The sequence below is a fragment of the Triturus cristatus genome, chromosome 8, assembly GCF_964204655.1.
Source record: "Triturus cristatus chromosome 8, aTriCri1.1, whole genome shotgun sequence".
Lineage (NCBI taxonomy): Eukaryota > Metazoa > Chordata > Amphibia > Caudata > Salamandridae > Triturus > Triturus cristatus.
The window spans coordinates 1,263,931,289-1,265,084,721 of NC_140591.1; the positions used below are offsets into that span (position 1 = coordinate 1,263,931,289).

A 1,153,433-nucleotide genomic window follows, 5' to 3' on the forward strand; every position below is an offset into this window, starting at 1 on the left:
AATTGTGAGCACATGCAAAGGGTGTTACCACCCACTAAAGTGGCAATATATAGTAAGTTAAGTCTAAGTCACACTTAACTGTTGGTGTGCTGTCAGCGAATACAAAAATGGGGCCCAGTAAATGTTGTAATGCTTTAAATGTACTTTTTTTTTTTTAAAGTAATTTGCAAGGATAAGATTACCTAAATTCTTCAAAACCCCAGCCACGTAATCTAGAGCTTCTCAAAGTGTTTAGTTACTGCACATGATAGATACCAGATACAATACATATGTATATGCAGCTATAACCATGTCTGCGTAGTAACATATATATAAAATATATTATAATATTTAATATCAATTTAGCACAAAAACATTTGGTGGTTACTTTTAAGACAATCACTTGTCGTGCTTTACTTTACTAAATTTAAGTCTGACCATCTAATTAATAAATTATTTCCCTAGATGTGAAAACAGAATAGGACAACTGGCAGTAATGTGCCATTTACCAATCTAACATTGACCATGCAACACCTTAAAAAGAGGCAGCGTTCGCAGGATGTGCCGGGTAGCTTTAGAGTGTTGTCCATAGGCAGATGAACAACCCATAGTCCCTGGGTCATGCACTGTAGAAGAGGCGGCCTTCAGAGACCCAGTAGCCAGATGTAGCTGCTGATCAGAAACAGAATCTACACTGACTACTGAGCGAGCGATAGGCTACAAAAAAATAACGTTCCGCGACACACCAGTTGACACCTAGGGGGAAAAAAATACATATTTTAATTTGGCAAGAAAGATGTACAAAAACATCATTGCAAACTTACACTTCATTGGAACAAATATTAGTTGTTTTACAGTTTGCACTGAACCAGGTCGTTTTTAATAGTAAATCACTAATTCATGGGGGGGTCTAGAAGCACAACAAACGTAAATAAATTGAAAGACTGCTCAATACCCGGATGATTGTTCATTCCGCTGAATTTTAACTACTGACAAACGCAGCGTTCTGAAGACATGAGCAAGGCAGACTAATCCTTCCATCCTAATGATGGGGATAAAGAGTACCACAATTTGTCTAATGGTATCATCTGTTATTTACCAGTGCATAGAAAAGGCAGTATACAATTCGATTATATTTGTAAATGCGACTGTCCTCAAATAACTTTGATTAATGTCTTCATTTAGAAGCAAGGCCCATGGGAATGGCAAAATACAATTTTACTCGCTACACAAAAAATAAAGGTGTACGCAAATTCGTTCTGCAGTATTGTCAAAACATTCAGTTTTGAATCATTTTTACCTCTTGTCTTTTGGATGGTTGGGAAGGAAGTACAGTATGAACCACAAACCAAAAGACTTAAAATGCAAGGTCTGTTTATACAAGGTTCACCATGAAGGCAAAAACTGAAAGAAGTGGGTAGAGGCTTATCTATGTAATGATCACCCAAAAAGAGGCATAAGGGAAATAGCAAGTAAACGCAGTGAAAAGGTTTGATTCCTAAAACTTTAGATCCGGGGAAAAAATAAAAACGGCAAATTCAGGCAAAAGAAGTTTCTTTTCTAGAACAGTCGCAGACAACTATTGAACATTCTTAAAAAAAAAAAAAAAAAAATTAAAAAAAAATCATAACTCAGAAAACATGTTTTATTTGCTCTTTACGAAATGTCAGAGCACTCAAGTAGAGTGTGCTTCCTGCATGTCAGGGAGCCTAAAAAGGACAGAATTAACTGCTAATAAATAGGCTGGCTGTCTCCGTTATGGAAATCTGCAGGTTTTTTTGTTTTTAAGATACACCTTGGCAACACCTTGGCAACGTGGATGCTTTTTTAAGGCCCACCCGTCAGGCTAGAAACCAATTTAACAAATAAGACTAGATGATAGATGTCAGAATGTAGTCTGGGCATTCAGAAATTCAGGATAAAAATTCATGACATAAATCGACATTCAGGGCTTTGAATGAGGCTACATTTCTATATCAACTATTTACTACGGAGATTATAAGTAATAAACAACCTTCAACAAGTACCAATGACACGGAAGTGATCAGTGTTTCCAAATACAGACACTACAGACCTGCACACTGCACCAATTAATGTGACCCTGTGGCTCACCTCCCTAAACTCCTTCTGCCATAGGAGGAGCATAACTCGCTCACTGGAAAACCAACCAAACCGGTACTTTGGGTAAAGCAAAATGCAGCTGCTCAGATGTTTAGGCGGCTATCCCATCAGCTTTCCTACAAAACATTTCTGCCTGGCTTTTTGTGGTGTTCTCAGCAGTATAGAAGGGCCTTTGATGCACTTGGCTACAGGTAATATGTTAAAATAATGCTGGACTAGACTGGACAGAGCTTCTTACAAAACTTCTCAACTTTTTCGTAAAGAAGCCCTCTGGTCTCCACTTAGTAACTACTTATCAGCATCTGCTTTACGTAATCAAGATAGTTCCTTTGTTTATCAACCACCATGAGTATTTTATTCTTGTCTTCTTAGTTTATTTTCTCTCATATATCATTTGTACAGTCATTTCTCTGATTTCGTAAACCAATGTGTTTATATTGAAACATCAATCTTATAATAATGTTAGATGAAGATAATCCTATATCTCCAGTCTTTTCTCTTCCCCCCCCCCTCTTCTCCTTCTTTTCGGTCCTTTATTTCTCCTACTTTTTCTCCCCCCCCCCCTCTTCATCCTTCCTTAACCCTTTCTTTTCTCTGAAGTTAATTTTTTTTTTTTTAAATAAAATGCCATTTACTCTTTAGGTACACATCTTTAATTATTATTTGGTCCCATTTGGCTTATCTTTAGTTTATGATAGACCTCTTATATTACTTTTTCAGCCAAATTGTATATTCAGTTGCTCATTTGGTGTTTCTTGTTCTAGATGTATGGTTATATAATGTACCTATGCTTCTAATTATTCTAATAAAGCTCTTTAAACTCTAAAACACTGCTGGACGAAGGGGGGGCGGCAAAGGCTACTGCAAAGCTGCATTCAGGACTAGGGGCCATGCACTGACTACGAGAAGGAGAGTTCAGTCACAGTTTATACAATTCAGTATCACACTTTATAAGGTCACAATTTTGTGTGTCGCGTGCGCTAAATTGGAAGGCTACAGCAGGCATACAATAATGCACTCAGGCAAGTAGCAAAGACAGGCAGGAGACATGGAAAAGGAGCTAAAAAAAGGGCAGATGAACGTGTCATTAAGAATGGACAACACGTCAATCAAAAAAGGGAGACTTCCAAGACCATTACACCTCAAATGAAGGTAGCCCACCTTTACCTGTCACCTATTACCGTATGGTGGGCAGAAGAGACATGGTTTCTTCAAATCAAATCTAACTGGGCAGAATTGCAATGACCTTCGAGCAACAAATTAACTCGAGCACAAATAAACTGCAATATTAAAATAGATTGTGGAAAGACATATCAGTTTCAGTAATGCAACAAAATAAAAGCTAGCACTTTCCTGTGCCACCCCGTTTCAGTTGATAAGCTAATACAGGGCATACCTCAAGGTGCAATGGCTGGGCCTAGAGTTCACTTGAGACCACCCACTACATAATCTTTAGCCAGAACAAATGGCAGGATCTGAAGCAGCTATAAGAAGCAGATCCTTTTGTGATCATAATGGGATCTTTCTGCATCAAAACATGCCCCTTTCCCTCAAGTCCTAGATCATCTTTTCCAATGTGAACAACCGCTCCAAAGACATTGCTTTTGGCAGGTATTGAAAATAGCACACAAACCGGTTATGGAACTGCAGTCCACTCCAGCCCACCAACATCCAAAGGGATGCTAATTTGCACAACTCAGCCTTATTACTCGAGGCGTGTGGGTAACCCGGACAGAGGCTATTAATGAAGACACTTATGGTGGCAGAGAAGTAAAAGCCATGGGAGGAGGAAGTGAGTAGGGTGATCCAAGTGGGGCACTGAACGGTGCTTGTTGGGGGGTGTTCTGTCCAGACATCTATAACTGAATGCCCTTGGTGTATTGAAAACTGGTGAACAGTAAATTGAAGTTTAGAGCTGTCCTGTTCATAGAACAAACTGAAATGACCACAGAAACAAACCCCAGAATCACAAAACAAACATTGATTGGTTAGCAAAATTAAGAAACAAAATATTGGAACTCTTAGCAGTTCTCTGCTGCAAGTCTCTGTTTACTAGGAGTACCAGAGGAAGTTCTGTGGGTTGCAAGGAAAGGTCTGTATGGCCACTAGCGACCCACAGGCCATACATTGAGTGGTACTGGTCTAGCATGCGCTATTTTCACTTGGTTTGCCTCGCCTGAAGTAGCGAATGACTAATCGTCAATAGGCGCATTAGTGTAGACTCTGAAAAGATGCAAGTTCCTTTCTCAACCCACGCGAAATGCCGAAGGGAAGAATATGCTCACGTGCATCACCACAAGGTGGAAAATATTCAATTAGAAGGGCGCGGCATAATAAAAATGAAGAACATACCAAATTAATACCCTGGGTAAGATCAGATAAATCAGCTGACAAGCCTGTACAAATGCAAGGGAGTAAGAATATTTACATGTAACAAATATGCCACAGAATTGACTTCCGGATGCCAACTCATTGTAGTTACATGGAATTTAAGAATGAGTTTTGTTAATTGAGAAAGTATACTTATGTTCCAAAAAGAGTTGTGATCTATAGTCCAAGCAAACCTATCTTCAGGGGAGAACCCATTAACATTTCATCAAACTGGGATGTGTGGAGCAGAGGGCTTTCCTCGCAGAGGTAACAAGCACTTGGGGATCAGCGGCATCACTGCTTTTGAGTACAAAGTTAAAACCCATAGAGCACACGCATCTCTAATTGAGAGCCACTGTGTGGTCCAGCGAGCAGCGCCAATATCACAAAGGCTTCAACTGAGGCTTGTTCAATAAACCTCATGGATTTTATAATATGCTATTTGAGAGGCCAGAAGGTGTGTGGAGACAGGGGGATGTATATGCCAGATCAAGCTACGAATTGCTGCATTAAGTAAAGTATGATGGGTCAACGGCAACTAGTGCCGACACCACAAAGCCACAGGATTTTGTTTGTGCAATTACCGAACTACTGCGGATAAAAAACAACGTTGCAGGTTCTGGGGAGGAGTGGTGTGAAAGTGGTGGGTTAGCTTCCAAGAATATTGTTGCACAACACTACAGAGCCTGCTATCCCTGTAAAAACGTCAGTCTCCAATGTCCTTTCTAAAGGTAACTTGTGACATCTCAGGTCACATGTAATAAAGAAATGATGTTGCTACTCACCTGTAATAAGTTATTACAGTCAAGGGGCAACGTCAAAATGCCAGCAGCCAAGGTGAAAGTTAGGCCACAGAGTATCAGTTATTGCACTTTAAACAAAGCAGCAAAAACATGAACTAGATTTTAATTTTTCAGATTTGTTTTTTTTTGCTCAGAGGACCAGTGATCAGCAGAAAGAAGAAATGTATGGGAACAGGTATATTTTTTGCACACAGATAATTACAGGAAAAACAGAATAGCTCTGCGTTTATTCACAAATTGTGAGCCCCATCATTTCTTTAATCGGACTTACAAAAAGATGTTAAAATCTGTTTAATGTAACAAATTACTGACTACTTTTTCAGGTGTTATTTTGCAACAGATTCTGCTTCAATTCTTTATGTCTGAAACTATACGACCTCTTTCATAAGAAAGAGGAAGATCTTGAAGTTGAGGTGGGATTAGGTCAGCTCCTTGATGAGCCGTGCTACTGCGGTTTGGGTGTAGAGCGATGGTGTGACTAGAATTACAAGGAAAATAAAATTACCCTCTGCCATACATTTTAAATATATTGCAAGTCAACTTGGGAGTTCCATGGTCTTGTAAAAGAACTCTGCCTTCAGCCTCGTAGCTCAATAGAGTTACAACATTTTTCAGTGACTTGTAACATCCTAATAATGTATGTTGGGGGTACTTTATCTCATATACATTTAAACACCATCATAATTAACATACATGTTTAGCATTATTGGTGTATGAGCAAACAGGTGACTTTAAAAAGAATCCAACACTAACATTTTCTTCCTGTACATCAGATCCTTTAAGAAGGCCCACATCACATGTATTTCACTGTTGGCTTCTAGGAGCAGCACATGTATCAAATCTATATTGATGCCTTTAAGACCTTGAGCTGTCCTAGTTAGCAAGCACCCTGTTTGACCAGGGATCACAAATCCCACTTCAGCAGTCTCCAAGGCATGAATCTGCTTTTGTAAGAATTGTTAAGAGGGTATCGAAACTGTCATGGCCCTGAAATTTAATCAGTCTAGACCAAGGTGATGAGCCACAACAATAGGAACTTTAACATTTGAGATAAAAAAAAAATTCAATGTGAATGACATGGTTCAATGTGAATGACATGGTTCCAGAGAAGATAGCCTTTGCAGCTACATTGACCATAGTGGTTTAATATGATCGGACAAGCCAGTATTAAAATAGCACATTACCAAGTAATAAATTGATATAAAAATAAAGTTAAGCAGCAGAATCCTGAAAGTGATGGGGGAAAATGTATTACAAATATGGCAATTACCCCATCCATCCTGTCTGAAATCTTCAGAGGTATATCTAACACATGTCAATGTCCACCAAGTAATCTCGGCAGCCTGTATATATCCCACTGGACCAAATGCCATGAGGAGAAGCAGCACGTTGTACATTAATGTGTAATTGACGATGATGGCGAGCAATGGAGTGTAAATGGCTGCTATGCTGTTTATTGGGCTGGCTCAAGACCAAGAACCACTGATGGCACCACATTCATATAATTGAGGACTGGCTAAAGGCATTCAAGTGTGATGCAAAATAATAAGTAGCTTTCTAAGAAAAAACAAATATGGACCATGAAATCTAATATAGATGACTGTGATACTGCTTGAGGGAAGGTCAGTTCTCTCTTCGAAATCTACTGTACAGGACGCATCCCGATAAATGTAACAATAAGCCAAGGGAAATTTATTTTGCAATCGCAGTTATCAAAAAACTTTGAAATGAGGTTGCAGGTAAATCATAAGTAACATTTCACTGTGCAAAAACTGGTAGCTAAAAAGCAGCCAGATGTATGGACATCAATAAATAGCAGAAGAAGCAGATCCTAGACCGCTTATGGGCATTAACAACCTGCATCTTGTGGCCCTCTGCATGAATGTGTATGCAAGCAATGCCGTATAGACTCTCCCCTCCCCCAACCTCAGCCCTGCAGCAGCAGTGGGTTCTCGGTTACAGGAATTGCTCTCATATGTTGATATTTATTAGCTATCCAGCCTTCTGTAGTAATTCTAATATCTTTTAGGTTGGTGTATGGCAAGCACACTTTCTGAAGAGGCATGCAAACTAGAAACTAGCCAAATTTTTAAGAAATGTTGGTTCAATCATTTTCAGTCTACCATCAAGTTCTCCTACCTGGTTTTGATGCCAAGTCAACTGCGGTCAGTTGTTTTGGCACAAAGGTGGGTCACAATCCAGTTGCAAACAGATTGGTTCTCAATTAAACTCCCACTTCTGGAAATTGAATTGGGCTCCGGTGGTCAAAATGGTCTAAGAGTGTAATCTCTAAATGTCAGGCATACTTTGATCAAAGGCGGAGGTCGCCAACCCATAATCAGTAAAGTTGGAAACCACAACTTCGACTAAAAATACTTATGAAGAGGATGTAAACCAGGGGCTGTGGATCAAAACGTGAAGCTAACATACCAAAGCTGTGGCCCTGCGCGAGAGTGCAATATTATATGATGATGTCTGCATCAAAGAGCAAGTTTGGCACGGAGAGCAACTGATCTAAAACTGTTTACACCCGTTTCAGCTATCCCCTCACAGCACTACAGCAATGATTCAACATGTGTTGTGCACAGTCCATTTAATTATCCGTCATTTGTTCTGTCTCACTCCTTTGGAAAAAACTACATCTGCACCGGACACTAGTAGAAGCAGATCTGGCACTTGGAGGGCTGCTTGCAGCTTGGCATGGCTTGCTGTGGGGCTCTCTGGGAAGGTCACATTTTATTAACCAGTAGGTAAGAATGAATGCACCCACTCCAATATGGCTTATCTGATGGACAAAATAAGTGTGCCCCTTAAAGTTAACCTTCACGCAGCAGCATGGCTCTTCAAAGAGCGGACGTAATCCCACCTCAACTTAAAGATCTACCTTGGTTTCCTCTGCAAGCCAGGTTCACCTTTAAGATCAACTGCATCGTTAACTAGGCCCTCTTCATCAAGAAATGTGCCTACTTAGCTAACAAACTTAAGACCTCAAGTTTAGTGCCATACAAGGAGGTTCGACTGGCCAGAACACAGACGAAACACCACAGGATGGAGAAAACAAGCCTTCACCCACAGGATCTGGAACATCCCATCCAACATCAAAGTAACAGCAACCATCCCACAATTCAAGAAAAAACTGAGAACTTAAATTTTCTCAAGGAACACTAACTCAGAAAGGCTGATTTCTCATCTCCTTCACTAGCTCTACCTTCTCCTCTAATCCCGAACTCCTCACGCCCCCATATATGCCTAGTGGAGTTTGCCCTCTATACAGAGATCTCTTGCTAGCCGGCTAGGTGAAAACTTTAGACAAAATACTGAAATGCAGAGTAACTAAACTGTAACTTTCCGAGGTGGGCCAGAGTTGCTTCTCGAACCCAAAATTGTCATTTTCTGGGACTTAATCAGCTGGGTAGCTGGCCTCGATATAGGAGAGGTGAGGTTATTGGGCCTTTCACACAAAGATACCATTGAGGAACACTAAAGCAACTTCTGACACCAACATTTATTAATATTTCAGCATAACTGAAATGGACAGGTGTACTTTTTGTGGCACTAATCGTCCTCACAAAATATATGGCATGGATGGTCAAAGTGAAACGAACACAATGTAGACCTATTAAAGTAAGACTGGTAGGAATTCAGTCTGTCATCCAAGCATGTTAGACTTTAAATCAGTTAAATTAAATCACTTCAAGGTCAACTTCCAAAACAATGTTTAAAATAAAAAAAAAATTAAACGCGCAATTCCTTTTCGGTTTTCTGGTGAGAAGTAAGGTATCTTTATGGGGTTGTTGTGATATGTTCACATCAATAAACAGCCACAGGGTGCCTTGCCTACGGTAATGATTATTGGCCATTTGTTGTTTGCAAATGAAATAGCTCATCAATTTGTAGGGTAGAGAACGGGACAATTAAATGGGTGGGGGGGTAAGGGGGGGTCTGAGTGTCAAATCTGACATGCTGACTAAGGACCCTGAACAAGAGGAGGTCCACCTAGAGCTTTGTTGTATTCTTTGACTTGTCCAAGACCGGAGACAGTTTGCTACTGTGGTTAGCACTGGCCTAAGTGGTTCTGCACAGCACTGAGCCCTAACCCAGATTACCCTCCACACTAGATCTGCATACATTGGGTGTGCAGGATGCTATTGGTAAATCTGGATTCGATGTTTTTAGTTGGTGTGGTGCATGAAGCAGCTCCTTCAAGTCCAGGGCCCTTGCTGAAGTAATTTTAAACATGGTGCCACTGGGAGCCAATCGAGTAGTTTTAGTAGAGGAGATATGGGTTCTGGTATTTTGAGTAAGGATGGAGATACGGTTCACGCAAGGATGGAGATACGGTTCAAGCAAATCAACTCATCCTCAAGCAAAATTTCAGACTGAATAGGTACAGACAGTGCAAGTTCTAGTTACAAATTAGGCGGTGCACAATCTACTTCGGATTGTCAAGTTAGGACATACTGGGAGCCTAATGAAAACTTAAGCTAAAAATGTATAGTTCAACTTGACGTAAAAAAAATAAATAAAAAATAAATAAAAAGTGCATGAAAGGGCTATAGCATTCTTTATGCATGCTTAGAAGGCACACTCAAGTCACAGTTAGTAATGCCGCATTCCCGACATTCTGATAACGCAGGGTTGCGCCATATTTACAATAATACGACACCACTGCGTTTCCCCTAGTGCTGGCAATAAATGTAGCTGCCTAGCGCCAACGCAGACACCTTTGCCCCATAGTGCAGGGAATGATTGTTTGTGTGCAGGAAGGGACACCTTCCTGCACACAATCACTAATGGCGATTTGTTACTTCAATGTGTGCTGGAGAATGCAGCGCATATATAAGTTGCAACTCATCGTTTCTTCTTGTTGCTCCAGTTTAAGACCAGGTTTTCCCTGGTCTTATTAGGCGCTGCCACATATTTACGCCAACCTTGCAAATAGGGGGCGGCATCAAAAAGCAAATGGGTGTTCCAGCGGAACACCCACTGCCTGTACCATTCACGCCAAGTGCTGCGTGAACAGGGGCATTATTTACAAGGCGGCGTTCAGCCACGTTGAGTGGCTTAACGCCGCCTTGTAAATAAGGTGAAGGGGATATCGCCATCAGAATGTCAAAAAGTGACGTTCTGGTGGCGATAAGTCCTTGTAAATAGGCTCCTCAGTTTCTTATTTTGAAAAAGTGTCTTATTACAGGATTTTTTAAAACATTTATGTGTGCACATTCCTCAGAAAATCAGGCATGGCGAAATGCATTTCACCGGGAGATCAAGAAGGGAGGATAGGGCTCAGAATCCAAGCATGGAGCGCATTTGTATGATTTTACTATCCATGACCAAGTCACCATGTGGAAACTACTCCGTCCGTGCACAGACGCTCATTAGCAAGAATACTTTATCTATATGCCTAAACTCCAAGGGAACAGGAGGCAAGTATTGTAAATTTGTAATCTGTGCAAATACATATCCGATTAGGAGTTGTGAAAATGGGAGTATTTTTGCAGGCGTATATTTGGTCGAATTGAAGATTAAGCTGTCATATGGAGGGTCAAAATGGAAGGAAAGTGGTCAACTTTCAGCGAGGTCATCTAGCTGCAAGCCTAGATAACAGCACATAAACTGAAAGCCATTCAGACCCTGCATTTTAATCGGACACCTTCATGACATGAGCTGCATCGATAACTTTCTTAAATTAGTGTATCAATTCCTCTAAGCGTGCCTTTCCCCCTTACAGGAACCATACATAGGATAATTTTGTTATTAACGAGTTTGGGAAAGAAAAGAAAAAACTAAAGTCTAGTGGCTCCAGCCAGGTCTAGTACAAATGATCTTGGCCATGTTTTACAGTACAAAGAGTTGGACACGGGTCGAGTGCCCAGCGAACAGAGAGTGGTACACGCAGTGACGACCCTGAGGAAACTGTCGCTTAGCACACTCATGACTCTTAAGGAGAGACGGGCTGTAATTACACCAAGGTGAAATCCTATTTAAAAATCTATTCAGAGTATAAACTCGAGAACGTCACGCCGTCACATGATTTGATCCGGACGGACTATCTCCTCGGCGTGTTTGTGGTGGTTCCAGGCCCCGCATACCTGAGGCCGTGTGACTCCGCTGGCCGAAGAGGCGAGCACCAGCTGACGGTCACTTGACTCGCAGCCCCACTATTTAGTAAACTGCTCCGGGAGGGACGCTACGGAACCGGCTGCGCCTTTTAAGGGACATTCCTGGCCGTGACGTCTCCCAATGTCCCCGCCAGAGAATACTAGAACCAGCAGGCCCGGGGTGGACGCACTGACATGAACTGCTGAAGGCAAGGCCGACCTAACAGCCCGAATGACTGATTCAAACTAGTTTTAAATAATTAGAAATTACATGAGAATTACCTTTAACCCGTTCTCGTTTTGCAAGCATTTCAAGGGAAACACAAGACTTCCAGTTTTCTTAGAATTTCTCTTTCGTTTACAAGCGTGACCTGTAAGAAAGACAGCACGTGTTAAAATTACAAAAATTAATATTTGACATGACTTCATAACTTGCACATGTAACACTTTATATATACTCTTGGCGAAGAAACATGCACGACATTTCCGCTCCAACACCAAACAGTTATATCCACATAATTAGTTTAACCTTCCTTCATAAGGGTGGACCCGTTGGCATTTAAAGTGCTGCAAAGGTCACCATTTGGCACGGGAGCGCTAGCTACACCAGATTCATTTTCACTTTTTTTTTTTTTAACAGGGTGCAATCGACCAAGGGCGCGCTCTGCTGTATGCACACAGTGCATGAGAAACCTTCAGGTGCAAACACCCACATTTTTCACCTACACTGTAGTTCGAATTGGGGTGCAAACCAGAGTATGTCAAAAACGGGGTCACCGTCCTCCTAGCGAGCGCCTTTGCATCCTGTACTTTTCAGATCATTTGTAAATGTATTATATATATATATATATATATATATATATATATAAAAAAAAAATTGCAAAGCGGGGTTAGTGGCGGATCGGGCGCGCTAGCGCACCTGTTGCACTGGGATTCGCCAGGGATTGGAATAAATGCAATTCAGCATTATGCAATTTTATGAATGGCTCTTTCAAACTGCAGCGCCATTGTTCAAGTCCATATTTGATTCTCTGCGTTTGCTAGTGCTGTGCAAAGTAACACTCATTCAGGCCCTTGCACCCGTGAACAAATGATCAACAGCCGGAAAACGAAATGGCTTCCAACATCCCATCCGAAAGGGAACCCTGTATTTCAGTGGTGGATTCATGCAACGCTTTATGCGGCTCACCGACGTACAAGATACTGTGCAATTCTACAAGAGTCTGCCTCTCAAGTACCTGCCACACGAACAGGCAACAAAAGTGTTGTACAAATGCATTCAAAATCCCACAAAGCAAAACTACTAAAGAAGCAGAATTTTATAAAGCCATGACAGACGAATTCTTAGCTTTTGCACATCAGGACAACATTTATTGGTTTGATCTCTTTCTATGGGTTAAAGCAATAAAGGCATTTACAACACTTGCTCATAGTTACCAATAGGTCCTTAGTAGGATATATATATATTTAATAATCAGGGCCAAAAGAGACCAATACCTCTCTTGCAGCAGATTGGCGGGGAGGAGGGGGGGTAAATCACAGGAGACAGTTACATGGAGTATCCTTATAACGATAAAACTCAATAAGTTTTGTGGGTTTACTAAAGTTCTAGGACTAGAAAGCCCTCCCATAGCCAAAGTTCCCCCAACTAATAATGTCCAATCAAAGTTTCACACAAATGAGTAGAACCCAGGGAGGAAAACACATTGGCACATGGGTGATGGGATGGTGGGGTTGGGGTAGTCAGGGGAGAAATAGTAGCATTGACAAAGCCAGTAGTTTTGTACTGCACAACGCCAGCCCAGGAAGCTTCTCACACAGAAGGTACACCATGGGTGGCAGTAGCTCAAAGCTCCCCTTGTCCTTAAACACCTAGCTGTCACATGAAGGCCTCAGTGGAAATTAGGACATGGTTGGGAGGGACTCTAAAGGGAGAGAAGCAGCATGCACCATTGAGGGGACATAACAGCGCTCATATCACTCACACCATCGCTAAAGTTAGGACTCCTAAGCTGAAAAAAATCCGAATTTTAAGAATTTCGGAATTCACAGAAGGCATTTAGGAGTCCTAAAGTTAGGACTCCTAACTTCTGTGAATACAGAAATGAGTAAGTGCCTTCTGTGAATACCAAAATGGTAGTAAGTTTAGGATTTTGTCTTAAGTTAGTTCTGTGAATCGGGCCCTTTGTGTTCAGCAGCTGGCACGTAACATCCTGTGTGAGGGAGGTGAACATGGCACCCTTGCTAGGCACATTCTGAGAGAAGTTAGCCTAGCTCTATTAAACCTGGAGGGTATAAAAGCAGGCAAGTACCTAGTTGAGGAAGCATGCAAAAGGCGTGACTGTTTGGCAGTAGCCATGGATGAACTGGTCCACCAGCTCAACTTTTTCGCCCATACCCCACAGAATTATCACCTGTTGCCTCTGCGATAAGGCAGGTCCTGCAGCTGGCACCACTCGAAAACCAGAAGAGGCATAGTGCACGACAGCTAGCCCAGATTTTACATCTAGGCAGATAGATTCCAGAAAATGCACAAGTACCCTGACAGCTTTGCTATTTAGTCAATAGTGACTGCTAACCTGATGGGAAAGTAAGACACCAGGGGGATAAGTTGGGTAGAAAGACCGGTTATGCTCCTGAACAACCACCATGACCTACATCTGATCACCACACACGTGTACACTACCACGAGAGCACAGCAATGGAATCACTTTTACATAACAGGGAAAGCAAAGGTTCCCCTAACCTCATGCTATATGTCACCGTTATTCTTCAGCACCGGCAATAGTTTTTCCCTAGTGGTACAGCACGTCTATGCAAAAGGGTAAGCAGGCTACCCCACCTGATAAGCATCAGAAAACACATACAAGCCCCTCTGACTTTAGCTGTCAAATGACGATGACACACAAAGTACACAGCAGACAACGGAAGCCCCTACAACAATGCAAAACATAACTTTGCCAGAAGTGCATTTTTATGGACTGAACGTAAGCTCTCACAAACAAGGTTTCTACCCGAGTAGCTTCTCAAAATGAATCTTTCCCACGCAGCTCTTCAAAGAATGACCACTGCCAGCCAGGTCTGAAGCAGCAAGGCCCAGCACCTAAACCATCTCCCACCCCTTCCAACTCTCTACTCATCACACCACGGCTAGGTGCTCATGGAAGGAGAGAGCACTTCGAGACAGACCCTCAACACTCCATTTACTTTAGTTTGATGCACATATCATAGGCATCTGTGTAACATGTTTGAGTTGAATGACGAGTAAGGGCTACCTCACTGTGATGCTCTTTAAGCGGAAGAGAGGAGAAGGAGTAGTGTGCCCTCACAAACATCCTGTCACCTCTGTCTTACCTCCCAGAACCTCAATTCCTTGATACTATGCTTTAGATCATCTTCATCACCTTTCCTTCTAGCCAAAGCTTCAAAGTCAACCCATCTACAGCCACCACACTCAATTAGAGGCGGGCCTGCCAACAAATTAACAAGGAGAGCCGAATCAAAGGACTAACTGGGCTCTAAGAGCACTCAGAAGAGCAGAGCCCTCAAAATAGTTGGGATCTAAATCATGCACCAAACAAGTGAAAACAGAAATGGGGGTGGGGGTACATCCGACTATTATTTTTGCACAGCACCCACAATGAATTCCCATTTTGGAAAGTTCTCCGATACACGATAATGAAGAAAAAGGAGACGATATAAAATATTTGCCTACGATCACAATTGGGGAAGACAGGATTGACACCAGGTTTTCTGGTTTCACTTTATGCAACTCACCAGTTTGTTGACTACCGCTTTTCTTTTAACACCAAATGTTTATGATTTGTTTTAAACTCTATGTGCATGATGGTAGAGAGTGGGTGGAAGGCAAAAGCCACATTTAAGCTCAGCTCGTTTTGGGCTTGAGAATCCAAGAGGACATCGAACTGACCGAGGCAGGTATCTGGCTCGAGCCTTAAGTGGCCCGCTTGCCTCTGTACTCAACTAAATGCCAATCACACCATTCTTCTGCACTCCATTTATTGTGACCAGGCTAAGACTGCCTACATCCCTTCAACCCCCCCATGCCACTCATCAACTCATTCACTCCTCCCAATTACCACCAATAATATGCACCGTATATGCTCATACACCACCAGTAGGCTCTATAAACCCATGCTCCGCCCAGCGCAAGCCTTGCCGAGACACCCTAATTGCACCCCACCAATCTTTTAAATGAGGCTCCAGATATCAATTGCCACTTCACTTACAACATTCCCCATGCATTCACCAACCTAGCTACAAACAAGACTTTACCAGGTGACTGTGACAACACCAGACCGTCCCACTGTGAACACCACTTTCTTCCGGTACCCACGCTTCTCCTGTTGAGGCGACAGGGGTCCGACTTATCCTCAGACATCGTCGCCACACTGAGGACAACTTTCACTTTTGAGTGTACCACCACACGACCCATCATATTCTACAGCCCATCTTTAATAGAACTCTTTGTCTGTTCAAGGTAAAAAAGAAATTAATCCAAATAACTCAGTTCTCTCGTCCCTTATCTTTAAATAAAACCAATTAAATTAAATTACAGTCTAATCAACTTGTCTTCCAGATATTATGTTTGAAATGTATTAAAAATGCATAAAGCACGCACCTGCTTTACGGAGTAGGACGGTTGAGTGCATGTAGAGATGTACGCCGAAATATGACAAGTTAAGAGGGAAAAAAGAAAAGCAACTAGCATGGCTTGTGGTGGGGCTTCTAGCAGCTAAATGTATTATAGTTTAGCAATAATAGAATGTGGCCCCAGGATTCTAACGTGCAGATTGCTATGTTACTATACATTTCACGTTTAAACATTCCATAAAATATACCATTCCGTATCTCGAAAGTTGTTAGTGCAGTGTTCATGCAGCCAATTCTGTATAATAAAAAAACTTTATAGAAAGAGCTGGTAGATTTTATGTGGTTGCCATGGAATTGCAAAAGTGCTGGCAAAGAAAATAGGTTACTTAAACAGCAACAGCTTCGATTTACTATTTATAAGGGACCCAACTTCAAATACATTGCACTATGGCAAAGGCATTGGGTATTTTAAAGAAAAAGGCACCTGTATCCCACGCATCCGAGTATTCCACATACAGCATTCCACATGCAGCCACCACCGCCACTCGTTCATTTTTCAGCATTTCCACCCATAAGAAGATGGGCCTTTCCAACCTGAAGGTCGATGGGAAGGGAGTGCCATGTTGGTACCCAGAATACAGGCAGCCTCTGGGCAATAGTGGGTTCTGAGAGAAAAATCAACTTCCAATCCCAGCAATTTTAAGAGCCACGCAATGAGCAAGAGGTACCGTCTCCGCAGCCAGGTTCCTGACAAAAATGGAGTTTAAAACATTTGTTGACCATTTGCAGACAAATACAATTTCAAAGCAATGAACACTGCCTTTGTCCGGGGCTATTCAACCAGCAAAAGCGGAATTTACAAACAGCTTGCTACTAAAGGATATCAAAGAAAACGCGGGCTCGAATATTTATAGAATTCTGGCACCATTATCAAACAATGTACACCGATGACTCCTTGTTAGCATTGCCAGGAGACGTTTGACCAGATTACTGTGCGGGAAGGTCTATGGGGTGACCAACAATTGAGACAGGTCATAATGGGTGCGACCACAGAATAATGCTTTTTACTTCTGCATCTGTTAAGAGGGAAGCAATTAAAAAAAACCAAAAAAAAAACCACACAATTACATGGAGTATCCTTATAATGGATAGACAATAAATTTGGTAGGTTTACTAAAGTTCTGGGATTAGAAAGCCCTTCCGTAGCCAGAGTCCCCCCACTAATACTGTCCAATCTAAGTTTTACACAAATGAGCAGGCTTTTATACTCTGCATATTTAACTGGCGGCCAATTTGTCACTCTTAAGTGGTCTGTTGAGAGAATCATCCCAGGAGCCACCAAGGCTGCCCACAGCATCGGAGTGCATTATTCCTTTCAGTTAGGCAAGTCATCACCACAGTGCAGGCTGCAATGATTGGGACACCGCTGCTTGAGACAGCCTTTGCTTGTTCATAGGTGCCATTCGGACTGGTGACCTCCATGGCCCACAGCTAAAGAATCCTTCAGCACCACACAAGGTGGGAGAAAGTAAATTACCTGCATCTGGTAATTTAGACACATACCACACAAAGCACAATCACCGCAACAGAACGTTTTCTATCAAGAGAGCATTAATAGCTTGAACGTCTAGGCCCCCAGATCTGAATGTGGAACAACTGAGAAACAGGAGGTCCTGGGATCAGGTGCCTTCTGCGGACACCAAGGGAGTTTCATGCTTCTTTGTAAAAGCAAGTAACCTCAGTCCTGAACAGCATTTCTGAATTAGGTGATTTGAGGAATGCATCAATGCACAATGTGGAACGCAGAATAAGTGGAACAAGAATGAAGCATTTTCTTTGGCTGGCATACCCAACCTGGAGAATATGGACACACAGGATTATTAAACTGGACCATTTTGATCAGAAACCAGTACTCTTTTGCAAGGCTATTTGATCTGGTGGTTTATAGGGACATCAAAAAATCAACAAGACTTAAGTGACCGATCAGTCAGTCTGGGGAGCAGACAGAACAAATTTATAGACTTCTATCCAGTGCTGGTGGATTATCCCCTGCGGATATACTGCTCTACGATGGCTATGACCCAAAGCACATATCTTACAGGAGGAAACATTGAATGAGATAGGTGTACTGGGCTGCAGCACCCCACATGACCCACTGCTGTTATTGTTTGGAGGTTTCCCACATTTCCAGTGGTGAAGCAGACTCGTGGGATTACTTGCAGCAAGGAAAACCAAGGAGTTGAAGGCGCACAGGACCAGTAAACTTTAAATTTAGAGATAATCTCCTCCTGTATCTATGTATAGTAGAGAGGAACTAACTTAGAAGTAATTCCCAGTTGAGAATGGATACATTGTGGAACTTTTGACCATCTCACAAACTGATCGGGATCACGTGAAGTGGCTCACCGTCTATGTTCTGTGCGCACAGTGAAGCCATCACCGGTGCCTTTGAGGGTTGTATAGGGGATGCTGATTCCAACAAAAATGAAGTGTGGGGTGAGAACTCAGCAGAAGAAGAGTCTGGCTGAAGATAGTGGAAGTAAACAAAATGCTGGTTGTGAGAATCATAAGAAAAAGCATGGTTAGTTAAAAGATTGTAAAATCTAGTCCGTCAGTCAATGACGCTAGTGATGGCAATTTGGCTAAACTAACGCATCTATCGCTACGTTGATGGCAACATCGTACAATTTTAGGCATTCTAGGGCCTAAAGTTAGAAAGAACCATCTCCTACATTTCATATTGTAAAGCTTTGTTAAACTATTGGTATGGTGTTATTAGATGCTCATTTGTGACGATTATGTTCTTCTATTGTATCTTATTCCCAGTTTAAATACCCAATAACAATAATGGATATTCAATTAAAAAAAAAAAAAAATTGCGAGGAGTGCACTACATTCGAGAGTGAACCAAACAAATCACATATGCCCTTACAAACTAATCTGGATTTGTTTAACCAACGAGAAAGGGTTGGAATAGGTAATGTCACCCACTATGCATGCATAGAACAGAACCCAATACCAATATACAATATTAGCAGCTGGACTCTGGGGAATCGAAGAGATAAAGGTGCGACAGCGCCACTATGAGTTGCTTCCACCCGCCAGCTGGAGTTCAGATATGATGGTACAGCTTCCTTGTGAATGGGGCCTAAAAATGTCCACATTAGACATATCCGTAGCAAGGACTTGAAACAGACGATTCTGGTTGAGATGCACTTAAGTGGTAATGGGTACAACTATAGGATCATTTCAGTTAGGTACAGAAGTTCTGCTAAGCATATAGGCAATTGCCATACTATTTCAAAAGCTGATAACTGGGAAATATCCATGAATGATACTAAGAGTGTGAGAACCAGGAGGAACCCAAGCCGAGGTACAAGGCCCCAATAGCCACACTGCTGTCCAAAAAGTACCAGGGGTAAGAAACAGATTTTGGGCCCCCCAAGTTTTAACTATTGTAGCACGAGGCTTCTTTTTTGTAATATGTACTTGATCCTTAACGTATTGGACCAGGTTGGGTTTCAAGCAGTATGCATGTTCAAGATCAAATGATGCATTGCATTTGATGCAAGCGCCTAGGAGCAAGTCAGTTTGAAGAGATGTGTTGGAGCTACACTAGGCATTCCCTGGCAGACAAGATGAAATGGATGTGCAGCTAAAGGCACAGACAGAGCAGAGCCCATTGCTGAACGAGACCAGGACATAAGCAGGAATTCCTTTGGGTTTAAGATCTTTAAAATAAGTATATCACCATGTCCGTCAACTTCAAGACAGTAGTTCCCACAGCGTAGATTTGTGGAGTTTGCGCTGCCAGGAAAGGGAACAGGATGGTATTAATTCAAATATTACATCTGTCAAAGTCCAACATTTTCATTGCACTCAATTCATCATTATATTGCCAAAAAACAGGACTGTTAAGCTACACACTGAAAAGTGGCACCCATCAGGACACTACATGAAACAGTCCGTGGGCAACTCATGGTAAGGATGTTAAATTATCAGAAGTGTACTCTAAACAATTCCTTGGCGTTTGCACACATCTGCAGCAAAACCAAAAGAAAAGGGAAGTAAAGAAGCCGTATTGAGTGTTGAGTTAGGTAGCGAGAACCCCCAACAAGGACCCATCCAGTATTTCATAAGTGCGGTTGCCGTTACAGGGACAGCAGTTCAAAGTTCACTTATAACAGTTGATGTGGTTTTCCTTTTAGCTGCCAGCACCATGACTGTGCCGACCACATCCACATTCCGGAATAGTTTGTCAAAGCTCAAGCAGGCAGAAGTTTTTGGGAGGGAGTGGTGCAAGAGCACACATACTTCTTGGAGGCCCCCTACTGCACGAGCGGGAGTATCCAAAAATACAAATTCAAGACACTGCCATCATCCAACACAATTTGCCTTCAGACTAAGACACCTCTAAACACGAACATTCTCTATAAGTCGCAAGTGGTGTTCAAAATTAACAATTTGTTTTTGTGCAAAACTTGCATTTAGTATTATTTAAGCGCTAAATTGAATCCTAGTGTCCATTTTGGATGCAATTCGAGCAAAAAAAAAAAAATGGGTAAAAAGAAAAAAGGTGCCATGAACAGACACTAGTTGGATATGATCTGGGGTTATGTTTTCATGGACGTGACAAAATTATGCCACGTGGCATTAAATGTTGGGAATATTGCGTAACAGGAAATTAAAAAGAGTTTAACAAATTTCACAAGGGCCTTCTAGCCGCTTACAAAGATCAACAAAACAGACGATTGATCCGAACAAAAGGAGGCAGCCTTAAATTATGCTACAATTGCATGGAATCAAACTACCTCTATATAAATTCCAAAGACACAAAATAGCAAAAACCCATGAGCTGTTGGACAGCACAGACCTGTTAACAAATAAGAACTACTTTTATTTTAATCTGCAGCTGTAACACTTTGGTTGATTAAGATTCACTTTATAAAATGTAAAACGGAATCTGTGGATCTCCATAGAACAGATACGGTGTCACCATATTCAATCACTTCCATTTTTGTGTTGAACAGCAATGAGAATACAATTTATTAACAGGTGAGAAAGTTAGTCTATCCAGACTGCTTCCTGTTGAAACAGAACATACCGCGTTTCACAGCTTTACATTCATGCATTTTGAATTATTGGTTACCAGTGGAAGGTTCAGACTTCAATTATTTACTGTGCAACTCTTGACTTTTTCCTCATGCTTTCAAGTGCCATATCTGCCAAAACCAAAGCTTCGGATGTTATTATTAGTTTATTTACTTTCCCCAGGAACTCTTTGATGGAAGGAGACGGGTCTTTAATTACCCTAGATGAACTTGATTTATCGCACACCTCCCATAGCGTGAATACATTTAAGATTCAATGACAGTATTCTCGGTTTACAGTCTAGTGTTTCTGGTCCCGGGAGATGTTCTTCGGAAAAAGACAACGAGAAGCTCACATCCACAGATTAAGGCACCAGTTCTGTGGTAGGTACATGCAAAGAAGGTGCACCTACCAATTCATGTACACAGGTTAGGATGCGGACTTGGTAGCACTGAAAGAACATGCACAGGGAGGGCACAAAGGTCCCTGCAGACCACGTTGCACAGACACCAAAGGCATTGGTCCTGCAGTGCAGCAAATTGTAGTTCTATAATGACTGCTGCCCTGATGGGGAACGGACATGCTTTATGGCGGGTAGCACTCTACTCTGTAAACCAAAGTCAGTGGATAATCCCATGGTTAACCGTTACTGTTGAATAAGCTTGGCTACACGGGTAGACTTGTGCTCTTAGGACAATGAAGAGGCATTTCATCCATTGACTTGTGGTAGATTAAGTTTGATGTGATTATTAGTGAGAATTCGTGAAAGATGAGACTAGCATGTCTAGATGTGCTAGAGGAGATGGGGTGATGTTCGATAGAAAGTAGATGTTACACAGAAGAAAATGTCGGGATGAGCGGTGAGTCGAACTGGATAGACAAGATAGGCTAGAAAAAGTGAGATATTGTTAGCCTGCAAGGAATGGTCATCCAGAAAGCGATTTGTGAAGAGGCGCAGTTAGGTTGGTGACATAGTAGAGTGTAAGGTGGACAGGTATGTGGCAGAGCAGGCTACTTTCAGAGGACAGACAGTCAGAAGAGGCTCATTCAAGGAAAGCCAAGGAGAGGATAATCACTAGATTTAAAAAATAAACAAAAAACAAGGTCAATTTGTGTAAGGGGCTTTGGGACTATTGTGGGAGTAGGTTTCTGTAATATGGTGCAATTTGAGGAAGTATAAAGAGTTTTCTTTTTGTTTTTTTAACGGATGGGGGCTTGTTACTTGTGGGCAGCAGATTAATGTTTTGTTTGCCTACTGTCTGTTCATTTTTAGATACATAGATATAAACGATTTTGATTATTTTGTTCTTCTACTATCCATTATGATGTATGCCTTGCTAGATGGTTCTTTACAATTTGCAAAGTTTTGGAGGACCAAAGCATTTCTCGGATGTGCATTGAATTATTCAGGTATGCTCTAGTTTACAGAGGTTGGGGTTGGTTCTGAAGTTAATCTTCATCAAAGTATCTTGAAGGGGTTGGGGTTCTAAAGGACAGGAAGATGCTCAGTTTTGTATCTGTATGTGGAGGGGAAGATCCTGCAGATCATTTCTTCAGTTCCACAGAAAGCTGGTCCTCCAGCAAATGCGGTGCTTCTGAACCTCAAGTTTTGAGGGGTGGTGGCAATTCAGAACATGCACAGAACAAGGGGTTTAGCACTACCGTTCATTTCCAAAGATCAGGGTTGCTGCGAATGCACGTCAGGCAGTGGTCGAAGTGGGCAACAGTACAGTTAATTCAGATAGTTTAAATAATTATGCTGAAGTGTTCGCCAGTGAGTCTCCTGTGCTGTGAAATGGAAACTGGGCAGACAGCTAAACAAACCTTCTTGACAGGGTGCCTGCTTGCCTTAATCTGCAAACATAAAGGGCAATATGTCAAAGATACGTTTGAGCATTTACTGGCCTTAATTGATGTAATCACTCAAAGCTTTGTGATGATAGAGATTTAATATTGTTGAGTGGTAGTCCAAAGAGTTAACTGAGCTGTGTAGTGTTTGCTTTTACATGCAATTGAATTTATATCAATCAGTGTTTGAAAAGCGCAACACTGTTACCCCTAGGGGGTATCTGGGCTCTGAAGATGCAGTGTCACCGAACAGCCAAGTCTTGAGTCTTTTTTAAATCAGCCAGGGTGGGTGCAGTTCGGAGGTGATGGGGCAGGTCATTCTACGTCTTGGCTGCGATGTAGAAGCACGTTTACTACCCCGGGAGGTGTTGAAGGGACAGTAATGTAAACTCTGGGTATTATTAAAATCTATATTCTGGAAGCACCGTTTTATCTTCACCTTTATGCGCATGTTGTAGCAGTCTCTTATACAGTGTGTGATACAAGTTTAATATCAAATCTTACATATTCACAGTGCTTTCTGTCACAGGCTGTGACCTTGTAGCACTAAAAATACACAAGTCACTGTTCTCCACTGCACCAAACAATAATTCTGTGGCTCTCTTGTTACACAGACCACTGCAGTGCATTAACTAATAGATGTTTCGTTATGTACTGTAGTACATTTCACAATTAACAACTTTTATTATTATTTTTTTTTTAATTTAAACTGCACGTTATTTTATATGTGGCTACCCTACAGTTAAAGACCTAAAAAAGTACAGAATATTTCATTTTTGGCCACCTATTTCAGCCTGCCCTCATGTTCATTAACCCCGCCCCCCCCACCCTCCCAGCATACAGCATCACCATTCCCATACTTTTTTTTAAGTTACTTCGACCGCTGACGTCCAGTGTAATTTCTGAAGCATATACCCAAAGATGGGCGAAGAGGGATTGTAAAGCACATGCACACACCATATGGTGAGCTCTGCAGCCATTACCCACTTACTGGATATGCTGTATGCGCACATATTGGACGATGGTTTTACGCTTGTGCAGACAGACAGCTGGCACTGTGCCAGGAGAATGTCATCTTTAATACTGCCAATGCGCCTTTAATTGATTGGATGCCTTTGTAAAATGCTCAAATCTCATTCTTGTACAATGTCGGCAGAAATCTTCACCCAAGCATAAGACCTACCGAGCCAGGGCTGCTTATACCTCCCTCACACTGACGCTTTCAGATCGATGTGGTCCTCCCCACTCTTAACCATTTTAAGCGCCCATTTTGTTAGGGCAATGATACTTCTAGCGACACCTTCCATGAACTCCCTCCCTTTACCCATATTGTTACAGAGAGATGCAATTTAATTTCAATCGTATTTAAATTTACCGGTCATGCCTAGCTCAAGGTTCTCCCACCCCGACTGTTCTCAGTTACTTGGACTCTTAGACATCGAATGAAAAGGACAAATACTTTATTAACTCCGCTACATGAAAACCTCACTACTAGCAGACACCAGGTCATGTTGCTTGAGGGTGTTGCAATTCGCCGTGAAAGGCAACTTTATGGAAATAGCTTTGGTTTCCCCAAAATTCCCTGGGGCAGTGTTCTGTGCTATTTGCCACCCCACCCCCCTCTTTCCAAGGATTCCTTACTAGTTTGGCCAAAGTTTGGGTTAGGGCTATACAACCAGGGCCAAGAGTCTTGCATCTCAAGTATAGCATTTAAAGAATGGCGCACAACACTACAATGAGGGGGTAGCAGCTTTATTAATCCCACCTCCAGACATCCAACGGGCTGTCAACAAATACACAAGCAATATCCACCATGAGCCACTCACGTTCCAGTTTACCCATTACACGTTACAGCTCCTAGCCATGACAGAGTAGTTTCATATAAGAAAAACAGAACTTACAAAGGAGATGAGGACATACATGCTTAAACATAACGGAGTCAAATTGCCTTGAAATTAGTGAGGAGGTTCTACTCAGACCCATGCATACCTTCCTACAAGACCCATACAATAGGCAATACCCTAGCTCGTTGTTGCCTTCCCCATCACCCTCCCATCAAAAAGGTTCCACCCAATGATGGGCTCTAACAGTTAATGCATCCATTAGATATCTGGGCCCAAAAAGATCTGGTTCTGTGGCCCTGAGGCAGTGCTGGGAAGCACACTAACAATGACAGACACAGTCACGCACCAGGAAATCATCAAGTGCAGCCTGACATGACTCACAAAATCAAGTTACATACAATAACACAGCTCACCAGAACACAAGATCCACTCCAACTCCCTCAAAACACCGCTACAAGGAACCCTTCCACAAAGACTCAATTTGGTAAACCGACAATCCCAGACATCAACCAGATGAATAACCTGATGCACAAAGAATCCTGACAAAACAGATACTCATAACGAAAAGAGCAGGATAGTGCTGCAACTTCAACACACAGGTTCACAAACAACTGTTCATACTATTCTGTAGAGGCCAGCTAAGGAGGAGGTTTACCGCCAAGAAAAGCACAGATACCTAGAGCTACATTTGCATACCAGTTTAAATAAACCACTAGAAATATTGGCATCAAATCATTTCAACTGGATACATACATTATGAGCTGCCAGACACAGTAACGCTCATATATTTTAAATTGGCACATTTGCATGTGATCCCATACTTGACCCACCCCGTAGATTTTCATACCCAAAGATGAAACACAAGACTATGGACTTTTCTAGCTTTCAAACATGCAATCAGGGCCGGACTGGCCATGGCGGGCACCGGGCATTTCCCCAGTGGGCCACCAGGGTTGGTGGCCGATTTTGGGCCCCTGGGGGCCGATTTTCTTACAGGGCCGTTTTTGCAGCATAGCTGCAATATCGGCCGCTGTAACGAAATCGCCAAAAACCGGCCCTGTTAAACAGCTCGGCCGCACCCCCAAACTCCGGGGTGGCTAGCCAAGCACTTTGCCAGGGTCGGTTTTGGGTCCCAGTCCGGCCCTGCATGCAATCTACTGCCACATTACAGTCTACAGTGCACATTTCAGTCCCAAAGTGTGGTAACATAGGAGAGTTAACTAGCCATGAAAATACCTAAATCTATTCAATTCCAACGCTACCCCCTCTTCATGCTGCAGACACCCTTTACTGAAAACATAAGTCCAATCTCTTGAAATATTCCTACTCTATATACCACTAATGCCTTTGCAAAAACTAAGACGTGGTCCTGTAGAAGGAAAAGACAGATGTTTCTGGTGCACAATTCCAGCAGATTTTATTGCAGCGAGTAGACCAAACTACTGTTATCTGCGAGACCATACTCGTGACACAAAAACAATGGAAACTAACAAAAGCAACTTTTTGTCCAAGAATGCGGAGCGCTGTGTTGAAAAACCTAATAGTTCAGTTGTGTTTTATTGGAGGATGAAGTTTAGATTTGAATAAAACCATATTTCTTGGGGTTTTTCACTAACTGGTGAGTTATGAGCAAGACAAGTCAGAAGATAAACTATTTATAGCAAACCAGTGCATCCCAGAGTAACAAACTGCTGGCCTGTCTTATCAAACACGCCCGAGGATAGTGCTTTTATTAACAGTGAGGAAAACAACTTGTGAACAGAAAGTCGTCCAATTTAACCACAACCACTACACAGGGTTAGTGCTTAACAATATGGAGGTACAATCAGTTTTGAGAGACATGGTCTTGTTTTCTAGAAGCATTGTCCATTATAAAGCCACAAAAATTCTGCGGCAAATGAGGACCCCATTAGTGCATAATGTGATTAAAAGCAAGATATGCAGTAGGTTGCATAGACCATCCAGCAACGTCATTTTAACCTCCCAGCAATACAACAGGTTTCAAAGCTACAGAATATCGGTTTTGAAAGACACTAAACACGTGGTAGAGCGCTGACAAACTACCACCACCAACTAAAGATGGTCTTGCATGGAAACACAGGAAAGCATTTTTATTTACATTTTTTTCTACCTCCCTTGAGTAGAACAGTTTATGTAGATAGGTCAAATCGACCAGCGTTCACACGCCTTTTGTATTAAAAGGGGTGACTTCTATAATGCACGTCCTAGTTAAGTTTAAAATCATTGATTCCATTTCTTAAATAAATTTTTGTCAAATTGTCTTGCGCCTCGACAAGCATGTCTAAGTGCTTTACAGACCCGAGTTAACATGAAAATCTATACACATTAAACATATGAGGGCAATGTATAATGGCAGGTAATGAGAAACAGTTCAGCGTTACATTTGTGGAGGAGGTCAGCTCATGCACCAAGAGCTGGAAGGCAGCAGTCGAGCCCTCAGGCTTGCCTTGCACAAGGTGATGGAGGTAGCCGTGTGTAGCATGTTGGTTGCGTGGACATCCCTAATGTGCTGGGACGCTACTGGAAATGTGCCCTTCATGCTGGAGCTTCACAAGTGAGAAGGATGCGGTGTAGGGAGGCCTTCATGGGTATTTCTCTGCATCCTCCATCTAAGAGAGGTTGTTTTCTCGGTATTTAGTGCATGTGTGCAATGCCTTGCACAAGTTTCCAGAGGTAGCCGCTTCAATGATGTTGGACTAGAGTGAGGGGACCGAATTTTCTCTTACATCAGTACAATGGTGGACCCCGGTTAATGACGTCGGCTGCGTCTTAAGGAGGCTTGCAAGCAAAGGGTAGCTGTTTACAGTTTTGGTTAAGGCCACGTCTTGAATTACGTTTTTAAGATTGAATCTGGGGACGAAGTGTCTGATATTTCGCATGACTTGGATAATGGGCACATTTTGCAACTACCTTGATGTGAAAGGCAAGTTCCACTCAAGGGTTTGGTCCCAGGAACGTTGCAGAGGAGATTTAGGCACAAAGCCAATTTTTTGTTCATTTGCTCACTCTCCATCCAGGTCTGCATTTTAGATATTCGTGATATACTTATAAGACGACTGTTTGAACAATCCATTTTCGGGTACTTCATGGTGCCATTAGCAATCTGGTTAAAGGAGATTATGTTTTTTGCAGCAGTTCGACTACAGAGTCAACATAAGTGTTGAACAAGATGGGAGCCAATATAGAGCCTTACAGAACAGCAAAAGAGGGAGCAACCACTACATGGAGATAAGACTAAATGCGTTATCATAAGCAATCTAGTTTCCAGATGAGAATTACAGACATAGCCTAATAACTGGTGCCTCAATATAACATGCCACCCAGGAAAGCCTTTTAACAGCTCAAACAGGATGAATAAATATTAATAAACCCCATCTTCTGTATAATGGGTGTTAAAATGATTTGATGATTAGGAGATAGCACGCTTAAGGACATAATGATGAATTCTTCAACTAAACTCAAGAAGCAAAAATGATGAATAGGAATGTCCCTTGTGGCTTAACTTTTTTCCTTTTCATACTTAAGAATTGAGTTAATTCCGTCACGCCTGCCTATAGAAAAAGAATACAATAGATTACCCAAGATCACTGTTAAGGGGGATGATTCAGCTTCTTTAAAAAAAAAATTCAAAAAACACACAGAACTTGCCGGTTAATATATGTTTGGCTTTTAGTCAGATATTGAAAAAAGTCACTTGGACTAGATTCTGAAACCTAGGCAGATTCATCCTATAAAGATTTTTAGGCATAAAAACATTGTATACTAGTGACTGGATATAGTTATCAAAACTGCATACTGTGGAGTATTCAAACAGTCGCAAAACTAATTTTTCATCACTTGAGAAGACCTGTTACAGCAAGTGCTGCAACCCAGTGCATGGATCCAGAATTACTAATATGGTTTCTGGGGGAAATGGTACCCAAAGACGCAAACAGAGCTCCGAGTCACAATGCTCCATAACTCCACGTCTGAACACAGGCGCACCCTCAGCAGCCTCTGGGCTTTTGAGTGGTAACTGCAAAGGCACCCAAGAGCAGGGCAGTGACCGTGAAAGACCCATTACCAAAGATCTAACTAGGACCCATAGGAAGCCACCCTCTGCCCTTTTCAAGGGCAGAGGATTTTAAACCCAACCCCCACAAGTTTACCCATAAAGTCGGTCCAGAGCACAAAGGTTAAAACTCTCAAAAAACTGCCCTCTACTCAATCTGGGAAACCCAGAAAACGACTTATTGTTGGAAAGGAGTGAATTCGAAACTGAAACCCCACAGACAGCTGAGGAATGGGGGTGGCGCTATCCGGTTTAATCAGGATATGCAGTTTACTGGTCACAATGCAGATCTCCATTTTGGGGGAGCTCCTGAAAGAGGATCCATGATAAAATGACTCCCAAAAGGAACGTAGGTCTTATAGCCATTAGCTAGCAAGAACTTGGAAGATACAACAACTTTGCTCCTGAGAAGGCACGCACGAACTATCACCAAAGTGTGGCGTGGAGTGCTAAACGGGCAGTCTACAATGTGATATGTCATGCTACCACCTGGTAACTACTCCTACCACAGTGCAGGGAAAGCGACCCAAAGCTAGGGTGACAAACGTGGGGTGCAGCCATCGGCCCGACAGACCGCGCCAACCCCGCCTGCGCAGGCGTGCAGACGGGCTTCACAAGCGCCTTCCCACGTGCGAGCCAATCAAACGCGCTGCTCGCCACGTGACCCACTCATTACCTCCGGTTTGTATCCTCATTAACACCAACGTCAATGGTACTTACTAACTGCAGTAAGTACCTCCACAATATATTCCTGGCAGCAAAATCAATCAACTACTTAGACGTAACCGGTTCTTACCCCACCCAGTGTAGGGGCCGCAGACTTTGACTGCTTTTCCACAGCACGCGCCGAGGGAAGAGTTCAGAATATTTAACATCACAGTTGCCATGGGAACAATATTGTGAACATTATTTATGTGCTTTTGAGCAATCACTTGCTTTTAATCAGCGACACACGAGAGAAAAAAAAAAGGCTCACTGAACATTCAATCGGTTATTCTTTTCTTAAATGAAAATCTCCTCTACCTCTGGCACTCTGCAGGACTGGACATCAATGTAACCTGTTGGGGTGTGAATGGTCGAAGGAAAAAAAAAAATCTTAAACTACAGGATAAACGCATAGCAGCTGACAGGGACTGAGATATATATATATATATATAATAAATAAATAAATAAATAAAAACACAGAATTTTATCTGCAAACTTCAGAAAAGCCAGCTACACTTTCCCAGGTGCTGCCGGCCACACCTCACTTCAGGGCAGTAAAAGTTCCAGGGCCCTCCGGAGATAAGCTTATCGCAAAGGCGGCATCTTTCAAGCCCAATTGCTTCAGACACTTCCGGCTGGCGCAGGCACGCAACCTTGAGTGGGTACGAAGGCAGGGCAGGTTCCCCACCACCGTTATGCACACCCCACAGTCGGCTAGGTGGGTATTCTTCCGGGGGAAAGCAGCGCAACAGCACCCCTGATATAGATGCCTTTTAGACGCTACTTACTATACACGGGTCCTGTATGTGAATTTACAGCAACATAATCCAAGCGGATAGTCCGGTAACGCACTGTGGAAGGGGAAACATGAGACTAACGCTGCGACCCGCAGATCTCGGTAACTAACACTTAACTCACTGAGCTATCCTGCCAAACTGATAACTTGGAACACTGGCTCCAAATAAGAACGGGTTCTAAAAAGGTAGAAAAGGGGTTTTGTGAACATATGAGACTACATGTCCTACACAAAGACCAGGTCAAAGTCTTTCGCAGCTTTGCTACTTAAATGGCATTCATTGGTGACTTTGGCTTTAACACCAATAACAGATTCCGAGACCCACTGGATATCAGCGGAAGTGACGCTATAGGTCTTGGTTAATTGTCCAAGGAGAGATATGATGCCAGCAGAATGACTCAGCTGATCATAGAATTCCTACCAGTGTCAGTGAACACTTAAAACAATAAAATAAACAAACCGCACTTCATCGCAGCGTGCACCGTCCACGTAAGTGGATTTATACAAAATATGGTTACATATAACCCCAATTAATACATGAACGAGAAACTAATGGCATAGGACTAAGACATAAGTACTGTACAGAGAACCACGTGACCTCAGATTAGACCAATGGCTCACGCCGCCTGTCCTCGCAGCAGGACAGATGAAGAACCACATTCCGCATGTATTGTAGAGTTCAGCTCACACTGTTGGGTCTTAAAAGCAACCAGCAAAGCAAGGTGCCGGGTAGGCGACCCCGACCCCCCCCCCCCCCCCCCCCAACGTACATGACAGGCTGCAGATTTCTGCATACCGCTCCCAGCTTCAAATGGTTATTAGCAGCTCATTCAAATGCATGTTTACTCTGCGGGGAAGGTGGAATTGCCAGAAATATTAAGTGGTAGTAGAATAAACCATACGAACAAGACCTGGGACGCTGCGAGACTATTACAGCAATGCGCCCTACTTACCTGCACGCGAAAAGCTTAAACACACCTGCAGAATACGCTGCGCACGTTTTAAGACAAATTCAACTCCTAGTACAATACATGCAGTGGATACAAAAATCATAGTTCGTACTCAAAAGAGAATAAATAGCATTTCCATACGCGCACGGTTACCCCCGAGCGACAACCACATCGGTGACAGCAAAGTTTCAGTGTGAGGTGCAACAGTTTCCTCCAGACAAGTCAGGGCTACATGGCTCAAACCGCAGACGTTACGATTACCAAAACGACACTGACTGGTTACAAACGGAACACACCTGTTCATAAACCACCTTCCCCACATCGCAACCAGTGCTTTAAATGGAAAAATTCAAGTGCAGGTACCCTGTTCTCGAGTACCTGCTGGTCTATAGAAGTTTCGGTACTCTTAAATTAAAAGTATTACGTCACTCTTGAGAAGTGCCGGTACGACCCCTCTCAAAACAAAATAGGTGCCGGTACTTAACCATTAAAAGCACTGATCGCAACAAAATAGAAAGCACCATGTGAAGAGCTTACATTTCGTCCAATCGCAAACATCCAAGGCACGCATTTGCTTTAACTCTCGGGTTCTCGTGCTTTACAGACCACGTGCATTGCAGCCGAAACACCCCACTAAGGGTTAGGTCCCTCGTGTCACACTCCAAATAACTCTGAATGCTTAAGGAGCACGTGGGCAGTCTAATATACGATACGAGACAGTGGCTAAATCAATTTTAAATGTAAGGCTAGATTACAATGTATGTCCCGGTGACCAACGAGTGAGATTCTGCAACAATTAAGCCTCCTTCATCTTCTGCAACACACTATGCGTCCTAGATGCGGCATGGGTTTCCATTAGGCGATGTACAAAACCAGCCATGCGTGTCCTTAAAGCATTTAACAGACCTGCAGATATCAGTCGGACGTATGTAACATGAGTACAACAGGCCGCGCCACAGAGCTCTCCAACCATGCGCGATGTTAACCATTGCTACCTTGCACACTCCTGGTGCCATGCACTAGCGACAGGGTCACTTCTCGCTTGTCTAGTGGGGAAACAGGGACGGTTCCTGGTGACTGGCAGCCGCTGAGGCTTCCGTTGGACGAAACCCCAATTCAAGGCCGAAAACGGGACTTCAAATTATATATGTATATAAAAACACTTGTAAATAAATGAAAGAATATATCAAAACTCCCGATCTAAAGACGCGGACTTTTAATCATCACGGGCATAAGAAAGATCACACGGGGCGTTCTGTCCCGGCCACACAGAGTAAATAAGCTTCCTTTGCTTTTAAATAGTAAATAACCTTAAAGTGGTCGTTACCGTCCAGAAGGAGTCCTAATCCCGAGGCCGGGGTGACTGCATCCGGGCACAGTGTCTGTCCTGGATAGGTGGGCACATTGCCTGCTCACACGCGGTCAGTGTGCGTCTGGAGTTGCGCTGAGAACATGAGTGCACAGAAGAGACTCGCTGAATGCCGAGACGGGAGCTCTTATAGAGAGCCGCCAATTACAGGACGCCCAATCAGGGGCCGCCCCCAGGGCCTCCTCACATGACAGGGCAGTCCCTCTCCCCGGCACAAAGATTTCTGAATTACTGGGGTTACACAAAGGACACTCATTCAGAAAAAAAAGAGGCAGCCAGCAGAAAACGCCCAGGCTGGGGCTGCGAGCGCTTAAAGGCAGGAAACTCCGCGCCCCACACAGACACCCAGACCTTGGCAGTCCAGGGAGAAAGGGGGTGACTGGCACATATGTCAGAAGCCCAGACTGAGCTCAACAGTCCCACTCAGCCGCAAACGAGAACTGTCGGTTTCTTTCTAAAAGTTTGTGGGAAGTCCGCAGTCCCACTCCAGAAAAAAAATATGCAAACAAACGCGCGCTGAGGAGAAACAGTATATTTCCAGCATATGACAGTGTTAAAACCCTTATGACGTTTTTTTTTTCACTAGTAGAAAGTTGGCCAGGCAATTTTAAAACAAATCGCAATAAACTATCCAAAATAACTACCAATTACCAGCTCTCATCCATCCTAATGTGTTTTTATTGTGCTGCGCGTGGTGATCTGATACATCGCGACACAACCATCTACGATAATTTTGCACTTATGTTTCATTCATTCGCGTACTCCGTCTACTCCCAGTTTATAACGTCACATCCCCACACACTAAACACATTTTGCACTTTAGGAGCTAGATATAGTGTTTTTTTATTCTCAATAGTCACCTTAGTGTGCAAATATGTGAAAACATATCACAAAAGTATCAGTCGGACAGATACTGGTGCATGAAAGGGTAAGGTCAGACGGGGACACGCATACACCATGATTTATTTTGAGAGGCGAGAAGGGAGATCTCGCGACGCAAAAACTGACTAGGGGGAGCTATATACCGCGAGCACGTGAAGTTACATGGGGCCAAACCCATGCTGTGTATTTGACAGTTACGCATCAATTCTTTTGACTGTATTTCACACTGGACTGTGATATAAGGTAACACATAATAATTTAGGAGAAGCCGAACCCGCACCCGCAAGCCCTTACCTCCAACCTCCCCTCCTCGCGGTGAGGCGCGCGCTGTGCAGAGCAGGTCCCGCCTCGCCCTCAGCACGTGGCCGCAGGTCCCCGGAGAGAGGGCACTCCCAGGAATATCACGCCTTTCCCTCCATGAGCGCGCCGGTCCCGCGGAGGAGCATGGCCGCCCGAGACACGTGCCGCTCTCAGCTCCCGTCTGACTCAGAGGAAGTCGGATGGCGCTGCATAGCATACTTGGGAGGAGGAGGAAGGGGTGGGTGGCGTGTGGGTGGAGGAGGAGGAGGGCAGGGTGGGCGGTGTGTGGGTGGGAGGAGAAGGAAAGGGGTGGGTGGTGCGTGTGGGTGGGAGACGGTGGAAGGAAGAGCATTACTCAGTGCGCCGCGGGAGAAAGGGGCAGCGTGCGGGAGAAACTGTGCACGAGCTGGGAGGTGAGGAAACCAGGCGCCTCTCCGCGGAGACACCATGAGCCACATTTAGGAAGGTGTTGCCAGCCTGTGTTTTTTTACGTTCACCCAAGTGCCGCTCGCTGATTTCGGGCTCCCGTGGAATGTGGGCTAATGATTTACAGAGCCAGCTCAAGATTTAATTAACCCATAACATATGTAAACAATGGGACAATGAATGCACGAAAAGTCCCTAACTCCAACGGTTGACCGTGTAAAAAATTGGGAAAAATGTACAGAAGCAGAAACATTTGACCTATTAAGCTGAACGCGAATTAAATCAGAGGGGGTAGGGACAAGTAATGCGAAACGAAACAAGAATAGGTGCACAAAACAATAATGGGAAACACCCCCATCAGACATGAACTTTATTCCACCACATACCACAAAATAAGACCCCAGTAAATGAAAACACATGTGCAAGGTCTTTACCAAATGCAGACATTAAAAAGCTACCCTTTATCATGGCTGGCAACAATTAAACCCATTATGAGTCAATGCGTTCCATTTTCACCCACGATTTTTACAATCACATCTTACAAACTATTTTATAAGTCTTGTACCTATGCAGGTAACCGCACACAGAGCAGTTTAATTATTTTCAGGCATATGCTGCCCTGAGTCTCAGACTCCTTAAATTCTGAGGTGCTTACTGCAAGCATGCATAAATCCATGTGACAATGGGGTAATGTTACTAGGTCAATAAAAAGTCGTGCCCACAGACACAAGCCAGAGACGCTTATGCGCATGTCACTGTTACGCCTACCCATAAGCAGATATGGGCACTGGCAACCGGGGCCCTCTCACCGACAGCTGTGCCAATGTCACAGCTGACATACAAGGCATGGCAGAAGGGTATTTTCCAGGGCATTTTCTCCACATGCAAAGTGCAAAAGTATTTTTATGCTCAATGCGCGTTTTTTGACCCACGGGTACATTTGTATGGGCGAGTGGAATCTAGAGAGCTGCCTGTGGATCAGGAGTGAGAGACATGCGCTCTACTGGCACATGTATCTGTTATGATAGAGGATGGGGCTTTCCAGGGGCATAAGTGCTATAGAAGGATTTCAGCAGCATAATTTGGAAAATCCCAAAACAGGAAGGGCCAGAACCTATTGGGATTAAGTCCTAGTGTCTAAGAGCCCATTTCAAGAATGCAAAACTCACAGGGAACCATAAAGGCTGACTCGCTGAAGGTCTGAGAAAGATTTTCAACCTAGCAGGATTTCGTAATCCAGAGTGCCGAAAACACCACAGTCACAAGCCTTTTGTGACAAAATCTCAATGTAATAAATCTCAAAAATGAAAAAGAAAATTACCTTAAGGAAAACACAGTTAACAATCCAGACAAATGACTCATGCATGGGGAGGGGGCCCTCAGAGATAGAAACCTGCAAAAATTAAAAGGACGAATAAAAATGGAGGAACCGCATTATTGCCATCTCCAAAAACGGCGGACCCACTGCCAAGTATGCCTGGTGACGTGATTTTAGATCTCTCTAGCGATTCCTCTGTAATGATGCTATGTGGTCTAAATTGGATAATCTAATTGTATCATCTCTGTCCCCTATTATCCACAGGCTGTCAAAAATCGAGGAAAGGTTAACTTATTTAGAATCGAAGGTTATGAAGAACCTTTGTAATTTAGAGCGTTCTTGTAAAGTTGAAGAAATACTCTTGAAAGTTGCACTTGAAAGATTAGGTGTTTATTTGAAGTAGCGTAGTACAGAAGAAGGAAGCCCACAACCGGTCACCCAACAGCTCCCGAAGCAACTGCCTGAATGAACAGTTACAGGCAGCCACAACGACAACCATGGAATGAACGGGACATATTAAAGATACACAGAGCGCGGAGAAGACGCTCGAGAAACCAAAGTGCCAGCCCATGAAAAACAAGTCGCTCTTAAAGAGAAAGAGCGACTTGTTACCTTAACATCATTTCCCCTTTATTAAACAAAACAAGAAAGAAAGTAAATCACAAAAAATACTTAAGGAAAACATGATTAGCATAAAGAAACTAAACATTTGACTAAAGTAGTAAAGGACCTATTACTGTGCAAACTAACTTACATTAAGTAATAATCTTTAAATCTTTGAGGAACAGAAACATTACGATGAGTAACTCTAGAAGAGACCGTTGCAGAAGGAATATTGGATGAGGGCTGAACACTGGGTAAAGGATCATGACACAAAGCGGTTTCTGAATCAATAACAGTAGGACAATCATTATGTAAGAGATTTCCAGATGCAATGTTGTTTCTGTCCAAAGAGGTTGAGGGAAAGTTGTCACAGAAAAAGTCCATGCCAAAACTAAATCCATCAAAGTCTGAAGCACAAAAACTTTTCTTCTTTGTAGAGATGATTTTCAAAGCTTGATCATTTGTGATTTTAACAAGACTTCTCCTATTCCACCACCCCCTATCATTTAATAAAATAGCACTTTTTGCCACTTGAATAACCTTGACAGGTAGTGTGAATCTGGACTCTCCTTTCTTGACTCTCTTTGGTTTTTTAATGAGTACCCAATCACCAACAAAATATGGGATGTCTTTGGTGTGTTTAGAATCGTGATGATGTAAAGAAATAACATCATGTTTACATTTTACTTGTTCCTGAACTCTCTGTAAGTTCCCCATATGAGTAACATCAGCATTAGTAATATCTTTAACCCAATGGGGACACAGATGTGAAATTGGTACTCTGTTGCGCAGTAGCTTAAAAGGAGATATATTTGTGGTACTGTGAGGAGTATTATGATAGGTCCACAGTTTTTCTTTTAAAAATTCCTCAACTTGTAAACCAGAAGACAGAGCAGTCTGAACTCCTTCCTTAAAGAACCTGTTGATGCGTTCAACTAGTCCATTAGAGGAAGGAGAATAAAGTGCCACGGTAAGATGTTTGATTTGAAAATCCTCCACAAATTTTAACATCTGACGAGACCTGAAATGTGTTCCATTGTCCGTCACAATTTGTCTTGGAGGACCCTCAATATCAAACACACTTCTCAAAAATTTGATAACAGCATTAGTATCAGGAGAGGACACCAAATCAAAATAGACCCACTTTGAAAAATAGTCAATCAATACCAAAAGATGTCTCTTACTAGCAGGAAGCAGATCAAATGGACCCGCAAAGTCTAAAGCAACCCTTTCCCAGGGCGAATCAGGTAATGGGACCATATGAATATTAGGCTCAAATGTCCTCCAATGCTTATCAGAAATAAGACAGGTATTGCAGTCTGAAATCCACGTTCTCACATGCGAATCCAGACCAGGCCACCAATAGAACTGAATAGAACTGTTTAAGATTACGAATGGTGACAGACACACCCATATGTCCTTCATGACTCTTCTTGAACAGAAGATGTCTAAAATTTGTAGGAGGGACCAAAACATCATGTCGGAGTAAACATTCATTGACAATAGACAATTCATCCGATACCTGAAAATAGGGTTTAATGTAGGCAGGTAGATTTCTTTCATGAGGCCAACCTGATTTGATATAAGGCATGACAGTTTGATGGATAGTGTCATCAGAAAGTGCGGCCAACCATGAGTCTTTGGTGACCAAAGAGTTCTCAACTAAAATGTCATCAATGAGAGCCACAACACATTCCACTTCATCATGGATACTTGATGAAGTGTCATCAATGGGCATCCTTGAGAGTCAATCTGCCCGTCCATTCTTACCGCCAGGTAAGTATCTGATGGTGAAATTGTACTCATGCAATTTTGAAAGAATTCTCACTAATCTAGCTGAAGCCTTGCCTGTGCCATTTCCATTGAGCAAATAAATGAGGGGTTTATGGTCAGTAAAAATGTAAAAATGAGTTCCCCAAAGAAATGTTTTGTATTTCTCGATTGCCCATGTACAGGCCAGTGCCTCTTTTTCAATTGTGCTGTAATTTTTTTCTGATGAAAGGAGAGATCTCGAAGCATAGGCAATAGTGTGTTCTTTCCCTTCAGAATGCTGTGATAAGACAGCACCTAAACCTAATTGGCTGGCATCTACAGTTACATAGCAGGGTTGAATACACAGCAAAAGACCTGGTAATGTATAGGCACTTCTTGTAAATAGATGGGATAAACAGAAGGGTAATGTAAACAACTATTACTCCTACAGCAGTAGTTCCCGTCATGAACTATCATTCCATCCCTCGTGCCAATAAACTTAGTATTTTTTAAAAAAATTCCAAAAAATGAACACCAAAAACAACCATGTGCAACGTGTTGAACCACAAAAAATGTGAGGAAGTTTTGAAAAAGTTGTGAAAAAATGAGAAAGTATCTCACGTGCGCAACACCAGGGGAGCTGCTGGTAGGTTCTCACCAGTATGCTCACGATTTTCTCATCATCGATATCTTTCTCATGTATAAACGATAACGTGTCCCAATTACAAAACAAGGAAAAAGAGGGAAGCAGGGAAGTTTTTTAAGGCAGCCCAAAACCAAAAGAAGGAAAAAGAAAGATCTGTGAAATCTTTATAGGTAAAATTAGGTCTGGCTCACGTCTATATTCCAATTAGTTTATTCCATTCCGTGAGTCATCCCAAGGTTAAAAACACGGTCATGTTATATAACCACATTAAGGAATGGCCAACATGTTTCATTGCCTACTTATCTTTGCGGCAAATTCATCAGGGCGTCAAGGGTCTGCACTCGCTTCCCAGGATTCCTGGAATGAGTAACGGAACGCTTTAGAAACCTTACGATGAAGGTGTAAACAACGAAGGTGTTTTTACCTGGGACAACAAAGTGCGAGTTGCATTGATTCCCTAAGCTAATTGAGAGCCGGTATGCGGGCCCGTGGCTCCTATTAGGTTTTTTCTTCTTTTTCAAATAGAAAAATCCAGGGAAGCGAGTGCAGACCCTTGACGCCCTGATGAATTTGCCGCAAAGATAAGTAGGCAATGAAACATGTTGGCCATTCGGAGCCGACCGGGGTGGTTGATTTGGCGGGACACTGATCCCTGGAGTCGTAGCCCACTTGGCACGCCCACCACTCGGTTCACGAGCTCATGAGGTTACTTATCTCCTGTGAGCAAGTTAATAGGACTATGTAAGACCTATTAAGGCATTGATATCGTGGAGGCTATTTACTTCCTTTTACATATTCTTTTTTTCTCTCACAATCTTTGTTACTTGACACAACACAGTTAGTGACAGGAAGGGATCCTTAAGGTCCTGACGAAGAAGCATGGGGAAGCTTCGAAACATGTCGACACCACTAGGAGATATAGCTCATTGAGGCTTACACCCTCCTTACCCCACCTTTTAACAATACCAGCTCGACCGGCAGAATACATTTTCCTAGACCTGAGAGCCAGGTATTTTTTAATTCACTCCTTATTCACTCCTGACCCTTCCTCTCACACCCCCGCATCACACATAGCTGTCTCACCAACAACAGTGCTCCCGCGCAAACGTAGGTCGTAGCACGCCCTGTCCCGTAGAGGGGCAGGAAGACCCCTATGATGAAGCATGACACCAAGGGCCCTTTTGGTGTGTGAGGGGTATTTAAACAACTAATGTGTATTTTCCACGATCGTGGGATACACATTGAGTAATTGGGTGATCTCTTGTACTTGTGGGTGGATCCTTTTTGTTTATGTATAACTGACTGGGAGGAAGTATCCACCTCCCCCACTCGCTGAGTGGTACCTCTCTACTCCTTTCTTTGTTTTTCTTTACATTCCTTAATGTGGTTATATAACATGACCGTGTTTTTAACCTTGGGATGACTCACGGAATGGAATAAACTAATTGGAATATAGACGTGAGCCAGACCTAATTTTACCTATAAAGATTTCACGGATCTTTCTTTTTTCTTCTTTTGGTTTTGGGCTGCCTTAAAAAACTTCCCTGCTTCCCTCTTTTTCCTTGTTTTGTAATTGGGACACGTTATCGTTTATACATGAGAAAGATATCGATGATGAGAAAATCGTGAGCATACTGGTGAGAACCTACCAGCAGCTCCCCTGGTGTTGCGCACGTGAGATACTTTCTCATTTTTTCACAACTTTTTCAAAACTTCCTCACATTTTTTGTGGTTCAACACGTTGCACATGGTTGTTTTTGGTGTTCATTTTTTGGAATTTTTTAAAAAAATACTAAGTTTGTTGGTACGAGGGATGGAATGATAGTTCATGACGGGAACTACTGCTGTAGGAGTAATAGTTGTTTACATTACCCTTCTGTTTATCCCATCTATTTACAAGAAGTGCCTATACATTACCAGGTCTTTTGCTGTGTATTTAGTGACTGAGTGGAGGGTGACCTGGTAGTTTTTCCCTCTTTGACTCCTTTTTGATTATAACATAGCAGGGTTGACCAGAAATAAAGGGTGCCAAAATAGGTTCAGAGGTAATTAAAGTTTTGATTTCACAAAAAGATTTGTGTGCTTCTTCAGACCAAACAAAAGTATTTCCCTTGCACAATAATTCTCTCAGTGGCTGGACTATCACAGAATAACCTTGAATGAACCGAGAGTAATACTCGCAAAGTCCCAAAAAAGATCGGAGAGTGTCCTTGTTTTTAGGGGAAGTACTATCTCTGATAGCAGAAATAAGAGAGAGTTTGGGTCTTATACCATCTTTTGAGATACTATGGCCTAGGTAATCTAATTTGTCAACCATGAATCTGCACTTCTCCTTCCTAAGAGTAATGCCAACATTTTTAAACACAGACAACACTCTCTCTAAAATAAGATTATGCTCCCTATTGGTTTCTGCAAAAATAAGAACATCGTCCTGAAATGCCTGTACTCCAGATATGCCCTTGAGAATGGTGTCCATGAATTTTTTGAAATACACTTGCCGCAGAGGCAAGACCGAATGTCATGCGCAAATATTTGAATGCGCCAAATGGTGTGATAAAGGTTGTCAGGTCTTGGCTCTCTTTGGCAAGTGGTATCTGGTGATACGCCGATCTAAGATCAAGTAGTGAGAATACTTTTGCTTTGCGCAGATTTGCTAAAAGATCATGAACCTTGGGTAAAGGATGACAATCAATAACAATATTTTTGTTGAGAGTGCGAAGTTCCACACATAAGCGGATCTCGTTTTTCTTTTTCTTCACAATAACAATTGGACTGACCCACTCTGATGAATCAGTAGTTGTAATAATACCCTCCTTGCACAGTTTGTCAAGTAGGGTCTTGAGATCCTGCCTGACACTAAGAGGGACAGACCTTACCTTATGTACCACCGGAGATGCATTCTCTTTGAGTTTAATCAGGTGCTCAAACTTATTTATGTTGCCAATGACATCACAAAATACTTCATTAAACTTTTTGATTACGTTTGCAACATCGGTTTCAACTTCACTCTCAATGAAATTGATAGATTGTTCTGCAAGGACAATTGGGTTTTCAGCCCCAGGGATAAGCATAATACCTAGTCTAGCCAGGTCCTTCCAACCAATTATGTTTTGCCCTCTGATAGCTACATATATTTTTGTTGTAATCTTTCTACCTAAACATGAAAGGATATCAATGAAATAACCAGACATATCAATATTTTGACCTCCAAATGCTTTAGGATGAACATCTGACTGAGAGAGTTGTCTATCTTTGTACTTTTCTGCGAATAAAACATCAGAAATGATCGTGATGGGTGCACCTGAGTCAGCCATCATCTCAATAGGAATATTAGATATAGTTGCTTGACAAAATGGTCCTTTTATAGAAATATCTTCTATGTTGTCATCTGAAATTGTAAGAAACATCTGACCCAAATCTTGAGCACACGTGTTGGGTGTGACTTTAACTGAGCTTACTTCAACAATATTTTTACCAGACTTACAAACTGACATAAAATGTCCTAATTTGCCACACTTTGTGCAACGTTTAAATGAGGCCGGACAGCTTGGGTTATTGCCTAGGTGATTTCGAGATCCACATCTAAAACAAAAATTATTAGGTTTTCTAAAGGGAACCTTGTTAAACCTGTTTCTGGTGTCTATGGCTGAAATTTGAACATCGTCATTTGAAACTATTGATACTGATGGGCTTGGGGAATGAAGATCATTAGAGATAACCTTTGAAGAGATTATGGACCTTTCTATTCCCTTTTCTATTTCTATTGTCTCACTCAATGTTGGGTCTCTGCACCCTAATAGCCTTTCTTGTATTTTTTTTAGACGCACAGTGATACACAAATTGATCTCTTAGGCATGTGTCTAATACGGCTCCAAAATTACATGTGGATGCTAAATGTCTCAGAATTGAAATGTAATCTTCTACAGATTCATCTATATGTTGTTTTCTCTTCATAAAATTAAAACGTTCAAGAAGTATACTTGGTTCTTCTGTGAACTTTCTTGAGAGTCTCGCTTAACCTTCAGCATACACATTCCAACCTTCTTGAGCTCCTGCTGGGGGTTGGACTTGTGGTAGGTTATTGAATACTTTTTGACCTTCAAAGCCCAAATGACCATACAGGAGCGCAAACTTTCTTTTTGGATCAAATTCATTTGCGTCATTGGCAACCAGATAGTTTTGAAATAGATTCAGCCAATGTTTCCAGGGAACAATCGGTTTGCCTGGTGAAGGTGAAAAAGTCAGAAATGTTCAGCAGGTGACTATTTGATGCCATAGTGAATAATAATGCCAATCTCCCAAATGGATATATTTAAAGTGTTCCTGTCACTGAAAGTACAGGCAGAAATAAGTGCTGTTAGCTCCAAGTATCTATGTTTTTAACTCATGCAGGTTAGCAAACGTGCAAAACTTCCCTTAAAAATGATTAAATAAATGGTGTGCCCATCACCGATGGATGGGCAAGTCTTACCGCCTTAGAAATCATCTTCGCATTGAAAGCAGGACGAAATTCCTGTGTAAAACGTCTCGGAAACGGAGGAACAGCGTTTGTTGGTAGTGTTGCTAGGCAACCTACTCTTCCGTTTTGTATACGGAGTGCATTTCAGCCCAAAACAAAGGAAATGCTGAAGCAATCCCTCTAGCCGTATACGCGAGAAGCGTCACGACGTCAGAGGGGAGGTGCCATATCCATCGTCGTGTGAAATATAATCCTTCGTGAGGTCGAGGCGGAAGATTGCTGCCGTCGTGGATACACGGTGAGTTTTTGGTGAAAAGCTGTTGAATCTTGTCTCCGATCGGTGAGCTTGCTTAAATGGATCCTTGTCGCCAAGTGTAAAGTTGAAGAAATACTCTTGAAAGTTGCACTTGAAAGATTAGGTGTTTATTTGAAGTAGCGTAGTACAGAAGAAGGAAGCCCACAACCGGTCACCCAACAGCTCCCGAAGCAACTGCCTGAATGAACAGTTACAGGCAGGCACAACGACAACCATGGAATGAACAGGACATATTAAAGATACACAGAGCGCGGAGAAGACGCTCGAGAAACCAAAGTGCCAGCGCGTGAATAACAAGTCGCTCTTAAAGAGAAAGAGCGACTTGTTACCTTAACAGTTCTCTAGTTTCCAGTAACAGGCTAATGGGCAATACATTTAACAAGCTGAGTAATGCAGTAGTTGGAAATCCCCTGCCCCCTAAACCCCCAGTAGTTAGGCAAAAACCACCAATGCCAACAGTATCAAGGAGGAATGGGGATGTTCTTACTACTCATGATATTGGTTCAACGTATGTGGGAGGTAAAGTGGGTGAGCCGGGGGCTATCTCTAGTGGTCTTGTTCAGGCCATCTCCTGTACTCAGGGAGGGGAGGAAAGTAGATCATCGACAGGGATTGTGGGTGATATCATCCCGAGTTTGTTATCGGGGCCTCAATGCTGAGAACCCCCACGGATGTACGAGGGAGCGGATGATAGTTTAGCTTTAAAGGCTTCCCAGGTTTTACATCTTCCTCCAGCCGCTGCTCCCTTGGTAGTGGTTTTGCGAAATGTCCTAACTTTACAGAATGGTCAGATTGAAACCACTGATCAGGTGATAGCCAAAACTATGCATTGGCTTACAAATCAATTGAAGAATGTTGGGGCTTGGGACTGGGACATCTGTAATCAGATGATTATGGCTAGACGTTCCGCTTGGATAGGACACACTAGGAAGGATGGGCGAGGGGACTGTGTAGTTGCTAATTTTAATAATGAGCAGGTTGTGAGATTTTTGTTAGATTACATAGGGAACATTAATTTAGAGCACAATTCCAGTAAAACCTCCCTTCTGCCATTAGGGTTCTTTTATAGACCCCGTCATTTCACTTCGAAAGGGTGGCCAATGCCTCGTGAACCAAATCATTGGAGAGCATTGTATGGAACTACACAGAGACCACCCTATTTAAATCTAGTTAATAGATTTGCCCCTCTGTCCGGCCTAGATGGCTGTGACTGACTACAATTTGTAAGTCCGTCTTTGTTGGAGAACACCTCTGTTCGGCCTCCCTTATTACCCGCGATTAACCCGGCTATTCAGCTAGATACATTAAATCATGTAGGGAGGAGCTTGAGACAGATAACCACTGTTAGGGAGGATAGCACTGCTAGATGTAAGATAGGGTCCATCACAATGGCAGAGTTAAAACTTGCTAGCGACTCACAGCAGGAATACCTATAGATAATGACATGGAATGTAGCTGGGGTAAGGAATGAATTGCGAGATGTAAACTGGCTCAAAAGTATCCAACAATGTGATGTGGTCTTAATACAAGAGACTTGGCTCACAGATAATTTCTTCGTAAATGGGTTCCAGACAATTTCAACAAATTCTATCCCCTCAAAGGCAGGTAGGGCCAGTGGGGGTCCAGCAGCACTTATATCTTTGTCTTCTAGGCGGACTTTAAAAAAATCTTATACAAAGGCGCCAAATTTCCAGTTTCTATTTTTTTCGGCAAAAGGACTACAGAACATTATAGTGATACATTTTTATAATAATATTTTTAATGCTTCGAGACATGAGGTTATCACATCTTTAGATGAACAACTGACGGACTTCATGAAGAGTGTAGGCCCGGATTGTTCCTTAATTTGGGCGGGAGACTTTAATATTGAACCTTGTAATCTTATACCGGGGATTCAATGTGGTTATGAAGAGGAACTAGGCAGTGCCTCTGCACACTTTCCACATAATAACTATGGGGAAAGTATAAACCTTGTCATGATTAAGTACAATCTAGAAATTACAGAGAAGGATATAAAGGGGAGTGGATGCGAGGATAGGGGTACTATTTATACTTATGAAGGAGTAAGATCATCCTCATGTATTGATCATTTTATAACTTCAATAAATCTTAGGTCTCTGATATTTGAATGTACCGTCTCTCCAAGTTTATTGAGTGATCACCATCCCCTGTTAATAACTTTAAACTCTCCCTTTAAAAAAAAATCTGTATCAAGTATTCACGCCGTGGATATAAAAACACAGGGTGAAAATGGGATTTCAATTAAATGGGCAGGTGTTGTTCCAGAAGTTTTTACAAATAGGATCCTACCAAAAATCAATCATCATATTATAACCTGCCTTGATAAATCCTCAAATAGCATAGACATAGTTACAGCATTCCTAAGCATCTCCAATGTAATCTCTGATAATTTACGAAGGAATCCTAAAACAAATGCATCGCATTCCCCAAGATGGTTCGATAATCAATGCTCTAGATTAAATAGAGATTTTATGTCTGCTTTAAAAACTATTCCGCGTAATAGGGAGGAGATTAATATTCTTCGGAAATCATATAAAGAAGCTCTTATCCAAAGAAAATTGGAGATCAGGGAAAATGCCTGGGAGAATCTAATTAAAGCTGCCGAGACTAAAAACTCGACACTTTTTTGGAAAACCCTGGACCAATCATTCTTCAAAGATGTCCAATCAGTTAAAATTGATACGGTAGTTACTCCAGCAGACTGGTTAACACATTTTGAAGACATTTTTAATGAAACACATCTGGGTATCATAAGTAACGAGGATAAAACCGCCATAATTTAAAAAAACACCAAAATAGGAAGCATAAGTCAAGATGAAATAAGAACAGCCCTTGAGAACAGCGCTAGTGGTAAAGCGGCTGGCCCCGATGGGGTCACAATAGATGTATTTAAATATAATATGGATTTTTGGTTACCCGTCTTGCATACATTTTTTAATGCTACAATTGACGGGGTGATACCTGCCACTTGGGCGGAGAGTTTGATAGTCCCCATTTTTAAAAAAGGGAATAGGAGTAGTTCCAGTTGCTATCGCCCTATATCTTTGCTTAACTCAACATCTAAAGTCATGGGCAGAATGTTGTTGGCCAAGCTGGAGCAATGGGTAGAAGAAAAAAAACATCTTATCTGCAGCTCAATATGGCTTTAGACGAGGCATTGGAACAATCGAACAGTGTTTGAACTTAGAACTAATAATAGGAAAATATACCTTCGCAAGGGAGGGCTCCCTTCACCTCTGCTTTGTAGATTTGTCAAGTTCCTTTGACTTGGTAAATCATTCAAAGTTATGGGAGATGTTGGGAGGGATGGGTGCCCCCGAGGACATTATTAGCTTTCTATCTCAAATTTACGCTTGTCTGTCTGCAAAGATACGTTATGGGAAACATGGAGAATGCACAAAGCACTTTAATATTACACGTGGGATAAGACAGGGCTGTGCTCTTGCGCCTCTTTTGTTTTCACTTTATATAAATGGTGTTGATGTCTTATTACAGAATTTGGGGGTAGATGTTCCTAAGATCGGTAATCGGCCCATGCCCCTTTTATTGTACGCTGATGACGCTGTCCTAATTTCAAGGACAGCGAACGGCCTACAAACCTTGATGGATAACTTTACTAGTTTTATGATGGAAAAATTTCTAAAAATTAATTTGAGTAAGACTTTGGTTATGTCCTGTGGCAAAAGTAATATTAAAACAAAAACACATCGATTGATAGAACATCTACATTTTCCTATTTAGGGATTCTTTTTAACAGTAAGGGTACTTGGAATACACATATAACTCTATGCAAGCTGAAATTCGTGAAATTAGTGGAGGCCATTTTTAGATTCTCCCACAAAATCGGAAATAAGCCTGTACGGGAGATTCTGAAGTTATACGAAGCAAAGTGCATTACAGGGAGTTGTTACGGGGGAGCCCTATGGGGTCAGGCAGATACTATGCAGATACAAACCCTTGAAAATAACTGTTTAAGGCGCTTGCTAGCCGTACCTGCCTCCACCCCTTCGATTATTTTGCATAGAGAAAATGGAACATCATATATTCATGATTTGATTAGTCTGGCCGCCTTAAACTTGTGGCACCGTGTCTGGATTAGGGAAGAAACTCATTTTACGAGGGATATTATATTAGACTGTTTGTCCCAAGGCCGATGTAAGAAAATACCTTGGTTAAGTTATATCAGTGGTCTTTTAGAAGAATGCAATTTGGCCCTGAACTGGAATCAACCTGAAGATATTCAAAAAATTAGTAAGGCTGAATTAAAAAGGAGCCTCTTGAATGCTAGGATAGCGTCAAGAGACGAGGTTTCAAGTACCACGATAACTGTTGTATCTTATCTTGAGGGGCCAATCGCAACGGGTATACAGCCATACCTCGTTTTTATAACTAATGTTCAGCATAGATTCTACCTAACCAGACTACAGATGAACACATTACACTATCTTTTTGCTTTCCCAAAAAGGGCCAAGCGGTGTGCTAATCTTCCAAATTGTCCATGTGATGGCAGGTCCAAACAAAACACCCTTCATTTTTTACTTTTTTGTAATTTTTATATGGAAATTAGGAAAAAATTTCTACGACCAATTTTTAAAGATAATTGCCTGTATTCATTTGTTTACGAAATTTGGGAAAAATTTCTGTATGTAATGCAGTAATTTGCTGTATAATGTCGGCAACTAAACAAAGGAATGAAATCGCCCACTTAGAAAATCTGAACTATGAAACAATATAAAGTGTATTGTCTTTCTGATATGTACAATTGTATAAATGATTATGTGTATTTTAAACATGTTATGATGCCATTTCTTTCTGGTTTTTTTTGGTTATAAATGGATTTTATTGTATTTTATAGTATGCTTTTATGGACATTTTGTATGATCCGAATAAAGCTTGATTTTGATTTGATTTGATTTGACTCATGCACCATGGTAAAAGACTAAAACAATGATCCACCATTTAATATATACGATTCCATCTCAGAATAAGATTTCCCCGACATTATCATTGCAAGCAGACCATCAGGGTCACCTTCAGATTTAGCACTCTAAAAAGCTGTAAAGATATCCTTTACACAGCCTGCACAAATGGGAGAGCTAGAAGCTTACGCAACAAGTTCTTGGAACAAAGGTCTCCCCCATCCAAGTTGAAAATCTACATTGGATCTCACTTCAAAAAGAAAAATCTCAGGTCATACGACCCAGGAAACTACAGACTGAAATCGAATTGCTGGTTCCTATGAAAAATATTTGAAAGAAAAGTTTTAATTCAAGGTTCCATATTTCTGGCAGAAAATGACGATGTCAGACCAACGATCCGGATACAGACCAGACAGAGGTACAGAGTCAACCATTATGACCATTTGGGATGAAGTAAAACTAAAAAGTGGACAAGAACCGAGTGGCTGCCCTATTGCTTATGACACTGTCCACCAGAAAACATTATCATAAGGACCCCAATCACCTCAGAATAGCTGAAAACACTTAAAAAAGGATTGCCTCTTACCTCAGAAACCGACAAAGTGTGGTATACCCCCTACAGTTCACTTCAGCTCCTCTCTCCCAACACTGTGGCTTTTTTCATGGAAAAATGAATGGGGAGAATGTGTTTTTGGACCACGCCCCTCTTTCTAGGCCCCCGCTTGATGGATCACCAAGAAACTTTCTAGGAAGGAGTTGAGATGAAGGTGACTATTTTGGGGAAAATTTCGTCAAACGGTACTAAAGTTACACGCAAACTAAAAAATGTTTTTCCTATGGAAACTTAGTCCTAACTATAGATTCTATATGTATTTTTGTTTTTCTGATACCTTTGGAGCCGTTTGATAAAAGCTCACAGAAAAAGAGGAAAAAAAAGGTTCACCCACCTCAGCTACTTCCTGGAAAGTTGCTGGGTGATCCATCAACCAGGGGCAGAGAAAAAACAGGAGGAGGTCCCAAAACATTGTTTTCCCGTGTTAATTCTCATAGGAAATTTTGGGAAGAAATACCTAAAAACATGGCTGAATGAAATGGCAGAAAGATAGAACTTTACTAAGAAAGCATGTTTTTCATTCAGCATGTTTTTCATTATTTGGTGTATTTCCATTCTGCCATTTTAGGGAATTTCGTTTTTATATAGATGCTCAACATGGGTTTCAAAGGGTTGAAAAAATAGGTATCTCTGGCCATTGGTATTAATGATAGCCTGACAAAACCCCTGTGATGACAGTCAAGACCCATGATCAGTTGGACCAGGGTATGCCCGCAACCTTCTATGACCTTTTGGAAGTAGTTATGACATCACTACCCTATCGGTGGGGGCTTAGGAAAGAGGAGGGTTGGCAAATTTGAGATAATTGCTGTGTATTTACTACTTGCAAAACACTGCACCCGAAAAAGGAAATACCTTGTTTCACTAATGTCACTCTGTCTTGAGTGTTACTACTTAAATGCTAAGAAAATGTCTTTATTAAATAAATAATATCTGGACAGTTGTCGCATGGGACGGGTTTATTTTTTATTTTTGTCCTTTAATAACTTTGCATCCGTTTGACGACTGTCAGTGAAAATGTGCAGACCTGGTGCACCCGTTTAATTGTTGGGAGTATAGACAGTTTTGTGGTGGAGATGCACAGAAAAAACGGAGAGTTCCAAACTGGGCAAAAAAATCCAATGCATCTTAAAAGGATTTTTGTATTTTGCGTATCCGTCAGTCGGATTTTGATGAAATTTGGCAGGATTATAGATTATTATGTGCAGGTGTTTATGTGGGGGTAGTGCAGGTAAGTAGGATATGTGTTTTATATGTTTTAAGTGTTTTTAACTTAGTGGTATTTGTGGCCACATGAGTACCGCAGTACTATCGAGGTATATTGCAATGACAAGTCATTACCTGATTGGCTAATGACAGCCTTTACAAAAGTTAAAGGCAGCATTGTTGTTTTTAGCTTGAGATTCCCTGTGTTCTGTGTTTACACCTTGCAATCTAGGTAAGTATTAGGTTTGGACTTTTGCTTATATATATATATATATATATATATATATATATATATATATTATCTACTGGCGGTCGCCAGTAGATAGTTATAGTTAGGACTGTGTTTCCATAGGAAATCCGCAACATTCTATTTTGAATAACTTTGGCGCCGATTGACGAATCCTCGCGAAATTCTCAAAATAGGTGGGGCGCTCCGCTCCGCTCCTTCCCTGAAAGTCTCAGGGGGATTCGTCAAGCGGGGGCTGAGAAAAAGGGGGGGTCTCAAAACGCGTTTTCCCCATGCATTTTTCCATAGGACCTTTAGTCCGAGCTACAGCCCGAACGGCTGAACAGAATTACTTGAAATTTGGCAGAGAGGTAGCCCTCAGGACAGGGATCTGCCTTTTGAAGGTCTCGTGTAAATCTGTTCAGTATTTCCTGAGAAAATAGCATTTAAATCAATATATATATCTATAGGCGTGCTCCGAGCGCGTACCGTAAGCTTACCGTACGCGCACGCCGCCATGCGCAAGCGCGATTCTGATTGGTTGTTAGATCTTAGTAAACATTCGAATCGGTCGAAACCAGGAAGTGTCGGCCGCCATTTTGTCTCTCGCAGTCTGAGGGGGTGAAAAACAAAGGTGGATAACGTGTAGAGGGGGCAGGCTGGACAGTTCCTGACCCTCTAGCCTTGGTCAGGGGGTCCCAGAAGGACCCCCAAGGGCAAAAATGTATTTTAAATTTTTTATAAAAAATCGCGGAGTGCGCGTAGCGTACGCGCACGGTAGAAACGGAAAAATTACGCGAACTATGTAACGTGGGTGCTCAGTGCGCGAAGCGCACCGAGCGCCCACAGCGTGCGCACTGTGCGCACAGCGCACCGTGCGTGCACGGTACGCGCACGGTGAAAAACCTTAAAATAAATAAATAAATAAATAAATAAATAAATACATAACTTAGCATTTAAAAAACCGTACAAATTCACTGAAAAAACCATAGGTTTCACACACGTTATAGTTAGGAATTAGCATTTAAAAAACCTTGCAAATTCACTTAAAAAACCATAGGTTTCACACATGTTATAGTTAGCTGGGCATTTCACTCGTGAAAAACCAATGAAATTCCCCTGTTATAGTTAGTGCAGGCAACTATAACTCACGCGACCGCAATCCTCCGCTGATGACGTCAGATATTACATCACTGATGACATATGTGTCTTTCTGAAAAAAAAATATTTGTAATATATGTATAGCTAAAAATTAATGGAAGAAGACATGGGTAAATAAGTTTCTAAATACAGTGATGTAATATCTGACGTCATAAGCAGAGGATTGCGGTCACGTGAGTTATAGTTGCCTGCACTAACTATAACGGGGGAATTTCATTGGTTTTTCACGAGTGAAATGCCCAGCTAACTATAACATGTGTGAAACCTATGGTTTTTTAAGTGAATATATATATATATATATATATATATATATATATATATATATATTTTAAATATGGAGTATTGCAACAATACCACGGTACAAAAACAAAAAATAGAATTACACCGCATTTTATAATTAAAGTCATCATCACCATCAAAAGTACTTTATTTTGGTTTTCACCATAAAGGCAATAAATACAATCCATAAGGGCATTTCATCTGGGTAAGATGAATTAAAAAGAAGTAAGCAATTTAAGTACACAATGATGATTAGGAACTTCTTAAGATTAAAAACGGCAAATAAAAAGAGCACGTGGCCATAAATAGATTTTTCCATAAACAGAAATAGCGCGTCTTGAGACAAGCCAGTAAGAGTTCACAAAGGACTGAGTTGATCAAAAAGTACTCTTAGCTGGCAAATTTGTGGTTATTGCACATGAGATTACCCATTGAGAGACAGACTATAACAGCAGACATATGCAGATAGAGCAAGGTGCGCCATAGAACAACACAACAGTAAGAAATACATGCAAGTGAAAAGGAACCTAGGCACGAATACTCCACATAAACTAATACCTGTAAGTTAAGACAATTTCATACCAATGTATTTAGCCAGGAGCAGAGCATAATAACATATGTATATGATATACAATAAAGTGCAGTGCAGGTTGTTTCGCGCCAAAAGGGTTACATGTATGAGATAGCATTAAGATGTGTAGCCCAGCATAGCCACTTAAAATGCTAGATAGTACAGGCTACTGCGGGACCATAGTGTTTGAGCGAATGGCCCAGCTCCAGTGGAGGAACTTGGCAACTGCACCAACTGTGACCTCATTTGATTCAGCGCACAGCAGCCTGAGAGCAATGTGACACTGTCTCGAACCAAGTTGTCTGCAAATAGGTAGAATCCACCTCTTCCGAGGTCGGATGTAGGCTGGGCAGAAAAAAATAAGTGCAGGCTCGCAGACCACAGGACAGTGTGAGTGAGAGGAGCTGAAGAGCTAGCTACCCTTGTGCAGCTCTTAACAGGCAGTATATGCAACAATGGAATACGCCACTCCTCATCCTCAGTTTCTCCGATGGAATTGCTGAGATCACCTACGGGCTCAAAAGTAGTATTAAAACCCCCTTGACTCCCAGAGGGTCATTAGGATGAAAATTTTCCCTAAGTAAAAGTGTCAGAGACTCCCTCTCCCTTTTTGTTCCTGTGCCATAGATGTTGTATATATGCAATTGGTGTCTTCCCTTACTGGTTACATGGATGCCCTGTATTTCAGAGGAAGGCACTTCAAGTGATCTAACAACTACACTTAATGAGAGGCGAACCAAAATTATTAGACCACCAGGTGGATGACCACTGCCACTGTGCTGCGCTGGGATTCGAATAAGCCCGCCCTAAATATTGGCTCCATACACCATGTCTCCTGTAATAGACAACTATCAAAATGGTCAATAAACTTGCCCCACTCTGGATCATTTAATTTGTTTTTTAGTCCTGTGACGTTCCGAGACAAGATGTTACAAAATCTAGGAACGTCACAACCTTCAATCACCAGCGTAGTGAAAGAACCCTCATCTATGTAGGTCCCTGCTGGGTGATCTCTAATGGCCAAACCCCCGCCTGGTTGTACCCCGCATAGGTGCTTGCTGGAAGGTTCGAACTCAGTCACTCAATTGCAGACGTTGCCAAATCATCCCTATCCATTGGAACTACTAGTGGAGTAGGGCTTACTTGCGGTCGTAAATGAGGAGGGCTAAGTTTGTACTGGACTACAGAGCCCGGGGAAAGGTTTTTGTATATGCCCAAACCCACAAGGACTTCCACCAAATGCCTGTACCTAACTTTGAGCTCAATTAAATCCCAATTTGTTGCTGATGGATCATGGAATCTCGTGGCTTGAACTAAGTCATTATGGATTAATGAGAGGCATTTGTGGACATGTCTTATCAGGTGGGTGTATTTATTTATAATAGATTCCTCATCCTCTTTTACCCCTGCTCTAAGTCTTGGTACTGGTCAAAAAGATACTAGGAAGGCTGCTGTTCGATTCACTGAGTTCCCCACTGTGAACACACTCTTCCATTACCCATTTTGAACAGGTCCTCCCATAGGTGTTGGTGTGGTGGCCTGCAATAGTAGGTCTGGGTGGTATCGCCAGGGCCCTGGATGCGGGGTGGTCTACCGCTTGTGGTATGCTAGTTGCGGCTAGACGAACATGGACATTAGCATCAAGATGGGATTGCATGACATTCTTACCTACTTCACCCGTGCCTCTCTGACCTGAATGCATTTTTACCTATTTTGTTCTTCGATAAGAGAGGTATACATTAGGTTGAGGAGGGATCTTGGGACATTACCCCTCTGAATAATTTGAGGGTGTTTCAGTTGCCTTAAGGCCCCAACTTTGTCAGCTAGGGCTCCCTTGCACAGACTCTCACATGATGCACACACCTCATTTGCCTCTACTAGTGATCGTTCCACTGGGGGCTTCAAATCACTGTCAGTAGGGAGATCTGAGAGAGCCTCATATCTATTTTTGCAGGCAATAGCGGGTTCCAGTGTGGGGCAGAGAAAGGGTGTTCCCAGTTCACAAGACGTAGAGGCTGCCTCAGGGGCCTTCTGAGTAGTGCTAAGCGCAGAAGATTCAATGACAGCAGATTTTCCAATGGGTCTCGGAGTGCGTGTTAAGATTTAGTTGCAAAGATACCCTGTTTGCCCCGGGCCCACTCTACCCAACCAAAGCATGACGTTGGCCCACAAGGTGTCCATCAGGCTCGAGTGGTCGGCCCAGACGAATTCAGGGGCTGCAACCAGTGCCGTTAGTCATGGTCCACGGGACCGATGGCAGGGATTGTCTCACCACTCTGCCATCTTGGCCACCCCCTTTAGCAATTTTTTTGATGATGAATCTAGGATAGATATGAGCCAGTGAGCAGCGGGGTCATAAGTGTCCTTGTTTGATAAAGGGTTTTATAAGAGAGCCCTTTACAGTTTTTGGGCATTGAAGAATGGACATAAATATATTGCCCATAACAACCATCACTATTTATAAACCATGTTGGAGATTCCACCAGGCTGGCTGGGCTCTAACTCTCCTGAAATATTTTCCAATTATAGATATAGTGATTCAGTCACCCATACTAATTTGCTATTATTGCACTTAGCCACTTTGTTAGAGCTAATGTATGATTTGCCAATATATGCAAGCCTTAGATTGTTAGAACTGGGGGTATCTAGTTGGCAGAGGTAGGTACCTTTGACCAAGTAGGGACCCTTGCTTCTAAATCAGGGAAAGGGGATTACACTACTGGATAACCCCTGTCCACCCCCTTGGTAGCTTGGCACAAGCAGACAGGCTTATCTCAGAGGCAGTATGTTAAGCATTTGTGAACACATACAGTAATACAGTGAAAACACTACAGATGGACACCACACAGGTTTTTTATAAAAATAAGTATTCTTTATATAGACTTAACATAAGACCACAAACGACAAAAATCCACAATACTGTACTCAAAATTGACTTAAAGATGGTAGAAGTAACTTAGTTCAAGTTGATGGTAAATGTGACACAGTTCTCACAAAAGTACCTGGATGCGTAACGCAAAATAAACAAAAGGCTTGCAGCATTGGCGAAGCGTTGGTTCCTTGCTTTGGGGGAGATGATGCGTCACGCCTCAATGCTTGCGCAGAGTAGGGGATGCGTCTTGATCCTTACCGAAGAGGTGGTGATGCGTAGATTCTCATGCTGCAGCCCGGTTGCGATGCGGCAAGATGGCGCCTCGATGCGATGCGACAGTCCGGTGTGATGCGATAAGATGGCGCCCTTAATGCGAAGATGTTGAGAGGATGTGGGCACGCCCTGGCAGCCTTGCGGCGACTCTGTACTTTGGAGCCGCGACAGGCCCTGCGGCACGCTTCTCCGGTGATACGACAGCAGACAGCTGTGACGAAGGCACGCTTCTGGGAGATACGGCGGCGGCATGCTTCCCCGGCGATGCGATGACTACAGCTGCGCCGGCGACACGCTTCTTCTTGTTGCGCCACGCTTCCAGCTCCCAGCGACACGCAGGCTTCTGCAGATAGAATTCCCAGCAAGGAAATTCAGGGGGGAGCTGGTGGGGAAGTCTGTTGTCCCTGAGACTTCAACAGGAGGCAAGCACTAGTTCAAGCCCTTGGAGAAATATTCTTCAAGATGATGAAGTACACAGAAAAGTTCCTTCTCCTCTCCTTGGCACTAAAGACACCACTGTAGACCAATCCAGCAACACAGCACACTGGCAGGGGGGCAGTCCACTCCTACAGCTTCCTTTGGTTCTTCTCCTTGCAGAGGTTTCTTCTTGTTGTTCCAGAAGTGATCTAAAGTCTTGGGGTCTGGGTCCCCATATTTATACTACTTTTCTCTTTGTTCTCTGAAGGCAGAGAGGCCTTTGCCTAGTCCAAACCTGTTCTGGTCAGTCCTGGAGCACTTTGTTGACAAGACGCCTTCTTTCCTTTCACAGTGCAGGGCAGAGACATCAGACGCACCACAGGAGGTGGAGCCAGCATTGTGGAGGGAAGGCACAGCCCTATTCAGGTCCCAGGTGCAACTCCTCCCACCTATCTACATGCAGATCTTTCTATTCAGCCCTGTGCTGACTCACCCTCTCTCCTGGAATCCCCCAGCCCCTGTCACTCACAGAGCCAGACACACAATACACAACCTAGCAGAGGCAGGCTTGGACAGTTAAGCAAGAAAATACCTACTTTCTAAAAGTGGTATTTTCAAACACAGAATGTTAAAACCAACTTCACTAAAAGATGTATTTTATCATTTTGAGTTCAGGCATTCTAAACTCGAATTTCTACAATGTTCCCTGAGTCAGTTAGGATTATAAGATGTATAATCAAACTGCCCATTCTGGCCTATGAGGAACAGGTAGCCTTGCAATTGTGAAAAACGAAAATATCTGTAATTCACTCTTAGGACATGCCAAATACACCAGGGCATGTCCTACCTTATACTTACAATGCACCCTGCCTTTGGGCCTACCATAGGGGTGTCTGATATGAAGAAAAGGGAAGACTTAGGGACTGGCAAGTGGGTGCACTTGGTCAGTCAACATGGCAGTCAGAGACTGCACACAGATTCTGCAGTGGCAGGCCTGAGACACACTTTACAAGCTGCTTCTGTGGGTAGCACAACCAGTGCTGCAAGCCCACCAGCAGCATTTGATTGACAAGCCCTGGGCACCCCTGGTGCACTGTACTAGGGTCTGACAAGTAAATCAAATAACCCAATCATGGAGTCACTAATCAATACATCAATTTAACATAGGGAGCACTGGCACTGTGGCACTGAAGTGGCACAGTGTCCAAAGAATCTAAACCAGCAAAACATATCAAAAACAGAGGAGGCAATCAGAAAAATGGAAGGAAGACTCACGCCAATGGTACCAGGTCTAACATAGATATTCTGCCAATTACAGGGTTCTGTGTAACTGCCAACTGATCAGCTATAATTTTCCAATAACGTTTATCATCCTTTGCTTGAATAATTTCTTTCTCCTTCAAGCCTTCTGTATATATTATTTTCTGTTTCCTCTAATTAACAACTTACATTCATTTAACAGCTTTCTATAACTCAACTGATCATGTGCATCTTTCCCAACCAATATATACCGTACATTTTTCTGATATTGGTCTTTCATAAACTTACAATCACGATCAAACTATATATTGATCAATTGACATATATTGACTAATTGCACTTTAAGGTAAAAGGAGCTCTGCTACTGAGTCCACAATTTTGAACTTCCTAACATCATAATCCATTAAAGAATAAAAAGCAAGTGCCTTATACCCAAGTATCTCTTTATTAAAATTTGTTTTCACCCTATCCCAATTTCATATGCTATGCCCACATATTTAATAACCTCTTCTCCACCACCATGAGAGGCAGTTACCATACTATACTACCCATGGATTTCCATGTAGATACGTTATAGCCTGTGATCTCTCCTCGCCTTCCCCACATTACCTGTCCCCTCCGCCAAGGCCAAAACCTCAAAGCCAGGGACTAAACTTATAAGCATTCGTAGATCAGTGTACATACAGTCAGTGAAGTAGTGAAGATAGCATCTTATAACTTTTTCCCAAGCTGGCTTATCTTTTTGGATGCACCCATTTAGCATGTACAGTCTGAGGACATATAAATGATTAGCAGCTTCTCCCCTTTTTGACCTTGGTTGTTGGTTATACACTAGTATTGTGATTATCCACTTAGCAGCACCTATCTCAATTGTGGCTTTTTGAACTTGATAGAAATCCTTCTTCACAATTTTTACAGCTAGACCACCTATTTAGATGGGACAACTGGTCTTGTGAGACATCTTGCACATCAGGCACTAATGGAATACTATTGGCAGTCATAAAATTAGACATAAAAATGTGGTTAGAATTAATTTTCCCATGGTGTGTGTCCTAGTGGGCCAAGAAAACCAAAGTTTCCTCAATACTATATCACAAAATGGGTAAAAACAGAGGAGTGTGTAATACCCCTACTTTTCCTCTTGTATGTTGCCAACTTATTTCGAGCTTTGGCCAGAACAAATGGGTTTGTGGGATATATTTTGGATGTCTTCCACTACACTTATTTTTAATCTAGTTATTGTTAATATTTAAAGTGTTTAGAACATATTATATTGATAAACTAATTATATGATATATGTGGATACCACTGTATTCCTGGATCAGTGGCTTTCATCAGGCCTGGGATACCTAAACCTTATCAATTATATCCATTCACTCACATGGCAACCATCCATCATTCAAAGTAATCATGCCACAGGAGTCACAGTACCCTTGTTTTTGTGTGTCTTTAATGGTGAAGTCATTAGGTCGAGCATTCAAGACCTCTTGTATATACTTTAGTATATACTTATATGTGTATGTACTTTGTGGGCTCTGAGATCAGCCCTAGGACTTGTCTGCTTCGGGACTTTTTTTTTTGTTCAACTGCCTCTATTTAACTGTCTTGATAGAAAACGACCAGCAGAGGTCAGTAAAATACCAGAATCACTTTAGCATTCTCTAGATTCCAGTCCATGGAAATTGTCTTCCACAAGCTCCCGTAGACAATAATATATTTTTGAAATCTTGTATTTTCAGTGATATGGCCACCGAAGGCCCTGATTTTATCTTAAAAACAGAGCTTTGGACTATACCATTTCCCGCTGATAGGCAATATTTCTCTCCATGTGTTCCTATACCTGATGTGTCACGCAGTTTGGTGCTTACTTTCCCTCCATGTTAAAGAACAGTAGATGTTTCAGCACCCAGGCTAATGTGCTGCATAGCTAAATACATATAAGGTCCCAAAGGCGAGACCGATTGCATTGTAAATGCTTGTTTTTTATGAGGTGCAACTCTGTGTTTCTTTGTACTATAAGCTTTAACGGAGCTGTGTGTTTTAATTTCTTAACCCTAGGCCATATTGACAAGAGCTAGTTGGGAAGCCATTGGGGATTTTTAGTCTGACATTCTGGATACTATCAGCAGTGAAAGCACTCCCTAAACATAGGGAGCCTATTCCTCACTATAATAATTTCTGAAAAATGAAGCAGCCCTGTGATGAACCATGACCTAGGTTGGTTTGCGAGGGCTCGCCTAACATTTTCTGAAGTATGTTGATTAATCCATGAACGCTTACAAAGGACAGGCGAGGTCTCCGATAGATTTGGATATTTTCCCTTGGGCACACTAGTCATCTAGTCAGGGTTGCTTGTTGTTTGAATAACTCTACATTTCCAAAGAAAAGATCAAACGTGTGCCCTATTAAGGCTCTCATTTAAAGTTGGCCAAATAGTACACCATAAAACTATAATTCCAGTATTTGCATTAATCCAAATGTTAACTGTGATGTTGCATTATCACCGCTAATTTAACATTAAAAGATAGCATGAAAATTGTGTTTCTTTATTTTTTACCGCACTCAAAGATGAAGATTTAGCACAAGATGTTTGATGGGGCAATAGGCAGTATTTAATGTGGATTTTTTGATGCTGTAATTTCACTTTTCTATAAATAGAAATACCATGTTAAATCGGTGGAAACCCATTTGTTGCATATGTAAAAACATTTTTTTACAGTTGTGACAATCTCTACATCAGCAATGAGGAGAAAGTATTTGATAACCTAGCGTGGGAGTATCTGTGTCTTATACTTTAGCAAATAACTTTAAAAGTAATATACAGAGACCTTAAACGCTTTGTATTTCTCCCTATTATTGACAATCCATTTGACTGGTTTATCTAGGTTCTGAACACTAAACTAAGAATCCCAAGTGAGTTGCAGATTTGCAGCTCTAAAGGCAGAACTTAATTTGTAATATTGTAAGAGCCAGTTCCAAATGATTTCTCAGAAGCCTACATCCAGCACAGCCAAGTGTCTGTAATGCCCAATACCAATGCTGCCTTGTCTTGATTCCACTTCATGCCTTTCATCCACCACCAGACACTCCTTGCCCCTTTATCTCACAGCTGCAGGTTATTTTCATACTTATTTTTTTTGTCACTGTTTTTCTGTCATTCTCTATTTCCTTCTTTCTCCTCTTCAGTGTTTTCCCCTCTCTCTGACACGCAGTCAACATTTTATGAGGAACACAATCCTGGCTGGACCTAGTGAAACATGCTGAATTTGTTCTGGTGCAACTTGTTGACACCGGGACACATTCAGTAGCACCTGCACATTGTCTGCTTTCCATTCGGAAGAGCGACCTGCAGGGAGGGGGGTGAGAGGGCTTACTTCTTTTTGTTTCCAGCTGGACCCAAAACAAAAGGCCTGATGTGAAGGGCCATCAACTGTTCTATTGGTTTAGTATCATCCTGGCTGGTAACTGTATGGGGCCTAACACCTAGACGAAATGCAATGAAGGGAAACAAAGGCACAAAGCATGAAATCACTTAACAAGAACGTAAGAGAGACTATGATTTGGAGGCAGTTTTTTCCCCTTTGTTTAACTCCTGTATGTAAGAGACATGCTTGAACTCTAAGAATGTTAGATGTAACTGGCTGTATGAATAATTACACAAATAACAATTTAAACAGCACTTACCAAATTACTTTTTTATTGAATTCTTTATAGCACTACTCATCCCAATTTAGGGTGCCAGAGCACTTTACATCATACACATACAAACACCCCCCACACTATAGTGAGACAATGCATCATACAAGAGTGGAAATCAATGTACGGGAAATGTTACATAAGCATGCAGCTCCTTGATGTTGGTTCATAGCTGTGCTATTTTAGAAGGATTAACCACCAAAGTTATCTTAGCATTAGTGTTATCCCCTGAAAATTGTTGGACAAATAAATAATTCTGCAGTAGGTGCCTTAGCCCCATAAGATATTTTAAAATGCAGCCTCTTTGTGACCAATTAAGTAAGCCAGAGCACACAAAATATTTGTTCTTGTTCCCAACGTCTTTGAGGCAGTGTTTAAAACAAACATAAATGTAGAAGTTGACTGTCAGATACTGCTTTTTATGACTCCATCCCATTGTGACTCCAAGGCCTTCCGCTGCCACACATTGACACCCAATTTATGGGTACCCGGAGTAAATGTTTTCCATTTCCAGCGCTGATGATAACAAGAACCTTGTTGGTAGGGACATCCATGATAATATGATAAAACAACTTCGTGGGGAGTTGATTTCAAAGCCATAGATTAACGGTAAAAACGGATCTTTCCTAACTAGAAAAATAATGAGTGAGGCTTAAGTCTCCGAGATTTAAGAACTACCATGACTAGTTTTAAACAATCGCTCATGCTTCAAATGTAAAAATGCATAGGAAAAGTTTAAGAAAGCTGGGTTGTCCTTTTTGCATTTGTATTCACTTAATTGAGAAATTCTAATGTTTTGATCAAGGATACATTTCTTACCCCTAGATGGCTTCATCTTTCCCCTCTAGTTTTATAGTCTCTAGTTTATTTACTACTTCGAGCAGAGTAAGTTTGAGTTGGGAGTCAGTTTTATTGAGAGAGAACTGCGCTGCGCTTTGTTATACAATGCTTCACAGTGAGTGATTTAGTATAAGCAACATTACACTCTATGCAGTACAGTCCCATATTTGCTTTAAATCATCAATTCACTTGCAGGATATCAGTTTTTTACTTTGTTTCGAGTCGAATAACTTTGTATATGTCATAAAGGCAAACCACTTCTAAACAAAAAATATAAAACGTGGCACTCGACTAAAATATTTATGGGAGGAAATCAGATTGTAATACATGGGATTTTGCAATACCTGTATAAATACATGTCACTAATTTCTTTATATCGGCGACTAGTGACACACTCTGTTGCCGATTATAAAGAAAAGACGTCAGAACTTGATGTCATAACTTGATTATAATAAGTTATTGCAGTTGAGTTCTGACATCACAATGCCTGATGCCAGAGTCAGCAGCTGAGTTGACTGGCAGGTCAGGTCAGGTCAGAGAGCAGCTGTTTAATGCACAGAAAATGAAACATTCTTCTTTTCTATTTTTCTAGCTTACATTGACTAGCAGAAAGAACATGTTTTTTTTTGTATTCCTTAGATAATTATTATAGAAATGCTAGAATCTTTCTACGTTTCTTTACATTCTGAGTTACTGCAACTTTTTTTTTAAAACGGACTCGTATTGAACGGTTTCTAATATCTTTTTGTAATAAATATCTAACAGGTTTTTGGCGTGCTTAATTTTGCACTAGAGATTCTATTCTTATTCTTCACCTTTGCAAACAAGCTCTTTCTTTCTGAAGGAGCTACGAACCAAGGTTTTAAGAGGTTTGTGGGTAAATTGATGATGTGACCAGGTATTATATGGGATAAAGTATCCCCTGCTGTACATGATAAGGATATTGCAAGTTACCTCGGAGTTCCATAACCTTGTAAAGCAACTTAGCCTTTGGCCTTGTACCTTTATATGGTTATGGAACTCCTCTGTGACTTGAAATATCCTTGTAATGTATGGCTGGAGGTACTTTATCCCTTATATCTGACACTACACAATGGCCTCTTGTCCCACCATCACGTTTCTCGCAGTTACCTCATCAAAACAACTGTAAAGCTGCTGAATTGGCTTGTAATAGTTTCCATCCACACTGTAGCACACACTGGTGTGCACAGACACTGCACTGGGCCACATACTGTTCTACCATGGCAATAGATAGTGGTCTGAGAGCAAATAGTGAAGAACGGATTTCACATCTAAGACCAAATAAAGGTTTAATTTTGCCAGGAAACAGACAACATATTTTCGCTTTAGGGCAACCCTTTTTTATTTTAATTATATCTTGATAATTATCCTTCATTTTTGGAAATTGTTGTGCCAAATTTATTTTCTGCATCTTATGTGATAGTTTTGCCCTTATCACTACTATCCACCACATTGTCAACAACCTATTTCCTTTACAACTGTCTATTAAATAGGTACCGCAGACACCCGGGCCTAGATCACAAAGATAAACTTAGACTTTTGTGTAAATTTACAATTTGTTTAATATTCACAAACTACGAGCTTACTATTAGTAAGTTTATTACTGTGGAGACTCAGCACTCGTGGCAGAGACTTCACACATAAAAAGATAGGCCTGTCCTATCTTTTTATGTGGGGAGATCTCCATGAGCATGAAAGCAAGAGCCCACCTTTCTGGGACTTAACCTGTGACTTACAAATCTCTGGTGGCCATTTGCCACCTGCAAAGAGTTGGTCACATTTTGTGAATACAGGCCATGGAATGTAAAATAAACAATAGTTTTTACTGTTGTGGTTCATTACAAGAAGATAAGCATCAAGAGAGCTTGATATATATTGAGTGTACTTATTACACTTACTGTAATAGCCTCTGATATACAGAAATAAAGAAATACCAAATAAATTCTCTGAAGGTTGTATTTTAACTGTAGCTCACCTCAAAAGGGGTACATCTGTTTATTCATATCAAATGAATGAAATGGGCCTCATGCCAAAGCTTTTTTGTGCCAATTTTACTGCGCACACATGCATAACAAACTGTGTAGCTACTTACCTTTCCTCCCTGAAAGCATTTTGAAGTCTCTTGCGGGGAATTTAAGAGCTATACAAATGTTACAATTCAGTCCAGCTGAAAATGGAGAAATTTGCTATTGTGTATCCCAAAGTAAACCCAGATCTCAAGGGAGGTTGGTAAGGAACAAGTCAATAAATGAACAAGAGTCATGCAGAGTCCAAGGAATCCCATACTCAATGACAATGGGTCTCCCCCCCAAGAAGTCCTCACCATAGATCCACACTACTGAGCACTGCACTTCTGTGATAGGGCTGCCTGAACCATTTTAGAAAGCATTACACATAAAAGCTGTAATTATGCAGGCCACACGTGCTGCAGGCACACGTGATCCAAGGACATACTGTACTCGATTCAATAATGAGAGCCAAGGTTGGTGCAATGTTTTTCCGATCCCCATGCAAAATTATATTCTACAATATAAGTGTTCCTTTTACCACATTAATTAGGCCATATTGTGGCTATTTGTTGCTGTTCAGCTCACTCTTTGAGACAAGTGGGGTAGTGCCATAAGGCAACTGCTTACAGTTAACTTGTTTTAGCACCTGCCTTGATAAGATCACTCTAGTCTCAAAAGTGAATGAGTGTATTTATGTTTTAATTTCAAAGTATAGCCACTATACTCCCCATAAATGAGTAAAAAATATTTAACTTATAAATTGTAACTCTGGCCAAATACCATTCTACTTGTGTATGGTAAACAAAGGAAACGGAGGTATGGAGGAGACTATACCGTCTTAAGCGATCAAGGCTTCAAATTATTAAAGGCCAGACATGCTGTCAGCTTTTTATTACAACATATAATATTGACAATGCATTGTTGTTCACATATGCGGTGTGATGACATCTCTTTGCTCTTCTTCGGCAACTGAGGGCCTGATTTAGATGTTGGCGATCTTTCTGCTGGACCGCCAAGCTGTCTGCAGTCCCGCCTGTCGATTTACAACAGTAATCCAGGGTGGGCGATGCAGAGGTGTCACAGCGACGGGAATGTTTGGCCCATAGGAGAGCCTATAGAGCATCCCATTGCCATGGCATTGCCTCTAGCATGTCCGTTGTACGGTGTGGCATGCACCATGTTGTGCATGTCACACTGTGCACCTTTGGGGGCATATCATGTGCCCCCCGCATGCACCCCCTTTGACAGATGAGCCTGGGGCACTTTTTGGGGCCCCTTTACAGGCCTTCCCATCAAGCATTTCATGGAGGAAAAACAGGTCAGAATCTTTTTGGTAGTGCCGGCTTAGGCACCGCCCCGATTCCTGCCTGCTTTCACCACCGCCACCGCGGGATCCTGGCAGTGGTGGCAGTCTTGTGGCAGTCCCACTGCCACCATCGTGATCGGGTGGGTGGCCTGACGTGATTGCAGTGGTGGGACTGCCATCCACTGGTACGCGGTTCTAGGACCACCAACAACTAAATCAGTCCCTGATTCTTCTGTTGCATAACATCCAAAATATTTGTCAAAGGTTTTGGTATGCTGATGGCTACCTTTAGTATAATCAATGGCTGGTAGCAAACCAGTATAGAAAATATACTTCAGGCAATAAACCCTTTCTCCAAACTGGACTTTATGGTATAGATGCAGAGGCAGAAGAAAACGATGTTACTGTCTGCAACTGTAAAAAAAAAAATTAAATATCAATCACTTCTAAATTCACCGATTGTTTAATCAATTCAATTCATAAAGCTTTATTCGGTGCATGAAAAATGACCATAAAAGCACAACCATAATAATAAAACAAATACACTACAATATTAGATACAGCAAAACAACAATTCAGAAGCTACAGATAACAAATAATACAAGCTTAAAAACACATACTTTTCCTGGCCTTGATTGAATGAGTTAAAACATGGCAGTTAAAAAACAGATATCGGCGTTTTGTAGGTTAAAAAGTAAACTCATTGCTTGATTAACTGTACGTATACCATATTTACAAAACATAGGTTTTAAATAGGCAATACGAAAATTCATATACAGTTTGCAGATAAGAAGAAAGTGCACAGTGCTCTGTTTAGAGATGCCATCACACATACAGGGCCCTTGCGGATATTTCTTTAATGTTGGCAGTGCCACCAAATGATGAGCAATACCAAACCTCAATCTGGTTAACACGAACTTATGGGATGGCCTCGTTACACATACTAAATAGACGGGTAAACCTTCATCAAGCTTATACTTATTATAAACAAAACAGTAGATAGAGAACCGTTAGCAATGGCCCGTTTTCTTGCTGTAAATGCCCAAAAATTAGTTTTCAACTCTTTTTTCGTAATTAAAGATGTTGCGTTAGGGTCCACCAAGATGTTTAAATTAAAAATCTCAGAAAAACATCTAACTACATATTTTAACCAGGGTATATTTAAGAATTTGTCCAGCGAGAGACAGTCCTCGATGACCAATCTATTAAAGGTTTTTTCTTCTTGTAGCCAGATTGAACGCCAAATCATAAGTGGCCTCAGAGATAGTTGGTCAATAAGAAAATTAATATCAAGCTCTTGATGGATGAGGTCAGTACAAGCAGTGGGTGGTAAAGATAAGAGTTTTTAAAATAAAGCATTTTCCTCTAACTGCAAAAAATGAGCACGAAAATGCAACCAAACACCCGCCCCATACAGAGCAATACGGACACACCTGGCTTGATAAATCTTAAGCATATCCCTGGTACGTCGGTCCCCAACCTTCGCAGCAAATCTAAAAACGCCATGGGCATTTTTAGCCATTTTGATACGAATATTTTTAAATGCATTTAACCATTTTCTATCATTAGAGAAGGTAATGCCAAGGTAACAAAATGTATCCACCTGAAGCACCTTATCCTTATCTATAAAAAAGGAAAAATTAGCAGATTTACTTTTCTTTACGCTTTTGGCCCCAAAGGTCATAATATACGTTTTCTTCTTGTTGATAGTCAACCTCCTATCCTTAATAAAGGAAGAGAATCTATCAATCAGACGCTGCAATCCTAATGGAGTTCTAGAAAGTAGGACAGCGTCATCAGCGTATAATAGCACAGGCACGGGAGAACCTTTGATCATGGGGGCCTCTGCTGGAATTGTTTTTAAAATCGCGTCGATTCCGTTAATAAATAAGATAAAAAGAAGGGGAGCCAATACGCAGCCCTCTCTAATGCCTCTTTTTACACTGAATTTGGGAGAACATTCACCTTTGGTCCCAAAGTGCACACAAGTTTTTAAATTCCCATACAGTCTGGCCAGAAAATAAATTATTCCCTCTGGCGCCCCTAACTGTAACAGGGTTGACCATAGAATTGAATGGTCCACCAAATCAAATGCGCTGCTAAGGTCCGCAAAACAAAGGTAGAGTGAGCCTAACTTAGCATCTATATATTTCCCGATCAGAAGGTCAAGATTTAAACACTGATCAAGTGTACCCCTACCCTTTCTAAATCCGTACTGACTGTCAGCTAGGATACCCTTTTGCTCAGCCCATTCCTCTAACCTCACAAGCATAATTCTGCTCATGATCTTAACAGACGAGTCTAAAAGAGAGATGGGTCGATAATTTTTGACATCGGACCTACTACCTTTTTTATGTATAGGAACAATAATAGATTCCCCCCAAGTTTCGGGGGGCACAGTACATATAGCAGCATTAAAAACTGTAGCCAAGAGAGGGCTCCATATATCGGGGGCCGTTTTATACACATCAATAGGGACCCCGTCTGGGCCCTGGGCTTTACCCCCTTGCTAGCATGAATTCCGGATTCAACCTCGCTAACAGTGATATTTAGGGGTAAGACAGGCCAACTATTATGGCAAGTGCCAGTACAACTGTTAGAATAAAAAATGTTTGACAAATGGGTAACCCAGCCGTCACTCGAAACATTGGAAGTTAGCATTGGGGTATTCTCATCCCTAATAAAGGGGGAATTGACAGTAGCCCAAAACAAAGTACTGTTAGATAATTCCGCTGCTTGATTGAGTGAGTCCCATGCCAGCTGCTGTAACTCTCTCTTCCTTCACCTTAAAGCATGCTTATAGTCCAGCCTTAATTTTACAACAAACTGAGTATCCCTAGGTTTTTTAGCAAGCGCAGTTTTTAATTCAATTAATGAACGAGTGCACACATGGTCAAACCATCTTGGGACATTGCTACATTGGCCCCCCCCCCCTTGGATTTTATAAATCTGGCCTCAATAGTTAAATTAATGTCCATAAAAGCATTTAAAACCTGCAATTCATCAATAACATTTTCAAAAATAATACTAATACTGGGTAAGCAGTCCCTCACAATAAGGCCAATTAAATCACTGGCTTTATCCCCAGCCCATCTCAAACGAACACCATTTGGTCTGTGTGATTCAATATTAGAGACCACAATGCCCGCTTCAACACAGCTATCGCCCCAAAAAGTTGTTTCCAAAATAATACAGTGGTGGTCGCTAAGGGTAGTTACTTCAATCCTAGGTGACGCACAACAGGAAGCAATATTAGAGGAAACAATCACATGGTCAATAACTGAGCAAGAATGATGACCCCGGAAAGTAGGGATAATTTGTCCCGAATCCTCTCTCGGGAAACCAAGAATTTCTAAATCATAGTAACCCAAAAAATAATTTAATGAATCTCCATAGTTGTTGTGACGGAAATGTAGGTGTTCCAATCCCACATCGTTGGTAAAACCACAAACATTTTCAGTAGACAGTTCACATAGCGGGATATTAAAGTCACCAACCCAGATAAAATCAAAAGAAACATTAGCTTCTGGGTTTAGATTTTCGATGGCACTAGCCAAATCGCGGATGACTACATCCCTGGAACTATCAAAAATATTATTATAATAATTAATCAGTAGGATATTATGGGCGTGTTCCTCTAACAACTAGAGAATCTGGGCATGTTCACCCACTGTTATATACCTTTTTACTATGATTGGGCGATGGATTGACACTAATATTAACAGACCCCCCTTTGCTCTGCCAGGCCCAGTACCCTTTGCCACCAGATTATATGACGCAAACCCCTCATAATTAATTTCATCCTTACACCATGTCTCCTGGAAACATGCGATATCAAAAAAGTTAATGAAATTCTGCCAACCCAGAGCCTTCCCAATAGATTTTAACCCTGCAACATTCCAACTGGCTATAATTATTCCATTACCCTTTGTATTGACCCTAACTGGTGTAGTAAATACAGTTGGAGAATTTCCTTCCATTAGATTTTCATTGACTGACCCCCTACAATCATTATCAGTAAAAACTTCCACCATTGGCGGCTCCGAAACCAGATTAACATTAATAGTTTCAGAGCCCCGCTTATACATAGCCCTATATGGGGAAATCTGACTCTCCGGGTTAAGTCAGTCATTAGAATCCAAACTGTTGAGGGCATAAAAGCGATTATGCAAGGGAATGGCTAAACCCCGTTGCTGTATCGGCGGGGGTAGCCAGGAAGAGTTATGATCATTAGGGGACATATTAATAAGGTGGCTATAAAAAAAGGCGAGAGGCGTACACAAATACCATGATCGGGCAATGATAGGGAGGCTGATCTAAGCAGAACTGTAGTGACGTGTTGGGGATATTTAAAATTAACAATAACACAGTCACCTTTACAGGTCTTTCTAGAGTTACCAACCCAATTGACCCTTCTTGTGGTTAAGATATCATTAGAGAGGGCCGTAGGGAATCCACATTGCTTATGCAACCAAGCTACAGTTTTGTTTTTCAGGGAATCATGAGATTCATACTGAGACTGGGGCATAAGTGAATCAACCCGTGGTACGTTAGTTAAAACCACTACATAAGGGGCACAGTCTGGGGGAAGGTTAACAAAACCCTTTCTCCTTACCTCAGTCCAACCCACATTGCTGTCAGTTACCAGAGTAACCTGGTTTTCTTGGCTCGCAGTGTGCAGTTGGGCAGGAACAACTATTTGGTTGGCTCTGGTCCCCTCGACAGATGGTACTTCTAATTGATTAGCCTTAGACCCCTCCGCGGATGAAATAACTACCTCTTTCCTTACGTTGTGACTTACATCGGTAGTCATTGGAATACCTACCCGAGTGGTGTAGGTATCCAAGAGATTAGCCAATCTAGTTACTTCTACCGAGATCTGATCTAATTTAGCCACCAGCGGTGAAATAATCTTATCAAGCTTGGAGTCGATATAGCTAAACAGCAAATTAAACTGCTCAGGGTTCAACTGGGCATGACACTCTTTTTCTTGGGTCTCGTCCCCCCCAACTATACTTGTAGAAGGTAATTGAACTCTCTTAGCCTTTTTATTTCCCCCTCGTTTTATAGGTATCTTCCGGCATGCCCTAACGGCTCTACACACCGGGACAGAATCTCTAGGATGGTCAGAAGAGTCATTTACCACCAGCTGACTGGGAGTCATTAACACTAGATCATCACTGTTAATCGGCTGGGGATCGTGATCAGGACTAACATCTAACACTGGTACACCTGGGGAGATTGACAAAGTAGGTGGAGAAGCTGGAGGGCTACCCTGGCTGAGGGAAAGTCAACATTTATAATTAATTTTATTAACAACTTTCACTAGATAGTTATCTAGTGTAGTAGGCACTGCAGAGGTTTTAGTAGATTTTTGTTTGGACATGCTTACGACTACAAACGCACCCTATTGCAAAATTGGTAAAAAATCACGCGCCCAAGCTATCATAAATTGTACAACAGACGAAAATAAACAAAATACAAAGCAATAAATCTCCAATGAGGCTAGTTTAGTGCCCCAAACACAATGAGAAATGGCATTTGTATGATAAAGGGAGACACACAATCGTGCATCAACCCTGGCAACAAACGCCAAGGTCCGTGGCCCTGCCCTGCCTCGTCCTGCCCCGGACGGCCACAGACGGCCCGCCCTTTGCCCGGGCTTTGCCTGGCTCGTCCCGCGCGCGTCCCACGAAGCAGGGCTCAGCACTGCTTAAATGCGCCTCCTGGCGCAGCGTAGGTAGAGCGCGCCGCCGCTAAGGCTGTCGGGGATTGAAGTCCCGTGATGGGGGCGGCGCTGCTTGCGGCTGCGAATGACTCCTGGCAGTGTCGGTGCTGCTTACGGCTTCGTTTGACTCCTGGCGGTGGTGGCGTTATCAGCGTGGTAAGTCCCCCCACTCCGCTGGGCTCAGCGCTGCTTAAATACGCCTCCTGGCTCTGGCGCAGCGTAGGTAGAGCACGCCGCCGCTGAGGCTGTCGGGGATTGAAGTCTCGAGATGGCGGCGGCGCTGCTTGCGGCTGCGAATGACTCCTGGCAGTGGCGGCGCTGCTTACGGCTTCGTTTGACTCCTGGCGGTGGCGGCGTTATCAGCGTGGTAAGTCCCCCCACTCCGCCGGGCTCAGCGCTGCTTAAATGCGCCTCCTGGCGCTGGCACAGCGTAGGTAGAGCGCGCCGCTACTGAGGCTGTCGGGGATTGAAGTCCCGGGATGGCGGCGGCGCTGCTTGCGGCTACGAATGACTCCTGGCAGTGGCGGCGCTGCTTACGGCTTCGTTTGACTCCTGGCGGTGGCGGCGTTATCAGCATGGTAAGTTAACCCCTTCGGTGCTCATGACGGAACGGTTCCGTCATGAGCCACGGTTGAGCTGTGCTCATGACGGAACCGTTCCGTCATGACCACGCCCGCGCAAGATTCCGTCAGCACAGCGGCGGAATCTGCGCAGCATGGAAGGGGTTAATCAATTTACTGTTTATTCTTAATCGGAATAGAGTGAAAAAAGAAAATCACAGAAAATAATAGAAAAATGACAATAGTCTTTGGATCAAATAAATCAGAGAACAGAAAATGAAAACTGAAAGGAGAAAATCTTTCAAATTGGAAGAGGGTAGTAAAAGTAGTCTAGGATAGCTCTAGTGGTCGCTATACTATACTATTCAGTGTTTTCTTCAATTTGTGTCTAGCATTTTTTTAAACTAAACAGCAACAAAAAAAGGGATTGACTGAAACACTTGACTCAGAGGCTCTTCTTGCCAATATTTAATTCCATCATTTTTTATCTAGTCAGCCATATGCACCAAGATTTACTTGGATTGCTGAGCAAAGGAAATGTAGTCAAAAGGTTTGGGCTACCATTCCTTTGTGTACGGTCACAACTGATTTGCATCTGGTTCATTCTCTTCTGTAAGAAATGGAATGGAATATTACCCAAATAAAATTTAATGGGGTTAGGACGCAATGGCTCAAGCATTTCCACCCATATCTTCGTTCACTCATAGCAAATAGTAGAACTTTGCCATGATAAATAAAACACAGACACCAGGCAGAATACTAGACATGTCCATATCCTTTAAAAAACATTTCTGAAAAGGGTGAAGGATAATCACTCTGTGAACAGTCATTCATTCTGTAATCAGTACACCTTGCCTTTGTGGGGACCCTGCATGGATTTCTGCCTCTCTGTTGGATGTTTAAGATACATCTCAAGCTTAATTTTTATCAACGATAATTAACCGTAAAATTCCTGAATCACTTTGGTAATTAATTCTTCTATAACAAACAAAAAAGTCCAGTGGTCTGCAAGTGGGAAACAGGACTAAATTACCAAATGACTAAAAGAGCACTATAAGGAACCCAACAACAAGAAGGAAAGACCTTCGCAAGAAGTAGGATTTCCATCAAATACCAGAGCGGTCAGTGTTATCATCTGGATCTCCTTCCTACCCACCACTGTACCTCTTGATCACAGAGGACACCCATGTGGCTCAGGTACTGACCAGGTCAAAAAGATTATACAGGAAGGAAAGAAAGAAAAGAAGAGACCAATTCCTTCATGGTAATAAACATGATCATCAAATGATGGAAATTTCTATGGTGGTGTTAGTGTGCAGTGCGTGTGAGTGAATTCAAAGAGGAGGTAAAAGAGAAAAACACTTTAATTCAAAGTATCTCTAGTACTCCAAATTAAAAAAATGTACAAAAAGCAGCTTTGAACAAATAGGCTGCCTCACAGTGTGGTCGACATGTTACAGCCTGATGTAACTGTTGGTCATAGGCTTTCTTCAGGACCTTAACAACGAACTGTATAGCTACTGCATCTGCAATTCACAATTGAGTGAAAAAAGTGAAAAAGTGAATAGAAAACTATAAAGTTGGAATAAATACAACCTTATATGACATTGTTACTTCGTACAGGCAGAGTCCCTTTGACCCCTGTAATGGAAAAACACATTGTGCTGACATTTAAACAATACAAATACCTTGTGCTCAAATACAAATGTAAAAAAGATCCTGTGATTCTCGAGCTATTTCTCATTCATAACGTGGACCCTATAGGTTCACACACATTCAAATATATTCATCAGTTCTATATATTTTTAGCAGAGAACATCTGTCTTAGCCATAATATGCTCACCTGTTTTGTACGAGGATAATACCTCACCTCACCTGGTCACAACTCAAGTATAGGAGGCCCCGCCCCATCAAGAGAGGGAAATAACATATGAGGTAGGGGGAACAGAAAAATACCATTCTAATCTGTCCCTGGTATCATTTCTCCCTTTTGGATTTCTACATCTTATGTTTCTAGAGCTTGCTTCAGACCGACAACAAATGACACAACTGGACTATATATGATACAAACCTGGAATGGCTCTTACAAAACCGAGTCATGTTAATCTCTCCATAGTCAATCAAATGTCACATGTATTATATACTACACTTAGCAAACAAAACGCTTGCACTGCGATTTTCCAACAAAATACCTTTGTATTTGATTGTGAATGCACATTCCTTTTTAACTAATGAAGAAAACACTCCTCAGTTTCTGATGGAAAAACACTACGGAGTATTTGTGCTCATTTCGTCTGCGTGTGGATCTAAACGCATCTGCTAAGTCCCAGAAACCAAAAGCTCCACACTACCCCATAGTTTAGAGTAAACCAATGTTTCTATAATTCCTAACAATAGGCGAAACTCACAGCCGAGGCCTCTCGCAATCTCCTCGGTATCGACGGTTTGAAATGTTTGCATACGCCCTGCCCTTCAAAAACTCTGAAGGCAAAAACCGTCGGAAGCGACTATCTCCGAACACGCTCGCTGGAAACGCTAACCTTTTAACAAATTCTTACTACAAACAAGTCACCCCTTGCAGGTATCGAGTAGTCTTACGGAGACTTACCTCTTTGTCGGTACCTCAGGCTCTGGCTGAGCTGTATGGGAGGTGCCGGTGTAGGTATTGGCCCGCATTAAATACTGGACTCTGCACGCCGCAACTAAGCCAAAGAGCTCACGGCGTGTACCGATGACGTAGATTCAAACTACAAAATGAAGTCATTGGAGGCAGAAATAGTAGTTTCTCTGAATGCGTGAAACCTAGTAGTTTCAAAACTATTTCTATGTCTACCTCGTAACGCCGCCAATGTTCAAAAACTGCCATAATGTACGGATGACGTTGCTCTGTGCTACAAAAACGTCTCTGAACACGGAAGTTGTAGTTCTTTAACCCCCGCAACAGTTATAGTAACAAACACCTATCGGATCTCAAATATTAAATATTCAGATACCGTTATTGTGAAAATCAAAACATTAAAATAGATGCAGATTACCGACTATCTGAAAGATGTTAAACACTCTTCCTTCAGTAAATGATAGAATAATAAGCATCTCGGCAGACGGGCAACACGATCGCCAGAGTGAACCCCAAGATTCTTTGCACTGTTAAGCTTGTTGGTTGCATGCATATTGGTTAATTCTGCTGAGGTATTAATTATGATTTTCAGACACCCGTTACAGTCTGAGCTCTACTCCATGCACATTGGTATATATAAGTGTTGGCAGTATGTTAGTTGCCTGCTCTCCTTTATAATTCTGTTTGTGGTGTAGGTTGTATTAAACAGGCAAACAAATTGAATGCAAGCTAATATATATTGACGTTCTTAGTATGCTTGTTGCCTAAACTCATTTGTAATGTCAGTGTACGCACCTACTAGTAGCAATTACCATATATACCTGGGCGTGTGTAGGTCAAGAAATTCTGTTAATGGGGGTTCAGAGTGTATTCATAAGGCCGTCCATGGTATAGCATCGTTAAAGTCTGATATGTCACTGTGCAGTTTGAATACCCACTTCTGTTCTTTTTTAAAGAGAAACTTGGCTATGTCACTCACATGAGGTGGTATATATGGCTTCTCTAGGACAGTCCAAGTGAATTCGTCAGCCTGGTGATCAAATTCAACAAAATATCTTGTTAGCTTGGTATTCATTTTTCTGCATCTGAAAGTGCTTTTATGTTCTAGCATCCTCAGTTTTACTTTTCGGGTCGTCATGCCAACATATTGGCATTGACAAGGACACTGTATCAGATATATCAAGTTATCGCTGTTGCAGTTTGAAAAAGCCCTTTGTGCCCAAGGTCTATTGGTACCGATGTCGATGGTTTTAGAATGACTTGTCTGTGGGCAGATGGCACATGCCCCACAGGGGAAATACCCCTGGACTGCTGGTAAGTCCCACAGTGTTCCCACTTTCCTTGGTCCGTTCCCCTTTGGTTGCGTATGTACCAATTGGTCTCGTAGGTTCGTCCCTCTCTTAAATGAGAACAATGGCATTGGAACTTTATCTTCGCAGCTATTCAAGAGCCGCCAATGTTTCTGTATACATTTCTGGATACCATTTGTTAAGGTGCTAAAAGTGTTGACAAAAGTAAAATGTCCCAATGGTGGTTTGTCAACAAGTAGTTCTAAAAGCGCCTCTCTGTTGTTGTTGGTGGCATGTTTGAAAGCATGTTTGATTAGTCTCTGCGGGTACTGCTTCTGTGCCAGCTGTTGAGACAAATTCCGGGCATGTTCTTTATACTGGTTGGAAGTGGAACAATTTCTCCTTACCCGTAAAAATTGGCCATACAACAGATTATCACGTAGGGCCTTTGGATGCTGACTATCATACCTTAAAAGCGAGTGCAGGCCATCGCTTTATGGTACAATTCGCTCTCCAAACCTGTCGGTGTTGAAAAGATGGATAGATCAAGGAAGGCTATTCGGTTCTTGTGTGCCTCTACTGTGAATTTCCAAAAGTCATTGCGTATGTTCAGCCATTGATGGAACTGTCCGATTGAGTCCAAGTCTCCACCCCATACTACCAATATGTCATCGATATATCGCTTCCATAGTCGGATCGACTGATGGAAGGGATTATCAGATGTCAACACATGCTCTTGTTCAAATGTGTGCCCGTACAAGTTCGCCAAACTGGGCGCGAAAACATTCCCCATGCTCGTGCCAGAGACTTGGAGATAAATGGTCTCCTTGAACTTAATTTTTTTTTCTTTCATGGCCAAGTGAGCAAGGGTCATGATAAAATGGACTGGAGTCATAGAATCTAGGTCGGTGTAGTTCAAAATGGAAGTTTCATTCTGAGGAATGGACGTATATGACGATTCGACATCGAAGGAGACTAAAAAGTCTCTCTCCGAGTCGAATTCCACACCAGGTAGGAGATGCAGAACATCCTTTGTATCCTGAAGATACGTAGGAATCTTCTGTACTAAGGGCCTCAAAAAATGATCTACAAAAGTAGATAAGGGCTCAAGAATTGAGCCTAGCCCAGAAATTATGAGTCTCCCTGGTGGTGGACGTTGGGTCTTATGCACTTTGGTAAAGTGTAGAAATATGGCATCACTGGATGGATGGTTTGAAGGAATGCAGCCTCATGTGGTGTAATCCATCCTTCATTACTGGCTTCTTCAACTATTTCAGTGATGACTATTCTTATTCTTTCTGTCGGATCTTCTTTAAGAGGGCGATATGATCTCCTGTCTCCCAATTGTCTCAAGCATTCAGCGCGATACGCCTCAGTGTCTAAAATGACAATTGCTCTGCCCTTGTCTGCGGGCTTGATGGTTATTTCTCGATCTTGGCTGAGGGCACGCAGGGCTGATTTTTCATTCTTAGGTAAATTCCTATAATTAACTCTTTTGCTGGTACAGAGATCGGTGATCTCATCTTGCACCGCTCTTTCAAAAGTAAGTACTTGTGGTGGTACACTTTGTAAAGGAGGATTAAAAGTAGACCGTTTCCTTAGCCCGGTGTTGGTTATTTCAGCAGTTGGCTGCGTCAGGTCTTTGTCCTTGAAGAAATAATGTAGCCGTATCTTGCGGAAAAATTGTGCGAGTTCTCACTGAACCTGAAAAGCATCTCCGTCAGACGTGGCCACAAACCCAAGACCTCTATTGAGGACGCATTCTTCATTGTTAGTTAAGATTTTCTTACTCAGGTTAACTATTAGACTGCTTCCGCACTTGTTCCCTGTCGCGGAAGGTTCTTCTTGGATTGGCTCCGCGTGCCCATGTACTGTGGCAGTGATGATGGTTGGTTCCAATGTACTTGAGGTTGTCGATTTCTTCTTCTGCCTCTGGACCTGCCTTGACCAGACCCTAATAAAGACTGGTAGTTGAAGTCTTGTTGATACATCTGGAACGGACCTGATGGAGACTGGAATTGTTGGGGTGGATATACCCATGGTGTAGGAGGCCACCAATGTTGGATTTGAGGTGCAGGTTGTCCTCTTCAATTGAATCTTTTTCCACGACCTGTGAACTGTTGTCTGTTGGTCTCAGGAAGTTCTGAATCGCTTGTACTGTCTTCTGAACTACTCCCCGAATAGGTCGAGCCATATCTACGGCCCTACCTATTGAACTCAGGAGGGGTGTAGCTATCACTAATGTAGGGATACACCACCTCATGTTTGAATTTAGCCAGATCCTTCGTCAATTTCTCAATTTTCGATACTAGTATTGAGTCTTTGAACTCTGTTTGTGTTGTTCGATTCATCTTGATTTTTTTTTAAAAGAGTGGCCGAGATGGTTGTTTTAATTTGAGCTTCTAATACTTTGTATTGCAATTAGAATGGCCTCAGCTACCCGTTTTGCCGTGCTTATTATTAGAATTAAACAATCCCGCGTGCACCGCCAGGCTATCAATGATCAATCCTTCAGAAAGGCTTTATCCTGAAGGAATAGGCGGGGGCGTTAGTAATTACCAAGCCTGAGGGTGCACAATTGCTCCTTAGATATTCAGCCATTATTGCACCGTGTATCACAGTCCGCGAATGAGATTTCTTCAAAACCAAAACTTTACCCCTGTCATCGATATTAGGACCTGAGGAGCTAGAAATACTATCTATAATGCTTGGTGTGTTATCTAGTATAGATTGACAGATGGCATCATCATACGCCAGGCCACTGAATTCTGCCATGGAGAGAAATTATTTGCTTATGTCTGATACCGGTTTGTATCCAATGCAATCGTGTTGGCTAAACAAGCCCTAGTCCAAACAATAACATAAAAAATAATAATAAAGAATCATCAATCAAACTATTTGCCTGGCCCACAAAGCTATCTGGAAAACCAGCTCTCCCATTATTCAGTCCTTGGTCACCCCCATCATCCCTCTAGGACTCTTCGTTCCAGTTCTGCTTTTCTTGCCACTCCCTTAAAAGTCCGAAGATCTAGGTGGGGTGGACGCTCGTTCTCTCTGAATGCCTCCAACCTCTGGAACGCCCTCCCCCCCACTCTTCGGGGAGAACCTGATCTGTCGGCCTTCCGGAAACTGCTTAAGACACACCTCTTTCTTTCAGCACACTAACATGAGCCTCTCTCTTTTCATGTCTCTCCGCTCCGCAAAGTGCTAGGAGGCCTCAGGGTAGCTAAGCGCTATACAAATGCAATTTCATTCATTCATCCAAATGGTATAGTGACAAGATCCTAATAATGGTAATGGACCCGCAGCCATCAGCTGCACAAGAACATCTAAAACAATTAATGTGGTGGAGGGTCCTAGGGTTTATTTAAACACCAACAATGAACTGTAGCCCCGTACAATACTATAGCAAACAAAAAAGTCTGGTGGTCTGCAAGTGGGAAACAGGACTAAATTACCAAATGACTAAAAGAGCACTATAAGGAACCCAACAACAAGAAGGAAAGACCTTCACAAGAAGTAGGATTTCCTTCCTACTCACCACTGTACCTCTTGATCACAGAGGACACCCATGTGGCTCGGGTATTGACCAGGTCAAAAAGATTATACAGGAAGGAAAGAAAGAAAAGAAGAGACCAATTCCTTCATGGTAATAAACATGATCATCAAATGATGGAAATTTCTATGGTGGTGTTAGTGTGCAGTGCGTGTGAGTGAATTAAAAGAGGAGGTAAAAGAGAAAAACACTTTAATTCAAAATATCTCTAGTACTCCTAATTAAAAAACATGCAAAAAGCAGCTTTTAACATCGACATGTTTCAGCCTGATGTAACTGTTGGTCATGGGCTTTCTTCAGGACCTTAACAACGAGCTGTATAGCTACTGCATCTACAATTCACAATTGAGTGAAAAAAGTGAAAAAGTGAATAGAAAACTATAAAGTTGGAATAAATACAACCATATATGACATTGTTCCTTCGTACAGGCAGAGTCCCTTTGACCCCTGTAATGGAAAAACATATTTTGCTCACATTTAAACAATACAAACACCTTGTGCTCAAATACAAATGTACAAATGTAAAAAAGATCCCGTGATTCTCGAGCTGCACGCCGCAACTAAGCCAAAGAGCTCACGGCGTGTACCGATGACGTAGAATCAAACTACAAAATGACGTCTTTGGAGGCGGAAATAGTAGTTTCTCTGAAAGCATGAAACCTAGTAGTTTCAAAACTATTTCTATGTCTACCTCGTTTTTTAATTAGGAGTACTAGAGATATTTTGAATTAAAGTGTTTTTCTCTTTTACCTCCTCTTTTAATTCACTCACACGCACTGCACACTAACACTACCATAGACATTTCCATCATTTGATGATTATGTTTATTACCATGAAGGAATTGATCTCTTCTTTTCTTTCTTTCCTTCCTGTATAATCTTTTTGACCTGGTCAATACCGGAGCCACATGGGTGTCCTCTGTGATCAAGAGGTACAGTGGTGGGTAAGAAGGAGATCCAGATGATAACACTGACCGCTCTGGTATTTGATGGAAATCCTACTTCTTGAGAAGGTCTTTCCTTCTTGTTGTTGGGTTGCTTATAGTGCTCTTTTAGTCATTTGGTAATTTAGTCCTGTTTCCCACTTGCAGTCCACCGGACGTTTTTGTTTGTTACAGTATTGTACAGGGGCTACAGTTCGTTGTTGGTCTATAAATAAGCCCTAGGACCCTCCACCACGTGAATTGTTTTAGAAATTAAATCTTCTACCCACAACACACGCAATCAAAAATCCAAAAGACAGGGGATCCATGGTACTGATGTACTGGCCATGGCTAATAGTACAGCAATGCTTACAGACCATGAAAACAAAGTATAGATTGAGACAAATCTTTTAGTTTCATGATGGGACCCTTACCTTAGGACATTTGTTGCACGAGTACTATTACTGGAGATGAGTGAGGTACGGCCAATCAGCTGTGTGTGTGTTAGTGACGTAATTTTCAGCCTTTTCTACCCCAAACAAAAGGGAGAGTTCAGTGTAGCCCATAGAGTGATGATACGGGAACAGGAAGTTCTACAAAGAGCACTACTGATGAGCAGAATTCCCATTACTCAGTGGGTGACTAGGGGGATCTCTTCTGGGAAAAGCTCCCCATGCCTGCCGTGAGCAATATTTTTCAATAGAAGACCAAAAGATAAATAAATAGACATAAATGATCTGCAGCGAACTATGCAACAAACCGGGAGCTCCTACATTCCAGCCATTGTAAGCCTGACTTGGGTTTCATACCAGAATAGTCAGATTTAAACACTGACCTGCCAAAATATCGGAAACCAAAATTTCATGAAAGTGTAAATATATAATTGTATAAGGAAGTATAGGTGTACTACACATAAGTCAGTCTGTACGTACCTAAACTAATATATATAAGTATAGGTTTATTTTATAGGACGGCACATGTACGTACCAAAACTAATATATATATATATATATATATATATATATATATATATATATATATATACATATACATTACCTACTGGCGGTCGCCAGTAGGTAGTTATAGTTAGGACCCCTTTTCCATAGGAAATCCGCAACATTCTATTTTGAATAACTTTGGCGCCGGTCGACGAATCCTCGCGAATTTCTCAAAATAGGTGGGGCGCTACGCTCCGCTCCTACCCTGAAAGTCTCGGGGGGATTCGTCAAGCGGGGGCTGAGATAAAAGGGGGGGTCCCAAAACGCGTTTTTCCCATGCATTTTTCCATAGGACCTTTAGACAGGGCTACAGCCCGAACGGCTGAACAGAATTACTAGAAATTTGGCAGAGAGGTAGTCCTCAGGTCAAGGAAGTGCCTTTTGTAGGTTTGGTGTAAATCTGTTCAGTAGATTCTGAGAAAATAGCCTTTAAATCAATATATATATCTGAGCCAGCTTACGGTACGCTTACCGTAAGCTTACCGTACGCGTACGGTGGCGTGCGCGAGCGCGATTCTGATTGGCTGTTACATCTAAGTAAACATTCGAATCGGTCGAAACCAGGAAGCGGCGGCCGCCATTTTCTCTCTCGCACTCTGAAGGGGGGGCTGTAAATAAAGGCAAAAAACATATAAAGGGGCTGTTTAGACAGCGCCCATGCACATAGCCATGTTAGTTGAGTCCTCAAAGGCCAAAAACGGTAAATTTTTATTTTTTGAAAATTTCGCCGATTACGCTTACCGTACGCGTACGGTGCGCTTACGCTAAAAATTTTAATAAAAAAAAAAAACACTCTCTGTGCATGGCATATTATTGTCATCACTTACAAATTAAATTTAACAGATTACCTATCACAAGGAAGCGCATAATATGTCCTCCATGTGCGCACGGTGCGTAACGTGGGCACGCGGTGCGCGTAGCGCACTGCGTGCCCACCTTGCGTGTATGGCACTAACTGCGAAGCGCACCGTGCGCGCACGGAACGAACTGCGTTAAGTGGGCGTGCACGCCACGAATGGCGTAAAGTAACTTAGCATTTAAAAAAACGTACAAATTCACTGAAAAAACCATAGGTTTCACACACGTTATAGTTAGGAATTAGCATTTAAAAAACCTTGCAAATTCACTGAAAAAACCATAGGTTTCAGACATGTTATAGTTAGCGGAAATTTTACTGATAAAAAACCAATGAAATTCCCCCGTTATAGTTAGTGCAGGCAACTATAACTCACGCGACCGCAATCTTCTGCTGATGACATATGTGTCTTTATGAAAAAAAAATATTTCTAATATATGTATAGCTAAAAATTTATGGAAGAAGACATGGGCAAATAAGTGTCTAAATACAGTATTAGCATCAGCAGAAGATTGCGGTCGCGTGAGTTATAGTTGCCTGCACTAAATATAACGGGGGAATTTCATTGGTTTTTTATCAGTAAAATTTCCGCTAACTATAACATGTCTGAAACCTATGGTTTTTTCAGTGATATATATATATATACATATATATAGATATATATGTGTGTATATATATATATATTATCTACTGGCGGTCGCCAGTAGATAGTTATAGTTAGGACCGTGTTTCCATAGGAAATCCGCAACATTCTATTTTGAATAACTTTGGCGCCGATTGACGAATCCTCGCGAAATTTTCAAAATAGGTAGGGCGCTCCGCTCCGCTCCTTCCCTGAAAGTCTCGGGGGGATTCGTCAAGCGGGGGCTGAGAAAAAGGGGGGGTCCCAAAATGCGTTTTCCCCATGCATATTTCCATAGGACCTTTAGTCCAAGCTGCAGCCCGAACGGCTGAACAGAATTACTTGAAATTTGGCAGAGAGGTAGTCCTCAGGTCAGGGATGTGCCTTTTGCAGGTCTGGTGTAAATCTGTTCAGTATTTCCTGAGAAAATAGCATTTAAATCAATATATATATCTATAGGCGCGCTCCGAGCGCGTACCGTAAGCTTACCGTATGCGCACGCTGCCGTGCGCGAGCGCGATTCTGATTGGTTGTTAGATCTTAGTAAACATTCGAATTGGTCGAAACCAGGAAGTGTCGGCCGCCATTTTGTCTCTCACAGTCTGAGGGGGTGAAAAACAAAGGTGGATAACGTGAAAAGGGGGCAGGCTGGACAGTTCCTGACCTCCTAGCCTTGGTCAGGGGGTCCCAGAAGGACCCCCAAGGGCAAAAATGTATTTTAATTTTTTTACGAAAAATCGCGGAGTGCGCGTATAGTACGCGCACGGTAGAAACTGCAAAATTCCGCGAACTACGTAACGTGGGCGCGAGGTGCGCGAAGCGCACCGAGCGCCCACAGCGCGCGCACGGTGCGTGTAGCGCACCGTGCGCGCACGGTACGTGCACGTTGAAAAAACTTTAAAAAAATAAATAAATACATAAATTAGCATTTAAAAAAACGTACAAATTCACTGAAAAAACCATAGGTTTCACACACGTTATAGTTAGGAATTAGCATTTAAAAAACCTTGCAAATTCACTTAAAAAACCATAGGTTTCACACATGTTATAGTTAGCTGGGCATTTCACTCGTGAAAAACCAATGAAATTCCCCCGTTATAGTTAGGTCAGATAACTATAACTCGCGCGCCCGCAATCCAGTGCTCATGACGTCACATATTACATCACTCATGACATGGTCAGTGGCATTACTCATGACATCACCGATGACATCATCCTTGTGATAGAGTGGCGGTCGCGCGAGTTATAGTTATCTGACCTAACTATAACGGGGGAATTTCATTGGTTTTTCACGAGTGAAATGCCCAGCTAACTATAACATGTGTGAAACCTATGGTTTTTTAAGTGAATATATATATATATATATATATATATATATAGATATATATATATATATATATATATATGTATTAAAGTACATACATGTGGGGTGATATATATTTAACCTAAACTTACTTATATATGTTTACCTTCATGGTATTTTGGGTGCTAATATTTTGAACACAACATTTTGGCAGGTCATTATTTTTGTCTCCAGTGTTCTAACATACATCACTGAACAGGGACATGAGCTCAGCGGAGGAAGAAATTAATATAGGGGAATCAGAAGAATAATAATTAATGGGGTGCCTGTACTGATGGAGTCAGCTCGAGCAGGGCAGGGACACAAAAGGCAATCAAACAATATTCTAGGTCTGAACAGCTCAGGAGCCCAAGTCCTCTTGTGATTATACTGTTGAGATTGTAGACTCCGGAGAACTAGACATAAAGATTATTATGCCCTGAGAGGAAGTTGCACAAGCCCCCGCAACGATATTAGAGCAGAAATAGAGCCGAAAACATGTTTGGTGGATGTGGCAAAGGGAATTTCTCACAGAAATAGACTGTAGCACAAAATTAGGTGTCGGTGACATCTTAGATTGTCTCAGCCCATTTCACAATTAGATAAGGGTGTGCAGATGAAGAGAAAAAATAGCTTAACCAAGAAGGCACTAACATAGCCTTCTTGGAGAGTTGTACATTAGCCATAAGTTTGCAGGTTCTGGATATAGATTGGACTTTAAGCACCTCCAATCTGTGATGTACCCCCTCATCTATAATTTGCCGCCTTTTATCTGTATTGTATTTTATCCTGAAGGCTAACAGAGGTGGTGCCTGTGCCTTTCCTGCTCCGAGAAGATGGGAGCAGTGAAAAGAATTGCCATTATCTATAAACTGTAATTTGTCCGGCATGGTAATTCTAAAATATATGCATTTCTTGCACACACTGCATCAAGATTTCTATGGGGAGTTAGGAGGAACAGTTTGAAAAAGAGGAAACAAATGTAAGTTCCAATTGATATAGGGGATATGAGCTTACCAATCCTATACAATTACCATTGTAAAGAATCGTTTTGACATATATTAACATCTTCGGAGCAAGAGAAACAGTAGCCTTTCAATGGTCTTTGACTCATCTGCTATTACCATTTTTAGGTCTGGCTTTGATACGTCTTTTGCAGTCTCTTTAGACTACCGTTTTCCCCAAAATATACACAATATACACATATATCAAGAGCTTGTGGTCAAGCAGGCTTCACCCACTTACTTGTTATAATTTTGTTCACATTTTGCTTCTTTTTACTACCGTATGGAGCAATTGCCCAACCCAGTTTAGCCACTTGCTTCCTTCACTTTAGGTAACTATAAACAGCCTGTGCAAATGGTTCATATCAGCCTAGAAATAGTTATTTTCTCTTCAGTTGCAAAGCTAGTTCAAAGTGTATTTTTTATTTTATTGCTTATATTAACTTTTAATTCTGGCTAATTTATTTAACTTTCTCCCTTTTTAAAGATTATTTTCTAAAATGTTTAATTGGCATCGTCTCATTGTAGCTGCTTGCAATTGGAGTGTTTGCTTACATGGCAATTCATTCTTGTCTTCTCCACAGATAATGATAGTAAAATGCATGGCACAACTGAAAAGCTTGTTATTTAAATAAATCTGTAGCCACTCACTCACACTGGTGAATGTTTTTTGTACATTTCAAATTATTCTTACAAGCATAGGGAGGCCGCATTTAGGTGATAGATTATTTCCTTTTTTTCCTTTTGTTTTGCATGCTCGCAATAAAAAAAATACCATCACACATGAAAATGACAGAACTTCTGGCTTTTCCAATGCTTGTGTTTACTTTGACTCCTTAGTTTCAAATCGGACATTTAGAGTTTCCACGTACCCTTATGGTGCGAAGAGAACAGATGATTAGTGCACTGGGTGCAGAACCTTTGTTAACTTTTGAGCTCTCTGTTTGGAAAAAGCTGATAGAATGAAAAGTTACAAGAAATTAACCCTGGGCGTAGTTCGCGTAGTAGCGCTATGCGTAGCTACGCAAAGTGCACTTTGCACTACGCGAGATACACGTAGCACTACGCGAACTGTGTAGTGCGCTGTTCGCGCTGATTGCACAGTGCCTGATGCTTGTCCGCACTGTGCAATCATTGAAAACGGCATCTTGCACAGTGCGAGCTGTCGTTTTCTGCCGCTCGAGTAGATTTTTACTCGAGCGGCAGCTTTCTCAACGCGGACTGGTAGTTTCTCATCGCGAGTGGTCGCGAGCATACGCGACCACTCGCAATGAGAAACCTGACCTCCCCGCGTTGAGAATCTCACTGGGAGGTTTATTTTCCAAGCTCGCGATCGGCAACTTGATGTTGCTGATTGCGAACGAGGAAAAAGTCTTGCCGGGATGTCATTTTGCTCACTTGCGGTCACCAACTTGACGTTGAGGACCTCGAGTGAGCAAAAAATGCCAACTACGCTATGCGTTTTTGCACTGTGCTACGTGCAATTCGCTTAGCGCGAAGTAGCACAAACTACGCAAGCGTAGCGTAGTTGACCGGTCAGAGTTACAAGAAGTGTGGAATACTGACACAAACATCTGAAGATTCCAACATTTGCTTGTAGTGCCAGAATCTGAAGATGGGCAATGCATATTGTAGGAAATTTCAGATCACAGGATCAGCAGTTAGCTAGGGAGCTACATGATCAAAAGAGGCTTGTATGTAGTAAGAGTGTTTTCGTTTTTGTAAAGAGACTGTTTATACATGTATTCAATGATTAACACGCATTGACAACATCAAATGGGCTTGTCAGTAAGACTTATTGTCTCTGCTCATATTTTTTGGCCATGCTGTCCAGCATCACGGCTGCTGTGCAGCATGACTAAAAAAAATAAAGACTTGATTATGCATCATCATTTTGTAGGCGTGCACATTCATTCAACATGCATGCACACACTTGCAAAAGGACAGGATCTTTTTAATTTACTGAACTGAGATGTAAAAAAAAACTTATAGCAAAAGTGCTATTTTAAAACCTAGAGTGAAAGTGTGTTTAAAAAAAATATATATATACATAATGGATCAGTTGGTTGAGGGAGCGAGTTAGGCAGAGAACGTAGTAATATGGTGGGAGGGGGAGAAGTAACAAGAGTGAGAGAACATAGGTGAAAGAGAGCAACGTGGAGAGTGGGGGGCAAAAGCACATATGCGAAAGGGAACAACACAAGTGTGTGTGAGAGAGAGAAACACATGGGTAGAGAGACTAGGAGGGAGAAAATCACACCAGGGAGCCTGCTGGAAGACACATGCACTCTCACATGCACTCTCATGTAGCGGTTAAACAAAAAGTCGTTCCCTAACAGCAAGCAGAGGAAGCACAGAAGCACAGAAGCCATCCATTGAAAGAGATGGTGAAGAGGCTATGCAGTATGGGAATGGCAAACACAAGATTGACAAAAAAGCCAAAACATAAGAATCAGCCAAATGAGAGTGCCTGGAAAGCCAACCAATGTAAGCAATGGACGGGCTTCATGCCCCTGTATGTTCTTGATAAGCCCAAAATATGTCTGTCACAACCAGACAGCTTGCACTGTATGACCAAATTTAGAAAAGTATGGAGTGAAGAGCAGCACTGAGTTTTGAGTATTTAGATGAAAAGATGGTTGTAAGGTACCTATGTTCAAAACGGAATCTTCTTTTTTCATATCAATGGATACAGCTACATGTGTACGTGATGCAAGCGAAAATTATCAAAGCAGGTTAGAGGGAAACTAATAAATGTTGGAACTGCAGGAGAGCATCTAGCTCCCAGACACTCATATTGCAGGATTATTATTTTCTGGTTTTCAACTGGAGGCTAATTTTCAACAGGATAGTTTTGATCTTGCAGGGACCAGTGACAAATTGTATAAGATAGCCATATGAAGAAATGATTCACTTTTTTTAAGTCTGTGCTCTAAACAAAAACAAAGCTTTGATCCCAAATATGGAGAAAAAACACAATTTCTAATCTTAAGCAAATAAACGACATTGCAAAAGCTAGTATCGACCTATAAACGGAGTACATGAGCAGACAAAGGGCATTCAAAACAATCACTTTTAAAATGAGATAAGCTTTTTTACTTTGTGCAAAAGTTCAGTTAAAGTACTAGTGATATTATTGTGCTACTGGTACAGCACGGTCTTTTAAGTGCTTCATTTAAGTTATGTTTTTAGATTTATGTTGTATTGTACTTGCTATATTTTGAGTATTTATGAGTGGTGTCTTGTGTGTTTTGTAGTGGACTAATGGAAAGGATTCTTATTTGGTTTGGAATGTGGTGTTTTTTCATCTCCCGCATTCCTTATTAGGCCAATAAAATGTTATTTAAAAAAAATACTCTTTAAAATGCATTTTCAAAATTTAAGGAGAAACACTGGATAAGGAAACCAGCATCACTGGTAAGCGCTGGTATTGTGAGCAGCAATGTCAAGACCAATGATCAGTGTCAGGGGCTAGAAATAGATGCATCTCAATGGTGTTTTAACATGGTACCCAAATGAAAATGATCAAAGAACACTTGAAAGTACATTAAAAATCGCCCTTCAAACAAAGCACTTTATAGAATTTTGATATTCCAGAAGTGATCTTCTGTAACACTGTATAAGTGGTAATAGTTTCAGTAACTGAATATAAAGAATGGTAAATTGCTATCTTTCATAAGGGAGTGTACACAATACAAATCAGGCTATTTTTCCCTTGACCAGCACAATGCCCTAGTGGGCCCATGTACTTGGGGAGTTGGAAATGCAGACCACTAAGCCTTTGTTGTACATTTTGCGCACCATTCTTTAGGAAGTGAAATTTGGGATGAAAAAATGAGTGTCCAATGAACTAGTGCTGTAGTTTCTAAAGGGTGTACAGTGCCACAAGAGACCGAACAGGGAAGAGGGGATGGGATATGATCAGTTTTCAAGTTTGGGTCTAGATTTCCCTGCTACACACAAGTAGGTGTCCATTCTCGCTACGCACTATGGCTGTATATGATCTGTTTGGATTCATTGAGTTTGCATACCATTAGGCTGGATACTTTGCTTTGGATGGCATTTAGGTCACACATATATATGTTTATACACACACAGATTTTTAAAAGATATTCCCCCACACCCATCCCTGAACCCTGAAACACTACCCATCACTATTGCCTAAAAACGCCTTGTTAGCCCTGAACACTACCCACCCCTGAGCCCTAAAAACTCCTATACACCAACCATATCTGAATCTAAAATGCTCCCTACTATCCTATGTAGTAACAATACCTAAACCCCAGATATACCTTACTACACATCCCCAAACCCTAAAATCTCCAAACCACCTCTAAAATAAAATCATATATATATATATATATTCACTTAAAAAACCATAGGTTTCACACATGTTATAGTTAGGTGGATATTTCACTCGTAAAAAACCAATGAAATTCCCCCGTTATAGTTAGTTCAGATAACTATAACTCGCACGACCGCCACTCTATCACAAGGATGATGTCATGAGTGATGTCATGAGTGATGTCACTGACCATGTCATGAGTGATGTAATATGTGACGTCATCAGCAGTGCATTGCGGGCGCGCGAGTTATAACTATAACGGGGGAATTTAATTGGTTTTTTACGAGTGAAATATCCACCTAACTATAACATGTGTGAAACCTATGGTTTTTTAAGTGAATATATATATATATTATCTACTGGCGGTCGCCAGTAGATAGTTATAGTTAGGATCGTGTTTCCATAGGAAATCCGCAACATTCTATTTGGAATAACTTTGGAGCCGATTGACGAATCCTCGCGAAATTTTCAAAATAGGTGGAGCGCTCCGCTCCACTCCTTCCCTGAAAGTCTCGGGGGGATTCGTCAAGCGGGGGCTGAGAAAAAGGGGGGGTCCCAAAACGCGTTTTCCCCATGCATTTTTCCATAGGACCTTTAGTCCAAGCTACAGCCCGAACAGCTGAACAGAATTACTTGAAAATTTGCAGATAGGTAGTCCTCAGGTCAGGGATGTGCCTTTTGCAGGTCTCACAAGAATCTCACACTAACGAGTACAATCAGCAAAGATCAGGTTGAATATCTGGACACATGTGTCCAGGAGAAAAACAACACTGTACATACGATTTTATATCGTAAAAGTACCGCCGGCAATACTTTGCTTCATGCCCTAAGTAGTCATCCGGACAATTTGAAATGGAGTATTCCATATGGAGAACTACTTAGGGCAAAAAGAAATTGCAGTTTAATAACAGACTATCAGAAAGAGGAAATAACAATGATAGAAAGATTTAAAGCAAGAGGATATCCATCATGGGTTCTTAAAAGAGCAGTAGAAAGAATCAAGTCAGTTGGAAGATCCAGTACTTTGATGACTCCAGATACTATAACTACCAAAAGCGAAGAGGAGGAGACAACTAGGATGATCATAACATTTAGTGGACACTATACCCAAATACGCAAGATTGTACAACGCCACTGGGAGATTTTGAGAAATGATGCCATTATTGGTAAGACTTTACCAGCACAACCAATGATTACATATAGAAAAGGACGTAGTTTCAGGGACACTCTGGTACACAGTGATCTTAACTCTAACATTGAGACAAGAGGTATTGATTTACAAGGCTTTTTTCCATGTGGCCATTGTAAAGCCTGTGGAAGCAGTAAAACGGTCAAAGAGTATCTGAACACCAGTACGAATACCATGATCAGTATCTCTCAATTTTTGACATGCACCAGCACTTTTGTTATTTATGTGTTAGAGTGTCCATGCAAACTTCGGTACGTTGGTAGCACCACACATATGGCGAAAAAACGAGTGCTTGAGCATATGCGGGCAATCACAGATAAGGACAAACAGTATCCGATTGCCCGCCATTTTGCCAGTCATCATTTTTCAGACTATTCAAAACTCACGTACTTTGCCATTGAACAGATCCTACCCAGAGCTAGAGGAGGGAACAGAGTTTTAAGACTTAGACAGCGAGAATCAAGGCACATAATAGGTATGTGCACTCTTTTTCCTAATGGCCATAACCTTGATGAGGAAATGGCGATACACCTCCACAATGAATGAATATGTTTCTTTCTTTATTTATTGGAATTTTTTCAGGAGGATTAATGTAAATATTTATTTATTATCTTTCCAACAGGAAGAAAAGGAAGGGTATATTTGTCTGACTCAAATTGAGATCCCTACCCTTTTCTTCAGATCATCCGACGTCTTTTGTGTGAGATAAGATTGAATTGCTATTTTATATTTATATACACGATGAGGTGAGATAAGGGGGTGAATATGACACCATGCAGCGAGAGCCTCTTAAAATATCAGATTAGATTGGACTTTAAGTCTGTGATCACCCACTTATATGGGTATAATTGATGATACTATTAGTGAAATGCTGACATAGCTAACAATAGAGATATAGGATACAACAAGGAAGAACATGTCGTTACAAGTAGCTATCACAACATGTGGCAAGATGGCGACTGTAAAGCATCGTATTTCATTTAAGTGTGCATCAAGAGATGAAGGATACATTTCGGTGTTTTGAACTACATATTATGACAATATGCTGATTTGGCTATTACCCACTAATAAGGGAGTTATATGTTATGCATTATACAGACCGATAAATGTGTATCAAAATTGTATTAATTTATCGTATTTGATATATGAAGTGTAAGAGATTGGGCAAATTTGTATTGTACACGATTTGTATGACAAAAGCACGAAAAATATGTAAAAAAATATGTGATAACTACCATCTTTTGAATATGTAATGACATGCACGTAATGTTTCTAAGGTATTTCTATTATTAACCTTTTGCAAGTAACTTTATTGACAATATTGATTTGAGAAAAGGTAACCGCGTAACACTAATAAGTGCACTACATGGCAGGAATGGAAACTAATATAAATGCGTTAACAGTTACATCTGCACTTGTTAAAGATGGCGCTCAACATGTATCCTTTGTTTTCACCTACTATGCATTCGGTTGTGTAAGTCCTCTTTCAATGACTATGACAGGCAATAGTATGTAATGGTGTCTCTTGCATTTCTAACGCTGTGTGAACAAGCCACGATGGTGGCGAAACGCGTCACGGCGGGTTTATGACTAAAATAAACCCCCAATTTCATTTGGAATGAAGTCCGCTGTTTCTACGTTATTTGCCGTCTGAGAGCGCGAGTGGTACTTCATTGTTAGGACATATATATATATATATATTCACTGAAAAAACCATAGGTTTCAGGGACGTTATAGTTTGCAGGGACATTACTCTCGTACAAAACCATAGAAATTGCCCCATTATAGTTAGTTCAGCTAACTATAAATCGCGGCCCCGCAATGCTCTGATGACATCTTAAATGACATCACTGATGACATCATCCGGTGACTGTAAAGTTTAAATATGTTTTATATATATATGCCAAGGTGTATTGAAGAATGAGTGGGTTTATAAGTGTGTGGATGGAGGATTTTGTAGGTGCATGACTGGTTGTATAAGTGAGTGATTAAACGTATCTTACTGAAGGCATGGGTTAGTGACTAAACTGTGTGAATGTCTGTATCAGTCTGTCTGTTGTTGTGTAAGCTGCTGCATGGGTTGGTCAGTAGCTACATGAGTGTCTATATGGGCTATTGATTGGTTGCCTGAGTATTTGTATGGGTGCCTGAGTGTGTGTGTGGGTGGGTGGGAGGTGTGTGAATCTGTGCATAGATGTGTGAGTGGTTGATTCACTGGGTGTATGGGTTCAAGAGTGCATGTGCAAACAGCTGTATGGGTGGGTGAGTGTGTGTATGGGTGTGTTGGTGAGAGAATGAATGTCTCAGTGGTACATGACCAAGTAACTACATATGTAAAAGGCAGTGTTTTTGAGAGTTGGAGTATATAAAAGACTATACATGAGAGTCAGTGATTGTGGGAGTGGCTGTATGGATGAGTGTGTACTTGTATCAGTGATTGTGTAAGTGAGTAAATATGCGTTTGTTTTTGTTTGAATAAGTGATGTGGTGTGTGTATAACTGTATAGGTCAATAAATGGAAGTGTGATTGATTCTTTGCATGAATGACTAGGTGTGTGAGTAACTCCAAGGATGAGTGGTGGTGTGTGAATTTCTGCATAGGTGTATGAGTGCTTATGATAATGTTGTATTGATGACTGACTGCATGTATGAGTGACTTTGTGGGTGAATGAGTGGATGTGTGTGTGTAGACCTAGGAATCAGTGAGTGCATATGTAGTAACTGGTATTGGTGTGTCGATGGTTTCGAAAATGGTTGTCTGTATTTTACAGTGGGTGTATCAAAGGTTATATTAGGGTGTGAGGAGGTGCATCAGATATTCACGTGGATGATGTAATCAGTGATGTCAACAGTGATGTCATTTGAGATGTCATCAGTAATGTCATCAGTGATGTCACTGACCATGTCATGAATGATGTAATATGTGACGCCATCAGAAGTGCATTGCGGGTGCGTGAATTATAGTTAGCTGAACTAACTATAATGGGGCAATTTCTATGGTTTTGTACGAGAGAAATGTCCAACTAACTATAACGTCCCTGAAACCTATATTTTTTTCAGTGATTTTCAAAGGTTTTTTAAATGCTAATTTCTAACTATAACATACCAGTTGTGTTTCCAGAGTGATGGAGAAAGGTGAGTGTGGCCTCCAAAACACCTCTTAGCAATCCCAACGTCAACCTTGGGTGCCAACTATCCCTTTTACCACCAGTAAGTCCCACACAGCAAGATTGCTAACTTCTTACATCAGGCCCACCCCCTCTCTGCACCTCTGTGCAAATGTGCCCCCTACCACTGTAAGTTGGGGGATTAAGTCTCCTTAAATCCTGAGGGGCCGTGGGGGCCAACTAGCCCACCAGGTACCTCCAATAAGCGGCACAGAGCTGCGTTGCAGAGAGGTGTTCCGAGGCCACGCCCCTTTTTACACCTCTTTGCAACGCACCTTATGGACACTTACTGGGGGTACCTGGTGGGCTAGTTGGACCCAAGGGTCCCTCAGGATTCAGGGGACTTAATCCCCCATCTTACAATGCACCAGAGGGCCCGTTTGCACAGTGGTGCAGGGAGGGCGCGGGACCTGATGTGACAAGTGTGTAAATGTGCCCTATGGCGTGTTTTGAGGTGGGGGATTAAGTCCCCTTGAATCCTGAGCGTCCCTGGGGGCCAACTATCCCACCAGGAACCTCCAGTAAGTGCCACAGGGCTGCATTGCAGAGAGTTGGTCCGAGGCCATGCCCCTTTTTACACCTCTCTTCAATGCCACTCTGTGGCGCTTACTGGAGGTATCTGGTGGGCTAGTTGGCCCCCAGGGACCCTCAGGATTCAAGAAAACGTAATCTCCCAACTTAAAACACACCGCAGGACGTGTTTGCACACATGTCACATTAGGCCCCGCCCCCTCCCTTCACCATTGTGCAAACGCGCCCAATGCCGCGTTTTAAGTTGGGGGATTACGTTTAACCAGAAAGCCTGCTTTTTGTGATTTTAAGTTAAAGAGATATTTAAGTTGAAGAAATATATATATCTGGGGACTCAGTGGACTTGCAGATCCCACTAAAATTTGATTAGTCGCTGTTAGACATGGCACCTTGGCGTGGGTCTCCCTTCCATTTTTTTGCTGTTGCCTCATGTGTTTTTGCTGGTGTTAGATGCTTTGGGCACTGTGCCACTGCTGTCCAGTGCCACCGTGCAAGTGCTCCCTATTGTAAATTGATGTATGAAATTAGTGATTCCATGATTGGTTGGTTTGGTTTACCTGTCAAACCCTAGTACAGTGCACCAGGAGTGCCCAGGGCTGGTAATCCAAATACTGCTGGTGGGCTTGCTGCACTGGTTGGGCAACCCACAGAAGCAGCCTGTAAAAGTGTGTCTAAGGCTTGCCATTGCAGAGCCTGCGTGCAGCCTGGTACTGTCATGCTGACTGGGCAAGTGCACCCACTTGCCAGTCCCTAAACCTTCCCTTTTCTTCATATCAGACACCCCTATGGTAGACCCAAGGGCAGGGTGCATTGTAAGTACAAGGTAGAACATGCCCTGGTGTGTGTGGCATGTTCTAATAGTGAATTACAGCCATTTCCGTTTTTCCACTATTGCAAGGCTACCTGTTCTCCATAGGCCAGAATGGGCAGTTTGATTATTACATCTTATAATCCTAATTGACTCAGGGAACATGGTGGAAATTCGATTTTAGTATGCCTTAACTCAGAATGATAAAATGCATCTTTTAGTGAAGTTGGTTTTAACATTCTGTGTTTGAAAATGCCGCTTTTAGAAAGTAGGCATTTTCTTGTCAAACCATTCAAACTTGCCTCTGCTAGGCTGTGTATTCCTTGTCTGGAGTTTGAGTAAAAGGGCTGGGGAATTCCAGGAGACAGGGTGAGGCAGCCCAGTGGTGAACAGAGAGATCTACATCTAGATGGGAGGGAGGAGTTGCATGTGGGACCTGAATAGGGCTGTGCCTTCCCTCCACAATGCTGGCTCCACCTCCTTGGGTGCGTCTGATGTCTCTGCCCTGCACTTTGAAAGGAAAGAAGGAGTCATTTAAACAAAGTGCTCCAGGGCTGACCAGGATTGGTTTGGACTAGGCAAAGGCCTCTCTTCCTTCAGAGAACAAAGGAAAACTTAGTATAAATATTGGGACCCCAACCCAACAACTTTAGATCCTTTGGGAAACAAGAAGAAACCTTTGCTGAGGAGTGACTATTCCCAAGCTGAAGTGCTGCTTGGGGGATTGGCCTGCAATGGTTGCCTGACTACCAAAGAAAGGAGAAAGGACTTTTTGTGCATTTTCATTCAACTTCTGTAAGGATCTCCAAGGGCTTGGAAAAGAGCTTGCCTCCTGCTGAAGTCTCAGGGACAACAGACTTCAACCACCAGCTTCCCAGAGTTCTTTGGAAGTGCCTGTTGCTGTTTTGGGCCTTCTGAGGGACTGCGTGTTGCAAGGAGCTGGAAGCCCGACTCACGGAGAAGAAGAGTGTCGCAGTTGCAGCCGTCGCATCACTGAACAAGGGTGTCGCCGCTGTAGCATTGCACCTCACCATGAAAAGCATCCCGCAACACTGAAGAAGCGTGTCGTCGTCGCAGCCGCTGCCGTCGCATCTCTGAACAAGGGTATCGCCGCTGGAGCTGTCGCATTGCACCGCATCTCGAGAATAGTCTTGCAATGGAGAAGAAGCGTGTCACCATCGAACCGCTGCCGTCGCATCACTGAACAAGGGGGTCGACGCTGCAGCTGTCGCATTGAGCGGAAGCATCTCGCATCGTCGGAGAAGAGTGTCGCTGCCAAAGCCGCTTTCGTCGCATCACTGGACAAGGGTGTCGCCGCTGCAGCTGACGCATCGAGTCGAGTCTTCTCGCAACATCGGAGAGGCATGCCGCATCAGGAAGATCTTCACGTCTTTATTTCTTTGCACCAAACTTTCATCACATCACCATCGTTGCAACACTTTCGTTGCCCTGCGTGTCGCATCTAAAGGTAGATTGAACTAAAAGTGTCGCATTTAAGAACTAAAGGGAACTAAGCTAAAACTACCATTTTAAGTAACAATATTGTGGATTTTTGTCGTTTATGGTCTTGTGTTTAATCTATATAAAGAATACTTATTTTTTATATAAAACCTGTGTGGTTTCCATCTGTAGTGTTGTCACTTGATTACTGTATGTGTTCACAAATGCTTTACACACTGCCTCTGAGATAAGCCTGTCTGCTCATGCCAAGCTACTAAGGGGGTGTGCAGGGGTTATTTTAGGAGTGTACCCCTTACCCTGACAAGAGGCAAGGGTCCCTATTTGTCACAAGTACCTACCTGTGCCAACTAGAGACCCCCAATCTAGCTGAGTCCCACAAAATCAATGTTTAAAAAAGAAAAGGGTGCAGGATAGGAATACCCTGAAACAGGGTATTTCCTCCCACAGGGACCCCGCCGGGGTTTAAAAGCATTTGTTTTTTTATTTTTCTGCAAATTCGTGAGTAGACCCGTGAATCCATGGACAATAAAAAAAAAGACGTGCAGGCTCCCACGTGTCTTTTATATGAAGCCCCCGGGTGGGCCATATCCCAGGGGCATGTCAAAAATAAAAGTGGGGGTGTATGGGGCCCTCCCTCCTAGAGGTTAATTAAACCCTGGGGACCACCACCTCCCCGGGGCTTTCATTATGATTTATGCGGGGCACCTCCACAGCACCCCCCCGCACCCCAGTGACCATCACCTCCCCGGGGCTTGTTTATTTAATTAATGAAGGGGGGCCTCTTGGACCCCACCCAGCCCCGGGCACCGACACCGCCCTGGGGCTTTACAGGTAATAATGCGGCTGGCTCCCGCCAAGCTATAGCTAACACTGTTCTGCTTCGAGTAAGCGAGAGCATAAAAAATGCTCTAGCTCACTCGAAGCAGAGCAGAATTGCTATTGGACAGAGGGAGCTGCATGTCCAGCAGCTCCCTCATCTCAAAACAATGCGGACGCCTGCTGCAGGCGGCAAGCTAGCAGGGACTGTGGGGGCCTTCAGGCTCCCCCCGCGGTCCCCAATGTGAAAAAAGTGGGTGCCCTGGGTGGGACCTGGGCACTTAGTACTGTGGCAAGGCCCCGGGGTTGGTGTTCCCAGGGACAAAATCAGCCCGGAAGGGGGGCTGCATGGCCCCCCTCCTATGTTTAAAAATCAATAAAAAAATACAATAAAGGGCAACGGGTGATGGGGTCCCTGGAGCCAAAGCTGGCCCATGGAAGGGAGGATGATAGAGCCCTCATTCAGAAAAAAAGAGAGGCTGGACCCAAGGGAATGGGATCCCAGGTGCCAAAATTGGCCTGGGGAGGGGGCCATGCAGCCCCCCTCCCATTCATAAAATGCCTTGCCCCTGGGGATGGGGTCCCTACGGCCAAAATAGGCGCAGCCTCCCTTTCCTTAGAAAATAAAATAATATTTTTTTTAAAGCTCGGCAACTCGCTGGAGGCCCCGCCCTCTTTCTTCGCTACTCTGCAAACATGCCTCCGTGTGCACTACTGCCTGGGGAAAGAGTGGGACTTACTGGAGGTAATAGGATGGGTTGTTGGCCCCAAACAACTTAGTGATATCTTTGTAGCACAATACTACAAAAATAAACTAGACTGCATGTGTAAAGTTTCAGATTTACTACATGAACAACCGAAAGACCATTTATGGTCACATGCTAATGGAATCCTATAAACAAATACATCATAAATAGAATACATCTTAATCTACATACATTTTCTTTGCATGCTCTCAGGTTCACAAAATAAAATTGTGTCAAACAAGTCAACCACAAAATATCTTCCTTATGTATTCCAGTGCAACACAATGAAAAAGTGACCTAGTAGTAAGCTACACAAACTACTATTTGGAGGACATGATGATTGGCCACTAGGAAAAAATTATATTCTCCATTTTTACAATAGCAATAATGATTGTCTTTCATTCACTTTGGGCTTCATATATAGCACAATTCTTCTAAAAGTAGCAAAAAAGCCCAAAAAAGTAAACTAGACTGCAAATGTAAAGTTTAGTAATTACTAGTTGAACAACTAAAAGACAAATTTGTGGTCAAATTATTATGTAAACTAATAAATAAATAACTACATAACAAATACAACAGATAAAATGTATATCTGATTGCCACTTTGTAGTTGTAGTTAGTATTCCCAAACATTGGAATTTCTCAGATTTTAGCTCGCTAATAACTTTCCACTTGTTTGAAGAATCACCACAAAACCTTCCAGACCTACAGCAATTTCTCCATTTTGAGATGATGTACATTTTTGTGGCGAATCATTAAGGAGGTGCAAAGATAAAAGGGGGGGTTCTAAAACGCATTTTTCCACCAATGTATTTTCCATAGACTGTTGTATTTGACTTAGCGTGAAAACATCAGAACAGATTTACATGAAATTTTGCAGGATTACACATTATGTGGCACAGATTATGTTTTTGGGGAACTGAAGGTAAGTAGTGTAAGCATTTTTAAGTTATAATGCAGTTAAACTTATATCCGTTACCGCTGTACCTTGGTAGAATTTCACAAAATTTTATAAAACTACAAAGGTTACATGGCGGTAAACTTATTTAAAAATGTATTACTAAATATTAATATATTTCCCTACCTATTATTACTTTAACAAAGTGGTTATAGGTAGGGACCTACTACTTACCTATATCTAAGGCACTAACACCTAACACAGCCAAAGTGTAGTAAAAACAATATGGCTGCCTTTTCATTCTCTAAGAACAGCCATTACCCGATTATATACTGGCTTGTCATCACCATGTACCATGGTACACTGCAAAGTTACCGCGGTATACCAAGGGCCAAAAGATAACTAAGGCCTAGCGGTATTATTGGATTGTCGTAGCCTTGCTTCGAGCATGGTGTTGCAAGTCAGATTTACAAAGCAGCGCAAGGGCACCATGCGTGGACCAGCGTTGATTGGTAAACCTGGAGAAAAGCAAGGCAGCACAATTTGCTGTTTTACTTACGCTGCACACCATAATCTACATTGCTGCTAAATTTCACATACATCAGTCTGCCAGACTGTTCACTCCATTATAGGGTGTCAAAATAAAGTAGGAACAAGAGGGTTCTTACTGGGACCGAGAACAATGATCTAACGAATATGTTCTCCGTCACTGCAGCCTCGCCATATCGCTGTAACCACAGATTTCTGCGCCATAAAATGCAGCGCTTTGGGCCTTCGTTCAAAAAGCTCCCAAGGCCAGGGAACTGGAATGCAAGTACGTATTCTTTTAAAAATGTTAAAAGGGCTTTGATCTAAGAGCTATCATAAGGGCTCCTTTATTTACATGCTAGACCCACCTAAATTTGTCCGACAGGGTCACCCTAAAATAGTCAAAACTAAAGACCCTTTCCAAACGGTCCATCCCAGCCATCACTGAACAGCTCTTATTAACCCTATTACCAAGGACCATGAATTTGGCTTTTGCGGCATTCAATTCCAAACCCCTGGGATCACAGAACTCCCTAAATTTACTTAGCAGAATTTGTAACCCATCGGGGACTTGAGGATTAATAATAAATCGCCTGCAAACAGGAGTATTGGTGTTTTATCCCCATTGAGAGTAGTAGAATCGTCAACACACTTTGTCAGTTTCTTGGCCGCGTCATTTATATAAGGTTAACAAGGTAGGGGCCAGAATGCACCCTTCTTGTGACTGGGATGCGATTTGTCAAACCACCTCCATTACCCCACCTGACCTGTGTGTAATTTGTTTCATGCAACCTAGCTAGTATCCTAATTAACCCACCTGGAACTCCCATGTCTGCTAGTACTCTCTAAAGACTCTCCCTGGGTATCAAATTGAATGCAGCACACAGGTCCACAATTGCCACATAGAGTTTTTGGTTACCCAGGAGGACATATTTCCGATAAAGGAAGGCAAATCTAAAAACGTGATCTAAGGTGTTAACTTTAGCACAAAATCTTGCCAGAAAGGAAGTTAAAATCCTCCGATCCTCCATCCACTCTTGTAATCCATTCAAAATCTGGGTAAACAGGATCTCCCCTTCTCTTGCTATTGCACTAGGAGAGGATGTTCCCATAACTAGCCCATATATATATCCATCCAAAATTTTAAAAATGTAATCAGACCGAGTTGCAAATCCAAAGTAAATGATTTGATGTACTGGTATTTCGAAATAAAAAATACGACAAAACAGGCTTACAGCACATGCAAATGATCTCCACACCTAACATCTGAGACAATAAGACAAATAAACCTAGAAGCTCCAAGATGTCATACATAGTTAGGGATTAGAAACCCCCCTGCTGGTTATTGTCAGGTCTTCCTCCATGGGCATCTGGCACACTACCTTTTTCTTTTTTTTTTTAAACTCTTTTTATTGAAAAGAAAAAAAGGATAAATTACATTCACCACTTGACCGTTGCACATTCAAACTTCGAGGTTATGTCATCGACAGTTATAACTCATCCTATTAGCCACTGCACTACAATGGCTGCATCACCGCTCCCTATTTTCCCCTTTTTATCCTCACTTAGTCCATTCCCGCCCATACCACCTGGGCTCCAGGGACAGTACATGGGTGGCCTCTGTATTCATTCCACTTGCTCCACACCTTCTCCCATTTCTGGGGGCAACCTCTGTTAGTATTTTCCGCCACCAAACACCAGTCTATGTCCCTCTTCCTGTCGTTCAGGGACAGTGTTGTATCAGAGCCCCAAGCCTGTGCAATATTTCTTTTGGTAATCATTAGTGCTAGAGTTACTCCAATCTGTTCTCCTCTCCCCAGGTCTGTTGCCTCCTATACATCAATCATGGCCGGCATGATTCACGGGGGGGGGGGGGTGAGTCGGGGGGGTTCGCTTGGGGGTATGCGCAGGGGGGATTTAATTCTTTTTTTTAAACTTACCTTACCGGGCCTCCGCTCCTGGCCTGGTCCCACGTTTTCCTGCTGCGTTCCAGGAACAGGAAGCAGGCAGACTCCCTCCACTCCCCTAAGCTAATCACATCGCTGCAATGGCAGTGTTGTGATTGGTGGGGCAGGGCCCAGCCGGGCTCCTATGGGGGGGGCATTTTCTCTATGTAGGCTGCATGTAGCCTACATAGAGAAAATGGAGAGTGCGCATGACTGGTTTGGTCGGCCCCAGAGGGCCGACCAAACAGTCAGGGCCCACAGCATTGGGCAAGCCAATCCTCCCGACCCGCCCACCCGCCGGCCCCCAACCAGGCATACCTTTCTGCTTTCTCGCAGCGCGAGAAGCAGAAACATAAAATGGTATTTAAAATACCAATTTATGTTTCTTCTTCTCGCACTGCGAGAAAGCAGTGAGGTGACACTCCCCCGCCCTAATGGAGGAGCCGCCCCTGCCATACATTGAATAGGAGGTGTCAAACGTCTCTAAAGCTGGGGGATTGGGTCGAGAGTGCAACGAGAAGGTCTATCCGCGAGCGACTACCATGTACACTAGAGTGAAATGTGAATTCCCGCATGGTGGGGTTGCGGGTTCTCCAGATGTCGATCAGACTGAGGTCTCTAAGAAATTCAGCTATGTGTGTTTGTGGGGTATGTGTCTTCCTTACTGGAGGTCTATCTATTGCTCCGTCTAAAGTTCTATTGAAATACCCACCAATAATGAGATGCCCTACCAGCAGTTCTAATTCGAGATTCCCCAGACCTGGGAGTGTTGTGCTACCCGGTGTGGGTGGTACATATATTGATAGTATATTAATTATTTCTCCCTCCCATCTCCAGGAAAGGGCTGCGTATCTCCCTGTCTTGTCTGTCCAAATTTTCTCTGTTATCAGTGGGAATCGTTTCTTAAGGAGTATCCCCGTGCCTCTGGAACTGGAGGTGAACCCTGCGTGGACTGCCTGGCACACTGCCTTCTTAAAGGATTTACTGGTGGGAAAATGGTAAGGTGTCAAGATGCATAGATATCTTGCTGCACAGCCACAACTAAAGAAGATAAAAAACTTTAGTTGTGAATTACTGCTGCCAATTTCATACCATGGTATACAAAAAGTATTTATTGAAATACAATATATTGCAGTTCCAAAATATGAGAAAAAATACCTAATATGTCCAGAACTAGAGAAGGCAAAGTTCAAAGAAGGAACTGTGACCATAGCCTTTAAGCAAAGGTTATGATTCCCATCCCTGTACTAGTCATCACTGTCCTGTTGCTCAAGTAGGGACCAGTCAAAAGAGCACTTTATAAGACCTATCAGCCTTAGAGCGGCCTCCGCCCAAATGTTTTGCCTTCCCCCTCTTATTTTGCTGAATTTTGTTTTGTTGAACTTAGGATTCTGTGCACTAAACAGTGCTAAAATGCATGTGCTCACTCCCATAAACATGGTAAAATTGACTTACACCTGATTAGCTTATTTAGTTTACTTATAGGTCCCTAGTAATGTGGTATACCATATACCAAGGGCCGGTAAATTACATGCTACTAGTAGGCCTGCAGAACTTTGTTCCAACCACTTATGTAGTCCTTAAAGACATGTCTCAGGCCTGCTATTGCAGACTGTGTGCTGTTGTAAAACTGCCAATTGGACTAGGCACACCAACCCTTTGCCCGAGCGTAAAACTCCCTTTTTAATACATGTAAGTTACCCTAAGATAGGTCCTAAACATTCCCTGGGGCAGGTTGCATTGTATTTAAAAAGTTGGACATGTCATTTTAACTTTTCCATGTACTGGTAGTGAAAAACTCCCAAATTAGTTTTTCACTAATTTGAGGCCTACCTCTCCCATGGGATAACATTGTCTTGCCTTCTTAGATTTATTAAGTGATAACTTTTGTTTGGGAGCAGGTAGAAATACCATGTTTGGTGTCTAAAGAATTATATATTTAAACCCTCTTTGATGGTAAAGTTGGATGTTAAATCATAATTCTCAAACTGCCACTTTTAGAAATGTTGTCATAAAGAAAACAGAGGTTGGGACATTATCAGTCAGCAAGGCTAGGCCCCACATTATAGCTAAAAATGCCACTGCTGACGATCATTAGACACTACCATTAATTTTTGATTTCATGACCACACAATTTATTTACTGCGGCCAACGTTAAATTCCTATTGTATTAAAAAAAAAATCAATGAATCATTATGTACACCAAAATCAAACAAAGAAGTCGGATACACATTCAAAAACAAACAATAGATAATTTTTTTTAAAAAGCCAAAACCACAACACATTTCACATCACATGTAACAAAAACATAATACAATGCCATTTCGCCTATGTGAACACATATAACCGTGTTTATATCTTGGTTCTGAATTGACCCAACCTATGGGAGCTGTAATAATTACAACCATTTCATAGCTCCTGCCTGGAGGGCTTATGTCAGAAGCAAAACCAAAAATTCAAGTCTGTGACATATCACAGGGGTGGGTGTTTTCTTTACAAAATTAAACCTCATTCTTCCTGTGTGCCGAAAATATCTTTTAGACCACACTCTCTGAGACGTGCCATTGTCGGCAGCTCTCGTTCTAGTATTAAGGGGCAAAGGCCTGCAACTTGAAGTAAGGACTGCAGACTGGCAACAATATTTCCATGCCATTTTATCTGGGTAACGAAAAGAGGGCACAAATATCAAGTCAGCAGAAGACAGAAAAAATGTAAAGAATCAGTTGAACCTCTAGCATTGGTGTTCGAGGAGACCAGCACTGCACCGCAGAGGCCTGCTCAGCTACAAGAAAGCCTCCAACTCTGTGATCTTGCTCATTGCCTCTCCCATGGCTTGAGGATTTTCTTGCAGCACTAGGTGTATTTCCTTCCATTTAGCACTCCATTATCTCTTTTAAATGTTAACTGGACTCTCATTTTAATCGGGCTCCATGTTACAAGTGGCAACATAAATTCAAGTTTCTCCCATTGAATTACCTTCTCTGTGACACCGAAGGTGACAACGAGCCTCTTTTCGACAAGTCCTGGAGGTGAAAAAATATTCGCAGAATTATTTAAGTAGTGCTAAAATGAAATCCTGAAACAGTGTTCAACGTGATAGCTCACATTTGATCAATTTACACAGTAGCACAGATTTTAGATACCATTTCATATATCAAAAAGCTCCTAAAAACTTTCTCTCAAGACCTTTGCTTTTCAAACATTTTTGGACATGGTTGACAGGGCTTCGTTCACACTTGACTGAGGACACAGGGTAATATGGTAATTTCACAATTTAACAGCTTAAAATGATAACCTTGTTGTTCAAAACCCAAAGCTAATAATTTGCTTCAATTACATTTCATGTTTCAATGCTCAGATATTGCTTTTTCAACCTATTGTACTGAAAAGAACTCTTTAATAAATGATTGAGCGTAACACTAACAGTACACAAATGTTCAAAGTTAACCTGCTATTCACAATTATTTCAAAATAAAACTTTTCCTACATGAAAAGAAAAATCAGTCTTCGGTTTGTTTGCGCCTCCTATCAATTACATCGCTGGAAGGCACAGTCCTATTACAACTTGGACGTGTTGTTGTATCACGATTTATAACTAATATAAAATGCAGTTATGATATTTCTGAAACATTTATCATTAATATAAAATGTAGCAAAGTAAATCTCACATCAAAGCACAACATCAACATAAGCATCTCATCACTGAAACACACAAACCGACTAAGCAAGTTAAGTGCTTAATCTGTGGAGCACACAACACTAGGAGCCACAACACTGGAATACAGATCCCTAAAATACAAGGCCTGAGCAACTTCACTGGCACAAATAACCCTGATAAAAAATGTCAAAGTCATCAAACTACAACACATAACTTTAACATGACATCAATAAAACACTCATTACATTATCCAAGTGTGAAACAACTGAAACAAGTCTTGTGCCAAATATAAGTGCCACATCACTGAAACATATAAGTGCCACCCACACTGTACCACACAACTGTTATAAAAAATATAAGAATCACGTTGTATAACACGTACCCCTTGTATAAAGTTAAAACAGAGTAACAAATCACTCAATTATGACCTGTGAGAGCTAACTCTATGAAGTATATGGCACTAATATAAAATGCAAGTGCTACTTAACTGAAACAAATACAACCACAATATGGAATGCAAGCAATATATAACTGGAACACATATACCACAATGCTAAAAGATAAGTGTCACATTCCTGGAATGCATAAGCTTGTTATACAATTGAACTGTCAGGTGACTGAAACAAATAGTTTAAAAAAAATAAAATGTGAGTGCCACATAACTGGGAAATAAACCTTGGCATGCAAGTACAACATAACATAACTGCATCACGTAGCCATTTTCATAAAATGCAAGTGTCACATCAATTACAAACACATAACCCTAATATAAAATTAGCATAGAAATGTTAATGTTTATTCGAAAATGTAAACAGCACATTTCAGAAACAAATAGCCCTACTATGCAATTCAAGCGTCAAAGCTCTACAGTACACCACCCAAGGATTGAATGCAATGTCACACCACTGCAATATTCCAGTTCAAGATCGAATGCAGTTCCTCATAACTAGACAAGATAATCCTAGTATACAAAGCAAGTGTCAAAGCTCTACAGTACACCACCCAAAAATGTAAGGCAGTGTCACACCACTGTAATACTCCAGTTCATGATCAAATGAAGTTCCACATCACTGGAACAGATAATCCTAGTATAAAATGCATGTGTCAAAGCTTTACAGTACCCCACCTAAGGATTGAAAGGAATGTCACACCACTGCAATATTGCAGTTTAAGATCAGAGGTAGTTCCACATCACTAGAACAAATAATCCTAGTATACAAAGCAAGTGTCAAAGCTTTACAGTAAATCACCTGAGGCTTGAAGGCAATGTCACACAATTGCAATATTCAAGTACAAGATCGAATGTAGTTCCACATCATTGGAACAAATAATATAAGTATACAAAGCAAGTTTAAAAACTTTACAGTACCTCACCCAAGGAGTGAAGGCACTTGTACACCACTGCAATACTACAGTTCATGTTGCATGTAGTTCTGCATCACTGAAACAGATAATTCCAATTCAAATATAAGTTCCGCATCACTGGACCACATGATATTATGCAATACTTAATATTTCACAGGTAGGCATTGTGAGAAAGTGCCATCTTTCTTGCATGGTATGCCCCCACTTTTAGCTACATTGCTGAATGTACTTTGACTGAGTGTACCCTGGACTCCTGCCAATCAGGTGCCCAGGGCCTATGTTCCTTCCCTAAAACACACAAACTCCAAATTGGCAAACCCTGGCCACATGTCAGCCCCTGGTAAATGGTACCCTAGGTACCCAGGGCCTTGTGACCAGGGAAGGCCCCTAAGGGCTGCAGCACTCATTGTGCCACCCTTAGAGGCCCTGTACCCTTACACACACACACTGCCTTTGCAGGCTGAGTGTCTGGGTGCAGGACAAAAATGAAGAGTCGACATGGCACACATCTCTGTGTGCCATGCCCATTACCAACACTGCCAAGGCATATGTCAGCCACCCCTCTGGCTGGGTGCCTTATGCCCATGGTGTGGGCACAGGAGCAGGAGCCCTGTGCCCCTACAGTACCCAGGTCCATTCCCGGGCACTGTAAGTGCAGTGCTGCCATTTAAGAGTACATGGTGCTGAGAGCTCGTCAAACACGAGCTCCACAGCACCATAATGGCAACACTGAAGACTGGGAAGTTTGGTATCAAACTTCTCAGCACATTAAACCCACACTGATGCCAGTGTGGGATTTAATGTACCAAGCACCCCAGAGGGCATCTTAGAGATGCCCCCTTACAACTAACCTACAATCCACGTCTGCTCTGAGGCTGCCCAGGCTGCCACACAGCAGACACATTGCTGGACCCCTGGGTGGCAGAGCCCCTGCTCTCCCGGGCCTGCAACAATGCACATCCTGGGTTAGGTGATAAATCTCCTCCCCCAGGATGAGCAACAGTTGCTCCAAAGGCCTGCCGCCTCTAGGAGTTTCCCCCAGGCCACTGCAACCCCCACTCTGGCGGGAAGCTTGGCCGGAAACCCCATACAAGGACAGGGGATGTGCCAGCCTGCCCACCCCACCCCTCAGGTGGGGGAGGCGAGGTGAAGCACATCTCCGGGCTCTCGCCATCTTGAAGATGGGAGGCCTTACCCTATCAGGATTAGGCTACTGCCCCCCTCCCACAGGAGAGAGGCAGGATAGGGGGTGTACCCACCCCAGGACAAGGACCCATTGGTCCCTGGCCTTCACCTACCTGTAACGCCCCTAAATCTAGTATTTAGGGGCACCCTGAACCTTCCTTCCCCAGATCCCAGATTCGAAACTACAAGAAGAGCAAGAAGAACAAAGACCTGCCCTGCAGTTGCTAAAAAGAGGAAGACACCAACTGCTTTGGCCCCAGCCCTACCGGCCTGTCGACCCTCGAACCTGCTCCTGCTCCAGCGCGGCATCTCTTGTGGCCAGCAACCTCAGAAACCCCGGAGGACCTGGCTACCTTTGAACTCTGATTCCCTGGGACTCCCATGAGTAGAGGCTCTACTCAGAACCTACCTTTCACCCCTGGCAGCAGCCCGGAACCGCGATCCCAGCCCACTCTGCACCCGCCAAGCCTGGCCGGTGCCGGAGTGAACTAAACCCACGAGGACAACCCCACGGCGACTGTGACCCTGAGTCCGGCACCCAAGGACCCCCCTCGACTATCCCGAAGAAGCTTGCAGCCTCGGAACAGAGTGCCACCCCAACCGCGATCAACAAGAGGGTAAGATTTCCGACGTCAAAAGGCACCCCTGCACCCGGCGCCCCACGGCCCTCTGTGCCCAATCCCGGGGTACCTACCTATCGTCCAACTACCCAACTTACCCCTCGAAGTGGTGGTGGCACCTGAAGAGTCCTCGTCCCCGAGCCTGCAGTCTTTTTCCAAACCGGAGATTTCCATAGAAACCAATTGAGCACCCGACGGCTCAAAAGCACCCTGCACCCAGCCGCCCGAGTGGCCCTGGCAGTGAAAACTCTACTCTAACCTACTTCCCCACTTGCCCTGAGTAAGTGACCAGGAGCCCAGCTCCCACAGCCACGTGGCTTGCCCGACAGCAGCCACCAACCCAGGCCCCCCAATCCCTCATAGGATAACATTGGACCTAACTCTCTCTGCACCCGGCCGTCCTGAAACCGCTGAGGGTGAACTGACTGTACCTACCTGACACTGGGGGACCCCTGAGTCTATGCCCAGAACTTCAACTGAGCCAGTCGAGTACTTACCCTTAAACCGCTAACTTCCTTTTCCTCATAGGGTAACATTGACTGGCTTTTTCTTGGAAATTCTTCTAAGTGTGGACTTTTCAAAACTCAAAATATTCACCAAAAATCAGCCGAGTACCAAAAACGAATTTACTCACCTGCTCTTAGGTGAACTCCCAGTGCTGGATCTTGGTGCCCAGCACTGACTCTGAAAAGTACCCACAACTATACTTACCTTTAACTCATTTTTCTTCCATAGGAAACTATTGTCTGTTTTTCTGTGAAATTTCTTCTAAGTGTTGATTTCTGCAATTTCTAAATATTCATCAAAAATCGTATAACATCTGAAAACGTAATTACTTACCTGTTTTGGATAAATGTCCCAGTACTGAGTCTAGACACCCAGTACTGGATTACAAAAGTAACGATAACCTACTGTACCTGTAACCTACATTTCCTTCCATAGGGAATCATTGATTGTTTGCTCTGAAATATTTTCTAAGTGCTAACTTTTGAAATAGCTAAATATTAGTTAAAAATCATTACAGTACCAAAGTCGACTTTCAACAGCTAATTCTGAGAACTGACCCAGGACTGTATCTAGGATCCAAGCCTGGAATTACAAAAGTAATCTAAAAAGTAATCTGTTGCATATAATTTGAATTTATCATTGAGCTCAATGTATTGTGTCTAGAAATAGAGTTGCCTACTGCAACTACTTGTAACTGTTTACTAAAAAGTCTATTGCATATACAAAAGTATTTTTATGAAACATCTCCTGTCGAGAAAGTATATTTTAATTCCAAGTGTTGGTTCTAAAATAAAACAAGCATATATTTCTTATATACAAACCATTGAACTAGAGTTCAGTTATTGAGTGTGTGGAACTATTTGCTGACTGAGTGTGTACAACAAATGCTTTACACTGTCCTCTGATACTGCCTTACTGCTCGACCAGGCTACCACTTTGGAGAGTAAGGTTATATCTAACTTTAACCTCTGTTAAACCCTTGGGGTCTGTGGACTCTGTACACTCTGTACCTATTAAGGAACAGTATATACAGAGCCACTTTCTCACAGGCATGGCTTCTAATTATTGCTGACCACTGCTCAGCATTATATTACATTATGTGAGCATTTCCTTCTTCACTTATATAATCACCGCTCTTTCAATGCGATTTACAGATTCCTAATCAATCCCAGAAAAAGCGTCAAAATTGTTGTAGCTTTGTAAATTTGTGCTGTTTTTTTCTCACAAATTTTGGAAAATATAATTAATAAATCATCCAAAGCCCCTTTTTGAGCCCAAATTTTTAGATGGATGTTCAGGTGCAATAACTTAGCTCCTGTCCTGGTGATGACCCTATGATTATTACGACAGGGTAAACACATCGACTTGATAGATGTGGCTGGAATGAATCTTAATATGGAATCCAATAAAATCATAAAAAATGTTTCCCCTAGTGGTACCAATCACCTGTATTCTTTCTTTGGGGCTTAGGAGTTTCTTTTCAAAAGTGTCTATGCACTTTTTTGGCTGCACTTAGTGCTTTTCAAGGCACTATCATTCGCAATACCAAATGTTATAAGTCGATAACCACTGAACGTGGTATTGTGATAAAACCTATCTATATGCTCCTTGTCTCTATTCACACGAGCAATTGAGTTGCCTCCTAATTTACTTGTTAGTGAATTAAAACATTTCAACTACGGGGTAACCATTGTTCTTGTTACATCACTGGAAACCATCACCATAATATAAAATATATTTAAAGAATCACCTTATTAAAATGTTTACATTTTACGTGGAGAAGTGTGGCGCACTGGTTAGAGCAGGCAGACCCTGAAGCAGAGGTCAGACCCGGGACCAGGGTTCAATTCCCGACGCGGCAGGGTCTTGAGCTCAAATGTCCATGGACTTGATAATTCTCGCTTCGGTGCCTGACCTAATCATGGGTTCACACTCTGCAACTCTGGGCATTAAGCTTGCTTAATCTCCACAACGGCCCCCCGTGGCGGGATGCCTGGCTTTCACCTTGGGGATGCCCTGTAGGGGCTATCTCACAGGGAAAAGCCAGGACGGGTTCCCAAGGCAAGCGCGGAGATACCCCTTCGGGGGTCGATTCAGGCGCTATATAAGAAACATAATAATAATAATAATAATAATAACATTTCAGATCACTGGAATATAGCGATATAATACTAAATGCAAGCGTCCCATTACTATTAATAATTTATCTGACACATCCCATGAATAGATAATGTTAATTTATAATGCTAAAGCACAAAACTGGACACTATAATCCCAAAAATAATTGTAAAGGCCACATCACATGAGCACATATAATAATAGTATAACAAGTAAGTATTACATCCATGAAAACCTCAATCGAGGTATAAAATTCAAGTAACACATGCAAAGCCCTAATTTGAAATGAGTTTTTTTATTTTTTATTTATTTTTAACTGACAACACATGATGACATACAGAGCTGTGCGCCTACAACCCTGAGGCCGGCTGCGTTGTCACTGAAGGGCACTTCACATCACAGCTTATCCCACATCCCGGAGGCTGGGCATCACTGCGTTCAAAAGTTGTAGTTTGGTATATCTATCAAGGATTGCAATCTTGTATGCCATTTCTTGTAGTCTTTTCCCCATAAGGGCCACAGAGTTTTCTACTTTGAACATAACACATGAAAAACCAACACCCTCCCCACCCCCTACCCGTAACCGTTGAGGTGTCCTGTCAGTAACCCACATAAGATTTATCCTCGTACTCAGTGCCTAACCGTGATGTCTCCTCTTAGAAGAGACTTCCATACCTTAATTCTCATATCAGACAGGTGTACGTCAGTGAGTGGCCTTTTGTGTCCTCCCCCCTACCATCAATCACCTGTTAGTATAGGAACTCTCCTACCCCTCCATCTATACGGCTCCACGAGCTCCTGAAGGTCGCCCCTCAGTCTGCTCAAGGAACGGCTGGACCAGGTGCCATCTCGTTGTTTGTCCCCGTCCTTGGCTCTGCAGCTACAGCACCCCTCCTGAGATAGTCGGCATACAATCCCCAGAAGTTCTTTGGCCTGCTCCGTGGGGGGAGCAGTTCGCTAAACGTCTCTGACTGCGTGCAGCAGTAGAGCACGTCCCGTGCCCACTGCGCCATTGTAGGCAAGGCACCCCGCATCCAACACAATGCGACCCTGCACTTTGCTATCAGCATACCCATGTCCACTAGCTTACTTGCTGCCTTGGGTAGTACTCTAGAGTGTCAAAGCAGTGCCACTGCAGGGTCTGGAGTAAGATCTAATTCTACTATTCCTCCTATCTGCTGAAAGATAGCCTCCCAGAATTTGTTTACACCTGGGCAGTCCCACGCTAAATGGATGAAATCAGCAGTGGGGTGGCAGCATCTCTCACAAGTCGACCCCTCCCGTAGGCCGTACCGGTGCAATCTCTCCGGCGTATAATAGACTCTGTTTATAAATTTAAAATGAATCAGCCTATGCTTGCCATGTAATGATATGCGACGTATACCAGCACAGCAATACGCCCACATGGCGGCGTCTATTACAGTGTCTAGGTCCCTTTGCCAGGCTAATCTAGCCTTAGTATATTTCTGAGTTCTCTGTGACATCGCTATGCCGTATAGTTTAGACATCATCCTACGGGGACTTTTGTGTTTGATGAGATATGATAATTCCAGAACCTCAGGGGGTTCGGCCATATCATCCCCTAGGTGCTGCCGCCATGCCCCCCTCTCCCTATGGAATTGAAAGCGCTGTAGCTGAGTAGTGGTCTCCACTGTGGTAGCCACCTCATCCCATGTTTTAGCGATGCCGTCCGAGAACAGGTATCCCAGCAAGTGTATACCCAGCTCTCGAAGGGATTGCACCACCCTGTGATCCCTGCAAGGGGTCAACCAGACCGCCCAGTCAAGTGGCATCGCCGGGGAGTATAATAGTGCCCCCACCGTTTGCTGCAGTATGTTATTCCATGCATGCCGAGTTGAGTTTAGTGAGTCTAAAAATCCCGTTCTGCGATCAGTCGGCTCAAAAATGACCGCGGGTAGCGGGAGAGGTGTTGCATACAATCTCTCTAACTTTAGATATGGGGCCGATTCCTCGCCATGCATCCAACTATGCGCCTGAGCTCCCTGTGCAATCCTGTAGTACAGCTCCAAATCAGGCACCCCTAGGCCTCCCATATGGTAAGGCAACGTCAAGACGCGCCAGCTAACACAAGCTTGTTTCCCCGCCCACGCCAGCCGCAACAGGGATTCAGTAAGCCTAGCTAAAAAGGCACACGGCAACACGATAGGGATATTAGTAAACAGAAATAAAAATCTGGGAAGTACCACCATCTTCATAATGGATATCCGACCCACCAGCGACAGGGGTAACCCGATCCAGGTCTCCACATCATCTTCTAGTTTATCAATGGCTCTTCCATAGTTCTCAGTGAGTACTACTTCGGAATCCATATGCAGCTGTATCCCAAGGTATCTAACCGAGTCGTCCGACCACTGAAGCGGATACTCCATCTCGAATGGGGTAGTGGACGGGGTCAACGGAAAAGCGATGGACTTAGTTCAGTTTACCTTTAGTCCAGAGAGTGCCCCAAAATGCACCATCTCCCGTAGCACCGGTGCCAAATTGTTCTCAGGTTCCCTGACATAAAGCAGAGCATCGTCTGCGTATGTGGAGACCACGATCCTGGATGTTGGAAAGCTCACTCCTCTAAGGCTATGGTATTCCCGGAGAGCGCACGCTAAAGGCTCCGCTATAAGGGCATACAATATGGGCGACAGGGGGCAGCCCTGACGCGTTCCCCTAGAGATTGGAATAGCATCCGTAACCAGGTCACCTAGTCGTATCCTCGCAGTAGGTCCCTTATATAGCACCCCAATCATTTGTAAGAAGACCGGTCCCAATCCCATTTTGGTCAGGACCTGTCGCATGTAGGGCCATTCTACCGAGTCGAAGGCCTCCTCCATATCCAGGAAGACAGCGAGAGCCCTCGAATCCCGCCGTACATGCTGCATAGTGCCAAACACCGTCCGCAAATTATATGTGAGGTTTCTATCGGGCACAAACCCCGCCTGCTCCGGAGCGACCAGCTCCGAAGTGAGCAGGGCCAGGCGCTTGGCTAAGACCTTCGCAAATAGTTTAGTATCGACATTTAACAAAGATAGCGGTCGATAAGAACTGCACTCCTCCAGCGCCTTACCTGGTTTGGGGATAGCGACCAAAATTGCCTCTCTCATAGACTGTGGCATGTGGCCCGTAACACACATATCATCAAACAGTACCGATATATGTGGGAGCAGCAGGTCTATAAAGGTTCTGTAAAAGGCGACCGTGAGGCCATCCGCCCTTGGAGCGCTATTCACCTTCATGCCAGCCAGCGCCTCCAGAATTTCATCCTTCTCTATGGGGAGGGCCAGAAATTCCCTATGTGCATTGGTGAGAAAGGGTAACTGAATATGATCCAGGTAGTCTCGTATGCTCTCCTCCATATCAGTCTGTCGTGAAGCATAGAGAGTAGCATAATACGACTTGAAGAGCGTAGCTATGTCTGCTTCCTCCGTTAGTAGCACCCCTTCGTCCGATCTAACTTTGGTAATAGTGGCTCTACCCCTCCGGGCTTTTAGTATATTAGCTAATACTGAGCCAGGCCTATCGCCCTCCCAATACACCCTGGCCGTGGCGTACTTCCCTAAATGCTGCACTTCCGCATCTGCTGCCTCATGATATTCCGATAACAGTGCCTTCAGCTCTACTGCTGTATCTTCCGACGTATCAGACTGTTGCCTAGCCTCTAAGTCCCCCAGCTTGCGCTCCAATGTCGACAGTCTCTGCCGAATATCGCGCAGTACCCCGGAATGCTTGGCGATTGCCACCCCTCTAATATAAACCTTAAATGTTTCCCAAACCGTTTGGAAACTATCCACTGAACCAATATTGGTATCGAAGAACAGTGTGATCGCCTGCGCCATTTCTTCTTTAAAAAGGGGTCCAGTAGTGAGTATGGGGGAAACCATCATGTAAATGGTGGTATGGTCTTTCTGGGTTTAGCTAAGGTCAGCAATATAGGGGAAAGATCCGATAGAGTGCGCGGCAGCACCTGGCACGCACAAACCTGTGACATAAGAGACGTCGATGCGAGCCAGTAATCTATATGCGTATGTAGGTTATGATAGGCAGAGTAGTACGTAAAGCCCCCCTCCGTAGGATTAAGGGTTCTCCACACATCCGTAAGGGCCATACAGAGCATCTCCCTTCCTATTATTTTAACTGCTGCTGCCTGCGTTCTAGTCGGGCCTCCCGATCTATCAAGGCCTGGATTCATGACCATATTGAAATCTCCTCCCCACAACATTTGTGGTACTCCACAGTCCCTCACTGTGTTGGCTAGCGCAGTATAAAACTCCGGGCAGTCATAGTTTGGGCCATAAACATTAACCAATAATAAGTCCAGAACCCTACCCTGACAACGCGAGAGCACAAACCTGCCTCTGCCGTCCGCTGACAACAAATGTGCCCTGTAGTCCAACTTAGGGTTAAACCAAGTCATTACCCCCCTGGCATGGGTTGTGAAGCCAGCTGCATGTGTATTTCCCATCAACCCTCTGGTGCGCAGCATGTGGCTCTGGTTGAGGAGGTGCATTTCCTGTAGGAAGGCTATATCAATAGCATGTCTATTGAGGTAGTGTAACACATTACGGTGATCATTCAGGCCTCTGACGTTCCAGGTCACCACTCTTACAGAATCAAGCGACCAGCGTCTACCTCTGAGTACTGTATGTGACATGTATGATGGAGAATGCACAATATAGCATACTGACAGTCGAACCTCTTAAAAAGAACCGGAACCCACTACCCACCCCCCTCCCACAGCAGACCACCCACAACTCGGCCATGCCGTGTCCCATGTAGGGACTACCTGCACCTCCCGCCACCCTGCCCTGAACAAATTAACCACCCAAAGTTGTGGTATGCACTCGCGGGCGGAGGTTGCTCAGTCCTCAGTTTATAACTGGTTATCACCTTGTACCTAATTACAACCTCCAAGCGCAGCAAGCGAATTTCTGCCCCTCCGCCATGTAAGGATCACGACACTGTATAAATCTCTACACAACCCGCAAGCCCCAACTGCGCGCCCGGCCCGTGCACCCCCCCACACTTCGCATGATGTGTTTTCCGCCGGGGCCTAGGCCTGTATGCCAGCCCTCGCTCCCCAATTCACAGCCTATAGGATATTTGGCCGACTGTTTTGCATGCAGTATGACAATATTTCAGTGAGCGTCTATCCATCCGACGCTGTATGCACATTTTCCCATTAATTCCCCCCACCACCCCCACCCTCTTCACCTCCCTAGGTACAAAGTAACTGCAACACATGCTTGCCGGTCCTCCAAGTTCAGTCTTGAAGCTCCAGCGAACTCTCCGCCACTGCTCCCTGCAGCTGTCTCTCTGGGCTCCGCTTCTGCTCTTTATTCCAGTCTTTCTGCAGTGCCTTTGGGTCCAGGAAGATGTGGGGTTTCCCTTGCCTGTTAACTCGCAACTTGGCCGGATACAGCATCGCGTAATCCAGTCCCAGTTCCCGCAGCTGCTTTTTAACTGGAACAAACTGCCGCCTTGCCTCCTGCACTCTGGCAGTGAAATCCAGATAGAGCGAGATGGCCGACCCTTCATATACCAGTGTCTTTTTCTCCCGCGCCACACGGAGGGCCGCATCCCTGTCGCGGTAGTTCAGTAGTTTTGCTATGATCGGTGGCGCTCCCGGAGGGGGCCTGGGTCCCAGGGATCTATGCGCTCTCTCCACCACAAACATCCTTGAGAACACGTCCTGACCAAGCAGCTCGACCAGTAGCGACTCCACAAAACACTCCATTCTGCCAGTTGACGTCGTCTCCGGCAGGCCTGTAATGAGCAAATTGCAGCGACGAGTACGTGCCTCAAAGTCCTCTGTTTTATCCTGTAACACCTGCATAAGACGCCCAAGTTTCTTGTGGTCTGTATCCAACGAAGTTTGTGCTTCTTCAACTTCGGCAAGACGTTGGTCCGACTGATCTAGTCTCTCCGCATGGTTATCAATTCGCTCCCCCATTCGCTCCATTCTGTATGAGAGAGCGTCAATCTTTGCGCCCAAGAAGGGGATACCGTTCTGCAATTCTCTCTCCATGGCAAGCAGCAAGCCACGAATATCCTGTTCTTCTTCCGGCGGGACAGAGGTGCCACTGTCAGCCCCCTCGGCAGGGACCTGGGGTTTGGGGCGTCTCTGCTCAAATGATAGTTTCGATTGGGACTTGTCAGACTTGCCCATCGTGGTTACTGCCTCCGCGTGGCGTCGCACACTTTGTCCAGAAATACACCCAGAGGTGCCAACTAAGCCGTGTAAATGAGCAGAGTGTCTCACCTGGTGCAGTCCTCTCCGGTCTCCAATCCTGGGGCCCGGCACTAGGTTCGGGTGTAGCGTCGTCGGTGGTTCTCCCCTTATAAAGTGTCGCCGCCCGGCTTCCCTATGGGGGCCCACTGTTCCGCCACTCGCGCAGCGGTGCTCTTCCCACGCCTCGCCTCCCACTTTAAGGGCAGATGTATTGGGTGAGGGGGTCGCCGCGATGGTTCCCGCCTACTCCTCGCCCGCCGCGGCCTGTAGTTCAGCGCCGCTGTGGCAATACTGCTCTCTCAGCGTCCCCATGAAGTCCAACTTCGGGCTTCGCTCCGGGCCCCTCTCACCCGTGCACCATTCACCCTCCTGCAGCCAACACCCCCTCGATGTGCGCAGCAGCGGCTCCAAGCTGCCCCAGGGGCGCCGACCCTCCAGTACCTCGGTCGGCCGATGCTCAACTTGTCGCTGGCCTACCACGGTCACCTAACTTCTGCTCCGGTGGTCGCCGCCCAACCACGTCTCAAGGCCACTCCTGCCGTGTCCCCTCAAGGTAGCCTGCGTCTGGCAGTACTTATCAGCGGGATTTCAACAGTCCGCAGCCCAAGGGTACACATTCAATACCCCCATTGTGTCGCTTCCCAGCTATCGGTCACGGCGTGCGCAGTTCCATTCGCCGCTCGCACCTCTGGCAATGGTGGCCGAGTCGCCTCCTCATCAGGCCCTTCCCAGCCAAGATCGGTGGAATTGCGGAGGTGCCTGCAGTCCCGAGCGCCCCTCCCGCTTTACAGCGATTCGAGGTGGCGCTCCCGTTGTACCTTTCGCATCGCACCTGCCTCGGTGCCCGAGCCTGGGCCGCAACAGTGGGGGTCGATGGGATGGGCCGCGGCACATCCAGGACCCAGGCCGCACGCACAGCGACGCAAGCCCGCCTGTGCGCACAGTGGCATGCGGGGATCGGCGGCCCAGCGCCGCACCCAGCTCCGCCGGCCGTCTCACAGTCCCTGCAGAGTCTCCTAGCTCAGGAGTCACAGCGCTGGGTAGCGCACCAAGCCCGGCGCACAAGTCTTTTCTTTTGCTGCGGTTACAAGCAGGGCCGGATTAATGAAGGATTAAGGTGCTGCGTGCCGGAGCCTGAGGCTCAAGCAGCCATCTTCGTTGCGAGCCAAGCTCCGCCCCCCCAATTTGAAATGAGCGTTTCATACAACTGGACACACATGCTAGTATGTAAGATGTAAGGGGAGCATTGGTGGAAAACATTACCCTAGCTAATAATTAAAGTCCTGTTGACCTACCTAAATGTCACTTTACTGGAACGCAAATGATATGCAATGTACCGGATCTCTGAAATATTACCCTACTACTAAATGTAAGGACCACTGCATTGAAATACGTAAAAAAACAATGCAAGTGGTACATTAATGGGATACGACTTTAGGATAAAATAGAGGCACAGGCCCCAAGGCGGTAAAAGTGTAAGTGGCGTTTCCTGGAATGCACAGCCCAAATTAAAAACTGAAATGGCCAATCACATTTAATATAAAATGAAAATGCAGCATTACTGGAACAAGCATAAATGTTCATCATGACTTGATCACTTGCACTGCTTTTCCCCTCAACGCCACGATCGGCCAGGCTGGGTTCCGCCGATAGGGACTGCATCTCCCAGCATTCCAGGGGGACCAGGTGACGCTCCCGCTCCCGCTGACGAGCTTTCCCGCGCCTGGAGGCATTTAAATCTGAGGGCGGTGGCGAGGACTCTGTGGGCTGTTGCTGGAATCCTTTGTGTGCGGCCGGGCTTGTGCTCCGCTGAGCACACTTGCACTGCTTTTCCCCTCAACGCCACGATCGGCCAGGCTGGGTTCCGCCGATAGGGACTGCATCTCCCAGCATTCCAGGGGGACCAGGTGACGCTCCCGCTCCCGCTGACGAGCTTTCCCGCGCCTGGAGGCATTTAAATCTGAGGGCGGTGGCGAGGACTCTGTGGGCTGTTGCTGGAATCCTTTGTGTGCGGCCGGGCTTGTGCTCCGCTGAGCACACTTGCACTGCTTTTCCCCTCAACGCCACGATCGGCCAGGCTGGGTTCCGCCGATAGGGACTGCATCTCCCAGCATTCCAGGGGGACCAGGTGACGCTCCCGCTCCCGCTGACGAGCTTTCCCACGCCTGGAGGCATTTAAATCTGAGGGCGGTGGCGAGGACTCTGTGGGCTGTTGCTGGAATCCTTTGTGTGCGGCCGGGCTTGTGCTCCGCTGAGCACACTTGCACTGCTTTTCCCCTCAACGCCACGATCGGCCAGGCTGGGTTCCGCCGATAGGGACTGCATCTCCCAGCATTCCAGGGGGACCAGGTGACGCTCCCGCTCCCGCTGACGAGCTTTCCCGCGCCTGGAGGCATTTAAATCTGAGGGCGGTGCCGAGGACTCTGTGGGCTGTTGCTGGAATCCTTTGTGTGCGGCCGGGCTTGTGCTCCGCTGAGCACACTTGCACTGCTTTTCCCCTCAACGCCACGATCGGCCAGGCTGGGTTCCGCCGATAGGGACTGCATCTCCCAGCATTCCAGGGGGACCAGGTGACGCTCCCGCTCCCGCTGACGAGCTTTCCCGCGCCTGGAGGCATTTAAATCTGAGGGCGGTGGCGAGGACTCTGTGGGCTGTTGCTGGAATCCTTTGTGTGCGGCCGGGCTTGTGCTCCGCTGAGCACACTTGCACTGCTTTTCCCCTCAACGCCACGATCGGCCAGGCTGGGTTCCGCCGATAGGGACTGCATCTCCCAGCATTCCAGGGGGACCAGGTGACGCTCCCGCTCCCGCTGACGAGCTTTCCCGCGCCTGGAGGCATTTAAATCTGAGGGCGGTGGCGAGGACTCTGTGGGCTGTTGCTGGAATCCTTTGTGTGCGGCCGGGCTTGTGCTCCGCTGAGCACACTTGCACTGCTTTTCCCCTCAACGCCACGATCGGCCAGGCTGGGTTCCGCCGATAGGGACTGCATCTCCCAGCATTCCAGGGGGACCAGGTGACGCTCCCGCTCCCGCTGACGAGCTTTCCCGCGCCTGGAGGCATTTAAATCTGAGGGCGGTGGCGAGGACTCTGTGGGCTGTTGCTGGAATCCTTTGTGTGCGGCCGGGCTTGTGCTCCGCTGAGCACACTTGCACTGCTTTTCCCCTCAACGCCACGATCGGCCAGGCTGGGTTCCGCCGATAGGGACTGCATCTCCCAGCATTCCAGGGGGACCAGGTGACGCTCCCGCTCCCGCTGACGAGCTTTCCCGCGCCTGGAGGCATTTAAATCTGAGGGCGGTGGCGAGGACTCTGTGGGCTGTTGCTGGAATCCTTTGTGTGCGGCCGGGCTTGTGCTCCGCTGAGCACACTTGCACTGCTTTTCCCCTCAACGCCACGATCGGCCAGGCTGGGTTCCGCCGATAGGGACTGCATCTCCCAGCATTCCAGGGGGACCAGGTGACGCTCCCGCTCCCGCTGACGAGCTTTCCCACGCCTGGAGGCATTTAAATCTGAGGGCGGTGGCGAGGACTCTGTGGGCTGTTGCTGGAATCCTTTGTGTGCGGCCGGGCTTGTGCTCCGCTGAGCACACTTGCACTGCTTTTCCCCTCAACGCCACGATCGGCCAGGCTGGGTTCCGCCGATAGGGACTGCATCTCCCAGCATTCCAGGGGGACCAGGTGACGCTCCCGCTCCCGAGCTTTCCCGTGCCTGGAGGCATTTAAATCTGAGGGCGGTGCCGAGGACTCTGTGGGCTGTTGCTGGAATCCTTTGTGTGCGGCCGGGCTTGTGCTCCGCTGAGCACACTTGCACTGCTTTTCCCCTCAACGCCACGATCGGCCAGGCTGGGTTCCGCCGATAGGGACTGCATCTCCCAGCATTCCAGGGGGACCAGGTGACGCTCCCGCTCCCGCTGACGAGCTTTCCCGCGCCTGGAGGCATTTAAATCTGAGGGCGGTGGCGAGGACTCTGTGGGCTGTTGCTGGAATCCTTTGTGTGCGGCCGGGCTTGTGCTCCGCTGAGCACACTTGCACTGCTTTTCCCCTCAACGCCACGATCGGCCAGGCTGGGTTCCGCCGATAGGGACTGCATCTCCCAGCATTCCAGGGGGACCAGGTGACGCTCCCGCTCCCGAGCTTTCCCGCGCCTGGAGGCATTTAAATCTGAGGGCGGTTGCTCGTCCCGCGAGGACGCGCGCGGGACGCGCCGGGCTAAGCCCGGGCAAAGGGCGGGCCCTCTGTGGCCCTCAGAGGCACTAGGAGGCCGGGCTGGGCCACGTCCAGTCACAATTGATTATTGGGTACTGGACTCGTATGACATATGAGAGCTTCTGTTGCAAACCTGTGAATATTGTAGCGGTATCCCGACTGTCTAGGTTAAATATGTTGCTTGGTGTGGTGGTTGTGTAGCGCTACAGGTAATAGAGTAACTGATATATATGAGGTGTATTGTTGTATTGAGTAGGTAACTGCTGATTAACAAACGCTGAATAATATCTGGTCACTTAGTTTTCACCATATTGGGTGTAAGGGGGTTGTTTACATAAAGAGGGCAATGGCTACCAAACCAAAAACTAGATCTACCAAAAGTAAAGCGAGCACCCCGCTGATTACGTCAAATGGCCCATCTAACACTGATACTCTTGTCGGGTATTCTGCACCCCCAACGGCCATTGATTTAATGCTACGGAAGGTCATTGGGGCAGTAAACGGGGAAATTGAACGCACCCAGAGACGCTTATCAATGACCCCCACGCAAAACCCTCATACTCAAACACACAGTAGTCCTATGCAAGGCCCACAAGTAAATCTGTGTGATAGCCTGTTAGGTAACAGCCCGGATATTTCAATTGAAAATTTACCTTGTGGCCAGCAACTAATAGAGGTCGATTCACCAATTGCTAAGGTAACAAAAAAGCTCAACTCTGATAAATCTATGTTGCCTAAAAGAGGCCCCAAGTTCACGCAAGCAAAGAAGTCAAAACCTTCTAATAAGTGTAGGAAGAAGCAATTAACTGAGGACGAGCCTATAGATGTAAATACATCAACTCCACTAAATCCCCCAGGATGGCTACAACCAGTTATAGCTGATTTGCAAAAACATCTAGAATCCTTCATCACTGCTCAAATAAAGCCACTCTTTAGCAAACTAGATAAAATCACTAATGAGCTTCATAAACAGGCTAAGTTGAAGGAAAGTAACTCCAACCCTGCTGGAAATTCAACCCCAATTGTAAATCCCCCATCAAGGCCACCACCCATGGATAACACTAGCACTAGAAATGAGCTATGCATTACTGCCCAGGTTCATGTTCCATCTATAAGTGCAGACCAGTTACAGGATAGAGGTCGGCCTGAAAACACTGAAGACTGTCAACTCAGAAATAAAGATCAGTCTAGTAGACCGCAGGTAAAGTCAGGGCAGGTTGTGTCCCATGAGCAGGCGGATGCATGGCAGAAAGTACCTATTAGCAAGGGAAAAATCTACCCCTCCCCCCCTGGAGTAAATTTACCCCCTGAAGCAAGCCCCTATGTTGTGATTTTCGCTGGGGTTCCTGAACTCAGGGGGGCCAAAGGGAGGTACACCTAGAGCTAAAAAATAAAATTATATACTGGTTAAATGCACACAGACCGCTCCAGGGGAGGGAAAGGGGAGAAATCATCCATGTAAGAAGAGTACCATGGTTGGGCAACAGAGGAAAAGACATTGAAGGGGATTGCATTATCGCAAATTTTAGGAACCCAAAGTTAGTGGAGTATATACTGGGAAATTACAACAAAAATGCAACTAGTACTATTCGAACTTTGCCTCTGGCCTATTTTTATCCTAGAAATGGCCCTGTGCCCCCTCTGACTCACAATCTAGGTGGGAAAGGAGGAGGTACAGATGGAGGCTGGATAAGGAATAGTGAATACAGTTATTTCCCACCTTTAAACTCGCTGGGCCCACAGTGGGAGAATAGATTCAGCCCCCTCCAATCATTGGACGAAAATGATTGACTGATTAAATCAGTTGTATGTTTGGTAGGGAAGGAATTAAAGACGCCCACGGAAATAAGTGAACTAACATCAGAGGGAATGCACACATCCAATGACTTAGAAATCGGCCCGCAACACCAGATTGGGGAGAGGACAGATCCACTATTAGAAGGGAGGGAGGTACACGAATTGGTTACCCATGGCTTAAGGCTCTCCGGGACACAGGACCCAATAGTGAAAATAACATCCTGGAATATTGCAGGCCTTGCTGGGAAAATAAGCAATACAGAATGGAGGAAGCAATTAAGGGATTCCCATATAATAGCCCTGCAGGAGACATGGGCAGTTGAGCCCGATAATTATTATTTAGAGGGGTATAAATCCTTCTTTGTACCAGCTCGAGAGAGTAGGGCTGGTAGAGCAAAGGGAGGTCTATTAATATACGCTGATGTTAACCTGAAGGGGAGATGGACTGTGCCTGCTTGGACCTCAGATAACTTGCAAGCAGTTACCTTCCAGGGACATGGGCTGAGGGTACAATTATTTAACTTCTATAACCCCGGCCCGGGAAGTGGCACTAATGCCGTGCTGGAAGAATTAGATCTTAGACTACAACAGGAATCTGATCTAAGAAAAGGCGGAGATAATTTATTCGTTCTCCTAATGGGGGACCTAAATTGTCATCTTTGCGCACGTTTGACACCGGTAACTACCCATTGGGATCTATGCCCATTTGAAAAGGGCCCACATTTGGAGCACACAGTCGAGGGTATACTAATATCAAAAATATTAGGGAGACACTCATTAGTACATACCATTGACTTGGTAATCCCAGAACCTGAGGGCACCCTGATACCGACCTTCAAAGGAAGGGGATGTTCGTCTATTATAGACTATATTTTTATATCCACCTTCGCTAAACACCTGATTGGGATGATAAATACCAAATGGAGTGCCTTCAGCGATCATAACCCTTTGGTTATAGATATACTGTACAAAGACCATACTAAAATGAATAAACAACTGGATATTATTCTACATCCCACCGATCAGGGAAGGCGGTTAAAATGGGCAAAAATCAACGCCCCTGAATTTTATATTGCATTGGTGCAAAAGGGGAGAAAGTGGCTTGAGGAGTGTTTAGACCTCCACATTGAGGGAGCTGACTTAGTTGCCGCTTTTAGGGAGCTAACGGAACGCGTTGGGAAACTTTTGGTGGCAAAAGGCTCCAGAAAATTAATGAGTCACCCAAGATGGTTTGATGTAAATTGTGCACGTGCACTAAGAAATCTAAAGTCAAGCCTAAAGGTAAAGCCGAGGAATATTGGGGAAGTGGCAAAGCATAGGAAAATCTATAAAATAACGATCCTAGAAAGAAAAGCCACATTAAAAGCGGAATTATGGGCGGATTTAAGAGAGGCTGGTGAAAACAGAGACTTTACTGAATTCTGGAAGATCATAAATAGGCCCTCTCTGTATGATTGTAACACACCGGTCGTCAGCACAAATATACTCCCACAGCAATGGGTAGCCCACTTTGAGAAGCTCTATAATAATTCCAAGGCCTGTAAACAAGAAGGGGAATGGGTTGGCAACAGGAATGAGGCACGGGACTTCACACTCACGGAGATAACGCAAGCAATTAATGGATTAACTTCAAACAAAGCACCTGGGCCAGATGGCACTCCCCCAGATCTGTATAAAAGTAATGTTGATCTGTGGGCACCTATTTTGATGAGAGTGCTAAACGCAGCCATTAAAACAGGACTCCCGAGGTCATGGCCCACTGCCCTAATAGTTCCTATTTTTAAAAAAGGAAATAAGGACAATCCCCAATGTTATAGACCTATATCACTAATTGATGTTTCGGCAAAAATTTTGGGGCGGGTGGTTTTAAATCGTCTAATGGCCTGGACGGAAGAACAGCACACAATAGTTGACACCCAGTATGGTTTTAGAGCGGGAAGATCGACCAGTGATCAATGTTTAAATTTATACTTACTGGTCGCTAAATATACCTGTGCGAGTAATGGGACCATTTACATGGGATTTATGGACCTTGCAGCGGCTTTCGACAACGTGAACAGAAGTAAGCTTTGGGAAATGATGACTGCATTGGGGATTGATCAGGGATTGATAAACATTCTGAGAGAGCTGCACTGGAACACTACGGCGAGGGTGCGCTATAGCATGGAGGGGGGACAAACTGATACCTTCCCGTGTTCAAGTGGAGTAAGGCAGGGGTGCATTCTTGCCCCCTTCCTATTCTCACTATATATAAATGACTTAGAGGCAACCCTCGTAGCCAAGGCAGCCGATTGTCCCAGGGTAGGAAAGCGTCAAATACCTGTTCTTTTATATGCGGATGACGCAGTCCTCCTTGCTCGGACACCGCGAAGTCTCCAAATATTGATTAATGGTTTTGTAGACTTTATGGAAAAATTAGATTTGTCTGTAAACCTGACCAAGTCATTTGCGTTGATCGCAGGCAAAAAACCGATTAAAAAACCAGTGTTCAATATTGGGACCCATGTCATGGATATAGTAAATACCTTCCCGTATTTAGGTCTACTGTTTGATCAAAAAAATCAATTTGATAAATTGGTGGAGGAACGCTGCTCTAAATTAGCTTCGTCATGTGGTGCAATCCTGAATTTCGCACAAAGATTAGGCTGCGGGTCCCCCGAGCAAGTAATGACCTTATACAACTCAATAAGTATAGCCAAAGCGGTATACGGAGCAGAGGTGTGGGGCTTCAGGGATGTTAAATATCTGCAAATGGAAGAAGATAAATTTATTCGCAGAATACTGAAGATCCCACACACGATACCAGCTGAAATCGCACACTCTGAACTTGGTATCCCATACATTGCTGACTTGGTCAAAACTAAACCAGTTTTGGCTTGGCTCAGCATCTGGGCAAACCCGGATGCTGAACTAAGCAAGGAAATTCTTAATGACTGCTTACAAAGAGACAAAGGAATGTCAATCCCATGGCTGAAATATGTTAAAGTAACCCTAGAATCTGTAGGCCAGCACACACTCTTTAGCACCCCTGCTCTAATTTCAAGAAATAGTAAAACACAAATTAAAAGATTGTTGGTGGATAAAATGGAAGCCCTCAGGGAGACTAAAGCACTCACATCAAAACGCTCAGTGGTAGCCCATTGTCTAGTTAAGGAGACAGGGGGCATGGAACCATATCTATTCCTGTTGCATAAACAACAGGATAGATTTTTAATGTGTCGTTTTAGGCTCAATTTGTTGCATAATATTTTATCTTATCCATCGGGTTTTACTGCAACTATTGAGCAGAAGGGTGCCTGCGGCTGCGACAACTTGTCTCCGCAGGACACCCTTCATTTTGTATTATTATGTCCATTTTACCGTTTACCTAGACAAATGTTTTTAATTGATATTTTAAAACGTGGAAAATTCCGACATGCAAAGGTAGCTTTGTTGTTTCTCCAAAAAGCAAGCGATATGTACACTTTATGTTCAGTGATAAGCTTTTTGAAAGCTGCAGTGAGATTAAGGAACACTAGAGACTAACTCACTATTTGCACCTAAATGAATTGTAACAGTTCGGCTGATGGTTATTTTTATATTGATGATATGTATAACTGTATATGTTGCTGTATTTTTAATATGTACTTTTTATGATGATTTTTAAACCATCGAAATAAAGATTTTGAACTGAACTGAACTGACTTGATCACACATCACTCTAGGATGAAATGTGTGAACACACCAATATACTTTTAATGAGTGATAAATGCCTCATCTATGCAACGTGCACATATGGAGTGTAAACGTCATTGTACTCAAAACTCACACATTTATAGTTGCGCAATGCTCAGGCTGCTAGCACGAACCGATTAAAATACTTTCTTAATACTAGCGCGGTGATCGAAATAGAGTCTAAAACTATTGATTACTAATTTCATTAGGCATGCTCTCTTTGGAAACAGATATCTTTCCAAGTGAAAATACCCTAAAAAATCCTTTATATGTTCTTTGCACCAATAGAACAAATAACCCCCTCTCCATAAATCACTTTCAAATAAATAATTCGGATTACATCTGCTAAAGAGACCTTTAAAACATCTGTATGTAAATACCTCAACTCTCATCACATCAGCCTACACTACACTACCTTGATAACACTGTACTGTCTAAGCGTCTACACTCTAAACCCTAACTAATCTTAGCCTTCACCCTAAATCTCCCCTTAAACCTGTTACCCTAACTCTCATCCTATGCTACCCTTTCTCTTAACTCCAACTCTACCCCTCACTCACACCATATAGCTGACCCATAGCCTGTGCGTTGATTTAGCAGTGTATAAGACTTTGTAGTGAATCTTATATAGTGAGGGTGCATTTCTCACTTCTGATACTCTCTGAAGATGCCAGGCATTGCAGATGTTTAGAAACTCAATTACAGTATAATTTGGACGTGGATGAAAAGGAGACCTCTGCTATCCCTTGCACTCTACCATCCCTGCACTCATAGTCAATCACAGGTCTTGTGAATACCTTTTTAATTAATAATTATTAGGGCAAATCTTTTGCGACCTCCCACAAATGGGAAATTTGCGATGCAACCTATTATTACATAGGTTGCATCAAGAACTGCCTCCCTGCAGGCAGACCAGCCAGTTTGCAATCTGCACATCTCTACATTGGGATAGTAAATTGGACCTCAAGTCTACTCATGCAGAAATAATTTCCTCTACACCTATATTAGCTGTGAGGGTGATATGCCCCAACTCCCACCCCAGGAACACAAGTAAACCTTGACACAAGCAACTTTAAATGCATTTCCAGGGCTAGGACTAACTGGAAGGAGTATGCCAGCAGCTGCAAATGTATGTGTTTGTGTTTTTTTTTAACTACTTCTGCCTATTGCCCTAACCCAAAACCTTCAAAATCCTGCCCTAACCCTAATACGATCAATGTGGAATTCATAAGTGCGCCATACAAAACCTCCACCAATCCTTATTCGCTGAACCAGAAATGTGAATTTAAATTTACAAAGTGATCATTTTGTGAGGAAATTGCAATTTAGATGAGAAAATGCTGTTTGAATCGCCCCCCCCCCAGCTGTCTAAAAAGTGAGCAAATAATTTTATAAGATTATTGACAAAAGAAATCACACAGGAACTACAAAAATGAGGTTTTTGATTTCTAAATGCTGGAGCGTTAGGGGATGCCGCCATAAAGCCTCCTCACACAGACAGGCGGAGTGCATTTTACATCTTATGTGTAACACTCTCCAGACAAGGATGCCTCACACAGTATCCACATTCATTCGGCGCATACAGGAGAGTTTTCCATGCCACTTGTTCAAGGGAGTCGGGTTTAATCCTCTGCACACATTATGCGACACACTCTCAGAAGCTGGTTGTTTACTTTACACCGGTTTATGCAGGAAAGAGCGGTGCTGAGTACACAATGGAGGAGCACGAAAGCGGGGGTGGTTCTGGGTGGGTGTGTGGAGAGAGTGGGAGAAGCACCCACCCAGGGGCTGAATCACTCATTTCTGAGTAACACTGAGGGCTCTTGTAAGAGAATCACATAAAATGAGCCTGGCATTTGCCTTCCTTTGAATGCATATATGTGACTTCATAATAATTTCCAATAGGTTACATAGGTGGATAAAGCGCTCTTTCAAAGCTTGCAGCCCGCGGGTTGGAATAATTTGCAGACAGATGACTTGCTTTAGAGGCATGTCGAGTTTTGGTGTGTGTGTTTTGTGATACAACTGTTTCTCTTGAGGTGCCCCAGCATCGATGTGTAAAAGTCCTGCGTAAAAGCAGTGGCTTCTGAATGGGCATGCAGAACACCACTGAATTCCCCCCATAAAGACTGCATGGACAACACTATTCGCTGGTTGTGTAATCTGTTTTTCTCAAAGGGGAAGTTTTTGCTCCATACCTTTACCTTACTCAAAAAGGCCACAAAGTTGACAATAAAGCTTGGGTACATGTGCGCCCTAAATACTAATTTGTGCACAAATTTTCAGACCCAAACTGACATTTTCTGCAGATAGATTTTGCAAGGAATAACCTAGAGTAATTTCCCTAAGGAAAGATTGCTCGCAGACAGGAAAAACATGTGGTAACTGGGTGCGAAATGTCTCCTAACATGTTATGTCTCATTTCAGATCTTCTCTCGGAATGATGGACAAATTTAGTCGTCAGCCCCATTATAGGTTTCCACAACAAACTGAAAACCTCGGGCCGAATTACACATGCAGTGCATTTTCCTTCATTGCACCAGGAGCACCTTTAAAAAGAAAGTGCGCAGCATTATGGGGAATGCGCTGCCCTGGGGGCAGCCACAAACTCGTGCTGCCCTGGGGGCAGCGCATTCACGTGAAATACAGAGTGGCTGCTTTACAGCCGCTCTGTGTTTCACTGTGTATGCGGCAGCCGCCTGCACTTTTAAAGGGGATTAGAGATTTGATTGGAGATTAGATTAGAGATCCCCTTGCAGGCGAGTGCAGTAAGTGACTGCACCCGCCTGCAAGGAGATCTCTGGGGTGTCCATAGGACCACTTTTACCTCTTTGAGAGAGCTGCTATCAGGGGGTGCACTAACAGTCACCGTTTAGGTGGCGCACTGTCAGTGCGCCTCCTGAGGGCTTCTTTGCCTATGTGCTCGTGTCTGTAATACGGCGCAGGTGTAGAGGCAAAGGGAATGCCCCCTTTAAGATAGCGCTGGCACTTTATGAGCGCCAGCTCTATTGTATTACAGAAGGAGCCGCACAAGCGTCTGCTACCAAAGTGCCCCCGGGGGCGCGCACCCAGGGCACTTATGTAATACAGCCCCTGGTCTTCCAATAGGCTCCGGTTAGGGCATATCCACCATTCTAGGCGACCAGGATACACTCCTGGGTGATGTGCCATACCCCCGGGGGCGCGTACCCAGGGCACTTATGTAATACGGCCCCTGGTCTTCCAATAGGCTCCAGTTAGGGCATATCCACCCTTCTAGGTGCCAGGATACACTCCTGGGTGATGTGCCATACAAGTAAGCATAACATACCATATTGTACCATAGGGTACCTAGTAAGTACTACACCATACAGTATTTTATAGGATGCACTATTTCTGCATAAAATAAGGGGCAACTGATAACGAGGACCTAATTGTTTAAAGTGCTACTGAAAACCTGAAAGTTGTATTATTTGTTTCCTGCTTAATCCATCCGCTTCTTGGTTTCAGTCTTCATACCCTTCTCAATTGTATACAGTATATTTCTCACTGTAAAGTGCATGCGCAAACACGGTTCGCTGAAGTGTGTATGTTCTGTTTATACTTTGGATGCCAACATAAGCAAATGCATCTGGCAAGAGGCCGCACTGTGCAACACCTAATTTAATTTACATTTTTTAAAGTTTTGAATGAGCTGAAATGTTTTCACACTCGGTGAATCGCACCCTACCTTCTAAGGAGTGCAATTTAAATCATCTTCGGCAAATACTGCGGGTCTGAGGGCCAACAAGCACAGGAGATGGCTAGGTCAGTGGAGTAAATTACAGGCGATGACTCGGTCAGTCTGGGGAAACACCCTTGGTTGCTCCCGGTGAAAATGATGCAGAACTCGTCAGAATTCACTTCCGCTAGTAAAAGCTGGGGACCCAATTCACAAGGATTGCTGTATAAGTAAGAGTGGCATACTCCTACGTCCCAGGAGCACCCCTGCCTTACTCCTGGAATTCTGGGCTATTAAAAGTCTCTCACTTCAAAACAGTTAATTATGGAATATGTATTTGTATCATCAGGGGCGTAGCTTCAGGGGGGTGTTTGGAGTGTTCCCACTCCCCTAATAAATGCTTTTTGTGATAGATAGTTGGGGACAGGTGCTTTCAGTCCGGTATGGTGAGGTGTCTGTCGGATTTCACCAGGAATCGTTACACACACAGACAAAAACGTACACACACTCTCTCGCTCCCTTTCTTTGGAAAGACTTAAAAAATGTTGGGTATTTCACAAAATAATGTGCTTTTTTTCTCATTTAGTACCCCTACCAATCTGCATTTCTCTACCTTTCCACTGCCCCTTAAGCCCCTCTCCTCCGCCCTGCTTGTCTATAAAGTATGTATTTTAACATTATGTGCCAGCGTGATTGTTGGGAAATCTGATGCTCACATCCCCCTCCCCCCTATTTTACTGACCAAGCTACGCCCCTGTGTATAATGTTTATCGCAATTTCCATATCATGGTAGTGTGGCTGCTAACTGGGTGCCCTTTCTTGTGGAACTGAGACAATCAGCAATCCTGTCTGTGGGTGTTTGATTCTGTGCAATTAGCAGAGAGCGTGTACAATGTTTGGTTTAGAAATAGGATGAGTACATTAGTGTGGCGGTAAATTACTTTCTGTCTTGGAAGATCTTTGTAATGCTTTAGGTTTATTGGGGGAACAACCTTTAGAACGCAACTTTTACAACGCACTACACTTACAACGCATTTTTTACAACGCAACATCCACTACAACGCATTTCATTACATAGCATGACACTACAACGCATTTTTAAAAACTACCTTTACAACGCATTCCATTACATCACATACTACCTTTACAACGCATAATATTACACTACACTATCCAACACTTACCCTACTGTTGCACCCCCTGGAGTTAGAATAGTAATTTTTACCCCTATACTATCCAACACTTACCCTACTGTTGCACCCCCTGGAGTTAGAATAGTAATTTTTACCCCTATACTATCCAACACTTACCCTACTGTTGCACCCCCTGGAGTTAGAATAGTAATTTTTACCCCTATACTATCCAACACTTACCCTACTGTTGCACCCCCTGGAGTTAGAATAGTAATTTTTACCCCTATACTATCCAACACTTTCCCTACTGTTGCACCCCCTGGAGTTAGAATAGTAATTTTTACCCCTATACTATCCAACACTTACCCTACTGTTGCACCCCCTGGAGTTAGAATAGTAATTTTTACCCCTATACTATCCAACACTTACCCTACTGTTGCACCCCCTGGAGTTAGAATAGTAATTTTTACCCCTATACTATCCAATACTTACCTTAAATGCAATTTAATATTATGCGTTGTAATGGTATGCGTTGTAAAGGTAGTATGCGATGTAATGGAATGCGTTGTAAAGGTAGTTTTTAAAAATGCGTTGTAGTGTCATGCTATGTAATGGAATGCGTTGTAGTGGATGTTGCGTTGTAAAAAATGCGTTGTAAGTGCATGCGTTGTAAAAGTGTGCGTTGTAACGACATACATCCGGTTTATTGTATAGTGTATCTTGCTTCTTAAGCTTAAAATACCTTACAGCCAGACTGCCATTGCCCGCCGCATGCTTTTGTGTATTGTGCAATAAAATGTGTATCAAATGTAATTTGTAGGGGCGGATCCTGCATGAGGACATTGGGGGCAGAGCCCCACTAGTCTTGTAAGAAGGAGAAGGAGATTGGAAGACTGGCCTGAGGCACTCCTGCTTCTCAATCTAGAAGTAGCAGTACAGTACAGGTGTGTACAAACACATGCTGCGCATGTGAGGTGGACGACTTCAATATCGTTCAAATCTCGCATGTGCAGCGAGTGTCTGTGAGGCAGAAGTGAGGGCTGCCATTCGCTGCCTAAAGCAGCAGTTTTTCCAAGGTATTGGTCTAGTAATTGGCTCGCCCGGGTCTGTTATGTAGGTTGAGAACATACTGAGTAGGAATTGCAATTAGGAAATCGCTTTATGGGAAATGCAAACCCATTTGTTCCTATTGGCCTAAGTCCCAAAGGTACGAAGGGTTTTGCATTTCCTAATTTGCCATTTCCTAATAGGAAATCACAAATTTGGGAATGCAAAAACATTCCTACCTATGGGCCTAAGGCCCCCCCTAAATCAAAGGGGAAAAAAGAATGGTGCTTGTGTAGAGCGCTCAATTGCCCTTGGGGCAAATCGGTGCTCAGTGACAGGAAAAAATGCATTTTAGGTGTCTTTTCAAAATTTCACATGGTTACCACTGACTAGGAGTCGATCTCAAATAGGTAATCCCTATTTGCAATTTACTATTTAGGGAATCGCAAAATGCGATTTCTACTGGGTAGAAAATGCATTTTGCGACCGCCTTTAGGCCTTTGTACAGACCAAAAGCTAAATAGCTTTGAATATCTGGCCCATAGTGCTTTAAACACTTGACCACCAGGCCTAAGTTGTTACAGATTCCTGTCTGTCGGTTTTGTGTAATGCTTTAGTCCTGCACCTGTGTAGAATTATGCAGCATACGAAAAACACTTTGTCCCTTGCTATGAAATATTTTTCCCACTGCAATGTCATACAATGAATGGATTAACACAATGATGAGCCTTCATTGCCAGAATTAAAACGTGATATGCAGGTCATAAAAACATTTGCAGGAGGGGCACAACCCACTGAGTTACCTGATCAGGGTGTTAATGTAAATCAAACTGTGCCACACTGCGCTTTTTCATGCTGCTTGTCCTCCCTGTTAAGTTTCAGTGGCAGCAAATGTGTTGGCATTACCCACCTGGCTGGCTGATTTGTCTCTGTTGCTTATGTAGGCTTTCCGTTCAATAGTAGAGCTTGTGAACAGAGAGGTCACTTGTTCATTGCCGTGGGTACAGTTATATAAAAGGATGTTAGACCAAAGTACCAAATAATCATATGTAAATGAGCGCGGATTATATACAAAGTGAGTAAGAACGGAAAATATATAAAATAAAGCAAAACAGATAGTAGTTGGGTGAGAACAAAGGTTGATAGAACAACGGTTACAGGAGAATTGGATGGAAACAGGAACAGAAGGAAAAGAAAATGGGGAAATTGAAACAAAAATTATCAGTAGGTAACATCAAAAATATATTGACATCTTTCGCACGATAGCAGTTATTATAAGACACAGATGTTATACTAGCTATTGGAGACATGACCAAAAGTCTAACTCAGATTAAAAATCTACCTTTAGTAGTAGGAGAGTTAGACTTTTGGTCTAAAATTGAACCAAAAGTCTAACTTTACTAGTAGTAAAGTTAGGCTTTAGGTCTAAACTTGGACCAAAAGTCTAACTCTAGTAGTAGTAAAGTTAGACTTTAGGCCTAAACTTAGACTTTTGGTCTAAGTTTATCTTTGTGAATCAGGCCCCTAGTGTTTGGCTTATTTGCAATCAACCCCGGACAATTCATATTCTTCCATTTCTAGAAAACAACATAGTTTTGAATTTTTCTACGAAATTATTGACGATAAGAAGTGGTGGTTTGTCAGTAGAAATCTGCATAGGTTCTGCTAGCACCTCGATTCTGAGTTGGAAGGATCGATGTATTAATGTGGAGTTCTTTAACTCTGAATCATGTTTTCTGTGAAGCCACTATATCAGATGCCTTCATCTTAAGTATGAACAAAGCATTGAAATGCCCAGCTCATTGAGTACACAAGGGTTTTACCAGGGGCACCTAGCAACTTTAAAAATTTGGTAGGGCACGGCTCACTGTAAAACTCACTGATATGTTGCCTTTCTCCTCTCCCGATGAGGACGAGCATAAAAAGGAAGGTGGTTTACTTCCTGCATGTGAATCCAACCAATCCTAGAGCTGCTCTCATGCTGTTAGCAGCTCTAAGATTAATTTGAGCAAGCAAACCCAACACTCATTTTGAGGCTGGGGGCCTGTGCCTGGAATCCCTTTGTTGTTTTACAGCACTGGGATTGCAGGTTCTGAAGTGCACATGACAGTTTGGCCTGCTGTAGACGGCCGGACAATCTCTCATGCGCCCTGAACACTTGAAGCAGTCATCCTGCAATACGCAAGAATCTGTCTGTCCCGGCCCCACCATCACGCTTGCACTAGCCGGCCGGTGGCACACAGAATAATAATATGGTAATGACCATTTTATTATTCTTTGTGTACCTGCTGCGCTCATAGCAGGTGGGGCGACCCTCCTCCGCTTTAACTGAGGAGCCGCTGTTGCGTTTTTCCTTTTATTTTGAGATGCAAAACCTACAAGGCTCCTTTTTTCAGATCCTGCCTAACTCCTTATACTTTTTCTGCTTTTATTTCCAAACCCCCTCCCCCCAAACACGCCTAGCCTTCCTTTCTCAGATCGTCCCTGCCAGTTCTCTGGCCGTTTGATTGTTTCAAAATTCATTTAAGGACACCTGTTCCAAAGAAACTTTCTCCATGAACCTGTTTCCTCAGTTTTTTTCTAAATCATTGGCAAGATGCAAAATTAATCCTGGTGAGTACTCTTCATGTAAAAGAAATCCAAGCAATCTTTTCTCCATGATCGTATACCTTCTCTTTTACCTCGACCCACTGGATGTCTTCGCCTTCACTCTATTTTTTTTTCCTTTAATCATTTCAGCTCCTGAAACTAGGCCGATTCTCTCCGTTCTCTATGAACTATGCTTTTCCCCTACCTTGTATCTTGCCAATACCTGTCTACCTCTGCCTAAGACTATACTATTGTATCTCAACCTCTAAATATACCCTAGTTTCTCTACCCCTAACTGTAAACCCTGGGCTTCAAAAACTTAATTTGAGATAGTACATCTTCCCCTACCGATACACTTGTACCTCCCGCTAGAACCTTGCACTTCTGCCACTGCCTTTATGCAGTATCTCACCACCTGTCCATACCCTAGAAAATTCTACCCCCAGTTAGAACATAGCCTCTCAGAACTACTGCAATCACTAACACCATATTATTTGCTTTTTTTTTTTAACCATAGTACCAAGCTGTGACGCTTCTGAAGTATAAACCCCAATTTTCAGGCTTGGCAATGGTAAGCCAGAATTTTCAATTAGCTTTCTAAGTGCCAAAAAGATTACATTTTTTATTTTGAAGTTTTCAATGTGGTCTCCCCATTTGTTCCATCTACACCTGCAGTGCTCTTATCGTTTGGTTTCAGCCACGTGATTTACATTGATGCAGTGTGTAAAGAAACTATACATTTCTTCTAAGTTCATGTGCTCATTAGCTTTTATGTTAATCGGGTGCCAGAGGGCCCTCTTGTCAACCCAGACCATTGACTTTTGTTTTTATTAAGCATGTTCAGGTGTCAAGCAGATATAAATGCATGTTTCTTTTCAACAGTTTTCTTTACCCACAATCTTATCAGTGCTGATATCTATACCTCAGCATCACGTTCACTGCCTTTTACTCTTAACTTTGACTAAACCCTAATGTATGTCATCTCTTCTTTTCATTCTCTACACTGTGTATACGCTTGTGCTCCTATTCTAGCACATCTCCCTCTGGCTTAGCCTAGAACCACTACCCCACCTATATTCTAGTCATATTATTCCTAAATAAACACTTTTAGTGCTTCCCCTAGCTCTAACCTAGCCCCTCTACCCTGCCTACATGCTACGAGCTGTGCCCCAGCCTATATCCCAGTATCTCTATGGGTACCACCAGTAAACTAGTTCCTCTGCCCTATCCATGCCCTAGTACTTCAACTCCTACCTCTAGCTCATATCTCCTCAAACTTCAATTTATATCTCCTCTTTTTATTCTTAACCATTTTCTTGTGCGATTTTCTTGTCATTGTTGTCCCGTTCTCATTGTAATTTTGTTAATTTAAAAAAAAAAATTTTTTAAAGAAAACTTTTACTAATTTTGAAAGTTCTTTAAAGCAGCATTTCACCATCCTGGGGTGGTCAGGTTGGTATTTTTCATTTTGGATATTCTGTTAAAAGATGTATAAGTTTCTCCATCTGTCCAGCTGCTATCATACCAACCAATATATGTGAGGAAGACACATGTACACCACTCTATATCTAATAAGTGTCTATAACTCCTCGACCCGTTATACACATCTCTGGTGGTTCTCCCCCTTCTCTAGCAGCACTGTCACCCCTTTACTGCCTAGCTGTCTCGCTGGATCTCTCATTATCAAGGAGCCCTTCTTTTGATGTATTTAATCAGTTAGATGTTAGTAACTGCCTAACCAACACTTCTTGTCAGTTCTACCAATTTCAAATTAAGAAACACTAGACAGACTACTGGTGATCTTGTACTACCTCTAGGCCCTTATTCAGTGTTTGGAGGATAAACGCGATCCCTGCCCAAACAGGAGCTTGCACAGGAATTGAAATACTAAGTTTTGTGGCAATGATAAATTGTGTTAGCTCTAGACTGCTAAAAATTGAAATGCGGAATTCAGTGCAGTATACATGGTTCAGCGTGCAGTTCCCTACTTTCACCTCCAAAACTATGGGTAGTGTAACAAGGCCCCCACTTCAAGAACTAGGCCTGAGCGTGTTGCGCTGTAGCAATGACACACACACACACAAAGTTATAGTGTGAGCCAGAAGACCACGTGCGGTCTCCGCCCGTTTAGATAGCCTCTGGCCACGCCTGGCTAGGGGATGTGTTAGGTGTAGTTCCGAGACATTTCATCATCGCAGGAGTGGTGCCTGCTGGTTGTTACATCCCTCCCCAACATGGCATTGGAATTTGCTGTCATGCTTGGCATGCTAAGTCTCTGAGTCTCAGGCTCGGGGTGGATTGAAACTGTGGTTATACCGCCGATGACGGGATTGTCACTGTCCCCAGGCTCCTGGCGGGGGTTGACAAAATTGTCTCTCGAGGTGCTTAGCTCAGGGGTAGAGCTGCTGGTTTGGGTTTCTCCGGAGTCTGGTGCCAGTATGAGTGCTTCCACTTGTTCTCTTGTTCCTCTGTCTCTAAGACAGACTGCATTGGGAAGTCCACTCTTTGGAACCATGACACGTTTCTGGTGACTGTCTCTTGCCCCTTTCGGGCGGTGATCATGGTACCGTCTGAGCGGAGGACTGTCCAAGTTCCTGGTTCAAATGGAGTTCGAAACTTCCCTCACGGTCACCTGTCTTTTATCAGGACTGTGTCTCAAGGAGATATTAATCGGACTATTGCATGCCGCTTCATGCTTGCGTGCGTGTTGGTTTGAGTTCGCCTAGCCTGGGTATCAGCTGGGCCATATGGAGTTGGAGTCTATCCTTGGGGGGTCCAGTATAGTGTTTTGCCTCTGTCTATTTAGCATCAGGGACAATGTGGAAAATTGTGTGGTGTAATGAGGTGTCCCTTTGTACTCCCTTAGGAACCTGTGCATGCTCAGTTCTGGATTGGTGCCTTCTGCGACAACAATTCTGAGTGTCTTGTTCAGGGTTCTCATGAAGCCTCAACTTCACTGTTTGAGGGGTAATCTGGAGGTGTTTTATCCTCAGGTTGTCAAGTACTTCTGTGAACTCTGATTCCTGGAAAGGCGGGCCGTTGTCTGTCTTAATTTCTTGTGGGAGGCTAAATAGCGCAAAAGCTCTTTCCAGCACCGCAGCTATGTTTGGGAAGGCTGTGGAGTCTACCACCTCAACAATGGGAAACTTAGAGTAGCTGTCAAGCATTATGGTTGTAATGCATCCATCTGGAAAGCTACCAAAGGTCTAGGCTCAGTTGAAACCATGGGGTGGTGCTTGGTTCCTCGGTGATGATGGGAGCTGGTGGCTCTTGGAGGCTTGCCGAAGGGCAGCGTCTCACGCCTCATCAACAGCCGCCTCCAGTTCGGGAAACCAGACCTTTTCTCTCATCCTGGACTTCATTTGTACAGTCCCTTGGTGTCCTCCATAAGCTATAGTGGTTGCAGGTTTTCGAGTATAATGTGTGCCCCTCACAGCACTAATCCTTCCGGTGTGGCACTCAGTTCATCATCCGCCCTCCACATTTTTATCAGGTGTTCCATCTCAGGGCTATGCCAGTCATTGGCATCTCTTAAGAAGTTCTGCCATAACCCTCGATGGAGGGCATCCATGACCTTCATCTGGATCAAGTCAGACTTAGTGGTATCACTGATCTCACGCACCTTGTGTCACCATGCTAACGTATTCCTCAGTGGCATCCGAGCTGTCGTGGTTGTCTTTGACATGAGTAGGTGGGTGATGGGAGAGAAAAATCAGCCAGGGTTTTGGCCCCAGATTGATAAGTTATTTCCATGTGGTAATGTTGCAGTTGGGTGGTGCTGCACTCGATTCGCGGATGGGGATATGGAGCCATGCCGTGGATTAGAGGGAAAAGCAGCTGATGGTCAGTAACCACACGTAACAGCCTGCGCTGAGGTATAGATCAAATGGCCACATGCCCATTTGATGGCCAATGCTTATCTTTCTATTTGGGAGTATCGGGTCTCCGTGAGGGCCTTTGATAGCAAATGCTAGTGGTGCCCATTTTCCTGCCTCCACTTCTTGCGTAAGGACGGCTCCCAGGCCTACGGGCTGGCATCTATCAGGAGTTCAGTCTGTCTCTTAGGGTTGAAGTAGGCCATTGTGATCTTCCTCAGTAAGGCTTCTTTCACTCTGCTAGCAGCAGTTTCTGTTTTCTGCTGTAGATTGGTCTCAGGAGGAGATCCTTCGTGCTTTCACAGAACCAAGGGGAAGTTAACTAAGTGGTGAGGTTGTGTGGTGGCCTAGTAGAGTATCGTAGTGCCACGCAATGGACCCATGTTGTTGTCCTATCTATTCATTTTTGGGTGTATAATCCCATGAGTCACGGCAAAGGTATCTGCCGTCGCAATAGATATGACATGATGCACAGGTTCTAAGTCCTACCCGACCTGGGTGAGACCAAACTACAACTCGAAAGATGTCGACCCCATTCTCATCTAAAATAGACTCTACACTTGTCTAGCTACTGGGGGCCATTATCACCTGCAAGGAGCACACAACCTTTGATTTTTTAATGATGACAGAGGGATCTTTTTTCATTAAATGTATCTACTTTACCTCCCCTCTAGTCACCTTTTAACATCTACACCTCACGTACCTTTGGAATCAGACCCACACACACCTTACGGCTAGATTTCTAAAAAGATATCTGATAAAGTGACCCTACGGAGGACCCGTAGGGCATTGCAGCGCCGGCCCGACGAGGCGCACCACCCCATGATGAAGCATGACATCCTTCGGGGTGTGTGAGGGCATCAAGTAAAGGTCTCACGACCTCTCCATAGAAACGACTCTTCTTCCCTCTCTTTTTACCTTCATCTCAGGAACTGTGACTCTCTTTAGTGACGGCCATTCGTGGATAGTTGTCAGACTGACTTGGGCTGGGTCTTGCTCCCTCGTGTGTCCCTTCTTTTAAAGGTCTCTCCTATGGTAAATACCCCTTACGATGCATCCCTCACTCCGCATGTTGTTACAACGCGGTCGTTACACCGACCGTGTTGTAACAACGCATAGCATTGCCCCGCAAGTCGTTACAACGACTTGCGGAGGGGGGAGAAGGTGTTGGATGTAACATCCAACACCTTCCCTACTGTCCACACAGACTGGAGTAGGAATAGTAAATTATACTATTCCAACATCCAGCGCCCCCCTGTGCAAGTCGCTGTTACGACTTGCGGGGTAATGGTATGCGTTGTCACAATACGGTCGCTGTAGCAACCGCGTTGTAACAACATTCGAGGTGAGGGAAAGCGGGAAAAAGAGGCCTATTCCCCTACTACAGATGGTGCAAAATGGTTCAGCTTGCCACATTTGGAACATATACGACCTTGGGCTGGGCATTCATCCAGGGGGTGTTCACTGTAGCCGCAGTGTCTACAGCTGGATCCTGGTTGATGGGACACTGATGTCTACATCTTCCCTGCTTTTCCACCAGTATGCACAGTGTCAGCACGTTCTACTTTAACTGTAGGTGTGCGTTCTGGTTGTTGCGTGATCACGATGTCCATTACAGCAGCCCTTGCTGCATAGAGGCCATGAGACCTGGCCAAAATCAGGATATCATTTAGGCTGATATTGGGTTGCCTTAGGATAAGTTCCCTCAATACAATGTTCCTGCAACCTTGGATGATTTGCTTCTGCACTTCTTTGGGCTGATTGTCAGCTGTGCATTCCTGGCTATCTCACGCAGCAGTGCATAGAAATGGTATATTGACCCACTGTCTCTCTGGCGAGCTTGGCGGAGTTTGAAACTCTCAAAAATCAGGTTTAACTACGGGTCAAAATGAGCATTGAATGCCTTTATTGATACTTCATAGTCGGTCGTAGGACCTGTGTTAGGGACGTGCTCAAAAAGTTTATAGATCTCTTCGCCTGCATAATGGAGAAGGAGAGAAGAACGCTTTATGGCATCTTCGGACTCACTGGAAGCTATGAAGTAGTTTTCTAACATCCCAGTCCATGTTTTCCAGCACAGTAAGGCTGTAGTTGGATCACCAAGCTCAATGAAGGGTGGCAGTGCGACAGCTATGGCATGTTATGGGGCAGGCGGGTTTTGGGAGGCCCTTGGCTGGGGTTCAGCATTAACGTTATCTGGAGTTGACATGGTGTTGTCTTCTGGCTTGCCCTCTCACTTTCCTGTACTTCATTTTGTTCTTTCTTATATCTTCTTTTTGTGTATTTCTTTTCTTTTCTTCTCTTCAGGTCGGTAGTCTTTTAGCCGTGTCTGACTTTTGCCTGCCTCTCTGACAGGCACATTGGGAGCAGAGTTCGGCAGTGGTCGGGCATAGAGAGGCGCAGGGAGGGATTGGGCCCAACCAGCAGGATGTCTCTGGTGCGCGGAGGCACGAAGGAGGGAGGGTCGGCGAGTGCTCTGCGTGGCCATGCTGGGCTAGGCAGCTGTGAAGTAATCGGCAGGAGGTTTTGCTCTGCTGCCCGCCGCATGAGGTGGGCGGAGTGGTGAGGAGGCCGGGATAGGAGGCCTGCACGGCCAGTTGCAGGATGGAAGTGGCGCTGAGCATTGACAATGGTCAGGGTGCAGCTCTCACCTCCTTAGCCGGGCAGGTAACTGGTCAGTGGCCTGTCACAGCGGGTGCCAGATGATGTTGTTGCTGATAAGTGTACGGTGCCCACCGCCGGCACAGGTTGACCAAATCGAAGTCAATTCAGGCCACGCAGACTCCACCGCTGAACCGGTCATTTGGGGCTAGTGGGCAATGCATTGTCCAATCAGTTGCTGTAGCAGCATCAGTGTGGCCTTTGTCGCATGTGGGGTTAGGGGCTCACCCTCATGGCCAATGTAAAAAGGCCTCCCCTTCAGGCACTAGGCCTGAGCGTGCTGCGCTGTAGCAATGACACACACACAGAGTTATAGTGTGAGCCAGAAGACCACATGCAGTCTACATCCATTTTTTTTATATAGCCTCTCGCCACGCCTGGCCAGAGGATGTATTAGGTGCAGTTCCTTGGCATGTCATCACCGTGGGGGCAGTGCCTGATGGTTGTTACAGGTATGAGGTGTTTGCTGCAGATGGTAACGACATGACACAAGGTGATCCTTATCTAGTGCTGTAAATATTACCCCAATTCCAACGTTGTTAGAATCAGAGCTTCTGTAGTTTCTTGTGGAATGCCAAAACAGTTATCACTATGAATAAGTTGCCTACCCTCTACATAACTCATAATTGCATATGCTGTCCTCCCTTAGTTCAATCAGTCGTAGTTTATAGTACAGAGGAGTATTTACCTAGGACTGTGTAGGAGTTCCCTGATGAGGGCCTGCATTGAGTTTAATTGATTATCACGAGTAATGGTTTTTTTCTACTCCATGTCAAAGATGACAATTTTTAAAGTTTGTCTTTTTTTTTAATTTTCCTTTTTTTCTACTTACCATAATATTAAAATTCTTCGATTTTAAAAATTCTGTTTTGAGAAACATTCATGGTAAACTTGTGAGTGAGAACTTATAGTGGATACTTCATATTTTCACCTCAGCTCATTGGTTATGCTCCAATTCAACTATTTAATATAATCTATGATGAAAAGCACCTTTTATTTCTGACTAGCACCTTGATGCCATATTCGGGACCTAAGCACTGAATAAGCAACAAGATAATACTTCTGTACCATTATGTTTCTGATAAGTCCTCATAGATTGGGAAAAAGAAATTATGATGGTATCCTGTATGCAAATGCAGAAAGCCTGTGAGACAAATATGGGCAGATGGAATCAGAAAAGGTGGAGACGGAGAATTTATGGGTGTTTCCTCAGTAACTTTTTGTCACAAATATTTACACGTGGGCATGTCATCAGGATAGCATGGGCCTGATGTATCAAGCAATTTTAGTGTCGCAAAGGTTAAATTTGAGCATTTACGATTGCAAAATGGCTTTTTAAAATATACCAAACCCATATTACGATTGGGTAACGTTACTGAATCACAGTTTGGCTTTTAGAATAAAGATTCAGGATTTGAAAGCGGTGTGTAAAGGGCATACCCTTCAAATACAGGTTCTATAGCTTACGTATTAAAGTTTTGCAACCTTACAGTTTTGCAACCATAATCCGGTCGCAAAACATTAATTTTTTACCACCAAATAAAAAGTGGTGGTAAGCATTAGCAAACGGGGAGGGCAGACCAAGGGGCACCTTCCCCTTTGTAAATGTCAACAAAAATATTTTTTAGGACCAGGAATTGGACATTGGGACCATGGCCTGCTCCTAAAAAATGGTTGGAAAAGTATTCATTTTCTTTTTTTAAAGCATCCCCTTTCCTTTTAGGAAACCTGGCTGCATTTTAAAAACAAAAGATTGCTTTAATTAAAAACAATCACAGATATGGTGGTCTGCTAAACCCAGCAGGCCACCATGCCTGTGACTTTAATCAATCGTAGAGGGTCTCAATTTGCAACCAGGGACGGACTGGAAACCAAAACCGGCCCTGGCAAACTGCTCAGCTGCCCCCCCCCCCCCCCCCCAGGGGTGTTCTGCCGAGCTGTTTGCGAGGGCCGGTTTCAGCCGATTTTGTTACAGGGGGCCGATATTGCCGACCCCGGTAACAAAAATGGCCCCCAGGGGCCCAAAACCCGCCCCCACCCTGGCGGCCTACCGGGGAAACGCCCGGTGCCCACTACGAACAGTCCGGCTTTGTTTGCAACCTACCTCATGCATATTAATGAGGTATATCAAACTGTGATCCACTGTGAATCGGTGTTTAGTGAACAAACCTATTAATATAACATAGGTTGTTTCACAAAATACCAATGGCTTTGAAGAAGTCAGTGTGCGAACTGGACACACTTCTACCGAATGCATTTTAGGAAATTCATATTAAAAAATTTCAGATCGGTATTTGATTTCTCGATTTCTTAAACGAAATCTTAATACATCACACCCCATGTTTTCTCTCTATGTCCTTCAACTGACAGGCAAATGCATTATAAGTGTTGTAGGTTTGTTTTGCTTCTATTAAATCGTTTGGTTAAATACAACTGATGACAAAAAGGAAAGAGCAATAATGGAAACGAGTTGTTTTGATGACATGGTGTGAGGCGGCTGCCTTAATATAAAGAAAAAAAAATGAGAAATAGAACAAAACGTTGGCATGGCCTATAAGAAATGCTTTTGTAATAAAAGGCCATTCTTACAGGAAACCACCAAGGAGAAACATGAAGGGAGGTAGGACACGTGCCAGGAGTAAAAAGAGCCAGAAAATCTCGGATTACACCCCAAACATCCATGCTCTTGCCAGCACATCTATTTTAATGTTTGCAAAACTTGCTGACAACAAAAGGACATCTCGTGCTTCTAGCACAAAAGAGAAAAACAAACATCAAATCCCCTCTCTCCAGCACTTTATCCAGAAGTGGCATAACCCAAGTAGCCACCCTACATGGCAGATGCCTTGGCTGATTTTTCTTCTAAGCCTCAATAGAATGTGCCCACAATAATAAACCTTGCCTTCTCAAGCACCAACAAAATTAGTTTTGACTCACTACTCATTCACGGCTACTCTGGAGTTCACAACAAGATGTCACACTGGTAAAGAAAAACAGTAACACAAATTCCTTCTTCTCGTGGAAAGAAAATCCAACCTTCAAGAAGACCCCAGGCCTTGGCAGAACTCTAAAACTTGGCTTGGAAATACCCCAATATATATAGGGTTGCATTGTGGCACACATACTTTCCCTAGGTGAAAGTCACCAAGAAAAGCCAAGTATGGCAAGAAGCTTCTTTGAGACTTTGATGAAAGGTTATTAGGGCTGAACCTCGCAAGGAATACTTCAATGGCCTATTTACAAATGGCCGGACAGAACAGCCATTTAAGAGTTAGTACCATTCAATGGTGGTGGACCTGCCTATTTCACACCCTCTTCAAGGCTCACAAAAGACATTCATGGCTGCTTATTACACTCTCAATGTAAAAGAAAAAAACAGCGACATATTACATTTTCTTTGAGGAACTGGGGAACCGCACTAGCCTCAAAATCTCAGGGTTTGTCTGCCTGTTCCTGGCCCTAGAACTGAAACAAGCCCTGCTGATTTTAGTTGGAAGTCTAGAGATCAACAAAAGGTTAAAGAAAGGCACACTTGAGATGCTCCAGGTACAGAGACAACTATGCATCTACCACCAAGACCACACCCATTGGGAATCTGGACAAGAAAACTGTAAGTAGAGCATTGGACTGTCCCGTAAAGATGTCTGCTGTCAGCCTCTCAGTCTCCTGTGAAAATTCCTGTTCAGAAACAATTCATATTGGTAAATGAATACAGGTCATAGAGAATCCACCCACCAGGTATGCAGCACTGACAGAAACAGAAGTTGGGGTTAGGACGGGACCTGATTCATAAAGCCATAGGCAATAAGGCCCAGGATCCTCACCCACAAATAGATGGTAAAACAGTAGTCACCTATCGGCTTCTGGACTAGAAAGACTAATAACTGGGCAGACTAGGCAGCTTGCTTTTGCTTCTCAGATGACAATGGGCTGTCCACATTCTCTTGCACAAGCCCTGTGGCCCACTTGTTCAGCGCTACCTTCTTGGCAGGGTCTCCAAGACAAGCATAGTGGCATATCCAGAATCAGCAACTATTTCCAGATCCTAGAATTCAGATTTCAGCCCTTTCCAGGCATGTGGGAAGTAGAATAGTTGACTCTTTTCCTCCAGCATGGCCAGTTCTGGACTAGCCTAGAGGACAGTCAGGAGTGATCCCTTCAGAGATCCTGCTAGATTATTTGGCCTGCAAACATCTGTTGATCAATAGATAGGTAAGGAATCTAGACTTTTCCAAGTATTTTATTAGGTCCATGGTTTGCATTTGATTTTGGCAGTCTTGTTTTTTGAAAGATTTGTTTAAGAAGTGTTTTAAAGAGTTGTGTAACAGAGCCTACTCACTGAAGACTGGACACTATGCCCTTGCAATATCATCATGAGTAGACAGGTGCCTCTCCAGCCACCGATCGGAAACACCTATGCATGTGTGACCTTCTTGCCAGCATTGACCCAGATGACAGAAACAAGACTCGTAACTCATCGAAAGCAACAATGCATGTGAACTTGGGCTAGGTTTCAATGTTGGTCAATCTACATACTGCAGCACTATTGAAATGAGCTACAACCCTTCGCTATAGATTTGGAAGAGCCAAAATCCTACATTTCAGCCTATAAAATGTAATTCTGACCTCAACAAGGTGCTTTCAAGTCTCCTGTCTATGATGTTAAATACCAAAACTTCCTTCACCACTACCGACATCTTATGAAGCACAGAATGCAGAGAAAGAAGAGTGGTGGGTTGCGGAATTGACACTGTTGAGAAGATAAAGAAATGACTGGAATAATGGTATTAATAGTTCATACTTAGCAATCTTTAATACTGATGTGACCGTGAGAGCATCTCCCATAGATGCTATGGGTGAAAGACAGCAACATAGGACTAATTTATTATATCCATCAAAGAACAGAAGTGCAGAGAAAGGTGTGAAAGGAAAATACTGGAGTTTACATAAACGAAATGTGTGTACGAGATGGTGATCGAAAACAGGCGGCTGATTCTTCAATTAAGGGACAGAGCAGATTGGGCGGATCCTACATGGTTAATGTAGATATTAAACATCAATAAAGAGGTTTTAAAATAAAAACTAAGAGACAGTGAAACAGGTGTTAGTGTAATAAAGTAATTACACACCATGATCAATAACAAAAGAGAATAGGTAACAAGGTAATGAGAACAATAACTTTGAAAGAGTTGCATCTATTGTCTAGTTGTGCACAAGTATCCATGTTCAGTAACAGAAGAAAACTAAACTGATAACTAATGAAATAGAACAATGCAGGAAAAAGTGTGATCATTTTAAAGTTTGTAGTGGAGGATAAGTGAAACAGCCGCTTCCTGAATTTCTAAATACATTCAATATGTAGCGGAAATAGAAGCACAGGAACTTGATAAGATAAAAATGAAGAAATCGTGTGAATGATTATTCTAGATTTACAGAGTAGGCGCAAGCAACAGTCTGGACCGAGGAAGGTAAATGAAGTAAATAATAAGTATTATAAATACAGACTTTTTCATCAACAGCCAAAACTCAAACTTCTCTCTCGCCCTGCTCCTCCATTATTAAAGCCCTTCTAAACTATTTCAACATATTTCTGGAAAACAGTACGAACACCCATTCTCCAACTAAAGCCAAGCCCTTCAGCACCATGGTACTCTCTGACAACAAATGCTCCATCCGTAGAAAAGAAAGAAAATGTAGAAAAGAAGAATCCCTGATTACCTCTCCAAATACCTGCATTAAAAAACCACGTTGTGCATAAGATCACATAAATGCAAATCAACTTCTGCACGACAACAAATTTGGCTTCAGATCATACTGCAGCACAGAGACAGGTACATTACAGATCTTAGACAATACTCTCCTGTCCACAGAAAAGGTGACTCCAGCCTCCTGATATTGCCTCCTTTGAGATTGCTAATTATCCCACCCTCATTCATACTCTGAAGTCTGAATGGAATTCACTGACAAGGTTCTTCACTGGTTCTCCTTTGTATCCTACCAACACCAGTTCATTCACATGGGTACTTCCAGATCCCATATAAACTCCTGCACAGTTCCCCAAAGTTCCATCTTGTCCCCTATCAACTTCAACCTAAACGTGGAATTCTACCCATTAGTAACGGCATAAATATTCACAAATATGCTGACGATAAACAATTCTACTTGAGCATTTCCTCCACTCCAGGCATCCAACACAGCCAATACCTCATCTAGACCTGGATGCCCAGCACCTACCTGAAACTCAAGCCCCACAAGACAAAATTCAAACTATTTGCCCAAAACACGAAACAACAACAAATTCAAAGCAGGCACAATTACATGAATCTGGAAGGATTTGTTACCCACTTTTCACCCAAAGCCAAGTCACTTTAATTTGCCATGGAAACCACCCTCATGCTCAAAAACACAAACCAAGATGACTTGGTACTAGCTCTATTAAAGAAAGCCAAACCATTGCTGCCACAAAGCAGCTTCAGATCTGTTACACAACTCCACAGAGAGTCTCTGTAAGGGCATTTTACATGTTGCAACAGGCTAAAACAGTAAGTGGCAGATGAAATATGACCAGATTATGCCCTTCCTGATGGAACTCCACAGGCTTCCCTTGCCAGACCACACTCTTTTCAAAACTAACTGTATTATCTACACAGCTGTCACAAACAGCGAGTCCCCCCCCCTCCCCCGGGGATCTTCAAACTGGAGACAAAGTGTAAAAATAAACGAGATAATGGGCCTTCTCAATTTATGCAATGATCTGGAACAGCATCCCTTTTTCTATCAGGTTCGCCCAAGCCCACCCCCATCCTACTCTAATTTAGGGGAGAACTGAAGACACGTGTCTTTATGAACACTACATCGCAACAAAATAATAATCCAGTTTCATGCTCAGAACCCAGCTTTCCCTTACTCGTTGACATTATATTTGCCTTTCAAACGGTAGGGCACTTTGCTCTCTTGTTCCCTACATACAAACATAAAGAAATGCTGATAGTTCCCTTGATCACAACAACAAAGCTATGAAGTGTAGGAATTCGAGAGGGACAGGATAGCAAATTAGGTGAGCATTTGTGAAATGAGAAGGGGGCATAAACTCACAGTAGGTGGAAGAGTAATAAAGGTGTTAAACAGGTGTTAAACAGATAGACTTTAAGTGATTTCTCTTCTTATTGAGATGCCAGATATTCACACTAATACTATGCAAATTACTGACTTATTCTGTCTTATGTTTTTTATTTATATTTAGGTCTCACAGCTTAAAATGTCTGATGTCAAAAGACCTACGGAAGGCACTACAAATACTTCCAGTGGGCTTTGGGTCATCCCATTGCTTATCCCTAATTGGCTTTCCTGTCAGTCTCATTTGTGTGTTTCTCGTTTGATGATTTTCCTTCCCTAACTTGTGTTTGTCTTTCTCCTGGAGCATCCCATCTTCACTAGCCTTTTGACTGGATGATGTATTCTTTACATTGCTAACATTTAGGGAACTCCATTTTTCTTTTGCTTTTGGACTGTAGGTGTGCATTTGCTTTTTTGCTTGCTGACCCACTTCCCTGTGCGCTGCTTCATCCTTCACACTCTCACCATGCTCTACATGCCACTTTCCTACCTCAGTTCGCCCGTTGCTTCGCTAACCACTCAAAGTAACCTGTTTTCATTACCTTCCCTTGATTTTTATTTTATATTCGTATTTGTTTAGAAGGACCTGCATGCTAAAATTTGCCGTCTATTTTATTGGGAAAATGTAATTTCATGCACATTATTTTTTTTTTTATTTAATACTCCAAGATGGGAATCCAACACCTTAACAATAAATAAAAAAAGAAAATTGCGATTACGTTGTGATTTGTGTGCATGAGTGGGGATAAGTGCACATATAAATCTCATAAAGCAGGGACACCATAGCGTTCTGACGCATGTGTGTTCTTGTGTGATGATGTATGTAGACCTACACATTAGCTCTTCTTCTTCCCAATTCTGGTCACCTTTGGACTAAACCTTTTCTTTTTACCAATGCTAAACAGCATTGAAGTTCCATTATCTTATAAAGGAACTTGGCCAAGGAACACCTCAGTGACTTGCAATATCCTTATACTGTACAGCAGTGTACTTTTCATCTATTATAAGCTAATTGAAAAACTAAAACTGAGAAACACATTAGAGGAAACCATATCATGGAAAACCAATTTTAAGGAAATACAATTTTAAAGCAATACAAATACTTTGAAAATAAAAGGAAACATTTTAAAGAAAGATAATTTTAAGGGAACATCCAAAATCACACACTTGGGGAAGAATATAGGCCGTGATAGTTTTTAGGCTCAGGGAGGGGTGATTCTTAAGCGGCTATAAGGGTTTTTAGGATTCAGGAATAGGTGAAGAGTAGGGGTATTAAGGGCTTTTTAGGGATCAGGTTTGGGTGGAGTTCAGGGTGGTGAGAGGTTTTTAGCATTGACAGATGAGTGGAGTTTTGTGGTGCTGAGGGGTTTTTAGGGTTCACAGATGAATGGCGTAGAAGGTGTTGAGGTTTTTTAGGTTTTATGAATGTTTGGAGTTTAGGGCTGGGGAGTTCTTTTAATGTTCAGTGATGAGTAGTGAATGGTTTTTGGTGTTTTAGTGTTCAGGAATGGGTAGAGTTCAGGGTGATATGGGGTTTTAAGGGATCAGAAATTGGTGTAGTTTATATGTAGAAAGAATTTTTAGGGCTCAGGGATAGGAGTTTAGAGGTGGTGACAGGTTTTAGGGGTTATGAATATGTGGTTTTTAGGGCTGGTGAGGGGGGTTATTTTTGGTTTTAGGAGTGAGTGGAATTTAGGGGTGGTGCAGGATTTAAGGACCAAGGGATTAGTGGGCTTCAGGAGTAAAAAGGGGTTGTTAGGGTTAACGGACGGTTGAAATTTAGGGGTATTGAGGGGATTTTAGGTTAAGGAATAGCTAGAGTTTAGGAGTAGAAAGGGCTTTAAGTGTTCAGGGATGGTTGGAGCACAGGAGTCGGAGATGGGTGGAGTTTCGGTGTAGTAAGAGGTTTTTAGGGTTTAGGGATGGGTGGAGCTTAGGGTTAGAAAGAGCTTTTAGAGTCCAGGGATCAGTAGAGTGTACGGATCAGAGATGGGTGTAGTGTATGCAAAGGGAGACATTTTTAGAGAGCAGAGCGAGGTGAGGGTTCAGCAAATTAAAATCATCCAAAGTAATTGCTTGATATAAAAATGTTTCTGAAAGTAAGACCTGCAACCATTTCATTTTCAGCTTAAAAATAAGTACCAAGTAGCCATTTTCAAACAAAAAGACATTATATGAATTTGGTTTCTATGAAATGTTAAATGCCATTTATCCTGAAAAAAAACATTAAACCGTTTAGATGAAATGGTTTCTCAGTAATGGTATTCCATTAAATTGCTTCACTGTAAAATCACATACAACTGGGTACTTTAGCCCTCACATAATATGTTAGTAAAATCTAAAGGGGACAGCTAACACCAGACCCAAAAGGCAAATCTACTTTCAGTGGCAACTACCACTTGCAGGGAAATATTTCCAGTTTGCGGGGGAAAAACTACTCAAGGATGTAAACATAGGAAAAGCTGGAAACTGCGTGGCCTATAGTAAGCCAACATTGTGTACTCTACACTTCACTCTCGCAAGAAAAACTCTGCACACCCATGGAGCAGATGCAAATCCTCTACTTCTGCTCCATTTTCTTTATCTCCAAGATGAGGCAATCACCATCAAACTTAATCTAAAGTAATTTCTACATTCAAGAATCAACTGAAATGCTGATATAAAATGTAAATATTGCAATTTTTGCGTCTGCTTCTCATTGCCCTTGGAACACATGCATATCTCAAAATTAAAGCAACTCAAAACACATGCGTCTTTCCCTTTTCTGTTAGTGCAAATAAACACTGCAAATAAAGAATATGTAGACCTATGTTTTTCTCCAATAAAGTCACAAAAAGTCAGCCATCGACATTCCTTATAACATCATGCATTCTGTGCTGTCGGGCAAGAGATGAAGTGGCTTTTGGATTAACAAATCTATGTAAGCTATTCCAGTTTACTAAGTGAAAGGGTCGCATAGAACATTAAAAGGAATTCAGAAACAGAAAATTGTTTTCTGCTTATGCCACCCAGACTGTTTTTGTGGCCATACATTGACATATTTGGCAAACGAAAAACCTCAAATATGCACTAGCGCTGGGAGAAACAAAGATAATGTTTGTACTTTATGCAGAGTACATGCTGCCTGTAGACTGTAGTTAAACCGTCAATATGAAGCAGTATCAGTTTTTTGAAAATGTCAGTCCTTGTGTTTAAAATGGCTTACCGAATTATTTGCAAAACGATTCAAAGTATAAACGTAAGAAAATATCCATTTCATGTACAGCGCATTTCCTCAAACATTGCACAAAGTAACAAAAATGTTTTTGAAACACAAAAAAAGATGTTTGCAACAGTTCTGTTACATGGCCCTTGGTTATTCGATGTTTCCACCAGTGGTTAATTTGTAAAAAAATAAGTGCCGGGCTCTTGTCGGGAGAAAGCTGACACCAGACCAATTGTCCTGTTAGTGCAGCCTAAAACAAAACCAACTACTAACCATGTAAGTGGGGCAAGGATGTGGCGTAATGGCCAGAGGTGCCGACTTCGGAGGTGGGGGAACCAAGTTCGAGTCTCGGTGTCGGCTCAACATCCTATGATTTTGGCCAAATCACTTAATCTCCCCACGCCTAGCATAAATGAATGTGTCCGTAACTGGTGGTCATGAAAATTACTGTTTATGATTAAGTGCCTATCCTGAGCACCGAAAACCACCAGCTCAATTTAAGCACTGCTTTTCACTAACCTACTGAGAGCTGAGCACACTACTAACTAGTTCCTTTGAACCCACGTATATTTAGTTAGAGCTAAATACGTTATTCCTGTTCATGAGTATTTCACCGAGAAACCCAGGGTAGGAGGGCATAAAGTGAGCACAAACAGTGCAAAGTTAAGACAAGTCACTGACACAGTTTTGGGATCACTAGGACCGTATCACATAAAGTGAGCACTTGGAGTGCTAAGTTAAGACACAAGGCCAGGTCACAAAGTTTACGTTTAGCCTCAGTCTCTGCCACAGATTTGGGCTGACAGGAGTCTTAAATAGCTAAATAGCTGGAACAGTGTTATTTTACCAATCTTAGACTGTGGTAAATGGTTCTTTGTGAAAGAAACTTTAAAGGAATGTGCAGCTTTGGCTAGAAATGTAGCAGCATTTGTTGACCTTTCTATCAATCAATCAATCAGTAGATTTGTAGAGCAATACTTGTCACCTGTGAAGGTATCCAGGCGCTGGCAAAACAAGTCAGCAACAAAAGCTAACAGACAATAACACAAAATCATAAAGCACCATACCCAATTAAAACATAACAGGATGCAAAGCAACAAAACAATCAAAACAGAATGCACCATCACAATCAAAATACAACACAACAATACAGCACAAAACACAACACCAAAACATAACAGAACACAACCAAAATGAAATATCATACAACAAATATTCTTGTCACACAATCACCATCTCTGGAAACCTCCTTTCGTAACACAGAGGTAAAAGTTGTTTGCACCAAACACTGCTTTACTTACCACTGAGGATACGAACTAACACCAGCCAAAATGTTTTGCAGTTTGGCCCCAAGAATCTTAAATAGTCATAGTTTGAGCAGTAGTATTTTACCACCATAAACAATGATAAATGGTTGTTTGTCACTGTAACTTTGAATGAATGCATGTACTTTGGCTGGGAATGTAGAATTCTTTATTGAAATATAGAAATAATACAACACAAGATGAACCAATAACACACAACTTAAAGAAAACAGGGTACAACAGAACAAACATTCAAAACAAAAGAGAACAAAAAATGCTGTAGTGCAGCACAAAAAAAACACTGAGAATAAAAGTCAACACATCACCACCAAAACAAAAAACGCTTCAAAATAAATATGTACAAACATTCTTTTCACACATTACCACCTCCAGAAATTAATAATTATGGTGGTAAAAGGTGTTTGTACCAAGCACTGCCTTAACTCAACATCAGGACATATACAGCCAGTCAAAATGTTTTGTGATCCGGCCCCACATGCTTTCAATTATGTTTCATTCGAGTTGGAACACTGGGAACCTTTGTAAAAGTGCCATACAGCTAACAACTCCCCCAAGCAGCCCCCACAGTTTGCAGCAAAGTTTCATTCGTTTCTTACTACAACACAATTAATTAGTCCTGGCTGGAACCCGCGTGCTAATGGAGAGCCTTGTGGATGAACAAAAAGCACTAGTCAAAGTGAGAGCTAGGTGTATTAAGTAAGTCATTGCAAATGTTTTGCAGCACAGCATGTTTTCTCTCGTGATCCCTAGTCAGGGAATCCAAAGCCACCCCTAGATCACGTAGCACAAACTGTTAAGATTGGACGTCAGCCTAAAATTACCGCTAAAAACACAATTTTTACAAAAAGTGCTGAGGAGGTCAGTGTGCAGCTCTGCATTTCTTTACAACTGGCACTTGCCTTAAAAATAGTACAGTGATGGCCTAACCGAGGAACAAAGATGCCTTAATGGTCTCAGGGATTAGGTTAGTTTCCCATGGATGGTATTTAACAATATAGGCTACATAGCATGATTTACAAGGTATTAAATTTGGCACGATGCAAGACACTGAAATAAAATGAATACATCCATTCAGCCAAACTCTGTGCCCTTACATGAAAAATATTTCTGAATCTTTCTTTATTAAGCGCGTGTTATACAGCCATTACAAATGTTTATACTTTTAGATGCTGAACTTCCTCTAAGTTTTTTATATCCTTTTCTCCAAGATGGTCTCTAATGAACTTTTACCCTCCACTTTTTTCAGACACATATGGTGCACCATACACTACATTAAAACACTTAAAAGCATTATTTAACTATCAAAGAATGCCTATATGGCTACTGGCATGTAAATCTAACTAGAGAGCTTGCGAAAATGTCTTTCCCTGTTTTCACATTGTGAAACACAATGCACACTTTATCGTTCGATAAAAAAAGGTTCTGTCTACCCAACACTAGTGATCATATGCACTATTCACTTTACCGGCATGTAAGATCTGTAGACTTTTACACATTTATGCTTATAAGTGTGGCCAGGGAACTCTTTTGGATTACAAATAGGGCTCCCGGTTTTATGATATATATTTTGTTTTTTACATTTCCGTCTGTATTTATCCATATTTCTTTTTTGGCTATCTTATTGGTATTTATCCATAATTATTTTGAGTTTCACAAATAAATGTAGCTGAAATATTGTATATTTCTGAGTTTATAAAACTCTTCGACGTGCACTCAAACATGGACGACTGTCACGTTTTGGCAAACTAGGCAGCCATGTATAACAAAAGACTACACCCACAGGTACATATTAGCATCATACTACAAATGTATGTTAACATATGCTTGTATTTAAGGAAATCTCATCCTGTATTTTAACCCTCCATGCTGTCTGCCTGCTCAGCTGTTGCCTAGAATTCATGAAAGACAGCAATGATAGTTTCTCACAAGAAGCACCATTTTCAGTATTTTTCCGCTTTTAAAAATAAATACAGACAGGAATCACACTGTTTTCTGTCTGTATTTATCTATAAAAACGGAAAACAAAGCACTTTTTGGTTAGTTTGAGGTAAATAATTTATCTTTATGTAACACTGTTCTTCCTAACCAATTGCAGCCTTGAGAAAGCCTGTAGGAATGAAACACATGTCAAGAGTCCATTGGAACAAAACAAGTGTTAGCTGAAGCAATGTGTGAATTTTAGAATCAAAGGACAATTAACTAGCATTAAATGCTTAACAATGTGTGAACTTGTAGAGTTTTTTTGGTTGGCCACTAACTGTTATTAGCGCTCTGATGCTTATTTATCGAAAGTGTGTGGAGTACTCTTCCCTCAAAGATTGTATGAAGCCTGGAGATGGTCTGAGAAAACATTAGTCTCGTTAAAATGCAAGTTAGACACAGAGGTAACACAGGCTGAAAACTCAGGGAGCCCTCAAGTCCAAGGCAAAGTTTATTTTTTAATCACAATTAATTTGAAAATTGGGTTAAATGTATTTGCATAACCTCTGTCATTAATAAGAAATCTTTAAAACGGTTTTTGGGGATTTTATTTTTTGCAAAGCTGGTAAAACAGTCAGACCGTGGCCATTTTATGCTCAGCTTGTGAAACTGTTTTTCCATACTCTGGAAGGCCAACACATTTTATTTATTTGGAGTTTTACTAGTGCGAAATTGCCCAAAGGGTGAGAGAGTGCTTTAAATGAGGCTACGTTTTATACAGATGAACCGTTTTTGCAAATGGCATTTTCATTATTTACATTTCAGACTGCATAAATTGAGATTGGATTTCGTTCAGTCAGTTTGTTGGTATGTAGCAGGCCATTTCTTTATTTATTTCGCCCTTCTGTAGGCACTGGGCAAGAGTGACCGCACCAAAGATACTCGTCCAGAGCACACAGGGATGACTGGGTGGCAATGAGTAGAAATGTTATTTGGGTGTTCCATATATTTTGATGCCAGGTCAACTGGCTCAGCCTGAATTAACTAGCACAGACACTTCCATGGGTCGTTAATTTTTAATATTGATGATTTCTATGCTGGTCATATAAGCCTAACAACACAGAGGGATAAAGGATATACTGGCTACGTCACCTCCAGCTGATACACAAAGCAGAGCCCTTCTGCCTTATTTAATTGTTTGCCACAGTTTCAAAGTGTGTAAGCATGGGCATGAGTAGCTCTCAGGTGAAAGCTGAACGTAACTTGTATTTTTGGGACTAGAGCCCGTTACTGTTAAAGTAGAAGGTTGAAGTCCTCAGTGGTCAGCACGTATTACATTTTTGGTGTGAACCTATTGTTGTAATGTAGGTATGCAGGAACTTCTAACGTGAGCACATCACACAAAATTAAAGAGAGCTGTACAGATAAAATGTGTGCATAGTTATAGTGTCAAAAAGGTGGGCCTTAGAAGGATGAAGGGAACTTGAGGAGACAGAAGGGAAAGATTACATGAGGTATCAAGGAAGGTGGGATATTGGTGGGTTGTCTCTAGGACATCCAGTAATTGGGATGTGTGTGTTTGAAGTGGCGGTGGGTGTGGGGGGGGGGGGCGTGTTGCTCTGGTTCCTTTCCAAAGTGGATTAGGGAGAATGTCTGAATTGAAGGGGTCTGGAGGTCCAGATCCTTGGCTCATAGCAGGAGAAGACTTTACCTATGTATTTTCCCAACAGCAATTTCTGTTGTAAAGTCTGGCAGTGGCGATGCTGCAAGATCAACCTAAGATACAGACTGTGACTGTTAGGTACCACCGAGTTTGTTGATTTGACAGACTTGCAGACAGCACAGCACGCTTTGAAGGTGATGCAGATGGGTGAAGTGGGGAGTGGATTATACTGTATCTCCCTAAATGAGAAATCATCCTCACTGCTCTAAAGCTGATATTGAGTTTAGCCAAAGAATATCAAGTCGGAGAGTCAGCCTTGCACTGCTTGTTTGCTGGCAGTGGAGATGAGCACACATTCTACTTTCTGTTGTTTGTTTGACACCCAGGCTTGTGTCACTATTTACCAGTCCTTTGTGCATTTGACAATTTCCTTAGTGGAAACCTCCAGGCAGAGCTGAATATCAACAGCATACAGAAGTTGGCATTCAGTCAGGATGACTATAAGAGGTTGCATGTGAAGCCCATGCATCACTGACAATGAGATGGGGCCTTAAGGAACTCAGGACATAGAGAAGACTTGTATTTGAATGGCCTGGAACGTGTTCTTCGGATAAAATGCAAACCACTTTGCCAACAGTGCTTATTCTTGAGGACAAATGTGTTGAGAAGGGTGTGGAAGTTGACAGTGTTCAAGGTTGCTAAAAGATTGAACAGGAGTAGAACAGAGGTGGCTACTGTTAGTGATTAGAATAGTATCATCAATTTCTTAGATGAATGCCATCTTTGTTCCCTTTTGTAGACTGAACCGCGACTGGCAGCCATGAAGGGCATCACTTTTGATCTTGTCATGTATCTGATTGATAAAAGTATTCTTAACAATCTTTCGCGGGAATGGGAGGTGTGTGGTTATGTAGTATCTCCCAAAGTTGTCAGGATTCCGGTTGGCCTTCTTCTGTAAAGGGAGTCTATTAAGGTGTGTTGAGTGGTTAATGTATTGACTTTGGCTAGATAAGCTGTAAGAGCTTTAAAAGAGATGTCATCTTTTATTTCATAAGGCGATGAAATGCACTTTCAGAGATGGAAGTCTAATCTGCTAGGTGTTGGCTATGGGTATTCTATTATGATTTAATGGAGGGTTATGTTTAGAACTGTCGGAAATGTAGTCCTACAGCTGTAATTGGGTGCCTCTGAGAAATGACTTCAGGATTTTTTATTGACTTTTAATTTACAGTACCCAGGTAGATTTTACATATAATTCAATACAGGATGTTCACTGGCTCATGAAATGGAGAAAAATAAAATACATTCAATATTGTGTCTAAATAACATGCAGTGTAATTAAGGAGGACATGGATAAACTCATTATTTAGCTTAATGCCATGAAATCACACCGCATGACTAAATGGAACATGAAACACCATCTGGGCAGAAGCTTAGATGTTTGGGAACAAGCCAATATTCATATGTTTGCAGCCGGGCTACTTGGTCATTCTCTCCAGGACCTTCGCATGGAGATTCCAATAGATTCAAATTCTTCTATTTCAGTCACTTGTTTACGACACTTAGAAGTTAACCGTGCATTATATTGCAGATCTTTTTCTGATCTTGTATCCAATATCTGAAACTTTTTTATGTACTCAAAACAGGATGAACTAATGTTTTTGCATAAATTGTCTGTATATAGCAATAACAGTGTCTAATCATCTCCTACTGTGTTTACCTAGGCATGTATTATCTTTCAAGTCCAATAGTAAAATCCTTCAACTTTCCTGCAGATTATGCAATACCGCATTTTATTTACGTTTCTGTATTCAAATTTCCTATAGGGCAGATTTCTGCATTCCTTGGTGGTAGGGCAGCACCTCTTTGCCTGTATCACTTCACAACAGTGTTCAAGTTATTACTAGTACATATCTTCCTTCAAGAGTCCACTTTTTGCTGTTTCTGAAACATCTAGGTTCTGCAATAGGCTAGGCTTGCACTTAAGATTAGGTTATTTAAACACGATTACATATATTAACTACATCAAGATGAATTTAAAAAGACTATTATAGATGTAAGCTCAAGGTACTGCGATTAAACTTTCCTTAATGATGTAGTTGCTGTTGAGGTGGACACCAGTGCAGTCGCTTAGAAGAGCAAACACTTTGGCCACTCTTTTTCATCCTGTATTATTTGATAGTTTTGCCAGTTCTTTCTTTTTTACAGCAGTGGTTTGTTGTTTGTTCATAGCATGATGCCAAATAGATTTGACTTGAAACCTCTCTGCCTGCATCATTTCAATAGCAATGAAATTCCAATAATTGTGTAATGCACTTTCTTCTTGAGTTTCTAGAGTGTTGTCATTCAAGAGATCACGTCGAAAGTAAGCTCTAGCTCTAGCAAGTCTAGCTCTCCAATCTAATATTTCAAGAGCCTCCTTGAGTGCACCAAAGCTCTCCATCATCTCCTCATTCAATGCATCATTGATGGGTTTGATCCGCTCTGCATTCCTGTATTTCTGTTATGCTATGTTATAATACGTTAACACTATTTGTATTGTGCCTTCTGCTATACCCCCATGATGCTTTCTTGATCCTTGTGTTTTTTCATTGGAATGTTCATCACTTCGCTTTGTATGCTTTTTAGCTTGTGCATTGTTAGTCAAGTATGTTAAATATCTGGTTAACTAATGGCATGGTTGGTTTAGTAGCAATGTTCTATTCCGCTCTTCGTGCTCTCTCATAGTGGCACTTCTGCACCGAGATTCAGGAGTTCTTTCAGCAATGTGCACTTTTGGAGACATACTTTACTTTTCATGTGTAGCATGATCTGCAGTTTCTTCCAATCTGTCTTCTAGAGTACTGAGATCAAATCCTGGGTAATTTTCCATGGGTAGTTTTCGATTGTCACCATTATCAGTCACTACTCTCTGGGATCTATCATAGAGCACATCAGTGATAGGTGGTAGACAAAAGTATGCCTCAATGGTTAGTAGTTTTAGTCCCCCAGTTTTCCTCCTGGCATATATTTGATATGTTAATCTTAGGCTTGTGCATCACCCATTTAAAATCATTTTTAGCAGATGTAGCTAGAATTTTTATAGACCCTTCCTGACTTGGAGGAAGGGGTTGAACCATAAATTCTAAACATAAGCAGAATAGGCACACCAAAATATTTAATCTACTTGCATAGGATGCAAATGCATGTCACTTCTGTGACATATACTGTTCTTCTGCAGATTGACCTCACACTTTCTAAGATCTAAAATGCTACAAATTAATCGCTATATGCAAAGGCCAATCAGCCGTGTACTCTTATGTCACTAGCAGCAGATCACATGCACAGATACACAATTTATACTTAATCCTATTTCATGAACAATCCTTAACATTTGTTATTGTTTTCACAGCACCCTCCATTAATAATGAAACAAGCACTGGCAAAGCCAATAGGTCTCATTTATGCAAGAACTATTGGTTTTCTCAATGGTCTTTTTAGCCATGTTGTACAGCACGCGGCTGCTCTACAGCATGCAAAAAGCATGCTGACCTCGTCATAACGCTTATTTTGTTTTACTTTCAACTATGCTACACAGCAGCTGTGCTGTTGTACAAAATGGCTAAGGAAATTGACAAAGTTAAATAGTAGAGGTATTTGGCTTTGTCAATTTTTTTAAAAGTGCCATGATGCAGTCAATGTTGGCTGTATCATGGCGACTTTTTAAAAAAATTTTTTACTTTCAACCTTGCTGCACATCTGTACATCATGGCTTAAAAATGATTGACAAAGCCAAATAGTAAAACTATTTGGCTTTGGCAATGTTTCCTTTTTGCCATGTTGTACAGCAGATCCATTGCTGTGCTGCATGGTTGAAATAAAAAAAAATAAAAGCACTGGACATGCCGGCGTTTATCGCGTCATAGCGCTTTCTTTTTTTATTTTCAGCAATGATGCAAAGAAGCCACACTGCTGTACAATATGACTAAAATAACATTGACAAAGCCAATAGATCTTGCATAGGCTAGTTTCTAACCTTCTTTGCCTTACTGATGTGCTGCTGTGAAGTGCAAGAGTATGGACGTAAGGAATGCCTTTGCACCACATATTTTAACACAACAAGGGCACCCAAGAAAGGTCGACCAGGGACCCTGGGAAATTAATTATTTCAAACAACAAAGGTCCCTAGAAATTTTAAGATATATTGGGAGAATAAATAAAGACTCGATCAGTACTTATTTAAGGGACTTGTCCAGCCGGACAGTGGTCAAGAATTTACTTGTACACCAAATGAACAATTATTACATAAATGCACAAAGTGGGACACAAGTCTGTGTCCTGTATGAACAACGGAAATTGTGCAAAACAGAGAAAAGAACAACATAGGCTCAGGCAGAGAGCATGGTTTCTTGCAAGGAGCACAGATAAAAATGAAAAAACAAACAAATCACAGGGACACCTTTATGCTTTACAGTAAGTTATTTTTAGCATATAGGGTGTTTTAAAGTGTCGACGGCGTTTCGATCCATTGGGGAAATACAAGGATCATCATCAGGACAACAAATATTATGCCTGTAGGATGGAGCCTGAATAACCAGGATTACGGTAGAACGGTCGGGTACGTGCTAAACCGGCAATTGAGCCGTGTGTTAGGAAAAGGTTCCTAAAGAGTGGGTATCTGGTTTGCATCCAAACGGAGGGTGTAAGGTGGTGCGGTAACCGTGTAGTTGGAGGGAAAAATTGGAGCCGAGATGGAGGCGCAGCCGTTGCAATGTGCTCAGCGATATTCAGGAATAAACCGTATTTGGTGATAACTTCCTCGGAATAGGTTTCCAAAATCTGTCAATGCGGAGAGCCGTGTACCGTCAGTGCGGGAGCACCACAAGCATGAATGCACAGCCATTGATAAACTATCAGGGTTGCCAATAGGACATCATCATGACTGTCTGGAGGCCCATTGTCATGATATTCACTATCCTAGTGCCCAAGTGCTTTAACTAACATCAGTTTGAATTCTGGTAATTTAATTTCGGTTTACATTGTGTTGTTGGCTAAAATTAAAGGACCAATGGGCATCCTACTTTTCGGGGTGGAAATACACATGAAACACATATCTGTTGCTTGCACCTTAAATCGAGTAAGCACTCCCATTGTACTAAAAAAGCTGCGGTTGGTGTAGTACATGATGGGGGAGTATCTGTTAAACTGGATAGAGGTGTAAATCACCAGGTCTCTTTCTACCTGAAAGCATGAGACTCTTATCGAAACAAGAAGCGTTCGCCAGCTTTTTGTCCACAGGTGATGTGATACACGTTTTGCTAGTGTATGCTTAATTTGTTGCATGTACTGCATAGGAGGAGACCTTTAGCCATCGGTTCCGTTTTTCACCCAAAAACGTGCACGCATTCCATTGCCTTCAATGGCAATGCGTGCACGTGAGACGATTCCCTTGCGGGAGCGACCGGCTGCGCCATATGGTATCAATTATCGTGCCTTACTGCTCGCTCCCGCAAGGGAATCGCGCAGGCCCCCTCCTCTCTCCCCCCTCCCCCTGCTGCCGCTCGAAGCGCGCTTTTGCTCGATGAAAATCTGACCGCCGTACAGATCAGCACCGGGAACCCTTGTACTTCCCTAGCTGCTTGCCCCGCCATGGGTGCAATTTCACAGCCCCAACGCTTACACAAATAGAAATTGCTTTGCTATAGTACCCCCAGATGAACCTCGACTGTCGGTTGCTACTAATCGCTTAGCGACAGCCTACTACAAAGTTTACCGATGTTTTGTCAGCTAGCGTTTCTTTCGCAGTTACGCATGCCCATGCTTCCGTTCCTGTCATAACCATGCCCTTGAAGCACTTTTTGAGGATAAGCAGCGTCTGTCAGAACACCGGATGTGGGTGTTGATGCGCGTGTTCTTTCCGTCACTAAAGATGGCAGCGCCCTGGCTGGATCTCCGTTCCGGAGAGCCATGATTTATTGTGAGCCTCGGCGGGTGCCTCCAGGTGAGAAACAGTGACCAAGAGTGAAGGGACGTTCCATGGATGTCAATAATAGACAGTGTTGACATTGGACACGCTGTCCTTAGTGACCTAGTTGCCAATGCTGCTTCCTGGAAGAGTTTATCCTACAGAGATTTAAAGTGAGGGGCAGATGGGTGAGAGACAAGTGTTTAACTTATCGACGGTCCTAGCAGTGGACCCAAGTAGAAAAAAGATAAAAGTGGTACAGCAGAGACGGTGCAGAGGGGGTTTGCCGGAGGGTTGGTCTTAAGGAGGGTCTTAAGAGATTCAAGTGGGAGGACCATGACTTTTGAAAAGTAAACAACATTCTTGAATCCCTTTACATGTATCCTATCATTCAGGGCTTAGTACATGTAAGCAAATAGCTCGAGAAAACACAACAATAGAGGTGTGAGTTGAGCATACCACGGAGACTGTCAGTTGCAGGTTCCACGCTACAGTTCAGTCGGATAGTTGCCGTGATCTGTGTGCATTCTGTTACAGGCTTCTATTTCAGAAATGCAGCTTGCTGGTTTAATCCACTGCTGCACGAATGTATGTGTACCTTCAAATATATTGTATATCTGTATGGTATATATTGGAACTAGACTTCCCTATCAGCTGTGCCACTTTAGGGTCCATTTACAGGACAGTATTGTGTTCAGGTGAAATCATACCCCTTCATACTCTTTGCAAGCACTGACAGTGGCAGTTGTTTTCACGTCTGTAGTGAAACGGATTTACTAAAGTTCGCACCTGCATAAGCTGTGCAGAGATTGAACAAGCTCCCTAAACAAAAATCGGTATATGCATATTGCTGGTAGTAGCATTGCAAGGCTGCCCTACAGAAACAGAGCAAGTACAACACCGATATCATCAATGCATGAATCTATGTTGATTTTATTAATTGTTATACTGTTTTCAGATAGATCATACGCAGGCAATGACTGAGGCAGAGCTTTTTGTTTCAGAGATGTGGTGCTGAGTGCAGTGGCCCTAAAAATAGTGTAAGAACTCAAAATGACAATATTAACTTTTAGCTCAGTCTCCCACATGTGGAGACCAGCAGAAAATGAAAAAACGAGTGTGAGCAATTGATCTTCCTGATGTACCATCAGATTCCAGACAACTCAAGGATACAGTGAAATGATTGTCCGATATTGCAGCATCGCATGAAGGTTGCAGAAGGTTGCTTACAATGTATGCTTTTAAGGTATATTAGAACAGCAAGTGTGGAATTATTGTAGACTGGAACATGGTGGTACTCTAGCCAAAAAAGTCTGTTGTTATGTTTTTTCAATGGAGAGGACTCACTGGGCTTCTGTTTTATCTCTGCTTCCCAGTGATACGCAGAGGGCCACTGTTGTCCTCCACTATTGCGGCAGGGATGGGATTCTTTAGGAGTCCAGACAACTGTCCCCATACATTATGAAAGCTCTAGCATGGACGTGTTTCCAGATTTCATGGAAGACTTGTTCCAGACCTGAAGGATGTGCACAAACAAAGTTGGAGGTTTGATGGGGTTGAGAGATCTGAATCCAAAATCATGTTGCAGTTTTCCGCTAAGCTTTGAGTTTTGGCAGAGTGGAAATCCTGGCTCTTCCTGAGATCAGATAATGTGGGACCGGTTTGAGAGATGCTGTAAACATGGGCCACCACAGCATCACTCAGCGCCACAACAATATCACTCAGCGCCACCACAGCATCACTCAGCACCACCACAGCATCACTCAGCACCACCACAGCATCACTCAACACCACCACAACATCACTCAGCGCCACCACAGAATCCCTTAGGGCCAATACAGCATCACTCAGTGCCACAACAATATCACTCAGCACCACCACAGCATCACTCAGGGCCACCACAGCGTCACTCAGGGCCACCACAGCATCACTCAGGGCCACCACAGCATCACTCAGGGCCACCACAGCATCACTCAGCACCACCACAGCATCACTCAGCACCACCACAGCATCACTCAGCACCACCACAGCATCACTCAGGGCCACAACAATATCAGCACCACCACAGTATCACTCAGCACCACCACAGCATCACTCAGCACAACCACAGCATCACTCAGCGCCACCACAGCATCACTCACCGGGACCACAGCATCACTCAACACCACCACAGCATCACTCAGGGCGACCACAGCATCACTCAGTGCCACAACAATATCACTCAGCACCACCACAGCATCACTCAGCACCACCACAGCATCACTCAGGGCAACCACAGCATCAGTCATAGCCACCACAGCATCAGTCAGGGCCACCACAGCATCACTCAGGGTCACCACAGCATCACTCAGCACCACCACAGCATCACCACAGCATCACTCAGGGCCACAACAATATCAGCACCACCACAGCATCACTCAGGGCCACCACAGCATCACTCAGGGTCACCACAGCATCACTCAGGGCCACCACAGCATCACCACAGCATCACTCAGCATCACCACAGCATCACTCAGTGCCACCACAGCATCACTCAGGGCTACCACAGCATCACTCAGGGCTACCACAACATCACTCAGGGCCACAACATCATCACTCAGCATCACTCAGCACCACATCAGTATCACTCAGCATCGCCTTTGCACTAGTACACCACCACATCATCATCACTCAGCAAGACCTGAGTATCATTCAGCATCACCTCAGCATCGTCTCCACACCAGTCACCACCACTACCACCTCAGCATCACTCAGCACCACCTCAGCCCGCTCTCAGAATTTGGTATCTGTTGATCCTCCCCTAGTGTCTGGCCGCTGCTAGTGTTATAATAAAGGTACTAGTTCCCAAACTTTAGCCTCCGATTGTTTATGCCCCCTCAAAAAAAAAGCTTTAACAAACAACGATTGGAATAGGCAGAAAAAGTTGCCAGCATTGAAAGGAAACATCAGAAAACTGAGGACATTTTTTATTGTAAATACTTTTTTTAATATGGTCGTTCAGTTGTACATAATGCCTTCTTGGTCATATATAGGGTAACAAAAATGCTTCTGACACTTTTTTATTATGACTTTTCAGCATGCTGCACAGCAGTCACACTTCTCTACAGCTCAGCTTGAAGACATTGGCAAAGTCAATAGCTCTGGTTAAACACTTATAAGGCCCCAAAGGCGAGACCTATTGGCTATGCCAATGCTTGTTTTCTATTTCGAGATCTATTTAAATAAAAAACACAATACAAATGCACACTGCATTATGTGTACACTGAAAACATATTGGACACAATGCTGATTATGTTGGACCCTTCTTGAAGTTAATACAACTCCAGTGGATCTTTTAGTTGGCTTGGGGTGCTTGTCCACTGCTCTTTTATTGTCCACTTACCAGTACCTTTGAGGGCTGCAAGGTGGGGTGAGAGAACTCCAAATTGCTGCCAGGCGACCTAAAAACCTCTAACTGTAAACAAAACAACTCCAGCAAATGGTAAATCAGGAGAAAAGGCAGACAGCGCTATTCCCTCTATCTCAGTAGCCATGCATTGCTTTTCTAAAGTTTAAAATGTTGTGCATGATAATTATACAACATGAAATGTGGGAAGAAAAAATTAGATGCTTTGCTGCTGATTTTCCTTGGCCCACTGTCTAGTAATGATGATGTGAGGAATATTTTAGAGGGACATTAAGTCATGAAAAGAGATAAATATCAATATTTTGAATACAGGACAATGTATTTGACATGGATGTTAGTACAATGTCATGCTGTTTAGACTTGAAAACAGATTTCACCATTTTTTCAAGCCCTAACACTCAGACCTAAATGCTTGTTTTCCTTGAGTTCGATAAACTATGATAAAGCAATCAATGGGCGAGTTGTTTGGCATCTGGTGTGCCATTCTCAAGGAGCTTTAAGTGCCATGCAGTAATGGGGGCAGGGATTTCAGTTGGGAAGCAGCAGAAGATGGAAAGAGCTGGAAAATGCATGCACACTGACGAAGTGCTTACTATAAAAGAACAAGCATTGGCAAAGCCAACAGGTCTCGCCTTTGCCAGAGGTTCTATTTTTGTTTTCTCTATTCTACAGTAGTTGTGTGGATAGTAAGTGTAGATTGTTTGTGTTTGTGTTAATAAAATAGTTTTTAATGTTTTGCTGATTAAGTGATGTATATTGGATGTTTTGTCTGCCTCTGTAGACGTATTGGCTTTGCAAATGTTTTTTGTCGATGTTAGCCAGCTGTAGCAATAATGCCCTGCACTACCTCAATGGCATTGGAAACCATTACTGCAGATTACATAAGCTCCCCTTGGCATGTGTTCAACGAGCTATAGTGCATGCTTTTGTTAAGCCATTTTAGCACAGCGCATAGAGGTTTGGTTCTTATAGTAGGAGAGGAGGCCTTATTTTAGCCTCCATTCAGTATAGAAGTATGTATAAGGTATTTATTTATAAACCTAATTGAAAGGCAGTGGAGCTCTGTATATTGTCAAGGCAGAGCCATCACAATGTATGATAGAAGTGGTAGCTGGTTTGTGGAGTATTGCTGATGCGATTTGATGTAAAAGTGTGAATCAATGTCTGTAAATCAATCACCTCTTGCTCAACCCATCAGGGAACTTGACCCACATGACGTAGTGCGAAGAAGATGATGTAGACTGCTCACACAACTGCCTTCCTTGCTCCTGATGTGTTAACTTTTGGAACACGTAGTGTAGCAGCAAGACTGTGCACTAGCAGTTCAGTTTTGGATTTCCATATATGGTTGCAATAATGATTGTTAATGCATTGTGCCTCTGTTTGATTATTAGCAGTCTCACGTGTAGCTCTCCATTGGAAGCAATTGTAACGAGGGGGCAGGAAGCTAAAGATGGACTCAGAAGGGAGGAGACAGGAAGAGTGACCAAAGACAGAGGGGGCAAGCAGCGATGAGGGAGGGGGTGAGTGGACACAACAGGCGCCCTCTGAAAACAGCAAATGTGATGAGATAAGGACAAGCTTTACAGGGCTGTTTACAGAAACAGTGCTAGGCACATCAACACTACAAATAAACAAAAAGGAAACCTTCCTAAATCACGGCCTGAAAGAAACTAAACAAATAGTGCTCATAAACGTACTGAAATGAATAAAAGTTAAAGGATACAAGTAATAGGCCACTACTTCATGAGAGGGAGCAAGACACAAGAAGTAGGGACAAAAAATGCAGATTACCCACATAAAAGGAAGCTTCTGGGAAGGACATGCGAAGAAACAAATCAAAAGTAATGGGCCAAATGTAAGCCCACAGTGTAGATATAGCATGTCTCAAAGAGACCGGCGAGATCTAAAAAGTAGTTCCATAAAAAGTAAGCAGTGGGAGGATTTAATTGATTTGATTAGAATTTTGGTTTGTAGAGCACTCAAATGCCGTAACGTGTTTTGGCGCTGCTTCTGTCTGTAAGGAAATAACTGCTAATCTAATTGCTGAAAAGCCAGGTTTTAAGAGATTTCTTCAAGGACAAGAGGTGTGGGCTGTCCTTCAGATTCAAGGGGAGAGAGTTCCACAATTTAGCAGTTCCCAATATAAAACCTCTACTTACATCAGCCTATCAAAAGGATGGTAAAAAGCTAAGTTCCATGAGAGGGTCAAAGACATGCTAGACATCCTAAAAAAAATAAAACCAGCAAATAGAACATAAGCAAATGTGAGTTACAAAACACAAAGCCAACAGTAAGCAATGGGAGGAATACATTTCTATGCCAGTTTTCAGCATGTGCCCAATAAATCTTTGCAACCAGATAGCTGCCCTATCTTGAAGGCCTTGACCTAAAAAGGAGTGCAGGGAGATCACCTCTCTCATGTGTGCCCTACTTCTTTTAATGTCTTAGTTCAATTGTTGGTTCTTCATTAGAAATACCAATGGGGTGCTCTATGAAGCTATCAGAACATTCAGAACAACCTACCTCAAACAGCCTGTCCTGCTTTACTGTCCACTCCATCCTTTGACAAGATTTGTTTTTCAGCATCAAAATGAATGGCCTTTATTGGCTCTTATTCTTGCACGTGTATGTCAATTATTGTGACAAATGAAGGGATGTATCAAACAAATCCCATCATCAAGCATGTCTAATCCTGAAAAAAAAGACATATATATCATTTTACCTTCTGCTGGCAAGCATCTCAGCTCTGTAGCAAGGTTGTATAGATTGTGAATGGATTCTACCACTAGCAATTTCAGCAACAGTGAATTTAGACAACAATCCATTCATTACAGATTGATCAAGAGGGGATAAATACTAATCACCCCAGCATTACCTATGGAAAAATCAGAACAGTAGGATCTCGTTACAGTAATCTTTGACAATTCATCTAATTTATTCTGATGTGCTGATCTTCGTATCAGTTAAAGAATTATATAAGGGATAAAGTAGCCCTTGGCGTACATCATAAGGCTATTGCAAGTCACGGAGGAGTTCCATAACCATATAGAGGAATGAGGCAGAAGGCTGAGTATCTTTATAAGGTTATGGAACTCCGAGGTGACTTGCAATATCCTTATCATGTAACTCAAGGGGCACTTTATCCCATATAATACATGGTCACACTATCATCTTTCCCACAGACCACTTAACACCTTGGCGAGCATGTTTGCAAACATGAAGAATAAAAATAAAACCTCTAGTGAAAAATTAAACACATCAAAAACCTGTTAGTTATTTGTTACAAACAGATATTAGAAACAATTCAATGTAAGTCAGTTATTAAAAAAAAAAAAGCTGAATTATCTCGGAATGTGTAGGAACATGCAGAAAGATTCAAGCTTATCTCTAACTAGCTAATAAGTGCAAAACATAAACATGCTCTCTCTGATTGTCACTGTATGCTAAAATAGAGAGCAGAAGAAAGAAAAGCAATGTTCCATTTTTGTTACTTTAAACAGCTATTTAAAATTATGCTCCGTGACTTGACCTGCCCTTCACCTTGGCTGCTGGCTCTGGCAGAAGGCATTGTGATGATTTATAGTAGTCGAGTTCTGAGTCTTTTCTTTATAATTCCTTTTATTGGGTAACAATAAACATCTTTTATTTAGTGCCAAGATACTCTTCTGCGTAAACATGCGCTTTGCAAATACACATATTATGTTATAATTGGTGAGTAAGTGCACCACAAGTCGCTGATTGTAAAGAAATTAGAGATTGGGGTATACAAAGGGATTACAGAATGCCATGTATTATATATGGGATAAAGTACCTCTGTACAAACATTATACAGATCTTGCAAGCCATCAACATGTTTTGTGACCATATAGAGGAACAAGGTCAAAGGTCGGGTTCCTTTACTAGGTCATGGAAATCCAGAATGACTTGCAATATCTTTAATATGTATGGCAGAGGGAATTGTATTTCTTATAATACATGGCCAGATCTTCATTCTTACGGCAATCCATTTAAATGCTTGTTGTCATGCTCTTTCATATGAAATACATAGTTTAGTTGCAGACATGAACAACAATGGCAAAATCAAGTGTGAAATTAAACATATTGAAAAGAACTAATGATGTTTAATGTAAGATTTAAAAAGTGCTGGAGCTCAAAATGTGTAGAAAAAAGCAGTCACTATTTTTCCTATAATGACAATTAGTGTGCAAAAAATAACCATGTGGATGTAAATAGTTCTTATCTGCTATCACTGTTTTGTTTTAGAAAACCAGATGATATAATTGAAAAACCAGTTGTTTTGTTGCATTATTCAAATTGCCGCTGTGTGCACCTGTGATATGTATTGCTCCTTGGTTGCTGACCTTTTCAGGAGGCATAATGATGTCCTATTCATTTCATAACCTTATAACTATGCTCATATTTTTTAAATTGCATTAAAAAATCTTTAATGGTTTTCTTCCAGCCTGAAATCTTCATCAATTAACCCTAAACTGTTTTACTCAAAGTCTACTAATGAAGTTCAGGTTAAGACCTTGCTGTTCCATATTAAACATATACTCTTTCGGCCATTTTGACAGCTTACAGGAGAGTAAGTGCAACTTTTTAATGGTACATGTTCCATACAATAGGCAGTGGTTGCTTCCAGAAATATTTAAGATCCTTCCAGTATAAGATAATGCCAATTAGTTTACATTCAAGCACTCAAATCCAATAACTGAGCCTCAATAACTCTACAGCGCCTCATCCAAAAAGAGTGCATGGTCCACTATCCGCTCTCCTTAGAACGGCCCGCAAACAAATTCCGAAGTTAAGAATAATTAGCCCATGATCTTGGAAAAAAAGAAACTCCTTGCCAATTTCTACATTTCTACCCTATTTATATTAACAATAACATTTGCAGTTAAGACCTGTGCCTATTATGGCAGAGGCAAGAATGTTTAATGGCCAGGTGTTGACATTAAGTGAGCCTCCTGTAAAAGCAGAATATTCATACACATGCTTTTATCTAAATTTGGCTCTCCCTAACCTAAAGAAAGACTTTACATTCCAGTAACATATCCAAAAAGAACCTGTTTCATTCATTTGATAATGCTATATCTAGTAAGTACTCTGTCTAAACACGGAATCCTCACCTTTAGACTATCCCTAGTGGTACTATACCATCCCAGAAGTGATGGATGAGAGACGCATATAAGTGGCAACCCTGCAACCTGAAGTTAGTTTCTTGTATTATTATTCTTCCTAGCCCTTTGACGCGGATTGTTGAATGAATCGTCTCAAACAGTATGCTCATCTTCTAGCTTGGGACCTTTTTAGATTTTTAACGAGGACACTCTACAAAAGAAGGAGGCAGGAGGACAGTGAGGAATATGTGATAAGATAAAGTGTTAACCAGAAAAAGCATTACTGAACAAAAGTAACTTTTTTCCACTAGATAATTTTAACTGCAGATTCCTCACCCTTACAATAGATACCATAGGAGTACCTCCCAAAGATGAAGGGTCTGGGCAGCAGATTCATACTAAAACACATTGTATAAGCGAACAGGTGAACTGACCGACCTGCCGGACATGACTGTCAAGGCAGTAGTGTTTTGTGAATGTTTACTCTGACACCCATGCCACAGCCTAGCTAATGTCCAGAACATGGACCCCTCTCACCAAAGCAATTGTAGTGGCCTTGGCTCTGGTGGAATGTGCTCACAAGTTCTTCAATGGGCTGTTTGTTGGCCTTGCCTATCTGATTTTGATGCAAAAGACTGTCCACCTTTACAGGACCCTCTTGTTAACTGCTTTGCCTTTCTTTGCAGCAGATACCCACACAAAGAGCTGATAATCCACCTAATGATCCTGTGTGTGGTCAATGTTAAAACTCAGTACCATCTGAGGGTTTAGATGATGGAGTCTATCTTCCTCTTTTAAGGCTGAGATGGGGGGAAAAACTCGGCAATTCAAACACATTTAGCGGCCACCCCTCAATCTCCATGTATGGAGGTGTAGGTTGTGCAGACTCAGATGCAGGACCCTGCTCCGTTGCTGAGAAAGTAGATCCTCTCGATGTAGAAGCCTGATCAGAGGTACTCTGGGTACCACACTCTCCTGGCTCTGTCTGGGGTGATAAAAATGACTTCAGCTCGGTCTGTCTTGATCTTACTCAGAACTGGAGACAGAAGAGGTAGTGGTGGAAATGCATACAGGAGTCCTTCCTTCCATTTCAAGAGGAATGTGTCTGTTAATGAGTGCTTGGAGAACAGTACAGCGTGCAGAATTGGGCTGCATTAAGTGTGGCTTCTTGCTCCCCTATGCGATTCAGGACCTGGAGTTGAAACTCTAGGGCATCGGACACAAGAAGAGGGTGCCAGAATAACACCAGAGATCTACAGCATGGCCTCTTTGAAGGCTGCTCTTTGCTGCACTATTGACAGCAGCCCTGGAAATGTAGTGTGCATCTGTACCAATTGCAGGCTTGGCTCACATTAAGGTGACATTGGAGGGGTGAGACATATATCTTGATGCCCTCGTGAATTCCTGCTAGACATTGAGTGGCCCGTAGCAGAGCTAAGTCTATGAATCTTGTCATAGCTCTTTTACTTTTGGAGCATGGAAATCGGCCCAGGAGACAGTGCTGTGCTGTGGATATCTCTGAGCAATCTGCACAATATGCTTTGTTGGAAAACACAGCCTCCCAAAAAGTTCGTAGTGCACCACAGATCCAGAACATATAGAGCATACTGGCCGACAACAATTGACATCGGTAGCATGTGTCTACTGCTAAACAAATGCACACTATGTACGTGGGTGAGAAAATAATGTGGGTGAGAGAATAAGGAACCAAAGGAGCACTGCTGTGTTGGGACAAGAACCCTAACTTACCCTAGGGTGACATGTTTCATCATAGGGTCCCCTCCTCACACTGGGCCCGCAAGGTACTCAGTGTGGGATACGACTCTCCCATGGGAGAGGAGCAGGGGCAATATTTACATCCCTATCTGACTTCGCCTTTTAAACCCTATCCACTGGGGCACCAGAATAAAGCATGTTCGTCCACCAGGTCCAGAAACAGCGCCAATTCAAGCTCCCCACACATGCATTCAAGGCTTTGCATACCAACCTCACCCACCGCCTCCACTTCCATCAACCCACCAGACACCTTCACTCTGCCTCTCTCTCTTGTCCAAGTATCCCACATAGGCAGCACCAGACCCAGAGGCCGATCCTTTTTTCAACTTGCTGCCAAGCCTTTAAACAACCTCCCCTCCACACCAGGACCTCCACATTGCTGCTGGAATTCTGAAAGAAGCTGAAGACCTGGCTCTTAGACTAGCACATCAGTCCCTCCTCTGACCACTGCTAGATTTTTTCACCTGCCTAGCGGGTGACAAGCCGCACTCTACAAATACATTAACTTCACATAACATCATACTATCCAGCATATTGCTACTAGGGTTAGTCCGTTTCAACTAATGCATGGGTGCGAGGCTGCAAAAACATTATGAACCTTCTGGAAAATGAGGATGTGCACTGATGGAAAAAAAAGTTGTGGAAGAACACCAAATAAAAATGAGATGAGGCAAGCGTGAATTGTGGGTGCAGGGGAAGGAGACGTTCAGGCCACAAACCGAAGATTAGAGGTTATATTAAGGATAGAAATCCTATTATGTTAATTTAAAAAAAGCTCTATCCAAGTTTTGTAGTACTGAGCGAGTGACATTTTGGGCAATAAGGTTTAGTTTGACAGATGGTTGTTGGCGGCATGTTTCGAATGTGGCTTTGGATACTCAAGGAAGATGATGTGCTAGGTCAAAGTAGTTTTGAGAATCTTGATACTGAGTCAAGAGTTAGGGATGAGCATGCAAAGTGCTTGAACAAAACAGTAAATAACAAAACACGGTACAATCTAATAAGGACCCGGTGTATTATCAAAATTACCATACAGACGTTAAGAGTATTTTAATGACTTATGTGTTTCATTCCATCATCAGGATTTTGTTGTTGATTTAGGGTGGGGGTTTGTTCATGTATTACCCATGCATTAGAAGTGTTGTTTGTTTATACAATTATTTCAAATTTCATACAGTTTTGTGTTATATATGCATTTCCTTTTTTTCTGGTTAATGTGTATATTTTTCTTGTTTTCTTGTTGTTTTCTTGTTGTTTGTATATATCTTTGTGTAAGAGGGAAGGTGGGGTGATATTATGTGATGTTACTGTATTGATGTCTTGGATTTCCCTCCTTCTACGTGTGTTGGAATTCCAGGACATCTGTATTCCAAGTTAATTAGTTGCCCCTGGGCCCCTGTTGATGTGGGAGCTCTTGAACAAACTCCTTCTCCGCTGTATCCTGCCTCTCGGGTCCTTCAGTGAACATGACAAGGGGTTCCAGAGTGGGAATAATGGATTTAACGGCAGCAATGAGTAAGCTCAAACCACATATGAAAGACACACAGGATGGTCAAAAAGAGTGATGATGAACCATGGATGTGATGAACTTAAAAGAGATTCAGCATTTCCAGGGCTTGAGAGAGGTGGTTGGTAGATGATAAAGAGGGGGAAGAATGGAAAGAGAGGCTGCACATTGCTAAAAGCAATGCACAGTCTGGGCATAGATGGCATCAAGGGCTTAAAAGGAAAGCCAGTTATTTTGGATGATGAGAAGACTCTTTAACTTCTTATTGGCTACTAAGAATAATCTTGTACTCAGGCAGGATGGCGTCATTAACAATGGGAATGGCTTTGTATGCATGTCATGTTTCATTAACAATAAAGAGCTCAGTTTAATAAATGCCATACAGCTAGACTTAATGAGGATGTGTAAGCAGGGTAGAAGAGGAGCACTGAGTAGAAAATAGGAAAGTTGAGGGGTATAGATTCAAAGGTTGATATGAGAGGATTGAGCAGAAGGAGGAAATATTTAACTAGGGGTGTGGGTATAGGAGTGGATGGAGCGGCGGCAGTCAAATTAGGAGGCTGGGTCATTTTCAGTGTATTATTACAAGGAGGAGGAGGTGAGGATATGGTCACCCATGGCCATTTAAAGTTGGTAGACTAACAGGGAAGAAAGGTTTTGTGCACAGGACATGACAAAGGAGAGCAGATGCAGTAGAAGATATTTAGATAGGAGTGGGGAATTGAGGCAACAGCTAGAGGTGGTGGTAGAGAGAAAACTGGGAACGGCATACAGATGAGTGATGAATAAGTAGGGTTGTGGATGGTTGGGTGGCATTCGTGGTAAGGTGGAGGGACTACTCTTTACTACATCCTGGATGTAAAATGACAGTACCCTAAGGTAGATCTGTGCAGTTCACAAAGAGAAGCATACTGAGGAGTTTTGTCCTTCCACTCACCAAGATTAGGGGATCACATTCTTCCAGGACTGTGTAGAGAGAGGTGCGGGGGTGATAGCCTACTGTTGAGACTGCTCCAAAAAGAGGTGCTGTAAATTAGCCTTGGTCAGATTTAAAACAGCTAAACATTTTTGGTGAAAAGGTTCTGTTACAACCACATTTTTTGTCCTCAAGGTTAGTAACATGCCAAGTTATAAATTAACCATTTAAAATAGTTCTGTATTTTGGCTTATTCTTTCTGATAGACTGCAAACCCTTAAGGATTTAGGTGTAAGCAGTGATTTGAAGGTACTCTTCGTTGCTGAGTATTTGCACACATTTTATTTAACAAGCATTAGCAATGCCAGTTGGTCTGGCTTATGAATGCACTGTCAAGCCAGACCTAAAAATCCATGTAGGTGTCTGACCTCCCTCCAACTTTCTGTGCTGCTGCCAGACAAAAATACCATAAACTATCTAGTTATCTAAAACACTTTAATAGCATCAAAATGTCATGTGTGTGCCCCTAAAATTTATATCTCAGGCGCTGTATATATATCAACAAAATGATTACAGTTATGTGGAGGTCAAGCACTTTTTTGTGGAAGCACACATCTTCTTTCCAACTGAAAATATACTCATGCCTTCCAACATGTGGGCAGAGCCAAATCCGCTCTCTAGTGATGCTCACATAATTGTCTGGCGACAGCTGCACTGTCTAGCCAGGCCATAAAAAGGACAGTACCTGCATTTCTCGGCACTCTTACAATACATTTAATGGGAGAATACCAAAACTCTTAATGAGAAAACCGGTATTCTGGAAAGTGAGTAACAGCACTTCTATAATTCCATTGAAAGCACTGTGGTAATAGACAGAGATTGTTCTCACCCTTCTCTCAGGTGTATTTACGGGATGTATGACAGAACAACGCATGCCTTTACCACGCATCATTAAGCATGCAATGCATGCATTTACCACACATTGCCTTTACCATGAAATAGTAAGTATATATCAGGTAAGTAAAACATATAATATATATATTATGTAACTATAACTTTCAACTAGCGAGCATCAGTAGGATATATATATATATCCTACTGATGCTCGCTAGTTGGTAATTTTAGTTAGGACCTAGTTTTCATAGGAAAAGCATTTTTTGTTGTGGTAATAACTTTGGCCCCATTTGAGAAATCTTCCTGAAATTTTCAAAACTAGTTATCCACTCACTTTAGCTGTTCGGGTGATTCATCAAGCATAGGCGAGTAAATGAGAGGTCCTAAAATGCTTTTTTCCCATTCATTTTCCCATAGGAAGTTTAGACATGACTACAGCCCGAGCCGCTGAACGGAATTACTCCAAATTTCACAGAAAGTTAGATCTTGGTCCAGAAAGATTTCTTTTTGTAATTTGGTAAAAATCAGTTAAGTTATTTTGGAGTTATTAAAAAAAAAAGATGTATGCATATCTAGAGACGAGGAGGGTCTGTGGATCCCATAGATCTTAGTATGAGATCTGATTGGCTGCCACCACTTCAACCAGGAAGTGTTGGCAGCCATCTTGAGACTCGGCCCAAGTCCCAAGAAAAACATTGGTGGTGGGGTTCCAGAGAGACCCCACCATGGGCCAAAAACATTTTTTTAAGACTTTTTGTCTCAAATTAGCAGATGATCCACAGCAATATAAAGAAAAAAGCATGGTTTCCTGCACTGTTTTTTTTGCCCCCAGGGTGAGTCAGGTCCAGGGGAGAATTTGATGAATTATTTTGGGGAAAGGTGCGCACGAGGACACCCTCCCCAGGCCAATTTGGATACGCATGAGTATCCCCTTCGACCATGCCAATCCTCCCCCGGGGTTCCCATCCCATGGGGCTCTGCCAATTTCAACAGAAGGGGAGGGGGGCCACGTGTGTAAAATGTTGACCTAACTGTAACGTCCCTTCTATATATATATATTCGTCTTCTCAGTGACTTTCAGCACCAACAGCTGCCGCACTACATTCAGGAATTCGGCATGTGAGACACTGGACTCAGCAAAATGAATGAATTCCTCTTTATTTAATCCATAAAGTGCACCATTTTGAAAACAGGACTCCTACATGTTTCGACTTATGCCTTCAACTGGACAGTCTGTAGCATCTCAGCCCTGTGTTTAAAAACAGTCCCTCTACTATTGCACTACCCTCAAGCCTCATCCCTAGAATGCACATTCTGAGTTACCTTGGCATATATCAGCCATCATTTTATGCACCACACCTATCTTCTAAATCAGCCCTTGTTCTGAATATAAGCGGTACATTTTCACATGTATCTGTGATTCCAATTTCACAATGATCATAAGGATCCATATCTAAAATATTGCATTGTGAATTACAACAACATGTAAATAAATTGTCAGATCAGGGGAATAAAAATGTATTACAAAAAAGACAGAGGTGGTCTTATTCTCTCAGGAAAGTTAATAAGTTGATACTTTAAAAGCCCTTTCTTCCAATCACATGTCCCCCACAGTTCTGGAGCTGCACATATCTCCTGAACCTCATCAGATAATTGGAGTTATTATGTACTTAATGTACTCCACTGTAGATATATGCAACAAGCTTCTCCATAAAATACAGTTAACGTGACTAGGTGCTACAGTACAGTTACAGGTTATAAAGTGACTCCGTGCTCATGAGCAATTTATGACTCTGATCACAGGATGTATGTATCATAATCAAATACAGTAAACTTTTTTATATAAATAAGTGGTGCAAGATGTTTAATGATAAGATTTACAAATTTCAATGTAGGCATGGAAGTAAAAGCTAGAAAAAATTCAAAGTACATGTCTTACCTTTTAAGCACATACCACCCTGTCCTGTGACCAACCTATGGGTGGAGAAGTGCGGCTCAAAGTGGAGAAGTGTGGCTCAATGATTAGAGCGGCAGACCCTGATGCAGAGGTCTAGCCTGGGACCAGGGTTCAATTCCCCGCCTCGGCGGGTCTTGGGCTCAAAAATTCCACGGACCTGATAATTCTCGCCTCGGTGCCTATTCCAATCATGGAGTCCCACTCTGCTACTCTGGACAATAGCTTGCTTAATCTCCACAACGGCCCCCACAACGCTAAGGATGCCTGGGCACCCTCCACCTTGGGGGTGCCCAGGAGTGGACGCCTCACAGGGAAAGCCAGGATGGGTTCCACAGCGGTATTCGTATAAGCGCCTTGAGACCCTTGCGGGTGAGTAGTGCGCTATACAAGTATCAAATTTACAATTTTACATTTACATTTACCTTAGGGGTAACTTATATGTAGTGAAAGGGGAGTTTAAGGCTTGGCAAGGGATTTTGAATGGCAAGTCAACCTGGCAGTAAAACTGCATACGGAGAGTCTGCAGTAGCAGGCCCGAGACATGCTTAAAAATCTATGTGTCTGGATGGGTGACTTAGTTGTGTCAGTGCTTGAGTACATATCTGAGTGAGTGTATCAGTCCCTCTTTCGGTGTGTGACTGTATGTGTACGTAATGATATTGGTATATGAGTAGCTCTCTTACTAACTCTATGGGCCTGTAAATCTGTATGCAAGTGGTTGTATGGATAGCTCACTGGCTGTGTTAGTGAGTGTTGAGGTGTGTAACTGTGTGTAACTGTGTGTGTAACTGGCTCTGTTACTGCTGAATACATAAGGCTGTGTGAGTGAATGTCTGCCTCTGTCACTGTCTGACTGGGTGTGCAAGTGGCTCTATGCTTTTGTAAATGGGTGTGTTAGTTGCGGTATGGGTGGGAAACCACACGTATAATAGAGCATATGGATCTGTAAGTGCACATGTAACTCACTGAAACTTCAAAGTGCATATCTCACCTTTTAAGCACATACCACCCTGCCCTATGACCTACCTACAGCCTACCTTAGAAGTGACTTATCTGTACTAAAAGGGGAGTTAAAGGTTTGGCAAAGGTATTTTAAATGCCAAGTTGACCTGGCAGTAAAACTGCTGCACATACAGTAGTAGGGCCATGACAGGTTTAAAGAAGTACTTGTCTGGATGGGTGACTTGATTGTGTCAGTACTTGAGTATATATCTGAGTGAGTGTATCGGTCTGTCTGTGGGTGTGTGACTGGATGTCTAAGTAACTATATCGCTATTTCACTGGCTCTAAGTACCTCTATGAGTTTGTAAAACTGTATGCAAGTGGCTGTACAGATTGCTTACTGGTTGTGTTAGTGAGTGGTGGAGTATGCAACTGTGTGTGCAACTGGCTCTATTACTGCTAAATACATAAGTGCTGTATGGACATGTGACTGAATGTGTAAGTGGTTCTGTCTTTTTCTGACTTAGTGGCATTTGTTAATATGTATGTGAGTCAGTTTGCATGAAACACTGAATATATAACTGGGCATAGGGATCTGGGAGTGCCCATGTGACTAACTGAGACTTCAAAGTATGTCTTACCTTCTAAGCACATATTACCCTGACCAATGACGTACATACAACCTAAGTTAGGGGTGACATATGTAGTGCAAGGGAAAATTTAACCTTATCAATGAGTTTTAAATGCCAACTCAATCTGGCAGTAAAATTGGACACACAGCATCTGTAGTAGCAGGCAGACCACATGTTTAAAGGACTACTAGTCTGGATGAGTGACTAGGGAATCACTACTTTAGTACACATCTAAATAAATGAATCAATTCCTGTCTGGCTGTGTCGCTGGATTTGTGAGTAACTAAGTCGCTATGTGAGTTGATGTCTTAGTATCTCTATGGATTTCTATATTTGTATGTAGTCAACTGTATAAATTACATACTGCCTCTATTTCTGAGTGATGGGTTCTATAACTGCATCTGCAACTGGGTCTATTACTGCTGGATACATAAGTATTTTATTGGCATGTCACTGAATATCTACATGCCTCTGCCTCTCTCTCACTGGCTAGATGAGTGACTTTGCTTTTCTAAATATGTATATAAGTTGCAGTATGGGTGAGACGCTGGATATTTAACAATGGCTAAGGGGCCTCAAAGTACACATGGACTGGTTGAGACTTCAAACTGCATGTCTTACTTACTAACCACATAGCACCCTACCCTATGACTCGCCTACACCCTACCTGAGGGGTAACTAGTACATAGTACAACAGTTTAAACCATAGCAAGGAGTTTTTAATGCCAACTTGACCATGCAGTAAAACTACACATGCATGCTGTACACTTCCAGGGCAACACATGATTAATGGACTACTCTCACTCCTACTCTCAGACCCACACAGACACTAACATACTGACTCACATGCCCACAGAGACACTCGCTCACCCATTCATAAACAAACACTCATACACCTAATCACAAATCCCAGCATACTCTCACAATGCTTTTGTATATATCCTATACACTTTTAGCAACTTTATGTACACACATACACACAAGGTGGTATCCTCGCCCTGTTTCAACACCCTCCGCATACTCCGCAAACATTCAAATGGATTCCATCCAAGTCCAGAAAAATGGTCACCCTCATCAGTAGCAAACTGAACTACGGCAACGTTCTCTATGCTGGAATCAACAAGAAACTACTTTGCAAACATCAGACCGTCCAAAACGCTGCAGCCAGACTAATCCTAGACATCCCCATCACAACCACATCACCCAACACATCAGCGATCTCCACTGGCTCCACATCGAACTAAAGAAGAATAACCTTCAAGCTCCTCACTCATACATACAAAGCCCTCCATAACATCGTACCAGCATACCTGAACAACCGCCTCTCCTTCCACCCACCCAAGAGACACCTCCAATCATCTGACTTCTCCCTAGCTACCATTCCACGCATCTACAAGATGAGAACGGGAGGAAAGTCCTTCTCCTACCTCACAGCCAAGGCCTGGAACAACCTCCAACTCCAGCAATTCTCCACACTGCTCCCATTCACAAAGAACCTCAAGACGTGGCTCTTCAGATGACCCCAGCATACAAAGGAGCCCCCCCACCCAGCGCCTTGAGACCCTCGTGGGTGAGTATCTGCGTTTTACCAACCCTGATTGATTGATTTATTGATTGATTGATTGGCATACCTTTTCAATCATATTTTTTTAAACTACACTAATTCACATACCTGTTAATTGAGTTGGCTGATGTAAAACACTTAGTTTTATTAACACTAAATCCGCACTCACCCAGTTTTCGAAAAGATTAGGGTTGCGACCACCACTGGAACTTTTACAAAGTTACCAGGCAAAATGCATTTCCACCGCAATTTATGGGTCTGGAATCTGGGGTATTACAAATACTAACTCCCTACAAGTAGTGCAAAATACAGTTTTAAGATATTTACTGTCTGTACCAAGAACAACATCTGCCTACATCTGTAATGCAGAATTGGGATTAACATATCTGACTGACATGATTAAACTTGAGCCAGTCTTGTTGTGGCACCGTGTATGGACTAAAGAGGAATCCACATTAAATAGGGATGTTTTAAAGGATATTTTAAAATTGGAAAAAGTTTTAAGGATTCCTTGGATTTATTATGTTTCTAATTTTATGCATAATCTGGGCCATCCTGAATATTTTACTGACCCTGAATCCCTGCACTCAGTAAGTAGGAAGGAACTAAAAAAAGAAGGCATTGCATTGCTGGAAATGATAAGGCTGACAACGGAAATTTTTAAACTCTCGGTATTAGATAATCAAATGATTTTAAGTGTTTTTAAAATACAGCCTTACTTAGCCATAGTTCCAGCAGGGTTTGATAGGTTTTTATTAACAAGATTCCGACTTGGTATATTTCATAGACTCACCAGCTTTCCTAATATGAACAATTGGAGTCGCACTTTGACAGTTTGTCCTTGTGATGATAGCTCATGTCAATCCACCATCCATGTTATTTTTTTTTGTGGTTTTTACTCTGAAATTAGGAAAGTGTGGATTCGACCAATGTTAAAAATGATGGGATTTAGGACTTGTCGACCTGCGTATATTGCATTGCAAACCTTGGACAATGCTGATATCATATGGAAAGTTGCGATGTTTTTGAAAAAGACGGTTGCCTATAGGAAGAGCTTAGTGTTTTAATTAACTGTTGATGTCAACTTTTGTATTCCCGATTATATCTGTCTTTTTATTTTTTTATATGATCGATACTTATGGAGCTATATTGTTTTATACTGTCACTTTGATTTTAACGATGTATGTATTGCTTTTATGATTGCTCAATGTTACAATCGAATAAAGCTTCTTGATTTGATTTGATTTGATTTGAGTTGGCTGGTCACTATGCTTTTTTGATGTAGTCAGAGCATACTCTCAGAGAAAATATGAAAAATGAAAACTAAGCAGAAGAATGGTACACCACTTTCATTCAAAGCAACAATTAATGGCAACCTTTTCAACTTTGCTATCAGTGATATTACAGAAGTTAGCAAATCAAATCATCCCTTTCATATTTTACTTTTGTTATTGTACTTCTCAATGGTCACTATTTCTTAACCCTTTCTTCCACTTCTGTAAAGAAGCCCAATCTAGTAATGATTTTATGTGTTTTCGTAAATTTGTTGCGATCTTTCGCATGGACCTTTGTGTAAATTCGCAAGGAATTGACAGCCATGTCCAAAAAACATATTTCACTTTGTACTCGTAATACTTTACAACTACTCTACACTTTCTAAGAAACTCCTGAATATATCCTCCTTTATAAATAATTAGCCTAAACCTCTCTAACTTTAACTAATACACTACAGTATGTTTAATACCCTTCACCCCCCACAGTCTCTTAGCTGAGTTTCTGTAGGAACCCCCTTTGGAACACTCTTGAGCCAATAGATCATAAGTTTACAACACATTCTAGAAGCAACATACCACTTTCAAAATGAACAGCAGGAGGTGTGGTTGACTGTTTGCAATTGAAAGCCTATCCAAGATTGCAATAATTTTTTTTATTTTTACCTGAGCCAAATCACAGACCTACTTACTCTTCCTTAAAAATCACTACCTAATTTTACCTACCTGCATATTTACACCATCCAATCAAATATGTCCTTTTTTAAACCAGAACCTGACCTCCATTTTAACTGCTTTTCATTTTGAAAACTATCTCATTCTGCTCCAGCCTTCTCCTGTGTACTTATCCTCCTTTCCTTCAAAATGGCTCGATTGTGGGTCAAACCTTTGTGTTTTGGGTTAGAGAGTGTGCTAGAAAGAGTGACAATGACAGAGACTTGGGTTTGGCAATGTGCACATTAATTGGATTGGCCAGAGAGGGTTAAAGTGGCATCAATTGCTGCCTTTGGTTGAAAGCTTGGTGGATAGCCAACGCCCTGAACTCATGATTGTGCACTGTGGAGGCAGTGACCTAGGCACACTTACTAGGGTAGGACTGAAAATACTAATGAAGAATACATTTGCTCAATTAATAGTACTTTTCCCTCAGACTGCCTTGGGATTCTCCAACATATGCCAAAGGCAGAAATGAGACTGGTCAAATGAGTTCTGTCCACAGATAGACAAAGAATACAACAAGATAAAGGGGGGTCCTAGGGAATTTTAGAGACCTGCAAGTATTGAATCCCTAAACAGTCACATGTAAACAAAGAAATCCTCGGGTCTAAAAGAACAACTATGCCAGAAAAAGAGACAACAAAGATGATCTCAGGGAGCTTCTGGAGGAGTCCCTTAATTAGGATGTAATCCCATCACCCACTGATGTGGCATGCTTCATCATCTGTGATTCTCCTCTTGACGGGACCCCTAGCTCCACCAAGGGCTACAACCCCCTCACTGTAAGGGAGGAGCTCAGGGATGTTTTTATTCCTACGCTGTATAGGATATAATAAATCCTTCAGAAGAGAAGACACTTAACTGTATGGGTAACAGGTGCAGTGCAAAACAGAAATTGGATGTAATGTGAGGGTAATGATGCTGAAACTAGCTACCAGGAGCGACAGGAGCTTTATTGATTCATTCCTAGAGCCAGGATTAAAAACAGAGCACCTGCAGTCTGAAATAATAACTGCATGTGGTGGACGCAAACAGGTCTACATGTTTCAGCCTAAAGGACCCTACAAGGTGTCATGGCTTTCGTCAGGACCGTAGAAAAATGTTCTACTGCGAAAAGAAAATGAAAAGTGAATAGGGATGAATAAAGAATGTAAATACAAAACCAGTAATCCCACTTTGGTGTGCTCGATTTACTGGTTGAACCCGTTGTTTATGGATAAGAAGCCTCACCTCAACCTGGCCACAGGTCAGGGGAGAGCTCCGTGAAAGCCCGGGGTACCGACGGAGAGAGCAGTGCCTCTCCCCTGAGCTGTGGCCAGGTTGAGGTTGAGGAAATCAGGATGTGGTTCACTTTGAGGAACTCAGAGAGTTGAGCGTTGATTGGCCTTTTCGATGACCTTGACTGGGAAGGGAAATGGGTCTAAAATTCTTGAGGTCTGGTGGGCCTGAGGACGGATTCTTCAGCAGAGGGTTGATCTCTGTGTGTTTCCAGTAGTCTGGGAAGAAGGCGGTTTCAGTGGAGCAGTTGCTGGTGCGGCGAAGCTGTGAGTCGATGGCAGCGGTTGCTCTGTGGAAGATGTGTTATGGGCAAGGATCAGATGGGGCTCCTGAGTGGATGCTCTTCATGGTCATGAGCGTGTCCTCTGTTGTGAGCGGGGTCCAGCTGAGCACAGTCTGTTGGGATGCGGCATGGTTGCTTGTGTTGGTGGCAGGCATATTGGCAGGGCCCGGGGGATCAAAGCTGTCATAGATCTGCCTGATATTGTGGTGGAAGAAGGTGCCAAGTTTGTTGCAGACTTCTTGGGAGGGTGGGACGTCTGTGGTCTTGCTGTTGGGCCTGGCGAACGTCTTGCCAATGGCTGCCTTCCACCTAAACTTGGGAACTACCCAGAGTTCTCTCCTTCTTCTTTGCATAATTTATGCGTCACTCTATGCCTGCAAGAGTATTGTGTTATATATATATATATATTCACTGAAAAAACCATAGGTTTCACACATGTTATAGTTAGCTGGACATTTCACTCGTACAAAACCATTGAAATTCCCCCGTTATAGTTAGTTCAGCTAACTATAACTCGCGCGCCCGCAATCCACTGCTGATGACGTCACATATTACATCACTCATGACATGGTCAGTGACATCACTCATGACATCACTGATGACATCTCAAATGATATATCCTGCTGGGCACTTGAGATGGAGTACTGCCCATTTCCAGCAATTGGGGACATCACCTGATGTGAGGAGAGTCTTTGTCACTGTACAGACATCCTTATGGACTGCATTTACCAGCATGCATCTGCTTGGCAGGCTGAAAGCGCGAGTGGTCACTATACCGCCCATTGGAGGAGGAGCGCGATGACATCATAAAGGAGCGGTTTTCTACTCACCTGCACCTTGTTTGACCATCATAGAGAGCGCGGAGACCCAGGAACAGGCACTGATGAGAGCCATTGGAAGGCTTGAAACGCGTCTGCCTTAGCGTTTCAGGGGACTGCCAGAACCACGCGCATATTTTTTTAATAAAGCTCTTGCCTTCAATCTCCGGAGTGTGCCGTGCCTTTTCCTATCGAGGAGGAGGTACTGGTTATATATAGGAAGGTCCGGTCTCAGCGCGTCATGTGATCAAGATCGCGGAGGCGATCGAAACGCGTCTGAGGCGGACACTTGTCTGACTTAATGGAATAAATCAGAAATGAAACTTTAAACTGCTTGGCATATCTTCGTGTATGGTTCGAGGTCCGTACCTGTTTTCCAGACTCCCCAGCTCGATTGGGAGTTCAGGACTTGTCTTCATACAATTTCTTCCAGAAGCTGGCTGAACTCTGGATTTTACGGACCCTCTCCCTTTGAAGTGGCGTGATCGTGTTTTGGCCGGATATCACTTTCAGTGATTAGACTTGACTCGGAAGGAGTAACTTGGCCACGCCCCCCGTCCCTCCGATCAGCGTTGTAATACTCCATAACCGGACAAGGAAATTTTGAGCCCTTCGGAGTCGGCGGATTCCTGGTTCCTAGTTTCTTTTGCCGGTAAGGAGTCATCCGCTGTACTAAGGAGGTTTGACTACGGGTTGGGAGATATTTGCCTACCGTTGTTTGATTTTACGTCCATGCCCTACAGTGTAGCGGTTTTTACCATCTGATTAAAGCAAGCTTGTTAGCTTATAATGTCAGCCCAGGACGCGCTGCGTGACCGGGAGGCAGCAGCAGAAGCATTATTTGATAATTTACCAACTGCCAGTGTTGAAGCTGAAACACGAATCTATGAGGGAAACGCCAATGATGTTAGGGGCATGTTGAAAAAATTGGAGAAACTACAAAAAACAGAGCTTTCAAAGTGGTGGGAGAGTAAATCACTTGAAAAGTATCGTGATGCAGGCAGGGTGCCGCGAGGACTGCGAGTTATGATTGTACCCTCTTATGAGAATCCACACCCTGACATGCTCTCAGAATGGGCTACCAACAACCTTCAAGCCTCTATGAACATGGTTCATATTTTAATCAAATATGCTGTGATTGATAGAGAACGGATTTTAAAGGAGATCGATGAATTAAACAACGTTCTCGATGCCCATGATCAAAAGGATATCATTGCCAAGGGAAGAATCACAATAGCCAACAAACTGAAACAGTACGAGGACACTATCAAAACTCGTAAGGCTTTCAAATTTGCAAGGGATAGAGATGATTACTTGGCGGGAAGGGTTTTCACGTTTTCACGCAAATTTGATAACATGAAAAGAAAGGCTCTTACTGATCAGGTTCCCTCGAACCGTACCAATGTTGACAATGATATTACTACCATTGAAGTTGAATCTGATACTAACTCGCTCACTAGCGGGGATTCGGAGGAAGGCCCCGGTATACAAGCTACATCCAGTATTGTGACAATAAGACATACTTTAGGGGAGGAGCTTAATTTTTTAACTATGGACAGGCGAGCAACCCTCCGCCCCAGGAATCCCCAGAGCCAAACCAACGCAGCATCAGCCAGCGTCGGAGAGAGAGGCGCAGGCAGCGCCTCAAGGCCATCAAACAGGGGCAGAGGAGGACGGAAATGGAAACGTTGGACTCTCATGATAATACCATCATCAATTTAACGGACACTGTACTATCTGAAGCTGAGAAACAACTACTAATGCTAGGTCTGTCATTTTGTCCTGAGTCCAACTTTTCATATAAACAGTCTCGCATCGATGTCTATAAATTTATTCACAAGATCAAGCTAAAGAAGTTCTTCCAACTTAACAAGTCCACTACTGAGATCACTACCTCTAACATTATGCCGGATGCTTTACAAGTCCGGGACTCCAACATGATACAAATGATGCAATCCTTGGCTAAGGAAAGCTCGGACTCTCCAATTCTTGACAATGATTGTGAACAACTTGAAGGGATTAACACGGGATTGGCGGCTGCCAGTCCGTTTCGCCCTCCGTCTTGCTTTTACCCAATGATGCCTAAAGATTCTGTAGATGTTTTTAGTGACATGGTAATTGATGACTTGAAAAAATTAAATTTGTTGACTCACTCTAAATGTGGTAAAATTAATTGGAAATTGAGGAATTATTGGGCATTAATCAAAAAGATTCGTGATAATGGTCAGATTGTGGTCATGGGCGCTGACAAGGGAGGGAACATAGTTTTATGGCCTAAACTTGAGTATCTTCAGGAGGCACAACGCCACTTATCGGATACTGATTGCTATTGCAAAGTAGGTCGAGATTATCTCACACAAATTTAAAAAACTGTCTCCTCCCTGCTGGCACAATGGAAAAGAATGGGGCTTCTTTCCAAAAATGAGTATTTATTTCTCAAGAATGATCATCCAACTACAGCCACCCTTTACTTTATTCCTAAGGTTCACAAGGGAATTCACCCTATACCTGGCAGACCCATCATCTCTGCCAGGAAGAGCCTTTTGGAAGCCATGTCTAAGTATGTTGACTATTTTCTTCAGTCACATATGATTGCTTTGCCGTCCTTTATTAAGGACACTGGCGATTTTTTGAAGAAAATACAAGAAGTTCATTGGCAACCGAATTTCATGTTAATCACGCTAGACATTGCTTCCCTTTATACGAGCATAATACACTCACAAGGGTTGGAGGCTATAGATTACTTTTTGGGCTTTCGCTCCATCAATTTCAAAGAGCATAATGATATGCTCCTTCAAATGATTGACCTTTGCCTCAATAACAATGTTTTTCTCTTCAATAAAGTTTTATACAAACAACTCAGGGGCGTGGCCATGGGGGCATGTTTTTCCCCAACCTATGCCTGCCTTTTGGTGGGTTGGTGGGAGGAACATGTCCTCCGAGCCACACACAAGAATATGTGGGATTCACATATTCGATACTATGGCAGGTACATAGACGACATTTTTATCGTTTGGGAAGGATCTAAAGAGGAGGCTTTCTCTTTTGTGAATTCAATCAATACCAACACTATGAATTTACAGTTTACGGCAAACATCAGTAATGAGAGGGTGGAATTTTTGGATGTGGAGGTCTTTATTTTAGACAACCACATAGAAACCAAATTGCATAGAAAAAGCACAGCTGGAAATTCCATCTTACATGCCAGCAGTGCCCACCCACCCCACCTCATATACAGCATACCTTATGGGGAATTTCTTCGCCTACGGCGTATTTGCAGCCGCCAATTAGACCTTGAACAATGTCAGAAGGAAGCATTTGATCGATTCCTTGCCCGAGGTTACAATCAATTTAACCTTAAAAGAGCACTTGATAAAGCTAATCTTTGCTCACGTGAATCCTGCCTTCCCACTGAACAACCCCATACCACATTTCTTGAGAGTGGAGTAACGAATGAGGTTACGCAACCTACTAGACTAATTACTACTTTTTGCAAACAACATAAAAATTTCCGTGGTATCATTTACAAACATTGGCCCATTGTTCTGACTGACATGACCCTCAAATTCTTGTTGCCTGACTTACCTAACATCACATTTAGGAGAGCACCCTCTATGAGGGATGCCTTAGTTAAGTCTAACCCTGAAGTCACAGAAACAGTCACTTGGTTATCACGTTCTGGCTTTTTCAAATGCACTTCATGCCGTGCTTGTAAATTTGGAACCAATGTTTCTGAATACACCACAGCGTTCAGTAACATTCCAGTACAAATAAAACACCATTACACCTGTCGTACGGACTATGCAGTTTATGTGCTTGAATGCACTTGTCATCTCAAGTATGTGGGCAGTACTAAATTACCGGTTTTCAATTGCATTTTGCAACATCTTCGTGCGATTGTTAACTCGGATTCCACGTACCCCGTTGCCCGACATTTTAAAGCCATCCACTCCAACAAAATCAGTGACTTGAAATATTTTGTCATTGGGGCAGTGCCCCCTTCTATCCGTGGGGGCAACAGAGAGAAACAACTTCGTCAGCTAGAATCCTCTTTCATCCTATTGCTTGACACTAAAATGCCAAATGGGATGAATACGAGTGAGGACCTGCATAACTTCTTGTAAATATTTCATAAATTCTGTATCTGATCCTTTGGATGTTTTTTTATGCGGATGTGCTAAAATCTTTTCGATTAGTCACTTACACATCTAGTTGTTCTATGCTTCCCTGGCAGTCTCAAATCAATTCTATTTTTTAGGATTATTTTGCTTTATTGTCTTCTGCTTCACCTCATTTTCTTTTTCCTTTCTTTTCACCGTTTTATTACTTTGATTTTCTTTTATCCTTAAAAACTTTATATTTTAGGATTTTAAGTAATTATTGTTTACTTAACTTTCAAGCTTTCATTCAGAGAATATGAGCATGAAACTGTGTTATTATTAACCAATGAATCGTGGATTTTGTGTTTTAGTACATTTTAATCTTGATTGAGATCTATTACTGTATTCAATTAATTCTGGGGCACTTGCCAGATATATTTTTTACAGTCAATGTATGCTCAACATTACGATTTGTACTATTCTTTGTGATTTGTTAGAGTGTTGAACTCTTTTAAATGAATTCACGTCAGTTTCATGGTGATTCCTCAGTTCTCTAGTATTTTGTTTATTTTCATTGAGCACGAAAGAATTGATTGGGTGTTACTATCTTTTTAAAGGAAGGTCCGGTCTCAGCGCGTCATGTGATCAAGATCGCGGAGGCGATCGAAACGCGTCTGAGGCTGACACTTGTCTGACTTAATGGAATAAATCAGAAATGAAACTTTAAACTGCTTGGCATATCTTCTTTGGACAACAGCAACGTGTATGGTTCGAGGTCCGTACCTGTTTTCTAGACTCCCCAGCTCGATTGGGAGTTCAGGATATATATATATATATATATATATATATATATATATATATATATATATATATATATATATATATATATATATATATATATATATATATATATATATATATATATATATATATATATATATATATATATATATATATATATATATATATATATATATATATATATATATATATATATATAGATATATATAGATATATATATATATATTACCTACTGGCGGTCGCCAGTAGGTAGTTATAGTTAGGACCACGTTTCCATAGGAAAACCTCAACATTCTATTTTGAATAACTTTGGCGCCGGTCGACGAATCCTCGCGAATTTCTCAAAATAGGTGGGGCGCTACGCTCCGCTCCTACCCTGAAAGTCTCGGGGGGATTCGTCAAGCGGGGGCTGAGATAAAAGGGGGGTCCCAAAACGCGTTTTTCCCATGCATTTTTCCATAGGACCTTTAGACAGGGCTACAGCCCGAACGGCTGAACAGAATTACTAGAAATTTGGCAGAGAGGTAGTCCTCAGGTCAAGGAAGTGCCTTTTGTAGGTTTGGTGTAAATCTGTTCAGTAGATTCTGAGAAAATAGCCTTTAAATCAATATATATATCTGAGCCCGCTTACGGTACGCTTACCGTACGCTTACGGTAAGCGTACGGCGGCGTGCGCGAGCGCGATTCTGATTGGCTGTTAGATCTTAGTAAACATTCGAATCGGTCGAAACCAGGAAGCGGCGGCCGCCATTTTGTGTATTTCACTCTGAAAAAAAAGAGTGAAAACAAGGAAAGGGGGCAATGAGGAGAGTTACAGACCCCCTAACATTTGTAAGGGGGTCAAAGAAGGACAGAAAAGTACAAAAAAAACATTTATTGATTTAAAAAAAAATCACGGGGTACGCGTACGGTAAGCTTACGGTAAGCGTACGGTAAAAAAAAAAAAAATAGATAAATGAAAAGCAGATTTAAGAGTTTAGAAATTAGGGAGCTCTAAAAAGAGCTGTTGTGTTTATGAAGTCATTTTTTTAGTGGTACCTACAAGTAAGTACCGATGCAGAGTCTAAGGTTCAAGAGGAAGACTCTGTTCCCTTCATCATTGAAGTGCACACCATCTCCTCTATAAATGTCTTGCATGTCATAACGCAAGTTGTTGTGGTAAATGGCACCCATACCATAGTCACGGAGGAAAGCAGAAACAGATTTGTTGACGTGCTTTCTTGCTTTGTCAATCTGTGGACAGAAATGATTGGACCAGTTCCATTTTTGCCTTTGGCATATGTTGGAAAACACAAAGGCAGTTTTAGGGAAAAGTGTAAACAGTTGTGCAAAGGTGTCCTTCATAAGCATTTCCAGACCTACCCCAGTCAAAGTGCCTAGGTCATTGCCACCACAGTGCACTATTATGAGGTCAGGGTGTTGGATTTGAATGAAGGATTTCACCAATGGCATCAATTGGTGCCACTTTAACCCTCTCTGACCAATCCATTTAATGTCTACATTTGGCAAAGCAAGGTCTCTCACCATATCTGTTTTCTCTGCAAACTTTTCACTCCAGAAGACATAGCTGTGCCCTACAATCCACACTGTGAACATCTTCAAAGGAGAACTGGATGCACTCAGGAGGTGTCTTTCAGTAGAATGGCAATAAGAAAAGAAAGACAGTTTGGAAATGGAGGCATACATATTTTTTTAAAACAAAAAGAACTGATTGGCTGTTTCATACCATTCTAGAATAAAAACTAGGCTGTATGTGAAAATTAATAGAAGCATGTTTTGTATTGGTACAAAAAAATGTGTAACCAAAGAACAGTACTATGGATTTGCTGTAAGGTTTGAAAAGTCAAGCACTCTTGCTCTGTGGAATTGAAACATTGTGTGTCGAACTTCTGACCTAACTGCACACAGCAGTGTTCCATGAGCTGTTGCTATGGTAGCAGGCAGAAGTCAAGTTGGGGGAAGGGTACTAGGCAGAAGTCAAGTTGGGGGCAGGGTACTTTTGGAAAAGGGTTGGTTTTCAACCAATAGAAATGTGTGAATACATGTGAAAAAAAGGGGGAAGCACTGAGATTTGAAACTTACATGTATATGTGTGGAAAAATAGAGGGAAAGTTTGCCATTATCTGGTTCTGCTGAGAGGAGAGAGGTGAACAGAACAGAGATCCTGGCTCTGATAATCTGCTGTTTGAGTGTCACATTTCTTTCACAACTAACTAATTTTAAAGGTGAGTTTACAGTTTGAGAGGGGATGTATGTGGTAACTTAAGAAATGAATAATAGAAATGGGAATTGTTTTTGTTGTAGTTACACATGGTGGTTTCATAATGTGTCAGTGTGTAAAAGTGATTTACACTTGCCCCGAAAAAAAAAAAGAGCAGTAAGTGTGCTTTCAAATTGGCAAAGAAATTTCGTTTTGGCACTAATGTGAAAACATGACTCTGTGTGCATAGAAGAATTATAGGCAGAGATTTATTGCGTCTTGCTCTGGTGATTTCACAGTTGCATTAGATGGAAAGGGGGAGCGAATTTTTGGGGGAAGAAGCAGAGGCTGTGATAAATGATTTTTAGTGTTTTTTTTTTAAAAATAAAAAAAAGGTACGCTTACCGTACGCGTACGGTAAAAAAAAAAAAAAAAAAGTTTTTAAAAACAAGTAAAAAAAAGATGGAAGATAAGGTTGGCTCTTAAAAGAACCGTTGTGTTCATGCAGGGACAGAGGAAAGGAAGCATGGGAAAATCATTCAAAGCTACAAATGTGCTGATCTATTTTGTTGTTCACTAGGGAAACACTGGTCTCCCTATGACAAATTAGACCTTTACAAAATGTGCAATGAATATCAACCTTCCGAAATCGAAGGTTCATTTCCAGAGGGCCAGCAAAAGGAGATTCTCCCCCCACAGATGAAGGGCTCACCTGACCTGCAGAAGAAGGAGTAAGCCCTGCAGGTGATGGTCCAGGCTGAGCTGCTGTGGATGTACTGGCTCGTCTTTCTGAAGAGTTACCTCCAAAAAGATGACCATGTGTCCTTCTGTGTACATCCTGGAGGTGTCTCTTCATGGTGTGATTCCCAAAGGAATACTTCCTGTTAGGATTACCTCTAGAAAGTACACGCTTACACAGCTTGCAAGTAACTAAGGGTGCATTCACCTTTTGCTGGCCTTCTGGAAAAGTAAAATAATCCCAAACATAAGAAGGCTTTACTTTCCTCGCTCTCTGCCTCAAGACAGTGCTGCTGGTGCTAGCCTCACTCTCAGAAGAGCTCTGCTGTTCTGCCATCGTATCCCAAAGACAAACCAGCTCCTTCTCCCAAGGGATCACAAGCAGAAATGAGGGGAATGGGTGTGGTGTAGGAGAGTTCTAGAACTGAAAGTACTTTCAACCAATCAAAAGTTGTGTTTCATGATCACATGACCTACCGTACGCTTACGGTACGCTTACGGTACGCTTACGGCAAACAGTACGCGTGCACGTAAAAAAGACACGCGCTTCCGCGCATGCGCATAACAGTCACTCCCCGGCACTTCCGCGTAACGTGCGCGTGTGGCGTAAGCGCGCACGCGTCCCACGCGCAGTACGCGCGGCTACGCAAATTGCGTAACTATACGCAAGCAGCGTAGATAGATTACGGACGTTGCGTAAACCGTACGCTTACCGTGAGCTTACGGTACGCGTACTAAAAAAAAATAAATAAAAAAAAAAAAAAATCTGGTAATAAATTTTACATGTTTATTTTAAAAAATATATTAAAAAAAAATATTTAAGGATTTTAAAAATTTAAGCATAGTCTTTATAAAATGAAAGAAAATTAAATTAAAAATATGTTTGAAAAAAATGAAGAATAAAAAAAAAAATTAGCATTTAAAAAACCTTGCAAATTCACTGAAAAAACCATGGGTTACACACACGTTATAGTAAGGAATTAGCATTTAAAAAACCTTGCAAATTCACTGAAAAAACCATGGGTTTCACACACGTTATAGTTAGGAATTAGCATTTAAAAAACCTTAGAAATTCACTGAAAAAACCATAGGTTTCACACACGTTATAGTTAGGAATTAGCATTTAAAAAACCTTAGAAATTCAGTGAAAAAACCATAGGTTTCACACATGTTATAGTTAGCTGGACATTTTACTCGTAAAAAACCAATGAAATTGCCCCGTTATAGTTAGTTCAGCTAACTATAACTCGCGCGCCCGCAATGCACTGCTGATGACGTCACATATTACATCACTCATGACATGGTCAGTGACATCACTCATGACATCACTGATGACATCTCAAATGACATCACTGATGACATCACTGATGACATCATCCTTGTGATAGAGTGGCAGACCTCCTCTCACCTTAATATAAGCTTTGATACACACATTCAAAAATAGAGACTAAAATTTTCAAAACAATGGACATACCAATACCAGTTACAACAACCTCTTCAGTAATTCTAAGATCAACATACACATCCACTCATTCACCAACAGTCCTATACAGTCACTCATACATGTACTCACTCATCATATGTACTCATACACCTATACATCCTGTTACATAATGCCACTCATCCATAGAGTTACTCACACACATAGTCACTCATGCTAATAAAGAATCAAACATACATTCACCTGTATATACAGTTATACACACACCACCACACTTACTTCTACGGAAACTTACACATACTTAGTCTTTTAAACAATCACTTATAGAAACACATACTTATTCATACAGGAACTCTTTCAATCTCTCCCTCTCACATATACTCACATATATACACCAATAGTCACATATACTAGTTTAAAACATATGTAGTTACTCATAAAGACACTATTCAGACAGTCATTCACTCACTAACACACCAATACACACACGCATCCACCCATGCAGTCCTGCACACATGCTCTGTTCAACACATACAAACAGTGAGTCACTCATTCATGCACCTATGCACTACGTCATACCCCCCACCCCCCACCGAACCATGCAGACACTCAGACTAATACTCAAAAAAACCAACTAATAACCTATATAGACACCCATGTAGCTACTCACCAACCCATGCAGCCACTTATACACAAAGTGAGAGACTGATACAGATATTTACATATTTAAATATTACTCACTAAGCCATGTATTCACTATGATACACTTAATCAGTCAGTTACACAATCAATTTTTCAAAAAGAAATCATCCATTTAGACAGTAATATACCCATTTATTCTTCTATCAACCTTGAGATATACATATATAAAACATATTTAATTTTCAGAAAAACACACATTCACTGGATGATGTCATCAGTGATGTCATCAGTGATGTCATTTGAGATGTCATCAGTGATGTCATGAGTGATGTCACTGACCATGTCATGAGTGATGTAATATGTGACGTCATCAGCAGTGCATTGCGGGCGCGCGAGTTATAGTTAGCTGAACTAACTATAACGGGGCAATTTCATTGGTTTTTTACGAGTAAAATGTCCAGCTAACTATAACATGTGTGAAACCTATGGTTTTTTCACTGAATATATATATATATATATATATATATATATATATATATATCACTTAAAAAACCATAGGTTTCACACAGGTTATAGTTAGGTGGATATTTCTCTCATAAAAAACCAATGAAATTCCCCCGTTATAGTTAGTTCAGATAACTATAACTCGCGCGACCGCCACTCTATCACAAGGATGATGTCATAGGTGATGGCATGAGTGATGCCACTGACCATGTCTTGAGTGATGTAATATGTGACATCATCAGCAGTGGATTGCGGGCGTGCGAGTTATAGTTATCTGAACTAACTATAACGAGGGAATTTCATTGGTTTTATACGAGAGAAATATCCACCTAACTATAACCTGTGTGAAACCTATGGTTTTTTAAGTGAATTTGCAAGGTTTTTTAAATGCTAATTCCTAACTATAACGTGTGTGAAACCTATGGTTTTTTAAGTGAATATATATATATATATATATATATATTACCTACTGGCGGTCGCCAGTAGGTAGTTATAGTTAGGACCCCTTTTCCATAGGAAATCCGCAACATTCTATTTTGAATAACTTTGGCGCCGGTCGATGAATCCTCGCGAATTTCTCAAAATAGGTGGGGCGCTACGCTCCGCTCCTACCCTGAAAGTCTCGGGGGGATTCGTCAAGCGGGGGCTGAGATAAAAGGGGGGTCCCAAAACGCGTTTTTCCCATGCATTTTTCCATAGGACCTTTAGAACGAGCTACAGCCCGAACGGCTGAACAGAATTACTAGAAATTTGGCAGAGAGGTAGCCATAAGGTCAAGGAAGTGCCTTTTGCAGGTCTGGTGTAAATCTGTTCAGTATTTCCTGAGTAAATAGCATTTAAAAGCATATATATATGTGGGCGGAGCCTAACCACACATCTCATCCTGAGATCTGATTGGCTGTCAGCACTTCATCCAAGAAGTGTTGGCAGCCATCTTGGGACAAATATACATGATAGCACCTCATTAAAAAGCATTGCAGTTAATAGAAGGTTTTAAGACTTTAGTTACATTATAAATCATTTGTTGATGGTACCATACTCATTTTAGGAATTGTGGTATGTTCTAAGGTGATTTCACCATGTGAAAAAGCCTTCTGCTGGGATATCATGATTGAGAGAAAAATATTTTCTCATGCTTTTACCACAGAGGTTTGGAAGGTGATCTATAGGCTAAACTGAGAGCTTATTTTCTGTAAATTCACATTATCTTTCTCAGTCATGTGAGAATGAAGTCTGATATTCTCAGTAAAACATGTACATCCAACAAGGGCAGAGACTGTCAGTTGATTCCTTTGTGTTCTACTGCAGCTTCCCAGAGTGTTCCAAAGAACTACTAGAGCGCTAACAGTCCTACTTATGATAAACGTATGGCACACCTGAAGCCATCTTGCTTGGATTAAAGTGGTAACTCTTAAAACATTTAATTTAAAAAGGAACAAAATGAGGGGGTTCATTTTTCCATAAAAAGTATGATTAGTGCTGCAGAAAGAAAAATTAGGGCACATTTTGAGTGACTTCTCAAATCCTCTTCTATTTCATTAAAAAATTCTGACATGCACTTTCAATACCAGCAGCAGTTTTCCCTGGTGAGCAGTAGCTTTACTACAGTGATCTAATGAGCAAAAAGAGTGCTAACATTCTGAATTTATGGCAAATGTGTGACACATCTGAATGCCTTCTTGATGGAATCAAAGTAAAAAACTGAAAGTATTTCCTACTGAGGAGACTGCAGTAAATGAGGAAATTAGGAAACTTCATAACAAATAAGTCTCCCAAGATGGCCACCAGAGACAAAAGAGCCCAAATGTAGCCCAAATATCACCCAGATGTAGCCCAAGTATAGCCCAATGACAGAATGTCCCAGAATGTTCTTAAAAACAACTAGAGCGCTTACTGTCTTCATTATGACAAAAGTATGGCACACCTGAAGCCATCTTGATTGGAATAAACTGGTAACACTTAAAACATTTAATTTAAAAAGGAACACAATGAGGAGGTTCATTTTGCCATAGAAATTATGATTAATACTGAAGAAAGAAAATGAGGGCACATTTTGAGTGACTTCTCAAATCCTCTTCTATTTCATTAAAAAATTCTGACATGCAGACTGAAACATGCACTTTTAATACCAGGAGCAGACTTCCATGGTGGAGTAGTTTTACTACAGTGATCTAATGAGCAACTAGAGTGCTAACATTCAGAATTTATGGCAAATGTGTGACATATCTGAATACCTTCATGATGGAATCAAAGTAAAACACTGAAAGCATTTCCTACTGAGGAGACTGCAGTACATGAGGAAATTAGGAAACTTCATAACAAATAAATCTCCCAAGATGGCCACCGGAGACAAAAGAGCCCAAATGTAGCCCAAAATCAACCAGATGTAGCCCAAATATAGCCCAATGACAGAAGTGTGCAAAACACTTATTATTTTGTGTTTTTGCAGTGTTATATAGTGCAGACTTGTCAGGTATTGGAGTGCTTTACATGAGCATTGGTTACATCACACAAGAACAAATTCATTTTGGTTGTAGACATGGGGAGACTAAGTGATTTGACCAGAATCACAGAATGTCGAGCTGAAGCAGAAACTTCAACCTGGTTCCCCAGTTGCAAAGTCTGCAGTTCTGGAAGTAACACCACATCCTCTCCCCTAAGTGCAACATTTAATCAAGTGGTCAACTGGATAAAAAAACATAAAGATAACAAATAATTTAAAAGTGCTTTGTCGCTATTTGAAAACTCAGAAAATATGTCCTTATTTTAGTCTTTTAGAGCCCTAACCATAATTTTGATGCCAATAAGACCCTCTCATATATGTAATTTCTAAAGGAAATGCTCTAGGTATTACAGTTTTGATTACATCAAGATGATGTCAGGCGTTCCACACTTTTGTAATAAATATAGAATGTTAGCAATCTAGTTGTTCATTAGGATACTGTTGAGAGGCAGAGGCCAGGGGCACGGACTCTGAAAATTGAAGGCAGGTAGGAGGGTGCAAAGGCAACAATTTAACCACACTGAGCAGGCAGGAAGGGCCGTGGAAGCACAACAGACTATGGAGGGCAGTGGAAAGGGGGGCAGGGGCAACAAACCAACAATACAGGACTTGCAAGAGAGGCTGTTGGAGGGAAGATCTATTACGGGTCAAGGAAGCTAGGGGCGGTCCCCAGATCCCCGGGAGCCACCACAGAACTGAGCAGGAGAGTGAGTCAGGGACAAAAGGGGCACCTTAATTTGAGCCGGGGTGCCTAGGAACGCTTGCTCCAAAAATGAAGAAAACAGACATATGAGACATGGAATTGGAGGCAGAATACAATGGCAGTTTAATGAGAAGATGCAACTTCAAAGAAACCGCAGAATAGAGACATAAAGTACAAAAAACAGAATCCAGATAATCATACAGCTGTCATAATATTCTCTGTATCTCAATTAATGTACTGACAGAGAGAGAGAGAAAACACATCTATAAATGCATCATGAGAAACAAGTTACACCAAGGAAAATGTTACCTAGGAACACTCACGTTTACTCTTAGAGCAAGCATTCCTGCAATTACAATACAAAATCTTTTAAATGCAAAAGTAAAGAGAACAATGGTTAAACATAACATGACATTTCATATAGGTAAAATAGAATAAGATACTTATAAGATACTTCAAGCAAAGCAGAGCAAGACATTTTAAGCAAAGGAAGACAAGAGCTCCCAGCTCTTGGGGAAAACCTGCACTGCCTGTTAACCTACATACAGACGGCGAGGTAGTCCGTCGATATCTGTGGGTGCTCCCTTTTTATATCATTTTGTGGGCTCCTTTGCACGCTACATCTACCTACGTATGCTACCCAAAAGCTTCGACTGCAGATTTTACCAGACATTTCGTCATTTACCCACTTAATGCTGACAATGGACTGGGTGAAAAGGTCAGTCTCTCAGGCCAATCGCTTATCGTAAGTTCCATAGAGCAAGCAGAAAATAATGGGTATTGTACGGGAATTCAATATATTCATGTATAAAATCTCCTCAGTTCTCCTAACTTGACGCTCTGCGGTTGCCACTTCCTTAAAAGCGGGAAACCTGCCCAGGAAGCAAGTACCAGTCCAGGATGCAGCCTACTGTATGTCGACAGCTTCAGGGGGATGTTGAACTTTGATACCGAGCACGGAGCACTCGGGTAGGGTGGGGGCTACTAGTTTGGATCAGAAGGCCTCGCAGACCTGCCTTCAGACTGCTATACACTAAAATTGCAGAGCTATGGTCAATTTAACAAAGAGGCCTACATATTGAACAGAAGGGCCTACACAGGGGTTTTATGCTGGCTGAGTGGTAAGGATGTCTCAGGATAATTATATAGCAATACAGGACCCGCTGGTCAATTTAATACGGCCTACAAATGCAGCTGGCAGGGCAAGGACAAGGGTCTCATACTTCAGGTGTGGACAGAACGGGCCAGGGGCCCCCTGTGATACAAAATCTACCCTCCTTCAAGGCTGTGGCAATGTAATAGACCATTGTGGGCAGAAGGAAGAGGCAATGGTAGTACAACCATACATGCCAACAGACCCGATTCAGCCAGGAAACGTCCAATGTTTTTAAGCTCAAATGGGCTTTATTTGATCTGTCTCCTGTCTACAATATCCTCTTTTTCAATGTAACTCAAAGGGGAAAATCAATACCCCAGTTTTTTTTCAAAATCTCCCTCTTACCAAGTTCAAAATGTTCGCAAGTATGGTACATTGGATCATGGAAGGAAATGGGATAGGGACATGGACTTGGATAACAGAGGACAGGAGGGACATGGAGAGGTGCACCAAACTGACCCTGCAGGGCAGGCATCAGGGTTTGCAGCAGCACAATACACCACACAGGGCATGCAGGACGGGAGTGCAGCACAACAATCCATAGAAAGCAAGAGGGAGGGGACAGGACCATGCACATGGACAACAGAGAACAGAGGGGCAAGAGGCAATGGTAGCTAGCTGACCATAATGGACAGACAGGAGAGAAAGCTGCAGCATAACAGACCATAAAGGGCAGGAGGGACGGATCAGGGGCATTACAATGGAACAGACAAGCCAGGAGGGAGGGAGTAGGGCTGGGGGCAAGGGGGCAGGGCAGGAGCAGCAAGATAGCCATGGAGGTCAGGCAGGATGGGCACTAGAAGCAAGACACACCATGAAGAGCAACAGTGAGACTGTGATGGCATACACACAGACCATGGAGGGAAGGTGGGAGGGGGTCAGGGGCAGCTAACTGACCACACAGGGAAGGTGGGAGGGGCCATGGCAGCACAGAAGACCATGCATGGCAAGTGGGAGGGTTAGTGGCAGCACAATGGCTATGATGGGCAAGAAGGAGGGTGGAGGGGCATGCACAAAGGACAATGGAGGATAGAAGGGAGGGTCAGGACCTGTGCACAGACAAGAAAGTTCAGGGGAAGGGACCTCACAACAGACCACACGGGGCAGGCAGGAGGAGCAGTTGCAGCACAACAGACCAGGGAGGGCAGAAGGGTGTGGCAGTACAATGGACCATGTAGGACAGGAGGAAGAGGATAGGGGCATGGCATGTGGACAGGCAGGGTGGAGGTGGCAGGGACAGGTTACAGTCATCTGACAATGCTAGGCAGGTGGGAGGGGAGTGGCAGCTCAACAGAACACTCAGAGTAGATAGGAGTGGCAGGTCCATGGGACATGGTGGGCAAAAAGGATGGAGCAGGGGCATGCACAAAGACATCGGAGGGCAGGGGGAAGGAGAATAGGGGCAGCAAGCTAAGCACAGAGTTTAAGCAGGAGGTCAATGATGGGGCATAGAATTGGGCAATGGAGGGCAGGAGGACTGGACTGGTACATCATACTAAATTGAGGGCAGTGGCAGCACATCAGACCATGCATGGCAGGAGGGAGGAGGCTAGTCCATGGATTCACACAACAGAGGATAGGGAGGAAGGGGATGGGGCAGCAAGCTAACTGTTCAGAGAAGGCGGGTATTAGGAACTTTATTGTTTTTAAAACATTGTGTCTGTGCGAACTACTTAAAATATGAACAAGTATGCAGCATAATCTCACTTTTATTCAGGAAGAAGAGGATGTTTGTGACTGTGACTCCGGGCTCACTTGGCAGAAACACCCCCTGACCCTCCACCCCCTATCGCAAAATGTAATGCCCGTGAAAAGGGTAGGTGAACACAGTGTTATATAGAACATAGTCCTGAGAGCACGATTGAAAATGAAAACTAGATATAGTGTATGGTATAAACTATGCACCAAAAAGTGTGATATAAGATGAACCGGGCGTGAAATATAATTTGCAATACATTGTGCGCAATGACAGATTCATTGGAGAGCGCGAGATAGCACAGGCACTAGCGCGTGCTATGCGATATGCGCCTTGGAGTGTAATATGCACAGGGCAGTGTTGTGTAACCTAACTAGTCTCTAAAGTTGTAATATAAAATATGTGCTGGGGAGTGTAACGTTGCATATGCACTGTGACAAATATATGGATCCCAGATTGTAATATGTATGGCATAGCACTGTGCGTTATAACATAGGCATCGAGAAAGGCACGTTAGATGGGGCAATATAACCCGTGCGAAGACAAGTGTGGCATGACATATTCACGGGGTGGTGTTACAGTGCACATGGGCTAGAGAGTGTCATAGCATATGCACTAGCTAGTGGAATACAACACAGAGGTGTGTGGCACTCGGCAGGCAATGGTGGGTGTAACACAGCATTGGGCTCTGTCAGGAGCACGCTGTGACTCTCAAGTGATGTTCGTCCCCTTTCCAGAGAGTAAAATAAAAAGTATTACACATCCGGCAGTGGATGTGTGTTTTATTAACCGTGAGGGGGGTTTCTTGCATAGTTTTGGTCGAATTTTTGTCGAATCCCCTTTGAATGGCTTGGTGTGCATGTGTATTAAATGTGCCCGTCAATAGCTACCCATGTTTGTATAAATAAACGACAAGGGTGTCTACCAGGATTAGGCACGGTAGGGCATCAGACATGTCAGAGCTTCACTAGTGGTGTAAATACATTCCACGTGGATTCATTGCATGCATAGTCGCCTTTTAATGAATATCACGCAAATCGTCATGGTGATAGGTACGTACGGTTTGTCCAGCATGTCCTAGGTGTGTCTATAAATATATATTTTTTAAAAATAATAAAAAACAGTGGCCGGCCCTGGGGATTGGGGTCAAAAAAATATAATTAGGAGACTGGCCCTGGGGGATGGGGTCATCAGGGCCAATAAATTAGAATAAGAAGGGGAACCAAACAGCCCCCCTTCTTAAAAAACTAAAATAAATAAAAGACTGGCATCGTGCCGGAGGCCATGCCCCCTCCGTGCAGCACTCTGCAAACGCGCCCCCAACAGGCATCTCCAGTATGCGCCAGGGAGCTGCGCTGCAGCCAGGTGTTCTGAGGCCAAGCCCCTTTTTACACCTCTCTGCAACGCAGCTCTGTGGCGCTTACTGGAGGTACCTAGTGGTCTAGTTTGACCCTAGGGACCCTTAGGATTCAGGGGGACTCTCAACTTAGAACAGCCACAGGGCGCGTTTACACAGTTGTGAAGGGAGGGGACGGGGCCTGAGGTGACGTGTGCAAACACGCACTATGGCATGTTTCAAATTGGGGATATAATTTCCCTTCAATACTGAGGGCCCCTGGGGGCTAACTAGCCCACCAAGTGCTTCCAGTAAGCGCCACTGAGCTGCATTGCAGAGAGGTGGTCCAGGCCGTGCCACTTTTTACACCTCTCTGCAACGCAGCTCTGTGGCACTTACTGGAGGTGGCTAGTTGGACCCTAGGGACCCTCAGGATTCAAATGAACTTAATCTCCCAACTAAAAATGGACACAGGGCGTGTTTACACAGTGGTGAAGGGAGGGGACGGGGCCTGAGTTAATGTGTGCAAAAACGCCCTGTGGCCTGTTTTAAGAGGTAGTTTTAATCCCCATGCCCTATTATACACTAGGGGCTTACAGAGGAGGTCATGCTAATCACAGGGGGACCCCAACGCATAATGTTCCCTAGTGTATGTAGGTGTTTTCACTGTATTCTAAGTGTCTTTTAACATAGCACTGGCTCTAGGACTGGTTAGTCAGACTCAGTTACCACCAGTATCCGTCTGAAAAAGTTGAGGGTACAGGATGATTTTGCAACAAGGCTTCTTTCTGCTCTTCTTTTTGTTCTTTCTGCACGTTATCCTTCTTCCTGCACTTATCTTCGTATTTGAGGACTTCTGTTGCTTCTTTCTGCACTTCTTTTGTTTCTTTCTGTGCATTTTTTCTTCTTTCTTCACATGTCCTATCTCTGTAGGCATAGTTAGAAATTAGCATTTAAAAAACCTTTGAAATTCACTGAAAAAACCATGGGTTTCACACACGTTATAGTTAGGAATTAGCATTTAAAAAACCTTAGAAATTCAATGAAAAAACCAAAGGTTTCACACATGTTATAGTTAGCTGGACATTTCACTCGTAAAAAACCATTGAAATTCCCCCGTTATAGTTAGTTCAGCTAACTATAACTCGCGCGCCCGCAATGCACTACTGATGACGTCACATATTACATCACTCATGACATGGTCACTGACATCACTCATGACATCACTGATGACATCTCAAATGACATCACTGATGACATCACTGATGACATCATCCAGTGATTGTGTGTTTTTATGAAAATTATATATTTTTTATATTTATGTATATCTCAAGGTCAAAGGAAGAATAAATGGGTATATAAGTGTCTAAATGGATACTTTTTTTTGGAATTTTTTTTGTGTAACTGACTGTTTAAGTGTATCATAGTGAATACATGGCTTACTGAGTAATCTTTAAATATTTAAATATCTGTATCAGTTTCTTACTTTGTGTATAAGTGGCTGCATGGGTTGGTGAGTAGCTACATGAGTGTCTATATAGGTTATTAGTTGGTTTTTTATCACTATGAGTGTCTGAGTTTCTGTATGGTTCGGTGGGGGGTATTACTTAGTGCATAGGTGCATGAATGAGTGACTCACTGTTTGTATGTGTTGAATACAGCATGTGTGCAGGACTGTATGGGTGGATGAGTGTGTGCATGGGTGTGTTAGTGAGTGAATGACTGTCTCAATAGTGTCTTTATGAGTAACTACATATGTTTTAAACTAGTATATGTGACTATTGGTGTATATAAGTGAGTATATGTGAGAGTGAGAGATTGGAAGAGTTCCTGTATGAATAAGTATGTGTTTCAATAAGTGATTGTTTAAAAGAGTAAGTATATGTAAGTTTCTGTAGAAGTAAGTGTGGTGGTGTGTGTATAACTGTATATGCAAGTAAATGGATGATTGATTCTTTATTAGCATGAGTGACTATGTGTGTGAGTTACTCTATGGATGAGTGGCATTGTGTAACGGGATGTACAGGTGTATGAGTACATATGATGAGTGAGTACATGTATGAGTGACTGTAGAGGACTGTTGGTGAATTACTGTATGTGTATGTGGTTCTTAGAATTACTGAATAGGTTGTTGTAACTGATATTGATATGTTCATTATTTTGAACATTTTAGTTTCTATTTTTGAATGTGTGTTTCAATGGTTATATTAGGGGGAGAGGAGGTCTGCCACTCTATCACAAGGGTGATGTCATCAGTGATGTCATCAGTGATGTCATTTGAGATGTCATCAGTGATGTCATGAGTGATGTCAGTGACCATGTCATGAGTGATGTAATATGTGACGTCATCAGTAGTGCATTGCGGGCGCGCGAGTTATAGTTAGCTGAACTAACTATAACGGGGGAATTTCAATGGTTTTTTACGAGTGAAATGTCCAGCTAACTATAACATGTGTGAAACCTTTGGTTTTTTCATTGAATTTCTAAGGTTTTTTAAATGCTAATTCCTAACTATAACGTGTGTGAAACCCATGGTTTTTTCAGTGAATATATATATATATATATATATATATATATATATATATATTATCTACTGGCGGTCGCCAGTAGATAGTTATAGTTAGGACCTATTTTCCATAGGAAATCCGCAACATTCTATTCCCAATAAGTCTGGCGCCGGTTAACGAATCTTTGAGAAATTTTCCAAACTTTTGGCCAGCTTGGCTCCGCTCCTACCCTGAAAGTTTTGTGGTGATTCGTCAAGCGGGGGCCGAGAAAAAAGGGGGGTCCCAAAACGCGTTTTCCCCATGCAATTTCCCATAGTATCTGTTGTCGCAGCTGCAGCCTGAACCGCTGAACGGAATGACACCAAATTTGGCAAAGAGGTAGTCCTCAGTTCAGACTCGTGCCTTTTACATAAATGGTGTGAATCTGTTCAGTAGTTCCTGAGAAAATGAGGGTAAAAAAGTTAGTGATATCTATGGCCGGGGAGGATCCACGCACCCTACCCGCACCATAAGCGCATCCTCCCCGAACCGAGCATGCACCCTCCCGATCGGGCGCTGAATGCTAATTGGCTGTCGAGTGTCTGTCTACATTCGAAACCAGGAACTGTTGGCGGCCATTTTCTGCCTCGGTAGAAGCGAGGCTAAAGAAGCAAGGGGAATATGTATGTATGTATTTGACTCTTATTAAGCGCATCTGTCACCCCGAGGGTATCCTGGCGCTGAGACCCCAAATTAAACCACCGGAAGAATATTTACATTGCCCTAGGGAACAGATAGGTCTTAAGGTCCCTTTTAAAGGAGGTCAGATCTTGCTTACCCCTCAGCACTAGCGGGAGGGAATTCCATAATAAGTGTGTAAAACATATAAAGGGGGGGCAGAGTGGAAATACTCTGACCCTCTAGAGGTGCTTAGGGGATCCCAGAAGGACCCCCTGGGGCCCCTTTTAAAAAATAAACGGCGAAATGCGCGCAGGGTGCGCGTTGGGTGCACGGATTCTCTCGCGTTGGGTGCGCGGATCCAAGAAAAACAAAATTTTAATTTTTGGGAGATAAAGATCACGCTTAAGTGTTTAGTTCTTGAGTGGCTCTAAAAAGAGCCGTTGTGTTCATTGAGAGTTTTTGCTACTTATAAGTAAGTACCTATACAGAGTCTAAAATTGTTGAGGAAGACTCTGTTTCCTTCATCAGTAAAGTGTACTCCATCTCTCCTATACAACTCTTGCATATGAAAGTGCAGATTGTTATTGTAAATGGACCCCATTCTATAGTCTCGGAGAAAAGCAGAAACAGATTTATTCACGTTTCCTAGCTTTCTCAATTTGTGGACAAAAATGATCGGACCAGTTCCATTTCTGCCTTTGGCATATGTTAGAATACACAAAGGCAGTTATGGGGAAAAGTCAAATCAGTTCTGCAAAGGTGTCCTTCATAAGGATTTCCAGACTACCCCAGTCAAAGTGCCTAGGTCATTGCCACCACAGTGCACTATTATGAGGTCAGGGTGTTGGATATGCATGAAGGATTTCACCAATGGCATCAATTGGTGCCACTTTAACCCTCTCTGTCCAATCCATTTAATGTCTACATTTGGCAAACCTAGGTCTTTGTGAATGCCTTTGTTTTCTGCATACCTTTGGCTCCAGAAAATATAGCTGTGTCGCACAATCCACACTCTAAGCATCTTGAAAGGAGGTCTGGATGCACTCAGATGGTCTCTGTAAATGAAATGGCAGTTTGGAAAATAAGATGTTTCTAAAATGGTGGCAAGATGCAGTTTTGAAAAAAGACAAGAAATCATTGGTTGTTTGACAATCTTCTACACTGAAAGGTAGGGTGTATATTTCTGTTTTTTAAATGTATGATTCTTATTGGTTAACAAAAACTGATTGTAAGGAACATTATATATGATAAGCTGATGTGTTGAAAAGTCAGCACACTTGCTGTCTTGATTAGCAACATTGTGTGCTGAACTTGTGACCTGTGTGCTCAGTACAGTGTTCCATGATCTGTTTCTATGGTAACGAGCAGAAGGCAGATTGGGGGAAGGGTTCAAATTTATATCATTTGGAAAGGGTTGAAATGTTTAACCAATAGAAATGTGTGTTTGCTTTTGAATTTATGTGGGAAGGAAAGTGATTTGATGTTTACAGGTATATGTGTGGGAAATGATACGGAAAATTTGCCATTCTTTGATTCTGCTGACAGGTGCACAGTGCAGAGATTCTGTATAAGAAAATCTGGTGTGTGACTGATATCTGGTGTGTGACTGATATACTTCTAAATCTACAAAACAACTTGAAAGGTGAGTTATTTAATTGTGAGGGGATGTATGTAGAATATTTTGATTTTAATCAGACTAATGTATTTCTCCTGCTAAAGTGTAGGGAGTACTTTTTTTCTCTACAATCTTATTGACAGTGTGTGTGCATGTAGAAACCACTCTGTGATAAGCATTTGTGTTTTTCATGTGTTTGCAGACAGATAACTGTGCTGTTTTATATTTTGGTAGAATTAGAAACCAGTCATTGTTTATGAATTTGTGAAATTAGTTATGTTTCTACACTAAAATGTAGTACTCCTTCTAGATGAAGAAATGTGTTTTGGTATAGTGCAAGGGATAGTGTTGTTTGTCTAGAATCACACAGTGAGTCTGTGTGCATTTCGGAACCACTGTGAGAGAAGCATTTGGTAACATTGTGTATTTGCTGACAGATAACTGTTTTAAAACCTGTCTTGTTGTCAAGTTTTAGTAGCATTAGAAGGCAGTTTTTGCTTATGTGTTGATTAAATGAGTTAGGCTTTGACACAAAAGTGCAGTCCTGAAATATGTAGATTGTGTGCAGTTCCCTTACCACTTCCACTGTAGTGAATGAGTTTTGGTAAACTCCTAGGGATAGTGGTGCTTGTCTAGAATCACACTGTGAGTGTGTGTGCATTTGGGAACCACTGTGAGAAGCATTTGGTAACATCATGTATTTTCTGACAGATAACTCTTTTAAAACCTGTCATGTTGTCAAGTTTTAGTAGCATTAGGAGCCAGTCTTTGCTTATGCGTTGATTAAATGAGTTAGGCTTTGACACAAAAGTGCAGTCCTGAAGTATGTAGATTGTGTGCAGTACCCTTACCTCTTCTAGACTAGTGAATGAGTTTTGGTAAACTACTAGGATAGTGTTGCTTGTCTAAAATCACACTGTGAGTCTGTGTGCATTTGGGTAAGGATTGTGAGAGAAGCATTTGGTAACATCGTGTATTTGCTGACAGATAACTGTTTTAACACCGGTCATGTTGTCAAGTTTTAGTAGCATTAGAAGCTAGTCTTTGCTTATGCATTGATAAAATGAGTCAGGGTTTGACACTAAAGTGCAGTACCATGTACTATTCTCTTCACTGCACCAGAACTGAAAATTTAAAAGTTTTACCCAGGCCCTGTCCTAGCAGTAGTCTGATGATTTAGTCAGTTTCCACGTACTCATGTTGTGAACCATACATTACCACATAGACTGCTTCAAATGTCTATGCAGTATGCATGCAGTCTTCTAACATACTATACACTTGTCTTTCACACTTTCAATTCCCCAATCAGTATCCATACAGTCCAGCAAACATCCTGTTACTGCCTTTGCACTCCTCTAGTGACCCATTCAGTACCAAGTACTTATCCATTCACTGTGCTAAAAGCCAACCACTTATAAATTCACCCAGGCACTCTCCTTGCTGTACTCTAATAATTCAGTCAGTACCCAAGTACTCATGCAGTGAGCCAGGCCTTAGCACATGGACTGCTTCAAACGCCTATCCACTATGTATGCAGTCCTCTTAACCACCTACACAGTTGTCTTTCACACCTTCAATTCCCCAGTCAGTATTCATACACGTCTAGCAAACACCCTGTCACTCACCCAGTGTGTCTCCTTACTGACTGACTGTAATCATTCAGTCAGTTAGCATGTAGTCTTTTAGTGAGGTAGGCTTTAGGGCATGAACTGCTTCAAAGTAGTATGCACTATGCATGTAGTGTTTTAACCATCGTCACACTTGTGGTTCAGGGCTATAGTTTCTTAGTCAGTTTGTATATAGAATGTGTTTGTACAGTAATGGAATAGTATAAATTTGAAAGTTATTAATATACATTTATTTGTGATTCTTTTTTACAGATACTGTTTTTCAACGTTAAAATAGAGAAATCATGGCAGAAAAAAAAGAAAAAGAAAAGAAACTCAGAAAGGCACAGGAGCAGGAGTGTTTCTCATCCGTTTGCACTCTTCTCGTGCAAGATTGTTCGGATGAAGGGTCCTTAGGTGCTTCATCATACTTGCCATGCCGCACGAGTATTTCTTGTTAGGATCCTCTCGCAACAGCACTCTTTGGAAATCTTGCACGTGACCAAGGTGGCATTGGTCTTTGTTTGCCCCTCTGGAAAAGTAAAAAATTTCCACACCACTGAAGAAAAAACGTTGTGGGCGTGGTGCCTCCTCCAAAAATTAATCCTTAGATTCGGTGAATATTTTAAAGCGGCGACATTTACAGTTTTTGTAAGTTAAACTTATAAAATTTTGTTAGCCATAAGCATTTTATATATGTGTGGTTTGTATCTTGTGGTATTTTACTGAGAATAGCATGTTGTTGTTTTTTTAACAATCTTTCTGATTGGTTTTTTTTTGCCCACTGTTAAGTGATGAGTACGATTGAAATCACTATTTCTAGTAAAATTCAATATATTCTGAGAAAAGCAAAAAAGGCAAACAAATTACTTTGTGGAAATTATGCTGTGTTGTAAAAAATGTATTATTACATGTTATAATTTTTTTTTTCTTTTCTTTCACAGATCCAAATTTTAAAATAAGCAATTTATATGAATTTAGATTGCAATGAAAATCTGAAAATAATGTATACCATTTTTATTCCTATTATTGTGAAGGTAAGTTTAACTAAGTCTCAATATGCAGAATGAGGAGGTCTGCAAGAAGCTACAAAGTTGAAACACGTTTCTAAAAACACTCTGTTTATACCTATGTAGTTTTGAAATCTGACCATAATCAGATATCATGTGACCTGCAAAAAAAGAGATTTGAGGGGTTCATAATATTTCCCATTGTACCTATTGAAGGACCGCAATCATTTCAATCATTCTTCTTTGAACATCTTTGCAGACAAAACTCTGTGCTTACCTTCTATCATTTGCAAGGAATTTTAAAACCGGAAATATGTCACTTTTTGTAACATAGTTATTGCGCAAGACACTCTTTCATATTTACAAAGAAAGGAAAAGGCACTCTGTGCACTTTTTATACTCCATCTAAATACAACCTCATTATGCACACCACTTTGCGTTGAAAGGGTGTTCTAGAAGTGTTGTTGTGCTTGATTGCACTGAATACTCATAGAACAAGACACATGTCTAGATTTATCAGAAATCATAAATCTCGATATGTGTGTGCATGCTGCACCATTCTAAAATTGGTGTAGGAAAGCACAACAAGGAGAATTGTTTTCATTTCTCCACATTTTTATATCTTCAATGCATTCTGGAATGTTCAGCATACATTGAAGGAGAAAAATGCATCTTCTCATTGTTTTTGTGCAGGAAGGTGTGTCTTCCTGCAGAAAAACAAACAGCATATGACACAGATATCCTTGCATTATGGTGCAAGGGTGCCTCTGTCACCACATGGCTGCAGTTTAAGCAGCCGTGCAGAGAGAAGCATAGATTTGCAACATATTCATGTACATATGTTGCATCCCTGTGCTTCGGAAGTACTACAGCACACTGCAGTTAAAGAGGTTACTGTGTGATGCTGCAGCACTTCCTCATAGTTCTGCACTTATACATTCACCATATGCTACTAATGCATTCATTCAGTCAAATACGTACTACAAATACATTCATCCAAACTTTCACACACTAACAAAGAAATTTAGCTCTTTTTTTAAACCAGGAAAGTTAGTTCTTAGAAGAACTTTTTTTTTTCTTCTTTCTTCTTTTATATTTTTTTGGGGGGTTTTCTAACAATGTTGTGATTTTTTTGGTTTTTCTGGAAAAACAAAAAACAAAACAGGAGGAACCAAACAATGAAATTTAGGGAACAAAAAAAACAACAACAAAAAACTAGCAATTGTGACTTTCTTGCCGGCGCCAGATCAGATCGATCGACTGCTCACCGTAGCACAAAGTCGCATTGCACTTAGTGCAGATCACTTTTAAAAATTGAAATTGAGGACGGATGTCCAAGTTTTGGGCTGATGGATGCACTCTTGAAGTGCTCGGCTGCGATGAGGTGGAAGGCGCAGGAGCAGGAGTGTTTCTCATCCGTTTGCACTCTTCTCGTGCAAGATTGTTCGGATGAAGGGTCCTTAGTTGCTTCATCATACTTGCTGTGCCGCACGAGTATTTCTTGTTAGGATCCCCATCGCGACAGCACCCTTTTGCAAATCTTGCACGTGACCAAGGTGGCATTGGTTTTAGTTTGCCCCTCAGGATACGTAAAAAATGTCCACACCACAGATGAAAAACATGGTGTGGGTGGTGCCTCCTCCAAAAATTCATCCTCAGATGAATGAGGAGATGCAGGTGATGCCTGCTGCCCTGAAGCCATTTTTAGTTGAAAAAAGTTAGAGCTACGTGTAAACTTAGTCTAAAAAATCTTCTTCACTGCAAAGAGATGCTCCTCCAAAGAAGGTGAAAGAAGAATGATTGAATTGGGTGGGGTCTTTCAATAGTTAGAACAGGAAGAGTAATGAACCAATCAAATCTCTTTTTTTGCAGGTCATTTTCTAGGGTTTTGTACGAGGGAAATGTCCAGCTAGCTAGAACGCCCATGAAACCTATGTTTTTTTCAGTGAATTTCTAAGGTTTTTTAAATGCCAATTCCTAACTATAACGCCCCTGAAACCTTTGTTTTTTTCTGTGAATATATATATATATATATATATATATATATATATATATATATATATATCCATCAACAAAGTTGCCTGCAGTAGAAAAAAGCCCAACACCAGGAAAGTTTCAGCCACACTTTAATTGAAGGAAGCGATGCGGGGAGACAGCCAGGCCCGCTGACAGTCAACCATTCTGCCCGACGCGTTTCGTGATCTCTCACTTCTTCTGGGGCTCACGGCATGAACAACAGAATGAGCGGCAATGTTCTCTGCACCACCATCGGTCTATTATCCTCCGCCTCTGTGGGCGTGGCCACCCCAGTGGCTTGTGGTGTATGTGGTGTTTCGATCTCCTCAAGTGAGCTGCCGTTCAATCGAGTTCGTGTTTTAAAATTCAAATCCAAATGGATTGCGGTGCGAGGCTGCAACGTACCGCGCCTGCTGCTTAATCCTTCAAAATCGGCACCCGATGCTTTGAATGGCGAGGCCAATTTGACATCTCCAAAAACTGCTTGGGAGCAGCAGGGCACTTTTCCGCGGCTCAGGCATGCCGCTTACAATCCATCAACAAAGTTGCCTGCAGTAGAAAAAAGCCCAACACCAGGTAAGTTTCAGCCACACTTAAATTGAAGGAAGCGATGCGGGGAGACAGCCAGGCCCGCTGACAGTCAACCATTCTGCCCGACGCGTTTCGTGATCTCTCACTTCTTCTGGGGCTCACGGCATGAACAACAGAATGAGCGGCAATGTTCTCTGCACCACCATCGGTCTATTATCCTCCGCCTCTGTGGGCGTGGCCACCCCAGTGGCTTGTGGTATATGTGGTGTTTCGATCTCCTCAAGTGAGCTGCCGTTCAATCGAGTTCGTGTTTTAAAATTCAAATCCAAGTGGATTGCGGTGCGAGGCTGCAACGTACCGCACCTGCTGCTTAATCCTTCAAAATCGGCACCCGATGCTTTGAATGGCGAGGCCAATTTGACATCTCCAAAAACTGCTTGGGAGCAGCAGGGCACTTTTCCGCGGCTCAGGCATGCCGCTTACAATCCATCAACAAAGTTGCCTGCAGTAGAAAAAAGCCCAACACCAGGTAAGTTTCAGCCACACTTTAATTGAAGGAAGCGATGCGGGGAGACAGCCAGGCCCGCTGACAGTCAACCATTCTGCCCGACGCGTTTCGTGATCTCTCACTTCTTCTGGGGCTCACGGCATGAACAACAGAATGAGCGGCAATGTTCTCTGCACCACCATCGGTCTATTATCCTCCGCCTCTGTGGGCGTGGCCACCCCAGTGGCTTGTGGTATATGTGGTGTTTCGATCTCCTCAAGTGAGCTGCCGTTCAATCGAGTTCGTGTTTTAAAATTCAAATCCAAGTGGATTGTGGTGCGAGGCTGCAACGTACCGCACCTGCTGCTTAATCCTTCAAAATCGGCACCCGATGCTTTGAATGGCGAGGTCAATTTGACATCTCCAAAAACTGCTTGGGAGCAGCAGGGCACTTTTCCGCGGCTCAGGCATGCCGCTTACAATCCATCAACAAAGTTGCCTGCAGTAGAAAAAAGCCCAACACCAGGTAAGTTTCAGCCACACTTTAATTGAAGGAAGCGATGCGGGGAGACAGCCAGGCCCGCTGACAGTCAACCATTCTGCCCGACGCGTTTCGTGATCTCTCACTTCTTCTGGGGCTCACGGCATGAACAACAGAATGAGCGGCAATGTTCTCTGCACCACCATCGGTCTATTATCCTCCGCCTCTGTGGGCGTGGCCACCCCAGTGGCTTGTGGTATATGTGGTGTTTCGATCTCCTCAAGTGAGCTGCCGTTCAATCGAGTTCGTGTTTTAAAATTCAAATCCAAGTGGATTGCGGTGCGAGGCTGCAACGTACCGCACCTGCTGCTTAATCCTTCAAAATCGGCACCCGATGCTTTGAATGGCGAGGCCAATTTGACATCTCCAAAAACTGCTTGGGAGCAGCAGGGCACTTTTCCGCGGCTCAGGCATGCCGCTTACAATCCATCACTTGAGGAGATCGAAACACCACACATACCACAAGCCACTGGGGTGGCCACGCCCACAGAGGCGGAGGATAATAGACGGATGTTGGTGCAGAGAACATTGCCGCTCATTCTGTTGTTCATGCCGTGAGCCCCAGAAGAAGTGAGAGATCACGAAACGCGTCGGGCAGAATGGTTGACTGTCAGCGGGCCTGGCTGTCTCCCCGCATCGCTTCCTTCAATTAAAGTGTGGCTGAAACTTACCTGGTGTTGGGCTTTTTTCTACTGCAGGCAACTTTGTTGATGGATTGTAAGCGGCATGCCTGAGCCGCGGAAAAGTGCCCTGCTGCTTCCAAAGCAGTTTTTGGAGATGTCAAATTGGCCTCGCCATTCAAAGCATCGGGTGCCGATTTTGAAGGATTAAGCAGCAGGTGCGGTACGTTGCAGCCTCGCACCGCAATCCACTTGGATTTGAATTTTAAAACACGAACTCGATTGAACGGCAGCTCACTTGAGGAGATCGAAACACCACATATACCACAAGCCACGGGGTGGCCACGCCCACAGAGGCGGAGGATAATAGACCGATGGTGGTGCAGAGAACATTGCCGCTCATTCTGTTGTTCATGCCGTGAGCCCCAGAAGAAGTGAGAGATCACGAAACGCGTCGGGCAGAATGGTTGACTGTCAGCGGGCCTGGCTGTCTCCCCGCATCGCTTCCTTCAATTAAAGTGTGGCTGAAACTTACCTGGTGTTGGGCTTTTTTCTACTGCAGGCAACTTTGTTGATGGATATATATATATATATATATATATATATATATTTTCACTGAAAAAACCATAGGTTTCAGGCACGTTATAGTTAGGAATTAGCATTTAAAAAACCTTAGAAATTCACTGAAAAAACCATTGGTTTCAGGGGCGTTATAGTTAGCTGGACTTTTCACTCGTACAAAATCCTTGAAATTCCCCCGTTATAGTTAGTTCAGCTAACTATAACTCGCGCGCCCGCAATGCACTGCTGATGACATCACATATTACATCACTCATGACATGGTCAGTGACATCACTCATGACATCATCCAGTGAATGTGTGTTTTTCTGAAAATTACATATGTTTTATATATGTATATCTCAAGGTCGGTGGAAGAATAAATGGGTATATAAGTGTCTAAATGGATGATTTGTTTTTAAAAAATTGATTGTATAACTGACTGACTAAGTGTATCTTAGTGAATACATGGCTTAGTGAGTAATGTATAAATGTGTAAATATCTGTATCAGTCTCTCACTTTGTGTATAAGTAGCTGCATGGGTTGGTGAGTAGCTACATGAGTGTCTATATAGGTTATTAATTGGTTTTTTGAGTATCAGTATGAGTGTCCTAGTGTCTGTATGGTTCGGTGGGGGGTATTACGTAGTGCATAGGTGCATGAATGAGTGACTCACTATTTGTATGTGTTGAAGACAGCATGTGTGCAGGACTGTATGGGTGGATGAGTGTGTGCATGGGTGTGTTAGTGAGTGATAGACTGTCTCAATAGTGTCTTTATGAGTAACTACATGTTTTAAACTAGTATATGTGACTATTGGTGTATATAAGTGAGTATATGTGAGAGTGAGAGATTGAAAGAGTTCCTGTATGAATAAGTATGTGTTTCTATAAGTGATTGTTTAAAAGACTAAGTATGTGTAAGTTTCTGTAGAAGTAAGTGTGGTGGTGTGTGTATAACTGTATATGCAAGTAAATGGATGTTTGATTCTTTATTAGCATGAGTGACTATGTGTGTGAGTAACTCTATGGATGAGTGGCGTTGTGTAACAGGATGTATAGGTGTGTGAGTACATATGATGAGTGAGTACATGTATGAGTGACTGTAGAGGACTGTTGGTGAATGAGTGGATGTGTATGTGGATCTTAGAATTACTGAATAGGTTGTTGTAACTGGTATTGGTATGTCCATTGTTTTGAACATTGTAGTATCTATTTTTGAATGTGTGTATCAAAGGGTATATTAGGGGAAGAGGAGGTCTGCCACTCTATCACAAGGATGATGTCATCAGTGATGTCATTAGTGATGTCATTTGAGATGTCACTGACCATGTCATGAGTGATGTAATATGTGAGGTCATCAGCAGTGCATTGCGGGCGCGCGAGTTATAGTTAGCTGAACTAACTATAACGGGGGAATTTCAATGGTTTTGTACGAGTGAAAAGTCCAGCTAACTATAACGCCCCTGAAACCGATGTTTTTTTCAGTGAATTTCTAAGGTTTTTTAAATGCTAATTCCTAACTATAACGTGCCTGAAACCTATGGTTTCTTCAGTGAATTTCAAAGGTTTTTTAAATGCTAATTTCTAACTATGCCTACAGAGATAGGACATGTGAAGAAAGAAGAAAAAACGCACAGAAAGAAAAAAAGAAATGCAGAAAGAAGCAACAGAAGTCCTCAAAGACGAAGAAAAGTGCAGGAAGAAGGATAACGTGCAGAAAGAACAAACAGAAGAGCAGAAAGAAGCCTTGTTGCAAAATCATCCTGTACCCTCAACTTTTTCAGACGGATACTGGTGGTAACTGAGTCTGACTAACCAGTCCTAGAGCCAGTGCTATGTTAAAAGACACTCAGAATACAGTGAAAACACCTACATACACTAGGGAACACTATGTGTTGGGGTCCCCCTGTGATCAGCATGACCTCCTCTGTAAGCCCCTAGTATATAATAGGGCAGGGGATTAAAACTACCTCTTAAAACGAGCCACAGGGCGTGTTTGCACACGTCACCTCAGGCCCCGTCCCCTCACCTCCCCACTGTGTAAACACGCCCTGTGGCCGTTTTAAGTTGGGAGATTAAGTCCCCTTGAATCCTGAGGGTCCCTAGGGTCCAACTAGACTACTAGGTACCTCCAGTAAGCGCCACAGAGCTGCGTTGCAGAGAGATGTAAAAAGGGGCACGGCCTAGACCACCTCTCTGCAACGCAGCGGAGTGGTGCTTACTGGAAGCACCTGGTGGGCTAGTTGGCCCCCAGGGTCCCTCAGGATTGAAGGGGAATTATTTCCCCAACTTAAAACGCGCCACAGGGCTTGTTTGCACACGTTAACTCAGGCCCCGTCCCCTCCCTTCACCACTGTGTAAACATGCCCTGTGGCCGTTTTTAGTTGGGAGATTAAGTTCATTTGAATCCTGAGGGTCCCTATGGTCCAACTAGCCCACTAGGTACCTCCAGTATGCGCCACAGAGCTGCGTTGCAGAGAGGTGTACAAAGTGGCACTGCCTGGACCACCTCTCTGCAACGCAGCTCAGTGGCGCTTACTGGAAGCACCTGGTGGGCTAGTTAGCCCCCAGGGGCCCTCAGGATTGAAGGGGAATTATTTCCCCAACTTAAAACGCGCCACAGGGCTTGTTTGCAAACGTTAACTCAGGCCCCGTCCCCTCCCTTCACCACTGTGTAAACAAGCCCTGTGGCCGTTTTTAGTTGGGAGATTAAGTTAATTTGAATCCTGAGGGTCCCTAGGGTCCAACTAGCCCACTAGGTACTTCCAGTATGCGCCACAGAGCTGCGTTGCAGAGAGGTGTACAAAGTGGCACGGCCTGGACCACCTCTCTGCAACGCAGCTCAGTGGCGCTTACTGGAAGCACCTGGCGGGCTAGTTAGCCCCCAGGGGCCCTCAGGATTGAAGGGGAATTATTTCCCCAACTTAAAACGCGCCATAGGGCGTGTTTGCACATGTCACCTCAGGCCCCGTCCCCTTCCTTCCCCACTGTGTAAACATGCCCTGTGGCCGTTTTTTAAGTTGGGAGATTAAGTCCCCTTGAATCCTGAGGATCCCTAGGGGCAAAATAGCCCACTAGGTACGTCCAGTAAGCACCATTGCAGAGAGGTGTAAAAAGGGGCACGGCCTGCACCACCTCTCTGCAACACAGAGCAGTGGCACTTACTGGAAGCACCTGGTGGGCTAGTTGGCCCCCAGGGTCCCTCAGGATTGAAAGGGAATTATTTCCCCAACTTAAAACGCGCCACAAGGCGTGTTTGCACACGTCACCTCAGGCCCCGTCCCCTCCCTTCACCACTGTGTAAACGCGCCCTGTGGCCATTCTAAGTTGAGAGATTAAGTCCCCTTGAATCCTAAGGGTCCCTAGGGTCAAACTAGCCCACTAGGTACCTCCAGTAAGCGCCACAGAGCTGCGTTGCATAGAGGTGTAAAAAGGGGCGTGGCCTCAGAACACCTGTCTGCAACGCAGCTCCCTGGCGCACACTGGAGATACCTGTTGAGCTAGTTGGCCCTCAGGGACCCTCAGTATTGAAGGGGAATTAATTCCCCAACTTACAACTGGCCTGGGGGCGCGTTTGTAGAGTGCTGCAAGGAGGGGGCGTGGCCTCCAGCGCGATGCCGGTCTTTTATTTATTTTATTTTTTTAAGAAGGAGGGCTGTGTGGCCCCCCTTCTTTTTCTAATTTACTGGCCCTGGGGACCCCATCCCCCAGGGTGTGCACTCTAATTTTTTTTGTTGAAAAAAATAAATTTGGCCCTCCCAAGGCCTTAATCGGCCCCGGGGACCCCAACCCCCGGGTCATGGCCTTTTTTAAAATTTAAATTCTTTAGGAGGGGGCTGCGTTGCCCCCCTCCTCAGGCCACTTATGGCTCCGGGGACCCCATCCCCCGGGGCCGGCCTTTGTTTTTTATTATTTTAAAAATATATATATTTATAGAAACACCTAGGACATGCTGGACAAACCGTATGTACCTATCAGTATGACGATTTGCGTGATATTCATTAAAAGGCGACTATGCATAGAATGAATCAACATGGAATGTATTTACACCGCTAGTGAAGCTCTGACGTGTCTGACGCCCTACTATGCCTAATCCCGGCGCCCCCGCCGGTGGGTACTCTCCAAGTAGACACCCTTGTCGTTTATTTATACAAACATGGGTAGCTATTGACGGGCACATTTAATATACACGCACACCAAGCCATCCAAAGGGGATTCGACAAAAATTCTACCAAACTATGCAAGAAACCCCCCTCACGGTTAATAAAAAACACATCCACCGCCGGATGTGTAATACTTTTTATTTTACTCTCTGGAAAGGAGACAAACCTCACTTGAGAGTCACAGCGTGCTCATGGCTGAGCCCAATGCTGTGTTACACCCACCAGTGCCCGCTGATTGCCTCACACCTCTGTGTTGTATTCCACCAGCTAGTGCGTATGCTATGACACTCTCTAGCCCATGTGCACTGTAACACCACCCCGTGAATATGTCATGCCACACTTGCCTTCGCACTGGTTATATTGCCCCATCTAACGTGCCTTCCTCGATGTGTATGTTATAACGCACAGCGCTATGCCATACATATTACAATCTGGGATCCATATCTTTGTCACAGTGCATATGCAACGTTACACTCCTCAGCACATATTTTATATTACAACTTTAGAGACTAGTTATGTTACACAACACTGCCCTGTGCATATTACACTCCAAGGCGCATATCGCATAGCACGCACTAGTGCCTGTGCTATCTCGCGCTCTCCAATGAATCTGTCATTGCGCACAATGTATTGCATATTATATTTCACGTCCCGGTTCATCTTATATCACACTTTTTGGTGCATAGTTTATACCATATACTACATCTAGTTTTCATTTTCAATCGTGCTCTCAGGACTATGTTCTATATAACACTGCGTCCACCTACCCTTTTCACAGGCATTACATTTTGCGATGGGGGTGGAGGGTCAGGGGGTGTTTCTGTCAAGTGAGCCCGGAGTCACAGTCACAAACGTCCTCTTCTTCCTGAATAAAAGTGAGATTATGCTGCATACTTGTTCATATTTTAAGTAGTTCGCACAGACACACATTTTAAAAACAATAAAGTTCCTAATACCCACCTTCTCTGAACAGTTATCTTGCTGCCCCATCCACCTCCTCCCTATCCTCTGTTATCTGAATCCATGGACTAGACTCCTCCCTCCTGCCATGCATGGTCTGATGTGCTGCCACTGCCCTCCATTTAGCATGATGTACCAGTCCACTCCTCCTGCCCTCCATTGCCCAATTCTATGGCCCATCATTGACCTCCTGCTTAGCCTCTGTGCTTAGCTTGCTGCCCCTATTCTCCTTCCCCCTGCCCTCCGATGTCTTTGTGCATGCCTCTGCTCCATCCTTTTTGCCCACTATGTTCCATGGACCTGCCACTCCTATCTACTCTGAGTGTTCTGTTGAGCTGCCACTCCCCTCCCACCTGCCTAGCATTGTCAGATGACTGTAACCTGTCCCTGCCACCTCCACCCTGCCTGTCCACATGCCATGCCCCTATCCCCTTCCTCCTGTCCTCCATGGTCCATTTTACTGCCACACCCTTCTGCCCTCCCTGATCTGTTGTGCTGCAACTGCTCCTCCTGCCTGCCCCGCGCGGTCTGTTGTGAGGCCCCTTCCCCTGAACTCTCTTGTCTGTGCCCAGGTCCTGACCCTCCCTTCTATCCTCCATGGTCCTTTGTGCATGCCCCTGCACCCTCCTTCTTGCCCATCATAGCCATTGTGCTGCCACTAACCCTCCCGCTTGCCATGCATGGTCTTCTGTGCTGCCATGGCCCCTCCCACCTTCCCTGTGTGGTCAGCTAGCTGCCCCTGACCCCCTCCCACCTTCCCTCCATGATCTGTGTGTATGACACCATAGTCTCATTGTTGCTCTCCATGGTGTGTCTTGTTTCTAGTGCCCATCCTGCCTGACCTCCATGGTCATCCTGCTGCTCCTGCCACCTTGCCCCCAGCCCTCTGTTTCCATGTGCAGACCCCCTATTCCCTCCCTCCTGGCTTGTCTGTTCCATTGTAATGCCCCTGATCCGTCCCTCCTGCCCTTTATGGTCTGTTATGCTGCAGCTTTGTCTGTCCATTATGGTCAGCTAGCTACCATTGCCTCTTTCCCATCTGTTCTCTGTTGTCCATGTGCATGGTCCTGTCCCCTCCCTATTGCTTTCTATGGATTGTTGTGCTGCACTCCCTTCCCGCATGCGCGGTGTGGTGTATTGTGCTGCTGCAAACCCTGATGCCTGCCCTGTAGGGTCAGTTTGGTGCACCTCTCCATGTCCCTCCTGTCCTCTGTTATCCGAGTCCATGTCCCTAACCTAATTCCGCCTGCCTACCATGATTCAATGTACCATACTTGCGAACATTTTGAACTTGGTAAGAGGGAGATTTTGAAAAAAAACTGGGGTATTGATTTTCCCCTTTGAGTTACATTGAAAAAGAGGAGATTGTAGACAGGAGACAGATCAAATAAAGCCCATTTGAGCTTAAAAACATTAGACGTTTCCTGGCTGAAACGGGTCTTTTGGCATGTATGGTTGTACTACGACTGCCTCTTCCTTCTGCCCACAATGGTCTATTATATTGCCACAGCCTCTCTTGCCAGTCCTGTATTGTTGGTTTGTTGCCCCTGCCCCCCTTTCCACTGCCCTCCATAGTCTGTTGTGCTGCCACTGCCCTTCCTGCCTGCCCAGTGTGGTCAAATTGTTGCCTCTGCACTCTCCTACCTGCCTTCAATTTTCAGAGTCCGTGCCCCTGGCCTCTGCCTCTCAACAGTATCCCAATGAATAACTAGATTGCTAACATTCTATATTTATTACAAAAGTGTGGAACGCCTGACGTCATCTTGATGTAATCAAAACTGTAATACCTAGACTATTTCCTTTAGAAATTACATATATGAGACGGTCTTATTTGCATCAAAATTATGGTTAGTGCTCTAAAAAACTAAAATGAGGACATATTTTCTGAGTTTTCAAATAGCGACAAAGAACTTTGAAATTATTTGTAATCTTTATGTTTTTTTATCCAGCTGACCACTTGATTAAATGTTGCACCTTGGCGAGAGGATGTGGTGTTACTTCCAGAGCTGCAGACTTTGCAACTGGGGAACCAGGTTGGAGTTTCTGCTTCAGCTCAACATTCTGTAATTGTGGTCAAATCACTTAATCTCCCCATGTCTACAACCAAAATGAATTTGATCTTGTGTGATATAACCAATGCTCATGTAAAGCATTCCAATACCTGACAAGTCTGCACTATATAAAACTGCAAATACACAAAGAATAAGTGTTTTGCACACTTCTGTCATTGGGCTACATGTGGGCTACATGTGGGTGATATTTGTGCTGCATTTAGGCTCTTTTGTGTCTGGTGGCCATCTTGGGAGATTTATTTGTTATGAAGTTTCCTAATTTCCTTATTTACTGCAGTCTCCTCAGTAGGAAATGCTTTCAGTTCTTTACTTTGATTCCATCAAGAAGGTATTCAGATATGTCACACATTTGCCATAAATTCTGAATGTTAGCACTCTAGTTGCTCATTAGAGCACTGTAGTAAAGCTACTGCTCACCACGGAAGTCTGCTGCTGGTATTAAAAGTGCATGTTTCAGTCTGCATATCAGAATTTTTTAATGAAATAGAAGAGGATTTGAGAAGTCACTCAAAATGTGCCCTAATTTTTCTTTCTTCAACCCTAATCATAATTTCTATGGCAAAATGAACCCCCTCGTCGTGTTCCTTTTTAAATTAAATGTTTTAAGTGTTACCAGTTTATTCCAATCAAGATGGCTTCAGGTGTGCCATACTTTTGTCATAAGTAAGACAGTAAACGCTCTAGTTGTTCGTTAGAACACTCTGGGACATTCTGTCATTGGGCTATACTTGGGCTACATCTGGGTGATATTTGGGCTACATTTGGGCTCTTTTGTCTCTGGTGGCCATCTTGGGAGATTTATTTGTTATGAAGTTTCCTAATTTCCTCATTTACTGCAGTCTTCTCAGTAGGAAATACTTTCAGTTTTTTACTTTGATTCCATCAAGAAGGCATTCAGATGTGTCACAAATTTGCCATAAATTGAGAATGTTAGCACTCTAGTTGCTCATTAGATCAATGTAGTAAAGCTACTGCTCACCAGGGAAGTCTGCTGCTGGTATTCAAAGTCCATGTTTCAGTCTGCATGTCAGAATTTTTTTATGACATAGAAGAGGATTTGAGAAGTCAAAATGTGCCCTAATTGTTCTTTCTGCAGCACTAATCATAATTTCTATGGCAAAATGAATCCCCTCATTGTGTTCCTTTGTAAATTAAATGTTTTAAGTGTTACCACTTTATTCCATTCAAGATGGCTTCAGGTGTGCCATACTTTTGTCATAAGTAAGACTGTTAGCGCTCTAGTTGTTCGTTAGAACACTCTGGGACATTCTGTCATTGGGCTATACTTGGGCTACATCTGGGTGATATTTGGGCTACATTTGGGCTCTTTTGTCTCTGGTGGCCATTTTGGGAGACTTATTTGTTATGATGTTTCCTAATTTCCTCATTTACTACAGTCTCCTCAGTAGGAAATACTTTCAGTTTTTTACTTTGATTCCATCAAGAAGGCATTCAGATGTGTCACAAATGTACCATAAATTCAGAATGTTAGCACTCTAGTTGCTTATTAGATCACTGTAGTAAAGCTACTGCTCACCAAGGAAGTCTGCTGCTGGTATTGAAAGTGCATGTTTCAGTCTGCATGTCAGAATTTTTTTATGAAATAGAAGAGGATTTGAGAAGTCACTCAAAATGTGCCCTAATTTTTCTTTCTGCAGCACTAATCATACTTTCTATGGCAAAATTAACCCCCTCATTTTGTTCCTTTGTAAATTAAATGTTTTAAGTGTTACCACTTTATTACAATCAAGATGGCTTCAGGTGGGCCATACTTTTGTCATAAGTAAGACTGTTAGCGCTCTAGTTGTTCGTTAGAACACTCTGGGACATTCTGTCATTGGGCTATACTTGGGCTACATCTGGGTGATATTTGGGCTACATTTGGGCTCTTTTGTCTCTGGTGGCCATCTTGGGAGATTTATTTGTTATGAAGTTTCCTAATTTCCTCATTTACTGCAGTCTTCTCAGTAGGAAATACTTTCAGTTTTTTACTTTGATTCCATCAAGAAGGCATTCAGATGTGTCACAAATTTGCCATAAATTGAGAATGTTAGCACTCTAGTTGCTCATTAGATCAATGTAGTAAAGCTACTGCTCACCAGGGAAGTCTGCTGCTGGTATTCAAAGTCCATGTTTCAGTCTGCATGTCAGAATTTTTTTATGACATAGAAGAGGATTTGAGAAGTCAAAATGTGCCCTAATTGTTCTTTCTGCAGCACTAATCATAATTTCTATGGCAAAATGAATCCCCTCATTGTGTTCCTTTGTAAATTAAATGTTTTAAGTGTTACCACTTTATTCCATTCAAGATGGCTTCAGGTGTGCCATACTTTTGTCATAAGTAAGACTGTTAGCGCTCTAGTTGTTCGTTAGAACACTCTGGGACATTCTGTCATTGGGCTATACTTGGGCTACATCTGGGTGATATTTGGGCTACATTTGGGCTCTTTTGTCTCTGGTGGCCATTTTGGGAGACTTATTTGTTATGATGTTTCCTAATTTCCTCATTTACTACAGTCTCCTCAGTAGGAAATACTTTCAGTTTTTTACTTTGATTCCATCAAGAAGGCATTCAGATGTGTCACAAATGTACCATAAATTCAGAATGTTAGCACTCTAGTTGCTTATTAGATCACTGTAGTAAAGCTACTGCTCACCAGGGAAGTCTGCTGCTGGTATTCAAAGTCCATGTTTCAGTCTGCATGTCAGAATTTTTTAATGAAATAGAAGAGGATTTGAGAAGTCACTCAAAATGTGCCCTAATTTTTCTTTCTGCAGCACTAATCATACTTTCTATGGCAAAATTAACCCCCTCATGTTGTTCCTTTTTAAATTAAATGTTTTAAGAATTACCACTTTATTCCAACCAAGATGGCTTCAGGTGTGCCATACGTTTGTCATAAGTAGGACTGTTAGCGCTCTAGTTGTTCTTTAGAACACTCTGGGAAGCTGCAGTAGAACACAAAGGAATCAACTGACAGTCTCTGCCCTTGTTGGATGTACATGTTTTACTGAGAATGTCAGACTTCATTCTCACATGACTGAGAAAGATAATGTGAATTTACAGAAAATATGCTCTCAGTTAGTTTATAGATCACCTTCCAAACCTCTGTGGGAAAAGCATGAGAAAATATTTTTCTCTCAAACATGATTCATGATATCACAGCAGAAGGCTTTTTCACATGGTAAAATCACCTTAGAACACACTACAATTCCTAAAATGAGTATGGTACCATCAACAAATGATATAATGTAACTAAAGTCTTAAAACCTTCTATTAAGTGCAATGCTTTTTAACAAGGTGCTATCATGTATGTTGGTCCCAAGATGGCTGCCAACACTTCTTGGATAAAGTACTGACAGCCAATCAGATCTCACGATGAGATGTGTGGTTAGGCTCCGCCCAGATATATATGTGATTTTACTTTTGATTTTCTCAGGAACTACTGAACGGATCAAAGGCTGAAGGAATCATTCCGAAACGCGTCGGCTGCCCGAGATGTGATTGCTGGTATGCGGATGTACACTGTGGCCTGAGTGCTTCCCGAACCTGTGGGTAACTTGGAGCTTTCATTGACACGCGGCGACCCAGCCGTAAGGGGATAGCACCACCGCATGGATGGCAGCGGGCCAGGGAGCTGGAAATCACGTCCAGTTCTGAATGGAGCCACAGCACCTTTAATTGACCACGCACGCCTCGGGGCCCATTGGAGTGTCTTTTAAAATAATTCCACAAACCGTTTTTTCATGGTGGACTACATATCCCAGAATACCTTCAAGGGAGGGCTCATCTGAGCAGCCTATCTGGAGGCAATTGATTGAATAAAAGGTGTGGTCCAAACAAACACTGTGTACTTTGTGAAATTAAGCCTTTGAAGAAGGAATCATTCCGAAACGCGTCAGCTGCCCGAGATGTGATTGCTGGTATGCGGATGTACACTGTGGCCTGAGTGCTTCCCGAACCTGTGGGTAACTTGGAGCTTTCATATATATATATATATATATATATGTATATATATATATACATATATATATATATATATATTTATTTTTTATTGAGGGAGACCCCTAAAGCCCCCCTATAATTTTAATCTAACCACCCTATTCTCTTATCAATCCCTAACCACTAAACTCACTCACCCCTAAACCCTAAAAACACTCTTACCACCCTATAACCTTATCCACCCCTAAACCATATAATCACCCTTCCCACCCTATACCCTTACCCAACCTATAACCCTAAAAACACCATTGCTCCATACCCTTACCACTCCTAAACCCTAAAAATACCCTTATCACCCAATATCCTTAGCCACCACATAACCCTTCAAAACACCCTCACCACCAATACTCTTATGCACCCCTAAAGCCTAAAATCAGTTACCACCCAACACCCTTAACCACCTCTAAACCCTAAAAACACCCTTACCACACTATACCCTTAGCCACCCCTAGTCACTACCCACCCCTAAACCTTAAAAATATCCTTACCACCTAAAACCTTTACCTACTCCTAAACCCTAAAAACACCCTTACCACCCTATACTTATAAATATATATATATTGTATATATATATATTCACTTAAAAAACCATAGGTTTCACACAGGTTATAGTTAGGTGGATATTTCTCTCGTATAAAACCAATGAAATTCCCTCGTTATAGTTAGTTCAGATAACTATAACTCGCACGCCCGCAATCCACTGCTGATGACGTCACATATTACATCACTCAAGACATGGTCAGTGGCATCACTCATGCCATCACCTATGACATCATCCTTGTGATAGAGTGGCGGTCGCGCGAGTTATAGTTATCTGAACTAACTATAACGGGGGAATTTCATTGGTTTTTTATGAGAGAAATATCCACCTAACTATAACCTGTGTGAAACCTATGGTTTTTTAAGTGAATATATATATATATATATATATATATATATATATTCAGTGAAAAAACCATAGGTTTCACACATGTTATAGTTAGCTGGACATTTTACTCGTAAAAAACCAATGAAATTGCCCCGTTATAGTTAGTTCAGCTAACTATAACTCGCGCGCCCGCAATGCACTGCTGATGACGTCACATATTACATCACTCATGACATGGTCAGTGACATCACTCATGACATCACTGATGACATCTCAAATGACATCACTGATGACATCACTGATGACATCATCCAGTGAATGTGTGTTTTTCTGAAAATTAAATATGTTTTATATATGTATATCTCAAGGTTGATAGAAGAATAAATGGGTATATTACTGTCTAAATGGATGATTTCTTTTTGAAAAATTGATTGTGTAACTGACTGATTAAGTGTATCATAGTGAATACATGGCTTAGTGAGTAATATTTAAATATGTAAATATCTGTATCAGTCTCTCACTTTGTGTATAAGTGGCTGCATGGGTTGGTGAGTAGCTACATGGGTGTCTATATAGGTTATTAGTTGGTTTTTTTGAGTATTAGTCTGAGTGTCTGCATGGTTCGGTGGGGGGTATGACGTAGTGCATAGGTGCATGAATGAGTGACTCACTGTTTGTATGTGTTGAACAGAGCATGTGTGCAGGACTGCATGGGTGGATGCGTGTGTGTATTGGTGTGTTAGTGAGTGAATGACTGTCTGAATAGTGTCTTTATGAGTAACTACATATGTTTTAAACTAGTATATGTGACTATTGGTGTATATATGTGAGTATATGTGAGAGGGAGAGATTGAAAGAGTTCCTGTATGAATAAGTATGTGTTTCTATAAGTGATTGTTTAAAAGACTAAGTATGTGTAAGTTTCCGTAGAAGTAAGTGTGGTGGTGTGTGTATAACTGTATATACAGGTGAATGTATGTTTGATTCTTTATTAGCATGAGTGACTATGTGTGTGAGTAACTCTATGGATGAGTGGCATTATGTAACAGGATGTATAGGTGTATGAGTACATATGATGAGTGAGTACATGTATGAGTGACTGTATAGGACTGTTGGTGAATGAGTGGATGTGTATGTTGATCTTAGAATTACTGAAGAGGTTGTTGTAACTGGTATTGGTATGTCCATTGTTTTGAAAATTTTAGTCTCTATTTTTGAATGTGTGTATCAAAGCTTATATTAAGGTGAGAGGAGGTCTGCCACTCTATCACAAGGATGATGTCATCAGTGATGTCATCAGTGATGTCATTTGAGATGTCATCAGTGATGTCATGAGTGATGTCACTGACCATGTCATGAGTGATGTAATATGTGACGTCATCAGCAGTGCATTGCGGGCGCGCGAGTTATAGTTAGCTGAACTAACTATAACGGGGCAATTTCATTGGTTTTTTACGAGTAAAATGTCCAGCTAACTATAACATGTGTGAAACCTATGGTTTTTTCACTGAATTTCTAAGGTTTTTTAAATGCTAATTCCTAACTATAACGTGTGTGAAACCTATGGTTTTTTCAGTGAATTTCTAAGGTTTTTTAAATGCTAATTCCTAACTATAACGTGTGTGAAACCCATGGTTTTTTCAGTGAATTTGCAAGGTTTTTTAAATGCTAATTCCTTACTATAACGTGTGTGTAACCCATGGTTTTTTCAGTGAATTTGCAAGGTTTTTTAAATGCTAATGCTTTTTTTTATTCTTCATTTTTTTCAAACATATTTTTAATTTAATTTTCTTTCATTTTATAAAGACTATGCTTAAATTTTTAAAATCCTTAAATATTTTTTTTTAATATATTTTTTAAAATAAACATGTAAAATTTATTACCAGATTTTTTTTTTTTTTTTTTTTTTTTTTTTAGTACGCGTACCGTAAGCTCACGGTAAGCGTACGGTTTACGCAACGTCCGTAATCTATCTACGCTGCTTGCGTATAGTTACGCAATTTGCGTAGCCGCGCGTACTGCGCGTGGGACGCGTGCGCGCTTACGCCACACGCGCACGTTACGCGGAAGTGCCGGGGAGTGACTGTTATGCGCATGCGCGGAAGCGCGTGTCTTTTTTACGCGCACGCGTACTTTTTGCCGTAAGCGTACCGTAAGCGTACCGTAAGCGTACGGTAGGTCATGTGATCATGAAACACAACTTTTGATTGGTTGAAAGTACTTTCAGTTCTAGAACTCTCCTACACCACACCCATTCCCCTCATTTCTGCTTGTGATCCCTTGGGAGAAGGAGCTGGTTTGTCTTTGGGATACGATGGCAGAACAGCAGAGCTCTTCTGAGAGTGAGGCTAGCACCAGCAGCACTGTCTTGAGGCAGAGAGCGAGGAAAGTAAAGCCTTCTTATGTTTGGGATTATTTTACTTTTCCAGAAGGCCAGCAAAAGGTGAATGCACCCTTAGTTACTTGCAAGCTGTGTAAGCGTGTACTTTCTAGAGGTAATCCTAACAGGAAGTATTCCTTTGGGAATCACACCATGAAGAGACACCTCCAGGATGTACACAGAAGGACACATGGTCATCTTTTTGGAGGTAACTCTTCAGAAAGACGAGCCAGTACATCCACAGCAGCTCAGCCTGGACCATCACCTGCAGGGCTTACTCCTTCTTCTGCAGGTCAGGTGAGCCCTTCATCTGTGGGGGGAGAATCTCCTTTTGCTGGCCCTCTGGAAATGAACCTTCGATTTCGGAAGGTTGATATTCATTGCACATTTTGTAAAGGTCTAATTTGTCATAGGGAGACCAGTGTTTCCCTAGTGAACAACAAAATAGATCAGCACATTTGTAGCTTTGAATGATTTTCCCATGCTTCCTTTCCTCTGTCCCTGCATGAACACAACGGTTCTTTTAAGAGCCAACCTTATCTTCCATCTTTTTTTTACTTGTTTTTAAAAACTTTTTTTTTTTTTTTTTTACCGTACGCGTACGGTAAGCGTACCTTTTTTTTATTTTTTAAAAAAAAACACTAAAAATCATTTATCACAGCCTCTGCTTCTTCCCCCAAAAATTCGCTCCCCCTTTCCATCTAATGCAACTGTGAAATCACCAGAGCAAGACGCAATAAATCTCTGCCTATAATTCTTCTATGCACACAGAGTCATGTTTTCACATTAGTGCCAAAACGAAATTTCTTTGCCAATTTGAAAGCACACTTACTGCTCTTTTTTTTTTTCGGGGCAAGTGTAAATCACTTTTACACACTGACACATTATGAAACCACCATGTGTAACTACAACAAAAACAATTCCCATTTCTATTATTCATTTCTTAAGTTACCACATACATCCCCTCTCAAACTGTAAACTCACCTTTAAAATTAGTTAGTTGTGAAAGAAATGTGACACTCAAACAGCAGATTATCAGAGCCAGGATCTCTGTTCTGTTCACCTCTCTCCTCTCAGCAGAACCAGATAATGGCAAACTTTCCCTCTATTTTTCCACACATATACATGTAAGTTTCAAATCTCAGTGCTTCCCCCTTTTTTTCACATGTATTCACACATTTCTATTGGTTGAAAACCAACCCTTTTCCAAAAGTACCCTGCCCCCAACTTGACTTCTGCCTAGTACCCTTCCCCCAACTTGACTTCTGCCTGCTACCATAGCAACAGCTCATGGAACACTGCTGTGTGCAGTTAGGTCAGAAGTTCGACACACAATGTTTCAATTCCACAGAGCAAGAGTGCTTGACTTTTCAAACCTTACAGCAAATCCATAGTACTGTTCTTTGGTTACACATTTTTTTGTACCAATACAAAACATGCTTCTATTAATTTTCACATACAGCCTAGTTTTTATTCTAGAATGGTATGAAACAGCCAATCAGTTCTTTTTGTTTTAAAAAAATATGTATGCCTCCATTTCCAAACTGTCTTTCTTTTCTTATTGCCATTCTACTGAAAGACACCTCCTGAGTGCATCCAGTTCTCCTTTGAAGATGTTCACAGTGTGGATTGTAGGGCACAGCTATGTCTTCTGGAGTGAAAAGTTTGCAGAGAAAACAGATATGGTGAGAGACCTTGCTTTGCCAAATGTAGACATTAAATGGATTGGTCAGAGAGGGTTAAAGTGGCACCAATTGATGCCATTGGTGAAATCCTTCATTCAAATCCAACACCCTGACCTCATAATAGTGCACTGTGGTGGCAATGACCTAGGCACTTTGACTGGGGTAGGTCTGGAAATGCTTATGAAGGACACCTTTGCACAACTGTTTACACTTTTCCCTAAAACTGCCTTTGTGTTTTCCAACATATGCCAAAGGCAAAAATGGAACTGGTCCAATCATTTCTGTCCACAGATTGACAAAGCAAGAAAGCACGTCAACAAATCTGTTTCTGCTTTCCTCCGTGACTATGGTATGGGTGCCATTTACCACAACAACTTGCGTTATGACATGCAAGACATTTATAGAGGAGATGGTGTGCACTTCAATGATGAAGGGAACAGAGTCTTCCTCTTGAACCTTAGACTCTGCATCGGTACTTACTTGTAGGTACCACTAAAAAAATGACTTCATAAACACAACAGCTCTTTTTAGAGCTCCCTAATTTCTAAACTCTTAAATCTGCTTTTCATTTATCTATTTTTTTTTTTTTTACCGTACGCTTACCGTAAGCTTACCGTACGCGTACCCCGTGATTTTTTTTTAAATCAATAAATGTTTTTTTTGTACTTTTCTGTCCTTCTTTGACCCCCTTACAAATGTTAGGGGGTCTGTAACTCTCCTCATTGCCCCCTTTCCTTGTTTTCACTCTTTTTTTTCAGAGTGAAATACACAAAATGGCGGCCGCCGCTTCCTGGTTTCGACCGATTCGAATGTTTACTAAGATCTAACAGCCAATCAGAATCGCGCTCGCGCACGCCGCCGTACGCTTACCGTAAGCGTACGGTAAGCGTACCGTAAGCGGGCTCAGATATATATATTGATTTAAAGGCTATTTTCTCAGAATCTACTGAACAGATTTACACCAAACCTACAAAAGGCACTTCCTTGACCTGAGGACTACCTCTCTGCCAAATTTCTAGTAATTCTGTTCAGCCGTTCGGGCTGTAGCCCTGTCTAAAGGTCCTATGGAAAAATGCATGGGAAAAATGCGTTTTGGGACCCCCCTTTTATCTCAGCCCCCGCTTGACGAATCCCCCCGAGACTTTCAGGGTAGGAGCGGAGCGTAGCGCCCCACCTATTTTGAGAAATTCGCGAGGATTCGTCGACCGGCGCCAAAGTTATTCAAAATAGAATGTTGAGGTTTTCCTATGGAAACGTGGTCCTAACTATAACTACCTACTGGCGACCGCCAGTAGGTAATATATATATATATATATATATATATATATATTACCTACTGGCAGTCGCCAGTAGGTAGATATAGTTAGGACCTATTTTCCATAGGAAATCCGCAACATTCTATTTGGAATAACATTAACGCCGATTGACGAATTTGTGCGAAATTTTCCAAACTTTTGGCCAGCTCCGGTCCGCTCCTATCCTGAAGATTTCACAGTGATCCGTCAAGCGGGGGCTGAGAAAAAAGGGGGGTCCCAAAACGCGTTTTCCCCATGCATTTTCCCATAGGACCTGTTGACGCAGCTACAGCTCGAACTGCTGAACGGAATTACACCAAATTTGGCAAAGATGTAGTCCTCAATTCAGACTCGTGCCTTTTGCTTAAATGGTGTAAATCCGTTCAGTAGTTCCTGAGAAAATTAGGGTAAAATAGTTAGTGATATCTTTGGCCTCGGAGGATCTGCGCACCCTCCCCGCACCCAGCACGCACCCTGCCGTGCACGACCTGAATGCTAATTGGCTGCCAACACTCTGAATCAGGAAGTGTTGGCAGCCATCTTGTGCCTCAGTAGAACCGAGGCACACGGAAACTGAAAAAAAAAGGCGCAAAATGCGACAAGGGGGCAGGGTAGAAACACCCTGACCCCCTAGGCCTGCTCAGGGTGTCCCACAAGGACCCCCAAGGCCAAAAAAATATATATATATTTTTTTAAATCGCAGGATGTGCATCCCGCTGATGAACCAAAAAAAAAGCACGGACTTCCGCGCTTCGTTTTTATTTAGCCCCCTGGGGGGCCAAGTCCCGGGGGCAAAATGATATTATAATGGGGGTCCCAGAGGGGCCCCCCAGCCCCGGGGACCGCTACCCCCGGGGCTTTAATATGCATGAGTTCGGGGGCTCAAAGGCCCCCCAAGCCCTGCGGACCGCCACCCCCCGGGGCTTTATGTTAATGTCTGTGGGGGGCTCATGGCCCCCCGTAGCCCGGGTACTGCCACCCCCCCGGGGCTTGTTTTTTTTTTTTTTTTTTTTTTTTAAACCTGTGTGGGGGGCTCGAGCCCCCCCCACACGCTCCGGGGACCGCCACCTCCCCGGGGCACGAATTTTTTAGGGTGGGAGCCTCGCGGCTCCCACCCTGCCATTGCAAACTGCTTTGCTTCATTGAAGCAAGAGCAGGGAAACCTGCTCTCGCTTCAGTTAAGCAAAGCAGATTGCTTTTCCACATGGGGAGCAGCATGCTCCCCATGTGGGAAAGCAATGCCGGCTCCCGCAGGAAGCGGGGAGCCGGCGGGACCATGGGGGATTGGGACCCCCCCACGGTCCCCAACGAGATGGCCAGGCCCCGGGGGACGGGGTCCCCAGGGCCAGCAGTGGCCCGGGAGGGGGGCATGCGGCCCCCCTCCTAAAAATGTAAAAAAATATTATTTTTTTAAACGGCCTCGGGGGATGGGGTCCCCGGGGCCAAAAGGGACCTCAGGAAGGGGGCAAGGCAGCCCCCCTCCAAAATAAAAAAATTAATTTTTTTAGATTCCAAAATTCCAAAATATGGCCTCGGGAGGGGGGCAACGCGGCCCCCTTCCCGATTTTTGTTTTTTTTATTTAAAAATAAGAAATTGGGGGCAGGCCCTGGGGGATGGGATCCCCAGGGCCAATAAATTAGAAAAAGAAGGGGGGCTACACAGACCCCTTCTAAAAAAAAAAGACTAAAAAAAAAGACCGGGATCGGGCCAGAGGCCACACCTCCTCCTTACACCACTCTGCAAACGTGCCTCCTGTCGTGTTTGCAGAGGGGGATCTAATTCCCCTTGAATACTGGGGGTCCCTGGGGGCCAACTAGCCCACCAGGAACCTCCAGTATGCACCAGAGGGCTGCGTTGCAGAGAGGAGTAACGAGGCCATGCCCCTTTTTACACCTCTCTGCAACGCAGCTCAGTGGCGCTTACTGGAGGTACCTGGTGGGCTAGTTGGCCGCCAGGGGACCTCTGGATTCAAGGGGACTTTATCTCCCAACTTAAAACGCGCCAGGGGGCGTGTTTGCACAGTGGTGAAGGTAGGGGGAGGGGCCTAAGGTGATACTGTGCAAACACGCCCTGTGGCGCATTTTAAGTTGGGGAATTCATTCCTCTTCAATCCAGAGGTCCCCTTGGGGACAACTAGCCCACCAGGTACCTCCAGTATGCGCCAGGGAGCTGCATTGCAGAGAGGTGTTCAGAGGCCACGCCCCTTTTTACAACACTCTGCAACGCAGCTCCGTGGCGCTTACTGGAGGTACCTGGTTGGCTAGTTGGCCCCCAGGGGACCTCAGGATTGAAGAGGAATTAATTCCCCAACTTAAAACATGCCACACGGTGTGTTTGCACACGTCACCTCAGGCCCCGCCCCCTTACTTCACCATTGTACAAATATTCCTCTAAAATCAGCCGAACTACGAATTCCGATTTACTCACCCAGGGCTGCATCTTTTAGCCCAGCACTGACTATGAAAAGTAATTCTAAGCGTACTTACCAGTAACTTGTACTTCCTTCCATAGGAATCCATTGTGTGGTTTTCACCAGAAAATTTTCTAAGTGTCCGTTTTTGAAACGTACAAATATTCCTCTAAAATAAGCCGAACTACGAATTCCGATTTACTCACCTGTTATCAGGAGAGAACCCTTGGCTGCATCTTTTAGCCCAGCACTGACTCTGAAAAGTAATTCTAAGCGTACTTACCAGTAACTTGTATTTCCTTCCATAGGAATCCATTGTGTGGTTTTCAGCAGAAATGTTTCTGTGTCTATTTTCACAAACTAAATATATTCCTAAAAAATCGTCTGTATGACAAACACATTCTTTCAACTGTTTACAGGAGGTTGGCCAGTGCTGGATCCAGGATCCACCACTGAGTAAGAAAAAGTAACGATAACACTACTTACCTGCTAAGTGAATTTTCTGCCATAGGATAACATTGGAAATTTTCTGTCAACTTTTAAAATACAATAATATTCCTTAAAAATTACTACTGTAACCAAAACGCTTTTACTCAGCTGTTTACAGGAGATGTCCAAGGACTGAATCTAGGATCCAGTCCTGTGGTTAGAAAAGTAATCCATAAAGTAACTAATTGCATTTAACTAGAAATTCACAATGAGCTCAATGTTGCTTTGTGTTTGAAATTGTGTTGCCCGTTGCAACAACTGCAACTACTGTACTTAAAAGTCTGTTGCCTATTTCCCAAGTATTTAAACTAAAGTAATTCATTCTGAGAAAGTATATTTTGTATTCTAATGTATAATGTAATTATAATGTAATTAAAAAAATATATCTAAAAATAGTTTATAAAATGTAGTAAATCAGTATAACAATTAATACATTAAAAATTGTCATTTACAAAACCCTTGAAATTCACTGAATAAACCATAGGTTTCAGGCCTGATATTGTTAGGAATTAGCATTTAAAAAACCTTTGAAATTCACTGAAAAAACCATAGGTTTCAGGCCTGATATAGTTAGGAACTAGCATTTAAAAAACCTTTGAAATTCACTGAAAAAACCATAGGTTTCAGGCCTGATATAGTTAGGAATTAGCATTTAAAAAACCTTAGAAATTCACTGAAAAAACAATAGGTTTTAGGGGTGTTATAGTTAGCTGGACATTTCACTCGAACAAAACCATTGAAATTTCTCCGATATAGTTAGTTGTACTAACTACATCTCGCGTGCCCACAATCCACTGCTGATGATGTCATATATTACATCATTCATGACATGGTCAGTGACATCACTGATGACATCTCAAATGACATCACTGATGACATCACTGATGGGCTGGCATCACCAGAGTGGGCTGGTCCGACGTACGCCACTTCAGCGTAGGAGCGTGAATAAATAGGCCGGGGCTCTGGGCGTGATTCACTTGTGAACTGTGAAGACCAACGACTGTGCCAGAGCGGCGGGCCTCACCCTGCTACGAGGCTGCCGCCATGACTGCGGGTCTCCTCGACACAGGGCCCCTGCGAACCCAGCGGCACAGCACTGCAGACTTATGTCTGTACAGACTACTGCCTTCGATCTACACTGTGGACAGCAGGCATCACAATTCACATGGAGTAGCAATTGCACATGACGCGGTCCAGTACGCAAGATACATTGCTCCCAATGCTGCCCTCTCGGACCACGCATCATGGCAGGGTGCGCACACGCTGAGCGCCAAAGGTACCACTAACTCAGTGCACCACAAGTCATCGACACATGGCCTTACTGAGGCAGAATTCAATAGACAAAAGACATTGCTCCGAGTGCGGCCCCCCCGGACCACACATCATCGCAGGGTACATACACGCTGAGCGCCAAAGGTACTACTAACTCAGTGCACCATAAGTCATCGCCACGTGGCCTTATTGAGGCAGAATTCAATAGACAAAAGACATTGATCCAAGTGCGGCCCTCCCGGACCACGCATCATCGCAGGGTATGTACACGCTGAGCACCAAAGGTACTACTAGCTCAGTGCACCATAAGTCATTGCAAAGAAGAGTGAACAGAAAATCACCCAAAAATACTTATAATACAAAAAGAACAGAAGAATCGAAGTACATTAATGATTACAATCCAGTAATTATGAAGATGTGGAATGCAAATATGGACATACTATATGTTGCAGATAACTCAATTACTGTTCCTCGCATACTATCCAAATAGAAGTCCATACCTGGACAACATATGTGTGTATGAAATACTGCAACATTATAGTTTTAGAAAAATGTTACAGAAAAAATAAATGAAGGGAAATATGCTGTAATTGGATCTGATGGATGTTTCTTAAAGAATGCCAAAGGAAATTTGACTAATCACAGGAAATTAAGTTGTGATACTCCAGATAAGAGAAAGTTTTGCTATTTACCTCTTCTGCAACTCTTCAAACCTTGGAGGACTGACATGGAATTACTTGGAGATTTTGACTGCTACGAAGATTCTTTCAAAGCATGTAAAGATATTGCTACCAGTGAGGCCCACCCGGACCACGCATCATCGCAGGGTGCGCACACACTGAGTGTTTCAGGTGCCACTAACTCACTGCACCACAAGTCATCGCCACATGCACTTTTTAAGGCAGAATTCAGTAGGCAAAAGACATTTCTCCCAGTGCAGCCCGCTTGGACGACAAATCATCACAGGGTGCACACACGGTGAGTGCTTCAGGTGCCACTAACTCAGTGCACCACAAGTCAATGCCTCGTGGCCTTATTGAGGCAGAATTCAATAGACAAAAGACATTGGTCCGAGTGCGGCCCTCCCAGACCACGCATCATCGCAGGGTACGTACACGCTGAGCGCCAAAGGTACTACTAACTCACTGCACCACAAGTCATCGCCACATGGCCTCATTGAGCCAGAATACAACGTAAGCCACAACACATGGTGCCACTAACCCTGTTCAACACAAGCCGGCGAGACGTGGTGCCACTAATCCTGTTCAACACAAACCGAATGATCCCACATGTGGAACTGTGTCCTGAGTGGCAGTGACCCCAAGTCCGTGGCAGCGACCACAGAACCATACTCCCTTTGATTAGTTAGGCATATTTCCATATGCAAGGCCGGCGACACGTGGTGCCACTAACCCTGTTCAACACAAGCCGAACGATCCCACATGTGGAACTGTGTCCTGAGTCCTGAATGGCAGAGACCCCAAGTCCATGGCAGTGACCACAGCACCAGACTCACTTTGATCAGTTAGGAATATTTCCATATGCAAGGCCAGCGACATGCAGTGCCACTAACCCTGTACAACACAAGGCGCAACACGTGGTGCCACTAACCCTATTCAACACAAGCCGATCCCACATGTGGAACTGTGACCTGAGTCCTGAATGGCAGTGACCCCAACGTCGTGGCAGCAGCCACAGCACCAGACTCCCTTCGATTAGTGACGCATATTTGCATATGGAAGGCCGGCGACACGTGGTGCCACTGAACCTAAACTACGCAAGCCGGTGGGGCCACCAACATATGCATGTGGCTGTGGGCCCTTGTTCACCGCTACCTCTGGCCTACACTGCGGTCATCAGGGCTCACAATTCAGATACAGTCGCGGATGCAGATGACGCAGTAGGCAAAAGACATAGCTCCCAGTGCGGCCGGTACGCACCAAGCAGCATCACAGGCTCATACACTTCGACAGTGTATTCTATACATATTTCATCTTTTCATGATACGCCTACATTGCGGTCAGTAGGGCTCACAATTAAAATTAAATGTTGATTCATTAATTACAGAGTCCACTAGGCAAGTAACTATCACAGTCTTAAAACCTACATAATATTCTTTTAGTATCCTAGCTTGAAGAACTTTTTTATATCACTTATAGCTTTAGTACAATCACCAAATTCATCTTCAAGTGCAAACAACACTGCGGGCAACAAAGCTCGCAATTCGAATTTTTGACACGTGGTGCCACTAACTCTGTTCAACACAAGCCGCGATACGTGGTGCCACTAACCCTGTGCAACACAAGCTGATCCTACATGTGGAACTGTGTCCTGAGTCCTAAATGACAGTAACCCCAACTTCGTGGCAGCGACCACAGCACCAGACTCCCTTCAGTTTTATTTGTTGTTGTTTTGTTTAAATAAAATGTTTTATATGTAAAGCTATACATGACTAAGATTATTGTTTGTCCAACAGCACAGGGACAATTCTGGGCCCAAGAAGGTTGTTGGGGGTATGTTGGTAATGTGGGAAGAGGGTGCGTTACCTGCTGATGTGGGGAGAGGCAGTGTGAAAGGGGTATCTCTCGCAGAAAGAACTCTGGTATGTTTTCAGACGCCAGCTGACGGACTGAATCACAAAATGGCTTTTCAATGCTTATGTAGTGTGACTTATGAACAGTTCGCACCCAGGCTCGCAGAGGAACAACTGCGACCCGTCCGGTCGACTCACAGACACCGTACTACGAGCCATCCACTCCCAAAGGAACAGCAGCGTAGTAGCTCGCAGAGTTACAGGCACAGCAGCGTACTAGTTCGCAAAGGTAGAGAGCTGCGAGCCGACGGACTGGCTTCTAACGCTATAGCTGTGAAGTAGTGATGTTGGGAAGAGGGAGCGTGAAAGGGTTATCTCACACAGACAGAGCTCTGGTATATTAAATTGCCCCCGGGACCTTTCTTTATATTTTCACTCGATGCGAGAAAGCGCGCTTTCTGGACCAAGATCTTTCTCCCTACCAAATTTGGCGTAATTCCATTCAGCAGTTTGTCCTGTAGCCTTGTCTAAAGTTTCCTATGGAAAATCCATTGAGAAAACACATTTTCACACCCCCACATAGCTACCTGTCGCAGGCGTACTCTCTGTTGCTGTGCAGGTCAGTGGTCTAGTTGTCAACATGTCACGGCCACTCCCTGAGGGCAGGTTTGCACACACACCACACCCATCCGGCACATGCGTCACAGACCACGCAAATATAATGCATCGACAACGTCACATCCTTTATTGCCGGTGGTGACTGGATGGCAGACGCTCCACGGGTGTCAATCATAAAGAGTCCATGAAAAGTTGCGCAGAGGGTTAGTCGCACCCTGAGCTGTATGGCCATCAGGGGCCTACTACCACATGGCGCGGACTTGACTTGCACAGGGTTAATGCCACCCGAAGCTGATTTGGCCATCAGGGGCCAACCACCACGTGGCGCGGACTTGGGTTGCACAGGGTTAGTCGCACTCTAAGTTGTATGGCCATCAGCGTCCTACCACCACGTGGCGCTGACTTAGCAGCACCAAAAGCTGATGTGGTCTCCGCCATTGATGACTCAGGAATCAGCGACATGTGTGAGATATGCTGGGCCGCAGAGAAGCTGATGTGGTCTCCGCCATTCATGACTCAGGACTCAGCGACATCTGTGAGATCTGCCGGGGCCGCGCAGCTTTGACGAGCACGTGGAGTGCCCACTGGTAGACACTCCAGTGGCAGCAGGTAATTATTTGGTCATGGATGCGCAGGAGCGGCAGTATCTCTCTCTCTCTCTCTCTCTCTCTCTCTCTCTCTCTCTCTCTCAGTTCCCTCTCTTCACTCTCTCTCTCTCACTCTCTTCCTTCCTTTCCTTCTCTTTCTCTTTCTCCCTTCTCCCTTTCTCACTCCCTTTCTTTCCTTCCCTCTCTTTGTCTCGCTGGATTTTTTTTCCTTCTCTGTGTCTCACTCCTTTGATATACGCATTACACACGTCCTTATTTTGTGCTTATTTTCCAGGCTGTGTCGTCGACATTCATGGTACCGACAGGAGTCTTCTGCCTTGTTGTTTTGTGTTCATTTTGTTAAATTTAGTTTATCCTTTATATACACGTTGACAAAAAAAATAAAGTTTGAAAAAAAAAAAATTCAATAAAGTTTTTGGTTGTTACTTAAGTGCTGTGTGACTCTTTCTTGTTCTTATTACTGTTATTTGGTGGTGTCCACCATGGTGTTACATTTTGGGGCAGTTATCGTGGGAATACTGGTGATGTCTGCAGTGGCACCAGCTTCTGAATAGTGTGTTACATTTATCTCAACTGTAGTTGCATTAAGGTGCTGATAATGAGATGCAGAGTAGGCGTTCCCGTGCAAAAACACACGAGGTGCACCTTTGCGATTTATTCTAAATACTAAAATCCTGTATTGAATTGCACTGTGGTAGTGGGTGCATTTACAGTGTACACACAAACTCAATGAAGAAATCTCATTGTATTTATATTGATTGGGAATACACTGTCCAGTTCATTTAGTTTTCTGCACACAAAAAACACAACTTTCACAACAAAAATCAAAAACTGCGATGCAAAACAAATTCCGGCGATAAGCCGCGTTAGCACCAGAGATTTTACACCTGCTTTCTTCTGGTGCTAAGCAGGATGACTACCTGCAGCATGAAAGGGAACACAGCCAAGAGCCACACCTGACCAACCACAGGTGCCATAGAGTCAATGAGCATGATACATGGATACCCATGAGGGCCATAACACTCATCTCAACAACCCCAGGACCGCCAACGCCCCCCGAACCGGCATCTGAGCAAGTATGTCCGTGTGGTCATTGTGTTAGCATGATAGGCACGGGCCCTGCAACATCAAAATCTAGGAAGAATGTCAACAAAGCAGTATCTACATACCTCAGAGACCATAAATGGGGTTGATCTACAACAACAACATACGTTTTGATATGGCTGATATCTACAGAAGTGATGGAGTACACTTTACAGATCAGGGAAATCGAGTTTTTCTGAATAACCTGAAGCTTTGCATCCGCACTTATATGTAGCTTCAACTATTAAACACAAGGGCTCTTTTTAGAGCCGCCTTATAACTGACAACTTAGGTCCGCTATTTTAGGGCCAGGTAACGGCAACTCCCGGACCCTCGCCAAAATGTATTCTCCACACAGCTGTGGCGCAGCGGCCAGACCATCTGACTTTGAAGCACAGAGCTCTGGTTTTGATGACCGGCTCTAGCGACAGCTCAGGATAGCACCATGTGACTGGGCAATAGCTGACTTAATTTCCACGCTGGCCCCAGCGCCTGCAGACCCGTACGAGTGAGTAGTTTGCACTTTACAAATAACAGATTGATTTGAAACGGCAGAATTGAACTTCACACTCCCTCTGTAGCACCCCCCAATCACCCTACAGATGTCACACTATTTAAAACAAAAGTTCCTCCTAGTACGTATGCACACATGCTGACACTACTTGGACAGGTGTGCCGCAGCGGCCAGAAAACATGAGTTCAGAGCACAGGGCTCACGGTTTAATCCCCTGCTCCGGCAGCAGCTCAGCTCAGCACCATGTGACTCTGGGCAATAGCTCACTTAATAGCTCACATAATTTCCAAGCCGGCCTCCAGGGCCTTCAGACCCATAGGGGTGAGTAGTTTGCGCTTTACAAATACCGTATTGATTTACCTTCGCACTCCCTGTATAACACCACCTAAGCACCATATACAAGTTACCGTGTTCCAAACAAAACTTCCTCCTACTACGTATAAAATATTGCTGACGCTACTTGGAAAGGTGTGGCACAGCGCCCAGAGCACATGACTTCACAGCATAGGACACACAGTTTGGGCTCACGGTTTTATCCCCGACTCCCGCAGCAGCTCAATTTACCAGCATGACACTCTAGGCAATACCTCACTTAATTTCCGTACCCCGCACTTTCAGACCGGTAGGGGTCAGTAGTTCAGCGGCTTTATCCCCGAGTCCGGCAGCAGCTCAGCTTACGCCCCCAGCGTCATCAAACCCGTACGAGTGAGTAGTTTGCACTTTACAAATGCTGAATTGATTTGATACGCGCAAATTTACCTTCGCACTCCCTGTATAACACCCCCTAAGCACCATACACAAGTTACAATGTTCGAAACAAAAGTTCCTCCGAGTAAGTATAACAACATGCTGACACTACTTGGACAGATGTGGCACAGCGGCCAGGGCACATGACTTCACAGCATAAGACACACAGTTTGGGCTCACGCTTTAATTCCCGAGTCCCGCAGCAGCTCACCTTAGCAGCATCAGACTCTAGGCAATACCTAACTTAATTTCCGTAGCCCAGCACTTTCAGACCTTTAGGGATGAGTAGTTCGCTTCGCACCCCTGTATAGCACACCCTAAACACCCCACAGAGGTTACAGTGCTTCTACCCTCCTCTTTCCTACTTTTATCGCCCTTTTTTCCCCTTACTCGCTTCAACAGAATCACAAAATGGCTGCCAACACTTCCTAGTTGCAACCGTTCGCACCGCTCGCTTGTGCTCGTAATGCCTCAGCCAATCAGATGGCAGAATTCCCAAATATCGATATGTGTAAATTTCGATATTTCTCCAAATCTACTGAACGGATTTACACCAAATAAACAAAAGCATGCTTTCTAGACAAAGACCCTTCTCGCTGCCAAATTTAGGGTAATTCCGGTCACCCGTTCGACCTGCAGCCTTGATTAAAGTTTCCTATGGAAATTGCATGGAGAAAACATGTTTTGGGACCCCCCTTTTTTCTCGGCCCCCCCTTGACAAATCACCCCCAAACTTTCAACATAGGAGCTGATATGAACAAAGAATTAGTTTGGAACATTTCATGAAGATTCATCAAACGACGCCAAAGTTATAAGCAAAACAAAAAATGTTCTTCCTATGGAAACTTGGTCCTAACTATAACTACCTACTGGCGACCACCAGTAGGTAATATATATATATATATATATATATATATATATATATATAGAAACACACCTGGTCCTTAGTAGACTTACAGCTTGCTTTTTCGCCGACCCAGTCACCAAGGAATCACGAACCACGGATTTAAAGCAGCAATAAGTTTATTTAAGCTGTAGAATCCTTTGAAGTCGCGTTTCGGGCGTCACTCGCCCTTGATCACATCAACGAAAAGAGGTAAACTTGCCATTTTTAAATTGTGATGCTACACCCATGTGACCACACATCGTGAATAAACATAAACAAAATACTTTACACATTTAGATGTCAGGTATATATCTAAAAGGATATCATGGTCTTTTTGCAATGTTAATATTGATTTACATTTCAAAAACATGTCCCTTAATTCAATACTATTGCTGTATTGAATTAACCTCTTATTCTAGTTGGGGTGAAAACCAAATTGATGCATGTAAAATATAATATGCAAAACAAAGTCCTTAAGAGATCATATTGGATTTCCTCAAATGACCGGAAACATCAGATCCTGAGATAAATCTCATGGTGTGCAGTAGTGAGGATGGTACATTGCAATCATTCAAAATTAATTTCATCTGAAAAAATGGAAATATAAAATATATAAATATATAAATATATTAAGAACATTAAAATATTATACAATAATATTATTAATAATATTTGTGTGCAAAATCGCCATCCTTTCAATCTGCAACTCTTAGATAAGGATCCTAAAATGCTAATAATACTGCATAAATGCCAGTATATGACCATCATATGATAGCCATGCCAATTACTGTACTTCTAGACCCAAAGTACGGGCAAAACTTGCTTTTCTAATTAAAAGGCCATATCCTCAGCATAAAACACCTAAAATGTAACTGTAATGTGCAAAGTATAGTAAAAGTGTAACTGTGTAAATTACAGTGGTGTAATACCCATGGTACATGTATCCCTATATATATCTTCTGTCACGTTCTCCGCCAGAAACAACACCGCTTTCAGCGCAGCGGGTGCCACAGTGCGCAAGGACAGTCCTTCGCCTAGATCCAAGTCACCGTCGCAAAGACAATACCAGGCACTCTCGGGTTGGTTGATTTCAACAATTTATTTTAAAACTTGTGTAACTACATTAAACTGACACACAAATTCCAGCCTCCTGGCCTTTGTCAATGTCAATAATATATATAAATTCATTGAAAAAAAACAAAGGTTAAAGTAACGTTATAGTTGGGTGAATTTGTCAGTGATAACATTAACATTTTGATTTTTTTTTAAAAGATAGAAATTCACCAGTTATAGCTATCAGAGCTAACTATAACTTGGACCCCTGCCAAGCACTGCTTATGCGTTCACATATTACATCACTCATTACATGTTTTATGACATTATTCATGACATCACTCATGACATCTCTTGCGACTCTCGCGGATCTAACCTTCCAGATATACAATTATTTTTCAAAATCTACTGAGTGAATTTACACCAAATCACAAAACCACAACCTGCATACCAATATCAGTTTTTGTTGTAGCCCTGTCTAAAGGAGTCTATGGAAAATGCATGGGGATTTTGACTTTTGGGACCCCCCTTTTTTCTTGGCCCCCCACTTGATGGACCACCCTGAACCTTTCCATGCAGAAACTAGTCAAAATTAGCACCTTTCTGGAAAGTTTTATGGAGACTTGTCAAATGGGGCCAAAGTTATTAGCAATACAAGAAACGCTTTTCCTATGGAAAAGCTGACCTAACTATAACTACCTAGTGGTGACTTCTACTAGGTAAGTGGAGTCCTGATCCTCGGGGGTTGATGCAGTCTGGTGACCCAAGGGGGCACCGGAGTTCAAGCAACATGCAGGAAATTGGTTCAAGCTACATCGTGATGCCCTATATCCCGCACTACCACCTGATTACCCCCGCTGTCATGTCCAAGACCCCGACCGCTGCCCCCTTTCTGGACCCTACGGCAGAAGCCAGCCACTGGCAAAGGATCACCGTACTGTTCCGCGAGATGCGGGACGTTTGGAGGGTTGCCGCGGGAGCCAGGAAACTACAGCTCCCAGCGGCCTCTGCAATAGACGACGCGCGCGCACAGGAAGTGACGCGACGCAAGAACCGGGCGGTTACGAAAGCCAGAGCCAGAGAAAGAGTGAGTGCAGATTATTATCGAATTGCCGGAGAACCTGCCAGAGTTTAATACCGAGTACCCAGAGTACGGTAAGGGTGTCATTTGACACCACCAAGACTAGCATTTCCTTTTGCTTGCGCTGTGTTTGGAAATCCTAGTGCCATCAGCCATTCAATGCTCCTTGTGGATTGGTTACAGTTTTGGATAAAACCTTGGCGTGAGGATACTATATTGATTGACATTACCAGGTGGTATATGGTGCATACCCCATTGTGAATTTCGGAGACAAGATATTCTCCTTCAGTTATTTTGTTCATTATAAATGCCAGCTGATTCATATGATTGCCAATATGAAAAACGTATGATATGTTTGTGTTTATTTTGTCTTCTAGCCGGGGGTTGTAGCGTGGTCGCTAAGCTGCATCATAAGACCATCTTCCCCAGTGAAGTCTACACACACACCCTATCGGGTGGGTAACTGTGCTACGTCTTTGTCGAGTGCATGTTAGCATATGGTGTGGATTCGTTTTTATGTGTTGTTTGTTTATCTACAGTCCCATAAGCTGAGCATTACGTGACGAACACCATTCAGAAACGGTGGCCCAGAAAAGGCGTTGACAAAACTTACTACCCCTTCTGCTGGTAGCTGCCAGACGTGGTTCTTTTTGTTTACAGGTAGACCCTGTAGTTTAAGGTGGAGCAAGCCAGTTGGTCACTAAGTATATCCAGCAGTACAGTGTGTTTACCTAATCTTGGTTTTCTTACAGGTCTCCCTCCCCGCTGTTCCCTTCCTTACCTTCCCCCGATTGACCCCCTCAACCTTCCGTGCCGTTACGGCATCTCGGAATTGAGGTTGTCAATAGGTGGACTCCATTGAGCAACGAACCGATCCTGAGAGGCCTCCGAGGGACCTGACACCCGCATAACCTACCTGGAAATAACACAGCATTCTGGGATCTGTAGTTCACACGCATCAGGTGTCCTGCAGTAGGTGAGGAAAGGCACTGTCCTTGGGGGTGGAGCGGCCCAGAACCAATCGTTTTGAGGCAGGACATTTAAAATCTACGGTGACCCTTGCACCTCCTGATACACTTCTGGTGCTGAAGAAGGCTAATTAACGCCGAAATGCATTCACTATGCTGTATACTTGCTGAATAAAGAAGCCTCCTTGTTACCCCTTTTGCGGCCTCTGCTCTGTCTTCGGAGGAGTTTCTGTGTGATATATATATATATATATATTGCCAAAGACTAAGTTCAACAAGCTGTTGACATGCAAAACAGATCATGTGATATATGGGTTGGAGTGTCCGTGAGGACTGCGCAGAACCAAGTTACAAGCGCACAAGCGAATACTCCAACACATTCGAGCGATCGCCAATCAAGATCCAACTTACCCTGTTGCTTGACACTTCAAAGAGAGGCAAGATAACAATTTGAAACACCTCAAATATTATTTACTGTATTCAGTGCCCTTCAACAGAAGAGGGGGCATCAGGGAAGTGATGTTGAGAAAGCTGGAAACCCAATATATTTTAGAAATTGATTCCAAAACTCCTGGGTGGCTCAACATTACTGAGGACCTATTTACATGTCTATAATTGAGTCAGTAGACAGTAGCAAGTGCATGAGGAAGGCAATCATTATGTATAACTACAAGACAGACAGCACTAACCCGAGAAGTCTTCAAATCAAATCTCAAAAACAGGAATCAGTAATAAGGCTTATATATAAGAAAAGTTGAACAATATTTTCTATAAAAATACATACATAAAAAAAGATATCCTAATAACCAGCTGCTATACTTCCATTGGTTTTATTATTAGCAGTTTGCACATTAGAAAAATTACAAAGGGTGAGATATTGGCGCAAAGCACTTTAGCACTTGGCACAACGGCGCTTTAATAGACAAATCAACAGTGTGACAAATCTAGATATTGCAGAGTATCAGTACTGATATACAATTTTACAAGCATTACAGAAATCAGTTGAATTTCCAAATGAGTGAACCATAAAAAGGAACACATTTTTTTTAGGCATTTAAAGCCTGTAATTGAATTACAATGCATTAGTAAAGTAGTGATTTTATCTGTCTTTGTGAAAATTACTCATTGAGCTTTAACAGGAAGGATAATTCTAATAATTATTTATGTGCAATAACATCAAAGGAACTTTTTAATATGAATTTCAATATTAATGTTGCTCTTTTATATTATGCATTTAATCATTGTATTTAAACTGCACATACATGAAAAAAGAAAAAAGTATTGTATATACTACATACATCATTTAGAGTTTATCATACAGTCTGTTTTCAGTTGTCAGGCTGTATTTAAGAACTTGTCGCCTTAAACAAGGTTATGTGTGCCTTTGAAAATTACTCATTTACCTTTAATGGGAAAGACAATTCCAATAATCACTCATGTGTGATATCATCAAGGGAACTTTTTAATTTTAATATTAATTGTAATATTAATGTTGTTCTTTTATATCATGCATTTAAGCCTTTTATTTAAACTGCACAGAAATGAAAAAAGTAAAGTATTTGTTACATAATTATCCAAAGTTTATCATACAGTCTGTTTTCAGTTTCCATGCTGTATCTGAGCACTTGTCACTTTAAATAAGGTTGTCCCACAATGCAGTAGACTGACTTCTTGGTGCCGCGGTGGCTGCTGCCGCGGTGGTGACTGGGAGACAGTTGTGGCTTGCTCCTTGGTAAACGGTAGCTGCACAGCAGGCTGCTCTCCCGAAGATTCTTTGCTGTTGGGGACTTTGGTTCAATGGTCGGCGGTGGCCATTAGGTTGTTTGCTCTGGTACGATCCACACAGACTGGGGTGTTTGCTGGTTCTCATCGGGGTTTGGGCGGGCATTTCAATCGAAGATGGTCGACCTGCCCTTTCGTGGTGGGAGACATAGCCAGGGGTCTCTTCCTTCTGCGAATCCCGGGGCCGATAGGGTGCCTCCTGTTCTTCAGGTCCTTCCTTTCATGGCTGTGAGGGGCTTCGGGAGGCTCCGATTGGGTGTCGCCTCGGGTCTTTTTGTGGTCTGGGAGATGTTTGGGGGGGATCGATGGACCCTCCGGATTTTCGCCTAGGTTTTCGGATGGATTTTGGTGTGCCATCGGGGGCAAGGTTCCAGGCTTCCCCTGTTCCCGGCTCTCCGGTCCAGTGTTGGGATCTTTTTTAGGGGGTTCAGGTCCTGGTTTCCAATTGGCCCATGGTTTGGGTACCTGTGGATCGGCTGGGTCAGGGGGTTTACTTGATCCTGTTTCTGATACAATATCTCTCCGGGGGCTTCTGCTGTGTTCTGGTTCAAAAGGCTGTGTGTTGGTGCATCCCTCCTTGGTTCTTCAGATGGTTGTCTCTTTGGGTGGTTCTGCCCTTTCTGTCCGTAGGGGATTGCCTGGCTTCTCCGTCGCTCAAGGGTGCAAACTTCATGTGCCGGTGCTCATGGCGTCCCAGTGGTTTCTGAGGTTTTGTGTGGACGGCGCTCGTTACCAGTTCCTGGTCTTGCCTTTTGGTCTCTCGGCCTCACCTAGGGTGTTTGCTATGGTTTAGCTTCCTGGGTGGAGTTGTTGCATGCTCGGGGGTTCCGGGTGTTCCTACCTAGGATGGCTGGTTGATCTCTTCCTCTTTTTCCTTTAAAGCTCGTTCACATTCCAGGGAGGTCTGTCTTCCTGTGGCTGTTCAGGTGGACTCTGACCTCGGTGAAGTCCCGTCTGTGCCCCTCTCAGGAACTGTTGTTCATTGGGGGGTCTTCATCATCTGGCTGGGTTGGTTTCCTGTCGGGACCTTGCTGTCTGTCCCTGGTGCGCGAACTGGGGGGGCGTGTTGGTCTCCCCTTCTTCCATGGATCGGCAGTGGTTTCTGGAGCGATTCCCTGTGGCCTAGTGGTTGAGGTCTTACTTTCTTATTGTCAGGGTTCCTGCTTTGACTACTTGCATTTCAATGGTACTGTTTCTTCAGTTCAAGGTGTAGGTTATGGTTTTTATTAAACTGATACACTTGTGCCCTCTGGTGTCTCCTGTTTTTGAGCTTTGGTGTCCGGGGTCTCTGTCATATGGCCAGTTGTTTCCGGGGGAAGTGGAGATTTCCCGGGACTTGTCGTGGTGGCTGGAGGTTCGGTCCCTCTTGCAGAGCTCTCCCTTTGGGTCCCAGGAGCAGTTGGTGCTGCCTAAAGGTGCCGGCGTGCTGGGTTGGGGGGCTTTGTTGGCCCAGGAGTATGTTCAAGGGATCTCGTCGGTCCGGGCTGCAGGGTTGTCTTCCACTTGGAGGGGATTGTTGATGGTTCTGTTGTCTTGGACTCTTTCTACCTTGGGTCCTACTGCAGTATATGCTGGTGTGGTCGGACAACACGGTGGTTACGTGTTAGATCGACCGCCGGGGGAGTGCTGACATGGCTTCCCTCGTCTTGTTGGTGTGTCTGCTTTGCCGGTGGGCGAAGATGGCCTTGTTGCTTCTGTGGCTGTTGCATCTACCAGAGGTTTTGGTGTCGGTGACGGGTTACCTGTGCTGGGTTTTTTCCCTTCCTGTCAGTCATGTGCTTCTCTGGTTCGGTCAGACTCGATTTTGTGAGTGGATGCGCTATCATTTAGGTTGCAGGGGATTTGCTGTGTGCCTTCCCCCGGTTTACTTGGTTCCGTGGCTCCTGCTGGAGTTCTCGTTGGGCCGGGCTTCTGTTTTCTTGGTGGTGCTTGCTTGGAGCCAGAGGCCTGTGTCCCCTCTGTTGTTGAGGTTGGCGGGGGCCCTGGCTGGCTGTTGCCAGTGGTTCCTGATCCCCTGTTGTGTCCTCCTGTGTCCAGGGATTGTCTAGTCCGCTTGCATCTGGCAGGTTGGCTGTTGGGAGGCTGCACCTCGTGGCTAGGGTGTGTTCTCCGGATGGGCTCTGTTCTCCAGCACTCCCGGCTCCCTTTGACTCTGGTGTCCTGTGCTTGGCATTAGGTGTCTTTCAGGGTTGGGGTATGGATTGGGGCTGGTCTGCTGTGGTGGTGGATCCTGTGCGTATCTTCGATTACTGTGGGTTGACTTCCACTTGGGTCTCGCTGTGGCCTCCTTGCGGGCTCTGTGTGTGGCGGTGTGGGCCTTTCAGGGTCTGGCCTGTGGCCTGTGGTTCATTGGGGTCCCGGTTGTTGAGGTGTTGTTTCCACTGTGAGTCCCCAGGTTACGTCCTTTATGCCTGATTGGGACCTTCCTCTGGTGCTGTGGCCTTTACGGTCAGCTCCCTTGGGCCTCTGGCGGCGGGGCCTCTGCATTTTTTGCCGATCTAGGTGATTTTTCTGGTCGCTGTTACCTCAACCTGGTGGGTTGGGGTGTTGGGCTCCTTGCTTGTTCTGAGCCTTTTTTGGCGTTTCTTTTCGAATCAGGCCGTTCTCCGGTCTGATCCTTCCTTTGTTCCCAGGGTCCTTCCTTGTTTGTCTGATCAGAGGTTCTGGTTCTGCCTGTGTTCTGTCCTAATCCTCTTTCGGGGGTTCTGGTGCGACTCTCAATCGGTGGCTGTGATGGGCTCCGGGGGCACCGTGTGTGGCTGGTGGGGTGCTGGTGCCTGGGTCGGTGCAAGGGCTCCTTCCTTCCTTGTTTTCAGGGAGCGTCTCTGTCTGAAACCCATGGGGCTGCTGCTTGCAGTTCTCTGCATGCCCTTCTGTCCCATTAGCTTTGGTGGTGGATATGGCGGGGTCTGCTGATTTTGAGGACGCTGTGTTGCGTTCTGTTCGGGTGGGGTGACTTTCTGCTTGTGCCGTTAAAGTCTTTTCCTGCTTTTTGGTGAAGCCGATCCTTGCTTTGGTATCTGCTCATGCGTTAAGGACTGTGACGGGGACGTCTGACGAAGAGGTAATGTCCGGTTACTTACCGGTAATATTCATTATTCTGAGTCGTAGACCTCCCCGTCACAGTACTGGTTTCCATCCCTCCCACCCTGTTCGGCTTCTTGTGCTTGGTGGTACAGGATGTGCTACAGTAGGTCATGGGTTTAGGTGCCACAGGATGTGGGAGTGGCATGGAGGGAAGGGATGGGCTAAGGGAGTTTTTTGCTTGGAAGTTCTGTGGGAGGAGCTACTGCTCATGCATTAAGGGCTGTGACGGGGAGGTCTACGACTCTGAGTAATGAATATTACTGGTAAGTAACCGGACAATACGGTCACCAAACAGCTCCTAGTACCGCCCTTTAATGTGTCAATCACTATGAATTGGCAGGTTGCTTCTCTTTACAATCACTCATTCAAGTTGGGTAATGTCATTTATCCCTGGAAGGTAGTAAGGGCCGGTAGCTCCACAGAATTGGGAGATCTGCTGGTGGGTGGCAGAGGTAAGGATCATGTTCTGGAGGGTTTTCTTGTTTGCTTTGCTCCAGGGCGCACCTCGTGTTGCAGGTGGCATGCATGCCAGCAGCCATCAACGTGTCCTAAGAGTTAGTGTGAGGTGGCCCCAGAGTTCAACATGCCCCGTGTTGGATGTGAGGTCACCTGCCCTAGTATTTTATTCGTTTAGTTCCTGCGATGGGAATCCAGTACAACTTAGTAGTTAATGTAAGGAAAATAGCATGATTTAACACGGAGCTTCTCGAACCTGGACAGTTATTTTAAGGGAAGAAGTCCTGCTATCGGCTGTGCATGATCAATCTCTTTTTTATTAAATAGAACATTTCTTTCTACATTGTTATTCTAGCACGTACACAAAAATGCCAAAACACCAAATCTGTGTTGAGAACTGACTGAATGTGCGCGGAATGGTAGCACTTATTTCACACATTTTGTTAGGGGCTATTCACTTAACTCTTAAGGAAGGGGGTGATCAAAGAGGCTTTGCTACTGGTCAGAAAATGTGTGAGCAGTTTAATAACAATTACACATAAGGATATGTTAGTAAATGTCCCTAAAAGATAAAGAGTACACATGGAGTCTAATGTGAATTTAATGGGTAGAGGGTATGTCCAGGGCTTTAAGTGGGTTGATAAAAATGGGGGGTTCTCTCAAAGGGATGTAATGTTTGTAATAAAGGGTGTAGCTTAAACGTGTAAGATAAAAACATCTCTGCTGCCTGACTGTTATTTTGCTGTCTCTTTCTGTTACTGCATCTAGATATACAATAGAACAACTGGCATGCACTTAAGACAAACCCAGACTGTTGGGTTTATCAGTGGTTGTTAGCTGCAGAAGATGAATGAGCAACAACAATGACTTTGTGCCAAATAATACTGAAAATGCTTTAGTTATATAATTATGATGCTGTGAAATAACTATGCCACTCCATTAGAAACGTTAAATAAAACTATTTCTAATATTCTTACTTTTATTTATTGTAGGCTTGAAAAAATGTCTATAAACTGGTAATACTTGTCATCAGCTGCCCATGCAGCAGCATTAATAACTGCAGACCTGATAAATGTATAGCCTAAGCCTGCACTCTGCCCTTCACACCTCCTGCCCTGATGGGGATCCCCATGCTGCACACTTTCAGATCAATAGCAGGTGATCCTATCTTCTGATTTGCTCCTTCTTGGCACCTGCATAACCACCTGTCCAGTCTAGTTTTCTAATTACGGCCTCAGGTTTCTGGATTGTGATTAAAAGAAACCTGAACTCCACACCTTGAATAGAAATAGACCAGAGGAGTGGTGCAGAGGCAGGGATTGCTTCAGGATATAGCTTTTTATTTGAGACGGCTCTTTTAAGCTCCTGCTTTTCTGCACTGCTTTGCCATCCGTTACATAATATATTTGCGGTGACAGAAGGTCACAGTGGGGACTGGTCATCAAAGTGAGGGTTTTTAACAGAATTTCGGCATGATTGTAGAAGCCCATTGCTGCCCACTGCTCCTCCTACTACTATATGTATATTAAATAGACTTTAGAATTAACTTTAAAATGTTTTCTGAAGGCTATTTTTGTATAATTTGAGAGTTTCATCTTTGGGCTGGTTTTGGGGCTGATACTGATTGTGTTGGGTTGAATTTGGGCTGTTACTTGGACAGCTTTGGGCTTGTGATGGGACTCGGATCATTACATCCCTTCCCAAGTTGGTACTCAAAACAGAATAACAGTATGTTAACAAATAAAGTCTCTAAGTCTCTGACAAGGTGCTGGATTCAGCCTTAGGTTGTAACGCCGTTGACTAGATCTTTAGCTTGAGCGAGGGCTTTGCTAAGACGGGGTGATCAAACTCTCGTCTCCTTCAGTGGCAGTTTTTAACGGTTGTGGAGGGTCTGCCGGGCTTAGCTCTCTTGTGTGGAAAGAGGGTGTCTCTCTGGCCGACACACCTCTGGTTTCTGCGTCTCTGGGGCTAACCTCCTCATGGCGTACTCCCAGTGATGTGAGCAAGTCTTTGAGCTCCCCTCCTTGAAAAGGGGGCCCGTTGTTTGTTTTGAGCTCATGTGGCAAACCAAAGAGCACCAATGTTCTCTTTAGAACTGGTAGCAGGCGTGCGAATGACGTGAATGCAAGCACTTCGAATATTGGATATTTGGAGTAGCTATCAATGAGTACCGCGGTCACTCTCCCATCAGGAAAGTTCCCAAAATCGAGGCTTACCCGCAACCATGGGGCTGTGGTAGGTTCCTTGGTTGTTACTGGCACGGGTGACTCTTGGCTGCTTGTGAGTTGATAGGGGCGACAGTTTTGCACCAGGGCATCCATGGCTGCCTCCAACCCGGGAAACCACACCTTCTCCCTCATGCATGACTTAATCTGCACCGTTCCTTTGTGGCCTTCGTGGGCGAGGGCTGTTGCCCTCTCTTGGAGACTCAGTGGGATCACGTTTCGGAATCCTCTTAGCACCAAACCTTCCACTGCTGAGCTTAGTTCGTCTCGCACCCTCCATAGCTTTCCAATATTTTCCCTGTCTGATCTGCACCCATTGTTGGCATCGCACAGGAAGTCCTCCCAGGATCCTTTCTGCAGGGAGTCCATTACCTTGGTTAACACATGGTCGCTTTTGGTGGCTGTCTTGATTTCCTCGATGGTGAGGGCGCGAGGGCATGACCATTGGGAGATCATGTTACCATATACTTCAGTCTTTGCTTCATTGTCACTGTATTCTCTCAGTGGACCTGGCGGGGGCCGGGAGAGGAAGTCTGCAGGATTTTTCACCCTGAGTTAATACACAAGCTCCATCTGGTAGTGTTGCACCTGTATTGCCCTCCACTCAATCCTCTGCGGAGGATGTGGGGCCGTGCCTCGAAATAATGGGACCAGTGGTTGATGGTCGGTCACTACCCTAAATGGGTGCCAGCTGACATACAGATGAAAATGGTTGCAGGCCCATTTAATTGCCAGTGCTTCCCGTTTGATTTGGGAGTAGCGTGCTTTGGTTGTTGTGAGGGCTTTGCTCCAAATGCGAGGGGCGCCCATTTGCCTGGTTCTTTTTCTTGTGTGAGGACTGCCCCAAGACCCATGGGGCTGGCATCTACCAGTAGCTCGGCTGGCGTCGAAGTACGCCATGGGGGTCTTTCCGAGTAATACCTTCTTGACCTTCCAAAACGCTTCGTCCTCCTCTCTGCCCCACTCCCACGCAGCCTCCTTTTTTGGGAGGGCTCATAGGGGCTGGACTATCGTGGCCAGGTTGGGTATGAATCGCCTGCAGTACGTGGCAATCCCGAGAAAACTCTGTATTTCTGATACTGTGGTTGGTGCTGGGGCTTGCTGTATGGCATGCAATTTTCGTGGGTCCATCTGTACTCTATTCTGGCTGAAAACGTTTCAAAAGAATTTGATTGAACTCTGAAAGAACAAACATTTATTTGTCTTTGTGGAGGGTTATGCCGTGGTCAGACAGCCGTCGCAGAGTTGCTCGAAGGTGGTGGTGGTGCTCTTTGATGGTCGTCGAGTGTATTAAGATGTTGTCACTGACCTTTAATACTCCCTGGAAGCCTGATAGGATTTCCGAACAGCTTTTTGGAATGTTTCAGCGGCAAACGAAATTCCAAAGTTCAGCCGCTTATATCGGCGCAGCCCTGTATGCGTCGAGAAGGTTTTTATGTACCGGCTCTCCTCGGCTAGCCTCAGCTGGTGATACCCCACGTTGAGGTCTATCTTAGAGAATAACAAGGACCCGTTCAAATCGGCTATGATGTCGTCAACTATTGGCATTATGTGCCTTTTTCTCTTGATGCCCTGGTTGGGCAGGCGCATGTCGATACGCAGTCTTATTTGCCCGGGCTGCTTCGGCTTTTCGGCTATTACCATAGGCGAGACCTAGGGTGTCGGGCCGGTGACCTTTTCAATCACGCCTTGCTGTTCCAGATTTCGGAGCTCCTGTTCAACCAGCGGCCACAGGTGAAACAGGAGGCGTCTTTGACGTAGTGCTACTGGCTTTATGGCTTTGTAGATGTGCAGCTTGACTGGTGGTCTTTTCATGCATCCTAGTCCAGTGAAGAGTTGTGGGAATATTTCCAGTATCTCGTCTGTTTGTAGGGTTTTGACTGCGCGGGCGAACGTGAATAGGCCTAGGTCTTCTGCTGTGTGGCTTCCTACTAGAATGTCGGCCTCTCTATCCACCACGTGGAACATTGTTGTGATCTCTTGGCCTTGTGCCTTCACTTGCACAGTCATCTTGCCTTTTAGAGGCACAGGTGTCTGGCTTCAGTAAGTGAGTATCTTGACACCCGATGGGATTAGCTGGGGTCTTGGTTGTAGTTGCTTGTATTGTTGACTCCCCATTACATTCACGGATGCGCCAGTGTCGATTAATGCCGTGACACGGGATCCTGCGATTTCTATGATGCATGTGGGTTGCGGGCACCTCCGATGTTTCAAGTCGCTGGCAAATGAGATGAGATAACACTCGCCTTCATCCTCCGTGGATGAGTCTTCCTGGCAGTGTCGCTGTCGTATCGATGCTTTGGCTGTGTTTGAGCTTTCGGTGTCTTCGAGGGACAGTTGCCTTGCTGCTTTTAAAAGTGGTTTCCTTCCACGTGTGTCTCTGTTCCTCAGACCACCTCTGCACGTACTGGCAAAGTGGTTTGAGGTGCCACATTTCTAACACATACGCCCTTGTGCTGGGCATTCTTCTGTGTAATGTTCTTCTCGCCCGCAGTACCAACACCGTGATCTGGGTGTGTTCTCTGTCGGCCATCTCCCTCTGTTCCATCTTCCTTGTGTGCGGAGCGAATCTGCTGAGTCCGTTTTGATGGTTGTGAATTTTTCCGGCTGCTGGGTGATGGCAATTTCCATCTCTGTCGCTCTTACGTCCGACAGGTCATGGGATCTTGCCATGACTAGGATGTCTTCTAGCAGGATCTCGGGCTGGCCAAGGGGTCTTGTTTCTGCACCCTTGTATGGCCTGCGCTCTCACTTCTTTGTTTTGATCAGCAGCTGTACATGTGCTGGCTAGCTCCCTCAGGCGTGTGTGGAACACATCCTTTGATTCTCTTTCTCTTTGGCGTGCTTGTCGGAGCTTGAATCTATCGTAGTCTGGATTCAGCTGAAGGTCAAAGTGCGCATTCAGGGCTCTGACTGCGGTGTCGTAATCATTCGCAGCTCCGGTGTTTGGCAAGTGTGCAAAAAGTTTGTATATCTCCTCCCCTGCAAAATGTAGTAGTAGGGACCTTTTGATGGTATTGTCCGTCTCCCACGTCACAGTGAAGTAGTTGTCTGGGCGGCCGATCCATACTTTCCACCTAGGGGAGGCAGTGGGGGGGTCCACAAGCTCGCTAAACGGTGGCAGTGCATTGATTTCGGTGTGCTGCGGGGTAGGTTGAATGTGCTGGAGACCAGACTGCTGTGCCAGATGTGGGGGTTGCTGTGGGCCTGCTTGCGCGCCGCGTCTGTCATGATCAGAGGTGCTTGTGCCTTCCACTTACTTTTCAACTAGCTGTGCTTCAGCTTTGTGTTCTGCTTCATGTCCTTGTTTGTTTCTATTTCCTTTCCCCCTTTTATTTTTCCTCTTCTGTCCTTCCTTGTCACACTCACCAGCAGATGTGGGGCCTACTGTAGTCTTGGATGCAGTGCAGTGTCACGTGGAAGCTGGACTTCTTCTTTCCCTATTGTGGGTTTTGTGCCTGCCTAAGCTTTGTGTGAGGCAGTTGGGGTCTTCAGATGGTGCAGTAAGTAATGCGTGTGTGTGCGCTTGGCCGCGAGGCAATGTGGGCAGGCCGCTGTATCTCTCTGATGCACTTGCAGCAGCGTTGAGTGGCATCGGTGTTTTCCTTGTTGCCGCAACTGGAAGGCAGTTGGGGACACTGCTGGTAGGAGCAGGGATGGCCACTGGGCGCTGCAGCGTCGGTGAGTCGTTCGGGCTTCACTGTAGGGTCAGGAACGCCGGCCAACGTTGGGTGTTCCGCGGGGCTCTGATATGCAAATTGGCAGTCGCAGTAGCTTTTGCAATGTGTCCGCCGTCCACAGGGTGAAAAGGACGTGTCGAGTGGCAGCTGTAGCAGTGTAGTGGCTGCATGTTGAAGTAACCCTAAACCCTTGGCACGGAAGGGCCTGCACACTTTGTATCACTCTCTGGCCAAGCCTGGCCAGAGACCTTAAATAAACGGGCGGAGTTCGCTCGGGACTTCCTGCCCGCACCAACAGCCTTGTGTGTAAGTGTCTTTATTCCTGCCCTGATCCAGGCTGTGGTGCGTGGCCATATAACACTGGCGACGAGGGTGGGCGTACACCCGAAGTGGTCGCTTGCCGCCACACTGGCCCCTTACTTCTGCCCTGCAAGCCTTCACTCGACGGTGTGCGGAGAACCGTCCTTGCTTGCTGAACCGCCGTGCGCCCCTGCCACCGCAGGCATCGCACTGCAGCACTGAGACGATGCCGATGCCGATGCCCTGCAGTGCACCTTGCCCTTCACACAGTGGAGCGAAGGTACCGTGCCCCCGCTAGCGGCCCGCTCAGCTTTTGCAGCCCTGGCTTGCCGCATGCTGCTGAATCAATGCCAGGCCCGGAGCATCACCAGCGTGTGAGTCCTGAAGATGCGTGCGTGGGCCGCTCCGCCAGCCGACTATTGGCAGTTTGCTATAAAGCCACGAGCAGCCGCCACTGCCTCCCCACATGGCATGAAAGCACGTGGCAGGGCGCGGCCCTGCATTACTGACTGCTGAACACCGTTTTGGCTCAGTGGCACATGCACAGAGGGAGGAAAAGCGCACTTCTCACTTCACCTAGCAGCAGGAAGAGCAGCATCTGAGGGTGCACACAGACAAGTGAGAGGACACTCACATCTGGGGGGCCACACGTCTCTCATCAGCATAAGATACAGAATTTGAAGGCAGTTGTTGATGCCACAGTGGAAGCTACAAGGCCGAACACACAGACATGTTGGACCCAGCAGCACAAGCGGCCCCACCCAATGCCCAACAGATACAACCAGCAGAGCAACCGGTGTCCCAACACTCCCAAATCAGTGCGCCGCCCCCATTCAGTGAGCTAATTGACCCGGCCACTGCGTCCCCCAGATGGAACATCTGGATTGGCAGGCTGGAAAACTACTTTACTGCTACAAGAGAAATGGAGAGCGCAGTAAAGAGGTCGCTACTGCTACATTTTGCAGGGGAGGAAATTTACAAACTGTTTGCGCACCTGCCAAACACAGGGGCGCCCACTGACTACGACTCTGCGGTCATGGCTCTGATCGCACACTTTGATCCCCAACTAAACCCCGACTATGAGCAGTTTAAGCTCCGACAAGCACGTCAGAGAGAGGGGGGTCAATTGATGCCTTCCACGCGCGTCTATGGGAACTGGGTAGCACATGTACTGACAATGATCAAAACAAGGAGGTGAGAGCCTTAAATCATCCAGGGATGCCGTAACAAAAACCTGCGGACCCTCATCCTAAGACAGCCGGGAATCACTCTTGAGAACATCCTTAACATGGCACGATCACATGACCTATCGGAGGCCAGAGAAACTGCAATGGATGTCGCAATCACCCAACAGGCGGAGAAGACGGTGACAGTCAAAACCAAAAGAGCAGATGCCGTGCGCACGCAGAGGAGGGGCGCCTGCGGGAGGTGGCTGAACAGAAGCTCGCGAGGGTCACAGTGCGGGTACTGTGGGAAAGATCACCCCCAAGAAGAATGCCCCGCACAAGGAAGGACGTGCTCGAAGTGATGCACCCCCAATCACTTTGCGAGTGTATGCAGAGGAGGACCTCGGGGCAGAGGGGCTCGCAGAAGAAGACCACCATTTAAGGCAGTGAGACACCTGTCGTTGGAGGAGTCAGACAGTCCAAAAACGCCCAAAACACCAGCGCAGACAATACTTGGAAGATTCCTCCATTGAAGATGACGGAGAATGCTACCTCATCTCCATCGCCAGTGATCTCAAACAGAGGCGGCGCCCACAACCCACGTGCGCAATTGAGATTGCAGGGTGTCCAGTCACGGCGCAGATCGACACAGGAGCATCCGTGAATGTGATAGGGTGTCAGCAGTACAAGCGGCTGAATCCAAGACTCATACTGACCCCGTCGCATGTGAAAATCCTGACGTATGGCAGCCAGACCCCATTACCTTTCAAAGGCAAGATGACGGTACAGGTCAAATGGGAAAATCACAAGATCACCACAACATTCCACATGGTAGACAGAGAGGCAGACATATTGGTGGGAAGTCACACAGCTGAAGACCTTGGTTTGGTCACATTCGCCAATGCAGTCAGGACACTGCAGACCTAAGATATACTAGAACTATTCCCACAGCTGTTCACAGGCCTCGGGTGCAAGAAGAGGCCACCGGTGAAGCTACAAATTGATAAGGCGGTAAAACCAGTCACCTTGCGACACCGGCGCATACCGTTTCATCTACGACCGCTCGTGGAGCAATAGTTGCAGAACCTCGAACTGCAAGGAGTAATAGAGAAAGTTATGGAGCCAATACCATGGGTGTCACCCATGGTGATAGCCGAAAAACCAAAGCAGCCAGGAAAAATCAGACTCTGCATTGACATGCGCATGCCCAACCAAACGATAAAGCAGGAGAGGCACTTGACGCCAACAGTTGATGACATCCTGGCTGATCTCAACGGGTCCTGCTGGTTCTCCAAGCTAGACCTAAATGCCGGATACCACCAGTTGAGGCTAGCGGAGGAGAGCCGATACATTGCGACTTTCTCGACTCACCTGGAGTTAAGTCGCTACAAAAGGCTGAACTTCGGGACCTCTACAGCAGCGGAGATTTTCAAGAATGCAGTCAGAGAAGTGCTATCAGGACTTCAAGGAGCGCTACCCTCCGACGCCTTGCAGATCACGGAGTAACCCTTCCCCGGGACAAGTGTCAGTTCTTCCAAAAATCCATTGAGTTCTTCGGCTACGTATTCACCCAGGAAGTAGTGAAAGTAGATCCCAGGAAGTCGCATACCATACAGCAAGCCCCTGCACCCACAACAGCGTCTGAAACCCAGAGCTTCCTAGGGATGGCCACAAACTGTGGGCAGTTCATACCAAACCTGGCTACCATAGCTGAACCCCTGCGGGCTCTGACCATGAAAGATGCTGTCTAAAAATGGGACAGAGAGGAGGAAGAAGTTTTTCAAAAAATAAAAGTCAGCGCTTTGGGGAAAACCACCATGGCCTTTATCGACACCACCCGGCTGACAGAATTAGTAGTGGATGCTAGCCCCGTTGGGCTGGAATCATTCCTTGCCCAAGAGAACGAACCAGGAAAATGGGCTCCGCTGGCTTTCGCAAGCAAGGCCCCTACCCCGACAGAAGCCCGTTACTCCCAAATCGAACGGGAAGCACTGGCAATCAAGTGGGTCTGCAACCACTTCCACCTGTATGTCAGTGGACATCCCTTCAGAGTTGTGACGGACCACCAGCCGCTGCTTCCATTGTTCAGATGCAAAAACAACAGTTGATGGACAGTTCGGGCTGGACTGTTCCCATGAGGCACAGGGTCAGACTGATTTGCATATGGCCATGTCTGAACTGGGGTGGTGGAGTGAGCTAAAGAATGATGATGGATTAAACCCAGATCAGTTGACTGGGGGTGAGTGTTTGATTTGCTCAAATGCTCCGTCCATCATCCCCTTTGGTATCGCTTTGTTCGCCCTAAGTTGGCAGGGTATGCCCAGACGTGGGTCCCTTGCTCACTTTGCCACTGGATTCAAGATAGCCTGGCTGATGAGGGTTATGAACCCGAAATCGGTCCCAGGATGCTTGTTTTCGGTCCAGGGAAGACATGGCTTGGCAGTTCAGGCTGGACTGTTCCCATGAGGCACAGGGTCAGACTGATTTGCATATGGCCATGTCTGAACTGGGGTGGTGGAGTGAGCTAAAGAATGATGATGGATTAAACCCAGATCAGTTGACTGGGGGTGAGTGTTTGATTTGCTCAAACGCCCAGTCCATCATCCCCTTTGTTCAGAGACACTGCACCACACCCTCCACCAAGAATCGAGCGGTGGGTGATACAATTGAAACATTACCATATGCAAATCGTGTATCGGCCCGGGGCAAAGAATCCTGCCGACTTCTTGTCACAGCACCCCCCAGACCTAGCGGAGGAAAGCGCCGAACAAGAGCAGCGGACGGAAGAGTACATCAACATGTTATCTCAATGGGCATGTCCACGAGCCCTAACCATGGATAAAATCAAGGCGGAGACCAACACCGATGTGGTGCTACAGAAAGGGGTGGAATCACTGCAGAAGGGATCTTGGGAAGACTTCCTTCACGGCATCAACCAGTGGAACTAATCAGACCGGGTCTGGCTAGGGACAATCTGGAGAATCCGAGATGAGCTGTGTGCTCCCCCAAGTGGCATAGTGCTGAGAGGATCGCGGATTGTCATCTAGGAGTGAGCAACCGTCCTAGCACACGAATGCCATCAGGGAACAGTGAGGATGCAGTCGAGAATGAGAGAGAAGGTGTGGTTCCCTGGACTGGAAGCAGCCGTGGGCACGGTAGTCAGGAACTGCAGAGCCTGCCAGCTCACCAGTGGCCCGGAAACCCCAGCGCCCATGATAACAGAAGACCCTGCACCAGCCCCATGGTCATGGGTGAGCCTGGATTATGGCAGTTTCCTAGAAGGGAGAGTAACCGCTGTCCTGATCGACAGCTACACGAAGTACCCAATAGTCAAAATCTTCCCGTCCACATCCTTCAACCATTTAGAGCCAGTGCTGGAGAAGACATTCGCTCTCTTTGGATTGCCACACGTCATCAATACCGACAACGGGCCCCCATTCCAAGTAGGAGAGTTTAAAGACCTACTAACTCTGCTGGGAGTGAAACACCATCGCATCACTCCACAATGGCCGCAGGCCAATGGCGAAGCTGAATGCTTCATGAGAACCCTAAACAAAGTCCTTCGGATAGCAGTGGCAGAGCAGTCCAATCAAGAGGTGACGCTCCACAGATTCCTACGGGACTAACGCAGCACCCCACACTGCACGACCCAGAGGTCGCCCTGGTCATTAATGCTGGCTGGGCCCCGGCGGGACACCCTCCTGGTAGCCGACAACTGGATGCCTGAACCGTACGACCCAGTCCACACACAAGCTCGGCGGACGGCAACCAACGAGAAGGCTAGTGGGCGGGGAAGAGCGAAGACCCGTGTTATAGCTCCAGGGTGCACTGTTCTGGTATGAAACCGCTGTAGCGGAGGGAAGTTCCGCACCGCGTACGAGCCTGGGCTGTGGATTGTGCAGAAGCTCAATGGGACTGTCCTCACAGTGAAGAAAGGAGAAGAGACCATCACCAGGAATATATCCTGGTTCAAGAAAGTCCAAGCTCCGGACGCTGATGTGTCGCACTCAGGGCAACCAGTGGATGGAGAGACTGCGAGCGGAGGCATGACCCGTGCCTGGAAGAAGATCAAGCAGGACTCAACATGACCCGAACCCAAACCGTGGAGGGTGACCCGAGTGCCATCTCAAGAACCCAGAAACCTATCTGCCCGATGAGACGTCAAGGGGTTCATCAGCGCAGATACAGTCTGAGACCCAATCCCCGACCAAGCCAAAGACTTGCAGACTTTTTGTGTTGATTTGTTTTATGAGTTGATTTGAACACGGACTTGGGATGGGATGTAGCGGTCTAGTGGCTGCATGTTGAAATGACCCTAAACCCTTGGCCCGGAAGGGCCCGCAACCTTTGTATCACTCTCTGGCCAGGCGTGGCCAGAGAGTTTAAATAAACGGGCAGAGGTCGCTCGGGACTTCCTGCCCACACCAACAGCCATGTATGTGCGTGTCTTTATTGCTGCCCTGTTACAGGCCGTGGCGCGTGGCCTCATAACAGCAAACACCCTTGTTGCCAATGTTACAGGGTGAGCAGGTATGGCCTTGCCTCAAGGAACAGGGACAAGACAAACACGGAAACTGCTTAGTGGTTACGGGCGAGCGATCCTTGCCCCTTTATTTAATCCCTCTGGCCACACCTGGCCAGAGGGTGATACAATGTTTGGATGCCCTTACGGGCCAAGCTCTGGGTTCCGCTCTTGCAGGACTAGGATCATTACAACAACCATTGACAAAAGCCAATAGTGCTGGATTGTTGTTGGTGCAATGTTACTTCTATTATATATGGAGGCAATGAGAAAAGCAGCAACATTCTGGTGGGGCGGCACACTATGCTAAGCACAGATTACATTGGCCACGCCACTTTGAGAGAACCCCCCCAGTTTTTTCATCCCATTTAAAGCCCTGGGGGACGGGTCTCAAAATCTGGCCACGCTGCCGTTAACTGATTTCCACCGCCGACCACAAAATACTGCTGTTAAGCTCAATCGTATCAATCTTGAGCTCATTATTACATTTCTGAGGGAAAGCGTTTATTTAACTGCATAAAACGTGTGCCGCCACCTCCGACAGAACGCGCGAACCCTGGGAACCCTGTTAGTGGCGAGGGTTAAAGCTTTCTGTGTCCTCAATCACCCTCGGATTCCAGTCAGACTTCCTACGGCGTCTCGCAGAGGCCTGCATTCCACATGTAGCGCCACTCCCCGTTATGGACAATGAATTCCTAACTAACCAGTCCGCCCCATCTCGCGCAGCACACTGCCATTCCCGGCGCGGGAAATAGACACTCGCAAGATAACGTCGTACCACAGATTGCAGAATGTGAAATATGAACGAACGTCTTGCTCACGACGTAACTGCATTTCTGATTCTCCATGCCTGGTGCGTTTGTCACGACCCTTCAAGTTAAACATTACCTCACTCAGCGTGCGCGTTTTACACTCTAGTACCTTCCGGAACGTAAGGTATTTTTAAGACAAGGAAACGAGCATGTGACGTGGTCTTTGTATAGCAGTTACTGCGCAGGGCTAGAGGGAGTAATGTTTGGCTTTTACAGCAATTACGATAGCTCAGTGGATTAATGTTTCCGCAGCAGGCATCTGCGTGCTATTTGCAGGTCAAAGGTTCCTTCCAGCCCAGGTAGTTTACACGGCCCTAGACTCTTTACCAAGGGGCAGATTCTCAAAGTGTGTTTACTTGAATAAATCAAAATAAAGCATTTCAAACTCTACATGCAAAACGTGGTGCAGATTCACCAAGACAGCATCGGTTTGGATTTGCACGTAAAAACGCAACTTGAGAGTGCATATTTTCACCAACGTTTGCAGTGATCTCTGCATTCTTGAGTGACACTTAGGGAATGGGGAATGCATTCTCGGGGAGGGTCAGAGGTGGGAAAGGAAGGAAAGACAACACCCTCGGGTCATAACTATGTGGATATTCTCAAAAGATGCCGGGCCATTCACTCACTAATTACGCAGTACTGCGTTAGTGTGGGCAAGTGTATAGCACACTCCCATGTTATAATTCCAAGTGAGGGATGGAAAGACATAACGTTTGAAACACATTATGTTAAGAAAAAAGAAAATTCGCACATTTACTAACCGACAGCATGCCGTATTAGCACATTGTAAGGAATCAACATAGTTCGAGTCCGGTGGCTGGGTGGATGGACTCCAGCATCCACTCATTAATTTGCGTTTCACCTCATGGTCGCAGGTTCTAGTGTCAGCGGGGCCACTCTTGCCTTTCATCATTCGAAAGTAAATACATGACTGCCATTGAGCTGGATAACAACAACCATCGTAACTCTGTACCAGCATGCTCCTGGGAGTGAAAACACGCTGTAGCGCTGAAGTTTTAATAGCCTGTGCATCTCCAGATGCAATCTAGGCTTCCGTTATGCATTTTTTAGATTGACAAATGTCAAGCCAGTCACAACCGTCTTACTCATACGTTCCTAGCCCGATGTGTGCGTATTTTCGGTGCACAATTTACATCTGTTCCAGTCAGATGTAAGTTTAAAAGTGCTGATAAATGTGGGAAAGGCACTAAGTATCTTCGTGAATATCCACAAAGTTACAACTCTTGGACTCTGAAACCCACTGAAATCTTTTCCGGATCTTACTTAAAAAAACTGAAATACCTGTACACTTCGCAGAAGGTCTGTGCTCTTGATATCTCTGCATGCGAAGCCTTGGTAACTCAACCTTATCGAATATCCGGTGTTTGGCCATGATGGCTTTCATATTGCTTAGGCGCACGGTTCCGATTTGACAAGCCATCTTCTAACCAGCTACATAAATCCTAACCCAACTGTTTTTGTTGTATCCACAATCACCAAACACAAACAGGTCGTTTCTAAAGAGACATTTGGAAAGGGCACAGTCACCAAATCAATAGCCTCCGTACTATCATGCAGTAAAAGCAAAGCTTTTTGGTCAATTGGAAGCAAGACATAAGTTTATTTTAAATTCCTCACCAAGTGCTGAGAGACATCAAAGGCACTCAAGTGGGGGGGGGGGGGGCGGGGGGGTGGTGGAGGGTAAGAGTCCAAGGTAAGTGTAAGGAAATGCCTCTCTTTGTACGGCCCTCCCAAGTCTTTCGACTGATGCTGCTGGTTTTTCGCCTCTGAGAGTGCACGGAGGCCTGCTAACCAGACCACAGTGCCAGTGCCCTGATCCTAAAGTGTATGTTGAATTGGCTTTACCCAATTGGGAATGGCTAACTTACCAGTTAGTCCTCAGTAAAGAGTACCCTAGTACCCAGGGCATGTAAGTTAGAGGGGTACCTCAGGGATCACAGCACTGAGTGTGCCACCCTGGAGGTCCCCCAAGAAAAACAAGTCCACCACTGCAGACTAGTAGAGCAGTCGTGCACTGCTAGCCCGGATTTGCCATTGAGAACAATAACAAAGTCACTACTTCTACATGATATGTGTGTAAGTAACCCCTCTGGCAGGCCTACCCAGCCCTAAAGGAGAGGGTGAAAAATATGACACAGTCAGGACATGTCCTGGCAGTAAAACACGCAAAACTACTGTTTTAATGCTGAAAAACTATAGCGCCCGATTGGCGAGCACAGGTTCACCCGCTGACCCCGTAGCTGTGCTAACTCCTGAACAGTGCGACCAAAGTGGACACTCCAAGGTATCAAATAACTTGTTACATTAAACCCGACTTGTGTCTCAGGTCGAAATTAATGTAACTTGTTGCAGGGTGCAGCTTTAGCAAAGCTGCCACTTTGTTGCCCTTAAAACTCCTATGCCTTCCCAGGTACACATGGAGTCTGCTCCATGAGACCTCTTTCTGCCTTCCCGGAGAGATGTGCTAATGACTCTCAGGAAGGAAAAAATGAGGGATTGCAGGCCAGGGAGTTTTCACCTCCCTCCTGCAAGAAGCCACTTCGGTGTTAGCTCCAGAAGGCAGTATTCAAAGAGGAAGCCACCTTTGAAGGGCCCATGTGCAACACCAAGGAGGAGGGCTGCCCCACTGTTGAGGTAGACAGGCTGGTATAGGAGGCAGAGCAGGGAAACCAGTTGCCAAACCAGTTTTTCCAGGGGCATATAGCCCTAAGGTAGCCCCAACATGGGGATGGGCTAGTGTGATCTGGACACTGAAAGAGGGGTCTCTCCTTCTTGGGAGTGAGCAGAATTGTGTATCCCGGGATAACCAGATGCCCCAGTCCATTTAAAGTGGTCACCAGGTGGGAGGGAACATGCAGCCCATTGGCTACAACCGTTTCTTGCCCTGAGGGCACTTTCCAAGCATAAAGGGGGTACCTCTAGCACCCAGGTCTCAGATCTCAATGGACTTAGAAGAAGGACCGAAGAAGGGCTGTCCTGTAGCACAGAGGGACCAGCAAAGAGAGGCTGCAGCAGAGAGAGGCTGCATTGATGAGGACTGCACCTGCTGCACCTGGTGGCTAGTGAGGAGAGGGACTCTGCCTGCAGTACACAGGGAGGACTCGTCTCCAGAGCACAGTCAAGCCAAGAGAACTCCAAGGGCCAGCTAACTGGCCTCCTGTTCACAGCAGAGCTGCATACACCAGCTGAAGAAGCCTGCTGGGGCAAGTTAGCAGCCCAAAGTTTTCAAACTACTACCACATACGACGTGCAGCACAGAGGACCAAGATCCGAAGCACAGAGTTGTAACTGAATTCAGTGAACTCTGCAGTGGTGTCGGAGAGTTGCTGGGACCCTCAGAAGGTGAATTATCAACTCAGGAGCAATTAGTTGAGATCGTAACAGTGAGTGAATGGTTGTCCTGGGGTGACTGGACTTCGGCAAGACCGGAGAGAACTTTGTGGGACACTGAACCTGCACACCCCCTCACCATCTTCGTGGATTGAGGAATCTCTGCAGGAGGACCCCATCAACTGTGTTGCATCCACAGCATCCTTAGAGCATCTTCAGCATCCTTCATTCCTTAAATCAGGACCACTCCAAATGAATCTATTGCACCACGGTTAAAGTGCATGGAACTGCTGAGGGATCGCTTTTTCTGTGAAGGTAACTGTTCTTGAGGACTTTGAAAGTCCCTGGACTAGCTTCCTGGTGAAGTCGGTCGCCCCAAGTACTTCTAAACAACTGCATTGACAACTACCTACGTTTTCCCTGAAAAAGTTTCTAGGTGTCCAATTCGTTGACTTTGCCATGGCTTGTTCGCGATCGAGTGAAATTGTTTTGAATTATTATTGCTTGTAAAATCTAGATCTCTGGAACAGTGTTAGATCTTTTTCGTTCTAGTGTCTAAATCCTTATACAAATACAGTCTATTTTGATAGACTGGTGTCAGAGTTTTTGAGTGTTTTGTCGATTTCTTCTTCAATTCTTTTGCTGCTGTTTAAATGCTTTACACTTGCTCCTCTGTGTAAGCCTTGCTGCTTAGTGCCACATATACCCTGGGTTGAGCTAAGGCTTGGACAGACGAAGCCCAAGGGACCTAAAGGGGTTGGTAAGTGCATTATAGGGTGAGGTTGCACAACCACACCATGTAATACACCCAATTCCCTCACAGTAAGGTAGAAAGCGCTCTACCTAAATGCACCTATGCCTGGATTTTGGAATTGCAAACAGAGGACAAAAACGTTAGTGCTCATCAGGGATGAGGAAGGAGATCCCTTTTCCATATCAGGCATTCTAGGCCAAGCAGAATGCCCCCTAAAGTCTCTCTTGTTCACACTGGAAGCAATTAACCTACTTCTTGAACGGAGATTGGTGGGCTGTAAACTAGGTACACAGTGAGGCCCATTCAGGCTATGTTTACATTTCTAAATGTGACAAAACAAGCACCATCTTGACCTGCATCAAGTAAGGAAAGAAGACTAAAGGGAACATCATCCTCATTCTTGAATACTAGCACCACTTGGGAATTTGGCTAATACATTTGTATCCATAGAAAATCTTGGTTCTTGACCACTTCGGCTCAAAGAGAGCATTTACTCAGAGGCAGATGGACTTAGGTCAGGCAAATGAAGGCACTCCTGTGAACCCAACTCCAGATTTATGGGGTATTAAATTATTCTTTAAATACTTTTTTTCGAGCAGAGGCCATAAAAGTTTGACAGACTACAAAATAAAATACAAACAATGCCTTTATTGATTTACATCACATTGCATTTAATGGCTCAAGCTCTAAAATGTGCACAAAGTGGAATAAACTAGGAAGCACTTCTCGCAGAAAATAGTTGACGCGAAACCGCTGTATCTTCCGGTAAAAACAACACGTTGGCATGACTCAAGTAGTTAAGTCAGAACATCATATCAGGTTTGTGATTAAAATACAGGTGCAAATGGCAACAGCATTGTAAACTATTAAAAAAAGCTAAAAACTATAAAAGTAAAATAGAAAAGACTAACACAGCCGGAAGCAGCATAAAAATAATACACCAAATAACATTGGAAATTAAACCTCAGACAACAGCAACCACAAGTAATGAAGCATTTTGCCTTTCAGGTAATTAACTGACAGTCTAGCCAAGTCTCACTGACCTTATCCTCCAGGCACAGAGTAGGTATCTTAACATGGCAAAAGTAAGATGCTCTTAAGATTCACATCTCAAGACCCTTCCAGCCTCCAAGTAATCCATTGCGCCCAACAGCCTACACACCGGAACTATCCAGCGCTTCCCTGGAGTCACATAGCCTGGGCAAAAGAACAAGAAATAGTCCTCTGTCTCAGCTATTAATGGGCAAAAGGGACAATCAGTAGTCGGATTCACAGATCCATCCCATTTTATTGTGAGGGAATTCAATGGAAGATTACCAATTCTAAACTTAATGTACAAATATTTAGCAAGACTAAGCCTAATCCTGTCTAGATACAGTTCAAAGCTTGGTAAACATTTATGCAATAAAAAACCTTGCTACCATACCCTCGTCCCTTTGTTCATTCCAGAGTTTGTATAGAGTACACTACTAGAAGCTCTTTTTTAGCGTGGTTGCTGTTTCCCTAGAGGGTGCCAATAGAGTAGACCTGACTTCTTACAGTTATTAAATTATTCACGAATATTCACCCATCGATCTGTGAAAGGCAATGGTAAATGTTTGATCAGCCTCCCTCTGTGGAACAAAGGAGCTCAAGTACACATTAACAACCTGAATTGGCCTGGATGCCACAATGGCAATTGATACCATTGAATGGCCATACCTTTTCGCAGTCCTGGCAAAGTTGGGATTTAGCCCCAGATACATCGGGTGGGTGAGGCTTCTCTACTCGGCCCCTTTGGCACAATTTTTTTTTCACGTTGACAAGTAGTAGTCAACAATAAGAAATCAGAGATATTCACTCTGGGCCGAGCGACCCGCCAAGGCTGTCCGCTCTCGCCCTTACTCTTCACGCTCTCCCTGGAGCCATTAATGGCATGGATCCGCAGAGATCCAATGATCAGGGGACTCAAGTGGACAGAGGACCGCATCTCATTATATGCTGACGACATTCTTTTATATCTTGCCTCCCCGAAAACATCGCTCCATGTAGTACTTAACATCTTCACAAACTTTGGGAAAACTCGGGGTACAAGATCAATTGGAGCAAGCCTTGCTTTATGTTCTTCATGGAGACTACCTAGGGGCTGCCCTATTCAAATAACAAGAGTGGGCTTTAAATATCTGGGAATCTTTATCACCTCCGACGCTACACTCCGCTACGAGCACAATCTCCTTCCCCCACTGCAGAGACTGAAGCGGGATGTTGCGAGCTGGAGAGCACTGCCCTTGTCACTGTTGGGAAGAGCAGCGCTATTTAAAAAGGTGTCCCTGCCGTGCTTCCTTTATGTCCTGCAGAACTCCCCATATCCGGTCCCAGCTAGATATTTCATGAAGATAGAGGGCCTTCAGAGAGAACTGCTGTGGGATGGTAGACCCCGTATAGCTTTACACAAACTCACACTCGGATTGTACGACGGGAAAATAGGACTTCTGGATATCAGAAAGTATTATTGGGCCACTTCTAGAAGTGAGATTTTTGTATCTGTCTCACTGGTGCAGGGACACCCTTAGTCTACGGGTTCAGTAAATGAGGATCGACACTGGAGTGGAAACAAAACCCAAATTTTTTACATTTCATGAGAGAGTCCCATCTTTCAGACACTGCAAGTGCCCAAGGGAGGGGGCAAACAAGTACAAGTTCAAACATGGCATTTATACTTTTCGGTGCCTCGTGAAGCACATTGTAACCACTTCGTCATTGTTACATAATGCTTACATAACCCCTTACACAACCCCTTTGTATAATGCTTACATGCTGAACTGTAGAATCCTGATAAACCCCTACCCACGTCACTTTCATAGATAGGCAAGGGAGGTTACAGGCATAGGTGGGCTAACAGATAAAGCATCTGTTCACTTAGGCCCTTCGGCAGGGCAGGCTCCTTACTGTGACACGCGCGTATTATCAGTACAACCAGCTTTCAGTGAACATGTAACTTCTGACTTTGCAAAAAGAGGCCCCACAGAAACACAAAATGGGGGCTGGTAGACAAAATGGAAGAGGAGTAGAGGCTAACTTAACAGAATACATGTTTTACTGTTCAACACGCCCACCTGGCCATCATAAATCATTGCACTTATTGGTTTGGAGACGACCCTGGGTATAGAATGGATAGATGGATACTCCCTGGTGGAAATCATAACAGAGCGCTCTACTCCAGACCCCAAAGTTATCCTTTAACGGGATTGACTAAAAACTCTGTCCAAGTATGGCATGCAGCAAACCACACTCAGTCCAAGTATGGCATGCAGCAAACCACAGCCTAGGGTGGGACCGGAAACTCACGCTAGCCAGTCGACTATGGGACTCGGAACAGCTGGGCACCTTGGAGATGTCAAAGAGATTCGACAAATGGGATCTTATCAGGCCATCACAGATCAGGAACCTGTGGGAGGCAGGTGAGGTGGTCACGTTTGCATCACTCCAGCTTAAACACCAGCTGGCAGACACACAATATTTTAGATACCTGCAGGTCCGACACGTCCTTAGATCGAATCTGCCAGTGGGGACCTCCCCCCGGAATCCTCTCCATTAGAAGACAGACTACTGGATGGTTACCTGCCAGACAAAGCCATCTCCCTTACCCACAAAAAACGAATCAATAACACTGCAGATCCTCTTGGACCGATACGAGAGAGCTGGGAGAGGGATGGGTTGGAGCTGGATGACGATGAGTGGCAGGAGGCAGTGGCCGCCCCACTGGAGGTGGCAATTTCGTCCAGACTTCGCCTCGTCCAAATACTTTTTTTTACATAGAGTCTATATCTCTAGACCCAGACTAGCGCGAATGGGTAGGGCGACTGATGAAAAGAGCAAGAGACTGTGTGGTCAAGAAGGCTCGTTTATGCACATTATATGGGAATGTGGAGATATCCAGAAATATTGGAAGAGGGTACATGACTGCATGAGCGAGGTATTACATACTGTGAATAGGCCTGAAGCAAAAAGGTGCCTCTTGAATGTATGGGAACCCACGGATCTCAACAGCAAAGACAAATTATGGGCCACTCTGGGTCAAATGGTAACAAAAATAAACATCGCTCAATTGTAGGGGGCAGAAATGTCGCCAAAACTTGAGGCCTGGAAGGCTGACGTGGACTGGTGTATGATCATGGAAAAAACAGTATACATTGCACGTTGCTGCCCCCCAAAATGGACTGCCATATGGAACAAATGGCACGCTTATCGTGGACACATCTGTGAACCACCTGTCCTTCCCCCCATGACGAACCAACCTCACCATAATTACTGTAACTTACCATGTCCCATTGAAAGGTAAACTGTGATACGCAGCTAACACATCTTTGGAATCGTGCAATGTCAATGTTTGTGACTGTATGATGTCTTGAGCAGTAAGGTTTAATAAAAAGAGTTATTAAAAAAAAAAACTGAATTGGCAAAATTTAAAAGGCCTGGCTTGCACTTTGGATCATGACTAAAACATTAAAAAAACAGCGGTGCACTGAAAAAAAAAAGATTTCTTTCTATATACAATGCACCAATGAGATAAAGAATTTAACGTTTGTCCATGCAATGTATTTTTAAATAGTAAAATAGTCCCTCAAACATTACAATTCAAGCACTCCATTGCAGGCAGGAGGATATACCAAACATCTAATATCCTAAGGTTATACACCTCTTTACAGATTCAGAGAGCATTCATGTATAGTTAAGTTAAGGGTAGCAATAAGTAATGCATGCCTAAATGGGGTGACAGGGAAGGATCCTGAAGGACTCTACACATAGGGCTTCATTATGAGTTCAAGCCCCATAATTGGCATAGAAATGCTTAGCCTCTCGCTCGTGCTGACCGATAGAGATTGCTCCATTTGATATTTGCCGGTAAGACACATTACCAACCCCCGGCTCTAGTAGTGTCCCGTAATATGTTATTTGTATTCATCCCATACTCTTTCAGCCCTTAGACACCTTTACATGAGTTCCGATACTACGTTACAACTAACAATGTCTACTTAAAAATAGGTATGTGTCGCCCGCGCTCAATCTTTCCAAGCGGGTGTCCCATAATGCACAACTCTTAGTGATGACAGCCTTTTTATATTACAGCATCACAAACCACTTAATACTCACAGTGTCTACTGACCACAGGAACACTGTAAGAGTTTACCATTACCACTCCCAGTGGTAGACAAGGTACCACCACACGACATGTGATTTAAGTCGCTTTGTGTTTTTGAGACCTTTTAGGAGTCATTACCCTAACAACGTTCACGAGGTTATAATATTGACGCGACTGAACTGCCTGCTTTAATTCACTAATATACCTTAATTCGGCACTTAGGTAACACCGCCCCTCTGCCCATTGTACCTTAGCTAGTTCCTCCCACTCTCACCACGCAAAAGTTTCAGGACCATGGATTATCAACTAGGGCCCAGGACCCTATAGTTCATTTCGTTTACTACTTAGGCTAGTTAGTAGATGGAGGAGTACTTTTGGAACTGGTCTTCTTTGTCTTTTTCTTTCTATGTTCTTCTCTATGTGTTTCCCATATTTCTGATCACTGATCTGATGCCAATATTTGAATGTACATATGTATATCGCTTAACCGACCACAATGCATTTTAACCTGTGCATATTCTGGATTATGGCTACCAATCCTCACTGGGGATTACTACTTGTTCATCAACAATGTATGTATGTTATTTGTATACTAATAACATGATGACCTCATATTCTAAATACAAAAAATATGATTTTTCTACAGTCACCTTGCAAGATTTTATAAACTTTAATATATCTATGCCATTGAAATGTACTTCAATAATTATGTCATTTCCCATGCTTCCACGAATGGTAGGCATCGCGTGCAACTTTGATATTGTACTTTTTTACCTTTTTTCTTCTACTTCTTTTCCTATATCTATTGGTTTGATTTGAAATACTGATTGTATTTTTCTGAATTGCTTATTTTGGAAACTGGATATCTAAAATCCGGGAACATTTGCAATTTCTCACGGTTGTTTACCATTGGTTATATTGAATTTTGCACATGTTTAATTTGTGTTGTCTTTTTAATTAATTTCAATGAATTCATCAGCCTTTAAAAAGCCCCAGGCTTGCAAGCCAATAGGGGCAAAACATGTGTTGGCTGTGGTCTACAACTCTCTCGGTCTTAGTGATTCTGACACATTAAGAATCACTTTTGACCTTTTTCTTTGCAAAATGAACACCAGGTGTTAATACTAACAGGATTTTTCCCACTTACATGAATACTTCCACTTGTCCTGGCACATATTCGCATTTCCCTAACCAATGAGTGAGGGGTTCCCCATTCCCAAGGACAAGTGGCAATATAATTAATCTCACTGAATGCAGGTTGGGCAAACAACCAGGATCCATCACCCCTTCAATTTTGCAGCAGATCTTATTCTCCACACTGGAGGACCTTGACAATACAGATGGCCTAGCCTTGCTCTCACACACACACACCAGCATATGCCTCAAAATCTATGCAGAGCAAGAGTGCCTGAAGATCAACACGATGAAATCAGAAGTCATGCCACTCAACATCCAAAACCCTTCACCTACGAGCGTGGATGGAGAGGAGCAAGCCATGACTGAAGAGTTTGCCTACCTAGGCAGTACTATCAGACATGATGGAGGAGCAGGCAATGATATCAAGAGCAGACTGAACAAGCCCATGAATGCTAGTCAAGATGGTCGCTGGGTGAGGAGCTCCGGCCGGGAGCTCCTCCGACTAGGTACTACCTTTGGCACTTGGCCTGGGATTTTCTCTCCCCTTCCGCCAGGGATCTACTGATCATGCTCTGGAGTCTTCCTTTCCCCCAGAAAGATTTTGTGCTTGGCATACCGCGGTCCCCCTCCCGGAACAGCCCATGACGCCTTCCGGGACCGCCACTGAGATACGCCAGTGGCTGTGCAATTCTACTTTTAATCTTCCGGCGCTAACACACTCTCGTTGAGCGCAAGATAGCGGAGTCCTAGGTGTGGCTGACTGCGGTGCTTACAGCTTAACGGAGATCCAGATTCCCTCCCGATCGGCTGCTTCCCGAAGGAAAACCACTCAAGGACTCTCAGGCCAAGTTCTATTCAATGTACTCATTTATTTCAGACCTTTAAAGCCCAATACGATCTGCGGGGCGATCGATTCCTCAACGCTGCCTGACCCTAAAATGGCGACTGCACTAGTAGCGCTCGCACACGGACAGTAAATTTTCAATCGTGCACACGTCTAGGGAGCTAACGCTGTACCTCACTCATGCCAGATCAATAACTCAGTGCTTGCCAGCTGCCTATTTGTTGTCTGGGCATGATAACGATCGCAACAGTTCACAACATCAAGGACTCTTTTCTCCCTGCATATACGATGGAGCCCGTGGATGCCTGACATTCCACATAATTTGAGAGTGTAATCTGGCCCAAACAATGTTCCAATTTAAAGTGCAAACGACTAGTACTATTAACTAGGCCAGTGTTTCTCAGAGAACTCAGCGATTTTCCTCTGCTCAATCAAGACCTTATTGCTGCACCTATCCACGGCACCCGGACGGACACCAGACGAGCCTCCTTAAGGTGGGCTGCCCGTTGCACAACGGAATGCCTGAATTAGCCTGGGGGCCATCAGCCAATGAAGCTGCCATTTTGGGTTACACTCCGCAGCCATGCACTTCAGACCCAATAATGCAGAAGCATGCCAGACATCTCCCCACCTCATTGGTGGACTGCATTGGAGTACAGGAACTACTGAGGGAGGCACGGAACGCGCTGCAGCACAGTCTGATGAACCAGCTGGACAAGCGCCACGGAGCAAGCACTGCCTTGATGTCTGAACTACTCTCAGGGTTTTCCAGTAACACCGGGTCTGGTGCTGCAGATGGATCTATGACAATGCCCCCCGGGCGGAAACCATGAACGTTGCACTCACCGTGGAGACCGAGCAACATTTCTGATGCCCAGTGGAGCTGTTTAGGCAGCTATAGAGGAGTTTGGCTCTGGTTCACCCCTCGGCCGTCACCTACCCAGCTGGACATTGGACATTGTTTTTCCTCGTCTCCCCGTTGTATTTCCTTCCCTCCTCCACCTCCTCTCTCCGTGATCCTGTGGCTACCTCCCCTTTCCAGCATATGCGTTAATATCTCTTGTTATTGTGTAATCACTGTTTTTCTCCTATGTTTATTCTTGGCTCCTGTAACTGATGTAATCTTGTAACCTGTAACTCGCTGATCCTCATGTCAAGCGCTCTGATACCTCCGGGTCTAGCCAGCACTATATAAAACTGCAAATAAATAAATAAGAATGCCTTCAAGATTCTTAACAATGTGTAACAATGTGTGGAGGTCATCTCAGTACTGCATCAACACCAAGCTGAGACTTTACCAGAGCTGCATTCTGTCCACACTCTTGTATGGATAAGAATGCTGGTGGAGAAGGAAAAGAGACATCGCCAAACTGTCAGTCTTTCACATCAGTAATCTGAAAATAATCTTGCACATTTTGGCCGGGAACCTTTGCCAAACAGGAACTCCTCCAAAGATGCAAGTAAGAGATCTTGGGCATGATCATTATGAGAAAAAGATGGAGATGGATAGGACACACCATCAGAGGAGACCAGGATCCATCACAAGAACAGCTCTCTACTGGACCTCTGAAGGCAAACAGAAGAGAGGCAGACCAAAGAACACCTGGAGGAGAACTGTGAAACAGAAATGAAAACCCTGAACCACAGTTGGGGCATCATATAGAAACTTGCCCAAGGCAGGCAGAATTGGAGGTCCATTGTTGCTGTCCTACATGCCAACTGGCATACCAGCCAGTAAGTAAGGAAGTATATATTGCAAAGGGTATCAGATTACATGATTTTGATTATGAGGGGCACTCATAATAAGTGCTTTAGTCCCAGATATTATGAATAAAAAAAGAATTAGAATATTTTGAGGTTGGTGCAATCGGAAGCAGTGGCTGGTGGGAGAAAGCCATTGGTTAACTGGAGTGGATCTAAAGCCCACTCTATGTATTTTGTTAGCAAAAGGTCTGATGGCTGCTCTTTCAAAAACCAAACCTAAAAAGTGTCATATTTAAAAAATGGAAAAATCAGTGCTTACAAAAATGTTTTTTTGTAACAGGTGATCAATTTCTTCTTTTAGTTGGTAAAAAGGGTAAAAAGCAACATGGGTAGAATCCGGTTATACATTTCTAAAACCTGGACACAATTCTGAATTTCGGAAGGTGACAATTGTATATTTTACTCAGCGCTTGATTATGAGGAAAACTACTTCAACCGCTGGAAAAGTTAGAAAACTGCCCCTCACCAGCCTCTTGGGAGTTAAACCTCTGAGTCTTCTTTGATTTGGATTTATCAAACTCCTCAATTTCTGCACGAGTCAAAGCAGACCATTTCCAATTATTTATGTATTTATTTGCAGTTTTTTATAGTGTAAACACAATCCAAAAGGGTTTCTTATCACTTTACGTAGGGAACGTTACAACTCCATAGAAGCAGTTTCCCAAAAAATAGTTTCATAAGTTTCGTTGCCTAAAACAGTTTACATTAATTAAAATAGACATCTCATCTACGGCCCTATGGATACTTGTTTCCTCATCTGATATAACTTCAGGACGATAGCCCATAACCAAAAGGTGGTAAGGTCTTTTACTTTCTATCTTCAACTTTTCAAAGGGCGCAACTTAGTTTGATCATCAGACTGATCCCATCCAGAGGTTGCAGAATGCCTCCCTCCATCATCTAACAAGATTAAGGCGCAGAGATCACGTGACACCAGATCTTTGCCCTGATCGAAGCCTGTGGCACAACACATTAGGTTCAGGAACTTGTGTACAACCCTTGGGCGTTTTGCAAACACAGACCCCATATTTTTTAAGCAAAATAATTGATCCCCCTACATCCGCACAAGATATTTGACCTCCTCTCCAGCCCTCTTTCAGGGATGCACAACCTATTTTGGGGACATATCTTTTTATTTTATCAGTCCATCATTTATGAAACACACTACTCATGCTGCGAAAAATCTCTGCAAATAAAAAAAGTTATGGAAAGCAGCTAAAAGTATGCCTCTTTCCATAAACAATCTTTGTTAGACTAATCACAGCTTCCTTTCTCTTGTAAGTGCTATTATGCACATGGGAGACAGAGTCTATAATAAATTAAAATAACATAGCAGAACATAATCGAATACATTTATAAATAATGTGAGCTCTGTGGTAGGTCCCTTGCCTAGCTCCCTAATACTCAGTGTACTTTTCATTCCATTGTATTGTATGACAGTTTTTGGAGAAAAAAAATGTATGCACATTCCTTCACCAAAAAACATTGGAAAGCTTTCACAAATTGAGTACATATACAGAATGGCAAATGTATCTACAGCACCACTTCCTTCCTCCAGGTTAAGCCGAAACTGAAAGTCACCTTCTCAAATCAGGCAATAGGGCAATTTCTGAGATGAACCTGGCAGTGGTATCCTATATCCAGGTGGACCTGATCTAGAAGGGCTGAGTACCTATCTGCCTGTACCTCTTCTTCCTACATGAAGGGCAGGCCCATGCTGCCCAGTGGACAGCACAACTAAAAGTAATGCTGATTTTGTGTATTTTTGGTCTGGAAAGCTTATCGGTTATACACAGAGGACCAGTTAGTTTTCAAATAAAATGGTTACATTCCATCCTGTCACCTGGAGGAGGCTGGAGACAAAAATGAATCTTTGGTTAGAGCTATAATCGTGGCCTCCGTATCATCTCAGCCATGATCCAGGCTAGAATTAATATCTCCCTCTCAAATACCATCTTTTTCCTGAAACATCCTCTCCTTTGACTTTCTAGCAGGAGGAAACGTCTAAACTAGGATTTCTTATGAAATCATGGTTGGAAAGTAAGAGGCTAGCCATGGGATCTAAGATAAACCTGGACAGGGGTCTTCATCCGACAGGACCTAGAACCTGAGGAAGTGGAAGTTTTTTTTAGTATTTTCTGGTGTGAGAGGTCTCTATAAATTTTGTCCCATCTGAATCGGACACTGCAGTATTCGGGCATGTTACATACTGGCACCAGCTCCAATGAATAGTTGTGGCTATTATGCCTTTTATTCATAGACAATTACCTCATGCCTTATATATCTGTAAACATAACTGCTGTCCTCCAATTAAGAACCCTAGAGATGACGTTGGGCTCTGGGCCTGCATTCCCTGCGTCATAATCTTAAAAGGCGCGTGCAAGGGAAAGGACCCAACAAAATTCTACACTGGGGATGTGGTCAACTACTGTGCTTCACTTCCTCACCTGACATTACACCCGCAGACAAAAATGTCCTTTAGTAGCATGACCCAAATGGGTGCTCTCCGAGGAGAAGAACCTATTCAGGTTCAGAGCCCATAGTGAGAAGAGCTATGAACAGACTTGGTTCAAAGTAGATAATCTAGTGATCTCAAATTCACAATTCATTAATCGTTTTAGATGCCTTCATAATGTCTGTCAGCTCTACCCACTGTCACGTGATTGACCCCGTTTCTCAATCATGTCAAGCTACCGAGTGCGGTGAACTGCTCAGACAACCAAAAGTAACACATCTGGCTGCCCATGGTTGTAAATGTACCTGATCAGCGCCAACAACACTTGACGTTTGTGCTATCTTTTGATTGCTCGGTGTGCCAGACAATCAATCATAGTGGGTGCGGAATCCTCGGTCAATCACAGACAACAACACTGCAGGAGAAAGAGGACAATGCTCTATTAATAAAGACAACACAGCGATCAATACATTAAGGTTCTACACAATGTGAAATGTGGCCTAAGGTACACGTGACTTTTATCTCATACATTGTGTATAATAAATTATTCACAATTTATATTATTCATTTAAGAGGTAGCAAGGTGTGTGCAACATACCTTACACTTAATTCATATAAAGAACAAACCATGCACGGCTGCAAACAGCATAACATTTCCTCACATTATCCAGGTTTTGTTTGGAATCCCTATGAAATGTTGTGCTTTATCTATTTGATGACAAAGGTTTCTCATGTGCAAAACTCCAGATAGTGTCTGCTAAGTTCTAATACAAGTTGGAAGTGCTGTGTGGCAAATCAGAGCAGCAGGAGGTTTGCCACATTCATGCAGATTGCTGGGCTGGATCTGCGGTAGAACTGGCATAGCAGAAAGGCCCATAACCTCACAAACAGAAACGCAAGCTGTCGCTTTAAAAGGTGTCAGAGGAAAAAAAAATCCTATGAAATGCACTCATGTTCTCCACCCACTGCCATTTCATCGCAGCGGCCCACGCGCCGCACACACCCAACATCCTGCAGTCCGCCCTTCTTTTCAAACCCACGGCATTAGGCGATGGAAAGTCAGGATGTGCAACCACAGTGGCCCACGAGAGGCCTCTGCCAGCCGCCCGCTCCTCCCCACTTGTTCACGCCTCCGCCCCCCCCCCCCTTGTATCCTGTGAGTGGGCTCGCCGATGGAGTCAGCGCTTCCCACAGCCCCGGCTCCACCAGGCTGCAGCAGCCGCCCTGCTCTGGAAGGGGCAAGCCCGGTCCACCTAACATTCCATTCTGCTCGAACACCATGGCGGCGGCCTGGCCCCTTCCCAGGCAGCAGGCGATTCAATCCTCCACCCTTCAACCAATCAGCTACTGTGTGCCTACATCTCACCTAGCTTAATTTAAAAGGTCAAACTCGCACAGCTTTATTTCTTGAGTGTTGAAGTGACAGAGGCCAAGCGGAGGCTAAGAAACTCTTCAAAATGTAAAATTATCTATCAGAAACTATTAGAAACTCTTGCAGTTCTCAGGCTGCTTGATAATGCACCTTTGAGGAAAAGTACAAATATTAATGGGGGTCTTTAAAAAAAGTAAGGGGTCCCTAAAAGAAGCGTGGGCTATGTAGTTGTACCTTTTCTGTGATTCTCACAGTGTGCCACCCAACCGGTATTTTTGCGTCTCTCTGAGATTTCTGCTATTTAATCCAGATATGATAAAATAACAAGTGACATACGCCTAAAACCAGCCAGGACTATTGACTTTGACAACGGTTGTCTGTGGGTGCTCTGCAGAGATGCCAAGGATTGGATGGCCATGTGTTGTGAATTCCTTTTTGGCCCACTGACAGGCACTGTGAGAAACTCGCACTGCCCTCAGCCTCAACTCTAGACCTCTTAATTGTGACTGTTACAAACACCTGAAGGCAACTCATTCAAAAGCAGGCACTATACCAGAGAACTATGCAGAATGAAAAAACACAGCATTCTGGGAATAGCTAACACTAATAAATTGCAAGAATCAATAAAAACGTGTGAGATATAAACTGGAAGTAAATATTGACATTGATTACCTGAATATTTATCTCATCAATTGTTCAGAAATCGTCAGTGATTTCACTGGAAAGTTAAGGACATGAATATAGGGCCCAATAGGGCCCAGTTTTAATGTCCGCAGCCAAGGCCGCTACAGGTAAGAGCGGTAGGGCAGTGGGAACGGCTGGTGGGGGGGTGATTTCGAGAGACGTCCACGAGGGAAACTACATTTCCCCTCGTGGTCGTTTCTCGAAATCCCCCTCAGCTGGCCCCACCGCCCTACCGCTCTTACCTGTGGTGGCCATGGCTGAATATCCGTTGTAAAATATTACCGGGTCGGAGACCCTGAGGGACACGGCCCACTTAAAGCACTGAATAGATGGCTAAACCCTTCTGAGAAGGTAAATTATGAGTACATAACATGCCTAATGCAAAGACAGTAATCATAGATGTCCTATTTGCTGCCAAGGACCGTCCCAATTACAAATCCCCCCCCTCCCCCCCCCCATGAACTTCGATTCACCAAAATGCCAGTGGGAGCCAGTTGCCTTTCGTTTTCAATTCTATATCTTTTCTTTCTTTTACTTTCTATTCAGAGCCATCTGTATGAAATGGCAAGTCATGATGCTGCTGGGGGTGGAGTTGAGGGATTAGCACGTTATTGAAAAGCCCTGCACCAGCCCAACATCAGAAATGTTTCATTCAAGTCCTGATCAAAAGCTGACAGCTTGTCATTCAACATACACCCAATAATTTCAGTAGTGATGGTGTATGGCGTACGTGTCCCCGGCCAGACAGTAGATGTCTGAGAGTGCCTGACTGGATCCAAGGGATTACCAAAGCAGTGGCGGCTCCTCTGCTATGGCGGAGAAGCTTCGCCACCCCTGCCAGCTGCATCAAAACGTCAGGAAAGGAAAAATAAATCAATAATAAACATGTTTTATTATAGTTTTCTTTTTCCTTTCCTGCCGAGTCTTTGGGGGCGGGGCCATGGGGATGACAGGCTGCAGGAGGCGTGGTAAGTTCACTGTGATCGGTGCGCATGATGGTTTGGCCGGCTGTCTCAGGCCAGCCCAACCGTCATGCCCACTGAAGCGGTCTTCAATCTGAGCTGCGTTGCCGGGTTGGAGACAGCAGGCACAGGCTCCCGGTCTCACTGGGAGAGTAAATTCAGAGCGCTCAGGCCAATCCTGGCAGAGCAGCGCCAGGATTTGCCGCAGTTGAGTCTGGGAGCCTGTGCCTGCAGAGGAGAGGAGCAGAAGAGCGTGACGCCGCCTGCTGCAGGTAAGGTATTTTTTTCTTTTCTTTTTTTCTTTTGTCATTTGTCGTCCATCAACCCCAGATCCCTTCCCCCGCTCAGCTCCGCCACTCTTCGACAACACCAGCCGCTACCATACAAAAGAACAGCTAAGGGAAACTGTTGTCACAGGTGCTTTACCAGCATGCAGCGATCCACTAAGGGGTTTGGCTGAGAATAGATTGGTGGGTTTCAAACTACTGCTCAAAAATCTGCTTGTCACACAGGCAGCTGGATCAATGCCAGGGTATGTTTAGCCAGTTTTCTGCTAGTTGGCTTTCTGAAGGTCAGACGTGAATCTCCACAAGTGGACGAGTGCTCGGTGTGTAACGTCAACACGAAATGCATTTCAGTGTTAACTTCATTTGTGCACAAACTTTGCCTAAAAAAACAAGCATTTACAATGCAATAGGTCTCGCAATGACATTGTTTTGAGCTATTGGCATTGTAAATGTTATTTTTTTTTCCTTTCGTGAAGCATTAATTAAATGGTGTAATGCAAAATGGCAATAGCTCACTTTGGTGCACATGCATCAACATTTCAAAAAGCGAATCCTTAATAGCGATAAATAAGGAATCGGTATTAAGGAATCGCATTTCTGAATGCATCAACAGATTCGGTAAAAATTAGCGATTCCTTAAAAATCGCTAATATTTACCGAAACAACCAAAGCGAGTATCACAAACACCGATTAGCTAAAAGCGAAATCGTTATTACCGAATTCGCTAATAGCGATTTCGGTATTAGCAAAATCGGTATTAGCGAAATCGGTAATAGCGAAATCGCTAAAAACGGGTCGCTCCGGGAACTGCCCTATGACATCACTACCAGGAATTACTGCAGCCCCACCCTCATTCACTCGCCAGAGGAGCTGACAGGAGGAGGAACTGGAGACAGCCTGAGCCCAGTGATTCACCACTGCCTGGACTACCACCCTACCCAACAAGGATGGACAAAGAAGCACCAGCCAGCGCTGAATCTGCGAGGAAGAGAAAGCGCAAGTTCTCCGACCGGGAACTGGAACACCTGATCGAGGGGGTGAGCAGCAAACACGATCGGCTGTACGGGAAGCTGTCCCTAAATGTGCCAGAGGCAGAAAAGCGTCGCATATGGCTGCGCATCAGAGAGAGGGTAAATGCGGTGGGAGTGACGCCCCGCAGCATTGACGATTTAAAAAAGAGGTGGTACGACCTCAGGAAGCGGGCCAAGGAGAGGATCGCTGAAAGGCTCCGGGAGGCAGCTGGAACAGGAGGGGGACCATCAACAGTGCCTGCAAACACTGCCCTGGAGGAACTGGTAGAAGGGACCATCGAGCCAGAGGCCGTCGTGGGAGTCACACAGATGGACACCTCCGGCGCAGCCACAAGTGCCCAAAGTAAGATGCTTGGCTGTGCCCATACTCAGCATGCGTACAACCATTCCCAACCCCCCAGCACGATCACAGTATGCATGCAGAAGTGCACCACACTTCTTCACTCATAACAGTAGTGCATCATGGGAGTTGTAGTCATGTCAGCCCTGTGTGCATGTACAGGTAGAAAATAAAACATATTTCACAACATCAGTAGAAGCTAGACATAGATGTATATTTAGTGAATCATAGCAGGACATGTATGTAAGAAAATACACCTTAGTAGTAACAATCCCACTAACCATGCACTGTTTCACACACAGATGCATCTCGGGGTGATTCCGATGACAGCAGCAGGCAATTCATTTCTGAGACACCAGCTGATTCGGACATCGACACTCCGGCAGAGACGCCATCACCACCTCCACCAGCAACCATACCACCACCGCCACCACCACCACCACAACCTGCTGCTGCGCCAACTGCCCCAAAACAGCGGAGACGCAGGGCACAAGTCCCACCCATGCAGGTGATGGATGCATGTCAGACACCTGCAACACCATCGGGCCGAGGTCCAACAATCGTCCCACCGCCTGCAGCACCACCAGCACGTGTCCGAGTTCCACTGCGCCGCAGGTCTCTGTGCAGTACACCGAATGTAGGCGAAGATGCAAGCTCCCCAAATGGTGGCATCGAGGAACAGATGCTGCTTGTCCAGCGCCTGCAGGGGAGACACATGGCTACCATCAGCAGTCACATAGCGCGCCTAGCTAAGGAAATGCGTACCCTGACAGCGGCAGTGAGGGACATGACCACTGTGGTGGCAGAGGGTAATGGGAACCTGAGGGAGGACATCCAGGAACTCACCCGTGCCATGAGAGCAGGGCATGACAGCGAGAGAAGGAGGCACCGGCAGAACTTGCTTCGGTCCACAGCCTCTACGAAGGCCATCACTAGGCTGTCCAACAGCACTGCTGTTTTGGCACGCCGCTCGGTGTCACTGCAGGTGGACCTGGGACATTATTGCGGTGATGTTGCGAAGGCCCTAGGCCAGGTGAACGCTGCAGTGGAACACCTGCAGAGCGGTATGTTCAGTGGTAGCGTATTGGGAGTGGAGGACAGCAGTGAGGCTGCCTCAAGTGTGAGCAGTGTTTCCGTGGCGGAGGCCAGCACCAGGAGGCGCAGTTCGCGCTGCTCCACAGCCACAGGGACAGGCCGTGGTGAGGTGGAGGAGACACCTGAAAGGAGGCTGGGCGTTCGTGGCCGGCGCCACTAGACATACTGAGAGCCATCTATGACCATGGTGGGGTAACCAGGGTCCTCTCCTATTTGACACTAGCACACCCATGAGTACAACGGGCATGTTTTGTTACACTTGTTTTGGGGAGCTCTTATTTTCATTCATGTGTGCCTGCACATACCTCAGTGCTCCTGTGCATTAAACAGTAGCACCACAAATGAAATTGTCATGGCTAATTCTTACCTGGGTCAGAAATGATGTTGCGTGATGTATGTCCGCCTCCTTTGCCCCTCAGCTGTGTTAGGGACGTGTGCCTGTCGGTGTTGTGCGGGTGGTTGGTCATCCCGGTAGTCGTCATTCCTGTCCACCTCTATGGGTATCCCCCTTCTGGTTGCGATGTTGTGCAGCATGGCACATACAGCTACAATCCTGCAGCAGGTGTCAGGTTTGTATTGCAAGGCACCACCAGTCTTATGTAAGATTCTAAAGCGACTCTTCAGAATCCCAAAGGTCCTCTCTATTACATTCCTGGTGCTTATGTGCCCCGCGTTGTATCGTTGCTCCTGGGGTGTTGCTGGATTGATGTAGGGGGTGAGTATATATTCCCGCAGGGCGTATGCACTGTCACCTACAAGATGGAAGCAAAGGTTTAGCAACGGTGATGTATATACATGGGTGGTGCTCATGTTTGGAAGAGGTATGTGTACGTACCAAGCAGGATTCCCTCCAAATTCTCCGTTGAGTAGGCGCCTGTGGATGCCACTGTGTCTGAATATGTAGGAGTCGTGTGTGTGCTCCCCGGAAATTGTGCCACTAGGTCCGTGATGATCTGCTTGGCATCGCACACAACCTGCACGTTGATAGAGTGGTAGGACTTTCGGTTACGGAATATGTACTCATTGGCAGAGGGTGGACAGATGGGGACATGCGTGCAGTCGATGCATCCTATGACATGGGTGAAATGGGCCACCTGGTAGAATGCCTGTTTGTTGCGGTCCAACTGCTGTGGGGTTGTGGGGAAGCTGATGTGGGTGTGTATCATTGTCAGCATGGCATCAATGAATTTGTGGAAGAAGCGTGAGAGTGCGCTTTGCGATACGCCTCCCGCTACGGTGATGACCCCCTGGAAACTTCCAGAGGCCAGTAGGTGCAGGCTGCATAGGACCTGGACGTGCGCAGGAATTGCATTGGTCCGATGTGTCTGGTGCTGCAGTAGTGGTTCGAGGTCTGCAATTAGGCGCATGATCATGGCACGATTCAGTCGATACTTGTTGTACACCTCATCCTCATTCTGTCCTAGCAATGTGATGCGCACTCTGAAGACTCTCTCCTGGACCCTTATCCTGTGCTGTCCTGCTGCATTGATTCGCATCCTCCTTGCAAGCACGTAGAGGGCTGCCATTTTGTGCAAGCCAACAGGGTCTCCAGGGCCAATTTTAAGGGCTTACTGATTGGTACCATCTGTGGCACATGTTTGTATTTTTTCCAGGTTCTTTTTTTTTTTTTTTGTAACTTTACCTCCAGGTTCTGGTTCCCCTTAATCTGCTCATGCTAAATAGCGATTTTTGACATTTTCGGTATTTGCGATATTTGATGCATTGAGTAGCGATTGGTTATTAGCCATTGCCACTTGCCGGGAGCTAATAGTGATTTCGGTGATTGCGAATTCGGTATTTTGCAAATCAATATTTTTGCATGTTGGTTATTAGTGATTCGTTATATTTCCGGGTAATTATTTAGCGATTCTTTATTTTATCCCGATTAGGGTTGATGCATTGGGATTCGGTTTTTGACCCTCGCTAACGGCTGCTTTTACCGATTCGGTATTTTACCGACTGGATTTTTCCTTGATGCATGTGCCAGTTTGCTGTAATTGCGAGATCCATTGCATTTGTACTAGTGTGAGTTTTGTTTTGTAAATGGTACTGGCTTTTACTAATGTTTTTTTTTTCCACATTAATCTAATGCATTAAAAATGTTAATTCCCACTCATTTTGGAATAAGGACTCTGAGTGGATATTACATATACCCATGGCCAGACTGGGTGGGTCAGGTTGTATTGTACTTCCGGTTATTGAGTGAACCTATAGAGCAGTGACACCGCCTTGATGGTGCAATTACTACTACTCAGAGAAAGGGAAGGGGCTTGAATCTTAGCTTACATGTACTGGAGACCCACCACAACTCCCCTCACAGCATGGCGAGCTCGTTCTGCAACCTCCTACAGGCCGTTTAGAGGACAAAACCCTGGTGTGTTGTGTAGTGATTTAAAATTGCTCCCTTTCTTCGTGTGCTGGATCAACATTGAGTCACACCTCTCACATGCCTGTTTTCAAGGGTGCCATTGCTGTAACCTCAGACGATGTTACTGGACTCTTTTTCATTTGTTGTGAGCCCCCATGTTGATTGTAAGTAAAAAAAATCTTTATTGCTCAGTTAATTAAAACCATTGCAATTGTTAACATATAAAAACCATGAATTAAATACAATTGATGTTTAAAAGAGAGAATAGCAGATATGTATGTACAGCATTCGGGTATCAGGCCATTGTCCATATCAAATGAGATGATTCCTTATCAGTTTTGGGTTTTACTTCATTAATTGGTGTCAGCCTGTTTACGCCCTCTGTCATTCTTGTTTCTTTTCTGCTTCGTCCAAGAATTTGACAACGTGGCTTGCTATTTGAATGTTTGTTCCGTCCAAGCAGGCCTTTACTGCCTGCCGGCGAGTTCTTATGCCCAGCCTGTTGAAGTGCTTTTTTAGAAGGGATCTGCGCTCTGCGTCCAGACCTTTGCAGGTACATATTAAATGCAGGATGTCTTCCTTTGAGTTCCCACAAATTCGGCAGTTGGTGGTTTCTTTGGGTCTTGTCCATGGGGGAAGATGGTTTTGCACAGGAAGTTGGCCCAGCCGTAGACGTAGAAACTTCTCCTTTGTACGCCTGGTAAACCCGGCTCCAAGGTAGCTTTGACAGAGGCTGGTTGTATAGCTTTGGATAACTGTCCAGCCATGGGCCCGGGTTGCTAGGCTTGCTTTGTCCTCGATTAGCGACGTGGATCTTACTGATTTACTGACTAATTGTTTGAAGATGTTATGAGATCCGCTGCTCATCCAGGCTTCTTGAAGACTCAAGGAATTTAGAGAGTGGTTTAGATATAGCGCGGCCGCGCTCTTACTCTTATTTTCCATCTCTTTCCATAGATGATGATTTAGACTTGTGGATTCCCCTCTCTGTATCTTGTGCCAACTTTTGGCATAGGCACCCATTCGCTCTAGAGTTTGGTTTCTCAGGCCAAATTCCAGCCTAATTTGTGCCTGGGAAGTATAATTGGGCAGACTGAAGATTATTCTCATGGCTTTCGCTATTGTGCTGTGCAATTGCTGGGCGTCCCTTCCTCGGAGGCATTCGCTTCCGTAGGTCAGGGCCTGTGTTAATTTTGCCTGTAGCACTTGAAGCAGAGGTGTGAAGCCTCGGCCGACTGCTTTTGTTTTGAGGTTCCTTAGTGCAATCCCTACGCTGGTGCCCCTCCATTTTATTGCTTCCTTTTGCTGGTTGAATGAGCCCTTTCTGTCAAAGATTACCCCCAGGTACCTGTACTCCTCTACTGTCTCCAGTGTGGACCCTCCCATGTGCCAGCGGAATCCTGCTGGTGGTCTTTTTGCGTTAATCATCATTATTTTGGTTTTTGAAAGGTTGATGATAAGGTTGTTGTCTGTCGAGTACTTAAACGTGGTGCTGATCAGATGTTGTAGCCCTATCGGTGTTCTACTTGTTAGGGCAATGTCATCGGCGTACATTAGGTTGGAGATAGTAAGGCCACCTAGGCTAGGGGCATGAGAGTTGGTTTCATCCAGCAGCTGTGCCAGGTCGGACATGAAGATATTGAAAAGTGTTGGAGCTAGGACACAGCCTTGTTTTAAACCTTTCGTGGTCGTTATTTTTCTTGAAAGAAGGTCTCCTGGCCTTAGCTTGACTTGGACCCATGTGTCCGTGTGAAGTAGAATCAGCTGTGTGAGAAGGCCATGTGGAATGTTCCTTTTTTCCAGTTTTGACCATAGTAAATTTCTGTTGACAGTATCAAACGCTGAGGTGAAATCAATAAAGCATACATACAGGGGGAGGTTGGTTGCCTTTGTAGCATCAATGAGGAGCGAGAGAGCTAGCATGTTTGTTGTAGTGCCCATTTGTTTACGGAAACCAGTCTGGGTGATAGGAATTACTGCATTTTCTTCTGTCCAGTCCAGAAGCTCCTCTAATAGGAGACCAGCGTAATATTTGGCTTCGTTGTCGATTAGGGCTATTAATCTGTAGTTTTTTGGGTCCTTTACGTTGCCCTTCTTGTGTATTGGTGCTATTATAGAGCCTTTCCATGAAGCTGGGATTGTTGCAGTGTCTATTATCTGCTTGAAGAGTGGGACTAGGGCTGCTGCCCAGTAATCCGGGTTTTGTTTATACAATATTGGGGGGATCCCATTAGGACCTGGCACCCCCTCTGCTTTCCCCTTCGCAATCCTGTTTATTATTTGTTTTTCAGTAGGGACAAAAGCATTAATGCCCAATTGTAACGTCCGTGGTGGGCTTTTTTGGCGTTAACCAATCGCCCTGTGGGTTTGGGCTGTGGCGCTGTGTTGAAATGTGCCTGGAGATGATTGGCCCAGGCTTCCTCTGATACATAGGAATCAATGGTCGAAGTCCTGGAGTTCTGGAGTGAGTTGACTGTTTTCCAGAATCTTCCACTTGTGTTGGTTCCTTTAGCATCGTGTAGCAGTCTTGCCCACATTTCATCCTCTTCTTCCCTTTTGCCCTGCCAGATTATTCTCTTTTTTTCCTGTTTTAAATTATGCATCTCCATTTGAATTATGGGATCCGGTCCGTCACGATGTAGTTTGCGCAGCAATTTATTGATGTTACTTTTCAGGTGCTTTATCTTGATGTTTTGATTTATGGCCTTGTCGCAATTGCCAGTTGAGTCGGTTCTCTTTCCTTGACTTTTATAATTTTGGCGGTGAGTATTAGATTTCCTCATGTGGGCCTGTCCCAGGCTCCTCGTGAAGTGTTCCCAGGCATTCAGGTACTCAGTGTTGTTTGTAATACACTTTTCCCACCGGCTTTTTGCATCAGATGTAAGGCCTTCCAGGTTTGACGTGTTGCATTTGATTCTTTTTTGTGCCAACTGCAGTGAACAGTCTATGTTTATCGCTGATCTGGCTTGCACCACCCCCTGGAGGTTAAAGCCAAATTCTTGGGGCTGATGGTCGCTAGCAGACATTGTGCCAATTCGGAAGTCGGTGATTTTCGCAAAGAGATGCAAGGATACAAATGTAAAGTCTATGGAGGAGCTGACTGTTGAATTGTGAAATGTAGCTGACGGGGGGCTGTCATTTGCAAAGTGGCCATTTAGTGCTGCCAGGTTAAGGTGTTCTAGATCCTTTGTACTTAAGCTTGACAACCGGTTTTGGTTACCCCATTTGCTTGTTGCTTGTTGTGGGATTTCCCATGCAAGGAACAGTTCTTCTAGCGATGTGTCCCTTGTTTGAGGCCCTCCCAGAAATATATTGAAGTCCCCTGTGACTATGAGACTTGTGTTCGCTCTCTCAGTCAGTGTTTTTGAGATCTCTTCTACCAGGAGAGTCATTCCTGCTTTTTTTTCCCGGGGATGTAGATATACATTCGTCAGTCCTAAGTTTTGTTTTGGATCTTTTCCCCTCACTTCTAGTTCTATTGTGAGGGTGCAATTGTTACCTATCTGTTTCGCACTTATGTGCTTTGATTCGTTAAAAGACTTTATTGCAGTGTATATTGTAAGACCGCCCTTTGGATGGCTGTATTTAGTAGTTCTGGTCGCTGGAAGGTGATATGTGTTGAAGCCTTGAATGTGATGTGGTTGTTCTAGCCAGGTCTCCTGTAGGGCTATTATGTCAAATGTTTGAAAGTAGGAGAATAGCTGGAGGTCGTCTCTTTTGTTTCCTAAGCCATTAATGTTCCAGGAGCATGTTCTTAGTTGTTGGTGAATGGCCGGATTTAATTGAGTGTTTTGTCAAGACTTTTCGGATCTTGTGTTTATTGTCCTCGCTATCTAATTCCAGTCGGTTTGATCAGTTGGGCATTGCTCTTGCCTGTTTATCCTGGACGCTGAGTGGCTTCTAGCCCCCTTCAGGACGCTTTCAGTTTTTCCTGATGGTGTCCTGCATGTTCGCTCGTGGGTTTGTCGCTTTTTATGTGCCTGGCATAGTGGTTCCGGGTAACCTGTTTTTTCCATTCTTTTTAAGCGTATCCCCCAGGATAGAAAAGTTGACTCATGTTCCATAATTCTCTTCACAGTTTCATTCCTTGACCATGTTGTTTTTGTAACCTCCAAATTTGACAAGTGGTTGCTGTGGATAAATTCCACTGCCGCTAGATCTTTTGTGCTGATGTCAGTCAGACTGCTAATGGTGGATAGTAGGAGTAAGATGTTGCCTCGATTGAGGGTGTCTCCGCTCCCTCTTGAGTTATAGTCTGGGATGAACAGTATTATGCTACTATCAGTGTCCGCCTGGATGGGGTCCCGTTGATTGACATCTTTTGTGCCCTTATCCCTATGTTGGATTTCGTTTGTTATGATTGATTTTGGGTCCTTCCTCTGCCCTTCCCAGATTAGCGTGTCGGCCTTGACTCTGGAGTCTTCTTTTGGGGACGGGCCATTACTTCTGTCTGCCATTAGTCCCTCCCTTACGATTGTGAGGGTGGGGTTTTTGATTTGTGGTGGCTTTTCCACATTCCTGGTCGGTGGGGTTGTTGTGATTATGGGCAGATTGGCTGTATCTTCTGCTGCTTCTTCTTCTGTTGGATCTATTGCTGCAGCTTCTGAGATGGTGATTGCCCTATGGAAAAAAGTTTGTATGTTGGCCGTCTTATTTCTTCCTTTCCTTTTTTGTTTTCGTAATCTTTTATTTGCTGTCTTAGGTACTTCCTTGCTTGCCTTTCCTGAGGCGTCATTGAGGGCAGCTGTCGCTGTGTCAAATTCGTGCCCTTGCGTGTATTCAGGTTGTGTATTTGCTTGTGGCAGTGCTTCATTCCTTTGATTGGCAGGAGACTGCCTTAGGGATTTCCCTAGGGTCTCCGCATAGGTGTCATTGATCGGTTTATTAACTTTTAGGCCGGTTCGGCTGTTTGGCTCAGTTTGACCTTTTTGGCTATTTGATGTTGTTGGTGGGTTCTGTGTGTTTGTGATAACTGAGTATTCTCTGGGTAATATAAGTTGTTGAGTTTGACCCTCTTTCCCAGTTCCTGGGTGGCTGTAAGTTGTATTTTCCGTTTTTTGTTTTAGATCTGCTAGGATGTCTCCCAGGAGTTGAGGGAAGGAAGTGAGTTTGTCTACTATTGTATAGCATGCGCAGCTCGGCTGCTCTATTTTTGTTTCCGCTTGCACCCTCTTAATCATGCTGTTCATGTCTGCCAGCTTGTTATCAATTTTGGCTACGTGAATGGCCAAGAAGTTCAGGAGGGATAGTTGGATGTCCATTTTCTCAGAGTGGTACTGCATAGCCTTAATGGAAAGTTGGAGCGTGTTTAGCAAGGATGACCATAGTGCATCTGCGCTTTTTGGGAGGTCGACAGTTGACGGCGTCTTCTCAGAGTCATCAGTTGATGGAGTCTTCTCGGGATCTTGCTTTCTCTCTGGGGTGATGACGTCGAGCTGTGTGGCAGATGGTAAATATGATGCAACCAGCCTCTCCCATTCTTCTGTTGTTAGCTGAGCGTGCTCTGCCATGTTAGAGGATGCGAGTTGGATAGGGGCCTGGCTTGTGTCTGTACTTCTGTTTTTTTCCGAAGGATCGATTGCTTCTTTCGGCTCCCTTGCCTGTGTTTTCTCTAGCTTACTTGCCCGCCGCGGACCAGGGGTTAAGGTTTTTGACGTGTCCTCAGTTGCTTCAGTTTCTTCTCCTTCCAGCTTTGGCTCTGTCTCTGTGTTCCACCCCAAGTCATTATGGTCTCTGTCTGTCTGGATCACCGGGTTGTAGTGCTGATCTGGAAGTATGGCCTGTGCAGACCTCGTGGTACCGCTACTACTCCCTGTGTTGGGTTCTAATTTGTTTTTTATCTCGGTCTTGTTCGGGGGTTCTGGATTTGGCTCGGTTGAAGTTTTCAGCTCAGTGGGTCCTAATGTATCTAGTTTTCTTACTAGGTTTTGCTCATCACAGCTGTTCGTGTTCCCTGTTGCTGGATCTTGAAGCTGAGCGATCACCTGGATTACGATGTTTGGCTCCAGGGGAGGACCCCTTATGATGGTAGCATCTGTGGTTGTGATGTTGTGTTGTGTAGTGATATTGACCCCACTGTTGTCCCCACTGTTGTGGTGGTTCTTTGTGTTCTCGAATTGTACGCTACTATCCTCGGGTGTGTGGGTAACCCACGTTTTTGTACCGTACTTCTCATCGGAGCCTTTGCGGTGGTTGGATTGCATGCCCCCTTGTGGAACCATTGGCGAGGGCAGCCCCCTCAGATTGCTGTTTGTGGAGCTTAGGTAGGAGCCGGGCTCTTTCAGGAATGAGAAAACGGAGCAAATTTTAGGTTGAACGCTCTTACTCTCCGTTTTACTGTTGTTGAAGGCTGTTCTTTCTGTAATTTCTGGCGTTAAGTCAAGTAGCACAGCAACTTCTTGATCTATCAGCACATTATCTGTGTCCATGTCAGTGTTGAGTTTCCGCTTATTGGCCCTGCGTCGTTTGGCAGGTACGTTGTCATTTTCAATTGTTTTCCTAACTTTGCCTGACCTCATGGCGTGCTTAATTTGGCGGTAATTTGGCGGTAATTCTTGAGGGTATTTTAGGTTTTTTGGGTTCTATGTACCACCAACTATCTCAGGGTTCCTTTGATGTGGATTAGTTGGTGGATTAGCGGCAACTTTGCGTCTTGTCAAGGGTTCCTTTATCTAGCTTTTGTTATTTATTATTTGTTAATTGTTAATTTGTTGCTATTACCTTCTGTAACTCCTAACCAAGAAGGGTTTGTTTTGGACGAAAGTACTTGAATTGTAAAATGTAAAATGTGAAGTTTTTTCCTGAGAATGAAGCTAAAAATAAAACTGAGTAAGACTAAAGCTGGGACCAGAAAAAAAAAAAAAATGGAGAAAGTGATTTTGCTCGAGTTTATGCTCCAATTTCCCACCTTGATTGGCTGACTGGTTTGAGCCTTAGCCGTTAGATGTTTGCTGTTGAGTTGAGTTTTGTTGAGGTTTTATGATTTTTTCCCTTTTTTCTTCCTTGCTGATTGCTAATTGCAAGAGAAAAACACTGTGGTTGCTGTTGTGGCTGCCACCGCTTTCCACTGTTTTCCACTCTCTAGCGTGCCACTCCCGAGGCACTACGGGCACTACGGGAAGCTCAATGGGAGCCAAACGCCCAAAACGCCAAGGACGCCCAGGACGGGCTCCAGGTGCCACCCCCAGCCAGCAACACAGCGGAGGGGCGAGAGGCAGGAGAGGCAAGACCGGGGCAAGAGCGGGGGCGTGGGCATGAGCGGGCCACGGCCGCTGGCAAGGCAAGGATCACAGCGGACTCACCTGCCTGCGTAGCGTTGCGTTGCAAAGGTCGCTGAGAAGCTAGCGGCTCCTGCTGTTCTGAGTTCCCCGGGCACAGTGGCAGATGCAGCCCTCCGGGCCCCCGGGAGCAATATCTGTCCGCGATAGAGGGACGGCGAGGGACGGTGAGATGTTTCCACCTTCTCCCCCTGCCTTGTCCCAACTCGCTCCCGGCTCCTCGTCTCCTCGGCTCCGGTCTCACTCGCCTGACACCGCTCAGCTCACACGCCGCCGCCACCGCACCTCAATAGTGCTCCGTGCTGCTCATTTGCCCGTAATTGGTCGGCCGGCGTCGTGTGGGACCCCTATGGAGGGGGGGTCGACCTGTGCACAGAACCAAGTTGCAGGCCGGAACCGGGGGCCTGAGCGGGGCCCGAGGGCCGTGGGCTGGTTCAGAGTAATCCAGCGAGAGTACGTCTGTTGGTCGTCCTCTCCCGCCGCCGTCTGCTAACCACTGCAGGCTGTGACAGCGGCGATCAGCGTGAAGCTACGGTCTGGATTCACTGAATCACACAATGACATTAGGAAACAAGGCTGATTGTGTCTGGTGTAAATTGTGAATACATAATGATGTGTTAGTGTGTAAGAAAGTTGTGTTTCGTTGAAACAAAACCTGGTGCACTTGAACTGTGTGACACCAATTTGAGATTACATTAAAATGTGACGCGTCTTCTGAACAGTTTCCACACTCACAGAGATGGGGTGTGTTCACTTTTAACCACCTTTAGTGCCTAAAAAGGTCTCTTACGCCGGAGATTTGGTTGCACACAAGTGGGACTTCTATTGTACTATTTTTCACTACGAACGTGCAATCAGTGCGTTTTAATCTGTCTGGCAGCCTCCTAAATGGAGGGAACAATTAAATGCCGGAATGTCTTTTTTTACAGCCATAAAGACTCCCGAGCGACCTGAAGCAGAAATGTAGAGCCATAAAGTTGGTACCTTGTACAACCCTGGGTGTCAGGGTGTATAGACCAGCTCTCTGTGATAGTTACAAGACACGTGCAGAGCAAAACTCCTACATGTACAACTAAATATAGTCATGTGTCATTGTCAGATCAGAGACATGAACGTAACGCCCTCTGGTGCAGGGTATGCCACTACAATGGTATGCTCTCGTTTGCAATAATAATTTGATACGCTTCCTGTTAGTCAGTTGGTAAGATAGCTCAGTGGGTTAACACGCTGACTGCAAAGATCTGTGAGTTCACGGGCAGGTCACCGATATGAATCCTTCTGGCCTGTCTCTGCATTTTGTCTTACTGCTAAGTTTGAAAAGGTGAGGATTTGAGATAGTCACAGCAGCTTTCTTTTACAGTGCTAAGAATGACCAAACGGCAGGTTCAAGCGCTGCACAAGATGACAAATACGACCATATAAAACACAAACCTTCATGACATTTGACATTAGAGGCATTTATGAGTTTAGGCCCTAGACGTAAAGCATTAACAGTGAACCAAGCTGCACACAATGAAAAAAACAGGGTTAAGAGGCTGAAAGTGTGAAAGTGTGACATCAAACCTGTTGTCATCCGTGTGCTCAGCTGTCACACTCGCTCCTGATGGTGGTAATGATGAAATCCGTGCCGCAGCGCTGTCATAGGTAAAGTCCCACCTCTGGGTTGCAGTCAAGCTTCACACTGCGGGGTGCACTGACGTCCACGGCTGCTCCCTGGCTCCCGAGCCTCAGGGCTCCGCGCCCCGGTGCTGCTCCCCAGCTATCACCAATGGACTTAGAGGCAAAGGTAGGGGCAGATGAGGCCACGTGGCAGGGGTGTCAGTCTAGAGATGGGGTGAACAGAAAGGAGAGATGGCCTCGGGGAGGGGGGCAGAGAATGAAACAAGGAGAGAGTCAGGACGAGGAGTTAAAGGGCGAGAGACACAAGGAGGGGAAAGAGAGAACGAAAAGCAGGAGGGGGGGTTAATGGAGGGAAGAAGTGGAAAGAAGAAGGCATTGATGAGACGGATGGAGAGAGGCCCAAGCAGGGAGAGAGGCTGCAGAGGGAACCTGAGTGGAAAGGCACATGGAGGTGGTGGGAGGGTGAGAGGATGCAGACATGGAAGGCAAGGCGAGAAAGACGGAAGGTGGGGGCCTAGGGAGGTTTTGTGTCCCGCGCTGCAATGATACGCGGACACGAGCTGGGGTTTTACACGTCTTTTATTATCCTACTCGTACCTCTGACTGGTGCCCTGACGCCTCGCCCCTCCCTTCCGCTTCCTGCCATGCCTGAATCGTAAGTCGCAGACAGAGTCAGGTATGGCAACAAGACATCTCCCCCTTTCTTTGATTTGTCAGCTGCCCCATGTTACTTCTTAGAGTTCCTCAATGAGTCGAACTGGTCTCCGGATGACTCTCTGTGGTCGGCGAGAGAGACGCCTCTCTCTCTCACTTCGTTCATGTCAGTCACACAAGAATGTTCTTCTTGATTGTCTGTTTCTGTGCTCGATATGTCCGTGTCCCAGTCAGCTTCGTCTTTTCGAGTGTATGCCGCTGGATTACACTTCTTGAAGTGCAACACATTTCTCGTGGTCCTCTTGGTTCCAGAGGCAGCTGTGATCATAGTCCCCTTTTTCTTCATTACTCGGAGCGGGTGGGCATAATAGTGACTGTCAGCTTTGGTTTTCCGCTCTTGTCTCACCAGCACACAGTCTCCTTCTCGGATGTCGGACACTTTGGCATGTCAACGGTTATTAGCATATTCCTTAATTTTTGCTTTCTAGGCCTTCCGTCTAGGGTTGAAGTACACCAGGTGGACAGCAGAGCTCACAGCCTTTTGATCTTTTTGAAAGCATGCTCCCATGCATTAAACTAGTGGAAACTTTGGCCTTGTCTTGTGAGTTTTCGCAGTGGGTAGCTGATGGTCGCATAGTCCTTGATATATCGGGCACAGTAACTGGCCATGCCCAGGAAAGATCGAATGTCACTGACGTCATGGGGTTGTGGAGTGTCGGCCAAGGCTGAGACTTTTTCAGGATCAGGTTTCATGCCGTCTTTGGAGAAAATATGACCGTAGAACTTGAGAGTCGACTTATGGAATTCACATTTGTCTCGGTTGAGTGTGAGGTTGGCATTGAGAAGAGCATGGCACATGCGATCCAGGGCATGTCATGATCCTTGTGTGTTGCTACAAATACAAGGATGTCATCGCTTTAGTTTAAGGAGTTTGGGATGTGATGGATTACTCGCCGGACTGCCTCTTGAAAGATCTCCACCGCTGAAGAGATACCAAAATTGAGGCGCTTGTACCTGAAGAGCCCTTGGCGTGTGGTAAATGTGGTGATGTATCTGGATTTCTCATGGAGTTCGAACTGGTGATATCCTTTATTGAGATCCAATTTCAAGAAAACTGTCGCTCCATTCAAACGAGTGATCATGTCACTGATGTGAGGTCCTGGATGTCTCTCTCGTTCGATGGCTGTGTTCAGGGCTTGCATGTACACACACAAGAGTACTTTGTTCTCTTGTCCTCGTTTGGGTTCAACTACTACTGGAGAGACCCATGGAGTAGGTCTCGTTGACCTTTCTATGATGTCTGCTCTCAGCAAGTCTTGGAGTTCGTCATCAACTGCTTGGTGGAGATGAAACAGTACTTTCCTGTGATGCTGAGCCACAGGCGTGACTTGTTCGTTGATGTGTAGTTTAACTTTCACATGGGCTAGTTTTCCTAGACCGGAGAATAGTTTCGGGAACTTGTTTATTATGTCGGGCGAGTCGCCAACTTTGAATAGAATCTCTACCAGCTTCAGTCGTTCCGCTGTAGGTAAGCTGAGAAGGCAGTCAGCAGCTTCAGGGCCTTCTATTACATGAATTTGAGCCTGAATTGCTCTGTCTTTGTAAGTTAATGACGTGGGGAATCGTCCTAAGCATGGCAGTGGTTCCTTGGACATCCATGTGTAGACGCACACTGCGGCTGGTTCTAGCTTAGGCTTTGGACACATCCTCTCATATTCAGTTATGCAAATGTAGTTGAGTGATGCTCCTGTGTCTAGAACAAATTTGGCGGAATGATTTCCCATTTGAATGTGTAACCGGGGATTTTTCTTTAGCCGGTCCAGGTCTGCCACCATGCACACATATTCGTCACTGTCTTGTGATATGGAAGTAAGGGTGGGCGATTCTCTTGACATTGATCATCGGGATCGATATGAAGTTTGTGACTGGGTGCTGGATCTGGACGAGCTCATTGAGCGGTCCCTTCTTCCTTGCACTGCCCTCACATGGTGGCGTGGTCCAGTACTTCGCTTGGTTGGTCTTGCTTCTTTACGGCGAGTTTGGCACATCGCTTCAAAGTGATTGTCCCTTCCACATCGGTGACATTGTGGTCCCATGGCTGGGCAGCAGCCTGTGTGAGGGTAGTCTAAACCACAGCGATAACATTGCGGCAGTTGTTTCTGGGTGTCACCACGGGACGAACTTGTGGATTTTCCAGGTCTCCGATGATCCGGTCGACGCCTCACTTCTGTTTGAGATTGTATTCGGAAGGCTTGTTCTCGTTTCTCTGTCTTGCTGGCTTCCATCTTTTTTGCATGCTCCTCGGCTTGATCGTTTATCCGTGTGAGTTCCTCGATGTCGTCGAGTGAGTAATGTTTCTTTAACAGCCGACATCATAGTGACTCTGATTGGCACCCTTCGATGATTCGTAGACGAAGTGCATCTTCGGTGTTGAAATTATCAAAGTTGCAATATCGTGCTAGACGGTTTAGTCGAGAAATAAAGCCACCCATGGACTCGTCTCATTCTTGAGACGCGAGGTTGAACGTGTAGCGTTCATAATCCAGATTGCGCTTGTGAAGGAATTTCCTCTTTAAGGCTTCTCTCACGTCTGTGTACAATGCGGCATTTGCTGGAGGCAGTTCTTTGATGATTTGTCCAATGTCTTTGCCCACCAGGTTCCGTAGCACTATGAGTTGATGTTCAGGGTCACTGACTTTTGAGCCCTTCATGAAGTCTTCAAAATCTTCTAACCAGCTCTTCCACTTAGGACCCATGCTGTTTCCAGAGGTCAGCATCAGAGGTTCGGGGGGACGCAGGAATGATACCCCCATTAATATAGGTCCGCATGGCATGGCTTGAGCTGGACCTATCAGTGCGTCTCGTGAGGAATCAGGCTGGGTGGTCATAATGAAGTCCTGTTGGCTTCACTGCGCTTCAAAATCTATTTTTTTTGCAGGCCCAGGGGTGCTTTCTGTTCTTTGCCTGACCTCAAAATGGCCACCGGGCTGGTGGCAGTGCTTTTCCTATGAGATACACCTGACCTCAAAATGGCCACCGAATGCGACCTCTCTGCATACTGATTTTTTGTAGGGAATCAATATTCTTACCCCAATTTATGTACTGTTCATGCAGTTGGGGCTCCGCAGGTTTGTTCCACAGGGTGCTCTCGTCGTGGGCCGGAATGTGAGCCGGATCACTGTGCCCGCTCACTCTGACGTGATGCTTCTATTTTGATGGCTGCAACGCTCCACGGGCAGCGTTTCTTTTCTTCTTCGTGTTGGGGGTGTTTTCTCATCCCACCCTCGTCGCCAGTTTTCGTGTGCCGTGCTAAAATAATACGCTGATACGAGCGGGGTTTTTACACGTCTTTTATTATCCTCCTCTTACCTCCAACTGGCACCCTGGCGCCTCACCTCGCCCCTGCCTTCCGCTTCCTGCCATGCCTGACTCGGAAGTCACAAACAGAGTCAGGCATGGCGACACGACAGGAGGGTTCTAGAAGAGTTAAAGAGAGGGGGCTGGGAGGGGTCCAGTCCATCAGTAACTTTAAAAGTTGGTAGGTAGTCATAGTTTCAACGATGTTTCGCCAAATCTGTAGTCCCCATTCACCTCTATGTGCCTCTCTTCACCGGCGCTGACCCTAAATATATGTCATAAAAGCAGCCAGTACACCCACTAAACATGTCTCTGCGAAATCCCTCTCACCTTTTAATCCACTGCTTGAAGAAGTATTGTTCAGGCCTCCTTAGCACATCCGGGTTTTGCTGGCAGAGGGTGACAAAGGCCAGGAGCTTGGGTCGGCGTGCGCCTGGCTGGGGGGTGCAGTCTCAAGGAGCAGCACGCGCTCACGCAAGGAAGCGACGCAAGTACAATAAAGTTTTAGGATGGAGACTAGGGCTTGGGAGCGCAGGGGGTGGTGTAAAGAGACAGTGGGTGATGGTGGGGTTTTTAGGGGGGGCTTATGCTCGGAACAGCGGACCTTGGAGGGGGGGTGGGGTGGGTTGGGTCTCGGCGTGGTTTAGGAGTCATTGGCCCGCAGGGGTGGAATGGCAGCAACGGTCTGGCGGTTTAGGACGGGGGGCAGTGTGCTCGGAGTGGCTGACTTTGAGCGGGGGTGGTATTGGGTTGAGATCTGGGCGTGGATCAACATGGTGTGAGCGAACCGACCCGGGCGGCTGACATGCTCTGCCTCCCGCTGCTCTTCTGCTTGTTGGCGCTGCTGTGGGAAACCCTGGGTGAGTGTCAGACACCGGGGGGGGTGCAGCACTCCAGGCAGGGCGTCAGTGGGTGCATGAGGGGGGCCTAGCTGTGCTTCCAGCCCAGTCTGTAGGAGGGGCACTTCCACAGTTTCAAATCACATGCACAGACTTGGAGGCAGGGGGTTGTCTCTAAGAGGAGTGACAGGCCTGTTACCGAGTTAATTAAGGGGTGACCTAAAGTATAATTAGAGCCGAGCACTTCAGAAACTCGCGAACCAGCTGCAGCCTCGGCGAGCCTGCGTTCGCCATGGAGAGATCACTGAGAGGGGGCAGGTTCAGATGAGGACAATGTGGTTCATGACAAGTCCCCCCCAATAGATTTGTCTTTGCCAGTGCTTGCTTCTGGTGGATTCCTGGCACGGAGGGCAGTGCGGGGTTATCTGGGGTTCCATCCGGAGTAATAAAACAAGCTCTCCAAACAGTGCTTGTTTGTTACCGCCCTGTTTACTTTTCAGACGGACCATCCGGACTGGATCTCACGGCTTGTGTATATAACACACCTCCTAAAGATAAGAAATTGCTTTGCGACAGCCGCAAAGCAGACGAGCCAGTCCGGATGGGCCGGACAAAAAGGCGAAAGGGCGGCAACAAAAATACCCCATTTCCAATGGCAGGCCAGCGTTTAGCATAAATGGTGACGCAAGCCAATGAAAATGAGGGGCGGGGCTTCGAGTCCCCTTCTGAAAGCCCCACACCCACAATATCTCTCGGCGAGCGAGCAGCGCTTTACGCTGCAATGCTAGGCGAGACCTAAAAACAAGTGAGGGGCATGAAATTAAAATGGAGGATGCGGGTAGATGAGGAAGTAAAGGGATGACGTGGGCAGGGGAAGATGCAACACGGCGGACAGAAACAACACAGGAGGAGCACAGAAGCACATGGCAAGACATAGCAATGGGGGAGCACAGAAGCACACAGCGAGACAGCAACACAAAGATGAGGAGCATAGAAGTACATGGCGAGACAGAGCAACATGATTGGGGAATCAATATGGAGTATATAAACAACATGGAAGGGACATAGAATTACACAGCAAGAAATAGCAACACAGGGAAGCACAGAAGCATGGCATGATACAGCAACACAGAGACTGTGAAGCTCAAAAACACACAGCGAGACAGAGCAACACAGAAATGGAGGAAGCAACATTGGGGGGAGAAACAACACTGGAGGAGTAAAGAAGCACATGGTGAGACAGAGCAACATGGAGACTCAGGTAGGGATTGTGGAGGTGAACAGAAGCACACAGCGAGGCAGAGCAATGAAAAAATCTAAATTGAGCTGATGGTGTCACTTGCCTGGTCCACTTAAAAACAGATTGGCTGCTTTGTCCTGATATGATGCCGCAGCTTAGGCAGCCAACATCATGGTCCACCTACTTTGTGCAGCGCAAATGCAAGTGAGTCATTCTGTCCTGACTGGTGGTTGGAACAGGAGGCGTAAGATACTGGGATAGAGTAAACTCGACTATCCATTATAAGGCTTTTGCAAGTCACCAAGGACTTCCAGGACATTATAGAGGATGGGGCTGAAGATTACAGACGGTGCCTTGAAATATCTTTTTAATGTATGGCAGGGGGCATTATTCCTTACAATACATGGTTACACCGTCACCCTTCCTAAAAACTGCTGAAATGAATGTGGTCTTGCTGTTTCACATGAAAGAGATAGCATTGTTGCAGACATTAAGAATAAAGGTGTAATCTGTAGAGTAAAATGTAACACACCAGAAGCAGTTAGTAATTTGTTGCAAAAATATATTAGAATAAGTTTAATGTAATTCAGATTTTTTAAAACGCACTAGCTCAGAATGTGCTGAAACATGCAAACTGTCCCTATTTTTTAGATCTCGCTAGCGTATAGCTGCGCGCATGCGCAGTCTCGCTGGCGAGATTTAATGAGATGTGGGTATTTTCTGTAAGGGGCATTAAGCCCCGCCCCTCTTTTCCATTGGCTGGCGTCACCGTTTATGCTAAACGGTGGCCAGCCATTGGAAAAGAGGTGTCGGTGACGTATTTGCTTGCCTTTCTGAGCCGTCCCATTTGGACGGCCTGGCCTGCTTTGCGTTCATCGCAAAAGGTTTCTTATCTTTATGGGGCCAAACACATGGCCCCATAAAGACAAGAAACCTTTTGGCAGGCGAGAAAGCCGAGCAAATACGTCACCCCCTCCCTTTTCAGGTTGAGCAAGGAGGAGGGTGAGTGTGTGATGTGTGCAGCGTTCACTGGAAATGTACCTCCTCTTCTCCGTAACAATGCCGGTGGAATACTCTCGACGCGCAGGCATGATGTGGTAAGTTCTCCTCCAAAAATCTGCTACTTGTGGCTTGTATTTTCGGAAGATGGCTGTGTTGCATGTTATGTGCGCAGCAAAACATCGAAAACATATATTGTTACCCGCCAGGCTGTTTGAAACCAGCCCCCTGATTACAAACAGGCTGGCGTTTCGTAGGTACAGATTTAGGTGCCATTCCTTCGGAGCGGTTTGCATAAACTCGCATTAATTTGGGGTTGAATGTATTTGATGGAATCCTTAAAGTACGTGTGTACTTTCACCGCAACAGAAAGGAGGTGTCTCGAGAGTAGATCTCAAATTATCTTCCGAGGAGACCATTGTGACATATGGTAAACACACCGTGACGTGCAAAGGAAGGTTTTGCACAGTTTGTGGCTAGGGATGCGGCAGCCGAGTTGCCATATTTTAGTGCTTGGAGACTTGTTGATTTGGACAATGGCACCAGCTTGTTTACGTGCTTGTTGTTTGTGCCGCCTCCTCGCCAAGGAGAGGCAAGGTTCGCAAACAAAATTTTAAAAATACTTTATGCTTAAAATGCATAAAATATTGAAAAAAAACGCGTTTGCTGAGCCGTGCCTTTATATTGTAATACGCCGCTCGACAAACTCTGTTGGGCATTCTGCAAGCCCCGCCTCATAACTGCAACCTGAAGGGTTCTGCCAATATCAGCGCCGCACAGGAAACGGCACTCGCAAAACAGTGGAGATAAGGTATTTATTTATTTTTCATGCATATTTTCTCTCCACCCGACTTCCGCTGCCTGCTCCTAATATGTTTCCCTCAGGCACCATTTTCCCTCCCACAGCTACTCTTCTCCCACTCAGCGCACAGCCTCATTGTAATAAATTTTTCCATGCCTCAGGCTGTAAGCGCACTGTCACACACTCAAGAGTTATTGAGTCACTGTGCCAGTAAGTTCCCACATTGCACCCCTATCTACTCTTCGGTTCATCCACAGACACCCGCAACAGAAAGGACGTGTCTCGAGAGTAGATCTCAAATTATTTTCCGAGGAGACCATGGTGACATATGGTAAACACACCGTGACATGCAAAGGAAGTTTTGCACAGTTTGTGGCTAGGGATGCGGCAGCCGAGTTGCCATATTTTAGTGCTTGGAGACTTGTTGATTCGGACAATGGCGTCAGCTTGTTTACGTGCTTGTTGTTTGTGCCGCCTCCTCGCCAAGGAGAGGCGAGGTTCGCAAACAACATTTTAAAAATACTTTATGCTTAAAATGCATAAAATATTGAAAAAAACGCGTTTGCTGAGCCGTGCCTTTATATTGTAATACGCCGCTCGACAAACTCTGTTGGGCATTCTGCAAGCCCCGCCTCATAACTGCAACCTGAAGGGTTCTGCCAATATCAGCGCCGCACAGGAAACGGCACTCGGAAAATGGTCGAGATAAGGTATTTATTTATTTTTCATGCATATTTTCTCTCCACCCGACTTCCGCTGCCTGCTCCTAATATGTTTCCCTCACGCACCCTTTTCCCTCCCACAGCTACTCTTCTCCCACTCAGCGCACAGCCTCATTGTAATACATTTTAGCATGCCTCAGGCTGTAAGCGCACTGTCACACACTCTGGAGTTATTGAGACACTGTGCCAGTAAGTTCACACATTGCACCCCTATCTACTCTTCGGTTCATCCACAGACACCCCTAAACACCGCCCACAGGGTTTGTTGCTCCTAAAGCCACTTGCTTTCTCTGACCACTCTTTCTAAGTCAGACCTGAGCAATCAATCCATCCTACGCTGTGTTCTCAGAACCAAACGCACTGAGGACATAGCCAGCCAGGCTCTTCTTAGAGCCCTAATCAACAAGCATTTGCATTGCAATAGGGCTCGCTTTCGCAAGAATGTAAGCTATTAGCATTGTAAATGACTATGCCTTTTATTTGTGTTTTAAAAACCAAAACATAAATAAAAGGCATTGTCATTTACAATGCCAATAACTCAAACTCACATAAATGCGAGACCTATTGCATTGCAAACGCTTGTTTTTGAAATGATGTGCAAAAAATAAACGTGTTGCCATAAATACCTCCTTTCTTGCTGATCACAGTTTGTTTTAGAAAATAGACCAGAAGAACGAAAAGGCAGATCTCATGTTTTTGTTTAAACTGCAGCTGTAATTATGCTCTGTGGCCTGCCTTCTACTTAGCTAGTGGCAGCATGCATTTTGATGTCACAACACAACTGTAATAACTTATTACAATTGCACAACTATGTACTTTCTTTATCACAGGTGACTTGTGACTTCACAACTCAACTCTAATAAGGAAGTTAGAGAATGGCATTTATATAGGAATTGCAAGCTCGCATGTATCATACATATATATTTTCTGGTCCTAATGTGTGTCAAAATGCAATGCTAGTAAATGCAAATGTATGCGTACTTAAAATTCCATCGGTTTGAGGATAGAATCAACTTTCAATACTCATTTGTAATGCAGCATGTGTGGGAGAGATGGCTGGAGGGAGGGGTGTAGCTGTCAAGAGATCTTCGCGGACCAGGAAGGAGGCAGTGCTGCAGGAGCCAGGGATGATTGAGTGCAGCATGTCCCTTGAGCGTTGGAGTACTACAGGAGACTTGTTGGATGATTGTGAGCAGTGACATATTGTTTGAATTGGACTCTAGCTGGGATGACAGGTCATGGAGAAGAGGCGACATCTGATCATACTTTTTACCTGTAAGTGTAAGACTGCTCTGAGTGGGGTAAGGTGAGAGAGGGAAATGGCTGACAAAACTGATTTACATAATTCTAGTCTGGAAATCACACATCATGGGCCACCATCTTTAGCAGTGATGTGATGCATGATCTTGTTTTTAGACATTGTAGAAGGAAATTTGCAGTTTTCGAAAAGTTTTAATATGTGTGACAGCAATACGAATTATTCATTGAACAGCAATTATTGTTATTATTTTCATCAATGAATAATTTTGAATATGATCATAATAATTTTCATAGTTCCACTTTCTACTGTTTTGTTGGTCACTCTATTTTGCTGCATGCTCTTATTAAAGACGAGGGCCTGACATTAATTCCAGCATTCAATTCACCACATATTTATGTAACTCAGTGAAATGCCCTAGGCGTTGCCAGATGTGGGTCGCTTAGCTCCCTGTGCTTTTCACTGTGGACTCAACCTGTGGTTTCTTCTGTTCCCATTGACAGGGGATGTGGCCTACAAGTTGGGATGGGCGGTTCCTACTGGTGCAGGGCCAAGACCTTCCATGTGGTTGTTCTTGGTCAGTGGTGGCAGAACGTTCAAACAAAGCTGAACTGGAATGCAGCCCAGAGTAATCATGAGTGTCTGATATTATTTTCTCATTTCTCGTTGTTAAAATCCCAAGCCACCTGCTGTCTATATGGTTGGATCCATACTATATGCATATAAGTGAGAAATATATATAAATAAAATACACTGGTTGCCCTGTACCCATTCTTTACACTAGGATGTGATGTTTCACAGTATAGAAAGCAGCAGACAAATGGAAAAGAATTAGGACAGCAGTTTGCTCTCTATTCCTTACCCACAGCTGGTTCCCTGTAATATCAACAGGACCACCGTCGACCTTGATATGGATGGAGCTTAATTGCAAGTAATCAGGTACGGTGGTCACAGGTAGATGCTTTTGCAGCTGCTCTTGACCACACCCCGCAGTCCTTTTGAAACCGTGGGCTGGTTGCACAATTGTCTGAACATAACCGAGTCCAATGGGGGAATGTTCCTCTTCTAAATGAGAGGGGTTAAAAGTGTCTCTTTTAATGGCTCAGGACCAGGCCCTCCAAACACAGAATGGGTGACAACCGTCTCTAGCAAACAAGGCATTAGCAGAGCTCATAGTTTTAATGTTGCTCTTGGACAAGGCCCAAGAGCACCCAGATTGATGGCTCTTTGACAGACGCATCGCTAAGTCTAACTCTAATAGTAGTTGAAAATAATAACCACAATTGTGGTTGAGGAGGAAGAGAATAAGCATGGACCTCAATCTGGAAACCACTGGACCCTTTCCCTCATCTGCTCAATTGTGCCTGTCTAAAGTCTCCCAGGTGTTCCACCTGATCTTATAACAGACTCACTTTAGTGTCCATACATCCCGATCACCTTAAATTCTTAAATACCTTATAAATAAATTATACACTAAGGTGTTGCTCTGCCTCGTGACTTTATCATAACAGTAAACCGTTTTACTCTTTGCATAAAAACTGTTCTTCTCATGACATTTATTTTTATCAGCAGCCTGTCTTGACATCACCTATCCATCTGCCTACATTTGTGGCAACTCATCTGCAAATTCAACAAGGGATTAGACATTTGTTAAGAAAGTTTAAGCATTACCTCTGAAAAGGAAGCTAGTCTAATCAGTCTGCAGTGCATGGATTTGTTAGGGTATCCAGACTGATTTCCACCATGCCTTCCGTTTTTGTAGATCCTTCTACAAAGACTGCTAGTCAACTATGGCATTTGCTGTACTGCAGAGGAGTTATTCAAGGTGCGAACTGATCTTTTCTTTTAATAAGGGGCGTTACAATGTGAAATTGAGTAGTTTATTTTCTGGCCAGGAAATAGAAGAGTGATGAGATGGAAAAAGTCAAGATTGAAGCTAACAGTGCAATAATCTTCCCATGGGCCCAAACTCCTCAATTGTGGATCCCCACCATAATTTGCACACTCATAAGGATTACACAGCAATCCGTGATGCCAACTGTGGTTCGGAAGTATCTATATTCTTATCTGGAATACAAATGTGGTCCTTTTCAGAGTTTTTTCATGCTCCCATATCAGATGAAGTACAGGGGATGCAGAAGCCAAAGCGGTTTTGAAAGTCAAATTTTTTATTTGAGTTTGATGCTGCAATTTTGGAGTCACGGAGCCTGTCACTTCTTTCACAGTACCGTACAGCTTAAGGTCGTCGGATTTCTTGGTGATTGATACTGCCAAACTACTAGCATGCCTCAATGAATAGCATCTGTTACCACGCATGCCAAAACTATGCATGGCTTAACAACGCTGTCAATACCACGACTGTGGGCCCGATTCCAATGTCGTTCGGAAGGCCTCCGAATTGGATTTGGCTTTCCCAGATCCGATTTGTTGCCCTTGTTTACAACAAATCGTACACAGGTCCGAACGACCAAGTACGATGCGAAGATCGCGTATGGCCGACCGAACCGTTTCAGTGACCCGAACCTGTCCGTACGACTCGTATGTAGCCGAAACTTGCCGCACTATGGGGCCAAATTCCAACCAAGCGAGTACGATGCACGATTCGGACAGCCACTTTGCCTTGTTCTGAGCGAAACTAAACAGCTGTCAGAAGTGTACTTCAGGGAGCCTTAGCAGGCCCCCCTTCACACGGGGCCCTCCAAAACTGTCAAGGGGGTGTGCCCATGGGTCCCCTCGATCCAGGCAAGCACAGTGTGGCCGGCACCCCATGGTGCCAGCCACAGGGTGTACGCTTTTCCCCACCCAGCCCTTTTCTGCTATGGGAGCCTGTGTACGCGTCTGTACACGGGCTTCCATAGAGTTGAATGGGAGTCTGAGCTAAACGAGTCTGCAAGCATACGGCAGCATCGTACTCGCTCGTTCGGACTGCCTGAGCATGTTTTGCTCGAAAAGCCCTCCGGACCCGAGTCCTACGCAGGGCTTTCCTAGCGAGATCGGAATCGGGCCCTATGTCGTTACCACGAGTTCCATTACAACGCAAGTCATTACTACGACTTGCTTTAGGGAAGTGCTGGCCTTTGGAATAGTTTAAATTACTATTCCAACTCCAGTCAGTGTATCAGTAGGGAAGGAGTGGGACTTAAAATCGAACACCAGTTCAGCACTGTATTCCGTAAAGCAAGTCATTGTAGTGACTTGCGTTGTAATGGAACTCGTGGTACTGACTGCGTTGTAAAGGCACTACGATGTAATGCCTGCATTGTAATTCATGTTTCCCTGCCTCAGCGTGTTAGCCTAGATATTACGTATAACTAGGTTCTGAGCAACCTGTTCATTTTTCTAAAGGGTGTTACTACCAGTGAAGATGGCCTTGCTGCGCTTGTGTAGGACATAAACAGTTTAAAATGCTAATTTGTTAAACACATCTCTAGAGTCCTGTTTACAATCTACAGCCCTGACATTACTACATAAACTGGCAACAAACCTTTGTTTTCTAAGTTTTTGATTCCTAATCTAAAATTGTGCAGAAGCCCCCACACCTAGTGAAGCAGTGATAAATTGAAATTACAAACCTTGCGCATCTGTCAACAGAAACTATTTGATGCAATCTATGCTGAATTTAAACATCTGTTTTGTGTGCTAAGTGTTGAAAGGATGAGTGGCCCTCACAATTCCACATTTTCAGAGTTATTCTTTTACCATCTTGTCCTCTGAAGATTGCAACATCAAACATACTCTGTTCTACCTCACCTGTAGTGCTCCCTGTGAAACTAGATCAAAATGGTGAAAGCAGTAAATCTGTACATGTTCTGCATGTGCGTGGTATTGCTAGCTTTGTGATCAAGATTTAAGACACAATTGCAGCTATACTTAGGGCCAACATACATTTTAAAGACTGGGGAAACAGGATGTAATTTCCAAGACCAGCCCCAAGCAAACTGGAGTTTGAGAGCATGTGAATCTACAAAATGGTCACCCAGCAAAAAAACATTAGTTTGGGATTTCCAGTTAGCGCCAGCCTGTATAATGGCAATGGGAGTCTCATCAAAAATGAAGATGGCACTAACTGTACAAAGCATGCATCACAGTAATCAGGCAGACTAGGGTTACTTGAGATGGGGCCACTGCTAAGTAGCTAAGATACCCGATGAAAATGGAAGCTTCATGTGGACATGCTATAAGGAATAGGGAGTGGCAGTATCAGGTCTTTGAGCAGCTATATTCTTTGCATTTCATATTTAAGGTAAATCAATTTGGTGGACACATTCTTCACACGAAGATGAGACAAGGATGAGACTAAAGTATGAGAATCAAAAACAAAATAAAATAGTCATAAATTATTTCATAAAGCTTACACCTCAATGCTATCAATAGCATTTGCCATGATATAAGGCCTACCTCAACAAAAATGTAAGATAATGCAAGTTATGATGACTATGTACAAATGACTTCCCATAAGTCAGTTGCATGTAGCTTTTGTAAACTTGTCAATGTTTCACTGCTGAATGGCACAGTCTGTTCTTGTTGTCGCTTCACTCGTATGAACTGGAGATCTTTTTCCAGCAGGACTTTTCATTTACACAGAACAGAGAACTAACTCAAGTGCATCAGCGAGAATCCCAAGCAGTGGTCATACATAGACTGTACAAAGCAAACAATAAAATAAACTCCCAGTATTCAGCAGAAAGTCTCCTACAATTTCCATCTACTTTTTCTGACCCACCAGTCCATGTCCCACTTTTAATACGACTTAAAACACCACATCGTGCCTTCATTATTAAACATACTTTCTTCTCTGAACTATACAGAACATGTCAAAAAGAAAAACGAAACTAATATTATATCTGTTAATACTCTTTACTGATGTGTTTCTGCAGTTCCTATTATATTACTTTTTAAAAACCCATAAGGCCTTGTTTAGATTTTGCCAGATGCTGACTACCAGTCAAAAAGCAGGGGTGTCTCGTTTGCCCTATTTAGAGTGCAGAGAGCCCTATAAACTGTAAATAGGGCAGACGAGGCGTTCATGTCTTTTTAGTGGATGTCATGGATCTGTAAATCTCTAAATAAGGCCTTTGTTAAAAAAAAGATATACAGAAAAAGCTCTGAAGTGCAGGAGCTGGAGTCTGGCGAGGAAAGGTAAGACAGAGGTAAGAATCGAGTAGAGGTGAACTGAGAGGTGCAAAGTACAATTCATTTTCGTAATACACCACTGTAGCAGTTTCGGTCTCCTAATGGTAACTTGCATTGCTTTATTCTTCTCGATTGTACTTGAGAATTAGAGCCTACAGTGGTGTTTCTATCCCTCAACGTCCAATATCAGTCTGCATGTATTGGTATTGGAGGGGGGCGCTAGGTGGTGAAGTTGGCATTTAAACTTGTACTTGCATATTGGTTTGCATGGTAACTAGGCTGCACACTGGGTACATGGGATGGGAAAACACAAAACTGCATTGCCACACATACAAAACCCATTATAAGGGAATCCTACTGGAAATAATGTTTTACGAACGCTATGGGACATATGGCTTCTCTGCTCATAAGCAAGCATGGTATGCTGGCAGGAGACAACCTGGGCTTGTCCATGTATCTGGCGATCTGATCTGCCTTTCCATATTCTATCAAGACATGGGGCATTATTTAGAATCTGGAGGATATCCGGTCCACCCTATTTAGGATGTATATGTCCTTTATGCACACTAATAAGACTATTGGGGCACCTCTCACTTTTTGGTGGATGTCCTGCATCAGCCTAACTCTAAATGCAGTAGTGGTTGCTGCCAATATACAGTGGCGGGCAGCGGCGGGGTGTTTGTAAGAAATAAACAAAATGATACCGCCGGCCGCCTCGCTCCTTGGTGCTCCTCTGCTCTCCTGCTCCCGGCAGTCCCTTGTGACACTATCACAGACTCCCCATCCAATCAAGATGCTGCTCTCATGCTATTACCAAGGGTTGCATGTCATTACAATGCATTCCGTTGCAACGCATGCCTTTACCACGCATGCGTTACAACGGAATGCTATTTCCACGCACAACCTTTACCACGAATATTCCTTTACCATGCATACTTGCATGGTAATGGAATACTCTTGGTAAAGGTTATACCCCTCCCCTGTTCCCTTATGTGACCCCCCAATCATTATTATTACCCCTGCCCGTTACCCTCAATCTAAATGTATATATATTTTTAATACTTTTATTTCCCTTACCTCTTCATGTCTTCTTCTCGATCTTCTTTGCTTATGTCCTACGTCGTAAAGAGGAAGCGTCATTCCGTTTCCTCTAAAACGACACCGATTGTCACCACTTTCCGACGTTTTAACATGTTCTTTTTTTGGGGGGGAGGAGACCCCCCCAAGCCCCCTTTTTTTTCCCGCACACATTTATTTTTATTTTTGGGGGGATACCCCACCAAGCCCCCTTTTCCTATTTTTACCCTTTAACACACGTCTTCGCCAACACCAAAAATGGACTGAACCAGACGAAGATGAACAGGTTCCAGTGCAGCTTCCGTGGTAAAGACGGTCGTGGAAGGCATACCCGTGGTAAAGACGTTTACGTGGTAAGTGTACCGTTGGAAACGTAACGCGTAGAAAAGCCTTCGTGGTTAAGGATGTTTCCCATTACCAAGCATGAGAGCAGCACTGGGATTGGCCTGAGTGGGCTGGTTTGACGCTCGCTGAGGCACAGGGAGTTTGTGCTGTTTCTCCACTCGGGTTTGTAACACAGCTGTGTTGCAAAAACCCAAGGGAACATGTTGGTTTTGCCGGCCAGACCAACATGTGCATATACAATGCCCACCACTTCTCCTCCCTGCCATGGCCCAGCCCCTCCCTACACATACATGGCTCACAGGCTCAGCCAGTCACTTACAAAATAAAATGATAATTCAATTGCTTTATTATAATTTTATTTTTCAACTGCTGGCTTCGAGCACTGAGGCGAGGCTCCTCCGCCATTGCAGAGGAGCCGCCACTGTCTAAATTAGACTCAGAGTCTGTAAAATAGAGCTTCTGTATGCTGCTAGGAGGACAGTAGCTGCTGAATGGAAGACACAATGTTGTGTAGACTCGTATGGGTTGTCTGGAGGCTTCAAAGCACCAAATATGGACTCTGCGACAGTTAGTTGTCCAGAGAGGGACAAATGTTACCTTATGTTAAAACTATCTGTGCAACATGTAACTCTTGCAGTAGCAATCACAAATTTCACATTCAAGCCATAACATTGTAGCTGTAGATGAACATTTATGTTACAGGAACAGTCTGACTCTATTTGTGTAACATGTACCCCTTCCCACTTCGGAGCACTGGCACAGCAAGAGAAAACAAGTATTGCCAAAGCCAATAGGTTTCACCTATTCAAATTCTATTGACTTAGTCAATGTTTTCTTTACATGTTGCATTTGCTGTGTAACATGGCGTGAAGTAATAAAAAATGCTCGGACAATGCTGGGCGCATGATAGGGTTTGTATTGTTTTTTGTTGTTACAACAGTTTTCGCAAGCGCTGTGCAGAAGCAACCTAAAAAGTGACTTTCTATGCTTTTCTATTAAAAAAAGGAGGAGATGCAATATGTAACAGTTTTAAAGCATGTTTTGTCTCTGAATGAATCTTGGAGAGCTATCTTGCTAATCACTTTCACACCTCTCTGTTACAGAAGGAGGACTCCTGATGCCTGCCGCTGAACATTTGTTTCCTCTTTGCAAGAGATGGCAAGTGAATGTACAAGAAAATACAAAATAATGCAAAATACTTTTACAGTCTTTTTTCCACTTGGACCTCATTCTGTGGAGAGTGTAATCACTTGAGACCTTCAACTTATTTGCGATGATGAGGGACGTGCTTGTGTAGGGGTGAGATGAGAAAGATCATCTTCTAGCATTCCTAAGTTATATCTTATTTTTCTCTCGACTGTATGGCTACTTGGATTTAGAGGATAGTGTTTTTAGGGGACAAAAATTCCACCCAATTTCGGGCATTGCACATACATGCCTAAATTGTAATGGACACGCAAAAGACGAGATGCAACACTTTAATAGTTCTGTGTCTAAAATACAACCATGTTTATCTACACACACACTGTTTGAAACAACACAAATCAACATTTACAAGTGCACATGCCATCTGAAGTATAAACCCAGCTCTACATGTGCACATACTGCAAGTTGGAAACAACACATACAGCTCTGCACATGCTATTTGATGACCCCCGCTGCTCAGTGCCACCCCTCAATCAGTCAAGCAACTTGTCCAGTACAAGAAACAAAATGTGTTTCAAGCGATGAAAAAATATAACCACAAACTACTATGAACAATTCCACATACTTGACACATTTCCCATGAAAACACCCGGAGGAAGGTGCGCTTTCAGATCCATTGCAGTCAATAACTGGATGTGGCTAATTGAGACAGCAAATCATATTGCAATCATCTAGGCACTGGAAGAGAAATGGAAGATAAACCTCTTAATTCAAGAGCCCTAATTTATCCCAAATTGTTAGAGGACTTCAACAGGGAAATCCTACGTTTAAAAAAATATACTTTTGGGAATAACATTAAGAAGTTACAAAATGACATTTACGAACATGATAGGGAAATAACGTTCCCACACCTTGGGAATCAATCAGTCACAAATACACTCACTGGAGCACTAGAAGAGACATTATGAATAAACAAAGTGTGGCACACTCTTAAGTTTCCAAGGACTCCCCAGTAAAAGATATGAACCGTTTGAGAAAAACCAGAGCCATGGAGTCCTCTGTTGTAATTAGGCTGTCAATAATGTATTAATCAGTAAAGTCAAGCAATTGTGAAAGGTTATGTGCTTTTAGAACATTGTCTCTGACAGAAGAATACATTTGTTCTGCAAAGAGAGGTTCAGTCTGGAGTAAAACGGGAGAAGCAAGTTGAGTCATTCAATTCAGATCTCATACATGCCCACAATTTAGGGCAGGGACGTGGGAGATTTAAAATAAAAAAAATCGGGCGAATGAAAATTCCCCATTGGCTTCTATTGTAGAAAATGCAATTTCAGGCGGGAGACAGCTAAAATAAAGCCATTTTTGGCTTGAAAAATCAGTAGTCTGAACTGGTCTATTGGCATGTATGAGATCTGTAGCTAAATGGTTACATATTGTTCTACTAGTTTTGCTAAGAGGGAGAGGCAGGGTCGGACTGGCCTATAGAGTAATCAGGTACCGCCTGATGGGCTGGTCTGACAGATCAGAGTGTGGGTTGTTCTTTTAGCAGGTTTGGCCGGTTTTATGGCCAGGTGGGCCAGTTTTTCCATTTTTTCCGATATATTATAGGTTTGGGCAGAATTTTAATCCTGCAAGCGGAATTGGAGAATCTGGGTGATTCTGTGTTACTCCTGTAATGCGACGTTCCCACCAAATTCCGCCAACTGCCGCATGGTGAAATTTGTTTCCCATTCAAGCAACTCAATGACAATACGAACAACGTTAAGCTTCAGAATGCAAGCTGACAGACGCAAGCAAAATGTGGTGTCCTCTAGCGTGATGTATGGTGGCTAGGAGGACTTCCGGTGAGATTTTATAAAACGTGGGCAGTCAGAGGGCTGCTTTTTGAGTAGATTGTCTACTAGACTGGCAGCAAAATCAACTCAACAATAGCATGGTGCTGTTCGCACTGATATTCCAGCATGGGATGCAATACCAGTGCTAAAATCAGAGCACAAGCAGCGCGGTGTACATTTTACACCAGTTGGTGGAACCCTGCATAGTTTATATGCAACTCCCTCTGATTCTGCCGAATGAAATTCCGTGAGTTCTGCACAGGCCTAATATATTACCACTTTTTAAACTATATGCTTCGCTAAAGTGGGCCACTTTTATTTTGGTGTCCAGGCCTATTTTGTTCTCCAGTCCGACCCTGGGGAGGGGTAATGAGCCTAAAGTACCTGGGGACACGTGTCATAAGAATATATTTTGACTATGATGTGAATAGTGACCTATCTGCAGCAAGTGGCGGTTCTTTCAGGGAGAATCATATTAAAGAGGGTTCAGAACATCGAAAGAAAGTAGCTCAGTATGAGTTCTGACTATTAATACTGGAATGGGGTCTGCGAATGATCCCATAAGTTTAGTAAAAGGCAGGGTAGATAAAACAGAAATCCAATATCCAACGATTTAATAGTGGAGCAGGTAACAGTGATGAGATCAATGATTACAGTAGTTTTCATCTTTGTTAATCTCAGTGATAAGAAAAGAGCATTGACTACAGCTGTTTATGCAGCTGTTGCACCATTCTTGAGTAGAACCATTAATTTCTTAAAAGTTGTGCGATTCCGACCAGTGTGAAGCAGGTATTTTCATTTATCTCCAGTACCGTTATTTGTTTTGAAAGAACGACTGTTTAACCATTAAATATTTGCTAGGGCGGAATTGCAATTTCTGTTTGTAGCTCAGCGTTCTACCTAGAGGCAGCTTTAGCTGTCCGTTGTGAGCACTCATGTGATCAATACAGGGATAAAGCATTTTAAGAATGGGTACAGTGTAGTGAACGTATTAATATAGCATCAGTGATGTAGCAGTAGTTTATAACTGCACACCCAGCCTGTGGAGATCTGTCAGCATCAGAAGCAGTTTCTCCAGTCCTGACAGGGGCTTCATTCTGGAGTCTCGCAGCCCTTATGAGCTGCACTCGCCTACCACCTCTTGCTGAAGGTGGCTGTCCCCAGATGATTCTCTGAGGAGCGGCTTAACCCCTTCCGTGCGCACGGTTGCCGGGAGTCGTTGTGCGCCACAGTGCTCGTGTGCGCAGGACGGCTCCCAGCCTTCCTGGCACATGGCACCGGAAATCCCTCTGGTGCAGGAACCAGAGGGATTTATTTTTCTCCACTAAAGCCTTGGGAGCTGGGGAAGAGCTTTCCCAGCTCCTGAGCCCCGCCCCCCCCTGGTTTCTGTGAAATGACGATCAGCTCACACGTTGTGCTGAAGTCATTTCATAGAAACCAAAACTGAAAAGAGCCAGACAAGTCACCCCATCCTGGATTCCCCTGGGTGTCTAGTTTTAAAAAATTTATAGGTTTGCTGGGTTTACCTGGATGCCGGCAGAGCTAGGGTTCAAATTCTACAGCTAGGCACTTTGCAAAAAAAGGGTCCATTTTCACTGTGAAAAAGTGGTGTATCCACGTTGCGTTTTGGACCATTTCCTGTCGTGGGCACTAGGCCTACCCACACAAGTGAGGTACCATTTTTCTTAGAACATTTTGGGGAATGTGGGGTGAGTGGAATTTTGTGGATCCACACAGATTCCAGAACTTTCCACCACAGAAATATGATGAAAATGTGTCTTTTTAAAACAAATTTTGAGGTTTCAAGGAATTCTGCGTAAAACATAATCTGGTGAGAGCCAGACAAGTCCCCTCATCCTAGATTCCCCTGGGTGTCTAGTTTTCACAAATGTATAGGTTTGCTATGTTTCCCTAGGTGCCGGCAAAGCGAGGGTTCAAAATCTACAGATAGGCACTTTGCAAAAAAAAAGGGTCAGTTTTTACTGTAAAAATAAAGTGTGTCCACGGTGCGTTTTGAGCCATTTCCTCTCACGGGCAGTAGGCCTCTCCACACAAGTGAGGTACCATTTTTATCGGGAGGTGTAGGGTAACACAGAATTGTAGCGCAACTGTTATTACCTATTGACTTTCGATGCATTTCTGCCTTCCAAATGAAAGACAATGTGTAAAAAAGAAGTCACTTTGAAAAATGTCCTATAATTCTCATGCTAGTATGGGTACTCACAATTTTGGAAATGTGCAAGTATCTACTGTTTCTAAACTCTATATTTTGTTCCATTCAGAAATACATAGGTGTTTTTCATACCGATTTTTCCATGTATATATTTTCCCAAATTAATTGCTATATACCCGGTACATAGTAAAAAACCATTGCAAGACGCTGCTCAGCTATCGGCTCTGGGTTTGTCGGGTTCTTGGTGAACCTACAAGTCCTATATATCCTCACAACCAGAGAGGTCCAACGGATGTAACGGTATATTGCTTTCAAACAGCTGTTATAATTAGAAGAAGTTACAGGTGAAAACGTTGGCACAAATGGCTGTTTTTTCAACTAATTTTCAATTTTTCCTATATTCAACTGTTAGTTTCTATAAAGAAACCTTGAAGGATCTACACAAATGACCCCTTGCTGATTTCAGACTTTAGTCTACTTTTCTAAAATGTATAGCTTTCCAGGATCCATTGTTGCTTTCATACCCATTTCTACCAGTATTGGAAGAAGGTTGAAAGCACAAAAAATTGCAAAAATAGGCTCTGTCCCAGTAAAATGCCAAAACTGTGTAAAAAGTGTTGGTTTTCTGACCAAAGTCTGCTTGTCCCTAAAACCTGGAAAAATTGTGATTTCAGCCCCACAAACCCTTTGTTGATACCATTTCCAGGGGAAAAAACAGACGCTTTCATTTGCAGCATTTGTTTCCCATTTTTCCAAAATAAAACAAAATGTAGCTGTATTTTTGCTAATTTCTGGGTCCCCTCCAGGGGAATCCACAAACCGATTCACAGAGGTAACTGAAACAAAAGTCTAACTTTATGAATTTCAGTATTCACAAAGGGCATTTACAACTTTTGTCTCAGTTAAACTTAAGTTTTGGTCCTAAGTTTAACTGAGACCTAAACTGAGACAATAGTCAAACTTTACTACTCGTAAATGCTCTTTGTGAATACCGAAGGTCGTAAAGTTAGACTTTCGTCTCAGTTTACCTTTGAGAATCGAGCTCCATGTGTATTGGCTTACCAATGCTTGCTTCAAAAAAATGCCACACTGGGAATGATACTTTTCATATATAGTTATGTTTTGTACACCTTTATCTTATATACGACCAGAGTATTAAAATAAGCAGGTGTATGAACTGGAATATAAGATACTTTCTTTGTTTGGACTCTTACCGGAGGACGCCGCTTGCTGTTTCCTTTGCCCGGTGGTCTTGGGCTTGCTGCTGCGGACCTGTGCCTGCTGCCATTTCGACATCTCGCCGCACCCGCTTCGCGGGTTCCGCTTCGCGGGTTCCGCTTCGTGCAGCTGGTGGTGACGCTGCGAGGCGGCTGGCCGATTCAAAAAGGGGAGGAGCATCGCGCTGCAGGGACTCATTCTCCCAGGAGTCCCTGCACGGCCCCTGACACCTGGCCTGCGCACCCTGTGAGCCCCGCCCCAGACCGCCATATCCTATATTTATTTGGACCTACTCCACGCTTTGCGGGACGCGTGCGGGACGCGCCGGGAGAAGCCCGGGACAAGGGCGGGACCGTCTGTGGCCATCAGGGGCCGGAGGAGGCCGGGCAGGGCCATCCCCCTAAGTCGCCCAGGCCAGGAACAGGGACGTGGCCCTTCCTATCAGGTGACTTTTGCTCGCCTCTGTGAGACGCACTTTGGTTACCCCTTTACCCCTCCAGGTAGCGCGTTGATGTAATTTCGGCCCAGTTGACCATCCCTAAATGCCGATGGCAACTCGCTCGAATAAATTGCGAAGAGGGGGGGGTGACTGTGTGAGCAGCACCATGGATCAATTTATAACGCGTGCCTTTTCTATTGTAGAGAAGGAGATTGTCCGGACGGAGCGTAAACTCTCTCGGGAATCTCTTACCACCAAACGCTCATCCCTGGGCAACCTGGTATTAGCTCCATCTCCCGTCCATGTTCCCGTTTCCCTGATTGTTGACCCTTCACCTCATGATGAGCAACGAGTTAATAGAATTAGGGCAAGCCTGGATCGGCTATCTCTAATTTCTCAGGGTGGTGCTAATTCAACTGAACCAGATAGCTCTCCAACACTTCAGCTACCCTGTCCCGTAGTCACAACTTCTACTGTGTCTCAGGCCCCTAATATTCCCTCCCCTCAGCCTGATTGCATTGTACAGGTAGAGGGGGGAGCTGCCCCAGTTAAAAGAAAACGTGTTGCCAGCCCTCGTAGGGGGAATTTGATTAAACCCCACAATAAGCTAAGGAAGAAAAATCTTCACAAGGGGGTTGTATTGGGGAAGAGCTCAGGGGTGGGGTTAGATCCCTTAAAAAACCAGCAGGCAGTAGCAGGGGCGGATAATCTCCCTCAACAGTCGATTATAGAATTAAATCTGGCCTCACACTTAGGTGTCCCCTCGGAGAGCCTCTTGCTCCCTAAGTTCGAGTGTTTAGTGAAATCACTGATACTTCCGGTCATAGAGAAGTTAAAGAAACTGTCAGAGCGGGTGGATGCCTTTGAACAGACTGTCCTCGATAACTTTTTTTCGGTAAAATCTTTGATTAAATTCAACTCCAAAATTAGTGAGGATGGGCAATCCTCTCACTTGTTACCCGGGCCCCCTGCAAGGAGTCCGGGCCCAACACCAGTTATAGCGGGGAAAACACAGGTTGTAACCAGGGAAAGCATGCTGTGTAAACCCACTTTACAGCCAGGGGGGGGGGGGGGGGAGGTACCAGGGACCCCAACTATGGTTAATAAAACACAGCCCAAAACCATTGGTAACCTAAAAAAAAACACTAAATCTGCTATGAAGATCACAGATCATTCAAAAATGGGTGCAGTAGCCTTGGCCAAGAACACCAATACTTCTTGTTGTGCTACTGTTGGTGGCCCCTGTCTAGTACCCTCAACCTCTTCTACTACCCCAGTATCTAAAGTGCAGGAAACAGGGAAGAAGGGGACTTTAACTGCACCATATCCTAGCCTTCCCCCTGGTTGTCAACCATTTGTGGTGGTCCTTACTGGGGTCCTCCCATTAAATCCAGGTAGTCAAGAGTCGTATACTGAGCTAAAAAATAAAACAATGTTCTGGCTCAGAGAAAATAGACCTCTACCTGGCGACATTGATGGTCGGGTTATTCATGTGAGACGGGTTGGTTGGGTGGGCAACAGGCCAAAGAACCAAAATGGAGATTGCATCCTAGTTAACTTTAGAGATCCGAGAGCAGCTAGGGTTATTTGTAGCCAGGAGTCTGACCGCGCCGTATCTGCCATTAGTACTTGCGATCTTGGCTACTTTTATCGGCCGCCACCATCGTACTGGCCGGGTAGGCAGATAACCAGGGAGGGCAGGGGCAGTTGGTACCCCCGTTATGATACTCTCGATCCCAGTCTCATGTCTCGGAATGTCGGCTCTTGCCCATACTTATCGTGGCAGGACGGCTGACGTGATGATCATGGAGCGGCTAATCCGGGTTCTCCGGGGGCCGCTGGGGCTACATACAGTGACTTGAGCGTATCAGTATGCATTGAGCCTCTTTGTGCTAGTGACCTTTCCTCACCTCCCTCCTTGGCCCCTTTGCATAGCTGCCAGAATGGGATCGCTCCTATTGGATCCAGCATTGATGCAAACGGAATTGAGTCGGCAACAATTGATGTTGGAAGTAACCTAATTTCCCCTAGGCCGACCCATAACCCCCCCCTACTTCATGTAGTGCAAGCCCCCAGCATTGAGAACCTTAAGGTGATCAGCTGGAACGTGGCGGGCATAAGCCGTAATTTAGAGCTGACTGATTGGAACTCTTTCATTGAGTCCTTTGATATTTGTGCATTCCAGGAGACCTGGTCTATAGAACCCCGGCACAAAGTGGGCTATATGACCTTTTGTGTTGCCGCAAGTATATCCACTGCGGGAAGGGGGTGCCCGTCAGGTGGGCTACTCATCTGGGTGAGACTTTTCTCGGGTTTGCACGTGAGGCAGCACAAGACTAATTCCCCTGATTTAATGAGACTGTCTGTGATGGGCTCTCGCAGTGGCAGCCCTCTGGAGATCTTTAACATCTACACTAGAGGCTCAAAAGGAGGTTTGCCTTCCCCGACCCTAGTGGCCTTGGAGGACGGGCTCAGGGAACGCAACCCAAACTCATACACTCTAGTCATGGGGGATTTTAACTGCACGTACGAGCCACTTGCAAGGGACGATATCCTAGACACCCTAGGCGAGGACACCCGAAGAGGTATTCCGCCCCTCGATATAAGCCCAATTAAGAGATGGTCTCAACGTGCAATACAACTGAATGCACTCACACTGGAGTTTGGCCTAAGGGCGACCAATGGGAGATCCATTTCTGATCAGAAAGGGGCACATACATACAATAGGGTTGGACATACATCTAGGATAGATTACATCCTCTTAGATTTTCGTCTTTGGTCCCATTTGGTAGACATGGAGGTTGTTGCATCTACGGATAGCGACCACAACCCGCTTTCCTTGAGCCTAACCCCATTATGGTGCAAGAACATCAGCCGTGTAACCCCTCCTGTCATAAGGTTGACTGGAGAAGTCTGCCCTTCGAATTGCGGGAGGCGGTTAAAATGGGACAAGTTTGTCCTCGATGAGGAGAAGGTCACGGGCATAAGGGTAATCATGTCAAACATCATACCAAGGCTATCAGCCGCTACACTGAATGCTGTTGAGGTTTCCTCCCTATTTAGTAGTACCACTAGATCAATAGGGGATCTTTTTGCCATCCCCATGCGAGCAGATGGCAATCGGAAGGTGCCGCGCCCAAAGGGGAATCCTGGCTGGTACTCCGCCCTCTGTCGGAAAGCAAAGTGAGAATTAATTATGGCAGTGAAGAAAGGGGATAGAGGGTTGGTGGCGGCTGCGCGGAAGAAGTACAGGTCAGCTCAACAGGTCGCTAAGAGAGACTGGGAGGACAAGTTCTGGAGTGACCTCAAATCCGCAAGTGCAGAGAAAAATCCTAGGGGTTTTTGGAACCTAATTAGAGCTAAACACAGGCCCATAGACTCGCTCATCACTTGTAACATTCCTGAGGAGTCCTGGTTTGAGCACTTTTCTTCCCTCTACACTGTAAACATGGAGGATGAACTAGACCCTTTTTTCCCACCCATTTCTGGTTGTCACGATCCAGGGGTGGATGCCCTTTTTACAGCTAGGGAGGTTGAACACTCTATCAAATCCCTTGTCCCGTTGAAAGCTGCAGGGCCGGATGGTTTGCCTGGTGACCTGTTCCGCCTTAATCCGGGAGAGTGGGGGGCTCTTATTGCTTCCTTGCTTAATGCATCTAGGCAAGGAGCTCCACTCCCAGAGTCGTGGATGGGTGCAGAGGTCGTCCCGATCTTTAAGAAAGGGTCCCGAGATGACCCATCTAACTATCGCCCCATAAGCTTGATAGACTCGTCCCAAAAAGTGGCAGGGAAAGTAATTCTGAGTAGGGTTCTCCAATGGGCAGAAGAGAATAAAATACTGTCTGACTTCCAAGCAGGCTTCAGGGCTGGTACCGGGACCATCGAACAGTCATTTCGACTGTTGATGATTTACTGGAAGGTGGTACTGATAGGCAAAGGCAGTCTGTATTTGGCATTTATTGACCTGCGGACTGCCTTTGACCTAGTACCCCGGGAGCGCCTGTGGCGGGTCTTGGCAAAACTAGGCATGCCCTCGTACCTACTGTGTCTAATAATAAAACTCCATGAGAACAACTTTGCGCAGGTGAGGTGGGGAACCCAGGGACAAAGGACTGCTCGCATTAAAGTTAGCAGAGGTGTGCGCCAGGGGTGCGTTCTCGCTCCCACCCTCTTTTCACTTTATATAAATGGAGTCGTGGATCATCTCCTTAAAATCCCAGCTGATACACCATCCTTGGCAGGGAGGAAGATCCCAACCCTACTTTTTGCCGATGATACTCTGCTAATTTCCAAGACCCCGGTTGGCTTACAGAGTCTCTTGGATGGTTTTGTTCAATTCTGCGAGTTAACAGGTTTAAAGATCAATACTGACAAAACCAAGTTCCTTGTTTTGAACCCTCGCAAAAAACTTGGACGGCCCCCAGTGCTCAACTTGGCTCCTTTGGAAAGGGTCAAGGAATTTGATTATCTGGGCATACGCCTCCTTGATACCATGAAGTGGGACAGTCACCTCCACAAAATGACCTTAAGCCACAAAAGGGTGGTGGGAGCTCTTCTGAAGGAGCAGAAGGCATCCTCTATGAAACCTATCACCCCGGTGCTCGACATTTATGCTGCTAGAGCTGTTAGTGCGGCACTCTATGGAGCAGAGCTATGGGGCGCTCAGAATATGAGCCAGTTGGTGTACTCAGAGAATAACTTTCTGAGGGACTTGATGTCCCTTCCTAAGAGTACTCCCACTCTCCCCCTTTTGTTGGACATGGGGTGTCGTCCAATCCAGGACCAGGCTAGGTGCGTCCTCTTTTGCTGTGGGCTCGCCTGTGGAGGGTCCCGGAACTGGCCAGTTATGCCGAGGGGCTAAAGGAGATTTTAGGCTTGTCTGGATGGGCAAAAATAAGGTGGTTAAGGGACGTGAAAAGCTTGCTGACTGACCTTGGTCTTGAGGGGGCTTGGCATTCTCGGTCTGCCCCTCCCAAATCAGTCTTGAAGAACTTATATTGGTCTTGGGTAACAAGTAAAAGAAATACCGATCTTAGCCTGTGCCATGCCTCCAGGGATTTTTTGCTTGTAAAGGATGTGGCAGTTCGGGAACTTTACTTGGACCTCATTACAATTCCCAGGGACAGAGCTCTGTTTTTTAAGTTCAGAATTGGTGTGTTGCTGGTGAGATTATGGACCGCCCGGTGGAAACCTCCGGCCCAAACTATACCTTATTGTCCTTTTTGCCCACTGAAGATAGAATCGATCCCCCATTTTCTGTTTGTATGCCCTGCCTACAAAGCGCCCCGCTCCAGGTGGCTAAAGCCACTGTGCAGGGAGTTGGGTACTCGACAATGCAGCGTGGCCCTGCGAATTTTGAGTTCAGATACTCGGCCGCTGTATGTTTGTGGCTTAGCCAAATACTTAAGCTGGGCGTGGCTTATTAGGACAAAATGGCTTTTACTAATTGTTTAATTATGGTCTTTGTGACTTGACCTTTTTTAGCCACTTATTGTTCATGTTTTTATAGATTTTAATTAACTCTGTTGGGTTTTTATTTCTGTAATACTTTTAAAGATATTTTTATATCCAAATAAAGCCACTTTGGAATATAAGAATAGATTGAATCGAATACCTACCACAAATGTTAAGTTCTTAAGGTACACTGTTAAAGATATAAACAAACTGATAATACACAGTATAATTGTAAGACATGGTTATAAATTGTCATCAAAATCATGGCGGTGAAACCATGCTCCATTTTCCATGTTTAGGTGAATTCGTTTAGTAATAATTATTAGAGGCAATTAGAACAGAGGTCATACAGAGTTAGATGCCTGTTTTTATGGCAACAGAGTGGCGAGGTTGTTGCGCTATAGGGTAGGCAGGTTTCCATCATTGTGCCAAAAGACTGGCTCCTCTTAGGTTGATCGCTTCCAAATAATTGGAAAATAATCTTTTACATTAGTGTTATCAGTTAAATAGTCACTGTGCATGATACATAAGTGGTACAAATATTTTAGATTGGTGCCAGTAAAGCTTAAAGGGCAATGCAATATTTTTCCCCACAGTGTTAATTTTGAGATGCATAAGAATACTTTGTATAAGGCTAGAATCATAACAAAATTCTAACAAACAAATACACAATATAAGACTGTGTATGTGCTGTTTAATAGTTTCTAGAATTAATGTCTATATGAAATATAAAAGGAGAGCCACAAGGAATGCAAAATACATAAGTAATAAGGCACTAACAGGCATGACCCTTCAATTTGGCTCTGTGTGCTTTGGCGATTTTTAATTTGTGTGATATGGAGCACCTAGAGTATGGGTTCATTTAGACAGGACTGGTCCAGCATTTTAGAGAGATCAGAGATAGGTACTGCCTCTCGGCAGAGTTTCCAGTTATACACACAAAAAACATTCTTCAGGCAAATAGGCAGCAAAAAGCCATTCTGTATATGGTGATCTGAAAGGATACGTTCATCGATGGGGGAAGACACCAAGAGACTTTGGGCCAGATGCATCAAAAAAATGTTTTGCGATTGCAAGTCTTTGCGATTCGCAATTAAGGAATAGCAAAACGGCATGCATGAAAGTGTGCAGTACACTTTCTGCGATTCCTAAGGGGTCGCAAATGACCTACCTCATGAATATTAATGAGGTAGGTCCCAATATGCGACCCCCTGGGAATGCTGAGATCAGCAGACCAGCATGTCTGTGATTACTTTTGAATAAAGCAATCATTTCTTTTTGTAAAGCAGCCTGTTTTCCGTAAAGGAAAACAAGATGCTTTACAAAAAGAAAAATGCCTGCTCTTAAAAAGGCTTTTGCAAACATTCACAAAGTGGAAGGGGTCCCTTGGGGATCCCTTCACATTTGCGAATGTCTTACCACCTACTTGAAGTAGGTGGTAATATGCAAATGTTTTGCGACCGCATTCACGGTCACAAAACATTCATGCATACTGTTAGGATTTGCTATTTGGCAGGGACGCCCTAAACATGCCCCTTCCGAATAGCGAATCGCAAACCCATTTTACCATACGGTAACAGGTTACCGAATCGTAAAATTGTGTGTCATGCATCGCAAAAGCATTTTTTGCGATCGCAAATGGGCCGATTCTGCGAATCAGTCCATTTGCGAGGAGAAAAATGCTTTATGCATCTGGCCCCAAGACCTAATTTATTCTTAAATGATACTTCTGAAACAAGTGCTAAAACCTGGATATATTCTACCTGGGGGATTGCATCCATCATTTGGATAATATGTGAAGGAAAATGTACTGTTGCATTCTCCTCTGGATGTTACCCTTTCCTCAGACATTTAGGTTTTTTCATCACCAGCCAGCTCTTCATCTCCACCAGGCCCCTACATTCTACAAGACGTTTCATAATAATACAGTCTTCAGCTATTGACATGGCACATTTCTCACCCCTAAAGCCATTGTCACCTCACCCCATGAGTAGTCTCCCTCTGGGGTAATTTACAAACCCAAGGAGGCAATCAATGATTCTCAGACAAAGCTGGACATAAACACATTTTTACCTTGAGGGTTAGGTTTACAGTAAGCTTCTTGTGGGCAACTAGGCCATTCTGAATCCAACACTCCATGTGAATGGAGGCATCATAATATACTGGGATATCCTGTATCATAGCCCCGAGATCAATTTTCTGGTTACAAGCATATTGCAGGCAAAAATAAGACAAAATAGTGAAAATAAAGGATACAACCTCAGGTGCTGGATCAGCAGAAGGAAGGATTGATCAAGGTATTTAGGAACTGCAAAGACTATAAGTATGTAAGGGGAGAGCATTCTGGCCAACTGGCCAACTGTACCTGATTCCTGCATGTGTTTCCTGCAGCCCATTGACCCACGAGTCGTGTCTGTAAGTTCCCCGCTGCCGCTGCCTTTCTCCATCCCGGCGGAGCAGCGAGGACTACAGCTCCCAGGTGCCTTGGGGCAGGAGCAAATTAGTGAGGGCGCGCCAGGAGGCGTTTAAAAGGCAGCCAGCCCTGCTGACGAGTGGGAGAGCATTCTGGCCAACTGGCCAACTGTACCTGATTCCTGCACTTGTTTCCTGCAGCCCATTGACCCGCGAGCCGTGTCTGTAAGTTCCCCGCTGCCGCTGCCTTTCTCCATCCCGGCGGAGCAGCGAGGACTACAGCTCCCAGGTGGCTTGGGGCAGGAGCCAATTAGTGAGGGCGCGCCAGGAGGCGTTTAAAAGGCAGCCAGCCCTGCTGATGAGTGGGAGAGCATTCTGGCCAACTGGACCTGATTCCTGCACTTGTTTCCTGCAGCCCATTGACCCGCGAGCCGTGTCTGTAAGTTCCCCGCTGCCTTTCTCCATCCCGGCGGAGCAGCGAGGACTACAGCTCCCAGGTGCCTTGGGGCAGGAGCCAATTAGAGAGGGCGCACCAGGAGGCGTTTAAAAGCCAGCCAGCCCTACAGCCTCGCGGGACGCGCGCGCGCGGCGCCGGGCTGAGCCCGGGCAGAGGGCGGGCCGTCTGTGGCCGTCCGGGGTCGACCAGGGTCGGGTCGGCCTACCCTCTGACATCGCTACCACGGAAATCTAAGGTACTTTGTGTATTGTTGAATAAATCTCTGAGCTATGGGCAAAAGGAAACACCCGGAGGGCGAGACTGATCTTACTAGCTCATTACCTGTCAAGCCCAAAATGAGGAAGACTAAATCTAAGAAAAATCGCCACCATGCGGGTGGTAACTGTGTAATGGATCGCATTGATGACATTATTGATGAATGCGGGGAGTTGCTCAATGTCCCCCCAACGTCTGCTGTAGGTGGGAGGAGGGAGGTTACTAGAGGTTCTGTTACGGTCCCTGACATGTTTCTTTTGAAAAAGGGTGGAGAGGAACAGACAAATGGGGTGAGGGGCAAAATGTCCGTTTTTAGTGCTCCTGTTGTATTATCGGATGAGGGGCAAGCTTTTCCTCATAAGACTCTACCTGTCTCCAATCTATCACCTGACATTGTCTGCAGTAATAGGTTTTCTCTTTTGGGTGAAATTGATACTGATACTTGTAGTTCTGCCCTCCCTTCCTCTGTACCTTTGGACTCCATTTCGGGTACCTCTCTACTTGAAGGTAGTTCTACCACTAATCTTTCTGAGGGTCTTACTGCTGTTGAATCAAGTAATCCTGATATGAAATCTCTATTGGTGGTAGTGAAAAATCTTTGCTCCTTGATTGAGTCTATGCAAACCAAGATCGAAATCCTAACGGTTACTGTCAGGAAACTCGAAGAATCTAAGTTGGGTTCTGGCACCTATTCTAAAACCGACTCCCCTATGCCTAGGGGGGTTTCGACCAAGGCCCCTTTAAATGTGGCAGTTAGGCACACCGCGCTTTCCAATATTTGTGGAAAGACTCCACCACAAGACTCTTTTCCCCCGAGTAATCAATCTAGTTTCTTAGTCTCATCAAGGGTTGATCAATCCTCTCATTGTACCCCGACCACTGTTGGACGTTCTATTAGAGCCCCACCTGGTATTTGTCAGGCTATTAAGCGTGCTGGAGGTCCTCTTTCTGTAAACAAGAGATCTAGTATTAACCCTAGAGGTAACCCTTATCACCGAGTCCAAACCTATGGATCACACACTCGCACTCCTCACACAACAAAAAATGTATATGGTGAATGTTCCTAGTTTGCCTTTTGGGTCCGACCATGAAAGCAGTGAATCCTTGATTAACAAGGTTATTCACTGGATTAGAATCGTGAGGGGCTGCCGATCAGTAATTAGAGCTGATATAGCTGGAGCATGCAGGATTTCTCAGGCTGGTAGAGCGGTGGATTATATAGAGGTTATTTTTATTGACCCTACCATTACAGGGAACTTAATTAATCTTGAGTTCAGAAGCTGTTCCCCGGATTGTTCTGCAATACAAGTGAGGTCCACTCCTACTCGGTTATCTCGCCCAGATGATATTTCCAGCCCGTCTGTGGGAGAGTCATGTCTAGAACAAAATGACTGACTGTCTAAAGAACCCACTTTACCTGTTCCCCCAGCTTGTTCCTCATTATTTAACAAAACCCAAAATACTGAGTTGGGTACTTCAGCCAGTGCAGAAATTCATGGTCTTACAGTAGATTTGGCAAGGATAAACCAACTGAGTAGCATCTCGGAGGCCCATCAGGTAGATAGTGTAACCTATCCAGAGTTTGGGACGCTCTTGTCCTGGAACATTGCAGGTTTAAAATCTAAGCTGAAGGATCCATACTGGGCATTGTTTATTAATTCTTATGACGTCTGCTTATTCCAGGAGACCTGGCTACTTGAGGCCCAGTTTTTTCCAGGATTTTTAAACTTCAATGTTCTGGCAGTTAAGGGCAAAAAAGGGCGCCCTTCTGGCGGTCTTACTATTTGGATCAGACAGGACCTTGGCATTGTTGTTAAAGAGCTTCCTACTTCGCATCTAGACATCCAGCTCCTCAACCTCAAGTTTAAAAATTGAAAATCACTGGACATCTATAATGTTTATGCTAGAAGTACCGGTGGAAAAAAGTCTGACACAATAGCTCGCCTGGATGAACTTATGCTTCTTTATTCCCAGCACTCCCATGTAATTTTAGGTGGAGATCTTAATACTACCTTTGAACCCCTACTTGGTGTTGATTGGAGCATTTCGGAGGTTGAGGATAGTCTATGGGGTGTTCCAAAACTAGATCTCGAACCTGTCACTCGTTGGTCTGAACTGGCAATCCAGATCAACGCCATCTGTTTGAATAAAGGGCTTCGTGCAACAAATGGCAGGTCTGAGCAGGATAAATTAGGGTCTAATACTTTTAAGAGTGGCTCACGTGCTAGCAGAATTGATTATATCCTGCTATCACTAGATCTATGGGATGTCCTGAGGGGTATGGTAGTTATAGATAGATTGGAGAGTGATCATAATCCTCTCTCTCTGTCTACCTTGTTTTGGGTGAACCCCATTGCCCCTAACGATCTCTCTCCTCAGTATCACCAAGATGTAGTTGTCGCAAATGATATGCGACACGTGAAATGGGCCAAGGTAGCTCAAAGTCAAGAATGTCTTACCCGTATTTTTAATAGTTTAAAGCTTGCCACTAAGGATTTAGGGGTCTTGTACAACCAATGTCCATTGGAACCATCCTGCATACCTGGAATATCGATCCATGACTCCTTCTTTTTAGAACTTAAAGATATCTTTGTAAGGCCCTGCAAACCATCTATGCCTAAGTCTGACCCCTCGCCACGATGGTATACTGTCGAGTGTAGGGATGCTCGCGCAAACCTGGGTATCGCCCTGAAAACTGGCGATAGTATAAAAGTTCGCTCTGCTAGACATGCTTATTATAAGCAAGCAATTTTAAAATCTAAGCGAGCGTGGGACTACCAAAGATGGCAGGATCTCAGGGAAGCAGGTGCCCAAAAGGAAATGAGACGTTTCTGGTCCGTCCTAAAGTGGGGTAATGGGGGTAACCCTGATAAACCCCAAAATTGGGTTTCGCAAGACGCATGGGTCAAGCACTTTGAGTCACTCTATGCTGTTGGAGAGGATTTGTCCGCTTCCCCCAAGTATCAATTTACCTTTTATAAGGAAGATCCTTTCACCTTGGGTGACGTTGCTAACGCCCTCAATCTTTTGGTTCCAGGAAGGGCCCCTGGGATGGATGGAGTCCCCGCAGATATTTTTCTGTGTAACAGCGAATTTTGGGGAAACTATATCCTAATCTTAGCTAATCTGATTGCCAGAGGTGCCCCGATTCCCACTTCCTGGAAAGGCGCCAAAATTATTCCGGTGTTCAAGAAAGGGGATAAGTCCCTCCCTGCAAATTATCGACCAATCAGCCTGATTGATACCATGCAAAAAATCCTAGGCCGGCTGATCTTGAACAAAGTGCTGGATTGGGCTTCTGAAAATGCAATTCTCTCCCATTTACAAGCAGGTTTTAGAGCCAGAATAAGCACCATTGATCAGGTGTTGCATTTTGCTATGCTGTACTGGAAGGTGGTTTACTTGGGGGGAGGCAGTCTATATGCTGCCTTTATTGATCTTAGGGCAGCCTTCGCTCTTGTCCTCCGGGCATCTCTATGGGCTGTCTTAGATAAGATGGGTATGCCACCTGTGCTAATTTCCCTTATCGCTAGACTTCATGTAGATAATTTTGCACAGATTAGGTGGGGTGGTGTAGGTCAAGTGACTAGCCAGTTCCCTATCCAGAAGGGGGTTAGGCAAGGCTGTGTTCTTGCTCCTACCTTATTCTCCTTGTATATTAATGACGTGGCCAAATTACTAATTGATGCAAACGTAGACGCCCCCACATTGGCAGGTGCTAAAATCCCTATTTTAATGTTTGCCGACGATTGTCTCATTATTGCCAAAACCCCGAGTGGTCTACAGAACTCCTTAGGTATTTTCGAGGACTTCTGTTTAGCCCGCGGGCTTGAAATAAATGTTTTAAAATCAAAATTTATGACCTTCAACCAGTCCAAATCTTTCAAAGGCAAAATATTTATGAACAATCTGCCATTGGACCAGGTTCAAGATTTTATTTACCTAGGTATTTGTATCCAACATGATTTGGGATGGAAAAAGCAATTAGATTTGGCAACTCTTAAACACTCACAACTCTCCGGTGCACTGAGTAAAGAACACATCCAATCCTTGACCAAACCTATTGATCCTGCACTTCGTGTGTATGATGGCAAAGTGGTTGGTGCTGTGCTCTACGGAGTTGAGTTATGGGGATTTGATAATTTACACAAACTGTCTACCTCTGAAAATAGATTTCTACGAAACCTTACTAAACTACCTCAGAGTACTCCCCTGTGCCCTCTGTTTTATGACCTAGGAATGAGACCAATAGCTTTAATTGTCTCGTTTCGCCCCATATTGTATTGGTGGCGCTTATGGGTCACTCCAGAACTTAGGCTCTTTGCTCTTGGTCTTATGGATATTATTAGATTGGACACCTTCCATAAGGTTAAGTGGCTCCGTAGGATATATGAGTCGCTTAAGGACCTGGGCCTAACAACCTTGTAGGAGGATCCACTTAATGCTAGCTTTCCGCCTAAGCAAGTTTTGAAGGCTTTGTATTGGGAAATGGTGGCTAATCGAGTTTACAGAAGTACAGCCCCGCTCTCTTTGACTGGTGTATTCTTTGATTTCAAGGATACGACCTCATTGGCAACCTTTTGGGATGACATTACAAATCCTCTGGATAGGAAGCTATATTTTCAATTCAGAGTAGGCAGTCTCCCAGTAAGAGAGTTTTCATCTAGATGGGCCTTGTCTAATGTGCTCAATTGTCCAGGCTGTACTGCATCTGTTGAATCTGTCAACCACTTCTTGTTTCAATGTCCATCCTATGCAATTCCGCGCCGGACTTGGTTAAAATCAATGTGCCGGCAGTTGGGCACGAGAAATGCCAAAGTGGCAGTGCGAATTATGCGTTCTGCTGATATCCCACTTGTTTATATTTCTGTCGCTAAGTTCCTTGGAAGGGCCTGGGTGATCAGGAGTAAAATGTTGGTTGGGTAAATCATCCTAGACCCTGAAATGTTAATCTTTCTGCAAATACCTTTATTTATTGTTTTAAACCATTTTAATATGTTCTGACTATTTTGTACATATATACATTTTTGTACGCTTTTATGACAATTGTCGAATAAAGCTTTCTTGACTTGACTATAAGTACTTATGGAAAAAAGATCTGGTCAATTCTAACAGATAGAAATCACATATTAATATCCAGGGCCTCTTTCCCAACGGCAAAAAACACATTTACAGGAAGTTTGGCGATATATGTATATTTAAAGTGAGGATGCTGGTGGTTTGATATGTTGGAAACCAGTTTAGTCAACAAAGTAAAAATGTTTCAACTTCAGTGTGACACACCCATCCTGGAGTACATCTATGGGACACTGTATTTTTTTTATTTTTTCAATAGAGCTTTATTGTCTTTTTTTTCCAAGCAAATGATGCAAAAGCAGTGCATACAGGGTTTCATATTTTACCTAATCATACAAGGACCAAAGCAGAGACCTCGTGCAGCTTGTCCCAAGTGTGCAGGTGTCATTCAGCCTATGTGTCTCATGGGTGGGCATGTATTTTCACATGAAAACTTGCCAGTATCTTCATTCCCTCCCAGAGAGAGTGACGGGAGTACAGCACCTCTCGCCTCACATGGGTCTTAGTCTTGTTCCCCGTCTCGCAGCAGCAATATAACATCACATCCTGTGGTCTGTGCATCTTTCCCAGCCTGCCTGCGGAAGGACTGCAAGGCACCATCCTCGGTGCGTGCCTTTTCCATATCCACTGACACTGCAGCCACTCAGCAGTAATCAGCTGGCAATGTGTCCATAATGTGGAAAAACGCTGAATGTCCATTGAGGTCCTCTTACTGGGTACAAACCTGCACTGGTCTGAGTGAACCAGGGTCTGCAGTCATGGCAGAATTCTGTTAGCTATTATTTTCCCCGGTATTATACAATCTATGTTGAAGAGATACAATGTCCTGTATGACTTCCTGTCCGTCGGTTCCCCTCTGTGTTTCGGGATCATGACTAAGATTGCCTCTCTGAAGGACTCCGGGAGCATCTAGCCTCTTGCGCTGCAGCATACATTTTAGCAAAAGGCTTAATCAGATACGCTTGTGTGCATTTGCAAAATTCCAGTGGGTGGTCATCGTTGCCCGGGGTCGTCCCAGTTGCTAACTGTTTGATTTCCCAACTTATTTCTCCCTCCGTAATGGAAGACAACCCCATGACAGTGCAGTCATGGGGGTGTCTGTCAGGAAGGAGGCCAGGCTTGCCTCTGGTTCCCCCTCTACCACTCCTACAGAGCCTGATAGTACTCAGAAAACATGGCCACTATATGTGCCTGTCTGTACACAGAGTGGCCATCGGGGCGGCAGATGGCTGTAATCATGCCGTGAGCACCCTCTGCCTGCAACAGTCCTGAGTGTAACGTCCCGCCTAATCCCCATCCCCATGTGCCCATTCCAGATACTCCCTGTAATCATACAGGGACAATTGTAAGCTTGTTTCGGTGTGCCCCTGCTGCATGCGGACGAGGTCCCGACACGCCCAGAACCCCTGGAGCTCGCATTACAAATGGCTCACCTGAGAACATAGTGTCTAATGCACCCCGCATGAGGTTTTGATGCAGATTCCCTAATGTATGCCTAAAATGTGTCTCACTCTATCAGCGGCGAGGCGGCTCTTCCAGCATTGGTTTTGAAGAAGTTTTTTTTACTTCTTCCAGGAGAGTACCACAAAACATGGCACCATCCAACGCCGCACTGTTGAGACACCATGATTGAATGCACATCCTCCCCCTTCCCCACTTCAGGGAGAGCCCCCGGAAGGACCTTCGCCATGTCAGCCAAACCCATGTGGGAGTCTCTGGAATCCTCCCCACTGGTGGCCTCCAAGGTTGAGTGAGTGAGGGGCTCCCTGAGCACTGCCACCACCTGCAGCGCCGCTGCCCTTCTAGTGTGAGTAAGTCTTGTCGGGAGACAAGGTTAGGTGGCTCCTGCCATCCCCTGCTTTCCGCCACGGTGCTTCCTTGCTCTCCGAATCCGCCATGACCACTCTTGTGCCCCCACCCAACAATGGAACTCATGCGATACCTCTGATTATGTTCATTGGTTTATGCTATTCCACCCCTTGCAATGCAGACAATACAGAAAAGATCCAAAAGAAAAAAACAACACATCCCCTTTGTTAAACTCCCCTTCCTGGGCTGCGACTAGAACATTGCCATACCCACCATTACCAGAACAATCTCTCAGAAACAGAAAGCCTAAATTCCCACAAGGGAGGCACCTACAAGTATATGAAACCAGTGCAACCACTGCGAAAGGAAAGAGACAGGACAGAGCCAGCAGAGGTCTGGTGAGTGGAAAAGAAAAAGAGTGCAGTAAAGAAAGACCTTGTAACATTGTAAAAGAAAAAAGGGCTAGCATCTTCAATGACTTTGGGGCATGCTGGAGGAAGCCGTTTAGTTAACTACGTCGTGTATGGCCAGGGTCCCAGTCAGCAGTGCCAGTTGTGCATTCTCAGAGGAGGCAGCTGGTGTCAATCAGCACATCCAGGTTGCCCCGGGCCGCTCAGGGGGTTGGTGCTACACCAGCTCCTCTGTAGACTAGGGGGATACCCCCAGAAGGACCTTCCCCATCTCGTCCAAACCCATGTGGAAGTCTCTGGATTCCTCTCCTGCTGCTGGCCTCCAAGGCTGAGTGAGTGAGGGGCTCCCTCTCAGCGCTCCCACCACCTGCAGCCCTCTAGTGTGAGTAAGTCATGTCAGGAGACAAGGCTAGGTGGGTCCTGCCATCCCCCACTTTCTGCCATGGTGCTTCCTTGCCCTCCAAATCCCCCATGACATTCTTGTTGTGAGGACCCCTGCTACGATGAGGTGCCATGTGTTTCTGTCCAGTCCCACACCTCCGCCTGGTCTGCAAAAAATCCTGACCTCCCCTCAAAGGTGAAATGTAGGTGGGCCGGGGACTTCAATCCCATTTCTGGATTTGCACAGCCAGGGTTTAATCGGGGAAGAAAAACACCTTACTGTTATCAACCAGGTAGTGGCTGCTTTGCTGGGCCACCTGAAGAATTCCGTCTCTGTCCCAGATATGCAAGAATTTCATCACAATCGGTTGCAGTGGGGTCCCCAGCGACTATACTCTGGCCGAAACCCGATGCGCCCTCTCAAGGGAGAGAAAGGTGGACAGTCCACCTGGTACCACCATGGCCCTCAGCCACCCCTCTAGGTGTCCTACCATGTCCCATGCCCTCGGGCAGACCTACCTCCCAAATATTGTTGTATTGAGCATGGTCCCCTGCATCCATGGCCCTGTCTTCAAGACATTTGCAAACGACCTATCAGATCACGCATGTGCTGTTGGAGGTCTAAGATTGTACTTGCTAGAGTAAGTTTTCTGCACTGGTCTCCCGCTCCCGCAACTTGTTCTGTTCTTCGTGAAGGAGGCCCAACCCCAAGGCTGCCTCGGCTATCTTGGTCTCCAAGGAAGTGCGGGAGGAGTTTAAAGCTGCTAAGATCTGTGCAACCCCATCATGAGGGGGATTGGGCCATCAGCAGGCACCCAGCCACCCGTTCTACCTTCTCTACTGCTTCGGATGCCCCCTCCACTCCCATGTCTGTACTCAACATCACTTTTGTTGCCTACAACTTCCCTATCACCTGTGTTTGTGCCTGTGCGCCTGTTGTTAGGCCCCATGCTGTTGCCTTTAGTTGTCCTCCTTTGTCTGTATGGGGGAGGGGAGCTGCGCAAATCCTTCTCCACTACCAGCGATGACCCGCTTGCCTGCCTCTCCTGGCACAGCAGCACAAGCAGCCGTACAGCCTCCAGCTGTCACCAGATGTCAAGGGGGTTCCTCTTGCCCTGGGGCACATCACTTATTTCTAAGTCTCTCCACCAGGACTCTCCAGGCAGCCCGCTTACCGACCACAGGAAAGGTAGCACGAGCAGAAACCCATCCGATCTGTTCTTCTAGGGGCCTAGTCCTGTTGTGCTGTTGTGGCTCCACCCTCAGGGCTGCCAGCACCACCTCAGTCTGCGGGGTACCCTGGGGGGAGGCCAATAAATTCAGACAGGGTAGTGAACACCCATTCGCTCCCCAGTGTCTCCCCACCTCTTGGCCGCACCACATCCCCCTCTCAGCCATCCAGGCTCCCGCCTCAGAGGAGATAGGGTCCCACGCCTACGTTGCTCTCCTTTATGTGCCCAGAATCCCCACACAGTTGGGCCTGTCGATTTAAGCGTGGGCACCCCCTTAGCACCACCAGCTGGGGGGGGAGACCCACACTCGTCCATGCCTTACAGCCTCACTTGCCTCCTTCTGGCTCTGTCTCACAGCCGGATCAGGAGCCATGGTCGCCCCAACCCAGGCAGTGTAAGCCTCTTCACAGGGGGGACGTGTCATCTAGCTGTCCCGTGCGACACAGCAACCATGCCTATTAGGGGGCCAAATAATCAGTACCCTCACTGGTTAGGCACTGACCTTTTCTGATACTGAGAACTCAGCTGAAAAGTGCTAACTAGTGGTAACAGAGTCTGATCTTTTCTGATATGGAGAAATCAGCTGAACAGTACTCAATAGTGGTAACATATCCATTGTTACATGGCTGGAAAAGAGAATCTTGCCAACAGAGCTAGGGCTGTGAAGCAAGAGCAAAGCTGTGCCAGAATGCATGACAAGAGATGGTCACATCTTCATTTTGGGCCAGCAGACTACTACCAAAGCCAATGCCAAGAGAGCTACTTGGATGGATTTATAAGACAGCAGACCAAAGTCAACAGAGATGTTGAGAGTATACAGGGAACACCAGCGCTGAACAGTCTCTAGGCTCTAGGTTCCATGGACCTAGTCAGACAGTAGAGGACACTACCCCTGGAAATGTTCAGTGAATGAAGATGACAAATCTCATGTAATTGTTTATTTATCTCGTGTCCACTATTTAATCATCTTCTCGCAGTCTAAAGAAAAAAAAGTATTCACAGTTGCACCTTAGATTCTCCAATGCAATGTACCATGAACAGTGACAAATAGCTAATGAAGACCAGCTAGATAGAGTGACATTTATTCATAAGGACTTTAAATGTCTCTTCATGTCCATTGCTCAGGAACATCACTTGGTTCTTTTTGACTGTCACTGACTACTGCTATGGTGTGGCAAGAGTCCCACAAGTTGCTGTGAAATTGAGTATGTTTCAGAGATGTAAAGCAACCAGTGATACATCCCTGTCATGGATATGTTATAACTGCAGGGCGTCCATAGTTTATCTTGTCTTGTATACCTTGGACTCAACACCTGAAGAGGGGGTAGTCTCATTTTGATTCTGAATTTTGAACTGAATTTGTTCAACAATTTCACTGAATTTGTGGGAGTAGTAATGGCCTCCCAAGGCTGGATCAAGTTAGCTGCATAGGCTGGAACACAGGACCCAACCATTCTTCCTCTGTGCCTTATGCAACTCAGAGTTCTGTGGCACAATTCAGTAGCATATTTGTATTTCAGTTTTAATGAGTACACATATTGCAGATTCAGCTTTTGTATATAAAGGAGGGGATTTTCTGAAGTAAGCCGTAAGCATAGTGCACAGGACACTGAACTAAATATTTTTGCATACTGGGTGCCATAAGAGTACTTCCAAAGCAGGATTATATGTTTGTGCTTTTTCCATTCAGGCACTCTCCGCTTGCCTGTTTATGGGTTCTTGCATCTTTGGGAAGAAAGTTTGGCAAATTTACATAGATTATGTTGCAGCAGTTCACCCTGGAGTTGCCAAGCTGTCTTGTTATTTCAACTAAGTAGTCCACCTGTATCAGAAGTACCCTACTTAGCAAGTTGAATTGGAGGTTTGAACCTCTGACACTAATTTGGGGTCCAAAGGAACATTCAGTATTCAGACGTGCTCCCACATTTTTCCCCTTTTGAACTGAAGATAGAGATTTGTCCAGCCTAGGGAGTCATTAGCAGGTATGCCTTTGCTCCTATTTTTGTACAACAAAAGCCCAGAGGTGTGTCTGGGAATACCTAGTGCACTACGAAGAAACACTATCCAGTGTAAATCTTTCAAATTTATGAAATATTAAATCAAATGTATCACTTGAAACACATTGCGAATTTGTGAATCCAAAAATGTATCAATGAATCAAACAGAGTCCAAACGAAATCATATGTCGATTGTATAACAATTCTTCTTTACTGTCAAGGAAGATCAATGTTCATGATTGATGCAGCAACACACTGCATTTGACAGATGATCAAAACAAACATCTCAATTTCTGAGTTTCCCAATGCATTTCGGGCTGATAAAGCAAAGCCCTTCGTCAGGGGAATCTGTGAAACATAAACGACAACAGTCTACATGTTTGTCATAACAACATATATATACATGAATATTTACATTCAGGCCCATATGTGGACAGGACTCACGACATGCCAACAGTACGTGATGATGAAGGAAACGGAACATGAAACGAAAATAGAAAAAGGAAAAACAATAAAGTTTCAGTGAATCAAAAATCAACTGTGAAACAAAATGATTCCAAACACCACGAGTGCTGGTGAAAAAACAACACGAGTTCTGGTGAAGAAACAACCCTCTCCCCACACCGTGCTTGGTAAACTGCAAGAGGTCTGAAACATAATATCGTACCGAGAAACGGTCATAAACACGATTTCGGATGAATACCAAACAGACGTCTAACAAGGTTGGGGAACCTGAACGATAAATAAAATAAAATGAAGTGAGCGGAAACGCAATATTTACATAAGATGACCATCACCATATATTGTGTTTGCATCTTACCACGTAAATTGATGCTAAGTACGACGGTGGCCCAAAAACAGAAGGTGTGCTGCAAAATACGAAAACCGCGCCATCAAGTAAGTAAGTTTAATGCCATAGGCACTGATTGGTCAGAAATACACTACAAGAAAGCCGTCTGCCGCTTACCCATCGCCATGAAACGAGCGATTCTTCACCCACAGTGTCGACTCTCACAGAAGGGAGGAGCAAGTGTGGCGTTGTGTGAAGCATGCGCGTCTAAGTAAGAATCAGCAGAGTGGAAAGAGGACTACGTGAACAAACTAAGGCAGCCATATTGAAAGATGCATCGTGCAAAGATGTGTAAAAAAAGTGAAGAAATGGCAAATAAAACATGCTGCAATTAATAGAGTGATAAAAACCATCAATTTGAGTACAAAACTATATCATTGCGAGACATTATGACAATATATGACATTATTCATAATTGGCAGAGCAAAAGAAAATTACAAAATGAAATTTGTGAACTAGTTAACAATGACTAAGAGATGATGAATACATAGTTAACACTAGAGTACCAGGCAGAGAGATGCTAAGTAAGCATGATGATGACAATATGCTTAAAATACTATAAGAAACATGATAATTCGAATTTGTCATTCAGCCCCAACGGGGAAAGTGTTTGCAAAAACCATATCCAGTGAGACTCCCGTTGTGCTAACATTTTGGACATATTTCTTCCCGGGATTGCCTCAATGATTTCAAGAACCCCAAATTTAAGCTGGGCTATAGTATGTTTAGCATTTGCCCAATGTTGTGCAAGTGGAGAACTGATAGTCTTAGTTCGAATCCGACTCTTATGTTCGGTAATTCTAGTGCGAAGCGCACGTTCAGTTTTACCAACATAGCTTAAATCGCAAGGACATTTGGGGCCTCATGTAGGTAGCATACCAGTTACCACTTCTAAAATACCGAACGATACCGAATCGGTATTTTAGAAGTGGTAACTGGTATGTAGGTAATGAGTCGGTATTTTTTACCGAATCGTTACTAGTCGGTAATTACCGAATCGGTATTTACCGAATCGGTAATGAGGCATACCTTCCCATTGATGGGAAGGTATGCCTCATTACCGAATCGGTAAATACCGATTCGGTAATGGGGGGAACACATACAAGGGTGGCAGGGTGTCACATTGACACCCTGTTGCACCCCTGATTCGGCCATGTGTGCACATGTGGCACACATACATGCCCTAAGGGCATGTATGTATGCCACATTGCACACTGCTACGCGCGTAAAAATGCATTTACACATACATTCATTATTTACCACCAACTATAAGTTGGTGGTAAATACCGACTCTTAAACACACACACACACTCCCCCTACATCTCGATTTTGCTTTCGGAATTTACCGAATCGGTAAAATTACCGATTCGGAAAAGTTACCGATTCGGTAACATTACCGATTCGGTATTATTACCGAATCGGTAATTTTACCGATTCGGTAAATTCCGAAAGCAAAGTTTGTCCCCCTACATACCAATGGCCAAAATACCGGTCGGTAACGGTATAATTACCGAAAATCGGCCGTTACCGACCGGTATTTGGCTTCCTACATGAGGCCCTTGATGATGTAAACTACATGATGACTATTACAGTTCGCGTTGAAACGCAGATCAATTTTCTTGCCAGTCCGAGGATGGGGTAAACTTCTGCCTACCATTACATTATTGCAGTGGGAACAATTCATGCATTTGGACATACCTTTGTGTACCAAATTGGGTTGGTTGTTAGTCTTATTCAAAATTTCTTTTAGGTTCCGAGATCTCTTGTACGCGAACAGTGGAACATCAACAAATAGGCCTTGAAGGTCAGGCTCGCATTTAAGTAAGTCCCATCTCTGCAATATGCTTTTTTTCAACAAATGAGAATCAGTGGAGTAAGTAGAGACAAAGACCTCTCTCTTTTTGTCAGTAAGCGGTATTTTCTTTTTTAGTAAGTCTTCACGATTAAAGGATATGGCCCTTATAGCTGCCTGATCAACAATGTGTGAGGGATATCCTCTGTCAAGGAACTTATTTTTGGAGGCTTCAATCGCCTGCATGCCAACCTCTGGATCGGACGTGATACGTTTGATCCTGAGAAACTGTGAGTAAGGAAGGTGGCGTTTTAGAGGCCATGGATGAAAACTTTGGAACAACAAAGCATTGTTGCGGTCCGTAGATTTAGTGAAAACAGTGGTCCGGATAGAAGAACCAGATAGAGTTAGTTGTACATCCAGAAATGCTATGCTGGAAGGTTCAATCAAATGTGTGAATTGGATACGAGGATTAATCTGGTTGAGTGACAGGATCTGAGTTTCGAGGCTACTGCGTGACCCGTTCCAAATGATAAGTATATCGTCGATGTATCGGCGGTATACAATAAGATTTGAGGTCCATGCAATGTCAGTTAGGATGTGTTCTGTTTCAAATTTGAACATAAAGATGTTCGCGTAGCTGGGGGCCCCAGAAAAACCCATCGATGTACCATTGGATTGTAGAAAAAAGTGGCCCTTCCACTGAAAATAGCTGTGAAACAGACAAAAATTCAAAATTTCAACAAGAAAAACTTTATTCGCTCTGACATCATCTTGACGCAGTAAGGCCCATTCAATGGCATCTATGCCGTCCATATGAGGGATGGATGTGTACAAAGATACAACATCTATTGTACATAACCAAAGTTGTTCACTCTCAGGAATATGAATGTCTTGGAGTATAGTCAATAAATGAGTTGTGTCTTGAACATATGACGGACAACTCTGGACTATTGGTTGAAGGAAGGTATCGAGATAATGACCAAGAGGGTCATGGATGGAGTCACATCCCGAGACAATGGGCCTCAAGGGGGGATCGTTCAAATTTTTATGAATTTTTGGGAGCATATACAAACTCGGTCTTCATGGAAATCGAGTAAATAAATACTCTCTGGTTTTAGTGGTAATCCATTGCATTTCTATAGCATGAGACAAAATAGAATCCAAAGTACTCAAAAATTCATCCGTGGGATCTGACTCTAATGGCAAGTATGTGGACCGGTCTTGTAGCATCTGATCAACCTTAAACTCATATTTACTACGATCCATGACCACTAATGCACCACCTTTGTCAGCTTTAGTGAAATGTAAAGAGTTCTGAGATTGCAAAGACTTCAGGGCAAAACTCTCACTTTTAGCTAAATTAGAAATACCCAAGGAACCAGATGGAAATTTCGATATATCTTGTTTGACCAGAGTCTCAAATAGGTCAATGGCCTTATGTGTGATGGGAGATAAGAAAGTGCTGCGTGGCTTAAACTCAAGATATTCAACATCATTGCTCCTATTTTTAGCAGCACTCTTTTACACAATTGAAACAAAACCAGCTTTCCCTCACTCAGAACAAAATGTGCTCAAAGCACCTCCTGATGTTGTTTCCATTCCTGAGATAGATCTAAGCATTGTCAGCAAGTAACTAAAACATAGTAGGGTTTGTGCAAGAGCAGAAACAGCAAAGATACTAGTGCTAAGCCTACCATTCATGTTCACTCTTTTGACCAACCATGTGATAGTACTAGAAAGGGAAAGCTTTTCTTAAGCCAGCATCTGGAACCAGGGCCTGCTGTTGAAATGCAATGGGAACATTTATTTGCATTACTGGGATAGAAATTTCAAAGAAAATGTTAAAGGTTTACTTTGTATAATTTGTTGAATTGTTGATATGTTTGTGTCGTAGCCAGAGGTATATATTTTTCACTTAGCTTTGTATGCCTCCAACAAGGTTCAGTTCCAAGTACATGCAATGTTGCTACCTTTTCTCTTAATTTCTGAAAGGTTGTGCTGAAGCCATTTCATGGCTTTCACAAGCTAAGCTAAGATTCATTTGCTGGTAGGGAGCAACCACATCAGGCATTGCAGTTTTCAGTAATGCTGCCATTTAGGATGTTCACAAGTTGTTCAAGGGAAGTCACTTGTTCAAGGATGGTTCATACAGACTGGCACATGAGGGGAAAGACCAGTGAATTATCAAATTTGCATACGTTCCAAGAAAATTTCAAGTTCAACATCTACTTTGTACCTGTGAGCATATTCAAGGAAGCCTGTGCGTAGAACTTACATGTTTTCACAGATTTGGAAACTTGCTTATTATTTTCCTCGTACGACCCAGCTATTTACTTCATTCATGATAAAGACATCTTAGGAGAGAGCTTGGTGTTCTAGGATAAGATTAAAGGCCTCCTTTAAGAAGGAGGTGATGTTGCTTGATTTTGATATACCGCTGCCATCATGAAGAAATATGCTATTGATTGAGGTACATAAGGCTAGAGAATCAAATGCAACACTTTGTATGAGCGGAATTTCAGACGATGTGAGATATTTGTGGAGAATCACTGCAATCCTCACTCCCTTGTTTTGTAGCACTTGAGAAGTAACTCATCTAGGCTTACTGGGAAACTCCAAGAGAACCATGTTTCAGATATAAAAGGTGTTGGGATGGGAATGTCCTCTGTACATTGAATGGGACTGTACCCCTACCCTGAGTGCTTGACTGAATGTGAAACTGATATCATGATATTTGTTTTGGCTCTAGCATCATGCTTCTTTAGCAGGAGCACAAAGGCCTAGGCCTTTCCATGACAGTGTGAAGTCCAGTACCTGTCCTGTAACCTAGAGGGGCTCACCAAGCATGCCCCAATAGAAGACAGCAGACTAATATTCCTGTTATGGGTGCATCAAGTAGTGGTGGCAACATACCATATTTTATGAATATAGTGTAACCAGAATTTTTTCTCTGTCAGTGAGAGCATGTTATATTCTTGCATAAACTTCTGCTGTTATATGAAGATCCAGAACCCTACTCGGATATCGTGTGTGCATGTTGAATGCATGTGTGTGTGTGTACAGTAAGTGGGTGATGCCTGTATACCAAAGCAGTGGGATCCATTTTGGGTACCCGTGGTTTAGCACTGCACTAGATGGAGGATGAATGGAAAGACACACAGTGGAAAGACAGACAGTGAGAGTATATCATCTGCTTTTCTCTGGCTGGAGGATAGATATCCAGATATTGAAATGAGGAGGATGGAGGCAGGGCTACCTTTAGAAATCCCATGAAGACTGTCTTAGCAAGGAGTAGCTGATTAGTCCTTATTGAGCACTGCCATTTGACGGATGGGTAGGGCTTAGGGTATGACTGCCGTTGGTTTTCCAAGGTGAAGAAGTTTCTAGGCCAAGCTTACCCATTTGTCTTGCCTTGATAATTGCTTCAGGAAGGCTGATGACAGCCATGCGCAGAGATCTTACTCTTCATTCTTTTCATGCTTTGTGTACTGTTACTTGGAGCAAGCCCCAGTACTACCTGCTGTGAGAAGCATCACTTTATACAATGGCTGTGTCTGGTGAGATGCCCGCGAAGGGCACTTGAAACAGAACCACCCAAAACTGGTTCTGAAGTTTGGGACAATTGATCCACATCACCATCTGGAAAATGTGTAAAAAAACTAAAATCACATCACTTTGTTCCAGTCCCACATTCTTCTTCACCAAAGAAGGGAGTGCCCTGGAAAGTACTCAAAGAGCTGTTGTGTAACTAGAGCTACTGTCTGCCTGACAGCCAGTCTCCCAGAGGTAGGGGGAACATCACCAAAAGTTTGAACTTTCTGTTGGAGGAGCTGAGGGTCAGCCTAGTGCCTTAATGCCTATTTGCCTGTTTAGAGAGGGAAACACTGTTTTCTGGCCCTGCAGGAAAAGAGTTTGTCTAGTGAAGTGGACTGCATTAGAGAACAAAGTCAGGTGCAACTGGTGTCATGAGTGGGTCTCCACACCTCTCTGAGTGGTTGCTGGTGAAAACCTCCCCAAAGACTTCGCCAAATTAAGTTTGGTCATGTCTGCTGACAGCCGCTGCAGGCCAAGAGTTTGTGCTGCCCCTGCCAGAAGGATAAAAGGCGGGTCGCTGCTAAGTGGAGCCCAGTTTGCCTGAGAGAAAGGAACTGCACATTACTGCAGCATGGAGTCCAGTTTTGGTGCCACAACTGATGATGAAGCTCTGCTATGGGCCTGCAGTACAGTAATTGTCCATCGCCACTGGGGCTGAGGAAAGGCTGTCGCGAGGAGAAAAGGTATGTGCTGTGGCAGTCACATCACCGAAAAGCTTTACCTGCGACTGGGGCAACGGACGCAGATGTGCTCTGAGGAAGTCGAGAACAAGGATTGAGATTATCTGCCCAAACTAAACCTGGTGTAGGAACTATCGAACTGAGTTGCACATCTAATTCATTGGAGGCAACAATGACCCAATCTGCATCTGTGCCTATTTAGTCTCTGCCACAGCTTACTGAGGAATGTAGCTGCTGAGGTCTACCTGCTAGGGTAGTAGTACTGAAACAGAAGGGTGGTGAGAGAGGGTGCAGAGTTTATTGAGATCGCAATGAGGGCTACAACCATTTGTTCACTTATCTAAATGTATTGTGTACTTGTCTCCATGAAAAGAAAAGCACTGGGAAGGACATTAGGTTATTGTGTATGTTGGTTGACTGCTGAGTTCTCTGGTTGTGCCCCCACACTACCTACATGAGAAGCCTGTGACTACTAGCCCTCACTACCATGAGAGCCATGTGCAGAAAGAGCTGTACTTGGCCCAGCCAGCAAAACCACAATGGGTCAAACCAAGGACACCAGTGGCAAACAACCTCAACCACCACGGTTGTGGCTCAAAGCCCCCGCCTACACTTTGGTCTTCTGAATGGAGCTGGAGAAAAAGATAATAATTTCAAGTAGGTTTGGCACTTACAGGAAATGCCTTGCAGTTCATAGCGTGTTGATTATTCCAATTTTAAAGTTTTGGTATATGGAGAGTATGAGGATTGGCTGTATCGTGCTGGCAATTCTATCTGTAATCTATGTGAATAGAGTTAAATATCCTAATATTGGTTCTGTCATGATATTTTACACTTGTGTTGTTATATCTTAAAGGTCTGCATGATTTTCTTTCTTTTTACAATGGATGTCAACACCTTCAGTTTGTCTCCCTAGATGCGAGGGGCAGATGTCCCTCCTGCACTGATGGCTCCTCTGCTTGTCTCAAAGGTACTAGGCCCAACTGGTAATTTATGAATCTTTCAGTGAGAAAGGCTGTGTGCAGTCTGATCTAAAACCCAGATAAATAGACCAATGTTTCAGGTCTATGACATTCGGTGCCAGTGGTTCTCCGGATCAGAGCTTTTGCCTTAACAGGTTTGTAGTAGCATTGTGTTTCAATTTTTGGTTAACTTGACCTCTAGGAATTACCTGCAACGAGTTGTGATGTTGTAGTTATTGGATTGTTTGAGGTCTGAAGAGCTGGTAGAATTTGGTGTCCTTTCATGAAGGTTATAGGATAGGATAGGATATAGTTTTATAGAGCGCTCGAATGCCGAGGCGTCTTGGCGCTAATAAGTGAGATAGAGGGATCGCAACGGCTGTAACTAATCCTTAGAGAGGTGGAAACAGCCATGTTTTTAACGCTTTCCTAAAAAGAAGCCTATTCGACATTAATCTCATAGAGATAGCCAGCTGGTTCCACAGTTTGGCTGCACAGTGTGACAGGCTCCTACTTCCCCATCTGGCGTTGCGAATTTTAGAAATACAGATGAAACCTGCGTCAGTAGATCTGAGGTTTCTGGTGGGGATATAGAAAGAAAGAAAATCCGGAAATCAGCAGCCCCTCTTCAGAATAATGCCTTATGGACCAGGCATAGGGCCCTGAACTCCGTCCTTTGCTGAATCGGGAGCCAATGTAATGACCTAATAGCAGCAGAGGTGGAGTGCCCCCTAGGGATGTTTAACAATAGCCGGGCAGCGGTGTTTTGTATTGATTGTAATTTTAACCTCTGGGCCTTACCAATGCTGATCAAAAGTGCATTGCAACAATCTAGCCGCAAGAGAATAAGGGCAACTACTACTGATTTCCTCAAATCTTGGGGGATGAACGGAAAGTTCTTCCTAAGGAGCTTCAGTACGAAGAAACAGGAAGAAGTTACACTACTAATCTGGCCCGCGAAATTAAGGTGCTCATCAAAAATAACCCAGAGGTTCTTGACTTTGTTGGACGGAATCGGACAATGACCTGCCTCTATCGGCCACCATGTTGGATTCCATAGGGGTGGACCATTGCCAAACTCAATCACCTCGGTCTTATCCGTATTAATCTTAAGATAGTTATGGCTCATCCATCTCATAATATGAGTCAAACAGGCATGGAAATTAGCGGCAGTTGCCTCAGACTGTTTGGATACAGAGATGACAATCTGTGAGTCGAATGCATAACAGACCAGCGAAAAACCATGCTCTCTGATAAGTGCGGCGAGTGGAGTGACGTATATATTGAACAATGTAGGTGACAATGCAGATCCCTGCAGCACTCCACACAGTATACAGAACGATTCAGATTGCAAATGTTCCCAATATATACTCTGCTCCCTAGAGGCCAGAAATGAAGAAAGAAGGGACAGAGCCAATTTCCCAATCCCCACAGCCCTCAGCCTACGCACTAACACCGGGTGATTCACGGTGTCGAAAGCTGCCGAGAGGTCTAGGAGAATGAGGATGGCTCTGCCTCCTCCATCCACCTGTCTGCGAATTTCCTCCATTGCCATAATCAGGGCGGTCTCGGTTGAGTGACATGACTGGAAGCCATGCTGACTAGAATCAAGCTGATTATTAATGTCTAGATATTGCATAAGCTCCTGATTTACCGCCCTTTCGAGGATTTTAGCTATAATTGGCAGACATGAGATGGGTCGATAGTTCTTCACTACCATGGGATCTAGAGTCGTTTTTTTCAAAATTGGTCTTATGCAGGCTGTTTTCCAAACCGATGGATATATCCCCGACTCAAGTACTTGATTTAAGAGAGGGGTCAGACATGAACTAATCGTCCTGAAAGCCAGGTGCATGACCATTGGTGGACATAGGTCCTTCGGGAATCTAGATTTAGTAGACAATAGAATTGTATTCGCCTCTTTTAGTCGGCCTACATGTTGTTTTGGGATGCATAGCTGAAGAGTTGACTACCCAGGTCCATAGATATGGCTGCTGTTAGCATTCTTTCCTGACTACGGGCCTCATTACAAGCGGCTTGTGAAAATACCTGTTGTTTCCCTCCCACGCATTTATAGTTAGCCAGGGTCCTGTTAGATTTAGAAGGGTCTGGGGGGTTACAGGGTTTATGAGTTTTGGGGAATAACATGGTGATATTGGTTTAATGTGCCACGTTTTTGCATATTTTTCCTTAGTATAGCCCTGGCAGACTTTTCTTGCAGCAGGTGGAATCTCTGAGTGGAATACTACAGAGAAGTGTATTCGTGATAAGCTCATAATTCCAATGCATCTGGTAAACAGAATTACCAGGCCCACAGCAATAAACAAGCCACTCGTAATGAGGGCCCAAGTCCTGTAATCTGGTCTATAAACAAGCTGAATTTCTTATTGAAGGTTATATGGCTATGCTTGCTCAAGTATCCACTTACACAGTAGTACGTAAGTTTAGAAAGGTGGCTAAAGCATATCAATTTGATTGGAAATATTGTCTATGTCTTAATGGAAATAGCCTGAGAAATCACCGTACTCCAAATTGCTGCGTGGCGATATTTTCCGTCCAATTGTTTATGGCATTGCTTTCTATAAGTATGTTATGTTTCGAATATTTCAGCTTCCTCTTCGCTCTGTTAGAAGCGGTGGTACTCGGGTACAGAATTTAAAAGGTAGGGTCATCAGCTCTCCTAAGAAAGCCTCCGAAGTCCACAGGTTGCATTTTAACTTGTGGTACCAGTTAGACACATACTGGAGGCTGATTGTAATGCCCAAGCTGTTCCCAGGGTGCAGCAGGGTTGAATGGCCAGCTAGCTCACTCACTTGACCTAGTGAATTAAAGCAAAGGCCCCAGCCTTGCCTCAGGATTGTCCAGAAACCTCATCCTTTTAAACCTTTGCTCTTACATATGTAAGTTTGGAACATCACAGTCCAGTCTGCTGCTGATGGGTGCGTGTGTGATGGTTTTTCTGGATTCATTTGGGATCCATCTGAAAGTCTTCCGGACCATGCGGAGGGTGCTGAAGGAGGGGGAGGAGACGGCGTTGCTCTGGCCGTTCATTGTGAGCCATGAGTCCAGTAAGATGCTGAGGTTTCGAGCGTGGTCCATCAAGGTGAGGGGGCTATCCGAGGGCGGAGGGCCACCAGGAGTTGTTCCATGTAGAGGGGGTGAAGACAAGGATGAGGACTTGTGTCATTTCTGAGTTGAGTTTCAGGTAGTTGTTCTTCATCCAGGAGGAGACAGCTTTCATCCCTTCTTGGAAGTTGTGTTTGGTGATGTTGGGTTCATTGATGAGGGATCAGATGGGTGTCGTCGGAATAATGGACGATGTTGAGCCCGTGGTTTCAAGGTGATAGAATCAAGGAGAGTACATTATCGGACAGAACATCTGCACTCTTTTCCTGGGGTGAGACAACAGTGGATTCTGCTGGCATTCCACCTTATGAACTAGTGATTTAGAACTTGTCCACACTGATACTGGTGGATATTTAGAAAAAGAAATGTTAAAGAAAGAGGTGACGTTATACTTTGAGTTTATTCCCTGGTATGGTAGTCAGGGAAGAACTACAATGTCATTCAAACAGTTGCAAAAATTCACCTTCGCTCACACACTTTGGTTGAGAGATCGGAAGGAACAGATGAGTGCTTACTCTTGTCGCACCTCAAGAGAGAGGATGTCTCGAGATATTTCTCTGTGACAATGCCCATGTTAATATCTTACCTGCTGCAGCCCTGTGAAAGATCAACTCGCTGCAAAAAAAACAAAGAGTTATGGAATATTATCTGAAGTAAAAGAAAGGCGTCTGGCGTACTTTCAATCTATCCACACCACTGTAGTGAAAGGTTGTCCTCAGCTGGAGTGCCAGGAATAAAATTGGTGCCTGTCATCACAGCACTTGATGACGCTAGCACTCAATATGTGTGATGAAATTAGTCTTCGATATCTTGCAGCCAAGATGAAAATGTTTGGTGGGTCTTTACCTATAAGTACCTTTCCTGTAAGCAGTTCAGAAACACTATTCTTTGAACCACCAGCTTTCAACAAGGAATGCACGATGGCACATCATTCTCTTGGAGTGCAGCTAGAATTTGGAACTCTCTCGCCCCTCAGTCTAACAATCACCAACAGAGAGTTACCTTGCTACCTTTAAGACCCAGCTGAACCTTCTTCTTTTCCTGAGACACTTCTCGTTAGTTCCTAACTAAATTAATCACTTCGGGAACTCCCTTCATCATAGTCTCCTTTCTTTGCCTATTTTAGCATGTATTTTAGACCTTCCCTTCCCCCTCTGCTTTAACTTTTACTTTTTCCCACCCTTGCACAGTACTTTTCTTCTCCTTTGTTTAGCACTGATTCTGCTTTCATGTGCATTCTTCATACAGCTAGGTTATTCCCCTTGCGTTGGCTTCTGCTTATACACTTAATCAGGGATTCCCGACAGACTTTCATTTTATTGATGTTCTGTAATTTGCTCCATGTCTTCTTGCACGCTCGCCTGTCCTACTTCCCTTCCTTCTGCTGCCTTTCACTTTCATGTGTGGCTTGCATTTTTTGCAGATGTTGTATTTTTCTGTTGTAATTGTGGGCCATATGTACAACGCCTGTTGTGGTTTCCTCTTCTAAATACTGAATCGGTATATGATGTATCAATGTTTTGTAAGTGACATTCGGTCACAAAATATTGAAAAGGTACTGACTCCTGAGTTGGGGTGATAAGTGATTTGCAAAAGGGGAGGAGTCCCCTTGAGAGCCCTTCTCCTTTGTGGACATACATGAAAACAGTTTGTAGGTCAGTGGGCAGTGGTCCAAAGGACCACAGCTCACACACACCCCAACAAACTTTTAAAACAAAAAAAAGGTTTTAAAACGCAGCACCATGTCCTGCGGCATTAAAAAAAATTAACTTTGATTAAAGGGGATCACAGACAGAATTTGCAGCCCACTTCATTAATATTCATGAGGTAGATTGGATTACGACCCACTCTGAATGAGAATTAAAACAAAACAAAAATATTTGGACATTGGCCAGTTCATAAAATTCTGTACTGATTGCAAAAATACTGGTCACATAGTGAGACCAGTTTTTTGTGACCAGTATTTAGTATATCTGGCCCTATATAGTTTCTTCTGTAACGCCTTTGAGTCATGTTCATGCTATAAAAAAATCGCATTAATGGGAAAATAGTAGTACTGCAGCAAACACATCCTTCACTGCTGATGGTATCACAACCAGGAGGAGAATGTGCACACACCTGGCACTTCACTGGACATTCTTTACATCCACATAGGTCAGGAAAGATGCTGCTACATGGGAAGAGTGCTGTCCCCCCCATATGGTACCTCCCATCACATACCAGATCCCTTTGGTCTTTTCTTTGCAATTTCCTGTGCTTTTCTTATTGGCTCCAACATTGTATGGCGGTTAAGAATGAGCCGTTGGAGAACAGGTTTGTGAATATATCATTTAATAGTGTACCTGTGTTGCAACTTGCAGCCAGCTGTGGCTTTTAGTGCTGTAGCAGCTGGCATGAGCCAGTACAAATATTGTACAGTGCAGCTGCACAGTGTGTACACTGTTTACAATCCAGATAGGGCTGTGTGGGAACAAGGAGAAGTAGAAGAAAGGAATTTTATCAACAAAAGCTGTGCGTGGGCAGTTGGAGCATCCGAAAAGGTATTTCTTTTTAGCACAGGTGATGTGTGTGTAGACTGTTTCATCTTGGCAGCCTGCTGCAGAAACAGTGATTTGACACATCCGTATTTCTCGCGCTTTGTTTACAAACCTGTGTGGATCCATCTTCAGGTAAAGGGGCAGCCAAGCAGGCGACAGAAGAGCCTTGGAGGCCTCTGGACCTCTCGATAGGTTCTAAGGATGTGCCATACAGGCAGCCATTTCCTATCTGGCCGTTCTAGGGTAAGGTACTGAGAAGTTAAGGCAATGTATGCAATGCGGATATATCACTTCTGCGTCCAAACAGGAGAATTGCATTAGATACTTCACAGGGTACAGTATCCTGGTTTAAATTCAACAGAACGTTTTTTATGTTTTCTAAAAAGCAGGACAATATTGAAAAATATACAGAACTTTAGCATCTTTTTCAAGGTATATTAACTAAAGTAGTCAAATGTTTCCAGCAATTTGAAAATAGTGTCAAAATAGATAGGGGTTTCAAATTCAAGACATGTTTAACCATGCAATTATGCTAATTAGCCACACTGCACAACACAAAACATTACAGACCATGTTAAATACGGGAAGCTGGGGGATCGAGGACAGGGTTGAATGGAATTTAAATTGTTGCAAGGTGACTCCTTTTTGGTGGTTAAATCCAGTTTTTCATTTTTTATGGACTCACCTGCTGGTAATCATGAATTCTAACACTGGGACACTGCTGCCCAATTTCCAGTGTAAGCGCTCTGAACCATAAGACATGGTGACATTGGCCTAAGAACTTATTTAAGTTTCCTACAGAACCATAGCGTATGTTGTAGAAATACATCCACCACATCGCAATGTAATGCCACTTGTGAACCGCAGTTCCTATTGTGCCATCCACTACAGTGGCCGTGAAAACGTGGATTCAGGCCTACCCTGTGTAGCCTGACAACAGCAGGTTTAAACCCTGCTGCGCAGACCTATACAAAATCATCCTTTTGACTGTAGGAAATCCTGGTTTAAATAAGTCACCACAAAGCATACCTTGCTTCCCACACGGTAGGGTGCATAATATTTAACAGTGGAACATGTGTGACATTATAAATGGAATGCACTCCCAGTGACAAGACCCAAAACGACATTGTCACTGGTAAGGCAGTTAAATCAAAAGAAGAGGAGCCAAAGAGGGAAGACGTGCCAGAACACCCTCCAATCAAATACTATTTCAACAAGCAAGAACTGGCACCATGTAGCATATATTCATGTAGTCTGGACTGAGTGGAGGAAAGAATATTTTATCAAAAACCTCCAGTACCCATTAAATCATATGGTATAACCCCATCCAGTGTGCTACCAATACTTAAAATTTCAAAGCAACAGAAAAGATGGAAACAAGAAAGTGTAAGGTCAGTCCACAGATTAGTTCAACAACTTTACTCACTCTACACACACCCTCATTATTAGAAAAGGTAGGTGAAAAAATGTGTAAAGAAAGAGAAAGTATCTCACGTGCGCACCACCAGAGGAGCTACTGGTTGGTTCTCACCAGCTTGCCCACGTTTATTTCATCATCGATAACTTTCTCATAAGGAAAAAAGTGATGTGTCCAGTGCAAAGAAAGACAAACACAACAAAAAAGATGTGTACTGTGAAAACAGGAACAAAGGATGTACCAACAAAGACAGAGAAGGGGTTAGACTCACAATTGTACTTTTATTTTTATTAGGAGTCTATCCCACTGTTTAAAAACACAGCATGTTGAATACCTTGTTAATGACAGCCAACATGTTTCATTGCCAATTAATTTGTGGCAAATTCATCAGGGCAATAGAGGTCAAAAGTCACCTCCCTGGACACACAACAATAAAAAGGGCTGATGAACACAAAGAGACAACATAAAGCTTGGTTAGTTCAGCGGGATGTCCACAGTTAAAACCTTTATGTATATTCACAAATCATCATGGAAAATTCCATGACTCTAACCTCGGGTGTATTACCTAGTCGGAGCCTTGGGCCCACATACCAGCTCCCAACCTGTCACAGGGGCGTATAACCTGTTTGCTTTTGCCTCCCTGTTCAAAAAAGCACAACCATTGCTAGTGCCTGCATCTGTGAAAAGAGTATAATAATGACGAGGATTGACCCCCAGTTTCCACACCGTCACCGTGTGTCTTAATAAAAACAGAGATGTTATTCCAGCTGCTCCACACCCAAATGTACATACAAGATCTCGCAATTTTAAGTCAAATAGATCAGTGCACATGTAGCTGTTATAATTAGCCAATCGTCTCACACAATCAATACTGGTTCTCCTCCCGTATGAACCAGCTGACAATAGCCCGCATAACTGCCTGCACGTTTAAAAACTGTATTATGGGCCGTCTTACGTGCTCTGGTAATGATTCTCTTCGGATAGGAACGTTGAATCAATTTCTCACTCAAGACCTCTGATTGCCGCAGATAGTCAGAAGTGGAGGAGCAGTTCCTACGGTACCTCAGAAATTGGCCCACCGGTAGGTTATCCCTCAGAGCCCTGGGATGGAAAGACTGATAGTGCAACAGGGAATTTTTATCAGTAGGTTAATGATGCACAATTTGAGGAACATCATTTGGACCAGCTCTCTAATCCCTTTCGGGGGCATATTTGCCTCTGGAAGAGATATATAGATGATGTGCTATGCATCTGGTCCGGTACGCACCAACTACTTAGTGAATTTTTGGAGTGGTTAAATTCGCTTGACACCTGTTTGAAATTCACTTGGCAGATAAGTAGGGAGACGGCCACATACCTTGATCTTGATATCACTGTGGTGAATGACAAACTCAGCACTAGTGTGCATCATAAACCTACTGATAAAAATTCCCTGTTGCACTATCAGTCTTTCCATCCCAGGGCTTTGAGGGATAATCTTCCGGTGGGCCAATTTCTGAGGTACCGTAGGAACTGCTCCTCCACTTCTGACTATCTGCGGCAATCAGAGGTCTTGAGTGAGAAATTGATTCAACGTTCCTATCCAGAGAGAATCATTACCAGAGCACGTAAGAGGGCCCATAATACAGTTTTTAAACGTGCAGGCAGTTATGCGGGCTATTGTCAGCTGGTTCATACGGGAGGAGAACCAGTATTGATTGTGTGAGGCGATTGGCTAATTATAACAGCTACATGTGCACTGATCTATTTGACTTAAAATTGCGAGATCTTGTATGTACATTTGGGTGTGGAGCAGCTGGAATAACATCTCTGTTTTTATTAAGACACACAGTGACGGTGTGGAAACTGGGGGTCAATCCTCGTCATTATTATACTCTTTACACAGATGCAGGCACTAGCAACGGGTGTGCTTTTTTGAACAGGGAGGCGAAAGCAAACAGGTTATACGCCCCTGTGACTGGTTGGGAGCTGGTATGTGGGCCCAAGGCTCCGACTAGGTAATACACCCGAGGTTAGAGTCATGGAATTTTCCATGATGATTTGTGAATATACATAAGAGGTTTTAACTGTGGACATCCCGCTGAACTAACCAAGCTTTATGTTGTCTCTTTGTGTTCGTCAGTCCTTTTTATTGTTGTGTGTCCAGGGAGGTGACTTTTGACCTCTATTGCCCTGATGAATTTGCCACAAATTAATTGGCAATGAAACATGTTGGCCGTCATTAACAAGGTATTCAACATGCTGTGTTTTTAAACAGTGGGATAGACTCCTAATAAAAATAAAAAGTACAATTGTGAGTCTAACCCCTTCTCTGTCTTTGTTGGTACATCCTTTGTTCCTGTTTTCACAGTACACATCTTTTTTGTTGTGTTTGTCTTTCTTTGCACTGGACACATCACTTTTTTCCTTATGAGAAAGTTATCGATGATGAAATAAACGTGGGCAAGCTGGTGAGAACCAACCAGTAGCTCCTCTGGTGGTGCGCATGTGAGATACTTTCTCTTTCTTTACACATTTTTTCACCTACCTTTTCTAATAATGAGGGTGTGTGTAGAGTGAGTAAAGTTGTTGAACTAATCTGTGGACTGACCTTACACTTTCTTGTTTCCATCTTTTCTGTTGCTTTGAAATGTTAAGTATTGGTAGCACACTGGATGGGGTTATACCATATGATTTAATGGGTACTGGAGGTTTTTGATAAAATATTCTTTCCTCCACTCAGTCCAGACTACATGAAAATTATGCTACATGGTGCCAGTTCTTGTTTGTTGAAATACTGGTAAGGCAGTAACTGGTACACAGGAAAAGTCACAATATAAAACTTTAGACAATTGAAAAACTTTGACCTCCTGGTGTCTACATCCACAATTATTCGAGTTGATAACACAGAGGTTTGGCGTCCCTTCAATGGATCTATTTGAGTCAGAAAAGAGTTCTCGGCTTCCCCAGTGTTGTACCCTAATTAATTGTAAAAAGGTCCTTGGCAATGGATGGCCTGTCTATTGTGTGGCCTCAGGTTTGCATCTCCACTGATTTCTTTAATCCTAAGGGAAATCCAGAGAATTCAGGAAGACCATGTATGGGTGTTTTTAGAAGCTCCTTGCTGGCCTCGCTGCGACTGGTTTCCCCTTCCGCTAATTCCTCATTGGGTTTTTCATGTACATCCCTCTCCTTTGTCAGTCCCATACCTGGAGCAAGCAACACTATTGCGTCTGCACCTGAGGGTTTGGAAACTGAGAGGATAAACCTGATATCTCAGGGCTGTTTGGCAGATGTAGCAGCTGACATTAAGCAGTGCACATGCCCAGTAACCACGAAGGTTTATGTTGGATGTCAGACTTCATATTCAAAATATTGTGAACAAGGGATTTGCAGCCAGCTTAATGTGATCCAGCAACAGTGCTAGTTTTCTTCAGAGATGGAATTGTTCTAAGCTTTGTAGTTTTCACTCTGAGAAGTTAGTGGGTGGCAATTAGAGCTTTCTGAGGGGCCAATTATTTTGCTTTTGATGATCTGGTAGGTTGACTTTTGAAACGTTTATTTTTAACGTGCCAGTTTCTCATTGTACAGTTTCTTCTTGGGCTATCTCTCTCTAGATTTGAAATCTCTGCAAGTGGCTCCCTTTGACACTCTGGAGATGGTAGTTTTAGAGTTTCTTTCTTTCAAGACGCTTTTTCTAGTAGCTATGTGCTCTAGCATAGGGGAAAGGACTTAGGTGTGTTATTGTGCACTGATTCTTTTTTTGTTTTTGACAGAGTTGTTTAAGGCTTGATACATCATTTTTGCCTAAGATAGCATCTTCTTTTAATCCTTTCATTTTTGGCAGCACTTGGTGGTCCTTGTTTTTCATTCGTCTCCAGCTTCTCTGGAAGAGTAAGCGTTACATTCTTTGGATGCGCTGTTTGCTCTTTCCATCTGTATAGACAGAACAGTGCCAGTCAGGAAAGTGGACTCAAACCCTCTACATCCAAATTATGCAGATGGTTGAAACAGACTTATCATCAGTTACCAGGGCAAAAGTAAGACTCTTCCAGGATCTATTCAGGGTAGATCAACTCGTGGAGGTTCGTTTTGCAAAGGCACATCTATGAAAGACATCTGTGCAGCAGCCAAATGGAAAACCCCACACACATTTGTGGCTTATTACAGACTTATGTGTGTGAAAATTCTCCCTCAGACTTTGAAGGTAAGGGGCTGAATTCTCAAGAATTGTTGGGATTCTGTTCAAATGCACATTTTGTCAAATTTGCTGGGGTTTGCATGATTACTTCCCGCATTCTGTGTTTATTTAAGTATCTGCTGCTTGATTTAACTGCTTGGGTATTGACTCAAGCAGTAAGTACTGGAACGAGTAAGACGGGAGAGGAGCAAATGTCCCGGTTACTTACTGGTAATCTTCGTTACTCAGACTTCCGGTCTTTCTCGTCCTCAATTTTCCTGCCGTCTTCCCTGGGAGCTTTATAAATTAAACAGCAAACTATTACAGTAATTGTTTAGCTAGGGTATTTTCAGGAAGGGAATTTCACTCAACCATCTACTGTAGGTCCAAGCAGGAAAAGAATACGGCAGCCACATTTATAGTTGTTTAATCAAGACAGACTAGCAAAATTCGGGAGCGGGGAGTACACTCAGGCAGTAGGGACAGTGACCAAGAGGACCTGGACTCTGAGTAATGAAGATTACCTGTAATTAAAAGGGTCATTTATGTCCATGCTGTTCATGCCGCTTGGATGAGAGCAGAGACCGGGATCTTTGTATGACTTTAGTGCAGCTTTTAAGGAACAGCTACCTGAAGATCACTGAATATCTGTGCGCGGCCTGCTACAAGTAACTGTAGATGAGCTGGATGTAGCATGTCATACTGGATATTGAATGTTTGTAGTTTCTTCAAGATGCCCATAAACACTTGTTGGACCTCTTGTACATGTGAGATAAGTCTGGGAATAGGGATATTGATGCAACATAATGATTCAGGTCTCTTTATTCCTGAGCCAGCCTTAAAGCCATGTACCAGTCCCTGCAGCTTATTTGGCCTTCTGATAAATGGGTAGGGTGGCATCTAGAACTGCTCTGGGGCCATTGTCCTATGTGCTTGCTCATCAATGAATGTTGTGGAGAATTGATCTCTGACAAATAGTAGTTCTGTTAGGAGAGTTTATATGTTGTAGATATTGGTCGATTCTGCTATGCCTGTGATACAGACATTGCCCCTTCCATGTCTTCACATTGCGCTGTCACATACTTCAAGGTCTTATCTGTCTTAAAGTCATTTTCTTTATACTCAAATATGATATCGCAAATGTCTGAAATACACTTTCTGTAACATCTATCATTTAGGCCTGTTTGTCTGGCCTTTTATGTTGCACATTTTGTGTCTTATTACGATGTCGGGGGACACCGTTGCGGTCTTGGGACATACCAACCCACCTACAGTCAGCGGTCCCGACACCACTATTACAATGCAGCCACACATGGTGCGGTCGCACTGTGGTAAATATTTAAATTACCTGTACTATTTTTTATGCGGTAAAGTCTAGTAAGAATAACTCAGTCAAAATAAGAGGCAGAATCCATGGTATTAGAGGTTCTGAAAAGGGCTTTATTCCTTACAAAGGAATTATAGTTCGAACTAGGCAATCATATTCCATCACCACGAAGGTTCAGGAAGGGATCAGCAATACATTATTGACAAGTAACAATATTTATATGGAAAGCATTGCATTAGGACAGATGCAGGAGGCGTAACAGCTGATAATACAGATAAGAATACACATACGTAATGAAAAATAGGCGTATACTAGAAACGTCATTAAAAATGATGTCACAAGTGGGTGGATCCATAAGAGAATCCTGCAGTGTCAGCAGAAATATTTGACAGAGATGCGCGCGCAGCTGCATGACGCGTGATTGACGTACAACTAGAGGGTGAAGGGAACTTGACATTTGGCCCTACATGTGGAGACAGAAGTCTGGGGTGTCAGGACAACCTAGTCCTAAATCATATCTAATATCTTGTGTTTAAGGAACTATATTATCTGGAAGGAAGGGTCTTCTCGGACAGATCCTATTCTATACTGACTGTTAGTGCGTGTACAAGCGTCTATGTGTCTACATGTGATGCGAGGGGGCAGGAATCTTTCATAGTAACAGGGGCTATGAATTACTTGCAAAAAGACAGCGAGGCCGAGCCTTTTGCTCGGTAGCTGGAGGGATGTTTACCTAAACTACTAGACAGGAATGCATTGGATGAGGAGCGGAGCAGATAACTTGAAGGCTGAATACAGTTTTTGGCAGGCAACAGGCCACGTCAGGCACCGTTAGCCGCGCAGGGAGTAAGACAAAGTTCATGGACACGGATGCAGGTCCAAGCTGGAGCATTTCAGAGGCAGAAACAGAAAAAGGCTTGATGGCAGAATTCAGGGCCTACTCGCCTTAACTGCAAAACTAGAAAAGTGAACCACATAAAGTCGGTGGCCTTTCATACTTAGGAATGGAATATTCGACCCATTCATGGCGGATCTGAAAGAGGGCATGTTGACGTTGGACGCACATGTATTTGCGTCTTCATAGCTGGAACTGGAGGGAACATACATGTACTTATAGCATGTACATGGAGCCGTTGGGGTCTAAGATAGGGGACACAATTGACCATAAAAATTCATATTTCCACATTCCCTCCTTGTCCCCTACGGACCCTCATGAAATATCAATCCATCAATCTGTTCATATAGCATCATTTGTTCTTCTTTCTTCTTCCGAGATCTTGAATGAAAATTTGAAGGCGGGATACACGATGTGGCACACAGACCACAAATCGCTGGCCCACATTGTAGACACAAGCAGCAACTGAATAGTATGAGAAAGCCAATACCTAGGAAGGATAGGATCCTCCATCCCCAGGCTGACAACACGCTCCAGAACCAACCGGACCAAGTCCAGGTGCCTGGATTCTGGTGTATCTGGCTTACGATCTTATGAAGTCGAGTTATGGCTTTATATACTGACGGCGCGTTTTCTGGTATGAAAACACAGCAACTTGATCCGATGACCCTACAAGCTCCGCCCCTATCGGCCAGAATGACGTCAAGGACAAGACGATTTTGGAGAACAACAATCCGCATCGCAGACTGCTCCTCCGTTAAGTTGCCCAAAGCGGAAGTAGTTTCATTCACTACTGCTTCAAGGGTTCTAGTTAATCTACGTATCAGCTTACTATTGGTGACTGTACCTATGTAGGGAAAGAAACCTTTATTGAAATCTGTGTATTTCTCCCATGCTGTTTCAGTGTAGTCGACAATCGGGAGGTCTCTCTGCTGTCTATTGTGTACTAAATGGGTGTTCCTATGATAATCAGGCGGGGCTAGGAAAACAGGTGGCAGAAGGAATGCAATGTAACAGGTACCATCCCAATCTAGGGGTAGGAGTATGTATGCGGTGTGACCACAGATGAAGTAGGAGTGACGGGAAGCTCTAAATGTAGATTTGCCTTTATCACTGAATTCTATTACAGTGGTACATTTACTATGGCCCATGTGTTTTGAACCATTCTTTCTTACACATAATTCGACTCTAACTGGAAATACTGACATAGCGGGCAAGATTGGTGTAGCTTCGGATTCAATATTCAGGATCATAAGATTAAGTGTAAAGTTACCTAATCCATATACTTCATTTTCTAGATCAGTTCCTGTTCTTTTGGGAAGTCCCTCCTTGTTAGGGTAGCAGACTTTAAGTAAAACTAGGTTCAGGTTTCCCCATACCCAATTGTCTTGGTAAACTACTGTATTTGAATCTAGGGAATTAATCAAACTAAACCATGCTCCACAGGAGCCATTGTGTGTGAATGGATACGGAAAGAGGGGCAGAACTCCCTTGTATTTCTGATAGGGAGGGAGTCGGCCACATATCCAACAATTTGTAGCATTGCTGGTCTGATGAGAATGATGTAACATACTAATGAATGTGTTGTTGCGCAGCGCAAATCTATAGGACAACTCATGTGGGGGTAATTCGCTAAAAGAGTGTTCGGTAGTAGCATTGGAAGCACGTTTGGAGATAGGGTAATACATGTGTAATAATATACCGGAGATAATAATCAGAAGACTTAGAAAAAACATAATTAACAATGTCACTATGCAGTGACTACGAAGTGATTTACAGTACGCATGTGTCCTGAGCTGTTTCTGTCCATTTTTCTCTCTATTTCGGTCTAGAGGATACATGTCAGAGACAAATTCAACCGATTCACCTTGGAGAGGACTTAAACAATCAAATTGTCTGACTTGCTAGACCTTAGTTTCAGTTTATAGTTTTCACTCTTGGTTTGTTCAACCAGGGGTAGTTTTGAATCAGTCTGTGAGGGAATGCAGGGCTGAGGGTTCACGTCGGACGGTAGTCCATAAATTTTTTTGATGTGGCTCGAGTGCAACCACCCTTTACGTCCCTCAATCTTCACGGCTGTCCTTGTGGTCAAAATGACGAGCTTCGGCGACCGCCACCGAGGCTCCAGCTGGCTCCTCCTGTCAAAATTCCTCACAAACACGAGGTCCCCCGGAATCACGTCGTGGGGCTTCACCTCAGTGTTGTCGGGAAAAGCTGCAGCTACCTGTGAACGACAAGATTGTAGTGCAGACATCAAGGAAGCCAGGTAATCTGTCAGCATATTACAATCAACATCAGTTATTTTACGAGGTATAGGCGTCCCCCACATATTTGGTGGTCTACCGAAGATCACCTCATACGGGGATAGCCCTGTTCGAGAGTGTGCTACCATTCTCATGTAAAAGAGCGCAACTGGTAAAGCTACTATCCAGTCGACACCTTTTTCTCTACATATTTTTGACAGTCTAATTTTCAGAGTTTGATTATGTCGTTCCATGAGACCTGCTGCCTCGGGATGTCGGACACAGTGGAATTTCCATTGGTAGCCTAACAGAAGTGAAACATGTTTCATGAGCTCGGATGAGAACGGTTGGCCATTATCTGAGTACACGATACGGGGCAAACCATACCGTGGGAAGAATTCTCGAACTAACTGTTTGGCAGTAGTCGGGGCAGTGTAATCTGAGACGGGATACGCCTCTGTCCACCGGGAAAGAGCGCATACAACTACGAGGACATATTTGAATCCTCGACAACGTTCCATCTGGATATAATCCATCTGGAGGACTTCAAAAGGGTGATCGGGGGGTTGAAATCCACCCTGGTCTACAGGTACGCCTTTTCCTGGATTGAACTGACAACAAATCATACAGGTACATACTTTCTGTTTAGCCGCTGCTCGTAAGTGTTTATTAAACCAAATGTGTTGAATACTGTCTAGCATAGCTTTCTCTCCTAGGTGCGCTGGACTATGTATTGTGTTAATGATGACCTGAACCATTGAGTCGGGGAGAAACCATATAGATTTTCCCTTCGTCATCCATCCTTGATCCGTTTGGATCCCTCCTAATTCAGTCCATCTCTTTATTTCTTCTGGTGTAGCATGTGTCTGTATGTCAATTACATCAAGGGCGGGATCCTTAACTGTCATGCAGTGTGTTGGTGTCGGAACTATTGTTTTTGTCGTGTCAATTGGACGAGTCTGATTCTGAGCAGTCTGTTTAGCTGTTCTGTCAGCTAGGTCATTACCCTGAGAAATAATGTCAGTTACTTTTGTATGGGCTTTACACTTCATGATAGATATTGAAGTAGGCAGATGTATTGCATCTAACAGAGCTTGAATAAGGGGACCGTGCTGGATGTGGGCACCGTGAGAAGTTAAATAACCTCTCTCTCGCCACAGTACGCCGAAGTCATGGACGACTCCGAATGCATAACGTGAATCTGTGTATATGTTGACTTTCTTATTTTTGGCTTGAATACAGGCTTGTGTCAGAGCGATGAGCTCTGCTGCTTGAGCTGACAAGGTATCGATACAATTTGTTTCAATAATTTCAGTGTCTGTTGTGACTGCATAAGCGGCCACTAATTCTCCTGCATTTGTTCTCATGCATGAACCATCTACATATAATGTCAGGTCTGGGTCTGATAATGGAATATCTGTCAAGTCTTGTCTGGGTTTCGTTGTAATAGTAGTGACTTCAATACAATCATGTGCCAATGGATCTGTTCCATTTAATGGCAAAAGTGTGGCAGGATTTAATGTACTACAGCGTCTGATTTCTATGTGTGGCTGGAACAATGTTAATTCGTAACCCGTCAGTCTTGCTATAGTCAAGTGTTGTGTTTGGGTCCGGTTCAGGAGAACCTCTACTGCGTGTGGTACTTGTACTGTCAATTGATGTCCTAACACTATGGCGTCGCTTTGTCTGATTGCTAAAGCTGTTGCTGCGACTGATTTCAGGCACGCAGGAAGAGCCTGAGCTACGGGATCTAATGTACTAGAAAAATAAGCACATGGCTTGTGTGATCCTGCTTGTTCCTGCGTGAGTACTGACAAAGCAGTACCTTCACGTTCTGTAACAAAAAGTGTAAAACGTTTGCTGTAACATGGCGTTGCTAAAACAGGTGCTTGGCATAAAGCTTTCTTTAAGCTTTCAAAAGCTTGTGTATGTTCCTGAGTCCAAGGGAGGACAGTCGGTGTCGCTGCCTCCTGTGTTGTTAACTGAATGAGTGGTTTAGCTAAAAATGCATATTGGGGGATCCACTGCCTACAGTACGAAGTGAGGCCTATGAAGGCCCGTACCTCCTTTTGTGTCTTGGGTGGTGGCATGTTTACAATTAACTGGATGCGATCAGGTGTGAGCTGTCTCCCCCATTTGGACAGCAAGTGCCCTAGGTACACAACTTGCTGTACACAGAATTGTAGTTTCGAAGGGGACACTTTGTGCCCCTTGTCGGCTAAGAAATGTAAAACCGTCAGTGATGCTTTTTCACATTCGGGTTCGCTTCGTGCGGTGATCAGCAGATCATCGACGTATTGAAGCAGGGCAGTGTTAGCTGGCATGTGAATACTGTCAAGTTCTCTTTTCAGTGCTTGGCTATAGATGCTGGGGCTTTCTGTGAATCCTTGAGGTGCGCGTGTGAATTTAAAACTTCGTCCATTTAAACTGAATCCGAACAAATATTGGCTTTCCGGATCGATTGGGACGCTAAAGAAAGCGTTCTTGAGATCAATTACAGTAAAGAACGTTGCTTCTGAATCTATGGCCGTTAATAATGAAGAGATATCTGGGACCACGGGGTATTGTGGTACAATGCATTTATTTAATTCTCGCAGATCAATAACTAATCGATATACAGGTGGTGCTTTTGGATCGGTTCGTTTAAGAATCGGAATTATCGGGGAATTACATATATTGGAGTCGGTTTCTACAACCACTCCTTGTGCGATGAGCTCGTCAATGATTTGCAGTAAAGCCACAACAGCATCTGGCGGTAATTTGTATTGTCGCATTCGTGGTAGTACCACTCCTGTTTTGAGTGTGACTCGATATGGTGTAATGTGCATACAACCTACATCAGTGGGGCCTTGTGCCCATAAATGTGCAGGTAGATTCTGTAACCGGTGATCCATGTCTCTAGACACGTAGTGACCTTTAAAGTCACGCAAAAATAGTCGTACTCCTTCCGGAGAACAACATATTACAGCTCCTAGAGCCTTCAATGTTTTTATACCTAACAAGTTTTCTGGACATGATTTCGTAAGTAATAGATCTGTAGTCCGTGTTAATGGACCGACTGTAAATGCAAGTGGTTGCGATACTTCGTTAACAGTAGGCTTTCCTGAAAAACCAAGGGAAATATTTTGTGAGCCTGAGAGGGGTACCCCTGGGACTTCGCTGTGACGGATGGTGGTTCTGCTTGCCCCTGTATTGAGTAGAAACTTTCTATCTTTCCCTAATAACTGACTTTGTACATAAGGACCCTCTTGGTCTACTGGAACCTCAATAAGGGGTAAGCCAACTTCCCTCTCTAGGCTATTTCATGTGTAGCGCTGATACTCTGGATAGTCATTTTGTGCATACTGGTACATCTGTTGTGTCGTGTTTTGTGTTGCAGCAATAGGCTGTGGCTGTTGTTGTAATTGTTGTTGTGGTTGTGGTGCGGTCTGTTGTACAGCTGGCATAGGCTGTATATTCTGAGGTACTTGTTGTTGGATCTGATCCTGTCTAGGCGGACGTGGTCTCTCTTTCGTTATACCCGTAGAGATATTATGTTTCAGAACTGCGCAATCGTGTATATAATGACCTGGCTGTTTACAATAGTTGCATGTCCCTCTAACAGGACCTACTGAATCATTGGACTGTGTCATACCCTTTTTATGACCGTCAACTGGAACTGACTGAGCAACAAGCATTTTCATTTTTGTGTCTTTCATACGTCTTTGTTCATGTTCTTGTTCTTCCCTAATTCTATTGTGATGATATTGTAACATTTGTAACATCTGTGACGGTGTGTTTCCTTGCCAGGTACTCTCGAATTTCAGTACTCTACTCTTGACTTGGGGCAGGGAATTCTCAACTAATTTTGTCACAAACAGATGTGGATACGATTCACTACTTGCTTTTATGCCACTATTAATACCAAAACATTTTTCAAATCGGGAATAGAAATCACTAGTGTCTTCATCTTGTTTTTGTTTACAGGCTGAGATTGCACCCCAATCTTCCTTTTTCGTAGTTAATAAACGTGGTAGTACCTGCACTAATAATCCTGGTAATGCTGTAGTCCTTTCCCCAAGCCCTGAACCTGCAGCTCGGGCCTTTTCTTCGTTTTCTAATACTGTCCAATCTATCTTTTGGTCTCCCACCTCCCATTCCTTTTCTTTGAGTTTCTCGTAAATACCGGCGGGTAATAGGACTTTTAATATTTTCATAAGGTCCGGGTAAGTATACTCTCCCAAGAGTAACATGTCTTTTATCTCACGGTGGAAACCTGCTGGGTCTTTGTCATGGCTAGGTACTACTTTCTTCATCTCTAATAATTCAATTTTAGTTATGGGCGCGTACACAAACACGCGTTTAAAAATATTGTCCTCACCTCTGACTGGGTGCACTTCGCGTAAGGGATTCTGTCTGTCTATGTGATACGTTTTTCTTTCCAACTTGGGGGGAACTGAAACATGCTCTGGGCATACGAAGACAATGTACTGGTGTCGATATTCTAGAATTTCCTTAATTAAATCAGTACCTGAACCTCTCCATCTATTCGTGAGTAATTCTATCAGTATATCAGGCAGGGGACCGGGATCGGAGTGTTGGCTTCTATATAATATAACGAGATGTTGTATCATGTATATACCAGCTAAACGCTGTTCGTCTGGGGTAAGATTCAAAAACGTGTGTGCCAACGCATCATCACTGTATTTTTCAGAACTGTCAGCCCATTGTACTGCTGACCTGGCTAATTCTTGTTCATCCATAGAATCGAGCATATGATACCCCCTTCGGTCTCGGAGTAATTTATCAGCAGCCTGGAATAAGTGTTCAGGGGACTTCATATTTAACATAGGGGCTTGAAAATGTCTGTTACATTCTGGACGTATCGGGCGTATCGGGTCATTAAAGTATCTGGTATTGTTACAAGGTCTTCCCCTACCTACATAAGCTATCGTTTCTAATTGTCCTGTGGGCATTTCTGATTCTTCCTCCTCCTCTCCCTCTGATTCAGTTTTGTCTGCCTCTAATCTGGCTTTATGTATTCGTTCTACTTCTTTGCGGATCTTTCGGCACATAACTACTATGCATGTCTGTTTATCATGCTTTCCCTCGGATATATTCTGACCCCATCGGGTAAGTACTTGCATTTCATCCTGGTCTACCTCGGACCTATCTCTGTCTCTGATCAAGCAGTTTATGAAGAAACGTAACAGTTGTCTCTGTATATCCGCTTTCTGGTATTCCATGGCTTCGTCAATACTTTCAGGGCCTTGCCCTGTTTGGACAAAGCGATATATATTGTCTAAATGTTTAATCATTCCTGGTAGCGTCGTTAAATATATTGAGGCTCGTCGTATACGTAGTGATGATAGCACCATTCTGTCATTTTTACCGGGCACTGGATCATATCTACAATCTACAAGATGTTCCTTAAACATGTCGGATGTTGCTATTTGGGGTGTACGTTGGTTTGCTAAATCTCTAAGAGACGATTTGCTTCTTGATGGTGGTGTGGCAAAAATTGCTGTCGCACCTTCTGAGGTGCTAGGCATGAAAGGATTTGTGGGGTGTAAGGTAGAGACTGTGGATGCAGGAAAATCGGTGGAAACAGATGGACCTGTTGGATTGTGCGGAGGAGTTTGTTGTTGCGGAGGTGGGGGCAGATGATCTCGGTGTTGAGCTCCAACGACGGGTGGCGTGTGTGGTGGATCATTAACATATTCGGGAGCTACGTCGTCTAAATAGGAGGAAAGGAAAATATCTTTTGCGGTCTTGGGATGTGCTTTAATCGGGAGTAATGGGGGTGGCAAATCTTTCGGTATTTCCGGGGTGGCCTTAGGTAAACCTTCGGCCAAAAGAGGATACATACCATTCATAAGAGTGTTTCGTTGTCTGTCTACTTGTTCTGTTTTTACTCGGATACCTTCCTTAACTAATACGTTTTCTCGGGCTCTATTTGAGTTCTCCCTACTTTTCTCTTCCAGTCTGAGCGCTTTCTCTGTACGCTTATGCGATTCTTTACGCCATAACTCAATAGCATCTTTCTGTGACTGTCTGGCTTTCTTTTTCCATAATTCTTCTTCTACTCTCATGATGCAATCTGCATCCCATGTCCCAGCTGCGGGCCACCTCTGACTTTCTGCTAGATCCTTGGTGTAGTCCACCCATAAGTCAAGATATAATACGGCATCTAGGCCATGTTTATGATACATAAAATACCCTGGAGTGTCCCTAGGTGGAATGGGAACAGCTTCTTCGAGTACTCCTTTTCTAGTTTTGATCTGTCTTAATTTTGAAAAGAACGGCATCTTTAAACTTTGTTACTTGGTTCTTACTTGAACTGGACTTGAACACAATTAATACGATAGACACAATATTGAACACTCATTCATACCACAATTTTTGGACCCAGTAAAACATTTAACATTTAACATTTAATTTTTTAAACGGACAATGATAATTTAGAAGAAAACTAGTTACTGACATAATACTAATACTAGATAATACTGATTTATATACATGAACATACTGGATATACTGCTAAACAGTACAGATACACTGCTAAAACAGTGCAGACCGGATCTGTGTACCCAAACCCGTCAGGACCGGCACAAATTAATGTGCACGTCTAACTGCCTCCCCAGCAACGGTACTCACCGGGTAGCACGGAACGGAAGGCCTCGGAACTGAACTGAACTGGACCGGACTGGACTCGACTCGACTCGGAACTTCGGAACCTGGTGGGCCTCTGTATACCTCGGATCTTGCTCTCTCAGCTAGGCTCTGGTCGGGATACTTCGCACTTCTCACCGCCTCGTCTGGGTGTTGATCGCAGCCTCAGTCACCCCCGCTTGGTCGGAGGGAGATACAGGAAATCCTGCAGGTACGCGTTGTTGTCCGTCCGGCTGTGGCAGGAGACCGGGCCTGCAACGCACCTCCGGCGCGTGAGATGAGAAAGTGTCCCTATTCGGGCGCCAATTTATGTGGTAAATATTTAAATTACCTGTACTATTTTTTATGCGGTAAAGTCTAGTAAGAATAACTCAGTCAAAATAAGAGGCAGAATCCGTGGTATTAGAGGTTCTGAAAAGGGCTTTATTCCTTACAAAGGAATTATAGTTCGAACTAGGCAATCATATTCCATCACCACGAAGGTTCAGGAAGGGATCAGCAATACATTATTGACAAGTAACAATATTTATATGGAAAGCATTGCATTAGGACAGATGCAGGAGGCGTAACAGCTGATAATACAGATAAGAATACACATACGTAATGAAAAATAGGCGTATACTAGAAACGTCATTAAAAATGATGTCACAAGTGGGTGGATCCATAAGAGAATCCTGCAGTGTCAGCAGAAATATTTGACAGAGATGCGCGCGCAGCTGCATGACGCGTGATTGACGTACAACTAGAGGGTGAAGGGAACTTGACATTTGGCCCTACATGTGGAGACAGAAGTCTGGGGTGTCAGGACAACCTAGTCCTAAATCATATCTAATATCTTGTGTTTAAGGAACTATATTATCTGGAAGGAAGGGTCTTCTCGGACAGATCCTATTCTATACTGACTGTTAGTGCGTGTACAAGCGTCTATGTGTCTACATGTGATGCGAGGGGGCAGGAATCTTTCATAGTAACAGGGGCTATGAATTACTTGCAAAAAGACAGCGAGGCCGAGCCTTTTGCTCGGTAGCTGGAGGGATGTTTACCTAAACTACTAGACAGGAATGCATTGGATGAGGAGCGGAGCAGATAACTTGAAGGCTGAATACAGTTTTTGGCAGGCAACAGGCCACGTCAGGCACCGTTAGCCGCGCAGGGAGTAAGACAAAGTTCATGGACACGGATGCAGGACCAAGCTGGAGCATTTCAGAGGCAGAAACAGAAAAAGGCTTGATGGCAGAATTCAGGGCCTACTCGCCTTAACTGCAAAACTAGAAAAGTGAACCACATAAAGTCGGTGGCCTTTCATACTTAGGAATGGAATATTCGACCCATTCATGGCGGATCTGAAAGAGGGCATGTTGACGTTGGACGCACATGTATTTGCGTCTTCATAGCTGGAACTGGAGGGAACATACATGTACTTATAGCATGTACATGGAGCCGTTGGGGTCTAAGATAGGGGACACAATTGACCATAAAAATTCATATTTCCACAGCACACTCCCATTTCTCTATGGGAGCTTGTGCTGTGGCCGTAAACCACCTGCAGCACACGCTCCTATAGAGAAATTGGAGTTTCTGTTAATCCCTGCAACGCGTGGCAGGCACCTCACAGTGCCTGCCACATGGTGCAGGGATTAACAGGGGGGCACTATAGTTGCCCCCTCTGCCTCCAACTGCAGGCCGCAGGGAGAAGGGGGCACTGCCAGGGGCCCCCAAAGTCAATTTCTGAAAGGATTTCCATGTCAGAAAGTCCGATATGGAAAGCCTGTGGGAAACCAACATTGTAATCCCAATGGCGGAAATACCGTCTTGAAGGGATTACGTGCCGGTTCTGACTGGTCCACGGGCTTCTTGGGCCCATCAGAAGCCAGACAAAATGATCGCCTGGTTTCACTTCCGACCACCCTCATTGTAATATGGCGGTCAAAAATTAAACCTATGATGTCGGTTGAAGAGCCTCCGGAGGCTTTCCGACTGACATCTTAAAAGGGCCTTTAGTGTGTTCTTGCTTATGTTCCACTAACTGAATTGAAATTCATGTATTCAGACACACATCTCTCTTTTATACAAGTGTGTTTTATGTAGTATTAATTGCACAGTGTTACCATATAAGATTTGCTTTATTGTACATTGATAGAGAACCAATTGGTCATATACTGTGGATTAGTATAATTTTTAATATGCAGCAGATTTCTTTTAAGGAGCAACAGAATGTGAATGTTACTTCTTGCATTTCACATCACTAATGCAAGGTTTGGCCTTTTTATAAGAGTAAAGAGTATTTAAGTCTGATGCAAAGGCATTTTCAAAGAGAGGCCCCTTCAGATTTTCCATGGTGCTTCTATAAGTGATCTACATCGCACAGGCATCCTAGCGGAAGGCCCAGGGCTGGCACAGCCAGCTTTATCTGGGCTTTTCGCAACTTGGAATGCCATAGCTTAACCAAACTATGATGTTCTCAAGACATAGTAGCTGATTGAAAACAACTTTATTATGTACAGGTATGTGTTCTAAAGGCCATCTGGTAAATTTTTATAAAAACATACTAAGAAAGATTTAGTTAAAGGTTAGATAGGGAGGGGTTTTTACAGTATGCTGCGTTCCACCACTCAATGTTTTGATTTAAGGACCACCATTTAAAAGCAAAGTAATATGCTGCCATTTCTTTTTAATATATATTGTTTAGTTGCATATTTAAAATTATACCCATTATTTGTATTTTTGCATTAACATCTATCAATATAATCTGCGGTAGAATAGTGTATTAATTATTAATAAAGCCTTTCCAAATATAGAGCATTGATTAATTGAATATGTTCATCTATGGAAACGGGGGCTCTGAAGCCCACTAATAAGTAACCCTGTATTCTCCCAGGACTGATCATTACCCTAAATGCACCATCACCAAGTAGGTCGTGGGAGGTATGTGGGTTATACACTGCCTGACTACCTGGCTCGGAATGAGCAGGTTTTGGATGTCTAATACACTGCTGTATTTGCTAGCGAACCTGCAAAATCGAACCATGCTGCCCTATGTGGGCCCAGAGCTTGAAGGACCCCTAGGGGACACACAGAAGATTGTACCAATAATTACTAAAGGGCAGACAGCCATTGAAATATTGATGTCCTCCCTCAATTCAGACAATAGCTCCCTATCTGTTGCCTGGATTGTCAAGCATTTGACTAGTAAAAGGTTTTCCTGTTTGAATGAATTTTAAATCGCATTGTGAATCTGTGTTAAAGTGACAGCTGTGCCTGTCCCAATAAGGGCAAACTTTTGAGGTCAATTGACAAGTACCTCATGGGACATATTAGTTACAGCACATGCAACATAATGTCTTGAAATATTTTACTCATGAGTGGAGTTTGATCCTGTAGATACAAATGTTACTTTTTTCCTGCTAGATATCAACTTATAATATAGTAGAATTTCCTATAGAGTTTCTATATCAAACATGGCTTGACAAACAGTTACCATATGTATTGGGGCCTGTAAGAACAGGTTCACAAGACATTCCAGCTTCTATCTAGCCCTGTGCGAAAGCGAATTCTCTTCAAGACTCTATGCTTAACCCATAAGCAAATGTATGGCAGCGGCCCGAAATATTGGTCGCCAAAACTCCGATGGTACCAACCTTCCAGGGCTCTGCGTTCTAGTGACGCTGCCCTGATTACCCCCCTTAAAATTCATACGGCAAGACAGGGGGGCCGAGCTTTTTCTTATCTTGCCCCTGCGTCTTGGAACAGGATGCCCTACCATCTTCGCAACACGTCAGACCATAGCTGTTTCCGCAAGAGACTAAAGACCTGGCTTTACGAAAGCTAGTCTCCGGCCGTTCTTTCTCTCAGAGCCGTCTGCAAGCGCCGTGAGACTCGTAAGAGTGATATGTGCGCTATACAAGTACTTTTGACTTGACTTGAGTATCACCTGTTTATACTCCTCATCCTCAAGCAAGAAATTAGAATGCCCCAGAACTAAGACATTTATTAAATTAATTAGCGACTATGTAGAGATTACTTCAACAATATGTCCTACAGACGATGGGAACTAGCATGATAGTTCTGGTTGCCACACAGGCACCTGTCCAATGCAGACAATTAGTCCACAGCTCACTAGTGCAGCCATGGGTAAAACGCCCAATAAGCAAGAAGAAATCTGATTTTGGATTGCTAACAACACTAAACTCACACTCCTCAAAGTAGCACAACAGGGATAGCAGTCACCTGCTGAGATCTCCAGCAGAGACAATAAATGACCACCACTCTTGCAGAACTCATTTGCAGCCACAATTCCTCATTTTCGTACGGTGGGCCATCTGCAACCATTCCTTACCCTACATACCCGGACCCTTCATGCCATCAAATCTCCTCTCTTCCAGTTCCTTTGTTCTTTACTTACACCTTGCTGCATTTGATGTTGGTGCCAATTTGGGGGCGGGAGGGGTGCAAGGAGATGGTTAGCTGCTTAGTTTCACAAGTCTTTATTTACAGGTTGATGCCTACCCATGCTATGCATTTTCCAAACGAGACCCAGCAGTTATATGACACTTTTGGCAGAACTTAAAATCCAGCAGCCATCAACCGTCCAGTTACAAGGGCTCAGAAACTTAACCAACCCTCTTCCTAAAAATCTGCCCGCCATGTCCAGAAGCCTCTGGCTCCTCTGCCTTAATTGATACTATCACTTCCGTCTAACTCTAGGATATGTATTAATGGGAAGGGAGACATTGGCATGGGCTAACAAAATGATGGTCAAAGGCCAGTTTCTCCAAATGGAAATAAAACAGGTCCCCAAATTGGGAACCTTCAAAACTATAATGGATGACACCCCATCAACACAGCTAAATTAATAGCCCCATTACACTCAGTATTTAAAAACTGTAAAGGGGGCTCCACTGGCAAGTGAATTGCCTAGAACAAATACTCCCCCCAAAAATAAACCTGCAACAATCCACCTAATTTAGATGTACAACTTGTGAATCTCCGTTCAACTCACTTCAGTTTCAGTCCAGATCAAATGCTACACAGGTTGCGGTCAAATCAGATGTCAATACCTCTGTGGATGGCTATAGGCAGGAAGATATAATCCAAGATGCCTTGCCACAGCAGATGCATAACAGACTCAGTGTAAGTCACCAAAGATAAAATCTGTAGAAAATGTATAACCTGCAAGAATTATACTGAGTTCATGCTTCTGGTGAGTAAACGGGAGTGGTGAAAGATACCCCAAAGCAACTTACCATCTATGTATTCACAACTAGATGGTGAATATCAGTCAATAATTAAAGCTGAATCTGCCAAAGACTAAGATACTGTTGACCAATCTGGAATTTCCACTATGGGATGCCACCATTAATGGAACAGAGCTTGATTCCATTGTAAGCCATTAGAAAACTCGGTCTTGCAATGGACCAAATTCTGGCTCTTGATAATCAGGCCGACAAAGTTTCCACCAAATGTTTTTACCACCAGGAAAAAAAGAGAATGATATTGACATACCTAGAGTCCCCTTTCCATATAACGGTTACAATTTCTAGAAAAATCCCCCTTGATCACAAGAACAACATTTATTCAGTGGCCCTGGAAGAACATCTTGCCTTGGCTGCAGTAAGTTCAGAATGTAGCTGCAGAGCAGATAGGAGGTCTTTGGAAACTTGACAACATGTCGGCCATGCTGTGAACACTTCTTGTCTTCCAGTGCTTATTTAACATCTATATGGCCGACCTTGATAGCCATCTGACCCAAGTGGCGAGCGACCCCCCCAGGCTGGCCCAGGAATTACTAAGATGCCTCCAATATGCTGACAACATCATCCTGCTCAGCCAAATGCCTATAGGTTTGCAGTGCCTAATTGATCAACTGAGTAGTTACATTCAAAACCTGCTCCTGGATATCGACTATAGCCAAACTAAGGTGGTCTGCTTTCTTTAGTTCTTTTGCCAAACTAAAGCCCACATTCTTATGGCTGGCAAATGGCCGTGTTTTAGAATCGGTCAAATCACACAAGTACCTTGGAGTCAACATAGACTTCCGCTTAACATTCATAGGACACCTCACCACCAGACGTGCAATGTCAGCTAAACTCCTGTTCGCATTCAAAATAATACATACAAAGACACGTAACACATCGACCCACCACCTACTTCAGGTCATTAACGCAAATGTTATGCCATTGACCACCTAAGGCTCAGAACTGCGGGAGGGGAAAGACGGGGCAACCCTAAACCAGTTACAGTCGAACCTATTCAAAAAGCTGTTTGTGATACCGCAGTATGTCTCGCTAGCCCAGTTCTTGCTAGCCTGATTCACCAGGGCCCAGCAAGGAACGAGGCCTTAGTGAAATTATGCTGGATGGTGAGATCTGCTCAAACCGACACTGTCCAGCCTATGTTGGCAGGAAATGGGAAGACAGCTGCATAGTAAGGCTTCTTGGTTCCCTGTTTTACAACAATCAATCAAAGCCTTAACGCTAGTAGATGCCAGAGACACACCAATGGAATATGCTGCCAACAGAGCTGTTAAGCTCTCATCACAAATTCTTGACAAGGCAGATTTCACACAGACATCATGCTTAGGCAGTTCTCTCATCGTATGCCACCTGTGGCCCACAGCCATACCTGACTGCCCCTCTCTTAGCGGCCATGACATATGCCCTGCTGTGCATATGGCTTGGTGTTCATCTGTCAAAGGACTTAGTCCCCACTTGGAAGCAGTCTTCGGTACTGTTGTCTATGTGGATATAAACAGGGAAGCTTACTATATCTGCTCTGTGTGCGCCTGTCCCTGCTAGACTAAAGTCGAATAATTCTATGGCCAGCTTTGAGAGCCCTACAAGTTAGGATATGCTGCTCAGCCAGTGATGGCTCTTCTAAATGGGACCTTAGACCAATCGTCCTTTAAGTTAATGAGATTTCTTGCCTACGTATCCAGACAGTTAGAAGAACTATGACACCATTCAGCCGGTTGGGGGGAAGGCCCCTCACTGGGATAGGCTTGGAAACAGGGGGCCCAACTGGTATTCACCTCTTACGCACCAGCACTTTCAAGCACTGGTTGTTTTGCTGGTATCCACCTCGCATCTAGGAGACTTTTATATGCTGTTTTTAACATCTGCACATGATAAACATTCTCCTGACGATGGCTTCCTGAGGTGGCTAGGGTTCATTGCACTCATGACAAGAGGAAGGAACCCACTTAGTGGGCTATTCTTGACAAGCATTATTAGCACTTCACCCTCGGCCCAAATGGAGTCTGCTGGCTAAATCCACATGAGCAATTATGGTTCTTTTATAGTTCATTGAATCACTTTTGCCCTTGGGACCAAATTAGTCCAACCCAAAGTATCTCAGTTTGTTCTTAAGGAGGAAACGGAAAGAATCCAAATAATGTACATAATTATGCTACAACACTGTATGCATTTGACTGGACTGCAATTTCCTTTTACTGTGTTTTTTAAACATTTGTCATTGTGTTCAGTGTAATGATTTTTAGTGGCGGCTGCTATTTTACACCGGTGAGAGGGGGTCGTGGGGGGGGAGAGAGAATGAAAAAAAATATTTGAACACTTACCTGTGTGCCGCCACTGCCTTTCGGTCCTCTTCGCCCGCTTCCAGGGCAGGAACAGGAAGCACCCAGGCTTCCAGGCTCCTCTAAGCCAATCACAATGCTGCAATGCAGCTTTGTGATTGATCTGAGTGCTGTGGTTTGGTGCTCAGATGGGGACAGGGAGCCTGGGCATGTTCTCCACCCAAGCTGTAATGCAGCCTGGGTGGAGAACATGCAAAGTGCGCATGACAGTTTGGCTGGCCCGAGACAGCTGGCCAAACCGTCATGTGCAAATGAGAGAGTGAGAACCACTCCTTCTCCAGTTCATTTGTCAGAGCCTCTACCAAGCTGAGCAACAGCGGAAAAATGAAATGATAATAACAGCTTTATGACCTGCTCAGTGGGGCGACGGAGCCGGCCCTGATGATTTTAATTGATCAAAAAATAAAGAATACATTCCGTCTTTGTCTTCCAGTGTTGGTAAGAGTCATGCTCATAGAACACAAAGCCATTGATGGGAATGCCCCAAGAATCATAGCTACCAAATGTAGAAGAGATTTCCCAGTGCGTGTGCAAAGATGCGTGAATCAGACCTCCCTGGTGATACCCCATTGAAGATTCTTAATAACTGATTGCCAAGCTGTTTCAGTGGCAACCTACAAGATGGGGAATATACTATGACAGAGAATCCCAGGTTTCCAGAGAAACCTGCCTGCTAAGCTTCCGTACGAATGTAAAAATATATTTGTTTCGTTTACGGTAGGCATCTCTTTAGTGTAACTGTCTCAGAACTTTATGCTAGATATGCAATATGAATAAATATCAAAAGGCCCAACACTGACTTGCCACTGGAGAGTTGCCCCTTACAGGCACAGGGAGATCCTCCACCAGTGCCATTGTGATGCCAGACGCGGTCAGTGACATTTTTCCTAATCCTGCCTGAGGGGTTGTGCACACCTCCTTGTCAGGTGCCCCAGTCTTCTCCTTGTAGTGCTGAAGACATCAGTTTTCCCAGTATGATCTCACATGTGCCTCCATCCACTTTGACACATGCTTTTGTGACAGCATCTGTTAGGTCAGACCTCTGGAGGCTGAACAAGGGAAGTTAGGCAGTTCTTGTAACAAGCACTGCTACTGCACTTGGAAATAAAGAAACCAGACACTACTGTCTCCTGCGAACTCGCTAAAATGCCAGGTACCTTTATTTTAAACATTGATTTTCAGGGTTCAGCAAAGTTATGCAGTCAATGCTTAATCTTTGAGTTTCATTGGGTACATCCTATAGATACTGCAAGCATATGTGTGGCTTCCAGTAACGGAATGTCCAGTCCCCTCATAACTATACTCTAAGTCATTCTCATGCACAATGATCAGGGGTATAACACCAGGGGACTAATCCCCATTTTTCAATTAAGCGCAGCATGTGCTTGCAAGAGTTCATTTGAACACAGTTTGATCCAGGTTTCACTTCTCGTTTGAGTTCTTGAGGCTGTGCTCTGCAGGCTACACAGCTACTCAGCAGACCAATGCTTAACTTGAGCTGGTGGTTTCTGGTGCTCTGCACCAGCACTTAATTGCCAACACCGGTGATTGAGACGTGCTGGCACATGGTGGCGATGTTTAGTTAGTTGAGAGACGAGCACAACAACAGTTTGTCAATTCAGTATACTTTAAAAATGACTAATACCTGCCCCCAACCCATTCTTATAGCTTTAGGTGGCTGGAATATTCTGAATTGCCACACTTGAAGGAGCGTCATAGTTAATAATTGTCTTGGTACTGTAATTGGCAGTGCTGACGGGGGCAATGTGTGCTGCATGCTGCAGTGGCCTCCCGACAAAGCCTGGCACTTATTTTTCACAAATTAAGCACTGCAGCAGACACACATTTCCAAGGTGACTGGTCACAGACAGGTGGTGGCCACTGTCTAGGTAAGTCACGAGGACCACACATGCCATAGATGGGCACAGGCCCGCCCATCAGAGCCGGCTCTTTGTGAGGTAAATGGGCAGAATTCTTCAGTAGTAAGTCTGAGAGATGGTTCATGGCCTCACATGGGTCTCAAAGATGTGCTGTAATAGAGGGTATAACACATGGGTTAGCACTTATATTGGGCACAGAGAAGTCATCAGCAATGAAGGATGGAACATATGAACTCACACCTTTGTTGGTAGCTGGTGTAAAAGAAGAGATGGGGAGATGTAGGGTGTAGCACAAGGGCACACATGCACATGGGGAGCAGACTACTCGGTGACAAATGCACGATGCAGCACGAAGGCTCACGATTGCTGGACACAGGAAGAAGTGCATTGGCTGCAGAGCTCAGACACTTTGGCCTCACAGAATCATCAGGAAAGGCTCCACTGCGGTGAATTCAAGGTGCTGGTATCTCATCCTCACATGACCATCAAAGTCAAGAAGAAGTGCAGGGAAGGTAGGGTGCAGGCTTGCCAGTCGCACTTGAATATCGGGCACACAAAGTTTATCCCAACAGAAACAGGACAAAGCGTGCATGCTTCTGGGACCATGAAGGAATAAATGGAGGTCCGGCTGGGCAGCAAATGCAGGCTCCCGGTCCTAGCATGCTTGGGGTCTCTGGTCTTCAAATGCACTGTCGCTTGCCAGATCATTTATTCTGGGTAAAAAAAAACTAAAAAAGGGCTTCATCCTTATCCATTACATACCATTATTTGGCTTCATCGTCACTCTCATTTCTTTTGATTTTTTTGATCAGCCAGTTGCATAATGAAACTTGAGGATCCCCACCCCTTGCAAAATCCATGGAGCCCTCCCTCCCCCCCTCCCTGGACCCAGTCAGGAGCTCTCAGGCCAGGGGCCTGCCTCCCATGCCCCATGCACAGTGCCGTAGGGGACCCACTGGAGTTCGGGGCACCGCAAGAGCTAATGTTACGCCACTGAGGTCAGCGGCCGCTGGTTTCATTTTTGCAGTCTCTCTAACAACAGCTTTAGGAGCATTTTGGTTTCATCATCTTTAGATTCCACACACACACACCATAGCACTGCAGGGAATCAGCAGCATCGACACTAGGTGAACACTTCACGTCATTGATCAGCAGCGGCTGATTTCAGTTTTGTAGTCTCGCCGCCAACATCTTTTAGAGGATTTTGATCTCACCTTCTTTAGATTTGACACACACACCAAAGCACTGCAGGGAATCAAGCTGTGCGAGACCATTTGCTCTAACTGCAGTCAATGTAGCAATACCAAAGTGGAAACCGCAAACAGGCAAAACAATACATGCCGGTGGTGGTCACACTCACAGCTTGTTGTCTTAACAGAAGCGATAACTTGATATTGTTCAACAAGGAGCTAGCAAGGAGGGAAAAGGTAAGTAAAGTTCTGCAATGTGCAAAACTGCCATGGAGTTAATTGCACCCCACAGACCTTTCCAAGACGTGCCACCTAACTCACATTTTTCACAATATGGAGCAAAAAAACTTTAATACTTCACTAGCCCTGCGCTTCAGTTGCCTCGTATTGCACATTTTGAAACAATCATCTTGTTAACTTTTTTTTCAATTTCTCTGTCATGTATATCCCAGAGAGTGATTTGACATTTTCAATTTCACGGTTATCTGGGCTGCCTGCTTTATCAGTCACATTATACATATTTCTGGATTATATTTATGTTGTTCCTGAGAACACCCAAATCAATGTACATTGAAGAGCACACAAAGTATAACAATTTGTAATCAATACATCTCTAAGAGGCGAAAACTTTTGGTTTTTCCAATGCTTGTTTTTAGACACATATCACATTCTTTAAGAACTAATCAGGGGGGAAACGAGATGCAGCATTTCTGTGATTCTTTTGGTCTTGTTAATGCTTGTGTTTTGGACAAATTTATCACATCCAGATATCAGGAGCCCACCTGCCAGGAATTCCCCTGCAGCGGTTAGTGCTGCTCGAACAGACGGCAGAAGCCCAGCCACTGGAAGTAACCCTGAAGGGAAGTGAGACGGGTGCCTTGTGGTGCGCAGCACAAGTCTTTGAAACGAACCAGCCTAAAAGTGTTTGATCCAATTAGGAAATCCCCCAAAATCCTGTCCTCCCTCGCATCATAAGATATCTCTCACTGCCCACCTGACGAACGCAGCAGGAAAGCGGACTACATGCGCACACGTCACACTTTCCGTTTCAATAGAGTGAACCAGCGCGCGCATTCCTGCGTCATTGTCGACGTCTTTGGAAAATGAAGCGTACTTCAACATAAACTGGGACGCTAATGTAAACGCGAAAGTCTGACATGGTTAAATCCAGAGATATTGTTTTTATTTTTTTCTTGAAAGGATACACTGGGTATAGGCTCCCACCAGTATTCTGAAGAAGAGTACCTGCTGCGAGGTTGCGTCATTAACCAACCTCAGCTGATAAAATGACTTAGACGCTCGAGCTCAGAACCAGCTGACCACCACAGCGAACTGACTTCATCATAACTCCTGGTCATGTGAGCAGCAGCCAGCTGTCATTGCTTCAGCAAACAGGGAAAGTGGGCCCCTCTGTTCCCAGCCCTTCCTACTTCCTCCCGACTCGAACCGACAGCCCTCCCTTCCCTGATCACTTGCCACCTGATTGGTAAAGGGTCCCTGGGGTGGGGGCTACTCGCATTCCAGACCGCGCAGGCATTTCTCTCTAAATCTTCAGGGTTCTGAAACAATCTGCCTCCACAGGACTTTGCTTAAATGTGGTTTGCCGGAAGAAAAAAAAAATCCCCTCTTCCCCCTCACCTCCCTACCGCATCCACCCCCTCTATCGTTTCCCCTCAGGAAAGAACAGAAAGAGAGAATGGGAGAAATAGAAAAAAAAGGCAGCGCATTCCACAGCTCTCAGTCAGCCCTGGCAAGCTGAGAGGCATTTTCAGTCACAGAACATAATATGCATTAGTCAGAGCCGGGAGACCACACACTATGTGCGCAACCGCACCGTGCCCAGTGAGAATGGACCAATCTACGCCCGCCATTTGCATTCTAACGCCTTTCTCCTCCACCTAAAAGCGTTCGGTTCTCAAAAAAGACGTTACATTACATGAAAGTCCCCCTGTCTCCCCTCCCCAAAACAACTACAAAGAGCAGGGCTCAAAAACACCCCAGACCAAGTAACTGCTGAAGGTACAATTTCATGTTCTCTAAATCAAGGGGGGGGGGGAAGATCTGTAGTGCATTAGATCGTTTCAAAGACTGAAAGACATTAACATACTCAGAACTTTTACCTCCCTAGAGGTTAACGCATAGAAAACAGAAGCCTAGAAAAACTGCATGCTAATCTGCGTGATTCAGAGTCTGCAACTCTCACTAACTAGTCTCACTTTTTTAATCTCTGTCTTCTTCTTATTTTTAGAAATAGACTGCTTTATATGTCAATATTTTTTTCAACATAGAAATGTCGTTTACTTGTTTATTCTAGTATAAGGTGTTTCAGCCATCTCCATGTTTAACTAGCACCAAAAACATGGGTGGAGCTATCTTTAGTGCAGCAGGTGTAGTGGCACCCAGCAGCAGGAGTGTGAGGTGCCGACTGCACCACATTAGGGATGTATTTATCTACCGAAGTCTGTAAAATGGGAGGGTCGTTTTTTTTCTTCTGCTATTAGGATCCATGGCGCTCTTGCTGCGCTACAGGAACAACAAAGTAAATGTTATTGAGGAAAAGGTTGGCCGTTTCAACAATAGCCATTGTCTCCTTGGAAGTGTCGGTTCATCTCTTCACTGCTCTAGCTACCTCCAGTCCCCAAGTCTTTCTTCGCTCATTCACCTCTAGGCGCTTTAGTAAAAGAAAACACCCCGCTAGTAAGAAGTGCGCCTGTATCGCGGCGAACATGCGGAGGTGAACATCAGCGCGTGCCGTTTATTCACAAGCGTAGAACAAAGACGTCACCGTAGCTGCAAGGTGCCGTAAACTTCCCCGGTTCGCAACGGGACGCCCCCTAGTGCTGTCCCTGCGAGCTTCTGTAACTCCAGTCAAAGCGAAGTGGGGGGAAAAAAGTAAAACACGCTGGCAGCGGAATTAATGTTTGGGGAAGTCCTCACACTGCATCCGAAAGTCGGATATTAGATATCAGAGAGAAACACGTATCAACTGCATGCTCGTGACTCATTCGTTTTCTCTGTGGGTTCTGTGGTTCACTGTGCTGAAAAAAAAGTTTTTTTTAATTGACCTCAAACAAACCATGCCTTACAGTTGCTAAGCTAACCAAGTGAGGATAAATATTAAAATGCCATGGCACACCGCGTACCTCATACATTATGTACTTGAAAATGAGATATGCGGACTACTGCAATGGCCGCCTCCCTCACCTCAAACAATATGCGGCTCAAGTGCTCTTCATTTCCCTCTCTGCACCCTACCTTGACTGAATGATCGAATGAACGAATACATGAATGAATGATTTGTGAGGTTAAAGGTCTTGGGGTCAAGGGGCTGCAAGGGACTTTTATTTGTGAAGATATTTTAGGGTTTTATGAGGCACTGCAAGCCACCTTGAAGCACTGTCAGAACCCTTGAAACTACACCAGAGGCTTGGCTGTGTTACCCTCCCCTGCGTTTTCTGAAGGGCATGACATTCTTCATGTTACTGATGTCATCTTGAAGGACACTACTAACAGCTGTGGAGGCCAAGTCCCCAAAATACATTGTTTTGAAGCGGAGTGTGACAGACTTTTTGCATTGTAAGTCTGCAAGGTCAGTTAGAGGGCAGACAGGAGCTTTTACATTAACCAGTCTTGACTTGGACTCAGCAAAGCAATCTGCCCATCTCACATTTATTAGAACATTGGAATGTTGGGAGCTCCATTGAAAACAATGGAGTGCTCTGGGCTTCTAATGGACGGTAGAACCCGGAGCTCCAACATTCTAATGTTTGTTCACAGCTTTTGCTGTGAACAAAAGGCCTCATAGACCCCAAGGGGATTTCAACCCCCTCGGGCTCCGTGAGGCCTTTGTTTTACAAATAAGAACATTCTGTCCTCTAGGCGCGGAATGTTCTAATAGCCTGGCGGGGTCTTCTGGCCATTAAAGGCCCACTGCCTTGCTAAATGCTCGAGCCGAAGCTGGAGCAGGCCTTTAATGGTCAGTAGAGCCCGCTACAGCAGGCTCTAAGCCCATATTATAGTCTGCTGCCAAGGATTAAACTAGTTGTTAATAGCCCGAACCCGAGATATAGACCTTCACCTGTAGCTTGGGCCTATAACGAGTGAGAGGGCCTTTAACAACTGGTATTGCCAGAGGCAGAAGGGCTCTAAGGCTATTAGAACATTCCACCCACGTAAGGTAAAATGCTCTAAATTAAAAAGGGAAAAACAGAAAGACAAACATTGGAAAGTTGGAGCAGCAGGCTTATACCAGCCATTATTAGCCCAGGCCACTACATTGTCTTCAATGGAGCTCCCGAAATGGCAATGTTCTAATGAGCATTTTAAAATGTTTTGCCATTCTCAGAATGAAACATTCTTTAACTCAGCACCGCTACGCCATCTTCAAGATGGCAAACACACCCCACCTGCGCATGGTTTCCATACTGCTGATTATTTGGACAGCATCATTGGTCCAGTATCCTTCTGGTTATCATATCATTAATGGATGAATTTATATAAGTTTCAAGAATGTTAAGTCCTCAAATACTCTAAATATTTTGATTATATTGATGGTATAAATACTAATCTGACATATGCAATATATAATGAAAACATACGTTGTCAAACAATGAAAAAGTATTGATTTTTGCAATATAATATTTCACCTCAGAATCATATGTATCTCCATGATCTAGCTGACTTCCTCATTGCAGGGTCTTGCAAATATACCTACCCCCATTTACATAGAGAACATACTGTCGGTGCACCTCTTAGTCCTGCTGGTCCTGTCCATTGGACCTGATTGTGACGCGACAGAAAGCTCAAGCGCATGCCTCAGAACTGTTGCCTACAGATATATTCTAGACATTTCCCCCATTGTGCGAGAAAAAAAAAGTTTTTACTAGTAAAACTGAAGTATGAAACATACAACATCATATGAGATCTGCCAGAAACAGCAGAGGAAGCAAAGGTTGTCCCTTCATGTCACTACTCAAGACATGATGAATAAAACAAAGCCACCAAATAGACCGAGAACTCAAAACAACAGTACAGAGGCAGAAATATAGCATGCATTCTACATACTAACATTGGCAACACTGGTCAGACTCATTAAAATAATGGTGGCATTAATGGCCTGTCCCCACGACCAGACTGAGAACAGCAACCAGCCCTGACACTTCTGCTGGACCGGCAGTGGGAAGGAGTGGGGAGGGTGAGGTGGGGGGGAGGTTGTGTGTGCTATTGTCATGCACTGTTGCACTTTTGTTACAGGGGGACGGTTTTGCAGAACTGCTGCAAAACCACCCCCCAGTAACAAAATCGCCCCCCCACGGGTCAAAAAATGGCCCCACCCTTTGGGCCCACCGGGAAAACGCCCAGTGCCTGCTACAGCCAGTCTGGCCCTGCCTGTCCCTCTACAATTTACCCCTCCTCATTGACAAGTGCAGACTACTTGTTGGCTGCCGAGTCTGAGTGGGTTGTGTGGTTTGTGAGTTTGTTGTGTTGATTTGTTGATTCTTTGTATCTGTTTCTACTTCATGGCCAGGGCAATAGAGAAGTGGCAGGGCAAAGCACTGCTGACAGCATTTGTGGGTTGGCTGTGCTGATTGGTTGAGTCAATATGTCGGTCTCTACTTTATGGCCAGAGCAATGGAGCAGTGGCAGGGCAAATCACTGCTGACAGCGCAGCACTGTACAGGATCCAGGTGCGGTCACTCTTACTAATGCCCAACGGTTGCAGTGCAGCCTCTGTAACTCTGAGGTTCTCTTGCTGACTGCTTGTGTTTGCGGACTGCATGCGCTGGTGGCCAAGGTTGGAGGCTGCTTGAGAATAACATCTGTTTCCTCCAGAGCTCTCTTGCTACCTGTATCTTGCAGTCAATGGAATGGAGTTGTGGCCGATGGGTGAACGCTCGTGCAGGCAGCCTGAGTACCCACGGGCTTGTCTTGCTGCATGGTTTTCATTGACGGCAGGATGTTCTTTTACCCACTAATGGTATCTGGGTCTGCTAGCTCAGTGGACTAATGCATCCACTGTAGGAATCTATGTTTATGTGTCAACAGTTTTTCATCCTCCTGAAGTTGATAAAACACATGCCATTGAGTTGGGTAACAACATGCATGAATTGTAAAATGCCCCCCCCCCCCAAAAAAAAACATCGAGTGAACAGGCTATTTACAAACTATACATTTGTTGCATTAGGAGAATCCTGGCGTGTGTAATTTGGCTGCAGTTGAAAATTCTGCCCTTTGCTTTTGTCTGTAGATGGATTGAATTTGCAATTGATGGGGTGGGGAAAAAATTGCTTATTTGTACGATCTGGACTAACTATGTCCAGCTATGGGTGCAGTGCAATCCTGGCCAAGGGTAAAATAGTTTTGCAGGTGGTCTGGGTGCTTTGACCTTCTTATGGCTTTGGATGACTTGTTTGTGGCCAAAGAAAGAGAATGCTGGTGTGTCCTCCCCGCTTGGGGGTTTCTCAGATTTCCCTACTACCACCTGCCTGTCTCGTCCCACCTTGTTTTAACTCGCTTTATTATCTTCTTTATGCAGTACCAGTATTTTGCTCATTATTTGATCATTTCCAATAGATTTAGTAGAACATTCATTGTAATTTGATCAAAATGAATTGACTGTCATGACCGCTGTAGAACTGTGCATTAGGTACTCAATAACTGGCCTGTACCGCTCTGGCTCTGCAGCACTCTCACGATTCTAGCTGCTGTCTTACTCTTCCTGACGTTTTCTGCCTCTGTCCTCATTTGTCTCACTCACCTGCCCCTTCCTTGCTTTATCTCTGCTGCCTATGCTGTTGTGATGCGACCTGCAGGTATGTGTATCAATGTTCCACCTGCCTGTACCAAAAGCTTCTAGGACGGATCTTTTGTAAAGTATCTGCAGACAGCTTCAGGATTTTTAACATATAAGGACGTTTTACTGAATTCAGTGGCACCCACATAGGAGAAAGCTGCACCTTTAAGGTGCAGCCGTAGTGCTAAACATGGTGGCTTAATTGAGGTGGGTCTGAGGGGATGCATATGAGGTCTAGTGACTGCAGGAGACAGATATACAGTGTGGGTGATGTCCTTATCTAGCCAATGTTCCCAAATCCTCTTCATATCTGGCAAACTGCATCTCCTAGTTTTAACTTCACACAGTTGCCTATGGAACCAAGCCAGGTGTGCACCACGTATCTAGTGTAATTCATGGAAATGTACAACAGGCTCCGGTACGAATGGGTCCAACTACCCTATGATGCAATCTCAGTTTACTACCCACCAGAAGTCACATGAAGTTGCATAGCCAACCAAGAAGCCCCGAGTAATACAGTCCATTAGAAATCCTCCTTTCAAACTCATATTTTACATGCATATCGTATTTCCAGGCAAGCAATGACCATACAGAAATATGAAGTCGAAAGTTCAGTTGTTCTACTAAATATTGAACCCAAGAATATCGACATGCAAGATAATCATGGACAGCATACCGAGAAACAAATTATAAAAAGGTAAGTGCATATAGGGAAGTGTCAATTTACAATTCCTAACTCCACATCTACGTACCTTGAAGAAATATATCAGAAAAGTACAATTATGTGTAGATAGATATAGAAAATCTATACTTACTAATCATTTGATACTTTAGATTAAATTTTTCCCCCTCGATATTTGTATGCCTCATTATTCTGGATTCAATATTCAGGGTGCACGCCAAAAGATCTAACAATCTGACTAGGTTTCTGCCACCAAAGATTGTTTCCTGGTTTTAGGCTCAAGTACACCTAGAAAGATGGTGAAATACATTCTGAGCTTGTATTATGATGGTATCTGTACTGTTTGCTACTAGGTTTTCCTTTCCAATTGTTCTCGGTTGACATTGTGTGTACTGTTTGATTGCTGCCACTTCTTTATGCATTGGATGAGACTCATTCTGTCTACTGTCCACTGACAATGCTTTGCTGTTAACTGCTTTCATACCGCTGCATTTACTGAGTTACAATTTGTGTCATGCTCCCAATCATTTCTGCTTGAAAATCGCCGATTGATTTTTGCATTGTCCAACCAGCTGAGTTGCAATGTTGGTACAGGCTCCATCTGCCTCATGCTGGAAATGATATTGCTCTGTAATGTTTTCACATTCCTTTGTCCTCCTTTGCAGAAAGCGCATTGACTTCCTAAGTGAGATGCAATTTTCTAAATTTACTTTTGCTTGAACTACTTCTTGTTCGAAGTGCACGTCAACCTTTTGTGCTGTGTTTTCCCTTTTCTGTGCACCAAATACTCTGATGAACTGGAAGGGATAATCAAATCAAATCTAATCAACAGGGATCCAACCTATTTTGGTGTAGTGGAGTTGTGAAATGCAGAACTACACAACAAGTCTTGTTAATCCTTAATTCATCTGCACTGAAATGTCTGAAGCGGTATCTGCTGAAAATTAAAGTAGAGCCCTATCAGTAATGATTCTGAGAGACCATCAGGCATACATGCTACATCTCTGCCACACAAAAATCTCCATAGACATATGCAAGTTGAAATTGCATTAGAGCGAGGGGTGCCTGAGGGATGCCCTGACCATTGTTCCTCTTGGCTTCCTTAGTTCTGCTATGCTGTTCCACACAGGAATGCCAATGCTGTTGCAATCCTTTTGAATATTGTCACTTCTTGGCACATGGCTATGAAGTAAAAACTGAGTGACACTCTTTATTCCTCAATGATGCCACTCTTCTGCTTCAGTCTCAATTTCTAAGTCTCCAAGGTCCTTCGTTGCCCTAGGCTTGTGGTGGTCGGGCAATGCACACCTCTACAGTCCAGAGTGCTACTGGACAGGTGGGCACTATCCACACAAGGGCATCAACTCCCCCTTCAACGATATTTGCCACATTTTGCACCAGCTCTTCATTCCTCAGCAAGTGATTCTGACTGAATGGACTTCTCTCTAAAGTCTCCAACCTTTCTTTCAATATCTCGGCTCTGGGGCTGAATGCGGTCTGGCACTACATACCCTTTCTTTCGGTACACCACACAAGCACATAACTTGTCTTCCTCTGTGCTACAACTCTTTGCTCTTAATGCCACTCACTGCTCTCCTTCAGTCTCATTGCTTAGGTCTAGCAAATGTCAGGGCTTAGTGTGGTCTGTGGATGTGTGCCTTTCAATTTCAGTCTTTATTCATCCAGACAGATATGATGCGAGCATGAGGGGCACCATTACTTTTTCAAAACCTTTCTTACACTTTCCACTTGCTCTTCATGCATGAGGATGTCTACGGACGCCTTGGCACTTTTCAGTACATGGCAGTGACATTCATGGGGTATAAGGCAGCTCCTTCAGCTGAACTTTTATGTTTTTGCTCCACAGCTTTGGGTTGTCGGCATATTTGTCTTTTAGAGTACCACCGCTCCACATCATGTCATCTGTGCTGAAACTCTACTTGTTTCTGAAGCAACAGTTACACGTCAGTCTTGCCACCTGTGTCACGTGATACCTATAATGTCATAAAATGTCTCCAACTTCTTGGCTATAAACGCAGACTTTTTCTTTGATCTCCAATAATGCTCTTCACTGATCTTCCTCCAGTTACTCTTTCACTACCTTTATAAGTAGTTTTGCTTTGTAGTGAGCAGACCGTTTTCATCCGTATCATCTCACTTCACACAGTTCCCAGCCTTTGATAGTGCAGCCAAACTCTACTGCAAGGCGAGCATAATTATCAAGACTGAACTTTTTGCCATGTTGACCTACAGGTCCACTATACATTTTTTCCCATTCCTCTCGTGCCTTTGATATGCTTGTGATCTTTCCTGTCTCCCATAATACGTTTTCTATCACTGTTTAGAGACAATGGCAGCTGGAAAACGAAATGTTATCAAAGTGAACCTGTATTTAATCTCTCATACTTTACTGAGCCTGCATCTCCCTCTCCATGTCTTCTTTTACCTGACTCCTTTCACTACAGTGTTTATCCGTTATCTTTCAGTCCCTCTCTTTGCTCTCACACTGTGCCAGTCCTTCAGGTCTCCCGTCTGTGCCAGCACTAAATCATTCCCCCACTGCACCCTCTTTCCTGGGTTAGCCTCTGCTCTTTGCCAGCACCTTTACCTCATTGCTATTGTCTCTTATGCCACCAAACCCCGTTCCATCTTCCATCACTGTGCCACTGATCCCCTGTGGTGGGAAATCTCCCCCCTGTGATAGGAATTCTCCCCCCTTGCATCCCTACATTTTGAATGCCCTCCCCTTGGGATACATTTTAACTATGTACGTTGGTGTCTACCAATTCAGGGTTAAAGGATGATGAGACCAATGCATGTTTTTGTAAAAAGAAGAAACAACTCCTACGCTCCCGGTAATAGCCTTTACCTTTATCTTAAAACACTTAATTTACATACCAACCCTAAGTGGGAAGGGCTTGCTGTACAATCCAGAAAGTAACAGCGAGATGATGAAAAAAACACCAGCCATATTGCTGAAACATCACAATTATAGCAAGAGAGACCTATACAAATTAAGTATTTAGTCATGGTAACTGGGTCCCCTTCCATTGAGGTGCGATAGAAAATTGCTGACAAAGTAAACAACGAGCATAGTATTAATAGCCATTGTTTTATATTTTTTTGCAGTATACTTAGTAGCCAAACCTTATCTCAGGTTATCACTAAGGTAAGCATTCACTCTTGAACTAGTATCATACTGGGTTTTGTCCCTATAGGCAGATAAGTGTACTGTGCAGTAACCACTACTGCCAAATACTCCACTTTGTGAGGGATCGCCTACCATCAATGGTACTTGCAAGTGCTTATTCCTTTTCAACCGCAGGCTGGTCACCTCTGGAAGATGTCAATAGTGTGCTTCGTCCATGCCCCCAGGGACTTTTTACGAAGGTAATGTAGATAGAAGGTAAGCCATAAAAGCAAGGGCATCAAACAGGTATTGCATAGAGTCTGGTGGATGAAACCACAGTGGACGGTGGCATATACATCAAGGGAGAGGCTAAAGAAGATGCAGCGCTGAGGAAGTAGAGCTTCAAGCAACTGCAATGGAAGGTGAAAACATTCACTGTAATAGGAGAAATCTAAAGGCAGGTAGTAGTAAGGACACTGCAGAGTAGGGCCAAGAGCAGAAAGACATTAAGCTGTAGAAGAAGTAGTGAAAAGCTATTTCCTTGCACCTTGGTCTAAGTGAGGTATCACGAGAAAGGGGTAAAAACTGGTCCACAATAAGCAGTACCCACAGGAGCAGGAAATACAGGGGTTCTGCGGCTTCGGGAATCCAGTTGTGAAGCAACATACTTGTTTATGCAGAAACCAGAAGTGCTTGCTATGCACTGCTTTCTGGTGTGCCCATGCGCAGTGGCCTGTCTTGGCTGTGCTACTGATATGGAGCCCATGTGCAGTATTGAGGCAATAAGTCCTGGAATAAGTCCTGCATTTGGGCATCTTTCTGAGAAGGTCCTAAGGCTGTCATTGCCTACACCGAGGCCACAATCCCTAATGGTGCCACAGATGTAACCATAGGCGTAAAAAACGATTTGTGCATCCACGTCCTGAGTCTGAGGCATGGCCCCAAAACCCAAAGAACAACGTGGCTAAGTTAAGCTTGACAGCCGCTCCAGTGTTTCGCTACCAATCCTGCCACAAGCCTCTGACAAGACCATCACAGCTCTCCTGTTTTATACACCACAATAGTAGGTATACAGAATGAGCTGATCTTTAAAGGTCCAGTGGCATTGTGGAGTGAGCTTGGGCATAATAACAAGTGTAGTTTTTTTGGAGCGACAAATTAATCAAAGCTAAGAATAGAGCCATCAAGGACAGAGTTGAATAATCACACGCTCTTTGCAGGTGAGTTCAGCATTCCCAATAGACAAGACGTTTTTGGATCACTGGTTGGAATCCATGCTTTGCAGAGCTAAACAATACAACAAACTTAGCACACCGACCATTTGCTGCAAAAGTTAAAGACTGGGATGACCCCAAAGGTGTATTGTCAATTCACAACTTGAAACGTTTGATAACAAACCTGTTCCAATCTGGACCAATATGGCTGGGTCAAGCCAGAATCGCAATACTTTGCAAAGGACACTGGAGCTGGCAGTTCTAATTGATGGATGAACTCAAAATGTGTTCTTCAGAAACCCAGCTATACATCTCAAACAAGTAAGGAGCATAAAGGAACAGGCTACACCAATGTAAAGTAAGAGGCCACAGAAAAAGAAAATGAGCACGCAACCATGATGACCTCTAATGAGTATAGGGTGCGTTGAAATAGTACCCACAAATAAGCTGTCTATGTGTTTTTATTGATTTGGGCGTGTACACACCCAATGATACAAACTGCTACACTGTAGTGTGAGCGCTCACGTCTAGCCTTGCGTGCGAAACATACAAGGTCAATTAGATCCTTGTGGCAGTGCACAATTGGGCATCAACTGAATTTGCACTTGGACGTCCTCTGATTAAGAGATGAATGCAAATTGTGCTTTCTCGGGTTTTGCATAAACGCACATTGTGCACAAAAATTCCCTTTTCTTATCCCAATATGCAACTCCGTACACAAATTCACACAAAATTCAAGCAAATATAATTTGTGCTGTTGCTTTTGCACCCGTTTTCACACCAGGCTCTAAATTAGGTTCTATGTGTTTACACCTCATTTTAGACATTGTACATTCTTGGTTGCAACATTGTTCTTTAAGTGCAGTCCAGTGCGATGCTACATTGTTGCCTAATGTGCTGAAGGAATAGTGGAGAAAACATTATTTACTGCTGCTAATACACATTTTTTTAGAAGCAACACTGTATAGAGTTATGTTATTACATCATGGCTTTAGAATCTACCAATCACTCAGTTCTTCCTGCACATACATAACTGTTTCTTATCTGAATAATAACCAGTAGGGCAAGGACAGGACAACTGCTTATCCACTACTTCTCTGGTACAGGAATCAAATGTATTCTTTGTCCTTTACAAGCACGTGCAAGTGCTTATTCCTTTTCAACCGCAGGCTGGTCACCTCTGGAAGATGTCAATAGTGTGCTTCGTCCATGCCCCCAGGGACTTTTTACGAAGGTAATGTAGATAGAATGTAATCCATAAAAGCAAGGGCATCAAACAGGTATTGCATAGAGTCTGGTGGATGAAACCACAGTGGACGGTGGCATATACATCAAGGAAGAGGCTAAAGAAGATATAATTGGCTCAGCTAGCACAACAAAAATATTTTAGGCAGCAACTGAAAGACAACAGTAAAGGTCGGGGTGATACAACGGAACTGGTTCAAGCCATTGCTCACCAGTGGCTAGCTAGGCCTTAGCCTGCCCGTGGCGACCTGTGCGTTTGCCGCCTGCGGTGGGCGAATCTAGGAGCTGGAGAAGTGCGGTGGTGCTGGCGATTCCTGAGGACGCTGCCCTGCTACGGCCACAGGTAAGGGGGGGAGGGGGCTTCGCCGCTGCCCCGAAAAACTTGTGCAGCCTGGGGCGGACCGCCCCCACCCTTGCTATGCCACTGTTGCTCACACCGGTGAATGATGAGCAAACCATAAACATATCTACATCAATGTGGACAAAAGGCCTAACCCAGGCATATAAGAGAGCATTTTCCACATGAAGCCTGTAAAAACAAGAGGCACTTGCAGAGCTTATCCCGCCCTATTTCATGCATGGTCGCAGTTAATGTAAAAGTGTCTATGGAGTCACTAAACACAATGTTGGCATTTAACGTGCTCACTGAAAATGTACATGCACACCTGTATGGCTCAAAAACTGTTCTAGCCAACAGACGAGGTCAACTCGACAGAGATGAATTCTGAAGACCTTTGCTGCATCCTGCAGTGGAAATCAGGTCATCAGAGCACAGCATGGTAACATCCTGTGCCCCACCAACCCCAGACAACACAACTTGATCTGCAACACTGTTGACCTCCAGCCCATCACACATTGTCCGATACCCACAAACTCCCACACAAGATTCTACAATGAGCACCCTTCCCATTAACTTGACACATCCCTTGACTGCACCACTGTGGTAGCATACACCTCTATCTGTCACCATTGGAATCTTTCTTATACAGCAGCAACAGTCTCACTAACATTCTTACAACCATGATCAACCACCTATCCTGCCTTCTCCTCATTGCATGATTTGGATGTCCATGCAATGTTGCAAAAGGACTGACAAACAAAAGATGACACTTAGCTGGATTACACTTTGAGTACAGTTCCCCCAGGTGGTGCTTAATTCATTTTTAGGGCATGCAAATACTACCCAGGTTAAATGGCATGCATTGCATTAAAACACCTCGCCATTTTTGCCAGTGTGAATGATGCTTCAAGCAGGTCAGTGCTGAGGGCTCAAAGACAGTGCTGGACTAAATATTTAGGGGCCCATTAGGATGTAGGGCAGATCGACACCGCCCACATGGCGAAGGCGGTCCGCCCTACATCCTTCCCCGCCCACCACCCATTTACCCTCCACCATATTAGTATGGCGGGGGGTACCATGGCGGACGGGAAGACCATCCGCCACTTTAATATGGTGGCGGTGTCTGCTAGACACCACCATCCATATTAGCATGGGGGCGGAAACATGCCTTTGCGTGGCTGCGTTGCCGCCACAGAAAGGCATGCGGAATTCTCTTCCGGAGCCCGTTGCGGGCCCCCAGGGTATTGGGGGGGGTGGGGGGTGCACATACCATAGGTACCCCCCTGCATTGTCATGGACATGGTGGCAGGCACCTCGCGGTGCCTGTCACCTTGTGCATGACAAGCACCGCCCGCCACAATGCTGGGAATGGAAGATGCCACCGCCACGGTGGCAGTGGCATCCAAAGCGCCGGTGCAGGACCACTGTACCACTGGCGGCCAGTACCAGCACCGCTAGGGTGGGGGCGGACAGAAATCCACCCGCCATCCTAATGGACCTCTTAAAGAAAGCGATTGTAGCAGTATGCACCTACTTTCTCAGGCAAGAATACTCAGCTGTGCAGGAATACATCGGTTTAACCAGATGGAGAGGCACAAAGCATTCCCCTGCAGCCGAGCATTTGCTTAAAAAACACAACCATGCCCTTCAGCACCATGTCATGGAGTGATTATAGTGATTTGGCATAGCAGAATGGTAACATTAATGGTATGAACCTTCCCCCATTGAAAATGTACTTGTAAGCATCCAATGGACCAGCACTTTGAAGATGAGTGCTGTAAAATGTTCCAGGTGTCTCAAAATCCTGTAATTTGGGTCTAAAGTAAGCATATCGAACGTGGAGGTTTTGTCTTGAGTGAGTGAATTATTGAAGTCTTTCTATCCGGGTTTCCCAAGACAGACTTGCTGACTTCTTGACTGGATGCAAGGCACTGGAGAGTGGAACTGCAGAAACCTGTCTTCAGGTCGACACAGACGTCCATGATGGCATTAAGGGTAGGTCCGGTACCAGAAAGATGACATCAGCAACCAGGAGAGAACATTGATCCTTTACGCAGGCCCTTACTCTTCAAATGGATTGCAAAAATAGTGAGAAAAGATGGATTAAGTCTCTTTCACTCTATGAAGAGCTGAATGGTTTAAACTTGCATCCTCCCTCAGATAAATTCAACAGAATTAATACCTGTTTTTTTGTAGCTCAAGAAAACCTGACAGCAACTCCTCTTAGCTTCTTGCTGGAAGTAGATTCAGTGGCAGTGCACTCCAAAAGACAATGAGTGCACAGAGTATGGTATTTACAGAAATAAAGTGACTTTTCTTTATAATTCCCTCGATTGATTATTTTGTGTAACCAATTTCTTTACAGGAACACACTGATATATCTTGCCTTTCATCTCATTTGGCTCTTAACAGAGAGTTATCTGTTGATGACACCAAGAACTTTTCTTAAAAGGATCTAGAACTCAAATTGTTTGGACAAAATATTGTCCTTAAAATATCAGAATGCATAAATATCAGAAAACAAATATTGTGATGCAAAAATATTGTGGTATAGAATATCATTATAAAGAATATCCATTTTTTGATACATAAAATCATTTGTGAGAATATCATTTCTAATATTGTTTTCAGTAATATAGTTGTAGAAAATATTGTTTTAAAATTATTTCAATGTGTTTTAGTTAATACATTGATTCCAGGTGTCAGTACTTTTGGTAAAATTGCAATTAATTTTTTTAAATGGTGTTTGTAATTTTAAGTGATTTAATTTAAAAAAAAATATTATTGAAGATTTTTTGTGTCGTAGCAGGTTTTTGGGTTTGTAGTGAGATAGTTTGGGAAGTGATTTAAATTAGAAATACGCTTAAGTTATTGTTAATTTATTTTGTAATTGATTATTATTTATGCCGTTTTTAAAGTTATATTGTGAATTTAAAATTGAAATGTTATTTTTTATATAGTTTTATTAATAGTTATAGAAAGTTATATTTTAGTAGTGGGTTTGTGAGGCTATAGGGTAGGAAGTTAATTAAAGGGTATTGTTAGTTTCCTATTGTTAATTACGTATTTAATTTGTTGTTAATTATGTAAATAGTTTATTATCAATTTTTTCAAGGTATACATTAGTAGTGGGTTGATGGGTTTGTTGGAGTATGAGGTGGGAAGTTCATTAATTTATAAATACATTGAAATTATTGTTAATTTTTTTTAATTGTTATTTTATCACCATTATGTAAATAGTTACATACTGATTTTTTAAAGTTATATTTGAATTGTGGGTTGCTGGGTTTGTAGAGGAATACTGTGAGCAGTTGAATTTATTTAAATGCATTTTATTTTAAAGGTAGTTTTGTGAAATAAATGTAATTTGTATTTCATTATTCATTATGTAGATTACTTAATGTATTAATTATTGTGTAATTGTTGTAATGTATTGTTCATTATAATAATTCATTTAGCTTTTACCTGTTTATCAAACATGTATATTTAAGGCTGTGTTATTGTTTCAGGTAAGTAGCTTGCCAAAAAAAGTAAAAACTGTTTTTAATATTCATTTATATTGGTGTGTAATTTATTATTTAGAAATTTAATTATGTACAATTTTGTTTATATACATTCTTTAGAATTTATTTAATGGTCAATGATGTGAAAATGTGTTTCTGAGATGATATTCGTTTTTTTTTTTGAGCAGTGTAGAAAAATATAAGTTAGAACAGATATATATATACATATTAATACAGTTAATGTTGTTCAAAACATAAAATCGCCAGTTTTTTTTATAAACATGGGAATAATCCAATCATCAGAATTAAAGTGCATTTAGTAACGTTTGACAGACTCAGCAAACTTGTTTTCGACATTAGCGGGAGTCATCACCTAAATCATATATATTCAAGAGAGGGCCATACTCCTAAATAAGAGAGCAAATGCAAATTCAATTAAGGTCAGAGAAATACAATTATACACAGAGAATTGATACATTTAACTAAAGTGCAAGTGCAAATTCAAATATACTTTACAATTCTTTCCTTCAAAAGATGCATACATACATCTTGAAGACTAATACTTGAGATCAAAATACAAATGGAAGGCATCACCTGGATGATAATACTTAAGCGAAAACAACCATTCTCTTCAGCTGAAGTGCACATTAAATTAATATCTCTGGAATAGAATTAAACCAGAGATATCACGAACATAATATAGTTATCCCTGTAGATCCCTCTCCATTTGATCGAAAAGTTTCCACACGAAGACACATTTTTTAACAGCTGCAACCCTTTTCGCATATACTTCTTCGTAAGCTCTAAATCATTTCATTTTTTTTATACCATTCAATAAAAGTTGGAATTTTTGTTGTCTTCCAGTTCTGCAGAATCAGAGAGCGTGCCACCAGAAAGGAGATTGATAGAAACATCCCCCCCCCTTTTGTTATAACCTGGTTTGAGCTTCGTTTTAATAGACCAAACAGTGCCACCTCTGGTTCTAGTGGTATATTACTTCCCAGAGTGTGGCTAAGCCCAGCGCATAATTCCATCCAGAACTGGCTCAACTTAGTGCATGTACAAGCAGTATGGAGCCAACTGCCCTCACCAGCCTGCTGACAGCGAAAACAAGTATTTTCGATCTCAGGATACATTTTATGGAAAGCATATGGGGTATGGTAAGCCGACCATCGGGACAGAAAGGCCATCCTTTTGAAATTTGCAGCCCTAAGCGCCTGATTACCATACTTCGAAATCGCTTGCCATTCTCTAATTGAGAGGTTGCAGGACAATTCATGTTTTATTTTTTCCAGAAAGTTGGTGACAGCAGAAGGCTCCCCTTGATTTTGAAAGAGTCTATACCAATTCCCTATACCTGTCACTTTAGTTCTAAGCACAGACGAAAGGATCAGAGGGGCGCCTATGTTGCCTAAAAGTAAATTTTTATCTATCAAGGATCTTATCTGGAGGAAACTAAGGAAAAGGACCTGACTCTGGGTGCCACATCTAGACTGAACCTCCTCCCAGGTGACACATCTGCCTCTTATTATAAAATGGCCTAACTCTTTAAAGCCTATTGATTCCCAAAGTTTAATGTGGTTATGACAAATAAAAAGGCCCAAACTTCTAAGCTCTGACAACCCCAAATATTTGAATCCCAAAGATTTAGCTTTTTGCAAAAAAAAGTGCCGAAGTCTAATGGAGAATTCTTGATATGTCTTATATCTTACTATTTTAGGCAGTTTTGATGTTTTTAGGAAAACCGTGAGCTGAGTCCCAGCTTCATCAGCCATTTTTTCTCATTAAAAAACCATCAAGAGTCCCCATGTTATCAAGCAAACGAACTAAAATATCCATAAATGCAGTTTCATAGTAAGTTCGAATATGGGAGAGTGCCAGACACCCCCCCCCCCACACCCCCCCCGGCTTGTATCCAGTTGCAAAATTGATAATTTGACTCTTGATACTTTTCTATTCCAAATAAACTGGCGAAAAAGTTTATACAATTCTCTAAAATACGCTGAGCCGACTTTAATCGGGACATTTGTAAAAAGGAAAATTAATAAGGGTAGTACTGACATCTTGATCAGGGCAACACGCCCTATCAATGAGAGAGAAAGAAATCCTCACTTCGCCAATAAATCTTTAAACTTACTTAATGCTGCTTCGTAATTTAGCCTAAATAAATCTGAATAGTTATTTGACACATAAATTCCTAAATAACGAATCGGTTCAGGTGAATATGCTTGCTGTTTTAGCAAATCTGGAAGAAAATTGCAGGATACATTTAATGCCAATGATTGATTTTATATCCTCCAATTGCCTCAAACTGAGCGAACTCGGTTCAGGTGAATATGCTTGCTGTTTTAGCAAATCTGGAAGAAAATTGCAGGATACATTTAATGCCAATGATTGATTTTATATCCTCCAATTGCCTCAAACTGAGCGAACTCCTTTAGTATTAAATCAACATTTAGTTTTTCAGTTTTGAGGTAAAGTATCACGTCATCAGCAAATAATTTGATTTTGGACATCCCCCCAATTGGAGTTTTTATATTTATATTATCCTTAATCCTCACTGCTAGAGACTCTATGAAAAAAGTCAATAGAACCGGAGACAGGGGACAACCTTTATATCGATTAGACCTATTGATTTAGAATTGATCCTGATCTGGGCCTGCGCTCCTTGATATAAATTTTGAAGCATATTAATAATTTGCTCTGGGAAGCCAAACTTTTCAAGGCCATAAAACAATGCTCCCCAATTCACTTGGTCGAATGCCTTTTCGGCATCAACCATTAATATTATAGCAGAGGTTTGGTGGGTGTTGAAATAATCGATTATTTGAATAAGAAAAGCTGTGTTGGACGACATTGACCGACCTGCTATAAAGCCCGATTGATCCTTGTGAATAGCATATTGAGCCAGAGAAGTAAATCGATTTGCCCAGATTTTCATCCGGATTTTGTAATCAACATTTAAAAGACTAATTGGTCTATAAGAGCCCACTTGCCTGGGATTTTTACCTTATTTTAACAAACTCACTATTGATGACTCCTTAAAAGACGCTGGAATTTCCCCTCCTGCTCTAACAAAATGAAAAAGCTCAAGCAAAAAAGGAAGTAATTCTGTCGAAAAAGCTTTATAAAATTTGTCCGGAATACCATAATTTCCACAAGCCTTGCCTCCAGGCATCGTGGCTAGAGCCAAGGAGATTTCTTCTATCGAAATATCCTTCATTAAAGCCTCTTTTTGTCCTATAGAAAATTGAGGAAGGATTAAATCATTAAAGTAAGACTGAATGGCTTGTTTAGGTATCTGGTAGTCAGTTGAGTAGAGCTCCTTATAGTGATCCAGAAAGATTTTTGAGATATTATCTTGTCCAGAAACTGACTTCTGTGTCCCAGGGATTAGCAGTTCATCAATCACCGCTGCCTCTTGTTTGGCTCTCCTTGACCATGCCAATAATTTGCCTATCTGACTTTCTTCATAGGTTCTCTGCTGATATGTTTTTGTACTACATATCTCTTCCCTGATAAAGAAATCCCTCAATTCCTGTTTGGTCCTATTAAATTCCCTTACAGCAGCCTGATCCCTCTCAGCAGAGTTTCCATTTTTATTAATCAAAGCTATATCGACTGCTTTTTGAAGTTCCCCAATTCAAGCTTTGCGCTCTCTAGTTTGACCTGCCATGAAGGCTATCATTTGCCCACGTACTGCTGCTTTAAATGCCCCCCAAACTGAGAAAAGACTTGCAGTTCCTCTATTAATCTCAAAAAATTCCCTGATCCATTCTTGCATATTCACAAGCCATTGTTGATTAGTTAAGAGAAGCCGATCCATCTGCCACCTGGATTTTTCTCTAACCCCCAGCCTTAAGTCTATTTCCAATCTAACCAACGAATGGTCTGTGAAAGAATTGGCCATAATCTCGGTATTTATGCAGCTAAGAGAACGAGACACTAAAAAGAAATCGATACGAGAAGCGGACCTGAATTGACTAGAATAATAAGTATACTGTTTAGCTACACCATGAGCCTTTCTCCAAGGGTCAACCAATTGATGATCCTGTTTAATAACATCTATCAGCTTCTTGGTCCCAGGTTTCATCTGCCTTTTGGCTTTATTAGAGGTGTCTAATTGTAGATCCTGTATAAAAAACAAATGACCTCCAAGAATGATTGGGCCTAGCGCTGTTCTTCCTTTCTCATTAATACTTTTAAGCGCGGCAAAATCATCTACTACAGGTGCATAATAATTCACCAAATTCAGCAGATTGCCGTTTACTCTTACCACAAGCCAAATCCATCTACCATAAGGATCTCTATCGATCTGAATAATTTCCCAATTTAATCCTCTTCCAAAATAGATCGCAACCCCCCTTATTGCTGCTTGCGCTGAGGCAAAATAATCCTTTGAAAAATTCTTTGGGATAAACAAATTAGGTTGGTTGGATTTAAGGTGGGTCTCCTGTAAAAACAAGACTTGAGGGGAGAGTGCTGCCAGCCATCTTATCAGGCCGCCGTACTTTCGCTTATTCACGATACCATTTACATTAATCGATATATTACGAACATCAGTCGCCATATTTCACATTATTATTCCAATAAAACTCATCAATAAACATACCCTTATTTCAAATATACACTTTCACATAATTGTACTTTTTTCCTTTTCCAGTACCAGATATAATGCAATTTATATTTATATTTAGACTACTCTGCTCATTTAGTTTTTTTAAAGCGCCACCCTTCCTGTGCACCCTATCCCACACCGACCCTCCCCTGAAACCCCCTGAGTCCATCCCTTAGCAGTAGGAGAATTGCCCGCCCTACCCACTGCTGGCCCGCCTTGAGGGCCCTTCATGGCGGGTGCCCTGGTATTGCACCCTAATGTGATATGTTGCCCACCTGCCCTGGAATGAGGAAAAAAAACACACAAAAGAACACCAGAAGGAACAATAAGATAAGGGCAGAGCAGCTCATAACAATTTAGAAAGCTGTTTGATTCCTATTACTTGTCCTTCGTGATTCGCTGCAACATCTCCTGTGCTTCATCCAGATTTGAGAACATATGAAACTTCCCATGGACCAGGACTCGCAGTTTAGACTGCTGGGCAATAGCTGCTTGTGCCCCCTGCACCTTAAATTGATAGAGGAGTTTGACAAACTCCTTTCGGCGACGTGCCGCTGAAGCACTCATATCTGAAAAGATATGGCAGAGGGGGACCTCAGATGATGAAAATTGCTTCTTTTGAATAGCCCTGGTCAAGATTTGCTCTTTTATGCGATAATCTGAAAAATTCACTAACATAGTTCTAGGAAATTTAGAGTCAGGGAAGGGCTGGGCTGGAACTCTGTGAGCATGGGTGATCGGAAGGTCCCCAGTGAACTCAGGAAGAACTGTATTTTTATGAAGGTCTGCACCCATTGAACCTGTTGGGATCCCTCACATCTCTCCGGAACACCAACCAGGCGAAGAGTAGTCCGACCTGCATGATTTTCCAGTTCTTCAAGTTTCAGTTCCAAAGCATTCTTTAGTTTTTTATCCTCTGAGACCTGTTGATGAATTGAGGTCATCTGACCTTCTAGCTGGTAAATTCGGAACTCGGCTTTCTGTAGTCGAGTTGGCATAGCCCCCACCACCTCTTCGATTTTCGATAATCGCGCATGCAATGCTGCAATTTCAGTTGCCTGTGTGGCTTTCATTTCCCTAATCTCCTCAAGAATTAAACTGAGCATGCTTTTTATATCGCACTGGAAGCTGGGCCCAGATTCTGTTGTGTAACCTATTGCTGATCCTGTCACGGGTCCTGTTGTGGGTCCTGTTTTTTCCAAAACTCCTTGGTTAGGACATTTAAGCAGCTCCGATGGTGACCCGTGAGGAGAGGGATGCCCCATTGGCCGAAAGAGCAGAGGGAGTGCACGAGTAGGGGTTAGTGAAGAAGAGGAAGGCTGGGGTTGGTCAACTTGGGGAGCCCTCACGCTTTGAGTGTCCAGCTTGGGTGGCTGTTGCGGGGGCGAAGGTTGAGAGGGTGTAGTTTTCTGGAAAATAGAGTACTCCTTGTTTTTGCCTGCCAATAGACTGGAGGGGTTTAAACACGGATCCTCTTGGTTTTCCATTAAAAGACTTTTGTCCTGGTTCACCTGGCTCTCAATCTCGAAAACTGTTTCAACAGTGCTACCTTCTATGTCCAGTGTGGTTGAGCTTGTCAATACCTGGCAAGCATTATCTAATTTTCCTTGCGACCCCCCTTGCTCATCTTCGCCTTCATCTGTAAGTTCCTCCTCAGAGCTTAAACAATTAGCTATGGGGGTAGACCCTCTTCGACTTTTCTGAACTCGCTCCCGCTCAGCTTTTGAAGTACCCTGGGTCGTTTTCATTTGTATATTGCGAGTTCTTGATTTTAATGGTGGATTAGAGTCTAGCTGAGACGGGGCAGTAGGATTTTTAGTATGTCTCCCCATCGTTTTGAAGTTTTGGAGTTGATCACTTTAAAAAAATAAAAAAGTCCCCTTCAGCTCCCTTTAGTCAAGTTTAATGGCGTTTTCACTCGTGCACAGTCAATTTTGCCAAATTGCCAGGATTTCACCAGATTTACCTGCTCCCTTGGTCCCTCAGTCCTCCAGATGAAATGCAGCGGTACACCGGCAGCCCTCAAGAGAACCGCCAGCAACTGGGCCAGAGCAATAAGCGCAGGAAGTGGAACCGGGGCTCCAAAGCTCAACGCCAACCGCTTGAGCAACCCAGCTCTCTCTCGAGAATCCAAAGAAGCAGGCGAAGCCTGAACAGCACGAGCCACAGACAGACAGACAGCGGGCTCCAGCACAGCTGCGGCCTTGCGACTCCAATAACTCCTGAGGCTCCGAGGCTCCAAACATCGAGGGGAGAGCACCAGCCGAAATCGGAAGGCAAGAGCGTAAAAAACGTCGCGCCTCACACCGCCATCAGGGCGTCATCTGTCCACTCGCGTTTCCAGGTACGGGGCGGGGCAACAATCAGCGAGGCTATGTGGAGGCGGGATCTCCCATAGCCCTCGTCATTATGATATTTGTTATTTAAATGAATTTGTTTTTATGTATTAATTGAAACTAAATACATAAGTAATGATTTCACCATTGTGTTATATTTTGTAGTAAGGGAAGTTGATATTATATGTAATTATAAGTTATTTGTTAAAAATATATTTGAATAAATATGTATATTTATTTCTGTATACCTCAATTTAATAAGGTTTTGTAGTAAGTGTTAAAAACGTGTTACTAAATTAATACGATTTGCATTCATATATGTAATCCTTTTTACATCAAACACCTCCCCTACTGTTGCTTATACTGGAGTGGGAATAGAACATCTAACCTCACCGAAGTCCAACACTTTCTCTCCTGCTGCTTAGGCTGGAGTGGGAATAGTAAATGTAACCCCTCTGAAGCCCAACACTTTCCCTACTGTTGCTGTGATTGGGGTGGGAATAGTAAATGTAACCCCTCTGGAGCCCGACACTTTCCCTACTGTTGCTGTGATTGGAGTGGGAGTAGTAAATGTAACCCTTCTGAGGTCCAACACTTTCCCTACTTTTACACTGGCTAGAGTAGGAATAGTAAATGTAACCCCTCTGAAGTCCAAACCTTTCTCTACAGTATTATTTTTTTTTTTTTTTATATGTTATAATATTTGTTTTTGTTTCTTTATTTTTAATGGTTATAGTATTTTTAGTAAATGTGCTTTTGGGGGTTTAAAATTGTTAATTTTTTACATATTGGTTAATATTTATTTATTGAATTGTACATAATTGTAATGTTTATTTATCTGTGTATGTATTTTGCATATATATATACATATATATATATATATGTATGTGTATATAAATATATAGAGATAAATATATATATACATAGATATATATATATAGATAGATAGATATAGATATGCTTTTTATAGTAGTACATTTAAAATACTAAAAAATAAAATTAACATATTGTAAAATATATATTTTTATTAAGTTTGTTACAGTATATATATATTTATATAAACACACGTGTGTTTATATACATATATAGATATTTAGTATTAAATATTAGTGACATTTATTTAATTTACATTAATTAATTTTATATATTATAATATTTGACATTTACTACTTTAAACAGTATACATATGACAAAATCGATATTTTTTATGTTTTGGGGGATATTACTGCCCAATTGTGTCACTGATCCAGAGCTTAAAGCCTATTTGACCGCCTGGAATTTTTGTCATCAGAACTTATCTCTTGCTTTCCTTGTAATTTCCTCCTTACATTTTTATTTCAATAACTGATAGATGTGTGGAAGGATGTCCAGGGGGGATAGGGAGGTCTGACATGGGGAGGGGGCACAGGGTAAGCTATACACGTATGAGCTGTATGAAGTGTGTGCGGTGGGGGGAAGTAGTGGGGGGTGGGGTTGGCACAAAACTTGCCCTTGTCAATGGGGCAGTGGTGAGAGAGGGGGAGTGGGGGGAGAAGGAGTAGCATTGGTGCATGGGACAGCCACTCATTTCATGTTTCACAAGTCCTCGTCTGGCGACCCTGCTGTGGCTGGGGTTAGATTCCGGTTCATAGGGCATTCTGCGCAATCGCCCCCCATGTGTAAAAAGGGAGCTCACACTTGGAGAAACGGATCGGATTGATCCTGGAGGTTGTATATGATTTGTTCATGTGTGGATCATAGCCGTTAGCCAGTCCACCTTCGACTTCGAGGTCGGTGACCTCCATTTTTGCAGAATACATATTTTTGCAGTGGCCAATGCCGTATGGAGAAGACAACGTTGCGGTTTTGAGAGCTTCGGGGAGTGATGCAGGTCATGCAAGACAATGATGGGGGGCTAAACGGCAAATGCAGGGGCATGGTGGCACTCAGAACGTGACCCACATATGACCAGAAAGGTTGCACCGATGGGCATTCGCATATGATGTGAGTCGTGTCGCAGTTTGAATTCGAGCATGTCCAACTGCTCTGTCTAGTTTCGTGGGTGACCAGTACCAGGTGTGCAAGGTCTTAAATAAGCAAAACTTCAATCTTGCCTCCCGGGTGCCTCGGTCCAGGGCTTCTAAGAGTTCTGCCCATTCACCGTCATCGTAGGAGGCTGATTTTCGGGCGTGCCATTTGGTACGGAGAGTTTGCGTCAAGGGTTGTGGGAATATATGGGATGCGAGTACTCCATACAGTCTGGATGCCACCCCTTTAAGTTTCCCCATGTGTGTAAGTATGATACCACTGGTGAAGACAGGTAGGGACCATTGGGCGTGGGCCTAGGCACTTCCTCAGGCAGTGATGTAGATGAGGGAACTTCCAGGACTGCAGCGAGGGTAGGCCAAACTCCTCCCTCAGTTGCGTGAATGTCTTGAGGTCGCCACCATGAAAGAGCTGATCTAGGTAGTGAATGCCCGCCGTCTTCCATATGGACCAGGACAGTGTCTGCCCATCAATGCATAGGCAAGCATTTCCCCATAACGGGGCCTTTTCATGGAATCACGCTTGCGAACCCAAGAGACGATGTGCATGGTGTCAGGCCCTGTGCCTGGCAGACAGGACTGGGTTGGCGGGGTGCAGTCGGTTTATCCCTGTCCCATAGAGGGCAGAGAGACCCATCTCTGAGGAAAATAGGTGCCGTTCTGTGTGTACCCATTGTGGCGCATCCGAGGTCCCTGGCAGCATGTAAGTCAGTTGGGAAAGCTGTAGGGCAAGGGCGAAATGTTCAATCCTCCGTAGGCACAGCGGCCCTTCAATTTCAACGCTGCCTAAACATGGCTTCGAAGAACCCCACACAAAGGATTTATCCTGGAATCTATTAGGCAGAGTGTGGTAAGAGGAGCCTGGAGGGAGAGCATTCCGAGGGTGTAAATGAAGCACAGGAGAGTTACCATGTGCAGGGTTGTACCCTACCCCACATGGAGAGTCCCAGCACTTTCCACTTTTCGAAGTCTCGTTCAATCTGGGTGAGTAATGGGTTTAGATTATCTGCCACAATCCCCTCCATCCCCCTGTTCACCAAAACGCCCAGGTATTTGAGACGTGTGGGTTGCCAGTGGAAGGGGAATCCATGTATGGCTGCTTTTGTAGTACCAGCTGAGATGGGGAGTGCTTTGCTTTTGTCCCAGTTGATTTTGTAACCAGGGAAAGATGAGAAATCGTTTATAATATGAAGCAGAATGGCAGAGACTGATGTAAGTCTTTGAGGGTAAGTAGAATATCGTCTGCATAAAGATGCATTTCAGAGTCTCCAGTCGGGAGGCGTATGCCCATTACCTAGTTCGATTTGCGTATGGTGGCTGCCAGGGGTTCTATGGCCAGGAGAAAGAGAAGCGGGAAAAGGGGACAACCCTGGCGCGTCCCTTGCGGATTGGAAACAGATCTGATACGAAGCCCCCACAGTTTACCTGTGCTATGGGATTGGCGTACAGCAACCGTACTTTGGCAATTAATTGTTTGCCCAGTCTGAAGCATTCCATTACCTTGAAGAGGTAACCCCACTTGATGTGATTGAACGCCTTTTCCGCATCGAGTGAGAGTGCCAATGCATCGGTCTGAAGGCCTTTGGCGGACCAGAGTATGTGGGCCATGGTACGCAGGTGGTTTCTGGAGGAATGGCCGGGTACAAATCCTACTTGTGTGTGGTGAACAATAGATGGGATAGCACTACGGAGGCGGGGGGCCAAGACACTGGCCAGGATTTTGAAGTCACAGTTCAGCAGCGAGATACGGCGGTAGCTGCCGCATAGTAAGGGTTCTTTCCCAGGCTTGGGTAGGACAGCTATCACCGCTCTGTTAGAAGGGGGGCCTAGAGAGGACTGGCTCTCCGCTTCTTGAAATGCTGCATGCAGGGTGTCAACTATCCCCTCACCTGCCCAGCGATAAAACTCCCCCGGGAAGCCGTCTTCACCCGGGGCTTTATGGTAGGGGAGGTTGGCTATGACGTGTGCAATCTCCTCCCCGCTCATCTCACCAATGAGGAGCTCTCTGCCCTTATCCGAGAGACAGGGGAGGGTGGCTTCCGTGAGGAAGGTCTCCATTTGTTCCCCTTCTGCCACCAGCCTTGGGGTGTAAAGGGATTTGTAGAACAAAGCTAATTCATTCACGATATCCTGGGGGCGCTTAAGGGTCTCTCCTCTGGCTGACTGAATGGATGATATGGCCACAGCCGCCTCCCATTGGCGAAGCTGCACCGCTAGTAGTCTTCCTGCCTTTTCCTCCTGCTCATAATGTCTCCCTTTCATCCTCTGTAGGGCATATACCGCCTTGGAGGTAAAGAGACCATTCAGTGCAGCACAGGCCTGTTCCAGGGCCCTACGATGCCGTAGGGTAGGTTGCGCAATGTATAAGCGGGTATAGGACAGAATGTCTTTTTACCAGATCTTTTTGTAGGGTCGCTATTAGTCTATTGGCTTCCGCTGCAACACGCATGAGCTGGTCCCGAATGGTCCCCGTTGCTGTTGCCCATAGGGTCCTGCCAGATTCTACAGACCCCTGGTTGTTAGAGAGATACACTTGGAGGTGTGCTTGCATTGAGATGTGCCCATGGGTGCCAGTGATGCATCAGGGTTTGCAGCCCGGTCTTGCCAATCCTACTTCTATTGACAGGAGGACCGGCAAGTGATCAGAGTGCGCTGCCTCTAAGATGCAGGAATCCCGGAAAAGTTGCAACGTCCTTTGAGAAACCAGGAAATAATCCAAACGAGAAAGCGTGCTGTGGGTCGAGGAGGTGAAGGTGAACTCTGAGTTGGCCGAACGACAGACGCCAGTGGTCCACCAGACCACTGTCTACCAGTATATCATCCATCAGGGCTCTGTCCACGGCATTACCTCTGTCAATGGGTGCAGTTTTGTCCAGGCTTCAGTCCCCTCCGATAAGGTATTGTGAGGCACCTATCTCCACCATTAGGCAGTTCAGTTGAAGAAGGAACGATTTTTTCACTCCGGTAGGGGCATATACCGAGCCTACGCAAATATGGGTCTCCCCTATTTGCAGCTTGGCAAACGCATACCGTCCATACGGGTCCACCCTCGTCCCTGTCACCGTGGCCGGCAGAGATTTATGTATGAGGATCGCTACCCCACATTTGCGTGTGTGGCCGGAGTCCGGAGCATCACTCCCCGGTACACTGCTGTGAATCGCCTTTCCCACCCAGTCTCTGCACAGTTTATCAGACTCTGAAGCGTCTAGGTTTGTTTCTTGAAGGAGTGCAACATCCACCCATTTAGATTGGAGATAGGAGAGGATTTTTTTTGTTCAATATAATGCGTCAATTTGTGGACATATCACGAGACCGCGCAGAGTAGGTGTGTGGTAGTCATGCTGAAAAGACCATATAGGGCAGGCAATGATAAGGGGTTGCGGGGGGTGTGAAAGATCCTTTGTTGGTTTGTGAGGTCGGCTAAAAGAGGGGCAGGGGCAAGTCTCAGCTACTGTGTAGGTGTGGGGAGCCTGGAAGTCAGAGTGGCCAGCCAGAGGGGGGGAGGTTCTTGGGCAGAAGGGCTCAGGCACGGAGACAGAGGGGGGAGCAAATGAAAACCAGAGAGCAGGAAGGAAACTAGGGGGGTGGAGGGTGAGGGTGAGGTGGGGCTGTCTCGGGTCTAGCCAGTGTAATAATGTGGGGGGAGGGAGGGGAAGGGAAAAGGAGGAGGAGAGAGGGGGGTGGTTGTTGGGGGATGGTGCTGGTAACGAGAGGGTCCTCGGCATGCAACAGAGGTGGTATAGTTCAGAAAAACGACCAGCGCATTGAGCGCACCCTGTGGCATGGGGGGGTAAGGCAGAGACAACTGGTAAGATAGGGTCTTAGGTGATAGCACTCAATGTATTGTATAGGGCAGGAAATAAAATATGCGGGTCACAACAGCAGGGAACATACCTTGCATATATATAACTATTCAAACATGTTACATGTAGCATATTATAACAAAGTGTAATATAACAAAACATAATATAGTGGGAAGGCAATACTCAGCTGTCCGTCACCTCGAGAGCTGCTGTCTTCTCAGCAGAGCGTCCCTGTTTCATTTTGACTGGGTTGGGGGGGGGGGGGATGTGATCCTCTGGGTCGTAGAAGTCCCTTGAGTCCCCATCTTTAGTGATACGGAAGCAGGCAGGCTCTAAGAGGCCATATTTGATATTTCTTTGCTGGTGTTAGGGTCTCATAGAGAAGAATGCCTTGCGGCAGTCATTAGTCTCTCTGGAGAAGTCCGCTCTCATGCGTAAGTTTTGCCCTTCATACGTAAACGAGCCTTGGGTGCGCGCTGCTGCCAGTAGCTGCCTTGCCTGCTCATTTCGAAGAAAGCAAACAATGAGAGGTCTTGCTCATGTGGCAGGGTCCTTGCGGGGGGGCCGATGCAGTGGGCATGTTGCAATTCCAGCGGTGGGTCGAAAGAGATGCCGACCAGCTTCGGGAGGGTGTCCCTGATAAATGCTCTGACATTCAAGCCTTCAATCTTCTCCGGACATCCATAGAAATGGGCGTTATCTCTTCCACTGTGGTTCTCCAAATCGACTAGCTTGCTGCGGAGGAATAGAAGTTCTTGATCCCTGTTTTGTATGGATTCGAGCCGGCCCTCAACGGTTTTCAGTCTTTTGTCCAGTCCCTCCGCTCGTGTATGGAACTCTGCAATGTCTGCTCTGATTGACTTTGCTTCCGCCACCAGAGAGGAGATATTAGTGTCCATCCCTTCCAGACATTGGCTGACTGCGGAGATTTCTAGTAAGATGTGGTCCATGCTCTCTTCCTGTGCGGAGGCTGAAGCAGTCTGGGGGGGAGCTTCTGTAGAAGGGGTGGTAACCTTCATGGACATATTGCATGGCTGCTTGAGTGTTTCCGTGAAAAGAAGTTGCCTGGAGGTCTTATTTCCATGCTTGTTGGTGGACATTCGTATTCAGTCTCCTGTCAATGTGCAGTATCAGCGCAAAAGTACAGCGTGGAACGGTAAGGCTAGACCTGTGAAAGAGCAGTGATGGACCAACAATGGATGCTTGTTGCGGACGATTTGTGCATGGACTGCACTGGGCAGGAAAGGATGCTGTGTGGTTGCTGTGTGGTTGGGGCTTCTATGTTGGTCCCCACCGCTCTGGAGTGCCTTCTTAGCGCTGATCCTCGCACTCAGAGGTAGGCAGAGGTTAACGTTAGATAGAACATTTGACCTCCTGAGGCGGAAGCCGGGAGAGACGTATCGCTGCTTTTTTAAAAATTTGAGTGTATTGTTGTGTTTTTATTAATCCTACCTTCACTCTCCCCTGGGCACTACCGCGCTGCAGTTGACAACGCTGCCGCGGGCTACTTGATTGTGGTGCCGCCATCCCCGGGACACAGAGGCCACGCCCACCAACATCAGGCCACGCCCCTTCCTATCACTCACTTCCTATTTAACTTGTGTATCTTCCGGACGCGCAGCGGGCGCGCCGTTTGCGCGCCGAAGGCGCGCCTGAGGCAAGCCTGTCTGCGCCCGTCCGCGACCAAACCGCGGCTGGGGTCGGATATGCTGGTGGTGAGGCTGCACATAAGGGCAGAATCGTGCGGTCGCGGGAAAACCTATGGTCTCTAAATTCTATGGCTGATACCTGTGCTCACAAGATCGACCTTGGGACTACCACCCTCCCTCAGGCGTGTGGGACCTGTGGGATACCACTAGGTAGGCCGGATGGCTGGAAGGTGGAGGGGCTGATTAAATCCAAGTCACCATTTAACAGAGACCTCAGAGCGGGCCTTCTGAATTGCAGATTCCTGGCTAAGCATGCAGACGACATCTGGCTGTTATTGTAAGGGTATCAGTGGGATGCGCTATTTCTAACAGAAACTTGGCTCAATGAGGACAATATGACCGCCATTGCACTGGCTGTACCTTCTGGGTATAAAATATGCTTCTCCAACCGGTTAGGCGAAAAAAGGGGCGGGGTGTGGCTGTCATATTTAAAGAGCAGCTCATACTCACATCTTCAACCCCTACTCTTATTCAGGGTCTAGAGGGTCTACACTTCTGTTTTCAGGTGGGACCTCAACTATCCCTAGCGGGATTAGTTATCTACCGCCCCCCTGGGGGGGAGGAGCCCCACCTGATCACTCTGATGGATATTATCATCCAGAGCTCCCTCCTTCACCCTCAATTTCTTGTCGTTGGCGACTTTAATATTCATATGGATAGGGAGGAATGTGTCCCTGCAGCTTTACTAAGGTCAACATTAGATACAGCCAACCTAAGACTCATCAACAAGGGCCCCACGCACAGAGCGGGCCACACATATTTTCGAATATTGACAACGTGTTGGCAGAGACACCGTTGCCATTGGTATGGCCAGACCACTCGCTGATTCAATTTAAACTAAAGTTAGCGGTGGACAAACCTGTGACAAGTAAGTGCTCTTTCATGAAGAGACAATGGAAGAAGTTAGTTCCCGCTACGATGGGGCCAGTTCTTGCCCCGAACACACCTACCCTCACCTCAAATGTCGAGATTGACGCACTGTTACTTAATGACTGGGTCGGAAATATGGTGTCATCTATTGCACCAGCATCACACGCGATATCCAAGCGTGATTCCCCGTCCGCTCCCTGGTTCTCTCAGGACCTTAGAATACTAAAGTCGGACTGCAAAAGGCTGGAGAGGCTTTGCAGGCTATATTACGGACTCCCAGATAAAGTCCGATATAAGGAAGCATCCAAAAAACTGCATAAAGCCATTAGAAAGGCAAAAAAACAGTTCTACGCTGACTCTATTCAACAATCTGAACATTCGAGCAGAGAAACTTTTAAAATAGTACAGTCCTTCTTCAAACCTAGGTGTGTTGAGAGGGAGGTTCTCCCGTCGACCAAGCTGTGCAACAGCATCTCTGACTTCTTTGACTCAAAAATCAAACAAGTCTATGAATCCTTTGGGCCAGAGAAGAAAACGGTAAAAACTGACTTAGCTGGTAAAATACCGGATTGCTCTACCTTGACACAATTTGAGCCAATAGCTCTAAACTTGTTTACGCAAGAACTTAGCCGTTGTAAGTCAGGATCTCCTGACGACCCCTGCCCTCCAAAACTCTGGAACACCATAGCTGATTTTATGGCTCCCACTATTCAGCAAATATGGAATGTGTCCATCTCCTCTGGGGTGTTCCCGAATATCTGGAAACACGCCACTCTCCTCCCGTTAAAGAAAAAACTAAATGGGGACCCCAAGGATCTTAGCAATCTCCGCCCGATTTCTCTGCTGGCGGCACCGGGCAAAATGCTTGAGAAACTAATTCAGCGCCAACTGAATAAATTAATTGAAGAAAATAATATATTACACGAGACGCAATCAGGCTTTAGACCCGGCTTCAGCACTGAGACAGCACTAATTGAGGTGGCAGAGTCAGTGAGGTGGTCGATGGATTCAGGGGACTCAGCGATGCTGGTGCTCCTGGATCTGTCGGCCGCTTTTGATACGGTCGAACACGCCAAACTGCTGTCACGATTAGCGGAGCTAGGCATCAAGGACCAGGCACTGGGGTGGATACAGTCATACCTGACCCAGAGAACACAGAAGGTGGCGCTGGGTTCTGTCTCTTCAACACCAAAGGCCCTCAGCTGCGGCGTCCCTCAGGGATCGGCTCTTAGCCCACTTTTATTCAATATTTACCTGGCTCCACTCTTCACGCTGATTGCCAACTGGGGGGTCAAGGCTATTTCATATGCCGACGACACCCAACTGGTGTTTCCGTATTCAGAAGTGTCTGAGGCGTCCTTTTCAAGCTTCAAGGGCTGTCTCCAAGATGTGGCTTGCTGGATGAACACAAATAAACTAAAACTCAACGCTAACAAGACGGAAGTGATCTTTTTCGGTAAAGGCCCCCCTCCCCCATCTGATCTTTGGTGGCCGGCAGAGATGGGACAACCCCCCTCGCCCAGCCACTCGGCAAAAAACCTGGGAGTGCGGTGGGATGACAGTCTGTCCTTTGCATCACACGTCCAGCAAAAAGTCGGTTGCTGTCTGTGCAAGCTGAGGAATCTCCGTAAGATTCTGCGACTCTTGCCAGTAACTTGCCGAAAAACAGTAATCCATGCCATGGTGACATCTAGGCTGGATTACGCTAACAGCCTTTATCTAGGCCTACCAAAATACCTTATACATCGATTGCAACTGTTCCAAAATGCGGCTGCGAGACTATTAATGCGGATTCCTTTCAAGCACTCGGTCTCTCCACATCTTCTCTCACTTCACTGGCTACCAGTAGCAAACAGAATAAAATTTAAGGCACTTACATTGGCTTTCAGATCACTGTATAGCACCTGCCCAAACTATCTGAAAGTCCGATTGCCAAGATACACACAAGCCCGCTCTCTCCGATCCAACAACCGTGTTCAGATTGCAGTCCCTAGAGCAAAAAAAGCACGGCTGGGAGGACGGACTTTTTCGGCAAATGTGGCGACACTTTGGAACAGCCTGCCCCCTGCTCTTCAACAGGCCCCCTTCTGAAGCATGCTTCAAGCGCATGCTGAAAACCTGGCTTTTCGCTCAACCGCGCTAGACGCTAACACCCCTAGCTCTCTTGGTCAACATTATATCTTGTTCTTGCAGCGCCGGGACACCTCCTTGTGAGGTAGCTGTTCGCGCTATATAAAATTCTGTATTATTATTATTATTATTATTATTATAGAACCTTACTCTCTATTTGTGATAGAGTGGTCGAGCAGTAAGGGAATATCAGAGGATAGTGTTAAGCATTTGATGTACACACTCAGTCAGCAAATGAATTCACACATGAACTGAACTCTAGGCCAATTGTTTTTGAATAAAAAAAATACAGTTGTTTTATTTTAGAACCAAGCAAGCCTGACACAGGTAAGCATAAAATACTTTCCAGTAATAAGTTGCTGATTGTAGAACAGCTTGAAAATGCAATAGAATTTGTACTTTGTTTGATTTACAGGGGATGCAGTTGGTTGCAGCACTTAGCAAATACAGTAAGTTACTTTTCTTGTTACTTTTTTAACTCAGTGCTGGATACCTAGATTCAGCACTGGGACATTTCCTGAAAACAGGTAAGTAAATAAGTTTTGGTTATTCGCAAGATTTTTTTAAGAATATCTTTAGATTTCAAAATTCCACACACAGTCGTTTTTTGGAAGAAAAACAGTGCATTGAAATGAATAGGTTTTTTCCAGTAAATTACAGGTAAGTTTATAGTACGTTGCTTTGCTTACTCAGTGCTGGATACCTGCATTCAGCACTGGGACATTTCCTGTAAACAGGTAAGTAAATACGTTTTGGTTATTTGTGCGATTTTTAAAGAATATTTTTAGATTTCATAACTCCACAAGAAACTTTTTGGAAGAAAATTGTCAATGTTATCCTATGGAGGAAAAACAGGTTATCGGTTCACAGGTAAGTAATCGACTGTGGGAGTTAAGGTTCTGATGTTAGACTCATGGGTCCCCCAGGGTCAGTGATGCATTTTTGTTACACCCTCAGCGGCACTAGGGCGGTCGGGTGCAGAGTGTTGAGGCCCAATGTTATCCAATGGGGGATATGGGGCCTCTGGTTGGTGGCTGCTGACAAGCAGGCCACTGGGTTGTGGGTGCAAAGCTCCTAGGGTTTAGGTGAGGGCAAATAGGGGAAACATAGTAGCACAAAAGGTGCACCCTCAGCGGCACTGAGGCGGCCGGGTGCAGAGTACTGTTTTGAGGTCGGGTGCCCTGTTGTTTTCAATGGAGAACCTCTGGTTTGCAAAAGCACTGCAGGCAGGGAGACAAAGAACTTCTGGGTGCGACCACCACTTTGAGAGGTAAGTTGGGAAGTTAAGGGTTGGTTAGGCACCATCGGTTTGGGCACACAAGGCCGTGGGGCGTCGGGTGCAGGGGTGCCTTTTGGGGTCGGATCTTCTTACCAGCTCCGGGTGGCGGTCCGGGGGCCTTCTGGATTTAGGCTGCAGGCATCAGACGGAGGTTTTAGGCAGGTTAGGGGTCATCGGATCTTGGGTCGTGATCGCCAGGGTGACCTCCTCGTGGTGTTTTTCCACTCGAGCTTGGACCGGGTTCGGCAGGTGCAGAGTGGGCTGGATTCGCGGTCTCTGGCTGATGCCAGAGGTTGCAGTTGAACAAATCCGGTGTTCACGGGAGAAGCAGTCTTGGAAGTGAATGCAGGCAGGTCCTCTGGGGTTTTTGAGGTTGCTGGCTTCAGAACACACCGGGATTTTACAGGAGCAGGTTCGAGGGGAGATAGGCCTGTAGGGCTGGGGCCAAGTCAGTGGGCGTCGTCCTCTTGTTAGCTCTGCACGGCTCTTCGTCGTTCTTCTTCTTCTTGTCAGGCTGGATCTGAGGAAGCAAGGTTCAGGGTGCCCCCTAAATACTAAATTTAGGGGCGTTACAGGTAGGTAAAGGGCAGGGACCAATGGGTCCCTTCCCTGGGGTGGGTACACCCCCTATTCTGCCACTCTCCAGTGGGAGGGGGTCAGGAGCCTGTCCCTGGTTGGCTGGGTCCCACCATCCTGAAGATGGCGGGGACTCGAGGTTGTGCTTCACCTTGCCTCCCCCACTTGAGGGGTGGAGTTGGCAGAGGTGTGCACACCTCTTTCCCTCACTTGTTTTTCCCACCGGTTCTCCCACCCACAGTGGGGGGGTAAAACCAGTGGGGTCCAGTTGCCGAAAGCAGCAAGCGGTCTGGGGAAGCTCACAAAGGCGGCATGCCTTTTAAGCTTCCCCTGCGTGAACCCTGCCCATCCTGGGGGAGGAGATTTGGCACCTCGTCCCAGGTTGTGCATTGTTTCAGGCCCCCGAGAGCAGCAGGCTCTCGACCCAGGGGTCCAGAAACATGTCTGTGATGGCAGCCTAAGCAGCCACTCAGTCGGGACACTAGAGGTGGGTTAGTTTTCAGGGGGCATCTCTGTGTGCATTTTACATTAAATCCCACACTGGCATCAGTGTGGGTTTAATGTGCTGGGAAGTTTGATACCAAACTTCCCAATTTTTAGTGTAGCCATTATGGTGCTGTGGATTTCGTAATGACAAACTCCCAGCACCATATACTCTTAATGGCAACACTGCACTTACAATTCCCAAGTATGGACTTGGGCACTGTAGGGGCACAGGGCACCTAGCTGGAGGGGTGGCTGATCTAGGCCAGGGCAGTGCTCTGTAGGCATGGCACACAGGGATGTGTGCCATATCGACTTTTCACTTTGTTCTGCGCCAAGACACGCAGCCTGCAAAGGCAGTGTGTGGGTGTAAAGGTACAGGACCTCTAAGGGTGGCACAATAAGAGCTGCAGCCCTTAGAGGTCTTCCCTGGTCACAGTGCCCTGGGTACATGTGGTATCATTTACCAGGGGCTGACCTGTGGCCCGAGATGCCAATTGGGTTAGTTTTAGGGAAAGAACACAGGTCCTGGAAACCTGATTGGCAGGAACCCAGAGCACACCGAGAAAAAGTGCATCAGTAGTCTGGCAAAAAGTGAGAGGGTTACTGCAACAGAAACCCACTTTCCTACACGTGCCGATGGCTGTTTGATGTGGCCCAAAACTGGTTATCTGGCCGCAACGGGACTTCAGGAGGCACCTTCTCGGGAGGGGGTGGGGGGGGGGGGGGGGTGTAAAGGCTCCCCCCGTTGTGGTTGGAAGCGTGGTGGTGAGCCTGCTATCTGCTATGTTCAAAATGTGTTTACAGCACAGTCGATGCCACAAAGTTTAAACCATAAAATATGAATCATGAACATAAGGCATATGAAAGTATATGATCAAAGATCGTGTGCGTGGCCAGCACATTTTCAGAAAGGGCACAGGTCTGAAGAATATAAATGTAGTTGTTTTGTCCCACAGATAGAGGCTTGATAATAGCATGCAAAATGCCACATGTCACGTTTAGAGGAGTAGAAGGCTAAAATGGAAAGTCAAACAAAACATTTCAAGCTATATCACCACAACAGAATCGTTATGTTCCATTATCATCATCAGCTCTGTCTGCTACCACAAAACTGCCCCATTTCACACTGCATTTTGCCAAGGCCGACATTCACCATCATCTATAGAGTATGCAAACCTGATCACAGTGCTTGATTTCTGTGAACAGATTTGCGTTTGATCAAAAACAAAGGTAGCATAAACAAGTAGTTTTGCACCACCTTTATAAGGATAAGAAAGTATTTTTCTATACTGTGGGCCACGAGCAGCTCCTAGGCCTGGATACAAATGATTTCCCCACGTCTCCAGTGCTTTTGAAATGTAGGTGCCACAATGGTCATGCTGCTGATGGAGCACAGACACTAATAAGACTACATACCTTGAAGCTCTTCTTTTGGTATGTTGCAGTATAGCCAGGGACAGATTCATGACATAGGGAAGGGACCAGAGTTTATCTTCTTCCTTAGAGGTTGCAAGTATAGGTTCTGTAGCACATGCAAAGGTTGTGCATGCATAAGAGTTCTGGGGTTTACTCTAGCTTTGGTGTTCTCACAAAGCAGTAGACAGGGTACCGTTGTTATGAGTAGAGTTTCTGAAATCCATGTTAAAGCCAACAGCCCACTGACAAAATCATGTCTGAAGCAGAATAACGTCCTAGTGCAAATGGTGCCTTTGACATCCCTGACCATTACTGACAATCAGAACCCCAACCCAACACTCACTCATGACCTCTAGGTCTGCCTGCCCCCACCCCCCAAGGTTCAGGTAATTTTTCCCCTTCTGGGACCTGCTCACCCTCGAAATATGATTTGACACCTAGCTCACACCGTCTTAATGCCCTTCAAAGTCACATAATCCTACTCCAAATGTCCCCATTGTCCATTAACCCCCGTTATCAATTACAAAAGTCAGCGCATTCTGGACTCGCAGGCACCATCAATGGAAATGCTGTGGTTATCTTGTAAAGATGCACTCACCACCAGCTCTCCAATCTTGGATCCTGTTATCATTCACTCCTTAAATCTGTGTACTTTTTGGTGTGTATCATTGTTGTTGAAGATAGCCTGTAATTACAAATATATGAATAAACGTCAACAGAAAGGCAACTTCTGTCCACTTCAACTATCATAAAACCCACATTTCCGTAACCCAGCGCATCAATTTACACATCACAACAAATACTTATAGCATTGATTTTAGTCAAATTTCAAACTTGATGAAGATTTCCAACTACCCAAGGCTTGCCCGATGATGATATATTTGTAAGAGCCTTGCTGTGGTTCATTTAAAATTACAAACAATAACAATTTGAGAAGTCTTACTTTGAAACAAATACACACCAAAGTGCTGCTGACATATAATCTATGAAGATCCCTTTCCATTTGATCTATATGAAATCTACAATAATAATCATTATTTGTTTTTTTTTTGCAACTGATATACCGCCTCTTTGTTGAACAAAAAAAGGACTGTACAGTCATGGCCACTAGAATTATGTTTTTGGAGATTTGCCACACTTGCCACATAATCAATCATCTGTAGTATAATTTGCAGATTTTAAAAGATGCTTTAGCTCAAACGGATCAAAGTTACTAAAAATGTGGTGACACTGGTTGCTGTGCAGCAGAAGGCACTTCGCAAAGGTTAACTGTTCAACTTTCAGCTGCATATTGCTGTATTTGGGTGTTAAACTAGTACTTATAAGGTGAAACCTTTATCTAGACCAGGGGTCTCCAACCTTTTCTGTTGTGAGAGCTAGTTCTGCTCAAGGAAAGTCTTCCTGAGCTACTAGCAAATTTTATAACTGTAAAATAGTGACTACACTATGACCACCCAAAGCAGGATTTTCAGTAGTTACCACCCAAGTATATCAAGTGTGGTTACCAGCAGAAATGCTGGGAAAAAGTTCATCAATATTAAATGCCACAGTGTGACTTATGAAGTAACATTCAAATCTTGACGTGCCCTTTGGCACAAAGGAGGTAAGCACAGCAGTATGTCTCCCCAGCTGTGCTTGAATTATCATTCCCCAGTTTCTGAAAATGCACATTTTCTATTTAATACCATTTTGCACTGTGGGCAAACAAACTCAAATTTCCAGAAGAAAACCCATTTTTGAAAACTAAAACTGCCTTTAAAATATCGGTTTTCAGTTTTTAGGAAATGCGCAATACCAAAACATCAGCTTGTCCTTTTCATTATGTGCTCCCATGTACAAATGCCTCATATGGACAGACTACTTTGAATTCCCAGATATTACATTCATATGCCATGGATACTCACCATAGCACCACGGATGCCTGTATTATGCCAGTAATACCCACCATTATACTAGGGCCACAGTTGTGCCAGGGCTGTTAACCATAAGGGTCAGGAATGAGAGCATATATCAGTCATGACCATTAATATGTCGGGAATAGGTACATATAGGCCAGTCATGCTCTTAGTATGTCAATGATGGCTGCTAGTATACCATGACTGGACCCACAATACTAAAATAGTCCAGGATTACCATTATGATGCAATTGGCACTATCATGCCAGGGATGGGCACAATTATACCAGAGATGACACTTTTATGATAGGGGTTAGCATATACGTTTGACGGTTCTTAGTACCAGGCATAGTTTCAGGAAGCAATAGTGTTTATCATGGACACACACACACATAAATGTTGATGAATCTTCTTAATTTTCTCTGGTCTGGATCATACCCTGTTCTCCTCAGGTCATGGGCTGATCATGCATCCAACTGGCACATTTTCACTCTGATTCCTGCATTGCCACACTTTGGTGGGTCATCACTGATTACTGCTGAGGCTACTGCTGCCATATTTCTTTGAAGGTGCACTGTTGCGACTGATAAAGGAGGGACTACAACAATGGTCAATATCCTTGTGGCTTAATTATATTGAGATTGAATACAGACAGTCATGTAGCAGGCCCTATAAGCAGACACAGTGTGTGTTTGAGTGTTAGCATTAGTTACTGCCATAAAAGTGGCTGGCTGTTACTCCAAGGGTCTTGAGATGAGCAGTGCTGCCTTCTTTAATAGGAACCTACTCTCTGAATTTGATACTGGTTTTACTTCACCTCAGAGAGCTACTTTGAAGGTACCGGCGAGCTACCAGTAGCTTCCGAGCTACTCGTTGGAGACCCCTGATCTAGACAGTGTGACGTGTAACATGATAACATATTAAACAAATACCACCACAAAATTTGCCACATAGTTTGTGTATTCTTGCACCTTAATTTAGTAAAAACCTGCAGCATAATTTGGCCCTCACTTGCCGCATAATTCCAGTGCTGGCCATGTCTACTGTAGACCAGCTTGCTGCTGTGGTGAGACTGACGCCACAAAGAGAATAGAGTATCACACTCCTCGGCTAGTTGTGTTAAGGTCTCTAAAAGTTATGCTTATTTATTATCCACTGAAATTATTGGCCTGGTCTAATTAAGCATTACCAGCACCAGGCCCAGACATGAATCAATGATTTCATTTATGCATCTGTTCTCCACACTGGCTCAGTACACAATGTGACAATGCACATCACTTCTTGTTCCACACACAGCAGTGGTATGGCACACGACTCTTTAATTCTCAGTGACTCTACCCCCTCTAGCCTACCATTCACCCGTACGTGCATTGTAGCAGAAATGCACTTACTAGAACTGAACTGTTCTGGTATATGTACAGGCGTTCGGCCTTTCTGAAAGCTTGTGAGGAAGTGAGGGGCAGAGAACTTTCTAGAAGGTCCGGTATAGTCTGAGGAAGGAAGAGTGCTGAGTAAACCATGCAAAACAAAACAGGTTCATGGGAGCGCTATATTGTCATCGAAGCTCTTCTGGTTTCAATACCTGGTTTCGATCTCCAGTGTCGGCGGCAGATTAGCCCAGCAACATGTGACTCTGGACAATAGCTAGCTTAATCTTCCCGAGGGCCCGCAGCGCCTAGAGACCCTAACGGGTGATTGTTTGCGCTTTACAAATGTGGATTATTAATACACGGATGTTTGCTTTTATTGTCCCAGATTGAAATGGATTATCTCAATGCGTCAGCTAGTCACTGCCCACGATGTCATCTTTGGAGTAGTAAGAAGCACAATGCAAACCAAAGCTTGTACGTCATGCGCAACATCGTTTAAAAGCAGTCATTTGTCAGATATGCAACGGAAACAATATCACAGGATCCATTGTTTTAAAGCCATTACATAATTGTGTTTTGCTCATATTTTGCTATACCTCACACATTAATAATGACACTGCATCTTTGGCAATAGGTCTCTGTGGAAGCCTCTTCCGAAGTCCCACTGCAAAGAGCATTTAAAATAGTGTCAATTAATAACCATGTTTAATATAAAAGTGATATCTCAACCTCATTCCGTAAACAAAAACAATTTCACCGTGGTAAATGGGAACTGCTGTCAGCATTAATATGCTTTCTTTTCCAGAAGGGGGAATGCCACTCCTCAAAAAAAAACACTCTGCTTGATTACAAGTAGCAAGGGTATTGTATTTATTTTTTCTATTACAGGAAATAATAAAAATGGTATAATGTGTCACTGAAAATGACATCAAAATGAAAACGAGCAACCACCAGGTGTCGTGTGGGCTGGGGAGGGTCAGAATGCTGTCAGGGAATGGTTTTTGCTACAGGTCTCCTGGTACTGCCCTTTCAGATCATGCTTTGGACAATGGCATTTTTTTCTGTAGGGGCAAATAGTAACCAATGATAATCAAACCTGCCACTGTCTTAGCCGGTGGAAAGCAGAAAATTATAGTTATGGCCCATGTTTTCCTAAAAGTACCGAAACGTGGTTGGAAGTACAGCCAGAAACACGAATTCTTCCAGAAAATGGCTCATTCTGAGAACTAGGGGCCATATGTATGAAGCCAATTTGCGATCGCAAACGCCGAAATTCGCAGAATTTCAGCATTTGTGATCGCAAAATAGCAGTGTGCAATGTAGCACACAAACCCCCCTCGCAAAATAAGGAATCGCAAATTTTGCGATTCCCTATTTTGCGATTGCATTTAAGGAATCGCAAATTGCGATTCCTTAAATGCAATGTAAAAAGCACAAAAGACAGTGCAATTTGGCCTTAAGGAATCGCAATTTACCACCAACTTCAAGTTGGTGGGAAATTGCGATTTCACTTAAAAATGCACATTTTTGCATTTTTTAAAGTGCCATGTGGCGCACATACATGCCCTTAGGGCATGTATGTGTGCCACATGTGCAAACATGCATATTTCAGGGGTGTAACAGGGTGTCCTTTTGACACCCTGGCACCCTTGAAATTGCATTCTCAATTTGCAATTCTCTAATTGAGAATCGCAAATTGAGAATGTCTTCCCATTCATTCCTATGGGCCTCCTACCTCATAGGAATGAATGGGGAGGTATTCCTTATTTGCGAATCTCAATTTGCGATTCGCAAATAAGGAATATGTAGGATTCGCAAAATTATTTGCAAATCCTACGTACATTGCATTTTGCGAGTCTCAAATTGCGATTCGGAGAAAATCGCAGTTTGAGATTCGCGAAACTGTATTTTGTTACATATGGTCCAAGTTTCACTAACTAACTGCTCATCAATTGAGTATAAAATAATGTTTGAATTAGGAAGCCTGCTGGGTAATTTTGTTAGCCATTCAATCTATCATTACAAGGAAGCCCGGCAATTCCCACCAGTCATTTTACCGCACAATAATTCCAGCAGCAAAAATGGAGACATCCCTGTTATTACTGGGAGATGCTTTTTATTAGAGGCTCCTTTCACGGTATGAGCACTGTATCTCTCTGTAATATTAGTCTTTTTTACGCTCCTTTATTGAACTTATAACAAGGCTTTTGGCCAGCATAATGGAATTTATTACTCTCAATATACCACGGTCAAAAGGAAAGCAACCCACTGCCTTGGAATGTACTTGTTCGGTATTTATCAATGCCTTCAGCCTAACAAAATGAGGCATGTGGGATTTATAAATCTGTGTCTGGAAGCCATCATTGCCTCTCCTTCTACTATTCTCCCAAAGAACAACCAGGGCTTCCTACTTACTCTCAAAAAGCACCACTAACATGACACTAGTGTTCCAAAGCAGATCGGTTCTTGAAAAATAACTAGTGTTTTTGCAAACTGTTTTCTCCAGCCGAACCAAACAAGCATTAGCAATGCCAATAAGTCTGACTTTAAAGAAATGTTGTCTAGGAATGTGTACCATTACCAGTAAATAGCAAGGAAATGGATATCTATTTGTGTGGAAGAAAAGAACTGTAGGATAATAATGGTGTAGTTTTAAAAAAAATTTTAAATAAACTTTATTGTCGTGGTTTTCAGAAAAAGACATAACAAACCTGATAAGTTATCCAGTTATGTGTCATACATTGAGCATTCATAGCTATACATAGCATGTACAGTAAATTCACAGTGATCAGAAAATAAGGAATTGCCTAAGGGGCACAGATAGGGGCCAGGTGAGGATGTCCATGGAAGGAGCAGGGTGGAGGGAAAGGGATGTAGGGCACTCAAACTTAACAGATTAGCCAAGGTCTTCAGGGCACGTCAGCATGCAGCATTTAGCATGTACATCAGTTTGTTTCAGTGCCGGTGACAGCGGAGTCCAATATTAGCCGATTGTCACGGGAAGTAGGGGGCTGAAGCATTGTGTATATCTCACTAGTGGTATCACAATATATTATATCTTTCAACCATTCGTCTTTGGTGGAAGATCGATTGCCACCCCAACATATGGCGATTTGATGTTTAGCTAGGAGCAAAGATATGGCAACGAAGCATCAGGAGCTGGGCGGATGAGGCTTAACATGACCCAGCAGTAGCAACAAGGGTTCAGGTTCCAACTGGAGCTCCGTTATGCTGGAGATCAGGGCCTAGATTTTGAGCCAGTATTCTTGGACAATTTGGCAGGTCTATGTGAGGTGTACAAAATCTGCGTTAGTGAATCTATATTTCAGACAGTGATGCGATCAATTGGGATACATTTTAGCTAATCCCTGCGACGTGGAATAAGCGCGGTGGAGTAATTTATAATGCAGCAATTTATGTCAATGGTTGGGTGAGATAAGCTTGGTTTGTTTATACAAAAAAAAACACGTCTTGTCAGGGAGTGGGTGGCCTAAGTCACGTTCCCATCCTGCCTGGACTCTCACCTCATTGGATTTCAAGATTAGGCAAGCTTGATAGAGCTTGGAAACTAAGCTTGACCTCTGAGTGGTGGAGATGATCAGAAACAAGGAGGAGAACTCATTGGGTGCTAGCGGATATGAGGATACTCTATCACATAATGTATTCTGTAAGCGCCGGAGTGGAAAGTGGTCCTTATGGGTGGAAACACCAGTGTTGGTAAGTGCATCATGTGTAATGACGTGCCCATCTGGGAAGAGATTGCCCATGGTGTGTAAGTAATGTTTTTGTAACATGCGCTGTACTTATTTTTCTTGAGTTAATGGAAGCCAGGGGTTGCCAGGTAAAGATAGGGTTGCGGAGTAGAGGAGCCTGCCACCCAAATACCTGCATTATTTCGTCCAAGCCCAGCTCATAGTTGAATATGTTAGTATATCAGAGGAATCTCTCAGAGAACCAGTGGCAATATGCAGGAGAGTGGGGACTGACCAGTCTGGCCTCTTTCCGGTTTGAGGTACGGTAGGCAAGCATCGGGATGGTCCCAATAATACGAGCAGTGACATTGTACAACAAAAAAACTACAGACATAAATCTGGCACACCAAACCCTCCCCGTTCATATGGACGCATGAGGACTTCCCATTTTATTGTGGTACAATCACCGGCCCATACCAGGTGAAGCAAGAGGCTCTGTAATAAAACTATTAGTCAGCGGGATCCGAATATTTGTGAACAAATATAAAAACAAGGGAGGATCTCCATTTTAATGTTAGCTATGCGCCCAACATAGGAAGTGGTCATTTAATCCATCGCTCAATTTGCGTAGTAAGTCTAACAATCGCCGGGACATAATTCAGTCAAACTGCCATCTCTTTTTGTTGATGTAGGATGATACCTCAATATTTGATTGAGCTATCACATCAGGTTAGGATGGTATTCTAGTGGCACCCAACTTGGATAACTTAATACATAAAAGGAGTGAGGTTAGCAGTAGATTCACAGGTAAATAATATTATGTTTTTGGCATACATGGAAACCAGGAGAGGTCCATGTCGAAACCGGAGGTCATGGTGGAGGTGTTTCTCCTGCAGTTGTCTGACAAGTGGGTTGAGAGCAATTATAAAAATTAGGGGTGACAAGAGGCAGCCCTGTCTGGTTCCCCTGGACACTGGGACAGGTCAGTAATTGAACTATTAATTCATAACTGGGCCATCGGGCTGGAGTATAAGTGCATGATCAAATCAATAAACGCTTGTGGAAGACCCAGTTTAGCCAATGTCACCTTCAGAAAGGGCCATTCGAGGGAATCAAATGCCTTTTCGGCATCAATAAGGGCAACTGTAGTAGGGAGGTCAGGAGAGATATGATTCAGCAAAGTGAAGATGATCCAGAGGTTAAGGGTGGTGGATTTATGTGGAACAAAGCCGGTTTATATTGGCAAAATAATTAGTCCCATTAGAAGCACAAGGCGCGTGGTGATCACTTTAGCGAGGATCTTATTGTCATGGTTGAGAAGCGAGAGCAGCCTGTAAGAGTGCAGAGGTGTGGGGCCTTGCTGTGTTTAAGCAGCAGTGTTATTACAGCCTCTCTAAGAGTGGAGGGGAGGGAGCCAAACTCAAGGGACTTGTAAAAGATGGGGTGCAAGTATGTGCAAGCCTTGTAAAAGCTACCAGTTAGACCATAGAGAACAGTCAGCACATCAATCACTTGAATTAACCTCACTGGTGATAGGCTCAGCCAGAAACTGTTGCTGGCCATCCATCAGCCAGACCATTGCCACCTCTGATAGGTATTCTGAGATCTTCTAGGCTCTTCTAACATGCAGGCAGTGTATAGCCACTGGTAGTATTGCAGGAATTCCATGACGATACTACCATTATCGACCACTGTCACACCTTCAGTGGTCAGGAGTTCAGTGACATGGTGTACATGTGGACTGGGATGCAGTAGATGCACCAGAGTGTGCCCTGGTCGTTCACCCTTGCCATATCTGCCCGCTAGTGCATACTTCCCTAGATGCAACACCTCTCGCTCTGCGAGATCCCTGAATTCAGCTAACAGGACTGAGGGCCAATAGAGGTGGGCATCATGTCCCTGTAGTGTAGACTCATGATCAATATCTAGAAGCTCTAGTTCTATGCGGCCCAAGTCATTTCTAAATCTTTTAACTATTCCTTCATGCTTGGCAATGCAGACACCGCCTATATAGGCCTTGAAGGACTACGAAAGTGTTGCATGTTTGTCGACTTATCCAGCGTTAAGTGTGAAGTATTCCGTAATGGAAACTTGTAACTCTGAGCGAAAGACCACATCATGAAGTGCATTTGTAGTGAACCTCTACTGTCATGATAGGCCAGCCTCATACGGAATTGTCAACTGGTGCATGTTCAGATGAGGTGCAGGGGAGGTGTGAAATATTAGATAGCCATAGGGCCATATCTTTAGACACAGACCAATAGTCGCTATGAGTCCAAAGAGCATGTGGTGCAGAGTAAAAAGTATAGGCTGAAGTGTTAGTGTTATGTAACCACCATGCATCAATCAACTAGAATGTGTCAACAATGTCTTGAAAGGTGTGCAGGGTGTGGGGCATGACACTAATATTTGAAGCCGTGGAGTCTCAGTGGATTGTAAGCATATTTAGATCGCCACCTAAGTGTACCCGATAGGCCTCTGCTTGCCCCATATGTGCTGAGAGTTTGTGAAAGAAGTAGGGGGAGTTCAGATTGGGAGCATAAATTAACTAAAATTATAGATTTGCCTGCCAGTATGCCAGAGACGAGCACATATCTCCCTTCCCAATCAGAAAAGGTGTGGAGGTTTGTAAAGGGGATACTTTTATGGACCAGGCTGCAAGCTCCACTGGAGTACGTACTGTAGCAAGCTAAATACCGGTTAACCCTCTATGTGGAGGCATAAGTGCATGAGTACCTGAGGGAGAGATGGATCTCCTAAAGGAAAACTAGCTTAACACCATGTCTGGTAAAATAGGAAAGTACTAGTTTGCCCTTCCGGGGATTATTAAGACCATGGATGATCCAGGACATACAGGCCAGATCTGCCACAGGAGGCTCTCTAGTTTGACACCCCATTAGGAGAGGTGAGAACAAGTAGCAGTCACAGAGAGTGGCTCAAAGGTGACATGTAGGAAAACAATAAGCAAACTACACTAGAAAAATAAAAGGTAATCAAAAACCCCGTTCCCTCACTCACACCAGTGACAAAACTGGCAAGTCCCATACAAACAAAGAAACATTCCAATTCTAATCAAATAGGTATACACCTCGAAGGGGTGACGACACTGCGGCAGTCGATGCCCTTGCAAACAATGGTATAAGTAAAAGTTGGATAGCATATACAGAATGCCGTAGGTGACATGGTAAATACAAGAACAAACAATGAACAATGGAGGAGTACAGCATTTTAGCAGAGATGGGTAGTAGTGTGTCAGATCCACAGCAGCAGACATAGTTCAATCTGGGGGGGGGGCTCATGAGGGGCCTCAGAAACAGCGGTGTTGGGAGAGCGGACGGGGTGGAATGGCTGGTGTGCACGTTCCCTGTGCCATGGTACTTACAGAATGCGACGGCCTCGGTAAGAGCCGCGAAAATTCGAGACTGTCCGTTGACTTCAACACATACCAGGGGCTAGGCACAGTATGCAGTATTTGAGTCCCAGCTTTAGGGTGGAGTTCTTGACGTTGGAGAACTTGTACCTCGTCTACTGCGCAGTAGTAGTGTAGTCATGGAACTGGGAAATTGAAGTGCCTGATGTTGCAATGGGCCTCTGTTAGACCTGGCACCATTGGCGTGGGTCTCCCGTCCATTTTTTGCTGTTGCCTCCTGTGTTTTTGCTTTATGTTTTGCTGGTCTAGATGCTTTTGGGCACTGTGCCACTGTTATTCGGTGCCAGAATGCAAGTGCTCCCTATTGTAAAGTGTTGTATTGGATTAGTGACTCCATGATTGGTTTATTTGATGTACTTGTCAGACCCTAGTACAGTGCACCATGTGTGCCCAGGGCATGTAAATCAAATGCTGCTGGTGGTATTGCAGCACTGGCTGTGCCACCCACAGAAGCAGCTTGTAAAGTGTGTCTCAGGCCTGACATTGCAGAGCCTGTGTGCAGTCTGTGACTGCCATGTCAACTTGGCAAGTGCACCCACTTGTCAGTCCCTAAACCTTCCCTTTTCTACATATTAGTCACACCTAAGGTAGGCCCAAGGGCAGGGTGCATTGTATGTAAAGGGTAGGACATGCCCTGATGTGTGTGACATGTCCTGATAGTGAATTACAGCAAATTTCGTTTTTCACTATTGCAAGGCTACCTGTTCCCATAGGCCAGCAAGGGCAGTTTGATTATAACATCTTAGAATCCTAACTGACTCAGGGAACTAGGTGGAAATTCGAGTTTAGTATGCCTGAACTCAGAATGATAAAATACATCTTTTAGTGAAGTTGGTTTTAACATTCTGTGTTTGAAAATACCACTTTTAGAAAGTAGGCATTTTCTTACCTAACCGTCCAAGCCTGCCTCTGCTAGGTTGTGTATTTCATGTCTGGTTTGTGAGTGACAGGGGCTGGGGTGGCTCCAGGAGACAGGGGGAGTCAGCACAAGGCTGAATAGACCTATCTGCATGAGGAGTGGTGGGAGGAGTTGCACCTGGGCCTGAATAGGGCTGTGCCTGCCTTCCACAATGCTGGCTCCACCTCCTGTGGTGAGTCTGAGGACCCTGGCCCACACTGTCAAAGGAAAGAAGGAGTCCTGTAAACAAAATGCTCCAGGACTGCACAGAACTGGTTTGGACTAGGTACAGACACTCTCTGCCTTCAGAGACAAAGGATTTTGGTGTATAAAAGGGGGGACCCAGAGCCGAGAACTTTAGATCACTTCTGGGAATCAAGACGACCCTTTGCCAAGGAGAAGAACCAAGGAAGCTGAAGGAGGAGACTGCCCCTGTGCTGTGCTGTTGGGGTTGGCCTGCAGTGGTTGCTTTATTTGCCAAGGAAAGGAGAAAATGAACTTTGTGTGTACTTTTGCAATCTTGAAGAAGAATCTCCAAGGGCTTGAACAGAGCTTTCCTCCTGCCTGAAGTCTCAGAGATACAAGACTTCACCACCACCTCCCCTGAATTCCCTTGCTGTGGAATTCTGCCTGCAGAGGTGCCTACTATTGTTTGGGCCCTCTGAAGAGACTGCGAAGCGCGACGCAGCGAGGAGAAGTGTGTCGCCACTGCAACAGTTGCTGTTGCATCACCGAAGAAGCGCGTTGCCGCTGCAGCTGTTCGCCGTTGCATCATCGACGAAGAACGTCCCATCACCGGAGAAGCGTGTCGCCGTCACAGAGGTCGCTGTTGTATCACCGGAGAAGCGTGTCGCAGGGCCTGTCGCGGCTCAGAAGTTACCGAGTTCACCGCATGGCCGCCGCATCACCTCCTCTCCGGTAAGGAACCGACGCATCACCTCCCCTGCGCTGCAGTAAGGAACCGACGCATCACCTCCCCGAAGCATCCAAGCTACTTTGAGAGTAAAGTGTCGCATTTACCATCTACATTGAACTAAGCTATTTCTACCATTTTAGAGACTAATTGTTTATTACAGTATTGTGGATTTTTGTCGTTTGGTCTTGTGTTAAGTCTAGTAAAGATAACTTATTTTTCTAAATTAGTGTGGTGTCCATTTGTAGTGTTTTCATTGTATTACTGTATGTGTTCACAAATGCTTTACAAACTGCCTCTGAGATAAGCTTGTCTGCTCGTGCCAAGCTACCAAGGGGGTGAGCAGGGGTTATTTTAGAAGTGTACCCTCTTATCCTGACTTGAAGCAAGGGGCCCTATTTGGTCAAAAGTACCTACCTCTGCCAACTAGAGACACCCAGTTCTAACAGCCTCTTTCACGAGACAGGCGCAATGCTGTGTGTCTATCCCTGTAGTTCAGTAAGAGGGCTAATATTCTGTGTGGCAGTGTTCCAGCCGGAAGACATGGCCTAGGGACCTATGGGCTCTCTCCACAATGAACGTGTCGGTGAAGTCTTGCCTGGTAAAAAGTTCAGTGAGGAGGCACTCTACAAAGGTGTCGGGATGGCCCGCGTTCATATATTCTGGGACCCTCATAATTTGAAGGTTATTATGGAGGGATCTTGTTTCACGGTCTTTGTTCTTAGCCACTGTCAATGTCAGTGGCCCTGTCTTCCATTTCAGAGATCTGCCGCTCTGCACCATCGAGCCTGGCTGTAAGATGATATAAGCATTCACTCACACAATCCAACCTACATGTAAGGGTGTCAAAGCAGGTGTCAATGGATTTGAATCCAGCCCGGAGTTCCACCATGATGGCTGCCGTACCTTCCAGGGGTGCTGCCGCACTGTTCTCAGGTAGGGCCTCCTCAGAGTCTGAAAGTGAGTGAGGCATCATGCACTGCTAGGCTCCTTTAAAGAGGTTTTTTTTTTACTTTGGATTGCTAAGCCCACATTGATGGAATGTTTGGAGAGATGGTGGCAAGGAGTGGGCATCGGTGCTGGGTCGTCCGGCCAAAGGATGCAACAAAAAAATTAAATCGGTGGTAATAGTGATTTATAGGCATCAGGATTGGAGTTCAGGTGCAATGGACTGACAGCGAACATATACGTTTACAGGCACAGGGCATCACAATGTGTGGGGCAGCCCCTGGAGGAGAAAAGCCTAATTGCGACAAATTGAGATGTCCTTGGAGGGCCCCAGAACTCACTATGTGGCGGATAAGTCTAGAGTTGCCCTCATTGGATGCCAGGCAGGAGGGGAACTGCAGACATGAGGTGGGTCAGGCTACAAAGGCCTGGAATCCTGAGGGGCTATGCAGCGTCACAGCGTGATCCAACGAGTGCTGGTGTGAGGCAGGAGGCCATCTGTATCGCAGGCAGGAGGAGTGGTGTGCTGTACTCACCCACGTTCTGATGGCAGCTCCGCAGCAGTATTATATATGGCTGGTGGGAGGCCGTGCAGCTTAGAAGTGCTGTCGGAGAATTTGGCAGAGGTGGGACAGGCAGATCAAGCAGGTGGACAGCAGGACTGGCTGGGCCCCGTAAATCCCCGGTGTCAGCAGCAGACCCCACATGTAATGGCGATGTCTCCCGCTGTAGCGGCACACATGATGTGGACCTGCAACTGTGGGTGAGGTGACTTGGGAGCTGGCAGGGCAGGCCGCGACCCAGCGGGATCAGTAGCCCCGATCTTCAGGTTCACCTGTTGTAGCGGGCCTCTGAGGAAGGCGCAAGGCTGCAGCGAGCTATTGTCTGCGACTCACCCTGTAAATCAGGCTCCCATCTGGTGGAAATCGGGTCAGTCCAGTGGTGTAGTCACATCTATGTCACTGGCATCTCTGAAGCAGGGGGATGTTATCGGTTGCCCTATAAAAACTGACTTGATTGATCAATCTGCTTCGGAGCTTAACTCTCTCATGGCCATCTTGGATGCTGGCATAGCCACGCCCCCAATATTGGTGTAGGGTAAAAGGTCAGGTGACAGATGCACTGTCAAACTAAACTCAAACAACCATTCAGGTCAATGACTGCCTTCCTCCCATCTGTGTTGCTGCCAGAGAAAGACACCATAAATTATCTAGTTACCCAAGACACTTTAATAGCATCACAATGTCCTGTGTGCCCCTGAAATTTCAAGCTCATGCAGCTGGATGAATAAACAAAATGATCACGGATCAATGTGGAGGGTAGACACTTTTTTGTGGAAGTGTAAATCTTCTACCCAATCAAAACATGTACTCCTGGTTCCCAGCATGTGGGTTGCCCCAATCTAGTGATGCTCACATAATTGGCTGGCGACAGCTGTGCTGTCAAGCCATACAATAAGAACGACATACATTTCCCAAAAAATGTACATTATAGATAGCCTATACCTCATGAAACCAACATACCTTCAGTAACCAACATTCAGGCTTCATCGGACATGCAACAGCATTCTACACCCAACAACAACACTACACACACTCTTATCAGTCTTGCCCACAAAGGGGCATTCTCAGAAAGCATACAGTTGTCAGAACCTCCTTTTTATCAAAAATACAAGATGGCACAAAAACTATGTATTTTGCAAAGCAATGCCATATCAATGGCATTGCCACCCACCACACCAAAATACACTGAAGAAACAGAAACCTAATACTTGCTTAAGCATAACACTTCTTCTCAGTCACAACATTGCATCAGAAAACATAAAAAAGCAATAAAGTCTATCCAAGCAATTGCAAGAGTTTAGTGCAATGGCAGTGATCCTCCTATTAAAGGGGAAAATTAAGCAGTGATTTCCGTTGAAAAGTCAGGTCTTGAGGAATTGGCGGGAAGAGGGAAGAAATGAGAAAAAATAGGCAACACAGAAGACAGACAAGCGAGTGGGATGGAAAGGCAAAACAGAGGGTAGAAAAACAAGCAGAAAAACGCAGCAGAAGAGGGAAAACAGAGGGCAGAAAATAGAGCAGAAAAGGCCAAACAGAGGGCGAAAAAACACAAAATAGAGGGCAGAAAATGAGCAGAAAAAGCAAAACAAAGCAGAAGAGGTCAAAGCAGATGGCAGAAAAATAAGCAGAAAAAGACAAAACAGAGCAAGAAACGAGCGCAGAAGGCACAAACAGAGGGCAGCACGTAGACAGGCAGCATAGGGTAGCTGGACAGGAGAACTGTTGCAGGGAGAGCTGGCACAAGGACTTGCTCAGTGGGGTCATGCTGCAGGCTCCATTAAGTAGGTCCTGGAGGGAGGGCGAGGAGCTAGGTGGCAGGAGGAGGGAAACGGCAGGAAAATCCATATGATAATATGCTCCAATGCCTTTACAATCCTAGTTGGAGATATACAAATGTGAAAAACACAACATGGCAAAACCAAAATCAAAGTGAACAGTCCAACACACATAATTCAACCATTAGATTTTCAAAACTGTAATTAGGTGTATTGGATGTAAGGAACTGAAACAAACACCAAAGTAACACCTCTTACAAGACTAGTGAATAGCAACTGTAAGTCAAGTGAATATAACTTCAAAAATTCACTCCAACTCATCTTTTCAGGCCTTAGAATTATAAGCCAAAGTTGTTTTTTAATAATGCTGAACGGATAAAAAATGTCTAATAATCCTTTTGTGAAAACCTTTATTTTTCACACCATTTCCGACAGGTTAATAACGAGTAGAAAAGTCTCCCAAATACTGCAAAAAGAGCTGCTTGTCAAAGTACAGGCGCTTGTGCTTTGGTCATAGAGGCCCTCATGTAAACTAGCAGGGGCCTTTGAAAAACCACCTTCTTCAGTCATAAAAGCAATGAACAGAGTATAGCTAACTATATGGACCTTGCAGAATGCAGACCGCTGAATTATGCATCAATGGTCTGTTACAAAATGCCATTGTTGAATGAGCAACATGATGTTGTTGTTATAAAAGAGGCATGGGGCGGATCCTCCATTATGGTGGAGCAGCGTCGCCCACCCCCACCCACGCCAGCAGATGCACACCTGGGAAAAATAAACTGATAATAAAACAGTTTTAGTATCTTTTTCTTTTCCTTTACGAAGCCGCCTTGGGGGCAGGGCCATCCATGTGATGAGGGGCGTGGAGGAGGAGGAGTGGTGGGCACTGCTGTTAATGCAAATGCTGGTTTGGCCATCTGTCTTAGGGGGGGCCAAACCGACATGCGCACTGAGAGGTCTCCAACCCGAGCTCCACTGCTGGGCTGGTGACAGTATTCACAGGCGCAATCCAAGGCGCTCAGGCCAATCCTGGAGCTTTACTCATGCTGTGTAAGAACTTTTTTTGGGGGTATTGTTATTGTCTACCCCCCCAATGCGCTGCCCCGACACGTTTCCCTGACACTGGCCGCTAATGATGGGCTTATGTTTTTTATTTTAGAAAAGAGAATTTGCTCCTCCATGAGGAAGTTGCAACATTAAATCTTTGAAAGTTGTTCAACACACTGAGCACCATTTTTGAAATGTGTCCCATATTGTGTTTCCCTGCTCTCATGCCTGGAGATCAGAAGCACCTTGAAGCTTGTGCTTAATGAGATTAAAAACATATATCTGATGGAGCTGGCGCCAGGTCTGCTTTGAATGTGATTACTTTGGCTTTTTGGTACTATGAAAAGCTACTCACTCGTCTACTGGTATGGCGAGTTGAAGTAATATTCATAAATACTGGCTATGGCACTTGACCTAAACACATAAGATTTGTACTTCTTATCTTTATATTGTTTATTTCTTTGATTTTTCTTTACCATTTTTGTATAAACTAAAGATCTTTGAACAAAACAAAAAACAAATGATTAAGGGTGCATACATTTGCGAATATGTTTAAAGAAATAATATGTTGTGAAAAAAACAAATTAAACTGTGGTGTGTTGTGTAGTATTGTTGCGATTACTGGCTTCATTCATAAATACTTAGATGTCAACTACTCATACATTTCCAAGCATGATTTAAAAAGCATTTTTTTGAGTAGTGGTGTCTTACTCCAAGCTTAGGTCTGTCATACTCACAGAATATCTGGAGTATTTTATGCTAACATGCAGTGTGAATCATGAGGAAGCATTTCTTACTCCAGGAAATACATGGTAGGACATAAATAAACTTAGAGTAAGACACAGCTGCTCATAGAAAATACATTGGCAATCGGGCTCAACATGTTTTGCCTTCCACCTTATTCCATTCTGGATTCCATGTTCTTGTGACAACTGCACCCCAAGCACAAAACACTGTTCGGTGTAAGGAACCTCATGTTAGACATATGTCTAATAAAATAAGCATGTTCCTGGTAAACTGCTTTACGGTTTCTTGGAGCCATGTACAAGCTATAACAGCCCTAAAATAAAAAATAATGACTATCAACCAGGGCTTTATTTGAGCCGGTGGTTGGTGGTGAGGAGCACCGGCACAGATTTTTGGGGAGGACCGGCACTCATTTTTGTACATAAGAACTATGATTGAGTGCAAGAAGGGAAAACACACAGATCAGAAAGAAAGAGGAATAAATAGATAGCAAAACTGTCCCAAACAGATAGCAGGAACATGCAAAAGTGAGATAAAGGAGAATGGATTGTCTGGTAGAGGATTAAAGACTACCAGCCATTGGTGCAGCAACCTTAAATTGCACCGGAAGCGGGTGTCTGAGCAGAGCTTCGCACACCAGCGCTCTTTCTTTCACAATTTTAGCACTGCTGTCAACTTAGCACTCAAGAAGGGGTTTGGAAATACGAAAATCCCATAACACACACCAACTGGAGGAATCTAAGTGTTCAGCTTTGAGCAGCAGACTTTTGAGGGCTAAATCATTCACGCTCAGTGGGTACTGGGATTGTCTGAATTGTTGTGGGAGGGCTGTTCGGAGCACAGCCCAAGACTGATGGGGACAGCATGGATGATAATGAAAAATTCCTGAAGAAGATGCTCAATTCAGAAAAAAAGTGGACTTTTCCTCCACCTTAGGTATAGTACAGCGAAGGAAATTTCACCACGAAATTGCCCATCACAGTTAACGTTGCTTCCAAAAATAAGCGGACTTTCTGGTAGCCTACTGCGCTTAAGGGACCCCAGTGATTGCTCAAAGAGAGGCCTCAGAATATGTCAGTCTTCAGGAAGCTTCATTTAACTGCAAACAAGTTGGAGCATTGAATTATGGAGAAACTGGACAAAGCATTTTGTCTTTGACTTGGACAGTGAAAAGGCCATGCTCTATGGGCCTTGTGGCTCATATCTGTCATGGGAGCTCCACTATGGTATAGGTAATGGTACTAATAAACACACCTTGTTTTTGTTTCGGCAGTGTGAAGCAGGTACCCCCCGCCACCAAAATGCTACGAAGCCCTTTATAACAATAATGTCCTTTGTAAATCACTTCCTACAGCTCTGCTTCTGTGTTTAAGCACTGTAAATAACAGGTGTTACTCTGTTTCTGAAGGACTGATGGTTGAGCCAGTCTTGCTTGAATTTGAACTGGTGGCCAGCATGTCATCACATGCCGATGGGTTCATTTAACTAACCGAGCTATTAGGCCGTAGTCAACCAATGCAAGTGTAATTTCACCACTTCATTAACAGCATCCACCAGAAGAATCCCACTTTAACAGTGCATGACTAAAGAATTGCCCAGTAAGGGTTGATTGGGCAAAAGATTGAATGAAAACAACTGTATAGGTAAATGATAGCAGCTCTGCCAACCTCATGCACCTTTGAGAGACGAGCAATGCTCAACAAATCCATGCAACAAATGCAGGTTTTTTTGAGCATGAGAATAATTCAAATGGATAAAGAGGGCGTGGCTTTGATCATAGTTGCAAAGGCCTGCAGAGAGAAGATACCGTATAAGAGTGTAAGATAAGGCAAGGCTGATTTCTATTAGTGTTACCACCAAGAACTGAGACACTAAAAGGTAACTGGAAATTTCTTGTACACTGTGAAGTTTGATGTTAAAGGGGAAGTGTGATGTTTCAAGGAAGAGCACTAAATCAGGAAACGGTTAAGATAAAATTACAAAAAATACCATAATCTTTACTAAAGCAATCAAACTAAAGCTTTATTAGGATAAACAATTCAGTTACAATGCATTGAATCTGGAGATCTATTACGCATTGTGTCATTATAAAGGGCTGCAAAGTATGGATACAAATGGTGCAAATACCAATGTATGTTAGTGTGCAGTATGCTAATTAGAAGGTGCAAAAAAGGTGTCCTTCACTCAGAGTTTGCCACTATGAAATGGGGACTAATGCACCATAAGCATATGTTAATCCCCATTCAGATGAGTCCAAACTGCACATGTGTTCTGTTTGTAACAGGATTCCCCTGCTGATAAATCACAGGAGCCAAACATCAGTGATTTGCACCCAAATTATAATCTGGGTTTGGGTGCAAATGAAACAATGTGCTCAAAACAAGCTTTGTGGCCCAATCGTGATGCAGGTCTCAGACTACAGCTGTTGCAGGCTGTCCCTCAAATTACACTTCTCTGTTGTGCTGTCCATAATGATCACATTTTTCTTCATCAGCTATTGAAGGGCCAGCACCTGAAGAGCCAGAGGAATTTCGTCAAGTTTATTTGTGTGATGTTCTCACCTGGCCACAACTGAACACTCATAGTTAAGTGTCGTAAATCAGATCTGGTGCATTGATAAAGATCCCAGACAAAAGCAGATAACAGAAGTGTTCTCTTCAATGCACTATAGTAGATGTCAATTCAGGAAATATCCAGATCAGGTCTTGGCTCAAAGAGAACTCTCTTCGGATACCATAATCACCTGCAATCAGGGGCAGTTTTTCCATGGGAGCGTAGGGGTGTTAACCCCCATCCTGTGAGCCAGTCCATCCCACATATACATTATGTATGGCAAGTCCATTACTGTTCTCCTTTATAGGGAGGGTTCACCATGGAGATGTCTCTCGCGTCAGACAATAGGTGTGCTATTCTCTTAGGCAAGGTTTATTGGCAACCAGTTGGGGTTATGTAATCAAACTGTGCATGTCATGTTGACTGGTATTTTGCTTGTGGCTAGTCTGACATATGCAGTTCAGGCTTCCGCAGTCATCGCTGTCAGGAAGCTGGGGAAGCAGAGATAAAATCACATTGGTTTTGGATGAAGCACTGGGTTCCTCTATCCCAGCCAATCCTCACACTCGTCTCATGCTGTTTACTCTTGTAACCCTTATAAACAGCATGAGAGCGGTGCTTTAAATGGCTGATATGCATGGTACTTTGTTTCTGCGTGCCAGCCATGCTCAGTGCTTCCGTACAGCAATACAGTGCAGTGCGGGTGAATTTTAAAGAGTTAGCCCGTGTGTGTGCAAAGAAGAAGATCGACAACTGCTGTGGTAAGATGATTATTTTTTTAATTATATCACATCTTGTGTAATGTAATGGTACTCATGTAGAGCACTCCAGTAATGTTGGGTCGAGTTTGCACTATGTAAAAACTGCAAAGTAATACAATGTTAATGTAGCAGCAGCAGCAGCAAGAACACAATGAATGCTCCACAAGTTGCAAGAGTCACCAGCTGCCACTGCCTACAATATTACTAAGCTTTACATAATTATCTTGGAACACCTGTTAACATAACTCAGGACATCAGACCAAGATGTCTCTGAGGTGATGGTCTTGCAGATATCTAGGCTTTCCTGTTTGAGGCTTAAACCTATAATAACTGATACAACCACAATTAATGGGAAATGGTCTTTACTAGTGTAAACATGTAAACACTGCTAAACACCTGCAGATCCAAAAACTAAAATGCCATTCAAAAAAGTAAAGTGAAAGAGAATGTGTCATTTTGTATTTCCTTCTGAAGGGGACAACACAATAAGACCTTGATATTCAAGTCAATGGCAATATATCATTGGTCTAATATTAGTCTGGCTGTATTTAGATGTTTTGGGAGGTCACCAAAATGTTGCTTCCGGTGATTCACAACCGGTCCCTTTGTTCTCTTATTTATTGAACCTTTCAAAAATTCACACTGATTTTTCCTCCCCTTCACATCACTTCTGAGCACCCTGTTTTATCTGCACGTCTCCATCTAGAGCAACCTTTCCTAATTTCCTCATTGAAATTGTTAAGTTGTATCATATACTGTCTGGATTTCACCAAAATTCTTTCAAATAAATATACGGTGATCCAGCTTCATGGTTTTCTGTTGCACTAATTGAATTAATATTGCTAGATAGATTCCTATGTTTTATTGCTTTGTTCAATAATATGCTAAAAAAAGAATCTTTGATATACTCAACTGAAAGATAGGTCTAGGACCATTGTTTTTTGTACCAAATGATACCCAGGTCCTTGGATTAAATTGGGTTACCCCGTTCTCTGTAATAGCCACCGAACAACAGCAGCACCACTTTCAGGTGACCAGGAGAGGATTGCAGCAAAGCAATGGCAAGCATGCTGAAAACATTGTTTTGTGTGTTTTATACTGCTACCTTAATTAGGTGTAATTTAAAAATGTAAAGGTTCAGAGGGGTACTATACTGTTGGACTGGAGGGCATGTGAGTGAGTGTGTGAGAGAAAGTGCAATATGAAGACTTCTATGGTTAGCATAATCTACCATAAATTCAGTAGACACAAGGCCACAGGGAAGACCCTACATGTCATGCAATAACCTAAAATGTAAATTAAATAGATGCATTATAACAGTCACTGTAAAAAAAAAGCATCATGTTATGAAAACACTAGAAAACCACAGTTTTGTTTATTTCGGGTGTCAGGCAGCGGAATAAACACTAATAAGCTCTGATCCCAATATGTTTGGAAAACACTGAGAAAATATCACTGGAATCCACAAAAAATAAACACTGAAAATTGGAAATCCTAAAGATATCGTTTTTTGGTCTTACCATGTCCATCAGAGACTTCCTATTGTGAAAACTGTCTCTTCTCTGAACGGAAGTTCTAACTGCTACCCTGGCGTATAGTAGGTTCCTGTACGGGTCAGTCAATCTAGGTATTCCAGATAAGGCTACATTGTTTAACTACAAATACAAGCACACATATCAACCTGAATCAACTGAACATATTTGGGCAAGCCATTCAAATAAATGAAACCTCAAAGCTGATATCTTCCTCTGTGAACATTGTTATTGAAATCAATTTATGAACACCCTTGAAGCAAATATGGCACAAAAGGAAATACTTGAAACTGCAAAAAGATATGGTGCTAAACTGAGCTTCAAGCATTAGCTGTGTCATGAACAGATTACAATGTGGAAGCAGACATACTTCTGGTAGAGAGCGTACAACCAACCTTGTTTAATTTGGGCACAGAAAATCTGACCAGTATAGATTTTGAATGCCTATTTGTTGACAACCTTATTTATCTCGAATGCAAAACATTTGTTAACCATCTGTAAAATATTGAAAAAGAAGGAGTAAAATGTCCTTCCTACTGGCCTGATGAGGCACCTCCACTACAAAAACTTCAAAATGAGCTGCTTCAATAATAAAGAAAACCGATTCATAACTAATAAAGTTAAGTTTTGGAAGGCAGTGAAATTTAAAGTGATTGGAAGTGAAGAGATTAACGCTTTCTCTCCAAGATCAATTGACCTGATGAGATAACCACTCATCAGTGAAGTAAGTAATGCATCTACACATGTGTATGTTGGTGTATCTATACAGGGTAAGCCTAGCTGAAGAGCAAAGGAGTGCAGCAAAGAGGCAAGAGCCCAAGGAGTCATACTATTAATTAAAACGTGAGCTCAAATGCAACTCCCTACTCCTAATCCACTCTCTACATAAGGAGGCCAGCCAAGGACCTAGTGAGCCACTCCCTCTTTGGACTCACTCAAAGCCCCCAACAATTAAATACAATGGAACAAATGAACCAAAGGAAAGTGATGTTATCCAAACAATTTGCATTAGAAAGGGCAACAGCATTCCCCCGCTATCAGCTCCAGTCCATGTACTACATTTAAAAATGAGAGCAAACAATATTTATGTTTTTATTTTACAATCAAATGTTTGGGCAAATTGCAGTCAGGCCCCGTTTTATTACACACTCGTGTTCGACTAGGCAATCTGGGAGTAACTGCGCAGGCAAAACAGTACACAAGACTGTTTCTGTAGATTATTTCTTATTGCACATGGAAAGAAAACTGAAATAGAAGCATAAAATGGATCCTGCATGCTTGTGGTATTTGTTTTGCTGGAGGGGTCAGGAGGATTAAACCTAATTTTTCAGCACTCTGAATGAGGCGTAACCCAAGAGGATGTCACCTACTTCCTTCTGAAGGCACTCCAGAGGTCACTAGAGCACAGTGAGATCAGATTCAGACTAAGATGGTGACATCACAGGCCTCAGATGTTGACATGACAAGCACTCCATTGAGAAGACATGGGCCCAGATTTACTAACCTTTCACACAGTGCAGTAAGTCAACCTGCTGTGTTGTGTGAAAGGGAGGGATCAGAAATGTGCCATATCTACTAGGATATGGTGCACTTCCGCCCTCTCAAAGCGCTGGTACACTTCAGGCATCCTAGTGCCAGCACAGGCACCCTTGCACCACGGTGAAAGGGTGCCTTCGTTATGAATAGAATGTTTTTTGAGCAGGAATGGACAACATCAGTCCCTTGAGGCATTTTCCTCTTTCTATGTGTGCTGAAGCACACATAGAAAGAGGAAATTACGAAGAGTACGAAAAAAATGTATCTTGTTACGCTGTCCTCTGGGAGGAGGAGTGATGTCACTCAATCCCAGGTTTACAAACCTTTGTAAATCAGGGATTGAGAGACATCCATAGGTGGATGCGCAGAAACGCCCATGCTCTACTGATGAATGCCTCCCAGAACAAAATGTAATGCAAGGCAGCAGAATGCTCTGTGTTGCGTTCCATTTCTTTGCAAAGCCACACAAGGCAGCACAAATAACCCCTTGTGTGGCTTTGTAAATATCTATTCGAATTTTGCGTCATATTAGTAAATCCATTAGCGGCTGCTACTGGACGGGGGTGGGGGCGATAATTAACATAACAAAAAAATATACACTTACCTTAGAATGGCCGTCCGCCGCCTACTCTTCGTCCTCTTTCTTTCTGCAGTCTGGCTGGCAGCAGGAAGCACCCGGCACACAGGCTCCCCTGAGGTGCTGTGAATGGTCTGAGCGCCATGGATCGGCGCTCAGGCTGGAACAGGAAGCCTCTGCATGTTCCTGACCTAGCTGTGTAATGCAGCCTGGTAGGAGCATGCAAAGTGCGCGTGAACTGTTTGGTCGGCCCAAGAGGTCCGGCCAAACATTTCATGCGCACTGTGGAAGTGCAAACCAATCCTCTCCTGCTCTGGCCAGCTCCGCCCCGGCCTGCCCCACACAGCCCACTTACTGCACGCAAATGGGAAAAAAAATAACAATAACTATACGTTATTGTCATTTTATTTTTCCTTTTTGCGCAGTGGGGCAATGTTCCTCCGCCTTAACGGTAAGCCGCCACTGTGCACAGGTCCTATGCATAGTAATAGACCCACGATAAAGACATCTACGCTCTGCGGATCTGAAATGTATAACACATTATGATGTTTAAAAATGTACCGATTTCTTCACTTACCTCTGACAGAAGCCCGACCCTAAAATACATAAACCTTCGCCACAAGTTGCACAGATTCATCTCCTATTGCGGAAGGGGGTTCTAAAACCCTGCACTAGAAGCTTCTGAAGTGCGGCCTCCAACTTGCGCTGAAGTTTCAGGTGGGGGCAGGCTGTATGTGCCGGTGCTCGACGTGGGAGATCAAGTCATTATGTATGACTAAGGCATCCACCGAGTCTGAGTTATTTGGGAGTTCACAAATGAATGCCACCGCTTAAAGACGAATGCGGCGCTTTTAAGAGACCGCAAGAGGGGGGCTGAGAATGATTGACAGTTTGGAAGAGGGCAGTGGTTGCTATGTGCAAAAAAAGCCTCTTTCACGAGCCATTGTGAAATAATGCCAGGGTGGGAAAATCATTGCTATGGTTACAAAGTATTTTCTTTCTTAAAAGACAGCGATGCAATGCAGTAATCGCGATTAGAAACATATTTTGCAAGACCAGAAAAAAGCTGCCATGTATAATGGAATAGATGGCAGATAGCAATTATGCCGTTTTATGTACATCTGAACAACATTTTTCGTTTTTATGGAGGAGTTGATCAATTCACTTGGGAAGAGGCATACAAATGCCAAAAGAAAAGAAAGTCCCATCATCACAGTTAACAATTTCTGATCTGTTTTTCTGCTTATTTTCTTCTCAGAATGTTTTTAGGAACACTGGGAATTGAACACATTTACTGAATCAAGTACAAAATCTGCCAAGCTTTTAATCTGCGTTTGGTGGCTCTTATAATCAAGCGGCGGTCGGCGTTATTGCACGTCACGTTTTCTGATTTGAAGACGCTCTGTTAAATGTGGAACCCTCCGTGTTGTTACCATGGTGATTAGGGAAAACTAATAATTACACATAACAGGATGGCCTTGTTCTCGCCTTTGAAATCTGAAATGTTTGTCACCTTTGCCTGCTCCACAGCTGAAGTAGAAATACAATGAGTTCTGAGGCACACACTGCAACACTTTTAGATTTTTTTTTTTTTGCGTAAAGCATCTATCAATTCTATATTAACTATCGGCCAATTAAATAGACTGGAACATGTAAGCAGATACCTAGGTCTAAACTCTGGAACGCCCTCTATTCTGACCTTGAGATCTGAATCCAATCACAAGTGGGTCAAGAGACCACTGAACACCGAGCGATATAAACTTATTTACCTCTGACCGCCATACAAAATGACGTTTGCCGATGAAGAGTGACGCAGTCCTCACCCACTCTGGCTGTCAGTGGTGTGAGGTAACAGAAAGGAGGCACAGAGCTTTTTCATAATTGCTAAACAAAGATTTAAAGACCTGCAAATGCCTTTCATAACCATGTGTAGAGAAATAGTACACTTGTGGTTTATCCTCTGAATCCTTTTTTTTTAGTTTAAGGAGAATTTTAGTTGATGCAAAAGAAAATGCAATACAATATAATGTAAAACATTTAACATAGGAAAAATACATATGCAAATCAGTAAAGTAGTATGGGAGAAAAATAGGAAAGAGAAAAGAGGAAAAAGAACAGGGGAAATCAATTATCAATATATCATAGCTACTGTATAAGGATTAACAAAATTGCGTAATAAATGGAAGGGGAATCCTCGGAATCCTAAAACACACTAGTGCCGCTCGCCGTTAACACTCGAGGATTGTGCTGGTTGTGCTACCTGGAGTATTTGGGGACCTCAATCTTGCTGCCCAAGGACTTTACCTGCACTGCGGGAGTTGCTGTGTGTGCCCTATTCGCCGGCGGGACTGTGAGGACCAGTGTGCACAGCGCGGAAATCACTGCAGCACCTGGGGCCTCTTCCCGCCAGCTCCTCCCAGAACTTGCTCCACTTCCATTTAAGACTCGCGGCCCCCGCTTCGCGGGAGCCGCTCGCCGTTAACACTCGAGGATTGTGCTGGTTGTGCTACCTGGAGTATTTGGGGACCTCAATCTTGCTGCCCAAGGACTTTACCTGCACTGCGGGAGTTGCTGTGTGTGCCCTATTCGCCGGCGGGACTGTGAGGACCAGTGTGCACAGCGCGGAAATCACCGCAGCACCTGGGGCCTCTTCCCGCCAGCTCCTCCCAGAACTTGCTCCACTTCCATTTAAGACTCGCGGCCCCCGCTTCGTGGGCGCCGCTCGCCGTTAACACTCGAGGATTGTGCTGGTTGTGCTACCTGGAGTATTTGGGGACCTCAATCTTGCTGCCCAAGGACTTTACCTGCACTGCGGGAGTTGCTGTGTGTGCCCTATTCGCCGGCGGGACTGCGAGGACCAGTGTGCACAGCGCGGAAATCACCGCAGCACCTGGGGCCTCTTCCCGCCAGCTCCTTCTCCGAGCCCACCCCCTATTTAACATACCTCATCCTCACGCGCTAGCGGGACGCTCGCGGGGTGAAGCTCGGGTGAAGACCGGGCAAAGAGCGGGCCGTTTGAGGCCGTTCGAGCAAGGGCGAGGTAGGGCCTGGGCCCCCTTGGGTTGCTTGTAGTCGTCCCCAAATTTAGGAGTTGCGTGTGAGATCATGACAACCAGAGAAACAAGGAGCAAGAGCGCGTTGGCAACCGGAAGGACTATCGGTACGCTGGACACGTACTTTGCCAAAGCTGGGTCCCTTCTCGTCGATGAGATCTCCATTCTTGAACGACGCATTTCCCAAGAAATTGACTGGGTGAGGAGATCTTCATTGGGTCCTCTTGCCCACGCTACTACTCCTGTATAGTCACCTAACTGTATATCATCAACTGTAGGGGGGGTGAATGGTATGCATGTTACATCAACTTTACCTGACACTAACTGCTCTGTTAGCTCTTCAATTGACTGTGATAACTCAGGCAATGCAGAGCTTAGCATATTACCACTTCCATCTGGTAAGGCTCCCACATCTCAGACCACTGTTGAAGGAGTTGTCTCCAATACGAATTTAAGTACTAACAGGGATTCGATGCACTTATTTCAGGGGGTGAAGGAGGGAGCTATCCCAAAAAAGCAAAAAAGGGCTTGCACGACAGGGGGAAAAAAACGCAAAGTTTCTAAATCCAATTCCAGGTCCAGGGGAATCCAACAGGATCCAGCTAGCAAAGGGTCAAATTTATCTTGTAGATCCGGAGCCCTGCACCACCAAACCCCGGCCAAAATTCTTCCTAGTCAACACAGTCCCGCAGGAGTGGAGGATCTCATCCTTTCAGGCCTCCGCACCCTACTGAGGGAACTGCTTACTCCCCTGGAAGATCGTCTTGCTAATATGGAAATTTGTTTAATGGATTTACGTAAGGGACTCTTAGGTTTAGCTTCAGGTACAAAAACCGGCATGCATGGACTAGCTGGGAATTCTGTTGGGACTTCCAATCTAGATATAAACCCTGTTACTCTGTCTTCCCCATCCTCTATAGCCATTCAATCAGAAAACATTATTCCAGTCCCCTTGTTAAAAGCTGTTCCTGTAATACCTCGCAGTCAACCACCTTCGATAGCAAATACCAGTAGGTTGAATCTAGCCGGCCTGGCTCCTACAATTGGCCAGGAGAAATTAACAAACGATGGAATTAACTCTCCAACTAGGCAAGCTAGCACTCAAAACTGGCGTAAAGTGGTAAATCTGCCCCCTGAGGCGGCGGCATACTCTGTCGTCTTGAAGGGAGTCCCCATGCTCCGTGGAAACACGGTGGAATCTTATGACTCCCTACACAACAAGGTCATCAGCTGGTTAAATATTCACAGGCCACTTCCACCTAGTCTTACTGGAGAAATCCTTATGGTAAGAAGGGTTCCATGGGTCGGTTCTACCGACAAGAAAAGTGCTGGGGATTGTATTATTGTAAACTTCAGGAATCCCAATATTGTACCTTACATCTGCAACTGGACTGGGTATATAGGAACTACATCTATCGAAGTGGTCCATCTGTCATACTTTTATCCTAACACTAGTAAATTATTTATGAACAATGATGACGGTTGGACCCGGGTTGGATCTGTTGTTCATGGATCTAGATTCAGATCCACTTGTAATGCTCCTACCAACTATGGCAACTACATACACCCCAATAGATATAGTTGTCTTGACCAGGTAGATTGACTCTACCAGGGACCGGGGTCCGCGAATGGCAAAACTGAAAGCACTACTCAAGAACCCTGTGCCCTTCGATGGGAGAATTTGACATTTATTAACCCCCATGGTCAACCAACTGATTCACTTAAGTGTGTACCAGGCCTCACTAATAATAACATATTAACGCTAGCCCCAACCGCTTTTAAAGCTGGCTCTATTGTCCCATCGATTTTGGAAATACCTTTGCATGTGTCAATGGCCCCAAGGATGGATGCTGTACCAGAGAAAACTGGTGGGCACGGAGTAGAACTGCCTGATGATGTTCTAAAGGTTCTCTCTTGGAATGTTGCTGGCATCGCCAACAAATTAGATACAAGTGAATGGGATTCCTTAATAGGTAATAGTGATATTTGCCTATTTCAAGAGACTTGGGCGAGGGAGCCACTGTGCAGAGTGGGTTATGCAGTGTTCGAAATAAATGCGATCTGGTCTGGCAGAGGGAGGCCATCTGGAGGATTGGCCATTTGGGTAGGTAGTCACATTGGGTGTAACGCGGAGAGTCTACCGACTCTCTCGCGAGACATACAATGTGTCGTACTCAAGTGGCCTAATGTCTTAAATCTAGCAATCATTAATGTGTATTCCCGCCCTACTAGTGTGGCCATGGAATCCCCCACATTAGATGATCTCACGTGCTTCTTGAGTCGCCTCCCCAATGATTATAAGGTAGTGTTGGGTGGCGATTTTAATTGCCACTTTGAGCCCCTGGAAGGTCTAAAGGAAGGTGCTCTTACGGCGGAAGATGATTCCTGGGGTGTTCCCCCATGTCAATCACCTCATGTCAAATCTTGGTCCCCTCTGGCTGTCCAAATTATGTCCCTAACACTAAACTTCTCTTTAAGGGCATGTAATGGTCGTACCACTTCCGATACTCCCTCTACATGCACTTTTAATAGGAAGAATCATGAATCCAGGTTAGACTATATTTTTGTAGAAATTAGTCTTTGGCCCAAGATCTTGGATTTCAGAGTAATAGCAAGAACCGACAGTGATCATAACGCACTTATAATGGATATGGTGCACCCTATGGGTGCTGTTCGATCACTTTCCGCTGAACCCAATTATGATCCTTGGAACTTGGTTCTTAGTTCTAATAGACGCAGGGTCAAATGGGGGAAATTGGCGACTTCAGAGGAGTCCATAAGTAAAATTTACCAGTTAGCACTCCCCAAGCTAAAAGAATTGGATATATTAATTATGCAGCCAAGAAACTTGGAATTTAATAAGAATTTAGCTTCAATCCATGAAGATCTAGTGGATGTTTTGGGTGAGGTTTTCTATCCAGTGGCACCCCTGAGGAAAAAAAAAACCTGTATCCCAACCTGGTATAATTCATTCTGTAAAAAGATTAAGTCTGAACTAATAAATAGTGGTAAAATAGGTTCGGATAAGGGCAAAGTGGCTGAGCTCAGACGGAATTACAAGAAAGCCATGGCATTGGTGCGCTCAGAATGGGACTGGAATAGATGGCAAGATCTCACATCAGCACTTGAAGTGAAGGACCTGAGAAAATTTTGGTCCCTGGTAAACATCGGCTCAACAGAACCCAAAGCCGCAATGGAGCCAAACATTGCAGCATCTGTATGGGAGGCCCATTTTGGCCAACTCTATCAAGAACCACTTCGAAACGATAATGATGGGGACGCGTTTTCTACTGTTGTCTGTGATCCAGCATTCAAATTGGAATTCACTCTTGTTGAGGTGCTCAGTGCAATTCAGGGTCTGGCGAGGGGGAAGGCCCCTGGTCTCGATAGGTTGCCTGGCGATCTTTTTTGTCTCCATCCAGAGATATGGGGCCCTTACTTTCTCATCCTTTTTAATGCTATTCTGGGTGGGATGGAGATTCCCTGTAGGTGGCTGGGGGCGGAGATAGTGCCTATTTTTAAAAAGGGCTCCCCTCTTCTCCCAGCCAACTACAGGCCGATAAGTCTCATAGACGTCCCCCCAAAAATTTATTCACGCCTCCTCCTGAACCACCTTACTCAGTGGATGGAGGAAAATAAAATCCTTAGTCCCCTTCAGGCTGGCTTCAGTAAAAACACGTCCACCATGGACCAGATCTTCCGTCTCGTTCTCCTTTACTGGAAAACTGTGAGTATCGAGAGGGGAAGGCTGTCAATGGTGTTCGTGGATCTGAGGTCAGCCTTTGACCTGGTTCCCAGGAAGAAATTATGGGAGACTTTAAAGGAATTGGGTGTTCCGATCCATCTATTGAATGCCATCATCAGGCTCCATGAGAACAACTTTGCACAGGTCAGGTATGGGAGGATGGGAGCACTGACATCAAAATTTCCGGTCCTTAGAGGGGTCAGACAGGGTTGTGTCCTTGCGCCAACCCTGTTTTGCCTCTATGTTAACAAAGTCATAGAACATCTCGACATTGTTAACGACAATGATGCCCCATCTCTGGCAAGCAGGAGGGTACCCGCCATTATGTTTGCGGACGACACCCTCCTGCTGTCCAAATCCCCGATGGGGATGCAACGGATTTTAGATGGATTTGGTCTTTTCTGTAGGCAATATGGCTTAGAAATTAACACAGGGAAGACCAAGTTCATGATATTTAATCCATCACCTAAAACCAGACCTAATCCAATTTTGAGCTCAGAAAGATTGGAGAGGGTGAAAACATTCCAGTATTTGGGGGTAACTCTTCATGAGAATTTATCTTGGGAACCCTAGGTTATAAGAAGCCGGTTAAAGCTGTCCCAACTGACGGGGGGAATTTTGAAGGTGGCAAATTCCTCTACTTACAAACCTATTAGCCCGGCAGTTGAGATGTACAAATCCCAAGCGAAAGCAGCCGCAACTTATGGAGGAGAACTGTGGGGGTATAAAGTGGGTGTAGGAATTGTCAATGTAGAAAATAATTTTCTAAGGCGCCTTTTGGCCCTTCCTCGTGGCACACCCCTTCTCCCCCTTAGATTAGATATGGGTCTACCCTCCATAAGAGATGACTTGGAACTAATGCCATTAAGATTCTGGCACAGGCTTTGGTCTACTGTTGACCTCATATATTATAGGCAAGAGCTCCTTCATGTTATGAAATTGAACCTCTGCAATAAAATCCCGTGGCTGGCCTCTATAAAGAAAGAACTTTACCGGCTGGGGCTCCCTGAATTATGGGAGTCCCCTGAACAAGGCTGCCACAGGGTCTCACGCAAACGCCTTGTGGGTATATATAGGGAGAAATGCTTTGCTTCCCTGGTCTCTGCTTCCAACAAAGGCATTCTGACTGATCGATTCTTGGAATTCAAGGATTTTTATCAGTTTGAAGGGTTTATGGATATCATCTTCCCTATTTTAGCCAGAAAACTGTTTATTCAGTGGAGGCTAGGGACTCTCCCTATTAAAACCTTTACTTATAATTGGTCAAAAAGGGCTGATAAAATCTGCCCAGGTTGTTGTATCCATAATGAGGAAGAAACTCATATTTTGTTTTTTTGCTCAGCCTATAATAGACCTAGGAAACACTGGATAGTACCACGATGTAGAAACCTGGGCATAAGGAGTCATTTGCACTCGTTTAGAATACTGAAAACGAGCACTGCCCCCCACATAGTCTTTGCAGTTGCTAAATTTCTAATGGCTATGTGGCAGATTAGGTCTAAACTACTCAAAGTTTGACTTTTGTGGCAAGGAATTTAAACTTTCCCTTGTAATCTGACATTTTTTATATACTGTTTTTATCAATCTTATCTATGGTTTTTACTATAAATGTTTGTTTTATGATGCTATTGTATATCTGTATCTTCTATGGCCTAATTGGCCGAAATAAAGAATCATTTGACTTTGACTTGAAAACACACTATCCTTCAGAGAGGTCTCATTTTTTAAAGCCAGGTGTATATCAATTAGGCTTCTGCAGATACGAAATACTCCCATGTAAGTCAAAGCCTTGGTATGGAACAATGTGAGACCGTTTGGTCTGGCTTGAAGGTGGCACCCACTTCGGAGTATTGACATCACCAGTGGGGGGATCTATGCGGCATGGGACATCAGTCAAAGCTGCTGTAGTAAGGCCAGTTCTCCAGAGCATCCACAACTCAAGGGCAAGTAGGCAATTCTTGTAGCATGCATTGCCACTTTCCCAGGAAATGCGGAAATCCAGAAACTACTGCGAGCTAGTGAAATGCCAAGACCCCTTGTTTAGGTTTTGACTTCCAGAGCATAGTAGGGGCAAATAGATATGGCTCACACTTCATTGATGGTGTTGCATTAGAACGATTAGCTCAGGAAGCACATATATCACTTGTAAATAATACAATGTACAAGCAGTGCCGGCCATTCCAGAAAAAATGATTAAGAGCCTAATTTAGTTTGGAATTAACAAAAAGTCCTTACATTCATAAAGAAACCCTAAATGTAGAGTACCACCCTCTGGCTCAGTCTCCACCACAATACTATCCCAATTGTGGAAGGTAATCTACTCTGCATTCAGAGCTTCCCCCTAGGAAGGATTTGTGTTTTACATATTTTTATAGGTTCTTACACAGCGTTACTCTACCCATCGGATGTGTCAGGAAGTTTTAATGGACAAACAACTTTACCTGTGCACCAAGTGTATGGTTAACAGTTAAAAGTTCAAACAATCATCTCATCAACCAGCTTTTTTTTAAGGAAGACTTGTAGAGGGTATGGGGAGGGGAATTTGTTCTTTGTAATACTTATAAACATGTGCAGTAACTTCATGAAGTTCTATGGCTTTATTACATTGGGTTTATACCGTAAATGCGATACAATCACCTTCTGTGCTATACAGGGATGGGAAGAGGTGCACAGGAAATCAAGGTTACAATTATATGAATTTGAAACTAGGAACAGCCGATCGATCAGCCTGCTTTTTAACTCCAAACTCAGTTCACGGCTCTTAGAAGGTTCAGGGTCTCTCTTGTATCCAGGGCCCACTGGGTCTCTAGAGAAGAGAAATACTCAAGGGCACCATACTGTATTTCAGGAGAGGAAGGAAGGCCAGTGTGGTGTAAGTTGGCCTGCTGCAGTGCACACATATATCTGAATGTGTTGTGCTGAAGTCGCAGAGGAAAGATAATTTCGATGCCACACTTGCTTTGAGGATGGTTATCGTCAATTAGGGGGAGACGGCATCTTATTTGCAGCTTGCTGGCAACTCTCCAAGAGTTCTGGCTCACAGGTGCAGCGTTGGGTTAGGTTGCAAAGGATACATGGACGTGATAGGTCACTATATGGCATGCTACTTGCAGGGTCCTATATGACTTCACAGTGGTGATGAGCCACCTCGTTGGATGCCTCGTCACACCACACTCGCAAGTCTCTAGGCTGCAATGTATGAACAAGTGCATTGCTCTGATTTTCACTTTGGAATCGTCATCTCCAGTCTGGTTCACACTTAGCAGTGCTAAGCACCTCACCTTGGAATGGGTACACAGGATCTCAATCTCTACCAGTGCAAGGCAAATTTTAAACACAGAAGGAAGTTTAGGTTCTTTTCAACAAAGGTCAGTATCATAGATCCTCGCCACAGTCTTAGAGATTTGTTCCTAATCTGTCAAGGGAAAAGAAACAAGGATTCTTATTCTGGTCCCATATTTTCTCTACTTGGGTGTACAGGGCATCTGTGAGTCAAAAGATGAACCTTAAATAAATGAGAGGGTAAACTTCCATTCCAGTCTTTAGGACAACTGGCATCTCAAAATGTAAAATCAAATTCAAAGTTATCTAAACATTTGAGGGAAACTAGTCCTTGCAAAATGCATTTCTCTTTCAGGAAGACACAGTCCATGGCAACCATCTGGAGTGAAACAGACGACTTGCCAATTGTGCATACCATGTAGGCAGTCTCTGCTCACAGCCAAAGCAAATGATGTGAGGATGTGGCGCTAGGAGGGTTTTTCTATGACGTGTGACCATTTGTCTGGACCACGCAGCCAAAGTCTTTTTATCAGAGTTCCCTCCTCCAAGGTCAACACTGTACCTGCTAAATGGTTTCAAAGTTTCAGCTATGGCACAAATCTAAATTAAGAGTGGGGGAACACATGCGGGAGGAGTGGATATCAATTTCAGCCTACCGACTAACCTTAAAGAGCATCATAGAATCTCAGAGGCTTCATATAAACAGAGGGGTGCACAAACTGAGTAACCTATCTCAAATGTACCCAGGAAGCCCAGATATGACCCATTACATCCCACAGTGAGGTTCAGAAAAAAAGGCTTGCACTGCACCACTAGAACCGGCTGCCATCAACCATCAGCAATATCATAGCCTCGGAATAGGGACAGTAGTCCAAAGTCTAAAGAGAATATCATTTTGGGTTTTCCACAAAAACCCTTCCAAAGTCTAATACTCAGTCAATGAGCTACACACCATAATTAGGTAGAACACTGATCAAGACACTTGTGACAAGGGCCTCTGGTACCAGAAATAAAATTATGTATGGCGCAATGAGGTTGCTCTGGGGACACAGCACTAAGGACTTCACAATGTACTGCCCATCAGATGCCACCTTTGTTCTAGAGAACTGTAGCCATATGTAATTAAAGCGTCCGAGTCTGCCCTCTCCAGGTGAAGTGGGATACAGCAGTGCTGGTTGATGAACTTTCCAGAAGTGAAATACAAATAAACTGTCCCAATTACAAAGAGGGAACAAATGAAGAAGTTGGGACTGACCTCCCCAACATGCAAAGAAGCCCCTGGGGGTAACAGGCTTTCCACAGTACAATATTTTGCTAAATACACTGCACATAAAGACATAGGTTTTACAGGTAGTGTGGTACAGTCTGATGTTGTCTGTATGGGAGGCTTTAGCAGTGACCTGGGGAATGACATAGTAGAGTTCTAGACTCATGCATCAGGCTGGCTGGAATGTTGATGAGACTCTGAGGAGTCGTTAGTACTACTCATCGGCCTCTGTGTTCACCTCAATTGAGGCAGTCTTTCAGCGGCAGCCATTCGTCACCATTCGACCTGGTGGATAGGGGTATTCTATGGAGCAAACTCCAGGGATGGGGCATACCAAGTGACTTGCTTAATGCCATTATATCACTATATTCATCAACTTGGGTGAGGGTCAAGCTGTTAGACACTGTGTTAACTAGGAAGAGCAATACTAACCAAGGGCTACAGCAAGGGTGCATTCTCGCTCCAATGCTGTTTACTTTATATACTGCAGACATGCCTCTGGCACTCAACAATGCCAATCTAATTCCCCCAAAAATTGGAAAAACTAATTTAACGATATTGCAGTATTCCGACGATATTGTTCTGCTCGACGCCTCAAAAATCAGAATCCAGAGAGCCCTAAACACTCTTCACATATACAACACGGCAAACAAGATGGTAGCAAATGCTTCCAAAACAAAGGTGATAATATTCGGAAGGATGCAAAAGCCAACAAATTGTAATTGGTCCCTGGGCCCTTTAAAAATCACAGGACTAAAATCCTATAATTATCTGGGCACATGGTTCTTAGCAAATTGTGCACCCAAAACACACCTGCTCCATTTAAAGGATAAGGTTGCATTAATTACCACCAGACTCTGCCAATTGCACACAGCCCTTGAAAGCCCCATCCTAGCCCCAATTCAAAAAGTGTTCAGGGCCGTATTACCATCTGCAATCACCTACGGGAGCAAAGCCTTTCCAGGCAAACTCATTAAAACCATGGAAAAACGACATCTAAAAGTCTACAAAAGAGTATTTAAGTTGCCTAGTTACACCAGGGGATCTCTAGTAAGACTTGTAATTTGGCCTAGAGGGTATTGAATGGTCCAGTATGGGGTCCTTTCTAAAATATTACTATAGATGCATCACGGCCACGCCCTGCACCTTGAAATTTACTCTGCAAAATATATTCAAAATAAAGAACAGCCCTTGGTCCGCCTATTTAACAACGGCAGCAGCTACTCTTCAAATAGATCTGACTGTTCTAAATACTTCATCACTTCCGTATAATGCAGTAAAATGCATACTAAAAAAACAGATAAAGTCTCTCGAAGACCGCAGACACGGAAAACATCATTGCAAACCGCCGCTTAGGGCCCTGGCATCCTCATACAACAATGACCGCCATGTTGGCCTTCAGCCACAATCTTATCTTAATTGCACAATCGGGAAAGCTTGTGTAACACAAATTTTGGCCGTAAGGATGTTGGCATTACAAATTAAACGCTTTAATCCAAATGGCCCACTACTCTTCAACATCGCCAAGTGTGGACTATGTGGCTATTAATTGGAAACTTTTACACACTTACTTTGCTGCTGTCCGTCGTTGCTTCACTTCCGGCGACTACTATTAAAGCCATTATTTTTTAATCCGTGGCTTAAGAACATGTAACATTGCCACAAATTGGATTTTTAGCACCATGGTTCCCCTTGAACTGGCAACATTTTTAAAGCAGTGCAGGATCTCCTTAAAAAACACAACAAAGCCTTGAGATGACTGCAGATTGATAACTATGGTCATTAGGCACGCTACAGTGTGTCTTTCTTGAAATTGAGTTTTAACAAAACCGATCAAGGGCCGTGAGGTTTTACTTTTAGGTATTATGTGTTAGTTACGCTAGAGGGCATTGCAAGGACCTACCCTCTTTTCTGTCTTTTGTATAACATGTCTTTTTTTTAATGTTTTATATTGTTATCATTTTAATTAACTACACAATAAAAATTTCGTACCAGTACCATTCTGACTTTGCCTCTCTCATCCCAGATAGGCTGCCCCTGGAATATAACATTTTTTGTATTTTTTGGCAAAGGTGTGAGTGACGTACAAACCTTTGAAGTATAAAAAGAAGAATGGCATCTCCATGAGCCGCAAGAACATCAGCCTCGGTTAAACTGTGACATGGAATCAAAACAAGTCATCTCATCGGCTAACTGTGCATCCTAACAGAGGCTCTGAGGGGACATTTATTTCAGAGGCAAAGCCCTTGAGAATGGAGAGCTGAACAAAGCTGTCATGTCCGTGTACTGTGATTTTCCATTCGCAGACTCTGAAGAGACATTGTGTTCTCTTTGACGGCAAGGTGAAGGAGTTGTAAACTAAAGTCACAATGTGTCTATTTGTTTCCCCTTCACAAGGGCTATGTCCCACAGTTGTGCTCATTGAAAAACATGCAAATATACGCTTTAAGTATGAGCAGTTCACAGCTAGGAGCCCACCTGTGAACCTTGTTTTTTTTTATTTTTAAGTATGGGTTTAGCATTTTTCCTCACTATCACAGTCCAGGACAGTGAAAGTGCAAAAAGCATCCCCCAGAATATCCATTTTAGAAGTTCCAAAAATATCAGCTCTGAGGCTGTGTTACACTGTTCCTGTTGATTTGAAGTTCTCTCTGGAACCTTAAAAGAATGGTCATTAAAGCCTCGTTAGAGATAAAACAAAACAGTAGATTAGTTTGAAGACCCAAACTAAAGCTGATCTTTATAAGCTTACAAAGCATCACCACATCCTCATCTCACTCATTACATTCTCCCATTCCAGATGTGCCTAGAAAAGACCACTACTAAGATACCTTGTGCCTTGTCCATCTTGAGAACTACGATAGGCAATCTTGTTGAGCATGCCGAGACTAGTGGGTACATAAGCAAACATGAGGCTGATTTTTTGATGAAAGGAAAAGGCATAACTCCTTATTTTTATACATTGCCTAAAATTCACAAAACTACGTCACCCCCTCCGGGCCGCCCCATAGTATCGGGCATTGGTTCTTTACTAGAGCCTCTTTCTATATTTTGTGATTTTTTTCTGAAACCAATAATTCAGGATACCCCGACATATCTGAAAGATACAAAAAGCTTTTTGGCATCTCTCCAAGAGCTCAAAGTAGATCATGACAACACTATCCTTGTCTCTCTAGACATTGAGAGTCTTTATACAAGTATTCCCCAGGACGGTACAATCAAGGTCATTGGGTTGGGGAGGCTCTCGACTCTATCAATTGGTCCTTCCAAACACCGAAAGGCTTTATTATTGAATGTGCTACTTTGGCACTCAAGAATAACTTTTTTGAATATCATGGCACACTATACCTCCAGTCAACAGGAACTTCGATGGGCAGCACTTTTGCGCCGAGTGTGGCAGGACTTTATGTTTTTGATTTTGAACGTAAATTTATCCTAAGCCAACTCAACCCTTTTACTTCATATCTTTCCTTTTGGAAAAGATATATCGATGATATTTTTATCATCTGGCAGGGTCCCGAGAGTATCCTTTGTGATTTCCTGGCATGGATTAACACCTGTGACCCTCATTTGCTCTTCACCCATTCCTTTCACAAATATGAGATGATTTTCTTGGATGTGATTGTCACTAAGGTCGATGGAGCTCGATTGACTAAAACATATTACAAACCTACAGCTAGAAACAACCTTCTGACTTTTTTTGGCTTTCACCCTCGACCATTACGGGAAAACCTCCCCTATGGTCAATACTTGCGCATCAGGCGCAATTGTAGCAAGGTGGAGGATTTCCATACACAGTCCAAAGAACTGACACACAAACTCAAACAGAGGGGTTATCCTGAGACTATCTTATCCAAAAGTTGCAAAAGAGCAAGAAATCAACCTAGAGAGGTCCTCTTGCAGGATTACCCAAAAGAGCCCACAGATATACCACTAACGTGTGTAACAACTTACAACGTTGCCTCCAATGCCATTGCAAAATCCATCAAGAAACATTGGAGGATTCTGGAGAGTAATAACATCAAGTGGGAAAGACCTTTATTTGCATACAAAAAAGCTATGAGTATTAAAGACTCTCTTGTCCACACGAGACCGAGGATTGTAAACAAGTCAACTGAACCATCTGTCCTTGACACCTGGGGCTTACCACCTATTCTGGGCCATTTCCCCTGTGGGTCATGCAGTGTATGCCACCTCACTTCCCCCACCAAAACTTTGGCTTTAGAAAATGGAAAAGTCTGGACTCAACGTAGCCACACTAATTGTAATACGACTGATGTGGTCTAATTACATGTCCATGTGGTCTAAAGTATGTGGGCATGACCACTAGGAAAGTCAAGTTACATATTGGTGAACACCGAAGTAACGTTCGATGTAAAAGAAGTATGACAAAATTAACTGAACACTTCTTACGCTTCAACCATACTGCGGATGATTTACAATGGACCATCATAGAACAGGCAAAACCTTCCCTGTTGTTTGAAAAGGAACAACGTTGGGTCTACCGACTATCAACACATTTAGTGGGCCTTAACGATAATATCCCTTGGGGAACAGTTCTTAGACATAATAGCTAAAGGCCCCCTGTTTTGCTGTTAGTTCTCTTGACTCCAACTATCTGTCATAAAATCCTCAGGTCTCCTGTACTCTCAACTCGGTAGGTCCTATAAATGGAGGCTCCGATTCATGTTCCCGATATTCTTATATTGAGGGATTCTTATATTGAGGGATGTCTACTAATTTATTAGGGCCAGATCAGTGATCTGATTCTATGATACACAGGTATTTAATACTGCCTCTGCCTATGCTGTTGTCGATGCGTACGCACATTAAGCAAACAAGGTCATTTATGACTCCCCAGGGACCCAATTATGACGACTTCAAGTATACTTTCAAACTGAAGCCCCGAGTTTGATTTTTAAGATCTCTATACTCTGGGATATCCAAAAACATTTGCGGGCCCTGGTAGTAAGATGCCCTGAATTTTGTATCAACTCTGTTAAATTGTTGCCTCCACACACTCTCAATAAAGTTTTCACGATAGGAGGATTTGACGTTCTAGTTGATTTTCTCTCCCAAGGGCCAGCGAGTAAGTCCTTTCTCTCTGCCTTTACCGCCAACCATGTGTACTTAAACTCCTAGATTTCTTTTCATGTTGACTCTGGGCTCGGCGGTCTCATGTAGGTGAAACAGCCAGGCTGAGGACTTGGACGACGTGAGTACCGCCCTACACTAGCATCTAGGGGTTTTTATAGAGCGGTACGCTTAGGTAGTATGGGATGACGGGTTGTTCGAGGTTGTAATACTTCCCGTTCTGTCCCCTTCTTCTACCACAGTTGTTCTGTAGTCCCGCCAGCCGCCTTCTTGCCTAAGGAGTACTTTTCCAGCACCAAATACGTAAGCTCTCTCTTTTTAAGTTTTCCAATTGTTTGTTTATTTGTCTTTTGGGATGATTTTGCGTCCCGTTTTAATCGTTCAAAAGTGCCGTTTTTAACTTGATCCACACTGTCTCAATAATCTCACCCCAAACATAGACTCCTGATTGAATTCTTTTCAAGTACCAGTTTATTTGAACTTGGGTCTGTTTGGGATATAAACCGCACAGAGTTTCCTAAACTATACGGGAACTGTTATATGTTACTATGAGTTCTGTAAATTATAGGGACTACAAGATTGATTTCAACCTGTGCCAGGTTTGACATTAGATTCAACCATATGCTACATACACCTTGACAATTTTCTGTATGTTGAACGTAATATCTGTATATATATAATTTTTTTCACAGATCACGAGGTTCTCTTCGAATCGGTTGAAGACCTCCACTGTAAACCGTGAGTGTATCGGTTCCATACACCTGAGGTCAGGGTAAGCCTTAGTGTGCTTATACAGCCAAGGTGTTTTTTCAAAATGAGGTCCTGATGAAAGCTTAGTAAAATACATTGACAAGCTGAAACATGTCGACCACCCGATTATTTTGAGGATAAACCTGACCAATTTAACGCCAGGAGTTATTATCCTTCTTCACTTTTTAATCCATCCTTGCCTCGCCACTATTAAATTGTTTTGGTAGACGACACAGGATTTTTAATCCCTTTATCCTGATTTCCACTCACTAAATCACTTCACTTCTTTAGTTGAAATTTGGTTGCTCCGCTCTAAAATCAGCGTCGAAGCACATCAGAGGTGCATAAGGCACCCCTGGCAAAACCCCATGATGAAGCATGTCACCAACTATGTTGGTGAGTGAGGGTTTTATTTCAAAGTTAGGTTGACTCGGTCCTTCTGGCATTAAGTTTGATTTTGGGAGAATCACTTTACGTTGATTTTCTGTCTATTACCACACTCTTTCGTTGTTTTCCATTGACTTTGGGGGATTAAGAGTGTATCTCAACCCTCTCTCTCTTGTTGTTCCTAGATATATAAGTATGATACCTGTCACCCAAGTGCCAAGAAGCAGATTAGCTGACCAAGCGGCCTGTTTGTTTAATAACACAACTATTACATTGCCTCATTTGGGTTCTTGTGCATACTACTGACGACGGCGTGGCACATACAGGTTACATGTGTGAACCTCAGGGCTAATTACATCCCTTGGGAGTTGAAAGAATAGCACCACAAAGTTAGGTAGCAGAAACAAATGCTACTAGCTGTGCACACCTCTCACAATATGATTTTATTGTTTAGGTCTGCTTCTGCAAACCTGTTGCTAAGAAGTCTTTAAAATAGAGAGACTGGGATTTTGCTCCGCTTAAAGGACTATTTTCCTCCTACCACATACTATTATTGGTAGTTGGGAATTTTATTCCTTTCTTCTTGCCAGTTACTACCTACCATGGGTTAATTCGCGATCATGAATTTACACTTAGAAACAAATGTGGTTTTCTTACCAAGGCAGGTTTTCTATGCTTTCAGCACCTTCACTTGTTCACAACTTGTAAGTTCTTTTTCCTGGGAGTCTTGTTTTTAGGATGACCAGATGGATCTGCACTGAATGTTTGAATGTTACAACTGCATATAGGATGGGAAACAAGCCCATTCATATCCAGCAGCCCAGTTTTAGTTGAAGTTGGTCGAATTTAGATTGAGGCAGCTGGGAATCCGCCCTTCTCCAGTAAACAAATAACAAAGAAGGTGGTAAGAACACAGACTTGTGCTGTGAATTTCTGAAACTTTAAAACTGCTGTTTTTCTACTTGAGACTGTTTAAATAGAACACTTGGTTTCTGTGCAATTTGTACTGTGAAAACTGCTGGATTTTTTTCACCTGTGACTGTTTGAATTTGTGTCCTAGTTTCCCCATGTAGTGTGCTTAGGCCTGCAGGGGCTAGCCCCCAGACGATATCCCCCCCGTTTTTTATTTTTAAAGTTAAAAAGGCAAAGTACACCCTTCACGGCTAAGCAGAGCGTGTTTTAAAGACTACTCCATCTGCTTTATGGTTTAAACTGTGTTGTGAAAATTGCTGGGTTTTCCACCTGTGACAGTTTGAATTTGTGTCCTAGTTTCCCCTGTACTATACTTAGACCTGCAGGGGCAAACCCCAAGCCCATACCCCCTACCCCGTTTTTTTATTTTTAAAGTTAAAGGCAAGGTACACCCTCAGAGGCTAAGCAAAGAGTTTAAAAGACTACTTCATCTGCTTTACGGTTTAAACTGTGTTGTGAAAACTGCTGGTTTTTAGGTCTTGCCCGCTTTGCAGCGCATGCGCTGCATGCCTTGGCGAGATCTATAGTTGTTGGTTTTCTGTCCAGCTTCTTTGGAAGTGGGGTTGGTGTCCGCCCTGCCTCCCTTAGGCCCCGCCCACCCGGACAGGAGATTTAGCTCGTGCACAGCATCTCTTTTGCTCGCGCACGGCGTCTCTTCCAGACACGCGTGTTTATGATGCAAATATAAACAAGCAGCTTTCGTTGGCGTAATGGTGACAGAGGCAGCATCATCAATGGTGACTGCGCGGCGGCGGCATGATCAGAGGTCCGAGAGTGCATTGCCCAGATGAGGGGGCGCTGGAGGTGTTTTGCTCCCATTGGATGGATTCTGGTGCTGTTTTGCACCAATTAGGGCGTTCGCGGTCGCCGCGCTGCCCCGCTTGTTCTGTTATCGGGGGAATTATCGCAACTCCGCACCAAAAGCCCCATGGCGCTCCACAGATTTTAACAGCTTGGCATCGGCACATGGCTCAGCCTGAACCGCGTGAACGTATCTGGATTCTGTATCAGTTTCTAAATGCGGCGGCGCTTCCAGTGTACATTTTAGACTTGGCACTCACGCCATTACCGTCTCGTAGACCTCGTAGATTATTTTTTGTACTTTACTCCGTGAGTTCTTTTTTTATCAAATTGAAGGTGAGAGGTTCTGCTCAGCCTTTCAGCACCCTTTGTTGTTCACAGTGAGCCAATATTTTAACCCGCAAACACAGATTATGCTAACCCTTTCACTGCCTTGGGGTTGATAAAATACCACGCACTTCAGTTGTATAAACACCCACCGTTGGTTCATCCTTGTCAGTGATATTTCTCTCTCTGTAGCCTCTACCTTTTAAAGCTGCTTCTCGGAGCGCGAGGCCTTGCACGCGTATCCCACGCGCACATGCTCTGAAACACAGGAGGCTGGATAACTGGATATTCTGGTTTATTTTACTTAAGCGTAGCAGTCAGCGAAATCACAGGCAGCTGGCTGCAGAGGATTTCTTTGAGTGCACTGTCTGCTCTATCCCAAATTTAAGGCGTACCCTAAGCCACTGGAATTATGCCAAAATGGAAGGGTGACACAATTGTCCGGCAAGAAAAGTCAAATTATGCAGAGAACTGTGGCACAATTCATGGCAGCAATATGTTGCTATTTTAAAGCAAATTAGAAATGTCAGTGTAAACTTAGGACCTCGCTTGTACTAGTTTAAGACCCATCTACAATGAATAGAATTTGAAATTTGACAGACTTTGACAAGGGTTTTTCACTATGCTGCAACATGTGTGGTGCTTTTGTTTTAGTAACTCTTGATCCATTTGACCTAGAAAAATTATGTTTTGCATTAAAGGTGGCGGGCAGTGTGTGAAATCTATAATTATGCGGGAATCGTCCAGTGGCCCTTTGCACTGGGGTGACTGCTTCTGAAGGCCATTGCTGTTAGTATGGGAGGTCACAGAGTGAGAATTATTTTCACACTATTCAGTTAATGTTACTCCCCGTTTTTATTTTCATCATGGCTTATGCGTTCCTTGGGATACGCTAAATAACATGTATACACTGCAGGATTTGTATGGCATGCACACCCTAAAAAAATGAGCTGTCGACAGGAATGTCAGTAACACACGCAACAGGTACTCATGCCATTGATCTTGCAAGGATGAAAGGCAGCCTCATCCCCGACTCAAATCTGGATGGCCCTTCACACCATGCCCTAACCCACTGGCAGTCTCACCGGTCTAGGCCCCCCAGGCTCTGCAGAGGGCAGGGTAATGGGGCTGCAATCTTGCAAGCAGGCTAGCATATCCCAAAATATGAGGGTGTGAACACCACGAAAGCCCCTCGGGTGAGTCACAGTGATCAGGCTGCACTGGTCAGCAGCGCAACTCAAAACGTATAAAAAGAACTTGTGAAGGTTAAAACCAGCATGGAACCCATTTACACAGACTGAGCTTGCGGGACAGACGCGCCACAAACTAATCACTACTCTTTTTCGGCAGAAGGTTTGCAGTTTTCAGATTATAGTATAGCACTTATGGTGCAATTCAAATTTTTTGTAATCTCGACTGCTGGAGGAAGGAATTAATAAGTGAACGTGCTAACAGGAAAATAAATGAATATAGTAGAACGGGAGGACATGAGCCATCCGCTTGACATTAGGCTGGTGATTCCGAAAATTGTACCCACTCCCTCTCCCCAAATTACTTAGAACGAAGAAGGCGTATATTGCCCACCTATGGCTTTCATTAGTGGGATAAAATCTCAATGTGAAAATCTGCGCTAGCTCAGTGGGCTAAGGCACCTGATGCAGATATGCCTGCGTGCGCCCATCAGGTCAGGGGTTTTGAATTCTGTCCTTTTCAGTTTCCCATCTCTCTAGGGGTGATAAAATGAGCCCCAAAGAGTCGGTAAAAGTAACACCTGATGTTGAAGGGCTACAAAACCAAACACTACGTACCAATGAGTATACTTTGTAATCATTTTAATACGATGTAGCAACCTTGAAATTAAGAAATACTTTTCGTTCTTCCTATATTGTTTAAATACTTGATAGTGTCACATTTCATGCTCCATGACAAATACAAAGTTCATGTTTATTTTGGCGTTTCTTTTTCCAGTAGAGATTACCGTGTGACCGCTTTTCTATATTCTTTTGTTTTAGCACTGCCGCCTTCATTGTAGCATTAATATAGCACTTCACACCTGCGAGTGGGCACATAAAGCTCTTTTGCCAATGTCCTCATAGTTCTTACTGTATGGAAGTATGCAAATGCCATTGCCTGTTAGTCTGAAGCAAAAAAACGCATAAGTGCAATGCACAAGGCAAAACATCAAAAAAGTTAGCCTAGGAGGAGGAGCCTAGCGCGCATCCAAGATGGTCGCGTGAGCACAGGGCTCCCCGGACCCTTGCTGCTCCTCGGAATTTATCCTGATAATATCCTGATTTGGTTTGTGGATTCTGGCAGATGAAGACCGGCTGAGCACGTATCTCCTTTCAGAACTCGAATCGGACCTGGGAATCCTGAGTTGTCGTTGTTCGAACTTTTGGGACCCACCCGACGGAGGTGCCCGGGGCGAAGGTGAACCGTGGAGCCGTGTCGTAATTGAACAACAGCGGCTGCAGCGCGGTGCCAGTGGCCGCTCTACCACTTTCGGTTTCACTTTCGGACTTCAGGGGGCTGGCCTGCGAGTGCAGTTGATGTGGCGGGGTGTTTCCTTGGCCTCTGTGCGAGGCCTTGTCACCACCGGCCACTAGAGTGCCCATCGCCTTGGGTCCCCCCGCACCGTTATATTGTGGTCTCTGGTGAGGCGCTGGTCTGCGGTGCCGGTGCCCCTACGACTTTTGATCAGCGATCCCCTTCGGTGTCCATGACCACATGGGGGGCAAGGGGGGCCCCGAGGGGCGTAAGACTAAGGCCTCCCTCCGCGGGGGACCGGTCCAGGCCAACAACATGGACCGCTATACCCAGGGCAGAGGGTCCCCTGGAGCGACCGGCCCCCCCCCCGGACGCCGTCGGTGGTGGCACGACCGTCTCTCCGGAGCTCTCCCTGCAGGACATCATGGGCGCCATTGATGGCATCAGAGAAACCATCGCCACGCAATACGAGGCCCTGGCCCGTAAAATCGACACGGTGGCGATTGATGTCACCTTAATTCGGGCAGATCTCTCCAAAACAAATGAGAGGGTCCAGGCTCTCGATGTGCGGACCTCCACCCTTGGTACGGATGTGTCGGACCTGCAGGCCGCGCTTGGTGACATTAAGGCGGTCAACGACCAGATGGCCCGGCGGCTGGAGGACTTCGAGGGACGGGCCCGACGCAACAACATCCGTGTCATAGGCGTACCGGAGTCCTCCGATAGCCGCCCGGTTGACCTCCTGGTTGAGGAACTCATCCTCCAACAGTTGGCCCCTGCAGGCCTAAGTAAGTTCTTTGCCGTGGAGCGGGCACATCGAGTTCCGGGCGGTCGGCCACGGCCGGGGGCCCCCCCGAGGCCTATCGTGGCCAAACTGTTCCACTACAGAGACCGAGATGCGATTCTGCAGGCCTCACGGGTCCACGGCCCGGTGCGTCATGAGAACTCATCCATTAACTTTTATCCGGACTTTACCCAACTTGTTCAGAAACAGCGGATGAGATTCCAGGGGGTGAAGCGCCGTCTCCGTGAACTGGGCCTAAAGTACTCTATGCTCTAGCCTGCAAAACTCCGGGTGGAACATGAGGATCGGACTGCCTTTTTTGACTCTCCTGTGGCCGTGAGTGACTGGCTGGACTCGTTGCCGGACAGAGGTGACCGTCCCGGGCCCTCTGCAGGCGCCGAAGGTGACGGGTCCCCTTTGGAGTGACTTTTGGTCCTTGATTTTGCCATTTTGCACTGTTCAGCTGGGTTTTACTTCTTTTGTTCATTTTGTCTCACTAGGACCTGTGTGGGGGGCGGGCGGGGACGGGTCCCTTTCCTCCTCCGGGGTCTTTTCGTAGAATGGGGTTAGTAGGGCGACAGGCACACTGCAAGTTGGGGGGGTTTTCAGGCCCGCAGGGGTGCAGGGTGGGGGGAGTTGGATTTGGGGGGGGGTTGGGGGGAGGGAGGGGTTGTTTTGCTGTGTGTTTTTTGTTTACAGGGCGAGGTATTGATTTTTGTCCAGATACGGGAACTGTGCTACTGACTGGGGGGCCTTTGATCTATTGGAGGGGATGGGGGGGGACGGGTTGAGACTGATGTCATGGAACGTCAATGGGTTGGGGGATCGTATCAAACGGGGTATAGTACTGCAGTATTTGCGTCGTCTTACTCCTGATGTGGTGTTTATCCAGGAGACGCATCTGGTGGGCAATGTCTGTCATGCAATGAACAGGGGAGGATACCGCCTCGTGGCCCATTCTGGTTTCACAACTGGTTCCAGGGGGGCGGGCATTCTCCTGCGATCCTCACTTCCGTTGGATATCACTAGGGTAGTCTCAGATGACAGAGGGCGCTATGTGTGTCTGTCTGGGAGGTGGGAGGGGCAGCCCCTTTCCCTGGTCTCAGTTTACGTCCCCCCGGGCCTCCAGAACTCCACCTTCGCGGACTTGGGTCGAATGCTGCTTGAACTTCCGGATGGCCTTTTGCTTATGGGCGGGGATTTTAATTCGGTGGTTTCGGGGGACCTGGATCGTCACCCACCAAGGGCCCTCCCCGCTGCCCAGGCATGGCTTGGTGGCCTGCTGGAGACCTTCGGCCTGGTAGATAGCTGGAGATTAATGCATCCGACCCAATGTCAGTACACCTTTCACTCTGGGGCGCATGGGAGTCTTTCTAGGTTAGACTATTTCCTTATGCCCGCGGCACAGACTGGTCGGATTCGGGAGGTTAGGCACCTGGCACGGGGTATTTCCGATCACTCCCCGCTTTGGCTGCTCTTTGACACCGAGACGCGGTCTGCAGGGCGGATTGCTCCCATTAACCTGTGGTACCTGCGAGACCCTATGACTCGCGACAGCCTGGTTAAGGCTATGGACCAATACTTCCTTGACAACGAGGGGTCGGTGTCGTCCGCAATGTCCCTGTGGGAAGCCTTTAAAACCGTAATCCGCGGACACGCCCTCTCCCAGATAGTGGTGGCTAAGAAACTCAAGAGTGAGGCAGTGGTGAAGCTGGAGACTGACATTTCGGGGCTGGAGTCGGCCTTGGAGGCGGGTGTCACTCCGGACGGGCTCCATGCCCTCAGCCTGAAACAGTTTGAATACAGGTCTCTTGTCACTGACACCGCCAAAACGTTGTATAGGGAACAGCAGGGTCGATTGTATGATGCCGGGGACAAGGCGGGAAAGTTGATTGCGTGGCTGGATAGGAAGGAGAGAGTGAACCGTGTGGTCCCGGAGCTGTGTGTCTCGGATGGAGTGTGTGTGACTGAGCCTGGTGAGATTGTGGAATGTTTCGCTGACCACCTCCGGGCCGTATACTCCCCGGTGACTGATAGGGATGAAGAAGACTCTCGCCTTCTGCTGAGGGATATTGCTTTGCCCGGCCTGTCTGTCGAAGACCGTGAGCAGCTGGACGCCCCCTTGTCTGTAGATGAAATTGCAACGGCGATTCGGTCCCTTCGTTCGGGCAAGGCGATGGGCCCCAACGGGCTGCCTATTGAATTATATAAGTTACGCCCGGATAAACTCGCGCCCTTCCTCCGTCGTATGTTTCAGGAGTCCCTTGAGGCAGGCTCCCTTCCTGATGACCAACGTCTGGCAACGATAGTCGTGATCCCCAAGGACGGTAAGCCACGAGACCGCTGTGCCTCCTACAGGCCTATTTCGCTGCTAAATGCAGAGCCTAAAATCCTGGCGAAAGTCCTTGCCAACCGTTTGTTGAGCGTCATCTGCGATTTGATTCATCCTGATCAATGCGGCTTCATCCCTCACCGTAACACCGCTCTTAACTTGCGGCGTCTTCACGGCGCCCTCGCCAGGGCGGAGTATCTCTCCGAACCAGCCGTGCTGGTTTCTTTAGACGCCACGATGGCCTTTGACACCATCGAGTGGCCATTTCTCTGGGCTGTCTTGACCAAATTCGGCTTTGGGGAGGGATTTCTTGGCTGGGTGAAGCTTCTTTACACGGGACCCATGGCTCAGGTGGTGGTTAATGGGCGGGTCTCTCGGCCCTTCGCTCTCGGTAGGGGTACGAGGCAGGGGTGCCCGTTGTCCCCTCTGCTCTTTGCTCTTGCCTTGGAGCCGCTCGCTGCTTGGCTCCGCTGGGAGCCCTCGATCAGAGGGATCCGTTGGGCCCCGGGCTTCGAGGATCGGGTCTCGTTGTATGCGGACGATATTCTCCTGTATCTCACCTCGCCGCGGCAGTCGCTTAATGTTCTCTTTGATGTCCTGACTTCCTTTGGGAGAAATTCGGGTCTAACGATCAACTGGTCTAAATCCTGTGTCTATCCTATCTCCGGTGACCCTCCTCTCTTGCCGCCTCGGCTTCCGATCCAGTTATCTCTGTCCGGCTTTAAATACCTGGGAATATACGTCTCGATGGACCCGGTGGCTCGCTATGAGCAGAATCTCCTGCTTCCACTTCGGCGTTTGAGGGAGGACACGGCTCGGTGGTGTAAGCTGCCCTTGTCCCCGCTGGGTCGGGCAGCACTGTTTAAAATGATGTCTCTTCCCAGATTTCTCTATGCACTTCAGAACTCCTTCGATGTTATTCCTGTGTCCTACTTTCGGGAGGTGGAGAGCCTGCAGAGGAGATTGGTGTGGGACGGACGGGCGCGTATCGCTCTGGCAAAGCTTACTCTCCCCTGGTACGACGGGGGCATCGCGCTTCCCGACATTCGCAGGTATTATTGGGCCTCACAGCTGTCGGCCATTAACCATGCCATGTATGCGCCTGGCTTGAATCCGGCGTATGAGATGGATAAATTCCTGCTTCCCGGCGGCAACTATAACAGGGCACTTTACTCCAGCTCGGCTGGACGGACCCTTACGGGCCCTACTAAGATTGCGGTACGGATCTGGAAGGCGGCCAATGTAGCCTTGGGCTGGAGTGAGCGTTTAACATGTGCTACTCCTCTGTTTGCCTCCGACCGCCTGGGAAGCCTTTGGACAACGAAGGGGTTTGAACGTTGGGACACGATTGGTATTAGTAGAGTGGGAGACTTATGGATTAAGGGTGCTGTTAAAACATTCGCGGCGCTCCAGAGCGAATACGAACTTACGGAAAGGGAGTTCTTCCGCTACGCCCAGATTCGGCATGCCCTGCTCTCTGTTTTTGGGGAGGGGACCAATATCCCGGCTTCTTCGCCCCTCGAGGACCGCATACTCGACGGTCATGTCCCCGACAGTACTATTTCATTAATTTATAAAAAACTTATCAATAATCGGGCTGACCTCTTGGTGCGCCTCCGGGAGGCGTGGACGGGGGATGGGGTGGAACTGGACGACGAGGACTGGCAGTCCGCACTGTCGTCCCCCAAGGAAGTGGCCATTCCAGCCCGTCTCCGCCTGGTCCAACTTAAGATTCTCCACCGGGTGTATGTGACGGGTCCCCGTCTGGTCTCGATGGGATTTTCTGAAGACGGGCTCTGTAAGCGGGGATGTGGACTCAGAGCCACCTTTCTCCATATCCTTTGGGAGTGTCGCGAGGTGGCGGAATACTGGCGTCGGGTTCATGTGATCATGGGACAAGTCACCGGGGTAGTGCTGCTGCCGGAGGTGCGTCGCTGTGTCCTGAATGTGTGGGAGCCCAATGATTATAACGCGGCTCAGACTCGGTGGGCGGCCCTGGGGAACATGATTGCCAAGAGAGATATAGCGCAGCTTTGGGGTTCCCAGCGGCCTCCCACCGTGTCCGTATGGAAGGAGAACTTGGACTGGTGCATGTTCAGGGAGAAGACCGTGTATGTGGCTCGTGGCAAACCGGGGGCATGGGGTAGAATCTGGGGGCAATGGAACGCGTATCGTGGGGGTATCTGTGTTCCCCCCCTAGTGGCCACCGATATTGCCTTGTCCCCCTGACCCTTGATGGTTCCCTGCGACTTTTGGGATAATCGAATATAGACGTTCCTCTCCCGTGACCCCCCCCCCCGACCTATCATTACTCCTTCCTTTTAGTAGCTATTTGAAGGTCAGAAGTAGAGTCCCCCGGATGTAGCCAGACCCACATTTTTTGCGCTTACGCCTCGCCTTTTGTTTTTATTTGTTATTTATGTTAAACCTATGTATCCTGCTTCCCTAGGACTATCCGGAGTCATGTACGGGGCTGGACCCCGGGAGTCGACTACTGCCTTAACCTCTGTATGATCCTTCCCAAATCTAGCGGCCGGCCCTGGTGGTTGTAGGCCCATGCTTGTAATTGATTTATTGTTCAATAAAAATTTTCAAAAAAAGTTAGCCTAGCCTGCCTCTCACATTAGAGCTGTGGGTTGTGTTGTCCCACCCGTACTCACGACAGAATTTTTTTTACTGCTAGTTGCAATCACAACATTAAACAAGCATTTGCAATGCAATAGGTCTCGAGAGCTTGAGCTGTTGGCATTGTAAATGACAATGCCTTTTATTTACGTGTTGGTTTTTAAAACATAAATAAAAGGCATTGCCATTTACAATGCCAATAGCTTAAACTCTCACAAATGCGAGACCTATTGCATTGCAAATGCTTGTTTCCACTTGTGACTGTTTGAATCTGTGTCCTAGCTTGTCCTGTACTGTGCTTAGGCCTGCAGGGCCAACCCCACAGCCCATACCCTCACTCTGGTTTTTTGATTTTTAAAGGCAAAGTACACTTCCAGAGGCTAAGTAGAGTGTGTTTAAAAGATGGCTTCATATTCTTTATGGTTTAAACTGTGTTTGGAAAGTGTAGGTAGCACTCGTTTTTGGCTAGAAAAAAGTAATGTGTTTAAGTGTGCGAAAAGCAGTATATTAAGTTGCTTAGACTTGGGCCTTACCTGCAGGGTTAAACCTAGACCTGCAAAGAGTGGATTTAGCCTGTCTGTCTCCAAGGAGATTCTGGTCTTCAGGAGCAGCTTCCCTGCCCCCGGGCCATTAGACTGTGCTTAAGGTCACACGCCCCTTATATAGGTTTTCTATTGGTTGTTTACATCTATGCACTGATTGGTTCTTATATCTGGGGTTCCCATTGGACTTAGAGTTCTGATTGTCTGATAGGTTTGGGATTCTGATTGGTTCCTGAAGCTTAGTTTTCTTTTGGACTTAGGGCTTAGGGTTCTGATTGGCTGATAGGTTTGGGATTCTGATTCGTTCCTGAGGCTAAGTTTTCTGTTGGAATTAGGGCTTAGGGTTAGGGTTCTGATTGGTTGCTAGGACTTGGGCTGTGATTAGTTGTAAGGACCTAGTCTCCTATTGGTCGTAGGACTTAGGGCTAGTGCTCTGACAGGTTAGGGCTCGGTTTCCCACTGGCCGAAGGTGTCACCTGATCACTAGGGCTATTTAGGCTTGGGGCTCAGGGTGTCTCAGCCTGGGTGTCAAAGCTAAGGGCGAAGAGGACAAGAGCAGTTGCCGCTTTGGTTTAAAAATGCTGCCCTTTTTTCCATTCACCAGTACCAACCTAAACCTTGTCATAAACATATTAACTCACTCACAGCCAATACACTTGAATCATGTACTACAAACAAACTCTAACCACATTTCATTGTCTCAAAAACCACTACAAACCCCCACAACCCACCTATAAACACATTTCTACCCCACCTGTCACACAATGGCACCTTCACTCGCCCACAAAACACCACTCTGTCCTATACTACTAACTAATGCACATATCACCAAAACAACACAAAGCCACATTATACATACATTTAATCCATCCAGACACACACTCCTTGTTCATACAGCACCAGCTCTACCCACTACATACACCTAACAGACCCCTTTCGTCATCACCAAACCTACATTCAGCCCTACATCTTTTTATCCACCAACACCATACTCCTTTTTTACCAAAAGAACACAACAAAATAATCCTCACACTCCAATCCACCACATATATTACCTCTTCCAGCTATCAAATCTAACACAAACACTCAGAACAGACACTATTTTATAAACACATTACCACCCTTTTACAATTCAACTTCGACTCACCAATAATACTTCACATTAAATCATTCTCAGAAAACCACTAGATCATCATCTCCTCTCACTACCTTTCAAAAACAATACATAACAACCACCAGCACAACAAAATAACACACACACACACACACACTATTGCATTATTCCTTGCATAACAAACTAGAAACATTTACCCACTCCCACCCGCTAACTAAACAAATAATGCCCATCCTAAACCATCTTTACTGCCAACCTTTCCCTCTTCCCCCAAACTTAACACAAATACACCAACACAAAAATTATCATTAAAACGCCTCTCATCCATTGCACAGTTCAGAGCCTTACATGACCTACATGCTGCACCACCACCCCTAACTCGTACACCTTCCGCTCTAAACATACACAAACAAAATAAACAACATGCCACTCTTTACAACTTGGCATCTCCATGTCTATTGCACAATAAGGCTACTCTACAAACACAACACAACTCACTCTCAAGCACCATCTCCACCACCTACACACGCAGACCCATCAAAATGCCTTCTAAGCCTGCTGGATGAGGAATACAATATAGAAAAGCAACATGATTGATATCCTCATTCAGCTAATACCAGCACTAATGACAGACCTGCTACAAGGTCAAAATATACTGCTCACTATTCTACAAAACAAAGTCCCACCATCACCAAAACACAATCTCTAAACTGCCTACATATAAATGCTTGATCACTCTCTTAAAACAAGCATCACATCTATGACCTACTCACTGACACACAACCTGACATACTGTTCATAACTGAATCATGGTGTAGAGATGACATGGCTCCAGTGTTGCATGAAGCCGTTCTTCTAGGCTATCAAACGATCACACAAAATTGTATAGGCAAAAGAGGAGGTGAACTAGCTGTTATATTCAAGCAAATAATACAACTCACTAAAGATGACAACACTTCTATACCATAGTGTGAGGCCCTCTTCATCAGATGCAACCCCACACCAACTTCCTTCGGTAACTTCCTTCTCCTTTACAGACCTTCACCTAGCAATGCAACATTACCAGACACATTTCTAGATGCACTTTTAAACCTGATAACACTACACTCCAACCTATCCATTCTGGGTGACCTCAACATTTGGTTTGACAAACCCAATATGTGCCATCCAAAAGCCATCATTACTGGCCTTGACACACGGAACCTATATCAGATTGTCCACAAACCCACACACATCGATGGACACATCCAAGATGTCATTTTTGCACACCCAGAACTAGTTACCTTTCAAACGATTAGTCCAGTCACATAGTCAGACCACCATTTGCTAGCTTTCCAACATAAAACACCACAAAGCAACACAGCTGAAACCACCTTACATGCATCACCTATCGACAGTGGAACAAACTCAATTTTGAATAGTTAGAAACACAACTAACGTACAACACAGATCTAGATACAATACATTCTGTTCAAAAACTATACGAGTGGTTACAGGAAGCTTTTGATATCCTAATACCACTCAGAACAATAAAACAGGAGGAAAGAAAACAGGCACCTTTGAGAAATACAGAACTAAAAGAGATAAAATAGCAAATTAGAAAGCAGAAACGCACCTGGATATTCAGGACAAACTTCACCTACAGAAACTTAACAGATTTTACAAGTCAGCTATCAAAACATTTTAAAAACTATTCAGACAGAAGTCAAAATGCTAAATGTGTAAATAAAGAATTTTACAAAATTCTAACAGAATTCCATGAACCTAAATGCATAGAAAGAACTCGTCCCATTACTCAGGGATTCATGGACAAACTGGCAAATCATTATACAACCTAAGCAGGCACGTTGGACTCCTATTTAAAACAAAGGAAAACCACCAGCACCAACCCATTTCCAAAAATACCCTCCAAGAGTAGGCTAACCCAACCTCTCCATTCCTGCAAACAAATATCACAAAGTGAATTTATGGATCTGGTCAAAGCAAGCAGGCCAGCCAGCAGCCCTAATGACCCTTGTCCTCCACAAATATTCAAGAACATTCTTCAAACTACCTCTGCTGCCACACCAGTAAGAAGAAGAATCCATAATTCTTTAACTACAGGAATCTTTCCTGAAGACCTAAAAAGGCATTCATATGCCCATTATTAAAGAAAACTATCCTAGACCCCCTTGATCCCGACAATCACAGACCGGCTACAAATGTACCTTTCCTGGGCAAGCTCATAGAAAGAGCAATATTCGCGCAGATTTCACAATTCATTTAAGATAACTCCCTATTTTCCGACTTCCAAACTGGATTCCGTCCAGGAAGAGGCACAGAATCTGCCCTCATTGCCATATAGGAATACTTTAAAAATACAGTAAACTGCAACAGGGTTGCTACACTACTTCTCTTGGACCTCTCAGCTACCTTTGACACAGCTGACCTTGACACTTTAATCCAAAGAATCTACGTAGCCGGCAAAGAGGGGACTGCCCTCGACTGGATCGCATCCTACTTTCAAAACAGAACAAATGTCATCCATTCTCCACCTTTCAATCCAAACTATACATCACAAAAAGCAAGGTTCCCTCGAGGCTCTATCATCTGCTTTTCAACATCTACATGAAGTCATTACCAGCAATCATCAATGAATTTCAGGTCACATGGCATAACTATGCAGATAACACACAAATATTCCTTAAGCTGGAAAGCCCCAAAGACATTGGAAACACAAATCTTCAGTTGCCTCAGAGCTGTTAGATCAGTGGATGACATGGAGCCATCTCAAATTGAATGCTTCCAAAACTGAAATACTCACATGTGGTGATTGAAAAATTATGACCCACTTTGCACCTGGTTTGACGATCTGGACCACCACCTGAAATAGCCAAGGAAGAAAGAAACCTTAGAATTACCTTGTACTCCAAGTTATCAATGAATGTCAAGTAGAAAAATTAGCAAGATCAAGCTTTGTTACTATGAAAACTCTATTTAAACAACGATATCCCGGCACTCCAAAGTTACAGTTGCAATTTGTGTTGCTTATTAACCACAGAAGCATAGAACAGAATATTAACAATGAAACTGGCTGCAGAACAGATTTGGTCCTCACAGTAATATGTAGAAAAAGGATAATTTAATTACGAATTTTTACAAAAGTAAGGAGGAATCGCAATCATGAGTACACTTCAGAAATCCATAATACAATAGGTAACAGTCAATATTTCATGAAAAGAGACCATGTGGTCTCCAAGTCTTAGTCCAGATGGATAACAGCCGACACGTGTTTCGTCACGTATAGTGACTTCCTCAGGGCTTTTATTGTAAGTTAGTAGAGACAATTTAAGTAACAGTCGTTTGTTTAAACTTGTTCCCAAAGATATTTCGATTGTACGTTTTCCAAAACTTCATTCAAGAATAAGGAAGATTCCTTATAGTTGTTTGTAAGTAATGTCTGTTTCCTAAGGAGTGGTTCTGATATTTGTACAACTTGTCTTGAAGGTTAAAGAATCTCCATCAATTGTATCTATTGTTGGGGAAATATAGACCAAACCATGATGTGCTATGGCCAGGGTACTTGGTTATATTGTCTTTTCGGATAAATGGTCGTTGTAACGATCCAGAAAACCGGCTATGGTAAGCCCGCGTAATGTGTTTGACGCAGCCGAAAAGACGCCTCCCGTGTCTTCTTCACAACGAAAGACCGGGCTTACCATAGCCGGTTTTCTGACCCCACTTAGCATGGCGGAGCCAATAATCATATTAAGAACTAATAATTAAATAATCATACGAGGATCGTTACAACGACCATTTATCCGAAAAGACAATATAACCAAGTACCCTGGCCATAGCACATCATGGTTTGGTCTATATTTCCTCAACAATAGATACAATTGATGGAGATTCTTTAACCTTCAAGACAAGTTGTACAAATATCAGAACCACTCCTTAGGAAACAGACATTACTTACAAACAACTATAAGGAATCTTCCTTATTCTTGAATGAAGTTTTGGAAAACGTACAATCGAAATATCTTTGGGAACAAGTTTAAACAAACGACTGTTACTTAAATTGTCTCTACTAACTTACAATAAAAGCCCTGAGGAAGTCACTATACGTGACGAAACACGTGTCGGCTGTTATCCATCTGGACTAAGACTTGGAGACCACATGGTCTCTTCTCATGAAATATTGACTGTTACCTATTGTATTATGGATTTCTGAAGTGTACTCATGATTGCGATTCCTCCTTACTTTTGTAAAAATTCGTAATTAAATTATCCTTTTTCTACATATTACTGTGAGGACCAAATCTGTTCTGCAGCCAGTTTCATTGTTAATATTCTGTTCTATGCTTCTGTGGTTAATAACCAACACAAATTGCAACTGTAACTTTGGAGTGCCGGGATATCGTTGTTTAAATATTGCCTAGCACGGGGATTGCTTTGCATGACCCATGTATTTCAGCACCTAGGTAGTAGGGTGCTCTTTTATCCCAAGTGGCACCACTAATTGATCTTGTTATGTGACCTATTTTCCTGTTCTGACAATTATTACTGTATACCCAACTCGAAAATACTAACCTTCTTTGATGTGCGCTCTCATATGCATTACTACCTTAGATCTTTCTTGTACTATGAAAACTCTGCTACGCATCTTCTCCCACCTGGGATATCAACACTAGGTCCAAGCAACTATCTCTCTTGTCTGTCTAAACTTGTTACACCAATGGCCTCTACCATGGATTCTCTTTATCAACTATGAAAAGACTACAACGGATTCAGCACACTGCTGCCAGACTAGTCCTATATGTAAAGCCACAAGCCCACATCTCCCCTGCCTTGAGGGCCCTACGTTAGTTACTGGTTGCCAGAAGATCCACATTCAAGCTGATTTGTATCACCCACAAAGCAATACTGTCATGTTTCATACAGGTGCCCAATACAGGCTCAGGTAGCAACCTGACCTTTCACCTATATTTCCCCTGCCATTTCACTACATAACGGTTCTTGGTACTGACATTTTACCCAGTTACGGTCATGCCTAAATGACATGGGGTTTTTCTCTGAACACTAGCCTCATTCATTATGCATGAGGTTTCTTGGAATCACAGCAGGACACCAGCTCCTGCATAATAACTATGTATAAAGGTAATTCCTTCCGTCATCCTAGTTCAACATGAAACAGCGATGTATATCCCCTGAGGGTACTACATTGGGTATATGAAGACCATATCTCTGCTGAGGCTACACAGGAGAAAAGGCTGACACACAAACGCAAGGTGCTGAGGTTCCTGCATGCAGATACTCCAGCTCGCAGTGGTCTGACATCCCTTGCGGGGTGTCCATCTCGAGACCAAGATGGGGTCCCACGGTCTCTCACTTCAGGTAATGCGGTTGATTTTTTCCTAGAGGGATTCTTGTCTTTACACCTACATACATGCTAGGTACACTTAGGTACATCTAGTTAGGGTCACATCGTAGGAGTATGCTTTTATTACTGTCATGTATTTTATATACTTGCCTGTATTCATGGTTTTAGTACGATGGTAGAAATCTACCATCCTTTTACTCTGTTGGTGCTTACAATCATTTATATATGTTTCTGTTTGATGGTTGTTTCAGCACACCTATTTTACGTTAGAATGACGCCGGTTCAATAAATACTTATTGAAAAACATCCTCGTAACTCCCCTTGTGAATCTCAAACAATCATAAGTACACAAAAGTGTGTTTACTTTTTGAATCAGACCCGGAGGGCTTAGCTGAGCTATGACTAGATGCTCGAGCATTCACACAACAGCTGGGCTAAAAGCTCTGAAACATCTGAGGAACCACACCGTCACCTATTCGATAAGCATGCATACCTCTTTTTAAATAATGCATTCAATCTCCCATGGGGCTGGGCTCACTGGGTATTTTCTGAACAGAATATTATTGGATGAAGTCCTTCATTTGTTATAGAAACCTCCTCCAGTAGGCATGTCCCTGACCAGGCTCCTGCTCGGAGCTCCGGACGCCAACAAGCATTTTAGTCTTTTTTCTTGTTTCGTGTGGGGCACATACAGCCCCAAGTTGCATATTGGGGACAGATAATTACAAATTGTATTTATATATAGAGCTTACTACCGCTGACGAAGCTTTGAAGTGCTTCACGGCAAGTAGCACGCTACTCCAAAGTGTAAGGTTAGGGGTAAACAGGCAGTATGAAACTTTCAGCAGTTCCCAGCATTTTAGACAACAGAATGTTGCTTTCTGTAACTTTTAGTTTCTCCTTTGCCTTTGAGAGTATGGGTTCCCCAATCCCTGCATACTAGCATTGGCAAAAACAGTCAAGATCTGTGAACGGTGTCAGGCATGCCATGGTGCCACTTGGCAGCTACAGCAAACCATTTTAAAAATGCTGATTTTCGAAAAACATTATGACTTAATATGTTTGATTCCACCCACGTTTCTGCAGATGGTAGTATCTCAGAAAGGTGCCATATTTAAAAGGCGATTGAGCCTCCTTCCCCCCTACCTCCCAGCCCGCCCCCCTTCCCCCTCGGGCAGTACAAGCTGTCTGGTTGCAGAAGATATGTTTTGGGCTTACCAAGATCATGGAGAGGGCTTGGAACACACCCATTTCAGATCATTAATGGCTTTCCTGTCCCTCTAATCTGGCTGCTTCTTAGTTGATGTTTTTATCCTCAATAGTTCCCTTGGAGCATTGCATTTTTAACCCACTCTTTTGATTGGCTGGTTTTTATGCTTCCTCTGCTTGCTTTTAGGGAACAACGAGTTTTTAAAAAACTTTTTGATTACCTTCGCCAAGAGAGAGCATATGTTTTTGTAGCTGTCTCTTGGCCCCTCTTGCTTCTCAGGCCATGTACTTCTCTTCCCCAACCCACACTCTTGTTGCTCAGCTCTCTTATGCCTTTGTGTTTCTGCAGCCATGATTCACGTTGCACTTTTTGCTCGTGATCTCTCCCTCTTGTGGCTTCTCTCCAGCCTGCACACCATGTTGCTTCTCCTCCGCCTATTGTGTTACTTCACCCCTGTCCACACCTCGAATCACCCCCTGCAACCAGCTCATTATTTTTTCTACATTTTAAATGTAAACATTTACAATCCATCTCAAATCTGTAAAAAAGAAACACAACAGTGTGCTACCGTAGCAGCATGCATGGGTATTGAACACATACACCCAACAAAAAAATGATAACTCGGCCACATCATTGCATCTTTTTAATTTTCTTTCTTTAGCCATGCTACACAGGAGTCACAGTGCTGTATAGCACTTTTAGGCGACACCGTGTGGCATTGCCAATGCTTGTTCTACTTGGGTTGTTGGCTGGACTTAGCCTTTCACGTGTGCTGCGTGGGAGACTTGGGGCTTGTGGAAGGTTATTCTGACCTCACTGTCTTGTTGCCTCTTGTTTAGGATGTTCTGTGTGCCTGTCTTCTTCATGGGCTTGTAGGGGCTGTGCCATGCTGTTCTGCCTGCACTTCACTGGCTCCCTGATGGGCTTAGGGCTGCTTGTGGGTTTTCTCTGGTTGATAATTCTAAGGGCATCTGCTGATTTATATGGATCCCTGCCCTCCCATGATGGTTGGGTAAGGGAGGTGGAGGGTTGACTGTGGGCCACCTAGCATGTACCCCCTGCTGTGCTTGGGTCTGGGTGTTCCTGTTCCTTATACAGTGCCCAGGCCTCTTTGCCTCTCCTCTCCTTCTTCTTATGCCAACCCCAATCAGAAGTGTGGCAGTGCTTGGAAAAGTGGAACTGCCTGCAGAAAGGGTGTGCAGAAGGAAGGGCCACAACTATGCTAGATTTCCGTGATATTTAGATAATAGTTACATACAATGAATTTAAATAGAGTATATCTGCATAGTACGAAGTTATCGTGAAATTGTGATGGATCAGGCTGTACTTTATGGCACACAGGATAAATAGTACTTCTGAAGTCTATTGGGTTTTTTATACCTTGGGAGCAGGGCCGGACTGGGACCGCAAACTAGCCCTGGCAATTAGATCTGACCGGCCCCGGGTTGGGGGTGGTTGCCCGCGGGAACAATGCTGCGCTGCTGTGTGCGCTTTTGTTACAAGGGGCCAGTTTTGCAGCACTGCTGCAAAACTGGCCCCTACTAACAAAAAACAGCCCCCACTGGTCCAAAACCACCCCCACCCTTCTGGCCCACCAGGGAAATGCCAGGTGCCTGCTACGACCTGTCTGGCCCTGCTTGGGAGTAGAAATCTGAGCAGAGACTCTCCCTCAAGTTATGAACAATAGATTGCTGTATGCATGGAAGACACTACATTCTGTTATACCGAGCAAAGAATACCTTTCTTTCCCGATAGCTCACTGGTTTAAGGGCGTGACTCAAACTATTAATGTACTTCTTGTTGCTGTAAAGAAACCCCAAACATCACACTGCATCATCACATTGCACTGACACAGAGGTCCATCACCACCATAATGTAACTTCAGCTATCATAGGTATGTGACCACAGGGCACATTTTCTTATGTTACGCGTAGCCATTAAAAAACAATTGAGAAAAAACACATATTTAGAAGACAAATATTTTCCAAAACCCACAAGTTGTTCAGGTGTTAAAAAGGAAATGAAAGCACACAGTGCACTTGTCATTCAAGGGATTACAGAGGGTGTACTATGGATCTAGTTCTGAAGTTTGTCTGAACAATGATGTTTGTATCTCTTTCTAGATTAATGTTTTTTTTGTGTGAGGTCTAATTGAAGGATACAGATCGTTCCAAAGTTACATGGTCCATGATCCTGACGGATCTGCCTCCATGTTCTTTTCCAGTTTAACTTGACAGGCATATTATTTCATTCCACTTAGACATATATTAACAAACAAGAGTACATCAATAAAAAGACATAAATAATTCAGTAGAAAAAATGTAATCTCAAGTAAATGTAAAAATAAACAAACATTAGAACAATTCATTAACAAACTATTCAGCAGACGGAGGCCAATTTGAATAATAAGTTTTCAAATTTTGACAAAATGGCAGAAAGACCCAAAATAAGGTGAAAGTCAAGTGGAAGAGATTTCAACAAACGTCGAACATCTGTAGAGAATGCCGGTTTACAGAAAGAGGCAGACCAAAACCATCTTAATCCTAGTCTATGGGCTATCAGGATATCAACATAACAGCAGGGTGTGCAGACGGACAAAGAGTAAAGGCCTTGAAGGCTGTACAGCAAAGTTTGAGTTCAATCATGAAGTGAAAGGGCAAACAGTGCGAATTAAACCGTATTGAGTTTTTTCGGCAAGGTAAATTGGTTGCTTCAAGATTCTGATACCTTATCAATATGTGGCTTGAATGAGTAGGAGACTTTCTTTAGCATGTGTAACTAGTGGTGAAGACCTTGAAAATCGACTATTATTTTAACATTTGGAAAACATTATTCCATGTAATGTCTCATATTGCCACTCATACTGTGGAAAAATATAGGACCTGATTCACATTGGCAAGTTTGCATGCATAGATCTACTCATACACGAAGTGTCCCATGCATCAAAGTGTTCAATATATATATATATATATATATATATATATATATATATATATATATATATATATATATATATATATATATATATATATATATACATATATATATATATATTGACAAGGGAGTTTTTGGTTTGCTAATAACTTTCGCATCATTTGACGACTCTTCACAAAACTTTCCAGAAAAAAAGCAAATTCACTTTGGCTCCTTACTGGAAAGTTGTGGGGTGATACATCAAGTGGGGGGGTTGAGAAAAAGGGAGGGGGTCCCAAAAGCAAATTTCCTCATGCATTTTCTATAGACTTCTTTAGGCTGGGCTGCAGCAAAAACTGCAGAACGGAATTACAGCAAATTTAGCAGGAAGCTAGATCCTGGTCCACAGAATGTGCTTTTAGTAATTTGGTGTATATTTGTTCAGTAGTTTTTGAGGAATAAAGGTACAAATATTTTTGTATATCTGGAACATTGGGTCCGATGGATTCCCATGAGACTCTTGTGGGAGCGCCATTTTAAAAATAGAGCATTCTGATAGGCCATGGGAGCTTTTTTCCCTCTGAGCCATCTCGATCCCATGGGTGTCAGACTCCAGCGAAGCGAGCACTCTGATTGGCTACCATCAACATGAAAAAAATGGTGCTGGCAGCCTTTAAAGGACTTGGGGACTTAGTCCCCTGTCCTGAAGTAAAAAAGAACAAAATATTGATATAAGGGGGCAGGGTAGGGACACCTTGTCCTCCTAGGCCTGCCTACCTGAACCGTTTTTGGCTTGGGGGACCCCACCACCCCGGGGCACAAAGTATTTGTTACTGGGAGGGCAGGTGGCACCCATCCCGAGAAGTTTTGAGCCCTGGGGATCTCATCCCCAGGGCACAAAGTATTTTTAAAGGGAGATGGCATGTGGGCTCCCTTCCCAAGCCGATTTCGGCCCCAGGGACCCCATCCCCTGGGCTGAAGTTTTATTTTAAAGAGAGGGTGGCCACATGGCCCCTTTCTCAAGCCTTAAAATGGCCCTCAGGACCCCATAATCCAGGGACAGCCTCCTCCCATAGCTTTTAATTGACCCGGAAAATCCATTACCGAAGACTGGCTCATTTGCTGTGTACTGTGGAGCCCACCCCCGGGGCACTGTAGTTTCCCTGCCTGCACCCGTGTGGGCAGGGAAACTTCTTTGCTCCCAACTGGCAGGAGAATTTTCAAACCTCCCGCCAAATGGGAGCAAACACAAAGTCTCCTCCCACCGTCAGGAGATTTATAAATACTCCCGCTGGGTGGGTGCAGACTTGTAAGCTCCCGGTGATGCAGGCAGGGAAACAGAACAACATATTTCTTCTGCCTGGAGGTAACAGCATAAATATCTGCTCCCTCAGCAATGCCCATCAGTGATATCATCAATGTTATTGAGATGTCATCAGCGATGTCATAAATGATGTCATAGAACATGACATGAGTGATGTAAAATGCGATGTCATAAGCAGTGCATGATGGGGGCGTAAGTTATAGTTAGCTCTGCTAACCATAACTCATTTCTATGTTTTTTTTAGTTCAAAACATTAATGTTGTCACCTACATATTCACTTAACTATAACGTTACTTTAACCTTTGTTTTTTTCAGTGAATATATGTATATAGATATACAGAGATATAGAGAGATATGTTAATTTAGCATTGTAGAATTGTTTTGTACGAGAGTGTCTTGAAGTATTTGTAGTTGGCCATGTGTGGTGCTTTACTTATTCCAAGGCTGGAGTCATGTAAGCCTATTTTGTCATGATCACAGCTGTTGTTAAATAAGAGGTGTATTTTGGTAATTATAACTGTCTTACTCTAATGTTGATGTTTGTTTTGTATTAGTAAGTCTCTCCCTATACTCCTCTTTAAATTTCTCTAAACACCTCCTATTTAGTAGTAATTATTCTCCATTTTCCAACCACTCCTCCATTTCCCTCACATATTTACTGCTAAAATATAAATGTTGGTGTGTGGAGATCTCCGCCACCAGGATGGAAATCTCTACACAGAAAAGAAAGGTGAGGTGGAGACATCCAGCTAAAGGTGTGTGAATTACTTCTTGTTGTGTGTGTAGCAGTAGTACAGAAGTAGTACTTCACGTACTCCAAAATGCCTTTTATGAATCTGGCCAGTAGTCTTTCTATGCATTTTCCACACACACCACATACCAATACCCCATGTTTCATAGATTAAGCAGTGAAGATGCAAATACAGGAAAGGGCACAGCAAATGGGTGTGAATACCCACAGGCAACTTTGGAGTGGCAAAACGTGCTATAAAATCAACAAAACATAAGTGATAAGTTGTTTGTTTCATTTGTTTCCCTGACACCCTCTAGCACTCTCTGACAAAGCCTTAAATATGTCACTGACAAATGCATACAAATCAACATGCTTTGCAGAACCTCTATACTTGTAAGTGACATTCTTTAATGTGAATCAGAAATAAAGCTGAGCATGAGTTTTCCATGTGTAAGTCTGACAAACAAATAAAGCTTTGTGAATGAATTGGTATTAAGGCGCCTGGGCAAGTAATCGATAAGACCTACTTCTGGTGTCCAAGAGGTCAGCTCTGGCAGCATGCAGACATAGCGAGTTTTCCATAACCCAATATATTTTATGTTAAACATATTGTTGGAACAGTTGAAGCAAACATTGTGTAACAAAGATAATGCAAGAAGACAAGCTGGCTTGTTCTAAATGGGTCTGCTGACCAGGCCTGGGCCACCGAGCATCTGATTTTTAAACCTCCTGTTGCAGAACATTGAAGAGCTCCAAAGGTGTAATGAGACAAGATCCACTACTTTACAGGTAATCATGAAGCTCGTCACTGAGGGGTTCGACAGACATTCAAGATGAAATCAATCACCACCATATATCTTCTCAGTATCAGGATAACTTCTCCAAAGCATGCACCCTCAGTTCATAGGGATGATACTAATACAAATCGGTCTTGGGTGTCTTTGTAAGCCAAGACACAACATTATTGCACCTGTTTGCACTCATAGCAACATTTCCAACAGTTGAATGGAAAGGCTAGTAACTATCAGTAATACAGTGACTAACAATTTTACCTGGTGTTCCAACAGTCCTATGTATAGACATGCATGTAGATTGTGCTATGGTTGCACCTCTTTTTGTCAATGCTAGCACTATGCGGGCCCCATTCTCTTCAGAGAGACTCATCTATCTCTGGATTAAACACCCATGCCCTCCAGGATGTAGTATGAACCATTGTAACTTATTCAAGATCCTGTATACTCATGAGGCTAGGTGACCTCATTTACCCAAGTCATGGAGCTTGACAAGGCCCCAGAATATTGATAGTCAAGCACATTTTAAAGATGTTAAACTGTAAGGTAGCAATTTGGATCCCTCTTGTAATTTTGCAAATGAGCGATACACTTTCATCCAAAAATGAATGTGGTGTGAGTACTACGATGTATCATGTAGCTGAAAGAGGATGTGTTTATTAACTACATACATACAGAACTACAGGTGGAGCAGGCCAATTAGGTAGGCTAAATGATGCGTGGAAAGACTTACCAGGAAATGACAAGACAGATCTCTGAGGGATGTTGCAGATGATAATTCTGTGGAGGAATGGGTCTATTCTGATCTGCTGATTCTGATTTTAGAGCAATGATATTACAAACTTTCAGGGTTGTGTCTGATTCCCATACCCCAGTCCAGACTTGCAGGTTGTCCAACAGGATGTTTATGCGGATTGTGTGGTAAAATCTAAAGTGGTCAAGGAAGACTGTCACTGCTAGAAGAGTGAGAGCTAGGGATCAAACCACTTTGACTCTAATATGGCCAAGTGCTGCTTCCACTTATTTCAGAGGTCTGGAATTCAAATGGTGAACCAGCTAAAGATACTGGTTTCATCATAACCCGCAGGCTGTTGGTTTCTAGAATGCTGCTGGGAAAGGCAATGTGGGGAGGGGCTAGTTGCTGGATTTGTCCCTGAGATCCGTTTGGTTTCTATAGTAGAGGATTATCTATGCTTGTGTGAATGGATAAAAGAACACACCTTTTATGCACAGATGTTGAGTAAGTCAGTCATGTCTGGAAGAACCGTGTTCACGAAATCTGCAAGGAAGAAGCTTAGAGCAGATCTGACCGCATGTTTGAGACTTTCTGTTTACTGACTTGTGCCATATTAAAAGGTGGGGAGGTTAAGAAGGTAAAGGTTGCTGTTTGGGTATGAGGTGTGGAAAGGGAGTGGTTGTGACATTCTGGCAAGCAACAATACATTATTTGATATTGTTTGATTTTTGTGTCAAAGAAACACATAATTGCTTAACAAATCACTGTTGGAAGTCTTGCGGAACACCAGGAAGAGTTCCCTGAATGTTTTTCACAACCTGTTTGCTGAAGCACAATAATGTACTTGCTGCATTATTTTTACAGCTCAGTGATATTTTCTCATGTGATTATTGCAAAAGGTCCTTTCCTCAAGGGAGTCAGAGCGAAGCCATCATCATTCGAGGTTGTGGTGTGCATTTTTCAGTTTGATCAATTCAAGGTTGAACCATTTTTAACAGACTTAAGTTCACATCTGTCCTCCTCAGATGTTACCAAGACAGGGACTGCTTTCGATATGTTTACGCCTGACTTCTAAGATCCATTCCAGCACTGTGCAAGATTGCAGAGCAAATGAATCCATTAGAGACACAGTTTTGGCCGTGCTTATCTCTCAGACATAAATGATTAAGAGCTGAAAAACATTTACAGCTGGGTTAGACTAATAAGGTCAGTATGCATGTGATATGCATCTGCCTCTACGCGTGGGAGCAAGTGAAATAAGCTGCACATGGCGTAAGTCGCAACGCAGCAAAGTTGATCAATATCGCTACACACTGAAGCCCAATCACCGGTCCTACTGATTACTGTGCACAATTTTCACTTATAGATCTGCACTTTGACTAACCAGGCACATCATCTTACGTTTGTTTGTGTAAACGTTTTGTAACTCTGCCCCAAAATGTATCTATCCACACCACTGAGTATATCCGAGACACTAAACAACATTCAGAACAGGCAACAAGAGTCCCCACCAGTCACTGTGTGAATCATTGTCTGGTACAGTTTTGGGTGGCTGTTTGATTCTCATCTTCATCGAGGCAGTAATGAGACTGGTCCTCTAAATGTGGTGCTTATTATACACTACCATGGCAGGAAATTACCCAGGGAAGAGAAGCGAAGGAGTTTACTCATCTAACCGCAGACTTTCACTAAAATGATGATGCACACTGTGATACGAAAAACGTTTTCGGTGTAAATACCATGAGACAATCTGCTATAGATAGGACATCTAAGGAAATTGTTGGACACACTTCTGAACAGTAAGTGGGAGGATTCTTCTTCACTTGAATGCACCTCTTAATCATATGTATGTTATAGTTAGAGAAAAGGGAAACGTGACTCAAATAGAGGGGTTTTAAAATCTTATAAGCTTGAAACATGTATGATTATTTTTCACTGGTCTAATTTATTAACCTGTCAATATAATTTCTAAAAATACTTTTTGTTTGTTTTTAACTTTCATTTATGTATTTTTTGTTCCTTTGTCCGTTTTTTGCAGTCTATTTCGTGGACACGTTCTTATGGCAATAGTATCAGCACCAAATAAGTGTAAATGTTTGGATTTTGTATGACTTCCCTATTGTGACAAATGTTAAGAAAATAGCTGCACAAAGTAGTAACATTACGTTTGTGCTGTAGCCTGTGTATTTTAATTTTAAAATGTAATTGAAATAATATGCACAAACAAAAATCGATCTTGTACCATGAAAAATAAACTGTGGAGTGTATTGTATTGATAAAAACTTTGAATTCACTGATGACTTTAAGAAACACCACTCTTGACATTGTTTTAAATAAGTAAATCAAAGCTATTCTGCACTTAAAGATTCTTTGAGCATTATGCACATTTGTGAACGGATATTCGCACCAACAGATCAAAGGGTGCATTTCCTGCATGTTTATTTCACCCAGTAATTAGATCTGCTTTGTTAGGATTCCCCTCACAGTACATTTTCTAAACATATGCAATTAACAGGTTTGCAGATGACCTTTACAACTCAGCTTCTGCACAGCAAGAGCTGAGAGCTTGACTGAGTGTTTGATTATTTATGATGGACACACAGTTCGATAAATCACACCTGCGCAAGTGGTACTTGGGTTGATCGCCACCACCAGGCCAGGGACTTACAAGAATGGGCTCAGAGAATAGTAAAATGCATGCTTGCTGTGGAAGGGAGCCCCATCTTAGCTTCAAGGTCTCAGAGGCATCTATGGCCCTTGTTGGAATACTTTGTTGATGGGGTAAGGAGCAGGTCGGATGGGCAGAATGGAGGGGTGGGAGAGGTGTTTGGATCTGTGAACACTGAAGGCTAGGTATGTGAGGCCTGCTTCATAGGAGGTGTTCTGAATTGTGCAAAGTGTGAAGCTGGGCACTCTGATGGGTAACACTGGGCCGGAACAGATGATGTGCCTAGGCAGCGGTTGGAAATGTATGTTTGGAGAATTTGGGCCAATCATTTAGACCGCTTGGTACCTTAAGAAATCTGTAGAGAGATGTTAAGTCATTGCAGTGATAAGAGGACTGGGATGTGATCCCTTGGTTTAAGATGTAGGAGCAGTTTGACCAATGAGTTCTGATTCCATTGTAGTTTGTTTAGGAGGAATGTCAGTGTTTGTAGGTGCAGCCCATTTGCACAACCAAGGTTTATGAGTACAAGAGCAGCTGTTTAAATTCTTCAAAGAAAACCTATTATCGGTTCCTATCCATAGTCACTGAAGATTTCACAACAAAATGTGTTTGGAATTCCAATGTAAAACCTGACTCTAGAGGACTCCTAGGCGTTTTTACTGTGTCTGCTGAGAGGGCACCAGTCCTACATCTGCGGGGCAGCAGGCTGGTATCTTTGGGTTTGTGGCCGCTTTCTTTATTTGAGGATTTCTGTTTAGTGTGGTAGATATTGTAGTTATTAGTGGTTTTTTAGTCTTTGACACAAACCATGCAAGTTGCCAGCTGCAGGGGCATGGGGTCCTTGAGGTTCTGGTACTTGGAGGTGACCTGTGTGCCAACTGCACAGTTCAAACATGTAAGCCTAAAGGACTGACTAAGGTTAGCGAGAGGGCTATGGGAGAAACTGAACAGAGGGTAAAATATTGCTGGGTCCTGAGGGACACTGGTATCCAGGAGGTGAGGTTCAGACTTTTAGGAGGGTAGGACATGTGGTTATACGTTCCTGGGATGGAGACTATGCAAACTAAGACTTTTTTTCCGATTACCCGCATCTGGAGTCTGGTAATAAGTGTTGGGTGATGGACAGTGTCAAGTGAAGCAGAGGGGTCTTGTAAAACAAGCACTGCTACCTCATTGGAGCCTGTCTGTGGTCTGAACTCATCCATGGTCGATACTGGCATAAACTGCATTTCTCAGCTTCACAGAGGGTGTATGTTTAGACCTGTGGCACAATTTAGGCAGGTCATTTTCTGAAAGTCGCATGTCTATTATGTCTGATTAGGCCCACTGTAAACCAATAAGCCGGAAATGATGGTCTTTGTCTTAGGGTAAAATTGGCAGACTTTTGCAAAGCAGTTGATGCCCAGGAGCCAAAGGTTCTGATTGAGAACTTGGTATTATACCTGAAGAGGAATGCACCAGTGGGATTCCCTCTACCGTACTGTCCGTATGAGGAAAACATTCCACTTGTTGATTCTGCTCTGGATTTGGCATTTCCTCCAAATGCCGGAGGAGATTCTATTACCCAATTACAAATCTTTAAAGTCCTTGGTCACTTACCACTACACCCTGAAGGCGTCACAGGGAGCTACCTCTTTTCTGCAAAGTCTGTCCTCCCTGCACTGTCTCTCGTTACACCTTCCACATAGCCCTGTGATTACCATCTGGGGCTGTATTATGAAAACTGCAGCAGGGGCTCAATGGGCTTGTGCGCCCCCTTTGCGCACCCCCGGGGCAAACACTTTGGTATTACAGAAAGGGCTGCAGTCCATTGTGCGGCCTTTTCTGTAATTCACAGAGCGCTGGCGCTTTTCGCGCTGTGGCACATAAAGCGCCAGCGCAATCACAAGAGGGTGTTCTCTCATTTGCCTGGGGGCGTGGCCCCAGGAAAATGAGGCAATCCCTTTGCCTCTGCACCTGCACTATATAATAGATGTGGGCACAGAGGCAAAGAAGCTGTCAGGAGGCACCCTTCAAAGTCGCTCTGTTTTTCACCCGAATGCGCTGCCACCAGGGCAGCACAACTATGAGGCGGACCTGGGGCAGCGCATTCAGTGTAAAACAGCACACTTTCCCTGTTTGCGCCCAACACATCTGTTCAAGATGCACCATGGCGCAAACAGGGAAAGTGCGCCCTATGTGTGATAGGACCCCGGGACTGCATGCCGTCTCCCACCCATTCTGTGCCACTTTAAACTATGTGTCCACTGCAGTTCATCTTCTGAGGAGTGTACCTGGACCCTGAGATCTGCTTCCGCAGCTGTCCTTCTGCCTCTGTATTCTCTTCCTATATTGTGCAGTCTATTTATCCAACTACTGCTTATCTCCATTGCACTCCAGTTCCAACCCTGCAACAGAGACGTCTTAAGGCATGGGCAAAGTGGGCTCTGGCCCAGGGCCCCAGCCTATCAGGGGGCGCCCTGATAGATCCACATATTCCTGCTCCAATGACCTTGAATAATTTTTAATATAGATTGTTTTCAAAACCATTTCCTTTAAAAAATGTTAATACTGGTAATGTGTGGTAATCTGTTACAGAAGTTTTGCAAAAGAAATGTTGAGTTTGTTTTTCAACACAATGCAGAATCCATTAAAAATTCCTTTTAGATCAAAACAGGACCTCATATATGAGAAATGGCAGTGGGTCGCAGACATTATTTGGATAATATTAGTAAGCTGTTTCTATATTACAATATTGAAAACACCCATCACTATCCTTGAATAGTAGATGGAAACTCTTTTAGAATTTGGACCAGTCTGACTATGCATTGCCGGTGACATGGCCAAAAAGGGCATGAAAACGCTGAAATTGGATCATAAACCCAAAGCTGTTCCGAACAGGCCCCCAAAATCCTTGAGATGTGCCTACCCTGCAGTCCCTCAGTCTCTCCTTTGCACTCCCCATCTCCACTCTTGTGCAGTCTGTCACGCCTGCAGGCTGTCCTTCTCTGCTGCCTCTGTGGTCCCCTTATTTGTCGCTTGTACCTCCTCTGCCTGCCCTTCTGTTGCCTGCCTCTTTCCGTTTCCCTGCACGTGAATCTGTGCATGCACACATTTGTTCTGGGTGTTGTTGTTTTAAGTAGCCAGCACAGATGGTGCAATATGTACGGGGAGCGATGATGAGGCTACGTTTATGGTCCAATCTAATCTTCCATTAAATCGACTTGTTGAATTGCTTATAACACTGGCACCATTTGAACATTCGGCAAGACACCTCCCTAGAAGATTTGCAGGCAAGTACATTTTAACGTGGATTTATTGGTGCAGATTTCCTGCAGAGGCAAATCTGCAAAACCTCTACCGAGCAACGCCGTGCTTAGCATAAAAACGCGGCTCGGGCTGAAGAAGCAGTTTTCTTTCTTGGCCTATTGGGTTTCTAGAATCCTTAGGTGGAAGCTATTGCTGCAGCAGGAGATGACAAACTGATTCACAAATCCAGCCCTGAATTATAGCGCTTCTACGGTTTTGCATCGTGTAGCAGTGCAAGCACTACTACTAATTTGAGGAGTGAAGGACATGTCAGTTAAGCCAAAGCCTACCAATGGCTCTCCTCAATCAATTCACTAATGCAGACTCCTCACTTTGCAAGTCAGTGCCAGCTCAGGATGCGGCCAATCACTGCCAGCTGCCAACAATGTCCACCAATGTGTGCTCCTCTTGCTGCAGGCCAGTGCCAGCTCAAACTGTCCAGCGGCGCCCACACCTCCAACTGTCCACTAGTACCAGTTCTTTGCACTATTCACTAGTATTAGTTTCTTAAAAAATACACCAAATGCGAATATTTCACACTGTTTACCCTTTTGAGTCCTAAGCATTAAAGTTTCTTCCCAATACTAGGTGTGCACACTGCCAAGCACACTCATTCCTCACTGTGCCCACCATCTCCTGCCTTTACACTATCTTCTATTGCCAGTTCCGGGTTCTCAATATCCTCTCATTACCTCCTTTGCCACCACTGCCAGCTAGCTTCTTATCACCCTCCAATGAGCTTTTGCACTGGGGACCAGTGGTAGCTTGGCACATGTCAACACTGCTTATCTGGTCCACCCCTTCCAGCTCCTCACATTCTCCAGTAGTTAGGCACCTCAAACCGCCAACCAGTGCCAGTTTCCTCACACTATCCACTGATACTTGTTTCTCATACTAAGCTTAATGGGAATCTTAAACATCGTCTGCCACTGGCACCTACTCACACTTTCCATCAGGGACACTGTGTTGCATTGCCCACTGGGGCAGCCTCCTAACACTGCCCTCTAGCTGCTACTCTTCACAATGGCAGCAGACGCCAGCTATTCACATGTCTCGCCAGTGCTCGCTCTCAACTCTGTCTGACAGTGTTTGCTGCTTTTTCTTTCCACCACTGTTCCTTTTTACAGTGCCCACCTTGCTTGCTATTCACATCATCCACCAATGACATTCACTGATAGTGTCATCAAATTCAAATTTAAGCTCCTCACAATGCCAATCTGTGTTGGGTTATCACTTCACTCACTCTCCACGGATACCAACGTTTTACAATGGCCGCTATCACCATCTCCTCACACAAATGAACACTGGATGCTTTTCTTACTGCTCACCAGTTCCTGCCCCTCACACTGCCTACCGGTGTCACCTCATCCACTGATCCCCGGGGCATGCTCTTACTGCTAACGACTTTCAGATCCTCACACTGCCCACCACTGCCAGCTCCTCCTGCATCGGGTCACTGGGAGGCTTCAAGCAGCCCAGCAGGGCCTGATATTGCTCATGACTCAGGCTCCTTACACAGTGCCTACATCTCACACTGCTCACCAGTGCTTCACTCACACTGCTTGTCTCTCGCATGGCCCACTAGGTCTGCTCCTCAAGCTGCCAGAAGTGCCTACTCCTCGCTTTTCCCAACGCTGCCTAGCAACCACCAAGTGCCCACTCCTGATTCTGCCCAGCTGTGCCAGCTCCTCATATGCATACTACTGCCTTCTCCTCACATTGCTTACCAGTCTCAGCTCTTTACACTGTCCCCCATCTTCTCACTCTGTTTTCACCCACCTCTTCGTACCAGTGTCCTCAAAATTCCCAATAGTCCTCGCTCTTCACCACAGCAATGACTGTCAATCCCTTGTACAGATCTTGAGCCCTAGCTCTTCCAAATGTATACCAGTTCGAACTTCTTATTCTACCCGCAAGCTCCGACTCGTCCCACGACCATCAATGACAGTTTTTCACAATTCTCACCAGCATCACCTATTCACACTTCCCAACAGTGCTAACTCATCACTAGTGCCTGTTCCTTCTTCTTCCCACCCATGCAGGGTTTCACACTTCCTTCCATTAATAGATCTACTCAATGCCCACCATTACAGGCTACTTACAATAAAAATACATTTTAGCCCCTAACACTGACAACCAGCGAAAGCTTCTCACGCCACCTAATGTGAAATCTTCTTACTATCCATCTGCACCAGATTCTCACACGATCCACAACTGCCAGCTTTTCATACAACTTACATGCGCCAACCTTCCACACTGCTCATTGTCTTTAGCTCCTCCCACTTCTCACCAATGCAGGTTGTACACTTTGCCCACAAGTACATGCTCCCCACACTGCCAACAAGCGCAGTCTATTTACACTGTCCACCAGTGTTGAATCCTCACGCTCCCTACCAATGTCAGCCCCTTATCATACGCACCGATGTCAGCTCCTTTTACTAACCAGCAGTGCCTGTCCCGCAAGCTGCCCACCACTGGCTACTTCTCATATTTCAGGACACCAGTGTTGGGCTTCCACATAAACTACTAAAGTGAACTGTTTACACTTCCTACAGTGTAGACCCTCACGATAACCACCAGTGTCAGCTTCTCATCCTGCCCATCCATGCCTGCTTCTCCAAATGTCCACAAGTGCCAGCGAACCACATTACATGAGTACCATCTTCTCACCACAGACGTCTCCTCACACTACCGTCAATGTAAGCACCTCACACTGTCTATCAGCATTAGCCTTATACTCCCACCAGTGCAACTGATGTATACAGTGCCTGTTCCTTACACTACCCACCATTGAAAGTTCCTCATATGATCCCTCAGTGCCAGCTTATCACAGTGCCCATCGAGTGCTGAATTTTCACACAGCTCAACATTTCCAGCTCTAGCAGTGGCCATTGTGTGCATTAGTTACCATTGCTGTATTCCTACACTATTCAATACTGCCAGTCACAAACTGTCCTACAGATTCTCAACCTGCTAGTTCTTCTAACTTGACATAATTGCCAGCCCCTCAAACTGCCTACATATGTGAATTTGTCACATTGCACACTAACCCATCCATCTCACATTGCTGAGCGTAAAATGCGGCAAAATTTAAAATCCCTGCACCGTGTGATACATTTATCGGTATTTAAACATTAAAATTATTAGCACTTAATTTCAAATAATAGTAACTAAGGTTTAGATGCAAGCTCAGATGTTTGTTCCCGTGAATATATTTCACAAATTCTCTAACTGTGGGTCAACCTTCTTCTCTTTACAGTAAATTGGTTAATAGTCAATGAGATCAGAGGGGATTTCAGAAGTGCTTCTCTCTGACTCACTTGAGCAAACAATGACTACAGGTTTTCAACAAACGCATTACTTTCGGGGCTCCCCGCCATGCAGGGCTGCCTTACTTTTGTTTCCTGCGATCAGTCAGGAGCAGAATAAATGATTTCCCAGCAGCTGCCAGCATCTTAAAAACGGACGAGAGCAGCAGGCGCCTTCCTAATCAAATAGCTTTCGCAACAAGTCATAACCAGTTTTTGTTGGAATTTTGTGGGGTGGTTGGTTGGAACACAGCGTGGGTTACCACCCATAGGGAGAGAGTTCTCCTTGCTAACCCACCTGCGTTCAATTCGAGTACACAAATCACTCTGAAACTCCATGCATTTTAACGTTGTGCCCCACAATATGTTGAGGACAGAACTTACCCCTACAGCTCAAAATTGAACCAATGCTCCAGAACCAGAAATTACTTCAAATAAATCAATTCTGAAAATCTTTTCCAGTGAAGGACATTTAGGTGTTACTATGTGGTGGCAATCAACAGCTCTGGACCCATACCTTTTGTTTTGGTAGGACACTGCTCGTGATCAAGTTAAAGTCCCCGTGTGTTGTGTCACGTATTCAGTTTCATCTGAGCTGAGACCTATTTGGCAAATCCAGAGTAAGAACAGTCCCTCAGCGTTTGCAAACACATTTGGAAAGGCAAGAGGACGGGACGTTGTGGTACAGAGCACAACTTTGTGGAACTCTGGCCAGAGTTGCAGGCATTCAGGTCTAGCATTCAAGAAGAAAGGGGCGTAGCAAACACCGCCTCATAAGCTTTGCATCAGTGAGCGGAGGCACACACCATTTATTCTCTACACCCGGTAGGAAGTTTCACCAAACTCCCTTTTTTGGGTGACTGGGGGCTAGGTATGGATTATTCATTCAAGAGGATATCAAACAGCACTGTGCTATGCTCCCGAATTGGTTTATTTTCCATTTGGTGTGGGAGTGACCTGAAACAACTGTTACACACGTTACATCTCCTTCACAGCAACATAAATATTTAAAGTTATTAAAGTGTGTGAGTACAGAGCTGACCCTTATCATAGGGTGTCTAAGTCATGCTCAGTTTCAGATTTCTGAACTATTTGTACCCTGGAGAACAATTTCTAAAATTAATTGGTTTAATATGGTGTTCAGCTGTAATGTAAAAATAAAATAAAAGTCCTTACAAAATAACCTCTCTGATTGCAGTATTTTTTAAGTAAAAAACCCCTGGGTACATGATTGATGTTATTTAACATGCTTTTGCAATCAAGAACCATCCGAAAAGGCTGCTGTTTGGTCTTTAATGTTAGTACACCATACTGTACCCGCAGTCGGTTTTGATGGACCTAAGCAAGATATTCAAATATACCCCACAAGGAATAATTATTGGAACTTATTTTTGTAAACATCCTTATTGACAGATTTTCAGAACATGCATGAAGCAATCATAAATGTCATTCTTTATAAGTGAAATCATCTCCTCGTGTTATCATGCCTATGATTCAAGCTCCAGCAGGTAATAAGAGCACAGTCTGAATCTTAACTGAAGAACTTGAATTTTCGTTTCCTCCACACAATTATTTGCAGCACCAATACTGACCGTTCCTTTATATGTTTATAAGCATGCTAAACAAAATCATAAATTCATAACACTACTGAGAGGCCTCCAAATTAAATAAAATAGATGTAGTTAACAGTTTGTAGGAAAAGTCTGTGCTGTGGTTGAACTGCAATTAAATGGTACAAGGATATTCAGACTCAACACAAATGCTCTAAAGCTGCGCTGGCCCGAAATCCTAGGAACTCAATTTACTAAAGATCAGACTTAAGATTAAGAAGTATTAAGAGCAAATAACCTGTTCTAGGCAGAGAGTGACAAAGTATAAGTGAAAGGAAGGAAGTACATATGGGTACATACCCAATGAAGAGGAAGAGAGAGAGAGTGAGCGAGAGAGAGAGAGAGAGAGAGAGAGAGAGAGAGAGAGAGAGAGAGAGAAGGCCCTGAGTTCAAATAGATTGCTGTAAAAAGACCAGAGATAATTAGAATAAGAGATTTGAACCTTGATTGGTGGTGAAATACCTCTAATGCAAATGGCCACTTGTTTGTAAGACTTAATAAAGAAATATTCCATTGTAAAAGACACTTTGTGAACTTGGCGAGCCTTGCAGAGATGATTTATATTTAATTCCAATAGCTTAACTACCATATCAAAAAGCTTTATTTTAAGTAAAGAATAATCTTTAATGTTCACAAAAAAAATCTTAAATACTGCTATTTTTAAGCGGTACTATTTAAAACCCTCTGTAATGTCACGGGAAAAAAAGTCCAAGCATGTGACCCATATGGGGATGTTGGTTGAGGGTTGAACACGTGGACAACACCTTGCTGATCTCTGACAAAGTCTCAGTGATGTAAAGGGAGTCAGGACACAGTGTTACCGACATGGAAAGAAGGAAGGAAATTATCTTCCCCTTACTGTGCAAGCCTGGCATGGCCCATTAGCTAAGCAGAATAATGTTTTCTTGGGATAAGATGAGCACACGGCAACCAAACACACCCCTTAGACAATTCCAAGGCTCACAGTTGACCCCAGCTAAAGAGCAAGTCATAATATCTATGCAGACCCACAAATTCCTTAGTCTCATCTAAGAATTGGGTATCTTGTTGAAATTCCAGTACTGCATCTATCCCTTTTCTAACAAGTATCCTGCAAACGTGGTAAATGTTGAGCTGAGACAACGTACATCTCCTAAGTACTGTACGTGATTAATTGGATACGGATAGGAACTTCTAGGTCATTGCTATCCTTAGCACCAAAGTTTTTAGTAGATTCAGAAGTAAGCTGAGGAATCCCCTTTGGTCAGACAACTTACAAGTAGCGCTGGGAATTTGCTAACTTCACCCCACTGATTCGCAACTTGAGGTCTAGTGACTTCCTTTGGAGTAGTCAAATGCCCCAAGCAAGTAGTGATGAAAGTTCTGTTCTACACACCAGTAATAGGGACTCTAATGGGCACTCAGCACCCAACCTTACATCAAGGTGTCCAGCTCTTAACATACATTCTCAGATTTTATCCTGAAGTTGCAAACAACGTTTGATAAACAATATATCTGTACCCACCACTACATAGAGATAATATTGTAAGCATGGTTTGCAGTTTATAATTAGAACACAATAGTAACTCAATGCAAAATTTCATGGAAACTGAAAAGGGACATGACACTTTCCAAGTTAGCAGGTTAAACAAAGTAAAATATATGGCGGCTAGCCTAAAGGGAATCCACCCTTCAGTTTTTATTAAGACATCACAAATAGTGCAAATATACAAATCTGCCTGTTAAAAATGCTAAATGCAGGAAACTGTGATGAAGTAAAACTCAAGTGTTGTAGTTCTCTAGGCTACTCAGAGAACGAACACCTAAAAGGTTTAACGAGCAGGCCTACTATAAAAATGGTAAATGAGAACAAGGAGACTGGAAACTATTTAAAGGAAGGCCTAGGTCAGAAGGAGTACATCCCAGCTTTACGAAAATCAATATTGGCTGAAAGCAATCCAACTGACACGAGGGTCCATCAGACTAAAGCATATTTCCCTATAACCATCCATAGAAGATTTCCAGTGATACAGTGGTGGCCAGCATGGATCTGGGGTGGTGAGAATGGGGTGAGGGTAAGGGGGTAAGGAGGTATAATGGGGGAGCAAAAAATGTACTTACCTCCTCATCGCTCTGTCCCACGTAGTCTCTACTCCACCAAACAGGAAGCAGCCAGGCTCCCCTCATCCAATCACAATGCTGCAATGCAGCATTGTGATTGGCTCCCCTAAACCTAGCACAACGATGCAATGTAGCATTGTGAGGGGTCTGAAAGCCATGGTTTGGCACTGAGACGGGCACTGAGGGACTGGTCATGTTCTCCATGAAGGGTGTAATGCAGCCTGCATAGAGAACATGCTAAAGTGCGCATGACTGTTTGGCCGGTCAAAGCATCATCCACACTTTAGTGTGCCCCCACTCCTCCCTTGCTCTGTCAGGAGAGTAGCCCCACCCTCATGCTGCCACAGCAGGGAAGAATGAGATGATAATAACATTGCGTTATTTTAGTTTTAGTTTTCCTTTCTTCCTTAGCGGAGGAGCCGCCACTGCATTGATACCACCCACTACATGCTTTGCAGAAAATCCTAACACCTAGAAATGATCTGGATTTTTTTTTTTGAACGCCGGTACTTAAAACAAAATCATAGCAAAGCTACAAGCACACCAAGATAACCTTAACACTCTACAATTGGCAGTGCATTAAAACTGAGATATATGGGGGCGTGGCTACGCGCTTGAACGTGATGGCCGTGTAGTTGCTCGGCTCCCACAGCTTCGCCCAAACTCTGTAACATCCTGACTCCATTATCCGCTCCTCAGTGCTGGGACACCCGCAAGAAAAAGCCCCTGGACACAGCGGACGCGGAGGACTGCTTGACGTGTTCGCTTGCAGCTCCGACGCGGTTTGCCAGATGAGAGGCCTGAGCACTATTGAAAGCCGGGGACTGTGGTGGCGGCCGTGGCCGCGCCAGTGAGGAAGACCGGAGCACGCGCGCGGCTTTTCGTACAGCCGACGGGAGACTTCTTCGAGCCGGCGGAGGTAGGCGAGTGATACGGCCCCCCATCTCCCGCCGCCTTCTCTCGCCCAAATCTGAGACGAGCACACGCCGACCAGCTCCCTAATTACACCATGTGAGGCCACCATTATTGCTGAGAACTCCTGTGCAGGGGCGCTTACCATGTAAACCAGGAACTGCTGATCTGCCCGCATGAAGTGCTACGCATACCGCTAGCGCCTGAACGCCGCCAAACAGCGATTTAGTGCTTCTCACATATTCTGGAGCTTCTGCGATACCGTAGTTAAGCTGAACCACGAGGCACTGGGCATTGGGGCAACCATTGACTGAGGGGCTACAACTGGCCTAGATGGACCACTTCTAAACACTGAGTGACCTCTAAATTCCTGATATGCCTCTCTGCGGCGATTTACGCTGAACGCCACTGGTGACCTGGGCATTTGTAGTATTGATAGCGGGGGGCACACAGCACGGAGGGCATCGCCAGAAGTCTAGCACGATGTCCAATGCCAAGGGTGCCAAGGTACCATCGCAGAACAGACTGGACCGCTTTACCTACCAAAAAGCGAACTCCCCTGAAAAAGCGACCAAAGAAAAGTCGAGCAACGAGACAGGGAGTACACCACCTAAGCACACCCTGAAAGACGTGATGGACGTCATTGCGGGAGTGCGAACCTCAATGGAACAGCGCACCGATGCCATAACAATGGAAATCACCCTCATCAGGGCAGACTTCTCTAAGATGAGCGACAAGGTAAAACAACTTAAGGTCACTTAGTCTAGTCTTGTGGACGATGTGTCGCAGCTGCAAACCGAACTCCGGGATCTCCAAGCCTTTAAGAAGCAAGCGGAGGACAAGCTAGACGGTTTTCAAGGGCGCTCCAGAAAAAACAATGTGCACATTATTGGGGTACCTGAGAAAGCAGAAGGACAGGCAGTGGACCCGTTCGTTAAAGACCTTATCATGAAACACCTCTGCCCCAAAGGCCTGTTGCGATTATTTGTAGTCAAGAGGGCGCACAGAGTCCCAGGTGGAAGGCCTAAACCGGGGGCGCCTCCACGACCAATCCTGGCTCGTCTGCTGAATTTCAGGGACCGTGATGTCATCTTGCAGAGGGCCAGAGTAGCCCAGCTGCTCATGTATGATAATGCCACGATCTCCTTTTTTCCAGATTTCATCCAAAATGTACAGAAACTCAGACGTTCCTTCCTTGCAGTCAAGAAGCAGCTCCGGGACAAGGGAGTAAAGTACTCGATGCTCTTTCCGGCTCGCCTATGGGTGGAATCCAATGGGAAGGCCTGGTTATTCTAACGCCCTGAGGAAGTGATGGACTGGCTGGAGGGCTGGCGGGATGCGAGAGACCATAACGTCGACTGAGATTCCATAATAGATTGATTAAGGAGAGAGTGTAATTACAGACCTGCTAAGACACTTTTCTGCCCTTACACCGGTTGGAGGAGAGAGACACTGATGGGACACCGGAGGTTAACGTACCCCCCTCACTTTGGTCGGGGAGTGCTTACACTGAAGACCATTAGGACACTAGGGTGACCTAGCTGAGGACATAACTTAGACTTTTTCCTTTGTGGTTGGGGCTGGCTGCGGGGGCAACTTTTCGCCATAGTTACCTTCTTTTATGGCTTGCGGGTTGGGTGACAGGCACTCTGCACAGTTATTATATTTGAGAAGTTTGGAGCTCAGAATGCAGGGTAGCAGGGAGGGGGGATTGGGGGAGTGGGAAAAGTTCAAAGGTTTTTCTTTGTACAGTTGAATTGGTTGATAAGCAAGATAAGACAGCTGGATATTTTGCACTCTATACACATGGATAATAATCGTACACATGCCCACACAGTTAAAACTACATAGCTGGAATGTTAACAGACTCGGAGATAGATTAAAGCGAACACTGGTTCTCCAATACTTTATGTGTCACTCCCCGGATGTAGTGCTTCTTCAAGAGACCCACCTGAAGGGAATCACTTGTAGAGCCCTCAACCGCTGGGGCTATAAGATGATCGCTCATTCTGGCTTTACCACGAGCTCACGGGGTGGGTATCCTCCTGAAAACTACGAGTCCCTTTGCTTTGCAACATACACGAACTGACGACAGGGTAGATACGTGGCTGTCACAGGGAGGTGGTAGGGACACACCCTCAATTTAATTTCAGTCTACGTCCCCCCCCGGTCTCCAACACACAACATTCACTGCCCTGGGGACACTTCTCTTGGGACTCCCTGAGGGTCTCCTCCTGGTAGGTGGAGACTTTAATGCAGTGGTTTCAGGCTCCATGGACCGGCACCCCCCGAGGGACCTGAATCCGTCGAGCCACTGGTTGCCTGACTTTCTTGACTCCCTGGGACTGACAGACACGTGGAGGGCATTTCGTCCTACCAGTATACAGCACACTTTTTTTTTGGGAGCCAACAAGAGCTTCTCTCACATTGATTACGTGCTTACTCCTGTGACACAAATGGCTTACATCCGGGAGGTCAAACACCTAGCTAGGGGCATCTAGGACCATTCCCCCCTATGGGTGCAAATAGGGTTGGGAGAAGCACAGACGGGTCGCGCCAATCAACCCATGTTATCTGTGAAACCCGCAGGTCAAAAAAGAACTTTAAAAGTCTATTCGGTGGTACTTTCAAGCAAACCAGGGCTCGGTTGAATCCCCGCTGATACTATGGGAGGCTTTAAAATCAGTTGTCCGGGAGAGTGCCATATCTCTCATAGCTGGGACCAAAAAAAAGAAGCACGGAGAACTGGAGTAAATTGAGTCTGACATTTTAGACCTTGAGAGACCTTCGGATGAGGATCCTTCACCAGACACACTACACCTCCTGCACCTAAAAAGGGAAGAATACAAACACATAGCCACAGATAAAGCCAAAGAATGGGGTGCAGAAAGAGATGGCAGGATCTACGAGTGGGGAGATAAGGCTGGCAAGTTGATCGCATGGCTCGATAAGAAAGAAAGAGCCAGCAGACTAGTCTCTGAATTGACAGTCGAAGGTGGCAGCACAATTAGTGACCCAATGGCAATAACGAAAGCATTCGCAAAACTCTTTAGTACCATATACAAATCCACATCACCCCTGGGGGAGGAATATTCTAGAGCCCTTCTGCGAGATATCAGACTGCCCACACTCTCCCCTGAAGATTAGTTATACCTAGACAGTACTATAACAGATGAAGAGTTAGCGCAGGCCATTCGAAGTCTTAAATCAGGGAAGGTCATGGGTCCCAATGGGCTCCCCATCGAACTATATAAGCTATGCCCAGACTTGCTCTCCCCGCACCTAAAGGCAATGTATGAAGAAAGTAGAAGTATGGCCGCCCTCCCACCGGACCAGCGTCAGGCCTCTCTGGTAGTTATCCATAAAGATGGCAAACCTAGGGATCTGTGCTCTGCGTACAGACCCATCTCCCTTCTTAACGCGGAGCCCAAAATCCTCGCCAAGCTACTCGCAACCAGGCTAGTTAAGGTCATAAATAGTTTAGTGCATGCTGATCAATCGGGCTTCATGCCTCAGAGCAATACAGCCCTTAACCTGTGGCGAGTACATGGTGTTTTGGACAGGGCTAACACGATCCAGGAAGACGCCATTATACTATCCCTAGATGCCTCGATGGCCTTTGACACTGTAGAATAGCCATATCTCATGGCTGTGCTTGAGAGGCTGGGCTTTGGACCTACTTTTATATCCTGGATCAGACTGGTATATGCGACACCGCAGGCGCAAGTAGTAGTAAACAACAAGTGCTCTGAGGCCTTCGCGTTGAGCCGAGGTACCCGTCAGGGGTGTCCACTGTCACCACTACTATTTGCTTTATCCCTGGAACCACTGGCGGCCTGGATCCGACAAGACCCTGTTATTCGAGGACTGAGATAGTCACTGGATTGGGAGGATCGCATCTCGCTACATGCAGATGACATACTCCTTTTTCTAACGTCCACCCGCAGATCACTCAGAAGTATCCTAGACATTTTTGCAGCATTTGGGCGACACTCCGGTTTTTCGATTAATTGGGATAAATCATTAATGTACGTGCTTAATGGCGCCCCCCCGTTTATTTGCCGATTGCCCCATTCAGACCGCAAAGGGTGAATTTCGTTATCTGGGAATATTTGTCACTCTTGACCCTAAACTGCACTATGAAAGGAACCTGCGCCCACCTCTACAGAGGCTGCGGCGGGATATTGCTGCATGGAAGACACTGCCTCTCTCACTGCTTGGGCGGGCAGCGTTATTTAAAATGCTGTCTCTCCCCCGTTTCTTATATGCATTGCAAAATGCGCCCAATCCGGTGCCAGACAGTTATTTTAGGGAAATAGAGGGTCTACAGAGGGAATTGATCTGGAACAGGAGACCTCGTATAGCGCATAAAAAATTGGTCCTCAACTGGTATGACGGTGGCATAAGCCTCCCAGACATTAAAAACATATTACTGGGCTGCCCAACTTGCCGCCATCAACCAAACCACTTACCATGGCCCCCATGATCCAGGATATGCCATGGACAGATGGCTCCTGCCGGGCGGAAACTGTAATGTGGCACTGTACTCCCCTCGGGTAAATTGTCGCTCACTGGCCCAACCAAACATGCGGTAAGGCTCTGGCACGACGTCCAAAAAAGTCTAGGCTGGAGGGATAGACTGACTCTTGCCACCCCTCTGTGGGACTCGGAACAACTAGGTCTGCTGAGGGCCTCCAAGGGTTTTGATAGATGGGACCTAATAGGCATATCGCATATAGGTGATCTTTGGTCCAAGGGAGAGGTAATACTGTTTTCTACACTGCAACAACAGTATGAAATTGCGAATACAGAATTCTTCTGTTATTTGCAGATCCGCCATGCTCTCTATGCATATATACCAAATGGTACATCGCTCCCTGACTCCTCCCCGCTGGAGGATAGGCTACTAGATGGCTACTTGCCAGAAAAAGTGGTTTCCCTTGCATATAAGAAGTTATTACACAATACCCCTGACCCCCTTGAGAAGCTTAGGGAGCACTTGGTGGCAGACGGCCTCGAAATAGATGACGATGAATGGCGGGAGGCAGTGGCGTCCCCTCGGGAGGTGGGTATCTCCGCTCGATTGCGACTGGTCCAGCTCAAGATCCTTCATAGGATTTATATCACAGGACCACAGTTGCTGCAAATGGGGAGAGAAGGTGGGAGTGAATGTCGTAGAGGATGTGGGCAGATAGGCACATTTAAGCACATCCTATGGGAATGCGACCATATCCAATGATTTTGGCAAGCTATACATCGGACCTTTAGGATGGTCCTGCACAAAAACATACACCCTGAAGCGAAACGCTGTCTCCTTAACATATGGGAGCCTGCAGACCTTCACACCTCAGAGAAAACTTGGGTAACCTTGGGCCTTACAGTGGCAAAAAGGGGCATAGCGCAACTCTGGGGTCCGACAACTATCAAAATGGAAACAAAACCTTGACTGGTGCATGTTTAGAGAAAAGACTGTATATATTGCACGGGATGTCCAAATAGTGGTCCTCGATTTGGGGCGCCTGGAATGCCTACAGAGGAGAAATATATGAGGCACCTTTGATACCAACAGAAGACGTGGACCTGTCTTCGTAAGTCCAAGCAATGAAATTGTGTTACGACGTAATACTGGAACTTTCTATATGTGTATTGCAGATGATTGATATATTGTATTTCTCTATTACTATGCCGCTGTCTCCTTGTATTGTCGATAAAAGAATTTAAAAAAAAGAAATGAGATATATGACAATATCTGAAGCAGTCTCATTACGGTATGAGGTGCATTAGAAAATATTCCGTCCCTAATAATCTGTAATTCAGGTAAACTTTCCTACAGAGAGTTATTCAACAGAGGTTTTGCATAGACCTCTGCATAACAAGGTTGGTGGCCATTTCCCGAAGCCAGCTGTCGTCCCGCCCCCTTCTTCCTTTGTCATTGTCTGTATTCTGTACGACTCCCTTTGATGGCTGTAGAAGTTGCCAGCGTGACATATTGTACTATATAAAACTCTTAAATGAAAGATAATTAATGTCTTTCTCGAATTAACCTCGACCTCGACAGTGTGTTCCACGTGGAAATTGAAGGGCATGGTGAACCACAGGCAGGTTACTAGGATGCACATATTGTTTTTTAAAAAGGTAAAAATTAATAACCGTTGAAGCAGTGTGCCAACAATAAATGGGCCCTAAAAGTAAGTGATTACAAGGGTGGCAATAAATAAATATTGCTGTTATCACCTGTGGCAAGCATAATGCAACTGTATTTGCTCAGCTGTAAACTGTTGTACGACTGCAGCCCGCGGTAATATGCCCACAGTGAGCTGTGGAAATGAGAGATCATTAAGCCAGTGCACTTCACCTTCAAATCACTTTGCTCTTAAAACTAGGGGGCCAAATTACAAAGCATTCAAATCCCTATTAGTAAAAGTGCAAAGAGGGCACATTCCTTTCTATTTTTATTAAGTGTGCTAGAGGAATATTCACATTTTAGATGGCTTGGGGTCAATGCACAAACACGTCAGAATACATAATGGAGTATTACAGACAAACTACTTTCCGTACTCATGAATGGCTTAGTGAAATGGCACCATGATTATTCATTTTGCGTGTTATCAAAGACATGAATCTGTATATATTTGACTCTAAAACACATTTACATTATCCAATCAATCAAAAATGAGTTCATTGCATAGAGAAAAACCTCGAGAACATTTCATTTAATCATTCATTACATTATCATTGATGTGAAGGGGTTAAAGCACAGAGCCACACAGATATTGCAAGTCAGCAAGTTAAATACCAATGATGCATTCTTTTCTGCAAGAATAATTGGGTTCACCAGCACTGCTGGGTTAATTGAGTAAAATATACCTTAAATCAACAAAATCACTAACTTTCAAAACCATAAAGCATGGTGAAAATCCTACTCAAGCAACAACCGCAATCTCTATCATGATGCACAATGAAAGTCAATAAATTAGCCTGTGCTTAACCCTAGGGGAGTTTGGCACAAAAGCAGCAGGCTTAATTTAGCGGCACGTGTTACGAATTTGTGCAGGACCCAAACAACGTTAAAGTGAAAATACAACACAAGAAAAATCCCACACTGATGTAAAAAAACTAAGAACATTTTAATAAATAACATGATACCGGAACAACATAAATCCAATTAGTAGAACCAGAGATATGCAGTTTCAAAGTTTTAGGTAATGTTAGAAGTGGTGATCTCTAGTTGGCAGGGGTATGTACCTTGGTCCAAGTAGGAACCCTTCTTCCTAGGCAGGGTAAGGGGAATACACTTCTAAAATAACCCCTGCTCACCCCCTTGGTAGCTTGGCATGAGCAGATAGGCTTATCTCAGAGGCAGTGTGTAAAACATTTGTGAAAACATACAGTAACACAGTGAAAACACTACAACTGGACACCACACCAGTTTAGAAAAATAAGTAATCTTGATCTAAACCAAATAAGACCAAAACGAAAAAAAAACACAATCCAGTAATAAAAATATGACTTTCAGATGGTAGAAATAGTACTTTGGCTGCGTCGCGCGCACAAACAAAAAGGTTCACCGGGAAGGTGATTCTTCTTACCTTACACCCAGGGAAGGTGATGTGCCAGTTCCTTGCTTCGGGGGAGGTGATGCGTTGGTTCCCTATTGCTGCGCAGGGGAGGTGATGCGTCGGTTCATTACAGGAGAGGAGGTGATGCGTTTGTTTCTTACTGTGTGGGGAGGTGATGCGTCAGCTTCTTACTGTGTCCCCCAACGATGCAACAGACCTGGTGCCTCGATGCGATGTGACAATCCGGGATGATGCGTGGCTTTTTGCAGCCGCACAGCAAGGCTTGCGTCAGAATCGGTGCAGTAAACTCGGACTTCGAAGACCAGTGCACTCGATGCGGCATGCGGCGATTTCTTGAGCCGCGGGCAGGCGCTGTGTCTATTTCTTCAGCGATTTGTCAGAAACAGGTGAAGTTGCGTTGCGCTTCTCATCGTTGCATTGCTTTTCCAGCTCTCAACAGCCAGAACAACCTCCAGAGGCCCAGAACAGCTACAGGCACCTCTTGGCAGGTAAGAACTCGCAGCAAGGAAGATCAGGAGAGCTGTGGGTGAAGTGTTTGTGTCCCTGAGACTTCAGAACAGGAGGCAAGCTCTTCTTCAAGCCCTTGGAGATCTTCCTCAAGCAGGGGACCCAGCATAAGCAAAGTCCTTTTCCCTTTCCTTGGCAGAAAGTAGCCACTGGAGGCAACCCCAGACAGCAAATAGCACAGGGGCAGTATTCCTCCTCAGTTTCTCCAGCTCTTCTCCTTGGCAAAGGTTCCTCTTAATTTCCCAGAAGTGATCTAAAAGTATGGGGTCTGGGACCCTCTTTTTATAAAGTAAGTCTCTTTGTTCTCTAAAGGCAGAGAGTGTCTGTGCCCAGCCAAAACCAGTTCTGTCCTCACTGGTGCAGCTTCCTGGCAGAAGGTGGAGCCAGCATGGTCCTTGGCAGACCAGGCCCATTCAGGTGTGAAAGAAATCCCCTCCCCCCTACTCTGAATGCAGCCCAAGTCTATTCAGCCCACTCTGACTTACCCTGGAAAGGCAAGACACACCTATCCCCCCCCCCCCCATTGGGCTGTCTGAACAGAATGCACATCCCCAGCCCCTGCTTCTACAAAGCCAGACAGTCAATACACAACCTAGCAGAGGCACACTGGATGGTTAGACAAGAAAATACCTACTTTCTAAAAGTGGTATTTTCAAACCCAGAATGTAATAATCACCCTCACTAAAATATGCATCTCAACATTCTGAGTTCAGGCATATCAAACTTTATTTTCCCATCTTGTTCCCATGGGCAGTAAGGCTCATACGATGTTATGAGCAAACTCCCCATTCTATCCTATGGAGAAAGATAGCCTCACAATAGTGAAAAATGAAATTGGCAGTATTTCACTATCAGGACATGCCACACACATCAGGGCTTGTCCTACCTTCCACAGACACTGCACCCTGACCACTGGGTACCTTGGGCCTACCTTAGTGGTGACTGACATGTAAGAAAAGGGAATGTTAGGGCCTAGCAAGTGGGTGCACTTGCCAGGTCAACATGACAGTACTAGACTGCACACAGGCACTGCAATGGCAGGCCTGAGTTATGTTTACAGGCTGCTTCTGTCGTTGGTACAATCAGTGCTGCAGGCCCACTAGCAGCATTTGACTTATAGGCCCCGGGCACACATGGTGCACTGTACTAGGGACTGACTAGTAAGTCAAATATGGCAATCATGGAATCACCAATCCATAACAACAATTGACAAAGGGAGCACTTGCACTTTGGCACTGAACAGCAGTGGCAAAGTGCTCAAAGCATCTAGACCAGCATAAACGAAGTCCAACACACAGCAAAAACACAGGAGGTAAAGGCAAAGATACAGAGGAAACCCACACCAATGATGCCAGGTCTAATAGGTAAGTATTAAAAGCACCTCTCATGGTCACCTGGTCATGCTAGAACAGGAGAAAGTCACAAGTTTAGGCTGACCACAATGAACCGCAGGCTGGATACAGGGACCACGTTAGTCCCACTGAAAAAGTTACCTTCTCAAATTCTGGCGTGAAGAGTCCAGTTCGTGGTGGAGAGGACTGCGAGGAGCAGGGAGAGCACTGCAAATTGTCGGTGCTGTAGCACCGAGAACAGGCTTGACGTTACAGACTGTCAACGCTGTAGTGCTTAGATCGGGTCGAGCGTCACAAATGTCATGGCTGGAGCTTCGCGTTGGTGGTCACTGCGGCTTGTTGCTATAGCAAGAAATGCATATCTCGCAATGCCAGTTGTCACTGGTGGTCTCTGTATTGTGAAGCATCAGTTCACCGGAGCATCAAGTTGGGGGTACTCACAGGAGGCAGAGTCTTGGCATGAATGGTCTATTCACGGTCGCAAAGAGCTGATGTCAGCCTAGCAACTGGGGAGGCATCTCTTGGCCATCAGGGACTCCCTCTAGCAATAACCAGCAGAGCTCAGGTAGGTCCAGTTGGATGTCTAGGCAGGTACGATTGCAGCAGGTCATCTGGGCAGTTGCTAGGTGGCCTCTGGAGCTTGTTGTGTCCCTGTAGCTTAAAACAGGAGTTCAGCCAAGTGACCCTGGGAGTCACTCGGGATAGCCTGGGAATAAGGCAGCAGGTCTAGTGTTCCTTCTCAGAGAGCAGGGAAGGCCTCACGCAGCAGGACAGTTCTCTAGAGAACTTGGCAGGCATCAAGCAGAAGGGCGGTCCTCTGGAAGCAGCAGGGCAGTCCTCTGAAGAATAAGGCAGGGCTCAACAGCAGGGCAGTCATACGGGGAACAAGGCACTCCTGCTTTCTTAGTCCACAGGTCCAGAAGTGCAATGAAAAGGTGGCTCAGGAGGTCCAATATTTATATCTGGTGGCAGGCTTTGAAGTGGGGGAGTCATCCTGGCTACCCTCTCACATCTGGTTCTGGAAAGCTCTTCCCTTCCCCTGCCAAGGCTCCTGGGATGACAAAAGAATGGTGCCATGCCCCTTTTATTTGTGTGCTGGAGGCAGCCATTTGAAAAGTGAGTGGGGCAGGGTACAGGTCCACCCTTTCCGTTCTGGCATCATAGCCCATCCTGCCAACATCTACTCCCCTTTGTATCACTGTCTGGGGGAATACACAAAGGCCAACTGCAAAGCTATTCACACTCAAGGGACACTGCACACAGGCAGCAAGCTCCAGATGGCAAGGACAAGAAAAGGCCAGCTTTCTAAAGGTCCCCTTTCTCAGAATTGTAACTAAAAAATCTGACATTAAAGATGATTTTAAAATAAAATTAGAGTCCAAACTTGACATTCCTATCTGTCCTCAATCAAAGGTTAGCACTTATTAAATGTAATAAGGTAACCCAATGTTATTCAATGGGAGAGATATGACTTGCAGTTGTGAAAAAGTTAATTTGGGAGTTGGGCATGTAAAATGTAAAAACACATGTCCTACTTTTTAAATAGAAATTGCCCTCCCATGTGGGTTGATTAGGACCATCCTTAGGGGTGACGTATATGTTTCAAAAGGAACATTTAGGTTTGCAAAATAGTTTCTGTGCCATGTTTCAAAACTGTACTACAGGCTGTAATGGCAGGCATGAGATATGTTTTAAAGGGCTATATAAGTGGTGACACAGTGAGTGCTGCAGGCCCACTAGGAGTATCTAATTTACATGCCCTGGGCACATGTGGTACCATATACTAAGCAGTGGTGGATGTTAACATTTCAAAGTGGTGGGGCATAAAAGTTGTGAATGAGTTTTAAGTAGTGAGGGAGCAAATTGAGAGCCCAACTGACAAAATTGAAGTTTAAGTGGGTCTCCTCTGGAGAAACTTTAGGGAAAAAGGAGGGCCAGCTGGCATAGTTTAAAGCTAATTTCAATAAAGAATTTTCTGAAAAGCAAGATTAAGAAAACAATTCTTAACATGTGGTCTTGAAATATGTCATACCATTAAAGAATTCCCCATATCTTACTAAATCTTGCCTCAACTGTCTTGACAGCTGTGAAGCAACTTGTGTATGTTTGCAACTCCTAAAGTGGGAGTTGTTGTCACAAAGAAGAGTAATGTGCACACTGAAGAGGAATATAAGTGACTTCAGCAGTGGGATGTTGCACAAATATAATGTTCCAAATGGGCCAGCAAAGCAGGAGGGGTCAAGGTCATGATAACCTTTGTCAATGAACAACAGCATTGAAGCCAACACTACTGTGGGGGTCAAGTCAGCTCTAGATCCAGTGTGAAAGGATAGCTCTACTAGCCATGTGCAGGTTACTGAGGTTATACATGCTTGAATGTAGATAATATCACACATGATGACATAGGCAGACAATGGTTGTTTATATGTCAGTCTCTCTCTTACTAAACATATTTCATCATTAAAAATACAAGAAACCCACATTGCACCATGAAAACAATGACTTTTAAGCACAATGCCCAGGACTGAAGCCTGGTGACCTGATTACAAAAATTATATTCTGCAACCGACTTTGAAGACAAAGCTCAGCTCCCTGAGGCAGGGACAAGTCGCATTTGAGATCTGTCATGCTATTTGTAGTAACGAAGGAAGAACTCCAGGTAAGTTACAAGTATATTTATTCATGAATTGGCTGAGCCATCAAGCAGAGCAGCAACAAGGATCACGGTGGGCACCAACTGACTCAACTAGAACTCCTAGCACAGAACCCTCACGCAGTGAGGTTCTGTGCCAGGAACCTTCTAAACAAGCACAGACTACAACACTATTCATTTAAACCATGATGGCACCATCTACCCCTACACACAATCAGAAACTTCCATTGCAAGCCTCACTCATAGAAAAAATAATGTTTTGCGAGGAGGTTTGCATTTTACATTTTCTGACAATATATGACCTGCAAAGTACCTCCTATACATGAAGGCACAAATAATGGGTTGGGTTCATTACTCCGTACACCCTTTTGACGCACTCAATGTAAACTAACGCACATCTTGTGTCCATATCTCGTCGCTGTGGAACAACCATGAATAAAGAAGTGCTTTTCAGACCGCTAGGAGGTTGTTGTTTTTTTACTGTTTCACTGACTGACGATTTTATGATTCACCACAGTTAAACAGTGCTCTGTTTACTCTTTACAAAAGACTCTGCCCTCATTATAACACCGTCTTCCGAGTCGAACACAATGGTATTGCAGAAATAATTTCCTGCATCCGAATTACTACAGATAAGGTGTTCACGTAGAAAGTGATTGGCCAGCACAGCGTTATGGTATTAATGGAAAATGGGCCTGCGTAGGTCTTTTTATAATATTGTAAAAACATGACGGGCAAGAAAATAGAGTCACCTGTGTCATCGTTTGCAGCCTGGTCATTCAGTGGGCTTTTCATGCAATCAATCCGTTTTGATATAGCTCTTAAGGAATACAAACATTGAGGTGACGGACAGTATGCTTGAAATAATCTCAGCCACTGGCGAGTGGCAATCACTCCGACTAGTACTTACTTCTTGAAGCAGTGACCCAACCTCCCCAGTCAATCCAAGCACTGCTCTTATGTAGCATATAATGCTAAGCAGCATGAGAACAGTGCTAGGATTGGCTGGGGCATGCAACCAAAATGCTCCATTGAAGACCGATGGGGCCGTGTTATTGCCGACACAGCACCATGGTAGTGTTCAATGTGGTAACCTGGACTGCACACGTCAGGCTGGCCAGAGCCGTAGCCCTGCCCATAAGAAAATAAAATGAATGGAGCTATGTACGGGGCTCATTTAAATTGACTAAACAAGTCTGGGAGGTAGTAGCTACGAGCAGTAGGGAGTCAACACCCAAACGCCCATATGAAGGCAACGCCACTGATATTAAGGTCTTGCAAGTAAATTAAGTGTGCCAATCAGGTTTAAGCCAACTGTACCACGTTTTAGGGAAAGAGCACAAGCACTTTAGCACTGGTTAGCAGTGGTAAAGACCACAGTCCTAATGCCAACAAAAACAAATATAACAATCAGAAAACAGGAGGGTTGAAGGCAAAAGTTTTGGGGGAAGACCATGCCAAGAATGATAGTTTTGTAACCTGTATTATCCTAGCCTGCTGTCTCTTCAACTATATAGTGTCATCTGGTAGAATTCTGTGAAGCAGGGATTCCTGTAGGGACAGTTTGAGAGAGAATTGTAACCTGGAGGCTGTGTACAATGTTGGCTGGAGGTGGATGCAATAAAGGACTTGAACTAGTTAAGTGTTGAAACACTTCTTGGCAAGTGGTGACAAGCTGTAGCACTTTACACACTGTTGGAGTTCTCATTGATGTACATTTTACTTGTACAGATTTGAAATGCATTTAAACCTGAATTGAAAACTGGAAAGGCAGAATATATTGTGAGTAAGCTGCGTGTGTGTTCCGCTTGATCTTTGTACATTTTTAAGCTCAACGCACTAGACTTAATCGGCGTTTAATAATCGTGTGAGCTGTATGAATTGATTGTGTGCCAGTGCGAGCATTGCCAGCGCATGAGGCTGGTGTGTGTAAGGTGACCAGTCAGTGAGCCATTGATGAGCTTGAGGAAGCAGAAGTCGACACGTGTTCAGTGTTCAGTTGAAACTGACGCGTGCAGGCGTGCAGTCCTAGTTGCGTGCTCAACTGAGGAGCCAGCCCGCTGTGTGCCAACTTTGCGTATTTCAGATCGGGGTATTGTTGTTTCTTCATTTCCCTTTGCAGTCGCGTCGTTTGGTTGAGTGAACAATATGTTTAGGTGCGTTTCTCTTGGTATATAGGAAGTAAATCTTACCTCCCTCATTCAATGTGACTCATTGTTGTGGAGGGCAAGGAGCCGACTGCCTCTGCCGTGAAACAGGAAAAGGTCTAGCAGTTACTACTACTTCCTACTGAAAAACAGGAAGTGAACTGTTTTGCATCAATTCGATTGGCTCTAAAGTAATAACCTTGGAAGTATAATTTTAAACCAGGTTAGCGGTCCAGCTTTCATTTAACCTGCATTGTGGGGAGAACTGGCCACATTAGAATGGGATCTGCAAACAAGGAAGGTGCTTCAAGTTTATATATTTTTATTTGTATTATTTGTTCAGCCAATGTCAGAGCCAAAGGTCACTTAAGCACAGCACTTTTATTTTAGTCAATTGCGGTAACTTGTTGTGTCAATTCACTGTGTTAGTTTACTTTGATAGATTCTTATTTTACATTCCTTTACAGGTTGTTTCAACATGTCACACCATTCGCCTTTCAGCATGTCGGAACCAACGCAATTCTTGTCTGATCGTGGGGCACCTATATTGCCATGGAAAAAACTGGATATGCCTATTTGACTCCTATTTAATTGCCATAGGGGTGAAAGTTCTCCCCTGCCAGGATGCAAGGCCATCTTCTCCATAATTTAGACATTGAAGGTAGAAATATTTATGACAGTCTTGACTCAATTGCAGTGGGTAATGCTGAAAGGGAACTGAGAGACATATATGAAATATTGGTGATAATGCTGAAGAAGTCCATTACTCATTTCTGCACTGCTCTCTATGCCCCTCAGGCAAATGGTTTGGTGAAAAGGATTAATCAACTGGTAAGGACTAATGTGCAAACTGCTCTTGACAAGAAGCAACCTCTCTCTACGGGAGAAACTATGGGCACATAGCAATGCACCTTATAGTGTGACTGGAATTTCTCCTTACCAAACATTAAGGGAAGTTTGGCTGGATCCAAATTGAATCCATTGTGGTTGTGTTCAAGGAGTGGAGGAAAATATATGGTCAGTGACAAGGTAAAAGCCAATCAAGACAAGTATTAAAAAGGCTTTGATGAAAACATTGTGTGTGCCGGAGTGTATAAAATGTTGGTGGTTTGCAGGGCCGGACTGGCCGTAGCGGGCATCGGGTGTTTCCCCAGTGGTCCTCTAGGGTGGGGGCTGGTTTTGTTACTGGGGGCTGGCAATTTCGCCACCTGTAACAAAATCGGCCGAAACCGGCCCTAGCAAACAGCTTGGCCATATCCTCCCTGGCCCCCAGGGGGGCCAGCCGAGCCGTTTGCCAGGGCCGGTTTCGGTTTCCAGTCTGGCCCTGGTGGTTTGGTCTATGTTAAAAGGCCCACTTGGAGTCCTAAGGGGGAGTCTAAGTTTACAGGACCCAAGGAAATCATAGAGGCAAAAAGGAATGTTATGGTCTTAGAAGGAGGTGATGTTTGGAGTATGTCACGATTAGCTAAATTTCCAAGTGAGAAACCCATTCCACTGAATGAATCTGGGAAGATATGTGGTGAGGATGGTAATCTCAGGAAAAGTGTGCAGGCGAGAAAACAACCTGTACATTTCAGGGTTTATGTAGCAGATTAGTCTCAAAATGTATTACCCTGAATGGATATAGTGTTTCCTTATCATTGTTAAGGGTTCCATCATCATATTGCTTCAGAGTGAATTTCCACTACTATCCATTTAGGTATATTTATTAGTATTATTGGTGTTATAGCTCTCCTATATATTTTCTATCATTTAACAAATCCTTTGCCATTATATCCCTCCTATTTTCATGTTCTGTTCTACTCACATGCTTTATAGGATGTAAATATGGGGTTATGATTAAGGGGAAAGGGGTTTTAACCTGTATTTTCTTAGCCTGCCTTCTCTTGAACTAAAGAGTGTCATCAGGTGTCATCAGGTCAAATCCTGTGGGAACAGTGTGAGAGATTATTTTAACCTGGAGGCTGTGTACGGTGTTAGCTGGAGGTGGATGCAATAAAGGACTTTAACTGATTAAGTGTTTAAACACTTCTTGATAGAGAGGTCTAACACTATGTAGTTTATTGTAAAGAAAAAGGCTGTTTCCAGAAGAATGTTAGTTCTCCTGATTTTGCTTAATGCCAAGGTGAATAAATCAATCAATCAATCAATCAATCAATCAATCAATCAATCAATCAATCAGTTTATAGAGCGTGCTACTCACCCGTGAGGGTCTCAAGGTGCTGGGGGTGGGGGGGTGGGGGGGGGGGGGGCAGCTCCGGATCAGTCGAAGGGCCAGGTCTTGAGGTTCTTCCTGAACGTGTGCAGGGTCGGGGAGCGTCTGATGTTCACTGGGAGCTTGTTCCAGGTCTTGGCTGTGATGTATGAGTAGGCTCTCCCGCCAGCTCTGTTTTTGCGGATGCAGGGGATCTCTGCCAGGGCGAGGTTGCCGGAGCAGAGGTTCCTCTTGGGTATGTGGAAGGAGACTCTCTTGTTAAAGTATTTGCATCCGATGTTGTGGAGGGATTTGTAGGCGTGGGTGAGGAGTTTGAAGGTAACCCTCTTCTTGACGGGGAGCCAGTGGAGGTCTCGTAGGTGTTGGGTCATGTGTTTGTGACGCGGTATCCCGAGGACGAGTCTGGCTGCGGTGTTCTGGACGGTTTGGAGTTTGTGTAGAAGAGTTCTATTTATTCCGGCGTAGAGGGCGTTGCCGTAGTCCAGTCTGCTGGTTATGAGCACGTGGGTGACAGTCCTTCTGCATTCAGGGGTATCCATTTGAAGGTCTTGCAGAGGGTGCACAGATAGTTGAAACTGGTGGAGGCGACAGCGTTGATCTGGCGGTTCATGGAGAGGGAGGAGTCGAGGATGATGCAGAGGTTTCGTGTGTGGTCTGTATGGGTTGGTGGACTCCCGAGAGGCGGAGGGCCACCAGGTGTTGTCCCAGGCAGAGGAGGATGGTCCTAGGATGAGGACCTCATTTTTTTCCTAGTTGCGCTTCAAGCAGCAGTCATTCATCCAGGCTGCAACGTCCTTCATTCCTTCCTGGAAGCAGCGTCTTGTGTTTTCGGGGTCCCTCGTGAGTGAGAGGATGAGCTGGGTGTCATCGGCATAGGATACTATGCTAAGCCCATGCTGTCTTGACGATGGTGGCGAGGGGGGCCATGTAGATGTTGAAGAGCGTGGAACTGAGCGATGATCCTTGGGGTACTTCGCAGTTGATCTCTGTAGGTTCGGAGAGGAAGGGGGAGAATCTGATCCTCTGGGTTCTGCCGGAGAGAAAGGATTGGATCCAGTTGAGGGTGACTCCTTGTATCCCAGCATCGTGAAGTCTGGCTGTGAGCGTGCGATGTAAGACGGTATCGAAGGCTGCAGAGAAGTCTAGGAGGATGAGGGCCGCAGTGAGTAGGATGCTGATGTCGTCGCTGGAGGTGAGGAGGGCGGTCTCGGTTCTGTGGCTGCTGCAGAATCCAGATTGGTAGACGTCTAGGATGGAGTTTTCTTCGATGAAGGCGGTCAGCTGAGCGTTTACGAGTTTCTCGCCGCGAAGGGGAGGAGAGAGATGGGCCGGTAGTTTTTCAGGTCCGTCAGGTTAGCCGCGGGTTTCTTGAAGAGGGGTTTAACCTCCGCCCGCTTCCAGTCATCTGGGAAGGTGCCGGATCTGAAGGAGGTGTTGATGGTCCGTCCTAGTTCGGGTGCGATTGCGGCGGCGGCCCTGTGGAAGATGTGCAGTGGGCAGGGGTCCGTCAGGGTTCCTGAGTGGGTTTTCTTCATGTTCGCGGTGATGTGTTCGACTGTGGCTGGGTTCCAGATCAAGATGGTTGGCTTATCGGCGACGGTGGGGAGGGGGGCGGTGTCCGGCGTCAGTTTGCTGAAGTTGTCATAGAGGGCTTTGAACTTCAGATGGAAGTAGGAGCTGAGCTTATTGCAAAGTTCCTGGGAAGGTGTGACGTCCGTGGCTTCGCTGGGGGGTTTGGTGAAAGGCTGTATGACGTTGAACAGTTCTTTGGCGTTGGTTGCGTTGGTGTGGACTTTGTTACTGATGAAGGTCCGTTTGGTGTCACTTATGCGCTGGTGGTATTCCTTCAAGGAGCTCCTGTCGTTGCTCAGTGCTTCCGTGGTTTTCTGGTTTCACTAGGTTTTCTCTAGGCGTCTGCAAGAGGGCCTGCCTTCTTGTAGTTCTGTGGTGTACCAAGCGGCCTTCAGGGGGCGTTGTTTGGTGGGGTGGCGGAGGGGAGCGAGCATGTTGGCGCAGCAGGAAATCCATCGGTGAAATTCTTTTGCTGCGAAGATTGTGTTGGTCATGGCGCTGGGGGGGTCTTGGAGGAGGGAGGTGTTGAGGTGTTCCTCTGTGACCTTGCTCCAGTTCCTTCGTGGCGGGCACAGGGCGGGCTTGGGTGCGGGGTGGTGTTGAAGGTGAAGTGTACACAGTGGTGGTCCGTCTGGAGGGGCTGGGTGGTGTGGCTGAAGCAGATGTTTGTACCTTCTGCAATGGGGTCAAGGGTGTATCCAGAACTGTGCGTGGGCATTTTGACGAGCTGCTTCAGTCCGAGGTTGTCAAGGTTGTCAAGGAGTGTGGTGGAGTCGGGGTCGCTGTGGTTGTCGAAGTGTAAATTCAGGTCCCCGAGTAGGGTGGAGTCTGTGGAGGTGATGGCGTGGGGTGCGATGAGCTCAGCGATGGTAGTTGCGGACTGGGTGCGGGGTCCCGGGGGTCTGTAGGCGAGAGTGTCGCGTAGCGTGGTCCTGGGGCTGGTCTGGATCTGGAAGTGGAAGTGTTGGAGTGGGGGTCACTTGTGCTGGAGGTGGAAAGTCGGAGGGAGGTCTTGTGTGCGATGGCGAGTCCTCCTCCTGGGCGGTGGGGGTGGTCCTTTCTCTGGATCTTGTAGCCGTCGGGGATGGCAGTGGCGATGTTGGGGCCAGAGGTGGCGTTGGTCCAGGTTTCCGTGAAGAAAGCAACATCGGGCGAGAGGGTGTCGATCAGGTCCCAGATCACTATGGCGTGTCGGTGTAGGGAGTGCACATTGAAGAGGATGCGTGTCAGGAGTTGGGTGGGGTGTGCGTCCGGAGGGCCTTCGGTGGTCAGGGGGCATTGTCGATGCTGAAGGATCTTCGGCAGAGTCTGCAGGAGAACTGTCCGTGGGTGGTGTTCGGTGAGGATCTTTCGCAGCTGGTGTCTTCCGGGATTGAGTAAGTGGAGGGCGGCGGAGTCATATCAGTGGGGCTTTGAAGATGCAGGGTTAATGTCGCTGGCCGTGGTCGGGACGTGGACTGGCGCAGACAGGCGTGCCAGCGCCGCACCGCGGCCGCCATGAAATAGTGGAGGGGGGAGGGACGAAGCCGGGAAGCGGGAACGAGCGAGAGCAGGGGCTGCAGGGGCAGCAGCGGCGAGCGAGAAAAATAGCAGAGGGTACAAAACAAAATAAAGCAGAAGCAACAATACAATAAAAACGGCAGTAAACGCTGCAAAAGTCACAGCAGGAGAAAAGGAATACCCAGAGCACAGTCGAAACTCGCGGTCAGGAAGAAGCAGGCAGGCAGTGGCCTTGAACCCCTCGAGAGAGGAATTAAAGGCTCAATGGCAGCAACGAAGGCGAGGAGCTGCAGAGGGAAGAGCGTGCCGGTGACCAGGGTCAATTCAAGACCCCAAAGGGAGCTGAAATGCCATACTAACCAGAAGTTCATTTTGACGTCTCTTGTAACAACGTGATCTTTATTAGAGTCCCACACTTTTAATTGACACTAGTCAAGACCTCAAAGGTTTCTACCTCAGATAGATCTAATATAGTTGACACAGATACTTCATGGCAGAGCAGTCAACTGCAGTTCATATTAAATACAGCAAAAGAGTATACAATATTATTGCTGTCTGTTTCTTTCAACTGTCTGTCAGAACAATTATCAGCATGAGAGACAATGACATACACATTTTCAAATTTAAATTTGGGGTAAGACAGACTGATAGGAATTTAGGTTGGTTAAAGGGGCCAAAAAAGTCCCCTGTCTCTGTTTTATCTAATATTCTTCCCATGTGTACATATATCTGAGTACTATTAGTGTGTATCTCATTCTTTGAAGTTAATATGTGATCCTCGCATTCGTGTCTTCATACTGCATCCCATTATGGACAACTGTTACCAATGTGGTGCATATGGGCTCCTGTGATTAGTTATGTAGTGATCTGTATTAGAGGAAATTTGAATTTGGCATGTTGTGTAAATTATTTAGAGTCAACATCTATCACTGTACACTTTAACACAACAACAAAGTAAATCAAGAGCACTTCTAGGTATTCAGGAAAACTTTAAATATTATTCTATTTGAACCAGCTACTTAATTTGTGATCACGCTGAAGTTCCCCTGACTTGCACTGTTTCAAAAGTAACCGATTGTTAGACCTGGCATCTTTTGCGTGTTTCCCCAGTCTTTTTGCTTTCTGACCTCCCGATTTTGCTGGTTTAGAACCTCTGTGCACTTTTTCACTGCTGTCCAGTGTTAAAGTGCAAGTGCTCCTGTTGTAAATTGTGTTGTGGATTGGTGTTTCCATGATTGGCATATTTTATTTACTAGTAAGTTCCAAGTAAAGTGCACTGAAAGTGCCAGGGCCCTGTAAATCAAATGCTATGATTGTGCCACCAACAGAAGTAGTCCGCTGCAGTGTCTGCACACAGTTGTGACTGCCCTGTCGACTTGGAAAGTGCACCCACTTGCCAGGCCCTAATCTTCCCTTTTCTTACACATAAGTCACCCCTAAAGTAGGCCCAAGGTATCCCTGTGGGCAGGGTGCTGTGTAATTTAAAGGCAGGGTATGTACTAGTGTGTGTGGCATGTCCTGGTAGTGAATTGCAGTGTATTTCGTTTTTCACTATGGAAAGGCTATCTATCGCACAGGAAAGAATTGGAATTTTACTTATAACATCATATAAGCATAACATCCCATGGGGACAAGATAGGGAAATGGAGTTTAGTATGCCTGGACTCAGAATGTAAAAATGCATCTCGTAGTGAAGATGATTTTTATGTTCTGTATTTGAAAATATCACTTTTAGAAAGTAGGTATTTTCTTGCTTAGCCATATGTGTGCCTCTGCCGGGTTTGTGGATGGGCTGTTTGGCTTTGGCATGTATTCTCTTCAAACAGCCCCTGGAGGGGTCGAGGTGTGTCCTGTCTTTCCTGGATGAGTCAGGGCTGGGCTGAATAGACCTGGGCTGCATTTAGAGTAGTGGGAGGAGATTTCCTTGCACCTGAAAGGGCCTGGTCTGCCTTGGACAATGCTGTCTCCACCTCCTGCTGGGTAGTTGGGCCAGAATGGACAGAACACATTTTTGCTGAGCACGGACACTCTCTGCCACAAGAGAACAAAGGGATTTTGAGTATAAATACTGGGCCCCAGACCCCAGAACTTTAGAACTCGCTGGAATCAAGGAACCTGCCAAGAAGAAGAGCTGGAAGAGCTGCCAGGAGGAGTATTGCCCGTTTGCTGTGTTGTTGCTTTGTTGGGTTGACCTGCAGTTGCTGCTTCTGCCTTGGGCAGTGAAAGGAATGGACTGAACTTTCTCTAAACTTCTTGCTGAGTATCTCCAAGGGCTTGTAACCGAGCTGGCCTCCTATTCACAAAGTCTCAGAGACAGCCAAGACTTCACTCACCTCTGGGCACCATCTCTGGAATCATGGGTTTCAGTTGCCGCAGAGGTTGAAAAGCAGCTGACTCTGTCACCGACTCCATTGCTGGCTCCGTGTCCTGAAGGCACCACAGAGGGCACCACCACATCTCACACCGCAACCCCAGTCTCACCGGCAACAACGACCGATGCCGTCGCCACCGAGCCGATGCTTGCACCGGGACCACTGGGCACTGCATTCCACACCGCCTCGCTTCACCTCACCGTCCTGATCTCACCAATGCCGTCGCTGCTCTTCAACCGCCTCTGTCGCCTGCACCACGATCTGTCAGCACTGCATCGAGCACCGCCCCACTTCGCACCGCAGCCCTGGTCTCACTGACGGCGCTGGATGACCATCACCGAGCCACTGCCTGCACCGCGACCTGAGGACACCGCACGGCGCATCATTATGCTTCGCATCGCAACCGCAGCGGTTGCCCCATTGGGCGCATAGGCCGCAATGACAAAGGTACTGTTTACGAGTCTGTCGACCCTACCGCAGGACCGCTCCGATGCGGTCAGCAGGAACTGTTGGATTCTCACGTTTTCAGTATTGCAGTACCCCCGGATGGAGCTACAGCCTTCAAGGAACTGCATTTTTAAAGTTATTCTTGCATAGTGCATACTCTTAAGTACTGTATGTTGGGTTTTTGCCGATTTGGTCTTGTTTTGAATATATAGGAATATTAGATATTTTTCTAAACTAGTGTGGTGCCCTTTTGTAGTGTTTTCACTATATTATTGTTGGTTATGTGCAAATGCTTTACACGCTTTCTCTGAGGTAAGCCTGACTGCTTGTGCCAAGCTACAAAGGGGGTGAGCATGGGTTATTTTAGGAGTGTAACTCACTTACCCTGACTAGAAGGGTCCCTACTTGGACAAAGTACCTACCTCTGCCAACTAGAGCCCCCATTTCTAACACTGATTCATTAATTTTAGGTGCACACCAAATATATGATCTTATATATAGCATTTTGAATCAGTGATCTTTACAGATATGGACTACTATGCATCTAAAAGGTGAATTAGTAGTTAACAGTATGTTTCAGGTCTGCAGTGAAAAAGATACCTTGCCAGTAACAAATGACTTAACTACCTCTATATTCAACAGTCCTCCTACTCTGTGGAGATAAAGCTGGGGCATGGGGAGTCAGTGGTCTGTAACCTCTGGATAAGTGCTTCTCTAGGTAGAAATTGGGTAGAACTCCAGAACTCTATTCAAGATTTTACTATGTCTGCAATGAGTGCAGCCAAGAACGAATAATGGGGTTGAAAGGCATGCACAGCCCCCATCCCACAACACTTCTCTCTTCTTCCTCTTCGAAGGAAAAAGCCTGATCCAGGAAATTGACCGAAGTTATGCAGAGCCAGATCCAGTGGTCAGGTAATATACACCAAACCAATAGGAAAGTTAATTACGCCTTTTTTCACAGAACATGACTAACATGACATTTATGACTAAACAGTCATAATTGAGGTATGAACAGAATCGAAGCAAGGCAGGACAAGACTGGACAATGTCTTGTTGTAAGAAAAATAAAATGAGAAATCCCCTATCCAGCGCATGTACAAAAGAAAATACTACAACATTAGGAGAATAGTGGTGGTTGGCAGTTCCCTACACAACAAACATCAACAATTACATTCCGACCAATTCCACATCATTACCACTGGTAGATATCAGGGAAGATAGCTTATACAAGAGGATGTTTGATGCCATAAAGGACAAAGCAGTAGCATGGTCATAAAGTAAGAGAAGAATCGTACCCAGGAACCCAGGCAAATATGCAGAAACAATAAAGTATGCAGAGTCTGGTCAGGCATTATGATGATTAAGAAGATCGCTTAAGATGCTCCTGGGAATTTAGTGGTTACTGATCAGTATCTGTGCCTGGTGCTGTTACCTATCACTGGAGTTTGCCAGACCTTGGACTCCCTTGCTCTTCCAATGGATAAGCAAATTACTCCCTTTGAACAACTGACTCTTCAAGGATAGCTTAGACAAGCAGGCAAGGGTTATTCTGGGGGTGCTAATAGATATGAATTGAGATGCAAAATGACACAGCAATAGCACAAACTATTCAATGCCCATTGTTTAAAATGCATACCAATTACATACACAGCCCATGCCATTGCTCTGAGAATCAAGCCCTACATTGTAAGATCTTTGAGGGAATTTAGTATGGAGGCAGTTCAGCTGCTAGTGCCGGATTTAGCTGAGAGTAACATCAGCACCACAGTTCAACCTCTGGCTATCTGTTAGCTTTGACATCTGTATATCCCCTAAAACCCTTTATTTATTTCCTCTACAAATCATTGAAATAGCAATGAGCTTTAATGTCGGACAGGCCTCGGTTAATCAGTGTGACTTCGAGAGAACTCCACAAAGCACTGAATAATTCCAGCACCCAGAACACACCTTGCCAAATATAATCCATTTTGAATCCCACTGTGACTCAATGCATCACAGTTCATCTTCAAGACCAAAGCCTTAGATACCTAATTCACAACCAAATCCCTTGAAGCATTCCCAGCAGATGCACTTTTCTCCAAAATTCTCACTTCAACCCACCTTCTTAATTTCTCTCCTATAACCCACTCTTCTCTGATGAACTTGTTGGCCATCTTCCAAACTGATTTTTGTGCTTGCATATCTTCAAGAGAATCCTGTTTACTATTTCAGCACACCTTAATGGCAATAGACATCAACCACCACTTTATCCCTGACTCCTTCGCCAATGTTCTCTGTATATCATATACTAAAGCTAAACTTAAATAGCAAACCAGCAACCCATCTGACCCCACAAACTACAGACCAAATGAAAACAGGTACTTTATGTGGAGCTCACCGAGAGAACAGCCTACCTGCAACTCTCTGCTTTTGTAAAAAAATATATATATTTTCTGAACCCCAACAGGATTCTTAACCAGTCATGGTACCTCATTATTTGGGATGACATCAGATCTACCGGAAATGGATTTGCAGTATTCATTCTATATGTCTGTCTTCATCCGCTGATACACCAGCACCACACTGTCCTACTTCAAAGAAAGGCCGACCTTAGAATACAAGGAACTTGTTGATCTAGATCATATCATATTTTAAAAAAGAAATCCAAAATAATGTCCAATCCTCTATTCCTTTTCACACCATTTCCCACAGATGGAGGCATCATTTAATGCTCCACCATCATACGCTTCTTATTTGATGGACAAGACATCATTAAATCTTTCTACCTCCTTAGTACAACTAACCTAAAGGCACACAGATAATCCTTTAACTGGAATAGTATTCAGACCTAGGCTAGACCCCTGTGCCTTAGGATTTTGCCCACTAAGAGTGGACCAGTGGATGCCACACAACGACCCAAATCTCAACTCATCAAAATAGAGATTCTCATCTGTGTTAGATGATCCATGCTGCACTCCTCTCTCTGCACAATGGCTCTACGAACTGGTAGTCACACGGAGATGTTGTATGTGGATGGCGTGGCACCACTTGAGAAAAGCCAGCATACGATGCTAGCTCAGAAAAGAGCTGGGGGTGTAGGAACTTCCCATCATTGACACAAGGGTCTTAGCCTCACACATGTATCTGCCCAGCATATGGCACCAAGCACATTTCCCTTTTAATGTTGGAATAATTTCACCAGGTGCTTGAAAGAGACTGGACAAGGGAAGTAGCTTTAGCAGTGGCAGAAAGTCCAAAAAACGAGTTTGGCACATTTCAAGCCAAAAGGAAATAGCCTGTATCACCTCTCTCTGCTACAGACTACGCATGCTATTAATATATAATGGACCTGAGAGTTGAGTGGCAGATATTCCAAGCAATTACAGTCTATGGAGTGGAGTGGGTGTCTAAAAGAAGCCCCCAGAGACTGAGAAAGCAACCTTTAAAGTCAAATAAGGTTCGAAATGTTAAGTCTTCAAACAACCTACTAGACTCATTATTTTGAACCTATAAAGCGGTGCTTCATTCATGGCTCAAAATGTATGCTGTGATGATCCTTAAACTGGAAGTACAATATAAAGCTAAATTTGCAGATTACATCTGGAAAAGGATCTTAATTGGATACGGGAGGAAACTATTTATTCAAATATAAATGATTCTCTTCACAGAAGAAAATGATTAACAACAGGGGAACAATTGGGATACATAAAAAACAGCATAGTTAAAATCTCTTCTAGTTATTACACTCTAGCCTTAATTGATGAACATTTGGACTTCAGCATGTCTGCATGTATTCCTATTCAATGAAGGTTGTGAGACGTAACAGGGAAAGGCTACAAGCCAGGTATTTGTCAATTTGATTCTAATAATACTAGGGATTTATGCTACTTTAGCATAGTTTGCCAACGCTGCAGAGGAGCAAGGAGAAAGTAGCTAAAGACAAGCTTCTGGAGCAACAGAAAGAAATGTGGAAGATATTTCTACAACAGCAAGCAAACAATTATAGTTAAGCAAGGTATTATGCAAAAAAAGACGGTCATGGCAAATGCAGTGAGCAAGAGGCGAATGCGGCATGTAATTTCCAAACTGCTAATTCATTTATCTGTATCTCTAGAATTTGCATACTCGTGGCGGAATTTGCGAAATTCACTTTCGCAAATTATCGCAAAAATGTTAAAAAATCTCCGCAAACACGCGGAAATATCGCAAAGATGCGGAAGTTTTTTTCCCGCCCGTTCGCGGTATTTTCTGCGTGGTTGCGGCTCGCCAACTTACCCATGCGGTTGCTCGCGGGCGCGGCCATCTTGTTTTCACTTGTCTCGCGGTGCATGATCGTGGAGAACGCAACCGGATCGGGAAAACTTGTTGGCGAACGCGGGGATTCAGTTAAGGCGATCGCGCGCACGCGAGAATGTATTATTTTACAGCGTGATCAAGAAACAAATTATCGCTAAGCTGCGGAATGCGGAAATTTCGACATTTTCGTGCTTTCCGCGGAACGCGAAAAATGCCAAATTATCGCAATTTCCGCAAACGGAACGGAATTTTTGCCCAGGCCTAATCATGATGTGTTAACAACCAACCTTGTTGTTGCTTTGTCACATTCATTTTCATATGATATGATTTCAGTACAAATGTGAGAGTAAACGTTATAATAAAAATCGCCTTTTATCGGTGTTCTTTCATTTTCAGCCTTTTTCTTTCTCATTTAAAATGCTGTCTTTTTTCTCTTCAGTCTAACCCTTCCTCATATTTTTTGTGTTTTTCATTCTTTCATTGTACATTCTGGTTTCTTTAGCTTTGTCTTTGTGCTGTGTTCACTCGCTTTCTCTTCTCTTCTTTTCTACCTTTATCTGCATTTCTTTTTATACTTGCATTTTGTATTCTTTTAATTTCTGTCTTTTCTGTAATTTCCTCTCATTCTATTTTGTTTATTTGCCTTTTTATTTTTTATATTTTACTTAATGTATTTTTCTTCCCAAATGTCATGTATTTTCCTTTTTTGTATAACGCTTTATATTTTATTGTTTGTTGTTTTTTAATCCAAATTCTCTTTGATTTTGTCTCTGTACATACATTTCTTTGTAATTGGTTGTACAATATCTTTTTTCTTTACCCCATTTGCTTTCTTTCTTCTATCTTTCTCTTCGTGGCAATTGCATATTAATCGGATTCTCTTTATTGCTGTGAATTTCCTTATTATGTTGTGTTTCATGTTCCATCTTTAATTTTCCCTTTTTTTAGTCAATCTGTCAGCTTTGCTTTGAACGTGTGCCATTCATTTTACTTTTGCAAAGACCTTTACCTCCGCATCATTCTGACTATGTTGTGTAATCTGGTGCCTTCCAAATTTCCTTCCTTTGTAGTAGCTTCCTTTTCATTTCCTTTCTTTCTTTCCATCCTTCTTTCTTTCCTTTTACTCTCTTCCTGTCTTCCCTTCCTTCTCTTCTTTATTTTTATGTGGTGTTCCTTACATCGTGTAGCCCTTTCTTCATTACTGTCTTCTTTCGTTCTTGCCCTTTTTTTTGACACAATTTATAGCTTTTTTCAGATTAGTGCAAGTTACAACAGTATCATATACGTGCCCTAATATAAATTTCTTGGTATTACAGTTAGGGTTGCAGGTATGGAGAAAAAAACGAGCATCGTAGGTATTGCAATAAAATGGCAACCACAACCATGCAATGACAATGACAAAAAGGAGATATGTAACAATCCCCAAACTCCCTAACCCGCCCCCAGAACACGTTTGGGTGGTCCTTGTGTTGACAGAGTTATAGTCAGTAGGGTGTTTGTGGGGTCTGATGTGTCCCGGGAGGCATTGGAATGTCTACGTTTTTGTTCTGAAGTAAACATGCAGAAGGACATTGCAATATCGGGGAGGAGAGAGTGATCCCCTATAGGGATATTGTCACACCTCTGAGTCAGAACCAGGCACCGGGCGTGGTCTCATATGGGCCTACCAGTGTCGCCCTCAGCTCCAGTGTCTACTACATGAACCTTTATTGAAGCCAATAAACTAATGGACCTTCTGCCTCACCCATCATATCTCAGACACTTGTACTCAGAACTGGTCAAGTAGCAAATTCCAGAAGTGATCGGCACTCCTGTGGAGGCCCATATACTCCTCCCGCTGCAGTGCCTCACCTTCAGCTGAGCCTCAACGTAGCACCTCCTCCCCCCAAGACCCCACTCTAGGAGCCTGAGAAGACTTCCAGTGCTGCGTAATCAATCTCCTGGCCAGGAGCAATGAAAGGCCAACAAAGCATTGCATCACTTTAGCCATGTTGGGCAGCGGGGACTGACCCAGTATGCAAAATTCCAGTGATGTCCAGTTATGTACTCTCGTCAGACACGAGAACATCCCCAAAATATCCCCCCAATACCCTGTCGGGGAGGGGCAAGACCAAAGCACATGTATAATTTCCGCATTGGGTGAGCGACAACGCGGGCACTCCAAGGCGGCCGCAGGGTACATTGCGTGCAGTTTGTGTGGTGTTAAGTACGTCCTGTGTAATATTGTAGATTGAATAAATTAAAATTGGGTATTATGGGAGATGCTTTTGGAGAATTCTAAAATGTAGGACCATTCCTGGTCAGTGAGTTCCCTAGCCACATCGAATTCCAATTGAAGTTTCAGGAGAGCAGGCAAAATCATGAGGTAGAGCCAATGGTAGAGCCAATGTATTGGGTGGCTCCCATGCCCCATTGTGTGCAGCGCTCGGAGCAACTCATAGGTAGCAAGTTCCACATTATCTCTCATCCATTCTTTTGCTCCTGTCTTCAGTATGTTGCCTCTTAGTTTCCTCTCATCTTTTGTTCTAGCCTGCCTCCTTTTTCTCCCTTACTCTGTAAATTCTCCTGTTAGTTCTTCACTACTCTAACTCTCTTGCTTTCACCTCTCCTTGTGTCAAAAGCAATGGCACAACAATCACATACAAGTATGAAGCACTGCTGCTTATGTTTACTGGGGGCCCATATTACAGCACAACTGCAAAACCCGCCCCCAGAAACAAAACCGGCCCCCAGTAACAAAACCGACTCCCAGCACCAATGCTTTCATTACTGGGAGCCAATATTATTGATTTATTTGGACATTTATAGAGTGCGCGGGTACCCCCAACAGAGGTGTCCCGGCACTAAAGCGGACGACTGATACAGATGCACAGTGAGTGGTATTAGGGCAATTGAGGAGCCAGGTTTTTAAGAGCTCGTCGGAAGGCTAGTTCTGATTCAGTCATGCAGAGAGAGAATGGCAAGGCATTCCATCGTTTTACGGTCCTGACAGAGAAAGCTCTGCCTCCAGTCCTCCCTTACAAAAGCGAGGAATGGTGAGGAGCGGCACATGGGTGGATCTCAAGATCCGTCATGGTGGTAATGTTGAAGTCTGGCTCTCAGGTAAGCCGGGCCTTGGCCCCAGGTGGCTCTGTGCACCAGGGTGAGTGTCTTAAATTCTATGCACCTGATGATGGGCAGCCAATGGAGGTCTCTCAAGGGGGGCGAAAGAATGGCAATAAGGTATCTTGCATATCAGTCTGGCTACAGCGTTCTGGATCATTTGGAGTCTGCGGGTCAGATAGGCAGGGAGTCCCAAAGAGAGACCATTGGCGTAGTCCAGGTGAGAAGTGATGAAGGCATGGGTTACCATACTTCTGCAGTCAAAAGGGAGAAAGTGGAGGAATTTCCTCAGAGTTCATAGCTTCTTAAAGCAGGAGGAGACTTGCCTAATCTGAGATTTCCAAGAGAGCTCATTGACGAATCTGAACCCCAAGTTGCTCACAGAGTGCACAAGCTCGGGAGGGGATTCAGTTCTAGAGGCCACCAGAGCGCAGCAGGAGGGGGGCCCTACTGGTTAAAGATATAGCAGCAGCGCTGCCGAACCCGCCCCCAGTAACCATCCCCCGGTAACAAAACTGCCCCCACCACTCCACAATCACCCCCCACCCTTCTAGCCTCCTGGGGAAAAGCCCGAAGCTCAATATGGCCACTCTGGGCCCTGGCAGCGGTTCAAGCATAATTTGAAATGCCCAGAAACGGTTTTAAATGCAGGCACATAGACTAATTCACCCGAATAGCCATGAATACCCAGGGGCATCTTCCTATATTTAGGCGTAGCCAGGGCCACTGGAATTAAGCAGCAATAGAGGATAGACTTATCCAACATGGTTGACAAAAGTATGTGGAGAGAAAACACAATTTACCTGTTGCTTTTTGTCACATTCTGTAGAAGTTTTATTTCACTATTTTGTCATTTTAACACACGTCTGGGTAAATGTTTCTTCTAAATTTCAGTTTAACTTCAAAATAAATCAATCTGCAACTAAAAGGGGACCTTTGCAAAGGGCATGCAAACTGTGTGGTACTACGCAAGACCTTTTGCTTAGTGAACTTTGATCCACTTGAGTGCAAAAACAATTTTTGTTGATATCTGCAAATTATACAGTGAATGGTGGATTAAGTGGTGTGTCCAGTAACTTCATACTTGCGTGGAAAATGCAGAGGCCACAGAATTCCATAATTCCAGTAACCTTGAGCATACTCCTAAATGCCTAGTAAGGTGTCGAGGTGTCCCGACGCTGGGGGCCGTCAGGAACATTAAGTGAGCTATTGCCCGGAGTCACAAGGTACCGGGCTAACCTGCCACCGGCACCAGAGATCGAACCGTGTGCCCCTGTGTTCCGGAGTCAGCCACTCTGGCCGCTGCACCACACCTCTTCCCAGTCCACAATGATCAGGTGCGACATCAAATACCGAATTTCAGCCTTACATGCACAAGTGCAAACATAATTTACACAGTCTCAAATGTTCAGGCAAGGGCTCAAGTTCCTGGTATCATCTTGGGTACAGGCCAATCGTATAATGCACAGGAAAAGCCTCAGCGGCTCAGGTACAGTCTCATGTGCCCAGTGCAATCTCATAATGAGAAGGTATACCTCCATTGCTCACATATGACATTACAAGCTAAGGACAGGTTTGTGTTCTCATGCACAGTTCCTTATGCTCAGTTAAAGCACATAAGTGAAGGTACAGCTCCATAGCGTAGCTGCATATGCCCAGCTAAAGACCCAATATTGGAGATGGTCACACTATGGTGACGCCTGCTAGCAAAGACATGGTGAGTCCAGTGTGTGTGCGGGTCCCAGTATGGAGAGAGCAGTAACCAGTGAAGCTCATGCCCAACACCCCACCATCTGCTTTGCACTAAGGTGTGGGAGGTAGGATAGTGGTGTCTCTGGGCTAGAGAGTTAAGAGCCATTAACAGCGATTCACAGTAGGGCTGCTATTACCCTGTGCCCTGGTGACTCTGTGGGAATAATGGCCTTCAAATCTTCACCCTGCCACGATGTGGGCGAGGTGGGAATTGTTCCAACATACTGTCATTTACTTGGTTCACCAACAGCAAAAAGGAGGCAGGTAAGGAATTTGGAGAGGGACTTGCTATGAGATCCCAGATAATGGACAAGGCATGAGTTCTGCATCTCTTATCCTAGTCATATCCCCTCAAAACCCTCCTATTTGCTAATGAAGGGTTGAAAAGATCTGGATATCTGAGGTTTATAGAGTACAAGTGTAAGACTGAGTTGGAACTGTGGACAAACATAGATCTCTTGTGCAGCTGCTCATCTACAAGTTAATTAGTAATTGTGTTCCTGTTTTGAATCAAGTTGCTTAAGAAACAAATTAAATGGTAAATTGGTGTAAGTATGGTTCAAAGGGTTGGTTTCCTCAAATATCTCGGGTACTGTGTAGTGCCACCAATGAAATGGGAGCCCCATTTAAAAATCTTCTGCAGAATTTTCCATGATGAAACTCCGGACTACATGTGATCATGCATTTGTAGAGTTTTTATCGGCCTCTTTATTGATGGCACAAAAAGGCCAGCTGCTCCATCAGTGTTTTTTAGATCTGAATTCTAAGGAAAGGCCATATGATAAGCTCAAAACCATAGAAGGTAAGGTGTGGACAGGGCTGTTGAGCCTGGACTCATAGACTCCACTGTGTGCAATCCACACGAAACTTGGATGACAGCCCTTGAATCTCGTGGCAAATAAATTACTTTTCTGATTAACAGATCTTTTAAAGGTGATACAGCCATAAGATCGAAAAAATCACTCAGAAAAGAAAGCGGGGTCCATGTTCAGTATTTTCTATGAAACTCAAAGAGAATTAAGAGAAATGTTCTCACTTGATGACCCATTGAGTGGTGTATCCCATTCAATATCCCTTTTTGGCTTGCACAAGAAGCATCTGAAACTATATTGTGGTGATATGAAAAAATACAAGTAGTAGAGAGGTTAGAGAAACTACCATCAATGATTTATTATTTATAAATGAAGAAAATGGAAGGACCTCATCCAGATCTGCTCGACACACTAGACGTGGAATCATGGAAAATATTTCTTAAACTGTGGATAAAATCTTAGGACCGCACTACCAGGTAAATCGCTGTATCAGCTGCATTTGGGCACTTTGATACATATAATATTGTATTGGCCTCTCCTAGAAACTAGGAGAATATAATATATAGACAAGTACTTGAGACTAATGAAGAATTATTCGGATGATGAAAAATTGTTTGGGTAATAAGAGATGTTTAAAAAACAATGCAGTGCAACTATTCACCACATGTCCATTTGGGAGTGTGGGAGGTATTATTTAATATTGACATAGCAGCAGTGTAAGTGTTGAGAAGTCTTATGTTCTTGCACTGCATTAATGAACCTATAAACTGAAGTGATGGGGTCAACACGGGAACCAATAGACACCTCAAAAGTGTCAAATGTTACAATTCCTCATTTGGAAGTGACTTGTACCTCAATGAAATTGTATTAAATATGCAAATAAGGGAAACTACAGCACTAAAGAACTTCTGTGATAAATCATGTACTTGTCGTGGTCCTCATTTAGAAAGACATAAAAGTTCAAAACAACAACTCACATCCACGCTTTACAAAGTAACCCTCATGTGTGACCAGCATTGTTCAAGGGCTGCAATTAATTGATTAACTAATGCAAAGGCTTAATTATGCCATCTGTATTTGTGTCAGCTAATGGTGTTAGACCCGACTCCTATAGACGGCCAGCTAAGTTGACCAACATCCAAAATATTCCTGAACATTCCTTTGCTCCACAGTCACAGCCATCGTTTGGTGAGCATACCTGTGAGAAATCTCAAGTTGATTAAAAGTGCCCAACATCACTAATAGAAATTGCCTTCCAAAATCTATAGGTCTTTTATGTGACAGTGGTGAAATTGTGGCATGTTCATAAGACTCAGAGCAGAGCACCCATCAGCTAACCCCAGTATTTTGAGAAAGTGGGGAGCCAAAGTTATTGGGGATCGGAACGTATTTTTCCGGAGAACAAGAGAGGGAAAAACACACGAAGGAGATAGAAGGAGGAAGAGAATGATGGAAAAACAGTCAGAAAGGGAGAAAAAAGGAGCCTGCCAGAGTGAGATAAAGGGGAAGGGAGTGCCTGATAGTGGAAGGAAGAGCCATGAGGTGGATCGAAGACTATAGAGCCTTGCTTTTCGGCACACTGACATTTAATAGCACCAGCCACGGGCTTCTGAGCAGTGATTATGCCACATTCACTCATTCTTTGACAAATTAAGCATTGCCTGAGCCTAAGTGTCTATGTAACAGGAGATCGATTCTCTCTGTCACACTACGTATGGCTCCTGTCTTTTCACACAAATGTTGGTAGTGGAACAAGAAGAGACAATGTTAGCTAGACTTGTGCCTAATCTTCCTACATGAAACTTAACCTTGATTGACCACCAGATATCAAGCCTTGGAGTCTTATCTGTACAAAAAGGGGAAATGCAATAAGTTCCACTACCATGGAGCTATATTCCGAAATACTAACATATCAATGTAAACGGTGTTGTGGAAGAACTATGGTTAGGAAATTGACTGTCTATCAGGTTTTAAGGATTCCAACACTCGAGATAAGCAATTAAAGTCAGAATAAAGTAAAGCTATTTGTTTTGACTTTGTGAGAATACAGACCTGATTCCTAATACCTGATAGCATATTTTCCTAAACATAAAAAACCTGACCACTAGTAGCCTATAAGGATATTCTTGTTTGTATTGAAAATATGGCTATAATTCGGAAAAGAGGAAAGCAGGCCACTTCAGTCAGCAAGAGGGGGCCCCTTTTTTAGGTTTCAGCTGCACAGCATGCTTGTTAAATCTATTGTATTAAATATATCTTAAAAGGGACTTACATCCTGCCTTCACTTCTTGTTGGTCCTTTTGCTTGTCACTTTACTTTTCCTCATTTCTATTGGTTGTAGGCATTCCATTTCCCTTTTCTTCTGTGTGTGTTTCTCTTGTCAGTTTCCCATCGCAAAGTACTATGTTCATCCACTTTGGTGGATCTTCTTTTAAGCATCTCAAGCAGTGATCAGGAAAACAAATTAGAAACAAGAGCTACACCCTTTTTAACAGTTACAGCACTGCCCAAGAGCCATTGGCTCAGTGCACTATGATCTCCAAAGTGCCTTGTATTCCTTCTACATGCTCCTGACAAAGCACACACTACTTAGTGCCCCCGGGGCACATCGCGTGCAGGCATCCACTTCAGTACTTGTTCTTTCCCACTGTTGCTTGTTTCATATCACTGTTGCATGTGGAGAGACATGTTTGCATTAAACTTGGTTACTTACTTACCAAAAGTACAGGAGGAGACTAGCAGAGCACTGGCACTGTGTTCGCCATTGTTACTGTCCCACTTGTGAGCAGGTCCGGGAGGCCAGGCTGAGGCTTGCAGAGCCCTAGCGTGGTCAGCGCCTTTAATGTCCAGCCGAAACCTGCAGAGCTCTGGCACAGTGGGCGTCATTGTTTCTGTCCTGCCTGTCACTGTGACCAGACACAGAAGGCCAGGCAGAGATATGCAGTGCTGGGCAGCAAGTTTCATTTTTGCTGTCCGGCTGTGAGAAGGGTCAGGAAGCCAGGCCGAGGCTTGCAGAGCTTAACAGGATGGGCTCCAGGAGAGGGTGACAGACTGCAGCAGAAAGTGGCAGGGCCCAAACAGATTTTGGACGTCACATACGAGCAGCTTTCCGCTTCTTGCTCAGGAGTGTTTATTCTGGCTGACCGGCAGCAGTGACACTAAATATGTGAATAATTCCTATGTGAACAAGTTGCTTTGTAGTTTGAAATTGGCATGCAACTTGCTCATACAGGAATTATTCAAATATTTAGTGCCATTGCTGCCGGCGCGGCCAGCCCGTTTGTGAAACTTACCGCCCCCCCCTGCATCTCGGAGGATGATTGCAGATGGAAATCTGCTCATGTGTTCGCTTCGCCGAATGGCCACCCACGCCAGCCAGAATCCCCCACTTCCATGACACACAATTTAGCCGACCAGGAAATTTAAGTTGTTTTATAAAATTTGAATAAAAAAAGATTTTATAAAAAAAAAATGCATTGTGAAGCCATATTATTTTAGTGGTTTGCTGGTGGGAGCAGACTTCCTCTCATCCACTCGAAGCTCCCGCAGAAATATATTTTTCATAAAGGCCCACGCCTGTGACACAGGAATTCTACTCAATTCTTTGATTAAATAGCTCCACAGCCTAGCAGAGTACTCAGTAGTTGCCAGGTGCACTTAAGCATATCTCACTAAATATGACCAAGGGATCTGGTCGATCTCGATGATATCCAATGGCACTAAGCCATTCAGCAATTGCATGTATATTGCTGCATAATCTCCAAATACACTAATTTTTCAGCATAATATATTCATGTTCATATGACGTAGCTTTGTTATTTTAATTGAAAGGCATCATCTTACAATGCTCAATGTGACCCAAAACCCTTAATCAGACTTAGCACACACCTGCTAGCTTTGTTTATCACTAACCTCATGGTTATTTATAGTAACATGCACAGTGAAAGGCGTGTCTATGAAAACCTAAGCTGTGCACTCTTGGGACAAGATTAGTCACCAAGGTTGATGTTAGAAAGGAGAGATTATGTGGCTCCTACTTTCTGGTGCTACAGCCTTGAAACAGACCCTTGGTTTTTTGCATCAGAGGGAATATATTGCACAGCTTCAGAGATTGCATAGCTAAAAGACATTTATATGGGAATATTGGTCCAATGTCCACTATTAGCTAACTGTTGCACTAATTGAAACAAGATCAAACAATGATCTTCCAGGGCAACAGAGCCCCAATACATGTAATATATAATGTTGGCTATTTGTGCTTTGTACATCTCTAAATCCCTAACTGGATGTGCATGAATGGTCGTAAACACATTAATTGCCATATTAGCCCCAGGCACTGAATATAACTACTTTATGTGTGGATCTGCCACTTGTGACAAAGCTTAATGCTGTCACTCACAGTGAAATTAGCCAATTGCTAGATTGGGCTGACCCAGTGCCTTTTGCAGTCTGTTGAAATGAGCAGAAGAAATACGTGAATGACACAACAAAGACCAATGGATCAAGATGGCTGACTGAAAGCCCCTATAAATATGCATATTATATGTGTAATTATAGTAAAATCAAAAGGCCTTGGCTTGGGGACAAAAGCTCTAGGGACCCCGTTAAACACAGAATATTGTTAAATTTCACTACTAAACTGTGCAGTTATCTAGCAGACTCTGGGGTCATGATTATGATTTCAATGGTGCTGCAAGTGAAGTGGCACCGGGGCCGAACGTTGTCAGAACTCCTCTAAAAACCAAATATTGCTATATTTAAACTACTAAACAGGCAGCCACAAGGGTGGTTACCTTGCAGGCACTAGGGTCATGATTTAAATGGTGCAGCAGGTGCAGTGACACCGAGGCCCAAAGCTCTAGGAACCACTCTAAACACCAAACATTGCAATATTTAACAACTAAACAGGCAGTCACAAGTGCATTTACTTTACAGGTAATAGGGTCATGATTTGAATGGTGTAGCAGATGCAGTGACACAAGGGCCAAATGTTGTCATAACTCCTCTAAACACCAAATGTTGCTATGTTTTACTATTAAACAGGCAGTCACAAATGCAGTTATCTGGCAGGCACCAGGGACATGATTTGAATGGAGCAGAAGGTGCAGTGGCACTGGACCTAAAGGTTGTCAGAACTCCTCGAAACACATAATATTGCTATTACATCAATTAATTCTATTATTTCCCTCTTTCGTTTCATTTTACAAAATGTTGCTACTACTTACCCACACTATACCACTAGTAATAGCACAATGTATTGCCTTTTTGTACATAAACAAGCCACAGCACTTTAACAGACTCTGTATAACTTATACTGTACAACTACTCAGCAAGTTATAATTTACAACAAAAAGCAATGTATTTATAATCACATAGGCGAAACCTAATCGTCCTTGCTTGTATCCTGTGACCGGCAACCTCACGCAGCACCTACCAGTTCTTCTGGGCTCCCGCGAAGAGCTTCCTGCCTTCATTCCTGCGTGGCTGCTTGTCTCCCCCGCCGCCTTCTGTCACCTGAGGCCGCAGTAGGGCGAGACTACAGCCCCCAGCATTCCCCTTTGCTCCGCCCATTTTTGCCGGAAAACGCGCCCGGAGGCGCTATATCATCCAAAGCTCCCTCGGGGGAGCGGGGGGTCCTTGCTTGTATCCTGTGACCGGCAACCTCACGCAGCACCTACCAGTTCTTCTGGGCTCCCGCGAAGAGCTTCCTGCCTTCATTCCTGCGTGGCTGCTTGTCTCCCCCGCCGCCTTCTGTCACCTGAGGCCGCAGTAGGGCGAGACTACAGCCCCCAGCATTCCCCTTTGCTCCGCCCATTTTCGCCGGAAAACGTGCCCGGAGGCGCTATATCATCCAAGGCTCCCTCGGTGGAGCGGGGGGTCCTTGCTTGTATCCTGTGACCGGCAACCTCACGCAGCACCTACCAGTTCTTCTGGGCTCCTGCGAAGAGCTTCCTGCCTTCATTCCTGCGTGGCTGCTTGTCTCCCCCGCCGCCTTCTGTCACCTGAGGCCGCAGTAGGGCGAGACTACAGCCCCCAGCATTCCCCTTTGCTCTGCCCATTTTCGCCGGAAAACGCGCCCGGAGGCGCTATATCATCCAAGGCTCCCTCCGCGTCGCGGGACGCACGCGGGCGACGCCGGGCTGAGCCCGGGCAGAGGGCGGGCTGTCTGTGGCCGTCCGGGGCAGGAAGAGGCAGGGCTGGGCCACCCCTCGTGCGTGTCATCACGCCCACCAAGGTACTGTGCCGTTGTGACCTAATTATCCTTCCACAAACATTGTGACTGCCATACACCATGCATGCAGTGATAACTACCATCAGGGACTGAATCTATTATCCCACCTGTATACTGCTCTACTAGTTTATTTGCCAAGTATTGTGGTATTGTTTTTTGTATCACTAATTTCCCTTTGCAATTTGCACATGGCCAAAAGGAAATCTATGGAGGGAGGTGGGGGCAGCTCTAATAAAAAGGGAAAGAAGGCCAAAAAAGTCAACCATGCAGCAGGTAATTGTGTCCTAGATAGGATTGAAGGTATTGTTGACGACTGTCAAGTTATACTAGAGGAAACTAGCTCTGCATCTACTGTTACAGGGGATCTTGCAGCCGATCCTTCCTTTAGTACTTGCACTCGCAAGATCCCAACTATGTTTAATAAAACTAGACAAGTCTCATCTACAATATCCACGCTTCCTATACCCAATGACCCCGAGTCCTGCCAGAAAGACAAGCAGGACATTTCGGATCTCACACCTACCATAGAATCTCAATCCCTTATCACCTCGCTTGAGCTTTCGTGCTCTAACAGGTTTGCTATTTTGGAAGGCTTAGAGGAGGAAATTCCTGTATGCCAAGATACTGGTCCAGTAATCTCTAAAGTAGCTCAGACTCCCAGCTCTCAGGGGGTGTCCCTGGAACAGAAAATTGACCAACTACTAAAAGAGATAGAACTCTTGAAAAATATAGTCACGGAACTGAGTAAGAGGGTTTCACCAATTCTTATGCAGTCTACCACTAACAGTAGCCCTGGGATACCAATACCACTTGTACCTTTAATATCTGTTCAGACTGGCTCCCTGCCAATCGCACATAGGGGGAATGATTTAGTCTGTAAAAAGACTGACCTTTCTAGAAAGCCACCTCTGCCCTCTGTTATTAGCAGCAAACCGTCGTATAGGGACATTGTGAATAGTGAGAGACCTCATAATGAAATTCCCTCTACTCCATTTACATTTGAAGTTGCTGGGCCTTTAAGAACCTGCACTCAGGAGTCCGAGTTTTGCTCTAGGGGCAATATCGTAGCAAATCCTATCCCAGGTGGCTTGTTGACCAACCCAACCATAGCTTATATGGTCAAGGTACCTAGACTTACCAATAAACAATACTACGAAAACGAGGATTCTCTAAAAAATAAAGCCATACACTGGGTCAGGCATGTCAGGGGGTGCAGGTCAATTATCCGCGACGATATTACCAAGGCCAGAAGAATCTCACACCACACTAGCCAATTCGATTGCATTGAGCTTACATTCTCTAATAATATCCTGGCCGAAAATTTGGTTCTTTTGGAATATCGCACTTCAGCCCCAGACTTTTCCTGTATCCAGATAAGGCGTACTCCACTCTGGGTTCCAAGAGATCACGAACAAGAGGGTAGAAAGAGGATCGTAAGTAATGATTCTAACCTGAATAGGGTAGATTGACTGGTCCAAGACTTATCCCCTAAGTCTTGCCCTGTGGAGCCGGTCACTATCATTTCCAACCATACCACCGTACCATCCCAGAGCCTATCTCCCCCCTTATCGTCCACTCTGCTCTGTGAGATGTCCCCCTACATTCAGCCAACTTTATTACTTGAAAATTCTATGCCATTTCTCAATTTTGTCTCATGGAATGTCGCGGGGCCTCCCAAAAAACTCCTGATCCCGGATTGGCAAGACTTTACTAGCACGTTTGATGTTTGTGTATTCCAAGAAACATGGAGCACAATCCCCTTACACAAATCAGGGTATTCTACACATTTCTTACCGGCGTTAGGCTCGGGGAAAGGCCGCCCATCGGGGGGACTACTTGTCTGGGTAAATATCAAGCATAATTGGCTGATACAGACCCATAAGAATTTTTCCCCCGACCTTCTACACTTGACAATAAAAGGTGCACATAGCGGTCCCACTCTAGATTTATTTAACATCTATGCTAGAGGCACAGTGGGAGGACAGACGTCTCAGATAATTTCTGCCCTGGATCATGAACTAACTCTTATTGATCCTAACTCTACTATCATTATTTGTGGAGACTTCAATTGTACTTTTGAACCCCTAGCCTCAGAAGATCTATTGGGGACAAGTGAGTCTGATCTCAAGTGGGGAATTCCGCCCCTAGAGCTCCATACAATTAAGAAATGGTCACAAAGGGCTATTCAATTGAATGCCCTCACCCAAGAGTTTAATTTACGTGCAGTGAATGGTAGATCCACATCTGACAAGGGCGGTGCCTTTACCTTTAATAGGCTAACTACTCCATCACGCATCGATTATATCCTTGTCGACATCTACTCCTGGGGGAATATTGTGGATATGGTTGTTAAAAATACAATAGATAGCGACCACAATCCACTGTGTCTACAAATTAAAGATGTTTGGATGACCCCGCACCATGTGAACAATCAACTTCCTTGGATGGTAACTAAGGAAGTATCATTGGCAGGTTGTAGTCGACGCCTTAAATGGCATGGGATCTCACAACATGAGGAGAAGCTCGCATCAATCAAAGAAGTCTTAGTCAGAAAACATATCGAGCTCTGCGAAGCCAGTAACAAAACGGACGATCCCCAACTTATATCTTCCCTTTATCACGACACTATCAATAAGATAGGGGAATTCTTCATTCTGGGGGAGAAAACTCGCTGTAAGGTGGATCCTATGAAAAGTGTGAACCCATGGTTTTCCAAAGATTGTAGAAGGGCCAGAGTGACCTTGTCAAAAGCCCTAAGAAAACAGGATAGAAATCTAATTAGAAAGGCGAGACAAGACTATTCGAGATCTTTGATAGTCGCCAAGCGGAATTGGGAGGAAAACCACTGGCAGGAACTTAAGGAGGCGGCACTAAATCAGAACTCATCGGTTTTCTGGGACCTCTTAAACAGAGCCAAAAGAGCTAAAACAGCAAGTATCCCAAACCATATAGCAGAGCTGCAATGGTTTAACCATGTCTCTGCTATATATGCGAGAGAGACTGTCTCTGTCATTCCTGTGGTGGATGATTTGTCCTCCACCGCAAATTTCCCAGCTGAGACCAATTTTGGGATTCATGAAGTCATCCTGGCTATTAAAAGTATTGCCCCCGGCAAGGCGGCAGGCCCAGATGGCCTACCAGGCGATCTTCTTCTACATGATCCAATTCCCTGGGCTTCTTTCATTTCTGTTGTCATGAACGCTATAGCCAAGGGTTCCATAGTACCTGAGTCCTGGAAAGCCGCAGTGGTGATTCCCATCTATAAAAAGGGTAATAGGGAGGACCCGGCCAACTATAGACCTATTAGTCTAATTGACGTAATACAGAAAGTGGTTGGCAGGGTTCTCCTTATGAGATTGAGATGTTGGATTGAGAATGGGGATGTTTTATCGCACTTTCAAGCAGGTTTTAGACAAAAGGTAGGCACCATGGATCAAGTTTTTAGATTTTTTATGATATACTGGAAAACGGTAGTTTTGGGCAAGGGCACTTTATATTTAGCTTTTATAGACCTAAAGTCAGCTTTTGATTTAATTCCCCGTCAACGATTGTGGCAGGTCTTATCCCAATTAGGTGTCCCTCAAGAGATCCTTGCCTTTTTAAAGCTTCTTCACGAGAACAATCATGCTAACATTAGATGGGGCGTCCAGGGCCAGCTTACAGGGAGTGTCGCGGTGAACAGGGGGGTACGCCAGGGCTGTGTCCTAGCCCCCACCCTGTTTTCTCTATACATCAACGGGGTGGTGGATCTCCTTAGAGAGGTCCCGGCTGATGCTCCAGTCCTGGCGGGTGAAAAAGTCCCCACTCTCCTGTTCGCCGATGACACTCTCCTGATTTCTAAATCTCCGGCTGGCCTGCAAAATTTTTTAAATAGGTTTGACTCTTTTTGCAAGTCCTATGGTCTTATTATAAACACAGAAAAAAACAAATTAATGGTCATCAACCCCCGAGACGTTTTAGATATACTTTTAGTCTGGATGGCATACCGTTAGATATCGTGGATTCCTTCGATTACCTAGGCATACGTATTGCAAAAGGGATGAAGTGGAGCTCGCATCTGACCAAGATGCTCCTATGCCACAAGAGGGTATCTGGTGCCATTATCAGAGAACACCATCTCTCTACTAGCCGACCAGTGGCACCGGCCCTTGTGGTATATGAAGCACAGGCATTATCTAGCTCTATGTATGGGGCTGAAATTTGGGGCTACGAAAATATTAATGATCTGTTCGTCTCTGAGAACAAATTTATGAGGAATCTCATTTCTGTCCCCACCTCATCTCCACTAAAACCCTTGTTCTATGACCTAGGTAGACATTCTATTCAGGATATTGCACGTTTACGACCTCTATTATTTTGAGCAAGACTGCGACGGACACCTGAACTTGCCAAATATGCTGCAGGCTTAAGTGAACTTATTTTAATGGATACTGGGAGGAGGCTAAAATGGATCTCCTATATAAAACAAACACTGAGGTCCATTGGCTACGAAGACTGCTGGGAATCCCAGATACCCCCTTCGAAACAGGATCTTAAGAAGGCCTATTGGAGCTGGGTAAACTCAAGAGAACTGAACAATGTAAAGTTGGGGAAGCTGAGCGAGGCTTTTTTCGAACATAAGCCTTTCTGCAAACTGGAACCCTATCTTGATTTTATTCAGTCTCCATTGGATAGATCTTTGTATGTGCGCTTCAGAATGGGGTCCCTTCCTCTTAACTGTGTTACTGCTGGTTGGAAGGGAATTCTCCCTTCATCTGTTGGTTGTCCAAGTTGTCCAGCACCCAAAGAGTCTATTCCTCACTTTTTATTTGCCTGTTTCCACTATAGAAGAGTAAGAGCCAAGTGGTTGAGACCGATTTGTAGAATGCTCGGTTGCCGCGATTACCGTACTGTGTTACGCATTCTACAAACTGATGCCTCGTCCCTCACCATCATCTGTGGTATTGCTAAGTATCTGGGTTGTGCTTGGTTATTGCGGAAGAAAAAACTTGCCCTCTATAGGCACTGAATTACCTATGTGACCTGTTTTTATTTCACTACAATGAATTTTAGGTCCCCAAGCTTCTTGCACTTTGCACATGTCGTTTTTAGCTATTTTTATAATTCCTTTTAGACATTTCTATGATTAATTGATTTTTTATTGTCAAACTTGATCCTTTTTATATTACTGTATGTTGTGCTTTTATGATATTTTTTATCGAATAAAGCTTTACCTACCTACCAATGCTTGTCTTCTACTTGCAGAAAGAATTCAGGGATTTCTCAAGGGTTTCTGAAGTCACATATCTTTTACTCCAGAAAGCCTTGCATGGAAACTGGACTTAAGTAATAAGCTTCCTTATATATATATAAACTTCACCCATTAGAGGTCAGTGGTAAAAAAAAAAGTTACAGTGACTTCCGATGGCCAGTGGCTCTTATAGGAGTTATAATGCTGAAACACGAGAGACTGGAATTGCAGAAGAGGAACTCATTTCTTTTCGATATGATCTATATATGTGATTATGATACAGCTATTATTATACCAGTTACTTAACTCACTTGTAGAGATATTTTTATAAGGTCGATTGTTCAAATATGCAGAAGGAATCCAAGCAGTTGCAGTGGTTAATAAGATTTATTGTACAAGTTGTATGGATCAAAAAAGGCCCCATCGCAGAGAACTCCGTCCTGCTGCTCAGCTGCTCACGCACGAACCGCCCAGACATTCAAAACATGCAATCCTACATTCTAACTAACATTCTATCTACCTCACACGCACGCAGACTGAGCAGCACGGAAAAGATGGTTTGATTTACGAACCATAACATAACACATCTCCCTTCTACACAAAACAAAAAAAATAAAATAACAATAGATTGAAAAAAACATGAAATGGAACTGTAATGAAAAGTCAATGTTGATAAGGTGATCGTAAAAGTCAATGTTGATAAGGTGATCCTAAGTCCCTATAGTAAAATACATACATGAATGCATAAAATCAGAACACCCTTTTTTTCCTTAACAAAGCAAAATAATGGACAATCAATAATTAGGTACAATGATAATCCTTTTGCCAAGTAGGCTTACAAAGAATGCAACCAGATATTTTCCTGGTACCAGTGTTGTGTGTAATTGATGAATCCCCTCTTATTTTATTATTATTGGCGACAGGATTAGTGTCACCGGGTTTTAGAGTACTAACGCTGTACTCTTTACTTGTCCATAACCTACGTTCAAGATCATTACATAAGGTCACTTTCCTGAGATTCCACAATCGCCCATCATCTAACCTAACACAATTCCCGCTGATCTTCAACACTTCCTTGGGTTTAGACCATCTGGACATTCCCGTCTTTGGTAACCCCTCAAGTGAAGTCCTCACCCAAACCCCAATTTTGAAGACACGTGTTCGACCTTTTATCTTATCATTATGTCTCAAAGCATATTTACATTGATAGTCACTCACTCTTTGCTCTAAAGTTTCCCTTGGAATCCTTTTCACAAATTCCTTACGCATCCATGCCGGTGTGATTTTACTGCATGCCATTCTCCCCTTGACAAGACAGAATGGAGTTTCTCGAGTGGCAGAATGAGGAGTGTTACGATAATTCCATAACATTTTCTTAACCGAAGACCTACAATCCACACCCTCCGTTTCAGCCAACTGTATGCACTCTTTCAACACACGATTGAACCTCTCAACCATACCGTTCTCCCTGGGATTGTAAACAGCAGTAGTAATATGTTTAACACCATGCTCTTTTAGGTATCCTTGAAATTCATAAGCCAGAAATTGTGGACCATTGTCAGTAGTAATACTTTCTGGATAACCTTCCCTATGGAAAATTTCCTCATAAAAATTGATAACGTTAGACGCTTTGATTTCTTTTCCGAAAGCAACTTCATGCCATTTGGTGTAATAATCCATTAGGACAAAAGCAAATTTACCAGTTATGTAGCTAGAATTGAACGAGCCAGAAATGTCCATGGCCAGCTTTTGCCACGGTCTTTCTGGAAATGCAGTGGGTGTAATGGTGGTGTCTTGTGATGTATGTGACTTGTCACTACACATACATGCAACGCAATTCCTTACACACCTGTCAATGTCTTTATCCATGCCTGGCCACCAAAAATCACATCTCGCCCTTCTTTTCATGCAAGACATGCCAGAATGTCCTTCGTGTAAGAGTTCTAACAATCTAGAGCATAATCCCACAGGCACTGTTAATTTATCTGTTCTCCTGACTATTCCTGTCGGCAATTCAACAGATAATTCAACCCAAATCATTTTGTACTCCGACAGCTCCATATTGGAAAAGAATTGCCAAATGCAATGATCGGTTAAACCTGAGACAACTTGTTGCAACGCTGGGTCAGCCAAAGTGGCCTGTTTCCATTCCTCTAAGCTAATTGCCCCATTGCAAGCTTCCTCTACTGAAGCTATTAGGCAATATTCATCCAGGTCCTCATGAGTTATATCATCCTTGGAGGTTCCTGGAAGGGGTAAGCGTGACAAACAGTCAGTGTTGACGTTTTTGAGACCAGGTACATATACCACCATATTCTTGTAATCTATACAGCCACTTCGCAATTCTAGGGGTGGCCCTCCCTGCACCTCTAGTCGTGGAAATATCTACCAATGGTTTGTGGTCAGTTCTTAAATCAAACTTGGTACCCCAAATATATGTTCTAAAATGGTTGATACCCCAAAAGCAAGCAAGAGCTTCCTTTTCGATAACCGAATAAGTCGCTTCCGCACCTTTTAAGGTGCGAGAAGTGAATGCTACTACCCATTCACTGTTATCCTTTTTTGCATTAAAACAGCACCCAAACCGTATGCACTAGCATCCACTGCAATGATAGATTTGTTGTGAGGATCATATGGCTTAAGGGCAACAGCTTGACAGATATAATTTTTTAAGCTGTCGAATGCTGTTTGACACTCACGGCTCCATGTAAAATTTGCCACTTTTTTCATTAAAAGTCTCAAGCAGTAAACCTTGGATGCGAAATGATTTACAAATTTTTAGTAATACTCCGCCAACCCCAGAAAGAAGCGAAGTTGTTCCTTATCTATGGGAGACGGAGCATTATTAATCGTATCAAGTAGATTCTTTTGGGGTTTGACTCCATCAGCCGATAAGGTATGACCTAATTATTCAAAACTGCCGAAGCAGAAGCCAATCCAAAAGCCATTCTAAGAAATTGAAATGCACCCTCAGGGATGATAAATGATGTGAGATGACGCGAGGTGGGGTGTAATTTTATCTGGTGGTATGCATTGGATAGATCAATAGAAGAGAAATATTTGGCATCCTTGACAGAAGTTATCATCTCGTTAATGCGTGGAAGGGGGTGACGGTCTATCCAAATATTTTTATTCAAATCTCTTAAGTCTATGCACATACGCAATTTTCCGTTGGGTTTGCGTGCCAAAACCACCCGACTAAGCCATTACGACGACTCAATAGTTTCAATTATGTTCTCCTCACATAACCTGTCAAGTTCTTGCTTTAATTGTGGTCTTAAAACAAAAGGGACATTGCAGACTTTGTGCACTACTGGAAGAGCATCTGACTTTAATATGATGCGATGCTCAAATTTATTTAAACAACCTAGTTTTGTCTTGAACAGCTCAGGATATTTCACGCTCCAATTTGAAGTGTAAGAGTCATCTGTTAGTAGAACTTGATTGGGATGATTCGGATCGAGTATCATTCCTAAGCTTTTCTGTTCTTTCCATCCCAACAAAGCTCTACCTTTGTCAACTACATAAATGTTAGCTTGAGCATTTCTACTTCTGTACGATATGTTGCCAACAAAATATCTCAAAACAGGAAGTTTGTTTCCGCAATACCCTACGGGTTCTATATCAGATGGCAAAAGGTTGCTTTTACCAATGGACATCCACATCTGTTTGTCTATAATAGTGAAAGGCGAACATGAATCAGCCCACATGGAAACATTTACTTGGTTAATAGACAACACACATTTGGGTGGTTGGTATGTGCCCGACACCTCATTTACCTCTGTGTCCCAAATAACCAATACTTCAATTTCACTGTCGCTATCACTCAGTGGCAGTTCATTATAGTCATTAACAACATTTACAGAACGCTTCCAAAATTCACGATCACCAGTTTTGCACATTTTAGAAAAATGACCAGTCTTGTTGCACTTAAAACAGGTGACATTGATGGCAGGGCAACGTGGATTATCAGTAGTGTGAATGTTGCTACCGCATCTGAAACAAAAGCGTTTGTGAGTTGAAAATTGCGTTTTAGCTTTGATAGGATGAGTGCGAAAATCATTGTGCTTTTAATTGCTCGACTTAAACTTAGATTTGGATCTAAAGGCATAGAGTGATCTTTTGGTACACTAGCTATGGTTCTTGATGTGCGGTTATCTACTAGACATACATCACTTGGTTTGTTAGTGTTCTCACTTTTCAACTCTTTCACATATAGTGAAGTGTTTTCAATTCTTCTAGCTACACTGATGGTTTTCTGTAACGATGGGTCATTGAGATCTAATAATCTTTCTTGGATTTTTGAATTGTTAGTTCTATTTATAAACTGATCCCTAATGATTTCTTCAAGTAAATCTTTAAACTTTCATGTTGCAGCAAGTGTTCTTAAAACTGCGACATACTGCTCAACAGTTTCGCCTGTTAACTGCGCCCTTGAAAAGAACTTGTGTCTTTCAACAATGCTAGTCTTCTTTCCATAATTGTCCTCTAATGCTCTTAAAGCATCTAAATATTCATCGGAGACATAAAGTTCTGCTTTGGAACTGTCAAAAACAATTTCTTCGTCACTGGAATTACCACCATCTTCACCACCTACAACATTACTGGTGGAAGAGTTTACTTTTAGCGGTATGGGTAGGGTTTTTAAAACTTTCCTTCCCTCAACTCCTAGATTATGTTTTAAAAGGGCCAATTTACGCTAGGCTAAGAATGTCTCGCCACCAATTGCTTCAAGATAAGTTTTGAAGGATTCTTGCCAGTCTTCCCAAGCCATGGGGAGCAAGCCAGGGTTTTGTAAAAACTTAGGTGGAGCTAACACAGAGTTTGTTTCCATGGTTACAGATTGCACACAATAATATGTTGAACAGAAGGTATTAAGGAAAACACGATAAGGTCATAAGAATGTAACAATTAAAATAACAAATGTAGTCACCGCCGTCTGAGATTTTGTTTTTGAAGTTAATGTTCCTGTAAAACTTTATGAATATAAATAATAAATTAATATAACAAAAGTAGACACCGTTGTCGATTGGGTGGATACACAAACAAAGAGTACTTTCGTGATGTTCAAATCGTTGAGTTGATGAAATTGTTTGTTGAATAGAGTTAAGATGAGCATAAAAAAAATAAGTTAAAACAATTAAGGTAGACACCGTTGTCTATATCGATTAAATGAGACCTCCATTAAATGCATACTTGGTTAACATGGGCTGCAAATGGTTTAAAATGAAGTCGTAGGCTTGGTAAAGCATTAGCAATTGAAAACGTGTGCACGAACACTTGCTAAACAGTGTCTGCGATGTTTCCTTGTAAACAAGCTGAGGTTGGTAGGATTCTGCGATGTTTCCTTGTAAACAAGCTGTGGTTGCTAGGATACGGATGACACCACTACGCGCTGACGGCAACGTTCTCCTGATGGCTTCCTGTTGCACGCGAAGAATAGCAGCTTGTGGGTATGAGATGCGCGGTTCCTTTAGAACAGAGCTGAAAGTTCTATGGCGATCGCGGACAGCATTATAAGATACTTTAAGGTAATTATTTTTAAATTATGGTGCGTTTAAGCATAAGGAAATGTGTAGCGTAAATAAACATCGCTATATCGGTATTGCAGTCTCGTAGGAACGGGTTTGCAAGGCAACTCTTCACAACAAAATTATTAGTCTTCACTGTTGATAACATAAAACAAATGTCTAGAACAAACTCCTAATATGCAATCACTCCCGATGGGGCACAAACTATATTACGGGATCGCGGAATGCATCAGAGTATTGAGGTTTGATTTTTGCCACCGATAATATACAGAGATGACTTACTATTTCCACATACCTTCTTTAACACATAAATTGATCCATATATGTCAGTTCTGCACGCCGAGTTCAATCGTCGCCACTTTTATAAGGTCGATTGTTCAAATATACAGGAGGAATCCAAGCAGTTGCAGTGGTTAATAAGATTTATTGTACAAGTTGTATGGATCAAAAAAGGCCCCATCGGAGAACTCCGTCCTGCTGCTCAGCTGCTCACGCACGAACTGCCCAGACATTCAAAACATGCACGGAAAAGATGGTTTGATTTACGAAGCATAACATAACAGATATCATATAAATACGCCTTCTTGGTGGACCTATTATGACTGCTTGCATTGCAGACACATTTGGTTTTCACAGTGCAAATCAATACTGTGCGGGCATGTTTGGACTGTACACCTAATCATGCATGACAGAAGTCAGTGAAACACATTTAAACTGCAAAGACTGGCTTCCTTGTGGTCCACCAATAGACAGCTCCCAATATGCCACAGGTTGCGTCTTGTGCCTGAAAGAGTTAGCTTAGAGGTTGAGGTATTCAAAGCAGCTTGAGGGACTCTCTTGGACACCAGAACCTTTTGACAGTGATTTTTGCAGGTGGCTGGTTTCATAATGGTGATGCTGCTTGTATTCTTAGGTTCTCCTTGGCTTTGGCTATTGAGCCTATTTGAGGTGTGAGGCATTTCACTCGATGGAGCTCTCATGCTCAAGGGGATGGACACAAACAGACTTAAGTTTTGCTTGTGAGGTACATATTAAAAGGAAGAATTGCCATATTCTTTGGAAAGGTTGAGAGGTGGGAACCTCATTTACTGATCTCAATTAGGGGTGGGCGGAATTTGCGGAATTAACCTTCGCAAATTATCGCGAGAATGTTTAAAATTATCGCAAACAAGCATAAATATCGCGAAGATGCGGAAGTTTTTTTCCGGCATGTTCGCGAGATTTTCTGCATGGTTGCGGGTCGCCAACTTACCCATGTGGTTGCTTGCGGGCGCGGCCATCTTGTTTTGAGTTGTTCTCGCGGTGCATGATCGCGAGAAGAAAGACGTGATCGCGCGACGCATGACGTCACTGCGGGCGCGAACTGTCGCGAGACAGCGCAAATGGCTAAAAACAATACAACATCTCATGGAGAACGCGACCGGATCAAGAAAACTTGTCGGCGAACGCAGGGATTCAGGTAAGGCGATCGCGCGCGCGCGAGAATGTATTATTTTACAGCGCGAGCAAGAAACAAATTATCGCCAAGCTGCGGAAACCGGAATTTTTGACATTTTCGCGCTCTCCGCGGAACGCAAAAATGTCAAATTATCGCAATTTCCGCGAACGGAACGAAATTTTTGCCCAGGCCTAATCTCAATCCAATTTTACAGTGTGTTTTAGAATGGAGTTCTTGTTTCGGGTATAACTAACTATTAGAATATGGTACTTGTGACTTTTTTGTTAAGTGTTAGATACCTTCCATATCTACATTGTAAGTTGAACATTAATTACATTTTAGAGCCATTATTTCCTGCCTAATATAAATTGATGAAATGTATTTTGCATTACAATTCTAAAAGACAACTTAATTCAGTGCAGAAGAAGCTTCAGTTGATAGTTAAACATAGGCAAAATACAACCCGACAGTTTATATTTCTCTTAATCTTCCATAATTTTATTGAATTAGTTCTGAAAATTTCAGCTTTTGTCATCAAAAGATAATATATTGTGAAAGCTTCCTAAGTTCTAAAATATTAAATGAACCACATGGGGAATTATCTGACTGCTTTTGCAAAGCATAACACTGTGCTATATACAGCACATGGAGTATGCACTATGAATATGCTATGAATATACTAAGGCAGGATCTCCCATTTTTCTATTTCAAGTTATCAAGTGGAACTGAGTAAGACCACAGATTCTCTCAAAATTGCAGTACTGGAAAATTACGTTTGTAAGACTTAAGAAATTTGAAATCCGGAAGCCATTCAAACTACTTTGTCTGCAACATATTACAGACATGGGTGCAGAGGCAAAAAGGGCTTGTCAGGAGGTATACTGTGCGCTACATAGAGGGAGGGCACAGTCTCGAGGGCACCCACTGAATGGGAGGAAATGGGGCCTCAAGAACCCCCCAGGAATCGCCCTGCAGGCTAGTGCAGTCACTCACTCTACCCACCCTGCAGGTGGAGATCTGAAATCTCCTTTCAAATGCAAGGTAGTTTGCCGCATGTACAGTAAACCAGTTGATGCACCTGCCACTGTTATGGTGTTACCAGTGCAGGTACGAGGACGCATATTTACTGTGATATGTGTGATATGTCCCGGCCTACATACCCAAGAGTGGTAGGCCGCAGAGTGGAACAACAGCCTGTATCTATAAGACAGCTCCGGGTCTTTCCTATAGGTAGAGCCAAGTACAAAAGTTAATAGTTCCTTACATCTAACACAAGGTTTTGCTTCAGGAACACAGTCCTGATTCTTAAAGTACCAGCACAAATCTGTTCCCCACTATGATCCTGCCAGGAGCATGCATTCTAGCCAACCAATCCTGGTCCGCTCAAAAAGTTACAAAAGGAAGGGATTTTGATTAATGTTTCAATGATTGGGGATCTGCAGTCCCTGCTAGTTGGCCAGGTCCAGACTGCTCCACCCTATAGTCACCTTGGTCTGCTGACCATCAAGAGGCACCACTGTGCACCAATTACACTCACAACAGATACACTCAATGCAGTATGGACTCTGCTCCGTAAGAGCTGAAGCATTCACTTTACTGTGACAGTGTCATTGGCATGGAGTTCATTAGCCTAATTTTGTTCCAACATTAAAAAAATAGATCAATACGTGAAAACCTGTGACTTGCAAAACATGTTTAAGGTTACCACTCGCTTAAGGACATGTATTTTTATCTCTGTTCAAAGGTTCGTACATTTAAAATGATGGGTTCTGGAGCCAGGAGTCTCTAGCCTGCCACTTTATCTTCCTCAAGAAAAGTACAAACGCAGGGATTTAATGTCACTGATTTTCATCAAAGTGTCGCGTTCTTGCTGTGGCAGATTAGCGGAAAGAAAATGGAATACAAAACATTTTTACCTTTTTCCTCATCCTGATTGAGCAAAAAAAAAAAAACAGAAATGAACTGTTATGGAAAAAGTATGTGGACACATAATTGTTCCTCTAATTACTGTCAGCAAAAAGTTTCAGACCCTACCATGCAACTGATCCAGACAATTCATATCATTCTAACCTACTGCACCACAGAATCTAGACAATGTCCTAGAGGTCTAGGGCCTCACTGGTGCTATACAGGTAGGTATATTGTGGAATAATATAGTGTGGCATTGCATGGTATGGTATTGTATAGTATGCTACTTTTTGGTCTTAAAAGGCAATGTCTGTGACAGTTACAAAACCTATTGTGCCACAGGTATCTGCATAAGCAGAAACGGCTGTTGGTGGGAGGCCAGCCAAGATTACCGTCAGGCCGATCACGAGATACCTCCTACTTTGAGTTGGTGGAATAAATGAGGTAGGAACTTGTCTTTTTTACTGTTTTCCACTTCCATTTCTGCCTTGAACCCCATTGTCCAGATCCTCACTTTGCTGCTACGACTTGACGACGACACTACTTAACTCCGTTGTCGCTGGGATCTAAAGTAAGCTTCTTTTACACTTGTATTACTATGAATCGTGTGTTGACAATTGCATTAGCCTCATGTATTTTGACATTGCTCTTACATGCAAATTTTTTTGTGTGCAATACATTATTGTTCATTTTACGACTTATCAGGGTACACACCTGTACTGACATTTAAAAAACAAATTCTGTTGTTGTGATGGTTGTGGGTGTTGTGCTTGTGGTGCCTGTGGTTGTGCATTTGCATTCAATAGTGTGTGTTGTTTGAGTGCAATGCAATATGTAAACAAGCATTGGCATAGCCAATAGGTCTCGCTTTTGGGACCTTCTAAGTATTTAGTTATGCAGCACAATATTCTTGGTGCAACAACAACTGTTGCATGGTTAAACACTTAAAAGGTCCCAAAGCCAAGACCTATTGGCTATGCCAATGCTTGTTTTCATTCCTACGTGGCATTTTGTATACACACCTGTCTCTTACAGGTTGGACTTTGCACAAACTTTGCAAATGAAAATTACGCTCAAGACTAGTTTGATGTACTTTAGTAAATGTCATGTAAAGAATAAAATAAGGGAAAAGTGATTCTGATCATTAAGAATGTGGGATTATTTTGCCCTTCCCCTGCTCCATATATTTATAATTGAGTCTAAGCGGGGCTTTTAGCAAGTCTTGTCCCTTCTTTTTAGTGTTTTACTAATTTCATTGAATTCCGTGAAGCATGTTGTATTCAGTGGTAAATAAACAACGCGCACATGTGAATTATAAAAACGGTGGAGCAGTAGATGTGATGTCAGTAGTGCATAGAAGGGAATGTACTAGGGTACTGTGCTGAGAGGATGGATGACGGGGACCTTAGACTTCGCATGGTGTGCAGAGATGTCCCAAGAAGGCGAGCTGGCGAGGGGCTGGATCGTGTGACCTGTGCTCCATCAGTGTTCATTTGCTGCATGAAGTCGCCACTGTTTATACATACATCTCAATCAAGCACCGTGATAATGACTTATTTTATTTACTGGTTCTTAAATTGGAAGTGGAATGTATTTTGCAGTTTGGGCGTTACAGAAGCAGCTAAGCATTCCAGGGTATGACGTATTCCATTACTTCTTTTCTTCATGAGGACTAAATACATTGCAGTTTGCAGATCTCATTTGCCCCAAAAATAATGGGCGAGGCAGAGATGGTAACGAACATGGCGGCGCCCCAGAGCCTGAATAACGGCCCGTAGAGGTGACTGATCGGAGTGCCGAAAGATGCACTCTGTGGTGAGGAAGGGGGAAGGAGTTGAAGCGCGGCCGGGCTGATAGTGAAAAGACCCACTCTGTAGTGAGGGAGGGGGAGGGAGTTTGCACGAGCAAAACAGAGGCAGAGAACGGGAGAGGCTTAGCGAGCATTGAGGAGCTATGGCCGCGAGGCTGTGAAAGTGACACGGCCGCGCGGCGCGAAAGTGAAAAAAAAGAAAAATTGAAGAGCTTACGAGGAGGGAGTGGGAGGAGGGGGGAGGGGAATCACACGCGAATCAAAAGTGAAAGAAAACAAGCTGACGAAAGCCAGATGGCAGCAGTGCACGTCGCGCGCGCTTGTGCGCATAACAGCAAGCTGGTGGCCGGCAAAAGCCTCTGCGCAGCACTTTCAAAACCCGCTTACTAAATGCCTCACTTGAGACAGCGCATGCGCTGGCTCAGGCAAGACCTAAAAAGGGTCATAACACATAACTTACATATATTTTAGAAGAAAACACAACATAAATGTGTATTGACACATTAAAAGTAGTACTTACGAGTCTCGACTCCACCACCGACTCACTCTCTCACCTGCACAATGGGGACATATAAATATACTCGGCACACAACTGCCGGCCTGAAAGCGATGGAGTAATGTTAGCCAGGAGAGGAGTCTGCCGCTTCGACGGAGGTGCACTGCTTACATTGCGGTAAACTGTTTGTTTATGCAGACGGCGGTTCACCAAGCCCACATCTAAATACGACAGGCGGGACTCCATCGGTTTCACGGAGTACTTGTAACCTCCGCATTGAAGGGATGACGGGAGTCCCATCAAAATCTAAAACAAGCCCTATATCTGACTGAGCAACCTCACATCCCCTTTTCTTTATATCTAACTCTACAACTAGTCTCGCCACTATACTATAACTTTCAAAGCAACAAATTATTCCCTGCACATCTCATATCACAAATTCAGCATTCAAGGAACTCTGGTTTGTTAAAGACTAGATGCAAATACCCAAACCATCTCAATATTCTCATCGAACAGACCACAACTTGGAATTTTATGTACTAAAACATCATTCTGACCCATTTGACAGTCATTCTTTCTTGCACAGCAGTGGCGCCATTATAGAAACCTGTATTCATTGAAAGAATTATGTTACACCCTCTGCTCCTCAGATAAACCACGGGAGCATCTTACAAATGCTGTACACATCTCACAAGGGGAAAACGTCAGCTATCTCATCAACAAATCATGTTATGTCACTGAAAACCACTGACCCTACTTCACCCTCTCTTAAACACCTTACTCTACTTTCTTTAAAGCACAGACAGTAAACATATACCTCCCACATTGTCCCTTTTTATAATTTTTTGGGGACTTCACATCATCATGGACTAACTGGCCTCCACATCTCCATTTATCATCCTTGGTGACAGGAGTGACAAAAGCTTTAACCTTAAAAACACAAACCAAAACACTTTTACAACTCATCTGCTCCCACACACAAATGACCCACTAATTTGTTTGGAAACACCATTGACCAAACCTCATCTTATAATCACTTAACCACTCTCAACGCTCGGCAAAACCCCCATTGGCAACAGGCTTATTCATTTGACAATAAATGTGCCCCCCACATATCTCACAGTACTAGCTCTCCATATTTAAAGCAGAAAAAACACTGACTCTTTACCTAGTTTCTAATTCAAATCTGCTGGGATCTTAACTGTTCAGGCCCCTTACATGCAGCCATAGACAGACACTTACCCCTTATTCACCCCACTTTGTCTTAATTCAATGCATTCAGTCCTCATGATCAAGATATGAATTCCGTTACATGAATGGAGAAAACATGGACCTCTATGGATCTTGATACTTACTAATAGCAGTCAATACCCTTTGGGTTATCCCTGATGCTCCCTAAACTGCCCAAACCCAGCTGCTACTAAGAATGGATCTCTTCATTCCTACCTAAACCAAATTGGGTATCGTAAACTATTATTCATTTACTACTCACCTCCCTTACCCTACTGCCTCAAATTATTCCTTCATGCCTTAATTTCCCAAATATTTATATTCCACTAAACTTCCTGTACTGCTGGTGGAGTTGTTTGGCAGAAGAAAAGAGCCCCAAAGATTATGCTGTGGTTGGACTGTCCTAATTGTTTTAGAGCTGAATCAGCATTCTCTCCAAACAATCTCCTGAAAAACTGTTTCACATTCAGCCCTGCCTTCTAGTACGACATTGGTGCAAGCAGCTCTGATCACACAGTCCATGGTTTCCAAACCAGAAGGCAAGACATACTTTAGAGCCTCCTGACCATTATGTATTGTTTCAGCCAGCAAGGCCCTGATGTTTTCCAGAATGGCTTGCACAATTTAGCTGGACATGTTCCATAAAGCCTGGGGCTACCAGTCCAGAAGGCATACCATTTTCAGAGACTTTAGAGTCAAACTGGCTGAAGAGAACAATACCTTACCAAAAGCACCAATTTGTCTCAAGTCTTTATTAAGAGGTTTGGTCAGAAAGGCATGAGGAGTGATTTTACTCGTCAACACCAGTACCATCCAACTTTCAGGCATAGACTGCAATGTTAGAAAATTGGGATCAAAAGGGGCTAGCCAATGTCACCAGGAAAGAGTCTGACCACATGACCCGAGCACGCTTGGGCCAAGGGCCATAAGGTTACCTGTAAGAGCCTTGTTGAATGGCTGTCATGGCTCAGAAGAAGTTGGGTCTGGTTGAAGGATCTCATTTAACAGGTTTGTCTTGGTTTCCACAGTAGTGAACTGTAAAAATCTCTTCTGCAGCCCTTTTCACAACCATTGCTAAAGAGACACTTCCATTGGTGGCCTTGGTGGTGAGTCTAGCTCAGTCTCTGGTGATGTATCTAGCTCACTGACATTCTGTAAATACAGGTAAAGCCCATCATTGATAAAGTGAGAGGAGAGATGGTGGACGACCTCCTCGTCATTATCATTGTCATATGAAGCATTTTGCTTACCCTGAAATGCATTAGAGTCAGATCCACATAAGGCCCCCAATAGTATCCCCATCAATGCTGAGGTCGAGGATTATAGTCTGTTAGCAAGTTGATTGATTGTGCTTTTGTGATCTCACTGGACGACACAGGCCTGGAGTGAGCAAATACCAGCACAGGGTGGAATATCACCTTTGGGATAAGGTCCTGGGATGGCAGAGTTGGCATTGGAGTTGGTGCAGTGTGGACTGGTATGGACCCTGTGACCTGAGTTGGAAGCATGAACCTGCGATGGAAAGGACTCAGACCCCTAGGGCTGAGTTGGCAATGAAGGAGTCCAACAGGAGACTTTCGCAGTTCAGTGGGGCCCAAAGGGGCAACAGAGGGAGGGGGAAACGTCTGAAATAGCTGCAGCATGGCTCCCTGAAGGCCACAATTTGATGCAAGGTTGATACGGCTGGAAGATTTGACACTGGGAACAATTGCAGGACCAGATCAGAGTCAGAATACACTTGTGGAGTATGATATGATCTCAGGCCTTCTTTTCCAGTGGATAGCTCCTACCAAAAATTCAGGGTCAGATCGTACTTTAAGAATGCCCACAAACACATTATGAAACTTACAAGGAATACCATTCCTTGGAACACCCCTTTTCCACATTTTGAGTAGGTTTTATGGCAGCAGATTTCTGCACATTAGTGGCAGAGAAATCTGCTGTATTAATTACATCCGAAAATACCTTTGAAACTAGGGTCAAAAAATTTCACAATACTGACAGGATTGCTACGTGAACAAATCTTATTATCAGGATAGAATTAAACCATTTCTGGTTTGAAGAATCAAGACTGGTTTAATTCTGTCCTGATTATGAGATCCTGGAACATTTCCCCCAGGAATTATGTTTTTTAACACCAAAATTGTACTTGAATATGCAAAATCTTTTCAGCATTGGAGACTGTGCATTTAACAGTTTTTAAAATAAATGTTTATCAGTGTATGTATTTGTTCGTTTTATTCAGGGATGAGAATGGAAAGTCTGCTGTCCTGCCCTGAGTTTGTTTTTGGTTTGTACTATATGTTTTCTCCAATAAATATGACATTCTGTGGATTTACTGGTCCAGACATATCATCATTAGGTTTAGTTTGATCCATACCCTGTAAGGCTCATCCACAGTATGAAAAATTGAGAGACCCATTCAATATGCAAACTTTTCATTATAATCTTTGAAGAGCATCTTGCCTGGACACCAGTTTCCTACTTGCTATTAAACTGGACAATAAGATTATTTGCACCCCAAAATGTGGCATTCTCTTTATCTTATGATCGGTAGATGTTTTAAGATGAAGCAATTTTGAATAGTTTATCAAAGCAGGAAATACATTTTCAAAAGAGTGCCACACTCTGGAGACTCTTAAACATATTGGAAATATCATTGATCCCTAGAGAATTCTGAGCATCTAAAATTCAATTTGTGTGATCTTCAAAAGAATATAAATGCAATACTATGAGCAGGGGCCGGACTGGGAACGCAAACCAGCCCTGGCAATTGAGTTGGACCAGCTGTGGGAGGAGGGAGGGGATGTGCGCTGAAAACACTGCTGCTGCTTTTGTTACAGGGGTCCGATATTGCAAAACCGGCCCAGTAACAAAAACAGCCTCCCGGGTGTCCAGATCTGGCCCCCACCGTGGTTCCCACCAGGGAAACACCCTGTGCCCGCTACGGGCAGTCCGGCCCTGACTATGAGGTCAATAACTGAAAATATTGCTACGCAAATGACTGCCCATCCGCAGTTAATCCACAAGCATTTATAGGTCTCTGGTGAGGATAAATCTTTGAGAGCTTTTTAGAATACATAGGAATTGGATCTTGAGGAACAAATAACAGATGCATTTTGGTTTAAGAGTCTGAATACAAACTGTGTCCTTTCAGATGATCTTGATTGAACTATAGATACGATTTACACAACAGAAATTTCTGGACACATTTGAAACTTCTCAGGTTGATGCTGTAAGATAATGACAATTGTTGGGCTTGCCATGACCATGGAAGTGGTCTAATACATATGCTATATGGATGCAAAAGAGTACACAGATTTTTGAGAGGGAAATCTTTATGTGAAGTACCTTTATTTTGGTAACTCATGTAGCAATCTGTAAAACCCTTATTATTCGAGGATATTATTGAATGTGTTTACTGAAGACCCCCCAAAAAACATGTCTTACTCGAAAAAGCAATGATTGCAAATGCAACCTTTTTAACAATGTGCAAAAGCGGCAACCTGTCTCGTGAATAAATGGATTATTGATATATTCCCAAAGAACACTTGAGGGACAGATTATATGTGAGAAAATATATACAGAAAAGTTTCCTGAACAATATGCACTGCTCACTGCGGTTTGCTAAGTTTCTTTGTCCCTGCCCTTTTACTTGTGTACTCCCATTCAATTGTCTTCTTTCTCATTTAACAAGAATTCAATGACAACATAGGTCCAATACAAATAAAGCTTGGCTACGCAGCAACTTATTGAATTATTTAATACTGTTGCACAGCTGAGAATGGTTTTGTGCAATAATACTTCAAAGCTCAAACCTGCTGTTATATTTATATATGTTTGACTTTATCTGTATAGTTTTGTGGAAGTTGTGTAAAAAAACAAATATAAATACAATTTTTAAAGCATTATTTCTAAACTGGGAACTAATCAGCAGGAGCCCTGCGCACACTCAGTTGTCTGCTGTTGAAACCAGAGCAAAAGGCCAGCGAAGCACAGCATGCAATAGCAAGGTTGCTGGACTGTTGTCAGACACCTCGTGCTACATTTGCAGACAGAACTGAGCCTTGGTTCCACAAATGTGGTGTGCTTGGTGCGTAAGAAGGATTTCCAGGTTGCTTGATCCAGGACTATGGGCCGGCATATTTGTGGTAGCTCTGAAGGGTTTTGACTCAACAGCAAGCAGCTCTGCACATGGTCCATGATGTCAAGTTGAGAGTTCAGAGGAGTATGGTCATATGTAGGATCAGAGACCCAAGAGGGAAGTATGGCAGATTGTCGGGCATACAATCTCTCTTTTTGAGCCTGCCCAATAAGAATAATATCTTGGTAGGATGGCCATCTTTCCAGTTTGTACTGCAAGAGCTCCCTTTTCCAGCTTGGAGTTCAAGCATTTTCCTGAACATCATTACTTATCTCCTATACATGGCGGTTGGATCTAAGAAGGATTCCACTGTTTTTCATCAGTTTCATTACCCACCGTGTAAAGTTTTTATTCCTGATCGTAACTCTTTATTATTGCAGCTGATGTTCCCTAATGGATTCTTCAGCCTGAAAGATTATTCTACACACTTCTCTACTCAGACTCAGGGTAGTTTTATTGTCTGGCTTCAAAACTCTTATAAAGACCTTCATCTTCAATCAAGAACTATTTCTATTGCTAAGGAAGTATGTTTTATCTTTGTGGTTTTTCCTCCTAACTGGGACCCTCTTAAGCAGACATGTGACAACTTTCACATGTATGTTAAGCAGAGGGTGGTACAATGGTACTGGGAGAAACCACCGCTTCATTGGGCAATCGCCACGGAACTAAGACAGAGCTTCACTTCACCCAGTTTATATCTCTACCCCATGTTATATCAAATCTAGTTTAGCTCTTGTGCATAACTGTTACAAAAAGACTTGTGATTATATCTCAGCCTGCGAAGGTGCTAATGCTTCAAGTTATCAATCCTGGTTTGACTTCTCTTTTTTACTCACTGATAAATACATTTCCTAACCTTCTTCAAAGATATAGCACTGGCTGGACATTGAGTTTGTTGGATGTTGTTTACTGAACCATGCCATAGCTGAAGTCTTTAATCCTGGCTACATTCTACAGTATTATGTAAAAAGAATGGTTCTGTCTGGAAATCTCAATTTCTTTAGAGTGTTCACAACACATATAAATTACATGTAACATATCAATGAGCAAGAAAAAGATAACACACACCAATAAGAGATTTCAATTGGTAATTTAAAGGAATAACAGATATTCTAGGCTGTCGTGATACATAAATTCAAATGAGAAAGCAGAATATGAGTGACTTGTGGTGAAAAAGTGACATGTGTTGATAAGTGACATAGACAGTACACTACATATGAGACAAAGATGAATGTGTAATCAATAGCGAAGGGTGCAATTTCTGTTTTGTCCTGATGATTTTTCACATAAACTTCACGATCATTTATAAATTAAGCTGTGATCAGAAGCATTGTGTAGACATATAGGATGTGTCTACATCCTACAGTAAGCCTCAACTGATCAACTTCCCTACCGCTAAAGAGTCAGGTGCCGAATCCAAGTGCCGAACTGAAGTAAATTGGTTATCCAATTAGAGTGCGACATGGACTCGGGACACCACTGGGAAAAAAATCAGTACCTATAAAGAATACTGGTGAATATTTGTGAGTAACCACTGGCAGCAAGAGGATCACTACACCAGGCATCAGATATATTGTTGTTCTGCCCTTGGTGATTTTGTAGCACCTTATATAAAACAATTAAGATAACATCACACATATTGGAATCCTAGAGCTATGCAGTATTTAGAAGTGCAAAACATACACACGGTTGAGACTTGATCTCAAAACCTTGAGAAATCTGTGCATCCTATAATTTAAGGCCAGAGTCTACCTTGGTAAATCACTGTTACTCACAGAACCTTTAAATCCTCATCAGGCGTTATTTCAGAACTTACTTCTGGTGAAACATGTACCTGTCAAACAGGACTTAATTACAAATATGGCCATGATCTAGCATAGAAAAGAAAAAAGGTCAAAGGAGTTTACCAAAATAAAAAATGGGTCTTTTTTCAAATCAAACTGTAAGAATGTTAAAATGATTTCCTAAAATAATGTAAATGGAATATGAAGAATGTTGATTGTTTTATTAAGGTGTTTTGAAGCGAGTTTAAGCAACAGAAACATGGGGCAGGCTCTTTCTGGCAAAGCACGACCCAGGGCTGGCTTTAGTGCTGGAGGTGCCCGGTGCAAAACTTATATTTTTGATGCCCCCACACCACCAATGACCTCCTCGGATTCTCACCCTCTAACAGTGCCCCTCATACCTCCATAGCTCCTCTCAGACATACATTTAATTGTTAAGTGCTGGTTAGCTCTACCAATAGGAATGTATATCAACACAAATGAACCCTTTTCAGCAACTTCGGGAGTAGATAATGAAAGACTGTGGAATAAACATAACGTCCTAACCTATACAATGTAGTTTGCATGCATCTCTTTGAAGAGAGTTTATAGGTCACTGTGCCATTTGAGCATCGTAACTTAAGAAGTGCAAGTAGCAAAAGGGTCTCCATAACAAAATCAGAAATTAATTGAGCTATCCACAAAAGATATGGTTCTCTGGTCTGTATGGTATGCATTCCTTGCAGCAGGCACATTAACCCTCTGTACTACTTTATGATGAGTCAAAACTGCTACTAGACAAAACTCCCATCTCTTTCCAGGAGGAAGATCTACCCAACATTATTGCTGCACTGAAACTGCTGGACGCACAAGGAACTCTGCAGCATGTGCTTTTAACACCATAGGTTAATCTAAACACAGCGCCCCTTGAGTTCACCGCCAGGTGCAGCTGCACTGGTTGCACCGCCCTAAAGGCGGCGCTGGCACCATAACAATCAGCTGCAATCAGCATTTCGTTAGAGGCCAAAACGCTGATGCGGCTGCATGTACCTAGGCTGGAGATATGAACTGCACAGCCTTCAATTTGGGATTACACCAGAGACACATTGGGCTAATTTTTGTGGAAATGCTGAACGATGAACTGCCAATGGGGAGGGGGGAGGTTCGATGGGGGGGGGGGGGGGACGGGACACTGCACCGCTATTTATGCTGTGATTTAACGACGATGCTGGTGCCTGCATCTTCTTAATGCCAGAGAACGGCTGCTTCCAGAGCTGTCTGTCAGGCACTCCACAAGAATGCTAAATACTTTTTTAAAAACTAGGTCAAGAAAATGAAACATTGCTGTCGGCAAAAGCCTCTGCCACCGAGCAGCAGTATGACTTGCAAATATGTTTTTGGGAAACCTGGGAAAAGACAGGCAACAATGTTGCATGTTTCTTACAATTTATTGAAACTTTGTCCTAATCAAAATAATATACAGAGTTGAATGGAAAACCAAACAATGTTTCAAGCTGCATATTGTACCAGATCTTGACTTTCAAGGACCCTGGCAGCAATAACAATTTTATATAAGTAGGCAAAACTCTGCCAAAGTAAACTCAGACAATTAAAACACAGACGAGGATACCACCAACCCCTGACCCTAAGGAACAAGTCAGTCACAGGCTTTGGAGGTCAATAAAACTACCTGAGCTTCAGAAAGGACCTGACCGGCCTCATTCATCATAAAGTGCCAATAAAAAGTAATCGCTCTGGCTGACTTGGCTTTCTCCTTTAAATGAGTCCACCCACCCAAACTTCACCATCTATAGGTCCTCCAGAACAAGGCAAAATGTTCTTCACATCTACCCGAAGACCCTGGAATACGCTAGAATCTAAGGTAAATTTATCACCATCAAGCTGTCTGAAGTGGTTGCAAGATGACATGTAGGCACTATATAAAAATACTTTTTCTTCTTTTTTTCGGTCTTTTTGCAGCCTTTATAGTTTTGTATGTGTAATTTCAGTGTTAACACCTTTCTGAGGAAGTACTCTGGTGAGAACAATAAATACTGGGTAGTGCGCTCCCATTTGGGCACTATTGCATAGCAAGACAATGTCTGATTTATGAATAGGTGTGCCCTAGTGGGATCATGCACCTACTGGGGAGAGACATTCTGTTGTATTGAAAAGATGTCCAGTAGTCCAGGGAAGATTATATAAGATGTTTATTAAGATAGATGGTATGAAGAACCCCACCAGGAGCAGCCATCCTGCTGCTCAGCCCATCCACCAACTCACTCCCTCACTCATCAACATTCCACAGCATCATCACAAACCAACATTTCGCACCACAGTCACATTGGCTGAGTAGCAGATTTAACACATCTCCCTTATTTTCACAGAGTAACATTAGACACTTGCATGGTGTTTACCATATAGCAACGAGAAGCAATGCAGATGCATGAAGATAACAGGTAGAAAACATTGCATGCATTATGCACAACTAGGCAAGAAATACACACTCAAAGTACATGTGAAAAACAGATGAAAACATTGCAAGCATTATGCATAACTGAATAAGCAACATAATAATTGCAACGGACCATGAATGTAACAACAGCAAATAATCCTATTGATAATAAACCCTTCTCCCTTTTTACCCAGAACACAACATACACGCTCAACCACACCACTAATCCTCGAACACACCCCAAAATGCTGCAAACATGCCAGCTGGCCAGGCTGACATAAAGAAACAAGAAGAGAACCAACCACAGGGGCACAGTAGTGGACAGCCTATAGCAAAAGAACAAGTGAGCAGGAAAGATGAAACACCTAAACTGGTGAGCCACCTTGGCTTAAACAACGCCCCCTCACCCAAACCCATAGTAGGGTGGGGCAACACTTCACACACACACATATATTTTGGCTTCAACCCTACCCTTCACCGTAACCCATAGTAAGGATGGAACAACACAACACATAAGTCAACTAGATTCAACTCTGCCCTTCACCCTAACCCATGGTAGGGGTGGAAAAACACTTCACATACATTATTTGGCTTCAACACAGCCCTTCACTCTAACCCGTAGTAAAGGTGGAACAACACTTCACATAAGTCATTTGGCTTCAACCCTGCCCTTCACCCTAACCCATAGTAAGGGTGGAACAACACTTCACATAAGTCATTTAGCTTGGAACAACACATCACATCAGTCATTTGGCTTCAAACCTGCACTCCACCCTTACCCTGTAGGTAGGTTGGAACAACAATGTCAACTCTGCTCTTCACCCACACGTCCATGGATAGGGTGGCACACCTACTTGCCACAAGTAGTTTGGGGTTAGCTCTGCCCTTCTATCCTGCATGACTACTACTCATAAAGTCAATACATAAACTACAATGGTGGGTGATATTACTGCACCATCCCACAACCACATAAAGTGGTAGACACCAACCCAACGGCTACACCACCCCACAACCACATAGCGTTGTAAAACATAAATGACTGCGCCTTACACAGTGATCACCATACCAAAACACACACTAGTACAAAATGGGTGAATTAACACCTAGAAGTCCTCCCCAAGGATGCATCACTATTGGGGAAAAACAAAACAAATAAAATGACAAACAAGAACAGCTACATCCTTACATCATACATAACACAGCACATCATGTAAAAAATGTACGTAAAAATGTTTAAATATGGTGAAACAAATGAAAGCACACCACAATGAGCACATGTGGCACAAATACACGAGAAGAAAACATGACATTACTGTTGGTACACCAGCGTTGTTCAAAGTCATAAATGCCTCCCAGGACTTAATATCACTTTGGGTTACGACCAGGGTGTTCAGTGTGACCTCTGACCTGACCAAGTTGCTCCCTGCTACTGACGGCCATATTCAAATGTCTCCCTTAAGAGTGCACGCATCCAAAGGCTACCTTGCATTCTGTGCAAGTGTGTGTGTGAAGTCTGACAAATGGGTAACTTGCTTTCATGCAGACAGTGTGTATGTGTTGAGTGCTTTCCTTACAAGTTCTAAGTGCATGTGCAGGCTGCTTTGATACAGCATGATGCAGGATATTTTCCCTGTACACTCTTCGTTTTTGTGCCAGCTGATTTACCTATACAGTCCGCGCGAATCTGAAGTCTGTTTTTGATACACATTCTCAGTCATGAACAGCTTGCCAAAAAACTGGGCCCAAGCTGGCCGAAGGTATGTGCCACACTCCATTTCAGAGGGCAGCTTTTAAATTAGTAGGTAAACATGTTACATGAAGAGGAGGAATGCACTCATCCTCTCTGCAGCCTTTTCATACTCCTACAAGAAAAATAAATCCTAGAGTAAGAGGAGGCCTGCAGGCTCCAGAGTGTGAACGGCTCCATAGCAGCATCAGGTGGAAAGAGGGCTCTAACACCACAGGGCCCCACCTTGGCTGCACCCTTGAGCCAGGTTTACAGAAGCTTAATGTACGTCATTTTCAAGGCCAGCTGCCCAGTTTTAAAATATGTGGCTACCTGGAGATTCCTGCGAATGTATCCAGAAGGCTGCCAATAAATGATTGCTTTCCAGCTATTTATTCACTGTAAACTGTCAGAGAAGTAGTGTCATAAGGAAGCACAGACCATTATTAGGTCCCGGCACCAAAATAAAAGTGGCCCCAAATAGTAATCCAAATAACTAAAAAGTAGCCCACATTTGTAATTCGGCCATTTTTTTTACTTGGAAAGGCACGCTATGTGAGTATTTTGCTAAACATGGGAGACTGCATGCACTTGTGGTTGTTAAAGACAATGATTGTGGTAATATTAGTGAAATCAGCAGTAAAAACTGTCAAAAACGGCCACCTTGACCATACAACCAGGCCTACAAACAGCCATAAAACCGTCCCACACAGTGACATGTAAGCCCAGCCCATCAGGCTAATACCTGATTGCTCTATAGGCCAGTTTGACCCTGTCTGAGTAATTTGGTGAGAAACTCCACTTAAGCATAAATGTTACTGCACTACAGCAAATTAAATCTAAAAACCTTGAATAAATGCCTAAACAATAGAACACAACACATTAAAGACAGTCTTGACAAGTTATTTTTGTTTTAGGTACTTATATCTAAGCAGAATATGACCAAGTCATGATGCGCATAGGTAATTACCAGTGACTGAGATTAATTCAAGCATTCCATCTACCTCTTTTACAAACTTTAGTGTATCGCCCTAAGTGAGATGGGTATGCTGAGATGTGAGTCCCTTGCACCCTTTGTCACTGGAACCAAGCCATACCTGGCTGATGAGACCTACCCAGGGTGAAATCCATATTGGGTTGCTTGTGTTCCAGTTCAGGGAGGACCTGGGATGGCAGTCTGGGCTGTACTATTCCTGTTAGAGCAGTGTCAAGACTGATTTGCATGTGGCTGGGTCCAATCTGAGGTAGGACAGTGTGCAAAATAACAATGGATTGGGATTTGTTCCCGAGTAATTACCAGTGGCTGATTTTAATTCAAGCATTCCATCCAACACTTTTGTATACGTAAGTATGACGCCCTAAGTGGGATGGGTACACCCAGACGTGGGTCCCGTGCACACTGTCAATGGAACCAAGCTATACCTGGCTGATGAGCCCTAACTAGGGCCAAATTGGTCCAAGGTTGCTTGTGTTCCAGATCAGGAAGGACCAGGCTTGGCAGTTCAGGCTGGACTGTTCCTGTTGGAGAAGGTCAAGTCTTATTTGCATATGGCTGGGTACAAACTGAGGTGGCACAGTGTGCACAATAACAATGGATTGGGATGCGGCTTCGAGCAATTACCAATGGCTAAGATTAATCCAAGCATTCCATCCATCACTTTTGTGTACTTTAGTATAAAAAAAGGTCGGCGTAAGAATATGCACATGGCCTGAAGCTAAATAAATCAAAATTAAGCTCTGCATTCTTTAGCTGTTGAATAATGCCAGGGCAATCCTTAGGCTGAGCGCTCAGTGCAAACACTTGGAAGTAAACTATTTATCAAGGCATTAGGCCTGATTCACAAAGACTGGTGAAAGCAGATGCATTTGTTGAGGTATGTTAGGCCAGTTTCTATGTAGTGTCTTGAAAGTGTAGGTGAGGAGTCTGAATTGTGCTAGTTTGTGAATGGGGAGCCAGTGGAGCTCCTTCAGGTGTGGTGTGATGTGAGTGTGGTGTAGGAGGTTGACAGTGATTCTAGCCACCCAGTTCTGAATGGTCTGCAGCCGTCTGGTGAGTTTTTTGTTTATCCCGGCATAGAGGGTATTCCTGTAGTCCAGCTTGCTAATGACCAGGGCCTGCATGACAGTTTTCCCAGTCCTGATTGGGAGCCATTTGAAAATCTTCCTCAGCTTCTTCAGGATAAGCATGATCCGGTGACAGCACTGCCTGGGAGGTCATGTTGCATTTCCTGTGAATGATGATCCCAAGGTTCTTGGGTTGGGTGGTGGGTGTTGGTCCTAGATCTGATGGCCACCAGATCGGAGTCCCACATTGATGTGCTCTTCCTGAAGAGGACGATTGCGGTCTTCTCTGTGTTCAGCTTTACACAGTTTGTTATCAGCCAGTGGGCGATTCCAGTCATGCAGGCATTGAACTTGATCCAGGTACTGCACGTCTTGTCCTTGAGGGAGAGAATGAGTCGGGTGTCTTCGGTATAGGAGAGGGCATTGATATCATGAGAGCAGATGAAACTGGCTTGAGGGTTCAAGTAGCCACTGAAGAGGGTTGGGCACAGAAAGGATCCTTGCAGAACTCGGCACATGAGGCCACAGGTGTCCGAGCTGCACGGTGCTGAGTGACTGTGTCCTACCAGTCAGGAAGGAGCAGATGCATTGAAGTATGTGTCCCTGGATTCCGATTTCATGTAGGTGTTGACAGGGACATCTTAAGGATTTTGGGGGCCCTGGGCCAAACATATTTTGGGGGCCCCTGTTCAGAACAGTTTTGAATTTATCATCCAATTTTAGCCCCTGTTTCCCACGCAGTTTCCGCTTCCTCAGCTGCGTTAGCGATCCAGTTTGCATCATAGGCATTTGCCTATATATTCCTGATGTAAACGGACGCGCGCAGCTGACAGCGGTAGGATTTAGTGTTTCTGCCCTGCTACTAAGTTTTTAAAACTTTTTTAATTGTATATGTGTGGCTGAATTACTTTGTGCTTTTTAACAATTTCTCCTACCTACGTGCACTTGCACTTTACTTGACTCTGGTTGCCTACACCTCCTTAGGTGCTTTGATTCACATCTCGCTTTTCCTCCAGCCCTAGTCCGCCGCAGCTGAAACGCCGATTGTCCGGAGGGCTGGGGCTACTATCAGGCTCCTCACTTCCGCCCACGCAGTTTCCACTTCCTCAGCTGCTTTAACGATCCAATTTGCATCATAGGCATTAGCCTATATATTCCCAATGCAAACGGATGCGTGCAGCTGACAGCGGTAGGATTTAGTGTTTCCTGCCCTGCTATTAGTTTTTTTTTTTTTTAAACATTCTTTTTTATTCACAACTTGTTGGTCATTGCGATACATAATCACATTTACGTATATTGCAGCAATTGCAGCCCAGTATACACACATTGTACTTAAGATACTATAGCATATAGTTTACTGATGTTACAAGGGTCTTCACTGCGTCAAGGGTTCGTCAAGTGAGGGAATTGCAGGGGGTTCACACAAGCGCCCACGATATTCATTCCAGTTTGACCACACTGCCACCCATTTCTGAGGACACCCCCGGGCCACAAAGACTGTTTTCTCCTGCAGCATACACCAGTCCATATCTCTTTTCCATTCACTGAGCGTCGTCGGTGTGCCCGCTCCCCACATGCGTGCTATATTATGCTTTGCGATCACCTGTCTGAGCGTAGCCCATAGTTTGCCCATTGCTGATAGGTCCGTCGGCTCCCAGATGTTCAAGAGGCATCTCTTAACCTCGGGCCGCAGGTCAACCTTCCATACCATACGTATACATGCATGCACCCGCTGCCAGTATGCCTGTATTGCCGGGCACTCCCAAATGATGTGAAGATACGTCCCCACCTCCCCACACTGCCTCCTACATAGCCCATCTGCGCTCCTACCCATCAACACTAGTCGTGTACCCGAGATGTAGACTCTGTGGAGTATTTTTAGTTGTATCAGTCGCAGCTTAGCTGATATCGCTACTTCTTTGGGGGATGATAAGGCCTCCCTCCACTCGTCTTCTTCAATCTCCAGACCATCGGCCTCCCACTTCCTCCTAAGTGCCAACAAGGGGTCTGGAGTGTGGTTGATGAGTTTTTTATATGTGAGGGAGATAGCTTATTCGGGCAAATGACCGTCGAGCAGCCTGTCTTCAAGGGGAGAGGACTCAGGAAGCACTGTTGGGATGTTGGACAGGAGTGAATGCCTGACCTGCACATATCTATAGTACTCAGTTTGCGCTAAGTCGTAGGTCTGCTGTAGTGAGGCAAAAGTCACCACACCAGTGGGCCCCCACAGATCCTTTATGCGGGAGATCCCTATCAGATCCCATTCACGGAACCTTTTTGTATGCCCCAGCGCCCCCAGTTTTTCAGAGACCCAAAGTGGGGTGGCCAAGGTATGCTATTAGGTTTATAATACTTTTTAAATTGTATATGTGTGGCTGAATTACTCTATGCTTTTTAACAATTTCTCCTACCTAAGCGCACTTGCTCACCTCCTTAGCTGCTCCGATTTGCATCTCGCTTTTACTCCAGTCCTAGTCCGCCACGGTCGATATGCTGATTGTGCAGAGGACTGGGGCTACAATTGGGCTCCATCCGCCCACGCAGTTTCCGCTTCCTCGCCTGCGTTAGTGATCCAGTTTGTATCATAGGCATTAGCCTATATATTCCCTATGCAAACGGACGCGCACAGCAGACGCGCCTGGAGGCATCCCGGAGGCGTCCGGCGCCAGACATGCTGCTCAGTTCCCCTCCGGTGAGTTTCTTCCACTATATTCCAATAGGGAAAAACTGCTTAGCCTCCGAGCTTGGAGGTAGACTTTCGATGCAATAAGTGCAACTGGTCTCAGAGGACTTAAAGGCCACTTTTTTTAAATTGTAGCTCTATGCAAAAGCATAAACCATATATTTATGACCTACTTTTAGACGAACAGCCATATCGTTTATTTCTCACTGAGACCTGGCTGTCTGAAGCCTCCAACCCTAGTATTACTTCGGCCATCCCAACGGGTTATAAAATCCTTAGGAGGGACCGACCGAGTGGGAAGGGGGCAGTGTCACCATAATTTACAATAAAAAACTAGACTGATCTCCCATCCCGATTGAAATCATCAAGGGTGCAGAGTCCTTAGGCTTCCGCTGTACCTTATCCCCCCATCATAACTTTGCGTTTTTTCTGATTTACAGACATCCCGGTGCAATTGGAAATTGTATTACTCCGCTTAATACAGCCACCACCTGGCCTTAAAATACAACAACTGCCTTATTCTGGGGGATTTCAATATACATATGGAGAATGGAAAAGACCCTCAAACTATTTCCTTGTTGAAGACTCTGCAGGCCTGCAACATGTTTCCATCTATTTCTTTGGCTACCCATGAGAAGGGCCATACCCTAGACCAAATCTTTCACAACTTTGACATATCAGGAAGCCTACCGCTTCCCATTACCTGGTCTGCCTACCTCCTATTAAAATGTATAATTTCCAACTCTGCCACAGCCCCTCGGACTAATTTAGGGCAGAGGGTCCCTAATTACAGGAAGTTACATAAAATATCCATCCAGATGTTAGCAGACGCCCTCAGTCGTTCCTCACCGGAGCTGTCTGGCTGCCCCGACTCGGACGCCCTCTCAATAGATTCATGGCTCCGAACCGACATTGGTGCAGCAGTACCGGTTGTTTCCCGCTCCTAAAAGAGGTCAGCCCCACCAGCTGCACGGTTTAACGATTCCTTCAGATATAGCAAAAGAAATTGTAGAAAAATGGAACAGAAATGGCATAAATCATATCTACCTGAGGACAGGAAGTTGTATAAAGACACCTTAAAAGCTCATTAAATTCTCGTGAAGGCAGCCAAGAAAAACTTCTTTCAAACCAAGATAGAAAATGCCCAAAATAAGAGTAAGGAAATCTTTGGCATAGTTAAATCCTTTACCGCCCTGAAAGCTGGCACAAAGGAAGGGCCATGCACAGAAGAATGGTCTAAGTATATAGCTCAATTCGTCCACAAACGATCTCCGTGATCCAACAAGCCTTCACTAACATCTCAGAGGAAGAATTGACCTTCTACCTTAGTTCTAATAGCAAATTTCACCTCTTGGATCCTCCATCTTTACTAGCTTTCCCTGAGTTTCAGCTTGAAGAGTCCCTGACCCTTCTCCAAAGCATTAAGTCTGGCTCTCCTACGGACCCATGTCCATCAAATAACCTGAGCCTATTAGCTCCCACCATAAACCCCACGGTAAACCAGATCTTTAATGCTTCCCTCTCCTCAGGCAACATGCCGAAAATATGGAAGAATGCTAAGATTCTTCCACTGATAAAAAAGGCTAACGCCAAACCGACGGACCCTGCCAACTACAGGCCAATCTCCCTTCTTCCAGCCCTCTCTAAGGTATTAGAGAAGCATGCAAACAAGGCCCTTCAAAAACACATTGAAGATGGGAAGCTCCTTCATGAGTCCAAATCCAGTTTTAAGGCTAACTACAGTACGGAGTCCGCCCTGCTGGAAGTTACTGCATTTCTCAAGGGTAAGCTGGACCAGGGAGGCAAGGCTGTTCTGATACTTCTTGATCTGTTGGTGGTTTTCGATATGGTCCCACATGAGAGGCTCCTGGAGAGACTTGCTAACATCGGCCTGGGGGGGGGGCTGCCTTAACATGGATGTCATCTTCTTGGCAAATAGATCTAGGGACATCTGGCTCCCCCCTTTTTCATCCCCGGTTCCAGCTATGAATGTAGGTGTCCCTCAGGGCTCCATTCTCAGTCCTACCCTTTTTAATATATATCTATCCCCCCTTGCATTTCTGGTAGAGGAAGAGGGCACCAAAATGGTTTTCTATGCTGATGACACTCAGCTGATTTTTACATGTGAAAAAGAAACCGACGTTGACGGGGCAATGATTAGGTCTTGCCTCACAAAGGTTTTTAACTGGCTTTAGATCAATCAACTGAAGTGCAACCCTGACAAAACTGAAATTGTTTTCTTTGGTAACCCAGAAACGCCTGACTTGAGCTCTTGGTGGCCAAAAAATCTGCCCCACCGCCCTGCGGAAAAGGAGAAGTCAAAAACGTATCTTGTTATAAACAAGACACTCTCCATGCGCTTTCAAATCCAAAATCTAACTGACGCTTGCTTTGGCATACTCCGGATGCTAAAAAAAATCCTGCCACTGTTACTGCTTGAGAGCAGAAAGATCGTGGTGCAGGCTCTGGTGACATCAAAGCATGACTATGTCAACAGCTTGTACCTCAGTCTCCCCAAATCCCTTATCTAGCACCTACAAATGGTACAAAACGCGGCAGCCAGAGCCATCCTGAGACCGAAACCCAGATCTAGTATGACCCCTATTCTTAAGTCTTTACACTGGCTCCGCATAAAAGAACAGATCGACTTCAAAGCGATGACCATCTTCTTTAAAGCTTTCCACGGCTTAGGAGCCGGCTACCTAAATAAGCGCGTTAATCGCTACACAACATCTAGACCCCTAAGATCTTCCAATGCCAATTTGGCCATCGTGCCTAAAATATGCCGTGCCCGCACTGGAGGTAGATGCCTCGGCTTTCTAGGAGCAAAATTGTGGAATAGACTCCCTGAGTGTCTGGGACTAACCACAGACCTACTCTCTTTCAGGAAGAACTTAAAAACCTGGATTTTTAATAAGTGATGGGTCTTTTACGTACGTTTTCCTCCCACTGTCACACGCCAGGACACTCTTGTCTGAGTAGCTGTGCGCTTTATTAAATACACTATTTCATTTCATTAGGTCCCTGACAGTGCAAAGGAACACTTGTCCAAATTCTAAGGGCCTTATTTATGAGCCCTTGCTTCACTTTTATGCGGCCAATGCGTCACTTTTTGTTCCGCACCGGCAACGTAAAAAATGTGCCATGTTGCGCCCTATTTACAAAGTGACGCAACTAGGCAGATGCGTCACTTTGTAAACCTCTGCACCACATTATACCTGCACCAGGTATAATGTATGCAGGGTTGGTGTTCCCCCACAAAATGCCTCGTAGAAGTGGCACATTGAAATCTATGAGAACTCAGTGTGCCACTTCTAGGATGCCATTGCGTCATCGTACACCTGCCTCACAGCAGGGGTAAGACTGATGCAGGCCGCTTCACATGGGGCTTGCCACATGTGAAAGGACACATTGCTGAAGTTGCGTCTATATTCTGACACACCATAGCAATGCATCACTTTTGCGCCTATAGATTCGTCAGGAATACTGACGTGTCTGTAACTCCTTACGACATGATGCGTCATACAGTAAATATGAAGCATTCATCATGTCGGCAGGAGGGCGCACTAAGAAGTGACGGATCCCTGTTTTCACACAGCGATGCATCACTTCTCATAAATAAGGCCCTAAATGTGTTTACATCTAATATTCAGGGAGAGTTATGTGTGTTTTCAATATTTTTAACACAGCAACAGCTCACCAATATTACTGCCAATAATCTCTGTGATGCCCTCCCATTTCTTATATGTTAGGCCTTGTTTTGATCTAAAAGAAACTTTTTTATGTATATCGCATGAAACATAAACACAACATTTCTCTACAAAATGGGTTTTCTAGACTCTCACACATCACATACATAAAAAAATTAAATAAAGGAAAACAGTGTTTAAAAACAATCTGTTTAAGAAATATTTAAGGTCATTGGGGCAAAACTCTGGAGAACGGAGCTGACTCTGTCAGGGGGCCCCCTGAAAGGCTGGGGCCCTGGGCCGGAGCCCACTTTGCCCATGCATTAAAACGTCTCTGGGTGTTGACTGAGGATGGGTTGGGAGACTGTGTCAAATGCTGCGGAGAGGTCCAGGAGGATGAGGGCTGCCGTGTCTCTTCTGTCCAGAGTCATGCGGATGTCATCCATGACAGTGATGAGGGCAGTTTCCATGCTGTGATTGGTTCTAAGTGGTGTCAGGGAGTTGGTGGTCATTGAGATATTCGGTGAGTTGTCTGTTGATACTTTTCTCAAAGACCTTGGCTGAGAATGGTAGCAAGGAGATAGGTCTTTAGTTGTTGAGCATTGAAGGGTCCACAGAGTGTTTCTTCTGCAATGAGAGGACAGTTGTTTGTTTACAAGCATCTGGGAAGGTCGCAAATGAGGTGGAGGGATTCAGAATGGGAGTGAGCATGGCGCTGATGAGTTGCAGTCCTCTGGCTTAGGCATGGTGGGGGCAGGGGTCTGATGCGGCACCTGAGTGGATGGACTTCATGGTAGTGGCAGTTTCTTCTGGGATGATGACAGGCCACGTGGTTAACATTTGTTCTTTGGATGAGATTGGAAGGCGTTTGGTGAAGTCTGTCGAGTCAGGTTGCGGGCTGAAGTTGCTGTAGATGGAGCTGATTTGGTTGCTGGAGAATTGAGAGAGATAGTTGCAGAGGTCCTGCAAGAGTGTGATTGAGTTGGAGGAGGCCAATGATGAGGTGAAATCTTTCACAATGCAGAAGATTTATTTCCTTCTGCTGATGCTGGCATCAATGCGGTCGGCCAGAGTGGAGCATTTGGTGGTCCCGATCCTTTGGTGGCAGCTTCTCAGGCTGAATTTGAACATGCTCCTGTCTGAATTAACCTAGTTAATTCTCCATTTGCGCTCCCATTTATTGCAGTGGCGTTTCATCAGTAAGAGTTCCTCTGTGGGGTCTGGATCCTGTTGTATTATTGTGTTTGAGGGGGCCTGGGAGTTGGCGCAGTAGGTGATCCTATTGTTGAAATCCTGGATAGCTTTGGGGAGGCTGTTGCTACGTTTGGGTCTGTGGCTGTTGAGAGTAATGTTCCAGTCATTCTTAGTGATGCTGTTTCAGTTTCAGTGGGTTGGTCTGGAAGTGGTGCTTGTGCATTTGACCAGGACAGGGATGTTAAACTTGACAAGGGCGTGGCTTGTCCAGGGATCTGGTGTGGGCTTGTCTACTTGGAAGTTGCTGAAATTGGTGAAAATAAGGTCAGTGAGGTGTCCAGTGACTTAGGTAGGTTACATTACTCATTGGGTGAGGCCTAGGCTTTCAAGGTCTTCAATGAGTGCTCTTGAATTGGGGTCAGAGCATGGTTTTCCAGGTGGAGGTTCAGGTTTCTGAGTAGGATGTAATTGCTAGCAACAAGGGCGAGTGGTGCGATGAAGTCTGTGATGGTGTCAGTGAAGAAGTTGTGCAGTCCTAGTGGTCTGCAAATTAGTCTCTAGGGTGAAATTGGCAGTGACAGGTGTTCCACGCTGGAGGATGATGTGTCCATGGATGAGGTGTAGTAGCTGATAGTGTTCTTGGGATTTCAGTGATCCTTGCTTGTAAAGTCTGTCTTGCCCGACAATCTTGTAGCTAGTGGGAGGGAGGGGAGGTGGCTGCAGTGATGTCTCGTGCAGATGCAAGGTTCAACCAGGATTCCGTGAGACAGAGTAGGTCAGGGGCATTGTTGTGTAGTAATTTCCAGATCCCAGATCTCTATGGTGTGTTTGCTGAGTGAATGGGTGCTGAGAATGCATGTAAGTGTGGATTGTTGTGTGGGTGGTTGCAGGACTGGGTGAGTGTCAGAGAATGGGGCACAGGGTGCTGTCAGTGTGGTGAGTGTTGGGTTCGGGAATTCGAATTGCAAACCAACTAATAACAAATATGTGCATTCACATAATAGGGTATAGGTGGTCGCAGAAAGGGTTGCCTAATTATTTTCATTAGACAGTTTGCAGTTTGCGGCCCTACAATAGGCAACAATGACAGAAATGGCTACCTGCAAGTTCCCCATGTCTTTGACTGTTTTTTTAAAGTTTCACCGAAAGTTGGCAGTGGTCCAGTGGAGCACACCCTACTAAACTTTTTTGAACACTTAAAGGGGAGGTGGTCCAAAGGGGAACCCTTTCCTCATTTGCAAATCAATGACCACAACAGCTTGGGAGTCAGTAACTGATCAATGGCTTGTGATCTGGAATTATGCAAATTATTGATATACACAAGTGTATCAATCACAATCATAAAGGGACACCCACAGCCTGCAAAATAGCAATTTGTCATCCATTGCACAACCCATTTTCCAATTTAGAAACTGTCCTGAATATGATAAGTAAATATAACAATATTTTACCAGTCGCAAACCTTCTGATTTAGCGAATCTGAAGGTTTTCAACCGTTGAAACATTTTGTACTATTGGTCATTAGGCTACACCTCACACCTGCCAACAGACAAAGGTGCACAGCAATCACTGAAAACAGAGAAAGGATAAAATGCTCCTAACCAGATAAGACCAATTCCACCCAGGGCCGGACTGGGAACCATAAGCAGCCCTGGCAATGTTCTTGGACCAGCCCCTGCTTGGCCCCGGGAGGCTAGAGCGCTTTCTTGCTGCTTTTGTTACTGGGGCCGATATTGCGGCACCCCTCAAACACCGGCCACCATAACAAAATCGGCCCCCACCCTTCCAGCCTCCCGGGGAAACACCCGATGCACGTCGGGCCCTGATACTACCAGTCATTTTTAGAAAGCTTCTACTACGATAAATATCACAAATCCTCAAAATACGAGCAGTGAAAACTCTGCATGTACATTGCACACATTCAGAACTGCTATTGTATCTTTTACATAAATACGCAAATGCAAGTGTGTTGACCTTGATGTCCAAACATTCAGAATTGTTTACAGTATTTGAATCTACTCTATATGCTCTCGGTGCACATTTGTTGACAGTTTGACTTCTTTGACCCAGAAAGTTTGTTTATGGACTTCATGAACATGCTGTCCTCCTATAGTCAGGGCACTAAGTGGCCCTCTTACAATAGCAGGTCCATTTTGAGAAGCCAAACTGCAACATTAAACAGAAAACATGAAGCCGCTGGAGGCACAAATGGGACACATAATACCACTTTGCTTCTGTTCTAAGTATATAAGGCCAAGACTAGGCCTGGCAGAATGGATAACAAAACACTCATTAAATTCATGTGAGTGATGAAGAGGGAAAGGGGAGAAAACAAGGAGTTGAGAAACAGACAGAGAGAGGAAGGAGTGCGAGACAGGGAAATCGGATAGATGCTCAGGCACAGACAGAATGTATGCACACTCTCACTTATGTGCCTGTTTGCCAAAAACAATACATGGCATAAATAGATCATGAGTTGATCTTAGTACAAAATATGCCATGCAATGGGCTATTTTGCACTTTTTCATGAAACTCACTTTCAAAGCATGATTGAGCTAGACAAACACTACTGAACAGGTGCAGTGCACTGTACAAAAGATGACATTCACATAATACTGAAGTAAAACAACTAATCTGCTACTGAAACTCTCCTCAAAGTTTTCATTTTCAACCTACTGCCTTTTATGCCCACCTGTGTGAATGCCTCACATATAACAGTATTTCAAGGTTATGTGGTGGTTGATTTTATGTTTTGCTGATAAATATCAACCCAGAGGGAAAGCAACAATTAACAATTCGACCTGACAAAAATGGTGTTTTCACATTCAGGTCAGGACCCTCAGATATTTCTGATGAATGCACTTTCTAGATTGCAGGTGCTACTCTAACATTAACCCATACTGCTTTACCTCATCTCTCACACCATACCTCGCTATAGCCTTAATTCTTATGCTTGTTCCTGACCCCTGTTGTAACACATGCATTTTCCCTTGACATTCAAATTTCTGTAATTTATACTTTTTGTAATTAATTTATTACTTGTCAAGATTCTGTTTGTTTTTACTATATCTTTTTAATTTTTACATTTCTACTGCAGATGTGGAACATGTTAAGGACAGTAAGAGTCCTCCCCCCCAAAACAAATGTAGTAGAATATAGAAAGCACTCTTGGGGTTAGAAGCATATCTTGTATTTTCTGCACTGAATACTTTTTGTGTTTGGACAGTGCTAAGTGAAGAGATCGATTTTCAACTAACATTGGTTAAAGGATGGGTTCCAGCTCAAAGATTCATTGCATGTTGACAACTACCATCTCTGAGGCAAGAGGCCTACCTTTAGTGACGTGTCACCTAATATCAGAGAACATGAATCTTTCAAGGCACATCCCACAAGATGCAGCTCTGCTGGCAAAACTCTTCTCACTACTAAAGATTAACTGAACTCTTTTGCGCAGCGGCTGCAGTGAGTACCGTAGGCCTCTCATTTATGTCCTTCTTCTCTTTGAAGAAACATAACTTAAATTGAATCTCAACTATCTTTCAGAAAACTGTTTTGTGTTATCCTGCCCCTAACTCTCTGAGCACAGGCACTATAATTTGAAGGTGGGGGTCGATGGTCCATAGAACCTCTGTAAATCTGGATGTGAGAGCAAGACCCACTATTCCATCAGCTGGGACATGCTAATGTCACTTGCAGATTCACACAGCACTTCTTCTTTGGCCATTTGCCAGTTGAACCAAGTGTGCCTCCTCTGAATATGTAAAGCTTATATGCTTGAAGATGTTGTATTTCTTCCAGGGCTCATAGGTACACTTGGGGATCACAGTACCGGTCTGGAGTGAATTACATCTGTAGCCACTGAGTCACATCTCTGGGCATTCAAGACTTAAGACCTGCTCTTGCACTCAATTCACATGAAAAAGGTGGGTTCCTCTCTTGAGAGATAAGGGACGGATAATGAGTTTGTTGCAATTCAACTAGGCAGTTGCATGCTGTTCTAACAGACTGGCTTATAACACTTCCACCATCAAAAGCAATAGTTTCAAGTAGGGCTACAGGCTATAGTTCCTTGCCAGGGAATGAAGCAAGTGCACATTTGCCTTTCTCCGTGCAATTTTGTTCTGTTTTCCCACTGTCTCTGTTTTTGTGGCTCAAGGATTTTGTTGAGCTCTTGTAGCTTACTGCCCCATCCCCTGTCTTCTCTCATGGCTCTCTTTAAAGTGTCTGCTACATCTGATGGACACCCAGGTTTGCCTCCCTCCAAACAGCAGGCCAGTAAGTTCACCTGCAGATGGGCTACTATTCATTACTGCTTTACAGCTCGATGTTTCCTTTACTAAACCACCAATAGTTGGAGAGGCCACACTGTCCTGAGGGTCAGCAGTGCCTGTGCCTTTTCTTCCTTCCCAATTTCTCGTCTGGGTCTTTCCTCTATTAGGTTGCTCTTATTTGAATCACAGAGACATAAGAGCAGGTGTAGTTTGAAGGTATCAGCAAGCCACCTTCCTGAACTGATTGCTTTTTATTCTTTTTATACATCCACATCTTGCTATGGTCACACAAAAAATGGCCGCACTGGAAAACTTGATACATCTTTTATTTTAACAATTCATGTGGTGGCACTGAGAGAGTTTTGCACTTTGGTTAATAACAGACCTTCCTCTTAAATCACAGAGTTTTCGGTTGCTCTCATAGTTAATGAACATAGAGACATTACACTGTTACTTTAACGAAATGCGTTTTCAAAGAACATAGAAAAATACTCTTAGTCTCCCAAAGTGCAATTGACATGGTGGGTCACTTTCCTCATATGTATGAGATAGTTTGGATTTTTTTTTTTTTTAATGATTGATCAGAGAGGAACTGTACAAATAAATACCAAATAGATTATACAAAAATACAAGTAATGCCATTATTAATACGTTACACAATTAGAAGTTATAAGTATAAAAAATCTGGAACGAGAGCCTATACCCTTCATATATACGAAATAGATTGTTATATCAGTTGCTTATAATCGTTATCCTTTTCTACCAATCAATATACATTTCAACTGAGCTAAAAATTACAGTCAAAAGCCTACATTTCGTTCCCTGTTTAACCACTTTGATATTGGAAGCCAAATCCTTTTCCCCCATTTCCTAGCTTGACGACCCTTATAATCATATAGCTTTCGCTCTAGGTTATAGATGGCAATTAAACAAGCCAACCAAGCTTGAAACGCTGGGGATCAGAATCTTTCCATCTAGTTGCTACCAGCAATCTGACAACTGTAACTGAAATAAAAACAAAGCAGGTCTGACTATAATCCAGCCCTAAACTATTGTTGAGTCCTAGTAACATTAAAGGATGGGTCAGGCCAACCCTCCTACCAAGTATCTTCTCCAAGTCCCTTTATAAAGATGATAATTTAATACAGCCGTAGAACATGTGCGCTACTTCAGCAGGACCCAGCCACGGTTCGTGCAGGTAACAGTGGTGGGGTGGTGGGGCCAGGTAAGGGAGGATTTCGAGGGATGATGCAGAGGAAAAATGAATAATTAATTTTCACTCTGCATCGTCCCTCGAAATCCCCTCTTACCTGGCCCCACCACTGTTACCAGCATGAACCGTGGCTGGCCGGACTTATCCCACATCTGGGACACTTATCATCCTCCCTTTTTTTCAAATTAAATAGTTTAGCTGGATTAAAATATGTTAAAACCCCGTCTTAAAGTGTTGCACCTTCAGGTTAGCTGAGAGAAGAGTTTTTTTTTGCCAATTCTATTGACATATCAATATCAATTTCAGCGTTCTCCAATTTGCTAGCCCACTTTGTTTCAGTTTGCTCTATATCGTCTGGTATTTGATCTAACATTATACCATAGAGATGTTTTATCTTACAGTCAAATTTGCCAAGTACTTTGAGCGAAGGGATCGTGCCTATTGATTTCCCCTGTCTACGTTTATTAAAAAAACCTTTATTTGAAGATATTTAAAATAAGACCTATTGGGAATATCATGATCTCTCTGTAGTTCACAAAAGGGATACAATTGATCGATTGCGTGGATGTCCCCAATTGTTATAAGGCCAAGCTGTTCCCATTGTTTCCCCATTATATCATAGAAAGCCGGAGGCAAAAAAGCTTATCGCCAGAGTGGTGTATACCTGGAGTATTTTTCTATATTCATGAGCTTTCGGATTTTCCCCCAAGTTTTCCAGACATTGATTATAATTTTGAATCGCACCTTGTTGAAGTAGCTGGGTTCTAGTTGACAAAGTAGCAACGCCCTTGCCCCCTATCTGAGTGCCAATTCATATATAGTTATAGGGCCCTCAGTCCATTCAGACCTTTTACTGGAGCCACTTAAAACAAAAAGTATATTCATTTCTTGTAATAATGCAGCCAAGCAGTAGAAAGTAAGGTTAGGGCCAGCCAATCCACCTCAGGTTTGAGGGAGAGTAAGACATTTCAGGGCTCTCCTAATCTTGACATACTGCCAGATAAAATTGCTAAAAATAGAGTCCGGTGTCTTCAATATAAAACCTTAAATTTCCACTGGGAGGGCCCTAAACTAATATAAAATCTTAGGTAACATTAACATCTTAAGGACATTAATCCTACCAATGATAGTCAAATGTAGTGCATTCATGCGCCTCAGATCAAATGCAATTTTACTAATTAACGGGTCAAAATTAATCTGAGTAATCGTCTCTACCTTTGGATTTATCCTTAACCCCAAATATGTGGCGGTGGCTACTCACCGAGCATCCTGAAAGAAAATATTGTCAGCACATATTATCTATGTCTTTGTTTTATTCATTAGGTATCCTGATTCACAACCATATATTTGCGCCACAGTTTCGAATTCATTTATAGCCGTCTTGGGATTAGATGTTATTACGGCAATATCATCAGCGTATGCTAATACTTTGGTTTTATACTCCCTTGTAAGAGCCAGGGTGATTACTTGATTTTCTAGTATCTGCTCGATAAAGGGGTCAATGTAGAGAGCAAGTAATATGGGGGAGCATGGACACCCCTGCCTTGTTTCTCCAGCCACTATTATAGTGTCTGATTCTTTGCCCATAAGCTGAAGTCTGGCATACATATCTGCATACATTGCCTTATCAGCCATTATCACCCTGGGACCAAACCCTTTAGCTGCCAGGGCTCCCCATAAATACTCCCATGCCACCCGATCAAATGCTTTTTCCCCATTGAGGAGGATCATAGCCAGCCGTCCGCCAGTTTCTCTGGTGATGTCGAACAATGCCACAGCTCGTCTTACGTGATCTGTTGTACCCCTTCTGGGTATAAAGCTGTGCTGCCATGGCGTGATAAGTTGGGCTATGACCCGCCCAAGAAGGATTGCCAACATTTTAGAATACATTTTTGCATCTGTATTTATTAAGGAGATAGGTCGATAAGAGGTAGGGTTTTCGGGAGGCTTGCCTTTTTTAGGGTAGATGATAATATTAGTGCCCTTCCAGGATTCTGGTGTGCAACCAGTATATTGTACCACTAAGAACAGATCCAATAGCAAGGGGGCTAATTCTGCTTGAAATATTTTTTAGATCTCCAATGGGATCCTGTCCAGGCCAGCTGCTTTCCCTGAAGTGAGCGGCTGTGTAGCATTTTGCAACTCTTCCAATAAGAAGGCAGATTCTAGCTCCTCCCTTGCAGCAGAGTCTAGCTTCCTTCCTTCTTCATATCGATACCTCTCCTGGGGAGCACCTGATGGCTTCTGAACACCCGCATTATAAAGATCCTGCTAAAACTAAGCGTCCTTTGTCTTATCCTTAGAGCTAGGAGCTTTCCCGCTGCCTCCCCAAACTCCTAGCTCCCGGTCCTATGGATCTCATACTCTGCTGCAATTTTCCAAGTGTAGTATGCTATTATTTCTGCATTGGTCAGCATAATTTCTAGCTGGGTTTGGGCTATATCCTCCCCTGCACTATCTTTACCACATGTTCCTTCTCAAGCTCAGTCAGTTTTGCTAATTGCTTCCTGTTCTCTAAATCCTGTTGTTTCCTACAATGAGAGACAAAACTATCTCCCCCTTAAAGGCATCCCATACCATGATGCGCAATGTGCTGTATCTGTTAGCATTAAAATAGTCATTTATCCAATTCTGAATATGATCAATGAAGTTTGGGTCTACCAGTAATTTCCTATTAAATGACGATTGACAGCGTTAAATTCTGTTGAATCGTTACTTCGAGAATCAGGGGATTGTGGTCCGACCTCAATTTCTGTTTTTTTTTTATTTCTGTCTCAGCCAGAATCTGCTTTAATATTAGAAATAGTCCAAACAGACACATTTTTTATGAGTACCCGAATAATATGTGTACACTGGATCCGAGGGAAACTTAAAATCCCAGACATCAGTCAATCCATGGCTGAAAATGAGTGAGAATAGAGCCCTATAAACTTTAGGTTTCCTTCCTTAATACCTGTTGGTAGCGGTCCTCCCTACTGCTTGATGAAGATTCAAATCCCCACACATAATCAGGAGAGTAGGCCAGGGTGCTAGCTCCAGCTCCAAGTCTTCTAGTATTTTCGGATCATCTTGGTTTGAGCCATACACTTTGCCTATTGTTATCCCAACCTCTAGCTCCACCAAGGCCCATCTTCCACATGCATCGACAAGTTTTCATTTCACCTGCCTTAGTTTGGTTCTGGCTAAGATAGCGACCCCTCTGGGAGGAGCAAGCCAGTAGTGCATAGCACTTAGCTGCAATTAGCCACCTTTTACCGCATGAAACATGTGTCTCTTGGAGGCACATTATGTCAGTAGCTATAGTTCTTACAATCTCCATGACCCTTAAACGCTTACTTCTATCAATTAGACCACCTACATTGACTGAACAAATAGCAATCCTACCCATTTGAGCTTAGTAAGCTAGCCAACTCGATTTTTTTCACCCATTTTTAGTATAGCTTGATAAAAGCTTTTCATGCCGTTTCTTAACCTTATTCCGATCAGCTTGCTTCTTTTTTTAATCTTTAGTTCCTTCTCTGATAAGTTTTTCTTTTTTGTTTTCTCCCCTTAATACCCCAAGGATACACCATTTGCCCCCAGCCCACCCTGTATCCAACCCTGCCCATCCCCCATGCTGTCCCCCTCTCCTGACCCCTTGCCCCCCTTCCCTCCCTCTCCCAGTCTCTGGGAAGAATCCAGACCGCACATCGGTCTGTATTGAGATGGAGAGCGATTTACATGAACCGTGAATATATCGTGAACATTGTATTTTAATTACTAGAGTAAGGGGATTCTTTATTCTGACTCCAAAAGATTCCTAAAGACCCTCAGACCTGTTCTAATAGTTTATCCCTTTTCAAGCCTCTATCTATATTGGAGCAAATCAGGCCACAAAAGACAAAACCAAGAAAGAGAAAAGAAAAGAGAGCAAAAACAAGAGATTAGCCAAATATATACATGGTCTTCTTAGCTTGGCTTAGATTTACCCACTGTGGTGTCCCCACTGGCTTTTATTTCCGATGTGAAGAATTTGTCTAGCCCCGCCAGACCATCTTCAGAGACGCAGTGTTGTTCAGAAAAGATTGAGCCCCCTTATCCTGAAAGGTTTGATCAGTTGACATAATCGCCACCGTCTTTCGGCTGTGACGTGACAGAAGTCTGGTCTGACAAAGAATGAGACATCTCCTCATTCCGCTTAGCTTCAGGTCTGGCATTTTCAAATATTAACTGCCTTAAAAGGAAGTTCCCAGAGAAAACCAAGACGGTCCTTGGTTTGGAACCTTCTCTAACTGGTTGTCTCAGGTCAAAGGCATCCTGTGGATTTGCTAAACCTCTTGCTGCCAGTTCCAGTCAGTAAGTTCAGAGAAAGCTTGACGAAAAAGATTTAACATATAGCCCCTAATGTCTGATCCTTCCTTCCCTTCAAGAATTCCCAGAACCCTCAGGTTGTTGCATCGCTGGAAGTTTTCCTGTTCTTCCAGCTTCCACTGAATATCTACAATCTGCTTTTCCTGTGATTTAGTCTGCGTCAGATTGTCAGCCACTTCTGTTTCAACATTATTGATTCTTGCTTCGAGCTCGGTCAGGCGCTCCCCTATAGTCCTGCAGGTCTTAGTCAGCTTCCTGACCATACCCTGCACCTTTCTTGCTGCATTCTGTGCGATTCGCAGGCATCTTCTCTAGTTTCTTCTCGGTGCAGATTTATAGATTGGAGGACAGTTTCTAAAGTAGGTGGATTCATACCTGAGGTACCCTGAGAGGTGATCGTTTGGAAATTGGTTAATGGGTCCATTAAGGAGAAATCCCATTTCAGGCTCCAGGTCCTTTGTATATGGTGCTCCATGATTTTCCCCCAACTCTCCATGCTGTCATATAGAGGGGATCTCCAGCCGTATCCAGGTCGCTGTCATTCTCACTCGACCCTATGGAAGATCCTGATCCATCTGCTGACCACTCTGGTCCATCCGAGAGAGAAAAAAAACAGTCACTGCGGTCCATTTCTGTCTCTGGGTTTAGCTGCATAGCATCCTGAGCCAGGGCAACTGATTGCTGAGCATTTTTAGAGGGCGGAGGGTCTGCTACATTCAATTGACACATTGAATCCTGGACATCCTCCCTTCCTAACTGCTGGGGCCCCCCTCACATTGTCAGGGAGAAGACCCTTTGCCTCAGTCCCATAAATCTCCTCATGACGAAACCCGGTTAATTTTTCAGCCAACAATTTCTCTGAGCCTCCCTCTGTAAGCATACTTACAGCTCCTGCCAGAATTGGTGGCTCCTCTCCTGGGCCCACTGGCTGTACTGGCGTATCCTGGGCTTCACCCCTGCTAGCTCGCACCGGCCCTGCTGCTTCTGCGTATTTCTCTGCTGGGGCACAGAGTAGCTCCAGCACCGTACTGCAGGGCAGGCATCGCCCAGAGGATGCCACGCCTCTTCCTCCCTTTTCCAGCAGCGCTTCACTCCCTGCAGCCGGCTTTGTTGACAGTGGTGTTTGCCTGGCTCTGTGTCTTGCTTTCGTGCTTCCTGTAGAGTTAGAAGACCCTGGTGGGGGTGCAACAGACTTCCCCTTCGATACTCCAGCCGCCTTAGGACACATCTTTCCTGCCGCCGGGACGTCTCGAAACAGATCACAGCCGTGGAGTGGACGGGGGCTGTCGCGATCAGTCGACCGAGCACCAACCAGCACTCCTTTATCAGTGCTGAGCAGGACAGTCTCCGACCCCCGGCCGAACACCGCCAACAGCACATGCCGCGTCCAAGGGCATACCACGTTATAAGTAGTTTGCAGCCCTTATTCTTTCTTCTTTTCCTTAAGGTCCAGATTCACAGTTTGGTAAATCGCTTCTACGACCTCAGGCAGCCACCAACTTGCTTCCCATCCCCCCTTGAGATAGTTTGGATTTTATGATGAAAATGCAAGACCTACCATGGAGGAACAATTATTTGATCATAAGGGCCTGTATATATTATTTGAACAAAAAAAGGAAACAATTCCTACATCAAAACAAGATGATTGGTGAAATGTTGGAATTGTGCCTGAAATACAATATCTTCATTTTTCAGAACACAATATACAGAGAAGTGTGTAGGAGAGCAATGGGTGCTAATAGTGCTCCCAGTTATGCAAACCTACATATGAACAAATAGGAGAAGGAATTATTAGAAAATGAAGGAAAGGAACATCTAACTAGAATTGCAGTTACATGAACCGCTACATAGATGATTTATTTGTGATTTGGGAGTGTACTGGAGGCAAATTAATTCATAAAAACCATCAATAATAAGGCTCTGAATCTACTCACCAAAAGCATAAACAAGAAGGAAGCAACCTTTCTAGACAGAGAGATGAGAGTAATAAATCGAACCTTACACACCAGATTTTACAGGAAAAGCACAGCTGCGAAAACTGCTTACATGCGGGAATATCACACCCTAAAAATCTAATAGAAAGCATCCCCTAAAGTAAGCAACCTTAGGCAAGTCGGGATCTTCTTTATAATTACTAAGTCACTGTGCCTCTCGACTGATGCTGAGCATACTCATTTTTTAGATGTTTTAACAAATCATAAAGGCATACGTTGTTTAATAAATTTGTTTTACATTATATAAGAAATCATATAATATTTGTTGTAATAGCAAAATCATTAGCAAACACAAAACGGGAACAGTAACATTACAATATTAGCAATAACAATAATAATAATTATACATTTTACTTTTTTATATATATGCTGGTTCTTTATTGGTTCTACTCGGCACAAAATAAAGCAAACATTTTATTTAGCAATAATTCTGTATTAAAACCACACATTTCGCATGCTGCATTTAAGTGATGGAAATCAAATATGCTATATTTCACAAATATTGGAGCTCTTCCTTTACCACACCATTGTAAATCTCTTTAAAGTATAAAGGGCGTAAAATATTGTTGAGAAATATATGCCTTTTTTCCATTCCTTGATCTCAACCAAATAACTCTCACATCAAACTGACTTTCCATGTACAAAAAAGACACTCATCCTCTGTGCTGCGGCCAAATGCATAATGTCCTTATCTATTCAGCTTTCACCATTAGTTCCTTAACGTACGCATTTAAGAGATTAAGGGCCTGATTTAGATCTTGGCGGGACTCCTGTCATCCCTCCGGGGCACCATTTACAACCACTCCGTAAAGCTGGCGGATGTCCGCCCGCCGTATTTAGATGTAGGCTGGTTGAATGTCCATCCGCATTGACTATTTTGAAAGGTAAAGGTGCCAAAAAGGGATTTTGTTTCTAATACACTATCTAATTAAATGGTTCAGCAGAAATGAATTGGCAGGTGTATTTCAAAATTAACACCAATCAAAGATATCAATCAACTGATTCAATCATTAAATATAAAGAGCAAACACACGGGAAATCTTTTTTGTGTGAAAAAACACAAATATTTTATGTATAAATCAAGTTAAAAGGAGTACAGGAAAACCATTGGTTGAGCAATAGATCATGAAAGAAGGGTCAAATCATATTCACATTTCATGAGAGAAAACATCTATTCCAATACATTTAGACAGAGATATGTCTCTTTCTTGAGAAAATAATCAGCTGTATATAACAGATATTATGAAAATAGATGATGAAGTCGACGTTTCGGTCTTGGGTGGTATCAATCCGTCAGACCATCTTCAGGATAATTATTATTGCACATAAAAGACCCTTCAGCAATTATAGATCTCACACGATACTTTTTGTGCGATACTTTTTGTCGTAGTACGAGCGTTTCTTGCTGTTGCAGATTTTCTTTCAATTTTCTGACAGCAGAAGCATATAGAGGGGAGAGTCCTTCCTCCTTTGTTTTTCAAAAGTGTCTTATTCAGAAATGAAGACGCACAGGTCTATCTCTATCTGGAACAACTTACTATGCCATTTCAGCAAATACTGAATTTTAAGACAATTATCCATGACTACAGATAGTAAAAGCAGAACTGCTTTTTTACATTGTTAGTGGATTAGGGTGGGGGTCCTTGCCCTCATAATAATGACTTGCCATCTTGTTTTGTAAACATATATTCACTATGGAATGCTACTGTACCTGCATTTGCATCTTGCCACTAAACCGTTCACTAAATCCAATTCAATTCCACAATTTCTCTATTGTCATAATGAAACAAAGAGGTTATTCTTTTGATTGTGCCAAATGTAATCAAACTGAATTGAGGTATTTAAATAACATCCGTAGTTCTACAATGAATGAAAGTGGGGTCAACATGAGCAACTGCTTCTGCCTTCAACAAATACAAATTACTGAGATTAATCTACACGTTTTCATTCCGTATATCATCTCTTTGTTGTATTTATTAATTCTTATTCCATCAAAGCTTCAGCTGAGTTCCAACCTTGTTTATTGAGCGATATGTATGAGCTGCTTCCATTTAGATAACTTTCCTTATACTCAGAGTGCTCGGCTCCTGTTTGTATCACATTATATCTCTGTTAATACTACAGTTAGGGTTTGCTATTTCAATTTCATCCAGTATATTTAAATTGCCAGCCCGTTTCTTCTTCTAATAAGTCCAGGATGCCTAATTATTTTGTTGGTTATCAACAGCTATGTCATTATATTGGCAGACCCAGACTTTTCCAAATGCTACACAAGACCACGTTTAAATAGTGGCATAGTCAATTCAAAGGTTTTGTCTCAATATCAATTCTTTAATCTGTTTTTATTGATTTTAGTTAATAACACAGACATGCACAATATAAGGCATTGGATGTCCCTGGTGTTGGGGGTAAGTCGCACACACAGGACACTGCTAGAGAGTTACAGGTGTGGAGAGAACAGGAGTATAGTGCAGTTGGTTACAAATATCTCAGGCCCATTGTGTACACATTGTTTCATAAATTCAACAAGTGCTCACTGTACAATAGTTTCTGAACAAGGGAGGCCGAGTACAACAAACAGGTACAAAGAAAACATAATGCAGGGTTAGTGTATAAAACTGGTACACCAATGTTGTCCATCCAGCCCAGCCTTCCATCCCACCTATGCTTGTAATGTAGATATTAGTGATTCGAAAACTGTTCAGAGATATGCCTAGTCACAGATAAAGTGTATAAGACGGTTGGTGGCATCGCGTCACAGTCCTACCAAGCCAAAGCGTCAATCCATATATATATATGGCCAGTGACCAACCCATCACCCAGGACCAGTCCACCCACTTCGGTACACTGGATGCTTTCCAAATCTGCTAGTATTGCGTCCCAGATAGCTGCCATCGGGAATCTGCAAAGTCCCAACGTGTCCTGGCGGTGTAGTGCAATGCTCTCTGCCTTGGCCCATATCAATAGGGAGCACTGGCACGCTAAGGGCTCAGAGGCCCTCCATCTCTTAGAGATCAACCTTTCTGCGGCTGCTAGGTCTAGGAGGCAGGATGTAACCTAATGTATCTAATTCCTGCTATACAAGAGTAGGATGTAGGTCTCCCATTTAGAAGGGAATGTCATGCTCTGTGTATCGTGTGAGGGCTTCTGCTATCATGTTCCTGTCCCCACTGAGGTAAGGGCAGTCCCACAGCATATATAAAAGATCCACGACAACCAGATGGCAATGAAGGGCAGCATCTAAGCAGTGGGAGTATCTATTAATTTTAGCTGGGGTAAGGTATACTCTGTGTGTGATATAATGCTGAATCTGGTGGAAGCGCTGGTTGTGAGGGACAGGTATAGGGCTCTCCAGGACTGCCGCCCATTCAGGGTCAGTAGGTGGCCGTTCAAGGTCCTCCTCCCAGTGGAGCTTTAATGGTTTCAATGTAATTGCGGTGTGTTGTCTGAGGGAGGCAGCAAACTATTGTGTTAGGTGCATACCACTCCCCAATACATGTAGGTATTGAACTGTTAAGTGTGTGGGGGGTTCACTGGTTATGTCACCCTAACGGGCCATGAGGGCTACCAGGAGTGAGCGGTGGAGTAGGAAGCAGCCAGGGTGTAGTCCCTTCTCCTCAACTAGCGTGGCATATGGTGTCAGGGTCCTCTCCTGGTAGAGGTGACTCAATATAATTTTTAACAAAGTATTTGATTTACTAACCTTTATGTAAGTTAATAACAAACAACTCAAGAAATAGAAGACAGGTGGGGACAACATGCCCTGGTCCTAAGATATATGCATGTCCCAAGATCTTTCCAGAGCAACCGTGGCAATAAATAATTTTTAGCATTGAGCCCTGCACTTAAATTTATAATAGATATGGAAAAGAAACCCCTTGCTTGTATAAAGGTATTAACAATGGTACAACTTATTGTTTTGAAGTGCAAACTTAATATTGTATTACAAAATGAAGAGTTGGCAATATAGAGAGTTCTCAAGCTAAATATGTTTTGCATTTAACATAATTTTTTGGCCTTCTGGCTGTTAAATTGATTTAAAGTATTATTGTGCCCTTCTTCAGATATTATTTGATTAGGTGTACTCCTGTGCGAACACATTGGTCTTTTTAATTCTATCATGCTGTTTTTACATATTTCACTTCATTTCATTCGAATCGCTTGCTTATCTGCTTTACTTTTTACACCCTAGCCAACCTATTTTTATAATTTTGTTCCTCATTTTGTAAGTGATTATACTTCAATGGCTTCATGTTCTCTCACATTCTCATACTCTTCTATTTCTTTTTGTGCTGAAAGTGGAATATTTCATCCTGCCAAGAATATATGAACCTTTGAAATGTTTCATTACTAAGCCTGGGCGGTGAACTCCACTTGCGGAGTTTACGGAGCTTTCCCCACTCCGCGTTATGTGGAGCTCGAGGAACTCCGAAAAACTCCGCTCCATGGAGCAGAGGTTTTTTCCTCGCTCGTGCTCGTCAAGATGAAGTTGCCGAGCGCGAGCAAGGAAAATCCACCTCCCAGGTGAGATTTTTCATCATTCGCGCTCATCAACATCAAGTTGGTGAGTGCGAGCGAGGGAAATTAACCTCCCAGCCGGCGGTCGGATTTCTCAACGCAAGTGGTCATGTATGCTCGCGACCGCTCACAGTGAGAAACGGTCCATTTGCATTGAGAAAGCTGCCGTTCGAGTAGAAAATCTACTCGAGTAGCACAAAGGAAGCAACACCCACTTGCGCCCGCATCAACTGTGCAAACACGCGGCGCTGAAAATTACCGCAAACTGCATTTTTCAAATGGACTCCACTGCTTGCAGAGTTCCGAGTAGTGAGTCAGAGTTTTTTTGCACTTCGCAGATTTCCACGTCATGGAACTCTGCAATATCTTCCCAGGCTTATACATTATCTCTAATGCTAGTTACTTCTATTTGCTTGTATAGTACAATAGTTTAATATAGTTTATTGTAAAAGGACTGCATACCCTAATAAAACATGCAAGGTTTTGCACACTTACATTGATTTAATACATGCTTTGTTGCAAGATACTCACAGCATCTATCAATTCAATCATAAAAATAACATTAAGTAGATAGCTATTTTCATATACAGATCCATGACACAACAGCAGTCTGAATCTTGTCTCTTCACCATCCCTGCATCTATAACCCTCCCACCATCAATTGCATTCAAATCATACCCTTATACAAAATTGTCCCAAAGATCCACACATTTCTTTGTTGACCCAGATCTTAAGGCATACAGCTTCTCACATTATTTTACTTTCAGCACTTTAGCTTTCCACTGTTCAAACGAAGGGGCACTAGATGTTCTCCAGTTTTGCAAGATTAACGATTGTGCTACCAGAGTTACAACATACAGTTTTTAGATTGTTTGGACTCAATCCAGAATTAGACTAATATATGAATAATATTAATTGAGAGTTTTGGGGCAGGATTAAGCCCAATGTTGTCTGGTAATATTGGGATATTTCATCCGAATATACCTCCAGTTTCGGACTTAGCCATATGGTGTGAGTCGAATTGCCCTCTAACTGCGATGACTATCTAAAGCAGCTATATGAAATTTGCAACATAATATTATGAATGAATGCTGGTGTTTTGTATAGCAACCATTTTATGGAAAGATTCAGCTCATATTGGTCCTCAACAATGGCAGTTGTATATAAATATTTTTTAGATGCTCTTTCATGTCGCATATATTCAGGCTGATTCGGAAATTTACTTCTTCATGTGGTACTAAATTAAAACCTCTCTGATATTGTGACAGTATATTAGCCATTCTGCCTTTATTTTGACTGGATTTTGTCATGGATACATCTAAGCTTGCGTGCAGGAGGAAATTGAAATGCCCTCCTACAATCACTTTCCCTCGGTGAAGCATAATAGACTGGAGCAGCTCAAAATGTGTTGCAGGACGGTCTACTCTGGGGAAATATATTGTAGCTAATGTAGGTTGTGAGCCATCTATTGACCCATTTATCCAAGCCCATCTGCCCTCTTCCACCTGGGAAACTTGAACCTTCATCTGCAGATTTGTATTAACAAATATGCCCACACCTCTATGGGCTGCTATGGATGAAGAGATGCATTTGAACCCTGTCCACTTCTGAAATATAAGAAAAACAGCTGACTCAGAATGCTTTATATGAGTCTAAGTGACCTGCAAGGGGAATCTCGTGGGCCAAGGTGAGAAGGAAACCTCTCAGAGACAAGGGGATGACCAGCCTCCTGGTCGCACCAGGTTTGGGGTCTCTTGCCTCAGAGTACAGGAGTCCATCGTCCCAGTACACTTTGTGGGTACCTGTGGCGTTCCCTGCAGCCTCAGCAGCGGCCTGCTGTCTGAGGGGTTCAAGTGAGGGGCAGTCTAACTGTGCCTTCCCCAGGTCTTCCCTGGAGGGTCCCCCTGAGCCCAGAAACTCAACCTGACCAGGTTCAAGCTCTTGCGGCTCAGTTTCCCTCAGTTCTTTAAGGTCAGCCTCCTCGGAGACTTGATCCACGACCTGGGGCAAGGGGGAAGGCGAAGCCTTACCCTTACTGCTCCTTTTCTTGGAAGGTGTCTGGTCCGTTCTTCCAGGATCCAGCACCTGTTCAGTGGGGCATCTTTTGGCCTGTGACCTGGTCACAGCAAGGACATGTGCTGGCAAACCTAACATTTCCATGTGAGTCCTCTGCTCCACTTCTGACCATTGTGACGTTTCCAAATCATTGCCCAACAGACATTCTACGGGGAGGTCTGAACTAACCACAACCTTTTTCGGGCCACTTACCCCTCCCCAGGAGAAATCAACAACTGCCATACTGTGATTGGTAGTGACGTTGCTGGCATTGGTCACTAGGTAACTGGTACCTAGCATGATCTGTCCAGGGTCCACGAAGTTAGGCGTCACCATGGTGACACTGGCACACGTGTCCCTGTAGGCCTGAGCCACTTTTCCATTTATCAAAGGTGTCTGCCTGTATTTGCCCAAAGTATTGGGACTGGCATCAGGGGACATATCCATATCCCCTGTACAGACAAGGACGGCCTGAGTGAGCGTGCCGACTAAGTCGTCACTCCCCTCGGTTCCCAAGGTTAACCCAACTAATGCCTTGGGAGGCGCACTACCACTGCTGACGGTACTAGGGGGCGCAGGTGCCTTAGGGGCTGCAGTGGTAGGAGTTTGCCCTCCTTTCTTGGTGCACTCACTAAACCAGTGAGTCTTACTTTTACAGTATTGGCACCACCTTTTTGACTGGCCTTCTTGAGTCTTCTTCTTCTGTGAAGCCTGACCCCCACCCTCTTTTGTTTGTTGGGGACCTGTCGAAGACTTCTGGTCATTTTGTTCGTTCTTGTTACCCTTTTGGTCTGCTTTCTTCTGACCACCCTGGTTCTGATTCTGGTTCTGCTTGACCCTTGTTCTGACCCATCTGTCTGCCTTCTTTCCCAATTCTTGGGGAGAGGTCAGATCCGAGTCGACAAGGTGCTGATGCAACAATTGGTTCTGACAGTTGTTTAAAATCTGTTCTCGCATGATAAGATTGTACAATCCTGTGTAATCAGTAACCTTGCTACCCAGCAACCAGCCTTCCAAAGCCTTAGTGGCACAATCGACAAAGTCAGCCCAATCCTGAGACTGAATTTTCTGGGTGTCCCGGAACAGCACCCGGTACTGTTCCGTGGTTAAGCCGAACCCATCAATCAGTGTGTTCTTCAGGACTTGGTAGTTGTTAGCATCCTCAGCTCTTGTAGTGAGGAGCTTGTCCCTTCCTTTACCTTCAAAGGAAAGCCACAGTATAGCTGCCCACTGACTTGGGGGGACACACTGGACAGTGCAGGCCCTCTCCAAGGCAGTTATCCACTTGTGGATGTCGTCCCCTTGTTTAAAGGGGGGCACTATTTTACTCAGGTGTCTAGTGTCTATACCCCTGTCTTTCTCTCTATTGAGAATGCTGCCACCAGTGGGATCTAACCCACTTAATTTCTGCTCTCGGGCTAAGGCAAGTCTTTCTTTGGCGAGGGCAAGTTCTTCCCGCTCGATCCTCAGATTGACCTCCCGCATCTTCGCTTCATGCTCCCTCCTCCGAGGGGAAGTCATTCCTCTCTGAGAAGGTGCCAGAAGGCATTTAGTAGTAGTAAAGTTAGGATTTTGTCTTAAGTCTGTCTTAAGTTTGTCTTAAGTTTGTCTTAAGTCTGTCTTAAGTTTGTTTTAAGTCAATCTGAAGACAAAATCCTAACTTTACTACTACTAAATGCCTTCTGTGAATACCAAAAGTAGTAAGTTTAGGATTTTGTCTCAGATTAGTTCTGTGAATCGGGCCATCCAACATCAGCTGCCATGGATCTGCACTCAAGTCTTCGCCAATAGGGAGGGTTTTAGAAATTATTTTAGAAAGACCTGCACCTGCTCGGCTCATGTATAAGCCTGAAAATTGCCCTTATGTAGGACTTTAAGCTTAGACTGCTGAACAAGTGAGGCCTGAGCTCCACCAGCTCTCTCAAGAGCCCAGCAGTTTTCCAAAGTCTTTCGGGCCTGGCAGCTGCGATAGTTGTATTTGAGAAAATCTGAAAAGAAAATTCTTCTGAGGAACCAAAATCCTTATGTTGGATTGCTTTGGCCAATATCTGTTCTTTCATCCACTAATCTGAAAAATGAACCAAGACTACCCGTGGATATTTCAAATGAGGGTTCTGGATTTGTCCAGAAACTTGATGAGGTCTCATAATTGTAAAATCAACAGTGAAATTGAGAATGATTTATTTTTGTATATGTCTTTCAATTAGCGGAATCATTCCACGCACATCTTCAGTATTCATCGGAATCCTGATAAGCCTCAGATTGGAGCGGTGTGAATGATTTTCCCTTTCTTCTTGTCTGTTCATTTTATCACTCATTTCTTTTACAGGATCCTCTGATCTTTTCTGAAGCATCCTCTACTGATCCTCCAGGTCCGAGATTTTCCACTCTACATCATCAAGTCTTCCAGTGATATTTGAGAGTTTATGATCAATGCCAGGTAGCTGGTGTGAGAAATTGGGTTGCTAGTTGAAGAGGGTATGAGCCCCTCTAAAGCAACAGCTACAATCCTTATCAGGGTGAAACATAAACAGTCACTAAATTAACCTCTGCTTAACCCTTTGGGGTAACTTGACACGAAAGCAGTCAGGCTGAACTTAGAGGTAATGAGAAAAGTATGTATGCAGCATGCAGCACACAAACAGCAATAAAGTGAAAACACAACACAAGAAAAATCCCACACCAATTTAGAAACATATAGTAAATGTTTATCAATTTGTTTACAACAAAACAGTAGAATCAGAGACATGCAATTTCAAAGTTTTAAGGTAAGTATAGCTCCTAAAAGTAGAAAGCATCAACTGTGGTTATCTTTTCGCACCATATCGGGACAACGTCACAAGTTCAGGCCGACCGTGATGGAGTGCAGGCCGGATACAGGGACCTGGGTAGTTCCACTGAGAATTGTAGCTTGTGTACTTGGCGCGGAGCTTTGCGTCGTGCTCCGGTGAGGAGCTGCAAGGGCTGTGATGTGAGATCCTGCATTGCACTGCCGCGGTTCAAGGACACCCAAAGTTGGGCCAAGAGGAGTACACTCTAATGACTGCCAAGGGCCTAGGACCTGGAAGATACCTCTTGACGATCAGGTCTCACTCTAGAAGAGAAATGCAGCAGGGCACAAGTAGGTCTAGTTGAGTCTGGGTAGCTGGTCAGATAAAGGGCAGGTCTTTGGAGCTTGTTATGTCCCTATAGCTCAAAATAGGAGATCTCTTGGAGAACTGTACCTTAAAATATGCCTTTAAAGTTGAAGAGGGTTTTATTGTACTGTTCCCAATCAAAAGTAACCACTTATTAAATGTAATAAGATAACTCAATATTATCCTATGTGAGAGGTAGGCAGGCCTCAAGGTAGTAAAAAACTAATGTGTGAGTTTTTCACTACCAGGAAATGTAAAACCTAAATAGTGCATGTCGATTTGTTTAAATGCACTGTACCCTGACCTATGGGAGGTTTAGAGCCTACTCTAGGGGTGACTTATATGTATTAGAAAGGAAGGTCTAGAGCTGCCAAACGGTTTGTTTTGCCAAGTCGAAATGGCAGTTTATAACTGCATACAGGCTGCAATGGCAGGCCTGAGACATGTTTTAAAACACTACTTAAGGGGGTGGCACAATGAGGGCTGCAGGTCTACTAGTAGCATTTAATTTACAGGCTCTGGGTACCTGTAGTATCACTTTACTAAGGGTCTTATAGGTAAATTTAATGTGCCAATTGGGTGCAGGCCAATTTTAACATGTTTAAAGGAGAGAGCACAAGCACTTTAGCTGAGGTAAAGTGCACAGAGTCCTAAAACCAACAAAAATTAATCCGGCAAAACACGAGGGGTGAAGGAAACATTTGGGGGGGTTGACCCTGCAGCGATGGCCAGGTCCAAAAAGCTTGGTTTGCAGTTGCAACATCGTTTGACTCTGCAAGGACTTATACTCCCTAATATCCAGCAAAATACTCTCAAATAAGCAAAGCAGCAGCAGTGACACAGGTCTACAATTCTTGAGGAGCTCTGATGAAGCTAACAGCTTCTGGAAAACAATAGATTCTGCCAGAGGCCCTAGAGAGGTAACATGGGAGGCCATATTCTCAAAAAGAGGATATGCATGATTTTTTTTTTTTGTGTCCTCATTTTGCCCTTGGAAGGTCACGTAGGAGCTCTAGGAGAGAAAAATGAATTACACTGTCGCAGATAAACTGGTAGCGCCATTACAGACTGGAATGGCACTCAGTATCATTCAAACTCTCCAAATAATGCACCACGAGATATTTAGCCATATAGGAGCAATGTTGCTGCTATTAAATACCTATAACAGATCGGGGAAACCATGCTTATATATCTAGGAAGGAGAGCAGACCAAGCAGCGTTAATCATCGGACAGCGGAGAAATAAATAAATAAATAAATAAATAACACACACACCAGTTCAAAAGGTGCCAGAAATCTCGTTTTTCGGGGTTACCAGATCTTGCTAGGTCGATTTTAGACGTTCGCAGTACTGATGTACGCCAATCTAACAAGGTGGGAGGCAGTGGTTCCTTCCATTTCCTGCAAATCTCTCTTCTTGCTAGTAGGATACAATAAAACAAGAGTTTTTTAACAGGACCTTGAACTTCCAGTGATGTTCCAAAAATTACGAGCAATGCGTTGATTGAGATTTGATGCCCCACAGATGTTGTCAACAAAGTGCTGATAGCGTCCCAAAAAGGTAACACCAATGGGCATTCATAGAACATATGTAGGTCCGAGGCTGCTAGCAACCCGCACTTAGGGCATGCCACAGTGGATTCAGTGGAAAATTTCGATAACCGCTGTGGGGAATAATAAGCCCTATGTAGCGTAAAGAAATGGTTCCTACGCAACCACGCCGGCTTCACTGTATCCCACAAGATCTTAAAGGAGGAATACCAGATATTCTGAAGATCTTTTCCAGGAAAAGAGGAGCTACACAATGTCTCAGGTAAGACAAACTCCCCGTCGACCTCATCTAGTAACAAATTATACCAGAACGAAATCTCCTTAGGTACAGGAGGTTTGTCCATCATCAGGGTCACTATACTGCTCTCGCCACCTATTTGGAATCTTCCCCTAATAGAAATCTGAGTATGGGCCCGACTCGCAATCTGTAAGTATTTGAATTTAGAGAGACCCAACCCCACTCTAGCTAATATGTGGTCCCAAGGTAGCAAAGCACCATCTAAAAAGAGATCTCCCCAAACCTCCAGACCAGCCTCTCTCAAGGGTGTTGCCAAACTATCAAGAAGCCACGCCGGGCAACCTGGAGAGTCCCATAGTGGTGACCTACTTGCAAAATAACCCACCTTTATTGCACCTCTTAATTTGACCCATGTTTTTGTGAAACCCAACAAAATCTTCAACTTAACCTTTTTAAAAAACTTAGGATCCCCAAATTTAAGCAAAAAACCCTGCTGGTCTACTCCCCCTCCTCTCAATAATGCCGCAAACATGCTACCTATTTCCACATTTGTCGGCATCTTAAGCAGCATCCTGGCATGGGAAAGTTGAAAAGCCCAAGCATATAGTTGTAAATCAGGTGCTGCTAGTCCCCCCTTTTCTCTACGGCGCCTGATCTTTTTCCATGCTATCCGAGGTATGTGATCGTTCCAAATAAAATAACTAATGTGGCCTTGCAACTTTTGTAAAATAGAAGGTTCAAAGTACAACAGAATAGTGTTAAACAAAAAGGACATTTTGGGTGAAATGAACATTTTAACCAAATTAGCTCTACCCAAAATGGAAAGAGAGAGCGAAAACCAAGACCTCATAAGCTTTCTGCAATCTCTCGTCACTATGTCTAGGTTCAGCGGTACGATTTTATCTATGGCCGTAACGATGGAGAGTCCGAGATAACGCATAGAACGACTTGGCTGGGCCCCTGCCACTGGCTCAGCCTCATTCCACAGCATCATCTCTGTTTTGGATGCATTAATCTGGTATCCAGACATCTCACCATAATCATGGGCCTGTGCGATAACCGCGGGTAGTGCTGTACTCAGATCTGAAGAGAAAATGAGAATGTCATCCGCGTACAGGGCTACCTTCTTCTCCCATCCCCTATAGATAAAAGGCTTGATGTTAACATCGTCCCTCAGCCGTTGGGGAAAGGGCTCGATGTATGAGTCAAATAGGAGAGGGGAGAGTGGGCAACCCTGCCTGGTGCCCCGAGTGATATTAAAAGGGTCTGACAATTCACCATTGACCAACAGGGAAGCTGTGGGATTCCAATACAGCAAACTAACCGCTCCACGGAAACCCTCACCAATGTTGAATTTCCCCAAGACCCCCGACAGGAATGTCCAGTTCACCCTGTCGAAGGCCTTGGTGGCATCCAACGTAATGACAGCTAAGGGCAAGGAATCCGTAGTCGCCATGTCGATGGCACCCATCAGATCATAGGTCAGCTCAAAGAGCTGGCGGCCCTTCACAAAGCATCGTTGGTTTTGATGTAAAATACAGGGTGCCACCTCCCCCAATCTTTTGGCTAGGACAGATGTAAAAAGCTTGTAATCCGAATTTAAAATGGAAATCGGTCTGTATGACCCACAGCTATCAGCTGGTTTACCAGGCTTCAATATCAAGGTAATGGAAGCATCGTTCCAAGAGTCAGGAGGATACACCCCCTCCAAGAAAATCTGATTGAACAGCTGGGTTAAGAAGGGGACTATTGTTGGTAATAAAGCCAGATAAACCTCCGAAGGGAGGCCATCAGGACCTGATGCCTTACACTTCTTGCTATCTAAGATAGCTCCAGTTACCTCTTCTTTTGTAATAGGTCTATCCAAGAAAGCTTTCTGGTCAGGCGAAAGAGAGGGGAGGGATACTCCATTCAGCCAGTCGTCAACTTGTCGCGCATCAATGCTCTTATCCTCATGAGTGGACCGTTCCTTCAACCAAAATTTGATCTATATTATTTCTAATACGATCCGTTTTTGCTTTCCAAGCCAAAAGCTTTCCTGCGCTTTCTCCATATTCAAAATGGGCCATCTTACTGGCCTCCTATCTCTGAAGAACTCGTAAATTCAAGATAGAACCCAATTCCCCCTTTAATATGAGTAGTTTATTTTGCCAGTCTTCCTGTATTTCTGGTGGAGCGACAGGATGTAGCAGGACGTTCTCCTGCACCTTAGCCATATCGGCTTCCAGCGAGGTGACCGTGTCTCTATAGATTTTCCTTTTATACGAGACCTTGTTAGTAATTAGGCCACGCAGAAAGGCCTTGAATGCGTCCCATACAGAACCTGAAGAAGCGGACCCGGTATTATTATCAAAAAAATACTGTGTTTCAGTTTTTAAGAAGGAAATATCATCTGGAACATTGAGGAGTGAGCGGTCAAATGACCATGTTCTAAATGTGGTTTTCGACAGCCCAACCAATTCCAGGCACAAAGCAGCATGGTCAGAAAGATGGAAAGGGAGATAATAAACATTTTGCACCAATTTAACTAATTCCTGACTGACCAACGCTAAATCTATCCTTGACTGGTGATGCTATTTATAGTTACGGAATGAGATGCCCTGTTTTAGCCCAGATTTAAGTCTCCATATGTCCACATATCCAAACTCCTTCATTTTATAAAGTAAGAAGAACCTAGTTTTAGATGGGGATGTAGGTCTGTTAGACGGAGATTTATCAAGAATAGGGTCCAAGACCACATTAAAATCTCCGGCCAAGATGATCGGCTCTGGATAGAGAAGGAGATGGGAGAACACAGAACTTAGAACTGATGGATCGTTCTGGTTAGGCCCATAATTGCCTACTATGGTAACTGGGGCCCCAGCTATAACTACCGAAACAATAAGCCACCTCCCTCCTGAATCCGCGAGTTTATCAACGAGCCTTGGTTTTAATGATTTTTTTTAAATAATCGCGACCCCTCTAGTATTAGAATTTTGTGTGGTAGATACGCAAAAATTGACCCATCTATTTTTTTTAACTAGAGAAAGAGTCTCTTTTTCTGTGAGAGGGGTCTCCTGTAATATAAGTACCTGAGCGTCAAAATCTCGAAGGTACTGCATAATCTTCCACTTACTTGGACTAGAACGCAGGCCGTTGATGTTCCATGAAAGAACTTTTAACTTATCCATAGAGGCAAATTCCACTCCCCATCCAAGTATTCACCCCATAGCCAAAAAAAGAAAAACGTCTACTGGCAATACTAGCCTTTACCTGCAGACCTATGATTCTCCATACCCGAGAAAAGTAACAACGAGCAAAAAATGAGGACTTTTTAAAAAAATTTACTTGCACCCCCCCCCCTTGTGCCCCCCCAAACCTCCCCCTTGATCTATCTATCTGGATAATACCAGTAGATAGCACTCTTACTGAGCTCCTGTCCTTGCCATTACCTTTTAAACATGCATAAGTGAGAGAGAGAGAGAAGAAGAAAAAGAGTGGAAGTGGGGAAGGCATTTGTATTATAATTTTACAGTATTTCTAAAAAAACAAATGTTTCCTTTACAGCTTTCCTGTAACAATAAGTAGACCCTTTAAATTACTCTACCAATTACTATATTCTGAAAGCAGCATCCCATTTCCTTCCCCCATTCCTTTAACTATGCTCGTAGCATTATCTAAACCCTTCTTTTTTCTTTTTGCTTCTCTCCCTTCCCCTCCTTCCCTTTCTTCCTCCTCTCCTCCCCCCTTTTTTTTTCCTTTCTTTCTTCCCTTCTTTTTCTTGACAAAAACAATACTCTACTCTTAACTTGAAGCCCCCTTGTCTTTATTCTTATCTCTGCTCTTCCCCAAAGAGATTAGAAGTTCATCCGCTGCCTGCACTGATCGAATGTTGTGCATTGTATTATTATGCATGACCTTCAAAGCGGCTGGAATTACAGCTGAGCCACCGCACCTAAACTCCTAAATGCCTCTAGTCTCCTCCCAAATTCTCACTGCTTATCCAGCGTGGCCCTTGAGAGGTCTGATCTAATCTGGAAATCGATACCCTTCCCACTCAATGACTTCTGCTTTAGGGCCAAACTCAGGATAGATTCTTTCAGAGTGTAAGTGTGGAAGTTCACCAGTATTTTCCTCGGTTTTGCTCTTTGAGGATTCCTCCTGAAGGGGTCTCTATGGATACGTTGGATGTCCAGAGACAGATCCTCAACCGACTGATCCAATCTCAGGGATTCTTTTAACAATTGGGTGATATATTGCTTAATATCTGACCCCTCGCTACCTTCCGGGATATTGAGAATACGGAGGTTATTGCGACGCGCATTATTCTCCAAGGACTCCATCCTCTCAGCCAGCATCAGATCCTCCTTTTTAAGCTTAACAATATCCATTTTGGCGTCGTCCAAATGCAAAGACATAACTGTCACTTTATCCTCCAATCTTTCAGTTCTTGTGGCGAGGCTGTCTACTTTGCTATCTAAGGACTCACAGAAATTCCGAATTTTGGATTGGATAATTGTCGAGGCCTCAAAGCCTTTTTTGATGTCTGCTGATAAAGATGAAAACATCGACTGGAGGTATGAGGCTAGAGATGGATCGACCCCGCTACCCGAGTATGGATCTGAGGCCGAGGCCGTGGCCCCTCGTCCGTCCTCCTGTAGTAAGTCAATACTATGTGATAACCCTGATAACCGAGACCCAAGATTAGACACCATTGGCAAAGACTCCGTAGCCAGATACTTTGAGGGCGACAAAAGAGTTAGTGGTTCTGTGGAACACGGAAGATCTATTTGGTTTTGTAACAGGGTAGCCGGCGGGATAACAATCGGTGGTTCCATAGAGTGTAACACATCACTTGTATTTTGCATCGAGGTATTGGACGAGAGGGCAATCGGTGGTCCCCGAGGACTGGGACTCTGGGCGGGAGGGACTGGAAGGCTACCCATATTAACCACAGCCTCCGCCTCATCCTCACCCCCGGTCTTTAATCCGCGATGGGCCACATTTGTGACATCAAACATGCCCCCCTCTATATTTATATCCCTCCCTTCAGCCAGGATCAGCAAGGTGTTTGTTTTAGCAGGAACAGGCCCTGGAGAAGGAGTGATCAGGTCTGTGCCCGTGGGTAGTACAGAAGACTCATGGTAGTCCTGTGATGCCATCATAGAAGAAGTACCTTCAAGTTGTTGCTGGTCAGAGAGGCGCAGGATTTGCGGAACAGCCTTAAAGTAGGACCGCAAAGACGGCGTTATCATAGACTCTATGCTCTTAGCTGTATTCTTAGCTGCCTTGGTATTTTTGGCGGTCTTAGGACCTTTTGCTGTTTTACAAGTAAAAGCGCGTTTCGCCTTAACCTCACCCGATAGATATAAGGAGACTTTTGTCTTTAAGGAGGTCCCCTGTGATATCTGACTTAAATTCAATGACCCCTCTGGGCTCAGTGGTGCCACACCCCCCTCAGCCCCCTCAATCAGATCGATGGTCCCTCCAGCAGTTTTGGCCTTTCTGCTTAGAGCACCTTTCCCCCTTCCTCTGACACCATGCTTCAAGTTTACGGCAGGAATTTTTGCTTTAGCGATGCCTTGTAGAGGAAGCGGCAGACCGGGGACAGGGCTAATGTCAGGGACCTCCAGACTAGCAGGCGCGGATCCCACAGATACCTCCGGACCCCGCAACCCGCTACAAGCCCCCTGCAATGTCTCTGCTGCCTCAATGATAATCTCTGCCCCAGCACTTACACACCTCCGAGGCTCCCTTGTGAGCTTCACCTTCTCTCTCTCCTCCTCCGCACCCCCCCTACACCTCCTACCAGACTCCAAGGAGATGTCGGTGCGGAATCCCTCCAAGCTTTGTCGAGGACCCAGGAGAAGGCTACGGACCTTCCTTCCACGACGGAGCTCCAGCGCAGCCAGACTCCAAAGCTGCAAGCTGGGAGCGGCCTGCCTCGGAGCTCGGTAATCGAACAGCAGCCCTGGCCGCCTCCCCACTATGGCCGGCTTGAGATCGGAGGGAGGAGTAAGCGCAGCGGCGGAAACTCTGAGGAAATCAGCACACGGGCTGACAACTCCGGCGATGGCGATGGCTCCCGGGCCAAAAAGGCACTCCTCGTCTCCACACATCAGACGCCGAGGTACTGTCAAAGAGGCGTAGTTCCACAAACCCGCAGAATGCAGAATGCGCGCTCTCCCACTAGTCTCACTGTGAGCCGATGCTCACATGCATGGACAGGAACTCAGACCAGAGCGCCGCGACAGCTCACCTAGCTGCCGCCATGTTTCCCCCGCCGATATGCATGATTTTGTTTCCGCCAATACCTCTTGACTGTCTTATGAGTTTCACTCCACTTCTTGAGCTCCTTCTTCTGGAAGGATTCTCTGATTTGATTGTGGATTGCTATGGTTCGGTGATGTATTCTAACCGGGAATCCGTGAGGGCATTAGTGTTGACTGTGTTGGCAGAATTTTCCTGAACTGGCGATTCTGTATACTGCCAGTAGGCAGCAGTGTTTGGATATACCTCTACTTGCCATGACAACCCAGAAGCTCTTTTAGGAGTGGGATGCTTGGTTTTCCGTGGGGGAATTACATCTGCTAGTTTTCATTGCATACAATAAGTGGCTCTGACCATCGGTCACAAACATTTTGTGCTCGAACATACCCATGATACCTCTGAAAAATACAAACAGCAAGGAGGTAAGGATGGGAGGCAGGTGCCTGAATATTCAAGGAGGGCCTAAGAAAGACAAGTTACATTAATCTTCCAGGTTGAGCCTTCAGACACTAGTAGTGGTAAATTGTATGAACTCGAAAATTAAAAACAATTATATGCCAGTTTAGGCATTATTCCAGGGATGAGCACCGTGTGTTAAAAAGGCACACGTGTGAAGAATAAGCACGATTATACATGTTCAAATTTGCCCCATCAACGAGTGATCATTCGTGAATGTTCAGATTTGCCCCATCATTCTTTAACCGTAACAGCATTTAAAATGCAACTCAAACGGTCATGCTAAAGCCATGCAGAAGTCACTCATACAAACAATAAGAAATAAAGAATGATTTATACTTTATTGCACTAGTTAAATAAAACCATAACAATGCAATTACATTAACAATTCATTGAAAAACATAGCAGTGCTATTAAGACATCAGACAAATGTGACTAAATTTACAAATGTCAGTCCTAAATATTAAATTAAACACTATGATCAAAAAAGCACAATGAAATCTGTTGAAGCTATGTTAAAGAAATATTGGCCTTTAATAACATTAAGCTTGTTGCTATTACATTGATAAAGGGGTATCAATGATTTTACCAAAAATAAAATACATTAATATTACAAAAGGCGGTAAACACTACAATTTAAAAGTAACTGATAATCACAGTTGACTTTGTCACGCTCCGGGCGTATAAGAATTCTAGGCACAGTATTGTGTAAGACAACAGCTTTCAACTGGAAAGTGATACAAGTAATGATCAGCTACTATTTGGATTTAAAGATGTCAGCCATTACATTTTTGTAAACATATTTACTAACTCCCATCCTTTATTACTACCGCATCTGAAATAGAAATTTGACACGATCATAAGTAACAGAAATGTCACACATATACATATTTCAAACTTCCTGTGATTGGCTGGAGCAGCAAAGCTAGTATGTATGGTCTATGTGAGTACTCTGGTGTGTGGGGCAAAACTGAAGTCTTGGAAATGCTGGTTGGCCTTCTTGAACCTTTTTGCTGGTGGTGGGAAAGCTGGGGGGGCCGTGTCTGGTTGGGGTTGCAGGATATCAATAGGCCACATGATATATGTGAGTGTACTGCATTGTGAAGCAATACTGAGACCTTGGGCTCTCTGATTGCCCTTCTTGATTATGTTCACAAGAGGAAAGCTGCCTGAGCCACAGCGGCCTGGGACTGTGTAGTAAAGGTACATCATCTGCCTACAGTGAGTGTGCGTTGAGTCTTGAGCATGCTGGTTAGCCTTCTTAAACAAGTTCCTGATAATGGAAAAGCTGGGTGCCTTGTAATTGCTTGGACCTGCAGATTAGCAGAATGTCATGTGAACTCCATGACAGCGCTGACTTATGGGGTGAGATTGAGACTGTCGGAAGGCTACCTGGCCTCCTTAAGCCTATTTCCAGTGGCAGGAAAGATTGTCAGGCTGCACCTGACTAATGGACCTGCGCAGTAGGAGTAGATAGTATGAACTCCAAGAATATGCTTGTTTGCAGGACGAAAACAAGTCCTTGGGTGTACTGGTGGACTTGCAGATGAGAACGTGGCTTTGGGTACGCTGGTCAGACATCTTAATCCTGCTTCTTGTTGTAGCAATGCTGGGCAGATTATGATTAGCTAGACCGTTGACATCCCTGAGAGCAGTGGCCTTAAGTATTCTGGTTGGCCTTCTTGAACCCGTTCCTGGTGAAAGCGATACTAGGCATGTTGAAATTAGATCAATCTGCAGAGAATCAGTAGTCCGTGTGACCTCCATGACTGTGCTAGCTCGTAGAGTGAAATGCTGGTTGGCCTTCTGGCAGGTGCCAGGACAGCTGAGTGAGTCATGTTTGGATGGTGCTGAGGTACAGTATCACGACACATGTCAAAACTCCCCTTGGTACTCAAACTGATTGCAGTTTTCCCCTTCAACCAGCATCTCCCTAGGTAAGGCACAGTGTAAGTGACCAGGGAGGCCTCTTCTGGGGGAGCACAGGGGGGTGTTTTCCAACTAAGAGAACCTGGACAAAATATAGAGCTGGGCTCTGATGGCATTTGGGTCGCATTTCACACACAAATAAATATTTCTGTGTTTCCAACATGGCTACCACACACATTCCTAATACTTCTGTACTATGTGGTGTGATCCAAACCGAATATGGCAGTAAGGATTGTTCTGGACACAAGACACAATACTTCCTGGTTTAGGGAGGCATTAAACAGGTATGTCTTGCACAGCTATGCCTGACAACGCTTTTTTGTTGATCGGTTTTCTGTTTCCAACAGTGCATGCACCAGGCTTTCCCTTAATATTTCATCAATTTTAGTGTGCTCCATGTGGGTGTCTAGACATGTTGACCTGGCTATTAGATTGATTTTCTAACCAGCAATTTATAAATTTATCAGTATTCTACTTACCAGTGTGAGACCAGTCTCTAGTTTCCACTGCTGGGTAATTTCCTTCCTACTGCTCAACAGTGTGGAGTATGCATTTCTGTACCATTGGTATACAATGAAGAAATACAATCACATCACCCAAAAACAAATGAAAGTCCACTCACTCTCCTTGGAAGCCAGCAGCACTTTTAAACCAAGTTGCATCATTTACAGGGCAATCATGTCCTGCACCCCCATTTTTCTGTCTGACAAACACACCATCTCTGGAGGCTCTCAACACACTCGCAGTCAGACACCATCTGACTGGAGACATAGAAATGCAAAATAGGAAAAAGGAAAACAAGGCATCTACGCACTCAGGGTCTGGAACAACATCCTCTGTGTCTATTAGGACTACTCAAACCCTGCTCCAATTCAGGAAAAGTTAAATACACACCTCTTTAAACAAGACTATATTGTGATGTAGTGACAGTCCACAAATCAGCTACTTCCTTCAATCACTTTTTGACTGTTTCTTTGCCTTGACCCTGTAAAGTGCTCCACTGCCTTTAGGGCAGGTACGTGTTATACAAATGCTATATACTTATTCATAACTTTACTATTGAGTTTGTGTCTGATGACACTTATCCTTTACAGGTTCTGGTGTGTCTCAGAAACTGGTTCTTAAGAGTTTCTCTAGTTTACTGCCTATGCTTATCCTATTTCCCCTGTCTATCCATGGCCTGACCTCTCAGCTCTTTTTTCCTTTCACAAAGACCTGAGTGTGGTTAGTGCTGGGAGGCAGGAGGGTTACCTTCACAGTTCCCTTGAGGGGCTGTGACTACGTGGCCTTCTTCAGTGTCCTCTAGCAAGATTAATACATTAGGCATGCTGGTTCCCCTTCCTGAATCAGTTCCTGTTGGTCGGAAAGCTGTGCGGGCTGAAACAGACTTTGAGGAAGATTAGTTTACCATGAGCATGCTGGCTTGTGGACTAAGGTTAAGGCCTGCAGGATGCTGGTTGGAATTTTGGAACTTGTTCCAACTGGTGGGAATGTCAACAAGCCCCGATTGGCTGGTATTGAGAAGTAATGATAGCTTACATGACCTCCACAAGCATGCCAGCTGGTGCAGTGACACAGGCCATGAACACACTGGCTGCCTTGCTAAACCTTTCCTTTTTCTGGAAAACTGGCTGGCTGAGATAAGCTTTAGCAAAAGAGCAGTGGTAGAAGACATGACCTCCGTGAGCATGCTGAGCTTTTGGTGAGACTAAGCCCTAAGACACACTGGTAAGGCTTATTGAACCTGTTCCAAGTGGCAGGAAACCTACACATGCCTCGATGTCTGCTCAGTACAAGTAGGTCACAAGACCTATGGAGCTGCACTGCCTTGTGGGGCGTGGCTGAGGCCTTGAGTACACTCATTGGCTGTCTTGGGGTGGAATTGGCAGAGGTTGTGGTGTAGATTTAGGTTCCTCTTGACTACACTGGTTTGAAGGGCATTACTCCTTAGTCAGACTGCTTTCCAATCAAACTGCTTTTGAAGCACATATTGCGCAGCCATGAAGATAGAAGCATCAATAAAAAGGGCTGGCCCAAAGCCTCTATCTGTACACTCATATAATGACAAGAACTTTTGCAGACAGGTCAATCTGTATCTAGCCAGACCTACAAAATAAAAGCTCAATATTATGAGGTCAAAATAAAGCTTGTTAAAGGTTAGCCAAAGCATATTGAGAGCATTACTGATGAAGGTAATAGCTCAGTTGAACCTCCTGAAATTATTATCTAACCATTACTCTGTAAAATAAGATATACCTGAAAGAAAATTGGATGGATACTTCCTAACTGTTACTAATCATGAACAACAATTTGATTTTCCTCCTTTGAGTCTGGGGCTTCCCTGGATGAGATAGTCTTTTTCCATGAACTCTTAAAAAAGGTAACTCCTATAAACCAGATGGGTTGGCTGCCGATTTTTTTCTCACATTATGCTACTATTAGGTTACCCGGACTATTTCAAATGCTTAATTGAGATATACATTCTTAAGAAAGAAAGGGATCCTTTTAGTGAGCTTTGATAAATATAACTACTAAGGAGGGTATAATTTAGCTTTTTTGTAAGAACAAGATCCACATCAATTATAAACAGCGATTGCAAAATATCTGCCAAGGTTTTAGCATCTGGATTAAAATCAATTAATGCACTTCTTGTGAAACCTGATCAGTCAGGTTTCATTAGAGCTTTGGATTCTTCTGATAATGCTACAACTTTTGAAAATAAAATTTTTAAGCTCTTCAGTTTATAATTTCCCTTCGGCAGCACTTGTTTGAGAGGGTAAAAAAGCCTTTGGTTGAGTCAAATAGCAATTTTTATTTCTTAAATTCTTGGAACACTTTGGATTTGGTCCTATTTGTATTCATGTGATTAAATGAATGTATACCTATTTTACAGATTGGTTCTTTGATAACAAGATTGTTTCCCCATATTTCCTGTTTTAACAAGGCAAAATGCAAGATTGCCTCACTTCTCCCATACTACTTATACTTTGTTTAGAACATATCACCAAAAACAAATCAATTAGGGCTATACAGCTGGTAAAGAAAAGGTTGCATTTTCAGACTATGTTGAAAATGTAATATATCTATTTGAATATATATGTGAAACCTTAGCTCTTGGTCTACAGTCTCTCTTGAAGAAGTACAATTATAATGTGATGTATTAGTTTATATAGTGCATTTTAAAAAACAAAGGTACTCCCTCTAAATGTCAGCTATTTAGTGAAACTGAATTCCAATGCACGCTCAATACATGAATTAGAAGAATTATTATGGCACATATTTTTCAAATAATGTCAAAAACATCGTTGAAATTGATTTCATTCATATAAAAGAAATCTTGGGTTCTGGTGTACTAAGCTGTTTTCACAAACAGCTTATAATAACTGCACACCTACTGGTTGGTCAACAGGGCTTAATTTGCAACATAAAATTTACAAAAACAAAAGGAACAAACAACGGCCGACCACAGTTAAGCACTTCAATGCCACTTATTTCATGCAATATAGTTAGATGCAACTACTCCCAGCATCCGCCGTTGATAGATGACACTGTTTCGAAAGAGTTCATGGATAAGGAAGGTGCACTCAGAAGGAATGTGTTTCGTTCCTTGATGCCAAAAGGATCTTCATCAGGGCTTAGAAGTAAAATAAGGGTTAAGTATTGTGACAACCAATATATAGTATCCGTGTCGTCCAGAAAGTAAGGTCACATCAAGGTAAAATATTAATGTATCCAATGGTATAAAAATCGAGCTTCTATTCTTAGGTATATATCGATTGTACATATGTCAGTAACTCAACAGAAATCGCAAGAGTCCCGCAGTTCACTTACAATCAGAGAATAAAAACATTTTTAATTCCTACTGCGAAATCTATACGACGCAGAGGATGCGATGAACACCATAAATACCGGCAGCTCGATTTGATACTATTGGATACATTAATATTTTACCTTGATGTGACCTTACTTTACTTCATTTTATTTCTAAGCCCTGATGAAGTTCCTTTTGGCATCAGGAAACGAAACGCGTTGGCTGTGTGCCAGTTTTAAATTACACTTTTGAATAAAGAAGATTTATGGATTATACCTGTCTTTTCGAATGACTTCCTTCTGAGTGCATCCCTACAGACAGTTTTATATGTCTTGTCAGCACCATCAAATCAAAAATTGTATTAAATCGAAATTCATTATTTTACATAGATTGACGGGCTTGAGCTGTCTTCACCCACTGGACCCCTCCGTTGGGATTCACATTTTGCTTCTATTTACCACAACATATAGCATTAAGCAATGGGTCAACCCACTTCCGCCATTGGCTCTCCTGCACTGAGTGCTGGCATTTTGCCTGATGATTTGAGACCCAAATCGTTCTTTCCTGATGTTTTTCTATCCATTCTTTATCCTTTTAAAAAAATGTTCAGGTTAAAATAATTCAAAGTTAATAGTACCTTAGCTTTGTAGCAATATTAATAATATTTCTTGATCTGTGCACTAACACTAAAAAGGTTTTTATATGAGTTGTAAGTGTAACTTTCCGATAAGAAGCACACATACTGCTAAGTTAAACGTATATGGAATATTTTCTTCTTCTCCTTTTAAAGGTTTACAGCAAGCACATGGCCACCACATTTAAGCTGTATGTTTTCTCTTTGTTCCCTTTTGACAGGATACACTTGCAATAAAAACAACAAAAATGTTATCACACCAGCTTGCCAAGGCCAGAACTACTGGCTTTCTTAGTGCTTGTTTTTAAAAGCAGACCCTCTCTCTTGCACAAATACAGGCTGGTTTTTATTTAAAAGAAATTCACTTGGAAGGAATGACACAGGTGGGGGTAGTCAGGGCATGCATTGCACCCGTGGCCAATTGTCTGCTCCATCTCCCCATCCCCCCCCCCCCCAAAAAAAAAATAGGCACTTAACCGAATTCCCAAAGGGAAAACTTTGGGAAGCTTTTTGTTGGGAACAGATCCCCTTTGTGAATAACTTAGCACCCTACGTCATGTGTTAATAACAGAACAATAGTTTGCTTCCACTTATACACTTTATTGCAACTTGTAATAGGAGCGGGAACATCCCTTTCGCACCCTCTTCTATTTACATTTCAGAACGAGTCACAAAAGTTACCTAACGTCCGAAATACTGTTCAGACTCATAAAATAATGTTTTCTTTTATATATCTTTATTAACCTTTTTTGAACATACAGGTTGTACAAATATCAGCATTTACCATGCCAGGGGTATATCACATCGAGTGGGCACCTTTCAAATCTCATAGGGCATGCAACATGTACAACAACAATGCTATACAAACTTTTTCCCAGGTGTCCCTTCCTCCTACTTCTCTTGTATACATCTTCTATATAATGCCTCAGTCATGAACACCCCTGAGAACCCCTGTCATGGCCCACAGCCCCGGGCTTCAACTCGAAGAAACAGTTCCCTGTCTTCCCTCCTACCTCCCTTCCCTCAACAAAACTACCCCCCAGCCCCCCATCCATGTCTGATGGATAATCAGTATAACATACCCTGATGGGCCTTGTCTCTCTATGTCTGTTGCCCCTGCTGGTATAACCATGCTACTCTGCCTCTCTCATCTCTTCGCTACCTTCCGCCTCCCGCCCTGAGTGTACACTTCCCTTGGTCATGTCGCCAACTGTTCCGTCCATATCTGTATTTATCAGCTCTGCCACCATAGCCCTCCAGGCCTGGACGTCTTCTTCTAACCTCTCATCCCATCTGGTCTGATGCATTCGAATCACCTCAGCTGTCGCCCACTCCTGCACATCCCGCACCCACTGTCGCACACTGGGCGGACGGTGGCCCATCCATGATATGGCAATCCGTCTCTTTGCGAGTACAAACCCTAAAAGGACCAGCGTCTGACTGAGATTCTTCTTCTTGTGTCACGGTAGCAACCCCAGCGGTACCACCCGTATCTTCCCGGCTGACTCCCAACCTGTCGCTCCCCTCCGTGCCTCAAGACTGTTTTATGAAGTTGCAATCCTGTCTTTTTGTGAATCATAGTCTTTACTACAACAAAAAGCTATTATACATTAGGCCCTAAGTTCGTAAATTGATGGTTGTTTCCGTTAGATTTACCTCACCATTGTTGAATTGAATCCATTAAACTTATGTCAGTCAGTTCCTTATTTTATACTTATCAATATTTACATTTAATATACTGAATTATTTCTTTAAATCTATAGAATCTATTTCACCTAACTTTTTAAGGAAAAAAAACAAACTTAGAATTGCTGTATCCAGAGGGGGGAAACCAAAAACTGAAGGTGGAGTAAAATTTCCAGACGTGGCATCTCCTTTTGCCTGAGGCAATCCTATTATTGGTTTCATAGTTGCAATCCTTAAACTCTTACAAGACAGCCTATTTTTAACATTATTATCTCTACATATCTCTAACTGATCTCAGAATAAAATATGTCATTAATGGATTGTGCCTTCCCCCATTTTGTACAAAAATCTAATTAGCATTAAAGACAGAACCATTTGTTAGAAATCTTGATATGAGAAGAATATTGTTTAGTTATTTCAATCAGGGTTTTTATTCTATTTATTGGTATTTGAACATCATCATAAGAAAGGAAAAAAACAACATTTCCAGTACACACCATCTCACATGCACCCCGCATACAGTATTACAAATTAATATGTATTTGGTTGAGTCTCCTTAAGCACATTTACCAATCTAATTGTCAAACAGTAGTATTGTAAAGTGATGTATGTTATATCAGATACTCAGACATCTGTTATTGGGCGGGTCTATCAATTTTGCCAGCATAGCGGCCCAGTCAGGCACGCCTTGTGATGGTTTCTCCTCTGTTCTCGAGGCTTTCGAATTGTGTTTCTCCATTCCAGCAAGTCTTGTTTTCACTTATTGAACTGTGGGGCAATCCGGTTGACCAAAAGCATATTTGCTTTTTCACCAAGACTGTGTCAAATGATGCAAGCCTTATTTTCATTTTGTAATAAATCTTTCTGGGAAATAATCCTAACAAACACTGCTTGACAGATCTTGCCGATCCAGAAGAAATGCCAGCTCAAGATGTGACCCACGCATACAAAGCCCTGCCCAACGAGGGACCAGCGTACATCTACAAACGCATGACCTTCCACTAACCAACCAGACACCGGAAATCCGCCTCAGTCTTCCTTGCAGACACCTGTTGAATCAGCCGAGCAAAGAGCGGAGGATGTTCCTTCTCTCACCTGGTGGCCAAAACTTGGAACAACCTTCCCCTGCACCTCAGCACCGCCCCAGAACTCCAGCAATTCAGGAAAGGACTCAAGACCTGGCTGTTCGAATGAACAGATCACCACGAAGCAGCTAGCATCCCCAGTGCCTTGGTGATATGCCGCGCTTTACAATTCCTGATTGATTGATTGATGTTAGCCACAGTGGTCCTACTCTTTATGATTCTCTTATCAGGCAGAACTCCTTCCTGAGAGGTGCCCAGGCCCCTTCCCAGTGACCTCTCTCTGAATCAAAAAGCACCCTTTGAAGTGTACTGAAGAACATGGCTCTTCCTTCCCCCAATGTGCCTCACCCAGCTCACTGGAATGCAGTAATCTACAAATCTTTCTGGGGGGGGCTGTCCTCTATCTCCTCATCATCTTGAGACGATTTTGTATGCGGATGATACGCAGTTGATATCCCATTCAAATCAGATCCTGCTGTCACCAAGGCCAAATTTAAGACCTGTATGTTGAACATAGCTGCCTGGATGGGGGACAACTTTCTCCAGCTCAACTCCAACAAAACGGAGAGTCTCCTGTTCAGGAAGGCGGAGGAACTGTGGACGACAGATTGGTGGCCCTCGGGACTGGGGGAGCCGCCTTCCCCCACAAAACAGGTCAGGAATTTGGGAGTCCTGCTTGACAACAAATTATCATCTGATGATCATGTAAAGGCACTTTCCAGCACCTGTTTTGGGATATTGATAATGCTAAAGAAAGTATTTCCTTGGATCCCTTTGGATGCAAGAAAGACCCTTATTTAGGCGCTTATTGTGAGCAGGCTGGATTATGGCAACACACTACTGGTAGGAGCCAGAGAAGAGCTCTTCTCCAAGCTCCAGGTACTGCAAAATACTGCTGCAAGAATTGCTTTGAACAAGCCTAGATGCTCTCCGTCTCGACCCCTGCTGCAAGCCTTACACTGGTTGCCAGTCAGAAAGAGAGCAGTCTGTAAACTTCTTACATTGGTGTTCAAGGCTAGGCGAGGCCTGGGACCAGTATACCTAAGGAAGAAGGTAATGGCTTATGTCCTGGGTCGCCAGTTGAGGTCTAGCAATCAAGACCTGTTAGTTCTGTTTAAGAGCAATAAATCTCCGTTTAAGAGCAATAAATCAAGAATGGGAGGGCGTGCTTTTTCCCATTTGGTCCCCTTTCACTGGAACAGGTTGCCGGAAGAGATACGTCGCTGCACCTCTCTGGGACACTTTAAGAAAAGCCTAAAAACCTGGTTGTTTTAGGGGGTCGGTGAGGGCGAGGGTCCTGCTAGTGTGCTGCCAAGCGCCGAGAGATCCCCCTGGGGATGATTCATTGCACCATATAAATGTTAAATAAATAAAAAATATTCCTCCTGTTAGCCCTGGGTCTCCCAAAATGGAAACCGGAATCATCCATGTATTGTACCATAAACAGGCACACATATACTCAGCATGTGCGTGTAAAATACAATCCCTGTACAGCACTACATCCTTCATGTATTGTACCATTCATCACAGGCACACGTACACCCAGCACATGCATATAACATACATGCACTGCACAGCACTATTCCTGTATTGTACCGTTATAGCCACATTTGCACCCAGCACATTTAGAAACACACATATGTGGTGCATCACTGCACATCAGACCGATGTAGGCCAAGGGTAAGTTAAACATACAGCAGCTAAAATTTTTATAAGTGGGCCTGTGGGCCTTACTCTAGTGACACAGTTAAAAGGCATGTTCAGTCTCACTGATCACTAAATGGTATTCCGCAACCACCGCACTCCTGAGGCTTAACTCTTGCCAAAGGCAGTTGCCTTTCACTTCTGAGGGTACCGCTTTGGGCGCCCCTCCCGGACAAAAAAGACAGCAATCGGTAAAACAGACATTGTCATCGTGCACACACATGGTCCATGTTCGTCCATGACAAAAAAAATCAAGGATTCAGACATGATCATAGTTGGGGCACTAAAGGCAGGGGTGCACGTCCATCACCTTGCGAGGGACTTTTCTATCCCAGCATTGTATAAAATTGCAAAGCAATTTGTAAAACACAGGATCTGTTGGGGTTTTTGCTAAGATTGTATAGATGAGATTGATTACAATGTCCGAGTTTGCTTCTGTAATGCAGACTCTATTTTTTGGTGTACTACCGACTTTTATCTACTCATAAGTAATACAGAATTAACGCTCTATAAATGAAGATAAAAATGCATGTCGTGTCATTCTGAAACTGGCATTTTAACAAGTAATGTCAGAAAGTTCACAGATTTTAGGAAATAAAATGGACAAAGATTAAATAAACTACTTGACTTTTACATGTTTGTCTATTAAAAACCTCTTCTTGGGTTCTCTAACTATTTCTTCGGATTGTGGTTGTACACATTCTACAATCATTGATTTATTAACATCATTTGCTATCGAAAAAATGTTGGAAAGATACTCAAATGTTGAATTGTACCTACTACTGGTGACATGTGATGTGTTAATAACAGAATTGATACAGCTTATGCTTATTAGATTCATGATACAGTCAAAAGAGACTCGCTACGGTTTTAGTTAAAAAAAAAATGTCACTAAGTGCCTTAGTTGAAATGTACGAAGAGATGAAATTTCCGTGCAGGCATAGTTTATTTTTTTTATATTGTTCACCTAATTAACCTATATTTGTGAGAAATTATTTTCAATACTTAAAACGTGTACAATAGTACCTCTATCATGTATATATGTATCAATGTACTGGCTGTTTTCACCTTCTTCTCCTCCTTCCTCTTTTTTTTCCTTCTTCTGTTGTATTACATTTGCAATTAGTTATCAGGTTTCATGAAGTATGCACTTTATTACATTGTCCCTATATTTGACATCTTTTTTTAAACACATTTTATTACAGGTAATTTGTATTTTTCAATGTTGCTCGTTTAACAGTCCCTTTTAATATCACAAGAGAGTAGTATAGGTTGTATACTACTCGTCACCATGTATTTTTTGACAGGTGGCCACGCCCCTTTGACCACGCCCCTTTGGTCCGTGTGTCTATATTGGACGTGTTCCAAGTCTGATTTTAATCGGGGTTTTAATCGGTCCTTATAACGTATTGATAAGATTATAGCATTTTATTGTTTTATAGGTCGTTATTTTGTGAATCATGGCTTATAAAATGATACGGCGATGAAATCAAAAATAAAAATAAAAAAATAAAAAAAAATAAAAAGCGTATAAAACGATAAGTTAGGATTTGTGAATCAAGGCTTATAAAATGATACGGCGATGAAATCATAAAGCGTGTAAAACAACCAGGCATGCCCGGGCATGTCTTGCTTTAGGCATGTTTATGGGGGACTCAGTACGTATAAATCGACCAGGCATGCCCGGGCATGTCTTGCTTTAGGCGTGTTTATGGGGGCTCAGTAATCGGATATATGGGGTGCAGCTACGAATTAAAATGATATTTTATACATTTCCCATCATCACATTATTGAAAAGAATAATAACGCGTTTTAGAACAAATTGCTTTTATTAAATGTAAAATGAAAGCTCGGAGAAGTTTTATTTTGGGTCAATATTTACAATTTAATTGAAACCATTTTTTACATAACAGAAAATCACATTTTATGTAATTACAGTTTCATTATATGGAATTACATATACTGACAGCATTTAGTGACAATAGAAAAAAAAAAAGAAAATCAAGCTTATAGTTGAATAATGAGGTAGAGGTAGTTATCAAATATAATATGAACCATTGCATATAAATCACAGTATCAACAGCACACATAAAATCTGCGGAAGTTACATTAAAAAAGGAATCACAGCATATTTTTGGTACCCGGTAATAATCACAGATAGCTATAAAACATTTGTAAAGTATAGAAAACACATAGTCAAGCTTATAGTTGAATAGTGAGGTAGCGGTAGTTCTCAAATACATTATAAACCAAGACATATGAATCACAGTATCAACAGCAGACATCAAATATGCGGAAGTTACATACATTTTTTAAAAGAAGAATCACAGCTTATCGTTGTTAACTATAGTATTAACTATAGCTTTTATTAAATGTAAAATGAAAGCTCGGAGAAGTTTTATTTTGGGTCAATATTTACAATTTAATTGAAACCATTTTTTACATAACAGAAAATCACATTTTATGTAATTACAGTTTCATTATATGGAATTACATATACTGACAGCATTTAGTGACAATAGAAAAAAAAAAAGAAAATCAAGCTTATAGTTGAATAATGAGGTAGAGGTAGTTATCAAATATAATATGAACCATTGCATATAAATCACAGTATCAACAGCACACATAAAATCTGCGGAAGTTACATTAAAAAAGGAATCACAGCATATTTTTGGTACCCGGTAATAATCACAGATAGCTATAAAACATTTGTAAAGTATAGAAAACACATAGTCAAGCTTATAGTTGAATAGTGAGGTAGCGGTAGTTCTCAAATACATTATAAACCAAGACATATGAATCACAGTATCAACAGCAGACATCAAATATGCGGAAGTTACATACATTTTTTAAAAGAAGAATCACAGCTTATCGTTGTTAACTTATAATAATCACGGATAGCGATAATACATATATAAATATAGAATTCACATATTTAAGCTTATAGTTGAATAATGAGGTAGCCGTAGTTAGCAAATACATTATGCACCTTGGCATATAAATCACAGTATCAACACTGAAAACAAAATGATGTACATAAAAATCAAGAAACCATAGCGTATTAACATCAACCAGTAATACGCAGTATGGCCACAGGGCATAAAATTATACAAAAACTATATGTTGTGATACAGATGAGGTATTTACATAAAAAAATATTTAGTTACCCAGTAAAAAGCATAGGTCTCTATTATAAGTCACGGGTGCTAAACAGACAACCATGGCAATCTCGCGAAGTGTTTTCTTTTTTTTGGCGGGGGTGCTTGGCCGTGTGTTGTTACGGGTTCGTGAGCATTGTCAGCGGTATCACGGAGGGCAAGCGTCGGTGCTCTTCGAGGGGTCAGTGAAAATGGTGATGCGGGGGGAGAAGGGATAACAAATGGTGCAACGGCGTTGTTCTTTAAATCTTCTAAGTGGATACGATGACCACCATTTCCTAGCACCGATGTCGGAATGTTCAGTTCTGCTAGGCTCTGCATGAAGGCATCCCAACCGACAGGCGCTTTATTATTTGCAAAAGAGTGTGTTTGGGTGGCGCCTCTGATCAAATCATGCAGGTTTGAACCACGTATAACATTACCTTTATAAAGAAGTTCCCCCTTATCATTCCAGAAAGCGATGTCTTTATTTTGATGAATTTTATTAAGAAGTAATTCTGCTTTCTTTTTGTGCCGGGGGTTAACGTTGTCAAGGATTTCATTAACTAGATTAAAGGCGTGTGATTCTGGCTCTCTGACCGGTGAAACGGGTGGCTCTTGACTTTCAGGCATGAATAAAGTCAGGCCCTCTTTTTCCATTTTACCATGATGGACAAAGTTCAGATACTTTTGAAGGATAGCGGTATAAAGCTTAGCTTTCTCGTGCACCGGTAAATCACTACGATGAAGAATTTCGCGCATCTCAGCGTCCAACAGATCCGTGGCTGATTTTCTAATGTCGGTATCAGCGCTTGGGGGACTCCGCATTCTGTCTAGCTGATGTTTAGGAACGAGATACATTTTTTCAATGTGAGCCATCACCGGCGGCGCAGCAGGCCCGAGAGAAGCGGGATAGCAATGCCTAGCAGCGATCCTATGAAGCCCCCAGACTGCTTGACAAGACTTTTTTTTGTTTTAATAGAGATCCTCTTATTGCTCAGTTTTTTAACAAGATTACTTTTCTTTTTAAGCACTCGGATCTGTTGAGGACTCAAAGGGACATTGCCCTTCAAGGTATTTAGGGCTATCTCCGATATCGCTGCTACTAAATCGTCAGACGCGGAGCATAGAAGAGCTTTCCTTTGTTGTGGGGATGATGAAACCAACAGTCTTAAAAGAGCTAGATTGCGCGCTATCCGGCTGGACATGGTCATGAGTGTGTTGGAGCTCTAAACTGGAGCGCTGCTTTTTATTTATCTTCTTTTTATAGCCGGGTAGGACTTTTTTAGAGTATAAGCAACAGGAAGATCCGGTGGGAAAAGCCCGGTCCTTAATCTGTAATCCTCCGGCGTGCCGGCGTTTAAATCTACAAAAAGATACCCATAGGGGCTCTGAGTGGCGTCCTCAAAGGCTTCTAGAAAGAAACTAGAGCGACCCGGGTACATCTGTCTGGCTAGAGTCGTTATTTGAAGCTTGTCTCGGGGGTTTTTGAAAAGCACCATGTACTTGGTGTTCAGAGCGATGGTTCGTGAGCTCTTACCTTGGCAGAAGACGTTTTGCACAATGTATAAAATGCTAAGATTACGATGGTGAACATACTGAGTAAAAGCTTTTTCAATTTCACCGCTGTCACAAGCAGAGGCCATTAGATCATCTACAATTAACATATTAACACTAGAGGGTGGAAATAAAATGTCATCATTTAAGGCGGCGGGGAGCCCCTCGACAAATTTGAGGTGTGGAAGCTTTAGCGCGAGTTCTTGATAGAGCCGCTGCCAACAGGAATAGGCCCACACTACGTTGGTGGGTGGCTGGGTCAGCATTTGATGCGCATTTTCCAAAAGTTTTTTTACAAAGTAACTTTTACCAGAATTGGAAGGACCTGCGAGGATGCATGAGAACGGATGTTGCAATCTAATATCCATACTTTAAACAACCTCTAATAAACTATACACACCAAAAGCGGAAAGTCCTTTTTCTCGCTAGCCCCGTGTTTACACAGAGGCTGCATAACTCTTAAAAGCCGTAGGGCAGGGTTTTATAGTCCTCTTTAAGAACGCGCTTATCATATACAACCCTCAACGTTTTGCGAAGCGGGCGTGTCTCAATATCCCAACGTTTTTTAATTCTCACAATGCAGGGGTGCTGCACTACTAAGCTTTCATCTTCTGGAACACATTCACCTCTTTCGGCGTGCTTGGCATATTGAGTGACCAGCTCTTTTAAGTTTTGAAAATTTACTTTTTCGCGGTTCTGAACATTGAGGGTGATCCCCTTCACCTTCAAGCAGATTTTACCGCCTGATAAGCGGTAACCGTAGGTTTTGGGGCCGGCTGAAACAAACTCTGTGATGTGTTCATCGGGAGGTGTTTCGCTAGTGAGTTCCCCCAGATAGTCACCCACCGGAGGGTTAACATCGCCCTTTTTGCTCACAAAAATCACAGAGTCTGTGTCGTGGTAAAGACAGCGGTCTTGAAGCAACTCCAGGAGCTTGTACAACTCCAATCTAGCATAAGCGGTGGTGAAACTGGCAATAAATATGTTAGCGTTGCATGAAGGCGGGTAATGTACTTTGGTATACCGCCAACACACACAAGCGGTATCATCATCTATGAACTCGCAAGATGACACCTCGCAGTAGGAAGTAAAAAAGTACTGATCAAATTCATCCGGCTCTGTCACTAGAGTAGTTTCTGAGCGGTCTTCTCTCTGCCCCAGTTTTCCCCATAGAGAGTTGAGAAACAGTTTAGCAATCTGTCTTTTAGTGGGGTTCACATGGATTTTATTAGAGCGCAATCGAATACCCTCTTTCTGAAAATATTCCCTCCGGTACTTCTGTTTCTCGGCATTATCACTACACCACTGGGGGTAACCCGAAGCTTCTTGCTTGTCTCTAAGGTGCAAGTTGATGTAGTCGGTAAACAGATCACTAGAAACATTTTCAAAATGCCATATCTCATAAATGCGATCTATCACATAGCCTTTTTTCAGAGCTACATTCACTTCTACAGTGCACCAGGTGCCGGTCAGAGCACGTTCGTCATCAGAGTGATCACACCGGAAGGTCTGTCTGGCTTCTGTGCAGGAGCGGCACAGGGTAAATAATAGTTTTCCCTCGAATCTGTAAGGAAGCACCGGGAAAAAAAGTCCTCTAGGCGGACGAATTCTACATCTGATTAGACCGAAATACATTTGAGGGGCTCCAAAATCTTTATAAAGGATCTTAGGATGTCCCACAGGGTAGACTTTTGTCTTGTTAACAAAGGGGTATAAGCTGGTAAAATCATAGTAAAAAATCTTTTCATCACCAGAGGCCTTTCGATAAAGAGTAACGGCGTTGGTTCGTCCTCCGTAGAGAGAATCACGCGGTTTCAAGGGCTCGGGTAAGTCACGATCCTTGATAAAAGTCTGCAGATCTAGATTACATGTTAACTGCTCACGCCACGCGTGTTCCCAAATACTTCTGACGTTGAAGCCGCGTCTTTTTAAAAACTCCTGTTTAATAGTTGTGCGGTTAAGCAACTGACCATATGTACAACCGGTCATCTTATTAAAATCGTTTCCGGCGTAACAAATTGGACAGCCGTGAAAAAAGCAACCATTAAATTCAAAGGCAGTAGGGACCCCGTCAATATTGGCATAACCATCTAAAAAATAGGACCCAATTTTAAGCTCCCCGCCCCTCAAAGCGTGACGGATGGTGATTCTTTCACTGTATTCCAAATACATCAACCATTGAATAGCGGGTGTTGAGAATCTCTTTTGCTGTCTGTGATAATTATCACGAGGTAGCAACGCTAATGTGTAAGGTTTTAAAAAACAAAATCTGAACATCGCCAAGCAGACTGAAGCTAAAGTGATGTACTGAAAGGGGTCGATGAAGTCAACATAGGCATACTCATTGGCCTGACCCGGGTTCACCAAGATTTGCTTGCTAGACATGGCAATGACGCCTTCTCTAAAGCGGATACACGCCTCTCTTAAAATGTTCACATCTTGTTGGCAGTAATGAGACAGCTCCTTCTGGAAATCAAACTCCCGATCTTTGTTCGATTCATACCAGGACACAAATTCTGTTTTCTCAGAGGGTGACATATAGTTTACACCGTAAAATTCTGCTGAGGGCATAGCACCAACGTATTTTTGGTTCTGCAAAGTGTTAAAGTAATGCGGGAAATACCCTTTAGACTCTTGGAAACCCATTGCCTGTGGAAGTTTACTGAGTTTCATGGGCAAAAAGTTTATAGAGTCTATAAACCTGATATTGAGTACTTTGGTTGTAACGCACATGAGCTTTCCTCCCTGAGTGATCAGTGACATTGCCACCTTTTCAAGCACTAGAGCTTTCACTACAAAATAACAGTCATATCCTTTAGAGAAATGTGCGAGAAAACTATAGTTTTGAAATCGGGGTGTAATGAATGTGTTGATAAAATCATTGACGCATGTAGGACCTGAAAACTCCCAAGTAGGCTCACCATTAATATGTCTGGCAAAAATATAATTTGGCTCGTGAATGATATTTTCCTGACGGCACTCCATATCGTAGAATATATAATCATTTGTTTTGGTCGGCGGTTTGAGTCTGCTCATAAAGCAGAGATGTGAATCAAATGAAAACACCCGGGCTTTACAGACACCGCATTCAAGGCCTTCGCATTCATGACTTTCGGGGCCGTAGAGACCGCACGAATCACACAACTTTTTGCTGAGACAGCTCACCTCCCCCGCCACGGCTAAAGCACGATGACGCTCTAAACACTCCGAAGAACGACAAAACAGTCGACACCGCGGACACCTTTGGAGATCGTTGGCAATGTCATGGCAATCGTTCGTAACGCACGCTTTGCAGAAGTCTGCGCACGAGTGATTGTATTTGTGGGTATAGGCCGAATGGCAATATTCGCAGTAATACCTAGCGCCGAGGAATTTTTTTATATCTTTCACACCGTAAAAATGGCTTTCATGTAAAAGAACAAACAGAATTTTAGATTTGTTGGCGGTACCGCTGGTGAAATAACGCCAGCCGCCTTCGTGATATAATACTTTAATCGTCACACCCAAGTAATTTTCAAATGCTTCTATGTCTTGCAAAGAGACATCCGTATCTGGGGGGATGTTTAGGGCATCGTGCATTAACTGTGCCTGCTCTGTCAACGTTCTATCCGTAGATTGACCGTGAGCCAATAACCCTGCCAAACACCCCGCCAGGCACAAATTTCCAGCTGTGTTGTTCAAATCAATCAACCATCGACGTTTCTTTTGAATGATCTTAGTAAACAATACAGAATTTAGAGCCCGTCTGGCACCGCCGCCCCTACTTTTTATCACAGTCACAACAAGTGTTAAACTTTGTGACCCCAGAATCTCTGCATTGCTATTCATCATGTCAACAATTTTGTTTAAGAAATCTGAGGCATCTAGGTCGTGATGCGGTAGCCTGCGAGTGTAAAAAGAGTTAGCCAGACCACCGCCGCTCAGGCGAATTTGTACATAATCGTTGGGGCCTATGTCTGGGGCCATTTGGTCCAGCAGCAGTTGGATAGAGTTAATAACCGCTTCTAGGGCCAGTCTAATAGAATCTATGAGATGAAGATTGACAAAACGAAATTCTTCATAAAATTCTATAGCTCTAAATTTTTTGATAACTCTTTGATATTGTCGCACGCTTTCTAAAAACACCGGCGCAGGGTTGTTACTGATGCTAGAATTATCGCAAGCGACAGCCGTTCTCTGAGGTGTTTGCTCTAACTGCGTGGGGCTCGGTGGTAAATACCCATTGTTGCTTTGAATATTACGGCGTATATTTCTCAAATGGTTTTTGGCTCTTTTTAGGTTTTTGGCTAACCGATTTCTGACTACTTTAGCGGCTAACCATTTCTCTTTACGTTTGGCGACTGTAGTTTCAGACCTTCTCGGCGACCTATGCTCTTTGGGGGTCATTATCAGTTTCCCGAGTCGAGACTCAAGGAATCAAGGTTGGCTTGGGCATCTGCTAAAATAGATGCGAGCGAAGTCTGAGTATTTTGGATCACGTCCTCTACTGCTAGTTTGACATCTGTTATGCCGCCGATATGTCCGGAAGCTTCCTGTACACGTAGAACATTAAAAACGGATGAACTGACGGGTGCAGAGTTCAAGCCTAATCCTTCTAGGGTATTTATTAGGGGAAAAATGGCGTAAATTGCCTGAAGTACAGCCGCGTCGCTGGGGAGTGAAGCTTTAACAGCAGCAGCAGCAGCCCCACTGCGGGGGTCAAGTGGTGTCTTTATCTCAACGTTAAGTGATTTTTTGACACTTAGGACGTCATCTATGGCGCGTGAGGAGACAGAGGACTCTAGCTGATTTTGAGCAGTTACTAAAGCAGCTGAAAGTGATTTCTCTAAATTTTGCTGTATACGTACGATGCCTGCTTTGATGCGTTCAATGGCTTGTATCTGAGCTACTGTATCACGATTACTTAAAGCAAAAATAATAGCTTCGCAGAGAGGTGCTGTGTTCAGAGTGCTTCCCCTAAGGTTTGTTATTAAAGGTAAAATATCGTGGAATGCTGATGTTACTGCGGTAATGTTTAGGGGTGGTGTGGGGTTATGTCTAGGAGCTTGTAGCGCCGCTGCGGACGCCCCGTTTGCTGCAGCACTGTGGGCAATTTCAGTCTTTAAATTATGGTGAATAGCACCTGGTGCGAACCTTACTGGGGGACTGGTGATGGCGGGTCCTCCTCCTATTGTAACATCTGTGTGACACCCCCCTTGTGAGCGTGGGTTCTTGGAGCATTCGCTGTGTACAGATGGCCCTGCTTTTGATCTGTTTTGTTGAACGGGTACATTCGCGTTTTCCCCCCAACAGTCATCATCGTCAAGCAGCGAAATTATTTCTTGTTCATCGGGGGGAATAATGGCGTTTGCTGGTTGCGCATGCAAGTTCTTTGATGGTTGAGAGTGAGACTTGGGGGTAGGAGTAGGTGGGGGGTGCACTAATACCGGAGTATCGCTGCAAGGGTGCGTTGTGACACCTAGAATCTGTTCTGAATTTCGGCTGGGGAGAACGCAACCAGGGGTAGGCGTGTTTGAATTCGAAACCTGGAAGGTCTGTAGAGTAGCAGAATTGTTATCATTAGCATTCGCTTTCCTATTGCGCTTTTGATCACCCTTTTCTTTACAGCCAGAGTGTCTCTTTCTCAAACCGCCACCATTTACAGACACCGGTGGAAACTCATGCAATGCAGGCCCCCCAACAGTACTCCCCCCAAAACCACCCTGCAATGTTTGTGGTGGCCCTCGCCGCCTCGCTTCTTTACGCTTCTGACCTTTGCTTTTCAGATCGTCAGGCGGCAACCTTGAACTCCTTTGTACAACCGGTTGTTGTGTATTTGATTGCTGCACGTGTTGGATGGAGATTGCATCATCAGTTTTATCTAAGTAAGAGCAAAAAACATAATTTTAATTCAAGCAATGAACAGTCGGAAGAGTCCTCAATAGTCATCAGTGCTACAACTAGACTGAGAGTGGCAGCGCAAGCTCGCTGGTGGCAGCACACACACACAAACACACACACACAAGCACACACACACACACACACACACACACACTCACACACACACGCACAAGCACGCACACATCAGCATGGTCTATGATAGAACATACTACCAGTAGAAAAGAGAATTAATTCTTACCAGCATGCGCGCTGAAGCCGCAAATTTGACTGGCTGCGATAGGATTAGGGCCTTCAAGCGCAGTGTCGAATAAAAGTGCGTCTGCCGCCTCGGCCACTTCCTGCGAAGACAAAAATGCAAACAGCTGTAACACATTTCCTATATCGGTTTAAATTAAATTACTTGAAAGCACCGCTATACGTATTTACAAGCTCATGCAAACAAAAGCACACACACACACACACACACACACACACACACACACACGACCGCAGAAATAGACCCAGACCTTAGTTGTCAAATTATCTGCTTTTCAAGCCGCAGCTCAACCCCGGCTCGCTGGCCCCAGGCTATATAGTGACATTATTTAAGACCTCGGGCGCTATTAAATCATGATCTGTAAAGCAAGGAGGCGGACTAGTCCTTGACTTAAAAACACGGATCAATGAGCAGATAGTCTTTGAGGTAAGAGCATGTGCAAAATCTAAACACGCCGAGTATCATGTCATATTTCCTATTGCTTAAAATGCCAGCTGTTGTAACATTACTAAAAACCTTTTGACAGAGGAGCGAAAGACTTAATTAGAACCACATGCTAGAACATTTCAGACGGGGTCCGGCAAAAAAACCAAACACACACACACACACACACACACACACACACACACACGCTTTTTTTTATGCATCTTTCACGGTTCCTGACTAGCAGTTACAGTTAATTCAAAACACCCCGAGTTTCACCTAATTTTATCTATTGCTTAAAACCTTTTGACAGAGGAGCGCAAGACTTAATTAGAACCACATGTTAGAACATTGCCCAGGGACTTCGGTCTAATACGTCTTAGTTTGACAGTCTGAGCCGGATAAAAGCTTACATCCCTGATAAAAAGCATTTAACCTTTGAGAGATGACGCTAATAGAAGCGCAACTTCAAAAAGAGCTAGAGGATTATATAAAAAACATAAAACAAACTTCTTACCAACAATTCTTGCTCCTCAGACATGTTCATAAATGGAAACGGTGCTCAGTCAGCAGGAGGTGAAATCTTTCAGGGGCTTCAGCTTTTCAAGCGACCGATGTGGTGGAAGAATGAAGGTGTCACCAGCGCCGTTGGTTGGGGCGTCGTAGCTTTCCTGAGAGCTCCAGCCTGAATGTTCTTGCAGACCTCACGTTTTATACCCAAAACCCGACAGTTTCCCGCCACAATTCACAACGGTACAATCCACTAAGCATTTCAGGTTGAATATAAACAGCTGCGCGTTAACGTGGCAGCTAGTTGCTGAAAAAAAGTCAGACTGCCAAGTAAAGTTAGGCCCCCCTTTTTTTTTTATTCATATTTTTTGCAAACCTCGACCGGACACTAGGCACCATATGCGTACAATAACCTGTCTAAGCATTTCAGGATGAATATAACAGCTGTGCATTAACGTGGCAGCTAGGTGCTGAAAAAAAGTCAGACCGCCACGTAAAGTTAGGCCCCCTTTTTTTTATTCATTCATTTTTTTTTGCAAGCCTCGACCGGACACTAGGCACCATATGCGTACAATAGCCTGTCTAAGCATTTCAGGATGAATATAACAGCTGTGCATTAACGTGGCAGCTAGGTGCTGAAAAAAGTCAGACCGACACGTAAAGTTAAGGGCTTTTTTCATGCAATTTATTTAGATACATTTTATATCACAGAGTAAAAATGTTCGGTACAAATATGATTTTAAAAGTCCAATGAGAGCGTAAAATAGACCTTGTGGATGTCTGCTAGTTATCATAAACACTGTAAACATGCATATTATCAGTGAATGAAATACAATTTTGCATCGGTCTGTTATTTACACGGCCTCTTTTCAATCTGCGTAATTGCCTCAACACAAACCTTGTTACTAGAGCATCATTTGCCTTCAAATCAGCTGAATACATTTTTAAAATGCTTTCAAAGTCTACACCACGGCATCTATGAAATAAATAAAACAAACAATGTGCCCCGCAGGTAAATGATACATCATCCTGAATCTGGTTTTCATGAAATGTTATTAGGCCTGAAGTGTTTCTTTTTAAAAATTGCCATATGGTATTGGGGTACAGATAACTGTTTGGTGGCACGCCATAGGAGTCAAAAAACTCAGAGTCCTTTTCCGTTAGAAATATTGCTAACCAGTGTCGACCCCTTTGATCTTTACCGTCTGTATTAACTATTAAATGAAGCGGTCGCTGGCGATTACCCAGATACATTGGTAGAGTGTCAGCTGCGAATACACCTAAAAATGAATGTTTTGCCGTCTCGTCTTTGGCGAGAAAACGTTCCAGTTGCCACGTATTCATCACATATAGTCGATTAGCACCTCTCGCCTATGGTTAATCTGTATAACATTCTGAAAGACAGCGTAAATCAGAAGGTTTATAGTAGACGGTAGAGCGGCGCTAAAACGGAGCTCCAGACGTACATTGCCTGATTTTTGTATCGAAAAATGGCCGCCACCCACGTCGTTGTCAGGGCATAGATCGAAAGCCAGCATAGAATAGCCTTTCGAATACTCTACACGATCCACAAAGAAGGGTCGGTCTGATGCGTACTTCCCAGCAACTTGCAGCACACCCAAATATTCTCTAGCCACACCCCCAGTTCCAAATGACGGCGTGTATGGTTTTGCCGGTATAGCTTGGCCGTCTACGGAGAGGCTGCTGTGAGATATATTATAATGCTTGAAATTAAAGGGGTTTCTGCCATATTCACCGCTAAATGCTGCGTTATCGACCAGCGCTACTATTACAGTTCTTGGCAAAAATCCGAAAAAAATATTCTCAGTATTCGATAGTAGCGCACCGGCTGGGATGCTGAACACTTTGAGCTCCACTCTTTCGATGGGGTACTTGGCATTACTGGTTAACAGAGTCTCGGCGTGAGCTAAACGCACCACCGGGCTCACTTTGACACGTTTCACAAATAGTGACGCCGCTAAGATATGCACTTTGTAATTTTCTGCGTCGCCGCTCATTAAGCAAAAAGTGTCTTTATTTCGAATCAGTTTAATCTTCACATCTAGACCGTTAAGCATTAATTTGTCTTGGAAAAATAAATCGCAGTGTAATTGCCCAATCAGTTCCACTTTACGACTTCGGGCTGTAAAGCTAGCTCTGCTCTTAAATCCCGCGTTAGCACCGTTTAAAGTCGTGTCCTCGTGCTCTCCAGCGGTGTCTCTGTAGAAGAGACCTGCAGAAAGTTGGCGTTTTAAAGTGGGGTCCCCATAATTAAGTACCGTTTCGAGATAAGCCCTGTATGGATACGTGTTGTTTGACTGGCTGATGAGCCGGTCGCCGAGGCTCACATCCAGTTGGTTAAAAAGTGAGGCTATGGGGTATGGAGAAAACGCCACTCGGGCTGCGGCGTCCAAATCGGATCCGTCTGCGTTAGTAATTTTGCACGACAGATAAATCAGGGTAGCTGAAAGGTCCAGGTAGTCATCCGACCGAGCTATGAAGAACTCTAAGGGGGCTGTGTCTGACAGGGCTGAAAGTGGCGGTACTTCGACATATAGAGAACTTTCAATGCTGGTTTGCGTTGGTGGTACTTGGAATAGGTCCAACTCTGACTTTGTGCATTCCTGGGAACCGCAAGGGACGGAGGCCATGGTCCGATTTAAAATATGTTGCCCTTAGAGACTCGTTTTTTTCCGTGTCTTCTCCGGGTCTTAAGCGAACTCTTTTGAGCCGGTCGCCGGCGCTTCACAACGCTTTGAAGGAACGCGGGCGGCCCCCTTAGTGATACACCCCTTTTTCTCTTCCTTCCTCTTTCGAGATAGATTAAACCTGAGCCTTCTTGACCCGTTTTGGTAAACTTTTTCATCACCGCCCCCGAAACGTGCCCTGCGACGTCTCGGGCAATATTTGCTGCAGCGGTTTTCACGTGCGGTTTTACCAACTGGAACCCTCTTCTTAAAAGCGGTACTGCTTTTCTGAAAAGGCTTCTGAATATACCGCCAACACCCGCCCCGTACATAATAGGTGCCCCGTGGAACCCCGGGAGGCCTGAGCCGGCTTGTGCTCTATAGTAATCCCTATAGAGCGACGCGTCGCCGTAATTTTCAGGTAAAATCATTATTCTAGTACACTTCACCACGTCGCGGCCTGAAATGAAGCTTCGCTATGACTTTACCCACTTTAAATCTTATATTAGTGTTCAAATCGTCCTTCAGTTCCAAAGTTATTGTGTGAAAATGTTTTTTGCTGATCGGTACATAATCTCTTTTGGTGTAAATGATGTTTATCATGCTATTATTCTTGCCTGTGATTTCCACGCACCGGAGGAGAGGCACGTAGCTATCCCCCACTCTCTGATGCTCTATCACGTCGCAGTATACAAACATCATATAAAATCCGCCGTGTACATCCGTGTAGGCTTTCCCCGCTGATGAAGAGTGGTGAACGTTAGGCGTCAGCCCCAACACTCTCCCCAGTTTTTCACGCACCAAAATACCGTAGTCTTGAGCATTCCTCAACTGCACTTTTCGAAGTCGTGGTTCATACGTTAATCTAAGGTCAACAAGTTCCGATATGTTACCAATGGATTTATTCATTACTTCTACAATGTCTCGTATGTTGTCATAGTGCCCCGGCGGGAAAGAAAGTTCGTGGGCGCTTTCCTTCTTGCGTACCACCGTAAATCTAACATCCTCTGTTTCAAAAGTGTCCCACGTGTGCGGGTACTGAATTTCTGTTAGGGCCACCTCCCAATCTCCTTGTAGATGAATAGGTTTTGCTAGTTTCACCGTAAAATTTGAAATTTTGTTATTAGGGAAAGTGTCCAAAGACGCGTTACTCGGGAGCGTCAGATAAAAAGGTCCGACCTCCATGGCGCTTCCGCGGTACCTAAATGCCTATATCCGCTGTTGTAGACTTTGTATATCCTTTAATTCACTCTCAGAGACCCAACTATTAAATTTATCAGGCCATCCCCGCCATTTAACTAGGCACTGTCTTTGTGCCCCGTGCCCCTTCTTTGCCAAAACGTTCTCAATACGGTACACACGATCTTGATCCTGTTTTATTTTTTGCAGCTCTTCTTTGTAAAAACACCCTTCGACCTCCTCCCCAGCATAGTCTTTTAAGTTAAAAACTGTAACGCCTGAATGCTTGGAAATCTTGTCTATCACAAAGATCTCATCTGTAAAAGTCTGCTCATACCCCTTTTGAAATACCCCCTTGCATCTAGATACCCTAACATGATCACCTTTTTTGAGCGTGTTTTTTGAAACAGGGTTGTTGGTGAACACGGACCCGTACACAGTTCTCCAAATTTTCAACTCATTTTGCGGGGATACTTCTACAGGGGACGTCTTAATGGTTCTATGATAGCTATGATTGTAACTTTCAATAAAATCTTGTAAACGATCTATATAACGAAATGTGTTGTACGCTGTAAAATACCGCCAAATTCGTGCCTTGAGAGTTCTGTTGAATCTTTCTACAATCGCCGCCTTCACTTCGTTGTTTGTAACAAAATGTTTTACACCATACTTGTTCAGCAGAGCTTTTAGCGTCTTGTTTTCAAACTCTTTTCCTCTATCTGTTTGTAACTTTTTAGGAATTCTCCCGCTGCTGAAAATGTAATCAAAGGCTTTTGTGACCGAGCTCCCCGATTTTTCCTTCAGGCCAACGGCGAATGCATACTTTGACAGTACGTCTATCACCGTTAATATAAATTTTACACCATCATTAACCGCGGCATGTTCACGGACGTCTAGAAGGTCCGCTTGCCATTGATGATTTAAGCCGCTGACTATCACACGCCGTCTTTGAAAGCGCTTTCTCGACCCCTTATGTAGCGTGTAGGCATCTTCGCCCGATAACCAGTCGCGTACCTGTGTTCTTTTAACACCGTCGTTGTGGATTTTGCTCTCCTTGTACAAGGCTTCTACACCGCCAAAACTACCAACTTTCGAGGGGTTGTAATAAACTCTTTTGAAAAGCTTCTGCATCGTAGCGCTTCTTGAACTAAAATACCGCAACCCCTACTCCCGCCCCCCTATTCTATTAATTCACTTTTGTTTTATTATTTTTCTTTATCAAATAATCAGAACTAGAAGCCGGTTTATTTTACAATAGTAGATTATTTAATAACACACGAATTAAACAGTGTATGATTTAAACTGGTAATATAGGAATGTACAGCGCTATAAACGATAATAACGATAAAAACATAGATATTTAACACAATGCTCTCAAAAACTCGTGACGTAGAATCAATATTTGGATTTTGCTAGCTATGAACGGTACCAGTCTTCTTACATCCTCCCCACGCCCCTTCAAGAAGGCTCGACAAAACAAATCAGATATTGTATTCATGAAATTGAAAAACTGTTTCTTATTCAGAGTAGTTCCTAGGGTGCAAAATGTCCGCCTGATATAATTGTCGATGCAATCTTCGAGCACGTCGTCAGCGCCCAAGAAGATTTTGCTCTTTTCAACGTCGTAAAAGCCTCTAGGTTTCTGACCCAGTTCTTTTTCAAGCTCTTCGATGATTTCACATCGCTTGTTACGACATAGCGCGGTCGGGCGAAACACTGGTTTGGGGTACGCCATCTTTGCTCTGATCAGAAAATAAAAAGCGTCTTCCAGGCATCTAACGCTCGGTCGCACGCCGATCTCAACCATGTGTCGAAACACACTTTCCTGCAACGGAAAAACACACATACATAATAGTAGCAATCGCGAAGATCATCATGTTTTCATTTACTCTACATTAAGAAATGTCATGTTCCTCGGTTTTAAACTCCTGTAAAGATACTTGATCTTAAAATATCTACGGTAATTCTTCCTTCTCAAATGCTGTTTCATTATCAAGCGTATGTCTTCATCACCCGCTTCATACATACTTTTCACATGCTCTGATGGGGACTGTACTCTCTTAATATACTTTAAAACATTCGCAATCATCTTACTACAATCTTCGGGTACTGACATTTCTTTCAAGCCATAGACCGCCCCCAACGTCGCCATAATCTTATAGGGGTCCAGCTTGTAACATAGTTTCCGTATCAAACTGTCTTCATATTCATCACCCGTCGTGAGACAGTCGTGATGCAACTGACTCGGGTCGTCAATTTTACAACCTTCGCATTCGTCGTACCACCCCGCCTTTAAGCACAATTTTATGATCGCGGCTATCGCTGTCAAAAGTCCGCGATATCGATCCGTGCTCCAACTTTCACCACGACAAAATTGTACAATTGCGTCTAAGCGCTTACAGCTGCAGTTTTTATGCGTTACGGCAAGTTTTTTCTGTCTTGAGCAGCAGAGACATGAAAAACGTAGCGATGGCTGTGTGACTTCCATAGTCGTGCTAGCGGTTTTGTCGCCTGGGGCTCCTCCTCCTCTCTTTTGCTGATAAAAAGAAAAAAGGGGTTTTTCGACCTCAGCCTTCCTCACAACTACACGCCTCATCATCACACTCTTAAACACCCCAGAGGATTTGCCGAAAAATTGCGGTTCGTACTTACTTTTCGTTTTCCAACTTCGCACTTTTCTGTTTCGTTTACAGATTCTTCTCCGGAATCCATCTCTGTACAGTCGCTGGAGTCCTCGGGTTCAGGCTCTTGCAGGTCAATACCCTCGTCATCTTCACTTGGTTCCGCTCTTCCACCGCCGTCTGTAGCATCGGAGGTATTGCTCGCCATTTTAGCAACGCCACCAACCGCCTCTTCGCAGGCTCCGGTCTCGGGCTTTATATTCGGCATAGCCGATGCCTCGACGTCTGTCTCGGGCTTTTTATTCAGCATCGCCGACGACATCTCCGACGTAGTACCCGCAGGCGTTGTTGGCGCGCAATTTTCCTTATCACTATCGTCGAGTTCTGCAGCGTCGTCTGCAGCATTTGCCGCTTCCTTCAGCATCGCTGTTATAGTTTCTCCAAGGGGCCCCGCTTCCACGCTAGAGCAAGACATTCTCAAAGTTGTCTTAAAGCTCGAGCTTTTCTTTGTCGGAAAAAAGCGGGGGTTTCTTAACACACGGTCCTCGGAATGCTGGCTTATATCCTCTGTGAACATACTAGACACGCCCCGCGGTATGTTTGTAGACTCGTATTTCACACTACCCCCACTTCTTAGCAACCCTCCTGCATGCGTGGTCGATTCATACGTTTTTGATTTCATCGCAGTATCATTTTATAAGCCTTGATTCACAAATCCTAACTTATCGTTTTATACGCTTTTTGATTTCATCGCCGTATCATTTTATAAGCCTTGATTCACAAATCCTAACTTATCGTTTTATACGCTTTTTGATTTCATCGCCGTATCATTTTATAAGCCTTGATTCACAAATCCTAACTTATCGTTTTATACGCTTTTTATTTTTTTTTATTTTTTTATTTTTATTTTTGATTTCATCGCCGTATCATTTTATAAGCCATGATTCACAAAATAACGACCTATAAAACAATAAAATGCTATAATCTTATCAATACGTTATAAGGACCGATTAAAACCCCGATTAAAATCAGACTTGGAACACGTCCAATATAGACACACGGACCAAAGGGGCGTGGTCAAAGGGGCGTGGCCACCTGTCAAAAAATACATGGTGACGAGTAGTATACAACCTATACTACTCAAGAGTTCTTAATTACGTTTTGGTTTGGTACTAGCTGTATGTAACACATTATTTTTCATGACATTTTATAAAACAATTCCAACTTAAGAAAAAGACCCGATAGAATACAAATCAATAGACTTCATTATTGGTTTGGGATTGAGCAGAACGAACTGCACATGAAATGTGTTCATGAATCAATCAAAACTCTCCTGGAATTATTTCTAGTTCAATGATGATGGTATCAATACACAAACAGGTCCCCAAAACTTTGGCTATTGTTGATGCTTGCGCCATGAACTCATTAAAAGACATAGATATAAAAAGAGAAATATAGCCATTTGAAAGTAAACAGTAGCTACCAAGCTTATCTAGCATGTCTATTCATTATTTATAAAGTGGTTTCCCCTTTTCTATGATTTTTGCAAACAATCTGGCAACTTGTGGCCTACCAATGTGGCCACTGTGATCACGCACCTGAAGGCATCACTAGGAATACATGAAAGTTCTATACTAAATACCTCAAATACCTTATGATGCTCTTGTAGCCATCTTGGGAGGCGTACGCTCTTCTCACTGTTTGTACCTTAGTTGACTCACTGAGGTGTTAGAATTGCGATAGCTTCCTGTGTCTCTCCTCTTATCCATAGGAAGTAGCCTGAGTTCTCTGGTTCCAAAGTTAATAAATGGTAACCAGACCTAAACCACGGACCAAACCACATGGCATGTTGCAGCAGAACTTCATCCCTCGAACACGTGTTCACACGGAGCTGGATATCACAGAGGTTACTAAACTGACAACATCACCAGGTTAGGACAATTGCTTGATTCCAGTCAAGAGGAAAGTAGAATACTATGGCTCACCTAAAACTGCTTCATAATAGCATGCTTTGAAGGAGAACTGTTACAGAGTAGTTACTTCAGCTAAACAGAAATCAGACAATGGCGAGCCATATCTGTGAGGTAAGTAGTTTGGTGCAGTATATGTGGTAAGCAAACTACAAGTTAATTTTGTCACTCAAAGGCAACAGATTTTGCTGAAAATGGGGATCTGGGGTGTACAGGTACGGTAAGTTTCGCATTTTGGAAATTAGACCATGGTTGGCGGAGAAGTGGTAGTTGAGATGTAAAAACTGAGAAATGTTAGCAAATTCCATTGCCTTATCTTTCATGGAGACAGCAGACAAAGTTCCACCCATGAGCAAAACACCCTCTCCTTCTTCCCTCGAAGAACCCCTCAGCCTGACATCATAAACGTTTTGTAACACTGAGTACATGGCGATCAAGATGAAAATCTGCTATATACTAACCGGCAGCAATGGTTGACTTGTTCAGATAAGGGCAGCTTTGAAACATCTAAACTAACAACTCAAGGTCTAGAATATTTGTATATTTATTGAAGTTATTTTGTATAGTGCTTGTGCACTCTGAAGAGGACTATCCGAGAAAATGGATTAAATAAAGGGGAGCAGGAGAAATTGGAACAAGATCAGTACACATAGCAGAATAGATGGATTTTTCTGCACTTTCAAAGTTTGAGATTGGGGTAGAGATCCAGCAGGAGAGGCCCGAAGGTCTGAGACACGACAATGCAAGGATCTGCTGGCAAAATAAATGTACTTTGGTAGGAAGACGACTGGCAGGGTTTTAGTGCCAACCTTTCAGCGTGTAGCATGGAAGCAAATATGTAAAGAGAAAAGCACTTGGCCTTGCATACAGAAACTCTGCATCGTCAAATCCAAGATCCAAGATCTTTGGTGATGTGGCCAAACCTCTTTATGGTGAAGATAAGGGGTGCTACAGCTGTGGGTGTGCTACGATTTATCGTTTTGGGAACGCAAAAGGTAGGGTGGGCAAATCCACTAGTCTTAAGGCCACCAAGATTCAAGGGTCAGCAGTCAACTGTTAGGGGAGCAGTAACACAATCATGCTCAAGATCGCCAGGATAAGATGCCTGTTAGCATGTTGGGTAGTGATAAAATCAATGACTTTGAGAATGGTCTTGACTGCAGGCAGTAGAGCTCATAAATGTAAGACTGAAGATTTCAAGACTCTTAGCAACAGCATTGCTGGTGTCAAGATCATGAAATAAGCCTTGAGTGGTGGTGTGGTAGCAAAAGTATTCCACCTAGGTGTTTTGATACTAGATCAGATATACCAAAGGTAGTTGTAAAGAAGCCGGAAATGTGAAGCTTGGAAAGGGTTAGTTCTACAAATAATTTCCTTAACCTCTTCTATGCCCATGACGAGATAGTCTCGTCATGGAGCGCGGTTGCGCTGTGCCCATGACGAGACTATCTCGTCATGGACCCCGCCCGCTAATGAAAGGCCCGGCACAGGAGGGGGAAAGGGCGGGGCACTCAAGGGGTTAACACTGTTGTCAGTAGTGGTGATCCTACCCAGCTAGTGCACTGTTTTACCACTGACCTTGGTCATGCTCTGCTCTTTTCATGGAGATATCCTAATGTTTCAGTGTATGTAATCTGACAATGCCACACGCACAGATAAATCGGTGGTGGCCTAATAAAACTGTACTGTGCTGCTTCCAGCACCACCTGGGCCTGGGGATTTCGCAGCAGCAGCCGTTTTCTATGTATTTCCAATAACGTTTACCCTGGACTCTATAGAGATCATCATGTAACGAATTCCAGACTAGTTGACTTAAAAATAATCTAACTCTAGAACCAAATTCTATATTATTTTTATATACATTTTCACCCTATATCTGTCATCAGAAGAAGTGAGTTGTGCTTGGTAAACAAATATAGTTCTCCCTTTTAAACGTACAGGTTCCAGTCCTCCGTGCATGGGTTTTTGTGTTCCATGTTCCTGCCTGGCAATTACAGAAACTTGTTCTATTTCTACAGTCGTTGCTTTCCAATGGCATCCATTGACGAGTTTCACCTTAATCCATGGCTGCCAAGATAGTTTTGCCCATTTTAAAAAGAGAAATGAATGGCATCTAAAGGATGAAATTCCGCACATGGGCTATGGGCAATCTACAGTGGTAAACAGCTGAGAGTGTGCGACTTCCCCCAACTGGTGTAATAGGAAAGTTATGTGGAACAGTGCCTACAGAAATGGATAAGTAAAGCCAAGAGAATCATTCCTCCCAGATATTTACAGAGCATTCTAAATGGAGACGAGATCTTTACTCTGCTTTTGTGTGAGGGCCAGTGTTTGTTAATACTGAGGAACAACAATCCTAACATATTTGGGATAAATGAGATAGTTGGTTTGCAGGTAAAGAATATGCAGATGGGATCTGACCAATGTTTAATATTTGCAGCAGGGCCCCAGTCAGCATCGCTGTACCACTGTGCCCATCAGAATGCCACATGAACAGATACACAGACAGATGGTCAGTCTGTTAGTTTAGCACAAGGAGCAATACTTTAAATTTGCCTTGTTCCCGGACCTAATATTACATTTGTCTGGTTTTCAATACTGAAACATGTCAATTATTTATACCAAAAAGTTAGGCATCTGGTTACGGCTAGGTCTACAGTTTATTACAATTCACAAGCTCTCCCACTCAGGCACAAAGATTTAAAATATCTGCTATATTTTACAAACTTTATACCCTGTATTGAGCTGTAAAAATTTCATATACTGCAGAATAAAGAAAAAATTGTCAGCACAGGATTTTGAGGAAAATGTTCCAACATACCTGTGTGTTTCTTGTTCATAAGCTTTTTCATGGTGGTCTGTACTCGTTTGTACTGCATATCTTCAGACAGAGAAGTAATATCTGCCACGCCTGTGTTGTCGGCTGTTACACTAGCTGCTGCGGTAAAAAAATTAAAAAAGCAAGTTGTGGGTACATTTTGTTATATTCAGTAGACTTTTCAAGTTACATTACAATACAAAAATATCTCCATCTTAATTTTTTCATTTTTAACACAATGACTGTGAGAACAGCTTCAGGAAGATCTTAGCCGTGCAATTATTTTAACAAAGGAATGTGTGGAATTGGGCATGAGACACGTATCAAACAAATATGTCGCTGCAGGGAAGAGTGTGCTCCATAAAATACTGCAGGTGACATGGCACACAGGCAAACAATTCCAACCACATTCTTCTCTGTAATACTGCAAACATACAGCAGACCTGGCCCTCTGCCAGCTATCTTGCAAGTGTGATAAAGGAGGTGAGCCAAGATTAGAATTTGTGATACTGACTTTAAAATGGTGATTTAACCAGTGACAATAACTCGCAGTTCACACAGTTTTGATTTGTGTGGTGTAAAATCATTAAAATGCATCACAAGACCAGAAAGGAAGGAAAAAATGGCATCCCTCTGGGGACTAACAACAGCAACACATTGTGAAACAGGTGCTTTGGGAAACTGCTCCAGCTGTTCAGGGAACCAACAACTGCAGTGAGTGGAAGGCTGCTCATTACAAGCAGGCTTTTATCTCTAAGATTTTGTGGCAGAATCTGAAGAGCAAGAGAGTGGGCTGAGGCAAAGGTGTGCAGGAAGATACAGCTGTGATGCACTTACGCGTGATGAAGAGGTGCAGTGTGTTGACCTGGGAATTGCAGAGACACAATGAATCCGAGAATCAATTTGGATCGAGTCCAGTGAACGGTGACAAATTCACTTCTGAGAAAGATCTACAAAACAGCTACTGTTGTCTCGTGACACTACAGCAAAATGTGCCTTTTGACATATGCACAAGCAGCGCTTCAATAAATCAGACTCCTTAAATTTAGGATAAAAACTTCTGTCAGCTAGATCAAAATCAGAGGTGATATTATGCCTTTTGATTAAAAGTTGACATTCAGCAATTTTAGCCTTTATTAAAAGTGGTCTCTCAATTTTGATAGGGCTGGTAGATGGAGTAACTGGCTCCAATGGATTTAAGAGATCCGTTGGAACACAATGGATCTAGTATATTTCACCTACTCATGTCTTATGTGTGTTTAATAAAGTACCAGGGGCAGAAAGAACTTTATTAAAATGTTTCTTCAAATACATGGTTCAATAAAACATATTCTGACTTGCACCTGAACAATAATGAGAGGGCACTGTTGGATACAATATCATTTAGGTTATTTCTTTGGGGGGAGGTCACATACAAGAGAATATAGTGTGCTTGTGGTGGAGCTCTTTCATGGGGAATCATCAGTGAAATGGAGAAAAAAACAAGGTTTTTGCCTAAACTTGGATAATCAGTGCTAAGAATTTCAGGATTAGCCTTGGTTTAATGATTTAATCTACCATCTCTGGTGCTTTTTGCAGACCCACAGCCAGAACATCATCAAACAGCAGACCAAGAGGTGAAAAAAAGACAAGGCAGCAGGCCTTTTTCATCTGTGCATCCAGGATCTGGAACAACATCCAGTCTCCATCAGGACCACCCGAACACTGCTGCAATTTAGGAACGAGTTGAAGATGAAGCTCTTTTAAGAACAGTACATCACGATGCATTAATGGTCCACAAACCAGCTGCCTCTCCTGCCACTCGTTGACTTCATGCCTGTCTTTGACTGTACATCACTCTGCTGCCTTTTGGCTAAGTACGAGCTATAGAAATACCACACACATACATAAACACATGATGCGTCTGGTTGGATTTTGAGACCTAGATTGAGATCTGGGTGGTCCCTCTAAAAAAGAGTGCCTGCACAGATTGCTGCCCGTGTCTGAAAGCCTAAACATCCAACATGCTGGCGGGAGTTCTGAAACCCACTGCAAAGTGCTTTCCTCTGCCAGGGATATCTATGGTGGAACAACTGCCCCACAAATATGATCGGTTGCCATGTACACATACAGAACAGCCACAAGAATTCAAAGCGCGTGCAGTCGGAAAAGAAGAAGTCTTCTGGACCTCCTTGCAGAAGTGAGATGCCAGCTGAATTCTCAGGAGTCGACACTGATGGGAAGACTAAGCTCTCTAGCGGAAACCTGGGCCCAGACTATGCAATATTTTTACGTTTTTGCACCAACATTTTGCGAGGGTTAATCAAAAATGTATCTTCTGTCACCTTACCTTTTGCTGCCTGTGCCATGGGTGACACGTGCCACTGTCTTACATTATTTGGTAAAGTTTTTGCATCTATGATACTCTGCCCTCATTAAGGTATGCACATCGAATCATTCACCTATCACATGTAGGTACAGTGCTGCAATGCATGTGTTGGGGCAGCCGAAGATAAATGTCTGGTCATATGAGTAGAGGTCAGTCTAACCTCATACGTCGCTGACCTGTGTTGACGTAACCACGTATAAATGGTAACACACTGCACGCCTCTGGTATGCGAGGCTCGCGCTACGGTACTACTGGGCGAGCTCGCGAACTCACAGGGAGTGTGATCTCGGGGTCAAAGGTCAATTTAACACCATCATCCATATTTATCTCCCATCCCAGGGGACGTCCTTCTAGCCTAGGAAGTTGTTAAGCTTATGCACGAGCTACGGAACCATTAACCAAATAAATATCTAAGTCACTGCAATAGAAGAAAAGTTCAATAATAATAAACAAATAATAATATTAATACAAAATAGACTCCCTTTGTATCTCCCCAGCGCATCCCCGTTACCCCCCTCCGAGGATTTGGGGGGTGTGCTCCACTCTGCACATTTCACGTAACTCAAAGTGAAAGTTGCCGGCTGCGGAGAACGAGTGCGCAGCAGAGGGGGTGAGTTCAGGCACTGGTAGCTTCCTACCTGTCTGGCTCCGCCGCCTGTCTGGACACGGACGAGACCGCAGATCTCCGGAGTATTCAACCGGCAGACCAGGGAGATGAACTGCAGTGCGGGAGGACAGACGGTCAGAAGGGGAAGCGGCTGGCTCCACACGTACGACCGGCGGACCCGCGCACAGCCTCCGGCCGTCTGGTTGTCTTGCACGAGCACCTCAGCGTGCAGGAGAAGCTGCGCCGCTACCGCGTCCGATTCTAATGCGGAGCATACTGTTGCGCGCTCGCCGTGGCGCTAACCTCCTGTTTAGACCCCGGCTCCTGCCTCCCCCGCTGCATTCTTCCACCTCCTCTGCGGGCCCCGCCACCTCTGCGTTCCTTGTCCTCCTCCTACCCTGTACGTGCCTCCTCCACGGAACCCATCCGCCTCCCTCAGCCTCCCACTCTCGCTTACTTGCAAGAATCCGGGCCGCCCGTGCAGCGTTTCTCACCCCCTCTTTCGTGTATTGCCAACACCAGCCCACACGACCAAACAGCCCCCTCTGTGTCCCCACGCCCCCTGCTGCTGCTGCAACCTGACAGTCACCTGACCCCGCCACCGAGCGAAGTATGCGCCCCCGTGGCGGCCCCCGACCGACAACAAGCAGCCCTCACGCAGATCCCATGGCCCCCCTCCCACCGGAGACTCCGCGGCGGCTGCCCACCTGCCAGGGCCCCCCTCGCAGTGCACCGTGCCAGGCTCTTTCCCAGCAGCCGTTCCCCACTGCGGACCCCCGACCAAAACCAAATGCGTGGGCTTTTCTGGACTGAAACTTGCTTTCTGTGAAAACTTATTTTGTTTAAAACGTGTTCATTTCATTAAGGGACTCTTAAAATAACACAGTGCAATTGAAAAGGGACATTTAAACTATGACTTCCCGTCCCGCGTCTCCACATGCACGCATTCAACAGAGGTACAACAAACACAAGCGAACGACACATATTCACGCACAGTGGAACAATAGATGAACACTTTCCCTTCAAACACAGCTCACCAATATTGGCCCTCACACGTTTCCTCATAAAACATTCCTTTCCTTCTTGCAGGCATCCATCACGAGTTACTTGGTCATTTCCCATGATCTCTCGGTATACTCTGAAGTGCTGCAACCAAGGTCATAGCTACCCGTTTCACTCTAACTGATTTTGGGGATCGTTGGAGGGGTATGGCTTGCCTAGTAGGATTACTAGAGGGTGCCTAGCAATCTGTGTGTCAAAAGGAATGTTGATCTCCTTGATCACACCCCCCAGTGTTTGTGAAGCTTGGGATATTGCCAAGTAGATGTAACAAGGTACCCAGTGCCCCACAGCCTCTGGCAGAGTTTGATGCGTTCCACCCTGTCACATTTTCCGGGGTCTTCTACCAATATGTTTAGGATTTTGTCCTGAGTTTCCCATTAGCATAAGTCTGCTGCAAATATACGCCCTCTGTCAAAGATGTTGTACCATTCTGTCAGCGACAGATCATAGCCCACTTTCTGGCCTGGTGTTTTTTTGATTTTAGGGGAATCTATGAGACAGCGGTAAGGGGTGGATATTAAGGTCCTGTTGTGAGGTCCGTGCTGGAGCCATTTCTCCAGTTAGTGATCGGTCTTGCTGCTCCACCTCTCACTGTGGAATGAAGAATCCAGTGGTGAAGTTGGCTGGATGCAAAACGTTGGCCTCAGGAGTACCTCATTTTTGTATAATATTGTCGAATAGAAGTATTAGCTGATTTGCGAAGAGGGATCCAACCATAAGGCATTTGTGCTTTCTCCATGTTTAAGACGGAGAGGGCAGATGTTCTGGGGTAAAATCTGAGTTAAAGGAGATAGGTGTAAATGGCAATAGGAATGAAGCAAATCCCAGCCAGGAAGCTACCTTATACCAGATTGCCAGCGTGGCCATAGTTACAGGCGAGGAATACAGCCCCCAGCTGTTTTTGAACTTTTTCATCTGGGGAACTTCCAGAGGGGTAGTCCTGCTATGAATTGCTCTATGAAGAAGCATTGCATCTTTGCAAACATCTTGCCCCATTCCAATAGCAATCGGAGCTGCTCCGCTTGCTAAAATGATGTAACATGGGAAACTGCCAGCCCACACTGAGCTAGTTATGGCCTTACGGAGAACTACAGAACAATGCTGTTGGAAAACGAGGCAGCATCTGTGAGGCCTGCACAAATAACATGACTACATTTGTCCTTCACTGGGAACCAAACACCCAATTGTAGCGCCTGACTCTCAGAGGGTAGCGTTGCAGAGCAGTCTGAGGCTTACTCAAGGGAGGTGGTGTGGGCTAGTAATCTCCATTTGCAGGTGCACAAAAATAACACTCAATAATTGATTGTCCAGTCTGTACTTTGCTTTATAAAAGTAAGAGTACATTTATTAAACACACACATCACTCAATACTATGCACCAATTTACAAATATACATAAGCTGTTGGAATTACTTTGTGACATTGCATAACATCCCCACCCCTCCCGCGGGGGGGGGGGGGGTCTAGTACCACCACTCCCATGTATGCACATCAACTTGCCCCCAATGCAGTTAGTTGAACATAACCTGGAGCGAGGGCCCTGCGCACTGGCACCATCCCAGTGGCGACCCACCCCATTACCTCAACAAGCATTTAAAAAGGGGTAAACCTGCCTTGGTGACACATGACCCTGACTGAGCATCTCCTACTGACCATAAAGTATGCACCTGTATATCTTAAGGGCTAGCAGTCTGGGGTCTTCACCTAAGCGCAGCACCAAGAATCCATGTTTACGCACACTTTAGAATGACAGTACTCATCACCTTGGTTGATCATTTGAATGCATTGCAATTACAGCCCCTAAGGGCATCACAGATGAAATCACAGGATTGCGCATATACAGCCAGACACCCTAGCAGGACTGTCTGGCAACATAGCCCCACTTGGCTTATGACATCTCCTTACACATGTGACTTACAGTCCCTTCAAAAGTAGTACTCCTGGCAACTACACTTCTCCTGCAGTGTGCCTCTTCACTTTAAAAGGAATCACAGGTAAAAGCATGGGATTACATAAATACAGCCAGACCCCTAGCAGGAAGGTCCAGCAACATAACTCCATTTAGCTTAACATCACCTTACACAGGTACTTCACTTTACACATGTGACTTTCAGTCCACCTAAAAAGAAATAACCAATAGTAAATGCATTTCGGTGCAATTACACCACTTCACCTCCAGGGGATGCCCTTCTCCAGACATCCCCCAACTCAGCCCTTCACTCCGTGATGCACTTCATAGTACACCCTCAGCTGTAGAACATAAGTTCCAGCCTAGAAGGTGTTAAAGGCTGGCTGAGCCCTTGAGAGGTTATTCTTTCAGATGCCCCGTGAAACTTAGGGGTGGACTGTTCTTCTTTATGCTGGGGGAGACTGAGGTGCTCCTGCAGCCCCCCTGCACCCCTTTTCACACGTGAGGGTGACCCCCTCCTCTGGGGGCCACCAGGCACCAAAATGGCAGATTTCTTCGTGATGGAGGGGGGGAAGACAGGCCCTCTCCAACAGCTCCCCCAGCACCTTTTCACAATTAAGAGTGACCCCCCTCCTCTGGGGGCCACAAAGCACCAAAACGGCAGATTTCCAAATGCCTGGCGACGCATTATGGGGCGCTTCATGCTCCTCTTTACCAGCCCCCGCCACTGGGAACACTCTCCTCTGCCCTCTGGGACTCTGAGAGCGTAGATTCAGCAGTGTGCTGTCTTCACTGGCTCCCTGCGCCAGCCTTTCGCCAGGCTCTCTTTCTGGGCCCCTCTTGTCCCTGCGCAGAGGCCCCTGTTTCTGTGCACCAGTCCTGGGCTCTTCTTCTGGTGCTGATAGGGTCCTGGGGGCAGTCAGGGGGTCTCTCCTTCCAACTGCCCATTGCACCAGGCTCCAGCACCTCCAACCTCAGCCGAGCACACACCCCAGAGAGCTTCTCTTCCTGTGCAGGCACTTTTTAAAAGTTGAGTAGGGGGCTGGCAGGAAGTCTCTGTTGGTCCTATCAAACAACGACACATCACGTCCCTGCCCCTGCTCCCTCCTTCTTGTCCAGCCTCTGGGTTTGTTAAAAATGGTGTCACCCAGTGTCTCTGAAGCCCCTTTCGCCCACGCTGCCTTCCCTCCTTGGTGCAGCCTGGTGCCTGGCACCCAGTGACAGCTTCTGATGGATGAGCCTATAGCCCCTCCCATCTTCTCTTCGTGGAGAGGAGGCCCTAGCTTGTGGAAGAAAGGTTATCAATCCATCCAGCTGAGGTCAGCCCTCAGCCTGGGTCTGGTCCTGGCTGGCTCACAGAAATATGACAGTTCTGGATGACCCAAAAGCAGTACAAATATGACTTTGGACTCTGCAGAATACTTCTTTTCACCTCCAATACAATGGACTTTAGTGCATGTCTGGAAACTGTAGGCCTTGTGGAAGTTAATTTAGCCATGGGCCCCACATTCCCTTAGGGAAATAATGAAGTGAAAACACAGTAAAACACACTGACTTTCCCTGGCATGTTTCTTTACCGCGTATAAAGCCTATTCCATATCACCATCCAATACTGCATAAGTCCTGCCACACCATTCACTTTGTAGCTGCTCCTGGACTGCGCACGCTAGGAATCTCCCCTGCGCAGCCCGTACACGTGTGCACACGCATGTACACATGTGTCTGCATGTAACCAGCCCGGTGTCCCTTACTCCAGCTGCTGCGCAGTGGCCTAGTCAAGCCAGGGGAACACCAGTAAAATCCCCATGCAGTCTCTTACATCCTGAGATCACTGTGTGTGAGTCCCAACTTATGAGGCTCCCCTACAGTAAAAGCTCAACAATTAGGTGCTCAAAAATCAAAAAATCCGTGCGGCCCATAGTGTCAGAACCACCTTCTAACAAATGCTTTACGCCACAATTTGACCATGAATCTTAAGTTATGTGGGTGTTCTTAACTAATGGCACAGTAAGTGGCAGGGATATGTGAGCAGCTATATGAACGCTCCACTCAGAGCCTACTTTAGCGCTAGTGGCACAGAGTGCAACTATCTTTGTTGGCGCCCCCCCCCCCCGCCAAAAACAACCTTCTCCACAAATTCCCTCACTGCCATGGTCCACCAGTGCCCCTCTCTTATATGCATTTTATTTGTTTTATAGCGCTACTCATACCAGTGCAGGGTGTCAGAGCACTTTACATCACACACACATTATAGAGAGCCAATGAATCATACATGTGTAAATCAGTCTATAGAACATGTTAAATAAGATAATGAAGATTACAAGGTGTAGGAGTCACATGTCACTGATACCAATAGGCGCAGTATATTGTACGTGTGTTTGGTCTGGAAAAGCACACACTCTGGATTTAAAACGTACCACAGTGTGTTGAAAATTGAAATAGCGGTGTGAGTAAGCATTCACTAAAGACATGAATTCCCCTTATATGACCGAGTTTCTCTCGTTATGTTGACCAAAGTATGGACTCCATTTTGTATTGTCATGCCTCCACGTGCGTGGCACGAGAAGAGTCCTATCTTCGTGTCAGTTGCTCTTGTAATCTGCCTAGTAACAGTCTATAAATAGTCCCTTTGTCCGTCTTGCGCATGCCCAGACTTGACCACATCTGTTATCAGTTATTCCTTGCTTGACCATGTTTTCGCGGGCTCAGGAAATTAGTTACTCCGCCCACATATTGATTCTGTATTGAAAATGTCCATAAAAGGCAACATTCCTTGCTTCATGTTGTATCCACCCACTTATGAGCCCCTCTGTTGTGTATAAAAGGGGACCGTGTACGCAAGTTCTTTGTGCTACCCTATGCAATACTGAAGAGTGTTGTATGGGTTGTAGGACCACCCTTAAGGGTTAATAAACTTTGTCTTTGTACTTTGCAGTTTCCGTGCCAACCTCCTTGTAGATTCCATTTGCAGGAGAGCGAACCCTTGTGTCCTGCTGGCCTAGCTGGGGCCGATATTCATCAATTGGCGCCCGTCACGTGGGGCTCATCGGCGACTCGGATGCTCGAAGGACTGGTCGTGACGAAGGTGAGGAATTTGGCCGGGGATGTGATCACTGCCAGAGGCACTTTAGTCCTGGCATCCCGAGGTTTTCTTCCTCCCCTTCCGAGCTGACCATCTGGGTAGCGCCGGTCCTCGACTGAGACCTCTTCTGTCGGTCCTGCCGTGACAGCCGTTTGGGCGAATTATGGAGCTTGGCAGTTGGAACCTGGACACTCTTGATTGGTAAGAACCGCTGTACGGTACTTGCTCCGAGTTTTTGAAGCCGGGTTTGGCTATTTGAGTTTGATTTGTGATGACCGGTCATATCTTGTATTGATTATTGTGAGAATATATGCGTTGCAACACATATAGGCAGGTAATGTGGAGATATTTCTCCGGAGCTGTGTAACTTTGAACGGCACAACGTTTAAGTGCCATTTTTGATAATACTGCATATTTTTCATTATTCTTGAGCATGCCTGCTTTTAGCGCACTCCGTAAGTGGTGCTGCTGCTTTGGAAACCGGTTAAACCTCGAGGAATCTGCTCCAGCTCCCCCAGAGGGGACTCCTAACAGGGATATGTATGCGAAGCATGGTCTTTCCTCTATAATGTACAGCACAGTATGGAGGAAATACACCAAGAAGGATCCTGAGTTACGATGGCCTTTGTATGGATCATTTGATATGCGTAAGATTGAGTATGTGGAACAGTGTATGTGTAAACGGCGTGCTCGGCAAGACATGTTTGAATGTGTGCGATTATGGGTGAAGGAAGTGCGTGAGCGAGAGAAACGTGAGAAAGCGCTGTTTGATAAAGAGCAACGGAAGAATGATCATGTGCGAGCACAGGAAGCGAAGCGTCGGGAGGAAAGAGAACAGACGGAGAGACAAGAGAAAGAGCGTAGGCTGCAAGTCTCGGGTCAATATGCTGTCCGTCAGTCACTTTATCCTGTCCTTAATAATCCTGACGATGATTTTTATTTATTAGATCGCTCTCCGCCCCCTTATGTTGGCGCGTCTGCCCCGAGGTCACAGGATTCTGGATCGGTTTCGGATAAGGTAGACACGCGGTCCATGTTATCGGTTGACCGAATGGGTGAGCTTCGGCAAGTTTCTTTTCGTGCACTCAAGGGCAAGTTATCCCTTGCTGAGTTGTTGAATTCTTGGGAGAAGTGGCAGGATAGAGAGAAGTTGTATTTTTTGGGCCACTTTTCTGATGAAGTGATTACTGTCTTTCGGAAATATTCGGCAGTTTTTGAGCCTGATGATGTAATATTAGATGCTAAAGCATTGCGTAACGGTGTTTTTTCTCCCTCTAAGGCGCCTGATGCGGCTCGACGGCTGTTTGCATTGCGGGACGCAGCGAGTGACCTTAAAGAGAGAGCGCGCCTAAAAGCAGAGGAGGAAAAGCAGTCGGATTCACGTGTCGGTGATGACCAATCATCTACCTCCCACTCAGATAAGAGCGACCTAGTGCATGCTAAACCAATGCGAGAGGCGGCACCTTTGTATGTTCCTCCTAAAGGAGCGGGAACTAGTGCGGATATTACCTCCGCTGATGCTAAAGGATATTTTGTGTACAATTGGGTTTATACTCCCTGGCATAGGGCTGACGTTATGGCATTAAAGAATGCGTTGCCTGATCCCCGCAAGAATCCAGCGGCCTTTTACGAAGAAGTCGAGGGGGCCTTGAATTCTTGTACTATGACCTTAGCAGATATAGATCTGTTCTTTGGGCTTATTTTACCACCGGATATGTGGCGATCCGTACGGAAGGTGGACGATGTTGCCGCTTTTAAGGCTCGGTGGTCTGAACTTGAGGATGAGGATAGGGAGAGGAAGCCCGCGCAGAAACCACCTCAGATTATCCTAGATCTCCCCGCTGCTATTTTGACCAAGTTAAAAACAATCATTCCCCCTAAAAAGATTGACTGGAATATGTTAGCTTCGTGTAAACAGAAAGTTGATGAATCAGTTGCAGATTTCTTTACGCGCTTTGAGGAGACATTTCATGATTTTAGTGGTCAGTCACTTACGGATGATACGGGTCGACACCTCTTTGCTGATAAATATGTGGCGAATTTACTACCGGCAATAGCAGCCCGCCTAAAAGCGAGTGAAAGTTCTTGGTCCACGGCGTCTCCGACAGCCCTCCTGACTATAGCTCAGTATTATGAGCGTCAGGAGCAGGAAGCGAAGGGGCAGGAGGAGAAGAAGTCGAAAGATTTAAAAACAAAGGTGATGTTAGCGCAAGTATATGGTCCGCCTCGTCGGGGTATCAATAGAGGTAGGGGAGGATCTTATGGTCCTCCTTTGGGTCGATCTGATTTGAATAGGAATCACTGTGCGTATTGTAAACAATCGGGACACTGGGCCAGAGATTGCCCGGCGTTGTATGCATCGCGTCAGGGGCATAATCAGGGTGGACCGAGAGGTAGAGGGGGTTTTTCGAATTGGGTTCTACTGATCAGTTCCTAGTAGATACAGGAGCGACTCGTAGTGCGCTGTCTAAACAATTGGTTCCGAGGGCTCCCCCATCTGGCTTAATGGTTACATCGGTAGGGTTTGACGGTACGCTCTCCCGAAGCCCTCTTTCTCGACCCCTCACATTTCAGGTTGATTCTTTTTCTGCACCCTGTCCGTTTTTGCTTGCCCCGAACACGCCGGACAACATTATGGGTCTTGATATGCTCAAGCACTTCAGAGCTACGATCCGCTGCTCCCCCGCTGGTGTGCGTGTGATATTAAATGATAATCACCCTCTGTCTGAACGGATGTGTGTGGTTGCAGAGGATACCGTGTTAGCAACTCTTCCCTGTACTTTGTGGGCCATTTCGGATACCGATGTAGGACAGATGGTGATTCCGCCTGTCCATATTAGTGTCAAGGAGGGGGCGGTGTTACCATGCCTCCCGCAGTATCGTATTTCCCAGGAGGGGGAGGAGGCCCTTATACAGATTGTGCAGGATTTGATTAAGGTGGGAGTAGTGGAGGAAGTTCCCTACAACGTCTGTAATAGTCCGATTCTACCCATTTTGAAAAAGGATACGGATGCCAAAGTTTATCGGTTTATCATTGATTTGAGGGAAGTAAACAAGATCGTGATACCTCAGTATCCAGTGGTTTCTGATATCACGACGTTGCTTACTTTGGTCCCGCCTACGGCGACGACGTTTTCAGTCATTGATTTGAAAAATGCTTTCTTTTCGATTCCTATTCATCCCGATAGTCGATACCTTTTTGGTTTCACTCTGAATAATAGGTCTTATCGATTTTGTAGAGTTCCTCAGGGCTACACAGAAAGCCCTAGCATTTACAGTCAAGCTTTGAAAAGACAATTGGACTCCTTTGTTCTGCCCGAGGGTGTCGCCCTCATTCAATATGTCGATGACATCTTGTTGGCAGCTGACACTCCGGAGCTGTGTGAGAAAAGCACGTTATCCTTGCTTTCCTTTCTGGCATCTCACAATCACAAAGTGTCGAGGAAAAACTTGCAGTTCTGTAGACCAAAGGTGACTTATCTGGGTCACCTTTTGTCTAAGGAGGGGCGTGCACTCACACCAGATCGTATTCAAGTAATTTTGGACACGCCAGTGCCTTCCACGCAGAAGGACGTGCGTGCATTTTTGGGTCTTGTTTCTTTTTGTAGGCAATGGATACTAGGGTTTTCACACATAGCCAAGCCATTGTTAGCCCTTTTGACAAAAGACACACCTATTCCGCTTCCTTGGTCAAATGAGTGTGACACTGCCTTCCAGAAATTGCGACAGGCCCTTTGTTCAGCACCAGTATTAGGGACTCCTGATTATACAAAACCCTTTTCGCTGTATGTGCATGAGAAAGATGGATGTGCATTATCAGTTTTAGTGCAGATGCATGGCGACAAGCAGCGCCCTTGTGCGTATTTTTCAGCTGTACTTGATCCTGTTGCCCGAGCATTGCCTGGTTGTTTTCGCTCGGTGGCGGCGACAGCTGTGTCAATACGCCAAAGCGAGGGAATTGTGTTATCTCATAAGCTGTTGGTATTAGTCCCCCATGCTGTTGATGCCTTGCTTAATCAGACAAAGACGCAGCATTTGACCAGTGCCCGTTTAACGGGATATGAGCTGACGCTTTTGGCTCCTCATATTACGTTAAAGAGGTGTGTAACGTTAAACCCGGCTACATTGTTGCCGTTCCCGGAAGCTCAGTCTGAGGCACGGAAAGCACATGATTGTATTCTTGTGACTGAGGAACAAACAAAGGGTCGTATTGATCTCCAGGATACGCCCTTTCCAGATGTAGATGGAGAACTGTGGGTGAACGGATCATGCCTGAAGCTACCAGATGGTACGACTTCAGCAGCGTATGCAATTACCACATTGCAAACAATAGTGGAGACAGCACGCATACCACAGAAATCAGCTCAAGCAGCGGAACTGATAGCATTAACACGAGCATGTGAGCTCAGTACAGGATTGTGTGTGAATGTTTATACAGATAGCCGCTATGCTTTCGGAGTAGCGCACGATTTCGGCCTACTCTGGAAGGAGAGAGGGTTTCTAACGTCGCATGGAGTACAAATAATGCATGGAGAGTTAGTTCACAACCTTTTGACTGCATTGACATATCCGAGGAAAATTGCTATCATTAAATGTAGTGCCCATAAGAAAGTGGTTGATAAAGTCGGAGAAGGAAATGCTTTGGCAGACCGGGTGGCACGGGAGACTGCGATGCAGCCCGGTGCTACTGCCATGTATGTAGTAAAGTCGCAGGTAGAAAGATGGTACGATGCGAAAAGAGAGGTGCTGGAAATACAGAGGACCGCTTCTGACAAAGAACGGGAGCAATGGTCCAATGATGGAGAATTGGATGATGAGGGTTGTTGGAGAAATAAGCAGATGGATAGATGGAAGCTACCCACAGCTTTTGTACAACCTATGGTTCAGATGGCACATGGGCTAGCACATGTTCAATCAATCAATCAATCATGGAACTTATATCGCGCACTACTCACCCGTAAGGGTCTCAAGGCGCTTGGGGAAGGGGGTCTGCTACTGCTCGAACAGCCAGGTCTTGAGCTGTTTCCTGAAGGCCAGGTGGTCCTGGGTCATCCGCAGGTGGACGGGTAGGGAGTTCCAAGTCTTAGCTGCCAGGTAGGAGAATGACCTTCCTCCAGCGGTGGCTCTCTGGATGCGAGGGACGACGGCGAGGGCGAGGTTAGCGGAACGTAGCCGGCGGGTGGGCGTGTAGAAGGTGAGGCGGCTGTTGAGGTACCCTGGGCCTAGGTCGTGGAGGGACTTGTGTGCGTGGGTGAGGAGTCTGAACGTGATCCTCTTGTTGACCGGGAGCCAGTGCAGGTCTCTCAGGTGGCACGAGATGTGGCTGCGTCGGGGGACGTCCAGGATGAGTCGGGCGGAGGCGTTCTGAATACGCTGAAGTCTTTTCTGAAGCTTGGCCGTAGTACCGGCGTAGAGGGTGTTTCCGTAGTCTAGTCTGCTGGTGACGAGAGCGTGGGTGACCGTCTTCCTGGTCTCGGTTGGGATCCATCGGAAGATCTTTCGGAGCATGCGGAGGTTGTGGAAGCAAGCTGAGGAGACGGCGTTGACTTGTCTGGTCATCGATAGGGAGGAGTCCAGTATGACGCCCAAGTTGCGTGCGTGGTCCGTCGGTTCAGGTGCGGTGCCTAGTGCCGGGGGCCACCAGGAGTCGTCCCATGCGGAGGGTGATGGTCCCAGGATGAGGACTTCTGTCTTGTCCGTGTTCAGTTTCAGGCGGCTGATGTTCATCCATTCAGCGACGCCTGTCATCCCTTCGTGCAGGCTGGCTTTGGCGGTGTCGGGGTCTCTGGTGAGGGAGAGAATTAGCTGGGTGTCATCGGCGTAGGAAATGATGTTGAGGTTGTGTTGGCGTGCGATGGCAGCGAGGGGTTTCATGTAGATGTTGAAGAGAGTGGGGCTGAGCGACGATCCTTGCGGGACGCCGCAGATGACTTCGGTGGCCTCGGAGCGGAACGGAGGGAGGCGTACTCTCTGTGTTCTGCCGGAGAGGTATGAGATGATCCATTCCAGAGCCTTCCCTTGGATGCCGGTGTCGTTGAGGCGTTGGACTAGTGTGCGGTGGCAGACAGTGTCAAATGCTGCGGAGAGGTCTAGGAGGATGAGTGCCGCTGTTTCGCCGTTGTCGAGCAGGGCTCGGATGTCGTCGGTGGCTGCGATGAGGGCGGTCTCGGTGCTGTGGTTGGCTCTGAATCCGGACTGTGATGGGTCGAGGGATCCGTTCGTCTCGAGGAAGGCTGCCAGTTGCTTGTTGACGACCTTCTCGATGACTTTGGCGGGGAAAGGAAGGAGCGAGATGGGGCGGAAGTTCTTGAGGTCGGTCGGGTCCGCTGTTGGTTTCTTCAGCAGAGCGCTGAGTTCGGCGTGCTTCCAGCTCTCCGGGAAAGTTGCTGTGTTGAAGGAGGTGTTGATGATGTCTCGGAGGTGGGGTGCGATGGTAGAGGCTGCCTTGTTGAAAACATGATGGGGGCACGGGTCGGTCGGAGATCCGGAGTGGATGGTGTTCATCATGCGTGACGTGTCTTCGGGGGTCACCTCGGTCCATGTCTGGAGGGTGGCGGCGGGGTGCGAAGGTACGACCGATGGGTGCGGGGGTGAAATGTCGAAGCTGTTGTGGATGTTGGCGATCTTGCGGTGGAAGTACGAGGCGAGGGAGTCGCAGAGGTCCTGTGAGGGAGTGATGTCGTTGTTGCCGGTGCTGGGGTTGGAGAACTCCTTGACGATGTTGAAGAGCTCCTTGCTGTCATGGGCGTTCTTGTCCAGTCGTTCCCGCAGAGATTTCTTCTTGGTGGTGCGGATGAGCTGGTGATGTCTGCGAGTGGCGAGTTTCAGTGCTGTTCTGTTGTCGGCGGTCTTGTTGAGGAGCCAGGCCTTCTCGAGGGTGCGGCAGGCCTTCTTGGAGTCCTTCAGTTCGTCAGTGAACCAGGGGGCCTTCTTGCTTCTGGGCCTGGTGAGGGGGTTCTTCAGTGGCGCGAGGTCGTCGGCACAGGAGGTCAGCCACTGCGTGAGGTCGAGGGCAGCTGTGTTAGGGTCCGTGGTCCTGACAGGTGGGCTCTGGCTGAGGGAGGTGGCGAGCTGGTCGGCGGTGATCTTGCTCCAGTTTCTGTGGGGAGCCTGCTTCGGGTGATGGTGGACCGTGTTCTTTCTGAAGCTGAAATGGACGCAGCTGTGGTCGGTCCAGTGAAGTCCGGTGGAGTGGCTGAAGGTGACGTGCTTGCTGGACGAGAAGAGTGGGTCGAGCGTGTGGCCGGCGAAGTGGGTGGGGGTGTTGACCAGTTGCTGAAGTCCGAGGTTGGCGAGGTTATCCAGCAGGGCGGTGGTGTTGCGGTCATTGTTGCTCTCCAGGTGGAAGTTGAGGTCCCCGAGGAGGATGTAGTCGGCGGAGGGGAGGGCGTGAGGGCTGATGAAGTCGGCGATGTCTTCGCAGAACTGTGCGCGTGTTCCCGGGGGTCTGTAGATGAGGGTGCCTCTGAGGGTAGTCTTGGGGTCGGTGTGGATCTGGAAGTGCAGGTATTCGGCGGCGTTGAATACGTCGATGGAGTCAGTCGAGATGCGAATGGTGCTCTTGTGTACGATGGCGATGCCTCCTCCGGTCTGGTTGACGCGATCCTTCCTGATGATCTTGTAGCCGTCCGGGATGGCAATGGCGATGTCGGGGGCTGAAGAGTCGTTCATCCAGGTTTCCGTGAGGAAGGCGACGTCTGGAGATGCAGTGTCGAGGAGGTTCCAGAGTTCCACGGCGTGTCTGTGGACGGAGCGGGTGTTGAGCAGGATGCACTTGAGGTGGTTGCTGTTGTCCGTCTTGGTGGGCGTGGTGCTTGTTTGGAGGCAAGAGAAGTTGCAGGATCGGCAGGCGAAGGGTCCATGGGTGCGTCGCGGGGACGCTCGGTAGCAACCGGGGGCTCGGGCGGTTTTGAGTGCGATGAGCGTAGCGAAGTCGTAGGTCCTGCGGGGGGGCTGGCGGGCACGGGGACCAGGGGGTCTGGCGCTGGACGCGGTCCAGGCGCGGACGGGCGCAAACGGGCTTACCTTTGGCGCACCATCGGCGCTCAATCGGCGCTCCCGCTGCGCGCGTCCGCTGCGCGGTCGCTGAGGGGGCGTCATAAATAAGGAGCCGGGAGGGAGGGTCAGCGGGAGGCGGGAGCGGGGTGGCCAATGGGCAGGGAGGGGGGGCGGGACTCAAGGAGGAGGCGGGAGTGGGAGTGTGCGCCTGGGGCAGCGGCGCCGAGAAAACGGCGGGAAAATCGGCGGGAAGCGACGGAGCCCAAGGAGTGACCAGGTAAGTGGCGGTGGTCAGCGGGCGTGAGGAGTGAAGGTAGCGGCGTGGATGGCGACCAGGAAGCAGCAGGCGGTACCTGGGAGGCGGCGGAGGCGAGATGCAGGCAGCGGCGTCAGGTAGGTGGTGAGGAGCGGCAAACAGGCGTCAGGCAGCGGAGGCAGGCAGGTAGGTAGCAGCAGTGGGAGGGAGCGTCCGTCTGTGCAGGCACAGGGGGTCGCACTGACCAGCCCGCGGGGTCCCCTTAAATAAGGAGCCGGGAGGGAGGGTCAGCGGGAGGCGGGAGCGGGGTGGCCAATGGGCAGGGAGGGGGGGCGGGACTGAAGGAGGAGGCGGGAGTGGGAGTGTGCGCCTGGGGCAGCGGCGCCGAGAAAACGGCGGGAAAATCGGCGGGAAGCGACGGAGCGGCGTGGGTGGCGACCAGGAAGCAGCAGGCGGTACCTGGGAGGCGGCGGAGGCGAGATGCAGGCAGCGGCGTCAGGTAGGTGGTGAGGAGCGGCAAACAGGCGTCAGGCAGCGGAGGCAGGTAGGTAGCAGCAGTGGGAGGGAGCGTCCGTCTGTGCAGGCACAGGGGGTCGCACTGACCAGCCCGCGGGGTCCCCTTAAATAAGGAGCCGGGAGGGAGGGTCAGCGGGAGGCGGGAGCGGGGTGGCCAATGGGCAGGGAGGGGGGGCGGGACTGAAGGAGGAGGCGGGAGTGGGAGTGTGCGCCTGGGGCAGCGGCGCCGAGAAAACGGCGGGAAAATCGGCGGGAAGCGACGGAGCCCAAGGAGTGACCAGGTAAGTGGCGGTGGTCAGCGGGCGTGAGGAGTGAAGGTAGCGGTGTGGGTGGCGACCAGGAAGCAGCAGGCGGTACCTGGGAGGCGGCGGAGGCGAGATGCAGGCAGCGGCGTCAGGTAGGTGGTGAGGAGCGGCAAACAGGCGTCAGGCAGCGGAGGCAGGCAGGTAGGTAGCAGCAGTGGGAGGGAGCGTCCGTCTGTTGGAGCTTCCGCAATTGTAAAATTGCTTACCCAAGTCTGGGAGCATCCAGAGATTGCTAGCACGGCAAAGAGGGTGGTGCAGACCTGTATGATTTGCCTGAGGTACAACCCAGGAAAGGGTACTCGAACTCCAGCAGGAGGATTTGCGACACCTACTGCACCCTTTGAGGTTTTGCAGATGGATTATATCCAGCTTGAGCGCTGTAACAATTTGAAGTATGTTCTAGTAGTGGTATGTGCCTTTAGTAAATGGGTCGAGGCATACCCTACGAAAGATAATACTGCAATGACTACCGCCAAGATGCTATTGAAGGAGTTCTTCCCCCGATATGGTGTTTGTAGAGTGCTGTGGAGTGATAACGGACCCCACTTTATAGCGGATGTTATAAAGTATGTTCTGAAGGGTCTGGGCATCACTCAGAAGTTCCACGCAGTGTTTCACCCTCAGTCTGCAGGACTGGTCGAGAAGTATAATGGTACACTGAAGCTCAAGATCGCTAAGATCCAAGCTTCGACTTCCTTGACTTGGCCAGATGCTTTACCGCTGGCATTATTGTCAATTAGATCGATACCGCACTCTCGAACTGGTCTTACACCGTACGAGATTGTTTTTGGACGCCCAATGAATATTTGGGGTCCACCACGACCTAAGGCTGTGTATGATGTACCTTGTGTAATGATGAATGATTATCTGGCACAGTTAACGGATAACTTGGTTTCTATTCATCAACAGGTCCGGGAGGCGCTCCCTGATCGGTCCACCGGCGAAGGTCACAGTCTCCGACCTGGAGACTATGTCATGGTGAAGATTTTTGAAAGGACGAACAGCCTGGAGACGAGATGGGTTGGTCCTGAGCAAGTCCTACTTGCAACGAGGACGGCTGTGCGGGTTTCCAACCGAAAGAATTGGATTCATTCCCTGCACTGTCGCAAAGTGCCGCCCGGATTGGTGGAGCCTGCTGTATTGACCGACCATCGAGAAATTCTGACTGCAGAGAAAGGCCGTGCTGTGGAACCGAACGACACTAAGGAGCTCTTTCCTGACCACGTGATTCCTGGAGGAAGGCGATATCATCTCAGACCGAGGAAGTGAATTCTTCAGTTTCAGGACACGTTGTCAGAACGGTCCTTGGGTTAGTGAAACGGAGAGCCAATGAGGCAGGGGGGGGGGGATCAGCCCTGCATTAGTGTAGCGACACCCGTCTTGGCCCGTTGGTGAAGAAATCAACCGCTGCCTAAGGGGAAGAGTTCTGACAACCTTTTAGTTTCAGGAAGATATTGATTTTTTTTTATTCTGACATGGAGAAAAAGAAAATCCTTTGTGCAACAGGTTTTATGTTTACAGTAGCTATTGTTGGGATAACCACATGGTTTGTGGAGGATGTGACTCCTGCCCGAAAGTTACTTGTCTTGACTACTCCAGTGCCTGAGGAGCACTACTTCTATACACTACCATATCAAGAGTTGAAGCATCGTCAGTCTTATTTGAATAACACTTTCATCCAGATGTTGCATCACACCCATGTTGCCACCAATGCTACGAACTGTTGGATATGTGGTATGATGCCAGCTCACCAGAAGAAAGGAGGAACTCCGTTCATACCCCTTCCTTTCTCTCATAACGGCTCCTGTAGAGCATGGTACACCCTGCTTTTTGCCACCCGGAAACCTACAGTGGGACGATTACTCTTCAGACTTAATAGGGAATGTCATCAGGATAAAGATGGATACCCGCAAGCGAATGGGACAATTTGGGAATGGGAAGAGTATCGACCAGACAATGAATCGATTCCCTATATTTTCACGAACACCAGAGACACTGTGGGGAAAGACCGATTTGTGATTCAAGTGGCACAAGCTCAAGCGGACCTGTGTGTCCAGAGTGTGGGTTATATTCCTGTTGGTGTTAGTGATTGCATCACTATTTTAAATATCGATGGATTGAATAACAGTACCTTCTTAGCATCCCATAATACATACTTCGTATGTGGAAATAAGGGTTATTACCGTTTGCCAGCCGGTTGGTCTGGAGTATGTTATGTAGCATTCCTATTACCCCCTGTATTCTTGGCGCCTGCATCTTATCATAAAGATTTGAAGTTGTTGAATAATGTGACTGTAAATAGGTATAAACGTACTCTATCGATTGATGACGTGGACCAGACTGACACCAGTCTGCAGCAGTATATTGATTTTAATTTAGGATTGTTTTTCTTTGTTGGAGCTGCCCTGAATAGTAGGAAAGTTCGAAGGTTAACAAGAGTGGTAGAGGCTGTGACAAATCAAACCGCTGCTGCTCTTGGGAATCTTACGGAAGAATTACAAATTACTAGAATTGTTGCATTGCAGAATCGCATGGTGTTAGATGTTATGTTAGCTGACCGAGGTGGAGCTTGTAAAATTATCGGAAGTAGTTGTTGCGTGTTTATTCCTGACCACACGCCATCAGTTTATAATGCTATCAATAAACTGCATAAAATTGCAGCTGAAATCCATACAGAAAATGGTACTTGGACCTTTTCTGGATGGTTTTGGGCGTTGATCACCACATGGGGGTGGAAGGTCCTAACTGGTCTCTGTATCATTGTGGCAGTTTTGTTTTCTTGTTGCATTTGTATTCAATGTGGTCCTTTACTCTGTTCCCTATGTGTGTCACTCTGCATTCCTGATAAGAAAGCTATTGCCAATGTCACTTACCAGAAACATCTGACTAAAGAAATAGAAGAAATGATGAAGATTGATATATACAATGATTATCCTAACAAACCGGATGTCTTCAGTAAATGCTGAAAGGGTCGTCTGTTGAAAATTGAAATAGCGGTGTGAGTAAGCATTCACTAAAGACATGAATTCCCCTTATATGACCGAGTTTCTCTCGTTATGTTGACCAAAGTATGGACTCCATTTTGTATTGTCATGCCTCCACGTGCGTGGCACGAGAAGAGTCCTATCTTCGTGTCAGTTGCTCTTGTAATCTGCCTAGTAACAGTCTATAAATAGTCCCTTTGTCCGTCTGGCGCATGCCCAGACTTGACCACATCTGTTATCAGTTATTCCTTGCTTGACCATGTTTTCGCGGGCTCAGGAAATTAGTTACTCCGCCCACATATTGATTCTGTATTGAAAATGTCCATAAAAGGCAACATTCCTTGCTTCATGTTGTATCCACCCACTTATGAGCCCCTCTGTTGTGTATAAAAGGGGACCGTGTACGCAAGTTCTTTGTGCTACCCTATGCAATACTGAAGAGTGTTGTATGGGTTGTAGGACCACCCTTAAGGGTTAATAAACTTTGTCTTTGTACTTTGCAGTTTCCGTGCCAACTTCCTTGTAGATTCCATTTGCAGGAGAGCGAACCCTTGTGTCCTGCTGGCCTAGCTGGGGCCGATATTCATCAAGTGGTTGACTTTACAAATAAGAATGTATTTATACCCAAATGAACCCTTTGAGCAACATTAGGATAATGAAAGGCTGGGGAAAATGCATGACATTCTAACTTATACCATGCAGTTTGCATACAGCTCTCCGATTGTAGTTCATAGCTCATTTTAGTTTATTAGGGTTGTAACGTATGAACTGCAAGTAAAACAAGCATTGAAAATGCAATAGGTCTCACCTTTGATTACGTTAAAGCCATTTGCTTTGCGAATGGTATTGTATAGCAAAGTACATGGCTTTAACTTAATCAAAGGCGAGATCTATTGCATTTTTAAAGCTTGTTTCACTTTACTATAGAGTACTGATATTGGCATATTTATTCCCTATATAGCCTTTGCTTTTTTGCATAGTAGTTCTAGAGTCTGCATAAGAAACCCGCTGGATCACTATAAAAATAGGGGGGTCTTTGTCTTTTGTCCCCGGGTTTTGTTTGTTGTGCGTGTTTATGGTTCCTCTCACCCTATCGTTTGATTAGAAAGCTTTCGAAACAGGTGGGCAACTAGAGCTAACTTTCGGGGGGGAGTAAAAAAGAGTCCGAGAGACTGGGACAGAAATAGCGCAATATGCAATGAAGCGAAAAAAAGAGGGAAGAGGGTGGAGAGGAAAAATGACAAAGAGAGTGTCATAGAAGTGTATGGCATAGAGGGTGAAAAGGACACCCAAAAGAAAAAGGAGAGACCGACAGAAGGAGTTAGAAAGAAGAGGACTAGCGAGTAATGAAGAGAACACGTGAGAAGAGAGAAAGAGTTGAGGAAGGAGAGTGGAGGGAGACAGCATGATGGGGAGGGAAAGATAGAGGTGACAGTAACAGAAAGAGGAGAAGCGGAGAGGGACAGAAAGTGAGAGGAACGGAGAGAGAAAAGGAGAATGATAGCAAGCAATGAAAGTAACAGAGAGAGAAAGAATAGGAGACAGGGAGGGGGTTAAAGTGCACAGACGCCTCTCCTGACCCACGCAGGGCAGGCAGCTTCTGGGCGCGTCTTGTTAAGAGGCTGCGCTCCCGGCTGTGAAGGCAGGCGGGGGAGGGGGGGGAACGGGTCATATTTGAGCGGGGGGGTGCGCAGTTAGAGGGGGATTGTGAAAGCAGGCAATGAGCCCCTGTTTGTGATCACATTCCTGAGCAGTGTAGTCTGTACACAATAACACAAGTAGAAGCATACTAGGGCACCTTTCACACTATAAACACGCGCAGAACATCTCACTCGTCATCACTGCTCCTGCACACACAGGCTGGAGGACACTGAACTCTACCAACATGTACGACAGCAGAGATTTGTTTAAATGTGAGTTATTAAAATCTAGTATAACGTTGTTGCCATATTTTGATAAAATGCGGGCAATCTCGTCTAAGCAGTCTTCGCAGTTTTCCCAATGTTTCAGAACCGAATAAAAATTTTATATTGACGATGGACAGTCCTGCTGCAGTTCCCTTTGTACTGACGAATGAGCCGCGATAGTGAGAAACCTCATTGTTGAAAGGCATCTCCCAATCTAAATTGCTGTTGGATAGCACTTTGTTTCTCTGTAAAGCTGAGTCCTTGATTTTGAGCACAGAGCACTTAATAGGTCCCGACAGCTATCCCAGTTCACAGCTTCATTTTACACAGGTACAGTGACTTTGGGAGGCAAACTAATGTGTTGCCGTACCTCTTTACACGCACCTGCAAGATGACGCCTCAAACTTCTGGTGAAACAGCCACAGGAAGCAGAGTTTCCTGGTTCTGTTTTTGAAATGCGCTTACAAGTCTAATTATTCGCATCGATGTCGGGGCTCTCTCCTGTCCTGCCGAGGGCGGTACGAGGGAGGAGGTGACAGCTCCCGTGCACCAGCTACAGTGCTGGCAAGTGGCAAACACGAAGTTTACTTCCTGTTGGACGCCGCAAACCACTTCCTGCGTCGGTGATCACAACCAATGGAGTGACTCTGAGTTGTCATGGCTACGGGGACGTTGCGCACGAGGGCTTCTCAGCCTAGAGTAGAACTGAGTTAATGCAAGAGTACAACATCTGCGCGAGTATTTGTACGTGTCTGTAATTAATAAGCGCGGCCCGTCATGGGAGTGACAGAAGATGTACACGCGGGGACTGCCTTTACTGGCGGCGAAAAAAAAAGTCCCCAGTGTATCACGCCACCAGTAAAGCATCCAATCCCCGCGTGCACTTCTTTTGTCTCGTTTGTCTTCCCGCGTGCACGCTGGAATCGTATCGATTCCAAAAGGCCTCTGCATGGCAGAGCAGCGCATGCTCTGCTTTCGCCAGGCCGAGACCTAAAAAGGATCTCTGTGACAAAAGCAGTAACCTATAAGCGATCCACATAAAATACAGTTTGGTGATTTGCGTGGTACACATTCTTTGCAGCAGGCACATTAACTCTCTACACTCCTTTATAATGAGTGGAAACTGCCACTAAACAAAAGATTTCTCTCCAACAGGAACAAAAATCACCAGAGTTATCTTGACATTTTTGTTGGTGCCTGAAAACTGCTGGACACACAAGGAACTCTGCAGCAGGTGCTTTTTAAACCTGCATTATATCTAAACACATCCCCCCCCCACCCCGAAGTCAGTAGCCGGCCCTGGCTCCCTTCATAGGGCCAGTGCCCATCTTGTCTAAGGCACAGATTTTTATGATTTCAATCATCAGCAATGGGTTTTGGAAACGTGTGTGTGGAGTCTCACTACAATGAGATTGACTGAGTTGCTGCTTGTGCACAGCAGAACCGGATCTGCATGGCTGCATGCACATCGTTTGATCCTGTGGTAACTAATAGAGTAGCTTCAATCGTGCACAATTTTGTAGGCTGGCATAGGTATTTTCAGTGGGGTCCTGAGCATTTGGTGGAGGTTAGCCTTGATTTGTTTAAGGACATGTTCATCTAGGATGCTTTACCATGCTGGGGAAGGATTGTAGGTGGACATGTCAGCAGGAATTTTAGCCATAATTTAATAATAATGCACTGGTGTGTGCTACGGAGCCAAAGAACAAGATATAATGAAGTTGTCAAAGATGAACTCTATGACACTTAACTACACTGCAAAAGCAAGACTAGAAACAGAGAAAGGGTTGTTTAAGCCATGAACCTGTTTGATAGATTGTGCCAGGGTTTTAAGTGGGATTAAAAAACTGGGGAGGTCTCTCAAAGGGGCGTGGCTGATGAAATTAAGGGTGTGGCTTGAAAGCACCTAAGTTAAAAATCTATGCTTAGCTTAGTGTGCTGCCCGACTGGTATTTTGCTACTTCTGCCATTTCAGCCAGATATATAATACAGCAAGTAACATTATACTCACAAGCCAGTAATATTGGCTTTGTCAATGGGTGTTCGTTGCATAACATGAATAAGCAACAACCATGACTTCATAGTATAGCATATTGAAAATGCTTCAGTTCTGGAATGCTGAAACTGTTAAAGAACTCTAACAAGTCTCTTAGAAGTTACATCAAAGGCAGTGAAGGGTGGTTTGCTGCAGAGTTTAGAAGTTTTTCTCACCCTGAGGGTGCGGGCACAAATGGAGAGCCAGATAGGGACCTGTCTCAGCACCTGCTTTTTAGAACTGCTGGTGCTGAGCACCGGCAAGACTTGGTCCACTTAAAGCCCTGGATTGTGCACTCTACTTTCTGGTATTAGAAATGCAATCTACTTTATGTTTAAGTGCTGAACAGCCCTTGGAAATGTGAACAAAATCACTGGTGTGTGTGCTGCACTTTGTGGCTTTTTTGTGAGTTGACTTTCCAAATTAGTATGCATCCAGGGTCGGACTGAGACAGAAAAAAGGCCCGGGCATCAAAATAAGAGTGGCCCATTAGCAAATTGGATAGCTCAAAAAGTGATCCTGCATTTGGAAATAGGGCAGTTTTGAACTTGTAAAGATACACTCTATAAGTGTTTTGCAAGGTATGGAAGACTATGACTTTGTGCTTGCTGCAGGCAATGTTTGTTTTAATATCAGGGAAATCAACTGTAAAAACCGGCCTAGCAGACCAAAAAACAAGCCCACAAACCTCCACAAAATTGACCCACACACTGGCCTATGAGACCAGCCTTGAGGGCACTACCTGATTGCCGTATAGACCAGTCCGACACTGTATCCATCAACATTAAGAGAAGAGCTGGAATGTAATGTTTCAGAGCTGCAGAGGGTAGAGTAATCAACATAGCATTCAGGCTTTCAGTTTTGCTATATGCCAACAGTGGTACAGTCCAATGAGTAAAATGGTAATTCCTCATGCTAGATTCACAAAGTGATACATCCAAGACGTCCACAAAGTGCATTGAATGTTGTATATGGCTTTATGATTAATTATTTTCCATTAAAAAGGTATTACAAGGGAAGGGGTAAATGTGGTACCAAGGGAAAAAACAGCAGCAAAAATATAGGTTTAGAGGAAATGGAAAGTTGCAAATGTTTAAGACAAAAATGCTTATTTTATAGTTTGTTTGCCGAAACAATGGGATGTGAGTGAACATTGGCCCCGGAAAATGTTTTATTGCGACCCCGATATTTTGCCATGCACGGAAGCAAGCAAGGACAGAAAGTACATGTGACCCGCTCCACCAGGGTTTGGGGCAGGGAGCATAACTGTCAGTGCAGTAGGTGCAGTGGCACCAAGGCCCAGAGCCCTGAGGGGCCAATTGAACCAGGACGATTGCTTCATTTTACTACCCAACAACCGACAAAGAAGCAATTTTCCTTGCTTTCGGAAGGGCCCATGGTATCCTTACTACACTGCCTTGGGCCGTTATCCACACACAATTTGCTTTTGTTTTTAAATGGGACCAAGTAATTAATTTAACAGCACAATTTCCAGGCTATATTAACTAAAATGCCATTGGCCTCACAGACAATTCTGAAAAGTAAGTCAGGAGATATTCCAAAATGCCGGATGTCTAACACTGTACTCAAGAGCATTATTTTCCACAGCATCAAAAAAAGGCTGGTCCCCAGAGATGCTGGGACAGTTTTCAGAGTGGTGGTGCTGGCTGTCAAAGTTACGTCACTAAAGTCACAGGAACTGAAAAAACTACAAATGTTGCATAGAGAGCATGTGTATCAAATGAGTCTTGCCTGTTCAGTGGGAGAATGGTCATGGTGTAGCAAGTGTCAAACGGTGCATATTGGAGTATGTTGCCTGCACTGCCCACCGAGCGAAGCTGCGTTTGAATGCTCGCTGGTGGCGTAATTGGGAAAACTAACCTAAACCTTGATACTTGTGAGATTTTAGCTGATTTGTAATTTTAAAAATCATTGAGCTTTTACCATTTTATTTTACTGTGTATTGAAAATTGCTTCGCACCTGCACTTTATGAAACTTCTTACTTCCTGATTCGAGGAAGCCACTTCGCCGGTTAGCGGTCTAGTTGCTTGGGAGGGACGTAAAAGGAGCACGCTGTCGCGCCCGCGCAGCAGACGCGCGCAGCGGGCGCGCCGCTGGCGCGCCGAAGGCGCGCCCAAGGCAAGCCCTTCTGCGCCCGTCCGCGCTCAGGCCGGGCGCAGGGCCATACCCCCTAGCCCTCCCTCGCCGATTAGGAGAATCGCCTATTCTGGTAACGATATGCTTAAGTGGGACCATGCTGACAAGGGAATTCACTGTCATAAACTATCTCCAGCCTCCCTCTATGGAATGGATAAGACCCTAGACAGAAACGGTAGGAACCCTATATGCAAGGATTGTTTCACCCAGTTGCCTAGGTTATTAAATCTTCCTATCAAACAAATGGCCTACACTCAGGCTTCAGACAACGGGTTCGGAGCAGACACTTTGAAATGTGCTCTATTTAATGCCAGATCGCTAGTAAAACATTCGGAGGAATGCGCTCTCCTTTTGGAAGAAAAGAACATTAAACTGGCATTTATTACTGAGACGTGGCTGGAGACATCGTCGGGCCCTGACCTGGTGAAAGCTACTCCTTTTGGCTACCGGTGCTATTCACTAGATCGAACTCATAAAAGGGGCGGAGGGCTCGCAGTAATATATCATGACTCACTGACCCCTCATTTTCTTCCGGTCCAAGCTTTAGGATGCGAAGCATTGTCTTTTAAGATCTTCTCTTCTTCCTATAAACCTTTGAAAGGGACTCTCATCTATCGCCCTCCCGGAGGGAAAAATGACTTTTTAAACTCATTGAGTCTGATGCTTGAAGATGGTCTGAGCCAACAAACTTTCATGGTACTCGGAGACTTTAATTTCCATTTGGAAAAAAATGAAGATCCAGATACAGCCAGATTGAACAATATCATGGCTTTAGACGGTCTTAAACAACTGGTCTCTTCTCCCACTCACTCGAAAGGGCATACTTTAGATGGGATTTTCTCTAACAATTGTGATCTGATCAACATCTCTGTCTTTCCGATCACTTGGTCTGATCATTTTGTAGTCGCCTTCGAAGTTAACTATGTGAGAGGGGGCTCCGAGCAAAAGAAGGAAATCACCACTAGGGCGTGGGGTTAGCTAAATGTTAAACATCTGGAATCTACTCTCATTGATTCAATGTATATAGCCCCTCAAGATCCTGATGCAGCGACTGGCTGCTACAATAGTTGGATAAATGACGCCTGTCTTAAATTAGCTCCCCCTAAAAAATGGGTTCCGAAAAGGGCACTTCCCACTGCCCCCTGGTATTCTGGTGAACTTAGGGACAAAAACTACTATGCAAGCGGGCTGAAAAAATATGGCGGAAGAATTATGATTCGGCCGATAGAGTAGAATTCAAACTTTCCATTTCCAGCTACAAACAATCCCTTTTGCTAGCTAAGAAGGAATATATTTCTTCGCAAATCACGAAAGCTAAATCGGACAATAAGGAGCTTTTTAAAACTGTAATTAAACTGTCCAATCCCAGGACGCCTAACGGCCCTGTTGCCCCGGATTTCTGTAAAATCATAGCCGCTTTTTTTAAGTCAAAAGTTGAAACTATCTTTCTTTCACTCTCAGAACAGATAGACAAAACCTATGACAATTCAAGTTCTAAAATCTCGCACCCATCAGACAGTACCTTTGATCACTTTTTACCTCTGAACTTTGAGGACACTAATAAACTTATGACCAATATTAAGTCAGGTGCTCCCTCTGATCCCTGCCCCACTTGGATTATTAAGCAGATCGCGGACACTATCTGTAGTGTCCCGACTCCCCTGTTTAATGATATGTTCCGTACTGGAACTTTTCCCAGCTCCTGGAAAAAAGCATCAGTACTTCCACTTCTAAAAAAAAAGTCCTTGGACCCTACAGATCCAACTAATTATCGCCCTATCTCTAGACTTCCCCTCTCTGCCAAAATGGTAGAAAAAGTCATGAATAGGCAACTTAGCAACTTCCTTCAGGATAATGACTCCCTGGACCACTCTCAATTTGGTTTTAGAGCCCTTCACAGCACGGAGTTGGCTCTTCTTAAATCCACAGAGGAGATCAGAGAGGTGATGGATAAGGGAGGAAGTGCGATGCTGATTCTGTTAGATCTCTCTGCGGCTTTCGATACTGTTCACCATAGGGTATTGATGAACAGGCTTTCTGAGATAGGGATAGGTGGTCAGGCATGGAATCTGCTGCACTCATTTCTGAAGGACAGATCTCAAACTGTCGAACTCAACGGTGATATCTCCGAACCTTTTTCCCTGCCTTGCGGGGTTCCGCAGGGCTCATCCCTCAGCCCCACATTATTTAATATATATGTGGCACCCCTGGCGGGCATCATCAGATCCCATGAGTTTCAGCTTACCTCCTACGCTGACGACACTCAAATTGTGCTGTCGGTGATGGAGGGAACAGAAAAAGAAACAGGGGTTCGTTTCTCGGACTGTATGGGATCCATCTCTAGGTGGATGTTGGCTAACTGCCTCAAATTAAACTCAGCCAAAACTGAGGTTATGAGATTTGGTAATAACCCTCGGATGTGGACTCCCGACTGGTGGCCAGATAAGCTTGGTCCACGTCCCACACCCTGCAAAAAAGTTAAAAACTTGGGTGTGATGGTGGATGACAAACTTATGCTGGGGGACCAGGTGAGCAAGGTGACATCTGGATGCTCCTTGGTCCTCAGAATGATTAGAAAAATCAGACCATACCTTTCGGAGGGATGCCTCAGAACTGTGGTGACGGCACTTATACTATCACGCCTTGATTATTGCAACAGTTTATACGTTAATATGCAGATACAACATCTCAATCGCTTACAGGTTATTCAAAATGCTGCCGCCAGACTGCTGACTCGGACTCCTAGGACTGTTTCAGTCACGGGCGAATTACAGAAGCTGCATTGGCTCCCTATTCGTCTGAGAGCGCGTTTCAAGGCGGCGTGTATAGTGTTTAGGGCGCTGAACGGGATCGGGCCTAAGTTCCTTAGACAAACGTTTTCTTGGTACGTGCCTAGTAGAACTCTTAGATCAACTGAGGCCAAACTAGTACAAACACCCCAGTTTAAAAAAGTTAATTGGGGAGGTAGAAGTTTTGTACATAGCGCTTCCAAGATCTGGAATGAACTCCCATTTATGTTAAGAAGCTCCTCTGATTTCTGCTTCTTCAGAAAACATCTCAAGACTTGGTTTTTCTCACAGTTCTAGTTTCTTGTTACTGTTAGTTGGCAGTGCTTAGCACCAGGACACCGCAAGGTAATCGTGCGCTTTATAAGCTATAATAACATAACATAACATAACATATATGGTAAAAGCATGGTGTGGGTGGGACTGCTGTATCCAGAGAGCTAAGGGGCCCATTACGATGGAGTGAACAATGGCCACCGTCGAGCCGGCAGTGGCGACCGTTACACCATCGTAACCTGAAATACCCTTCGCCATATTGCGATGGCGGGGGTATCGCGGCGGAAGCTATGTCCGTCCGCTGCTTTTGCACCGGTCGGCAATCATTTCGATTGCTGACCAGGCAGTGCTGGGCCAGTAATATGGTGGCGGTGCCTAGCAGGCAGCCATATTATGATGTGGGTGGGTAACAGGCCCTTCCATGGTGGCGATGCCGCCACGGAAGGGCCGGCGGGGATTGGCTTTGGGGGCCCGTTGCGGGCCCCCAGGGGGGTGGGGGGTGCACTTGGGGGGGGTACCCTCCTTCAGTTCCCTGCACCAAGTGGCAGGCACCTCGTGGTGCATGCCACGTGGTGCAGGGAAATGCCAGGCATGCGATTATGACATCGCGGCAGGTACTGCTGTATGCAGCACCTGCCATAATGTCAAAATGCGGAATGCGACCGCCAGGGTGGCGTTCGCATCCTAATTCGTGGTGCAGGACTGCTCCATGTCTGGCGGCCGGTCCCAACACTGCGAGGATGGTGGGCGGACTCAGGTCCGCCCGCCATCCCAATAGGCCCCTTACTTACCGTTTAAAGTGACTATGCTACTAAATCAGAAGAATCGTCCACTAAACAATCAAATGATGTTTGATTAGGGAGTAGGGATCCATAGTGTCACAACATGAATTGGTACTGAGCCTGGGACCTTTCATCTTCAAACTAATTTGGTTCTATCCAAACATGCACCTGACTGATCTATGTACATCTCTGAAATGAGTAGGGTTGCTGTTACCTAATCCTGTCTGTTTGCTTTGTGTGTCTGGGTATTCGTTCACCCCAATACTAAAACCTTCTCACCAGTTTCGCATATCAAGAGAATTAATTTATTGCGCCTAAAATAAAAAGCTAGGGAATACAGGGGCTAAAGAAAGATGTTTCTCTTTTGCTCTATATTTTGAACGGCATCCTTCTGTTTCTGTATGATGCAGAGAAGGTAAGTCAAAAAGCAGGAGGGCTGGCTTTATGGACTAAATGCCTGGGATACTGAACATGACATAGCACACCTTTTGACATTAATGATGTGACAGGCAGTGAGATATGATATTTGACCCTGAATCCCAGGAAGTGATACCACGTGAGCTTGATCGTGACGATATCACCATAATTGTGACTGAAACCTAGTGACTAACTCGAAGAGAAAATGCGCTTATCGATCACAGGGAGATTAACAAAAAAGACATTTACAAAATAAGTGTCTTGCCCTTGCTGACATGGTTGACAATATCTTGACACCCCCCTCCCCAACCCCCCACTGCCCCCCCTCCCCGAGCTCTTCCATCACACTCTGTTGTGATCCCCCACCCGGTGACACTGGATTTTTCAAGTTATGTTATGTTCTTCGGATAAGCATTGCTACACATTGTATCATTCAACCCTAAACCGAGGTGGGGAAGGACTTGTGCCTCTGAAGTGATTCTTGCCCCCCCTCCAGCTACCAACCCCCCTGGTTGTGGTCTCTCATACTGTAATACTGTCTTCTTTAATGCTGTGTTGCACCAAGGACTTCTATGTCAGTCAGTCAGAATAACTTTATTTCGCCAACACAATGTAGGCATAAAAAGTATCCTACATTCAAAAAGAAACATTTCACAGCATTTCACAGCATTACAGTAAGGTTAAAATATATGAGAGATATAAAAAAATTATTGCATTAAAATACAAATTTCATAATTATTTACACAATACAGTAAAATCGTTTCATTGTTCGGGAAATCATTTTAGCAGATTGCACGTCTCTTTTTTTAATGCAGATAACAAAAAGAATGCCAGAGAAAAACAGATAAAAGGGTCAGATAGTAATTGCAGGTAATAAAGAGCTACACAACACTGTTTGAAGTTCATTTTACGCATAATGGGGATAATAAATCTTATCCTTTCATCACAATAAAATTTACAGAAGAACAAGAAGTGTATATCATTCTGTACAGATCGCTCATCACAGGAACAAAATGGGAGGTCAGAAGCAACATAAACGTTACGGGGAGAACCCAACATAAGAGGATTATAATTTAAATGAAATCTCACCAGGATGTACCTGTGTTGTAAGTTAGTGACGAAGGATAGATATATTGTATTTATGTCTATTTGCGGTATACTAGAGGAAGCCAAGTATATATTTACTGTCGACAGATTGATGTTTTTAGTCTCCCTTCTTATCTGCCGATTAGAAAGCAATTGCGCTTTTAAGTCATTTTTAGAAATAGAACAGCAAGTAGTGGGATCCAAAAAAAGGCGATGTAGCCCAACTGCTTTCAATGTGGATTCAACATAAGTTAACCAAGTGATGTTAGCTACCCCATCTAATTTCAAAACATCCTTTATAATGTCTCTTGTTAAAGCAAGGGTCTCCTTTCGCCATACTGAGTGCCACATTAGAATCAGCGCCATTGCAATTTTATCGGTAATGTAAGGTGCTCTCAACTCCATGTGGCACTTATAGTTAGCACATGACTTTGGTAAAGAAAGGACCCTTTTAAAAAAGTTATCTTCAATAGTCTGCAGTTTTGCACAATCTCTCGTTCCCCGCTGCTCCATAGGTGGCAGCGGATACAGTCTTAGCTTGATACCCTGATTTTATTAAATCTATTGGTTTTAAGCCAGTTTTTTAAGTATATTTAGTTAGTGCCCAATATTCTTTTCCATCTGGGACCCTCTATTAGCAATCATCTTTTGCCAATTAGTTTGAGAGTCAAACGTAATCCCTAGATAGTTAAAAGAATCGACAACTTCCAATTTTCCCCCTTCAGTAGTAATTTGTGGATGATTTTGCTGTTTAGTGCCTGCTACTAGAATAAAAGACTTTGAATAATCAACTTTCATATCTAGATTGTACATAAACTGCTTGTATTCCAGGACTAGACGACGCAGTACATTGCTAGTCCGAGCTAAAAGCACTGCGCCGTCCGCATCTGGCACCTGTGCTGAATTAATATAAGGGACATCCGGAGTGAAACCTAACAGTGCAGATTCTACACCATTGGTGTAGAGTGCGAATAAGAAGGGGGCAAGAACGCACCCCTGCCTCACACCTCTTGCAAATTTAAAAGATCTGGTGCACTCACCATCCCTTCCATAGCGAACACAGGCTGAAGCACCTGAGTACAGGTCGCGGATGATAATAATATTCAGGTCAATCCCCATTGCCTCCATGATCTGCCACAGCCTAGGCTGTGCCACGCAGTCAAAGGCTGCGGACAAATCTATGAAGGCTAAATGGAGATGACCTTTTTTTTGCAGCCGTGTATTTCGCTATAATTAGGCTCAGGTTCAGACACTGATCCATAGTGCCTTTCCCTTTTCTAAAGCCGAACTGGCATGGAATGATAGTATTTTTTTGTAAAGCCTAATCCTCTAGTCTGTTTAAAATCAATCGACCCATTAACTTTTCAGTAGAATCTATCAGAGTGATAGGTCTATAGTTTTTCGCAATCGACCTATCCCCCTTTTTGTATATTGGGACGATTACAGTTGTCTTCCACGATGGCGGTGCATCTGTTTGGGCAATTTTATTAAAAACATTTGTTAAAAGTGGAGCCCAAAGATCTTGATTATCTAAGAACAAGTTAATAGGGACTCCGTCTGGTCCCGGAGCCTGTGCCCAATTGCATTGCTTTAGAGCATGCTTAGTTTCAGCAAGTGTAAAACTAGCAGCAACCTCAACTCTTTCTAAAATTTGGGGAGTAGATTGTAGAGTTGTCATGTCGCCCGCTCCGAAAAGACCTTCAAAATGGGTCACCCATTCTTCCTGGTCAATGTTGGTATCTGTGCCTGCTCATCTTTTAAGAACGGAGCATTAATCACAGACCAAAATGCTTGCGAGTTTTTTAATATTGAAGCCTTCTGCAGGTTTTCCCACCATTCTTCCTTTAAGGTTTTAAGCCTGGTGATTCTTGCTTTTTTATAAGCTTTGCACAAACATTTGACTAATATTATATTTCGAGGTTTGGACATCAAGGCTATATGTAGACTCTTTAGGGTTTTATCACAGTCGTCATCAAACCAACTATATTTTTTACGCCGGCCATTATGGATAACACGGATTAAGTTATTTTTAATGTCAGATAAAATTAACTCAAAATCTGAAATCATGCTGTCATGTAAAACTGAATCTAAGCAGAGCATTATCTCCCCAAGACAGTTGGACACTAAGTTGGCCAAAAATCTCCCAGTGTCTACTTTTTCCCACTTTAGACCAATCCCATTTTCTCTTGCAATTACGGGGTTTATAGGGAGTTTAAAGGCACAATCAATTTTCTTTACGGATGGCATAAAAAAGGTTATTGCAGCGTGATCACTGAATGGGTAAAACATTATCTCAAAATGAGAAAAAAGGCCTTTTAAAGAGTCAGAGACCAACACATAGTCAAGGGTAGAAGAAGAAAAATTATTTAAAAAAGTAAATTCTAACTGACCAGTTAAATTTTCGGAAGTGTTTAAAAATACAAGGTTTTTTATTGTTAGTAATCTATTTAGGGTGTTACCATACTCCGTGTGACAGAAATGAGGGACACTCTCCCCATCATCATCCTGTATTCCACAAGCTAACACATTAATCTTATCACATGGGTGAATGTTGAATCCCCAAGACAAATTATATTGCAGGGTTTGGTGCATTTGTCTTGTAAGTCATTAATATCTTTTTCCTGAGGGGTCAACACCTCTGCTTGATTACTTCCAAAGTTATTATTATAAAAGTTGATAAGAAGCCAACAATAATCCACACAATAATCAATTAAAATAATATGATAATAAGGTGACATATTCAAGAATGACTTCACTTTAAAAGGAAAAGCGTTAGAAAATAGCGTCAGCAAACCACCCTTAGCCCGCCCAGTAGGTGACGGTACAGCAGGAGTTTGAAAGGAGTGGTACCCAATCAAAAATATTGGATCTATTTCCCAAGTCTCTTGAAGGCACACTATGTCAGTAGATGTCAACAAAGACAGCCAGTCCATATTAGACCTTTTTTGATTGTAACCAGCAATGTTCCAAGACATAGCTGCTATAGATCCTGAGAGGACCTCTCGAGGTAGCGGACTCTTGGACAAGTTTAGGCTGACTTGGTGGCTGGCTAATGTCATTTTGGAAATTATAGGGGGAGGAGTGTGCAAGGGAGACTGCTTTTGTGGATCTAAAACACCATCCCCACTAGGTAACATAATCTGAGAATCCAGTCAGTCACAGGCGGACAGGCCTTCTAGAGCAGCAAATCTATTCCTTAAAGGAAACTGCGAGACTAAGTGGGGAAGAGGTAGATTAAACGGGAAACGGGATGGCCTCCAGGTAACATGTGATCTAGCAGTAGAGAGCTGTGGTGAAGGATAGGATTTATAGAAGAAACCCAAAGGTAGAACAAAAATTTCAGAATCAAATGATGGCATATTTGGTAAAACAGATAATAGTTCACCCACTATATGGTGGTTATCAAAGTTCACTATAATACAGTCACCTTTGATACTTTTGGGAGCTCTTCCTACCCAAGAAACCCTCCTAGCCATAATAATATTATGGTGGGCATTAACATTTTCACCTAGACAATTAGATAGCCAATGCTGGGATTTATTTATTAGCTGCTCCGTGTTTTCTATCATATTTAGTTTCAGTTCTGGGATATTAATTAGAACTATAACATATGGACAGGCAGCGGGAGGGAAATCTAATCTTGACTTGGGCTTCCCACTTTCATCTCGGTGCTGAGAAGCTCTCCTTCCCAAGCACGATGATTGTGACCTTTCCTCCAAACAAATTATAGGTACAGACGGGACAGTATGTGGGCGAGGAGTTATAGGGCTAATGGATATTTGTGGTTCACCATGAACTACCAGTATTCTCACGGTTACCTTGTGCCTGTGTCTGTCTCCTACCATTATTTTTGTGTACGTTGGCTCTCAGCGTTCTAGCAGAATCATGGACAGAGCCAGGAAAAACAGTAGTAAGCCCCATTGTTTGGTGCAGGGCATGGCTTCCCATGCTATCAATAGTTACATTTGGCCTATCAGGCAATGTAGGGGGGGACCATGCCTAGTTGGAGATTGGCTCTAGCTACATTAGTTAGCACTGTAGTATCAGATGGGGTCTGGCTTAAGAGATGAGAGGCCTCAAGACCAAACGGCAGACACTGTTTTTCGCACAGCATCTGTGATGTGACCTCAATCTTTTTTGCGCGGAATAGTGCAAAAAGGCCATTGACTAGGATTCGTAGGCATCATGTTTTTATTAATATGCATATAGTGAGATTCATTCTGCAAATCCTTCTGAATGAATGCAATTGTGGGGATGAAGGCATGCAAGGGGCAACAGATCTCCATCCCAACATTAACAGTCACAAAGTGCTATTGTAGAAAGTGACGTGGCTCAAATAAAAATAAATGTGAACCCATGCAACAAGTCTTCAGGGGTGGGATGCTGCGATCCCATGGACTTCTGTCTGCTTACCCTGATGGATGCAGCTGATGTTCACCTGGTGGATCAGTTGCTCTCCACTCACTCAAATGTGCAACTGGATAGCGACTGCTTTCAAACAGTGGCCACCTTCAATAGTCTGCAACAACAAACGTGGTTGCAACCATTGAAAAGTTTCCTTACAAGCAGGAAGAAGGGGGCACACATGTAGTACCTCATGATGCTTGTGTTTCACAAGGAGTCTTATGATTTGTGCTTTTGCATTCACAAAACGTGATTTAACACAAGCTTTGCGAGTGGAAAAACCTTTTGTACAACAGGCACCCAATCTAACACATTTTCAGGGGAGGAAATGGCCTGCAAAAAGTTTCTGCGTTTGTCATTGTTCCCCATCTTTGGATAGTGAAACAACACTGGTATACATAAAATATGCCTCTATGTCCTTGGAGATTCTGCCATCTCTGCACCATAAATTGCACTTAGACTTCAAATAGTTTAACCAATCTGGTCCTTGCATCACAGTGCTAAGATGGCAGGTAAAACACTTCAGCTGCATTTAACCCCTCAGATGTAGTAATTTGGGTAAAAACAATGCACGGTACAGTCAATGCATACTTATGAGTATTCGACCTATTCAGTTTACCACCACCATTTTGCGGGAGGTAATGTGACATAGGTTTGCATCTTGGGATGTGGTTTTTCCATCTCACTCATACAGAAAAATTGCATCGTACAAGCAGTATTACCGGTAAACTTATAACGCCTGCCCATTATAACATTTGTGGAAATCTGTTTTCCTCTGATACTTCCCTTTGGCATCATAGAAGTACATGTTTTGTTTTGTTTTTAAAGCCTATTTTAATTTTAATTATTTTTACTCCTTTTCTTAAAATAATAAAGATATTAGAAAAAAAACCCTATTTGAATTTTAGTTCCCGTCACACTTCAGTATAAAATAAATACATATTATGGTGGGCATTAACATTTTCACCTAGACAATTAGATAGCCAATGCTGTGATTTATTTATTAGCTGCTCCGTGTTTTCTATCATATTTAGTTTCAGTTCTGGGATATTAATTAGAACTATAACATATGGACAGGCAGCGGGAGGGAAATCTAATCTTGACTTGGGCTTCCCACTTTCATCTCGGTGCTGAGAAGCTCTCCTTCCCAAGCACGATGATTGTGACCTTTCCTCCAAACAAATTATAGGTACAGACGGGACAGTATGTGGGCGAGGAGTTATAGGGCTAATGGATATTTGTGGTTCACCATGAACTACCAGTATTCTCACGGTTACCTTGTGCCTGTGTCTGTCTCCTACCATTATTTTTGTGTACGTTGGCTCTCAGCGTTCTAGCAGAATCATGGACAGAGCCAGGAAAAACAGTAGTAAGCCCCATTGTTTGGTGCAGGGCATGGCTTCCCATGCTATCAATAGTTACATTTGGCCTATCAGGCAATGTAGGGGGGGACCATGCCTAGTTGGGGATTGGCTCTAGCTACATTAGTTAGCACTGTAGTATCAGATGGGGTCTGGCTTAAGAGATGAGAGGCCTCAAGAGAAGATCGTTTTTCCTCTATTTTAGACAATTTATACACTATAGGGTCTAGTAATGCAGACATCATAGTCTCTAATCTTTCCATTAGTCATAGTTACAAGGATGATCAAACCCCAAAGCTGGATGATTGTTAATTTCATTTTGTCTGGTAGATCTAGTAGATCTTAATTGTGATGATAGTCCTGTGTCCAATCTCTTGCACCCAGACTCTTTCTCCTTGCAAACCCGCGTTAGTGTTTTTTTGTTTTAAGGGGCCACCTCCCTTTCTTTTTTTAGATTTTGCATCTGAATAGTTATTTTCCAATTGATTGGACATTAATTGCTCCTGAGTTGTATTGTAGTCTTCATCTATATCGGTGGTAGGTAAAGATAGATTCACAGCTGTAGCAGAGCTCAGTTCATTTACTAATTGGCCAGGATTCAATTGGTCAGTGGCTAAAGTCCCTCCACCCAAAGAAGAACGTTTTGCATGATCAGTGTATCCAAAGAAAGCCTTCTCTCAGTAAGTTCGATTTCATGAGCCAGGACAGATTCAGCCCTTGTTAGAAAGGCATCCAGGGTCCTAACATGTCCAGACCCTTGCTTTTCCTTAGGAATCTTTCTTTTGCTCGTTTTGCCCTCAGTAATACTAGTAACCCCGCTTCAGCTTCAGCTTGCAACTTCCCCAGCAATGCAACAAATGTATTAAAATCTGCAGATTTGTAAGGGCAAACGAGGTTCGTCACCCTACCTTTGCCTTCAGGGTAGCAGCGGTCAATTCCTAGGACGACAATGATCTCCAGCGACAAGCCAAGAGGGTAGGCCCATCCCAGCCTCTTCCGGCCCCTGACGGGCATGGACGGGTCCGCCCTTGGCCCGGGTGTGGCCCGGGCACGCCCGCGCGCGTCCCGCGCTGCGGGAGTGTGGCGGCCCTTTTGTGCACTTCCTGGCGGGAGAACAGGTCGTGGGCGGCCCTCCTGCTGTGGGTAGTGCTGGGGCTTGTAGGCCTTCGGTCCCCTGTTGCAGAGCTGGCGTCCCGCGCTGTGGGAGTGTGGCAGCCCTTTTGTATGTCTCCTGGCACAAAAAGAGGTCATGGGCGGCCCTCCTGCCGCAGGTAGTGCTGGGGCTTGTAAGCGCTCGGTCCCCTGGTGCAGAGCTGGCGTCTGTCATTTTGTTCAGTTGGAAATAAAAACTAATATTAAAGAAAACAAACAATAGTGCTCATACCCATAATCCATATGGGCCATGCATTGGATAAAACAATAAAGGCTGTTCACCGCATCTACAGGCTAGTTTCAGTACGTCTTCCACTTACGTAATAGTGTTGTCAACTTCCCTGGGTCAGCTATCCCAAATCCACACTTGCAAAGCCATACAAATTGGAGAGAAAACAACAGCAAAGTACAATTCTTTAACTGCAAAGAACCAAGGAAGTCCAGACTTCTTTTATAGATGTATTTTTTATTAGTTTTCACATAAACTGCATTAAATTAAGCAAGACAGCATTTCTCGCGTATGTCACGAGCTCTATCAGGTCTTGTGTAATAAGAATGTAATCCAAAAGACGTGTACTTTCCTTGGACAGACAATCGATACATCGGTGTTGACACAATACGATTAAATTGGAAGCTATGTACACCATTACATATTTCCGCCATGTTCTGCGTTCTGCTGGTCTCGAAAAAGTTAACTTCAGTCAGTTAAACAGATTCTTATTGTTTCAACACCAATGTATCGATTATCTGTCCAAAGAGACTACCCCATGAATTTTCTTTTGACTGGGTCTAATCTGAGGTGGAATGGTGAGGAAAAAATGATGAATTGGGATGCAGCCTCGAGTAATTTCCAGGGTCTGAGATTAATCCAGACATTCCATCCATCACTTTTTGTATTTTTGGTTGTGACACCCTAGGTGGGATGTGAGTGCCCAGATATGGGTCCTGAGTTCACTGTGAAACTGGAACCATGCTGCACATGAGTGAAGAAGCCCAATTAGGCCCAAACCTGTCTTGCTTTGCTTGTATTCTGGTTCAGAGAGGACCTGGCCTGGCAGTTTGGGCAGGACTGTTCCTATTGGAGCAGGATCAAGGTTGGTTTACATGAAGTTGGGTTTAATGTTGTGGGGTGCTCCCTATATTGTCATTTTTTGCTTCTGAATTGCTGATGGTAGTGGGCAACTAACACTTTGGGTGCACTCTGAGCCGGGTAGAATAGCCCTTTCCATTGGCCTACTCCCTTTTTTTATTTTTATTTTTTACTAAAAATGGTGGCTTGAGGGGCAGAAAAAGAATGGATTGAGATGCAGCCACAAGTAATTACACTAATTCAAGCTTTCCATTCATAACCTTTTTGGATTTGTCATTGTCACACACCATATGCAATGGACATGCCCAGATGTGGATTCAGTGCTCACTGGAATCAAGTCCAAAGAGAGTACCTGTCTGATTTTCATGTAACTGGGTCTGACAGGAGGTGGCATGGTGGGATAAAAATGATGAATTGGGAAGCAGTTTCAAGTATTTACCAGGAGCTGAAGATTAATGAATGCATTCCATCCATGCATGACTTTTTGTATTTTTAGTTGTGATGCCCTAGGTGTGAAGCAAAGTCCCAGATATGGGTCCTGTGCTCCCTGTGAAACTGGAACCAAGCTGTGCATGAGTGAAGACGTCCAATTAGGCATAAACTGGCCTTGAGTTGCTTGTTTTCTGGTTCAGAGATGATCTGGCCTGGCAGTTCGGGCTGAACTGTTCCTATTAGAGCAGGATCATGGTTGATTTACATGAAGCTGTGTCTATTTTTTGTTTTTTAATTGCTGATGGTAGTGGGCAACTACCAGTTGGGGTGCACTCTACGCTGGGCAGTATATCACTTTCCTTTGCCCTTCCCCCTTTTTTATGTACTAAAAAAGGTGGCTTGGTGGGCAGAAAAAGAATGAATCGGGATGCAGCCCAAGTAGTTACCAGTGGCCAACATTAATTTAAGAATTCCCTTCATTACTTTTTTGTGTTTATATTGTGACGCGCCAGGTGCAATGGGCATGCCCAGATGCGGATCCAGTGTTCACTGTGCGACTGGAATCAAACTGCAACCTACTGAAGAATCCCAATTAGGCTGAAACCAGTTTTGAGTTGCTTATATTTTTTGGCTCAGAGATGACCTGACTTGGCAGTTTAAGTTGGACTGTTCCTTTTGGAGATGGACCAAGGCTGATTTTCAGGTTGAAGTGTTTAATTTGAGGTGATGCGGTGGGCAAAATATAGTGTATTGAATACGGCTGGAGTAATTAACAGTGGCTAACATTAATTCAAGCATGCCATCCATCACTTTTGTCTATGTTTCTTTGTGAGAGGCTAGGTGGGATAGGCATGCCAAGATGTGGTTCTTGTGTTCACTGTGCCACTGAAACCAAGCTGCACCATCTGAAGTGGCACAATTAATGTGAAACTGCTATTGGGTTGTTTGTGTTCCAGTTTGGAGAGGTCCTGGCTGGACAGTTAGGGCTGGACTGTTCCTATTGGAGAAGGACCAAGGCTGATTTGCATATGCCTGGATCTGTTCTGAGGTGTCATCGTGACTTGCGGCTCTACGTAATTATCAGTGGCTGAGATTAATTGAAGCATTACAACCATCAAGTGTTTGTATTTTTTATTGTATGTATTATAAAAAGCATAAGGTAAATTTAAAAAAGAATAGAAAGCTGCCTTATCTTTGCCCTGAAGAAGCCCTTGTGAAGGGTGAAACGCGTTAGCTGTTTCTACGTGTTTACAAAGGATTTTTGAAAAATAAAGACTTGCAACAGAAACCTACAACGCCTGCATAATGAACTTTCTGTTTACTGTACTGTATTTTTGCTGGTCTTGTTTATTGCCTCTCATCAGCTTTCTCTTCTGTATTCATTTATGGTCATGTGGCAGCTGGTCATTTGAGATGGGCAATACAATGTGCAAATCACTCTTGTGACTAGCCTAGGTAGTGCAGTTGCCATTTACCCTGCTGCCTTTTGCTGATACAAATTTAAAAAGCATTTAAGGGTGGTTTGTAATTACTCTGTATTAAAGCCTGCATAGAGATATTTCGTTACATGAGATCTCACAGATTACCACAGTAGGCATGGGCTTTGGTGTTAGTTACCCCTCTACCACCCCAACAAAGCTTTGAGATAGAATATTTGCAAAGTGTTAAACAGTGTTAGGCCCTCTTAGGATAGAAAGTATTTTGTTTTTCATCTAAATCCGTTCCGCCATTTACCCGCTATGTCTGTTTAAACAAAACTCTATAATTCAACCCTCCACTCCACTCTATGACACATTACTCCACTCTACGACACACCGCTGCACTCTGTGGCAGCCCACTCCATGCCAATTCACTCTACACCACACTACTCCACTCTACTCCACTATACCGGATGCCACTCCATTCAACGCCACTCCACTCTATAACACACCACTCCACTCTATTACACACCACTCCACTCTACCACATGCTACTTGACTCAACAACATCCCAGTTCACACTACTCCACTCTATGCCACTGCACTCTACAATACGCCACTCCATGACAATCCACTCTATGACATGAAACTCCACTCTACCACAGGTGACTCCACGCTATGACATGTCGCTCCACTCTACGCCACTCCACTCTACGACACTTTTCTCTACACACTTCCATGTTAAGACACTGTATGAAATGCCACTCTACTCTACTATATAACATGCTGCTACACTGTATGACACATCACAACACTCTACTCCACTCTATGCCCCTCCACTGTATGCCACTCTACTCCACTGTACAACATGTCACTCCACAAAACACCACTCAACTCTATGACACGCCACTCCACTCTGACACCGCACTCTACTGTACAACACTCCACTCCATTCTACAACACCCCACACCACTCCACTCTATGACACGCCACTCCACTACACTCTACGACAGACCACTCTACGACATGCCACCTCACTTTACACCACTCCACTCAACTCCACTTTGCAACACTCTACTCCATTTTAGGACACTCTATGCTCCTTCACTCTATGACACTCTAGGCCACTCTGCGACACTCCACTTCACTCCACTCCACTCTATATCACTGTACTCTACGCCACTCAACTTAATGCCGCTCAACTCTATGCCACTCCACTCTATGCCACTCCACTCTATGCCTCTCCATTGTACGCTATGACACTGTACGTCACGACAGTCTACATCACCACACTTTATGCCACAACAATCTACAACATGACACTCTACGCTACTCCACTCTATGCTGTTCCCCTCTGTGCCACTCCGCTGTACTCACCTCTGCTGTAAGACACTGTATGACATGCCACTCTATAACATCACATTCCCCTCCACTCTATGCCACTTCACTCTATTCTACGACATGCCACTCCACACTACACCACTCCACTCTATGTCATTCCACTCTAGGCCACTGCATTTTATGCCACGCCACTCCAATCTATGTCACTGCACCCTACTCTATATCACTCCACTCTATGCCACTCCACTCTATGCTATTACACTCTATGCCACTTCACTCTACGCCACTCTACTCCACTCCACTCTCCAGGAGCACTTACAGGCTTATCCATTAGCCTGCATGGAAATGTATGTGTGCCTATTCTCATGCACAAACTGAAAGAAACGTGCATATGTACTTTTAAAATGTTTTGTTTGCTCACAGCAAAAATATTTTTTCCCAATTGCAAAATTTCTTCTCCCACAGTCTCATTAATATTGTTTGTGTTCTTGCTCCATTCCCACCTGAAAACAAACTTACTCCTGAGATTTGCAGATATGACCAAACGTCAGACACTGTTTTTCGCACAGCATCTGTGATGTGACCTCAATCTTTTTTGCGCGGAATAGTGCAAAAAGGCCATTGACTAGGACTCGTAGACATCATGTTTTTATTAATATGCATATAGTGAGATTCATTCTGCAAATCCTTCTGAATGAATGCAATTGTGGGGATGAAGGCATGCAAGGGGCAACAGATCTCCATCCCAACATTAACAGTCACAAAGTGCTATTGTAGAAAGTGACGTGGCTGAAATAAAAATAAATGTGAACCCATGCAACAAGACTTCAGGGGTGGGATGCTGCGATCCCATGGACTTCTGTCTGCTTACCCTGATGGATGCAGCTGATGTTCACCTGGTGGATCAGTTGCTCTCCACTCACTCCAATGTGCAACTGGATAGCGACTGCTTTCAAACAGTGGCCACCTTCAATAGTCTGCAACAACAAACGTGGTTGCAGCCATTGAAAAGTTTCCTTACAAGCAGGAAGAAGGGGGCACACATGTAGTACCTCATGATGCTTGTGTTTCACAAGGAGTCTTGTGATTTGTGCTTTTGCATTCACAAAACGTGATTTAACACAAGCTTTGCGAGTGGAAAAACCTTTTGTACAACAGGCATCCAATCTAACACATTTGCAGGGGAGGAAATGGCCTGCAAAAAGTTTCTGCGTTTGTCATTGTTCCCCATCTTTGGATAGTGAAACAACACTGGTATACATAAAATATGCCTCTATGACCTTGGAGATTCTGCCATCTCTGCACCATAAATTGCACTTAGACTTCAAATAGTTTAACCAATCTGGTCCTTGCATCACAGTGCTAAGATGGCAGGTAAAACACTTCAGCTGCATTTAACCCCTCAGATGTAGTAATTTGGGTAAAAACAATGCACGGTACAGTCAATGCGTACTTATGAGTATTCAACCAATTCAGTTTACTACCACCATTTTGCGGGAGGTAATGTGACATAGGTTTGCATCTTGGGATGTGGTTTTTCCATCTCACTCATACAGAAAAATTGCATCGTAGATCGTACAAGCAGTATTACCGGTAAACTTAACGCCTGCCCATTATAACATTTGTGGGAATCTGTTTTCCTCTGATACTTCCCTTTGGCATCATAGAAGTACATGTTTTGTTTTGTTTTTAAAGCCTATTTTAATTTTAATTATTTTTACTCCTTTTCTTAAAATAATAAAGATATTAGAAAAAAAAACCCTATGTGAATTTTAGTTCCCGTCACACTTCAGAATAAAATAAATACATTGTGCCTCATGTGTACTTTCTTTGTTGCTAAAATAATTTGATGAAATATTGCTACCGTTTCTTTTTACAAATATTTACGTGTAATTGTGTAATAGAAATAATGTGTCATCCTTTCAGACTATCTGTACCCCACTAAGATTGTCATAAGCATCCTGTTACAAAATGCCTTCACTTTGAAGTCAGAGAAGGGAGGGGGGAACTCTCCTTCCATGTTTAAAGAACACGCAGCAGTTTGTCAGAAGACGTCGCCTGACATTTGACCACTGTCTTTAAACACAAAGCAAATGCTGCAATTAAAACAAAATTCGAAGGCCTCTTCTCTGGCCGTCTTCCTGCTGAATTTTTCAAGGTTCTTTAGAGGGTGCTGCTGTTAGTTCAAGCGTCACTCTAAGACTGCCTTTCCCTGCTGTATGTTTCTCCCCTGCATCTCATATTGCTGGTCCTGCTCCGTTCAAGATTTATTTTTAAAAATTGTGGAATAAAATGCTTCTAGTACTCTAAAACTCAGGAAACACATGAAAGAGGTGAAAAGATGTAGACAATAGGTGAATGAACAAAGGCCTGTGAGGAAACATATGATACAGCAGAAATGGATGACCTACGACAGCTTATGTGCATCTCTTCCTGGTACATCCCAACATATGTTCTTTCCCCATAGGGCATGTCGAGAATATAAATCTACAAACAGGGAGCACGCCTCCTCCAAACAAATCAGACTTCTGTCTGCAATGGAACCCTCGAAACGTCATTTCTGGATTACCAAATGCACTTCGATGCACTTTAATCACTGTGGTTATAATTAATTAGCATTTGTATAGAGCGCCGTCTGACATTAGTGTGGCATCGCAGCGCCTTTCGTAGTGCTTAGTATGACTTTCCAAACGTTTGCAGACCAGAGTCTGATTCGGTTTTGTGGAAGAGGGTGGATATTAGGGTGGGTGTGCCTGTTTCAGTGAGTTGAGGGCTGTGCCAAATTCATTGTGTATGGGTTCTCGTTGACAAACTTTGGACTATTAAATGCCCGATTACAATAACAAAAACAATTACATATGATCAGAACTTTCCTTCCCCTCCTGAAACGTACCCCTTGAAGATTACTTTATCAATTGAAACCAGTTCTTGAAAGGGAAATGTAAAAGTGCAGATTCTTACTTTCTCGAACTACCTGTTAAATGCTGAAAAGTACCAGTACTCTCCAAGTAAAAATACTGATTACCTTCCGTCCCATTCAAATTAACGGATTGCAGTTACTCGAGCGAGTACCTGCCTATTTAATGCATAGTTTGAATCAAATGTCAATACTGAATCTATCTATCTATCTATCTATCTATCTATCTATCTATCTATCTATCTATCTATCTATCTATCTATCTATCTATCTATCTATCTGTCTGTCTGTCTGTCTGTCTGTCTGTCTGTCTGTCTGTCTGTCTGTCTATCTATCTGTCTGTCTGTCTGTCTGTCTATCTATATGTTTGTCTGTCTATCTACTCATTCATCCACCCATCTGTCTATTCATCATTTCATAGCTTTCCTCAATTCACATGATAAAAAACTAGTGTGGTAATTCTCAACTTTAGATCAAAGTTTACTGTGGTCTATCTATCTATCTATCTATCTATCTATCTATCTATCTATCTATCTATCTATCTATCTATCTATCTATCTATCTATCTATCTATCTATCTATCTATCTATCTATCTATCTATCTATCTATCTATCTATCTATCTATCTATCTATCTATCTATCTATCTATCTCATCTGTCTCTCTATAGATATATATATTTAAAATTTCACAGAAAAAGACAACAGTCGAAGTAACATTATCGTTAGGTGAAAATCTCAGTGACACCGTAATGTTTTGAACTAAAAAAACTACTGAAATTCACCAGTTACAGTTATAGTTATCTTAAGTAGCTATCATTTGCGGCCTAAGGTAACTATAACTTGTGCCCCCACCATGCACAGTTTCCTCATCTATAATTTTATTACAAATGTTGCATTGATATTATCAATAATGTCATATAACATGGCTTCGAGAGAAACAATATATGGGACAATTAGCAGTGCAATGTGAGGGAGCGAGTTATTGTTACCTTCGAGTATGAGTTATAGTTACTTGACACGCCCCTATGCAAATGAGGGAACACCCTCTGAAGGTAGAGCTGGCGCTTTAAGTGCACCAGTGCTATCGGTATTATAGAAGGGGACGCACAAGCATCTGCACGCCCTTCTATAATACCAAAGTACCCGCAAAGCGTGTGCAAACACCTGTTGCGCCCCTGTGGCCCCTTATGCAATACGGCCACTGATATAGAGATATTTATGTCTATTAATATGTTTTTTTTAAACTGTATGGATTTGCACCAAATTCCAAAAAGCAAGCTTTCTAGACCAAGACACAGCTTCCTGCCTAATTTGATGTAATTCTGTTTAGCAGTTTTTGCGGTAGCGCTGTTAAAAAAAAGTCTATGAAAAATGTATGGAAATTTTGTGTTTTGGTACCCCCCTTTTTTTCTCAGCCCCCACTTGGTGGATCACCCCAAAACTTTGTAGGCAAAATGTAGCACTTGTTTGGAAAGTTTCAGGAAGATTTGTCACCTAACTATAACTACCCAGTGGCAACTGCCACTGGGTAACCTAACTCTCTCTCTCCCACTCTTCTTCTCGCTTCTCTTCTTCTCTCTTCTTTCTCTCTTCCCTCTCTCTATCATTTAAGTATACACTTATGCCTTTGTGTTGTTATGAGGATGAGAGCACTGAATGATTATTTCATTATCTGTGTTTCAACTTATTTTTTTATTGTATTATTTGATGTGTTGGAAATTTGTACCACTCTCAAAAACGCGAACAAATTGCTCAGAAAGCATTCTTCGTTCAGGAAATGGCCCTTATGCGGTTAATGAAAAGACAGTGAGAGATAGCAGAATAGGTCAGGTCTAGTGCGGCTGGGACTGAAGGACCATTAGTTTTGTTCCAGGGTTCAGAGGATTGTCAAAATGACTGATCCTCTTGTGTGATGTCTTCTAACCCAACTCATCAAGTTGCCTTGCACTCAACAGCTCAAGGGCGCTCATTTTGATTTTCACATCTGCGCTTGACATTGAAGAGTGATGAAATACTGGAAATGTAAAAACACAGACTTTTTGCTGGTTTCCGAGGAACTTCTAGTTTAGATTTTTTGTAGCAAAGCCAAACAGAAAGGTGACAGAGTGCTTTATAGATATGATAGCAATCTGCAAAAATAACACAATATTAGTAGTAGGACAGATGGGAGGAAGATGGAAGGAGACAGGGACTCAGTCCAGGAGTTAAGTAACTACATATGTGTGGCAATGGAGAAGAAACAAAGGGAGTTTTAGTAAACAAAAAAAACAAAGAAGAGTCAGGAAAATAGGTACATTTCATGCAGCATCTGAAGGTGAGGATGTCACTAGTAAAGCAAAGGTCCCTAAGGTGGGAGTTCTATGGACAGGTGTCAATTGTAAAGGTAATGCAATGTGATGCGTGAGGTGACTTGGTTCAAATGGCAATGCAATCTGTGGATCAAAATATCATTTTACTCTCTTAGCAAAAATACAGCTGTTATTAACTCTTTTAAATTCAAGGGAAAAGGCATGTTGCAAGTGTCGAGGATCAACGGTGCATCAGTACTATGGTGGCTGCCAGCAGCTAGCCCTCTGGCTCCCAGAAGCCAAAAACCATGAGTATTTTTCAAGACGAACATCCACTATAATTCAGACCCCTGGGGAACAGGGAATATGGGGTAGGAAAGGGAGAAACACTCCAACACCCAGGTAGCACTGTCGAGAATATGAAGAGGAGCAGCAAGAAGGTAAGTTCTTTGCACTGGTAGCAGCAATTGAGGATAAACAGCAAAGAACCAAAAGAGAACAACACAATAATAAAGTCTGATCTTGAAAGGAAGGTTGGTGATGGACTGTACAAATGTGAGGAACACAACAGGACCCACATGTACCAGGCAACTTGTTTCTGTGAGTGGTTTGTTCCTTTATAAATGACCTGCCAATTCTGATCAAAAGTTCCTGTACAGGCCAATGGTCACCATCTTAGTTTGGGAAGCCTAGGTTTGAGCACATATGAAATTCACCATCTTGGTTTGGGACCAATGCCATTCCAATACCGCCACTGGAAAACTGAACACCATAAACGCCTTGCTCTTGTTATGTGGCCTTTTTGACCCCGATACTAGTATGTGCTTGCAAGTTGCCATCCTGTAAGCGTGATTCTAGACATTACGCATGCTGACTAAAGGTGAAAAATAAGGTAATTTGCTCATCTGGGATAAATGGTACATTTGGAGCTCGTTTACAACTCTTTGACAATTCTCATAGAATTCCACTCATGCTTCTGGAAAACCACAGAAGTTGTAGTTTTCTAAAGATGCTCACTTTAACATTTCCTCATGTGAAATTTCAGTCAAGAACCTTTAGCAAACAGATTTGCAGTGCAAAGATGATTTATACTTGTAATGTTTTTTTGTTTCTCCATAAGGGAAATGATTTTCCAATTAAGAAATCTCTTCCCATACACCTCAAGGAAATTGATTATGTTACTTTCTCGTTCCCATTCTGATCAAACATTGGCCATACCAATAAGTCTGGCTTTAAAGAAATGTTGTATGGTTGCATGGTAATGTTGGATCTGTATTTGCGTGGAAACAAAGAAGTGTAGAGTAATATTGGTATAGGTTAAAATGTTGGTTGACAGTTGCACTACTTAGCCAGATCTAAGCATCCATGTAGGATTTTTTTTTTCCAGAACATTTTTATTGAGCTTTTGCATGCAAAAAACACAAACAAACAATACACATTGCAAATACAGTAGCATATGCTGATTCAGATAATCAATATACAGTGTCTCTATAGGTCAGTGCATCACATACAGTAGAGGAAACATCTGAAACGGACATTGTTTAATTCTTTAACATAACTGTGTTGAATGATATGGTTAACAGTTTGAACAGGCAGGGCACTAATGGGTCCAAAGTCAAGATTTGTGTCTCCTATGGGTAGGGGGGGGGGGAATATATGCATGGCGAGCAACCAGGTCCATGGTTCCGTTATCACTCAAAGCAGGCATGCACACAGCATTCGGGCACTGCTCCAGCCACACTCAAAAGGGGGAGTGAATCAAGGTGGGGGGGGGGGGGGCAGGAGCATGCCAGACATGCTGTTGGGAGCAGAGAAAGGGGGGTGAGGACAGGATCACAACTTGGACCGTCCTCACCGAACAGGAAGTGCTTTTGCCGATTTGGACCGTTGCCGTATTGCGGCTGATCGGGTGAAATTTCTCGTTAACCTTGGCACACCCACTGTAGTGTGGCCACAAAAATGGATTAACAGAGTACTATCATATCTCTGAGTCTCTACGCTGATATTAGAGAAGCACTTTCTTCAAGATATCTACTTCTGCTGAATTTACCTTGGCTAATTGGTATCTACCCACCAAGGACACTCCATTGCTGATGCTTGCAGAGAGTGCCCAATTTCCTATCTTCATGCCCTGAAGAAGTCCTTTACTGGATAAAACGTGTCAGCTGTGTTCTTTTAAACAAGAATTTTGTGAATAAAAGAAGAAACTAAAGAAACACTTTATGGATATAGACCAGTTATTTCTTTTCTTATTTGCTCAGTGGTGCACCTTTGCGTTTTGAAATCTGTGACAAATGATATGGTCAACAGTTTGAACAGGCAGGGCACTAATGGTTCCAAAGCCAAGATTTGTGTCTCCTATGTGTGGGAGGGGGTATATGCATGACGGGCATCCAGGTCCATGGTTCCGTTATCACTCACAGCAGGCATGCACACAGCATTCCGGCACTGCTCCAGCCACACCCAAAAGGGGAAGTGAATCAAGATGGGGGGGGGCAGGAGCATGCCAGACATGCTGTTGGGAGTAGAGAAAGTGGGTTAGGACAGGATCACAACTTGCTGCCTGACTTTCTCTACCCAGGCCCCTCAGAGTGGACCTATAACTCACATACAAGAGCATCCCACTCCTGCGCGATAGGGACTCTGCGTGAGCCCCTCGCCTCCTAGCTGCGCAGCACTGTGGACTGAGCTCAGCTCCATTTCAACATTGCCACATACCAGTAATACATGCTCAGGAGGCAGACACTCTTCCAGTTCACGGCAATTGTACATTTAGTTATAATTAGGGTTAAGTCTATGAAACGGACTGTTGTACATCTCTGTCCCCTACATTGATAAATCCCCAGCAATCCCACCTCTGTGGTGCTGATATCTGCTCTACCCATGGCCTCCGCCATGGCATGCCAAAGCTCCCCCCATAGTCGTGATGTGTTGAATAATAAGAAGACCCTCTCGCAACGGGATAAAGTATGTACCATTAATTTAGAAGGGACCAATGTGTCATCCTCTGCGACAGTCCCAGTGCAGCTACCATCACAGGGGAGGTTGGCAAGGGGGATGGGAGTGATCTAACCCAGGGGCCAGCATGCTGGTAGTGTCTCCCCCAATTAACCAGGTAATGTGCTCCCATTTCACGAGGAGGGCAACAAGGCGGACCAGAAGGCTGCATTGCGCCACTCAGGATCAATTTTCACTAGTAGGGGCCGAAAGGGGATCGCTGGATGGATCCATATTAGCACCCCTCTAGCGAATCCAGAATATGTTGTGCTATAGCACTATCTATATTACTTTCCGTTGCTGTCTCTCTAGGTGAGCCAAGGTGGGAAGCAAGTGTATACCAACATCAATTATCTTAATGAAATAAAAGTTACAATCCATAATGACAGGTGAGATATAATTACATAGAATATGAAGATGAGATTATAAGATATCATAATGAGAATTATGAAATGGGTCGGTAGGAAAAGAACAAGATATAGGACAATACATATGTATTATATGACATTATAAGATACCGTAATGAGAATTATGAAATTGTTTGTTAGGAAAAGAACCAGATATAGGATAACATATATGTATTAGACTAGCCAGACAATAGATAATGTGAATTGAGAAAACTGACCTCATATTTTGGATGGTGTATAATGGTGATTTTTCTGTATCTGTTTATAATGCAGGGTAGCTGTAATAACGAATCAAGTGACTAACAGAGAAATTCAAATTGCTAGTCTTGATAAAGATGGAACAATAATTGAATACCATCGAAACGCGTCGACGCCTTTTTATTGTGCGGCAGAATCTGTGGAACCACTCTGACCTGCAGTTGAAATTATAGAACTCATCCAGGTCGAGTGTACATACCCTTCCATGTGATCTGTCGTAATGATGACAAATTATATTGTCTTTTCTTATGGGTTTTTCTCTGTGTTCAATTTGTGATTATTGTATAATATCGTAATGTTTTTATATTATTGATGTAATGTTTTTTATGAAAAATTAATTTTTTGGTTTTAAAGAAATATGTACCACATGTGTTTGTGATTAGGTTTTTTTAATAAAAATATGCAATAAAAATATTTTTTGGATATAAAAGTTGATTGTGATATAAAAAACGTTTTTTTAACTTAGCATAGTACAGTATGTGCAGATAATATTGTTTTCGCGCTTTTTGCACAAAAGGGATACCGTTATTTAAACAATAGCACTATCTGAGCCATTTTTTTGTTTAAATGGAAATCCTCCCCACCCGCCATGTGTGTGTCCTGCAGCAGACCGACATGTGTATCACACCTGCGTAGATACGGCTGAACCAAATGCCGCTTCTGCGCTGTCCCCATTCTCCGTATGTTCCAGGTGAAGACATTAAGGTTCGTCGTCATATTGTTATTACTAAGCAGGACTGGTGGATAGGTCTGCGCCCATGTGTAACCTGTCCCATGACCTGCATAACCATAAAGTACAACATTTCCAACTCCCCTCCCAGGGTGAGAGCCAATGGGCGGTTACCCAAACATTGAACTATCAGACCCATTACGTGTGATTTCTCTTACCAGGGCCTCATACAAGATCCCCAGTCATAGGAGGTGGATAGGACCACCTAAAGGAAAAGTGGGGGGCGACCAGCAGCCAAAGTCGGTTCTTCAACTCCTGCAACACAAGGAGATCAGGCACCGAAAAAAGAGAAAGAGTCAAGGGAAGTAGTCAGTCCACAAGCCAACCACATGACCAGAGTGGTCTGATCCATCATGGTATCAACAATTTGCAATCAAGATAATAATATTAACCAGCATATGTACCAATAAACGAGTGCTCACCAAAATGAACCAACTACTCAGTGACAGCAATATTACCAATCGTGCATCAGTGAGCAGGTCAAATCATGGAATCTGCTGTCTGTGGGGTGACTGTTGTCTGGATAAGTGAAGCACTGCTACTGGCCGAATTAGGTGATCCATGTTTGATCGCAAATCATTGGTAAGTCCGTTGGGCAGGGGAGAGAGGCGCTCTGTTGTCAGGAATGATACATCCAACAGTGTGCGCTGCTGTTGGTCTCTCATCTGTTCCAGGGAGGGAGCTCCTTCGGTGTGGGATCTCTCCATAGCCCAATCACGCCATCTCCTGGTGCGATTCTTCTTCTCTGCTCCAGACCGTTTGCTTGGCATGGCGGATGAGTCATATCGACTCTGCTCCACCCAGTCCCAGGCATCCGATGGTTCAGTGAAAAAATAGCTGGTTTGGTTGGCTATCACTTAAAGCTTTGCTGGGTATAACAGTGAGTACTTGAGACCAATCTCTCTGAGATGTTTCTTAACACCCAGAAGGATGCTCATTTGCGCTGCACCAGGAAGTTTTGGTCCGGGAAAGATATAGATGCAGGTATTTTCGTATTTTAATGGATCTACATCCCTGACCACTGTTGGTATAGTTTCTTTGTCTTTAAAGTTCAAGAGGCCAAGCACCAGCGGTCTAGTGAGGGATCCCAACAGCCGCCACCTTCCCGGGACCCTGTTCGCTTGCTAAATCTGAAACTGCACAGAGAGAGCCAATGGAGCCACCACCTGTGCCAGCCACTGTTCAAAGAAATAAACTGAGTCCAGGCCCCATGCCCCCTCTAGAAATCACACATCCCTAAGGTTGTTATGGCGAGAGCATCCTTCAGAGTCCTCTGCCCTATCCCCTATCCCCCAGCTCCCACACTCTGGTCATCAATGTGCATATCTGGCCCTCTAGTTCCTTCACAGTGGGTTGTAGTTCCCCATGGGTGTCCTCCGCCTACATAACTCGACCAGCCAGCTTCTTCTGGTCATCCCGTAATAGGTTCAAGTCTATTGCCACAAGGTCTCTGCGGTTGCACAGGTTTTGTGGGGTCTCCGTGATGGCGTCTAGTATTTGGTCAAATTTGTCACCTGTGGAGGATTCACCCGATAAATCTCTCTGCCCCATGAAGGGGGTTCGCTACCTGTCAGCCCAGGGAATGCGGCTTGAGCACCCCTTGTCACCCCATGTCTAACAACAGTCACCTTAGGGAAAGCAGACTGTCAAGGCCGCTGACGGTGGGGAGCAGTTCAGTCAATCTATCCCCAAGACACACAGGCATGGTGTGATGCATATCCAGATTGTTTGTCGGTGCAATCACAGGGATCTTGTATCTACAGTTGTAGTCCACTTTCCGAGGATAGGCAACGAGGAATCCGGTTCGGCGGCACCAGCACTGGCTTCAGTATAGTGGGAGAGGTAGGGGATCCAGCAACCCCCACTCCCCAATCTTTGCCTACAAAGCTGCCCGTGGCAGACACTCAGCGACAACTCCACCGCTACCAACCTCCCCCCACTATGGTGCCAGAGGAGGGCTAAGGAAGAGGTGGTGCTCCACCCCCGGCTCACCGCAATCCATCAGATCTTCACCGGGAAGAGGGAGGAAAGAAGAGATGTTCAGGCCAACACCAGCAGCAATGGACATTAGGACCCCACCCGTGCAAATCTCGCCATCCTGGAGGAGGTGGAACATGTCACAGGGGTGAAACTGCCTCACCTCTCCCCACCCTAGCGACCAGAGGTAGCACCAGCCAGGATGTAATGCGGGGGAAGAGGGTCACAAGTGGGCCCAGCCCCTCCTGCTAAACTCCTCCTGGGGTCAGTTAGTCTCCGCTGGTGTCAGGGCCCCTGATAAATCTCTGGTTCTGGGCCAGCGGTGCAGGCCGAACCCACCAAGGGCAAGGATGTTCTCTCAGGGCCTCACTCACCGCTATGGCTAGCCATTGGGTCTGCTGTGCAGTGTCCACCTCGGGCAGCAGGATCCCGGGCTGCCGAGATTTGTAGCGTCCCGCCTCAGGTCCAGTTAGGCCCCGGCACTTACTGACAGTCACAATCCCCGCTACGTGGGTCAGGGCACAGACACCACAGGGCACAGCCACGTCCCAGATGCAACGCGGCCCCTTTGCCGGTCTGCACACTGGCAGAGAGGAAGAGGGAAAGACCTCCGGTGGGCAGCGTGGGCTACTCCTGGACCCCCAACCACTGCTGCAGGCCACCCCGGTCTGCGCTGAAGTTGTCACTCTGGCCTGCAGTCACTCACCATAAAGCCCCGCTCTGTCGCAGTGAGCCTCTTGGGCCCCAGCGCCACATGACACTGCACTAAGAGCTTCTGCGGATCCACAAGTATTCCACTGTACCTATAGCCCAAAGCTGATGTGCTGATCGGTTGCATCTGGATGGTTGATTGGGGCTCGGAGCTCACTTAGCTCACGTCATCCATCTTGACGCGGTCAGCCACGCCCCCTACATCCATGTAGGTTGATAACTGCCTCCTCCCATCTGTGCAGCTGCCAGAGTAAAAACACCATAAAGTGTCTAGTTATCTACAATGTTGTGTGTGCGCGTGTATGTACTTGAAAGCTCAAGCAGCTGCATAAATATAATGACAACAGCTGTGTGGAGGGCAAGCACATTTGTGTGGAAGCAAACAACTTCTGCCTAATAAAAACATATGCTCCTGGCTCCCAACATGTGGGGGGACCCAAAGTCCCTCTCTAGTGAGGCTCACATAATTGTCTGGCGATAGCTGTGCTGTCAAGCCAAGACCAAAATAAGCACTTACTCCTGCTAGACGAAAATAACGCAGCCCAACTAGGAATATAAAGGAGGGTGCAGCATTTCTATTGTGGTCACAGATCATTATCTCAGGAGCTAAATTCTAAACAGAAAATGAAGTTGCTTAGAAATTATCCACCATAATCCAGCTATGAGCCGCAAAATAGAAGAAAGTTCTGGTTCCAAGTTGTCTGAAAACATTGGCAAATTCCAACACCCCAGGGTGAAGTATTTACCACTTGTGATAAATATCTCCTATTCATAGTTTCAACATGGAAAAGATGCATAACATGCAAAATCTATATTTAAGGTGCCACATTTTGTTTTTTTTGTCTTTTTTCATGGCATTTTTCTTCGATACATTTCAGCAGGTTTGACCAGCCAGAAACAATTGGGAGAAAGCTTCAAAGAGATTATACCACACAAGTCATAATTCCAATCCCATTGAAAACAGAAAGATACACAAGGATTTGAATGTGGCCGTGAACATGCAATTAGGGCTACAAACCACCGAACGTGCCGCTCTTCAGAGGGAGAAACAGAGAAGGTCTAAAATGAGTAGATTTTTATATCAGAACCAATAAAACAATAACTTGTATGCCATTTTGTTAAGGAATACTTATGGTTTAGTCAGTGGTGTAAATTAATCAAAGTAAAGTTGGTGCTACTGTCCTCTTAAACACCTCCTGCGTAAGTTAAATGTAGAGCTTCTAAATAAGTTGAGTTTATTTATCCTGAATATAACTGTATCATCAAATAAATCTGGCAACAGGAGAGTATTCTCTAAGGTAAGGAGGAAGGAGACAATAGCTTATTTGAACCACATATATCATAATGCAAGAGCATTGAGTGCGTCTCATCCTCTAGTCTATGGGGAGAGGAGTTGGCCTAATGGCTAGGGCGGTCGACCTTGAATCTGGGGAACTGGGTTCCAATCTCGACAATGACGCTGAACATCCTGTGATTCTGGGCAAATCACTTAATCTTCCCGTGCCTAACCAAAATGAATATGTAACTGGTGCTATGTAAGCGCTCTGATACCCGATTCGGGTCAAGTTCGCGCTATATAAAACTCTGCAAAAAAAACAAACTCTGACCGACGACCAGGTTCCCCTTTGTGCCAGTTAATAATGGTTTGCTGCCAACCAGCACTATCTCAAGACACTAGATCGAGTCAGAGAGGGTATTGGGGGCATCATTTAGTAATTTACGGCTCTGTGGCACAAGGGGGAGAGAACCCACTGCTCTGTGGAACCTCGTTCTGACCAAAGCTGTGTTACATCTGTAAGGCGGCAAACCTAACTTATGTTTTAGGGACCCTTACTAAATATTGCATTGGGCACTAACATTTAAATTGCTTTACTAGAAAGTAATTTACTCACACTATGTACAGGGATGGAGCTGGTAAAGAAGGTGTAAACCAGTTAGGTAAAGTGTGGAACACTGTGTGTGTTCGGATGAGAACCCTCACTCACTCTAAGGTGACATGCTTCAGCATAGGGTCCCCTCCGCACTCTGGGACCGTAAGGTACCCAGTGTGGACTACAACTTCCCCGTAGGAAAGGAGCATTGGTGTTCTCTAGCATGTATTGTGTTTCTACCTAAGGGGACAGAGTGAGGGGCAGAATGCAGGAAGCAAAAAGTGAATAAAACTACCTCATAGGTGGCAAAAAAACCTTATTAAGATGCCCCGATGGATAGGGTTAAAAGCACAGTGAGACTTGGGAAATAGATATTACCCTATCTAATGATACCCGTACATAGTGTGAGTGGAGAGTGGAGATTTAGTTTGGAGCAGTACGGTTGATGTTGGGCCATTGATGCTGCTTTCGATCGACTTGTGTGAGATTAAGTAAGTAATTAACTACATTTGAATTATTGCCAGGCAAATTAAACCGGTAAAATTCATTGGGGAGTCAGTGGAGGGTGAGTAGGTTGACCCAGAACCGCAGTGAGGAGTAAGGGATAAATCAGTGTTGGAAATGGCCCTTTTTGCAGGGTCATCCTTAAGCTTTTTGCCTTCCTCCTGGATTTTTCCTAACCTGTTTTTGTTGGCTTTATGACTCTGGGCACTTTACCACTGCTGATCAGTGATAAAGTGCATATGCTCTCCCTGTGTAAATATGACATGTGAATTGGTATCTCCATGATTGGCTTATTTGGTTTACCTGTTAATCACTAGTAGCATGGCCTGTGTGTGCCCAGGGCTGGTAAACCAAATGCTGCTGGTGGGCCTGCAGCGCTGGTTTGCGCCACCCACAGAAGCAGCTTGTAAAGTGTGTCTCAGACCTGCCACTGCAGTGTCTGTGTGCAGTCCAGAACTGCCATCTTGGCTGTGAAGTGCACCCACTTCCCAGCTCCTGAACCTTCCCTTGGTATCTTGTGAGTCACCCCTATGGTAGAGTGCATTGTATGTGTAAGGTAGGACATGCCCTGCTGTTTGTAGCATGTCCTGGTAGTAAATTACACCAAATTTCGTTTTTCACTACTGTAAGGAAACCTGTTCTCCATAGGCCAAAATGGGCAGTTTGACTATTACATTCTATAGTCCTAACTGACCCAAAGAACATGCTAGAAAAACTAATTTAGTATGCCTGAGCTCAGAATATTAAAATACATCTTTTAGTAAAGTTTATTTTTATATTCTGCGTTTGAAAATACCACTTTTAGAAAGTAGGTATTTTCTTGCCTAAGCCTTCCAGTGTGCTCTGCTGTTATGTGTATGGCTGCCTGGTTTTGGAGTGACAGGACTGGGGAATTCCAGGAGACAGGGTGAGGTGTCCCAGTTGTGAATAGAGAGATCTGCATCTAGATGGGTGGGAGGCATTGCACCTGGGACCTGAATAGGGCTGTGCCTTCCCTCCACAATGCTGGCTCCACCTCCTGTGGTGCGTCTGATGGCAGACCCCCTCTTTCTGAAAGGAAGGATGCAGCCTGGTAAACAAAGTGCTCCAGGACTGGGCAGAATTGGTTCTGGCTGGGTTCAGTGACTTGTAGCTTCTGAGAACAAAGACATTTGGGGTATAAATATCTGTGCTGAAACTCCTACAATTTGTATTGCTCCTGGACAACAAGAAGAACCTCTGTCCGTGTAACTGAAGGAATCTGCAGGAGAAGGACTGTCCTTGTGCTTGTGTGCTGTTTCTTGGACTGGCCTGCAGTAGTTACTACTGGACTTGGAAGAAGAGGAAAAGGACTTAGAAGGAACTTTTATTTTTTGCTACAGCTATCACCCAAGGGCTAGAAGAGAGCTAGCCTCCTGCAGGAGTCTCAGGCACACCAGACTCCACCACCAGCCTCCTGTTTCCTCCCAGCGAGGATTTCTATCTGCAGGTGAGGCTCCTGTGAGTTCCAGGGCCTCTAGTTCTACTGTGGAGAAGAGAGTGCTGAAAATCGTCGCTAACGCCTGTTAGCGAGCCGCTGTAGCTGAAGAGCGTAAGGAAAATCGTCACGCTGCTGCCGCAGAGTGCTCGCTACCGAAGATCATCGCATCACCTGTCTGCGGGCTGCCAAATGCTCGCTAACCCGAAAATTATCGCATTACATGTTTGCGGGCCTGAAAGCGCTCGCTGACCAAAGATCATCGCATCACCTATCTGCGGGCTGTCAAATGCTCGCTAACCCGAAGATTATCGCATTGCATGTTTGCGGGCCTGAAAGCGCTCGCTGACCAAAGATCATCGCATCGAGTTCATCGCTTTACGACATCGCAGAGCGGACGGCGAGCGTTCGCCATTTTCATCGCATCGCACCAGGATCGTCGCTCCCTCGCGGAGCGCCATATTCATTCATCGCAACAAGATCGCACGCGCAACAGACTCGGCGCATCATCCTCCCTTCGCGGCAAGGATTTTATTGCATCGCCGGCTTAGCGTGCAGAAGTTTGTCGCTTTGTCCTGCTGTGGAAATGTGGATTTTCCTGATCAGTTATGTCCCCTATCTTGGACCCCAACGGTTCTATATGCATGTTACAAGTACATGTATGTTCCCTCCAGTTCCAGTTTCTAAGACGCAAACATATGTGTGTCTACCGTCGACATGTTCTCTGTCAGATCCGCCATCACAGGGCTGGATATTCGATTCCTAAGTATGAAAGGCCACCGACTTTATATGGCTAAGTTACTTCATTTTTACAGTTCAGGCAAGTAGGCCCGATTCTGTCCTCAAGCCTTTCCCTGCTCTCTGTCTCTGACAGCTTCAGCTTGAGCTCGCATCTGTATCCATGAACTTTGTCCTACTCCCTGTGCAGCTAACGGTGCCTGCCTCGGCCAGTTTTCGCCTGTCTGCCAAGAAGTTGTATTTCACCTTCGAATTATCTATTTTGCTCTCCAGCCGATGCATTCCTGTCCAGTGATTTAGGTAAACATTTCCTTTAGCTCACAAGCAAAGGACTCAGCCTTTCCGTCCTCCTGCAAGTGATTCATAGCCCTGTTGCCATGGAAAGTTTTCTATCCCTCGCATATTATATAGACACTTAGACGCTTGTACACGTACACAGTCAGTATAGAATAGATTCTGTCCGAGAGTCTCTTCCTTGTGGATAACATAGTTCTTTAAACATAGGATGTTAGATATGATTTGGGATTAGGTTGACTTGACCCCCAGACTTCTCGTCTCCACATGTAGAGCTAAATGTCAAGTCCCCTTCACCCCCTAGTTGCACGTCAATTACACGTCATGCTGCCGCGCGCGCATCTATGCCAAGTATTATCTTATAGATCCACCTATGTCTGATAATTCTAACCAATCATGTTTCTTTTATTCCTTATTACGCCTAGTTTCGATTATGTCACTGTTTTGTCACTTTTCTTATCAAATGTTACGCCTTCTACATTCGTTTCATTGTAATGTACTTATTATAAAAATACATGTCTGTTAATAAATTATTGTACTTCACTTCCTGAACCCTCGTGGTGACGGAACCTGAAGGCCGCGACTCGAGTCGGCCATTTTGAATGGAATAAAGCCCATTAGAAAACCTCTTATACCACGGATTCTGCCTCTTGTTATTTTGAGCTATTTACTTTATTTTAAGATTCCGTATGAAATTCAGTCCGGTATTTTTATTTACCACATAATGGCGCCCGAACAGGGACACTTTCTCATCTCACGCGCCGGCGGTGCGTTGCAGGCCCGGTCTCCTGCCACAGCTGGACGGACCATAAACGCGTACCAGCAGGATTTCCTGTAAGCTCCCTCCGGTCAAGCGGGGGCGACTGAGGCTGCGATCAACCCAGACGAGGCGGTGAGAAGTGCGAAGTATCCCGACCAGAGCCTAGCTGAGAGAGCAAGATCCGAGGTATACAGAGGCCCACCAGGTTTTCCGAAATCCCGACGTCCAGAGGGTCCGATGTCCGCAGTTATCGAGTCCTGTCCATTCTCTGAGGCCTTCCGTTTCAAGGAGCTACTCGGTGAGTACCATCGCCGGGGAGGCGTGTTGACGCGCACATAGGTTGTGCCGGTCAAGACGGATTTGGGTACACAAATCCGGTCTGCACTGTTTAGCAGTGTATATGTACTGTTTAGCAGTATATCAAGTATTCCGAAGTATTCAGTTATTGTCAAGAATTCAGCGTGGTGATTAGTTAGGCAGACTGTCATCATTGTCGATCATTGTTATAATGTTTAATGTTTAATGTTTAAAGTATTCAGAAATGTCTTGCATATTGTGGTATGAATGACTGTTCATTGTTCACTGTTCATTATTGTGTTTCTCGTATTAAGCAAGTTCAAGAGTAAGTATCAGATCAGTTGTCAATATGCCGTTCTTCTCGAAGTTAAGACAGATTACTACCAGAAAAGGGGTGCTTGAAGAAGCAGTTCCTATTCCTCCTAGAGACACTCCAGGACATTTCATGTACCATAAGCATGGCTTAGATGCCATATTGTTTCTTGATCTATGGGTAGATTATACCAAGGGATTACCGGAAAGTCAAAGGTGGCCCGCAGCGGGAACCTGGGATGCAGAGTGCATCATGAAAGTGGAGGAAGAGTTATGGAAAAGAAAGGTCAGACAGTCACAGAAAGACGCTGTTGAGTTATGGCGTAAAGAATCTCATAGACGAACAGAAAAAGCACGTAGACAAGAAGAGAGGAGTAAAGAAAGTTCAAATAAAGTTCAAGAAAATCTATTAATTGAGGAAGGTATCCGAGTGAAATCAGAACAAGTGAATAGACAAAGAAATGCTCTTATGAATGGTATGTATCCCCTTCTAGCCGAAGGACTACCTAAGGCTGTTACAGAGATGCCAAAAGACTTGCCACCCCCATTATTTCCAATTAAGGTACATCCAAAGGGGCATCCCAGAACCGCAGAAGATGTTTTTCTTTCCTCATATCTAGACGATGCAGCTCCCGAGTATGCTAACGCCACACCACATAGACCGTCTGGCGGAGGGGTTCAACGTCAGGATCAGGTATCTGTCCCCGTGCAACAGCAAGTCCCGATACAAGCTTCGGCAAGCACATCTGTTTCCGCATCTGTCTCCGCAGTCGATCCTATAGGGGTATCGACACCCATAGTTGCTGTGTCACGTTCAACGAATCCATTCACACCCGACGCCCCAGATGGGGCCACGGGAGGTGCTAGCAGTACCTTTACACCACCCAGAATAAATAAACTTGTTTTTCAAGAGTCAGCGCATTCACGTACACCTAAATTCGTAAGTGAACGTACGCTTAAGGAACTCCTTGTAAATTGTAGATATGACCCAGTGGTTGGTAAAGAGGACGAAATGGTCCTGGCATCATTACGTATCAGGCGAGCCGCAGAGTATTTAGCAAGGTTACCAGGGATGACTACGCATCTAGATAACATATATCATTTTGTTCAAACAGGACGAGATCCAGGATGTATTAACAGAGCTATGGAATTCCAGAAAGTAGAGATACAGGGGGAACTGTTACGTTTCCTCATAAACTGTGTAATCAGAAATCAAGATCGTCCGGGGGTAGACCCGAATGCCATGCTTATTCTTACAAGATGGAGTCAGAATATATCAGAAGGGAGACACGATAAGCAAAATTGTATAATAGCCATGTGCCGAAAAATACGTAAAGAAATAGAGCGTATTCATGAAGAGAGATTGGGAACAGACGAGTTTGAGCAAGATGAAGTGTCCGAATCAGGGAATTCCGCAAGACAGTCAGAGACCATAGCCTATGTAGGCAGAGGAAGATACTGTGAAAATACTAGATGTTTTTCTGATCCCATACACTCTGTATGTCCAAATAATAGCAGAACGTATCCGACGCCTGTAATAAATCTGAAATCTCCTGAACATTCGTTTCAAGCCGCAGATAAAATACTACGAGAACGAAGAGGTTACCACCTCCTCGATTCCATGGATGAGCAAGAATTAGCCAGATCAGCCGTTCACTGGATTGACAGTCCTGAAAAATACGGTGATGAGACCGTAGCACACACGTTTTTTAACCTCAGTACAGATGAACAACGTTTAGCTGGAATATATATGATTCAGCAACTCCTCATATTATATAAGAGCCAACATGCTGACCCTGGTCCTTTACCTGATATATTAACGGAACTACTCACGAACAGATGGAGAGGTTCTAGTAACAAGCTAATTAAAGAGATATTAGTGTCACGTAAGCAGTATGTCCTTTTTGTAAGTCCGGATTCTCTCTCGCTGCCCCACAGAGAAAGAGCGCCGTACTATATGGATAGACAAAATCCCCTACGAGAAGTGCACCCAATAAAAGGCGAAGACAATGAGTTTCACCGTGTATTTGTTTACACACCCATATCAAAAATGGAATTATTAGAAATGAAAAAAGTAGTACCTAGTCATGACAAAGACCCAGCGGGTTTCCACCGAGAAATTAAAGACATGTTACTGATGGGAGAGTACACCTTTCCTGATATTATGACGATATTAAAGGTGCTTTTGCCTGCTGGCATATATGAAAAACTGAAAGAAAAAGAGTGGGAAGTGGGAGACCAAAAGATAGACTGGACAGCATTAGCAGAGGAAGAAAGGGGCCGAGCTGCAGGTTCAGGGCTCGGGGATAAAGTTAAACTATTACCAGGTTTACTAGTACAGGTACTACCACGTTTATTAACTACAAAAAAGGAAGATTGGGGTGCAATCACAGCCTGTAAACAAAAGCAAGATGAAGACACAAGCGATTATTATGCTCGATTTGAAAAATGTTTTGGTATAAATAGTGGTATAAAAGCAAGTAGTGACTCATATCCACATTTATTTGTGACAAAATTAGTGGAAAATGCATTGCCTCCAGTGAAGAATAGAATATTGAAATTCGAGAGTACCTGGCAAAGTAACACTCCGTCGCAAATGCTACAAATGTTACAGTATCATCACAATAGAATTAGGGATGAACAAGAACACGAGCATAGACGCATGAAGGATACAAAAATGAAAATGCTAGTTTCTCAGACAGTACCAGCAGAAGGTCACAAAAAGGGTGTGACACATTCTGGTGATTCTGCAGTTCCTGTAAAAGGAACCTGCAATTACTGTAAACAACTAGGCCATTATGTACATGATTGTCCAGTCCTGAAACGTAATATAGCTACAGGTATTGCAAAGGAGAGACCACGATTAGTTAGACAAGATCAGAATGAACAAGGAGCTATGCAGCATGGACAGTCCATGCCAGTTCAGCAACAGTCCATGCCAGCCTCACAGCAACCCATACAGTTTGTGCCAGCTGCACCACCGTTGCCTGCTACTGCCACACAAACCACAACACGACAAATGTATCAGACTGCACAGTATGAATACCCTGAGTATCAGCGTTACGCATGAACCAGCCTAGAGAGGGAAGTTGACTTACCGCTTATCGAGATTCCTGTAGATCAAGAAGGACCTTATGTACATAGTGAATTATTAGGTCAAGATAGAAAATTCTTACTCGATACAGGGGCAAGTCGAACAACCATAAAACGTAGTGAAGTTCCAGGGGCACCCCTCTCAGGCTCTCAAAATGTTTCCCTTGGTTTTTCGGGAAAACCTATTGTTAATGAAGTATCACAGCCTCTACCACTTACGATAGGACCTTTGACACGAACTACAGATTTATTGCTTACTAAATCATGCCCAGAAAATCTGTTAGGAATTAAGACTCTGAAAGCACTAGGAGCCATAATATGTTGTTCTCCGGAAGGAGTAAGGTTGTTTTTACGTGATTTTAAAGGTCACTATGTGTCCAGAGACATGGATCCCCGACTACAGACTTTACCAGTACATCTATGGGCACAAGGCCCTACGGATGTTGGCTGCATGAACATTACACCCTATCGAGTTACATTGAAAGCAGGAGTGGTACTACCACGAATGCGACAATACAAGTTACCGCATGATGCTGTAGTGGCTTTGTTGAAAATCATTGATGAGCTGATTGCCCAGGGAGTAGTTGTAGAAACAGACTCCAATGTATGTAATTCACCGATAATTCCGATTCTTAAACGAACTGATCCTACTGCTCCGCCAGTATACCGATTGGTTATTGATTTGCGTGAACTAAACAAGTGTATTGTACCACAATTCCCTGTGGTCCCTGATATATCATCATTGTTGACAGCAATTGATTCCGAAGCAACATTCTTTACTGTAATTGATCTCAAGAATGCCTTTTTCAGCGTCCCAATAGATCCGGAAAGCCAATACTTGTTCGGATTCAGTTTAAATGGGCGCAGTTTTAAATTCTCACGCGCTCCCCAAGGATTCACAGAAAGCCCCAGCATCTACAGCCAAGCATTGAAACGAGAACTTGACAGTATCCACATGCCAGTCAATACTGCACTGCTTCAATATGTCGATGATCTGCTGATCACCGCGAGAAGCGAGTCAGAATGTGAAAAAGCTTCTCTGACAGTTTTACATTTCCTAGCCGACAAGGGGCACAAGGTGTCCCCTTCTAAGCTGCAATTCTGTGTTCAGCGAGTTATTTATCTTGGTCACTCGCTGTCCAAGGAGGGAAGGCAGCTTACACCAGATCGCATCCAGTTAATTGCTAACATGTCAATACCCCGGACACAAAAGGAGGTGCGAGCTTTCATAGGCCTCACTTCATATTGTAGGCAGTGGATCCCTCAGTACGCATTTCTAGCAAAACCACTCATTCAGTTAACCACACAGGAGGCAGCCACATCGACTGTTCTCCCTTGGACTCAGGAACATACACAAGCTTTTGAAAGCCTAAAGGAAGCTTTATGTCAAGCACCTGTTTTAGCAACACCATGTTATAGCAAACCTTTTACACTCTTTGTTACAGAACGCGAAGGTACTGCCTTGTCAGTACTCACTCAGGATCAAGCAGGATCATGCAAGCCATGTGCTTATTTTTCCAGTACATTAGATCCCGTAGCTCAGGCTTTGCCTGCATGCCTGAAATCAGTGGAAGCGACAGCTTTAGCAATCAGACAAAGCGATGCCATAGTATTAGGACACCCATTGACAGTTCAAGTACCACATGCAGTAGAGGTTCTTGTGAACCGAACACAAACACAACACTTGACCATAGCAAGACTTACCGGTTATGAACTGACATTGTTTCAACCACACATAGAGATCCGACGGTGTAATACATTGAATCCTGCTACACTATTACCTGTAATTGGAACAGACCCACTAGCTCATGATTGTGTTGAAATCATTGAAATAAAGACGAAACCTAGACAAGACTTGACAGACGTTCCATTGTTAGATCCAGACCTGACGTTGTATGTAGACGGATCATGCATGAGAGCAAGTACAGGAGATTTAGTGGCCGCGTATGCAGTCACAACAGACACTGAAGTTATTGAGACACATTGTATAGATACTCTGTCAGCCCAAGCAGCAGAACTTATTGCTCTAACGCAAGCCTGTATTCAAGCCACAAATAAGAAAGTTAATGTATACACTGACTCACGTTATGCATTCGGAGTTGTACACGACTTCGGCGTGCTGTGGCGAGAGAGAGGTTATCTAACGTCCCATGGTGCCCACATTCAGCACGGGCCCCTCATTCATGCTTTGTTAGACGCAATACATCTACCCACTGCTATATCGATTATGAAATGTAAAGCACACACGAAGGTTACTGATACCATTTCTCAAGGCAATGATTTAGCTGACAGAACAGCTAAACAGACTGCTCAGAATCGCACATTAGACATGACAAAGCCAATAGTTCAGACACCAACACAGTGTATGACAATTAAGGATCCCGCACTTGACGTAATTGACATACAGACACATGCCACAGCAGAAGAAATAAAGAAGTGGACGGAACTAGGAGGGATCCAGACAGATCAAGGATGGATGACGAAGGAGAAATCTGTATGGTTTCTCCCTGATTCCATGGTTCAAGCCATTATAGCTACAGTTCACAGTCCAGCACATTTAGGAGAGAAGGCTATGCTAGACAGCATTCAGCACATTTGGTTCAACAAACATTTACGAGCAGCAGCTAAACAAAAAGTTCGTACCTGTATGATATGTTGTCAGTTTAATCCAGGAAAGAGTGTTCCCGTAGAGCAGGGTGGATTTCAGCCTCCTGACCATCCTTTTGAAGTCCTCCAGATGGATTATATTCAGATGGAACGTTGTCGAGGATTCAAATATGTCCTCGTAGTTGTCTGCGCTCTCTCCCGTTGGACAGAGGCGTATCCCGTATCAGATTACACTGCCCCGACTACTGCCAAGCAGCTAGTTCGAGAATTCTTCCCACGGTACGGTTTACCACGTGTTGTATATTCAGATAACGGTCAGCCTTTCTCATCCGAATTAATGAAACATGTCTCACTCTTGTTGGGATATCAGTGGAAATTCCACTGTGTCCGACACCCCGAGGCAGCAGGTCTCGTAGAAAGACATAACCAGACACTGAAAATCAGACTGTCCAAAATATGTAGAGAGAAAGGTGTCGACTGGATAGTAGCATTACCAGTTGCACTCTTTTACATGAGAATGGTAGCACACTCTAGAACAGGGCTATCCCCGTATGAGGTGATCTTTGGTAGACCACCGAATATGTGGGGGACGCCTATACCACGCAAAATAACTGACATTGACTGTAACATGCTAACAGATTACTTGGCTTCCTTGATGTCTGCACTACAATCTTCTCGTTCACAGGTAGCTGCAGCCTTTCCCGACAACACTGAGGCGAAACCCCATGACGTTGTTCCGGGTAATCTTGTCTTTGTGAGAAATTTCGACAGGAAAAGTCAACTGGAGCCCAGGTGGAAAGCACCCAAGTTGGTCCTGTTGACCACAAGAACAGCCGTGAAGATCGAGGGACGCAAAGGGTGGATTCATTCAAGTCACGTCAAAAAATTTCATGGACTACCTTCAGATATAGACACTGTGCCCTGCACTCCCTCACAGACTGATTCAAAACTTCCTTTTGTTGAACAGAATGACTCTCAGTGCTATAAATTAAAGCTTAGGCCCAAACAGTCGAGCAATTTGATTGTTTAAGTCCTCTCCAAGGTGAAGCGGTTGAATTGTCTCCGACATGTATCCCTTGGACCTGAGTAGAGAAAATACCCGAGAAATGTTAAAACGACAGGCGTATTGTAAATCACTGCGTAGCTACTGTATGAGGACATTATTAATTTTGTTTTTATTGAGTATTTTAGTAATTATTACGAGTGTGATTTTGCACATATATCATCCTATCTCTAGACATGTTTATAATGTTGCTGCAGAACATTCTTTTAGTGACCTACCGCCACATGAATTATCTTATAGACTTGCGCTGCGCAATAACACCTTCATTAGTATGTTACATCATTCCCATCAGACTAGTAATGCGACCAATTGTTGGGTGTGTGGCCGACTTCCTCCCTATCAGAATAACAAAGGAGTTCTGCCTTTCTTTCCACATCCATTCACACACAATGGCTCCTGTGGAGCATGGTTTAGTTTATTAAATTCCATAGACCCAGACACAGCAGTTTATCAACAACATTGGATATGGGGAAATCTGAATCTAGTTTTATTCAAAGTCTGTCACCCTAATAAGGAGGGTCACCCCAGTAGAACAGGAACTGATTTAGAAAATGAAGTGTATAAATTAGGTAATTTTACGCCTAATCTTATGATTCTGAATGTCAAATCCGAAGTTGAACTAATTCTGCCCACTATGTCAGTATTTCCAGTTAAGGGTGAATTATGTGTAAGAAAAGTTGGTTCCATACATATGGGCCATAGCCAATGCGTTACTACAGTAGAATATAGTGATCAAGGTAAATCTTCATTTAGAGCTTCTCGCCATTCTTACTTCATATGTGGTCAGACGGCATATATGCGTCTGCCTCTAGATTGGGATGGCACCTGTTACATAGCATTCCTTTTGCCACCTGTTTTCCTAGCTCCCCCTGATTATTATCGAAATGTTCATTTAGTACACAATAGAGAGCAAAGAGATCTCCCAGTTGTCGATTATACTGAGACAGCATGGGACAAGTATGTAGATTTCAATAAAGGTATCTTTCCCTATATAGGTACAATATCAAATAGTAAGCTGATACGCAGACTCACCAAGACTCTTGAAGCTGTAGTAAACGAGACTATAGCCGCCCTAGGCAATCTGACAGAGGAACAATCAGTGATGAGAATTGTTGTTCTCCAGAATCGTCTTGTCCTTGACGTCATCCTGGCCGATAGGGGCGGAGCTTGCAGGGTCATCGGATCCAGCTGCTGCATATTCATACCAGAAAATTCGCCATCTGTATATAAAGCTATAACACACCTTCATAAGATTGTAAGCCAGATACACGAAAATCCAGGCACTTGGACGTGGTCCGGGTGGTTTTGGAGTGTGATATCAGCCTGGGGATGGAGAGTTTTATCCTTCCTAGGTATTGGCCTTCTTATGCTCTTCAGTTGTTGTTTATGCCTGCAAGGTGGACCAGCGATTTGTGGTCTGTGTGCCACATCATGCATTCCACATCACAGGTCCCGTTCAGAATGCCGGAAGGAAGAAGAAATGATGCTCCATGAGCAAATCAATGGAATGATGAAGATTGATGTCTCGTGAAGGGCAAGAAGGGGACAAGGAGGGAATGTGGAAATGTGGATTTTCCTGATCAGTTATGTCCCCTATCTTGGACCCCAACGGTTCTATATGCATGTTACAAGTACATGTATGTTCCCTCCAGTTCCAGTTTCTAAGACGCAAACATATGTGTGTCTACCGTCGACATGTTCTCTGTCAGATCCGCCATCACAGGGCTGGATATTCGATTCCTAAGTATGAAAGGCCACCGACTTTATATGGCTAAGTTACTTCATTTTTACAGTTCAGGCAAGTAGGCCCGATTCTGTCCTCAAGCCTTTCCCTGCTCTCTGTCTCTGACAGCTTCAGCTTGAGCTCGCATCTGTATCCATGAACTTTGTCCTACTCCCTGTGCAGCTAACGGTGCCTGCCTCGGCCAGTTTTCGCCTGTCTGCCAAGAAGTTGTATTTCACCTTCGAATTATCTATTTTGCTCTCCAGCCGATGCATTCCTGTCCAGTGATTTAGGTAAACATTTCCTTTAGCTCACAAGCAAAGGACTCAGCCTTTCCGTCCTCCTGCAAGTGATTCATAGCCCTGTTGCCATGGAAAGTTTTCTATCCCTCGCATATTATATAGACACTTAGACGCTTGTACACGTACACAGTCAGTATAGAATAGATTCTGTCCGAGAGTCTCTTCCTTGTGGATAACATAGTTCTTTAAACATAGGATGTTAGATATGATTTGGGATTAGGTTGACTTGACCCCCAGACTTCTCGTCTCCACATGTAGAGCTAAATGTCAAGTCCCCTTCACCCCCTAGTTGCACGTCAATTACACGTCATGCTGCCGCGCGCGCATCTATGCCAAGTATTATCTTATAGATCCACCTATGTCTGATAATTCTAACCAATCATGTTTCTTTTATTCCTTATTACGCCTAGTTTCGATTATGTCACTGTTTTGTCACTTTTCTTATCAAATGTTACGCCTTCTACATTCGTTTCATTGTAATGTACTTATTATAAAAATACATGTCTGTTAATAAATTATTGTACTTCACTTCCTGAACCCTCGTGGTGACGGAACCTGAAGGCCGCGACTCGAGTCGGCCATTTTGAATGGAATAAAGCCCATTAGAAAACCTCTTATACCACGGATTCTGCCTCTTGTTATTTTGAGCTATTTACTTTATTTTAAGATTCCGTATGAAATTCAGTCCGGTATTTTTATTTACCACACTGCACACAAATCAGCGCATCATTCTCCCTTGCGGCAAGGATTCAACGCATCGCTGGTTAGCGCGAGGAAAATCATCGCTACAACTCCTTAGCAACATTTTTGTTGCTTTGCTACACAATCCAGGTATCTTGTGAGTAAAAGGGTCGCAGAGACCACTGCCTTGAACTGAACTCCTCTTTGCACACCTTGAACTATTTTTGCAGCATTTTAAGAGTAACCCTATTTTTCTAGTATTGTGGATTTTTACTGTTATTGGTCTTGTTTTAAGTCTATATATAAAGATACTTATTTTTATAACTACTTGAGTGGTGTCCCTTTGTAGTGTTCTTCACTGTGTTACTGTGTATGGTCATAAATGCTTCACACACTGCCTCTGAGATAAGCCTAGCTGCTCGTGCTACGTTACCACAGGGTTGAGCAGGGGATATCAAAGGGTGTAGTCTGCGTACTCTGACTTAGGAAGAAGGGTCCCTACTTGGACAGTGGCCATCCATTGCTAACTAGAGACCCCCATTTCTAACAAGCAGAATCCGGAATTATGCTCTACTGAAGTACATTACAGGCTACATTGAAAATTAAGATTGTGACAGACATTAATTAATAAATAAACACAAAGAGCAAAAAATTAATTGAGGATTCTAATCTGGATTGGTTCACAAAGAAGTGTCACGGCTAATAGGTAATAATGTAGAAAAATAAGAAATGGGTTCCATGCAATGGCAAAGATACATAAACAATAATAATTTGATATTCGGGAAATACTGTACTAAAGTGTGCCCCTAGTCACTCATCACATAATGACAAATTCAAATTATTAAACAATCTAAAAGCGAAAATATAAAAAAATAAATCAAGAAGGATAAAGACGTGAATCTGTGCAACTCTACACAATGTGGATAGCCCTGATCAAAAAAGGGGACTTGAATATGTTTTGGATGTTGTGCATTCTTGCTTGTTTAGGTCCCAATAATTGTTCAGGAGCTCGGTGTCACAGAAAGCAAGCAAACAGCTCTGAGTTCTGGATTGTTGATGTGAAGCTCAAATTATTTCCATAACAGTAAGTTTCTGATCTGATGAAGGATGGAGGAACTTGTCAGCATTACCATCTAATGAGGTTATGTAAAAAAATGAAATTCAGTTCTATCGAAAATACACATCCTGAGAATCTAGACTACAAAGAGGTTTTCTATGCCCTCAATATTAGACCTAAATGTTGCTAAATTGCCTTTCTCCCAAGACTTCATCACCTCTCTATGATCCTACTCCAAAATACTAGCCAATCACATTTCTGCTCCTACTGCAATTACACACTCCTCTCTTTCTTCCTCTGACTTTGCCTCTTCCCTCTTTAAAATATCCACCTCACTGTTCTCTCTCTTGTGTGCCCTTAGTCACTGTGCCAAACTCATTTCATTAACCCCTACACTGCAGAATTAATTACGATACTCCATTATGCTACCCAGTTTTATGCCCTTCAGACCCTAGAACCCTAAAATTTAAAAGCCACTCACTACACCCTAGAGTGCTGTCTTACTTTTCAACACTTTTCAATCTCTCTCAATCTCTCACTTCTCTCTAGAACCTAACCACAAGGTTTTAAACCTATTACAGTCCTACTATTGCTTAAAACGCCTACTGCTCGTCACTCTTCACACCTAACTATTGCATGTCTCTCAACTTTCTTTTGCAAAACACTTGACCATTTTGATTTCAATCCAACTTCTCACACTCTCTCCACCAACTGTCTGCTCAACTATCTCCAGTCCAGTTTCCAGCACTTTATTCCATTGAAATTGACCTCTCACACTTGTCAAACTTCATCAAGGTCATTGACTACAACCAGTTTTTCACTATACTAATTCTTATTGACCTCTCTGGAGCCTTCATTATGGTTAAACATGCAACATTGAAAAAGCCTTTCACTAAATTAGACATTACCATTCTGTCTCTCCAACCACTGTTTTCTGTTTCTTGATGTTCTTCGCACTCCACATCAGCTCCTGAAAATGTTGGAATCCTCCAGACTTCATTCTGGATCCTCTCCTGTTCTGCATGTTCACAGTTTCTTTTGGCAACAAGATCAGCTAATTAAACCTCTCCTAAGTCCTCTCTACAGTTGATATTCTAACCTTCTCATTTCTATTGTTCTCCTTTTACAAAAGTACTTGCATTTTCTGAATGCCTAAAAGGCATTTACCAATGGAAGGCTTTCAATTCACTCTTGCTGATCTCCTTTAAAATGTGAATTGTCTATTGCCCAGAATCTTTTTCACCAGAAACTCTGCAAGATTCCATGGAGCTCCGTGAATGGGCGGAAATTGGCACGTCGCACTGCTCAAGCTGATTTTTAGTGCCAGGAGCTTGTTCTGTGCTGCAAAATCAGCGTGAATGGCACAACGAAAGGATACTGCTTCTTTGCTGTTGTGCAAGTAGATTTTCCACTCAAGCAGCAGCTTTCTCACAGCGATCAGTCGCGAACGCTAGTGACTGCCCGTGTTGAGAACATCTCGCTGGTGCCCTCCTAGTGCCTGAAAACCATGCTAGTGGATGCCAATTCTCACTTGTGCTTGCCAACTTACCATTGGCAGCTGCCACCACCAAAAAACTCCACCACATGGCTGTTGTCAGAGTTTGGTCAGAACTCTCCATTACAAGCATGATGCGGAGTGGCCAAAGCCCTGTGAACTCCGCCGGCTTAATTTATCGCCCACCTCTAATTGTGAACGCTGAGAAATACAATAGGAGGGTGTTTCACATTGAGAACTCTCAACCTAATGCAATCGTAAGAAGTTCTACATTGTGCACTGTGTGAGTAATACAATAGGAAGGGTTTTACATTGTGAACTCCATACAAACACCATAGGAATAGAGTTTACATTGTTTAACACACAAAAAGTTGCTATATTGATAACTAGTTCAGGATGGCCTAGAGAGGCCTCCTTTTTATTGTGTGCATTGTTAATTTTATGTTTAGTATTTAGAAGTCTGTTAATTATAGTGCTTTTTCTAAAGTAAAAGTACTTGCTGAATGAGCCTATGATAAGGTTGGTGCAGCCCACTCGTTCATTTCCTTGTAGGCATGCAGGTGCTGTCTGGAGTTGCATGGCTCCTCTTACTTGTGGGCACCATACTAAAAGAGGCTTGACACATTTTAATCATTTTATGCTTTGGTCTTCCTCCCATTTTAATTTGCCTTACTTTTAATTCACCAGTACTTTCCTTGCCTCAGGGGAGCCTGTGTTTAGAGTTAGGGGTTGCTTGAAATCAGTTTGGCTTCAAGTTCACCCACCTGTTTTTAGTGTCTTCACACTGCAGAGCGCTGCATTTAGGAAACGCCACTGGACATGCCCCTCTCCTGTGACAGGCTACTTTTTGAATCACACAGGGTGTCTGGGCCCTATCAAAGGTGCATCTGAGGCAAGCTCATCTGCACCTGTCCTTGCCTAGGCCGTGCCTTCTGTCCGTCCCTGTGGCTGTCCGGACTCCCAGCTCCCCCTACGTAAGTCCTACTCCAGAGATGATCTTTCAAACTTTAATGTCTCGACTAAAACTAACGATTGTTCCAAGCTGAGCCCTCTGCTCGCCATCAGTACTGTCAATACCACATGTCAGAATTGTGGCTCCAAGTTTGCACAAAGAAATCTCCCTTGCGAAGCTTGAACCGCTAAGCCATCTCGGTCCGCTCGGGACATTAACCCAGCACCTGGTGGTTCTAAGATTACCTCCACCTTGATCAATGCCAGATCTTTGGTTAAACACAAATTTGAATTTGCTGCTTTTCTTGACAAACATCAGCTAGACTTACTTTTCATCATGGAAACTTGGGCCGACCCGTCGTCTGGTCCAGATATAGTGGTGACCGTACCTTCGGGTTAAAATATCTACAGACAAGACAGAGCTCATAAAAAGGGTGGGGTGCTAGCCATTATCTATAGAGATACCCTGTCTGCTATTTTCTCACCGGTGTTGTCTAATGAGTGTTAGACACTTAACTTTAACAACCAGCTAAGCAAAACTCAGTCCTTTAATAGTCTACTGGTTTATTACCCTCCTGGGCCTAGATCTGCTTTTACTGCAGCGATCACCTCCATTTTGGAATCTATTTCGCTTAAATCTGACTTCACCATACTAGGTGATTTTAACTTTCACTTACAGATTCTTTTAAACAAGGACACTGAGTCTCTGGCAGACACCATGGCCTGCATTGGCCTTTCTCAGATAGTGCCGGTTCCTACACATCTTGCAGGGCATACCCATCAGGGAGTCTTTACCAACAATCCCTGTGTTACAAACTCGGACACCTACTTACCTGGACTGATCATGGTGCTGTCTTATGTGAAATAGAGCTCTTATCTATAACCCTCCCAACAAAAACAGCACGTAGAACACATGCCGTTCACAAATGGCATAAAATACAGACCTCTGATTTAAACTAAACTCTCTTCTAGCAGGATCCCAGCCACTGATCACTAATGATCTAGACCAACTATCCGTGAATGACTTCCTGGGTTAGTTTAGCTGTTACTAAGCTTGTATCAGCTAAAACTAAAGATACATGCCGTGAAGTAAGCCTTCGGCATCATGGTTTAACGATATGTTAAGAGCCCTCAAACAGGGTTGCTGCAAGCGGGAATGGAAATGGAGGAGGGATTACAATATACTGAAGAAAGAAAAATATGAAAGCATCATCGCAGAGTATAAAAGCCAGTCTCTGAAAGAAAAATCAGCCTTCTCTACTAATCAAATTGAATCGGCCAAAAACTCCACTAAAACTCCACTAAAGAGCTCTTTCAGACCGTTGCAAAACTTAGTTCTATGCCCACTAATAACTTAGTGGGATGCTGTCAGGTTTTCTGTGACTCACTGATTCTTTCCTCAAAAAAGTGAAGGAGAACTTAAACAAGTTCTCTACAAATTACTCCGCCTGTCCTTCGAGTAATGGCCCCCCACATGTGGTCCCAGTGGAAGCTTCCTTGGAGGAATTTGCCCATCTTACAGCCGAATAGGTGAAACCGGCCATTCCCACCAGGAAATCAGGATCTCCTCTAGATCCCTGTCCTCCAGCAGTGGTCCAATTAGCAGTGGTCCCTATTGTTTCCCACCTGACCAAGATTTTTAACATCATGTTCAGCTCAGGTTAATTCCCCAAACTCTGGAAAACAGCTTCAATCCTCCCATTCATCAAAAAGGTTAATCTCAGTCTGCTAGATCCCAACAGCTAACAGCCCATTTCCCGTCTCCCCTTTCCCACTAAAATCACGGAACAGGCCAGGAACCTGCAACTGGCCTCTTTTATCGAATGCAATCACTAATTGGATGGAACATTATTTGGTTTCAGAAGTAGCCACAGCACTGAGACAGCGCAGATTGTGGCCACTGAGGAACTTGGGTCGACGTTAGACAAGGGCTGCAGAGCAGTCTTTGTATTATTCCACCTGTCTGCGGCACTCAACATGGTCAATCATGGCTTGCTGATTGACCGTCTTCAAAATCTTGGGATCAATTGTGTTGCCTTGAGTCTGATCTGCTCTTTCTGCTCTGACCGAGTGCAAACAGTCACTCTTCAGTAATTCTCATCTGACCCTTTCTGTCTGCCCTGCAGGATACCACAGGGCTCTTCATTGAACCCAACCCTGTTTAATCTTTATATCACATCATTTACTAATCTGATCAAATCGTTTGGGTTTTCGCTGGTATCCTTTGCCGAAGACACCCATTATAGTTTAACTTTCTAAAAGCAATCATTTCTTTTTAATTTAGAAATCTGTTTATTGAGTTTTAGATGGTATACATCACATCATGAAGCAGAATAATGCACAGTCACATTTAACTTATAGTGAAACATTCATACTAGCGTACAATTAACTGTAAGAACGGGTGCATCTCTCAATTCCCTATCCTAGTGAAGGCCCCTGTGGCAGTGACTTCAACTGTTGAACCGCCATATATCCTGAAGCCTTAACCTATAAGGGGGACCCTAAGGTAAACGTATTACTGCTGTATCCACTTTCCTCTAGTATTTCTCCATAAACAGATAAACAATTCCTTTATCAGTAACAAGACTGTGCAGTTGGGAAACTATCGCCCCTGCAGAACAACAACCATAATAACAGCAGCAGTGCCCGCTGTTTGTCTAAGTATCCTCTTCCCATCACCCCTTGGGTCACCTCCTCTCAAGCCCCGCACCCCCTGTTCAAGGCACTGTACAGACTGTGTTGCGTGTGTTCCTATGCCTCGCCACTCTGACTAAAGCTACGGTACCTTGCGCCGCGGCACTCTGCCGGGCAGGTCAGCTACCCGCCATCCAGAGCGGCTCCCTCAGCTGGTCCCCCACCGTCCTCCGTGACAGCCGCCCCCAATCGCAGCATGGACTGCAACAACGCCTCCCACTGGGTCGCTATGGGTGTCATCCTAAGCCCCAATGTTTCCTCCCTCCGGAGGGCCATGCCCTCCGCTTTTGCCCAGACCAGGAAGGAACCGCGCCATGCCCTTACGTGTGGTGGGGTGTCCGCCTTCCAGCGCTTGGCAAGACGCCGCTTCGCCACCACAATCCCCAGGTCTATGAATCTAGAGGTGAATTTTGTGGAGGGTGTTCTGTGGAAAAGGTGCAGTAAGTAGGTTGACCACTCGCATGGGATATCGCAACCCATGCACTCGCAGAGCGCCTCCCGTATTGTCTGCCAGTAGGCGCTCAACACGGGGCAGCTCCACAACATATGGATCAGTCCAGCATCCGGTTCCGCACACCGGGGGCAGCATGCATCCGTACGGTGGAAGTGTCTGTTAATAGAGGCGGGCGTGAGATATGCCCTGTGTAAGATGAAGAACTGTATTTGGCGGAAGCGCATGTTCCTAGGAACTCTCTTCGGGCCCTGCAGTACCCCATCCCACTCTTTGTCAGTCATGGAACGACCCAAATCCGCCTCCCACTTTCCACGTAGCGATGCCAAACTCATTGCCGTGTGCGTTCGCAGAGACGCCGCAAACCATTTAACCAGGTGCCTCCCCCACCCCATAACATTAAGGTATTGTACCATTAAATGTTGTTCTGGCTCCTCCCTTAGGTCTCCCCAGCAGCCCGCTAGCGTCTCCGCCAGAGCCCGGTGGCGAAGAAAATGGCCCGGGGCTAGTCCCGTCTCCTCCGCTAGGGTGGTGAATGAAAGAAGGATCCCATCTCGGTAGAGGTCCCCTAAGGTGTGAACATCAGCCGCACTCCAGTTCTCCAGCTCCGAAGCCCCAAGCACCCCCTGCCCACCAGGGGAGCCTTCTAGTGGTATAGCCGGGGCATAAGGGATCCTAGATCAGGTGAGACGGAGACACCGGCGATAGCATTTGTAGGCCACCGCTAGCAGCAGCGGCGCAGGCCTCGCCATCCCCGCAGCCGGATGAAAGAGCCCAAGGAGGTCAGCCAGTGAAAGAGGGGGGGTCACCGCAGTCGCAGTGTCTTCACGGCCTCTGTCTGCCAGCCAGCGAGCTATCCACTGAAGCTGCGCTGCCAGGTAGTAGTGTTCGAAACATGGCATTGCAAGTCCCCCCTGGCCAGTGGGGAGGCATAATTTGGGCAACGCAACCCTGTGTCGCGTGGCACCCCACAAGAAGTCCTGGAGGGATCGTGCTAATCCCATGAAGAAGGACGCTGGGACATAAACGGGCAGGTTGGTGAAATAATACAGAAAATGGGGCAAAATCACCATCTTAACCAATGCTATTCGGCCAGTGACCGAAAGAGGAAGTGTACTCCAGAACTTCATCTGAGCCCGGACTGCAGATACGGCTCTTCCCAGGTTGCCCTCCAGAAGATCCGCCGGTTGGCGGTATATCTGGATACCCAGATAGCAAAAGGTGTCCGGTCGCCACTGCACCTGTACTCCCCCAAGGTGATAGCTAGGATCCCGGGTGCCAGCCCCGAATGCATAAAGGCAGGACTTTGCAGCATTCACCCGGAGCCCCGAGAGGACCTCAAATTCACGCAGGATGCGCTCCAGATCGACAGGAATGCGAGACACGTCTCTGACAAAGACCAACAGGTCGTACGCGTAGAGGGACACCTGGTGTGTCGCATCACCAAGCGGGATGCCGTCAGCCAGCTCCCTGCGAAGTGTAGCCGCCAGCGGTTTCATCGCGAGTGCGAACAAGAGGGGTGATAGCGGACACCCCTGCCTGGTGCCGCGGCCAACAGGGATGGCGTCAGATATGTACGGCCCAGTTCTCACTCTCACTGTGGGATCCTTGTATAGAAGGACTGCGAGTTGAAGAAAGCCGAGGCCCAACCCGAAGTGTGACAATGTTGCCACGAAATATCCCCACTCCAGACAATCAAAGGCCTTTTCAAGGTCTAAAACCAGGCAGCCCACCCTGGGCCACTGCTGGACACTGTCTGTTGCCACACGAAAAAACGGCCGCAGGTTAAGAGAGGTGCTGCGCTTAGGCACAAAACCATTTTGGTCTACATGCACCACACCGGCGCCAAGCGCTCTGCTAACACCTTCGCCAGGATTTTGTAATCCGTATTAAGTAGGGCGAGGGGGCGGTAAGACCCCAATTGGGTGGGATCCCGTCTGGGCTTGAGCAGGGAAACCAGATAGGCCTCTCGCATTGACCCGGGTAAGGCACATTCCTCAAGGGCGGCCAGATAAAGAGTGTGAAGTTTGGGTATCAGTGCTTCCCTGTAAGTTTAATAATACTCCGCCGGGAGCCCATCGGGACCCAGTGCCTTCCCGGTGGCCAGAGAGGTAACTGCATCCCTGATCTCGTCTGCAGTGAGGGGGCTCTCAAGTGACTCCTGGTGCTCATCTGGAACCGTGGGCAGGCCAGCAGCCTCCAAAAACTGGTCTAGGTCATGTGCCTGCCGGCCTCCCGTCGACCGATACAAGGATGTGTAATGCGCCAACGCCTGGTGAATCTCCCACTGTGTGTACACCAATGACCCGTCAGGTCCGCGTATAGCGCCGATCGGGGTATGAGCAGTCTCCTGCCGAAGCAGCCAGGCCAGTAGCCTCCCCGCCCTATCTGATGTAGCATAAACTCGAGCCGAATGTGCCGCATAGTTCTGGCAACGCAAGCATTCCAGCAGTTCAGCATGGCACGCCCGAAGTCCCAGCAGTTGGTCTGAATCCCTACCGCTGCCCTCCCCGTGCAGTTCGCACGAGAGCAGGCGAGATTCCAAAGCAGCAAGTGACATCGCAAGTTGCTTGCGGATGTTCCACGTCGCGCCCAAACAATGCCCCCTGATGCAGGCCTTGTGGGCGTCCCACTCCATCAGTTCACTGCTCGTGGTGCCCTCGTTGGGGTCGAAAAACTGTTCTATCGCAGTGCCTAAAGAGGCCCGAAATTCCATGTCCTCCAGAGCCACTGACTGGAGGCGCCACGTAGAAACCGGGGGGCGGTCAGGTCTCACCGAAGACACACCCTAAGGGGGTTGTGGTCAGAGTGCGTCCGACCTAGATATTCAGTCTGATCTAACAGGGGAAGCAATGAGTAGGAGCTCACCACCCTGTCAAGACGTACATGGAGGTCATGTACTGCCGAATAAAATGAACAGACACGGTCTTCGGGTGTAGATTGCGCCACACATCGAGCAAAGCCCAGCGCGACATCCAGTTGGTCAAAGCCTGCGCGTTCGAGCCTACCTGTGTACCACAGAGGGGCGGGAAGGACCGGTCAAGGTGCACGCCGAGGACCGAGTTGAAATCCCCGCCCAACAGCCAAGGGAGACTGGCATACGGCGCCAACACTGTGGACAAGCAATCAAGGAATGATGGCTGCTCAACATTTGGGGCGTATAGTGAGCCTAGCAACACACGCTGCCCATTAAGTTGCCCGTGCACTAATGTGTATCTCCCGGCCGAGTCAACCAGTACCTCCATACATGTGAACGGGGTGCCTGCCCGCACCCAGACCAATGTACCCCTGGCGCGCGCTGAATAAGTGGTGCCGAAGACCTCACCCCTCCAGCAAGCGCACAGCCGGTCTATTTCTACCTGTGTCATGTGTGTCTCCTGAAGGAGGGCTATGGCCGCCTTGTGTCTCTGCAGGTAAGCGAAAATGGAATATCTACGCACTGGCGTGTGCATACCCCGGACATTCCATGTGATTATGTTTGTGGTGGCCATTTGGAACAATCGTATTCTGTATATGCGGCGGGGCCGGGGTACACCCAACCTGCATGGGGCACAGGATCCCTATAAGTCGATCCGGAGCGCTGCATTAAAGAACAACAAAACAAAGAAACACTCACGTGAGGCCATGCACGTGAACTGAACAACGAGGCCAATATAACTGTCAGGGCAAACCTCCTTGTGGGCATTCATCCAAACTGTAAGCTAACGCTTATGAAGTATAACTAAACCTAGTGATGGCTAGCGGGGTTTTTTACGTGGCTGTGGCTGCCGCGAACTGCTCCTTTACCGTGGTGCCTACGCGTGCGTGGTGCAGATGTCCCCCGTGGCATGGGCTCGGGCCGGTGAAGGCAGGGGACTTAACCTTTACTGCCTGTGCCTCCAGTTGCAGATTCCGCTTGGCATGCCATCCCTCCCTTCCTGGGGCCCCCCCCGGACCCTCCCATCTCCTCTCCCCTGCGCATCTGCCAGTCAGACACCTCCCCACCATCACATCGCACTTCTCACTCTATACTTTAGGGTCTCAAGCGGCAATCACCAGATCTCATCTCTGTCTCTTGAAGACATGAACGGCAGTGGATATTGTCTCTACATCACTTCCGGCTCACATGATCTGCTCCGAAGTCTGGAGGGTCACCAGCGGCATCAACTGATCTTCGGAGAGCGTGTTGGACGGGACGGGGAGGACGAGCCGCTGGTCTCAGGATCGCTATGTCTGTGAGCGTCCGCTTCTCCCCGGCCATCAGGAGATCTGAGTGTTGCCACCGCTGCCAGTGCTCCCTGACGCTCCAGGCGCATCCGCTCCGGGCTGGGAGCCACCCCCAGACCCACTCCTCCATCTCTACGGGACCCTCTCCCACTCCTTCACCGAGGCCTTCTCCCGCGATGAGTGTCAGGTTCCGAATCCGGTGGTCTCTGCCCACCCCTTCGCCCAGTCTCCTCCAGCCAATCCCAGACCTCCGACGGGGCATCGAAGAAGCGGGTCCCCTCCTTTGTGACCACTCTGAGGCGTGACGGAAACAGCAGTGAGTATGAGATCTCCAAGTCGCGCAGATGGCGCTTCACCGGCAGGTAGTTGCTCCGGCACTTTTGTACCACCGCCGTGTAGTCCGGGAAGAACAGCACCTGTCCACTTCCCATTTTGATTGCGCCCATCTTCTTGGTTTCGCGGAGCACCACATCCCTGTCCCGGTAGTTGAGAAGCTTAAACAGGAAGGGACGGGGCCGGGCTCCCGGTCTGGGCCGCTGTGTTGGGACCCTGTGGGCCCGTTCCACCACAAACTGCGGAGAAAGCACCCCCGGGCCGAGTAAATCTCGCAGCCATCCCTCGACGTATTGCTCCGGCTGTCATCCCTCTTCTCCCTCCGGCAGACCCACCACCCTGATATTACTGCGTCGGGAGCGCCCTTCGGCATCCTCGACCCGATCCTCCAGAATGTGGACGCGATCTATTAAGTCCTGTAGGGTGGCAGTGTGGTTGTTCACTACTGGCTGGACTTCTTGAAGGGTCTGGCGCTGTTGAGCCACCACATCCACCAGCTTGCGGTGGTCCGCATGAAGGAGGGTGAAGTGCACTGTGACCTTGTCGATGCGGGACTCTAGGGAGGCTTTCGTTTGTTCCAGCGTGGAGCCGATCCGCTCCACCGCAGCGAGCACCGTGTCCAACTTCGCCGCCAGTACCGCCGTCTGAGGCTCAACGCCCTCCCCATTTTTTTCTGCCATGTGGCCCGGGCTCTTGCCCGCTTCTGGGCACCGCTACGGCACCGCCGTCCCAGCGTCGATGTCGTCACACCCCAAACGGCTTCCCGGCGCCAGCTGAGTCAGGGCCTCACGCGAAATGGCCGCCGTCTCCTAGCCCCTTTGCGCCTTACTGTGTGCAGGGGTCTTGATATCGCCGCCACACTCCAATATCAGACATGTGCACTTGGGATCCAGACGCTCCCCCGTGCCAGTGCCAGCCGGACACCCCCTCCTCCGCCACTGCTCCTTGCCTGGTCCAGCGCCAGTGCAGCTGCCAATCACCCTTCAATCCTCAGGGCCCCACACCCTGGCATCAGTACAGCATGTCACTGCGCAGTCTGCTCCAGCGAGAGCCATCCCCATCTCCAGCGCCAGGTCTCCCACTCCACAACTGCACGTGGGGGATCCCCACCCGCCTCACCGCCTCCTACTGCTCTGCTGGGTCCCCCAGAGGGATTCGCCGCTGGGCGCTCTGCCCGGTCACTCACCGAGACACTCCCGGTACCTGGGTGGGATCTCCACAACGCCTCAAGAGTCCGCAGGAGGGTCCACCCCACGAGGCCGTCCGCCCCGCAGCGCCACCAGCAGGCCACAGCCAATTCCGCTCCTCCGCCGCAGGTCGAGCTGTTCTTCGGTTAACTCACGACGTCTGAGCAGCCCTGGCCGCGCGTCCCATGCCCAGCCTCACTTCCGCTGCTGTCTCCGGTCCAGGGCACCGCACATAGGTGTGCCAGGCACGCCCCGCCTCCTCCTCCCCCGGCGTTGCAGTCACTGCGGCCTGGGGCCCTCGTGGTGAGCTGCGGGTTAAATTTGCAGGCGCGGCCGGCTGCCGCACACGCCCACCGCACTGCGTCTGCCGGCCGCGAGTTTCATGCAGCGGCGCCGGACCTCCCAGCATCCGTGCCCTCCAGTTCTTGTACCGCGATGTCGGGGGGGTCCCAGACTTCACCCCCGCCAGCATCCAGAGCCTGAGCGGAGCCCAGCCAGGAGAAAGTGCCAGGATAACGGCACCGGTCGGCTGGAGCTTCACTCGCTCGCGGCCATCCTGTCAGCGCGCCTAGCCACGCCCCCAACTTTCTAAAAGCAATCATGATCTTGGTGAGGCACTGCATGCTTGCAGTCAGTAATTGGATGAATGACAACTGCGTCAGACTTAAGTTTTTTTAAGACTGAGGTACTTTTACTAGGCAAAATTATTTTCTTCTGGACCCCGTCTTGATACCCCCAAGAGCCGATAACTTTCCCTATACCTGCAAAGAAGGTTAAAAACTTGGGTGTGATAATGGATGATAAACTTACCTTTAAAAATCAGTTCAATATGATAGTCTCCTACTTCTTCTATACCTTCAAAATGATAAAAAAGATTGTGCAAGTCATTCCTTCTATTAAAGGCAATTGTCACTGCTTTAATTCTGTTCAGACTGGACTATTGCAATGGCCTCTATCAAAATCTCAAAAAAAGTTCTCTGAACAAGCACTAAATCCTGCAAAACTCAGCAGCTCAGATGCTACTCAATGTGCCTAAATTGCACTCCGCATCCCACGCTATGAATAAGCTTCATTTGCTTCCTGTGAAGCAACATGTTACCTTTAAGTTTTTATGCATTGCTTTTAAAGAGCTTCATGGATCCTGCCCTGTGTATTTGCAGGAAGGTTTTAAGAGGTACATCCTCAACAAAACCTTAAGTTCTAGTTTCACCAACAACCTAGTGGTTCCCCCTTTTAAACGCTCATCTTGGGGAGGCAGAAACTTTGTTATGTGCACTGCTTTTCAATGGAACAGTTTCCCTCCGAAATTGAAATCTGCCACCTGTTGACTTCAGAAAAGTGTTAAAAACTCTGGCTTTTTAGCACTTAGCCTCACTTCCGATTCTATGAGCTTAAGTTCAGATTCTTTTTTGTGAATCCCAATCTTGTTCATTTTCAGTGCCAAGACATCTCCGGGCAGTCGAGTGCACTATAAGTTTTATCATTATCATAATCATCATCATTGATGAGGATGTGAAGTAGTACTGCAGGATTGCCCCATTATGCACTTATACAGGCCTTTGTGAATAGACAACAAAATGTACAACTTCCCGGTGGTAAAACTGCAATGAGAGAACAATTCTATCTCTTTATACTAATTGTATATGGCTATTTCCTGAAAATTCCCATTCTATTTCCATTTGGGGCCAACTCCCAAAGGTGTGCAAGAATGCGTAAAAGAGTACTAGATGTTTGCTACTTTATAAACTCCAAAATGTCATGGTAGATAGGCCCCTAATTTATTACGTGTTATTGCATGCTTTCTGGAGTTCTGAGTTTCCAAACCCACAACACCCCACCAAGTTAGTCCTAGACTGCTCTGACTCACTACCCTGAGGGTTAAGTGCTAAAAGGGTGTATGTATTTGGTGCTAAGTTTGGGTCTAATGTTACGGTGGACTCAGGACACAGCGGTTAAAGGCTTCTATTGCCATAATTTGAGGACAATAACCCCTCATCAACTGGTACTAGTTATTCCATTCTCGCATAAACTGCAATGGAGGCCCGCAACTCTCCTTTCCTCTCTAAGTAGGCAGGAATACTTTTAGGCTCTTGGTGCACCATCAGCTTCTCCAGCAAGCTGCACATGTGAGGTGATCTCCCCTCAACTCTGGGAGACTGGCGGCCAGGCAGACACTAGCCCTGGTCAAACAGCAGTCCTTTAAGTACTCTAGGCAGCAAACCCTTCCTTGGTCATGAAAGACATGGAACTGGAATAAAGTGAGTGGTTTGGATCCCTCTATCAAAAAATATAGCGGAGTGTGAGGAAAACACTGGGGCCGTCCTCAAAACACAATGTAAAACACAAAAGTAGGCACCCAGCTGTTTAGGAAAGTTTAACCCTTGCCGGAAAGAAAACACAAAGGTTTCTGTAAAACCCTCAACCGCCAGGGTTATCCCTCGGTGGCATACTTCATCATTCAGTCCATCCCGTTCAGCTGCGGAACGGGGTGTGCTGCAACCAACGAGGTACACCGGAGCACTTTTAATGACTATGTAAATGACATAAGAGAGGATCTAGGAGGGAGGAGAGAGGGAGGGGGAAAAGTCTTAAAAAATACCTGGCTAGTAGTTTTTATTTTTTATTCTGACCCCTAGTCGGTATGGTTAAAAAACAGGGGAGATTATAGGAAAGAGGGAGTAATGTTCCTAATCCCTACTGGTCGACATGTTTCTAGCCATATCCCTATTGGCTATTCTTCAGGACCTAGGGAATTCACTATTTATTATAATTGTCAACTACCTGGTTCCACTCCTGTTGTCATACACTGGACAATAATATTTAGAGTGCATGTCAATAAAAGGTGCATATACTTATATCACTTGTCTTGTGTTCACTTTTCATGTTATTGGTATAGTTCAGCTATTGCTGCAGAGTTCCTACTGCGGGGAGTGAAGTCTGTAGTCACACTCTCTTCAACACTTCTACTCTGCTGTGTCACCTGCTTGCGAGTTGCCGGAGAACCGCATTTTGCACCTTTTATTAACATGCGTTCCAAATATTATTCCAAAAACTTCCAGGCATTTCTTCTCATAGAGGAGGGAGGTTATTAAGTTAGTACACTGTGATTAATGCTCCATCAGAGGGGCTAATCCTCCCAATGTTCTTGCTGTGTGGACCTTGAGGAATATTTATATTTCAAACAGGGAATTAAACTTGAGTTATGGGGTATTGAATGTTACGACCAGGGGGAGCTGTTGTAAGAGCGTTCAAAGACAACAACCCATCTACATAGTGAACATTTACAAGAGTCAAGCTTGATATTATCAAACAGGGCTAAAGGACTAATAAACCATTCTGCAAATATTATATATGGGTGGATAATTGAAAAACAATGCCAATGTTCCTAATCCAGTAATTCACCTTATTGATGAAAGAGTCCATGTCTTCCTTGGTACCTTTTCTAAGCTTCGGTACATTGGTCATGTAGATAATCCCACTTCTTTTAGTGCCATGTCTCCCAACATTCTTCTCAGCTCTGTATTTTCTCTCATGTAAGCTATATCGATTAAAATCAAGTTAATTATCAACAGTATTACCAAGGCCCTGCCCCTACCCTCCCCATAGATACCAGGCAGCAAAGGAGTGGTACGCAACTATGAGCTTTTCTTAGAAACCCTTCTCATATGCAGTTTACAATAGGTTTCAAATTGTTGCTGCATGAAGCCCCAGATGATTCATGCAACCTAGAGGGGCGCCTATCACGAGTTTGCCTCTCTCCCCTAAGGTTTGGGTAGAGGTTGGACCATCCCTCCCCAGTGAACTTCCACTGTGAATGAGTGGATCTACATTGTAACAAACATTTCTTGGGTCTACTAACTTCCTAACCAGTACCTTTAGAAGGCACCGCATCTCTTTAAGTTCATTAGTTAAGGCATCAAGTCTCATAGTTACATCCAGTTCACTGCTTTGTTAATTAGCTTATTTAAGATTCATAAAGTCCTGATTATCAGAATTTAAGTCAGTCAACAGAGCAAATCAATTGGTACAAATAACTGAGGAGATTACAACACTATCCCCCTGCATGTGGTGTTTGATGTAACTACATTTCAGGGGCTGCAAATTAGGTGCCCAACAGTGCTACTGTAAAGTGTTACAACGCCCTGCGACAAAATCACTCGGGCCTCCTATGGGCATACATGGAGCTAAAGAAAGTTGTTTTGCAGAAATAGCAAGCTCGGCTCCTACTTCCATCTAAGAATCAAGGGCCTCTACGAGAACTTCAACCACTAGACACATGACTCCGAAACCACTGCCTCCTCCAGCAATGCCAACCAGACCACCATCTCCTCCAGGACCCCAGTCGCCACCGAAGACACCACATCAACCATGAAAGGCATCCACTCAAGAGCCCCCACGGACCCCAGCCCTATCACATCTTCCACAGAGCCGCCGCTGCCATTGCATCGGAACTACAACGCACCTTTGAAACTGGCATCTTTCCCGACGACTGGAAACACGCAGAAGTCAGATCCCTACTCAAGAAACCCTCAGCAGATCCTACGGACCTCAAGAGCTACCGACCCATATCCGCCCTCCCCTTTGCAGCCAAAGTCACTGAGAAGACCGTCAACGTCCAACTAACAAAATTCGTTGAAGAAAACTCCATCCGCGACTCCTTAATGATATTTTGGTAAACAATATATTTGTTTAAGATAATTGGTTATTGTTGGAACAGAAACATCCCCTGCATGGTGAACAATCATGTGTCCTTGTCCTACATGACACAACTGCAAGTGAAACGGGTTAACTGACTTTTTGTTGGCCTAGTTTACATGCTAATCTAGTGTGTATGCAAAGCCCTTGGGCTGTCCATGGTGATTCCAAGGTCTAGAATCTGTTCTGTGACCCGAAGGGGTTCACCTAACATGCACTTTCCATTGACATTGGACTAATGTCCATGTCTTGTGTTGCCAACATCCAGTGATGGTGGCGCCATATCAATTTTGTGTTGATTGATCATACTGAACAAATGTGCGGCCTACCAGCCATAGTCATGTATAGTTACACTTAGATATGAAACCCAGTTACACTTAGATATGAAACCTAGAAGCTTGCATTGAGTGCCCAACATACCTTTGTGAATATTGAGTACATGTATGTAAGGTATGGGTGGTAGCAAGACTCAGTATTGTAATGAGTGTATAATAGCTGGGCCAGCTGGGTATATTTTGGAAAGCCCCTGGTTTTGGCATGGTACACAATTGAGGATAGAATGCAGTTTACCCAGATCGTTGAACTGTATCGCCTGCATTCCTTGAGCTAAAGTGTTGAAGTGCTCTATGGCTCAGGGGTACCTGAAGTGTCAGAGACAAAGGCACTGGTAGAAATTCTATGAGAACCTTTTTGGAGGGCATTGCTCATTAGGCCTTATTGAGGACTGCCATTTGGTTGATGGTAAAGGAGTGGGGGTAAGGCAGAAGATTCTGTTTGTTAAGGGTGTGCACGTTTCTAAGCAGGATCTGCCCTTTTGTCTTTCATTGATTGCTACTTCAGGACGTCTGATGGCAGTAAGGTGTAGAGCCTTTAAACTTCATTATGACAATGTCTTTAGATACTTCTGCTTGGAGTTGGAATTATCACTACCTGATTTGAGAGCCTTCACTTGCACATATGCTGAGTGTGCACTGCAGCCAGTAAAATGAAATTTGAAAGGGAACCATCTCCAATTTATTCCTGGGCTTTAGACAGTAGATCAACATCCCCTGTCAGGACACATAGTACAGTGGAAACCAAACCATCTCACTTGGTTCCAGTTTCATGTCTGTCTTGACCAAAAGGAGTACTCTGCAGACTGCTCAAAGACAGCAGCTCTGATGCAGGCCTGGTGCATGTATGACAGCCAGGCTCCCAGAGGTGAAGGGAAATCACCTGAAATCTGTGCACATTGTTGGGGAAGCTGTAAGTTTGTCTAGGGCATAGAAGCATGTCGTTCTGCTAGGTGAGAAAAGGAGAGCACCTGGCTGTGCAAGAGGGAACACTTCCTAGGAGGAACCCAGCTGTGTTGCCGACGTGTGGAGCACTCAAAAGAGCCAACTGGCACTAGAAGCATGACTGGCACCAACCTGAGATGTGAGTTGCCACTCAGCCTCCCTGCTTTATTCAAATGGCTAAGTATGTGAAGAATTGATGAACCTCGAGCAGCAGAGTGATGGTCAGCATCCCCAGAGTACCACTACCCCTATGTGATGTACAACACACAAAGCTGTCAACACTACTGTAGTTAAAGGACCCCAAACAATCTGGAGGCCTCAACTGCCGAAAATGTGTGACTGCTACCAAGGCCTGCCATGCTGTTTGTTTCCAGCAGCGAGATCCAAGAGGTGGGCCTGCTGCCACGACTCAAGAGACACTGACTGTGCAACTGAGAAGGGTGCACTATAACATCCTTCGAGCCAAGTCCCACAGACAGGTAACACAAAGTTGTGTTGGATGACTTGGAGACTATGTCTGGTGCTAAAAAGATAGACCTGCATGTTGGAAGAAGTAACAATTGCCAGTGTGAATACTTTTGCAAGATATAAACTGAAATGACCTAAAGATTACAAAACTTAGTGGTTGCTTGCATTGGCGAAATAAATAACTCACACCTTTGCTGATTTTCACCTCTGAGATACCCCTTGCTGGTAGAACTCTGTAGTGGAATGGGATCTGTGACAACTGTATTTGTTATTGTAGTAGTGCAGAACTGAAGCAAGTATACATGAACACTGTGGTTTGTGTGGCAGCTGTAGAAACTGGCTAGAGCATTGTAGTTGTGTTAAGAAGATCTCTGTAGCTAACTCACAGCATGTTGTGTAGGATTGTGTTTTGCTGTGATATAATAATATTTATCTTTTACGAAGAGCACCACCTGGCTGACAAGTACATTATTGTCTCTTGTTTGAATGTTCAAGTTCTGGGTCTCTACCCCCCACACTACCTCCCTGAGATGCCTTTGACTGCTCACCCTTGCTACTGTGGGAGAGAAGTGCGGAAAGTTTGCAGATCCCTAGCAGAAGCATCAAACTGCCCAACTGCAATGATTGTTGCCAAGTACTCCCTGCCTGCCCTGTGAGTCTCTGATAGGGTCTGACAGTCATTCCATTGTTTTCAATAATTCCATTATGTTTTGCATGTAACATCTCTTTATTTTTCATAACATATTTTTGTGGGCATATTTGTTGTATTTTACTTAGAGTTTTAAAAAAGTGTTTTGATCTATGAAGGTACATACATCCAGTGTGGCTCTCTCTCGCGTTAACTCTCTACCCTCCTCTGCCTCTCTTTAATCTCCTTTGACTTTCTCTTTCATCCAGGGGCTTTCTCTCCATCCCTTGCCCCTTCCTGCTGCCCCTTTCCCAACACCCTCTCCTGCACCCCTTCTGGTTACTGCTATTGGCTTTGCCAATGCTGAATGCTTTTAACATGCACTACACTGACAAAGTCAGTAGCGATGACTAGTCATTATATAAGCCTGTTTGTTATACTTTGAAGTTGAGCTGCCAAGTTCATATGTTGAATGAATCAATGCGACCACCATCTTGAATGTATAGAAACTAGCATTTTACTTTCAAGACAACCACTGTTTGCGTGATGCAACTTGATATGACACAACATGGTGGCCATCTAGAAAGCATGTTATCTTTATACTTTTTAAGATGGCTGTTACTTTGCATCACTTAAAGTGGTAGCCATCTTGAAAGTATAACAAATAGACTTTTAAGACGGCAGATTACTGCAATTGTTTTTTAGCAATATTGATGCATTTTAAAAGCCTCTGGCAATGGCAAAGCCAAGGGAGGTAATCAAAAAGCATTGGCAAAGTGAGACTGATTGCTTTGGCAATGTTTGTTTCTCCTGATGGCAGTGTGCCAGCACTCACAATCCAACAAGTGCTAAGAATAAATGAATGAATGAATTTGGATTTGTATAGCGCTTAGCTACTCTGAGGCCTCCTAGCGCTTGCGGAGCGGAGAGACAAGGGAGGCGTGTGGTACTAGTGTGAGGTACTACACAGATGAGTTTTAAGACGTTTCCGGAATACCAGCAGGTTGGATTCCACGCGGAGGGAGAGTGGGAGGAAGTTCCAGAGGTTGGAGGCATTCAGGGAGAAGGAGCATCCCCCCCATCTGGATCTCCGTACCTTCAAGGAGGTGGCGAGGAATACAGAGCTGGAACGGAGCCTTCTGGAAGGTTGATAGGGGGTAACCAGGGACTGAAGAATGCCTGGGACTGCCTTCCACATAGCTCTATGGGCCAGGCACAAGGCCTTGAAATGTATCCTGGCCCGGATGGGAAGCCAGTGAAGGCTGCGCAGGGCAGGTTTCGCACTTTGTCTCTGAGGGATCTGGAGCAAAAGGCGAGCTGCGCAATTCTGGATTACTTGCAGCTTCTGGATTGTGGACTGAGGAGCACCAAGATAGAGCGTATTCCAGTAGTCCAGACGGGACAGTACCAGAGCTTGCACCATAATCCTCCTTGCCTGGAATGGAAGTAGGGGAAGGATCTTTCTTAACATTCTCATAAGGCCAAAACAGGTGGCGGAGAGCTTAGTGGCTTGGTGGTTAAAGCAGAGAGAATTGTCAAGCCTCACGCCTAGACTCTTAATCTGCTGTTTTGGGGTGGGCATGGGGCCAAGAACGGTAGGCCAGGTGAGTGTCGGGGAGGGAGAAGGAGATTTGTCCAAAAACATCAGTTCGGTCTTATGCCAATTTAGCTTAAGATGGGATAGGTCCATCCAATCGGCAACCGCCTCTAGGCAGACGCCTAGAGCGTCAGATGATCCCTCTGGGTGGTTGAGTTCCACCACCAGTTGGGTATCATCTGCGTAGGTAATGATCTTTATGCCGAAAGGAAGGACTATTTCCGCCAGTGGGGCCATGTAAGTGTTAAAAAGTGTGGGGCTCAGGGAAGAACCCTGGGGAACCCCACAGCTGAGTGGCTGCTGAGTCGATGAGGCAGAACCTTCAAAGACTTGGAAGGACCAATCCTTTAAGAAGGATTGGAACCAGGTCAGTGCCATGTTTGTCACTCCCATGTTTTCTAGGCGCTCGAGCAGGATGTTATGGTCCACAGTGTCGAAGGCGGCACTGAGGTCTAAAAGAATGATAGCCGCTGAACTGCCCTGGTCCAGGAGTCTCCTTGCCTCCTCTGTTACAGCCAGAAGGGCCGTCTCGGTCCCTAACTGGGGGCGGAAACCTGTTTGGGTAACATGCAGCAAGTTGTTGGATTCCAAGTGTTGAACCAGAGTGGAATTTATATGTCTCTCCAGCAGCTTGCTCAGCCATGGTAGGAGAGAGATGGGACGGTAATTGGCCATAATAAGGTGGTCAAGATTAGGTTTTTTCAGGAGGGCTCTCACCTGGGCCTGTTTCCAGGCCAAAGGCACCGTGCCGGAGGTGATTGGCGAGTTTAGGGCATCTAAGATGACTGGCCGAATGGAGTTGGTGACTAGAGAGAGGTACTGAGGTGGGGCGGGGTCCAAGGGGGAGCCAGATGTAACTCTAGAAATGATGGCGTCCAGGGCATCAGAGTCTAAGAGAGGGAATTTCCCTAGGTAGCACTGTGATTCAAGGTGTAAAGCGCTGGTGCTAGGTGGAGTGTGCCTCGGTTGGTGGGGAAGGAACGGCTGGCATATCAGCTTGATTTTTTGGTGGAAATATTTTGCCAGGTTGTTGCACCGGTCAGGGGCTGCCTCAGTATTGGGCTGTTTGAGCGGCAGGGTGGAGAGGGATTTAGCGATGCGAAAGATTTCCTTAGGTGAGTTAGCAGCTGCATTCATTCTCTCCTAATAGAAGTTGGATTGGGCTGTTTTGATCTCAGCCTTGTATCTCCTAATTGCCTCTTTATACTCCTGTTTCCTTTTCTCTGCAAAGATCTGTCTCCATCTTCTTTCAAGTTTTCTACAGGTTCGTTTAAGCTCCCTTAATTTGGTGGAGAACCAGGGTGAAGATTTTTGCTTGAGTTTCTTGTGGGAAGGTTTTTTTGGGAGTATGGTGTCCAATGAGTTTTGGATCCAAAAGTTGAAGTTAGTGTTTGCTATCTCAGGGTTAGGGTCGCTGTGGGGTCTGGTGGCATCGAGGACCGTAGTCCATTGGCTGATGGAAAGGTTTGACCATTTCCTATCAAGTGTCGGCGTAGTGTTTTGAGGGGGTGGGGGGACTGAAGTTACCCAGACCATGGGGATGAGCGAGTGATCGCTCCACGGGAGGGGGACGGGGGTACCGACCAGGAGATTCGGATCATTACTGAACACTGGGTCAAGGAGATGGCCCTTGTTGTGTGTGGGGGCAAAGCCTTTCTGCTCGAATTGAAGTGCCGAGAGGCTGGCTGATAGATCATTGGCCAGATGGTTGGAGTGGTCGTCCATATGGATGTTGAGATCCCCTAGTATGGTAAAATTGGCTGGAGTTAGGGCTAAATTGGCGGCAAGAGTCGGAAGAGCGTTAAGGAATTGCCCTATTGGTCCTGGGGTCGGTAGAGCAGTAGGCCGGAGAAAGTACTGGTGGGAGAGAGCTCTAGGGAAAAATTCATGAATTCGCAGTCTGGTGGCCCATCCGTAGAGGACCGGCAGCTGAGGTGTTCTTTACATATTATGGCTAGTCCCCCACCCCTTCCAGTTAAGCGGTCAGCTCTATGTATTGAATAGCCAGGTGGTAGGGTTTGAATGACAGCTGGGTCAGCTTCATCTTGTAGCCAGGTTTCCGTCAAAAATAGAGCGTCTGGTTCAAGGTCTTCTAATAGTAGGGATAGTTCAGTGGAGTGTCTAGGGAGGGAGCTGCAGTTCAGGAGGAAACATTTAAGGGGGTGGTCATCTGGTAGTGCTTCCTTGCTATGGGGTTGAAGCTTAAAGTTGCAGTGGGGGCCTCGCGAAGGGTTGTTGATAATGTTCAGAGAGTGTAAGCATTTGATATCAGTGACTCCTCGCAGAGCGGTCAGTGACTGGGCACTGTAGCTAAGATTGATATGGGAATTACCAGGGGTGGTGGCCCCTGGTCCCGGCTGGGCGCAGACGGGCTTGCCTTTGGCGTGCCTTTGGTGCGCCTTTGGCACACCCGTTGCGCGCGTCCGCTGCGCGTGAGGTTTGTCATCCGGTTTAAATAATAGTGCAGCGCGAGGCTAGAGCGCCGACTGACGCTGGAAGTTTCACGCCCGGAAGTGCCTCCCGTAACTGCCCTCCGCTCAACGGCACTTTGCCGAGTCGGACCGGGGCGTGGGAGCACTTCACTGTGGGTAGGAAGATATGCGATGGAGGATGCGTTCAGGTAAAATGAGGAGAGCATACAAGTGACAATGTTACACAAAATGCATGAGCAAGCTAAAAACGATCTTTTTTAAAATAATGAAGAGCAATGAATAGCACCTAAGCAGCTAGCAGCACTACCTCGTAGTCAGGTTCTGCCGCGTCCGCTGCGCGCGAGGTTTGCCATCCGGTTTAAATAATAGTGCAGCGCGAGGCTAGAGCGCTGACTGCTGCCGGAAGTGTCCCGCACGGAAGTGCCTCCCGTAACCACCCTCCGCTCAACGGCACTGTGCCGAGTCAGACCGGGGCGTGGGAGCACTTCACAGTGGGTAGGAAGATTTGCGATGGAGGATGTGTTCAGGTAAAATCAGGAGAGCATACAAGTGACAATGTTACACAAAATGCATGAGCAAGCTAAAAACGATCTTTTTTAAAATAATGAAGAGCAATGAATAGCGCCTAAGCAGCTAGCAGCACTACCTCGTAGTCAGGTTCTGCCGCGTCCGGAAAACTGTGAATTGTTCTCTTCGACAGTGAATACTTAAGAGTAATTTAGACTATAAGATCCAGTACCACCTATATTGTGAGCAAGAAGGCCTAGCCAATTAGTTTTATACCCAAGTAAATTGATTAGAATGGTAAAATGTTAAAGTTTCCTTATGAAGGAAATATAATAGCAAGTACCTTTTGAGAAAGGGATGATTGATCATTACTCAGCCCTGATAGTCAGTCTATGGTAACAGTGGGAAGGAAGGCTGAATACCTACAGTGATATTTTACTGGTAGATCCCATCCTATCTTACTGAAATTGGGAGTATATAGAACACAACTCATCTCTGATCTCTTCGCATCAATTACATTCCCTTGAACTCCTTACAGATACTACAGAATAGACTGTAGAGCAGCGACTTTAAATTAAGAAGAATCACAGGTACACGCACACACCCTGGTTTTGGGAGCTGTGCAAATGCATTAATTTCACGCTCACCGGGTAATCCTCGATGAACCATGAACAGGGGAACAGGTCAGAAAATGATCTGAAATCGGATGCTGTTGGTCCGATTCTTCATGTTCTGATTCAATCTGACTCAACTCAGGATTAAGTGGTAATATCGTGAAGGAAAACCCTAAAGGTACCCCATAATACGTTTTCACAACTGCTGTTTAGAGTAGCGCTCAAAACGACATCAATTTGTTGACTGGTCTTACAATTTCCCTTTCAGGTTACATTATTGTGAACAAAACTAAAGGCTATTTGAAATATTAATAATAACATCAAAATAGGGTAAAATAAAACTCTTGTCTTCGGACACATTTCAAACGTTACACTTTTATACCAAGTAAAACCTTGCCTTTAAAACACATGCATGCAATTATTGTCCCCCTTGACAGTTCTTTGTTACTATGTATTCATAACAGCATGGAATAAACAAATACCTTTCAAACGGTGCAGATGCCAGTAAAAAACTGCACAGGACCAGTACATTGTTTCTTTTCAACCATGTTGAAGGTAAAACACGAAACCTCCTTTACAACTCCATGGAATGCTTGGAAATAGATATGAACTGCTTCAAAGGGAAATGAAAAATGGAACATGAAAGCCACATTTATAGGTTTTGCCTCTGAGCCTAAACCAGATTGTTATCAATCAAAGTAATGAATATTGGAACGTGGAGTGAAATGAAATAAAATAAATAAATATATATATATATATATATATTTTTCAAACGATCTCCTCTTTTTCACAAGCAGACAAGGGGACACAGCGGGGTCTCCAGGATACCATTTATTTGTAGTAACGGCATAATGCGTTTCGGCGGTAAGCCTTATTCACATGCCTCTGATACCTCAGGTTGGTTTTCACTGCTATTTGTGAGCGTGTTCGTTCATTCTCTTTGGTGGGAACACAGCTGACCCAAGTTCATTTAAAGAGCATACATGCTGTCCTCCTTGCGGACTGCAACTCCCAGGATGCACTTTTCTTGTTGTTGTTGTTGTAGTTACTTTATTCGATATATTAAAAAATATCATAAAAGTTTGGTACAGTAAATATAAAAACATTTTAAAACCCACTACAACTGTGTACTTCGATCATTATACAATTAAAAGCGATAAAATACGAAACAGTAATTTTATACATATAGCATGATCAGAGACCCCCGTTTGTCGGTACATTAGGCAAGGATATTCATTGTGGGCCGGAGGTCTTAAGTTTATAGCTTAAAATTAGTGCACCTTAAGAAGCTTGCGTCTGATCCTCCAGGCCCAGCCCAAGTATTTGGCAGTCCCACAGATGGCACTAGGGGCTGATGTATCATGGGTCAGGATGCGCAGTGCCACCCTGGCAGACCTGGTCCCCAGATTTTTACAGACCGGTATCAGCCATCTTGATCTTGGTTGCCGGTATGCTTGGCATGCAAACATAAAGTGACCGATAGACTCTAAGGGCGAGGCACAGCCTGGGCAACCTTTCAAGCTCGCGGGTGCCGAACTCCATCTAGATTGAAACTCGTGGAGTGGGAGAGTACCATATCTCATTTTGAGATAAAGGGACCTATCTTCAGGAGATTCAATCATATCGAGAAAGAGTTCCATGCTAGGTGCAGGTTTCACATCCAGGAAAATCTGAGTTAGCGCACCTCCCTGATTTCTTAGGGTATTAGTCATGACCCATTCCCAGTAAATCTTTTTTATCAGTGGTTTGGGTGGGGGGAGCTGGGTTTCCCAGGCCTCTTCCAGACCTATCTTCTGGAGCTCCTTTTTCAAGATCGATACCCAAGGAATCTTGCGCTCAGCTCCAAGTTTTATTAACTCGTCCAGGGCAGAAGCATAATGGTGGAGATCAGGGGTTCTTCGAAGCCTAGCCCACTATAGTATAGGACGCAGCCTGGCCACATTGGTAATATTTTGTCTACCGAGATCATTACGGAGAGGAACTAGCGGTGTAGACAGAGGGAGCGAGAGTAAGTCTCTAAAGAACTTATTCTCCGATCTAAGCAGCTCTGTTAAGTTTTCGAACCCCCACAGTTCCGCCCCGTAGAGGGCCGCTGGTATTGCCTTCCCCTCGTAGACCTTGACTGCCGCAGCAATGGGCCTGCTGTAAGAGAGTCTCTGATGTTTCGCAATTGCCCCTGAGGCTCTCTTATGGGCAAGAAGCATTTTCGATAGGTGGGGGGCCCATTTTAGCTTGTTGTTTACCCTGACTCCAAGATAATCAAAAGCCTCAACTAGCTCAAGAGTAGTGTCATTAAGCTTGATGTTGTTCCTGAAATTTTTAGAGGGTGATAGTGCCATTAGCTGAGTTTTTGAAGTGTTTATTTTCAAGCCCCTGATGTCACAGAAATGGGAAAAACGGGAGAGCAATCTTTGTAGGCCCATAGGGCTTTTAGATATCAAAAGAGTGTCGTCAGCAAAGAGCAGGGTGGGTGTTTTTTCCCCGCACAGGGTTGGTGCGTCGACCATGTCATCTCTCAAATGGTCTGCCACCCCATTTATAAAGAGAGAGAACAGGGTCGGGGCTAAAACACAGCCCTGGCGCACCCCTTTCTCGACGATTATCCTCTCTGTAAGCTGACTCTGGTGCCCCCATCGGATTTTGGCAAAATTACCTTCATGGAGGCGTTTGAGGAGGTCCAGGATTAAGGGGGGGATGCCCAAATCATACAGGACCTGCCACAGCTGTAGTCGTGGGACCAGGTCAAAGGTCGTTTTTAAATCAATAAAAGCCAAATACAGGCTGCCTTTTTCAATGACCACAGATTTCCAATGTATGGTACAGAATCTAAAAACCTGGTCAATGGTGCCAACTCCCTCCTTGAAACCAGCTTGAAAATGGCTCAGGATGCCCTCCTCATCTATCCAGGCCTTGATTCTGGTAAGGAGGACTCTGCCAACCACTTTTTGTAAGACATCGATTAAACTAATCGGTCTGTAGTTGGCAGGGTCCCCCCTATCCCCTTTTTTATAAATGGCCACCACCTCCGCCCCCTTCCAAGAATCCGGAACCGGGCATCCCAAGGCTAAATTATTTAAAATACGGAGAATAAATTCTGCCCATAGATCTTTATCGTGTAACAAGAGATCGCCCGGGAGACCATCAGGTCCTGCTGCCTTTCCCGGAGCAATCAAATTGATTGCACAGAGGACCTCCGATAGTCCAAACGCGGCCTCCATTTCCAGGGGTACCAAGTTCTCAATTACCGGGGTTAGGTTCTCTGGAGCCGTTCTTTCCCCATATGAGTAAAGGTCAGAGAAGTGCTGGTGCCATTGACTCCCCGTTATATGATTTGGGATTGGGTCAGCCCCTCCCCTAGTGCTGACATTGATGAGGCTCCAAAAGGGAGCTGAGTCTTTTTGTAAAGCTGCGGCCTTTAAATCCTGCCAGTGACTTTCCTCCCACAGTCTCTTCGCCTTCCTAATGGCTTCGTAATAAGTTTTTCGGGCTTTAACTATGGCTGGTTGGACCTTATGTTTTATAGCTTCAGATAGGGTCTGTCTCTTTTCCCTACAGTCCTGTGAGAACCAAAGATTCTCTGGTTTGAGGGGGGGGTGCTTATGGTCTCCCTTTTCCTGCATCACAAAAAAGTTCCCCACCCTAGTCACTGTTTGATGATAGACCTCTAAAAAGTATTGGGGTGAAGGGGCCTGTGGGAAACAGCCCGTGGGCATATCCAGGGCTGAAGAGCCTTCTTTCACTATCCTTTTGATTTTTTCCAAGTCCATCTCGCGCTTTACCACCCTTGGCCACTTAAGACGCCTATTACAATTGGTCGGGACAACCTCTCTTGCCCCAGTCCTCTGTTTGTTGAAGGGCTCGATAGAGGTAGTAACCAACTCGCGCCTGAGCTTCAAAGACAGCGGGCTGTGATCGCTCTCACACCTGTTGATCACTTCCATGTCGATAAGATCTGGCCAGAGCTCAATGCCCAACAAAATGTAATCAATGCGCGAGGGAGCTCTAGTCCTCGTAAAAGTGGGGGCTCCCTGGCCATCTGAGGGGGTTCGTCCATTTTTGGCCCTCAAGTTGAACTCCAATGTTAGCGCATTAAGTTGCAGAGCCCTCTTAGACCATTTCTTTATTGACGGGAGGGTGAGTTGAGGTATGCCTTGCTTAGAATCGGCATCTCCAATGCCCAGGATATCGTCGCTGCTCAGGGGCTCAAAAGTGCAATTGAAGTCCCCGGCAACGACGACATCCACCTTGGTAGTGATTGCTGTTAATTCGGACTCGAGAGCCGAAACCGCAGGGCTTTCCCGTGCTCCAGGGGTCCCCCTAGCATAGATGTTAAATATTTCAAGCGGGGATTGGTGGTCCACCCCGTTGATGGATAAATGGAGGAGGTAATGAGATGTAATTACGTGCCTCTTAACTGCCCAGTTCAAGTTGATGTTAACCCAAATTAGGAGGCCCCCAGAGGGCCGTCCTCGTGTGGACCTAATTGCGGGGACAAAATGGGAAATAAACCCTGATCTATACAGGGGGACCAAACTCCACGTTTCCTGAAAGAGGATAACATCAAACTTATCGATGAAATCACTCCAAACAGGATCTGCGAGATTCCTCCTAAGCCCCGCAATATTCCACGATAGAAAATTCATAACACCCGAAGGAGCAGGAGTTGGGGAGATCCTCATGTCCACCGCCTGACTATCTTGGCATCCCTCATTAGTTACCAAAGTATCGACATTTTCACCCAAGTCATTTGAGGACAGGTTTGAGGTGGGAATGATGTTTAAATCCAACCCCTCATTAGAGTAAGATATAGGAAGGTGTACAGGGGAACTCCTATGGGAATTGATTAGTCAATCCACCTGTCTTAAGCCCGAGTCCTGTCCCTCCCTCTGGTCAGACCATACGGGGAGCCTACGGACCTGGATTGAAGAGTGGGCGGGGGGAGATGACCTAAACTCGAGCAATAATAAGTTTTCTGCTAGGACAGGATCCCCAAACACAATCTCGACACAATCCGTGAAAGCATCCACCCGTGATAGCCTTTTTGTCCTTATGATGTCCTCTCTAATGATTGATCTACACCCTCTGACATGTCTCAACCAGTGTATAACTTTATTATGAAGAGATACACTGTTTTCAAAGGTAGACCGTGATGACAATTTTGGAACATGGGTCATAAAGACAGAGGGGTTGGTATGCACGGGTTGGAGATTGGCCGAATAAACTGGGGTATGGAGTGATTGGTTATTATTATTGCCCTGTCTATGGGATAGGAAAGAACTAGGGGGGCGTCTAGTAGGAGACTTTGCATTCGGTGTGCTTGCTGGGTCAGGGCATCTTGACATGTCCGCATATGATTTAATATGGCCGTTTATTCTGATTGTATTATCCTCATTATGAGCCCCCCATGTACATGACTGGCAATAGTTTTGGCAGGGGTTAGCTTAGAGGGTGCAGGCTTCATCCTTACAGGAACTGCCCCAGAAGATGGTAATTGAAGAAGAGAAATCGAAGAGGGTGCTTGACCTAAACTAAGGCTCTCGACCCTCTTATTAAGGACCCCCACTAACTCCTCTAATTTCTTAATTCTCTCAAAAAGAGTCGCCAAGGTATCAACATCAGATCTGACAGGTGCCACAGGGTCGTCAGCGGGTTTTGCAGCAGAGCTAATTGCTTGAAATAAATCAGGATCAAGGGGGGCGAACCTGTTAGAGCATAAGATGGATTTGGGGGCACAATCAGGAGTAGCTAGGTCCCCTTCTATACCATTCATAGTGCCCACAATCTGTGCAGATGTAATTTGAGGGTCAGAAGACGTTGTATCGGGGGCTGGAATAATACTTTGATGTTTAATCGAACACTGGGTATGAAACATAGATGGAATCGTGGGAATAGAGTTTGAAGCAATTTTAGTTAGTAGATCCTCCGCCTGCCCACCAACTACCGAATCCTCACAGTCATTGACGATCTCCTCAATTCTTGCCAGGGCACAATTCATGGCAGCATGAATGCTTTTCTTGGGTTTTTTACCCTTTTTACTACTAGCCATGGATCCTCCTTCAACAGCTTTCCTTTTACCCATGGTACAAGCCCAACAACTAGGGGGATCACCACAGACACAGAGGCAACACACACCAGTTTGTAGAAGTCTTAAAATGTCACAAGCCCCCTCAAAAACGATAAGAAGCCTTTTAGCGGGGCACAGTACCTTAGATCTTAGTCAGTTGAGGGACGTCAATGAACTCGTTTTAGGGGGGGGGCCCGGCCCGACCTCCTCCGTCCTCGGACGGCCTCAGACGGCCCGCCCTTTGCCCGGGCTTCGCCCGGCGCCGCCCGCGCGCGTCCCGCGTTGTGCGAGGCGCGAGCAGCACTTGTACGTTTCCCCGGTGGCAGGGGGCGGGGCCTCAGGTGTCCACAGAGCCCCTCCGGCTCCTGGGGCAGGATGGCTGATGAAGTCAGGTGCGTTTGTCCTGCACCGAAATCGAAGCGTCTCCCGCGCTGCGAGAGGTGCGAGCAGCACTTGTACGTTTCCCCGGTGGCAGGGGGCGGGGCCTCAGGTGTCCACAGAGCCCCTCCGGCTCCTGGGGCAGGATGGCTGATGAAGTCAGGCGCGTTTGTCCTGCACCGAAATCGAAGCGTCTCCCGCGCTGCGAGAGGCGCGAGCAGCACTTGTACGTTTCCCCGGTGGCAGGGGGTGGGGCCTCAGGTGTCCACAGAGCCCCTCCGGCTCCTGGGGCAGGATGGCTGATGAAGTCAGGTGCGTTTGTCCTGCACCGAAATCAAAGCGTCTCCCGCTTGTTACTGGGCTAATGTCTCTCTGTCCATGGATTTCTTCGTTTTCTCAAGGTGAGTATGGGCTATTAGAACATTGGAATGTTGGGAGTGCTCCATGCTTCAACAGGCCCGCAGAGCAACATTCCAATGTTTTACAAAGGCCTCTCGGTGCTCAAGGGGATTTAAATCCCCTCGAGCTTCGAGAGGCCTTTGTTTTATTTGTTAGAACATTCTGCACTCTAGTGGCAGAAAGTTCTAATAGCCTTATAGCCCATTGTAGCAGGGCTATACCGGCTAGTAAAGTCCCCGTCCTTTGTTAAAGTCCCCCGCCATCGGCTCAAGCCCTTAACATGGGAGCGGCCCTTTAATAGCCGGTATAGCCTGCTACGGTGGGCTATAAGGCTATATTAAAAACAAATGCGGTCATTGTCACTGGGTCCTGATAGATTTAGGCCCCCCGTCTACACTAGACACGGCGGCAGGTCTCAAGCGACTCCCCTACCCTCCCTTGAATTACGTTGTCCTCCTTTTGTTGTATCCTATGTCCCCAGTTTTGTTCAAACTGCACTATACTCGAACTGTTCGCATGCATGCCTTTTGGTGGTAAGACTCATCGACATCAAAACGCCGTGTCTATAGACTCTGCCCTACGACCTCCTGTGGTCACTGTGATATACTCAGCTGCCTCTTACTTTGCTGTTGGGTACTAGACACTGTACTGTTGGTAACCACCCTTTCTTGACGCACAAGCACTGCTCTGTTTGTATGCTTAAAATGTGCAAAATATTAATAAAAAAGATTTAAACAAAAGGCAAGGCCCCTTAAAAAAAAAAAAAAAAAAAACCCGGTCATTCTTTAATGTTATTTTTCACCCTGGTATCCATTATGGCAGACAGCAGTATCTCCCTATATCCCGCCTCAATTACCGCAGATATATATATATATATATATATATATATATATATATATATTGCACACGCCGTCACGCTCCAAATACTGGCGAGAAATCACGGACACGGACCACAAGAATCGCTCTGTTGTTATTTAATTAGCAGTCGCCATTACGCGTTTCAACTCCCACGGAGTCTTGTGCACATGACAATGCTGCAATAGTTTTCTTGCTTTTTAAAGTGACAGTGCATACACAGTGAATAACGTGCATTGACGACAGTCATAGACATAGAAGATATCTTTCATTTTGTAGTTCCTTCTACGTTTTGAGCTATTCAATCAGTTGGTACTCACTCATGTTGAACCAAAATCCTGAAACAATATATATATATATATATATATATATATATATATATATATATATATATATATATATATATATATATATATATATATATATATATATATATATATATATATATATATATATATATATATATACATATAAATATCAATAAAGAAGAAACAATTGATAAAAATTTAGCAGCAATTGAACCTGTATGATATAAAATACATGTTATAATTATTTGTTGAATGTCATCCAATATATGGTGTTTCATAGGTGCAAGTAGGTACTTATATGTAAAGTTGCTGACCAATTTAATAAACATCTTTTTTGGTTTACATGCAGTAGTTTTCAATGTTTAAATCACATGGGTCTTATCAACCTGTAGTTTAGTATTTATAAATATTCGTAAGTTAAATTCTAAATGGTGATATATATCTAAATCTCAGGTAACTAATATCTCAAACATATGGCTTGGTATAGTAATATACTAGAAACTGTCGTAACATGAAACTTCTGTGCAAATGTGCTATGTCTAAAATTGTGAAAATAAAAGAAAACAATATTCTTTTATATAAAAAATTGGTTTTTTGTGTCTACCATGCTGTTGTATGACATCACCAATAGTCTAAACTGGAGAATATCCTTTGAGCTAAAGGCGCTAGAGAATGTTGTATATCAGAGAGAATATCAAGAGAATATACCTGTGCTTGATCTAAAGAGAAAAAAACATATTCGTTTTGACTATTCAAATGAAAAAGCCCACAATCAGCCTGGATATTAATGTGGTGGTACATCTAAGGAATGTAGGACGTGGACGTATCACTTTGTGCCTCCGAGATTTTGTTTAAAAGAATCATTGGCAAGATTTCTCGTGGGTATGGACAATATATAATTCATCAGATGATAATTAAAATAAAATCGAGTAAAACCAGTTATTATTACACACTCTATAAATACAGATCATGTTCGTCTAATAAATAAATACATATAAAATTTTGTATAAATATGTAAATATATAAATAAGTCCACATGTTGCTAAATATGTAAAAATGTGTAAAATAAGGGAGAATAGTTGGAGTCATCAAGCGTGGCAAATGATGACTAAGAAAATGTTTTCATCTAATGGTAGTGTCATAGAATCCCTTGAAAAGAACAGTTAATAGCTATCATAAGCAAGTGTATAGATCTTCAGTTGCATTCAACCCATTAGGCTGTTTGGAATTCATTAGTAGAATATACTTGGTTTCTAATATGCGTAATGCCTCTTCCCTGTTGCCACCTCTGCTGGCACAGAATCAATGAGATAATATTTCAGAAAGGCATTGTTGGAATTATGTGTATCCCTGAAGTGTCTGGCTACAGGATAAGTGTTGTCCAAGTTGCTGATTGCTCACAGATGTTGTAAAATGTGTTTATGTGCCTGTAGTTTGGTACTTCCAATATATTGGAGGCCACATGGGCAGACAAGGACATACACTACATATTCCGTTTTACAGGTAAGTAGTTTGTTGACTTTAAACTGACTAGGGCCAAAAGGAGTCACAAATGTTAGAGTATTTATTGCATGCTGGCAGGCTTTGCATGTCTAGCATTTAAAAAACCCTTGTGTGTCGATAGCCAATTACAATTGTCAATGACATCAGAGTTAGTTTTAACTAGACTGTCCCTCATTGACTTAGCCCTACTGTAATTAATAGTTAAATTGTTGGGAAATTCTGCTCCTATCATTGGATCTTCTAATACCAGTGGCCAGTTCTGTTGCAGAATCTTACGGATCTCATTATGTTGTTTATTAAACTCTAGGATTACTCTAAAGCTGGATTGTTTGGGCCTTTGAACGGCTGATATTTGAGTTTCACTGGCATGGATTAGCTTATTGCCACATAGTAGATCTGATCTTTCTACTGTCATTGATTTAGCAATAGCGCTGTCAATAGTGTTTGAAGAATAGCCTCTTGCTAAAAATCAGACCTTACTTTCAGTTTGGGCTTGTTTGAGAGTCACAGCATCACTATTGACTCTTCTGAGTCTAAGCATTTCCCCGTAGGGAATGCTATTGATAAGATGGTGGGGATGGGCACTAGTAACGTGCAAAGTAGCATTGCCTGCAGTTTCTTTGTGATACAATTTTGTTTCGATCTAGTTGTTTTTGATATAGACTTGCATATCTAAGAAATTAACCGACTCAGCACTGATTGTTGCTGTCAATTGTACATTCAAAGAATTGTCTTTCAAAGCCTTGATAAAATGGAGTGCAGACTGCTCTGATCCTGAACATATGACAAAAAGGTCATCGATATATCGCAGCCAAACAATAATGTTATTTTGACATTCAAATTGAAATTTTGTGTGGCCCACCAGCTCCTGCCACCAGCCCATGTGAAGACATGCGTAGCTGGGGGAGAAGCTGGCTCCCATTGCTACGCCCCTGATCTGCTTAAAAAACATGTTGTTAAACATAAATATATTATTGTTTAAACAAAAAGTTACCATGTCAGTAAGCATTTGACTATGTGGAGTCAAAGAATCAGATCTCTTAGATAAAAAATATAATATTGAAGTGCATTTAAACCATCTGTATGTTGTATACTGGTGTAAAGAGAGGTTACATCAAGGGTAATCAAAAGATAATTGTCTTCCAATCACATTCTTTCAGTTTGGTCAAAAAGTCATTAGTATCTCGCACATATGAAGGTAATAACTGGACATGGCCTTGCAAATAATAGTCTACATACTGTGAAGTATGTTCTAAAATACCATTACGTGCTGATATAATAGGTCTTCCTGGTGGAAGTTCGGCATTTTTGTGTATTTTAGGGATAAAATATATTGTAGGTGTCACAGGATATTCTTTTCTTAGAAAGTTGTATTCATCTCCAGTTAATAGATTGTCGATTCTCCAAGAGTTGAGGTGAAGGTTCAAATTTTTGTATATTTGTTTCAATTCATCTCCATTACTTTTAGCATAGCAAGATCGGTCTGATAATTGTGACAATGCTTCCTTAGTGTATTCCTCCTTGTCCCAAATTACTATATTTCCACCTTTATCTGCGCTCCTGATTACAATGGAATTGCCATGTTCTAATCTAGTCATTAGTATATATATCTATATATATATATCTATATACCTTCATGTATATGAAATCAAATTATATATAACAGTATATCTATATATATATATATATGTGTGTTTGTGTAACTTTGAGCTTAACACAGAAAGGTCTCAATGAAAGTAATGAATGTTGAAAAAAAAAACAATAATATATATATATATATATATATTACTACAAGGATGCTCAGATTTGAGCTTGCACACCATTCGCAGGTTGTTCACAAAACATTTATTAAAACATTGTAGCTTTCCATCCCGACATCAAGTCCCATGGCCTTACGCGTTTCGAAGCATTTGCGCTTCTCATCAGAGGCCCGCGCAGGAAAAACAGAGTTTGTCGCTCCTACATCTTCCTCGCTTGCTTTCAGTAAGTTGACTGGCCTCAGGTGTGCCTTCTTTAAATAAAGTTCGTATTCCTCAATGCATGCTGGATCATGCAGTTTTTCAGCTTCATTTTCTACCCTCTAGTGGGTTCGATTCCTGCACATTATTTCGGAACACATTTAAAGCCTTCCATTAGGCTCCCAGATGACACTCTGCACTGTTGAATATATAGCCTGTTCGTGCCACATCAAAGAGGTTCGTTACCTCTCTGGCGGTCCTGTTAATATTTTCCAGGCAATGCGATCCCTCCATGGCCGGAGCCGCCGTGATTTGTATTACTACACGGATGCTCAGATTTGAGGCTGCACACCAATCGCAGGTTGTTCACAAAACATTTATTAAAACATTGCAGCTTTCCATCCCGTCATCAAGTCCCATGGCCTTACGCGTTTCGAAGCATTTGCGCTTCTCATCAGAGGCCCGCGAAGGGAAAACAAAGTTCATCGCTGCTACATCTTCCTCGCTTGCTTTCAGTAAGTTGACTGCCCTCAGGTGTACCTTCTTTAAATAAAGTTCGTATTCCTCAATGCATGCCGGATCATGTAGTTTTTCAGCTTCATTTTCTAACCTCCAGTGGGTTTCCATTCCTGCACATTATTTCGGGACATATTTAAAGCCTTGCATTAGGCTCCCAGATGGAACTCTGTACTGTTGAATCTATAGCCTGTTCGTGTCACATCAAAGAGGTTCGTTACCTCTCTGGCTGTCCCGTTAATATTTTCCAGACAGTGCGATCCCTCCACGGCCGGAGTCGCCGTGATTTGTATTACTACAAGGATGCTCAGATTTGAGGCTGCACACCAATCACAGGTTGTTCACAAAACATTCATTAAAACATTGCAGCTTTCCATCCCGACATCAAGTCCCATGGCCTTACGCGCTTCGAAGCATTTGCGCTTCTCATCAGAGGCCCGCGCAGGAAAAACAAAGTTCATCGCTGCTGCATCTTCCTCACTTGCTTTCAGTAAGTTGACTGGCCTCAGGTGTGCCTTCTTTAAACAAAGTTCGTATTCTTCAATGCATGCTGGATCATGTAGTTTTTCAGCTTCATTTTCTAACCTCCAGTGGGTTTCCATTCCTGCACATTAATTCGGGACATATTTAAAGCCTTCAATTAGGTTCCCGGATGAAACTCTGTACTGTTGAATCTATAGCCTGTTCGTGCCACATCAAAGAGGTTCGTTACCTCTCTGGCTGTCCCATTCATATTTTCCAGGCAGTGCAATCCCTCCACGGCCGGAGCCGATGTGATTTGTATTACTACAAGGATGCTCAGATTTGAGGCCGCACACCAGTCGCAGGTTGTTCACAAGACATTTATTAAAACATTGCAGCTTTCCATCCCAACATCAAGTCCCATGGCCTTATGCGCTTCGAAGCATTTGTGCTTCTCATCCGAGGCCCGCTCAGGAAAAACAAAGTTCATCGCTGCTGCATCTTCCTCGCTTGCTTTCAGTAAGTTGCCTGGCCTCAGGTGTACCATCTTTAAATAAAGTTCGTATTCCTCAATGCATGCTGGATCATGTAGTTTTTCAGCTACGTTTTCTACCCTCCAGTGGGTTTCGATTCCTGCACATTATTTTGGGACACATTTAAAGCCTTCCATTAGGCTCCCGGATGAAACTCTGCACTGTTAAATCTATAGCCTGTTCGTGCCACATCAGAGAGGTTTGTTACCTCTCTGGCGGTCCCGTTAATATTTTCCAGGCAGTGCGATCCCTCCACATCCAGATCCGCCATGATTTGTATTACTACAAGGATGCTCAGATTTGAGGCTGCACACCAATCGCAGGTTGTTCACAAAACATTCATTAAAACATTGCAGCTTTCCATCCCAACATCAAGTCCCATGGCCTTAAGCGTTTCAAATCATTTGCGCTTCTCATAAGAGGACTGCGCAGGAAAAACAAAGTTCATCACTGCTGCATCTTCCTCGCTTGCTTTCAGTAAGTTGACTGGCCTCAGGTGTGCCTTCTTTAAATAAAGTTTGTATTCTTCAATGCATGCTGGATCATGTAGTTTTTCAGCTTCATTTTCTAACCTCCAGTGGGTTACCACTCCTGCACATTATTTTGGGACATTTAAAGCCTTCCATTAGGCTCCCGGATGAAACTCTGTTCTGTTGAATCTATAGCCTGTTCGTGCCACATCAAAGAGGTTCGTTACCTCTCTGGCGGTCCCATTGATATTTTCCAGGCAGTGCGATCCCTCCACGGCCGGAGCCGCTGTGATTTGTATTACTACAAGGATGCTCAGATTTGAGGCCGCTCACCACTTGCAGGTTGTTCACAAGACATTTATTAAAACATTGCAGCTTTCCATCCCAACATCAAGTCCCATGGCCTTACGCGCTTCGAAGCATTTGCGCTTCTCATCAGAGGCCCGCTCAGAAAAAACTAAGTTCGTCGCTGCTACATCTTCCTTGCTTGCTTTCAGTGAGTTGACTGGCCTCAGGTGTACCTTCTTTAAATAAAGTTTGTATTCCTCAATGCATGTTGGATCATGTAGTCTTTCAACTTCATTTTCCCTGCAGTGAGTTTCGATTCCTGCACATTATTTCAGAACACATTTAAAGCCTTCCATTAGGCTCCTGGATGAAAGTCTGCACTGTTGAATCTATAGCCTGTTCATGCCACATCATAGAGGTTCGTTTCTTCTCTGGCAGTCCCGTCAATATTTTCCAGGCAGTGCGATCCCTCCACGGCCGGATCCGCTGTGATTTGTATTACTACACGTATGCTCAGATTTGAGGCTGCACACCAATCGCAGGTTGTTCACAAAACATTTATTAAAACATTGCAGCTTTCCATCCCTACATCAAGTCCCATGGCCTTACGCGTTTCAAAGCATTTGCGCTTCTCAACAGAGGCCTGCGCAGGAAAAACAAAGTTCATCGCTGCTGCATCTTCCTCGCTTGCTTTCAGTAAGTTGCCTGGCCTCAGGTGTACCTTCTTTAAATAAAGTTCGTATTCCTCAATGCATGCTGGATCATGTCGTTTTTCAGCTTCATTTTCTAACCTCCAGTGGGTTTCCATTCCTGCTCATTATTTCGGGACATATTTAAAGCCTTCCATTATGCTCCCGGAATAAACTCTGTACTGTTGAATCTATAGCCTGTTCGTGCCACATCAAAGAGGTTCGTTACCTCTCTGGCGGTACCATTAATATTTTCCAGGCAGTGCGATCCCTCCACGGCCGGAGCCGCTGTGATTTGTATTACTACAAGGAGGCTCAGATTTGAGGCCGCACACCACTCGCAGGTTGTTCACAAGACATTTATTAAAACATTACAGCTTTCCATCCCAACATCAAGTCCCATGGTCTTACGCGCTTCGAAGCATTTACGCTTCTCATCAGAAGCCCGCTGAGGAAAAACTAAGTTCGTCGCTGCTACATCTTCCTCGCTTGCTTTCAGTAAGTTGACTGCCCTCAGGTGTGCCTTCTTTAAATAAAGTTCGTATTCCTCAATGCATGCCGGATCATGTAGTTTTTCAGCTTCATTTTCTAACCTCCAGTGGGTTTCCATTCCTGCACATTATTTCGGGACATATTTAAAGCCTTGCATTAGGCTCACGGATGAAACTCTGTACTGTTGAATCTATAGCCTGTTCGTGCCACATCAAAGAGGTTTGTTACCTCTCTGGCGGTCCCGTTAATATTTTCCAGGCAGTGCGATCCCTCAACGGCTGGAGCCGCCGTGATTTGTATTACTACAAGGATGCTCAGATTTGAGGCTGCACACCAATCGCAGGTTGTACACAAAACATTCATTAAAACATTGCAGATTTCCATCCCAACATCAAGTCCCATGGCCTTACGCGTTTCGAAGCATTTGCGCTTCTCATCAGAGGCCTGCGCAGGAAAAACAAAGTTCATCGCTGCTGCATCTTCCTCGCTTGCTTTCAGTAAGTTGACTGAGCTCAGGTGTGCCTTCTTTAAATAAAGTTCATATTCCTCAATGCATGCTGGATCATGTAGTTTTTCAGCTTCATTTTCTAACCTCCAGTGGGTTTCGATTCCTGCACATTATTTCGGGACACATGTAAAGCCTTTCATATGGCTGCCGGATGAAACTCTGCACTTTTGAATCTATAGCCTGTTCGTGCCACATCAAAGAGGTTCGTTGCCTCTCGGGCTGTCCCGTTAATATTTTCCAGGCAGTGCGATCCCTCCACGGCCGGAGCCGCCGTGATTTGTATTACTACAAGGATGCTCAGATTTGAGGTCGCACACCACTCGCAGGTTGTTCACAAAATATTTATTAAAACATTGCAGCTTTCCATCCAGACATCAAGTCCCATAGCCTTACACGTTTCGAAGCATTTGCTCTTCTCATCAGAGGCCCGCGCAGGAAAAACAAAGTTTGTCGCTGCTACATCTTCCTCGCTTGCTTTCAGCTTCATTTTCTACCCTCCAGTGGGTTTCGATTCCTGCACATTATTTCGGGGCACATTTGTGAACAACATTTGTGAACTACCTGCGAGTGGTGTGCGGCCTCAAATCTGAGCATCCTTGTAGTAATACAAATCACGGCGGCTCCGGCCGTGGAGGTATCTCACTGCCTGGAAAATATTAACAGGACCGCCAGAGAGGTAAGAAACCTCTTTGATGTGGCACGAACAGGCTATAGACTCAACAGTGCAGAGTTTCATCCTGGAGCCTAATCAAAGGCTTTAAATCTGTCCCAAAATAATGTGCAGGAATCGAAAAGCACTGGAGGGTAGAAAATGAAGCTGAAAAACTACATGATCCAGCATGCATTGAGGAATACAAACTTTATTTAAAGAAGGCACACCTGAGGCCATTCAACTTACTGAAAGCAAGCGAGGAAGATGTAGAAGCGACGAACTTTGTTTTTCCTGCGTTGGCCTCTGATGAGAAGCGCAAGTGCTTCGAAACGCGTAAGGCCATGGGACTTGATGTCGGGATGGAAAGCTGCAATGTTTTAATAAATGTTTTGTGAACAACCTGCGAGTGGTGTGCGGCCTCAAATCTGACCATCCTTGTAGTAATACAAATCACGGCGGCTCCGGCCATGGAGAGATCGCACTGCCTGGAAAATATTAACGGGACCGTCAGAGAGGTAACGAACCTCTGTGATGTGGCACGAACAGGCTATAGATTCAACAGTGCAGAGTTTCATCCGGGAGCCTAATGGAAGGCTTTAAATGTGTTCGGAAACAATGTGCAGGAATCGAAACCCACTGGAGGGTAGAAATGAAGCTGAAAAACTACATGATCCGGCATGCATTGAGAAATACGAACTTTATTTAAAGAAGGCACACCTGAGGCCAGTCAACTTACTGAAAGCAAGGGAGGAAGATGTAGCAGCAACGAACTTTGTTTTTCCTGCGCGGGCCTCTGATGAGAAGCTCAAATGCTTCGAAACGCGTAACGCCATGGGACTTGATGTCGGGATGGAAAGCTGCAATGTTTTAAGAAATGTTTTGTGAACAACCTGCGAGTGGTGTGCGGCCTGAAATCTGAGCATCCTTGTAGTGATATATATATATATATATATATATATATATATATATATGAGAGACATAACTGTACATATCTGTATATTTAAATCTATGGATGTGTGTGTATTTGTGTAACTGTGCAGGTATGGGTGAGTCGCAGTTTCTATTGAAAAAGCATTTCTTGATTGTTCTATAACTTTGGCCTTCATCAATGAATCTGTATTTAATTTAGCAATTGGCTTAGTCAACTAATGTCCAGCGTGCCAAGTCTCATGCAGTTCTTTGCAGGGAAAAAATAATAGGAGTGAAAAAAAGATGTGCTTTACCATTTTACTTCCTCTAGGAATCTTTACTCAAATCTACAGCCCATATCACTGAAAGGATTTACACCAAACTTGGAATGAATGTAGAACTTTCTCAGAAAGTGTTCTTTTGTTGGTTTTGTGTAAATCCATTGAGTAGTTGTTAGGATATTAGCATTTGAAAAAGGTGCCAGGGTGGATGAAATGCCATTTGTTGATTTGCCTAACTTTGATGCTCTTTGATGAGTCTCTGACAAATACAGAAGGCACTTGGTAAGTTACTCCATGTGCAGGCATTTCTGGTTCATGAAGATCCAATTCGGCGGGGCAAAGTTAAATGGGGGATCAAAAAGGTTTTTGATTTACTAATAACTTTGACAGGAGATAATGTGAATAATGGGGGAGGTCATTAAAATGATCCTTTGCTTATAACTTTAATTCTGTTGAATTAATCTGCACCAAATGTGGCAGGCAGTTATTAAGTTACACACAGTGTATATATTTGAGATCTTAGGGAGGGGGAGGGGCTCTAAACATTTTTGATTTACTAGCACTGTTTGATGGATCTGCATGAAATCTGGTGGAGACTTAGCATGTTTAGTATACATTTTGTTTACAACACTATAGTAACAGCATCTGTGGCATAATCACATTGCACATGCTATTAGGCTGGCATTCTAAAAGGTGGCGCTTAACTCACTATACTGTATTGTTGTAGCAGTTAAATAAACCAAATAAAGAAATTGTAAATACAAAAATAAAGGGGGGAACACTTGATCAGTTCCAATAATTTGTGCAAATCAATTTAAGTCTTTAATAATATTTCACAATCGATCCAGTCGTGCAGGAGAGATTCTTATCAAGAGATATTGATTGCAGGATCAACAAACTAAGTCAACGAGCCTTTAAATGTAGGAAAACAATCTTTCTTCATACATCCAAAAAATATCAAAATTGTCTAAAAGCATCCTAGCCCAGCCATCCAACATGCTTCATTCCTCTGTGGAACTTCATCAGAGCTTAAAATATCGCTACAATTACAAAGTTAAAATATGATATGTACAATTCAAAACATAAGGTCACCTCTTCTTGCTGGAAATCCACACATAACAATAGAATAGTAGGCCTAGGGAATCTCTCCTAACCCATCTAATTCTTACATTGTAATTCATACACAAATGCTAGATTTTAACTACTGGGAGAGTAAGTACAAATTAAGACATTTATAGTATTACCAAACTTATTGTACCTTAATAAAAAGTTGGTCAGCTCGTAATCTGAATCTCGTAGATATGAAAACCAATGATTTGTTACATATCAGGCTGAATTGCTTCATAGAGAATAATTCATTTGAGATTATTGTGGGGTTTCATTGTCTCCACATAATAGTAAATCATGGGCCATATTATACATGCGGCACATTTTCCATCATTGTGCTGGCACATCCTTAAAAAGGTGCGTCTGAAGCAATGAAGAAAAATGCGCTGTATGATGATGAATGTGCTGCATCCAGGTCAGCCGCAAACTCGCGCTGCACTGGGGGCAGCACATTCATGTGAAAAACAGAGCAGCTGCTTTGAAGCCGCTTTGTGTTTTCACAGTGCAGGTGTCAACTTGCCTGCACTTTGAAGGGGTAATAGAGATCACCTTGCAGGTGAGTGCAGTGAGTGACTGCACCCGCCTGCAAGGGGATGTCTGTGGGGGTCCATGGGACCCTCTTTCCTCCCATCAGAGGGCTGCCATCAGTGGTGCACTTACGGTGCACCACCTTCTAGGTGGCGCACTATCAGTGCCCCTCCTCAGAGCTTCTTTCCCTCTGCACCCAAGTCTGTAATACAGCGAAGGCATAAACGCAAAGGGATTCCCTTATTTGCATGGGGGAGGCCCCCATGCAAATGAGGGAATGTCCTCTGACGATAGCACTGGCGCTCTGTGTGCACCAACACTATCAGTATTACACAAGGGAATGCACAAGTGTCTGCGGCCCCTTCTGTAATACCAAAGGGCCCCAGGGGCGCAAAGCGAGCTCAAATGCACATTGCGTCCCAGGGGCACTTGTATAATATGGCCACATATATTTGAAAATCAAGTAGAATTTTAAAAAAATAGTTCTTATTGAATGGAAAATTTCCTCCATAAATTTCAGCTCCAAATTTTCGACCAGTGCTGGCAAGTAAAAGAAGTTCAACTCCCGCTGCTTTGTGATACCACACTGGCCCATGTGAAAGGCACTGCGTCACCCGTTATGCTTGCTTCAAGCAGGCATAAGGAATTGACGCACTGACGATGCAGAAGTGTCTCAGTGAAATCTTATAGATTTCACTGCGTCTTTTCTACAAGCCTTTTCTGTGCCCGAATACCCACCCTGCATATATTATATCTGTCGCAGGAATAATGTGGTGCAGGGGTTTACAAAGTGGCGCATCAGGCCTAGATGCATCACTTTATAAATATGGCGTTGTGTGGTGCATTTTTTACGCCACCTTAACGTTACAAAAAGTGACGCAGCAGTGGCGTAAGAGCCCCATAAATAAGGCCCACTATTTTTAAAACCTTAAAGGCTGGCGGGGCTATTCACAAAGGTATGTTACACTTGTGACTAATTTACATATGTAAATTTACTCTTTGACTCTTCAGTAACTTCACTAGTTTCAGCTAATCACAAAATCCAAGTTTAAAGTTACTCAAAAGTGTAGAGTTGCACTTCTCCATCCCCTGGAAAAAAAGGGTGTAACCTAACTTACAAGTGTAAGTTACTACTAGAAAAATCACTATTACGTCTAGCACCACACAGGGCCAACAAGTGGTAGTGTAACACCCTTTTGTACAAAATATTGGCACCAGGGACCTAAATATCAACCTCATAGGAAATAATGTTCATTGTTCATTTAAATTAACTTGAAACAACCATAGGTTTCAGGGACGTTATAGTTAGTTGCACATTTGACTCAGATAAGACCAGAGAAATTCGCCCGTTATAGTTAGTTGAGCTAACTATAACTCGCCCGCCCGCAATGCACTGGTGATGACGTCACATATTACATCACTCATGACATGGTCAGTGACATCACTGAAGACATCTCAAATGACATCACTGATGACATCACCGATGACATCATCCAGTGAATGTGTATTTCTGTAAAGTTTAAATATTTTTCATATATATCTATGCCAAGGTGTATTGAAGAATGAGTGGATTTACAAGTGCCTGAATGGATTATTTAGTATCAATCATAGGCATTTGTATAGCGCACTGCTCACCCGGAGGGTCTCAAGGCGCTGGGGGGGGGGAACGCTACTGCTCGAACAGCCAGGTCTTGAGTTGCTTCCTGAAGGCGAGATGGTCTTGCGTTGTCCGGAGGTGGATGGGGAGGGAGTTCCATGTCTTGGCTGCCAAGTAGGAGAAGGATCTTCCTCCGGCGGTGGCTCTGCGGATGCGGGGGACGGTGGCGAGAGCGAGGCTGGCGGAGCGGAGCTGGCGGGTGGGCTTGTGGAAGGTCAGGCGGCTGTTGAGGAACTTGGGGCCCAGGTCGTGGAGGGCCTTGTGTGCGTGGGTGAGGAGTCGGAACGTGATTCTTTTGTTGACGGGGAGCCAGTGCAGGTCTCTCAGGTGTCCGGAGATGTGGCTGTGTCGGGGGATGTCCAGGATGAGTCGTGCTGAGGCGTTCTGGATCCGTTGGAGTTTCTTCTGGAGTTTGGCGGCGGTGCCGGCGTAGAGGGCGTTCCCGTAGTCCAGCCGACTGGTGTCGAGGGCCTGGGTGACCGTCTTCCTGGTCTCGGTGGGGATCCACCGGAAGATCTTTCGAAGCATGCGCAGGGTGTTGAAGCATGAAGACGAGACGGCGTTGACTTGTCTGGTCATCGAGAGGGAGGAGTCCAGGATGAAGCCTAGGTTGCGTGCGTGGTCCGTTGGCTTGGGGGTGGCTCCCAGGGCGGGGGGCCACCAGGAGTCGTCCCAGGCGGAGGGTGATGATCCCAGGATGAGGACCTCCGTCTTGTCTGAGTTCAGTTTCAGGCGGCTGTTCTTCATCCATTCGGCGACGTCTTTCATCCCTTCGTGTAGGCTGGCTCTGGCGGCGTCCGGGTCGCTGGTGAGGGAGAGGATCAGCTGGGTGTCGTCGGCGTAGGTGATGATCTTGAGGTTGTGTTGACGTGCGATGGTTGCGAGGGGGCTCATGTAGACGCTGAAGAGGGTGGGGCTGAGCGATGACCCTTGTGGAACGCCGCAGATGACTTCGGTGGCCGCTGACCGGAACGGGGGGAGGCGGACTCTCTGGGTTCTTCCGGCAAGGAATGAGGTGATCCACTCCAGGGCCTTCTCCTGGATGCCGGTGTTGTTCAGGCGCTGTACCAGGGTGCGGTGGCAGACAGTGTCGAACGCTGTGGAGAGGTCCAGGAGGATGAGGGCCGCAGTTTCCCCGTTGTCCATTAGGGATCTGATGTCGTCTGTGGCTGCGATGAGTGCGGTCTCCGTGCTGTGGTTGGCTCGGAAGCCGGATTGCGAGTGGTCGAGGGATCCGTTGGTCTCGAGGAAGGCGGCTAGCTGTCTGTTGACGGTCTTCTCGATGACTTTGGCAGGAAACGGGAGGAGCGAGATGGGGCGGTAGTTCTTGAGGTCGGAGGGGTCTGCAGATGGTTTCTTCAGCAGGGCACTGATCTCGGCGTGTTTCCAGCACTCCGGGAAGGTGGCGGTGTTGAAGGAGGCGTTGATGATGTCGCGGAGGTGGGGTGCGATGATGTGGTCGGCTGTGTTGAAGATGTGGTGTGGGCAGGGGTACATAGGGGATCCGGAGTGGATGGTGTTCATTGTGCGTGTTGTGTCTTCGGTGCTGACTGGGGTCCAGGTGCGGAGGGTGGCGGTGGGGGGCATCGGTTCGGTGGTGGGGTTCGTGGTTGGTGGGCCGAAGCTGTTGTGAATGTTGGCGATCTTGTCGTGGAAGAAGGCTGCGAGGGAGTCGCAGAGGTCTTGCGAGGGAGTGATGTCATTGTTTCCGGCGTCGGGGTTGGAGAGCTCTTTGACAATGCTGAAGAGTTCCTTGCTGTTGTGGGTGTTGTTGTCCAGTCGTTCCTTGAAGGCTGTCTTCTTTGTGGCGCGGATCAGTTGGTGGTGTTTTCAGGTGGCGTGTTTGAGGGCTGTCATGTTGTCTGTGGTCTGGTTGATGCGCCAGGTGTTCTCCAGGGAACGGCAGTTCTTCTTGGAGGTGATGAGCTCGTCGGTGAACCAGGAGGCTTTCTTGCTGCCGCGTCTGCTGGGGCAGTTCTTCTTCAGTAGTGCGAGGGCGTCTGCGCAGTTGGTGATCCGGTGGGGGGGTTCTGGCTGAGGAAGGTGGTGAGCTGGTCGCCGGTGATCTTGTTCCAGCTTCTGCGGGGGGCTTGTTGAGGGTGGTGGTGGGTCGTCGTTTTACTGAAGCTGAAGTGGACGCAGCTGTGGTCAGTCCACTGGAGATTGGTGGAGTGGCTGAAGGTGACGTATTTGCTGGATGAGAAGACTGGGTCAAGCGTGTGGCCGGCGTAGTGGGTGCGGTTGGTTACCAGTTGCTTGAGTCCGAGGTTGGCCAGGTTGGCCAGCAGAGCAGTGGTGTTGCGGTCCTTGTTGTCCTCCAGGTGGAAGTTGAGGTCCCCCAGGAGGATGTAGTCGGTGGAATTGATGGCGTGCGGGCTGACGAAGTCTGTGATGTCTTCGCTGAACTGTGTGCGTTGTCCCGGTGGTCTGTAGATGAGGGTGCCTCTGAGCGTGGTCTTGGGGTCGGTGTGTTTCTGGAAGTGGAGGTGTTCGGCGGAGGTGAAGGTGTCATCGGAGTTGGTCGTGATGCGGATGGTGTTCTTGTGGATGATGGCGATGCCTCCTCCTGTCTGGTTGACGCGGTCCTTCCTGGTGATTTTGTAGCCTTCTGGGACGGCGATGGCGACGTCGGGCGCTGAGGAGGCGTTCATCCAGGTTTCCGTCAGGAAGGCGATGTCTGGTGCTGTCGAGTCGAAGAGGTTCCAGAGTTCGACGGCATGCCTGTGAACGGAGCGGGTGTTGAGCAGGATGCACATCAGGTGTTTGTTGCTGGGGCTCGGTTTAGCAGGTGCGGTGTTGGGTCGGAGGCCGGTGAAGCGGCAGGTCAGGCAGGTGAAGGGTCCGTGGGTGCGTCTCGGGGTGGCTCGGTAGCAGGCGGTGTTTCGGCCGGCGTTGAGTGCGTGGAGGGTTTTGGCGTCGTAGATGTACAGGGTGTGCTGGCGAGGGCAAGGACCAGGGGGTCTGGAGCTGGGCGTGGTCCAGGCGCAGACGGGCGCAGACGGGCTTACCTTTGGCGCACCTTCGGCACTCAATCGGCGCTCCCGCTGCGCGCGTCCACTGCGCGCTCGCTCTGGGGGCGTCATAAGTAAGGAGCCGGGAGGGAGGAGCAGCTGGGTGGCGGGAGCGGGGCGGCGAATGGAATCACAGGGGGGCGGGGCCGCAGGGAGGCAGCGGCGGGAAACTCCAAGAAGCAGCGGGCAGCGGGAAATTCCCAGGAGCAGCGGGAAATTCCCAGGAGCAGCGGGCAGCGAGCGAAGGAATCTGCAGGCAGGAGGCGGCAAAGGCAGGCAGGAGCGGCAGCAGTGAGTGGGGCGACCAAGCCCTGTGGAGGGCATGACTGACTGTATAAGTGAGTGATTGAACATATCTTACTGAATGCATGGGTTAGTGACTAAACTGTGTAAAAGTCTGTATTAGTCTCTCAGTTGGTGTGTAAGCGGCTGCATGGGTTGGTACATGAGTGTCTATATGGGTTATTGATTTGTTGTCTGAGTTAGGGTGCCTGAGTGTCTGTGTGGGTGGGTGGGGGGTGTGTGACTCTGTGCATAGATGTCTGAGTGGGTGATTCACTGGTTGTACGGATTCAAAAGTGCATCTGGGAAGGGCTGTATGGGTGAGTTAATGTGTGTATGGGTGTGTTGGTGAGTGAATGAATGTCTCAGTAGTATATGTGTGAGTAACTACATATGTTTTAAGGCAGTATATGTGAGTGTTGGAGTATATAAATGATTATACGTGAGAGTAAGTTATTTGAAGCTGTATAAAAGAGTGTCTTCTTGTATCAGTGATTGTATAAGACAGTAAGTATGTGTTAGTATCGGTAAAAATAAGTAATGTGGTGTGTGTATAAATAACACAGTTGGTATGTATAACTGTATACATGAGTAAATGCCTATGTGATTGATGCTTTGCATGACTGACTAGGTGTGTGAGTAACTCTATGGATGAGTGGTGGACTGTGACTGTATGTATAGGTGTATGAGTGCATATTATAGTACTGTATTGATGAGTAACTGCATGTATAAGTGTAGACCTAGGAAATAGTGGGTGGTATGTATCTGGCATTGTTGTGTGTATTGTTTCAAAAACAGTAGTCTCTATTTTAGAGTGCGTGTATCAAAATTTATATTAGGCCATCAGTATGTGCATCAGATTATCACGTGGATGATGTCATCAGTGATGTAATCAGTGATGTCACTGACCATGTCATGAGTGATGTAATATGTGACGTCATCACCAGTGCATAGCAGGCGCGCGAGTTATAGTTAGCTCAACTAATTATAACGGGCGAATTTCTCTGGTTTTATATGAGTCAAATGTCCAACTAACTATAACGTCCCTGAAACCTATGGTTTTTTCAGTGAATTTCTAAGTTTTTTTAAATGCTAATTCCTAACTATAACGTCTGGAAATCCTATGGTTTTTTCAGTGAATTTCAAAGGTTTTTTAAATGTTAATTTCATATTTTGATATTTATAAAACCTATTTTTCTATTTTTTTTGAAAATATTTTGGAATTCTATTATCCTTTTTTTTTAAATTTGAAAAATTATGTAATTTTGTATTTCTTCAAAAAAAAGTATGTATATGTATATTATCTTTTTAGAAAACTAGACTTCCTTACCGGTAGTGTACCAAGCTCCATCACCACGCAAATCCTATCCGCGATATTGCGAAACTCGTTAAGGATGCGCATTTCGTATCCGACGGCTTTGTAGCACCGTGTCCCACCTAACATCATATATGTATAAGGTTGCGCCTGCTCCTAGTTTGGTATGCGACGGCTGCGCGGTACCAATGTTATGTTATGTTATGTTAAGCAAGGATTTATAGAGTGCACAGCTACTCAACAGAGTGTCCCGGCGCTAGGACAGAAGAGACGAGAGACCTAAAACTCAAAGACAGAGGGGGGCTAGTTCATTAAGGTAATTGTTGGAACATCCAGGTTTATAACTGTTTTCTAGTGGCCAACAGGGTCGTGGCCTACGTGAGTGGTAATGGCAAGATGTTCCACACACGAGCAACTTGCACTTGAAATGAACGACCGCCACAGCGAGCTCTACAAAAAGTAGGCATCATGATTAAGTGTTGATCTGCTGATCTAAGCGATCTGTGTGGCGTATAATAGAGGATTCTTTTCCGAATGTAATGGGCCACCAGCCCATGAAGCGCTTTAAAAGTAAGAACTAGGGCTTTGAAAAGAATTCTGGACCGAACAGGCAACCAGTGTAGTTTCTTCAGAAGGTGAGAAATTCGTTCTCTGGTCCCTAGCTTGAGGACTGCTCTGGCCAATACACGCATTACGTAATCTACGTAAAGGGTCGCGCCGGCTGCGCGTTCCGTATGCGACGAGTGCACACTGCCAGGCCCTGTGTTACATCATAGACATATGGTATTGCGCCGGGTTCGCCATTCCCTCATTTATTTTTTTATGTCTCAAAACTATATCTAAATAAGTTTAAAGTGTATATGAGAGCAAGCGATAATCTAAAATATTTTCCACTTTTATATATTTCTAACTGAAATAAACTTATATTATGGTAAATATATTTTCTCAAAATTGCGTCCTTGCGCGCTCGGTGTGCGGTTGCCATGTGACCTTAAAAAAAAGCTTTTGATTGGTTCATAACATTTCCCATTGTAACAGTTGGGGGACCCCACCCATTTTAGTCATTCTCTCTACACCGTTTGATGAGAGACACCTCTTCTGCTTACAGAGCTTTTTTGAAAACTTTTTTGCTGTGTACACATATCTTCTAGTACACACAACATGCAACGATCATGTTGACCAGCAATCATGCTCTGTACAGTAGCCTTCCACGTGTGATAGCCATGCATCTGAAACGTTACATCAAAAAAGAAATGTGTGTTACACAATGCCCCTGGTGTGTGTGTGTGCGCGCATTATTGTGCTGCCTTTTGGCCAGGGTATTGGTGGCTCGAAGGGGTATCATCAGCCATGGGCAGATTGCACATCCTAGATCACATGTGACAAACAGTAAAGGGTAATGTGTAGATTTTTTTGCAGTATGCTCTGTTGTCAGGCTTTACCAGTATAGTAGTGTGTCATATGTGAGACTTTCAGATTCATGTTTGACATGCATTGCTTGACTGTAATGAGCGTTATCACTGTGTATGATGTAGCCTCACTGCTGATCCTCCCTCCATCCGAGCACTTTCACATGTGTGCGCTTCGCGATAGCAACACTTTCAATAATACCGCACACCATTGACATGCATGTCTGCGCATATCCACAAGCTTGACAACGACATGTGATGTTGTCCATTCAGTGTTTTCGGACAGCATCTCATTAGCGATAGTTGCCGCCCTCCTGATACATGCTACATTAATGTAAATTGCGGATTGTGCAACGTCAAAACTGCAACAGGGACACACACATAAGTACACTTCCTGGCCAGGCAGGAACTGAACAACGCCCAGGTCCCCGGAATAATTATTCACACCCCTACGCTGGCCTGTCTTACGCAAGCCCAGCCCACTTTGCGCACATATAAATAGGATAACGATGACGCCACATGTCCCAGTTCTTCCACACTGCTTCAGGTGATATGGCTGCATCCACCTCGCATATCACAGTGCGCAATAAGAAAAAGGGACCCATGAGGTTTCCATCATCCTGGCAATCAAAACTACATCTGAATTGTGAACCCTGCTGGCCGTCGTGTTTTGACACAAACCAATGACAGCAGGTGAGCAGTGGGGCCTGGGTGCACAGGGGCTGCAATTGGGCACGGTGCAGCGGGAGGGATGGGGTGCATCAGCCTGGGTGCACAGGTGCAAACAAGCGATGTTGCCGTGCATAATGATGTGATCTCTGACCTCATTCAGTCACATCTCTGTCTCATTTTAAAGACCTGCAGGACCGTACTGTAGGCCTGAGCCAGCGGGCAGCGCTGCCCTACAGACACGTGGCTTTGGCTTTTGGGGCACTGTAGTGAGCTGATTACTAAGTGTACATGCACATAGGCTTGTGCCACTGCATTGCACGCGCACATTATGCTACTAGCATGCGCTCTGTTCCTTTGTATGTGAACGTTGGCATAACATATTATTATTTACCCTTGTCTATTCTCGTGCACTCCAACTCCTCTTTGAACCACGATTACCACTAACAGTTGGTAGATCGTACTTCAAGAAGGAAGGATGCACTCAATTGGTGTTCTCTCTTAAGCTTAAATAAACCTTCATTTACCTTAAGACGTTTCCACCATTATATTATTTCTCCCTTTTCAGACACTGAGTTAGTTGCACGAAAAAGCACGCAACAGGTGCTCAACCGGTGCTGATGCTCTGGACTTTCTGACGCCTTCCATCGTGGTATCAAGACACCGTCCCAGACCGGAGACCTGCTGTGCCACTCTGAGAGGCACCCCTGAGTCGGAGCTCGCACCGGCACGTCGTTGGACACACCGGTTGTGGCAGGTGAGCAGTGAAGCCTTGGTGCGCAGGAGCTGCATTTGAGCACAGTGCGGGGGAAGGGCCTGGGGTCCAGCAGCCTGAGTGCACAGGTGCAGGCAAGCGTTGTTGCCGTAGATAACAATATAATCTCTGGCCTCATTCATATCTCTGTTTTATTTTAAAGACTTACTGGATCTCACTGTTTCTCGCGGACCACAGCATCCCAGACACACGGCTGATGGGAGGTGATCAGTGAGGGCTGGGTGCAGTTGGCCGACGCTCTGTCTCCTCCTCCCTCTGTTCTTTTGACTCTCCCTCCCCTTCTCCCTTCCACCCACTTGCTCACTGTCCCATTCTCACTTTCTTCCTTTCATTCTGACTACCTTTCTTTTTCTCTTGGACATGGCACACATACTTATGTTTCTTTTTTCTCTTGCAGGTTTTGTACGCTACTTTCGGAGGAGTCCCACCCACTTCTTTCATGTTTTACTGTTGTTCGAATAAAGTTACATTTCCATTCATTTGTGTTGTTTTAATAAAAGTTATTTTTTTTACCGATAAATAAGTGAGTGTATGGGTCTCCTTTTTCTGACAATGCTTGTCTGTAGTTTATTGTGAAAATCGGCGGTTGATAGGAGGTTATGAGGGAAAACATTTGTAATTTTGCGGTACACCTACCAAATATCAACCAACAGACTATTACATAAATGAAGCCTGGGTAATTCTACAACAGCAAGGGTTCTATGAGTGTATCACTTTATAACACCACGAGTACTGCCCGTGTGGTTACAGAACCAATAAGGCACTGCCTAGGGCCACCGAGGCTTCAAGAACTGGCGAGGCCCACCCTGCATATTTAAGTAAAGTCCCGGAGGTTGCCGATCCCCGGTCTTGAGTTGGCCTCGAAGCCCCCCGAACAATTCATAAACAATACCAGGGGAAGTGTCGATCCCCTAGTCTGTGAAACGTCTCTGTGCCCTCCCGCGCCTAATTTACATGTGAGATTAAGGTCCCCAGTGCTGCAGAGACCCCGCAATATAATATTAGGATTGGCCCCGGAACATTACCCACCAGTGGGCTCATTTAAATGAACGGGTGAGACCCCGCTTCATTTTTTTTCTCTCAATTTTTACCAACCGGATCCGCTTTATTGAAGCGATACGAGGTTTTCCTCCTCTCGCTTCAATGAGGCAAGCAAGGGTGGAAGCAATGCTCCTGCCCTGTAATAGCAAACATAAATGTCCCACGGATACACACCCTGGGACATTGTATGACCTGCGCCTGGGAGGTGGCGCTCCATAGGGCCATGATGCATTGGTTAATGCATAACTACAGAATTAGTATAAACGCATACTAACACTACTTGCACATGTGTAGTACAGCAACCAGACTGTAGTGAAGAGGCAGAGGAAGTCCAAAATCTAAAAATATAAATCCTACCAGAGGTAGGATCACATAGGCAACCGTCTTCTCCAGCACCTTGTACAAACTCCCCAAGATTCCCCTCATGACAGCCCTACATTCTAACATTACATACTTACATTATAGTAGCATTACATACTAAAATTCTACTATGACTTACATTGGAATACTACACAGAGCACATCACATTACAGCAATGAGCTCACGGTTTAATCCTCGAGTATTCAGACCAGTAGGGGTGAGTAGTTCACTTCCCACTCCTTGTATAGTATAAATGCATACTAACACTACTTACACAGTTATACTACAGCAGCCAGTATGCTACAGCGCCCAGAGCCCATCACTTTACAACAATCTGATCGGTTTGATCCCTGAGTCTTCACACCGGTAGGCATGAGTACTTCGCTTCCCACTTCTGGTATAGTATAAACGCACGGTAGAGGTCAGTAGTTTGCTTTCCACTCCCTGTATGGTATAAACGCCTACTAACACTACTTCCACAGGTATGCTACAAAGACCAGAGCACATCACTTTACAGCAATGACCTCATGGTTTAGGCTCTCGGTTTCATACCAGAGTGTAGCAGCATCTCATCTCAGCACCATGTCACTCTGAGCAACACCACACTTTCAGTCCGGTAGGAGTGACTACTTCGCTTCGCACTCCCCCACAGAGGTTACAGTGCTCCTATCCTCCTGTTTCCTACTCTTTTTGCCCTTTTTCCCCCTTACTAATTTCAACGGAATCACAAAATGGCTGCCAACACTTCCTAGGTGCAACCACTCGCACCGCTCGCAGCCAATAAGCATCAAGCTTGTGCTCATAATGCCTCAGCCAATCAGATGGCAGAATTCCCAAATATCGATATCTGCACATTTTGATATTTCTCCAAAACTACTGAACGGATTTACACCAAATAAACAAAAGCGTGCTTTCTAGACCAAGACCCTTCTCCCTACCAAATTTGGGGTAATTCCGTTCACCCGTTCGACCTGTGGCCTTGTCTAAAGTTTTCTATCTAAGTTAACATGCAGAAAACACGTTTTGGGACCCATTTTTTTCTCGGCCCCCCCTGACGAATCACCCCCAAACCTTCAGCATAGGAGCTGATATGAACAAAGAATTAGTGTGGCAAATTTCATGAAGATTCATCAAACAAAGCCAAAGTTATAAGCAAAACTAAAAATGCTCTTCCTATGGAAACTTGGTCCTAACTATAACTACCTACTGGCGACCGAAGGTTACAAGGACATTATAGTTAGGCTCAGATTTAACTCATACAAGGCCATTGAAATTTAGCAGTAATAGCTACCTGAGCTAACTATAACTTGCACTCCCGCAATGCACTGCTTATAACCTCACATATTACATCTCTCATGACATGGTCAGTGACATCACTGATGACATGACTGATAACATCTCAAATGTCACCACTGTTGACATCATTGGCCTCTTGAAGCTGGGTGCCCTGGAGCCCACCCAAGGCACCCAGTGTGCAGCATTGGGAACCGCAGAGGGGAACCTCAATGCCCCTGTGGTCCCTGCCAGCTCCCCGTCCCCAGCACAAGCCGCCATTGCTCCTGCCCACGGAGAGCAGCCATAAATGCGGTTCCCTGCATGTTGGAGCAATTTTTTCATCTGTTTTCCTGCACACTTGACAGCTGGTAGGCAAACAGATGTAAACTCTGCTCCCAGTGAACAGGAGCAGTTTTCCTGCTTCCGCCAGCTGGGAGAGGAATAACTGCTGTCACTTGACGGGAGCTGTCAAAGCTCCAGTGAAGTGAAAGTAAATTGCTATCTACTGAGGGTGAGCACCTCAGGAGTTAGGGAGCCAGCCCTGGTGGTCATGTAGCCCACTCCTTTTCAAATTAATGGCTTTGTCCCAGGGAAGTGGTAGTCCCCAGGGCTCTTAAAAGCCACAGGAGGTGGTCCATGTGGCCCCCCTCCAATTTTTAAATTAAGCTTTGGGGAGGTGGTGTTCCCCGGGGCTCTTAAGAGCCACAGGAGGGCTTCCACATGGCCCCCTCCAATTTTTTAATTGAGCCCCAGGGGGGTGGTTGTCCCCGGGGCTCCAAAGAGTCAGGTGAGGGGGGCCCATGTGCCTCCCTTCATTTTCTAAGTGAAGCCCCAGTAGGTGGTAGTTCCAGGGGCTCTTCATAGCCTCAGGAGGGGGGCCGTCTGAGCCCTCTCCCAACTTTTCATTTTTTGGCATGCCCCAGGGACCTGGTCCACCTGGGGACTAAACTGTAAACAAGCTTGGGTGACCTTGCCTGAGTAAATCAACCAATGATTTTGCACCTACAGGGTTCCAAGGGGACTGACCCAGGCCTGGGGGGGGCAGGGCATTCCTACCCTTTCCCCTTTTATTTATTTTTAAATTTTCTTGTGAGACTTGATTGAGTCCAAGTCCTAAAATGGGTGGCAACGCTTCCTGGTTGAAGTGTTGGCAGTCTATCAGCTCTGCACAAGATCCCTTGGAGTCGTGGAGAGTCCGCATCCCTAGATATACGCATTTGTTTTTCCTATAATAATACCAAAGCTACTGAATGGATTTACACCAAATATAAAAAAGGGCTCTTTCTTGACGAAGAGATACTTTTCTGCCAAATTTGGTGTAATTCCATCCAGCGGTTCCGGTTGTAGGGACGCAGACCCTTTGTGAACCCCCTGTGTTGGACCCACAGACCCTCACAGTCAGCAACACCATGATTGGCTGACCACAACCTGACCGAGAGGTTGCAGCTACCACTAAATATCGGGGAACGTTCCTTCGGTTTTACAATGTATCAGCAAAATGATTAAAGGGGTCAGAGTAGAGATACCCTGACCCCATTGGTGTGTCAGAGGGACCTATGCTGGGTATGAAATTAAGTTAAATATCATTTTTTCAACATCTCAGGAATCCCAGGATCACCTTGAGTCTCAGCACAGCCCCTGATATAAATCCACAATAGATCTGTGAATCTTAATGCATTTTGAAAAAACACTTTAAGACCCACTCAGACACCCACACAGGTACTCTCCTGCCCATTCACAGACCCACACAGGCAGGCACGTACCCACTCACAGACCTATACATGCATTCACACACCCGCTCTCAGGGCCATGCAGGCACTCTCAGACCCACTCACAGATCCACAAAGGCACTCACCAATCTAAGCAGGCTTTGACACAACCACTCACAGACCCATGTAGCCAATCACAGACCCACTCACATACCCATGTAAGCACTCACACACCTACTGACAGACCCACACACACACCTACTCCCAGACCCACACAGTCAGACATCCACTCACAGACCCACTCAGACAGTCACACACCCACTCACAGACCCACACACAGACATTCAGATACCCACTCACAGGCTTATGCAGACACTCACACACCCACTCACAGATCCACACAGGCACTCATACAGCCATTCATAGACTCGCACAGATATTTGCACACACCCTCACAGCCCTATACAGACACTCACACACCCACTCACAGAGACACTCACAGGCCCACATAGACACTCAGACTCCCACTCACAAGCCTATACAGATATTCACACACCCACTCACAGATCCACACAGCCATTCATAGACTTCCACAGACACTCAAACATCTGCTCACAGCCCCACATATACCACACACCCACTCAGAGACACACTCACACACCCACTCACAGTCCCACTCATGCACTCATACTCCCACTCACAGAGCCACTGAGACACCCACACATGCAGTCATAGATCCTGTGCCGACAGGTGTAGCATTGAGCATAGCGGAGGGTTCATGGATTCATGGGAAAAACCAATCAAATTGGGCTTCTTTGTAGGAAACAAGGAAAGAGTTAAAGAAATACTAACCATTTATATGTAGTATAACAAAAAAGATAGATGAAAGAAAGCCTGAAACTTGTTAACTAAAGCAGCATGAGTAAGAGCACATGGTGAGGGGTAGCTATTTTAGCTGCTTTTCTTCTGAGAGAAGAGGTGGTTTGCAGTTGTTCTGAATAGATATTTCAAATGAAAACATATGTTAACAGATATAGAAATAAAACTAAGAGATAAGCAAAGAGCTTTTATAGGTATGTTAATTAGGTTGAAGTATATAAAAGTATATTTAGAAAAAGAATAGTGAATGTATTAAGCTGAAAGAAAATACGTAGCTTCTAGACACTATACTAGAAGGGAAAATAGAAGGGTGCTTAGATGAGAACACTAACTAAAAATTCAGGGAGCAGGAAAGCAGAAAGAGGAATTTGTATCCTGAATTAATATTGATTTTATTATGCCAATATACATGAATGTGTTTGAAACTAGATGTGGGTGCTTGCTTATAGTAAGTATTTTGCACATGTTCATATAGTCAGGTAGGCACTTACAGACCCAGTTACAATCCCACAAAAGCACTTATGTACCTATCACTCATATAGACTGACAGTGACTTCCACAGTACCTCACACACCCTTCAGACCATTCACACACTCATTTACTCACTTGTACCTCCACATTTGAGTACTAGTTTGCAATTACAGTCTGGGAGGACATCCACAGAATGCAATGTGAAACACAGGAAGAGTTTTAAGAGGACTACTTCAGCACTCTTGAGAAGGGAAAATCGTGATTGTAGTTGACTTTAGAATCATGGCCCCTAAGGGAACTGGCTCTGAGAAGGAGGAGAAGGAATAGAGAAGTGACTGAAGAAAGGTTCCAGAGGAGAGAGGGGATCCCCACAGAGAGAGAGAGTTCCCTACTGGATTAGATGAAGGGAGTAGTGTCTCCTCCCAAACCCAGTCCTCTGAGGTGCTCAAGGACAGACAGGCTGAGATGTACCTAAGGCTAAAGCTGGCCTAGTTGGTTGCAGAGGAGAGAAAGGCTGAGGTTGAGAGCCTTGGAGGACAAAAGGGTCTTGTTGGCTCATGAAGTGACTGTCAAGGAGGTGGGCTTGAAGGTCATATAGCTGTCAGAGTCTAGCAAAAATGGTGAGAACAAAACAACTGTGTCCATTTCAGAAGAAAGAGTCCATGTACCCAGAGACTTGGTACCTGACTGTAAGGAAGAGGGTGATATAGACCGTTTTTTTCAGGCATATGAAGTAGCTATAGAGGTACAGAGGATCTCTGAGGAGGATGAGTCATATTCCTGGTGATAGAAGAGATGCCCTACTGGCCCTAGAGAAGGGAAAGAGGTTGAGGTATCCCATCATGAAGGATGCCCTTGTCACCTTGTTAGTAAGTATGAGTTCACCCCAGAGGAGTGCAGGTTGCAATACAGGAGCAGTCAGAAAGTGTGTCACCAGTCCTGGGTGATTTTGTGGGGTACTTCTGAAATGTATCTAAAAAGTACTGTTATTTCTTGAGAAGGTTTTTCTAACATTTTGATACTTTTTCTTTTCTTTTTAAAGAGAACTGGGAAGAAGGAACTGGCTTCAGATTGTGAAAAACATAAATGTCCAAGGGGGAGCTAAGAAAATAATTAAATATTCCTGCGGACTGTGCTTGCTGCTTTATACTTTTTTCCTCACTGTCTTTTGGAATGCTGCATGTAATATATTGTTCTATGAAAGAAAGTACAGACTCATCTGTGTCTGTTCCAAATTTATGTGCATCTTTTACCCACAACTGCATATGAAAATGAGGGGTGCCTCGTGCTTGGTACTCTTTTTGCTAAAAGAAATCAATAATTTCTCCAAGAAGTGGATTTTCTTTTGTTGCAGCTGAAGGACAGCATAGGTTCAAATCTGTGCTTAAAGTACCTGCAAACATTTGATGGATGCAAACAGCAAAGTTCTCCTGGTGTCTTGAATTTGATATCTTTAATGGTATCGTTTGTTTGTGTGAAAAAATCATGTAAGTCCTCCCAGGGATATGCTCCAAAGCTCAGAGTTGGTATCCAAGTTTTTTTGTACAATCTTTATGATTGTTTTTCCCCCACTGTTCATTGATGATTCTTTCAATAGTACATCATTTTTGGTGCATGAGTATAGAACCTGAGAACAGTTAAAAAGGGAAAATACACCCACAGAAGATAATTGTACGGTGAGAAGCAACTGGCATTTGGCACAATGAGTAAGCTTCTCACTTAAATTTTGGAAGGCAGGCACTATTATATTGACTGCAGCTGATGGTGGTACTCCCAAGGGTACTGTATAGGTAGACTGTCCTGTTCCACCTCCGGTGTCCCACATAATTTAGTTGTGGCCCCTTTCTGTAATTATTTTTAAGTGCTTCCACATAGAAGTTGTCCCATGTAATTAATTTTTTGTAGTGCCCCAGGATAACTCAACAAAATGAGAGAGTTACCCTGGTAGGACCAAAAGGGACCGGGTAGTATTGTACTGTACAAAAAAAGTTTCCCTTATGTGTCAAGATACACTATTATTTAAAATATTAGTTTACCTTGAACCAAAACAATAACTCCTTGATGCAAGTATTGCAGTACAGATACTTATCTGTAACCTTTTTTTCTTGGACAATATTGTAAGATGCTTAAACAATCCCTTTGTTTTGTGCTTTCTGAAGTACGTGGGCACAGCAGTGTATTTGTCAATAAGTTATGTCATGTTAATTTGTTAATTGTTTGGTTTAAATTGTTTTGTAATGTGTTAATAAAATGTATTTGTAAAGTTATAAAATGTATATTAGTAATTGTACTTATGGTTTACAAACACACCCATACAAGTACTCATAAATGAGCTTGCACACCGATAGAGTCATTTATACAGGTACTGACACACCCACACAAGCACTCATATACCCACTCAAACACCCAAACACATGCACCAATACAGCTAGTCACATACCCAGTCATACACTGATAAAACCACACACAGACTGACACATCCATGCACAGATCAATACAGCCACTGAGACCCCACTAATGCAACGAGACCCAGGCTCACACTGATACACTCTCTGACACACCCGGGGACACACCAATACAGCCACTGACATACCCAGTCACAAACTGATACAACTACTGGCACACACTCATGCATACACTGACACACCAGGGACACACCAGTACAGACACTGACACACCCAGGCATACAGCAATGCAGACAATGATACACCCAGTCAAACACTAATGCATCCATTAACACTGCCAGGCACACACTAATGAATACTCTGACACACCCAGGCATACAGCAAAGCAGAAACTGACACACCCAGCCATACACTAATGCATGTAATAACACCTCCAGGTACACAATGATGCATACACTGACATAGCCAGGGACATATCAGTGCATACACAAACACACCCAGGCATCCATCAACGCAGACACTGACACAGCCAGGCATACACCAAAGCAGATGCTGAAACACCCAGCCAAACACTAATACATACAATAACACCTAGACACTCACTAACGCACACAAGAAGATACTTAGAAACTTACTAATGCAGACACTGGCACACCCAGGCATACAGCAATGCACCCAATAAGACACCCAAGCATACACTGACGCATTCACTGACATACCCAGGCATACACCAAAGCAGACTTTGATATACCCAAGCATAAACCAATACAGACACTGACACACCTAACCTAACTCTAATGCATTCAATAACACACACTAATGGATATAGTGACACACCCAGGGTAATGCTAATGCACACACTGACACACTGTGGCATACATTAATGCAGACACTGACCTGGGCAGGCATACACCAAAGCAGGCCTCGATACACCCAGCCAAACAGTAATGCATCCAAAAAAACACCCAGACATACACTCATTTACACATTGACACACCCACTCTTACACCGATACAGCCACTGTCACATTAAAAACACATATTTAGCTCTTTGATGAGTAGATGGTGGTTCTAACAAAAACCGTTTTTTTTCTAGAAGGGTCTGCTTTTTAATTTGTTTCTTATACTTTAAAAAAAAAGTGAACAGGGTAGTACAATGGGTAAGGATGGGATAATGCAAAGAAGCAACTGACTTCAGTCTTCAAAAAACATTATGTAGTCACTGGAAGCAAAACAAAACAAATGAATGCTTCTATCCTGTATCCAAGAATGCACACACAAAATGAATTTTTATAGGGACAAGTATGTGGCATTTCCTGCAATGAATAACCATGACACTAAATTCTTCCTAGGCAGCTGGCATTGTAATGACTGCACCTGATAATGGTTCTCCCAAAGCTGCTGTAGACGTTGACTGCCTTGCTGCACCTGCTCTCTCACATCATTTGGTTGTAGACTCTTTCATGCATTGTTTTTAGGTGCTTCCACGTGGATCTTGTCCCATGTGAATACTTCTTTGTAATGCCTCTGGATAACTTCTTTCTTTTCTGTGAGGTGGTGTATCTTCCTCCTCATCCTCAACAGGTTGTGGATGCTCATCTTGGATGGACGATGTGGCTTTAGCTATTGTGTAAAAGCAGCGCACCACTGGTTCTCAATCTTCCTTCTAGAGACTTCACTGGAGAAGAAACTGCTTTTGGGTGTGGTTTTCCATGTGGAAGGGTGAGGACTTAATATGTCCAATCAGAAGACCAGGTCTGGGTGTGCTTGTGAGTGAATTTGTGAATTTGTAAATTTGTGAATTTGTGAATTGTGAATTTGTGAAAAGTTGCAAAAGGGTAACTTTGTTGGAAAACAGATATAAGATGGTTTATATACACTTGTAAATATGTTCACACTGATGTGATTTATGACAATGGAAGTGTGTACATATTCACAGTAATCTATAAAATTTTAAGTGAATCTGCGGATTCGAACCCGCGGATTCGTTCCGATCACGTGATTGGGATTAAATACCATAGAGAAGTAGTCTGTCTATGTTTACAGACCTGCAAAGTTACCTCGGTATCCCAAAAATGTATATTTTTAAAACAAATGTGCTTAATAGCATTGAAAAACTTCATATACTTTACATTAACTACATATGTGATTTTTTTGTTTTAAAATTTATAGTAAGTATATTTATAAAAAAATAAAATGCTTACAGTACAAAAAAAATTACAAAACAAAATCAATTGTAATATACTTAGTATTAAAAATAAACCCCACAAATTAACTTAAAAAAACTAAACATTAGAGGGATATAATACTTTAGAAATGGTATTTGAAAAACCTTTGAAATTCACTGAAAAATACAAAGGTTACAGGAGCATTATAGATAGGAAATAGTAAGTAAATGAAACGTAGAAATTCAGTAAAAAACCCAAAGGTTATGGGGACATTATAGTTAAGCTCAAATTTCAAATTTTTTGTGTGTTTTTTAAATTAAAGCCCTCGGGAGGTGGTAGCCCCTGGGACTGCGAGGGGTTCATGCGGTCTCCCTACATCAGATTACAATAAAGCCCCGGGAGATGGGGTCCCTGGGGTGGGGGGATCAGAGAGGCCCACCATTTAAAATTAAATAAGCCCCAGGGAGTTGGCAGTCGCAAGGGCAGCGTGTGAGGCCATACGTGACTCCCCCACATAAATACATTAAGAAGCCGTGGGGCAGTGGTTATCTCCAGGGCATAATAAGCCCCAGGAGGAAGGGCCTGTGCGCCACCCCTCCCTTATTATAACAATGCCCCCGGAGTCTGGCCCACCCAGGGGCCGATAATATGGGAGCCAGCGATTCATGTTTTTTTTTATTTTCAGACAGATCCGCAGATACCACCAAAAATTCAAAAATAAATGCTTCTTTTGGCCCAGGAGGTGGGGTCACAGTGGACCCCCAAGAAGCCTAAGTGATCGGGGTGTTTCTACCTTGCCCCCTTTTCTTTAAAAAAAATTATTATTTTGTGTCGCTCAGTTCAACTGATTCCCAAGATGCCTGCCAACGCTTCCTGGTTAAAGTGTTGACAGCCAATCAAATTTCTGTAGGGTCTCAGTAGGCTGTTGGGCTCCCAGATATTTATATTTTTTAAACTTAAGTATCTCTGAAACTGCTGAACAGAATTACATCAAATCACAAAAAGCATGCTTTCTGGACCAACATCTAGCCTTCTGCCAAATTTGGTGTAATTCCGTTTAGAGGTTCGGGCTGTAGTCATATTAAAAAAGGGAAAATCCCCAGAGACAGTACATGGGGAAAACGCGTTTTGGGACCACCTTTCTTCTCGGCCCCCACTTGAACGATCACCTGAAAGCTTTCAACACAGCAGCTGAACTGAAAAGGGGAAGTTTTTTTAAATTTTGTGGAGATTTATCAAGCGGCACCCAAAGTTATTGGTAAAACAAAAAAAATATTTTCCTTTGGAAACTTTGGTCCTAACTATAACTACCATCTGGCGATTGCCAGTAGGTAATATATATATTTAGTGTCCAACGAAGATAGTTTGCCCCCACTCTGAAATGCTGCCTTTCGTTCCCGGTGTTTAACAGATAGCACAAGATGAGTCTTAGCTGATACCCAGTGGCCCACCTTCTGCGCATCTGTTGACCTGCAGTGCACATTCACCTCTTTATGGTACCCACTCATCACTATCAACAAAATCCTGGGACACAGCTCCAGTTGGTTAAGGTGATTCACAGCCTGAGTTGGGAAAACAAGCCAGTAGGACTGGTAGATGTGCGAGGTATAGTAAATAATCCACAGCAGCGGGTGTTCCCTTGTAAAGCCTCCCACTCTTGTGGAAATGTTGCCTTATCGTCAGTGAGGCATACCAACATGGCAGTGATGTACTCCTTTTTACTTTCAATGCATAAGAACAACTCGTATCAGTAGATCCAACAGTGCAAAAAGTGTTTAATCATAAAAAAGGGTAATAGAGCTTTTTGGCCACACCAGGATGGCTTTGCTCACATACATGTGTGGGAACAAGGCCATCCCGATGTAAAGTCCCTAAAGTCTGACTCCATTTTATGTAAGCCTCGACTCCATCTTAACTAATAATGAAAGTCTCCCTCTTTCTCTCAAGCAATGGTGGTCACCATCTTTCCTGATTTATGAAGAATCATTGTCATGTCTGATATTAGACGCAGATATCACCTGACCTTATCTTTCTAAGATCTGTGAAAGCATCAAGCCATTCGATTGATGACACAGATAGAATCATCAATGCAACATTGGTCTGGGTCAGATGTCTACTTTCCACCATATCAAGAATAATTAAGAACAAATACAGACATTTAACAAAAATAGTGTAGTCTGAATTGACGTCCATATACCTTATATGTTCATAAGGACACGTCTAGAACACATACCTTGATGCACACAATCTATGTCAGACATTCTGAAAATGATGTCAGAAATTCCAATTCCGGATAAGATTTAGTATAGAAGGACGACCACTTGACTACTTGTCAGGGATGTCCTTCACCTAGATTATCGCCCAAGATTCTGCCAGAGACGGTCTCACCTACTGCCAGCACCCTTCGCACTTTGCAGAGGCTGCATCGCACCTGAAGCCGATAAATCCTGAATCTCGGAGGAGGACTGCAGCACGTGTTCCCCTTCGCGGGGACACTCTTTTCACACCTCAGCTGATAAAGACTGCCTTTGCTGTCAACAAGGTATGCAGAGCGTCCCTAACAAACTGTAGAATACAAGTTTCTTTGCCTTCTATCTAAGAAATAGGCTTTTTAAAACATGCTAGAAATGTTAATTTCATACTTGATATTTATAACGTTCCTACTTGCTGTTTTGATAATATTCTGCGTAGTTGTTTTAGATGCACTGAGAAACAGATTAATCCTGTAGTAATAAATAAATTTAACTTAAAATTGTTTATTCTTCTTAATACAGTGTGTGTGATACTGTGAATAACAAAATAAGTTTTGCTGCTGTTTCCACAGTGCCCCTGATCCCTTCATGGAATTGTTAGTAACCCAAAAGCAATACTTCTATCTCAATTACACATTGAATAATGTTTTGCGGGGCTACAATAACTTGTCTTTCACACTTATCAGTGGTATATTGAGCCAAATTCTCCTATGCCACCCATGGGTGCGAAAGCAGACCTTTTCGAGTTATACCAAAGTTGTAACTTACGCAACAGTCCTGGTGCTGCTGAAATGCATCATGAGCCTTTTTTATGATTGAACACTTTAAAAACACTTTTTGCACTGTTGGATCCACTGAGTGTGCATTGTTTTGCTACATCGAAATATATATATATGTAACAGAGTGGCAGTAGCCACTCTAGTTACAGTTAGAGCTGCCAGAGATAGTAATGCGTCTGATATTTGCCCCCATTTGACATATCTCCCCGAAACTTTCCAGACCTATTCCTTGTTGTACATTGGTGGATGATGGATAGGTTAGGGGCATTTGGTCAAGGTGTACAGAGAAAAAAGGGGCCCCAAAACAGATTTGGACCCCAATCCTTTTTATATAGACTTTTTGTAATGGAATGTAACACCAAAAAAGCAGTGCAGATTTGTATAAAATCTCACAGGAATGTACCATATATTATGTAGATGTTTCTTTTTCATATCACAACTAAATTGGTTTAGTCGTTCTTAAGTTATATTTCAAATCAACTTAGTGATATCTGTTGTGGTACTACTGCAGTACATAGCGATGACATTACAAAATCTTATGCTTACTTGCAGATAATCCTAAATGGAAAGGCAACCATTTTGTATTAGCACGAGAGGTTCGGCTGTTTGCTGTATCTTAATATCAAAAATAGAGAGGAAGAGGTTATAAATGTCCTGTAAGTTGACTTCAGAAAACCACATAAGGTAATAGAAATAGGGATAGGGATATGCCATTTAATATGTGCGTATTTTTTTTTACGTTTTAGGGACTGCCACAGTAGTACTGCTGTAGTTTCTAGGAAGTACCATTAAAACTGAAAAATTATTATTTCAAAATATTAAATCATATTAAACATATTCTAGGGTAGCTCATACAGGAGCCTTTGGCTGTTTGAAAAATAAAATTACTTAGATATGTTGGACAAGCCAATATTGCAGGTTTGAAAGGAAGATATGGTTTCCATAGGTGGTAAAATAGATACCATCTATGCAACTCCACTGCACGCCACTCCAGTGTGTGCTATTCCACTGTATGCTATTCCACTCTATGCGACTCCACTCTACACCACTTCAATGTATGCTACTCGCCTCTATGCTATTACAGTGTACGCCACTCCACTCTACCCAACTCTACTGCACACCACTCCACAGCACTCCGCTCAACAACATTGTACTACACTGAACAACAGTCTACGCCCCTCCGCTCTACCACACTATACTCCACTGTAAAGCACTCCATTGTAAAACAATGTACTCTTGTCAATGCCAGTCTACAGCACTCTTGTTTAGTGTCTGGCATTGCACGACACTGTACGTAATTGAATGACACACTACACAACTCCCTCTATGCCACTCCACCCCACTTTACTCCGCTGGACTCTGTGACACACTACTCCACTCTACTCTACTGCACTGCACTACTCCACTGTACACCACTCCACTCTATGCTACTCTACGCCACTTAACTCTACTCCACCCTGTGCCACTACACTCTACCACACTGCACCGCACTCTACTCTACGTTTTGCTACTCCACTCTATGACACTGTAATGAACACTGTGGCACTCTGCTGTACTCCACTCTATGACACTTTCCAATACTGTATGACATCCCAGACCTCTCCACTGTCTGATACACCACTCCACTCTATGACACTTTACTCCACTGTATACTATGCCAGGCCACTCTATTGAACTCCACGCTACTTTACTCCACAACATACCACTCCACACTATGCCAATTAACTCCACTGTATCCTATGCAACTCCACTCCACTCTACTTCACTCTACTCCACTATACAATACTTTACCCTACTCCTCGCTACTGTTTGACACTCCACTGTACACTTCTCCACTCTATGGCACCCTGCTCCGCTCAATGCAACTCCACTCTACATAACTGCACTACACTCTATGCCACTCGATGAGACTCTACTCCACTCTATTCTGTACATCCCATAGTACAACTCTATATTCCACTCTATCCCAGGACACTCCACTGTACAACACTGTACTCCACTCTACTAGACTTTCCAACACATTACGACACAGCACTCCACTGAACTCTACGTGACCCCACTCCAATCATTATATTTTATGCGACTCTAAACTATGATGCTCCACTGTACTGCACTGCATGCTACTTTAGGAGGCACCACTACTCCCTATGTACTTTACGCCACTATACGCTATGTCACTACTTTATGCCACTATACGCTATGTCACTGAACTTTACTCCACTCCACTGTACTCCGCTCCATTGCACTACACTGTACAACTCTACACTGTATGACTGTCCTAAACTGTAATGTCTGATACTCCATTTAACAGCATATAATGTGTTCTCAGAACTGATGGGACTTTAGATGTCATAAGTGTTGTTATAAAAGCTATGATTTCAGATGGTATAAGTGACGTAATATGAAAGGTTATAAGCAGTGCATGGAAGAGTGGTGTGTTATAGTTATTGTTATGTGGTTAGCGAGCTGAAAACAGTGTGTGTGGAGGAGGGCTAGTTACAATACTGTGAAGGTGGTGCATAAATTATACATTTAAGGTATAACTGTACATTTTTATGTACTTTAAATTTGGTTTGTATAGAAAGAAGAAATAAAGTTTTAGTAATTTGAATGTGATGCGCAAATTTGAAATTTAAGGTATAACTTTAGGTTTTGTAATGTTTGTGTCATTTAAGTTTTGTTTGCATATAAAGAATAAATAAAGTTTTCTCAACCTTAACTACGTTTTAACTTTGTTTTTTTTCATTGAATATATTTCCATAACCCTTTTGCATTTAAAATAGAATGTAACAATAAATGATAATATATATAAGTAAATTACTGTGAAATAATTCTATAAATCACTTTTATTCATTATTAATGCTTATTTAAAAAATTACTTTATGTGATCCTTTATTTTTTTTTAACCTTGAGAAAAATTAGTAAAATTAAATATATTTTCAATAATGTTGTTTTTTAATTCAACATTTAGTTAATAGTACTGTAGCATTTTCTCTTCTACAATTAAAATAAATATTAATATTTAACTTACATATATTTTAATAAACTTTTTCCTAGTTAACAACAACAAAATATCTTTATTGTTTGGTTAATCAAACCCACTACATTTAAATAAAAAAAAACACTGTGCAAATTAGCCGACTTTTCAAAGTGCATTACAAGTGGGGAGATGATGGCCAAGTTGTAAAGATTAAAATTTGACCATATTCAAATTGAAAATTAATAGTACGATTGTAGGATGTCTGCTCAGTTCATTTTACATTTTTCCTAGTTAAATAAACTTGTTTATCTTTTCCCTATACTTTACCACTTGTGAGATTGTCCTATGGTAAAGTATAGGGAACGTTTCCCAATACCTTATCATGCGGATATTTCTGTTCTGACTGCAGATTCTTTCTATGGTAAAGCATAGGGAAAATTAAAATGTTTATTAAATTTGAGAAAAAAAATGTTTATTATGAATATTAATGTAAATGAAATGTATATATTTATTTAAAATGCAAATAAGAAATGCTAGAGCACTAGTACCTTAATAGTGAATTAAATCTTTAATTAATGTAAATATAATAATTGTAAATAATTTTTCTGAAGTTTCAATTAAAAGATATATTTTCATCTAATGTAGAAAAGTATTATTGATTAGTGTACACTAATAATTATTACAAGTAATGTATAGAATTTACTAAAAATAATTTAAGTATAAGCAAGTGAAATATTAATTTCTAAATACAAAATAGGCACTGGAATTTAAAATATGTAGTATTTATAATAAAATATTTCACATTAATTTATATTTATTTATTTTTCTACTCTTTAAAATATTTAATTTGACATTGTGTTCTGCTGGTTTTTCTTTTAAGACCCAAACTCCATTATTTCCTGGGGGGTGGGGGGGGAGGGGCGGTTTGCAATAAAGAGGGTTGTCCATGGGTGGTGGTAGACTTATACCAACTCTGAGCTGTCGGACCTTACTATTGTTTTAGATCCCTTTTTGTCTGTAGTAACTATAGAAATGCAATTTATGGGTGGGTTGAAGTCCATCTCCAAACCCCTTAAACCACTCCCATACTGTCCCTCACCCCTCCTAAACCCCTCTTTGCTCCTCCCTAATCCCTCCCTTTTATTCATAAGTATTCCCCATTTTCCAGCCACTTCCCTGTGCCTCTCCCACATTTACTAATAAGGGCCCGATTCTGATCTCTTTTGGAAAGCAAACCGAACGACTCGTGTCTGGAATGCTCTCTGTGTGACTCGTGTCAGGGGAGTCCAACCGTTTGAATGCAGCTGGATACAATTCGGTCGGGCTCCCATTGATCTCAATGGGAGTCTGTGTACCAAAGGTGTACAGAGGCTTGCATTGAAGAACGGGATGACTGGGGAAAATTGTGCACCCAGCGGCAGGCACCCCTTGGTGCCTGCCACACTGTGCAGGGACTGAAAGGGGGGACCCATGGGTACAGGCAAGATACAGAGGGCCCCGGGTGAAGGGGAACCTGATATGGGCCCCCAAAGACTGATTCCGGCAGCCTTTTTACGATCCGGGCACAACGACTCATAAAGGGTGTCCGAATTGTTTATCGTACTTGCTCACTTGGAAAACCTATTTCAAAGAGCTATACGATTCAGCTTTGGAGGGCTCTATCTCTCTGTCTGCCTTCCAGAAACTATTCGGTCAGTGCTGAGGGTTTCTAGGCATCGTACTTGGTTGTACGGAATTAGGAACGAGTCGGTCAGAAACAAGGTAAAGTTTAGGTAAAACCTAAAGGGCCCATTTCGATGCGGTCTGAAACGGCTCCGACCACATCATAATGTCCCGTTCGGATTTCTTTCCGACCGACCCATTATGATGTGGTCGGCCGGAAAGGAATCCGAATGAGCTTTCTGAATGACTTCCAACGGGCTCAGAGAGTCCGTCTGCCATTCGGAGAGGGGCCAGGAATCCCATGAGCGGCTCTTTCCGCCCGAGGGATTGCGGTGACCTACAGCCTTTCTGTGCCAGCCTTTCTGTGCCAGCCTTTCCAACACAGAAAGGCTGTTGGAATCCGACTTTGGGGCCCCCCAGCAAGGCCCCCATGAGTGCAGGACCTCCGGATGGTGGCCACTGGTAATCCCTGCACCCGGAGATAGGCACCTTGAGGTGCCTGCCACGGGGTGCAGGGATTAACTGCACCTCATCTCTTTACAATGAGACCATGCATTCAGGTAGGAATGCATGCTCCCATTGTAAAGAATAGGAGTGCAACCAAACAGTGTTCGGTCACATCCTAATTGCTGGCATGGGACTGCCGACAGGAGGTTGGTCGGTCCTAGTTCCAGATCGATGTCGGACAGACTCAGGTCCGTCTGACATCGAAATCGCCCCAAAAACGAATACTTACATGTGCAGAGACTTCAGAGTCAGGGGCGGGATCTCCACACACATATAAATACTTGTTTTGAAATGGGGCTTTTAGACCTGTCTTACCTTTTTATGTGCAGAGTTCCCATCCGACTGCTGAATCTCTGCAATTGTGAACTTACTATTAACTTGTAGTTTGTGAATACCAAAAAAACGTAAACTTACACAAAAGTGTAAGTTCACGGCCCATAATGAGGCACTTTGCAAAACCGCAAGATAAGAATAGTTTGGATTTTAATGTCAATTACTATTTCATTACCTGATGGCCATTGCTTCATTAGTACTAGAACTCACCTTGTTGTTGCCTGTTTCTTTATTGAATACAGAATTTGAACAGTTAAATACGGTGGAACTGATTTCGAGTTTAGTGGACAGAGTATTCCATTACAATACTGATAGACTGACCTCTCCACGAAAGTTCTGCCTGCGTCAATTTAAGTCAAGAGTAACTTCAGTATGCCAGCACTCGCCTGATTTAGAGTGGAAGGTCAATTGGCCAGTTTTCACTGTCCATCACCAACAGGTGAAACCTGGTGGAAAGGGGAAGTGAAAACTACAAAATGACCCCCATACTATGGCAGACAGCTCCATTGGTGTAGGGGTCATTATTATTTTTTTATTTAAAAAAAGAAATCCTATTTTGGGATTTTGTTTTTGGAAAATAACAAAACAGGTTTAAAGTTTCACAGACATTACTGTCATGTTGACACAACCTTCTGTCAAACTTGTAATACATTAATAAAAACCACCATGACTGAGGTTTCTGATAAATAATAGATGTCTACCGGACTAGTAGACATCTCTAGATTCTGATGATGGGGACTTTGTTCGGGTAATGGAGTATTTTACTCTGTAGCCTTGACCGAGTAAAGCCCATCTTCTGTGATCTATATCTAGCTCTTCATCAAGTTTATCTCTCCCAACTCACTGAAAGACACATACACTCACACATATTAGAACATTGTAATGTGGAGCACTCTATTAAATATAGTGGAGTGCTCCAGGCTTCTATGGGCCGGTAGTAGCCCACAGAGCAACATTCCAGTGTTGTTTTTGTTCACAGCTGCTGTGAACAAAGGCTACTCGGAGCCGGAGGAGATTTAAACCTCCTCGGGCTCTGAGAGGCCTTTGTTTTTAGTAATTAGAACATTACAGGGGCGGAATGTTCAAATAGCCTTAGAGCCCTCCTATCGGGCTCTACTGGCCATTAAAGGCCCTTTCCGTTGTTAAAGGCCCGAACGGAAAGGCCCTCGCCTTCAGCTCGGACCTTTAACACTGGAGCAGGCCTTTAATGGCCTGTACAGCCCGATAGGTCGGGCTCTAAGGCTATATTATCACCCATACTCTCACTGAAACAGACATTCACATAAACTTGCACATATTAACATCTGTACTCTCATACATACACACCAAACACTCGCACCTTCAAACATGCAAGGATGAGTATGCAAATTCAAAGGCAGTCAGATCCATTAACACTCTCAGACATATACATGCATGCATACACACATACATGCAGATGCATATTCATTCACACCAATTCACATACTAATGTACATATGCACACTTACCCATGTTTACAGGCACATGCATGCTATTTTCAAGTAGATAAAACTTGCTTGTTTTGCAAACCTGGCAAGTGTGTGAAAGTTTGATATAAATATGCATGACTCCTACGTTTTTTAAAGACAGTTGAAAACTGACTTTTGGTTAATAATGTATGAGTTGCATTGCTGACTTGATGAGCAATGATATCATCTGCAACACTATTTGTCAAAGAGATTGTGATTTTAAGTAGGCCTGGGCGAAAAATCCGTTCCGCTCACGGAAATTGCGATAATTTGACATTTGCGCGTTCCGCGGCGAGCGCGAAAATGTCAAAATTTCCGCAATCCGCATCTTACCGGAAATTTTTGGCTTGCTCGCGCTGTAAAAAACATACATTCTCGCGTGCGCGCGATCGCCTTACCCGAATCCCTGCGTTCGCCGACAAGTTTTCCCGATCCGGTCACGTTCTCCACGAGATGTTGGATTGTTGGTAGCCATTTGCGCTGTCTCGCGACACTTCGCGCCCGCACTAACGTCATCCGTCGCGCGATCACGTCTTTCTTCTCGCGATCATGCACCGCGAGACAAGTGAAAACAAGATGGCCGCGCCCGTGAGCAACCGCATGGGTAAGTTGGTGAGTCGCGACCACGCATAAAATACTGCGAACGGGCAGGAAAAAAACGTCCGCGTCTTCGCGATATTTCCGCGTGTTTGCGGAGATTTTTAACATTTTCGCAATAGTTTGCGAAAGTGAATTTCGCAAATTCCGCCCACCCCTAATTTTAAGCATTTCTTTACAATAAATTAATTCAACATATAATGTTGGTACTGCACAGGGCTGAATAATATCATGACATAACTACCCTGAGAGGGCAGTGCATTCCAGAACAACCTTCAGTTATGTCAAAACAATAGTAAACAATCATTAAAGTCATGGCAGAGAGTAACAAGCATTGGCAAATACAGTGGGTCTGGCATTGGCTGCTGTCCTTTTGGCTTTGTCAATGCGTGGTTGTTTTGTTAAATTTTATTTTTATAAAACATTGCTGTGTGGGCTGCAGAGCCCTCACCAATATTAAAAACAAATTGGGGGGAAAAAGCAAAAATACTTTTGGTGTCACATGCATTGCCATAGTAGTCCCTGGCACTGAAGGAAACTGCTATGTGTGCGGATGTGTTTCTTGTGAAAAGGCAGATTGCCATCACTCACAGTGAAGCTAGCTAATGGCTGAAGTGGGTAAACCCACTGACTCTTGCTGTATGCGGTGGAGGGTGGAAGGAGATTTCAATGAAACAACAACAGACAAATGGGTAAAGAGGGCTGCCTGAAAGCCCCTATAGTTAAATGTAGTATATATATTTTACTGAAATCAAAGGTTCATGTATATCACCAGACTTAAAAAGTAATTGATGGGGATTGATTACAGATGACACCATGGCTACTCTGCTCTTAAGGCTGAACACAAGGCCATTAGATGAGCAAGATAATTAGCAACATTAGATGTACCATCTCCTAGTGAGGTCAAACTCATGTATCTATCCTGCAATGACATGTCATCAGATATAGGGCAACAGCTCCAAAAGTGGAGCATGCATTCCCCCAAAGGCAAACGTGGCCTCACTGAGGCAAAAGAAGATAATTCTGCTATTCAAGCAGTCCTGGACAATATAGCTGTAGCCATGTTTGAACTAGCAGAATTACTGTCTCCTTAATTTATGGAATGGCTCTTGCCATGGAAAAGGGTGAGTATGTGCCATTGGCTCCACAGGCCACAATGTAACATCTCCAAAGACAGAGGGAACACAGCATACTACTTATAACCAATTGCTTAGTAGAACAAAATGATGACCCTCGTATTTAATCAAAATGCATGCATTATTTCTTAAAATTTGTAAGAAGATGGGCAAACTCCAAGCTTGAGCGGTTTAGAATACAAGTTGTTAGATCTTTCTATACTTTGACCAAGATGTTTAATTTGCCAGAGCAGATGAGGTCATAGCCAAAGACTTGCAGGGAGATGCAGTAATATCGAGGAACTGTGACCAGGGGGTTATCCATTTTTTAGGTAATGCCAAGACAGTCACTTCCCAGAAAAGGGGAGACTTTTAATAATTTGATTAATAATTGCATGGCCTGGCTTTATACATTTAGCTATCGCAAAGTCTAGGCATCCACAAATATATTTTTGCCTCCATAGTTTTGAGTGAAACCCTCAGTGCCTTAAGCTGCTCCACTAGGTAAATCCAGCAATATCAGAGGTTCCAACAGAAAAATGGATTGTAATTTTGCCTAAATCAAAAGGATCATTTTCTTTCTGCACAGTAGATTTGTTGTTATTCAGGGGGCCATAGAAAGTAAAAAGAATATTCATAGTCCACTGTGGAATTAGATAAATGCGTTTGAACCACCATATAAATACACAAATCCTCGCTGGTGATGGGGATAATACTGAAGACAACGAAGAAATGTCAGAAGAAAAATTGTCTTGATCTATATAGTATCCAGAAGAACTCAGCTGAAATAATGGAGGCTGTGATTCTGGAGGTTAACTTGAGACTTGCAGTCCGGCCGGGGACTCAAGCGGTGGATACGAATAAACGATTTCCATTGTGGAGGGTGTGGAAGGTAAAACAGATATCAGCTCATGAGAAGATTTGCCATCTCCCTCCAACAGCCGGGGAGAATCAGAAAGAACAGAACTCACAGGCTGTAAAGGGGTATCCCGTTCTGGGATACCCCAAGGCATACTATTCAGTATCGGCCATATGGTGTAGCTTAACATGGTCAATGAAATAAAGCAATTATCCTTGGATCTTGGAAGAGGAGGTAAAATCACAGTTCGGGTACCCCAGAGACCAAGCACTGGAATAAAAGCACAGTAGGATGGACCGAATTCTTTCTTGATCACCACCTTTTTAACGAACCTGATCACCAACATTAGGGAGCCAGCCAGTAACAGGAATCAGAACAGCAGCTTCTTCAGGCATAGCCGATGGCAAATGTGATTGTGCTAGTGTATGACGACACTTTGGTAGATCCTGTAAGACAGCACAGTGGTTATCTGCGTCAAATGTTGCCGCAGCCATCAAGATCTGGAACAAACATCTTGATAACACACAACATCTCGTACGGGTCCACCCACCTATAGATCTTTTAAGGAGATTGCTAATAGTACGTTTAACCCATTGGAGGTGGGTTAACCAACTACAGCCCGTACCTAGTACCCTTGCTGTTAAAGATTGCTTTAATTCACGGTTCATCCGCTCCACAACAGAATTGCCCTCAGGCCGATATGGAGGCCAGAAATGCACCTGCACTCAAATAGACTTCATTGAATCACGGTAAGCCTTAGAGTCAAAAGTCGGACCTTGGTCAGACTGGAAAGTGCCACAATCATAATTCCCGATGAAGACATGTAAATGCTTTATAACAGTGCAAGTGTCAGCAGAGCGCTGTGGCCAAACCCAGAGGGACCTGGTGCAGGAATCCACTGAAACCAAAATAAACTTGAAAGCAGTGTCTGATGATAAAGGACCACAATGATCAAGGTAAATACAGCCAACAGGATGATTAGAAATAAACAGATGAATCTGCGGTGGACGCGACACATTGGAACAAACATCACAACAAAGGACATATTTGCGAGTTTGCTGATGTAACCCGCGCCACCAATAATGTTGTAAAAGAGAAACAGTAGCTGCAATACCAGCGTGAGCAGAAGCCATGCCTTCATGAGCGGCCACTATAAGAGAATGTTTGCGGTCAAGGGTGGTAATCATGCGATCACCAATGGTAGGAATTGAAACAAAGGGAACTTTGTCAGTAGTTAACTGATAAGTATTGCGTGAAAGGAATCCTTGAGGAAAAGTGGTGCCCTTCGTGATTGCGGAAATAGCCGCCAACATATAATCGGCAATTGTAGTCGTAGAACGAGTAACAGCCACTACTCTAACCATAGCCACTGCAGATTTGACTGCTTCATCAGCCAATGAATTTCCAACAGCGTGCGTTCCTGCACGTTGATGTCCCAATGTATGGACAACATGTGTGAGGGGCAAGCGTGCCTTAAGGGCCGCCTCCCAAACCCAAAGCATTTTATGCTTGATTGTGCTACCTTTGGAATCCTGGAAACCATTTTGTTCTCAAAAAAACTAATTGTCATTAAAGACTGTATGCAGTAAAAAGAATCACACACAACAAGGGTGGGCAATCCAGAGACTGTATCACCCTCATTTAAAGTCACATATGTGAAACCGATCGCTCTGGGAAGAATCTGGATGGTCAAATTTGTAGTATGTAATACAGTTTGTAAGCAGCTGGCCGCCTTCCTCGAGACGAACGGTTCCCTCAACCTCTCGCAGTCTGGCTTCCGGGCCAACCACAGCACGGAGACCGCCCTGATCGCAGCCACCGATGACATCCGAGCACTGCTTGACAACGGAGAAACAGCAGCCCTCATCCTCCTAGACCTCTCCGCGGCCTTCGACACTGTCTGCCACCGTACACTAGTGCAGCGACTCAGCAACGTTGGAATCCAGGAGAAGGCACTGGAGTGGATCATCTCCTTCCTCGCCGGAAGGACACAGAGAGTCCGCCTCCCCCCGTTCAGATCTGAAGCCACCGAAGTCATCTGCGGCGTTCCTCAAGGCTCCTCGCTCAGTCCAACCCTCTTCAACGTCTACATGAGCCCCCTCACAGACATCGCACGCCAGCACAACCTCAACATCATCTCCTACGCCGACGACACCCAGCTGATTCTCTCCCTCACCAACGACCCCGCCATCGCCAGAGCCAACCTTCACGAAGGGATGAAAGAGGTAGCCGAATGGATGAAGAACAGCCGCCTGAAACTGAACTCGGACAAGACGGAAGTCCTCATCCTGGGATCCTCACCCTCCGCCTGGGACGACTCCTGGTGGCCCCCCGCCCTAGGCAGCGCACCCAAACCAACAGACCACGCACGCAACCTGGGCTTCATCCTGGACTTCTCCCTCTCCATGACCAGACAAGTCAACGCTGTCTCCTCGTCGTGCTTCAACATCCTGCGCATGCTACGTAAGATCTTCCGGTGGATCCCCACCGAGACCAGGAAGACGGTCACCCAGGCCCTCGTCACCAGCCGTCTGGACTACGGCAACTCCCTCTACGCCGGAACCACCGCCAAACTCCAGAAGAGACTCCAGCGGATCCAGAACGCCTCAGCACGACTCATCCTGGACATCCCCCGTCGCAGCCACATCTCCGGACACCTGAGAGACCTGCACTGGCTCCCGGTCAACAAGAGAATCACCTTCCGACTCCTCACCCACGCACACAAAGCCCTACACAACCAAGGCCCAGGATACCTCAACAGCCGCCTCAACTTCTACGCTCCCAAACGCCAGCTTCGATCGACCGGCCACGCCCTCGCCGCCGTCCCCCGCATCCGAAGAGCCACCACAGGGGGACGGTCCTTCTCCTACCTCGCCGCCAAGACATGGAACTCCCTCCCGACCCACCTCCGCCTGACCCAGGACCACCTCGCCTTCAGGAAGCAACTCAAGACCTGGCTGTTCGAGCAGTAGCGGACCCCCCTCCCCCAGCGCCTTGAGACCCTCTGGGTGAGTAGTGCGCTATATAAATGCCTTGATTGATTGATTGATTGATTGATTGAGTACTGCGTCGCAAGTAAGCAAAGCGCACAGCACTGCGGTGTGTTCCGGAAGTCAAGAGGAAGCAGAAAAAGAGGAGTATATCAAAGCATAAAGATGATTGATATGCTGAACATGTCAGGAATGTAAGTCTTGCTGAAGTAAAAAAAACCAAGCAATTACTGCAATTTCTTGAGGGTAGATGGAGGTTGCAATTGAGCACACTTCTCCCAAAATTGGGGGGGGGCAAACCCCTACCTTCATTGTTCAATTCATAACCAACAAAGAGAACTGCTATAAACGCAACATGTGATTTCTCAAAATTAATTTGTAGCCTAGAGCTGTGAATTGTGTAATGATGCGATCCACTCACGCATGATGGGGATTCAATTAATCGTTCGGCCGGTATATGTCATCGACATAAGAAAAGGCATCAGGATCAATATCATTTAATGGCGACACAATATGGGCCGCAAAAACACCAGGGCTATTTAAAAAAAAAAAAAGAATCTTTTTTATTGCATAAACAAAAACCAAAGCAATACAAAAAAAGAATAATAAAGTGCAGTGCAGTGCAATCTCCATCATTTTCACTATCTCCTTGCAGTAGTACAACAATCGTCATAACGATTCACAGGATCAACAATACAGTTGCTTATCTTATACATTCGCTGTTGTCAAAACATTACTCAGCTTCCTGGTCTACTGACAGTGGGGAAGCATCATTAAAAGGTGTACATATTGACCCTCTGCTTATATTCCATGGACCTCAGATTCTAATCCATTTTTGTGGGAATCCTCTGCCTTCATAAATGACCTTCTCTGCTTGCATGCTTCAATCCATATCAGATTCCCAGTCCCTTAACCTTGGCTTAGCTACCCCTTTCCACGTCTTGGCTATGTTACGTTTTGCAACCATGCAACCCAGGGAGGCCCACAGTCTCTCAGTTCTCGACAAGTCAGTGGCTTCCCATATGTTAAGAAGACACAAGCGGGGTGAAAATTCAAAATCTTTGTGACAAATTAATGACAACGCTGATGTGACCCTTCCCCAGTATGTCTGAAGAATCAGGCACTCCCACCACTGGTGTGGGTAGATGCCAGTTTGACCACATCCCCTGGGACAGGCGAAGGAGCTCAGAACACCCATTTTGACAAGCACCAAGCTGGTGTAGTAAGCTCTGTGTAATAGTTTGAGTTGGATAAGTTTAAAACTGACTCGAATAGCCACCCCACGGGGGGAAGCAGGGTCTCCTGCCAGTCATAATCGCTAATGTCCCCAACATCATCCACCCATTTTCCACAAATCTTCCCCAGTATGTCTGGTGTATTGTTTAGTATTTTGTGGTATGTCAGTGAAATGGCTTTTTCCTGGAGGTAATCATCGAGCAGTCTGTATTCAAGGGGCCAGGAGACCAGCATGTCTGTACCCTTGGGTATCACTCTTTGTAGTGCACTACGGGCTTGAAGGTATCTAAAGGTTTCTCCGCCATGTAACTGATAATCCCGTTGAAGATCACTAAACGGGATCACCTTGCCTCCCGCGCATAAGTCGCCAATCCTTGAGAGACCTATCAAGTCCCACTTATCAAATCCTGGTTGTTTCGATAACACTCCCAACTGGTATGCCTCGAGCAATGAGGTGACGTGTGATTTTAGCTTTCCACCCCAAGACGGCCGTTGCAGTGTGCCATATAGCAATTGTGGTAGAAGTTGGAGTGTACTGTGGTGCATGTTTCCTCCCTCCATAGATTGCCCTGGGATAGTTGCCTTGGAGCTTATTGTGTCTATCCATTCTGTAAGCAGGGTCAGTCCCTGGTCGGTGCACCCAATGATTAAGAACTATTAGCTGAGAGGCCCAATAATAGCTGCTAATCGCTGGTAAGGTGATACCTCCATCGTACCAGCTTTTTGTAAGTTTAGCCAAAGCTATTTGAGGGGTACCATTATTCCAGAGCAAGGCGCGTACCTCTGATTCAATGGCATTAAAGTATTGTGTTGGGACCAAACACCAGGGCTATTCTTATACCCCATAGGCAATCACGCATAGCGCCTCTGATTGCCGAGGGCGCTGAATGCGGCCAAGTCCTGGCCCTCAGGAGCCAGGTTGTGACTAAAAAAGCCATTGGAAATATCCAAGGTAGTTTTACATGTTTTACATACAATATTATTGATCAATGCTGTACTATGTGTGCTCTGCACTGCATAAGTATGGGTATGACTATTCAGATGTCTATAATATAAAACAATGCGATATGAGCCATCAGGTTTCAAAACCGAAAAAAGAGGGTTATTCATCGCAGAGACACAGGGTTCAATTACACCCTGATACTCTAATTGAGTTAGAATCTCTTTAACGGATGCCTTTGCATCATGTTTAATCAGCTATTGTGGCTGTGATTGTGGAACAGAGCGAACAGGCACAACATGTGAGGGAGAATCCTTATCCCAACCAGCTTGGTTGCGGTATAAGGCAGGAACAAAGGCAAAAGCCCACTCCGAGGCATACCCATGTTTAGTCTCATCCGTGACGTATTGCGAAAAGGAAGGAATTATCACATCTTCACCTCAAGTACAAGCAAGAACAAAGGGGGGAGGCCAATCGACCTCTGCCAATAAAATATCATAGGAAGATGTCAAGTTGTCCCAAAAAACTGCATTTATGGTGCACTTAATGTCACTTTCAATTTGAATATCAACCTGATAAAGTCGATCAGGTGGTACTATACGGGTATCTTCTGTTTCAACAGTGACAAAGGTATCAATTGCTTTCACCTCCAGAAATGGGTGAAGTGTCTGGTGCACTACAGTAACTTCTGCTGCGCTGTTGAGGAGGGTCACTGCCCAACTTCTGTCCAGGATGAGGGTTCTCACCATCTGGGTCATACTTGACTGTTAAAGCAGCAACTTTTTTCTTCTAGAATGGGGCACTATACGGAGGTGGTTCCTCTCTCTTGACCTTCATGTCAAAACAGAGCTGTGGGTCCGGCTGGGGTTGCATGGACTTGCCTTTCCTGCGATCCTGCCACTCTCCTCTGTTGTACCGTTGATTAGATGATTTCTGAAAGGAACGAGGAGAACGAAGATCAGGAACCTGACACCTCTCAGGAGTCTTAATCTTAGAGCGATCACGCGAATCATATCTACATTCAGAAGCGCCCTGTGGTGATGAACCACCACAAGACCTAGACTTCTGTGGCTGTTTATTTTTATCCCAAGATTTTTAGGAAAAACTGGGCATCCCTCCTTTGCAGTAGGGAGCTTACCCTGAGACTGTGGAGAAGGTCTAACCCTCAAATTATTGCATCCCAAGGACGTATAAACATCAGCAATAATAATCGGTAACTCGCGTTCCTGATCAAGGTCAGCAACCGCCGAAAGGTGATGGTGAACCATTAAAGCTGCTGCTTCACCTTTATTATTAGAAAGAATAATTTCAGAGACTACAGGAAAAATACCCAGTAATTTCATCCACAGACCTAGGGCAGGACCTGCCCCATGTTCATTCTGTACCTGTTTGAGAACGCTCAGAAGAACTCTCTTGGAGGGGTTGTGTACACTGAGGCATACACCATCCCCCAGTTGTTGCAGCTGGCTAAAGGAGGAATCAGACCACTAGGCAAGCACAAAGTAAGGATCCTGTGCTTTTCAACAGGACCCGTAAGAGGGAAAACAGCATCAAGCTGTTCAATTTTCTGAGCAATCCAAAAAGGCAAGTCCTCACGATTCGGAGGAAATTTGCCCTTCACTGAATTAATATTAACAGGGCTAATCACAAGACATCCCCATTGAACAGGCTGCACTGGAGGCACAGCCCCAGGTGGGGCTACCAGACACGCAATAAATTGGATCAGGCGTTTATAGAGAAGAACAACCCGACCATACAACAAACGAACCTCCGCCAAATTTGCATTAAGATAATTAGGATACAGAGAAAAGCTGCCCAAACAGGCCAAATTGCCCCATCAATACTCAAGGGGCCCATACAAACGAAAGAAAGAGGATGGGGTAGGGTGTCATTAAACCAAATTAAGGGCTTCCAGGACATAAGAGGTACCTCAATTACTGCATAAGAATGATAAACTGCCGGTACAGTTTTCATTTGCATCCACAGCAGGAAACGTAACCCAGGAGTAAAAACTTTGAAATGATACGCAGGATCAGCTTTGACTACAAAACAACAGGAGACCTCACATTGGGGACCCCATGTTGCAACAGATGTTGAGTAAGTGCAGCACGACAATGAGCTGGATTCGAAATTGGCCGTGCCATAACTGATAGACAATGGAAACAAACGGTAGCACAATATGAGTCGAAAACCATTTAAATTTCAAGCTTGAAAAACCTACAGCAACAGGTGTACCTTAAAACTGAGGAGGCAAAGCCCTCCCACCACAGACGTCTCCGGAAAACGGTGCGAGGGTATTGTCGACAAGCAAAAGCGCTACTCAGAGGTCCCAAGAATAAGTACCAGACCAAACGTTGGCGGCGGCATGTTGCAGGGATTCTGAGGAGTCAAAGAACTATGCTTGGGATCATGGAACCTTCGGAGGCAGGGACTGAGTCATCCTACCACCTGAGTACCCATGAGCCCGGGACCGGCTAGCTATAGTTTCTCACATGCCCTTCTACTTGCTCAAAGAGAAACAAGTGATTAGACACCCCAGAACACAACAATCCTGGCCCTCTTAGGAATCGCTGTGACAGGGCACACCCTTTCGCTCTCACACTCGTACTAGTCCACAATAAGTTCTGACAGAGACACGAGAAATGTTTAAAAATATTTATTTTAACTATTGTGCTCTAGTATGCAGTATACGTGCCACAACGAGTAGGAAAATGTCTAACACAAATACGGTTAGCCTAGCAAGTAGTCTGTAAATCATAAATGGAGCTAAATCTGAGCAGAAGGCCCCCCCTGAGGGTAATTAGAGGTCCAAGAGTAGGGGAGAAAGCATAAACAAAAGGATGCGAGAAAAAACTCTTTCAGGACCTATATTGTTTTAACAGAGACTTATATAAGTTCTCTCCTGCCTATATTAAGAGAAAATTTTTAAGCAAAACAGTAGTGTTATATAGTAACCATTTTTATTATTTTTATCTTTTTTTCTTCACTTTTTTTCAGTTTAGATGAGATCTATTTAAAAAGCATTATCCATTATTTTGTAAATGCTATACATACATATTCATTTCATGAAATATAACATAACAACATCTACATAAAGTGTACATAACCCCGTAATTTAGTATTGCACAAAACAAATCAATTCATACTCTCAAACATACATCATTCATACTCATACTCATAAAAATAGTGACAAGCCTAGGAGGTTTAGCAAAATCCTCAAAAGACAAAAGAGACTTTTTTTTAAAGGGAAGAGACAACAAATAGCACAGTTGTTTCTGATCGTGCTGGGTCTCTTAGGACTTTTCCTCTAGATAGGTTGAATAGGCCTTATATAAGTCTCTGTTAAAACAATATAGGTCCTGAAAGAGTTTTTTCTCGAATCATAAATGGAGCTGTCATTATATGGAACAGTATAACCTCCCTCCCCTTCTACAGAAGCAAAATGATTATATATCAGAAGATCTCTAGGTGTTAGCAGCAGACTCCGTACCTCAGTATACACAGATGAAAATTCTACATGTGCTGTCCTGATCTTTTCCCTGGAAATGTTGCTAACCACGTGTGTGTTACCTATCTGTGCATACCTATATGACAAGAAGTATGTGTTCTCAAACAACAGCCGCATTTGTGTGTTTTGTCTAGGTGCTAGGGCCTGACCAGAACAGAATAACAAGGGACATCGTTGTTCGATCTTGTCCACATTTTCAGACTAAATCCCAAGAAAGAACAGAACGCAAAAACAACAGCGTGTTCTGTGTGAAAGGACATTGCGGCACAAAGCAAAACATATCTGTAGAGTAACATGTGCAAGGCAAAGGACAGTCTGCAACATGCTCTTGCTAACATAGGGAAAATAACAATGGGCCCTGCTCGGGACTTATGACAGGGCATAGACTGTCTCATTTGTGCATTCCTGTGTTTGCTTTAATTTATTGTACTTTCCCCAAAATTGTGCTCCTTTGCATCACAAATAACAATTTTAGACTGCTTGTTAGTATGTTTCTTTGTGTGAAACTCTTGGGGGGGTCCCGAGTGCTGCTGCCTAACGACTCATGTCGGCGTGCCATGCTCCTCTCAAGTATGGCCACTAACCCTTGCCACTGACCTGCTGATTCGTGCTGCTTGTCAGCTTCTTTGCCTCAGCCCCGAGATAACCAAGAAATTGTTAGAAGCAGTGACTGGAGATGAAATGACAAGAGGGGAACCAGCTCAAGCTGAAGCACTTTGATGCCACTGCCGGTTTTGCTGGGCTCAAGACTCTGATTCATGCACAACCCTACACCGCAGTGCTACTGGGGAAACAGGGCCCCACTCTGCGACCCTCCCAGACCTGGCAACCAGGTCTTTGCCAGAATGAGCTATTAGGGAGCTATTCTGATGCCATGACACATTGAGATAGGGCTTGGTAAGGGTGGGGAGAGGACATTGACTGTGAGGAAAGAGATATCAACCACAATGCCAGATATGGGACAACATTTCATTAACTTGAACACTGGCTCTCTCTTACAAATAGGTGCAACTTTTCAGATTTTGCTTTCCAATTTACAAGGAAAAAGACGAGAAGAATGACCTGTAGGAAACTTGGCCAGACCTTAGAACAAGTCGTTCATAAGCCTTGAATGAATGCGGGTGCTCATAATAATATCAACTAAAATATTTGATGTGGATTCACACAGGCGTAAAGGGAGTATTAAAGCAACAGCTTCCAGGAAAGGTCCATGATCACAAATAAACAAGGAAGTAATGACCAACCTGGTGGTGGAAGCTAAAACTCAACAGGGGGAGGAGTGTTGAAAATCACTCTGCTGTCCTGCACAAGCTAGCGTCTGGGGAAAAATAGACTTACTCAAATACAAAAACATGTGACCCCTGGCAAACAGAATACTCAACACAATAGTCCACTTCCAGCTGGCAAAGATCATGATGGCACAATGCTTGATAAAACACCAGACGAGATACAGAGAAAAAACAACTCTGTCACTGCACCCGAGCCAGCACCTGAGAAGGGTAAGAGAAGCGTGACTGAAGCATACTTTTACACTGATTCACGCGCCATAGAACAAGTCAGCAGCGACACTCATTTACGATTTTCACACACATTGTAGAGAGTCCAATCCCAGCTCTAATACTAAAATGAATGGTAGCATCGTTCCCTTAGTGAGTATCACAGGTCTGTTTGTAAGACACGATAAACTACTATTAAGAAAAATATCGGTGACGTGGATAAACCTCTGGCCAGGCTGCAACGCTCACCTCTGATGTAGGAACCCAAAGGCCTCTGTGTATACCACAGCTGCTGCAGTTGTGCTTGGCCTGAGCCTCTTTAGGAGCTCGGTGAGTGAGGTCAGTGCTGCGGCAGGAGAGAGGAGGAAACACTTGCAGGTCTGGTGGAGCAACTGTTTGTTAGTGTTTTGCCTGTGTTTACGTTAGGGGTCCTCGTGAATGTCCCGGTCTTGGGGAACTGCAATGGTTACACGGTGGACTTGATTCCTTTCTCGTGGAGCGTGACGGGGAGACACGAGCAGCACTCCGTCTCTCCCGGCGAGACTGAGATGCGCTGATGCCTGTTGTTAGGTCACTCGCAGGTATACCGCTTCCTGGGTACACGGGAAACTGTAACCATACAGGAGAGGGCGGCAGTCGTTATTACCAAGGAGGAAGTGGGGCGACGGCCCACAGGGCTGCGGCACAGAATCTTTAAGTGCCGACAACGAACAGAGTGAATTGGGGAAGGTGAGGGTGCTGCAGCTTAGTGCACATGGGTACCCGTGTAATACAGCACTTCATGGCTGGCTGGCATTGGATGGGAGTCTAAATATGGCGTAGGTATAGCCTTTCTAAAAACCAGACGGGAGAAGGGGCTATCACACGTTGTAACAGTGTGATGCCAACAAAAGTGAAATACGGCATAAATATTGCCTTTCTTAAAACCAGATGGGAGGAGGGGCCATTACACACTGTAACAGTGTGATGGCCAGCAAAGATGTTCTCTTAGTGAAATTGCTACAGGGTTGGAACTAAGCACACAAAGGAGGGACATAGTCACAAATGCACCAATAACAAAAAAGCATTTCCGAATACCACAGATAACAACCAATGGCAAACACTGGGCGTGCCAAAAGCCCGCAGAAGAGATACACCAGGTCTTACAGACAGCGCTGTCGAGGTTCGACCTAAAAAGTATATACCGTCATGTTGGCAAGTGAATGCACATTCAGTAAGTGCTCACTTTTTGCCTCTACCGCACCTAACATTTGGAAAACAGGCTATTGAATGGACTTCTTTCTTATGCAGCAGTTTAGCTGGAACCGATATATGTGTCACATGTGCCACAACTGTTTGTCATCCATTTCATGCCCTAGAATGGGTTTACGTTCCATGATAAGAATTCCTATGACCTCCCTTTTTAGGTCGACCCTATAGCAGCAGCGTGCATGCGCTGCATGCTTAGCGACTTATGCAGTATTCAGTATGGCGTGGAAGCTCCGTGGAAGCTCTGCCCACTCTCCGCCCATATTTTTCATTGGCTTAGGTCCTAAATGCTACCTTCCGATTGTTTTTAGGCTTGTTAGTCCCTCCTCATGAAGGCCATGTCGTCATTTGTATCCTTACATGGTTACTGGCCCTTTTACTTTGAACACTATTTTCTTCCCGTGCCTCCCCCCTCCCATAGTCCGTGACTTCTCGGCCCCCCTGCACCCTCCCCCGCACTCCCGTTCATGCCTTCTCACCCGCCCGCACTCCCGTTTCCAATGCAATAGGTCTCGCGTAAATGCGAGTCCTATTGCATTGCAAATGCTTGTTTGTTACTGTGCACGCTGCCACGTATTTCATTTTTATACAAATGAAATGTCCTCTTTTTGTATTCGTGCTATGCGTGTGAATTGCTGCTTTGGGTACACGTCATGCTCTATTTAGGTAGGCGTGCTGCAGCATCAAATTACATTCTTCATTTGAGAAAGGCCAACATACACACACTTCGACGACAATTCTACGATGACCAGTACCTTGATAGAGCGGTTCGGCCCTCCGGGAATGTGTTCTCTTAGTGAGTGCCTCATTTCCTGTTTGCTGTACGTATGCATGTTTTGCTTTACGTATGCATGCGGACTGTAGCAACAAATTTCACTGGTTCTACCTATACGGCCGCTGGGCGTGAAGCATGGGCAGAAGCAGGCGATATACTGTTGCATCCCAAACAGTCAAATAAATGAAATGCACGTGGCTTTGCATTGCACCGTGAAGTGAATGTAAGTAGGTGCCATGGTATGTGCACATAGTTACAGCATGGCATGCATCTGTAGATGCAATGGGCACAGATTACATAACAATTCATTCATCTTACTGTTATTTTATCTGTGCGCATTGCATCTACGGTTGCGTGCCATGCTGTAATTATGTGCACATACCATGGCACTTAACTACATTCACTTCATGCGTACAATGCAAAGCTTTTCAAGCACCAGGTGCGCTTCATTTACTTTCCCATGTGGGTTCCAACAGTACACTGCTGCTTCTTTTTTTTCATCATTTAAATTGCCATCTGACGAGAACAGGAATTACTATTAAATTTAATCTGAGGCCAATACTGGTGATTATTAGGCGTGGGCGGAATTTGCGAAATTCACTTTCGCAAAATATCGCGAAAATGTTAAAAATCTCCGCTAACACGCGGAAATATCGCGAAGATGCAGAAGTTTTTTTCCCGCCCGTTCGCGGTATTTTCTGCGTGGTCGCGGCTCGCCAACTTACCCATGCGGTAGCTTGCGGGCGCAGCCATCTTGTTTTTACTTGTCTCGCGGTGCATGATCGCGAGAAGAAAGACGTGATCGTGCGACGAATGACGTTACTGCGGGCGCGAACTGTCGCGAGACAGCGCAAATGGCTACCAACAATTCAACATCTCGTGGAGAACGCGACCGGATCGGGAAAACTTGTCGCCGAACGCGGGGATTCAGGTAAGGCGATCGCACGCATGCGAGAATGTATTATTTTACAGCGCGAGCTAGCAAGCGGAAAGGAATTTTAGCCCAGGCCTAGTGATTATTACATGCAGTTTTCGTAATTTTGATATCCGTCTTGTGAATAATACCATCAGGAAGATATCAAGCCAAACGACCTCAGCTGGCATTGAACCTGATTCTGAAATCCATCACTATGTGACGTGGTTCAGAAAGCTTTGCATTATTTTCACTTGTGTCTCCTATCTTTCTTCGGATGCTGGAAGTCATTCTCAGTGTCACTCAGTGCTTGTATCCGTGATTTGATCTTTAACTTCCTCTTCTGCCTACTTGATGTAATAATCCACTACCAAAAGAATATATTTGCTTTGTTCCCCCCATAAATGAATAGGACTAACAACAGCACACACAACTTTCTCCAAAAACATGCCAAAGGCACCAATGGTGGGCAGGGTTTTGTGACACTTGAGTTGGACCGAACCCTTACATCCTCGTGCTGCTACAGCTCCTCCTCACACCTCCCCCCTAAATCACCGTCCCACAACTCTCTCTCTCGTTCTCTCTCACACCACTGTCTCACTTTCACACACTAATCCAGCATTTATCATAATAGTTCACTTCACAACTTTTGGCACACTCTCAATACCATAACTTTTCAAATAATAACAACAAAGACGCATTCGCCTCCTCTTCTTTCACTATCTTCTACATACACAACCGGAGCCTCTTTATACATCTATGATATTCTCTCCCCTTCTATCTCTCTTTCTCACACACTGTTTATACCACTTTACCTACACTTCATCCACCACTTCACACACAGACCCCGTATCCCTCTGATTCTTTCTTTCAATCTATTTATATAGCTCTCACCCTTATCTATTCACCATACAACATATTTACAATACACACATACACTACACACCACGCAATTCAATCCCACACAATTCAACAGCTAACAATCCCAGTTCAAACCACATAATTCCACTACAAACAACATACATCCACTGCACTACAAACAACTAAACATAAATAAAAAAAATATATCATTTACAATGCCAATAACTCAAACTTTCACAAATGCAAGACCGATTGTATTGCAAATGCTTGTTTCATGTGTACTGATTTTAATCTCCCTATGTTCAAATGATACATTCCTGGTATGTATAACGTTGTCCTTCTCCTAATCCTTCCCAAACTACTTTCATTACCAGCCACTTGTAAGCATAGGGGACTGACTTCCACATGAAGTGCAGTCATTTCCCTGAGTGGTACCTACTTCGAGACAGTGGTGCTTTGCCAGGGTTTGGCAACATTTTACCAGTTCATAACGAGCACAATTCACACAACATTTCGAGTACCTATGATCAAAATAAGTAGGTATAAAGTTTCATTTACTGATGGAAGTCATAACAATGATTTGCAGATGTTTCCTCCCTCTAATTCCACTACCTGCTAGGGAACATCGACTTGTCCGCAGAATTATCCAGAGCAGCGATAGTGGCAGGAACATTGGTGTTTCCAAATAGGGGTTTGCGGGCAGGAGAAGGGCGCCATGAAAAGTGCGTGGAATACCAGAGTCGGAACACTGTCGGCAACATATTGCTTGACCATTTTCACTCTGGAAACATGCATACATTTTATCCTGAGAAAATAAGTGTGTTTACGAAGTGGCAAAGGATATATAATGCTTACCTATTGAATGCAGCATAGTGGAACAGTTTTCTCCATCTTTTTCCAAATGAAGAAAAGCAGAAAAATAGCTAAATGTGCAAAAACACAATTATGACACGCTTACTCCTATGGAATCAGAGAGATCCAAGACTAAATATGGAAATCGCTGTTTTGTATACATTTTTGGCACGTAATTCACTAAGCTTCTTTCAGGCAATACATTTGCTCTGTTTCTGCTAATTAAGGAGTAAATCACACCCTGGAGAGGAGTACGACACAACTAATCACTGAAAAAGCTTCGTGCATCAAGCCCTTAGAGATGTTTTTAATTCTAAAAATAGCCTGAAATCTTTCCAAGTGTTGGAGGAAATTTACGAATGCAGAATACTGACTGTCACAAAGTTTCTTTGTGAAAATGCCTTGTGAAAAAGTGCAGATGTAAAGAAGGTAAAGCAGAATGTAGATTTTTGCCAACATCCATAGGTTCTAGCAATAGGAACACAACTAAAATAAATGATCTAGGGCTGTGAGCAGTTGATAAGGGGGCTTTGCACGAATCCCACAGGCATTTTTATAATGCTAACTTGGCTAAAAGGACTGTCTAGACTCTTAATGGTAGCCAAATGGCTAGTCAACAAGTCGTGGATATAATGCAAATGGTTTTTGGATTTTAAAATGATTAAATGATTGAAAACTTCTAAAAGGATTTGTCTTCCTGACGCAAAGCACTGTAATTGAATTAAAAGAGTTTTTATTTGTGGTACAGCTGGTAAAGGTTGCAATTTGCCTTATGGAATCGAGATTGGGATGAATGTGCCATTTCAGTCCATCTGTACTTAGACAACTGTTGCAGTATGAATAGAAAGTGTTAGCTAGTTCTCAAAACAAAAATTGCAATTAAAGAACAGATTGATTTTCCATTTCAGAGAAATGATTGCAAGTGAAAGAGAAAGTGCTTTTTGGCTTTTGTGATGGCGCATTAATGAGAAGATTGCACATATTCCTCTACCCATGAAAAGAACTATGATTCGTATCCAATCCCAGAAAATTCGAAAAAATAACTTGAAAGTACTAATAAAATAGAGTACAAGCCATGAATGTCGCTGCAATCAAATTCCAGGAGTAGCAAAATTGACATCACATGCCCTTTATGCTCAATGACATCACAGGAAGTGGTATCATGCAACCTTTCTCTCCTGTCTCTTTATATCCTATATAAACTATGTCCCACCTCTGCCCCACTCCCTCATCCACCTCTTTCCCCAGTGGCAACTACCATGAATAAAAAATGGCGGGGCGCAAAGGTGCTCGACTCACCAGCACAACCGCTGCATCACTCCTCTTAGCTTTCCATGAGCAGGAAGAAAAAGCAAGGACTTCCTTCCTGCTTGTGGAATCCATCTACAACCAATCCTGGAGCTGCTCTCCTGCTGCGAAAGCAGCTCCGAGGTTGGTGGGAGCAGGCTCACCGAGCGCTCATTTTGAGGCGGGGGGCCTGTACCAGCAATCCCCAGGTTGTTTCACCGTCGTTGGATTGCTGGGTCTACAGTGTGGGAGGAGGAGCCGCCCCTGTCTTTCTCACTTGTCTCTGTCTCTATCTCATCTCTCTACTCCCGTCTTCCACGTCTCTGATCTCTCGCTGTCTCTTTCTCAATCATCCCTTTCGCACGTTTTCTCTACTTGCTCTCCCTCTCTATCTCTCAATTGTATATTTATCTTCCCTCTAACTCAGGGGCGTAACAAACACCCCCGCAGCCCCCTCAGTGCGGGGCGGCCCCCAGTCTTCAGTACATGAAGGGGGGCCCCCTCAGCTCACCTGCAGAAAGCTGTATGTCTTTTGCTCTAAGGCAGCTGCAGTGTGCAGCCGGCTCTGAGCTCCTCGCGCTGACCCAGGACTGAAGAGAAACAAAGTAACAACTTACATTGTTTCTCTTCAGTCAGAGCCCGGCCGGAACAAGGATGCGGGTGGGGTCCTCAGAGGGGTTACAGAGACTTCATCAGGACCAATTTGCCGCACATGGTAAAGAAATGCAGCCCTGCATTAAAGTGTGGTTTAATAGTAAAAATCAGTTTACACATAGAGTTTCTGCCAGGATCTTGCAACTTCATGGCGCTGTTCTGTAGCCCGTCCAATTTACGGCCGTCGGAAGCTGACACACGAGAGAGTGACAAGGGAGCTGGCCTCATGGTTGGGGGAGTAGTGGTGGTACGGGGAGCTGGTGTCGCTTTAAAACCCCCTCACTTCACTGCACTGTCTCGGTGAAATGACTCAACTGCCACAGCTTTTCACAGACTGACCACAAAACAAAACTGTCACTGCAAACAACCTGAGAACATGGATTATTGACGTTTGAGCCCTGGCATCCAGATTCACCGCTGGCAGAGACGACGAAGCAGCGCAGCCGGACCAGTGCTCTCCAAGCAGGTACTGCATTTTGGACAGTTCTTAACAAAGAGTGTCGTTCCTTCTCTGCCCCTTTTTCTTGAGGAATGGTTTGAATTTCAGATGGGCTCTGTTACTCTGAATTTGCCACATTTACTACTGTACTTTTTTCCTTTTGAATTTTCTCAAATTCATAAATTCGATTTGACTTTCAGGGGTGGGTGTTCTTTAACTGCAGAGAGTACAGTTAGGAGGCCTGTTTGTGTGTCAAGTTTGCCCTAAAAGGTAGCCCCCCCCCCCCTCTCTCTCTTTTTCTCTCACTGGGGATCTTGTAATTCGAAATTTCCATATTTCAGGGGTAATACAAAATTCCTCGAATTATGGATTCCAACATATTGGAAGGTTTGAATTGCGTTTTCTTGTTTAAGTTGAAAGATATGGAAGGGGACGTTCTTGCTTCAGGCCGCCCCCCCTTCCTGGGTCTGCAGTGGCTCGTTTACAAGCACAGTGACGATGATGGCATCATGACATGTTCCACCTCCTTTGTAAATAAATGTTCAACTTCTATTTTATTTGGATGGGATGGGGCCGCAGGGTCAAGCCGGGCAGTGACTAGACTAGGGACAGGAGGCTAACTGACGGAGTCATATGACTTGGGACCATAGAACAGACACGGAGGGGGGTGGGGGAGTTTAGTTGGGGGGAGAGAAGGGGGTTGGTAGATAAAGGGTAGCTGATAAGTTAGGAGGCAGAGACCACAGTAGTTCTGCATGGGATTCACAATGTAGAGGCACATGCATGGGAGAAAGGCCTCGGAGATCACAGATGCAGGTCTGACTGCAGCTATACTGTAAATAGATTATGGACTGTTGTGCATGTTGCCTTGCTGCTCTCTAATATGTGAATACTAAATATACCCTGATTGTTTGTAACGTTTATTATAAATGCCAATAAAGATATCTAAAAACGTCTATTTTATTGGTTATTCGTGTATTACTCTTGGTGCGTAATAACCATGTAAACATCATCAACATATCAGACAGTATAAAGTAGTACTCGGGGTCTAAAACACAGGTTTGTGCACCATGTCAGGTGGGCCTTTCCTGGTGGAGTGAGGCATGAGATACATAGATATTTGGGCTTCGTTATCTTCACTTTGATGGTGTAAGACAGTTGCCGCACCCACACCTGCCACCATTGGTGAGGGTACCTTACCTCGTATTTCCAGTACGAGCTCTTGCCAACGGCACTTTTGTAGGGGTATTGGGTGCTGCCGGCGCTTCCTGTCATCGCTGCTGCACTTAATCTGGTGCAGTAGGGACACTTCTCAGCAGGACCGCGGTACTGAACCCGGTTCTGTGACACAGCACCAGGGCCTCTCAGCTATTATTTTATTGAATGGACGCAGCTCAGCGCTGTACTCTAGCGCCGTACTATTTTAGGTGTGATTAAAGTTTGGCACGCGCTCAGCAGAGCAGATTTGATAACTGCCGTTGAGCGCATCTGCCGATTTTAAGGCTGTTATCATTCCTGTTGCCCGGTTTACTGGTACTCGAGGAGGAGCTGTGTAGGCTGTGCCGGCATTGGACTGGCACAACTGGCGTGTGTTTGCTATCCGATGGCGAGGGGTCAGGTCAACAGAGGAGGATAGGGCGATGGGTTGGCACGAGAGACTGAGTGCTCCTGTAAGAGACAATACACCTAGTCAGTTATGGAGGGTGAATGGGGGAGCCTGGTTCCTCCGTGTCATCATTTGAGGCCTGAAGCTGGCTGGTGGAATTGGGGGAATCTCGCAGAGCGCTAGAAAGATAGAGGCATGCTCCTAGGTATTTCAACTACTGCAGATGTATTTCTTATTATATGGTATTTGCACACAACTAAAGCCACGAGTGAGGGATACGCGGAGCTTCTGACGTGAGAGCGAGTGTGTTGTGGGAGAGTTCAGACTCACGGGTGAGGGTGGTGGGAGCGGGGGTCTGTGTATTTCAAGGTTATAAACTCGGCATGCACTGTTTGTGGCGTGTGCTGTTCCCGCAACAAGTGCACTGACTCGTACTAGTCCACAGTGGAAACTAATACCAAGGAGACACACAATGAACATGTGGGAGATGTGTCACCCTCACGCCCGCCGGTGTTATGCGTTAAGTACGTGTCATTCTGAGGAAGCAAATACTTCAGAAAATGTGAGCCAACAGTTAGATTGTGTCCTGCGGGTCTGTGGAGGAAGCCAGCAGCGCTGTCCAGCAGCCCTCCCGCAGACATGCAATCAGACCACAGTGGGTTTGTCGCAGTATAAACTCTCAATAATTGCATGCGAAGCGCTACAGTGCAGGTGCAGTAGCTGAGTGGGTTGAGCGCCAGCTGCTGAGATAACTCACAGGCTCTAAACCTCTTACATTCACTCTACCGCAGTTCATAAAATTATTATCTTTCATTTAATTGAAACATATACTGAAACGCTGATCATCACACTGTTGTGTCTATCTTCTCTAACCCTGTTCAGTACTTTGGGATGATAGCTAGTGACATGAAAGAGAGCATTGTAAAAGAAAACACAATAAAAACAATACATTTCGGTAATAATATCGCTGCAAGCCCAATCTAAATGGAATGTTGTTATTTCAATCTATTTCACCGGGTCTGCACCGCAGCATTGCCTGGCAAGTAACATATGAAGGACTGTGCTGTGCCTGGCTCGAATAGAATGTCATGCAGTGGTCTTTGAATATATTATGCCATGTTCCCCTCACACCTAAGTAAAAATTGTTTATCACTTTGCAACTTCCCCTCACACCATTCCACCAGCAAACAAGCATTTGCAATGCAATAGGTCTCGCTCTTACGCAAGTTTCAGCTATTGACATTGCAAATAACAATGCCTTTTATGTTTGTTTTCGTTTTTAAAACATAAATAAAAGGCATTGTCATTTACAATGCAAATAGCTTAAACTCACGTAAATGCGAGACCTATTGCATTTCAAATGCTTGTTGTCTGTGTGTGTAAAAATTCCTGGGGAAATTAGACAGACACCTCACCATAACTGACTGAAAGCACCTGCACCCAACTATTTATCCCAAAATACATTTATTATGGGGTGTAACCCCCCTGAAGCTGTGCCCCTATAAAATATGTCAAATATAAACAGAAGTTGCAGTACTGACATGGATTACCTTAAGGGTTTGTACAGTCATTGTATAGAAATTGATCTGTGATTTTGCCTGGAATGTTAAAATGACATGAATAACAAACGTAGCGAACAATTTCAAAGTCAATTTTACATTACTATCTCAGCCTTGACAAGAACCTACCCACTTAAAGGTATTCCGCCAGGGCTTATCAAACCTCAGCGCTTTTCTCACTCTCATCTCTTGGAAGCTTTGTCTTCACTCCAAATGCCCCAGCAGTTTAGGTTAAGATCTGGTGCCCCAAGCTTTCTCTTACATACTTTCCCATTTCTGCACCTGGCTCTTGGCCATGTAGGCTAATTTTAGCTTTCCCTCAATCACTGTCCTGCTACAACCTGTGGCTTAGGCATGTGTAAGGAAAACATGCTTTAAGGCCTCGCATGTGCACACCTGTAGAGCCTATCAATGTTATGTACAAGGAACAACAGCCCTTTTATAGTCCGCTCCTGCTAGTGTCACTAGAAAACTATTTTATTCTCACAGTTTGCAAACTCCTAACGACATCAGAGCTCTAAAGGCCTTCTTCAATTATGTATTTTTAACAACCTGATTACCTGGAACAAAGCTCTGTATATTCATTAAAATGTCAAACAGGTCTGCTTTCTCGAAAATCAAAAAATTACAATGCAATGTGCTCTGGTATTCGATACCTGCGCTCAGTGGAAACGCATCTGTTTGTGAAACTATCAGGTGGAGAGAGAGAGAGAACGGGATAACTTCATAGCATATAGATATATGCCTCAGGGGGAAAGGGACCCTAAAGCAAGCTAGGGGCGCCTCATCTTCTGGGTTGGTGTAGCAAAAGACAGTTATAATCTGTTATGACTGAAACAGCTGGTGCAGTTAGCCTGGGTGCCATTGCACCTGCTGAACGAAAGACAGGCACGCCCTGCTTTGCTTACATCAACCGCTTGCAGTTGCTGCATGTCTGAAATAAAAACAGACTGCCTTTGCCACTTAGGTAAACCTTGACTACGGAATTCCATCTTCTGTTCCCCCGCCACTCCACCACAGGCTGTCACACCCCACCCCACCTCTGGCTCGTGCCTGCAGCTCCCAGCTACTCCTACTGACCCCGGTGGGGAGCCCGCCTTGCCACCCTTCACCCCCAGAGGAGGAGCGCCTAGCTGAGGCCTCCAGTGCACACATGGCCTGTGCGCGGCGGCCAGTTCCGGCTAGCAGCAGCACAGCTGGGCGGCGGGCAGGCCCCCTCCCCGCAGCCTGCTTACTCCCACAGCAGCAGAGCAGAGCCCGCTCTCCGCTTCGGAGCCTCGGCTTGGTCTCCCTGGGTGACAGCAGTGTTTTTGCAGACCGCTCTCAGTGCGTGCTACCTGCAGGATGGCGGAGGCTGAGCTGCACAGGGAGAAGCTTCGGTGCCGTGCATGCTGGATACTGGGTTTACGGGCGGGGCAGGGCAGGGCATCTGGGGGTTGCCCCCTCCCGAGGGGGTGCAGGAGGCAGAAGAGCATCTGAGAAGTTTGCAGCAGCTCCTCTGCTGCTGCCTCCTGGCTGCTCCTGCTTACCAGTGGAGTGAAGGGGAGGGCCAGAGCTGTTGGTATCCCATGAGACTATGAAGGCTGTTGCATATTGCAAGCTTTGCAGAAATGAAGATGCGTGACATCTGGTGTGGGCTGTCTGTGTTCTTTGAGGTTCCCTGTGAAAGCACATGTCCTCTGTGAGCTCGAGGCAAGAGCAGCTTTTCAAAAGCATGAGTGCAGCGGTCCTTCCCACTTCTCCGCATGGCGACTGTCATCCGTGTTCAATAAAATTATAGTGCAAACCACAATAATGTTTTTATATGTTGGCCCTACTCAAGTTCTGCAGGGTTTGCTCAATTCTCTGGTGTATTATCAATCAAGGCGTGATTCCTTTTAGTTAAAAGGAGTAAAAAAAAGTGAACGAGGGGAGTAAAGAAAGTGAAAGCACGCATGCGCGCGGACACTGTAATTACACGAGATGGGTGGGGAACTCTGCAGAACGCAATGCAAAGCAACGCGCCGTGCTCATACAACATACACTGCAAAGCTTCTGTCAGGGCGCGTGCACATGCCCTGTCAGGGCAGGCATGCCGAACGAAGACAAGGAGGGAACCAAACATGCTTCCCTCCCAATAGAAAGCACGGATTTTGAAGGCGCACCAATAAGAAGCATGGGTGGAGCTTCCATCCTCGCTTCGCAAGCTAAAGCAATGACAATAGATCCTGCCAGGAACGTGCAGCGCATGCGCTGCGTCGCTAGGCGAGACCTAAAAAGCGGACTTTTAGGTCTTGCCTCCGACAGTGCATGTGCTGCCTGTTATGAGACATACTGTGGGCCTATCAACAACATGCAGGGGCTTGGAGTCCACCTGTCGCTTACCATTGGTTGGCTTTCCTGTCATTCTCATTTGCCTGCTTCTTGTTCGTGTCCCAGTTTGCCAATTTTGTGTTTGTTGGCTTCTAAGCATCCACTGCTTACTTTTAATGTAATACTTTTTTCTTTTAGGTTCAGCACTTAATGGCAGTAAATGTGTTTTTCAGCTGTTTCCCTCAGAATTCCGTGTTTCTCTCAGGCTCCATGTGCTTCTCCCCCACCCCCATCTTGCGTTCAACCTCATGTACCTCCCCCTTGCTTTATCGTCCATGTGATTCTCTCCTACCCACTTCAAGTTGCTCTCTTTCACCTGTTTGTTCCTCCCCTGTGCTCAACATTGCTTTTTGTGTCATCTGCTTCCCCTCACCTGCCCTCTGGGTTCCTTCTGACCTCGTTGGTTCAACCCCCCCATGTTGCTGTGCTCCATCTGCTTTAAAAAAGCGGTGATGGATCAAACCCAGATCTGTTGACTGGATGTGAGTGTTTGATTGGTTCTGATGCTCCGTCCATCACCACCCCCTTTTGTACCGCTTTGTTCGCCATAAGTTGGCAGGGTATGCTCAGACGTGAGTCCCTTGCTCACTTTGCCACTGGATTCAAGCAAGCCTGGCTGAAGACGGCTGAAATGCCAGAAACCGGTCCTAGGAAGCTTGTTTCCGGTCCAGGGAAGGCATGGCTTGGCAGTTCGGGCTGGACTGTTCCCATGAGGCACAGGGTCAGACTGATTTGCATATGGCCATGTCTGAACTGGGGTGGCAGAGTGGGCTAAAGAACGGTGATGGATCAAACCCAGATCTGTTGACTGGATGTGAGTGTTTGATTGGTTCTGATGCTCCGTCCATCACCACCCCCTTTTGTACCGCTTTGTTCGCCATAAGTTGGCAGGGTATGCTCAGACGTGAGTCCCTTGCTCACTTTGCCACTGGATTCAAGCAAGCCTGGCTGAAGACGGCTGAAATGCCAGAAACCGGTCCTAGGAAGCTTGTTTCCGGTCCAGGGAAGGCATGGCTTGGCAGTTCGGGCTGGACTGTTCCCATGAGGCACAGGGTCAGACTGATTTGCATATGGCCATGTCTGAACTGGGGTGGCAGAGTGGGCTAAAGAACAGTGATGGATCAAACCCAGATCTGTTGACTGGATGTGAGTGTTTGATTGGTTCTGATGCTCCGTCCATCACCACCCCCTTTTGTACCGCTTTGTTCGCCATAAGTTGGCAGGGTATGCTCAGACGTGAGTCCCTTGCTCACTTTGCCACTGGATTCAAGCAAGCCTGGCTGAAGACGGCTGAAATGCCAGAAACCGGTCCTAGGAAGCTTGTTTCCGGTCCAGGGAAGGCATGGCTTGGTAGTTCGGGCTGGACTGTTCCCATGAGGCACAGGGTCAGACTGATTTGCATATGGCCATGTCTGAACTGGGGTGGCAGAGTGGGCTAAAGAACGGTGATGGATCAAACCCAGATCTGTTGACTGGATGTGAGTGTTTGATTGGTTCTGATGCTCCGTCCATCACCACCCCCTTTTGTACCGCTTAAAAAAAGCTTAGCCTGTTTTTTGTTTCTTTTTAGTCATTGATCCAACTCGGATCAGTAACTACAAAGAAAAATACAGCTCTCACATCATTTTGAAGGCATGTTGTCAGTCAGTCATGACTTCAAAATGATGACTGGTGGGCCATGCCAAAGGCTTTTTTTTCAGTTCTTTAGCCATGCTGCACACCATAGCTCAAAATCATTGACAAAGCTGATAGGTCCCAAAAGTGAGACTATTTTGCGTTGCCAATGCTTATTTGTTTTTAATCTGGCCTAGAATACTCCTTCTGCAGTGCTCTCCCTATGTATTCATGTTCCCTTTATTTTGTTCCACACATGGGGAGAGGAGGTAGATGGGTTGGATACTTGTGCCCAAACAGAAGGCTTGCAGTGAGCAAAAAATCACCAGGAATGCACTTCTGTTCACAAATCAAATAACTGTGAGGTGGTAGCCATGCAGTTTCCTTTTACAAACTGCACTCCTGATACTATTCACTCCAGTAGTGCCTTTCACCAGAGTCTACCTCTCCCCTCCATTTCCAGTGCACATTACCACAACAAAGCAGGCTATCACTGCACTGCTCTGTGTTTTCATTGGATGTGAAACAGTGGTGTAGCAGTAACCCCAGCAGCTCCCACTGTGTGTGGGGGGGGGTCCCTGACCTCTACTGGCCCCCTCCATCACTGTGCATGGGTGGCTGACCCCTGGCCTGCGAGCTCCTGACTGGGTCTGGGGCGGCCCCTCCATGTTCTTTGCAGGGGGCCTCCTCAAGTTTTGTTACGCCACTGCTCTAACTTACTCGTCAACCCCTCTTTCTTCGAGTTATCTCATTGCCATCTCTCTCACACACCTGTCTCCTCCTCTTGCCATCCCTCTCAATTGTTTCTTTCTGATCTGTCTGCTCTGTTTCTCAGATCACTCTCATCGAGCTCTCTCTTTATTACTTCTTTCCCACACTTGACTCACCCTCTCTTTCTGTCGCTCCTACTCGTTCTCATCTGTGGCCTTTGTCTCTCTTTCTCAGCTCTGTCCCGTCTCAACCTCTCTCACCCCTGTTGGTCCCCGTCGCTCTTACACTGGTCTCCCCTCTATCTCTCAGCAGTTTAAAACACAGATTTTTGCTATTTTGTCACCCCCCTCAGTGATGACACCCGGGGCGGCCCTCACCCCCCTTTCTACGCCACTGCGCTATTTTTCATGACTTCCTATGCTACAAAGTTATCTGAGGGGCAACTCAGAAGAGAGCTCCTAGATCAGGAATAGTTCCATTGCCAGGTTTCAAGATGGCAACATTTTGTTTCATTTTAAGATGCCTTTTACTCCTGAACGCGTTTATTCTATAAAAGATGCAGGCAAATGTCCGTGGTAATTGCAAGCTAAAAACAGTAAACTAATGTCATGAGAGCTCTATCTTTTGTTCCTGCCACTTCCTTCAGAACATATATGGCCCGGGATTTCCAGGGCACTGCCAAGGGTAACAAGCATTAGCAAAGTCAATCGGTATGGCTTTGGCCACCAGCCATTTGGCAAATCTTATTTTGTCATGTTTTTAAAATGTTATTGTTCGTGAAGCTGCGTTGCCCTCATCAATCTCAACAAAAACATTTTCTGAAGGTAAAACATTTTTGGTCTCAAAAAAGCACTTGCCATTGTACTCCCTAGCACTGGACGGAGCTACTTTGTGTATTGACGTGCTTCTTGTGAAAGGGCAGCTTGACATAATTCATAGTTAAATTCAGCAAATGGCTGAAGGGGACTGACACATTGCTCCTCCTTGATGCACGCTGGAGTGGGTGGAATAAAAATGTGAATAACAGAACCACAACAGACGAAGTCTGACTGAAAACTCCTAGAGGTAACTATGTTATACACATAAATTTAGTAAAAACCAAAAGGTGTTGGCTAACACATACTTAAAACAGCCAATCGGTCTGGTTTTTAGCAGCCAGTCGCGTGCCTTTGGGAAAGGAGGTAAGAAAGAAAGATTGAAAGAAAGAGGAAGGCATGAAAGAAAGAAAGAACGAGAGAGAGAGAGAGAGAGAGAAAGAAAGAAAGAAAGAAAGAAAGAAAGAACAAGATAGGCAAGAAAGAGAAAAAGAGAAGAAAGTCAGGAAAAAGAAATAGGAAGGCAAGGAAGAGAAATGAACAAAGAGGCCAACAAAGAGGAAAGAAAGAAAGAAAGAAAGAAAGAAAGAAAGAAAAAAAGAAAGAAAGAAAAAAAGAAAGAAAGAAAGAAAGAATGAAGAGAGAAAAAGGAAGAGACAACTGAAAAAGGGAAGAAAGAAGAAAGAAAGAAGTGAGGAAAGGAAGAATGGTGAAAAGATGCATTAAAAGTAAAAAAAAAAAGGAAAAAGAATGAAAGAGGGAAAGAAAGAATGACAGACAGACATTTAGGGCTGCAAAGATAGAGCACCCCCATGAGCTTATATTCAGCAAAAATCAGCAGTCAGATAAACAAAGGCCACTTCAAAAGGAATTTACAACAGCATTGGCAAGAAATAGGAACTGATAGAGCTGGAATGTTCCCTGTGTTCTCAGCTGGTAGAAATTGTCCTGCTATCACATCAGGCTCAACAAACAAAGGGAACACTCAAGTAATAATAAAGCAAAAACAAAAGTATTGTCACTGAAGGAAACTACGTTGTATGGTATTGTGCACCTTGTGAGAGGGCTAAATACAGTCACTCAAAATGAAGTTAGCGAGTGGCTGAAATAGGCCGACACATTGCCTCATGCTGTATGCTGTAGTGGGCAGAAGCAAAATGTGAATGAACAGAACAATGGATGAAGAGAGGTGGCTGAAATCCCCTTAATGCAAGTATATTATGCCATTAAATGTTAGTGAAATCAAAAGGCCATGGCTAATGCCAGTCACAAAGAGGGGAACACCCGGGATCGAAACAAAAGTCCAGTCACAGGAATGTGGGAAAGGCCAGATTGTATGACCAGAACATGAAAAGGAATGTTGGAAATAAATGTGTTTACCACATATGGCAACTCTTCCTTAAGCTGTGGAACACGTGTAATGATTTTTGTTAGCATAAGCTGAAGCCATCTGTGGCATCCATTTTGTTAGCTATGTAATTCTTCTGTCTTCACTGCTACTTGCCCTTCTATTCTGCTTGAGTCATCAACTTTAGTTAACTCCTTCTGTACTAGACCAAAGCAATGTCTGTGCTGAGCAAAGGCCTGTAGCTGCTGAAATGCACCTGGTTAACCCCTTCCATGCTCAGGACGGCTCCCAGCCGTCATGAATCACGATAGTCGTGTGCTCATGACGGCCGGGAGCCGTCCGACCGTTGCCGCTCCGCCCACGCGCGGCACATTCCCCGCCTGTGCGGGCGAATCAATTAGTGGGCGGAGTTCGGATGGCTCCCGGCCGTCATGAGCACACGCCCACCGTGATTTATGACGGCCGGGAGCCGTCCTGAGCACCTGAGCGCCACGCCCAGCCCCGCCCCCCTCGCACCGCGGCGGAATTTGCCCCGCATGGAAGGGGTTAAAGATGTAACTGTCAGATATGTTGTGCTGCTGTAAGCAGTTCTGATCCCCCTCCCACTTTGCTGACTAAGTGATTACTCATCTGCCCATGTCTGACTATAACTATTCCTGTGTATGGTTGTACCTTCTATTTGTAACTATATGCATACCAGTGCAGAAAACACAGTATATAAGCACCATGGTATGTGTATTCAAGCCACTACCTCCTGGAACACTTGAGGGTGTTGTATGGACGTAGTCTCATTTATGAGTGAATAAACTTGTTATTTTGAATTCCAGCTTCAGTGCCAATCTCTACTTTGTTAGTCTAAGGACCCGTGGACAGAGAAGGGTGACCCCTGCTCTGGTGTGCCCCTTAAAAAGGCACATTTCCACAGTTTGGCGCCCGACTCGTGGGGCTCATCGGAGACGCGACCGTCCGAAGGAGTGGTCTTGATGGAGGAATGGAATCTTACTAAGGAGACGTCCTGCATGAGGAGACCCTTTGTCTTTGCAGACCGAAGTGCTTTTCCAGTTTTCCTGATTTGACCCTCCAGGTGGTGGTCAGTCCCGACTGAGATCTCCTTTGGCACAAGTTTTGCAGTGACCATTAGGTCAACCAAGAGATTGGCAGTTGGAGGTTGGAGACTTTTGTTTGGTAAGGTCCCTGAAGCGACACTCTTGATTTTGGATTTGCTTGGCCAAGATTCTGGTCTTGTTTATTGCAATAAATAAAGGCGGGAAATGTGGAGATTTTTTTCTACTTTGATATATCTGGGATAAGTAATACTTTACTACAATTTGGTAGCATGCCTGCTCCTGGCACACTTCGTAGGTTGTGTTGCTGTCTTGGAGGTACCAAAATGGATTTAGAAAGTAGTCAGCCAGCTCCCCTAGAGGGGACACCTAAGAGGTACATGTATATTAAATACAGTATTTCTTCCATGATGTATAGTACACTGTGGAACAAATCTACGAAAAAGGATCCTGATCTACGATGGCCAGTAAATGGGTCATTTGATTTTAAAAAGATTCAGTATGTTGAGCAATGTCTGTTTAAACGAAAGAGTCGACAAGAAATGTTTGATTGTGTACGAATGTGGGAGAAAGAAGTGCATGAGAGAGTGAAGAAAGAAGAAGCTATAGCAGAAAAAGAACAGCGAAAAACAACATATAAAAAACATTGGAATTGAAAAATAAGGAAATGAAGGAAATAAAAGAAAAAGAAGATAAGGAGCGTCATTTAGAGGTAACTGGCCAGTACCCTATTAGGCTCCCCATTAATCCCATACTTAATAGACCTCAAGATGATTCTATTTTGTTAGATCAACCTCCACCCCCGTATAAATTCCCTAGTGCCCCTGAGAATGAAGGTTCTGATGAAGAGCATTTGTCTTCGGAAGAAAAAGATGAAGATAAGCAGGATGGGCGAAAGACTCGCTCTACTTTGACTACTGAATGCAAGGCCACTCTTAGATACGCTGCTCGTAAAGCAGCTTGTGGGAGTGCCTCTGCCCCAGAACTCATAGCAATGGTTCAACTGTGGATAGATTTAGAGCAGTTATATTTTGTAGAGACGTTTACTTAGGAAGTAATGCTCAGTTTTAGAAAACATTCTGATGATTTAGAGCTCTCTGATATAAATTCTAATTATAAACAATTAAGTGATAGCACCTTTCTTCCTTCACAGGTGCCTGATCTAATTCGGCGAGTGGTTAAATTGCGCACTGTCATGTCCTGTCTGCGAGAAGAGAAAAAAGCAGCTGGTAAAACTACAAAGGAACAAACAGTTCAGACCCCGGAGCGACAAGAGGGAGCTACGGGGACAGATAAAGATACTAGTGATGTTGAAGTTACTATGAAATCCATGCGTGAAGCAGCACCTCTGTATGTTCCACAAAGGGAGCGGGATTTAATAATGATTAAGATTCAGATGATGCAAAGGGATATTTTGTTTATAATTGGGTCTACACTCCTTGGAGTAGAGCAGACGTTATGGCTCTTAAAGATGCTTTTCCCGACCAACGGAAAAACCTGGCTGCTTTTTATGAAGAAGTGGAAGGAGCTATTAGCTCCTGCAGTATGACCTTGCCAAATATTGATATGTTTTTTGGACTTATTTTGTCCCCTGATATGTGGAGAACAATTCGGAAAATAGATGATTATGTAGCATATGGTGATACTTGGGTGCATATAGAAGAGATAGATGCGGCTAGGGAACCTGCTCAGAAACCACAACAGGAGATATTAGATCTTCCCAAACCTATTGTGACTAAGTTGAAAACTCTCATACCCCCTAAGAAAACAGCTTGGACAACGTTAGCGTCTTGTAAACAGAAAGCGGATGAGTCAGTTTCTGATTTCTTTACACAATTTGAAGAGACATTCCATGATTTTAGTGGGCAGTTATTGACAGATGACAAGGGTAAGCATTTGCTCGTCGACAAATTTGTCGCTAACATGTTGCTAGAAACAGCTAGTCGCCTCAAGGCCGGTGAGAGTTCGTGGACTACGTCTTCCCCAGTCTCCCTTTTGACTATGGCCCAGTATTATGAGCATCAGGAATTGGAAGCAAAAGGCAAAGAGGATAAGAAGGTTAAGGAGTTAAAAACGAAAGTTATGTTGGCTCAAGTATATGGTCCACCATTCAGAGGTGGTGGTAGAGGCGGACGTGCAGTATATACCCCTGGTGTACCCCCTTTCTCTTGATCAACTTTGTCTTCTGATCAGTGTGCTTATTGTAAAGAGATTGGACATTGGTGTTCTGAGTGCCCTCTTTTGCGAGGTCAGCAGTATCAACGGGGTAGAGGAAGCATAAGAGGATGCCCAGGGAATTCAGGACAAAGGGGAGGAATAGGAAATCTTCCCAGGTTTGAGGCAGTTGAACACGGACCAAATTATTCTAATATCTTTGATATTTGAAATCAATATCAAATGTCTGATTATTCGGCTGATGGTCTTGGGGATTCTGATTATGCATAGAAATGCCTAGGATGGGGTAAGGAACCAGTTGAGGTCCCAGTAGATCAGAAAGGTCCTTATGTTGATGCAAATGTCTTGGGCTCTACTGATCGGTTTCTGGTTGATACAACAGCTACTCGTAGTGTTCTGTCTAAAAAATTGGTTCCTAGAGCTCTCCTGTCTAGTGCAATGAACACATCAATAGAATTTGATGGGACACCTACATCTGGCCCGCTGTCACAGCCACTTGCATGTAGTCTTGGTAAATTCAATGCAGCATGTCCATTTTGGCTTTCCCCTAATACGCCGGAAAGCAATGTGGGTAACAATACGCTTAAATATTTTCATGCCACGATACGTTGTTCTCTAGAAGGTGCGTGTGTTATTTTAAATAACAATTATCCAATGGTTGGGAGATCCTGTCTTATCAATGAGGATGCCGCTCTGGCATCCTTACCTAGTGTGAAAGGAACGCTGTCCTTGTTCTCATTCCTTGCCTCTCATCATCACAAAGTCTCTAGGAAGAACTTGCAATTTTGTAGACAGCAGGTTACCTATTTAGGTCACCTCCTGTCTAAGGAGGGACGTGCACTCACACCAGATCGCATTCAGACCATTTTAGACACATCTCTGCCCCGTACTCAGAAGGACGTCTGTGCATTGATTGGCCTTACTTCTTTCTGTAGGCAGTGGATCCCTAGCTTTTCATGCATTATTTTCTCACTTCACATGGGACACAAATGGTGCATGGGGAATTAGTACATATTCTCCTTACTGCCTTGGCCTATTCTAAGAAAGTGGCAATTGTTAAATGTAGCGCACACAAGAAAGTGACCGATAAAATAGGAGCAGGCAATACCTTTGAAGAATACACAACTCGGGAGACCGCCATGCAGCATAGTACCACCTCCATGTATGTGGTAAAATCAAAGGCTGAACGTTGGCATGATGCCAGGCAAGAGGTCCTGGACATGCAACAATCTGCTTCTGTTGATGAATTAGACCAATGGTCCATGGAGGGAGAATTGGATGATGTGGGCTGTTGAAGTAATAAAGAAATGACCAAATGGAAGTTACCCACATCCTAGTTACACTCTATGATTCACATGGCACATGGGCCAGCACATGTTGGTGCATTCTCAATAGCAAAACAACTTATGCAAGTTTGGGATCATCCTGAAATTGCAGGCACTGCTAAAAAGATAGTCCAGTCTTGCCTTGTTTGTCTGCAGTATAATCCTGGAAAGTGAACACAAACTCCGACAGGAGGGTTTGCGACACAAACTGCACCTTTTGAGGTCCTGCAAATGGACAACGGACCCCATTTCATTGGGCAAGTTGTTGAGTATCTCATGAAAGGGTTAGGAATTAAGCAGAAGTTTCATGCTGCTTTTCACCCACAATCAGCAGGACTAGTGGAACATTACAATTCTACCCTGAAACTAAAATTGGCTAAAATACAGGCTTCCACATCTTTGAAATGGCCTGAAGCCCTGCCCCTAGCACTACTTTCTATCAGATTGATACCACATACATGATCTGGCCTCGCACCATATGAGGTGGTTTTCTGAAGGCCAATGAATATTTGGGGGATTCCTAAGCCACGCCCTATACATGATGTACCTTATGTATTGATGAATGACTATTTGTCTCAGTTAGCTGACAGCTTGTCTTCTATTTATCAGTAGGTACGGGAAGTTCCTTCAGACAGGTCGCAGGGTGAAGGCCATGATCTGCGGCCTGGCGATTCCATGCCACATGCCATCGTAAGCCCAGCTGCGTTGACAGATCATCGCGATATCCTGGTCACCGAGAAAGAACAAGCCACATCACCTGAGGAAGCCTTCCCAGACCATACGATCCCTGGTACATTCCGATATCAGCTGCGACCCAGGAAGAAAGACACTTCGTTGCTGAAAAAGGCTGTTTGAGCCACTGTCCTGGGTGGTTAAAGACTGACTACAAAGGGGGGTAGCCTATTAGTGACTACTCGTCTCAACGTTAGTGAAGAAACCAACGCCTGCCCTGGACCTTAGGGCATCATCTATTTTATTTGCCGATGAAAATGAGCTTACCTAAGAAGAAGGAGATCGCTGCGACAATGTGCAATGGCTGTCCAATCTGCATTCTTGGCCTAGCTTTGACTGTTGCCATCATCGCTACTGTAATGTGGGTAGTGGAGGAAGTAATGCCTTGAGCCTCCTTACCTAAGATTACTGTTACATCAGTTGCTGCAAAAGAGCACCATCATTTTGATTTGCTGCAACATGAACAGGGATACAGGCAACATTTGAGAAACAATTCATTTCTTCAAATGTTGCATCAGACACACCAGCTAAGCAATGCTACTAACTGTTGGGTTTGTGGCAAGAATCCTCCTCATCAGAACATAAAATGAATCCCATTGTCACCGCTGCCATTCTCTAACAATGGCTCATGCTCAGCTTGGTTCAAACGTCGACATGCCTCTAATGAACAAAGTCTGTTACCTCAACGAAGATGGGGACCTACAAGCAAAAGGGACTGCTTTAGAAATGGAAGGATATAGTAAAAGAAGTGCAGCAACAAACTATGTGTATTCAAATTGTAGGTTGGGTAAAGGAAATGGACCTCTTGTTATCTCTGTTGCCATGACCATTGCCCCCCTTTTTGTACAAAGTACAGGCGATGTGCCAGTGGGCCACAGTAACTGTACTGCAGTGTTGCAGATGTCTACGAGAGGCCAAAGCAGCTTCCTTGCATTTTGTTATGCTTCTTTTTGTGTGGAACTAAGGCATACTACTTCCTACCTCCAGGCTGGTCTGGTACCTGTTACATAGTCTTCCTTCTACCACCTGTGTTTTTAGCTCCCCCAACTTACCATCAAGATTTGCAATTGTTCAATCACTATGCCGGTAGTAGGGGAAAACGTGCAATCGATGTCACTGTAGTCCACCAGACAGATGTTTTTTTCCCTCTGTATTTCCACTTGTACTACTTGTCTACCATTTAAAACAAATGTCCAAGGGACGAGGAGGCAAGATGGCGGCCGCTGCTGTGGCTATGTGAGCTACCTCCACCGGTTGTGAAAAACCCCTCTCCTCACCGTTAAGCCCGTCTGAACTTCATGATTTGGCGATCTTGGTCTTGGTTCTGGGAGGCGCCGCTGCCGTGCCAGCTGGTGCCCTGGAAAGCCCTCAGTGCCATCTCCGTGTTTGCGCACAGCACGTACCTGCCAGAAAAGATGCCGGCGAAAGCCGGGACGAAAGGAGCAAAGAACCGCGGCCCTTCAGGGAATTCTACGAGCGGTCAACAACCGCCCTCTGCTTCGGTTCCTGACATCAAATCGAATATTGAAAACAACAAACGCTGCTCCGTAAGTACTCCCGCCGGGGGCCTCTCGGGGGCCGGGGGATTAAATAAGAACTATTCCAAAACTGTACCCGCCCTGTTTAAAGCCCATGGAGATAAGCACAGAGAGGCACTTCCCAAATGTGAAGGGAAAGGGAAAGGAAAAGCGAACTGTGTCAATCCAGCGATAGCTTCTACCAATATACCATTTACAATATCTAACGCTGTAGCACAGATTTTGTCTCAGCTGACGCCGCAAAATCCTGCAATTCTACCAGATGACCCACCAGCATCTGAGGTGTCTTTGGAACCCTCGAAACTTGCCATTGATAAACTAACTGCTGTTGAGGGCACGGGAACGCCGGAGCCTGCGCCAGAGCCTGCTTGTAATGCTTTCCAGGATGAGAATAATGGTACAAGCATTCTAGGACATCAAACCAAATGCATTATGGGCCCTGTAGTCTCTATAGAAAACTCACTGATTAATCCCATGTCCGCGCTTTCAGCAAGCTTGGGTAAGGATGTGTCTTTAACCCACAAAGATGAGGAGGCGCCTCTCAGACTATTCTCATTCCTTCAGTGATGAACACTCAGCAAACGACTCTGTGTCTGATGAAAGCGATTGTAATAGCCTTCATTGGGAGGAGGAGAGTGAAGAACATTGCTGGGCCAAGGCGCAACTGCCGCTTCACATAATTCTAAGGCATCAGCAAATCAATCTAAGGGGGCAACTGGTCCTATGACATGGGATTATTCCTCTTCGCCAAGTTTGAACAGTAAAGAGATCCCAGTAGAGATTCAATCGACGGGTAATAACAAGGTTTTGGCTCCAGATGAAATAACACTCCCTATAATATACCTAACTATTATGGCCCTCAGAGAGGAAACCAAATCCGAGAGCTTAAGAACACAGGGTGCTTACCGGAAACTACAAAACTCTATCAGAAGAGTTGCTAAGTCCTGCTCTGATTTCTCTACTCGAATGGGGGAAGCTGAAACGAGGATCTCTCAATTAGAGGATTAGTTAGCTGCCCAAAAAACACTAAGGATGATACCGTGTGAAAACTAACGGATATTGAAAATCGTGCAAGACGGAACAATCTCCGCATTCTTGGTATTCCCGAGGGGAAAGAAGGGGGTGATGCCCGACAATTTGTGGTAGAACTCTTTGCCGAAGCATTTCCTGAGCTCCAACACTGGATATGGCAAACACAAATTCAAAGGGCTCATCGCTTTCCCTTTAATATTCGCAAGAAAACTGATGTACTAACTGAGCAAAGACCCCGCGCGATCCTTATTTCATTTAATAACTTTCTAGCTAGGGAAGCTATATATGATCTTGCCAGACCTGACAAAAAGCGCAAAGCCTAGGGGTGCGATTTTTTTGTTCGACCTGACTTTTGTCAGGCTGCCATAGAGAAAAGATGGCTCTTGTGCCAATTGATACCTGTTTTTCAAGCCAAAGGGGCTCAGGTTTTTCTTCTAAACCCTGCAAAGCTAAAAGTTATCTTTCATGGGCAAACTCATTTTTTTGTATCTGAGATTCAAGCTCAAGAATTCTTGTCTTCCATTTAACTTTGTCAGCGATACTTATCACAATAATGCCTATTAAGTCCTCGCTTAGTGAGGGGGGGTTCACGCTGGTTGGGGCTGAGTCTCGCTTGTCATCACCAGGGACTGAGTTCCCTATGCCTCGTGACTTGGGGAGAGGGATGGGGGTGGGAGTTCCTGGGAGGGGGGGCACCTTGGTTGGGGGGGTGAGGGAAGTGGGGCAAATGAAATGCTTAATTTATTTTATTTGTTTGTACATCTTTATTCGAATGGAGAAAAAACATCTATAATGATGAATTCAGCAATATCCAAAACATTTATTGGAAAATTAGGCCCAGACCAAACGCATATTCAATTACTACATATTGAGAATGGCTAGAGACAAATTGTCTATTCGTACCATCAATATTTGTGGGCTTAGCGATTATAAAAAAAGGAAGTTATTTTCTAAAGTAATTATGCAACTACAAATAGAAATACTTTGTGAACAAGAAACACATATCTCTTGGTGCAACCGTAACCTACTTAGAGATCTGGGCCTTGATCTCTTAGCTTGCACACGACAGGACACTACCACCCGTGGGGTAGCAATCTTAGCGAAACATGGAACTATTATTTGCAGGCGTAAGAAAGAGGATCAACTAGGACGCTGGGTGACCCTTGTGGCAGATATTAGGGGCTCTCTTTTTACCATTTTCTCTATATATGGCTCTAATTCAGATGACCCAGAAATTGTGAACAATATCAATATTGAACTTGCCACTTGGCCATCGCCTCTGGTTATTTGTGGCGATTTTAATATTCACTTAGAACATAACTTGGATCTAACCCGTGGTGTGCCATATTCTGGTCGCAAGAATAAAACATTTAAGGCTCTACAGGGCCTGGTCAAGGAGTATGATTTAGTGGATATATGGTATCGACACAACTCCAGAGAGCCCGGATATACTTTTTTTCAGCACCACATAAAAAACGTGTACGTTTTGATTATTTTTTTTGCTCACAACAGTTAGCAGGTAAAGTTAATATTAACCTATACCCGAGACTTATTTCTGACCACAACCCAATAATTACTGAGATGCCACTACACGGTCTCCCTAGGAATATAAATACATGGACATTTGACAAAAAACTCTTACTGGAAGGGGCTTATTGCCAACACATAGCCAAATGGATCTCTGAATTTTTCAATATTAATAATGGCTCCGCTCCTGAAATCACTGTATGGGATGCATTTAAAGCTGCTCTACGCGGGGAAACACTTAGCTTTTCATTATATCTTCAGAGGAAGACTAAAGATAGGATAAAATCTTGGATAGATGAATTAACAATAGCAGAACTAGAGCTTATTAAGAAGATTAGCGCAGGTAAATCTATTGATGGATGTTTAAACTTAATTTCTGTTATTAAAACCAAAATACACTCTCATTATGACGAAGAACTTGCTTCTAAGTATATACAATATCGATCAGACATTTTTGAATTTGGAGAGCAAACAGGGAAACTTCTGGCTAAACGTATAAAACAAAGAGCTGTGAATAATGTCATCAATAGAATAAATGATAAACAGGATCAAATTGCGGATACCCCGCAAGGAATACTAAAGGTATTTCACAACTTTTATAGTCAACTTTATAAGGCCGTAGAAGAAGCTACTACCAATAGCATTATGGGATTTTTAAATGGAATAATTACGAATAAAGTAACTATGGAACAAAATGAGATTCTCAATTCTTCAATTACTTGGGATGAAATTGAGGCTGCAATCTTATCCTTAGCAACTGGTAAAGCAGTTGGGCCAGACGGAATCCCCCTAGAGTTCTTCAGGAAATTTCGGCAAACGCTAAAACCTATCTTAATTTCGCTGTTTCAGTTAGCTCAGCGGGGACAGACTCCTAAATCTTGGCAAAAGACTACGATCATTGTATTCAAGAAAAGGGAAAACCTGAGCTTAATCCAGGCTCCTATAGACCAATCACACTTATTACGGCCGACAGCAAGATATATGCAAAAATAATTGCTTCTAGGCTTTGTACTGTTATAACTCCCTTAGTATCTCTTAGACAACACGGGTTTATCCCTGGAAGAGATACCACAGATCATATCAAAAGAGCAATAGCCCTTTTCGACTGGGCGCAGGCCACAGGATCCCCGCTTGGGATGATCCTGTTGGACGCAGAAAAAGCGTTTGACAGAGTCTCCTGGCGGTTCCTGTGGTCTGTATTGTACTGGAAAGGATTTTCCCCGGAATTTATTCTTGCCATTCAAGCTTTATATACATCTCCAGAAGCAGTTATTTGTACATCCGGACAAAATTCACAAACACTTAACATCACCAGAGGTACCCGACAGGGCTGCCCATGTTCTCCACTATTATTCTCGCTCTATATTGATCCTTTGTTAGAAAAACTTGAATTGGAAACGAATATTGAGCCCGTAATTGTGAATAATACTCTGTATAAAACTATGGCCTATGCGGACGATATAGCGATTTTTACCAGCAATCTACGACTTGCTCTCCCCACTTTGGATATCTGCGCCAAACAGTTTGGTGATCTGTCCAGTTATAAATTGAACGTGGATAAAACACAATGTCTGCATTCGGAAAAATCCTGCCCCCTAGATATTATAACCTCAGAGGCTACCTATCTGGGGGTCAGAATTATGCCAGATGTAGAACGCATTCCCAAACTTAATTTATTACCTATCGTTAATACCAATAATACTTCTCTGGAGAGGCTAGATCATTTGCATCTGTCATTACATGGCCGATGCAATGTTATTAAAATGTCTATTTTTCCCAAAATCCTATATTTCTTCCGAACAATCCCATTAATTTTTCCACCCTCTCTTTATTCTAAGATTGAACAGACCTGTTTTCGATTCTTATGGAGCTACCGAAAGCCTAGAAGGGCAAAAAAACGGATGATTCTTCCAAGATTAAGGGGAGGCTGGGGCATGCCGGATTTCCTATTATACCATCTGGCTGCTTTATTGCAGCATGTGGAGATACTTGCTACCGCCAAAACAGTTAGATCTGATGCTATTAACCCAACAATTTATGAGATGCTCTTAGGTGAACATGCTCAACAAAGATTAGTTAAAACTCTTGAACCCAGCTACTACAAGAAAACTAGATTTAAAATAATCAAATCCGCATATTTTGTTTGGAAGAAAATTAAGAAACGATTTAATATATCAAATATTAATCTGTATACCCCCCTTTCAGCGTATGGTCTATTACCGTCAATATTCCAGGATAGTATCACATTTAGATGGGCTGATTTAGGGATTACGATTATTGGTGATCTAAGTCAAGATGGTAACCTGAAACCATTCACATTCTTACAAAAGGAGTTTGGCCTCCACAAATGTGATTTTTCAAATTTGTACACATTCAGAGTTTTCTTGGTTCTAAATTGCAAGCTGGGCAGGGGAATCTAGGCCCAATTAGCATAATTGAAACTCTGCTACGACAACCACGTATTGGGGTAATATATCAGACCTTGCTGACAGAATCTACCGACGATTTAATATCGCAATATGCTCGTTGGGAGAGGAAACTGGATAAAGGTGGCATAAATTTGGTCAAATCACTGGAATTGGCAAATTCTGTAGTTTTGTCTGGCAGTTTGAAATCGCAACATTTTTCATCGGCCTTTGATCTGTATTACTCCCCTGCCAAAATGTCCAAATGGTCTCATTCCCAGAGGAACTCATATAACTCCTGTAATCGGTGTGGTTTATATGGGGCTGATTCAATTCATATGTTTTTTTTATGTCCAGGTTTAAGAACATTTTTGCAAGACATTAATCACTTTTTAAATCTAATTCTAATAATGCCTGTTAGATTGACCCCAGAGTTGGTAATTTTTGGGGTAGAGAGCGAGACGGAAGGAATATCCCGTAAAAGTGCCAAAACTAGTTTTCTCTTTATCACCATGTCTATTACGAGACTATGCATAACCACACACTGGATCAATGCCAATGCTCCTACTTTTTGCAATTGGAGATTAAGGATACTCCGGTTATATAATTTAGAACTATCCTTTTACAAAAGATGTGGCCTTAAGAAACGAATATGGGGCCATAAAATGTGGTCCCCGATCACTAAATGGCTAGAAACGATTGTATAGATTTGACCTCTTTATTTCTTATATTTCTTATATATATCTCCTTGTCAAATGCATTTTGGATTATATAATCTTTTTTTCTTTTTTGTTTTCCAAACTTTATTACGTATTGCTGATGTATTTGGCGCTCTCTCTATTTCATGTTCTTTTTTTTTCTCTCTCTTTGTTTGATTATTAGAGATGTACAGATTGTTTGAACTCTGTTTCTAATAAAAAGCATTTAAAAAAAAAAAATGTCCAAAATGTAAATGCCCATTTAGCAGTAGATCAAGAAGTCAGCAACATTATGTTATTTGATATGTATAACATTTATCGTACCCCTTTAGAAGCATAAGAAAATGTCTTAGCTTATGGGAATTTACAACAGCATTGGCAGGAGATAGGAACTGATGGAGCTGGAATGTTCCCTGTGTTCTCAGCTGGTAGGAATCGTCCTGCTATCATATCAGGCTCAAGAAACAAAGGCAACACTAAAGTAATAATAAAGTTAAAACAAAAGTATTGTCACTGAAGGAAACTACATTGTACGCTAATGTGCACCTTGTGAGAGGGCTAAATACAGTCACTCAAAATGAAGTTAGCCAGTGGCTGAAATAGGCCGACACATTGCCCCATGCTGTATGCTGTAATGGGCAGAAGAAAATGTGATTGAAACATGAACAGAACAAGGGATGAAGAAAGGTGGCTGAAATCCCCTTAATTTAAGTATATTATGCCATTAAATTTTAGTGAAATCAAAAGGCCTTGGCTAATGCCAGTCACGAAGAGGGGCAAGCCCGGGATCAAAACAAAAGTCCAGTCTTAGGAATGTGGGAAAGGGCAGATTGTATGACCAGAACATGAAAAGGAAAGTTGGGAATAAATGTGTTTACCACATATGGCAACTCTTCATTAAGCTGTGGAAAACGTGTAATAATTTCTGTTAGCATAAGCTGAAGCCAATTTGTCTGTAGCATTCATTTTGTTAGCTATGTAATTCTTCTGTCTTCAATGCTGCTTGCCCTACTATTCTGCTTGAGTCATCAACTTTAGTTAACTCCTTCTGTACTGGGCCAAAGCAATGTCTGTGCTGAGCAAAGGCCTGTAGCTGCTGAAATGCACCTGTAACTGTCAGATATATTGTGCTGCTGTAAGCAGTTCTGTTCCCCCTCCCACTTTGCTGACTAAGTGATTACTCATCTGCCCATGTCAGGCTGTAACTATTCCTGTGTATGCTTTTACCTCCTATTCGTAACTATATGCTTACCAGTGCAGAAAACACAGTATATAAGCACCATGGTATGTGTATTCAAGCCACTACCTCCTGGAACACTTGAGGGTATTGTATGGATGTTGTCTCACTTATGAGTGAATACACTTGTTATTTTGAATTTCAGCTTCAGTGCCAATCTCTACTTTGATAGTCTAAGGAACCATGGACAGAGAAGTGTGACCTCTAGACCGGTGTGCCCCTTAAAAAGGCACATTTCCTCAAAGCTGACTGGCTGAATTTTTATTTTGTAAGCCTAAAGTTGTTTAGTTTTACCTTTTTCCCGCTTACAACAAATTAATGGTGGGCCGCACCTGGAAGTCAGGTGACTGAAGAAACAGCACTACATGATTCCATCAGTTTTAAACAGGTATAGCAGTGGCAGACTACACCCTGAACATAAAATAAGTGCACCACTTTGAACAGCACTGTCAGCTACATGCACACATGATCATGCTGCATATGTAAATGTGATTCTGAAAGGCTTTGATTTATCACATTTCATTTTCTGCTTGCATGTGGTGCAATGTTGATGCATTAAAAATGAAGTTAGTGCTACACTTTCTCATTTTGATGCACAAAAGTACTAACTACCTTTATTCAAATTCATAATGGTATCTATGCTCCTCATGATTACAATTGGTAAAAGTGTTTGCGAAACACTAGTGTGGCACGTTGGAGCAGAGATCATGCTTCCACTACAAGAAAAACAAAGAAACATACATAAATGAGTGGGATGAGGAGTTCTATCATGAATGCTAAGCTAGGCTGTCTGAGCTGCGTATAGTTCCTTCGTTCACAAGGTGTGTGGGAACATACCCTTGTAACACAGCTCCTCATAGTACCTTCTTTTCATTTGCAAAGGTCCAGTCAAATCAATGTGGGAAAGGGCAGATTTTATGTCCAGAACATGAATAGGAGAATTGGAAATCAATGCATTTACCACATATGGCAACAGTCCGTTAAGGTGAGGGACTGATTTCCAATTTTGTAAGCCAATGGTGGCTTACTTTTAACTTTCTCCCGCTTACAGCCATCTCCCGGAAATGGTCAAAGTAAAGTTTTCAAATATTTGCCATCAATGTTAGCATGTCTGATTTAAATGTTTCTTTAACAGAAAACTCAAATCTACTGGAAAATCACAGCCTATGATAAAAAAACTATCCATCAATATCCACTTACATAACTGTTAGCATATGTAAGCATACCTACATGTGAGAATAAAAAAAAATAGCTTGTCACAAAATACCAAAGCCAAACTCCATTTTGAGCATGTTAAATTAATCTGATTTTGGTCAAATTTCAACATGTCATTATCTTTCGCAGAATTTGTGAAAATGTCAGTTCATCTATGCAATGACTTTGCTGTCACAAATAGCGAGAAATGTCTGTTACAAGCTACACAATATCTAGGTTTCAAGGTTTGACAGTAGATGTGTAAAATAAACATATAGTCAGAGTTGGAGTATTTACATCATGTTGGTCATCCCCCAATATATTCTAAAAGTGAATGGTCAACCCTATGTAAACACATTGAATTGACCACTGAATTTGAGAAGCCTTCACAAGTTATCACGAAAGGTCCTGCCAGACTGCCATGGCATTCTCTCTTATGCCAAGAGTCAATACATATAGGTGTGGAGCTGAGCCCAGTTGATCGTGTGTTTTACTTCCAAGGGAACACTCTCTCCAGGCTGATCACCACAGCTGACTCCCCTTGAACAGGTATGCAGTGCACTGGGCCAGAAGAAACTTTAGAGGCAAGTTAGATACTCTATGTTCTTGTGGTGTAGCTCATATGAGCAGTTTTAGGCTTGTGAGCTGCTAAGAACATTACTATTTATGCTAGAACTGTTAATTTTATTCAGATTTCTAACAACTTCCATAAGTGCTGTTTCAATTATATTCTGTGTGGTTATTTCCCATGTACTAAGCAACTGGATGAGGCTGTTGAAATATTTTTATTTTTTAAGTATATAGTGTATTTTCTTAGTGCAGTGCTTGAGCGTGCATTTCTAAAGGTTGAAATTGGGTCTAAATTAGCACTGCATCCCTGAACACTTTATGGGTCTGTTAGAAACCCAGAAAGCACAGAGACCACACCAGCAGGTATGCTCAGTGTGTTGTGTGGAGCAACAATAACCTGCTTTCCCCTGTTTAAGCAATGTTGCACTGAGCTCAGTCTAGGCACCCTTGGGTAGAAAAACTAAACCTTGTAGACATGGGTAGGGTCCCAGGTTAAGCACAAGCTTTTTAAAAATACTTTGTAACCGTAATTTGGACACAACAATAAGTAAGTGTGGTTGTCTCATGTCCTGTATGCTTTTGTACTTTGTGAATCAGATTGGCATGTTGATAACTTCAAGTACCCTCTTGTCATAAGCTAAGACATCACTAATTGCAGAAGCCTAAAGACCACGTTTCTAGCAAAAACCTAAGTTAATTGTGGCTGCATGAATAAGACCTGTACCACTATAAAACACTTTTTTGTCTCCTTTATTACGATAAACCGTGTCTAATAGTTCTGTCTATATTTCTATACATTTTAGTGTTCTTCTAGTTAGCCATGAGTGATCACTATTTACACATTTCTGTATTGCTGGCAAACATATACACAATCCCAAAATGTTAAACATTGGTTTGGGCTTTCAATGATCATCTCAACAAATTTGGGCAGAAGCAAATAATGTGTAGCAATTCTTTCCTATGATAGTTTCAGCCACAGCAACCAATGTGAATCGTAGATACTTGCCATGAACAGGTAAAGACCATCATGCACTATTTAGAAACTTAATTCCATAATTTAGTTTTTAATGATACATTTGGTGATCTACGAAGCCAGAAGTAAGTGGTTATAAAGTTTGTCTCAATGCCCTATGCTTGTTTGATGAGGTTGAATGTAGTTGGAACTGTGCTACATGATGTGAAGGACTCTAGAAATTATATGATTTATGATTACAAAGAAAATACTGCAGACTAAAGATCACCATCAAGGGATAGGCAAGAGCTTTTGAGTCGATTTTGACATCACCCTTTTTGAATGTGAGTACTGACTATAAACATCAGAGGTATAGAAGAGTTGTCAAGTATGGACACTTAAGAGAATATACTGTAGTATGTATCAGTGCAGTCTTCTGACTTATATTCTGATGTACCTAGACAGTATTTCACACTTACGTACTCAAACTTGAGAAGTGATGTACTTCTTTTAACTGTTTGTAGCATAACCATGCATTGAAAGAGTGACGCCTAATCGGAAGTTGGGAAAATCATTGAAGGCTTTGTAACTTACTGTTTCAGATTTACTTCTCTACAGGTAACAGTAGTGAAAATGGGTTGATGAGTGCTCTTTGCCTAACTACGAAACAATATAAAGTTGTTCCCACCAATCAGAATTTGTTGATCGATTATCAAAGCTTCAGAATGACTCTCAAAACATGATTTTTTTTTCTTTTTTGTAGCTATGCTTATATCTTATACCACAAACTATCTTTGCCCTATTTGTTTGCATCTGTAAGAAATCAGTGTTTGTTGGGGGAGGCGGGGGGAGAGAACCCACTTTTAGTAGTAATCAATCCATGTCAGAGTGAATTACAAAAGTCACTAAATACACCTATGCTTAACCCTCTGGTAGCATGGCACAAAGCAATCAGGCTTAACTTAGAGGCAATGTTTAAAGTATTCATGCAGCACTCAAACGGTATTAAAGTGAAAACACAACTCAAGAAAAGCCCCAAAATCCAAGGTTTGAATAAAAAATGGTGCCAAAAAGCACCAGGTGCCAACCAGTTACCTGATTGCTCTAGACTGCGTCAAAGTTAAAAGTTAATGCTGGCTGCGATATAGCACCGGTCAAGTAAAGGGATCACGTTTGGCCCTGTGGAAAGTTTACCTTATCTTTTAAACTTTTATAGAGAAAACTGATTGTCAACAAGTCATTGGTGGGGCAAGCTACAAACTAGATCCGAAGCAGGGCTCGGTGGTGGTGGGTTGCTGAGTTGAAGGGTCCCGGTACAATCAGCAATGAAGGTGGGAAAGCTTAGAGCGGGTGAAGCCCAAATTCAACGCCCAGGTAGGCCTCGATGTTCATGGGTTGTTGCTTGGCTTGGGTCCTGATTGAGCCCTGTGTTCAGACTTAGACATGTTTCTGGAGGTCAGATCTCAAACATCGACGGCTTCGGCTTCAACAGTGATCCCATTGTCCATCGGTTCTCTAGGTAAGAAGCCCCAACTTTTTGAAGTGTGGGCAGGAAGAGTACACTCTCACAGAAGCCAAGGGTACAGGGCATGGGAGTTACCACTTGTAGGTGAAGAATCACTACAACAGAGGCAGCAGCAGGGTCCAGAGCAGGTTCAATTATTGTTTTTCACAAGTAGATCTTTATTGATATTATTGATGGTGACACATCACTGATATTTCAGTTAAGCAATAAATAGTGATAAGGTTATGCAGCAAATAGTAGAGACAGTACAGATATCAGGACAGCATAATCGAGAACCTTGATTGCCTGGCCATATTTTGCATCCATGTAATCCATGCTTACCCCTATATGTTCCTTGCTGTCCCACTGGGGAAGGGAGATGGACATTTACCCTTTGTCGAAAATTAGTTGCTAGTAACTAGTGTACCAATGTGAAATTCCCAACTGGGGCGTAGATATTATAACTGTGGTTCTATGGACCTAAGTTAGCTTCACTACCTGCAGTGACCACAGGCCACTTGTATTTACAGCATCTAGCAGGAAGTGTGGTTGGGTCATGGTGGTGGGTGGAAGAGTAATAGTGTCACCACCACTGTGGAAGGCCGGCGTGGGAGCTGGGTGAGGGGAGTATCGCCTCATGTGTAATGGGTGCCATATGTACATATTAAGGAGCTGGGGCTGCGGGGGCCCTTTACACCAGACATTTGGGAACAGAGAAACCATCCTTCCTCATCGGGACCTATCATCCATTGCTTCTGCCAGCTTTTCCAGGAATGCATCCCAGGCATTACTGCACAGTGTGCCCTCCGGGTGCGTGGTTAATGTGTGCCAGGTCACAATCTCTGCTGTCGCCCACTTGAACAGGACCCGTTGCCAACCCTGTATCAGAAGAACAACAGGGGATTTCCAGAACATGAATTATATGTTGCTTCGCTAACAAGAATGCCAAGTCAATTCAATTTGTAATGTACTTATTTTTGCATGTGCGCACTGATAAACCTAGGATGGACTACAGTGGGGCGATGGGTAGTGCCTGCCCGGTGATGTCCCTCAGATTTGTCGTCACTGCTGTTCAGAATTGTTCTATAGCGGGGCTGGCCCATACCATATGGTAAAGGTCAGCTTCTAGACATGAGCATCGGGGCATTTTGAGGTGGCTGTTGGGAACATGTGGTGGAAGCACACTGGTGTGAGGTAAGCCTGGTGTAGATTATCAATTTGGGTATACCCCGGCGAGGGTTTCTGGATACCTTGCGCATATGTTCGGGCCACATTCGGTCTGTGAATTCCTGGCTTTTAGTGTAAGCCCATTTGGCCTTGAGGGCACGGAACATTATGATTTCGGTGTCGAGCAGTGCTATGTATAGCATCATTATCGCCCGTCTGGCATCCCCAAGTAGTGACGGCAAATTAGGTAAGGGCTCTGTTCCTTTTGCTCTGGGCCCCAAAGTGTTTCTATCATGGCAGTTAGCACATTAGCGCATTATAGGTCAGGAACTAGCCCTCACCAATGCCATACTGTTCCTGTAGTTCTTGAAGGGTCCGTAGGGTTTTATGGATATTGAGGTCTCCTAGGGCGCTTAGGCCAGCATTCCTCCATGATCTAGTGTTGTGATGCTTAGACAACCTCCAGAGGGTGGGCAGGGCCCATAGTGGTAAGCTTGGTGAGTAAGGCACCGGGCCAGCTGGGCATATTTGAGCCAGCAATGATTAGTGACCTCATCAACCAACTAGGACATTAAGCGGTCCACCGCAGATCCATCAACCAGTCTATCATCGCATACTCGCCGGCATACCTCAGTAGGTTCCCACATTTGGGTTTGGGGCTGCCTGAGAGCCATTGCGTCTGCCATTGCAGCTCGCTTACTGCATTTTAAAGTTCATAAAATGGCCCACTCAATCCACCCTGTTCAAGGAGAGCATATAATTTGCTGAGTGCCACCCTCTAACAGTGAAGCTCCTGAATCCGAAAAGAGTATGGAGTCCAATTCTCTGAAGAAACGTCTAGCCAGGAGAATCAAGAGAGCCACGAAGTTGTGCAACAGCTTGGGCAGCACCAGCATTTTAGTTATTGGCACTCTGCCCATTGCTGTTAGTGGGAGGGAGTTCCAAAACGCCAGGGAACTGCATATACTAGATACCGCCTCCCCTAAGTTGCCCTGGCGTAGGTCATCATCCAAGTGGTAAATATTGACACCCAGGTATCTGAATGTGCCAGGGCACCAGTCCAGCACCAAAGAAGGCAGTGCCTCTCTCTCTGGTTGTGTGAGGCTACTCATGGGGAAGAAACAGAACTTTGCCCAACTCATCCGTAGACTGGAGGCCTTGCTGAAGTCCTCAAAGGCCCCCATCATCTGCATGAGATCTTTGCCTGCCTCCCTTAGGTACACCAGTGCATCATCGGCATACAGCGAGATAGTCTCCCAGTTAGCACTGCTTGGGATATCCAATTGCAGGGCCCTAAGGCAGATGAGGTCTGCAAATGGCTCAATAGCCAGAGCAAATATAAGGGGCGGCAGTGGGCATCCCGGCCTTGTGCCTTTGTGCACCTCTAATGTGACAGAGATTTCTCTGCTTGTGTGGACTCGGGCTACTGTGTTAGGGTTAGTGTAGAGGAGTGCTATCCAGTGCCATATATCCTGGCCCAGTCCCATGCACCTCAACATTTCCATCAGTTAGGACCCACCAAGACTCACGCAAGCTTTCTCGATATCAAGAGAAAGTGCCGTACCTGGTGGCAATTTCCGTGTGTTTTCATCCATGAGTCGGAAGAGGCATCTAAAGTTTAGGAAGGTGGTCCTCCTTGGGATGAAACCGTTCTGGTCTTGATGGACCACTGTAGGAAGTCAGGGCAGCAACCAGTTTGTAAGAACCTTCCCACGGATCTTGTAGTCCTTATTTAAGAGGGACAGTAGATTATAAGAACTCACTTTCAGGGGGTTTCTACCTGGCTTGAGGAGGACAACAATCATTGCTTCCCACAATGATGGCAAGATTCTAATTCAATAATCTGGTGTCACAGCGTGTGCTTCTCTCCGTATGACGTTTTGATACACAGGCCCTGGGTAACCGCCTTAAAGGCATCCCACTCGATCCCTTCATTTGACAGAGCAGGTCCAATTGTAACTGTTCAGCTGGGCAGTTGCAGGGAGAGGCCTCTGGAAGCTTGTTGTGTCCCAGTAGCTCAAACAGATGTCAAGCAACCAACCCTTGGAATCACTTCCAGGTTCCTGGGTTCAAGGCAAGAAGTTTCAGTGTTCCTTGAGGTTCATCAGACAACACAATAGCCCTTCTTCTGATTTGTCTCTGGCCCAGGAGTGTTCTGAGGAGGGTTCTGGGGATGCCACTCTTATTCCCAGTGCCACCCTGAATGGGAGAAACTCCTAGCCACTCTCTAACCAATAGGTTAAAAAGTCCCGTGTGTGACCCTACCCACTTTTGCAGCACTTCCTGGGTTTTGTGCTGTAAACTATCCCTCAGTGTCCCGCTGTACCTAAATCCAACATGGCAGAATCCTTCTTCACATTGTCACAGCTCCTGATGCCCACCCAAGAGTGTGTCCATGGGAAACCCTCCCTTGTGGTCACTCAATACCAGTTGTGGGGCACCTCATCCCTCCCACTGGGTTTGGAGCCAAGCTGTCTAGCAAGAGAAAAAGGGGGCAGGCCTAGATGTGAGCTATGTTATGTTACATTATGCTGTGGTATGTTATGTGATATAGATTAGTATAGCACAGCTTATAACCCAGTAGAGTATCCAGGCTCTGGATCAGGCGAATAGGTGTGGGACTGAGGAAGTAGGAAGTCGGCCCCAGAGAACTAATTGAAGAGCCAGGTCTTCAGCTTCTTGTGGAATTCAAGCAGTGAGGGGAAGGACCTGATGTGTAGAGGGAGGTAATTCCAGGTTTTGGGTACGATGTAGGAGACTGCCAGACCTCATGATCTGCTTTTGCAGATCAGGGAGTATGTGCAAGTGAGGGTGAGGCTGAGGGCAGGTGTCTGCTGGGTTGGTGGAAGTTAAGGCAGTTATTAAGGTATGTTGGTCTTCTGTTGTGCAATCCCTTGTATACATGTGTGAGGAATTTGAATTGCCACTGTTTATGTATGAGGAGCCAGTGGAACTCTCTGAGGTGTGGGGTGATGTGGGAGCATTGTGGGAGGTCAAGGATAAGTCTTCCTGCGACATTCTGGATGGTGTGGAGTTGGTGGAGGAGATGGTTGAAAATTCCAGCATAAAGTGCAATGTCGTAGTATAGTCTGCTTGTGATGAGGGCTTGTGTGACAAGGATCTGGTATTCCCGGGTAACTACTTAAAGAGTTTGCAAAGCATGCAGAGCATATAGATGCAGGAGGAGTTGACTGCGTTGACCGGTGCTGTCATGTTGAGTTTGTCATCAAGGGTGATTCCCAGGTTTCTTGCATGGTTGATTGGTATGAGTCTGAGCTTAGGTGTGGTCCCAGGGACTGTTCTTGTTTACGAAGATCAAAACTTCTGTCTTGTTGGAATTGAGTTTCAGGCATTTGGCTTTCATCTATTCTGCTACGTTGTCCATTCAGTTGGAGAAGTTGGGTCTGGTGACGGTAGACTTGTCAGTCAGCTATAGTATTGTGCGGAATTCTTCAGTGGTCGCGATGATGGCTGTTTCTGTGCTGTGGTTGCTCCAATGTCATGTAGGTTGTAGAGTTTAAGGTGTTTGGTGAGTTGTTTGTTTATTGTTAGCTTTATCACTTTGGTTGTGTAAGGGAGCAGAGAGATAGGTCGGAAGTTGCTCAGCTCGCTGGGGTCGGTCAATGTTTTTTTGAGTAGTGCGTTTTGTGCTGCATGTTTCCAATCTACAGGGAAGGTGGCTGATTTGATGGAAGTGTTTATTATGTGGGTGAGGATTTTTCTGATCTGCGGTCCTCCATTTTTTAGATGTGGTGAAAGCATGGGTCAGTTGAGGCCCCTGAGTAGGCTTTTTCATGTTTGCTGTGGCGTCTTCCTCAGTGTTTTACAGACAGATAGGTGTTTGTCTTGGTTGGTGATGGACAGGATGGTGGTGAGATCCTTAGGGTTAGGTTGTTGTTTGAAGTTGTTTTATATTTTTATCGATTTGCTATGAAAGAAGTTAGATAGGTTGTCGCAGAATCAGAATCAGAATAATTTATTGTGCAGTTAATTAAAACCATGACAATATAACATTTGTTAACAGTGCGTAATATCAAAACAGTTTAAAAAAATGTTATAAAACAAGTTGCTTTTTCCACAACATTTTAAAACATTTCCTTGTGCAAATAGTCAGTGTGACAGTAAAAATAGACTAATACCTGAGATTTTTTCCAAAGTGCTGTCGTGCTATTGTCTTATTGTTGAAACATACCCTTTTGCAATTTACTTATGGATGGTGTAATTTGTGTGCAAAAATTAAAAATTTTAAGAGAGCCGTATATAACGTTTGTATAAAACAACAGAGGAGTGAGCAGGCAAGTTCTTAGTTCATTCAAAAAGGCTTTCTTGTAAGTGGGTTTGTAATGAATCTTCCACGCCGCACTGCACAGTCTAAACTGATTCCTGTGTAAGTGCTAGCTGTGGCTTGGTCCCGTTATAGATGGATGTTGAGTCCTTGCAAACCGGCTGAGACAAATCCGTGTCCCCTTCAGAATTTTGAAGAGCATTAATGATTCTGTGGTCAACTACCAAGTTTTTTTGCCGTTTTTGTTCTGCAAGCATTAAAACTTTTACTAAGCGGCAGTTTAGCTGAGTGTTTTCTGGATTGAAACAGGCTAGTACCGCTTGTCTCCTAGTTCGAATACCATTTATATTGAAAAGGTTTTTTAGAAGTTTCTGCCGGTCTTGAGCCATGTCTTTGCATAGGCAAATTAAGTGTAGTATATCACCTTGTTTAGTTTTGCACAAGCTGCAATAGTCTTGTGCTGTCAGCCGTTGCCATGGCGGAAGATGCTGGGCACAAGGTAGAATTCCTAATCTTAATCTCAGAAACTTATTTTTACTGCTTTAGAATACCCCTGATTAAAATATGTTTGAGGGGACAGTGACTTATATGTGTTCAGAGTCATCCAGGCGTGGGCTCTGTTAGAAAAGGTTGCCTTATCTTCGATCAGTGACGTTTGTTTGATGGCTTTCCAGACCAGTTTTTTGAATACGTGATATCCGATTTGGGCGTCCCAGAGTTCCTGTAGTTTAGTGTGTTCCAGAGCTGACTGAAGGTAAGCTCTGGCTTGAGATGTGTCTCTGTGCTGCAGATCTTGCCACAGCAAACTGTTAAGCATGTGGGACGGAGAACTTTTGATCTTATACCAGCAGATGATATATGCACCCTGTCTTGCGAGGTCTTGTCGTAGGAGCCCGAACTCCAACCTAACCTGGGCTGGAGAGGTGTAGTTCGGAAGACAGAACATTTGTTTGTATGCTTTGACCTGTAGGTTGTCTAGTTCCTTGGCGTCTCTGCCCCGCATTGCTTTGCTGCCGTATGCAATTGTGGGAAGAAGTTTCGCCTGAGCAACCTTTAATAAGGGGGTCAAAAGCGGCCCCGTAAGTTTGTATGCAAGATTTTTTAGTGTTATAGCCATTAGCGTAGGTTGTCGCAGAGTTACTGTGATAGTGTGATGGTGTTGGTAGCAGGCACTGGGTGGTAAACTCCTTGATGACTGAGAAGATCTCTTTGCAGCTGTGGGTACTTGCCTCTAAATGTTCGGTTAGGGCTCTAATTTTGATGTCTCTCAGGAGATGGTGGTAGTGCCTGAGTGCAGTCTTGTAGGTGGTTCTGGCATCGTCATTGTAGTTGAATCTCAATTTTCTTTCTATCTGTTTGCAGTAGGGTTTGGCTTCCTGGAGATTATCTGTATAAAAGCTGGTCTGTGAAATTTGATGAGCATGAGTGTGTCTGCACAGTTCTTGATCCATTGGTTGAAATTGGTGATGTCCTTGTCTAGGTTGTCAGGGGTGTTGGGTTGATCTGTTTTGAAGACGTTACACCAGTCTGCCTCCATTACTTTGTTCCATTCCTGCTGGGCAGGTTGATCTGGTGGGTACATTGGTTTGTGGTGTGGAGATTTGAAAATGTATGATGGAGTGATCAGTCCAGGTGAACAGTGAAGTGGCGTTATACTTGATTTGATGCAGGTGGTGAAGATTGAATCCAGACTGTGTCCTTAAAGGTTTGCAGGATCTATGACGAAATGGGAGAGTCTGACGTACTACATCTGTCAGTGACAGGGTAGGCATCCTTTGGAGCTCAGAAAGGGGCAATCAGTATCTGATCAGAAAAGAAAAATACTTCCTCCTAAGCCAGCCCTTTGGCCATGGTCTGGGAGCAATCCACATCTAAGCAAAGGTGAGTCATCATCAGTCAGGTTGTATTGAACACCTGCATTTAGGCTCTTTTGAAATTGAAAACTTTCCAGGAGTGTTATTTTTTAAAATAGTAATATAAAATCCATCTTGACCATTACATTGCATTAAATTACCATTAAAAGAGTACTTCAGCCAACTTTCTAGCTACTCCAAAAGTGGAGCTAGCACTTATTAAGCGTAATAGTGTTAACCAGTTTTAGCCTATGGGAGAGCCAGCCTTGCACAGTGACAAACAACTTTGGAGGTCTTCTACTGCCAGGGCATTAAATATACATGCCCTACTTTTTAGGTCTCGCCTAGCTATTGCGTTTACGCAATCGCTATGCGAGACTCTAGTAAGAGGGGCATTTCAAAGTGCTCCCAAAAGTGGATTGCATGGCGAGCACGCGCACAATCACGTGCATCGTGCCGCCATGCAATCCGTTTGGGGAAGCGCTTCAGCCCACTGGCGCGTGCACGTGTAGCCACAGCCTCAACATCATACTTCAAAGGGTCCGCTCCCCCGCCTGGAATGCGCTCCCCCGCCACAGCATGCCGAGAGATTGTTTCCTCATGGCGCCTCTCACAACTGTCCCTCCCCCACCACAGGGCTAGTCTCACGGACGCATTGCCATCCATCGATTTCACTTTCATGCCCGTGTTCTCTTTGCCTTTCAGCACACAGCCCACCCTCCCCCCTCCGTGTTTTCTTGCAGCTTTGCCCAGATCTGAGTCTCAAACAACCAAAATAATAAGTTTGTCCTGCACGCTTTCTGCGCTTACAAAGTTAACATATGCCGCGCTCATTCCCTTTTCATCCTTCTAAGGTCGATAACATTAGCTCCATTAATTCTGCGTCTAAGGATTTAAATAACCATATGTTTTCTTGCAACTTTAGGCACTTCACACACACAGCCCCACTGCTCACACACACAGGCATCAAGACAGCAACAGAATGCTCTGAGCCCCACCAGTGTTTGCCACACACACATGCGTCTCGCATCTCGTGTTTTCTTCCAGCTTTGGCCCGTGTTCTCTTTGCCTTTCAGTACTCAGCTTCCCCGTAACCACCATTTAACTAACATCCTGCCACACTCATTCCATTTTCATCCTCGCTTTCACTTTCATGCCCGTGTTCTCTTTGCCTTTCAGCTCACAGCTTCTCCGTAGCCACCATTTAACGACCATCCTGCCACACTCATTCCATTTTCATCCTCGCTTTCACTTTCATGCCCGTGTTCTCTTTGCCTTTCAGCACACAGCTTCTCCGTAGCCACCATTTAACGACCATCCTGCCGTAAACACCATTTAACTACCATCTTTTTAGTTAAAATAAAAGAATTGCCTCTAAGGGTTTAAGGAACCATAGAAATACAAGGCAAGGCAGCAACAGAACGCTCTGAGCCCCACCAGTGTTTGCCACACACACATGACTCTCGCCTATCTCTCCCCCGCCCTCCCCCTCCGTGTTTTCTTGCAGCTTTGCCCAGATCTGAGTCCCAAACAACCAAAATAATAAGTTTGCCCTGCACGTTTTCTGCGCTTACAAAGTTAACGTATGCCGCGCACATTCCCTTTCCATCCTTCTAAGGTCGATAACATTAGCTCCATTAATTCTGCGTCTAAGGATTTAAATAACTGTTAGACCCGGCCCTCGTAACATAGCCATCCCTGTCCTCGCACCACATAACCTGACCCCTGCACCTCACGCAGCCTCCGAGCCCACGGCCTAGCCGATCCTTCCCACCAGAACACACACACACCCGACCCGGACTTCCCCGTCCGTGGCCTTCCTCCCTTCGGCCACACCGGGCCCGCGTGCCCACTCCATGCACCATGATGGCCGCCCGGCCCCAGCACGACCCTGGCCTAGAGGCGCCACTCCGGCTGGAGGACATCGCGCTCCCATTGGGATGAGAGAGGGAGGAGCAGTTTCCATCGCACCTCTGAGCTCCCCTGGGAAGGTGGGTTTCGATCGGCCATCCGGCCTCCCCGAGGGCTGGCTCCACACCTGCTGGGTGTCTGGGACTCCTCCCGACCCGGCCCTGAAAGGATCAAAAGACAATGGCAGGAAACCCCGACAAGCGACCCCCAGGTGACAAGACCCCCGCCTGCACAGACTCCGGACATCAAAGAGGAGTCGTCCTATAACAAGGGGTGCTCTGGGACTGTCCGGCAGATTCGCCTTTAGAAACACCTGAGCCCTGCTGAGTGACTCGCGGCTCCCTGAAGATCGTAAGACCTCCGAACCTGTGCTTGAGCCCTGCTGAGTGACTCGCGGCTCCCTGAAGATCGTAAGACCTCCGAACTTGTGCTTGAGCCCTGCTGAGTGACTCGCAGCTCCCTGAAAGATCGTAAGACCTCCGACTTGTGCTTGAGCCCTGCTGAGTGACTCGCGGCTCCCACAGACTCTCTTGGTCCCGCCGGACCCCGACGACGACCAGCGTATCCCTCAGCTCGAGGATTGTGAGCTGTACGCCGGGTACGCTCCTGCATTTGATCCATTTCCCCAAAGACTGTCCCGCTACCTCCTACCCCCCTCCAAGACTCTGTGAGCCCGCGCTCCACTTGTATATATTTGCCTTGCTGATCATAAAGATCCTACAACTCCGATCTGATAAAGATTTGCTCTTAAGAACTCCCAGTGTGGTGTCTCTTTGTCGTGTGGTGCCGAGTGTACGATCCTAGATACGAGAATCCTCCCCTGAGGAGTCTCCCGCCAGTGCCCGGCTACGATACCTCGAAGGTTGGTCTCAGGATAGCCAGGGCCCCCTCCGGGCTCCTCTGAGGTCGCCTTCTAACATTGGTGGCAAGCGACGGGATTCGGGCCCATAATCTAGAGATCGTACCGTGAACGGCTGACGCACTACCGACAAAGATGGCAGAAGGAAACGCCGTGGTTCTCACAGAAAACGACACCAGTACCGTGTTCCAGGCGGAACAACTGGAGGAGTACACACACACAGAACTGAAGCAATTCTGCAAAGAACTCAAAATCGCTACCACTGGTCTCAACACCAAAGAAGATATGCAGAAGGCACTAAAAGCTTGGGTGGATTCTGGAGCCCCCCGCCCAGAAGGAGCGGTGGAGCTCCACGACGAAGCTGGACCCTCCCAAGGAGAACGCAGCAGCAACCAGGTGCGAAGCTTCGTACCAGACGGGGGCCTATCCCCGGAGGAATTCGCAGACAGAGAAAGAAGTCGCCATCACAAACTCGAATTAGCCAAACTCAAAATCGAGGACGAGTTGAAATTAGCCGAGAAAAAGCTAGCAGTGGAACAGATGCGGGTGCAAGGAGAACTAGAAGAGAAGAAACTCCAACGGGAACACGAAGGAAGAAGACTTCAACTGGAGCACGAACGCAGCTTGAAGGAAATGGAGCTAAAAGCAAAAAGCGAAGAAGCGCGGCCCCCGGGGAACCGAGAGGCGGCCTCCCCGGCGGAGCAGAAGGTCCACATCCCCAAGGATGTGGTCAAAGAATATTACAAAAACGATGACATTCAACAGTGGTTCAGGGCCTACGAGGTCGCCATGACCTCCCATCGGGTCCCGCAGAAGGATTGGGGGGCCGGGTTGTGGGGACGATTCCTGAGCGAAGGGAGAGACACCCTGCTCGACCTACCAACCTCCATGCAGACCTCCTACGACCACATGAAAGAGGCCCTCCTCACAAGGTACGGCCTCACCCCGGAGATGTACCGCCAGCGGTTCCGGGACTGCAGGAAGATCCCGGGCACCACCTGGGTGGAGTATGTAAACTTCTTCAGCCGCGCATTCGATGGGTGGATCAAGGGCAGCAAGGTAACCACCCTAGAAGAACTAACCGACCTCATGTTGTGGGAACACCTGGCTGCGAACTGCTTTGTGGAACTGCGCCAGCATCTGCTCGACAGCAAGCTCACGGATCCGAGAAAGCTGGCTGTCGAGGCGGATCGCTGGACCAACACCCGGGTCTCCCGGGGCCCTGTAGGAGAGTACCCCCGAGCCAGTCAGGGACCACCCCGCCAGAGAGGGGGGGGAACCAGGGAGGGCAGAGAGAGTCCCAGTCCAGTCCCCCGAAGACCCAACCTCCACCTTTCCCGGCACCCCCACCAGCTGTATCCGCCCCCCCCCTGAGACGGGGGCACCGGGTGACCATCACTTGTTTCCGTTGTCAGAAGCCCGGGCATTACGCCAACGACCCTGAATACCCCATGGCCCCACACACCACCCAGGCAGCACCCCCGCTAGACAGATAGCCAATGTAGCACTGGGGGAGGAGGTTGAGGAGACCGTAGAGTGGGAACCCGCAGCCATGGCCCTAGTATCCTTAGGAGATAGAGAAATGGTCCCTGGAAGCCTCCTGCCCTCCAACACGAAGAAATATGGGCAGCTCGTAACGATCAATGGCCACCAAGTAGAAGCCCTCCGTGACACCGGGGCCAGCATCACCGGTGTCCTCAGTCATTTGGTCAACGAAGACCAGGTCCTCCCCAATGTCTTTTGCCCGGTCAGTTCCGCTGACAACACGGAAAGTCTGTGTAAAGTAGCCCTGGTGCCTTTTGAATGGGGAGGGGTGGTCGGTAAACTGAAAGTCGCAGTGAGAACCTCCCAGCCAGTCGACTGTCTCCTGGGGAACGACCTGGAAAGTTCCCCCTGGAAACAAGTCGAGCGCAAGACCCACCTAGGGATGATGGGTCTCCCTGAGTGGGTGTGCGCCACCACCCGATCCATGGCGGCCCGACTGACCCCCCTGGGGGAAGTTGACGACGCCCCGACCACTGAAGATAGGATGGTCCCCGCCGAGGGTCCCCACATCCCCCCACAAGAAGGGTCGGTCGCCAGTGACGAACCCCCACCTTCCGACTCCGCACAGGTCACTGAGTTAGGCGATCTGCCCGAATTGGCCCAGTGGCGCCACGAGGGGGTCCCCTCCCGAGAGGAGTTCTGCCGAGAGCAGGCTACCTGTCCTTCCCTGGTCGGGCCCCGGCAACAGGCAGAGGCCCAGGCCGCGGGCGACCAAACTGGAACGCACCGGGTGTATTGGGAGAATGACCTTTTGTACAGCGAGCAGAAGTCGGTGGAGCTGGGATCCGCCCGGGTGCTGGTGGTACCCCTACGCTTCCGAGACCTCCTCCTGGGCTTGTCCCACGACGTTCCCCTCGCAGGCCACTTGGGCCAGGACAAAACCTACAGTCGCCTCGTGACTCACTTCTACTGGCCCAGAATGAAAGCAGATGTAGAAGCCCACTGCAAGTCCTGTCCCACATGCCAGGCCAGTGGGAAGAGCGGAGGAAAGCGCAAGGCTCCCCTCCAACCCTTCCCTGTCGTCAGTACCCCTTTTGAGCGGGTCGGGATCGACATCGTGGGGCCTCTGGACCCCCCAACCTCCCAAGGGCACCGCTTTATCCTCGTCCTGGTGGATCATGCCACCCGATACCCTGAAGCCATACCCCTGCGCACCGTCACAGCCCCCGTGGTGGGCCGGGCGTTGATGGGAATCTTCTCCCGTATGGGTTTTCCCCGCGAGGTCGTGAGCGATCGCGGTACGAACTTCATCTCCAGATACATGATGTCCTTGTGGCAACAATGCGGAGTGTCCTATAAATTCACCACCCGTACCACCCCCAAGGAAACGGCCTGGTGGAGCGGTTTAACCGGACTCTGAAGGGGATGATCGCGGGCCTGGAAGAGCCCCTCCGGCGTAAGTGGGACGTCCTGCTCCCCTGCCTCCTGTTCGCCTACCGAGAAGTTCCCCAGAAATCCTTGGGGTTCAGCGCCTTTGAGTTACTCTACGGGCACCCCGTCCGGGGGCCCCTCAGCCCGGTCAAGGAAGGGTGGGAGGCGGCGCCCCGAGGCCACCCCCGAGATGTGTTCCGATACGTCCTGACTCTCCGAAACCAGACTAGGAAGTTCAGAGAGATGGCCAAGGCCACCCTGGAGGCGAGCCAGGAAGAGATGAAGCGATGGTACGACCAGAATGCCACTCTGGTCGAGTTTCAGCCGGGCCAGCAGGTATGGGTCATGGCCCCCGTGAAACCCTGCGCCCTCCAGGATAAATGGACCGGGCCCTTCAAAGTGGTTGAGCGGAAGAGCCAGGTCACGTACTTGGTGGACGTCCAGTCCCCACGGGACCCCCTCCGGGTCCTCCACGTGAACCGCCTCAAGCCCCACTTTGTGTGGACGGAGCTGAGCCTCCTGCTGGCCACTGATGACGGGTCCGAGGAGGAGTCGGATCCCCTCCCTGATCTCCTGTGCACCAAAGAGAAGGACGGCTCCGTAGAGGGAGTGAACCTCTCCCCATCCCTCACTTCCCAGCAACGTGAGGATTGCCGCCAGCTCCTAGGGCAGTTTTCCGACCTCTTCTCCCTGGTCCCCAAAGTCACCGACTGGTGTGTCCATGACGTGGACACCGGAGACAGCCCGCCGGTGAAACACCGAGCCTACCGAGTCCCTGATCGGGTCCGGTCCTGCATTCATGCCGAGGTCTCGAAGATGTTGACCTTAGGAGTGATCGAACCCTCAGACAGTCCCTGGGCCAGCCCCGTGGTTCTGGTCCCGAAAGCAGCTGCCCCCGGTGTCCCCCCAGAACTCCGCTTCTGCGTGGACTACCGGGGACTCAATGAAGTCACCCGAGCCAATGCCCACCCCATTCCCCGAGCCGACGAGCTCATTGACCGGCTCGGGGCTGCTCGGTTCCTCAGCACCTTCGATCTCACCTGCGGCTACTGGCAAATTACGCTCACAGAAGGAGCCAAGGAGCGGTCCGCCTTCTCCACCCCGGATGGGCACTATCGCTTTCGCGTGATGCCCTTCGGGATGAAAAATGCCCCGGCCACCTTCCAGCGACTGGTAAATAGAGTCCTGGCCGGGCTGGAAAAATTCAGCGCTGCCTATCTAGACGATATCGCAGTTTTTAGTTCCGAATGGAGTGAGCACCTCCAGCACCTCCGGAGGGTGCTAACCGCCCTGCGCCAGGCAGGCCTCACCGTGAAAGCCAGCAAGTGCCAGATTGGGCAAGGTTCGGTAACCTACCTGGGGCACCAGGTCAGAAGCGGCCAGGTCGCCCCTCTACAGCCCAAAATCGACGCCATCCTAGCCTGGGAACCCCCCACTACCCAAACGGAGGTCCGAGCCTTTCTGGGCCTCACGGGCTACTACCGGAGATTCATCTGGGGGTACGGCAGCCTCGTCGGCCCCCTCATGGGACTCACGTCCAAGAAACAGCCCAAGAAAGTGCAGTGGACCCCTGCCTGCCAAGAGGCGTTCGATGCCCTGAAAGCGGCCATGTGCACTGCCCCCGTCCTCCAGGCCCCCGACTACTCCAAGGAGTTTGTGGTTCAAACGGACGCCTCTGAGCATGGAATTGGGGCCGTCCTGTCCCAGGTGAATGACCAAGGCCTAGACCAGCCCGTAGCCTTCCTCAGCCGAAGGCTGTTGCCCAGAGAACAGAGATGGAGCACCATCGAGCGCGAGGCGTTCGCCGTAGTCTGGGCCCTCAAGAAGTTACGCCCTTACCTGTTCGGCACCCATTTCAAGGTCCAAACCGACCATCGCCCCTTGCGATGGCTCATGCAGATGCGAGGAGAAAACCCCAAGCTACTGCGGTGGTCAATCTCCCTCCAGGGGATGGATTTCACCGTGGAGCATCGCCCTGGTACTGACCACGCCAACGCCGATGGCCTCTCCCGGTTCTTCCGCCTCAGCGAAGAGAACCCCCAAGAGGATGGGTAGTTCTCTCCGGCTTTCAGCTGGGGGGGACGCGTGTTAGACCCGGCCCTCGTAACATAGCCATCCCTGTCCTCGCACCACATAACCTGACCCCTGCACCTCACACAGCCCCCGAGCCCACGGTCTAGCCGATCCTACCCACCAGAACACACACACACCCGACCCGGACTTCCCCGTCCGTGGCCTTCCTCCCTTCGGCCACACCGGGCCCGCGTGCCCACTCCATGCACCATGATGGCCGCCCGGCCCCAGCACGACCCTGGCCTAGAGGCGCCACTCCGGCTGGAGGACATCGCGCTCCCATTGGGATGAGAGAGGGAGGAGCAGTTTCCATCGCACCTCTGAGCTCCCCTGGGAAGGTGGGTTTCGATCTGCCCTCCGGCCTCCCCGAGGGCTGGCTCCACGCCTGCTGGGTGTCTGGGACTCCTCCCGACCCGGCTCTGAAAGGATCAAAAGACAATGGCAGGAACCCCCGACAAGCGACCCCCAGGTGACAAGACCCCCGCCTGCACAGACTCCGGACATCAAAGAGGAGTCGTCCTATAACAAGGGGGGCTCTGGGACTGTCCGGCAGTTTCGCCTTTGGAAACACCTGAGCCCTGCTGAGTGACTCGCGGCTCTCTGAAGATCGTAAGACCTCCGAACCTGTGCTTGAGCCCTGCTGAGTGACTCGCGGCTCCCTGAAGTAAGACCTCCGAACTTGTGCTTGAACCCTGCTGAGTGACTCGCGGCTCCCCGAAAGATCGTAAGACCTCCGACTTGTGCTTGAGCCCTGCTGAGTGACTCGCGGCTCCCACAGACTCTCTTGGTCCCGCCGGACCCCGACGACGACCAGCGTATCCCCCAGCTCGAGGATTGTGAGCTGTGCGCCGGGTACGCTCCTGCATTTGATCCATATCCCCAAAGACTGTCCCGCTACCTCCTACTCCCCTCCAAGACTCTGTGAGCCCGCGCTCCACTTGTATATATTTGCCTTGCTGATCATAAAGATCCTACAACTCCGATCTGATAAAGATTTGCTCTTAAGAACTCCGGGTGTGGTGTCTCTTTGTCGTGTGGTGCTGAGTGTACGATCCTAGATACGAGATTCCTCCCCTGAGGAGTCTCCCGCCAGTGCCCGGCTACGATACCTCGAGGGTTGGTCTCAGGATAGCCAGGGCCTCCTCCAGGCTCCTCTGAGGTCGCCTTCTAACAATAACCATATGTTTTCTTGCAACTTTAGGCACTTCACACACACAGCCCCACTGCTCACACACACAGGTATCAAGGCAGCAACAGAATGCTCTGAGCACCACCAGTGTTTGCCACACACACATGCCTCTCGCATCTAGTGTTTTCTTCCAGCTTTGGCCCGTGTTCTCTTTGCCTTTCAGCACTCAGCTTCCCCGTAACCACCATTTAACTAACATCCTGCCACACTCATTCCATTTTCATCCTCGCTTTCACTTTCATGCCCGTGTTTTTTTTGCCTTTCAGCACACAGCTTCTCCGTAGCCACCATTTAACGACCATCCTGCCACACTCATTCCATTTTTATCCTCGCTTTCACTTTCATGCCCGTGTTCTCTTTGCCTTTCAGCACACAGCTTCTCCGTAGCCACCATTTAACGACCATCCTGCCGTAAACACCATTTGACTACCATCCTTTTAGTTAAAATAAAAGAATTGCCTCTAAGGGTTTAAGGAACCATAGAAATACAAGGCAAGGCAACATACACTCCGAATGCCACTCAGAGCCACATAATTACAGGCCACATAAGTACAATGCACTCAATACAACAGACACTCCAAAAACCAATCAGTGCCACATAGTTACACACCACATAATTACACAGTGCTCAATGCCACATACACTTCAAATTCCACTCAGCGCCACATAATTACACACCACATAATTACCCTACACTCAATGCCACATGCACTCCAAATAACACTCAGTGCCAATTAATTACAATGCAAACAATGCAAGATACACTCAAAATAACACTCAATGCCACATAATTACACACCACTAAAATCAACATACACTCCACACAAAACCACTCAGTGCCACATAACTATATGCTACATAATTACACTCTATCTATCTATCTATCACCCTCACTCTCTATCTATCTATCTATCTATCTATCTATCTATCTATCTATCTATCTATCTATCTATCTATCTATCTATCTATCTATCTATCTATCTATCTATCTATCTATCTATCTATCTATCTGATCTATCTATCTATCGGACTATTGCACATTATCTATCTATCTATCGCATCACCACAGCATCACTTAGCACCATCACAGCATCACTCAAGGGCACCACTACATCACTATGCGCTACCACAGCATCAATTAACGCCACAGCATCACTCGACACCACCACAACATCACTCACCGCCACCACAGTATCAATCTGTACAACCATTCAACAACAACTGGCTCTAATATGTTCTCTCAATATTTAGGCTTTATTACAAATGGCACAAAAAAATGATAATATTTAACTTCTGTTCTTGGATTTTAGGCGCAATTAAATACACTAAACATAATCTTCACAAGAGTTATTAACAAAAGTTTAAACGTTTGCCATTATAATTTACATTAACTTTTATTTAAGTATTAATTATTTGCAAAAAGTAAAAGCCATTGTTATTTGTAATATCAATACATCTAAGCCACGTAAATACAACACATATTGCATTACAAATGCTATATGTGTCACATTTGCAACAGTTAAAACTATTGACATTGTACATGAGAAAGCTAGTAATTTCAATATTTTCAATACCAACACATAAATAAAAAATTAGTCAATTTACAATACAAAAAGCTCAAACTTTACTAATGCGAGACCTATTGCATTGCAAATGCTTGTTAAATAGAGGTGGGTGAAACTTGCGAAGTTTCTTTCCTCGGAATTCCGTGCAGGTGCATAAAAACTTTGTGAGATTATGCTGAGTTCTTCTAGCGGCAGAATCAACACACTGTGCTGATTTTTAGTGCAGGGAGCTTGTTCCACACTGCAAAATCAATATTAACAGCACCACACAGTGGGCTAGAAGGCGCTATTTCTTTCCTGCCAGTTGAGTAGATTTTCTACTTGAATGGCAGCTTTCCCAACACAAGCAGCAGCTTTCTCACTGCGAATGGTTACCACTGCCAGCTACTGCCTGTGTTGAGAAAATCTCACCAGGTGCCGTCCTAGCGCCCGACAATCGCACTAGGGGATGCAAATTCTCACTTGCGCTCGGCAATATAACATTAGCAGACCACACAGGAGAAAAATCTCCGCCCCTCGGCGGTTGACAGAGTTTTGATAGAACTCCGTGTTACAAGCGTCACGCAGTGTGGGCGAACCTCTGCGAATACCATGCAGTGTGCCCTATGGGCATTTAGGCCCTAGCTTAGGGGTGGCGTATAATAAAAAGGAAGGTTTAGGCCTGGGAAAGGGTTATTTTACCAGGTCAAAGTTGCAGTTTAATAGCTGCCAATCCAGGCTGCAAGGGCAGGCCTGGAGACATGTTTTAGAATGCCTCTGCAGTCGGTTGCACAATGAGTGATACAGCCCACCAGTAGCATTTAATTTACAGGCCTTGGGTGCATTGTTTACCATATACTGTGGACTTAGAAATAAATTAGATGTGCCAATTAGGTACATGCCAATTTTACTAGGTTTAAAAGGGAGAGCACCAGCACTTTACCTCTGGTTAGCAGGGCTAATGTGCACAGAGTTCTATGGACAGCATAAACGGGTCCAGCAAACAAAGGCAAACCTCTGAGTCAAAATCATGCAAAGGAGGTGTCATCTCCAACACCATCAGTGCCAACATATGCTTTGGGTGGTTGCACACTCTACAAAATTGCCATTCATTCATTAATTCTTTGAAGTGGAAGCAGAAACGACAACCAACATGAATGTGCATGTGCAATATCACCATAGCAGAGTAAATCTGCACAGAAGCAGAAAATAACACACAAGAGGATGATAGTTAAGATGAGATTACTCTACTCAGTGTATGACAAATTTGCTTCTCTCCTAAAAGTCACTCCTGTGGAGGGAAACCCAGCAGAAGCAGTATCAGAAAATGAGTTATAACTTCCGGGCAACAGGAAATTGCCAGAAGAGATGCTGTGTAAATTGAAGCAATGGGAAAATTGATGGTTGACAGGATGAGTGCAATATAAAAAACCTTTGCACTGGTAATCTTGAGACAATGTTCGACTGTATGGAAAACAACGAAAGTCAGCATGAATCTGTGCAGGCACTGATTGTGGCATGTTGTCAAAGCCATCATCAGGACATGCCTGCAATACGTGGCATGGTCAATAATATCTTTACTGATGAAATGAATTCAGCAGCTACCAATTCATCATCAGGTAATCAAACGCCTGTTGTTACTGCTCCAACAGCTCAGCGTATATCGTTGTCACGTGCCTGGACACGGTAGCCCTGACGCAAGTAAAATTGACACATATTCTTTTCCATTTCTTTTTCACATTGCTGAACTTTAGTTGTGTGAGCCTTAAACTCTGTTTTTTGATTGAACCATCTGAATAATGCTAAAAACAAATTGAAAACCAAACAAGTATTTAACACACATATGACTAAACTATAAACATTTTTGATAATGCACCTAAAGGTGCCACAAATCAAAACAGCTGTTCGTACAATGTGTGCATTAAGATAATAAATGTTACTGTTATTCACGAATGATCGATGTGTCCAAAGCTATGAATTGTAACAAAATAACAGTCATTCGAAAAAATGCAAGGAGTGTTGCATACTTCGGCACCTTGATTGTCTGGACCAGTGATACTCAAAGTATGACCTTTACATCCGGCCCCTTGATCAATAGCAGCACTGGGCTGCTGTTCACTCGATTTAGCACTATCTCTAACCAGGTGTTAAATATACAGGCAAGCCTTTATTCAAAGGTTAATTGAAGTTAAAGAAAGGAACTAACTTGGTTGTCCTGCACCATTTAACTTTAGAAACACCTTCATTTTCAAAGCCATCTTGCACTGAAAGTGCCCCCCTCCTCCCCCAGATTGCCACCCTGCTAGCATTGATGGGGCCCTCGGTCACATCACAGACCAAACTTTGTGGCCCCTGCGAAAATGTTTGTGAGTATCCATGGTCTGGACATTCAAACAAAAGGTGAAGGTTTTTGAAATTAGAAGCCAAGAAGAGGAACTACTATTCAACAAATCTAAAAGCATACATAATAGAATGAGCATCGATGCTATAAAAGGATGGATGGAAGTATGACCAAATTTACTAAATCAGTGCCAATCATTTTCACAATATTGTAAGATGATATATACTACTTCTAAACAGCATTGCATGAATGAGTATTCATGCAATGTGCACTATCTTCATGAGACTCTTAAAAACTCCCCACAATGTTTTCTGTCCGCTGTTGTCCCCATTCATGTATTCTCATTGCATGTCTCGAGCTTTAAGAGTAACAAGGACAACTGTAAATAAAAGCAATGCAAATATCAATTGCTGTCCGAGTGCTACTTCCAACATCACGTGTGATGGACCTCTACAACCCCATCACTATCAATGACCTTAATATCCCCATGATCACAGAACTGGTCCATTGGCATCCTGGAGTCCCACAATGTTGGACCCAGTTTTGCTCTTTGAAGGAAGTGACTAGATTAGGGCCACCCGGGTCACTCGCGACCACCTCTCAGCCTTCCATACAAATGAAGAGTTGGTCAGACAGTAGAGAATACAAACCAAGTATATTTTATTTAATTACACTCGAGTGGAGTCCAGTCTGACCAGCCTCCTGGGATTGCTGCAGAAGGACTCTCTTTAGCAAGCATGGTGATACATTATGTACAATTCAGAACCAATAAAGACACACCCTGACTGGAAATTTCCAGTTGGTAGCTGTCGAACAAAGGAAATACAGAAGGATGTGTTTCGATCCTGAGACCAGGCACATGCTATCTCACCGCCAAGGTCACTCTGCTTGCATCCACCGCTCTAAGGGTGGGAGCAGGCCTATCAAGGGGAAAGGTATGTACTAACAAGGACAGTGTATCCATTAGTACAGTGAAGCTCAACCTTGGAGAAACAAAAATGATTGCAGCTGCTTTCAGCTGGGGTAGAGAGAGAGAGAGACCGAAGTTTGTTTCGATCACGGCTCAAAATGGCGGCTGAATATAAAATGGTGCCGCGAATGCTAATGTAAGACATACAATGCAAGGATAACTCAGCTAAACATTTTTATTACAACACCTTGTAGCACTTGACTCTCAGTAGTGATCATGAAAAGCTGTTTAATGCTTGCTCAAGAAGGAAGCATAGTCTAGAAACCTAGAACACAGTAAAATAGCCAAATAATCAATGCCCAGTCAGTACTTCAATATTATAAAAAAGAAAAGCACTTTAATATGTAAAAAACTAAAACAAATAAAGATCATGAAAGAAAAACAGAACTCTCTAGTCCATTCCTAGCAAGAGATCTAAGTCCACATTGATTTTTAGCACCTAGGTTCAGCTCTTTAGTTTAACTTTATATGATTTTGTAGGTAGTGTTCACTAACTGTAGTGTGGGTTAACCACGCCCTATGTACAACGCTAAGTTAGCATAACCTCGATGGCTGTTAGAAAGCCAGCTTGCTGCTTCTGCTGCTTTTGCACGCGACACTGTTGTTACATGTTATTCATTCGAGAACTGCTGACTCGACTTTGCTTTACATGAGAACCGTCTGTTGTTTAACATCTTTAACAGCGAGCAGTGACCTTCGTCTGTACACCGTGTAAGGAACGAGTCTGGGTCACTAGACGGGGCAGGTTGTTGTGTTCAGGTTGATCGTACTACTTCTTAGCCATAACATACATACAGCTGCCAATACCTGAAAGACGAGCCCTTTAATATTACAGAGCAGCATGTTTTCTGTTACATTCGAAACGAAGAGCTGTTGCAGGAGAGAGCATGCTGATCCTGTGATGTGATTCCATAGTCTAGAAACCTAGAACACAGTAAAATAGCCAAATAATCAATGCCCAGTCAGTACTTCAATATTATAAAAAAGAAAAGCACTTTAATATGTAAAAAACTAAAACAAATAAAGATCATGAAAGAAAAACAGAACTCTCTAGTCCATTCCTAGCAAGAGATCTAAGTCCACATTGATTTTTAGCACCTAGGTTCAGCTCTTTAGTTTAACTTTATATGATTTTGTAGGTAGTGTTCACTAACTGTAGTGTGGGTTAACCACGCCCTATGTACAACGCTAAGTTAGCATAACCTCGATGGCTGTTAGAAAGCCAGCTTGCTGCTTCTGCTGCTTTTGCACGCGACACTGTTGTTACATGTTATTCATTCGAGAACTGCTGACTCGACTTTGCTTTACATGAGAACCGTCTGTTGTTTAACATCTTTAACAGCGAGCAGTGACCTTCGTCTGTACACCGTGTAAGGAACGAGTCTGGGTCACTAGACGGGGCAGGTTGTTGTGTTCAGGTTGATCGTACTACTTCTTAGCCATAACATACATACAGCTGCCAATACCTGAAAGACGAGCCCTTTAATATTACAGAGCAGCATGTTTTCTGTTACATTCGAAACGAAGAGCTGTTGCAGGAGAGAGCATGCTGATCCTGTGATGTGATTCCACTAAGCTGATCTATAAGGTATGGGGTCCCCCATGCAAGCCTAAGAGACCTTCTATTAGTCTAATAATACCTTATTAGTTGCTAGAGAAAGGAGGGTGGTTGCTTTCCACTGTAATTATTACTGTGATTGCTCCTTTTATTTTCTATGGTATTGTAACAATGCTGATGGTGCTGATCCTAACCATTTGTCTGCTGGTGTTAGCCAAAGTACTGCATCTTAGGACGTGAGGTTTATAAAATAATCTCTTTAAACTTTACCGTGTCGTTGTTATTCTGTTGTGGACTGATATATAGCTACCAACGGGTATTTCGGATTCCCACCACTCCTGAGAGTATCTAAGTCGCTTGTTCTGGGTTGTCTATACATTGGGACCGCCGAGCTAAATCTCGGATAACGAATGGGACACTAAGCTAGTCGGATAGGGGTTCTTGGTTCTGAGGGGAGTTTCTGGTACACCACAATTCTCTGAGGTCCTGGTTTCCTGCGCATAGTTCTGTGCATAAGCAGAATCCCTGCAACATGGCGCACCTAACGTTTGGTCTTTTGATCTGAAATGCCTTAGTAGTGCTTTTATTAGTCCACAACGCCCTCACTCTAGTTTCTGGATAACGTGAGTGACGGCTTAACCTACCTAGGTTTCGACTAAAGGTTCTTTCAAGCTTGATAATTAAAAAGGTTTTCTTTGTCTGAACCCCAGTGCTACAGTATAGCTTTTCGTTGTTCTTTCAAGTGTCCTGATGGCGGTCAACGTTGCCGCGCATAGTAGGGTTCCCCTGACCGCACATTTGAGGGTCTATGGGGTCCCGGATGATGGCTTGGCTGTTATTTTAGTAGTAGGCGCTGATGCGGCATTCCCGTATGAGTTGTTTTACTCTTGGGTGACGTTTGAGAAAGTGGATGCAACCGACAATTTGTTCCACGAATATACTCACACCGCAATGCCTGCTGCCTATGCCCCTTATCGGACACTTGAAATTCCCCTTAGTGCCTGGCAGCATACTATTTGGTTTAATGGCGCCCTTCCCCATGTGGTAGCGCCGGCGAGAATGGGCCCATTGTCAATTGCAGGGGCCACATGGCCGGTGCTAGCCGGTTATACACCCCATCCTCGCTACATGACTGTGGCGGTGGCGGAGTTACGTGTGCTACACACTGCCCTGATTACAGTCCATAGGGCGTTAGTGCAGTACGTGTCTCGCAGTGTGCAGGTGGGGGCACCTGCGGTTGCGGGACACACGACTGACCATCATGCGACGGTCATAAGTCCAGTTATGGTTAATTCGGTTGTCGGCAAGCACCCCCAGCAGAGGGATGAATTTCCTTACTGGCTTGCTGAAAAATTCGAACAATTTGAAGCCGTGATTCCCAATACTTCTCCTGTGGATAAACACAGGATCCTCACTATAACATTACCTAAGGACCTGGTCCCGGATATTGTCGACTGTGACAATTGGGGCAAGGTCTTTGCTGCGACCTATGCGAAGTGCTACGGCACTCCGTCTATGTCTGTACTGCCCTCGGTCATCAAAAAGGTCCAAGACAATCATGGTGCCGAGGCAGCAATTGAGTTGGGATTAAGGCTTGTCGATAGCTTCGATGTGGTTAGTTCCATGGTTATGGGCAACCTCAAAGGAGATGCCATGCAATTCCAGGTGTGCAATATGATGGCACTTGTGGATCCAGGCGACAGGCCGAAGGAGTTCGCTAAAGTTATAGCGAAAGCCTACAGAGTGGTGGGTCATAGCGCCTTGGGTGTGAAACCCACCGTGGTCATTCCGACTGCAGTACAGCAGCCTAAAGTGAGTTCGTCTACAAAAGACAAAAAACCCAACTTTCCGAAACAAAGTTGGCGAGCTAAGAAACAGGGGAAGCAGCAAGAGAAACGGAGGTCTCGTTCTGCATCACCGGTGCAGACACAAAGTGAACGCACTTATGATTTGCGCGATCGTTCTATTATTAAGTCACCTGATAGATTTCAGGTTCCTGAATAACGCTCTCCTCGTTCTTCACAAGAAACATCGGCTTATCAATCCGGTGGCGGAGATCGTGGAAAGGGAAAGGGTGCTCAAGGTCGTGAGCAGCCCCGTCAGACTGACGGTAAAGGCAAGCAGGACGAGTCTGCACGACAGAGACCCCCGTTTCAAAAGAAGAAAGTTGCTGCTCTAACTGCGAGATATGCCTCAGTACGGACACAGCTTCTGAACCAGACATGGGCACTAACGCTGCTAAACAGCGCGGCGGAAGTTACAATAGTGCGACAAGCGCTGCATCCGTTTCTGGCGGCGACGGCAACTGATACATTTGTAAGTGTTGAAACTGCTGATACTCGCGTAGCTCCCCCCTGAAAGAATGTTTAAAATTAACCTTTTAATTGAGGGTGACATACAACGTAAAATTAAAGTGGTATTTTGGGATCATCTAACCTCCACCTATGATATACTTTTGGCGGAGGCAGATTGGCCCCCAGCTTTCGTGTTAGAGGCTCCTAGAGGGAAGGTGGTAATCCTCCCGTCCTTTGGGCACACAGTGCCACTGGAACATTCTAACAGGTTAGCCGGGGAGTGGGCGCAGGTGCTCGCGCCTGCGTTGTACCGTACTCAGGTTGGCTGGGACAAATTTTCTCCCAATCATAAGATTCCGTTGTGGTCAGAACCCCAGCCACAACCCCAATACCCCATGCGTCGCGAAGCCCGATCTCACGTCGCGTCCATCCTTGAGCAATTGGAATATCAGGGAGTAATTGAGACATGTGTGTCACCCATAAATAATCCTTTATTCACTGTGACGAAGCCTGACGGATCGTACCGTCTAGTTTTGGATTACCGGCACTTAAATTCACACTGCCGGACATGTGCGGTACAGAATACACACAGTTCAGCTCTCGTCGATAGTCTTGTGAGAAAACGTTTTAAAACTACTCTTGACATCTCCAATGGCTTTTATAGCCATAACCTGTCTCCTCATAGTTATGAGTGGACGGCGTTTACCTCGGGTGGCAAACAGAAATGGTTCAAAAGGCTCCCAATGGGCTATAAAACAGCCCCGGGGTCTTTGCTGATCGTGTGGTCTCACTTTTGGAGATGATTGACCCGGAAGCATATTCGTATGTAGATGACATCTACCTAACGGACGACGAGTTGCTTCCACACCTTGCTCGTGTGGATAACATAATAACTATGTTTGCTGACTATGGTTACAAGTTCAACTTTGCCAAGTCCCACATTGCCGAGTTCACAGTGTTGTTCTTGGGGTACAAACTCAATAATGAGGGTCGAGGCTTGGCTCCGCAATTCCTTGAGAAATGCGCACGCCTCAGTACTCCTTCGACACTGAAGAAATTACAATCTGTGCTGGGTTTTCTGAATTTCGGTCGTACCTACATTCCTGATTACGCCCAGCGTATCAAGTCGCTTTATGCCTTGGTACAACCTACTTTTACCAAATCTTGCTGGCTGCCTGAGCATTCGGCTGCATTGCAATCATTGCAGTCTGATCTTCTAGCTTCGAAGTTTTTACAAACTCGTGATAACCACACTAACCTGGTCATTAGAATCGTACCGGGTGCAGTGGGTTTCACCTACTTGATGTTCAATGAGGGCGACACAGTCCCCATTGCATACAAATCTCATCTGTACACTTCGGCTGAGCTGCGCTTCTCCGCTGTCGAGAAAGTACTGACCGCAGTTCAGATGGCGATCTTGAAAGAGCGGTCGCTATCACAGGGAAAGCACATGCTGGTGGTAACACCGTACCCTGCCCTTGAGGCGGTTACTAAAGCCAGTGTACCCAATTCAAAGGCTTTGCATCCAAGGTGGATACAATGGGCAACCTCCTTGACTTCGCCGGACGTCACATATATCTTTGACGCGGCATTACAGACACAGGAGTTCTTGGAGTATGAATTTGTTCATCCGGCTCCTCTGACTTTGCGCCCGCTCGAGGAGTACCATTGGTGGGTCTGCGCAACCCGCAACTGGATCAAAGCACGCCTATTCAGCGGCCTGCGCAATTGTAGTAGGTACTTTCGTGAACGGTGAGTTCCAGTCTGATGTCGTGCATACGCAGTCATTGGGTGATTGTACCGCGCAGTTGGCAGAGCTGAAAGCTCTGGTGCTTGCACTGGAGTTTGCTGATCCTCGGGTCACCACTCTTATAGTGAGTGACTTCTTTTATTATGTTCAATCATACAACGAGAATTTACACTTTTGGAGTCAAAATGACTTTCGTGATTCGAAAGGTAGCACAGTTAAGCACAAAACGCTTTGGGTTCGAGTGGCAGAACTTAAAGAAGGCCTGCCCCATGTGAATGTAATTCACACTCTTGGTCACCAGCGTGTTGGTGTCCATGCTGTCGGTAACAGTTTGGCTGACGAGGCAGCAAAAACCGCAGTGGCAACATATCTAGTAGCAGCACTTACAAGATCCAAAACTAGGATTGATGATGACATCTTGGCAGCTATTGCTGCGTCCGAGACAGGAACGGGCTTTCCGAAAGGATTCCCTTCCCGCTACCATTATCGTTTAAGTATTGATAACGTCCCGTTAGTGAGGATTAACAACGTTGGTGACAGATTGATTCCCAACGCGGACTGCAGACCATCCCTGATTACAGCTGCCCACGAAGGTGTTGCGTCGGTGCATGCCGGCGTTTCGGCGACTGTATCTCTTTTACAGCAACGTTACTGGTGGTACGGTTTGTACAAACAAGCGCGAGCCTATGTCCTTTTATGTGACATTTGCCAGCAGATTAAACCTTCTACTGTCACGCGTCCACCACAAACGCAGCTGTTTATATTTAATCAACCACTTGCGTGTGTTTATTTAGATCACTGCAGTCCTTTTTCCTCTGATACTGCGTACAAGTACATCTTGGTTGCAGTGGATTCGTGCACACGTTTTCTGTGGGTATGGCCGCAAAGGAGTACTGATGCCCGGACGGTCATCAAGGATTTGCGTGTCTTTATTGGAAGTTTTGCATGTGGAACCCTTCATTCTGATCAGGGCCCTGCGTTTGCCTCTAGGGCTTACAAAGAAGCCATGAGAAGTTTGGGGGTCCGAGTCAAATTTTCGTCTCCATACCGGCCTGAGGGCAATAGTGTTGTGGAGCGAATGAACCGTGACCTAAAGCAGTCTTTGACAGCAAGGGTATTAGGTACAGGCCGAAGCTGGCTGACCCACTTGTATGACGTGCAACGTGCACTTAATAATCCCCCCAGAAGGTCTCTGGGTGGGCGGACCCCATACATGATGCTCTTTGGAGTACGAATGTTTGTTCCAGACCTTGAGGGTCTAGACATGGCGGCGGCTGCAGCGCCTTTTGACCTAGATGATCACTGTGCTGTATTGCAGAATCTACAAGAAGCAAGAGACACTCTGGCGAAGGAACACGTACCCTCTACATGCGAAGCTGAGCTCCAGATTCCGGTAGTTGGCTGGCTACCTCGAGTTGGTGATCTGGTCCGTGAGAAGGTGGAGAACAAGAAAGAGTTTGGCCCCTCTTATCGTGCACCAGTCCCGGTGCTTGGAGTCCAGGGTACCCGTACAGTCATTTTACCACCACTTCCTGGTCGCAAGGAAAACAGGTATATAGAGAAAATAAAGATTATGACAAGGCCTATGTGTCCCCTATGTGTTCCCCAACGTTTCGTGTACATGCATGTACGCCATGCATTTTCCCTCCATGGCCTGTCAACCATGATGCCTATGCTATAACGTGGCCTGCCATCAAGTCTCCCATGAGAGAAACGACAAATCTGCACTAAGGCCTACACGTTTTGCATCATGTTTTCCTGCACTCGTGCCATTTTCATGAAAGCCCATTTTGTGGCTCAGCCGGAGCCCGAAAAGAGGTTTCAGGCCTCAGACGCTCTGAGAGCTGCAGCTGCGTATCCTTGGCCTCGCACACTTGGGCCTCAGCCAAAGGGGCCCAGTCCGGGGTGCCGAGATAGTATTGAGCACGGTTATCTGCTTACTCCTACTGAATCACATTCCTGCCTGGAAAAGGAGGAATAAACAAAACCCGCCTGCAAAGGATAGAGCCTAGCCTTTCTGTCTCCCTTTCAGTGATTGCAAAGCTCACGTCAGTGAAAAACCCATAGCCCCCATGTAAGGCCCACGCAGTGAATAAAGAAATAGAAGCCACATCGGCTCTTGGTGATGGGCAACCTATGTCACAGATCAGTTCCTGCTCCGGACTTTAGATATCAGATAATACAAGATGTGCTGGTCGTCCTGACACTGAAGGCCTCTCTTCCAGACTCCCCGGCTGCACAGCAACCTTCCCCCAGTTACACGTCAGTTACACGTCATGCTCGAGTTGAGCACAAGTAAGGCAAAGTTCCAGTAAAATTCCAGCTGATCACGCAACCCCCTCCAGGTACCCACCCACCTATGACACTCACCTATGACTCATCATGTGGACGCCCACATGGACACCCACCTTCACGCCTACTTACACGCCTACATGCTCTTATCTCATTCTCTCTTGCTCTGCCTGAAGCGCTCCTGCTTACGTATAATATTGAATGTATATATACTGTACTCTGTGAATAGAGTTCGAGAAGACTCTTCCTGATCCCTTGTGGTGATGGAACCATTCTCCCTATAACTCGAGTTATTGGAATAAAGCCCTTTTGAACCTGATACCACGGACTCAGCCTCTTGCTTTATGCATGATCCTATTGATACCTATAGAAATTATGAGTGCGTAATACTTTATCTACGACATTTATATGGCGCCCGAACAGGGACGAATCCCCTTCCCCACGTGCCGGAGATGAAGGTCCAGTTTTGCCCCCTTCTACAGCCGTGACAGACTTCAAGTGTACACGTCGCGGGTTTTCCCGCCAACTCCCTCAGGCCAACGGAGGAGACAGACTGCGACCAGGCATCCATACGAGGCGGTGAGGATTGCGGATCGTCCCGACCCAGAGCCCACCCTGCGAGAGAGCTGTGTCCGAGGTTTCTAGAGATCCGCCAAAGATACGCCATTCCCGCGCATGCGCAGCGTCGAGTGTCCGAGGCCTTCAAGTTCTGCTTCCCGGTGAGTTTCATGGGGGTTGCATAAAGACGGGTTCATTTAATGAACACGGTAAAGACGTGTCTCACTTGTGAGACCGGTATGGTTGTGCTGTATTCCAGTGCATAGAGTTTTCAAGTATACAAGTGCATGCATAGAGTCATTCAAGTATTCAAGTATTCAAGTATTCAGGTGCACCGATTCAACTGTATGAATGTTATTGTCTTAGTCAGGTTCAGTTAGGTTTGAATGTGTCAGGTTTGTATGTAAGATTGTTTCATTGTGATTTTTTTTTTTTTGGTTACATTTCAACATGCCGTTGTTTTCGAAACTGCGTAAAATAGGTACTAGGAAAGGTGTATTAGAGGAATCAGTTAACATTCCGCCTAGAGACACACCTGGACATTTCATGTACTGTAAACATGGTTTAGATGCCGTGTTGTTTTTAGAGCTATGGGTGGATTACACGAAGGATTTAGAGACACAGTATAGATGGCCTATCACGGGAACGTGGGATGCGGAATGCATTATGAAGGTAGAGGAAGAGCTATGGAAGAGAAAATGTAGACCTGCTCAGAAGGATGCCATTGAGTTTTGGCGCAAGGAGTCACATAGAAGAACAGAGAAAGAGTTCCACAAAGCAGAGAGAAGTAGACAGGAGTCTGAAAAAGCCAAAGAAAAGAAGTTACAGGAGGAAGGGGAGCGGGTCAAAAGAGAACAGGCTGAAAGAGAAAGAATTACTGTCGTTGCTGGTATTTATCCCGTCCTTTCAGAGGAACTAGCAAGAGTGGCCCCAGTAGAAAGACCCGTTAGAGTGCCACCGCAAGTACCCCGAAAAATAAGACCAACAGCATCCGAAGCATTTGTTACCACCAGCATACCTAGACGGATCTTTCCCTGCACCCCCAACACAGGCCCAACTCCAGGAGCTCGAGGACGGCGGGGAGGGATCCGGGACAGCATCAGGAGGGGGCCGACTGTAAAAGTAGACATCTCCGAATGTATATACGATCCAGATCCAGGAAAGAGCAATATGCTCGTGATTTCACTAAGACTTAGACAAGCAGTCGCATATTTGGAAAAATTACCAGATATGGATAAACACCTAAAGAAAATGTACAATTTCATAAGAACAGGGGAGGGTCCTGAGTGCATAGCAGAGGCCACACAAAACCGAAAAGTAATTGTTAAGAACTATATCCTTCGTTTCCTAATTAACTGTCTGATCAGGGAAAAAGACGAAGGTGACGGGGACGTACACCCTTGTTATATAGGTTGGAGTGATCACATAGATGCCGGTCAGCATGATAAATCAGGACAGACAGACAGCATGTTGACCAAAATCCGAAAGGCAATAATAGCCTCACACGAAGCAGGACCGGACGGAAAGGCTGAGTCATCCTCTGATGACGAAGCCGGGGACAAAGACAAAGTACTATACGTGGGCCATGCCCGATGGTTCGAGAGGCCCAAGGGCCTCAATTACCGTAAACAGGGAACGGCTATAAAAGAAAGATATTCCCTTGAAAGTTTATTCCAAACTACCGAAAAGGCCCTGAATAGATGGATAGGTAACGACCAGCCCCTCACCCCGACCGAAAAAGAATTAGCACGGTCAGCCACCCTGTGGGTGTCCCAATATGATACATATAATAATGATATAGTAGCCCAAAGGTTCTTGAGCCTCCCACCAAACGAACAGCGCATAGCTGGTGTTTACATAGTCCAACATTTGATTACGTTGTATGAGAGTCAATATTCTGATCCCGGTCTATTGTATAAGTTGCTGGACGACATAGTACTAGATAGGTGGACGAACATGGGTACTGAATTGATTAATGTCATCCTAGATCAGCGACACACATATATAGAATTCATGACTAGGTCCCTGCTTCCCGCTCCACCCCATGATAGGCGTCAGTTATACGACAAGCTGAACCCCCTACGAGAGGTTCATCCTGTAAAAGATACAAACAATGTGCTACTACGGGTGTATGTCTACACCCCCTTGTCGAAATTAGAGATACTGGAAATGAAAAAGATGTTGCCCTCCCATGATAAAGACCCGGGGGGTTTTCACCGAGAACTAAAAGACATTCTCCGCTTAGGAGAGTATACATATGCTGACATTCTAAAATTATTGAAAGTACTATTGCCTGCTGGTATTTACGAGAAGCTTAAAGAAAAGGACTGGGAGGTGGGAGAGAAAAAGATTAGCTGGGATGTGTTGGAAAGAGAGGATGCAGCCAGAGCCCCGGGGGTTGGTCTGGGTCCCCGAGCTAAAGAATTACCTGAACTCCTTGTACAAGTTTTGCCTAGATTATTAGTTACTAAAAAGGAAGTTTGAGGAATGTTTTACTATCAATAGTGGCCTTAAGCCTGGTAGCGAATCATATCCCCATCTTTTCGTGAGCAAACTAGTAGAAAATTCCCTACCCGAGATTAAGTATAGGGTACTGAAGGTTGAGAGTACTTGGCAAGCAAACAGCCCTTCACAAATGTTACAAATGTTACAATATCACCAGAACAGAATTAGAGAAGAACACGAGCAGGAAAAGAGACGCATGAAAGACACAAAGATGAAGATGCTGTTGGCCCAATCGGCACCGGCAAACACAAACACGAACAAAAGTAGCGCGACACCAGTTAAAGGGAACTGTAATTATTGCAAGAAGCCAGGCCACTACGTAAATGAATGTGCAGTCCTGAAACACAATATAGCTACAGGTAAAACAAAGCCACGTCCATCTCCTCCCAAGGAAAATAACACGCATCAGACATCAGATACGTTTCCACCGCCGCCACCGCCAGTCCATGCACCTGTACCCACCCACGCTACAGCACAAATGTATCAGCACGTTCAACCTAACTATCCAGAATACCAAGCATATTCATGAAGGAGCCTAGAGAGGGAATTCGACTTGCCCCTTATTCCAGTTCCTGTGGACCAAGAGGGTCCCTATGTACATACACGTTTACTGGGACAGGATAAAAAGTTTTTGATTGACACTGGGGCGAGTAGAACTACCATCAGTCATTCCGAGGTTCCAGGGGCACCCCTCTCGGGCTCAAAGAGCATATCCCTGTTTTTTTCAGGAAAGCCAATTATTAACGAGGTTTCGGAACCAGTCTCTTTAGGAGTTGGTCCACTGATACATACAACAGACTTACTGCTTACTAAATCATGTCCAGAAAACTTACTTGGTATAAAGACATTAAAGGAACTGGGAGCAATTATCTGTTGCTCGCCAGAAGGAGTGCGACTGTATTTACGTGATTTCAAGGGACATTTTGTAATAAAAGATTTTGACATCAGGCTCCAAAATGTACCACAGCACCTATGGGCACAAGGTCCGACTGACGTAGGTTTCATGAACATTACACCACACCAGGTCACCCTCAAAGCAGGAGTAGTGCTGCCACGGATACGACAATACAAGATCCCACCTGAGGCTGAAGTAGGGTTACTGAAATTAATCGACGAACTCATTGCACAAGGGGTGGTGGTGGAGACTGATTCAAACGTATGCAACTCACCTGTTCTTCCTATTCTTAAGCGAACTGATCCCAAAGCACCACCTGTCTATAGATTAGTTGTGGACCTGCGAGAATTGAACAAATGTGTAGTCCCACAGTACCCGGTGGTCCCGGACATTTCTTCATTATTGACTGCTATTGATGCAGAGGCTACGTTCTTTACAGTTATCGATCTGAAGAACGCATTTTTCAGTATCCCAATACATCCAGACAGCCAATATCTTTTTGGCTTCAGTTTAAAAGGCCGCAGCTTCAGATTCACAAGAGCACCACAGGGCTACACAGAGAGTCCTAGCATCTACAGTAAGGCACTCAAACGGCAACTAGACAGTATTCATATGCCTACCACTACAGCACTGATACAGTACGTAGATGACATTCTCATCACAGCAAGATCAGAAACTGACTGCGAAGATGCATCACTCACGGTTTTACACTTTCTGGCTGACAAGGGGCACAAAGTGTCCCCTTCGAAGTTACAATTCTGTGAACAGCAAGTGGCGTACCTTGGGCACTTGCTGTCCAAAGAGGGTAGGCGACTGACACCGGAACGTATTCAATTGATTTCTGGCCTCTCACAGCCCAAGACACAAAAGGAGGTACGTGCATTCATTGGCCTCACTTCATATTGCAGGCAGTGGATTCCCCAGTATGCTTACATAGCCACGCCCCTAATGCAGTTGACGACACAGGAGGCAGCTTCTACTAATATCCTCCCTTGGACACAAGAACACACTGTGGCATTTGAAGAATTAAAAAGAGCTTTATGTCAAGCACCAGTTTTAGCGACCCCTGATTACAACAAATCTTTTATGCTTTTTGTGACAGAGCGGGATGGAACAGCACTATCTGTCCTCACACAAGATCATGCAGGAAAACAAAAGCCCTGTGCTTATTTTTCTAGTACATTGGACCCAGTAGCCCAGGCTTTGCCTGCGTGCCTAAAATCTGTTGCAGCAACGGCCTTAGCCATAAGACAAAGTGACTCGATAGTGCTGGGCCACCCCCTGACAGTACAAGTACCGCACGCAGTGGAGGTTCTCTTGAACCGGACACAAACCCAACACCTGACTGTAGCGAGACTGACAGGTTATGAGCTGACGTTATTTCAACCACACATAGAGATCAGACGATGCAACATACTGAATCCTGCTACTCTTTTGCCATCTAGTACAGAAAACGTTCCACCACATGACTGTGTTGAAGTGATACATACCGTGACTAAACCGAGACAAGACTTGACAGATGTTGCACTCCCAGACCCTGACCTAACACTCTATGTTGACGGCTCATGCATGAGGACGGGGGCGGGAGAATTAGTGCCAGCGTATGCAGTGACCACTGCCACTGAAATCATAGAGACTAAAAGAATAGACATACTGTCAGCAGAAGCAGCAGAGCTCATCGCTCTGACACAAGCATGCATAAGAGCTAAGCACTTGAGAGTAAACATTTACACCGATTCACAATATGTATTCGGGGTAGTTCACGATTTTGGAGTACTATGGAAAGAAAGAGGTTTCTTGACCTCTCACGGGGCCAAGATACAGCATGGCCCCCTTATACAAGCCCTTCTGGAAGCGATACATTTACCGACAGCCATAGCTATCCTGAAATGCAAAGCACATACTAAAGCCACAGATACCATTTCTCAAGGCAATGATCTGGCAGACCGAACTGCTAAACAGACAGCTCAGACCCCACTAGACATGACGAACTCACAGATACCATCAATGACCAAAGCCATGACAGTCAGGGATCCTTCCAGGGATGTACAAGATATACAGACACATGCTACTCTAGACGAATTAAAGAAATGGTCGTAACAAGGAGGGGTACTGACTGATCAGGGTTGGATGACTAAGGGCAAAGCAACATGGTTTCTTCCTGATTCGATGGTACAAGTGATCATAAATACCGCACATAGTCCTGCACACTTAGGAGAGAAAGCAATGCTAGGCAGCTTACAGAATATCTGGTTCAACAAGCACCTGCGTGCAGCAGCGAAACAAAAAGTCAGAACATGTATGATCTGTTGCCAATTCAATCCAGGTAAAGGCATTCCGGTGGAACAAGTTGGATTCTCTCCACCTGACCATACTTTTGAAGTCCTCCAAATGGATTATATCCAAATGAACAGATGTAGAGGTTACAAATATGTCCTGGTAGTTGTATGTGCACTCACAAGATGGACAGAAGCCTATCCAGTCCCTGATTATACTGCTGTAACTACCGCCAGACAATTGGTGCGAGAGTTTTTCCCACGTTATGGATTACCGCGTGTCGTATATTCCGACAACGGTCAGCCTTTCTCCTCTGGACTCATGAAGCAGGTGTCCCTTCTGTTAGGGTATACCTGGAAGTTTCATTGTGTGCGACATCCTGAAGCAGCAGGCCTTGTAGAAAGGCACAATCAGACCTTAAAGACAAAACTAGCAAAGATTTGTGCAGAAAAAGGTGTAGATTGGATGGTAGCCCTGCCGGTTGCCCTCTTTTACATGCGAATGGTAGCCCATTCTAGAACTGGCTTATCTCCTTACGAAGTGGTCTTTGGTAGGCCACCGAATATGTGGGGCACTCCGATGCCTAAAAAGATTACTGATGTTGATAGTAACTTGCTGACAGATTACCTGGCTTCCTTGATGTCTGCACTACTCTCTTGTCGTTCGCAGGTTGCCGCCGCCTTCCCTGACAACACCCAGGTCAAGGAACACTTCATCGCTCCTGGGGATTATATTTTAATAAGGAACTTTGACAGGACGAGTCCTCTTGAGCCGAGGTGGAAGGCGCCGAAGTTAGTGCTATTGACGACGAGGACAGCCGTTAAAGTCGAAGGACGGAAAGGATGGCTGCATATACACCATTGCAAGCGCTACTTCGGGAATAACGACTCTTTTAAAAAGGAAACAAACTTTTCAGACTTTGAGCCCCCTTTACTAGAGGAGACTCCTCAGCAGGAGTACAAAGCTAAACTTAGATCTAGAAAGCCAGACCCCGTTTGATCAATTAAGTCCACTAGGTGGTGAATCGGTTGAACATGTATTCTGACTTGAATAAGATCTCGGACAAGGATAATCATAAAAAGAGCAAGATGAAAAGCAAATACTGTAAAATATTACGTGGTAGAAGTATAGTGACTTTGATTTTTCTATCTCTTCTGTGCATCACGATAATATGTATCAGCTTAATACTACATGCTATTTTTCCTCCTATTGCCTCACTCTTACACTCCTCCACTAATGATACCATAAAGCATACATTTAGTGATCTGCCATCCTATGAGCTATCCTATCGACCTGCCCTGCGCAACAATACCTTTATTCAGATGCTGCACCAATCACATCAGACTAGCAATGCTACAGACTGCTGGGTCTGTGGCCGACTTCCCCCGTATCAGAAGGTGAAGGGAGTGTTGTCTCTTTTCCCTTTTCCGTTCTCCCATAATGGTTCTTGCGGAGCATGGTTTGCCTTAATGACATCCATCAACGGTGATGCCAAAGAATGTCAAGACAAGGAGTGTAGGGGTGACTGGGTATGGGGTAACTTGAATAAAGTCCTGAATGAAGCATGTTTCCCAGACGAAGAAGGTCTTCCCCAAAGAAAAGGTACAGATCTAGAAAATGAAGAGTATCAGCAAGGAAATGCGACCCTCGATTTTATAATGTTGAATGTCAAGCCCATACACAATGTAGGTCCATTCTCAATTACAATCCTGCCAGTAAAAGGGGACTTGTGTGTCAGAAAAGAAGGCTCAGTACATTTGGGGCACAGCGAGTGTAATACTATAATAGAGTTTAAAGACAAAGGAAAGTCCTATTTCAGAGCATCACGACACACCTACTTTATTTGTGGCCAGACAGCCTATGTACAGCTGCCCTTAGACTGGGGTGGGACGTGCTACATATCATTTCTTTTACCACCCGTTTTCTTGGCCCCATCGAACTATCATCAAGATCCCCAACTAGCACTTATCAGACACAGACGAGGGCTCGATGCCTCCGGCATTGACCAGACCGAGACAGCTTGGGAGCAATATACAGATTTCAACAAAGGATTCTTTTTCTTCATAGGTCCCGTCCAGAATAGTAAACTTATCCGCAGGCTAACAAGGATTCTAGAAACAGTTGTAAAAGAGACTGCATCAGCCCTGGGGAACTTGACCCAGGAACGGTCTGCTATGAGAATGGTCGTTCTTCAGAACCGCCTTGTTCTTGACGTCATCCTGGCGGATAGGGGCGGGGCTTGTAGAATCATCGGCTCCAGCTGTTGCATTTTTATTCCTAATAACGCACCATCTGTATACAAAGCAATAACAAGGCTCCACAAGATTGCCCAAAGCATACATCAAGACCCAGGCACGTGGACTTGGTCCAGTTGGCTCTGGGGAGTAATATCGGCATGGGGATGGAAAGTGTTGACCGTCTTTGGGTTAATACTACTAATGGTATTCAGTTGTTGTCTATGTCTGCAGTGTGGCCCGGCCATTTGCGGCCTGTGTGCTACTGCATGTGTTCCACATCCCCATATACAAAGCATTGAAAATGGAAAAATAATGCTGCAAGAACAGATCGACTGTCTCATGAGAATAGATGTGACATGAAGGGTCCACTAGGGGACAAGGAGGGAATGAGAAAATAAAGATTATGACAAGGCCTATGTGTCCCCTATGTGTTCCCCAACGTTTCGTGTACATGCATGTACGCCATGCATTTTCCCTCCATGGCCTGTCAACCATGATGCCTATGCTATAACGTGGCCTGCCATCAAGTCTCCCATGAGAGAAACGACAAATCTGCACTGAGGCCTACACGTTTTGCATCATGTTTTCCTGCACTCGTGCCATTTTCATGAAAGCCCATTTTGTGGCTCAGCCGGAGCCCGAAAAGAGGTTTCAGGCCTCAGACGCTCTGAGAGCTGCAGCTGCGTATCCTTGGCCTCGCACACTTGGGCCTCAGCCAAAGGGGCCCAGTCCGGGATGCCGAGATAGTATTGAGCACTGCTTACTCCTACTGAATCACATTCCTGCCTGGAAAAGGAGGAATAAACAAAACCCGCCTGCAAAGGATAGAGCCTAGCCTTTCTGTCTCCCTTTCAGTGATTGCAAAGCTCACGTCAGTGAAAAACCCATAGCCCCCATGTAAGGCCCACGCAGTGAATAAAGAAATAGAAGCCACATCGGCTCTTGGTGATGGGCAACCTATGTCACAGATCAGTTCCTGCTCCGGACTTTAGATATCAGATAATACAAGATGTGCTGGTCGTCCTGACACTGAAGGCCTCTCTTCCAGACTCCCCGGCTGCACAGCAACCTTCCCCCAGTTACACGTCAGTTACACGTCATGCTCGAGTTGAGCACAAGTAAGGCAAAGTTCCAGTAAAATTCCAGCTGATCACGCAACCCCCTCCAGGTACCCACCCACCTATGACACTCACCTATGACTCATCAAGTGGACGCCCACATGGACACCCACCTTCACGCCTACTTACACGCCTACATGCTCTTATCTCATTCTCTCTTGCTCTGCCTGAAGCGCTCCTGCTTACGTATAATATTGAATGTATATATACTGTACTCTGTGAATAGAGTTCGAGAAGACCCTTCCTGATCCCTTGTGGTGATGGAACCATTCTCCCTATAACTCGAGTTATTGGAATAAAGCCCTTTTGAACCTGATACCACGGACTCAGCCTCTTGCTTTATGCATGATCCTATTGATACCTATAGAAATTATGAGTGCGTAATACTTTATCTACGACAGAGTGGCCGATACTTCATAGTATGACACCTTCAGTTTCTTGCCCTTCCATTCTGCGAAATTCTGTTGTGCTGCCTCCCTCGACCATCATGCCTGAGGTTGCCGTTGAGATGCATGCAGTTGCTTCCCCTCTTATACCGCCCGTTGATGACGGTTTGTCTGATGGTCCTGAGTATGCTTATCCTGCAAATGTCCCGTTGCCTCTTTTACATTCAACAGCGGTTAACCAGTCTTGTTCTTCCTTTGACACTGAATCAATGACTTCCACTGCCCCTTCCAAAATTGCTATATTTTTTGCCTGGTTCAAGAGACATTTTTTAGTGGCACCATGGACTTACATCTGGCTGGTGCTAATCTGTGTTTTTTTGTTCATGACAATTGGTTTTGTGGTGGTGTTTTTTAAAATTATAAATGGACACTACCTGAATGAACGATCTACAATTGGATCAATTTCTGGAACTTTGGCCCCCCATTCCTAATCACACATTATGAAAAGGGACCAGACTTTTGTGAACATTACTGCCTGGCCTGTGCGTGATGGGATAGCTTGGGATGCTGTTAAATTTCAAATTCATGGACCTACCGAAGTGATTAATGTACCTAATGTATTTCGTGTTTCTATGGGTGATGTAGTTAAACGGAATATTAGATCTGATGATAGGGATGTACACGCAATAGAAGCACTATTTTCCGATCTAAAATATTATGCTGCATTTGATGCTGAGGATTTATATTTAAATTCTGCTAATTATGGTGAACAATTTTGTTATCAACATTATGGCACACATTTCCTACACAGAGCAAATACCTTTAGAAATTTTGTTAATTACACACAATGGGAACATTGTCCGGCCCCTCATCAGGGCAGTTCTACAACATTAGTGAACAAGTTCACATACTTTTCGGATTTTAGCGTGTCCAAACCGGCCTCCTTTTATTTTAAGATGGCACCTGAAACCGCCTTGAAGGTACGGTTGACACATACCAAATTATTATATTCCAAGTCCTTTATGGACGAATTGGCAGTCAGAGGCTATGAGCTATGGAAAGCTACTGTCGATCTTAAATCGGTTTGGGGTACTAAACCATGGCAGGCTCAGGGGACAGAAGCTTTGCATCGTGCCTGTCTTATCCCTAACCATATGTTATTTTTAAATTCATCTATTTTTCAGACAACTTGTTTTGGCTTGTCTATGTCTAAGAGAATGAATTCCCCCGCTATCCCGGCTGGGGTAATTACACAGATCTTTCCCTTACCAAGTTGCAGTCCCTTATTTCCAACACAACCTTTAATGTTTTGGCATTTAATCCTGAGGGTTGGTTGGTTTGGCAGACTGGTTCAGATTCTTGTCAACGTCGATTTTTAGCACTGACACCTGGGTACACTCAAGTCAGGGTAGATCCTCGTTTTGAATCATCACACACTGTAACTACCTACTCTGTGGGTAAGTTATGCCAGTCATGGCTGCAACATTCCACATTAGCGTCTGTTAAGCTTCATTTGTCGCGTTTAGACGACAAAATTGATTTGAATGATTTTATTAAAGGTCCTGCAGTAGGCAGGTCCAAAAGATGGGTATATGCTATTTACAACGAAGTTTGGAAATTGTCGCAAATTGAGGCTGCCTCCAGATTACATGCTATTGACCAGGCCAATATGGAAAAAGTGTTGGGTGTGATTGATAATAGTATTAATACCTTGTCTTCTAGAATTTAAACTTTAGATAATATTGTTTCATCTGTCGTAGATATTGTGCAGGATGATTTGTCTGTGTTGTATCATGGCCAGAATCAGTTGTGTTCTGTTATGCAATTTGCATGGACATTGCAAATGTTAAAGGCAGGGAAAGTTCCTTGGGATTACATGAATGTTTCCTCTTTGTTCCTCCCTTTTAATTTGACTGCAAAGCAACAATTTATGTCTATGAAGGATGCCACTTATTCATTACTGCACATTGAGAAATTAGAACCTTTGCCTTTCTCTATTGCCGTGTTAAATTCGGCCACGTGGCTTATTCACGGTGTAATCACTTTACCTTTTTCGCTTTTTAAATTTAGTTCATGCATGAAACATTATGCTCTTGGCAGGTATGAACAACTTTGTAGTGCGTTCCTGCACGAGGTTTGGTCACTCCCATTTACATATAGATGCATGCGTGAGGGCACAGAGGTTTATCTGAAAGGTGAGGAATGCACTTCTGCTCCTGATCATTCTGTAATGTGTAGACATATACAATTACATGGTGCTTGCAATGTACACGCTCCTAATTTAGCTTGCGTTTTGAAAGGTGTACCTGTACCAGTTATAACCCCTTCATTTACACTGCTTGCTAACGGTAGTTATTTGCTTTTAAATAATGAGTATTGCTGTGGGATGCTAAAGGGCATTCCGTACATAGTCACTGTTTCCCAGCGTGTAGTTTGCTGTAATAATGTCCTTTTCCCGCCCCCGCATAGCCGGCTCGATGTTTCTATCTGGCCTTCGATTCCAACCTTGAGCGCAGAGTTCAACCAGATGAGCAGAATAAGGGCTCTTTTGTCTCAAAGGGAGGTCGCTTTAACTTCATCCCGTGAAACCTTTCTCCTTCACGTGGCAAACACCCGCACGGAGGTGCAGGCGCTTTTGAATACTGACCTCCCCTTCCATTTTGGAACGTTGATACAGACTATCTTTAATGCCTCGTCTACGACCGGCATAGTCCATTTTTTTAAGCTAGTGGGCTCCGGCCTCGTGACCTCCTTTCAGACTATTTTTGGTGTGATTCCCGCATTTTTTCATTCTATTTTTTCCAGCGTCTTCGGAGGTCTTCCTTTGCTTCTTGCCCTTATTGCTGGAATACTTTTGCTGGTTTGCGTCTTACGCAATGGCTGCGCAACCTGCGTACAGAGACAACATGCCCCAGCTGTTTCATCTGCGCAACCGGATGCTTGAATACTATGGCACGTTGCCCTTGGCGACTTTAAGTGTCGCGTATGGATTGTCCTTCCGGTTTCCATTTTTTACTTGTGTACAACCCGTCTTTCACTGCCTGGAATGTCCTTTCCAGTGGGCTCTGGATTTGTGCCTTTCGACCTCGGTGTCACCTGTACCGGATTTTGGTCAACTGATGGGCCCCTTAACGGCTCATGGGTATGAATGTTCTGGTGGCGGGTTTATGGCCTTGGGTGCGGCACATGGAGTCCTTGGTAATTGGGCCATCGAAGAGGCTGCGATTGACTTTCTGGAACGGAGTTATATCGAGGAACCTTCCTGTTGTCCCCGTGTGGTGCTGGATGCTCCAATTGTGAGTGAACACGTGTGTTCCTTTCCCCTGTTAAACTGGATGGCAGATACTTTTGCGAACCGCTCCAATGATTTCCTCTTGGAGGCTGTTGCAACTTATTGTGCCTATACTTTTATGGATTGACTTTTTATCTTGATCGACCCTTGATGTATCGTTCGGTGTCGTTTTTTTCCCATTTTTTCATGGTTTTTTACACCTGACGACATCTTTTTTCTGTTTTTTTTGTTTTTTTTCTTTTCGAACTTACACTTACCTTGTATGGACTTATAATTCATTCCCTTGGTTTTGTTCTTTCTAACTTGAACTCTGCGTTCTTGATAAGTGCGCCCCTAGTGGTTAGTAGTCCGATCGAAGGGGGATGTAGTGTGGGTTAACCACGCCCTATGTACAACGCTAAGTTAGCATAACCTCGATGGCTGTTAGAAAGCCAGCTTGCTGCTTCTGCTGCTTTTGCACGCGACACTGTTGTTACATGTTATTCATTCGAGAACTGCTGACTCGACTTTGCTTTACATGAGAACCGTCTGTTGTTTAACATCTTTAACAGCGAGCAGTGACCTTCGTCTGTACACCGTGTAAGGAACGAGTCTGGGTCACTAGACGGGGCAGGTTGTTGTGTTCAGGTTGATCGTACTACTTCTTAGCCATAACATACATACAGCTGCCAATACCTGAAAGACGAGCCCTTTAATATTACAGAGCAGCATGTTTTCTGTTACATTCTAAACGAAGAGCTGTTGCAGGAGAGAGCCTAGCTGATCCTGTGATGTGATTCCACTAAGCTGATCTATAAGGTATGGGGTCCCCCATGCAAGCCTAAGAGACCTTCTATTAGTCTAATAATACCTTATTAGTTGCTAGAGAAAGGAGGGTGGTTGCTTTCCACTGTCATTATTACTATGATTGCTCCTTTTATTTTCTATGGTATTGTAACAATGCTGATGGTGCTGATCCTAACCATTTGTCTGCTTGTGTTAGCCAAAGTACTGCATCTTAGGACTCGAGGTTTATAAAATAAACTCTTTAAACTTTACCGTGTCGTTGTTATTCTGTTGTGGACTGATATATAGCTACCAACGGGTATTTCGGATTCCCACCACTTCTGAGAGTATCTAAGTCGCTTGTTCTGGGTTGTCTATACATTGGGACCGCCGAGCTAAATCTCGGATAACGAATGGGACACTAAGCTAGTCGGATATGGGTTCTTGGTTCTGAGGGGAGTTTCTGGTACACCACAATTCTCTGAGGTCCTGGTTTCCTGCGCATAGTTCTGTGCATAAGCAGAATCCCTGCAAAATAACATTGGGTCAGCAGTCCTAAGCATACTCTTCCAACCCAAAAGTCAAATATCCATGTACAAGCTCAGTTATCTCAGATATAGTTTGGTGACCATGTTCTACAGCTATTACTCTTCAAAGGGAAACTGTATCAATATGTTTCACTGAGAGGGGGATTGCTCACCACTCTAAAAGCTTTTCAGTTTTTGCCAGGCTCCTTTTTATTTACCTTCTCAAACAAGCCACTCAGAAGCCACCCAGAAGAACTCACCTCAACGTGGTGATTCATTTCAGACAATAATAGTGTTAATTGGGGCCACATTTAGTGCACAGTGCTACTTTTAATGCAGGAGTCATATGATTGTTAGAAGTTGGGGGACTACATGTGTGGATATGACAGTGCTCTAGCAGGGGAACTGCAGGCAACTACAAAAGGAGGAATCTGACACCCCTACCCAAAGGACATTGTAAGTCTCTACAGCAAGAAATGAGGGAAGGGAACAAATGCTAATGTGCAGGCATTGAGGTAAATAGAGGCAGGGGCAGCCTTGCACAAAGCCTCCTCCATGTTGTCATACACACAAAGGGATTGTCTACTGCACCCTGTCAGACACAGTCTACACTCATCCTGCACCACTCACACAATGTATATTTATCTTCTACATATTATCTACAGAGAAACAAGTGACATAACCCAGTTAAGGAAGATCATCAGAAACTTTTAAATAGTGGATGCAGGTAGGCATCTCCCACAAAAGGCCTGTCACCTCATTATGAATTGCACTTCCATCATCACCGTATGGAGAGAGAGTAGCAACTCACTTATCTCCAAGAAGATGTACTATGGGTGTCTTCCTCAACCCTCAGTGCACTGCTTTGGGTAAATCCATGAAACAACAAGGTTCCACATTAAGATTTTGTTAGACCTGTCAGCCTTATGGTGGTCTCCCACCGAAACATTTTTGGTGGAATTCATTTTTGTTGACTCTAGAGCTCTGTTCACTTTACCACCGCTAACCAATGCTAAGGTGCTCTCTCCTTTAAAGATGGTAAAATTGACTTACATCTGACTGGCATATTTAATTTACTTATAAGTCCTTTGTGCATTGGTATACCATATATACATAGGGCCTGTAAGCTAAATGTTACTCGAGTGCCTGCAGCACTTATTGTGCCCCAAACTTAAGTAGCCCCTTAAAACATGTCCCAGGTCTGCCACTGCAGCCTGAATGCAGTTTTAAACTGTGAATTTGAGGTGGAAATATAACCCCTTTGCTAAGCCTTACTCTCCCCTTTTATTGTATATATCACCCATACGGTGGGCCCTAAGTGCCCATAGGGAAGGGTGCATTGTGATAAAAATGCACATGCACCTTTATATTTTACATGTCCTGGTAGTGAAAAACTCCCACATTCTTTTTTTCACTAATGTGAAGCCTACAACTCCCATGGCATAGCAGTGGGTTGCCTTATAAGATTTAACAAGTGATAACTTTTGATTGGGAAAAGGGAATCTTTTCATGTTTGGTGTCTGAGAAATTTTAATTTAAAACCATCTTTAATGGTAGCGTTGGATTTTAAGTTACAATTTTGAAAATGCCACTTTTAGAAAGTTGTCATTTTCCTTCCATAACTATTTGGTGCCTGCAGCCTGTTCCTGGGTCACAAGACTAGGTTAGGTGTAGTTGAACGTTTTTATTCTTCCCAGACAGGCACACAATAGAGGGATTAGGTGTGCATGGGTGGGCCATCACTGGCAGGATGAAGAGTTGGAGCTGTGCACAGCCCACTTTGTATCTGAATGTGTTGTGCTCTGCTTTCATATAGAGGACTTGTTGCCCCTGCATTGTTTATGCAAACAGCCAGTAGCCAGGCCAGGGTAAGCCGAAAACCAAGCACTTCAAAGGGAATCCTCTAGACACTTCCCCTACCTCAAATAAGCCACCAGATATTAAAATAGGACCCTCATGCCCACTTTTCAGTTCACTTTCTCCGACCTGTGGAAGGACTGTCAGAGGACTGTCTGCTGTTGTGGCCTGCTGTGTGCTCCAAAAGACTGCTTTACTGCACCTGGAAGGACTGCTCTGCTGCCTCAAGCCTGCCTTGAAATCTCAGGGACCTGCCCTGCTGCTTGAGTGCTGTTCCACTGCTTGAACCTAGGGCTACCAGAGTGACTCAGAGGGCTAGTTGGCTGGCCTCCTGATCAGAGCTTCGGAGTTAAAAAAGGCTTCAACATCTTGAACACACATCTGAACCCAGCCGGTGTACTTACCACCCAAGTGATGCTCCTGCAATCCTGGACCCTAGGTTGTTGTCTTAATGGTGCCCAGATAGCCAAAATCCAAATCTTGGGACTTTCTTTGGATAAAATCAGTTCTGAGAACAGAGGACTACGCAACCCGGTTTGAAGTAGCCTTTCAAACCTGTCTCAGGTATCTCCCACTGCAGGGCTTGCATCCACAATTTACTGCCACAGTGATTTGGCATTTAAAGTGTTTGCCAAGTCTGACACTCCCCTTTTACTACATATAGGTCACCCCTAAGGTAGGCCTGAGGTGTTCCTATGGGCAGGGTGCTGTGTAGGTAAAATGTAGAACATGTGCCTTTGTTGTGTGGCATGTCCTGGTAGTGACAAACAGCCTATTTGGTTTCTCACTGTTGTGAAGCTGCCCCTCTCATAGGTTTGCATTGGGAATTCCCTGATATGTGTTTCCGTAGTGATTTCTGATATGAAAGGTGTAGCCTGGCCATGTTTGGTATGTTTGGAATAGTGGTGATAAATGCTGCTTAATGGTGAAAGTGGATTTTTCATTACTATCTTAGAAAAGCCACTTTTAGAAGTGGGAATTTCTGTGTGTTATGACTTTTTGTGCTTTGTGCTTTGCAGTCTGACTCCAATCAATTCTTGGTTTTGACTGACAGGAGCTGGGGATGTGCATTCACTCTAGACCAGTGGTTCCCAAACGTTTTCGACCCGCGGATCCCTTTACCTATTGGCTGTGGCTCTACACTATGTTACTTTGTTTTGGAGGTTGAGGGGGGATGTAAGCCCGGCCTCAGGAGTAATTCAATTTTTCTCTCTGAAAAGAATTGGGATGAAGCAGATGAAGGTATCCACCCAAGGTGCATCTCCAGTCGGCCTGACTTTGCATCAGCTCTTGCTACGCTCTTCTCCCTAGCAGCAAATCCTGTTCAGGGGTCCTTCGACGAAGGTGTATCTTGCCTTGTGGAACTCTCCCGGTCCGTCGTGCTGGAGATTTTCAACTTCCAAAAAACAGAACAAATCCGAACGTGGAAATCTTCACTGTTAGTTCGTCCACCCACTCCCCAACAATGCTGTATCCACCTTGGACACTGCCTGCAGCCTTGCCATGCTAAACTTTACCTTCTCAGAGACTTTTCGTCGAAATTTCTTCTAAGTATAAGTATCAAATGTCACATGTTTTTATTGGGGGGGGGGGAGGGGGTAGCTATATCACCACCACTCCATTGCTTCCTAGCTAGGATTTAATTATAATAATACCCATACGTACTTACATTCATAACAATAATCTCACATTGGCGAATGGCTGTGCTGATGTGCAGTTACGTGTTTTCTCTTTTCTCCAAAGGGAAAGCAATGTTCACCGTGGATAAAGCCCCTCCCCAGCAGCCCCATGAAGTTTTGCGTGCTGTGTTCCCCTTCCCACCTGAAAAGTGATTTGCTTCAACGCTGAAGTAGTGTACAAACATAGCAAGGGCGAGAAAAGGGCGCAACAGGCGTTTGTGATCACTCACAGACTGTGCTTGTGGGTGCTCATTAATGCTCATGGGTAACCACGCCTTTGTAATGTTTACTTCCCCTTATGCAAATTTACTTCTGCATAATAGTATGCACTGGTTCCCTCTAATGCATTTCTGCCACGTAAGTATCCTTTTGTTAATACATAGCAGGGGTAAATCAAGCTATTGACCGACACTAACATGCATTTTCGACCAAAAGGCCTTTGTGATTTCGATCCAGTGTTTTTTTCCTTGATGCCTGCTGTTGTCATTTCTAATAACTTGTTGCAACTGAAAACTGAGGCCACGACTGTTTTCACAGAACAATATACCATAGTCATTCCACGAGTCCGTGTAAGTGCCGCAGCTATGTCTGCTATGTGTACATGCACTTGGGAATGAAATTAAGCTGTGCCATTTTTCTACTTAACAGAATGATTGCGGAAGGATTCAAACAAAAATAACCCCACCTTGAAAGTAAAAAAAAAAAAAAGCATAATTCCGGCGATATACCTTGCCAGCTATCAAATCTCACACATAGCATTTGAAACCATATGTCAGGCCCCCGGTAGCACATTTTACCTTGCAGCATAGTTTCAGATCATCTCAGGTAGCTTCTGAAATATTTGGAAATGATTTATCTGCAAGTCCCTACAAGAGCAGCTGGTGAGAAAAAACAGAGTTCCTCAATGCATACAGTAAGCACCTCCTTCATTATTCATCACATTCCCACCAACTGTCAAGGTCCCAGAGGAGTCCGCCCACTCCGAAGATCGCCGAACAATGCTTCCGACGGAGTCTCTGAACCCGAGAAGCCGCCGGCAGAGGTTCAACCCGCGTTCACGGCACCCAGGCTCGCGGGTTCTGCAATGAGGTAATTCTCTGAAGAAGGCTAGGAATGCTGGCTGGGATGTCTTCATGCACCTGGACAAAGGAGCTAAAACTGTATGCACCAGAGCTATGAGAAAAGAATTCTAGTAGGAACGTCTTCAATGGCAGATAATTCAGTGGAAATTACAGAAGCAAGCACACGCCCACCAGTAAAGAAGAGCTCAGATGTAGTTTTATGTATTTGTTCGAGTAAGAGTGCATTTTTGAGATATTTATGTTTTCGGATATTCAATGTTCAATGTATGGGAACGTCATTTGAGTGGACCTTTGCTCCTCTGGCAGTACTCTTCAAATGCCCTCGTTAAGTTTTCATCAAATAACTGCAGCTGCCTTGAAAAGTTCATTACCTCTTCATTTGCACCCACACAGGGCTGCTGTCTCTCCGTTCATGGCTCAGTGAACCCTTCCGATTGTTTTTCCCGGTATCTGAATAAGGATTGGTAAAGTCAGTAGGTCTATCTTATATCACGTGTATGTGTTCCTGGTTGTTGTGGCCTTATGTTGATTGTTGTTTAGAGCACCAGTGCTTAACCTTTTAACTTCTGTGAACTACCACTGAATCGCTATTGGAATCCAGAGACCCCCAGTGAGTCATTATTGGAAGCCGAGGACCCCCGGCCCAAGTAATTTTTATGATTTGAACCTCAGAACAATATACAAAAATAGAAAAACAAGTATACACCGAACAAATGCTCAAATATTTAGTTTGATTCACAATCAAATACAGGAAAAATATTCAATTTCCAATTTTGCTTCTCTATTTGAATATATTTTATTCACTTTAATTTATTAATTTTAATATTATTTTAATTCTGTCCCCGTGTAGGCGTCATGGACCGTCAGGGGGCCTCAGAACAGCCTATTTGGTTTCTCACTGTTGTGAGGCTGCCCTTCTCATAGGTTTACATTCGGAATTCCCTGATATGTGTTTCTGAGGTAATTTCTGATATGAAAGAGGTATCGTGGCCATGTTTGGTGTGTTTGGAATAGTGGTGATAAATCCTGCTTATTGGTGAAAGCGGATTTTTATGACTATTTTAGAAAAGCCACTTTTAGACAGGGGCATTTCTGTGTGCTATGACTCTTTGTGCTTTGCAGCCTGACTCTAATCAAAGTCTAGTTTAGACTAGCAGGAGCTGGGGATGTGCATTCACTCTAGACCAGTGGCTCCCAAACTTTTCGACCCACGGCTCCCTTGAACTATTGGCCGTGGCTGCCCACTATGGTACTTTTTTGGGAGGACGAGGGGGGATGTAACCCCGGCCTCAGGAGTACTTCCATTTTTCTCCCTGAAAATAATTGGGATGAAGCTGATGAAGGTATTATAATCATACTTTTCATCACAAAAAATACTCCAGTTGACCGATTAGTGGTCAGGGTTGTTACTATATTACCCGTGTCAAAGGACAGGGAAGAAAAAATGAGGGGGGCTTCTCTAGTGGAAGGTTGTGCTAGTCATGAGCCGAGGATCAGAACTGCAACAGGTTGAAATGCCGGGTGAGGACCTTCACTTAAGACCACCCACATTATCGATCCGGTCCTGTGTGCAACGCTCAGCCCTCCCGCAAGTGATGGAGATTGGCAGTACACAGATACACGTACATTTCACACACCGCGAGGAGTAGCTACTCTGCCCTCGCTTCACAGAGAGGATAGGGACTTCCCATACTGTAATAGCCCTCACATAGGGGGTTCTTCCTTTGCCCTGAAGAAAGTCCGGGACCTTTATGGCCGCACAGGACTGAAACATGTCGGCACTAGGGTCTTAGGACCATAGTACCCTAACAAGACCCGTTTTTAGATTTTTATTGACCCAGACAGACCCGAGAATAAAGGGAAACCGGGGGACCGACTGAGGTATTTTATCTTAAACCCCCCTACCTTCATCTATCCAAAGAGCTCCCAACACTGTGGTTGAGCCCACCCCGACTTTTAGGGGTCGGGGTGACCCGATGTTGAAGCATGACACCACTAGGGTATGTGTGGCTAATTAAAACGAGAAGTGCTCTTTCCCTGACACAGGTTTGTGACTAGCACAACCTTCCACTAGAGAGGCCCCCCTCATTTTTTCTTCCCTGTCCTTTGACACGGGTAATATAGTAACAACTCTGACCACTAATCAGTCAACTGGAGTATTTTTTGTGATGAATGTTTTGAAGGGAGGATATACTCTGAGTAAGATTTCTTCTTTAACCCTCCAGACACTGGGACTTTTCCCAGTATCCTTATGTGTCAATATGGTATTATAATCATATACACAGGATGTTTTATATTACTAAGGCGGCGCCTCTAATAAACTATTCCTAGTTACACTTCTTTGCCCATGCCTTTTTTAGAGAACCCTCTCAAACTTTTTAATCCCATTTATAGTACTAATAGCACCCCTATGCATGTAGGCCCCGTTGCCAAAGTGTTTCAGCGTTTGAAGAATATTTGCATGGACTTCCATTTCTACCCATGTCATATGTGCCAACACATCTGTCTCAGCAGGATGAATCACAATTTTTTAAACCAAATACAGCTTTATTTTAGCTGTCTCTCCCTTAAAACTTCCTCTAGTTCAGTGCAAGCCAAATAAATTCCTCAATTTCTTTTTTAACATCCCTCTTTCTTCCTTCCAAATGTTTGCATTATGCTGTATATGGTGTTTTACATCCCTGTGCTCATAGATAGAGCAGGCCTGTCCGGAAATGTGTGTGTACTGGAAGAAATGTGTACTGGAAGTACCTATGGTTCAAGTACACGTCAATACCTAATAACACTTAGTGTGTTTGAGAAACAGGACAGCTTTACTTTCCTGATAACTTGCATTTATGTAAAATGCATTGGGGAAAAAATGAATCTATTAATGAGTCTAACAAAATAAATCAGACGTCTTCCGCTTACTTTGGGATTGTTGGAACGTAGGGATTCAGTGAAATATGGAGATTACTTCCCTCCACATGCCAGCAATTAAGCAGTACTTTCCCACCTTTAGGCATATCACTTACAAATCATCAACAACATGCATTTAAATCTAATTAGTTTAACTGAAGCTAACAAACCCTTCAATATTAAACACATTTAAGTACTTGGTGCACTGCTCCCCTGGTTAGTTTTGACAGCGCGCCAGGGAGTCACGGCACACAGATTGGGAACCACTGCTCTATACTGTCACAAGGGAGGTTCAGCTGTACCCTGTCTTTCCTGGGTGACTCATAGCCAGGCTGAATAGACGGTCTGCATTTAGAGTGGTGGTAGGAGCTGTCACCTGCACCTGAATAGGGCTGTGCCTGCTTTTCACAATGCTGTCTCCGCCCCACTGTAGTGTGTCTGGAGCCAGGGCTGGGGATTGAATAGGGGGGTGTTGTGCACTTCTGAAGTTTGTTTGAAGACATTGTGAATATAAGTAAAGGGGCTGTGACCCCATGATTTTAGACACTGCGTGGGACTTGTAACCAGATGCTGCTGGCTCTAAAGACTGCACCTTGCCAGAAGGAACAGTTATGCTGTCAGGAGGAACCACCACAGGACTCCCTTGCTTGTTGTGCTGATTACCTGTGGCCTGTTGGGCTGCAAGAAGAACTGCCTCCTTGCCCTGAAGGACCCTGAGTGCTGGCCTGCTGCCTACATTCCTTGCTTGGTGCCCCCAGTGTTCTCCAGGAACTGAGTGGCGTGCCCTCCCCTTTCCTGTTTTGCTTTATGCTCTTCCTGCACACAGCATGTGGAGAGCGCTTCTGATGAGAGAGTATATGTGGGCAGCACTGTTTCACCTTCTAATGAAGGCAGAGCGCTTCTCTTCTCTCTCCAGTGCATGGTGAACACTTTGTTGGAGCCAAGCTGAAGCGCAGGTACTGTTTGGAGCACTTCACCTGCTTTGCAAAAGCCTTCTGGGGCTTGCCTCATTTGGAAGCTCCATAGTGCTTTTCATGATTGCCCTGCCACCAAAACTGCCTTGTGAGGGCGGAGACCTAGCCAAGATCGCGAATGCACGGCAGGAGGCCCGGGGAGGGCCCCCAAAGCAGGGATTGTGTTCTGACCCCTTCCAGCCAACAGCAGCGGGATGCACCCAGCCTCGTGCCTTCATCAGAGGAGACCCGAGGAGGGCTCCCATCATGGTGGCTGTGTCCACTTCTTCAGCACACGGAGCTGCATCAGAAGCATCAGGCTTCCTTTTAGACCTGCATCAGGGCTGAATCAGGTACTGGTAGGAGGCACCAGTGTGTGGTTTTAGAAACTGGACGCCTGTAGGGAAGACTATATGAAAATTACCATGTCCCTACTGGTAGGTGCGCAGATGCTCCTGCGGCCTACTTGGTACATCTGCAATCTAGCTACCTGTTCTTTTACAGTCAGGCGCTCTAGGATTACCGTAACACCACTAATAGGAGCACCGAGGTTCCGGACTGTGTGAGATTATCGCTGCTGATGTGTTTAGGGTGACATATGGTGATCTGCTGATGTTACATGTGTTTCTTCCTCACTTGTTGCATATATGTGTTCTGATATGGATGTATGAAATTTTGATGCCTTCTACTGGCCCGCATAGTGAGTACAATTTCAGAAACTGCAGGATATGTACAGTGATGGTGTAAGGTGATGTTTTCCTCATATTGTTATGCTGTGTGCAACCTATAAGTATTTACTTTATGCACTAACTGTGATGTTAAGACAATTGCCTGATTGGCAAAGTGATTTATGATCCATGTGACGTCATGACACTTGCCTACTTGCCAAAATAAAGTATAAACTTGCCTAGTTGGCTAAGGGATTTATGTGAATGTAGTCTAATATGTTTTATGTATAATTCAAAGGATATTTTTATATAACATTGTGTGGAGTTTCTTTTTTTGTTGTGCCTAGTGTGTCACTGGTGTGTGTGTGTGTGTTGTGCAAATGCTTTACACATTGCCTCTGAGATAAGCCTGACTGCTCTGCCAAATTACCAAGGGGGTGAGCAGGGGTTATCTTGGTTGAATAACTCCCTTTCCCTGACTAGAGTGGTGGGTTCTGCCTGGCTTAGGTGCATACCCTAGCCAACCAGAAACCCCATTTCTAACACAGTCCTTCTTGCAGAGTAGCACAGCAGACCTTCTGAGTCTTCCACTGGTCCAGAGGACTACTGAAAAGTTGGGTCTGAGTGACCATTATTCATACCTGGTGCCCACTCTGACAGGTCTAACAACGGATAAACAGATAACAGAGATATAGGCAACCATACATACAAAGTAGCAACCTGATGTGTACACACAAACACACATAAGGTCAGACAACACACAATGGACACATGCAGCCAGAATGAGATGTTTGATGGCCACAAAAATGGATGGATATATGTGTGGGTATATATAGATGGATAGGGGAACGGTTCCAAGTTTCATTTGTTTGTGTTCTAGTTCTGCTTTTGATAACATATGTAACAACAAAGATTTTTTCTGACTATGAACCTAATGAACAGGAGTGTTTACAGGCCTATAAATGGTCCTGTTTCTAATGCACACAGCCTTGAACCCAAATTGGTGTACACATCTGAAGGAAAGGTCTCGGACTAGTGAGGCACAACCCCTGCACCCAGGTTCGCAAATGAGGCCGACAATCATCTTCAGGTAATGTTGTATGTGGCCAGGCAGTTGCAAAGGTAGTCATTTACAAGTAAAGTCTAATTAGAACTAACACTTGCATTACAGATTGTAATTTTGTGAGGAGAACAAAGCAAACACCATTATGAAAGAATAACAAAGTAGAAACTGCAATGTGCAAAAAGAGGTCGTTTGCTGTCCAAGAGAAAATCAAGGTTTCCAACCAGTGATAATAGTGATAACAGAGTCAGGCGTGAATCCAAATCATACTTTGTGTTCCACTGGTTTTGATATAGCAACATTTTGTTTGAGTCCTGGATCTATGACGGAATATTAACCACAAACATAATGGAATAAAAAGTATTGTTGCAAACATATTGAGAACCCTAATATCGACTTGCAATACACTGAACAGAAAATATGACAGTATTGACCGCAAAAACATCTATTAAAAAATATAGGAATGAGTCCACCCAGTCCCTGTCCTGACCTTCTCCCCCCCCTTGATACTCCTATGGATTGGTAGGGTCCCCCTTCTAGGGGAGCACATGCTGCTGTTTTCGAGCGTGGGTTGCCTTGTGGTTTGATTTTGTTTGCTGTTATTTATGTTAAAAAGAAACCGTCATGTGGGGTCCGGATGGTGTGGCCATCAACGCTGCTAACTCCTGTACGTTTCCCTTTGCCGCAGCATGCGTTCTACTGTGTGTATCATATGCTCCTCTTGTTTGCTAGCGGCCGGCCTGAAGGTTGTAGGCCCATCTTTGTATATTCTTTGAACTTTGTAATAAACGGTTTAAAAAAAAAAAAATATATATATAGGAAAACATATATCAATAACAAAAGTTAAAAAAACGAACAATTTTGACTACACCAAAAAGCAAATTAAATAGCACCTAAACAACACTATCAAAAATATCGCCAACCAGAATATTGATAAAATATAACAAAACATAAATTTATGCTTGTATATAAACAATAATATTACATTAAATTATGTAAAACATACATATAAACTAAAAAAACAACAAAGGTTAAAGTGACCTTATTGTTAAGCGTTGAAGTAATACAACACTACTGTTTGAAAACCAAAAAAGCTCTGAAATTCAACAGTTAGAGTCTATTGAGCTAACTATAATTTGCACCCCCGCTATGCACTGCTTATCACCTCACATATTACATCACCCAGGACATGTTAAATGACATTATTGCTATTCAAATTACATATTGTATTACAACTAATAAATGAGCACGGTGACTAATCTATTGTCAACAGACGCTTTGGCCTTTACCACACATTTTTTTGGGACAGGCTTTGTCTTTAAACCACAACCTACTTTCAAACATTCCTCTCTAATCCACATCAGGTGCATTCCCGATTTACCTTGTATAACATGGAGTAATGCTTGCACCCCAAACTTTAGTGATTTGTAATGATATAACTTTCACCATTCACAACCACTCTTGCCACCAGAATGTACACTATTTCCCTATGCACCACATATATTCACACAGTAACCTTCTGCTGTATATGACTATAGCATAAACAGTGAGGCCATCAATGATGTCAACAATGAAGTCTTTTGAGATGTGATAAGGGATGTCATCAATTATGTCATTTAACATGTCATGGGTGATGTAATTTAGGAGGTGATAAGCAGTGCATGGCGGAAGCACAAGTTATAGTTAGCTCTGTCAATTGGCATCTAAAATTACATTAGTAATGACATCACTTATCACATAACAACTGATGCCATCATCCAAGCTACTGCCCTGCGAATAGAAACAATGTAGTACTGGAGACAATTCTCATTCAATATGGTAAAAGTATATGGTGTACACTATGTTACCAGTGAAGCTTTAAGTGCAAGCATTACTTCATTAAAGCAAGATAGAGACTGAGTGCATCTAGTGTAAGTTGCAGATGTACTTTTCAAATAGATTGTGACTCAATTCAAAGACCTGCTTCTAAAAATATGTGAGAAAAAATTAAAACTTCTCTTAGCAATACTTTATTCTACAATCGATGTCTGTGTATGTGCCGATGTTACAGAGTTATCAGGTAGTGCTAGAGATGATTTCGATAAAAACTAGAGATTTATAAGTTCATATTTATTTTCAAAAGTTCAGTGAAAATTGACTACTATATTGAAATGAAGTCATTGACTTAAAAATTCTATATCAGATGAGATGTATAACAGACATATCTAATTAAGGTAAATAATAACCAATCTCTGTTTTTGAATGATATTCAAGGTTTAATAAGTTGCTAATGTCATTAATGTCTATAGAACCATCACATTTCTTATGCATCTCTACGCCAGAAAAAAAGGAGTGTAATATCTATGAAATGTGGTTAATTTCACAGATATGCTTCATGATATACCCTTTTTTACTACAGATGTTATGGAATATTGGGTAACGTGTACTTTGGTGAATACCTTCCATTGTGAAAAGCTTACAGCCAACTGTCTTATCCATTGGATGATATAATCGGTGATGTGATCAGTAATGTCATCACTGATGACATTTGGGATGTTTTCAGTAATGTCATCAATGATGTTATTTAACATGTTATATGTGAGGTTAGAAGCAGTGCATTGTGGGGGCATATTTTATATTTAGGTAATTATAACTGGTGTTTTTCAGTGCTTTTAGTTTTTTAAATGGTAGATTTATATTATTGCGAAACCTAACTATGATGTAACTTTATTCTTTGTTTTTTTCAGAGAATTTCTAGAGTTTATTTAAAGGTAAGCTGATATCTTATTACCTCACCTAACTATAGCTTCACTTTAACCTTAGTTTTTTTCCCAGTGAATTTCTGAGGTTTTGTATTGTGAATTAAAATCTTATTTCCATACCTAGCTATAACAACACTTTAACTTGTTAGTGAATTTCAATGATTTTTTTTATCATACTCACCCAACTCCCTCACTGATCATAGCTTTAGGCCATGAGTGGCATGGGGTTGGCCACAGGGCCTGGCTTTGAGCCAGTACTTGTGCCCAACCCTTCTAGGGCAAAAACCAAAGGAAATGATGGACGGAGTGTTGAACATTGCAAGCACTCACCCCCAGTCAACTGATCTGGGTTTAATCCATCATCGTTCTTTAGCCCACTCTGCCACCCCAGTTCTGACATGGCCATATGCAAATCAGTCTGACCCTGTGCCTCATGGGAACAGTCCAGCCCGAACTGCCAAGCCATGTCTTCCCTGGACCGGAAACAAGCTTCCTAGGACCGGTTTCTAGCATTTCAGCCGTCTTCAGCCAGGCTTGCTTGAATCCAGTGGCAAAGTGAGCAAGGGACTCACGTCTGAGCATACCCTGCCAACTTATGGCGAACAAAGCGGTACAAAAATGGTTTGGCAGTTCGGGCTGGACTGTTCCCATGAGGCACAGGGTCAGACTGATTTGCATATGGCCATGTCTGAACTGGGGTGGCAGAGTGGGCTAAAGAACGGTGATGGATCAAACCCGGATCTATTGACTGGGTGTGAGTGTTTGATTGGTTCTGATGCTCCGTCCATCACCACCCCCTTTTGTACCGCTTTGTTTGCCATAAGTTGGCAGGGTATGCTCAGACGTGAGTCCCTTGCTCACTTTGCCACTGGATTCAAGCAAGCCTGGCTGAAGACGGCTGAAATGCCAGAAACCGGTCCTAGGAAGCTTGTTTCCGGTCCAGGGAAGGCATGGCTTGGCAGTTCGGGCTGGACTGTTCCCATGAGGCACAGGGTCAGACTGATTTGCATATGGCCATGTCTGAACTGGCGTGGCAGAGTGGGCTAAAGAACGGTGATGGATCAAACCCAGATCTGTTGATTGGGTGTGAGTGTTTGATTGGTTCTGATGCTCCGTCCATCACCACCCCCTTTTGTACCGCTTTGTTTGCCATAAGTTGGCAGGGTATGCTCAGACGTGAGTCCCTTGCTCACTTTGCCACTGGATTCAAGCAAGCCTGGCTGAAGACGGCTGAAATGCCAGAAACCGGTCCTAGGAAGCTTGTTTCCGGTCCAGGGAAGGCATGGCTTGGCAGTTCGGGCTGGACTGTTCCCATGAGGCACAGGGTCGGACTGATTTGCATATGGCCATGTCTGAACTGGGGTGGCAGAGCGGGCTAAAGAACGGTGATGGATCAAACCCGGGTCTGTTGACTGGGTGTGAGTGTTTGATTGGTTCTGATGCTCCGTCCATCACCACCCCCTTTTGTACCGCTTTGTTTGCCATAAGTTGGCAGGGTATGCTCAGACGTGAGTCCCTTGCTCACTTTGCCACTGGAGTCAAGCAAGCCTGACTGAAGACGGCTGAAATGCCGGAAACCGGTCCTAGGAAGCTTGTTTCTGGTCCAGGGAAGGCATGGCTTGGCAGTTCGGGCTGGACTGTTCCCATGAGGCACAGGGTCAGACTGATTTGCATATGGCCATGTCTGAACTGGGGTGGCAGAGTGGGCTAAAGAACGGTGATGGATCAAACCCGGATCTGTTGACTGGGTGTGAGTGTTTGATTGGTTCTGATGCTCCGTCCATCACCACCCCCTTTTGTACCGCTTTGTTTGCCATAAGTTGGCAGGGTATGCTCAGACGTGAGTCCCTTGCTCACTTTGCCACTGGATTCAAGCAAGCCTGGCTGAAGACGGCTGAAATGCCAGAAACCGGTCCTAGGAAGCTTGTTTCCGGTCCAGGGAAGGCATGGCGTGGCAGTTCGGGCTGGACTGTTCCCATGAGGCACAGGGTCAGACTGATTTGCATATGGCCATGTCTGAACTGGGGTGGCAGAGTGGGCTAAAGAACAGTGATGGATCAATCCCGGATCTATTGACTGGGTGTGAGTGTTTGATTGGTTCTGATGCTCCGTCCATCACCACCCCCTTTTGTACCGCTTTGTTTGCCATAAGTTGGCAGGGTATGCTCAGACGTGAGTCCCTTGCTCACTTTGCCACTGGATTCAAGCAAGCCTGGCTGAAGACGGCTCAAATGCCAGAAACCGGTCCTAGGAAGCTTGTTTCCGGTCCAGGGAAGGCATGGCTTGGCAGTTCGGGCTGGACTGTTCCCATGAGGCACAGGGTCAGACTGATTTGCATATGGCCATGTCTGAACTGGGGTGGCAGAGTGGGCTAAAGAACGATGATGGATCAAACCCGGATCTGTTGACTGGGTGTGAGTGTTTGATTGGTTCTGATGCTCCGTCCATCACCACCCCCTTTTGTACCGCTTTGTTTGCCATAAGTTGGCAGGGTATGCTCAGACGTGAGTCCCTTTCTCACTTTGCCACTGGATTCAAGCAAGCCTGGCTGAAGACGGCTGAAATGCCAGAAACCGGTCCTAGGAAACTTGTTTCCGGTCCAGGGAAGGCATGGCTTGGTAGTTCGGGCTGGACTGTTCCCATGAGGCACAGGGTCAGACTGATTTACATATGGCCATGTCTGAACTGGCGTGGCAGAGTGGGCTAAAGAACGGTGATGGATCAAACCCGGATCTGTTGATTGGGTGTGAGTGTTTGATTGGTTCTGATGCTCCGTCCACCACCACCCCCTTTTGTACCGCTTTGTTTGCCATAAGTTGGCAGGGTATGCTCAGACGTGAGTCCCTTGCTCACTTTGCCACTGGATTCAAGCAAGCCTGGCTGAAGACGGCTGAAATGCCAGAAACCGGTCCTAGGAAGCTTGTTTCCGGTCCAGGGAAGGCATGGCTTGGCAGTTCGGGCTGGACTGTTCCCATGAGGCACAGGGTCGGACTGATTTGCATATGGCCATGTCTGAACTGGGGTGGCAGAGTGGGCTAAAGAACGGTGATGGATCAAACCCGGGTCTGTTGACTGGGTGTGAGTGTTTGATTGGTTCTTATGCTCCGTCCATCACCACCCCCTTTTGTACCGCTTTGTTTGCCATAAGTTGGCAGGGTATGCTCAGACGTGAGTCCCTTGCTCACTTTGCCACTGGATTCAAGCAAGCCTGACTGAAGACGGCTGAAATGCCAGAAACCGGTCCTAGGAAGCTTGTTTCTGGTCCAGGGAAGGCATGGCTTGGCAGTTCGGGCTGGACTGTTCCCATGAGGCACAGGGTCAGACTGATTTGCATATGCCCATGTCTGAACTGGGGTGGCAGAGTGGGCTAAAGAACGGTGATGGATCAAACCTGGATCTGTTGACTGGGTGTGAGTGTTTGATTGGTTCTGATGCTCCATCCATCACCACCCCCTTTTGTACCGCAACCCTTCTAGGGGGCCACACCCTCATGAGAAGCCATCCAGTACCATGGTACTCTTGTGGTACCACAGCACTCTTGCTGTACCACAGCTGAAGGTCTACCTGTGGTACTGCGAGCCTGCACAAGATTTACTTGTTGATGCTTATTAGGTCTTGTGGTGCACTACTCCTGCAAGAGTCCCGCAGTTCCACACGGGGGCCTTGATGGGTCCTGTGAAAGTAGCACGGGACCTGCAACACAATCTTTTTTTATTTTGGTCCCATGGGTGGTCCCTTTTGGATACCCCATCCACAAGGGATTTAGGGTCAGGGAACCCTTATCCTGCCCCTTGTATTTTATATTATTTATTTCCTCAGGACACAAGGACCAGGCCCCTAAGTTCTGGAATTGCAGCCACAAATATTTTTCTCATGTTGTGGCCAATCAGATTGCTCACAGGATCCAAAGAGACGAATGGGAGCAAAATCCCTAAGTCTTTAACAAGGAGCAAATCTGCTAGATAAATACAGAATTTAAAGGAATCTTTAATTATTGCTTGGACTTTCGCGACCTAGCAGAAATAGGCTCGTGACCCAGCAGTGGGTCGTGACCCACAGTTTGGGAAACTGTGACCTAGTGTGTAACTACACAAATGTTACTATTTTACAACTAGAGAGCTGTTAAGTGACTAAGAAGATGGGTAGGATGAGTAAACAGACGCAGAAAGATGTGGAAAGTGTATGTTATACTTACACGGATATCTCTCTCTTTTGCAATTTTTAGCTGCTTTAAAAATATATTATGCCTCAAATTACTGAAAGCCATACCTCCTCTCGGATTTTTGACTGACTGGGGTCATGGCTGCATTAACATCTCAATGCTCATTTACTTTAGCCTGTACTTCAGAAAAGGCTTTAAATTCAACAGCTTTTATTACAACAAAATGGTGTTCAGTACTGCCTCACTTTTGTCTTGAATACAAAATGATAAGGCTCTAATTATTCATTTGAAGCTTGTGGTGACAGGGCAGTTGATTACTAGGGTGTTAAGTGGCATACTACTGCTGGTGTTAGAATATCTTACTCAAAAGAATGCAGAAGATACATCGGCGGCTAGAAAGTCTGCCGGTTAGAGGGGCAGGAAAAAGATTTAATACATAAAAAAGTACATACATACAATTAAATGCATTAAAGAAATAAAATGGGACTTACAATTTTTCAGACACACGTCCACCTCGATCCGGTCATCTTCTTCTCCTGACGTCTCTGACTTCACGTCACGTCCAGCTGGGCTTAATGAGAGCAGTGCCAGGATTGGAGAGAGCGGCATCTCTAGCCGCTCCTGAGGACAGTAGAGGCCTGTGTAGGCTCTCAACCCAGCTGTTTAAGACAGCCGGGTAGAGATGTTTATAGTGCGCGTGTCAGGCTGACCATCACAAGACAGCTGGCCAAAGGGGCATGCGCTCTATAAACTAGTGCACAGTCAATCATCCCACCTCTGCTGCCATTCAACAGGCCCTTTTCTTTTGTCTGACCCTCTGTTCAGGACGGGTTAACCGAAAATAAAATGGTAATTAATTAACTTCACTACCATTCTATTTTTCGTCTCTGGGGCAAAGAAGTGGGGAGACGCTCCTCCGCTCTAATGGGGGAGCCGCCCCTGAGAAGATATTAGAGAACTCACAGCACACATAAGCTCAATTTAGCTTTCTAGGGCACGCATCATAATTTCCACAACAAAAAGAATCCCTTCATTTTGTTCATTTACTGCAGTATCCTCTGCATGAAATTCCTTTCAGTTTTCTCACCCTTGGGTATCTTGACACTGAGCAGTCAGGCTCACTACAGAGGCAATGTGTGTAGCAAAGGCACAGCAGCCACTCGTGATAAATACACCGAGCGTCACAAAAGAGACTTCACACAAATTATATGCAAAACGTTTTATATTCAACACACATATTCAATCATTATAACATGACCATCAAATACTTTTGGGCATAAAGCACATTCAGAAGTATTACTAGCAGCACTAGACCCACTCGTATTGTTATGATATCAATAATATGCACACTGTGGACAATTCCTAATCTAACCCCCCCCCCCAATTGAGACAGAGCACCCTTATGTGGTGCACAATATCAAAATTATGCACATACACAAAAATAGAACACTTTTTAGCAGCACTGCGGGCCGAAGCCACGTGGTAGAACCCAATGTCAAAAGGAATTGTGCTATTGGCAACAATCAGCGGATAATGCGGCACAGTTGGCCAGGGTCATGAATTGTAGGCGGTTCACACTAGGCCTCGGCATAGTTTGCAGAGTTTGCTACGCGGAACACCGCAAAGTTACAAAAAAACTCTGTGAAGTTCTGCAAGTGGCAGAGTGCAGTGCGAACTGCAGTTTGTGCTGGTATTCCTGCCTCTCGGGTAGAAATTCTACCCGAGGTGCAGCTCGCGCTCGCGAACTTACCATTCGCGATCGAGAACTTACCGTTCGTGATCTCGAGCAGGGAAAAAACTCTGCTGCACATCGCAAAACGGAGTTTTCTGCACTCTGTGAGCTCCTGGGAGTGCGAAGTGTAGAAAACTCCACAAACTCCATGAACGGAGCGAAGTTCACCACCCAGGCCTAGTCCACACATGATCACTCCCACTCACACACACTCACTCCGCACTACTTCCCAATGGGACAGCAATCAGCCAGTCCAAACGGCACCCTCTTACACACACATACATACTCAGCACCCTAAAGCGGTGCCACTGGTACCCAGCAGGTCAATGGTTCACCCTCTGCAGGCTCCATAGCCAACGCCTCCCTCTACTCTCTAGTTCACCCTGACTGTCCTATACCCCAGATGGAAGATAACCAACCCTGCCTCCCGGACACTAGGCTGCACAAGGTCGAAGTCACACTTAGTCTGGTCCTCAGGAAGCAGGTGGAAATATGTAACAGTTTTGATTAGGACGTAGTTGTAAACAAGGGAGAGGTTAGCAGCCACTCAGGAAGTTCACCTACAGGTCTCAAAACAAAAAGAAGTCACGCAGTCTCTTGACCTACATCCCAACTGTCTCAAAAGCATATCTTCAACCCAGTCACTCTCTCTCACTGCTACTTGGCATCAAGATGTCTTTGGGAGGGGCCAGGCGTGAAGCGGGCAGTTGGTCCGTAGCGATGAGGGTAAACAAGGGAACAACTTTTGAATGGGTAGTAACACAAGGGAGCCTCTTGATAGGATGAGGCACCCCGATTGGTACACGATGATCCGGGTCGTGCCCAGGTGATCTGGGCACAGTGTCTGGTGCATGAAAAGGATGAGTCACGCCAGGCACTTCAGATTACAAACACAATGAGTTGTACATTTCTCACATTTCTGTAAAGGAGGCATAAGGATCAGTTCACATTGAGTTGGGTTGCACCAGGAAATTCTAGTCACACACAGCAAAGAGTTGCAATTCCTTACCACCATGGAAATGAGGCACAATGTCCGGTGCATGATGATACAGGTTGCACCAGATCAGTCCGGTCATACAAATACAGGTACAAGTTCAGCAGAGCCACATGAGGTAGAATGAGGCTCTAGTCTGGGTACACCCCCACTTCTGAGGGTCTCCCTGTGAATTGGGCACTGCATGCAATGAGCAGGCAGTTGGCTTGTCGCATGAGAGAAAGGCTGAACAGTCGATGAAACCGGCCACGCAGGATCCAGTAACCGCTGAATCCATAAGATGTTTATGAGTGTTGAGCACCCCGTATTACAGGAACCATACACCTTAGATGCAGACAAGATTTCTGTGGCTCCGCACTAGGCAATCTGCTCTTCAGACACAAGTCTTAAGTCCACACTCACAGCACACTACCAGTTTGGATTTAGTAAACGAGATGGGCACTTGAGAGGGCACTGCTCTCCAGATGTCACAGGTAGATGCTGTAGGTCCCTTAGGGGAGATCCTTGATGTTCTTGAGATCTTCGAGAGAACAGGAGGCCTGTGGGCGGGTCCATGGAGAGCACACTTCAGGGTGCCACACTTCAGCAGGTCCTCAGCCCAGGCCAGACCCTATTCAGACAGTTATCCTCCATGTGCACAATGGAGTCCTCTGACAATGTGCACCACACAGGCCAGGTTTTCCGGTCCCACGTCACCACAATCGTATCTCACCCTTTGCTGAAGGATTGCACCCCTAGTAATACTGTTGTGTGTCTTTGAAGTTGGGGGTGCTTTAGGGGGTTTTCCCTCTGAACCACAGATGTCTCCCCTAAATTGTAGGCCTGTTTGCCATGGAGCCTTGGAATGCAGATCTTAATTTTTAGTGGGGCCATTATCTGGCCCCAAGAGGCTAAGTGTCACAAACTCTTTCTTCAATCCTTCTTCAATTTATCCCATTCGGCCTTCAAATGGTAGAGGTCTGCCTTTCCTGTGGGATGCCTATGGCTTATGGCTGTTGATTGGGGAATGCACAGATTTGGCCCCCAACCCCTGCTGTCCACTGGATCCAGATACCACAGTCCTGAGACTCTTGAAGCATAGAAGTGTCCATAAGTGGCATTTCTAAGCAAGTTATGACAAAACCACCTTTACCAATAGAAACCGTTTAGCACTGTAAATTAATTTATATGAAACATCATTAGACTGCTCCAGTGCAATTCGCTCTTGCAGTCTGAAGTAACGTCAACCACTTCCCCATGTTAACCTATTGGAAGAGCAGACCTCATAGGTAGTGAAACACATAGGTATTCCTCACTACCTGGGTACATGTGTGCTATTGCACACCCCGACCTGCGATTGCAGGAGGGACACATAGTTCCCAGTACCGGTGGTGCTAGTGCGTCCACTCGATTCTGCACAACAGACTGGATATGAGTTAAACTATTGCGTGTATTTCTGCGCATGCACTAGCCTGCATTGGCAGGTGGCACAGGCAATCAAGGGGACTACAGGGTGTGCACTTGCAGTGGCCTACAGTGGCAAGCTGCTCATGAGTTTACTCATTATATAAGCACCCCGAGCCCATTGCAGGCGAGGTGGGCGTGAGCACCTTACCTCTGCCATACATGGGAAGGTGCCCAGTTTCCTAAGGTTATGCAGAGGAGTTGGCAAAGACTAGGAGGAAAAAGCAAAACATTTTGGGGTAATCTCCCCTAATGAGGCCATGTCCAACAGGTGTGCAACATTTTTGTCATAAATACAGAATGTTAGCACTGTAATTGGTCATTAGAACTCTGTGGTGAAGCTTCTGTTGATCACTAGAGAGTTAACTGACAGACTTCTGCTGGTATTGGAAGTACCCGTTTCTCTCTGCATTTCAGAATGATTTATTGACATGGATGAGGAAGATATTTGAGAACTCAGAAAATGTGTTATCATTTTAGCTTCTAGAGCACTAACCATGATTTCTAGGACACGAAAAGCCCCTTCATTTTGTTCCTTCATTGTAGTTTCCAAGGTAAAAAATGCATTTTGTTTTGCAGCTTTGATTCCATCAAGGTGGTGTTCAAGCGTGCCACCCTTTTGCCATGAATGCCGAAATATTAGCTCTTTGGTTGCTCATTAGGACTCAGTGGTGATGCTGACAGCCTGCTGCTGGTTTTTGAAGTACATGCTTCACTTAGCATACCAGACATTTTTTCTGATATTGATGAGGAAGATATTTGGATATGTATAAAAATATGTCCTCATGTTGACTTTCTAGACAACTAACCATCATTTCTATAATAAAATAAACCCCCTCATCTAGTTTATTTCTAAAGTAAATGCTTTCGGTTTTACAGCGTTCATTCCATGTGTGATGTTCATGTTTGCCATACTTTTGTCAAACATACAGAATGATACTACTTTAGTCGTTGATTAAAACACTGTCGTAAAACTACAGTAGAACACTGGGGAATCAACTGATAGGCCGTTGCCGGTTTTAGAAGTACATGTTTTTCTCACAATATCAAAGTTTACTCTCACATGGCTGAGAAAGACAGTGTGAATGGGCTTTCATTTGACCTTCCGTAACACCTTCTATAACCACTATGAGAAAATCATGACAAAACAGCTTTCTCTCAAACATGGTTCATCAAATCCAAGTTAAGGATCAGCATTTTTCACACAATAAAATCACTGGAGAAATCACTAGAATTCCTAAAATGACTAGAGCATCATCAACAAACAATTTATATTGTGACTAAAACGTAACCCTTTATATGTGCTCCTTTATGGGAAACTTATAATTATCCACATAATAATAATAATAATCCACATTTGTAAAGCGCAAACAATCACCCGTAAGGGTCTCTAGGCGCTGGGGGCCGTCGGGAAGATTAAGCAAGCTATTGCCCAGCGTCACATGGTGCTGGGCTAATCTGCCGCCGGCGCTGGGTATCGAACCGTGATCCCCAGACTCCGGAGTCAGTCGCCCTGGCCGTGGCGCTACACCTCTTCCACTATAACCTGGAACTTGCTACAATGCTTTTCAAAGACGACCATTGTCCCTGAGCCCTGTAATAGGTGTCACAACATGAAGGCAATGTTGTGGCTAGCCAGTCAAGGAAGGGTCCCTTTGAAACCTCTTCATATGCCCCTAGGGGTCAGGATGGGATTACCTTTACCCGTTATATATTTTTTTACCTCATTTTCACGACAGAGGACCATGTCCTTGAGTCCTGCAATTGACTGCCATGACATATTTAGTCCCTTGTAAACTGGCCACTCAGAACATATCTGTACACCAACTGTTGAGATGCACCTAACCTTTTATCCTTTCGGACTCAACCTGAGCTCTTTTTTTTTTATCTCAAATTGGTCGAAAATGGCTGATTGGATTTACAGAGAAATCACAAAAAGCATGCTTTCTGTGTAAAGTTGGAACTTTTTCTCAATTTGGTGTAATTCCCGTAAGCCATTTTTTCTGTGTCAAAGACAGAAGCTTCCTTTGAATTAACATGTGAAAGTAGCATTGGGACCCTCCTTTTTCTTGGCCCCTGCCTAAAGAATCATCTCCAAAACCTTCATAAGGTGGGTGAACACTTAACCAATGAAATTCAGAAGAGAAACCGTTAACAAATAGGAACAACTTCTTAATTAAATAGTATATAAGTATAGAAACAAAACATGAAACAAACAACTACATTTGGAGACACCACCACAGGAGAGTGGCACGCTGTCTGATAAACAGTTGATTGAAGAAGACCAAACAAAAAAAGTCCTCAACTCCTCAAAACTAAGCCATTAAGTATAATGTAACCTAGATCCAACCAAAGAAACCATGTAAAATTACATTTGAAGTGTTTAACACCCCGAATAATTACATAATAATTTATATCAGCAAAATACAGATACCAAGAGTGAATAGTTCCCAAAAAACTTTAAGAAAGTGCAAAAAAGAGTGCACATGAAAAGCAATAAAAAGATGTAAGTGTAAAAAAGAAATGTAAAACAATATTTCTCAAATGTTAAAAAACGTTTAAATGATTTTCAAAATACAAATAAAAACAGTAAAACAATTAAGATTTCGTCTATTAAAACTAATATCCATCTATCTATCTATGTATATGTATGTATATATATGTGTGTATATATATATATATAAATATATACATATATATGTATATATGTGTATATATATATATATTATCTACTGGCGGTCGCCAGTAGATAGTTATAGTTAGGACCGTGTTTCCATAGGAAATCTGAAAATTCTATTTTGAATTACTTTGGCGCCGGTTGACGAATCTTCGCGAAATTTTCAAAACTAATGGGTCGCTCCGCTCAGCTCCTACCCTGAAAGTCTCGGGGGGATTCGTCAAGCGGGGGCCGAGAAAAAAGGGGGGTCCCAAAACACGTTTTCCCCATGCATTTTCCCATAGGACCTTTAGTCGAAGGTACAGCCCGAACGGCTGAACAGAATTACTTGAAATTTGGCAGAGAGGTAGTCCTCAGGTCAGGGATGTGCCTTTTGCATATATGGAGTCAATCTGTTCAGTAGTTCCTGAGAAAATTGCAGTTAAAAGCACATACATATCTATAGCCGCGCACCATGCGCGCACCGTGCGCACACCGTGCGAGCACCCTAACGTGCGCGAGCGTAATTCTGATTGGTGGTTACATGTTAGTCAACGTTCGAATCGGTCGAAATCAGGAAGTATTGGCCGCCATTTTGTTTGTTTTCAGTGCGAGAGAGAAAAAGGAAGGTGGCGAACGTGGAAAGGGGGCAGGGTAGAGAGTTCCTGACCCCCTAGCCTTTGTCAGGGGGTCCCTGAAGGACCACGAAGGCAGAAAAAAACATTTTAATTTATTTATTTTTTAAATCGCGGGGGTGCGCGCACCGTGCCATGTCATGAGTGATGTAATATGTGACGTCATGAGCAGGATTGCGGGCGCGCGAGTTATAGTTATCTGAACTAACTATAACGGGGGAATTTCATTGGTTTTTTACGAGTAAAATATCCACCTAGCTATAACATGTGTGAAACCTATGGTTTTTTAAGTGAATTTGCAAGGTTTTTTAAATGCTAATTCCTAACTATAATGTGTGTGAAACCTATGGTTTTTTCAGTGAATATATATATATATATACATATATATTATCTACTGGCGGCCGCCAGTAGATAGTTATAGTTAGGACCTATTTTCCATAGGAAATCTGCAACATTCTATTCCCAATAAGTCTGGCGGCGATTGATGAATCTTCGTGAAATTTTCCAAACCTTTGGCCAGCTCCGCTCCGCTCCTACCCCGAAAGTTTCATGGTTATTCGTCAAGCGGGTTGCCGAGAAAAAAGGGGGGTCCCAAAACGCATTTTCCCCATGCAATTTCCAATAGGATCTGTTGTCGTAGCTACAGCCCGAACTGCTGAACGGAATTACACCAAATTTGGCAAAGAGGTAGTCCTCAGTTCAGACTCGTGCCTTTTGCTTAAATGGTGTAAATCCGTTCAGTAGTTCCTGAGAAAATTAGGGTAAAAAAGTTAGTGATATCTATCCCCGAACCCTCCCAAGCACGAGCTGAATGCCAATTGGCTGCCAACACTCTGAATCAGGAAGTGTTGGCAGCCATCTTGTGCCTCGGTAGAACCGATTTTTTTTAAATCGCGGGATGCGCATCCCGCTAACGAAAAAAAAACCGAAGCGCGGGCTCCAGCGCTTTGTTTTGATTTAGCCCCGGGGGGCCAAGTCCCGGGGGCAATATGGTATTATAATGGGGGGCCCAGAGGGGCCCTCCAGCCCCGGGGACCTCCACCCCCCGGGGCTTTTGTAAAATACGTGGGGGGGCTCTCAGCCCCCCCAGCCCCGGGGACCACCACCCCCCGGGGCTTCAATTTCTTTGTTGGGGGGGCTCTCATTAAAAAATGAATGGGGGGGCTCATGGCCCCCGGGGACCGCCACCCCCAGGGCTTTAAAAAAAATATATACCCTGTGTGGCGGGGTTCAAGCCCCCCACACGCCCCGGGGACTGCCACCTCCCCGGGGCGCTAAATATGTAAAATGGGGGGTCCGTGAGGGACCCCCCAGCCCCGGGTACCACCACACCCCGGGGCTTCGAAAGAGGTGGGAGGGGGCTGCGCGGCCCCCCTCCTGAAGCCCTCGATGGCCCTGGGGACCGCCACCCCCCAGGGCCGGCACCTGCAGTGTCCCGGGGTGCCCACCCCCGGGACACTGCCGTTTGCAATGACAGGGCTCCCACCCTGTCATTGCAAACTGCTTTGAAATTTGGAAGAGAGAGCAGGAAACCTGCTCTCTCTTCCAAATAGCAAAGCTGATTGCTTTTCCACATGGGGAGCAGCATGTTAGCTGCTCCCCATGTGGAAAAGCAATGCCGGCTCCCGCAGGAAGCGGGGAGCCGGCTGGGACCGTGGGGGGATTGGGACCCACCCACGGTCCCAAACGAGATAGCCAGGCCCCGGGGGATGGGGTCCCCGGGGCCATAATTGGCCTGGGAGGGGGGCCACGTGGACCCCCTCCTAAATTTTTAAAAAAAAATAAAATAAAAAAACGGCCCGGCCTTAAGTGGACACAGGAGGGGGGCTACGCAGCCCCCCTCCCTAAAAATATGTTTCTTTTTTTTTTAAAAAGGCCCATGCCCCGAGGGATGGGGTCCCGGGGCAGATTAAGGCCTCGGGAGGGGGGCCACGCGGCCCCCCTCCACAGTATATAAAAAATAAAAAAAATTAGGGGGCAGGCCCTGGGGGATGGGGTCCCCAGGGCCAAAAAATAAGAAAAAGAAGGGGGGCTACACGGCCCTCCTTCTTAAAAAGAATTTTATTTAAAAAAAACGGGATCAGGGAGGAGGCCATGCCCCCTCCTTTCATCACTCTCCAAACGCGCCCCCTGGTAAAGTAATTCTAAGCGTACTTACCAGTAACTTGTATTTCCTTTTATAGGAATCCATTGTGTGGTTTTCAGCAGAAAAGTTTCTAAGTGTCCATTTTTTAAACGTACAAATATTCCTCTAAAATCAGCCGAACTACGAATTCCGATTTACTCACCTGTAATCAGGAGAGAACCCAGTGCTGCATCTTTTAGCCCAGCACTGACCCTGAAAAGTCATTCTAAGCGTACTTACCAGTAACTTGTATTTCCTTCCATAGGAATCCATTGTGTGGTTTTCAGCAGAAAATTTTCTAGGGTGTCCAATTTTGAAACGTACAAATATTCCTCTAAAATCAGCCGAACTACGAATTCCGATTTACCCACCTTTTATCAGGAAAGAACCCAGGGCTGCATCTTTTAGCCCAGCACTGACCCTGAAAAGTAATTCTAAGCGTACTTACCAGTAACTTGTATTTCCTTCCATAGGAATCCATTGTGTGGTTTTCAGCCGAACATTTTCTAAGTGTCCATTTTTGAAACGTACAAATATTCCTCTAAAATCAACCGAACTACGAATTCTGATTTACTCACCTGTAATCAGGAGAGGACCCAGTGCTGCATCTTTTAGCCCAGCATTGACCCTGAAAAGTAATTCTAAGAGTACTTACCAGTAACTTGTATTTCCTTCAATAGGAATCCAATGTGTGGTTTTCAGCAGAAAAGTTTCTAAGTGTCTATTTTCACAAACTAAAAATATTCCTCTAAAATCAGCCGAACTACGAATTCCGATTTACTCACCTGTTATTAGGAGAGAACCCAGGGCTGCATCTTTGGGCCCAGCACTGACCCAGAAAAGTAATTCTAAGCATACTTACCAGTAACTTGTATTTCCTTCCATAGGAATCCATTGTGTGGTTTTCAGCAGAAAATTTTCTAAGTGTCCAATTTTGAAATGTACAAATATTCCTCTAAAATCAGCCGAACTACGAATTCCGATTTACTCACCTATTATCAGGAGAGAACCGAGGGCTGCATCATTTAGCCCGGCACTGACCCTGAAAAGTAGTTCTAAGCGTACTTACCAGTAACTTGTATTTCCTTCCATAGGAATCCAATGTGTGTTTTTTAGCAGAAAAGTTTCTAAGTGTCTATTTTCACAAACTAAAAATATTCCTCTAAAATCAGCAAAACTACGAATTCCGATTTACTCACCTGTTATCAGGAGAGAACCCAGGGCTGCATCTTTTAGCCCAGCACTGACCCAGAAAAGTAATTCTAAGCGTACTTACCAGTAACTTGTATTTCCTTCCATAGGAATCCATTGTGTGGTTTTCACCAGAAAAGTTTCTAAGTGTCCATTTTTGAAATGTACAAATATTCCTCTAAAATCAGCCGAACTACGAATTCCGATTTACCCACCTTTTATCAGGAGAGAACCCAGGGCTGCATCTTTTAGCCCAGCACTGACCCTGAAAAGTAATTCTAAGCGTACTTACCAGTAACTTGTATTTCCTTCCATAGGAATCCATTGTGTGGTTTTCAGCAGAAAATTTTCTAAGTGTCCAATTTTGAAATGTACAAATATTCCTCTAAAATCAGCCGAACTACGAATTCCGATTTCCTCACCTATTATCAGGAGAGAACCCAGGGCTGCATCTTTTAGCCCGGCACTGACCCTGAAAAGTAGTTCTAAGCGTACTTACCAGTAACTTGTATTTCCTTCCATAGGAATCCAATGTGTGTTTTTCAGCAGAAAAGTTTCTAAGTGTCTATTTTCACAAACTAAAAATATTCCTCTAAAATCAGCAAAACTACGAATTCCGATTTACTCACCTGTTATCAGGAGAGAACCCAGGGCTGCATCTTTTAGCCCAGCACTGACCCAGAAAAGTAATTCTAAGCGTACTTACCAGTAACTTGTATTTCCTTCCATAGGAATCCATTGTGTGGTTTTCACCAGAAAAGTTTCTAAGTGTCCATTTTTGAAACGTACAAATATTCCTCTAAAATCAGCCGAAGTACGAATTCCGATTTACCCACCTTTTATCAGGAGAGAACCCAGGGCTGCATCTTTTAGCCCAGCACTGACCCTGAAAAGTAATTCTAAGCGTACTTACCAGTAACTTGTATTTCCTTCCATAGGAATCCATTGTGTGGTTTTCAGCAGAAAATGTTCTAAGTGTCCATTTTTGAAACGTACAAATATTCCTCTAAAATCAGCCGAACTACGAATTCAGATTTACTCACCTGTAATCAGGAGAGGACCCAGTGCTGCATCTTTTAGCCCAGCACTGACCCTGAAAAGTAATTCTAAGCGTACTTACCAGCAACTTGTATTTCCTTCCATAGGAATCCATTGTGTGGTTTTCACCAGAAAAGTTTCTAAGTGTCCATTTTTGAAATGTACAAATATTCCTCTAAAATTAGCCGAACTACGAATTCAGATTTACTCACCTGTAATCAGGAGAGGACCCAGTGCTGCATCTTTTAGCCCAGAATTGACCCTGAAAAGTAATTCTAAGCGTACTTACTAGTAACTTGTATTTCCTTCCATAGGAATCCAATGTGTGGTTTTCAGCAGAAAAGTTTCTAAGTGTCTATTTTCACAAACTAAAAATATTCCTCTAAAATCAGCCGAACTACGAATTCCGATTTACTCACCTGTTATCAGGAGAGAACCCAGGGCTGCATCTTTGGGCCCAGCACTGACCCAGCAAAGTAATTCTATGCATACTTACCAGTAACTTGTATTTCCTTCCATAGGAATACATTGTGTGGTTTTCAGCAGAAAATTTTCTAAGTGTCGAATTTTGAAACGTACAAATATTCCTCTAAAATCAGCCAAACTACAAATTCCGATTTACTCACCTTTTATCAGGAGAGAACCCAGGGCTGCATCTTTTAGCCCTGCACTGACCCTGAAAAGTAATTCTAAGCGTACTTACCAGTAACTTGTATTTCCTTCCATAGGAATCCATTGTGTGGTTTTCAGCAGAAAATTTTCTAAGTGTCTTTTTTCACAAACTAAAAATATTCCTCTAAAATCAGCCAAACTACGAATTCCGATTTACTCACCCAGGGCTGCATCTTTTAGCCCAGCACTGACCCAGAAAAGTAATTCTAAGCGTACTTACCAGTAACTTGTATCTCCTTCCATAGGAATCCATTGTGTGGTTTTCACCAGAAAAGTTTCTAAGTGTCCATTTTTGAAATATACAAATATTCCTCTAAAATCAGCTGAACTACGAATTCAGATTTACTCACCTGTAATCAGGAGAGGACCCAGTGCTGCATCTTTTAGCCCAGCATTGACCCTGAAAAGTAATTCTAAGCGTACTTACTAGTAACTTGTATTTCCTTCCATAGGAATCCAATGTGTGGTTTTCAGCAGAAAAGTTTCTAAGTGTCTATTTTCACAAACTAAAAATATTCCTCTAAAATCAGCCGAACTACGAATTCCGATTTACTCACCTGTTATCAGGCGAGAACCCAGGGCTGCATCTTTGAGCCCAGCACTGACCCAGAAAAGTGATTCTAAGCATACTTACCAGTAACTTGTATTTTCTTTCATAGGAATCCATTGTGTGGTTTTCAGCAGAAAATTTTCTAAGTGTCCAATTTTGAAACGTACAAATATCCCTCTAAAATCAGCCGAACTACGAATTCCGATTTACTCACCTTTTATCAGGAGAGAACCCAGGGCTGCATCTTTTAGCCCAGCACTGACCCTGAAAAATAATTCTAAGCGTACTTACCAGTAACTTGTATTTCCTTCCATAGGAATCCATTGTGTGGTTTTCAGCAGAAAAGTTTCTAAGTGTCTATTTTCACAAACTAAAAATATTCCTCTAAAATCAGCCGAACTACGAATTCCGATTTACTCACTTGTTATCAGGAGAGAACCCAGGGCTGCATCTTTGGGCCCAGCACTGACCCAGCAAAGTAATTCTAAGCATACTTACCAGTAACTTGTATTTCCTTCCATAGGAATCCATTGTGTGGTTTTCAGCAGAAAATTTTCTAAGTGTCTTTTTTCACAAACTAAAAATATTCCTCTAAAATCAGCCGAACTACGAATTCAGATTTACTCACCTGTAATCAGGAGAGGACCCAGTGCTGCATCCTTTAGCCCAGCATTGACCCTGAAAAGTAATTCTAAGCATACTTACTAGTAACTTGTATTTCCTTCCATAGGAATCCAATGTGTGGTTTTCAGCAGAAAAGTTTCTAAGTGTCTATTTTCACAAACTAAAAATATTCCTCTAAAATCAGCCGAACTACGAATTCCGATTTACTCACCTGTTATCAGGCGAGGACCCAGGGCTGCATCTTTGAGCCCAGCACTGACCCAGAAAAGTGATTCTAAGCATACTTACCAGTAACTTGTATTTCCTTTCATAGGAATCCATTGTGTGGTTTTCAGCAGAAATTTTTCTTTTTTTTAAATCTTTTTATTGAGCATTTTTACATTTATGTACAAGGCACAGTGCACTATTCCAAAAAGTAGCGTGACAGCAGTGAGATATTCCATCTACAATAAGAGCGACAAGGGCCAGAAAATTTAACGTAGGAACAAGAATACATAATACAAAAAAGAGATAAACAAGCAAGACCATAAAAATCATTAATTACCATGATCAATGTCCCCCTCCCTTTCGAAGCACTATCTGCCTACCCATAAGGAACCTTTAATAGACTATACACCAAATAATTACAAATTCTAGTCAGCAGAAAGCATATATGAACATGCATTACCAGACCCATTCAGTTCGTTAAAATAATTTAGAAATTCCCTTCCTTCCATCGAGTGATGGGATCCCAGATTACCCTGCCCATTTTCCTCACGTTTTTGCCTTTCCTAGCATATATCTCTTTCTCCAGATGATACATCGAAAGCAATTTAGCAAGCCACTGATGAAATGTAGGCGGGAGAGGATCTAGCCATGCAGAGGCTAGGCACAATCTAAGAACTGCTACCGCTACAAACAAGAATTCCCCCCCTAACTGCATCGCTCCTTCCTCCTCATTTATGCCTAATAGAATTATTGCGGGGGTTAATGAAAAAGAATTTATTCCTAGTACAGTCTTTATAAAATTTCCAATATCCTTCTTCAACAAATATAAATGGGGGCATGTGGCAAATACATGTTCTAAGTCTGCCTCATTACTTCCACATCTATAACAATTTGTTCCTACAGTTCCTCCCCACTGAGCTAATTTAGCTGGGGTGTAGTACAGATGATACAACGTTTTGTAATGCTGTGCCTGCAATGATGCAGAACACAGAAGTCTATGACCCTTTTCCAGGGATAACTCAAAACAATCATGACTGACACTCAGACTATCCTTCCACTTATCACCCCATTTCCCTAAATCATCCTGCTTTCCTTTCGTTAGTTCAAAATAAAATCGTTTAATCGTACACTCTTTCCCTGTTCGTATCAATTCCATTACCGAGTCACTACCAAACCCCAGAGATCCGCCCACTTTACTCATCAAGAAGCTCCTGATTTGTAAAAACTTGAAGAAGTGACTGTTGTGTAAATTGTACCTGTTCTGCATTTCTGAAAATTGGCAGACACTTGAGTCCCCCAGAACGTCCCCAAAGCTCTTAACTCCCTTACCTACCCATTCTGTGAACACCGAGTCCGCAAAAATCTCTTCTGGAATATTAGGGTTATCTGTGAATCTAGTGTAGCGGTTATACCTCCCCAGGCCTGACCTTTTCATAAATGCTTTCCAGACTGCAAATGCTGCCATGAGAGTCTTAAATTTTGTTCTCTTGTAATAGCTGGCCTCCGTAAATTTTAGAAACACATTTTCTACCTCCATGCCCAAAACCAGTCCAAATATTGCAACCGTGCCTAGATCGCTCCCTCCTTCAGCCTCCGCACCCCCTACCAACCCTAACATATTTTGAAACGTTGCAGCCCAATAATACAGTCTTAAATCGGGCACTGCCCACCCTCCCCTTTCCTTTGGCAATGTCATGAATCTTAATGCCCTTCGTGTCTTTCCTTTTCCCCAAATAAATCTATTAAGCATGTGTTCTATCCTTTTGAACCACCTAGCATCAAACAGCAAGGGAATTGCCCTAAATAAATATAAAAATTTAGGGAGAATTAACATTTTAATTATATTCGTCCTCCCCACTAAACTCAAATGCAAGTTCTCCAATCTGTCCAGGTCTTTTTCTGCTTTTTTCATTAATGGAGCAATATTCCTTTCCACTAATGAGTCCATATCAGCCGAAATAGATACTCCTAGATATATTCCTGAGCGTATAACTCGGTTGTCAGTACAGATGGCAAATCTATTTTTAATTATTTGAGTCTTTCCAGTATTTAACCTATACCCCGAGATATACCCAAAATTTGTGGCCTCTATTTCGATTTGATTAATGGACTCCGTCGGTGTTGGCGTGACCACTGCAACATCGTCAGCATAGGCTAGAACTTTACACTGCCCAGTTAGGGTAGGGAGAGCACTAACCAGACCACATGCCTCAATTCGCCATATAAATGGGTCCATGTAGATGGCAAACAGCAGTGGTGAACAAGGACACCCCTGCCTAGTTCCGCGACCTATTTGAAATTGCCTCGTACACCCTGCGTTAACCCGAACCGAGGCGACAGGATTCAGGTACAATGCCTTGATTGATTTAATAAATCCCTGCTTTACACCAGATCTTTCCAGTACCCCCCATAGATAGCCCCAGGAGACCCGATCGAATGCTTTTTCCGCATCCAGTAGCATAACAGCCATCGGGTCTCCTGCAACTTCCGTCGCATCAAATAGAGTAATCACTTTACGAATATGATGGGTTGTCCCCCTTCCAGGGATGAACCCATGTTGCATTCTGCTCACAGTGTTAGCGATCACTCCTGCTAGTCTTGTTGCCAATGCTTTGGAGAACACTTTGGCATCGGAGTTCATTAAAGTGATTGGTCTATAAGACCCAGGCTCCTCCGGAGGTTTCCCTTTTTTGAGTATTAACACAATCACCGCACCCCCCCACGATGCAGGAATTGAGAATCCTGCTTGCGCCTGCTGTATTAGATTTGTTATAACCTCCTTCAGGGCCCCCCAGAAAACCTGATAAAATTCGACCGGAATTTGATCCGGTCCTGCTGCCTTACCCGCCGGCAAATTCCATACTGCATCTTTTATCTCTTCTAATTGCAGTGCCCCCTCCAAACCCTCCGAGTCCTCCTCCTCCAATGCTACCCCAGGTATCCCTTGGAGATACTCATTCACCGCCCGGTTATCAATATCCCCCAGATCATCAGTGTATAGCCTCTCATAAAAGCTCCTAAATACATCTCTAATTTCCTCCGGGTCCGTATGTAGCCCGCCCGCTGTATCCCTTATCTCCCTTATTATTCCCGTAGACTCTTGCTGTCTTGCCCGAACAGCAAGGTGTCTGCCTACGGCTTCACTACACTCATAGCACTTCTCCCTTTTAGACGTGTACAATTTAGCCGCTTTAATAGCAACACCCCTTTCAGCCTCCCCTTTAACCTTGAGTAGCTCATTCCATGCATTGTCAATTTGGATACCACTCAAAAGACAGCTTTCTAATTCTGCCTCCGCCTCGATCACTTTTCCCCTTGCCTCCTCGCTCCTTGAACGTTCTTGTTTCTGCTTATAGGAACTGAAGCTCATTGTCTCGCCCCGGATTCCTGCCTTAAAGGCATCCCAGACCACCCCCTCTGCCGCGCTACCTCTATTAATCTGGAAGAAATCTTTGATCCACTTAGTCATGTGTCCTACATAACCCTCATCTTTTAGCAGCCCCCTTTCAAACATCCAACTAGTGCGCTGTCTTTCATTTGTTTTACTTGAGATTGTAAGTATTAGTGGGTTATGGTCGCTGAATATCCTTGGTAATTTACCTATCTGTACATTCGAGACATCAGAGCTAGGGACCAAAAAATAATCTAACCTGACACACACTTGGTGTGGAGCTGAATAGTATGTGTACCCCTTGTCAGCCATCCGTTTAATCCCCCAGACATCTATTAGGGCATTATTTACGATTAAGCTTCCCAATGCCCGGCTCACTCTTTTCTTCCTCCCTTTATATTTACCAAAGGAGCCCTGCCCTAACCCATCTGACCCATTAATATTAAAATCCCCTGCGATAATGACTCTCGGGGCCCAAGTAGCTAATTCTACATCTAAGAATTGAAAGATTTCCGGATCATCTTCCGTAGACCCATAGACAGATACAAGCGTGGTCCATACCCCATCCAAGAGACACTCTACCATAGCCCACCGCCCCCACTGATCCTGTGCTTTCTTCCTTACCACAATATTCCTATTCCTAGCAAGGATGGCTACCCCTCTCTTTTTCACCCCCTGCCTAGAGCTCACTGATAGGTAAAATCCCAGCTGATTCAACAGGTACACCTGCGAGTCCATTATATGTGTCTCCTGCATGAAAACTAAATCAGCATTCATTTGCCTTAAGGCAACGGAGATTCTCATTCTTTTTTGTGCATCATTTAGCCCACATACGTTCCACGTTACACACCTAATATCCATGAGGACCCAAGGGCATCATTACTCGCATCCTTTCTCCTTCCTTGAATTATTTCTTTTTGTTTCTGGCCCTCTCCCCCTAAAGTAGCCTCCCTCCGCTTGCATATAATCGCCATTTTCCAGTTACTTGAATCTACTGACAGCTTTCTTACCCTCTCCTTATATCCTCCTCCTTGCCTTTTTTGCCTCTTTTGCCTCTTTTGCCCTACCTGTTCCATACGCACCGTGCCTTGTACCCCCTCAAGTGCCCCAAGTGCCCCAACCCACTCCCCCCTCCCTTACTGGCAAATAGGTCGATCCCGACCTATGTGTGACAGCCGGTCCTCCCAGGAAGCACCCCCACCCTGCCCACACATCTTAAGCCTTCAATCCATTCTACGCTGATGTGATAACCCCACTTTTTGCAGTCAGATATTTTTCCCTCTTTTCGTTTCATTTCATTTTACTTTTTACTTCTTATTCTCTTTTTTTTTTTTTTTGGGGATGTTGCTATGTTACTATGGATGTTACTATGTCAAACGTTCTGTGTTCCTGATAGATGCAACTCGATCACTTTGCCTGTTTTGTTCCCTCTCTCCCAGGGCTGCATCTTTTAGCCCAGCACTGACCCTGAAAAGGAATTCTAAGCGTACTTACCAGTAACTTGTATTTCCTTCCATAGGAATCCATTGTGTGGTTTTCAGCAGAAAATTTTCTAAGTGTCCAATTTTGAAACGTACAAATATCCCTCTAAAATCAGCCGAACTACGAATTCAGATTTACTCACCTGTAATCAGGAGAGGACCAAGTGCTGCATCTTTTAGCCCAGCATTGACCCTGAAAAGTAATTCTAAGCGTACTTACCAGTAACTTGTATTTCCTTCCATAGGAATCCAATGTGTGGTTTTCAGCAGAAAAGTTTCTAAGTGTCTATTTTCACAAACTAAAAATATTCCTCTAAAATCAGCCGAACTACGAATTCCGATTTACTCACCTTTTATCAGGAGAGAACCCAGGGCTGCATCTTTTAGCCCAGCACTGACCCTGAAAAATAATTCTAAGCGTACTTACCAGTAACTTGTATTTCCTTCCATAGGAATCCATTGTGTGGTTTTCAGCAGAATATTTTCTAAGTGTCCATTTTTGAAACGTATAAATATTCCTCTAAAATCAGCCGAAATACGAATTCAGATTTACTCACCTGTAATCAGGAGAGTACCCAGTGCTGCATCTTTTAGCCCAGCATTGACCCTGAAAAGTAATTCTAAGCGTACTTACCAGTAACTTGTATTTCCTTCCATAGGAATCCGATGTGTGGTTTTCAGCAGAAAAGTTTCTAAGTGTCTATTTTCACAAACTAAAAATATTCCTCTAAAATCAGCCGAACTACGAATTCCGATTTACTCACTTGTTATCAGGAGAGAACCCAGGGCTGCATCTTTGGGCCCAGCACTGACCCAGCAAAGTAATTCTAAGCATACTTACCAGTAACTTGTATTTCCTTCCATAGGAATCCATTGTGTGGTTTTCACCAGAAAAGTTTCTAAGTGTCTATTTTCACAAACTAAAAATATTCCTAAAAATCATCTGTATGACTTAAACACATTCTTTCAACTGTTTACAGGAGGTTGGCCAGTGCTGGATCCAGGATCCACCACCGAGTAAGAAAACGTAACGATAACACTACTTACCTGCTAAGTGAATTTTCTGCCATAGGATAACATTGGTGATTCAATGGGAAAAAGTTTCTAAGTGTCAACTTTTAAAATACAATAATATTCCTTAAAAATTACCACTGTAACCAAAGCGCTTTTACTCAACTGTTTCCAGGAGATGTCCAAGGACTGAATCTAGGATCCAGTCCTGTGGTTAGAAAAGTGATCCATAAAGTAACTAATTGCATTTAATTAGAAATTCACATTGAGCTCAATGTTGCTTTGTGTTTGAAATTGTGTTGCCCATTGCAACAACTGTAACTACTGTACTTAAAAGTCTGTTGCCTATTTGCCAAGTATTTAAACTAAAGTAATTCAGTCTGAGAAAGTGAATTTTGTATTGTAATGTATAATGTAATTATAATGTAATTTAAAAAATATATCTAACATTAAATTGTTTTAAAACAGTAGTAAATCAGTATCAAAAAAGTCAGTATAACAATTAATACATTAAAAATTGTCATTTACAAAACCTTTGAAATTCCCTGAAAAAAACATAGGTTTCAGGCCTGATATAGTTAGGAATTAGCATTTAAAAAACCTTTGAAATTCACTGTAAAAACATAGGTTTCAGGGGCGTTATAGTTAGGAATTGGCATTTAAAAAACCTTAGAAATTCACTGAAAAAACCATAGGTTTCAGGGGTGTTACAGTTAGCTGGACATTTCCCTCATACAAAACCCTAGAATTTCCCCCGTTACAGTTAGTTCAGCTAACTATAACTCGCGCCCCCGCAATGCACTGCTGATGACGTCACATATTACATCACTCATGACATGGTCAGTGACATCACTGATCACATCACTGATGACATCTCAAATGACATCACTGATGACATCACTGATGATGTCATCCAGTGAGTCTTTGTTTCTGTAAAGTTTTAATATGTTTAATATATATAGGGAAAGGCCTGTTGAAGAATGAGTGGGTGTACAAATGTGTGAATGGATGATTTTCTAGGTGCGTAACTGACTCTATAAGTGAGTCATTAAACGTATCTTACTGCAGACTAGTGACTAAACTGTGTGAGTGTCTGTATGTGTCTGTGTGTTGGTGTATAAGTGGCTGCATGGTTTTGTGAATAGCTATATGAGTGTCTATATGGGTTATTGATTGGTTGTTTGAGTATCTGTATGAGTGCCTGGGTGTTTGTGTGGGTAGGGTGTGTGTGACTCTGTGCATAGATGTGTGAGTGGGTGTTTCTATGGGTGCAGGGTTTTAAGAGTGCAACTGTGATGGACTGTATGGTAGAGTGAGTGTATGCATGGGTGTGTTAGTGATTGAATGTATATCTCAGTTGTACATGTGTCAGTAACTACATATGTGAAACGCAGTGTATATGTGTGTAAGAGTATATAACTATCTATATGTGAGAGTGTGTGATTGCGGGAGTGGCTATATGGATGAGTGTGTGCTTGTATCAGTAATTGTATAAGAGCGTCAGAATTTGTTAGTATTTAGTAAGTGAACTTGAGTGTGTTTAACTGTATAGGTGAGTAAATTGGACTGTGATTAATTATTTGCAGGATTGACTAGGTGTATCAGTACCTCAATGGATGATTGGCGGTGTGTGAGTGTCTACATAGGTGTATAAATGCATATGTTAGTCCTGTACGGAGTGACTGTAAGTATGAGTGACTGTACAGGTGAGTGAGTGGAGATGTATGTAGACCTAAGAGTCAATAAGAGGGTATGTAGTTATTGGTATTGGAGTATCTATGGTTTTCAAAATGGCCGTCTGAAATTTTGAGTCGGTGTATCAAAGATTATATTAGGGTGTGAGAAGATGCACTAACTTATCACATGGATGACTTCATCAGTGATGTCATTTGAGATGTCATCAGTGATGTCATCAGTGATGTCACTGACCATGTCATGAGTGATGTAATATGTGACGTCATCAGCAGTGCTTTGCGGGGGCGCGAGTTATAGTTAGCTGAACTAACTATAACAGGGGAATTTCTAGGGTTTTGTACGAGGGAAATGTCCAGCTATGGTTTTTTCAGTGAATTTCTAAGGTTTTTTAAATGCCAATTCCTAACTATAACGCCCCTAAAACCTATGGTTTTTTCAGTGAATACATATATATATATATATATTACCTACTGGCGGTCGCCAGTAGGTAGTTATAGTTAGGACCCCTTTTCCATAGGAAATCCGCAACATTCTATTTTGAATAACTTTGGCGCCGGTCGACGAATCCTCGCGAATTTTTCAAAATAGGTGGGGCGCTACGCTCCGCTCCTACCTTGAAAGTCTCGGGGGGATTCGTCAAGCGGGGGCTGAGATAAAAGGGGGGTCCCAAAACGCGTTTTTCCCATGCATTTTTCCATAGGACCTTTAGACACAGCTACAGCCCGAACGGCTGAACAGAATTACTTGAAATTGGGCAGAGAGGTAGTCCTCAGCTCAGGGAAGTGCCTTTTGTAGGTTTGGTGTAAATCTGTTCAGTAGATTCTGAGAAAATAGCATTTAAATCAATATATATATCTGTGGCAGCTTACCGTGCGCTTACGGTGCGCTTACGGTAAGCTTACGGTACGCGTACGGTGCCGTGCGCGAGCGCGATTCTGATTGGCTGTTAGATCATAGTAAACATTCGAATCGGTTGAAACCAGGAAGCGGCGGCCGCCATTTTCTCACTCGCACTGTCAGGGGGGTGAATAAAAAAGGTGGATAATGTGAAAAGGGGGCAGGCTCGACAGTTCCTGACCCCCTAGCCTTGGTCAGGGGGTCCCAGAAGGACCCTCAAGGGCAAAAATAAAAAATAAAATTTTTTCGAAAAATCGCCGTATGCGCGTAGCGTACGCGCACGGTGACCTGCGGAATTCCGCGAAATTCGCGGAATTACGCGTACCGTGCGCACACGGTAGAAAAAACTTTGCAAAAAGGAAAGCTTAAAAAAAAATACAAAAAATTGTGAGGTAAGGTTGGCTCTTATAAGAGCCGTTGTGTTCATACAGGGATGGAGGAAAGAAAGAATGGGAGTATTATAAGCGTCTACAAACATGCTGGTCTATCTTATTGTTAATAAGTGGAAGACTGACCTCCCCAAAAACAATAAGACCACCACATTTTGTACACCTCATTTCAACACTCCCAAATCAAGGGTTGATGTCCAAAGGAAAAGAAGAAGGTGATGCTCCAACAACAGAGGAAGGGCTCAGCTGAGCTGCCGGTGATGTACTCGGCTGAGCATCTGAAGCTGGGCTCTGGTGACTTACTGAAGAGTTTTCTCCAGTATGTCGAGCAAAGGTCCTTGGGTGTCTGTCCTGGAGGTGTCTCATCATAGAGTGATTTCCAAAGGAATATTTCCTCCTTGGATTTCCTCTTGATAAAACACGACCACAAAGTGTGCAAGTGACCAATTGAGCATTCACCTTTTTCTCCCCCTCTGGAAAAGTGAAATACTCCCATACAAAAGAAGTCTTTTGTTTCCTCCTTCTCTGGATCATGGTGGTGCTGCTGGCCTCACTCTCAGAAGAGGTCTGCTGTTCTGCCATTGTATCCCAATGTCAATCCAGCTCCTGCTCCTAGAGAATCACAAGCAGAAATGAGGGGAATGGGTGTGGTGTGGGAAGAATCTGGAACTGAAAGTAGTTTCAACCAATGAAAAGTGTTCTTTCAAGCAGTAATGAGGGGAATGGGTGTGGTGTGGGAAGTTTCTGGAAGTGAAAGTAATTTCAACCAATAAAAAGTGATCTTTGTAAGTCACATGACCTGCCGTGCGCGCACGTGACGCTTACGGTGCGCTTACGCAACGCTTACGTCACTTTCGCGCATGCGCATTACACGCCCCTGCGTAACCGCGACGTTGCTTCCGGGTATACGCGTACGGCACGCACGTATCACGTATGGCGCATGCGCATTACACGCCCCAGCGTAACCGCGACGTTGCTTCCGGGTATACGCGTACGGCACGCACGTATCACGTATGGCGCATGCGCATTACACGCCCCAGCGTAACCGCGACGTTGCTTCCGGGTATACGCGTACGGCACGCACGTATCACGTAGGCGCGCTGCACTAATGACGTCCAGAGCGCGTAGCGTCAGCTTACCGTACGCGTATCCTACAAGCGCGTAGCGTCAGCTTACCGTACGCGCACGGAAAAAAATGCATTAAAAAAAAAAACCTTTCCATAATGCAGGATATAGTACATATATTATTATATAAAAAGGCTTACAAAAAATGACATAAAAAAAATTTGCATTTAAAAAACAATACAAATTCACTGAATTTGGGAATCACACACATTATAGTTAGAAATTTAAAAATCTTGCAAAGACACTGGCAAAACCATAGGTATCAAACATATTATAGTTAGGAATTAGCATTTAAAAAACCTTGCAAATTCACTGAAAAAACCATAGGTTTCACACATGTTATAGTTAGCGGAAATTTTACTGATAAAAAACCAGTGAAATTGCCCCGTTATAGTTAGTGCTGGCAACTATAACTCACGCGACCGCAATCCTCTGCTGATGACATATGTGTCTTTATGAAAAAAAAATATTTTTAATATATGTATAGCTAAAAATGTATGGAAGAAGACATGGGCAAATAAGTGTCTAAATACAGTATTAGCATCAGCAGAGGATTGAGGTCGCGTGAGTTATAGTTGCCAGCACTAACTATAATGGGGCAATTTCACTGGTTTTTTATCAGTAAAATTTCCGCTAACTATAACATGTGTGAAACCTATGGTTTTTTCAGTGAATTTGCAAGGTTTTTTAAATGCTAATTCCTAACTATAACGTGTGTGAAACCTATGGTTTTTTCAGTGAATATATATATATACATATTAAAAAAAAACACAGGTTTCACACACGTTATAGTTAGGAATTAGCATTTAAAAAACCTTGCAAATTCACTGAAAAAACCATAGGTTTCACACATGTTATAGTTAGCTGGACATTTCACTCGTACAAAACCATTGAAATTCCCCCGTTATAGTTAGTTCAGCTAACTATAACTGTGTGAAACCTATGGTTTTTTTTTAGTGAATATATATATATATATATATATATATATATATATATATATATATATATAATCTACTGGCGGTCGCCAGTAGATAGTTATAGTTAGGACCGTGTTTCCATAGGAAATCCACAACATTCTATTTGGAATAACTTTGGCGCCGGTTGACGAATCCTCGCGAAATTTTCAAAATAGGTGGGGCGCTCCGCTCCGCTCCTACCCTGAAAGTCTCGGGGGGATTCGCCAAGCAGGGACTGAGAAAAAAGGGGGGTCCCAAAACGTGTTTTCCCCATGCAATTTTCCATAGGGACCTTTAGTCCAAGGTACAGCCCGAACGGCTGAACAGAATTACTTGAAATTTGGCAAAGAGGTAGTCCTCAGCTCAGGGATGTGCCTTTTGCATATATGGAGTCAATCTGTTCAGTAGTTCCTGAGAAAATCAAAAGTAAAATCATATATATATCTGGGTGGAGCCTAACCACACATCTCATCCTGAGATCTGATTGGCTGTCAGCACTTCATCCAAGAAGTGTTGGCAGCCATCTTGGGACCAATATGCATGATAGCACCTCATTAAAAAGCATTGCAGTTAATAGAAGGTTTTAAGACTTTAGTTACATTATAAATCATTTGTTGATGGTACCATACTCATTTAAGGAATTGTGGTGTGTTCTAAGGTGATTTTACCATGTGAAAAAGCCTTCTGCTGTGACATCATGAACCATGTTTTAGAGAAAACTATTTTGTCATGCTTTTCCCACAGAGGTTTGGAAGGTGATCTATAAGCTAAACTGAGAGCATATTTTCTGTAAATTCACATTATCTTTCTCAGTCATGTGAGAATGAAGTCTGACATTCTCAGTAAAACATGTACATCCAACAAGGGCAGAGACTGTCAGTTGATTCCTTTGTGTTCTACTGCAACTTCCCAGAGTGTTCTAAAGAACAACTAGAGCGCTAACAGTCTTACTTATGACAAAAGTATGGCACACCTGAAGCCATCTTGATTGGAATAAAGTGGTAACACTTAAAACATTTAATTTACAAAGGAACAAAATGAGGGGGTTCATTTTGCCATATAAATTATGATTAGTGCTGCAGAAAGAAAAACACATTTTGACTTCTGAAATCCTCTTTTATTTCATAAAAAAATTCTGACATGCAGACTGAAACATGCACTTTCAATACCAGCAGCAGATTTGCCTGGTGAGCAGTAGCTTTACTACAGTAATCTAATGAGCAACTAGAGTGCTAACATTCAGAATTTATGGAAAATGTGTGACACATCTGAATGCCTTCTTGATGGAATCAAAGTAAAAAACTGAAAGTATTTCCTACTGAGGAGACTGCAGTAAATGAGAAAATTAGGAAACTTCATAACAAATAAATCTCCCAAGATGGCCACCAGAGACAAAAGAGCCCAAATGTAGCCCAAATGTAGCCCAAATATCACCCAGATGTATCCCAAATGTAGCCCAATGACAGAACGTCCCAGAGTGTTCTTAAGATCAACTAGAGCGCTTACTGTCTTACTTATGACAGAAGTATGGCATACCTGAAGCCATCTTGATTGGAATAAACTGGTAACACTTAAAACATTTAATATAAAAAGGAACACAATGAGGGGGTTCATTTTGCCATAGAAATTATGATTAGTGCTTAAGAAAGAAAATTTAGGGCATATTTTGAGTGACTTCTCAAATCCTCTTCTATTTCATTAAAAAATTCTGATATGCAGACTGAAACATGCACTTCTAATACTAGCAGCAGACTTCCGTGGTGAGCAGTAGGTTTACTACAGTGATCTAATGAGCAACTAGAGTGCTAACATTCAGAATTTATGGCAAATGTGTGACATATCTGAATACCTTCTTGATGGAATCAAAGTAAAAAACTGAAAGCATTTCCTACTGAGGAGACTGCAGTAAATGAGGAAATTAGGAAACTTCATAACAAATAAATCTCCTAAAATGGCCACCAGAGACAAAAGAGCCCAAATGTAGCCCAAATGTAGCCCAAAGATCACCCAAATGTAGCCCAAATGTAGCCCAATGACAGAAGTGTCTTTTAAACAATCACTTATAGAAACACATACTTATTCATACAGGAACTCTTTCAATCTCTCACTCTCACATATACTCACTTATATACATCAATAGTCACATATACTAGTTTAAAACATATGTAGTTACTCATAGAGACACTATTGAGACAGTCATTCACTCACTAACACACCCATGCACACACTCATCCACTCATACAGTCCTGCACACAAGCTGTCTTCAACACATACAAACAGTGAGTCACTCATTCATGCACCTATGCACTACATAATACCCCCCACCGAACCATACAGACATCAGACACTCATACTGATACTCAAAAAATCAACTAATAACCTATATAGACTCTCATGTAGCTACTCACCAACCCATGCAGCCACTTATACACAAAGTGAGAGACTGATACAGATATTTACAGATATTTACATATTTAAACATTACTCACTAAGATACACTTAATCAGTCAGTAATACAATCAATTTTTCAAAAAACAAATCATCCATTTAGATATTTATATACCCATTTATTCTTCCATCGACCTTGAGATATACATATATAAAACATATATAATTTTCAGAAAAACACACATTCACTGGATGATGTCATCAGTGATGTCATTTGAGATGTCATCAGTGATGTCATGAGTGATGTCACTGACCATGTCATGAGTGATGTAATATGTGACGTCATCAGCAGTGCATTGCGGGCGCGCGAGTTATAGTTAGCTGAACTAACTATAACGGGGGAATTTCTATGGTTTTGTACGAGTGAAAAGTCCAGCTAACTATATCGCCCCTGAAACCTATGGTTTTTTCTGTGAATTTCTAAGGTTTTTTAAATGCTAATTCCTAGCTATAACGTGCCTGAAACCTATGGTTTTTTCAGAGGCCAATTGTTTAATTAAGTAGCACGCAGGGATCTGTGGTTTTGCGTAAAGGAGACGTGTTTTTTAAACCTGCCTCTGATGAAAGAGCATGAATGCTCTGAAACGCGTTAGGCTAAAGGACATTCAAGACGGAGCTGTAAACCTGTTCCCTGCAAATAAAAGGTTGTAAACTTACCGGCTGGAGGAGTGCGTCTCGAATGCAGGGCATTTTTTGGTTGAATAAATCACACGCGGCAGGTCCAGCCGTGCGAGGTCGCACCGCCTTTGAACATTGAGAAGGGTTCGTCTGACCTGAATTTATCGGGATGAAGACGGCGCAGCTGGTGCATTAAATGGGGAGCAAGCTTGCAGCTCTGGGGCCCACTGGAGGGCTGGCACTGGTCCTTAAAATTGGTTAAAAGACACGCAACCACTGGAGGTGTATATCGAGCATGAAATGGAAACTACAAGGTCCAGCGTGCACTGAAACTGACTTCATTGAGACTGGCATACCGGAGGCCAATTGTTTAATTAAGTAGCACGCAGGGATCTGTGGTTTTGCGTAAAGGAGACGTGTTTTTTAAACCTGCCTCTGATGAAAGAGCATGAATGCTCTGAAACGCGTTAGGCTAAAGGACATTCAAGACGGAGCTGTAAACCTGTTCCCTGCAAATAAAAGGTTGTAAACTTACCGGCTGGAGGAGTGCGTCTCGAATGCAGGGCATTTTTTGGTTGAATATATATATATATATATATATATATATATATATATATATATATATATATATATATATATATATATATATATATATATATATATATATATATATATATATATATAAATGAATGGAGGGAATAAGAGGCCTTCAAGAAACACTGACCAACACACCAAAAACTCCCCAAAAATACAAAATATAGATATGTAATGAAATTGCTTATAAAGGTAATAACATCAATAAATATAAACTAATAGTTATTAGAATATATAACTTAGATTTTTAATATCATTATAATCCTCAGATTCCAAAAATGCCTGAAACTACTACATATGTAACAAACCAAAAATGCTATTGTGCAGAAGCTCACTGATCATCCACGGACCAGACCTCCTTTAAAGAATGCGAAAACTATGACTGATGGCAGAGATGGGAACCTTAAGAGGAACCACGAGGTTGAGACACACCAGACATTGAGTTATTGCCTCACTCCTGCAATGAAATCCTAGAGGGGAGGAACACTTGATATGTATCTGAGGGGGGACAAAACAGGCGGGTTTGGTTGATAACACTGTCAGGGAAAATGCAGAGAGTAGACAATGGTAACATCTACACCCTAGACCATGGAGGACAAGTGATACATTGTAGAAACATATGTAACACACCTTTGCACAGTTATTGGTATCGATAAACAAGGATTTGCTGAGGCCTAGGTGAAGGGGAAATGTACTAAACAGGTTTATAGTTCTTGTATTGGTGCAGGGCACTGACAGAGAAGGGCAACAGGTGAGATGGAGAAGAAAAAGAAGAGACCAGCAAAGGTCATAGCTGGGCATAGCCCTCTCAATTTTATCATTGCCTGTATGCCGTTTGTATTTTTTGCTGGCATATACATTAGACAGAATTCTAATAAACATTTTCTTAGCACACAAAAAAATTAATTAACAAATCAAAAAGGAAAGCCACTGTTTGAAGTTTTATGGGCTATGTGTACAGCAAAAACAGTAGGACTGATGAAAGACACATGAATAAAGTACTAAATCACACTCCAATGAATGTTATGGCAAAGCAACAACTATAATTGATACAATTAAAAATGCCAGAGAACGGAGGTATCTACTGGAGGATACAAAAGGACATTCCCCATCAATAGCCAATCTTAAAAGGCTGAAAACTAGATCAAGAATAACAGAAATGCAAACACCAAGAGCCCCAGGAACATTTCAGGATTTAGACGTACCAGACAACCTTAACCTAATACACACTAACCAAGAATTTATACTATAGCTCCTGGGACGAACGCAAACAAATTACAATATTTTGATACAATTAACAATTTATTAACTTCGAGGCAATGTTACACTGAGTGAAAAGTCATGCCCCCTCTCTTCTCACTAATTTGTAACATTCATGCACAATATCATAACACTATTGACCCCGCACTATGTGCCCTACACCCTAATAAACAAGACACAGTATTAGAGATTGGGTTGCTGGTTGACTGGGGTAGGAGCCCTGGGCAAGCAGCAACCACAATTCTAGTCAGGGTAAGTGTTGGGCAAACCACAATTTAACCTGTGCTCACCCTCTGGTAGCTTGACACAGAGCAGTTAGGCTTAACTTTGAGGCAATGTGAAAAGTATTTGTGCAATACTTTGGACAGCAATACAGTGAGAAAAAAAAAGATTCCACACCAGGTTAGAAAAGTACATCTTAATTAACCCCGGGCGTAGCACTACGCTTCGCCCACGTAGTGTACGTAGCGCTGCCTGCTTCGCACTTTCCGAAGTAGGCAAAGCAGGCACCGCTACGCACACATTTCTGCGCATTTGTCAGAAGAAATTAGAAACGAGGAAGAGGGAGCCCCGGAGACGCCGCGCTTAAGGTAAGTCTCTTTACTTTAATTTATTTTACATTGCCGATATGATTTAAAAGGAGGGCGGGCGGGAGGCGGGTGGCACGTAGTGGGGCTACGCGAAGCGCGCAAGTGTGCGTAGATTTGGGCACACTCCGCGCTGCTTCACGTAGCCCCACTACGCCCACTACGCCCACCCTTAATCTTAATTTAATAAAAAAATTAACCAGAACAAAAAAAATCCAACAAGTAAAAACTATTATTAATTTGTAAAGAATAAACTGTAAACTAGCGCTTAGAGGCAAAAAAGAGCCAGCCGGAATTATCTGATCTCACTGGAATGGGACAAAGTCTAAAGTTCAGGCCCACCGCGATGGAGCGCTGACTGGCTATACGGACCTGGTTAGGCCCGTTGAACCAAAGTACCTTAAATAGAGGTTGCAGAGTATTGCGGGAATTTGGGTCGAAGAGGCATCACACGGTGGTCCTAGGGGAAGATGCATCGGGTTTGATCCGTGCAGTAGTGGCATTTTGTCGTTTCTGACCCACGCAGTGACAGTGATTCGCCGGGTCTGATCCACACATCAGTGGCGATGCATTGGCTCTGATTCACGCAGTAGCGGAGACGCAGCGCGTCTGATCTAATCAGCAGCGACAATGCGTCAGTTCTGATCCAAGCAGTAGCAGCAATGTGCTGGTTCTGTTCCATGCATCAGAGACGATATATTGCTTCAGTTCTGGTGGACTGAGAATCTTTGGCCCGCTTCCAAACGTCCAGGACTGCAGTGGCACCACTTGGCACGACAGACTCACAGAAGGCAGATGGTTGGAAGATTTTTTGTTCCTAAGACTTAAGATCAGGATACCAGCCTGTTAGCCCTTGGAGTCACTCTGGTTCAAGTGATACAGGGTCAGTCCTTATCACCCAGGCAGGGGAACAGCAGGCAGCAGGATATCACCGCAGTACAGGAGTCCAGCAAAGCAGCAGTCCCTCAGCAGAACAGCAGTCCGTCCACCTGGCAGAGTAGTCGCAGGTCCAGAAGTGTACTGAATTGGTTGTGTCAAACGTCCAATACTTATACCAGGTTGTGTCTTTGAAGTGGGAGAGACTTAAAAGACAGGCCTTTGAATTGCACAGAGATCCTGCTCTGGCTCCAGTCTCACTACAGAGGGTTCTACAGCCCTTTGTGTGGACACCTCCTATTCATGTGTAAGTAAGGGTGTGCCCAGCTCCTCCCTCCCATCCTTCCAGGATGGCCCATCTAGTCACACCTTAGCTCCCATTGTGTGTGGTTGTCTAGAGAGAATACACAAAGCCCAGCTATCAACCACCCCAGACATGTGATCAGAGACAGGCAGCAGGCACCAAATGACTTACGACAGAAATGCCAACTTTTGAAATTTGGCATCTTCAGAATTGTAAATTAAAATCCAACTTCGCCATAAATTGGTTTGAAAGGGATTTTAAATTGTTATTACAGACACACCAAATTCGAAACGTTTATCTCTTTCAGGTTAGGGTAGAGTATGTGGTGTAACAGCCAGAGCTGCTAACTTTGCAGCTGGGCAACCAGGTTCGAGTCTTGGCATCAGCTCAACATCCTGTGATTCTGGGAAAATCCCTTAACCTCTGCCTATGGACAGAGCCTGGATAACCGCATGGATGATAAGCTTAGCAATACAAATCTGAGTATTTACTTTATTTATTGTAAATTACACTTACAAAGGTAATAAGGTAATCCCAATGTTGTCCTATGGGAGAGATAGGCCATGCTGTAGTGGAAACGACTTCGAGAGTTTTTGACTACCAGGACATGTAAAACTTAAAAGTACATGTCCTGCCTTAAAAATACATTGCACTCTGCCCGCTGTGTTGTCCAGGGCCTACCTTAGGGGTGACTTATGTGTAAAAAAGAAAAGGTTTGGGCCTGGAAAAAGGTTTATTTTGCCAGATTGAAATGGCTGTATAAATTGCACACACATTCTCTGCAATGACAGGCCTGAGGCATGGTTAGAGGGCTACTTAAGTGGGTGGAAAAATCAGTGCTGCAGGCCCACTAGTAGCATTTAATTTACAGGCCCTGGACACATGCAGAGCACCTTACTAGGGACTTATAAGTACATCAAATATGCCAATTGGGTATGAGCCTATGTTACCATGTTTCAAGGAGAGAGCCCAAGCACTTTAGGACTGATTAGCAGTGGTAAAGTGTAGGTAGTCCAATGGGCAACAAATATGAATTCAGCAAAAATGTGAAGGAGGAAGGCAAAAGGTTTGGGGGTGGCCAGACAGCCTGCAACAAGATCAGGATCTTTGCATTACAGCACCGACTGTCCTCGTTGCCAGGCTCGCTCTTCACGCTACATCGGCTGCCATGCCCAAAGTTTCCCTGCGGTCATCTAGCACCACGAATGGGACTCTTTGCGCTGGACTGACAAGGCAAAATTCAGCAGTACCAACATGTCTCTGTATCTGACCCATAGTCAATCATGATCAGCCTGAACTTGTGACTTCCTCCTGGTCTTGCACGACCAGATAGCCGTGAGTGGCACTTTGGGCTATTTGGCGCTATTTTCACTAAAGCGTTTAAAATTTCTATCTCCGGTTCTACTGATTGGCTTGTTGTCATTTTGCTTCTGTTTTATTTATTAAAGCGTACTCTGTTTTTCTGAACTAGTGTGGGATCCTTCTGTGGTGTGTTTTCACTGTGTTACTGTTTGAAATGTTGCACAAATACTTTACAAATTGTCTCTGAGTTAAGCCTGACTGCCCTGTGCCAAGATACCGAGGGTTGAGCACAGGTTAATTTAGGGTTTGCTTGTGACTTCACCCTCCTACTTGAAAAGTGTTTCACCCCCCTCAACCTGTAACCCAATTTCTTACAAAGAGGAATAAAATATATCCCAAAAAGATGCTAAAATAATTAGTATGCCAATCCAAAAAAGTCATATTAATTCCATCAAGACCCTGCAAAACACCAAACATATACAAACAGAATAAACTCTCCTGGAAACCCACAAGAAGAAAAGAAGACAATGTTAAACACTTGGAAATAATTCCCAACGTTTTCCTATTTTATTAAATAAAAACACTAGTGCCATCTAAACATAATCTGTCCTTGATGATAAAAAAAGCCTGAAAAAAACTGAAAGCATACAAGCACACCCTCAAAACAAAGAAATCCCTCAGAAAAACATGAAATAAAACTAAGAATATTTACGTTTAAATTTCTTTATTGATTTCAAAAACGAGAAATTATTAACAATAATTGCAGCAATTATATAAACAAGTCTGATGGCCCTGTACACAGGGTGGCACTTTGATGAAAATACTATAAACCCACCAACTCCCTCCTCCCCTCCGGAGAAATAAATAAATACATTTAAAAAAAGGGCCCTCTCTCTAATTGGGCCCATAGGTGCACCTAGGCTGGTTGTGGTGAATTGGTTGCTGTGTCCGATTAGGGCTGTGTGGGTTCGGCAAGTCATAGCAAGTGCAGATATTTGGGACAGGTTAGGGACAGGTTAGTTCCCGGAACTCGGAGGTTAATATGGCCAAAAACTGTTCCCAGAGATCTTGAAAGGAGATTTACTGGTTGGCAAGGGCAAAAGACATTTTTTCCATCCAACAAGATAAGCTATAAGCGATATAACCATTCCACATGTGAAGGGAGTTTAGTTCTCCCCCAATGGGCCAAAATATTCTGTTGGGCTGCCCAGAAAAGCCAGAGCCATCTGTCGACACCTGTGCGCCTTAAGCAGAAAGGTAAGAGCATTTGGAAGGCCCAATAATACATGGGCTGGGAAGCGGGGGATTTGAGTATCAAAGTGTTTGAAACCGGTCCTAGGATGCTTGTTTCCAGTCCAGGGAGGACCTGGCCTTGCAGTTCCCGCTGGACTGTTCCCATGGGCACAGGGTCAAGACTGATTTGCATGTGGCTGGGTCTAAACTGGAAAGGCATGGTGAGCAAAAAGAAAATGGATTTAAGCCCAGATCTCTGTACTGAGGTGAATGTATGACATTGTTCTGCATTCTGTCAATCAATTGTTCTTTTTGCATTTGTCACCCCGAGTGGGACGGATATGCCCAGACGTGGTTCCCGTGCTCTCATGCCACTGGAGTCAAGCTATCCTGGCTGATGAGGGGTGAAACCCCGAAATTGGTCCTAGAATGCTTGTTTCCCTTCCAGGGATGACCTGGCCTGGCAGTTCGGGCTGGACTATTCCCATTGGGCACAGGGTCAAGGCTGATTTGCATATGGCTGGGTCCAAACTGGGAAGGCATGGTGAGCAAAAAAACGATGGATTGAGGCCCAGATCTCTGTACTGGGGTGAATGTATGACATTGTTCTGCATTCTGTCCAGCAATTGTTCTTTTTGCGTTTGTCAATGTCATCCAGCACCTGTGTCCAGTAGCTGGAAATTTGAGGACATTCCCATAGCAAATGGGTTAGTGTGCCTAGTGTTCCGCAGGCTCTCCAGCACATTGGGTCTCGGTCTGGAACACCTCTATGAAGTTTTTGAGGGGTTAAGTACCAGTAGGTAGCTATTTTAGTAGCAGTTTCTATACTAGTGATGTTTTGAGCTGTGTGGCGTGCTCTGCAGTATATATCTGTCCAGTCTTTCTCCATGAGAGTTCTCCCGATTTCCCTTTCCCACCGCTGCTGCCCTGGGGATTTAGCGGTCTTCGGTGCCCCTCTAAGTAAGCTGTATATCTCGGTGATTAGACGGGAGTCTGTGTGCTTGGTTACCAACCATTTTTCAAAGGGAGTGAGGTGTCTCTGTGCCTTGTCGCGTACCCCCTCTTGCAGTACCCAGTGTCTAATCTGGTGGTATCGAAGGCGCTCAGTCTCTAGGAGGCTCTGCTGTGATCGGAAATCCTCAAATGTTAGCAGGCCATTGGCATCGAAAAAGTGGCCGATGGACCTGCGGCCTTCTTTGGACCATTGGCTATAGGTCTTTGTCGCTTGGCCTGGTGTAAAGGCAGCGTTACCCACAATGGGGTCAACAGTGAGGGAAAGGTCATTAACTTTCTAGTCATGGCCACTCTATCCCATGCTGTCATAGGAGCCCGTGTGACCTCTGAAAGGTAGAGACTGCGGGGGCCGAAATTTCTGATAATAAAGGGAATCCTCCATTGGAAAAGGAATAAGATCTTCGGTAAGATTGTCATCTTGACTGCTGCCATATGGCCTAGCCGCAACAGGGAAATGGCCTCCATCTACGCAGGTGTTCCTGAGTCTGTTGGAGTAGTGCAGTATAGTTAAGCAAGGTAGTGTGTAGTGTATTCGCTACAAGTTGTGTGCCGAGGTATGGTATTTCCTCCTTGGACCATTTTCAGTGGTTGTCATGTTTCAGGCTAGCAATTGTAGCTGCGGTTAAAGACAGGCTAAGTGCTTGAGATTTGTGGACATTAAACTTGAAGCCCGCTGCTTGTGAGAAGAGCTCTAATTCCACCAGAAACGCAGGTAAAGATATTTTAGGATCCTCCAGAGGAGCTACTACATCGTCCTCGTAAAGGATGATCTTGTGTTCCTCCCCTCCAAAGTTCACGTTGTCACTAGAGGATTGTCACGTATTCTTTGGACCATTGGCTCCATGTAGACAGCAAAGAGAAGCGGGGAGAGAGGACATCCCTGCCTGATGCCCTGTTGGATAGGGAAGGGGGCTGACGAATATCCGTTCACCCGAACAGTTGCAGAAGGAGTAGATTAACTGCTTGAAATCCAGCTCAGAAATCTCTCTGGAATGCCAAAGAGTCTCAGGGTTTCCTCTAGGTATGGCCAGTTTACCTTATCGAATGCCTTTTCTGCATCAATAGAAAGGATCATGCACTCGCCTTCAAAACGTTGGGCGTTGTCTATAATATGCAGAAGGCGTTTCGTATTATCAGCGCATTGGCGACTAGGCACAAAGCCCACTTGGTCTGGGTCTATTAGACCCGGTAGGAGGGGGAAGAGACGCTGAGCTAGTATTCCCGTGAGAAGTTTAAAATCTACATTTAGGACGGAGATTGGCCTGTAGGACTCGCAGTGTTTTTTATCCTTGGCAGGCTTAGGTATCACCACCACAGATGCCTCCAGCATCGTGTGTGGTAGAACAGATGAGGTTCCAATAGAATTGAACATCCTCACCAGCACAGGGACCAATATTGAGCAAAAGTTTTTATAGAAAAGAGAGGGGAAGCCATCAGGGCCAGGGGACTTAAGCAATTTCAGCTTGGAGATTGCTGTGATAACCTACTCAATAATGATCGAGGCTTCAAGTGATTCAGCCTGATCTGGCTGAAGTTTTGTAATGGTAACCCCATGCAGGTACTGAATCGAAGCATCCAGAGAGAGTTGTTGAGCTCCATAGAGCTTTGCGTAGTATTGGCAGGAAGTTTCTGCAATGTTCTGATCTGAAGTCTGTTCCTGCCCACGTGAGTCACCCACAGATGACACTCCAGAGGCCTGCCTCTGTACTCTGATTTTATTAGATAGCAGTCTCCCGCTCCTATCTCCCCCTGTGTAGAAGTTGTGCTTCAGTCTCAGTGCTGCATATTCTGCCCTGTCTAGGTCTAGCCCCACTAGTTGGGTGGGTCAGTCTCTAGTTGTACCCAGATCCTGGGAGCGCCTGTCCTTTGATGTATGCACTCTAGCTCTTGGGCTTTTGGTGTAAGTAAGTGTAGTATCCTAGTATCCTTCTATGTTAATGTATGCCATTTTCACCACCTGCTCAGCCTTTGGAATGTTGCAGTGATGATGCGCTTGAGAATGTTGGGATCCTGAGAGGAGAAGTCACAGTTGAGAGTGGGCTGAGCAGCATGCTGGCTGCTCCTGGTGGGACTGATCTACATATCCTGTAACTATCTACAATAAAACATCTTGAACTACATCTACCCGCCTGGAATTCGTTACTACAATTATTTTGCGACGAGTTGGTGACTACCTACGTGCTACAACTGGATTTTCAGGGACCTGGGGAACATAAAAGGTCCTGAAGATGACACTACCTGCAGTATGGACAGTAACAAGCAACACAAAGAACAAGAGGAAGTATCCACAGGTTAAGAATAACCGCGAAAAATTACAAGGTTGTTCTACACAGAACTACAAAGATGTCAACATTAAAGAAAGAAGTCTTTCAATTAAAAGCAAAGAAGACAACAAGAAACTGCTAAAGATATAGCACTAAGCTTCTCAGCCCCACCAGTGTCATCACCATCTGACAGCCCTAGTTTTAGCGTGCTGGCCTCATTTAGATTACTTACTTTGGACTTTTAAATTACCGATGCTTCAGTCTTCATTCTCAGTGAATGGTCTTCACAAATGCTCCACGGCAAATGACACAGTGTTTAAGAATCCAGTCTACATGGGAGAGTTCGGTGCTAACTATAACCCATCATTTCTGTGCCTCTGTGTTTGGAGACGCGTAGTTGCACTTAGCCTAAATATGTTTATGATTGACAGCACAGGTGCAATATCGTGGAGTCTGCCTGGTGATTTCTGTATCACACCGGGGAAATCCCAGGGGACACGTCTTATCTGAAAGGCTCTGCTCATGTAAGCGTCATGTTCAGTGTGATTGTAATCACGTTATCGGTGTCTAGCAAATCTACTTTCACTTTGGTTTCAACTATTTCGCCACATCTTTTGCAGCGTTTGAGGTAGCGGAGGAACGAGAGGATTGTTTTCAGGACATTTCACACTGTGCCTGTGCCTCGAGTGGGACATTGCTGGTGAGACATTTTTCATCTATTATTTTTGTTTTCACTTGAGGACCTCTTTCAACATTGCCAGTTAATTGTAGTTTGAAAACGCTGGCGCGTAGAGTCTTTCCATGAAGGCTTCATCACTATGGATCCCATATAGCTGCTGTTGGACGCTTGGCAGCATTGTCGTGATGTGAGCCACTCTGCGCAACTCAGTACTGCGTGCCGCCATTTTGTATTTATTGGACCAGGAACATTTTGCTAAAGGAGTCTCATTACTTTGAACAGTACTCATCCAGTGAAGGCAATTTTGAGATTCTACTTTCTTCAGGATGTTCCGGATTTTCAAGCAATTCTTTAACTGAGCTCTCTACATCCAGTAATATATAGCTGAACACGATTTGAAGTTTATTGTCATCCTGTTTTCTCTGCTTTTGGATTGCTTTTGGATTCTTACAAACTTTGCAGTGCCATTTTAAAAAACGGATGACAATCGTTAACTAACTGTATGTATATGGTTTTTACTTTTGTTTACGGTGACACACACACCGGATAGGGTTATTTACATGTTTAGGGGGATCTGGCTTGTCACTGTCTAGGTGACACACTGGCACATTTTTTCTTCGGTGTGAAGTTTCTCCATGCTATCCCAGTGACAGGCATACCACGTTTTCACTATGGTGTCATTCTTACTATTCACAGTACATTTATGGTTACACATCTACATTTAATGTTACATTCCTTACTTGTGGGATTGTGTCATGGGTTTAGCTGCCCATTTATTTAGTAAACATACTTGCTCTTACGCAAGGGATATTCTAGTCAAGTACTACTCGGGTGAGAGGACGCTCACCGGCGATGCTTTACAAAGTTACTGTTTTTCTCAACTTTTATACGTCAAAGGATTGTTTAGTGGGTTTTGTTGGGCTCAAGATTGTACGTAAATGGACCCTAGGTACACACCGTCAAGAGTTCATTTTTTCAGTTTACATGCATGCATGCAGTCTTCCCTACGTAGTGATGGCAATGGATTTTAGTCCCATTTGCTCAGTACATTTTCCCACTTGTGTTACTTATGGTTTCTACCCTCACACTGGGCATTTGTGTATGGGTGCTAGTCCCATCCACAGGAGTTTATCATACCAATTTCTGGGAATAGGTCATGGGTTCAGACCCATATACAGTAGCTAACCATAGCTAATCTCCCTTATGTCTCGGGGTAGATCTTAGGTTTCAGTTTACTTTCTCTTATACTGTTACCCCACACAGGGTGTGTTGTATGGGTTATAGTCCCATAACTTCATTACACAGTATGTGATCTCTACACAAGGTTGTCCTTATACGGGCTATACTTTCATTGGTTCCAGTCCCATTCACAGTAGCTCCTCACCCTTTTTCCTCGGGGTAGGGGTTGGTCATGGGTTTTAGTCCCATTCTTACATACGTTGCATACATCTTTACCATTACATAGGGTGTGTTTCATAGGTTTCAGTCCCATTTGAGTTATTTTCTCAAAGTAATATTTTTGTTATATATTACATTGTCAATTTTGCAACGTAATGTTATGTTCATAATAAATTACTTTGTCAATATGGTAATGAGGTTTGGATGAGGGATCTTATTGTATTTTCTTCTAATCTTCCCTGTTTCTTTCGTGTGCTCAGTTTTCCTCATGATGTTTTTTCTTCTTGTCATTTGTGGATTCTGGACTTAATCCTTGTTGTCAGTCTTTCTTTGTCTTCTGTCTTTCTCTTATCGTAGTGCGTTTCTTTTTGTTCTTCCTTCCACTTGAAGTTACTCTTCCTTCTGTACTGTGTGTGTGTCTGGTTGTTGTCCAGTGTTTTGTTGTGTTGTGCTATGCCTTGCTTTCTTGCTTGCCTGCCTGGCCAGTAGGTTTGTCTGAGAGGTAGTCATTGGTGCTTTCATGTTTTCTCTGTACCTCGTTGTTTTCATTCACTGGGTCTTCCTATTCTTTTCAGTTGTTATTTACAGACGGGAGGATGGGTTATTTTTATCAGTTTATTCATCTGTTACTTCCTCCTTATCTGTTTTTTCACCTGTTGCTTCCTCTTTTTCTACTTCCACCTATCTTTCTGTTCCCTCCTTGTTGTTCACTTCTTTGCATCGTTTATGCTGTTTCTGTATTCCTCTTTTTCTTTCTTCTTTTATGGTTCTCTCTTTTCAGTTTACTATCTTAATTGCTTTTGTTATATACGAAAGGGGGATATGTAGTATCCTAGTATCCTGTCTATGTTAATGTATGCCATTTTCACCACCTGCTCAGCCAGTGGAATGTTGCAGTGATGATGCTTTTGAGAATGTTGGGATCCTTTGAGGAGAAGTCAAAGTTGAGAGTGGGCTGAACAGCATGCTGGCTGCTCCTGGTGGGGCTCATCTACATATCCTGTAACCTACTTCAAAATATCATCCTGAAGTTCATCAACCTGTCTGGACTTCATTACTACAGTAAGTCTCTCTTCTCCCTACGAATCTTGTTGTCTGATGAGGCAATGGCGATGAATACCCTCCTGACAACTGTCTTCAGGACATCCCACAGGATTGCTATGGGGTATTCGGGATTGTCGTTCATGTCTAAATAGTCTGTTATTGTTTTCGTAATTTGCTTTACGACTTCCGGGCGCTGAAGCATGGTGTCTCTGAGCCACCAGGTCCGTGGTAGAGGGTGAGTATCTGGAAGGGCTAGTGTCAGACTCACTGCCAAGTGGTCTGACAGCGAACGAGGTAGAATATTTATCTGTTGTACCTGGGGCAGCACGGGTTCAGTGGCTAGAAAATAATCTATCAAGGTGTAAGTCTTGTGGGAGTGGGAGTAGAAGGTGTATTTTCTATCTATGGGGTGTAGGTTATGCTTAACATCCGTCAGTCCTGCGTCTACTAGCATGCGTTTACCATCCTCAGTGAGGACTCCGGACTGTCCCTGTCTCTGAGCTGATCTGTCCGTAATGTTGTCAAAAGCTAGGTGAAGGTCACCCCCGATTATTATCATCCTGTCAGGGGATCTAGTAACCTCTGCTACTGCCTTTCGTAAGAATTCCTCCTGTCCTTAATTTGGCGCATACACAGAGCCTATAGTAAGAGTATGGGGGCCCATCTGGATTTTATTGGCCAATAGTCTGCCCTTGAGTTCCGCCTGTTTGGGGCCTACCTGCCCAGTAAACTTGGAGGAGATAAGAATAGCTACCCCACCATTTTTGTAGTGTGAGATGAGAAGAGTTGATGAGGGAATGCCTTGGAACGAAGTCTAAATGTGTCCCAGTAGAGTAGATGTGTCTCTTGAAGGAAACAGATGTGTGCCCCTGTGCTTTCAAGGTATGACAGGATGGCTCGTCTTTTAGTTGGATTATTGAGGCCCTTCACGATCAGTGAGATTATTCTAAGTTGAGGGATCATCTGCTCTCACTGCAGAGATAGCGTTATGACTTCAATCTGTGGTTTAGGATAGCTAGGGTTATCCGGGAGTCATCTCTAGGGAGGGCTAGGGCTAATGATGTTGCATGGTGGGTTCTCCTACGGTGCATCTCGTGCGTGTCTGGGCAAAGCGAAGTACCAAACCCATTTAAAACAATACAACTAACAAAATACAATAGCTGTTGAACATGTAAAGTGTCCTGGGTAGTTAGACCCATGAGTGAGGGCATGAGATGGCAGCAGGGTCCACTTTGTTGTCCGTCCCGCCAGGGCCCTACCACCATTAGAGTTAGGGGTGCAAGAAAAGGGTCACGGGGTCCCGGATCAAACCCCTCGTAAGCTAATTCTGGTGTAGCGCCTTGTTGCTCATTCAGAGCGGCCAGTATCCTCTGCCAGGGTGGCTAGCACCAACTTTCTTTCCCTGGTGATCGTTTCAAGGTCCGGCCCCAGGCGTGTTGGTGAGCAATTCACTGTCCTCCATTTACGGTCTCTTGGTAGCCTAGCCCCATTGACAGACTACAAATTATTACCTTGTGCTTCTTCCTCCATGCTCAGTAACCGTCGAGCTTCCTGTAGTGAGCGGATCTGGTGTGTCTTTCCCTCAAAACAGAATATTAGTCAGAAGGGGTGACCCCAGGAGTATGGCATCTCTTTTGCGCGCAGGTGGAACATGACCAGCCGAAACTCTGTCCGTTTTTGCATATGTTAATTTGGCGAGATCTTGACAGAGTAGGGGTTTGTGGCCCCTGAACTCAACTGGGTGATTGCCACTTGCTTTCCGCAAAATTAATTCCTTGAGCTGATAGTCGTGGACACATGTGAGTATATCTGCTGGAGGGGCCGGGGGTGGTCGTCTCGGCCCGCCTGGTGCGGTCGGGTGAGTTAGATTTTTTGGTCTGGTGGAGTTCCTAGGATAGAGCGGAAAAGTTTCTACATGAAAAGAGCCACATCTTGGCCCTCTGCTCTGTGCGGAACACCCTGAATTTGTATGTTGTTCTGGAGGGAACGATTTTCCAGGTCCTGTGCATACAACTGTAGGTCTAGGTACTAGTCCCTAAGGCGGAGGACCTCCTGTTGTAGTTGCTCTATCTCCTTGTCCCTGGTATTATTTTGGGTCTCCAATGAGTCAACTCTGTCTCCCAGCAAATCAAGATCCTTGCGCAGAGCTCTGATTTCTTGAGCCAGTTCCTTCTTTATCTTCTGCAGGTCATCTCTTAGCGAGGCAAGCAATGTTTCCAGAAAGAAGCGTGTGATAGGGGTCTCAGAGTCGTTCATTCCCCCGTCCGTCGATGGCCCCGATGGTGGGTTCTGTATTTCGGTGCTGGCGGAGGGTGTATGGCCCGGATGTATGTCGTTACAACGCACACTTTTACAACGCATGCACTTACAACGCATTTTTTACAACGCAAAATCCATTACAACGCATTGCATTACAACGCATGACACTACAACGCATTTTAAAAAACTACCTTTACAACGCATTCCATTACAACGCATACTACCTTTACAACGCATACCATTACAACGCATAATATTAAATTGCATTTAAGGTAAGTATTAGATAGTATAGGGGTAAAAATTACTTAATAAGTGTTGGATAGTATAGGGGTAAAAATTGCTATTCTAACTCCAGGGGGTGCAACAGTAGGGTAAGTGTTGGATAGTATAGGGGTAAAAATTACTATTCTAACTCCAGGGGATGCAACAGTAGGGTAAGTGTTGGATAGTATAGGGGTAAAAATTACTATTCTAACTCCAGGGGGTGCAACAGTAGGGTAAGTGTTGGATAGTATAGGAGTAAAAATTGCTATTCTAACTCCAGGGGGTGCAACAGTAGGGTAAGTGTTGGATAGTATAGGGGTAAAAATTACTATTCTAACTCCAGGGGGTGCAACAGTAGGGTAAGTGTTGGATAGTATAGGGGTAAAAATTACTATTCTAACTCCAGGGGGTGCAACAGTAGGGTAAGTGTTGGATAGTATAGGGGTAAAAATTACTATTCTAACTCCAGGGGGTGCAACAGTAGGGTAAGTGTTGGATAGTATAGGGGTAAAAATTACTATTCTAACTCCAGGGGGTGCAACAGTAGGGTAAGTGTTGGATAGTATAGGGGTAAAAATTACTATTCTAACTCCAGGGGGTGCAACAGTAGGGTAAGTGTTGGATAGTATAGGGGTAAAAATTACTATTCTAACTCCAGGGGGTGCAACAGTAGGGTAAGTGTTGGATAGTGTAGTGTAATATTATGCGTTGTAATGGTATGCGTTGTAAAGGTAGTATGCGTTGTAATGGAATGCGTTGTAAAGGTAGTTTTTAAAAATGCGTTGTAGTGTCATGCGTTGTAATGCAATGCGTTGTAATGGATTTTGCGTTGTAAAAAATGCGTTGTAAGTGTAGTGCGTTGTAAAAGTTGCGTTGTAAAGGTTGTTCCCCGTATGGCCCCGATGGTGGGTTCTGTATTTCGGTACTGGCGGAGGGTGTTTTAAGTAGGAGCTCCTTCACTGAGCGCTCTTTCTTTGTTTTCCTGGATGCCATCTTGTGTTCTTAAGGTGACCCCCTCTTTTGGGGGGTGGTTGTTTAGATCTTGGTGTTGTTATAGACACAGCAAAAGGCTACTGTGCCGCAAAAACTGATGGAATGTCAATAGCGGGGCCAGCATGCCACTTGAGTACTAGATAGGTTGCTACTCAGGTCCGCCTCCTCTCTGTCTCTCGGGCCTTGGTGCGGAGTGACTGCTGGTGGGTCGTAGGCCTATGCAGGGGGGTGAGGGGGGTATATGTGCCTCTGCTTCTGGGTAATGTCAATCACTTTTATTTGGGGTTTTAGGCTGGCTCTCTCTTGTTGAGAGCCGCAATGAGCCTGCTTACTCACCCCGTCTTCATCTGTGGGGACCGGGCTCCCCAACCACCCACGCAGGTCAGGTCCTCAGCTCCCAAAAGAGCAGCTGCTCGTCGCACGGGTCTCCGCTCCTATCTGTAATCAGGCCGCTTCAGACCCCCCACCCCACTGGAAGCGTGACTAACCTCATCCGGAGCTCCTCAGCAGGGGGTGGCCACTCAACTGCAGGTGTCACTCTACCGAGTCCTCCTCCATCGCAGAGATCCAGGCCTCGGTCCCCGATTGATGGAAGATTTGTCCTCTACCGCCGCAGTCCCCGCCAGGCCTCTCCCAGTTCGCAGTGTTGCTGGCCCCACCTCTTCACATGCTACGCATCCCGGGCCTGACGTGAACTGTTTTGGCCGGCTCCCTCAGTCTTACAGTGGGGGAGACCAGGGCGAGACACAGCCGTGACCGCAAGCACACTTTCACGCCGCGGCTCAGCTCAGTTGTCGGTGCAGGTGCTTTCAGGGTGAGGAGGAGGTCTGGGACTCAGCTTGTCAGCATATGAGGTTTTGGGCCCTGCAGTGAGGCGGAGCGATGAGCAGGTACTTCCTACTCGGTCACCATCTCGGCCATGCCCCCAAACGAAGAATATTTAGAAAAATATCAAATAACTACATGCATAATCATGTATATTTGTGGTATTTCTATAGTGCAAGCCCAGCCAAAAAGGCAATGTAGAGCAGTACAGGGTCAAAGCCAAGAAAGCATAAAGCGATAGGAAAAGCAGCTGGTTGTGTGGTGTTATTTATAGAGGTTCATCTTCAACTATCTCCTAAACTGCAACAGCTTTGGGTCAGTCCTGATGTATACAGGGAGGTTGTTCCAGATCCTGGGTGCATAAATGGGAAAAGATTGCTGTCTTGTTTTTTTCTTTTTTACAATTCTTAGTCTGCAGTCTGATGGTGTTCTATTAGGAAAGGGGTGATATGATCATATTTTTTCAAGCCTTGGATGGGCATGCTACATTATGCAGGATGCCCAGTGTAGAGTCTGGGAGGCTATAGAACAGGGTTTCACTACCATCCAGATGCAATAGTATAAGGGTTTGAACAGCTATTCTGAAGTCCCTTTCTGGAAGAAATGGATTCACATTGTTTAGAAGAGAGAGCTGGTACCAAGACTTCTTTGTTTTTTGCCAATGCGTTCCTTGAGGGTGAGGTTGGTGTCCAGTGTGCATCCAAGTTATCTGGCATTGTGTGAGAGTTGGGGTTCAAAACCATCAAAGTTCATGATCTTGTCTATGGAAATACTGATTGATCGCACTGATAGATGTGGAAGGGAAGTGTTACGCCAGCATATTACATCAAGACTTATTAGGCTGTGTGGAAGAAAGAAAGTTGATTCCCACATCTCAAACTGGCTTCAAAATGGCTGCCATTTCGAAGATAATCTTATTTGCATTGCCCGTTTGATTGACGTTCCTCTTTAACATCTACATGGCCCCCCTCGCAGCCATCGTCAGAAGTCATGGACTCAACATCATCTCCTATGCTGACGACACCCAACTGATCCTCTTCCTCACCAATGAACCCACAACTGTCAAAACCAAGTTCCACAGTGGAATGAAGGCCTTTGCTACCTGGATGAAAGACAGCTGCCTCAAGCTCAACTCGGACAAGACCAAAGTACTCATGCTGGGACCCAACCTTTTAGCCTGGGATGACTCCTGGTGGCCAGCTGTTCTGGGTCCCCCCACCCTGATGGACCACGCATGCAACCTCAGCATCATACTGGACTCATCGCTCACAGTGAATAGCCAGATCTACACAGTTTCTACAGCCTGCTTCCTCACGCTTTGCCTGCTTTGAAAGGCATTCAGATGGATCCCCACAGAATCCAGAAAGATGGTCACCCATGCACTCATCACCAGCAGACTCAGCTACAGCAACACACTCTACACCAGGACACCCAGAAACAGCTAGCAAAACTACAGAATGTTCAAAATGCTGCAGCCAGACTGGTCTTCGACATCTCCTGCCGCAGCCACATCATGCAACACCTCCGACAACTCCACTGGCTCCCAGTCAACAAGATAATCACTGTCAAGCTCCTCACTCAGGCCAAAAGTTCTACATGATGAAGGACCAGCATTCCTGAACCACTGCCTCTCATTCCACGGACCAGCCAGACAACTCCGCTCTGCCCAACTCACCCTAGCCTCCATCCCCAGGATCCACAAAACCAGAACCGGAGAAAGTTTGTTCTCCTCCTTCGCAGTCAAGACCTGGAACACCCTGCCTCTCCACCTCAGGCCCTCCAAGTCAATCAATCAATCAATCAATCAATCAATCAATCAATCAATCAATCAATCAATCAATCAATCAATCAAGTCACTTGTAAAGCGCACTACATACCCGTGAGGGTCTCAAGGCGCTGGGGGAGGGGGGGTGCTGCTACTGATCGAAGAGCCAGGTCTTGAGGAGTCTTCTGAAGGCCAGTTGGTCTTGGGTCTGCCGTAGGTTGGTGGGGAGGGTGTTCCAGGTCTTGGCAGCGAGGTGAGAGAAAGATCTGCCGCCGGTGGTCATTTTCCGGATGCGGGGGACTGTGGCGAGGGCGAGGCCGGTGAAGCGGAGGTGGGGGTGTAGAAGCTGAGTCGTCTGTTGAGGTATGCTGGTCCGGTGTTGTGGAGTGCTTTATGTGCTTGGATGAGGAGCTTGAAGGTTATCCTCTTGTTGAGAGGGAGCCAATGCAGGCCTCTTAGGTGGGTTGTGATGTGGCTGCGGCAGGTGATGTCGAGGATGAGACGTGCAGAGGCGTTCTGGATGCATTGCAGCCGTCTCAGGAGCTTGGCCAACGTTCCTGCGTAGAGGGCGTTACCGTAGTCCAGCCTGCTGGTGACGAGGGCCTGGGTGACTGTTCTTCTCGTTTCAGTGGGGATCCACTTGAATATCTTGCAGAGCATTCAGAGGGTGTTGAAGCAAGATGAGGAGATGGCGTTGACCTGCTTAGTCATGGAGAGGGTGGAGTCGAGGATGACCCCTAGGTTGCGTGCGTGGTCGGTGGGTGTCGGGCTGTTCCCAGTGTTGTTGGCCACCAGGAGTCGTCCCAGGCTGAAGGGGTGGAGCCGAGGATGAGGACCTCTGTCTTGTCCGAGTTCAGATTCAGTCGGCTATTCCTCATCCATTCAGAGACGGCCTTCATTCCTTCATGGAGGTTGGTTTTGGCGGTTTGAGGGTATTTGGTGAGGAAGAGGATCAGCTTGGTGTCGTCGGTGTAGGAGATGATGTTGAGGTCGTGCTGACGGGCAACGTGGGCGAGGGGTGCCATGTAGATGTTGAACAGCGTCGGGCTGAGGGAAGAGCCCTGGGGCACGCCGCAGATGATCTTGGTGGCGTTGGAGCGGAAGGGGGAGGCGGACGCTCTGAGTTCTGCCGGAGAGGAAGGATGTGGTCCAGTCCAGGGCCTTCTCTTGGATCCCGGCGTCGTGTAGGCGTGTTCGTAGTGTGCTTTGGCAGACCGTGTCGAAGGTGGTTGACAGGTCCGGGAGGATGAGGGCCTCTGTTTCTCCGTTTTCCAGCAGGGCCCTGATGTCATCGGTGGCGGCGATGAGGGCGGTTTCGGTGCTGTGGTTGCTGCGGAAGCTGGACTGGAAAGGGTCCAGGATGCTGTTCTCCTCAATGTAGCAGGTCATTTGTTTGTTGACGATTTTCTCGGAGACCTTTACCGGAAACGGGAGCAGGGAGATGGGTCGGAAGTTCTTGAGGTCCTTGGGGTCTGCCTTGGGTTTCTTGAGTAAGGCGTTGATCTCGGCGTGCTTCCAGCTTTCCGGGAAGGTTGCTGTCTCAAAGGAGATGTTGATTATTTTCCGAAGATGGGGTGCGATGGCTGTGCTGGCTCTGTTGAAGATGTGGTGAGGACATGAGTATAACGGTGACCTGGAGTGGATGATATTCATGATCTTGCTGGTCTCCTCGTCGTTGATGTTGGTCCAGGAGAGCAGGCGGTTGGTGCGGGTGGTAGTCGTGGGGGTGGTGGTCTCGGTGGTTGTCGGGGTGGTCGTGGTGTTGAAGCTGTCATGGATATCGGCGATCTTGCAGTGGAAGAAGGTGGCCAGTGAGTCGCACAGGTCTTGCGAAGGCGGGATGTCGTTGGTGTTGGAGCTGGGGTTGGAGAGTTCCTTCACGATGTTGAAGAGCTCTTTGCTGTTGTGTGTGTTGTTATATAGGCGGTCTTTAAATGAGGCCCTTTTAGCGGATCTGATGAGGTGATGGTGTCTGCGGGTAGCGTTCTTGTGGGTGGTGTAGCTGTCCGGTTTTCGTTCACGGAGCCAATTCTTCTCCAGTTTTCGGCATGTTCGTTTGGAGGCCTGGAGGTCTTCGGTGAACCAGGTGGCTTTCTTGGTGGTGTGGCTGTTGGAGGGTTTCTTGAGTGGTGCGAGGGTATTGGTGCAGTCATCGATCCACTGAGGTTGCGGGCGGCGGTGTCGGGGTCGGTGGGGTCGGTGGGTGGGCACAGGGCAAGGGTGGTGGTTAGCTGGTCTTCGGTGACTTTGCTCCAGCAGCGCTGAGGCATCTGTTGGGTGCGGTGGTGCGTGGTGGGCTTCCTGAGGTGAAGTGGATGCAGTGGTGGTCGGTCCAGTGGGGTTCGTGGTGTGGTTGAAGGAGACGTGGGGGCTTGCAGAGAAGATGGGGTCAAGCGTGTGGCTGGCGACGTGTGTGGGTGCTGTCATGAGATGTCTGAGTCCGAGGTTGGCGAGGTTGTCGATCAGGGTGGCGGAGTTGGTGTTGTTGTTGTTCTCGAGGTGGAAGTTCAGGTCCCCGAGGAGTATGTAGTCTGTGAAGGCGAGGGCGTGTGTGCTGATGAAGTCGGCAATAGAGTCGCTGAACTGCCGTCGGGATCCGGGGGGGTCTGTAGATGAGGGTTCCTCTGAGGGTGGTTTTGGGGTCGGTGTGGATCTGGAAGTGCATGTATTTGGCGGTGCTGAGGGTGTCGTCGGTGTTGGTCGAGACTCTGAGGGTGTTCCTGTGGGCGATGGCGATTCCTCCTCCTAATCCGTTGGTGCGGTCAGTGCGGGAGATCTTGTAGCCTTCCGGGATGGCAATGGCGATATCAGGCGCTGAGGTGGGGTTCAGCCAGGTCTCCGTCAGGAAGGCGACGTCTGGGGAGGTAGCGTCGAGAAGGTCCTAGAGTTTGACGGCGTGTTTGCGGGCGGAGCGGGTGTTGAGGAGGATGCATCTGAGGTGGTTGGGGGGTTCTTTGGTAGGAGGTTTGGTGGGCCAGGTGCTGGTGAAGTTGCAGTTCCGGCAGGTGAAGGGCCCTTGGGTGTGCTTCGGGGTGGCCATGTAGCAGGTGTGTTCTCATCAGTTGAGTGCGTGGAGGGTGCTGGCATCGTAGCGGAGTCGGGCGTTGTGGCGTTTACGTGGGCCAGGGGTTCTGGTGCTAGGCACGCCAGTGGCGTGACCTGGGCGCGACCGCGCAGCGGCCGCCATAAGAAGGGGAAATGGGAGGGAGGAGCAGCTGGGAGGGGGTAACAGCAAATGAGCGAGCGGGGGGCCGGGCCGCGGGGGAGGCAGCGGCGGGAAAGCGTGTTCGGCGAGGAACAAGGGGCAAAATGGGCACAACAGGCAAGGGGAGATAACAACAGGGGGGAAGCAGGCATAAAATCTATAAAACCAAGGGGAGAAAAAACAGGCACAATAATACAGTTACAGGAAAAAAGAAAGAAAGGAACAGCACCGTGGAGCAGACAGCAGCCTCGAACTTACAGCAGCAGCTGGGACCAGAACACGGGCACAGTCCGGTGGAGCTGTGTGGCGTGGGGAGTGACCTGCCTGGCAGTAGGGTCAAGGGTCGCTCGCCGAATTAAAAAAGGACCACAACACCTGGCTTTTCTAATGATCCTCCACGCAGTATGACCAGCAGCCTCCAACCCCAGCGCCTTAAGGTCCTCACGGGTGAGTAGCCGTGCCATACAAGCCCCTGATTAATTGATTGCTTTATTGATTGAAGATACATTGCAGGAAAGAGAAGGTCCCTGTACTCAGGATACTAAAGATACATTGATTTTCAAACCGCATTTGTTAGTGTATCGCGCCCAGGGCTTTGGGAATAACTGGGGCATCCCCCAAACTTTATTATAACCAATCATTACTCTCTACTCGGGGTCCTGTGTGAAAATAAGATTCAGGTCCGGATGGGCCACCACAAGTAAAATTTCAACAAATAAAGGATTGAAACTAGGGTGCATTTTGGCACCTTTGTTTTTCAATTTGTACTTGGCAGATCTCCCAGAATATTTAGCATGTGAAAGGGCCTTTCCCCAAAATTTGCAGGAATCAAAATCCAATCACTACAGTATGCAGATGACACGGTACTATTGAACCAAACACCAGTGGGACTTTTGAGGCTCTTCTCGGAGCTGACTGCTTACTGCAGGGCACATCTTTTGAAAGTAAACATAGGAAAAAAAAGGTGAAGACAATCTCCAGGCAACAAGCAAAGAAAAGGTCTTGGTTCATTGAGGGAAAAGCCATAGAAGTAGTGACCACATAGAAATACTTTAGGGTCTGGCTTCATCATAGGGGACGCTTAGCTGCACATATCACCAACCAGCAGGGGGTAGCTAATTTCCTAGAAGATGCCTTTTACAAGGTGAAAATAAAAATGTGTACACCAGATTTATTCCCCATTCTCAGGATTATAGGCTGCAAATTTCCCCCTACTGTGGCCTACGGGGCGATGAAATTCAATCATCTTGCTATCGTAGAGTGTTCCTGTTGCTGAATTGCACCTCACCCCCTCAAATCCATTTAGAACTTAGGTTGACATCACATCAATCGATATTAAAAGCAAGGTTTATAGCATACTGCTCGAATGCTAAGCAGGCCCAGGAGCGTACGCCTAAAAGCTACATCTGGACCTTCATAAATAATCTGGCAACAAATTTGGTACAAGCTTTAAAGGCATGCTTTGGAGGCCCTGGAAGCACAATCAATATGGGCAAGCGGGCTGCCTGCCCTGTGGTGGCTGAGCTACTGACAAAACAAGTGAAGGTAATATCAACAAAACGTGATGCACAATCAGTGAAAAAACTGGGGCACGGCATTTGGGCTGCAACACTCTATGACTCCGGGTCTCTGCCATCCTATCTCTCCTCGCCCCTCAACTTGATAATGAAGTGCCAGTTAATGGGCTTGCGCTTTGGCTTAGTCCCGCCGAAGGCATATTAGAACAGACGGAGGAACCTTGAGGAGAATGATAGGCAATGTCACCTTTGTACCAACAGGATGGGATCCTTGACCCCTGTGCTCTGTATCTGCAGGATATTGAATCCGCTAAGAAAATTTTGGCTTTGACCAATCTGGAGCATTTTAAATATCTGGACCTGCCAAGGAGCAGTAGAGGCATGCTTGAAAGGGGACTTTGTACAACTGGCAGCTCACTTACTGAAATGTATGAAAGCCGTAGCTAGCAGTACTGCTGGAGACTGGTCATCAATAAGAGACATAGACTGAGAAATCCGGGCCATTATTTGATTTTAACATCTTATAGCCATTTTTACACTGAGTTTTTATTGATGAAGTATTTGTGAGTGAAATTGCATATTTTTTAATATAAATTTCCATTAATCTTTTATGTATGTGATGATTGCAATAATTTAAAGTAATTATCCAACAAATAAACTAATCTAAATCTAAAAATAATTTACCCAGATTTTTACTGTTTCTTTTTGATTGTTCTTGGCAAATAGCAGGAACTCTGTCTAGGATGGACTACTTCAGGTATTCACCTGACATCCAGGTCTGGATGATGTGCAGGCAGAGTTTGAAGCATTGGATGTCTGAAGCAGAAGAAACTTTTAAGCAGAGTTGGGTAACATTGGCATAATGGTGTAGACTGATGCTGTTACCGCACCATACGGCTTCATGTGGAAGTTGAAAATAACAGGTGATAGTTTGGAACTCTGGTGTACTCCGCAGCAGATAGGAATCTTTTGGGACCTGGAGGTGCCCATGTGAACAAACTGGTTTTGGTTGGAAAGGAAGGAGGAGAACTAGTGAAGGACATTGGAGGTGAATCCCATTGAAGACTGTTGAAGGCTGCTGAGAGGTTCAACAATATCAGGAGGCAGGGCCATCGTCATGTGTGGTCTGTATGGCACTGTGTATCACACGTAAGGCTGCGGTCTTCATGCTGAAGCATGATCTGAAACCGGACTCGTAATTATGCAGGGGGTTGTTACCATTAATGTGATCATGAAGTTGAACATAGTCTAATTTATCAATGAACTTGCCAATGAATGGAAGTGATGGGCCAGTAGTTGGTGAGGTCACTGGGGTTTGCTGACGGTTTCTGTAGAAGTGTGAAGATCTGGCCTCTGTTGAGAGCTTCTAGGAAAGATTCCTTGAGTGAGGGAGGCATTCTCAGTGGTGAGCACGGTGACAGAGCATTTTCCAGAGGGAGCTTTGATGAAGAACAAGGGTAAGGTATCTTCTTCATAAGAAATTATTGTAGAATATTTATTTGCGGTAGCCAACTGCCCACTTGAAGTAATGTTCACAACTCTTGTGAGTCTGAACCCTCAAATGCACTAAATTAGACTGAGCTCAACTCCCCTGGAAACTATAGCACAGAGCAGACAGTCTTTAACTTAGGACTATGTGCAAAGTATTTATTCAACAATAAAACAGCAAGAAGGTCAAAACAGCAAACAATAAAATTCCCAAACCAAATTAGAAATATAGAGAAACAGTTAATGAACAAAATAGCACCAAAATGACAAATATGCATTATAAGGGAAAGAGAGATATGCATTTTTAAAGATTTAATTGAAAATGGCACCAAAAAGTGCAAAGGGGCAATGGTAGTCAGTAGTCTCTGTAGACTGAGATCTACATTCGATTTGAGGCCAACCGCGATGGGACTCTTGTCAAATACACCAAGTGAATTCTTCCTGGTGACAATGTTTGGGAATCAGAAAGTTAAAAAAAATTCAAAGTCCTATTAAGAAATGACAAATCTGAAATTATAGGCGCCACAGTGGAACTGCTGATTAGATACCTGCTGGAGTTTGGTCCTGCTAAGGCTCTGGAGCTTTTGAGGTTTTTGCTTCAAAACGTTTCCAAGTCCCAAAACAGAAATCAATCAATCAATAATTAAATCAATCAGGGTTTATAAAGCACAGCTACTGATCTGTGAGGGTCTCAAGGTGCTGTGGGGGGGAGGGGGTGCTGATCTGTCTGAGTGCTGGGGTTCAGCCGATGAGCCAGGTCTTGAGGTCCTTCCAGAATTGGGTCAGCGACTGGAATTGTCTGAGGTGGAGAGGTTCCAGGTCTTGATGGCTTGGTAGGAGAAGGATCTTCCTCTGGTTCTCGTCTTGTGGATCCGGTTCTAGTCTTCTGGGCAGAGTGGAGGCGCCTGGTGGGTAAATGGAATGAGAGGCGGTGTTCAGGTACTCTGGTCTTGCGTTGTGGAGGGCTTTTTAGGCATGCATGAGGAGCTTGAAAGTGATTCTTTTGTTCACTGGGAGCCAGTGGAGTTCTCAGAGCTGTTCAGTGATATGGCTGCACGGGGGATGATGACAAACAGTCAGGAAGGGACATTGTCATTTGTTTAGGGATACTGGAGCTTTTCATGGGGATGAGTCTGAAATTTAATCTAATGCTGTGGAACCACCGGTCAGGTATGTTATGCTTTTGGTCCACTTGGCTCTCCTGTTCTAAAGCAAATGTTGTAAAAAGTTTCCAGACTTTTTTCTGGTGCCCAAGCAACCACAATAGTACACATCTAAGCCCCCCAAGACCTCTGAGGAGGGGGCACCTGAGAGTATTGAGATGGGAGAATGAGAGTATTGAGGTTTCGAGGTTAAATCTATATGTTTAAGATCAAACACGGTAAGAAAGTGGTGGGCCTGTAGGTTCGTAAGGCAAAGGATTGTTAACAATGTTGGTTCAAACGGGAAGGTTCACTCGACAGTGAAAGTAAGAAATGTTTAAATAGCGAGGTAGAGGAGTAAGATCTGGGGGCGAGAGAGCTGGTTAAAGGAAAGTAATGTTTGTGCCAAGAGAGAAAGTATATATTAAAACTGTTGAGACCATCTAGGAGTTAAAAATGACCGAAGCAGAATGTTGTTAAGCACTGAGGAGACGAGTTTTTCATTAGAAGCTTTGTTTTGAAAGGGACTTGAAGTGCACTAAACTCTTATCGCGGGTTGTTATATTGTTTTGATTATGTAGTGTTGTTTCCTACTATAATATATTTCTTATTGATATTTCCAGTTACCCCTGATGAAGGGCTGAAAAGGCCCGAAATGCATTGGGTTAATAAAACACTGCCATGATGAAGTAATGCGCTTGTACGTGTTCTTGGAAAAAGGTCCGGTTGGACGAACCTGAACATGAGAAAACTTTGTAAAATGGCATGATGTCTGACGTGTGGAACCAATTAGAAGGAACTAAGAAAGAGTAACAGATGAAAAATATGAAAATGAAAATGAGCAAAAATATTGTTTATACAGGTCGAATGGAGCAAGAAGCATTTTTGCTGTGCCTTTGGGTTTGGGGCAGAATGCTGCCCCAATAAATAATTAACTCATATTCGCGTGCCACTAGGGCAAGACACGACACCAAATGAGCACGCAATATTGGATGTATTTGTGGACAAAAAAGATGAACTTGGAACATCCAGGTGTGCATTCCCCATTCTTACAAATGGATGATGACAAACAGTCAGGAAGGGACATTTTCATTTGTTTAGGGGTACTGGAGCTTTTCATGGGGATGAGTCTGAAATTCAATCTAATGCTGTGGAACAACCGGTCAGGTATGTTATGCTGTTGGTCCACTTGGCTCTCCTGTTCTAAAGCAAATGTTGTAAAAAGTTTCCAGACTTTTTTCTGGTGCCCAAGCAACCACAATAGTACACATCTAAGCCCCCCAAGACCTCTGAGGAGGGGGCACCTAGAAACCACTAGGGTGTCAGGCAAAGACCAGCAGCAAAGTCCAGTCCAAGTTCCAATTTCCACTTGCCAGATGGGAGTTGCAAGGAAAAGGCTTCTTGCAACGTTTTGTGTCCCTGTAGCCGCACAGGTGATCTGCTAACTGAACCTTGGAGTTCACCTCTTTACCCTGAGTACAAGGGAAGTCCTTCAGAGCTCCTCACCGGTCACAAACTGCAGCGCCAGTCCTCTGTTGTGCTTCCTTTTTAACCAATGGGGTTAAAGTTCACATTGCAAACCTACCCACTTTTCAGTAGTAGCATATATTTGCCTTACAGCAAACAGGCTCAAAATGCCATGTGTCAAGGCATTTTCAGGATAGCGAGAGTCTTCATCCACAGTAAACCTGGGCTCTTAGGGTTGTGAAAGAGTAGGGTAGTGCACTATTGGAATCACTAGTGACCTTCCACATGTAACACTAAAGTACAGTTTGACACAAGCACTGTCACTACAAAATAATCCAGAGACAGACTTCTGGTAGGGCAAAAGAGGGCCCTTCACCAACCAGACAGCAGGTATAAAAGAATTGTCCTGGCATCCAGTTCTTTCCCTTTCAAATGTTCTAAAGTGTAATATGTGGCTCAATATTTAGGGCTCTGACCATGTACAGCAGGTGGTTGACTACAGGGCCTGGCTTGTAGAGAGATCCTGCAGCCGCCCAAACAGCAGACAACCAACCCAAGGCTGTGCATGGCCTTCAGCAGTGCACAGTGGGTGGTTGGCTGTAAGACCTGTGCTCAGCCCCCTGCAGGGTGCCCAACACCCCAGCTGGTGATCAGCCCCCACTGTGCACAGCCTTCGTCAATGTGCAGCTGACGTGTTGCCGCATGGTCTGGGCTCTGGTTAGACCCTACAGCCAACCTGCTGTAGGCAGCCAATCCCTCCACAGGCAGCCACCCCCTGGTGTGAATGGCCTTTGATAGTGCACAGCGGGGAGTTAGCCACAAGGCCTGACCGGTAGTTATAGTTAGGATCTTGTTTCCACAGCGAAAGCATTTTTTGTTTTCCTAATAACTTTGCTGCCGTTTGATGAATCTTCAAGAAACTTAAAAAGAGAGATGTTCTTCCACCTAAGCGCCTATTTGGAAAGTTCCAAGGTGATCCGCCAAGCAGGGGCTGAGAAAAAAGGAGATCCCAAATCAAGTTTTCCCCATTCATTTTTCCATAGGAAAATTAAACATAGCTACAGTCCAAATGGCTGAATGGATTTGCACCAAATGTGGCAGAAAGTTACATCTTGGTCCAGAAAGTGTGCTTTATTTCTTTAGTGTTAAACCGTTCATACGTTTTTGAGATATTGGATCTCAAAAACTTTGTATATTTGACACCGTGGAGGATATCTACAGCCTACAGATCTCAAGATGAGATCTGATTGACTCCCACCATATCAACAATGTTGTAGTAGAAGCCATCTTAGGATTCAGAACTCAGTCCCGAGACCTGGAAAAAAGGTAAAACAAAGATATAAGAGGGGAGTGTAGGGAGAGCCTGCTTCCTAGGCCTTGTCCCAAAGGGGCCACTCCTGGGCCAAAAAGGAATCTTTTTAACAATCCTGCCGCAAACTTGTGATGGTCTGGGCTCTGGTTAGACCCTACAGCCAACCTGCTGTAGGCAGCCAATCCCTCCACAGGCAGCCACCCCCTGGTGTGAATGGCCTTTGATAGTGCACAGCGGGGAGTTAGCCACAAGGCCTGACCGGTAGTTATAGTTAGGATCTTGTTTCCACAGCGAAAGCATTTTTTGTTTTCCTAATAACTTTGCTGCCGTTTGATGAATCTTCAAGAAACTTAAAAAGAGAGATGTTCTTCCACCTAAGCGCCTATTTGGAAAGTTCCAAGGTGATCCGCCAAGCAGGGGCTGAGAAAAAAGGAGATCCCAAATCAAGTTTTCCCCATTCATTTTTCCATAGGAAAATTAAACATAGCTACAGTCCAAATGGCTGAATGGATTTGCACCAAATTTGGCAGAAAGTTACATCTTGGTCCAGAAAGTGTGCTTTATTTATTTAGTGTTAAACCGTTCATACGTTTTTGAGATATTGGATCTCAAAAACTTTGTATATTTGACACCGTGGAGGATATCTACAGCCTACAGATCTCAAGATGAGATCTGATTGACTCCCACCATATCAACAATGTTGTAGTAGAAGCCATCTTAGGATTCAGAACTCAGTCCCGAGACCTGGAAAAAAGGTAAAACAAAGATATAAGAGGGGAGTGTAGGGAGATCCTGCTTCCTAGGCCTTGTCCCAAAGGGGCCACTCCTGGGCCAAAAAGGAATCTTTTTAAAAATCCTGCCGCAAACTTGTGATGGGTCCATGAAATCGCTGTAAAAAAACATGGGCTATTGTACTTAAAAACTATAAACCCTCATGGTGGGCCAGGGCTCGGTCGGGTGGTCAACAGTATTATAGGAAGGCTCCCCAAGCCTTCCTGAGGCCCCAGGGACCAACGAAAATAGTAAGCAGAGGGGGATGTGCAACCTCCTCCCCAAGCATCTTTAGGCCCCAGGTACCCCATTCCCCTGGGCTGTTTTTTTTAATAATGGACCATGGGGCTGCTTTTCAAATTTGGGGGAGGTGCTGTGCGATCCTCCTCCCCAAGCGAATAATGGCCCTGGAACCCCATTCCCTGGGGATCAATACTCTGCAGTGTCCTTTGCAGCTCAACCCGGGGACACTGGTGTTTCCTGCCCGGGAGGGGGCAGGCATACCCAGCCTGTACTCTTCCAGGTTGGGACCAGATGTTAGCTCATGCCCAGCGGGAGCAGAAAAAATGCTGCCCCTGCCCCAGCAGGAGCAAAGGAATGGTGCTTGCTCCCATCAGCACCCAGTATAGTAATGATGGGAAGCCAGCTGGGGCTGTGGGGCCCTTGAAAATCTCCCTGTGGCACCCAAGGAGGCCTGTATCATGGGTGCCATAGGTGAGCACCCAGAGACTCACCTACCTAAAATTTACCGGGGCACCCACCTAAAAATTAAAACATAGTTAGCTCCGACCAAGAGAGCTGGCTTGGACTGAAAGGGTCCTGGAGTTCCCTCCTACCCATGGCCTCAACTAAAAACTGAGCTGTGGGTGCACTGGGTGGGAACCCACATGTTAAAAAGATGCAGACTCCCATCGCTCCCACAATAAAGATGGGGTGTCCTAAGTGGGCAAAAGGACAAAAAAGTGACTAGTAAATCAGCTGTCAAAGCCGCTCATTTATTATTCAATGCTCCGGCAAGGAGTGCCCTATAACGCCTCATGGCTTTTTTGTAATGAATATTTTCTTGCTGGTGGTGATCCTAAAAGAGGCAGGGGCACCACCAAACCTTCATTTAATGCTGTGTAGGGCTGCAAGAAGTGTAGTAGTCACCCAGCAACATTTAAAAACAAACAGTAAGTCTTCTGGGTCTTAAATCCAAGACCCCAGGAGAGCATAACATATTTTTTTAAAGCCCCTTGGGCTGGAGTTGTACGGTCTTCAGATGTAGTGCAGTGTCCCTTTGTAGTTGGTTCTATGGCTGCACTTTGCAGCATGAGGATTGTTAAAAAAAAGACTCAAGACTGTGTAGATTTTTTTGAATTATCATTTGTTTGCTGATAGTCACTCGTATTAAACATCAAACTGTGTGAATTGATGAAATATACATTTCATTGTAATTATTGGTAATTTTCTGACAAAGACAATACATGTGCTCTATATATATATTTATATATATGTTGATATTCTGACTCCTTCATAAAGCCAATAGCCCACTTTTTATATTTTGATGTTCTTAGCCTCTGAAAAAGTCAGTCGCTTTACCTTACTTACAATGACACCCCTTATATTCATTCATGTGCACTCGCAGGAGTTTGGGCACCAGGTTGTGTGCTCAACCCCCTGCTGTGCATGGCTAGTGTGCAGCGAGGGTTTGGGCACCAGCAGGAGTTGGGCGTAAGGCTTTGGCCAATGCCAACCCCACGCTGCATATAGCCGAAGTCCATGAGCGGTGTTGGGTTGGCTGTCTGCGAAGGGTGGGCCCTGCATCCAACCCCACGCTGCTCATGGCCAAAGTTGTGAGCGGCAGGCTGTTGGCTGCCCTGAAGGGGGTTGGACACAGGCCCTACAGCCATCGTCTTGAAGTGCATGGCCATGTGTGGCCTGGGGTTGGTGTTACGTATGGTAATAAAATATCACTTTACGTTGAAATAACTCTAGGAATTCACTGAAAAACAAATCGGTTAAAGTGGCACAATAATTAGGTATGGCAATAGTATATTACTTTGCAGTAAAAAAACCTTAGAAATTCACTGAAAAAAACAAAGGTTAAAGGGCCATTATGGTTAAGTGAAAATGACAGTTAAAACATACCATTTTAAATTAACAAAACCACTGAGATTCACCAGTTATAGTTATCTCAAGGAACAGTAACTCAAGCCCTAATGTAAATATGACTCGCGCTCTTGCATACACTGCTAATTACCTCCCATATTACATTGCTCATGACATGCTCTATGACATCATTGATAACATGACTATATCATCTGAAATTACATTATTGATGACTGTGGATTGCGGGGGAACAAGTTATAATTACTTTAACTCCTTCCATGCTCATGACAAGCTCAGCTCGTCATGAGTCACAGTGGAGCTGTGCTCATGACGAGCTGAGCTCGTCATAAAAGCCACGGCCCGCCCACGTGTGATAAATTCCCCACCTGTGCGGGAGAATTAATCAGTGTGCGGGGCCGTGACGAGCTCAGCTCGTCATGAGCACAGCTCCACTGTGAGTCATGATGAGCTGAGCTCGTCATGAGCACAGCGGCACTGCAGACCCCCCCGCACTGTGGAGGAATTACCCCCACAGGGAAGGGGTTAACTGGTGAATTTCAGTCAGTCTGTTTGTTAATTTAAAACATTGTGCTTTATCTGACATTTTCACCTAACTATAACTTAGCTTTAACCTTTGTTTTTTAGTGAAGACAAATAAACACACACACACACACACACACATATATATGCAGTGAAAACACCAAAGGTTACAGGGACGTTATAGTTAGGCTAACATTTCACTCCTACAAACCAGAGAAATTCATCAATTATAGTTAGCTGAGCTAACTATAACTCGCTTCCCCGCAATGCACTGCTTATGACCTCACATAGTACATCACTCATGACATGGTCAGTGTCATCACTGATGACATCTCTAATGACATTACCACTGACATCACTGATGACATCATCTGGTGACTGTGAGTATCTGTATCAGTCTGCCAGTTAGCTTGTAAGTGGCTGTATGGATTGGTGAGTAGGTACATAAGTGACTGTATGGGTTATTGATTGGTTGTCTGAGTACCTGTATGGGTGTAAGAGTGTCTGTGTGGGTAGGTGAGGGTGTGTGACTGCCTGCATGGATGAGTGAGTAGGTGAGTCAGTGGCTGTATTGCTTCATGAGTGGATCTGTGAGGGGCTGCATGAGTGAGTGATTGTGTGTATGGCTGTATCAGTGAGTGAATGGATGTATCAGTGGTATATGGGTGAGTAACTGCATATTGAAAGGTAATATAAGTGTGTGATGGGGTATATGAGTGACTGTAAGGGTGAGTGAGTGATGTGAGTGTGGCTGTATGGGTGAGTGTGTGCTTTTGTCAGTGACTGTATAGGCGAGTGAGTGTGTGTTAGTATCTGTATGAATAGGTGAGTTGGTGTGTGTATAACTGTATAGATGAGTAAGTGGCTGTGTGATTGAATCTATGGGTGAATACTAGGTGTGTGAGAGTCTCTATGGGTGTCTGAGAGTATGTGAGTGGCTGTGTGGCTATATGAGTTGCTATATCAGTGGCTTTATTAGTGAGTGAGTTGGTGTATGAGGGGCTGTATCGGTGACTGTGTGGATGTGTGTGTAGACCTATGAATCAGTGAGTGGGTATGTAAGGTATGTAAGTGGTATGGGTATGTAAGTGGTATGGGTGTGTCAATGGTTTCGAGAATGGTAGTGTAGAAGTTGGAGTGGGTGTATGAAAGTTTACATGGGGTTACGAGTGGGTGCGTCACAGATTCTATGGATAATGTCATTAGAGATGTAATTTGAGATGTCATCAGTGATGTCACTGACCATGTCATGGGTTATGTAATATGTGAGGTTATAAGCAGTGCATTGTGGAGGCACGAGTTATAGTCAGCTCAGCTAGTTATAACTACTGAATTTCTCTAGTTTTGTACGAGTGAAATGTCAGCCTAACTATAACATCCCTGTAGCCTTTGTTTTTTCACTATATTTCTAAGGTTTTCTTTAATTCTATTTCCTACCTATAATGCCCCTGTATCCTTTGGTTTGTTCAGTGAATTTCTAAGGTTTTTAAATGCTAAATTCTAACTATAACATCCCTGTAACCTTTGATTTTTTCAGTGAATTTTGAAGGTTTTTCAAATTATATTTCACAATGATACCTTCCATTTAACCTATGATTTTTTTTCTTGAATTTTGAAGGTTTTTAAATTGTATTTTCTATCTAAAATGGCTTAATAGGGCATATTTTATAAGCTTGTATTATCTTCATTGGATTAATAAGCCTTGTTTTATTTTCTTTACATTTTTTATATTTGCGACTACGTTGCGATCCCCGTGGACACTTTGTGGAAATATAAAACAAAAGCTGGCATTTAATGACTACCAACACATTAAAAAATAATATGTACAAAAATCCATTCTGAACATTACCCTACACATTTTACTATATACATACTGCTTTAAAAACATATTTCAAATCATGCTTTTGTGCTAAGTTTCTTTAAAATCCATCTTTAATCCCTATTTTCCATTTTCGCGGTACTCGGAACATCACTGTGACATCATTAACTGTGACGATCGCGCCTTTTCCATAAAGTCTAAAACACATATATCCACACATATTACAGTATTTCACACACTTGGAGTTTCTTACAGTATTCTCTAAAGTCATGTTTTTCTAGAGAGTTTCTATAAAAACCATCGCTAAAACCTGTTTTCTGGTTCTGCGTTGACTTCTGAGACCTCGATGACTTCAGTTATTGCGATCCCCCTGGACACGTCACGAAAAATAAAACTATATAATTAATTCTAACCATCACGTTAGATAACAAACTATCTAAATACCTCTATAAAAACATTTATCAGAATCTCAGTATCTCTTTAACAATGCGTATTAATGATTCACTGATAATTTTTTTTATATTTCCACCAATATTCATTATGATGTTGATAGTCGGGATGTCTCCGTGACGGTACACGGGGGCTGTGGTGGCGGTCGCGTTACCGTCACGTATATTGCACACGATCAAAAAAATCTATTTTGGACACATAACTTGTGTCACTAACACCCCCATTTCTCAACCATGAGGTCAGAGTATCTCCAACCTGACCACTTATGTGGGCTTTCACACAAATTTTCAGCCCTGGGAACCGTCCCCAATAGATAAAATGGCAGCCGCAACTTTCTGTTCATGTTGAGTCCAGCCAATCAGATCATTCCCCTTGGCGCATGCATTAGCCATTCATCATGAAACCACAGCGAAATATCCAGAGATATCACTATAATTTTAAACTACATTTCTCAACAGCTACTGTACAGATTTACATCAAATAAGGAAATGTCACTTTCTTGAAATGACATCTACCTTCCAACCAAATTTGAAGTAAGTGAGTTCAGTGGTTCGGGCTGTGGGTGTGGCTAAAGGTTCCTACGGAAATTAACATTACAAATGCAACCTTAATCTGTGCCCCAAATTCTCGGTCCCCACTTTGTTCAGTTGGTGCCCGCTTAGAGACCGGGACAGGTCTTGATGGTATAATGTTATTTATTCAAATCGTGGCTTTCTCCTACGCGTTTTGAACCGTAGTTCCTGATCACGGTAGAGTGTTACCTTAGTCCTTTTACAGTTTCAATTTATATATGTTTACTTGACTGGTGCATTGTGGGTTTAGTAGTCTATCTTTGACTTTATTCAATAAAACTGTATTTACCAGTCTGCTAAATTAACTCTGGCATTGCTAGTGAACAGGTTGTCATATCGCAAAGGATGAATTCAATATTAACATCCATGTTGCGCTCGTTTTGTAAGTAAAACAGTGCGCATATAAATTTATGGCTACGCCTCAAATTTAATTGACCAATATTGTATATTTAAACAATTGATCTACCATGGAATGTAATTAGGGACTGAGTGTCCTGTATCTAATTATGGGCTAAGTGCCCTCAAACTCTGCTATGGCATCTCTGTTCAAAAGACAGCCAGAGAAAAGTCATGCAACATCGCATTAGTTCCAAAGTTCTTAATTAATGGGCTTGATCTCATTGTGAATTGTCAGATAGTTCAATGCCTATCGTGCATTCCATAGACATTGAATCATTTTAAACATGAAATTTTATCATACAAATTAATTACATATTTATGCCATCATATGGTTTCTTATTTCATGACAGTTTGTATGATCAAGAATATCAGGTAGTTAGATTCCATTGGGTTGGTCCAGTTTTTTATCAATGCCAGTTCCATTATTGGCTCGTACAATCAATTTGTTCTTAAAAGTTCATAAGTGAACATACATCTCCTCATCTCCATTTAATCCCAAAGGATGTTTGGTTTTCAATCTCATTATCATGCGAGATTCCAGTCTCCGTAGTTTCTGTGTTCGATTTCCTCCTCGTTCATTCGGAGGGACTGTTATCAATCCTGAATATTTAATGTCCAGCCAGGTTTTTCCTATGTGGGTGATCATATGTTTAGCAATGGCATATGTATTGTCCATGTTTTGAATTGCACGTAATATTCCAATATGCGTTTTTTAGGGGGCATATCGTGCTTCCTATATATTGATTTCCACAGAAGCATTGGAGCATATATACCACATGTGTCGACTCACAGGTTATGGTTTCCTTTATTTCAAATACTTTCCTGGTGGGATCTGTTAAGTTCTTCAAATTTGTTCCAATTTTGCAGGCCTTGCATGTTGTGCATTTTAAAAAGCCTTTAGATCTTAACTGTAGCCATGACTCTGTTTTTTTGATTTCAAAGTGACTCCTCACCAGATGGTCTGTAAGATTAGGTGCTCTTCTGAAGGATATCAAAGGCCGATCTCCTATGATATTCCCTATATCCGGATCTTTTTTTAGTACATTCCAATATTTTGTTACTGTTTTTTGTATTTTATAACTTTCTTTGCTATAGGTGAGTATCAATTGTGGTTTATTATCACTGGATTGCATTATTTCCTTGTAAATTTCTGCATTGCGGTCTGTACTCATGCCTTCTTTCACCTTTCTTTCTTTTTCTTTTTTAGTCATCAATGTATCTGCTCTGGTTTTCTGTCTTGCATTGATTTCACCTCGTTTTATGTCTGTATCTTTGTATCCACGTTGTAGGAAGCATGTTTTGGTTTCTTCGAATTTCTTTTCCATTTCTTGTTCTTCCAAACAGTTTCTCTTCATCCGTAGTAATTCACCGTATGGTATACTTTTCTTTAGTGACTGAGGGTGAAAGCTTAGTCCATCAAGCAGACTGTTTGTAGCAGTCTTTTTTCTATGCACTGTTGTGTGCATCTGGTTGTCTTTAATATAGATCTTGGTGTCAAGAAATTCCATCTCTTTAGAAATTAGTTGATATGTGAATTTAAGGCCAACATCATTCTCATTGAGCTCAGTAAAGAAGGCCTGCAATTCTGTTTCAGTTCCCTTCCACAACATGAACAAATCATCTATGAAACGCAGCCAAAGGGCTACGTTCATCATATGATGATCGTTTTCTTCTCTCCAAGCTATGTTCCTCATGATGGGGTGCTGGGAGAGGAACATAGCTTGGAGAGAAGAAAACGATCATCATATGATGAATATAGGGAGGTAGTTTTAATCCCCCTGTCCTATTATGTACTAGGGCCTTACAGAGGAGGTCATGCTAATCACAGGGGTACCACAACGCATAGTGTTCCCTAGTGTATGTAGGTGTTTTCACTGTATTCTAAGTGTCTTTTAGCATAGCACTGGCTCTAGGCCTGGTTAGTCAGAGTCAGTTATCACCAGTACCTGTCTGAAAAAGTTGTGAGCACAGGATGATTTTGCAACAAGGCTTCTTTCTGCTCCTCTGTTGGTCCTTTCTGCACATGTCTTGCTTCTTCCTGCACTTTTCTTCGTCTTTGTGGACTTCTGTTGCTTCTTTCTGCATTCCTTTTGCTTTTTTCTGTGCGTTTTTTCTTCTTTCTTCACATGTCCTACCTCTGTAGGCATAGTTAGAAACTAGCATTTAAAAAACATTAGAAAATCACTTAAAAAACCATAGGTTTCAGGCACGTTATAGTTAGAAATTAGCATTTAAAAAACCTTTGAAATTCACTGAAAAAAACAGAGGTTCAGGCACGTTATAGTTAGAAATTAGCATTTAAAAAACCTTAGAAATTCACAGAAAAAACCATAGGTTTAAGGGAAATTTATAGTTAATTGGACATTTCACTCGTACAAAACCAGAGAAATTCCCCCGTTATAGTCAGTTCAGCTAATTATAATTCATGCCCCGCAATGCACTGCTGATGATGTCACATATTACATCACTCATGACATGGTCAGTGACATCACTGATGACATCACTGATGACATCTCAAAAAACATCACTGATGACATCTCAAATAACATCACTGATGACATCACTGATGACATCATCCAGTGAATGTGTGTTTCTGTAAAGTTTAAATATGTTTAATATATATAGGGAAAGGCGTATTGAAGAATGAGTGGGTGTATAAGTGTCTGAATGGATGATTTAGTAGGTGCGTGACTGACTCTATAAGTGAGTGATTAAATGTATCTTACTGAATGCATGGGTCAGTGACTAAACTGTGTGAATGTCTGTATCCGTCTGTCTGTTGATGTGTAAGTGGCTGCATGGGTTAGTGAATAGCTACATGAGTGTCTATATGGGTTATTGATTGGTTGTCTGAGTATCTGTATGGGTGCCTGGATGTTTGTGTGGGTGGTGTGTGAGTGACTCTGTGCCTAGATGTGTGATGGGTGATTAACTGGGTGCATTTTTTCAAGAGTGCATCTGTGATGGACTGTATGGGCGGGTGAATGTGTGTATGGATGTGTTAGTGGGTGATTGTATATCTCAGTGGTACGTGTGTGAGTAACTGCATATGTGAAAGGCAGTGTATATGTGTGTTGGAGTATATAAATGGCTATAAGTGGGAGTGTGTGATTGTGAGAGTGGCTGTGTGGATGAGTGTGTACTTGTATAAGTGATTGAATAAGAGCATAAGAATGTGCTAGTATTTGTATGAGTAAGTGAGCTGGTGTGTGTATAACTGTATGGGTGAGTAAATGGCAGTGTGATTAATTATTTGCTTGACTGACTGGGTGTGTGAGTACCTCTATGGATGAGTGGCGGTGTGTGAGTGTCTATATAGGTGTATGAGTGCATATGATAGTCCTGTACTGAATGACCTTAAGTATGAGTGACTGTACGGTTGTGTGTGTAAACCTAAGAATCAGTGAGTGGGTATGTAGTTATTAGTGTTGGAGTGTCTATGGTTTTGAGAATGGCAGTCTGTAATTTAGAGTGGGTGTATCAAAGGTTATATTAGGGTGTGAGAAGATGCATCAAATTATCACACGGGTGATGTCATCAGTGATGTCATTTGAGATGTCATCAGTGATGTCATCAGTGATGTCACTGACCATGTCATGAGTGATGTAATATGTGACGTCATCAGCAGTGCATTGCGGGGGAGCGAGTTATAGTTAGCTGAACTAACTATAACGGGGGAATTTCTCTGGTTTTGTACGAGTGAAATGTCCAACTAACTGTAACTTTCCCTAAAACCTATGGCGTGTTTGCACACGTCACCTCAGGCCCCGTCCCCTCACTTCCCCACTGTGTAAACACGCCCTGTGGCCATTTTAAGTTGGGAGATTAAGTCCCCTTGAATCCTGAGGGTCCCTAGGGTCCAACTAGACCACTAGGTACCTTCAGTAAGCGCCACAGAGCTGCGTTGCAGAGAGATGTAAAAAGGGTCACGGCCTAGACCACCTCTCTGCAACGCAGCGGAGTGGTGCTTACTGGAAGCACCTGGTGGGTTAGTTGGCCCCAAGGGTTCCTCAGGATTGAAGGGGAATTATTTCCCCAACTTAAAACGCGCCACAGGGCTTGTTTGCACACGTTAACTCAGGCCCCGTCCCCTGCCTTCACCACTGTGAAACACGCCCTGTGGCCGTTTTTAGTTGGGAGATTAAGTTAATTTGAATCCTGAGGGTCCCTAGGGTCCAACTAGCCCACTAGGTACCTCCAGTATGCGCCACAGAGCTGCGTTGCAGAGAGGTGTAAAAAGCGGCACGGCCTGGACCACCTCTCTGCAACGCAGCTCAGTGGCGCTTACTGGAAGCACCTGGTGGGCTAGTTAGCCCCCAGGGGCCCTCAGGATTGCAGGGAATTATTTCCCCAACTTAAAACGCACCACAGGGCTTGTTTGCAACACGTTAACTCAGGCCCCGTCCCCTCCCTTCACCACTGTGTAAACACGCCCTGTGGCCGTTTTTAGTTGGGAGATTGAGTTAATTTGAATCCTGAGGGTCCCTAGGGTCCAACTAGTCCACTAGGTACCTCCAGTATGCGCCACAGAGCTGCGTTGCAGAGAGGTGTAAAAAGGGGCACGGCCTGCACCACCTCTCTCCAACGCAGAGCAGTGGCACTTACTGGAAGCACCTGGTGGGCTAGTTGGCCCCCAGGGTCCCTCAGGATTGGAAGGGAATTATTTCCCCAACTTAAAACGTGCCACAGGGCGTGTTTGCACACGTCACCTCAGGCCCCGTCCCCTCCCTTCACCACTGTGTAAACACGCCCTGTGGCCGTTCTAAGATGAGAGATTAAGTCCCCTTGAATCCTAAGGGTCCCTAGGGTCAAACTAGCCCACTAGGTACCTCCAGTAAGCGCCACAGAGCTGCGTTGCATAGAGGTGTAAAAAGGGGCGTGGCCTCAGAACACCTGTCTGCAATGCAGCTCCCTGGCGCACACTGGAGATACCTGTTGGGCTAGTTGGCCCTCAGGGACCCTCAGTATTGAAGGGGAATTAATTCCCCAACCTACAACTGCCCAGGGGGCACGTTTGCAGAGTGCTGCAAGGAGGGGGCGTGGCCTCCTGCGCAATGCCGGTCTTTTATTTATTTTATTTTTTTAAGAAGGAGGGCTGTGTGGCCCCCCTTCTTTTTCTAATTTACTTTTTGTATTTTAATTTTATTTTTGTTGAAAAAAATTAATTTGGCCCTCCCAAGGCGTTAATCGGCCCCGGGGACCCCAACCCCCGGGTCTTGGCCTTTTTTTTATTTAAATTCTTTAGGAGGGGGCTGCGTTGCCCCCTCCTCAGGCCACTTATGGCTCCGGGGACCCCATGCCCCGGGGCCGTCTTTATTTTTTATTATTTTAAAAATATATATATTTATCGAAACACCTAGGACATGCTGGACAAACCGTATGTACCTATCACCATGACGATTTGCGTGATATTCATTAAAAGGCGACTATGCATAGAATGAATCCACATGGAATGTATTTACACCGCTAGTGAAGCTCTGACGTGTCTGACGCCCTACCGTGCCTAATCCCGGCGCCCCTGCCGGTGGGTACTCTCCAAGTAGACACCCTTGTCGTTTATTTATACAAACATGGGTAGCTATTGACGGGCACATTTAATATACATGCACACCAAGCCATTCAAAGGGGATTCGACAAAAAATCAACCAAACTATGCAAGAAACCCCCTTCACGGTTAATAAAAGACACATCCACCGCCGGATGTGTAATACTTTTTATTTTACTCTCTGGAAAGGAGACGAACCTCACTTGAGAGTCACAGCATGCTCCTGGCTGAGTCCAATGCTGTGTTACACCCACCAGTGCCCGCCGATTGCCTCACACCTCTGTGTTGTATTCCACCAGCTAGTGTGTATGCTATGACACTCTCTAGCCCATGTGCACTGTAACACCACCCCGTGAATATGTCATGCCACACTTGCCTTTGCACGGGTTATATTGCCCCATCTAACGTGCCTTCCTCGATGTGTATGTTATAACGCACAGCGCTATGCCATACATATTACAATCTGGGATCCATATCTTTGTTACAGTGCATATGCAACGTTACACTCCCCAGCACATATTATATATTACAACTTTAGAGACTAGTTATGTTACACAACACTGCCCTGTACATATTACACTCCAAGGCGCATATCGCATAGCACGCGCTAGTGCCTGTGCTATCTCGCGCTCTCCAATGAATCTGTCATTGCGCACAATGTATTGCATATTATATTTCACGCCCCGATTCATCTTATATCACAGTTTTTGGTGCATAGTTTATACCATATACTACATCTAGTTTTAATTTTCAATCGTGCTCTCAGGACTATGTTCTATATAACACTGCGTCCACCTACCCTTTTCATGGGCATTACATTTTGTCGATGGGGGTGGAGGGTCAGGGGGTGTTTCTGCCAAGTGAGCCCGGAGTCACAGTCACAAACGTCCTCTTCTTCCTGAATAAAAGTGAGATTATGCTGCATACTTGTTCATATTTTAAGTAGTTCGCACAGACACACATTTTAAAAACAATAAAGTTCCTAATATCCACCTTCTCTGAACAGTTAGCTTGCTGCCCCATCCACCTCCTCCCTATCCTCTGTTGTCTGAATCCATGGACTAGCCTCCTCCCTCCTACCATGCATGGTCTGATGTGCTGCCACTGCCCTCCATTTAGCATGATGTACCAGTCCACTCCTCCTGCCCTCCATTGGCCAATTCTATGTCCCATCATTTACCTCCTGCTTAGCCTCTGTGCTTAGCTTGCTGCCCCTATTCTCCTTCCCTCTGCCCTCCGATGTCTTTGTGCATGCCCCTGCTCCATCCTTTTTGCCCACTATGTTCCATGGATCTGCCACTCCTATCTACTCTGAGTGTTCTGTTGAGCTGCCACTCCCCTCCCACCTGCCTAGCATTGTCAGATGACTGTATCCTGTCCCTGCCACCTCCACCCTGCCTGTCCACATGCCATGCCCCTATCCCCTTCCTCCTGTCCTCCATGGTCCATTTTACTGCCACACCCTTCTGCCCTCCCTGATCTGTTGTGCTGCAACGGCTCCTCCTGCCTGCCCCATGCGGTCTGTTGTGAGGCCACTTCCCCTGAACTCTCTTGTCTGTGCCCAGGTCCTGACCCTCCCTTCTATCCTCCATGGTCCTTTGTGCATGCCCCTGCACCCTCCTTCTTGCCCATCATAGCCATTGTGCTGCCACTAACCCTCCCGCTTGCCATGCATGGTCTTCTGTGCTGCCATGGCCCTTCCCACCTTCCCTGTGTGGTCAGCTAGCTTCCCCTGACCTCCTCCCACCTTCCCTCCATGGTCTGTGTGTATGCCACCATAGTCTCATTGTTGCTCTCCATGGTGTGCCTTGTTTCTAGTGCCCATCCTGCCTGACCTCCATGGTCATCTTGCTGCTCCTGCCCTGCCACCTTGCCCCCAGCCCTCTGTTTCCATGTGCAGACCCCCTATTCCCTCCCTCCTGGCTTGTCTGTTCCATTGTAATGCCCCTGATCCGTCCCTCCTGGCCTTTATGGTCTGTTATGCTGCAGCTTTCTCTCCTGTCTGTCCATTATGGTCAGCTAGCTACCATTGCCTCTTTCCCATCTGTTCTCTGTTGTCCATGTGCATGGTCCTGTCCCCTCCCTATTGCTTTCTATGGATTGTTGTGCTGCACTCCCGTCCTGCATGCGCTGTGTGGTGTATTGTGCTGCTGCAAACCCTGATGCCTGCCCTGTAGGGTCAGTTTGGTGCACCTCTCCATGTCCCTCCTGTCCTCTGTTATCCAAGTCCATGTCCCTACTCCAATTCCTCCTGCCTACCATGATTCAATGTTCCATACTTGCGAACATTTTGAATTGCTAAGAGGGAGATTTTGAAAAAAAACGGGGGTATTGATTTTCCCCTTTGAGTTACATTGAAAAAGAGGAGATTGTAGACAGGAGACAGATCAAATAAAGCCCATTTGAGCTTAAAAACATTGGACGTTTCCTGGCTGAAATGGGTCTGTTGGCATGTATGGTTGTACTACCACTGCCTCTTCCTTCTGCCAACAATGGTCTATTATATTGCCACAGCCTCTCTTGCCAGTCCTGTATTGTTAGTTTGTTGCCCCTGCCCCCCTTTCCACTGCCCTCCATAGTCTGTTGTGCTGCCACTGCCCTTCCTGCCTGCCCAGTGTGGTCAAATTGTTGCCTCTGCACTCTCCTACCTGCCTTCAATTTTCAGAGTCCGTTCCCCTGGCCTCTGCCTCTCAACAGTATCCCACTGAACAACTAGATTGCTAACATTCTATATTTATTACAAAAGTGTGGAACGCCTGACGTCATCTTGATGTAATCAAAACTGTAATACCTAGAGTATTTCCTTTAGAAATTACATATATGAGAGGGTCTTATTTGCATCAAAATTATGGTTAGTGCTCTAAAAAACTGAAATGAGGACATATTTTCTGAGTTTTCAAATAGCGACAAAGAACTTTTAAATTATTTGTAATCTTTACGTTTTTTTATCCAGTTGACCACTTGATTAAATGTTGCACCTTGGCCGGAGGATGTGGTGTTACTTCCAGAGCTGCAGACTTTGCAACTGGGGAACCAGGTTGGAGTTTCTGCTTCAGCTCAACATTCTGTGATTGTGGTCAAATCACTTAATCTCCTCATGTCTACAACCAAAATGAATTTGATCTTGTGTGATGTAACCAATGCTCATGTAAAGCATTCCAATACCTGACAAATCTGCACTATATAAAACTGCAAATACACAAAAAATAAGTGTTTTGCTCACTTCTGTCATAGGGCTACATGTGGGCTACATCTGGGTGATATTTGTGCTGCATTTAGGCTCTTTTCTGTCTGGTGGCAATCTTGGGAGATTATTTGTTATGAAGTTTCCTAATTTCCTCATTTACTGCAGTCTCCTCAGTAGGACATGCTTTCAGTTTTTTACTTTGATTCCATCAAGAAGGTATTCAGATATGTCACACATTTGCCATATATTCTGAATGTTAGCACTCTAGTTGCTCATTAGATCACTGTAGTAAAGCTACTGCTCACCACGGAAGTCTGCTGCTGGTATTAAAAGTGCATGTTTCAGTCTGCATATCAGAATTTTTTAATGAAATAGAAGAGGATTTGAGAAGTCACTCAAAATGTGCCCTAATTTTTCTTTCTTCAGCACTAATCATAATTTCTATGGCAAAATGAACCCCCTCATTGTGTTCCTTTTTAAATTAAATGTTTTAAGTGTTACCAGTTTATTCCAATCAAGATGGCTTCAGGTGTGCCATACTTTTGTCATAAGTAAGACAGTAAGCGCTCTAGTTGTTCTTAAGAACACTCTGGGACATTCTGTCATTAGGCTATACTTGGGCTACATCTGGGTGATATTTGGGCTACATTTGGGCTCTTTTGTCTCTGGTGGCCCTCTTGGGAGATTTATTTGTTATGAAGTTTCCTAATTTCCTCATTTACTGCAGTCTCCTCAGTGGGAATACTTCCAGTTTTTTATTTTGGTTCCATCAAGAAGGCATTCAGATGTGTCACACATTTGCCATAAATTCTGAATGTTAGCACTCTAGCTGCTCATTAGATCACTGTAGTAAAGCTACTGCTCACCAGGGAAGTCTACTGCTGGTATTCAAAGTACATGTTTCAGTCTGCATGTCAGAATTTGTTTATGAAATAGAAGAGGATTTGAGAAGTCAAAATGTGCCCTAATTTTTCTTTCTGCAGAACTAATCATAATTTCTATGGCAAAATGAACCCCTCATTTTGTTCCTTTGTAAATTAAATGTTTTAAGTGTTACCACTTTATTCCAATCAAGATGGCTTCAGGTGTGCCATACTTTTGTCATAAGTAAGACTGTTAGCGCTCTAGTTGTTCGTTAGAACACTCTGGGACATTCTGTCATTGGGCTATACTTGGGCTACATCTGGGTGATATTTGGGCTACATTTGGGCTCTTTTGTCTCTAGTGGCCATTTTGGGAGATTTATTTGTTATGAAGTTTCCTAATTTCCTCATTTACTGCAGTCTCCTCAGTAGGAAATACTTTCAGTTTTTTACTTGGTTCCATCAAGAAGGCATTCAGATGTGTCACACATTTGCCATAAATTCTGAATGTTAGCACTCTAGTTGCTCATTAGATCACTGTAGTAAAGCTACTGCTCACCAGGGAAGTCTGCTGCTGGTATTCAAAGTGCATGTTTCAGTCTGCATGTCAGATTTTTTTTATGACATAGAAGAGGATTTGAGAAGTCAAAATGTGCCCTAATATTTCTTTCTGCACCACTAATCATAATTTCTATGGCAAAATGAATCCCCTCATTGTGTTCCTTTGTAAATTAAATGTTTTAAGTGTTACCACTTTATTCCATTCAAGATGGCTTCAGGTGTGCCATACTTTTGTCATAAGTAAGACTGTTAGCGCTCTAGTTGTTCGTTAGAACACTCTGGGACATTCTCTCATTGGGCTATACTTGGGCTACATCTGGGTGAAATTCGGGCTACATTTGGGCTCTTTTGTCTCTGGTGGCCATTTTGGGAGACTTATTTGTTATGATGTTTCCTAATTTCCTCATTTACTATAGTCTCCTCAGTAGGAAATACTTTTAGTTTTTTACTTTGATTCCATCAAGAAGGCATTCAGATGTGTCACAAATTTGCCATAAATTCAGAATGTTAGCACTCTAGTTGCTTATTAGATCACTGTAGTAAAGCTCACCTGGGACGTCTGCTGCTGGTATTGAAAGTGCATGTTTCAGTCTGCATGTCAGAATTTTTTAATGAAATAGAAGAGGATTTGAGAAGTCACTCAAAATGTGCCCTAATTTTTCTTTCTGCAGCACTAATCATACTTTCTATGGCAAAATGAACCCCCTCATTTTGTTCCTTTTTAAATTAAATGTTTTAAGAATTACCACTTTATTCCAACCAAGATGGCTTCAGGTGTGCCATACGTTTGTCATAAGTAGGACTGTTAGCGCTCTAGTTGTTCTTTAGAACACTCTGGGAAGCTGCAGTAGATCACAAAGGAATCAACTGACAGTCTCTGCCCTTGTTGGATGTACATGTTTTACTGAGAATGTCAGACTTCATTCTCACATGACTGAGAAAGATAATGTGAATTTACAGAATATATGCTCTCAGTTAGCTTATAGATCACCTTCCAAACCTCTGTGGGAAAAGCATGAGAAAATAGGTTTCTCTCAAACATGATTGATAATATCACAGCCGAAGGCTTTTTCACATGGTAATATCACCTTGGAACACACTACAATTCCTAAAATGAGTATGGTACCATCAACAAATGATTTATAATGTAACTAAAGTCTTAAATCCTTCTATTAACTGCAATGCTTTTTAATGAGGTGCTATCATGTATATTGGTCCCAAGATGGCTGCCAACACTTCTTGGATGAAGTGCTGACAGCCAATCAGATCTCACGATGAGATGTGTGGTTAGGCTCCGCCCAGATATAGATGTGATTTTACTTTTGATTTTCTCAGGAACTACTGAACGGATTTACACCATTTAAGCAAAAGGCACATGCCTGACCTGAGGACTACCTCTTTGCCAAATTTCAAGTAATTCTGTTCAGCCGTTCGGGCTGTACCTTCGACTAAAGGTCCTATGGGAAAATGCTTGGGGAAAACACGTTTTGGGACCCCCCTTTATTCTCAGCCCCCGCTTGACGAATCACCCCGAGACTTTCAGGGTAGGAGCTGAGCGGAGCGCCCCATATATATATATATATTATCTACTGGCGGTCGCCAGTAGATAGTTATAGTTAGGACCGTGTTTCCATAGGAAATCTCAAAATTCTATTTTGAATAACTTTGGCGCCGGTTGACGAATCCTCGCAAATTTTCAAAACTAATGGGGCGCTCCGCTCAGCTCCTACCATGAAAGTCTCGGGGGGATTCGTCAAGCGGGGGCCGAGAAAAAAGGGGGGTCCCAAAACGCGTTTTCCCCATGCATTTTCCAATAGGACCTTTAGTCGAAGGTACAGCCCGAACGGCTGAACAGAATTACTTGAAATTTGGCAGAGAGGTAGTCCTCAGGTCAGGGATCTGCCTTTTGCATATATGGAGTCAATCTGTTCAGTAGTTCCTGAGAAAATTGCAGTTAAAAGCACATACATATCTATAGCCGCGCACCGTGCGCGCACCGTGCGCGCACCCTAACGTGCGCGAGCGTAATTCTGATTGGTTGTTACATGTCAGTCAACGTTCGAAGTGGTCGAATTCAGGAAGTGTCGGCCGCCATTTTGTTTGTTTTCAGTGCGAGAGGGGAAAAGGAAGGTGGCGAACGTGAAAAGGGGACAGGGTAGAGAGTTCCTGACCCCCTAGCCTTTGTCAGGGGGTCCCTGAAGGACCCCGAAGGCAGAAAAAAACATTTAATTAATTTATTTTTTTAAATCGCGGGGGTGCGCGCACCGTGCGCGCACAGTGAAAACCCATTAAAAAAAAAAAATTATACGTAGTTTATTGAAAAATAAATATATAAAAAAATAATAATACATACATAACTTAGCATTTAAAAAAACATACAAATTCACTGAAAAAACCATAGGTTTCACACACGTTATAGTTAGGAATTAGCATTTAAAAAACCTTGCCAATTCACTTAAAAAACCATAGGTTTCACACATGTTATAGTTAGGTGGATATTTCACTCGTAAAAAAACAATGAAATTCCACCGTTATAGTTAGTTCAGATAACTATAACTCGCGCGACCGCCACTCTATCACAAGGATGATGTCATCAGTGATGTCAAGAGTGATGCCACTGACCATGTCATGAGTGATGTAATATGTGACGTCATGAGCAGAGGATTGCGGGCGCGCGAGTTATAGTTATCTGAACTAACTATAACGGTGGAATTTCATCGGTTTTTTTCGAGTGAAATATCCACCTAACTATAACATGTGTGAAACCTATGGTTTTTTAAGTGAATTTGCAAGGTTTTTTAAATGCTAATTCCTAACTATAACGTGTGTGAAACCTATGTTTTTTTCAGTGAATATATATATATATATACATATATATACATAGTATCTACTGGCGGTCGCCAGTAGATAGTTATAGTTACAACCTAGTTTCCATAGGAAATCTCAAAATTCTATTTTGAATAACTTTGGCGCCGGTTGACGAATCCTCGCGAAAATTTCAAAACTAATGGGGCGCTCCGTTCAGCTCCTACCCTGAAAGTCTCGGGGTGATTCGTCAAGCGGGGGCCGAGAAAAAGGGGGGGTCCCAAACGCGTTTTCCCCATGCATTTTTCCATAGGACCTTTAGTCGCAGCTACAGCCCGAACGGCTGAACAGAATTACGTGAAATTTGGCAGAGAGGTAGCCATAAGGTCAAGGAAGTGCCTTTTGCTGGTGTAAATCTGTTCAGTATATCCTGAGAAAATAGCATTTAAAAGCATATCAATATCTATACGCGCGCACCGTGCGCGCACCCTGCCGTGCACGAGCGCAATTCTGATTGGTTGTTAGATGTCGGTAAACATTCGAATCGGTCGAAACCAGGAAGTGTCGGCCGCCATTTTGTCTCTCGCAGTCTGAGGGGGTTAAAATAAAAGGTGGAGAACTTGAAAAGGGGGCAGAGTGGACAGTTCCTGACTCCCTAGCCTTGGTCAGGGGGTCACAGAAGGACTCCCAAGGGCGAAAAAAACAATTTAAAAAAAAACAAAAAAACGCGAGGAGCGTGCACGTTGCGCGCACGTCGAACCGTGGGTGCTCGGTGCGCGAAGCGCACGGTGCGCCCACAGTGCGCGCACGGTGAAAAACCTGGAAAAATAAATAAATAAATAAATACATAACTTAGTATTTAAAAAACCGTACAAATTCACTGAAAAAACCATAGGTTTCACACACGTTATAGTTACGAATTAGCATTTAAAAAACCTTGCAAATTCACTTAAAAAACCATAGGTTTCACACATGTTATAGTTAGCTGGACATTTCACTCGTAAAAAACCAATGAAATTCCCCCGTTATAGTTAGTGCAGGCAACTATAACTCACGCGACCGCAATCCTCTGCTGATGACGTCAGAACCCTTCTAACTTGTAATTTACTGTTCAAGTGTTTTGACTTGTTCTTCACCATCTACTACTATATGCGTTCATTTTTACTTATACCCCGGGTCCATCTACTACGATGTCTACCCGAGGCACACGGAGCAAAACTGCAGCGGGGGGGGAAAAACTCATAGGCCCAATAGACAATTTTATAACAAGGGCAAATTCCTTTATCGATCAAGAGATAACCCAGTTGGAACGAAGAGTCTCACAGGATCTTGCCCTCGCAAGAAGTTCGTCCCTGGGTCTTATCTCAGCCGTAAAGACTCCTGATAAGGCTAAGGACAGAGCCCTCGTGCACGCTTTCTAACTGACTCACAGCTAAGCCTTGCCCTGGAAAAAACCCCGGACCTCAGCCTGAACCTATCTACTGAAAGTAACGTCACTAGACAGTCCAGGGGAAGGCGGGAGGGCGCTATACCAAAGAAAAAAACTAAAAAAAAGAAGAATATAGAAAAAGTTGGTGTTACACATAAGATGTCAGATAACACTAGAGAGGAACCTGATCACATAGCGCCTTCAGGTCAGTCACACCCTGAAATTAATCCGACAAACGGGGGTGTAAGGCCAATGAGCCCCGAGGCTTCTGCTATCCTTGTGGCCGACTGTGATACTGACGAAGTTGAGGGGCGACTTTTAATTAAAATAGATAATTTATTTAAATTCCATCTTTCCCCTTTGGAGGTTAGATTGTCCCGTGTAGAGAATTTGCTATTTGAATTATCAGTTCTTATTAAAAATGGAACATCTAATACTGTATCTAAAAGAATGGTCGCTAAAGTAAATCAACATCGCAAGCCACTGAGTAAAAATACGGGGGGGACCCCTGCTAACACTAAAACTATGACCTTTGTAGACCTCAGCTCGGCCTTCGACTGCTTGAATCATGATATTATGTGGGCTACCTTAGCAGATCTTGGTATTGATTTTAATATTCTTAATTTTTTGAAAGAGCTATATAGAGGAGCAGGGGCTAAAGTCCGCTATGGAAAACTGGGAGAATGCACGCCCAAATTCCCAAATGAGAAAGGTGTCCGCCAGGCATGTATCCTGGCTCCTTTTCTTTTTAATATATATATAAATGGGGTGGCAGACCATTTATTAAAAACAGAGGTGGACTACCCGCAAATAGATGGTGAACTGCCCCTATCTTTCTGTATGCCGATGACGCGGTCATTATGGCCCGAACACAAACCGGCCTCCAGAAGGCCTTAACCAGCTTCTCGGCATACATGGGAGATAGGGGCCTTAGGATTAATATTGGAAAGACCTTCACTATGTGCTCCTCGAACAAGGTAAATATTACCTGTAATATTTACTTAGAAAAATCAAAGATAGGCTTAATCGATACCTTTTCCTATTTAGGAATTGTTTTTAACAAGAGGGGTACCTGGAGATGAGCGATCACGACTAGGAATTTAGCGTTTTCACGGGCTATTGGCGCTCTGAAGCATTTCACAAATAAGCTAGGGGGCAGGCTAGTACGCATCCTGATTGACATATATAAGGCGTATCGACGGCTGTGTACGGAGCTGGTATATGGGGGGTTGCAGATTGCCATGAAATTCAAATAAAGGAAAATGGTTTTCTCTGCTACCTGCTCGCTGTTCCCCGCTCCACCTCTTCCTATGTTTGTCACAAAGAACTAGCCTTGTCTTTTATCTCAGATCTAATTAAAATCAGTCCTATCTTGTTGTGGCATAAGATCTGGACTACAACAGAAACTGCTCTTAATAGGGCGATTATTGCTGACTGTATCAAACTTGAAGGCTCTAAAAAGATCCAGTGGCTCTCTTATGTTCAGGAATTTTTTAAGAATATCGGACGCCTTGAATTTTATGATTCCCCCGAGACAATGTCTTCGATCTCCAGACAGGCTCTGAAAGAAGTTTGCCTTGCCCATCTGGAAGATCGACGCTGGTGCCTCGAGGGAAAAAAGGCCTCTGTTGTTTATCATCAATTCCTGCTGCAAAATCCTGGGCTACCGCTTTATTTGTCACCCGATCAGAACAGTTATAGCAGAATGCTCTTAGTTCGTTTGAGAACTGGAAACTTATTCAGGATGTTATTTTTTCCTACCCAAAATGATTGGTCAACGCAATTAACGACTTGTCCGTGTGATGATGCTTCCACCCAATCAATCATTCACTCCGTTTTGTTCTGTAGATTTTACGAGTGGGGGCAGAAAAGATATTTACTACCTCTCCTTAAACTTTGGAACCTGAGACAATGCAGACCAGCATTATTTAAATTATTGACCTTATCTGATGAAATGACTATTACCGCTGTGTCTAGGTACCTGAAATATGTGATTAGATGCAGATCCACTATGGTTTGATTGAAATCCTCATGAGTTTTTATGACTGTTGTTTTATCCTTGCACCCTTGGAGCAAGGGGTTTTTGGTATTTACGAACTATGTATTGTATATAGATTTTTAAACATTAATTGTTACTGTTTTACTGGTTGTAATTACTCTATCTGCTTTTATGATTTTAATGTAAAATCGAATAAAGCTATCTTTGATTTGATTTGATTTGATTTGATTCAATTAGCAGAGACTTTTTACATTTTAACTATGTGAATCTCTCCCCAAATTCTTTTGGTCGCCTCCATGTAGCTTAGTAGCCATTTATAACTTAATCGTTCAGAAATGAACAAAACTCACACTTGAGCAACAAAGGTAAGATATTGAAGCGATGGAAAACGTGACCATTTACTGCGAGGCAGTGGGCTTTTACCTTTCACTCAATGCCATTGAATGATGTCCCGGTATGGCAAACTATTGCCTGAATTCTGGAGTTATACTCCCTCTGACGTCATTACACCATCATGGTATCACACAGTTTTTCAAATGACACAAACCATTGCCTGGCTTATTAAAGTACATTAGCACAAAGCTACAAAATTGTCTCCCATTTTTTTAAATTGTTGTATTCAAATTCATTGTTTTAACCTACACGGCCAAATCAGTCTCCGCCAATGCCCCCACTCTGTCTTCAACGCTGATTGAGATGAATGCTTGGGGTCCATTTCCAATACAAAATGACAAAGTGCTGCAAAATGGTTTAAGAGATGATACAAATTATTGTAATTATGTTTTTATGGTTTAAGCCGTTGTATTGCAAAGGAAAGAGCGGGGGTTGTCAGCATCCACATACAAGGTTGCCATGAAGATGGCTATCTAGCCAGAGGTCAGTGCCATTGATACAAGAGATGTGTAGGGTTAAGTCAGACATCAATGTGTTTGCCCAGGAAATCCCAGTGCAAGATCACAAAGACTTCTGAAAGTATGACGGCGTTGAGGACTATGGACAGTGAAAATTTATTTCAGAAAGCACGGTCAACGTGTTCATAGCACAATACTCAGCCAGGGTGACACAGGGGCTAACAGTCAGCTGTCAGCTTGATATGGGTGTCCACATTGTGTACAATGGGGTAGTGATAATATTTTACTGGCACAGCTTGGAAACGCATTACATAACATAAAACCCACATTGTTGTTACTGTTAATAAGAAGAAGTGTCGGGTTTCCATGAGGCATGGGTCAGATGCAGAACGGGCAGCGGAAGAAGGGTACACTGAAGAAACATCTGCAAACAAGGAGGAGAGAGGACCCTTGAGTTCATCCTCCTCAAGTGGGCACCACTGCCAACAGCAGACAAGCTGAGTGGGCCAAGGACGCTTAACAAGGGAGTGTGCCCCTACATTGCAACTTTTACATCATATCTGCATCCCTTCCCTCTATCTAGAGACACCTCTAGAATGCAAGGGCACAGGATGGTGCCAGTGGCGTAAAGCAAAATGAAAAGGCCCCCTCTGTGGAATATGATGAGGGGTCCTTGAGTCTCCCATATCTCACAGATATGCATTGACTTTGGGCTGAATGAGACCCTCTTGAAGCATTGGGGGTCCCCTGGAAGTTTGCAGACCCCCTCTACCGCAGGGGCTACTGTATGTTCTTGTATGGTGCTTCCCTGTGAAGTGACCTAACACACCACAAACTGCTTTTGACCAACTCCTGGTGCAGCTTCTGCTTTGGTGCCGGTTTGGCCTTGATGATACTCTAGTCAGTCATGGATGGCATTAATCGTGGGTGGGCGGTAGGGTGTCGAGCGGGGAGGGGGTATGCTAAATTTAATAATACACAAAAAAAACATAACTGTCCGCCAGTCAGTTGGGCCCCGCATTTTCTCGGTTCCTGCTCTCCTGCCTCCGACAGGAACAGGAAGGAGGCAGCCTCCATCCTCCCCCATGAGCCAATCACAACACTGCAATGGCAGCGTTGTGATTGGTCGCGACAGCGCCCAGCCAGGCAGCAATAGGGAGGCCATTTTCTCCAAGTAGGCCGACTAAACCAGTCATGCTGACTCTCGAGAGGGCGCACACCACTCCTCCCCTGCCCAGCCCTGCTCGCAGAGCAGCCCTGCCCTCCTGCTCGACGTCAACCAATCACTTCTGCTTTCTTGCAGTCAGAGAAGCAGAAACATAAAATGGTAGTTTTACCATTTCATGTTTCTGCTTCTCGCACTGCAAGAAAGCAGTGGGCAATGCTCCTCTGCCCTAGTGGAGGAACCGCCCTTGACTCTAGTTCCAGATGTTTGCGCTGCACCATACCTGCTTTTTTATGTGAAGGAAACTCCTCTCATCCTTTTTTAATTATCCCAATGGCTTCAAAACAAAATCAGATGTTCTTTCTTTTATGTCCACATTCTGCACGCTCATAAACCTTGCCTGTCGGAATCAAACCCTTATGGCAAGGGCTTAAAGGTGAGGCAGACATGGAGCTGATGTCTGGGGAAGGGTGCAAGATGATGTGTTCTTAGCTGCGAGCTGCTATGCTATGTGAATGGGAAAGTTGTATCTAGATCTTTACAGATAATTCTCAGCATCCTTCCCGCCATTTGTTTTGCAGAATTGGTGGTGGCAAGGGCAACAAGGGCTATAATGCAAACTGGGAAAATTGGCCTCATAAGTTGGACCAACACACACTGTGGCCCCGGGCCACTACTCCTGACACACAATTGCACTGTGTTGCTACACAGAATATATTGTTTCAGTGCCTCACCTCTCTCCCCATCTTCCCCAAACAAATTAATGGCTGAGGCGAGTAGCATCAGAGCTTACCTACCTTCCTTCCCAGATAATCCAGCCCATGGACAGAGATTTCCAGGGTAGGTGTTTAATGCAGGCTCCTGCGGCCCCTTAGTTGCAGCGGAGGGGCATCCTTCAACCCCTAAGTCACGTAAGGCCTATTAATATCTGCAACGTACATGAGTTTCAGGAGCCCCCACCACATTCTGCAGAGGTCCCCACCATTTTGCGTTACACCACTGCTTCAGAGGCAGTGTGTTGGATAGGCAGACAGGCCAATCCTTCAAAAGAATTGGGGTTATCTTAACAACAGACCCCCTTCAGGGACGATGGGTCGAAGCGTGAAAAGAAGCTGAAAACCAAAGCCAGACACCTATACAACACCAAGGACCTTATATCTATTATAATTTGAATTATTTTTTCTGTGACTTCCAGGATAGTTGGGCGCCCCAGCCCTGATATCACCATTGTTAACAAGAGTCAGCTCTGAACTGCAAGGCTGTTGTGAGCCATTGGCAGAAGTCCAGTTCTTTAAGTGCTCAGCTGCTGAGCTGCTTATTCATGCACCACAGCAGGGTTTAAGGACGTTGTAGCACTCAAGCCGCAGGCTCACCATCCCTCCTCTGGGCTCCATTATACAGTTGCGGATGGGAGTCGTAGAGAGATTGCTTAATAAAAACATATTGTGAATATTTTTCATCTCACCGCTCTTAAGGCAAGCTTGGCATGTGAAATCTTTAAAAGTGGTCCTGATGTTTTGTTTTAAATTGGAGGTATAAAGAATTCAACTAATTCCTTTTACGGGTCTCATAATCACCCCCATGTTTTCCTCGCAGATACACATTTTGTAGCTCATTCATTCCTGACTTTATTTTATACTTTCGCGTACTTTTAGTTCTGTGTTCAAAATTATAAATACCCAACTGAGTCTGAGAATGTAAAGTAAACCAGGCTGAATAAGGTCTGTATCTGTGATATGAGACAACTTCAGGTCTCTGATTATCTAGCATTTGAGGTTAGTCAGAACTTTTTAAAATGAACCAAAGAGCACAAGCTTTTAAACCATCTTTCCTGTTGGTAGCTATTTCTTTTTTATAGTATATATCGAGTTTATTTGGTTTTCAAAACCTAGACACACTATTTAGGAAGCACTAGTGGATGAGGAAAGGGAGGACCACACAGAAGGGATAAGATGAGATCATGGCGCTACAGTAAGTAGAAGAGAAGTAGATCAAACCGAGGGGAGGCAGAGATGGGAGAGGAGGAGACAGGTGGGAAGAGGAAGGGGCCACAAGGAGCTGCAAATCGGAGTTGGAGGTGTATCAGCAAAAAGGAACAGATTGCCATTTACACTCCAGAGAGCCGCCACTGACTTTTTGGAGGTGAGGGGGTGAAGAGGCAGTGTATCTGGGGCCATTTACTGCTGCAACATGAGGCAGTCCATGGCTGAGTACCCGCACAATGCAAATTATTTTTCGAAAATTCTTTTTATGAGACAAAAGTTGGTACACCGTCACAATAATCTGGACACAGGGTAGTATTAATCAGGTACAAAGCAAGATTATTAACACATTACACACATTCACACCTCGCATCCTGTCATTTCTTGGTCCACCTTGTGTTTATTGTCCTCCCTTTAGAGTTCACCCTATTCTAGCCCTATATGTTTCCCATGCAGACCAGATCATTTCCCATTTTGCTGGGCATCCTCTACTCTGGTAAACCATTTTTTCTGCTTGTTGGCACCAGTCTAGATCGTTCCTCCAGTCTTTGATTCTCGGTGGAACAGCACATCCCCAGTGTCTTGCAATGTTTCTTTTAGTCACTCCTACCACCAGTATTAGCCATATCTTGGTATATGTGGGCCATTTGATTTATTTCCCCTCTCACTCCCAGCTGGTGCCGCCTTGCCTCCATTGGGCCCTCTTGCTCCACCACCTCTGTCATAGTCCGAGTCACCTCACTCCAGTACCATTGTATTTCTGGATAGGCCCAGATTATGTGGAAGAAGGATGCTTTTTCTCTGCACCCCCTGACCCAGTGATCCGAGTCGCTCCGGCCCAACTGATACTGGACCGTATGACCTATGTAGGGTCCGGAGCTACACCAGTCGGAACCTTGACCTTATGGCAGTCTCCCTAGGGCTTTGAATGGCTTCCTTCTAGTCCTCATCGTCTAGAAGTCCGAGATCTGACTCCCATGCCTCCCTCAGAGGGACTAAGGGGCCTGGGGAGTTATTCATGATTTTTCAGTAGATGAGGGACACTGTTTTATCTATCATCGGGTCTAACAATAACCTGTCCTCCAATGGGGAGTATTCCGGCAATATATTCCCTTCTGCTAAGTGTCTCCTCAGGGCATGTCCTAGCTGGAGATAACAAAATCTATATGACTCCACTAGTTAGTACTCCGTCTGAAACTCTTCAAACTTAAGCATTGAACCCTTTTTCCATATGTCCCCCAGCCACTCCAAACCTATAAGGCTCCATTTCTGAAACTCACGTAATTGCCCCACTTCCCTCAGCATGTCGCTTTCCCATAGTGGAGTCTGTTCAGTCAATTTTGCTTCCCACCCTAACAGCGGCACTCATCCTCCTGGACCTCTCCGCAGCGTTCGACACGGTCTGCCACCGCACCCTAGTCCAACGCCTCAGCAATACCGGCATCCAAGAGAAGGCACTGAAGTGGATCATCTCGTTCCTCGCCGGAAGAACACAGAGAGTCCGCCTCCCCCCATTTCGATCCGAGGCCACCGAAGTCATCTGCGGTGTCCTGCAAGGATCATCACTCAGCCCCACCCTCTTCAACGTCTACATGAGACCTCTCGTCACCATCGCACGCCAACACAACCTCAACATCATCTCCTACGCCGACAACACCCAGCTGATCCTCTCCCTCACCAGAGACCCCGACACTGCCAGAACCAGCCTCCACGAAGGGATGAAAGACGTCGCCGAGTGGATGAAGTACAGCCGCCTGAAACTGAACTCAGACAAGATGGAAGTCCTCATCCTGGGACCATCACCCTCCGCCTGGGACGACTCCTGGTGGCCCCCAGCCCTGGGTACCGCCCCCAAACCAACAGACCACGCACGCAACCTGGGCTTCATCCTGGACTGCTCCCTCTCGATGACCAGACAAGTCAACGCCGTCTCCTCTTCATGCTTTCACACCCTCCGCATGCTCCGCAAGATCTTCCGTTGGATCCCGACCGAAACCAGGAAGACGGTCACCCAGGCCCTCGTCACCAGCCGACTGGACTACGGAAACACCCTCTACGCCGGAACCACAGCCAAGCTACAGAAAAGACTCCAACGCATCCAGAACGCCTCCGCCCGACTCATCCTAGACATCCCCCGATGCAGTCACATCTCCGGCCACCTGAAGGAACTACACTGGCTCCCCGTCAACAAGAGGATCACGTTCAGGCTCCTCACCCACGCACACAAGTCTCTCCATGACCTGGGTCCTAAGTACCTCAACGACCGCCTGACCTTCCACACGCCCACCCGCCTGCTACGGTCTGCTAGCCTCGCCCTCGCCGCCGTACCACCCATCCGAAGAACCACCGCCGGAGGCAGATCCTTCTCCTACCTGGCGGCCAAGACATGGAACTCCCTCCTTGTCCACCTTCGGCTGACCCAGGACCACCTCGCCTTCAGGAGACAACTCAAGACCTGGCTGTTCGAGCAGTAGCGGACCCCTTCCCCCAAGCGCCTTGAGACCCTTCCGGGTGAGTAGCGCGCTATACAAGTGTTTTGATTGATTAATTGACCCTAGTCTTTTCGAGTTTGATTTCTGGGATTTTTAACGATATAGGGCATTTATAGTCCCCATTCCCCATAGCCTGCCTGTCTACCTGGTACGCGGTGCTGTCACAGGTGAAAAAGCCCAGTCATTGACTTTAACCAATTGAGACGCCAGCTAGTAACTGTTAATGTCAGTAATCGCTAGCCCGCCCTCATAGACTCCCTTTTGTAGTTTTCTTAATGTGATGCATGGAATCCCCCTTCTCATAGCAGACTTCGGAGCTCACCATTAATTGTCTTAAAGACAGAGTTGGGGATATGATACGGCATGTTTTGCAACACATACAGCAGGTGGGGGAGCGCCATCATCTTAAATAGCACCACCCGGTCCATTAATGAGACTGGGAGCCGCCGCCAATGGGCTATGTCCTCTCGTAGTTCTGCCAACGGCAGGTTTAAATTCAGGGCCAGGAAGTCATTTTCAGACTTGGTAATACATATTCCCAGATATTTGAATACTTCCCTCCGCTCCAATGCTGCACATGCAGACGTAAAGGTTGGTAGTTCCAGCATCAACCGGAATACCAGCGATTTATCCCAGTTTATCTGGTATCCCAAATAGCTGCAAAAAGTTGGAATATATGTATAAGTCTATGTATTGTCTGCCGCGGTTTATGATCATAGAGTAGCACATCATCTGCATAAAGGGAGATGCGTTCCTCCCATCTGCATCCAGTGTCAATGCCATATACCAGAGGGTCGTTGCGCATCCATGCTGCAAGTGGCTCTAATGCCATTGCAAAAATCAGAAGGGAGAGTGGACACCCTTGACGTGTATCTTAAAGGGTCTGGACACCACCCGCTTACTCCCACCCATGCTAATGGGTCATTGTACAAAAGGGTTATCCGCACCCGAAACCATGGCCCAAAACCCAGTCTGATCAGAACCTCGAATAGATATGGCCATTCAATACTGTTGAATGCCATGCGAGCATCTGGTGCCAGTATCGCCGCTGCCTCCTGCGACCTTAACACGGTATCGAGCATAACTCTGGATAGTGTTCTGAGGTTTAGCATGGTGCTTCTGTGTGGTATAAATCCAGACTGGTCCGGGTGAATTATTACAGAAATTACCGGTTGGATCCTATTTGCTAGGGCCTTAGCTAGTACCTTAGCTTCAAAATTGATCAGCGATATGGGCCTGGATGAGCTGCACTGCTCTGTGGTTTTCCCCTCATTAGGTATTACTGCTATTGTAGCCAATCTGATATATTCAGGCAATTTCCCGCCTCCCAGTGCTGAATGGAGCATATTTAACATCGGCTGTGCCACCTTATCTGCTACATTTTTGTACAGTTCTGCGGGTAGCTCATTTGGGCCAGCCGCTTTCCAGGTCTGTAAGTCTCGTATGACTCCTGTTATTTCTTCTGCTGTCAGATCTCTGTCTAAATCGTCCCTTTCCTCAGCTGTAAGTTCTGTCAGTCAGAGGTCTCTCAGACGTTCTGCACTTTCTCGTGCCGCTCCGGTCGATGCCGACTGGTATAGCGCCTCATAGTGAGTTGCAGAAGCCTCAGCTATTTCTCCATTTGACTTACTTATTGAGCCATCAGGATTTTGCATTTCTAGGACCCAGTTACAGTTGTTATCTCTCCTCTTTAGCCATGCTATTAGTTTGTTTGCTTTGTCCCCTACGTCATATTTATGCCTTTGTGTGGCTATTGCATGGGCTCTGGCTGCGCATTCTTTCAGGTCTTTGAGTTCGGATTGCCGTAACCTCAGTTTGTGTCCTAGGGTGCGTTCTAATGTGTCCATTTGCCCAATTTGTTCCTCAAGCTCTGCTATCTCCTGCTCCAACTCCACGCATCTAGCCCATCTTTCTATCCTTTTGCCCCCAGCTATTGCCTGAGCATGTCCCCTTGTCACTGCCTGTCATACTTCCCATAGAGTACAGTGAGAGCCGTCCGTACCGGTATTCTCTTCAAAGTATTGTTCCGTTCTTTCTCTAAATTTGTCCCTGAATAGCCAGGATTATTCTTGTGGCGGAAGTCCCTCATCGTACCCCTGAGCACTACTTCTACCAGTGAGTGGTCCGATATTTCTCTAGCTTTGTGACACGCTTCCTTAAATAAGCCTGTGTGTATACTTTGTGTAAATATGTAATCTAGGTGGGACCCGCTGACGTGCGCTGCTGAAATGTGTGTGTACTGCCTAGCGTTGGGGTTGTGAGCTCTCCATAAATCTATTAGCCCCATTGCTGCCACGAATGGACATAGCGGTCCTGGCCCAGTGGCTCATTCAGGTCTTCTGCTTCTATGTATCTCCGGGGACGTTACTGCGTTCATGTCTCCTCCTAGTATAAGGTATCCTTGGGGCATATCAAGCAGTACTTTATTAAGCTCTGGGAAGGTTTCTTAATGGAGTTTTGGCGGTTTATAGAGAGAGCATACATTGACGGTTCAATCCACCCATGTCCAGGTCAGAGCTAGGTATTTGCACTCGGTGTCGCATTAGATTTGGCCCGATACAAAAGGGCTTGTATTTTTGCTTAATTTCGCCACCCCCCTTGAACAGGATGTGAACCCTGCATGGGCTATTAAGAGTATAGCTGTACCAGTTCAATGACAAGTAACAATTGCCTTTTAGATATGTCTCTTGAAGTAACACTATGTCTGGGGATTGCCTACGCAGATATTGGCGGACCATTGTGCATTAGTTTTTTTTACCCAGACCATTGACGTTCCAAGACAGGATCGTTATAGCGTTAGCTATTCGTGATGTCATTGCTAATGTGTACTTCCCTCCTCCTTTCTCGCCCTGCCCACCCCCACACCTGTGTGTCTGTGGTTTGTGTAACAAGCTCTGTGGTGCCTTGATTGTAACCCAATTGTAACATAACTCATTTGTTGCAAACAACTATGGTAATAACTAGAATACTTCCCTCGTTTCAACACCCCCTTCCCTGCCACCCTGCACTGTAGGTCTGAAACTACCCACTGCCCCAATTTGCAGAGCGCCTGTTGCCCAGTCATGAACGTTCTACTTTATAGGGGTCGGTTGGCACCTATACTCTTGTTTCCATGCTGTCCCTCCCTCCAACCGCCCCTCATATATTTCTTATAAGTCCCATCTTATGTCGTTATGTGATCAGCACTTACAGTACTGCTTCTTGAGGGGGCAGTGAGATCCCTTTTTCGACTCCTCTCCCCTCAGTGTCTTTCCAGCCCGGGAGTTCACCCGGTGTCTCATCATCGATCCCACTGCGGCTTTAACTATCTTGCTTTCACTCCCACTAGTTGGTAGCCATTTGCAATTCTGGCTGTCCTCGGCTGTGTGCGGATCCATTGCTTGCAGTGACTTCTTGTCCACCTCCAGACAGGTTGTTGTCCTGCACCGTCTGTTGCTTTAGTCTCGATTTTGCTGCCTTCGGGTTTCTCCTTTCCTTATTCTTTCCAGCCAATCCTACACTTCTTCTGGCGAGGTAAAGTACTATGATTTGCCGACTTCCATCAGAGTTTCGCCAGAAACAGCATCACATATTTGAGTGTCTCCTATCTTAGTGCTCTCTTTTTTTGTTTTTTTTTATAACTCTTTTTACTGAGAGCTGTATTGCAATGATACAATAGCATGACAGAAAAAACAACATACAACAATACTTATAGGCATCTGACAAGAGACTGCGATGGCACAGTAGGCGGGCAAAATGACACATATGTAGAATTTACACTAATTAGCTGATTATCTTCATCGAGTGTGGGAAGGGTAGGGAGCAACAGGGGAACACATATATTTCTGCGATATTCATTCCATTTTTTGGACACCCCCTGGATACATGAACTGTTTTTTCTCTAAACATACACTAGTCCATATCGTTTTTCCATGAGGCCAGTGTTGGGGCCTCTCTCATTCCCCATAATCTGGCGATATTGTGTTTAGCTTCCATGAATCCCAAGGTTGCCCACAGCTTCTCTTTGCTGTTTAGATCTGTCAGTCTCCATATGTTAAGTAAACTCTTAGTGCTATCTTAACTTCGTCAAGGGTCTGTTGCTACTGCTGCACCGGCAAGGTGTAATCCGGAAAGAACCTTATTGTTGCATTCTTGTGGAGCAGGTCTCCCCTAGTCCGGGCCGCCTGCAAGATGGCATTGTGGTCTTGGCAGTTCAATATCCTGGCTGTTATTATTCTTGGTGGGGCACCTGGTTTATGTAGAGGTACCTGAGCCATATGGGCTCTCTCAACCAGGAAGAATCTGGGGAGATGCTTGGGTTTCAGCTGATTCAGAACTAAGTCATCCAGAAAGAGGTCCACCACGGGTTCCTCCATTCCTTCCGGCACCCCAACCACACTAACGTTATTCCTAGGGGCCCATCCTTCCTGGTCTTCCAGCTTCGCTGCCTTTATTTCCTGCTGTTGCAATAATCATTACACTTTTCCTTCTAGTTTTCTGGTGATGGTCTGCAGCTCCCCAATATTCGGTTCCGCTATCTTTACCTTCTCCGAGGTGTTGTGCATGTCTGCTCGGAGGAGATTTACATCTATGTTAATTTTGACAATTTTTGTTTCAAGTGTCGTTCCCAAACTGTGGATTGCCACCATTAGGGCCCCTAGCGATGGCTCTTCCGTTTTCTGGTCCTTAGATGGCTTGGCTTCCTCTGCCATTGTGTTTTTGGTTATTGTGTATTTGTCCATTTTGTTACTCTGTGTAATTGGCGCGCTCTTGGGCCGCATTTTGTCTGCCACGTGCGGTTTTGACACCACTCTTGTTTGTCAATTTTCTGCCCCCTGGGCTATTACAACTGTTCTTGGCACAGTCCTTCTCGGGGAATACTCCGTCCCACCTCAGCGCTGCTGACATCTTAGGAATCATGCCATCTCCTCACTAGTCCCTCTGTGGGCAAACTTAATGTGTTCTGGTCCGGGTCCTCTGTCATGCCTTACAGTCGGATCTCCACTGGTGACCCCCTGGTAAACCGCTAGCTGTGCCTGGTTCTCTGTTGCACTTGCTCATTCTATACAGACCCCTTTTGGTGTGTTGTGGCCAGCTTATATCTTGCCTTCATTTTACTCAAAAATCTTTTGTTTTTCCTTTGGTAGACTATGTATTATTAACTACCCTTCAGGTGCATCCCTCACATACTCATCACTAAAACAACCAAGCGCAAGGTGGAGGATAATACTATTGTTTACAAATAAAATGTGCCACTATGCAAATATACTTGTAAAGTTGTACAAATGAATGTATTTAAAACATTTAAAAAGATATATTCAATTCATAGCAAATAAGACCATTATTAGAGAGAATCACATTACATATATTACATTCAGGTACAAGAAGGTACCATTAGGTGCTACATATAAAAACACAGGCTAATGAGAAAAAGAGAATAGGAGGAATAAAAGAAAGAGAGTACCAACAAGACAATACACTTTGTCATCAAAAAAACCCTATAAGTGATGAAATTGAGTTAAGGTTGGAACAAGATAAGTTATTGATATTTCATCTGTTGTACCAACCAACGTCACAGATTAGGAATCAAAGGCGTTGGCACGTTTTGATGGTATCGTCTTGGTTCAAACCATTTTTATCAAGACTGTAATATTGACTCTCCTATTATATGCGGACGGCAAAGCCTGTCCGGTATTTCTGATCATCGTTGCAGAAATCCAAGGATATATCCTGGGGAACACTGATTCCTGATTCCAAGGTGCTCCCAGATATAAATAAACCAGTGGGTATAATAAATCTTAAAAACTATCCTTCTGTTGAATACAGAGCCTATAGGTTAGAGCTCTCAAGGATTAAAACAAGTTTTTTCAACTGTGTTCTACAGATACAGAGATTTAATCTCACCAATGTAACTGGAAGGACGCAGTTGTGTGCCGACACTCCATGCCTCAGGCCCAATTGAAGAGGAGCAGTATTTGTAAAGGATAGTATCCTCCGCCTTGCGCTTGGTTGTTTTAGTGATGAGTGTGTGAGGGATGCACGTGAAGGGTAGTTAGTAATACAAAGTCTACCAAAGGAAAAACAAACATTTTTTGAGTCAAATACGGAACCCTATTCCTTTGTTACACAAGGGGTCCCTCTCATTTGTATTTCTGACTGCCTTTATTTTATCCATTTTGTCTCCCCTCCGCTCCCTCCACTGGGTTCCTGCTAATGGCGTCCACTCCCCTTTGCTCCACAGCGCACAGCTTATCATCCGCTCTTTTTCTGGCCTGCGGGCCTCGGCAGGAGTGTTAGCAATCAAGGCGGGTGTTTCTTCCCCGGTCCGGCATCAGGAGCTGCCCCCGCTTCAATTTGTCAACCCCAATCTGCCACCCCGCAATCGTGCTCACCTCCGGAAAGCAAGGTGAGGTCCCAGGGCACCTCTCCGGCTGTTCCCGGGGCCTTCTGCCGCTCCGCACTCGCGCTCACCTCTGGGAATCAAAGGGGGGTCCCAGGGTGCCTCTCCGGCCGTTCCTGGGGCTTTAGACCAGCGTCCGCAATCTGCTCCGGGTCACCTCCACCACTCCGGCCTCCCGCCTGCAGGGTGTAAATCCCTACTGGCAGGCCCACCCACAGTTGTCCGTTCCTCAGTGGTGTAGGCCTCAGCGTGATCTCCGTAGTCATTCATCATTCTTGTATGGCAATTAGATTTCTGGGCTCACCTCACTTTTAGGGACACTCCTGAGTGACTTAATCTTTGATTCCTGCCGGAGAGATGTTGGATATTTGGCGGATGGATGTTGGATGGCGCAGAGCTCTTAAGTTACACGGACATCTTGGCTGGTGCAAAGCCCCACAATGCAAATTATTAAACCATTATGCACCCTCTGGGTATCAGGAAAGGGCCCATGCTCTCTGTACTTGGCACTTGTTGAGCCACAGACGTGGCTAACACCAGGGAGGTCATCCTGGGTGCCAGTTCTCCCCAGAGTACTCGCCCGCAGCCAGTGCTTCTCAGTTATTCCCAGGCTGAATATGGGTCATCCCTTGTCCACAGAAATCCAGAATGAATGCTATGGATCCTTCCACTCTTGCAGCCTCAGCAGAATACAAGATCCAGTCCCCGAGTGGACCATTGGTTGTCATTGATAGTGTGCCCCTCACCATGCATTTGGGAACAGCTCTCTTCACCCCTCTGCCTTGCTCCATCTGACTCGACATGGTTCCGAAAATGGAGTTTTACTGGAGCTCAAAGAATCAAAATTCCCTCCCTATGGTTCCCCTCAGCAAGTGGTACTGTTCTAAGCCGCTGCTGGTCCAAGAAAGAGAGAGGGAGAGATTGAGAACAACCAAAGAAGAGGGAGAGTGAAAGAAAGAGAGAGAGAGAGGACAATGAGAGAAGATGAAGAGAGAGAGAGATACAACAACGAGAGAAGATGGAGAGAGGACAACTAGGAAAGATGGAGAGAGAGAGAGAGAGAACCAAGAGAAAAGATGGAGAGAGAGAGAGAGAGAGAGGACAACGAGATAAGATGGAGAGAGAGGACAACAAGATAAGATGGAGAGAGAGATAGAGAGAGAGAGAGAGAGAGAGAGAGAGAGAGAGAGAGAGAGAGAGGACAACGAGATAAGATGGAGAAAAAGAAAGAGAGAGGAAGGACAATGAGTTAAGATGGAGAGAGAGAGAGAGAGAGGGAGAGGGAAGACAACAAGATAAGATGGAGAGAGCGAGGACAACGAGAGAAGATGGAGAGAGAGAGAACCACGAGATAAGATGGAGAGAGAGAGAGGACAACGATATGAGACAGAGAAAGAGAGAGAGAGGAAAACTAGATAAGATGGAGAGAGAGAGAAAGAGGACAATATAAGATGGAGAGAGAGAGGGAGGACAACGAGATAAGATGGAGATAAAGAGGACAACAAGATAAGATGGAGAGAGAGAGGAAACGAGAGAAGATGGAGAGAGAGAGAGAGTGAGGGAGGACAATGAGAGAAGATGGAAAGAGAGAGGACAACAATATAAGATGGAGAGAGAGAGAGAGAGGACAACGAGATAAGCTGGAGAGAGAGAGAGGACAACAAGACAAGATGGAGAGAGAGAGGACAAGGAGAGAAGATGGAGAGAGAGAGAAGAAGAGAGAGAGAGAATCAAGAGATAAGATGGAGAGAGAGAGAGGAGAGAGAGGACAACGAGAGAAGATGGAGATCACTGAGAGGGAGAAGAGAGAGCGAGAGAGGAAATAAGGAAAGAGACAGAAGGCGAGGGAGAGGATTAGAAAAAGGAGAGCAGGGCAACGTGTGAATAAAAGTGTTTGTTTTAAGCAATGCAACTTAAGCATTATTGATCATTGCAAACAAAAGAGTCTGTAAGGCAAGGGAGCAGAACACTTTTAAATGGTTTCATCGTTCACACGCAGCCATCGTTACTCAACCACCAATCGCACACACATCTGAACACATAAACTTTCAGACTCCATAACACCATGGCTGTCAGCTTCTAGCGCACCCATCCAAATGCCCATGCGAAGAGCAACGCTTTGGTGCATGGGGGAAGAGAACCTGCAAAAAAAGCTAGTCTTCATCACTATAAAGTAACAGCTGGCACATGTGCTCAGCTGGGTCCTCAGCAGAAGGAAGCAAACACACAAAAAATTACAATGTTCATGTAAATAACAGCAATTTATGACTAGACATATCACAAATGTGTATAGAGATTCAGATGTCCAAGGACGTCTTCAACAATCTTCTATGAGTGGTTATCTCATCAACCTGCCTGAAAAACATGCTGAACACCATGTTAGCTGGGATAAGACTGCTATGAGCCCTGAATGGTATGGCATTAAATCAATTTATGGAATCCTTGGATACATGAGTGGCATACCTCAACCATCCATCTGCAAGGTACTTTGGCAAGACATAGATGCATTCAAACCCCATGTTTCATGGTCCACCAACTTTCCCTGAATACCACTTCAGATGCCACACGAATCGGCCTTCATGGTATGGTATTTTCTATAAGTATGTATGTGCCACATAATGGCCATTATAGAAGTATAGAAAATAAAGTTTGGCTATCTTGAAATGCAATATTCCATAGTTTTGAGGTGACCACTGCTTTATGGCCAGACACAGTGAAGCAACCATCTCAGAAGCATAGAAAATATAGTTCCACAATGACAGCCATCTTGCAGTTAGATGCAATGTGATGGCTATCTAGGACATATAAAAAATAGCTTTCTAAGATAGTCTATTGTTATTTTCTTTACTTCCAAGATAGTTCCTATTTTGCGCTTGCATGCAATGTGGCAACAAACACAGAAAATATCATTTCATAATGGTGGAGAAGAAGAGAGAAGCAGGAAGAGAGAGAGAGAGAGAGGGAGGACAACGTGATAAGATGAAGAGAAAGAGGACAACGAGATAAGATGGAGAGTGAGAGGACAACGAGAGAAGATGGAGAGAGAGAGAGAGTGAGGGAGGACAATGAGAGAAGATGGAAAGAGAGAGGACAACAAAATAAGATGGAGAGAGAGAGGACAACGAGATAAGCTGGAGAGAGAGAGGACAACAAGGTAAGATGGAGAGAGAGAGGACAACGAGAGAAGATGGAGAGAGAGAGAGAGTGAGGGAGGACAACAAGATAAGATGGAGAGAGAGAGGACAAGGAGAGAAGATGGAGAGAGAGAGAGAGAGAGAGAGAGAATCAAGAGATAAGATGGAGAGAGAGAGAGGAGAGAGAAGACAACGAGAGAAGATGGAGATCACTGAGAGGGAGAAGAGAGAGCGAGAGAGGAAATAAGGAAAGAGACAGAAGGTGAGGGAGAGGATTAGAAAAAGGAGAGCAGGGCAATGTGTGAATAAAAGTGTTTGTTTTAAGCAATGCAACTTAAGCATTATTGATCATTGCAAACAAAAGAGTCTGTAAGGCAAGGGAGCAGAACACTTTTAAATGGTTTCATCGTTCACACGCAGCCATCGTTACTCAACCACCAATCGCACACACATCTGAACACATAAACTTTCAGACTCCAAAAACACCATGGCTGTCAGCTTCTAGCACACCCATCCAAATGCCCATGCGAAGAGCAACGCTTTGGTGCATGGATGAAGAGAACCTGCAAAAAAAGCTAGTCTTCATCGCTATAAAGCAACAGGTGGCACATTTGCTCAGCTGGGTCCTCAGCAGAAGGAAGCAAACACACAAAAAAATACAATGTTCATGTAAATAACAGCAATTTATGACTAGACAGATCACAAATGTGTATAGAGATTCAGATGTCCAAGGACGTCTTCAAGAATCTTCTATGAGTGGTTATCTCATCCACCTGCCTGGAAAACATGCTGAACACCATGTTAGCTGGGATAAGACTGCTATGAGCCCTGAATGGTATGGCATTAAATCAATTTATGGAATCCTTGGATACATGAGTGGCATACCTCAACCATCCATCTGCAAGGTACTTTGGCAAGACATAGATGCATTCAAACCCCATGTTTCTTGGTCCACCAACTTTCCCTGAATACCACTTCAGATGCCACACGAATCGGCCTTCATGGTATGGTATTTTCTATAAGTATGTATGTGCCACATAATGGCCATTATAGAAGTATAGAAAATAAAGTTTGGCTATCTTGAAATGCAATCTTTCATAGTTTTGAGGTGACCACTGCTTTATGGCCAGACACAGTGAAGCAACCATCTTGGAAGCATAGAAAATATAGTTCCACAATGACAGCCATCTTGCAGTTAGATGCAATGTGATGGCTATCTAGGACATATAAAAAATAGCTTTCTAAGATAGTCTATTGTTATTTTCTTTACTTCCAAGATAGTTCCTATTTTGCGCTTGCATGTAATGTGGCAACAAACACAGAAAATATCATTTCATAATGGTGGGGAAGGAGAGAGAAGCAGGAAGAGAGAGAGAGAGAGCAGGCTGCAAGTTGCAATAGTTCTTGGTGTCGCTGGAAGTGACATTGGGTGGGAGAGAGGAATTTGGAAGCCGTTGGCTGGGAAACAGAGGAAGGCAGGGGAATGAGGAGAGAAAGACGGGTGTGTGTGTGAGAGAGAGAGAGAGCATGAGAGAGAGGGAAGGAAAAGGACATACGCTTCCATAGAGAGCTGAATTACCAGTGCTAAAAAACACAAAAAGTAAAAATAGTTACCTGATGTCAGCAGTGAAAGGATACACTCTACCAATCAAAAATCAGAGTCAAACCCAAATGTTCAAACGGCGGCACACACACTGGAATGGAAGAGAATGCATGGAATCAGGTGCAAAGAAATAAAATGGAGAAGACAACCCTCCAGTCGTAAGCAAAGGGAAAACCAAAGACTACTGTAAGTATATTTTTAAGTATTGGTTTCAATGCTGTCTGTGACTGACAGCTAAAGCTGTGTATTGTGAAACCATAAAAAGTACATTGTGATATATAGACTAACTGTGACATATCATTGCCAGAGAATCAACTGCACACTCCTCTGGATACAAAGCAACACTTTGGTCTACTTATCTACCAGAACTCAATAGTTGACATTAGCAGGAACATACTGGCAGTATGGGATACACAAATTTGCTTCACTGCATACTCCAAATGGTTTCTGATTTCCTAGATACAGGCAGCATTCTGGACACCTGAAGTGTCTTGACACAAATGTAACAATTGCGACACAGAGTCCTATTCAGTGACATGCACACACAGTCACATGAACACATTGTTACAAAAAACTCATGCCTCCCAACTATTCATGTGAGAGCTGTGGTAAATGACAAAGTTTTGTAATTAAAAATTGTGTTTGTCATGAATATTGTGTCAAAACTTTTGTCATTACAAAAATTCAGAAGAACAGCATATAGAAGGTAAGAATAACATTGTTCTGTATCTAATATTATTTACTTTAATACAAATGTATTAAATATCGTTTTACAATTGTTTTATATATAATATATTAATTGTAGGTGTTAGTATTCATAAAATAATGTTTTAATGTTTAAGTATAGTTTGTATTTTTAATGTTTTTTTACAATTGATTATTAATTTATTATTTAGTAGTGAGCTGTTGGGTTTGTAGGGGAATAGGATGGGAATGTATTTAAATTTTACATCTAATGTTTTGGTAATTAATTATGAAAAACGTTTAATTGATTTACTGTTGTTTTAAAAAAAATTGTGATTTCAATGTGTATTTTACTTTTGAATCGTTTAATTACTAATTTATATTTTCTATTTTGTTTTTCAGTTCAATTATTTTAATATTTTATTGCTTTTGAATATATTCATTTAATTAGTCAATATATATATATATATATAAATATATATATATTCACTGAAAAAACCATAGGTTTCACACATGTTATAGTTAGCTGTAGATTTTACTGATAAAAAACCAATGAAATTCCCCCGTTATAGTTACTGTAGGCAACTATAACTCACGTGACCGCAATCCTCTGCTGATGCTAATACTGTATTTAGACACTTATTTGCCCATGTCTTCTTCCATTAAATTTTAGCTATACATATATTACAAATATTTTTTTTTCATAAAGACACATATGTGATCAGCAGAGGATTACGGTCGCGTGAGTTATAGTTGCCTACAGTAACTATAACGGGGGAATTTCATTGGTTTTTTATCAGTAAAATCTACAGCTAACTATAACATGTGTGAAACCTATGGTTTTTTCAGTGAATTTGCAAGGTTTTTTAAATGCTAATTCCTAACTATAACGTGTGTGAAACCTATGGTTTTTTCAGTGAATTTGTACGGTTTTTTAAATGCTAACTTACTTTACGCCATTCGTGGCGTGCGCGCCCACTTTACGCAGTTAGTGCCATGCACGCACGGTGGTCACGCGGTGCGCTGCCCACATTATGCGAGATGGGCCATGTACGCACGATGCGCTTCGCGCACCGAGCGCACATGGGGGACATATTATGCGCATCATTGTGAAATGTTTTGTTTATTGTTTTCATTTGATTGATAAGCCATGCACAAATGGTGCCCTTCGGGCACCATTTGCACATGGGTTGGGGAGAGTGTGGATACTTTTTTTTTTTTTTTTTAAATTTTTACCGTACGCGTACGGTAAGCGTAATCGGCGAATTTTCGAAAAAAAAAAAATTTTTTTTTTGGCCTTGTGGGTAGTTTGGGGGCCCGTATATCATTGCTGGGTGATTATTATCTCAATATACTGCCCCTTTACACATTTTTGGGCTTCATTTATGCTGCCCCACTCAGAGTGCGAGAGAGAAAATGGCGGCCGCCGCTTCCTGGTTTCGGCCGATGCGAATGTTTACTAAGATCTAAGAGCCAATCAGAATCGCGCTCGCGCACGTCACCGTACGCGTACGGTAAGCGCACAGTAAGCGCACCGTAAGCTGGCTCAGATATATATATTGATTTAAAGGCTATTTTCTCAGAATCTACTGAACAGATTTACACCAAACCTACAAAAGGCACTTCCTTGACCTGAGGACTACCTCTCTGCCAAATTTCAAGTAATTCTGTTCAGCCGTTCGGGCTGTAGCTGTGTCTAAAGGTCCTATGGAAAAATGCATGGGAAAAACGCGTTTTGGGACCCCCCTTTTATCTCAGCCCCCGCTTGACGAATCCCCCCGAGACTTTCAGGGTAGGAGCGGAGCGTAGCGCCCCACCTATTTTGAAAAATTCGCGAGGATTCGTCGACCGGCGCAAAAGTTATTCAAAATAGAATGTTGCGGATTTCCTATGGAAACGTGGTCCTAACTATAACTACCTACTGGCGACCGCCAGTAGGTAATATATATATATATATATATATATATATATATATATATATATATATATATATATATATATATATATATATATATATAAATACATATTATTTTGATTTTGTTTTAACAATTTTATGTAGTTAGCTATATATTTTTAATGATTAGGAGTTGGAATGGTATATGTAATCCATCCTAAGTACAACACTTTCTATGTTCTTGTTTATGTTGGGGTCCAAAGCTTTCTCTAGTTTTGCTTACTTTGGAGTGGAAATAGGAAATCTAACCCATACAAAGTCCAACACTTTCCCTACTGTTGCATATACTGGAGTGGGATCAACAAATCTAACTCCTCCGTGGTTGAACACTTTACCTACTGTTGCATGAATGAGAGTGGGAATAGTAAATTGATCCCCTCCAAAGTCCAACATTTTTTCAACTGTTGCTGAAATCAAAGTGGGAATATTAAATATAATCCTTCTAAAGTCCAACACTTTCTTTGTTTTTTTTACGTTAGAGTGGGAATAATAAATCTAACCCCTCTAAAGTCCACCACTTTCCCCACTTTTGTTTAGATTGGAGTGAAAAATATAAAATTAGCCCCTCCAAGGTCCAGCACTTTCCCTACTGTTCCTTTCGTTGAAGTGTGAATAGTATATCTAACCCCTCCAAAGTCCAACAGTTTTTGTAATTTTGCTTAAGTTGGTGCTATATTAGTTAAGGTGACTACTTTGAAATTCAGCACTTTTGCTAGTTTTGTTTATTTCTTATTTTTCATTTTTTTGACAGTTTTCATTTAGGTGCCGATTCCGATCCGTTAAAAAAACGTTACCGTCCGACTCGTATCCGTATTTTTTTCCGTACGAATCGTACAAATGGCGAAGTATGATTCGTACGTGAAAAATACATACGAATAGCGTCGCGAAAAGTGTACGAGAGGGAGCCGGCCATTTTTACGTGCAAATCGTAAAACAGAAGTCCGAGCGCGCAAGTACGATCCGTACTGCCCGTCCGAATAAACTAACGCATGTAAAAGGCCCCGTACAGAGCGAACGCTGTAGTACACATGGACATGGGTAAACTTGTGCCCGGGTATGAGTCGTACAGCCCCCTCTCCCCCCGCATATGTCAGCACCGTACCCCCATATGTCAGCACCGTACACCCCCATCCGCGCCGTACCCCAGGACCGTACCCCAGCCCCGCACCTGTACGCGCCGCACCCAAGGCCCGTCTCCCAGCCCCGCACCTGTACGCACCGTACCCCAGGCCCGTACCCCAGCACCCCACCTGTATGCGCCGCACCCCAGGCGCGTACCCCAGCCCCGTACCTGTACGCACCGTACCCCAGGACCGTACCCCAGCCCCGCACCTGTATGTGCCGCACCCCATGCCTGTCTCCCAGCCCCGTACCTGTACGCACCATACCCCAGGCCCATACCCCAGCCCCCCACCTGTATGCGCCGCACCCCAGGCCCCTATCCCAGCCCCGTACCTGTACACACCGTACCCCAGGACCGTAGTGCCTGTACGCGCCGCACCCCAGGCCCGTACCCCAGCCCCATCCCTCTACGCCCCGTACCCAACACCATACCCCAGCCCCCCACAAGTACACGCCGCACCCCAGGCCCGTACCCCAGCCCTGTACCTGTACACACCGTACCCCTACACCGTACCCCAGCCCCCCACCTGTATGCACCGCACCCCAGGCCTGTACCCCAGCCCCGTACCTGTACGCACCGTACACCAACACCGTATCCCAGCCCCGCACCTGTACGCACCGTACCCCGGGACCATAGTGCCTGTACGCGCCGCACCCCAGGCCCGTACCCCAGCCCCCCACCTGTACGCACCGCACCCCAGGCCCCTATCCCAGCCCCGTACCTGTACGCACCGTACCCCAACACCGTACCCCAGCCCCACACCTTTACACACTGAACCCCAACACTGTCCCCCAGCCCCCACCTGTACACGCTGCACCCCAGGACCGTACCCCAGCCCCGTACCTGTACGCACCGTACCCCAACACCGTACCCCAGCACCCCCACCCAGCATCGCGTATGTACGGACCTTACCTACACGAAAAATACTCGTACAGAACCAGGACACTGTAAAACAGCACAAGGAGGGTCAATTCAACTCGCACAACACCACAAAACACGTCTACATGACAAAACACATCTAAATGACTGACCTGGCACATCCAAACAGGCAAACAGAGGCCCTAAATCACAACCACCTCTTATAACACACCCACCACAAATTCAAACCCAGCCACACCCACAAATGGACCAATAAAAAGGGCCCACACACACAACCCATGAGCTTTGCAACAGACCCACTGCTGCCAGACCCCACAGACAAACAACTGCACCTTACTCACACCTTAACTACACCTTAACTTACACACCTTCACACAACCTCCTTCACAAACACCCCCTCTTCACATTCACACACACCCGTCACATTCACACCCACACACCCACAACCATCCACACCCACACCCCACACCATGCCCACAGACAAGAATCCAAAGTTCACAAGGGTGGAGCTGGACCTCCTTGTCAACGAAGTCATCAGAGTTGAGCCACAGCTGTTTGGAACATTGGTCAGACAGACCAGCATAGCCCAAAAAACCAGCCTGTGGCAGAGGATCGTCGATAAGGTGAATGCTGTTGCGCCCATCCGAAGGACCAGGCATGAATGCCAAGCCAGGTGGTACGATCTGCGCAGGGCAGTCAAGCAGAAAATGAACGAGGAAAACGCCCAGAGCAACATCACTGGAGGTGGGCTGCCCCGCAGACCCGTACATTACCATCCCTGGGAGGAGAAGGTGATGGCCCTGCTTCTGCCGGTGGGAGTACACAGAGTCGAAGGAGTTCGAGAGCCTGGTGAGTACACAAACTACTTACGTAACATGGGGGCAATGGCATTCACACCCCAAATACACCAAATGCGCGCAACTAGCCCCAAGCCCTCACCGGACACAACCACACTCAAAAACCACGCTCATGCCACTAACATGTCCATGCCCCATTCACTATGCAAGGCCATGCCATGTCCCAGGCTACACAAACCACAAACCCAAGACTGGTTGTGGGCCTCACAAAACACATCGTGACACTCAGAAGCAGACACCAATGCCCTCAGCCCATATGGCCTAGGTACATACCCATGCACCATGCCCAAGGCACAGGGACTGGCAAAGTACTGACAAGGTAGCTAACACTTGGCCCCACTGTATGCAGCACAAGGCCCTCCTGTGACCACTGTATACTCAAACACCAACTCCATTAGCTCAGATATCTAGCACAGGAACTCACACTCACTGTCATGCCAGCATGCACCATGAGGGGACAGACACATCACCTGGGAGACCCAATGACAAATCACACTACACACAGCAGCAGGCCCGGTCACAGCCCCCCCTTACACAAGCACACACCCCTGGGGCAGGCAACTGATTCATCCACTCTCACAATGGACATGTGACACAACAAGATCAATCCATAGCCAAATGAGCATTCTAGCCACAATTCTACAGGTCAAACACTCAGGAGAACATATCAATCTGTCCCCCGCAACATACCCATCCACAAGTGGACATTGAGAGGAATGCTAGGCACATCCAACTACCTGGAGGAACTGTGCCAACTTGAATATGTCTGAAACATGGATGTCGCATGAAACAGCATTGACATTGTCTCTCTCTCACACACAGGCCAACGTCACGGATCTCCGCCCAACAATGGGGGGGGAAGAATCACAGTCCCAGGCTTGGCGTGAAGATGATCCCACCGGCAGCGACGACTCTCACCACTCCGACGATGGCTTCGACCAACCTGGCCCCTCTGGTGCCCAAGCCCCTGCAGCACCTGCTTCAGGTACATCTGTGCCAACCACCACCCCCATTCCTGCCACATCCCAGGAGACACCCAGGAGCCCTTCTCGCACTGAACAACACAGCCAGTCTGACCAGGAGGGACAAGGTTCTCCGGGCACCCAGGAGGATGCAGGCAACCCCTCAAATGCCATCCCTCAGGGGTCCTGTAGACCCGATGTGCCCACAACGGCAGGCCAGGCTCGTGTGGGTAGGGGTGGTGGGAGTGGAGGCAGGCGGAGGCACGAACCTGACCAGCCAGCTGAGGGAACCGGTATGTCACACATACGCCACATCCTGGACACATACCGGCGTGACACCAGGGGCATCAGCCAGGTAGTGGGGAGCCTCACAGAGATTAAGGGGACCCTCGACGAGATGAAGAACCTGCAGGCCGAGCAACACGCCAGTCAACAACAACACCAAGGACGGATGGAGGCAAGACTGGGTGAGCTCCTGGCGGTGCAAGGGGACATAAGCCATTCACTCCGTCGGATCGCCGACAACATGGACAATCCTCCCTGTGACACCAGGCGCAGACCAGCACCAGCCACAGGGAGGGAGGAGGAGGAGGAGGATTCGTCCGACGGAGCATCCCAAACATCGTCAAGGCCTGTATCTGAGGGTCCCCGGAGGAAGGGGGGTCGTCCACGGAAAAGACCGTAAGAGGCAGCGGACCATCCACATCTCCCAGGTCACCTGGCCTGGCACCTGGCCCTCTGGCGCAACAGCAGCACCACATCCAATGACATTCTCTGCCACATGGACTTGCTGGTCACAGTCTGACCAATGATGACCAACACTGTGGTCTGGACTCTGATGACTTCTAATGCCAAGGATACCATCTCCCCCTGTGAACTTTGGATTCCATGCAACCGGTAGAGCACCTCATTTCATCTACCAAAACACGTACCCCACCGCAAATAAAAAAAATTATTTGGTATCAGGAGATGTTGCAGTCATTTTGCATTAGTCCACAACATATGTGTGTGTAAATGTCAAACTATGCCTCAGTGTTGAACTAACTCCACCCATCCATACCCTTGGATCTGAGTCTGGTACAGGACACACATGGGTCACAATGTGTCATTCAATGCAGACATGGAGCACAATACTCACCTGTGATGGCCTCAAGCTGCTGAGGGGGGGCTTGCAATACTGTGCGGACAGACCTATTTGGAAGAGTATCATTAAGGCGTAGAGGTCATGCCTCATTTGGAGGTTCCCGGGGAGGGAGTCCCAGGTATGTTTTCCCAGGTGGGAGCACTATGTCCTGCATGCTGGAGTATGGTGGATGTGAAGAATGGTGGCCAGGGCAAGGTTGGATGCACCGAGATGGCACAACGGGGTCTCGGATGACAGTGGTACAAGGTTGGTTTTGGGTCGGGTTGTGGCCTGCCTCCTGAGTGTGGGTGGGGAGTCTGAAGCTCATCCTGCAGCACACTGTGATCCATTGCAGCTATCTCTGCTGGACGGTGATGTGGCTGGGGCGCGGGATGTTGAAGCTGAGGTGTGCAGATGCACCCTGGATGTGTACTAGTTTCCAGGGAGTGTGGATGTACGAGCTTCGTAGAGGGCAGGGCAGTATTTGACACGGATGTTGTTGTGGACCTGGGGGATGGTCTGTCTTTCCTTGGAATGGATCTATCTGTGGATCATGTGCATAATGCAGAGGGTGTTGCAGCCTGAGGTACAGATGCTGGTGATTACCATGGCAAATGTGAGCGAGCAATACATGATGCACACCATCTTGTGTGCGTGCCCACTGGGTGCCTGTGCAGGGCTCTTGCGGGTGGGACACAAGCAGTTGACCCAACTGTAAGGGGACAATCCACAGATGATTACCTCAGTCCTGTACAAGTCCAGCCTCAGGTGGCTGATGTTCAGCCATCCATCAATGGATCTCATGCATTCTTGATTATTTGAACAGGCAATGTCGGCATCTTTAGTGAGGGTGAGGAGCACCTGGCTGTTAATGGCATACGAGCTGATGATGAGGTGCTGTGCGCATGTGATGGTGGTGAGGGGGGTCCTGGACACATTGTAGATTGACACGCTGAGAGATAATACCTGGGCCATGTGCCAGATGACGACACCATACTACATGCAGAAGCCTTGACTCCCACGCACATGGCCTTGCTGGGATACAGATCCGGTGGGGAGTAGGAGGGACATGACCTGGTTTGTGTAACAGGGCCTGGAAGGCGTGGCAGCGCAGTGTAGGCAGTCGGAGTTGCACACTCATCATGCAAAGGTGTTGTGTGTGCGCTTAGTGTATGCCCCAGAGCAGCCGGTAGATATGCGGATGGACATTGCATGGAGGGTTACTGCAACATCAGACTGTAGTGTGATGTGGGTCATGCAAGGACATGAGGGACGTGCAATGTGCACGTTGCATGTGCAGATGGTCCAGCCTTTGGCACCGCGTGGCCGCAGAAGTGGCACAGACAAGCTGATGCCAGCCAAATGAATGGGTGGAGGGAGGAAGGGAGGGAGGAGCATCTTTGAGGCGTGTGTGTTGCCACATCCGGAAACTCTGTGTGCCCTTGCTGCAGGGGCTGCAGCAGCAGGCGGCATGTCCTGGAAAATATGCCACAAGTTGCACACAAAGACAAGGATGTCAGAAAGTCCAACTGCAACAGGTGAATGTAAAGGAAGGAGTGTCCGGTTTTCAATGTGACACCTAGAGACAAAGGATGCACAATCACCAAAGATGACTGACACCGGATCATGAAACTGAAGGCTGAGCTGCGACAGAAAACACACCCTCAGCAGGTGTTGAGGGCCCGTTGTGGGGACCAACATGGCCAAATACATACACAACCATGAACTTCATGCACAAGAGAGATTCAAATCCATGAAGAACACCATGCATGTTGCTCATCTACACATAGACTCATATGCACAATCTTTGACAACTATGCCAGAGATGCCGCATGCAAAGTGGCAAGAGACCTGCATTGACAGAGATGAGGCACCTTGGAGGCTGAGGAACACCTTTAATACTCAAGCCAACAGTAAGGGAAATGCATCAATATGAACAGACTCACAGGTCATTTGGCTGAACATGTGGGACCTACACTGGACACCCCCTTCACACCACAGATGCTGTAAATCCATTGAACTGGCACACAAGTGAAGGGGGTGAGCCAAACAACCCCTGCTGCACACGGAGAGGCTGCAATTCCCCATTGAGCCTCTTATGGGGATGTCCCACAGTATGTCCACCCGTAGCCTCCCGTATGTTTCAGAGGGAAATTTCACACACATTGATGCCTTCCTCACAATCCCCAATCCCAAAACAGATGACTGCCACGTAGGGTGACTATCAAGTCATGGGAGTCATGCTACATGTCAGGTGCCCCATGGTGAGTCGACATGTATGTATAGTAACAAAACATGCACAGGAGCAGTGCCCACACATTCCAAACAACTACCACACCCAAAATGCCTTGCTGCAATCCTACCCAAAGGAGAGAATTTTCACCATGTCCGTGCATGTAACGCTGATTCAGCACACGTTGCAATACTAATGAGGAATAGCAGGAGCCCAACAATGCCACGAGCAGACAGCATGCACAAATACCTGGGGATGACATAAACACAAGAAGTCACTGAAAAGATACTCAACTGCATGCATGGTCATTGACTCTACAGGAATAAGGTTGTCACCATGCCAGTTTTAAATTTACTGTCTCATCCACAATGTGTGGAATGACATCATCACTCGAGTGCCACATCAGAACACACCTCTAAGTAACTTAGCATACATTCAGCTGGACACACACATCGCAACACATGCCACACAAGGCTAAAAGCGTGCACACTCAGACCCAGGGACTCACCATTATGAGAAGAAGTTGCGTATGAGCTGACTCCGGATGTCCTCCTCCTCATCCTCCTCCTCCTCACTTGCCTCTTGACCAAGCCCTTCATCCTCCACGGGTGGATGTTCCTGCTCATCCGGATCCAGGATGAGTGGCACAGCTTTCTCCACTGCCATGTTGTGCAGCATGCAGCACACGATGAAGATTTTGCAGACCTTGACCGGTGCATATGGGAGGGATCCGCCTGTCTTATGAAGGCACCGGAATCTGCTCTTCAGGAGGCCAAACGTCCTCTCAATCACTCGCCTGGTCTGCCCATGGGGTTGTTGTAACGGTGATCTGCAGCTGTTCTGGGGTTGCGGATAGTCGTCATCAGCCATGGCATGTTGGGATAGCCAGAGTCCCCTACATGGAAACATCATATACAGAAGTGGGTCAGGAGAAGCTGTAAGATACAAAGATACCGCTAAATACAGGACAAACAGAGTATACCCACCAATAAGACATGCTCGTTCGTTGTGCAGCCGCAGCATCATTTCTGGCACCCTTCTACGCCTCATGATGTAGGCATCGTGTGCTGACCCTGGAAAACGTGCACAGACATAGGAAATCAGCATGTTAGCAAGACACACCACAAGGGCATTAATGGAGCGATAATGTTTTCGGTTTCGATAGGCTACCTCCTGTGCCTGTGGTGGCACCAAAGCCACATGTGTCCCATCAATGGACCCAATTACATGGGGCATCCCTCCCAGGGCATAGAACTCACCCTTGACACCTGTCAACTGCTCACGAGTCGGAAAATGGATGAATTCATCCAGGTGCTCCAACATGCCTTCTAAAACATCATGCAGGACACGGCTGAACATGGTCTGGGACATGCCACCCACATCAGCTATGGTGAATTGAAAAGTACCGGTGTCAAAAAAATGTAGGGCTGCCATCACCTTCATCTTGGGGGTCAGCGCAGTAGGATAACTGTGTCGCGGTTGGAGGTGTGGTGCCAGCCTGTTTGTCAGGTCCTCTATTAACTGTTGGGTGAATCTGTAACGGCGTATGCAGTCACGTTCCCTCATGGCACCCAAGTCTGGCATTGGTCGGGGGAGAGGCGGTGCCCTGCAGAAATTTGGAAGGAATAACAAAGAGTGAGTACATCACAACACCAATGTCAATAAACTGAGCACATGTTCAACTGCTAATACACATCTGCAAAAAACAGAGTCTGGTCTGTACAATACATCCAGGACACGTATGCCAGCCAGATGCGACTCCTACGAAGAGACAGCTACATCTGTTGATTGTCAAGTTCTACATTACATGCCCTGAAAAAAGCTGTGGGCCAGTGTAAGTGAACAGCCAGAGACATCACAGGAGTGACATACATCCACATATCTGCTTTTGAAGGATGTCATCTCATACAGACAGCTGGCGGCAAGCTAGACGCACAGGGCACTTGTCATTAAAAATTAGCATCTCACACACATTGCGATGAAGGGGTACACGTGAAAAAAGAAAACACAGACATGGAGACCACGCAGATATGTCCTCATGTCAAAAGAACATGTTCGAAGCATCCAGACACACGTAACGTGTGAATCCACATGTGGCATGTTGTGCGTATATGTGTGCCATGGCCATCTACGCACAGACACATGTTGGATGCAGCAACAGCAGATGCAGTTGACGGAACACCAACAGCAAGCTCATGGGAACACATGACACACACGACATAGTCACATCGGGCCACGCTGGTAGTGAGATGTCAGGTGTCAGTGTCCCTGTCCCTGGTATCAGGGGACAGTTGCGGGTGTTGGTGACTGTGCCATACCAGTGATGCAGTTTCTGACACGTTTGTACTACATGCACACCTGTGCAAAATGTGAAGGGGAAGTGTGCCACATAGTGCCCCATCACACATGCCATCTGTCCAGAGGTCATCACACATCTATTGTGCAAAAACATGAGGAGAAAAGTGCCATATCACTGCTTGACACACATAGGCCCTGCACAAGAAGAACTGCATTGACAATGACTTGATGTTCAGCCTTGTGCGAGTGTGAGACCTCCATTCCTGTCCTGTGCACCTCCTATCACCAGTGGAAGACGTGAAACGCACCGTACACACGCTCTGAGGGCGTGTGTACGGTATGTATCACTACATTGGTGTTGGCGTAGGAGTACGCGTGTGTGTAAGGACCGTACACACGTATGTGTATGACCAGTGTGTACACGGACGTGTACTACGGTAGTACACGTCCGTGTACACACTGGTCATACATGTACGTGTACACACTGGTCGTACACATACGTGTACACACTGGTCGTACACGTACGTGTGCACGCTGGTCGTACACGTATGTGTACGACCAGTGTGTACACGTGCGTGTCAAACGCACTGTGCAACTGGTGCCGTAGGGGTACGTGTCAAACGCACCGTACCTGTGTGTGGATTGTCAAATTACATAGGGGACACATGAGGGACAAGTATAATGGCCTAAATGCATGCTGGTTGTCATGGAGACCGAGTATCCAGTTCAAAAATTTTCATCAGGTGGCCAGCAAAGGTCGGTTGGAGACAATATACAATGTTGTAAAGTGGTTGTTGACTTGACATGATGCTAAAATTTTGAACCATGCAAAGGCACTCACTGGTGTATGTTTAAAGGGATTGGAGGAAACGTAGGATGCTAATGAGTCTGACCAATCACTCTGTACTCCTGTAAATGAAACAGCCCAGCAAGGCAGATATAAGTCAGCCAGGACCCATGAGAGGGCACTTGCCTGCACAACCTTTCATTCCACACCACTGCTGCTATCATTGCTTCCTCTGTCACCATGTCCAGGTCTGTGGAGAGGGCCCAGCCATTCACCCAGGAGGAGAATGAGGTGTTGCTGGACGTCATACTCCCACAGTGCCCCAGCCTGTATGGGAGACCAGGGGAGCAGGTGAGTGCTGACTCCACTAGCTTTGACTGTACCCCTTTTTTGTGACTGTCACTTCTGGCATTGTGTCCAGGTGTGACAGACATGCAACGTTGTTTAGAGTGGGTCCCAGGGAAAAAATGCCTTATGTCTCCCATGCAGAGCATGATGTAGTTCATGTCTGCACTCCTCACTTGCATTGGGCTTACTGTGACAATCACTGCATGGCACATTCAGCCTGGCTAATCCTCTTGGGCATTTTAGTTCTATAGACCTGATGTGATTCTGTGGTCCCCCCGGTGTGACAGGTGACTGTACCCACAGATGTGTGTGAGTTGAGTGTAGCTGTGGTGAGAGTGTCAAAATGATGTGTACGCCCCCTGGACATTGATGTGTGTGAATGTTCCCTGTCATGTGGGTGAGTGTCTATGTGGAGTGTTGCACCACAGCTGCATGGAGGAGGCATATGCTCTACCCATCTGATGTGAGAAGGAAGCCATGCTGTGTGTCTGACGTGCTGAGCTAGCCCCACACCTGTGACACCCACCAGTCAAGTGGCACGTGTGCAGAGTGAGGTTTGTATCCGCTGTTGCCAATGGCAGGTGATTGATCTGTGCCTGTGTGTGTCTGTCTACTCTGCTGAGGTTGCGTCAGTGGCCTGGGGCATGTGACTGCTTTGAGGTGCTGTCCATCATCCTTGTGTTGCTTGTGATGCACAGTGTGAGCCATGATCAGTGATTGTGTCGCACCCCTCATGCCACCTGTGTACTTTCAATGCCATGTAGTGCATTTGGGCTTCCCCTGAGGCTAATGTCCCTATGACAAAGGTGCTATGAGTTGGCTGCATACTATGCCCTGTTCAAAAAAGCAAAGATGTTCAAATGTGTGTCTCTGTGACATGGAGCAGGTGTAGTGATGTTGTCTCACTTTGTCATCCTCACAGGTAACCGCCTACGAGAAGGGGAGAATTTGGAAGCGGGCCGTCAGGGCTGTGATGTCGGTGGAGGGTCGGTGTTGGCGCCTACCCCAAGTGAGGAAACGCTGGCAGGACATCCGGTGCTGGACCAGGAGGATTGCCCGGGTCCTGCTGGGGGACTCACCTCCACACCCCCACGGCAGGTGTCGACGACTGACTCACCAAATGAAGCGTGTCCTGGCGGTGGTCTTCCCTGACATGGATAGGCAGTTAAAGGAGAGACAGCAGCAAGGAGGGGGTAGGTACATGTGTGTTTGTTGTGTGTCGCCAGCTTTTGGAGGTGCTCAGTCGCCTGGATACACTGCCAGGTTTATATGTGCAGTGCATATCCTGTTCCCCCAAGTCAACCGGTGCTGTTCTTCCTCCCTTCCCCTCCTTGACATGTGTTCTCTGGTCTGTGTGTAATCACTCTTGCACATGGTCATCTATGCTGCCAGTTAATCCAAGTGCACAATGCTTGCAGCATCATGTGTGGGGGTGGTCTGTGACATGTGTTGGTACCTTGCCTGTGCCCTGTCCTGTTCAGTCATTTGGGGGTCCATAATTGTTGGCACTGATGCTGAGTCTCAACATAGGAGTGTGAGGCTTAAAATGAACAGACTTGCAGCATGCATGACCGATGTTGTGGCCTCAGACATGATGTGCATGAGTGGGAGATATGCATAGTGCGGGGACGGTTGCTCCTGTTGCAGTCAGATCTATCCAGGACCATGGAGCAGTGTGCCCACTACAGTCCCCTGAGAAACCTTTTCCTAGGAATCATGTGTGTCATCCAACACTGTGGCCATTCTCGGTGTGTTCAGCATAGGTTGGCCTCTGTGGCATTGTTCCCTGGCCTCATTTGTATTTACGTAAAGTGTGCTACATGTGTCCACTGTACAGGGTGACCCCATTTGGCTTGTGCATACTCACACTGGCCAGTGCCTGTGTGTCTATGTACAACTATCTGATGATGGTTGTTTGTCACTTATATGCGTGGTCAGCCGCACATGGTGATGTCGAGTACATTTAGGAGTTCTTGATGCACATTTTACTAAACACAGATTAAGAGGTGTAAGTACTTGCGCTGTCTCAATCATCACATTGTCTCAGGTGGGGGGGGGGTTTGTGCGGGCAAGGCCTACATGTCCAAACCTTATGTCTCCTTGCCAGGTCTGACCTGTGTGTGATAATTGTCTGGACAGACACTCAACATGCAGTGACCCAGTCATGTTGTGCAGGGTTTAATGTTTGTGCTTTGCAGCATGTGTCAAAAGTTAAAAGATATGGTTCCTGCTCATCCATTTTTGGCAACGGTGTGTGGTCCAGATGCTACGTAGTTTGGTCTGTGTGTGCTGACATCTGTGTGGACAATCTTGGTTCCCATGAGGGTGTCTCCTCAGTGCAGGTGCTCCTTGTTCCGACACAATTGCAGGGCCATTAGCTAATGCATTGTCCTGTGTTTGGACATGTGTGCCACTCCACATGACAGGTAGTGGGTCAGATGTGTTGCCAAATGTGTCATGATGTTACAGATGGCCATGTGACAAGTGGCATGATTCAAGTTGTTAGTCAAGCAGTCTTGGACGTTGGCACTCACTACACTTGTCAACATGTCTCAATAGTTGATATGCATGACTTTGATGTTTTGTGGTGAATGACAATAATGTGCCTGCATGACAGATGTCTCCCAAGGAAGTGCACAAGACACCACCTTTACACTTTTCTTGGACACGCTGGCACATTAGAAACAAAAGCACAGTTTTGAAAAATATTTGTTTAGAGATTATACATATACATGTTCCCACTGTGTGGTTGCATTTGGGTAAGTCCTTGGTTGTTGCTGATACCAACTTACGAGTGTCAAGTCATCCAGATCACCATGGTGCCATGTATATGTACTTACTGATACCCCATTTCTTCTTTACTGTGGCTTATTTGATTTGGGCTGCCAGCTCATACAATGACTGTGTAAAAGTAGTTTTCTGTGCACCTCCTTGTGTGACTTCTGTTATACAGGCACATGTGTGTTCTGATCAAAAAGTGGCACATTCACGCATTCCAAACACGTTGATTGTGTAAAGTGTTGTGATTCCCAAGGGTTCACAATGTATTTATTTTGGATTTACTAATTACTCACAGGTCTCTGAGTGTGGGGACACCTTCAGCATTGGCGTCAGTTATTTGCCCTTGGGTGCACCAATACTGTTTCTTTCACAGTGAACAAGAGGTGGCATGCCTTCATAGTCTGGCTGTGCTCAACAATTCCCAGACACCATATCCTCTGTCTAATTGGATATCGAGTTATTAGCTGTTGTGTCCGGATTTTCATTGTTTCCAAGGGGCATGATGGGTCAACCAACTGGGGAGTGCAGGGCTTACATATGTGCGGAGTATTGTAGATGTTACTCATGATGCTTTTCATGATATGCACTGTGACCTATTTTGTTTGGACTCATGTGTCATATGTATACAGGTGTCTCATTATTTCCTGTCTCTTCACCTTGCCCACAGCATAGTCGGGGGACACCGAGGGAGACACCTGCACGGACGTGGATGAGGGATCCAGCACCGGTGCCACCAGTGCTGGCGAGTCTGGCGCAGCAAGTGGCACGGAGGTCGAGGGCAGTCAGGCGGAGGACCTGTCTAGTACCAACACCGACTATGACGCTGACGGGTCTGAGGCTGAACTCCCAGAGGGGGCTGGAGGCTGCTCCAACAGCTGGCAGCAGCACTACATCTATCACCGCCCCCTCCATTCCCATCACCGCCCTCCCAGTTGCTCTGGTACCTTCTGTCCGTGTAGGGCAACAACATGTCTCCTTCGTGCCAGGCACCGCACCCCCTGCCCCTGTCTCCCCTGCTGCCCTCACTGCCGAGTCTGTGGACATTCAGCGGCAGTTGCAGGTTGGCCAGACATCGCTGCTGAGTGTCCTCCATGGCCACACCAGACTGCTGACACAGATGGTGTCGTACATGGAGGGCATGTCATCAACGATGTCTGACCAACGGATGTTGCTGAGGTCCATGGACTCGTCACTGACGGCAGCAGTGAGTCTCCTGCAGCGCTTCATCCCCCTCCCCACCCCTGCACCATCCACACTTCCCACTCCCATGCCTGTCCCAAGCACACCCAAACGTTCCCCGGCACGCACCCCACCAGACACAGGCAGCACACCAACATGGAAGGGCAAGCGCACACCTCCTGTCACGCACACTCAGGGGGAAGAAGGCACACCCACTGGGTCAGGGGCACACAGGCAGACACGCAGCCACAGTCAGAGTCCGCATTCCTCACTCCCCAGTCCCTCCAATGTCACGCCCCTCGGCTCCCCTGCCCCACAATCTGAGAAGGAGACCTACTTGGCTGTGCTGGGCCTCAGCCCTACTGGTTCACCAGCCCGCAAATGGGCAAGGCACTCCACGGGTAGGGGAGTTGAGACCCCCCCCTGTCCACCACCTCCCCCAGTAGCGCTGCAACCCATCCCTCCGACCCCGTCCCTCCATGGGGCCTGTGGTTTCTTCGGGTGCAGGGGAGACGCTGGTCGAGCTTGCGGACGTGTGCAGCGCCCTGCTAACCACCACCTTTGGCGCTGCCCCACCCCCTGTGGTGGAGTCGTCCGTCCCTGCACCCACAACACCTACCCTTCCTCCTCCTGTCCCTGCGGTGCCTGGTCCTTCCCCACATGATGCCCCCCCCAGTGGATGAACATGAAGTGTCAAATGTGCAGGCAAGCTAGGGGAGACACGTGGCCATGTCCCCCCCAGGACTTCGCATCTGGACTGGCCTATGGCCTTTGTAAATAGTGTCCTTTTTTACATTTTAATTTAATGCTGAATAAAGCATTTTGTTTTTCCTTTGCACACTATTGCTTTTCTGGTATTGATGTTGGTGCTGATGCTCCCTGAGTTGGGGTGGTGATAATGTGTTAGGTGTCTGGGAAATGTTGTAGTGTGCTGCTCATGGGGTGGACCCTGGTATCTGCGTGCCATCACAAGGTCTCTGCAAATAATCTTTGGTCATGTATGCTCTTTGTGTTTGGAGACATTGTCCCAAGGAGTGTTCCTTCCTCTGTGGCACCTAACATCTTCCCTGCAGGGAGTTGCACAATTGTTGTGCTGACCTGTGTCTACATTTCCTTGGTGGGTGACGGATCCCTTCAACTATGGCCATGCCTGCTGAGCAATGTCTCCGCCTGCATCGTCTGTGCCATCCTTGGTAGTCACTGTACTTGTGTATAGAGTATGTTGCCATGCCTTCATGTAGAAATGGTCCCTTTTACGCACTATGTATGTGTGTACTCCCAGCCTAGCACACATATGTTACTTGTTCTGCAGGGGATTTGGGCACCTGACTCACAATTGTGGGCATTGTATCTGTGGGAACTCCACCCTATTCCTTCCATGGGAGACAACAACTTGGTGGCTGTCCCAGCACCTGTACATTCCTATCAGTCCTGGAATGTGTGTGACAGTGTGTGTTCCCTTTGGCTCTCTTAGTTTAGTAGGCTTTAACATGACTATACAGTCTTGTGGCATGATCTCAGTGTGTGTATTGTGCTGCATCCGCAAGGGGTGGGTATGCATGTGTCATTTGTCATCACACACACATGTGGTGTGTCATGCAGTGGGGGAAGGACATCCATCCTCATGGGAGTGGGATACTGCTGTCAGTGATGTGTTGTTATGGCACTCTCAACATAGTCGCACATTGTGGATGCGTTCATACACCCATGGAGTTGTGGTCATCTGAGGATGATGTACACACCCCCATGTCTCTGTCCACTGCTGGGAGTGATAGGCACCCACCCCTCATATGTCTGGGCACTGCTGGGAGTGATAGGCACCCACCCCTCATATGTCTCTGTCCACTGCAGGTATTCCTCTGCACCCACCCCCATGTCTCTGTCCACTGCTGGGAGTGATAGGCACCCACCCCTCATATGTCTGGGCACTGCTGGGAGTGATAGGCACCCACCCCTCATATGTCTCTTTCCACTGCAGGTATTCCTCTGCACCCACCCCCATGTCTCTGTCCACTACTGGGAGTGATAGGCACCCACCCCTCATATGTCTGGGCACTACTGGGAGTGATAGGCACCCACCCCCTCATATGTATGGGCACTGCTGGGAGTGATAAGCACCCACCCCTCATATGTCTGGGCACTGCTGGGAGTGATATGCACCCACCCCTCATATGTCTCTGTCCACTGCAGGTATTCCTCTGCACCCACCCCCATGTCTCTGTCCACTGCTGGGAGTGATTGGCACCCACCCCTCATATGTCTGGGCACTGCTGGGAGTGATAGGCACCCACCTCTCATATGTCTCTGTCCACTGCAGGTATTCCTCTGCACCCACTCCCATGTCTCTGTCCACTGCTGGGAGTGATAGGCACCCACCCCTCATATGTCTGGGCACTGCTGGGAGTGATAGGCACCCACCCCTCATATGTCTCTGTCCACTGCAGGTATTCCTCTGCACCCACCCCCATGTCTCTGTCCACTGCTGGGAGTGATATGCACCCACCCCTCATATGTCTGGGCACTGCTGGGAGTGATAGGCACCCACCCCTCATATGTCTGGGCACTGCTGGGAGTGATATGCACCCACCCCTCATATGTCTCTGTCCACTGTAGGTATTACTCTGCACCCACCCCCATGTCTCTGTCCACTGCTGGGAGTGATATGCATTCACCCCTCATATGTCTGGGCACTGCTGGGAGTGATAGGCACCCACCCCTCATATGTCTGGGCACTGCTGGGAGTGATATGCACCCACCTCTCATATGTCTGGGCACTGCTGGGAGTGATATGCACCCACCCCTCATATGTCTGGGCACTGCTGGGAGTGATATGCACCCACCCCTCATATGTCTCTGTCCACTGCAGGTATTCCTCTGCACCCACCCCCATGTCTCTGTCCACTGACGTGAATCCTAGGCAGACACCCACCCGCCCGCCTGCACCCTTGGTGCAGTACACTGCTCTCCTGGGCATACACCCCCCCAATATACTGGTTAGATGCTGCACCAGGCCCTATGACAACATTTGTGGCGTGTGTATGCCTTGTATCACTGATGTACTGGTGCCCTAGGGGTACGCGTGATGCGGTCCATACCCACGCTCTGAGAGTGTGTGTACAGTCCGTACCCCTACATAACCACAACTATGGTGGTACGGCCCGCACCCACGCTCTGAGGGCGTGTGTACGACCCGTACCACTATTGTTGGGGTGACGTAGGGGTACGGCCCGTACCCACGCTCTGAGGGCGTGGGTATGGGCCGTGCCACCATTTTTGGGGTGACGTAGGGGTACGGGCCGTACCCACGCTCTGAGGGCGTGTGTACGGACCGTACCACCATTGTGGGGGTGACGTAGGGTTATGGGCCCGTACCCACGCTCTGAGGGCGTGGGTACGGGCCGTGCCACCATAGTTGGGGTGACGTAGGGGTGCGGCCCGTACCCACGCTCTGAGGGCGTGGGTACGGGTCGTACCACGCGTACCCCTATGTCACCCCAACAATGGTGGTACGGGCCGTACCCACGCAGCCAGAGCGTGGGTATGGGCCGTACCACCATTGTTGGGGTGATGTAGGGGTTCGCATGGTACGACCCGTACCTATGCTCTGAGGGCGTGTGTACGGCCCGTACCACCATTGTTGTGGTGACGGGACGCGTCCATGTCCACTTCCGTTGTGGCGGGACGCAGGCCTTGGTGGACACGCCCCCCGAAGTGACCAGACCCTGGAGGTACTGTATGTACATGATGTATGTGGTATAATTTGGGTAGGGGTTAAGTTGCATGCCCCTCGCCCCACTCCTTTGACCATGGGTGTTGTTCTGACCTTCTGCGGCAGCTGCGTCGGTTTCTGTGCACCAGGTCGTAGGCTAGGAGGGCCGGGATTACACGTAGGATGGGGTCCATGGCTGTCCGTCACGTACAGGTGCTCCTTCTTCGCGTCGTCCTCAATTTCCCGGGAGTTTTTGGCTGCCGTAAAATATTAGCCGTGCGGAGTGACGTGGGCACGAATCGTACTTGCTGGTCCCTTAAACGCTGCCTGACTCCGTCCGGACGTCACGTACGCGATGTCCCGGATCGGAATTGTGGGTATTTTTTAGCCGCACTATGGGGCATATGCATCAACATTGGCATTTGCGATTCCTTATTAGCGAAAAATAAGGAATCGCTAATAAGGAATAGCAAAAGGCTATGCATGTAGGAATCGCTATTCAAATAGCGATTCCTTAACTTTCCTTAATTGCTACTAGCAAATAGCGAGTAGCAATTAAGGAATGCCATCCCAATCATTCCTATGGGCCTCCAGGCCCATAGGAATGAATTGGAGATTGCATGAGCAAATAGCGAGTACCAGTAGGTTCTCGCAAATTGCTCATGCAATTTCAAGGGTGCAAGGGTGTCAAAATGACACCCTATTGCACCCCTGAAATTGATATGTGCACATATGTTGCACACACACATGCTCTAAGGGCATGTGTGTGCGCAACATGAAACTTTGAAAAATGCACAAAAGTGCATTTTTCAAACTTTTAGCAAATTACCACGCAGTTCATCTTCATGGTAATTTGCTCCCCCTATTAGCGAATTCGCTAATTTTTTTACTTTCATGCATTGCATTTAAGGAATCCCAAATAGAGATTCCTTAAATTAAGGAATCTCAATTTGGGATTCCTTAAATGCTATCGCTATTTAAGGAATCGCTATTTAAGGATTCCTTAAATAGCGATTTTTGCTTTTGGGTTGATGCATTGGGATTGGGTATTTTTAACTCAATACCGGGAGCTATTAGCGAATCGGTATTTTACCGACTGGATTTTGGCTTGATGTATGAGGCTGTTAGTTTTGTATGAATCGTACGGAAATGGTATTTCTGTATGAATCGTACTTGCTGATTTGTAAGGGGGATTTCCCGGGTACGAGCCGTACGGAGACAATGCTCCGTACGACCATTCGTACCCAGGTTTTAACGGATCGGAATCGGCACCTTAATGTTTATATTATTTTTTAATGTCATTTTTTATTTAATATAACTTTTTATAGTGCTTTTTTATATTTAAGTGTGATATATGTTTTTGTTAACATATGTTTGTTAATTTTAACTGATCATCGATTGTTAATACTGCTAACACAAGAATTTATTTAATACTCTTCATATTTTCAAAAGAAATATTTATATATATATGTATATATATTTATATCACTTAGATTTTTAGTTTACAGTATTATTTATAAATTTTTATTTTATGTTAATTTTAATATATAAATTGAGTTTCATATGCATTTGGTTTTGTATATATAAATATTCACTGAAAAAACCATAGGTTTCAGGGCAACATGCTGGTAGGACGAGCAGAGTGCGGCCAATCGGAATTTTTGCATTAAGGCTCCCTTGAGCCATTGGGCTGACGAGCCCTGGACCAGCACCTGCGCGCCATGAGTGGTACTTTACCTGATAATACTTTTTTGGCAGTCTACGCGGCAACCCCACACACTCACCTACTCCCTGCTGACGAGAGGCAACTACCTCGAAACGCGTGTCCAGGGATGGCTAATGCGACACTTACTTTCATCGAACACTTTGGCACAGGCGTAATCGCCGTCGCTACTACATGGACCACGGTTCCTTGGGGCAACATGCTGGTAGGACGAGCAGAGTGCGGCCAATCGGAATTTTTGCATTAAGGCTCCCTTGAGCCATTGGGCTGACGAGCCCTGGACCAGCACCTGCGCGCCATGAGTGGTACTTTACCTGATAAAACTTTTTTGGCAGTCTACGCGGCAACCCCACACACTCACCTACTCCCTGCTGATGAGAGGCAACTACCTCGAAACACGTGTCCAGGGATGGCGAATGCGACACTTACTTTCATCGAACACTTTGGCACAGGCGTAATCGCCCTCGCTACTACATGGACCACGGTTCCTTGGAGCAACATGCTGGTAGGACGAGCAGAGTGCGGCCAATCGGAATTTTTGCATTAAGGCTCCCTTGAGCCATTGGGCTGACGAGCCCTGGACCAGCACCTGCGCGCCATGAGTGGTACTTTACCTGATAATACTTTTTTGGCAGGCTACGCGGCAACCCCACACACTCACCTACTCCCTGCTGACGAGAGGCAACTACCTCGAAACACGTGTCCAGCGATGGCTAATGTGACACTTACTTTCATCGAACACTTTGGCACAGGCGTAATCGCCGTCGCTACTATATGGACCACAGTTCCTTGGGGCAACATGCTGGTAGGACGAGCAGAGTGCGGCCAATCAGAATTTTTGCATTAAGGCTCCCTTGAGCCATTTGGCTGATGAGCCCTGGACCAGCACCTGCGCGCCATGAGTGGTACTTTACCTGATAATACTTTTTTGGCAGTCTACATGGAACCCCACACACTCACCTACTCCCTGCTGACGAGAGGCAACTACCTCGATACACGTGTCCAGGGATGGCTAATGCGACACTTACTTTCATCGAACACTTTGGCACAGGCGTAATCGCCGTCGCTACTACATGGGCCACAGTTCCTTGGGGCAACATGCTGGTAGGACGAGCAGAGTGCGGCTAATCGGAATTTTTGCATTAAGACTCCCTTGAGCCATTGGGCTGACGAGCCCTGGACAGCACCTGCGTGCCATGAGTGGTACTTTACCTGATAATACTTTTTTGGCAGTCTACGCGGCAACCCCACACACTCACCTACTCCCTGCTGACGAGAGGCAACTACCTCGAAACACGTGTCCAGGGATGGCTAATGCAACACTTACTTTCATCGAACACTTTGGCACAGGCGTAATCGCCGTCGCTACTACATGGACCACAGTTCCTTGGGGCAACATGCTGGTAGGACGAGCAGAGTGCGGCCAATCGGAATTTTTGCATTAAGGCTCCCTTGAGCCATTGGGCTGACGAGCCCTGGACCAGCACCTGCGCCCCATGAGTGGTACTTTACCTGATAATACTTTTTTGGCAGTCTACACGGCAACCCCACACACTCACCTGCTCCCTGCTGATGAGAGGCAACTACCTTGAAACACGTGTCCAGGGATGGCAAATGCGACACTTACTTTCATCGAACACTTTCGCACAGGCATAATCGCCGTCACTACTACATGGACCACAGTTCCTTGGGGCAACATGCTGGTAGGACGAGCAGAGTGTGGCCAATCGGAATTTTTGCATTAAGGCTCCCTTGAGCCATTGGGCTGACGAGCCCTGGACCAGCACCTGCGCGCCATGAGTGGTACTTTACCTGATAATACTTTTTTGGCAGTCTATGCGGCAACCCACACACTCACCTACTCCCTGCTGACGAGAGGCAACTACCTCGAAACACGTGTCCAGGGATGGCTAATGCGACACTTACTTTCATCGAACACTTTGGCACAGGCGTAATCGCCGTCGCTACTACATGGACCACAGTTCGTTGGGGCAACATGCTTGTAGGACGAGCAGAGTGCGGCCAAACGGAATTTATGTAAATATCTGTATCAGTCTCTCACTTTGTGTATAAGTGGCTGCATGGGTTGGTGAGTAGCTACATGAGTGTCTATATAGGTTATTAGTTGGTTTTTTGAGTATCAGTATGAGTGTCTGTATGGTTCGGTGGGGGGTATTACGTAGTGCATAGGTGCATGAATGAGTGACTCACTGTTTGTATGTGTTGAAGACAGCATGTGTGCAGGACTGTATGGGTGGATGAGTGTGTGCATGGGTGTGTTAGTGAGTGAATAACTGTCTCAATAGTGTCTTTATGAGTAACTACATATGTTTTAAACTAGTATATGTGACTATTGGTGTATATAAGTGAGTATATGTGAGAGTGAGAGATTGAAAGAGTTCCTGTATGAATAAGTATGTGTTTCTATAAGTGATTGTTTAGAAGACTAAGTATGTGTAAGTTTCTGTAGAAGTAAGTGTGGTGGTGTGTGTATAACTGTATATGCAAGTAAATGGATGTTTGATTCTTTCTTAGCATGAGTGACTCTGTGTGTGAGTAACTATATGGATGAGTGGCGTTGTGTAACAGGATGTATAGGTGTATGAGTACATATGATGAATGAGTACATGTATGAGTGACTGTATAGGACTGTTGGTGAATGAGTGGATGTGGATGTGGATCTTAGAATTACTGAATAAGTTGTTGTAACTGGTATTGGTATGTCCATTGTTTTGAAAATTTTTGTTTCTATTTTTGAATGTGTGTATCAAAGGTTATATTAGGGGGAGAGGAGGTCTGCCACTCTATCACAAGGATGATGTCATCAGTGATGTCATCAGTGATGTCATTTGAGATGTCATCAGTGATGTCATCAGTGATGTCACTGACCATGTCATGAGTGATGTAATATGTGACATCATCAGTAGTGCATTGCGGGCGCGCAAGTTATAGTTAGCTGAACTATCTATAACGGGGGAATTTCAATGGTTTTGTATGAGTGAAAAGTCCAGCTAACTATAATGCCCCTGAAACCTATGGTTTCTTCAGTGAATTTCAAAGGTTTTTTAAATGCTAATTTCTAACTATGCCTACAGAGATAGGACATGTGAAGAAAGAAGAAAAAACACAAAGAAAGAAAAAAAAGAAATGCAGAAAGAAGCAACAGAAGTCCTCAAAGACGAGGAAAAGTGCAGGAAGAAGGATAACGTGCAGAAAGAACAAACAGAAGAGCAGAAAGAAGCCTTGTTGCAAAATCATCCTGTACCCTTAACTTTTCAGACGGATACTGGTGGTAACTGAGTCTGACTAACCAGTCCTAGAGCCAGTGCTATGTTAAAAGACACTCAGAATACAGTGAAAACACCTACATACACTAGGGAACACTATGCGTTGGGGTCCCCCTGTGATTAGCATGACCTCCTCTGTAAGCCCCTAGTATATAATAGGGCAGGGGATTAAAACTACCTCTTAAAACGCGACACAGGGCGTGTTTGCACACGTCACCTCAGGCCACGTCCCCTCCCTTCCCCACTGTGTAAACACACCCTGAGGCCGTTTTAAGTTGGGAGATTAAGTCCCCTTGAATCCTGTGGGTCCCTAGGGTCCAACTAGACCACTAGGTACCTCCAGTAAGCACCACAGAGCTGCGTTGCAGAGAGATGTAAAAAAGGGCACGGCCTAGACCATCTCTCTGCAGCGCAGTGGCGCTTACTGGAAGCACCTGGTGGGCTAGTTGGCCTCCAGGGTCCCTCAGGATTGAAGGGGAATTATTTCCCCAACTTAAAACGTGCCACAGGGTGTGTTTGCACACGTTAACTCAGGCCCCATCCCCTCCCTTCACCACTGTGTAAACACGCCCTGTGGCCGTTTTTAGTTGGGAGATTAAGTTCATTTGAATCCTGAGGGTCCCTAGGGTCCAACTAGCCCACTAGGTACCTCCAGTAAGCACCACAGAGCTGCGTTGCAGAGAGGTGTTAAAAGTGGCACGGCCTGGACCACCTCTCTGCAACGCAGCTCAGTGGCGCTTACTGGAAGCACCTGGTGGGCTAGTTAGCCCCCAGGGGCCCTCAGGACTGAAGGGGAATTATTTCCCCAACTTAAAACGCGCCATAGGGCGTGTTTGCACACTTAACCTCAGGCCCCGTCCCCTCCCTTCCCCACTTTGTAAACACGCCCTGTGGCCGTTTTAAGTTGGGAGATTAAGTCCCCTTGAATCCTGAGGCTCCCCAGGGGCAAAATAGCCCACTAGGTACGTCCAGTAAGCACCATTGCAGAGAGGTGTAAAAAGGGGCACGGCCTGCACCACCTTTCTGCAACGCAGAGCAGTGGCGCTTACTGGAAGCACCTGGTGGGCTAGTTGGCCCCCAGGGTCCCTCAGGATTGAAAGGGAATTATTTCCCCAACTTAAAATGCGCCACAGGGCGTGTTTGCACACGTCACCTCAGGCCCCGTCCCCTCCCTTCACCACTCTGTAAACGCACCCTGAGGCCGTTCTAAGTTGAGAGATTAAGTCCCCTTGAATCCTAAGGGTCCCTAGGGTCAAACTAGCCCACTAGGTACCTCCAGTACGCGCCAAAGAGCTGCGTTGCATAGAGGTGTAAAAAGGGGCATGGCCTCAGAACACCTGTCTGCAAAGCAGCTCCCTGGCGCATACTGGAGACACCTGTTGGGCTAGTTGGCCTTTAGGGACCCTCAGTATTGAAGGGGAATTAATTCCCCAACTTACAACTGGCCAGGGGGCGCGTTTGCAGAGTGCTGCAAGGAGGGGGCGTGGCCTCCGGCGCAATGCCGGTCTTTTATTTATTTTTTATGTTTTAAGAAGGAGGGCTGTGTGGCCCTCCTTTTATTTCTAATTTATTGGCCCTGGGGACGCAATCCCCCATGGCCTGCACCCTAGTTTTTTTTGTTGAAAAAAATACATTTGGAAGGGAGCCATGTGGACCCCTCCCAAGCCTTTAATCGGCCCCGGGGACCCCAACCCCCGGGTCATGGCCTTTTTAAAAAAAAATCTTTAGGAGGGGGGCTGCGTTGCCCCCCTCCTCAGGCCCCCTATGGCCCCGGGGACCCCATCCCCCCGGGCCGGCCTTTGTTTTTTATTATTTTAAAAATATATATATTTATAGAAACACCTAGGACATGCTGGACAAACCGTATGTACCTATCACCATTACGATTTGCGTGATATTCATTAAAAGGCAACTATGCATACAATGAATCCACTTGGAATGTATTTACACCGCTAGTGAAGCTCTGACATGTCCGATGCCCTACCATGCCTAATCCCGGCGCCCCCGCCGGTGGGTACTCTCCAAGTAGACACCCTTGTCGTTTATTTATACAAACATGGGTAGCTATTGACGGGCACATTTAATACACACGCACACCAAGCCATTCAAAGGGGATTCGACAAAAATTCGACCAAACTATGCAAGAAACCCCCCTCACGGTTAATAAAACACTCAAACACCGCCGAATGTGTAATACTTTTTATTTTACTCTCTTGTAAGGAGACAAACCTCACTTGAGATTCACAGCGTGCTCCTGGGTGAGCCCAATGCTGTGTTACACCCACCAGTGCCCGCCGAGTGCCACACACCTCTGTGTTGTATTCCACCAGCTAGTGCATATGCTATGACACTCTCTAGCCCATGTGCACTGTAACACCACCCCGTGAATATGTCATGCCACACTTGCCTTCGCACGGGTTATATTGCTCCATCTAACATGCCTTCCTCCATGCCTATGTTATAACGCACAGCGCTATGCCATACATATTACAATCTGGGATCCATATCTTTGTCACAGTGCATATGCAGCGTTACACTTCCCAGCACATATTTTATATTACAACTTTAGAGACTAGTTAGGTTACACAACACTGCCCTGTACATATTACACTCCAAGGCGCATATCGCATAGCACGTGCTAGTGCCTGTGCTATCTCGCGCTCTCCAATGAATCTTTCATTGCGCACAATGTATTGCATATTATATTTCATGCCCCGGTTCATCTTATATCACACTTTTTGGTGCATAGTTTATACTATATCTAGTTTTCATTTTCAATCGTGCTCTCAGGACTATGTTCTATATAACACTGCGTCCACCTACCCTTTTCAGGGGCATTACATTTTGCGATGGGGGGTGGAGGGTCAGGGGGTATTTCTGCCAAGTGAGCCCGGAGTCACAGTCACAAACGTCTTCTTCTTTCTGAATAAAAGTGAGATTATGCTGCATACTTGTTCATATTTTAAGTAGTTTGCACAGACACACATTTTAAAAACAATAAAGTTCCTAATACCCACCTTCTCTGAAAAGTTAGCTTGCTGCCCCATCCACCTCCTCCCTATCCTCTGTTGTCTGAATCCATGGACTAGCCTCCTCCATCCTGCCATGCATGGTCTGATGTGCTGCCACTGCCATCCATTTAGCATGATGTACCAGTCCACTCCTCCTGCCCTCCATTGCCCAATTCTATGGCCTATCATTGACCTCCTGCTTAGCCTCTGTGCTTAGCTTGCTGCACCTATTCTCCTTCCTCCTGCCCTCTGATGTCTTTGTGCATGCCTCTGCTCCATCCTTTTTGTCCACCATGTTCCATGGACCTGCCACTCCTATCTACTCTGAGTGTTCTGTTGAGCCACTCCCCTCCCACCTGCCTAGCATTGTCAGATGACTGTAACCTGTCCCTGCCACCTCCACCCTGCCTGTCCACGTGCCATGCCCCTATCCCCTTCCACCTGTCCTCCATGGTCCATTTTACTGCCACACCCTTCTGCCCTCCCTGGTCTGTTGTGCTGCAACTGCTCCTCCTAACTGCCCCGCGCGGTCTGTTGTGAGGCCCCTTCCCCTGAACTCTCTTGTCTGTGCCCAGGTCCTGACCCTCCCTTCTATCCTCCATGGTCCTTTGTGCATGCTACTGCACCCTCCTTCTTGCCCATCATAGCCATTGTGCTGTCACTAACCCACTCGCTTGCCATGCATGGTCTTCTGTGCTGCCATGGCCCCTCCCACCTTCCCTGTGTGGTCAGCTAGCTGCCCCAGACCCCCTCCCACCTTCCCTCCATGGTCTGTGTGTATGCCATCATAGTCTCACTGTTGCTCTCCATGGTGTGTCTTGTTTCTAGTGCCCATCTGGCTTGACCTCCATGGTCATCTTGCTGATCCTACCCTGGCCCCTTGCCCTCAGCCCTCTGTTTCCATGTGCAGACCCCTATTCCCTCCCTCCTGGCTTGTCTGTTCCATTGTAATGCCCCTGATCCGTCCCTCCTGCCCTTTATGGTCTGTTATGCTACAGCTTTCTCTCCTGTCTGTCCATTATGGTCAGGTAGCTACCATAGCCTCTTTCCCCTCTGTTCTCTTTTGTCCATGTGCATGGTCCTGTCCCCTCCCTATTGCTTTCTATGGATTGTTGTGCTGCACTCCCGTCCTGCATGCCCTGTGTGGTGTATTGTGCTGCTGCAAACCCTGATGCCTGCCCTGTAGGGTCAGTTTGGTGCACCTCTCCATGTCCCTCCTGTCCTCTGTTATCCGAGTCCATGTCCCTACCCCAATTCATCCTGCCTACCATGATTCAATGTACCATACTTGCGAACATTTTGAACTTGGTAAGAGGGAGATTTTGAAAAAAAACTGGGATATTGATCTTCCCCTTTGAGTTACATTGAAAAAGAGGAGATTGTAGACAGGAGACAGATCAAATAAAGCCCATTTGAGCTTAAAAACATTGGACGTTTCCTGGCTGAAACGGGTCTGTTGGCATGTATGGTTGTACTACCACTGCCTCTTCCTTCTGCCCACAATGGTCTATTATATTGCCACAGCCTCTCTTGCCAGTCCTGTATTGTTGGTTTGTTGCCCCTGCCCCCCTTTCCACAGCCCTCCATAGTCTGTTGTGCTGCCACTGCCCTTCCTGCCTGCCCAGTGTGGTCAAATTGTTGCCTCTGCACTCTCCAACTTGCCTTCAATTTTCAGAGTCCGTGCTCCTGGCCTCTGCCTCTCAACAGTATCCCAATGAACAACTAGATTACTAACATTCTATATTTATTACAAAAGTATGGAACACCTGACGTCATCTTGATGTAATCAAAACTGTAATACCTAGAGCATTTCCTTTAGAAATTACATATATGAGAGGGTCTTATTTGCATCAAAATTATGGTTAGTGCTCTAAAAAACTAAAATGAGGACATATTTTCTGAGTTTTCAAATAGCGACAAAGAACTTTTAAATTATTTGTAATCTTTATGTTTTTTTATCCAGTTGACCACTTGATTAAATGTTGCATTAAGGGGAGAGGATGTGGTGTTACTTCCAGAGCTGCAGACTTTGCAACTGGGGAACCAGGTTGGAGTTTCTGCTTCAGCTCAACATTCTGGGATTCTGGTCAAATCACTTAATCTCCCCATGTCTACAACCAAAATGAATTTGATCTTGTGTGATGTAACCAATGCTCATGTAAAGCACTCCAATACCTGACAAGTCTGCACTATATAAAACTGAAAATACACAACTGTCATTGGGCTACATGTGGGCCACATCTGGGTGATATTTGTGCTGCATTTGGGCTCTTTTGTCTCTGGTGGCCATCTTGGGAGATTTATTTGTTATGAAGTTTCCTAATTTCCTCATTTACTGCAGTCTCCTCAGTAGGAAATGCTTTCAGTTTTTTACTTTGATTCCATCAAGAAGGTATTCAGATGTGTCACACATTTGCCATAAATTCTGAATGTTAGCACTCTAGTTGCTCATTAGATCACTGTAGTAACGCTACTGCTCACCAGGGAAGTCTGCTGCTGGTATTCAAAGCGCATGTTTCAGTCTGCATGTCAGAATTTTTTATGAAATAGAAGAGGATTTGAGAAGTCAAAATGTGCCCTAATTTTTCTTTCTGCAGCACTAATCATACTTTCTATGGCAAAATGAACCCCCTCATTTTGTTCCTTTTTAAATTAAATGTTTTAAGAGTTACCACTTTATTCCAATCAAGATGGCTTCAGGTGTGCAATACGTTTGTCATAAGTAGGACTGTTAGCGCTCTAGTTGTTCTTTAGAACACTCTGGGAAGCTGCAGTAGAACACAAAGGAATCAACTGACAGTCTCTGCCCTTGTTGGATGTACATGTTATACTGAGAATGTCAGACTTCATTCTCACATGACTGAGAAAGATAATGTGAATTTACAGAAAATATGCTCTCAGTTTAGCTTATAGATCACCTTCAAAACCTCTGTGGGAAAAGCATGAGAAAATAGTTTTCTCTCAAACATGATTCATGATATCACAGCAGAAGGCTTTTTCACATGGTAAAATCACCTTAGAACACACCACAATTCCTAAAATGAGTATGGTACCATCAACAAATAATTTATAATGTAACTAAAGTCTTAAAACCTTCTATTAACTGCAATGCTTTTTAATGAGGTGCTATCATGTATATTGGTCCTAAGATGGCTGCCAACACTTCTTGGATGAAGTACTGACAGCCAATTAGATCTCACGATGAGATGTGTGATGAGGCTCCGCCCAGATATATCTATCTTTTTAACTCTAATTTTCTCAGGAACTACTGATCGGATTTACACCATTTAAGCAAAAGGCATGAGTCTGAGCTGAGGACTACCTCTTTGCCAAATTTGGTGTAATTCCGTTCAGCAGTTCGGGCTGTAGCTGCGTCAACAGGTCCTATGGGAAAATGCATGGGGAAACCCCCCTTTTTTCTCAGCCCCCGCTTGACGAATCACCGTGAAAATTTTAGGATAGGAGCAGACCGGAGCTGGCCAAAAGTTTGGAAAATTTCGCGAAGATTCATCAATCGGCGCCAACGTTATTCCAAATAGAATGTTGCAGATTTCCTATGGAAAATAGGTCCTAACTATAACTACCTACTGGCGACTGCCAGTAGATAATATATATATATATATATATATATATATATATATATATATATATATATATATATATATATATATATATATATATATATATATATATATATATATATATATATATATATATATGATCATGGTTAGACTTGCATCAATCACTTTAAATACATAAAGAAAATGGCGAACAAATGTCATGTGATCAAGGCTCCTGCGAGAGCTGAAACGCGTTATGCCGCCAAGCACGAAATAAAGGAATTAAATTTGCATCAAATCGTGGTCCGGATCCGTTGTTTGAAGAAGCGAACATGTTACGGGTATAACTGGATATTAAAGCCGAGGTGATCTCTTTTCGGCTTCAACACGGACCCCCTTTCCGTAAGGAACAATGCTTGGAGAGATGATAGCTCCCAGGGCAACCAGAAAGTACTCTAGTGAATCCGGAAGGAATTAAGCATCTGTGACCCCCGATGCCAGCAATGCTGCAAACCGAAGTACAATGGGATGGCGTGAATCGGAGGGTTCAAACAACCGTGAAGATACGGAGGTACGTGAGACTGGCAACTGAGGGGAGGAAAGGTGTGCGGAGTAAGACGTTTTCGTTGTACATAAAGTGACTGATGACTTTTACTATCCTACAATACATGAGACACTGTGCGAATGGCGGCTGACATAGATCGCGAGAGGGAAGCGACAGCTTTAGAATTGTTTGATGACTGCCGGCAGGCTGCAAGCTGCGTAAAGAGTATTGACACGAGTGCTAACAATACAATGGAATCATTGAAAGACAAATATAGAAAACTTGAAAAAAAGATGTGGTCAGAGCAAAGTAAGTGGTGGGAGTCTCGCTCGTTGCAGCGGTACCTGGATGTCGACCGAATACCACAATGCTTACGTATACTTCTAGCCCCGAGTTATGAATCTCCAAATCCAGCGATGATGCGTGAATGGGCCCAATGCAATCTTGAGTCCTGAGTTAGTAAAATATGCGGACATTGATAGGGCAACTCTGCTTGAGGATATTGCTAAAATCAATGAGGAATTAGATACTATGGGGCAAACTGAGGAACACACCAAGTTGCGGAAAGAAATGATGACTATACTAAAAAAAGAGGAGGATAAAATCAAAGAGAGAAAATCGTACAAATTTCCCCGTGATAAGACTGATTATGACCTTGGTCAGATTTTTACCTTTGAGAGAAACAAAGGGAAATCAAAACACAGGACCAAGGCAAGGAACAATCAGGAGTGGGGTACCTACTTCCAACACATCCTAATCAGATCTCAGTTCCACCCCTGACAGCGAAAAGGAACCAGATACTAGGCAAAACCAATCCGGACTGACTGGACAACAGCATACATTTGACGAAGAGTTGGGTTTTTTATGCTACGACAGACGGCAAACTTTAAACCCAAGACCCCAAAAAACCAACTACTGACAAACAAAACTCACAAACGTGGACAAAGAAGGAAGGCCAGTAGAAACAGGTCAAAATTCCAGAAAACGGGGAGGATGGAGGAGGGGCAAATAAGCGACATGGATCAAACAATCATCAATCTAATGGATGTAGTGTTAGACAATAAGGATAAATGAATACTAAGTCTTGGCCTCTCATATTGCCCCGCAAGAGATTTCAACTATTCAAAAACTAGATTGGATATATTTAAAAGTGTCAGAAAGTAGAAATTGAAAAAATTCCATACTTTACAAAATAAAGAGGTATGCCCTATCATAAATAAAGACATGACAAGTAAGGACAGTTCTGGTAATATGCAAGAAACACAATCAGAAGCCTCCTTCAGCCAACAGATGCAAGAACTATGGATGAACAATGAACCACCCAGTGAGATCATAAGTGAGGATTCCCAAACATTGGAAGTAATCGAATTAAAATCAACAACAGCACAGGAGGGGATAAAAACACCTTTCAATGCCAAATCCAAGTTCAATCCAGTCATGATGCTTGACTCAATAGATATTTTTCATGAAAGCGTAGTTGAACAAGTAAAATCATTAAACTCAACTACGAAAACAAGAGATGGAAGTTTAACCAACAAAATAGCGAGTATGATTCCCTCATGAGAAGATTAAAGGAGAACCACGACATCATCGTCCGTAACTCCGATAAAGGAGGAAACATTGTGCTAATGCCCAAAGATGAGTATACAAAGGAGGCATATAAACAACTAAGGGACAATTCCTGCTACTCCAGAAGAAACATCATGGAGGTTAAATCAATGTACACAAACTATCAGTCAAAATTTACAACCTGGAAGAATAAAGAAATAATAACATCTCAAGAATAAAAATTTTTGAAAAACGTCCATCCGGTGATACCCACAATTTATTTTATCCCTAAGGTCCACAAGGATCCACAGAAGCCTCAGAGGAGGCCAATATTATCGTCCAGAAACAGCTTACTTGAACATACATCACAATATGTTGACTTTTTTCTTCAGGATGCAGTAAGATCTCTGCCCTCATATGTATGTGACACAGGGGATTTTTTAAGAAAACTCAAGGATTTCATTTGGAAACCTGATAACCTGTTCATAGCACTAGATGTTTGTGCATTGTATACGAGTATTCGACATCATGATGGCTTAATAGCTATTAGATTTTATCTGGAGAAAAGTAAAGAAATGACAACTGGACAAAGGGTAATGTTGATTGAAATGGTGGATTTCTGTTTATTAAACAACATATTTATGTTTAACAATCGATTATATAAACATATTAGAGATGTAGCCATGGGGGCCAGCTTCTCCCCCAGCTATGCATGTTTGCATATGGGCTGGTGGGAGGAGCTGGTTCTCAAAACCCAACACAGAATGTCAAAATGTGGTTGCGATTCATCGACAACCTGTTTGTAGTTTGGGAGGGTGACACACAGGGTGCCAATGACTTTGTGACGGCATTGAATATAAATGATCTAAATCTGCAATTCACAGCGAGCATAATTGCAACAGAAGTAAGCTTTTTAGATACAATGATTTATACGGACAACAACAAAAATGAATCTAAATTATTCCGCAAAGAAACCGCTGGAAACTCGACTTTGCACACGAGCAGTTCCCATGCCAGACATTTAATAAACAGCATCCCCTTTGAGGAGATGCTTCATTTGAAGCGGATCAACAGCAATGATAAAGAGGCACAGGCTAACAGCAAAATCAGGTTCCTAGAGAGAGGATATTCAAGAAAGACAATTGATAGTGCCATATTAAAATCTATGCGCTATGACAGATATCAGTTATTGACATCAAAACAACTAGGGTCAGGAACCGAGATGCTTCAGTGCACAAATAGCGAGGCAGTAACCGGACAGACAGAACAATTCAGGTTCATTATTCAATACAGCCAGCAACACAGACAGATTAAATCAATAATCACACAGAATTGGCCTATGGTATTGAGTGACCCTGTTATTGGTGGGAGGTTTACTAACCCGACCCTCTATTACATACAGTAAGGAACCCTCAATGCGGGACAAACTAGTCAAGACTAGTCCAGAGATCATAGACACAACAAGCTGGCTACAGACACATAAAGGATTGTTTAGATGTAAAACATGTCAGGCGTGCCAACAAGGAGAAAATCGGTCAACATATACGTCACCATTTAGTACTAGAAGTGTCAAGATAACCAAACTTTTAACATGTAAAACTGAATTTGCTGTATACGTCCTAATCTGCACATGCAACCTACAATATGTAGGAAGCACCAAATTACAGGTGCATAAACAAATTTTACAGCACATCAGGGAGATCAACAATCAGGACAACATCTATCCGGTGGCATGCCATTTTAAAAGTAGTCATGGGTCCAAAAGTCAGGATCTCAAGTATTTTGTGATTGATTGTGTCCCACCGTGCAGAAGAGGCGGGATAGGGAACAACGTCTGCGCCAACTTGAAACCAGATATATCCTTGAATTAAATTCAAAACACCCCACAGGGCTGAATGTGACAGAAGATTTATATACATGCCTGTAAAATGAATGAAGGAAAGTGAATACTTGAATATCTGAGGTGTTAACTATTTATCTTAATTATCTTAATTATTTTATAGGGTAGTTTTATGTGTAGAGATTTTAGCTGGTGTTTTAATGTAACTTAATGACATTGAAGGTTTTAGGGACAAGACACATACATTTATAGGTATTATATCGTGATTTTAGTAATTATTGTGATTGCTTTTATTAACTATTATATTTATGTACATTGATTATTGTCGAAAGAACTGCGATCAAGAACATGGTGAACATTTAAAATATCATAGCGAATTTTGCACAGAGGATGAGCCTTATGGAACTTTAAGTAAAATTGATATGTATATATATAATGTAGCACAGGCACTTCCCGGATCATGGTTAGAATACAAATATTAATTAAATATTTATTTGCAGAAACAAAGTATACCGCAAGTAGGCATGCAAATAGAGGGTCTAGTGGTATGTATACCAACACCAAGCAAGCAGGACTATGAAGAATGACAATTTTGGCCGTCCTCACCTACATTTGTGAGTAATACGGCTCAATAATGACCTAACAAACCATGATCCAAACAATCTAAACCGTGTGTCACATTAGATATTCAGCCGAGTATTCGGTGACACTATCACCTCAAAGGTACGACAAATAGCCAAGACACCCACATCACAAAGATAGTAACAAGACGAAATGAAAAGAAGTAATCCTCGTACGCGTTAACTGTAGATCCATAAAGCACGATCGTGTATTTAGATAAGATGAACCACAGGTTCTCAAAATATGGGTGATTAAGCACATTGCACTTTAAACACTAAAAGCACTTTCTTAAAATAAAATAAAATAAATTTTAGCACATGTACAGGATGCGCAATAACAGAAACAGCGGCAAATATACCAAGTGGTAACACAAAATCTGAGCAATAAATGTATTTGCCAGTTGAGGGTTACAAATGTCATGAAATGTATAAAACATGGTATACTCAATAATCATGGATGCATCCTGTTTATCTATTTTGATTTATGCCTTTTTTATATATATATTTTAGCCATAAATTGTAAAGGATTTTCCGATTAACATTTAGTATTTTGTTCATGTTCATAGTGTAATTTGCACATGTGATCACGGTTAGACTTGCATCAATCACTTTAAATACGTAGAGAAAATGGTGAACAAATGTCATGTGATCAAGTCTCCTGTGAGAGCTGAAACACATTATGCCGCCAAGCACGCAATAAAGGAATTAAATTTGCACCAAATCGTGGTCCGGATCTGTTGTTTGAAGAAGCGAACATGTTACGGGTATAACTGGAGATATATATATGAAAGTGCAAAAAAGAGTTCACATGAAAAGCAATAAAAAGATGTAAGTGTAAAAAAGAAATGTAAAACAATATTTCTCAAATGTTAAAAAACTTTTAAATGATTTTCAAAATACAAATAAAAACAGTAAAACAATTAAGATTTCGTCTATTAAAACTAATATCCATCTATCTATCTATATATATGTATGTATATATATGTATGCATATATATATATAAATATATACATATTTATGTATATATGTGTATATATATATATATATATATATATATATATATATATATATATATATATCACCAAAAACTCCCTCCTCACGAAAAGAGCAGAAGCCAGCCAGGGAAAATCCACGGAAACACTTTTATTGCGGCAAATGCATTTCGGCCTGACGGCCTTCCTCAGCGCCCAAGCAGAGTTTCAGGAGGTTTCGTAGTCCCAATTTGAATATGCCCAGCTCCGTTGTTATTGGACAGCATTGGCTCCACCCCCAACCAGGTGTATCTGCTCACGGATAGTGGCTCACAGGTGACGAGTGAACTACCAGTCCCAGAATGCTGTTGGCTTTCAGGTAAGTAATGCAGGGGGGTCTTGATGCCTAAATGGTCGTGCTGCGTGCTGGACAAACAGTGGAAGTACATAGAAAGAGGCAAACCGAGCAGCATAGCTCTTATTTCAGCAATAATTAGTAAACAAATGTCCAGCAGTAAATAACGAACAAATGTCCAAGGTTTGGTCTTTTCTTCTTCTTTATTTCATTCAAGTTGCTTGTATTCCTTGTCCTTGTACAAATAGTTCATGCTTGTACTTTCAATCAAAACTTCAAAAGGGCCAACACGTGTTTCGTCCTTAAGGGCTGTTAGCCCAGGACTTCGTCAGGGCCACTCTGATAGACCAAAATCAGAAGATAGGAGAAGAGTACATCTTCTATCTCTTAAACAGTAGTAGAACAAAGTCGTCTTGCAGCAATATCGATGTCGTATCTATCTTCTATTCGTATAGCATGAGTCCGCAATCTGGATACTCCGTTCAAAAAGGTCGGCGTGTAACAGTGGGAGTACATATATATTATCTACTGGCGGTCGCCAGTAGATAGTTATAGTTAGGACATTTTTTCCCTAGGAAATCCGCAACATTCTATTCCCAATAAGTCTGGCGCCGGTTGACGAATCTTCGCGAACTTTTCCAAACCTTTGGCCAGCTCCGGTCCGCTCCTATCCTGAAAGCTTTGTGGTGATTCGTCAAGCGGGGGCCGAAAAAAAAGGGGGGTCCCAAAACACGTTTTCCCCATGCAATTTCCCATAGGACCTGTTGACGCAGCTACAGCCCGAACTGCATGTCAGCAGCTCCCCGTGTGGAAAAGCAATGCCGGCTCCCGAAGGACGCGGTGAGCCGGCTGGGACCTTGGGGGCGTTGGGGCTCCACCCATCGTCTCCAACATTTTTTTATAAGCCCCAGGGGATGGGATAATAAAAATTAGTGATAGGGGCTATTTTTTTTACGGTAAAATTAGGAGTCACGCATCCTAACGCGTTGGGTGCACGATTTCTCTCGCGTTGGGTGCGCGGTTCCTAATGCGTTGGGTGCGCAGATCCAAGGAAAAAAATATGAAATTTTTGGGGAATTAACATCAAGCTTAAGTGTTTTGTTCTTGAGTGGCGCTATTGAGAGTTTTTGGTACTTATAAGTAAGTACCTATACAGAGTCTAAAGTTGTTGAGGAAGACTCTGTTTCCTTCATCAGTAAAGTGTACTCCATCTCTCCTATACATCTCTTGCATATGAAAGCGCAGATTGTTATTGTAAATGGACCCCATTCTATAGTCTAGGAGAAAAGCAGAAACAGATTTATTCACGTTTCCTAGCTTTCTCATTTTGTGGACAAAAATGATTGGACCAGTTCCATTTCTGCCTTTGGCATATGTTAGAATACACAAAGGCAGTTTTGGGAAAAAGTGAAATCAATTCTGCAAAGGTGTCCTTCATAAGCATTTCCAGACCTACCCCAGTCAAAGTGCCTAGGTCATTGCCACCACAGTGCACTATTATGAGGTCAGGGTGTTGGATATGCATAAAGGATTTTACCAATAGCATCAATTGGTGCCACTTTAACCCTCTCTGTCCAATCCATTTAATGCCTACAATTGGCAAACCTAGGTCTTTGTGAATGCCTTTGTTTTCTGAATACCTTTGGCTCCAGAAAATATAGCTGTGTCCCACAATCCACACTCTAAGCATCTTGAAGGGAGGTCTGGATGCACTCAGATAGTTTCTGTAAATGAAATGGCAGTTTGAAAAGTAAGATTTTTCTAAAATGGTGGCTAAGATGCAGTTTTGAAAAAAGACAAGAAATCATTGGTTGTTTGACAACCTTCTACACTGAAAGGTAGTGTGCATGTTTCTGTTTTTTAAACTCATGATTCTTATTGGTTAACAAAAACTGATTGAAAGGAACATTATATATGATAAGCTGATATGTTGAAAAGTCAAGCACACTTGCTGTTTTGATTAGCAACATTGTGTGCTGAACTTATGACCTGTGTGCTCAGTTCAGTGTTCCATGACCTGTTTCTATGGTAACAGGCAGAAGGCAGATTGGGGGTAGGGTTCAAATTTATGTCATTTGGAAAGGGTTGAAATGTTTAACCAATAGAAATGTGTGTTAGCTTTTGAATTTATTTGGGAAGCAATGTGATTTGATGTTTACATCTATATATGTGTGGAAAATGAGAGGGAAACTTTGCCATTCTTTGGTTTTGCTGACAGGTGCACAGTGCAGAGACTCTGTATAAGAAAATCTGGTGTGTGACTGATATACATCATACACAAAACACAGAACTTCCTACGCTTATCTTTCAAAAAGGCAATATGTCCACAAATATTAACAACAACCACAGACCACGGTGTACAAAACAATGTTATTTCATTTATTTGTTCATTTTGTTCATTTTTTCATTTTTTCGTTATTCTTTTGGGCAACATATACATATAATGTCACAATATTGAAACAAAGTTGTGACTAACCTTAACAATATACGGACAATTCATCTAAAAAACATATATACAACATAGATTCAAGGACATTCAAAAGCATTAAAGACAATAGAACTGAAAAACACAAAAATAATTTTTTAAACAACAATCTAATAACGGTTAAAACCATGGGTTGTGCAATATAAACATGAGACTAGCGCCAACGCGCGTTTCGGAGCACATGGGTTGCTTTAGAGGGCTCCTTCTTCAGGGCGTGCTTAGGTGGTCTTTCAAACAACCAAGGCTTCTGGGCCTAGTTAGGTGTCCAACCTCACAAGGTATAGTCACACAATCAATATTAACAGCCGTTGGTCTGTGGGTAAAAAGAACCTCAATGAGTATTTTATAATCATGATTTAAATTTGGTAATTTCTTTCAGGAGGTGGAAGGAGCTTTTAAAGAGGATGAAAACGTTAAAGGCTCATATGGGCCCGTGATAAAAGGCAGTCACCTTGGAGAAAAGAAAATCGTGAAGGAATGAAATTCCAAAGACCCATCACCTGGATGTGCACATAGGAAATTGTGAAAATAGATATATATACACATACTTGTCATACATCGACTCTCTTTTAGGAAGAGGATACCAGGAAGACAGCAACTTCGTTCTTTGATTTAAATTAATACATGGAAACTAAGGAAATAAAATAAGAAACAGACACATATTGACCCTTCTTCAGAATGTTGGTATATACTAACAGGTATCAATCTGAGAAATTTTTAGCAGTGAGTACTGGAACTACAAAGGTAACGTTAGATCTAAGTCTATGTTGAATAGAATTATCTGTATCTTGCTGGGCCCTAGTTAAGGATGGTGAGACAAGCTATGTCAAGTTGCGCATGTGTATAGAAATATACAAGAACATGTTTGTTCAAATACAACTCTGCGATCTAGCTATGTGAATGACAATAAGCTAATGGGTCTTCTTTGCGTAAAACGTAGAAAGGAACGCATAATGCTAGAGAGGCTAATGAGAAACTAACTAATTTACTTACTCTGCCAAGATATAATGAGGTGACATGGCAGTGTCTGGGTCGAAAGTTTCAACAATGACATCTGGTTAAATCCGGGAATGTTTGAATGGATCAAGTTAGTAGGAATGGTCACATTCAGGAGTAACCTGAAAATGTAAGAATATAAACTGGATAAAGAAATTTAAATGGAGGAAATGCTCTATGGGGGCAAGGTCGATATAATATGTTCTATACTAGGCAGCTTACCAACAACGATGATCGTCGTCCACATTACTAATATCCAAGCCTGGATATATATAAAATAAGTCAGATGGATTTCTTATCAATCATTAAAGTTCCCGCAGGGATGAGGTGTGGGTGAAATCTGCGTAATCACCAGGTTACTCAAGACCTAAAAGTATATAAACACTAGGTTTTATAAAGAGCAATGGGGAACTGGGTATAGTTTAAAGAGTTGAAAAAGCTTGATGAAAGGGGTGTGCAAATACCTTAAAAGTTTCTATTCAACACTTTGGCAGGCCATATTCTTTAGGAAGGTAGTAGGCAACGGGTTGACCACGGGTTAAATAAACGGATACCGCGTCCTGACAGTAATCTGTAAAGTAGAATATACCCATAATCTATAATGCGTAAAAAGTAATACTGAAAGCCTGGCTAGAAAAGAAGGTACCATAGTAATCCGATGGTGTCGGTCGTGTGCTTACCAGGGATTCCGGGAGTAACGCATCGTGTGTCCTGCTTCTGCCGCTGGCCTGCCTAGAACACAAAGGGTTCTGGCGTCTTCCTTAAATGGCAAACCCGGAAGTGGTGAGGCAGCATAATGAACGAAGGACTACTACACGGAGTCTACCGAATGGAATCATGAAAATAAACAAGAGACTGGAAATGGATTAAAGAGCGTTTTAATGGTCAAACTATATACGATGAACAAATCAACTCAAATGGATAGATAAAATTTCCATTAGGGGAGTTGGTAGGTATATAGTATAAAATGAACAATAACCGTTCATTCTGATGAATAGAAAAACCCGTTTGAAAAGCCTAATGATTGGTGTGTATGTTGCTTATAATATAAACAAACATGCAAGAATAAGTGTCCTCACTGATGGCGGAATTAGAAGCATGCAACCACTGCTCCAATCAAGGGAGAAAATCAACGAAATCCCGTCTAATGACCCTGCCTCTTCATCTGAGATTACTGAATCGAAATGTATCAAAAGATACAAATAAGTTTGCTAAAGGATAACAGCAAGCAATTGTGTACGAGAGACTTATATAATCGCATTTTCCCAGGGCAGATATTCGTTAAGGCCTTTTTCTTGGGTTTGGAGGACATAAATCCAGAAGACCTCTCTTTTACGTCTAACGGCATCCACATTAGTTTTATTGGATGAGTGTATATGTTCCAAGATTAGCCACCTGAGGTCAGAGGTAGTATGTTGCTGATCAATCCAATGGGCCACCAAAGGGGCCCCTTCTCGCTTATTATGTATGGCTGACTTGTGTTCGCTAAAACGTACACGAAATTCTCTGCTGGTTTCGCCTACGTATCCTTTGTTACATGGACAAAGGATAAGGTAGACTACATGGCGGGTGCGACAATTGGTCATTTCTTTGAATGAAAAAGTACGTTTGTTCCAAATCAATTCACTAGTTACAATAGCAAACTGGCAGGCGTGGCAATTGCCACATTTGTGTGTTCCACTTATAGGTCTAGCTCCAGTAATGGATTTCTGGACAAAGGTATTAACAGAGGGTATCTTGGACTTGACCAAAGAGTTCCTTAGGTTTTTATTGCGTCTAAACGCAAAGATGGGCTTTGGTATAGTTTTTTTAGAGCTGTCCGAATTCAAAATATGCCACTCTTTATTAATGACCTGTCTGATCTTATTGTCAATGTTGGAATGGGTGGTTACACAGACCAATTTCTCCTCAGCTTTCGTTTCTTTTGCCTGCAACAATACTGTTCTGTCATAATATTTTGCTCTTTTATAGGCATCCTTTATCAGTTTAGGGGGATAGCCTCTATTAGCAAATTTGGATTTCAGTTCTTCAGCATGTATATTGTAGTTCGATATGGTGGTACAATTCCTGCGTAAACGTAGGAATTGGCTGAAGGGAATGTTGTCTTTTTGACTGCGGGGGTGGTAACTGGAGTATTGGAGTAGGGTATTCTTGGCCGTGGGTTTAGTATAGAGGCTGACCTCTATTTTCTCATCAATGATTTGTATCCAGATATCCAGGAATTCAATTTTGGATTTGCTTATGTTTGGGCTAAATTTAAGATGGATGTCACAAAGATTAATCCACAACATAAATTCATGGAGCTGTTCTTCCGGTCCCCTCCAGATGAAGAAAATGTCATCGATGAATCGATGCCAGTTTGTGATGTTTTCACTAAATGGAGCTATTTCATTAAAGATGAACTTGTTCTCAAACTCTCCCATGTAGATGTTCGCTACATTAGGTGCGCAGGCAGCGCCCATGCTTACTCCTAGTATCTGCTTGAAAATTTGTCCATTAAATTCAAAGTAGTTTTCCTTCAACACTATGGCTAAACACTCAAGCAGAAACAACCGATCTATATGATTTTCATTATTCTCCAGACAATGTTTCACTGCTTCTAGGGCTCCTAGTTGCGGGATGTTAGTATACAACGCTTCGATATCCATCGATACAAGAAAATCGGTGTGGCTGTTAAATGGGGTACCCTCTATTTCACTAATGAGGTGTCCCGTATCTTTTATGTAACCCCGAAGATTAGAAGCCAAAGGTTGAAGGAAAGTGTCCACATATTTGGACAGCGGCTCAGTCAGAGACCCAATAGTGGATACTATTGGTCTAAAGGGGGGGGACAAAGGGTTCTTGTGTATTTTTGGAACCCCATAGAGGATGGGTATTCGATGGTATTCTGTATTGAGATAGTTGAATTCTTGAATGCACAAAGTGCCCCTATCAAGTGCCCTTTGGGTGATGTCCAGAATATCAGCTTTAATTCTTTGTTCTGGATATGACCTAAGTTTTGCATAATGTTCAGGGACATTGAGCATGGTCTCAATTTGATGTATATAGGCTAAACTATCTAATACCACGATTCCTCCTCCCTTGTCGGCAGGTTTAATGGTCAGCTCAGGATTATTGGCCAGTTGTTTAAGAGCTTGATATTCAGAATAGTTCAAGTTGTACTTAGGTTTAGGGACAAAGGAGAGCAGTTTTTGAATTTTGGAACTGACTACTTTTTCAAACACCTCTACTTCTGCACCAACTTGGTCCAAAGTAGGTGTAAAAATAGATTTGGGTCTAAGTCCGGTTCCGTTGTCGTTGATTTGGGCAGGACTATCTTCAAAGAATCTTTTAAGGCGGATCTTACGAAAGAATGATTGGATGTCAGTCATCATTTTGAAGCGGTCAAGGTAAGTGGTGGGGACAAAAGTAAGGCCTCGAGATAAAAGTTCTATAGCAGGCATATCCAGATTAGTTTTAGAGAGATTGAAGACCGGTATTATTTGAGTATCCTTAGAAGTTTCATTAGTAAGGAAATCTTTGGTCTCCATCGGTGAACTTTCCTTGGAAGTGCTAGGAGCTAGAGAAGTACTAGATAATGGCTCGGAAGTGGTCCTGTTCTCAGAGAAAGTGGCTATTCCCTCCAATATTGATTCCTTCGGGTTTGAAGGAATTGTGGAGTGTTCTCTGATTGTTGGTAGGTCTCTCTTTCTGTATTTCGGTAGCGTGTTCTCATTCGGCCACCTCTGTTGCCTAAAAAATGGGCATTTCTTCTAGGGCCTTGATAGTTGGCCCTTCTTTGTCCATAGTTGCCAAAGGTGTTAGGGCCACTATCAGTATCTGACCCTGAAGTGTCCGAGAATGTAATCACTCTTTTTTTGGACCAATGTTGTCGGTCATTGGAGTTGAATTGGTCGACTTCGTTTTTATAATAGCCAGGGGTTAAGTAAGGATAAACTCTTTCCTCACTGAAGTATCTAATGTCCTTCTTTAATTTCTCCGTTTTTTTCTTTATAAGGTATTCACAGAAGGAGTTCATCTCACCATTGATTTCTTCCAATTTCTTTTTAGCCTCTTCTACTGGATTGTTTTTCTTTAGATTTTCTTCCATTTCGGCTATTTCTTTAAGTAGGTTTTCAACCACCTCTCTTGCTGTTTCAATGATGAGTATCATTAGATCTCTGGAGCATCTGTTGGCTATGAGTGACCACTTCTCTAAAAATGTCTTCATCTCAACAAATAAACCTGGTATATTCTTAACCCGGAGTCCATTCGGGATGACTCCTGCTCGTAGGTACTCTAACATGAATTCAGCGTGGGACTCAGTCCTTCTGGTTTTCTTTTTAAGGTTAAGTAATTTCAACCAATCATCATTAATGTTGTTCCCAATAGTGAATTGTCTGTCAGCAACCGGACCAGCACCCAATAATTTAGAAAAATCCTCATCTGTGAACCCGAAGGTTTTAATTCTATCCATATTGAGAAGGGGATAGGGCAAGGATTTCAATTAGAGTCAACAGTGTCTGTTGAAGTCAGTGGGTTACAACAATAATGTCCAGACGTACGATTTACAGCGGGTCTAGATGTAAACAAACAACAAGAAGGGTACAGAAAAAATATAATATAATGAAGATGGAAAGTAAAGGAATAGAATAAAGGAATATGGGCTCCAACCACCAAGCAAGGAGAGCTAACCCTCACAGCACAGTGCTGGGGAAACTGAAGGAACTACAAAAGAGGGACCCTGATAAAGTTCATGAGCGAGGAAGAATACAGGGATAAGTATCATACACAAAACACAGAACTTCCTACGCTTATCTTTCAAAAAGGCAATATGTCCACAAATATTAACAACAACCACAGACCACAGTGCACAAAACAATGTTATTTCATTTATTTGTTCATTTTGTTCATTTTTTCATTTTTTCGTTATTCTTTTGGGCAACATATACATATAATGTCACAATATTGAAACAAAGTTGTGACTAACCTTAACAATATACGGACAATTCATCTAAAAAACATATATACAACATAGATTCAAGGACATTCAAAAGCATTAAAGACAATAGAACTGAAAAACACAAAAATAATTTTTTAAACGACAATCTAATAACGGTTAAAACCATGGGTTGTGCAATATAAACATGAGACCAGCGCCAACGCGTGTTTCGGAGCACATGGGTTGCTTTAGAGGGCTCCTTCTTCAGGGCTTGCTTAGGTGGTCTTTCAAACAACCAAGGCTTCTGGGCCTAGTTAGGTGTCCAACCTCACAAGGTATAGTCACACAATCAATATTAACAGCCGTTGGTCTGTGGGTAAAAAGAACCTCAATGAGTATTTTATAATCATGATTTAAATTTGGTAATTTCTTTCAGGAGGTGGAAGGAGCTTTTAAAGAGGATGAAAACGTTAAAGGCTCATATGGGCCCGTGATAAAAGGCAGTCACCTTGGAGAAAAGAAAATCGTGAAGGAATGAAATTCCAAAGACCCATCACCTGGATGTGCACATAGGAAATTGTGAAAATAGATATATATACACATACTTGTCATACATCGACTCTCTTTTAGGAAGAGGATACCAGGAAGACAGCAACTTCGTTCTTTGATTTAAATTAATACATGGAAACTAAGGAAATAAAATAAGAAACAGACACATATTGACCCTTCTTCAGAATGTTGGTATATACTAACAGGTATCAATCTGAGAAATTTTTAGCAGTGAGTACTGGAACTACAAAGGTAACGTTAGATCTAAGTCTAAGTTGAATAGAATTATCTGTATCTTGCTGGGCCCTAGTTAAGGATGGTGAGACAAGCTATGTCAAGTTGCGCATGTGTGACTGATATACTTCTTAATCTACAAAACAACTTGAAAGGTGAGTTATTTAATTGTGAGGGGATGTATGTGGTCTATTTTGATTTTAATCAGACTAATGTATTTCTTCTGCTGCAGGGAGTACTTTTTTGTCTACAATCTTATTGACAGTGTGTGTGCATGTAGAAATCATTCTGTGATAAGCATTTGTGTTTTTCATGTGTTTGCAGACAGATAACTGTGCTGTTTTTATATTTTGGTACAATTAGAAATCAGTCATTGTTTATGAATTTGCAAAATGAGTCATGTTTCTACACTAAAATGTAGTATTCGTAAATTAAGAAATGTGTTTTGGTATAGTGCAAGGGGTAGTGTTGTTTGTCTAGAATCACACAGTGAGTCTGTGTGCATTTATGATTCATTTTGAGAGAAACATTTTGGTACTAATCAGTAGTAGTAGATTTTCTGCAATGTGTGCAGTCACCTTAGATCTTGTAGACTAGTAAATGTATTTTGTACAAGGGATAGTTGTCTGTCTACAATCACACTGTGAGTCTGTGTGTATTTGGGTAAGCATTGTGAAAGAAGCATTTGGTAACATTGTGTATTTGCTGACACATAACTGTTTTAAAACCTGTCATGTTGTCAAGTTTTAGTAGCATTAAAAGCCAGTCCTGGCTTATGCATTGATAAAATGAGTTAGGCTTTGACACTAAAGTGCAGTACCTAAATATGTAGATTGTGTGCAGTCCCCTTACCCCTTCCCCAGTAGTGAATGAGTTTTGGTAAACTCCTAGTGATAGTGTTGCTTGTCTAAAATCACACTGTGAGTCTGTGTGCATTTGGGTGAGGATTGTGAGAGAAGCATTTGGTAACATTGTGTATTTGCTGACAGATAACTGTTTTAAAACCTGTCATGTTGTCAAGTTTTAGTAGCATTAAAAGCCAGTCCTGGCTTATGCATTAATAAAATGAGTTAGGCTTTGACACTAAAGTGCAGTACCTAAATATGTAGATTGTGTGCAGTCCCCTTACCCCTTCCGCAGTAGTGAATGAGTTTTGGTAAACTCCTAGTGATAGTGTTGCTTGTCTAAAATCACACTGTGAGTCTGTGTGCATTTGGGTGAGGATTGTGAGAGAAGCATTTGGTAACATTGTGTATTTGCTGACAGATAACTGTTTTAAAACCTGTCATGTTGTCAAGTTTTAGTAGCATTAAAAGCCAGTCCTGTCTTATGCATTAATAAAATGAGTTAGGCTTTGACACTAAAGTGCAGTACTTAAATATGTAGATTGTGTGCAGTCCCCTTACCCCTTCCACAGTAGTGAATGAGTTTTGGTAAACTCCTAGTGACAGTGTTGCTTGTCTAGAATCACACTGTGAGTCTGTGTGCATTTGGGAACCACTTTGAGAGAAGCATTTGGTAACATCATGTATTTGCTGACAGATAACTGTTTTAAAACCGGTCATGTTGTCAAGTTTTAGTAGCATTAGAAGCCAGTCTTTTCTTATTCATTGATAAAATGAGTCAGGGTTTGACACTAAAGTGCAGTACTGAAATATATAGATTGTGTGCAGTCCTCTTATCCCTTCCGCAGTAGTGAATGAGTTTTGGTAAACTCCTAGTGATAGTGTTGCTTGTCTAAAATCACACTGTGAGTCTGTGTGCATTTGGGAACCACTGTGAGAGAAGCATTTGGGAACATCATGTATTTGCTGACAGATAACTGTTTTAAAACCTGTCATTTTTGTCAAGTTTTAGTAGCATTAGAAGCCAGTCTTTGCTTATGCATTGATAAAATGAGTCAGGCTTTCACACTAAAGTGCAGTACTTAAATATGTAGATTGTGTGCAGTATCCTTACCCCTTCCAGACTAGTGAATGAGTTTTGGTAAACTCCTAGTAATAGTGTTGCTTGTCTAGAATCACACTGTGAGTCTGTGTGCATTTGGGTAAGGATTGTGAGAGAAGCATTTGGTAACATCGTGTATTTGCTGACAGATAACTGTTTTAAAACCTGTCATGTTGTCAAGTTTTAGGAGCATTAAAAGCCAGTCTTTGCTTATGCATTGATAAAATGAGTTAGGCTTTGACACTAAAGTGCAGTACTTAAATATGTAGATTGTGTGCAGTCCCCTTACCTCTTCCACAGTAATGAATGAGTTTTGGTAAACTCCTAGTAATAGTGTTGCTTGTCTAGAATCACACTGTGAGTCTGTGTGCATTTGGGAACCACTGTGAGAGAAGCATTTGGTAACATCATGTATTTGCTGACAGATAACTGTTTTAAAACCGGTCATGTTGTCAAGTTTTAGTAGCATTAGAAGCCAGTCTTTTCTTATTCATTGATAAAATGAGTCAGGGTTTGACACTAAAGTGCAGTACTGAAATATATAGATTGTGTGCAGTCCTCTTACCCCTTCCGCAGTAGTGAACGAGTTTTGGTAAACTCCTAGTGATGGTGTTGCTTGTCTAGAATCACACTGTGAGTCTGTGTGCATTTGGGAACCACAGTGAGAGAAGCATTTGGGAACATCATATATTTGCTGACAGATAACTGTTTTAAAACCGGTCATGTTGTCAAGTTTTAGTAGCATTAGAAGCCAGTCTTTTCTTATTCATTGATAAAATGAGTCAGGGTTTGACACTAGAGTGCAGTACTGAAATATATAGATTGCGTGCAGTCCTCTTACCTCTTCCACAGTAGTGAATGAGTTTTGATGAACTCCTAAGGATAATGTTGCTTGTCTCGAATCACACTGTGTGTCTGTGTGCATTTGGGTAACCATTGTAAAAGAAGCATTTGGTAAGATCATGTATTTGCTGACAGATAACTGTTTTAAAACCTGTCATGTTGTCAAGTTTTACTAGCATTACAAGCCAGTCTTTGCTTATGCATTGATAAAATGAGTCAGGCTTTGACACTAAAGTGCAGTACTGAGATATGTAGATTGTGTGCAGTACCCTTACCCCTTCCAGACTAATGAATGAGTTTTGGTAAACTCCTAGGATAGTGTTGCTTGTCTAGAATCACACTGTGAGTCTGTGTGCATTTGGGAACCACTGTGAGAGAAGCATTTGAGTACTTGACATCTTTGCATACGCATAACTGCTTAAAAACCTTTTCTGTTCTCAAGTTTTGGTGGAATTAGAAGGCAGTCATTGCTTATGTATTCACCCAGGAACTGTCCTTGCAATACTGTAAACATTCAGTTAATATCCAAGTACTAATGGAGTGAGGCAGGCCTTAGTACATAGACTGCTACAAACCCCTATCCACTATGTATGCAGGCCTCTAACCACCTACACACTTGTCTTTCACACCTTCAATATCCCAGTCAGTATTTATACAGTTTCCGCAAACACCCTGTTACTCCCCTTACACTTCTCCAGTGACCCTTTCAGTACCATGTACTAATCCATTTACTGTGTCAAAAGCCAAACACTTATAAATTCGCTGAGGCACTCTCCTTGTACTTCTCTAATGATTCAGTCAGTACCCAGGTACTTATGTAGTGAACCTGGCTTTAGCACATGGACTACTTCAACTTACTATCCATTATGCATGCAGGCCTCTAACCACCTACAGAATTGTCTTTCAAACCTTCATTTGCCCAGTCAGTATCTATATACTCCAATAAACACCCTGTCAATCTCCTTGCACACCTCCAGTGACTCATTCAGCAGCATGTACTGACTCATTCAGCAGCATGTACTAATCTATTCACTGCGCCAAAACACAAAAACTTAAAAGATTTATCCAGGCACTCTCATTGTAGTACTCTAATGATTCAGTCAGTACCCAGAGACTCATGCAGTGACCCATGCCCTAGGCCATCGACTGCTTCAAATGTCTGTCCAGTATGCATGCAGGCCTCTAGTCACCTACACATTTGTCTTTTGCTTTTTCAATTAACTAGTCAGTATCTAGAAACTCCAGTAAACACTCTTTCAGTCCACTTCCACACCTCTACTGACTCATTTGGCACTATGTAATAATCTATTAACTGCACCAAAAAGCAAAAACTTCAAAAGATTAACCCAGGCACCCTCCTTGCAGGAGTGTAATGATTCAGTCAGTACCTAAGTAATCATGCAGTGTCTGAGGTTTTAGCTCATGGACTGTTTAAACCTCTATCCAGTATGCATACAGGCCTCTAGTCACCTACACACTTGTCTTTGACTTTAATTAACTAGTCAGTATCTATATACTTCAATAAACATCCTGTCACTCATCTTGCACTCATCCAGTGACTGATCCAGTACCATGTACTAATCTCTTCACTGTGCCAAAACTGAAAAATGTAAAAGTTTTACCCAGGCACTCTCCTAGCAGTAGTCTAATGATTCAGTCAGTTTCCAGATACTCATGTAGTGAACCATGCATTACCACATAGACTGCTTCAAGTGTCTATGCAGTATGCATGCAGTCTTCTAACATACTATACACTTGTCTTTAACAGCTTCAATTCCCCAGTCAGTATGCATGTACTTCCAGCAAACATCCTGTCACTCCCCTTGCACTGTTCCAGTGACTTATTCAGCACCATGTAGTAATGCATTCGCTGCGCCAAAACTGAAACACTTATAAATTCACCCAGGTACGCTTCTTGCAATAGTCTAATCATTCAGTCAGTACCTAAGTACTAATGGAGTCAGGCAGGCCTTAGCACATGGATTGATTCAAACGTGTTTCCACTATGCATGGAGGCCTCTAACTACCAACACAATTGCCTTTCAGACCTTCAATTTCTCTGTCAGTATCTATAAACTCCAATAAACACTCTGTCACTTTAATTGCACACCTCCACTGACTCATTTGGCAGTAAGTACTAATCTATTCACTACACTAGAATACAAAATCTTAAAAAGATTCACCCAGTCACTCTTTTTGTAGTACTCGAATGATTCAATCAGTACTCAGGTATATTTGCAGTGATCCAAGTGTTACTTTATGGACTGTTTCAAATGTCTATCCACTATGCATGTAGGTCTCTAGCCACCTACATACTTGTCTTTCACACCTTCAATATCCCAGACAGTAATTATACAGTTCCCGCAAACACTCTGTCACTCTCCTTATACTTCTCCAGTGACTTATTCAGCACCATGTACTAATGTATTTACTGCACCAAAATACAAATACTTATAAATTCATCCTGGCACCCTCCTTGCAATACTGAAAACATTCAGTCAGTATCCAAGTACTTTTGGACTGAGACAGGCCTTAACATATGGATGGATTCAAGCACGTATCCACTATGCATGTAGGTCTCTAATCACCTACACACTTGTCTTTCACACCATCAATATCCATGTCAGTATTCATACACTTCCAGCAAACACCCTGTCACTCACCCAGTGTGTCTCATTATAGTACCCTAATCATTCAGTCAGTTAGCATGTAGTGTTTTAGTGAGGCAGGCTTTAGGGCATGAACTGCTTCAAAGTGGTATGCACTATGCATTTAGTGTTTTAACCATCGTCACACTTGTGCTTCAGGGCTATAGTTTCTTAGTCAGTTTTTATATAAAATGTGTGTCTACAGTAATAGAATAGTATACATTTGAAAGTTATTAATATATATTTATTTGCGATTCTTTCTTACAGATACTGTTTTTCAATGTTAAAATAGAGAAATTATGCCTGAAAAAAAAAGAAAAAGAAAGACAGGAGAATTACTTGAAGAAACATCAACCACAAGTATTGAATGAACAAGATAATGTGGCTAAAAAGAAAAAATCTTCTGGTAAAATCACAAAGCAATTTATTAAAAATATTTGTAGGACCAAACAGAATGTACAGAATGCTGAAACCACTGAGGATGCTTCAACTAGAAAAAAAATTCAAAATAAGAGGAAAAGCAAAAAAGCAAATGGTCAGTCAAAGGAGACAAAGTATGGTAAAAGAAGGCAAAATCAGTATAAGGAATTACGCAAAAAAATATTTTACAAGAGAGTAGTACATAATTTGCTGAAAGATGTGAAGAAATATAAAAAGAGAGCTCTATTTTATAAAAAGAAGAAGCATATTGAAAACATTGTTGAAAAGGCTTTTGAAGTAAAAAGGAAACTATTCATTTTAGTATTACACAGAATTCGATCACTAGATAAACCAATCCATTTACAGAAGGCCAAAAGTAAGAGGAAAAGAGTAATTAAGAGAAAAAAAATGTGTGATGTTTTTTTGGGAGAATGGAAACACAGTTCCAGTTCAGAGCCTTTCTTTAATGAAGAGAGTTATTTACAGAGCAAAAAATTATTGTATGCAGTTGACACCAGTGGTAGGTTAGAGATGGTTGTCCAATTGAGAAAGAGAAAATTGCTGAAAGAAATGCAGATGAAGTGATAGCTGATAAAGTTCTAGGGAGACGGCCTAAACACCCTGTGTACACTTGGGATTGCAGTAGTATTTGTAGTGTACGACAGGAATCTATTGATAAATTATGTAGTTTTTTACGAGCATATAGTAAAAAAAGTGTTAAAAAAAAGGTTAAGGTGTTGCAAGGACTAGAGCCTTGCAGAGTGAGAAAAAATACTGGTTTGCAAGGTCATTCTCTGGCTTGTCTTTCTAGGAAAGTTTGTCAAAGTGTTTTTCACCATTTCAGGATGCTGGCAGTACATCATACTCAAATGCGGAAGTTAGTGAGAAGATTGTATTATGCAAAAAGTCCAGCACTAAAGTTAAATGAGTTGAACAGTGCTCTTTTGCGTGGGTCGGTATCAGATGTGAAGAAGGTTTGTGATGATATTGAGTTTTGTTACTTTGGTCCTCAGCAAGAGAGTGCAGAAACTGACACATCAGTAGAACAAAATGTTGAAGACAAGGTAGAACCCGTAATTACAAAACATTTTGAGGATGAAATCACAAAGTTTAAGGTCATTTCAGGTGAAAGACCAAATGTTTCTTGTATTTGTTGTCGGCAAAGTCACTATAAAAATCAGACTAGGGGTGTCAATCTGTATTTAAAAAGTGAAATAGAAGATAATGATAAGTGGATGGAATTTGCAACTTATTTGTTGGTAGAGGATTGTTTTGATTTGGGATCTGAGCAGTGTATTTGCATATATTGTTAAAACAAATTAGATGAGAATAAAATGCCTGCTAGAGCTGTTCATAATAATCTAGAGTTGGTTGCTATTCCTCCAGAGCTGATAGATTTAAATATACGTATGAGTCTATTCTCATTCAATGTGTTCACCCGTTTCAGGCTATTGTTCGTATGGAGCCCAAAACAGGTAAATTACCTCCATCAGAGTTGCAAAGAGTATTGAAAGGAAGAGTTGTGTATTTACCGTTAGATTTAAGGAGAAATATTGAAACTATTGGTGTAGACCATGCGGAAAATGAGCCACTAGTCATTCTAGTTAATGGTGTTCCTACTAAGAATAAGAAAATCTGGCAAGAGTTAGTGGATGTTAGAAAAGTGCAAAAGGCATCATTGTATCTGTTAAAAAATAATGAGTACTATAGAAATGTGTTTGTAGGAGAAGAAGAAATAGATTTAGCAGAAGATACTGAAACATTAAGTGGACAAATTGAAAACGTGGACATGTCCAGATGTGAAGAAATCTATGAACATTACAGTGTACATCCACTTCATTCCAAAGATGTGATGGGGAATACGATTGAGTTTCAAATGAAAAAAGCAACAGGAAGTCCCATGAGTGTATGGGAAGAGAGCTTGGAAGCTCGTTGTTTCCCGCAGTTGTTTCGAACAGGAAAAGGTGGACGATATGATGAACGGCCTGTGCAGATTCCTGCATCTGAATATCGGACAACAAGATTATATGCAGAAGATCCAAGATTTCAACAATGTATCCCTTATATGTTTCATCTTCTGTTTGAAAGTGACTTGTCTGGACTTTCATATGCAGCAAATCACATTTTAAAAACTGGAATGCATCTGCAAAATGTAACTGCAAAGGATTTGATGGATAAAGTGCATCAGAGAGATGATCATTTAGAATTTCAGTTGATTAATCTGATGGCATGTCAGTGTGGGACTAATGAATATTGGTACCGTCGTCATGGAGAACAGAAATGTATGCTACGGAACTTGGGAACTCCTACATGGCTTGTTACACTAAGCTGTGCTGAGTAGGCTTGGGACGATTTACTTGAATTTCTTTGTGAGGCAAATTCCAATATAAAACATATTGAATACAAGACACCTGGAGAATTGTGCTCCTTGGATCCTGTTAATGTATGCAGATATTTCAATCATAGATTTGAAGCTATGATGTCTTTCATCTGCAATAAAAAGAATCCTCCTCTTGGAGAAGTTGTGGATTTCTTTTGGAGAAAGGAGTATCAAGCAAGAGGTGTTCCTCATATACATATGTTGTTATGGATCAAGGACGCCCCCAAATTTGGAACGGATTCAGATGAAACTGTTTTGTCTTTCAGTGAAGATTATGCCACATGTGCTGTACCCAATAGCAGAGAAGATAAAAACTTAAAACAACAAGTCTTACGATTCCAAAGCCATAGGTGTGGAAAATGCTGTCGACGAAAGTACAAGTCAAAGTATAAGTTCTATACCAACTGTCGTTTTGGTTTTCCTCGTCCTGTATTATCCAAAGGAAGAGTGAACAGTTTTATGTCAGCTATGCGACATACCATCACAAGAAAGTCTCCGAAAAATACCTACAACTTAAGAAGAAGCGAAGAATCGAAATACATAAATGACTACTTCCAGTTATTTTATCCATGTGGAACGCTAACATGGATATTCAGTATGTTGCGGACAATTCCATTGCTGCTGCTCGATATGTAACGTCCTACATTACTAAATCAGAAAAGACTGAATTGAAAGAAATGTGGGAAGAGATTTCTCACGAGAAGACTCTAAGTAAGAAATTATACAGTTTCAGTTTGAAGATGTTATCGCATCGTGAAATTGGAGCATATGAATGTTCAGATCGGTTATCATCTGCAAGTCTATATTCCAAAAGTAGAAGAATCCTTTGGGTGAGTCTAGGTCTTGCAGGAATGCGAAATCGGGTACTGAAATCTGTTCAAGAAATTGAATATTTAGCAGAAAAAGAACCAGAAAGTACAGATATTTTGAAAACGAATATGTTGGACACATATTACCCAAACAGAAGTCATCACCTTGAGAACATGTGTCTCTATGAAGTGCTGCAAAACTACACTTTTAAACGGAATACTACAGAGAACATCAATGATGGAAAATATGCAGTGATTGGTTCCGAAGGATGTCTGGTGAAACAAAGGAAAGGAAATTTAATTAAGCACAGGAAACTGAGTTGCGACACTGCTGACAAAAGGAAATTTTATTATTTAGCCCTTTTGCAAATGTTCAAACCGTGGCGTTCAGAATTGCAATTACTTGGAGATTTTCAGGGCTATGAAGATTCATTTAATGCTTGTAAAGATAGCATACAATGCAGTGCTTTTGCAAATTATGTGAAAATGTTGAATGATGAAATTTATCAAGAAGGTACAATTGCAGCTGAGATTGCTAGAGACAGTTCTCAAGATAGTCAAAGATCCACTTGGACAACCAATTGTTGAAAATGAAGCAGCAACTGCCATGAATGAGGTGGAAACAGCAATGTATCAAGCTCAAGAAGATGTAATACAGTTAGGAAACTTGGAAGAACAACTAAATGTTGAACAGAAACAAATATATCAACAAGTGAAAGAGCACATTGACCATGGAATACTTCATGAAAAGAAAGGGTGCTCATGTACATCATTTCAACCTAGCCGAATGTATGTGAGTGGTCAAGCTGGAACAGGAAAAGGTTTCTTAATTAAAGTAATTGTAAGTTATCTGCAGAAAACAACTGAGTCGCATTTGTCTTGTGTTGCCACTGCTCCAACTGGTTTGGCAGCACATAACATTAAAGGAATTACTTTACATCGTTTACTAATGCTACCAGTAGAGCATGAGAACAAATTGGAATACCACAAGCTATCTGGAGAAGCTTGTTGTGAAGTTTAAAGAGTCCTGAAGAAAATGAAACTTCTCATTATTGATGAGGTGAGCATGGTCTCAAACTTGATGCTTGCCTTTGTGCATTTAAGAATGCAGCAAATTCTTAAAACAGAGTATGACGTGTTATTTGGAGGAAAAAACGTCATAGTTTTTGGAGATCTACTGCAACTGACTCCGGTAAAAGGACAACCGGTATTTAAAACTCTTGCACATGAAGATACCAGAAAGTCTCTTGGTAGTGTTGGTAATGTGAACATTTGGACTTATTTTGAATGCAAAGAACTGACAACAAATATGCGACAGGCAAATGATGCTGAATATGGAAGTATTCTTCAAGATATAAGAATTGGAATTCTTACAGAACATGGCAAACAAGCTTTGGAGAGTCGATTACTTTGCAATGTGTTTCCAAATGAAAATGTAGTTCCTGCAAAAGTGTACATGAAAATTGCAGAAAATAAATCAGTGATCTGCTTAATGCCAACACTGCACGAGTGTTCTATATTCAACGAAGAACTATTGAAACTGGAAAATGAAGAAATTATAAAAATGGAGGCCATCGATAAAATAGAGCATGAAGGAATCACTATTATTTTGACGCGAAAGTTGAAAACAAAACTGGATTCTTTAGAAAAACAAATATCTAAAACAGCTGGTTTAGAAAAGACACTATATGCATGTGTAAACTGTCGGGTAATTTTAAGGCGTAATTTGGATGTAGAAAAAGGTTTAGTTAATGGCGCAATGGGTAAAGTGGTGGATTTTGTTAATTATCAGAAAAAAGAAGGAATTGAATTTTAAAAAATTAAATTTGATCAGATTGAAGAAGTTAAAGAAATTGGTCGTTGTTTGCTTCGTTTTTTGCTTGTTAAAGATTTATATGTCCGTAGGAAACAATTTCCATTTTTTCCGGCATATGCAGTGACTATTCATAAATCTCAAGGATTAAGTTTAGACAGTGCATTGGTGAACATTGGATCTACCGTATTTAAAGAGGGTATGGCATATGTTGCTTTGTCGCGAGTCAGAACATTATCTGGTTTGTTTTTGATTGATTTTGATGAGACAAAGGTTACTGCAGATGCAAACTGTGTAAAATTTAGGTCAATATCCTCTATTTGAAAAGCGTGTGGTTGGTCGAAAAAGAAGGTTTGAAAATATCTGTTCTGAAGGTGTCGAGAAGGGAAAAGAACAAGATAATGTTGTGATTGCAAGTAAAAAGAAATCGGACACTGTTGAAGAGATTGTTGGTTATCTGTTTGAAAATAGTTCAGGTGTCAACTGCTGTGCTAATGTAGTGGTCAATGTTGTTTTTTATCTTGAAGGTTTGCAAGAACAAATTATGCAGAATCGGCAAAAACGATTTTGTTCTCTGTTGCATTCTGTTTATGAAAAATTGACAACAGATACAAGTAGAATACAATCTGTTTCAGATGTTTGTAATCTTTTGGATGTGTGTTCTGGTTCTACACAATTTACACAAAATATCCAACAGGATGCTCAGGAATTTTTAATGTATATGCTTACCATTTTTAAAAATGAAGGTGTAGAAATAGAACATATTTTTGGCCTTTCTTACAAATGGAAACATCATTGTGAAAGTTGCATGTATACATGTACCACTAATATAGACACTGAAAGATTTCATTATTTAACATTACCAGACTGTAAATCAGTGTCTTTCAATAAATTAGTTAAAGGTGCAAATCAAAACATGGAGTGTTGCCAATGTAAATCAGAAATGTTATCCACATTATTTTTAACAAAATATGGACAATACATAATTTTAAAGATGCAACGTTGTACAGCTGACGGAAGAAAATTGGATACTTTAATAAAGCAATTTGTAGCAACACAACTATCAATATCAGGAAGGACTTTTGTAGCAATTGCAATAATTTTCCATGATGGTCCTTCCACAACATCTGGACATTACACTGCCTATCTAAAATGTGACAAAGGCTGGACACTTTGTAATGATTTGAGTGGTTCCTAATATTTCCCATTGTACCTATTGAAGGACCGCAATCATTTCAATCATTCTTCTTTGAGCATCTTTGCAGACAAAACTCTGTGCTTACCTTCTATCATCCGCAAGCAATTTCAAAAACAGAAATATGTCACTTTTTGTTACATAGTTATTGCACAAGACACTCTTTCATATTTACAAAGAGAGGAAAAGGCACTCTGTGTACTTTTTCTACTCCATGTAAATACAACCTCATCATACACACCACTTTGCATTTAAAGGGTGTTCTATAAGTGTTGTTGTGCATGATTGCACTGAATACTCATAGAACAAGACACATCTCCAGATTTATAAGAAATCATAAATCTCGATATGTGTGTGAATGCTGCACCATTCTCCAATTGGTGTACGAAAGCACAACAAGGAGAATTGTTTTCATTTCTCCTCATTTTTAAATCTTCAATGCATGCTAAAATGTTCAGCATACATTGAAGGAGAAAAATGCGTTTTCTGATTGTTTTTGTGCAGGAAGGTGTGTCTTCCTGCACAAAAACAAACAGCACATGACACAGATATCTTTGCACTATGTTGCAAGTGCGCCTGTGTCACCACATGGCTGCAATTTAAGCAGCTGTGCAGAGAGAAGCATATATTAGCAACATATTTATGTACATATGTTGCATCCCTGTGCTTCGGAAGTACTACAGCACACTGCAGTTAAAGAGGTTACTGTGTGATGCTGCAGCACTTCCTCATAGTTCTGCACTTATACATTCACCATACGCTACTAATGCATTCATTCAGTCAATTACATACTACACATACATTCATCTAAACTTTCACACACTAACAAACAAATATAGCTCTTTTTTTGAAACCAGGAAAGTTAGTTCTTAGAAGAACTTTTTTTTCCTTCTTTTTTCTTTTGTTTTTTTCAACGATTTTGTGATTTTATTTTTTTTTAAACAAAAAAGGGAACATCAAGAACAAAAAAGTGAACTTTAGGAAAAAAACTAAAAAAAATTAACAGTGATGGTTTCTCTGTGCCCTGCAGATAAGCTCAACGGACTGCTCACTGTAACACAGCAGTTTGTTGCATTTAATGCAACTAATTTTAAGTTGTCCGAATTCAGTGATGTCATCAGTGATGTCATTTGAGATGTCATCAGTGATGTCATCAGTGATGTCACTGACCATGTCATGAGTGATGTAATATGTGACGTCATCAGCAGTGAACAAACTATAACGGGGGAATTTCTACGGTTTTGTACGAGGGAAATGTCCAGCTAACTTTAACGACCCTGAAACCTATGTTTTTTTAAGTGAATATTTATATATATATATACATATATATATGTTTGTCTCTAGTATGGCCTCCACTTGAACACCTTCTGCTCTACTGCTCCCCCTGTACAGCTCTACTCTTGTTCTCTATACAGCTGAGTGAGCGTTATCAATCCTGTCAATCCCCAGTACATCCCTGAGACTCCATGACATTGCTCCGACCAACAGACCTAAACACATTAACTGATGCTTTGTTCGGGGGGCATGCTCACAGCCAATGATGCATGTATTGTGTCGAGGCAAAATGCTAGGGAGGCAAACCTTAACAAACTCATTGAGGGATAGAGCTGATCAGAACTGCAAACTGGCCATTACGAGTGCCATCTCTATCCCTATCCAGAGGATATACCTCAAATGAAAGGATCAGCCATAGTCATTCCTATCTTTATAGTGTGCTCCCAGCATGCTATTGAGGCATAACCTCATGCATCTCCTATAATACAGGCAGGCATTCATTGCAAAACCAACCCTATGTCTATCTGCCATGTATTGCCCATCTATTCCCACATACTGCCTCATGTAAACTGCCTTCCAAGTCTTGCTGATGTTCCCCTCTATGGCACTATGAGGCTCGTTTAGAGCTGTATTCAGTACCCTGTCAACTTTTGAAGATTACATTGGAGAGTTTAATAATGTGTCTGTTGTTTGGGAAATGGCCCCGTTTGAAGGCTCATCCTAAAATCATTGCCTTCCTCCTCCTCTTTTTCTGACTTTCCTTTTGATGGCTTTAGGACTCTGAACACTCAAAACCACTGCTAACCAGAGCTAAAGTGCATGTACTCTCTCGTTTAAACATTGTATAATTGGTTTACACCTGTTTGGCATTTTTGATTTACTTGTAGGTCCCTTGTAAAGTGGTATACCATATACCCAGGGCCTGTAAATTAAATGCTACTAGTGGGCCTGCAGCACTGATTGTGCCAACAACAGAAGAAGCCCTTCAAACCGGTCTCTGGCCTGCCACTGCAGGGCCTGTGAGTGCATTTTACTGCCACTGCCACTTGGCATTTAAAACCACTTGCCAAGCCTTAAGCTCCACTTTAATTACACATTAGTCATCCTATGGTAGGCCCTAGGAAGCCCTAAAGAGAGGAAGCTGTGTAAGTAAAAGGTAGTACATGTACTGTTAAGCTTTACATGTCCTGGTAGTGACAAACAGATATTTTCGTTTTTCACTACTGTGAGGCCTACTTGTCTCATAGGTGCATTAGGAATTCCTCAATATACTTTTAAGCTGTAATACCCGATCAGAGAAGAGTAGCCTTTTTATGTTTCATATGTTTGGAATGCTAGTGGCAAAACCTCCTTACTGGTAACGTTGGACAGAGAACTGCTTTAAAGTCCCCCCACATCAAAGGCTGTTTTGGGTATAAGTACTAGGTCGTTACTGGACCTGTAACTGAAGCTCTGCCAGAAAAACTGCTGTGCTGCTTAATGGACTCAACTGGCCTGCTGATCTGAAAGGCCTGCTTTTCTGTTTTCTTGCCCTACTGCCTGCTGCGCTCTCACTCTGCTGAAGGTGAGCTGGATTCTCCCTTCACTTCAAGTGATCTCCAAGAGCTCGTTGGTTTGCCTCCTGTTGCTTGAGACTCAGGGATATCAAAGTCCCTACACCAGCTCCTGTGCCTACTCAATGGCGGTGCCCCAAATGCTTGTTACATGGATTTTGACGCATCTCCTGTCTGCGTGTAGCAGAACCAGCGCATCGACACAGTTGCGGGAGAAAAATCATTGCATCGCCTTGGAACCAGTATTTTGCCTCCAGAGATCGACTCATCTGACAGCGTAACACTGCCGCTGCAGCTTGGTTAAATCGACGCATCCCCCGATTGCGTTGCTGACTCCGGTGCATAACTCGATGCTTCTTGGCACCTATCTTCGTAACTGACGCATCGCCTTCACTGCATGGAGAAGATCAGCGCATCTCAATGTTTGCGACCATTTTGTTCACCAGGGCCTGCGTGGGCCCTGTAGCCAGCCGGCGCTCCACTGTGGTCAGCCCGAGATTTGACTTTGCCCCAGTCCAGCATGACCAAAAGTAACCTTTTTAGTGCTACTTGCTTCTAAGCTCTTTACTGCATTTATTCCTTTAAAATTCAATAGCTCAGCTTTTATACATAGGATGTTTGTCGTTTTGGTCTTGTTTTGTTTGCAATATAATAGTTTATGTTTATAAACCTGTGTGGAGTCTTTTTGTGGTGTATTCATTGTGTTACTGTGTGTGTGTGTGACACAAATACTTTACACATTGCCTCTTTAGAGGTGGCAACTGCCTGGCCTGGGTGCATACCTAAGCCAACCAGAAATCCCATTTCTAACAGTGTCAATCTTTTTGACATAATAGTTGACCTGTGTTTTGGTGCTGCCGCTGTTCTGCTCTGAGTGCTTGCCCAGTGCCACTTACTGTGTCTTTATTGGTGTCCAGCTCTACTATGGCCTCCACTTGCACACCTTCTGCTCTGTTCCTGCCCCTATACACCTCTATATTTGACCCTTACATAGCTGAGTAAGTGGTATCAATGTCCTGTCCATTCCCAGCACATCCCTGAAACTCCTTGAAAATTCCATTGTCCCTATTGGCCTATTGGCTAGAATCTGGATCAAGAGAGTTTTCCATATGGAAATTAAAATTGTCTAAATTGGAAGTCTGAAGTCTGTAGCATCCACTTAATATGCTATAAGATTGCCAATGGATTGGGTAAAAGCTGTTCTGGAACCAGACAGCCGATAGATGAGAAGTCTGTTAAAAGAATAATGGCTGTTTACTTCAATTTTAAAATAAATAGCTTCGCAGAGAGGCACATTAAAATGAGTGTTAAAAATGCTTTTAGCAATAAAAGAGAGAACAAAACTGCTTCAGAGGAAGCGTCCCGGGGCTAGCAGGAAGGTTCCGAAACTGACCTAAACCACACCAAAATCCCAAGACAAAAACCTAAACATTAAAAAGGAATGTCTTCAGGCCTTTATGAAAAATAGATTCAGAGGGAGCTAATCATAGAGCAACTGGTAGGGAGTTCCAAAGTTTGGCCGTAAGAAACACAAAGGATCTCCCCCCCTCTTTAGCCTTATGGATCCTACGCATGTGTAGTAGTTTCAGATCATTTGATCTCAAGAATCTAGACTGGCAGTAGGCTTTAAAAAATGTCTTAGATACAGGGGGCCCTTCTGCTCAAAGACTCTATTGGAAAAATGTAATGCCTTGAATTCGCTTTGGTTAGCAATGGGCAGCCATTGCAGTTAGTGCACGTAGGCAGACACTGATAGGCGTGTAGGAACCTTTAAGATTAGATGAACTACAGCATTTTGATTAATCTGCAGGCGGTGCAACAGGTAAGATGGCTAGCCCAGATATCAGCTATTAGCATAGTCCAACTATGAAGTCATCAGAGAGTGGATAATAGTCTTATAGGTGGCCTCAGGTACCAGATGTAGCATCCTCTTTAAAAATGTAAGAGTTTTAAAACAACTTGCAGATAATGCTTTCACTTATGGTTCAAAAGACAAGTTTGAATCAAATTTGATACCTAGATTTCTCAACAATCGATGATGGTAAAGGAGGGGCACCTAACTCTGAAGGCTGCCAGTTATGTGAGTCTGGGTAATGACTGATGCCAAAAAAGAGAAGTTCCACTTTATCGGAGTTCAATTTATGGCAGTTGTTACTTATCCACTCACAGACTGATTTCAAGCAAAGCTTAAAGGAATGGAAAGCCTCAACATCATTTTATCCTGGAACGGCAGAAGGAGCTGAGTATCATCAGTGTAAGAAATTACACACAGGCCTCAATGTTCCACAAGGTTCGCAAGAGGATCCAAATAAACATTAAAGAGGGTAGGAATCAAGGCAGAGCCTTCAGGCACCCCACATGCAAGAGGTTTGGTGGCTGAAGTTAAAGGAGAAAGAAATACCGCTTGTGTCCTAGCTTCAAAGTACCACTAAAGCCAGGCCAACGCCTGTCCTGGACTCCAATATTCTTAAGCCTGTGAAAAAAAATAGAGCGAGAAACCATATCAATCGCTGATGATAAATCCAGTGGGACTACCATCACTTCATAATCCTGATCGAGATTGTCCTTTTTAAACTCTGAAACCCCCAATAAGGCAGACTCTGTGCTCTACCCTGCTCGGAAGTCAGATTGCAAATTGTGTAGGAAATGATTGACTCCAAAAAGTGGGAGAGTTGTCTGTTGACCAACTTCTCCAACATTATTGCTACTGCAGGTAGGAGCGAAATAGGTCTGAAGCTACTGAGCACCACGGGGTCAACTTTGTGTTTCTTTAACAGGGGGAGCAAGGGGGCCTGCTTCCAAATCCTCGGCACACCTGCATAGGCACTCTGTTAGAAATGGAGACCTCTAGTTGGCAGTGGTTTGCACCCTGTCCAAGTAGGAAGGGTCCCTTCCTTCTAGTCAGGGTAAGGGGATTGCATGCCCAAGAAAACCCCTGCTCACCCCCTTGGTAGCTTGGCATGAGCAGTCAGGCTTATCTCAGAGGCAATGTGTAAAGCATTTGTACAAAACACACAAAGTAACACAGTGAAAAAAATACAAATGGACACCACGCCAGATTAGAAAAGTAAAGTATCTTTATCTAAACCAAAACAAGATCAAAATGACAAAAACCCAACATACACAACTCCAAATATGACTTTTGTAAGGGTCTAGCAATTCTGTTGCTAGGAAACTGTGGATGTGGGGATTTTACTCAAAATACTTTTAGATGCATCAAAATTATCAAGCCAAAACATCCACAGAGGAGGAAAGCTTTGGAAAACACAGCGATGTGTCAGTTCCTGAGTCCATGGGTGAGGCAATGCAATAGTTCTGCTGCACGCAGGAGAAGTAATGCATCAAATCCAGACAGTAGGGGGAAGTGATGCATAGATTCCGAGACAGTTCTGGTCTGTGGGTGCTGCGTCAGAAGAACTTGGCGTACAGGTGCAATGCATGGAAATCCGGACGCCCTGAAGGTCAATGCGGCTGCGGCAAACAGGCGCTGCTCGGTCCCATGATGGGTCAATTCTTTCAGCCGCACAGCAGTTCCTGTGTCGGAGTCAGTACAGTGGTCTCGGACTTTAGAGACCGGTGCACTGAAACTCAGCCTGTGGCGGTTTCTTTGGCTGCTGAAAGGCACTACGTCGATTTATTCAACTGCACGACAGAGGTTCATGGATAAACAGGCGCCGGAAGGGCTATGTGTCGAATTCCAGCTCTTCTTGATGCTTTTTGCAGCAGGAACAACCTCCAAGGTCACGGAAATGGAATTGGCACCACAAGGCAGGTCAGCACTCCCAGCAGCGAAGTTCAAGGATGCTGAAAGTGAGGCCTTTGTGTCTCTCAGACTTCTTAACAGGAGGCAAGCTCTACTTCAAGCCCATGGAGAATCTTCTCATGCAGGATACAGCAAAGTAAAAGTCCAGTCCTTTCGACTACTGCCCACAGACAGAAGCAGCAACTGCAGGCCACCCTAGCAAAGCAACACACAGCAAAGGGGCAATAGTCTTCCTGACAGCTCTTCAGCTTTTCTTCTTGGCAGAGTCCTTTTGATCCAGAAATGTTCTAAAAGTCTGTGGTTTTAGGTCCAAAACTTATACCCCGTTTGACTTTTGAAGTTGGCAAACTTCAAAGAAAGTCTTTGTTGTTCACAAGTTCTTGCTCTGCCCAGCCTTGGCTCCAGACACACTCCAGGGGGTGGAGACAGCTGTGTGAGAGGACAGGAAAAGCCCTATTCAGATGCCAGTGGCAGCTCCTCCCACCACTCTAACCCAGGAAGACCCATCAGCCTAGAAATGGCTTATCAGGATATGCAGGACACACATCAGCCCCTTTTGAGGGACTTTCTAGAATAAGTGCACAATCAGCCCCTGTCAGTCTCAAATAGATGTGGATTCCACAGGCAGGCAGAGGCACAGGATGGTTAACCAAGAAAATTACTACTTTTAAGAGTGGCATTTTCAAACACACAATTTAAAAACTAACTTCACTAAATGATGTATTTATAAATTCTGAGCTCAGGGAGCTAAAACTCCAAATCTCTACCTCTTCCCAATTGAAAGTTACACTTGTAAGATGTTACAAGATACCTCTAGCTCCAATGATAACCTATGGTAGAGGAGACAGCCTTTCAATAGTGAAAAATGAGATTGGCAGTATTTCACTATCAGGACACCTAAGACACACCACTACATGTCCTACCTTTTAAATACACTGCACCCTGCCCAAGGGGGTACCTTGGGTCTACATTAGGGGTGCCTTACATGTTTAAAAAGGGAAGGTTAGTGCCTGGTAAGTGGGTGCACTTGCCAGGTCGAAATGACAGTTTATTACTGCACTCACAGACACAGCAATGGCAGGGCTCAGACAAGTTCACAGGGCTACTCGTGTGGGTGGCATAATCAGTGCTGCAGGCCCGCTAATAGCATTTGCTTTACAGGCCCTGGACACACACAGTGCCCTTTATTAGGGATTTACAACTAAATCAAATATGTTAATCATGGATACCCAATCAGAATCACAATTTACACAGGAAGTACTTGCACTTTAGTACAGGTCAGCAGTGGTAAAGTGACCAGAGTTCCTAAACCAGCAAAAACGAATTCCAGCACACAGTCAAAACTGCAGGAGGTTGAGGCAAAAAGACAGGGGAAACCACACCCAGGATGCCAGGTCTAACACGATCACAGAATCAAAATCGATTAACTTATAACTTAAATGGCAATATGGCCAATGGGTTTATTAGGCCATCACAGTCCCAAGCTATATTAAGTTTCATACTAATTCAGTAAGACTGTGTGTTTGGGCAACTTAAACATCAAAACTATGGTGACTGAGTCCACTCACACCATCAGCTTATATTGATCTGTTTCTGGCTAGCTCACAGTGTGCCATCTGGACCCTTAAACCTAATAGGTTACCAGATGGGGTCTGCACCCTCAGAACATGACAACTCTAATTCTCCCAAGGAAATCATAGAAACAGATCACCCCTTTGGCTCTTATCTCAGGCATGCCCAAAGGAAGACACAAGAAGTACACAATTTGGAATTTCAAACATTTATTGAAGCAATTGGATTCTTGTGTAAAATACATGCACTGCAATGATTAGTAGAAGGAAACAAAGCATTTTAGCCATCATTACAAGAACAGTGAAAAAGATGAATAATTCAACCATTGAAATTATTGCATTGATTATATGAATACAAATAAGTGTACTTCTATCTAGTATTACCTATCGTTGAGAGTATAGTGTGATCCGATTCCACCAGATATCTTGGAGTGGTCTAACTCCCCATTTACCATGTGCGTGTTTGAGCCAGAAGCCAGTCTGGTGTAGGACAGGCCACCTTCCCTCTCGGGATAGTGATTAGATTCAGCTGGGCTGGAACTCAGGCACGTGGCGACCACAACAATCCATGGAAATGCTCCTCTGCTGAACAAAGGTTTGGGCAGTTCGCATAATAAAAACTGGACCCATTCGCACTATGCCTGAGTCCAGATCCTGTTGTCATTGTTGATTCTACCAATTCAGAGCTGTCTCAGAACAGGCAACAATATGCAAGGGCAGTTTGTGCAGTGTACTTGGTTCTTAGACAAAATGTATGATGATATGATAATGTGCCTACAAAGAAATGTATCTGTAAACAAAACACTTTCTAAGTACACTATCACATGCAAGCACACAAGCAAAATGTGCTAAAAGTCATCATCTAAAAAAGATGTCTACTTTAAACATGCACATGTGGAAAATGGAAGCGTTTTTGCTCAGGCACTATTAATCTCACAACACCCACTCCTTGTCTGTAAGGAGACTAAAAAAAAGACATATCTTTAAATCAAAACTATATATATAATTGAAACCCAAAAACTAAAAATACATCACTTCAATAATAATATAGCATAAAGAAAGCCAAATTGGATTAAAAGCCAATTTTAAAATACACAAGAAATATCAGCATTAAAAAAAAATTCTAAATAAACACATGCCTAATTAAAAATCTTGAAACTCCAAATATGTTTTGAATGTTCCGAGATTCATAAGAAACCATGATGTTGATACCCCAGTCAAAAGTTCCAAAGAACATGCATGGTCTTGTCCAGCCCATTAAGCAGCTGCTGAAGGTGTGACAGCCAGTAGTGTATCCCCAGAGGACAAGCCAGGACCTAAAGTCCCAACAGCCAAGGCATCAAAGAGGGCTCATAATATGCATTTTGCAGCAACAGCAATCACATAGGACATCATGGAAAATGGATTCTCAACAGACTCATTAGAAGTTCCACATCCGTAGATTGTACCGATTGCATTACAAGGCATATAGCCAAGACACATTTGGAAATGCACAGCAGAACACAGACTGAACACAATGTAACCATACAGGTCAAAAGTACCCGGACCAGCTGTCATTCAGTTCAAGAAGTAAGGTCGTGCCCAAGTACTGTATCATGTGATCACAACACAGCAGCACGTGTAGTAGTTCTATTCGCATTTGGCTTCGTGGTAGAACATCCATTATGCAGCAACAAAGATAAAAGAAGAATCCGGACAATCATAAATAGAACAACTGGTATGCCTCCAAAACCGCTGGAAACCAAGGAGTGTATAAAAGATATAATCACTTCGAAGATAGTCTGAAAGATCGTAACAAACCCAGATCTAATCGATTTGAAAAAATGTACTACCTCCTGCAGTATTTGAAGCATTAAATATGCGATGCACAAGTTGTCCGAAGTGTTGAGGGGGGTTAGTAAGTAGTAGCGATTGTATTTCAGAAGACAACCTTGCAACTTGGCCTGAAGTAAAACATTGAAATTGGCAGAGAATTAAATCCATGTATTAACCAATCTTCTGATGGTGTATTCATCACTGTAAAGGGTAATTTATTTAAGTGTTCCATGTTTAACATTGTGTATTTTGCATCTTTCTTAGCCATTATTTTTTCACGCATGATCATTTATATGGCAGTAATAAATCAAAGGTGTTTAAATGCTTCAAGGGTGCACAATTACTTTTCAGGTTCTGCAATGTCCAGCTTAATAACATGATAGATCAAAGCTGACTTTGACCTTGTTGTGAGAGGGGCATGTCACTCTGTATGATCTCAATAGCCGATGACACAATGTTACTCAGAGAATACATTCTAGCGAATAAGTTAGTCATACCATCACCAACTACTGTTAAAGTTTACTCTTCAAACATCAAGTATCAGTTCAGCAGCTTCCTGCTGTGAAACCTTCCAAAGCTCATTGTAAACAGCATACAAAAAGCATTTATGATGTGGCTTTCTGGAACCTAACAAAAAATCCTGTAAATCCATGTCATTGGAAATGAGACTTAGAGAAGTGAGGGGGAAGCGCACACCTGTTACTCGTATATACAAGTTTGAAAGAAATGTTTTTGACCTAGATGCTACAGTGTTATGCTTGCTGTCAGATCAAGCATATGAATTTAAACAAAAAGAGGATACTAGCTTGTAGGGTAGTGTACACTGTGCACAGTACTATGGGTTGCTAAAGAACCCTTGTAATCCTTTTTTTATAGCACAACAATAAACAAATTCAACCAATCTGGTATATATAATGACATTTGTATTTCATGTCAAATTTCACAAAAATATGTTCAGTGTATTAGAACAATCAAACAAATTAAGTATTCACACCACTATACCATTTTTTGGCTTGTCAACAAATGAATGCATCATAATCATTGCATATAAACAATGTACTTAGAAATATAAACCTCTTCAGTGCCCATGACGAGATAGTCTCGTCATGGAGCACGGTTGCACTGTGCCCATGACGAGACTATCTCGTCATGAGCCCCACCCACTAGTGCAACGCCCGGCACAGGAGGGGGAAAGGGCGTGGCACTGAAGGGGTTAAAGTGAACCCGATGCATCCAACTAGAAGGGAAGAGGCTGGAACTGGGAGGCCTAAGAAATTAATTAGGCAAATTTAATCTAGATACTGTATACGATATTCTGTTTCTGATTCAGTAAGTGCTGTACAAAAAAAATGAAATACCTGGTTGTAAATCAATCTTACAATCATCATTTTTATAATAGAGTAAAACATTTGCCATTTTCTTATGACAAACATCACTGGGGTCTTGGACTTAGAGATACAAGTCCATTTCTACTCATTCACACAAGAGGTCAGCAGGTCAGAAAAGCAGAGCAGCAGTCCTTCTTTGCAGCAGTCCAGCAGAGTGGCAGTCCTTCCAGGGGCACAGCAGTCCTTCTTTCTGGCAGAGACCACAGGTCCATAGGTGTACTGAAAAGTCAAAGTAAGGGGCCAATATTTATCCCTGGTGCCCACTTTGAAGTCGAGAAGCTTCTAGAGGTTTCCATTCCCTTGAGGTGTCAGGGATCTTCTTCCTCCCTGTCCTGACTGCAGCTTGTTTGTTATCACAAAAGACCCAGTACAACCCTTCATGAGAGTGACCAGGCAGAACCATTATATTGTGAAAGTGTGGTATGTGACAGCACCTCCCCGTTGTTACCTCAGAGTGCTCCCCTGCCAACACCTAGCTTCCCTGTGTCTCAGTGGCTGGGAGCAATACACAAAGACAAACTGCCAGCTACACATAGCTATGTGTCCCATGATCAGGCACCAAGGGCCTCATGTAGGTAAATAAATTTTACCGTTTCTTAAATACCGAGCCGTACCGAATCGTTAAATTAGAATCGTTAAGTTATATGTAGGTAAAAATTCGGTAACAGTTACCGATTCGGTAACATTCGGTAATCACGAATCGGAATTCACCGAATCGGTAAATACCGAGGTGGTATTTAGCGATTCGGAAAATACCGAGGATACTACCACCTTCCCTTAACTAAGTAGCTAATATCATAATTATGTTATAATAGAAGGTCACTTAGGCTTGAATAGGGGACCCCATACCTCAAAAATCAGCTCAGTGAAATCACATCACAGGAGCATCAGGAGCCGTCTCGCAGGAAGGCTCGTCTTCGGTCTGAATAATAAACATGATGTCTGTGATATGAAAAGCACCAACTGTCAGGTATTTGCAGCTGCGCGTGTGTCATGGCTAAATAGTGGGTCGAACAACCTAGAGTGGAAAACATGCATTGTGTAAAATTCCAGACTGTGTGTCACAGCATGTACAGACCAAGGTCGCTGCGCAGAGCTTGGGATGGGAACAACAGAATGCACTCGTCTGAAGGAAGTCTCGAGTCAGCAGTTTATTCAAGAAAGAACATGTAAACGCAGTGTCGTGTGCAAAGACAAAAAGATGGCTACATAACATTCAACGTGGTCATGCTAACTGAACAATGTATGTACGTATTCAGGGAGAACTCACTACACGCCCCCTTGAGCGAAGCAATATTTGATAGGCAAGAAAAGAGAGAACGCAGAGTTCAGTATCGTCAGAGCAGAACAAGGCGTAACCAATGCAGCGCCAAAGTCCTAAAGTCCAATTAATTGCAGCATAAAATTCCAAATAACACAATGCAAGTATAGTAAAAAACTCAAGCCGACCATCAGGAAGAGAAAAAAGAGAAATAAAAGAAATAAATGGTGCGCCAGGGTGCTGTCCAGTAGCACAGGCGCAATGGACGACAATCCAGTTAATCCATGAATGTATAGGCAGCATATGTGGCCACGGCTTCCAACAAAAAATCGTTTGCAGGGCCACTAAAAGTCTCAGCCATCCAATTAAGTAAAGAAAAGGAACATACGTGTTCTCCAACCAACGGAGCCTCTAGCACAATCAGAGGGCACCCGGAATGTTCCTCCAAATAGCTCATGGACAAGAAGTCGTAGGCTGCCGCTGAGATGTCCCAATTACCCAGGATACCATGCGCCGCACCACACGCCATGATCCGGACACCAGAACAGGACAACTCGTGAGACACTAAGGGCCTCATCAGTCGATCGAAATCCGGCACCGGAGACACCATGTTGGTCAAGCACAAATCCAGAGGCCATTCAAAGGGACAATCCAGGCAGTGTAATACAGGTTGTACGCAGGTGAAGTAGGAATACCTGAAGGATAATCCATAAGCCAGGCTCAAAGTCGCCAATGGCAGAGTACCATAAAAGTCAAGCATCCTATCACGAAGAAGATGCAGACGGGACAGGTGCTCGTGTGGCACAGAAGGAGCAGCCATTCCGGAGTATGAAAAGGAAAAGCAGCACACCTGCCACTAGCGCCAGGAGCAGCGGGACACCTCCAAAGATGCTCGAGAACAGTGAATGAACAAATGCCGGAATTACACCAAAAATAGGTTGGAAAGAGGTCACGAGACCCGAGCCCACATGTGTAAAAAAATGAGCCAGGCCGGTCGTGGACGAGGCATTGAAAATAGTTTGGATCAAAGAGCCGAAATGCAGGGGGAGGTCAGTATTCAGAGGCGCCTGTACCTCAGTGCGCGTATTAGCAACGTGAAGGACAAATGTTTCACGAGAGGAAGTCAAAGGCACCTCTTTGTGGGACAATAGCGCTCTATTCTGCTCAACTTGTTGAACTCTGCTTTCAAGGTTGGAATCGAAGGCCAGATGGAAACATCCAGCCGCACATGCGGGGGTGGAAGAAGAACAGTATTGCAGCAGACAACTTTATGCGAGACAGTTATGTACGGGATTCCCACTCACATCCCGCAGCAAGCTTCATTATTCAACATTAAATAAATACCGTTTGCAAGCAGAGTGAAAGGAGGTGTAATCACAGGCACTGGGATACCTCGTAGGACGCACGCCAAATTCGGGGCTTGTACATTGCATGCGCCGTGTACTTGCATGTGCCTATTGTCTCATGTATGAATCCTAGCAGAGAGAGTGCTGAAGCTATTATCTATAACGGCTAAAGCCTTCTCCATGTTTGCTTGGTCAATAGCTCTCAATCTGGAAGCCGCCTCACTGTGCGACAACTTGCAGACTTCGTTGTAAATAGCATACGCCCACCTTTTGGTTGTGCCACCCACAGGACCATTCACAAAATCATTCAATTCGGTATGCACATTGATGGAGTGGGTGGACTTCCTGATCCTGTAGATGTGCTCTGTGTCAGCTGGTGGACAGATTGGGATGTGTGTACCATCAATGCAGCCAATGAAATGGGGGAACTGTGCCATGTGAGAAATGTCTGTTTTTGTTTACTGCAGTGCAGCCTGTGTGTTGTGGAAGCTGATGTAGTGGTGCATTCTCTGCATCATGGCATCCAGGAAATTCCTGACGGAACGGGACAGGCAACTCTGGGATACACCACCCACCGCAGCTGTCACCACCTGATAACTGCCGGATGCCAACAGATGTGGGCTGCAGAGCACCTGCACATGTGGGGGTATGGCGTGCGCCCTTCTTATTGGCTGGTCCAGGAGTGGGTGCAGGTCCCTGATTAAGGCCATGATGTTTTCGGGGTGTAGCCTGTACCTCTCATGTATCTCTGCATCAGTCAGCTGGAATAGTGTGATGCGCTGTCTGTAGATGCGTTCCTCCCGTCGCCAAACCCTCAGTCCTGCTGCCTGTGGATGTGGGCGCCTTGCAATGACGTACATAGCGGGCATGTTGTCCACGCTGTTGCATTTTGGGATTGCTTATCTGCACTGTTGATGGTTACCACCTGCTTTCAATCCGTGTTAATTACCGACTCTTATTTACCGATTTTCTTGGATTTCTTAATTACCGAGTGCTCCTACATGTCATTTTCATTTTTACCACTTCATATTTACCACTTCATATTTACCGATTCGTTAATTATGTATTCGGTAACTCTGATTCGGTATTTTGGAATTCGGTAAATATGAATCGGTATTTACCGCCTCATATTTACCGAAAAGTGGTTTTTGGACTCCTACATCTCACTTGTCTGAATACCGGTCGGTAACGGCATATTTACCGAAAATCGGCCGTTACCGACCGGTATTTGGCTACCTACATGAGGCCCCAAATGGTTAGGACAAGAAAGTGCCAACTTTCTAAAAGTAAATTAATTCTAAGATGACCTGTCCTAGACAAAGACTGCACTACCAAAAAGACACTCTGCCTGGAGTGTGTATTAATATCTTTTTATGCTAAAGTGAAATCAAGTTTAGAAAAACTTCATCAAATCAACAAACTAAACATTACAACTTAGCACTTTACTGTGATGTGATTCATCAAACATCCTTTGTGAAGTATATAATTTTGATGTTGTTTTTCCCGGTAAATAAGAGACCGGCTACAATATAATGTAATGAAGCAGACTGGTGTGTTAATTCAATGTATATATATTTGTTGTAGATTTCCCCTGACGAAGGGTGTATGCCACACCCGAAATTCATTGGGAATAATAATCTTCAAGTTTTTACTATAATGCCATGCAATGTGAAGTTCAAGGCTCACCAATGAATCAAGCTTTTAAATAAAAGAAGCATTAAACTACGCTGGATTGAAAGCACGGCGTTACATTTATGTGAATGTTGACTACAAAATGTTTAGTTTGTTGATTTGATGAAGTTTTTCTAAACTTGATTTCACTTTAGCATAAAAAGATATTAATACACACTCCAGGCAGAGTGTCTTTTTGGTAGTGCAGTCTTTGTCTAGGACAGGTCATCTTAGAATTAATTTTCTTTCAGAATTTAGTGGTTTGGTAGAACCACTCCAAAGACAGCACACCCACACAGATTAAGTAGTACATTTTTCTGTAAACAGGATCACTTAGTATTGACTTAAGTGCATCAAAGCTGATATACCAAACTTTCTAAAAGTGGCATTTTCAGAAAGGTGTCTAAAAATCGGACTTTATCATTAAAGAGGGCTTTTAATTACAATTCTCTAGACACCAAACCGGACCTGTCTATCTGCTCCCAATTAGAAGTTTGAGCTTATTAAATGTAGTAAGGTAATTCCAAAGGTATTCAAGGATAAAGGTAGGCTTTGAAATAGTGAAAAACACATTTAAGAGTTTTTTGTCTACTAGAACATGTAAAAGTTAAAAGTACATGTCCTTCTTTTTAAATGCATTCCACCCTGTACTCTAGGGGGGCTTATATGTATTAAAAAGGAAGGTTTGGGCCTGGCAAAAAGTTTATTTTGCCAGGTCGAAATGGCAGTCCAAAACTGCACTAACAGGCTGCAAGGGCCCACTATTAGCATTTAATTTACAGGCCCTGGGTACATGTCGTACCACTTTACCAGGGACTTACAAGTGAATTAAATGAGCCAATTGGTTGTAAGTCAATTTTACCATGTTTAAAGAAAAGAGTGCAAGCACTTTGGCACTGGGGAGCAGTGATAAAGTGTGCAGAGTCCTTAAGGCCAACAAAATGTGTTCAGAAAACAGGAGGGTGAAGGCAAAACATTTGGGGATGACCCTGCAGAAAGGGCCAAGTCCAACAATATAAATATAGCCTTTTAAAATATCATTGTGGCTTTCTTGTTTTGTTTGCGTCCTTCAGGAATAGGTACTTCAGTAACCCATATCTAAATAAAATTTATTCCTACCAGTCTCTGGCAGGATTGATTGTTACCCTTTAAACATTACCTCCAAGAAAGTGATGGGAGATGCTTGTTACACAGCCTGTCTTTTCTGCCACTCACACTGGTAAGATAATGCACACCTTCACTTCACTAAGGGTCAAGAACTAAAACATATCAAAATTAGAATTATCATATGAGCTACAGTTGGCTGAATGATAGTCACAGTCCATCTAGGAATTAATTTAATTTCTTAACTCTACTAGGCAACTCCTTTCATTGTTGAGGAATTTAGCTTTCCACTGGCTGTAGCCTATCAAAAGACAGCATCACTGTAAACTGACTCTTAAAGGTCTTTAATTTGTTTTCAAACCTTTGAAACTTTCCACTAAACAAGAGCTATTTACATGTCTTCTTTCTCTCTCTTCCTTAAATATGAGCCATCATACACCACTCAACTGCACTGGCCCAGAAATATATCTAATCATTTTCTCATATTCCTTAGGCAGGACCACAAGAACTCCTTTCTGTTCTGAATGATGATCAGATAATTAAAGGTAAATCTGTATAACTAGTTCTATCTGTTCACATTTTGCAGGCAGATTAACAACCTTCATCAGTACATCTTTCATCTCCCTTTGAAGGCCTTGATAAATTAAAGATGACCTCTTTACATCTGGCCAACCACTCTAAAATACTAATCTATTGAATGTGGTAATATAACTTAATAGAACCTAATGACCTTTTTCATCAGAATCTATTGAGTAATAGTACTATAGTCAATCGATTAGTAGTTTTAAATTTAACGTAATATCTAAGGAAATTGGCTTTATATTAAACAACGTCTACATCTGAACAAAAGCAGGAACATTTCACTCTTCATAAGATGTCTACAGCAATAGACTGGGAACAAGACCATTGGCAAATGCAAGCAAAGCCTACAGACCTGGAAGACAGGAACAGGAAGAACAATGTTCGCTTCTCTGGAATAGATAGAAAAAGCGAATGTAGCAACTTTACTTGGGGGCATTTTGCCAGAAGTTACCGGTCTGACATTTGACTCTCCACTTGATTCTCAACGAGCCCGTATAATAGAGACATAGGATACTGGCCCTCAAAATGTCCTACGACTAATAGTATCCTGCTTCCTCCATTACCAACAGTGTAGACAGATACTACAAGAAGCAGAATGCAAAGGAGCATTTATGACTGGAGATTTCAAAATATTTGCTTCCCACATTTTTCTAACAAGATACTGCAAAGGAAGAAACATTTGTTGGTTATGAGACCTAAGCTCAAAAAGCTGAAAATCTGTTTCAGACTACTGGAACCAGCTATCATGCTTATAACGCACAACAGTTGCACAGTGGAGTTTACAGATCCTGGCACTTTAGACAGAAACCTAGACAATCAGACATTGTCGGACATAGAAACTTCATGTCATCTTCACCTCCAAAAGAAAATATTGATTTAGACGCACTGACTGAAGTGAGGACTCGTCTTTAAGATGTTGCAAAGAAATGGGCCTCAGACAGACTACACCAGCAAAGGTATCATCTAACCTGACAGACATGTCAAGATCTCTGCAAAAACCTATACAATAAGTAGAAATCTCCAATCTCTATCATGGAAGTGATAAAAGTGTTTGGACTTTAATGATCTCCCAGTAAGCTACACCCTTGTTAGACACACTTTTTTGATTATACTTACTGAGAGCTCTGTATGCCATTTTGCCATTCTCATCAGAAATACCGTAGAGCTGGCGGCAGGGGTTGTTGGGCATGCTGCAGGTGCGGTGTTTTGACAAAGTGGTCCTTTTAATGGATGGAGCGTGCAGCATTTAATTATAATACATCATTTAAAGCACCTGTTTACTCCAACTGGACCACCCCTGCGCTAGGATAGCCCTCCAAGAGCCTAATAGACAGTAGAAAATCACTATCTGAAAGGAAAAAAGATGTCATAACTCTGAGAGTTCTTGTCTCAGATGAAGGGGCAGGGTGTTCCACATCTTAGAGGCTTGAAAACTAAAAGAACAGTCACCCATGCGTGTTGATTTCATGATGGGGACCACAGCAAGTGCGGAATCAGTTGACCTTAGTCTTCGGCTGGGCTGATAAGGTCTCACCGGAGGGAAGAGATAACGGGGACCTTTGCCATTTAGCATTTTATGGCATAGGCATATGGCTATAAAGGATATTATTTTGCTCATCTGCATCCATGTCAGTTTAGCAAAGGTTGGGGACAGAGGGCGCCCATCGCTGGAGGTACAACTAGAAGCGTACTTCTGCATTTTTTACTCTCTGAAGCTTTTTTTATCTACCCTGCCAAGCGCCAATGTACAGTACATTGCAATAGTCTAGTGGAGAAGGCCGATGATCTTAGTCAGAGTTTTGAGATTGCTGAAACATTTCTCAGTTAAGCAAGTTAAGCTATGTGGCTGTCAAATTTTAAATTTATGTCAATCCATATCCCTATGTTATTCGCTTCCGGCCACCAGGCGGACGACCAAATAGAGGTTTAAGACTACGTGCTGCACCACAAATGACTGCTCGTTGTTGCGGAAGCCTCCGTGCCTTATCTGCTGTTTGGCATCCTGCTGCTTCTGCATCTAGCGGCTTCAGCGTCCTGCTGCTTCGGTGTCTCAGCATCCCTGTTCCTTGCAGTTCTAGCATCAGGTTCGAACATTGGAAGACTGCTGGTACCTAACTATATTGACAAGCTGGAAACTCTTCAATTGGGTAACACGCTTCTGGCTCTTGTGTTGTATTATTAAGAGATACTTATCTTATACAATTATTGGTGGTCTTTTTTGACGGAAGTTGTTTAACATATTCTTAATGCCAAAAGACCTAGAAAAAACAACAATTGAGCAATATTTGAAGTCAATTATGTATTATATGACATTTAGAAATGTGTGCACTTAGAAATATGCTTGAAATTGTTTGGACTTCGTTTTTAGAGATGCCACTAAAGAGCTATTTGGTTTGAGCCTTGTGGTTAAGTTAGGAGATTCTTTAGGTATTTCAGAAGGAAAATAATTTATGTTATTTAATGTGAGCATCTTGTAAAGCAGTTACAGCCCGAAGTCATCTCTCATCAAAGAACATTTTGGTATTTATTAGAGAGATCAGAGATATTAGAGTACTATACTAAACACATAGATGAGGGTGTATTATTGAGTCACCAGGAGTTACATTATAGTTCCTTCCATTGTAGATGCATGAAAACCATGCTTGGAAACATCTGTAAAAAGAACAATAGATTGACAGAATGCAGAACAATGTCATACATTCACCCCAGTACAGAGATGTGGACCTAAATCCATACTTTTTTTGCTCACCATGCCATTTCAGTTTGGACCCAGCCATATGCAAATCAGTCTTGACCCTGCACCCAATGGGAACAGTCCAGCCCGAACTGCCAGGCCAGGTCCTCCCTGGACTGGAAACAAGCATCCTAGGACCGGTTTCAGGCTTTCAGGCTTTCAATCCTCATCAGCCAGGATAGCTTGTCTCCAGTGGCATGGAGAGCACGGGACCCACGCCTGGGCATACCCATCCCACTTGGGGTGAAACATCTGTAAACCTGACAAAGGAGGAAGGGACTTTAGATCAATTTAGAACAAGTCCTTCTTTAAAAAGTTGGTTTTCACTTGTGATTATTTTAATTCTAAAACATTTGTTGTTTATTTTATAGAAGCTGCATAAATCAAGACAACTCCAAAAGTTCTGAAGTGACAGCCTGACGCTCATCAGTTATCGTCCCTTCATATCCATGGTCAGATCAGATCAGTAACACTTACCTGCTTGACCTATATGGAAATTGGGAAATCTAGGCGTTACCATTTCAGTCCTGCGAATATATCTGTTAAGAGTGGGGGATATTGTTAACTCGTTTAGTCTCCTTAACAGACCTTGATAAAGTTTTAGTGCACCATTGTTGATGTCTCAAAGCAAATCCCTAAACCTTACACTCTAATACTCAATCACGTCTGCTTACAGTACATGCACATGCCACCCAAGAGCAGAATAATTAGACCTAACAATTAATATAGCCTTTCACTAACTCTTCCAGATTTGGAGTCACAAAAAAGTAGTAAGCAGTGCCTCCAGCCTTTCCTCCTGAGAAGATCCTCACCAACCTTTAAGACTGTTAAGACTGTTGACGTTTTCATGATATAGGTATATTCTATTTAGGGTAGTGATATATGTTAGGGAATAGACTATTTATCGATTCTATGAATATCATCCTGATTAATGTGTCCTTACAATGTAATTTAAGGAACAGTCTTGATTATATCATAAGAACACAGAGCACATACTCATAAAATGGAAAGATGTGAGATGATGACACACTTAAGTACATACCTTATAAAGTGGCAAAATCCAGTGTCTCTACTTCTTTCTCTTATCCCATTACCTTTCCCTTGGATTTTCTGCTAACAAACATATCACCATTGTGTATGGTTAACTGCTTGTGTCGGTTATGGAAGATACATGTTGCATCCTCAAAGTCTGGTGGCATGTATCTACCACCATGTATTATATGTGAAGGCAGTAGTAGGTAAACATCAAGGGCATTTAGGCCTGGGACGTTTGAAAAAGCTCCTGGAATCACTGTCAGTGTTAGTTCAGGAGTATTCTCGCCTGTCTTAATCTGTCTGCAGTGTGCCAGTTAGTTCTTTATTGTGCTACTGCATTCAGCTATAGTACTCTCTTTACATTCTGGCAAACAGCCCTCGTATGAACAATAGTGCATGTGTACTGCCTGGTGGTTGTTGGTGAGTTTCAATTATGCATGACATTGGCTCTGGTTGGTACATGTATACGGGTGTGACATTGCTCATCCTCACTGTCCTGCATTAGTAGTTTTTGTTGGTTTGCAGTTCTGGTGGGTATTGTCTCTTCTTGGTACATGTATTCAGGTCTGACATGGATTGCCCTGGAATGGCTGTGGAATGGTTGCAAGTATATATTACAGCTTGTGCAGTCTGCTCTAATGCTTATATTATGAGTTGTGGCTGCAGGTGTGTGCTTCAAAAGTACTGCTATAAAAGAAGCAGGTGAAGGTTTTGGTACTGTGCTAATATTAAGCTCTAGTGTAGGCATGGGGAGACCCAGTGATTTTACAGTGGAAACCTGATGGTTGTGGCAATCAGTGCCTCTGCTTGACTTCATGTTTTGTCCTGACAATGGTGCTGGATCCTACTGCCATTGAGATGTAGTTTTGTAGACATTTGTTGGAGGTTGCATTGCACTTCAGGAATCAATATGGTGTTCAGAAGGTAGGTTGTCAATGGTATAAGCAAGTATTATGGCACTATTTATGGGACCAGTTGAATTAGAATTGTGAAATGGATAATGATATGTGTGAATGACTGTGTAAACGTATCCTCCTGTGTAGCTCTGTCTGTGTTGGGTCCCAAAGTGCCTGCCCTTTTGTATCCTGATTGAGAGGTGTGACGTGCTCAGGGAAGATTACTTTAATAGCTTATTGTGAAATAATCTGCATGCAACATGAAATGAATGTAATCGTTGTCACATATAAAATAAGATTTGAAGATTGCATTATGTTGGCTCTCTTCTTTGGCTTGGAAGTCTGTCTGCATATGGTGGCTGACTTTGGTCCAATGTAAACATCTGTCAGATGGTGCTGAAGGCAATAATTTGTTTTCTGCTTGTGCATAGTGTTGTTGCACGCACACCTACATACTGTGTTTTGCTTTGTAGTTTGGTGTGGTTCGAGTCCGACAGCAATTATCATATTTGTGGTACCCAAACCCTTATGATGTTTTGTAGATGATTCTACTTTATGCTTTTTAATTCTCATATGTGTGCTTGTGGGTGTGTTATGGAGCCTTTCACCTGCTTTTGGACTCTTCAAGGTGTACATTGCAAGAACCTTGCCATCAAACTCAGCTTCGAGGGGGAGGGGGAGGGGAGCTGGGATGTGACACTCCCAAATAACTGCAATATTTGCTTTGTAGTTGGATCTAGGGACCCTGAGTCGGGTCTGTTATCTCTGTGTCATTTCTTCTCAACCTGAGCCAAGAATGAAAGACAAAACACTGAACTTTGATGAAATCAAGAGAAAGAGACAGAGATACCTAGGTAGCTCAAATTTTAATATGTGAAACCTGATAAACTGGAATCTGTACTGGCTTTTTCTGCTTGTCTAAAATGTGTGATCCTAAGCAAATAGTTTATTTCACCAACCCTCATTTCACTTTATTATCATATATGAGCACACTTTTAAATACTTGACTTCGGGATATATGATCTACAAGTGCCTCTTATGTTTGTTTAATAGACTGTAATATTGCTCCATCTATAAGAAGAATCTAGGTCCCATATTGAGTTCACATGACAACTGACTTGCCTCTTAGTTCACTGATGGCAGTGTTGTTAGGGGTCCCAGCCATGAATGTTTCTAAAAAGTATCACATCTAATAAATGTCTGTCTATGCAGTAATATAATCTGATGTATTAAGGTGAAACACTTCCGCATATTAAAGAAATACACTTTTTTGAATGTTGAAGAGATTGTATCACATTTTTACATTATGTTTGTTGCATGATATTCATGCCAAACTTTTTCATGGCCCAGTTCGTGCAGGGACTCTCAAAGCCACGCCAGACCCATGACTCAGCTTGCATTATTGATTCACCTGTGTGCCCTCCTCCATTTGTGACACTGACTTAACACATGGGGCTGTCAGTCACTTGACAAAAACATTTGTAAAAGGTTTAGACTAGAAACATGGAGCCCTGCCCTCATGTACCAATTTAACAACCATCAAGGCTTCTTGTAGCAGAGATGAAGAAGAGGGTGTGCATTGAAAATATATTTAAAATAAGTGATAGGGACTCCAGGATATTGTGTTGTATTTGAACGTAGTCATGGGTTTCCAGGAAGGACTACCAGGTCTGGGTAGGATGGGCATGCGCATAGCTTCAGCAAGGTGTTTGGGGTGTAGCACCCCTCAAGATGCATTTTTGGTTTGGTAGTTGGGTCTGCGGGACTGACTCAGGTCTGCTATGTCTGTGTTGTTTTCTTTTGTCATTGTCATTTCACTGAGAGGTTTTAAGTTGTTTATTCTTTAGATTGGAATCTTAAATATATATAGTTCCCCCGTAGAATACTTCTTGAATGGGTGTTAATTTACAACTTTTTTTTTAATGGGATTCATGAACATTGGCAGTAGTAGGCTTGGGAAGCTGAGCCAGTCTCAAGTTTCTAGGCATACTGCTGGCAATCAAACACCTAAAAAGTGATGGAATGAAAATAGTCTGACCAGTTGCAATCAGTTGGGGAAGCATTACAACCCATCAGTTTTTTCCCACTGTACTGCTCCAGACAGATAGCCACCTAAAGCAAATTAGTACTGACCCTGTTCCTCATGGAAACAGTCCATCCCAAACATTGGTCATCTCACCCCTCCATCCTGCTGACCCCTGCTTTTTTACCTTGGAAATTCAAGGTCCACACACCCCGAATCTCACCGACTAAGCTATGCCCCTGATTAAGCTCTTTCTTGCAAGGCAGATTTTGAACCTGAGGCTGATTTTCACGAAGATTGTCTTTATTATTTATAGATGTTCTCCGGTGACATTTTCATACTTGTCCAATCAGATCCACTATCAAGGTACACTTTAAAATTTTCAATCACTTCACATAGATTTTTCCAAAAACACAGACCAAAATGCAAGACTACAAATCCTTGCCTGTTAGAAGACATGACTTCAAACTCTGAGTCATCTCTGAGTCATATCTGGCAGTATCATGGACGCACAAAGAAATCAAATTCAACAGGCAAGTAGGCCTGGGCGGAGTTCAGAGAGTTGCGCAACACTTTGCGGATTGGCTAAAAAACTCCGCCGCGCCACGTGGAGCTCCGTGGGTGGGCAGAGTTTGCCAGTGCACCACTTTGCAGTGTGTAGTGCATCCTCACATTCCAAATCGCATGCAAATGGTACCACATGGTTCGCATGGCGCACCCATCTTGTTTTTCTACTCTGTTTTTTGTGCAGGACCAAATTTACAATCCCTCTTTAATCCTTCCCCTATGAAAATTATCTACCCTCATTTTTATTTGTTATATTAGTGGTTTTTTGGGGTACTTAAAATTTTTTTGTAATTTTTTGGGTGGTTTTTGTGACTTTTTGTAGTCTTTATTTTTCTCCTTACTTCCTTATTTTATCTTTCCATTCCTTCCTTTTCCTAGTTCTTTCTTTTCTAATCTTTTTTTTAGCCCACTCAGTGCCATGGCAGAGGGTTGCCTAACTTGTGGGTGGTGCCGCCACCCATATGTGCAGCCCAGGGCAATCTTCAGCGAGGAGGAGGTGGCAGCACTATTTCTTTTTTGTGCAGTGCCACCCCTCCTCCATGCTGGCAGCAGGCAGGAGACAAGGCAGTGGGTAAACCCTGCAGGAGTGTCGGATGTGCTGGGGGATGGTACACTGGTGTGTGCAGTGCACCAGCCAGATTTGGCACACCATACAGCGGTTGACACACCGCTGGGCAGATATTCTTGACCGGGAGCAGGACCTGCTCGACCTACTCAGTGTTGAGATTCCGGGGCTCGATGAGTATTGTTTTTCTACAATTCACACATTTGTGTTCCGAATAGCAGCTCACACTTAGAGGAAAGTTATGTTTAGTTTACGTAAAATATTATTATTATGTGATCCAGTTTCTAGTTTCAGCTAGGCAGGTGCTCATCGCTACATAATGGAGCTAATCATTGGCACTTGCTTTGGTTGATTAATTAAGAAGCCATTGCAGACTGTCCTCCTGTCACCATACTGAATCATTGATTGCAGTGAGTTAGCATTCTCTGTGTCACTTTGTTTATGTAGCTCGTACAGTTCCAAGGTATTTCACAGCAATATGTAGTATGCATTTATGCATTGCAAAAAAGAAAGACTGACTTGGTCCATCAAGCGGTTGAGTAATGAGTATAGATTCAAAAATCATTCACTGCATTGAATTAGTTCCAAATTAAGTTTTTTTTAAAGAAAGTTGGAACAGGGTTTTTAGGATTAGTATGGGCAACTCAACAATAGTCGATATACTCAAAACTAGTATTATAGGTGATCTTTTTTAAAGAAGTACAATTATGTGATTGCATTTGCCTGTCATAATAATTTTGTGGAGATTAATTGAATCACTTATCTATTTTTTATCTTCTTAATTTCTTACATCAGCACCCAAGGGCAAGAAGAGGGATGTTGCAGAGACTCCGAGAGTAGCTGGTCAGCAGGAGGGACCGACCACCAGCGCCACTGCCGAGGGCTCTGCTACACCCAGTAAGTTGGGTGTAATGATTGTTGTGGGCCTATGGTAGAATCTTGGGGTATTGAAATGTTGGTGCTAGGTTCAAGGATAGCAGTTGCTGCTTGGAATCTGGTGTTGCTGGTGAGAAATAAAGTTATTCTGTCACCCCCCTACTACCTGCCGTGTTTCTTTCCCATGGTGATGAGGATGGGACACAAACCCACTTGTGCCAAGCACAATGGATTATCTCTTTTTCTTCTGCCCACTAAACTACTTTTACAAATTCAAATTTCAAAGCTTTATTCGACAGCATGTCATAAAAGCATTTTAACATCCTAACAATATAAATACTATTTTTAAAATACAATGTGCAAATTTTTAAAATTACATTAAACCGTAATGCTGGCGAATAGTTCCGATGAATTTAATAACATCAATTTATCTATTAAAAAATAAAACCTTCATGTTAAAAATAGATCAATAACCTTAGTGTCAGATACTCATTGTCCAGCTTCTAACATTTTTAGGGTACGAAGACGTATTATCCATGCCCACCCCAAAAATTTTGCTACAGCAATAACCAAGCAAGGGGTACAGTCAGATTCAAGTATCCTTAGGGCCTCCTTATATCTGCGTATTCCCAAATTTAAACATACTGGTTTTATCCACCTATGACGTGGAATGACATACAATGGACAGACAAACAATAGATGGCCAGCATCCTCAATCAAATCTCGACAGTGAGGACATTTATTGTCCTGATTAGGTGACCATTTGTGGGTGAATGCTTTTACAGGGAGAGACCCAATTCTAAACTGAAAATACAGTTTTCTATCAATGGGCCTCTCTATGAGATCCCAAAATGCCTCACAAGATGGAATACATTTAATGTCAAAATAACGACCTGTTAGATTGGAATTCTGGCCAGAGCTAAAAGCAGATGCTAAAGTCATGTCCCAGTACATTTTTTTAAATGCAGACTTAGATGGAAGATTTAAACCATTTACATCATTCCATAGATGCCCCATGTCTAACTTTATTAACAAATCTCTGATTTCTTTGAGCCATGTAATAGAGTGGAAATGATCAGCCCTAATGATATCTTTTAGGGCGGTGGCATAATGGGCAAGTTCCGGTGTGACCATGATCCGTCGCCAATAAAGGAGTGGGCGCAATCGTGCCAGATCCTCAACTCTTTTCCTGCCAAGATCATATGCTAATGGATTCATTGGGGTACTTCGGGGAACTCCTGTTAGACAACGTAAAAACTTGTTTTCAGCTAATCTTAGTTGATTCAGGTTGCCAAAGCCCCATAATTCCGATCCATATAATACAGCACTAATATCTTTCATGTTATAAATTTCCAAGGCTGGAGTAATGGGTTTAGTCAAGGATAATTTATATTTGGAAACAATTGCTCCCGCTAACTGATGAAATTTTAGGACGGCCATATCAATATGGTTTGTCCATTTCATATTGTTCTGGAGGGATATCCCTAGATATGTAAATGCCTCCACTTGCTCCAGCGGGGTGCCGTTGAATTTAATAACACCTCTAAAGTTTTGCCGCTGATTTAAACACATGAACTTAGTTTTGGAGGTATTTATTTCAAGTCCACGTTCTCGACAAAAGTCACCAAATGCATTTAGCGCCTTCTGCAGGCCACTAGGTGTCCGTGAAACTATCAGCGTGTCGTCCGCGAACATGAGAACAGGCACGCGAGACCCAGCCAATACAGGAGCGTCTGTGGGTGAACGGCTCAGATATTCTACAATGCCGTTTATAAACAGGGAGAACAACGTGGGTGCCAAGACACATCCCTGCTTTTACATTTTGCTTTGCTTTGCTTATTCTTTCGTACTGTCTGCCTTTTTTTCAAAATCCTCTATTCAATTTGTGTTTCATTTCTGTTATCCCTGCATCATCTTTTTTTTCCTTATAGTACATGGTTTTCTTTTTTGGTAGCTGACTATTTCCGATGTCTAATCTCTTGTTCACTTATCTTCTGCTTTGTTGGTAATTTTTCCCTCTATCCTATATATTGTGGTATTGTAAGAGTAAGACTAAGAACACATTTTTTGTACTCTACTGTCTACCCTGAAGATTGCATGCCCAAGTCAGCTAGTATTATAAATAATATTCACCAGGTATGTTTGTTGAGAAGGCTTTCTTTTTCCTACTCATGCTCTAACAGTTGGCCATGGTCATCGATCCCCCCCAATGGCGTGTGCTGTGTAATTCATTTATACAGTATACCAGCTGTTTCCATGACAGTGCAGCCCGGCTGGAAAATAAGTATGAGGTCCCATTGCATTTGCCAACCAACACCATGGGGCCGATTAGGATGCGGGTTCAGAAGGCTCAGACTGTCGGTCAAAGCCTTCCTAATCGCATCGTAATGTGCCAGTCGGATTCCTTTCTGACCACCTCATTTTGATGGAGGCGGTGGGAAAGGAATCCAACTAGTCATTCCTGCTGGCTTCCGACAGGCTTGTAGAGCCTGCACGCCAGTCAGAATGCGGCAAGTAATCTCAAGGGCGTGCCTTTCCACCCTTGAGATTATGATGATGGTTTCCAACATGATTTCCATGCCGGTCTGTCCGACATGGAAACCATATCAGAAAGCGTCTTTGGGGGGCCCCCAGCAGGGCCCCCTTGGGTGCATGGCCTCTGGATGGAGGCTGAGGGAGCACCTATGTTGCCCCCCGGTTGATCACTGCACCTTGTGGCAGGCACCTTTAGGTGCTTGCCATGGGGTGCAGGGATGAATCACACCTCCCATTTTACTGTGGGAGCATGCATTAAGGCCGATTTACGGCTGTTCAGTCACATCCTAATTAGGCGGTCGGGACTGCCACCGGGTGTCAGTCGGTCCAATGACCGATGCGGTGTTGGGCGAAGTGATCCCGCCCGACATCATAATGAGGGCCCATATGTCTTTCATTGATTTTTATTCTACCCGAGTCATCATGATTCATGATCATCATAGGTGATATCTCTGCCCCTCTATTATGAAACGTTTTTTTGGTGGCTTCACTACCTAGTTTGTCTAACATTGTCATCCCATCAATTGCCCAGAGAATATTTTTGTTAGAAGATACTGCAGTTCTAACCAAACTGTAGTGATGTATTGCAATTGTAGTTTTTTGATTGAAAAAATTAAAGGAGGCGCAACTAGCATCTAAATTATGTGTCATATTTTATTCTAGTCGCACAGATCACCAGTGATGCCGGCTCAAGTAGTGCCGCTGCAGCAGGAGAGTCAGTTGGAGAGGGAGAAGCAGAGGCAGGGATGGGCCCTGGTAAGTCATATAATTGCTTGCTTATTGACAATTGCTATTATACTCACTAGCTAGTACCGAAGCATCATCACCTCATGACCATGTACCCCCCAGCTTTACCAGCTGCAGTGGTGGTTGAGGTATTATGTCCTCTTCTATATAAAACTCACCAAAAGCTTGCATAATAAGCATTAATGGTTTGAAGTAAATGTGAAAAAACTGAAGATTAAAATAAAGGAAAATGGTATATGACTGAAAGGATGAGTAGGTGAAAGGATGCGTGGGAGGGTAAAGATATGGATGGGCAAAACGATGCTGAGAGGAAAGGGTGGAAATTGAATGGATGGATAATGGACTGAATCTTTTGGTGAAAGACAGGGTAAGAGAAAGTAAAGCTTAAGCATGGTGGCTATGGGTGAATTTGAATGAAAGGATGAATAATTATTTGGATTGCTTAAGTAAATAAGCAAGGCAGCTCTTCTCATTGAGAGGAGCATACTGCTCACCTACTTCGCGTACTTTGTTAATGTAGTGTTATACTTATGGGGGCACTTTTTTTTGTTCTACTGCCTTGGCTTACTGTATTTGTTAAGCGAGGCAGATGTATTCCACCTATCATTCATCACCCACCACCCATAACATTTTGCCACCTATGACTGAAGTGCACTATGGTTCATTTCAGGACTGCAGTGTTGGCTGTGCAATCTGCATCTGCTTCTGTTAATGCAGCATTTACAAAGTTTTCAATGCATTGCAAACTGAACACACAAGATGTATTTGCCTTTGGCCACTCAGTCACCACTTAGTACTTCTTTTTTCCTAAGTTCTTCAATTCCAGCGTGCCAAAAAATTGAAAAATCCATTCTTGGCATGTGCCATATTTGATTTTATAGCCATATGAAGTGATTCTAAAATATATTTCATAGTTTCCCATAACAGATTTATTTCACGCTTGTTCAGATTTTTACTTTTCGACTTCCGTCGATTAGTACAGTGACTGAATAAGTCAAAGATGATGACTCAATAATCACTGTAGTGACCCCTCTAGTCTAAATAAAAAGCTCTACCCTACCCGCCTAATTCTTCTACCTTACCCTGCAGAAGAGTAAGTCAAGTTTCCTTTCCGTACTGCCCAGCAAATGAATTTGTTGGAAATATTATGTGGTAGGGGCGAGGCCAGTGAGTAAATTGGAAGTAAGTGCATGATTTGACGTCAAGTTTGGCGTTTGGGATACGGTGTGACGAACATGCCAAATCCAATCTATATAGCCCATTCTTTTCCCTTTAGTGCAGTGCATAGTTTTCCCCAACATCTACATATGGCATACATGAGATAATATCCACATTTCATAAGTGAGGTGCGTTACATAGTATCTTATTTGTTATTCAGCTGCCTCTTTGGAGTCAATGTCGAAAGAGAAAGGCATTTGGAGAAGAGCAGGGCCATTGGACTTAAAATAGATATTTGTCAACTACAGCTGCCCCAGCGGCAGACATTAGCAAAATACCCGACGGGCTGACTAGCAATGAGGATGGCTCAGTTAATTTAGCACAACACACAACCTGTACTCCATAGTGCATAATGCCTCACTCATTAATGAGAGGTAATTTATTTTTCCACTCAAACTGTCTGTTTAGTTACTTGAAGGCCTTTAGAAGAAAATAAATAATCAAATCACTGTTTTTTTTAATCCTGTGTTATTCTTATTCTTCCTAATGCTTTTCTGCCACACAATCAGTGCTTTTTATGTAAGGCATGTGTTGGTAAAACATAAAATTGGCCGTGTGACTCACCTAATCATAATCAAATCAAATTCTAATGCCTTTAGTGGACCAGCAATGTACTGGTAGTGTGCCACCCACTAATTTTAAACAATTGTTTGCACAGAGCATTATTTACAATTTGTCTTTTTTGTTTTTCTTAATATAGCTACTCCTGTTGGTCCACCCGTGCCACCCATCAGGCAGGAGATAGCAGCCTGCCTGTGGGAACAGAGGCTGGACCATATCCAGAAGTAATACAGGTGGCTGGTGGTCTTGGAGGGAGAAGAGGCAGAAATAGCTGCCTCTCAGTCTCAGCTGGGCCCCAGTGTAGCCAGTTCCCATTAGCCTCCCGGCCAACCCATCGCCAGCACTGTTTCCAGCCGACCACAACTATTGCCTTCCTCCTCCTGCTCTGAAAGGCCATTATTGCGTCCGCTATGGACAGCCAGTGTCAGGATGGAGCAGCGCCTTCACCAGCTTTAGACCCAAATACACAATGCCCTCTTCTAATCCTTTTTAAATTTTTTGTATTGGTGGGAGGGAGTTGTTGTGTATGGTGAGGGTGAGAAGGGAGCTCGACCGGCTTTTTTAATTCATTGGACATTTCAGATTTTCGGACATTGTTGGTTGGGTCATTTTGTTTGGGGAGAGGGGTGGGCCTGTTGGAGTGGAGAGGGTGGGCTTGTTTGTAAAAAAATAAAGGGAAAGCGTATTATATTTTACTGAAATTCATGCATGAAGTTGTTTTTTTTACTTTTACGTTTCATTGCTGCTTTTAGTTTTCAATCAGCCTGTTTATGTGCTTGTATGAGTGTATTATACTGCTTAGTTATATAGTTATCCCTCTCTAACTATCTTGACCATTAGGGGGGGTGCTGCCATGACCTATATTGTCTACAACGACCTAGATAAATGATAACTTGCCGTAGCAGTTAGTTACTTATTTACTAACTTAACTAGTTCACTTCACCCTATAGTTGTCTTACCTGAATATAGATGCAGCAATAACAGGGAAAGCATCATAACTTCATAAGTAAGGTCCCACTTCAGGTGAGCTCCAACTATAGGATTAATCAGAATGATTATCCATCGCAGGTAATTAAAGGGAAATAACAACACTGAGTTAGGGGGTTATATCAAAGCTTTACAAAGAATTGAGCCCAGACTACTACATGATGACACAACAAGAATTCCTGATAGTAATAAAATATCAAAAAATTGCAATAGTAGTAGCTTGAGCAATGGGAAGCTACTAGTAACTTACAAAATCCTCGAGTCATAAAAAATGGACTTACAGTCTGGAGTGGAGAAGCTTTGATTAGGCGTTTACAGTTACACAACACAAGGCCTTAATGATGATGCTGACGACTGATGTTCTTTCATTTATATCTAAAATATGGAGCACTTTTATGTGCAGGTGGGTAAATGGAGGAAGTGTGGGCTATTGCTTAGAAAATCCTGCGTTGGACTGGTGTTGCTTCCACCACATTCACCCCACCAAGTGTGTGATCCATTGATGGCTTAAATTAAGCCACCCTCCAATAAATCACACAGCCTGAGGGTAGAGGGTTAGGGGTTTAATTAAAGGATGGGAAATGGAATTTGGGTAGAGGTTTGGCAAAGACAAGCACTACACAAGGAAAATATTCATCTGGATAATGAGCAGCCCATCATTTATCATCAATCTGTTGTGGAAGGAAACAAAGGAATGAGTATGACACAGTACAGTTAAATGCATTGAAAACAGTCCTTCTGCCCCTGAGACCAAATTTATCATATATGTCAATGTACTGTCTTCTAGGTTGGGAGTAGACTCACCCACCCAGTTCTCCAAATATGATAGTTAAAAGAAAAATGATGGTGTATTGCTAAATTAGTTGGTGCATCTGCATTCTCTGCTGAATATTCATCCCTCTTGGGTGCTTCTCTGGATTGACCCGGTAGGTAATCAGGAGTGTTGATCTCAGCTTTTGCCTTTTGTTCACCCAGGGGACTAGAAGGCCTGTGGATTGTACAACAGAAACTGTATTTTAAAGTCAAGGAGAAGGACAGAAGAAAGGTAAGCTTCATGAGGAGTGTATCAAGAAGACTCAGAAGCAGAGCAAAAAAACTAAGATAGAGACTTAGAGTTTTATGTTTGCCACAAGTGCAACACATACACACACACACTGACACACACATAACAGCATTTCACAAATCACTAGTCCTCAAACTCATGGTTTCCCTTTGAAGTAAATAATTTCTTGCTACTAGCTGTGGATGAGGTAGTCCCACAGCTCCCAGGTTGAGTTCTTCCATCCTCCTTCTGACTCACAGTAACTCCATCCCAGACCAGTCATGACCTGAGCAAGATAGACGTGTAGTGCACTGCTGTTGAAGAACAAGTAGAGAAACAGGATTGCAGTATTTTGCATAGTTTTTTGTTTGTTAACTAAAGTGACTGCTCTAGTCAGTCAGTCAGTCAGTCAAGAAAGCTTTATTTCTATTGCATTTTTAACAATCACAAAAGCACAAAATGTATGAGTTTACACAAAGATAAAAATACAGTTACCAATTAAAAACATCATAAAGTTTGATCTGTGATCTGAGTTGTTAAAAGCGAAACCTATTAAAAAAGACAGTGCATTTTAAATGAACCTCGCCCCCTATATCACAATACTCTTCCTTTACCAAATCACTTTTTTCAAGAACATAAACATCCTCCAGACTACATGCTCATTTTCTAAAAACTGGAGCTTAATAAATACCGGATGCCGTTGCCTCAGCCCCCAAACTTTTAAATGTGGAACTATCCACACCTTTCTTAACTCAGTATAAAATGTTCTGAATAAAACTAAATGAGATGTAGATTGAACCGACTAATTATCACAAGGACATCATTCTAATTCACATGCCCAGTCTTTATTTTTGGGAAAGAAACAAATCTGTGGATAATCCCCAATCTAAACCTGATTAATAACAACCTATCAAAACCACCAGGGACGAATACTAGATATGGCTGCAGGCTAAAAGTAGTTAAAAACATCTGATGCTGCTGGACACTTGTCTTCATAATTTTGCAAGATAGTCTTATCATAGCCAGTAGCTGAAGGCCCTCCTTTCTTAAATTTTGTTCTGGTAATCAGCTGGATAGAGCTCGGATTAGTGAAATATTCTGGATGGCCTAAATCTTTCATAAAATCTTTCACAAATTTGACCCATGGGATTTTTTGGGCCCCTTCCAAACTCAAGCTGTCCTGTAAAATCTCCCTATTTAACTTGGTCTCATCTTTTGACCAGATCCTATGCCAGAGGAGGATAGGTTCCAGTTTTATAAAGTCAGAAATGTATGGGAGGCCCAACTAGGCATGACAAACATATGTGGAGGTGCTAGCGGATACTGACAAAATATATCTTAAGAATGTATTCTCCACTAGTTGAATCGGGTATGTGTCAGCAACGCCAGACCCCAGCTCAATACACTGCAGTCGAAACAGATTTTGCTTTATGAATTGGTAAGAGTTCTCCTGGCGGTTTCCTACCCAGTGTTTTTTTAAAAGCTGGCCAGGGCAGTTGTTGTTCTAATAAAAGCCAGCTTTTTTGTGAAGACAGCTTGGGTCCACATGTCATTCTGATTAAATAAAACACCCAGGTAAGAAAAACTATTAGTGGGGATATTAATTGCCTGTCCACAAACATGTCCCTGCACTTCTGATTCCCACGCCCACATCTCATTATAAAAGTCTTTGACGTATTAAGACTGAGACCAAGGTCCTTCATAAAATTAGAAAAACTATTTAAAACCTTCTGGAGACCAATCTGCGTGTGGGACATCAAAGCTGCGTCATCCGCATATAATAGAGCAGGAATGGGATGGCTGCCTATTTCGGGGAAATCTCGAGCATCCTTTAGGAGCGCCTGCCCTAACCCTTTGATGTAAAGATTAAAAAGGAAGGGGGCTAGGACACAACCTTGCCTTACCCCCCTCCTGATAGGGAAAGTGGCAGTGCGCTCTCCACCCAAGCCAAAACGCACTCGTGCCTTTGCTCCACTGTAGAGGCGCTTAAAGAAATAAATAATATTATGTTCAACCCCCAGAGTTTCTAAAATCTCCCAAAGTTTAACGTGCCTCACACAGTCGAAGGCCACAGTAAGATCAACAAACGCTAAAAACAATCTGCCCTTCTTCACCCTGATATACTTACCCACAAAAATAGCTAAATTTAGGCTTTGTTTTACTGTCCCTAATCCCTCGCGAAATCCGTATTGAATATCAGATACAATCTGATGTTCCTCTGCCCATCCCTGTAAGCGTTCCAAGATAATTTGCCTAACTACTTTGGCCAAGGAGTCCAATGACAAAATAGGCCTGTAACAGGCGGGATCCTGATGGTCCCCTTTTTTGAATATGGGAACAATAATGGATTCCTCCCACGTTGGTGGAAATGAGGCCTGGCAACTAGCATTTATCATTTGTGTGATAATGGGGCACCACAGGCTAGTATTAGACTTATACAGGTCCACTGGGACCCCATCTGGGCGTGAGGCCTAGCCACATGAGCTTGCTAAAAGAGCTCTATTTACTTCCTCTAGGGTAAAGTGAAGGTTCAGGGTATGGGTGGAGATTTCATGGGTATGGCTGTATTGACCAATAGAAATTTCTTGCCCATTGTACATCTTAGACAAATGTTCAATCCATTGGTCCTCTGAGATGGCTATTTTGATAGCCGGACCCCCACCCGAGGACAGAAATGGTGTTTTACTGCTTTCCAAAATACAGCACTGTCCTTCATTTGTGAGGCTGTATTAAGGGACTCCCACGCTTCTTTTCTCAGAACATTCTTTTTTTCTGTAAGGGCTGATTTATAATCCCTTATGGCCTGCCTAATCTTAAGAATGTTCCTCTGTGTATTATGCAACTCACATTTCAGACTAGTATATGCTCTAGTGCACTTCGTATCAAACCACCGCGGAGGGCCAATCTTTTTTCCACCTTGTTTAAATAACACTTCCCTTACTGCACCTACTATTGCTTGAAGAGAAGACAGAATGCTCTCGGGAGGGGCTGACTCGCTTAGAGAGGTGTCAAAGGCCGGTCTACACTTAGTCATCAGTTGGTTTACAACCGCATCAGGGTCCACCATATTCCAGCGGAGAGTGTAATTGTTAACTTTGTCAATTTTTACATTTGCTAGAGCCTGATCAACCTGTTCATTCCTTCTCGATTTACTAGTAGGAAGTAATATCGATATACATAGAGGAAATTGACAGCTCAGTGGATTGACATCAACTGTAAAAGAAAGCAGCCTAAATGCACGAGTGTTTGACAACAATATATAGTCTATTGTTGAGCCTAGGCCTCTGCCATTAAAGGTCTGCGGCATAGGAGCAGGTATGGTACATAAATCATTTGCAAATCCTAGGTCCAAGTTAAACACCAATTTATTAAACAGCTCCTCTGTGCTAGAATGGCAAAAGTGGGTATTACTTATACCTTCTTCAAAATTAAAACCACATATTGTATCATCCTCAAAAGGGCACAATGCACAGTTAAAATTGCCTCAAAATATTCACATCTTGTCTCAGACATGTACATTGCACAAGGTTTTCAGTTCGTTACCCAATGTATTAACCACAGTGCGAAAGCTATCTGAGGGAATATTGTTGTAAAAATTAACTAATACAATGTAGTAAGAAAAATTCAGTGCAATATAAGTATTTGATAATATGGGGAGTCATGATGATTCTCAATCTTATTCAAGTTTAGCTTGTTAGATATATACGTGCAGAGCCCACCTTTTGCTCTACCATGTAAACCCCCTACAGCATGAGTATCAAATGCTTTGAATCCATTTATATGCAGTGGTTCCTTCAGCCACGATTCCTGAAAGTAAAAAATATTGTGTTTTAATATAAAATCAGGCCAATGGGGATTATTAATCTTAGAGCGTAGACCTGATATGTTCCCGGATACAAGGCTACAGCTAGAACTCACACTCAAACTATGGAGTCTAGCTACCATCAAATTGTGAGGGTTACAGTCATCATAACAGGGCTGTGATTGAGCCATAGCCTGAGGATTAGATAATATGAGGGAAGGATCCTGACCCCAAGGAATAAGGCCAGTGACCTGGGCTTCATTCTCTATGAAAGCCATAAGTTGCATGAAATTTTCCTGCTCTATTACAGTTAGGGATCTATTATCCTGCCTCAACACCTTATCACCACAATACCCAGGTCACTCAACTTCAGATCTTAAACAATAGCTTTGAGAGGCGAGTAAATCAATTTCTTCTAATGTATTCAAGATATCAAAGTGATTACTAATTGGAATTGTGTAATTTAGCTGACTACCCTGACTAAACCTCTCTTCCTCAACAGTATACCATAAATGTCTGGATGGTGGGTAAAAATACCCAATGGCTATCTCATTTGGCCTAACGGGCCTATTGCCAGCCCTTTCTAATATTGACTGTACCAAACCTGGGGACCTGAATGACAACACAACACAGTCCCCAGCTAGTGACTTCCTAGACTTTCCAACCTAACCTATCCTACGTGCCATCTTAAATTCTGAAAAGTGGAGCGAATTAGTTATCCCAGTCCTTGTTCTAAGAAAATGAAGGGACCTGTTCCTCAATGATAACCAGAGCTAATTATTACTGGACAATGCAACAGAAACATTGGCCAGCACCACTGTGTACGGCGTTACTTCTGGGGGTAGATGTAAATTTGTGGTTGGACTGGAATGGACCCTTTGATCAGAAGACTGACCCCTCAGAGTGCTTAAAAACTGGGCTCTCTCGGGTTGAGTATAGTTATCCCTGCCATTAATGTCCCTATTTGAGCCCCGTGTGGACAAATCATGTCCCCAACTAGCGCCACCCGGCACAATTGGTATCTCGATATTATTTTGTGCAGCAGATGACAAGTCATTCTTGGACAAATTACTAGCTTCAGGTGCAGTATTATGGGACCTTAGGGGGAAGTTAGACTGAGACAGACCCCTATTCATTTCAGAGTTCTCAGTTTGGTTGTTTATTGAAGTAACCTCACCCCTACTCTGACAGTAATCAGAGGATATTAGTGAGGTACTGGTCATGGAGTTTTCAAAATTGGCTAACCTGACTTCAATTTGAGTTAGTTTTTGCACTAATGGGTCCAGTAGGGCTGATAACATTAACTCTAGCTTTCCCATAAGATCTTCTTTCGCCAGAGTATATGATGTTTCCACTATGGCACCGCCTTTTGATGCTGAAATCAGTTTGACTCACTGTCGGGTGTGCCAACTGCACGTCCTGGATGTTTTAGTAAAAGCTGACTTTGCTTATGGGTGTCCTGCCCGTTCCTTTTCTTAGGTGGTGTTGCGAGGCTATGCCCATGTGCTATCTTAGCTTTCTGACCCCTGGTAATAACATTTGGCCTATGTGGTTTCTCAGCAATCTCCGAGGCATTTGTGATTTCAGGACCCAAGGGACCCAAGGCCGTAAAGTCTGATATGTTAACGGGTGAAGAAATATCTCTGTTGTTAGATGGTAACACAGTGGCAGAGGATACAGAGGATACAGTTCGATTAATGGAACTTTGGGGTTCTAGGGATAGTCTCCGCTCAGTGAGCTCTATCTCATGTGTGAGAGCCAATTCGGCCCTTAATAAAAAGGCGTCCAATGTTCCTACAACCCCCTGACCTGTTGTAGACTTTGGCCTACTCATTCTGGACCCCCCACTATACGGACCCTCAGTTCAGTTAAAATAAATGTGTTTCTCGATACCTTAAAGAAGGAACGGTGATAATTGTCCCAATACAATGTCAATTATCAATAGTATGGCCCAGCCAGGCCTCCTTTGGTCTCCGACGGGCTCAGACGGGCCCGCCCTTGGCCCGGGCTCCGCCCGGGTGTGGCCCGGGCACGCCCGCGTGCGTCCCGCGGGAGCCCTGGGCCGTTCATGCACCTCCGGGCACGAAGGGATGACAGTAGCGCCTCCTGGCGCTAAGCCTTGTGGAAGTTGAAGTCCTCTCCACGGGATGCAGCATGTAAAAAGTGCAGCGGAACTTGGCCCCAGCGAGGGAAAGTGCAGCGTGCCTTGACCTCCCAGTGAGGGTAAAGTGTGGCATTCCTTGGTTTCTGGAAGAAGAAAGTGCTCAGTGCTGTGAGGGCGTCCCGCGGGAGCCCTAGGCCATTCTTATGCACTCTGGGAGCGGAGAGATGAAAGTAGCGCCTCCTGGCGCTAAGCCTTGTGGGTGTTGAAATCCTCTCCATGGGATGCAGCGTGTAAAAAGTGCAGCGTAACTTGGCTCCAGTGAAGGAAAGTGCTGTGTACCTTAGGCCCCCAACGAGGGTAAAGTGTGGCATTCCTTGGTCTCTGGAAGAAGAAAGTGCTCAGTGCTGTGAGGGCATCCAGCGCCGTGGGAGCCCTGGGCCGTTCTTATGCACCTCCGGGAGCGAAGGGATGACAGTAGCGCCTCCTGGCGCTAAGCCTTGTGGGAGTTGAAGTCCTCTCCACGAGATGCAGCGTGTAAAAGTGCGTTACAACAAACAAATGATGGACGGAATGCTGACAATGCAGACATTCTCCCCCAGTCAAGAGATCTGGGTTAAATCCATCGTTCTTTTGCCCACTACGCCACCCCAGTTCAGACATGGCCATATGCAAATCAGTCTTGACCCTGTGCCTCATGGGAACAGTCCAGCCCGAACTGCCAAGCCATGTCTTCCCTGGACCGGAATCAAGCATCCTAGGACCGGTTTCTGGCTATCAGCCGTCATCAGCCAGGATAGCTTGACTCAAGTGCAGCGTAACTTGGCCCCAGTGAGGGAAATTACTGTGTGCCTTGGCCCCCAAACGAGGGTAAAGTGCGGCGTTCCTTGGTCTCTCTCAGCGGGACAAGCAACTGGCTCGTGCAGGACTGCTCTTGTCTCTGTAGAACCAGAAAAAAGGAGAGTACCCTGCAAGTAAATTTGGCTAAGTGTGAAAGGGCCAATAACCTCCAGAGAAAAATGATCGCCCATCATTCAGGCCCCAAACTTTGCAAATCATCTCAAGCAATGCTCAAATTACAGTTAACACCCTCCCTCCCTATCTGCCACCACATGAATCATCAAACATCATTCACAATCTCTCAATAATCAAATCACTCATTAGTGCAATGGTTACTTGCTCCAATCCAATGGTAGGTACACTATCTCCCCTTTGATGTAAGCAACAGATTGGAATTTGGCAGTCTTCTAAATCGAATGATTGTCTGGGGCATCCCTCCTAGGTAATGAAAAAACAGTAAGACCATAGGAGTGGACCATACAGGTTAATTCATTTTCACTAAGTACATTTGTAAAGGCCAATTAGCTCCAGGGAAAAAATAATCGCCCATCATTCAGGCCCTAAACTTTGCAAATCATGTCAAGTAAGTTCCCAAATCACAGTTCAACACCAACCCTCATTGTCTGACACCACACACAGTCATCAATAATCACTCACTCACTGTTGCAATAGTTGTAGTTCCCTCTTCCAATCCAAGCATGCGTAGGGTAGGTAGTAGGTACACAATTCATCTTTGACGAAGGCAAAACATTGGAATTTGGTTTTGCCCCTCTTGTAAATCACCAATCTTCTTAGGCAGCCCAGCTAGTGCTCAGTGATGCAAAAAAGGATAGGCACTCGAGGGTGCAGACATTGTCTACAATGTCATGAAAGAATTGTGAAGGCTTCTTCAATGCACACTCATCCAACTGCAATCCAGCAATATATGTGACAGAAAAATGGTGGAGCAGTATAAATGTGACACAAAAATAATAATGTTCCACTAGCTACTTTTTTTGATTGTTACAAAGATAGAAGTTCAACGAGAAATAATTAAAAAGTTCTATGGGGGCACTGGCATACTCAATCCAGAAAGCAGAGTTCATCTTCAAACTCAGGTGGGTCACTCAGATGTCGGTCAGCTAACACACTTGATTCTGACCAATCCTCCTCCTCCTTCTCCTGTGCTGTTTCGGAAAAAGTGTAATTATGTGGTATGAAATGTTGGTTCATTTTGATCATAGTCAATCTCTCCACATTTTGAGGCGAGAGACTGGTCCTTCTCACCGTAACAACTGCACCAGATGCACTGAACACACCCTCAGCAAACACACTGGCTACAGGACAAGCCAGATAATTTATTGCCAGCCTGCTGAGCTCTGGCATTGGCCCATCTTTCCATACCAATACATCAATGGGTTTTGATCCAAATAGACCTCTTTTTGATCATCCAGATACTCCTGGAACATCCTGTGGATGGTCATTTGTGCTGCCCCTTGCTCAACGTCTTTTGCCATCACCTCTGCATTGGACCTAAGCCGATTGAAACAAATATAATGTAGAGGTTGGGTATGGTCCTTCTGTTGCTGCCAGTGTTCTGGTTGATGGTGTTGTTGGCTGCTGTGAGACAAGACTTCCCTTTCTGGATGTTGAAGGTGGCCCCCCAGAACTGCGGGTGGGACTTTAAGTTCCAGACGTTCTTCTTTCAGGTCTCCGGCTTGCTCAACAATACACCTCTTGTATTGTGAAACATCCCATTCATAAAATAGAATGAAAGTGGGCAGAATATTTTTGTACCATGGATCAAGTAATTTGGCACAGATGTGCTGGTTGGACAAAATGATGTCATTTTGCATCCTTCCATTACAAGCCAAGTGAAAGAGTAAGCTATCAATCAAGGCGTGCACCTCTGTGTTTTCATTCACACCTGCAGGGGAAACCCTTTCAGACACCTTCTTTACCTGATCCTGTAGTAGATGCAACAATGGGATAGCTTGGCCCATCGTACTGTCCTCCTTGCTAACTTCCAGTGTGAAAACCTCAAAAGAGAGTAGCATCTGTGTCAGGCATTTCACTAGGCCCTATTTGTCCGCCTCCATGGTCATAACTTTCCCAACTGCTTCCCCTCCTCTTTGAATAACATAGTAATTGATCTGTTTGTACTGCTCAAACAGACGTTGCAATATGTAATAGGTCAAGTTCCAATGTGTTGGCACCTCCTGTATCAGGGCTCTAACTGGTGCTCTATTTGTACGCTGAATAATCCGCAACTGCTTCTGGACTTTAAAAGAATGGCTGAAATGGGTACAGATTCTTCTGCAGGTGGTCATTATGTTGCTTACTGTGTCTTCTTTTTTGAGAAACTCTTGCACCACAAGGTTGATACAATGGGCCAGACACAGGACCCTGAAATAGCTTCCATCTGACATGGCCTTGACTATGTTACTGCCATTGTCTGTGGGAACTAATACAATTCGGAGACCTCTGGGTTGCAACCATTCATACACCTTGATGTTAAATGTATCCAAGTTGTTTACAGCTGTGTATTATTTCTTCATGGCGAACATGGCCACTGTCGCATGCTGCAGAGTGCTCTTAAAACTATCTTCAGGGCTAAGACCTGCAGATATATTTTGGTTTAACCCCCCCAAGAGATCCAGTGTACAGTGATGCACATGTAATCAGTTGCATGGCAACTGGTACACATGTCTGTCATATGGTGTATAGTGTGAACAACACTGTGCTGCAAAGCTTGTCCAACCAACTGTATCACGAAATGCAGCTCTGGCACAGCAACTCTGGCAAAATAGGTCCTATGTGTTGCCTTCCATTTCAGGCAGATGACTGCCACAAATTCTAGGAATCCCACTCCTTCCACAAAAAAAAAGGGAGGAGGTCTAGCGCTAACATTTTTGCCAGCTTCCTATTGTACAAACATGCGTTTGGGTGGTTCCACTTGTAGGGCCTCTTCTGCCTAAACATGCCCGTAATAGTAGCCTGGATTTTCTACTTTTCTGGGGCCACTGACACAGAAGTCTTTCGAGGAGTAGTAGGAGGTGGGAGACTCAATGTGTGTCGTGGTGGGGCAGTCACTGTATGCCGTGGTCACTATCTCACTCATTGTTGTGGGTGATCCTTTAGTCATGTCTCCTCGTATGTCTCCCAGCTGTGTTTCACCTGCAACCCTTTATGTTGCCCACTCCTGTGGGGTGTCTGGTCCTCCACCGGGCCGAGTGAAGAGGAGTCCACAGGTACAAAGGACTTGTACATTGTTGTGATGGACAATGAGGATGGCCAGTGACTGAACTTTGGTTGGATGTAATATTTTTTCCCCCACCCTTGTATATAGACTGGTTCCCCTCATGTTTCCTAATGTGTTTTATTTGGATGCTTGTTTCCGATCCAGGGAAGACATGGCTTGGCAGTTCGGGCTGGACTGTTCCCATGAGGCACAGGGTCAGACTGATTTGCATATGGCCATGTCTGAACTGGGGTGGTGGAGTGAGCTAAAGAATGATGATGGATTAAACCCAGATCAGTTGACTGGGGGTGAGTGTTTGATTTGCTCTAACGCTCCGTCCATCATCTCCTTTGGTATCGCTTTGTTCGCCCTAAGTTGGCAGGGCATGCCCAGACGTGGGTCCCTTGCTCACTTTGTCACTGGATTCAAGATAGCCTGGCTGACGAGGGTTATGAACCCGAAACCGGTCCCAGGATGCTTGTTTCCAGTCCAGGGAAGACATGGCTTGGCAGTTCAGGCTGGACTGTTCCCATGAGGCACAGGGTCAGACTGATTTGCATATGGCCATGTCTGAACTGGGGTGGTGGAGTGAGCTAAAGAATGATGATGGATTAAACCCAGATCAGTTGACTGGGGGTGAGCTTTTGATTTGCTCTAACGCGCTGTCCATCATCCCCTTTGGTATCGCTTTATTTGTGTTGCTCACCCCCGTCAAAGTACCCTTGCCCAATCTGACATAAGATCCTATTTGATTTCCTTTCTCCCTGCCAATGGACAGTGATTTTTATTTTTGCTGTATTCTCAGATAACATTTTATAAATTGACATCTCTGTGTTGTGTGTTTCATTAGATTTGCTGGATAACAAATATTGAAATTACATTTGTAGGTGTTCACAGATGGTTCTACTACTATAAATGTCTTACATACAATTAGCAAAACATATGTGGCTTACCAGCATATGAACACCATCAACGAGGACTTGACTCTATTGAAATGTGGAATATATATTTTATATACAAAGTGTTTTGAAAAAATATATTACAGTGATCAAGAGGATTTTTCTTGCGACTTCGCAAATTTGGTGATGAGGATCTCTGTGAGCAAGTGCATTTACCATGTGGGTGCTGATGTGAGGGTGGGTGTGGTGCATCTTTCTGGGCAGGCGGGGGAGGTTCCTGGACAGGGACTGATGGTGCTGTACAAGTGGAAGAGCTGCCTGGACATGTGGCACTGGGTGCTGTACAGGTGTAAGAGATGACTGGACAGGTGTTGATGTTTGCTGTGTAGTGGGGGCATGTGCAAGGGTGGAGGTGGATGTTAAGATTGGCGGGGGAAGTGTGCAGGTTGTGGTACAGATTGGTGGAAGTGATGTGCTGCAGGTAGATGTGTTTGGTCCCTTCAATGCGTTGACTTTGAAGGGAGACTTTGGATCAGTTTCAGCATGCTGTCCATCATTTTCATGGCCAAAGCATGGTGTCTTGTACTCTCTTCCCATGGATGGATATGAATGCATTACTCTTCTTGGACATGTCTTGCCAAGATCTATTCATCCTGTCCAACACCTGGGTAAGTCTTTGCAACACCTGAGGGATTTGGTGCATGTCCTACAGTGCATCTGACATGTCTGACAGTGTAGCCCCTAATATACTGATGTCCTGCCTCACATCAGCCTGATTTTGGAAGAACTCCTCCTCCCACTGGCCACCATGACCATCTGCTAGCCCCTTCTGCATGGATTGGCTGTTACGCATTACTGGCAGCTGACACAGCTGCTTGTAAGAGAGGTAGGTTCTCCCCTGTGATTGCCCATTACCTTGCAATAGGATGAGTAACTGCCTTAGTTTATCATGTGGTGCAACACAAGGGTTGAGTCAAATGATCTTTGCATTGACGGATGTTCCATATGTGACCTTGTTTTTGTACCCCTACACGTGATAGCTCTAATTTGTTAAATGCAGATGTGCAATGCAAAAGCAAACTCACCAGCTTCAGCAACAGCTCTGTGTTGTTTTGAGATCCCCTTTTATGTCAGCTGCTAAACCTGGCTCCTCGTTTGTGTAGTAGAAGATGCGGTCCCCGATCCAGCAGCTTGAGAAGGAAGTGACACCATACTTAATGCTTAATACGTAATACTTAATACTTGATTTGGGAATCCATAGTTTACAACACTATATGGCATGCTTACTATGAAGGCTAGTTGGTTTTACTGCTGCAGCCAGGATGTCTCCCAAACCCTGGGATTGTGTTTTCTGCTGCACTGGGAAAATCCTGCCAGCAGCTGTAATGAGACATACATGTCCATATGCAAGTAAACAGAATGATAGCAATACAAGCTACATCCATATGTCATTGGTATAGACCAGTGATATGCAGTTTATGGCCAGGGTGCCGCCAGTGGCCCTCCTGCCCTTTACATGCGCCCCCTGGTCACCAGCAGCAGTGGGCATCTGTTAACTCAACACAGCACTGACATCAACCAGTGATCAGATTGACAGGCAAATGTATATTAGAAGATTACCAATAGTTGAAAGAGGGAGGTAATTAGGTTGAACTTCACAGCCTACCTTTGGATGCACCTTCATTGTTAGGGCCATCATGCATCATAAGTCTGATGTGGTGTCTTCAAAATTCTAAAGGAGTGTACCTCAACATGTGAATATATCTCACTTTTGCACATGAGATCATGTCAGTGCATTGAAGAGTTAAAATGTGATATGTTTAATTGTCAAGCACTATTTGGTTAACATTTGTTCTCATCCCCCCCCCCCCCCCCCAGAGTCACAATGCCCATTTTAGACCAGGAACTCACACATTTGTTCTATGCACTCTTTGGGTGGCCTGTGTTTCCATTATACATGTACAACATCATGGCCTATTTTACATGTCACTGGATAAGGTCTTGTACAGCACACATCCTGAACTAATGTATTTAACAGTTTGCTTATATGTGAATATGGAAGAATTGGAGGCAAGTTGACAACTGGCTAGGATCACACAATCTTTTTGTAGTTCAGCCACCAGATGTGCATGCTTCACTTCCTCTACATCTACCTTACCAGCCCCAAACTCCATCCCTGATCACAACCCAGCTCGCATCAGTGCAGCCCTTATCTACATCAATTCCAATATATTTTGGGCCCTTAGATTTTGTTAGCGTGTTTTCATGTCATAGACTTTCAATCAAGCTGTGGATACTCCTCTTCATTAAAGACAATATAAGCAGTTAGCTATGTACTGCACTCACTTGCCATACATTTTGGCCAACATGGTATGAAGTGATATACTGTAATGTGCTACATGGGTGCATTTGGAGATGAGTGACAACAGTGATATCAGACACACAACATACTGCTGACATTTTATCCACTTTTTTAGGACCATGAGCATTTGGGTAAGTCATTATTAGGTATACTAACCAGGGTCCAGCATCCGTCCAGTTTGTGGTGCCTGACAAGATGTCACACCCAAACGTGCTGCCGGGATTGCTGTGGGCAGTGATTTTCTGGACATCTTAGTAAGTGTGTTTTCAGTTAACATTCTAGTTGACATAGGTGATGCACAACATTTTCTAGTTCGGTTCACAGGTCTGAGACTGTTGATGGATTCTATGTAATAAGTCCATGGGTTATCTGCTGCTAATGTAGGAGTTTGGGCCCTCTCCTGGACATTTTTACATACCAGTTTGTGCTGGTAGTATGGGGTGATGTGCCCCTTGACGTTGCCTCCTTGCAGGTGCAGGGACCTCTGCTACAGTGGATGACTGTACTCTGGCTGTATGCGGCATAGGAGAGAAAAGAGAAAAGACAGTAACCAAGAAATGTTGTACATATACAACTTGTCACATATTTACTCTTTTGAATGTACATGCTCACAGTAATGTTAAGTGGAAGAGGCACATTGCCTATTCCCTTTTACCAATGTTAGATGAATACACCAGCAGTAATGGGTCCCTGTTTGGGAATGAGGAAAAGGGAATTGCCATTTCCATCACAAAGGATTCTGGGACTAGTAGTGCAAAGGATGAAATGAGACACATGAGGGTCTGACTCATCATGCATTTTGCACATACTTGGGACAACATCCATAGTCACAATTGTAGTGTATTGCAGATGTTAATAATTTAGTAACATGGTTATTTTTATTGCATATTCCCTGGCACCACATTGAGGACATCACAGGCAGCCTATAGAGCATCTAGAAGTGTATGGTGGAGAGGACATCCCTCTCTAGTGAGAAGAGACAAAGGCAAGGTCCAGATTTTACACCAGGGAGAGCTCTGGCCACCTCTGTCTTGCTGTACTTCTCCTTCACCTGATTTATGCACAGTTGTATTTAGTTGTGGCAGGCTTTTGTTACTTCATGGAAAAATCCGTATAGACTGGACTTATCTGGCTCGCCAAAAGTTAACTAGGAAAAAATCAAATATATAGGTTGTTGGCAATAGGAAATAGGTTTACTCAGATAATGGCCGGGAGACAGTCAACCCGTAACACTGAAAACTGTCTCAATTTACTGCATGCAGGCAGCTCCTTTTATTCACAAAAACACCAATGTCTTCATGCATGCTATCTTACACAAGCAAGTGATAAACAAGTCACAGAATAGGACAAGTTAATTATATATTTACACATACTCCACACCACCTGCATTTGTGACCATACGTTTCTCCCTGATCAGTTCCTCTTATCCTGCGACCCTGACAAAGCTTTGAAGCTCATTATCTTTTAACCTATCCTCCCTGGGTGTGTCTCTCATTCTGCTGTTCTCAGGGTTTCTTATCTAGCTTGAAACATGTGTCTGTCAAGAATGGGAGTGGGGGTACTATATCTTGTGCTGGAACCTTCAATTCATTTTGGGCTTGTTAATTATGTTTCTCTCTTTAACTGAAACTTACTTATTTTGTATTCTGCTTTCCCCCTGAGCCCCCTATGTCCTTGTGCTGTGTCCTTGTGCAACCTGCCGATATCTGTGGTGAGGGCCCTTTTTGTCTGTCTGGGGTTTCCTTGCATATTATATTTTTCTTAACAAATGTATCAGGATTGACAGTGTTGTGGGAATGGTATTAAAGCTATGCTTATCATTGCTTTTCTGTCAAACATGAATTAAAAAATGTCAAAAATATTTTGAAACTCCATCAGTTGTAGAATACACAAACATTATGATGTACTACTTAGGGGAACAAGGGCTCGAGCCTCAAACATATTCATAAATTTGCATACACTGATTTATGATCTCACCTCAGTGCAAATTTATGAATTTCAGGGTTTACAAGAGAAAACACAAAACCCTTTGAAAGTTCCTGAAATTCAAGTTAGGCTGGGTGAATTTTAAACTACAACCATACAAAATGTTTTACTCATATGTACAATTGCACTTTGGGTAAATGACGTCACATTTGTTCAATTCCACTGCATAAAAAACTTTTTTCCCCTATGGAGAAAACGCTTTTCCTTCTAGAGAACTTACTTCTGCTACACCCCCACAAAGGGAAAGGGATTCACCCTGGCCCTTGATAAAGATTTACAGATTCCAATGTGCATTTGCAGAGTGGTAATTGGGTGTGAAACTGGTTATAAATATCCACGAACGTGTGTGTTTGTGGGTGTCCTCAAACTTTCAAAGATCTCTCCACCTAGTCCATGTCCTTAGAATAAGATTTGTTAAAAAGATGAACTGGAGAGAGTTTCTTTATGCAGACAATGTCCTATTATATGTAAAAGGCTCACAAATGAATCTAAAAAAAAAAAGCTTTTAACATTGTGGATCAGTGGGGGGGTAGCCTGCTCTGGAGGACGTCAGAGGTATTCATCTTCAGTCATCCAGTTATCCTAATTTAGCTATTACAGCAAATCTACCCCTTGAATAGACATCATATTTGGTGTAATACACTGGCATTCATATTTACAGTAAAGGTGGGCGTAATGTGCTTAAGGGACCTACGCGGAGAGGCACGGAGATGAAACCAATCTCCGCATAGTTCCCTTACGCACATCCCGCCTCCCGCCCGCCTACCGCCCGCAGTCTTAAATACATTAAAAAAACAATTGTTAAGTAACCTTACCTTATCGGCGGCGTCCCCAGGCTTTGATCCTTCTCCAGCGCGCCTTCTTCTTTGGAATAGCATATTTTACTAGTCCAACTCCAGCGTGTGCAACGGTAGGGAAGGTGTTGGATTCAAAATCCAACAATGAGTTCCCTAAAGCAAGTTGTTGTAATGACTTGCGTTGTAAAGGATTGCATGGTAACAACACGTTTGTTGTAGTACCTGCGTTGTAATGGCACTGCCTAGTTCTGTCTGCGTTGTAATGCTGTTTGCCATGCATCACCCACCCTGCATTTCACAACAGGACGTGCACCAAATTTCAATAAGCGTGAAAAATATATGTGGCCTCTTCTAACACATGGTGTCCAATTTCATGTAAGTTAATTTCTAGTGTCTAACTACACAGGTAGTGAAGGTTTGGGATGCATAAGTAATATTGCTTGTAGATAGTGGAAACTGTTGGTACAAAAGAGGACATAGCAAGCAAAGGAGCCAATGTATCACATCAGTCAGTGTTATATACTGATGAGGAGTGTGGCTCTTAAAACCGAGTGTAAAAGGTTCAGGGTCAAAAAAGCATGAATAGGTATGGAGGAGTAGAATGACTCTTATACTGGGCGTAGTTACCTAATAGGTAAAAAATAATATAAAGGATTTAGATTGTGATGTAGATTGTGCCCATAAGGGGTAGTGAAGTGGGGGGCATTTCCTGTGGGCTCTTGAAGTTGCATGATGTTGCCACCAACATACATGATCTCATGATGAGATGGCAATACCACATAACTGGGGTTAAGAATTCTTCGGGTCCCATTGACTCTGGGGTAGGGAATTAACAGGGACTGATAAGTGCCTGAGTAATGGGGAATTACTAAGGAAATCAAAATTCTTCTTTGTCTCCTGCAGTTTTCCCAGAGATTTCAGCTACTTTCAGAGAGGTTGCAGTAACCCTGCAGACCTCATACCTCTTGAGGGGCTATAACAGGACTACCTGCCCCATCAGGAATTATTGCGCTATCATAATGAACTGATGCTACATCAACCTGATGAATATGTGACGTTACAACGCGGTCGTTACACCGCGATACGTTACATCGCAGTTATTACAATGCAAGTCGGTACAACGACTTGCGCTAGAGGCGCTGGTCTTAGGAATAGTATGATTTACTATTCCAACTCCAGCCTACGTAACAGTAAGAAAGGTGTTGAAATAGTAAATCATACTATTCCTTGTGTATAGCGCCATCCAGTGCAAGTCGTTCTAACGACTTGCGTTGTTATGACTGCGATGTAAATGTATTGCAGTGTAACAACCGCGTTGTAAAGGTCGTTCGCCCGACCTGATGCTTTACAAGGATACTAAAATCATTGCCACTGCCACTCTAGCCTTAGTTTTAGCCAATACCTTCATTATCCTCTTCTCTATCAAGTCCCTATATAGGCCCTGTAGAGAATTTCAAAATTTCGATTTTCACTCGTAATGATCTGATAGCTAGAACAAAATAATTAATTCAAAAACTTCATTTTTGAATACTCTGGTTTCTGCTAGCTTTTGTGCTGGACTTGGGCTTGTAAGGATAGCGAGTGGCTTAATACACGGCTAAAAAATACGCACATAGCTGACAAAGATCATAATTTTTAAGATCAATACCTCTCACTCCTGTCTTTGAAATCATCTATGTTAAGGAAAGGAGAATATGTATTGTTTGCTCCCAAATAATATCTGCAGAATGAACATAACCTTGGAAATAAATTCAACTTTCCCTGACAAAAAAGAAAGTCAACACTGTTTATTTTGTATAATAAACATTAATATTGATCCTGGTGATTCACTCACAGGTGTTTAGATATTCCAGTTTGTTGTTTTTGTTGTCCTCTTGTAATACTACCTAGAAAAGGGGATTTATGTATACACATCAGCACTTCTGGCCTCCTCAGTTTAAATAGGGTAAATCAGCTAGAATGCAGATTAGATACACTCCTGGATCACAACAAACATAGATACAGACATCACGAAGCCTTTAGTTTAAATAACATTTACAATGAATAAAAAACTTAAAATAAGTGCCAGACAAATATACACATAGCATGCTTTCTGCACTTTCCTGTTCCTCGAATTAATGGTGTTTGTTCTGACCAGGGCTGAACGTGTTCTGTCTATAATAATAACTAAGAGGATGTGCACCTTTGAGTTTAAGTGAGAGCCAGGGTATTCCTAATCCCTCCTGCCACTACTGGGAACGAGAATGTAATTGAACAGTGGGAACATCAAGGGCCATTTAGCCCATTAAGTTTCATCTTTCCTGTAATGCACTGCTTCTGTGTGGGCAGCACCTAATTGGGGCCCAAGGGTGATTGGAAATCATTGCTGCAGCTTCTGATAAGTCTACACCTGAGCAGCAGAGCATCAAGAAGAAAACAGGAAGCAGAAATACAAGATAAAAGCTGTAAAAGTCAGAACCAAGGGGTTCTATTAAAGGTAATGAGGACTGTGTGGCAGATTCCACACCAGCCTCACTGTAATCACTTCACACATTTCTGAAGTGGCCTCTGTCAGGACGTGTGGGCCTGGAAAGACCCTGCGCGCAGCTTAAAAGCTCAAAGAGGAAACAGATCAATACAAAAAATCAGCACTTTTGAAGGTCAGGGAATCTACACGCAGAGTCCCAACTCGCATTGCTAAAAGGCTTGAATTTACCCGGCTATTGTTTTGCGGATATATGATCTGCAGAGCTCTTGGCAGAGGGGGGAGCGCCATTGCGGTATTCATTGTTTATTAACACTGCATGTGGGTGAGTGGCAGAAGAGGGGTATGCTTTTTAAATCCAGTTGGAAGAAGCAAAGGCATCAGAGATTAAAATGGGTGTAACTAATTTAAATGAAACATTCAACTCTTCTTTAAGGACTGAAGCATCTTTGTTGTGAAAGGGAAGAGTCTTTGGAGGTTACTGTCACTTCCAGACAATTGACAATAGGTGCACTGTGCACAGTGCAGCTACTTCTGTCTCAGAAGGGCAGCATGTGTGTTAGTAGGCAGTAAGAAGCGATCTGCTCTAAGGGGCTTTTATGAGTCCTTGCGTCACCTTTACACCGCTGTTGCGTCACTTTTCGTCGAAGTGGCTCATTGAAATCTATAGGATTTCAATGCGCCACATCTAGGACGCCATTGCGTCAAATCCTCACGCCTGCCTCATGGCAGGTGTAAAGGTGACGCAGTGCTATAACTATAGCCCTCTCCATGCATTGCTGGAGTTATGTCATGCTTTCAACACAACTCCAGCAATGCATCAGTTTTGCACCGACAGATACGTCAGTAATACTGACGTATCTGTCATTCCTTATTACATGAAGCGCCATACAGTAAATATGACGCATTGATGGTGTCGCAGAGAGGGCGCACAGAGAAGTGTTGCATCGCTGCTTTGTCGTAGCGATGCAACACTTCTTATAATTAAGGCCCTAAGTGGCTTGTCGAGCCACTTCAAGGACCAGCTCGACAGTGCTTAATTTGTAAAAGAATAAAAGATGGAGCTCAAACATTTGCTCAGAAGCCCACGGCCGGCACTATCAAAGGTCAGGGGGCCAAATGCCTAGGCTACGCAGCCTTGAATCCACCTTATGCCTTTTTAATCCACCACCAGATTCTCCCTGTCTCTTTATGCTCCTACAGGTCCTTTTTTATCCTGCTCTCCCTCTTTGCCACTGTTTTCAGTCTTTCTCTTCCCTCTTCTTTTTGCCTTTTGTGTTTTTCTATCTCTTGCTCTGGATTACAGTTTGTTAGGGAAATAAGTGCTGGTCTGGGAACCGAAACCGGCCATGGCAAACTGCTCGGCTGGCCCCCCTTGAGGGGGCAAGGAGGGGTGCGGCCTAGCTGTGTGCTTGGGCCGGTTTCAGCCGATTTTGTTACAGGGGGCTGTTATTGCTGGCCCCCGGTAACGAAAACGGCCACCCAGGCACCCAAAACCGCCCCCCACCCGGGCGGGCTACCGGAGAAATGCCCAGTGCCCGCAATGGCCAGTCCGGCCCTGGGAGTGAGACAAGAATGCTGGGTGGCCATGCGCGAAGACTGCTCCTATTCCTTTTCCATTGTGTCCCACCTCCTTCTTCTTCCCATCAAATATTGCATGTTCAGTTGAGCTACAGCTCTTGTAAACATGTGTCCATTTCTTATTGTTTTCTTTCTAACAAGATACATAAAAACAGAGAGACGCTCTCATGACCTTCAGCCCTGTTTTATAGGTAACTTCCCTAGGATTGTAGTGTTGTTGGGCTCATGAGTGATCATGGAGAGTTGCCAATGAAAACCCACTATCATCCCTGTTATATGTAATCACTACACTAGTGGAGGTACATTGCAGTGAGAACAGCTGTTCAGGGATGAAGGGGGAAGGGAGGAAGAGAGATGCTGACACTGCTTTAGTCAGTTTCTTACGTATGGCAGGTGGGTTTTAGCTCAGATGGGGTACCTCCTGATATGGTCGATTACTTGTGACTTTGCACATGAGAAGCCCTAATGGAAGATTGTAGGAAAGTAGGATCTGCTTCTTATGGTTACCCCCACTTTGTGCTTGATGTGATGCTATTTTTGACTAGTCTGACTAGGATCCTGCTAATCAGGACCTCAGTCTATCTGCTTTCTCCCTAAATTGTTTTGTTCAGTACTCAGGGACATCCCAGATTAGATAATCGGGTACCCTTATAAGTCCCTAGTATATGGTACCCATGTACCCAGGGCATAGGTACCCCAGAGGTCTCCCATGGGCTGAAGCATGTATTATGCCACCAATGAGAGACCATTCAAAATGTAACTACAGACCTGCAATTGCAGCTTGTGTAAGTTGGTGCATGCACCACTTACTAAATATATAGATTTACTATATCTAAGGGTCATTGCACTTAAAACCTATAAGTAACCCCTATAGCAGGCCTTTACAATCCTGAAGGCAAGGGCTTGGTTTTAAGTGAAAGGGTGCCCCTGCATGAGAGGACACCCTTGAAGCTTACGGAGTCCATTCTCCCGGGTTATCAGTGAAGCAGCGATATACTATATAGAGGGGCACTGCATAATCTCGTAATGACCATCTCGAAAACGCCTGCAACTGATCCTATCATGTTTGGTATCAAACATGTTGGAATCCTACCCCCACACCATAAACAGTGTGGGAGGTATGATTCCAAGCCCTGGAAGAGCCCTCCGTTAGGCTCTCAGTATTCCCGGTACCAGCCTTCTAGTCCGGGACAGCACAAAATGGTTGCTGCCGACCAGAGACCCATTTCTGCCCTCCTGCTGCTGAGCCAAGCTTGAGCAGGGGAAGGCAGAACAATAGGCATTCTGTCACAGGGAGGTGTGACCCCCTCCCAGACAGGATTTAGTGTATTGGGGCTGGGTGGGTGCGCTTGCCAGTGCCAGAGTGTCTGCATGAGGGGCACATTTGCTGTCCCTATACATAGTCTAGTCCTGCGAGCCGTTGGCGCGAAACTGGACAAAGGACTTGGAAGTAACCTCCCCCCTGTCCAGGCCCTCCCCTGGGAGGGTCCTCTGAATCTTCCCAACCCTTTCCCTAGGATATTTAAGGGCTTACCTGGGTGTATGTCTTTGGATTCGCCGTGGGATAAGATTCAGATCAGACACCATTGCACTTCTACCGTCTGGAAACTCTGGACTTCGCTGGACTTCGTTTGGGCCTGACTTCATCTCCCTTCCAGTCTGCTGCATTGTCTGGGCCTGTGAATCATACAAGAACCTTCCAAGGCCTGTGAAGCATCAAGGATAACCAAAGTAATCTCCCTTGGAGTGAAGGTGTCACTCCCCTGCATTCTCAGACACTGCAACTAAGTCGACCGGTCTGCAGATCCTGAGCTGCTCCAGACTCCGTGGGCTCTGCAATCCACAATTCCCAAGACCTGCTCTACCCTCTCACTAAGTTTGAGGCCAGTAGTCCTCGTGGGGGTTGCAATAACCGAACCCTTGGGTACCATGTCCCCTTTGCAGTTGGAAAGGCTAGTCATCACCTTTGTAAGAATAACTTTGGGCTCCAAGTAGCCCCGACCTCGAGCACCTCCAGTGACCAGAATCTTTGGCCACACTACATCGTGTACATCGTGACCTGCATCTTTTGGTGAGCTGCTTGAGGTCCTCTCACAACTCCAGTGTTTCCGGCCTGTGGGTCCACTTGAGGGTCACACTTGTTTCTTTTGGGCTTCCCTGATTGCTCAGGGCCTGTCCTGACACCCCTGCTTGTGGTGAGACCCCTGGACCTTGCTGGTCCCAACTTTGCGCCTTCTCGACTTCCTGCATGGGTTCCATTTGCCAAGGCTTGTTGGTGCTCCCTGCCGGACACCGACCCCTCAGCACTCGATATCCTTCGTGGGACAGCTTGTATCTGGCTCCTGGATGTCCTCTGCATTGCTTGGTCCCCACAGCTGCAGGGTCAAGGTCATCGACATCATCCCTGAAGTACCCGACATCGGAGGGCATTCCTCTTCCAAGTCTCCTGGTCACCCCTGAGTGACATAGACACTGTCCCCTCTGCTTTCTGGCACTCCTCTTCAAGAATCCATGTTTGGATTCCTCTAGACATCTCTTTTAGAAGCGGCACTTTCCTGAAGTCCTCCATTGGGTTCGACGGCGGTTTCCGACGCCACTTCACTTCACTGGCATAGGTCCACATTCTGGGGTGGCTCTCCAACCTTCTGTCTTCCATTGGGTTTCTTCAGGGTCCACTGGGAAGTGTCCCTAATCTTTAAAAATCCAATGCGACTTGCAAATAGACTTGTACGGAGTACGCGGTCGAGTTCACACACTGCAGACACTCTCTGCATCTACTACCTTGGGTCGTAGCCGGGTCCCCAGCAATTCTACATCCTCTCGACATCGTCCTGACTCGAGTCGTGGTTCTCATAACACTTTCTTAGTATATGGTTTGGTACACCCCTGGGGTCCACTGTGTATTAGTGCTATTTACTATGATTTCTTAGTTAAAGTATTGTGTGCTTTGTGTCTGTCTCCTTGTGGGAGATACAGCAACGTACTAGATAGCGTTATATAATAAATACATATTTTTATAAAGACTTTGTATGGTTTATTTTCATTTAATCTATACCATAAGATTGCATTCTGGTAAAACAAGCTGCTTTACACTCCTTCAAGACTAAGCCTGAAGGCTGCTCTTCACAGCTACCATTTGGATGGCTTTCTAAGGTTGTCTGAGACCTCGTAAATCACCATAAGGGTTGTCTGGACTGGTGCAAGGTGCTCACCTACATTAGTGGACATCACATACCAGGCTAGCTTTTCACTTTGGTGTGCAGCGGTTGGTATTCAAGACTACATTGTTTTACCAGATACATCTTTGTATTGATTAACTGAAAACCATCACTAGTACTAGGCACATATAAATACAAACTTAGAATAAGTAAGTTCTACTGAACTTAGGGTTGGGTAAGTCAAGGGTCTAGCACACCTTTTCAACAACCTCAGAGAGTTTAGTTCCCACTAGGTTAGGTAGGTGCAACACCACACCTCACTTAGTATGTCTACTAATGGAGAAGCCAGTGACTCTCTGCCTACTAGATACAGTGAACTTTCGTTCCAAGAACTGAAAGCACTGTATGCATCTAGAAAGCTGAAGACAGGGAAAAGTGCCAACACTCAACACCTGGTAGAGGTGTTACTGTTGGATGACCTGAGGAAAGCCTCTGGGTCAGATGAACAGGACAGAGTGGGTGGGCCAGGCAATGATAGGGCAGGAGGGGAACCCCTCTTTGACCTAGAATCTAACCCTGACCAGGTGGAGCCTGATGACTTCCACCAGGACAATTCAGACCTCCCAGAGGAGACCACAGACAGCCAAGAGGATGCCCCTTTGATCCTCCTGGGAAGGTGCAGAGTAGACCAAGGAGGTCTAGATCCTCCTCTGCAGAATCCAGTATTTCTAGACAGTCAGTAGGGACCTCCATTTCTAGTAAAGGAGGGAACTCTTTGGATGGGGAGTACCAAATGCTTGAACTTGAGAAAGCTAGCCTTAGGCTCAGGAAGGAGCGGTTGGCCTTTGACAGAGAGTCCTTAGAAGTCCAGAAGGCTAGGAAGAAACTAGGACTAGAGTCCCATGTTGGCAGCAACAGTGTCCCTAGAATTAAGGAACATTCCTTTGACCATAGGAACCTGAGCAAGATTGTCCCTCCCTATCATGTTGGGGATGACATCCACAAATGGATAACTGCTTTAGAGAGGGCCTTCTAGACAGTCAGTAGGGACTTCCATTTCTAGTAAAGGAGAGAACTCTACAGATAGGGAGTACCAGCTGCTTGAACTTGAGAAAGCTAGGCTTAGGCTCAGTAAAGAACGGTTGGCCCTTCACAGAGAGTCCCTAGAAGTCCAGAAGGCAAGGAAGAAACTAGGACTAGAGTCCCAATGTGGCAGCAACAGTGTCCCTAGAATTAAGGAGCATTCCTTTGACCATAGGAACCTGAGCAAGATTGTCCCTTCCTGCCATGTTGGAGATGACAACTACTAATGGATAACTGCTTTAGAGAGGGCCTGTAAAGTGCAGAGGGTTCCTCAAGAGCAGTGGGCAGCTATCTTGTGGCTCTCCTTTGCTGATACAGGTAGAGATAAGCTTGTCACTGTTAGAGAAGAGGATACTGACAATTACTCAGTTCTGAAGAGTGCTCTCATTGATGGTTTTGGCTTAACCACTGAACAATACAGGATTAAGTTCAGAGACACACAGAAGGCCCAGAATCAGGACTGGGTAGACTTTGTGGACAGTGCTATTAAGGCTCTGGAAGGTTGGTTGCTTGGCAGCAAAGTGCATGATTTTGATGGATTTTACAATTTGATTATGAGGCAGCAGATCCTTTATAATTGCCAAAATCAGCTATTGCATCAGTACCTGGTGGACTCAGATCTGACTTCTCCCCAAGAATTGGGAAAGTAGGCAGATAAATGGGTCAGGACCAGGGTGAAGCAGAAAAACCAGAACAATAGTGGTAACCAGAAGAAGCAAGATTCTTCTAAGACTCAGGATAAGGGGGGGGGGCAAGGGTAAAGACAAAAAGGAGTCTTCATCAGGGCCCCAAAAACCTGCATCTGGGGGGGTCACATTCCAACAAGGGAAAAGGCAAAAATAAACCTTGGTGTTATCTCTGTAAACGGAAGACCCATTGTACAAGAGATGCTGACTGTCCAAAGGCCAAGGAAACTACAACTACTACCACTTCCCCTAAGGTAACTGTGCCCCCTAGCTCAGGTACAAGTGGTAGTACAGGAAACAAGGGATTAGTGGGGCTAACCTTGGGATCTGAGGGGGATTCTGGCTTAGTCAGAACTCCAGCTCAGGCTGTTCTAGTCAGTGATGGTGGTATAGATATTGGCACCTTACTTGTCAGTCCCAGCAACCTGGGCAATTACAGACAACAGCCTTTGATCAATGGAACCGAGACAATGGCCTCCAGGGACACAGGGGCCAGCGTCACAATGATGACAGAGAAACTTGTGTCTCCTGGACAAATCATACTTGGAGAAATGTACCAAGTGACCAATGCAAACAATGTCAGGACTGACCATTCCTTGGCAGTTGTTGATTTTTTAGCTGCGAAGGGGTAACTGGCCCTAAAGTGGTCGTGGTGAGTTCATACCTACCAGTATATTGTTTGTACAATGATTTGGAGCTTTGAGCCTGGGCTGAGGTTGAATTTAGGACTCATGCAGCAATGTTGGGAATCTCTGCAGATGTGTTTGCTGTCACCAGGTTATAATCCAAACTGACATCCACTGAACAGGCCCTGGATCTTGGAAAAATGGACCAGGTACCTTTCAAGAGAAGAAGCAGGAGGGGTAAGGCTGTGTCTTCCCCCCAGACTCAAAGTGAGGATCAGTCTTTTGAGGGAGATGATCTTAGTCCCTGTGAGGGAACGGCCCCAGATGAACTTGAGACTGATGTTTTTGAGTTCTTGGGGGCAGGGGGGCCTCCCAGGGCAGACTTGAGTTTGGAGCAGCAAACATGTCCCTCTCTTGAACCCCTTAGACAGCAAGCTGCTGCTGAGGCTGCTGGGAATGTCACTGAGCACCACAGGATCTACTGGGATGAGAGACTCCTTTACTCAGAGGGTAGAGACCCCAAGTCTGGTGCCCCCAGGAGGCTGGTTATACCTCTGAAGTTTAGGGGCTTCCTACTCACCCTAGCACATGACATTCCCCTGGCAGGACACACTGACACACTCCCAGTGGTGGGGGTTCCATTTGAGAAGGTTGGGATTTACATAATTGGTCCCATAAACCCTCCTACAGCCTCTGGGCACAGTTACATACTAATGGTGGATTGACCATGCCACTAGGTACCCAAAAGCAATTCCCTTATGACCACTATAGCTCCTGTGGTGGCAAGGGCCCTCTTGGGATTTTTTTCCAGGGTGGGCTTCCCTAAGGAGGTTTTAACTGACGGAGGTACAAACTTCATGTCCAGTTATATTACTGCAGTGTGAAAGGAGTGTGGAGTGAATTACAAATTCACCACAGCCTTTCACCCTCAATGCAATGGGTTAGTTGAAAGATTCAATAAAACCCTAAAGGGTATGATCATGGGCCTCCCAGAAAAGCTTAGGCGAAAATGGGATGTCCTTCTGCCCTGCCTTCTTTTTGCCTACAGATAGGTCCCACAGAAGGGGGTTGGCTACAGCCCTTTTGAACTTCTGTTTGGGCATCCAGTTAGGGATCCCTTGTGTTTGGTGAAGGAGTGATGGGAGTGACCTCTCAAACCTCCCAAACAAGACATAGTGGATTATGTACTTGGTCTCTGCTTCAGGATGGCTGAGTACATGAAGAAGGCCAGTAAAAACCTAGAGGCCAGCCAAGAATTTCAAAAAGCTTGGCATGACCAAAAGGCTGTCCTGGCTGTTTACCAGCCAGGCCAGAAAGTGTGAGTTTTGGAGCCTATGGCCCCAGCATCTCTCCAAGATAAATGGAGTAGACCCCACACTATCATTGAACAAAAGGCTGGGTCACCTACCTGGTGGACCTTGGTACTCCAAGGAGCCTCCATAGGGTGCTCCATGTGAACAGGCTGAAATCTTTTGTGGACATGAGCTTGCTCTTGGCAACTGATGATGGACAGGAAGAAGAGAGTGGCCCTCTCCTTGATTTCCTCTCACAAAATCCTGATAATGGGTCAGTTGATGGTGTAGCCTTGGCAGACAGCCTTACTGACCAACAGCAGATTGAGTGAATGTCCAGTAAGCCCAGACGTGGGTCCCTTGCTCACTTTGCCACTGGATTAAAGATAGCCTGGCTGATGAGGGTTCTGAACCCGAAACCGGTCCCAGGATGCTTGTTTCCGGTCCAGAGAAGACATGGCATGGCAGTTCAGGCTGGACTGTTCCCATGAGGCACAGGGTCAGACTGATTTGCATATGGCCATGTCTGAACTGGGGCGGTGGAGTGAGCTAAAGAATGATGATGGATTAAACCCAGATCAGGTGACTGGGGGAGAGTGTTTGATTTGCTCAAATACTCCGTCCATCATCCCCTTTGGTATCGCTTTGTTTACCAGCCAGGCCAGAAAGTGTGAGTTTTGGAGCCTGTGGCCCCAGCATCTCTCCAAGGTAAATGGAGTGGACCCCACACAATCATTGAACAAAAGGCTTGGTCACCTACCTGGTGGACCTTGGTACTCCAAGGAGCCCCCATAGGGTGCTCCATGTGAACAGGCAGAAATCTTTTGTGGACTGGGCTGACATGAGCTTGCTCATGGCAACTGATGAAGGACAGGAAGAAGAGAGTGGCCCTCTCCCTGATCTCCTCTCACAAAATCCTGATGATGGGTCAGTTGATGGTGTAGCCTTGACAGACAGCCTTACTGACCAACAGCAGACTGAGTGCAGAAAGGTCCTCAATCAATACAGGCATATGTTCTCTCTGACCCCCCAGTCAAACCACCTGGTGTACACATGAAATGGACCCAGGTGAGAGTCTACCTTTAAAGAATAAAATCTACAGGCAGCCTGACCATGTCAGAGATTGCACCAGGACAGAGGTCCAAAAGATGCTGGAGTTTGGAGTGATTGAGCCCTCAGATAACCCATGGGCTAGTCCAGTGGTCTTGGTGCTAAAACCTCACACCCATGGTGGTAAAAGAGAGATGAGGTTTTGTGTTGACTACAGGGGACTCAATGCAGTCACTAGGACCGATGCACATCCAATTCCTAGGGCAGATTAACTTATTGACACTTTGGCCTCATCCAAGTTCTTTTTTTTTTTTTAACTCTTTTTATTGAAACTTTCCATGATTAGCAAGACACATCAATTTCTCATATGTTACAAATATGGTCAACAGGCACCACACGTTTCTCAAGCAGGTACAGTAAATGCTTCTTTCTCGTCGACTCAATACAGTATTACTTATGGACACAGCCTTGGACTACCACTAGGATCTACCCCCCTCCCATCTTGGGCGACTGTACATTGGGACCTCTCCCCTCCAAGAGCGTCGCTACGATACTTGCGCCCTCCTGTGAGTCTTGAATTTCAAGCCCATAGTACCAATGCCAGGGGTGCCAAATCTTAAAGAATTTCCGTGGATACCCTCTCATTTTGTAGGTCACGTGCTCCGCACCCATATACATGTCCATCCCTGTTTTCCACTCACTAAGGGTCTGAATCCCTGGCACTCCCCATTTCTTGGATATATCCCTTTTGGCCACTATCATGCCTAGATTACACAGGCAAAGACTCGGTCTGGGTAGACCAATGTCGGACGGTATCCCCAGTAGTACATATTTAGCATCCATTGGTAGCTGTACCCCTGAGACTCCACTTAGTTTCTTCACAATTACAGTCCAGTAACCTTGTATTCCTGTGCATTCCCATAAAGGGGCCGATTCTGATCCGGGTCGGAAGTGCACCGAACGCGATCTGGCTGGATAAACGACGAGCCGTACGCGTGTTTTCCGGCCGACTCGTACAGCTGTACGAGCGAGCAAGTACGATGCGAGCTACGTGAAATTCACCGACTGAGTCATTTCCGGGTCCGAACCGCTCCGTACGGAAGCTAACCGTGGCGTGCAATGGATGCGATTTACGACCGAGCCAGTACGATGCACGCGTCGGACAGCCTGTGCGAACCGGAGTGTCTGGCTCGCAAAATGTCCGGGTGGTTGCCTTTGGGGATCCGCGGCGGACCCCCTGACACCCGCAGCCCTACGACTCGGACACATAGGGAGACCCATGGGTCTCCCCAACACAGGCATGTACGGTGCGGATGGCACCGGCGCGCACCCACTGTAGGGAGCACAGTTGTCCGCGACGTACCCATTCAGTCAATGGGAGCCCATGTACGCGTTGTACGACCGGCTCCCATTGACTCCTATGGGAGTCCGACTGAACCGAGTCCGGCAGCATACGGCCACATCGTACTCGCTCGGTTGGTCTGCAGGACTCCGTCTCGGTCGGAAAACACTCCGAATCCGGCTCGGTCGGAGAGCTTTCCAACCCAGATCAGAATCGCCCCCAAAGTGTGTATAAACGTGCCTCTCGAAGTCAGACAACGTAGACACATTGGGGATTCCGCCATTACCATTCTGTGGAGTCGGACCTAGTTATATAGCATCTGTGCAGTATTTTAAGTGAATTAACCACAACCTCATTTTTATTGCCAACTCTCTAGGGTGCATCAGGGATGCCACCCAGTCTATATCTGCCAGCTCTCCCAGGACCTCTTCCCAAGTCCCTCTCAAGGCCACTAAGTTGTCCGGGACATTGTTGATGAGGGTTTTATAGGTCCAAGATATGGCTTTCTTTGGTATCTTACCTTGTAGGAGTCTACACTCCAGTGGCACAAATTAGGGGATGTCAACCACCTCTAGTCCCTCAGCCACCCAAGAGTGCTGCAGTTGCATATACTTATACCTTTGTCTTTTGCCCATCTGGTATTCCTGTTGCAGGGCTGCAAACGAAATCAGAGAACCTTCTTTTATTAGATCCTCTTTCGTGGAGATGCCTATCAGGTCCCGATCCCTGAAGCCCTTCAATTTCCCATATTCTGGTAGTTCCCCACCCTGAATCACTGACAGAATATCGAAGGTCAGAATATCGACCTACAGAAATATTGACACAAGAATATCGAAGTCAAGAATATCGACACCCTATCTACATTATGGTAGGTGCAAAAATATTGGGGGAAAAATATCGATGTAAAAAATATTGTTGTTAAAAATATCGTTTTTTATTTAAGTTAAAAAAATGATGTAAAATAAATTAAATAATACATATAAATAAAATAAACATAGTTAAAAATATTTGAGAATGTTTAAAAATTATATGTAAAATAATATTAAAAAAACATATACATATAATATATAATATATATACTTACTAATAATTTTTTATAATTATTTTAATAACTTATAATTTTCAAAATATATATAAATTATAAATACATCTATACACATAAAACAATAATATAAATAAAAAATAAATAAATATATATAACAAATTAAAAAAATTAAAATTATTTTTAATCTTTTCAATATTAATTATATACTACATTAACTAAAATAATACAAAAAATATTAGATAGCGGAGGAAATAAAAATACTATTCTAACTCAAAACAGTGCAACAGTAGGGAAAATGTTGGATAGCGTAGGGGTAAAAATTACTATTCCCACTCCAGTGAGTGCAATAGTAGGGAAAGTGTTGGATAGCGTAGGGTTAAAATTACTATTCCCACTCCAGATAGTGCAACAGTAGGGAAAGTGTTGGATAGCGGAGGGTTAAAAATTACTATTCCCACTCAAGTGAGTGCAACAGTAGGGAAAGTGTTGGATAGCGTAGGGGTAAAAATTACTATTCCCACTCCAGTGAGTGCAACAGTAGGGAAAGTGTTGGGTAGCGTAGGGTTAAAATTACTATTCCCACTCCTGAGAGTGCAACAGTAGGGAAAGTGTTGGATAGCGTAGGGGTAAAAATTACTATTCCCACTCCAGTGAGTCCAACAGTAGGGGAAGTGTTGGATAGCGTAGGGGTTACAATAACTATTCCAACTCCAGGGAGTGTAACAGTAGGGAAAGTGTTGGATAGCGTAGGGGTTAAAATTACTATTCCCACTCCAGGGACTGCAACAGTAGGGAAAGTGTTGGATAGCGTAGGGCTAAAAATTTACTATTCCCACTCCAGTGAGTGCAACAGTAGGGAAAGTGTTGGATAGCGTAGGGGTAAAAATGTCTATTCCCACCCCAGTGAGTGCAACAGTAGGGAAAGTGTTGGATAGCGTAGGGGTAAAAATTACTATTCCCACTCCAGTGAGTGCAACAGTAGGGGAAGTGTTGGATAGCGTAGGGTTAAAATTACTATTCCCACTCCAGAGAGTGCAACAGTAGGGAAAGTGTTGGATAGCGTAGGGGTAAAAATTACTATTCCCACTCCAGCGAGTGCAACAGTAGGGGAAGTGTTGGATAGCGTAGGGGTTACAATAACTATTCCCACTCCAGGGAGTGCAACAGTAGGCAAAGTGTTGGATAGCGTAGGGGTTAAAATTACTATTCCCACTCCAGGGACTGCAACAGTAGGGAAAGTGTTGGATAGCATAGGGGTTAAAATTACTATTCCCACTCCAAGGACTGCAACAGTAGCGAAAGTGTTGGATAGCGTAGGGCTAAAAATGTACTATTCCCACTCCAGTGAGTGCAACAGTAGGGAAAGTGTTGGATAGTGTAGGGGTAAAAATTACTATTCCCACTCCAGTGAGTGCAACAGTAGCGAAAGTGTTGGATAGCGTAGTGCTAAAAATGTACTATTCCCACTCCAGTGAGTGCAACAGTAGGGAAAGTGTTGGATAGCGTAGGGGTAAAAATGACTATTCCCACTCCAGTGAGTGCAACAGTAGCGAAAGTGTTGGATAGCATAGGGGTAAAAATTACTATTCCCACTCCAGTGAGTGCAACAGTAGGGAAAGTGTTGGATAGCGTAGGGGTAAAAATTAATATTCCCACTCCAGGGAGTGTAACAGTAGGGAAAGTGTTGGATAGCGTAGGGGTTAAAATTACTATTCCCACTCCAGGGACTGCAACAGTAGGGAAAGTGTTGGATAGCGTAGGGCTAAAAATGTACTATTCCCACTCCAATGAGTGCAACAGTAGGGAAGGTGTTGGATAGCGTAGGGGTAAAAATGTCTATTCCCACCCCAGTGAGTGCAACAGTAGGGAAAGTGTTGGATAGCGTAGGGGTAAAAATTACTATTCCCACTCCAGTGAGTGCAACAGTAGGGGAAGTGTTGGATAGCTTAGGGGTTACAATAATTATTCCCACTCCAGGGAGTGTAACAGTAGGGAAAGTGTTGGATAGCGTAGGGGCTAAAATTACTATTCCCACTCCAGGGACTGCAACAGTAGGGAAAGTATTGGATAGCGTAGGGCTAAAAATTTACTATTCCCACTTCAGTGAGTGCAACAGTAGGGAAAGTGTTGGATAGCGTAGGGGTAAAAATGTCTATTCCCACCCCAGTGAGTGCAACAGTAGGGAAAGTGTTGGATAGCGTAGGGGTTAAAATTACTATTCCCACTCCAGAGAGTGCAACAGTAGGGAAAGTGTTGGATAGCGTAGGGGTAAAAATTACTATTCCCACTCCAGTGAGTGCAACAGTAGGGGAAGTGTTGGATAGCGTAGGGGTTAAAATTACTATTCCCACTCCAGGGACTGCAACAGTAGGGAAAGTGTTGGATAGCTTAGGGGTTAAAATTACTATTCCCACTCCAAGGACTGCAACAGTAGCGAAAGTGTTGGATAGCGTAGGGCTAAAAATTTACTATTCCCACTCCAGTGAGTGCAACGGTAGGGAAAGTGTTGGATAGCATAGGGGTAAGAATGACTATTCCCACTCCAGTGAGTGCAACAGTAGCGAAAGTGTTGGATAGCGTAGGGGTAAAAATGACTATTCCCACTCCAGTGAGTGCAACAGTAGCGAAAGTGTTGGATAGCGTAGGGGTAAAAATTACTATTCCCACTCCAGTGAGTGCAACAGTAGGGAAAGTGTTGGGTAGCGTAGGGGTAAAAATTACTATTCCCACTCCAGTGAGTGCAACAGTAGGGGAAGTGTTGGATAGCGTAGGGGTTAAAATTACTATTCCCACTCCAGGGACTGCAACAGTAGGGAAAGTGTTGGATAGCGTAGGGGTTAAAATTACTATTCCCACTCCAAGGACTGCAACAGTAGCGAAAGTGTTGGATAGCGTAGGGCTAAAAATTTACTATTCCCACTCCAGTGAGTGCAACGGTAGGGAAAGTGTTGGATAGCGTAGGGGTAAAAATGACTATTCCCACTCCAGTGAGTGCAACAGTAGCGAAAGTGTTGGATAGCGTAGGGCTAAAAATGTACTATTCCCACTCCAGTGAGTGCAACAGTAGGGAAAGTGTTGGATAGTGTAGGGGTAAAAATGACTATTCCCACTCCAGTGAGTGCAACAGTAGCGAAAGTGTTGGATAGCGTAGGGGTAAAAATTACTATTCCCACTCCAGTGAGTGCAACAGTAGGGAAAGTGTTGGATAGCGTAGGGGTAAAAATTACTATTCCCACTCCAGTGAGTGCAACAGTAGGGAAAGTGTTGGATAGCTTAGGGGTTACAATTACTATTCCCACTCCAGTGAGTGCAACAGAAGGGAACGTGTTGGATAGCGTAGGGGTTAAAATTACTATTCCCACTCCAGGGACTGCAACAGTAGGGAAAGTGTTGGATAGCGTAGGGCTAACAAATTACTATTCCCACTCCAGTGAGTGCAACAGTAGGGAAAGTGTTGGATAGCGTAGGGTTTAAAATTACTATTCCAACTCCAGTGATTGTAACAGTGTTGAAAATGTAGGATAGCGTAGGGTTAAATTAACATACTTATTAATTAAATAATTTTTGTAAAACAAATAACATATTAAAAATTAATTAACTAACAGATTAATAATAAAAAATAATACAATTAAATTAATCTGTTCCTAAATAACAATAAATTACTTCCCACCCTATTGCCCAATAAACACACAACCCGCTACACATAACAAAGAACACAATTAATGTAATTGTCAATTAATAAATTAATAAAAATGAATTACCAATTAATAATACATTAATAATAAATTATTTAACAATAACAACTAATAAAATACAAAATAATTATAATTAATATAATTATAAATTAATCAATTGATAAAAATGAATGACCAATTAGTGATTAATTACCAATAAATTAATTATATATATGGTCTTCTGGAAAACATGGCAGCCGCTTAGTACTCAGTCGCGATGGCTCCTGACATGGATGATCACAACGTGAATGGAACGCTAAAACAGAATACTCGTAATGCTCGTAATGGAAGATTAACAGCTAATACAGTGTGGCAATACCTGTGTGGTGATCGATTTGACTTTCGCACTGAGGGTTTTGTGCTGCAGTGCCGTGGCGGTGTCTCGGCGGCTCTTTGAATCTTCAGCGCCCAAAGCGCTGATGTGGTTGTCGGGTAGCGTTTAACAGAAACAAACGCGCTTGCTGGTGAGATTAACTGCGCGAGCCCTGGACGGTCAGCGAGCGCCAGTGGAGATCGTGGGGTCTCCGATTCAGGACCCCTGCAGGGCCCGAGTTGCTCGTGAGCTCGGCAGAGGCCAGAGGGCGTTAGCTCAGCGAGCCAGTAGGGGAGTTCTGAGCAGAGTAAGAACAAATACTGCAGGCATCAAGGGGGAAGGTGATCGAGTTGCCTGTAAACGGCGTGATAACGTGTTCTGGACTAACTCACAGGCGAAAGGAGACCCCGGGGAAAAAGAACTCTACAGGTCAGTGCAACAGTGTAATGTAGAGAAAGGGAAGGTAAACACGGATAGAAATCTAACAAAGGAAAATAGCAGAGGGGTTAAAATACTGGCCATTTAAATACTCTGGGGGAAAAAACACGCACATTTTCAGGAAAAAAAGGAGAAGACCTGTTAAACACAGGGGGGACTCAGTTTGCTGAAAAGGTGGAAGGAGATGGAGCAGAGAAGGTTCAGCAAAATAGATACCAATTGAGAAGTGGAAAAGGAAAAAGTTGCATGAGGGGGGCACAAAGTAAGTTGCAAATAAATAGCAAAATTAAAGTATCTCCCCTTCTGAAGCAAGCAGATACGGATACAGGAGAGTGGGTTACCCCTAAAAAAGAAGATCCAAGGCGAAGAGAGGAGAGGCACAAGCAGTAAATCTGAAGATCACCCCCTCGTTGAGGATTTTTTGGTTTAAGGTAGTTCCCAAAACGCTGTTGTTAAAAACCCTACCTTAGTAAATCCCGGGAGTGGGACATTAGGGGGACAGGAAACTGTAAATTCTTACAAATTCCAGGTTCTGGAAAAAATCTCTGAACCCCAGGAAGGAGTATTTTTTGAGAGAGAGAGGGCGCTCAAGCTAAAACGGAGGTGCTTACCAGTCTTGAAACAATGGAGTCAATCTTTAAGCAGCCTCAGTCTGTCTCAAACTCAGCTTCAGAGACAATCACAGGCAATACCTTCTGAAGACCTGAACGTAACCTCTAAAGATGGGGGGGGGAGGCACACTTTATAGAAATAAGGCAATCAGGAAATCAATCACAATCCCCGCCCCAATCACAAGTACAGCCACAATCAGTCACCGAGATGATCCAGCTCTTAACAACTGAAGTAAGGAGTAGATTTGAAACATCTGAGCTGAACCAGAAAGAGATCAGATCTTCATGTGAAAGTTTGGGGAAAAAGCTGGACGACATAGCAGAAAAAACTGCACAGCTGGAAGTAGAAATGAAAGATTTAACACTTCAATCAGAAGTTAACGCAAAAGACATCAGAGACCTCAGGGGCAGTGACAGGTTACTGAAAGAAAAAATAAAGTCATTGGAAAATAATCAAAGAAGGTGTAATCTCCGTATTTTAAGATCCCAGAGGGAGCAGAGGGGGGAGACATTAAGGCGTTTGTGGTACATCTGATCAAGGAAGGGCTGCAAGTAAAATGGACAGAAGGAGAATTAATCAAAGACATACAGAAGGTCCATAGAAATCCATATAGACTGAATGCAAATAAAACTAAGCCGTGGAAAATTTTGGTTAATTTCCATACTTATAATCTTAAAGAAGGAATTCTTCTTAAAGCGTTGAAACTGAAATCACTGACTGCGGATGATATCACCTTCTAAATTAGGTCAGATATCTCCCAATTTACCGCAAATAAACAATGGGAATTTGGAAATTTGATCGAGCCCTTTAAGAGACTGGGTGCGACAGCACAGTTAAAATTTCCTGCGAGCTTACGTGTAATGCACAATAACAAGATGCAGACCTTCCGTAGGGTTGAGGAAGCGGAGGAATTTATTAAATTAAGATCAGGAGCTGGTACAGGATAGGTCAGACTAAATCCCTTCTGTTATTTTCCAAGCTAGATTATTTCAAGAAACAAGTTTAGTGGTATAGTACAAATTGTCTGGGCAGATCTGCACTTGGAACAGATCTCCGGAATCGGGAGGCCTCCCTAGGCCTAGGCCATCAAGAATGAAGAGGGGGGTTTTCCAAGGGGAGGGGGAGGGGAACACGGGTAGTTTTTTGTGCACGGGTGTGGGAGTATAGGGAAAAAAAACAAAAAAATGGTGTCCTCTATATATACCAGAACTCAGGTTGTAGCAGAGCCATGAAGCTAAGAAATAACAAAAAAAAACAAAAATAAATGACTACAATTGTGAAGCCACAGATAGAATTTCTATTGTGGAATGTAAATGGCCTTAGGGTGAGTCATAAGCGTGAGAAGATTTTGCAGTACCTAAAAGATGCCCCAGCACATATTATATTACTTGAAGAGACGCATTTAGCAAGTGAGGAAATGAGAGAGCTATTTAAAAATAGAAAATTGGTACAGAATATGGTATGCACAGAGCAGCACCTCACTATAAGAGGGGTGGCGATTCTGATAAAAGTCAACCCTCAGATAGCAGTAGTGGAAAGTAGGGTGGACAAGGCGGGTAGGTGGGTGATTGTAAAGATAAGATGCTATGAACAACTTTACACAGAAGTTGGATACTACGGGCCCAGCCTTGATGACCCTATCCCATTTAGTAATCTGCTTTCAGAATTGTTGGACTTTCCTGACCCAGTCATAATGGCAGGTGATTTTAATATGGTTCTGGATGGCAGTTTAGATCGCTCTACAAAAAGCAGAAGTATAATACATAACAAAACAAGTTCACTGATAATAAACTCCATAAAGAATTTAGGATGGTGTGATATATAGAGAGAAAAGAGGGGATCTTTAAAAAGTTTCACTTTTAACACTAAAAAATATGTCCACCAATCCAGAATAGATTTGTTTTTACTCAACCAAAACATAAAAACGCAGGTTAGAGATGTAAATCATGTGGGCGCACATATGTCTGATCATTCTGCAGTTACGTTGCTCTTGGTACCCCGAGCCCCTCATTACAAAGGAAATGGACGATGGATCCTACCATACTGTCAGATGGAGACATGATGGATAAACTAAGGTTGGAGTCTCGGGAATTGTTTGAAAATAACTTGGACAGTGCTCCCTTTGGGATAGTGTGGGATACTTACAAGGCCTTCTTGAGGAGCAAAATCTTATCACTTCAGGCATATCAAATCAAACAGAGAAAGTTAGAGATAGCAAATATAGAAAATAAAATTCAAAGATTAGAACAAAAGGTACAATGTAATGAGAGAATACGAGGCGGGACAACTATCCATTCAGGCCCTTAAAACGAACCTCCTGGTGGTAGTGGAACGACGGCTACAAGAAAGATGGCAAGCAAGTAACATGGCTCATTTCAATTATGAGGAAGTGTGTGGCAAGTTACTTGCATGGAAGATAAAAAATGATCTGGCGAAAAGCTTTATAAAAGAACTAAATTATGGAAATACAGGGTGTCGTACCAGAGCGGGGGACAGTACAGAGGCAACTTTATTAAAATATTTTGGGGAAGTGTATGCAGAGGGCCTAACTACGACAAGAAGGGAGGTGGAAGATTGGTTAGCCCAAGAATTTCCCCGTAAAGTATCTAAGCTTCAAAAAGATGCCATCAATTATGCAATAACAGAGGAGGAAATAAGAAATGCCATCAAAGCAGGGAAAACGAGTAGTGCAGCAGGTCCAGATGGTCTTCCAATGGAGCCATATAAAACGTTAGGAAAATATTTAATTCCGGTTTTCTCTAGACTGCTTTCAGCAGTTTTTGATAATGGTGAAGAGATTCCCCCCTCATGGAACGAAGCCACTGTGACTCTGATACTTATACCTGATAAACTACCAGACTGTTGTGACTCTTATAGGCCTATCTCACTGTTAAACTCAGATTATCAGATCTATTCGAAAATACTAGCAGATAGATTGAATGGAGTAGTGGGAGTACTCCTTCATGAAGATCAGAAAGGCTTTGTGCGAGGTAGAAGCATCAAAGATCTAACTTATAGTCTTATAGGTGCCATAGATTTAGCTTCCACAGATAAACTGCCATTAGCTGTCATTACAGTAGACGTGACCAAGGCGTTTGATCGCGTAAACTGGATTTATTTGCAGGAAATTTTGAGATTGTCCAACGTAGTGGAAAACTTCTGTAGGGCAATTAATCAGTTATATAAAAACCCCACAGCTAAACTATTAATAAATGGGAATTTATCTAAAATCTTTAACATCTTTAGGGGGACAAGACAGGGGTGCCCGCTATCCCCACTACTTTTTAATCTTTATATCGAACTCTTAGCGGAGAAAATCAGAAAACATGAGAGTATCATTCCCTTCCAATCTCGAGGCTGGTAAAAGAAAGTGGGTTTATATGCAGATGACCTGGTGGTATATACATCAGATCTCAGTCTTGCATTACCAGTAGTTTATGATCTGGCTGGGTGTTTTGGGAAGATCTCAGGTTATGAGATAAATCAAGGTAAAACAGTTCTAATGGCATGGAATAGTACTACACAAGTGAGTAGTATCAAAGAGGAAATGAGGTATCTGGGCATCAGAGTTGTTCAGAAGGTAGAACAAATACCAGAATCCAACTTTCAGAAGATTAATAAGAAAATTCGGAAACTTTTACTGAGTTGGTCCCATCTGCCATCATCAATATATGGAATAGTTAATCTTGTTAAAATGACAATTCTCCCAAAGATTACCTTCCTTATCCAAAACATTCCTATGGGCTTTAAGGAAGAATGGCTCAAAAAGTCCCAGGCAAAAATTTCCAGTTTTATTTGGGCCTCGAAAGAAGTGCGAATTTCCTGGAAAAAATTAAGACGACAGCATGATAAAGGGGGCTTGAGGCTGCCAGATATATCTTACTATGCCTGGGTCTTCCTTCTAAAAGAAGGGAAAGGTTTGTTCAAGGCACCAGATAGTTCAGAAGTCGGAAAGATGTTTACTGCAATGTTAAGAGACGTAAAAGGGGGAGATTACGGTTTTATCCATATATATGGAGACCTGCGCTATTTCAAAAAGATACGACTGAAGACCCTACAGGGCTACGCAACAACATGGTATAAATTTAGGAGAGAACTAAAAATCCACTATTATAGTGGGAAGGCCCCTATCTTTGACTCCCCGGGATCTCCAAAGTGGTCTAAGGACTGTTTGGCTCGTCCATTAAAAGATGCTGGAATAACCACCTGGAGCCAATTGATAAAGAATGGAGTTTTAATATCTTGGGAAGAAGGTAAAAAACTAGTTAATGGTTGATTATCAAGATTCAAGTATCTTCAAATAATGAGATGGAGTCTCACAGATGGTCATGGAGCGGGACTGTCTAATGAACTGGAAACATGCTTGGCAAGTGGTATAACACAGAAAAAAGAGGTCGAGAAATAGTACTGGCTATTACTGGAGAATGCTGATGGTGATTTTAATCTGCCAACGGTGTTGTGGGAGAAGAACTTGCCAGGAGAACAGATCGAAGGCATATGGCAAGTATCTTGTGACGCGGTATACTCCACGGTACGGCCCGCAAATTTAAGGCGGAACCACCTCTTTTGTCTCCCCAGGGTCTACTGGACGCCGCACACATTATCTAAATTGGGGAATGGAGTTGTGCCAAGATGTCCCAAATGTAGTAAAGAGAAAGGTGATGACATCCATATGTTTGTTGAATGCCCGGCGATTCAAGGTTTTTGGATGGATTTATTTATTTTGAAGGTTTTATACAGCGCGAACAAGACTCTTGTGAGTATCAGAGCGCTTTACAGGTCATAAGAAGGCAAGATATAGTATACAAAGACACAACCAATAAAAAAAAAAAAATACAGTGAATAGTCATAGAGTTCACGTGAATTTAGCCATGAGGATAGCTTTCACTTCTTTGAAGGAGGCAGTGGAAGGGTTCATACTTGTTTCACTGGGCAAAGCGTTCCATATCCTCTGAGCCATACTAGAGAAGGACCGGTTATAAGTTTTTTCTTGGCAAATCGTTGAGATTGTAGGAGAAGAGTCTTGGCACTCCTGGAGGCTCTACTGCCCGCCGAGAGCACCAGTTTCTGAGCTCGGTATTGTGGGGTGTTGTGGTAGAGGGCCTTGTGCGTTATACAAGCGATTTTTAGATGAATTCTGGCTTCAAACGGTAGCCAGTTGAGGGCTCTCAGGTCTGGGGAAATGTGAGCATTTCTCTTAGAACCTGTGATGAGTCTCGCAGCTGAGTTGATCGTGGCTCTTAGCGGGGCTGTTGATGATCTTGGGAGGCCGCATAGGATTACTGCTCCATATTCCATGCGGGGGATTACTAGGGCTTGAACTGCTTGTTTGAAATCGTGTGTGGGCAGAAAGGGTTTCAGTTTTCGCAGGGTCTTTAGGTGGAAGTTGGCTCCTTTAGTTGAGGTGCTAATGTGTTTCTGCATCTTTAAGTTACTGTCTAGCATTACCCTTAGAGTTTTCGCTGTTAGGTGCTTCATCCAGTCCAGGATAGTGTGAGTTTTGTTCAGGGGAGCGATTAAAAGGAATTCCGTTTTGAGGGAGTTAAGTTTCAGATGGTTTTCGGCCAACCACGTTTAGGTTTTTTGTAGTGTGGTGTTGAGCGATTTGATGTCCTCCAGTGAATGTATCTTGATGTATATTTCGGTGTCGTCTGCATACATGTGGAAGTGTATCTTGGTGAGGCTGAGAAGATCAGTAAGAGGTTCCATGAAAAGGTTGAACAAGGTGGGTGAGAGGGAGGAGCCTTGTGACTGGCAGCGGGTTGAACAGAGATTGGTTGACCATGAATCTCTGAGATCTGTTTTGGAGGAAAGAGGCGAACCAGTTAAATACATTTCCAGATATTCCCATTCTGTGTTTCATGAGATCAAGCAGGTTGTCGTGTTTGATGGTGTCAAAAGCGGATGACAGGTCGAGTAGGATTAGTAGACAGGCTTCATATTGGTCTAGGATATTGAGAGCATCGTCTAATACATGTGTTATGGCTGATTCGGTGCTGTGACATGCTCTGAAGCCTGATTGAAATTGGTTCAACAAGTTGAATCGATCAATGTGACTGTTCAGCTGTATGTTAACTCATTTTTCCAGGACTTTGGCTAACATAGGGATATTAGATATCGGACAATAGTTATTAGGGTCCGAGGGGTCCACAGTGGTTTTCTTTAGGATAGATGAGACCTGCCCAGTTTTCAGGATGTCTGAAATGGAACCTTGAAGGAAGGAAGTGTTAATGATCTTGGTCCAGCTGGGTAGTAAGAGAGGAATGAAGTCTTTTAGGTAGTGGATGTGAGTAACACAATTCTTTCAATACTTGGATAAACGCTCCAGGTAAGCAAATCTTTGGTTTTCTTTGGGCTTCCCGATAATTATACCTCTTTGATAAATAATACCCAAAAACTTATATTTTATCTAATCTTACTGGCTCGTAGGGAAATTTGCAATAATTGGGTTAAAACAACTCCTCCAAATAAAATAGAATGGTGGGCGTCTATAAAATACACCAATAGGTTAGATAGGGAACATACATGTAAGCGGAATGAATTTTGGCTCCCCTATGAGAACTGGGAGCAATCATCTATATAATAGTCCAATGGTTAGGCCTCTACACTATATTACTTAAATACTCTGGAGGTGGCTGATAGATGAGTGGGAGAAACAGTCACCTATGGTTGAGTGCAGCAGGCAAGGTGTAGAGTGAACCAACCGGGTAACTATAAGATCACTGGTTGGCGCCATCTCGGGAGTGATCAAGGAGTCAAACTTTTGTACACTTGGGCAATGAGGACAAAAAAATTATAATAAATAAATAAATAATTATCAATAACAATAAATAAAAAATATAAATTAATTAATAATAATGAAATTACTTTCCACCCTATTCCCCTATAAATCCACAACCCGCTACACATAAAAATTAACATAATGAATGTAATTATCAATTAATCAATTAATACAAATTAATTAACAATGACTAATTAATTACCAATTAATTAAACAACAATACCAATAAATACAAAATAATAATTATAATTAATTTACCAATTAATACAAATTAATTACCAATTCATAATTAACAATAATTAATAATCAATAACAATACATAAAACATATTAACTAATTAATTATAACTAAATTACTTCCCACCCTATTGCCCTATAAACTCACAACCCGCTCTAATACTAAAACGCAAAAAGTACTTTAAAAAAATGACTAATTTCTAAACATTTAATACATATATTTAAAAATAATAAAAATACATTACAATGTTAAACGTACATATAAAATACATACTAAAATACATAACCCTAATATAAATATTGATATTATTAACAACGATATTTTTGCTAACGATATTACTTACTTCGATATACAAAAACGATATTACTTACCTTAAGGTCGATATTCTGGTCACCGATATTCTTGACATCGATATTCTGTCCCTACGATATTAAAAACTCGATATGACTGTAGGTCGATATAAAAAAATCGATCTTTTGAATTGTTTACCGCCCACCCTCCCATAGTGGGGTTTGCCTCGTAACTTTCTTGTGCCAATCCATTTGTTTCTCTGCACCCTTCCAAGCCTCCAGGGTCCTTTGGGTCGCTGGCAGCAGCTGTTTAACCACTTTTCCCCATAGATGTAATGCAGATGCGATCGAACTGCAAATTGGTCTTGTTTGAACGCATGAATTGGATGGGATTCCGACATATGCCCCCACTCATTCACTGCTATCAAGTGTGCCACCCTATATATGACCTAATGTGGGGGAGGGCTATATCCCCGTTGTACTGGTTGCATTGTAACATTGTGAGCGCAATCCGAGGCTGTCCCCCGTCCCACAAGAGAGTGCGCAACTTCCCATATATGGCCTTAAAGGTGTCTTCCGGGATCTTATGGTATGTGTTTTGCAGGCTGTACAGTAGCTTAGGGAGTGTAATCATTTTGTACATTGTTGCTCTTCTCAGCAGTGTGAGGGGCAACCTTCTCCATCTCTCCAAGTCAGCCTGAAAGTCAGTCAATACCCTTCAAACGTTTTGCGAGTGGCTGCGTGTGCTGTCCATGGATATATATATCCCCAGGTATTTAAAACTGTCCAATGTAACTTGAAGTTCTCGGGGGAGATCCTGCGTGTCAAGTGGCCCGCTCACTGGGTAAAGGATCGACTTACCCGAATTGATCTTATAACCTGCATGTTTCCCAAATGTTCCCAGTGCTTGAAAAAGAGTCGGGATTGCAGATGAGGGAAGCCGTGACATACAAGAGGACGTCACCTGCACAGAGCGAGATGCGTTCTTTCCTGTCACCTGACCTGAATCCCTTTACCTGTGGGTGCGCTCTAAAAAGACAGGCTAGTGGCTCCAAAGTCAATGCAAAAAGAATCGGGAACAACGGGCACCCTTGTCTCGTGCCTCTTTCTATCTCAAATTTCTCTGACATTGCCCCATTCACCCTCACCCTGGCAGCTGGAGACCTGTAAAGCAGCTGAATCCATTCTATAAATCTGGGGCCAAACCCAAATTTCCTTAGCGTCTGCCACATAAAAGGCCTGTGGACTGCATCGAAGGTCTTTTCCGCATCCAGTGAGAGTAACATATGCGGCTCCACTTTGCATTGGATCGTACTCATCCAGTTCGCTAATCGCCTCATATTAAATCGTGTCACTCTCCCTGGCATGAATCCGGACTGGTCAGCATGTATTAAGGAAGTGATCACCCCAGCCAATCTGTGTGCCAAGATAGAAGCTAGCACTTTGACCTCTACGTTCAGGAGAGAAATTGGTCGGTAGGACCCGCAATCCATTGACAGCTTCCCAGGCTTGTGGATCACCACCACAGTGGATCTCCACAAATCAGGTGGAAGTGTGCCCTCCTCCCTGGCCGCTCCGAACATACCCAACAGATGCGGTCCCAGTAATGTGGAGTTAGCCTTGAAAAACTCCTCAGGCAGACCATTAGGGCCTGGGGACTTTCCAAATTTTGTCTATTCACTGCCTCCATCACCTTTTCCAACGTCAACTCTTTCTCTAAAGCATCTCAGTCCTCTGAGGACTGGACCGGGAGGTCTATACTCTCGAGATAGTCCTGGATCTGCACATCACCCACCGCAGGCCGTTGTTTGTATAAGGCAGAATAATAGGCATTTGTTCTGTCTTGTGCTCTAATGAGGTCCCTTCCTTCACTCTCTCCTTCTTGCCCAACCAGGCTAAGAGTTTCCCTGCCCTGTCCCTTGTTTCGTATAGCCGATGTCAGAGGGCCAAGTATTGCTGTTTCGCCTCCTGTAGTGCGAGTGATTGGTATTCCGCATGGGTGATTTCGAGTTGTTTATGGATGTACGGACTGGGGCCCTCTCCCACTTGTCGCTCGAGATCTAGGAGTTTGCCCTCCAGCTGCACTATCTCTTGCACCTCTTTCTTGTTCTTATGCACAATAGCGTCTTGGGCTCTGCCTCGCAGCACTGCCTTAAAGCCTTCCCAAAGGACCACGGTGGAGGCCTCTGACCCCGTGTTGTCTTGGAAATAGAGCTCTGCTGCCACTCTTAGCTCCTTAGTTATCACAGGATCATTCAGATATCAGGCGTTTAGCCTCCATTCGCCCGTTCTGCCTTGGATCACCCCTCCTACCTTGAGCCAAAGGGGGGAGTGATCCAACAACCCTCTCGCTAGGTAATCTACCGATGTGACTGCGCCTAGTTCTCCAGCTGGGGCCAAGAAATAATCAAGCCTAGAGAATACTCGATTTGCTCCCCAAAAATATGAGTACGTCCGGTCGCTGGGGTGATGCCGGCATCAGACATTTTGCAGACCCAGGGTGTGGGCAAAGTCAGCCAACTGTGTGGTTCCCCTAAGATTACCTGCCTGCGCTGACCTGTCAATGGCAGGATCAATCACATCGTTGAAATCCCCACCCACCAAGTGCAAGGGGGAATCTGCCACCAGCAAGACATCTGCCACCTTCTCAAGTGTCTGCTGCTGTAATTGCGGGGGAGCATAGACACTGACTAGCATGATCTCCCTGTGTTCTCAGATGCCCTGTACCACCACATAGGTGCCACTGGGGTCAGCCCACGTCTGAGTAATACGAATGGGAGTAGCCTTCCGGTCCAGTATCACCACCCCCCGAGAGCCAGAGCTGGATACCACGTGAGCGAGAGTGGTGTACAAGCCTTGTCCCAAAAAAGTGCAGTGCGATCCCCTAAGGTGGGTCTCCTGAAGGAGCACTATGTCCGGTTTCAGTCTTTTACGGTATTTGGTTACAAGGCCCCTCTTAATTTGGTGTCCCAGCCCGTTTACATTCCAGGTCATGACCATGTATACCTTGTCAGTCATAGCTCCCGAAAGTATCTCTGCCCTGCCTACCCGCAATGTGGAATCTTAAAATGCTGCCTGTGTTCTGATGTGTAAGCTTGTGTGCCTCGAAGTCGATCATGATAATTCGGAAACCACCCTGTACACCTCCCTTCTGAAATTTCCCCCTCCAATGCCCCACCCCACTCTCTCCCACTTCCCCCACACTTGTCCCAATGTGTCAACATGACAACTGTGTGGTAGGCACAGTTTGAGAGGTCTGTCTACACCCTGCCCTATCCCAACGATAAGACTAGGTTAGCAAATGAGAGCCTAAGGCCCGTGGCACACCAAGTCTAAGAACCACTTAAACCCCACCTGGGCTAAAAAATGTCTCAGTACGCAAGTAGCTCTTTCTTACTGTCCCTTCAGCATCTGACTTGCCCTGGATCTTCATTCTTCCAAGTGTCTCTTTCATTTCCTTCAGCGACGTTGATTCTTCTAGTAGGTTGATGTTCTGAGTCCCCTGAGTGTCCCCCTTCCTGGTGATCCGGTGTAGCCTGCCTCCGGGGTCTACCTCCAGAGTGCGGTCGATCCATTGTCATTCGGTTTGAGTTGTCCCCATAGTCGCAGTCTCGCCTTGTTTGTTCCGTCGTCACTTTGCGCCGCCTCAGGGTGCCACTGAGGGAGTCTAACCTGAGCCCTAGTCGTCATTTGATTTTGGCTCTCATGGTTTTGGGTCTCACCAGTGTTTCCGGCATCCGACTCGCTGAGCCACCTCGCTCCGCAGTTCTCCCTTTGATGGGCCTCTCTTCCACCTATAACCATGCCTCTTCCGGAGTCTGGAAAAAATAGGTCTTGTCCTGGAACATGACTTTTAGCTTGGCCGGAAAGAGGAGCATATATTGAATGCGGAGATTCTCCACTGCTTTTGTACCTCCCTAGAATAGTCCGGGAACACCATTATTTTCGTGTTTTGCACGCGAACGTCTCCCCGGCGACGCATCTCTCAGAGCATTAGGTCCCTGTCTTGATAGTTGAGGAACTGGGCAATCACCAGCCTGGGCAGCACCCCTGACTACGGCCTAAAGGCAGGCATCTTGTGCGCTCGCTCTTTCACTTAAAGAAGAGGAGAATAAGGCAGTCGTGAGAGTGTCTGTCAACCATTTAAGGAGGTACCCTCCCATGTCCGTCCCCTCAATTCCCTCTAGAAAACCAATAAATTGCAGGTTGTTCCGCCTCGCCCTGTTTTCTGCATCATCCACCTTCCACATTGCCTCTTTCATGGCGGCTGTAAGTTTGGTGACTTCCCCCCTCAGGTTAGCTGTTACATCTTCTGTTTCTGAGATACGCTGCTTGGCCACGTTGCGGATTTCTTGCCTCAGCAGGGTCACATCAGTACGTACTTCTGCTATCCTGTCCTCCAACGCTTCTCTTGAGGCTTGTATCGCTCGCAGGATCATTGCGGTGTCTGGTGCTGAGGCGGTGTCCGCCATGGTTTCAGGGGGGGTGTCACCACCTTCGTGAATTTATCCAGTTTCCCCTGCCACTGGGGCTTGGGCTCTCTAACCTTGGCCATACTGCTCATATCCGTAGATACAGTAGAGTCTCAGACAGCCCATGCCTCCTCGCCACTAGGGTACTGGTCCCGGCACCGGCAGGGCGCCCCTACACATGCCAAAGCCAGCCAAGCATCACAGTCAGGACGGGCCCCCGCAAGGCAGCTCCAGTTAGGACCTTTGCACTCTCCGTCCGGTGTTCTATTTCGCACTTCTGCTGCTATCCATCATCCGTCACCACTGCCACAGTGCAGCCTAGGCGTCTCTCCTCAAGGTTGTTTCCAGCAGGAGACCCAACCCCAGCGCAGGACTACCGGCCCCCGTCTCCAATAGTCGTGGCCTACCTCAGCCGGTCTTCTCAATTGGCTGTAGAGCATGGGCTCACAATCAGGGTCAGCAGCCCCCGTCTGTACTGCTCAACAGATGGCTTCCCACGAGGTTGGGGAATCAACAGTCTATGGTCGGATAGGAGGAGTCCCGGCACTACCTCTGCCAGGGCCTCAGGGTCACAGTTGTCCCTCCTGGGGGGAGTTCTTCACCTCCCCACGCAGGCGTCACCCTCTGAGCGTAGCACAAATGCCTGGCGTGGCTAGGTTCCACTACCCGGTCCCCAAACAATCCGGATATCCCTAGGTGTTCAGTGTGGTCTCTTGGCACTGCCCCCGCTGGTCCAGCAGGTCTATGGTTATCCTCCCTCAAGCTGATCTGCCTCTGTCACATCCAAAGCACCCCGCTGGGGCCCTGTCAAACAAGCCCCAGCCAGCATCACTGAAGACTGATGTCCCCTCCCAGGCCTCCACTCCGGAGCAGCTCACCGTACGTGTGTTATCAGCCACAGATTTGGTCTGCCCCGCCCCTGCACACCAGGTCATCTGCAGCCGTGGTTCCTAGTCTTAGAGGCCGCTGCAAGGATCACCAAACCTGTGCCACTTCAGTACTAGAGCCCACCAGGAGCACCGTCTTTCAGGGCCGGGTCAGCTTTTCTATGGCCTCCTCCGGTACGGGTCTCCACCACCCACAGAGAATCACCGGAATGCTAATCACCGCCCCGAGGCCAAGTCATCCGAGCGCTTCTCAGAAGCGCGCTCCCGGCTCAGACAGTAGACATTGTCTTCGTCATCCACGCCCTCAGCTGTGTCTGCTCTCCAGGTCCCGGGACTCTCCACGCCCGCAGAAGACCTCTGGAGTTCCCTCCTCCGCCTCGAGACCTAGTCCGCTGGAGATTCAGAGCACCTCACTTTAGCATGCTCCCGGACCGGGCTTGGATGCAGGAGCCATCCTCAGCATCCGCACCCTCAGCCGGAAATCGACGCCACCCGTGCCACGGTGGATCCAGACATCACGGCACTCGTGAGCGTGTGCAGCGGGTACCGGACCTCTTTAGTGGGTGCTTGAGTGGTTCGGGAGTGAGGAAAAAGCAGGATAACAGGTCGGATCTGATTTAGGCAGCCGAGCTCTGGCTTTTCCGGCTAGACCGCCATGTTGCTGGCCACGCCCCCCTCCTCATCCAAGTTATTGAGCACATTTGACCTAACTGCTGGCTATTGGCAAATCAGACTAGTTGCGGATGCCAAACCAAAAACAGCATTCTCAACCTCTAGTGGGCATTATCAATTTATTGTGATGCCCTTTGGTTTGAAGGATGCACCTGCCACATTCCAAAGGCTGGTGAATAAAGTTCTCACTGGTCTGGATGCCTATAGTGCAGCCTATCTTGATGATATAGCTGTCATTAGCTCCACTTGGGAGAATCACCTGGTCCACCTGAAGAATGTTTTGGAGGCTCTTCAGAAAGCAGGCCTCACTATCAAGGCTACTAAGTGCGAGATAGGGCAGAGCAAGGTTGTGTACCTAGGCCACCCTGTGGGTAGCGGCCAGGTTCAACTACTTCAGAGCAAAATCCAGACCATAATGTACTGAGTTACTCCAACTACTCAGACTCAGGTCAGAGCTTTCTTGGGCCTAACTGGGTACTACAGAAGATTTGTCAAAGGTTATGGGTCCATAGTGACTCCTTTGAATGATCTGAAAACCAAGAAAATGCCCAAGAAAGTTCAGTGGACAGTTATCTGTCATAAGACATTTGATGATCTTAAGCAGGCCATGTGCACTGCTCCCATTCTGCAAAGTCCTGACTACTCTAAGCAATTCATTGTCCAAACAGATTCATCTGAGTTGGGGGTAGGGGCTGTGTTGTCACAACTTAGTGCAGAGGGCCAGGATCAACCAGTAGCTTTTATCAGCAGAAGGTTGACTCCCAGAGAAGAACGTTGTTCAGCTATAGAGAGAAAAGCCTTTGATGTGGTCTGGGCCCTGAAAAAGTTGAGGCCATACTTGTTTGGTACTCACTTCATTGTTCAGACAGACCATAAGCCCCTCTTGTGACTAAAATAGATGAAGGGTGAAACCCCAAACTTTTGAGGTGGTCCATTTCCCTACAGGGGAGGGACCATACAGTGGAACATAGACCTGGGAGTAACCATGCCAATGCAGATGGACTCTCCAGATATTTCCAGTCTCATCTCCTTGCGTTTGTGGGGGTTGTGTAGGAAACTAGGATCTACTTCTTATGGTCACCCCCACTTTTTGCTTGATGTGATACTGTTTTTGACTAGTCTGACTGGGATCCTGCTAATCAGGCTTTCTACCTAAATTGTTATTTTCAGTTTTTAGGTATATCCCAGATTGGATACTGGGGTACCCTCATAAGTCCCTATTATATGGTATCCATGTGCCCAGGGCATTGGTACCGCAGAGGCCTCCCATGGGCTGAAGCATGTATTATGCCACCCATGAGAGACCATTCAAAATGGAAATATAGGCCTGCAATTGCAGCCTGTGTGAGTTGGTGCATGAACCACTTACTAAAGATATAGGTTTACTATATGTAAGGGTCACTGCAATTAAAACCTATAAGTCACCCCATAGCAGGCCTTAACAATCCTGAAGGCAGGGTGCTTGGTTCTAAGTGAGAGGGTGCCCCTGCATGAGCAGGACACCCCTGCAGCCTATGGAGTCCATTCTCCCGGGTTGTCAGTGAAGCAGCCATATACTATTAGAGGGGCACCGTGTAACCGCGCAGTGACCTTGAAAACGGCTGCAATGGATCCTATTATGTTTGGTATCAAACATGTTGGGATCATACCCCCAAACCCTAAATGGTGTGGGAGTTATGGCTACAAGTACTGGAAGAGCCCTCCGTTAGGCTCTCAGTGTTCCCGGTACCAGCCTTCTAGTCCCGGAGAGAACACCATGCACAAAAACTCAGGCAAAAACCCTATAAATGTATTGGGGAACATGACACCCCACACACTGTAATGAAAACACACAACTCACGTAGGCTGCACAGGGATACACAAACACAAAAGAAAACGGTATTCAATATATAATATCAAGAACAACAGTAGCAAACACAAAGGATATAACTCGGGTGAGCGATCTCTCACCCGAAATCCTCACAGAGATGAAGGATAAAGACTTTAGCAGGAATCCAACATCTGCACAGGTAAAGAGTTAGAGAATATAAATGTTACAGTCAAAGTGTGAAATCCCGCATTCTATAGAATGCCTAGGTAATGTATAGAATGCCTGAAAATGCCTGAAAATCGAACGTCAAAGTATGAAATGATTGATATTTTATACATTGCCTAGGTATTGTATACTTTGCCGGATTGTCTGCCGGCAAAGTATATAATAGACCTAATCCCAGAGACAGCACAAGTTATCAGCAAGCGAGGGCCAGAGACAGCATAAGTTATCAGCAAGCGAGGGGCAGAGACAGCACAAGTTGCCAGCAAGCGAGGGGCAGAGACAGCACAAGTAACCAGACAAAGAGCAGGTGGCAGCCGTGCGGTGGTGTGGGGCGCCACCTGCCTGCAAGCAGGGTCAGAGGTCGTGTATAGTATCCAGCTGAGGTTCCACAAACGCTCTGCTGTCATCCTTTCCCGTGGTTCTTGTATCCCCATGTCGGAAGGGAGTGTAGTGCCAAGACCGGAATCACGCCATGCTGACATGCAACAACGGTTCTGCGATAAATGATCTCACATAAGAGCCAATGCTGCTAAAAACGGTGTTTTCGTAACCGAAACCAGTTACCAAAGGTTAGAGGACGATGTGAAAAAAGTTAAGACGACCATTAAGAAGGAACCACGGGACTATTGGCTGGTGAAACACTATGACGTAATGATGGTCGAGAATACGACTAAGTTGATCTAGCCTGTTAAAGAAGGTACGAGTGCTATTCAGTTTTACGTCGCGGACTCCGAGTTATTTGACGTACTCCATAAGGCCCATTTGGCTATTGGCCATGGAGGACGGGACAGGATTTTGAAAGAACTTTCACCCAAGTATAAGAACATTACCCGTCATGATATTGAGCTGTACATTCACCTTTGTGAGCCTTGCCAGAAGAAGCAAAAAGGTGTTAAAAAGGTGTTGTGGTCAAGCCAATAGTTTTTTCTGAATTCAACTCCCGTTGTCAGGTCGATCTCATCGATTTTCAGTCCCATCCTGACAGAGAGTACAAGTTTATAATGGTGTACCAAGATCATCTCACTAAGTTTGTAGTTCTCAGGGGTCTGAAATCAAAGAGAGCGGAAGAAGTAGCCTACAAGCTCGTCTACATATTTACGTTGCTTGGTGCTCCAACGATTCTACAGTCCGATAACGGCAGGGAATTTGCAAACAATGTGGTAAGCAGCCTAAAGGAGTATTGGCCCACCTTGAAGATCGTCCATGGTAAGCAGCGCCACTCACAAAGTCAGGGGAGCGTCGAAAGAGCTAATCAGGACATTGAAAATATGCTGTGTGCTTGGATGCAAGATGAAAAAACTAGCTGCTGGAGTGAGGAATTGCGGTTCGTCCAATTTATGAAGAACAAAGCTTTTCATTCTGGGATTAAGAGGTCACCATACGAAGCTCTGTTCGGCTGCAAAGCTAGAGTAGGTCTCTCGACGTCGTCCCTGCCTGACGACGTTTTACAAGATGTAGAGACTGAGGAAGAGCTCGAAAAAATAATAGAGAGCATACAAACAACACAACAGCAGGAAGAAAGACGAGATGAATCAATGCAAGAGGCACAGCTCCCTGCAGAAGACATAGCTGAGAATGCAATCCATGATGGAGGAAACCAAAACAATGATGAAGCCATGGTTATCGAAGAGCCTTCCATTTCCGTGGTTACCGAAAATCCTTCTTCTTCCACTATCTGTTGCGTTTGCTTAAAAGAAACCAGCGGTGCTCATACATGTCGAAAGTGTGGCCGAAACGTTCATGCCATCTGTGGACATTCTCCTAAAGACGATGACGGCGACGAAGTAGAAGGTTATGGGATTAGCATTTTGTGCAATGTTTGCTTCAATATTGGGAAAGCTATCCAAAGTAAAATGGAATCGAAGTTGAACCTTAAGATTCAGGCAAAAAAAATAAACAGGGATTCTGACAAAAAAATTCCTCCTGTGCCTTTGGGTGCCACTGTGCGAGTTCCGATTCCCGACGTCGACAAAGGGCGGGGTGACTCACGCAATCTCTTGGCAGTTGTTATGAACGTAACGGAAGATGGCTTTTACCGACTTGGAACTGCACAAGGAATCTTGAAGCAACTCTACGCCAGATCACAATTCACTGTATGTCCAAAGAACTTAATGAGAATTGAAGACGTTCCTGACCACGAAATACCTCTCCGATCTGCAGCTACTTCTCAGTCCACAGGAAGCGGCCAAGGATTCGTCAGGTGTATGTGCAAGACGAAATGCCAAAATATGAGGTGCCTTTGTGTGAAAAAGAAAATTAAGTGCAATTCAGAATGTCACTCTAGCCTTCCCTGCTGCAACAAGTAGGTCATGCCAGTTCTGCTTTGTGTTTCACCGGTAACAATATTCTGTTCGCATTCTTCTTTAAGTCGTGAAATGTATGTACAAAATCAAAGTGCCAACATAGAAGGTGTTTTTGTGCTGCAACAAGTAGGTCATGCCAGTTCTGCTTTGTGTTTTACCGGTAACAATATTCTGTTCGCATTCTTCTTTAAGTCGTGAAATGTATGTACAAGATCAAAGTGCCAAAATATAAGGTGTTTTTGTGTGAAGAATAAAAGTGAGTACAATTCCACGTGTTACTCCAGCCTTTCTTGGTGTACTTCAATCTCAGTTCTGCTTTCATTTTTTTCCGGTAAGAATATCCTGTGCTTTATTTCGTAGTTTTGTTCTTTCAGCTTCAAATGCGTATTAATTAATAAAGGCTTCTCATCTTGTGCCCTTTTAACACTCTGCGTAAATGGTACTGGTCATTCTGTAGAATGCCTAGGAATCTCATCTTGTGCCCTCTTAACACTTTGCGTAAATGGTACTGGTCATTCTGTATAATGCCTAGGAATTGTATAGAATGCCTAGGAAAAGTATGTAACATTTTCACCAAAAACTTATATATAATAGTTTGCCGAAAACCATCAGGCATTCTATACATTACCTAGGCATTCTATAGAATACCGGGATTTCACACTTTGACTGTAACATATATATGTCAAAGGTTCAACACAACAATCCAGGACGTGGAACTAATGTCAACTGTAGAGTCATAGATGGCCGCGATTACACAATAAATTAGACAGAATTAATAACAAAGACCTTCAGATCTAAAAGAAAGTCACGTTGGGTAGTAAGATGAACAGCAGCTGAGAACACCAGATATCCAAGACTTGTTCAGCAATATCACGAGAACATAGCACGTTCCTAACACAGCTGAATTTGAAGAAGACATCAGAGAACTATCTGCACCTTTGGCTTGCAAATCAGAGAATCAAATTGTAGATAAACGGAGAAAGTCACAGATCGAGTGATGTTGATGAACAGCTGACAGAACATTCTTCGCTTTAGACGCTATTATTACTTGCTGAAAATTCCACTGAAGCGCAACGTCGAGCACACAAGAGCACCACATACAGTGTGCACGCCCAGTAGTTATATCAAAGGGTAAGCCCTTCCCAGAATGTTTTTTTATAAACGTTGCCTTGTTGATTAGCGAAGATGCTAAAGCACATTCTCACAGACAATAGCATGAAGTGAAGAAAGGCATCCAAGATGGCGGCACATAGAAATGAAGACTTTGTAGAACCAAACACTTAAATCACGCTCTGCAGATCGCTATAGAATTGAAAATGTAAATAACTTCCCAATGTCTATATAGAGAGGAAGGTCAAACGCTCTACGCAGGCTGTCCGGTTAGAAAAGGGCACTGGTGGGGCTGGTGAGAGTGTTCTTTTCCTTTGACTTCCTTAGATTCCTTGGCACATATTTCTTTAGTAAATTCACACATCAGATTTCAGTATACATTGTAGTAGAATTCAAATTGTTCACTTAAGTTTCACAGGCAGTATATCTTTCTAAAACACGCAGATATGTAATTCAAATCATCGCCGTAACATTCAGTTTCCTTAGTCGAAAAATTAAGGTTTCCACAGTAGTTTCAAAGGTTGATTGTATTTCAAAACACGCAGGTTTGTAATCCCATTCTCGTCGCCAAAATTTCGTAGTATAAAGAAGCACAGATGTGGTCAAAGAAGTAGATTCCAAGATGGTGCTTTATCAAGTTGCAGTTACAGTTCAAGTAGATGATAAATAAGATGGTACGTAAATATATTGTAGCCCCACCAGGAGCAGCCTCCCTGCTGCTCAGCCTGCATCCACCAACTGGCACTCCACACATCACCAAGCAACCAAGCATTCCATGACCTCATCACACATTGCAGCCCTCATCCTGGTTGAGCAGCAGGAAACATGTAAGAGAAAGAAAGGAGAGGCTAAAATAAAGTCACCACAGCATCCTGTCACAGGGAGGTTTGACCCCCTCCCAGACAGGATTTAAGTGTGTTAGGGCTGGGTGGGTGCCCTTGCCAGCACCAGAAAGTCTACATGAGGGGCACATTTGGTGTCCCTGTGCATAGTCCAGTTCAAACCAGTCCTGGGAGCCATCGGCTACAGCTCTGGCGCAAAACTGGACAAAGAACATAGGAGTAACCTCTCCCGAGTCCAGGCCCTCCCCTAGGAGGGTCCTCTGAATCTGCCCAATACTTTTCCTAGGGTACTTAAGGGCTTACCTGGGTGTTGGTCTTTGGATTCGCCGTGGGATAAGATTCAGATCAGACACCATTGCACTTCTACCGTCTGGGCACTCTGGACTTCGCCTGACTTCTTCTCTCTTCCAGTCACCTGCATTGTCTAGCCCTGTGCATCATACAGGAACCTTGGAAGGCCTATGAAGCATCAAGGATAACCAAAGTAATGTCCCTTGGAGTGAAGGAGTCACTCCCCTACTTTCTCAGGCACTGGAAATAAGTCGACCGGTTTGCAGATCCTGAGCCCCTCTGGACTCCGTAGGCCCTGTAATGCAGGTGGTGGTTTTCCACAGCTCCTAAGGCCTGCTCTACCCTCTCACAGAGTTTGAGGCCAGTAGTTCCTTGGGGTTTGCAATAACTGAACCCCTGAGTACCTTATCCCCTTTGCAGTTATAAAGACTTGTTGTCATCTTTGCAGGAATATCTGTGGGCTCCCCGTAGCCCCAAACTCGAGCACCTCCAGTGATCAGAATCTTTGGCCACATCACATGTGGGCATCGTGGCCTGCATCTTTTTGTGAGCTGCTTGAGGTACTCTTGCGACTCCTGTGCCTCCAGCCTATGGGTCCTCTTGAGGGTCACACTTCTTTCTTTTTGGCTCCCCTGATTGCTTGGGGTCTGCCCTGACTCCCCTGCTCTTGGTGAGTCACCTGGACCTTGCTGGTCCCAACTTTGCACCTTCCCGACGTCCTGCATGTTTTGCATTTGCCAACACTTGTTGGTGCACCAACCAGACACCGACCCCTCAGCATTTAACGTTCTTCATGGGACAGCTCGTATCCAGCTTCTGGTTGTTATCAGCATCGCCTGGTACCCACAGCTGCAGAGTCAAGGTTATCAACATCATCCCTGAAGCATCTGACATCGGAGGGTATTCGTCTTCTAAGTCTCCTGGTCACCCCTGAGTGGCATAGACTCTCTCCCCTTTGCTTTCAGATACTCCTCTTCAAGACTCCATATGTGGATTTCTCCGGACATCTGCTCCTCTTTCAGAAGTGGCACTTTCCTGAAGTCCGCTGTTGGGTTTGACAGCGGTTTCTGGTGCCACTTCACACCTTTAACCCGGCTTCTCTGGGATAGGTAACTTGGGTACCACCATATCAACGGGTGGGGTGGCTCTCCAACCTTCTGTTTCTCATGGGGTTTCTTCAGGGTCCACTGGGAAGGGTTGCTAATATTTGAAAATCCAACTGCGACTTGCACATAGACTTGTACGGAGTGTGCAGTCGTGTTCACACACTGCACACACTCTCTGTGGGGTCCTTATCTACTTACCTTGGGTGGTTCTGTAGGTCCCTAGTAATTCTATGTCCTTTCGACACTGTCCTGACTCAAGTCATGGTTCTTATACCACTTTCTTAGTGTATGGCTTGGTCCCCCCTCTGGGGCCCACTGTGTATTTGTGCTATTTACTGTGATTTCTTTGCTAAAGTATTGTGTGCTTTGTGTCTATCTCCATGTGGGAGATACTGTAACGTACTAGATAGTGTTATACAATAAATACATATTTTTATAAATACTTTGTGTGGTTCTTTTTTATTTAATCTATACTATAAGATTGCATTCTGGTAAAAACAAGCTGCTTTACAGTCCTTCAAGACTAAGCCTGAAGGCTGCTCTCCACAGCTACCACTCGGATGGCTTTCTAAGATTGTCTGAGACCTCAAAAATCACCATAAGGGTTGTCTGGACTGGTTCAAGGTGCTCACTTACATCAGTTGACATCATATACCAATCCAGCTTCTCACAGAGATACATAAAGGTATTTTAAGCTGTAAATCGCTGTATTCTGAAGTTATCCAACCCGTTCTTCTAATGACCTGTTTATGAGTGTGTCGGAGGTTTATGATCCCTGTGAAAACCCTGTTGTGCAGGGTTTAGAATTTTGAGTTGTTGGAAGTTTACCGCAATCAGGAATTATGAGGTGTGGTAAAGTCTGCACCCTTCAGTATGTTATAGTAGGTCAAACAGGCCACAATTTTTTTAGTAAGGTATGATCTGGTTTTTGGTGTGCTAAGCACCAAAATCCTAAATTATTCCTCAAAAGCTTGGAGTAAGTGCAATTTATGGCATCCAATAAAATCCAGACCTTGTCCAGTGAAGATGTTGCTATTCTGACTGTGTCAGGTTCTTTTTTGAATAAATCGCTTTTATTGATTTTTCAAACATATAATATTGCATGCACTTTATGTACATAATACAATTTGTTTGACACTGATGAGTGCACTCTCCGAGCCCAATGCATGTAAAGAGGACATTTTGAAAGTGATAAACAGGTTATCAAATTGTAAAGCAAAGCTCAGGAGAAGATGGCTTTCCAGTGTATAAAGCCTTCTCACTTGAATTAGGAGGTCCATTAACTAAGTTATTTATTAACATGTTATCATGCTATGCACAAAAGCTCCACTGTTGTTTTATAACCGCATATTAATAAGCTTTCTGCAGAAAAAAGGGAAAGACCCACTTGATAAAGCCTACATTGTCTAATCACTTTAGTTGATTACGACTATAACATTTTGGCCAGGCTACTAGCCAACAGAGTGATTCACAAAGTTCCCACCTTGATCCATTCATATCAAAATGGGTTTATCACCTTAGCAGCTATGTACAAATATGCCCTTCGTTACTGAAGCCACACCTCCCTTTTCTCCCCTTGCTAACTGGCCACTATAGTGTTCTACGATGCAGCGAAGACATTCAGCCTTGTGAGCTGGGATTTTTAATTTAGGATTTTTCATGATATTGACTTTCCACTCTTGAATATGAGGATGAGTGCAGCCCTGTATGACAAGGTAACAGCACCAAATGGAAAAAAGCAACAAGCCATTCAACCATTTAATAGACACACTGGCCCTTGTCAGGGAAGCCCTATGTCCCCTCTCCTTTTTACTCTCTTTATCGTGCCACTGGCTATAGCTTTAAGGTCCAACATTCATATTACATCAGTGCTTCTTGAGGCTTCAAGACTCAGACGTGATGCTGATGGCTTGGTTTTATTTCTATATGCAGAGGATTCGAATATTAAAAACGCATTTGCCTTCACTGAAGAATATTAGGTTCTGAGAGAGTGCAAAGCAGTAGTGTCTCCTGTGGGGGCAGAGTAGCTCGGTGTGGGGGGCAGGGGTTCTGGGAACAGTGGGGATGAAGGACTAATACAGAGAAAAAGAAAGGAAGACAAATTTACCGGACGCAGGCCTGCCGCTCTTCTTCTCCAAGCCCCTGCTGCAGCACAGGCTACCAGGCTTTCCTGCGGCCAATCCTGACGCTGCTCTCATGTTTCAAATCAGCATCAGGATTGGCCTGAGCACTGTGAATTTGCACTACCAGAGAGTCTATGAGCCTGTGTTTTGCTGTCTACAACCCAGCAGTACAGCTTGTTTGGAGACAGCTCAATGCGCATGTCCGTTTGGCCAGCCTGAGACGGCCAGACAAACCAACATGCCCACAGACAACAGTGCTCACCACTCCCTCTCCTAACTGCCCCGCAATGGCCCCACTCCCAAGACTAGAACTTGAAAAATAAAACAATAATAAACCCATTTTATTATCGTTTAATACTTTTCAATTTTTCAGCATGGCAGGGTGGATGATGGTCCTCCGCCAGAGTGGAGGAGCCGCCTCTAGCACAAAGTTCGCACAACAAAGAATCAACAGTTTCTTTCACTTCCCCTGCAGCATATTTATAATAAGAATTCCAAAAGATATTTAGGAATTGGGTATCAGAAAGATATGAAGAGCTTCATGAAGTAAATTATGCTCCTCTAATAAAGAAAGTGCAATCTTTAGTACAATTCCACTATCAGTAGAAACACATGGATAAAAAGTATACTTCTTTTGCTTCTACTTTATTTGTCTACTTTACCATATTTCTTGTAAGATAAACATTTTAACAAGGTTGTGACTGTCCTTCGCTATTTTGTGGGGAAAACGGCAACCTAGAATTAGCCTTAAAAGGTGTACCTTTTGCTTGAAGAAGGTGTAATGGCATTCCCAGATTTGTGCTTCTATTATTAGGTGTCTCATTTATACTTCATATTAAATAATGAGTTTCACATTTTTTGGGTAACAGTATTTTAAAGTACATGATGGGGTACAATTATATCGATTTACCACACAGAACCTATTACTAAGTAGAATATTATGCAAATAGCAGATGGAAATGGGCCTGAAAATGAATTCTGCATATTGGGAAGAAGCCTGTGATTACAGTTTGAAAGCAATGTGAAGTCCACATTTCAGGAGGATGTCATTTTATGCTCAATGGATGGTGTGTTGTGCTTACCAAAACACAAAGCCCTATCATGGATTAGATCTTTTCTCAGCGATAGGTCCCAAACTGTCACCTTGGGTTCCTTTCAATCCAATGAGAAAAAGGTGTCCTCCGGAGTCCCCCAAGGGTCCATCTTAAGCCCCCTCCTCTTTAACATCTATCTTATCCCTCTGCTCACCCTGATTGAATCATTCGGCATAACTGTCACTTCATATGCCGATGATACTCAGTTGATCATCCCCCTTGACGACAATTCCAACAAGGCAGAGCTCAATCTGAAACACTGCCTAACCGCAGTATTCCAATGGATGGACACTAACCACCTTTGGTGCAACTCAAACAAAACTGAGATCCTCCCCATTGGAAAGAATGCCTCTTTCTGTCCTGCCCTGTGGTGGCCTGATAACTCTGTTGCTCCCCCCCAGACCGTCACCTCTGCCCGGAATCTCGGAGTCCTTTTTGACTCTGACCTTTCTTTCGATCACCATGTCACGTCCGTAGCAGGAAAATGCTTCGGCATAATCAAATCCCTGAGAAAATTCTTTGATTTTCTCCCCCTCGATTCTAGAAAGACAGTAACTGTAGCCCTCATACTCTCACGTGTAGACTACTGCAACAGCCTTCTGGCAGGGACCAAGAAGTCTACTCTCTCTAAACTTCAAAGCGTTCTACACACTGCTGCCCGCCTCGTCCTAAAACTTCCACGCAAATCCTCAATCTCCTCAGCCCTGAAGACCTTACATTGGCTCCCTTTGCACAAGAGAATACTCTTTAAGATTCTCATTGTTGCCTTCCGAGCCTTTAACAAAACAGGTCCCTCTTATCTTACCAAGCGTTTTCCACATTACAATCCGAGCCGTTCCCTCCGATCTTCTCATGAAAACTTCATGATCTCCACCAAGTTCAACCTGAAATCCAAAGGCGGAAAAACCCTTAGCACCCTGGCTATTAGAGCCTGGAACAGCATGCCGGGACACCTCAGACTTCAGACACTTGAGAAACCCTTTAGGAAATTTCTCAAAACTTGGATTTTTAATCTCTCCGACGACTGGACCAAAGCATCCATCTAGTCTTCCCCCTTTCTCTCTGTGACCTGTTTTCAAGGATTTTCAGCGCCATGATGCTCCTTCCGGAGCGAACGCCGCGCTCTATAAATACTCCTCCAAATACTCCAAATACAGGTGTTGAACCTAGGAGGACAGCTGCAGGTCCTTGCCACAAAGAACATCAAGGGCGCAGCCAGTGGAAGTCCCTGTTCTGAATGGGAGGAACAGCAGTGCCATTCTGGAGAAGATGCAGGAACAAATTATAGGAAGACAGGAAGCTCTCGCAGTCCTCCTGAACGAGATCACACAGGGACAAGTATGGGGAGATGCATTCCTGATTTATCGTACGAGGTGCTGTTGCAACTGCCATACACCCAAAAGCCAACAACACCACTCTATGAAGGCTCACTACGGTTTATCAGGAATCTCAGATGCTTTAGACACTCCCTCAGGCCTGTTCCATGTGAAATCCATGTTCCCCCAAGGCTTGAGAAGTGCCATGGATGCTGGCCTACACTTTAGATATCACTACACATCTCACAGATAAAGGGGATAGTAATAAGAAATGTTGATAAGGTCAGGAAGAGACACCCACCAGTAGTACTGACATTGAGACAGTAGGTTGTGCTGGCCATGGCAATGTTCTTTGTCCCTAGGTTCAATCCAAAATGCTTCTGATTAAGTAAGCAAGCAAACAAATTATAAAGCGGGCAAATGCTGAGGTGTCTTAGCGCTGGCCTTCCATGAGTGATGAGCAACTGTCTACTGTGTATGAATAGAAAAAAGCCAAATTTATTGCAGTTTTCGAAAACATGATCTGTTAGATTGAGATCTAAGGGCAAGGGGCATTCGATTCCAGAGTTTACACGCTAAGAAAGAAGAAACTTCTCCCTCCCATCTGGCTTTCCCTATTTTGCGAACTGACAGTAATTTGGCAGTGCCAGATCTTAAGTTATGATTAGGCACATGCCATAAGAAGATCTTTTGAAAATAAACTGGACCTCTGCCATACAGAGCCTTATGGACCATGCAGAGTGCCTTAAGTTTAACACGTTCGCTGATGGGCAGCCAATGTGGATCACGAATGCTCTTGAAGATCAAATTAAATTTTGGCATCTTTAGGAGCAAACGAGCAGCTGCATTTTGGAGTGATTGACACTTCAGTTGTAGTTGGTTCTGAATTCCCCAGTATAGCGTGTTGCAATAGTCTATCCTAGATAGAACTAATGCTATTATGACCATTTTCTGCATTTAAAGAGGGATGTATGGAAACACTTTCCTTAACACTCTGAGAAGATGGAAACACATGGATGCAACCTGGTTAATTTGATTGGAAAAGCAAAGCTGCCCATCAAACAACACCCCCAGATTTTTCACTTTTTGTACTGGACATGGAAGCGGGCCAAGATTGGAAAGCTACCAAGACGTTGATGGAGCAGGTATACCTTCTCTATTTTTCATGAAAATACTAATAACGTAATCAATTTACATATTAACCTATATTAACTGTGTGCCGTGGTATACTAATCAATAAAGTGCACCTTGATAAACATGAATTACACGCAGGACTAATTACTATTTGCATTGCAGAATAACTTTAATGACTAACTGTGGTACGCATATTAACAATAGAAGGTGTGGTGATAGAAATTGCATGATTTGTGTTGCTTTTGTGACGTTTTGCATTCCTGCTGGGACCAAATGGTGAGTATTATTGCTTTAAATGTCGCTATAAGCTAGGAAAATACTAAAATATAATGGGATTAGTGTGGGTTTAATTAGAATCTTCAATTCCGTATATTAATTATGTTTTATGTTTGTTTTGCTTAAGTTGGCATTCGGGCCTACCAGGCCATGTTTTTCAAAATGGAATTCGGAAGTGGCCACCGTCCTGTGAGCGCGAAGTCTACTGCGCAGACTGGATGGCTCCGAAGATCTCCAGGCATCCTCAATTTCAGAGCACAGTGTTCCTTGTCAAGGATAGTAACGTGGAGTACTGCCAGATTTCAGTCAGTATGACTGACCCGCAAGAACAATAGCCACCTATAACGGAAAGCCAATATGTTGATACATCGGATCCTTTCACATGAGAACTGCATGACCTAAGGGAATGACATAGCAAATCTTATGAGAACCCCGGACTAAGAGAAATAGAAAATTAGATTGTAACTTTCAGGGGTTCAATCAAATCCCAAAACGTTCCCTATTCAGTAAATGTTACATGTTCCCCAGAATTTGTTATAAAAGGATAGTAGAATAGAGAGAGAGGTGTGTGTTCGGGAGGGAGAGTGTGTTCCGGAGGGGTGTCCCGAATTTGCGTGATCGACTTGCTTGCACGATTGCTTGGTCCTTTGGATATCTTTGGGACTGTGTCGTGCTGAGCAAAGGAACTTTTCGGACTTTTTGAATCTTGGCCTGCATTCAATTGGGACGATTTATCAAAAGAGATTTGAATTATGCAGAGCCAACAGAATTAGAGAAAAGACCCCGATAGCAAGAATAGGTAAATATAAATGTCATGCTAAATTGTGTTGATTAATTAAATTGGAACTTTGTTGACCGAAATGCTAAATTATGCAATTAAAAGCAATTAATTAGATAAACTAAACATTGATTAACAGAGAATGAGTTTGTGGTTCTTTAAATAGGGCATTCAATAAGAATTCTGAAGCTTTAATGTGTTTTAGCTGGTTCTAAATCACCTTCAACCAATCCAACTAATTGGTCCATCGACCAAGTGGTGGAGTGCCTTGATGTTAAGGTTAGGATTCTATGGTTATTGATGTATATATGTAAATATTGTAACAAATTTCCTTCCCTATAGGTAATATGGTACCCCCCCACATGTCCAGCGGATTCATCATCCTCCTGTGTGCAGATTCGGGGTGAGACGTATGAGTGTTGGTGTTATGGGCCCCACCAATGAATGTGTGTGTGAATGAGTAAGTGCGGTGATGGATCTGTGACGCAGGGAGGATCTGTAACTGTAGATCAACGTATTCCAAAATAAAATATTAGAACCAAATAAGATAACCTCTGTCTTTTCAAAGTTTAACTTCAGTCTGTTTTCCTGTATCCAAATAGCAATGTTAGCCAGGCAGTTTCTAAATTGTCTGGCCATGTAGTCAACTTCTGAAGAAATAGACACCATTATTTGTGTGTCTGCATAGGACACAGCAACAAAGCCATAAGACCTGATCAGTTTGGCCAGGGGGTGACATATATGTTGAAGAGTGTGGGAGATTATGACAAGCCTTGAGGCAACCCACAAGGTAAAGAGAAGGGATTCAAAACAAAACCTCTAAGAGCCACACTTTGTTCTCTATCAAAGAGAAAAGAACTAAGGATGGTAAGGGCTGTGCCTCTGATCCAGATACCCGCTGGCCGGTTGATAAGCAGTGAGTGATTTACTGTATCGAAAGGTGCAGGGAGATCAAGAAGAATCAGTGCAGCCCTATCTCCCGAGCCCACCTGCCTATGCATCCCTTCAGTGGCAACTACCAAAATGAATTCAGTGCGATGTAAAGGCCTGACTCAATGATGATATTAATTCAGGATATTATGGACATCAAGAAAGGACATAAGATCTTCTCCAATATTTTAGCAGGTAAAGATAGTCTGGCTACCAGGTGTTGTTGTTCTAGCCTCAGTAGAGGAGTGAAACTATCCAGAATTTTCAGACTGACTCGTTCATCATCTGTGACTCCAACATCATTCCTTAATTCCCGAGATGGAGACAAGAGGGATGAAGTAGTAATAGGGCTTTGAGCTTTAGGGATGGAGGAACCCTCCTCATAGACACTGTTCACGTTTGCCTGAAACAACTCAGCCAGCTTATTAAAGAAAGCTTGCGTCGGAGTGACTGTTTTAAAGAGTTCTTTTGTCTACTCTTTGGCCGTGCAGATATTTTCTGTAAAATAACTAGATTTTTCTAAATTGATCAAAGTTTTTCCTGTTCAGTAACAGCTTTATAATTATTTCTTTCCTCGTCACTACAGTCTATTCTACATCTCCGTTCCTGAGCCTTCCTTTTTTGTTTAAGTTTTTTTAGTTTCAGCATGTACCAAGGAGCAGAAGGGTTTTTCCTACAACTGTTCAGGGTTTTTTCAGGCACTATCTTTGTAACAGCAGTATCTAACCAACTGGAGAAGTTAGCTATAGCCACTTCAATATTACTATGTAATTTCGGACTATATTTATTAAAGAAGTATCTTGCCCATATTTTACACTCAAGTGCTGAAGAGTGGGGGACATAATTAGTTTTTCAACTCAAAACCCAATCCCGATAGCCTTCCCGTATTTGTTTCCCTTTCTGTACGTGAAGGTTCCTCATAGGCTGTTTTACCTACTATTTCAAGTTTATTTCTGGATAATGAGAAATTACACATGGTTAATTGGTGCTTTCTACACCGAATTCTGCATGTATCAAAATATACTGCATGTTTTTCCACTGTGGATTTCAGCAGGTTTGACGTTCCGGAAATCACTAGGAGAAAATCACAAGGAGTGAGGTAATTTCCGTGCGACTCCGAATCTGCATAACCAGGAGCTTGAACAAGGACCACAATTTACCGGTACACTTGCAATCAGGACCTCAGTATTACCTTCGTAAGGCATCCAGGAAGGATTAGTGGCGAGGTGTGATGTTATTGTCAACTGAATCAGGTTCCCTATAACAAACAATTATAAGTTTTAATAGAAGAGACAATTATACCCAGATGCAATGTCACTGAGAACAATTAAAATCACATTTATTTAGCAAAATAAATCAAAATCGGTGAGGGAAGACAAATAACACAGAGTACACAAAATTATATAAATAAAATAACTCAGGTAATAATGTGTGATGTTGTTGGAGAATGGCCCTCTATGAAGGTCCACACCAAAGTTATTGCCTCCCTCCTCTTTTTCTGACCGTCTTTTTGTTGGCTTTAGGCCTCTAAGCACTTTACCACTGTTAACCAGTACTAAAGTGCATATTCTTCTCCCCTAAAGATGATGTCCTTGGTGTATACCTGATTGGCATATTTGATTTACCAGTAAGTCTCTTTAAGAATGGTATAGCATATACCCAGGGCCTGTAAGTCAAAAGCTACTAGTGGGCCTGATGCACTGATTGTGTCACTCACATAAGGTGCCCTTGAAACCCTTCTCTGGCCTGCCATTGCAGGGCCTGTGTGTACAGTTTACTGCCACTTCAACTCGGCATTCAAAACTACTTGCCAAGCCTTAACCTGCCCTTTTATTACATATAAGTGACCCCTAAGGTAGGCCCTAAGTAACCAAAAAGCAGGGTGCCATGCAAGTAAAAGTTAGGATATATGTGTTTAATCTTTAAATGCCTTGGTAGTGACAAACACCCACATTCGTTTTTCACTACTGTTAAGCCTACTCCTCTCATAGGCTTGCATAGGGAATTCCTTAATACACTTTTAAGCTGTAATTCCTGATCAGAGAAGAGTAACCTTTTCATGTTTCATATGTTTGGAATAGTAATGACAAATCCTCCTTATTGGTGAAGTTGGACTTAACATCACTGTTTTAGAAATGCCACTTTTAGAAAGTGTTACAACAAACAATTGATGGACGGAATGCTGACAATGCAGACATTCTCCCCCAGTCAAGAGATCTGGGTTAAATCCATCGTTCTTTTGCCCACTACACCACCCAAATTTAGACATGGCCATATGCAAATCAGTCTTGACCCTGTGCCTCATGGGAACAGTCCAGCCCGAACTGCCAAGCCATGTCTTCCCTGGACCGGAATCAAGCATCCTAGGACCGGTTTCTGGCTATCAGCCGTCATCAGCCAGGATAGCTTGACTCCAGTGGCGTAGTGAGCATGGGTCCCACGTCTGGGAATACCCATCCCACTTAGGGCAAAAAGCGTTACAACAAACAATTGATGGACGGAATGCTGACAATGCAGACATTCTCCCCCAGTCAAGAGATCTGGGTTAAATCCATCGTTCTTTTGCCCACTACACCACCCAAATTTAGACATGGCCATATGCAAATCAGTCTTGACCCTGTGCCTCATGGGAACAGTCCAGCCCGAACTGCCAAGCCATGTCTTCCCTGGACCGGAATCAAGCATCCTAGGACCGGTTTCTGGCTATCAGCCGTCATCAGCCAAGATAGTGGACATTTATTTTCACCTACTGCTCTGTGTGCCTTGCAACAAGTCTCCAATACACGTCTGGGATGAGTGACAGCTGCACTTTGTGCATTCTCTCTAGACAGCTCAAGCACAGAAAACTTAAGGGGATCTGCACTGATCTGCATACTGATTGGTGTTCCTGGGCAGGAGGGAAGGGAGAAGCTATCATTTACACTTTATTAGGTAGTGTCCTGTCCTCACACAAAGCACTGATTTACCCCCCTCTGATGTCCTGGCAGACAGGACTGGGTTGAAAGGACACTGGTGTATTTCAAAGTCTTTCCTTAGAAGTCACACCCACTTCAAAAGCCCTTGAGGGTATAACTACTGGATCTCTGATACCCTAAATTCAGACACCACTGGACTTGTAACTAAAGCTGCTGTAATGCTTAAAGGACTGTTGTAATGCTTAAAGGACTCAGCTTGACTGCTGATCTGGAAGGCCTGCTTTTATGTTGTGGCCCTGCTGCTTGCTGCTCTCTGACTTTGCTGAAGGACAGCTGTACTATGCTTTCACTCAAAGTGATCTCCAAGGGCGTGATGACTTGCCTCCTGTTGCTTGAGACTCAAGGATATCAAAGATTCTGCTTGCAAAACAGATTTCGAAGCATATTCTGTCTGCATGTAGGAGAATCGGTGCATTGACCTGGTTGCAGGAATAAAATTGGCGCATCACATTGGAACCAGTGCTTTGCCTCCAGAGATCGATGCATTGAATAGCATATCGCCACCACTGCAGCTTGGTAAGATCGATGCATCCCCTCAACTGCATGGCAGAATCTGGTGCATCACTCGTCGCCTCTCAACTCTTGCACTCGTCTTTGAAACTGACACATTGCCTTCACTTCATGGAAAAGATCGATATATCCTGCACCTACAGGCCTCATTATCAATGCATCTCGCTTTTTCTAACCGGGAAGGCTATTTTGCTCACCAAGGCCTGCATGGGTCCTGTAGCCGGCCAGCACTTCATCACGGTCGGCCTGACTTTGCCCTGGTTCAAGGCGACCTTAAGTAACACTTTTAGTGCTACTTGCTTCTCAGCTCTTTACTGAATTTATTCCTTTAAAATTCAATGTCTCAACTCCTATACTTTGATTGTTTGTCATTTTGGTCTTGTTTTGTTCAGAATGTAATAATCTATTTTTCTAAACCCCTGTGGAGTCTTTTTGTGCTGTATTCAGTGTGTTAGTGTGTGTGTGTGATGAACAAATACTTTACACTTTGCCTCTTAGATAAGCCTGACCGCTCTGTGCCAAGCTACCAGAGGGTGAGCACATCTTTTAGTGTGTATTTAGCTTTCCTGACTAGAGTGGTGTTTCATGCCTGGCCTGAGTGTTTACCTTACCCAACCTAGAGTCCCATTTCTAACAGTTTTGTTTGAGGTTGAGTACTGCTTACTTGATGCTGATAACAAAGCGGCCAGTCACCCTGAGACCTCTTAGCCCCAAGGACTCCCAGGACATTACCCTTAAGCCTGACTCGAGGTATCGGTGTGTTCCTGCCCTTTTTCATTCTAAGGAACAATTCCTTTCTCCTGTTGACTTTTCCCTTATCTATTTGTGTGACAGTCGAGGTTTGTATTGGAAAAATTCTTCCCCCGTACTTAGGGCGAAACTCATCCGCCTTTAAGCACTGCATACTCGCAACACAGTTTTTAATTTTCTAGGTATAATTTCTGGTGCAGTTATCATTGTTAGTGTTTTTTATCTTTGCCCCTTATTGACACCTCAACCGCTCCAGATATTGAGCCTTCCATCTCCATTTTTAAGATTTTCTAAATATTGAGAGGTGATTACTTCTCTCCTTCCACCAGCATGGCCTCTTCGCTACCAGCAACAGTACATTTGCATCTGGGCACCTTCCGGGATAGGGTTTCTTGTATTTTAGGAATTTGACAAGAGTCTGATTCTCACAATTTGTTTTAATTACACGTGTAGTGGCCTGCATGGTTTACATTATCTTCCCTCCTTCCAGGTGTTGTGTTCTGGCCCCACATTGGCAATCCCTTTTGGACCCTGATCTGGGTTGCTCTGCATGGCGAGCACCCACTGTCTATACTCCTCTCAGGGACTTGTTTGGGCCCACCTGTGTGTTTGACCTTAGGCGATTAACTTACATCACCCCTGGGAGTGCGTACGATTTTGAAAGCACATAGGTTTCTTCCTAGTGGTAACTCTTTCTTTTTCCTTCCTTCTGTTCCCCTCATTTTCTTTCAGTTATTCCTTTCGTACCATTGAGTGAAACGTCTGAGGCATCAATAGTAATGTCCTGATAATTATCTTGTTATGGCTATAGGATCGAAACGTCATCGGATCTTGTGCACTGACCCAATAGAAAGTATAAAGTAATGAATATAAGGGCAGAACTGCCGCTGTAGATTTATTTGTGACAAATAGATTTTTTTGATTTGCATCCCACATTATTGACTGAGTTCCTGTGTTTGTATGTGTTCTCTGTGTTTTGTGTCTCCACCCACCGATTTTAATTTGTTTTGTTAAAGAAATGGGATTGTAATTGTTCTCATGGACATTGCATCTGGGCATAATTGTCCCTCTCTTATAAATGTTTGTTACAGGGACCCTTGTTTCTTTAAAGCAATATGTACCTATATATTTATGGGCTTTCGTTGTGTTTCTGTAAAAAAGTTACTGTCAACTGAAGCCCATAGACAGAAGGCAACTAAAGAGGTAGCCTTTAATTCTCATCCAGATGTTCCTTTTTTCTCCCTGGACTCATAACATAGGTTCCAAATGCAATCAATGAAATGTTTATGAAAAGATTTGAGATTAGTAAACTATAACATAAAAATTCAAAAATGAATTGGAATGCAATATTAATTGCAAAGAGCTCAGAGTGTTAAAATGACACATTTTATTACAGAATAATAATAATAAGAAATATGAGAATAGAACTGTTTGGTGATGTAAGAAGCTTCTTCTTGGGAGAATCTAGTCTATGACAGCCATTGACTCATGGTACAGAGCTAACTGACATGCTGGAGGAAGGCTGCATCCACAATTATATAGGGCATGCAGAGATGCAAGCAAACTTGTTTTGAGCTACAAATAAATACCACATAACAAAAGTAACTTATAGCCATAGTGTAATAAAAATACAAGAAAAAACAAAGCTTAAGAAGTATGGAGCAAGTTCCACTGATGGCGAAATAAAACAACAGGGGGTGGAAAAGTTATTTAGAGACACTGTTGAGCACAGGTCGGTAAAACAAATATCCCGTGTTCATGTGCATTTCAAAACTGTAGCCTCTGCAATGTACAACATAATGAAATAAAATATATATATATTGATGTGCACAAATAAACAGTTGTAGAAAAGAAAAGGTCAACCAAGCATCATGCAAAGAAATA

General features: G+C 44.2%; 1 protein-coding gene and 1 long non-coding RNA gene across 13 annotated transcripts; both read right to left on the reverse strand.

The window, feature by feature from the left end:
* Positions 1-368: 368 nt before the first annotated feature.
* On the reverse strand, positions 369-32,767 carry LOC146805692 (uncharacterized). The gene is made up of 3 exons (XR_014967493.1): positions 32,622-32,767; positions 11,657-11,745; positions 369-735 (listed from the first exon to the last, which is right to left on the reverse strand). It is a non-coding gene; the product is annotated as an uncharacterized LOC146805692 (long non-coding RNA).
* A 28,245-nt stretch (positions 32,768-61,012) lies between these two features.
* On the reverse strand, positions 61,013-643,653 carry LOC146805693 (uncharacterized). Of its 12 annotated transcripts, XR_014967884.1 has the most exons (8): positions 643,146-643,543; positions 640,143-640,259; positions 476,191-476,250; positions 420,184-420,270; positions 281,084-281,193; positions 168,500-168,668; positions 103,961-104,007; positions 61,013-65,469 (listed from the first exon to the last, which is right to left on the reverse strand). XR_014967884.1 is itself a non-coding variant. In XM_085622967.1 (4 exons), the coding sequence occupies exon 4, from the start codon at positions 626,179-626,181 to the stop codon at positions 622,255-622,257; it is 3,927 nt and encodes a 1,308-aa protein (XP_085479093.1). In that variant the 5' UTR covers positions 626,182-627,655; positions 627,914-634,555; positions 640,143-640,259; positions 643,572-643,653; the 3' UTR covers positions 618,848-622,254. The 12 variants fall into 12 exon arrangements, 6 of the variants coding, with proteins under 6 accessions (XP_085479093.1, XP_085479092.1, XP_085479091.1 ...); XR_014967885.1 differs by lacking the exon at positions 168,500-168,668; XR_014967887.1 differs by lacking the exons at positions 61,013-65,469; positions 103,961-104,007; positions 168,500-168,668 and adding an exon at positions 244,339-244,803 and having other exon boundaries at positions 643,418-643,573.
* Between the last annotated feature and the right edge of the window lie 509,780 nt (positions 643,654-1,153,433).

Bases quoted from the DNA above. Each gene is read 5' to 3' on its own strand.
- LOC146805693 (XM_085622967.1), bottom strand. From the start codon at position 626,181: ATGACCCCCAAAGAGCATAGGTCGCCGAGAAGGTCTGAAACTACAGTC.